At 36.6% G+C, this 1,024,975-nt stretch overlaps 1 protein-coding gene, 7 long non-coding RNA genes, 1 other non-coding gene and 1 pseudogene across 43 annotated transcripts; 5 read left to right on the top strand and 5 right to left on the bottom strand.

Moving 5' to 3' along the window:
• Positions 1–59,894: 59,894 nt before the first annotated feature.
• CBLB (Cbl proto-oncogene B) lies at positions 59,895–469,930 on the bottom strand. 15 transcript variants are annotated; one of them, XM_077884048.1, is made up of 22 exons: positions 469,620–469,930; positions 418,161–418,221; positions 334,647–334,750; positions 309,954–310,000; positions 274,426–274,607; positions 261,728–261,978; positions 186,101–186,247; positions 166,336–166,492; positions 157,650–157,771; positions 154,297–154,434; positions 151,075–151,162; positions 148,318–148,449; positions 135,731–135,934; positions 119,019–119,204; positions 117,117–117,482; positions 110,308–110,402; positions 98,874–99,020; positions 95,389–95,486; positions 95,142–95,273; positions 92,413–92,553; positions 84,539–84,658; positions 59,895–63,508 (listed from the first exon to the last, which is right to left on the bottom strand). In XM_077884048.1, exons 5-22 carry the CDS (start codon positions 274,591–274,593, stop codon positions 63,249–63,251), a joined length of 2,952 nt encoding a protein of 983 aa, XP_077740174.1. In that variant the 5' UTR covers positions 274,594–274,607; positions 309,954–310,000; positions 334,647–334,750; positions 418,161–418,221; positions 469,620–469,930; the 3' UTR covers positions 59,895–63,248. The 15 variants fall into 15 exon arrangements, 14 of the variants coding, with proteins under 14 accessions (XP_077740174.1, XP_077740175.1, XP_077740173.1 ...); XM_077884049.1 differs by lacking the exon at positions 418,161–418,221 and adding an exon at positions 355,185–355,324; XM_077884047.1 differs by lacking the exon at positions 418,161–418,221.
• LOC144305305 (uncharacterized) lies at positions 63,046–72,810 on the top strand. The gene is made up of 2 exons (XR_013372359.1): positions 63,046–63,592; positions 63,760–72,810. It is a non-coding gene; the product is annotated as an uncharacterized LOC144305305 (long non-coding RNA).
• On the top strand, positions 411,836–415,419 carry LOC144305351 (uncharacterized). Its single transcript, XR_013372387.1, has 4 exons — positions 411,836–412,161; positions 412,705–412,782; positions 414,242–414,300; positions 414,447–415,419. It is a non-coding gene; the product is annotated as an uncharacterized LOC144305351 (long non-coding RNA).
• LOC144305302 (protein S100-A10 pseudogene) lies at positions 468,504–468,813 on the top strand (annotated as a pseudogene).
• Positions 469,931–476,909: 6,979 nt separating the features above from the next.
• Positions 476,910–553,282, bottom strand: LOC144305304 (uncharacterized). Of its 6 annotated transcripts, none has more exons than XR_013372353.1 (6): positions 552,887–553,282; positions 537,952–538,290; positions 534,732–534,841; positions 532,861–532,892; positions 488,829–488,936; positions 476,910–478,690 (listed from the first exon to the last, which is right to left on the bottom strand). It is a non-coding gene; the product is annotated as an uncharacterized LOC144305304 (long non-coding RNA). The 6 variants fall into 6 exon arrangements; XR_013372356.1 differs by having other exon boundaries at positions 488,829–488,931; XR_013372358.1 differs by lacking the exon at positions 476,910–478,690 and adding an exon at positions 486,313–487,165.
• Positions 553,283–553,368: 86 nt separating this feature from the next.
• LOC144305035 (uncharacterized) lies at positions 553,369–603,354 on the top strand. Of its 4 annotated transcripts, XR_013372054.1 has the most exons (6): positions 553,369–554,158; positions 556,723–556,826; positions 558,157–558,361; positions 569,878–570,003; positions 598,596–598,633; positions 602,990–603,354. It is a non-coding gene; the product is annotated as an uncharacterized LOC144305035 (long non-coding RNA). The 4 variants fall into 4 exon arrangements; XR_013372055.1 differs by lacking the exon at positions 558,157–558,361; XR_013372056.1 differs by lacking the exons at positions 598,596–598,633; positions 602,990–603,354 and adding an exon at positions 586,490–586,751.
• A 24,347-nt stretch (positions 603,355–627,701) lies between these two features.
• On the bottom strand, positions 627,702–634,584 carry LOC144305198 (uncharacterized). The gene is made up of 5 exons (XR_013372259.1): positions 634,502–634,584; positions 633,880–633,951; positions 631,067–631,252; positions 628,919–629,034; positions 627,702–627,866 (listed from the first exon to the last, which is right to left on the bottom strand). It is a non-coding gene; the product is annotated as an uncharacterized LOC144305198 (long non-coding RNA).
• A 54,662-nt stretch (positions 634,585–689,246) lies between these two features.
• Positions 689,247–1,022,070, bottom strand: LOC144305133 (uncharacterized). Of its 13 annotated transcripts, XR_013372152.1 has the most exons (10): positions 1,002,529–1,002,649; positions 959,158–959,264; positions 888,286–888,352; positions 885,315–885,436; positions 847,910–847,986; positions 846,216–846,433; positions 740,328–740,431; positions 701,896–702,022; positions 690,594–690,680; positions 689,247–690,151 (listed from the first exon to the last, which is right to left on the bottom strand). It is a non-coding gene; the product is annotated as an uncharacterized LOC144305133 (long non-coding RNA). The 13 variants fall into 13 exon arrangements; XR_013372151.1 differs by lacking the exon at positions 689,247–690,151 and having other exon boundaries at positions 690,356–690,680; XR_013372158.1 differs by lacking the exons at positions 689,247–690,151; positions 690,594–690,680; positions 701,896–702,022; positions 740,328–740,431 and adding exons at positions 840,286–840,621; positions 841,298–841,393; positions 843,759–843,829.
• LOC144305134 (uncharacterized) lies at positions 853,955–874,126 on the bottom strand. Its single transcript, XR_013372163.1, has 2 exons — positions 873,882–874,126; positions 853,955–854,305 (listed from the first exon to the last, which is right to left on the bottom strand). It is a non-coding gene; the product is annotated as an uncharacterized LOC144305134 (long non-coding RNA).
• On the top strand, positions 1,020,733–1,020,805 carry TRNAF-GAA (transfer RNA phenylalanine (anticodon GAA)). Its single transcript has one exon. It is a non-coding gene; the product is annotated as a tRNA-Phe (tRNA).
• Positions 1,022,071–1,024,975: the final 2,905 nt, after the last annotated feature.

Raw genomic sequence — 1,024,975 nt, 5'->3', positions numbered from 1 at the left:
GCGTGTGTCTCCGTCTTCAGTGATAACATGGTACTTATTTGGGTGTCCCCTGTGGCTGTCCTAGAAACTTAATTAAGAGGGCGCTCTCCTGCTTCTTCTCTTCTACCATTAGCACACCACCCAACTTGCCATTTGGAATTACGTAAGCATGAACTTTCATAGAAATGCTTCCTCTTCAAAAGAAGATAAAGCCAGCTATGCGTACATCAGAGAAACAGATTGCTGTTTATTGAGCCAATCCTATGTGCTAGGACCCATACATGATCTTATTTAATCCGTAATAGTTGTAAGTAGTATTAAATGCCCCCCATTTAATAGCTGAAGACTATCTGCTAAAACTATCCATAAGTCCCAAATGCAGTTAGCTTCCAAGTAGATAAGTTGGCTATTAGGCCTGACCTGATTCTGAAGGCCATGCTTGTCCTAGTCTACTGTAGTCTCCAAATTTCTGTGATAAATCCTTCTTTGCATCATATGTAAGAGCGGGAAATATTAGTTGACACATGAAAGGGTTATATCATCATTGAAGAATTATCCTGAGATATTCAAATCATGCAACAGGCCAGTATTATAGAATTTTTCAATTGTATTTGGGTGATTGGAAATTTTATTAGACATGTGTATGTTTAAAGCATATGTATTTAAAAGTGATGACATAAACTGCACATAGACCATGTGATATATATACATGTCCCACTACAGTGTGAAGCACACATATATTCTTGTCATACACTAAATACCTAAGTCAGTGCTCTTTTGATGTCTTCTTTACATGGTTTCACTTCAGTCCCCTCAACATCCTGTCACAGGAAGCACTGTCTCCATTATACAGATGAAGACAGTGTCCATAACTTTACAGTCACAGGCACAGCAGGTGCCTGAACCAGGACCTCTGTGCTCAAGTCCAAATTGTATTCACTATATTATTTATTATCTCTATTAGAAGAATGAACATCTATCTGTCCTCGAGGCTACCAAAAAGATAAATTTATAATAAATAACCTACTTGATCCCCTTAATTAACTAATGTCATTCATATTTAAAGTAATAGGATGAGAAATATGTGGAAACTGCTTTAAAAATGATAAATTGCTACATAATCTTTTTAATTGTACGCCTAAGGAATCAAATGCAACTAATTCTACTATTAAAACAATCAATGCTCTAGATTCGGCTTTATAAATATAGTACTTTAACAATAAAAAGTACTTAAATCAAATATAGAAAGCACATTTCTCCCCTTAGCTTCTTCATAAAAATTATGTTTTTAAGATATTTCTTTATTTGAGAGAGAGAGTGTGTGTGTGCACCAGTGGGGGAGAGGGACAGAGGGAGAAAGAAGGAGAAGCAGGCAACCAACCGGCTGAGCAGGGAAGCTGACCCAGGGCTGGATCCCAGGACCCTGAGATCATGACCTGAGCCAAAGGCAGATGCTTAACTGACTGAGTCATCTGGCCGCCCCTCATAAAAAAGATTTCTAAAACACACTGTATGTGGGAAATGTAAAGTCAGAAAAGAAGCTCTTTTCCCCCAGCATGCTGGCTCTTCACCTGTTCATCATCCTTATAATCCAATTTATGTTTCCTCCCTAAATCTGGTATTCCCTCATTGTTTCCTTATAAATGCTCCTAAAATACACAAATAGTCATTGGAGAATGAACACACAGGCATGCAGCTCCAAAAGCAGACTCCATTCTCAGGTTATCTATCTTGCCCCTTTTATTAGCTAGTTCTGGGAAGGGTTTCACCTTGTGATGGCCAAGCCACTGAATGAGAGAAAAGATGCTTTGTTACGTAAAAGACGTGTGTGGGTGTGGGTGTGTGTGCATTGTGGGCTATTTTATCTTATTTTCCTGGAAAGGAGGACATAGAATTTGCTTATCAGAAAAGGGATTTTTTGAAGGACTACAAAACGTTTTTTATACAGGAAGCAACTATGTGGTTAAAATATTCATGATATTTGATGACCAGGTGATTCATAAGTGTAACAAACAGGTACCACAACACATATGGGACTCTGGGGTGCAATGAAATTTGTGAGTGAACCTTATTGTATAAACTCTATGCTACAAAGAAATAAATGAGCGTCTCAGCATCATAGAGGCTCAAGATAAATTATTAGATTCTTTGAGAAAACTTGCATCATCAGAGAGCAGAGGCTGTGGTCTCCAGAGCATTTGATAAAATGTGCCATTAGAAGTTGGCAGCAAGTCAATTTGGACTACTTGTGAGATAATCAAAATGAAATCTCAACTTTTCCTATAAATTTTCTCTGATCATTTTCTCCCAGGTGAGTCAGGATAAATTGAGCTTCAATTGGCAGGTTAAATTGATGGCTTGATTCATATACATCCGAGATGTCCATTTCCACAGGGGGAAAAAAAAAAAGGTTAAAATTTGGGTAGCCCTATACATTTCTTTGAATTCTCATCAGTAAGAAAAACACATTATTAGCAAAATAAGATGTAGTTACTGCTTGGAAATTGATTCACAGCACTCTCCCTGGAATGGCTCATTAAGGAAATGGAATATTTCTGTTAGGAAAAGGTTTATGTCTAAGCGTAAGAGTCATTCCTTGGATGCTGAACTGTCACTAACCACTCAATCTACCTGGAAAATTCGGGCTTCTACGTTGTTGGCAGTAACACGAGGCTCCGTGTTCTTAGATTGATTAGCATCGTCCACCAAAAGCTTTAAGTAGCCTTCGTATTGAGAGGCAACTAGATGTTACCTATTGTAGAATCAGATTCCAAGAGGGAAGATTATTTTTAAAAAACATTTGCAGGTTCATTTGCAGAGGTAATCTTCTGTGACTCTTCTTAACTTAGAGAGCTTTGTTTTTCGTATATAATAGCTGTATATAAGCTGTTTAAAAGATAATGGGGTTTTGGTCGCATTGGCAACACCGCAAAACAACAGATAGACCTTCCCCCATGTTCCTAACTAATAATCTGTTTTCGGAGAAATATAATTCAATAGTTGCCTATAGTGTCATTGTTACTCTTCCATTTTTTTAGGGTGGGGGAGGGGCAGAGGGAGAAGGAAAGAGAGAGAGAATCTCGAGCAGACCCCCTACTGAGCACAGAGCCTGACATGACGCAGGGTTTGCTCTATCTCATAACCCTGGGATCATGACCTGAGCCGCAGCTAAGAGTAGGATGCTTAACCGACTGAACCACCCAGGTGCCCCACTCTGATTCCTTTGTGCCTAATTTTTCTTGAATGTAATAAAGTCACCCAAATATCAAATACGTCCTTCCCTGTTATAACCACAGGATTCATGATCTTTTTTTGTTGTCCTGATGATCATGCAACGTATGGAATCAGTGTTCAATTTGGAGGGCTGTGCAGATTTGTCCGCATTAATGCTATTATTTTTGTGGGATTTCTGCAAAATAGATGGAGTGAAGTTTACATTAATCCCTTCAGTACCCTTGCCCGGTGACTCAGCATTGCGGTGAAGAGAAACTGGCAGTGAGGCGGTTTGCATTGACTCACCTCCGTTATGCCCCCTTCTTACTGTTGGAAGAAGGGTATGTATGTGGGTACAGGCTGAGGTGGGGGGATGCTGCTTCTCAGCTTCTCCTTCAGAATGACTTTTCCAAGCATTTGATCCCAGTGGTTGGGAGCAAAGTCCAACGGGCTTCACCAAAATAGGTTACATCCCAATTTAGAAATGAAAGACCAGAATGGAGGAGCAGAAGGCTGGAAAGTTGGATGAGCCCAGGGAGCTGTTGACTGATGATTTGCTTCCCCAAGTGAGCTTAAGTTTCCATATTCAAAGCCCCTGGATCTGTCATTGCAGTGAATTGAGCTTTTGCTAAAAGATGACTTTATGTGATGCAGCGTGTCGGTAACAGTCCTTACAGTCTGCTTTGGTCATTGGCTTCTATGTTCTTCTTAGAAGAAGCTACTCTAGCCATACCACAGTTGGGCCCTTTCCCTCCATCTCACTCCATATATTTCAGAAGCTGCTCCCTAAAGGTAAATGGTTTTGCAAAAACCAGCCCGTTCCTGTATCTCTTGTGGTCTATGTGTTGCATCAGATGTCCTAACTCCCTACCCTTACCTGTCTCCTTACACTTGGCATGTGTCTTTGCAGTTTTCCCCACAAAATGTCAGACCATATTTTTTCCTCCCCTTGACATTAGGTTCAGCCACATGATTGCTGGAGCCAATAAAATCATGGGGAAGTGACAGTTTTGTAGTTCGGAGTCTAAGCCTCCAGGGGCCTACCATGTTTCTTCTTGGCCTCTTCTACTGTCATTGTTGTAAGAAGGACAGGCTAAGGCAAACAAACCCGTTAATGCCAGGAGGAGGGTGAGGACGCACAGAGCTGATCTGCACCAAGTAAGGTGCTTCAGACCACCCCAGGCGAGAGCGGGGCTCCTAGCCAACCGGTGGCCACAACAGCAAACCGAAACAAGATCAAATCCACAGCCTTCTGCCCACGGTGGGCATCAATCGAGTCCAGTCTCTGTCAGCTGTCAGTCCGATGATCTGCAGGTACAAGGGCCACAATAATAAATGCCGATCGTTTTATCCACTGAGTTTTGATACTATTTTTATCCAACTACAGCTAACTGGTGCACCTCTTCGGGGACAGCGGAGTTTCCTGGTTGGTTGACTAGGTCAGGATAGTATCAAGAACAGTCCTCCCACAAGAAATCAGACATATTTTATTAGAGCCATGACGATTGGACTTCTGTGCTTTAGAAATGTGTCCCTCTCTCCTGAGCTTCCTGGGAGCAGCATTCACTACCCGGGGCCCCCAGACCCTCCATGTGCTATTAAATGTACTTCGGCATCAGCGTATAAGAATTATTTGTAGCAATGCCAGGTAGCTATTTGGAGATCTTTCTTAACTATATAAATCATTTACCAGTCTCTTGGCAGATAGGGCACATTATGTGTTCAGTCTGGCTCTAATCTGCATTTGTCCTTTTTCATTGTTCTGGAAGTTCAGCATTCAAGACAGGTTCTTATAATTGCTCTTTCTGTATGCCCACATAATTACATGCCAATACCTTTCACCAAATTAGGAATTATACTCAGGCTAGATATTCTGCTGACACCACATTCCTCACCAAATGTCAGAGTCTCTTTAAAAAATATTTTCAGCTCAAAAGGCCTAATTAGGTTTTCAGTAATTCATGTCATTGGTCATTAGGACAGTCATACAAATCAGCAGGCTCTCGGGTGCTGAGGCACTAAATCGGAAAGTTGAGTCTAAAAGATCACGGGCAACATCCTAAAAGAAATCAAAAGTTTGCTCACTGCTTTCATTAACCTTTTTCTTATGCTTTCACATTTTAGGCATAGATCCTTTAGACCTGCACATCGCTCAGTAGGAAGTCTCAGTGTAAGGAGGAGGAAATATGGACAGGACTATTTAACTAAGAAACAATCAGGAAGGAGTTGTTACACATAGCCATACACACACCCACACCAATTTTTCCTGCAAGCCCTGCAGATTCTGGATCTCCCCTGCATTCTAGGACATGTAATGGGGCAATGGCATGAAGGCAGATGAGTACTTTGGGTTTTTTGTGTGTGTCTCCAAATGGCACAGACATTTTTGAGGGACGGGTGTACTTGTTGGTGTAATGGAAACATTAGTCTTTAGAAATGAGTAGACTTGAAATGGACTTCCACATGAACGGGGATCTGCAGTTTATTAGCCATGAGGCCTTGAACGTGACACCAAAACCCTTGAGCCCCAGTTACTTCATCTGTAAAGTGGCAGCAACACTAAGGACTTCAGAGCTTGTTGTCCTTTAAAGAGTAAGATGCACATGTTCAGGAGACAATGACACTGTCCCACTATTGAGTACGGCTGAGAGATTAGCACAGGGCAGGAAACCCCAGTTCAAGAGAGTGTGGGTTACACAGAGGGCGGCAGTAAGCCAAGGGACAAGTGTCATTTAAATATGCAAACTAAAAACAGTATCTTTTCTCACGCTGGGAAAGCAAAGGGGTCAGAGAGCTGCCCTGGGGTCACAGCACCACACTTGCTTTTGGTGTCTTGTCTGATACATGAGTCCTTAGGCCACCGCAGGCCTAGCTTTTCATGGGTATTCCTGGAAATGGCCTTCTCTACATCCAGGAAACAGTGTCCCTATTAGTTGAAGTCAGGTCTGTGTTGCTCCCAGCTCAGTAGGCGGCAACGTCAAGGTGTGTCAAAGGCAACAGGATCTCAGCACCTGCTGTAGAGTGGCCACTCCACGTCCGGCGTTCATCTTATTGTGTCCATTTCTACTGCAGTTAGCAGTTCTGTGGACATCCACGGCCCAGGGCAGGTAAGACTCATGGGATGATGTTGGGGTCACATCACCCCTTTCCAATTCAATCAGCTTAGTGACTTGCTTCCTTAATTTCTTAGTCTATTGCAACTCTGTGGCCCACTACGGTATGCTGGAGAAAAATCATCATAATAAAATCTTTTAAATAAACAGCTTTAAATATCCTCCAAGGCCGGAGACCTTAAAGCCATCAGTGGATAAGAAACTTCCTACCTCATTAGGCTTTTCCCTCCTCCTTCCCGGTGCTCCAAGTCCCAAGCCCCTGAAGCTTGAGAAACAAAACAAGGACCTGGTAGGGGTAGAGGAAAGGGCAGGCACACCTCAATTCTGTGCCCAAGTCCTAGTTAGAACCAAATGGAAGAAAAGAAAAGTTTTATATCTCACTGGAGATTAAATGGTTTATATCTTAAACTGGACACTCTTACTAATTTGAGACCATGTGTTCCGATTTCAAGTGACAGAAATCGGACAATCATCTCTCAGGGAAACAAACATTTGTGAATCTTGCTCCAGTTTCCATCTGGGAATAGGGAACTAAAACTAAGGCTCTTTTCTGTTTGAGTGTCTGGTTCTTTGGACTGGAAGTCATTGAGCGGACAACACAGTGATGAAGACAATGGCTAATTTTGCCTCGTTTATTTCTTGTGTACCTCGGCCTAACAAGGAAAAATGGTCATTTGCCCTGCAGAGTCCATAATTGGCATCACTTAGGCCCCTGGAAGCAATCAGGTGCTTGTAGACAAGACCTATATCGGGGGTAATCTCTTTCCTATTGTTCCTTCCACTCTTCTTCTCTTTTGCAAATCTGACACACACCACCAAATACAGGATGACACAAATTATCTGATCACCATTACAACTAATGAGATGAGCTTTCTATTGGACACAATTACAAATCCGATTTCGTAAACGAATCCACCTTCTGTTTGTCCTGTTAGGAAACTTTTTAAACAGCCTCATAGAATCCTTGCAATTACCACCAGTGATGGTAGATTTAAAGGATTTGGGGTCATTGATCTAAATTAATGCATGGTCTGATTAGAAAGCACACTGCAATGTAATTCATCCTTTAAAGGATCTTTCCCAGAATTAAAATAACACATGGGTAGAGTGTCATTTCCTTGAGTTTCCTCTGCATCTCGGGCGGCTGATAATTAACATGCAAGGACGAGCATTCCAAATTCACCATTCAATACCACTGACATGTCGCTCCCTTAGAAACTAGCAATTTTAACCCCTTTACTATTAATTTGATTAATGCAAACTACTGTTATGTGGCTGTGAAGGAGCAGACGCAAATCAAATTGAGCACATTGATTCATTTAAATTTAAATTGCTGAAAACTGTATGCTCTTTAGCCTGTGATATCAAGCAAAGGAAAAAAAACCTATTCTCTGTACAAAATAATAGATTTGTTCATATATGAAGAATCCAGGGAAATATTTCAAATTCAAAATGAGTCTGTGCACCTGGGAATGGTATATATTCTGATGGATTTAAGGGAGGAAAAATAAAATCTGTAATACACATGAATGATAGCAAAGGAACTCCAAAGGCAACTTAGTTAACCAAGAACTCAGGTGCTAAATAAGAGGGTCATCTGGGCTGCAAACAACACCTTAGAGAAATAGAACCAAGATCATTTTATAAACGTCATTTATGTTTCATTTTCCATGCTGTTGCCCTTTTTGCATTTCACTGCTCACCATTTTAGGTAGAAGTTTTTCTTCTTCACCTTGAAAAATACCTGATATTCTTGGAGAACGACTCTGTCTGTATTGTGATTTTAAAGTGTCATCCACTCGTACAAACATGCACACACACACACACAATTTATGTAATAAGGAATTTGAAGGTCAGAAAAGTCATTTTTAAAGAGCCTACATTAGCAGTGATGAAAAAAAAAATTTATTTCAACCTGGTTGGCTTATGTGCGATAGTCCACTCATCTAAAATATCTTCCCTTTTCTTTAGAAGATCAAACCACATAAGGTCGTGATCCTTATTTCCAGTTTCTAATGACTTCCGAGCACCCATACTCGTGTCCAGCTTGTGATCGACACCCCATAAACATGCAGAGTAAGGGTGGGAGCATCGAGATGGGGATGGAAGGAAACAGATGGCCGCTGGACACACAACAGGTATTTAATTAAAGAGAGGATTGAAACCCAGGCAATCAACTACTAGTCTCATTAGACTCCGGCTCCACATGCTCATGATGTTCAATGAATCTTTTTTTTTTTTTCCTAAGAACCACATTTGACAATCCCAAGGCCTGCATTTCGCTTTCTCACATTTTAACATCTCTGTAATCAAGATACACCTTATGCCCAATGATGCCTTCCTTTGCCTGGCAGCAATCATGACACTGTTGTCATTTTGTACAAAAATGCGGAAGGCTTCAGCATCGCAACTTTACAGAATTGAATTTCAGTACATTGGAGGAAAATCAGAAACATTCTTTTAACCTGCAGGATATAAATAATTGCAGGAGGAGGTAGGAAAGTCCTGGACCAAATGGGTTGACTAAGTTCTAACTGGAGCTCAAAGGTTGGCTCCCTCTGTATCACTGCCAAACTGACTTAAAAGTCCAGCACCAGGGGACTTTAATTATATTTTGGTTCTTGATGGCACAAGGAGACGTGTGTGGAAAAAAAGCACAAACCCCGACGACTGAATTGAAGAGCAATGTGGACAATCACTTCTTAACTCTGGTGAGAAATTTCAGGACTTCTTAGCCAACACAGTGTGCTAATATTATTGATTTTATGTAGAGTGAGATATAATTCAAAATGAACGCCCAAATAATACACTAGGAATTCCTTCGGAAGGTAGCAAATACACCTTCTAAATGATAAAGCGTTGTGCTGCAGTTGCATTGACAGCGTTGTTCTTCCCTGGTACATAAAAGAAGCGTAAGTCTTAAAACTGATGACGTTTGAATCAATGAAATACAGTTTATGATACATGTAGAAGCCAAGGACAAATCGCAAAGGGTGATTTGCATGAGCTGGGGCGGCATAAGCAATACTCATCAATGAATTTGCTATTCCACGGCAATGACATTGAACCTTTGGAAACTTCCCCATTTGTAATGTTGGGTGTCCTTGGGGGAAGTTACTTAACCTTTTTCTGAAGCCTCCGGTTCTTCATCTGTGAAACAATAAAAATAATGCCTCCCACAAAAGATTGTTATGGGAAGTAAATGAGTACAAGAAACCCGGTGCCTGGTCCCTAGAAAGCATTCACAAGCGAATGCCATTATTTTTATTTGCTCGCGTCTGTATACCTCTCAGCCGGACATTCAAGGTCTTCCAGAACACGGCTCAGGCCTCATTATTTCCCACGGGAACCACTGGCTCCTCCTTTACTCCTGCAGTTTAGTACCTGCATCTAATGTGTGCCTCCCATCCCTCCCACCTCCTGTCGAACTATAAAATCCTGCTTATCCTTCCAAATTCAACTCATTCGTTGCCCTGTACTCCCTGTAAATTGGTAGTTAAATTGGGATGCTTGAGTAGACTTAGGGGCAATCATTGAGGCAAATATCTCTTAATAGGTTGTGATACGCAGTTCCTTTTGTACCGAGGCACATGTCTGGTAGTCTCACCTCTTAACACTTTGTGGTAAATATACATAACATAAAATTTACCATCTTACCCATTTTTAAGTGTACAGGGCGGTGGTGGTCAATATTATGCGGTCGTCATCGCTATCCGTTCTGTTCCCTCAGCTCTGTCCATCTCCTAAAACTGAAACTTCATACCTGTTGAACCACATCTCCCCTTACCCCCCACCCCCAACCTCTGCCAACCACTGTTACATTTTCTGTCTTTATGATTTTGACTACTAAGTGCTTCGTATACTATGTGTACTAGAATAATACACTATTTGTCTTTTTTGCGACGGGCTTAGTTCACTTTCCGTAAAGTCCTCAAGTTTCATCCATATGGTGGCATATGTCAGAACTTCCTTCTTTGTGACTCAGTAATATTCCACTACATGTACATACCACATTTTATTTATCTATCCATCCACCGATGATCACCGGGGTTGCTTCCACATTTTAGCTGTTGTCAACAATGTTGCTATAAACGTGGGTGCCCGAATGTCTCTTCAAGTCCCTGATTTCCATTCTTTTGGGTATATACCCAGAAGTGGAACTGCTGGGTCATATAGCAATTCTATCTTTAGCTTTTTGAGGAATCACCCTGTTTTCCACAGTGACTGTGCCAGTTTACACCCCACCCACAATGCACAAGGGTAACAACTTTTCTACATCCTCACCAACACTTGTTAAGTGGTAGTCCTCCTTTCAGTGATGATTAGGGTTGGGTTCAAGGTACTGATCATGAAATTTCCTACTGACATTTAAGAAACGGGTGAACGTCCGTTGCTGATCTTTTCTCAGTTCCACTGATAATTTAGTGGTTGTAAAATGACAATTTTCTAATTCTATCATTCTGCATAGAAGAGATTCTTTTTAGAGGAGATTCTTCTATAAAGGAGAATGTTCACACATTAATTACTTGGTTATTCTAAAATAAGGCTTGTACAGGAAAGGAAGAACAGATGTCTAGTTCTTCCTCCATCAGTTTTTAAAGAAACTGGGTCTAGTGAGATTGAAATGGAGACCAAGGAGTATTCTTAAAAATTTTAATGAACCAATAGATTCTTATATATTTTGTGTGTTCCAATTCATGGTAGTCATTATTCTTTTTGATACATGATCCTATTTGAGGCCAGGGAGAGGGAGCCATTTCCAATTGGTTTCTGTTTCCTTTTGATATAGAGCCATTGGTCTGGATAAATTGCTTATTTCCTATTACAATAAGCTGTCCCAATTTCATCTTCTTCATTTCTGCCCCAGGTCTGGCTGGAGTCTGCTATTTCACCAAGAAAGTTAGAATGTTTCAGTGGAAAATCATACTTACAGACCCCATGAGTTCACATCACTACTAGGCCTTTTTTGTGGACAGTCAGAAAATAAATGTGGTTTTTCAAGAGAAAAAAAATGAGTTTCTAATTCAAATTTAAGAGTGAAGGTTTTTGTTTTTCTTGTATATTTTATATAGGTATCTCTTTTCTCTGTTTTCCTTTTTTTTTTTTTTTTTTTTTAAAGTAAGTTCTATGCCCAATGTAGGGCTTGAATTCACAACCCTAAGATCAAGAGTCACATGCTCTACAGACTAAACCAGCCAGGCACTCTTTCCTCTGTTTTTTTTTTTTTTTTTCATGCTAAAAAACTTCTTTAAGTACATTATTGTAATTACCTATTTTAATCTTAAATATATAACCATCGTAGCTTTAAAATAACAATGTATCTACTACTAAAAGTAGTCACTTGGAGCTTTTTTTAACCTAAAGTAATTTTGTCTCTGTGTTGCTATATAATCAACAGTTGAGATCACTGGTTTCAGTTCATCTTCAATTTCAATTTTTTCTTCCTATTTAATATATTTTTTCTCAATTCTATAAAACATTTATATGGTACCAATGTCAAAATTAGAACACAAGTTCATACGTTAATCCTATCTCCTTCTCTATCCTATATGCTTCCTTCCTGATAGGTAGTAATTATTAGCAAATTTTTAAAGTTATCCTTCCCTTGTTTCTTTCTGAAAATATAAATAAATATACATAATAATGTCTATCCCAGATACATACATATGAACACACGTGTATAATAAGTTCATATCTCCGTATTTCCTACACTTATCCAAAACACAGCATATGATAAATAGTATCGTGCTCCTTGCATTTTTTCACCTGACAGTGTGCCCTGGCAATCACCCCATGTAAGTATGTAGACATCAGCCTCCTCCCTTTTTACAGCTACACTGTACTCCATGCGGTGATCGCACCATGACTCAATCAATCCCCTTGTGGTGAATGCTTCCATAGTTGCATTTTTTTTTTTTTGGATATCACTAATAAACCTCCAATGAATAGTCTTGGAACACTCTAATTCATAATCTTTACCAGTGTATATTTAGGATATATTTCTAGAAGTGGGATTGCTGGGTCAAAGGTAACTGTCTACAGCGTAGTATTTTTTTATTTCCCCAGCAATGCTTGAGTAGCGTTTTCCCACAACCAATGGGTGTGATATGCAAGGAATATTTCTTAATTTAGTTTTAATGCAACATCTCTTATTTCAAGAAACATTAAATATCCTTTTTTCCATGAACAGGTGCAGAACAGTCACTTTGCGGGGGAGGGGGGGGCAGTGTGGACAGGTGGGTGCAGGGAGTCTGTGCTTTTCTTGGCCCAGGAGGCTACTCGAGAGGGGAGAAGCAAGTGGGTGGCCTCAATGCAGGTAGACCAAGCCTCATGGGCTTGCAGGTGAGAGAGAACTTGCCCAAGTGGTGACCAATCATCTCTGGCATGATTTTCACCTGATTGAGGCTCTTGCTCTTGCAGATGCCCACTATTTGCTCACCAACTCCAGCAGGATGATGATAACAGGCAGGTGCCTCTTCACCACCTCAGTCTTCTCCATGGGCCACACCTCCTACTTAGTCCCGAGCAGGCGCATCGGCATGATGTGCTGACTCCCCGCGCCAGCCCAGGAATAGCAGGTGCCCGCCCCTGGCCTGTACAGTCCTATCAGTTAATTTCCCCAAGGGACATCTCCAGCAGCTGGTCAAGGTCCATGTCAAGGTAGGTGGGTGGTCTTTTCTTCTGCTGTACTTTGGCTCATTTTATTATTGGGTTGTTGGTTCTTCTTAATTTTAGATACTCTTTTGTAGTTTAGGGATATTATATCAGCCAAGATTCTCTAGAGAAACAAAAGCAGTTGGATATAGATACATATAGAGAGAAAGACTTATTTTAAGAAGTTGGTTCATGTGATTGTGAGGGTTTGCAAGTCTGAAATCTATAGAACAGGTTGGAGATTCATGGAAGAGTTGATGTTTCAGTCGTCAGGCCACAATTTATAGGCTGGAAACAGGTAAGGTTCCCCACGCTGCTGTCTTGAGACAGAATTGCTTCTTTAAGAACCCCGTCTTTGCTTTTAGGCCTTCAGCTGATTGTATGACGCCCCCCGCGGTAGAGATTAATTGCTTTATTCAGTCTACTGATTTAAATGTTAATCACACCTAAAAAATATCTTCACAGCAACCTCCAGAGGGGTGTTTGACGAACATCTAGACACCGTATCCTAGCCAAATTGACACCACAAATACTAAGGATGTTTTCCCCAAATTGTCAACTGTATTTTGACATGGTCTAGGCCAAATCTGATACATAGTATTGAAATATTCATCGAGTTAAATTGACATCTATTTACAGGTGTTGGCCATTTTGAGTCTAAATTGACGAGAATTACTACATTTTAAAGTCTTTGCACTCCTATTAGAATATTAATTTATGTGAAGATTACTAATACTTTGCATTCATTTTTTAATCATGACTGAAGTTAAATGAAAACTTGTATATACTCATAGAAACATTGGGTTTAAGAAAACAGGTCACCAGATAATCTCCACAAGAGGGAATCTTTTAATTCTTAAATCTATACTTCTGTGGTTCTTCTATAGTGAATGAAAACATTTGAAAATCTGAGAAAGAACGCCCCCCCCAAAAATTTCCACCAAATATTCCATACACGTGAATTTTATTTCCTAGAAACACGCCAAGCCCTTTCTTCCCCTGGGGAAATTTTTTTTTCCCCCTAGATTGACATACAAGTAGTCCCCAGCAGCATCTTAAACCCCCTGCCTCTTGGTCTCAGTGATTGGTTCTGATCAAGACAGAATGATCTGGGTCCTTTCCTGGGACTTCTCATCTTGCGGGGAGGGAGAGCCAGGTCAGTCCCCCTCTACTACGGGTGACGTAATCCGAAGCCACACCTTCCAACGTTTTTTGAAGAAGTCGGTCAACCGTGTAGAAGTGAATAATGACCATAAAGGAAGAATTGGATCTGCTGGGTGGCGGGAGAATTTCAGCTTTATTCCAAGCCCTGGTTCCACCTGTACTTGAGTCAAGCTCCCCTTTGGATAAGCTAGTAGGGGTTTGGTTTCTGTCACCTGCAACCCAGAAAACCCTAACATACACAGGTGCTCAGAAGTTTTGCACATCATTTTAGGGGATTCATGGGCTTCCTAAGGAAGGCCATCTGCGGACCCTAGTCCCCGAATATGAACCTCTCCTCAAGGCTACCCTTCAATCCTGCCAATGCTAGTCTGTCTACGCGATTTATCCAGGAAAACACTAACGATCAAACTCTTTCCCTGGTGCCTTTCATGGACTTGATCACATCCAGCTCTTCCCACCACAATTCATCCAAGGAGACCTCTTCATCCTTGTTTTCTGTCTAAAGACACGGAGGCTGGCAAGGTTAAATGGTATTTTCTAAAGCACTAGGGCTAAACTAAACCTAGTATTTGAGTCTCAATCCTGGAGTTCTTTCTCCCATACTAAAATTGCTTCTCAGCGGTATCGACTATGGGTTGTTATTAAGTATTTTAAGTTACAGCTTTGAAATTTGCCTTTAAATATGTGATTTAATTGAAACAAAGTGTGCGCTCTTGCCAACAGAAAAATAAGATGATGGGAATACGTATAAAATGTACTTAGAAAAGAAAGTTTTAGGGGTGTCTGGTTGGCTCAGTCCGTTAAGTATCTGCCTTCAGCTCAGGTCATGATCCCAGGGTCCTGGGATGGAGCCCCACATGGGGCTCTCTGCTCAGTGGGGAGCCTGCTTCTCCCTCTCCCTTCGCTCCTCCCCCTGCTTGTGTGCTCTCACTCTCTCTCTCAAATAAAATCTTTTTTTTTAAAGGAGAACATTTTAAATTGCTTACTTGCATATCACCCCATGTTTCAACAAGCTGTGATGACTAGCAATAGAATTCTAAAGCACACTGAATTCAGAAAATTCCTTCGGAGGAAAGAGCTGTAGTAATAAAAGTGTCATAAATAATTAGAAGTGTCTGTCCCACATCCACCTTCAAAAGCTGGCACAAAATTACTGACCAGTGACCCACCTAGATTAATCTTCCCACTTTGATCTCGAGCCTACAAGAACCTCGGTGTGCAGCCCGCCAGCGGGGCCCACAGAAGCCCGGGCTTGGGGGTTTGCTCCTGAGGACAAGCGCCTGAAGCAGCCCTCGCAGTTCGCATTTCGGGAATAATGAGACCGCGGGGGAGGCCCCGCTGCACCTTGTCCCGGGGACCCCCTGCTGCTGAGCGCGCAGGCCCCTTCCCTGGCGCCCCCCCGCCCGGCCCCCCAGGGCAACAGGGGGTCCTTCCCTCCGAGCAGGCCAGGTCCACAAAGGACAGCTCAGAGCATTTATTTGAAAAGGGCCGAGTCGTTGGCTCCCAGGAGGCTTACGGGCTGCTTCGGGGGCTGCCCCGGGCCCTGCTAGGGGGCCCGGCTGGGGGGGGGGGCTTGCTTGGGGGACCTGCTCGGGGGCCCTGCTCGGGGGTTCCTGCTCGGGGACCAGCTCGGGGACCTGTTGGGGGACCTGCTCGGGGACTTGCTCGGGGGACCTGCTTGGTGGCCTGTCAGGGACCTGCTCGGGGGACCTGCTTTGGGGCCCGCTCGGGGACCTGCTAGGGGGGACCTGCTCGGTGGCCTGTCAGGGACCTGCTCGGGGGCCTGCTCCGGGACTTGCTCGGCGGCCTGTTGGGGACCAGCTCAGGGGACCTGCTCGGGGGCACCTGCTTGGGGATGCCTATACGGGGGGACCTGCTTGGTAGCCTGTTAGGGACCAGCTCGGGGGACCAGCTCGGGGACCTGCTCGGGGGCACCTGCTCGTGGGCACCTGCTTGGGGCTGCCTACTCGGGGGGACCTGCTTGGTAGCCTGTCAGGGACCTGTTCGGGGGACCAGCTCAGGGGACCAGCTCGGGGACCTGCTCGGGGGCACCTGCTCGGGGGCACCTGCTCGGGGACCTGCTCGGTGGCCTGTCAGGGACCTGCTCGGGGGCACCTGCTCGGGGACCTGCTCGGTGGCCTGTCAGGGACCTGCTCGGGGGCCTGCTCCGGGACTTGCTCGGCGGCCTGTTGGGGACCAGCTCAGGGGACCTGCTCGGGGGCACCTGCTTGGGGCTGCCTACTCGGGGGGACCTGCTTGGTAGCCTGTCAGGGACCTGTTCGGGGGACCAGCTCGGAGAGCAGCTCGGGGACCTGCTCGGGGACACCTGCTCGGGGACCTGCTCGGCGGCCTGTCGGGGACCCCACACACCCCGTGCCCTGTGGGGCTTCCAGGCGGTCAGAGCCTGGGCTCTCCTGGGCCCCGCTCCCTTGTGCCGTGGCCCGCAGAAGGCTCTGGTGTCCCCCCCTTGCCGCCAGCCTCGGCCCGCTCCTCCGGGGCTGCAGGAGGCCCCTCCCCTCGTCCTCCTCCGAGCCGAAGCAGGTGCTTGGAGCCCTGCGGGGCGCCAGCGGGGGTTCTCGTGGGCGGGCGGGCGGCCTGGGGTCCCGGGGGTGGGGCAGGGTGTGGCTCCGCCCTCCGGCCCCCAGCCCGGGACAGGCCCGCGGCCGCCTGCCCGCTGCTGCTTTGAAGGGTGCGGGGTGGGAGCTTCCCGCAGGGCGCATCGGGGGGCGCACGCGCTGCCCTGGGTCTGGGAGCGAAGCGCCGGGGCTCCGGGGTCCGGGGTTCGCTGTCCCCTGGCCCAGCTGATGAGGAGGCTGAGCCCCGCCTGCAGCCGCGCACACGCTGGCGGGGGGGTGGGGGGGGCGGGGGGGGGAGGCTGTCGCGACCTCAAGAGCCCCCGCCTACGAGAGGGTCCCCTGCAGATCCGCAGCCAGCATCTGGGGGGGCGGGGGGGGTTGTGGAAGAAGATAAAAAGCTACACAACCGCTTAACCCTAGAGAGTGGCTGCAAAGAAGCTGGAAGAAAGCTTGCAAAGCAAATTCAGGGACATAACTGGCTTCAGAGATCAACGCAGAACGCGGGGCGTTCCAGTTTGGGAAGTGGGATTTATTTTTTATTTTAGTTTAGTCTTTATTTTTCTGAAGGTATTTATTTATTTATTCATTCATTCATGCATGCATGAGACACACAGACACAGGCAGAGGGAGAAGCAGGCTCCCCGCGAGGAGCCCGCTGCGGGACTCGATCCCGGGACCCCGGGGTCAGGCCCTGGGCCGAAGGCGGGCGCTGCACCTGCCGGGCCGCGGGGGCTCCGGGGCGTCTGGGTAAGTGGAGTTTACATCAAAGCCCCGGGAAAGCAAAGGCGGGGCACAGGAGGGGGGAGCGCCCTGCCCCCCTGTCTCCATCCGTTACCTTGATCCCCTGTGCGGATCCTGAGGTCAGCAAGGGAGACCCGAGGGGTTCGGGAAGGCTGAGGCGGGGGGCCGAGCTCCCTGGGGTGTCAGCCAGTGGCTTCAACCCAGGCTGACCGGGTGGGTGGGTTCCCGCATCGGCCCTTCGCCCCTGTAATCCCGGGGGGTGGGGGTGGGGGGTGCCCTGGAGCCGAGAGGCGGAGGAAGGGCCGCAGCAATTTGTAGGAGATTCCCGTGTGCATTTCATCGGTGTGGGCGCCCCAAACCGTCGGAGCCACCAAATGGGGTGCAGGCCTCTGTGATGCCACCGTGCAGGCGCTCGCCTTTCCTGCCCGCGGCCTGGGGCGCGCTCCCCCACCTGCTTGGGCTGCAGGTGGCAGCGATGCAAGGCACCTGCTGGGCCCCAGGCTCCTTCCTTGAGCACTAAGCAGGGGAGAATCTTTTCAGGCAGAAGGTGGGGGAGTCAGTGAATCCAAGGAGCTTTTCCTTCCGGACGTGCCTTGGGTTACACGAGACCCTGGTGGTCGGGTCTGCACATTCCGTGGTCTTCTGTGTTCCTGTATCCTGGGATGCGAGCATTAACCCGAGATTCTTAAAAGTACAGGTTATTTCTTGCTCTGAGTCCTGTGAACATGCTTTCGCAGACACGCGTTTCTGGGACCTGTTTTCAAGTAGGTGCCCCTATGCACGTTCCTATAAGCACTTGTGTTGACCGGGACAGATTCCCAAACTGGGAGTCGTGGGAAGCTGTTACCTAGTTTTGCAGCAGATGGATGCTCCCCGGTGGACCTTCCGCCCCCTCCGTTCCCATCCCAGGCCAGCTCACCCGTCCTGGTAGCAGAGCCTTCATGCAGTCCCGGTCCTGGCTCTCTCTCCCTTCCAGGTGTGTAACACCTGGTGGCCATTTCTCCTTAGGTCACTCGTGCTTTTTTCAGCTAATATAGCATTAGATTCACCTTCAGTTGTGTCAACTGTCACCTTCAGTTGTGTCAAACTTCACCGTAGGTCATGTACTAAACATACACTTATCTTTCACTTCTGTCCTAATTCTAGCAGCTGTCTTCAGCTCCGAGATGGGAACTTTCCAGAAGGGAAAGAGCCAGAACTCCTCTGAGACCCATCCACAAAATCGATTTTTACTTCCGTTCTCAACTTGCCCTCGAAACACAGATGTTGTGCTTAAAAGACTAATTGATCATTTTATTTCAATTGCACAGAAATGGTGTTGAGAAGTGAGCAGACCTTAGACCATTAGAGCTCGATATTTGGCAAAAAGCAATCTGCTTATCAATTAAAATCAGAAACTCAAATCCCTACCGTTTCCACTTGTCATAGTACTAAAGAAAAAAAGGTACCCCTAAATGCTACAGTCCTGACGACCAAATTCGTATGAAACGATATCGAAATATTTATAATGTTAGTGCTGTCGATTATAGTAGAAATCTGGCTCTAAAAGCTAATAATTTATATCTATTTTCCTTCACAGTCCATAAGTTAAATGTGCCATTCTTTATATGCCATAGATCTGATTCCCTTTTCTACCACATACTTTACATGAAATCACTTGCTATTATTATTTGTGTAATTGAATAACTTTCTTCCCATACCATTCTTCATATTTTACAAGTGAAATGGCACTTGGGTCATTAGCAGTGAAAGACAACCAGGAAATCCAAACTACTTAGGGAAAACAAAGCAAGAAAACAACTTTCATGATTAAATTATCATCTCTCTTCTGTATTTAATTACTATTTCCAATCGACATTCGCTCGGTTCCACTTATGTGCTTTGCACTGTACTTGGCATTATAGTTAAATCAGAGAAAATTAAGACAAAGAACTGGCCAACATGTAGAAACAGATGTGAAAACTGAGCAAAGTAAAAGGCCAACGGATCGATAATCCACTTGCAGGGTGTTGTTGGAATGCAGAAGAAGGGATTCTTTTTGACTAAAAGATAGGGACAGGAATTGTGGAGAAAGTAATAGTCTGGCCAGGAAATAAAAAGAACTTCAGAGAAAAAGGGAGGTCGGAGCCCCAAGCTAAGGGAGGAACATCAGAATAGGCACCTGGGTTTAGAAATGCAGTCGTATTTGGGGAAACTGTTGGGGATTTCTAGGTCGTTGGACCAGGTGGCCTGGGGAAATGAGATGAATCCAGAGAGTAAAGTTTGGCAGATTTTGAATGGTCTTAGACACTGTGGTAGATGGTAAAAGCAGTCATATATTCTCATCCCTTTATGTGTACCACTCTTTCCAAAAGGAAAAAAAAAAAACCTATTTTTTGAAGCATTTAGATTTACAAAAAAAGTTGTGGGGAAGGAATAGATTCCCACACACTCCTTTTCCCCTCCTTCCTTCCACTCTCACACACATGGTTTTTCCTATTAACATCATCATTAGTGTGGTATGTGTGTTATGACAGGGCCAATATTGACAATCATTATTACCTGAAGTCCATAGTTCAAATCAGAGTTCACTCTATTGTTTATTGTATGAATTTTAATAAACGCATTGTCATGTGTCCACCATTCATATTCTACAGAACGGTTTCACAGCCCTAAAAGCCTTGTGTTCCACTCATTCTTCCCTCTTTCTTGCAAACTTATGGTATTTATTGATCTTTTACTGTCTCTAGTTTTACCTTTTCTTTTTAAAGATTTATTTTTATTTATTTATGATAGACATAGAGAGAGAGAGGCAGAGACACAGGCAGAGGGAGAAGCAGGCTCCATGCAGGGAGCCCTACGCGGGACTCGATCCCGGGACTCCAGGATCGCGCCCTGAGCCAAAGGCAGGCGCAAAACCGCTGAGCCACCCAGGGATCCCCTCTAGTTTTACCTTTTCAAGAATATCCTATATTAAAACCACACAGTATATAGCCTTTCCAGATTGGCTTCTTTCACTTAGTAATATGCATTTACGTTTCCTCCATGTATTTTCATGGTTTAATAGTTCATTTCTTTTTAGTCACTGAAGAACACTCCATTCTATGGATATACCACATTTCGTGTATCTACCTATTAAAGGACACCCAAGTTGCTTCCAATTTTTTTTTTATAATCATAAAACTACTATGGGTACTCATGCACATCCCTTTTTAGTGTGACTTTGCACCTCCTCCCAGCAAGACATTGTCTATTTCTCTACTCCTGGAAGCCAGGCTTTGATCATTGAGTGGTTTTGGATTATGACCATTAGGAAGCATGACAAACACACATTGGGACTTCTCTATTGCTGATCTCAAAACCTTGCAACAGCCATGTGAGGAAGCCTGGACTAATCTATAAGATGAGACATGAAGGTCAATTCTCTCTGCTGTCCTGACTGACAGCCAGTGAGGCCATCCTTCTAAGCCATTCAGCCACAAACTTATTTGCCATCCAACATTAAATATATGAGAGATCAGACCAGAGAAGCCGCTCCGCTGACTCAATCTTTCAACTAAATAAATGGTTTATTTCAAATCACCAGGATTTGAGGTGGTCTGTTATCTAGTGAACACTAACATACCAGTGACATCCTAACTACGAACTAGTCTGTTGTATAAGTGAGAAGTTAGAGTCTAACAATGAGATTATTTAGAAACCTATTGCTTTCAGTCTATAGGAGAGATTCTGAGGATCAAAATTTTGGATGATCATCAGAAAAAAAAATGGTGTTAAGGAGGTTGGAGCAGAGAAGATCATGGAAAAGGACATTTATCCATTTCTTCATGGAATTTAAAATAATTCATAAATACAAAAATCTGTAAACACCAATGTACTACATAAATATCAGTTTCATTTTATTCCAGAAGAAACCTAGAACTATAAGAACATTTCCATGGAACTTTTTAAATAATACTGATCATTTTGTGTGTGTGTACACATAGCTGCTTGTATTAGAGGATCTCTGCCTGTCTGGAGACAAACATTTCAAGGCAAGTGCAAGTTTTTATCTAAAAGTACAGACACAAGAAAGCTTGAAATGCCTATGTTTTCTCCCAGGCGTTAACTTTAGGACAAAATCAGAAGATCCGTAACTTAGTGTAGAGAGGTTTATAATTAGAAAATTAACAGATACTTTGAACAGATTTATGAAGGCAGACTCAGCCACAGGATGAGGGGGACTAATGAGGCAGGTGGAGCATGGTAGCCTAAGAGCATAGAGAAAGGTGCCAATTGACTACTGGGTTTGAAAAAGGTAGCTTTTGAAATGCCCAGAAAGTCCAGCAAGGACAAATATGATGTCCTGGCTAGTAGACTGAGCCTGATCACAGAGAACCTTGTAGACATTTAACAGGCAGATAAATAGAATTGTGTCAGTGATACGGTAATCTAGCTAACAAAACTCCAGACACTGGGTCACTGGATCAGATATTGAGTCTGAGAATACCTTAACCCTGAATCTCCTACTACCTGGAATGTCCTTCCTTCAGGTATGCACATGGGCACTGTGTTTTGGTTAAGTAGTCACTCAAATACCCCCAATCCCAGAGACTTTTAACTTTAGATTCTAAAATGTTCCCTACTTCCCACAGACACACCCCTTATCCCACCCCCTGCTCTATTTTCCTTCACAATTACCACTCTGGTATTTTATATATTTTCCTCTGTCACATTGTCCCATAAAAATACAAAATTCGTGAAAGCAAGAGCATAATTCTCTAGTGTATTCTCAGGGCCCAGTACGGTAGTTGGCCTCGGACACTCAAGAAATCTTTCTGAATTACTGAGCAAAGAAAATAAGCCATCGTGTCCAATCATGGCAGGGTATGGAGCTCTGTCCTGCCTTAGGAGTGGTTCAGGTCCTGGGGTTCTTGCAAGCCTATGTGTAGCCTCTTGTCATAGATCACCTATGACAAACCCAGGCAAGCAGAATCGGGGGCTGTTATGACTGTTGACAAGTAAAGATAATCAATCTACTCTCCAATGTTATTCTGTTGATAATAAGACACATGTGGAATGGGTGTGTGATCCCCGAAGTGATAAAATGCCATACTACCAATTTCATGATAACTCTTAGTTATCGTTCACCAGAAGTTGAAGATGGTTAGAAAATTCAACTGAAATCCACTCTCCAACTGTAGCCGAGACTGCCATCGCCTGTGAAACACCCCTTCTTCCCGTTCTCCTTAGTGACAAATCCCTTAGAGCTCCCTTGGGTTCATTGACTCTCAGAATGAAAGACCTTATTCGCCAGATTTCCTAACAGCCCTCATAATGAGATGGGGTCACATGCTGAGTTCTGATTGGTGAAATGTATGTGGACGTGTTGGAGACTTCAGAGAATGTTGCTTAAAAAGATCTGGGATGAGAAGCACTCATTTTTAGCAGGAGTCTGCATTCTCCATGCTACCCCTCAACAAGGCGTTGATGGTTGGAAACCCTGGAAATCCAGCACTCCTCTTGGAACTTAAACTGCTACTGAGAATGGATTGTGGCCATGTGCGAGGAAAGGATGAAGGAAAGAAAGTTAGGATCCCGGGCCCTAATGATTCCCTAGAGTTACCATAGCAGCTCAGGACGTCCCATCTCCAGACAGAGGCATAAGTTAAAAAAGCACTTCTGGTGCTGCTACTGCTTTTGTTGGTCTATGCAGCTGAATCGGATCCTAACTAACATGTCTGGCTTCAAGAATCCTCACAAATAGATGAATGGGAAAAAAAATACTGGATTTATATCGAGAAAACAGTTCCTGTTGAAGGGATACCTGACAACTCTTGTCACTTACAACTGGTGAAGTAATTAAATCTGTCGGAGAATGTTTCTGTAACTTAAAATGTGAGGAAATACTACATACTTGTAAAGTTGTGACAGTTAAATGTAAAGCCCTCTATATAGAGTATTAACAGGAATTGTGAGTAAGAGGTCATTGCAAAAAAAAAAAGAAATCCTTGTTTCTTCTGGCCTGTTTACACATTTCTAAGAATCAACTGATCAGTGTCTCATCACATAGAAGAACTGAAATTAGAACCACCTACTGTGTACAAATGAGGATTAGATGCTCAGACAAAAGGAAATAAATTGTGCTACCAGCCACCTCTATTCTAAATAGGAGAAATTTTTTTGACAAAAATCAACTTTCACCTACTCATGAATTACCACTGTTCCCTTTCCAAATAGACTAACAGATGCAAGTGACAAAAATTAATTTTGGTTTCTATCCACAAATCTATATCTGGCTTAGCCTTATTCCTTGGAATAGTTGACTAGAAGAGGCTGAGAATCTTGCTGATTATTTTCTGACAGTTCACAATGCAGGAAAGCCTTCAAACCCCGTATTAGGGTGAATTTGGCAAAATTCTGTATTTCAACCTCAGGCTTAAAATATTTTGTTGATAATACTTAGAGAAAGGAAACTGGAGACTGAGGAGAGAAAAAGGAATGGCGGAGTAGAAAGAGCTGTTTTTTTGCAACGCATCCTGGCAAGAAATAAAGTGGACGAGGGACAGATGGTGCCAAAACCTGAGGACTACACGTGTGCATTTTGTGCAGGAGGAAATTAGGGATGGGTTGAGAAATTACTACTGCAGTGTGGTATCATTATGATGTTTACAGGCATTTTTGGCTTCCCACCTTCTGGGCACATAGAATCAGGTGCTTTGTGGCCCCTTTGTGGACAGGTGATGAGGTATGGGAAGAAGATACCTGTCATTTCTGAGCCCAAGCATTCAATCGTTGCTGCCGGAACCCCCCAGAGCTTTCTTTCCCTTTGCCAGCGTGGCCCCCACTGTTTGAGATAGATTGGGTTCTTGAGTGTGGTAAAAAGGCACAAAACCCCAGCTGACCACCCCCCTCCGCCCGCCCAGATATGTAGAATGAGTGAGATATAGATTTAGATTTTTTTTTCTGTCCCTGAGATTTTGGATTTCTTTGTTGCTGCAACATAATCTAGCCTTTCTCGACTAATCTATACAATATTAGAAAGTTTGCCATAATATGCCATGGAGAGGCCATGGGTAGAGGTAAGGCTATAAAATAATGCAGATGGGGGAAAAAAACATGTTGTCAGTGGAATTTTGCTACATTAGTCATGCAAAGCTAAGTTAAAAATATGATAGAAAAATTGGGATGGAAAACTCGGCTGTTTACAGACTTCTCAGAGGAATGGAGCATAGGAAGTTTGGATGCTTTGCTGAGCAAATGGTTAGGCTGGGAATGACTGTCCCATTGCTCTGTGGCAAGGGGAAAAAGAGAAGGTCAAATTCCAGCAAGACCTGAGGGGAGGGGAGGTTGTGGGGAGTGAATTGAAGCTGAGAGATCTGGAAAAGTTGGAGTCTGGAAGGGTGGGAGGGAACTGATATGATTACAGATGAATTAGAACTCTCAAGGTAGAACTGAGGTGTCTAATAGGGAATTATATTAAGTATTTTTGTGTGGCATGCAAATGCAACCCTCTCTCCAACTTCCCACAAAATCTTTACGGAATCTCCCAAAGCAAATTTAATTTCACAAAAGCTTAGAAACTGCCACAGGTTTTACTGAAGTGTTGATTCCTGCTTCAAGGTAGGGGTAGGATAAGATTATTAAGTCCCCATGGGGCCCAGCTATAATTGATAAACTATTTTATCCCTTTTTTTCAAGCATTCATATTACTCTGTGCTTCTAGAATCACATGAAGATTTTTTTGAGGCTGCAAAAAATAAGTCGAGACAGTTTTATAACCTTAAAGGATGTCAAAGCTATAGGAGACAAATTTAAAACCACCATTTTTATAGTTTTCAAATACATTTTTTTGGGAAAAATTAGATTGTTTTCCATTTTAAGTCAATAGTATTATTTTTTTATTTTTATTTTTTTTAGTATTATTATTTTAAAATGGAGCTGTGATCTTGCTCTCAAAAGAAACTTGAATACTGATGATTTTCAAACCAGTGGCAGCTAAGGGTGGGGAGAAGACCAAGACAGGGGAGTTATTAGCTTTCTACCATTTCTCGCATTCAATCAGAGTGTCTTTCCTTTATATATTTAAATATTAGAATCCCATAAAGAGTTCATAGGTTTTTGTTTTTTTAATGCAAATGTTAAAAGTTTGAGGTATGGGAAGGTGGGTGAGGAAAGAAAGTGCATTTTGAATGCAACAGATATGTCTGGATCTGCTGATATATAGTTCTTTTGAGAAGGTTTGAATGTTTCTGTGTGTATTCTCTTTATTAGTAAACATAGGCCTATCCAACCTAACCCCAGATTTCAAATACTTTCCTGCCTGGTCTCTTCTGAAAAGTATCTCTATTAAGTTCTTCTCATTTGTTTTAGTTTTGTTTTGCTTTTAAATCCCCAGTCAGCTCTACTTTGTCAATGCTGCTCCCTTTATTGTACCCTCAAGACAGCTGTGAATCTGCCAAACTGACCTTATATACTTCGAACATCTTGTGGCATTTGGCTTGAACTCTGCATCCCTCTTATTTTCTTATTTTCTACTAATGATTTTCATTTCACATTTTTGATTTTAGAATTTTATTCCAAGCTTGGTGTTGTCCCACATCTCTCTGACTCCTTAAGTATTGTGAGTGGTCTGTGAATTTGTCAAAGTCAGGTACCACGACTTTAGCTAACCCATCTTCAATTATAGAAACAAAATCAAAATATTATCTTTAAAGCAGAAATTAATGACCAGTTTATATGTGTATTTTATGGCTCAAATTACAGCTCTGAGAAGAGATTCTGCTATATTTAAAAATATAAACAATTCCCATTCCAAGACAACTCTGCCAAGAGAAATAGCAATAAAGGGACAAAGCTTCCGAATCTTTTAAGAGGCATCAGTAAAGCAGGCTGCCAATTTTTATTCTCAACCTGTCATTGGGAAATTTCTTATGGAACCAAAGATGTTGGTTGAGAGAGAGGAAATCAGTGCATCAGGTTTAAGTGCATTATGAGGATCAGTCACCTGTTTGTGCAAATTTCTTGAGCTGTTAGGAACTACTCGAGCTAGATCTCCTACGTACCACTTCCATTGGACAATGGGCGGCTGCCACCCATGCTCAGATATGGCTTAGTGGGATAGACGACATTGCATATAAGATGGGTAGTCCAAGTTCCTGGTCACTTGTCTTGTGGTGACGGACTTCTTCACTGTCTACCAGGACAGCAACAATCCAGAGCTATATCTCAAATCCATAGCTAAATCTCAAATGATGCTCCCATAGTTGCTGAGCAGAGTGTTTTATTGCTCAAAACTCTGAAATGTCCAAATGGAGGTTTGTGGCAGGCTCCATTTAGCTTTATAACAGCCTATAGGAAATGTAGGCACCATTAGGTCAGCTGGGTGTTAAGGCTCAAGTGACAGAGTGCTTGTAATGCAACCCGGGACAGCTGGGGAGCCTTCATTAGGCCGTATCGAAAGTTGTACGAGGTAATTGAGGAATGGTCAGAGCAACAGACCCAGATATATCTGTTGCATCCACAGTCTGAGGCCCACTAGCTGTTTAACTTTTTCTCTGTGCTTGGTAGGACACAGTGCAGCAATTGTCATTCCTTGGAAGGCTACAATATGCTTGAAAACGGGACATCCAGATATTTCACTGAACTGGCATGTCCTTGTGTTTCATTGGGGTCTACCTCCCAGCATCTTGTGTGCATGTTTCTTCCCGAGATATGTGTATTATTCTCACCTGGTCCAATATGCGCGATGCTTTTAATGTAGTGGACAGTGTGATATTCTGGGGACTGTGACGTGATCAAAATCCCTATGGGCAGGCTTCTAATAGAGAACCAGAAAATTAACAGATGAATTAACATTGTGAAAAATACTGTTGGCTCTGTCAGATGAAAACAAATTGATTCTAATAGTCTTGGTTTGTTATTAAAAAAAATCATTTGCCATCTTAATTATTTCATACCGGTCACTAGAGGCTCTGTTGATTTGCTCCAGTCCAGTGTCCATATCTGGTAAGTCAGCTCCAACTAAAGTTTCCACTTGGCCTGTTAAGATATTCCCATGTCATTCTTGAAGACCTAAATTCTTCAATGATGAAACAAGGAAGTTAAACAAAGATGTGAAAGGGGCACCACCTGCATCCCTTTCCTAGGGCTGCTGTGATAAAGTATGGTAAACTGGGTGGCAAAAAACAACAGAAATGTATCATCTCACAGTCTTGGGGGCCAAGAGTCTGAAATCAAGGTTGGTAGGGCCATACTTATTCTGAAATCTGGAGAGCAGAATCTTCTTCGCTTCTTCATGGCCTCTGGTGGCCATCGATCCTTAACATTCTTTAGCTTGCAGACGCTTCACTCCAGTCTCTGCCTACATTGTAACACGGCCTTCCCTTTTCTGTGTCTCTCTCCTCTCCTTAAAGGGACACCAGTCATATTGGATTAAGGACCCACCCTACGCTAGTTAGGATGTCATCTTAATTTAATTAATTACATCCACAAATCCACAACAACCCTATTACCAAAAAAGGTCACATTCTGAGGATCCAGAGCTTAGTTAGGACAGCAATGTATCTTTTGGGGGAATATAATTTAACCCATCATATCACCTCTATATTTTATCAAGACTTTGATGTTGGTACTCATTTCTGAAATTTCCCCAAAGGTTCAGTGTTTTGTTTAGTGGATAAGGATTATTTCAGGGGCTTCGAATATGCCCCTATTTTAATACCCTTGGGTCCATTGGTCAGGGAGCCAATATTGGGATTCTGCTAGTTATAGTTTGTGTATTTACCAACTACGCATTCAGAAACAAAGAAAATAACTTCAGAGTTTATTTGCAAATTCACTGGGCCTATCTGATATGGACTCAGGCTGAAATTCCATTTATTTCCTGACCTCATGTCCTAAGCCCTTGGTCGGACTTTTCTCATGATGGAATTCTGACCCGCAGAGCCAGTGCCTGAACATTGCCCTTTCCTAGTTGATGGTAATTCTAGCAATGAGAAGCAGAATCTTTTGGTGGAAGGCTGTAAAGAAACTCCATATTATATACTTGTGACAATGTCAAAGGAACACGTTATCTCTTGATTCAAAGATCTCTAAATAAAACAGGTCTGGGAAGTAGGTGAAAGGCAATGACACTTCATTACAGTGATAACAATTCAAGTTATGTGTACACTGGCCAGATCTGTGGTTTGATAGTTTTATTTGCTTTTTTGTCATTGTTTTGCTTTACAAAAATCTATATAACAGCAATCTTTTACCCAAATATTTTAGGCTGCTGCCGATGATTCCCAATTATTAAAGCATTTTGATTAACAATCTGGACTTGACTGCTATTATAGCATTCATGCTCATTGATTCCTGTCTTGTCGTTGGTCCTCTATTAAATCAGTCAGGGAGAAAGTGAGAGATTTCAAGGAATTGGGTTCCCTGATTGTAGGGGCTGGAAGGTCTGAAATATGTAAGGCAGACCAGTAGGCTGGCGACTCTCAAGCAGGAGCTAAATGTAGTCCATAGGTGGAATTTCTTCTAACTCAGGACATCTCAGTTTGGCTCTTTTCCCCCCAAGTCTTATTGAGAAAAAATTGACATACATCACTGTGTAAGTTCAAAGTCTACAACATAATGGTTTGACTTCCATATATTGTGAGATGGTTACCACAGTTGATTCAGCTAACATTCATCATCTTATAATGAAAAGAAAAAAAAATTCTTTTAAAAAATTTATTTATTTATTTTAGGGGGATGCAGAGAGGGAGGAGAAAATGAATCCCAAGCAGATGCCCTGCTGAGCAGGGACCCTGATGCAGGGCTCGATCTCATGATTTCAAAGGTCATGAACTGAGCTGAAACCAAGGGTCAGAGGCTTAACCAACTGAGCCACCCAGGTGCCCCAAGAAAAAACAATTCTTATGATGAGAATTCTTAAGATTAACTCTTAACAAGTTTCCTACATATCATACTGTCGTGTCAGCTACAGTAGTTGTTGCACATTGTCATTGTGTTGTACGTTATATCCCAAGTACTTATTTCTCTTACAACTAGAAGTTCGCACCTTTTGACCACCTTCCTTCAATCTTACCCTCTGCCTCTGCTGACCACAAGTCTGACCTACGAGTCTGTTTATTGGTGTTGTTTGTTTGTTCATTTGTTTTAGATTCCACATTTAAGTCAATATACAGTATTTGGCTTTCTGTCATATTCATCTAAGATAAGCCCTCAAGGTCCACCCATATTGCCATGGATGATAGGAATTTCTCATTTTTTTATGGCTATACAATATTCCATTGTGCATATATACCACAATTTCTGTATCCATTCATCCATTGATGGACGTTTAGATTGCTTCCATGGTTGGCTATTGTAATAATGCTGCTGTTATGAAGATGTGGGTGCAAATATATTTTCGAGTTAGTGTTTTTATTTCCTTTTATATATCCCCAGAAGTGGAAGTACTGGATCATATTGTAGCTCTTTTCAAAATTTTTTGAGGATCCTCCATTCTGTTTTCCATAGTGGCTGCACCAATTTACTTTCCCACCAACACTGCATAGGGATTTCCTTTTCTCCACGTCCACACCAGCATTTGTTATCCTTGTCTTTTTGATGGCCATTCCAACAGGCCTGAGGTGATATCTCATTGTGGTTCTTATTTGCATTTCCCTAATGATTAGTGATGCTGGCATTTTTTCAAGTGTCTGTTGGCCATGGTATCTGCAAATTGTGACCATTTTACTTCTTCTTTGCCTATTTGGACGCCTTTTGTTTCTTGTTTGATTGCTGTCACTGGCACTTCCAGTATTACATTGAATAAAAGTGGTGACAGCAGACATTCTTGTCTTGTTCTTGATCTTAGGGGAAAAGTTCTCAGTTTTTCACCACTGAGTACATTGATAGCAATGGGTCTGTCATATATGGCCTTTATTATGTTGAGGTACATTCCCTCTAAATCTGTTTTATTGAGAGTTTTTGTCATGAGCAACTTTTGAGTTTTGTCAAATGCTTTTTCTGCATCTACTGAGATGATTGTAAGATTTTTATCCTTTGTTTTGTCGATGTGGTGTATCATGAAAGATTAGCAAATATTGAACCATTCTTGCATCCCAGAATAAATCCCACTGGATTGTGAATAGCCTTTTAAATGTATTGATGAAGTTATTTACTAATAATTTCCTGAGGAGTTTTAGATCTCTCTTCACTGTGGATATTGGCATGTAGGTGGTTGTCTGTGTGTATGTGTGTGTTTGTCCAGTTTTTCCATCAGGGTATGCTGGCAGTGTGGAATATATTTGGATGCTTGCCTTTCTCTTCTATTTTTTTATTTAAAATTTTTTTTAAGATTTTATTTATTTATTCATGAGAGACAGAGACAGAGAGAGAGAGAGAGAGAGAGGCAGAGACACAGGCAGAGGGAGAAGCAGGCTCCATGCAGGGATCCCCATGTAAGACTCCATCCTTGGACTCCAGGACCACTCCCTGGGCCAAAGGCAGGCACTAAACCACTGAGCCACCCAGCGATCCCCATCTCTTCCATTTTTTTAAATAGTTTGAGGAGAATAGGAATTAACTCTTCTTTAAATGCTTGATAGAATTCACCTCTGAAGCCATCTGGTCCTGGACTTTTGATTGGGAGTTTTTTGGTTACCAATTCAGTTCTGTTACTGGTAACTGGTCTTTCAGATTTGGTGTTTATTCCTGAATCAGTTTCTGGAGACAACTTCTAGGATTTTATCCATTTATTCTAGGTTGTCCAAATTGGTGGCAGGATTTTTTTGTAGCATTCTCTTATAATCTTTTGTATTTCTATGGTGGTGTTACTTCTCCACATTCTCATTTCATTTTATTTATTTATGTTCTCCTTTTTTTTTTTTTTCATGATTAGTATGGCTAAGGGCTTATCTATTTTGTCTTTTCAAAGAACTAGCCTTTTTTTTTTTTCATTAGTCTTTTTTATTATTTAGTCTCTCATTTATTTCTGCTCTGGCCTTTATTTCCTTCCTTCTGTGAATCTTGGATTTTGGTTGTAATTCGTTTTCTAGCTACATTAGGTATAAGGTTAGATTACTTATTTGAGCTTTTTCTGATTTTGTTCTAATTATAATTTTCCCTCTTAGAACTATTTTTGCTGCATCATGAAGATTTTGGACTACTACTACTTTTTTTTTCATTTTCATCCACCTCCATATAATTTTTTATTTCCTCTCATTTTTCTTCATTCGTCAGCTGTTTAGTAACGTATCGTTTAGCCTCCACATGTTTATATTTTTCTCAGTTTTTGTTTTGTGATGAATTTCTAGTTTCATACCATAGTGGTCAGAAAAGACACATGATATGATTTCAATTTTATTTAATTTATTGAGACTTGTTTTGTGGCCTAACAGGAGATCTATCCTGGAGATTATTAGATGTGCACTTGAAAAGAATTGTATTTTGTTTGGTTTTGGATGGAATATTCTGTATATATCTGTGAAGTCCATCTGGTAAATGTGTCATTCAAAGACACTGTTTCCTTATTGATACCTACCTGGATGATCTATCCATTGTTGTAAATGGGTTGTTATAGTTTCCTATTATTGTAGTACTGTCAATTTTTGCCTTTATGTCTATTAATCTTTGTGTATTTAGGTGCCCCAATGTTGCTAACATGGATATTTAAAACTGTTATATCCTCTTATTGAAGTGACCCCTTGATCATTATGTAATGCCCTTCCTTGTCTCTTGTTACAGTCTTTGTTTTAAAGTCTTTGTTTACTTTAAGTATTGTTATCTCAATTTAGCTATTTGCATGGTATATCCTTATCCATCCCTTCACTTTCAATCTGTGTATATCTTTATGTTTGAATTGGGAAACCTCACACATAAAATTAACCAACACAATTCTTTGATCCATCAGTGAAGTAAGTTGGGCCATTATATGGCAGCATTTCTCACCTCATTGTTAATCCACAAGGGATAACTTATATACCACTTTATTATAATCTGATAACTTCTGCATTTTTTTGTGCTTTGGTGAGCAATATGTTTTCTGGGTCCTCCTACAGACATAATTACAGTTTGGGTGAGTAAGAGTATACATAATATGAGTGAGGGTGAGTATACATAATAAATCTACTCTTTCATTACTCTGTTCCTGAGCCTTTATACTCCTCTTTCTGTAATATACTCAGAATGCTATGGAATGTTCATGTCATTCCATATAAGCAAGCCAGTCTTGGGTCAGAGCACTCCTAGATACTTGAGCTAACACAATGAATCAAGTATCTCTGGTAAATGTACACACAGTGATAAATTTGACCTGATATAAAAATGTGCTCCTTTTTTTCCACATAGGGCCTTAGAAATCCATTGTCACACGTATTTTTTAGATGTTAAATATACTAATATACTAATATACTAAATTAGGAAAATCTGAAAAAATTTTGCTATAAAAGTATCACTTTACATGTTGGAATTTGCTTTTAGCCCCTGGGCATGTGGGATCTGACTCTACTCTGAGAAGCAATAAGTCTGGTGAATTGTCATGAGGAGAGTTGGTTTTTGCTTGCAAGGTGACTAGAGGACTCACAAGATCTCTAAACAAAGTAAAATCAGCCTTACCTAAGACAGGGATAAAAGGCTGCTTCTGCCAAGATGGCAGGAGTAGTAGGCTTGGAGGGCATGAGAACTCAGATTCCTTTGAATCTACTTAAGTATATTCATTCCAAGAGTGAGAATCCAATTTATTTTTTTTATGAAAAATTGTACTAAATTACATAAGAGGCTGATGACACTCTACCTCCATCTCTATTTAATTCAGCCTACATGATCAGACTGTACATTTGATTTTTAGCTTTATTATCCTGATAAGATATCATTTTAGGGCAGGCTCCAGGTCCTTGATAATACTTTAATAATTTAAGCCTTGATTTCATTTTCTTTGACGCTCCTTCTCTCCTTTACCCTTTGTTCTGTCTCTCTCTCTCTCTCTCTGACTTTCTCTCCTTCCTTTTTCCCTTCCTACTTTCTTCTTTCTCCTCCTCCCTTCCTCATTCTTCATCTACATCTAGAGTAATTATAAGCTGCCAGTCTAATTTACGGTCACTGTACTCATCTTTATCAAGACCTATTTTAGAAACTTACTGTTCTAACAAAGCCTAACCTTTATTCCTGTTGATGTTGGATAATTTAAACTTTTTTTGGTCATTTCATACAATCTGTTTTGTGTGTCCCATTTTCCAATAGTCTTACACCATTATTGCCTTTAACCCAAATGAGGCAAGACAATCTCAGATGTCCATCAGATGCACTAATTCTAGTGCAATAAATACAAGAATACTCTGGAAATCTGAATCAGCTTTGGAAATAAGCTGTCGTGGAAACTGTCTCATTACAGAGGAAAAAAGCGAATAGACATTTAAATATTGCTTCTTAAAACTCTCTATTAAGTCTTCTAAATCTTAAACCTGTCTCTCCAACAGGTAGAATTTTATTCAGGTAAAGAATCTAAGTTGCAAGGGACTCTGGAAAGTAGTTTTCCCCCTCCCCATCTCACTAATAGAATGGTGGATTGGAGGTTGAGTGATCCCTTGCTCAATTTTTATCAAAAGTGGAAAAGATGACAACATAGGAAGATCCTAAATTTCCTCCCTTCCCTGGACACACCAAATAAGCAGCTATCCACAATGCCCTCATCTTTATCAAGTTCCCTCTGTGAGATATCCAGAAACTAGATGAGTGACTTCTATACATTAAGGAACTGAGAAAAAACTTGCATCAGAATAGGAAGAAAAGGCTAAGATACACTCTCACCAAAAACTCCACCTCTGCTAGAGTGCCAATAAAATTGAGAGGTAAATCTCAGCTATGAGATTCTCCTTGAGGAGCAAAGGGTTGGTCCATACATCTAGAGTCCCCAGTTTTTTAAACTATTTATTTTATTGAAATGTAGTTGACATACATCAATGGTTTCAGGTATACAACATAGTGATTTGCCAATTCTATATATTATTTCAAGGTAGATTCTCAATCTTTAAGGCTAACACCTGAGAAATGGGCTCGCAAATCACCTAGCTCTGAAGGCCAGTGCAGCTTGCATTCATGAGTACCACAGGACTATAATAGCAAACTAAGAAGCAATTGTTAATAGGCACATAAGAAGGGGCTGAGGCTATTCCCTCCAGGACTCAGTGCAGAAGCTGCAGTCAAAAACACCCATTTCCGAGTCTGGAAAGTTTTTGACTGCATACTTTACAAGCTGCTACCTGAAGATCTGTCTTCTAATCAGGCTACATGTAGGCGATGACTATGATCCTGTCAGGGGCCCAAAAGCCAGTGTGCATTTCTCCTGTTTCTTCCTTCTAGCTTGGTCCAACAATAAAACCAAGATTCTACTTTCTCCCTAGACAAGAGCTTGTCTACACATCTTGTGTTCCAACTTTTGAGGGAGCCACCTGTGGAATAGACCTTTCAAATCTTCTAGCACTAATATACAGCAGGGCTCAGCTTTCACAAGCCCTACAGGACCATAATAGAAAAAAAACAGTTTTCAAATGGGCGAATAAAAACACTTCTTGTAGCTATCTTCCCTGAACTAAGCACAGACGGAGTAGGCAAAAATTTCTACCTTCAGTTTCTCCCTGGAAGCGATATGACGGTATGCTTATCCAGATGCTGCCTAAGGTTCTGGCTTCTCATCCTTACATGTGATGACTGGGATCCTCCCAGGAGTAAGTTAGAGCTGCTGGGCATATTCTTTGCTGTTTTCCCCCAGTTTGCTCTAAAAATAAAACCAAGTGTCCAGTTTCTCCCTGGAAGTGGCTTGCCTGTGTGTCTTACACCCCAAGTCTTATGGCTGTCACCCAACTGTTACTGGCTCACAACTCACCTAGTGCTAGGATCTGACTGTATTGGCATTCATGAGTCCCCAGTGATGACACAAAACAAAGTAGTTTTATTTGAGGACATAAGCAAATTCAGAGATTGTTCTCTGGCTCAACATGGAGTGAGTAGGCAAATCTATCACCCAGCTCCCAATTTCTCCCTGATGGAGGTTAGACCACACATCTAATCTCCTGACTCCCAGCTGCTGCCTGGAAGTTGAGCTTCTAATTAGTCCACATTAGAAAGCTGAAGGGTCAGGCAATTAGTAGTCATCCTGGAACCTGAATAGGCATATGGGCATTCCCCACACCTTTGGGAAACTGACAGGTCTTGGCATGTCCTCAGCTTCTGGAAAGCCACTAATAGCAAAGATGGCAGCTGCTTCAATCTTAAAGAGTTGAGGAGCTGAGTCTGGGCTGACTGATGAGGTTCGTCTACAAGGGCCAGTCTGTCATGATAGAAGTGCCTGTTTAATGTGCAAAAGCCTACATATAGTATTAATAAAAACTAAAAAATTAAAATATTTCCAAACAAGATAGATCTCTAGGAACCAGCCTTAATAAAAGTAAGATAAGCGATTTACTTAATAAAGAATTCAAAACAATGGTCATAGAGATGATTACTGGGGTAAGGAGACTAAAAGCAGGAGCAAAGTGATAATTTCAACATGGAAAAATATTTAAAAATACCAAAAAAATTATATAACGGAAGAAAACAATAATTGAACTGAAAAATTCAATAGAGGGGTTCAATAACAGACTAGATTAAGCAAAAGAAACAGAGAACTTGGAATCATATGTTAGGCCACAAAACAGGTCTTAACAAATTTAAGAAGATTGAAATCCTATCAAGCATCTCCCCTTACCACAATAGTATGAAACTAGAAATCAATTTTAGGAAGAAAACTGGAAAATTCACAAATCTGTGGAGATTAAACAGCCTACTCTTGAACAACCAGTTGGCCAAAGAGGAAATCAACAGCAAAATTAAGTATCTTGAGATAAATGAAATGGAAACACAACATATCAAGCTTAAGGAATGCAGCAAAGGAGTTCTAAGAGGAACGTTTATAATAATAAATGCTTATCTTAAGAAAAAGGGAAGATTCCAAACAACCTAACTTTAAACATCAAGGAATTAGAAAAGAACAAAATAAGCCCAAAGTTAGTAGAGGGAAGAAAATAACACAGATCAGAGTGGAAATAAATGAAATAGAGACTAGAACTATCTAAAGAAGATCAATTAAATTAAGCTTTTTTTTTTTCTTGAGAAGGTAAACCAATTGACAAATGTTTAGACAAACTAAGTGGGGGCGGGGGGGCTAAAATCAGAAAGGAAGGAAACATTACAACTGGTAACAAGAAATACTAAGGATCATAAGAAACTAGTAGGAATAATTTTATGTCAACAAATTAGATGACCTAGAAGAAAGAGATAAACTCATAGAAACATACAAATTACTGAGTCTAAATCATGAAAAATAGAAAATCTAAGCAGATCAATTAATAGCAAGGAGATTGAATCAGTAATCAGAAACCTCTAAATGGAAGTTCAGGACCAGATGGCTTTACTGATGGATTCTACTACATATTTCAAGAAAAATTAATACCACCCTTCTTAAACTCTCCCCCACAAAAACAAACAAACAAACAAACAAAAAAAACACTTCCTAACCCATTTTATGCGGCCAGAATTACCATGATACCAAAGCCAGTTGAAGGCACTACAGGAGAATTACAGGCCAATATCCCTGATGAAAATAGATGAAAGATTTCTCAACAAAATATTAGCAAACAAAATTCAGCAGTACATTAAAAGGATTATATTCCATGCTCAAATGAGATTTATTCCTGGGATGCAAGGATGTTTCAACACATACAAGTGAATAAATCTGATATACCACATCAACAAAATGAAGGATAAAAATTACATGATGATCCCAATAGAAAGAGAAAAAGCATTTGACAAAATTCAACACCTTTTCATGATAAGAACTCAACAAATTAGATACAGAGGGATGTACCTCAACATAATAAAAAGCCATATACAACAATCTCACAACTAACGTCATACTCAAAGGTGAAAGGCTGAAAGCTTTTGCTCTAATATCAGTAATAAGACAAGGATGCACACTCTCACGACTTCTATTCAACATAGTGCTAGAAGTCCTAGCGACAGTAATCAGATGAGAAAAAAAAAATAAAAAGCATCCAAATTGGAAAGGAAGAAGTAAACTTGTCTGTTTGCAGATGACATGATATACATAAAAACCCTAAAGATTCCACCCAAAGCCTGCTAGAACTAATTGATAAATGCAGCATACTTGCAGAATACAAAATCAATATATAAAAATTTGTTATTTCTAATACCAACTGGAATTATCAAAAAGAAATTAAGAAACTATTTACAGTAGCATCAAAAAGAATAAGAACAAATTTAACCAATGAGATAAAAGATCTATGCACATAAAACTAAAAATATTGATGAAAGTAAGATGAAGACACAAATAAATGAGACATTTTGTGTTCATGGATTGGAAGAATTTATATTAAGAATGTTCATGCTAGCCAAGCAATCTACAGATTCAATGTAATACCCATCAAAATTTCAATGACATTTTTCACAGAAGAAAAAAAATCCTAAAATTTTAATGGAATCACAAGAGACCTCAACTAGCCAAAGCCACCTTGAGAAAGAACAAAGCTTGGAGACATCTCATGTCCTGATTTCAAACTACATTATAAAACTATAGTAATAAACAGTATAGGCATGAAAAAAATATTTGTAACAGAACAGAAATCCCAGAAGCAAATCCATGCATATATAGTCAATTAATTATTGACAGGGACCCCAAGAATTTACATTGGGGAAAGGTAGTCCTTCAATAAATGGTGTTAGAAAAACTGAATATCCACATGCAAAAGAATGAACCTCCATCCCTATCTCAATAAACTCAAAATGGATTAAAGACTTGAACATAAGACCTGAAACTATTAAAAGTCCTGAAAGAAAAAAAGAGGTTAGGATCCTAGTCATTGGTCTTTTTTTTAAGATTTTATTTATTTATCCATGAGAGACATAGAGAGAGGCAGAGACATAGGCAGAGAGAGAGAAGCAGGCTCCATGCAGGGAGCCTGATGTGGGAGCCCAGGACTTTGGGATTATGCCCTGAGTCAAAGGCAGATGCTCAACAGCTGAGCCCCCCAAGCGTCCCTTTGTCTTTGGTCTTGACAATGAATTTTTGTATTTGATGCCAAAAGCAAAGGTAACTAAAGCAAAAATCAACATTAAAAAGTTTCTGAAAAAAAATTTTAAAAAAAGTTTTTGCACAGCAAAGGAAACTATCAATAAAATGAAAAGACAGCTTACCACATGGGAAAAAATATTTGCAAACCTCATTATCTAAAAAGGGGTTAATATCCAAAATAAACAAGGAACGTTTCTGATTCAATAGCAAGAAAGCTATTTAATTTAAAAAATTGGCCAAAGGCCTGAATAAACATTTTTCTGAAGAAGACATACAAATGGCCAGCAAGCCCAAGAAAAGAGGTTCAGTGTCACTAATCATTAGGGAAATACAAGTCAAAACCACAAGGAGGTATTATCTTACATATTTTAGGATGGCTATAATAATGATGAGAGAACAAATGTCAACAAGGATGTGGATAAAAGGGAACATTTACACACTGTTGGTAGGAACGTAAAATAGTACAGCCAATATGAAAAACAATATATAGTTTCTTTGAATAATTAAAAGTAGAACCACCATATATGCTTCTCGGTATATATATTCCAAGGAAATGAAATTACTAAAAGAACTATGTTCACTGCAACAATATCAACAATATCCAAGATATGCAAACAACCAAAGTGTCCATCAGTGATTGATTGGGTAAAGATGTTACACACACACACACACACACACGCACACGCACACACACATACACAAATGGAGGATTATTCAGCCTTGAAAAACAAGAATGTCCTATTTGTGATGTTAGGGATGAATTTGGTGAACATTATGCCAAGTGAAATAAGCCAGAGAGAGAAAGACAAGTACTGAACCATGCCACTTGTATACAGAATCAAACAAAACTAAAAAACCTCACACTTATAGAAAAAGGGAGTAAGTAGAATGGTGGTTTTCAGGGCTTGAAGGTGGGAATAGAGTAGGAGAAGTAGGGAGATGTGGGTAAAGGGGTGCAAACTTCCAGTTATAAATTCCGTCTGAGTATCTAATGTATGACACGGTGACTATAGTTGATAGGATTGTATTGCAAACTGATATTTGTTGAGAGTCAGTAGAACTTTAGTGTTCTCATGAGAAACAAAATTAACAAGTTTGTGGAGTAGAGACCACCTTGTGAAGTTGTTTTGCTAAGAACCTGTCCTGCAGCCTTGAATCATCATATGTCGAGTCTTTTGTTTTTAAAATCCTACAATTTCTGTTACAGATTATAAGATGTCTGGCCTCATTCTGATAGTGATCCCAACTCTTATCTGTTCAAGGCCAGTCTACTGGCGAAAGGATTGCTCTGAAGCGCGTTGAGTTCATCTCTAACACCTGTTTTGGTGCATCACCAAGAATAACGAGCCTTGGCAGGATTCCCTATTTCATAAGTAGGAACATTGACTGTAGACCAATTAATCATCTGACACTTCATATATGACATTACTTCTGGCAGGATCTGAGACACGTACAAAATTTTGGGGACTTCTACAGTGGTGGGATAGTAAAAATAGCTCTAGAGACAGGGGAATGCCTGACTTGTAGGGTTTGTTTTCAGAGTGTAAAGTCTTCTGACGTGATGCCATTGCACATGGGAAGAGATGTGCATAATCAGCCCTTGAGAACCTTCAGGATGGGGCTCCAGCACCTCACGGGACCTCTGGATTTCTAGCAGAGGGGAATAAGTATCACTTAGATGCATTTTTGCTACCCTGGTGGCTGGCTGAAGTGTTTTAGGATTCCTGCTGTCTGTAGTTGAAGCTGTCTCTACTCCTGTTTGGTAAGGCGAGAGAGTCAGAGGTCAAGGCAGTGGTGTTTGATTCAAGGCGTTTGATCCAATCCCTTGACCGTAGGGCAAATGAAACTGCAGATTACATTTATAGGCTACAGTTCATCCGGAGGAGTCCCAGAGCACTTTATAACTTGATTAGAAAACCATATCTAAGAATCAGCACACCTGTCATTGAAATACTGCTGCCTGAGGGGCCCATCCTGACGGGGCTTTAGCAAAAGACAGCTCTGTCACACTCAGACCCAAGGAGGCTAAGCCAAGCATCAGCTCCTGATTCAATGTCATGGAGCTATATATTACAAAGCACTGTCTGGAAATGAGAATGTCTAGAAAATTCATTAGGACCAGCCACCCAGGAAATTATGGTGTTTTTCTCTTACAGCACATTGACTAGAGCATGGGCTTTGGGGGCAGGCTATCACTGGGGAAAACCCAGTTTGACCACTTACTAGCTTTATGGTTTGGGCAAGTTATCCAACTGCTCAGAGTCTCAGTTTCCTTATATACAGTACTTTTTGTAATAAATGGGATGATGAGAGACCTTAGCCCAGTGCTTGGGACATAGCATGTGTTTACTAAGTCTACAGTCACTTATTTTTCTTACTAAAAGTATCTCTTCCTTTTATACCTAAACTTCCTTTCTTATTTATATTGGTGTCTTCCTCACCACTGATTTAGATACACATGCACACTATATAATGTATATGTGTATCAATATAATATATATAATATATTTTTTTATGATGTGCATATATCTATATACACAGAGTGGGCTTTCCTTTGAACTCTTGCCCCACACTTGACCATTTTCAAGAGGGGTGGACTTCACATAGGAGCCAATAGAGCTCTCTTATGTTGTCAGGTGGGGAGGCTGAGTTTAAGAGTGCAGATGCTCATAGGTGGGTAGATGTGGTATTGGAAGTCGGAGGGAGTTTTTACTAATGGGTTCACATTTCTCATTTTTTTCACTGAAGTGGAAGAAAAACTATCGACTGAGGGCAGCCCGGGTGGCTCAGCAGTTTAGTGCCGCCTTCAGCCCAGGGTGTGATCCTGGAGACCCGGGACTGAGTCCCACGTTGGGTTCCCTGCATGGTGCCTGCTTCTCCCTCTGCCTGTGTGTGTGTCTCTCTCTCTACTTTCAGTGTCTCTCATGAATAAATAAATAAAATCTTAAAAAAAAAAAAAAAACTATCAACTGAGAGTAAAGGTCAGACAGGAGTTTTGGGATCTTTGAGGAGAAAGAGAAGTACGTAATCATCTAGACAATGGTGAGAATAAATGGCCAGGGTAGATGTGGTAGGTTTTCTGGCTGGCATTAGAGGCCCTCTTGAGGTTTGTGGTCATGATTTGAGAGTGATTTTCTCTTGCTGTGTTTAGCTGCATGCTGTAAGCATGGAGTAGACAAAGAATTTGATTTAACCAAGGCTTAAATCTAATCAAGGTTTGACAAAGCCAAGGAAATATGATAAGAGAGGGTAAGAGAATGGACAATGAGTGCAATGAAGGGGTTATAATGGGTGGCCTAGCATTTATGTTATGAAAGGAGAAAGGCCATCAAGGGGATGAAAGAGAATGTCGAGGTGGTGGGATCAGTAGATTAGAGATACTCGTAGGGCTGAGGGATCAGGAGTTAGGTTACTCAAGGGAGACTATGGTCAGAGAACTTGCTGCATGAAGTTGAGATTATGGAGGGTTTTATTTGTAGGCAAAGACAAAACTTAGGATGTGGCCTACTTGAGAAAGAATAGAACACAAGATAATTGACCCAAAGAAGGTCAGAGTGTTGGAAGAATCATCAACTTAAACATTAAAGTCACTAAAATTTACATCAGTGATAGCATGACAGGGAATTTTATTCATCTTGGACTTCATATACTAAGAAGGGAAGAGGGATGACCAATGAGTAGGTAAGGGAATGTAAAAATAGAGAGAAGTCATTGATTAAATATAATCCCATGAGAACCAGAGCTGGTGGGAACAGAGGGTCCTTTTGGTCTCTGTTGATGGAAATAAAGAAACCTTGGGAGAAATTAAGAATAAAACATTACCTTACCACTCGGAGATGATTGTATTTTATGATGTGTTTTTGGAGATTTTTAAAGATATTCATACTGGTTGGAAAGAGTGGTAGAGTCTGTAACCAAAAAAAAAAAAAAAAAGATGATGATGATGAAGAGGAAGATCTATGTCTGCTGTTCTCTTTACCTCATTATAGAAATTAAGGCACCTCCTGGTTGATCTCAGGAAAACAGTCTTGAAGTAATGAGATGGGAAGAACTGGGAAGAAAAATGTAGGCTCTTCTACCTCTCAAGGAGTCAAGATTAGCACCTCCAGAAAAGTTTAGTTATCTTCTTGCCCCAGACACAAGAGTAATCATCTGAAACCAAGTAGAGAACATATGTTGTGGCAATTTGGGAATAATGTCCCTAGTTATGTATATTGAAGATATATTTTATTGTCTGTGATTTTTATATTATTCTATGTAATCAGATTTATGAATTTCTGTTGAGAACTTTCATTCCCCTTGTCCTGAGTTCCCTTGCAGGGGCACAGGCTATCCGAGCCAGTAGCTCAGATGATGGAGAGCAAAATGGCTGAGGAATAAAGTCATATTCTCTAGCCAACTATACAATAATAAAACCGATCTTTTGATCTTCATCTCATAAACTTTATTCTGCAAATAATTCTGAAAGTGTGAAGGGAAAACAGGGCAGTTATGTATTTGTCCATCCACATAAATATACGCATATTTTGTACCTTATGTTTTCTGGTTTTAATGTCCTATTTCAAAAGGTCTTCCCCCAAACTGATCATGTCTCACATTTCTCTAATTTTATCCATATTTCCCTTTAAATAAAAAATAACGTAAGTAAAGTTATAGCTATTGTAATCCACTTTTATACTTGTTCTATCATCCCTGACATTTCTGAATCTGATTCCACTGAGCTCATTTCCTTCTGGATGTTAGTTTCATTTTCTTGTTTCCTGACGTATCTAGTAATTTCGACAGGAGGCTGGACATTTTGCTGATTACTTTGTTGAAGGTCTGGATTTTGTTGTATAACTGGGAAGACCGCTGGGCTTTCTTTTACTTTTAATGATCACGGAGGACTTTCCAGTCTGGCTATTTTCACTCAAATTACGCCTTATCCACTGTGAGCTCTGGCAGTTGCTCTCCTCACAGCTCCCTGGTTATTCTTTACTCCTGTTTGCAGAGTTTTACTGTGTGTGTGTGTGTGTGTGTGTGTGTGTGTGTGTGTGGCATAGGCCTTGGTAAAGACTCACAGAGAAGCCAGTGCAGACATCTGGGGTATTTTTCTGCTGACACTCTCTCCATTTCTGGAACTCCGCCCACCAATTTCATCTGCATTGAACTCCCTGAACATTGAGCTCCAACTTCAGAGCTCCATAAAATGCCACAGACTGTTTAGCGTCTCTGTGTACTTGTCCATAGTGTGAAAACTGCCTGTTGCCCAATGTTTAAAAAGTTTGTTTTTTTTTTCAAACAGTCTTAGTTTTCTGGTTATTGTATGTTAGGAGGTAGCGTCATGTTCTTGTCTTCATTGCTGGAAGTAGAAGCCAAAATTTTCTCCCAGTCTACCTACCTATTTGTATGGGATCTGTGTTTCTACTGTACTTGCTTTTAAACTTTCTTCCACAGCCTTTAAGAATCTCACTCTAATGTATCAGATCCATCCTTCAGTTATTCAATATGTTTCTAGATGTTCTAATTAGTCCTTACTAAACTTTTTATTGTTCTTGTTTTACCTTTATGGTTTTTATTTTTTCTTTACCTCAACAAATACTTAAATTTTTGCTGGTTTTTTTTTAAATTATACTTTTAGCATTTCAAAGGTACTGTTATTTCAAGATCTAAATATGCAGGATTTGTAAAACTTAGCTCTTCAAATTTTCAAAGGATTCTTGTTTTCTATCTAGAGTCTTGGTTAAGACATGTAAGTTTTCTTTTCAATTCCTTGTGCTATGTGCAGACTTTCATAATTTGCCTTCTGCTGAGTTTTTGGCCCTTTGAGATTGGAGTTTTATGCAGGAGTTCTAGCTCCTACCTTTTAAGGGCCCATGGCCCTGTCGACTCTCTTTGCATGAGCTTAATGAAAGACTCCCCTCCAAGATTCTGAATAATAACAGCCCCTTGGGCAGTGACAACATAAGTTCACATGTTTATTACCTTAGTTTACAGTTCACTACTTGTTTCTCGCACCTTGAGATTTTCTTTTCTTTCTTGCAAGCTCTGTTATGAATTCCAATTTTGTGTGTGTGTGTGTGTGTGTGTGTGTGTGTGTTCAGCATCTCCACTTATTTTTAGGAAGAAATGTTTCAGTTCCTTAGGCAGTCATATCGCCTGACCAGAAATTCTACATTATTTTCTAAAGCATCATAAGTGAAAATTCTTCTCATGTGACTCTCACACAAAAGTGAGTCATAATGGTCAAGAAAGATTTCCTAACTTTTCTTTAATCTTTGAAACTATCTATTTCATTTCATTTGGGACTTTTTTTTTGTATTAGTAAAATATCTTACTGAAGTTGAACATGCAGGGACATTTTGTATTTAGTTTTTTTTTTTTAATATTTTACTTATCTGTTCATGAGAGACACAGAGAGGCAGAGACATAGGCAGAGGGAGAAGCAGGCTCCCTGCAGGGAGTCTGATGCTGGACTTGATTCCAGGACCCTGGGATCACGTCCTGAGCAGAAGGCAGATGCTCAACTACTGAGCCACCCAGCCATCCTTTGTATTTAGTTTTTGAATGCACTGCACAAATTAAAAAGTAACAAAATGCAATTGGTGGTTTAAAACACTGACTTGTAAACTGGCTCTGTCAGAAACACTTTTTTGAGCTTGGTGAAAATAATTTGAGATTATGATTCGGTAAAGCTGCAGTGCAGCCATGTATAAATGGAATTAAGTCTTAATCCTACTTCGAATGACATGTCCTGAAACCCTCTTGGGCCTCACCAAGTCTAAAATGTTGCTAACCAGCATCCAACTAGTCCTATAATTTGATAATAGGGCAAAAAAAGAAAAACTGAAAGCTCCCATTAGAACTATAATCTTTTTATTTAGGGCACAAAACCTAGTGTTTCTGTCCTGTCGCCCTATGTGGTAAAGTACAATTTGGCAACATTTAGTTTTTGTAAGGTGCAAATATTTAAGATTTTTATCCTGCTGATAACTGGAACTAATATCCTGCTTGTTTTATTCTTTTTCTTATTTTATATGGAGATGATTTTATGTTCAATGTATACATTCTACTTTGTACATTTTCCAGAAGTCTTACTGCTATTTAAACAGCTATATAGCGCTTCAATTTGTATAATTTTCCATTTAATCTTTTTTCTCAAGACTATAGTTAACTTCTTGGGGCCAAATACCCCAAAATAAATAGCCTTCAGTTCTACTGTGTTTAGTATAGCACTTAACACATGGGTATGCCATGAATGTTTAATTTATTTCATGGTCTTTATTTGACATGCATTTTCCACCTAATTACCAACACCCTATTCTTTCCAGTTCACTTACTCATTTTTTTCTCTTAGTTATACACATTCTTAAAACCCTAGATACATAATTATTGAGAGGCTATTTCGTGTTTCACCTGAACACTATCCCCGTAGTCATATCTATAATATTCCTAGAAGCACCAAGAATTTCCCTGAGAGTTGTCATAGTATCAGAAATTTGCACTCATTAGCACTATTTTACCAAGGCAATAAAGTCTATGACTATTAAACTTCAAATCTAATCTAGAGAGAATCACACTTGTGTATTAAAGATAATAGCTCAACAGTAAGTACCTGTTCTGTTCATTACAGATTAGGTGATATTAAATCAGTCTAGTAGCCAATAAAAAGAAATGGGAGTGTGTGTGTGTGTGTGTGTGTGATGATATTGATGACAATGATGAAGGTGACAACATTGGAGAGAAACTAAGCATGGGAATAGAGCACAAACATAAAGCAATGATTTAACCTGGTTCAAAAAAACAAAAAACAAAAAACAAAAAACACAAAGGCTTCCAGAGGGGTAAAATCCCAGAGAGAATAGAGCCATAAAGATGGGAGGATAAAAAAAAATCCATGTATAATTTCCCTTTTAAGTTATTGACTCCTATACTGCACAAACATACAGAAAGGTTTTTACAAAACCTAGAAGATAGGTAGCAGCAGCCAGAAGTTGAAGAGCTGAATAGAGACTTCAGGGCTACATGGGGATATACAGATGTTCGTTCAAATTCTATCCAAATAGAGGGGCCTGGTAAACACTTAGGCATTCCCTGAGGCCCACCCTGAAAGATCCTATCCTAGGATTAAGAGCAAAATCCAAATAGGCCAGACCTATCAAAGACTAACGCTGATATTCAAAAAATAAGTGATCCACCCGAACTCTAAATACTTTCAAAAACATTTTAATGCTTTTTGGGGAAAATGCCATCAAGAGCCTTTACAGTTCCTCGCCCGTGATGTCTTGCTTCCAATCAGAATATAAAGGAAGCTAACAACAAACAAACAAAAAGACTAATTGGCTGGATACCAAAAAGAAACAACAGGAAATAGGAAGAGACAAATAAATGTTACAGATATTTATATTTTCAGGAAAGAATTTTAAAGTGAATGCAATCAATATGTTCAAGAAAATCGAAGATACCTGGAACTTCTAAAAGCAAGTCAAAAAGTTCCGTTTTAAAGCAGATAAACATAGTCTTAAGTATTCAATAGTTGTAAAGGGTGTGTATTGTAATCTTTAAATTATTTTTAACTACCAAGAAAATAGTGAAAGTTTGTATTAAAAGCTGAGGATGGGAGAAAAAGTAGAATAATTTTGAAAAGTTTTATTTATGCAAAAGAAGGCAAGAAAACACACAACCAAAAACATTCAGAAACAAATAGCGAGACCATAGACTTAAATTTAAGTATATGAGTAATTGAAATTCGTCTGGACTAAATTCTCTATTAAAGACCAAGATGGTCATACTGGCTAATAATATACCTATACATATATTTAGATGAACTACTCTTAAAATATGTGGAGAAAGAATGGTTGAAGATACAGCATTTTTTAAAAACGATTTTTTTTTTTTAATTTTAGAGAGAGTATACAACACAGGCAGCGGGAAGGGGTAGGGAGAGGGACAGAGAGAGAGAGACTATTCAGCAGGTTCCACACCCAGTGTGGATCTCACAACCCTGAGATCATGACCTGAGCTGAAATCAAGAATTGGACACTTAACTGACTGAACCACCTAGGCGCCCCCCAAGGGTAAAGTGTTTTTAAAATGTACCATGAACACATTAACCAAAAGACAGTGTGTGTGGCTTTATTAACATAAGTAAAACACTTTTTAAGGAAAAATATTACCAGAGATAGGGACATTTTATAAAGGTAAAAGTCAATTCAGTAGGAATCTATAACAGCCCAAATTTATATGCATCAAATACCATAGCTTCAAACTATATAAGGTTAATAAAACAAAAAGAGAAATAGGAAAAAAGAACATAATTAGCTAAAGATTTTAGTGATCAAAAAACGAGTAAATATGTGTAAGATATAAAAACACATGACTAAACAACTTCATTGACATCAGTTACAGTTAAAGAACATTGCTCGATGTACTTGTGGAATATTCTTCTCAAGGACACATGGAATATTCAAAAAAATAGTGTGTGTACTGGCCTCAAAGCAAATATCGCCAAATTTCATAGGATTAAAATTATTCAGAGTATGTTCTCTACCTACACTGAAATTAAAATAAGAAAAAAACTACCTCAGGGATCCCTGGGTGGCGCAGCGGTTTGGCGCCTGCCTTTGGCCCAGGGCCTGATCCTGGAGACCCGGGATCGAATCCCACGTCGGGCTCCCGGTGCATGGAGCCTGCTTCTCCCTCTGCCTGTGTCTCTGCCTCTCTCTCTCTCTCTCTCTCTCTGACTATCATAAATAAATAAAAATTTAAAAAGAAAAAGAAAAAAACTACCTCAAAAATTGCATTTGTTTGTAAATTAAGCAATATACCTCTAAATAACCAAATTCAGTCAAGAGAAATGAATGCACATGTTCACTAAGAGACATATGAGTGTTTGTAACAGCTTTATTCATAATACTCCCAAACAGAAAATAATACAAGTGGGATGAATGAACAAATTATATTCACGCATATCAATTTTAAAAAAAAGAAACTACTGTTATGGGGAACTATTTGGATGCTTTTAATAGATATAGGGTTAGATCAAAGGAGCCAAACACAGTAGAACACACACTGTGTGACTTCACTTACGTGAAGCCCAAAGATAGGCCGAATTTATCCTAAAAGCAGTCAAAATAGTGGTTACTTCTGGAAGAAGAGATGGTATTGATTGGGATGGCACATTGATGGAGCATTTGGGGTAAAAAATTCTATATTTTCTAGGAGGAAGTCACATAGGTGTGACTGTGTTTGCATGTGTATCAATTTACTGCACGGTAAGCATGATAGTCTCCCTGTTATGGACTGAATTGTGTCCCTCCGCAAAATTCATATGTTGAGGTATAACTCCCAGGACCTCAGAATCTGATTGTATTTGAAGACAGGGCCTTAAAGAGGGGATAAGATGAAATGAGGTTGGGATGCCTGGGTGGCTCAGCAGTTAAGCATCTGTCTTCACCTCAGTGCATGATCCTGGAGTCCCTGGATCGAATCCCACATGGGGTTCCCCGCCTGTGTCTCTGCCTCTCTCTGTGTTTCTCATGAATAAATAAAATCTTGAAAGAAAGAAAGAAAGAAAGAAAGAAAGAAAGAAAGAAAGAAAGAAAGAAAGAAAGAAATGAGGTCATGTTGGTGGGCCAGAGAGGAAATCCGGACACACAGAGACCCCAGGGTCATGTGTACACAGAGAGAAGACACTGTGAAGAGGCAGCAAGAGGATGGCCATTGGCAAATCAACAGTCTAAGCCCTAGAAGAAACCAAGCCTGATGGCGCCTCAATCTTGGACCATCAGCCTCCGGAAATGTGTGAAAATACATTTGAGTTGTTTAAGCCACTTAATCTGTGGAATTTTGGAATGGATGCCCTGAAAAACTAATACAACCCCAAATTAGAAAATTTAACATTTAACAAATTTAACATTTTAAGTGTTTACTATATGATCATTTAATCCTTTCAACGATGCTGCGAAGTATATCCAATTATCCTTATGTTACAGATGATAATACTTAGGATAAGTAACTTGTCAAAGATGATGAAAGTAGTAAGATGCAGTCCAGTGATTTAATTACATGTTGCCTGACTCCAAAGTCCCTGTGTTTAATGTCTAGACTATATTCAGTAGTTTCTTTTATGTCATTGCCTATTGGAGAGCAGTGTTGCGCAGAAATATCCATCAATGTTCTTGGACATGAGCAGTGACAGAGAAAATCCCAGAGCATGGGGGATTGTCAAAAAGAGTAGTGTTAAAGCGACCTCTAGCTTTGAGAGTGTGGGTGAGGGTAGGTACCCTGAGAGCCTCCATCCTCTGCACACCCATCAGCAGCAGTGAAGAGGCTGTTCACACTTGAAAGTAGATCCTTGATTGTTCCATTCTAACTAGTTATGAATGTTTCCCACCTTAGTCCTACACCATGAACTCTTGAGGTAAGGACTGTGTCTCGTTTCCATTATTTTATATAATATGGGACACCAAGTAAACATTCAATGAGTGATGACTTAAATGGAAAGGACTAACATGTCCCCAGATGACCCTGCCCTACTCTATATTTTTCCCTTGAAACTGTCCTATTCTCATCTCAGATCTCTAATGGTGCACAATAAATTGCAGGGTCACATCCTACTTCATAAGTTCTGTTAACTTGTATTTGTTAGTGCTAATCAATTATGCCAAATCTGACAGATGTCCCTGTTGAACGTAAAATGTGATCCAGCAGTGGATTTTGGTGCCATATTTTCTGTTCTTTTAATATCTTTATTTTCCTCTAGAGCTTGGTTTTATCTCTGTTTCTCGCATTCCCCAGCTCCCTGCACCTCTCTGCAGTTGTCTCTCTGTCTTTTTCTTCCATTCCCTCTGATTTACTCCCTTTTTTGGTGGATGTCACTGTCTCAGCATCTAGAGATTGATAATAATGTCTTGTTCTTGCACTGTAATTGCTGTGTCAAGACGGCAGGCGCAGCAGGCTGCCACAATTTTAACACTGACTAAAGAGCAGATTTGCTGCGTGCTGATTAATTTCAGGGGAGGGAGGATGCCTCAGATGAGGATGTGGCTCTCAAAAAAAGAAAAAAAAATGCCTCCTTTCTTCACTTTAAAGGCAGAATCACTGTGCACTAGCGCACTCATTCACAGTGGTCAAAGTAATGTATCTTTCAATATGTTATTATTAATTGGTTTTGAGTCATCTTTTCAGAACTTTTAAAAGATAGTGCTTATTTAATTTTTTTCTTAGTTCTTTTAAATAAATGGGAGACGGTACTACCATTCTTCTTTGTAGATAAGGAGACTAGGTCGCAAATAGTGTCATTATCTTTCTGTCATGTGAAGAATCATCAATGATGACACAGCTAGAATTGCAGAGATTTCTTTTTTTTATATATAAATTTATTTTTTATTGGTGTTCAATTTGCCAACATATAGAATGACACCCAGTGCTCATCCCATCAAGTGCCCCCCTCAGTGCCCATCACCCAGTCACCCCCACCCCCTGCCCACCTCCCCTTCCACCACCCCTAGTTCGTTTCCCAGAGTTAGGAGTCTCTCGTGTTCTGTCTCCCTCCCTGATATTTCCCACTCTTTTTTTCTCCTTTCCCCTTTATTGAATTGCAGGGATTTCTTCCATTAAACCAGTTGCAGACTGTACATCCCGACCCCCAACACACATACATGCGCACACAGTTAATTAATGTACAAATTAATAGAGATAATTTATAATAATTAGTCTCTAACAATTAAGGTTTTTCAGCAAAGATCTTTAGTGTGGAATTTTGTTAGGCTAATACATTCCATCCCATTGGCTAGTGAGTCCCTGCGGTAGGTGTTTTTGAGTGAAGCAGTTCTTTGGGGCCCTCAACAGCAGAAGTCACATTTGCAAGAATGAAGCACGGAATTGTAACTGGCACCACATCGTATTCTTAGTTTGAGCAACAGAGTTGCTTGTCAGAAGTTTGAACAACACTGACAATATTTGAATCACAGGTAGCCAGGATATCTATTCTAACCTAAGGGAAACTTAACTGCGTCTAAATATGCATGAAAAGTTTGCACATGACCTCACTGCTGGATAGTCTCGCAATATGTCAATGTTTCTCTGCTTTCAATTTACATAACCGAAAAATGTTGAGGGCTTTGAACTCCCCTTTAAGTTGGAAGGAATATTACGAAATGACCAAGAATAGCAATAGAAATCCAGGCCAGCCCGGGTCGGGATTTCACGTGGTGTGCATATCTCTTAAAATGACAAGGACAGAGCAATGAGGTCAGGAAGATGAACACGGTGAGCTCTTGAGGGCCCTTCCAGGTCTATCCATCTATGAAAATAGCTCATCAGTAATGCCTCAAATAAGTTCACATTTAGCACGTGGGCTTTAAAGGTTTCTTCACGTGGCTAGGTTTTGTAGCGTGTGCTGTGGGTGTCGTCAGATAGCAGGAGTGACTGCAAAGCCCTCAGCAGCTGCTTATCTCTAGGCTTCCAGAATTTAAGACTTGGGGATTTATAGCAAACCCACTGCCCTGATGGAAACAAAGGTCAGTCATCTTGCTCAGAACTAAACCGGTGAGTGCTTAAAGTTAATCTTCCTAATAACATACCAAAGACAGCAGCACAGTGAGCTGAAAGCTGGTGCAGAGGTCTCCCAGAAATTCTGCCTTAAATCGTGTTGGCTTTCAAATTCCTGCATTACCGGAGCTCTGCTGAAAGTACACCCTCATCTAAAGAAGCTTCACACATATTGCTTCTGAATTATCATTCATGGGGTGCCAACAATCAGATTTAGATGTGTCTGACTCATGTGTCATTAAGATAGCCCCACCAGTCATCTAATGACAAGGAAATGCAAGTTTTTAACCTCAAAGAAATATAAGGTTGATTGCCTGCACAGTTCTGATCAAGAGTTGAAGTGGTTTATATAGAATATACTTCCCTATTTAGATTTATATTTTCATATCTCTATCTTTGTCAGCTTTGCGGTATAATTGACAAGCAGAATGGTACATTTGAAGTGTACAATGTGATAACTTGATATAGACATTATGAAAGGATTCCTGTAATCAACACAGCCATACCTCACATACTTTCCTTTTTTGGGGGTAAGAACACAAGTTCTAGCAAATTTTAATTATGCAATTCATTATTACCAACTGTAGTCACATTGTTAATATTAGATCCTTAGGCCTTACTCGTAATTAAAAGTTTGTACCCTTTTACCAACCCCTTTGCTCTTTAGGGAAAATCTACAGGTTAGGGGATCACTCTGGATTGTGTGGTGCTGTGACTGATGTGGAGCTTATGGCAAGAATGCAAATTAGCTTATCCTGCCTGTTTAGATGTAGGTATTTAGGTGTTTTCTCAGTTGTCTGCTATATAGGAATCACTTATTTAGTTTTTAGGATTCTCAGAAAAATGATCCATGTGTAGCTGTATATTTAAGGCATCAATGGGAGTAGGGAAACTCAGAAGCAACTTACGTTGCCATCTTGGTGTTCTCCTCCTATATAGATTTAGGTTGAAAGAATCTATAGAAAAACATCAGTCTAAGCTTGAGATGTTATAGATGCAGAAATGGGCCTAGAGAGTTGACATAACTTGTTTATATGGTTCAAAAGCCAAAATGGCAGTCACCGATTTAGTTGACAGTTCTTTTGGGTCTTTATATGACAAGAAGTTAATAGTAGAATGATATCATGGACCAATGACTTCTGAAGTTATGGGTGAACAATGTTAGAAGCCAGAACTCTTTCTGAGGCCTTTTCTCACAGAGATGAACAAGATTTTAGAACTGCTAAGAACTTGAATGAGCTGAAACTATATATGGAAGCCATGCATTAGGGAAGTTGGGGGGAAATGAGCCTGTAAACAATCAACAAAAGAGTTCGGGTTCCTGATCTTTGTAAAAAATATAAAGAATTTAATATCTTTTTAAAAGAAATGTAGAGAGTATCACTGAAGCCATTCAAAGTCTTTTAGACTCACCTGTGGGTTTTCACAATATCTTGTGGCTTATATTCTCCTTTCTAGAAGAAATGTAGGCATGAAGTACGATCTGAGGATGGTAGAGTTTAACTTAGCTAAGGAACACAAAATAGAGTCTGAGTACTGCTAAATCCTATGCTGCAATTTAGCATTTTATCGGTAATGTTTTATCAAGCCCTTGACCATTCTCCTGAGGAAAGTGCAGCTTGAATCTCCTTATCCATATAAGAACAGATCTTAATCAACAGTGGAGGTTTTGAATACTTTTGCATACTTTTGAAATTTCCAGGTGGAATGATAGTGTGTGATCTCTAAAGGGAAGCGAGTGCTCTCGTTCCAATCTTCAATTCCAAGTGAATCTAATTTAAGGGGTTAATACCACAAAGGATTGACAAGTCACGCACTGAAGTGGTAGTGGTCCTCTGAGAAGAGAACAAGAACATTGGTCTTATCAAGGCACTGAGGAGATGATGAGAGGCATAAGCGCCCTTACATGCCATTACTGTGAAAAGCGAAGTATATTCAAGCTGAATTTGCAGTGTTCTTAACATGACAAGTTTATAGCCTCTCGGAGATTAATAGCCTGGTGGCCAAAAGTGCTTCTGTGTTACACGTTGGAGCTTCACAATGAAACAGATGTTTTTGATTTAACCTGGGAGGTTATTTATTTGTTTCCCCTTCCCTGCTTATTGGCTTTTCGCTGAAGCGATCAATTATCTGCTTTACTTTTGCTGAGAGATGGTATGCTGTAATTTTTTCTTTTCCTCTTTTTAACGTACACAGCCAATTAAAAACAAAATAGGTGTTTACACACTTTGAAAATGACTAGTTCAAACGACCCATCATACCGAGCTAAGCCATCTTGGAATGCAGATTGGTTAACTACTGCGCGTTTTCAAGTTGCTACTGCTTTGCAGAATTTGCAGCGTAGAGTTTAGCTTCAGCTACTTGGCTGTTCACTGTGCAAGATAGTGTCGACCAGTGGCCAAACCATTCTTAATACAAGACAACTGGTCGATAAACACATGTATTTTTCTGGCCCACCTGCTGCCATATGCAATGATGGCAGCGGGTGAAAGTCACACTTGCTCGTTGTCAATTCCCTTTCTGGCCCACAAAAGGAATTGCTTAGACCTTGCCTGGTTGTTTTGAGGTCTATTTTTTTTTAAATATTATATTTATTTATTCATGGAAGATAGAGAGAGAGAGAGGCAGAGACCCAGGCAGAGGGAGAAGCAGGCTCCATGCGGGAAGCCCGATGTGGGACTTGATCCCAGGACTTCAGGGTCACACCCTGGGCCGAAGGCAGGCACTAAACTGCTGAGCCACCCAGGGATCCCTTTGAGGTCTATTTTTAATATCTAATGTGTGGAGTAGGACTAATTGATGGTTTATAATTCCAGCTCTTCTTGTGAATTGTTGAGTGAGCCTGGGAAAGTTACTTTTGACTCTGGCTTATAAATTCTCCTAAAGCGCAAAGAGAAGATGCGAAGTGTAAGGCACCTATTTCAAAAGAGTTCTGAGAATTAGAACTTTGAAAGTGAAATAGAAAACTGACCCAAATCCAAAGTGCTAGATAAAAGTTTAATTGTATTAGCACTGATTACAAAGCCCAAGAGAGATACATTGGCCGTGCTTTCAACAATCTATTCCACTTTATTTTGCAAGAAATTCCAGATAAATAACATTGCACGTCGCTCTTGATTAAATATTTATACAAATAGCTATCTTGGTACTGCTGTTTTTGATTCATGTCTGAAAAGCCTAGGGCCTAGGTACTTGTGATTAAGTATTTTCTGCAGAGGTATTTTGCGTCTTACACGGGCACATTTCTTCAGGGAAATGTAGAGTTCCTTTTGAGAGTAATCTCAGTGTAGTCAGTGATATTCTAGGTAAGTTGATGCCAGATGTTTTATTTCATGCCCCACATATTTACTCCATAAACCAGCCAACAAATGTGGTTTGAATAGTCTACAGGGGCAAAAGGAGTGTCTGCAGTGAAGGGAGAGTGGGGCCGAGGCTGGAACCTGCCCGGTTGGGTGACAGAAGAGAACCTCCACTGTGGGGCGGATAACCCGGGTTTGCAACCTGAGGGCTGGCTAGAACTGAGCTTACCAAGCAGGAGGTTTCTCCAGAGAAACAAATAGATCTGCCAAACCCACAGCATCTTCCTAGAGAAGGACTCTGTGCTGGGGCCTACTATGATTTTGAATACTTTTTTTTTTTTTTTTTTTTTTAAGCTAAGGAAACCACCAAAGTCCATTTTAAATGAAATTATGTTTGTTTTAATTTTAGTAACCAATTTACTGAACACTTTGAACCTGATAGGCTGCCAACATGGTTATCATTTTTCCTCCTCTGATATCACAATGTTTATCAGTTCTCGCTTTTCTTGTTTGGTCATGAATACTCTAATCCAGTCTAACCTGTCCCGTGTCTCTCAGCCCTGGCCAGGCATCAGCCTCAGGCTTCAAAGAAGAGAATGAGCAAGACCTACTCTTTTCTACTGTTCCTCTAGACTTCTGCTGCCTCAGGGTTGGGACAGGGGAGGGAGAGTTAATGGGAGCGCATTATTTTTCTTCACAAGTGCGATTGTAGTGTGTCCTTGATTTTTTTCTCTTTCGTGTGTGCATGCATGTGCGGTAAGTCCTCAGTGTAGACACTCATTGTGTTCATATGTGAGTTCTTTAGGAGGTCACTCACTAGGTTATTCTTTGACTCATACCCATTGGCTGAATTCCATTGTACCCAGTTTGGTGGCATACACCCCAAATCTTTTGCTGCTTGGGTTATTGTGCCTGGTAGGTAGCTCTCTTGGGTCCTGTCAAGACGGCTCAAGCTCAGCTGCCTTGACAGGGGTCTGCTTGCCCCAAGGGAAGGAGATGCATCCTTGCCCTCTCAGTAGTGGGGCAGCTGATCAGTGATTCACTGTAGACCATTTTGTTTTTGCTCAAATTCTCACACGTGGCAGATGGGTAAGTCCACTGCACAGACATCCAGTAGGAAGAAATGACAGCTTTTCAGTGTCTGCAGTTGGCTCTCTAGAGATATAATCACTTGGATTGGGAGAAGTGGATTCAATCCTTAACATTCTTATCCACCACTCACTTCTCCAAGGCCAACCCTGGAATCCAAGGCCAACCCTGGAATCCATCACCTTCTGATTATAGACTTTGGAGGCTATAGAAAAAAATCTGCCACCAGCCTCTTAATGGGTCCTGCAGAGGTTTGCTAGGTGGGTTTTTAGAATATGGATGCATTTCGTCTGTTGTTTTCAGCGTTGGAGCTTTAGCCTCATTCTAGGAGAAAAGGAAAAGTCCTTTTCAACATCTGGCTGCATTTGGTATGAAGGAACTAAAAAAACCCACTTGTTTTGCCACTTTTCTCTATACCCTAAAGACAAAACACTTTTTTGGTGCCTGAACTAGATTTTAAACAAAAAACAAAAATCATAAAACCCAAAGCACAACAAGAACAACAAGCAAGAAAGCCTTTTTTTCTGTAAATATGGAGCTTCTGAGTTTTCCGTTTAGGTGGTCAGCAGGGAAGCAAGCAGCTCTCGGGGAACCCAGACTGGCCTTGGTGGTCCAGCCAGCTCACCATCTCTAAGCTCTCCCCTCACTGTACTGGGCTTTGAGTACCAAGTTCAGGAAGAATGCATGACGGTAGTAAAGGTTTTATGTTAGAAACCCAACTCCACACTTTTCCAGCAGAGTGGATAGATTATTACCCATAAGATTTCAAATTTCCTCATTTTAGCCACACCGGTCTTGCCCCACTGTCGTCTGCCCTTTGCTTTGTGAAGGGATAGAACAAATCAGACGTGCTTCTCTTTGAGGTCTACTCTGGGGATTCTAGGAGGTGAACTGTGGCTTAAGTTCAATATGGTAGTGAGAGCTGCTGTTGATCGAGGATTCAGGGGTAGCAGGCATATTCTGAGTTCTTTATCTGGAGTCACTCACTGAGTCCCCCCCCCCCCATCAATCCTTTACTGTAGGTGTGGTACATTGTCCTTTTACCTATGAGGCAACTAAAGGACACAGAGGTTAGCACACTTGCTGAAGAGGACATAACTTGGAAGTGAGAGAGGCAGAGATTGATCCTAGGCAACCCGGCTCCACAGCCTGGGCTCTTAACCACTGTTATGTTGCCATAGGAATTTGTGAGCAGTAATCTCTTAGACACGTCAGAATCTCTTGATGACGAAAATTGAGTATTCTCTTAGCCTCTCAAGTTCCTAAAAGCTTTGAGCTTTACCAAAATAAATTTTATAATCTTCCAGCCTTTACTTGGTCAATCTGATTTTTTTTTTTTGCTTATTAATTTTTGCTCCCTATCCCAACAGTGAACAAAAACTAAAGTATCTACCCTAGTGAGTAGGCTTACATAGCTTCTGGTCCATGGGTGAAGAAAGCAGGATCAAAAGAATCCACATAGATAGTGGCGGAGGTGAAACCAGAACTCAGGACTGGTTCTAGTATTGGCTATTTAAGAGTGCATTTCTTATTTATTTGAAATGTTTTATGGTGCACTACGGACTGGGTTCTGTATGAGGAGCTTGAGATACAGATACTAGATATGCTCCCTTTACTAAAGAAGTTAGTCTAGGTTGGGCCATCTATGGAATGAAGTCATTGCAGAACCACTTAGGTATGATGATATCATCCTGTATGACGTAAAATGATGACGTGGCTTAACTCAACCTGTGGTATAAGATAGGAGGGACTTCACAGAGACAATGCTTGAGCTGGACTCTGAAAATTTAAGACTTGACAGACTGAGAAAAGGGAAAGGAATATTCAGAACTGGCACGTACAAAGACATGAAGAACATTTGAACAACTGCAAGCACAGCAGAAGTGAAGAAGGCCTGGGGTGGGAGGTGAGGATAGAGTGTAGACAGGAAATCCCCACCATGGAAAGCCATAAATGGTTTCACACTGAGGAATAATATTGGATTTGAAGTTCAGAACCTTCATTCTGTCTTGCACTGGAGCCAGGAAATCAAATTCTAAGGGAGTCGTAATTCAGACCTAAAAGAGGGTAGTGGCAGGAGGGATGAAAAAGCAGCAAAAACAGGTAGTTAAGAATACTGTTCAGGTTTCATCTGAAAAATCAAAAGAGGGACATGTGGAAAAGGCATGGAAATTACATCTCCCTTAGCCTATTGCTTGTCATTTGATGTGGCAATTCCTGTTAGGCAAACCCTCATGTTTGGATTTTTTTTTTTTTTAAGATTTTATTTATTTATTCATGAGAGACACAGAGAGAGAGAGAGGCAGAGACACAGGCAGAGGGAGAAGCAGGCTCCCTGCAGGGAGCCTGACGTGGGACTCGATCCCGGTCTTCAGGATCACTCCCTGGACCAAAGGCAGGCGCTAAACCGCTGAGCCACCCAGGCTGCCCATGTTTGGATATTTTTATGGTTACCGTCAAGTCTGACCTCCAGCAACTGATTACTAATCTGATGGCTCCTAGTCTTAGATGTCTCACATGGTCCTTTACCAACAGACACAACATCCCCCTCCCTAGCCTTTTCCAAGTTCCTCGGCCCTACTACTTCTCACCTTTGCCTAAGTAACTGTTTTATGATGTGGTGCCCTGAGTTGAAATGTTTTACCTCTGGAGTTAACATGAAAAACCTTGTGTCTCGTTTAGGCTGTCAAATGTTCTTCAGTCTTATCACTGGTCGAAATTTCCAGAAGGAATGTATCACACCCTCCTTCCCTTCCATGTCTAGAGGAGGCCTGATGGTTATTGTAAGGGTTAAATGTTTTACTACTAATTTCCTTGCATAAAGTAAGGGCCCAATAAAAGTTCTAAAGCACCCACTTTAAGTACATAATTCCAGCACAATGTGATAATTTATATCACATTTATTGTATTGGAATTATTTGCTTATGTATATTATTTGCTTATGTATATCCCCCCATTTAACTGTATGTGCTTTGAGGGTCTAACTATTACGACTACATGTGGGATGTTGCACATACTGATTACTTTCACAACACTTTATGGCTCTTGATTTAAAAGTAGTTACTAACATTCTTTTAATTCTCCATTGTTCCCTCTCCATTATATACTGAGCCATTTTATGTATTCTCCCTTATGTAACAAATTATTAGAAAATCCAAAAATTTAGAGAGCAGATGTTAGAGTCGATTAGGAATTCTCAATTGTCATCTGAAGATCTTCAGCCTTTCTCAGATATGGTTCAGAACCTTAATAGAACTGACTTTGAGTTCTAGGACACAGAAAGAGCTAATTCATGTAAATATCTTAAAATGATATGGTTTGGGTATTTAAACTATCTGGGATGGGCATTTTGTACTACTTTGTTCACTTAGCTCCTAAATCTAATGTCTTTTGCTTAACACAAAGAAAGAAAACAGAAATGCCGTGAAAGAAATGTTTGTGTTCATTTGAAAAATAAAATACCAACTCCGCATTTTGTTAAGATTCATTTTATAAAATACCTTAAAAGAACAGATAAAGTACTTGAGTTTACATAATAATCAGAATTGAAAAAAGATGAATATAAATTAATTGAACACATAACTATTTTGCCACATTAGACAAGTTTAAAAAAGGCATTAAAAAAAATAGTAATCGGGAAGAAAACCCTTCACTCTATTGCTGTCTTTTTTTGGAAACTTTTTCTAGAAGCACTAAAATTCCAGGTCAACAGGCAGTACCTGTATTGTTGAAAACACACTGTAATTTGCTTCCAAATCTGTCAGCTTAAGAGAAAAAATTAAAATTTTAACCAGGTTCGATTATTCAGTGCAAATTAAAGCTTCAAGTCGAAAATTCAAGAGGAAAAATAATGTCCAAACTGTAGGAAATGCTTCTGGAACTGAAAACGAAAAAAAATTCACATTATGAAGAAATCTTTGCAAGTGTTCTTGTGTGTGAGATATTGAGTTAACAAATGGGCCCTCTGAAGTTGCAGTTAGGGCTTTAGTAAGACGATTTGCAATGTGGGCAAGGAGAAATGGACAGGGAAGAGCTAAAGGTCATTTTGTGGAACGAAGCTCAAGTTAACCATAAGCACTGCTTGGATTCAATTCTAGAAAATTTGGCCAGGATATTGCAGACATCAAGGGGCAATAAAGAAATTACGGAACTAATTTACTTGACTATCGTTGAGGATAAGTACTTCTATCCCCAGAATATGTTGGGAGATGAGGGAGAGCAGGTTAATGTTGGCCATGATATAATTATATGGATTCTAGGGTGTACTGGCTTAAAAAATAATTATATTACCTAGTCTTGAGAAACAGGAAGAACGTCTAACTTTCTGGATCACAGTGAAACCGAGTGTCAATCATTTCCAATCATTAATAGGGAAGTAGTCATTTTTATAATTATTCTGGTTTAATTATTTCCACAAAAAATATATATTTTTTTGCATTTGGTAGTCATTGGTAATAAGTAGCAATGGGTTTTTCATGACTGCATTTGATAGAAAGTTTCCCTCTTTCTACTACATTCCATACAAGCTTCTAATTCATTCTTTTTAATGATAAGACTAATGGTTGCTATCGAGTATCAGATGTAGAGATCTTAGTGGAGGCTGGGAAGTCATCTTTGCAAAAATAGATCTAAAAAAAATGTAGGTCTAAATTTACTATATTGTCACGTCTAATTCTCACTGGAGGTTTTCACACATTATTTGAAAGCTGTTTGAATGGTGTGCTGTGGTTTTCTAACATTTGTATTTTACATCATTCTCTACTAAAGTTAGAACAATGTTATCACAATGAAGTGGCAACTTTTGGCTTTTAGTTGTCCCTAGGATCAGCAAGTCGTAAAAGCAAAACATACAGTGCTACTCCAACATGACATCAGAGACAGATTAAAAAAAAAAAAAAAGGTAAATAATCATGATGATGTACATGGAGTTCCTAAATCGATGGAGGATTAGCTGATGCCATTTTTAAAACTGTAAAACCTGCACTCATATACCTGCCCACAGGTGGAACATCTAAGGAAGAGTAAAAATTCCTCTCCGGGGACACTGAGCAGTGCAGACTCTACTTGAAGAAATCAAAACACCCCTGCCTGTGACTCAAGTACCTCCTATCATGATAGCCAAACCTTTAAGGGCACGTGTCACATGTCACTTTGCAAAACAACGCATTAGTTCCCCTCCCCAGGTCAACTTGCTGACTGCTCCAGGCTTGAACCTCAGTTTCCATGGGGTCCTGCTAGATGTTTGGTCCTGTCCTTTCAAATCCTGAAGAGAGGCTCACTATCAGATGCATCCTTTTACATCACACAAGGTGTGAAGTTGAAAGACGAGTGGTAACAAGGTGCACAAGCCTGCAATGAGTACATATTTAGAAAACCTTCTGTGGGCTCAAGCACTTTACACAGATCTGGTCCCATTTCTCCACTAACTTCTCATTAGGCTTTGTCCACCAGAGAGAGACTTTTGCCATCAAAAGCACAGATAAAGAATAACAAAACATCAGATCAGAATCAGCTTGTGACAGTTTGTGCTTTAAAAACACAGTGCCTAACAGCGTCAAGCACATCATAGATGCTCAATAAATATTTGCAGATTAAGACTAATAACATGGTTTCTGTTTGGGGAGAAAAAAAAAAAAAAAAAAAAAGCAAAACTATATAAATTTCCTTCCCCTGACCGGAGGCAGCAACGAGAATCTACAAACTAAATATGATTCTGATTTGATTGCAGAGATTTTTTTTTTTTCTTGGCCAAAAAGAAAAAAAAGAAAAAGAAAAAGAACAGAACATTGCCACAGTAGCATTGGCACTTAACAGTGCATCAGGGATTTCGCTCTTTCCACTGCAATATGGACTGGTTCCTACACCTGTTAGGTCCCAGAGGGTAGTCGACCCTCAAATAGGAAATGAGCTCTCTTCCACTTTGGGAAAGGTAGGAGCATAGTTTTATCTGAAAACTATTCATATATTTCAGGGAGTGGCCCTCGGACTCGGCCCGCCTCACGGTAACGCAGGCCTGAGGGTCAGGGAGCCGCACTCTAGGACGTCAGCACGGCGTTCTAGGACGTCAGCACGGCGTTCTAGGACGTCAGCACGGCGTTCTAGGACGTCAGCACGGCGGCGTCCCACGCAAGTGCGCGTCTCCCGCCTCCGCAGCTGCTTCCCACCTACTAGCTCCTGTGTTTGCAGAGTAGGGACACCCCAGGGATGACAGAGGAGACACGGGAGGTTAAGGGATCACGACACTTTCGCTAAAAAGGGACGTTCCTCTCTATCGTATGAAAACCCCTTATCAGAAAGGCAGCGAGTTCACCGACGAAGAAAACGCTTTATACATTCATAATTTTCCCGTCTCACAACAGCAAAGGTTTCCAAAAGAAAGACTCAGTAGTGAAGGCCACACACTTTTTTTTTTTCCTTTTTCTTTCCTTTTTTCTTTTTTTTTTTTCTTTTTTTGCATTAGTTCGATACGCTGAAGATCAGAACCTCTGAAGCATCCTGTAACTGGGCGAAATGGCGTTGGACCCGGCGGCGCGTGGGGCGGGGCAGGGCGGGGCGGGGCGGGCGCGTGACCGCGTGACGTCGCCGCGGCCGTGACGTCGCCGCCGCCCTCCCCCCCCCCCCCCCCGACGGCGGCCTCGCGGGGGCCGTGGCAGCGAACCTGGAGGCGCGCAGCGGGCCGCGAGTCGGCCGACGTGTAAACAAGGAGAAGCGGTTCACAGATCTCGAAGTTCAAGGGAAGTAAACGTCTTTAAATTATTTCTGTCAGTTCAACCCTGATTCGAAAAGTATGGCTGGCAGGGCGAGGCCCCGGGCCCGGGCCCGGCCGCTAGAGGTGCAGCCGCGGGGAGACGGGCGGCGGGTAGGCGAACTCGCGCAGGATGCTCCGGGCCACCTCGACGTTGTTCTGGGCGATCTCCAGCGCCCTCTTCACTTCCTCGAAGGCGTAGCCCTCCCCCATGAGTTTGGCGATCTTCGCGTCCACGTTTTCCGACGCTGCCTCGGGCCCGTGGGGCTTCCGGTGCTGGACCTCGGGGGCGGTCCTGCGCGGGCGCGGCTTGGGAGGCCGGGCTGGCGCCTGCGAACCATCTGTGAAGATCAGAAAGAAAGAAAAAGAGGTGTCCTGTCAATAGTGGGATGAAAATGGAGATCCCGCGTCACTTTGACCTTCTGGTATGTGAACACCCTATTGTTTTTTCGTTATCCCCGTGTTTTATATGCGGTCGCGGGGAAGGCTGTCTCGTCCCCATGCTGAACGTTGATAATAATAAAAAAAAGAACTGGGTCCGCAAGTGTTGCAAGTTTGAGGAATCAGTACGAATTTATTCCCGATTCCGCAGTGATCCTTGGAGCCCCGTGAGATGACAGCGGAGGAGGGAAGACGGCGGCAAAGGCCAGGAGCCTCCGGCGGCCCCTCCTCGGGCCCGGCGCCCCTGCCAGTCGGATTCAGGTTGTTAATGACCTCGACGCTTCGAGCTACTGGTGGTTAAAGAGGCTGAACCGAGAGGCAGACGCTCGGCTTTGCTCACCTACTTTACCCCGATTCCAGGGCACGAAGTTTTGCTGGAGAAACAGCAAAGCCGGCGGGGCGATCCGGGCTCTGAGTCCGTCCCCTGAGGAGTTTCTCAGAGTTCAATGAAAGGACACTGGTGCCCACGGGGAGACCGTAACCTGACTCAGGCAGAGACTTCGAGCGCCCGGCCCTCGCAGGTCACGGGGCGTGGGCTGGCACCGAGAAGGCTCTGTATCATGGATGTCCATGATACCCATATTTGGTGCTGTATTTCAAAAGCTTAGATTTTAAAAAGATGATTAGGAATTATCAAATTTATGCCGTGAAACACATTAATGGATTTAAGACTTTTTAGACACTGACACTTCTTTAATATCCTTTCTCAGGCCACTGACAAATGCCAAATGATAAATCTAAGGGCATACTTAAGTACTGTTTCCTGCATTTATGACTAAACATCTCAAGTTATTCTGGTCTGCTAAATTGCATTTCTTACTAGGTTTTTAGGTTCCATTTATTTTCTATTAAGTATTTCCATTATGTCATGCAGCGATGGACAATAAATTTTACTTTGCTTCTAATGATTTCCAGAAAAACCGTTAGAAGTTCTAGCAGGCTTACCCTTTAATCAATCACCACAGAATTCATACATTGAAATCTTGTCTGTTCTGATTTACTTTGGGGTGAGAAAAAATACCTACACTTAAATGCAAGTCTAAATTCCTCATTTTCTACAGGTAACTCTCTAAGAGTTTTTCTGATACTGTTATTTTGCTTTTGTCCAAAATACTGAGAAGGACATATGAATGTCAAGCATCTTTGAAAAGAACAGCTAAATATGCTCCTAAAGTGGGAAGGATACGATGGCAGCCGGAGACACACCTACTAGTATTGACAATGAAGTTTTAAGATTTACAACTTTTAAATTTAATAACCATGTGTATTTTTAATTGAAGTAGAGTGGACATACAGTATTATATTAGTTTCAGGTGTAAACAGTGATTTGACATTTATAAACATTACAAGATACCAGTGAGTGTAGTTACTGTCTGTCACCCTACAAAGTTATCATGATGTCACTGACTATATTCCCTATGCTGTGCCTGTGTTCTCACTGGAAGCCTGTCTGTACCTCTTAATCTCCTTCAGCTATTTTGCCCATTCCCCAAATTCCACATAACCACCAGTTCTCTGTATTTATGTGTTTTTTTTTCATTTTTTTTTTAGATTGCACATACAAGTGAAATTTTATGGTATTTGACTTATTTTACTTCGCATGGTACCCTCTAGGTCCATCTACATGGTCACAAATGGCAAGATGTCACTATTTGTGGCTAATATTCCCCAGTGTGTGTCTCTGGGTGTGTATATATATCTTTATCCATCTGTTGATGGACACTTATATTGCTTCCATGTCTTGGCTACTGTAAATAATACAAAATTGCATATATATTTTCAAATGGCTATTTTTGTTTTCTTTGGGTAAATACTGAGAAGTAGAATTGCTGGATCATATGGTAGTTTTATTTTTTAAAGGAATCTCCATATATTTTCTGTAGTAGCTACACCAGTTTACATTCCCACCAACAGTACAGGAGTTCCCTTTTCCCCACATCCTTCCAATGCTTGCTTCTTGATGATAGCCATTCTGACAGGTGTGAGATGATACTCCCATTGTGATTTTGAGTTGCATTTCCCTGATGATTAGTGATGTTGAGCATCTTTTCACGTGTCTGGTGGCCATTTGTTTTTTTGTTGTTGTTGTTTTTTGAAAAATGTCTATTCAGGTCCTCTGCCAGTTTTTTTTATTGGATTTTTGTGTGTGTGTGTGTGTGTGTGTTGGATTATAGGAGTTCTTTATATATTTTGAGTATTAACCCTTTATTGGGTATATAATTTGCAGATTTCTTCTCATTCAGTGGGTTGCCTTTTCACTTTATTGATAGTTTCCTTTGCTGTGCAAAAGTTTTTGAGTTTGGTGTAGTAGCAATTGTTAATTTTTGCTTTCGTCACCCTGCCCTGGAGAGAGAGATGCAAAAAAAATTAAGATTGAGGTCTAATTCACTACATACGTTTTTCTCTTTGGACTTTTAAGGTTTCAAGTCTTACATTTAGGTCTTTAATTCTACTTTGAGTTTCTTTTCACATATAGTGTGAAGTGGCCCAGTTTTCTCAATACCATTTATTGAAAAGACGGTCTTTTCCCCATTTTATATTCTGGTCATCTTTATCACAGATTGACCTTAGACATGTGGGTTTATTTCCAGGCTGTCTATTCTGTTCCAGTGATGTAGGTGTCTGTTTTTGTGCCAGTAATATGCCGTTTTGCTACAGTTTGTAGTATAGTTTTAATATGGCACTGTGATACTTCAAATAGCTAAAGCATTCTTGAGATAGGAACAAAGCTTAAATTCTTTGTGGTTTCATACAAATATTAGTACTATTTGTTCTAGGTCTGTGAAAATGCTATTGGTATTTTGATAGCGATTGCATACAATCTGTAGACTACTTTGGGTAGTATGGTATTTTAGCAACATAAATACTTCCAATCCACGAACACATCTTTCCATTTAGTGTGCCATCTTCAGCTTCTTTTACCAGTATCTTATAGTTTTCAAAGTACAGGTTTTTTTTTACTTCCTTGGCTAAGTTTATTCATAGGCATTTTATTCTTTTTGCTTTGTTTTTGGGGGCTTTTTTGGGGCATTTTATTCTTTTTGATACAATTGCAAATGAGATTATTTTCTTAATTTCTCTGATGGTCCATTATTAGTATATAGAAATAATTTTTATATGTTAATTCTATATCTTGCAATTTTACTGAATTTATTTATCCTAATAGTTTTTTGGTAGAGTTTTCTATATATGGTATCATGTCATCTGCAAATAGTGACGGTGGTACTTCTTATGAACTTAGATGCATTTGTTTGATTGCTGTTACTAGGACTTTTAGTACTACGTTGAATCAGTTATGAGAGTATCCTTGTCTTGTTCTAATCCCAGAGGGAAAGCTTATAGCTTTTCACTGTTGAGTGTGATGTTAACTGTGAGCCTGTCATATACAGCTTTACTATGTTGAGGTATATTCCCCATCTAACCACTTTGTTGAGAGTCTTTATCATGAATAGATGTTGAATTTTGTCAAAAACTTTTTCTACATCTATTGAGATGATCATATTTTATCCTTCATTTTGTTAATGTGCATCACACTGATCTGCTGATACTAAATCATCCTTGTATCCCTGGAGTAAATCCCACTTGATTGGGGTGAATGATGCTTTTAATGTGTTTTTGAATGTTGTCTGCTAATGTTTTGTTGAGGATTTTTGTATCTACGTTCTCTCAGGATATCAGCCTGTAATTTTTTAAAATAATATCTTTTGTCTGATTTTGCTATGAGGGTAATTCTGCTATCGTAGATTGAATTTGGAAATGTTCCTTCCTTTTCAATTTTTGGGAATATTTTGAGAAGGATATATATTAACTTTTCTTTAAATGTTTGGTAGAGTTCACTTGTGAATCCATCTGGTCCTGAACTTGTGTTTCCTGGGAATTTTTAAATCACTGGTTCAACTTCATTACTAGTAATTGGTCTGTTCATATTATTTCTTTCTTTCTGAGTCAGTCTTGGAAGATTGTGTTTCTAGGGAGTTAGCTATTATTTCTTCTAGGCTGTCCAAATTACTGGCAAATAATTTTTTGTAGTAGCCTTTTATAATCCTTTGTATTTGTCAGTTGTAACTTTTCCTCATTCCTTTTTTTTTTTTTTTTTTTTAACAAAGATTTTATTTATTTATTCAGGAAAGACATGGAAAGAGAGGCAGAGACACAAGCAGAGGGAGGAGAAGCAGGCGCCATGCAAGGAGCCCAATGTGGTACTTGACCCTGGGAATCCAGGATCAGGCCATGAGCCAAAAGGCAGACACTCAACCACTGAGTCACCCTGGTGTCCCTCCTCATTCATTTCTGATTTCATTTGAATCCTCTTTAGCTTGATTAGTCTGGCTAGAGGTTTATCCTTTTTTCTCTAAGAGCCTGCTCTTAGTTTTGTTGATTTTTAACACCCCCCCTCCCCCTGCTTTAGTCTTTTCATTTATTTCCACTCTGATCTTTGTTATTTCTTTCCTCTCCTTCTAACTTTGGGCTTTGTTCTTCTTTCCAGTTCTTAGGTGGTAAGGTTAAATAGTTTGAGATTTCTGTTGTTTCTTGGGGTAGGCCTGTAGGACTATAATCTTCCCTGTTTTCACTGCATTCCAAAGATTTTGGAAGTTTGTGTTTCCATTTTCATTTGTCTCAGGGTATCTTTTTTAAAATTTTTTCTTTGATTTCTTCACTGACCCAGATTGTTTAGCAATGTTGTTTAGTCTCCATGTATTTGTGTTTCTTCCAGTTGCTATAACTGCTTCCTAAATTCATACTATTGTGATAAAAAAATGCTTGATATAATTTCCATCTTCTTAAATTTATTAAGAATTGTTTTATTGCCAAACATGTGACATATCCTGGGGAAGGTTTCATGTGCACTTAAAAAGGTGTATCTTGCTGCTTGGGAATGGAACGTTCCATAGAAGTTCCATATAAATCTTAGTCCATTCAGTGTAATGTGTTATTCAAAGATACTGTTTCCTTATTGATTTTCTGTCTGAATAATCTATCCATTGATTTAAGTGAGGTATTAAAGTTTCCTGCTATGATTTCATTAGTGTCAGTTTCTCCCTTTAATTCTGTTACTATTTATGTATTTAAATGTTAGTATGTTAGGTACTTAGGTATTTAGCATTGTTATATCCTCATTAGATTGCTCTTTATCCTTATGTAATGCCCCCTTTTTAGGTCTGTTTTGTCTGATGTCCACCTTTTGTTTTCTCATTTTCATGGAATACCTTTTTCCATGCCTTTTCTTTGTAGGTATCTTTAAGGTGTGAACTCTCTTGTAGTCAGCACAGGGATGGATCCTGTTTATCCATTCATTCACCCTGTGTCTTTTGGTTGGAGCATTTAGTTCATTTATGTTTAAAGAAATGATAAAAATGTAGTTATTGCTATTTTGTTAATTGTTTTTTGGATGTTTTCACAATTCTCTGTTCTCTTTAGCTCTCCCTTTTTGATTTGATGACATTTTTTAGTGTTATGCTTGGATTTCCTTCTACTTTTTTGCGTATGACAGGTTTTTATTAGTTTGTTACTAAGAGTTTTCATATATAACTCCCTATTTATATAGCAGTTTATTTTGATTGTCACTTGTTTGAACTCCTTTTGAAAGCACTATGTTTCTACCCTCTACTCCATTGCATTGTGTAATATGTGCACCCCTCAAGTAATTACTGTAGGTACAGTTGTTTACCACGTTTGTCTTCTAACCTTTGGGGTAGTTTTGTAAGTAATCGATCTATTAGTTTTACTATATAGAGCCTTTTTTTCCCCCTTCCATTTAAGAAGTCTTTTTAATATTTCCTGTAAGGCTGGTTTAGTGATGAACTCTTTCGTTTGGGAAACACTATCTCTCCTTCAATTCTGAATGCTAATCTTGCCAAATACAGTATTCTTGGTAGTGGGTTCCCCCCTCTGCCCCCTTTAGTACTTTGAATATATCATGCACTCCCTTCTGGCCTGCAAAGTTTCTGCTGAAAAATCTGCTGAAAGTCTTACAGGTGCTCCCTGTACATAGCTAGTTGCTTTCCTTTTTGTTGCTTTTAAGATTCTCTCATCTTATTTTTTGGCATTTTAATTATTATGTGCTTGTGTGAATGTCTTTAGGTTCATCTTGTTTGGGGCTCTCTGTGCTTTCTGGTCCTGAATGTATTTTCTTTCCAAGTTAGAGAAGTTTGCAGCTATTATTTCTTCAAGTATGTTTTCTGTTCCTTTCTCTTCTCCTTCTGACACCCTTATATTATAAATGTCAGAATGCTTGATGTTGTCCAAGAGGTCCCTTAACCTATCCTCATTTTTTTCAGATTATTTTTCCTTTTTGCTGTTCAGCTTGGATGATTTCCACTCCTTGGCCTTTGAGATTGCTGACCCATTCTTCTGCTTCCTCTAAGCTACTACTGATTTCCTCTAGTGTATTTTTCAACTCAGTTACTGTATTGTTCAGCTCTGGTTGGTTCTTTTTTTATGTTTTCTTTGTTGAAATTCTCAGAGTGTCTTTAAGACCAATTTATTTGAACTCCTTATCAGATGGATTGCATATCTGTTTCATTTAGCTTCTCTTCCCCACCCTCCTGAGGTTTTGCCTTGTTCTTTCATTTGGAAATTCTTCGTGTCTCCTTATTTTGCCTGACTCTGTGTTTGCTTCTATGTGTTAGGTAAGTCAGCTATGTCTCCTGGTCTTGAAGATAGTGGCCTGAGATAGATGGTGTCCTATACAATCACCCCCTGGTCATCAGAAGCAGGTGCTTCAGGGGTATTGCATGTGTGAGCTGTGTGTGGGTGGGATTGGCCTCTACCCTCGTCCTGACCAAAGCTGCCTTCTATGTGTGGCATGGTAGAAACATTTTAGGGGGAGATCTATATAGGAAAGGGCAGAGTGGGGAGAGCAGTGCTAGGAAAGTAGATGGAGAGCATCCAAACTGGAGACCACCAGCATTGGATGAACGAGGCTGAAGGAAGGCAAGAAAAATGGTGTCTGCCAACACTTCCATTCCTGGAAAAAGTTTCCGCAGATCTCTGCCCCAACCTGCATATACCCTAAAATAATTACTGAATCTTCACTAATGGCCCTGGTGCTTTTCAAACTGCTGCCTCAGTAGTGGGTCTTGGAGTAAGTTTATGTACAGGCCCTTTAAGAGTAGAGTGGAATCTTGATTTTTCTATGGTCCTCAGGCTCTTCTGAAGTGAAGCCCCACTGATTTTCAAAAACATCATTGGGTTTCATATTCCTGATGCACATCCCTAGGGTGAAGGGTGCCCAGTGTTAAACTGCTAACTCCTCAGGGAGGACCTCTGTAACCTGTGATATCCCTCCTGCTTCTGGGTTGCTGTGCCGGGGCCTTGGTTCCCAGCCACATCTCATCTCTGCTCCTTCTACCCTTCTTGATGTGGAAGAACGGTTTTGCTAGTCTTCAGGTCATTCTCAGAAAGAGTTGCTCTATCTGTAGTTATAGGCTTAATGTGTCTGTGGGAGGAGGTGACCTCAGGGCTACCTATTCTACCATCTTGTCCTTACTCTAAACATACGGATTTTTGATCCTGGTAAAGGACACACACAAAAATGACCCATTTCACCAGGAACAACCCAAGGAACTTATCTGTTATGTAAGGTGGCTCTAATAAATACTGGCAATGGAATTTGCAGATGACTATACTTGAAAAAATAAGTAGTAAACATAATTTAGGAAACCTAAGTTAGCAACGAAAAACACATACACAGACATGATGATTAAATCAACTCTAGAGAAGTGAAGATATCTCTGATCCTGGAACTGGTATATTTGCACACAAAATATATTTCAAATATCAACTATGGAAAGTGATTCAAACAATCTCTGGATGGAATCACGATCGATTTTAAAGACTTTTCATTAAAAAAAAAGGGGGGGGGGGACTTAAGTAAAGATTTACTTTCCTAATAGGTATTTTCTCTTGAATTCCAAAGTCACATATCCCAGCACATTTAATCCTAGTCCTCACTGCTCTAACTCAAAGTTTATTTCCTTAAGAGTGCTGATATCTCTTCAGAATCTTACAGATGTTTGGAATTTGTGAGGACAGGTGACTTGGGAACCCTACTCTTCTGCCATCTTGCCCTGCCTCCTCCAGATGTTTGGCATTTGAACACTATCAATGTATCTGAGCCTACAAAGAGAAGTAAAATGGAATCTGTTGCAACTCTGGCCACCTGTTATAAATTTCTATTGGTGAATTTTTTTTTTAGTCCGGCATATCTTAATTTTTTGTTCAGTTGATTTAACTGGATAGAGTAGCTCTGCACTAGGTAACTTACAGCTACAAGAGACTTTTCTAGATACAGATGAGGAACATCACATGGAGATGGGATTGGTCAGGTGCATTTCACTTTGGCAACTAAGATTTGGACCTTAAGCTAAGCCATTTGTACAATTTTCACTCTCTAAATCTATTTTCCTATTTCATTTTTAGAGGTATTATTTATACCTTCTTGGTGAGGCAGAATGCAAATTAATTAATGTAATGGTCTTTTCAGCACATATACTGAACATTAAAAGGAAAGGACAATGAATTCACATCTATGATAACTGCTATATTTAAATACTGTGACAGTAATTACTATAAATTAATAGTAATGTCAGAGAAGTGTGGAAGAGGAACAAAACATGAAAACTTGTTGTGAGTGCTTAATTCCATAGAAAGCTTAAGCAACATCCTAGTAAGGAAGATCTGTTACAACCTGAACTAAGAGTGGAAACTATTAAAAAAGGAGGGGCAGGGAGGGGCTCCTGGGTGGCTCAGTTGGTTAAGCAGCCAACTCTTGATTTCAGCTCAGGTCATGTCAGGGTTGTGAGATTGCGCCCTGTTTTGGACTGTATGCTGGGCATGGAGCTTGCCTGAGATTCTCTTAAGAAAAAAAAAGGGGGGGGGAGAACAGACCATTTTCATGCTCATCATTAGAGCAAACTGCTTAAAAGCAATCCCTCTTTCTATATATCCTTCCCCAAAGTTTACAGACAGCCTTCACTTTCCCACTTGTTCTTTTTTCACAATGTCTAAAAGAGATATCAGGTCCTTATTGCCTTTATAATGGATAGGTAATAGAAAGGAGCAATGAGACAGAAGATGAAATTATCTTATAGTTTTCCAAAAGTTGTTATAATTTGGGGGTATACATTGTAATAACTATGAATCTTATCAACTCAATGGGAATTTCTGTACCAGAATAAATGTCCTTTCGATATCTTCTTAAGGATGACATGTGTTTATTCTAGTGCTGCTGCCCATGCTCATCGTATTTTCTAACTATGAGAAATGGCAACCATATCAAAGTAAGTGCAAGAATATATGGAGTCTTAGGATATAAACAGTACATCTTTCTGGAGCACCAATTTTACTTAAGGATGTGAGAAAGTTATTTTTAAAGAATTTTATTTATTTGCTTATGAGAGACATAGAGACACAGGCAGAGGAAGAAGCAGGCTCCATCCAGGGAGCCTGATGTGAGACTCGATCCCGGGTCTCCAGGATCAGGCTCTGGGCTGAAGGTGGTGTTAAACCACTGAGCCACCTGGGCTGCCCCATTTTTTTTAAGATTTTGAAATGAATACATATTTATCAAGGAGGAAAATGTAAAATTTGTATGAATTTTTAAGATAAAACAGACTTTGAACAACACTGAGGCTTTAACCAGAAATGGACAATCGGGAAATTGATTCAGAGTTAACCCCTTGGTGGGCTAAAAGATTTGAGAAGTACTGGTTTAGGGTTAAATCTTGATTCAATTTTCATTTTCTGAGCATATAAATGAGCAAAGCGGCATCAAGAAAAATCCTGGATGGCATGGGAATTATCCTGAATACATGGTTAGAATACCTTAAATGATTACTCCAGGTCATGCATTCTAAATGAGGGCAGTATCCCCAGGAGGGTGAAAATTGGTCCTTAAGGGACAAGAAAAGATCTTAGATGCTAAAAGGGTACACAGAAATATAAAGTATATCTGTGGTATTAAACTGTCATTGTTGCAGGAGTGATTAGGAAAAAAGAAAGGTCTAAAAGAGTCCTTGGGCAGATTATGATTTAAAAAGGCAAGCTACGCTGCTGTAGTTCACATTTCTCAGGGTTGATGGCACCTCCACTTCAGGGGCTAACAGCTATCTCACCACAAGAGATCCTTATTACTTCCTTCACTGTCTAAATTTTGAAAGATTTGCCTAATAAGTAAATGTCATCACATCGATGAATACACTATTTGTTATATTAATCTTATTTAATAAAACAAACACCAAGTTTCTGTATTTCTAGACAAAAGCAAAGGCATTTAACTCATTTTTCTTGCAAATAAAGTTGGGATTTCTGTTAGACTTCTAAAATGTTAGTCTTTGACAGCACATATAAATGATGGACTATCATACAATAATTTAAAATGCCACTTTATAAAAAAATTTAATGATGTGGTAAGATACTTATGAAACTGTTAAATGGAATTGAGAGGGAATTGACATACTGAGTGTGATCTTGACTTTGTGAACATGCACACAGATAAACATTAGAAGGAAGTACTCCAAATGGCAATAATGTTCCTGATTGATGATGGGTTAGAAGTGGCTTCTTTTTCTTGTTTTTGTATTTTGTTCTCCAACGTCCATATATTACTTTCATTAGAAAAAAAAAACAAATAGCTTCAGATCCCCTCTGTTAGCTTTACAGGTCTAACTGCTCAAAGATCCAACATGGAGAAATAACCTGATCTATAAAGTATAGAAAGCATATGGTGGGTGGCTTCCTAAGATCATGTGAAAAAGGACCAGGATTCAGGTTTCAAAATCTCTAGTATAATTCCTAATACTCTGTTCCATCCCTCTGTCGTCATTACTATTCCTTTGCTACTATCAGATTTTATCACTGGGCATCTCCAAACTCAGTTTAGCAATCACTGTTATATACATGTGTGATTTTTTAAAACTTAATTTGGCTTAGCTGCAGGCAGGATAACAAATATACACAAATAGCTTACTGATAATACACAGAATTCACATCCTATTACACAGGTACTTACTAGTTGTGAAACCCTGGGTAATTTATTTTCTTCTATAAATTGACATTAATACTATTTCAGATTGGTTGTGAGGAATACAATTATGTCTATTTATATAAACTCTTCAATATATCCAATAAATGATATGTATATTAAACTCTCTCCATATAAATGTACATTTATATATAATTATATAGTTACACATATACCTATATGTCTATATTTAAAATACTAGCTTTAACATTTGGCTCACAGTAACTGCCTAACAAATTTAGAAATGATTATTATGTACAATCTGAGACATCATCTCTAAATTAGAGTAGCTGACTACTTCATGGTATCCATGAAGTACTGACTGAGTAAGTAGAACTACTTACTGCTTACTTCATGGATAATTTATTCCATGGATGATATTTAAGATAGACATATAAGTTACTTCTAATTCATGGGTAATATTTGAGATAGACATCAAGACTCAGACTGATTTTCTCAACTATAACAATATCTGAGAATTAAAAATATAAATTTAACTGATCAAGGCATTAAAATAAATTTTAAATACGTAATTATGACTCTGTTATCCCACTGGAAGTTGGATCAATATACCACAAACTTCAATTGCTATCAGTATAGATACAATAATTTTATAAGGACATGTATTAATATAGTTTTCACTAAATTACAAATAAAAAAATTTCAGATACACAGTGATAGATAATATGATAATTAAGGCTAAAGTTATACAGTTTTGTAATATATCCAGAAAATGGTTATAGGAAAACTATATTACTATTAAATTTGTAAGAAAAAAGATTCCAGATACTGTGGTTTGAAAACTAGAGCTGTATGTAAGGGAAGATATTTCAGGTAGTTATATTGTAGTAAAACTTTTTAACACTGCATTTTCCTTTGTTGAAACACACAAACATAATTTATCTTCAAACATCTTATCAGTGATGACAATACACAATTCCAACCCTTGAGTGAAGTGAAGCCATGATTTTCAACTGAGATCTTAAGGGAGAGAACTTTAGAATATTTGGTCTTAATATAAAATTCATTCAATATTCCATTACTTTTCCTTTAAGCTAGTAAAAATAAAAGTAGTATTGGAATTCCTTTTATGATGAGACCTCCTTTAAAATGTTTTACCAGTTACAAACACATTTAACATAAGTCATGTGCTGATATTCTAGTTCTTTTAGTGTTACCTTGAACTGTCTTCTAAATACCAAGAATAGGAAAAGGTTTCCCAAGAGCTAATGCTGCACTTCATCCAAATGAGCACAAGCACATCATTATGACTTTTTTATTCTAATAAATTTTATTCTATAAATTGGATTCCCTAGACTTTTAAAGAATGGTACTCAAAATGTAGCACATTATAACCTAAAACAAGAGAAAAGCAAACTGGAAAATCTATAAAAGCTCACACATAGATAGTATAGACATGAGCCCCATATAACTAAGATTCGCATGTAAAGAAATTTAGCAAAAAAAATTATCTGCCTCACATACAAGTATATGTGAATTTAACAAGTCTGGTAAAATCCATTAAAAAAATCCACTTATTATTAACATTCATATCATTAAATATCAATTGTCACATCTAAGAATATTATATTTTGGAGGGGAGGAATAAAATATTTGGAACCGCTGTTGGTCCATGTAGACATACATGCATGCATTCTTTTTAGACAGGAAACATTTTTAAATCAATGAAAAAAATACTTTTAAATTAAAAAAAAATCCTTTTTCACAGAAAACATATATAAAGCACTATCATTTATTTAGAACATCATAAAGATAAGAGAAACTGAATTTGTAAGATACAGCAATTATACTAGAATCCTTAAAGGTCATCTTTATAAGACATTAATAAAAACCCATCACTACAAAATAAGGGATTTTAGAATCCCAAAGGCACATGGCACCCAGTCTCCAGTTTTTAATGGACAAACCTAATCCAAAGGACAAGCCCAGTCCCTCTGCTGGTGTGAAATAAACCAGTGAACAGCCTGTGAGCTGCATGTCAGCAAATAATCTTGATGGAAAAAAAGTATCTTATTTTCTGTGGTTGACTGTGTTTGTAAAGAGAGTTCAGGGAGTAGGTTGAAATATTTGATGTTACAGCTAGCTGAGGCCCTCAGAGTAATAATCAAGATGATTTTATCACTCAGGTAAAAGCTAGTTCATGCTCCTTGGTAAATGCTTATTTGGGGATATTTCACCAAGGGTTGTGACTCAAAAGTTCTTCCTTGAAATTTCTAATGTAATGCTAATCAGAATTCCTAACATTTGAAATCATATGTGAATGATGCTCCTTTAGGCTCTACAACACCCACATATTATGGAGCAAAACTGTAAAGCAGCTGTGTAAATACAGCCTTTTGGCCACAACTCTTCAAAAGACTTGAATACATGTTTCTTTTAATCCAGAATTGGTGGCAGTGAATATATTATTTTAAATCAGTCATGGTACTTTTCTTGAAGTTATAGTTTAAGGTTATTTCCTTAAGGGATCTGCTTCCTTCTCTTATATAGAAGCTGCCAGATAATGTCACTTCTTCCTGAGTTTCACATTTTTTTCATATCTGGAAATCAAAACTATGTTTCAAGGGCTACCTAGGGATATATCTGAAATCTTGGAAGGATTACAAGTAAATACGAAGACAGCATGGACCAAAATTTGAACAGGTTAATAAAATTTTCTATACTTTTCTGAGATATCTTCAAACATTAGAACACGTAAAATCATAGAGGGACTTCTACTTCTCCCACTCATGTCATCAAGTACATAAGAACTACTATGTTGATAATTCTCAAAGCAACTCATTAATTATCTTGATTCAGAGGTTACAGAATATATGGCTGTCACTATCAACAAATCTTCTTGAAAGGAGATAAGAATCTACAAAGGAAAAACTTCTGATGTTTACAATTATGAGGCAAAAATATTGTTAATTCTGGTCTAAAATGGCACTGTAGGAAGACCCTAAACTCACCTCCGCCATGGACACGCCAACTCTGCACCTATTTACAAAGCAATTCCTCCTGCAGAACTGAGGGCTGACTGACCAGCTTCTGTACAACAAAAGATAGACCACAGACAGAACAGCAGGAGAGATGGAATGAAGGGAACTCCCACCCGATGTCGCCAACTGCAGTGTAGAGGGATGGCTCTGGGGGACCAGGAGCAAATTTGTCTGCACTAGGGCATGGAAACAAAGCTGGGGTTTAAAAGAGCAACTAACTATAAAAGGACTAGCCCTAGAACCCTGCCACACAATGGGGACACTACTAAAACTCTCTCCAGGTTGGAGAGGCTGGTGAATACACAATTTCCATTCCCCCTCCACCTTGATAGAATGGATGGGAGCAGGGTCCAGCACCTTAAGTGGATGACCACCCCACTGAGCCCTGGGCCCCTAGTCCACACCAGCTCTAGCTGTCCCACCTAGGCATCCCCAGAGTGTGCACCCTGGTCAGCACTTGCTGCAGCTCCAGGTGTTAACGCTGAGGTGGCAGATACAGAGAACCCTAGAAAACTTCCCATACCACCTCAGCTTCACATGGTTTGCTAGGGTGCCCTGGGATGCAGAGTGCTCTGGGATCTCCTGGCTCATGCCTGCATTGGCTCCAACTGCTTTGCTGGGACACCCTTCCCCCCTCCCCAGTATGGAGCATGGTAGGAATCCCTAGCCCATGCCCATCTAGGTTCCACCTGCCCTGCCAGGGCACCTGCTGCATGGAGTGTCCCATGCCCCCAAAGCCTGTGTTAGCCTCAGCTCTGGTCACCCCTCCAGGGTACCTCTGCATTGAGCACCCCGTGACACCCTGGATTGCCGTCACTTCAGCCTCAGCTGTCCTGCCAGGGCAGGCTCTGCTTGGAGAGCCCTGCGACCACTCCAGCCCATGAATATTTCAACTTAGGGACCTCCAGCCAGCCAATCTTACAAGTACAGAGTCTATACAAGGGAGGACCATATACAAGACTGTTCCTTCAAGATTAAAGTTGCTGTTCTACCTAATTCAAAGACATAAAAATCAAAATGACAAGACAGAGGAACATGCTCCAAATGACAGAACGAGACAAAACCTCAGAAAAAGAACTAAATGAAATGTAGATTATCAGGCATACTGCTTAAGAGTTTAAAGTAATGATCATAAAAATGACCACTGGGCTGCAGAGAAGAATGGAAGAACTCAGTACTTCAATGAAGAGATAAATATAAAAAGAACCAACCTCAGCTGAATAATACAATAACTGAAATGAAAAATACAGTAGAGGAGATTCACAGTAGTTTAGCAGATGCAAAGATATAGATCTGGAAGACAGGATAATGGAAAGCATCCAAGATAAACAGCAAAAAGAAAAAATAATTTAAAAAATAAGGACAGGTCAAAGGATCTCTTGGACAACATCAAGCAAACATTTGCATTATAGGGGTTCCACAAGGAGAAGAGAGACAGAAAAATGTATTTTAGGAAATAGGTGAAAACATCCCTAACCTGGGGAAGGAAACAGACCTCTAGATTCAGGAAGCACAGAGAAGTCTGAACAAGTTGAATCCATGGAAATCTACACTATGACACAATAATTAAAATGTCAAAGGTTAAAGATAAAGAGAATTTTAAAAGCAGCAAAAGAGAAGCAAAAAGTTATATACCAGGGAAACCCCACAGGTTGATCTCTCAGCAGAAATTGTGCAGGCCAGTGGGAGTGACATGATATAGCCAAAGAACTGAAAGGAAAAACCTTACAACCAAGAATACTCTACTCCAAAAGACTGTCATTAAAAATTAAAGGATAGAGTTTCCCAGACAAAAAAAGAGTTGTTCATCAGCACTAAACCAATGTTACAAGAAATCTCAAAGGAACTCCTTTAAGAGAAAAGCTTATAGTTAAATTGTGAATAAAAAGAAGTAAAATATGAAAACATACATAAAATGTGGAGGGGGGAGTAAGAAAGCTCTTTTAGCATAGGTTCAAACTTAAGTGATCATCATTACTATTATAGACTGCTATATAGTTAGGATGTTATATATGAACCTCATGGTAACTATAAACTCAAAACCTATAACAGATACAAAAAAAATAGAAAGCTAAGCACAATACTACAGAAAGTCATCAATCACAAGTAAAGAGAGCAAGGAAAGAAGAGCATAAAAACTATAAAACAACCAAAAAACAATGGTCTAAATATTCTAATCAAAAGACAGAGGGCAGCCAAATGGATAAAAAACAAGATCCATCTGCATGGTATCTACATGAGACTTGCTTCAGATCTAAAGACATATATAGCCTGAAAGTGAAAGGATGGGGAAAAAAAAAAATTCCATGGAATGGAGATGGGAAAAAAAAAAAAAAGCTAGGGTAGAAATTTTATTAGACAAAATAGACTTTAAAACAACGTCTGTCATATGAGACAAAGAAGGACATTACACAATGATAAAGGGATCAGTTCAACAAGAGGTTTAATGGGTTTTAAGTATCTATGCTAGCAATACCAAAGCACCTAAATACATAAAGCATATAAGTAGCAGACATAAAGGGAGCACTACTGAGGATACTATAGTAATAGTAGGGGATACTGACACTCCACTTAAATCAATGGATTATGCAAGCAGAAAAATCAATTAGGAAATGTCGTCTTTGAGCAACACTTCAGACCAGATGAACTTCAGATATATACAGAATATTTCATGCAAAAAAATATACATCTTTTCAAATACACATGGAACATTCTCCAGAATAGATCACGTTAGGCCACAAAACAAATCTCAAATTTAATAAGAATGAAATATCCTACATCTTCTCCAACTACACGTTATGAAATTAGAAATCAATCACAGGAAAAACAGGAAAAACTGGAAAAAGGACAAACACATGGAGGCTAAACAACATGCTACTAACAACCAATCAGCCAACAAATCAAAGAGGAAACAACACATGGAAACATGAAAATGAAAACAAAGGCCTAAAATATTTGGGCTATAGAGAAAGCATTAAAGGGAAATTTATAGTGATACAGACCTACCTCAAGACAACAGAAATCTCAAACAATCTACACTTATACCTAAAAGAACTAGAAAAAGAAGAACAAAGAGAACTCAAGTTAAAGTAGAAAATAATAAGGACCAGAGCAGAAATAAACAAAATAGAGACCAAAAACACATTGTAAAAGATCAATGAAACCAAAAGCTGGTTCTTTGGAAAAAAACAAAAACAAAACAGACAAAATTGATAAACCTTTATTATCAAGGAATAAAAACACAAAATCAGAAACAAAATAGCAATTGAAATCACAGAATACAAAGGATTATAAGAAACTACTACAAAAATATTATATGCTGACAAAGTGGACAGACTAGAAGGAATGGTTAAATTCCTAGAAACTTCTGAAATTCCTAGATCTTCTGAAACTAAATCAGGATGAAACAGAAAATCTGAACAGATAATTAATAGTAATGATATTGAACTGAGAATCAAGAACCTCCCAACAAAAGTCCAAGACCAGATGAATTCACAGATGAATTCTACCAAATATTTAAAGAAGAGTTCATAAGTATTCTCCTCTAACTATTCCAAAAAACTCCAGAAGCTTCCAAATACATTCTGCAAGACTAGCATTTACCCTTAGGGTAAAACCATCAAGACAAAGACACCACAAGAAAATTACTGGTCAGTATCCTTGATCACATATTATCCTAGAGAAGCAGGGATGCTTCAATATTTGCAAATCAATCAACATAATATACATCAACAGAACAGGATAAAAATCTTAATAGATACAGAGAAAGCATTGAACAAGATTCAACATCTGCTCAAGAGAAAAACTCTCGACAAAATGGGGTTAGAGGGAACATTATCTCAACATAATAAAGGGCATATATGAAAAATACACAGCTAACATCATACATAATGGTGAAATACTGAGCATTTTCCCTAAGATCCAGAGGAAGACAAGGATGTCCGTTCTTGCCACTTTTATTGGACACAAGACAGGAAGTCTTAGCCACAGCAATCAGAGAGAAAAAAAGTCCAAATTGGTAAAGTAGTAAAACTGTCACGGTTTGCAGATGACATGATACCATATGTAGAAAACCCTGAAGATTCTACCAAAAAACTGCCAGAATAAATGAATTCAGTAAAACTGCAGAATATAAAATTAGTACATAAAAATTGGTTGCATTTCTATACACTAATAATGAAGTAGCAGAGAGAGAAATTAAGAAAATCTTATACAACTGCACCAAAAAGAACAAAATATCTAGGAATAAATTTAACCAACGAGGTGAAAGACCTGTACTTTGAAAACTATAAGACATTGGCAAAAGAAACTGAAGATGACACAAGCAAATGGAAAAGTAATTTCATGCGCATGGATTGGTAGAATTAAAATGTCATACTACCAAAAGCAATCCACAGATTCAATGCAATCTCTATCAAAATACACAAAGCATTTCTCCACAGAACTAGAACAAACAGTACTAAAATGTGTATAGAACTACAAAAGACCACAATTGCCAAGGCAATCATGAAAAAGAAAAACAGAACTGGAGGTATCACAATCCCAGGTTAATAGTTTATCTTTACTAAGTTATAGTAATCAAAACACTACAGTACTTGGCACAAAAATAGACACATAGGGCAATGGAACAGAATTGAGAGCCCAGAAATAAACCCATGATTATACGGTCAACTAATCTACAACAAAGGCAAGCATATACAATGTGAAAAAACCAGTCTCTTTAACAAATGGTATTGGGAAAACTGGACAGCTTCATGCAAAAGAATGAAACTAGACCATTATCTTACACTATACACAAAAAGAAACTCAAAATGGATTAAACATCTAAATGTGAGACCTGAAACCATAAAATTCCTAGAAGAAAACACAGGCAGTAATTTCTCTGACATCAGCCTTAGCAACATTTTTCTACATGGGTCTCCTCAAGTAAGTGATTGGGACTACACACAAAACACTTTTTCACAGTGAAGGAAACCATAAAAAAAAAAAAAAATCCAGAAGGTAACATACTGAATGGGAGAGGCTATGTGCAAATGATATATTTGATTAGAGGTTAATATTCCAAATATATAAAGAACTTCTACAACTCAACACCCCTCCCTGCAAATAACCAAAAAATGGGCAGAGGATCTGAATGCATTTTTTCAAAGACATACAGGTGGCCAAGAGACACATGAAAAAATGCTCAACATCACTAACTATCAAGGGAAATGCCAATTAAAACCACAATGAGATCATCTCACACCAGTCAGATTGGCTGGAATCAAAGAGAGAAGAAAAAAGTGTTGGCGAAGAAGATGTGCAAAAAGGAACACTCAAGCACTGCCGGGATTGTAAATAGGTACAGCCCCTGGGGAAAACAGTCTGGAGGTTCCTCAAAAAATTAAAAATAGAAATACCATATGATCCAGAAATACCATACTGATATTTACCCAAAGAAGTTAAAATCATTAATTTGAAAAGACATATGCACGTTTTCTGCAGCAACATTATTTATAATAGTTCAGATATGGAAGTAACCCAAGTGTCCACTGATAGCTGATGTGTGTGTATGTATATGTTTGTATGTCTGTGTGTATATACACACAGAATATTTCTCAGCCATAAAAAAACAAAGAGATCTTGCCATTTGTGATAACATGGATGGACCTAAACAGTATTATGCTAAGTGAAGTAAGTCAGAAAAAGACAAATACATCTGACATCAGTTATATGAGGAATCTAAAAAACAAAACAAATAAACTAAAAGCAGAAACAGACCCACAGAGAACAAACCAATGGTTACAAGAGGGGTAGAGTGTGGGGGATGGGCAAAATCGGTAGAGGTGAGTGGGAGATACAGGCTTCCAGTTATGGAATGAGTAAGTCACAAGGATAATAGGTACAGCACAGGGAATATAGTCAGTGGTATTGTAATGGCACTGAATGGTGACAGAGGGTAGGTTCACTTGCAGTAAACAGACCATAAAGTATGGATTTATCAAGTCCCTACATTGTACCCCTGAAACTAACGTAACATTGGGTCAACTGCACTTCAACAAAGAAAAATGTGTGTTCAGCACAGCATATACATCGGCTACTCTTCCTTTTACCCACCTACTCCCCTATTCAGCCAACCATTTATCCAAGAATCGTGTGCTAGGCCCTCTTGTGAGTGTATGGGGACATAGCAGTGGAGCAAACAAGACCCTTATCTTCAAAGCATTAATATTCTAGCAAAGACAGACAGACAAATAACAAACCAAGCAAACAAATGAATGGCATTTCAGATAGAGACATTTTTTGAAGAAAAATAAAGCACAAGGAGGGTATAGAAAATGACTACATAAGGTATATGGGACTATTTTAGATATAGTGGTAGAGGAAGGCCTCCTGAAGAAGCAATTTCATCAGCATTTCATTATTAACGGCTAGGAGTATGACTGGTATTTACTAAAATGGCACATCCTTCTCCCATTCTGCTTAATAGCTGCCAGTGGAGCACTGCAGCACATCCCTTTGAAAATTAATAGTTTGGTGCCAATATTAATTCTAAAGAGATTTTTTCCTTTAGTTGAAAAATAAGAGAATGCAGCATTTTGATGTACAAAGAGATTTTTCCCATTGCTCCTATCTGGTAGGGCAAAACAAAAGTTAGAGAATGAATAGGTTCTGAGTCAGACTATGTGCTTTACTAAGTGAACAAAAGATAATATGAAGGTATCATTTTTTTTTCTTTTTAATGAGGCAGTTTTGTAGGCATTCCTTTCATAATACAAGCTTTATAAGCAAATTTTAAAGCGATAAAAATACTTTTTAGGCTGGCAGTTGCTCATTAAATTATAATGAATAAAAAGATGCTCTGAAAAGCAAAAAGCATGATATGAACGTTAGGAAGGCATTATAACTATTATTGGCCAACTCACCTGAAGCTGAAGGAAGCTGATCATAGTCCTGTGATGTTCTGTTGGATTTGACATTTTCCCCTGGTAATCTCCTAGCAGGAGGCAGAGGGACTTGACCACTTACTGGATCAAAGAAGGGGTCTTAAAAGTAAAGATAATTTTCAAATTAATATGATCTCTACCAAATTGCTGAAGAAAAACATTCTAGAAGTGCTCTATAAAGATCAAAGGTTTTGAAAATTAGAACAATAATTTCATGACTGATATTAACCTTCTTTTAATCCTATTTTCTAATTTATTCATTACTTGCTCAAATATGCTCTTCCCATTTATTCCTAGACAATACAAAATACTAATTATATATTTTCCAGATCATAATTATAAAATTCTTGGTGATAAAAGCTGCTGCAAATTTTTATTTTCTGCCCCATTCTGTCCGGTGTAATGAATAGAAACTGTTGCAAAGTAGGAGCACCTGGGTGACTCAGTTGGTTAAGCATCTGCCTTCAGCTCAGGTCATGATCCCAGGGTCCTGGGATTGAGCCCCGTGTCAGGCTCCCTGCTCAGTGGGAGGTCTCCTTCTCCCTCTGCCCTTCCCCCTGCTTATGCGTGCTCTCTCTCATAAATATTTTTAAAAATTAAAAAAAAAAGAAACTGTTGCAAAGTGAAAGAAAAAAAAAGAGGGTTTGAATTTTGCCTATAAGCGCCATTATCAAGTTTGTTAATCTCTAAGCATTAGGCATAACCTATAAAATGTACCTGACATTTGGGATTTGTGAAGATTAAATAAATTCATGTGTGTGAAATCTCCTGTATATATAAAGTGCTCCTTAAATTACTACATTGGGCATCCTAAGCTAAAAGTCATTTTTAACTGGGTCACTGAACAGTAGATTCAATTGTTAAAAATTGTGGTATTAGTACCTTTAAGCTTTTTATGTACAGTAAAAAGTGGTATTTTTAACCACCTTCGCAGTCAGAGCAGTGGCATCTGAAATAGTACAAATTATGAATTATACACAAATTAAATTTACTTTTGCTACTTCTAATGATGTTTATTAATTGGAACTGAAGGCAGAAAAATAAATGTTGTCAGTGTACTATATTAAATTGTTAGGACCAAAAATATAACTGGTTTAAAATTAGTAGCATATAGGTTTAAATCCATAGAACTGGTTTCATTTCTGAGTAGATAAACACTATCTCTGCAATGTCTGGTTCACTGATAATTTACTTAGCCACCACTTCTATCTCTAGCTCCTCTGTTTTCTTCTCTCCTATTACCTTCTGTTATGTTTGCCACTTATCTCCAGAGGTAGTGTAAGTTCTTTCAAGGGAAGGGGTCTTGTGTTCTCATTGTGTTTAAATTATATCACCTACCACACAGTACCAAGCACACTGCTAGGCAAATGGCCTGAACGTCATAAATCTGTGCTTTTAACTACCAAAAATAAATCCAGATTGATTCATATTTTTCATAAATTCAAAATTAGTGAAATCTGAATTACTAACATAAGATTAAAATCATAACTATTAAGGGTCCAATTTATATTTTATTGTTTTAATGTCCCTTTAAATTTGTCATGAAGAATATGTAAGAATCTGATTACGAAGAAAATTAGCACGTATTTACACTGATTTTTAACTAGGTAATGTAAGGCAAGAGTTGAAATCTTGATTGTTATTTTCCCCTTTTTGAGTATAATGATTATTCCGAGCTTTGCTGGAGACTCTTTTGACCTAAGTAAGGCTATTTAACTTGCTTTCTATAAAATTCAAGATTAAAACTAATGTTAGATTTTGCACTTTTGATATTTAAAAAGTCAATGGTTCAGCCTCATTAATTTTGCTGAAACATTTTAGGAAGCATTGAGAAGATAAATTCATGCAACAAATGTTTATCCTTTGATTTGGAAGAGTAACTATTTGGAACTAGGTATGCTGATTTCTGCATCAGTTTAGAAATTTCCTGAAGATTTAGGTTTAAATATTCAATAAAATTTACTTTCCATTATTGTGCATTTTAAACATTGCTGATATAACATTAGATCAGAGGAAGGCATGCCTTTTACAATACATACACTTATTAAAAAATCTCTTTAGGGGTAATTTAAAGGTTTGTCAAACATACTTATGTCCTTACTAACTGTGCACTTTAGACTAAACATTAGCTTCTGGATATACTATAGGGTCATAAAGAGACTACAAAATATATAGTTGTGTAGGGTATTGTTCCTTTAAACTATTTCACTTAAAAAGTCACTAGGTATACTAAAAATATTACCATAAATAGCAAAAAATACTTAGGTCAGTTATAAATCACTACCATCCGTTTCTTCCTTTTTTTTTTTTTTAAGATTTTATTTATTTATTAATAAGAGAGAGAGAGAGGCAGAGACACAGGCAAAGGGAGAAGCAGGCTCCATGCAGGGAGCCCGACGTGGGACTTGATCCCAGGTCCCCAGGATCACGCCCTGGGCTGAAGGCGGCGCTAAACCGCTGAGCCACCTGGGCTGCCCCATGTCTTTCTTTATGCTAAATTTGCTACTAGTCCAGTGATAGGGTACACTGGGCTTCTATAGCAAGGTTGAAAGTATTCAGGTTTCAATAGGAAAAGATCAACCCAGTTACTACAGACAGCACAATAATCAACTGTCTCCCGATAATTTTGAAAAGCAATCGAGTTTTTAGAAATAAATTCTTCAAAAACTAATTAAAGTAAAATTTTATATCCACAGTTAGAATTAAAACATACAAACTGAAAATACAATAGCCAATGTACCATTTATCTAGTAATAAATGTTTGAGAAATGAGTGAATAAACACGATGGCATTAATCTATTCTAAAAAGCAAAGTACTATTGTCTGTGATTTACAGTATGGTAATGCTAAATTAAAATTTTAATACTTAGTTCAGAGATTATAGAAATCTAAGGGAAGACTGGGAGGAAAAGTTTGCTCACTATAAAAGAAATGAGGAAATATGCATTGATTGAAATTATGCTGCGTAAGAAGGAAACCTATTAAATGGTTATCTCTAGGGGGTGGCACTGGGGAATGTTTTTAATTCCTTTTTTTTCATTATCTGAAACACTTCCCAAATATTTACTCAAGTGTAGAAAAAAAGGCAAATAAAATTGGACAGTTAAAATAGTGCTGTATTTTCCTGTGGGGCTGTCCAAAAACCATCTGGTTGCTTTATCAGTTATCCTCCAAATTTTAAAAGAGTATCAATGCAGGATCTCATTGTTAGAAAGGTCTGAAGAGCTATTTAGGTGAAATGAAATTCCTCCCTCTCCGCGGCCCTCACTCTTTAACTCACATTCATAAACTCCCTAACTAGGTAGTGATCTGGCCACTACTTAAAGCCTTCAGTGCTAGAGAACTCACCACCCCCCTGAAAAAATAATTCTTTTATAAAATGCTTAAGAATTCTTACTTTAGAAAATTGTGATGAAATTTTCAATCTTAATCATATTCACTGGTCTGTTCTTCTGAGGAAACGTGGAGGAAATCTAGTCCTTCTTTCACAAATACTGTAACTAGAGACAACTCTAATATGTGTATTCAAAGTCGTCTCTCTTGTTAAACATTGCAGTTCCTGTCATGCGCTGTGGTTTCTGCGGTCAGGTGTAAACTCCCTTTACCGCCCTGGCTGCCTTTCGCCAGGACTACCCCAGCTCAGTATTTCTAACCCTTGAGTATGCCTCACAATCCCCCAGAAGGCCGGTAGAAACAGACTGCTGGGCCCTACTCCCAGAATTTCTGATTTGGTAAGTCCTCCTGGAGCCTATGAATTTTAATTTTAAGTAGGACCCCCGGGTGACACTGATGGTGCTGGCTGGAGGACTACGGTTTGAGAACCAACCACTGCTCCAGCTCTAGCCCCTCTTCTTCAACATCTCCCCCCAGTGGTCTCCGGGCCAGCTGAGCACTGGACCTCACCTCACTCCTTCTCTGGTCTGAACTCTGGGAGTGCCACCCTCAGATGGCAGGAGCTCCCTTGGTAGTCACATCATGACTGTGTTTCATAAAGGTCAGAGTTAACGGAACTGCCTAAATCCTCTTCCATAACTCTTGCTAAATGACCCAAGTATTCTATTTTACTTATGAAATTGCATTTCTGGATCCAACTGGAAAACTTTCATTTAACTGTAATCAAGTCAAATTATTTGGCTTTTAGAGTTGAATGGTGACTTTAGGATTGGATAAGGACTTCAAAAGAGATTCCAGGTTAGAAAAACAGTGAAAGAAAGGTTCACCAAGGGCTGCCAGGCATGTTGTGTATTTTGTGCACTGCACAAAGACATGTAGTTATGGGAATGAGCAGACTGAAATGCAGCCTTGGCTTTGTTCCTGGAGCACTGGCCCTGGCACAAGGTAGAAGGAGGGGCTGCCTCTTTCAACCCACCAGCACAAAAGAAGTGCCTTTTTGTAATCTGAACAAAAGCACATATCTGCTAGCAAAGTAGAAAGCTTTTTTTGAAGATTCTTCAGGTTTTGTTAAGAGAGGACTAGCCCATCCAGAATAGATGCTCATGCACAGCAGTGGGCATTACTATTTGCCAAAAGAAATCTTGCATGAAGGCTGAACACCAAAAACAGATAAAAGAAGCATCAGAGCCGTGCCCCTGCTTTGCCTCTCCCCACATTCTGCAGGAGTCCTAAGGTTCCTTTGCAGAAGCACAGGACCTTACAGTTTGAAAATTGTTGCTACACAGAAGTCAGTGGGCTTATAAGGCTGCAAAGGTGAACTTGACTCAAGTATGCAGGGCACTGAATGCTGGGAATAAAGAGGGGCGTTTGACATTTGATCAGGTATTTAGCACAACACCAGAAAGAAATCCAACTTTTTTTTTTTTTTTTTAAGACATCTATCCTTTGTCTTTAATTAGGGATAATGATTTCATTAAGGAAACCAAATCTCAATCATGCCCAGCAAAGATTTATCATTTTACTAGACTAAAATTTTACAGCATGAACAACAGTGAAAGCAACAGCAGTACAACATTCATACACTCTGCTTTAATACAGCAATCACCTCTATTTCCCTTTTATGATTCTATAACTAGGAGTCAAACTTTCATTTATCATTTAAAGGGTATTCTTTAATGAAGTTTATGGACATAAGAGTGAAGAAAGGTCACAAATCTTTTATTTTAGATATATAATGTATTAATTTGCAAAATGATACTCAAATGCTTGTTTATGAGTCGAAAGAAACCATGCTCTATTTATTATTATGTAAGAAAAATTAAAATATTTCTTTTGGGGGATCCCTGGGTGGCGCAGCGGTTTGGCGCCTGCCTTTGGCCCAGGGCGCGATCCTAGAGACCTGGGATGGAATCCCACGTTGGGCTCTCGGTGCATGGAGCCTGCCTGTGTCTCTGCCTCTCTCTCTGTATGACTATCATAAATAAAAAAAAAAATTAAAAAAAATTAAAAAAAATATTTCTTTTGAAAAGGAGGCAAGCTGATATATGTGGTCTCAGGAAATCAAGAGGATACAAACTTCCAGGTATAAAATAAATCCTGGAGATTAAAAGTACAGCATGGGTGGGGCACCTGTGGCTCAGTGGGTTAAGCATCTGCTTTAAGCTTGGGTGATGATCTTGGGGTCCTAGGATCAAGCCCTGCATCAGGCTCCTTGCTCAGTGGGAAACCTGCTTCTCCCTCTCCCTGCTGTTCCCCCTGCTTGTGCTCTGTCAAATAGATAAATAAAATCTAAAAAAAAAAAAATGTACAGCATAGGGAATAGTCAATAATAGCATAAGAACACTCTATGATGACAGAAATAACTACACTTACTGTGAGAACACTAAGTAGTGCATAGAATTACTGAATTAATATGTTCTACACATGAAACTAATATAACATTGTATGTTAATTATGCTTTAATAAAAATATATAGAGTTGATTAAAAATTGCTATCTCAATGGATCCCATAAAGGATCTAGCAACAGACTAGAATCCTGTCATGTTAATGATATGAAAGGCTGGAAGAGGAAAGAAAATAAGTTATCATTTTTTTCCTCAGGAGTATTTATTATCAAGTGACATCAACATTATTGGGAGTAGAATCAGAATACCTCCATGTACAAGGGAAGTCCAGAGACAGTCAACAGGTCCAAATGACACTGCCCTGGCCCCATGCTAGCCTCACAGTAGGTTACGGACGGTCGTTGCTGAGCTGCCTGGCAGTCAAGCAAAATGAAAACAAGTAAACCTATATATGAAATAAAAACAGTTTATATGACTTTTGTTTTACCTAATAAAAGGGGCATTTTCATTTTGTAATTTTTTTTAGTAATATCCACAGCATTTTTATGAAGTTTTTTTTTTTACATAAAGCACAATGAAAAATAAAATTATGGTAACTAAAACATTTTATAATTAGCTCTTTTGATTAAAAACAAGTGAAAGTGTGTATTTGTGTAAAAATGTTCTCTTCCAACTCCTGAAAAGCTTGACTTAATTTTAAAAGGCACTACAGTGACTTTTATTTCATGGGGCTTAAACCACATATACAAACAGTGATAGGTACCTTGTAGGAATCTGACCAGAGATTATCCAGAAGTTAGCCTTGGGAAAGGTTAACTGTGTTTTAGAGTGACTCTTGTATGTTAAAGTTCATGTATAAAACAAAGATTTGAATAAGTGAAAAAGATAGCAAATGTTATCAGTATTTATGATATAGGAATTAATAGGAGCCTAATAGCTATCCATGCTTTCTGCCTGGATTAGAAGGGGTACGACCCTTGCGTTTTGATTCATAGTTTCCAGTGAATTCATGGACTCCAGGAGGGGAGGGGGCATCTCACAGAGCAGGTGACACAAAGGACAATTCAAGCAATACTTACTGATGAAAAACTAACTCAAAATTATTTTTTAAAAAATGAGCCTCTTTTAGAAGCCAAAGCTACCTACTTCAAGTTGCAGGAGTATAATTTGTGTGTCTCATCCATGAATCGCCTCAAACTTTCTAGTTACCAAAATGAGTGGAAAAGAAAAATCTAGGAAAATGAGTAGTAAAGGTGAATGGTAATGACTAAGATTCCCAAGTTTTCACTGAGCTAGAGTCGGCCCCAAATCAAATTGAGCCCTCATTAAAAACTTCTAGATTTATCTAATATAAAATGGAATTGTTAAAAAAATTTTCTATGTTTATCCAAACGAAATTGAGACAAAAATTTGAATATGGATCATAGTCTCATCAACATGACATACTGGATGATATCAGCAGATTTAATGTAACTGATTATTTCTTCCTGAGAGTGCTAATGGAGTGGATGGTTTGTTATAAGTCTCTTTATTTTTATTTCTATTCCTCACTCGAAAGGTTAAAAAAAAAAAAAGCTATGTGTTGATTTTTCCTTGAAAAACAATAGTTTGATACACTGATATTAAAAATTAACAATGGTAACAATAAAATCAGATATTTCAGAAAAATCTATTAATGTTGTAATGATGCAATTTACCAAAACATTGTCTTTTGAATGCAATTATGACCCTCGGCCATAGCTAGTAAAATTAAAACTTACTAGGAAGAAATATTGAGCTCAGAATCTGGAGAGTCTCAATTCTGTCCTCATCACTAGTGCCCCATCGTGGAGCCCTTTTGGTTCTCAGGGATGCCTTCTGTGGCATAACGGATGTTACCTGGATTGGACGAGCTCGGCAGCACCTATGATTCCTGTTGCTTCTGACATTTTTATAATCCTTTGCATTAAATTAACCAATTGACAAGCAAACCTGCCCAACTGCTGGTTTCCTCTACCCTGATTTTTCTGCTAAGGAGCTAGGAACCATACACTACTAATGCTTATTTGACAGTACAATCTTAGAAAATGTTTTTTGTTTTAAGTGAAAAGTTTCTTTTGGCTTTTCTCTCTTACCTGAAGGAAGAAGGAAAAGGTCCTGTCCTGAGGATGGTCGGCTATTGGAGCCGGGAGGTTTAGAGTGTTCGATGAGGCTGTGCCTTGCGGGAGGTGGGGGAGGCGGGAGGGATGGGGGGAGGGCATCAAAAGCATCTTCACCTGCATTTAAAGAAAGGTCAGTGTCAACAGCAGAACTTCATTAATGAAAACACAGCATCAGGCCAAAGTAATGATTGATTTTCTCTTGCTGCTCATAAAGAACTTCACCTGCAGGGTTTATCTCACAATTTACCAACTTTGAGAATGAAAGCTACTTATCTTGGGGGAGTGTCGGAAGAGAAACACAGGCACACAAACATACATGTTCACGTGCAATGTTTTTCTATCTTCCAGGCCTTTCTGGTAAAAGGCAGCTCTGCAGGTTATGAAAGAGCTTATTATCTACTTGTAACCTTTGTAATATTAAGGACATGATGTTTGAACTAAAAATTATTCTAACTCATACCATCAAAACAGAATTTTTTTAATGTAACAATAAGAGTTCACAGCCTCTTATTAGAAAATCACACTATGTACAAAAAATTTAATGTCACAGAATAGATTATCTTTTAAAGTTTATTCTTCTGGATTTTAATTCACTTAAAACTAATGTTGCATATATTTCATTGTCAAAATACAGAAAACGTACCTCTAGAAGAGAAATATATTTTTCTACTTATCAGATATCTCTAAAGAGGAACAGTTAAATATAGAACGATCTTCTCTGGTCCCCAAACTACTTATATTTGCATATTTCCCAGCTTTAGTAACTACAGAATATTGCAGCATGCTTTTATGTCTACTTATTTTTCCCTTGCCACATCTTACTATTCTACTCATATTTTCCCATACTTCAATTCTTTAAAACAATAAAATTACAATATTGCAATATATGTATTTTGGTAAGTAATCTCAAATACCTAGTGAATGAAACAGGATATAAGCAAACACCTACAGATTCCAGTAATAAAAATTCATGTATTTAAATTTATTGACTTAAGCCAAAGGTATATTTTAAGGAAAAATGGCTTTACCATTAACCCAACTTGCCTTATGAAACATATTCAAAGTATTTTCTCTAATGATCGAAGTCTTTTTCTAACTTAAAATATTTGAAGGTGTGGGCAACAGGGGTCAGGGGAGGAGAAAGAGCTTTGCTATTATTCCAACCTTCAGCTATCTGCTACTTTCATGATCTTACTCATCCAAGTCCTTTTTTCAGCCCCTAAATGTCAGGTATACCATGCTAGGCACACAGGTAATGTGAAGATCAAAATCACAAGGTCCTAACGCAAGGAGCTTAGATTCCACCAGAAAATCTAAGGGAAACTCACAAAGAGGTATGATTCACAGGTGAAAGTGCCCCTGGTCTCACGGAGAGAGCTCCGCATTGTAAGAAGGACGGGCAATGCAGAAAGCGATATTCAGCAAGGTAGGCCTGGGATATACATTTATTTATTAAGTGCAAGGATGGTGTCTTCTCGACAGAGGGAATGGTAAAAAATAAACAGTATAAATCAAGCATAGATGTGCATGAAGAGCGAGAGGAAGATTGAGTTACAGACACAGGCTGCAACACTGACCTGCGTCGTCTCACACGGCCGGCACCAGCCATAGATAGCTGTTTACTTAAAAACTGAAATTCAGTTCCACCCACAGTTGCACAGGTGAATATACAGATTCGTTATATCACCACATAAAAGTTCTACTGTACAGTGGTGATCTAGGTCATGAAGATGGGGTAACAGGTCAAAAACCAGCACACAGAAAGAAATGGGAGGGAGAAAAAAAACTAAGTAAAAGTGTTGGCAGAGGCTTGTAATTGATGTTGGTGAGAATGAAGCAGTGAACTACAGGAAGAGCAGAAGCAATTCTATAACTAGAAACATCACTGGTTGACGGTGTCTGGGAAAGAATCAAAAGGGTCATTTCATATTTCTGGATGCCTAACAATTAATTCAGGGAAGTTTATAGATAGACCTTGATCATACATGATTTTATGTTATGGTGACTTGTTATCGTGAAGCCTGAAGACGTGTGGAGATTCCAATTGTCTTCCTCTAAAAATAGGGTGAGAAGCTTCCTAGAATTAATTAACACAGGTACCAGCAGCAACCAGCTTTAATATACATACACACGTGTACCTTTTTGCACACGTACATACTAGTGTATTTTATATTAAAATTTGAACCAAAGAGACAGAGATTCTTTGGATATGCAATTGCAATGATTATAAGACAGAGTCTATTTCTCGGCTCTCTACAATAAGATATGTAATTTTCCATAATGTAATTAGCTAAGTAAGTGGAACTGGGTCATGTTATGCTGAAAGAAAAAGTAAGTACACATTCATTAAGAATTGTACTTAAAGAAAATCTCAGATGAACACTTCAAATCTACTAGAACACAAGGGCTCAGGGGAAGGAAGGATGCTCCCACAGGTTTTTTTGGACTGCATTCAGTACATGAAGAGACAGCTTACAATGCAGATTGATGGCCAGCCCTGTACCCATTGCTTCAATCATATAAACGGAATAGTGTTTACAGGAACTTGAGAGCCACCGCTACCTAGAGAATCCATTCTAATTCAGACAGATTCGTAATCTTGTAATCTGTGTTACATTGAACTCTGAAATCTGATCATTCAGATATTAACTGAAAGAAGAGGCAGGGTGGCTTGTTTGAAAATTTTTTTTAAAGGTTTCAACCTAATGGAGGGATGAGAAGATCATAATCAGAGGGCGTCCTGTTGAGTGAAGAACCATGCTTTGGATTGTCCCGAGTTGGAGGCCTGGCAGGTGGTAATGGCACTGGATCAGAGGCTGAATCAAAAACATCTCCTAGAGGATAACACAAAATCTTAATGTATTTTCAGTATAACAATGGCATGGAATTTTGCCTTTAAATTCTGACCATTAAGATGTAGAACACAAAGAGAATATGTTTTATACATACCCTTTAAATAAATGCCTAATTCAGGGATGTTTGATTTCTTCACCTCTGAAGATGTACCATGTGTTCCATTCAATACACAATGACCATTATCACAAGACCTAAAGCAGAGATCACAGGACAAAAATCATAAGAGAAATTACTTTCCATTTAAAAGTAATTTGGAGGGGTGATAGGAACTAGCAATCCTGATCATATGCTAAAGCTTGAAAGTAAATGTAATTTCCTTTTCTGGAAAAAGTATAAGAAATATTTCCTAGACATTCTTACTCAGAACTATTTTTACAAAGAAGAAGTAAATAGCTCATGAAAGACAATCTTTTCTTAAAGTGAAATCAACAATTACAAGGGCCACAAAAATTGCTGATAAGCTAAACACAACTGTGAAAATTAACATATATTTGGACAAGTTCAATAGTACCTTGTCAAGTTTTGAAGAAAAACATGCAGTAAGGCAAAAACAAATATGTAATAGTCCCAACAGCTTTATTATTTGTTGATAGTATTTAACATGTTTTTATTTCTATACTTTAAGCTTTCCTTATAATAAACTGAACCCATCAAAGAAGAATTATTAAATGTTCTGTAGTTTCATTAAAATTCTGATAGACATATTCAAAGACCTGAGGTCTGTTTTAGGATTTCACTACTGTTAGGATGAAAACTCTCGCACTTCCGACAACTGTAGAAAAATGGCTTTGGCAAAGGCCTTGGGTACACAACATATATTTGAATCTGGGGGTCTGTGAAAGATAATACTTACTAAAAAAGTATTTTTGTTATTTGTATTGGACATTGGAATCATACTCTGAACATAATGGACAAAATTGGGGCATGGGAAGATAGTGGGAAGACAAAGTACAGGGCATATTTTGTATTTTTTTAAGTTTTAATTTATTCATGAGAAACAGAGAGAGAGGCAGAGACACAGGCAGAGGGAGAAGCAGGCTCCATGCAGGGAGCCTGATGTGGGACTCGATCCTGGAACTCCTGGATCACGCCCTGGGCTGAAGGCAGGCACTTAACTGCTGAGCCACCCAGGCGTCCCATATTTTGTCTTTAGAATATAGCTGTGTAACAACGAACTCTGCTCACCAAGTTATTCTGTTCACAAAAAACTATAGAAAGCAGAGTTTATATTTTCCTTTTTCTGATTTACTCTGAATTCTTGGGGCAAAGTAAAAGTACATACATAATGGAGGAGATAGTGGATATTTAAATAGTTACTGCAAGAGTGGCTTCATCTGAAATTCATTTCCATTCTCTCTGGTGGCCACATCTATTTCAGGGGCCAGAGATGGTTCATTTGAAAATAGTTATCATGTATTGAATTTTCATAATAATGATGGATTTTTACTGAAACTGAATTGAATTATTCATCTACTGTTTAACTTTTTCCACATATTGACAATTTATTTCTTCTGATATTCCAAAGTGGGAAAATGCATTGGGAAAGAAGTGTTTAAGCTTAAAGAGTGCTCTCTGGAGGACATAAGAAGGTACTTGATCCATCGGCTTTCAAGAACAAATTAGATAAAAAATTCTCTCCAATTAAGTTTAGGGATTATCAACATTTATTACTTCTCTATAACAATAGAAAGATGGTAATGGTGGTCATAATTCAAATTTATTTTCAGGATTTGGGAGGCCTGCCACCAAAAATCTCATCCAATATGATCTGACAATTAAAATTTAAAGCATTGAAATTATACCTCTCACTTCTTCAGCTTCTCGAAAAAAAATGAAATCCCAAGGAAACCAAAAAAGCTCATCTTACTTCAGTCTTTAAAAATTACTATACATTTGTAAGAGCCAAAAGACCTAAGAATTGTGACAATTTGTGTTTGATGTGAAGGAATAACTTCCCTCTAATAAAAGTAGTAGACATTTGGTTCTTCTGATATAACAAATTGCCTCTCAGTTATTTATCTTCTCAGTGACACCATTTTATCAATAAATGTCTTAAACACCAGTGATTAGCAAGAAATACTTTGGTTTTTGTTTTGAAATATGGAACCCTAGACTGCAGAATGTTAGTAATCCTGGATAAGAACTCTGCAGAGTGTTGATAATTCGAACGAGGGTCACTCTTGTAGATACCTCTCTGGCTAAAATGAAGATTTGCTCCTCTTTTCCAAGCATTGGATTTCACCTCAGTGTGATACTCAAAGAAAGGCACTAAAACATTTTTTAGATTTTTCATCTGGAAAGAAAGAAACACTCCACTCATAAAATGCTTTCCACTGATGGACTTGACCTTGAAAACGAAATGGCCCATGAAGTAAAGATGACATAGATGGCTGAGGTGTTCGGCAGTTCTATCCTCAATCGAGAGATGCTGGGAGGCAGGAAGGCTGGGCCCGAGCCCTCAGTATGCCCAGCAGAGCTCCAGGGATTCCGTCACATTAAGGAAATGAGTTCACAAAGTAAGGTTTAAAACTGAGATTTGACTTATTGAGTACCTCATGTAAGTCAGATGAGAAAAAAGAAAAATATTTGAGACCACAGATTATTAACTCAATTATTTAAGTGTAGAATCATCCTTCTAATTTAAAAACATCAATATTTCAATACACACTACTCATGTTTATTTTTTACTTTTATTTTTTTTAAGATTTTATTTATTCACGAGACACACACAGGCAGAGGGAGAAGCAGGCTCCATCCAGGGAGCCCGACAAGGGGCTCGATCCCGGGTCTCCAGGACCTGGGCCGAAGGTGGCGCTAAACCGCTGAGCCACCCGGGCTGCCCCACACTACTCATTTTTAATAACTCTTATATACCTCAGTAGAGTGCCATTTCGAAGACCAAGAATGTCTTTATTATAAGAACGACTGACAAGAAGAAAAAAAGAAAAACACTGTTCCTCACATTCTTATTTGATCTAAGGAAAGGTAAAATAGTTCCTGATTTAAAAAAAAAAAGATAGTTAAGGGAAATACTTTGTTTTTTTTGTTGTTGTGTTTTTGTTTGTTGACTTCTTCAGGATATGATGAATAGAAGTAGGTAGCATATCAAGAAGGGAAATGAATATATACTAGTCTTTATATCATGAAAAAAAAATTCCACGGAAGGTCGGATAATACTTTGTTTCTGAGCACTGATTTTTCTTCTGAGATAGGTGCTTAGAACTGATAAAATGCATTGAAACTAGTGTACTGAAAATTCATGAATCACCGCAATACATAATGTACAGCAAAGTTTTATCAGACTATAATTTGTTCTAAGTGGGGAAAGGGCCAACAAAATGGTCCATTAGATTTACTCGTCAATTTATTTAATTAAATGACTTCCTGATTAATGAGAAATCTGCATCTTTTAGTTTTCCCTGAAAATAATGCAGAAAATGGTATATAGGAAGAGAAGGCTTTGAACAGGAAGGATTTTTAATTAAATACATGTGATTCAGATGCTTAAAAACAAAAACCACACATGATAATGTTTATGCTGTGAGATGTGAGGTGATAAATGCTGCCCGTATGCTTACCTAAGAGGAGGTTTTACGTTATGGCAATGAGATGGTTGTGAATTCAGGGAAACAGGATGGGATGAAGGAATCTTGTATTCATCATCATCTTCCTCGACTGGGTCTCTGGTTTTCTCTGAAAGGGGATTTGCTAACGGGCCAGTACACCTACCAGAGAGGGAAGAAAATCCAGTCTAGTTTAAGCATAACAATTCAGAACATGGAGTCGGGTGTGATAGACTTAAATCAAAGGAACTACTTTGTCACTTGTGTTCATTTTTCCATTACAGGGTAACATCAGAAGGGCTATTCTTATACTAAATACAAATGAAAAGGATTTTCAATCTTTTGTTAAGACTCTAGTGATGAAATAAAAGAATTTTCATACTTATAACTTTAAATGGCACAGTATGAAAAACTAGTATCCTGTCAGATTAAAAAGGTCTTAAAGTTTAAAAAGATGTATAAAATTATCCAAACCAAAGTCATTAAAATATTACCATTTTGTTCCAATTTAACTTAAGTGGGTAAATTAAGATAATAAATATATACGCATTGTAGTTTTATGTATTAGTGAAGTCTTTATAGAAAGGTCAAACTTTCTGTCTCTTGTGAATATTACCTATAGCTGAAAAAAAATTCAATTAAATGAATTCTTTCTCCTGTGAAGTTCAAGTACAATTCAAATTGTTAATTTTTTGCCCCAACTACTACTAAGAACTAAAAATGACTGGAACAATTAGAAGTAGATAATAAGAGAACTTATTAAGTCTTTGAGGTACAGTACATTATTTTTATGGCTTCAATTCCCTGGCTAAATAAAAAAGAACAAAAATGAGTACAACAATTACCTAATATCAAAAGAAATTTTCAGGCATTTTACCCATCTATGAGAATAAATAAACAAAACAAAGCCAAACAAGGAAACAAAACCTACTGTTTTTCCACAGTTGTTGCTAATGGAGTTAAATCCGACCCTTGCTTATGCAAGAAACACACAAACCTACCCTAACTTTAGGAGATCCAACCAGTTTGCAAGACATTGTTGCTAATATATAAATCGGAAGCTTTTGTTAATCATTGTGAACCTCTGTTTCATTAAAAATATTAAAAAAAAAAAATCTTTGTGACTGCAATATTGAAGCACCTTCTGTAGAGGGAGCAAGAGTCCTTTGGTATATGTGCCATAAAGCCTGAAATAACTTCATCTAGATTTCTTCTCACTAGCTAGAATGAGAAAAATTTTAAGGGCTTTTCTCTGCGCCCATAACAAGAAGACATTGTGAAAAACGTTCAAGTTTTCAAGTTTCAACTATGTATCTGAATCCTTAGAAAGTTCAAAGACTAAAGAAATGTCTCTCTTAAGACTTTTCAAAAGCATATTTTTTTACCTGTCTTTGAAGACTTTTTTCAATGCGGATTTTTGAATCCTTGTTTGTTTGAGCTATCTCTGAATTCAGATGACAGTTTAGAGTGAGATGAAAGCACAGTGACAGAAAGTCCACTGTCATGCCCAGAGCCCAAGCTCATAACCTTATTAATAACCTAAGGGGGACACCTCCTGTGGTGTAACCTTAGAAGAAGTAGAAGAGCTGGTGAGAACATGAATTGCAAAATGGTGATCCGATTGATGGGTATTAGAGTAGGGACTTCAAACATGACCTTTCTAAGCCTTATAAACACAGACATCTATTTACCTAAGTCAAGGACCAGAATGGGTTCTATTAGCAAATGAAACAATATACATCCTTTCTATGCCCTAATATACCTTCATTCATAATGAATCCTGTTTTCCTACGCAATTCAAGCATATCTCTTGTATAAAAGAAAAAGGAAAAGACTTACTGACCAATTGTTCAACAACATCCACCTATCTGCCTGTTGTGGATTACTTCCAAAGATTTAAGAGTTTCCAAAGAAGGACTGCATATTGAGACAAGAATGGGCAGTCTTTGAAACCACAACCGTTATGGCTGATTCTATATTTTCTCTTCAACGATAAAGAATTTCATCGGGGTAATTCACACACCCCTCCCCCCCTGTGCCTTCCTGCAAATCAACAGATGGGGTATTTCTGAAGAAAATGAGAAGTAAAGCCCATCTAAGATTTTATGGAATAATAAGGGCTTAAAGCTAAAATTTACTAATCATAGATTATTAGCTTAAATGGATTTTAGTGGATTATATCTAGAAGTGAAAAATGTCTTCAAGTGGCATTTGTATCTAAATCCAAAAAAGTGCTTAGATATCCCATTTATCAGCGTTTTAATAAGTTCTAAAGAGTCAGATTTTTCTTTGTATTTTTAATGCAAACTTCTTCTATCAATATAATATTCTACTTAGATAAGCCAGTTTATAATATTCCAGTGCATTAAAAAACTTTTTTTTTAAGATTTATTTTAGAGAGAGAATGCATGGAGAGGGGGAGGGGTAGAGGGAGAGGAAGAGAGAAACTTTAGCAGACACTATGCTCAGCACGGAGTATAATGCTGGGCTCAATCTCACAATCCTGACTGAGATCATGACCTGAGCCAAAACCAAGAGCTGGATGCTCAACCGGGCGTTTAACTGACTGCGTCACCCCGGTGCCCCTCACTCCAGTGCATTTTATTCAGCATTATATAACTTTTTATATCAAATTAATCTTGTCCAGTTCTGAAGAGGAAAAATAAAAGCAGTTTCTATCATAAAAAATGGGAATGTACAGTATGGACTTGGGGTGATTATGTGTCAATACAGGTTCAGCTGTTTTAACAAATGTACCATGAAGGTAGAAGATGCCGGTATTGGAAAAGGCAAGGCATGTATGGGGGCGGGAAGTATGTGGGAAACCACTGTACCTTCTCAATTGTGCTGTGAATCTAAAAAAACATAAAGCCTCTCATCACTCTACACTTCTCTAAAAAATAGTTTTAATAAAAAGACAAGGTACACAGAAGATAAAGAAGTTGTATAGAAAGTATACAATTAATATAAGAGACATCTCAGTGCACATAAATAATTATGCGATTTGTAATTGTATGTGGGATTTTCTTCCCCTTCACAAACTAATTCAAAAAGGAGGTTCGATTTTACTTGCAACTAAGTGGTAAAATAACAAGTTTAACAATTTTCGGTAGCTATCATGTATGATTACCTTTGGCAGTGGAGAAAATACCTAACCTATGGACACTAGAAAATTTTTGGTCCTTGATTTGGCTTCTGAGAAATGTTTAGGATATCAGAGGAACAAAATAGAGCAGATTGCATTTGGCTGCTTCCAAGGTAAAGCTGCCAAGTAAACCGTCTTACCACTTACACCCATTACTTCATCCCCTTTACATTAGCCTCATACGTTGGCCCAGCATTCTGCACGGTGGCTGTCATTCTGGAGTTAATCCGCTGGTAATGCACAAGGACACATTCCCTCAAAGGCGCACAGTCATTTTCTCCCCCACCTGCACCTCTTGTTAAATTCACTGTGTGTTAGTTATTGGAGCCTTTGTGAGAAATACATCCATTTTCTGCAAGTGCACACTTGAAAGAAACCGAGAATATATTTTCTAATGCTGCTCTTAGTGATTTTTACATTTCATAACAAACTCACAGATACACCCCGCTAGAGCACTATACATCCTTGGTGTGAGGGGGGTGACCTGCATATCCCACTGGCTTTATTTAGGTAACCTATAACTCCAACACCACCCTTGCCATGTGCTTTTCTTTCCTTCAACTGAGCGAGTTCCTGGTAACGCACTTTTAGTCCATCAACTTTTCCAGAAGAAAGGCAAAGTTGAAATATCCATTTTTATTGTCTATAGACGAACCTCCTGTGACATTGCCTGACAAAACCGGTTTCTTTCAACTTTAATTTGTTCAATTATGTGTATTTGGTATATGTTCCTTCACGGACATTGTGTTTTCTATGTACTCATCTATGTCTGTCATCTATTTCTGTCCTGAATTGCAAAATGCTTCCAGCTAGACCCTGAGTCAACAAAGGCCTGGCAGATGTGTGTCCAGGGGAGCACTCACAGCTTTTAGACAAAAATGAGTGGTTATCAGAGAAATAGGTGACCAAGCTGCTAAGGGAAAAAGAACAATGTTTTTTTTAGGATTCTTTCATAATCTAGAAAAGCATCTTAAATATATTATTTTGCTCGTTTTCTACATGTAAAAATGTTTGTTTAATCATATCTGCAGGCAAGGTTTTAAAAAATGTATTTTCTTAAAACCGGATCTTCAGAACCTGTTGTATGTATTAGTCCATATCTCTTGTATTACTGTCACAATACTAACAGGGAAAATAGTTAACTCAGGGAAGTCCTTGCCCTGAGAAGTGGTAACATAAAATAAAGCTGTATTTGAAGTGATTGCATATATGCCACAAATAACTTCCTCAGTACATCAGAGTGATTTTGAAGGTTCTTTCATGACATCAAGAAAAGTTGGTGTGGTCTATTATTAAGTTTAACATTAAGCCTTCCTATAAGATTTAATTATAGCATTCACAGACTTGTATATAAATTGGAGAAACAAATTTAAGTGACTTTTTTAAAGGAACTTATTCAGAACCAATATAGATCTCTAAAATTTTTAAGGGTTCTGCTTTAGAAATCAAGTAGATACCGAGGAAACACATACCTTTATTGAGAATCTATCTTTCCAATATATGTTGGATGTTAAAGACTTTACGATGATATATATTTTTTTTATTTTATTCATTTATGATAAGCACACAGTGAGAGAGAGAGAGAGGCAGAGACATAGGCAGAGGGAGAAGCAGGCTCCATGCACTGGGAGCCTGATGTGGGATTCGATCCCGGGTCTCCAGGATCGCGCCCTGGGCCAAAGGCAGGCGCCAAACCGCTGCGCCACCCAGGGATCCCCTACGATGATATTTAAAGTGGCATTATTTGTAATTGCCAAAAACTGGAAACACAAGTGTCCCTAGTGGAGGGATGGATAACCAAGCCGTAGTATGTTTTATTTGATTTTTTTTTTAACATTTTTTTTTTTTAGATTTTTGTTTATTTATTCATAGAGACAGAGACAGAGACAGAGAGAGAGAGAGAGAGAGAGAGAGATGCAGAGACACAGGCAGAGGGAGAAGCAGGCTCCATACAGGAAGTCCCATTGATGTGGGACTCAATCCCGGGTCTCCAGGATCACATCCCAGGCTGCAGGCGGCGCTAAACCGCTGTGCCATCGAGGCTGCCCCTATAGGTTGTTTTAAATTGGAATGCTTACTCTGGAGCAATAAAAAGGAACAAATTATTGATACACTTGACAACACAGATGAATCTCAAAAGCATTATACTAAGTAGAAAGAAGCCAGACTCAACGGGCTATGCACCGCATGTTTCTATTTATATGACCTTATGGAAAAGGCAAAACTACATGGACATAATTCAGATTGGTAATGTCCAGGGGTTTGGGGTGAGGGGAGAAACTGACATAAGGCACGGGGGCGTTTTTTGCAGTGAAGGAACTGTTCTATAACTTGATTGTGGTGGTGATTACAAAGCTATGCATTAGAACTCACAAAGCTGAATTTTACTGTGCATAAATTATGCTTTAACCACTGCAAAAATTTCATTTTAAGATTAAAAATTCATTTTAACTCATTTCAGATATTGTAGATAAGCATCCTTCACAAATACGCTGAATATTCTTAGTGTTTTTCAAATAACTTAAGATGACATAACTAACTTACTACGTGAATTTAGACTTATTAACAGGAACTAAGAGATGCTTGAATCTTGTAGAATCTTGTAGAAAGATGCCTTCACTTAAAATGAAAACAGAATCTCATTCTAACCCTACACGTTTTCTATCAATAGATCAGTAGGTTTATGGAGAAATGGAGAATATATGATAGATTATGCCTCTGTGGGACAAAAAAGAGACCGTATAAGGAATACATTTTATACTGTATATTTAAATAGAATCCAATGGCTCACTTTTTGTTTTTTGTTTTTTTTTCTTTGAGAGAGTGAGAGAGAGAGTATAAGCAAGGGGAGGGGCAGAGAGAGAAGGAGAGAGAGAGAGAGTCTCAAGCAGCCTCCATGCTCAGTGCAGAGCCTGATATGGGGCTCACATCTAAGGAAGCCAAGATCATGACCTGAGCTGAGATCAAATCAGACACTTAACCAGCTCAGTCACCCAGGCACCCAAATGGCTCACATTTCTAAGGCTACCTAATTTTTTGTGATCATAAATGTTTTTTTTTTTTTTTGTAAATTATAAGTAATAGGTTTGTCAGACTACTAGGATTAATGTTGTAACCGTTCCCATCATAGCTTTTAGTCAGAGAAAACTAAACATTATTGGAATTAGTGGCATTCCCTCCTATCCAGATTATAGCCATCTACCGAATGTTTTCCCACAGAAGAGGAGAAGGAATTGCAATTCTACGTGAATTTAGAAATTATAATAGTATAATAAAAAGAAAAATAATATTCATATTTATCTTGTACATTTTCTACACATAATTGCTTTTTCTGTTGAGTCTGGTTTAAAACTATAGACTTGCAACCCTCAACTGTTTTCATCAATGTATCATGTAGGTTCTAGGGCTTCTCCACAGAACACCAGAGAACCTATTTTAGGATGGGCAAACTGCTTTGCAGGAGATTTGAACAAAACTGTATTTTCCTGCATAATCTCACCAATTCATAAGTTAAATTTGAGTTTCAAATATTAAGTCACATCAGTAGGTCAAAATCAAATTCACAAACATTCTACATGATACAACAAAAGAAGAATGCCACAGCGATCAGAGTGAACAAACTGAAAAGAAGGACCTACTCTCTACCATCCCCTATATATCATGTCATGTCCTATTAATAACAATTTATGTTATTAAATTTATGTTATTTATAGGAGACTGCCATCTTGGGTAATAGAGCACCTTTTCATTGACCCAAGGTAAAACAAACAAAAATTGTGCAATGTCTTGGCAAGTCTTAAAAAGATTTTACGGTACCAGAGGAAAACTGGTTCTGAAACTAATAAAAGAGCAAACATATTCATTTGCTAGGATTAAGAAAATAGAGTAGCCCTTAATTACAGCTTTGTCTTCCATTAAAAAGTTTTCTACCATATTTTCTTATATTTAAATAGATAATACTAATTTCTTATCACTGAGCATAGAGAGGATTCATGTAAAATCAAAGTACATATTGTCAACACTGATCCTCAGGTGAACGATAATGGAACATGTTTTCGGGCTCTTTTGACACTAAGTACAAGCAATGAAGCCCGGTATGCGCCACATACAAAATGAAAAATTTCCATTAATTTCCGTTAAAAATTTCCATTCCTTTAAATTTTTTTTTAAATTACAGTGTGGTATTTGTATTAATATCACTCGTGGCTTAGTATTTTTTCCTCTTCTTTCTCTGTCATCCACTTTCTAGTTAGATGCAAAACAAAACAAAGTTTCCCCCCTACCATGAATTTGCCAAATCATTTCGCTCACGTTGATCTAGCTTTTATCGTATCACACTTAGATTTATATAGAGACCTTTCTGGCAACTGTTTAAAGACCACAATCACGTGCACGTTCACACGCACAGATGCTGATGGTTAGAAGTGTGGACCTCTTTGGTGACTCTCAGTGAGCGGTGGCAGGTGCTGATGCTACATTCACAAAGTGACATTTCTAGTTTATTTTCCCTAGCAATTTAGTATATAAATGGGGATATTTTGATAATAACCAATAATGTCTACTAAAATTTTACTCTATAGAAGTGTTCTAACTATATTTTCTATAATTAACATTTCAGGGGGAAATGGTATAGTCTACTGCAAGGTAATGCTTTAATATATAAGTTCCATATTGTTAAAAATTTCAGAGTTCTACTCATGTGTCTAAGAGTGTAACCCATCTACTAAATTTGAGCACTGGGCATGTAGAAATAAATTTATTAGCTTTAGATGGTACCTACTGAAATAGTAACCTGAATATAATATAAAGTTTAAAGCTTAGATGGTATGTCCACCTGTTCCCTCAACACTTCTATTTAGGGGTGTGTGTGTGTGTGTGTGTGTGTAATAAGCATCCCAAACTCAGCAGATCCCTAAGTCTCAATTTTATCACTCTGTCCTGTTCCCACATCTGTTCCTTCTCCAGTCTCCCTCACTTTGGGAAATGGCACCAACAATTCAGTTTCTTTAGCCAAAAATGCATGTAGGGGTCGTCAGTGACTCTCATACCTCACAGATATCCAATTTATTAATGGGTACAACTGCATCAAAATATGCCCAAAGCTGATCCAGGAGCTCCATCACTGTTACTCCAGGCAAAGCCCTGACGATCTCTGACTGGTCTACCACAGCAGATGACTATACTCTCTGCTGGTCTTGCTTTCACTTCTGCTGTCCAAAGACAATTTTCCACATAACAGCCGGGGAAATTCTTTAAAAATGCAAACCAGGGTCACGTCAGAGTGCTGATGGAAACCTTCTGAAACTAACCAAACCAAAATTCTTATCTTGGCTTTAAAGGCGGTATGTATGCTATTTAGCCAAGGAATAACTTACTCAGCTTTGGTCAACTTATTTCAAGACAAATATAATTTAGTAAAAATTCGCACTACAAAGTAAAAGTCTGAAAAATGTCAAAACGTTAAAACTCTAGACATTAATATTTGGAGCATGTATACATTTGTATTTATATATTCATTAATTCTTTCCTACAGTTTCCATATTTTATAGAACAAACAACTGCTACCTATATTGTCAGAATAAAAAACTGAAGAGATAAATGTGCCATTAAAAGTCAACACTTGTATTGTTAATTATGGTTAATTTGCAGCATGTAAAACTGAAAACTAATTTGCTGTTAAACATATGTTGTTAAAGTATTTCTCTGTTTAAATAAAGCAACTGCACTGTTTCTGAGGGAAAAATCAAGAGTAAATGGGGACAATATATATTCACATGCACTTACAAACTGAAGTAGTAGATAAATATCAATAAAATACATTATCCTATGAATTTATTCTTAATTTGTAGGAGAAACAGGTATCTAATATTAAATATATAGGAAGCAAACTGTAACCTCTGCTTTTTATCCCACTTGCCAATATAAATTTAATAAACGATACTCAAATTTAATCTCCAATTGGCAAGATTTTATTTACTTCATTTTCTGATATTCTCTGAATTATCAGAGTTAATTGAACTTAGATGTTTTACTACATATTCATATATCCAGAGTTCATTTGAGGCTAGAATATCATATAGTTCTTACTGATTTAGAGCTTCCTATACGGAATATGTGTATTTGACTCCAACTTTTATGTCAGCTACGTTATCTGGCAGTTCCCAGGAATTACCATTGGAGAATGCTCCAATTACCTTAGTTTCCCACTGTCCCCTGAGTGATGTCACATTTCACACTCTTGCTTTTTCTCGTCCACTCCCTTTTTGAACTGTGTCTATTCTCTGTTAGGGAATTTCCATCCTCTCAAATAAACATCTTTGGACTTACAAAGCCTGTAACAGTCTTTCCTCCAAGCCTAAGTAAAACTAACAAGTAAGAATTGTACAGTTTAGTGCATAATGTTCTCTTGTGATTCCATGTAATTTAATTTTATTTTCTAAAATAGAGTGTAAATTTCTTGGGGGCTGGGATTTAGCTTATCCTTCTTTTGTATTTATATGTATAGAGGTCTCTAGGGGACCAGCAGAGGAAGAAGTGAAGATGCTTTAAGACTTTCAATTAGAGGTGAGATCTTACCCAATAATCAACCAAGCAACCAGGTATTCTCAATATATTCACTACATCTCAAAACAATAAGGTGTTATGGAAGAATCAGAAAATAAAAAAGGTTTTGTTCTCAAACCCTAATATTTTCAATGTGGAGAAGCACTTTAAAATAGAAAACCATGGAGCAGACTACATAGTTAAATGTGTAGAAAGTTAACTGTAGGAAAAATGAGAATTAGTTTTACCACTTACTATCATTATGAATGAAGGGTCACAGAAGTTTTCATAAAGAAATAGAGCCTGAGACATGGACCTTTAGAATAAAGATTCTGAAAGGGTGGTGCACAGGAGAGAAGAACTTGAAAAACTCAAAAAAATAAAACAGAAAAAAAAATCAAGACAAGACTGGAGGGCAAGCATTAGGAATTACTGAACAATATTTTAGTTGGGTAAAATCCTGTGGATCTTACTGCTAGCAGAAGAGCATATAAAAAGAAAGAAAACAATGCTAGGTTTTAAGTAGGAAAGTGGTTTGGGGAAAGTAGAATTTAAATTATTTCAGCTGTGTAAACAAAATCTATTGGAGAAAAGGCAGGTAGTCTGATTGGTTGATTTATAAAGAGTTTATTTATTCATGAGGGACACAGAGAGAGAGAGGGAGAGAGAGAGAGAGAGGCAGAGACACACAGGCAGAGGGAGAAGCAGGCTCCATGCAGGGAGCCCGATGTGGGACTCGATCCAAGGACTCCAGGATCACGCCCTGGGCTGAAGGCAGGCGCTAAACCGCTGAGCCACCCAGGCCTCCCAGTAGTCTTATTTAATATAAAGAGTAGGAGGGGATCCCTGGGTGGCTCAGCGGTTTAGCGCCTGCCTTCAGCCCAGGGCGTGATCCTGGAGTCCTTGGATCGAGTCCCACATCGGGCTCCCTGCATGGAGCCTGCTTCTCCCTCTGCCTGTGTGTCTCTGCCTCTCTCTCTCTCTCTCTCTCTATCATAAATAAATAAATAAACAAACAAACAAACAAACAAATAAATAAATAAATCTATCTTTAAAAAATACATAAAGAATAGGAAAATGGGAATCAGGAGACCTGGTTTTATCCTGGTTTGACGTGGGTACATATATCATTTAACTGACTGTCCAATGTGTCTCTTGTGTCCTCGTGTTTCAAATGAGACAACCCAGGTTAACTTATTTTTCAGTTAACTCATTTTAAAATCCATTAATACTAATTCTAAGATCATAACATATCATGGGTAAGCTTCTTTCAGTTGTCCAACTCTGAGGCAATGGGGCAGATTTAGCTGATTATAAAAAACTTCAAAAGAACAATCAATAGGATTTAGTGGCTGAATAAGTTTAGGAATCGAGAAAATTGAAAGAATCAAAGGTTATTTTCTGATACCACACTGGATAGTTGGGATAAATGTGACACCACTCAGGGAGAGAGGTAAATTGGAGGGAAAAGCTCCTTTCCTCTTCTCGGGTACAAAGATGATGTAAATTTTCTCTCCCTGTTCTTCCATGTGTAATCCCACATGTAATCCCAGAGTTAGATAAGTATCATAGATGCTGTGGTTACCAGCAAAGAAGAGGAAGGATCTTGATTTCTGGTACCTTAGTTTCTAAACCTGGCTGGATCATTTTTGTTGACTTTCTATTCAAGTTTCTATTCACTTTGTACTTTCTGTATTGTGTACTTCACATCCACTATTATCGTATCTTTATGCACGGACAAATGATCTCCAAGTAACTCACTTGATGCTAGGGACAAGGGTGGCAGCTGGAGGAGGAGGTGAAAGCCGGGGAGGAACATCGTACTCTTCGCTTCCCAGGTGACCATTGGAAAAGACCTGAAAGGACAAAGGGTCGGTTTAGAATTTAACTTGTGGAGGACCTTAAAACAGCAGCAGCTCTTAGAAGAACTATAATTTTGAAAAGAATATGTAATTTCAGTTTATTTAGACAAGTAAAATATCATATAATTTACTTAGGGAGTCAGTAGCACCATAGTGATTATTCACTACCACCCAAAGGAGTACCGAGTTATAGGTAAAACATATAATACGACATGATTCTTATACATATTGAGAAGGAATATGTACTTTAATTTCTATAAATCAGATATTGGCTAGATACAAAGATAGTAAAGTTTCCCCAAATACCAATAAATTTTTATTGAGAAGTTACCATTCTCTCTAGGAAAAAGAAAGCAGTACTGGTGCAATTCTTATTTCAATTCTCCCAAATAAAAGTGTTCTAAATCATCTCTCTCTGGAGTTAACAGAATATTTTTAAACTTCTTGATAAAATAGTACATGAGTACAATCAGAAAGGCCTTTCATCTTTCAAGGCTTGGAGCTTCAACACTATTGGCAACTAGAGACCCGTTCTGGCTTTCAAAGTGCAGGCAATTTTAAATGAAATTTTCAGTGTAAACAACACAAACTAAAACTATTACCTTGCTCATAAGGTACTGTAGAGAACCAGTGTTTAATTACTCAGAATAAGAATTTCCGATTTCCAGTTTCTCAGTTACACTACAGGGACTGAACAATTGCTTGTTACTAATCCAACAACTTGAAATTAAAGCCATTTAAAGAGAGAGAGAGAGAGAGAATAACTTTGTATATTCACGCACGTACAAAAAAAATTAGGCGTATTTTAAAATCTTTAAGTAATCATTAGAGTTTTATAGTGTGGCTCTTACCTAAACTCTTATTAATTCATATTTAAAAGGTAGGCTGATGTGGGGGCAAAAAGCTATAATATAACCTGAATAGCTCTACAGCACCATCTATGACCTACCAATTTCTTTTCCTCCCCTCATATTTCTGAAATGGTACTGAAGCCTTTAGAATGTTTAAAATAAAAGTCCACATCCTTCTCTATCAACTTAAAATAAGAAACATGGTTTAAAGAACACATTTGAAATATATCAATGATTGCATTTCAGAGCTACACAATCTAGATCTTAGAGCACTGAAGTTTCATCTAAAAACTAGGACCTGTGCTAGAATTCCAATTTCTCTTTTGCACGTCTCCCTCGTTAGATGCCATATGATAATTACACATTATGATAAAACAGATCGCAAACACCGTTTCACTCGAAATTCCACGTTCCCACCTGCACCCATTCCAATAGACTTAGAATCATTTTAGCTGCTACTACCTGCGTGAGTGCAGTAAGTTACAAGTTGAGCTAAAAATAAATATTTTATATTCTTTGGAAATCTGAAAAGCCTGTTTATAAATAGGAGAGAAAAATAGTTTCTCAAATGTGTAGATTGATAGCACCAACTGAAGCAGTTTACTGTGCAACCCCATGCACTCAGGCTTTCTTCTTCTTCTTAAGAGCGGCAAGGCAGGCGGAAGGGGGCGCAGAGAGAGAGGCAGAATCTTAAGCAGGCTCCACGCTCCCTGTGCTAAGATCACGACCTGAGCCAAAATCAAGAGTCAGTTACTTAAATCAACTGAGCCACCCAGGGACCCCAGATTCAGGTCTTCTTTAATTCAGCGGAGACATCTTTTTTTTTCTGCTTTCCCAGCTGACTGTCCCAAATCAGCCACAATTGCATTGAAAATGGTACCAACTGAAATATTCTGATCCTATTACTCTTCTGCCAACAAACAACAACAAACTTTAAAACCTTTTCCTGTCTCGCAAACTAAAGATAACAGTGTAGAATTCAGGACAATTCTATTATTGGTTTCATTTTTATTTTATTTTATTTATTTATGATAGGCACACAGTGAGAGAGAGAGGCAGAGACACAGGCAGAGGGAGAAGCAGGCTCCATGCACTGGGAGCCCGACGTGGGATTCAATCCCGGATCTCCAGGATCGCGCCCTGGGCCAAAGGCAGGCGCTAAACCGCTGCGCCACTCAGGGATCCCTATTATTGGTTTCAATCTACACTACGTGTTCTCTCTCCATATTCCGTCCATCCAAAATTGACTTCTTCACTATGCCTACTTTCCCCACCTTCATGCTATTCCTTCCTGTCAGGTCTACAGAAACACCTACTAATCTTTTCGTGTCTGTAGCCAGTGACCTTCTTACGCATAGCTTTCTTTGTTCCTTCTTTTACAATGCAGCTCAATTAGATTTCTTTTTTCCTCTTGAGGACCCCGTATTGTGTTTTCTGAATGATTTTCCTATGTCTATTCTCTTAGTTAACTAATCATATACCTGTTTCATTCCCACTAGACTTTGCTTTGTTCATTTTGTATTTCCCCTGGTGTCTTGAATATCCTAAGTACTCATAAAGCTAAAACAGGCTGAAGAAATGTGAATATATTAGGGGAAGTTTAGACTTATGGAAGAAGTTTAATCTGAGTTATCATGTAACTTATTATAAATTCTAGGTTATCCCAGATTAATATGTTTCTACATGCCTCAAGATAGCATTTAGTGCTAATCTTGAAGTTTGAAATGTCTTCTTATGATTCAGGTATTAGCTAAAATTTAAGCTAAAATTAAATACTTTAAGTATTTGGGACCCTTGATATACAGGGAAAACACATACTTTTGTGATAATCTTAGTACAATTAAGACAGAACTTATTTATACAAAATCCCAAATGCAACCCATTTTCCCCGTCCCACATATGTGAACCCACACAAACACTACCCCCAAAATATTGAATAGAGACAGTTCAATGCAATGTTAGTATCTGGATATAAGTAGATAAATTTCAAGTATCCAGATACTTTAAAACATTTTAATGCAAATCTTTTCACCTCAACTAATTAAAATAAACCACCACCAACAATAAATATCTAGCCAACAAAACATTTATGAAAGAGTAGGTTTCTAACTGTGGCTAGAATCCGAGAATTTCAGACAAAGGAAATAGTAGTACAGGAAAGAAATTTCTTACCAATAAAAGATGATAAATAAGCCTAATAATGCTTACCTTACAGATTCCCGTTAAAAGTCAAGTATTACCTTAGCTAATTTGATTGTGCCAGGTGGGAGGGAGGAGAGAAAGGAAGTCAAAGAAAGTCACAGAGAATTCTTACACTTCATTTCAACAATGAACTCAATGGCTCTTTCCCTCACAGCTCCCTACAGGTAGCAGAAGGTGTGATTAGCATTTAATTTATTCTTGTTCCCCCCCCCCTACCATTTATCTAGAGAAGATGCAAATACAAAGGGCAAATGTCTCCAGGGGATGGTGGGCAGTGGCAAACTGAGAGAGGACTACACATGATGAAGGGAAGCGGGTTGTCTCTCATTTACATGAACTTCTCTTCAGGTACATTTAGTTCTCATTTAAGCATTTCATGCTTACTCCAGTTTTCTTATCTTTAAAATGGAAAGAGAAGCGTTCATTTGAAGTATAACCTCTAATGAAAACAAGTCTAAATGAGTGCTGTCCCTACTTCACACAAGAATGTATTGGCTTACAACTGGCGAGACTGGAGGGTTACAGGGAGATACATCAGCTTCCATTCTAGAGCCCCACCCCCCTTTATTCCCAGGATGAAATGTTTTAAAAACTGCACACCTCACAGTACAGAGAGTGAGGATACACCCTAACACTTATCATTCTCATTAAAATAGGAGGAAAAAAATTCCTATTTCAAACAAGAAAATGACATTCTACCTTTTGCTGGAGGCCAGTGCTGAAAAAATATATTAAAAAATGGGTTTTCCTCCTTGTATATACGGTGGATGTCTTCTTCTTCCAAGCCCTTTCCCTGCCCGTGCCCAACCCCACCCCAGCGCACCCACACTCTCTTGCTTCTACCATCAGCTTAAATATTGGACTAACTCACCAACCAAGTGCTTGCGACATACTCATTAGGAATTATGCTAAATAGAGAGCAAGGAGAAAGAGATGATGATTTTGAATGAAAATGTCAGCTGTTACAACATACACTGCTACTTCACATCTAGCTATTACTTCTGATTCCAGGCCTGAGGAGCATGAGGATTTATTTGGAGGTTAACTATTCTCCTAGATAAGGTACTATTATTCTTCCATTTTATAAAGTAAGGAAAATAAGAGAGACAAACCAAGAAACACTAATTCTAGAGAACTGATGGTAATCAGAGGGGAGGTATTTTGCTCACCCTCTGGACAAAATAGGTGACAGGGACTAAGTCGTGCACTTGTGCTGATGAGCACCAGGTGATGCACAGAAGCGTGGAATCACTACACTGACCACCTGAAATTAATAGAACGCTGTATGTTAACTGTGCTGGAATTTAAATTTAAAAAAAAGAATAAGATATTTTTTATGTTATAAGTAAATCTTTCTCTTTGTAAAAAAAAAAAAAAAAAGGTAAAAATAAGTGGAGTTGGGGCAAAGACGTAATAAGTTGCTTACATTCATAAAGCCAGTAAATTCTAGAGCAGGAAATAAAACTCTGTTCTGAGTCCAGAGCCTGGTTGATCTGTGCTGATAAGATTTTTAGTCAGGTTAAAATGCAGCTATCAGCTTTGCCTTATCCTTGTCATTTTTCCTTCTGCCTGAAGGAGCTGAATGGTTTCTCTGCTATTAAAACATTTGGTTAAATTTGAAAGGGGAGAGAGCATTGCGATGCCGGTTATCCTGAACACCACGAGGGTCTTGCATATAGAAAGCACTTACAAATGTGAAATTTAATCGGTTTGGATGTAAGCACCATAAAGATGTAAGAAACAAAACTCCAAGGCAGGAGCCCAGAAACTGAGGGCCACAAGATCCCAGCTGGACCCAGTCCTCTGTTAGATGTTAGCGGAAGCCAGCCTCTTACGTTTCCCCACAGTGAAATGAGTAAGAAGAGTTAGGCTTTTTCTACTGTATGTAAGTTATGACGTACCTTGTAGCCTATTGAAGGTCCTTCATAAAGATCATGAGAGAGAAAAAGAGATGTTTGTCTTACAGCATTTATTACATTCACTATATATAAATCCTTCTTTTATCATGCACCACAGAAGTTGAAGAAATAGACTGAAATCATAAATCTTAGAAGTCTAATTTTGGTTAAAACTTTGTATCTGGTTGTAATGTGAAATTAACTTTGAGAATATAAACACTGCATTATTAATACACACAATATATGAGATTAGGCCTTAAAGAATCTTAATGAAGCTTATTTAGCCAAAACTAAATAAGATTAAAATCCACCTTTCAGTGAGATACTGTGCAATTTCCTCAATGTTCTCTGGCATATTAATATGTATCAATGATCAAGACACAGAAGTTCACATACAAAACATTTGAAGGAATCTTCACAACTGAAGTCACTATTAATATTTCATACCTATAATTAACAAAATAAAATTTCATACCTATAAGTTATGAAATAGTAACTTCAATTTAAAAAATGGTAACCTTCCATACAAAAATTAACAACCAGTGTTCTAGGGCTTAGAAGGGCAGGTTGTATTAGTGCTTACACTATACAACATATTATGTAAAAGAACCATGAAATAAAAGGTCTTCAATGAACTGGCTAAGATAATTATTGTAAGTATTTCCAAAGTCCATTCAAGAAATAAATTGTAATATGTTGCTGAGATATAACCTGTCAATTCACATCAGAGGCTGTTCCAATCCTCTTCTCAAGACAAGTAGGACCATATATGAATGAAACGGAATAGAAACTAAAGGAAAAAAAGAAAAAAGAAAAAAAAAACCCAGCAGATCCCTCCAATCCAGATTTCAGGTTGTGGGAATGTACATTTGAGGATAAGCACTCCATTTTCAGAAAACACTATAAAAGTGGTTTTATTAGTACTTTTTCTTTCACTTACCTTCTAGACGACCTTGGGGGAAACCTTTAGAGTTCTTCATATTTAAAACAGATGATATATTTAAAATACCGAAGGTACCAAGGTGAGTTACTGGCAGAGTCAGGGCAAACTCCCACCATTCCTCCCCTTGCTGTGAATGCCAAACTAGACATTTTGACTCTTCATATCCTGGCTACCCTAGAATCACTGAAGTTAAATACACAAAGTTCTCTTTACCACTTAACCTTGGCAAATGAGCATGTGTGAGCACGCACACATGTATATGCATGTGCGTGTGACGGTCTCGTTCAGTTTTATGGATGAAGAGCTTACTCTGTAAGAGTGAACTGCAAGTGGTGCCTTTATATATGGGAGAAGTTCATTTTACCTGGACACGCAAGGTGACTATCGTTGGCAAAAATTCCAATGATCGATTTATGATATGCTACAGTCAACTTTTTTTCAGATTAGACAGAACCAGAGGAGTTAAAAAAAAAAACAAAACACAACAGTACTGATTCTCCCACCTACAAGTTATTAATAGGAAAAAGTTTTGGCAGATGAAATAAGGGAAGGTAAAATAAATCTCCTGCAAATTGTCTGGTGTCTTCACATTAAAATTAAATCATCACTTAGAACCTTCTTCCTGACTTCTTTTAAGTTTTAATGAGCTTCTGATTATTTATAACTTGGAGAAAATTAAAGACCTTCAGGGAAGTGCCCACACCAGGCAAAAAAACAAAACAAAAAACAAAAAAACACTGCCCAACCTTTTATACTACCTCCTGTCAGAAGAGTTCGAGCAGACTGTTTAGCTTCTGCTTTGCTTATTCCTTACCTTGGCTCCTTCTAAAGGCAAATCGTGGCGTCTGTGTTTTCGCAGAAGCACAGGGTCAGAGCCCATTCTACTGTGCCTTCCATTTACATTTGAACTTGCTGTGATTCCAGGCTTTGGAGAGCCATCCCCTAATTGTCGACAACCCACTGACTGATTAGTTCCAAACACATCCCGAGGGCACCAGGCTTCAAGAGGCATTGGCTGGTCTCTAGAAGGCACACTTTCCACGTGATGGAAGTGACGACTCAGTCTGTTGTCAGGTGGGATCGGGGGAGGTCTCTCAGGGGGAGGTGGAGGAGGATCTCTTAAGGGAGGAGGCGGTGCTGGGAGTGGTTTATCTTGTTTTCTCACCATGCAAGGAGAAGACTGATGAGATACAATGGAAAAATAAATGAATTAGAAGTTGCACCATGAACTGAAAAATGATTTCTTGGCTAGTCTATTATCACTTTTGTTTTCTAAGCCATAATGGAATTTTATTAGATCCCTGTGCCATCTTTTAATGTTTCTTTTTATCATCAGTTAATGACGTTAAAAAAATTAATAAGAAGCTTATGTAGAAAATGAATACATAAACTTGAATGTTATGGACTATAAAGACTACGCAGGAAAAGGTAGCAGAATATCAAAATTATACAATGATTTTGACTCGTTGAAAATAATATGCAGTTCTTAATTTATTTGCACTCTTTTACAATTTAGGAGAGAGAAAAGAAACTAGCAAAGTTATTGTTGTTTTACTTTTTGAAAGAGCAACTTGATTTGTAACATCTCTGAAAGAATAAAAGCCATTTTCTTATTTGCTGCTGCAACATAAAGCTACTACTAAGGGGCAAATTTGCTCTGATCCTGTCTTTTACCAGTTATTACTAGAATAGTGGAAAATCACAAATAATAGAGAATTACTTATACAACTTATCTGAATTCTTATGGATCCTTAATATAAAAAAGAATCTAATTCCCATATGGAAATATAAAGGTACATGCACCTGAATTCAATCTATATGACTTTTATGGTTTTATTTTTATTTACATGGTTCATCTGATGATTTTGTGCTTTTATCGTTAGAAAATATTACAGAAAAAAGGAATGTGCTGAATGTTTACATAATTCTAACTAAATGTCATCCTAAAAAGTCTTAATCTGATCTTAAAATCAAGTTACCTGTAATGGAGAACAATCAAATACTAAAATATTGTGCTTCTGACTCATCTTAGACTCTCTAAAGTATAGTACCCAAATGGAATTAACTTTTTAAGTCTTATATTTAATATAGCAAAATACACCCTTATCAAGTTTGGAAACAAAAGTCCTCACAAAACTAAACAAACTGTAGGCTTATTAGATTTATACAGTTAGGATTACGTCTTTAATATTAAAGAGTAATGTAATTACTCTGCAAATATTGTAATTCTTTGTAATTAATTCCTTCAGGTATAAAAAGTACTATACAAATAATTGCCTCTTCTGAGTCACCTTGAAACCTGGGTGATAATTTATCACATCATAAGCCCTTATGCAAATATACTTCCATCACATTTTTCTTGTCATGACACTATGAAAATGAGTGTAAAATATCATTCGATAAGGGCATGCAATTTATTTTAATACATATAATGACTTTTAAAATCTATCTTACAGAATAACTATATTTACTCTTCTATGCATTTTTGCAAATCAGGGAGACACTACAGTCCTACGCTCTCTGAATAATTATGTAACTTTTACAGTAATAAAGCAAAAATAGGATAGTGGGCTCAGCATAAACAAAATGAGAAACACATCAAAGTTCTTCATAAACAATTAAGAGCACAAGAAATACAAGTGATGGAATTCAAAGGAATCTGAGCAATCCGTAATTGTCACTTTACTGATCTGTGTTTCTAGTAAAATCGGTTTACCTTTGGTGAACCAGTGGGACTGCCACAGGGAGACCGAACTATGCCTTTCTGAATTAGATCCAGGCGAGGAGGTACTGGTGGCAGGCTCAGATGTGGGATCTGGAGAGGATCTGGATGTGGCTTTCTTCTCTGTGCAAGGGGAGAGGATCCTGGTGATGTGACTGGTGAATTTTGCCTATCAGTGCACTAGAACAGAGAAGAGAAAGAGGATGTTGATTTGATGTGCAAAGTGTAGGCTTTTCAGTTCTTAAGGAAGACATTTGGTTTGAGAAGGTGTCTGCCATTGAACATCTGTTAAACTCAGTTTACTCTGATTAATAGATGGGAAGCACTCACATGGCCCCTCAAGGGCAGTATTATGGGAAAAAATAAATGGGTAAGTTTCTCTTACATATTGCAGACAAGGCCTAGGAAAAAAAGAAGAGCAGAAACATAGTGTAAAAACAATCAAAGGCAAACATTTCCCTCAGAACCCCGTCCACATTTTATGAGGAAACCAGAAACATACAATGCAGTAATGCACACTGCTCTTGGTTTCTATATTATGAAATTTTCTTAAATCTTTGATTTATAGTGTATTCTAGAACTCAGAAGTCATTTTGTTCCATATAAAATATGCATCCAGTGCATAGCCCTACTTTCGTACATCCTAATTAAATCAAGCAGGGTTTAAAAAATAAAAATGTGTATTTAAAATAAAAAGAGCCCAATTGTATTTTCCTCAGGCGTTCATATGGAAAAGATATCAAGTTAAATGTTTTTCTTTGCTACTGCAGGTTTTCTACATTGTTTTGTATTTCTACTGCAATTTTCTACATTGTCTTGTAGATAAAATGGCAATGAAAAGCCAGCAACAAGTACTCTGATTTGTACGTATGTAACCCTTTTTTATTTTAGGATTTTTCTTTTAATGTGACATAATCTGCTGGTGATTTCATACTAATTATACTAATAATAATCATACTAATTAATAAAATGGCCTCACCAACGTAAACAATATTGTTATGAAATAGTAGGCAGCCCCTTTTCAAGGCTAAGTTACTAGCTCTGTGGAGATCTAGGCTTGATTTTTATACCTACCGATGCTTTGATAGTCATCTGTTTCCTAATGCTAGTATTTTCAGTGTTAAGCTGGTTATCAACCCATTTTCCCCCTAACATTACTCATCTTTATAAGAGCAGTCAATGTCAACAATTGACAATTTAATTTGAACTGTAGCAACAGTGAGAAAGATTTAGCCATTCTGTCTTTATCTGAGGGGGAATGATAGATTTGTGTTCATATCCACACTTAGTTACACTGTATAAGGCTTTAGTAAAATTGGGTTTGTTTGGTGTTTTTTCCTCATGATTAGACTAGGGTTATGGGGTTTTGGAAGGAAGACAAAAGTCAAGTAATATTTTAACCACATGGTATCAAGGGCCCACACTATCAACGATTCCTCACTGTTGATGCTGGCCTTTGATTATATAGCTAAGGGCTATCTGTCAAGGCTTCTTCAAGGTCAAGTTACTCTCTTTTACTCTCCCTGTCCATTCTGTACTTCCTGCAGGGCAGTCACTATGCACAGACCACACTTAAAGAGTGGGGAGCTACAGTCCCCACTGTAAAGGCTGCTTTTTAAAAAGATTAATTTATGTATTAGAGACAGAGACAAAGAGAATGGGGGGGGGGGCGTGAAGCAAAGGAGAGTATCTTCAAACCAACTCCCTGCTGAGTGGGGAGGCCAACACAGGGCTTGATCTCAAACCCATAGAGATCACAACCTGAGCTGAAACCAAGAGTCACATGCTTCACTGACTGAGCCACTGAGGCACCCTGAGATATTCTTAAAAGTAAATTTGAGTGGCTCAACAAAATCATCTAGTCCATCTCTCAGATATGCCTGAATATTGTCATGACACTGCTGAACTTCCAATTCTTTGCTTCTCTTTAGGGTGCCAAATAACTAAAATAGGTCAACAAATTTACCCATAATTTTACATGACATATTAAGAAACTTTTCTTCTTTTTAATAATTCCATGATTCTTTTTTATATCTCTTACCCTGTGATAAGACAAAAAAAATCTCAATTGTTACTAAATTAGAAGAGAAAAAGTAGAAACTCTGTAGTCATAATAAACTGATTTTAATGTAGCCGCTATTCTTAATAAAATAATTCTACTGGGATGCCTGGGTGGCTCAGTGTTTGGGCATCTGACTTCAGCCCAGGGCGTGATCCTGGAGTTCTGGGATCGAGTGCTGCAATCGGGCTCCCCAGGGAGCCTGCTTCTCCCTCTGCCTGTGTCTCAGCCTCTGTGTGTGTGTGTGTCTCATGAATAAATAAATAAAATTTTAAGAAACAAAAACAAAAAAAACAATTCTACTTAAAAATCCATGGAGTCCTCACATGGTCAGGAATTTGAACCTTCTGGAATAAAAACCACCCCAAAATGATCATACACATAATAGAAAGAATTCCTGATATAAACAATGTGCATCACAGTATCACAGTATCTTAGATCAGGAGACGTCACAGGACCTCCAATTCTCCACACATCCCATTAGGACAATTTGCAAAACCATCACCTGACAAAAATGCTTTGGTCACCTGGTAATTATCCTTTACAAAAAAGACTGAAGAAGCAAAACTATCTACAGTTCCTATTCCATCCCCCCTCCCTGCCACACACACACACACACACACACACACACACACACACAGAGAGAGAGAGAGAGAGAGAGAGAGAGAGAATTACATAGCACTTTATCCATTTAGTTGTTTGCAGAGAAAGTTTTCAGCGCTAGGTGCACAAAATGGACACTGCTGAATAAAACCTCTGCTCATCTGAGCACTTTCCTTCCACAGCTATCTTCCTGCTTCCTTCATTACCTGAAAAAGAGAATTCTGACACAGCCAATAGACCACCTCACACCTTAACTTCTGCTTTAATTACTAATATTTAAACAGTTCCCAAGTTCCTAATATGTTTAAATAAAGGGATGGATCTGAGGTGAATTGAGTGAACTGTTAGATTTGAAAGGATATACTGAAAATTCTCAGGATGGACATCCAAACCAGTATGTGGGGTGCAGCAATAACCTTGAACTTCTAGATACTTCTAGAGAAGCATATTCTCAACAGCTTTGTGAATGTAACTGGAAGCAGATCTTGCTTAAGCATAATTCATATTGTATTCTCAAGGCAATTATATACCATCCTCCTGAAAAACTAATTCATTTTGAAGCATTATAATATCTGTAAGTTGACTTAGTTAGAAGGATTTTATGGAGAATATATTTGTAATGTGAAGAAACAAAAGATGTTTCATCTTTACTGATTATGTAGACTAAATTTACCATATTTTATTTATTTTCCTGAGTTACCCTGAATCATATTAAAATCCCCATGTAAGAGTAGATAATTTAACAATGCCCTTTAGATACTAACATATTATTCTTTGCTGAACTTTCTGCTCTATGAATAATTCTGTAATCAAGAGTACTGAAACTTTGCATTAACTATTATTGCTGGCAAAATTCAATGTTAACTATGAGCATTTGTAAACATTTTTAGTAGGCAGTTTTAGTAGATGGTTCCATAAACGGCCACTTTTAATTTATTTGAAAAAAATCACAATTTTTTCCTTCCTATCTGATAGTCTAAGGAGAAAAGATACTTAACACAATGCTTCACACCCCTTCTCATAATTAAATTCTTAGATGAGAAATAAAAAATTCATGACATAAAAATTTATCAACTCAATGAGAAGAACAGAAAGTTGGCCCTTTTTTTCCTTCTGAAAATAAAGAGAAGCAAATAGACTGATTTAATGTAGGTCTAAAATTATTCCTCCTTTAAACTGTACCTCTATCTCTATATAATATTTGGATATTTAATGGTCTTTCAAAGGATTTTGATTCTATAGCATCAGAATTTCCTGTTACATAGAAACAACAAATGCTCTAAAGCTGAGCTGTGCAAAGGAAATGTGGCCGGTCATCTTTAGTCTACCGATTTATAGTATTTTCCTAACAGATTCTATAATCAGCCATTTCTCTCAGCTCTTCCTCCTGTGTCTTCTTCTACAGGTCTAATCCCCAACCCAAGATCACTCAGGCCACTTACTGTTCTCTACTTCTGATATGTGATAGCGGGAGTTATTCGGGAAAACAGCAACAACAAACAAAAAACCTGGAACTTACTCTCTGACTCGAGTTTAAATTCTAAAACTGAACTATGCTAACTTAATCACCTCCTACTGATTTGTCCAATATTCCTTTATAATCACTACCATCTCCATTTTGTATAGAAATGCAGATTTAATACATGTACATAAAACTTCTTGAGTAGAAGGGTAGGAAAACATTTATTTAAATCCTGAATAATAACAGGCAAGATTATTAAATATATTATTGATAGGGATACACTTGATTGGAATATGTTAATGTGAAATGTGACTGTCAAACTGAAGTCCTAAAGCCAACTGATTATAAAAAAAAATCATATAATTTAAAAAAATCATATAATCAAACCTATAATCTGACTTCATACACATATATTTCCTATATGTAATATTTGAGTTTCAGCTAGAACTTTAAAATGCCATGCAGTCTTACACAAATTACCTGTAGATTAAAAAAAAGGTTAATCTATTTCATGGAGACTTTATGGAATAATAAATTAAATGAAATATGAAATAAAAGTGGTTATAAAACATTCATTTGGATCATATAGTTAGAAATATCGACTCTTTTGACATAGAAGTGATACAATACAATCTATTCCATTACATTTCCAAAATTCCAGTCAGAGTTTGCTCATCTTCACTATCAAACAATAATTCTATTAGAGATATCCTTAAACAAAAAGTTCCTACCCTTCTTATTTTGTCCTAGAAAATTCCTCTCACTGTTAGGCCTAAACAAAATCAAATACGAAACAAATAATTAGACTAAAGTCTTACAATGCATTCAAAAATCAAACATGTCATTTGGATTATTTGCTATTAATTCTTACCATTAACACAAAATTCTAGAATTTAACAGAAATTTTTATTTTTTCATCTTGATCTGGAAAGCATCTTACATATAGAAATAAATAAGAGCAAAAGTAGTAAAGAGGAGGTTAAAAGGTTTAGGGGTATGCATATTGTATCAACTGTTCACCATGATAAATAAATTGTACTGATTTTGGTGCTCATCTCCTTGTGTTTTCACAACTGCACTTTCATCATTCCACCTCCCCCCCTCATTTTAAAGGGCATAATTTCAGTGCTTAAAATTTGGAATTACAGGAAAATACAAAAAAGGCTTTGAGGACACGAACATAGTCACTGGTGATGTTTCCTAATCACATATACAATTTTTAATCTACTCTAGATTGGCTAACATTATAGCAAAAGAATTCTAGCTGCCATTAAACATTCTTCATGAATATAATTTTAAAGGCTGAATCACATGTATATACCAACATTTACATAACATTTCCTGCCATGAACACTTGGGCTATTCTGAAATGTTTCTATTATAAAGTAATAACATTAAAAAATGTCTTTGGTAATACACATTTTGACTTTTACTTTATTTAATTAAAAAAGCCTTTTTTATTTGACTATAATTCACGTGCATTTTAATTTTTAAGGGTAGACTCACAGAATGTTTTGAGTATAAAGATAATAGGCTCATAACTAAGGTAGGTAAAAATTTATGAGAATCAGTAGGAGGTCATAAGACCTTTTGCTGTCCAGATGGTAAAATGAATTTATTCTCCTATTACTTATGTGTAGTGGTACCACTGCACAAATTTCAAAAGCATAAAGTATTTATAGTTTTGAATTTTTTGTTTACTTCAATAGTTGACTGGCATTTCAGTGGCACATGTTAATGTTTAAATTTGAACTGCTTTAATAATTAGGAAAAAAAAGCAGTATTTTTTTGCCAAGTGTATTTCTTCTTTGGCTTACTGACTTTGTATGTTGTCTCATTATCTATTATATTATTTAATGTACCCCTTATTGATTGGAATGAGCTCTTTATTTATTAGTGAACCTCTATTACATTACAGTTGTTGTGAATATTCTTTTCCTAGTTTATTTTCTTCATTATTTTATGGTAGAGCCTTTACCTCTGTTCTTCTGGTTTTAATCTCCTAAAGAATAAATAAAATCTAATTAGCAGAATAAGAAGCCATACTAATCAAGGGATTCTTTAAAAGATCATGTCCTTTCTGCCATTCAAAGGACATTAAATGGGGTCCCCTTTCTTGGTCACTCCATCTTTAACTGTCTACTCTATTAAGTTAGAATAAAGAAATGGAAAGCTATGAAAAAATTAACAAGTATAGGGAGCAGGATATGGAGATGGAATTAATTGTGCAGAATTTACTGCGCCATATGAAACAATCATTTACATAAATGCAACTACGAGATTTGGGAAGATGGAACCATCCTTTCACAATACAGAATGGTTGAGTTTTATAATTTCATTGCTTTATCTTGATTTTGGGTAATTTTCACTTTTTCTACTATTACACTTGCTTTCAGAACTTTAAAATAAATTATCTTTTTTCATTTCAGCTCCTTTCAAAATACAGAAGCCGAGTACCTTAACTCCTGCCTGTATTACCATCATACCAGTATATTCGTCTAACAATTTCTCCCAAATTCTTTAATACTGGTAGTGATGAGTACATCTTTAACAAATTGGAATCCTGGCGCTCTAGAAATTTAAAAACCTCATCTGATTCTTTTATGTCTACATACTTACCAATTTTTCCTAGCCCTTTGCTTCCTGAAATGAATAAATGCTATTCTTTATTTCTCTGACAAATCTTACAGAATTCTTCAGCACTTAGAATAGGATGCTAATGACCACCATAATGAATAGGGAAATCCGAATTTGCAATTTTAACAGAAAATCCTGAGAGAAAAGGCCCAAGAAGTAAAGTAGTCAAAAGCTCATCTCAGCACGCTCAGCAATTACCAATAATAATCAGGGATTCATTCTATTTTAGTCATTCTTCATTTCATCCACACCTTTTAAAGAGTGATTTTATAAAACCTTTAATACGATCCATTATTATGGAAATGGCAAAACATTTGGTAAGAAACTTCAAACCCAGCCAGGCTATTATTAAAAACAGGACAAGAGAAAACCTCTCCAATTACTAATAAGATGAGAGTACTGACAATCCCAGAGATAATCAAAGTCAATTTTGTAATATTTCTAACAAGGTTTTTACTTAATGAATTTTCATTTCTGAACAAGGTAAATCCACGTATTATAAAGATGATGAGAAGGACTCTTGGAAGGTCAACATTTTTCTCTAAATGCAAGAAAATTAATGAAGGATACTGAGAAACTTTTATCATTAAAATGTAATATTTTAAGTATAGTTTCCTTGCTGCTAACTATCCTCTTGGTTCTTTTTTCATGTTAATTAGTGAACATAAAACCTAAGGTCTTTTAAAGAACAGCCTATACAGACTATTATTCCGAAAGTGTCCATTACAAAAACATTTATCACACACACATGCACACATCCATATGTATTTATGACTTGTCTGTTTTGGAATCCTGTACCATTGTTTCCTTTTAGATAATAAACAAAACTTACATGAGGAATGTGATGTTAGAGCAATATAATCATACCCTGCTTATCCACAGTCACACTTCCAGAAGCTTTATCTGTAGGAATTTGGGAAGAAACTGAGAGTAAAAGAGAAAAGTCCTCCCAATTTGATCTACAGATTCAATGCAATTCCAATAAAAATCCTGGCAAGTTATTTGTTTGTATTATCAAACTTTTAAAGTTTATACTGAGACAAAAGACCACAAATAAATCAACATGATACTGAAGAACAAAGTTAGAGGACTTGACACTACCTGACTTTAACACCTAAAACGAAGCTACAATAATCAAGGCTCTGGAATTGTCAAAAGAAAGCCAAATACTTCAATAAAGAGCCTGGAGCCTAGAAATAGACCCATATAAAAACACTGAACTAATCGGTGGCTCTTTTGTCACATAGTCTTTTCAACAAATGGTGCTGAATCAAATGGACATCCACATGCAAAAAAAAAAAAAAATTGGACACATACTTTGTACCTTCACAATACTTAATAAAACTCCTAGAAGATAAATAGGAGAAACATAGATGACCTTGGGTGTGCTGATCACTTTCTAGATATAACACCAAAGGCATGAACCATGGAGAAATAACTGGCAAGTTCGACATCACTAAAATTAAAATTTTCTGCTCTGTAAAAGAAACCATCAAGAGAATAAAAAGACGAGCTACAAACCAGAGACAATATTTAGAAAAGACATCTGTAAAGGACTGTTATCCAAAAATATACAAAAAGCTTAAAATCCAATAGTACGAAAACAACTAAATAAAAAAATCGGCCAAATACCTTCACAGATACTTCACCAAAGATATACTGATGCCAAATAAGCATATATGAAAGGATGCTCCACATCATATGTCATCAGGGAAATGTAAATTGAAACAATGAGATATTGCTATACACTTCTTTGATGGCCCAAATGAAGAACACTGACAACACTAAATGCAGGAGAGGATGTGGAACAACAAGAACTCTTATTCATTACTGGTGTGAATATAAAATGCTACAGTCACTTTGGAAGACAGTTTGGTGGTCTACTCTAAATGTTACTACTAAGTGAAAGAAACCAATCTGAGAAGGTACATAGTGTATGATTCCAACCATATGACATTCTAGAAAAGACAGATTCCAGATGATTTTTAAGGCAGTGAAAATACTCTGCATGACACTATTATAGTGGATACGTGTCATTATACATTTGTCCAAACCCATAGCATGCACAACACCAAAAGTGACCCCTAATGGAAACCATGGACTCTGGGTGATAATGATGTATCAATGCAGGTTTATCAATTGTAACAAATCTGTTCCTCTGATGGAGGATGTTGATAATGGGGGAAGCTACATGTGTATGGGGACAGGGGGTATAGGAGAAATCTCTGTATATTCCCCTGCTTTTGCTGTAAATCTAAAACCACTCTGAAAGTCTTAAAATACAAAAGTGAAACAAAACAACCAACCAGCACCGCCCCCCACCAAGTCCTCTAAAGAGGGGGATAATTTCTTCCTTTAAGAGCACAACGGAGACACCCTGTTAACCGCACTAAGTATATGGATATTTGATTTGTGTATAAAATGAGACTCACTATTATAAATTATCATTATTGTTTACACTTCTACTAATAACTTCCAGAATTTTTTTAGATACTACAAATTAGACGCAGTGAAGAAGAGGAAAATGGGTAGAAACTTATCCTGGGAGAACTACTAAGAGAACAAAGAGTTGCCTTCCCTAAGGTTTGACAGGGAGGTGGTTGATAAAATTGCACTGTCAGGAAGTGCAAAGGGCCTCACAAGTGGATAATCCCAGAGACACAGCCCCATTAAAATGTTAAACGGCCTCCTGGTAAGGACGCTGAGCTCTGCTGCTTCCCACTGAAGTACCTGTTATGAGGACATAATCCCCTGGCTTGTGACCAGCCTCCATAACCCTGACATTTCTTTGAAGTTTATATTTTACTTTAAACATTTATATAAATTTTGCATCCTGATTCAAATATTCTATGTGATTTTAATTTAAATTGATGGCTCCCCTGTCTTTGTGCAACCTCCCCAGAAATCTCATAGCGAAAGTAAGCTTCAAGAAGTCTGTCATGCCGATTGTGGTGGCTTCTTATGCCCTTTGATTCACTCAGCTGCATAACCAATTTTGAAAAGTCAGGGAAGGGTGACACATAATTCAGCAGTATTTCCATAAAAATGGCTGAGAAACAAGAACATTCTGGGGATTAAAGGAATAAACTTCAGTCACTGAAAAATGCCCTCATGTGAAACTCATGCTGCCTTGCAAAATACCAGGTACAGCCCGCTTGGACAACAAACAATTATTATTTAGTTACTGTGGCTCTTCGCTGTGCTTTAGTGACTACTTAATTATTTCAATTTAGTTAGGTGGAAAAGAAGACTACTGTAAGCTTCTCTATTTAGTGTTTAAAATAGGATTTCAGCTGACATGCTGGCAACTTTGCATTTTCTTGGAGTTTTAAACCTAAAGGATGATGTTATAATAAATTATTTTAATGTAGCCATGCAACGAAATCAGAACTCCGTAGCTATTAATAGAGTAAAGAAATACAACCAACTGCTTGCCAAACCAACACAGTGGTAGTGTCTAGTTCTTTCTAAGTAATGGTAGCTAATAGTATCTTAAAGAAAAAAAAACTTCCACAGACATCTCAAAAATATTGGTATTTAATTTCTAGATGCACAGCAATATTGCAGGAGTCTTAATCAGTATACAGGGCCACCTGGGTGGCTCAGTGGCTGAGCATCTGGCTCCGGCTCAGGTCATGATCCGGGGATCCTGGGATCGGGGAGCCAGCTTCTCTGTGTCTCTGCCTCTCTCTCTGTCTCTCTCATGAATACATAAATAAAATCTTTAAAAAAAAAAATCAAAAAATAAAAAACAGTATACAAAAATAATGTTAATGACAACTAATACTTAACACTTAGAATGCACCAGCAATGTTCCAGTGGCTTTGTATGTGTTAGCTCATTTACTCTCAACCCTAAAAGGCAGGGTTTCACAGATAAGGCTACTGAGGCACAGGGGTTAACTAACCAATTGCAAGGACATAGATATTAAGTAGAACAAAAACCCAGGTTGCTGGACTCCAGGAATTTTAATAGCACTGTTCTTCAGTGTCACTACTAATCGTTCAGTTAAAAACAAAAACAAACACTTTTCTCAGTGGCACACTGCGTGCCAGGCACTATGCAAGCATCTGGGAAGGAAAAAAAGGGCCAAGGCTAGCAGAGAAGGCACGTAGCCTAAGTCTCCAGTCTACCACAGGAGGCAGACTCACACAAAGTACAAGAGCTCAAGGGCTTGCTCCTCCTAAACTAATTATTCAAGCCATTTTAAAGGAATCTGTAACAACGTCTTTGCAGTCGCCTATACCATCACATAGCACTTGGACAAGGCAGCGTTTCCCTTTGTGAATCCCATACTAATAAAAAGCACTACTCTTTTGCATGGTGAGTTTAAGAAAAATCAGTAGACAGAATGCAATTAAATGGCAAATGAACCTGTTGACTTCGCATGGCCTACTGTCACCCATGACTACTTGCACTGCCCAGGGGAGAGGTGAGGACTGCTGGCGTGTGATCACAATAATTCTTCTTGGGTGGGACTGTTCCATGGGTTGCAGGATCTCTCTACTTCTGGCCTCTAGATCCCACAGCTTTCTTCCACCCCCTCAGTCATTGTGAAAATCAAAATGTCCTCACATATTTCTGAATACCTTCAGGAGGTACATCTGCCTGTAGTTGAGAACCATGCCCTATATCTTGAACGTCTATTATTTTTGTATTTCACTGTTGTGGTAAGTTTTGTCTTTACTCCTCCAACATGGACCTGAGCCCTGTGGTCAGACCCTAAGTCACATTAAAAAAAAGAAACATTTTCCTAAAAACATTGATCTGTGCACATGAACTCTTTTCCTCAGGATCAAGAGTATCAAGGGTCCTTTCCTTACACATTATTATTGGGAAAAGAAATAGGTAATATATGTTTTTAAATTAGTAATATGTATTTTAACTAGTGATAGCAACATTAGGAGAATGTATAAAGAAGGATAAAAGAATAATTCCGTTGATCTCTGGTCACACCTGTATTTCATTTTACATGGCCATGCATTAAGTTTTAAATACACTTTTAAGAAAATATAACAGCTAAGAACTATGGAATTCAGTGCATATATGAGGTCAGACTGTCAACATTTTCATTTTGAATGCAAATCTTTATTTTGTTTGTAATTTTATGTATTTGGTGAAAAACATGTTCTATCAACATAATTGCTGAGGAACGGTTAAGACTCCTTACACCTTTGACAAAATGAAACAAAACTCTGACTGGCAATAGACACCTTTTCTTAGCTCTGATCTGACTGAAGTCAGAAAAGAAGGCCATGATCTTAAAATCACACCCTAGACTTCCTCTGCAGACTTACTCAGATCCAATTATCCTAGAAATTCTGACAGCTTGAAGACTCAGGCTGTGGTACAATTTCAGGCTAAATCTAAAACATCTCCTAGTTAAAATCATAAAATAGACTACTTTCTAGGATGGTAACCCATATGCTGTATTGTAGCTTTATACATTCTGTTTGCTTCTGGAAGATTAGTATATTTATAAAAGAAACAATGAAAAGATATTCTATATGTTCAATATGCAACTATTTATAAACTCCAGCTACAGGATATCACCATGGTAACAGGAATATACAAACAGCACAGTCCTCCATGCTATGATAGAAGCATTACTAATTTAAAGAATGCAATATGCTTAAGACAGGCAGGAATTATCTCACAACACAGTCATCAACCTGCTCAGAAACAGGAGGAAGATGAGTATTTGAAACAGCAGATGGAAGAAAATGGAACCATTCCACTGGACAATGACTTACAGTCATTCTGAGAGAGGAGAAAATGAAGTGTTTTAAAAATGAATGAATAAATGAGCGAGTGGGTGGGTGAATGAATGAATGATGCAACAGACTGAAAAACCAGAGAGGAAGAAAACTCAGATAGAAGAGCTATTGCATCAAAATGATAGTGTGATATTTGTTTATAATCTCAGCTGGAAGACAGAACTCAATAGAACCTATAATCTGGTATTTTGTATATTTATATTCAATCTTCAGTTTGGAATAAAGACAGATGTATCGGATCAGGGCACTGATTTCAAAGAACATGTGAGAGCATGCATGTACATATTATTATTTCATTTAATAAATATTTACTGCCTGTGTTTACGTACCAGGATAACACAAAAAGAAAGAAGACATTGGCCTTAAGAATTAATCGTCTAATGGAGAAGGCAGTCCTCTAAATCTAACAAAACAATTTAGTGTAACTCCTGAAACACAAGCACATATAAAGAGCCATGAGAACATAATGTCATAGCAACATTTTTCCCAATTAGTCAGAAAGACTGATGCTTGTATCTACACTAAAATTTAGGTTTTATGGAAAGTGAAGTGGCAGGGATTTATGAAATATTGTAAAATTTACAATCTGTTTAATTGACTAGAAGCAGATCAGTGCACATAAAGACATTTAATTGAAATATGACTCAACTTAAAAAAAATAATTACGAGTTGTTTAAATTTCTCCAATATCTAACAACTGCCAAAGGAAAGTAGAGAAGTAACACCGAGTGTAGGGCAGCTTTATGAAATGACACTGGTGACGGCCAAATAAGCCACTGAAGTGGGACTTCGGAACGACACATGCCTGAGACCACCATCCTTTTCTTGGTAAACTAAAAAGAAGATCAGTGTAAAAACCTCTCAACTCCCTTGACAGAAAGCTCACCAGTGTGCCCGGGAGAACAAAACATGCGTGGTGAGAGTGGGCGAGAAGAGCTGGGGGAACCACGAGAGTCCCCCTGAACATTCTGGGGCTCATTCTATGTCACCAAGACTCCTTGCGGTTGTCAGTGCCAATACTAAGCAGGGCTCAAGCTTCCACTTCATTCAATGGGAAACAGACCAAGACGCAAAGTTCCCTAACCTCACAGAGGCAGTGCCTGTTCCCCCCGCCCCGCCCCACACAGTTAGAGTATACAAAGTTCTTGAAAGAATTACTCTTAAGTCCCCACTCTCCTCCCCTGACATCAATCACTGAAAGAAGAAAATCCATTTAGTGAAGAAAAGTGAAATGCCTTTTCCCTAGCTAGGAAACATTACCTCCTAGGTCATGTGAACTACTTGAGCTGCTATATGTTTCTCAAATACTTTTCTGTCATTCCCTATTATCCACGCATTCAATAAACATTCTTTATATGCTTCCTGTGTCCTAGACCCAGGGGATGAAATCTTTTTCTTAAAGGGCTAGGCAGGAAATATTTTAGGCTTTGCAAGCCAAGCCAAGAAGAAAAAAAAAAAAAAGAAAAAAGAAATTAGGTAGGTACTTATAAACTCATTTAAATATATATACTCATATAAAATGTAAAATCATTCGCTCACAGAAAAACAAACCAAGAAAAGCAGGCCATAGCTTGCTGACTCCAGGGCTAGATATCTGTCAAATATCCAGGCCAAGCTAAGACCATTAGGTTATTAAATTAAATGGAAAGGTATTTTGCATCAAGACCTAGCTTCTTCCATTAAGAGCCTACAGGGATGATCTAAGAAAGCTCCGTCCAATAGAATTATCTACTGGAGAATAGCTATTTCTATTATATCAATAAAAGATATCTCAATACCCATAGAAAATATTCTATATTTGTATAGTTCAATATGGTACCCACTAAACACAAGTGGTTACTGAGCATTTAAAATATGTTCGATGTGACTGAGGAACACTTTATTAGACTTTTATTATTTTGAAGTTACATTTAAATTAGCCACATATGGCTAGTATACTGGAAAACAGATTTAGTAGTCATTATGTGTTAATTAGCAGGTCTTAACTGAATTTGCTTGATTTTTGGTGACCCATTAGGTACGGGTGAGTATAAATATTTTTATAGGGCGTGAATATTTTTATAATTTTATGTTTTTATCAACAGATCAAATTCAAATTACTTTTAACTTCTGGTTAAGACTGTATTGGGGGTCAGTAATTATTCATAACATACATTATATTACAGAACTGGAAAGACCTTCAGAAGACAAGTAGTTACACTCTATCAAGGACAATGTGTGTGGCATGTTGCAAGGAGGGCAAAAGAGGCATACTGGGTGATGGTTCACAACTGGAGTTTTGAAGTTAGGAAGATCTGGAATAAAGTACTGGTTCTGCTATAGAGTAGCACTGGGATCTTAGGCAAGCTATTTCACTTCTTTCTTCCTCAGTTTTATTTATCCTTTGTAGAACAGGACAGTAACAGTAGCTTCTTCACTGGGTGGTGAGATAACCAAATGATATCGAGGACTTAAGAACCCAGAACAGTGCCCTGTTATTACATTACTATTTTATCATCAATGTACCATTTTATTACCCCTGTTAATTAAAATTAATAATCTCGTATGAGGAATGTTCTAGCATACACTCAATAATCTGACTTAGTAGAAACCATTTCATGACTCAGTATGGGAGAGAGCTACACGTGTGATTTGGGATACATCGCTGTACTGTTACCCAGAAAACATCAGTTAGAATCTAGTCTCCACAACTTACTAATGCAGCCAGGTGACATGTTGTAATCTGTACCTCACTCCTTATCTGAAAAATGAGAAGAAAATTTACCTCTCCAAGTTGTTCAGAGAGTAAAATATATAAACATGCTTTGCTCATATAAAGGATACTGAGTAACAACTATTTCCTTTCTTCCATCTATTGGGTCAAAGGAATTATGTGCTTCAAAACTAAATTCTCAGGATTAAAGGGTAGAATCAAGAGTAGTTTCTCTGGGAGTTAAATTATGATATTTATGAAAAATTAATGAGATGAAGAAAAGAAATAATCTCAGACCGAAAATGTCAGAGTAGCCATGTTGGTGATGGTGATGTATCTGTACACGTAAAAAATACCCAGGGTATACATCTTTGTTGAGTGTGCAACACTGAAATATAGAAAGTATAGGAACTCAATTTGGATATCCTAAAGAAGGAGTAATGCAAACAAAGGCTTCGTCTGTTCCCTGCACCAAGGGTTTCCCTACCACAGGGACAGATGCAAAGTATCTGATGCCATTATGTGTTGTTATCACTCCACCTAGATGGCAGATAGGTTTCACTTTACCTGCCAAGTCCTAATGAATTGCAGTGGAGGTTCTTTAAGTCTGTGACCTCAGCAGGGATGAGTGCCATGATTGATTAGCCCTGTCTGCCTGGAGTCAGGAGGAGGGCTGGGAGGGGGCACCTTCACACTCCATTTGCAGATCCTTTCATACCACTCATTGCCATTTTTCTGATTTTGAGAACACAGAAATCCTGAGTGTAATCCAAATCTCCTAGATCTTTCTGTACACAGAATAACCTGATATCTAACAGTCCAGTAATCTTAACCATGATATTTCTGGCTTGTAAATTATTCAGTTGGCATTCTAGTTCATTGACTAGTCTTTTGTGAGCTCAGCTACTCCACTGGGCAGCAGCATCTGTTCTCAGTAAATTGACAAAGTCAATTTTCTGAGTCAGCAATTTTGATAAGCAGAGCACACACTATGGTAAATTCACAAAGGTAAATCTTATCTGACTTCTCAGTAGCCGAAAGGAAGGCTGGCTTTCCTGGTAAGAAAATAACTCTAATAGATACTTCCTTTAGACTTCAACAAAGTCTGTTTTTATTCAGTTTCCTCATTTCCAATTTTTATATTTTCTGTCTTTTTTCTTTCTTAATTTTTCTTTATTTTTTCTTCACAGATCTTTCTTGCCAGTCTTAGACAATGTTTACTTCTATATGAAAGCTCTCACCATCTCTCATTTTGAAGTTTAAAACCAGCAAGAGTACTTCGAGTAGACACTAGTTCTTTCTCAATCTATGACTTCATTAGCCTATCAACATGACTTAGGTCTTTGCCTTCCTTTTGATTCTTCCATCTTTCTTTCCCAAGCCCAAACCAACTCATTCAAAGCCCTTTTGTGACAGCATCATTGCTTTTTCATGCCCACACACCACCCTGATTAAAACTGTGCTCTATCATTTTACCTTTCGAACATTTGCCAACCGATTCATCATCAAGGACTCTTCTCGGTCATCGTCATCATCCAGGTCCAGCATTGGCATTCCAAAGGGGTCAATGATGCTACAGCACCTGGAACCTTCATCTCTTGGATCAAAGGGGTCCACGATTATGGGCTCTGTTCCTTTTATTTCACAGCGGCAAAAGGGGCAGCCTTGGCCGTCCGACTCCTGAACAAACAAAAAAATATGATTGGTCTTTGTTCAAATAAAACAGTGCTGATAAGGGCCAATGTTCCCCACTATAAAAAGAAGTTGCAAACGAGGTTTTAGAGTAGGCAGTGAGAGTGAAGGAAGATTTGTCTTGAAGAAATAACAGAGTAGAACAGAGATCCAACATAATAGATGTTAAATGTTCAGTATCACAAATATTCAAAGAAAAACTTCTCTTAAAAAAAGTTTGATTTGCCAAAGAAAAGGACTCTAACTTCATTTTCCTGAATGTTCACTTACAATTGTAATGTATCAAAATTTGAGAGTCCTACAGAAAAGTGATAATCAAATCATTTCCCTTTTCCCCAAAAGGCTCCAGTGCTAATTAAACATTCTATAAAAGGATATTTTGATAAAAATTCATTATAAATAAAGTAGTAGTACCAATTAGAACAAGCATTTCTGGAAAAGTTCCTGAGCATGTAACTATGGCTTAATATTTCCATCAATTGCCTAGGTTTCAAAAAATCTTGATTTGTAATTGGTGGGGAAAAAATAAAGCAAATTAACATCTAGGAACCATCAACTGTCCAGAGAGCCTGTCATTCTGACACAGCTCATTTGGCATATAAAACCATGTGAAATATTAAATTTCACCCCTCATCTTGCTTTCAAACTAGATACTGCAAAAAGATCTGTACTAATACTTTTGGACCGGAAACTCATTTATTGGTAATTACTGAAGGTTTTATTCAAAGTCTCCCAAGTCCATTTCTCAAAACTAACTGAATTAAGAATTCACAATTGGCAAGGAAATAGAACAAGACCGTTTCCTCACCCTGCACACAGTGCTGCCTCCCAGAGATAGATGGTGTATGGTGCTCGCTGCCATGTTTTTGTTTCTGCATCTTACCCTGATTTTAGTAGTGTTATTTAAAAAATAGTAAAAATCATACAATCATTTTAAGACAGAAATGGGATGAATTAGCACCATTTTAGAGATGAAACAAGGGATGCAAAGAGAGCTAACATCTTCAAAGAAACCATTCAGTACTTAACTCAGAACTGTCCCACCCACTTGGTATGATGGGAAACTGGTTACATGCCCTACATGGACATTCTGATCAGCAGTGAAGTAATACTTTTGCTCTCCTCTCACTGACAATTGCTGGGCATCCACTCTTCAGGTCCTGTGGTTAGGTGAGTTATTCTTTTCCAAACGTCACCCAGATTAACAAGTGAACATCTCCCTTTGCCACATACATGGTCATAGAAGAAAAACAAATGCTCTTTGCACCGGTTAATGAAAACACAACATTCCCTTATTCCTCTACTGTTGGATAATTTGGGAAAGAAACTTGGGATGGTTAAGTAGTTGAACTAAGGTGGTGTGGAGAAATACAGGCAGGCTAACACAAAATCCTTTAATGTTTACTGCTATATATGTTTAAATTGGTGGACTTCAAGGCAACTTAAATATTTTGCTCCATCATTTTAACAGATGCTAAAACTAAGACTTAATACTTTTATAGGACATTAACATTTCCTAACATGGGAGTAAATATTTCAGGAAAGTTAAACTTTTCTCCTGTCTTTTGATAACGACAACATTAAATGCCAAGTGCACAGATGATATATGTTATATCATCTAGATAAAATCCCCCTTATCATTAAAGTCAAAAGGGATCCATATTCTGTGCCTGTGATGGAATTTTCTTATAGATCTACATAAAATTATTTCAGTAAGATAGTTCTAATATATAAGAGCAAGATGGGAAAGAGCTAATGTTTCCTCTGTATCTTTAATGCACGAAGGATGGAAAAGTAATACTTTGGGCCCTAAGTAGACACATCATTCACTAGCACATTTAAAAAAATTATAGAAAATTTCAAACATACACAGGAGCAGAGAGAAAAGTGTAATGAATCTGAATGCATTTACCACCCAACTCTAACAATTATCAATTCATATTCAATCTCGTTTAATCTACACCTTCACTTACTCCTTCCACCCTTGGATTATTCTGAAGCACACGCTACACATTACATAAATTCACATATAAATGTTTTAGTAGGCATATCTAAAAATAGAAAATCTTTTAAGACCTAACTAAAGCATAATTACCGTAAGCAAAAATTAGTTCACTCAATCTAACCCATTAGTCATTATTTTTTTAGTATAGTGTCTGGAATGTGTATGCCACAGTATTCAGCTTTTAAAGCTTCTCTTAGCACCTTCAAGGCCCATGTGCATGCTGTTTTGGTTAAGGATGACTTCTGGATTATATGATCCATTTCCTGAGAGAGGGTAACTGAAAAGACGAGTTTGGAAAAGAGAAGAGTTGAAGGGCAATGATAGCATCTTCGTGGCACCTAGGAAAAGACTAGGAAAAGTTCATCTATTACTGAAATTAGGTTTTCTCCATCTCCACTATCTGGAAGTTTAATACTGTACAAATCACTCATGTATTTTCAAGTAGCTGTTTTACGAATATATATGAGAAAGCATAGTCTCTGTTTAGCTTTACCTCTGTTGAGAGTTCAACGTGACTCAATTAAAAACAACAAAAACTCCCCCCCAAAACCCCAGCTGAAATGTACATCCAGACATAGATCACGCTGAATCTGTCTCCTTAATGGTATTTACACAAATATGACCTCACCCATCACTCTTTCTCTGTAAACGGACTACTGCCATATGCAAATTAAGTCCCACCATAGAGCCACTTTGGTATTATTCTGCCCTAGTTTCTGTCAGATGATTGACAATACACACGAAGAACATTTTCAATAGCATATGACTCATTGGGATTGTACCTCAATAATTAAAATAATGTTTCTGTCAACATATGGTTAATGTAAGATCAAGGAACACATGTCAATGAAGAAGAAAGACCAATAAATAATTCCTTTTCTAGTCCTTGACGTATTCATATTCTGAGAATGTGAAGAGGAAGTACTTGGGATTCCATTCATTCTAACAACTCAGTAGATTCTACTTCCTTAAAAAAGAATTACTTCCAAACCAAAGATACAGAAGTTATCCATGAGTGTACTACACTCATCTGAAACTTAACTATGTAATATGTTCATGACAAAATAATTCAGACTCCTATGCCAACCATTGATACTCAGTTAATGATATCAAGTATGAATAGAACCTGAGAACAAATTAACACTTGACAGAAAAACAGAAAAAATATTCTTTCACCTCCAAAATTACCCATTCCCCACTCACACCCTATGTAAAAATCCAAATAAATATCAGTATCATATCACCATCATCATCATTCATTCTAATGTACTGGTCAGCTTCTATGTTCTTTCTGATTAAATATTATTTAGATGGGTATTACCTCTTAAATACCTTTTTTGATTTTTTTAAGATACACATTATATACAGCACAGTTTATTTGCTCTCAGGATGATTAATTATTAGAGGTCATGCTTTAAGGTTAATCACTTCATGGCTTCCTACATGCTCAATATACTAGAGGACCTGGAATTAGAAGTACAACTTCTTGAGTCTCATTTTGGAATGCATTTTTTATTTTTTACTGTGTGTGTGCATGAGTGCTTTCTGTATCAGTAACTTCTAATTTACGTTATTTTGCTATATTTCACATAGATTTGAAGTTACCATAAATCATTTTTGTAATGCTTGGAAAAATTATAAATAAGTAACTGGAAAAATACATACATATACTGAGAATAAATTGTGTCCATACTAAGCATTTCAGAGCACAATATTTCCCACAGAAATTCAATAACTTCTTGTTAAAAAAAGAATAAGGATAGTTAATAGTAATCTTAGAATAAAGAACCCAGAGTGAAAGGGATGGTTGGCTTTGGTGCTCTTTTATGAGAAGAAAAGAAGATGTTGGTTAATCTAGACTCTTCCTGTTTTAATTTGTAAGACCCATGAAAACAGCAAATCAGAAAAAGAGCACAGATGTTCTGAATCAGGACATGTGAATTAGAATCCTACATCCACTAATTATAGCTGCGTGACACTGGGTAAGCCATTTCATCTTATTTGTAGGGTATGAGTTCCTCAATACTGGATTCATAACAGAGGTTAAAATAAAGTTTATGAGTTCTAGCAATCTTGGGGTGGAGGCTTTGGGGTTTTCTATGTAGAGTATCATGTCATCAGCGAAGAGGGAGAGTTTGACTTCTTCTTTGCCAATTTGAATGCCTTTAATGTCTTTTTGTTGTCTGATTGCTGAGGCTAGGACTTCCAGTACTATGTCGCATAGCAGTGGTGAGAGTGGACATCCCTGTCTTGTTCCTGATCTTAGGGGAAAGGCTCCCAGTGCTTCCCCATTGAGAATGATATTTGCTGTGGGCTTTTCGTAGGTGGCTTTTAAGATGTTGAGGAATGTTCCCTCTGTCCTTACACTCTGAAGAGTTTTGATCAGGAATGGATGCTGTATTTTGTCAAATGCTTTCTCTGCATCTAATGAGAGGATCATATGGTTCTTGGTTTTTCTCTTGCTGATATGATGAATCACATTGATTGTTTTACAAGTGTTGAACCAGCCTTGTGTCCCGGGGATAAATCCTACTTGGTAATGGTATCAGATAAAGGACTAGTTTCCAAGATCTATAAAGAACTTATTAAACTCAACACCAAAGAAACAAACAATCCAATCATGAAATGGGCAAAAGGCATGAACAGAAATCTCACAGAGGAAGACTTAGACATGGCCAACATGCACATGAGAAAATGCTCTGCATCACTTGCCATCAGGGAAATACAAATCAAAACCACAATGAGATACCACCTCACACCAGTGAGAATGGGGCAAATTAACAAGGCAGGAAACAACAAATGTTGGAGAGGATGCGGAGAAAAGGGAACCCTCTTACACTGTTGGTGGGAATGTGAACTGGTGCAGCCACTCTGGAAAACTGTGTGGAGGTTCCTCAAAGAGTTAAAAATAGACCTGCCCTACGACCCAGCAATTGTACTGTTGGGGATTTACCCCAAAGATACAGATGCAATGAAACGCAGGGACACCTGCACACCGATGTTTATAGCAGCAATGTCCACAATAGCCAAACTGTGGAAGGAGCCTCGGTGTCCATGGAAAGATGAGTGGATAAAGAAGATGTGGTCTATGTATACAGTGGAATATTCCTCAGCCATTAGAAACGACAAATACCCACCATTTGCTTCAACGTGGATAGAACTGGAGGGTATTATGCTGAGTGAAGTAAGTCAATCGGAGAAGGGCAAACATTATATGTTCTCATTCATTTGGGGAATATAAATAATAGTGAAAGGGAATAGAAGGGAAGGGAGAAGAAATGTGTGGGAAATATCAGAAAGGGAGACAGAACATAAAGACTCCTAACTCTGGGAAACGAACTAGGGGTGGTGGAAGGGGAGGAGAGCGGGGGGTGGGGGTGAATGGGTGACGGGCACTGGGGGGGGGCACTTGACAGGATGAGCACTGGGTGTTATTCTGTATGTTGGTAAATTGAACACCAATAAAAAATAAATTTATTAAAAAAAATAAAAATAAAGTTTAAAATAGCTACCCACTCTTGATCATTCAAAAATGAAAAAAAGTAACTATTTGGTTCAAATTGCAAATTTTAAAATTAAATAAACTACTGTAATCAATAAATATCATTTGCTCTAAGTGAAAAGTTTCAGCTTTTAATAGGAAGATGAAAAACTTGTCCTAGTAATTAGAGTATTCCTTGGGATACGTTTTTTACATAGTAAGAGCTTTTAATATATTTGTTGCTAGAGTCCAACTTAAAATGTTAATGCATGAAGCTTATGCGTTTCCATTCTAAAGATGATTCATTTAATGGAATCAACTTTTAAAATATCTATGGAAGGCCTTTGTTAGAGTCAACCAGAAACTTTTCCCAAGTGCCAATACCCGCTACTGTGCAGGCACCTTACGATAAGGTCAGCCCGCATTTTATATAGTCACTGGACTCAGAGTCAAGTATTTGCTCTACCAGATTTTATGTTCTTCTCTTTTTCATTCATACTGGCATCACTGTCATTCACAAAATGATTGTAACATTTCTGGATGACTCAGGTAGCCCTTACATTACTCCCAAAGCTAAACAGGAGCTCCAACATTTTATCACATTTATATATAAAAAAAAAAAAAAAAAAACCCACACACAAAAAAACCCAAAAACCACAACATGTAATCAAGGGCAGAAATACCACTTTATAATCATCTTAAAGGCAAACAGAATTTTCTTATTTGTAGTACTAAGATTAAAAAGTTTTACTGAGGCTAGAAATGTGAAGGTTGGTTGCTTTTGAGGAAGATGCAGTAAAAGATTATTTCTTTGTGCCTTAAATGTGAGCACGTGAGCTGGCTTCTCACCTCTTAGATAACTACATATTTTTTCCCCAACTACTCTCTCTAAATATAGGACATCCATAAATCTCTTTAATCATGCTCCATATTAAAAACAGGGCTTATTGATTTTTATCTAATGACTTTGTGAAATATCATTTTGAATATTCCAGATTTCTTTTAAACTATTTGGAAAAAGACGCAGAAGAAATAATCACAGGAATAAATTAATTTTACTTTTAATTGAATTAAAGTCCTTGGAAGTAATTCAAAACCAGGCTGCACATCCAATTGATATATATATATATATATACACACACACACACATATATATACACACACACATATATATACACAAATATTTATTTATATGTATATATTCATTTTTATTTTGAAAAGAAGATGTGGAGAACACAGTTTAGAATCTATGCCGTCCGTAAGCTCAGAAGCCACATTCTAGATTCCTGGGGAAAAATAAAAAGAAAACAGTATGAAAACAGACCCTCCTCCCTTTATACCTAATGTGGTAAGTCTGCACCATCACTGCTATGCAATATGTAACTATAAAAAAAAGGTGTGGAGCAGCTCTGGATAAAGAAGACAAATGTTTTGTTAAGAAAAATGTTTTCTGGAATAGCAAGGAAGTGGAAGAAAACTGCAAATTTTATTGGCAAAGACAGAACAGAAATGCCGCACCCAGAGTGATCCTGCTTCAAAGAATGTCTCCAGAGAGGTGATTATTCAACTTATTTAGTATTCTGTGCAAACTCTGGCTTGCTTATTCAATTTATTAAATAACACAGATGTTTCAGAAGGAGAAAAAAGTATCTGACACCTCTTCAGAGGCATGACTAATGGGCCATTATGATAGAAATGAAAGGGTAACCACTTGCCGCCTGTAACAACTAACTGACACCACTACCATGCATTTCTTAGGATTTCCGTTAATTACATAAAATTTTAGTTTCCAATGAATTCAATTAAACCAAAGTAGGGCATCAAATGGAAGAAAAGTTGGTGAAGAATGACTCGCTAAAAATGCACACTGGCTGAACACATTATGTTTTATGGTCAGGGTTTAATATTTCTTTCCGATTGGACTCTGAGTGATTTATCAGAGCTTCTTGGCAGACTTGCAACCTTTAAAATCCTTTTCCAATCAGCATGCCCAACCAAAGTAGTTGAAAGTAACAAAAGATGTCTCGAATCCATAATTAAATTTGAAGGATAACAGGACGTTCATTTCAAGTAATTATTATTAATCCTATGCTCCTTTATAAAACTTTCAGATTTAATTTTAACTTCTTGAGGGTCAGGCCTGGGTCTTAGCATTCTTCCTAGCTCAGAGATTAGTACAGAACCTGGGACATAGCAGCTGCCCAGGAATGTTTCCTAAATAAATGGATAAGTAAATGGGTTTGAGACACTGGCAAATGATGGATAAAACAATCCATGTCAGAGCGCCTGGGTGGCTCACCTGGTTAAGCGTCTACCTTCAGCTCAGGTCATGATCTCAGGGTCTTGGGATCAAGCCCAGTGTTGGGCTCCCTGCTCCGCGGGGAGCGTGTTCTCTCTCTGCCCTCTGTACCCCTGCCCCTGCTCCAGCTTGTGCTCATTCTCTCTTTCAAGTAAATAAAGTCTTTAAAAGACAATGCATGTAGCCTTCTACCATGGTGATCCATCCCTATGTATAATTAAGTTTGAAAACCATCATTTCTCTACAGAAAAAATAAACCAGCGTATCAGACAAAAACAATGGCTTTAAAGTAAGAAAATATGAACTCTAGCACTGTACCCATTTGCATAAGGAGAACACTGAGAAAGAGAGACACTGCTGTGTGTACTCATACCCAGACTTCACAGTCATACAATATTTCCCACACTGCATCTACAAGGGTAGATACAACCTTTGGCCATATACCGCAGAACTATGGAAGTGTTCAATAATTGTTCTTTTACTTCTCAGATTCACCATCAATCAGCTTAAGTCCTGTGAGCAGCTCATGGAGGCCACCATATAAGGTTTTTAGCATCCCAATGGTTTGTCAAATGCATTTTAAGTGGATTAACTTTATACGAATTCTTTTTTTTTAAGTAATGAGGGCATTTTGCAATAACATGTTTAAATGATTGTCAAACACTGCTCTTCATATTATATGAAAACAGCCCAAACAGATCTGTTGTTTGGCAGGAAGCACCACTTCATGACATCTACATGTAGGGTAGAAATATTTAAGTTATCCCACAGTGGAAATGTTCAAAAGTTGACCCTTCCTTAAACCACTAAGATCCCACTGAGATATAAAGACTATGGAATATCCCTTTGGAATTCTGAAACCTTGGCCTAAGAACAATTTTTTTCAGGGTAGAGAAAACTTGAACCAGGGATCACCACGCACGTTTCTTGGTGTAAAAAAGTAATAAAGAGAAATTCAGTTTTACTGCCTCTAGCCTAGTGCCAGTATTATTGGAAGCAATAAAAGTAAAATAATGTGGCTCAAAAATAAGTGGACAAAATCAAAATGTGAAAAGTTGAAGGGAATCATCCAGCAGCTACTGAATGGAACAAATGGATCTTAGGTTTAAAACACTTAGAATTTATTCTCAGGTCTTGAGCATAATAAAAAACCTTTGAAAAAAATCATGGATGCTTTTCAAAAAAAAAATGATCAGAACTAGACATTTGATCTACAATATCAACAATTTATCTATTTAACATCTTTTTCATGTAATGAGTCATCTTCTCTTTACACTACCTAGCATACAGTCCATAAATATTTACTGAATACCTGCCACTGTGGAGGCAGCTAGCATGCTAGGAGAGAGGGATTCTAAACTAGGTTCTCCAAGAGAAACAGGTAAATATGTAATGTTTACAATACAAATACAACGAGGTAAGAGTTTACAGGAGACATACACAAAATGTATCAGAAGAATATTTATTTGCAAAGCCTCTTGTGCGAGAGGAGTTAAAAAATAATGCTAAAAATAATGCTTTTGAACATTTTTCATTAGCCTATTCACAAATTCCTATGATCAGATGAAAATAATAACATTATTTGCTAGTAACATGAGTGTGAGTTGAGTACAATTTCAACTTTCTGAGTATTTTTGCATTTGTCACCTTTTAGTTACTACTTCACTTAGTAAACCACTACTTTATAATGACCTTCTCCTGAAATTTTACTCAAAGACTAAGTTTTCAGTGCTTGGCAATTTAGGCACTTCCTCAATTTCTAAAAGTAAAACTGAGAAGTATTTCAGAGTAATAAAGAAAAAAATGCAAATGTTAACAATTTACAAATATGATTGGGCACATCTTTACATAAGACCATTAGACCAATAAGAAAAATCGTGAAGTGAATCAAGGAACTAATTAGCCACTAGCAAGAGGAACTGTACCATTTGGAGAATGCACAGTAATATAAAGAAAAGTTGTGGTGATGTAAGGGACAAAGGATTAATAATACAGCTCTGGCAACAGGGAAATGCTCCTGTGTCTTTTGTACATAACACATCTATTTATTGCAAATAGTTCACAAACTTACTAAAGACACTGTACTGTACTGTCCCTGAAATTTTAAAACGTAAATTCCTTTTGAGAAGTCTACAAAAAGTAAAATAGATAAAATCTGTTTGTTTTATATTCAGTCACACTCTTTTACTTACACTGGGCTACAAGGCAAACAGCTATTCTGTATGATGCTTTAAACAATAATCTTTGGTAGTAAAAGGGTTTGCCAACCTAATGGGGGCTTCTGACTTTTAACCCGCTTCACTTCCAAACGTGAGGGTTCGTTTTGAGTTGAAGATGGCAAATCCTGCCACATGTATGTATGCGCATGCTCCCAGACTGAGGCCCCGGGAGGAGAGGCCAAAGACACAGGCCACGCGTGGGGCCAGAGAATACTAGGAGTTTGTACTAGCCTAAACTCTGGTTTTCTCTGGGAGAAATACAAAGTTTTTAGCTTCTCTGTACCATCAGGACCGTAACACCACCCCGAAGTCATAAGTCAATCCAAAGGGGTGACAAACACAATTGATGTCTATTTCTCCTAAGATACTGAATGGGTCTCAGGCAAAGCAAATCATCCTAACAGTCCAATCTGTCAGTCGGGCACTGAGTATCTCTGGAATACTTTCTACTGATGTGAAATCCACTTGCAAACAGTTCTCTCTCTACCAGAGTAACTTACTTAAAGTCATTTATAAAAAGACCTTGTTTAGTCTGCAGAACAATTAATATAACTTATGTAGCAATCAAGTGCCTAGACGTTAAGAATCAGCGTGCTGATGTCACACTGAGCACCACTCTTCTTCCAACTTCTCCCTATACTCTACAAAATTCCCCATGTGAAGGGATAAAGGGAAATTAGGGCATTTATATTAAGGAAAAGCTAAAGTAAAATATAAACCAAGTGCATACTGAAAAGGAGAAGTATAGGGATATTGAGCAATTTTTACTGAGATAGGAAAGATATCTTGGAGCTCAGAAATGACACTGAAAACATAAATAGGGGGTGCCTTGGTGGCTCAACAGGTGGAGTGTCCAACTCTTGATTTTGGTTCAGGTCATGATCTTGGGGTCTTGGGATCAAGCCCCAAGTCAGACTCTGCTAGAGAGTCTCTCTCCTCCGCCCTCTGCCCCTCCCCCCTGTTCATGTGCTTGCTCGCTCTCTCTAATAATAAATCTTTTTTTTTTTAAAGAAAGTAAAGAGAACATAAATCAATTCTAATTCATTTCTTTGTCCTTTCTCTTTTTCTTCATCAATTTCTCAAATCTCCCCAAAGGAAGAAGGAGGTCCTTTTTGTAAGATTGTGGAAATGTGAAAATCATTATATTTTATTAGGAAGTAATGAGCTCAACAGTACCAGTGGCCCTGAGTCTGCATTCTCCCTGCCTGATCCTCTGAGGCTTTCCTTCTACAGGCAAAGCAGAGGCTCTGGGTTGAACAGAAGATCAAGGACTGAGAGGGCTCAGGAACAGGGTAAGGATGTCAATTATATACTCAACAGCAAACTATTTTTTAAAGGTTTTATTTATTTATTCATGAGAGAGAGAGAAAGGGGCATAGACATAGGCAGAGTTTAGAAGCAGGCTCCACGCAGGAGCCTGATGTGGGACTCGATCCTCGACCCTGGGATCAGGCCCTAAGTCAAAGGCAGATGCTCAATTGCTGAGCCACCCACGCAGCCCTAAATAGCAAATTTTTTTAAAAAGGTTTGAAAAATGTAATTACTTGCTTTCCAAACCCCATCAATAATATTGACTTCAATACTGTGTTAAACAGTTAAAAATGACTTGATCAAAATATTCTGTAAATCCTTCAAATACTCAAAACTGGAAATCTATCTGAAGATCCATTTTTAAACCCCAACCTCTATTACAGACAAAGAAATATAAGAAAGCCCTTGGGGAAACCAGTTGTTCTCCAGGTCTTAGTCTAAAACACCAAATCAATTTATATTTATTGAATACCTGCATTCAGAGGGGAAGGCAGTTTGTCTTAGATTTTGCTTCTGCAAATTGGAAATTTTAGCCTGTTTCTGTGAGATCTCTAAGTATCTAGGAGACTCTCCCCGTCTGATTGTCCTATTTTATTAGCCTTAGGAGGCAACTGCACGCATATGTGAGACAGGAACCACACTTCCTCAGGAGAACAGGGCTCGTTGAAACATCAACACAAGATTTATACACTAGCATTTATTTCGCTTCGGAATGTGACCTACTATAAATAGAATCTGACCTGCAATAAAGCACATAAATATGAAGAGTTGGAAATATTGATAAGTGACATTCTGAGATCAGTGGTGTTATGGAGGTACTGTTTATGACTAAATCCTAAAATCAAATTACACATGCCAAAGAAACATAAAACACAGCAAGAAAAATGAAATTATATAAAGCAGAAAATCAAACACGAGATTTTTGTAAACAACTACTCAAAAACAGCATTCAACAGATCATTTCCTGAATCATTAAGATGAAGAAAATGGAAAAGAGAAATAGTAAGAGGGGATACAAGGAAGGCATCAGTGTTGCCCATTAAGCCTGGATCATACCTGCCACGCTGTAAGGCAAGAGGTGCACATCAAATGCCCACAGGGCTCAATCTTGACATCTTTGTCGTTCTCAGCACAAATTTTACAGAGCTGAAAAGTGGAGCCCATTTCACAATATAATTCATATTGTTCCTGCAATTTGGGAGAAAAAAGGCAGTGTTAATGTATTTCTAACATGAACTCTTAAAACTGAATTATCTCAAATACAACGACTTACAGTAAATTCCTTACACTCGATCCTGTTGAGAATGTTACCGTTGAAGACATGTTTTAAATTGGTAATCACAATTTGGTCTACAAAGTCATTTTTTAAACGATGTGAGATTTTATCAGCAATTGCATAATCTTTTTTAATACTTTAGATTATTTAATGTTTTGGACTGTTCTTTTGGGAAGGCACTTGCTTCAATGTTGACTCAAAAGGCAAAACTTACAGTTTTGAAAGAAAATGTAAATAACCTTAGTTTCTTTGTAAGTACTCATCTAATTTTACTGTAAAATTGCAAATATACATACATACATACCTGTTATTGTATATATTTATATACGATACTGACTGAACATTAAATTTTATTTCTTAACTACCGTTAGAAATTCCAGAACAGAAGAAAAGCAGCATTTGCCAAGACCTTCCTGCATGCTAGGGGCTGTGTTCCACATTTATCATATAGTCTCCAAAGCATAATAAGATATATTGAATTAAAAAAATACCTGAGGCTCAGTAAGTTTAGATTGTTTTCCTCAAATTCTATATTAAATCTCTAAATTGCATATTCTTTTCCCAATACAGCACTGTCAGGAAAACGAATCACTTCAGCAACCAAAAATGCTTTATTAAACATCTATTCTCTTGATATACTAGTTTTGAACATTTTGGCATAGTAAAAATCTTGGTGTCCAAATACTGGAAAGATCTATGTCATAAAGAAGACACAAATACATCAGTGCATGTAAAGAAATTATGAAAAATTAATAGGGATACAAAGAAAGGGAATTATGGAAATAAAAATTCATTTAAAGGAGGCAATGTTTCAGTCAGTAAATGCCTATTACGTACCTGGCGCTGGGCAGGATAAATAAGTGACAATATTTAACTCCTAGTCTACCAAAAGATCTTACAATCTTGATGAGAAGAAAAAAGTACATATATACAAGGATACACTTGCACATATACGCATTCTATGTAAGCTGCGTCTGCCATGAAGTATGTATGTATGACTGTATAATTTTTAAGGAAATTAAGAAAAAGGATGAGAATGGATCAAGATGAAAAATAAATCTAAAGCAATTAAAAATAAATTGTAAGTCATTGAAGTCCCTAAAATAAAATAATAGCTAAGGATTTATATTGTTATGACATCCAAAAGACTGGTTTGCAATTATTAAAAAATTACAGTAAGCTAAGATTACAACTGCAGAATTCAATGGAACCTAAGTGGTAAGTTAATCAAATATTTATAAAATTTAATTGAGTATTACTCCAGAATATGTATATTTATACCATGACTCTATGAAGAGGAACCGTCTTTTGTGAGTGTCCTTTTACATGTATTAGAACATAATTACTACACGAGTAAAATGATGTCAATTATATGGTATACTTTAAAAACTGTCCATCAACTGTACATATGTCAAAAAATATGCTTCACACAATAATACCAAGACCACTAAATCTGGAGAATTCAAAATAAAATTTAAAATTACCTCTTGTTTTCCCCAAAATCTATAATTTCTGTTTTTTATTAGATTTTTATTTGTGATACAAAGCACAAAAATATATAAATTATAAAATACTTTAAAACTAGACTCTATGTAAAATAAAATAGTCAGGTTCTCCCTTTCATCTTCTTCCTAACTCCCCAAACCTTCCTACCTCCTTAATTAAGTGCTATTACCAGTTTGGTATTTCTTAGTTTTTATTTTTAAAAAGTATATTCATATGTTCATATATGGTAATTTCTTTCTTCCTTTCTTTCTTTCCAGAAATTGAACTTATGTAATATAACTTTACAAAATGAAATGTTACATAATTGAGCTTTCAGTAATGGAACTTTTCTATATAATAAAGATGCCGAAGTTCCCGTAGGAGTATGTGGAGCTACCTTTCTCCTCTTAATGATTCTACGATATAATGCAATATGAATACACTATTTAACCTATGATTAAATAGTTTCTAACTTTTCATGTTAGAAAAAATTCTAAAGTGAATACCCCAATGTACAGATCTTTCTGCATCTATGTGAGGGGTATATACAGAAACCAGAGTCAAAAATGTTTTTATTTGGATTTGGATAATTACTGAATATCACCCTCAAGAAAGGCTTATCAATTTACACTCCCATTCAATCTATGAGGCTGCCAACAATGGATTTATAAGAATATATTTATTATCTTCAATAAGCTTCAAGTACTCATTTGACTCTAAAAGCTAATGCATATCATTATTCTAATCTTCTTTGGAATTTTCTAAACCTATGGCTCTCTCTTCATATCTATATACTTACCTATGGATTTATCTATATATCTGCATAAGTGCCAATATTATATTGGAAGCAAGAATGTTAACAACAGAAATTTTTATCCAAAAAAATGGAGAAAGTAATGTATTTTTCTCAAACACTTTTAGAATTCCTCAAAGTATCTTTTGCAAAAAATATCTGTACTAATAATTTTAGCTACACTATAAGAGGAAGTTTTTTATTTCAAAAGCATTAGATACTTAACAATTATAAATATGTTACCAGAAATTGTCCTTACCTGCGTAACTTTTATATGGTCATGTGGTGTGGGTTCACATAATCCAGTTAAATCAGGATTATAACTCCTCCCATCAGGATAAAGATAGCTGGATTATAAACAGAAACTTTATTACCATAAAAACAATTTTTAAGTGCATTTCACATTAATCAGATTTTTCTATATTCAAACCCACATGCTGAAGTTTCCTTTTAATGTAACTTATATCAAGAACCTGTGCGGCCACTGTTTCCATAATATTATAAGTCACTTTCAAGACATTTAAAAATTTAGAAATCATTTTCATATGAGAAATACATAATGAATATGGACTTGGCCACTAAGCAACTATGTCTAGTTAAATACCTTTATCTGTATGTCCTTTAGGTAAGTTAAAAATTTATTTTTCTTGTCATTTATGCTCTATTCCAAAATACTTTGAATGTACACCTACTTGCAATGGTTGTGTCTTTCATGTGAAGCACAGTTACTGTTAGGTGCATTATTTTCCACCATGCTTAATAACACAAGAGAAAAACGAAATGAAAGCCCACAAATTTCCTACAAAAGTTATGTAGACACCTCCACAGTGTTCCTGTTTTCCAGCTTCCCATCGTGTCTTCTCATCTCACCTTCCATTCACCCACACACACACACACACACGTCAACACATACACAGTCAGACATGTGCACACACGTTTAAAGAAATCAGAAAATGCTACAATTATATGTTTCATTTACTTCAAATCAAGCTACACACACAAAATCATTTATAAATCTGAGGTTCCACTGTTAGAATTAAAATAAGAACTCAAAGTTACAGTAAGGAGACCATCTTGTTAAAAGCTTTTATTCATTCAGACATTCATTTAAAAATGAAGTTTATTCTGTTGGTAAATACCTGCTTTAGATTTTGAAAAAAATGATAATATTACTACTAGATTATGTTGACCGATTAAGTTATACAGTTAGTTTTGTTTGGTAGCTCTCTGTTCTAGATAGTTTGAATGAAAAATTCAGAATAGAATACTACTGTGATCATTATTTTAAGGGGCAAAACTATACTAAAACTGTTCTGTGAAGTAACAAAAAATATTTATCCTTACATAGTCTATAAATATTTTCATGAATGTTCAAATTTTCCTAGTAATACAGAATAAAAATGAACCTAGAGGACAGACAATTCTCATGGGGTAAGGAACAAATCAGTGAGATTTCTATTTGTTTGTTTTTGTTGTTTACAATTTAGGAAAGGGTTGACCACATCTGAAATGACAAATTTAGAGTGTTTCCACAGGGGTAAAGTTCTACAAATATTAAATGAAGAGTGATAAGTGAGAGTTGATAAGTAACTTTCGTTTTATATCCTAAATAAGGGCCAGTTTTTAAGTTATTATATAACATTTTTGTTCACCACATGCTTAACATAGAGAAATTCTATGAAGAATTCAAAACTGAAATATTATAAAAACGATAATAAGGTTGGTAGAGGAAAGGTTAAAAGGGTCTATCTAATGTGCAAGGGGAAATTCAGTGATTACTGTCCTCCTCAGTGAACCAGGATGCTACTGATAAGTCCCTCTCTAAAGCAGGGAAGGAATAAAGAATCTCAGCTGATTATGGAAGTAAACTTCTTTATTACCTATGTCATAATATATTGCATTAACTATAAGGAAAAGACAGCTGACTCTGATGATAGACGGGCCCGATAATATCCTGCATTTTACTGATCTTAGCGGGGGGAAAAAACCCTGTCTACAGTAATAATATCTATTTTAATATAATCTAAAAATATGACCTAGATTTAAATAAGATTAAAATGTTAATCTGACCTATTTTAATGTAATCTATCACTGAAGTTCAAGTTCAACTAATTAATTGCCTCTGAAGGGGTGTGTGTATGTAAATATTAACAGCTGATTTGCATAGGAGTTCAGAGGCCAAACTAATGATTACAATAATATTTTATTAGCTTTTCAAGAATAGATGGAAGGCATTATAAACATATAAATAAACTGTATCAAAATGACCACATGTACAAATTTACATTTGTACCCTCGATTACCCCATTTACATTTGTAACCTCGATTTATAAAGTAAAACCTTACAGCACATTTGATTAAAAACAAAATCCTGTAATCACAGTGAATCAAAAGCTACATAGATGAATCTTTAGATGCGCTACAAGTAAGGTATAAATAACTGAGGAGACCAAATTTATGATAAGTTAAAGAAACAGATATACATACTTGTTACCAGTTTGCCGCACAATTTTTACGTAACTATTTCTTGAAAGCTCCCAACTTATAAGAAATGCATTTTTCTTCACATATATCCTATCACTTTTATTTTATTTCTTGCAATTATTTTAGAAAAGGTGTAATTTTTCTTCTCTTTGCTAACTCTTGTGGACTTTCTCCTGCTAGGTTTCTATCACCATCTGTGCCACAGCAAATAAGGGAACAGCCGTCTGTCTCTAAGTCACTCAGTAAGGGCAAAGGGCAAGAAAAGTAAGCTTGATGATATGACAATAGAATAGAACAGGAAACAGAACAAAAAGATGAAGGGAATGGCACATGACTAAAACAAATGAGAGATATTTACCAGGAAGGCACCTATCAGATTATTTAAACTGTGTGGAAGAAAAAAAGTCATTCTTACTCTGAAAGACAAAGGAGAACTTACCTATTTTTAAAATTTTAAAAATGCATAGCTTAAGTTAAACTGAATACAGCTAATAACAGATAATTCTGGAATAGGGATTGGATATCAGTGTGATCAAAAGAAGAAAGATACAAAGAGAAAAGGAAGGAAAGGGGTAAGAAAAGGGTAAGGAAAAAAAAGGAAAATCTAGTCAAATAAAAAGGAGGGTTACATGAAGCAACAGAAGTCTGTGATTTTAAAGAATTATCTTCTTAATAAGCTTTGTCATCTATTTGAAACTACTTTTAAGTACCTTTTTTTTTTTCCTCCCATAAAAGATACAAACTCGTGTTCTAATCTGATGCTGGAATTGACTGGCTGTCATATACAATTTAATTCAAATCAGTTACCTTAAAATCACTATTTTAAGAGATGAACGATAAAAACTAAGGAGCACTCCATTTCTGAGTCTTGAAATAAGAAAAAAACCCAAAACAGCCAGATCATCAGCCTTACTATCTTTTCTCTCCATCGCAAAGCAGTGTCTATCTTTCAAATTGGTGAATAATAAGCACCCTCACTCCCATTTCTCATACTCACAATCCTTCCCTGCTGCCATCAATCAGGGCTTGAAACAAGGGCTTGTTATGTGGTATGGTCTGTAAGATATTGCCATCCCCTGTCACATAGCCAATGGCCCACTGTCCCAATCTGGTGCAGCTTAACCGGAAAATGTAGCTGTAAAGCATGAGAAAATTATGTTTAGTCACATTCGAAGTGTATGTTAACTACTAAACCATCTGTTAGACTGTTTTAAAGTCAAGAAATAAACGGAATCTAAGGCTCTATCTTATTTTTACACCGTTGTCCTTCTCCGTTCATTGATCTGTAAAAGCAGCACTGACAATAATTCCATTTAAATACTTCGGGCTATAGGACTAAAGAATTGAAGTTGATGCACTTCAATATCAAAAAATCCACTGCCATCCCCATCAGCAGGTGCTCTGTATGAAAGTGTGATGGTATGAAACAGCCAGGACAGAAATCATTTTTAGGAAGTAAAGTAAAAATTTAATTTGTTCACCTCAGACAGAAACTGAGTCCGTTTCTACCATGGAATTCAATGTTACTTTGTCATTTTAAAATTGTGCATTTTTAGTGAATGACTTGTTTAAAAATAATATTCTTTTAAGTGTTCCAGCCATTCATCTTTAAATGAAAGATCAAAAGGGCTGAACTATACTAATGAGAAGGCAAACTAGATTAAGCTCATGGCTGCCACCCAACCCTGTCCAGTTCAATGTCCTGCAGTAGGAAGTTAAAATAGTTCAAAAATATAAATCAAATTAATGACACTGACAAGGAGACGCTGACTCGGTTTTAAATTCATTGTTATTTATTTATTAATACAGCTGTCTGCTTATTTCATTTTAGATCATTTATCTTTATTTAAGTGTACTGCACTCAGTCTTGCCATCATGACAACCAGATCTGGATTTTAGAACCCCTTAAGCAGCTCAAAAGTAGGTCAACAATCTGTTGGCTGTATTTGAGTACCCTGATTGCTATACATACGCGACAGAAATTCATATTTCTTAATGTACATTAGTTACTGATGAACCAAGTACTATAAAAATAACTTTACAGGATAAATTAACATATATAATGGTTATATAGTCATTCAATTTAATTGTATATTTAATACTGCAAGGTGATTTCATCTTTCTTTCACCAAGAAAATTGGTTTTGTGGGTTTTTTTTAAAGAGTTTATTTATTCATGAGAGATACACAGAGAGAGAGGCAGAGACACAGGCACAGGGAGAAGCAGGCTCCATGCAGGAAGCCTGGTGCAGGACTTGATCCCGGGACCCCGGGGTCATGACGTGAGCTGAAGGCAGACGCTCAACCACTGGGCCACCCAAGTGCTCCAAAAATTGGGTTCTTAAAGAAAGGAAGAAGTTGTGACTTTTAAATACTGAGAACTTCACACTTGTTTGGAATCTTTGGAAAGGACTTTTCAAGAAAGCCCAAAAGCGTATTCTCCTAGAGAGCCTGGAAACAGAATACCGACCTGCCAATTAATGGAACCCTTAAATCACAATCACAGGCAAAACCGTTCCACACAGACTTCTGGCTGTCAGTTGGATCCCCCCAAAAAGCAAAACCTAAGAGACTCCAATGTCCTTTGAATGTCCTACTATTTTCTGTACCATGAAGCTAAAGAAAAGAAAGACTTTCCAAAGAGAACAAACAGGTATTTTGTAAAACAAGTATTAATCAAAATTGTTTGATCTGTTCGCCGAGTTTTTCTTAGGTTTACATTTCAAATACCACATCACACTTTACACATAACTATACCACAGACTGACCACTTCATCATTGCCTAAAACTTAGTAGAATAAACCATTACACGGCAAGTTAGGAAGAAAAGCAAGACGTCCTTTTGGAGGACACTGGCTTTTTCTTAAGAGAACTAGTCCAATAGTGATGAGGCCTGGCTTTTGCTCCCAACAGTGTTCTCTCCCAACATTATTTATCTCCATGATCTTGAATAAAAGAATACAAAAGGGACTTGGGTTTCTTAATTTCCCAAATAAATTCTGTGTTAAATTTGTATGATTGTGTAATCTCAAACATAGCACATCTTTCAAATAATACTCCAAGAACAAGAAGATACTTTGATACCAATCTATAGAGTAGACGTTATGGAAAAATCTGTTTAGGAGGGATCCTTGACCAAAAGAGAATGACTCATCTAAGCCACTGTCAGCATCTCAATGAGAACCAAGTCTCCCTAATCTAAACGGAGGACTTCATTCAATAGGAGCCAAACTGTTCTCTGTACCCACTACCTTCTTTTTATATACCATATAAAATCTTAAAAACAAAAAAGATGGGAATTTTAATTATGGCAGAGGAAAAGGAATCGACAGTATTAGCTTGTACTAGAAACTACTTTGTTAAAGGACAAACACCATTTGCACTACAAATCAGATTTTAAAAATGGCATTAAAAGAAAAGTGTAACCATTAAAAAAAAACAGCCAAACTCATTCCTACATTCATCCAGTGTTCTCATGGATGTTGGATTGTTATCTCCTACTAAAATGTCAGTGTGTGAGGACAGGTCTCCACTGTCATTGCTGCCATACTCAGCACACTGCTTGACAAAGCACAAACACCTACCATGTAACTAATGCATTTCTAAATGGCACATGGGGTAAATGCATGAACCAGGAAAGAGATTTTCTGATCCCAGATTTGTAATAAGGTACAATTTCAAAGCCACAGGGGCTGACCAAACAGCCAACTTCTGTGAGTTTCACCTAGTTTCATCATCTGGAAAAACAAAACATGAATTCTGAAACTACAAAGAATAAGATAGTATGAAAGGAATTTTTAAGAACACGAAATTGGTTGGAATGGGTTTATATATGTTTAGATACTTATGCATGTTTATCATGTACATATACGTATGCTTTTATGTACTTATATTTGTTTTTATGTATTATATGTAATTATGTTTAGCATAGAACCAAATTGAATATCTTGAAAAATACCCTAAAATAATGAACATGAAATGGATTTATTTTGTCTTTAGCATAATATTCAAGTATTCAATATACACTTACAATTTTATACACAAACCCAGGTGTCATGAAAACAGACAATGCTAATACTCCAATTTGAAAATCAGAGCTCTGAGACTTAATACATTTCTAAGTTTATCAAATTACATGGTACCATATACTCTTTCACTTTATGAACACAGTATAAGTACAATGAATCAATATAAAGGATTCAATTAATAAGTACCATTGTGGTCTATTAGCATTTCCTCCCCAACAACCCCGCCTCCTCCAGCCACGGGTGTTACCGATTTACTTAAAAGGACAAGAGAGGACTTTTCATCATTAGATATGCCACATAATATTACTGCTGAAAAGGCTTACCTTCCAGGTTTGGTGCTGTATTTCTGCAGTCGTGCTTTAACTTCATCGTATGTGAGAAATGCCATGTAACCTGGATGTGTTACAGCTAAGAAATTCCAATTCCGTAAAATAGAGCCCCAAGGCTAAAAATATGAATAAATGAAAAGGTGTTATCTAGGTAATATCAACTACCAATTATATACCAACCCATCATTTAATATATAGTTACTGAAACTCTCGGATGTTTTTAAGTGAATATGAGCTTATGTGGCTTGGGTCAACTTTTATCACCTAACAGCAAACATGCCATACCTTATTCTCTTTTTGAGAAATTTTAGGCAGAAAACAGGATAGAATACAAAGAAAAAAAAAAAGAAAAACTACATACTTTCTTCACAAATTCTATTCCCAGTATGGCATTTGTGATCATTTTGATACATACATCACTTTTTTGTTCAAAACTCTCTAACTTTGAGTAAAAGCCAAAGTCCTTGTAAAAGGTCTAGGACTTTAGGGTTGATGTCTAGTTCCCTTTCCTCTCCATCTGCTGTGGCTTTTGCACTTCCAGCCTCCTCTCCAGGCACCCTGGCTTCTTCTCTGTAGTTGGCTTGAACACAAAGGTACTCTCCCCCCTGAAGTTTTATATTTGCGGATTCCTCTACCAGAATTTGTTCTCCAAATATCTAGGCAATTCCTCTCCAATGTCACTTCCTCAATGAAGCCTTCTTGGACCACTCTATTTAATACTATTAGTTCTCATCACATTCCTTATCTCCCTTGGTCTGTTTTTGTTCAAAGCTATACCTTTAAGGTATCTAATTTTCTAGAATAAGAAGCCATACCATAGAATATAAGTGATTTGGCAAAGGTGATATATTAACCAAAAGCTACATGAGATTAAGGAACATTCCTGTCTTGCTCACTAAAGGGATACCAGCATCATGTGGTATCAGAACACAGTGATCAGGAAGGCATAACTGTCATGAAGCTCCTCTAACAATGACTTGTCTGATAAGTCTTGACTCCCAACCTACCATTCTTTCCATGGTGACATAATTGTTGTACAATTACAGAGGATTTATGATGTAGTAGTAAATTAAAAATCTTTCATGAAAATACATAAATGAACACACAAGAGTTTGTACCATTCTTTCATGTGATTAGTTAGCCCTCAAGTTACCACGGCTAAGAGAAAAAAAGACAGTGATAGACAATTTTGCTTGAGGGTGTGAATGAATCATCTCTGCCATATTTTTAAGGCTGAAGCTCCATTTATTCCACGAACTTGGCATCATACTCTATCTGATGTGCCAGATTATTAACTCATATCTTCTACAGAAAGGAGAGAAAGGTATTTTATGTTGCCAAGTGAAAGTTGTTGAGATGGGCATCCTAGACATGCTCATTGGTAGAGGGGCTCCTGCTTTTGTTTTGAGACTTGTTCCTCATTATTAAGAAAGTTTCAGATTTACAGGGTGGATGGTATCTCTTGAGATGAGGATAACAAGGGAAAGAATGATTTAGAAATGAAGAGTTCTTTAACCTTTTCTGACATAACAAGAAAAATCTTTGGGGCATTCCCCCATCACACTAAAATATCTAATTGGGCAAAAAGGAGCCCTGGAGAATACTATTAGGAGAGGTCCTATCTATGCAGTTGGGGGGGGGGGGGAACATGTTTCTAATTTTCTTCTAAAATCATGACTAAAAATTACACAAACAATACTTGGAAGAATATCAGCACATGTTTTTCAAAAAAACCTGAGAAATAACAGCTAGTCTAGGCACTGGGTTTTGTTTTGTTCTACTTCCCCATCTGCAAAGGACAAGGATGGAAAGAATATAAAATATTTGGGTCACTTCCATTAAAGTCTACAAAAATTAATGGAAGAGTTGTTAAAAAAAGATGCTGAACTTTACGGACAGCCAATATGAAGATCAGAATACAAGTGAAAAAAAAATGAAATTGGAATTTTGAGCCAACTGCTACAGTATTAAGCAACCATTTCTTAGTACATAATCCAGAGGGCCAGCTTCTAACTACAAAAATATTTTTGTAATAGAAAGAGTCTGTGTACTGTTTTCCTTGTGAAAGCAACCCACAGTCAGAAACACATGGTAGTTCCGTTTTTTTTGTTTGTTTGTTTGTTTTAAGTATTTTGCTAACCAGTGGCCTAAAGAAGGCAACATAAAATGCTTTGGAGAATAAGAATTATTTTTGCAATTTGTTTAGGTTAAAAGAAATGTTTTCATACTCACCAACACAAAATTACTTAGAGATTCTTAAATGACTACAGAAACTAATTGAATGAATTAAGGAAGCTATTCCCTCCATTCTTCCAAAATACTACTATTTTCAAGAATAGCCTTTTCCTGACTTCTAACTTCTTTTTTTTTTTTTTTAAGATTTTATTTATTTATTCATGAGAGAGAGAGAGACAGAGAGACGGACACAGGTAGAGGGAGAAGCAGGCTCCATGCAAGGAGCCCGACGTGGGACTCGATCCCAGGTCTCTAGGATCACACCCTGAGCTGAACGCGGCGCTAGACTGCTGAGCCACCAGGGCTGCCCCTGTCTTCTAACTTCTGTTACAAGAGGAGCCTGGATGGGGACTGGTCTGTCCAGATTCACTCTTATCCCCTGCTATGACAGATGACTTTCCTCTTCTTTTGTTCCCTATTCCATTGATGCTATATATTCCATAGTCATGAATATATTCCCCCAACTCACCCATTCCTTATCATGCCACCCCTCAAGTTTATTGCCCCATTTCTCGGCAACCCTATCTTCTCTAGTAGTGGGGAAATGGAAGGAGAAGGGGAGCAGTAGCCCCAGGGAGACGGAAGAGGGAAGCAAAATCCCTATTTCCATTCCAGGACGTTTGCACCTGCCAATCCCAGCATCTCTGAAATACTCAGGAGAAAGACAAAATTAAAGGCAGAAGAAAGAAGAAATGAGGAAGGTAGCTCCACAAGATTGTTCCAATGACTTCCTGGCATTGTTCCAGTTGTGGAAGAATTTGAGGATAAGGGAAGAGAGGAAAAGAACGTAACTAGGAAGCCAGCTTTACATTCTTCCCTTCTTACATTTCCTAGACAATTCTCAACCTCATCTCCTCGTCTCCATTGACTACTTCTTGAAATCTTTTATCCTAGATCTCTGTGTCTGGTCCCAATCTTGAACACTTACCTTAGCTCCTTTCAGATCTCATCCTGCTAAATACCTCACACTCTCAACAATTTAGAGATATCAGAATTCACTGCCAAATCATCACCACCATTGTGACTACAGAAGAATATACGTTCATGTGGTTACTTCCATGAACAAAACATATATATATTTTTAAGTAGCCTCTTCTATTATTTTTTTTAAGATTTTATTTTTTTATTCATGAGACACACACACAGAGAGAGAGAGAGAGAGAGAGAGAGAGAGAGAGAGAGGCTGAGACACAGGCAGAGGGAGAAGCAGGCTCCATGCAGGGAGCCCAGCGTGGGACTCAATCCCAGGTCTCCAGGATCATGCTCTGAGCCAAAGGCAGGTGCTCAACCACCGAGCCACCCAGGCATCCCAAAATACATTTTCCATACAGAATGCATAATTATAACTTACAAAAAACCTATTCTTCAATTTTAAAGCTGTATAAAAACAAAAGATCAGTGGAAGCTAACAAATCTACTTTTCTATGCATAGCCCTAATTTTAAGGCACATGTGTATTAGTTAAAGCATCTGAATAATGAAACCAAAAGAAGTGAAGAATCACAGAAGCATATAGGAGCTAATGAGAGTTCTTTAGCTACTTCTGTAATTATGTGTTTTAAAAGGGACTAGGCAGGGATGCCCGGGTGGCTCAGCGTTTGGGTGTCCACCTTTGGCCGAGGGCATGATCTCGGAGTCCCACAATCGAGTCCCGCGTTGTTCTCCCTGCATGGAGCCTGCTTCTCCCTCTGCCTGGGTCTCTGCCTCTCTCTCTGTGTCTCTCATGAATAAATAAATAAAATCTTTAAAAAAAAAAAGGGACTGGGCATTTTGGGTACGCAGGTGTATTTTGTTTTTTTTTACCTAAAACTTTTCATGGTACGTCTACTTAAAAAGATTCTTTTCCTTTCCCATCCCAGCAAGCATAAATAAGACATAAAAAAATTAAGATTACCTATGCTGTTTTAAAGTGAAACAGCTTATAAGAAAATACGTGCACACATTAAATATAGCTTAGGTAAGTGTTTAACCAACATTAAGGTACCCTCATACCTTTCATAAATAACTGAGGCATTCTAGCATTTAACATCCACACTAAGAAGTCATTCAGGCTCCCCACAAAAAACACTTTTTCCAGAATGAACAGTTAGGTTTAAAGTAGGAAAATAGTTTTTCTCTCTTCCTTCATAAGGGGAAGAAACAAGGTTTCTACTACTTCAAATGTCCTTGTATTATGTGAAACAAATTATTTGTAAAATTATCAGAAATCTTTAAAGAAAGGAGAGGTTCTATCATAAAATAGTATTAGGTAACACAGTCTTTTTTACAAAATGTATTTAAAAATGATTGAAAAAAATAAGCTAATGGCCTACACAGGCATACCTCATTTTATTGTGCTTTGCTTTACTGCACTTTGTTGGTTTTGGTGGGGTTTTTTTGTTTTGTTTTGTTTTTCGAATTGAAGGTTTGTGGCAACCCTATATTGAGCAATTTTACCATGGCACCATTTTTCCAACAGCATTTTTTCACTTCAAGTCTGTCATTATTTGGTAATTTTTTTAAAGATTTATTCCAGAAAGAGAAAGCAAGGAGGGGGAGGGGGAGAGAAGCGCAAGCAGATACCCCGTGGAGCACAAAGCTCAATGTGGGGGAGAAAGGGGCTCAATTTTGCAACCCTGAGATCATCACCTGAGCCAAAAAGATGGCCTGTATTCTGGTAATTCTTAAAATATTTCAGATATTTAAATCATCATATTTCTTATGGTGATCTGTGGTCTTTGATGCCACTGCTATCATTTTGAGGGGCACCACAAACCATACTCATATAAGATGTCAAATGTAACCCATAAATGTGTGTTCTGACTACTTCATTGACCAGGTGTTCTGCCATCTCCCTCCCTCTCCTCAGGCTCCCTATTCCCTGAGACAACAATATTGAAATTAGGACAGTTAATAACACTATGATGGCCCGTAAGTGTTCAAATGAAAGAAAGACATCACACTTATCTCCCCCTAAAATAAAAAACTAGAGATTATTAAGCTGAATGAGGAAGGTATGTTGAAAGACAGCACAGGCTGAAAGCTAGGCCTCCTGCACCAAACAGCTGGCCAAGTTGTGAAAGCAAAGGAGAAGTTCTTGAAGGAAATGAGAAGTGCTACGCTAGTGAACACAGGACTGATAAGAAAGTAAAACAGCCTTATTGTTGATATGGAGAAAGTTTTAGTGGTCTGCAGAGCAGACTCAAGCTAGCCACAACCTTCCCCCTTAAGCAAAGCCTAGTCCAAAGCAAGACCCTAACTCTTCGATCTTAGGAAGGCTGAGAGATGAAGAAGCTACAGAAGAAAAGTATGAAGCCAGCAGAGGTTGGTTCATGAGGTTTAAGGAAAGAAGCCATCTGTGTAACATAAAACTGCCAGGTGAAGCAGCAAATGCTGATCGATGTAGAAGCTGCAGCAAGTTCTCCAGAAGATCTGGCTAAGGCAATTAATGAAGGTGGCTACACTAAACAAGAGAATTTCAATGGCGATAAAATGACCTTCTAGTGGAAGAAGATGCCATGTAGGACTTCCTTAGCTGGGGGGGTTGGGGAAAGCCAGTGCCTGGCTTCAAAGCTTCAAAGGACGGGCTGACTCTTGATAGGGGCTAATGCAACTTGTGACTTAAGATAAAGTCCATGCTCATTTACTGTTCTGAAAATCTACAGCTCTTGAGAACTATACTAAATCTACTCTGCTGGTGCTCTAGAAATGGATGTGTGGATGAAAACACACCTGTTTACAACATGGTGTAGTGAACATTTTCAGCCCCCCTTTCAAACATAATTCTCCAGGCAGAAAGTTCCCTTTCAAAATATTACTGCTGACTGTTGATACATCTGGTCATCCAAGGGCTCTGATGGAGGTGTACAATGAGATTAATGTTGTTTTCATTCTTGCCAACACAACAGTCTATGGGTCAGGGAGTAATTTCAACTTTCAAGTCCTATAATTTTTTTTTTAAAGATTTTATTTATGAGAGAGAAAGAGAGAGAGCCCTAGATGGGTAGAGGGAGAGATCCTCAAGCAGACTCCCCACTGAGTGTGGGGCTCAATCTCACAACCCATGAGATCCGTGACCTGTGCCAAAACCAGGAGCAGGATGCTCAACTAACTGAGCCACTCAGGAGCCCTCAAGTCTTATTTAAAAGATATTTTGTAAGGCTACAGCTGCTCTAGATAGTGAGTCCTCTGAAGGATCTGGGCAAAGTTGATTGAAAACCTTCTGGAAAGGATTCACTATTCTAGATTCCATTAAGGATATCTGTGATTCATCGGAAGAGGCCAAAATATCAACAGTCACAGGAGTTTGAAAGAGGTCGATTCCAACCCTCGTGGATGTCTTTGAGGGGTTCAAGATTTCTGTGGAGGAAGTAACTGCAGATGTGGAAATAGCAAGAGAACTAGAATTAGAAGTGGAGCCTGAAGATGGGACTGAATGACCACAATCTCATGATACAACTTTAATGGATGAGGAACTGCTCTTTAGGAATGAGTGAAGAACATGGTTTCTGGACATAGAATTTACTCCTGATAAAGATGCTGTGAAAATTGTTGAAACAACAATAGATTTAAAATATCAGTTGATAAAGCAGCGGCAAAGCTTGAGAGGACGGATTCTAGTTTTTGAAAGAAGATCTACTGCAAGTAAAATGCTTTCAAACCCTACTATGTGCTACAGAGAAATTGTTTGTGAAAGAAGAATCAACCAATGCAGCGAACTTCATTGTTGTCTTATTTTAAGAAACTGCCACAGCCACCCCAGCTTTCATCACCCTGGTCAGTAGTCATCAACATTGAGGCAAAGACCTTCCACCAGCAAAAAGATTATGACTCACTAAAAGCTCAGATGATGGTTAGCATTTTATAGAAATTAAGTAGTTTTTAATTAAGGTAAATACATTGCTTTTTAAAGATATGATGTTATTACACGTGTAATATTCTATGGTATAGTGTAAATATAACTTTTATATGCACTAGGAAAACAAAAAAAATTTTTGACTTGCTTTATTTTGTGATATTCACTTTATTGTATGGGTCTAGAACTGAAGCTGCATCATGAAACTAGTATAAACTGAATATTTGCAAAAGCACAATTTCTGTAATCATTTATCTAATTTCTTATCCTATACATCTAAGTAGAATTATAAATTCAAAGTTGTAATGAAATAAAATGTATTCCATAAGTATTGTTGACAAGAGTTAATTTGCCTCCTATTAACAGGTCCTTTCATAATTTAAAAGTTAATCCCACACAATTTTAGTTTCTTACATAAATCAGTCACCAGATCCTTGCAAACTAGTGCCAAACAGAATCGTAAATCAGAAAAGGGAAATTCTTATAACATGGGAAACATGAAAACCAATATTATACCAACATTTGTTGAAAGCATGTTTCAAAGAAAGTAAATCTTACTGTAGACTAAAATAATATAAAATTGCATCAGAATATAAGCAAGCTTGTGTTCTGATCAATTTTATTTCACTTACTATAGAATTACTACAATCATAAAGATTTTAAGTGGGATTTTTTTTTCACTTTTGTGACTACTTGAATTGAATGCAATAGATGATACACAATTTAGTGGTGGAGACAAATTCAAAACACAAATTTTAAGTTTTCATGTTTAGGTCATTCCATGAAGATATACAAAAGAATAAAATGATAGCATCTAGCTTTTATCACTGAATGACACTTGCTTCTGAAAAGCTATGCGAAGATAATTTTAAAGGACAGATTAAAAAATTAAAACAATAAATAGGACAAGAAGGATAATATCACAGTCATACATATTAGTGAGAAAATGGGGAAAAACACCCCCAAATTTTCCAAATGAGGAATTGGTTAAATTAATGACATACTATTTTGATGGAATATTATGTAGCAAATGAAAATCAATAATTATATTAATGAAAAAGATTTATTGACATGAAAAAATATTTGTAACAAACAGTTGAATGAGCAATGTAAGTCTAAGTAAAACAGTGCAAACCACTGGAATCTCCTATGCAGAACCTGATAAAGTTACTATTTATTGCCAAGTTTACTATTTCCTTTCTCACCAAATGAATGCCGGAGGTAGAGGGGAGAAGCTGGGATACAACCTCAGCAAACGCCCACCCATAAAATTTGAATTGTCAGTTACTGGGCTACAAAGACAAAGTAAAGTGAGAAACTAAATAGGAAATTCTAAAAATTCCTTTGCATGACTGTTTTCAAAGCTAACAAGCAATCACCAGCCTCATAGCACCAGATACTCCAAACTTAAGCCCTAAACTTATAGCAATGACCAAAAACACCACCAACTTCGAAATTATAGACTACCAAAAATGAGACTATTTCTCATGCTTGTGTGTGAAAGAGAGAGATGTACACATACATGTGCACACAAATGAACATATGCACATCACCTGCACACACGGGGAAGATTAGAAAAATGGAGAGGATTAAGCCCAAATAAAAAGCTTACCTGAAAGAGCCTGGTAAAAATATCAAATTCAAAAACTGAAATGTAATCATTACAAGTTAAATCAATTGTTGATTTCAGAGCCATTGCTTCCAGGCCAGAGCTAATTTGATGAACCTCATGAAGGCACTGTCTGAATACTTTCCATGGTACAATAGTTCTGTGCAAGGGGGAAAAAAAAAAAGGAGTAATTGAATCAAATGTCATTTAAGACTATCTTCCACCAAAACAGCACAGTTCAATCATAACATTAATTAATTGCATTTGTCCAAAATGATAGAGTTGACCAAAAAAATAAGACAAATAGGTGTTCATAATTTAGAACCCCTGTAATGGGTTTTGCTAAATGGATTATTTCCCATTTGCTAAGAATGTGACAGAAATCTAAATCAATTTCTCTCTCAAACAATCCTTGGCTATAAAGATATTTCTAAAAATACATTCAAAAGAAAGGAGTAAGTCAAAGTCCTGTGTTTCTGACCTCTTGCATACACAAGACTTTGAATCAAGTTAAATTTCCCCTCTCTTTATTTCCTTAAAACAACTATAAACTATGGGCTCATATAAGAGTAGGAATTCTTTATTTAAGGTCCAAAAGAGTAATTAAATCCACCATTTTGCGAAAGCTCAGGTGAAAAGTCATGAAGGCATTTAACTCTTACTCCCTTGTGTTCTGCAGATAAAAAAAAGGACAGTATCTAACCTTTCATATGAATACAAAAGGAAACTTAAAATTTTTTAATCAACCACACTAGTTAGCATATAGAAACTTACTTATTAAAAACTTATTTTTCTTAAATATCATCATGCATCAAAATTTTAATTAAGTAAAAGCATTTACATTGTTTAAAAGTTTAGAAGGGTAAAAAATGGTATCCTGGGAGATCTCCCAGTCTGTCCCCCACCTGACCAGTTTCTGACATTCGCCACCTCCTCCCCACCATGAAAATAAGTAACACTCATTATTCATCCTTTAGTTAATTTTCCTCCTTTTGGGATGTTAGATGCCTGCTCCTGAAGAGGTGGAAGAAATCATTCATGTTTTTAAAATATTAAGCTGCAGTTTTCATAATAGGGCATCATAAGAGCTATATATACCCTCTTATAAGATGATAAATATTTAACTCTTACATTTTTCTTTACTAGCACCTTTTAAGAAATAAAAGACTCAGGCAGAAAGGCCTACATTGGCCCTATCCTGTCCAATTCCCCCAGTGAAGGATTATCATAAATGTACAATTATATATTCATTCAATAATTATCTGTTGCAGTGGTTGTCAAACTTGAGCATTCATCAGGATGACTGAAGGGCTCATGAAGACAGAAATTGCTGATCCACAACCCATGATATTCTAATTCATTAAGACTGAGGTGGGGCTAAAGACCTTAGAATTCTAACAAGTTCCCAAGTGATGCTGATGCTGCTGGTCTGGGGACAACACTTGGAGAGTCACTGATCTCTTAATTGCTAAGGCACAGCACTGTGGATAAATACAATCATGAAAATACGAGATACTATCTGTCCTTGAAGAACATACATATAGGGTACAAATAAGACGTGTAATGCTAAAAAAAAAAAAAAAAAAAAAATTGGGGGTGGGGTGGGAGTGGATATATAAGGACGTCGTGGAGGAATTCCAGAGAAGGAGTGGTCTGCAGCAAGATGAATAAATGAATGGTGGGACAGGCTTACGATACTATGCTGTACTTATAAAAAAAAAAAAAGTTTAGGTTTGATATACCACTAAAAGAAAGAAAAATATGAGACTGAATACATCAAAAGGCTTTTCTCTATGTATGAAAAAAACAGGAAACCGCAGAGAACCGAAGAGAGCCACCACATCAGACGCCGTTTAGAAGAAACACACGTCAGGCTCTGATTAAGGTTAACAAAATGCTGCTGTTTTAAGAAAACAAGGAAAACTTCTGATAATGTTAGAAGGCTATTGATTTATGGCAAAGTGTAAATATGCACTTGTGTCCAGTTTCATTAGTTACAGTGAAAGTAGTGCTTAAGAAGCACACTTTTTTTCCTAATTAAGGTTCAAATATTCAACACATAAAAGGGATGTGAACCATAGTATTCAAATTTTTAAAAATTACACAAGGAACTACTGATTTAAGAATAGTGTATGTTTTACTTTTGCATGGAAGTATTAAGAGAAACTTGTGTATGAAGTATACAAGTAAATCAATTGACCAGACACGTTTGGTATCTGTTACTATAAAAAAAAAAAAAAATGATCTTCATTCCAAAATTTAAGGCGCTTGCAGATCATAACTCCTTTCAATACCCAATGACTTCCCAGAGCAAATTATTTAAAAATGTGCAAACTTCTAAAATTGTAGTCTAACATACCACTTTGGGAGCAGCTACATTTCCACAGTACTTGTATAAATGACACTTGCTCACAGTTCACTTGTGATAAACCTAAGGTCCAAACAAGCTTGATTAAGGGTAGTAATGGGGATTAAGAAGAAAGAGCATTATTTGGTTAACTAACTATATACAAGATTTGTACAACAGGTACCTCTGCTTTGATCACCTGAGCCAAACATCCACCATAGAGAATGGTGGGGAGGAGGAGAATTTCATGAGTGAGGAACAGAAATAGCATGCAATGATGTCTTCAAAAAACAACTGTTCTAAGACTGTTGCACTAAGGATCTAACCTTTCCAAAGAGGACTTCAAGTTGCCACCACCTTCTTTCCTAATGTGTATGGGGGGAGGGGGAAACGGAGAGGATGGCTTTTCACACCTTTAATTAAACTGTAGCCACAGCACAGAGCAGTGTGGTTTCTACTGTCTTTCCCTAGAGATGAAGCAAGTCAGAGAAAATATTAATGACAAATTGCTTTACAAACACTTGTAAACTTCATGGTGCTGGCAGAGATCTGGGAATAGAAAAGAGGAAGAAAAAGAGAAGGAAAAGAATATAAAAGCTTCAAGCTCTCACCAACCAGAAATACTTTAATTTGTCCTTTTTGCCACTTACAATTATGTCACTTTAATTACAAGTTGAGTTAATTTAAAATCAACTAAAAAGTACAAGTAGCTGTTAATCCACAAAGAATGGAATACAAGGCCAATGGTTAGCCAGACACAGACTTCCAATAGGGGTACAAGCTGCCATTTATTGATGTATTCTTTACTGACTGACTGATTGACAGTCTGCCCTCTCTGTCAATCACCACGTATTTTATATCTCTTACTGGAGTCTATCACAATAACACTATGAGGCAGATAATATATTTATCCTCATGATACAGATGGGAAAACTGAGGCTTAAAAAGAGGTTAAGTAATTTGCCTAGGAAAGACTTTGTATATTCCAGGCATTGTGGTAGGTTCAGAATAGAAATATAAATCAAGTCACAATCAAATTAAGTGGAAAGACTTGTAAATAAATTGTGCCATGTGCAAAAATTATTATAGAAAAAAATGGTTGTGTCTTGGAAACCCCATGAGATGAAGCTCCTTGAAAACAGAAATTGTATCTTATTCTTCTTTGCTGAAGACAAACAAGGTGCACAACTAAAATCTGTGTAAACACAGAAATTAAACTGTGTTTAGGGAAAGCAAGAAGTGTTACATGGAGAAGGAGCCTAGAAATTTATGCTCCACTCGTTTTCTCCCTACAGAATCTTTTGAGGATGGAAAGGGTAATAGTCTGTTCATATAAAGTCAGAAGAGATAAGAACTTAATATAAGGCTACATTATTTTATTATCAGATGATAAGTCATGGTATGTTTATCAAGAAACCAAGTGTAACTATATTTTAAGTCTTTTTTTTTTATTTTAAGTCTTGAAAACAGACTAAGTGTACTTTCAGATAAAAACAGATACAGGGAAACAAAACTGAAAAGGTGTCAGTAGGTCAGCAACTGACAAGTCACTCCAATCCTCCAGGCTTTTCTCTTCCTCTGTAAAAGTGGAAGAGTATATTGCATATTCTAACTTGAATACCTTGCATTAAAAAAAAAAAACAACAATAAAAGGAATGGAAGACAAAAAATGTTAGGAGATGGTCACCAAAAAAAGAAAGGCAAAACATTTTCATGATACCACAAGTTCATAAAAGGATACAAGTTTTATTTTTAACTCCTATGAAAAAAAAATCCACATAACAAAGGTGTTAATCTCAACAAAGGCTAGGGCATTTGAAAAGTCATACACTTCAGGTGTGAATGAGCATTTATATAGCACTTCTAGAAGGCAATTTGGCATCAAGCTTCAAAAGCCTACTTCTAGGGATTTCATCTAACAAAGTTACGTTAAAAATAAATGAATGAATGAATGAATGAACGAATATCCACCCATAAGTCTCTTCAATATAGTGTTGTTCATAATAGTAAAAAATTGCAAACAAATATGTTCAGTGGTAATAATAGGACATACTACATTCAAAGACTATAATATTTTAACAGCAATTAACAGTAGTACAAAAGAATATTGTCATAGAAAAGTGTCCATGACACACTTAAATGGGAATACCATTTTTGAAATTATATAATCTCTATGAATGAATGCTAATAACTATCTAGACTGTCTGAAGAGATCAATACATAGTTTAACTGATAAGAACTAAATCATGATGGGAGTTTAAGTGATTATTTTCTTTTTCTGTATAAGCCATTAGAGTATATTAGAAATAAATATACTAATATTTATTAGTATACTAATATATAATTTACTAAAATATATTATGTAATCATAGAAAGAATCAATTAAAAATTATAACACTATTTGCCTCAGACATGGCTGGGTATGCAATATCAGTTAGCAGCAGTGGGGAATGAATGAGGTTTTCAATAAATGCTGTGCTGCTGGGTCAAATGGATATACATATGGAAGAAACTGAATCTTGACCCCTACCTAATATTATATAAAAATTCATTTTAGATTATTTTATCTTTCATATTTAGGTCTAAGATTAAAGGTTTTTTTAAGAAGAAAGTAGATAATATCTTCATTACTTTGGAGCAGGCAAAAAATTGAAATAGGACCCAAATGTTCAAAGGATAAAGGAAGATAAATTAAAACCTGTGTTCATGAAAAGAAAAATGAAAAATGAAAAAGAAAGCACGCATTGGGAGAAACATATAATCAACAAAAGATTCATATCTAAATATTAATAACTACTCAAAATTGGGCAAATGATTTTCACATACACAAATAAATCAAAATGTTCAGTAAACAAAGATATATTCAGCTTCATTGGTCATCAGAGAAATGTACATTAAAAAATGTACATTAAAAACACAGTGACATTCCACTTGACCTGACTAGTATGGCTTATGAATACAAAAAAAAAAAGAAAAGACAAAGGATATCAAAGGGCTGGGAAAGACATGGAACAACAGGAACCTTTAGACACTTTTCATAGGTAATTCAGTTGGTAAGCCACTTTAGAAAACTAAAAGCTATTAAAGCTAAAATTATGCAGAAACTGAAAGCCAGCAATCCCATTCCTAGATCTACATCCAACCGAAATGCACAAATAGGTTTTTAAAAGTATAAAAGGAAAAGTTCATAATAGCACTACTGATAATAATCCAAAGAAGAAAGAACCCAATGAGCCTCATCAATAGAACTAACAGGTACAGCTGCACCTTGGAACAAGAAGAATGAACAGTCTGTCACATTCAAGAACATGGGTGAATTTCATAAAGAATGAAAGGAGCCAGTTTTTTGTTTTTTTTTTTTTTAAAGAACTAATTGCATGATTTCAACTGTATATGATTCCATGATACTGGAAGTCAGGATACCAAGTAGCTGTATGGAACTTCCTGAGCGGTTGGAGGGAAACAGTGTTCTCCTTATTACAGGAATAGGCTATATATTTGGGTGGTATTTACATTGGTGTGTTCACTTCATGAAAATTCACCTCACAGTTATGATTTGTATACATTTCTGTATGAATATTAAACTGAATATATAAAACTTTAACATTTTTTACATAAAAACTCTACGATGAAGGGACACCTGGGTGGCTCAGTTTTTTTACATAAAAACTCTACGATGAAGGATCACACCCTGGGCTGAAGGCAGACGCTGTGTCTCTCATGAATAAATAAATAAAACCAAAAAAAAAAGAAAAAAGAAAAAAAAAACCTCTACGATGAAGAAGAGAAGAAAATGTGGGAACAGATGTAGTATCTGCCATAATATAAACAAGGAAGTCAATGTTTATTTGTTAGTTGTTGGTTTTGTTGCTGTGGTGGTAGGGGTGGTGATGATAGTAGTTTAAAATTCATTCTAGCTCAAAGAGATAAAATGTCACTTTTATTTTATTTTTAAAGATTTTATTTATTCATGAGAGACACACACAGAGAGAGGCAGAGACACAGGAAGAGGGAGAAGCAGGCTTCATGAAGGGAGCCCGACGTGGGACTTGACCCCAGGTCTCCAGGATCACGCCCTGGGCTGAAGGCGGCGCTAAACCACTGAGCCACCCGGGCTGTCCCAGTCACTTTGATTTTTTTTTTTTTTTTTTTTATTGGTGTTCAATTTTCTAACATACAGAATAACACCCAGTGCCCGTCACCCGTTCACTCCCACCCCCCGCCCTCCTCCCCTTCTACCTCCCCTAGTTCGTTTCCCAGAGTTAGCAGTCTTTATGTTCTGTCTCCCTTTCTGATAAACTAAATGAAAATCTGTTCTATCTATAGTAACCCATTCCTACTTTTAATTTCATCTGAATTTGGTCAGAAGATTCACTTTGACCAACAAAGATATATTTAGTATCAATAACTTTAAATTGAGGGCTAGCTTTGTTTAGAAGATAATGAAACATTCATTACATATTTAGTATGTTTTGATTTTTATTGTGGATGCAAATATTAGTATCGTGACTCCTAAGTTTGTTGATATTTTATATACAGAGTTTCGCTAAATCTAATCTTTTTTCTGTAATTACTTCCATAATTTGTTAAAGGATATGAAAATAGATTGCTATCAGGCTATACTGTTCTTATTTTTCCATCACAAATGTTTCTAAATACAAATGTTTTTGCTTGATTTTGAAAGGCAAATGTTTTCCAGCAACCCACACAAAGAACAGATCAAAACTCCGGTCAGTTACCTTACAACTCATCATGGACAGGATGGTAACCATGGTTATCAAGGATATTCATAATTAGATCTAGCCATTCCTGTGAAAATTCTTGACTCTCATACAGAAAGACACAGATGCTGGGTATTTGTCATTATATTTCGTCAAAAACTTTCATAACGTTTGTAGTGTAGACAAGCATTACTTCTCTGTGAAATGGACAAGTATCATTCTCATTTTCATATTCTGAAAGTTAAATTTAGAATCAAACACTTTTATAAGATTGAAGAAACAAGAAAAATAGCTGCTTCAACATTATTCCTGATTTTCTCAGTAATCTCATTCATATGATAGATTTGATGCTTTCTAACTTCTGGTCTCACAACCAGACTTTTGAACATGATAAATTTACTATAGCCATGAAATGGACATAATTCCATTCATTTTATGGCTTTGAAATAAAGTTTACTGGTAAAAATGGATGGGAAGAGGAACCGTAAATATAATCCATAAAAATATGTCAAAGTTCCATGTTTAATTTTTCCACTTAGTAGCCATTATCCATAGAAAAACAAAGATGTTGGTTTTAAAACAGTGAGTATTCTTTTCTTTCTGATGGACAACTTTCCTCAAGTTTCTTCAGTGTATTTTCTTTGAAAAGTTAGTGATACTTGCTAGGTTTGTAAGACACATAAGATACATGATCACAGCAAGATACCTTTGATCTGCTGAGGTCAGATTGAAAAGAATCAGGAAGTTTTAGATCCTAAAATTAGAAGGTCCTGCAACAAAGGGCCTTAAGTAAGGCTTTAAAATGATCTTCACTTTAGCATTAAGAGCCCAGCCAGTCTTACAAACAACAAAGTCAATAATAAAACAAAATTCCTCATAAATCTCTCTACAAAGGTCAAGTAAGTTAATAAGCAATAGGCTAAGTCTGGTAGATACTTCGGTTTTCTTGCCGAAGTTAAACTGAGGCAAAAGAAATATACAACTTCTAACAACTCTTCTACAACACTCATGCAAGAAACTGCATAACCACATGGAGCCTATTAAAGCTTTGGTTATAAAGGACACTTACAGAAGTTATTAAAAGAGAAAATAAATCAGGTTATAAGTTGTCTTGCTGTTATTACATATAATGGAAACTTTTAAGTATCTAGTTTGATCCTTCAATACTATTATCTGGTTCATCTCCCTTTTTCTTGAAATTCTGTCTTCCTTCAATATCTGTAATACCACCTACCCCTACTTTTGTGGCAATATCCTCAAATTTCTTCTATGCATTCTTCATTTATCAGAATTCCTTTTTTTTTTTAAGATTTATTTTTTTATTTAAATAATTTTTTAATAATAAATTTATTTTTTATTGGTGTTCAATTTGCCAACATACAGAATATTTTAGAGAGTGAGCGAACACAAGTGGGAGGGGCAGAGGGAGAATCTGAAGCCGACTCCATGCTCAGCGTGAAGCCAGACTCGTGGCTTGATCTCAGGACCCTGAGAATATGACCTGAGCCAAAACAAAGAATCTAACTCTTAACTGACCACACCAGTCAGGCACCCCCAGTTACCAGAATTCTTTAAGGACCCATCCTCTTCATTCTCCATGGTCTACATCAGTTAGTCCAATGGCTTCACATAGCTTTCAGAGATTATAAATTCAAATATCTGGGAACCAGGCAGTTAACAGAAATGAGTAAAAAGATGCAGGTAAGGATTGCAATGAATGAAAGGAGAGTACATGTCAACTGGGCAGCTGGCACACACGTCTAGCCTGATGCTGCCATGTCAGAACTCAGATCCAGTGGCGCCATCACTCCCAATTTGTCAATGAAATTCAATGCAATATTTTATGGAAAATACATTTCTAAAAGTTACCATTAATTTTTTAGTTAAATATGTCATATGGCCAAGAAAATATTCCATAGGCTCTCAATCTTCAAACTTTCATCAACACACTATCAATTCTAAAATCTCTATTCCTTATTCTATATTCTTTCTGTAGCCTCAAGGTTGTATATTCAACTTACTAATGTATGTCACCACATGGATTTATGTAGGTCCACAAAACCAAACATATACCCAACTGAACTTATCTGGTTGCCGAATCCCCTCTTCTTCCTATTTTTTCTTTCTCAATGAAGTGTACCCAGGTGTTTGAATAAGAAATTGAGACATCACCTTTGACTCCTTTAACTCATATATCTTAATAATCAAGTAAGTTAATTTTTTAAAGATTTATTTATTTATTCATTCATAAGAGACACAGAGAGAGAGAGAACCAGAGACACAGGCAGAGGGAGAAGCAGGTTCCTCGCAGGAGCCCAATGTGGGACTCTATCCCGGGTCTCCATGGTCATGCCCTGAGCCGAAGGCAGACGTTCAACCACTGAGCCACCCAGGTGTCCCAAGTATGGTTATTTTTATCTTTATGTCATTCTCAAATCCATGTACTGCTTTTATGTATATATATGTAAAATTTAGTTTGTGTACTGATTACATTCCAATATATTATTTTATGTATATTATTATAATTGCTACCTAGTTTTCTATAATAGCCTCCTACCTATTAGTCTCCTATTTCTAATTTTTTAGCTTCTAAAGTGTGTGGGGATAGGGGGGCTAGTCAGACCCCATGGAGTACACAAGATGATTCTTTTCAAGATGGGAAGAAAACATTGAAATTTTACTTGCATTTTTATGTAGGGTTTTTGTTTTTCTTTTTGAAGATTTTATTTTAGAGAGAGAGAGACAGAGTGAGTCGGGGCAGAAGCAGAGGGTTAGGGAGAGAGAATCTGAAGCAGACTCTGAGCTGAGTGTGGAGCCTGATGCAGGGCTCAATCACAAGACAGTGAGCTTCTGACCTGAGCTGAAACCAAGAGTCAGGCACTGAAATGACTGAGCCACCCAGTCCACTTCATGTAGTATTATTTATTTATTTTAAAGATTTTATTTATTTATTCATGAGGGACACACAGAGAGAGGCAGAGACGCAGGCAGAGGGAGAAGCGGGCTCCTCGCAGGCAGCCTGATGTGGGACTCAATCCCAGGACTACAGGATCACGCCCTGAACCAAACGCAGAAACTCAACCGCTGGGCCACTCAGGCATCCCCTTTATGTAGTTTTTAAAGTTTGTGTTATATGTCCTTTATTTGTATTATATATGAGAATACACATAATTTGTACAAAAATATATGTATGTATGCAGATGATAAATAACGATATGCTCAAAAAGTATTTAATAATAAGCGAGTAATAAATACAATCAAATGGGTTTGGAAGCCAACTGCTCAAATTCATTTTCATACTTCAGCAAGAATCACCCACCTTTTTAACAAGCAAGTATGACCATTTCCCTACCTAAAACCCATCAATGGGTTTCATTGTTCTCAGGGTCCAAAAGAACAGAGTTTTAAAAATGTAACTTTGTATACAGAAAAAGAAAGTACAAAGGGGCAGAAAAGGACAGAGCTTTCAAAGCACAGTTCTAGAGAAAGAGAGTAACAATTGGAGCACTTAGGTCCTTGAAGCAGAGTAACACCTAGAGTGTATCACACACCTACCCCTTATTTGGATTCCATGTTCGCCAAGGAATTCTGATATGGCTCCACATATAGTTTATCTACCATGACACATATATCCTCATCTGCCTGACAGTGGCATTAATCATTGTAAATTAAAAAAAAATTCTGAGTTATAGATCAGTTTATGAGCTCAGTTAAATTGTGTCTATTATATAAACATACTCTTGGTTCTGTGAAATCAGGTTTCAAGGATGAGACCAGAACCTAAATCATGGTGATTTCACTAGGTAAAGGTCACTTACTGAAGGATTCAGAGTGGAGAGAAGGAGAAAGATGAAAATAACAGAGGAAAAAAAATGAAGGCATTTATGTAACCTTGAAGTCGGCTGTATCTTTCTTTTGAACTCCAGTAGACACTGTAACAATTCAGTCCCAAACACAACATTTTCCACTGGACAGGCTACTAGACTCCTAATTAACATATGTGCAACCCATACCAAATACCAGCTCCTCCATGAGCCAGAGTGATCCTCCAACCGCTCCAGCAAATACATAATTTAGTATTTGTGACATTCCTTAGGCACCTTTCGAATGGCACATAACTAGTTTTAAATATTTATCAAGTCTGTATATACTATCTTCCCCAAATTGAATACATTCTGCTTAAAGAGAGAAAATTATCATTTGAGTCTTATTTGCTTTTTGTATCTGAGATCTTGTTATAAGGAGTTAAACAAAATAGGCCTGTAAGTTTGTTTTCCTTATTAATATAAAGATCCTTAGATTTTTTTTTAATAGGCAATAATAGAAGTTGACTAAGTAAGGGAAATATTAAATAGCAGTACTTGAGTTCTAGGTCAGTTTTGTCCTTTCTCTCCGAGCTGCTGCTGTCCAGTTATCTTGTACAAGTCCTTAATTTCTGTTGTGCACAACCTTCTTTAATTAAATATGACTAAGTTGCCTTTCCTTTGACTAGAGGAAACACTGATCTAGTTAATGTGATAGAAAAACACATATCTCACTCACTGAGAAGGTAAAGAAACTATTGTCCTTTGTTTCTTATTAAAAGTGAAAAGAAAATACAGGAAACCAAAGAAGGTCCATACCACTTCCCCAGGAAATCAAATGTAGAGACAGTGAACTGAGCTTTAAATAGATCATTTTTTTCCATGGTAAGCAGGACAGTTTTTTATGTTCTGTCCTATACCCAATTTTAGAAAATTTATTATTTATTTTTGGCTTCTGCTTTCAGATTTCTAGGGTCTACGGAATATCTGTCATACAAAGTTGAATAACTGTATTATTTGCAGAATTAATAATAAATATAAGGGTGTTTTGAATAAGGCAAAAGGTTTAAATTGGTTTGTTATTCCACAACATAGAGTGCTTATTATGTGCCAGAAACTGTTCTATGTGCCTTATCAGTAGAGTTTAGCTCTTTTAGCCTTCATGACAACCCTGGATAGGAGATATTGTTGTTATTATCAACATTTTATAGAAAAAGAAACTGATGCATGAAGAAACCAAGTAGCTTGCCCAAAGTCACAAACCTAGGAAATGTTACAGTCAGACCTGAATGTAGACAGCCTACTTACATACCTGCCTATAAGCCTGTTGCCTCCCAATCAATCAAACAAGCAAACTGTGTCCCTGTCTATATCTCACATATGCACACATTCACACACATTTACTCTTCAACTCATTTGAATGAAATAAATGTCAGTTCTTGGAGCTTCTAGTCTAATGGGAAGTAAAATAACTCAAAAATAATTTGAGAACAATAAAAATAATTAAGACAAGGATAAGCAAGAGCTCAGAAGGGTTTAAGAAGAGATCTAATAATAACAATAGGGACAGAATCAAGAGCAAGATTCACTTTGAGGGATTGCTAAGAACATATATGCTAGAGAATATAAAAGCCTTCAACTGGGAGGAGTGATATGAGCACAGACCTAGAAACTTGTAATTGCTGATATGTCAGGAAAGAGCCAAATAATCCAAATTGACTAAAGACCAGGACATTAGTAAAAGAAGCAAATGCTAGAAAAATGCATGAATTCATCCAACAATTACTGTCTGTTATGCATACAGTACATAAAGGATTCATTCAATACGCTTAAAGATTATATTAAAAATGAAGTTAGCATACACGAAAGCATTGGACACAGAGTTTGACATGTAATAACTAATGTACCTGAATGAAAATTTTTAGATAAGAAGTCAACAAGGTGCTTCACAGTCAAGAGGAAAGACCCACAAAGTAAACATACATTCAAAAACACAAACATGTCTAAAACACAACAGGGACAGGATGCATAGAACAATTAAAGTTGAACATATGGAAGGGGTATATTAGAACACTCCAGACAAGGGGACTTCTGAACCAGACGTGAAGAATCCTGGGATGGTAACAAACGGAAGAAGAGGCTAGGGAGGCTTCCAGGGAGTTGAACTGTAGGAACTGAGAATTTTTTTTTTTTAATCAATTTGTAAATAATAAAGTCCTTGACAATTTTGAGCAGAGAATAAATATCATCTGTCCATCCACCTATCCATCCAATTATTCATACAGTCTGTTAACATTAGTGTGTACACATTCCAGGAAATGTGCCAGGTTCTGAGAAACAAAAATCAGGAAAGCAGGTCCTTGCTTTCAAGAAACCTCTCTAGTCTATTAGGAAATGTGATCATGTCAGCAGTTCAATGCAGTCTAATAGGACATATATGAGCAAAGGCACTCGGAAGCAAAGAGTATAAATATCCACCTCAGACTAGAGTAGCTTCCAAAGTGGCATGGGTGACTGGCTTTCTAAGCAGTGGATGCCATCTAGGGAAACAAAAACACGAAGAATGAGGAGAGGGAAAAAAGCACATCGGGATTTGTTGACTGTATCCTTTGCTGTGCAAAAGCAGTCAACAAAACTCAAAGACAACCTACAGAATGGGAGAAGATATTTGCAAATGACATATCAGATAAAGGGCTAGTTTCCAAGATCTATAAAGAACTTATTAAACTCAACACCAAAGAAACAAACAATCCAATCATGAAATGGGCAAAAGACATGAACAGAAATCTCACAGAGGAAGACATAGACATGGCCAACATGCACATGAGAAAATGCTCCGCATCACTGGCCATCAGGGAAATACAAATCAAAACCACAATGAGATGCCACCTCACACCAGTGAGAATGGGGAAAATTAACAAGGCAGGAAACAACAAATGTTGGAGAGGATGCGGAGAAAAGGGAACCCTCTTACACTGTTGGTGGGAATGTGAACTGGTGCAGCCACTCTGGAAAACTGTGTGGAGGTTCCTCAAACAGTTAAAAATAGACCTGCCCTACGACCCAGCAATTGTACTGTTGGGGATTTACCCCAAAGATACAGATGCCGGGACACCTGCACCGCGATGTTTATAGCAGCAATGGCCACAATAGCCAAACTGTGGAAGGAGCCTCGTTGTCCAACGAAAGATGAATGGATAAAGAAGATGTGGTTTATGTATACAATGGAATATTACTCAGCTATTAGAAATGACAAATACCCACCATTTGCTTCAACGTGGATGGAACTGGAGGGTATTATGCTGAGTGAAGTAAGTCAGTCGGAGAAGGACAAACATTATATGTTCTCATTCATTTGGGGAATATAAATAATAGTGAAAGGGAATAGAAGGGAAGGGAGAAGAAATGTGTGGGAAATATCAGAAAGGGAGACAGAACGTAAAGACTGCTAACTCTGGGAAACGAACTAGGGGTGGTAGAAGGGGAGGAGGGCGGGGGGTGGGAGTGAATGGGTGACGGGCACTGGGGGTTATTCTGTATGTTAGTAAATTGAACACCAATAAAAATAAATTAAAAAAAAAGCACATTGGGAAATACATATAACGTGTTATTTGTTTTGTAGTTACATTCTTTATTTGCGGATGAGCAGACTACAAAGAGGTGAGGTCAGAAAAAAAAAAAAAAACAGTTCCTAAAGTTTGTCTTATTAATGGGATTTTACATTTTAACCTAGAATCAATAATAATTCACAGGAGCATTTCAGACAAAAACAAAACAAAATAAAACACCAGAATGATTAGTTCTGTGTTTTACTGAGATCTCTAGTCTAAGAAAAACAAGAGAGGTTGTTACTGAAGATACAAAGACCAGTTAGAGGCGGTTGCTATAGTCCAGGGAAGGACTTGAACTTGAACATGAAGAACAGAACTTGAAGTAAGGATGGACAGAAGAGGACACATAAAAAGATGCAGGTTCATAAAAAGAACTCCTGGTTCTTGCTGAATTATAATTTGGTTGGAAATATAGGTCTAAACCTTCTCTATGTAAGAAGTCCTTAGCACCAGTAGCCCAAAAACTACTACCCGAATTGCTTAGAAAAATGACTGTCACCCACAGTCTAACCATATCCATGGATTTTTGTTGTTTTAAACAGTTAGTAATCCATTTTTTGAGGCTCATGCTTAAAGTTTGTGGATTCTAAACTACTATTGCAGAGTGCAAAGATTCAGTTTGGTATTGACCTTATTTTGCAGAATTTACTTAGACACGTTTATTCAGTAATGTCACTTCTCTTTTTCTACGTATTTCTACTATCTCCTGGTCAACAGACTAAGAAAGCAAAATCAGGATTCAACCACTGAAACATTCAATGACTCTGCATAAAAACCTAACAAATGCAGACTTTCCCAACCAGTTAACCAGGACACCTAACTGTTATTGATCTCCTTGGGACTCCAGTCAGGCACAAGCTCTTGGCAGCTGGGCTTGAGTCCTGAGCAGAGAAGTGGACTCTTCCATGACTTTGAAAAGGTTGAGAAGCACAGAAATGAAGTATTAGGCATATGACACCTAAAGATTTTTTTGTCTGCTGGGATATGAAATCAATACTTAGAAATCTGTCACATTTCTATACACAGATAATGACGTAGAAGAGAAATCAAGAAAACAATCCCAATTATAACTGCACTAAAATGAATAAAACACCTAAGTATACACTTAACCAAGGAAGTGAAAGACCTGGACTCGGAAAACTATAAAATGCTGATGAAAGAAACTGAAGATGACACAAAAGAATGGGAAGACATCCCATGCTCACGGATTGGGAGAAAAAATGTTGTTAAAAAGTCAATACTATCCAAAGCAATCTACAGATTTAATGTAATCTGTATCAAAATACCAACAACATTTTTCACAGAACTAGAACAAATAATCCTGGAATTCGTATGGAACCACAAAAGACCCTGAAATAGCAAAGTAATCTTGAAAAAGAAGAAGAAAACTGGAGGTATCAGAATCCTGGATTTCAAGATAGACTACAAACTGAAGTAATCAAAATAGTATGGTATTGTTACAAAAATAAGACACACAGGGACGCCTGGGTGGCTCAGCAGTTGGGCGTCTGCCTTCGGCTCGGGGCGTGATCCCAGGATCTGGGATGGAATCCCACATCAGGCTTCTTGCATGGAGCCTGCTTCTCCCTCTGCCTAGGTCTCTACCTCTTTCTGTGTCTCATAAATAAATAAATAAATAAATAAATAAATAAATAAATAAAATATATATATATATATATCTGGGAAAACTAGACAGTCACATGCAGAAGAATGAAACTGGACCACTAGCTTACACCATAAACAAAAATAAACTCAAAATGGATAAAAGGCCTAAATGTGAAACCTGAAACCATAAAAATCCTAGAAGAGAAAACAGGCAGTAATTTCTCTGACATTGACTATAGCAACCTTTTTTCTAGATAGGTCTCTTGAGGTAAGGGGAACAATAGCAAAAATAAATTATTGGGTTTACAGTAAAAGTAAATTAAAAGATTTGGGGGAGCCTGACTGGCTCAGCCAGTACCACATGAGACTCCTGATCTCAGGGGCTCAAGCCCCATGTTGGGCACAGAGCTTACAAAAACAAACAAACAAACAAAAAACCTTCTGCAGAGGAAACAAAAAGACAACCTATGTAGGGGGAGAAGATATTTGCAAATGACATATCCGATAAGGGATTAGTATCCAAAAAGAAAGATAGGGGTTAGTATCTAAAATGTATTAAAAAAACGTAAATAACACCAAAAATCCCCCAAACAATCCAACTTTAAAAATCCAGAAGACATGAACAGACAGTTCACCAAAGACATGCAGATGACCAACAGACACATAAAGAGATGCTCAACATCACTAATCATCAGGGAAATGCAAATCAAAACCACAATGAGGTATCACCTCACACCTGTCAGAAAGGCTAAAATTAAAAACACAAGAAACAAGTATTGGTGAGGATGTGGAGAAAAAGAAGTCCTCTTGCCCTACTGGTGGGAATGCAAACTGGTGCAGCCACTATGGAATACAGTGTGGAAGTTCCTCAAAAAATTAAAATTAGAATTACCATATGATTCAGAAATTCCCTTACTGGGTATTTACCCAAAGAATACAAAAACACTAATTTGAAAAGATATATGCATGCCTATGTAATTGCAGCATTATTTATAAGAGCCAAAATATGGAAGCAGCCCAAGGGTCCATCAGTAGATGAAGGGATAAAGAAGATGTGGTATGTACATACACTGGAATATTACTTAGCTATAAAAAGAATAAAACCTTGCCATTTGCAACAACATAGATAGATCTAGAGGTTTAATGCTAAACATAAGTCAGTCAGATAAAGACAACACCATATGATTTTAATCATATGTGGAATTTAAGAAACAAAACAAATGAACAAAGGAAAAGGGAACAAAAACCTCTTAACATAGAGAACTGGTGGTTATCAAAGATGTGAGTGGGGAGATTAAGTGAGACAGGTGATGGGGATTAAGAGAACACTTATCTTAATGAGCATTGTGCAATGTATAGAATTGTGCAATCAGTATATTATAAACCTGAAACTAATAGAACATTCTACATTAATTATACTGGAATTATTATTTCAAAAAATAAAAATAAAATAATTTTTGCCTTCTTTCTGTTTTTATGAGGTCTAAGTACCAAAATTGCTTTTAGGAGTTTAACAAAATCTTTTGAAAATTAGTTTTTTCCCAATTTTAATTCAATCTTAACATCTTGCTCTGACAGTTACTTTGAAAAAAAATTACAATACTCCCTAGGTTTAAAAATTGCTTTATAAAAATCATAACCTGTTTGGCTGTTTTTGGAACTAACTCCTCAATGATTCTGTTTTTGGAAACAATTCTGCTCTCAAGTTTCAGGCACTGTTAGATCAAATGAACGCATTTTCACGTGGCTTCAATGTGTAGCAAGATAAATGACAGAAATGCCTCCTTATGAGATCTAAGTTATGCAAAAATATAAACTAGTATTAGAGCATAAGGAAGATAAAAGAATTCAACCTTTTGAAAGGCTTCATCATTCATGCATTTGCTTGTTCATTCAATAAAATATTGTGAAATAAGGCAAAAACCCACAGAGAATATAAAGATGGTTTCTCCAATGATCTAATAAAAGAATCATTAATTTTGATGACTATGGAAATATGTCTAAGTTCCAGAAGGAGCTTTAAATTTGGCTCTCATCCCAAAAGTAAAATGTTAAAGAAAAATGAAACAGCTTTCTCAAGTAAGTGAAGACAGGGGGGAAGGTTTAAAGGTTTGGGAGGTAAGAGAGTATTTCATCTGTATTTCAAAATTATCCCATTTGATTTAATAGTGATTTCACTCATATAGCAGTTGGACTGCCATACGACAGAAATATCAGTCTCTTAAAGTCTATTGCTATAAATAAAGGGAAATAAAGAGGTCTCAAATGCATAATTCTTTGTGGCTTGAGGTGCCAGCAAAACAAAATCCTCTCTTAAAAAAAAAAAAAATGTGTGTGAGCAATCTTTCCATTTTTTTTACTGACCTTTTGACAACTGAAGAATTTCATAACTCACCAGATTTTTTTTGTTTTCAAAAAGAAATACCACATTTTGTCCTATAAGTTTTCTTAAAATTTTAAGCTAAAGTAGATTTTGAAGGCTACCCACTGTTTGCATTAGGCTCAAAGTGTTAATATATGAGCTGTGACTTTAAGAAACCCTCAGAAAAAAAAAAAAAAAAAGGGAAAAAGAAACCCTCTCAGTTCAGACTCCCAGAATTGGGCAATGCCTTTCTGCTTTCAATGTTCCACAAATATTTAATTAGTGTACTTTTGGCTGTTATTCTAATTTAGATGAGGATGAACCTTTCCTTGTAATTTCGCATTTGTGAATGGATACAGGAGCATTATAAATAGCAAGATTTCTGGAACACAGAGTATTTCTCCCCTTAGTGCCAAACAATCGTTCAGAATACATTTTATTTAAGAAACACAGAAAGGGCTTTAATAATCCCAAAACCAAAAGTTATAAAGCTAAGCACTTAGCACTTTCTTAGAGAAGCTTAGTATTTCATAAAGAAAAAGAAAAAAGAAACCCACTGTTCTAGCTAATTCACTGATGTCAAGGACTAAGACCATCAAAGTGTGTACCAACATTTTAGAGGTCTCATTTCACTAGTTAATGTATAAATATAGACTTTTAACTAGGGGATGAAAACAGTAATCAGTGTATAAGCAATCACTGTTCCTCCTTAACCATCAGACAGGGCTCTGCCTACGTTCAAGGACATTGTGAGGGTGCTCACCAAAGTTTCTGTCTGGGGAGGCAGTACCTAAAGGAAATCATCTTTATCTGCTATTTTGTGATAACATGATCCTCATTTCTATTTCAGGTCTCAATCAACCTGACACATCACCTCCTCTGAGAAGCTGTCCCTGATTCATTCAATCATGAAACAACTGCTGCCCTCTCTGAGTTGTCAGAACAATTTATTCATGCCATTTTTATAATATCTATCCCTTTCTGATTTCTACTGTGCATGTGTCTTAAGTGTGTAGTAAGTCATAAAGAGTTACCAGCATCTTATGTATCTTTGCTTCTTAGAGCAAACTATACAACTCAATGAATGCTTATCAAGTAAATATAGTATAACTGATATTTGCTTTGCAATAACATAAAACTGTTCCGTTATTAAAGCATACTTTTGGTGGCTGAACAGAAAAATTAGCAATCAAAACACTCATCAAAAACCCACAAGTAGAGTCTCCAAGTATTTGAGTAAAATCTATACCATATAGAACTGGAGGCAGGACTAGGTCATTCTTCAAAAATGGATGCAGACTATAATGATCTGTACTTACTTGTCTCCAAAAAACTTTCTCCAGAATTCAGCAGCATCTGCTTTCGTGATACGAAAGTTATCTCCCTGGAACTGCCCATTGGGAAAGATTGCTTTGATTTCTGCCAGCATGTGACTGAAGATAAGGGACAGTTTTGTGAGATTTCGTCTGTAGACACAAGGGGGGGGGGGGATGAAAAATAAATAAATATATGTGCAATTTTTAATGGGAATATATACTATGAAAAATAAAATTATGTACAGTATTAACATAGGTCTTGGTGGCTGATCATGAACCTCAACTTAATAATGCATCTAAAAACAATGTTCACACCAACTATACATGTAAATTCCTAAGAGGCTTTCAACTTTATTATTCACCCATGTGTTCATTTAACGTAAACATGAACAAGATAAAGTACATGATTTCAATGAGCTCACAGTTTAATGGGAAGATGCACTCCTGAAAAAATCATAATCAAATATAAACACTAAACACAAAAGGCAGAGTACTTCTACATGGGGACGCATAAGGAAAGACTTGTCGTTAGAGGAAAATGGCGGAAGTTTAAGTAGTTTGACAGATGAAAGACTTGGAGGAAGAGGGGACGAGCGGAAAACAGCTTCTATACAAAAGCACAGAGGGACGGAAGAGAACAATTTGTGTCATATCCAGGTTTAGCACAGCTGGAGAAGAGCAGAAGGTGATCGAAGGAAACAGCATGACACGAGATGAGAAACTTTGGTGGGGACAGGATATAAAGAGGCCCCTGCAACAATGAACAAACTTCATCAAATAAGCTTTCTACTCCCATTAAGAAATGAGAGTTTCTGGTGATGAGTTACAGATATGTGCATAATTCAGAAGCTCCTTGAGCAATTCTAATGCACTCCCCTTGTCAAGAGCTACTGCTAGAAGGAACGGGGAGCCCAAATGGATTTACAAAATGGAGCACATGATTGAATCTGTTTTAGAAAGAAAGATTTACGGTGGCAAGAAACAAATGGTTTGGAATGGAGGGAAAGCCAGGTGTCGTCTCCATTCTAATTACCATGGTTAAGTTCCAGAAATTCTGACAGGGTTTGAAACGTGATTCAAAACATGACTCGTACTTCAAAACACTACTACCACTGGCACTCTCCTCCTGCCATTTCCTAAGAAGTTTACAACATTATGTTAATGAGTCCAAAACTGCTAGTGCTAAACAGCAAAGAAGCAACTGAAACACAAAACACTGAAGAGCTTTTCAGTTTTGAACTGACCTTCCTTCTTTACATTCCTGTTTACTCAGAATCACCAGAACTCAATAGGGACATATAGAACATCATTCTATTTTGAAGTGTCAGCTGCTTTTGTGGGTGTGTTGAGGGGGTCAGGATGTGAGGATGGGAAGGAGGAAGCAATTGCTTTTGGACTAAAGTAAATACAGGGGATGATTAGTAGAGAAAGCCATCAAATCTGCAATGCATTTCAAACCTCATAGTGTTTCAATAGGCCTAGACACTGAGAGATGTGGTTCTCTGCCTCCTATTCTTCATTCACATACCTGTGTTAAAAGACCCTCAGATAATAAGCAGAAACATGTTAGGTACCTAGGAGATCATATAATATGCACCTGTCAATAAAGTCAATGAGTAGCACTCTTTGTAAAACATTTAGAAAAGAAGCCAATACCTTCTCATTGTAAGATGAATACAGGATAAATGAGGGTACTCAAGAAAAAAAGTGGGAAAAGTAGGAACGAAAGGAAAGTAAGAGTATAATCTACACCTCAATGAATTCATCTGTATTGGAAAACAAAAAATGTCCCAATTTCCATAATGATTATAACCTACGAGAAGATTTATGAGAAAGAAGAGTCAGGATTTTAGGCCATATTTTAATGCTTGACTGGCAACAATAAACAATCTGCAAAATCATTCTGGTTACACATAATGTGCCATTATTTTCTAAGATCCAGCCACACTTCCACACAATTCAGCCTAATCCAAATGTGAAAATTCTTTAGTTGAATCTTTGATCTTCTCACTTATGTCAGCACATCCTCATTTCGAGGATGGTAGATACAAGAAATTCAGTTGTAGGAAATGAAAACTGAACTACTGAACTACATCAAAGGGAAGAACTGTGGCCAGTATAAACTGCAACTGACTTCTGAAATCTGAGTTTAAGGAAGGGCAGAAAGTCCTTTTAGAAAATCTGCAACAAATTTATTTATATAATTAGGCAAAAGGGTTAACTGTCCATCAAACTTCCAATTGATACACATTGGAGAAAAAAGAAAAATCAAGATGGCTATAATTAGAGTAAACCAACTGTTTCTTATGTCTGAGATGGTTGCTCTCCATCCTCTTATGTCTTTGTTCTTTAATCATAATCATATCCAAATGTTTTTCATTTTTATCTGTTAGATCTAAAGTCTGGAGAACAGTGCCAGTGATTACCCATCTCAGCTACAGGATCCACTGGCTACAAGACACTATACCTCAAAGCAGAAATAGTAACATTTTATCTTTATAATTTGTAGTCTAGAAGCTCTAGTAATCACTACTACCTATTTAATTTCTTTTTAGTTATAAATTGTGTGAGAGGTGCCTGACTTCGGCTCAGGTCATGATCCCTAGGTCTTCAGGTCAAGCTTGGCATCAGGTTCCCTGCCCAAATAGATCACCACATTTCTTACTTTTACACTTTATAAAAGACTAAAGTTTCTTTAATCTTTAAAGAAACTCAAATTTAAGTTGTTAAAAATATGTGAATGCAACAGTTTTGTTTACCTTAATTTTCAAATAGACCAGAATATAGATTTATTTTATGTCTAATTTGTAAACACATATAAATACCATACACATGCAAACGATCACCTTGGAAATTCACTATTTAAAAGGCCGATGTTTTTAAAGGTTGAAATCCACAAGATATGAAAAGACAAGACACCTAATTGTACTATCCAATGTCATTTAAATTATTGTCACAGTATATGGTGTTTGTCTTTTATATAGTTGTGGGGTTTGGTTTTGTTTGCCATTATTTTGCCATATATTATTGTGCTTTAATCCCCCTTTTCACTTCTTCTTTCTAAAATAACTTCCAATTTTGAAAACAAAATCCAAGAATATAGTCACCTCTAATCAACTAGACACAGAAGAAAGGCAACTATACATCTTTTTGGATGAAATGTTTTATCCTATTATGAAATTTTCCATACTTGGCCAATTTTTCCCTAAGCCCACTGCTGCTCACCATAACACCAAAAAGATGACTACTTAATAAAGGATTTGATAATTACTAATTAAGAATACATTTCTATCATTAAAATTCTCCTACTCCAAACTGAAGTAAAAAACTTTGTCCACACTCAACAATCTTGTACACATAACTTTTATTAATTTTACAAAGAATTTGCAACACTTTCACATATAAGACATACTTTATTTTACTAATTGCTACCATATGTCTATTCCCCCCCAAAAAACTAAGCTATTTTTTAAAATTTTGTGAAGTTTTGTCTCTCCCTCTTTCTATGTCTCTCATGAATAAATAAATAAAATCTTAAAAAAAAAAAAAAAAAAAAAAAAAAAAGGATCCAGGGATGGCTCAGCAGTTTAGCGTGTGCCTTCAGTCCAGGGCATGATCCTGGAGACCCAGGATCGAGTCCCACATCGGGCTCCCTGCATGGGGCCTGCTTCTCCCTCTGCCTGTGTCTCTGCCTCTTTTCTCTCTGTGTCTCTTATGAATAAATAAAATCTTTTAAAAATATTTTGTGAAGTTTTGTATAAAATTTTGTTATTTAAGAAATAATCCTCAGAATAGAAGTATCTTGAAGTATCAGGTAATCAAAAAGTAGCTTCCAGATGGCAATATTGGGTAAACCATTAAAGAAATAAATAGTACAGGAAACTTGAAGAAGAGGAAGGGAGAGAGGGGGAGGAGGAAAGCTAGCTACATTATTTAAAAAACCATAAAATGCATCAGCTGTATCAAGAATATTGCCTATGATGAGGCACCTAGGTGGCTCAGTTGGTCAAGCATATGACTCTTGATTTTGGCTCACTTCATAATCTCAGGGGCAAGAGATTGAGCCCCGTGTCGGGCTCTGTGCTGGGCGTGGAGCCTGCTTAAGATTCTCTCTCTGCCCCTCCCCACCCCTGCCTCACTTTCATGGTCTTAAAAAAAAAAAAAAAAAAAAAGAAAAGAAAAGAAAAGAAAAGTATATTGCCTACAAAGCAAGGAAGCAAGGTACCTCTTTTTACCCTGGATTCAGCTATCTATTATTGTATTTCTTTAAAATGGTATGAATCAATTTATCCAAAAGTCAAGTTACATTACTGCACAGAATGTGAGGTTGAACCAGAGTGAATGAGCATGACTTCCAGAAATGATGGAGTTTCACTCCTTATGATAAGTTTCAGCAGCTTAAGGTGGCTACAGCCAAAATCATCAGAGACTGGGGGTGCACACTGCTGGGGATGACACAATCCTACCCTTAATAAACTAGCACATCGCATGGGAGAAAAAGACATGAATAGATTATAGGGGGCAACACACCAATTATAGCCATCATGGGATGATGAATTAAACTTGAAAAATGAATAAAAAATATATTAGGATTTGATTAGTAGCCACCACGAAATGTGGGAGACATATAAAGAATGTAATCTAATCATGATTGCATGTAGTCCTTGCATTTTCTCCATTCAAGAAACAGCTGTGTCATAAATCAAGGAAGAAATAAAAAGTTTTAAATGCTGAATTAGTGGAAAACTTCAAATGACACTCTATATCAGTAAGGTCCAAAGTTTGTGAGAATGTACTACCTTTGGTAGAAAAAACAGGAGACCATTTTTTATTCAAAAACTATTAATAATTCAATTCTCACATTTAAAAGGTAGAACATGCTCTTCTTAATCTTTACAAGGTGAAACAAATTCAACATAAAAAGGCAGGACATAAAGAATATAAACAGTGGCACTTAAAATGAGACTCACGTCCAGTTAAAGAGCAATTTCCATTCACTGTATTTCTGATGTAGTGCCCTCCAAGATAGGTTTAGAGAGTTACTTCACACTGTTTTTGACCTTGGGAACATTTCGAGTCCTAAGAAAGTGAGGAGACTAAGCTGATGTAAGCCTTGCCTTTCATTTCTCCCTCATGGGAATAAAGACTATTATTAAGATGAGTCCTAAGAGCCTCAAATAAAACAAGATCCTACCCATTCCCTGCCCAACTGCTTTCAGGTTTCCAATATTGCTAAGGGGAGCCAGAGGCAGTTACCAACAAAAACTCAGAGTCTACCCCAAGTCATAAGAAAAGTAAAGAGTGTGAGCCAAAAGTAATCTGAGCAAGGGAAAGGATTTTTCAAGTTGTTCTGTGTTACTTTTTAGGAACTGAACTGCTCACTTAAAAAGGAAGTTAGCAAACTATGTCAGTCCAAAAAATGCACTAAATTGGGTAACTAAGGAAGGTGTTTTTCCTTTGTTAAAGGACACATCATTTACCACTAACATGGCTGGGAAGGGCAAGCTCAAAACTGTGGCAGGGAAGGATGAACCCCGGACTTCCTTTGATCTCTCTGTGGTAAACTCTTGAATATGTTGCCTGCAAAGGTCTACTAAGAAGAGCAAGACACTAGCTTGCTCAAAATAAGGATGCTGCTCCCCTAGTAAATGTATTTCTTCTCTAAAACATTTTTAAATGGACAATTTATAAATGCCTTACTTAAACTTAACTCAAGCACGAACTATGTCTATTATGTTCAAATAGAATATCCTTTGTTCCCAGGTAACATTCAAAATACATTCTGCTGGGCCGCCTGGGTGGCTCAGCAGTTGAGTGTCTGCCTTCGGGTCAGGGCGTGATCCTGGTTCAGGGATCGAGTCTCACATCAGGCTTCCTGCAAGAAGCCTGCTTCTCTCTCTGTCTATCCCTCTGCCTTTCTCTGTGTGTCTCTCATGAATAAATAAATAAAATATTTAAAATAAATAAATAAATAAATAAGTGTGTGTGTGTGTGTCTGTGCATGTATTCTGCTTAATTTGTCAACTATCCTATCCTGAAGTTTGATAGTACTAGGTTCATATCCCTACTCTTGAACAAGTTACTTAACCAGTCTGTCTGCACCAGTTTCCTTACCTCTGAAATTTTATATATATATATATATTTTTTTTTACCTCTGAAATTTTAAATAAAAACGCCTCTTATGGCGTTGTCACACGTAAATAAGGCATGTCCATAAGAGCCCACCACATCAACTCTTAAAAACAATTAATAAAGTTATTAATTCTACCTACCACCTCTGTTTAAAAGTATAAGTATTTATCATTGATCTTTTTCCCATATCGTTATTGTCCATTAAGCTGATGGCCATCTTTAGGCGAAAATCATCATTCTCACACTTTATTAAGATCACCAATTGTCAAAGGTAGCCCTTTAGAGTCTCACAGTATACAATAGACAAGTATTCGATTCATCCATTCAGTCACTTATTCCACAAATCTTGGGTATCTATAGATACTAAGTTTGGTTTAGGCACAGATAATGCAAAGATGATGGCACAATCCTACTCTTAATGAATTTAGGGGACTCAGACATCTCCAAAGGCACAGGACAATGCAGTGGGAATAACTCTGAAAGAACCAGAACAAAGGTGGTAATCAGTGAGAGAGGTAGAGGAGCTGACAATTTCTGGGGTGATGCAGAACTGACCAGAATGTGGCCCTGCAACAGGCAGGTACAGTAGGGTGAGTGCTACTTAAGCTAGGAATTCAGTTACTCCAAGGTTGAACAGGGTCATTTGTGTGCATCTTGAAATTTCCTATGACTATGACAGTTTGCATGAAGAAAAGGACAATCAACCTTATCTCAATATATTCAAGAAAGCCCCCCAAATAACTTGTTTAATGTCAGTTATTTTAACTTTGTGGCAATGCCCAAGTGGGATTAACAACATCTCTTTGGTGATTCCAACAGTTTTATAGGGAGAATCTATGAGAACCTACTACAGGATGATATGATTATTAGTACTTTCAGTTGGTTTAAAAGCTTAACAATATTCACTTCAATAAAGAAAACTCTTTTGTCTTTAGTATGGGATGTCTTTTGACTAAACCTAATCTGTAACAAGTATCCTTTTGTAAAATAAATCTTAAAAATGTAGACCAGTCTATTACTTGAGAGAGAAAAGAAAAAATCCATTCCTACATTCTTTTTAAGATAAAATACAATGAAAGTTCTAAGAACTAAGTGGAAAGTCATCATTATGAGTCATCTATATGAGATTCATATAGAAGTAATCAGAACATAGAACTTTGTTTTCTTTGTTAGGTCCCCCCAACCCCAAAAGAAAAAGAAACATTAGAAGTTCAAACTATACTTCTGACCTGGGGTAATGTGATAAAAGATAAGTCTCATCAACAAGCAAAACCAAAGCTGACCCTGAAGGAATGCTTTTTCTTTTTCTTAATGTGGATTTTTAGTTCTTTGCAATTCCCCATAAGCCACTGTAAGAAAAAAAATTATACTGAAGTAGTAATCTGAATTATGTTGGTATTTATTGCTTCTAATGGAAACTTCTGAATTATCTTTCACTTGTTACACTCCCTATTTCCCATTTTTATATTTCATTACCTTTGACACTTCAAGGATGGCTTTTGTTTTGTTTTTACTCGATAAAATAAGGTTTAAAATTGTCCTAAAATGGTATTTCCTTCAAGGATTTCTACTGTCCATAGGACAGAACTATTTTTCTGCCATTTCTTACACCACTGCTCTTTGCTCTCCTCCAGCTAATCAGTCTCCTCTTCCTGCTCCACACCTTGGGTTGATCCATCTGTTCCTCATCTCTGACACAAAGCTCCTGTGCCACAGCCTGTTGAACCTTCACGTGCATCAATTTCCTGTAAAAGTACTCCCAGGGTACCTTTCTCGTACTTTCTCGATGTGATCTATCAGACACCACCTCCACCACTTCGTATTACCTGCCAAGGGTTTCTCTGAAGAGCGGCGTGGTTATTTTATATACACACTGCATTTCACTTCCATCATACCAAAACTCCCTTTTTAGATAACAGAAAGTCTTATACTTTTAAAAGCTTCTTATGCATAACAGACATTCAATAAATGTTCATCTCAAGTATCATGGAAATATTTAGAGAACTATAAATGAGAACGTTTTTCCTGAACCCCAAACAGTGCTAATGAACAGCTGGTAGGAGCAGTATATAAAAACAATTAATAGAAATGCCACTTAGTAAAGCATCAACTCTCCAAATGTTGATGAAAAGAAAGTTTACCAAAAACTGCATTAAGAATTAAAAATCTGGGGCTTGACTATAAAATTAGAGAAAAATGTTTGTTCTATGAGTTTTAAGATTCCTTTCTTCCCCTTTTCTCTAATTTCCTCATGAATGGAAATATAATACCAGCAAGCTAAAGGAAATTAGTGCTATATCCCCCATGGTAGTTTCCAGAACCTCAAGTAAAATAAGCACATTTGTAGTATTTTCTGAGGAAGCGTTACATAGTTTCTCATCACATTACCTGCTGACAACTGTTACTTCTTTCTTTTAGCTCTGGAAATTTCCCTTATTGATAACCTTGTCCCATTTCAACCCTGCTCTCCTGAGCAAGTGAAAAAAAGAGAATAAAGCTCATCTCTCTGGTACTCATATTGTGTGTTACCAGCAAAAGAAAGCAAAAATCACAAGATTTTCCCCCCCTATCTCTTCCCCTCGGGTCATTAAGATTATCCTCATTCAAATGATTGGGGGAAATATGAACACCATTTTTCCAAGCAACTCTCATTTATTTTTGGTATAATCAGATGTGGATACCACAATCTAACACTCTGTATGTGTATGTACATGAGTTTACCATAGAGTAAATGAAGTGAAAAATAAAAAGGAAAATAAATAGTAGTCCCAGTACAGCTTTAGTTCTATTAAAAAGCTGACTACCACATTATAGATAAATAGAAAAAATTATAGGATTTACACACAAAGATAAAATTGGAGTAATCTCTGGTATTCTCGACATTTTTTTCTTTGAATTTTCCAATTTTCAACAAGAAACAAAAATGTCACCGAAGAGCTTTTCTACTGATGTTCTCAGGCAAATGTGCAACATACATGCAGAAAAATGTACAGACTTCCACACCTACTGCAATGTCCCCATCTTGGGGCAGGCCCCACTGATATCCAGGCCACTCTGGCTCTCTACAGTGCAGTCCCCCCACACCTTCTACTTGACCACTAATTCTCAATTTTCTAAAATGGATTAGCCTTTTGGCCACAGGACTGGTGTGCCAATGGCACACCAGTATTTTTCAAAATCCCGCTCTAAAAGAAGGCCTCAATTACAATTTCACAGTTTTAGAACATTAAGCAGGGAATACAAAGGTCAACAATTGAATAACAGCTAAGCAGAATAAGGAGTCATCTCAATCTGTTAGGTCTCATTATCCTTAAATCTCGTTGGTGATTTTATCTCCTACCTTTATAATAGTCTCTTTAAAAAAAAAAGAAAACGTAATTCAAGTTGAGCTACTTTTAGGAACATAGTTCGATAGCTATACAGGCGAATGAGTACATCACATATACTCTTTGTCATCAAACAGCAGGAAAGTAATACAGTAATTTCTTAGAGAAATACTGGGGTTCAGGGAGACATTTTTTCCTTTCCAAATGAAAAACAAAAAGGTACAGCAATCATAGGAAAACATAGGAAATCAGAGTTGTTAGCAGTATGACCTCTCTGGACCACCATAAACCTCTTAAACTTTCTGAACGTAGCAAAAACAGATACATTAAAACAAAAGTTTTTTTAGGTCTAAGATTTTCTTAAACTGATGAAAGTTAAACTGGATTCAACTTATCCTGCAGCTGAGTGGTGGTGATGGGACCTTCTTAGACAAGTGGTTTCTACATTTCCAGTAACAAGCCTCATTAAGGACATAGTCTAATATAGTGGAAGAAAGCATGGCACTGGTAGTGTAGGGTTCTAGACACAGCTCTACCAGTGTCATTGCTCCATGATATGAAAAAGGTCTGAAAACTTCTTATTCAAAAGGTTTTCCTCTATAAAATGAGGTGATTGTGGAACCTCACAATATTCTATGAGTCTATCATCACTTTTATTCCAACCAGTAGGAAGTGACTAGAAAGCCCTGGTACTACAAAGCCCATATGTTTTAAACAAAAATGGTGAATCCATTTCATAACCTGCAGTTATACAAAGTAGGAGATGCTATATAACCTCTTTAAGTTACAGACTTTCCTTAATATGCTTTAGTCGGAGATTGCAGAAATCCTTAAATTAGGATTTGAAAACTCTAACACAGAAAAGTGAACTTATAATAAACATTAAAAAATCATTAGTTTATTTGGAAGCCTTAATTTTTATTCTGTTTTTTACCGTAATAGGCATCTCTGACATTTATCTTTTTTCAACAAGGAAAATCCTTGAAAAACATTGGCTTTCAAAGGAAAGAAAACCACAAAGCAGCAGAAATAACAACAAAAAAGGCAATTTTAAAACTGTGTGTTTCATGTTAATGAACAGTAAACTCTAAGATATTGAAACCATATGAAAAATGTAGACTGCTAAAATAGAGTACACCCACTGTGAAACTTACAGTTTAAAATTTTAATTTTATTTATTTGTTCTTGGTAAGGAAATGTGCTAATATGTGTAGTAAGCAATGGATAATGGTGGGTCTAAGAACTTTAACTTTCATCTCAACCAAGCGTTTAGAAATGTCCACATTTAGGGAGACAACCATGTTTACCACATGATGGCTGATCAGTAATATGAATCAAATCCCTCTATTTCAGTCTGATTGCAAATGGAATAACCCCCACATCAATAAAACTCCCTCAGATATTGGTTTTGGAGTAGAAAGACAAATAGATTTAACTTACCTACATTCTGAGGAACTAATATGACATTAGGGCAGTATATAACATTAGTTAAAAGCACCAGCTCCAGAGTCAAATTAACCTCAATTTGAGCTTAAATCATTTAGTAGCTGAATGACCTCAGGTACTAACCTATGCCCTCTAAGCTTTAGTTTCCTCACCTCTAAAATATAAATTATGAGAGTACTAATCTCATAGATTAGTGGAGAATTACAGATGGTCAAAAATTCTTTGCCACTCCTCCTATTAGTAGTGTCTACTTCCCCTCCCTTTGTACCTAGGTTAGGCTATGACTGGCCTTGATCAATAGAATGTGGTAGAAATGATGCTGTGTAAATTTTGAAGTTAGGCCCTAAGGGATCTGCAGTTTTTTCCTTTGCATATTGGAAAATGTTCTTGGAATTTAGCTGCCATGCTGTGAGGAAGCCCAAGCAGTCACACAGAAAAGCCAAATAGGTCTCCAGCTGTGAGGCAACAACACCTGCTAGGTATGTGAGAGAGGCCACTGGACCTTCCAGTTGAATCAACAATACCTGAGCAAACACCATATGAAATCAACCTACAAAATCACAACAAAGAACAATTGTTGCTATATTAAACCACTAAGTTTTGTAGTGGTTTGATACACGGAGGTAAATTACTGGCTTGGGAAACTGAGACAAAGCAAACATTTGATAAATGTTAATCATTATTACTAGTACTATTAAGTGTTACTAACTTATTATAATTGTTATCATTAGCAATAGTAGCAGTTGAAAGGATTGGACCCTCCTCTGTCAATATGATTAAGTAACATGGATTTAAAAAAAAAAAAAAATCACATCATGTAAGAGTTGTATTCCTACCCAACAAAAATATTTTGACATACTAGAAATTATAAAGTTTACAACCTCTATATTTTCTGATACTAAAACAAACCAACCAAGAGAGATTTTTTTAAGATAAAATCTAGACTACACTAATTGGAAAGCAGCCTACTCAGATTTGGATCAGAAGAAACTTACCACAGTTAATTTACAAAACATATTTATCTACATAACCCCACAATGAACTGAACTGTGAAAATACCATTAGGCTAATCCACTGATTTATACTGACAACTTAACTTCTACAAGTCTTAAATGCTCAAAGTAGAAAATCACCTTAGTATTATATGTATGTAAAATATAAGCAAAGACCTGAAATGTTTATACACTGCTTAGGAAGGTCTTTTAAATTGAGTTGCCATTTAAATTCCTTGTTTTCTGAAGATGACTTTACAGAACTCATCCTGATTTTGACTTACCTAGTTCTATTCACTGGAGTCTCTGCTTGAAAGTCAAGCACTATTAATTATCCCTTACTTAACAACACTGAAGTATATACACTGATTTTTTTAAGCATAATTCTTTTGGCTTTCAGCTGTACCCATACCATCACTGTAATGTCACTTGAGAAGACATTTAAAAATCCTGCTGAACAGATTCCTGTACCTGTCTACCATGTAAAGGCTTTTAGTGAAATGGTACTGATGTACTGCTATACCCAAAACTTGCAAAATTTAATTAATATACTAAGCAGGAGAATCAATCATTATTCCTCTCCTGGAGATTCCTACCATTTAAAAACTTAATAGAAATAAGAAAATCCAAATATTTAAAAAGGAGAAACCATTTTTAATATTTCAGTTAAAAATCAGAATGATGGGAGACTGATTTAACTTATGAAAATCTTATTTCATAAATATTTGAAATCAAGTATTTTTTAAGGAATCAAATATTAGGAGAGAAAGAAAAGTTACAAATAATCCAAAAAGATGAGCCTATAACAGCAGCACAAGTTAATCTTTTCATTTGCTGGTACATCTTACTCAGGATGCAGCTCCCCGCTTCTTTGAAAAGTCTAACTTGTTTGCACAAATGTAAGTTCTCCTTGATTTTTAGAATAATTTTATATGCATAGAAATCAGGATCTAGAGATAACAGATATATGGAGATATATATATATATATATATATATATATATATATATATGGAATTCCAGTGACTTTAAACAAAGCTATTCACTCAGTAAATATCTTTTGAGGCTCTACACTGATCTGCCACTAGTACTAGGCAGTGGGGATAAGATGAAAACCAGTTACACTCCTGCCCTCAGGGAGTTTATGATTTAAGTGAGTAATTCTGTATCAAAACACACAATTAAAAAAAAAAAACACACAATTACAATACAGTATAATTGTGTAACTGAGGTGCATTCAGTATGCTTCAGGAACAGAGAAGCTAAAGGGAGAAAGTACTCAACCGTGGACCTCTTAGCAAGAGAGGCAGGGGAAAGGGAGAAGGACATGCCAGATGAAAGCACCAAGCTTGGTAAGACCAGCCTGTGTGTGGAGAGGAGCCTGGCAATGTGCCAGCCTGCAGAGTCAGAAGTAATCTGTCATCAGGGAAGAGGCTGACTGGGTACTGAGGCCTTGCTACAGCTACGGAACTGCCTTCCTATCCGGGCCTGCCCACTGTACTAGCACAGGCCCACCAGCAGCAAAGGCTGCTCAAGGATGCAGAGGTCTACATATCCGACCATGACTCTACCAGCATCTAAAGAGGGATTGAAAAACAAAACAAAACAAGAAAACACCAAAAAAGCCCACAAAATGCAAAGCCACTTTTAATAAAATATAGTACAAGGTGTAATTTAATAAGTAGGAATTCTTAGATCTCTACCCCAATTTAAAAGCTTTTGTTGAAGATTTCTCGATGGTGATTTGAATTTTGAGGGTTTCTTCCTGGTGTCCTTGATGGAATATAATCTAGATTTAACAAATTGACAAAAGAAACAAAAGAAAACAATAGTGCACAGAGAGGAATGCAGCAGAAGCCCATGTCTTAGAAGCAGATGTTCCACTTTGGCAGACTCTCAGCCTCTAGTGTATTACCATTTGAAACAGACTCAGAGATCACATTGCTGATGCACATCTGAAAAGATGTGTTTCTATTTCAAAATACCACAGTAATTCCCCTACTTCCAGAAATGATTCATCAGATAAAAATTTAGTGAAGAAATACGTCCTCTTTCCATGATTTAAAATAGAATCCTGAGCGGAATATGGCCAACCCCAAACACAACATTATCAATAACCAATCAAGTACCGCGCCACCAGGTGACATTCTCATAGAGAATTCTCTGGATTCCCTTTTGGCAGAGGGAGCCTCTGCCAAAACCCTCAAGAATAAGGCCCAAATGATTCCACTGAATGCACTGCAATCTGCTCTTTAAAAATGGACTGCAGTTAAGCAATACATTTTCCCATTAAGTTTTATGGAGCCTGATGTATTTCCGGTGTCAAAATCTGTCACAAAAATCTGTTTTGCAGACATCTGTTAGGTATAACACACATGTGAATATGGTACCACATGGAGATGTCTGCAAATAGCAATGTGTAGCCTAGCATTTGGTTTCCAATCAGAAAGAATTTCTAGTATTTTGGTTGGTGGATTTAATTTGGATCCTATTACTATTATTGGTCACTGTTCTTCCCATAATACACCTATAATATATACACCCCAGGGAAAGACAAAATATATCTTCTTCATTATGAGTAGCATTTTCATAGTCAAGTGTTAAGAAATAATAAAGAAAGACTAAACATGAAGAAGGATAGGTGATAATAGTTACTTAGTGGGCCTTAGATTTTGGTTCAGCATTCAAGATCTAGGGCAAGAGCAAAATAGATAAAATAGATGTCTAATAATAAAATAAATAAAAAATAAATAAAATAAAATAAATAAATAAATAATAAATAAATAAAATAATAAATAAAAATAAATAAATAAATAAAATAAAATAAATAAAAAATAAATAAAAAAATAGATGTCTAATAATTATACTCAAACTTCAGTCCTTGGACGAGCAGCAGAAACGTCACCTCAGTTTATTAAAAATGCGAAATTTCAGACCCCAGCCCAGAACCAGCTGATTGAGAATCTGCACTTTAATAAGACCCCCAGGTGATTCCAGCGCATGTTTAACATCTGTAAAGTACTATTTAGCAGGAATCTCAAAAGATCTTTTAGTTTTCAGTGTTCTGCCTCTAAGTAAACCTGCATCTAAATCAGCCTGAAGATATAAGTACCTAATTAAAGATTTGTGAAAGATTCCACTCTGTTTTCCAAATCACGTAACTATTGGTCCCTCTCATGACACAGCCAACGTGCTGGGAGTCAGCTAATGTCATCACAGGGCTGGAAAGTCATTGTTTTGGAAGGACTGAGCTGCTCTTTCAGCACAGACTCAAGGGCAACTACTGATGGGCTTTCATTTGTCATCACTCTTGCTCAATAACCCTGAAGAGCTCACCCTGAGTCCTGGATGGCCCAGTCCTGGGACAGTCTGTACTTTTCACACTCATAAATATCAACATCTGGCTGATAATAACCTCACTGCCACACCCCACTTCACCCCCACAACTCTATCCTAAGAGGACTAAATTCTTCTGAGTGGTTAACATATTGCCAGAGGTCAGAGAGAAGGCTTGCTTCCTCCCACCACAGGAAATAGAAGACGACCACACACATCACTAGTTCAGCGTACATGGAGCTCACCTATGCCTCATTTCAAAAAGGAGCAAATGAGCTCTCCCTTCAATAACCTTTCTCCGTCGCCATTAACCTTTAGATTCCTAAAGGCAAGCAGCCATCTGTCTGCTATGTTTGGCAGACTCTCAGCCCCTGGTGTACTACCATTTGAAACCAAAATGTTTGGTTCTATCCTTAGGAACAACAAAGGGTGTGGGGAGCCTAGAGAAACTTCTCTGCCAGCTGAAAAATTAAAAAGATCTTCTCCAAATGCCACTAAGGTGCTTTCTCCACCTAGAACTGATTTTTCCCACTGCTATGTATCTCCTTGTAACTTAATAATTAAAGCACAATCAGGGCCTCCCTGCCTATCCACCAGCATAAATATCCTTAGAAGATGTCAATCAAGCCCAGCTAACTAATTTTATCATGAGAACCTCTAATCAAAGAGAAAAAGATCTTGGCACTGCCTGTGGGGGAGTGATGCACACAACACCACAGGCTGGAACAAGGCCAGGGAGCATCCAGGTTTGAAAGGAGCAGCTGCGTTATCCTAAGGGTGATGCTGCTCCATTCTGGCACCTGAAAGAAGGAAAGTGAAAGGCAGAGAAAGACTCTCTTGGCACTGAATATATAGTGTGCCCAGAGTGGCTTTTTGAGAGGCCAGCTTGGAGTAATAAATCAGGGGTAAAATTAACTAAGGTACACTGAAAAAAACTGTGATGCAGAGAAGCTAACCTTTTCAATATAAAGGGCTGATGGAGGAAGATGTTCTAAGAACCACTGGCTTCCAGATGTTTTTATTTAAAAGACCTTGAAATGTTTCACAACAAAAATAGGGGAAAGTAACAAAGGATTCCAACTTATTTCACCAAAAGGGCACTAACACGAAACCCATCATCTATTTGATATTAAATAATATTTTCCACACCACAAAAAAAAAAAAAAAAAAAAGAGGGATAGAATTTCAGAAAGAAAAAAAAAATGTATTCTTCTAAGTGGAATAAATTGAACTCCAGGAAAGATTCACTGAAATGCCTGCCATGACTTCCAGTTCCAGGCCAGGGACAGGTCTATGAGGAGGAGTCCAGGACTCCTGCAGAGTCTTGGAGATGCACCCTGCAGCTCCTCCACACGCCCCTAATCACGGTGAAGAACTGAGCTAGAGACACACTACAGGCTTTGAAAAGAAATGAAACAAAAAGTGACAAAGAAGGTTCTTACCTTCTTCGAACTAAATACAGCCTGCTAATAAGTAATTATTATTCATCTATTAAATATTAGCTCATTTTTCTCCAACTCTGAAACTGACTTGCAAATACAAATTATACATGGGAAAATGCCATGGGAAAGAAGAATGGATTATTAAAATAAACGCAGCAGACACTAAAAATAAGACCCAACACAATGGTTCCCGTTTGATTCATTTAGCTCAACTTAAAGTTTACCACAGAATTCAAAGAATTCTTTGAACATGAAATTCTAGGTTATCAAATTATTTAGATAGTAAAATTTAGTACTGTAATTTCAAACATTCTGTTAAACTTCCTGAAAACTGTTACCATATAAAGGAAAAAAAAACACTTTAACATGGATCCTACACAAATTAGCCTATTATTAAAAATCATGCCTGCTTATTGAAAAGCCCGAGTAGATGCCTGCATTTCCAACACCAGTTAATTACTGTGAAAAGGATATGATCAGAAATCATAACTTTACTAGGTAGTTTTGCTCCTCAAGTTAGCAGATACCACAAAAGCAAACTCAGATCACATTTTTAGGACATTTCAAAATAATTTCAGAACTGTAGACATGAAATCACCATAATTATAAATCATAGAATTATTTCTATCTTTTCATTTATAAAAGTGGAACCGCAAACTCAAAAGGGCTAAGACAGGCCCAATATAACACACCAATTAGGGGCCGGAACTGAGTCTTTGAACTCCTAGTTATACTGAAACCACACATACATTTAGCCCCTAATATAAATAGTCAATACTTTCTTGTGTGCTAGCTAATTAATCAAGCCATAACTCACTTTTAAATAATCAAGAAAGTTAGCAATAGATAGCATATAAACGTATGAAAATGTCACAAATGTATACATATATTCTGCTAAATGGGAATACACGCATACCCTATGACCCAGCAATCATATACATATTTCAGAATATCAGAAATGCATGCGTATGTGCACCAAAAACATGTTCTAGAACCTTCACAGCAATATTATTCAAACCAAAACTACTCAAATGTCCATCAATTGCAGAATGGACAATGAATGTTCACAAAATAGAATACCAAACAGTAATGAAAATTAACAAACTAGAATAACATGCAACAATAAGACGATTCTCTCAATCATAAGGTTGAGTAAAAGAGACTCAAAAATGTATACCATATGGGGCACCTATGTGGCTCAGTTAGCGTCTGGCACTTATGTGGCTCAGTTAGGCATCTGACTCTTGATTTTGGCTCAGGTCAGGATCTCAGGGTTGTGAGATCGAGCCTCGTGTCCAGCTCCACACTCAGTGGGGCGTTTGCTTGAGATTTTCTCTCTCCCTCTCTGTCTGCCCCTCTCCCCCATGCTTGCTCTCTCTCTAAATAAATAAATCTTTAAAAAATGTATACCACTTCAGTTCTCTAGTAATATTTAAATTATATATGGATATATTACCTATTGATATAGATACCCAAGAATATGTAGATAGATATACATTCCAATATGTACATTTTATACACACACAACACACACATTTCCCCCCATTCTCTGGGTAAAGGAGGAGGAAAAGACTTCCGCTTACATTCACTTCTTGAAATACAAGCTTATGACCTCAAGAGACTGACCTCCCCATGGGCTAGTTTCCAGTTCAATTGCACCCCTTGTTAAAACAAGACAATAAGCTCCAAATGGAGTCACTTGTGCTAAGTCCCATGTCATCAAACCAAGTCACCAAATGTTTTGGCTCTCCCAGAAATAGAATCTTAAGTCAGTCAATCAGGAATCACCTGATTGGCACTAGTTAGATAGTTCTGAGGAACCCTTGCCAGCCCCTAAAGTAACCAATTTGCTTTCTGTCCTATTATAACTTCCTTATTCCCACTCCCTTCAGCCTATAAAAAATCTTTCCTTTTCTAAAGCTCCTTAGAGTTCCTTTCTTTCCGCTAGATTGGATGCTCTCAGATTTGAATTGATTTTTGTTCAAATAAACTCTTAAAATTTTTGATATACCTCAGGTTATCTTTTAACACCCTTAAAGCTAAATGTGAAACTGCCAAAGTGAGGCTAATATCAGAAAGAAAGCAGTCTCATCATTTTTTCAACCTGCCATTATGGATATCATGCTTTTTTTTAAATCCATCTTCCTTCCTTTGAAAAATCCAACAACTAACTTCCTATAATAAACTCCAAATTTCAATAAAAATATAGTTTTCAAAAAAAAATACTCCTGAATTTCTGATACAAACATGCAAAACAATGTAAGTAAAATTAGGCCCAATTTAAGTCTGTAATTTATAAATTCAGACATTAGGACAGCTTGATTTTCTTGGGTATTATCCTTCCCTCTCAGACATCTCCTCTAATTCTACACACTAAAGCAGAAAGAATAATTTGAGCAGCAGCAGCTCTATCCTTTTCATTAACCTATTCAAGCTTGAGCAAGGCAGTCTTCCCTGGATATATCCACTACAACAAAGTGAGGCAAGTGCTACTTACTGAGCAGACATCAAGTGCCAGGTGAAAAGCAGATCCAGACCAGCTCGTTTTGGTCATTCCAAATTTTAAGGAGACACCCATTATCAAAAACACAGATGTTGTGGGGTACCTACCTGGGTGGCTTAGTCAGTTTAGTGTCTGACTCTTGTTTTTAGCTCAGCCCACGATCTCAGGATCATGGAATCGAGCCCCACCTCGGGCTCCACACTTAGCGAGGAGTCGGTTTGTCCCTTTCCCTTTCTAGACCCTTCTTCAGAAACCCTGCTTTCACACCTGCTCTCCCTCCCTCTCTAAAAAAAATAAATAAAATAAAATAAAAAATAAAATAAAATAAAATAAAAAGTAAAATAAAATAAAATCATTTTTTAAAAAAAGCCACAGATTTTGTAAGAGAAAAGGTAACATACAGAATAATCTTGAGAAATCATGATACATTTCTTTTTTAAAAATGCTACATTAAGGGACACCTGGGTGGCTCAGTGGTTGAGCCTTCAGCTCAGGGCATGATCCTAAGGTCCAGGGATCAAGTCCTGCATCAGGCTCCCCACTGGGAGCCTGCTTGTCCTTCTGCCTAGGTCTCTGCCTCTCTCTGGGTCTCTCATGAATAAATAAAATCTTTAAACAAAATGCTATGTTAAACTTGTTGGTTCAACAAAGAGATGTAAAGCCCTAAATTTTTTTTAAATGTGTAGTTTTAAAAATACACAGATATCCAATAGCACCATTTGAATTCTCCCCATGTGAATTCATTACCTACCCAAAAGTTAAAATATAAAAATGAATTATTTTTACAGTAGATGAACCAAACGTGTTTCTTGTTTCTAAAACAAGTAGATGTTTTAAGTGTATAGATGAATTAAATATGTCTGTTTTTTATTGCTTCTAAAACAAGACAGAAACACATGGGCTCAACAATAATTTCTTTCAGAGTTTCATTAAAGGATGATTAAATTTAACCCCATCCAGAAATCTGAAATGCTGGCATTTGGCATTACGACAACTCAGAAAAATACAAGGCACCGGGCACCACCTTTAGAGCTCCTGTTACAAGTCATTAACCAAAACATCTGACCCTACAGACCACAATAAAAATAGAAATGCTATCTGAAATCAAGCTGTTTGGGGGTAAAAAGCAGGCTGAATGGGGGTTTAAGTCTGTTTTTTTCCCCCATCTGTAGTCAGAACCAGATGTTAGAGATAGAGATTAGGGGTGGGTAAGAAAACTTCCTCTTTTAAAACCCAAGAACTACCCTTTTTTCCCCCTTGCTGCTTATTTTGAGTGGCATGAGTTTAAGCAAATGCACAAGGTTTCAAATGAAAAGTTGCAGCCTAGATGCCAAAATGTCCTGTTAGTGAATGAATGTGAGGATGTCAGGAATTAAGGGAGACACTTATGGTTCAGTTTTGTTTGAGGATGGAAGGGACAGGGAAAGCAAAAAGCTGATGAAGTTGGACTCCTCAGAACAGTACCTGGTGGGGCTAAGCAGCAAGGAAGGACCCGATTCCTTTAAAAGAAACATCAATACTTCTAAAAAGAAGAAATAGTGAAAAATACAAAGAGATCACCAGGGTGGTAATTTGTTGTTAATCTCTCAGAATCTAATACCATACCTAGGTTGAAAAATAAAATATATAAAAATGACCAGAGTGACAAAGATGGAAATGCAGGAAAGAATAGCAGTGGAAGAAAGAGCATGTGACAAATATGGGAAAAAGCAAAGGAAGAAAAAAGTTGCTGCAATTGAAAAAAACAAAGGAAAAACACAAAGAGAGAATTAACAAAACAAATTAACAAACGAAAAAGAGAACAGAGGAAAACAATCAGGAATCTTAATGTAGACGTTATAAAAAAAAATAGGCAAGCATGGAAAAGCTACCTTTTAACAGTCTTTACATTTTTATTAACTACATATAATAGGCATAATTAGTACATATTTGTTAAATAGATAAGGCAGTAGTTGCATCCCAAAGCTTTAGTACCTCATATATACAGACTAGTCTCATCTATAATTAAAATATTTGCATAAGAAGCAAAGAAAAAAAGCATTTCAGCATTTGATTCAGAAATAACATTTGGGCTATGTCATCTCTGGGTGGTAAGATTATACACACGTGATTGTTATTTTGGTATTTGTTTATACTTCTATTATTTCCAAATTTTCTATGACTATTTATTCACACTACAATCCAGACAAGAATAAAACAGACTTTTAAACATTCAGTTTTAAGGTATGAGGTGAACAGCATGAAAGAATGTTCTCTAGCAATTGGGAGTTTACCATGTACCTTATGTACGTGTCTACACCAATTCCCTCTCTCCTATACAGATACACGAATACCCAACTTAGAATCAGATACATATATTGCTTTTTTTTTTTTTTTTTTTTAAGTAGGCTCTATACCCAACATGGGGCTTGAACTCAGGACCCTGAGATCAAGAGTCCCACACTGTAGGGACTGAGCCAGCTAGGCGTCCCCAGGCTATTTTACAACTGATAAACCTACTTCCAGGAAGACCTCCACAAGTCTCCAAAACAAACATCCATTTAATCATATTTTAAAAACAATAAGAATGCTGTACTGAAATACCTCAAAATTGAACCTGTCATCTATTGTACCCATTTCTGTTACAGATCCACAATTTCTTTGTAACAAATAAGGTCCTCAAAGACCCTTTTTTTTTCCTGCAGAAGCAGGAATAAAACAATTCCCCATTATAAAAAGAGTAAGATGTGACCAAATCATCACAAAGGAAATTTTTTTGAAGTGTCCCTTTTGTTTTCAAAAGATATCTATCTTGCACCTTTAGGCCATTAATATTCTATGAAGAATAAACAAGTTGCTATTCAACAACAAATACTTACTGAATAAATTACATAGCAGCAATAAATTCTTCCATACCTGGATCCACATTCCTTTGCAATGTGACTGCCCCCCCCCCCCTCCCGTCAAGGTGGAAACTCACGCTCTACTGCTTTAAGCAAGGCTTGGTCATGTGACTTCTTTCGTCAACGAACCATTCTTAAATGCAACAGAAGCAGAGGCTTATATAGCCCTTGTGTATGGTTGGTCCCTTCTCCTGCAGCTGAGAACTGTTATGCAATCTTGTGAACATGCCCTGGCTATCCTCCCTAAGGATGAAACACATGGAGAGAAGCTCCAGCCACCCAGGTGAGGCCGCAGACACACAAAGGGACGCCATCCTAGGCTGTCCAGCAATAGCTAAGCTATTGGCTCCAGAGGAACCACCCAGCCAATCCAAAGAATCAAGAGAAATAACAAATAATTGTTCTTTTAAGCCACTAGGTTCACTACGCAGCAAAAGCAAACTGATAAACATGTTAAGTGCCAAATACTGTAATAATATATGTAAAGCTCTATACTACCTGGCATCTATGATTACCTTACAAATGCTAGCATCTTATTTTTTATTTTAGGTCCTTCACTGAATACAAAAGGTATGGTAATCTTTATCTTATGACTAATTCAGTAATTCTGGGATAGACCGAGAATTTGCCTTTCCAACAAGTTTCCCAAAGGTGGTGTCGCTGCTGATTCTGCTGGTCTGCAGATCATATTTTGCAAAACCCTGCCCTAAGTTTACAGTCTGCTTCGTTCAACACACCCTTATGCTCATGAAGATGTTCAGCTAAAGACAACAGAAAGACAAGCATAATAAGTAAAGTAAGATAGAGGTGTTACAGAGGCTAGAGGGAGGCCTAGAGAAAACCTTTATTGGGGAATTAATTAGATGTGGGATGAAGTGTAAAAACTGCCTTATACCTTCCTTCTGCCCTAAGAGTACCAAACACACATTTGATTTCCAAATATATGAGACTATATAGCGAGCCTATAACATTTTCTAACACTTCCCCTTTTCTGACAGTCTGAACATTATATTTCTAAACCACTGCTCTAATTTCTTCCTTTGCTATTAATGTCATTGATAAAGTACACTTTGTATTATACATTATAGTTGCTAACTCCAACCATATAGGCCTATGCAACCTTCTCCTAGAGAGTGACCCAAATATAAACACAAGCATTATAATTCCTGCTGTAGAAGTTATGGCATGAAGCTAACCCAGCCTAACACATTTCACTTTGATTATCTAATTGTCTTCCAGATAATGTGCACAAGTTCTAGAACACTTCAAAGCTCTTATGACTTCTCTTATGTCATAACAGAGGTAATGATTCAATCTTGGCAATGAACTTTCACATTTTTAGTATTAAAACAGAAAACATTTGTCATCTTCTGGATAAGCAGCCAAGAAACATGATTTTGGGGGTACTTATGACAAGCCCAAACCTCCACTTTCAAGAAATACATGATGTCCTGGGAAAAAACACTGGACTACAAGTCCAAAAATTAGAATTCTAAGTTCTCCTCTGTGGATCTTGGACAAGTCTCTTAATCTCTTTGGTCTGCATCTCAAATTCCTCATCTGAAAAAAAGTTAGTGAGCAGTGGTTCTCAATTTTGCCTTTGTGTTACAATCACCTGGCTGTTCTATAAAATCCCCATGCCCAAGCAACATCCTAGAACAATTAAAACTTCTGGGGGCATGGGACCCAGTACCAGAGAAGCTTAAGCTCCCCAGGTGATTCCAATGTGCAGCCAAGGTTAAAAACCACTGAGTAAGGAGGTGCCCAGGAACCTTCCAACACTCATCCGTTCCACCGGTGGGTTGCATGCACATCAGAATCACCTGAGGAGCATGCACAGCCCATCAATGCCATGGCCCACTCCAGCCAAAGTCAATCAGAGCCTCAGAGTATCAAGGTCCTGGTGTTACTTTTAACACTCTCCAGGTGATTCTGATACAGCGCCATGATTGGGATTCACATTTAATTTACAGAAAAATTTAGAATTCTTTAAATGGCAAGCACTTAACTAGTTACAATGGGTTTGTTCACAAAAACCCAGAATTACAAATTTCTGAGAAACAAAATCTATATAAAACCATTAACCTCAATCCAAAACTGTGAGCCAAGTAACATCCCAGGGACATCTACTGATAATTTTTCTATAAATCCCTAATATGTTCCAATTTACTGGGAAATTATATGTACAGAATTGACATAGGAAAAAAAAGAACAAGACATATAAAGACATAATTTGGGTTTTACTAAAAAATGACATAAATCAAATTTAGTAAATAAACATAAAAACAAATTGTGAGGGGTTCCTGGGTGGTTCAGTGGTTGAGTGACTCCCTTCGGCTCAGGGCGTGATCCCGGGGTCCTAGGATCAAGTCCTGCATCAGGCTCCCTGTGAGGCACCTGCTTCTCCCTCTGCCTATGTCTCTACCTCTCTCTGTGTCTCTCATGAATGAATAAATAAAATCCTTTAAAAAAATAAAAACAAATTTTGAAAGATTATCAAATGCATACTTCACTTAAAAAGAATGTTGAGGGGCACTTGGGTGGCTCAGTTAAGCATCTGCCTTTGGCTCAGGTCATGATCCCAGGGTCTTGGGATCCAACCCCACGTAGGATTCTCTGCTCTGTGAGGAGCCTGCTTCTCCCTCTTCCTCTGCCCCTCATCACTGCTTGTGTGCTCTCTCTGTCAAACAAATAAAATCTTTAAAAAAAAAAGGAATGTTGACCCACTTGACTTATTCAATCACGTGAATATGCTACTTCAGCATATTAAAAAAAAATCCTGCAAAAGGATTTAAAACACTTATTCTTTTTGAATGTTCGACTAATAAGTTTTCAAGAAAAACTTTTTTAATCATTCATGACTTGAGAGCAGGTTGAAAGCCAAATTTTAGAGAGGATTTACCCTCTCCCTGTCACTGAAATATTGGCTTAGTAATAAAAATAATCTTTAAAGCACCCAGGAAAATAACATAAAAAGCACCAGCAGCCATTATTAACACATAAATGGTCTATAACTTTAATAGCTTGCAAACCCAGGTACAGGAGACTCAAATGATACTTAATTACTGTGTTAAATGCCGTACTTATGAAAGTGGAAAAAGATAGTATTTTTAATGAGCAAGCATATCATATTTTTAATATTTCAATTTATTATAGACTATTTAAAATATGTTTTGCTACTTAAAGGATAATGAACTCAAAGGTTAAAATGAGTAATCTAACAAATGGCTAGTCCAATTAGTCATTTAGCCTTTTAAGTAAGTATTAAGCATTAAGACAGGTCTGAACAATTTTAATTTTCATTTTGTAAAGAACTTTGTTGTGCTTAACCACATCACTGAATTCATTTACATGAAATGGTCTTCTTCCTTCACTCAGTGTGGTACCATGAAAAGTGAGGGGACTTCCTACAACAGGCTGGGCCTGGGCCTATTGCCATCTTGAAGGTGCCCCCCCCTGCAATTTGTTGTCTTTGTCGGTACTGGGCATGGGCAAGATCCTCTAAACTAACAACATCAACAAAAAGTCTGTTAAAATTCTTAGGAGTAAAAATTAAGAATAATAGGATTTCCTCAAAAACATGCTTCAGAAACGGGGACCAGCTCAGGGGTTCACCTCTGTCAGGGGGTCACTTTGAGCTGTAGCCTAGCACAGAATCCTGAAAGAGCCCAGGGATGTCTGGGGAAAGATGAGGAAGCTGCCTGGATTGTAAAAGGGAGTTGAAACAGCTTTCTTCAAACACATAAAGGAAAATATACATAATTAAATCAGAGGTGATAAGGGGTATCAATTTGCCAAAAAATAATTAGCTCAATCATAATCACAATTTTCAGGATAATCCTGTAAGCAAGCCACTAATGGGACATAAATAGAAAAGCCCTCAAGGAGACATTCACACACCCACACACACTCACATTGTTCTGGATGTCAGACTCCCCTCCTTCATGACTTGCTCCCTGCCTCCAGCTTCATTCCTTACTGCAACCTTCACACACGCAAGTGGCAGTAGATCTAAACAGGTCCTTCTGTTTGGGGCATCAGTGTCCCTTCTCACATCCAGTCCTCCTCAGCTGGAACAGTTCCCACTTTGCTTCTTAGCCTCATTCATTCCTCCCTAGTCTAATGCAAAAGTATTCATGTGCTTACGTGCATCTTTATGGGAAAAAGAATCCACCTCTGTGAACCAAGAGGTTAGGAACCAGTGCCCTCCAGAGTTGCCAACTAAAAACTGAAGTGGAAGTTCTATACTGCATGTGTGCCAAACACCAAATTAGAGTCTCAGATGCTAACAGCCACTACCAGTGCAGGTCACACAGTTTCCAAAAAACTCACAGGCAGGACTGAGAGATGAAAAAAATATTCAAATCCCATGAGAGTCTATCCCCAAAAATAATTCGCTTGCCCATATGATTACCTTACAAATGCTAGCATCTTATTTTTTAAAAAAAATAAGTCAGAAAGTCAGAAAAGAGGAAGATGTTTAGCTGACCCCCTCTAGACACATCTTCAATCTGTATTTCAGGATATATAGCTTAGTTGAAGCAGCTCAGATATTTAATAGTATTATCAGTGGATTCTATTATTAAGTTAACTGTCCCCTAAAACATTTGAAAGACATTGAAATTTGGTATTTATTATATATTTATATTTGTTTGAGAAGACACGAATTCAATAATGGGGAAAAATTTTTATGACATTAACAAGAGAATTAACACATAAATGAAGAGGTTAGTATTTTCTTGGAATTTATAAATATATTTATATATATTGCAATAGTTATCTGATTTCACCAGTTTAACTGCTTTATTCTAAGAATAGGACAACTCTTTGACATAGATACTGAGGCAGCCAACATTTAAACCTGTAGCGTTGATGAAAATTAGAGAAATCAGTGAAGTCTTCACACCAGCCAATGCTAACAAACACTCCATTATAAATAGCTCTCATGCATAGTCATGTTATGTACAAATTTTGGTTATGGAAAGATATTCACTGAGCAAGCAATTCCAGGTAATTTGCTAGTTGTGATTATTGTAATGTGTAATTTTTAGTTGCGATAATTACCCAAGAGGTTTAGAATACACAATTTGTGGAATAATTATGGAACCTCTGTTTATTTCTTTAGGCTCAGTATTTGAGGAGAGAGCCTGAATTTATGAGGTCTGAGATTAATTTCTCGAGCCCCTACTGAGATACCTTTGTGTGGCAGTTTCTATGTCTCTGATTCCCCACTGTAACTGCTACTCATTATTAAATACATCTCCTTTCAAAGCGTCAAGGGTACCATTAAAAACATTCAGGGTACTTTTTTGTTGAGTGAGCCACCTCCTCACGATTCTCAAAGCTCAGTAAAAAGGAGCCCACCTCAAAGCATTCTGTCCCCACCTTCCATCTTCCTTGAACTGAAAGTTGGGGTGGGACAGAGTGGAGGTGTAGCTCATCTGCCCCTCTCGGCTGTGTCCCAGAATTCTTTCAGGTGCTAGTTGTAATTAATTATTTGTTCTATTATTCTACTGGAGGGAAGTGAGGGAGCAGTTCATTCCTAGAAAATCATCTGGAAATTGATCAATATGAGAGTTAATCAAGCTGTATATATATTATTTAAGACAATGGAATAAACTTGAATTTATTGTTATATCCCTTGAGGTGGCTGCTTATTTTTTCATTATGCTCGTTCTTGTTAAGTTACATTTTCCCCTCAAAACTGTACTGCTGGCTTAAAATCTTGGAAACTAGCAACAGTTACTGGAACTAGCAAGACATTCAATTACAGGAGTGCTTTTTAGGTTAATGCTGAAAGAAGTTTCTTCCATTCGGCCAAGAAACTGCGTTTTGTTTTGTTTTTTTTTTCTCTTAAGCTACTTTATTTCAAGAAATCAACATTTTTCACTTAGCTCTCTGCATAAACTCCATAACTCCAACATTTCTAATATGTATAGAGACAACGTTAAAAAAAAAAAAAAATGACTTCCCAAGCCCGCACTGCCCTATACAAGTAGTCATTAGGCATGCATGCTGTTCAGCACTTCAAATGTAGTTAGTCTAAACTAAGATCTGCTGTAAGTACAAATACATACTGGATTTCAAATACTAAGCATGAAAAAAAAGAATGTAAAATGTTAAGAATTTGTAATATTGATTACATGTTGAAATGATATTTTAGGCTAAACAAAATATTATTAAAATTAACTTCACTTACAACTTTTTATTTTTTTACATATCCATTAGGTAATTTAAAATTTTATGCCTTTAGAGGTCATCTGCTCCCATTATTACATCTATTGCTTTCTTTCTGTTTTTCTTTAGCTTTTGTCTCCTCCTTAAGGATCCTTGAATCCACTTACATATTCCATTATAGTAGAGTAGCTGTTCCTCTATCCTTACTCCACAAGTGAGAGAACTTCCATCTCATACCTTTCACTACCAGCTATCTCAGAAAATAAGCAACACTATAATCATCAGTTTCTTTTCCTCATGGCACAGTAACTTCCACATCTAACACCAGAATAGTTGTTTTTCCGAGGTCAGACCCTCAGTATCTCTCATCCAAACAATAGTGGTGGACACCTATCAGTTCACGTGCCTCCAATCTATTTCCTCTGATACACTTCAGACACCCCCTTTCAGACTCATCCTCTTTCTAAAGCACAAGTTATATGACTTCATTCACTTCCTGAACTAAATGTCAATGGTATCCTGATTTTAATAAAGTTCCATTTCTGAGCACCCTATTCATGCTCTCTAGCCTGAACTGACAATCCCCAACCACATTTTTTCAGTAGACCTCTTCTTAGAACATCTGACTTAACTTCTTATACTATGACTTGGAATTCCCTGGCATGCCAAGTGCATTTAGAACACTCTTTTACATACTGCTTACATAATCTTTTTACATACTGCTTCAGAATGTAAGACCCTTCCTTCGAATGGCTGCTATCCAAATACCACTCCTCCAAGTAGTGAAGCTATCCTACCAGCCCCTGAGCTGCAAATAACTACTCTGCTCTCTGAAGCCCCCATACCACTTTGCCCAAATCAACAGTGCAGCATTTATATTTTTCTTCGCTTGAATTATATTCACATTTCTGTCTCCTCTGCTATGATTCTTAAAAAAAAAAAAAAAAAAGAATAAAAGGGAGGTATAGGAAGAGGGAAAAGGGCGGGGGGAGAGCAGAAAAAAGATTCTTAAGGATAGGAAGCAAGTCATGTTAAGCACTATGTCCCCACAGTACTATTCTCAGGATCGGCACATAGCAGGGACTCCATAGGAAAAATGTCTGCTAAATATAGAATAGTATGAATGAAATTTGTCCTGGTTTTAAAAAGTCAGAAATTCAAAGAGATTTTTAATTGTCACTTTCATGTGGCATTGCATGTTACATATACTGAGTTAATGAAAAAATGAATTAGCTTCTTACACTCAGATACCTTGTGCCTGGAAAAGTCTCAACAAACAAAACCATATTTACCACACAAAATTTCAGGACAATAGCACTCAGTCCTCCAAGCTGCCTATATTCTCGAATATTCACTAAACTCCACTTCAAAGCAAAAGTAGAACTATTTGTTCATATGGTCTAATGAACTGACTCTTAAAACCTCTCAAAAACAACAGAGATAGTAAGTAGGAGATCCCTATCTGTTATCAGCAAGTGGATAGTCTTTTTAAAGGTCACAAAGATATGGTGAGCCTTAACCCCTCGCTAAGCTTTGCCAAATACAAGGCTGAAAAGCAGCTCAAAGAAAACAGATATACCACAGGAAACAGCATGTTATACCACATTATTTTTATTTTTAAGTTAAAAACTAATGAGTAGAAATTTCTAAAAAGGAGATATAGAAAAAAAGAACATGGAAAACTGTTAAAATGCAGATCAATAATATAGAAATGTTTAGAAACTAAATTTTAATTTACCCAAAGCAAAGAAACTTAAGTAGGACTAATTCTAGCTATAGATTTGTATAAAACATTCATTGTTGCTTCCAAAATTTTTTTAAAAAATTAAAGCAATTCATTTTCATTACAAAGCTAAAAATGGAACCATAGAAATTACTAAGCTCGGGATCCCTGGGTGGAGCAGCGGTTTGGCGCCTGCCTTTGGCCCAGGGCACGATCCTGGAAACCCGGGATCGAATCCCACATCAGGCTCCCGGTGCATGGAGCCTGCTTCTCCCTCTGCCTATGTCTCTGCCTCTCTCTCTCTCTCTCTCTCTCTCTCTCTGTGACTATCATAAATAAATAAAAATTGAAAAAAAAATTTAAAAGAAATTACTAAGCTACCATTGCTGAGCTATTCAAAGACACAAATCAAGATTTTCTTAGTCTTATTCACTGTCTAACTCTGGCAATGAGATAGTTTTGATTAAAACAAGTACCATATTAAATATTAAGTCAATTAATATTAAGTCAATTAGAATAGTAGACAATACATATACCTAGTAGAATACCATTATACAAAGGGAAACTAACTTTTCTAAGCAAATTTCTCCTAATACATCCAAATTTCACTGAAATGAATTTTACCAGATAGAATTTTACATAAAGATTAATCACCTACTTTCCTAAAGAGTCTATTTTTCACCAAAAAACTCACGAGAAAGATGTGTGTCATTATCAGCATTTAATTAGTGTACTCACCAGCAGTGTAATTTTGTAAAGAATCCTGAGAACTGGCTGTGTCCAGTAAGCATTTTTAATGGTTCAATATATAGTAATTTTACTTGTGAAGTAATAACCACAATATTCAGAGAAACACATACAATTAAGAGAAAACATATATATAACAAATACATAGCTATATAATGTAATATATATACTATAAATACATATATACCAAAGAAGAATTTATTACTAAGACAAAAAAAAGCCTTATTTGTTCTAAAAAAGAAAATTATAAACCAAAAAACAAACCAAGAAACTGTGATCCTTCTCAAGATCATGCTGTTAGTGCAAAGATTATTCAGAATTACTGTTTTTGAAGAGTTGTAAAGAACTTTAGAGATTATGAGGTACAACTCCATGAATTTAGAGATAAGGTAAAAAGCCCAAAAAACTTGCCTCACATCATACAACATCTGGAAGCAGAACCAGGACTGGAATCAGAATTTTTTTTTTTTAAGATTTTATTTATTTATTCATGAGAGACACAGAAAGAGAGGCGGAGACACAGGCAGAGGGAGAAGAAGGCCCCATGCAGGGAGCCTGATGTGGGACTCCATCCCGGGTCTCCAGGATCACGCCCTGAGCTGAAGGCAGGCACTCAACTGCTGAGCCACTCAGGCATCTCTGGAATCAGAATCTCAAGATACTTCATTCACTACTTATTCATTACATTATCATTGTGTGTGTGTATTAAATACATATTTGCTTTATGTAGCAAAATCAGAAAACCTGTGATTTCTGTGAATCAGTGATTACAAAACTTTTCCCAAAAGATATTGCTGATCCTTGGTCTGTTTGGCTGGCTTGGCTATTTAGGTTTTAGTGCCAGTATTTGTCTTCTACTGAGCCTTCTAAAACCATAAGAAAAGGATTTTGCATGTAAGTTTAAAGAGAAAAAAAATAATTTTTCATCTTTCTATAAAATATTATTCAGTTTTTCATCTAAAATGATGTTTTTTAAAATACTTAAGAATTGTATAAAATTTATTCTAAACACCCTTAGAATAACATTAAAACTATAAGACTAAATTACTAATTTTATTCTCTCCACCTCAACCTTAGATCAAGTCCAAGCCATGAAGTTCAATCCATGACCCATATTCTATAGGAATATTTGTTTATCTAAGGATCTGTATGTGGATTTGTTTTACAATCTATTTTAGCGGAAAGCTGTTCAAGCAATTATTCATTCACCAGAGATCCTATTAAGGCTAACTCTGTGTTTTCACAATATAAACTTTATGTCAGCTTCATGCTATATCACAGACTTTCTTACATTGTTCTACTGTATTTACCCAACTATATACTCTTATGGTAATGGAAGGCAGGAGCCATAATTTCTATTTCTTTTGTTTTGCTCCACATGCTTTCTACATAGCAAATATGTAATAACATAGCTCAAAATAACAGAATATAGGACTTATATCTCACTCTTGGCAACATCAGAATAACAATCATTCAAGGTAAATAAAGTACTTTATTTTATTTTTTTAAAAGATTTATTTATGATAGACATAGCGAGAGAGAGAGAGAGGCAGAGACACAGGAGGAGGGAGAAGCAGGCTCCATGCCGGGAGCCCAATGCAGGACCCGATCCCGGGACTCCAGTATCATGCCCTGGGCCAAAGGCAGGCGCTAAACCGCTGAGCCACCCAGGGATCCTCGGTAAATAAAGTACTTTAAACATGAAGATAGCATTAGTAGACATTACTCATTACCAATATTTCAAAAAATTAAGTTACTTGTTTATTTGGCTTGTTTTACTCTGTTTAGAGAAACTAGCATCTAGTCATGTGAACACTTTCACACGACAATTTAAAAAATCATTTTAGTTATTCAAGACTAAATTATATTAAAAAATGAGGAGTACTGAAAGTTAAGAAAAATTCCTGAAAACTAAGCAATAGCCACAACTTATTGTAGCTTTTAGATTCTAAAATCAGAATCAGTGCTCTGCCAACTGCTTAAATAAAAACACAAAATAGGGCAGCCTGGGTGGCTCAGCGGTTTAGCACTGCCTTCAGCCCAGGGCGTGATCCTGGAGACCTGGGATCAAGTGGTCCCCCCCCACTCAGGCTCCCTGCATGGAGCCTGCTTCTCTCTCTGCCTGTGTCTCTGCCTCTCTCTCTCTCTCATGAATAAAAAAATAAATTAAAAAAAAAAAAAACACAAAGTAACCAAACATCTACACAAATTCATTCGTTCCTTCTGTTATTCACCAAATATTGAGCCCAATTATCTAACAAGCACAATTCTGGGCAACAGTAATATAGTAGTGAATGTATAAAAAAATTCTTGGATATACAAATGGAGAGTCAGATGAAAACAGACAAATGTATGAATGAAACAAATTTTGAAAAAATAACTTTGGTTTCACTGAAGTCTACTTTGTTATAATAAAATCAGAAGTAGTTAGATATATTTTTTAAAGACTTTTTATTTATTTATTCATGAGAGACAAAGAGAGAGAGAGAGGCAGAGACACAAGGCAAAGGGAGAAGCAGGCCCCACCAGGGAGCCTGATGTGGGACTCAATCCCAGGTCTCCAGGATCAGGCCCTGGGCTAAAGGCAGTGCTAAACTGTTGAGCCACCCGGGCTACCCTTTCAAAATCAGAAGTAGTTAAAAGAAAAAGTATATAAACAGCACACTGCATCTAAGAAAAGCTCAGGAAAAAAATATACTCACCATGTGCTTAATCATAAGTGATTATTAAAATAGTCTAACTGAATGATAAAAATGGATGATCATTACTTGAAAATTGTATCGATTGGGATCCCTGGGTGGCGCAGCGGTTTGGCGCCTGCCTTTGGCCCAGGGCGCGATCCTGGAGACCCGGGATCGAATCCCACGTCAGGCTCCCGGTGCATGGAGCCTGCTTCTCCCTCTGCCTATGTCTCTGCCTCTCTCTCTTTCTCTGTATGACTATCACAAATGAATTTAAAAAAAAAAAATTTAAAAAAAGACACTAATGCTGTATTTAAAAAAAAAAGAAAATTGTATCGATCATCTGACTGCTATGTAAAGTTCTAAAAGTTGATGTGGGATTAACAGGACACGGTACAACCAACTCACTGTGACGGATCTGTCATATAACCACTGGTCAGCCTATAAGCAGCGCCTTCAGACTTAATTTTTAGGCATACACATTGTCTGTAAAGATTAACATTAGGCAAAAGAATAACCTAAGGCAAAACTATGTGGGCACTAAAAAAAAATCAGTGCTTGCTAGAGTGCTGGGTGAGGGGAAAATGGACAGAGAACAGAAGTTTTTAGGGCAGTAAAATACTCTGCATGATACCAGAATGATAAAATATGTCATGCATTTGTCCAAATCCACAAAGTGTACAACACCAAGAGTGAACCGTAATGTCAACTATGGAATTTGGGTGAAAGAATGTGTCAATGTAGGTTCATCAACTATAACAAATGTGCCACTCTGATGGGGGGGGGGGGGGGGAGTGGTGATGGCAGAAGCTATTTATTAGTGAGGGCAAGTGGTATATGGGAAATCTCTGTACCTTACTCTCATTTTTGCTGTGAACCTAAAATTCTAAAGACGTACAATTGAAAATAAAATAACCTTGTCATTGTCTTGTATTTTTTTAATCCCAACATATCTAATAAAAAGTCTGCTTTATGCTCACTCTTGTTTACGGTTATTAGCGTCATAAAATCAAGGACTGGGAGACAGGAATGTGTACAAATCCCAGGCAGACCAAGCAAACTGCCAAACACTGTTCTTATTGTTTTCCTTTGCAAATCCTGGTTGGTTAACAGCCTTCTCAAACAGATGAGAGCTCAGATGGGGCAAAGGTCACAGACACTGTTTAATGGTATGTAGCAAAACAATAAAGCAGTGGTAAACTACACAGTGGTTTTAATGTCTCATTATCATCTTCTGAAACGAAGAAATTTAGTAAAAAATGAAGATGGAACATTTACAGAGTCAGCACTCTAATAACTAAATACAGCTAGTACAGCAAAAATAACAAGTCTAAAATTCCTAAAGAAACATGTATGTAGATATTAAAAGAAAAAAAAAAAGAAAAAAGAAACTTTGAAACTCTCCATTGACTTCAAGAAGAAGAATATATAAACTAATGATCCACCAAATACACAAAGCATAGACCCAGGAATACGTTTTCAGCCTGGCTAGGAGCTCTACAAATTAAGTGAAACTGGTTTTGTTATGGATTTATGCCCATTTAAAATCAATGACTGCCTGGAAATGGTGCCAATTCAAAGATATTTCCTACTGGGAAATGTTTTCTTCCTAATTTTTACTAAATGAAATTAATGATATGGTGTACAATTTTAAGTATATTCAGCACAGGATTCTCTATTTTATTAGTAAAATAAAAATTTCTTGGCTCAAAAATCTTTCTAAAAATTCTTGTAAAAAATTAAAATACTCAATTAAGATACCCAGAATTATTTTTTGTGAATTAGATTTATTTGAAGCAGTTTAATATTTTATTCTAAATTCATGAAAATCACATCAAAAAGACAAATTATATTCCATAGATAGCCTATCCTAATGAATTACAAAAACAAACTAGGTATAACTTGAACTTAGGATAGAAATAGCCAATCCTGGTAACATTATATTTCTAAATCTCAAAATTAAAAATCAGAAGAAAGGTAAACACTGGGCTGGTCATGTCAAATCTAGAAAACATTAGTAATGACACCGATCGAAAACATTCCACAGTTTGAGAAAATACTCCATAATTATGAACCATTTTTCTACAATCATAAAATATAGACAAGATTAAACAGAATGACTTGCAACACAGAAGAAATTTGATGATCACATTCTAAGGCCAAATCAAACTCTTATGTTAATTTCGTCATACTTTTTGTTAGGCATAAAGGCCTGCTATTTCCAGAAAGCACTCAGGTTGCCCAGGGATCAATTATAAACCTTAAGTACTTCACAGATATAAGTTTAAAATATTGCGTCATGCATTAAGTATACATATTCTATAATATATATAGTTCAGAAATCATGTTTAAGAAGCCAGTAAGTCTCTACTTTTATTACCACTTTTTATTATCAAAGCAATTAGTAACCAGAAGAAAAGCATTAGCAGATACGTATGTGATTAAAAATATTTCTTTTTTATTCTAATCCAAGTGATTAAAGAGTAGTTTCAGGAAACCTTAATTAGGCCTTTCCCTGAATATTAGGGGATTCCTGCTGGGCAAAAACGACAGTTAGGCTTTAATTCCAATTTCTGACATAGATCCAAGTTGATAAAATTAAATTTTTGTAATCTGCATGAACATAGTTGGCTAAGAGGCAGAGTTAATATCTTTCAAGACAGGAAGATTAGCCAAATTCTGACACTAATGTTAATGAACAATCCCAAGACTGCTAGAACTCTATGATAGAACTCCACAGCAACATGGAATTTAAGAATCAATTATTTAGTGGCTTAGTGACCTTAAGCAAGTCATTGAAGTAAGCCTATAAACTTCTATTTTCTCATCGTAAGTGATTACACACACACAGACTCTCTCTCTCTTTTTCCAGTGAAAGCACGTATAACTGGAGAAACCTGAATGAGCTCTGTGGATGATGCCAATGTCAATTTCTAGCTATTGATATTGCATTTCAATTATAAAGGTGCAAATATTAGGGGAGACTGGGTGAAAGTCCAATATAAAGTTGGGAAAAAAAAAAAAAAAAAGACTTGCCTAGATAAATTCCAATCTTGCATTCAGCTCTGAAACTCTGTAACTGAAAATTCACCTCTTTTTTTCTACTTGGTTTGCCTTTCTTTTCTTTCCCCTTTCTATACTTGTTTGTTTGTTGTCTCTTTTTTAATTTTCATTTTTATTTATTTATTCATGAGAGACAGAGAGAGAGAGGTACAGACACAGGCAGAGGGAGAAGCAGGCTCCATGCAGGGAGCCCGACGTGGGACTCGATCCCGGGACCCCAGGACCCCACCCCAGGCTGAAGGCAACGGTAAACCGCTGAGCCACCCGGGCTGCCCGTTTGTTTGTTGTTTTAACTGACCCTCCAATAACTGGAGCCTACCAGTTATATTCACATCACTGCTTGGCCATTAGTGGCACACAGAGTAAGAGAGGATGGTGCAGAAACTGACAAAGATGACTGGCTGACTGCACGTGTTAAGAGACTATGCTGGAAACTTCAGTCAACATGGTTTCACAAAGCCATCCAGTCATCCAACAAACATTTACTGCAAACCCCTATGTATCTCCGCCAGTCGCTATGAGGTCCAACAGTGAATAAGAACAGACCTAGGCATGGCAGGGTGGATCACAGAATTTACAGGTCAGTGTGAGAAAGGCAAGAATCAAACTATCATGCAAATGCAAGTGACCCTGGGTATCTCAGTTGGTTAAGTGGCTGCCTTCAGTGCAGGTCATAATCCCAAGGTCCTAGATCCCGCTCAGCACCTGGCTCCCTGCCTATCAGGGAGCCTGCTTCTCCTCTGTGTCGCCCCTCCCTGCCTGATCATGCTCTTTCTCTCTCTCTCTCTCTCTCTCTCTCTCTCATAAATAAATAAATAAATAAATAAATGCTTTAAATAAAAAAAGAAAAAAACTTTAGAGAATATTTCACTATATCATAACACATTCTTTCTAAATGACAGGTAAAAAATAAAACAGGAAGAAGTCAAATTAACTAGATCAAAACAAATCTTCAATACGGGTATCTTGGAGTTTATCACTGTTGGCCTGTTACATAGAGGAAAATATTTTAAAAGATTGGCAATGACAGATATGGGAATAAAATAAAACCCACTTTATAGATAGTAGCTACTGGCTATTCTAAATTTCTTCTAAATATAAAATGGGTATTCCTTAACTATTTTGTATTTACAACATAATCTTTATCTAGAGGTTTTCTGAGTAAAGTTACAAAATCCATCATCTGTCCTTCTTCTAAGGATTAGCATTTTTTTACCATGAAAATATTAGTCCAAATTGTAAATACAAATCCATTTTTCAAGGTCTTTAAGATCATGTCCCCAAGAGCCAAAAATAATATTGTACTTATAATTTATCACAGAAATATTTGAGAACATATTTCTGTGAAGGAAGACTCACATCGGAGGCACAAGAAAGCAACCAGACATACAGAACCAATATTTGCAGATAACTGGTAAGCCTATACCAAAAAAATTCAATAGTGGGAACTCCAAGCTGGGTATTACTCATCTACTCTTAGAAAACTGTGACTATTTGTTTGGCTTCCCCACTCCTGGGAAATCGGCTTTTCTCCTCCTCCTACCAATGGCAGCAATTCAGTAAAGAAAATCTGTCTTATGTGCTGCCTGTAAAGCCTGTTAGATTCTCCCATGAAGAAAGATCCTGGGGCAGAAAAAATTGATTGATGACATTGAAACTCAAATGCAGCTGACCTGAAATGCAGTTCAATTAAGTAATTTTGATTAAAAAAAAAAAAATTCTCACTAATGAAAGTGAAAAGAAAGGTCATCCGGCTTTTATGGTCAAACATTCATACCTGGGAACTGGGGAAAACAAGGAGTAGGACTCAAAATCTGAATAGGAATTCGGACAGGATTAAACTCCCCCAACCAAAGCTTTTATGTACTCTATATGTTCATCAAAGATAATAAGATAAACATAATTTGATGAAAAATAAAGCTTACAAGAGAGAATACAGATATAAGAATCTGTCAATATACCTAAATTAACTAATGAGGCTAAGTAAACCTGTTGTTTTCATTTATGCAAAGTAGTATATTTAACTTTAATTAAATTTTATAACAAATCTAGGTTATTTGTCATAGGAATAAACAGACTTTGCTGCTACAAGTAAAATCTTTTAATCTTTTCAATCTTTCATCATTGACCATATTTGAGGATGAAAGTATAAATGTATAATATATCCCCAACAAGTCACTTAATAGATTCATAGAGGCATAAAGGGATGTGATACAAAGTTTCACTGACTCTTCTGAAATCACTCTTATGCCCATTCCTTAGTTCCCATTCTCACTGTGACTATCATAAATTTAGGCTTCAGGAGACCTGGGTGGCTTAGTCAGTGAAGTGTCCAACTCTTGATTTCAGCTCAGGTCATGATCTCAGGGATGTGAGCTCAAGCCCTGAGTCAGGCTCTGCTCTGGGTGTAGAGTCTGCTTAAGATTCTTGATTCTCTCTCTCCTTCTCCCTCTGCCCTGCCCCTATCCCCCACCCCCACCTCTCTTGCTCTACTTCTCAAAAAAAAAAAAAAAAAAAAAGCCCCAACCAACAGTCTCTATAAAAGTATCCCAATTACCAACTTCATCAAAATCCTATCGTTCCACACAAGTGGTGTCAAATCTTCATAAACAAACCTCTGGTAGTGTCACTGCTCTTCAATTATTCCTCATGGCCTACTGAATACGAGACATATTCCTCAGTCTAAGAGTCAGGTACATCCAAAAGCTGGTATTACCGACCTCCAGAGCCTGACAATTTTACCCCTCCCCTCCCATCACCACCATACACCTTGCATCTGCCGCCCCTATGCCTTGCACAGTACAGTGCCTCTATCTCCCACCAAGTCCCCAGTCATATCCCATCTGTTTCTTAAGCTGGAATCAAATGCTCTCCACAGAATTCTCCATGATCAGGCAAGCCTGGCATGAGAAATCTCTCCCTCTTCCAGAGTTCTTTCTTTACACTTCTTTCAAAGCATTTTCCATCAGCCTTCTATGCAAAATAATAATGACTTCTGTATTATTTTCCTACTTTGGTAACTCCTTCAGGGCCAACTAAGCTTTAAATCTGAGTGCCTTATACACCTCTAGGTACCTATGTCTTTATTGAATAAATAATAAAAAACATCTTTGTTCCCTTTGAGTGCAATTGTGAAGGATAGACAAATAAAAGAATCCATCCCATTCAAAGGAGGATAAACAAAACCACAGTAAGAAAGGCTGTTAATGGATTTATATTACTATGAAATATCAATGACAACTTTTATTAGTTCCACTGAAACATACATAAATTGCATAATGTCATCTGATTTAATCTTGCTTTCTACTTTGCTAACCTATAAAATTAATAGGAGCAAGCTGAGGGCCACAAAGCCACTTGAAGCCAACCTGTCAAGTAATTTCACCGAAACCATTTAAGACAACTAAACACTAAGCAGATTTGCTCGACTTTCATATTTAGCATTTAAGCTTTTCTTTCCACAAAAGCTTAATTTTGTTATGTTAAACTCTTGTGTACACCTAAAGATTCCTTATTAATGGAACTCTAACAAATAAATACTAATCATTATTCCCTATACTTAAAAGTACATTTTTAAAAATTAAAAAATAAAAGCATTCCAGAAAGTAGTCTACAAAAGAAGAAGCAAAAAGTACTTTTTAGAAATAACGACAGAAGTTATACATACTCTAGACTCTATTCTACGTGTTTGTGTACATAGGCTGTTCACCTAACCTCAAGCTAAATGCTTTCAAGAAACACTGCCTCTATTCGGGGGATGCATTATCCCCTCTTTGACCGACTCCATCAACTATCAAGTTTACTGAGCACCAAATATGGGCCCCGGGCTACTGCAAAGGACACCTAAAAATAAAGGATTCTGACAAAGGAATCTAAATTTCGATTGAAGTGGCAAATCTCCCACAATTGCAACCAATGTAAAACAAAGTATATTTTGAAATACATGAGCATCCAGCTCTTTAAAGCTAAAAACAGGTTCAGGAAAAGGACAGACCAGCAAGCCCTATCGACTCATATTAGAACTGGGAAAGGAACTGGGTGGATAGAATGGAAAGTTTCCAGAGGGATAGGAGAGCAAATAATGACCAAAGGCACAGAGACAAGAATTACCAGGACATGTTGCTAGGATTGAGGAATGAAAAAACAATGGATGAGACTGGAGCAGTAAGAAATGAGATGGAATATGTAAAGAAAACCAGATGACAAAAAGACATTCAATCTTTTGCAAGAAAGGCAAATGCCCCTAACTGGGGATTAAAGTGTTAAAGAAGACTTTCCTAGCTTTAGCACAACAGAGGAACAAGATACTAAAAGGCCAGCCAGTAACTGTAATCTAGCCATGAGTGGGGGGGGGACTGAAATACAACACAGTTGCAAGAAAATAGGGAACAGGGAGAAGCAGAAAAGTTTATTTTTGGGAGAGAGGAGATTTATTAGAACTCAGGACTAAATGAAGAGGGGAAACAGATGAAAAGGATGAGTAGTCATAGATGACTTAAATAAAGCTTGATGGCACTAACAGAAGGAATAAAGAGGTGGAGTTCAAGTTCATTATTTTGAGATGATGCTATGAGTTCCAAGCATATGTGTTCATAGGCAACGTGGAACCAGAGCTTAGTTAAACAGAAAGAATTACAAACAAGAGAACCAGAAGCATGACCATGATAATTGAGAGTTAAGTAAAATCACCAAGGAGATTGTCAACTTGGGTCAAAGACTGAGCCTTGGGGAACACTGGCATTAGGAGGGAGAGAATCCAACAAGACGAATGCATATGGGAATGGTTTAGAGGTAAGAAAGGAGCTGAGGCAGATGATGTTACTAAAAACCAGAGAAGCGAATATTTCAAAAACCAGTGGGAGGAGAGGCCAGTGCAACAGAGGCCAAGCCACAGAGTTAAACAATAAGGTCAAGGGAAATCTTAGAGCAATTTCTGAAAACTGGAATATACCAATGCCCAAGTCCAAGACATAAGAGAGTTGCATACACCACTAGTTTGGCAATAAAGACAGACAGAAAAGTGACTCATGAAGGTTTCAGGTTGATGTGAGAAAGAAGTTGGTATTTAATAAGCATATTGTGAGTCTGAGGTACTATACACTTATACACAAAGCAATGAACACTGTCAGAGCCAATAAAATCTAAATTGCATTAAGTTTTATGTCTTATTAATTTATCACTTTAAATCATTATGCTGAAACGTGTTTCCAGGAATGAAAATGCCTTGTAAAAATAATCACTATTTCAAAGGTTTAATTATATTATCTCTTGTTTAAATATTCTGGCTTCCAGAAATCCTTGTGATTCCATTTAAATATATCACAATGCTATTAAAGTGGCTTAAAAAAAATACTACAAACTTGGTCAGAATTAGTGAAAGCTTGTCCTGAAAAAACTTTAGACAGTAATTATTCCAACGAATGGAAATTAATAAAATTGGTAATAATAATGTATATTTATGGGCATAATCTTATAAAATCAAATTCTAGACTTTAGTACTAAAACCCTCCGTTTCATAATTCAACTTAACAAATAAGCCATTAATTTTAACAGTTCATCATCAACGATCAACATGTACTGAGATGATACTACTGTACCGATAAAAGGAAGGCCTGAGGGCAGCCCGGGTGGCTCAGCAGTTTAGCGCCGCCTTCAGCCCAGAGTGTGATCCTGGAGACCTGGGATCAAGTCCCACATCGGGCTCCCTGCATGGAGCCTGCTTCTCCCTCTGCCTGTGTCTCTGCCTCTCTCTCTCTCTCCGTGTCTCTCATGAATAAATAAATAAAATCTTTAAAAAGAAAAAAAAAAAAAAAAAAAAAGGAAGGCCTGAGAAAGAAAATCTCCAGATATTTACAATGTAGCTAGGAAAACTGGAGACACATCAAAAAGGTAATGAAATGCCTTCATGTTACTAGTATTCCCTACTGAAAGTATAAGAGCAATTTAAAAATAAATCACAATGACTACAGAGTGTTTTCACTTCAATTAACAATGCTGAGAAACAGTAATGACATTTTTGAAGTTAATGCAACAAATTAAAACTAAAAATTAAATTATAAGCACAAAAATTCATGCAGGATTTTGATTACTTTAGATAATAAACATGCCATAAACAACTGTATATTAGCAGTGAATTTAATGCAAAATGTTTAAATAATTCCAAATACAACAAAAATTGTAAGAATCCTTTAACCAATAAATTACATTATAAAAAGCCCACAGGAGTTTAGAAAAATGTATAATTGGGAAGGTCAGTTTCATTTAAAAATTATAAACAAGGCAGCCCTGGTGGCACAGCGGTTTAGTGCCGCCTGCAGTTGTGATCCTGGAGACCCAGGATCGAGTCCCACATCGGGCTTCCTGCATGGAGCCTGCTTCTCCCTCTGCCTGTGTCTCTGCCTCTCTCTTCGCTCTCTCTGAATGAATAAATAAATAAATCTTAAATATATATATATATATATATATATATATATATATATATATACCATACAGTACACAGCCATTTTAAGCTACTCTATCAGCATTAGTAGCTTATTAAGAATAGTGAATAAAAATGAAAGCCTAAAGATTTAGATTGAGGAAAGCGCAGATCTGCCCTGTGCTACTGACTTGGAAAAATAATCTTCAGAAAAACTTGCTACGTCACTGAGCAAAAGGAAAGCGAAGAAAGTCTGTTTCAACTCAGCCTTCTCTGACCTAACTTTACAACTGCACCTGTCAATCTGCAAAACAGAAATCCACTTCTACTGATACGTAGACAATAACCCCATTATGCTTCAAACATAGTTGGCAAAATGATATAACTTGACTAAGTCTAGACTCATATATCAGCCAAATATACCCAACCATTGTTTAAAGTACTTGAAAGGAATAATTATAAATATTTAAGTTGGAGCATTAGGTTTCTCTTAAAGTCAAATCAATAGATTCATGAAAATATATAATGAGGTAAAAGTAGGTAATAACAACTTAGTGTAGAAACTGAGTGGCTCTACAATTCAACTTCTGGTCAAGAGTAATCAATAGTAATCAAGCAATGTTGTCGTATTCTCATGTTTTTGTTTCCTTGCTCCTGAAAAGTCTCACTCACATTTCTAGAAACATAGTACCACCAGAATTGTGCACTAATTGCAATTATAGTAAAATTCTTTATTTCATTGTTTTTTAGATTCCACATATTAGTGAATTCATATAGTATTTGTCCTTCTTCTCAGTCTGACTTATTTCACTTAGCATAATAGCTTCCAGGTCCATCCATGTTGTTGAAAATGACATGATCTCATCCCTTTTTATGGCTGTATAATATTCCTGTGTGTGTGTGTGTGTGTGTGTGTGTGTGTGTGTGTGTGTCTATTTGTCTATCAAAGGACACTCAGGTTAATTCTCTACCTTGGGGATGGCCTGGGTGGCTCAGCGGTTGAGCATCCGCCTTTGGCTCAGAACTGGAGCCCATGATCCTGGAGTCCTGGGATCAAGTCCCACATCGGGCTTCCTACATGGAGCCTGCTTCTCCCTCTGCCTATATCTCTGCCTCTCTCTGTGTGTCTCTCATGAATAAATAAATAAAATCTCTGAAAAAAAAATCTGTATCTTGGATACTATAAATAATACAGTGAAATTCTTTAAATGGACTCCAGATTTCCTTTCAGTTTTACTCACTCTACATGCAGAATATCAAACAGTTCCAAAATTCCACAGATACACTACTTTCCAATTGTTACACAGAAGAAAAAAATCCTAAAATGAAAATGTTATCTTCACAAAGAAATCCACTTATCCTAACTATACTAGGATTTAGGAAGAAGAAGCTAGAAGAAAGAGTTTAAAGTAGTAGAAGCAAGATTCGAGGAGAGGGGTACGTTTAATTTGATTCTAGGAATCAAGGCCAAGATATCATAGTCCATGCTCATCAATTAGCAGTTCTATGTCCCCATCCCTTTGTCTTTTTTTATAGCGACTAAGGAAAATAACCTGTTTTAGCTTAGAGAGAGGGCATCAACTCATTTGCTTTAAACCTGTCGCCATAATTAAGTTGTGTGAATTTCACATGCACACACGATTAAGACTATGAAACCTCAAAGAGGACAGAGATTCTTTAAGTTTTAAGAATTTTATACCACGAAATCAACAAAATAAATACAAAAAAAACTAGACCTTGCCTCAATATAAGGAAATCAACAGAGCTGATAACCTGAAAATTCATTCAGCTTAAAAAGTCCTACAAAATTTTCTTTTTCCATTTTTGCTACTCCTCACTCAATTTTGCTCTTTACCAGGAAAAGTGAAATTCTAATTTTAGAAAAACCAGTAATTCAACAATTTCAATGGAGACTCATAAGATCTGGTTTAAAGAAATTATGTGCCCTACTTCCTGAAAGGTAGGCCAGGAAATGATGGCTGTGAGGGGCCATAACACTCCATGATCTCCAACACTTAAAATTGTATGCAAATGCCAAGTAAACCAAATATTCCATTGTTTCTATTTTTCTTGTTTTTATAGGATTCAGAAAATTGAACCAGGTACTAATTCTGTCCCCTACATCCAAACATAAATTAATTTAGGTGCCTAACATTATTCAGCAATCCTTGTCCCTTACAGATCATAGATGCACAACCTACTATTAAAATGGTGAACATCTGTCTAAGAGACCCATCAATATTTCAATGCCAAACAGTTAAAAGGTGTATACTCACCTCCTGAAAGTCAAGTGCCAGAGCACATGATCTAAATAGTAAGTCCTTTCTAATTCTACCAACAGGTAGCACCATCCTATCACAAAAACCAATGTGTACACAAAATGTTAAAAGGGTACAGATTCATATAAAATGCTGTGAAAGAAAGAAAGAAAGAAAGAAAGAAAGAGAGAGAGAGAGAGAGAAAGAAAGAAAGAAAGAAAGAAAGAAAGAAAGAAGAAAGAGAAAGAAAGAAAGAAAGAAAGAAAGAAAGAAAGAAAGAAAGAAAGAAAGAAAGAAAGAAAGAAAGAAGGAAGAGTGGGAGGAGAAAGAGAGACATAAGAAAGAAAACTTCTGGAGGCAAGTAGAAAGAGAACCCGATTAGAAATTTCAGTAGCACCTTAGCATGCTAGTGCTATATGCCAACTGTGCATTTGCAACCTCTTCCCTGAACACATGAAATGGTACAATCACCCAACTAATGAGGCTACTTTCTCAAGATTCCCAGGTACTGACATGTGCATTTAAAAAAACAGGATTTGTGCTGACTTCCCTTCCCTTCTACCTCAACTAACGTTTTGTCATTTGAGTATTTCTCGGTATCTTTATCCAACTTCTTCTTCCTCCTATCTCAGGAAGAAACAGAGAGGCTCATTTCCAAGGTCATGGCACCAGCCCTTGTCATTTTTTCTCATGGTGCAAACATAAGCAAGTATAGATGTGAATATGTGTGGCTTCATATATTCCTGTTCACATTGTGCGACTGTACTCAACACACGTGTCTGCATCTTGTTTGTGTGTGTGTGTGTGTGTGTGTGTGTGTGTGTAAAACCTTGAAAACTGTCCCATACCAGCACATATCAATGTAACTCATTACTTTTATAAATGGAAATATTTCACTGGATGAATGTTGAATTCCCTTAACTGCTTCTCTGTCATTTGCTACTATAAATTATGATGGTGATTTTCATTTATAATTATGTTTATTCCTATGCACTTAGAAAATTACAATTTCTATTTATAATTATTTTTATCCCTACACATTTATATAAAATATATAAATATAAATGCAATGGTATATGCACACATACGGTGACAACCTTTAACCCATTTAGCAACAAATTAAACTTCTGAATGGGGTATATATCATGTTAAATGCCTCTCAACACAAGAGGCATGGGAAAGCTGTTCAAGAAAAGCTGGCATATATGAAAGAAAGAAAGAGCTTTAGCAGTTCTCAGGCTTGTCAATTCTTTAACAACCCCAATGGCTCAGATCCTCTTCTTAGGATGAGCATGCTAACAAAGATTCTAAGTTTTTCCATGGCTGGTCAATTCTGGAATGAACTGGTACTCTCTATTTTGAGTGCTGTGAATGGGATCTCCTCCCTTTGAAAGTGAACTAAAATAATGTTCTCACTCAGTTACAGTTGCTGCAGGGTTAGTATCTCTTCAGGCACACTCAGAGCCAAAGTAAACAAATAAATTAAATCTAAAATAGGGGAAAGGATAATAGTAGGACCCCTTCAGACATGGACAGGGAAATAAATCGCCTCTGTGAGAGGGTTGAAAAGTTTCTTCAAAGTCTCCTCCACTATCCTTAGGACCCCAACGACTCTACCCCATTTTGTTTTGCCTTTCATCTTATGGTTTCTTTAAAAAGCAACATGTACCTTATCAACATATAGTATTACTCACATATCAGCCAGGAGCACCGTCCAGGGAACTGAATAATGGCAGTGAGGTATATGAACATTTTGAGTTATAACTTCCGTGTTCCTTAACTCAAAGATAACAGAGTTGCTTCCCCAGATTGGGGCAGAGAAAGCTCTCCAACCTCGCCCCCCTCATCACGTCCCCTGCCTTGTTGACATGGTATCATTGTGAGGCTGTGTTCCTGTTTACGGCTCAGAGAAGTACTTGTTTATAGAACCCGTTCAATGCCCTATTCATCCCCAGAAGTTAAGTGTGTTGAAATTAAAAGGCTGTGCTTGAATTTGATAAGTGAAATGACAGAGGACAGAAGGTCTAAACAGAGTGAGCTGAGGCCCTCATAAAAGGTCCTAAAATTCAAACATCACCTCTGCCATTCTTCCTGCTTCTACCGAAAATAGATGGCAAGGTTGAGCCTCCCTGAAACAGCTGTTTCTGGCTCTGAGCAGAGTCACTGACAGACAAAACCACACAGAACAGAAGACTCCCTGGCCTGATCTCATCCCTGCTTCTCTTGGAGACCTTCCATCCCCACGCCTAAGAAGAAAGGGCGAGAACAACTCCCCCTGCACACTGAACCACAAGGGTCTACACCAGAGGCCTTCAGGGCCACAGCAGTGACTCAGACTTGTTCAGATCCACAAACCACTGAGCGTTACAAGAAAACCTTGAGTTCTAAGTCATCGGTTTAAGAAACACATAGGACATTTGATGTTTCTTGATTCGCTTATATCCTACTTCCAAATCAATCAATCAGTCCCAAGTACCCCTGATTCAGTCACCTTCACCCTCTGATGCCCAGGCTCCTGGGTTACTCTTCCTACCACAGAACAGGGGCTGAGCCCTGCACCTCAGCAATCTGGACCTTTGGAAAGGAGGGTGCTTTTCTGTCTTGTTCACAATTACCCTTTGTTTCAAGTTGCAAATTATCCTCTCTTGTTCTGAGCTCCAACTTGCCAAGGTCCCCATAAGGTCTGCCCTCAGAAATTCTCCCTGCCGAGGGTGACAAGCTCCTTGGAGCTTCCATCCTTATAATCCCTCCGTTATTCTCCTTCCTCAACACCTCTACCAAACCCCGGCCCTACTACTAGTTCTAAATCGCCTACTTCCCATTTCTCCCCACGTGGCCACCCCGTCCTACGTCACCTTTTGAACCCAGAGGTTCTCGACCCGCCCTCCTGGTAAGTCTTCTCCCATCAGCCCTCCTAGGAGCAGGCAGTGAACAGTTAACCAGGAGCTTCGACACAGGCCGACTGGGGTTTTCTTCCTAGGCAATCACAATTCGCCACAGTCCAGGTTGTTAGTCCTCAAAGGCATCCAAAGTCCCCTGCAGCCCCGCTCACCTCCCTGCAGGGAGAAATGTGAGGTAGCTGCAGTCTTCTTTCTTTAAGGGCACCTGATGCATAAGGGGCCTCCTTGAGGGCACTATTTATGGAAACTGTTACCACAGCCTCCATTTCAAATCAAATACTACCCCTCCACCCCCGCATGGGAAATGGGACTACAGGCCGGTTTCATGCTGTCCAAGCAAGGCTGCTTTCGTTAACAAGCGTGTACCTAGAACCTAAACCAAAGGCCTTGGCCCTCCTGTCACCTGGAGGGGGCTGAGGCCCGCACACCTGGCCTCGGTTCAGGGAGGCTGTGAGGCAGACTCAGGCTGTGCTCAGTGAATTCCGCCCTCCCCTCTGGGGCCCCTCTCTCCTCTGTACCACTCCCTGGTGCCTGTCACCTATCACCTAACCCATTCCTACTCCCAACAGGCTTAGGGCTGGAACAACTGAGAGAGGATTTGCACAGGGACTGTGGGAGACCAGAGGTGCAAGTGGAGAAGGAAGCTGACACAGGAGTCACTCCACTCCACATAAGCTGAAAAGGAGAGGTCACTCTTCCACTTTCTCCCTTTCAGACGAACAGCTACAGAAAGAACGACCCCTACTTCTTGAGAAAGGCCTGACCACGACAGAGCCAGGCAGACCATACTAGATCTAACGGGGGGGCTGGGGCATTACCATAGAAGCAAGCACTCTTCTTTTATCCTCTTACCCTGAATCACTCTCCCTCAGAGAGCTTAACACTAACTGAAACTACAGCATTCTGTATGTGGTATTTTCAGGGTCTGCCTCCCCACTAGAATGTACACTGCACAAGGACTGGAGCTACAACTGGTTTGTTCACCACCGGCTCCCCTGTGCCTGGAGTACAGCCGGCACACCAAGGGCCCCCGATAGATGGCATGAAGGCATCAATCTGGTCACAGCCATCTCCCCTTTCACGGATTTGCAGCTAATGTCCTATGAGACACTGTGCCATGATTTAAACCCATGGTGGGAAAACCATTCCCTTTAACCAATCTTCCACTCCAAATTCCCACCTCCTCATCTCCCGGAATGCTGAGCTGGGGCTGGGGGGAATAACAAGGATAGAAAGGGGAAGGGGAGGAAGACAACAAAGAGGAGAAGGAAAAAAAGCATTCAAAGTAAAATGTACACAGTGTTTAGTTTTCCCGATATTTTCTGTCCATGCTCTAATACACATGAAAGAGGGTTCAAGTTCAATAACTGATAATTACCCTGCGTGGCTAAAACGGGGCCTGGACAGAGCCAGTGCTCAACAAATCACATTGAAGGAACCAGTGAATAAATACATGAATTAATAAAAATTGGAGACTAACGTAAACTAACAATAGCAGATTTTACTGCCATGTGTCTCTTGCCTCAGTTTTCAGGTTAAAAACAACGTCTCATTAAATTGTTTTAAAGGTACAAAGCAGTTTACCAGTAGTTGAAATTCTTACCTGCTTCTGACTGACTGTCCCTGATGCAAAAGTATGAAGGCAGTCATTTTAAAAAGCCTAGCAACATCCTAGGCTGATGTTAAGCATCCACTTTCTAGTATAGTAAACAATGCACTATATCATCAAGTGAACCCCAATCTTTTTCACTCATATTTCATTTGAAATCTGAATGGCCTATTTGAGAGTATTGTGATAGCATATAAATTCATAGATATTATGCAAAATCGATTTAATAAGGTTTAAAATCTTGAGAATATTGTTCTAATTAAGTGCCGAAACAACAAATCCAAATGCTCTTGAAATTTAAAGCCAAGCATCTTGGATTCCTAAATGGTTCCAATATGACACGTCTCCTATTTTGTTTATGCAGATTCAAGTTCACTGCACGACTCTAATAGGCAACAACATAGTAGATACTTCAAAAGAAATCCATTATCTCCTTGACCAAAGAAATGAACTCACATTTACTATATACATAAAATTTTCTCTATTAAGTCATTCATAAAGAAGTAATAAAACCATGTGGTACGAAATGTAATAATATAAAACATGATCTACATTAAAAAGAGATAAAATAAGCAATGAGACGTGCTAACCTGGGAACACGATAGCTTCAGTATATAACCCAACAAATTTCCTACTCTGTTCTCTAGCATTTACCACCATCAATAAACTGCGTAACTGAATCCCCTTTCACGTGCATTATTTAAACAGTGCCACTTCTCTGAGGAACCCACAATGCCTCTCCTCAGCTTCTATAAAATCAAATCTACATTCCTTAACCCTCCCTTACTTTGTCGCCGACTTGATTCACCTTTTCATCATCTTTTATCATTCTCTCAAATCATATTAAAGGTAAAAACAGCTCACAGTAATTTAATAACCACTAATTGTCTTGAACTATATTAGGCGGTTAACCAATGTTTTCCTATATACTCTCAACCTTGCCACTAGGTGGATATTATAATAGCTTGCTTAAGAGTAAAGACACTGAGAGGTGGAGAAGTCAGGTAAATTACTTAAATTACAGTAGTAACTAGGAGAGCTACAATTTGAACTCTTAACTGTCTGATAAATGATTAATGGGATCCAAGCTGGGTATAGAAATCAGTGAAGTCTAAAGAAAATCAAGGGACCAGAAGAATGGAGTGGGTATAACAGGGAATACCCATGACATTTAAGAGTGGATTTCATGAGTATAAGGAAATATGAGGGGTAGAAGGAATGAGGCTGCATTTGCAGAACATTTTGGAATTAAGGATTCCAAAGGGTAGCATGACGTGGCCAGGGATAACACAGGGCTGAGTGGAATAAAGGTAAGAGTCCCTGACAATGAAGTCAGTAAGGTAAGAATTACAGCTGCCTAGAATGAAGAGAACATCTGGAGTGCGAAAAGACTACAGAAAAGTTCCCTTCAAATGCTGGTGAACACTATGAAGACTAATATCGACATCTGTAAGGCTGTGCCTGCTACAGGAGTCAGAAGATTGGGGAAGTATTGACAGGAAAATTTTTCGAAAGTAAACAGAAGAGTAATGATACACAGGTGGCTCCAGTGAAACAGGAGACTTGCAACATCGCTCCAAGGATCACAATATAGACTCTGCTGCTAGAAGGTTTTCTACATTGATAAGGAAGGTGTATGTTCCTTCTCCTTTTCCATGCACATATCAAATGAAACTTAAGGTGAGGGTGAACCACAGGCAAGGAAGTTCTTGGCCATTCCCTAGCTTTCTTTAAAATGCAAGATGCCTGGTGTCCGCATGCAATTATACTGTGCATACAGAATGTGATGGAATTTGGCACAGCCACAAATAGAGAACGTAGAAAGGACACCAAGAGCAGCATGTGCATTGTTCTTGTAATTTAACACTGCCCTTCTTTCAACTTCCCCACTTAGAGCTTCACACATAATTTACAATGATTTTGCAGGAGCTGATGATTTCAATATAATGAAACATAACTGAACAACTTTGGGAGCAAACCACATCATTCAGTGAAGCTCTATCCCATCCCCAGTGTGATGATGTAAGTTGCCTTTTGGACTGAAAACTAAACAATGCTTTCTGAAAATTTCTCACTCATTATGAAACTTTTTTTTCCTAGTACTCTTCTCCCACACAGAACTTGGTTCCTTTAACATTCATAATTTCTTGTAAGTGTTATTACTTAAGTCTAAAAGGTTGCAAAGCACAGAACATTTTTCCATCCATTATAATGTAAGCCCACAATCTCCCTAAGCAAGTAACTGAATTTCACCAGTGTGCGTATTCAGGAATAAGGCCAGGCACCTGGTCTGTATTAAGGTCCTAAGGCTCTGGAGAGCTGGCCCGCCAAAGCTGTGCCAGAGCGCCTCGGACCCTGGCCAAAGGTAGAAGGGGAGGAGAAAGATGTGGGGGATGCAGATTAAGGGAGATACTGGAGAGCAGACACAAAGACTACAAATAAAGGAAATCTGGGCCATCAACAGATAATATCTGCTTAAATTCTCAATGGGTCATGAAATCTGACAGGGATAGTCACAAAATAGAATAACAGAATAAGTGTAATATATAATTCACAACAATGTAATGTTAAAGGAGTTTCATTGGCATGGATTCAGTGCTTACTTTTGGCTAAAAAAGGCATAGTTAATAAAGTTTTATTTCCTATGACCATGCCTTCACTTATGACTATCAGACAATTTGAAACTTAAATCTCAAAAAAATGGTAGCAGAAATGGTTAGTGCTTTCAGCACAGTGGTGGGTTCTAGCACACAGTTTTGGCCCATATGTGACAGAGACACAGAATAATAGTGGTGCATGCTGATGTCCCTCTCACCTACACGTACAGCAGTTTTACTCTACAAAATGGTCAATGACCAAGGCTCCTCCTGCCTTGCACTTGCGCCACTTCCATGTCACCGCTCCCCTTTACGTGGTGCAACATGACTCATAAGCATCTTCACGTTCTAGCCAACAGGAAGGGAGCAGGAAAAGAGGTGGGAGGGTGTGTGGCCTCCCTCCAGAGGCCTGATCTAGGAGCTGCGCACCTCACTTCTACTCATATCCCATTAGTCAGAACTTACTCACAAGACTACATCAGCTCCACCAGGGCCCCCGAAACACTCTTTGCTATGAGCCGATCCCACTGGAGGAACATAGTATGATCAGAAAGGAGCCAAAGGAATCTGGGGCCAATTACTAATCTTCAATACGGATGACAATGGAGACTACAAAATGACTTCCACCCGATATAAATGCAGTTTCATGGAGTGGATTAAGCCAAGTCAGATCATCTTTCCTTAAAGGAGAAAATATGAGGATACAAGTTAAGACACATTAAAGATAGGATTTTCTGGAACCCTGAATATTTTTTAAAACACTAAAATGAATCATTTTTGCATTTTAGTCTCAAATATTTTTAGCACAGAGTATAAATAATAAACAAATACATATGCACCAAAATGTTCCATGATAATGCTCTTAACCTTGGGGCAAAATACTACCATTTTTTAAATTTACAAGAGAGAGAAGATTATATATGAAATATTTTCGGAAGTATTTTAATAAGTAAACTTACTTATCTGAACACAATCTACTTGATTTTTAAAGTAATCAGCAGGTCTAAGGCATCTCGCTTAGCCTTTAGCATAGAAAAGGTCAAAGGAAGTTTTACACAACTTTCTCTTGGCACATCTCAAAGTATCACCTACCTCAGCAGTAATGAAGTAGTCTAAAAAGGTGAGAAAACATTTCAACCACAATGGAACAGAAGCTTCTAGGGAAATTCTATGCCACATTTCTAGACCAGAACATTTAACATGTCCAACCTGCTGCAATTATTTTTAAGTTACAAGTCCTTTCTGAAAGTAAAAAACAATTTAAATAACAATTTTTTTTTAACCTTCTATTCCCCCTCATGTCATAACCGCTAAAGAGACACTGTAATGTCCGGTAATGTAATGATAAAATAATATCTTAAAATACCATTTTTATAGGGATGCCTGGGTGGCTCAGTGGTTGAGCATTTGCCTTTGGCTCAGGGCGTGATACCGGGTCCCGGATGCAGGAGGCCTGCTTCTGCCTCTGCCTGTGTCTCATGAACAAATACAAAAAATCTTTTAAAAAAATATATCATTTTTATAAAGCTCATGAAGTATGTATACATCAGGAAATACAGATTACTGTTCCAATCTGGTTTTGTAGTTTATGGCTAAATAAACACTCTAGTGTTAAACACACATGTGAAATAAATGTAATGAATACTGTTTATAGTTTTCGCCCAGTGAAGACAGAAGATCAACTCCTATACACAAAACTGTCCTAGTCTTTATGAGATGGAAGATTTCCTTCTAAATTCAAATGTTTCTATGTCCTCCTCTACTTCTGTTGGAATGAGACCTGATTCCAGTAATCCCTAGCCCTGAGTCACTCCACAATTCCTCCAGTTCTCTTTAGGATGAACCAAGACTCTAAAAAGAAAATCCTTTGAAAGCTAATTAGCATTTCCTTTAATCTAAAATTCCCTATTCACGGGGTGCCTGGCTGGCTCAGCTGGAGCCTGACTCCCACCCAGTCAACATGTCAGGGTCCTCAGATGGATACCCACATTGAGCTCCCTGCTCAGTGGGGAGTCTGCTCCTCATTCTCTCCCTCTGCCCCTCTCCACTCACTCATGCTCTTTCAAATAAATAAATAAAATTCTTTAAAAATATAAAAAATAAAATTCCCTATCACTTCACCTAGCATATCACAAACAATTTTTTAAAGATACATTATCATTTTGGAAACATCTCTTCATATTGCTAACAAATTTCTCTGCAAGATAAATTCCTGCTACTGAAAGTCATTATGAGAAGTGCAATTAATTTATTACTACTGAAAACTGAACTCAGTACAGTACAGTCCTGATAACAATATTTGAAGTGCTGTTTTCAAATACTGACTGTATTAATTTAAAGAATTATCTCATGTTCTATGTAATTAGCACAAATGTAAACCCAAGAACCCCAACAATCATATTTGATGTGACTCAATTTTCACCTGAACACTTACTTGGGAATTCTACCGCTTTAGATGTTAATAAAGAATTAAGAGCTGGAGTGCCTGGGTGGCTCAGTCAGGTAAATGTCCTCTTGATTTCCACTCAGGCCATGATCTCAGGGTTGTGAGATCAAGCCCCGAGAGGGGCTCCACATTGGGAGTGGAGCCTGCTTCAGATTCTCTCTCCCTCTTGAGAGAAAGCAAGCAAGCAAGCAAGCAAGCAATAATGTACAGTTATAATCTGTGCTTCCTATCCCTCCCCCATAATGCATTGCTATCAACATCAAAACAACTTATGAGACTGTGTCATAACCACTTGATAAATCCTGGAGAACCATGGTGGGAAAAGTCTTGTAATAAAGCCTCAATAGGAGTCCAAAATTGCCTAATAAGGTTGTCCCTTGTTTGTATGACAGTTATTTAGATCCTTGTACTTCATTTCCTAGAGGAAGCAACACTGTCTACCAAAGGCTTTTCCTCTGTGTAATACTTTCCCCTGAGTCAGTAATACAAGAATCTAAATATCTTTCTTCTGTTAGGGAAAGTGTTGGTAACTTTGATTCAGGATCAATTTTGTGAAGCATCATATAATGATATGAAAGATCAGATTTTGTTGTGAGGGACAGGAGACAGATGAGAACTACATGTTTTTTTTCTTTTAAAAAACCACCTCTGTCACTAATAGTTTGTTAAAAACAACAACAACCTGCAGTTTTAAGATTAAATTTTAGAGTTGAAATTATATGATAGGAAAATATCTGATTATATAATTTCAAAGACAAAACCATTGTAGGGTATAGAAATAACACACATCCGCTTATCTCCTGAGCCTAGTGGGAAGTGCAATGTCTACTGCAACTTCAATCGGGCACAACGAAAAAAAGTCACCAAAATTAAAGATCAAACTCTTTTCTCAAAAATTGATCAATTCCTTCAGGTGTTAACTGAGTGCCCATTGTGCATATGGCACATGGTCTAGGACAAAGCATTTAAAACAAATGAAACACCAAAACTACAAATCAGTAGTACCAAACTTTAAAATAACACACACATGAAATATCCAAAATGCAAAACTGTCATTTAAATATGAAATTGTATGGTATACTATCAAGGTGTCCTCCTTTCTTTTTATTCCCAATACACACCTCCCTCCCCACATCAGAAACATAATCATATGCATAGTGGAAAAGTCAGAAGAGCAAAAGAGGAGAAGTCTAAAAAAGGAAACCCTAATCCCCAAACTCCCACCCTTCTGGTACCCAAAACCACATAACCCCAACACAATATGCTTTCACATACTCCTGAGCTAGACGGGTACACTCCATTTCTTTAAAAGATCTTCCATGATACCTTTGCCCTGCTATTCAACCCTCAAGCATCAGCTCATATGTAATTCCCCACCAGACATCTTCCCTGACCCCCAGGTAGATTCAGGTATCCTCCTCTGTGAGTCCTGAGGACCCTGAGTTTCATCAACTGGGTATCAGACATCCAAAGAACCAAGACTGAACTCTGTTTCCACACAACCAATGACAGTGTTTTGACAAATACAAAAGCTCAGAAAACTCAATTTCTAGCATTTAATTAACTGAGAAAAATGTATCAAGAATTAGAACTTCAATTATATATTGAAAGAAAAGTGACATAATTGGGGAAAAGAAGAAAACATCAGCAAACATTCAAAATACTAATTGGGACAACCTATCTCAGGGTAGTCAAAGAAGACCCATCAAAGGAGGTGACATGTGCACTTTAGATCTTTGCCTCAACCTCTAAAAATATGAAAAGTGAAGGGAAGAGCTTTTTAGGAAGGGAAAGGTATTTGAAAAGGCAACAAAGTGGAAAAGATGTTGGCACAATCCAGGAATTAGACAAGTAAAGCAAAGTTTAATTATTCAAGAGAAAGCCAGAGAGTAACATGGTAATTTTAAAAATTATTTCAAATTAAGGGAACTAAATAAATGAAACTATATGGAGAGCATACTGTAGTATGGGATACTGAGTAATAGATGAAGCTAGAGAATACAGTTCAGAAAAGCAGGGTAGAGCCAAAAGCTAGTTCAAGTAGTTCAGGCTGATACAACTGGAAAAACTGTCATAAAAATAATCATGCATGATATAATGATTAAAACAGAGGATGGTAATTCATTTAGGAAGGCAGTAATGCCTGAGTATTATTCACCTGCTTCATGATGAGAGCCATGTATCAAAGGACTCCCGTATTTAATATATTCATAATATTATGTTCATTAACTTACAACTAAAACTAACCAATGAGCTTTGCTATAGGGATTTTGAAATTTTACTTTACTTCCCATGAAGAAAAACATGACATGGACACATCGGATTCCAATTTCATATTTCTCAGTAAAACTTTTAAATATGCTCATTTGAAGCAGTAAAGGACAGACAACAAATATGTGACAAGCGCTTTCACTTGTAATGCTGATGTTTCTGTGCTCTTTAGTTCTATACTAAAACAGATTCTAGACCTGGTTCTAATTATGGGTCAACAGGAAGAAACGTGCATGCAGCTTCAAGGTCCTTTTCATCCTTTCTACAATGTCACATGAAAATAAAATCCCCAGATGATTAAAAGAAGTATCTCTGGACCATAGAAGATTAGTAAACCCAATTTAATTAGATTTCTCTGGCTTAGTAACTATTAAATTTCTCCTTCCATCCCCATAAAGAAAATGAACAAAACAAAAACAAACCAACAACAGCTTCTGTCTATATATAGGTTCAAGAACGCCTAGAAGTTTCGAGAGACTCCTTAAATAGCACACAGCTTGGCATTTGAGGACATCCCTTGTGCCTGGCAGATGTGTTTACTGCGTACCTACTGTGTGTAGGGTTTGGAGCAGGCCCCAGGAGGGCAGTGGTAAGCCAAAGCAAGATTATATAAGCTACAACAGGATCTGGAGAGGAGAGAACAGAGCATTGTAGGGAAACTAAAGCACAGAAAAGCTTAGGGTGATGGGTCAAGGAAAGCGCCTCCGAGGGTCTGACACTGAAGCTATGACCTGAAGGAGGAATCAGCATGAAATAGCTCCGAAAGCCTCTGGGCAGATGAAGCTGCAGAGGTGGAGGTCCCAAAAGCCTGAAAAACTGAAAGACAGGGGCCGAAGCAAAAATCTGAGGGAGCTTGTCTTGAGATGAGGCTGGAAAGAAAGGGAACGGAGATCCAGGAATGATAAAGCACTCATGTGCATAAACAGTGGTGTTTGTTGCCTTCTGACTCTGGGTTCTAGCCATCGCAGTCTCCTCATCTCAACCATCGGCCCTGGACGAGGAGAACCGATTTTTGAGGCTAGCAAAGAAAAATGACTCATTTGGCATGACCGTGCAAGACAGCATTCTAGAGTCTTCCTTCCAGGAGAAGAATGAAGGTAGACTAAATACCTTGCTCTGGGTCAAACGGGCTGATTAATTTCCATGACCAGTTTAAACTAAAGACAAATTTTTAAACCTGAATGTAAGACTAAAGTCACTGACTTTTACGTTTTTTGCAACTCGTGGTTTTCAAGCAATCAGTAGGACATTTTCGTTCTGCTTATGATCACTTTCGTTTTCTGAATAAGAAATGCTGTTAAGATTTGTTTTTGGTATCCAGAGGTGTTGCATTCATAAATGTCCAATTTTAATCCTGATGTGAAAAAAAAAGGAAGGCCCACATTCTTAGGCATTTTCCTTAAAAATTCAAAAATTTCATTATTCATAGAAATTTCAAAAATCAAATATGCTTCTCTCTTAAATCTAGTGACAACAATAATGAATAATTTCGAGACACAGCTTTTTTATTTTTAATCCTGGAACAGCAAAATTTTTAAAATGAAAATTCTGAGCTTTCTATAACAGTTTCCTCTAAGACAGCTGAACAGTTACTAAACGCCAGTATTCCAAAGGAATTAGAACTTGATAATTATGTAAAACTTTTAATTAAAAAAAAAAAAACCTAAAAGTTATTCTTTTTCCACATCTTAAGATTTTCAGGTCCAGAATAAACAGACCCTCTCAAATCATCCACTAAATAGCCCCTCTCTGTTTTACTACTGATGTTTTGGTTTTTTTGTTTGGTTTTCACTGCAAACCTTAATTAACTCTACTTCCTTAAGAACTGTATCAAGCAAGATTTCCCAGTTGCATATTCAAATGAGCCAAGTAATTCAAAAATAAATTGTTAGGGACTGATATAACTCTGATAATAAGAGGACAGATTACATGGGAAAGATCTAGCCCAAATAAGAATGTCATGACTCTGCACTCCTTTTACCCTATTGACATCATCTGGAGGAATAGTTCTTAAAATTCTATAACATACAATAGTATAATAGACTTCCTGATGGTAAATTTCTAGGACTTTCACTCAGAATCTAAGAAATTACTTCTTATACATTTGTACACAGCAGGTGGTATTGTTCCTTTAAAACAATGCTAAGTGCTACTTAAACAAACAAATGAGCTGAAGGAAACACAAATATATTTCTAGCAATTGAAGACAATCCAGAAGATTAATAAAATTAAGGAGGGAGAGGACTACATAATATCGATATCATACTGTATTTATAACAAATTTTAGCACAAAATTCACTATGTAAATTGATTACAAACCCAAAATGAAAAAAGAAACAAAAAGGACTCATGTTAAAACAAAACAAAACACACAGTGTCTACAGGTCTTTCTCAAAATTCTAATGTTATCTTCTCTAAGTTTATAACATTTAAAGAAAGTGGCTTTTCAATTTTAACTTCACTACTGCTGTATCAGGAGAGACTATTCTTCAGAAATACTGTAATCTTGAGAGAAAAGAATCATCTATAGAACTTTTCATTTGAAGTTTTCTTGTCCACTAATTCAACTACGAATACATGCTATTACCAGAGCTGGTAAGCTGTACAGACTATGCAATATTTTGTAATTCAAGAACAGACTGCCTTTTGCATATATCACTTACTGACCTCCATGAACTATGGTACCAGTCATATTTCTAGGCTCTTTATTTTTATTTTAATGGTGAGAAGCAATTGTTTTTTTTTTTTTCAAGATCTTCCTATTATTTGTATAGATGAAAAGAAATACACAAAGAATAACTGGTGAAGGCTTCACACGTGAATTTATTTTCCTGTACCATGAATAGTTCTAAAACTAGCTTCTATCTGAAAACAACCACCACCACAACAACAACAACTTTGAAGTCCTATTTCACAGAAATTCTTTTTGAAAACTGAAGAACTGAATTTTGAAGTACGTGTAACAACTACTACCTCGCAGTGAGAAAACCTCGGTAGAGCTGTGGGAAATTAAAAATAATCACCATGAAGAAAAACAAAAATGAGCTTACTAAAAAGGAAAAATATCAGAAGAAACTTTTCAATCTTTAAACCAAACATACTTGATTCTGAATTTCAACTAGAAGTTTAAAATAGTATTAAAAATTAAGAAGAAAAATAGTTTTGCTCTAAGGCACACCAGGATCCATCTAGTAAAATTTTTACACTCTTAAAAATGTAACCTACTAGATCCAGACGAACTTTCAGCCACATGCAGTAGATTGTGTTGATCTACTAAAACACTCAGTGTGCATTCTGCTTCAGTCCAAGCTTCAGTGACCTGCAGTGAATTGGAAACTTCCTAAAATAACATCTAATTAAAATTATTTACAGTAGTTTGAGATTGCAATACAGCAAATAAAGTCCTGCCCTCACCTTTACTTGCCATCTGTCTCTCTCCTAAATGTCAAGTACTGAAAATGCTAAAAGTATTCTAGTTATTTTAATCCCACATAAATGACAATTTATGGTAAATGCATACAATGAAAAACTTAACTTGCTGATGGAATAATGCCACATACATAGTGAGGAAAATAAAAAGCAGTTACATAATGGAAAGTTATCAGGGGCCCAAGAAGACATTTACACTATCCTTTAAATGTAATGGTTACTTTGGGTGATTAAAGGAAAACACTTTGCCTTCTGTGTCTCATCTAAGGCTTTACTCCCCCACCTTAAAGTCATGTAAACGATGTGCCAGGACCATCATGTGTCATTACTCCCTGGAGTGCCATTTCTCTTAGAACACAGTGAAAGGGTCAAGACATGTCTGCCTAGATCACCTTCTCTTTATAAATGGTTCCTGATATCAGAAGACCCATTTAAATCAATTTCAGGAGCCCTATCTTCTCCTTCAGACAGAGACTTCCTCATCCCTGATCAAAACAATCTATTGTGGTTATATGTGTCTAAAACCAACTCCCAGGAAATGAGATGTGGATTTAGGAGTGTTCCCAGTCTCAACATAATAAATAAAATTAAATTTTATTATGGAAGAAAAACTATCAAGAGAAACTGAAAAGGGTAACTCAAGGAGGTTCCCAAATTAGTGTAGGAAAATACCATGAATATATCACAAAGGCAATGTGAAACAAAAAAAGGGCATATATCTTAAGAATCAAGTTTTGTTATAGGAAGAGAAAAACTATTTGGCAAATATTTTTAGGGCAAGTTTCAGGACTAAAATATGGGCTAAGAAGTGGATGGATCACAGCCAATCAAAATGGTAAAGTTGAGATTACTGACATCCCACACTAGATAACTTACAAAAACACACAAAACCACCCCCACCTTGGTATAGTGAGTCAAAACAAACTGCTGACAAATCCTAACAGCTATGTGAGGGGGCGCAACAATAATACACAGTGAGAACACACATGCCTCTGTTTTCCTTTAAAGTCTGCTTCTAAGTCTGCATGGTTGATGTAAGAGAACAGCAATTCCTTTCTTTAAAAGCCCTGTCTACAAATTCAAAATGTCTCAGATGTCCCTCAGAGCTAGTACCCTCATGCAAAAAACAAAAACAAACAAAAAAACCCAGACAGTATATATGGCAGAAATACCAGATTCAACCATCCAAACTTGCCTTTTTGGCTCAGTCAGTTGAGCATCTGACCCTTGGTTTTGGCGCAGGTCATGATCTCATGGGTCGGGAGACTGACTCCCCACCCCCAATCAGGCTCTACACTCAGCACAGAGCCTGCTTAAGATTCTCCCTCTCCCTCCACCCTTCCCCACTGCATGTTCTCAGTCGCTCTCAAAATAACAAAGAAATCTTTTTTTAAAAGAGTAAAACAAAGGGAAGCAAAAAGAGATGGCCCTTACATAAATACAGAAGAATTTTACCTAAAATCTGAAAACTGATTTTCAAGTTTGAAAATCCTTATTCGTATCAGAGAATCCGATCCATAAGAACTCAAGATGATTCCTACAATAAGACTTCTTAAATTGGTGCACACGTACTTAGGCACTCTCAGAAGAGTCATGAAATGATGTAACTACCGTCTGCTGCACAGCAAGCTATAAAGAGGATGAAGTACTTTTGGCAGAATACATAACAAACGAAACTGGACTATTCATGTCGAAAGCATAGATTTTTGGAGGATTCCCCAGTTGCTGAAAAGGCTTGTGTATTCAGAGTCATATATACAATATAGCACAGAAACAAAAACAGTCTTTGAAGAAATGTTGAAATCAGAATAAGAGGAAGTGAAAACACTCATAAGAGCTCAGATGGAGAACTAATAAGTCAATAGGAGAGCCATGGCTTGTTGCCATGTGCAGTTTGTGGGAACAGGCTGAATGGTAAAGCTGTGGGTTTTAAGGGCTTTATCGTATGGGTGCTAGGAGTAGCTACAAGGTCACTCCATTAAAGAAATGCTCCCCAACCTTAGTAATTTCACTAACTTTACCCAAAAATGTTGCTGCATTAAAGATATTTTGTGTACGCATAGACTTCAAAAACTGTTTTAAAATAGAAGTAATCTACAATAAATAATAATGGTGTGACTACTATGCTTACTGACACTGTTTCCGTCTAAAATCAACGGCACTCATTGCTAAATCTGAAGTTGATATTCAGAGCTCATTTACAAATTCTAAAAGTTACGCCTCCGGACACTTTCCAGGGTAATGTTTTCAATGTCTCCTGTTTCTAAGATCTCAGGCCTTTATCATCACTGAAGTGCTCTCTCAAATAAGTAAATAAATCTTAAAAAAAAAATCCACCAAAATAATGACAGAGTTATGAGTGCCAACGAAGCGATCCTCGATACTGTGAAAGATTACACAGGAGAAGAACTTTACTTTTTCAAGATTAGGTAATGAAATATTTAAAATGATCCTTTTAACAAAAGACAGCAATATTTGACTATTTGACAATGCATATTTAAGCACTACCTGAAAGGCCTTGATAAATGGGGGAAGAGGCATTTTGGCAAGAGTGATGAGAAGAAGCGGATGAGAGTGGGGACCAAGCGGGGGCTTTAGCTATATTAATAATTAGAAAGGATCCACACAAACGGGAGATGTGAGGGGAAAATGGTAGGATACAAGGCTACACCAAGGTAAATTCTCAAAAGAATTTTGAAAGGTCATTTCAATCCCTCTTTTCCAGCAAAATTCCTTCAAAGACCTCACCAAACTTATCTTTCCTGGTGATCCTTTAAAATGAGGTACACCAATCTTTAAAAAAAAAAAAAAAAGAAGAAGAAGAAAAAGAAAGAAAGAAAAGGGCAGCTCTGGTGACGCAGCGGTTTAGCACCCCCCGCAGCCCAGGGCGTGACCCTGGAGATCCGGGATCGAGTCCCACGTCAGGCTCCCTGCATGGAGCCTGCTTCTCCCTCTGCCTGTGTCTCTGCCTCTCTCTGTGTGTCTCTATGAATGAATAAATAAAATCTTTAAAAAAATAAAATAAAATGAGGTACACCTGGGAGTAGAGAAGCTAACTGGATTGGAGGTCACACAATGGAGAGTGGGGCCCTGCAGTGGTAATAAAAGGAGTCAGACCCAGGATCCTCGTCCACCTCCGCCCTCTCAGTAGTCCCTGGGAACCACACACCGAAGGTGAGGTGCTCTCACTCAGGGAGGCCCTGAGAACAAGCACGACATCAAACATAGCCAGGGCACTTTTAAAAATATGGAAACTCAGAGGCCAGCTGGTAAGGACAGAGGTACAGTACGAAGTCAAGGACTGCAATCTAACATTCTAAAAGATGAGAATGAGCACCTGGTCCTTGGTCTATGGACTTTGTAGTGAAGCCACCAGATAGATGACTACCAAACACACTAGTAACATATCTTGTGCTAAAAAAAAAACAAAAAACAAAAAAAACAAAAAAAAGGAACCTAAGAAAGGTTTGTTTTTATTTATTTTTTCTGATTAAGAAAGGTTTAAATGTTATGCGCTTTAAAATTATATACACCAGAATACTGCCACAAGATTGGAAATGGAGGTCTCTAAGAACGTCAGCCCTAGGTCATGGACAGCCCCCGTCATTAATAGTTTATTGCCCCTAAAGGATTACAATGGCCAGCAATTCATAAAGCATTATGGGCAGAAACAGGGGAAAAAAGAAAAGTGAGGAAAATGTTTCCTTTTAAAAATGCCAAGTTTCTCAGACTGCCAGAGGCGATTGGATCAGTCATGCAGGGGTTGGTAAACTTGGTCACTACAGGCCCAGATAGCAAATTTTTTTCAGCTTTGTGGGCCATATAATCTGTGGCAGCTACCCACTTCAGCCACTGTAGCCAGACAATGGGCATGTCCACGTGCCCCTGAAATCTTATTTACAGAAAGAAAAGCAGACTAGGTTTGGCCCACAGGCTGCAGTTTACCAAATACTGATAAAGTGGGTACTTTATCAGTACTAAAAAGTACTGTGATGAATTGCCAACTCCAAACTTCAGCTGCTTTACAAAACCATCACTGACACGTTTGCAGCATCTGTAAAATAAGCTAACAATTTACTTTAAGAAAAAAAAGTTCAGAAAAAAAAAATTCAGTTAAACTTTCCAACTTCCTTAAAGGAAAAAAAAAAAAAAAATACTCTGCTCATCTAGAAAATTAAAGGCATAAAATGTCCCAGGCAGTATTTTTCTTTCTCTCAGGCAACATTTCTCTCCCTCCCTCACACCTCCCTCTCTCTCTCTCTCTCTCTCTCTCTCTCTCTCTCTCTCTCACACACACACACACACACAAAAAGGCATATGAAATGAAGCTTTCAATAAACAGTCCTGAATTTAACTAACAAATATAAGCTGTCTTATTAAAACAAAAGTTGCATTCACTGACCATTTGACATACAGAATACTAATTTAATGAAGATAAGAAAACACCTTATTTTCACAAGTGTAAAATGTGCTAATTGTTCAAAGGAGTCCCCCTGAAATAAAGGTGAAAAGGTTTGCAATGCTGATACCCTTCAGATGCCAATGGTTGCAGGCTCACACATGCCAACTTGGTAACGAGTCATTTAGAAATACATCACATGTAAAAAAAAAAAAGAAAGAAAGAAAAAGAGAGGAGAAATACATCACATGTAAATATATACAATTCTTGTCAAGTCATGTAACTTCCAATCAAGTTGGCTTCTCCAAACAGAAAAGGGAATTAGAATACTAACTATTCATGAGGTGTAGTCATTGATGACAAAGATAAAAAACATATTTCTTATAAAACAATTTCAATCTTCCTTACCATTGAAACAAAGTATTTGCTTTTAATTATTTGTGTCTAAACCTAAGTTTACAGTAGTCAAGGTTTAAAAGAGGTATTACTCAATGAAAAAAGAAAAAAAATGTTTTCTCTTTTATAGGATAATGAGTTTGAGATGAAACTGTCTTGGTAAATTTCCTTTTTTTATTTTTTTATTTTTATTTTTTCTAAAGATTTTATTTATGTATTCATGAGAGACACAGAGAGAGAGGCAAAGACATAGGCAGAGGGAGAAGCAGGATCCCCACGGGAAGTCCGATGCGGGACTAGATCCCAGGACCCCAGGATCACAATCCGAGCCGAAGGAAGATACTCAACCACTGAGCCACCCAGGTGCCCCCCTTGTTTTATTTTTAAATACCACTTTTCCTATAAAGCCGATAAGAATAGAAAAGTCTTAAAAAAGTTTTCACTTTGTCCTGGATGTCACAATTATTTCATACATATGAGATTCTTAAAATATATATTCGATATTTAATAATACACAACTTATTACATATAGCAGAACCCAAGATTTTGATCCAACTAACAACGTGAAATATTACCATAATATCTTATTCTTTGGTGATATTCAAATTTCGTAAGACACAATTCTGGTTTCTAGGAAAGAAATGAACATACACTTTTCGGGAGAAAATTCTCCATGGGTCTCTCACATGTCTGCGTGCATTATGAACACAGACACTGACACCCTTGGTTTGGGACTGTCCTTTCAGAAACATTCTATAGCAAACGGCCTTGGAGGACAGCAACAGTGTCTCCTTCTGGAACAAAAACAAGATTTACTCTCCAGTGTCTCCTTCCAGTGCAAAGGTCAGGCCAGTTTACCTCCCATTAGAAAAGATGCAGGTTCCTTAAGCTCGGGGTTCTTCTCTGGTGCAACCCACTGGATGGACAAGAGTCCCCGGATCCTGGGACTCCAGGATCATGCGCTGGGCCGAAGGCAGGTGTCAAACCGCTGAGCCCCCCAGGAATCCCCCTTTCTCCAACCATTCTTATGTCTTCTGTCAGTATTTATGAAGTTTGGCTGATTACCTTTGAAATTAGTTCTTGACTATATATATATTTTTTTGACAACATACCTTTGAAATTAGTTCTTGACAATATACTTTTTTTTTTTTTGACAACATACTTTTAAAAAACTAAGCCCTAAAGCCAAATTATACTCTAAAGTACTTCTAAATTCATTGCGTCTCTGCATATTGGGTTATCTATTTGGGCAGGCACTGTAGACTGAATACCCATTCCCAATTCCCTTTTCCCTTGCCTTTCAACTAATAGGGACACTGAAATTTAAAATTATCAATAGACCAGCCACCTTTGCAGCAAGGGGAGACTCGGCATCCTAAAAAGGCCTCAGAGAAATCTGCTGAAAGGAGCAAGTCAGGTAGAAAGCTCCCAGGCAGCTTTTTGATCTATGATAAAAAGAGGACGGACATATGTGGTGCCGGCCTGCCCTTCTTTCCTGTCTAGTAGCCTTAACAAAGATGAAACCACAGCAGAAACTTTACAACCACAAGGTGACTAGAATGAGGACAAACCCAACCAAGGAAGGGGACTACAAAGCCAGAAAGAACTTGAGTCTCTGACAGCATCATTGAGAAATTTATATATCCCTGTACTCGTAAACTATTGTTGGTCAGGTACTGCTACTTTTAGCCAAACACATTTTTAATGCATGCAGCTTATACACTTGGTCTTGCTGATGAAACATTTTCAAAATTTTAGCGTCCAAAAATGAGATAAGTACTTTAAGCCAAGAGTTGGCAAACTACAGCCCACAGCCAATTTAGTCTACCACATGCTTTTGTAAATAAAGTTTTATTAGAACACAGCATGTCAATTCATTTACATATGGTCTATGTCTGCCTTCCTACTATAAAGGCACAACTGAGTAGTTGCCAGAGACCATGTGGCAAAATCTAAAATATTTACTATCTAACTCTATATAGTTTGCCACCCCCTGGTTTAAGCTATTCAACATGCCACTTTAGAAACAATTATTTACTCTTGTTCAAAGATCTTTGAATTGATTCCCTAAAATTTTAATTTGAAATCCATACTTACAATACTTTACATCTTAATATTAAAGGAACAAGTGGATGTAAGATATAGCCTTCTATGTGCCACCAATGTGGAGCCCACCTCGCACTTTTTTTTTTTTTTTTACAATACAGAAAACTTTCTGAACAGATTTAACAATAATGATGTAAGTCATAATCAACTATTTTAATTAATCCCTCAGAGTTTTTATCACAAAATAAAAGAGTAAAACAGGGTATCTCAATCAAGTGATAATCAGGGCTATTAGCATTATAACCTTTAATCATACAAATCTATAGTATTAATAATTTCTAAAGAGACATAACATTGAAATCAGTAAGAACATTTGTTGTAACAAGGTACTTATAAATTCATTTATGTTGATATATATATATTGATGAAAGTGTAGATCATACCATGTTTTTAATATAAGCATAAAATTAACCAAGAAATTAATGAGCTTGATCTCGGTGTGGAGTCTACTTCAGATTCTCTCTCTCCCTTCTCCACACCTGCACCCCCTGAACTCGCTCGCTCTCTCTCTCTTTCTCTAAAACAAACAAACAAACAAAAAAGACCATTGAAATCTTAACCTCAACCCTACCTTAAATGTGACCATATTTGGAAACAGGATCTTTGTAGATGTAATAAAGTTAAGATAGGGTCATTAGGCAAGGCCCGGATCCAATGTGACTGGTATTCTTTCTTGTAAAAAGGGGGAAATGGGGATACATGCAGAGGGACAAGAACACCCTGTGATGACAGAGGCAGAGATTAAAGTTATGCTGCTAGAAGCCAAGGAAAGCTTGGAGCTACTGAAACTGAAAGGGTCCTGGAAGCACCTGCCCTAGAGTCGGAAGGAGCACAGCCTTGCTGACACCTTGATTTCAGACTGCAGGCTCCATTAGTGTGAGAGAATCAACTTAAACAACATAAACTGTTGTTATAGCCACTCAGCTCATAACATTTTCTTAGGGCAATCCTAGGAAACCAATACACACACGTTTGATTACATACGATTACATAATCATATGATCAGATGTTCAAAGTAATACAGTTCAATAATAAACCTAAATTATCTTTTCTTCTATGGTCCTACCAAACCGAGCAGCCTCAATCTCTATCACCTGAATCTATAAATGAGTACTTTCTGTAATACCCTCACATATGTGTATCCTGCGCATCTGTAAACAATTGATATATAAATGCAAACTCAAACAAGAACTCAATGTTCTAACAGTGCACTTAAAGAGACTAAAGATTAATATTAAAAATGGATTTAGAAAACTGAATATTTCTGAAGCCCTTTATTTCAAAAACAGTCAGACATGAGTACTATTTTATGACCTAACCAATTAGTGCTGGATGATAATCTGTTTGGATTCCGGGAAACTCCACTTTGTTAAATCATTGGGGGGAGAAAAAGGTGCTTCTTGGGCTAAATTTCCAAGCATTCCTTAGGATATACGATTATTACTGCAGCTTGTCTGTTTTATAAACAGACTTCAATTTAGTTTTTTAAGAAACTGCCAAAGGAGCTGTCTTTAACTAAATAACAAATCTGCTCCTTCAAAGACATCATTCATCAACCTTCTTTGTTGAGAGTATGGTTATTATGAAACTAAAAACAGGCATTCTTTCTTGAGTGCTTTTGGATTTTAATTATCAAATTTGAATGTCACCAGATATTTACTGAAAGGAAATCATCAATTTTAATAAGCTGCCTTAAGACTGAAAAACATAAAAGGTATTCAACCATAAAGCTAAGTTCACTTGAGTCTTGTGAGCTAGCTTACTGTCTTAGAATATGATGCTTATTGTTCTCAGGAATTTGTAAACATTTAATAAGCTCTAAACTAGGGGGAGAAAAAAATTCTCCAATTTTAAAATCAAAATATCATATGTGTATAATATATAATTTGACTTGAAAGGAATTTAAATAAATTGCAATAAAGCTTTTGAAAGCTAATAAATCAGAAGTTAGAGGCTGCTTGATATTAACAGGGCTGGGGAGGAAAAAAGTAAATAAAATAAATAAAATGAATTAAATGTAAACATTTCATTTAAAATTTTTAAAAAACAGCAGGTTTAACTTTAAATTATATCTTAGTAACTTCTTTGGATTTTAAAAATGTACTCCAAAGGAGAAATTGTTGGCAAAACCCCTTTCACTTTTCACTTACATGAAAATCAATAAGAAAATTACTTTGTATCTACTTAGCAAAAGCAGATTAGATGTAGTTGGTCATAAAGTTCTTAACAGTCAAAGATTCTTCAAGCTCTCACCTGCCCACTCTAACAGACTCCCTTTGTTTAACTTTGAAAACATTTGTCTAAATAACTTTCTTGTGGTCTCTCCTTTCACAGTGTGTTAAGAAATAACCCCTTCATTTCCAAACTTTAGAAAAGTATACTCACATCTCTCAGACGCTTAAAAAATATGAATGGAAGCATTCTCTTATCAAGACTAAATAAACTTTCTATTCGTTTATGATAACTCAATCAAAGGAAGATGTCCAAGCTTTCTAAAGAAAATTCCATTTCCTACCTGGCAGACACTGCTATTCAAAAGGGTTGACTACTATTTGTCCTGTCAATCCAAGTTACATATTTTAAAATATCAAAAACTAATCCTTTAGTTCCTCTATTCTCCATGGATAAGAAAAACATGCTCAGAAAGCAAAAGTTGAAAAGTTAAATAGCAACTGAATGTTTATACTAAAGCACTTGCGTTCAAAAAAGATTAGTAACCTATTTTGATTTAGAAATCATATTTTTCTACTTGCAGCTTGCCCATTGTCCTCATGAAATGCAAAAGCACTACAATTTGCAACATTAATAAACAACAACAAAAAAAGTGAGAGAGAGAAATAGAAAAACTAGGTTAATTTTTTTAATGTCAGATTATTTTTTTAAAAGAGAATAAATCATTCTCTCTCATCTATCATTAAACAGATATTTCATAAAGCATATGAAATACATTCAATACTGTACAAATTATTTATACAAGAAAGACATAACTTCCCTAAGACTAATTCTCCTGAAAATGATTGCTGTAATAACAAAAACAGTGTTTTTACTAGAAACTACTACTGGATTTGAAAGATTACTTAGTAGACTGACACAGCAACAGTAGCCTTTGGTTTGAAACAAACTACATCTTTGTTTTATGATGTTGATATGATTGAGCCAAAAAATATGGTGGCCATCCAGAAAATAATGTAAAGACTGAAAAGACAGAGATTGGAGTCAGGAAACCAACCAAGGCTACAAAGAACACTTGGAGAAGAGATGGCATCAGACTGTTCAATAGCACTCTTTCCTCATTTTCTTGCAACATACAGAGCTGCCTGGGAGAAAATGCTGAATTTAATGTGGCATTTTAAACGAGGCCATTAACCTATAAATTCTAGTAATCATCATGAAAACTATTCCATAAAGCCCAAATTATGCATACAGGTAGATCTCTTTATATGGTTAAACTGAAAATCCAGGAGGAATTTCATGACTACTTCCATGATGGACGCAATCAATTGCATTTATACAAATTTAAACATTTAAATTGATACATTATGATTTGGCCAAAGCAATGTCAGCATACAGTGGTCTGAAGAAAGTCAAGTAGGTTTGTTTGCCGCTTTGTGTTTTATTGTTCCTGTTATGGTTGTTGCTGATATTTTTTTAATCAACTTTTAACTTAACCATGTATCTTTAAAATATCAGTCCCAGACTGTCCTTGATACACTATCTCATAAATTACAGCACAGGTATAAACGGGGAGCATAGTGATTTATAGTCCTGTATAAGGAAAAGCACTTTATTAATGTAGCAGCTAATACATTTTTCTTTGTTAAAATGGTCAGTGGAGAAAAAGATTTTTGCCTGATACTCCTGAAGGATTTTAAATAAAGGCTAGCATCTTCCAGGACTAGTTTTTCTATGTTGAAATACTTTAAAAAAAAAAAAAATCTTCTTGGAAAGCCTATTTTTAGAAGCTATTGCACACTATGATTTTCTACAATTCATGTGCATAAGGAATAGTGCAGGGGCTTTGAAATGACATTAATAAGAAGACAACATCTATGTATTACTCTCTGGCATGAATTTTTTAAAAGCCTTTCTTTTCTTCACTGAGAGGTCATCAAATGCAGAGCTATTTTTCCACCTCAGTTAACTTTTGGTTTTGTTTCAGTGGTTATAAACCAGTGTGTGGGAGGGGAAAACTGGTTGTTGCACTCTGGCTCACTGAAGCAGCTCTGAAATATGGAAAATCTGAGAATCCTTAGGCCATCCCCTCTGGGTGTTCTAAAACAGAGTCCCAAACTAGGCCTTGCTGAGCAGGTGAACAGCACATGTTTCATATGAAAGAGTAAATTTTACTACTGACACAGCCAACTGATAAAACTATGCATCCACATTCTGAAGAAGGGCCCCTCCTGTCAATTCTACATTTAATTATAACTACCTTCATACTCATTTTTGATTTTGCCATTAAAAATTTAAGCCAGATGATAAAAGTTTCACCTCTCCTCTATGCTTGAAACTACAAATTGTCCCTTCTCTCCATGATCCCCAACTTCCACCCCACACATACACACGAAAACTTTATGTGTGCCAGAAATCAATGAACTACTCTTCCCCATAACACTAATTCAGAATGGTTTAGACATTCAGCTGGAGATGCACTAACTTGGTATGAGGTTCAACTGTTTGTAGGAAGGAGAAGAGAAAAAAAAAAAAAAAACTTAGGAGAAGCGATACTAGAGAAGAGGTTTACTGTAAAAGTCAAGCAAAGCATGTAGCATGCCTCTCCCCAGAAATCACCATTCCATCCATTCCCAAAGAGGCTTTCACATACTGAAAAGCCATAATATCTATTTTGCTAGCAAATAAATATGTTTATATTTCTACCCCTCACCTATACACAAAATACACTGCATGCCGTTTGCTATATTGCTTCATTTATTATTTATGGTGTTTGTCACAATCATGTGAAATTGCTGTAAAAAAAAAAAAAGAATCAGGCTACTCACATTTCAGCAATCAATTAAAACTGAGCTTATCAAAGCTGATATCTGAAATTTTCCCACTTGCACTTATGTTTAGAACAAATCCACAAAGAACCTTATTTCTGACACAGCAGGAACATTAAACTTTTTTAATTCATGAACTCACCCAGCAACGTACAGAGATTGCTTCAATAGAGTAATTACTTGGGGCAATACTGGTATAGTCAGTGAGCTCCAAATCACTACTTCTCCTATATCTGCCCCCTTCAGTTTTTAGCTTAATAATGCCAATGTCCCTGCTGACGTTATTTGCAGAAGTAAAGATTTTTCAGAGAATTTAGAATATTCCCAGTAATCAGGATGTCACCTATTCTACCAAATAGAATACCTTGTTGCCTAAGAACCATAAGAACATTCTAAGAAGATTCTTTTATTTTCTATAGAGCAAAATGTCCCAGAGTTCCATGTACAATGGCACACTTTAGCACCAGTTTGCATTTAAAACCCCAAGGAAACCCAGAAGTGGATGTGTAAAAATAGATTACCACCAAAAGAAACATAAATCAAAATCTATGTCCTTGGTATGGTGTACCAAGAATGGTCCATTATTACGAATTTTGATTAAACATGTATCAAATAGAAGTTCTGCATAAAAAGAGCTGGTCACAGAACACTATCAGAAAATGGAACAGGGATGAGAATAAAACTCATTTAGGAATATGCTATACCAGCATAGAAACTAATACACTTTGCCTTAGGGTTGAATTTAGGAGAGTGACAAAATTTACTTAGACACTTAAAACACAGAATTTATAGTCACCTCAACATGATCCATCAGCATTATGCAACCTATCATCATCTGTGGAAATCTACCACAAGCAACCATTATTTATAGAGATTTCCCCATGATACTCCCCCCAAAAAAGCCAGAAATATCAAAATTTATAAATGGAATGGTAATTACAAGACATCTACTGGGTTAGAAAATGTTTCAGTTTCCAAAGAAGTCATAAAAGTGGGGTACAGGTTTACCACCTCATATATGACTACATCCAATGAAAACACTCATTTGAGTATCCACTCAAATTCCTAGACTGAGAAACTATAAGCCTTCTCATTGAGCTGATATCTTAATAAGTGAAATTAAATGGATTCCTTTGCTGGTTCATGAAGAATTTCAGGGCTACTAAATTCGAGCAGGAAGTATAAATACAGTTATAAAATAACTTTATTTTACTAGATCACTGGTAGACCTACAAAGTAAAAACATAGTTTTAAACATAAACAGCTGGCTTCCCCATAACCTTGGTCATTTCTGAAAGAATATAATATTTCTCTACTTTACTTCTGATAACATTCTTGAAACAATATCATATTTCTCTACTCTGATACTGTGTGGTGATTCACATTCTTCTTAGCAGTCCTGAAGAGACTCTTAGTGGGTTAAAACTAAAAGGCAACTGCAAGATTTCACCACCCTCAAGATGTGTACACTGTGATCCAAGTATATGAAGCCATGAGCCCACAGTTATAATTGGGTAGACATTCATGATTACATTAGAGTTCATCACTAATTTAGAGAAAAAATTATAAATAAGTAAACATTTATGCCATTTTACATTTTGGCAGAGAGTTTTTCTCTGATTTTGATGGCTTTACTCATTCTGGGTATTTTGTGGCCATTATTTACAGACAAGTTTTGAGTCTACACACTTAGATAAGTGACTTTGCTATTATACAACCCTATGCTTGATAAAGACTACATGAGGCTAGTTTTTTTGACCCGAAAGAAACATTAGAGGTTCCTTGGAGGTTTTCCTTATACATCAGGAAACTAAAATCCAGAGAGATTAAGGGTCTTAAACTAAAATTCAGGTTACCTGTATTAAAATATCATATATTTTAACTAATATTTGTTTTCAAATTTGGGAATGTAAATATACTATTGACATTTGTCAATATTCTAGATATATTTAAAATATCCAAGAAATGGAAAACTAATTTCTTTCACTTAATTTAATATCTTAATTTAAGATAGATCATGAAATGTAACATTGAAATAGCCAAACAACAAACTTTAAAGGGGAGTCTCTAAATCTGGAATCCTGGCTGTAAAGTGAGGATTCAGTTGATGTCTTTGCCACTCCTGTTCAGTTTCTCACTCAGCAGTCAAACCCTGAGAATCAAGAGTCATCTCCCACCCACATCCATCATATGCACATATCCAATCAAGACTGTGTCTTAAAGACACTCCCTCCAATATCAAGTACTGGTGGATGGGAAGGAACAGGAATTCTCATTTGTTGCTGGTAGGAATGCAGAAACGATACAGCCACTTTGGAAGAGAGTATGGGAGTTTCTTACAAAGCTAATATAGGCTTATTACCATTAGACTCAGAAATCCTGCTCCTAGGTACTTATTCAAATGAACTGAAAGCTTATGTGCACATAGAAACCTGTGTACAAATATTTATAGCAGCTTTATACATAACTGCCAAAAATCAGAAGCAACCAAGATATCCTTCAACAGATGAACAGAAAAAAAAAAAAAAAAACAGATGAACAGATAAATGGTGGTACATCAATGCAATGGAGTATTATTCAGTGATAAAAAAAAGAATGAACTATCAAGCTACAAAAAGACAAGGGGGAACTTTAAACACATAGTTAAGTGATAGAAGCCAGTCTGAAAAAGTTACATATTATTTGATTTCAACTGTATGACACTCTAAAAAAGACAAAAATATAAAGAGAGTAAAAAGACCAGGGGTTGTCAGGGATTCAGAAAGTGTGGGGCAGGGGAGGCGGTGGGGAAGTAGAGAGGCAATGAATAAGCAGCGCACAGGGCATTTTTGGGGCAGTGAAATTATTCTATATGATGCTGTAATGGTAGATACCCAACATTATATATTTGTTAAAAACCACAGAGCTGTGCAACACAAAGAGTGAATCCTAATATAAACTTTAAGCTTCAGTTAATAATACTATATCAATATTGGTTTATCAATGTACCACACTAGGCAAGATATTAATAACAGAAGAAATGCATGTTGGTGGGGGGGGGTGGGGGCGTGGGGGCGTGGAATGGGAACTCTGTACTTTGGAGTAATTTCTCTATAAACCCAGAACTGCTCTAAGAACTAAAGTCTTAAAAAAAAAAAAAAAAAAAAAAACCACAACAACAACAGTGCGTCATGAAGTAGCTCTTATCACAAAGAAATTTAAATAAAACTACAAGGCTTGAATAATGTGAAAAGTAAATATAGAAATGCAATATTTCTTCTGAAACAAATACTTGGGGATATTTATGCTGTGAACAAAAAGCCACATAAATATAACCTTACCATTAAAAACAATAAAAGCTGAAACACTCTTACCTGTCCTGTGACTGCTCTTCGTACATCCTCTCCTTGCCTTCTTTAAAGAGTCTTATTGCCCGCTTTGACTTTTTCATTAGACTATCGATGTAGATTTTAAAATACTCATTCTCACTGAGTTGGGCAAGTTTCTGGTTGTCATCATATTTACTCAGTATAAGTCGTAAATGCTGATATGTATCAGGTAAGATATCAAGTATATATGGTGGGCTATTTTTCAACTGAAGCTTGGGATTTTGACACAGTCTGACCTAAAAAAAGAGAAACAAAATATTTTCATATGAACCACAATAATATCTTTCATAGAAAAGTTAAGAAATTTACCAAACTGTACTGGTTCTTCATTTTCCATAATATACATTTTGATCTTAAAACTATTATCTCCAATCTACAAAGAACTGGTGAATATCTGCATCCTTCTTGATACAATTAAATCCAATTTTCTCCTTCCATTCATTTTTTTCTAAGTCACATCTTTACTTTCCACCTCTAAAGTTTTCATTCTCTCTTCTACAATATCCCATTGTTCGTGGCTTCATAGAACTCCAGTGTGCTAATCATTGTACACCACCAATAATCTCTTTTTTTAAAATAAAAATTAGGAAATGGGCCCCTTCTGCTGGCAACTAATGTCTCACATTTAGATATTATTTTACTACACCGAACTCCCCACACTAAAGCTCTTTCATAGATCTAAATTAATGTTTTGGTATATTGTTCCTGAAACCCTGAGAAGAATAAAACAAAGAGGTACAATTTTACTAACTGAGTTATTAAGTAGTAAATGAGTGTCAGGTCAGAACGAGTCTTTTCCACCTCCCCATATTATATCCCATGCCTCTAAACATGTGTTACATAATGGTTCAGTCACTCCATCAGGTGCCACCCAACCACTGGGGCATTCAGGGCTGCCTGCAGAACTGAAAATAACTTCTGTTAAAAGTAAGTTAACCCATCTTATTCCTACCCCTCAAACCAGGGTGTAAGGAACCACCAATGAAACAATTTTTAAATGAAATCATTGGCTATTGCACAAGAGCATACACAATGTAAAGGAGTACACTCTCACACATAGAGGCAGCTTCACTGAGAAGCCAGTGAACCATAAGCATGAGGGTCCCTCCAATAGCTAGCCGTCTTCCAAAGCCTTCATCACACATTCTTTGTAACACTTCTAAGAGCAAGATACTTTAAACACAATTGGTTGAGGTGTCTTTTTCTTGTATGACTTAACCTCCTGCTAGGTGGCACATTTTTTGAGTTGGGGTGATGGGGATTTGAGTTGGAAATCCACTTAGTGTGGCTTTGTAGGAGGTATGTGAGATGCCCAGTCAGTTCTGGAACTAGTTACAACTGTTGTCAGCCAAAGCAATACCACAATGGATTCAGACATACTCCAAGCACCTATGGACAGCACACAGCATGGAGAGGAATACCCAATTCAGATACGGTCATTTAACTGTCTCCAATGGCACCCAGGACTGGAAATAAACTTGGGCAATGGAAGAGAATCGAAGTATAAAGTGTATAGAGTCAAGATTACTTCTCTGATGTTTGTGGGTTTATCAATGTTTTAAAATTTTACAACTTGTGTCTCTTTTGTCAATAGAAAAAATTCACTTTCATACTCAATTTCATACCCAATTTTGTGTTATTTTTCTTTAAAAGGACCCCTCCAAATTCAGGTTCTACAAAACATGGATTCACTCCTGGTACTCACAGAAGTGCTTGAGTCAAACAGAAAAAAGTTGAACAGTAATAATTTCAAGAACCACAAACACAATAAATCCAGGAAACAACAAATGAAAAAAAGTATTCACACTTATTATCACACTTGCTTTAAGAAATGACCTTTTTTTTTTTTTTTTTTTTTTGGTAGGGAGAAAAATCTGGCTCAAACTATCAAGCATCAGCCCTTAATTTAAGACAACCACTTCTCACTTTAACTCTTCCTCCTTGTTGTTTTATACAATACCTAAAACAGAAGTACCTAGCATATAGTACTGGTGTAATAAATGGATGTATAGATGGCTGGGCTGATTGAGTCTCTAAAATACTTCATGTATGTACATATTATACATATATATACACACACACACACACATAAATAGTATGATTATATTACTTCCTTATTTTCATGATTGAATATACTAGTATTCAAATCAATAACCCAAAGGCACAAGCAAAGATTAAATATAAGAATATTATTTCGATCCTCAAAATCTCTTAGGTAGGATGCATATAATTTAGGAAATAATGTCAAATCATGAGAAAAGTATAGTTAAAGGGGTTAACAAAGCTTTTTACCCTCTTTTTATTTGTGTGACTTTGATACAACCAGACAAGCTCATTGTGCCCTCAAGACTGATGAAATCCCAAGTACGTCAATGATTTAACAAATCTTGGTTGAAACAAGATATATAGTATATAGTTTTTCAATTCTTAAAACTACAAGACAGTACCACAAATTTCAAAAATACTGCCAGCCACATGCTACAGCAGGCGCAGTCTAATCTCAGCAACCCAGAACTTGGTACAGCCTGTCACAGATTGATAAATTATTATCCTGTAGCTAAGAGAATAGGCAGTTTCATATTAATTTTGTCTACTGATGAACACTTAACTGATAAAAATTTTCTCTCAGGTATTTTCTTCAGACGTTTCAAGTAAATGTTCTTTAACAGATTATTTTAAGGGCTACGGATTTTTAATTTACTATTCTCTACCTGACCTTTTTCTCATTTGCTCTATTTCAATTGTAATTCTATCTGGAAATGTATTGCTTTATGCAGTACAATTGTTTGCATAACTGCTATATACCAGGTACTGAGCTTACTGCCAGGAAATTATAGACGACTAGAACATACTTCCTGCCTCAAGGAGTCTTGCAGAAGAGACCTAGTTCTCTATAATTAACTTAGGAGCAATGTAATTCTTGCTCTAAGGAATCTTTGGAAAGATCCTGTCCAATCCATTCATTTTCAGATAAAGAAACTAAGAACTACAAAGATTAAGGGGCTATTAAAAAATCATTAATCCAACACAAGAGCCTGCATCTTCTGAATCTCAGGCTGATCTTCTTTCTAACTTTATCACAATTTAATTAGAATTAGGCATATAATTAATGATCCCTGGCTAGCCTCATTTACATTTTTATTTTGACCCCATTTGCAAATTTCCGTGAACATTGGAGCCCATTTGTTAATTCTACAAATGTCGACGTGCCAGGCATTGTTTCAGACCCTGGGGAAGGCAGAATGAAATAAATCACAGACCTGTCCTCAAGGAGTTTTCCAGTGGAAAAGACGGATGGCTTAAAAAAGAATTATAGGAGACTTTAAGTGCTGCAACGGAGGGAAGTACAAAGTGCTGAAGGAGGATAAAGCAGCAGCTCACTCATATCTTGTCCTGAGAGTATCAAGAAAGGCATACCTAGATTTGCAAAAGGAATATTCCAGGCAAAAGGGTATGCAAAGGCTTGAGAGGCATACCCAGAGAGAAGAGCAGAAAGCCAGGAGTCCATGCAATCACTCTAAGAGGTGAGGGCACAGGGAGCCTGAGGGTAAGTGGCACAAGTAGATGAAAATAGGATAGATTCTGTTCATCAAGGCCCCTGTGGGCCACACAGTTTTCTAAATTTGCATTTGGGAAAGTGTAACATACCATGCTGACCTATGATATGCTGCTGAATGTACAGTTCATCAGTTGGATTAGTATTAAACTCTGTGATTTATGACAGCTTCTGCCAAAAATGAATAACCCTACGCTAGGACTATGACTTCTAAGCAGGTCAAATTCAATCCAATAAATATTTATTGAGTTCCTGCTATGTGCAAGGAACTGCGAAAGTCAGAGAAAGAAAAATTGCTTTTCTAAAAACAGTATGTTAAGGAGAAAAATCAAGCTCCCCACAAAGTTCAAGTTCAGATTCAAATGACTTAGATGTCTTCTAGAAATATCTAAGTTGCTCCCTAGAATGAAAGTGGTTCCCAACACAGAAAAGCTTTAAAAAGAATAAATCTACAGTCGCATTATACAATGACAAACTTTGTAGGACACCAAGTAGTGCATAAAAGGATTGGTTCATTAGCAATGTTACTCTTGCTTTTGAACTAAAAGGCAAAACACTTAGTATTGAATTAGGCTACAAATTCCATTACAGTCATCAAGTCAGAGGATGTTAGAGCTAAAGAGGACCTTGGAAATCACAATGACCAATTCTCTCCTTTTGATGGGACAATACAAAAAACAAAACAATGGAACATATCTGAGTTTAAAAACCCTAATGTCTAGGGGCACCTGGGTGGCTCAGTCAGTTAAGCGTCTCCCTTCGGCTCAGGTCATGATCCCAGGGTCCTGGGATGAAACCCTGCATCCCATCAGCCCCACTCTGCATCAGCCCTGCATGGGTCAGCACTGCATGGGTCGGGGAGACTGCTTCTCCCTCTCTGCCTGCTGCTCCCCCTGCTTATGCTTTCTCTCTCTCTCTCTCTCTCTCTCTCTCTCTGTCCCCCCTCCCTGCCTCCCTCCCTGTGTCAAATAAATAAATAAAATAAAAATAATAACCCAAACCCTAATGTCTAGACTTGAAAGTCAGGCTCTTTCTCTATAACACTATGCAACTGCCTGTTGTATTTATTTGAATGTATTTAGAGATTTTTACGAGGGCCTCTCTATATATGTCTGCACCGTTTCACATACATAAAAATATGTCTAATCTATATATATACTGTTATGTATGAATATGTATTCACATACATTAAATATATATTTGACCATATCAAAGCAAAGGTACAAATATAAACACAGGATTTGCTAGTGCTACAAGAATTGTAAAGCCATTAATTATTCTTGGAGCACCCCTGTATTTAAAGAGTTTCCCCACTGTGCCTTAATTAAAACTTGGAATCAAAAGTTAACAAAGAGGCATTAGGTCAGCTAGCATATTTCTCAGGTTCACCCCAGTCCCTGAAATGTATGAAAGAAATTCTACTGAAGCAAATGGAAACTTCCACAGTAAGGAATTGTGCCTCTCCTGCAACAGACTTTCATTATAAAGCACACTTCACTTCATGGAGGATTCAGTTACATTAAATCAAGTAATGTACCCACGAAGGGAAATAACTCCATTTTTAACAACAGTATGGAAACCCTGAAAGAATCCTTAGTCTGTGCTCCTCACATAAATGTTTTAAGAGGTTCCTCACTGCAATTACACAAAAGTATATTATTATGATACAAAGCATCCATGAGTTCTTCGAGTTCTTCCCACTTTAATTATAGTAGGACTTGGGGGCAACAACAAATCATTTCAATGAAGCTTTCTTTAAAAACTTTCTTTAAATATAAGCATCATTAAATAACTGACTAGCTGTAATTAAAATATCAACCGTGCATTCATTTGTTCACTATCTTCCTTCCAAATGACAACTGATCTTCCCTAAGGGTGGAAGACCATCTCTCACTGGTCTGTCTCCGTCACCTAATGTCGAATCTCGCATATAGTAGACGCACAATAAATATTTGTTGGAGGAAAAGAAGGTGTAGGAGAGGAACGAAGAAAGAACTCAGAAGAAGGTAATATAACAAATAGGACAACCATAGTGAGTAAACCTGTCTAAATGGGTACAACGTTTTGAGAAGAATGGGATCATATCAAATATTAGGGGGTAAAGAGCCTTTTGATCCACTTCTCACAGGAAAAGGAAGAATTGTATTATTCCATGGAACGGTGTGCATGAATCTTCATACCATGAACACAGATGCCAAAATCAATCACGTAGGATCTGGTGCTAACATTTATTAATTAGCTTTACAACTCTGGGCCGGTTTCTTCTAGAAAACTCTTAGGATTATGATTCTGAGAGGAGGAAATGTAAAGTACTCTGCACAGCACCTAGCACATAGTTGGCACTTGGTACTTCTCAGTACTTCCTCTTCTTCCAAATTTTATATTATACCACAACACGGTAAACTCGGCAGATTTTGCCTACATATGATAATTATACCAAGGGCACTGACTGCCCTGTTGAGGATTATCAGGAGTTCTTTAAGTTCCTAAAGTTCTTTACACTACCTGAAACCCTGTGAAAGTCTGCAGCGTTTTGTGCAGCAAAGCAGCAAACAGTAATACGCCCGGGTCGGTACTCCTGACATGGAATTAATACATCGGTAGTACTCAGCTGATGAGGAATCTTTCACAACTACTTTTGTTATTGCTATTGGAAGACAGCATGAGTGAGCTTAACAATTATTTAAACACTAATATGTTAAAGAGCTAAAAATTTGGTCATTTTTGAAATGTTTCTTTCATTACTAGGAAAATAGCAGCAGCTTACAAATACTATACAAACAGACAAACAACAAAAACTAACCCATATGCCCAAGCAGAGGAGACAAAAGTAGTGTTGTGGCATCACTTAAGTCACAGCATGTGTCCAAAATGATCTTAATATACAGGATAAGAACTCATTTCTATCTCAATGCTTTACTTATTTACCCACTTAATTGCTAGGAGACGGGTCAAAATATATATTGTTTATTCAATAATACACAATTTTGAAACATGGTTTAAACATTACAAATGTTATGCCTTATATCACTTTCTGACAACCCAGCATTAAATTTACAAGTTCTCTCAAAACTTTGTATATTTCCTTTCTTCCCTCTTATCTAAGTAGAAGTTCGTTACCTACCAAGGTTTACTCTTCTACTTGTCCTTAGACTTTCCCTCCCACACTGTAATCTCAGAGGTCACTTCATGATTTCTTCATCCTTTATATTTTAGAGAGCTTCCTATTGACATCCCTCCCCCTCAATCTGTGAGCCTCTCCCATGGTGCCAGGCACACACACAAAGTTAAACTCGGCTCAAACTCTCAAGCTGTCTATCGGAACTTTCTTCCTTTTCACCAGCTGGCATACTTGTAGAACAACTGTTCAGTAATCCACACTCGTTTTAATCTAGCCCCATCGCGTAAATGAAACTACTCTGAAAGGTTAACAATGATCTCTACTCATGATATTCAGCGACTTCTTAAATTTTCATCCTGATTGGTTTTCTCCACTTGGACTTGAATCTGGTTTTCTCAGAATTGGAAACTATCTCCTTAATTGAAGCTGTCTCTACCCAAGAAATCAGTCGGCCCTAATTCTTGTCCTACCTCTCTCATCATTGTTTTTCACAGGATTCTCTTCTCCTTCACTGCCATCCAATTATAAGTACAACCCCATACAGAGCCAAAATGCCAATCTCTGACTTTTTCTCTGACTCTCATCTTCTGTTCTACATTGCATACCTCTTGCTGGTCTACAGCTTAAAATGCTACTTCTGTGGGCATATCTATCAAACATATGTCTCCAGTTTCAATTTCTCTGTTTAACTGCACATTCAACTTTCTGACTTCAAAATGGATTTCACTCTGGCAGTCAAACTCATCATGGCCAAAAACAAACGTATGCACCAGTTCCCAAGCTTCCTCTTTTTTTTACTATGCTCCTTGTCTCATTAAGAGCATTGCTGCCTTCAGGCTAAAAACCTCGAGTCACTTTCACTTCACCTTCTCTTTCATCCTCTATCTTTAAAGGGTCATAGGGACCTGTAAATTTTACCTTCAAGATACCTCCCACGTTTGAACCTACACTTGCTCCATTGACTTTGAATTCTCTGGCTCAGCCCTTCATTATTTCTTGCCCAATCTTTTTAATTCCTCTTGATCATTATTCCTACTTTTAAGCTTCTTTTCTCTCCATCCATCCTTTGTAGAGTCAAGGGAGTCATCTACCACAGAATAGCCTTGACTGGTTTTCACACCCTGCTCAAAGATTTTAACACTTCTCTTCTACCTAATAAAGTCCAAACTCCTTGAAAGAGTGCAAGCCTCTCCATCTTTCTCTAACTTACCTTCTCAATAATCTCCCTTTACCCACATTCCTTCAGCCTGATGTGTCCTGCACCTCACTGCAATCCAAAACATCCTGGAGAGAGTAGCTGGATAACATTTCTACCATGCTGCATTCTGTACCGACTCTTCACCCCCAGCAAGCACGTTCTCTCCCATCATACCCTATGGCACAGCACTTTATTTATACCCCATTACAGCGCTTACTACATTCTGCAGTATGTAGAACACACTACATGGAATGGAATGGGATGGGATGGGATGGGATGGGATGGGATGGGATGGGATGGGATGGAATGGAATGGGTATTTACAAATCTCGATCTTTCCGTAGATGGAATTTGATAAACGAATGATGAAATCGACAGATAGCACACAAAGCAACTTTGAAGAAAGGAAGAATTGTTGTAAGGGCTGAAAAGACGACTAACTGAGTAAGGCTTCTGTGAAATGAATGTCCTATGTCACAAGGATAAACCAAAGTAACATGACAGGATTCCTTCAAACCTTTTACTTTATCGAAAGTTTTCCCTAAAAGTAGAAAGGAGCAAACTCTGGGATCACTTCACTTAGCCAAGCACAAGTTCAAAATCTCAGTATTAAACGCTGGTCAGACGCCTAGTATGTTATCATCTACCCAAGTCTCGTGGTGCCCATGATTCTGCTAACATGGAAAAACTCGCTGAGAACAAGGAAGTACATGAAGAATAATTCAAGTAAACAATATTCCCTATTCCAAGGGCCCAATGACAGTGGACTCTCAAACCCAACAAACACAAACAACAGGCATCCAAAATCTAAGTTTTATCCGACATATAGTATTTTTCAGAAGATTGAGGAGTTCATCTTAGAAAAGAATACCTATTATTATTTGTCAAAATAGCTGCATGTATTCCAAGTACCTTTGATTGACAACCTTTAAAATATAGTCGCAGTAAAATTATAAAGATCGAGAATGAATTACGTTCCAAGCTTGACAAATGCACTGAATGTACTGAGGGTAAAAGGCAGGAAAAGGCTATTTGGCATCATCACTTTTTAAATGCTTTTAAAACTCTTTCAATAACGTAATTTCAAATAAATGACAAGGACAGCAAGACAAAACGTAGGCAGGTACTCAACTGGCTTTGCTCTTTGGCATCAATTAATTCTTTTCTAATTTCCTGAACATTCATGTAAGCTCAGTACATTTAGTATCTATTAGATGGAGAACTGTTTCTTCCATTTTCCGTCACCTGGCTAAGACGCTTGTGAAAACCATACTCAGGAACCTCACATTAATAAATTATCATTCCTCCCATACTGATTAGCCATCATTTCCTTACCCTCACCTCAGCATTTCCAACAAGAGTACAATAATGCATTTGGTCCTAGTGCCCAGCAGAATCCAGACAGACAACTGTCTGAACAGTGGCCAAAAAACAAGGAAGTCCTTCTTCACTTTGCCCCCACTGTACTTCCCAAAGGTCTGTATCACAGCCCCGTCCATACTACATGGCAATTACCTGATAAATATAATATAAGTAATACATTACCATTTACATGCCTGGCTCTGCTGGTGGTGTGCGTGTTCCCTCACAGGTCAGAGGCAGAGTTCTACATCGTATCTAGCTTTGTGTCCCTCGTGACAACACTTAGTAGGAACACAGTAGGCCCTCAATAAATGTTTAAGGGTTTAAGAGACCCATCTCTGTAATAGCTTTGGAGCAGATTCCATATTTCAGGTATATCTGAACCTGGATGCGTAGTCATGAGTAACAGCTCTATCACTGTATCAACCAGGCATCCAAAGATTGGAAGAGTTCGGGGTGAGCTATTGACTTAAACTGACGCAGAGCAAAGGCCAGAAAATATGTCCAAAGGAGATGCTTTGGGATATGCCACCATTCTTTTTCTCAGTACACTGATGTTTGGTCACAAAACACTTAACATCTCTCAAAAACAAAACAAAACACACACACACATACACACACAAAACTGAGCGATGACTCCCTCCTACTCTCAGTGACCTTGTATAGAAAGTCTGTCCTCTGCCAACAGAACAATTCATTGGAACTGGAATCTCAGCTGACTGTTTTAAATTCTAGGGGTCAGGGAACAGTAAAACGACACACTTACTGGGCATTCCTCCTACAGTCTGAGACTGCTTCCTATCCCCTGTAAAAGAAGTTATTTTATTTTGTAGGTAGCTGAAATGTACCCAACTTAAAGTTCGTTTTATATTTATACTTCTAAGATCTGCCCTTGTGGGAAGGAGCTTCCTAAAGAAAAAAAAAAAAAAAAGCTAACTAAACACCTAACCCTGCCTTTCACATAACTACCAGTTAGACCTGAAAGTTACTGTTTTCTCTTATTCACAAGCTAAACTCAGATTATTGCGGTTATTTTATAAAACAGTTAGATAACATGTCGAGGGATTAACTTTTGGACTAATAATAAGCATCCTGATGTGATTACCAGGACAATGTTGAGATTATGAACCACTTCCTTCATCACTGACAAGGAAAAAAAGGTAAACACATGTGAGGGATGCTTCTGCATTACACAATTAAATAAAATATATTTTCAGTTAGGAATTATCAGTGCCTTTTTATCACTGTGTGATAGTGATATCTACTCTTTTTTAGCTATTTATGTGATTCCTCCCCACAAAGCCCATAGATGCATTCATAAATGAACACAATAATTGCCCTTCCTGACAAATAATGAAGACAAGTAGGGAAGGCCATACCAGTGCACCTTTGCCAACACCCTTACCCACATTCCACTAAGTAGAGACTTTCAATAACAGTTTTCCTTATGAGTCAACTTTCTCAATTGGAAAGACCAAACCCAAACCCACAAAAGGGTTAATAAAACAAACAATGGCAGAAGCTTAACTACCCAAAAACCATCTATTTAACCCTAACCCATGGTGAAATCATTAAAAGTGGATAAAACTTATGTTAACCATCAGTTACAAACCAAAATTATGAATACATTTCTTAATGTTTGAAATAATAATGGCTTTATGTTAACTATAGCTCACCACTTCCTAATATCACTTTTTTTTATTTGACGTGCTAATGTTCACTCACAAATGTACAAATTCTGACCACTCACAGAAAGGTGGGAGGTGCAGCTCCTTGCTAGAATCTGACCCATGTATTGCCACTCATATAACAGGTGAATTAGGGGAAAACCTTGAATGCCTTCTCTTATGCCCAACCAATGATTGAGGCAATGAGAGTGACCTTAAATTGCATCCTCTTTAGAAAAGCAAAGACAGCTAGTCTTGTGCCTGCCAAATATACGCAGTTCTTCCCACTGCATACTCTTCATTCTTAAGTATCCAATGCTAAAATCCAAGCCTGACCTCAAGTAGCAAGTTGTAATGTTCTGACACTATGACATCACTCTGTCTGGAGCATTTTAAAATCACAATTTGAATAAATTGGCAGAAGCTTAAATAGGTCACACTGAAGCCCAAAATTACGGATATTTATCTGGCAAAGATTTCTGGCTCTGCATATACCACCATCGGCTCTAGAATGGCAGGCCTATCAGTCATGTATCCATCTGTACTTTCCATAAGCATAAATGAAAATAAAGCAAATCTTATTACCTTCCTGTATCGCTGATAATTACACGCTGACAGTGGCTTTTTTGTGACAAATATCAGTACACAGTTACAAGCCAAAGTAAAAGCGACTGCTACCATATGATTTCAAGGAGGCTTCAGCACATCCCTACAAAGGATTTTCTTTTTTTTAAAAAACCTCTATTTCTGCAGTCACAAAAATATCAGGAGCCTTGCATCAACTACATTCATAATTAGCCCCAAATATCTATGAAATGAAACCAGATGGTGCTACAAACATTTACTGACATACAGGGGACAGTACTATTGCTTCAAAAACAAGAACTATTAATTCTGCACAGCAGCAAGCTACACCTTAAATCATATTTATTTCATAATCCTCCTTAGTAAGATAGGACACTGACAGCTAGTTTCTCAGGAGACTCCTGTAGAATATCCAGCTTGCCTAGACTTCTCAGGGTACTGACATCCAGCTTGATTTCTTCTTGTAAAATTATAATTCATCTGAAAGCAACATGCAGAAACCACAGAGGTTTCTGATACTCTCAGCCCCACCACCTCCATCATAAATTTTCCTTTCACAATAAACAATGTGCAATCGAAAAGGTTTCCTGTTTCAAAATGGAATAGATGAAAGAAACTGTAACTCTACCATTAACAAAAACAAAAAGTTTCTTAATGAAAATGAATTGTCACAGATGAAAATGGAAACTCTCTCTCAGATACTGCTTCCTCACTTAAGGTCTAATCTGGTTCTTCCTCTAAGTAATTGTCTTCAGCGTCACCCACTGTGGTTGTCAAGAGTGGTCCCTCAGAGGGTTTTCTTAAAAATACTTGTTTGCACTCTTCTGTTATTCAACAGCAACACAACCTCATAAAGACAGAGCAAACACTTCCAAAGTATTCTACGGCCATGTACCAACAAAGAGCAGCCAACAGTAAAAACTTTGCATATCTGAGTCATATAGAGGAACTCTGAACCTTGAAGAGTAGGACAAAAGGTAAAACAACAAGTCTTTGCTCTGAATCCAACTTTTTAAAACACACAGAGTGGATGTAAGAAAAATGGCCACTCCAAATCAAAAGGCTGTTGCCAAAACAATAATTATGAATTAACGGTAACAATAACATTAATGAGTGGTGTAAGTACAACCACAGGAGAAGAAACCATACCCAGGACAAATAAGGCAATGCACAGGCGCAGTCGTACGGAACTTACCACTTTGTCCATGAGTTTCCAAGTTTTCTCCACCGTCCTGCGATCTGCTGCTGCTTGCTTCGGAGGTCCAACTGCATCTTGAATAGCATCAATGATACCCAAAATCCGTCCTTTTCGGGGGTTTCCTCCTCGACCACCAGGGTTTCTGCCATTCATAGAATTTGCCATCTGGAACCTTAGTTCTTTGAAAGGCAGTTTAAAAAAAAAAAAAAAGAAAAAAGTTAGTTGGTCATGAAAATGTTCCCCGAGCAGAAAACTGAACAGGTTAATTTGTACCCAACTCCATCCTCCTCCAACCGTGAGAACAAAATCCAGGGTCCCAGGTTCAACTTTTCAAGAGCCTCTGAGTCTGCACCCTCCCTCTGTACACACGACAAACAGTAAGTAGCCTCAGACTTGCTTTGGGGGCACTAAGAGTTACAGATGCACCCTTCTCACATTTCACGTAGCAAAGCCTCCACTAGCACCCAACTCCTCAGACACACACACATACACACCAAAAAAAAAAAAAAAAAAACCCCACAACTTGCACAGGTTTCCAACTAGATATCCTCCAACTAGATAAGGACACACTGTCCTCCTCATCCCTGCCTTCATCTCAACGCAGCGCACCCTGGACCCCGAGCTCCCAGGGAGCCTCACTTGCACGGTCGGACCCGCCGAGTTCTACAAACGTAAAGATGGTTCTGCAGGAGCCCAAGGGGCAGGCGTGCTGCCCACAAAGCCTCAGGACCCGGACTGTCCCCGCTGGAACCAACAAGTAGGGACGCACGGACTCGGACACACGCACATGCAGTTCTCTAAAGCAACGCGGGCAGGAGTTGGCTCCAAGTTAGGAGCCGAGTAAACCAACAAATAACCCATTTAAAAAAAAAGAAAAAGAAGAAGAAGAAGAAGAGGAGGGGAGAGAAACTGACAAGCGCGGGCGCAGGGAGGAGGAGAGTCCCGTGGCCTGGCCGCTCCGTGGGCCCCCCCGGGGGAGCGCGGTCGGGAGCGGGGTCGGGAGCGGGGTCGGCCCCTCCGCGCCCCGCCCGGGCCCAGCGCGGGGCGAGGCGCGCACACGCGGACGCAGCCCGGCCGCCGCCGCCGCCGCCGCCGCCGCCCCTCCTCCCGCCCCGGCCGGGTCTGCGCTCCCGGCGGGCGGGGTCCCGAGGCTCCCGGGCCGCCCGCCGGCCCCGCCGTCCGCAGACACGCGTGTGCGCGGGCCCTGCTTTCCACGCGCCAGCCCGGGGCGCCGCAGCGCGCACGTCCCCGAGGAGGGAGCCGAGCCCGGAGCGCAGGCCGCCGGGACCGGGAAGACGCTGCCATTACCGTCGAGCGCGATCCACGGCCGCTCTCCCCGCCCGGCCGACTCCCGGCGAGGCCGCGGGCCGCCGCAGCGCCGCTCCAGGAGGCGGAGACCGCGGGCGGGACACCCCACCCCTGGCGGGGACACGCGCGCGCGCGCACTCCCACACGGGGGCCGGGGCGGGCCGGGGGCGGGGCCGGGGGCGGGGCCGCGCGCGGCTGGGCCAATCCCGGGCGCCGCCGCACTGCGCGACGGCGGGCGGCGCCAATGAGCGGGAGGCGGCCGTGCCCCTCGCCCCGGCTCCCGGTCCACGTCTCCCACGGTACACAATGGCCCCCGAGCGAGGCAGGCTCGCGGCACGTCCCCCACGGACAGGGCCTCGGGGGGTGGGACGCGGGGGCGGGGGGCGACCTGGGCGCCCTGGGCTCACCCGAGGCCGAAAGTGGAAAAGGGCAAGGAAATGGGAGAAAGGATGCCAGGCGCCGGGGAACTGGCCAATGAGGAGTGGGCGGGTGGGCGTGAGCCTTGGGAACCCGAGCCGGGCCGCCGGGGGCCGGAGGGCGGGACTTCCTGCTCCGCGCACCTTCCCCGTCTTTTGTTTCATAGCAACGGAGTAGTGGCCGCGAGGGCGTCCCGGGCGGGGGCGGGGGCGGGGGCGGGGCCGCGGGATCCCGGCCGCCCCCCGGGCTCGGGCGCCGCTGCGGGCCGGCGCGCTGCCCCCCAGGCGCCCCCGGGACGGGACGCGCACCCCGCGCCGAGCAAGCGGGGCTCGACCCTGATCGCCGGCCCGAATCCCGGAGCTCCTGAGCGAATCCCTCTTACTGTGAGCCCCGGGGAGGGTCCGCTCCAACCAGGCCGATGAAACCCGTACAGGTGACGGCGCCGACCAAAGAGTCTCCACTAATCAGGCCCGGGCGCCGCAGCGATCGCCAGCACGTGCATCACGCCTTTTAATCTAGTACAAGTTTCTGCAAAAATGACTGAAGGGGAAACCGCTTTCTGTTGTATTGTGTTGGAGGCAGCTTTGTACCGACTCCGCCTGAAGAACCACCTTACTGCATCTGCCACTCTCACCCAGCATGTGTGAGCTCTCCTCTGTGGTCCCCTCACTATGCCCTTTGAGAGCACCACATCTGGCTAGTCTTAAAAGGGGAAAAAAAAAAAAAAATCTGTGCCAGGGCCCTTCTTTCAACAAGATCATACATTAAACAAATGCCCCCTGTTTCTTTCTGTTTAGCTTCACTCCTACCACAGGTGCTACCAACAATCGCTCTGGGTTGTCCTGCTTTGGAATTTTCTTTCCACTGTGGTTGGTAGTGCTGGATGCGCTTTACACCTTAGGCTTCTCAGATGTTGTGATATGTTGTGTCTTTAAAAAAAAAAAGGTATTTCTATTTTTTTTTCCCCTAAGCTGTTAACCTGATAAAATATTTCGCAATGGTTCTAACCACTTTCTAGCTAAAGAAACATTTCAGTGCTGTGATGACCGCTGTCAGGGATCCTGAGTTGTTACCATTTACTCTACAGCCCTAAATTCAGTTGGTTAGGATTTTCATTTGGCGAAAACGGGCAAAATGAGCTCTTTGCTACTAGTCAGGTGATGGAACGTCGTTCAGGAAGTAATTTTGTTTCTTGCCAATATTTCTATGCCAATAATTAAAGAGTAGTTCCTTGTCTTTACATTGTGTTTATCTACAATAGTGCTGACCTCTCCATATCTCCTCCACCCATTCCTATCTCCTTTACTCGTGGTAACAGGAGCTACATTTGCTAACGCTGCAAAAGGGAAACATTTATTAGGTCCCCTTCTTAAATAAATTCAAAAGTGTATAAACTGTGTATAGGTTTTTCAGCACGTAGGAAAACAGTGGCTTAAGGGAACACTATAACTAAGTGCATTACTCATGTTCACATCTGGATAAGTGTAGAGTAAGTAAAATACATGTTATAGCATGTGGCATTCCTCTTCCATTAGTTTTGTAATTGAAAGAGATGACTTAATGAGAAAACGCATTGCCTGTGTTTCAAGCATCAAGCATATCATATTGATACAAATTATAAGCTTTATGGGCTATGGTAATGCATATATGCATATATATATATATACACACACCTATATAATATACACAAACACAACATAAAAAATTACCGCTTCATTTTCAACTTTGTCAAAATCATCTAGAGTCTAAGTCAAGTTCTGACATAGCAGAGTTCCCATTTGAGCCCAAACTGGTATTCAGGGTCTGATGATGTGCTATGTCTGATTAATTGGTGGGGGCAGTAGCCCTTCCTGCAAGCTGTTAGCATGAGTTGATGTACATGGGAAAATAAGGACCTATTGGGATAAAGCTTCATATCCCAGGAGCCTCCAATGGAAACACAAATGATAGGGTATAAGAAAGGGCTGCATACTGAAGGAATATACATAGGAGCGGAGGGAGGGGAGTGTAGGGTGGGGAGGGGGAGAAGCATTCATAGGAGACTTAGGAGCATACACGATGGTGCTTCAAGGTGGCAGAGCTGACTGGAGAAATACTTTTCTCATATCTACATAGAACAAATCCATTTCTAACACAGTGCAGTTTAACATGAAAGCAGCATCCTTTGCCAGTGTGGTGATTTGTAACCTACAGAGAACTTGAATATGGCATCTCTCCAGGAGAGGAGTGCTCTCCTAGAAGATCCTGAACTGAGCCAGAATGGTAAGAGACTCCCACCTAAGAGTCTTGCAAGCAGCATAGCAGCCAGTAAGTGAAAAATATGAAGGGGCTGATCATCAGCACATGGGAGACCCTTCCCCTAGGACTCCCAGAAGAGACTGGAAGACTTTGTGGCAGGATTACTGAGAAATTTTGTAATGGCAACTGGTGAACCCTTGTAATTTGAGCATTCATATTTAACATTACAGGCTGGTGCCATCTGGGGAATGTAGATTATAGTCCTATCTTTGAACACAGGGAAAAACTTTTAAAAGGAAGACAACTTTTAGGGACAAAGTTTTAGACTTTTTTTCATTCAATTCAATTTTTTTTTCTTTTTTCCAAACTTCTCCAAATTCACAGGTGTCTCATGTGATAATAGACATGAGCTGATATAGACATGTTATTTAGTAACAAAGCCTTCCCATAATTTACTCCACCCATAATAGCTACTCAAAAACAAAATACTTGTTGCATGAATGAATAGACTGTTTAAGGGTATCACGTAGGAAATATAAGGCCGCTCCTGTTTTTGTGCAATGGAGAATCCACTGTATTCACAATTCTAAGCAAGATGTTACATTTCCTACAAGGCAGATTTCCAATGCCTCTCCTAACACAAAAATAGAAAATGACACAACACACAGACACATGCAAAAAAAAAAAAAAACCTAAGTCTTCCAGAGATTTGTTTGGAGTGGACACAAATTCACAGGCTAGAGAGAAATAAGAACATTACTACCTCGTCATATGTGGGTTTAACAGGTCATTCCTTGTTAAGAGGAATAGATTTCCATTTGTCTTTTAACAACACATAATAAAAGTTGGCAATAAGGGTTGGTGGAAATACGGTTTCATCAGACATAACCAGACCCGACTCTTGAGCACAAGCTTGGGCTCAGCTGGAATTCTTCCTTAACAGTGACAGCAACAAAAAAATAAGAATAACAAACAAGATAGAACCTTCTTTCTCTCACACACAGAAGTCTGGAAGTAGGAATTACAGATAGGAATGGTTCCTATCTTTCTTCTGTATCACCCAGGACCCAAGGTGGCTGTGGGTGCTCCAGCTCTTCCCACTGATTTTCAGACTACAAGCTAAGAAGAAAAGGAAAGACTATATTGAACTTCTAGCTCAGTCAATCCCCTTTAAGCAATTTTCAGAGAACTCCCGCAAATATTTCTTTAAAGACCAGAACTCAGTCCCACGGCCATACTTAACTGCAAAAATGTCTGGAAGACAATGTGCTTTTTATAATAGGAAGTAATAGGGCAGCCCCGGTAGCTCAGCAGTTTAGCACTGCCTTCAGCCCAGGGTGTGATCCTGGAGACCGAGGATCGAGTTCCACATCGGGCTCCCTGCATGGAGCCTGCTTCTCCCTCTGCCTGTGTCTCTGCCTCTCTCTCTCTCTCTCTCTCTCTCTCTCTCTCTGTGTGTGTCTCTCATGAATAAATAAATAAAATCTTAAAAAAAAAAAAAGGAAGCAATATAACCAACTTAAAATTAGAGTTTGGATTCTAAAGAGAAAGGGGTTAATAGGTGTTTGGGAGGAAACTGGCAAATCCTACCACAAAGATTTTAAGAATTAAACTTATGATTAAAACTATAGTTTTAATCATAAACTTATGATTAATAAATCAGTCTAAGCAAAAACTAGAGTTTCCAATGCTGGGGGTATGGAATAATGAAAATGTAAGATACTCAGTTGAAATCCAAAACATATACATATATGTGTATAATAATATATACATAATATATGACATATATATAAATATATATATTATAATAAGTTATCAGTTCCTTAGCAAAAAGTAGTGTCTGTTATTACTACATAGATATATGCTTAAAGTTTATTATATGAAAGTACACATAATAAATTATATGTAATCCTCATTACAGCACTAGGGCTCAGTGATCCTGAACATTTCAATATCACAGGAGGTAGAATGGGCAAAACCAAGTAAGCAACCACCTTAATACATTTCTACTGTAAAAGCATTTATCAGATTAGACAGTTACTTATGTGAGAAAAAAAAAACACCTTAAAAATCACTTCTTTGTGATCCTCTTTCCTGAACATTTGATTCCCAGGCCAATCATCTCAATTATCTTCCAGAAAATGGTTTGACAGTTGTTATTTGTAATAAAAAGGACTTATACTAATGTGTTAAATATAGCTACTTCACAATTTGGAACAAACCTACTGCTTTGCCTCAGCTCTGTATTCTTTCATACGTCCATTGCATTCTTCATATTTCACAGTACATTTTCCATGTTCCCCTACCATGCCTTGATTCAGAAAAATGTGGATCATTTTCTTTCCCCTCAAGAGTATGCGTAAGGAATGTAAAATTTGATAGATTGTGTCACAATAATTTCTATCCAGTCCCTGTGCATTTTGATTTATACCACATTAATACAAAATTGAATTTTTATTTTAATTTTTCAATTAAACAAAATATAAATTCAAAATTTCAAAGCTGAAGGGGATTTGGGTGCTGATCACATCACTCAGTTTGGCAGATCTGGAAAGTGGAAAATTTGTCCATGGTGATTGAACCCTAAAAAATATAGATAATACACTCAAATTCAGGAGATTAACATGTAATATACAAACTACGTCGTCGTGCGAGAAATATAATTGCTAATCGGACCAGTATTAATATAGACCAGCTCTATATTCCTTTCTCTACTCATGAAGCCTGATTATAACCAGAAAGCTCTAGAATGTATAAATCAGAAGCACATTACCTCCCGGAGTAGCTCTAATAATGTCAGCAGAGATCTAATATATTCTAAATCTACAGAATGTCTCCCTACTGGTTCCCAAGTTCCCAATTATCAACAGACAAAAGTTATCCTTTTCTATTTTAAATCTCTTGATTGTTTTCAGACAAAGCATCTCTTAGGCATCCAACTTTATTTTATCAGCTATGACATCTAACTGTTCATTTACTCATTTATTCAACAAACCTTTTTGAGCATCTAATATATGCCAAGCATTATGCTAGACACCAGGGAATACAAAGATGATTAAGCACTAGTCATTGTTCTCAAAGAGAAAGCAGGCATATTCAGAGATCATTATAAACTCGAGTGGTAAAAGCAGTAATTTCTGAAGGCAGAGATCATTATGAGAAATTGAGGAAAGGCACCTAGCCCAGCTTGGAAAAAGTAGTTACAAAGCTGAAACATAAACAGGATTAGCAGTTAATCACAAAAGGTCATTACTAGACAGAGGAGGCCTCATATAAGGACATAAAAGAAAGAAAAAAACTTTGTATCCACGGGGAATAAGTGGGTCTGTTTTGTGGGAAGCAGAGAAAGGTAAATCAAAGGAAAAAAAGTAACAAAAAAAAAAAAAAAAAACAAAGGAAAAAAGTGGCAAATGAAAAGTAAATTAAAATAAGGCCTCAGGTACCCAATTAATGACTTGGATTTTATCTTTTTTTGATGGGGAACCAATGAAGGGTTTTAAGCCAGGGGAGAGTATACAGGATTAGAAGAATGAGGTATATGAGTTTGTAACATTCATATTCCAGAGTGTTCATCCTAATGGTCAGATTGACAATAGGGGGATAAAATTGAAGCCAGAGTGGCCAGGGAGAGCATATGCAATAAGTGATGAAGATGACCTAAAATGAAACAGTGGTACTGGAGGTAAAAAAAAAAACAAACAAAAACAAAATCAAGTGAGATATTTGAGAAATACTGAAAAAAAAAATGATTTCCAATCTTCTCTGCCTATTAGAATAACAAATTTCTGAGCCTTCCTCCCAGACATTCTGCTTTCATTGATCTAGGATGGTTTTAAAGTTCACTAGGGGACCCTAATTAGCAACTGAGGATGAGAATCTGCTTAATTATTGTAGTAGTCACTGATAAATACATGAGTATGGAAAGTGCATAAAATGGAGGAGTCAAGAATGATGATCAATATTCCAATTTTAATGACTTGGCAAAAGAGAACCTCAACAATTATCACAGAGAATATCAAAGGATAGTCTATTTTGGGGGAAAGGAAAATTAATTTGGTTTTTAAAAATAAACAATTTAAGGCAACTATCAAGTAAGCAGAAGGATATTTTAGTGAGATGATTAGAAATACATGAGCATAGATTTGGCAACATTAACAAATGAGTAATACCTGAGAGCTGTGATTGCCTAAAGGGAGATTATCTGGGATAAGTCGAACATTGAGTTGAGAGATGAACGTTAAAGATCAACATTGAGAAAAAATTCAGAGAAAAGAAGAAATCACAAAAAGCTGGAGGATCACAAACCAGTTGGGTGTGGTATCCTGAAAACCAGAGGAGTCTAGTGTTTCCACAAAAAACAATTTCAATCGTAGGAGAGGGGTACAATTAAAAATGCAAAACCTCCATTGGAGTTAATAATTGAAAGACCATTTGTGACCTTAATGAGAACAATGTCAATTGAAGAATGAGTTGAAAGCAATGTGATATGAGGGTGCCTGTGTGGCTCAGTCAGTTAAGCATCTGACTTCAGTTTGGGTCGTGATCTCAGGGGCCAGCTTCAGGATCCACACTCAGTGGGGAGTTTGATTGTCCCTTTGCTCCTCCCCCTACTCATATACTCTCTCTCTCTCTCAAGTGAATAAATTAAATCTTTAAAAAAATAAAATAATGAGGGGCACCTGGGTGACTCAGTGGTTGAGCATCTGCCTTTGACTCAAGTTGTGATCCCGGGGTCCTGGGATCGAGTCACGCATCACGCTCCCCACAGGGAGCCTGCTTCTCCCTCTGCCTATGTCTCTGCCTCTCTCTGTGCGTCTCATGAATAAATAGACAAAATCTTAAAAGAAGAAAAGAAAAGAATGGGATACGAGGAACAGAAAAGTAGAGATTAGTCTTTTAAGGAATCTGTGTAAGGATGGAGAAGAGAACTTAGATGTTATCTATGGATAAACACAGAATTGGGTGGAGTTAGGGAGGGCAAAGTTTTGGAATGAAAAAAATTTAAGCATGAGTGTACATGTCAAGAAATAAATTAGAAAGAAAGAGATTAAAGGGCGCGTTATCCTACAAGAAAGGAAGACTAGGAGACCCTCTGAGAATGAAAAGGGAGAAAGAGAAAAATATTTAAATAATAATCTCCATAAAAGTTTGCATACTTTTATTATAAATATATTTCTAGAGGTGGTAAGAGGTTGAGGATGGCCATGTTTGTTGGCTTCTAACTCTACTAGATAAAGTGATAAACAAACTAGACTTCTCAAATTGAAGAGGATTTAAGAGGGTGAAGGTTTTGAGTTGAAGAAAAGAAAAAGGACAAGAGAAAGACACAGAATCTACCCTAAGAATGCAGGGGAGTTTGGAGACCGTGGATTAGATAGTGATACCAACGGGGGAGGATTTTTCAATTTCTCCAGCAGAGTGCTGGGAAAGTAAGATCATAGCCCCAAAACAGGTTTGTGTTTTGATTGAACAGTTGTTGCAGAAATACAAAAATGAAAGAAATCAACAAATCAAAAAAAAAATCAAATCTTTTGTTGAGATAGTATAGTTGAGATGATCAGCTCTAAGGTTCAAGATGGGTCAGGAAGGAAGAGAAAAGAGAAGATGCTTATCTTTTTCACATAGAGTCTTAACACATCACAGCATCATCAAAGCCATGTTATAATGATCCAGCCTCAAAAGAAATCATTCTACTTGCTCAACCTGCGTGCCTGTGCTTGTATAAAATTTTACAGTTTCGTAGCCTTTTATATCATTAGATATACTTTCATGTACAGTCTGCTTGAGATTCTCTCTCTCTTGCTCTCCTGCGGCCCCTCTCCCTAGTCACACGGGTGAGCATGTATGTGTGTGTGCTCTCTCTCTCTCTCACTCTTTCTCTAAAATAAATCTTTAAAAATCAATCAATTAAAATGTTCATGGTAATATATTTTTCACAAAATAATAAAACATTTAATAACAAAACTATATTAAATTCATTTTACCATTTTTAAATAGTTGCCCCAGACTACAAAGGAAATTTTTAAAAATCAAGAGGGTTATTGGCTTTTTATCCATTTGCATATTTTAACCACTAACTTTGTGCCTTTTCACACTGAGTGACACAGTAATTGTCGAGAAGTAAAGTAGCCTTGTTTTTTTTTTTAGTAGGACAGATTTTTTTTTTTGAAGATTTTATTTATTTATTCATGCGAGACATAGAGAGAGAGAGAGAGGCAGAGTCTTCGGCAGAGGGAGAAGCAGGCTCCATGCCGGGAGCCCGATGCGGGACTCGATCCCAGAACCCTGAGATCATTACCTGAGCTGAAGGCAGATGCTCAACCACTGAGCCACCCAGGTGCCCCACAAAGGAGCCTTCTAAGGTGACCTACAGAAACATGGGACACACCACAGCCAACTTTCAGGACTACCACATGCCTTACTACATGTCATATTAATTTCTTGATCTGAGTAAAGGATGTACATGTTCCTGTCTCACTTCATGGCATTGCCTTCCACACGTCGTGTGCATGCACACACATTCTCACACCTTTATGTGACCCATCCAACTAAACCTGCTTTACTTAACCAATCTCCAATTTCTAGGACCCATCTGTCCCTGTTCTTTAATGGCACAGGGTACCCACGTTGTATACTTGGTATTCAGGTTGTATTCAATTTTTCCAGGGCAGCTCCTGTTTTCTCTCTCTCCTCCTGCTCTTTCTCCATGTCCCCATCCCCCACTTGCTTGGTTAGAAAATGATGACAAATATTCTCACAGGATTGGTACATGAGCTCAATGTGTTATCATTTTCCAAATAGTTACATGTCATCCCAGGATAGTAGGATGTCTTCATCAAGTAGCATTTTATGAAATGTCAGGCTTGGGTAGGGCTGATGATTTTGGTTCTGTGCACCCCAACACCCCATCGCCACATTAAACACCTCCCCAGCAGGAAGTCACTTGGTCCATTTATATGCATTTTTTTTCTCTGTCACATCTTGTTTTCATTTTGCCTGCTAACCAGAAGAAAGTGTCTATTTCCAATATTAGAAGGAAAGATCAAGAAGGCTTCATGTTGCTATTTAATCTTTGGTATTAATGAGAAAACAGATGTACTTTTAAAATATAATTTTATGACCAGCAAGCCAGGATGAGAGGCTCAGTCAGGGGATACGAGCAGCTTATATTTTCTACAGTAATGAAAAGGAATATTCACATAAATAATACTGACCTATGAAATATAGATCAAAAGCTTGCTTACCAGCTAAAGTTGCATCTAAATATGAAGAAAAATGGGTTTGAAAATAAAAGATGGCATTTTGGAAGGCATCCTCTGGGAAGGGACTGAGGTGATGAATACAATTAATTTCCTACTCTTCTTCTCCTATGCCTGCTCTTTAAATGACCTCCTCTCAGTTTTCCATTTTACTCCCACAGGTCACAAAAGATTGCTGAGAAAGCAATCAAAATTGTGAGCATTGATTTTTTTTTAATGTACATAGAAAAATAAACGAGGGGATTGTAGGAGTTTAATATCAACAGCAGAGAGAAAGACACCTAACTACCACCTACTAAAGTTGGTCAATTTCCCAAAGAAGCACTAGAAAAAAATATTTATAAAAATTCTTGGAGTAAATAACCACCTTGATTCTTCCCAGTTGCTAAATCTCTTAACAATTTTTTCCCCAATTACAGTAAGTCTGCCGAAGGAAGGAAGGAAGGAAGGAAGGAAGGAAGGAAGGAAGGAAGGAACGAAAGAAGGAGGGAGGGAGGGAGGGAGGGAGAGAGAGATGAAGGAAGGACGAAAGGATGGAAGGAAGGAAGTTAATTCATACCCTAAAAGTCTCTCTCTCCTTTTTCTCATATTTGTCCTTACTTGTTTTTTTTTTTAAAGCATTAAACAATGCTACTATTGCATTAATGTATATAAAGAATAGCCAGAGAGTCTTAACTCTGGGCCAGGGTCAAGGTAATTCTTGTATGAAATTAGCTATTTCTTGGCAGAACTAAAAATAAACTGAGGTGCTACCATGGCTCATCCAGGTTTCAAGCAAGAATATTTTCCAAATTCTGGTGTAGATGGCTTATCCTCTGCCTCTTAGCCACAATGCACCTGATGGAAGCATTTCCTCTTACCTGTGGACATTGATGGGGATGTGTTTTTTCAGAGTCTAATGTCATTGAGAGTTTGTACTGATCTGGTAAGTCTAAAGGGAGCTTTGGGGTTACCAAAGAGGGTAAGGGGAAAATAAAATCAGTATTTGAGGGACATTGTTATTAGTATGGTAGGCTGTCTAAGAAAATATGGAAATAAAGAAAAGAGGAATGAGGGCTCTTGCTAGGAAACTGTTGACACAGGGTTTCAGCAGTTTGGGATCTGGAATCATGGGTTGTAGGGAGAAATTAGATGGATAAATGTTAGACTCACTTTAAAGTAGAAGAAAGATCATGACTTTGACACTCATTGAATATGAATTTAAATGAAGTAAAAAATAACAGGGCGCCTGGGTGGTTCAGTTGGTTAAGCATCTGCATTCGGCTCAGGTCATAACCCCAGGGTCTTGGGATGGAGCCCCACGTGGGGCTCCCTGCTCAGGGGGAGCCTGCTTCTCCCTCTCTCTCTGCCACTGCCTCTATTTGTGTGTGGCTCTCTCTCTCTCTCTCTCTCTCTCTCTCATTATCTCTCTTCGGTAAATAAATAAAATCTTTTTTAAAAAATTAAATGAAGTAAAAAGATAACATACTTGAACATATATGTATTTGATAAAAATAGAAAAGTTAAGAATGGGATTCCATTCCCATCTAGCTAATTCCGATTGTAAGAAGACAGCCCTTCCTTACAGATAGTCCAAATCTATGTACTCAGAGATGTTTCAGGGACCTAATTTTTGCCACTTGAAACCATAGAGAAAAGCACAATCTTCTTTTTGGTTGAAAGCTCTTCACAATATATCAGTATGACAAAATATATCCCCCTGAACCTTCTATTCTTTTTTTTAAGTACATATTTTTTTAATTTTATTAATTTTTTACTGAAATATAATTTACACACAATGTTACATTAGTTTCAAGTGTAAAAACATGATGATTCTAAAGTTTATATGTAATGCTATGCTCACAACTAGTGTAGCTACCATCTGTCACCATGCAATGCCATTACAATACCGTTGGCTATATCCCCTACTCTGTACCTTTTATTCTCATGAGTTACTCATTCCATCACTGAAAGCCTGTATCTCCCACTCCCTTTCATCCATTTTGCTCATCCTCCATCTCCCCCTCTGGCAATCACCCATCAGTTTGTTCTCTATATTTATGGGTCTGTTCTGCTTTTTGTTTGTCTATTTATTCATTTGTTTTGTCTTTTAGATTCCACACAGAAATGAAATCATATAGCATTTCTCTTTCTTTGTCTGACTTATTCCACTCAGCATAACATCCTCTAGGTCCATCCATGTTTTTGTAAATGGCAAGATCTCATTCTTTTTAATGGTTGAGTACTATTCCATTTTAAAATATATGCTACATCTTTTTATCCATTCATCTATCAATAGACACTTAGGTTGATTCCATAACTTGGCTATTTTTAAAAATGCAGCAATAAACATAGGGGTGCATATAGTTTTTTGAATTAGTATTTTCACTTTCTTTGGGTAAATTCCCAGTAGTAGAATTACTGGATCAAACAATATTTCTATATTTAGTTTTTTGAAGAACCTCTATACCATTTTCCATAGTGGTTCTACCAATTTACATTCCCAGCAACAGTGCACAAGGGCTGAACCTTCTATTGTTTAGGATAAATTAGTTTCTTAAACTAGTCATCAAGTTCATTGGTTTCTAACCCTAAAGGGTCATACTCCAATTTATTTTTCTCTCTTAGACTATGATCCTCACCTAAGGTAAACTATGGAATTTGGGGTAATTATGAGTCATCAATGCAGGTTCATCAGTTGTATCAAAAGTACCACTCTGCTGGGCAATATCGATAATGAAAGAGGCTATGCCTGTGTAGGGGCAGAGGGTACATAGGAAATCTAAAAACAAACAAACAAACAAAAAAGGAAATCTCTGTACCTTCTCAATTTTGTTGTGAACCTAAAACTGTCCTAAGAAAATAAAGTCTTTAAAAAGTATGATGCTCAAATATGAATACTGCTATATGTGGACTTATAGAATATATTTGGACTTAGTCATTACTCAGACTGTAAGCTTATTAAGGCAGTCTTCTATATGATTAGTTGTGGTCTATGGGCTCATTTGTTAGTTTAAGCTCAAGCTCAAGTATATTTCATCCAAAATGTTACTCAGCTATTTTTTTTTACCTATCTTGTTAATTGAATAAATAAACTTTTTCACTATTCATCAGTTAAAACATGTATACACATGTATACACACACCCAAACTCTATGGATGGATAGCACAATTTACCACACAGCAGGCCCAAATCCAAGAAAGTTTTTCAAGTTTACCTTAAACAACTTCCACACTAGAATCAAAGGAAGAGTCTTCAAATCCACTTTAGGCAATTTCTCTTATGGACTAAATTCAACATTTATGTGAGAGAAGACATCAAATGACATTTAGCTACTGCCTGAAATGGGTAAGCCTTTTTATTAGGAATGCCACAACACTTCTCTTGAGGTATCATCAAAGGCTAAGCTTTTTTTTTTTTTAAGATTTTATTTATTTATTTGACAGAATGAGAGAGAAAGCACAAGCAAGGAGAGCAGGAAAGGGAGTAGCAGGCTCCTGCTGAGCAGGGAGCCCAACATGGGGATCCATTCCAGGACCCCAGGATCATGACCTGAGCTGAAGGTAGACACTTAACTGTCTGAGCCACCCAGGCACCCCAAACGTTAAGAAATCAAAATTTAAGAGAAGACAAAACTTTACAATAACTTCATATATAATCCATAGTTAAAGAGCTGGGCTGAATCAGGATTTGAGGAGACTCTCAATAAGTCTAATACTAATAAGTAATACTTAACCAGTTAAGGAAGCTTATCACTCTAGAAACAAAGAATGTTTACTTGAAGTCTGAAATGGAATAGGTAGGATTCATTCCAAAGAGGTCTTAATGATGCATGTATTGTAAAATCCACATTAAAAATAGAAAAGGAGGTAAGCACAATATGTGAAAGTATTTAATATATGCTAGCTTGTCCAAATAGTAAAACAATTGAGGAGGGGTGCTGAGAGCGAAGGAAATTGCTTTATATCAGTGTAAATTCAATTACTCACCTGACATGTAAAAAAACAAGCCTGGATCAGATTATGCTGGAAAAAGGGCAAATAGAACTTGAATGAAGAACTTTTGATGAAACAAAAAAGATATGGCAGAGAAGGGAATGAGCTATGAGCTAAAATTAACTGTAGAAATTGATGGTCCTTGAACATCAGCAGGATCCACCCTGTTTATGGCCAGAAACTAGATTTATATATAGTTTGTAATGTCAAGATATCAGAAGTATAGTGACTGCCATAGGTAAAATCCAAATATTAATAGGCCCTGGAGATGGGGACTTGCAAATACAGAGCCAGAGGATGCTATAATTTCACTACCTCTATCCTTAAGATAGTCCCAGAAAATAGTGGATTACTTTCCATCTGATAATAAAAATAGAAACAGTGTCTGTAATTTCACAAGGGAAAAAGATGGCACCAAAATGACAGCAGCTATGTTCACAGTTGGATAAGAAGTCAGATTTTTCTATTCTGATCCCAATGAAATGCGGAATAGTAGAAAATCCTACTCTATTCCTCACACAATGGCAAGACAAGTACTTCTAAATGTCTTCACTCAAAATAAATCAATACAGGCTTACAGAAGCAGCAGTTTCAGGAGAACGACTAGGTCTAATAATAATGGTTATATTGAATATATCAATAGTCATAATAAATTTAGTTTATTATTTATTTCAAAAGCTGAAAAGTTTATTTGCACTTTAGGGATACAAAAGGCATTATATTAAATACACGGTGAGGATCGATTTATTGAGTTAGACCTCAAGGGGCAGCAAGAAGGTAAATGTGGTATGTACACTTTAAAGACCAGACAAAAAGGCAAATAAAAACATCAGGAGAACATTGCCCTGAAACATTTATTCTCCACCCATCAAACTATGAAAATAAAGGGGAGGAGAAAAAAGAGAGTGGTCTTAAGTTTAAAAAACAACAAAAGCTACCACAGAACAAAAACATCTAAGTTATTCCTTTCTCAAAGTGTTGACGCTTTTCATAGACCAACAATTTGGTGGAAACTATTTTTCACATGAAACTAAATGTGTTTGCGTAGCAAGGGGAGGAAAAGCTTTAAAAATCCTTTAATTTGTCTGTGTTAAATAGCTGAGCTGCTTAATTTTATTTTTTTAATTTTTTAACTTTTTTTTAAAGATTATATTCATTTATTCATGATAGAGTAGAGAGAGAGAGAGAGGCAGAGACACAGGCGAGGGAGAAGCAGGCTCCATGCCGGGGGCCTGACGTGGGACTCGATCCCGGGACTCCAGGATCACACCCTGGGCCAAAGGCAGGCGCTAAACCGCTGAGCCACCCAGGGATCCCCGAGGTGCTCAATTTTAAATCAAGATATTTTATCTTCAATCTCTGGCATTTCAATTTTACTTAATGTACGAATGGAGTGTGCCAGGACACACACCAAACAAGAGAAAGCATTGCACTAGAAAATTTTTAGTTCTAAGTGGTGAAAACCGTCTCAAACCAGTATAAGTAGAACAATGAGGGGAGGGGGTGTAGGGAACAGTGCTTTTGGCTCAGGCCCAACCTGGTTTCCAGGGGTTCAAACACTGTGTCACCCCTGCATGGGTTCTACTTCGCAGCAAGTCAGTCACTGGCAGTCTTAATCTTTACTCATCCACCCAGCTTATTACCCCTGTAAGGAATCTCTCCTTTCCATAGTTTGAGGAAATGAACAGGGAAGGCTCTGATGAGCTTGGTTGGTGTCCTCAGTCCTTCCCCCAGGTCCTGGAGCCAGGAGATTGAAATGCTGATTCGGGGGGCTGCCTGCAGCCACGTGGGAGTGAGAATGGAATGGGGAGGTCTTGGTGCTCACTGGAAAAAAAACCAAGTGGCCTCTAACATATCTCATGGTTACGAGAGCTCTATATGTAAACTGAATAAGAAGCTCTGAGTTTAGTCCTCACTCTACTAATTACTGCCTCGTAGCTAGTTACCCAGTCACGTTAACTTCAGTTACCTCGGAGCTACAAACATAGACAGCTGTTCTCACCAGATGACAGAGGATTCTGTTCATGGAATGACAATGCCAAGAAAACAAGTTTCCTAGTTCTACTTCTACCCCACCGGCTACCTCCTCTGGTCTTCTGCTGCATTCTCCCCCATAGTTGATCTCTGAATGAGAAAGATCAGTGCTCTACCCCATACCCATCTCTTGTCCTTCTCCAGCTGCAACATCTCTTTAAATGACCTCATCCTCCCTCATGACTGTAGATTTCTACGTCCATCCTACATACCTATCTCTAATTCTGACCTTTCCCAATGATTCCAGACTCATAGATCCAAATATCTACTTGATATTTCCACAGGCACATTTAATAGCCCCAAGGAGGACTTCTGATATCACAGGCTCTCAATCCCACCTCCTCCCTCCTGTGTGCTCCCCACGTTCATAAATTGCATTGCAATTCATGCAAATACTGAAGACAAAAATCTAGGAATTATTCTCGCCGCTGTTTCTTCATCCTTCAAATCCATGTTATTGGCAAGTCACATAAATTCTGACTTTCAAAACTTAACTCAAATTCATCCTCTTTCTATCTCTACTTGTTAACATCTCAGCTCTAGAAACCCTTGCCTCTTTGGCTTGACTATGAGCTTCCTAATTGATCTACCTTGCCTTCCTATATCCTATGCTCTGCAAAACAGCTATTCTTGTTAAAATATACCTTAGCTCATATCACTCAAAACTCTCACATCTCACTCTCCTTCCCAACACACTTGGAGTAAAAACCTTCATCTCTAATATTACCTACGAAGCCGTACTTGCTCTGGCCCCCAATGTCTTTTAGATCTGACCATTCCTGTCCCCCACCCACATTGGCTCATTCTTACCAGCCACTCCTTTTGCCTACTCTACGTCTTCCTCTTATCAAGACGGATACCTTCTAATCACCTATCGCTCTAAATATCACCTGTGCAGAATGTTGTCATCCAGGAAAAACTCTCCTTTTATTTCTCTACTATTCACTCAATACATCTGAACTCCAAACGAGTATGGGTTTTTCCCACATGAAGCAATTCTCCGATTCTGACCAACACCAGTGGGTGCTCTAAATTCATTCAGTTCTGACACTGTCCACCAGAGTTAGCATGAGATCACACAAATTAGGGGCTCAGTCCCATAAGGTGACCCCAACCCAGACTTCAGATGCCAGTCAAAAGTCTAAGTGGTTACCTGTGCTTCTGAATGAGTGCTTAGAAATCAAAGGCTCCCACGTGATGAGAGAAAAACTCTCTAAAGGCCTGATACATAGGGAAGCCATTTGGATTTCTTTCTAAGTCAGCATGATTTTATGTAAACGTTGTTTAAACCAAAGGGCTAATCTATGGCCCACCAAGCATACATTGTGTATCTGCCTTGTAACTGAGTAGCCTAGAGGAAAAGATAGCCATCAATGCTCCTACTACTCCCTGCATTCCTTGATGTTAAAACTCATGATTCCTGCCTATATGTTAATCTATAATCTTCTGAGCTTTTACAAGATGTAAAAAAATATTTAACCTGTAAAAACTGTTCATTTTCCAGATTCTTCCCTGCAAAGAGCATGCTTCCTGGGCAATCGTCCAGACTTGAGCTCCAATAAAACTTTCTTTTTTTTTAGAGATTCTAAAAGGTTTCTTCATTTTGCATCGATACACAGCCACCTCTCTGGGTTTTATTAACTTGCTAGAGCAGTTCACAGAACTCAGAAAAACAGTTCACTTACTAGATTACCTATTTATTACTACAAAGGATTTTAAAGGCTACAAATGAACAGTCTAATGAAGAAAACATAGGGCCATGTCTGGAAATGTCCTAAGCACAGGAGCTTCTGTCCCTGTGGAGTTGGGGAGATGTCAAACTTGTTCTCTAAATTGGAAGCTCTTCAAACTCCATCCTTTCTGGGTTTTTAATGGAAGCTTGATTATATGAGTATGATTGATTCAATCATCAGCTATTAGTGATCAGGTCCATCTCTAGCCCTCCTCCTTGTCTTGGAGGTAAGAAGGGGTTGGCCAAAGGGTGTGGCTGAAAGTTCCAATCATCATTTGGTTGATTCCCCTGGCCATCAGTCCCCTTACTCAGTAGCTTTCCAAAATTCTCCTTATTAACATAAATACTGCGTGGTTAAAAGGGATGTGTCATGAATAACAAAAGACACCTCTTTTGCTCTTATCATTTAGGAAATTACAGGAGTTTTTAAGAGCTGTGTGCAAGGACAGGGTGGAGACCAAATATATATTTGTTATAAATCTCAGCATCACAATTGTTCTCCAATGATTCATTCAAAAATGGCCAACCACTCTCACTCTTTTATAAGAGTCTGCAAATTATTTTTTTCTGTAAAGGACCAGATAGCAAATAGTTTGGGTTTTGCTCCCATATGTTACAACTAATTGACTGGTGTTGCAGCAGGAAAACAGTCCTAGACGATATGTAAAGAAATAAAACTTTATTTGCAAAAACATTTTGCCAATGCCTGCTCAATTACATCAAGCTGTCTTAATTCTCTGTTTAACAGCATCTTATTTGTGCACTGTGTTTTCACACATTCAAATGTAAACTCTGCCCAAATATCCTTGAAAGAGCGCCCCAGGAGAAATAAGCTGGACCACTATGCTATCATCAAGTTCCCCCTCACCACCGAGTCAGCCACAAAAAAAAAAAAAAAAAAAAGAAGAAGAAGACAAAACACACTTGTGTTCATTGTGGTGTCAAGGCCAACAAGCACCAGATCAAACAGACTATGATGAAGTTTTATGATATTGATATGGCCAAGGTCAACACCCTGATCAGGCCCGATGGAGAGAAGAAGGTAAATGTTAAACTGGTTCTCGACTATGATGCTTGAATGTTGCCAACAAACTTGGGATCATCTAAGCTGAGTCTAGCTCGTTAAATCTAAATATAAATTTTTCACCATAAAAAAGTAAAAATAAACTCTGTGAAAGCAGCAGCAAGTTTGATTATCTCCCTCAACTTTTTATTGCTTGCTTTCCCTAACACCTAGCGATTGGAGTATAAATGGAGCTTGGTAAACGGTTGGAGGGATGGATGGATGAAACTGGTATATAAAATTCAAAACACTAGAAAAACTAAACATCTCAGAGTGTTTACCTGATTTTTCATTAGGACAAGAAAGATTAGGAAATTATTAGTATAAATAGGTGATTTTACTATTTAAATGTCTCTATTTCTTCCTTAAATACAATTATACCACATCATGAAAGACAAAGGAAAATTTAAATTATGCTTCTGCAGTTGATCTTTTACAAAATCTACTCATTTTTACTTTACATTAAGGCCCTTCACTTAAGCCAGTCATTCTCTACCTGGGTGATTTTGCCGCCCCAGGGACATTTGTAATTGTTTGGAGAAATATTTGATTTTACAACTTGGGAGGAGGGGGTACCACTGGCATCTAGAGGACAGAGGCCAGGGATGCCACTAAACATCCTACAATGCACAGGACAAACCACCACAACAAAGAATGAGCTAGCTCAGAGTGCAGTGGTGCTGAGGGCAAGAAATCTCGCCTCATGCTTATTTTCCATGAAAATAGGTCTTTGTTTTTATGGACTTTCGGATTCTGTAGACTACTTTTGAAAATTTGCAAGAAATCCGGTTTTATCTCTTAAAATCTGTACGTTTTGCATGAGATACAAAGCAATTCTGAAAGGTACACATCAGTTGGGGAAAAAGAAGACAAAGCTCACTGTCACATTTGCATGCCAGAAACATCCAGCCAATCTGATAACCTCCTTAGAGGAGTCAGACTTCAGCCTGCCTGTTCATACAAGGTTAAGTGCCTACTGCATTTCATGATATTCATTGGCCAAATGACAACAATGACAGTAAATTTGAGCTGACATCCTATGGCAGCAACAAAACAGGAAAGGAAGGAAGGAGCATTCCAAGGGCAAGAACAATACAGCAAGTATCCTTTTATAGTTTTCATGTAAGCCTAGGACTTTGTTGTTGCAGGCTGATACCGTCCATTGTTGAGTTAAACTGGCCCCATGCCACATTATTTCAACAAGTTAAGCTCAAACAATAGCTATAATTTCTTGATAGGTGATGCTAGAAATAATATTATACTTGCTTAGATTTTTTTAGATCTCAATAGAATGTAGCAAGAATCTGTTGGTATAAATAAAGACCCATTATTTAGGAATACAAAGAGAAACTTCCACAGCCATTTACTCATACTTACCTCACCCAGCAGGGGAGCAGGTGAGTGAGTGTGTGTGTGTGTGTGTGTGTGTGTGTGTGTCGAGTGGTGGGGAAAGTGTATCTAGAAGACAAACAAAGGCAATGTTCCGCACATGTTGATGCTGTTCATATCATTAAATAAATAACAGGGATTATACACGAACAATGTATAATTACGTCTTCGTGAACCTCCACAATGTTTCATTATTCAAATTCTACTCCTATCTCTATGATTATTCCTTCCCTGCCACCTTCCCAGGGAGCTCTTCCTTTTGTTTTCTCATGTGAATATTTTTTAAAGTTCTGCCTTTGGTTCCCTCTTCTAATTCTGTATTTATTTTAGGATTTTATCTACTCTAACGGCTTCAACTATTGCTTTCCTGCCAGTGACTTTCAAGCCTTTACCATTTCTCTCCATTTCTCACCTACTTCAGGAATATCTGTTCTTTGATTTTAATAGCTAGGGATGCATCTGTCTGGAAATCCTGTTGGTTGCCTTAAATTGCGTAAGTCCAAAACTCAGCTCATAGTTTCTTCCTTTGATATGGACTTTTTAAAAAAAGATTTTATTTCTTTATTCATGAGAGACACCCAGAGAGAGAGAGCGAGAGAGAGAAGAGAGGCAGAGACACAGGCAGAGGGAGAAGCAGGCTCCATGCTGGGAGCCCGACATGGGACTCGATCCTGGGACTCCAGGATCACAGCCTGGGCCAAAGGCAGTGCTAAACCGCTGAGCCACCCGGGCTGCCCATTATGGATTTTTTTGCTCTGACTCCCATCTCATCCATCTCATTGGGTGATGCAAAAATACGGAAGTCACCCTAATCCTTCTTTCTCCTTAAGGTACAATTTCCAATCTGTCATAAAATTCTACTCTTTCCTTCCAAAATATTTCTTTTTTTTCCGAAATATTTCTTAAATGTGTTTACTCCTCTCCTGTCTCCTACCACCACATTAGTCTGTGTTACCACCTCAGCCTCTGATTATGATACTTTCATGTTTAAACATTTTTGATGTCATCCTATTGCTCTTAGGGTGACAGACCCTTTAACGTGGACTACAAGGATCTGTGCGGTTTAGCTCTTTCTTGCCCCCTTCACCTAGGATCATGCTTTCCTTTCTGTGACTCTGCTTCAGTGACATGGCCATCTTTCTGTCTCACACACATCATCCTTTCTCTCCACAAGGTGCTATAGCAGTAATGGTGCTTGTTTTTACATCTCTCTCTTTCCCTCTCACTCTCCTTCTCCCTCTCTCTCTGTCTCTCTGTCTCTCTCTCTCTCACACACACACACACACACACACTCAGACTCTGTTTTAGAAGACCTTTGCTGGCCTCTTCTTCTACTGGCTCTCACTACTAACTCTTCAGATTTCAGATTAAGAGTCATTTTATTGGGAGAAGCACCTCCCTCCAGAAATACTGGAAAGACTTTTTTATTGTAGCCTCAAGTGTAATTAGACATCTCCCCTTTATGGTGCTTGTCACATTTGTTACACTGTTATGCTGTTTATATTTGTTTGTATTATCAAACAGCCCAGCTGTCTTCCTTAATAGACTATAATCTGTCTGTTTGTGCTCGGCATTTTATCTCTAGCACTTTGCTTGTTTTCTGGAACATGATAGGATATCTGGAACAAAAACAATGATATGATATGATATCAATAAATATTTGCTAGAAGTATGCACAAAAATTAAACTCACGTCAACCCATCAGTTCATCCCCAAATGCATATTATTTCTGAGTTCTCTTATTCTATCATGGTTGCATCGTCTACTAGATCCCAGGCCCAAATTTTCAGACTTCCTTAGCTTCTCTCTCTCTCTCTCTTTCTCTTTCTCTCTCTCTCTCTCCACCTAAGCCTAATTGTTTGCTAATATCATTGATTCTACCCCCAGAGCACATTTCCCAAAACCCTCTTGTTGCCATTATTGCTCTCTCCTGGTAAGTTGTCCCATCCTGTCTCTAGGCTATTGCAAAATCATCTAGTTGGGTTCTGCATCTAATCTTTTCTTGTCCCCATCTTCCTTTGGTCTTCAAACAACATTGCTCATGATGCTTTTATGATCAAAATGATTTTAGGATTCCTGACTTCTATTCAATACAGCATCCAGCAGGCAGATTCTCTATAATCTTGACTTAATGAACATTTTCTTAATTATATCTAAACATTTTTTATTTTCACATCTCATATTCCAACCAAACTGAATATCTCATATTCCCTGTACATGCTTTGTTTTTAGCACCTCCAGAACTTTACTGTAATACCTTTCCCATTTCACTTTCTATCCCTCAAGCACACATTCAACTTTCCTTTTCTAGACTACTTTCTTATATTCAAGGATTCTTTCTTATTTAGCCTTGTAGGCACTATAGTGATTAACATTGGGGCTTTGGATACAAATGATGCTTATTAGATTTAATGAATTGCTTCATTCCTTTCTCTTTTTCCTATGTAGCATTAGCTTATGAAGGGTAAATATTTTCTCATGTATTTTATCTTTCTTTCAGAGTTTTTCCACATTTTTTGAGAAGACAGCCCCCAAAAGATTATATGAAGTCTGCCTCCTTTGTCTTTTAAGGGTGCTTCATTTTTTTTTCAAAACTGACAAAGTGATAAGAGCAGGATTTTAAAATTATGGCTTAGAAACAACAAGCACAAACACTTGCTAAAAATCTGTGCTTTTCTGAACTCGAGGATGACATGCAATTCATATACCGATCAAAGACTGGAGAAAGATGAGGTTTATCTAAAATAATAATACACGCTATAAATACTAAAATAGTAGCCCTGGGAAAGTTTAAGTTGGCTTTTACTGCAATGGTTACCTTTTATCTCAAGAAATATCTCAACTGTTTCTTGAGGATATTAACCACTGTGTTTTTAACACTTTAGGCTAGGTAAACTTATAGATTGATTGTATTTATTTCCATGCTAGTCAACCTAGAAACTGTAATTTTGAATTGCTAACACCACCGATTTTTTTTTCTTTTCTGAAGAGACACTAAAGTAAAAAAAAAAAAATGTATTTTTTAACAACTCTACCAAGTGCTTTGTACATATTTTCCAGTAAGACTCTACTATATTTTAAAGCAGATTTTATTTTCCATTTTAAATAGTCTTTAGACATAAACCATGTTAGTACTGAGATTCTTTTATTAAGTAGTTATTCACCTATTTTTTTTATCTTAAATGTCTTTTATATAATTCATTGCTCTAAGCCATATGCACACACACACACAAACACACACCCTTAAGTAGAGTTAAAGTGCATACATATTATAAAAGATTTATAGATTAAAATGAGAATATGAAAATATATGGTATAAAGTTTAAATACAATCTTTAAAGAGCCTTCCCACATGAAAATCATGGTGGTAAAACCACAAACCAACCAATGCATGGAAATCTTTCTTTTTAAGTTTCAAAGCTTTTCCAGAAAGAATTTAAAGCCACTGAAGGCTTTTCTTTGGAGTAAACTGAATGTGCATGCGTGGAAGCATCTAAAAATAAAACAGTGAATTTTTGCACCACTTTAAAACTGAACTCTTGTGATTATGAAATTGAGAGTGTTATGTTTCAAAATTGAGATACAATGTGGAAATAGATTATTATCTATTAAGATGCCTTAGTATATGGCAAGAAGGAAGTTTATTTACTTAAAAGCAAAATTATAATAAAGAAACCCTACTCTATTGAGTTTCTTTTAACATTAATTTAACATCTATTCATTAATTCTTAGGTAAAGAAATTTATGAGATAAAAAGTGTTATTTAAAACATGGACATAATTAAAACATTGAGAAAAAAACTATATTTTAGTAACAACTGAATTGAATTAATGGAACATCCTACTCCTTAATAACAGCAGTGACAATTATTAGTGTTATATATTTGGCAGTATCTTACAGTTTTTTTATTTTGATTTATCCAGTTTATGGAACTTACTTTGCAGCATACAACTTGCCTTGGGTTTGACAGGTAACTATCATTTTGAACACTTATTAGCTTACATTTGTTGAATATTGAATGGGTACCATGCACTATGCAAAGCATTGTACTTGTATTTTTTTGAGAGAATTATTTAATTCTTACAGTAGCCTTATGAAGTAGGTGATAATATTCTGATTTAAAGAAACCAAGATTTATAAAAGTAAATAACTTATTCATATCATATAGCAAGCAATTAGTATAACTTGGTCCAGTCTCTAGACCATTCTGATTCCAGAACCCATGCTTCCAACCCTCTCACAACATTATTGACTCCCTAAACAAGATTTCCTGATCTAAGACTGTTACAATGTTTAATTCTAACAAAGACATGAACTATAAAATGTTATCTCTACACTGAAAATTAAAATCGTGGCTCAGATAAATCAATTAGCTTGTACTTACGAGTTATACCTGAAGATAAAAACCATGATTTGTCTAAATTTAGAGCCCATGCTGTCTTCACTATGGCAGTCCAACTAGACTTTCAACAAGGATGGAAATGGAAATGATCTCTCTTGGCTCTCTAATAATGTAGCCACATGTGGCTGTTGGAACACTTGAAAGGTGGCTGATGCTACTGAGAAAATATGTCTTAAATTTTACTCAATTTTAATTAATGAAAATTCTAATTTAAATGCTACATGTGGTTAATGGCTGATACCACACAGCATGACCAGGATTGAACTCTATTATCCTGACCTCCTATGCAGTATTTAAGAAAACTTTATGAAAAAAAAATTGATGAACTTAATTACTAAGTAAACTTAATTTCAAATAAATTCAATTATTCCTCATTAGTTAATCCTTTTACTCAATATAAACTGGAATTTCCAAGTAAAGTAACCCAGCCATATCCAACATAGAACTCAAAAACTTTTCCTTCTCAGTGTTTCCTCTAAGTTTTTTTTCTCTAGTTGCCTTATTTCTATTTAACTTTTTTTTCAAATTGCTTAAAAATAAAACAATACACATTACATCATGTTGGAAAAATATTTTGCTGTGCATCCTTGACAATCTATCCCTTTATTTTTCTAACATCTAGAAAACGTGAGCTCCATCTCCAACCTTTCTGCAGTAAATCTATTTTGTATTTTACCGGTCATGTTGTGACATTCACAGATCAGTAAATCCCAACTGGGAGGACTAAGGGTCAAAGATGAGGCAGTTAAGTCAAAGGGGATTGAATTTAATGTCACAGTTCCTAGTCTGGGCAAATAACCCAAGGCACGAAGCTTTTGGTTTTTCACTCTTCTAGTAACATGAGAAAACAATTGAAAGGCTTACAAAATTAAATATTTCCCCAGGCTAAGGTCTGTGACGAAAGTTATTGGCAAATGAGATACCTCGGTACCAGTCTAAGCTGCCTACCTGGTGGTAAGATCCTTGTCCCCTTACGAACCTCAGTAATACTGTAGGACTGGAAGTTATATCAAGATGTGATTTATTTCTTAGAATTCATCTTAGAATTTGGTAGGATATCAATCTGGGCTTCTGAGAAACAGCAAATAACACAACTATCCTTTAGCTTGTCAAATTGCTGTAGACCCTCCAGAATCTTGTCCTCCAGAATCCAGAGGGTATTCCCAAAGTCACCTGATTAGGAAGAGGTATAGATCTACACTAATACACATTCATACTAACTGAACAGTTTCTATCATGTACATTTCCCTGATTTTTCTTAGAATCCAGGTAACTTTGCATCTCTTGAGTGCCTGGCTGGCTCAGTCCTAACAGCATGTGACTCTTGATCTCTAGGTCTTAAGTTTGAGCCCCACATTTATGTAAAGACTACTTAAGTAAATAAATAAAATTTTAAAAAAGAATTTTATGTATTTATTTATTTATTTATTTATTTATTTATTTATTTATTTATGAGAGAGAAAGAGAATGGATGAAGGAGAGACAGAGAGGCAGAGCATCCCAAGCTGACTTCCACTTGAGCTCCAGGACCTGGGGCTCAGTATCTCCACTGAGAGATAATGACACCAGGTGAAACCAAGAAACAGACACTTAACCAATGAAGCTACCCAGGCACCCCAATAAATATAAAGAATAGCAAAATGAAACATAACTTTGCATTTATAAAAAAAGAAGAAGAAGAAAATGGCATCTCCCTTGTCTTTGTGATTTAAAAACCAAGCACCATTCTCCTCATCATAATCATTCCCTTTAGGTCTTTCTTTCTTTTTTTTTTTAGAGCTGATTCCAGTTTAACATTAAGCCAAAAATTCATAATGTAACTGGTATGTCAGCAGGACGGAGAAGATTTCAAAATCATTAGCTGTATTTCTTGTCATTTACCTCTCCATACCTGATGTGAATGTTATTCATAAATTAGATTGATTAAATGGAAACTCACTGGTGTTCTGTTTGTGTTCAAATCCTGACTCTGATTCTTGCAAGCCAAGGCTTTGGTCAAGTTGTTTTAATTCTCTTAGTCTTGGCTTCTTTATCTGGAGAATGAGTGTGATAATGATACTACATGGAGTTGCTTTAAGAATTACATGAGATAATTTGTGTGAATTACTTAAAATATAATTTGACAGATTAAAACACTTAATAGATAGCATCAGTTCCTTCTATTGTGTCCGTGTAAATAGATGTAGGGAAACTAATCACAACTAATAAGTACACGCTTTAGTCTATTAAAATGTACAGTATTGAACATTCAGCCAAAACCAAGGAAAAATCTTTTAGAGTATCTATAAAGAATTAAAACTGAAGATAGGCTGCTAATCACTGAAAACACATTTTTCCTACTATTCGAGAAATAAATAAAAATATTTTTCCTACTATTTGATTTTGAAACAAAAATGAATCAGAAGTAATTGGCAATGTTTTTTCCTGAGGCTTTACCTGGAGCTAGTTAATGTCAATTTGTATATTTTCAAGAAAGAAAGAATTCTCAGTGTATGAAGTATTGAGAACGAAGTACCACTTCTTATTGATCAAATCAATTCTTCTTCCTAGTTTTCTTTATTTTTTATTTTTTTGTATTTGCTCAAGGCAGTCTTCCTAAAGTCCAAACAAGTGTTCATTGTGGGCATGAAGTGAAACCCCAACCTCTCCACCACATGTAAGTAGTAATTAGACCAGGCTTGTATGTGTAGTTAGTTCTCAATCAACCCTGATGACAAAGCCTATCTTGACATACACTCCAAACTCAGAGATCATCTCAGAACTGCATCTTTATAAAGTTCAACATATAGTTCTGCAACACCTTCAATCAGGATTGTTTTCCTACATTTTTACAGGAAAATGTGCACTTTTATCTTTGTGAAAATTTAGCCATGATGTTTCCATGAAATGTTAGATTAACTCATTCTTATTTTCTAGAATAAAGCAGGAAAGAGGGTTTAGAAAAGCAAGGAACATGGAATTATAATAATGTATATCCTTTCTCTTTGCATACTAGTGTACTACACTGTAAACATTTGGGTACACACTGAATGTCAGCAATCGTAACATTGCAGGTTCCTCAAACCATATAGCTTAAGATACATAACATCCTACCTGTTTTTTTTTTTTTTTATGATATCCTACCTGTTTTGATTAAAAATTGAAAATACTATTTAATCAATAAAATCCACTTCAAAACTGACATAAAGGACAGCCCGGGTGGCTCAGTGGTTTAGCGCTGCCTTCAGCCCAGGGCGTGATCCTGGAGACCCGGGATCAAGTCCCATGTTGTGCTCCCTGTGTGGGCCTGCTTCTCCCTCTGCCTGTGTCTCTGCCTCTCTATCTCTCTGTCTCTGAGTGTCTCTCATGAATAAATAAATAATATATTTGTTTTAAAAAACTGACATAAAAACATATCCAGAAATCAAGATAAAGTGTTCATGGAATCCAAGTGCTATCTGAGTTAAATTGACTTTTTCAGAAAAGTTTAAAAGATGGCAATGCAATTATTTCTGAAAACCATATAATAAATTAAAGGACAACTTTACAGTTGTAAATATCTGAAAGATGTCAAAAGAATAAGTTATTCTCAGTAGGGAAGATTTGGTTGCATGCTTTTGTCTTAACTTTCAAAGTAAAATGTAATAAATTATCAAAATGCTAACTGTGGTTCTTAACAAACACAATATACCACTACCTGTTGAACCATTTTTCTTAGAAAACTCAAATTTTTGTTTAAGTTAATAGTATGTCCAGCTAAAAACAGACTCCTTGAGGCTAGAAGTGGCTACATGACTAGACCATAAAATGTATGAGAAGACCCTGTGAAAGATACTCCTTTACAAACAAAAAGGCGGAATCTTGGTAAGATACAGCACTTTTGCCATTTGCACGTTCCACGGCCTGGAACACAGATACGATGGCTAGAGGGGTAAGGTCAATCTTGTAATCATGAGGATAAAAGACTATACGTCTAAAATGGTAAGAACAGGAAAGTAGGAGCCTGAAGAATTGACAACATCGTGAAGCTGTTTCAATTGTCAAGGCTGCTACCCTCAGACACCTTGTTGCATGAGAAAAATAAACAACCTGATTAAGCCCCGATCAGTTGTGTTCTTTGTAGAATGCAGCCAAATGCAAACCTAACAGATCCATACACTATGGAATCACAAACATTATAAGAGGTGATGTTTAATTATTTGGGTCAGATCAATTACAAAATGAAAAATGACAATGTGCAGAAATGGAAAGAGAAATCATGATTTCATACTTTTAATATGTGCATGTTCTCTTATATATTCTCTAATTAGTCTATTACAAAATATTTCATCATTTTTGCAAACTTTCAGTCATTACAAAAAAATGTTTGTTTGTTTTTTTTTTAATGGGTTAAAGCAGGCTACTCGATCATCAAGTAGATGGTAAACTCTTTCCTAGTTTGCTCAAATCTAAAGCAGAGTGGTAAAAATTATCAAAGTCCTTAGGTTAAAGAGATCAAATCAGAAGTACTGGACTATAGAGAAAATTGACTTTCTGCCCTCTTTGTAATTATCTCTTTATGCAATAGAAACATGACATAGTGATAGAATTTCTGTTAGTTAAAAGCAGCATTTGAGAACATTTACTAATCGACAAATAATTTCACATATGAAAATTAAAACAATGAGATTGGTTGTAAAAAGAGCAGGAGGGGTTGCTTCATGACACATCCTGTATTTCTTTTTTAAATAAAATCTTTATTCTCTAATCTGTATTTATATATACATTTAATGATGATATTGTGTGTAAATGAAGTCTCCCATTTCTTATGAAAAATAAAAGTAAGATTTAATTTCTATCATAAGAAAATCTCTTGAAAAAAACACTCTGGAACATCCTCTGTACATATTTCCTTATGTGTAAGACAGATAGGAGATTATTTCTACCCCATAGGGTTGTTAAATGGCATATGTTTAAGCACATCAAACATGTCTGGCACAAAGCAAGCATGTGGAAACAATGAACTCTAGACTGAGTCTGTTCCTTGAGTAAGAAACAAATTTCTATGGTGTTGAGACTAAAATTTGGGAGCTAAGTTGATATTTGTTAGTCAGTTGTCCAAAGTTTTAGGAAAGTGATTTAATAAAATTCATATTTACCACATAAGCTAAAGGTAAAATTCTGACTTTTTTCCTATGGATTAGTTATAATAGCCTGACAGTCATGTATTTTCTAATTAAATCTCAAAGACAAATTTTAACATCATTACATTATTTCTTCTATATGTTTTAAAAACATTAACTTCTATGATGTTCCCTTAGAAAACCCAATTAATTTTTGTGGGTTTGAAATTTAATTATTGAAGATGGAGAATGCATTACAGAAGCTATTATAATTCAAGATTTTTTCTTTTCCTTTTTTTTTTTTTTTTTGCAAGTGAATGGTCATAATGGAAATTTACAATTTAAAAACCAATTAAAAGGAAGGATGTTCTAATAATTGATGTTCTAGTAATTTTGCTGGTGAGCAAAAATCTGTTAATATAAGTCGGACCATCTTTCAGTTGACATTTGCCTGAAATGATACTATCTGTGATTTTAATTATGATGTTATGACCAGAGCCAATAGCTATTTCTTTTATATAAATAATTAGAATTTTATTTCAAAGCTTCTATAACTCAATTCTTAAAAGTAAAATGATGACAGTATAAAAAAGTTGTTAATACCAAAAATCTCAGTGACCTTACTTTTTAAAATAAGAGTAGAAAAATATTTATTCTGACTTATTTTATCATATATTACTTAGATCCTAGAAGACAGGAATCTATTTATCTTATTCTGTCCATCTATCATTCTATCCATATCAATATGCACACAGGTACAGTATTTAGTTTTCCAACTGACCACTACTCAGAGTATGAGTGGAGCTTCTATAGTTTATTTGCTCAACTAAACATCCTTTTATATATTTTTTATTTTTCAAAATGAGCTCCAGGTGTGTATGACATTGGCAGTAGGTCTGTGTTATGCATTTATGTCTATATATGCATGATTATGATTTTGCATTTGTATGTGGAAAAGGATAGATGAGAACTCTTACTCAACATGTTTGGGTGCCCCATCTTCTTGGAGATACTTATTTATAGAGAAGTGAAGAATTACAGGTCTCTGCTTGAAGTATCTTAAAACATTATTATTTTCTTTTTTTGGTAATAATAATTAGTGCTCATCTTAAGGGCATAATAATACGCTTGGTTTTGGCATTAATAATTCTTTTAATATAGTTTCACTGTCCTGTTATGTTGAAAAGAGTCAATGGTTAAATTATGTTAGTCTGGGAAAGAGATATGTAACCTGTTCACTTGCTGCGGGAACTACATTTTTTTGTTTTGTTTTGTTTTTTTGCTTCACTGAATTAATCTATGTAAGAAAAAGAAACTTTAAAAATGACTAAGACAATGTATACTTATCAAATAGTATTTTAGGAAAATACTAAATAGTGTTAAAGATGTTGGTCATAATTCTATCACCAAACACACTTTGCTAATATTTTGAGATGTTTCCTCTCTACTTCACCACACACATTTTTTTGCCTTGCTAATGGTATTTGAATCATTTACACATTTTTGCATCATTGTTTTCCAGATAACATTATATCAGACTTGCTTCATTAAAATTACACTTCAAAAAGAAACACACACACAAGGCACATAGGAGTATATACTCTCTAAATACCATTTTGCCATCTTGCATGTTAATGCCTTAAAGCAATCTGTGATGAAGTGCATTTATATTTCTCCAACTGTTCTTTATAACACATTTTCTCTCAAAAATTACCCGATTCTCTGGTTCAGAATCCATGTCACTCCATCACCACTTATCTTGCCATATATGGGCAGGTTTACACAAGGTTTACTCATGGTTATGTGTCAGACTAACTTCTAATGCAAACATACTTTTAAATAAATTATCTGTGGTGGTTATGCCACATTTCTATTCCTGATTGTTCACATAGCCTTCCCTATGCTTGTTCTTTCTTCTTTGGCTTCAATTTTCATTCATTTACTCATTTGGAGAATATTTATGGAGTCCTTCCACATGCCAGGCAATGTGCTAGACACTGGGCTATGATGAATAGGACACAATTTTTGACACTAAATTACAATATAATGTGATAGGTGTCGATTGGCACAAATAGAAGGTATTATGGCAGAAAGAGTACAAGCTGTCAGCCTGGTCTCAGGTGATCAAGAATTGCTTTCTTGAGAACATGGCTTTATCAACGGAATACTGCCGGCCCAGGATATGGCTGATGGCCAGAAAAGGAAGATTTAGTTGTTATGAAGAATTTCCTCAGATATAAATTTAGTAACTCAGGTAGATTCAGGAATGATATATTCTACAACTGGGATGATGCAAGGTGTTGAGGAAGGAGTAACCGAGCTCATTCAAAGATTAAGGAAGAAGCTGGCAAATTCATTTAGCTACAGAGACCGTCTCTGAACCTGCATAGGCCACCCAAGGCATCGTGCCTAGTGAGCATAGGAAGCTCTCACAAACATGTATTCTTTGATATCAGTTGCTTTAGCCTAATGGGTGGGGTATTTGTGATGAGGTACTGGATGTTAGGAACTTTCTATCCCTGGGAGACTAGGACAGGAAGTATGGAGACAGGATTCAGGCTTGGGAAAGGCTTTGAATTCAATAGGCTTCACTGCCAAAGACAAGAGCACTGGAGTCTAGAAAAATTAACACACAATAGAATCTGAGGGGAGGAATCCAAAGCTGAATCTTGTCAAATAGCCTGGATCAACATGCAGTGCTCAGAAGGCTTTATGATTGGGAAGGGGACACATTTTAAGCACCAGCTACACCGAATCTAGGACTTGGTTAGTGATAGTCTTTCCTCCCCAAATCGAGTATGCTTGCAGACACTCCAAGCTGTTTTTCCTCTGTCTGTAATCCTTCAAAACAGAAAACTGTCAAATTTAGTAATATTTTCAGGAAAATGCTGTTAAATGATATACTGTTTAAGAGCAAAGAGGGGAAACAACTAGGAAAGCCTTATCAGAGACACAGTTTCACAGAGTCTCCTGGTTTTCTTGAATTAGAGGAGTGGGCTGGGTGTATTCCAAGTTGTCTGGTAGAAGCCAGGATCTTTGGAAGAGCAGGGGTGGGGTGGGATGGGGTAGGTGTCTCTGGGAAGGAACAGGGGAAGAACAGGACTCTACATGCTGCTAGTCACACTTGGTGAGCTCTGACAGTGGGTGTTGACTTTGTGAATGCATGACAAGCTTAGGAACTGAGTAGATTTTGAGATTAATTCTCTCCCTAACTTCCATTATAGTAAATAATTTCTGCTGAAGGGCTTCAAAAAAGAATCTGAGAAGGACATAAGAAATTCCCACAGACTATTTATCTCAGGAATTCACTTCCTGACTCAACAATCCCAGTCTATTAAGCAACCAGCAGAAGCTCAGGCATGGTATCTATGATTCTCGTGAGCAGTCACATGCACGGACTTCCCCTGACCACGAATTTTCCCTGACCTTGCAATCCTCTTAGAGTTCTTTATTATTAAGTTTCTAAAAACAAATTGTCTCATTAATATATATTTAATATAAAACATTGTGAAGGCTCAGAATAAATGTAGAGAGGGAGGAAATATCTCCCTGTAATTATACTGACTACAATTTAATGTGTGAAGGATCTAAGGGTTTTGAGTCTGTATTCTTAAAAGTAAAACTCTCTGAGGCAGTGTAGAAAATCTGAGACCCTGTGTGTGTGTGTGTGTGTGTGTGTGTGTGTGTGTGAGGACTTTTCATTTACCTATACAATTATTCAGAGAAGTGAAATGAAATTGAGACTGATCTGAAGAGCAACTGAATTATCTGCTCTTGATCTTTCAAGTGCCAGCATAGTTTCTACCAAAACCTATGTAATGTTTGGGAAAAGGCTATTTCTAAAATCATGGTTCATTCATACAATGGAATACCACGCTTGCAGTATGAAAAAGTCAAAAAAAGGGTCTTTATTCATTAACATGAAACAATATTCAGGATACATCAATTGAAAACAAAATTAAGTGGTATAATAGGTTATTATGTGCTCATATTTGTGTTCAAAAGGAGATAGGCAAATCTATAGATGGATAATGTATATACTTGTATATCTAGAGGGTTTTTCAGCAGAATATACAAAAAACTGATAACTGATAACAGTAGCTCCTTGTGGGTAGGTTGGGAGAGGAGAAGGTTGGGGAGGATGCAGAATGTGGGTGTTGGGTTGCTGGCGGGGGAGGAAGACTTAATTCTTATTTAATTGCCTTTCCTTTGTTGGATATTTTTAGTATATAAATGTGTAATTTTTATTAAAAATAGTTTAAAAATATTAGTCCATGAACCTTATGGAAGGGCATAGATTTTAATCTAAAACTACTTCTTTAGCATATGTTTATTATGAGGTATCCAAATAATTACTTAGCATTGAACATGTAAATTAAGACTATTGTTTTCCCATTTCTAATATACTCAATACTTAAAGAAAATGCATCTATGGGAGATTACAATGCAATTTTAGGGGATAATATAGTAAATTCTATCCTTTCAGGACAAAAGTTTCTGTGATCTTAGAAATTATCATTTAGGAGTTCAAAACCTTGTTAGGAAATCTCTAGGGTATAGCCATCCTCTGTTTATTTTCCATTTCTTGTACTATTGGGCATTTAGATAAACTTCACGTCATCTCTCACCTGTGTTGCCAAACAGAGGCCTCCTCGGAATACCATCATTGTGCAACCTGAAAAAAAAAAAAACAAAAAACTGTAAGATACAATTTTATCCCTTTTGGAAGTACAGTATGTACTGGATGTGAATTGCTGCTTCCTTAAAACAATTGATGACATTGGCTTTGTGAATCAAGAGAGATAAAGGGTACATTCATTTGCTTGTTTTTAGTTCTCTGAAGAAAAATATAGCATTTCAAGACCTTATCATTCATTGTAAAGATAATTGTAATTTAATATTCTGACTAATTCTCAGATAATTCTTGGTGATAGCCCATGAAAGTAGCCTATCCATTAAATCTTAAGAGATTGGCCCTTTTCTGGACTTATATATTTCAGAATATATTTCTCTTCTATTATTTAAAGTCTCTTATTTTATTTTATTATTTTATTTTTTTTAAGTCTCTTATTTTAAAGGCTACAAATAGGAGATGGATCTTAACTAAGGAAATTTTGTCTCATTGTGGAAAATATGCTGAAGTGCCAAGAAATGATATTTCATTGGAAACATTACCTGAGCTTTGATAGAACAAAAATATGTCCTGGCACTGAGGAAGCAGATGAGTGGGATGGGGAGGGAATTTGACTGAAATCATCTATCTTTCCACTAAGAATTTTTTTCCTTAGTTTTCTGACTCTAGATTTTTTTTTAAATATTATTTTTGATTGCCTAAGCATACCCATCTTTAGTGAATCTTTAGTCTTTGCCAGGCTGCTTCAGCTTGGTCTAAAAAGTAAATCACATTATGGTAAGACTATAGAAAACCATATATATAACCAATTTGTAATCCTGCAGACCAAATACACTTTACATAGCAGTTCTACCTCTGAGGTCATTTTTAGAAAATCTGACCCACACCTTAGAACCTTTTGCTAGTTTTAAAAATATTCCAAAAGAATTGTGATCTGACTGGCTCCTAGAGGCCTCAAACTCACAGTGTCCAAAATTAAATTCAGTATTTTCCTCCACTAACTGTCCCATAGCTCCCTTTCCTGCTGTGTTTCTAATCTCAGCAAAGGGCTCTACTCTCACTTACTCTGTCTCCTCCACCTCATCCTGTCAAACTGACCTCAACATCTCTGAGAGCCACTCCTTTCTTGTCTCCTGTTAACGTCAACCTAGTTAAAGTTCCAATAATATTGCCTGAACACTGCAGCAGGTTAATAATTAATCTCTTTGTCTTCAGTTTTTTTTCAGTTAAAGTCCATTCCCACAAATTCTCTTAAGACACAGATATGACCGTGTTGCTTCCTTCAAATAACTTCTTTGTGAAAGGTTCAAGACTCTTCACCAGCTAACATATGCCCAACTTTCCATGATCAAATTTTATCCTGTTTTCCATATGTATTCTGAATTCTCAGGCACAATACACGGATGACCATTGCTTTCCTGAACGAACCATTTTCTCTTATGATTTCATGGAGTTGGAAGTACAGTTGAGCAAGTAAGAGTCCTAGGAAAGAATTTCTGCAAATATCCCCGGGAAAAGACACAACAATAAATAATTAATAAAAAAAAAATACTTGTGGGAAAAACTAGGCTTACCCTCTAAAGAAAACAAAGTATAAATATAAGAAAAATTTTTTTCTGGGATCTGTGGGTGGCTCGGTGTTTAGCATCTGCCATTGGCCCAGGGTGTGATCCTGGAGTCCCAGGATCAAGTCTTGCATGGGGCTCCCAGCAGGGAGCCTGCTTCTCCCTCTGCCAGTGTCTCTGCCTCTCTCTCTCTCTCTCTCTCTCTGTGTGTGTGTCTCTCATTAATAAATAAATAAAATCTTAAAAAAAACCTTTTTTCCTTCAAAGATGGATATTAAAGAAAAGATTACCAAGAAATAAACCTTGGCCTTGCTAGAATGTACTTTTCTTTTTGTGAAAGTAGGGAGAAGATATTAAAGAATAATATGGCTCTATTTTTGTTATTGTCCTGACCTTGAAGAGGAAAGAGGGTCCAATAAGTAATTTGCATAAAAGTGTGAAGTGCTGTCCTTTGGAAGGAAGTGATACCAAGGTAATTGAGGCAGATGAGGAAATCCACCTTTCCAAATGTCCCTTAAGTTCCAGGCAAATCACACTCATTGCCTGGAGCTCCTGGAGGTAGCAGAGCTTTCCTTTTGAGCATGCCACTCTCTCTCTGCCTACAATGCTTCCCCTCTCTTCCTGCTAGTTTCACCCCTGTTTGTCGTTCAGGTTTCTGTGAAGCTTTCCCCATCCCTCTTCTGCTGTATACTTTTCACCATATGTTAAAGCTGCTTACTCACTTATCTCATCAGGTACGTATGCTTTCTTCAAGGGTACTTCTATATCCTTAGTATCTACCATAAAGCAAGAACTCTATTTGCTGGGTACATAAAGGAATGAATCTACCAGAAGCTCTGAAGAAAAAAAAAAAAAGCAGCACTAGTCATTATCAGATAGGGTTCAGGGTTTATAGCCACTAATTTGAAAAAAAATTCATTTTATAATATAAATTCCAGTTAATCTGGTAAAAGTTTTCAGTCTCGTTACCATTGCAAGGGAAACCATCCATTCTCTCTTCCCATGTTCCACTTTGTTCATGAATAAGGAACTTTCGCTCTCTCAAAAATATTACAACTTAACCATTCACCTTTCTCTGACCTCTCACTTGTTCCTTTTCTTGGAAGGAGGAGTGAATTATATGACAAGTGTGATGGTAGGAGTATGACTTACATTGATCTACATTCCTTTTTTTTTTTTTTTTTTACATTTCTTTTTTCTAATGTTCAATGTCAATACACTCAAGGTTGCTAACGTGTGTGACCTTTCCTCTTGAGATCTCTCTGAAGCTCAACGTGAGGCAGCTAATAGAGTGTGTGCTACTTTCCTGCTCATTCCAATGATGAGTCCTAATGCCTAGACATGTGAAGAAATGCATTTTAGTTTCAAGCAGAGAAGAGGTTTTCTAATCCAGCTTTATCAGATATAAGTTAGCAATACATTTCATGTATATCTGGCCCTACTGATTATTTTTCAAATGGCATAGAATTTGTCTGTGTGGGGTGAGAATACCACTCATAAAACCAAACAACACCTCATAATGCATGTATTTAGATGTGATAAAGCAATCTTTTGGCTCCCCAGATAGCAGAGCTACTAAATGTTGGAACCAGAGTGCAACTAGGGGTTACTCTGATAAACTTTGATAAACTTGTGGGAGATATTCCATGGAGACAGGAAAATTAGATTCTACTTTCAAGAAACCTATTTATTTATTTATTTTTATTTTTTTTAAATTTATTTTTTATTGGTGTTCAATTTACCAACATACAGAATAACCCCCAGTGCCCGTCACCCATTCACTCCCACCCCCCGCCCTCCTCCCCTTCCACCACACCTAGTTCGAAGAAACCTATTTAAAAACAAACAAACAAATAACAACAAACAGAAATCAGAGCTGATGAAATTTAGGCACAGCTCCTCTCTCTCACCACCAGACCACTGGAAACCCCTCAGACATTCCAGCAAAGTTACTTTCTGTGGTTGACACTGCAATTAGGACTTGGCTTTTGCTTATATAATCATTCAGCTGGCTCCTTCATTTTACTGCTAACGCTGAATTTTACTGAGCAATTCTTTCCCTGACCTACATTCATGTAGGCTCTCTTTCCTTTATGTAGGCCAGATACCTCCAAATGATCAGGATAGTAGAAAAAGGCAAGATAATCTCTCTTGATCTAAATATGATGTTTACTTCACTTTTCTGATTTAGGACAAAGATAAGACTTGGAGAAGGGGTATTTGTTTTCTCCATGCTGAGGAAGGGTCATGGGCAGTTAGTTGGTCCCTGTCTCTTCATTGCATGATCAAAATCCTTCTCTGTCAAGGACTCAGATGGTATAACTCAGATATGGGAAAATGCACTGTGGAAGAAAATATTCAGGTAATAAGTGCTAAAGTTTCCTGGCGCACCCCCCCCCCCCCACACACACACACAAAAATTGGTGAGGATTAGTCAAGAGAAGTTTTGGAAACACTAGAAGAGATTGCTGTTAATGTTATTTTCAGGTTTGGAGGGAGGAGGGAGAGGTAAGTTAGAAAGTATGGGGAAGGTACCTATGCGTAGACTCCCTTGTGAAAAACTCAACTCTGTGTGTTTTCACTTTGGAAACTGAAAAAATACTATTTACCATAAAGCTTTAGTTTTTCTTCTTTTGTTTAGTTATCATCTTAAATTGTAGCAACACTACAGTAAAGAAAACCATTTGTAGTTGCATATCTAGCATGATGGTCTTGGGGAGGTAAAGGGATGAGGTTGTAGAAAGGTAAAATGACCCGATTAATCCTCCTGATAGGAAGCAGGCCCCTGGGACGCCAGGGTGGCTCAACAGTTGAGCACCTGCTTTGAGCTTAGGGCATGGTCCTGGTGTCTCAGGATCGAGTCCCACATCAGGTTCTTTGCATGGAGCCTGCTTCTCCTTCTGCCTATGTCTCTGCCTCTCTTTCTCTCTGTTTCTCATGAATAAATAAATAAAATCTTAAAAAAAAAAAAAAAAGCAGGCTCCCATGCAGACGGCAGCCGTCATCACAGGAAGACTGTGACCTCTGTCCTTTCCATTTAGATCCTTAAGCTAGATGCAGCTTTTTTTCTGAAAAACAGGGCATGATGCATCCTGTTTGTCTCATAGATAAAAAGACAATGCAAGTCAGAAAGGCTAATAATGAATTTTAGAAAATAAAACTGTGGTTAATTTCTAGGGGAAATATTGACTTGAATGAACATTAAAAAAACAACAACAACAACAGGGTCTTCCTCCACAATTGAGAGAAAGCAAATGATAACACAACATACACAATCATGGAATTTAGAGACAGAAAAAGCTTAGGAATTATTCGTCCTCATTCCTGGTTTTGAACCTGAGGTTTAAAGAAGTTAAGATCTTGTCCCAAGATCACCCAGTGTGTGACGGGGAGGAAGGCTGTGGAGAAGCCTAGAAACCAGGACTCCTGTCTATAATCTGTGTCCCTTAACACACGACCCTGTGCCTATTCTCAAATGGTCTCGATGAGCTGTGGTGGAAACCAGTCCATGCCTCAAATCAGCAGAGTCAAAGAAGGATCAGTTTTCTAGTCAACTGTGCCCAATGAGCTGTATGACCTGGATTTTTCCTTCAATGTCTCAATTTTTCCTTGCCCAGTTATTTTTATGACCTATTTAATAAGTCATAAAATTATATACCAAATTAAAAAAGACTATAACTTGTAAGACTATATTATGAAGATAATGCCATCAGTAAGAAATCTTAAGTAGACTATTACTTTTTTAATTTCACAGATATCTATAAGTTCTGCCTGGGGGAGCTGGTTTGGACTGGATACAAAGACATTAGCCATACAACAATTTATCTCTTTGGCAAACCCATTTTCTTAGTTCTTCAAGATGACTCTTGCTTCAGAAATGAACACATGTCTACAGCCAGTATACAAATCCAATAGTCATTGCAATAATATTGCAAAATACCATCTGACCTGCCCAAATACATATTTTTAGACAGCTCTATAAATGGCTCCTTCCCACGGGATACATATTTCTATTCCTTTTTTGTGAATGAATGTGTTCCCCACTCCCGCACCCTTCATTTACAGGAAGAGGAAGAAACATTGGAATTACTAAATGGAGCATGACTTTTTTTTCCAGAAAACAGACTCAACCATGAGAATTAGAACGTCACTTGGCAACCAGATCCCTTTTCTATCCTTAGAGACGATGACACTTCAGGAAAGAGCTTACCTCCACACACTTCCCAAAGCCTTATAAGGTCAGGAGTGTTTGCTGAAAACATTTATTTTCCTCTGCCCAGTTTAAAGGCCTCACGATTTTTTTCAGAGAAGGTTAAACTCTGAGAAATCATTCAGTGAGGAAACTTTGGAGGTAAATTTGTCATATTAAAACTACTAAAATCAAGTTATTGGAAATGGCTCTAATCTAAAATATCTATTATGAGAATACAGCTCTTGGATTTGTGTTTTTTTAAACTCATCATCTTTTAAATCCTTTTAATATTGTTTTATCTTAATTATATTAAGATTAATCAAAGGCATGGTTATTTTTTAGCTTAACTAGCAAAAATGGAGAAGAAAAGTACAATTTTTAAAACAATCAATATTCAGAGTAAATTTATAAAGTAAAATGTTCAATTCATCTTCTAGGTAAATGGTTATTTACTTAGATTCTTTTAGAAATCTACCAGGAAGCTCTCTGTTCATTAATCTGACTTGATGGTATCATTAGGATCCCTCCTAGTAATAGTGCCTGCCTTGTTCTTTTTTCACCATGAAAACCAAATCCTCACTAATAACTCTTGATAGAAGAACACCACTGTGGAGCAGAAAAGGGAAATATGCATCCCAGCGATATTGGAATTTACTCAGAAAGACAAATATAGAAAGCAAATTAGTGGTTGATAAATATTGAGGGGTCTTTAATGACTGAAGTCTCATGTACTTAAATGTTATAAAACAGAGGCAAACTGCCAGGAAGCCAATTGCTGGAAAGATTTGTTGAGCTCTTAAGATATGATGTCACGAAAGCCTTTGGAAACATTAAAACATAAAAGTCACCACCCCACTTCCTTCTGAGAGATTCTAAATGCCACTGAAAGTTCAAGGTACTAAAATGCCCCGATCTCTTAAAGATCTCTACTCCTGGAATAAGGATCCAGGATGTTTTAAATGTTACCTGGTTAGTTGATGAAGATAATCTTTAAATCTTAGAATGCTCTTGATCTTAGACTTATTCCTTGAACTCTGTCAAGTTACAGAAAGTGTTATTATAAAACTGCATAGAAACTGATTGGGTCTTGACAAATAGGTGACAGGTTAGCTTAATGATGGAAGCTTTGATAACATTTAATTCACTCTCATTACCTTTTCTTTTGTTATTTTCATATATTTGACATACATTACTGAGTTTATGGGTGTTTTTACATTTTAAAGCAGAAATTAAACAGGAATCTCAGTTTTTGCAAGAGATAATTTTTATTTCTTTCAACAAAACATTATTTTAATAGCTTAAAATAACATGGATCTGTTGTTATTGAATGGTGCTGTTTTGCTGGTGCTTCTAGAGATAGTCTTACAACATGTGGAACGGGAATTGAAAGTTTGGATGACCTTATTTCAGCTGCTGAATTTTAGTAATGGAGTTTTGTTGATTTGGCATCTCTTAACTTAGCATCAATCAAAACATATCATTTGTCTTTAAATTCAGGTCATTCCCTACCAACCATTATTTGCTTCATAAAGAGCCTTTCTTGGCTAATGAGGCCTTTGACTTATAGGATAAGAGATACATTTTGTCATCGAAATGAACTCCAGTTTCTACCTATTATCTTAGTAGTATGGTATTCCCCTACTGTACATCTTTTTTTATTTTTATTTTTTGCACATCTAATATATATAATCTTGGAGTGATTATTTAGAAATTGCTTTTAGTGTTTCTGATTCTTTGCTTCTCCTTATTCTCTCTGTAATAGTTCATATGCTATCAAACCATAGGGCAGAGAAACTTAAGGAAATTAAAAATAAAAATCATGGGCAGCCTGGGTGGCTCAGCGGTTTAACACCACCTTCAGCCTAGGGCCTGATCCTGGAGACCCGGGATTAAGTCCCACGTCGGGCTCCCTGCATGGAGCCTGCTTCTCCCCCTGCCTGTGTCTCTGCCTCTCTCTCTCTGTGTCCCTCATGAATAAATAAATAAAATCTTAAAAAAAAATAAAAATCGTATATTTTTTCTTGGATAAGAAGTTGGGTGCAGAAAGAATCCATAATAGGCTAATAAACTTAGATTATCTGTGGATTTTTATATGGATTATTTCATGTAAAAAATTTTGTCACGATTGTAATTTTTCCATCATAAAAATTTTTGTAATTTTTAAAATTTTATTACATCATTTTGTATTTCCAAATGTTGTGACAGGTGCTTTCCTGAAAGAAAGGCATAAAGGCTCAACATTAATTTATTAAAATTAGCCTTTATGATCATTAGTAGGAGAAAGTGAAATAATGACAGCTCTCTCAAAAATACATAGTGATAGCTGGATTTAGAGTAAGATATTCATGGAGGAGTTTTTAGGTTAAATTTGGTATATCAATACTGTTCTTGGCAGAATATATTTATCAAGCATTTAAAAATATTTTTAAGGGTCTATTTTGCATCACGCTAGGTAATAGAAAACTATGATCCTTACTCTCAAATAGGACATGGTCCAATGAATACAGTGATTGAGTACTTGTGAGGAGACTCCAACCTGAATTGAGAGTGATGGAGAATAGAGGAGGGGAATCTTCCTACACAGGGTTTAATTCATGAGCAGGAATTGTTGGATGAAAGTGGTAGGCTTTTGAGGCAAGAAATAGAGTCAGCACAGATAACCATGGTCAGAGAGGCTTAAAACAGATGGTATCTAGAGTATTCTACTGATGTTGCTAAAGCATAAAATAGGAGATCAAAAGTGGCGATGGATGACTAGAGGCATGGATAGAAGCCAGATTATGAAAGACTTTCTATGTCATGTTTGAAATCTTGGTCCTTTTTCTTACAAGCAATGGAGACATGGAGAAGGGTTATAGGCAGGTGTAGATATATAGAGAATGAATTTGAGGGGGTTAGTTTGGAACTGACTGGGAGGCTGCTAAGGAAATCTATTTTCAAGATAATGCAGTAGTAGTAGGAAAGAAAAGAACTAGATATATTTGAGCAATACTTTGGTAATATCAGTGGGATAGTGATTGAATGTGAAAAGATAACAGTAAAGGAATCGTTAAGAATAAATATTTATGGTGTGGGTGATTAAATAGATGGTGAAGCCTGTCACCTGTATTAAAAAATCCTAGGGGCACTTGAGTGGCTCAATCAGTTGGGTAGCTGACTCCTGTTTTCCTCTTGAGTTATGGTCTCTCAGTCATGGGATGAGTCCCTTGTCCAACTCCATGCCCAAGCAAGAAGTCTGCTTTAGATGCTCAGATTCTCATCCCTCCCCTCTCGTTTTTCCCCACCCCCTCACTCTTTCTACCTAAAATAAATAAATACATGAAATCTTATAAATAAAAAATTCGAGAGAGAAAAAGGATGAACTGATGTTGAGACACTGAAATTTTAGAGAGGGCATTTGTGCATTTGTGCATTCAAATGGTAGCAAACATTGGTGTATACACAGTCAATGCTCAAGGAATTATTTAACCAGAAATATCAATTCAGAAATAATTTTCATATAGCTGGTGGTTAAAATAGTAAGTGTGGGCTGAGCTCTCCCTGTGAAAGAGTATGAAATAAGACTAGTGACCCAAAAAACACAGTTTTTGCAAAGTTTTAAGCAGTCAGAGAAGGAAATGTCCAATAAGGAAACAGAGTAGAACTGACCAAAGATATTAGAAAGTTTAAATTGGAGAACAAAGTGCCAATAAAGTCTACTAGATAGAAAGTTCATGTGTTTTTATCTGTTTCTAGAAAGATATATAGAACAATTATCAATTTTGTTTGTAATAGTAAAATCCAGACCAGTAGAAATAATACTTACCTATCGATACAGTGATAAAGAAGTCACTAGTATCTTAGTAAGATCTTGTCCAGGGTTATGATGGGAAAGAATCCTTATCACTATGAATTAGGAATGATTGCACAGATGACAAAATGGAGACAAATATAAATTAATCTTCTACAAGGCTTGGACAAGAAAAGACTTAGAAAGATTAAATGGTTCTTAGGCAGAAATATTGCACTAATGAAAAGTATGTTTGCTTATAGTGGGGAAGACTTGAGCATATTTAGAGGCTCAGAGATAAGAGCAAGTTGAGAAAGGGAGGTTGAAAGTACAGAGTTAAGAGGTTAGATAATCCTTAACTAACAGAGCAAGTTTTCAGAGAAATAAGTAGGCACAGGCTTTTTGGTTTAAAATAATGTGTGGGAAATATCAGAAAGGGAGACATAACATAAAGACTCCTAACTCTGGGAAACGAACTAGGGGTGGTGGAAGGGGAGGAGGGCGGGGGGTGGGGGTGAATGGGTGACGGGCACTGAGGGGGGCACTTGACAGGATAAGCACTGGGTGTTATTCTGTATGTTGGTAAATTGAACACCAATAAAAAATAAATTTATTAAAAAAATAAAAATAAAATAGGTGGGAAGCCATTGAATTCTTGGGTATTGAGGAAAGGAAATGAGCTTGAATTTGTATATGGACAGATTTGTAGATTTGGAGCCTGGAAATAGAGACAGATCGTATCAGAAGGCTTCAGTGGTATTAGTGGAACTGGAGACGAGGCTTTCTGCTGAGAAAGTGGTAGGAGTTGATCAAGGGCTTTAGGAAGAGAGATTGGGATCTGGAATAAACATTGATGGAAATGGAAGAAGGAATTGACCAAGGAGAAATACGCACATGAACTACTGGTGCAGAGGAGCAGCTGAGATTTAGAACTCGTGTGCTAGAGATGATCACAGTTTGGCTTGGTCATTTTCTGCACAGGTGCTCTGTGCCTAGGGTACAGAAGCACAAAGTACAACTTAGCATTAATGTAAGTTTTTGTTTTTGAGCCAAGGTGGCAGAGCAAGAAGAATGTAAAGAAATTAAGGGTGATCTGAGAGTCACTTAGATAATCAGATATAGAGTTGGATACAAGTAAAGAAATCAGAAATTTTAGGAGAGGCCTAATATCTTGAAAGAAAACAGAGGGAAATAATAAAGCAGGAGAACCAAAATTGATAAGGATAGATGGAAAGAGAGAAGCAATGGCCTAGGAAGATAGGAGGTTGTGGTCAGGGATTAGATCTAAAGGAAAATTATTGAACAGACTATGACTAAGGTGTAATTTGGTCAAGACTGTATTATAATCTAGCACTGGTGATGATCTTCATGTCTCTAGGATGTTTTGTTCACATTAGTTACTTCTCACTTAATTTCTGTTCTACTAAAGCGAGAAGAGGAGAAGAAGGAAGAGGAGGAAGAGAAGGAGGAGGAGGAGGAATTATCTTAAAACTAAGAAGACTGAGGTAGTGTGTGCTGTTAAGAGGCTTACCAAAGATAATGGGGAGTTAGTGATGAAGGGAAAATATATCAGCATGTTTGTTGGGAAATTAGGTTAAAAGCGTTACTCAAACACTTGGATAAAGTCTTAACAATTTTTTCTTCAAGAGAAACAGGTTTTTTTTCACATAACATTGTGGTAGAACTTCATACTTAACAAGGAAGATTTGAAAGAGTAGCACAGATAAAACATGTCCATGTTCCACCTGGTGAGATATTCAGAAGAAATCCCAGCAATAGTCCTTGTAGGAAGGAGGGGAGAGACAGACAGAGAGAGAGAGAGAGAGAGAGAGAAAGGGAAAGAAAGAAAGAACAAAACAGAAGGAAGAAAGGTGATTTACATGACATCTATCAAAATATAACAAAACAGTTGAGGTACACCGGAAGGTTTCTTTTATATCCCAGACTGAAACACCCTAGAATCCTCTGCTTCTATCATAATATCTTAAAAATCCTCCACTACCTTTCTTCTCTCTCTGTCTCCAAACTCAAAAACATCTTTCCCCAAAACTCACACTACACTTACTAATACCTTCCTCTTTCTTCTTGGGCATTCTCTTCTCTACACACACCTCTCTGGCATCCCTGTCATTAAATTTCACTTTACTGGATTGCAGAGAAGTGAGGGGGAAAGTAGGAGAGCTGAAAAATGTACTAATAAATTAACATGTACTTTTCCTGTAAGCTAAACTGTTGCCAAGATATTACTGGGAACAGCACTGTGATAGCCAAATGTTATTCTATGTCTGCAGATTTATCTAGGGAAAAAAGTAGCAAATGAAGAGAAATCTTATTAAAGAGTCTGTCAAGCTGTCTGTCTTTAGCTTTTATGTCTGTGGTATTTTATAATAGTGAAAGCTTAGGCTCTGGGGTCAGGCTTCTTGGGTTTAAAACCTAGCTAGCTCTTCCCCTTATGAGGAAAACCCTCATAACACCCAGGGCTCATCCTGTCAAGTGCCCCCTTCAGTGCCCGTCACCCAGTCACCCCAACCCCCCACCCACTCCCCTTCCACTACCCCTTGTTCGTTTCCTAGACTTAGGAGTCTCTCATGTTTTGTCCCCCTCTCTGATATTTCTCACTCATTTTCTCTCCTTTCCCCTATAATCCCTTTCACTAATTTTTATATTCCTCGAATGAATGAAACCATATAATGATTGTCCTTCTCCGATTGACTTACTTCACTCAGCATAATACCCTCCAGTTCCATCCACATTGAAGCAAATGGTGGGTATTTGTCATTTCTAATGGCTGAGGAATATTCCATTGTATACATAGACCACAGTTTCTTTATCCATCATCTTTCGATGGACACCGAGGCTCCTTCCACAGTTTGGCTATTGTGGACATTCCTGCTATAAACATTGGGGTGTAGGTGTCCCAGCGTTTCACTGCATCTGAATCTTTGGGGTAAATCCCCAACAGTGCAATTGCTGGGTCATAGGGCAGGTCTATTTTAAACTCTTTGAGGAACCTCCACACAGTTTTCCAGAGTAGCTGCACCAGTTCACATTCCCACCAACAGTGCAAGAGGGTTCCCCTTTCTCCACATCCTCTCCAACATTTGTTGTTTAGGAGATAATGTTGCTAATATACGGTGAGTCCTCATTTGTTTTGACTACTAATAGATTGAGAGGAAGAAAAAGGAAGTCAGAGGAGAATTTAAATGTGTGCCAGTTAACTTTAGAAATAGTCTGTGACATAGAAAGCTATTAGAATTTTCCCCTACATTGAAGCACTCAAAGCTAGGAGATCAGCAAGCCTTCAAACATTTGTGATGACAACTTCTCTGGAAATATGATGGTTGTTGGCAGTCTCAGGTAAGATTTAATTACACAATTGAATTCAGGATGAAGTGAATTTTAAAGGTGATTTCAATTAGTAGATGGCTCTTAATAGTTGCATATGATACGAAAGTTCGACACTCATATGAAAATATAAAAAGATTATTGAGAAAGATACTAACAGGAACTTTAACCATCTGTTATATTATAAATCTTGTTTTATAGAGATTGTTTGATTCAGTGAATGTGACATATTTGATTTGATAGAATTTCTATTAAAAAAAAGGCAGTAGAAAATGTACAGTCATATAGTACAGGTCAGGTCTAGCCCATGCTTTATATTTCAGAGTAGGTATTCTTACTGCTATAGCTATTTTATATTTTTAAGTACTACACAAAATTCTTAAAATTTGAATCTCTCACCTAAAGCTATAAACACCATTAATTTCGATTTATATGTCCAAATCTTCTTACAGCTCTAAAACAAGTAACAAACAAGAATCTCTACTTCTCTGAATCTACTGATACTCCAGGCCATTTATTACTTACCATATATTGTCTTGTACTATTAATTAATCTTCTTTGGCTTATTACTTGACTCCTCAACTGATGCATAAGTCTCTTGAAAGCAGTATTATTTGGCCTGTTGGTGTGACCTCACATGCTACCTTATGCCTCAGGCAGGTTTGAATCATAAAGAAAACAAACAAAAACTTTTACCTACAAGTTTTATTTGTTCGCTTATATACTCTCTGATGGTTGGGACTTCATCTCCATGGGCTCACCATTTAGGCCTGGCATAGTGCATACAAAAAATAAATATATGAGGGATGTAGGAATAAAGAACTATTGAAAGGCCGTAATATAAATGGAATAGCTTTGGGCAAAATCATCAAGTGGATGCAATTGGTCTTTCAGGTTTCCAGCCTTCATTTTCATGTTCTCTCCCATTTCAGAGACATCTCACCAAGAATGTGACTCAATTGTTCAGTAATTGTTCCTGGCCACTAGGTTAACACATACTAGAAAAGGAGAGGGAAAAATCCAGAGACGGGACTCCAGAGATTAAGCCCCTTTGGTTGAACCAGGCACTGCAGGTACTTGCACAAGAGAAAACCTGTGCATTTTCTCTTTTTGGGTCTGTTCATTGAGTGGAGGTTGCTTTGGATTTTGGTTTCCAGAAGGAATGGAAGGAAGGTTTTATTTTGTTTTGTTTTTGTTAAACAGAATGTCACAGAGTTCTAGGCCCTCCAGGATCTGCTAGTTCTGCTGTTTGAACTTTGGAAGGATGTATGGTTGGTATTGGAGACAACATATCCCTTTGAAGGACATATAGGTCTTGTCTTAAAAAAAAAAAGATTTTATTTATTTATCCATGAGAGATACACACACACACACACACACACACAGAGGCAGAGACACAGGCAGAGAGAGAAGCAGTCTCCCTGAGGAGACTGATGAGGGACTGGATCCCAAGACCCCAGATTTAATACCCTGAGCCAAAGGCAGACACTTAACCACTGAGCCACCCAGGCATCCAGGTCTTTTTTTTTTTTTTAACATAATTCATATTTTCTTGACACCTGTGAAGAGGAGCATGTTTCATATGTTTATCAGCCACTTGGATTTGCTCTTCTGTGAATTGTCTTTATGTATTATAGCTATTTAGTCTTTTATATGTCATCTACATTGCAATTTTTTCTAAAGTGGTGTTTGTCTATCATCCAATATTAATGTATTTTTGCAGAAAAATATTTTCTTGGTTTGGGAAGATCTTTTCAGTCTTGAAGTTATGAATAGAATCTCCTAAGTTTTCTTTTAAGATTTTTAAATTGGATTTAAACTTACTGGACATTTAAGTAGTTTCTAGTTTGTTTGGTTTTATAAAGAGTAGTGTGTATTAAAAAGTCATTGTGCATATATATGATGATCACTCCCCACTCCCAGCCATTAAGATGGCTAATTAGTAAACCAAACCAAAACAAAACAACACAACCCTCGAGGTTGGAAGTTGGCAGCAGAGTAAGAGGACCCTAGTCTTACCTCATACCATAAATACAACTGGATAACTATCAAGTCATTCTAAATCCCCTAGAAATTGACCTGAGAACTAGAAGAATGAACTTCACAACTAAAGGTAGAGAAGAGGCCATGTCAAAGAATGTAGAAAGTGTGGAAATGTGATTTGGGAGAGAAATGGATCATGGCCACTATGGTGGGGAGGGAACCATGGTCTTGGAGAAGGGCAAGAGACAGACGAGCACACAGAGGAACATACTCAGAAAACAAATCCCTATAGCAACTGGCTTAGGAAGTGAGAGGGGCCAGATTTTGTGACTTCTGGCAACCAGTGGGGCTCAAAGCCTAGAGTTTCAGAGGTCAGCTGGCTTGGCTGCCATAGAGCCCAGAGGATATTGCACTATTCTCAGAGAGGAGGTAGGCAAACAACCCACAGATATACAGAGTGGAAACAGCAATCTGAAGAGCACCTGGAACACACAGTGAGGAGGTTATTTGCTTGTCTTGGAATATATCCTAGAGAGGCATCATTCACAGAGAGTTCCCTCTGGGAACAGAGGAACTGGCAGGCACCATTTACCTTAAGCACAGGAACACCTGCTGGAACCAGCACAGCTTGGACATTCGCTACCTAACTTGCTTACACAAACCCTTGCCCCCTGTGCTCTGGTGGAGCTGCTATTCCTAGTCCTGTTTGACTTAATCCCAGGGCAGTGGACCCCTTCCTTTAGAACAGCCCAATCTCCTGCCCACACCATGTCTCCTGACCTGGGAATTTTACAGAACCTCCGTTCCATCAGTAGTGGTGACAGGTCTCATTTCACAAAGAGGCCAGAGCACACCTAGTTAAAATTCACCACATTCAGGCCAGGGACCAAACACCGCCCACAGCAGGCAAAAGGAGGCTCTGCAGATGACTGACCTGAAGGATAAAGTGATCAGAATAAAACAGCAGAGCACAAACAGCACACATTGGAGACACTCCCAGAAGTGCCCTGGGGAACAGAAGACACTACACAGTAGGGCTCTGTAGGACCTCTTCTTCATAAACTTGTTACCATCAAGAACAAGAGATATGCCACAGACTTACCTAATACATAGAAACAGGTATAGAGGCTTACAGAAATGAGAAGACAGAGAAAATTTAACCCCCCCCCCCCAAAAGAAAACAGGACAAGGTCATGAACAGAGATCTAAGTAAAACAGTTTTAAGTAACATGCCTGATAGAGAATTTAAAGTAATTATCATAAAGAGACTCACTGGACTTAGAAGAGTTGAAGACATGAGTGAGACCCTTAGTACAGAAATAAGGAATAACATAGCAGTGATAAAGGGCTCAATGAACAATATGAGAAACACACTTGATGGAAGGAACAGTAAGCTGGAAGAAGCAGAAAATAAATTAGTGACCTGGAAGACAGAGTAATAGAAAGTAGTCAAGTTGAGTAGAGGAGAGAAAAAAGAATTATGTGAAACAATAATGGGGACTCAGTGACTCCATCAAATGTAAGAGCATTAGTATTATAAGGAGTCCCAGAAGAAGAAGAGAGAGAAAGGGGGGCAGAAAATTTATTTGAAGAAATAATAGCTGAAAACGTCCCTACTCTCTCTGGGGAAGGAAACCAACATCCAGATCCAGAAGGTACAGAGAACTCCATCAAAATCAACAAAAGTAGATCCACACCAAGACATACTGTAATTAAATTGGCAAAATATGGTTATGAAAAAAATTTTAAAGCAACAGAACTAAAGAAGACAGTAACAGAAGGGGAAACTTACAAGGCTAGCAGGGGATTTTTTCAGCAAAAACTTTCCAAGCCAGAAGAGAGCATGATATATCCAAAGTGCTGAATATGAAAAATCTGCAGCCAAGAATACTCTATCCAGAAAGGCTACCATTGAGAATAGAAGCAGAGGTAAAGAGTTTCCCAGACAAACAAAAACTAAAGGAGTTCATGACCAATAAACCAACCCTGCAGGAAATATTAAAGGGGACTCTATGTGTGGGAAAGAAATACCAGAAGTGACAATATAAAGGTAGGATACACAAAAGGAGTAAAAATGAATATTTCTGTAAGAAAATCAGTCATCAGTCAAGGAACTCACAAAATCATAGGATATGAACTATAGCAACATATACCTAAAATAGAGGGAGGAGAGGAATAAAGAATGGGTTCACACTTAAATGACCATCAACTTAATATACACTGCTATATGCAGAAGAGGTTACATATAAACTTAATAGTGACCATATATCAAAAACCACTCATAAGTATGCAAAGAACAAAAACAAAAAAATCCAGATATATGACTAAAGAAAATCAGCAAACCATGAAAGAGAAAAAGACAAGATAGAATCAGAGAAAATCTTCAGAAACAACCACAAGACAAATAATAAAATGCCAATAAACATACATCTGTCAATAATTACTTTGAATGTAAATGGACTAAACCCTCCAATCAAAACACATATGGTGACAGATTGGATAAAAAAACAAGAACAACAACAACAACAAAAAAACAAGAACAATTTATATGCTGCCTATGAGAGACTTATTTTAGACCTGAAAACACCTGCAGATTGAAAGTGAGAGGATAGAGAAATATCTATTATGCAAATGGAGGTGAAAAGAAAGCCAGAGTAGCAATATTTATTAAATATTTACTTTAAAACAAGAATGCAACGAGACAAGGACTCTATAAAATAATAAAGGGGACAATCCAACAAGAAGATATAATAATTGTAAATATTTCTGCATCCAACATAGGAGCACCCAGAAACATAAAATAGTTAATAATAAACATAAAGGAACTAATTTATAATAATATAAGAGTAGGCAACTTTAACATCTCACTTACATCAATGTGTAGATAATCTAAACAGAAAATCAACAATGACTTTGAATGGCACACTGGAACAGATGGACTTAACAGATATATTCAGAACATTCCATCCTAAAACAACAGAGTATACATTATTTTCAAGTGCACATGGAACATTCTCCAGAATAGATCACATATTAGGCAACAAACCTCAACATAATGTAGCCCATATATGAAAAATTCACAGCTAACATCATTCTTAATGGGGAAAAATTGATGGGTTCCTGGGTAGCTTAGTTGGTTACACATCTGCCTTCAGCTCAAGTCATGATCCCTAGGTTCTGGATTCGAGTCCCACATTCACTCCCTGCTCAGCAGGGAGTCTGCTTCTCCCTCTACCTTTCCTCTCTGCTAGTGTTCTCTCTCTCTCTCACTCTCTCATGCTCTCTTTCAAATAAATTATAAAATGATGAAAACCTGAGATCTTTTCTCCTAAGGTCATGAAAAAGATGAAAGTGTCCACTGTCACCAATTTTATTCAAAATAGTACTGGGAGTCCTAGCCACAGAAAACAGACAACAAAAATAATTAAAAGGTATCCAAAATGGTAAGAATGAAGAAAAAACTTTCACTATTTTCAGATGACAAGATAACATATACAGAAAACCCAAAAGACTCCACCAAAACACTGCTTGTACTGGTAAATGAATTCAATAAAGTTGCAGGATACAAAATCAAGATGCAGAAATCTGTGGCATTTCTATACAGCAAATAATGAAGCAGCAGAAAGAGAAATTAAGAGAACATCCCATTTATAATTGCACCAAGGATAATAAGATACCTAGGAATAATCCTAACCAGAGAAGTGAGTCTTTTATTATAAAAAGTATAAAATGCTGATAAAAAATTGAAGAAGACAGAAAGAAATGGAAAGAGTCAATGCTCATGGATTGGAAGAACAAATATTGTTAAAATGTCTATACTACCCAAAGCAATCTGCACTTTTAATGAGAGGCAACGTAGAGTTGGTTGGGTTTCCTTACACTAATTCCTATACATGTGACTCAACCCTGCCTTAGTTTCTTCATCCATAAAATTTTGAGAAATACAGGGCCTACCTCTCTGGTTGTTGTGTGAAATTAATTACTACTTAGAACACTCCCATAAAATAAATGTCAGCTACTGTTATTAGTGACATCTAAAAATCTAATGCTCATTTGAAAGGATACAGCACACTTCTGACAAGTATTCCAAAGATATTTATTACATCTTTACTCTACATCGCCTCCTAAAAGTACTAAATACAGTCTATCATCTAGATCTTTTATTTTTATTTTATTTTTTTAAAGATTAAAAAAAATATTTATTCACTAGACAGAGAGAGGCAGAGACATAAGCAGAGGGAGAAGCATGTTCCCTGAGGGGAGTCCAATGTGGGACTCACTTCCAGGACCTCGGATCACACCCTGAGCCAAAGGTAGATGCTCAACCACTGAGCCACACAGATGCCCCTATCTAGATCTTTTAATAACATATGAATTAAATCTTACTAGAATAATAAGTAGACTTATTATACTAGAAGGACTAGAATAAACTTTTAACAGTTCAACTCAAACCTTAAAATTTTATAGTTAGTTTTCCTATATACTTAATGTAATTATATTTGCAATCCAGGATTTCATCTTTTCCATTCACCATTTAATAGAAGTTAATTTTCAGAAGCACCTCCAGAGAGAATGGCCATTTAGAAATCTAACTTTAAAAAAATGTTTTCATTTATTTATTTATTTTTAAAAAGCAAAATATAATTCATGGACATTTACTGGTTTAAACAGTATAAGCCTTGGGCAATAATCACAATTCTTAACTTAAAATGTTAATTTAGGCTTTAAAGGAAAAAATAAAGTGACTATTGTTCATGATTATTAATCTGATTAAAACTTTTGAAAAATTGGTTTCATCATGAGCCAGACAACAAATTAATTTATAGAAATATATTGGCTCCATTATTATATAAAAAACAAAAACATATGTATAGTTTTTTGTTTTTCCTAAACCACAATCTTTTAGAGGACTCAAATTTACAGAGGAACCCTGATGAGTAGCATGTGTTGAATTTAGAAAGCAGGGCTTGGAAGATTATACTACATACACAAACTCTTTCATATGAAGCAGGATCTGCATGTACTTATCTTCAATATTATTTTCACAAATACACACAGAAGCATGCTTATCTTAATCTTTAGTCCCTAGGGTATTGTGAAGTCTTTTTACTTCATGAGAGTCAACAGGGGTATAGTTGGGCGCCATGTCTCATATATTTTCTTTGTCTTTTGCACCTCATCTCTTATTTATCCACTGCACAAAACCCGGTAGAGAAGCAGCAGCAGATGACATAGCAGCAGCAGCAATGGCAACTAAGTGCTTAGAAGTCATCGCCTCTAAACTCTTCCACTAGTCAGTTTTCTTCAAAATTCTCCAATTCTCTGGCCACACTCAGGAGTAGCTCTTGGGGGACAATATGTAAATAAGGACTTTAAAACCAACGGCTCAATAATGAAATTCAAATACTAACAAGTTTTGATGTGTTTGTTGTTGGGGTCTTTACCATGTGTTTTACTTTAATTATATGTATTCATTTACTTTTAGATCTTATATACAGAAAATTGGATGATAATATTCCTAGTCTATAGTATTATTATCATATGTCCATGTAGGACTCCTCTTGATTTTTATTAATTCACTTTCCCTCTCATTTCTTATAGTCAGCTCTGTCTCCCATACCCAAGGCAAGACTCTAATGTGTTTATGTCATTTAATATACATGGAATCTTATAGAAAATTTTGTGTTTTTCTATGCAAATGTGTTTCTAATTTGTATCAATGATTCTATGCCATAAATCTCATTCCTTTTCTTTTTTTCCTCAATCCTATATTTTATAAATCTGTGTTGCTATGTGCCTAAACTATTTTTTATAAATATTGACTCTGTTCCTAACATTTACAAATTAGAAGATTTTATATATAAGCGCAGACTATTGGCTTCTGTTTGAGTCTCTATTTCTGAATGGCAAACAAAGGAGCTATAATGACTGCAGCTTTTAGGAACACATGCTTTCTATTTTTCAACTGGGCCCCCATCACTCAGTACCTGTCTCCTGTAAGCATTTCAATTTGCAGTCCCTAGAAACGATGAAACTTGAGCATGACTCATGGGATATTGTGACCTATTAAGCTCTTATACTTTCCTTCCCTTCTCTCCTCTCTTGTGCCTATCATAAGTCTCCAGTTTAGCATCTAACTACCAGTATATCTTCTCAGTTATAACAACTTTTTTTCTGCAAGGCAAGGAGTGTTTCAATGATTTCTCTCTATTTTCACATTTGTGTATAATTCAGTCCTTTTTTTCCATGAGTCTCTTCTACTATGTTCTTTAAAAACATTTTTTAAAAGATTTATTTAATTATTTTAGAGTGGAGAGAGAGGACATGAGAGGGAGAGGGAGAGAGAATCTCAAGCAGATTTGAGGGGCTCAACCTCATGACCCTGAGATCATGACCTGAGCCACAACCAAGAGTTGGATGCTTAACTGACTGTGCCACCCAGGTGCCCCTCTTCTACTATGTTCTACGTGAACACATGTTTCTTCACCTTTATTTTAACTCTAATGTGTATACTTTGTCCTTATTTATGAGATGTGACTCTGTAGGTATCATTTGCATCGGCCTCCCTGTTTTATCACTGCTTCTAAAACCAGAATCCTCTACACCCTCACACGTATCTCCTCTCTGATGTACTCTACCTTTTCTCTTCATTCATTCCACAGTCAGTTATCCAACAAATGCTTATTGAATGACTAAGTGCTAGAAACATTGCTCCAGTTTCTGGGAATACAGAAATGAACCCCCAAACAAAAATGTCTATTTCCATCCTCATGATTCAGAGTTGGAAATAAATATTGGCCCAAATACCATCACTCTCCCACACTCTTAAAAGATAATAACAACTGGTTCAAAAATGTTTGAATGCATTTTTTGACTTTTGTAATTTTCATCTACTGCTTAAAAATGGGTAGAGAACTTGAATAGACATTTTTCCAAAGAAGATATATAGATGGCCAACAGGCACAAGAAGATACTCAATATCACCAACCATACGAGAAATGTAAATAAAAAACACAATAAGATATCACCACATACGTGTCAGATTGTCTATTATTAAAAAGACAAAAAAAATAAGTATAGCAAGGATGTGGAGAAAAAAGAACTCTTGTACACTACTGGTAGAGATGTAAATTGGTGCAGGCATTATGGAATATAGCATAGACGTTCCTCAAAACATTAAAAATTGAACTACCATGCTATCTGGTAGTATTTATCCGAAGAAAATACAAATACCAATTTGAAAAGATACATACATCCTTATGTTTATTGCAACATTATTTACAATAACCAAGATATAGAAGCAACCAAAGTGTCCATCAATAAATAAACAGATAAAGACGAGGTAGCACATATATACACAATGAAATATTATTGTGCCATAAAACAGAATGAAATCTTGACATTTGCAACAACATGGATGGACCTATAGGGTATTATGCTAAGTGAAATAAGTCAGGCAGAGAAAGACAAATACTGTATGATTTCACTTAAATGTGGAATCTAAAAAATGAAACAAGCGAACAAACAATACAAAAACAGAAACAGACTCTTAGATATAGGAAACATGCTGTTGGTTACCAAGGGGGAATTAGTTAAGGGGGTAGGCTAAATAGTAAAGAATATTAAGAAGTACAAACTTCCAGGTCTAAAATAAATAAGTCATGGGGATGTAATGTACAACATAGGAAATAGGGTCAATAATATTGTAATAACTACGTATAGTGACAGATGGTAACCAGACTTATTGTGGGGACCATTTCATAATGTATAAACATATTGAATCAATATGATGTACACTTGAAACTAATAGGATATTATATGTCAATTATACTTCAATAAAAAAAAAGATAGGTTGAAAAGCCCACTTACATCTTAACATTTATTAGAATCCTTAATTAGCTTGGAGAATGGCTGGTTTAGACTAGGTTTCAGGTTATTTCACTCCAGTTTACCACTAACCCAGCAAAAAACAGGGAAAATAACAAACTCAGACTAAGGACAAATGTGAAAACTTCTAATGTCTCCTATTTCTTCATGGGGCAAAGCCCGAAGTCTGCTGGCCATTGTAGCTAATATGGTTTGAGAAATCCACCAGGTTAGAGGACCCAAGGAGTTGGTTCTGCCATATTTTAAAACATCAGGCTGGGAGACAAGGTTCCTTTTTGTGCCCCAGCTTTCTACCTTTCTGTTCTGTTTCCAATGTGTTGCTAGACTCACAGCAGATCTAGCCATGCTGAACACAGTAAACAAGATATTTCTCATCATCAGAACCTTCCATTTTCTCTAGGTGACAGGAAATTTGACTTGGAAGTGTTTGAACTAAAAAGAGAAGGTTACTGATAAGGAGGTTGTAAAAGAGTGCATGAAATAGTATGGCTCTTTCCTGAAGTGGATTAAAAAGAACACATACAAGAAGGTTATCTGACCAGTTGCTTTATGCATGTGGCAATCTCTGGCCTTGGTCATGGATGATTGGAAGCAGAGTGTTTCCCTTTAAAGCCTTTAGTCACAAAATAATCTCTTCTCTTTATCTGACTCCATATCTGGTTTGTAAAAGTCCAAGGCAACTTTCAAGGTAGGAATGTGTATATCCCTATAGAAAAATGTTGTATACCTATGGAAAATTTTTATATACCCATATTAGGTTGGATCTTGATTTATTTGTTACTGTTACAGCTTTAATTGGCATATTTTGTACATGTAATATATTTCTAATATTTTGAAGCTAATTTCTTTCTTTATATTGTGAGCATTGTCTAAAGCAAGAAAATAAGAAATCAATTCACAATGCCACACATGTCTACCAAATGTGTTTGTTCTCAGTCTGTAATTAAATTATAAACTTATTTATTTTATTTATAAAAATAAAGTTTTGTTCATGCTAGCTTCAAAGAGACAGGGTACATAAATGAAGTCACCTTTTGCTCAGCAGACATCAAATATTTATTGACTACCTTCTATTGTCAGGCACTATACAAGTTGCTGTACATATTTATTTAAATTAACTCAAGTTAAGTTGAAGATGAGATTATTATTCCTATTTTATATATGAGAAAAATAGATCTCACAAAGAAACAATAACCTGAAAGAGATTATGTAGACCATACATGGCACAACTATAATTAAATAATGATATTAAATAAAGCCCACCCCCCAACATAGACACTCCCTTTGAAGACGAAGCCAACTGTTCAGAACTTGGCAATGAATCTAATTCCAGATCTCATACTTTCCCCACTTTAATAATGATAGTGTTACAAGAAAGAGACAATCTGCTTTGATTCTTTTCCCCAGGCCTGACACGGCAGGGTAGCCTTGGCTGATTAGATTTGAGAGGCACGAGGAAGAAAGCTTACTCAGACCCAGAGAAGCTCCAGTCCAACAATTTAAGAGATATTCCTTCGGGTCTTTCTTGAGGACTTAGAAGTCTTTCAAGTACCTTTGTAACATCAATATTCCTAGACTATTATGCTTTGAGTCAATTATCAATAAAACCTTAGAGAATTTGTTGATCCAAACCATTTCTAGGGGTGACAGATACCAGAAAGTACAGTCCCTAAGGATCAAGACAAAGGATGCCCTATAGGTTTTCCTATGGGAAGGCAAGCAATAGGTAATGCTGAGAGAGCCACAGAAATGCGACAAATAATAAATTGTACTTATTCACAGTTTTCTCAAGTTTTATCTGCTCAGAGCATAGACAGACATCAGTTCTTTAGGAAAATACTAGGTTTTAATTTGATATTGTCAATTTGCCATAGACATCATTTAAGAAAATAAATACAGGACCCTACAATGTCTTGCTTTAAACAAATTGTTTTAAATAAAGCATACCTGCTTTAGATGTGTCAGTTGTGTTCTCTTCCAGTAATGTATGTTATCTCAAGGTCAAATGAACCCCAGCAGAGAGATGACAAATACATAACATTATAAATGACCTCAGGAGAACAGAAAAGAGAATATTAATCAATTTTAAGCACTCTGAGACAGCAGGAGACTATTTTGGCTAGATTGCATGACACTTCTAATGGCATGACTACTTGACAGCTCTTTCATTCCAGGAAAAAAAAAAAGTTGGACAAAGAGTCAGGGAGGTCATAAGTCAAATCAAAGTCTCAAAGGAGAAAATCAAACCCTAAAAGCACCCTTTAAAAAGATATCCAATATATAGACATATTACAGTGTCTCTTGTTTGATTTTTAAGTTTTATGCAACCAGCTATTGAGTATCAGTAATTTCAATTGAATGAGGAGACGATTGGGTAAAAAGAAAGACAAAACTCAAAACACTGCTCAAAGCATCTAGTTAGTCAGAGACAGCAAAACAAAAATAATATAGTTCTTATTTTTATTGGTTCATCACTAGTAATAAGTACAATGATTAGTATTCTCTGCTGATAGTAAATCCAAGCTGCTATTTATAATATCCATTCATTTGTTCCCTCAACAAACATAAAAAAAAAATTAGCTCTAGTATAAACTAAGGACTGTCAAAGTCACAAGGGTAATAAAAATATCAGAAGATGAAAGAGCTGAGATTGAAAGTCAGACAAGAAATGGAAAGTTTAGTCCCTTGAGCAGGACACAATGCAGAGATCAAGAGGAGAGAAGTAACCGAGTGTCAGGCATGTAAGGGTGAATCCTAAAGAACAAACAGGCAGAATGGTGGGTTTTGGAGCTTCCTCTGTGAAAACACAGCATCTGTCTGGCTGCACTTTTGACGTTGTGCTTGCTGTGGTTACTGGGCTTCCATATTTGTAGAAGTTGTACAATATCCTGTAGCACGCCAGTATAAATTAAAGTTTCTGTGATTTTAGCCACCACATATCTATTCTGTATGTTAACTCTAGAATTATCAAATGCTGATCAGAAATGCCAATCATTTTAACAATGCAAATTGGTTCATATTCACATCCCTCCTGGCAAAGGCTTCAAAAGCTTCCCATTTTCCTTGGAATAAAATTCAAACTCTTTAGCATAACCTTTTAGGCCTTATGTGATCCGGTCCCTGACTGCTTTTCCAAGTTCATTCCTATCGTTCACCCCTGACTTTCCTTCTCCATGGGCATCAGGCCCCCTTTAATGTGTCCAACATGTCCAGACTTCTCTGCGGTTTCCTCTACCAGGAATTCCTACTCCCATGCCAAATCCATCTCCATGTGACCAACATCTATTCATCTTTGCAATTTGAGTTCAAATGTTCCTTTCTCGAGGAAGCCTCCTCTTCTGACCATCAAGTCTACAATAAATTACTAATTAGTTCCTCACTATTTCTTTTCACTGAACACTGTTCTATTTCATCATTGCACTTAACGATAAGTTGAAATTGTATGGTAATACATATTGAAATTACATTACATAATTTTTAGAGTGTTTTAAGCTCCATGAAGACAGGGATCGCATTGTTTTCATTTACAATTAGACTCATGACTTACAAGAAGTACCTGACAAATATTTGTTAAAAGAGTGAATAAAGGACAATGAATTATTAATTATTATATAATACATGCAAGATTTTGGAGTCAAGGTGTGATTTTAAACATAGGGTCTCAAGGGAGAAATACCATTGGTGGGTCTCAATGGAGAAATACCATTGGTGGTAAACACCTGAGCTAGATGACCTCCAGTTGTCCTGGGCACATTTGGCATCCTAGGAGTCCAGGAAAACTGTGTCTGGTCCTGGCTGTGTGAACCTGCCTCTTACGTCTTTGGGCTTCAGTTTCCCAAGGTGTTAAATGAGTGGTTGAACTGGGTGGCTTTGGTGATTTCTGTATTAAAAATTAAAGAAAATCATATCTTCATGTAGGAATTGCAGAAAATAATTAAGATTTCAGTACTTAGCAGTCTCTAGCTGTATCAAGTTGCTGGCATGAGTCTGAAAGTTAAAGACCCAGGTTCATTTACTCACTTTTCACCCATTCCTTTCACCAAAAGTGCATATCTGATTTCCCAAAGCAGAGACTAGAAACATGTGTGGGCAAGTACTCAAAAAAAGCAAGCATTTAACTTTCTAAGCACCCTTATCACTCCAACATCTAGGTTTGGCACGGAATCACAGAACTCAACACAACAGCTGCCTTCACTATCATATGTGCATACTGAATAAGAGATTTCTGCTTTACAAGAAGCTATTTCAGAAAGTCCAACATACAGCTGCTCTATCTTCATATGTCACTCCTTGAAGGAAGTCATTTTACTGACTGTTCTGGACTTTTTTCTTTTTTTGGTCTGTACTCACATACTATAGGTGAATAAAATCCCAAATATATGCTTCCATACTTTCCAAATGTGTTTGTTACTGTTAGTGTTAAGTCATTTGACTCATTCTGCTAAAAGGACGGCTCTCCTATTTCTCGAAGTATCAGTGTTGTAGAGTACCTGCCAAATTGTTTGGCATGGTTATACAACTACTGTTGATAAAGTTCAATTCATAGCCAGGAAATAACAGCCTTCAACTAAGGTTCACAAATGTGAATCTGAAAGTAAACCTATTACTGAGCTCACCTATAATTTAAAGTAAAGAAACTTTCTAAGTTGGAACATGACTTGCACTGAGAACCACAAGATGTCACAGACTTATTTTCTAGTCTGGGAGAAGGGAATTTTGTTTCTAGTTTTTCCTCTCTTAAAAAAAAAAACAGCATGTCTTGCGCTCAGAAATATTCATTGTATTTGTGAATTGTTGAGGAAAGCCCTATTTTGGTAGATAAATACTTTACAAATATAGAGCTGAAAAAGCACTATGGATATGCTAATAGATGTCTAATAATTTTTTTAGATGTCTAATAATTATATGTGGAGTGAGATAGTTTCACAAATTTCACAAACTACTATGTTAGTTACGAGTTGAATTTTAATAAAATAGCGCCGGAGGTACAATTGGACTTCAGTAAGATTCATGACCTTAGCTTACTGCTTCTCCTTTTGTCTGGAATACCCTTTGCTCTTTCTCTTCCTCATATGAATATCAAACATCAACACGAACATCACCTGCTCTGTAAAGCCTCTCTTGATTTTACTTCCCCTAAGCACACTGACTACTTTCACTACTCCTTTTTCTGTTTCCTCTGCACCCAGAACATATGTCTGTTGTACATTTTAGCTGCTTTGTTTCATTGATTCTTTTTTTGGCATTAAGTTTCATGAAAGAAGCTAGCATCTTATTCAATTGTGTTTACCTTTGACTTATCTTACTACTGCATGCTAGGGCTAAAGAAGATGAATAAAGCATAGGCCTGCTTGCTCGGAGTGCTTAGGGTGATCAGACCTCTAATAAATGTGGTTACTTGACACCTGGTATTAATAGGTTTCCAAAGATTAAAATTTATTTTCAGTGGAAACTGGCCTTGGGCTCTGGGAAAAAATTAAAAAGTACAATGGGTTTTGTTTCCTTTCTGCTTCTCATTCTATACTTTTCTTCTACTCCTCTGATTCTCAGTCTTCACGTTGCCTTCAGGGATTCAAGATCCTTGGAGGAGGTATCTACACTCTATTTTCCCTTCTCAGAAAAGTCTCATGTCCCTCCATCTTCTTTCTCATTTTCTTCTCACTTCAATCTCTCCCCAGTAAAGACCCCATTTTGCAAATGTTTATGCTGGGTATTATTCTGAATATCTGAACAAAGTATAGATATTACCAGTGAGGTATAAATTATGGATGACTTTTGGTGTATCAGTAAGAAGATATTCTAATCAAAAGATGAGTGGACTTATGGGAGATATTATTGTTCCCTTGGATCCTACACTACCAAACAAAAACCTATCCATGTAACTCTCCTTATTATGGCTCCATGATAGGGTAATGAATCCCTTAGATGAGATTCTCATCCCTGTTACATCCAATTTTTTGAAGGGTAAGAAAATACTATCTGGGATTTGGCTAGACAAGGTAACCAGAGATGACTAATTTAAAGCTTAGTGTTGTCCTTATTTGGCACTAATGTCTACGTTCTTTCTTATATATATATATATCTTAATGACCCCTATTTATTTTTGAACAAGCATATTTAATATATAATTTATAAGTTTTATTAGAGTAGTTTGTATGGGTTGCAAAGAATCTTCTGTATTATACTGAGAATTTTAAGGACTAATTTACCTCCCAATACTACTTGTTTATTTTGGCTAATTCATGAATTATACTTTCTACCAGGAAGGCAGCAAAGAAAAAAAAGAATGATTTATTTAGGTGTTATAAAAAGACAGGTAAAAAGATAGAAAACCCATTTATCATCCATACTTGAAGTTAGGGTGAGGTTCCAATGTAGGGATGTATCTTCAGGAACTGGTTATCCTCCACACTGCAAAGGTCAGTGACAGGCATTGGATCAATTATCCTTGTGGGATTGTCATAATTTCTGCTGCTGGATCCCCAAATTATTGATTACTTGTTCCATGAAATCATGAAGTCTTAGTTGACTATAGTACTGTTTAATCAAACTAGTTATGGCTCATAGCCCTACAATAGTAACCCTCCTCTTCAGTGAGGGCTTTTATATGTAACTTGTGCTTTAGCTACCCTCAAAAACTTGTCCGTAAAAAGGAGATTGTTTCCCCCCTTAATCCATTGCCCACATTTTGTTGCTCCTTGCCCTCCTAAGATCCATTTTAAGAGATGATAGTTACCCAAAATCATTATCAGAATCTACTATTGTTCTTAATTCAGGAAGATAGGCAAATATCAAAACAGTTTATAGTGAATTGATTTGGGTTCCTTCCACTTAATATTATGTCATACACGTTTTCCTATCTTATTTAATATTCCTATAAAATGACTCCCTTAGCTGCCTAATATTCCATAGAATGAAATAGTATGACTTATTTTACCAATCCCAATCTTTAGAAAGAAATTGAATATCCAGCAGTTCACTCTTAATGTTCAGTAAAAATTTAAATACTTAAAATGCACTATGATTTGACTTTTGTTCCATATTTTGTTGATGGCTTAAGTGATGTTTACTCACAAGGCACTAATTGAAACAGTAATTGAAAATGACCTTGGTTAAAAGCTGAGGATACCCTTATCCAATTATGAATTTGCCACCAACTCGGCAACTGAAAAGATACTTTGAAGCCAAGAGAAAATTACCTTGATTTACTTAATTATTTCAATTCATTTTACCAGTGTTCTTAATGTCCTCTTATGTTCTTTCAAAGTTTTTCTTAGCAAATTGAAGTACTGATAAATCTCTGAGCAGAACTATCATTTCAATCATCTATGTAGCTGTGAGAGATCAGTAGGGTGTCCACCACATTAGTAAAAAACATAGGAAATATTAATAAAAAGGAAAATTAATAAAAACAAAAAATGATAGCCACGTATAAGAAAAGAGAGAAACATTTTGTCTCTGCATATCCATTCATCTGCATCATGTATTGCCTTGACAGTTATTTAGAAAGGACTCCTCTCCCCTTGAAAAAGACCATATGGTTTAACATACAAACTTCCAGAAGGTCAGAAAACATAGCATTTCTGTGGAAAACTGCTTTGCACAGGGCTACTTGTTTTGGAGCCAGGAAGCTTGCTTTTAAGGACCCAAGGGGACTATGGGCCTTTTCTGTTGGATTAAGCTCCTGGTATCACTTTCACTATGTTTTTGGCTTTAGCAGAATCTGGAACAGACTGCAGGCTAGAGTGTGTTGGCATGTGTATACAGCTCTACCATCTGTTTCGCTTCTTCAATTCATCAATTTCCTCTACTTATGATCTTGCCCATCACTTAGTCCAGTTATGAAAAACATGTACTCTGAGTATTTTGTCTTTAATTACTTTTATAGATCTTTTCAAAGGAAATTGTGCAGTATTATGTAATGATAAAGTAAAATGTAATTGCAAAAAAACCCCCAGTAAATCATTAAAATTAAATATTTAACCTTCAACTAATTAACAAGTCAGTAGAAGTTGTGGTCTTGGCAGCCTAATTAATAGTTAAGAAAAGGAAGCTGGGCATCACTCTTGACAAAGGCAGGGTCTGCTACTGTTCTGTTGTGAGTTTATTTTTTGTTAATTACTTTAGAATTATGCTAAAAACTTATGAAGTGCTTTCCTCTACATGTATTATTTGAAATATTTAAATGCTAATATGGACCCTTTCTATCTCTTATGAAAGCTGGAAAATAATAGGTCCCTTGAGAGAGGAAATACCACAATTGCTTTCTCGGCCTTTTGGCTAACATCAAGTGAGAAAAGAGCCACTATCATTTCTAATATCTAAAATAACTGGTGAAGCCTGAAAACATTTTGACATTTCAGAAGGGATATATTTATGTTAACATAGTAATTACATTTCTGTCATAGATGACACAAATGTAAGTGTCACTCTGCCAGAGAATTTTCCCAAACTTCTTCAATCCACTGCAAATGACTGCCAGATGGGTAGTATTATCACTCATTCATAGGGGGAAAAAAATCTGGGACAAAGAGTTGCTGGAAGAATCAGAAGGAGTGAAAGACAGCAGCTACAAATATCAAAGAAAAGGGTACATGAATCTTGTATTTGGGATCTTGTAAGTGACCAGAGAAGTTCCCCTGTCATAGTAAAAAAAAGTATTTTAGAAGAATATTAATACGTCACCCACAGAACTGCCTGACAAAGAAACCATAACTTGCCAAACATAATGTAATGTAATTAGACCGCAGTAGAATTAGAAATACAACCTAAACATTCCTGACAAAAATTATCAATTACCAGAAACTGCTCCCCTTCATATCATTTTAGTTTTATTACAAAGACTGCCTTGTGGCCACAAAAAAGTTAAACTAAATTACAAGGTGATGAAAATTCTAAAGGCAGTTAAATTTGTATTTTGTATTTTTCCATTCCTCATAGAACCAAGAAAGGAAATGAGAAAAACGGCATTTAAATCCCTTAATTATTCTGACTATTCAGTAACAATTTTAAATAAGGGTGCAAAATTTGGCTTTACCCTGAAGGCGAGTGCATGATATAAGTGCAAATTTTGCCTACTCCTTGCAGCAAACATTTCCTCTACCTGTTGACATTTGTTGCCATAATGTAAATAATAAATTGTTCTTTTGTCTGATAAGGAGAAGTTTATTAGATTCAAAACCAATTCATTCTACATCTTCCCAGTTTGCCTACCATTTCCCCCTTTTTATTTGGCACCAATCCACAGAAGATGAAAGAGCAGGGAGGATTGTGCAGGAGATGTTTTTAACAGATCATGTCTGAACCTGGGGCACATGATTCCCATTCATGTTCCATTGACTAGAACTCAAAGAGTTGACCACACACAGCTGCAAAAATAGTTTAGATGCATGTATAGTACAGAAAGGAGAAGGTTAGACTTGGTCCTGGGTGGCATTGGTATGCTCCTCCAAAACCTGGAGAATCCTCAGTCTGAGGTAGAGTGAAAATATCAGCAACCAGAGATGGTTTGGAAACAGGTAGTGATAAATCAATACATCAAACTAGAGAGAAGGGCCAACAGAAGACAAAAATAAGGAACAACGGACAGTAGTCTGCAGGGGGAGGTCAAGAGCATGGTTTCAGGATCCATATGATAAAATGCTTGTGATCTGCTAAGGTATGTCTCATTTGGGGGCCCAGGTGTAATGCAAGGGCCTTGGGAACAGAGGTGTCTAAGGAGTCTGGAATAGCCACTGAGGAAGGCCCATTGAATTGGGATCCCTTCTTGCCTTGACTGGTTTTATCTGACCAAGTATGTATACAGAGACTGCTAATGCTCTCTGTATTGACCTTAGATATGACAGATCTGTCTCCTCCACTGGACTGAAAATTCCACAAAAGACAGGAGTGTATCTTACTAACCTCTGTATTTTTGGGACCTTAAATCTCAAGAAATAAAACTAATCTTTGTAGGTCTTTATAAATGAAATGGAACTGCTTCTGGAGGTATATCTTATACATGTCATGTGGCCTCCAACGGGCATGAAATAGGTTATTGTTCATAGGATTTCCTCATTTTTAATAAAATATTACATACTTTTTAGCTTGCAGAATTATTAGCAGAGTTGTTTACAGAATTGGGATCCTCAATATTAAAGCTCATTCCAATTATATGATAATATGTTACCACATCTAAGATGGAAAATGAAATTACTATTCTGCTCCATTAAGTATCTCATATATGTTAAATGTAATATACAAATGAATCCAAAAAATAGGGAAAGGGAAGAAAATAGAATTTCCAGATGGAAAAATAATAATAAAGAGGATATCTCAGAATCTCAAATTACGGTGAAAAAAATGTAAAACATTGAAAGTGACAAAGAGGCATACTTGGATTAACCATCTGAATAGCTTTTGTACTAAAATATTATAATGTTGAATTCCTACTTGAAGCTCAGGTCTAATTTTATATAGAAGAGATTTTACAGAAATTCCCTTTGAAACCACTTTTACTGTAACTGCTCGACCGGAAATGACTGATAATCTTCTATGAATTCCTGTTGAGGTGTCTTGATTTTGTAGGGGAGCAGACGACGGATGTTGATACAGCACTTCAGAGTATATTCTCATAACAATCACATAAGCTATGAATCTGTGTCCCATTTTTAGATGGAGTCACTCTGTGGCGATACAATCTACACTCAGTCTAGAGTCATGTTTCATTTTGGTCTAGGGAACTTTCCACTAGTCCCAGTGAGTCAATTATACATCTTTGAATTTGCAGAGTGAGGGTTTTACCCTCTTTAAAGTATATCAGTCGGTTTACATTCAGCCAATGATTCTTTCATTTTCTTTTCTCATCTCTCAAAAGTACAAAAAATGTGGAGTCTTCTGCCTAAGGTACTAATCCTTACAAATCCCAACTTTATTTCTCTTCTTTTCTCCAAATTTGACTTTCTGTCTCTGCTTTTGTCTTAAATCCATAAAAGCTTGGTTCATCTGTAAATATGTTCTAAGAATTCTCAAGAAACTCATGATAGCTTTTCAATGTTCCTAGGTAACTTTGTGAAGATCACTCAATACTTAAGCAAAATGTATATCAACACAATTTTTCTTTCCTCTTCCCCTTCCTCCCTCCTCTTTTTTTCTTACTTTTTATTCAGCTTACTATTATTTGGTTTAAATTTTAACAAAATGTATTTGTTCATTTATTTATCTTCAAGAAAATGCATTTTTTAATGATTTAGATTAGTTTTATTTTTTACTTAAAAAGTTTTTTATTTTAAATTCAATTAGCCAACATACAGTACATCATTAGTTTCAGGTATAGTGTTCAATAATTCAACAGTAATACCCATTGCTCACCACATCTCATGATTTAGATAAATTTTTAAAGAGAAAAAGCAATGCAGTGAAAAGTCTCCATTACACTCCTGTTCCCTCTGGAGGTATATCCAGTAGTTCCCAGCTTTTACTGCCATTCTGCACTTTTCATTATTTTCCCTTTCCTTTATTAATATAAACCTGACCTATGGACTTTGACATATAAAAAGACTATTTCTCTGCCCTTCAAACTTTATTCTTAGTAAAGTGGCAGTGAGATTTACTTGGATATATTGTAATATTTTCATAAAGAAAAGGAAATTGAAGAGATTTATTTCTGTGACAGCAGATACATTAGTAATAAATGTAAGATATACTGAATCTTTGACAAAAATTTTAATTTAATATAAAAACTTATTCTTTATACAATTTATTTCAATATTGGGTTATCATGGAAGTGACTGTCTAAGAGTAAAAATGGAGCTGATATCAAATCCATTCAATCCATATCAAACTAGAGTTGATATCTAATCTATTATTTTCCTTGAAGCAGAGCCATAACTGGAACACAGATGCAAATTAAATGATGGGAAAGACCATTATTGTGATATTTGAATACCTTCCTGGGTCCCTGAGGGTCATGGCTTGTCTCCAGCCAATTTCTTCTGCTCTTCCCTACACCATCCCCACCCTTCTGGCCAGAGCTTGGGCCCATTCTTAACCCTACCCATTGATCATTTCAAGAAACCTCTGTTTACTGTGCAGCACCCAGGGAAAATATACTCCACAAGTCCAGCTTGTATATTTGGCAGATTAAACTTGACATTATCATAAAAAAAATCCTCAGTGAGCAATATAATATAGAAGGGCAGAATTTTGTTCTTAAAGAGCTTTTTGAATTTAAGAAATGTTTTATTATTATAAAAACATTTTATTATCTCTCCTGGAGAAAGACTTGCAAACCCAGCAGAAGAAGAAAAAGGAAGTGAAAGAAAAGGAGGAAGGAGGGAGAAGATGCATTTCTATTTTTATAGCAATTATTTGGAATCAGGAAGACGTGCTTTGGAAGACCCCAATCCACTATTTACTAATTGGTGAAATTTTAACTTGTTCCTCAGCATTCTCATCTATAAAATAAGAATAATTATAGTACCAATTTTTGAAAAGATTTATTTATTAATTTTGGGTGGGGCAGAGGGAGAGAGAGAATCTTGAAGCAGACTCCCTGCTGAGCATAGAGCCCCACACAGGGCTCAATCCCAGGACTCTGATCATGACCTGTGCCCAAATCAGGAGTCGGCCCTTCCTCAACTGAGCCACCCAGGTGCCCCTATAATACCTGTTTTAAAGATGGAAAAGTGCTTTGCAAACTGTAAAGTGTCAAAATAGTTGTTCTTAGTTTGAAGCTGCAATTCTATTCTTTCCTACTTCTTTTAGTAAGTTAATAAGTTCAATCAGAGAAACCTGGCTTTGGAATCACTGTCATGTTAACTAGTACACATGGCATCTTTGTGCAGATTCTAGAAAGGTGCTCCTCCCAGTAGATGTTAGCATCGTGGAGGAATAGCTTGGCAGATATGGCATCTTTGTCTGATCTAAGTGCCTCATTCAGAGAACTCCGCATTATTTTGCAGATTGAGATGGTCCAGACTTCAGTTCTTACACACTTGGCCTGTGCTTTTGTGCAGGACAAAACCTGCAGGATTGTGGGCTGGGGTTTGGATCAAGGGCTTTATGGAAGTAATCTAGTCTAGTTCATTTTCTCTAGAGGACCCGTGTAGAGTGTGGAACTCATTCATTTCGTTTCTGGCTTGCTGTATCTCTACCTTTAACTCCCAAATATTAATCCAGATGCCTTTCTTTCAATCCATAGGATATATTTCCATATGGAAACTCCTAAATAACTGGAAACTACCATCGAGTTTTCCCTAGGACATTGTGTAGTGGACCTAATTGGTGGTTGATGTCCTCTTTATTTCTACTAGGACTCTTGATTTTGCTTGAGTATCTACTCCTTCCCTCATCTGTCATTATGTCTTAGAGGAACGTAACCTCTCTTAGTTCTGGGGTGTCCTGGATAGAGTAGGCCATTAGATAGGCCTACCCCTTCGCAAATGATGTGTCAAAGAATGGTCATGAGACACAATTCTGACCAATGCAGTCACAAACGGAATCCTCTGGGAAAAGCTTTCATTCTCTTTTTCTCAGTTGTGAGCCATAGGAAGAGATATTCTCTGAGTTTGATGCCTTGATCTGGCATTACCATGTGACAGCTGTTTTAATTCTAGACTTCTTGTTATGTGAGAAATGCAATTTCTTATTTTTTACGTCAATCTCAGTTGGAGTTGCTATGGCTTACACCCAAGGGCATTGTAACTGATGAGTACATACTTTGCAGGTGACGCAAACTCAGTGTTTTTTTCTCTTAATAGTTTATCCACATGCTTTTTCCTAAGCCCAGATTGTCCAGATTTCTTTCTTCTGGACACTTTTGACCTGTGGGAGCCTGAGAGTAAATGCAATTACTCCTTGTGCAATGCCCAGTTCAGACTGCTGACTCATATTGACATGTCAATTCAAAGTCCCAAGATGTTTTTGCACTTGCCTTTGGGATATCATGTTTCCTTTACCCTGCAACAGGGCAAGTCTTTGATTAATAATGTGCATAATTTAAGAAGTTATCTTGATTAAATTATATCTGGTTGCATTCAGTCTTATCATATTATTCTGTTGAGATACTATGGAAATACTTCCTGGAGGTCTATGCACTTGCTGTCTCTTCCCCCTTCAGACCATTCCTAGATATGTTAAATAACTTTTGTCTTTGTCTTTGTTGACAAAAACATTGATTCAAAAAAGCTTGAGAAGAAATCTCTGCATTGAATTATTTTAAAATTTTTCTTCTAATTGACACAGTGCTACTAGTAAGCTTTTTTCATAAACTTTCACAACCACTTAAAAATCTGATGCAGTATATGAGTTAGTTCATTTATCTTTCCTGTATTCCATAAATGCTATCTATCGCTTTCCTCTGATCAAAAAGGATTTTTTAAACACTAGTATTTTAGTTTAGTATTTGGTTTTAAAATATATTTTAAATTTTAAAATACAAACATTTTCATCAGTCATGATTCATTCTTAATGAGTACAGGCTAATCTTTACTAACCAACTAATTATTTTCTTAACCTCTTTCGATAGACCATCTACAATTTTTTCTAGGGTGGTCATAACATAAATAGCAACATCAAATTTCCCATTATTCTGGAAACTTGTAAGATCATTTATCTGACCCCAATCTTTAGATACCAGGTATCTGTTTCACTATTCTTCATAGCTTATTGCAAGAACTATAGCGAGCTCATTGAAATGCAATCTCAGTTCCCCGAAGGGTAATTAATCTTGGCTAGAAGGCTAAACCTCAATTTAGAGTGTCTAGATGCCTCTCAGGTATTCATGGACTTTAATACTTTCATACTCATGCTTGTTCTGTCATTTCCATTCCGAAGAATAATCTTTTTTGATGCAACAGATAATTGAGTACAGTGATTAAAAGCACGAGTTCTGGAGTTAAGCTACTTGAGTTCAAATCCTGGCTCTGCCAGTTACTAACTACGTGTTTAGACACAAGTTACATAACCTCTTTAAATTTCAATTTCCCCGTTTGTGAGAAAGGGGATGATAATACATACCCATAATGGTGTTGGGTTTAGATTTAAATGAGATAATCTGCTAAAAGTACCTGGTCTGATGCCTAGCCCACGGATGGCAACTCAGCAGTGTGGTTTATGCAGAGAAGATACAGAAGATATATGAGCTATTATATTCTAGTTGTAATAACTAATATCATTGCTTTTAAGTAATAGATCTGTGGTTTCTTATTCTTCTCGTACCAAGCAAATATCTTTCACAAGTTGTAGCTTATTATTGGTGCTAGCTTTCTTACATTGTTCTCAGGGGTCTTATTGAGGTGAATTCCTCTGTCTATCTTTGCATAGCTTTACAGACACTATGGTTTATTTTGCTGTCCTCTTTAAATCTCTCTTTTTTTTTTTTCTCACAAAGGGCATTTGCAGCTAATAGTCATAGTTTTATTTGTTAGCAAAAACTTTTTCTTCTTGAATCAGATCATGATATCTGCCTCTAACTTTGTGAAATGTGCTTTCCTAAATTAGGACTTACTACATGCTCAGTGCCCCCCACCCCCACTTCTAAGTTAACATCTTATTTGTTCCAGGTTTCTATCTCTTCCAGGATATGAAACGATTTCTCATGGTTGATCTGAATTAAGTCTGGAGTGCCTTTTGTAACTCAAAACATCCATCTTGTGGAAAGCAAAATTGCCTACAAGACACTTTAGGAATTTATCACATGTGAACTTTAGCCAAATTAAAACTGTATTTTTCCAGAAGATCAAGTCCTTTACTTCTATCTACAGTAGCTCTCTTCCTGTTGAGCAAAGAAAATTCTTACATTGCTGTGTTCTTGCCACGAGTATCACCTCTTTGAATTCTAGAGAGATGCAGTGTTTGGATACTTCCTGTCATAGAATTCGAAGCTGGACTTTTTTTCATTTATTATTCCCTTTTTTGCTCCATTATTCAGTTGTGTGGGACCCTACTATCTGATTGTAATTACCTTTTTGTCTTTTTGTTTTCTCCTATCAAGCGAGTCTTCGTTTTATCTTTTGTGTCATAAAAAGTTGTCTATTTCTCTTTAATATATTGTCTCCATTCTCTCTCTGGGGTTGTACCAGGGCTACTTTGAACTAATGAAGGGAAAAAAGTAAAATAGTCTTAATATTCTGCATTTCTATTTAACTGAGAGTTCTCAGTTCTCTTCCTGATTTTGTATGAAGGCTTGGTGCTAAATCTTAACCAGCTGCATGAAAATATAATTGCATCAGAACTTCCATTTCAGTTAATATTTTTATTTTTATTTTTTTAAAATTTATTTATTTATGATAGTCACACAGAGAGAGAGAGGCAGAGACACAGGAAGAGGGAGAAGCAGGCTCCATGCACCGGGAGCCCGATGTGGGATTCGATCCCGGGTCTCCAGGATCGCGCCCTGGGCCAAAGGCAGGCGCCAAACCGCTGCGCCACCCAGGGATCCCCAGTTAATATTTTTTAAAAAGATAGATGCTTCTTTTGATATATCAATTTCTATTCCTAATATATTTCTTTGAAGCCATGTCTCCTGTTGACTTTTTTTCTCCTGAGATGATAAGACTGATCTTTTCTGCCGTAGGAGAGGCTGGAGTATAGAGGAATTCCCTTCCCCCAACTAGATACATTTTCAGAATTGTGCTCTGCTGTTCCAGCATGATTTCCCCTGACCAATAGGACTTTAGGATGAAGAAGGCTCTAGCTATGTTCCACAGTGGTTACTCTTTCCTTCCCCTGACTAGTGCCAAGAGGGATTGTTCTTATAGCTGGACCATGAGAACCTGGTAGGATTCTGGAGGAAAAGTCCATGGAAGTGCTGAGTCCCCTCTTAGGACTGAGGCCTCTACACTTACCTCACCTTCAGACTCGTCTCCATCACACTTAGCCTCCAGCAAGTCCTCAGAATGGTACCTTATCTGTTCCTGTTAATGGTTTTAGCAGCTTTATGAAGGTAAGCAAGTAACCTCTTTGTATAATCCATGGGTTTGGACAAATGCATCATGACATGTATTCAGCAGTGTACTATCATACAGAATAGCTTCTATGCCCTAAGTATCCTCTGCGTCCAACCTATTCATCCCTCCCTCTCCCCAACCCTTGGAAACCAGTGACCTTTTTGATGTCAATTATTCCCTTCTTGGAACTTGCCTTTCATGTCGTATCTAAAAAGTCATTGCTGAGGCACCTGGGTGGCTCAGTTGGTTAAACATCTGACTCTTGATTTTAGCTCAGATCATGATCTCAGGTTCATGGAATGGGGAGCCCCATGTCAGGCTCCTCAATCAGCAGAGCGGCTGATGGAGATTCTTTCTTTCCCCCTCCCTCTGCCCTTCCCTGTCCACTCTCTTTCTAAGATAAATAGATAAATCTTTAAAACAGTTTTTTTAAAAAATAAAAAGTCATTGCCATACCCAAGATCATCTAGGTTTTCGCCTATGTTTTCTTTTAGGAAAAAACATTTTTTATGTTTTACATTTGGGTCTATGATCCATTTTGAGGTAATTTTTGTGAAGGGTTTAAGGTCTGTACCTAGATTTTTTTGTTTTTTTGCATATGAGTATCCAATTGTTCCAGCACCACCATTTGTTGAAATGACTATTTTTGCTCCTTTGTACTACTTGTGCAATTTTGTCAAAAACCAGTTGAATATATATATATATATTTTTTTTTTATATATATTTATTTATATTTATGTATCTTGAGAGATACAGAGACAGAGGCAGAGGCACAAGCAGAGAGAGAGGCAGAGAGAGAGAAGCAGGCTCCATGCAGGGAGTCTGATGTGGGACTAGATCCTGGATCTCTAGGATCATGCCCTGGGCCGAAGGAAGGCACCAAACTGCTGAGCCACCCAGGTGTCCCAACCAGTTGACTATATTGATGTGAATCTATTTCTAGATTCTATTCTGTTACCTTTCAGTAAGTCTTGAAGTAGGTAGTCTCAGTATGCCCAACTTTGTTCTCTTTCAGAATTGTGTTGGCTATTCTGGGTCTTTTTCCTCTTTATATAAACTTTAGACTCCGTTTGTTCATATGCAGAAAATAACTTGCTGGAATTTTTATTGGGATTTCATTGAATCCTTAGGTTAAGTTGGGAAGAACGATGTATGGACAATGTTGATTGATTTTTATTAATGAATGAATTAATTAATTTATTTTGTTGATTGATTTTTAACTGTTAAACCAACCTTGCTCAGTCATGATCTATTATCATTTTTATATACCGTTTAATTCGATTAATTAAAATTTGTTAATTTTTAAATCGATGTGCATTGGTGATACTAGTTTGCAGTTTTCTTTCCTGTTAATGTCTTTATCTAAGTTTGCTGTTATAGAAATACTGACCTCAATGCATAATTTGGTAAATATGCTCTCCTTTTTAAGGATCCGAAGACATTTATGTAGAATTGCTATTATTTCTTCCTTAAATAATGGGTGGAATTTCTCTGTGAAACAATACAGGACTTTTCTTAATAGGGAATGTTTTGAGCTACAAATTAAATTTCTTCAATAAATATAAGGCTATTTACTTTTTGTTTCTTTTTTCTTGATGAATTTGGTAATTTGTATCTTTCAAAGCATTTGTCCATTTAATATAAATTTTTAAATTTATTGGTCTAATTTGTGATATTTTAAAACTCTCTTTTATATCTGTAGAATTGGGATGCCTGGGTGGCTCAGCAGTTGAGTGTCTGCTTTCAGCTCAGGGCATGATCCCAGGATTTGGGATAGAGTCCCACACTGGGCTCCTTGCAGGGTGCCTGCTTCTCCCTCTATGTCTCTGCCTCTCTCACAAATAAATAAATAAAATCTTTAAAAAATAATAATAATATCTGTAGAATCTATTGTGATGTCACATCTCTGATTCCTGATAATGGTAATATATATATATATATATATCTTCCTTTTCTTTCTGTATAGGTCTGGCTAGAGATTTACTTATTTTATTGATCTCATTTTCTTTATTGTGTTTCTGCTATTTTATTGATTTCCATTTTCATCTTGATTATTTTCTTTTTTCTGCTTTCTTTGGACTGTTCTTTTTCTAGTTTATTTTTTAAAAAAATTTATTTAAATTCAATTTGCCAACATAAAGTATAATACCCAGTGCTCATCTTATTGTGTGCTTTTTCTAGTTTCTTAAGGTAAAAGTTAAGTCCATTTTGATGTGAACTTTCTCTTTTCTAATATGGAGAATTTGATATATATTTCTCTTTAATAACTCTTTCAACTGCATCCTACAAATTTTTGTCATGTTTTCATTATTTAGTTAAAAATATGTTCTACATGAGAGACTTCCAACTCTGGGAAACGAACAAGGGGTGGTAGAAAGGGAGGTGGGCGGGGGTTGGGGGTGACTGGGTGACGGGCACTGAGGGGGGCACTTGATGGGATGAGCACTGGGTGTTATTCTATATGTTGGCAAATTGAACACCAATAAAAAATAAATTTAAAAAAATATGCTCTAATTTCCCTTTTCATTTATAGACACTTAGACACTTTGTTTATTTAGAAGTGTGTTACTTCATTTTCAAATATTTGGGGATTTTCCAGATATTTTCCTGTTGTCAGTTTCTAAATTAATTCAATTGTGATTAGTGAACATGGTTTATACATCTTGAGTCCTTTTAAATTTATTGAAATTTGTGTTATGGCCAACATATGGTCATCTTGCTAAATTAATTTTGTAAAGAGATATTGTGAATAACTACATCAGTGTTTTATCTCTGCTTTCTTTTCTGCTCTGCCCCCAAAAGATGAGGAAAGATTTAGATTTCTTTTAGATTTAGATTTCTTTTTTCATTTGTTTATTTTGCATTCTAAAAAAAATCACTTTGTTGTGATATGATATTTTTTTCTTTCTAAAAGCTTATTTTGGATTATACTATCCTCATGATACCTACTGATATTTTTTAGTTAACATATCTTATCTCTCTTAAAATTTGTCTACATGCTTTCCTTTTGAAGCTTGATGCCACACCTATTTTTAAACCATTTTATGATGGGCCCCTAGCACTACATAATGTTTTTAGATGTATAATTCAGGTATGGCACTGGGTTAGTTAATAATCCCTTTAGCTCTATAGCAAACATTTTTACTTGGAAGTTTTCATCTGATGTTATTTTCCTACCATTATTTTTTAATTTTTCCTTTATGTATTCATCACTTCACTGATATACAACCTCCCTAGGATTAATATAACTTTATTTTTGCAGGAAAAATAAATTTAAAATGGACTTTTAGATGTTAGGACTATTTTAAGGAATATGTTTTTGTAGGTAACTATTTTTTGACCTGAATTATTGTTTAATACTAGTAACATAACTTACTAGGAAGTTCTTAAAACAAGAAAGGCCCTGCAGTTCAAGAGAATTTTTTTTGCTGGTGAAATTATACACATAAAGATTTGCAATGTCTGCAAATATTGCATGGTATTCAAACTAAAGCTTTTATTTGAATCTAAGACAAGTCTATTAGTATTTTTCATTGTCTATTAAGAGTCCCAAATCTTTGATATCTGATATTCTGGTCTTTTCTTCTTCTACATCAATGCTAGTAAAACCACCACAAACCAGGTGTGTATGAATACAAATACTATAGATGTGTGTGAATATGTATTACCTTTAAAAACACAAAGACAAAATACAAAGTTTAAAGGGTGCTGCATTCACTTTTGAATGTGAGGGTGAGTCATGCTTTTGATTTTATCTCTAGGATCCAGAGAATTGCCAGAGGCAATGCTATTTAAGAAAAGAAGAAACGCATCTTCAAAAAGCTTCCCAGACTCTATTCCTATTTTTTCTTTTCTCATGGTTTTATTTCATTCCCCAGCCCAAAATTTCTATGGCATTTGAAAACTAATATCACTAAAACTTTTGAACATATAGTACTGTTTTAGTGTCTTTTATCTCAAATTAGAGAAATAGAGGGATAGAATCAATTACTTTAGGTTGCTCTATTTAATCCTGCAAATCAGAAATGCAATAGAAATCATGTCTTGAATCCCATAAAATTCAAAGGACCAGGGAATATTTTTTCAGGTATCTGCAACTATTAAAAATTACACAAGTGATATATTTTTGTTAGGAATAACAACAAATATTTTCTATAATTATATCATTAGAGATGATGACTGTCAATGTTTCGATTTGTAAACCATTACAGATAACAGATACATGCGTCAATTTATTTAAGTAGCTAATTCTACCAAATTCACCAAATTTCCAATATATTTTTCCTCCTCTCTCCCTGACATAATATATCCAGTCATTAGCAAAGATTGTTGCTTCTACATTTTGAATATATCTAGTACCAGACTAATTCCCTATACTGCCCCACATCCTGTTCTAAATCACTGTCGTCTACCAATAACACAGTAGCCTTCTAGCTGGTTTACTCTTCCTTTCTTGACCCTTGCAGACTCCTCCTCATGACAAGAAATTGATCACTTAAAAACATAAATCAAGTCACACGGCTCTGTTACTTTCTTCCCTCCGATGGCTTTTCATTTGACTCAGAGTAAAGACAACATTACAATGGCCTGGAAGAGCTTGTATGATGAACTGTTTACCATTTCCATGACTTCAGATCTATCCAACTCTTCCTTACTCCCCTCCAGCTTCACAGGCTTCCTTGTTATGAAAAAATATCATGCATGGTCCTGCTAAATAAGCTTTTTAAAAAATTTTTTCTGGGCTGTTCCTTTTGTGTGAAGTGATCTTTGCTCGGAGGCACATGTGGCTGAATATCTCACTTCCTTTGTGTCTCTGCTTCAGTGTTTCGTATTTTTTATCGGAGAGGCTTTCTCAGGCCACCCCCTATAAATTAAGACCCTTTCCCTATCCTCCTTCCGCTGCTTTCTCTTTGTAGCATTTATCACTCCTGATTGATATATACCTCCTTGTTTCTGTTTGTCTTTTCACTTTATCTTGCTCACTTTTGCTGTTCTGTATCTGGAACATCACATATCACATCATGGGCACCCAGGGATTATTTGTTGAGAAAATCGAATAGTTATAGATAAAACAACTCTAAGTTCTGGTTTGGGTAAATATAAAGATATCTAGAAGAAAAAAGCAATGGATTGTTCTCATCAGAACTCTTCCAGAGCTCCCAGGTATTCCTGGGAGCTTTCCTGGGAACTACAGGAAAAATAACCAATCCAAGACTTAGAAAAGTTAGCTGAAATTCAGTTATCTGGATTTTGGAATGCATTTTCTTACAGAAACAATGCAATAAAGGCAATGAGATTTGAAGCCAGGATACCAAATTCATGTTACAACCCATGTAATAGCTGAAAGACTGTGGTAGCTCCAAGTACCCTCCTATCCCCAGCCCCAATTTTCATAGCATTCTTGAGTCATATCTCACAGCTTTTCTGGGACCTGAGTTCACTTACTGACTAGTGAAATATTACTAAGGTTTTAGGGGCTGGAAGCAGGGTCTCTTTGCCTGAAGAATACCTAAATGAATTTTGAGGAAAGGTATACTAGCTTGCTTGGGCTGCCTACCAAATACCATGGACTAGGTTCGGGAGCGAGAAGTCCAAGATGAAGGTGGCAGCAGGGTTGGTGTCTGGGGATGCCCTTCTCCTTGGGTTGCAGATTACTGCTTTGTCACTGTGTCCTCATGCAGCCTTTCCTTTGTGCTCCTGCACAAAGAGAAAGATCTCTGATGTCTCTTCCTTTTCTTATAAAGACACCAATCCTATCATAACGAAGAACCACTCTTATGACCTCACTTAACCTTTATTATTTCTTTATAGGCCCTATATAGCACATTAGGGCTTAGGGTTTCAATCTATGAATTTGGGGAGGGGACAAAATTCCATCTATAACAAAAAGCTTTTGCACACGAAAGTGGGGGAGTGGTCTGAGAAAGTAGTCTAACAGCTGAACACAGGGGAGTGGCCTGCCTGGGTGAGGGATACCTGGATACCTACAGCAGATGGCCATCTTGGTGCATGGAGCCTTAAGAGAAGTTTGGTAAATCTCCTACCACCTGTGCTTAATTCCCTAGACATTTCAAATCTAAGCAGCTGCTGTTTATCATCCCTCCCTCCTCTCAGCTGGCAAACCTTGACAAGGACAGGCTGTTTACCCTGACAGTGTTTTTAAGGGACAATCTAAGCTTGAAAATTTTTTCTAGTTATTCCAGGTTACCAACACCAAAAACACCTGGAGAGAATATTAGAAATGTAGTCCCTAGACACCTAGTTCAGACCTACTATCTCAGAATTTCTAGGGCTGGGGCCCTACAATTAGTAGCCATAACAATTAGCCCTAGCATCATTTATGTACACCAAAGTTCAAGAGCCACTGAAGACTTTTGGACACATTGGTGTTTCGCTATATCACAATTTTAATTGTCTTTCTCCCACAATCCCTCCCTTTCTTTCCTCATTACTTCCTTTATTCCTCCATTTTTCCCCTGCTTAAGTCCTAAGCCAGGACTTTAAATTATATATGTATTTTACTAGGAAAATACGTATGTTAACATATTCACAAAATTGGGCAGCATAAGAAAGTGAATATTGCAGGAATGTGGAGAAATGCTAAGCAGCCAGCTAAGGAAGGAAAAACACATAAAATAGGGGTTACAGATCATAAGATCTCTCGAGGGAAGAAAGATGTGATCAAGACAGGCAGGATTTCTGCTCAGAAGATGCTAGTCTCAACATTAATTAAGAGGCAGGCAGATCCTTTATTGGAAAGAGGGTGAAAAGCTTGGAAGGGGAAGATAGAGCAGATATGTTTGATATATGTTCCATTTATCTGATTGTTTTGTTTTGTTTTGTTCTTGTGTTTAGAAGCTATTAAGCAGGAGGGACCTTCAGTAGAGGCAAGAGCCTCCAGCTGGCTTGTATGCAGAGACTGTTGATAAGAGCTCCTAAGCCTCAAGAAGATCTGATCAATTGCTTAAAAGGAACACTTTTTTTCTCTCTTTCTTCTAGGGCTAGTGGTACCAACCACCTTAGATAAAGCGAGTAGTACTTTCCAGCCAGAAAGAGAAAACTGGGTTTAGAAAGCATTCTAATCAGTTCAAACTGAGCCCCTCTGATTGCTACAGGTATCATGTGTGATTCCAGAACAGATTGTTTGACAGGCTCTTCAAATTTTGCATTATTACACAAAGACTCTCTGATGCATGGATTTTATCCCAACCCTGAAGCAAAATTTGGAAAATGGGATGAGATGGTATCAGAGGCGATATTCTCTGCACTCCCCGCCCCCTTTCTTTTTTTACCTGAAAAGAAACACACTTTTAAGTGATTTGGTTATCTAAGGGATACTCTCCTTGCCCTGTCACCTAGCTTTGTGACCTCAATCCCACTTATTAAGTGCAGCGCAGAGACCTTGTCTGAACACTCTCAACTTATGGTTTGTCCCAGGAGATTCATTACAAAGAACCATAACTGGCTAAGACTAAACTCCAGGCAAACCATAATTACACAGCTGAGGTCAAGAGAGAATTACATAGAGAGGCACATTGCCCCAGGTCTTCCAGCTTCACACGTCACTGATGCAGGGGATTCAAGTGGGTCAGTGACTCTTGGCATGACCTTCAATTGGTTTATTTCTCTGGACTGATTTTTCTCCCTAATTCTAAGTATCTTATGTTGTTATTTGAGTTATCTTCCTAAATAATTGTTTGATTAATAACCTTCTTCTTGCCTAGAAATTGAATTCCCAATATTTTTTTAGGTATATTTGACTATCTAAAAACTGAGTCTTAAAAATCTGGTTCACAGATCTGTAGCATCAGCATCACTTGGGTATTTTCTGGAAATGCAAATTCTCAGGCCTCATTTTAATTGTACAAAATCAGAATTTCTGGAAAATGGGATCCAGTGATTTGGTAAAGTTCCAGGTAATTGTAATGCGCTAAAATTTCAGAAGCCCTGCTAAACCCTAATAACCCACCTTTCTGAATTTACTATCTTCCATTTCCTCTCCACTTACAAATTTGACTATGGTTCTCTAAATGACCTCCATATTTGTTATTCCCTATTTGTTTATGGAATATCCTTAGATTGGAATAAAGTTTTTCCATCTATGCCACTTGGATCCTACTGATTGTTTAAGGTCCAACTCAAATGACAGTCTTTCCCCAATGCACTATTTACATTTGGGGCTGGAGGTAATTCACTGCTGTGGGGGGCTACCCTGTGTATTCTAGAAAGTTTCACAGCACCCCTAGCCTGAACCCACCAGATGCCAGTGCTAACCCCAGTTTTGACAACCAAGAATGTTTCCAGACATTGTCCAATTGTGAACAGGGGAAAAAAATATCTCCTGGTTGAGAATCAGGGGTACACCCTGTCATTCTTTTATTTCAGACTCCATTTCTTCATTTTCTGTGTTTCTGGAGAGATTGGGCTCTTATTATTTTGCTAAATCAGAATTGGAAAGTCATACTGTTTTTTTTTAAGAATAAAAAATGAGTTTTTATATGGGGGTATATAAGTCTTCTTGACTTATATAGTTAAAAGTTTTCAAAAAACTGTAAAATGATATGAATATGTGAGACATGGACTTCATCTTTTGTGATACTTCTTTATGCCATTCATTCATTAAAAAAAAACTGATCACTTTACCACATTTCAGTTGCTACATAGTTTGGCTTAATTAGGTTCCCGGGAGCTAAATGGATAGACCAGGTGTAGTTAGGAGCTGTGACTAACCTTCTTTTAGTAAAAGACAGATACTGGGAGTGAGAATAAACTCAGTGTATGTTTGGAGGATGAAATTCAGTCAAGTGACCAGACAATAGTGACAGGGGGCATGGGGCATTGTGATAGTTAATTTTATATATTAGCTTGAAGGATGTTTTTGGAGGGGATTAACATTTAAATTGGTGAGCTGTGAGTAAGCAGATGGCCCTTCATAAAACTTGAAGGTGTAAAGAGAACAAAAAGACTGGCCTTCCTGAATAAAAGTGAATTTTCCAGCAGACTGCGTTCAGAGGGAAACTACATCATCTACTCTCCTAGGTCTCCAGCCTGCTGGCCCACATTGCAGAGTTTGGCCTCACTAACCTTCCTAATCATGTGAGCCAATTCCTTATAATACATCTAATGAAATCTATCTATCCTATCATATTGGATCTATTTCTCTGAAAAACCCAGATTAATACAGGCATCCAAGAAAAATTGGTAAATGAAGCTGGCAGACCATGGGTCAACTATTGATTGATGGACAAGGTTCTATGGAGAGGCTGTTGGGATACAGTCATAGGGATTTCAAAAACAGGAGGCTTTTAGAAACCCAGGCAGTTAATTAACGTTGGTGTAGTCTTTCAGTATGTATGATACCCAACACCCCTCTTTTGTGGGTAAAGAAATTGGCAAATAAGGTATGGTCCTAAAGATTTGTCAGGGCAGTAATTTGGATCAGGAAACACATGAGATTAAGGCTTGGATCCTGAAGAGCAAGGTAGGTAATGGTTTAAAGAAACTTCTTAAATTGTATGATACTGGGTATATCATAATCATTATAAGAATCACTAAGCAATAAACCTAATAGGTTTTTTTATTTTTTATTTTTACAGAGTGGACACAGGAGTCAGAGAATCACAGAAGTTGAATGACTTGCCTAGTACATGATACTCATTCTTAGAGGAGGCAATTATTAGTGGCTAACTACCTGTGCTCTTTACTGAAAATATCTTTGCAGCTTCTAAAGTCCACACTGAAAAGGTCTCTTTTTGGAGGGAAAAACACCAGAAAACTGGCACTTTTATTTGTTTAAAGTACTTTATGCAATTAATGTGTTTTAATTCTTGATTTAAAAGAAAGAGATCAGCTCCCATCTGGTAGCCTAATATATTTTCAGGGATCATTATAAATCTCATAAAGCTCAATTATAAGTAGACATATTGAACTCAGTTCATAAAGATATTGATCTTTTGAGAACTTTGAACTATTAACAATATGTTCTGAAATAGTGTTCTTATTTGTAACAAGAAATTGTTTCCAACCTCACAAGGCTTTCTGTGTTCAGAATGGTATCAACAGAACACCGGGGGACTTACTCATTTTATTTGCTGCCACTTTTCCTGGGCCCTACCTACTTTTCTGCCTTTTTCTTTAAATAGTTAGGGAGTGCTAGCATCATCCGCTCTTCCCTGCCATCACAGAACTGAAGAGTGGTTTCCAGACCCAAAAATGCTATGGATGGTGAAAACACAGTCTTGAGCCACAACCTCTTGAAGATTCTGATTCAGTGGGTCTGAAATGGGCCTAAGAATTTGCATTTTTGCATTGCGCTAGTCACTCAAAGTAATTGTAATGTCAAAGGATGGTGACAATTATGAACATAAACAATAGCTCCAGCTCCTCATATACTAATAAGGTGCAGCTGACAAAAACATTAAAAACTTTGGTGTAAACAAAAGTGTAAAAGCTTTGGGGAAAACAATTTTTACTACTAAGTTCAGTCCCTTGCTTCTTTCCTTCTCCTCTAAAACCTTCACTTCTCTTTCCTTTCTTCTTTCAGAGCCTCCTCAAAGTTATCACTATATGGGAAGGCTTTAGGAGGTAGTCAAAGAAGATGCCATCACTTCAACTATTCTCAATTGTCACTTCAAATATTTAGTTTTGGTGCCAATACATATTTAACCAAAGGTGATACCAAAGTATAGCTTTGAATTATTTAGTTTACTTAAGGGAAAGGTAAAATTCCCAGTTTTCAAAAAAAAAAAAAATGGCATCTCATATATGTCATCTTTCAATTTGCTTGATGCTTTGCAAGGATGACTTGTAAATAACTACTGCACAAATTTAACATCCTTAGGTTGAATGAGTCAGAGGAAAATATTTCCGTTTGTAAGCCAGGATGATCACTTGTTGGAAAAGAGGAGGGAGATTCCTGAAAACTCTGTGCTTGTAATAGGAGTGTGGTACGAAGCCAAAGAAGAAATGACACTTCCAAGAAAAACAATTAGCAGCAGGCAAAATCAGAAAGGCATTAACAAAGGAAAAATCACAAATACAGAGATATATACAGTAGATGGAGGAATTTTCAGGGCAGTTTGTATACCTACATAAAAACAGAGATGCAGTGAGTATTCTCAAGCAAAATAATTCACTAGGCTTGAGAGAAGATGGTGGGTACTAATAGAAAGAAGAAAATGTTGGATTTTTAAGAGCAATAAAAATGGCCTGTGTATTAGTTTGCTGGGACTGTTGTAATCACAGATTGGATGGTTTAAACTACAGATATGTATTTTCTCCAGTCCAGGAGGCTAGAAGTCCATGATTAAGGTGTTGGAGGGTTAATTTTGTCTCAGTCCTCTCTCCTCGGTTTACAGATGACCATCTTCTCCTGTGCCTTCACTTCATCTTCCCTCTGTGTGTGTCTATGTCCTAATCTCCTCTTAAAAGGACACCAGTCATACTGGATTAGGGCTCACTTTAGTGATCTCATTTTAAGAAAATTATCTCTTTAAAGACCCTATATTCAAACATGGTTGCTTCTGAGGTATTGGGGTTGGAATGTCAACATATGAATTTGCGGGGGGTGCGGGGGAGGAGGATAATTCGGCCCACAATAGTCTGTTTCAATGCCGCATCTTTTTATATCATCAAAATCTGCTCCACCTATGTAAAAATAGCTATGAACTTGGGGTCTTAGATTAATTTTGACACTTCAGTTTTGGAGGATCAAATAGTTATCAAAATTACTCCAGTTTTGGCTATCACCCACCCCATCCTGCTTCTGTCACTTTGTCCAACAGAAATCTTGGCATAATAGCAGTTTGGTGCCCACAGACAGATTTCAGGGCAGAGATAGCATACAAGAGTTAATTTACTGCAATCAAGCATTAGACAGCCCAGCAATGCTAGAAGATTAATTTCTTGCCAACAAACTCACAAAAGTGCTATCATGATGACTTGTCTTATGGGGCATGATAAAAGTTCATGGTCATGTACATTTGTGCTATTCACTGTCAATGGGGGGTAGAGGAAATAGAATGTAAACCATCTGGTACTCTGCAAAGGACCCTGGAGACTCTCACTGAGGTTTTCTCATGTGCCAGGTAATGTGTAAAACTTCTGACGCACAAGTATCCCATTTAATCCATGCAGTAACCTTATAAAGTTGACTCTTTATAGTTAAGTCCAGTTTTAGCAACTTGTCCAAGGTCATATAGATTTTTAAAACAGCTTCATTAAGGTAAAATGACATACATAAACTGTATGTATCCAAAGTATATGATCTAATATGTTTTGAAATGTATATATGTCTCTGAAACTACTTGTGTAATCAATGTACTGAACATATCACCCCAAGAATCCCCTTAATGCTCCTTTGTAATCCCTCCCTCCTTCATTCCCCTGCGACCACCAATCCTTGACATATCCCCAGGCAACCACTAATCTGTGTTCCGTCACTATATTAGTATGCATTTCCTAGAATTTCTTTCAAATGGAATCATATAGTATGTATTATTTTTTTATATAGTTTGGCTTCTTTCACTCAAGATATCACTAAAGATATTTTGAAATTAATTCCTGTTATTCTATATATCAATAGTTTATTTTTTTATTGCAGTGTAACATTCCATTGTAGAGATACACCATAATTTGTGTATCCACTCATCTGTTATTGGACATTTGTGTTGTTTCTAGCTTGGGGTTGTTACAAATAAAGCTGGTATAAACATTTTTTTATACAAGTCTTTGTGTAGACATATGGTTTTACTTCCTTTGGAAAATACCTAGAAGTGGAATGGCTAGATCATGTGGTAGGTGTTATATAATTGAGTCTTGCCTTTTTTTGACTGATCTGACAATGTCTGTGGTTACTTGGAGTGTTTAGACCATTTATACTTAATGTAATTATTAATATGGTTAGGTTTAAGTCTATGACCTTGTTTTTTTTTTTTTTCCTATTTGTCTCATCTGAACTTTGTTCCTTTTCCTTCTTTTTCTCTTTTTGGCATGATTGAATATTCTTTATGATTTAATTTTATCTCCTTTGTCATCTTATTACCTATACAGGGCAGTAGTAAAGCTCATTTGTTCCCCATGTACCTTGTTTTGCCTGATGCCCTGTGTCATAAAAACTATTTTTTTTCCATATACTTTGTTTGGTTTTAATGGTTGTTTCAGGTAGGACAGGAAACCTAGACCCTGTTATTCTCTCTTGGCTGGAAGATTCTCATGTCTATACACTATATAGGTTTTAAGCAGCATCTTAGAACTGGAAGCTGAGTCTCTCTTATCCATTACATTATACTGACAATCAGCTAAGGAACCCAGAGTTCCACTCCAATGTCTCTCAGGTCACCTTTCTGTAGTTTTTATTCCCTAAAAATTGGCTCTTGGAGTTTATTACTGTCCTCTATGAATATATATTTACATACAGCATTTTTTTTGCCCTATCTTCTGTAAGAACAGCCCTGGTTAAATGTTGAATGTGATTAATAAATAAGTGATATATATATTAAAATGAAAAACAAACAGGGACCAGCCTTCAAAATCCCCTGAGCAGACAAAATCAGTTTAGTCATTCAAACAAAGATTAATTTAGCTTATTTTGCAAGACTAATTTGACCTGGGTCACTTTTTGTTTATGCCTCTGAAAATCATAAGCAAAACTTAAACTGTTTCCCAAGGTTGATCAGAGATAACCATTGACCAATTCCCTACCAGTTAAGAAAATTCTAATTTTATAACCAGTTACTTTGTTCTCAGTATATAAGACACTTTATAAAATATATCTCTGAGCCTCATTCCGTGTTTTGATTTGAGTGCTCCCAATTTGCAAACTGTCTTTTTGGTGTGTGCACAATAAACATTTACTAATTACTACTTTGGTGAGTCACTAGCTTTAATTCTGTGATTTCTGAACTTTTGACAGGTGTTTGTTAGGAATTCATGCCATTTTATGACTCTCTTAAGGGTCCTATTAATGCAAAGAACATAAGAATAAAAGTTCTTATTAATTGGAGTTAACAAATCATCCAAAAAAATTCCTAAAGAATGCTATATGAAAATTGATTAAAAGTTATGAGTCATCAAACACATTCTGACTGCAAAAATATCTGTAATGAATTAGCATTTATGATGTAAACATTTGGAATAATTCTTAAGCTGAGATATAATTTTTATCTGACAGATTGGAGGATTTATTTTTAAAGGGTCATTGCCATTATTACTCTTCATTGAAGAGTTAAGAGAGCTTCTCTTTTTCCAAGGGGAAAAACACACCTATATTAAGAATCCTCTCATCATTTTATTATTTCCACATATCTCTATAAGTCCATTTTTAAAAAAATGCTAAGTTGCTCTATTTCCATAGAAATCTACCAACAGGTATATCTCAGCACAGGCTATCATCTGTAGTCACTTAGATTTTTACATCTCCATAGTGCTGGGAAACATTTAAAAATAGCGTTACCTCTTCAAGGAGATGACTCTTATTTAAGACAATAATGAGACTACTTGATATTACAATCATCACGGATTCCTTCACACGAGTTCCTAAGGACTTATCTTTGAAAAACATGTACCTTTATCTCCATTAATATCGAAACATTTAGTTTTAGAAAAATAAAGGAAAAAATCCCAACTAAATGAGCAAATGGTCATTAGACAAACTCCATGTTTACACTATTTGGAAGACCTACAAGGCCACAACACAGTTATATGGTGAACAGGTTTTGTGATGAAAGAAGAGCTTAGCTGTTGGTCAGTCACTAGCTCATAGCCTTAGGCAACCACTAAGCATCTTTAAACATCTATGTTGACAAGAGGACAAAATGAAGTAACAGATATGAAGGCATTTTCAAAGCTGTTAATCATGACAGAAGAGAAAGGAATTTCATCAGAAATCACCTTTTTCTCACTTCATTTATAGCAATTACAGGGTAAAAATGTGACACTACCCAGATGTCTCATTCATCCCCCTCCCTATAAATTTTTCATTCTTTAACCCTAATTTAGTGTGTATGTGTGTCTGTCTTTATATGTTTTTATTGATAAATTGATTGTAGACTTCAACTCAAATTGACTCAGGAAAAAATCATTTTGACCTGACCTTTCTTTCTTATCGGCCATGCATACTTCTTCCTCCATGCCTTTATGCTTGTCGTTATGACTTTTTGTAATAGTCTCAACTCTTCTCACTTTTTTAGCTCCCTTCATACGGATTTTACCAACCCTACAAAACTGACTGAAATCCCACTTCTTTAGTGAAAGTGGCTTTACATTTCTGGTTAATGACAGGTTTTTCCTTTGAATCCCTTACAGGCTTAGCCTCCGTGCAACTCAGTGTTGCACACAGTATTTATTTGCCTTTTTTTTTCTCTCTCCAACTACATCACCCAGACAATTCTCTTGGGAAGCATATAAATATATCAGCTACTGGACAACACCACTCAGAAGTCCCATAGACACTTTAAACTCAGTGAGAGCACATACTTTCCAAATCTATTTTTCTTCTTTATTCCCTTTTTCAGTGAATAGTACACATGTCCAGCTAGTTTTGCAAGCCAAGAAACCTTAGAGACATGCTTGATGTCTCCATCACTTTTACCTCTCTATTTCAAGATAAAAGTTGATGATTTGGGGCAGCCCTGGTAGTGCAGCGGTTTGGTGCCGCCTGTAGCCTGGGGTGTGTGTGATCCTGGAGACCTGGGATCGAGTCCTACGTTGGGCTCCCTGTGTGGAGCCTGCTTCTCCCTCTGCCTGTGTCTCTGCCTCTCTCTCTCTGTGTCTATGAATAAATAAATAAAATATTTTTTAAAAAGTTGATGATTTTTAGCATGTTATGCAAAGTGCATTATGACCTGAACTCTGCTTCTCTCCACAAATCTTTCTTGACTCCATATTCCCTCTACTTACTGCTGTACCACTGTTCTTCTTTTGCAGATCAAACTTCTCAAAATATTTTCCTTTTGCTTCGTCTTTACTTTCTCATCTCTCACTCATACATCTTTGTTCCAAATCGATTTCCATATCTAAGATACAACTGAAACAGCCCTTGACAAGATATAATTGCCATGTTACCAAATCTAGCAGATGCTTTTCAGTTCTGATTTTATTTCCATTCTCATCAGATTCATTGGATCACTGCACCCTTTCTGAAATATTATCTGACTCTCACCTCCGTGACAACACTTTACCGTGAATTTCCCTATACCTCACTAGTTGTTCCTTGTCTATTTCATCTCCCAACTCATCTTTTCTTACTTGAGGACTGGAAGATGCTCAAGATTCTTTGCAAGGCCCTCTTCTCTTTTCATCCAATATTTCCCCCCCAGGTGATTCAACCCTTCCCCCTCCTTTTAAAAAAATTATTTATTTATTTGAGAGAGAGAGAGAGAGAGAGAAAAGGTGGGGTAGTGGTGGTGGGTGGGGCAGAGGGAGAGGGAGAAGCAGACTCCTTGGTGAGCAGTAAGCCTGATGTGGGGCTGGATTCCAGGACCCTGAGATGATGTATGACCAGAGCTAAAGGCAGACACTTAACCAACTGAGCCACCCAGGCACTCCTAATCCATTCCTTTTTATAACCTTACTGTCATTTATCCTTTAATGACTCTCAATCTTCAGGATCCAATCTTCTTTGAGTTCCCTACTCACCTATCCAAGCAGCCTACTCAACATTCCTACCTGAATATCTTAAACACAATTCAACTTAATACATCCAACATAAAATCACTGCTTTTCCTCCAAGTCCTCTCTATTTCTAGTATTCCACATTTCAGCAAAGGATGAATGACTTGTTCACTGGAGTCAAACCTGGAAATTAACACTAAAAACTTCTCTCTTTCTCTCTCACTATTCAGTTTCAATTGACCATTGAGAATTGCTGATACAACTTCCAAAATATTTTTAAAAATCTCTTACTTATTTCCAATTCTATGGCCACTTCCCTAGCATAAGATTTTACTTAGTGACATAGCCTTCTAAATATTGCCCAATCTACTTTGGCTCAACTACAATCTATTCACCACACTGTGACCAAGAGATCTTTCTGACGTTACAAATTATATCATGTCATGTCTCTAGTTAAAAATCCTCTGTGACTTCCAATGTGCTCTTAGAATTATGGCAAAGCTTAATATAATTTATAAGATTGCATGGGATGCTCAATCCTTCCTCACTTATTTCCTCTTCTCTTAGCTAACTCCTGCTCTTTCTAAATCAATTACTTCTTTCAATAGTTCCATACCACTTGAGCCACCTCTCTTAATTAGATGCCTTTAAAATACTTTGTGCTTTTCCTTTGTTGCATTTATCATCATTCTAAACAATTATTGATTTCTATAATCATTTATCTAAATTTTATTTGACGCGATGTGTTTTAAATTTCATAAAGTCAGGGATTCTATGGTTCACCACAATATCCCCAGCATTAGCAAGAGTATTGGTCTACAGTCACTTCTCAATATACATTTCTTAAATGAATGAATAAATACATGGATGTGTAGATCTCATCTGCTGCTGTTTCTGCCTCTCATTCAAGCTCAGCCACATGTATAAATTTGCTGGTTCTGAACTAAATCATGCTTCCTCTAAGCTTGGTACCTTTGCACCAACTATTCTCTGTGCTTGGATGCTCCAGTGACCATTATTGGCTGATTGACTCCATCTTTCAACATCCAGCCCAACTGTCAATCCGTGAGGAGGCATTCACTGGACCTTGTACTCCCTTCACGCCACAGCACCCACATTCTGATGTGACTCTGCCACCAGAATATCACACTGCTAACTTCTGCCCCTGTCACTTTCATTGTTTTATACTTATTTACCTGTGTTTTGTTTTGTTTTGTTTTGTTTTCCTCTTCAGCTTTAAGCTTCTAGGGAGTGGTCTAGTGCCTTTTAGACCTAGATCTTCAGAGTCTAATGTTGTGCCTTGCATTTAGACAATGACCAACCCACAATGATAATGATACTTCTTGAATAACTCTTTGACAACTGGGACATTGTGTTTGACATCTTTAACATCTACCACTGGGTTTTGTGCAATTTAAATAAGTGATGTCCGTTAATATTAAATAGCAAATTATCCATGATTTCATTTAATACCTGTGACAGTTTCTCATTCTATTCCTTACTCTCTGCACCTTTCTCTTTTGTGTTGCCCCCCTATATTGTAAAGCTCTTTAAATAATGAAAATGTTTTGTTGGAAAAGAAGCAACAAAAATAAAAAATGGAGCCACTAGAAATATACAGACTTATGTCCTTAACAATTTCTCTATTAAAACAACTAAGTGAAATTTCAAAGCTAGGCAGACATTTGAGATATACTTGTACATCTCATTTTATCTGAAAAAACCTTTATCTAATAAACTCAGTAATTTAAATACAAACACTAGAAATGTCTATTTTTTTCATGTCTACATATCTTTTCATAGAAAATCTTAGTTCCCTCAATTAGTCTCCATTTTATCTCCCTTTCCATTTGAAAAACCAAAACCAAAACCAAACAGCAATACACCTGAGTTACGAAGTTTTAGCTATAAATTTACTGCTTGCATTTAGCAATGATATACATGTGAATTATATACATTTATAATACTTTAGAAGTCATTTGAAACTCCAGGCATTATGTATTATAGACCTTTTTGCAGAAATACTTGAAATCAATAGAAAACAGATCATGAGAAAACACATATTTATAAACCAGTGTTTCTTCTTTTATGGTGTATCACTAATACACATAGTTTAGATTGGTTTTTGAAAATATTCTCAGATATATTTTATCTTCCTTATTATTATTAAGAGTCTTAAAAAGTTCCAAAAAACTTCTGAAAGGTGGCCGAAAACTAGCTTATGTTCTTGCCTCTCATAATTTCTGTAACTTTAGTACCGTTTATGATGATTAAGGAGATCTAGTATTCACTGCTTGAAAATAAAAGTTGTTGAGGGGTACTTAGGTAGCTCACTCAGTTGGGCATCTGCCTTCAGCTTGGGTCATGATCGTGGGGTCCTGGGATTAAGCCCCACAAGGGGCTCTCTGCTTGATAAGGAGCCTCTGCTTCTCTTTCTCCCTCTCTGCCTGCCACTCCACCTGCTTGTGCTCTCTTTCTCTCTGCCAAATAAATAAATAAATAAATAAATAAAATCTTAAAAAAAAAAAGAAGAGAAAAGATGTTGATAATATAATTTTAAGTCCTTAGGTATTTGATCAGACATGTAATTATATTGAAAATTAATTACTTTTGAAATTATAGAATCAAACTGATAGCTTTTCCTCTAAGATCAAGAACAAGATGAGGATGTTCACTCATCACTTGTATGATAATCTGATCATTATTCATGCAGCTATGATCACTATAAATATTGATATCTTAGTAATCTTTAAAGAAAGACTATTTAAAATGTAAAATATAGACTTTTTTGTCTTTAAAGTAACATCTTTTAAATCTATAGAGATAGTTTGTATATAAAAGTAGTTTAAAATAATAATTTCAACATTAAAAACTAAAACATAAAAACGCTAAACATTAAAAACAACTCTACATCAACTCTTTCCAAAACTAACAAAAAATATGATCCCATTTGGTGCCATTATAAATTGGTTGGAATGTTTCTGTGCATTATTAGGGATTTTCCACTGAGTCCCCTGATCTTTATCCAACTGAAAAACATTATTCCCCAACTGCAGAGGTTTCTCCTGTCTTGTTTCCTACTTCATACAAAAATCCAAATGGAATGCTTGTCCCAGATGGTCCATGCTAATATTTCACATAAGGCTAGCCCTGCAGGTTTGGAATAGCTCCTGAATGAACATAATTGGCTTGATTTTGTATGAAATATATTAGTTTATTGAAATACATTCTTTGCTACGGGAACTAATATTCAGAGGGTCTACCTATTTGATATTAGCATGACGTTTAATGTAGAGTCAATGTCCCTGCTGGGTGTCAGGTGATCCTTCACAAAGGTCCTCACAGGACCAGAAATGTAAATTGATTGGTAGGAGCATGCTCCATTCTTTTTTCCTATTAGTGGACCTCACATCTTTTGTTTTTCTTACCCAGTAGGCCCAGAGACAGATTACCCTACAGAAATCCACTTGCAATATACTGACTATAATGGTTTTAATCAGAACAAGAAGAGATATTTTTATGTACAAAAGAGCTATTCACTTGGGCTGAAAACATGCCTATCAGCATTAGCTGGTTTATCCTTTCTTGGTACCAATTTAAAAATCACCTAAAATATCTTCAGAATGATCAATTTTAATGAGTTCAACAAGTGAGATACCTTTTATTCTCAAGCACTGAGAGGGTAACAAATATACCAATTTAGCACATAGAAGTATATGACTAAATTATATGACTAAATAAGATGAAACCAATATATTGAGTAAGTTATATACTAAATATGAATGTACAAATATAACTTGGAATGAGTGTACACTGAGTTGCCCAAAAAGATCAAAGTGGAAGTTTCCATACTGGAAGTACTACACAATACAACTAAAGAGCCATACTGAAACCAAAGGCATCAGTATAGAGTATGACCTTTCACCTTTATTTCTTAGGCAAGCAAGAGAACTTTGGGCAAGGGGGTAACATGATCAAAGTCAAGTCATTCTATAGCCTTCAGCAATCTTCAAGTTCAACAGTGACTTCTGTGAAGCAAGTTGCTTTTAATTCAAACGGCTCTGGAAATCTCATGAAGCACTTGATAAGGCTGATCATTTCAAACTGATTTCAAAATTCAGAAGTGCACCCTGGGATTAATAGCTCTCCTTCAGTTTTAATCTCTAGTAAGATCCCAGCAGCCTCTGCTTCTTGAAATAGATGTATACTCAAGGTGAAAATGAATGACAGGGAGAAGAGTTCACATGTTACACAGCAGAAAAGGTGGGGAAGTGAGAGCAGGAGTCAAGGTTAAGGGATGTGAGTACTGTCAACCTAGAGAGGCAAGATAAAACACAGTATATAATGACTTAAAGGGATATTAAATAGAGGCCAGGGAGACATTATTTCTTCCAGACAAGGGGCAGGGAATAGGATATAATGGTCATGTGCTACATTAGGGAATATTTAGGTCAAGCACAGAGAAAATTTCAACTTAAAGAGCATTTAAACAAGTATTCACTGGAGGATTGAGAAGCCATCGTTCTACTACATTTTCAAGACAGAAACTTGGCATTTTTTCCTTAAGAAAGATTAAATAATAATGCACTACATGCTGAACTGACTCTGAGTGTCTTTAAAGGGGAAAAAAATAATTCTTTGACTATATTTTATTATCAGTAGGATGGTTAAGGAAAGACACATACTATATAGAACACAGTCTTATGAGCTTTTTCACAATATGATTTAGATTGTGTCATCACTAATTAAAACAGAATCCAGAATCAGAGAGTGTGACACCGTGGAGCTTCAGTCAGCAAGAACAAAAGAAATAACACAAATGCCCAGTGAAAACGTTAAACACTGAATGAATATAAGCCTTATAATTTTCAATAACTGCCGATCTAATTTGATAGGTTCTTTTCATTCACTAGTGGTTGGATTGAATCTCAGTATGTAACTCGGGTACAGAAGACATATTCCTTTATTTTCTATAGCCACTTAATTTCTGACTTTGAATTTCAATGGACCATTGGGAAATGTTAACCTCATTTCCTCTTGGGGCTCTTGCTCTTCCCCATGGTCGGGCCACAACCCAGTTTTTGAAGCCATAAGCTTTGCCTCCAGTTCTAGGTCATCAGATCACACTGGGGGTTACTCAATGTCCATTCTTCTGGTCTGCATGTGTTGCTGTTCCTGTTTGCCTGACAGCATGAGATTCTTGGCTACTTCCACTCACAGAGGAGAGAGGAAGTAAGGAGAGAGACCGAAGAATCCAGTCTAAGTGAATGGCCTTCTTGAAATACTTGAGAGAGGAGGATTACAGCCCTGCTGAGAACAGATGTCTGGAACACAGAGAGTAAGGGGGGAAAAGGACAGAATCATAGACAGAGCTGCCACTGGGCCCATCTGCTTACCCATCTTGTTGATTCTGCCTGCTAATTATACAGTGAGGACACTGAACTAAATCCTGAGTTTCAGAGAACTATCGCCCAAAAGAATTTGTTTCTAGGAACGGTGGGAGAGGTTAAGCTTCCATCCACCCCTTGCTTCTCTAAGACACATTTTCTATTTTTAAGAATCTCCCATTTTTTCTCTATTTTTTATTTTCATAATCATTAAAATGTTTTTCCAAGAGTTTAGATGTACCATATACCTTCTCAGAGTCAATATGATGGCAGGAAGGGAAGGAGATAAACATATTAGGAAAAAAAATTATATGTCAATATCTCTAATATTGTCCAGTACTCCTTTAACAGCAGTGATTTAGTGTTAACAATGTATAAGGCACTGTGCTGTGAATTCAGAGATAAGCAAGGCATTTGCTGTGACTTGGAGTTTCTCATGGTCTTATGAGGGAATATAAAGAAGAAAAAGGGACCATTACAGGGACTGAATTTATATTCAGAGTATATTTTTTTGTAGTCTCATTTAGATTTCTGAATTTTAGGACTAAATAGAATCAAACAAATAGAAACCTCTCAGACCTTAATTTCACATAATCATAAATGCCAAATGTAATTGGATCTCAGAGGTCACTTGGTTTATTCCTTCTGTAATTTACAAATGCCCTCAATATCACCCATCAGTGATCATATAATCATTGCTTGAAGATATTTAGTTTTGGGTAGGTCCATTCAATTTTTAACAGGTTCTATTCCTTAGAAATGTCTTACTAATAAAATAAAAATTGTGCTTATAATTCTACTCAGTGGCCCTTACTCTGGCCTCTGGAACCAAACAAAATAAGTTTAATCACTCTGACACTGTAAAAGTCTTATAATTAATTATGGAGCTATGTTTGACACTAACATATTTCTCAAGAATTGGGTGCTCAGCTATATGGCCCCCAAATGCAGAAATTTGTCATGATGATTTGCCTAGTAATTCCTCATAATTAATGTTTAAGAAATTTGATATAATTTATTCTTCTTTTTTGCATATTACTACATCAATATAAAATGCATTTTGAATAATGCTCTGAATTAATATCATTAACATATTTACATGTGAAAGAGCAGCTTTATTTGCAGCCAGAGATTCACTTTCATTTTGTAATTTTTATTCTTTTCAAAATCCAGGTACATTTTGTTTACCACATTAGGAAGTATAAAGACTCTAATATATTTTTAAAAAATTTTTAAGAGAAAATTCACTAAATGACTTCATCTTTAAAAAATGTTAAAGAAAGAAGTCAACTGAACTGCTAAGTCGGGGACTCTTAAGGAGGTGATAAACCTCATATAATCATCAGGGCACAGGACACAGGGAGTGGCCCTAAATTTTGCTGTACTAGAAACATACATTTGAATAGCACCTGGAAATGTACTTTCATTAACCAAACTCTCAATATGTGCAATGATATATGTATGGTTCAGAGACTATAGTCGAGGAAAATTTGTTTCTAAAAATAATGGGATTGGTTAGACCCTCCTGAACGCCTTGCTACTCCAAGATACATTTTCTAACCCAAGAACCCCCTTTATCTTCTTTACTTCCTCCAGAATCTTTAAAATGTATTTTTAAGGGCCTGCATGATTGACATACTTCTTCAGAATCAATGTAATAGAAATCCAGCTTTTAAATGGCAAAAAAGAAAAGAGAGAAATTAGGTATTTGCAATATTAGAGAATCTCAATGCCTAGAGTCTAGGGTACTGTCTTTTCTCTCTCTGACAGCACCGAGGAGGCCAAAAAAGAACAAGAATACAGCTTAATTCAAGAAAACCATTTATTCATGATTCTACAGGCTACTTGCTGAAAACTAAGGTAAACAGTCATGGATTCTCTTTGCTATTTATTAAATTATTCCTCTTTAGTGTTTTATGTCTACCAGATACATTAACCCCTCTCTCTGGACAGTGTTGGATTATACATCAATACATTATTTATTTTTGTGTTTTTTCATGAGAACTGCCTCCCTACTTTAACTCATCATCATATTAAGCAGGTAACAACACAGCCTCCTCCCCTCATGGTTAAATTGTAGCCTTGAGAATATATTCTGGTCACTTTAATTAGATTGAGGCACTTTGGGTTTTTATTAGACACAAGAGATGACTTGCTGGTTTTACAAAAGGCTTGCTGAGTCTCATTAATATCCCTTTCAAATATCATCTTATAGATGGCTGAGCCTATTCATTTTATATTGATTTTATTAGGTTATATTTCAAAGAGTGAGCTTTCTGACCTGACCTTGTCACTAAATTAAATATATGATTGCTCAGTCTCTCTGGAAATTCTAGTAAGACTCAATAATTGTCAAAAAACCTAGGTGATAAAACAAAACAAAACAAAACAAAAAACCTAGGTGATCATTGAAAAATTTCTGAAATCAATGAAGTTTACGTTTAGACAAATCAGACTTATTATTCTCATTCTTTCTTTATATTTTTTCTTGAAATTCCATCAAAAATTAACGTATTTATCTTGATATTCACATAACAAATGAAATAGTAAAATCAACATTTTAAAAGTGGCATGATTATCAAATGCTGTAACACGCATTATTTCCCTTGATCACCCCAGCACTAGCAGATGATGACATTTAGTGAATTTTCCTTTTTTTTTTTTTTTTTTTTTGTGAATTTTACTTTTAAATTAGAGTAGTGGTTCTTGGAATGTGGTGCTCATACCAGCAGCATCAATATCACTTGAGAGCTTGGTACAAAAGCAAAGCTTTGGTGCTACCCAGGTATGGTGAATCAGAAACTCTATTTTGGTCTGTTTTGATATCAAAATGTTTTTCCTCACCATGATGTATTTAAATCTTTGAGGCACATGGATGGGAAGTTCGCCATCAAGTTGTCTTCCCATATATAGAGGACATTTATTATATTTGCTACTCAGCATTCCTTTACCATCTACTTTCCCCAATTTCCTTCTGTGAGATACCCCTATCCACATTTGCTTTGACTGGGCTACATTCCATAACGTCCCATCCCTCCCCACTGGTTTAGGGGTAAGCATTATCTAACCTGAGTTAATCAATCCATTATATTCCCTCAACACAGTGATTAGTACAGGCCTGGGGCATATGGCCAAATAAAATCCAATGCATAAGGAATTTTGCTGGATTGTACTCCTAACTATAGGTGCTAGGAAACTTTTCTTACATATTTATAAGAGGCCATTTACAGGGATGTTTATTGCAGCAATGTCTGTTTTATTCACTGAGTGTCTCATATGCCTAAAACAACAACTGGTGCATTGTAAGGGCCCATAATATTTGTGAATAAAGTTATTTGTGGCAAGAGTCATTTAAAGGTAGCCTGAATGTCTGTCACTGAGAAATATAGGGAAAATATGGTAGAGGTGCATGTGGGGTATTATATAGCAGATGGACTAAACGGGCACATGCACGATAGTAACATAATGGGAACTTAAAAACATAGTGGTTAGTAAAAAGTAGGATATATAACATCCATTTAATCCAGGTAAAACAATTGCACAAAATAGTACACATTTTGCAAAAACACAGTAAAATAAAAATGTATAGATTAAACAAATTTAAAAGCTGCTTTCCATGGGATAATAGAATGGGACTGGCACACACTGGTACAAATACATTGATAAATATATGCTTAAAGCGAGGTGCCTTTCAAGGGCCAATGTTGATGTGCCATGAACTGAAGTCATGAGTCACAGAAATGAGACTCAACCCTAGTCCCCAATTTAAAATTTTTTTTTTTTTTACTGAGAATTCTGAGAAAACGATTCTCCTTCTGCATGGGAACCAGGAAGGATATATCCCCACGCACCATGTGGAAAGAAAAAGAACTGGAACATGATCACATCTCTAAAAGACCCGGGATCTAGCCTTGCCTGAAATGTGTTTACAAGCCAGGTATGTTCAGTTACCAAACCTCACCCCCATTCTCAATTTTTCTGGTCACCATTTAAAATAATTTGAATCATAGTTTTTTCACTTGTAACCAAGAAAATCCTGACCAATATATCATCTTATTCTTTTGCCACCCCTAGGCAACTTGTGAAAAAATGAATGTACATTTCTGCTACCATTTTACCACAAACATACTCTTGCCCACCACCATGCCCTCTGATACTGATCCTCTGGCCTCTAGTGAAACTGCTTTTACTGTTACCACGAATCCCCTAATGTTTGCACTTAATGTTTGACACCTTCTTAAAATGCTCTCCTCTGGCTATTACCTTTTTGCTGATTGTTCTTCCTAAGACTTCATCAATGGATCCTTCTAAAATAGAATATTTTTAGTCTGTGGTAGCTAAAGATAAATATCCAACTGACGATGTGTCCTGGTGAATCAGAGCAGATGCACCAATCAGTGAGAACAGCCACTGGCCTGTGAACAACCAGAATGGACTTACTGAGTAATGTTGGCTGGATAACAGATTGACAGGGAGTTATTTTTATTATTACTAGTACCATTAATTTCCAGGTCACTCTGTTAGCCCTCTGTGATTCACATTTTCTTCCTCAACTAAATTATCCAATGAGATAAATGACTTCAACATCACTTCAAAGATAAGGACTTCCAAATCTGTATTTGACTCTTTTTGTGCTCTAAACCTGAATTTCCTGCTAGCACATAGGTGGAATACTTTAACTCTTGGCATCCCCTGGAAATCTCTCCTATGCTGAGTCTCTCTTCTGGCAATGGCATTACCAAGGATCCAGTTTCAACAGTTGTACATAGTAATAATGATTAGGTTCATTCTTCCATCATCTTCAACCTTCTATACCTCCTCTCACCTGAGCAAATGGATCTGTAGCCTCGCACCAAAGATTCTACTGTATTCTATTTCTTTATGAGACTGTCCTGTTGTCTACTCCTCACAACCATTATACTAATTTAAACCTCACATTTTTTTTTTTTTTTTGGTCTAGATTACTCCATTAGTTGTCTAACAGTCTCTCCCTGTTCCTAATCCTTAACCTTTCTAATTCACCCTTTGCATTGCTTTTGGGATTTTTTTTTCCCCTAAATCACAGATTGGATCATGTCATATGTCACTTGTGGTTTTAAGTATATTCACTGGTTTCCTGCTGTCTACAGAAGTCTGTGCACTCTCATGCAGTATTCCAAACATTTCCTGAAATGCCCCCAAAGGAAACTGATCTTCTACTGCATGTTTTCATGAACTGTAGAATTCAATCATATTAAGTTTATTGTCATCCTGGAAGAGGTAATGAAAGTCTAGGAATGACTTTTTAAATGCTATTTCTTAGGCCTGGATTACTGTTCTTTCCTTTATTTATAGAAACTCCCTTACTCTTTAAGGTCCAAACCAAGTTTACTGTTCCTTTTATGGCTTCTCCAAACCATCCAGTCACAAAGAATAACTTTTTCACTTACAATCCTATGGCACATCCCTTCTGCTCCCCTTTGCACTTACTCAAGTTAGCCTTGTAATATGGCTCCTCTTCTCCATATATACCCTCACCCTAGCCTCACAAGAACTGGATTATATGATATTTTACACATTTTTAGGTTCCAATTCCAAGAACAGTACTTGGCAAGTAGATGGCCCTATAAATATTTAATTAAGTTTAACATTTATCAATGTTGGTTAGACTTTCCTGGATTGTGGGCCCAATGAGATTATAAAAAAAAAGCTATAAACCTGTATTCTTAAAAAAATGTGTAGACATGTACAAAGAATTTTGCGTAGAATTTAATGAGATTTGTTGTGAATATTTGGATTAGCATACTCAACATTTACTCCAAATCTGGCCCAGTATACAGAGGCTAGAAAACTTAAAATTGTTTTCTGAAGGTTCCTTTGAAGCTTTTCATCTCTGGTTTTAGAATTCCATTTTCCAAAATATACTGCCTACTATCCCTTCTTCTTGTAGCCATCCTCAGGATGATACTGGCATTGCTTCAAGATTTTAGCTTCTGAATATCTTGCCATTCCTTCTAACACAACACATTTTACAACTCATAGTGATTTTAATATCCTTATAAATACTTCTTTCAGATGTTTGGTTTCTCTATTACTTGGCCTTCTGTTCTCCAACCATCTTCTCCTTGGCCTTGCCTCAGTCCATCCTTATGATTAAGGTCATATCCCAGATTGTTTCACCAATTTGTGTTCTTAATTTCAAACACCTTAATCTGTCCTCTATTTCCTATATTTGTAGCTTACTGCTTCCATTCTTCCAATTGCAAGAATGTTATATGGCTGAGACATAAAATCCACTTGTTCTATCCCTCTGCTGACCCTACTACTATATTCTCCATAAAACAGAATGATTAGTCAAAACTCTGTCAAATCACATCACTCCTTTACTTAGAGCCTCCCAATGTCTTTCTAGTTCATGTAGGAAAACAGCCTAAGTTCTTAGAATGGTTTAAAATGCACTACTAATCCAGACCACCCATATCACTCAAACCTCATTCTCTTCCACTCAATCTTGCTCATTCCAACTGTCATCAACTAGACTTCATTACTAGTTCTTGAACATACTAGGATCCTGTCTCAGAACCTTTGAACATGTTCCTCTCTCTTCCTAGAATTCTCTTCTCCTGGATATCTTTATGGCTTATTCCCCTTCCTTGTTTCAGTCTCTCTGCTCAAGTGTTACCACAATTACCATAGATCATTGAAGCTTTCCTTCATAGAGGCACATAGAATAGTAATCTCTCCTTTTTAAATACTATCCTTTCCCTTTTTACTTTTCTAAGATTAAAAAAAATTATGTATTTATTCACAAGAGACAGAGAGAGAGGCAGAAACATAGGCAGAGGGAAAAGCAGGCTCCCTGCAGGGAGCCCGTTGCAGAACTGGATCCCAAGACTCCCGGATCACACCCTGAGCCAAAGGCAGATGCTCAACCACTGAGCCACCCAGGTTTCCTCATCCTTTCTCTTTTACACTACTTTACTTTTTTTCAAAATGGTATATTACTATATGACATAGTATATAAAGAAATTTCTCTTGCTAATTTCCTGCTGCTATAAAAAAGATTTGCTTGTATTGTTCACTGCTCTGTCCTCAGCACCCTGAGTACCAAATATATAGTAGATTTATGAATGATTTAAGAATATGATTAATATGATTTAAGAATAAATGAATGAATAAATGAGATGCAATCTCCAAAAAAATTTAATTAGGAACTGTGTCATGTTAAGAGAGGAAGAAGATGGAGCATCCTTTTTTTTCTGACTTGCATCATGGTGGAAGTGATATGGTTTTAGACTTAGTAGCAACAACAGAATTGAGAGTATTCAACATTCTTTCAGTGGTATCCTTGTGATAGAGGGTTCCACAACATGAGAGGTATTCTTCAAAACTTAGTCTAAAGTCTGTTTCTTACAATTTTGTGTTAATCTAATCTGCTATTCTAAACTCCTCCTGCTTGGACTGACTAGAATGAATTCTGTTGTCTGTCTGCTAGTGAAATTTAAATGATATAATAATTGCTTCATAAAGTGGTTGCAGGTAATCAATATTCAAAAAATGCAAAACTCTGCTTGGCTATGCGATCCAGTTTATCATTAGAAGATGGGATATATTCCCATGACCAGTTTATCATTAGAAGATGGGATATATTCCCATAACCAGTGGTAAAACAGCTGTTTAAATTATTTCACATATCGATCCTAGAATGAAGTCCTATTGAAGACGAAGTTATTCAGATTGAGTGACTGTTTGGATAGTCCATTAATGCTGGTTCAAACATAAAAGGACTGTGTGAGTGGAATGGCTAACTCTATCTGCAATGTAGAGCTTTGAATGCCTTAAAATATCACCAAGAAACCAAATAATTTCTATGGCTGTTTTAAGATAGTATGATATCTTTTTTATCAGCAGAGTTGAAGTAGTAAAACATCAGAAGCTTCCTGGTTTCCCAGTGTTACAAAAAATGAGCCAAAGATGGCCTTGGTATATTGGCCTTATGTTATTTACTTGTTTGTTAGCAAGAGAATGATTCCTGTTATCTCAAAAGCCTGTCATCACTAATATCAAATTATTACACATCTAACTGTTTTATTCAGAGCCCAAGTGAATATATTTTTGGCTATACAAAGCCTGTCTGCTTTCCATACCTCATGAAACTACACCCAACATCTGCTAGACATACATAAGTTTTCTAGGTGTAAATGATGCCACGTTACTGCCGCCCTTCAAAGCTCTCTGACCCAGACTCCCAGTTTGACTGTTGAATGACATTATCTAAACACACAAGCCTCTTCCTCTGATCTCTCTCTCCCTTGGAAATTTTCTTACCCTCCTATCTTTCTGAATAGTGGTTCCCACACAATAGCCTTTGGACAGTTTCATGCTGTGGGGAACTTCTCCCACATGCAAATCTGCCAAAGTGTTATCCTGATAAAGCTCATTGTGTGTTACTATTACCTTATTATCGTTTCTTTTCATCAGCTCCCAAATCCCTCATGCTCATTATACCAGGATAGCTGAGCTGCACTGTAGATAGAATTCATAGCCATACCATATCTCTTCAGTAAAAATTAAGGTAGCTTGGAAATGAGACAAACTTGAATTGTTGGTCAGTAACATTTGGTGACCTGAATAACTAGGAATTCCTTGAATCTCTTAATTCTAATCTGCTTCCTAAGCCAGCAGAAGTAACTTTTCCTTTTCTAGCTCATATGTCTAGTTCTTTCTTCCATGATAATCCTGTAAATACCTCACATGAAATAGTAATCTTACAAGGAGATGCCAATTCTTCTCGTTTCAATATATCTACTTCTACTCTGCTCATGGCCAATAAGCAGAGTTGGGTTTCAATATGCTCCAGGGAGCCAATTACTAAGTAAACCAGGAGAAGAGAAAACAAAACAAAACAAAACCAAAAAACAAAGGAAGCCAGGAGAAATAAGGCTTCCACATCAAAATAATTGCAAGATATTTTTAATGTATAAAGCAAAAATGGGATATTTATGGAAATGGACTCTGAGGTTCTAGATAAGAATAGGAAGGATGTCATTTTTTTGATAGATTTAGTATTGTTAATATGGGTTTATATAACTAGAATTTACTTTATTTAGAATTCTAGTTTGAGCAGCTGGGAGTGCTTCTAAATATTTTCTCACTGAATTGATTAAAACCTGTACTCAATATTGGCCTATGATGAAATAAATTGGGATGTCAGAATTCCTTAGTATAACAGAAAAAAAAATCCAAAGTCCTAGGGAAATAGGACTGCTGAAATGGATTATTTTTATAGGCAACCTGCTCAGTAATCTTTTAATAATGTCTTTGGAGAGGGCCTAGTTTATACTCCCCTCACCACAGAATTGAGAAATATATCAGTGTAGATAAATACCTTAGCCCAAACCCTGTAGTGTTTGTTCTCTGTGGGACACACAAGGTAGTGGTGACATTGAAATAGACTCTGATTTCAGTGGGTTTACAGAATTCCTGGGTGACAGAGGCAAAGTAGCAGCACTTAATAAAAAGGGACAAGATTGTAATAGTTGTTTTAATAGGCAGCAGAGCCAAGGTGATAATAAAAGTGCTTTGATCTTCGGTTATTTTTGGTGGTAACTAATTGAACATGGCATTTCTAGAACTGAAATAGATGAGCAGTCCATTAATTCCTTACTTGATCTACATTACCAGAGAAGAGCAAAATTTATCTATGTTAGGAAGGTCAAAGTGGAAGGCTTTGCAACTGGATAGATTGTCAGAAATAGAGGTTTATGGTGATTTATGAACAGGGAAGAATTTCTTGGGCCAGATTGACAGGGATTTGGAGAGAAGGTTTTAATATTGGTGGCAAGAAGCTTCAGGGAGGAGATTGTGGATAGAACTTGAAATGGGACCAGATGGAAGACCATTTGTTTTCCATGTAAATCACCATCAATGAACCCCTATTCTGATTATTTTCATTCAAGTAAACCACGATTCACACTCTGGATTCCACTGCCTTTCTTCAACCATTCCAGTTCATGCCCATTGGGCTCATGAACAAAGTGAGCATAATGGCAGGGACTCAACATTTCCTCTTATAGATGTTTTATCTGAGTGCTTACACTGCAGTGTGCCAAATATGGCATTAATAGAGAACAATGATGAGCCCCTAGTATAGCAGCCTGTTTTAGGGGGATTAACCAGCCACCTGGGGCAGGTGAACATTTCTCATTATATATAAGTGGCAGACATTTTTCATCCTAGAATTGACTCATATTCTACAAATGGGTAGAAATACTGAACACATATATCAAATACCATAAAACATTCAATAAATTACTATAGGAGAATAATTTATATTCTCCTCAAAAATCTAATGAGCATTATTATATGGGTGTAAGTTATCACTTTATTTAACATTAAATGAAAGTCTAAGAACTAGAGTGAATAGAGGTTGAACATTGCTTGAAGGATGGGAATGTGCTTGCTGAGGACTATCCTGTAATTCTTTGTAATGTAGTTTGGGATCTGTAACAGTCAGAATAGTGTGGGTTATGCTACTATAAAGTGCAACCCCATATCTCAATGCCTTGCAATAATCAAGGTTTATTTCTTGCTCGTGCTACTTGACAATTGCACATTGCCAGGTACTCATCACAGGTACATAGGTACACAGGCTAAATTGAACTGTCTACATTTTGAATATTGCCTATTGTGCCAGAGGGAAAAGACTACTGTGGAGAGTTTCACTGCACCCCAGAAGTGACATACTTCAGTTTTGCTCACACATTATTTGCCAGACTAGTTACATGGCCCCAGACAATCATAAACAGGAAGTAGTATAATGAATCTGGGGCCAGGAGGACCAGAACAGTGCTGCTGACTACCAAAGTATCTATTCAGAAATTCTGTCAAACTTTTATCAAGACATTATTGTTATTCTGGGAAGATATCTATTAGATAGCTTTCAAATTTTGAGGACTGATACATTCATTTCTTCTATATACTAGGCTTTTCTAGGAATTTACTGCCTTACTTGATTTTCTTTTCTTTCTTTCTTTCTTTTTTTTTCTCTGTTTTCCTTACCCCTTTGCCTTGGTCCGGCATTTCCAAGACTAACAAATTCAATGCAAAAGCACAGTCTGACTCACAATAGGCAAGGGAATGTTTCTGTTGGGAAAGGTCAAGGGCTTAAAGAAGAGGCTTCTTCAATGTTCTTTATTGGAGAATGAAGAGCATTGCTTAAAATTTAATTCTGTTTCAGCTCTCTCCAAGTACTTCAAGAATAATGAATTAGAAGATGTGGTAATAGAGTGACTGTGGAGGAAAATGTGGCCTCCATTATCCACTTAGCAATAGTTCAAACGGAGATGTGGATATTAGAACCTGGTTTTGTATATTGCATTACAAAATGCTAGCCAGGCCACCTCAGTTATTTCAAAGTGCCATGGATCTCTTTGCTTGCATCTGACATCCAGATGGACAGGAAGGTCTGTGCAGATGGGGTGGTAAATGAGGATTATTTTATAGTCTGTTTCTTGGGGATGAGGGTGGGACAGAGTCCTAAGGAATACAATCCTGCCATAGATGCCAAAATGCCTGATTACCACAGTACAAGATAGATTAAGGACATTTTACCTACATATAACTTCATTTATATTAACCTTCCTATAAATATTATTGTTTTAAAGGACTTCAACTTAACATTATATCTAACTGATGGCTTAACTGGTATTTATTGTTTGTTACACATATGGCACACCATGATGGTCAAACGTTTCAGCTTGAGGTAGAAATTCTCCACAAACTTCACCAAATCTAATAATTTCACAGAAGTGCTGCAAAGATGATCACATATCGGGGAATTATGTTTACTGAGTTAGCGTAACAGAGAAAAAGCGTAGATATGTTTTCACTATTAAGAAATGAACAATGGGAATTAAAAGAAGAATGCAAAGCTATACATGAGGTAGGCTTGAAGCAAATGACATGATTTTTCCAAGAGACCTTAAAAGCAATGAATTTCAAACTGTTAAAACGGGTTATTTTTCCCTGAGTATGTATACCAGATGGAATCTTGAAGCCCTGAGCCCTGTCATGACTCCATCACACACTTCTAGGCTTACATAGCATCTCTCATCTACTGAACTCAAGCACATCCTTCCTTTTTATTAATGCTAATTCACAATTTTCTCAGGAACCACGAAGGGGGACATCTGATCTTCAAATCAAAGACAGAGAAACTGAAACAACATGAGAACTATGACAGGCCCAAGATCATGAGAACACCACTTGAACGTGAAATAGAATCAATGTCTGTCTTCCCTACTAGCAATCTTCCCTTAGATCACATTGTCAGTACAGTTCTCAAGTGACTCACTCTGTTGATAAACTGAAATAATGCTGAATTCCATATAATTATGCTAACCAAGCAAGATTTAATGACTATGTGATATCTGTCCCTCCAGAGATGTGACAGACATGTCATTAACTTTCTTTAGCAAATTACTAAGCAGCAATTCAAAAAGAGTGTAACTTGAAATGCTGTACTTTGGAGTTGATACTGTGAATTGTGTAGTACAATTTTCACTTTCTGCTTCCCAAAAGATAACTGACATGAGAAGGGAAAGAGTTGCCAAAACAGTCTGCAAACTGATTAAAACAACAGTTCTAATGAAAAAAGTCTGAAAATAAAACTGACTTCTAAAGTTAAAGTCAAACTAATGCTGAAATCAAGAAGTAAAAACAACTTGCAATTAGTGCCTTTTGTGGTATACACTGAATATTGTACATTTTTGGTTTTCAGAGAGGGAGACAGAGAGAGTGAGCTTGCACATAAAAAGGATAGGGGGAGAGAGAGAATCCTCAATCAGACTCCTTACTGAGCAGGGAGCCTGATGTGGGACTTGATTTCACAACCCTGAGATCAAGACCTGAATTGAAACCAGGAGTTGGACAGAAGGTAGAAACTTGGTTTCTCATGCTAGACTCCGAGTTATTTCTACACAAAGTAACTGTATGACAGTGAGAAATAGAAGTATTTGAACTTTACCCACATTAAGTCATAGAAATAAATTTAGTGAATGGCCTGACAGTTCTTGGAGAGTGTTTGATTGTCAGACAGTATGTTTGGACACAATTGGATAGATTTTAAATTATCAGGAGTTTGTGATTATGCAATAGGATAAATTATAGTTAGAAGACATGGAATTTCACCGTTCACTGGTGATCTCAGCTGTATGACAACAGTCATTAAACCTGGAATGGTTTGTAAGGAAGCTACACAGAAAAGAGGCATTTGTTATCACAAATGTAAAATCCAAGCTTCAGCTAATTTCAGATGTATTATGATGTACAAATAAATATCTTATGATTATTACATCACTAAAAACAGTTAATAAGTGCTTTGGAACGTGGGTGACATCTCTAAGCCTGTAAAGGTAAACTGAAATTAGTAAACCTTAAACTGAAATTAACTTTGAGCCAAAATTAGTAATTTTGTATATTCATAGAAAGTTTAAAAATTATCCATGCACTTTTAATGGCAGCAAAATGTATGGAAGGTGACATGGTGAAACGGAAAGAATATAGGAACAAAAGATAGGAAATTGGAATTCTACTTGGCTGGACATGTGACCTGCTCCCTGCATAAAATGTTGATAAGTATTACAATTGTAAGTGAAAATAATAAATGTATAAAATGCTATGCAAACTTAAAACATGATTATGTCAGGAAAATTTAATGTCTCATTAGCACGTGTAGTTTTATTTTAATTACCTAAATTGATGTTTATTCCTATTTTTCTTTGAATTATAATTGTTTTATCTATTTTCAAGAATATTCTCCAAAAAGAAACACATTGTTTTCTACCAGTTGATACATTTATAGAGATTTATCTCAAATACACCGTTTGAAAGGAATGACTGTTAGATGAGTTAGTTGTACCCGCTCACATAGTCCAAATGGAACAATGAAGTGTTACTACTAGCACAAGTCCTAGCAAGCATATCAATTTGCTGATTGGTGAAAAACACAGCTTGGTACAGGTAAACTTTTGCATTTCTTATACCTATCATCTTACAATACTGTGGGAATTTGGACTGGCATTTAGTAAATTGTTCCCAATAAGTGTTTTTAAATTTTCAATTATAAATAAAAGTTTCTGATTGATGAAGCACGAGTTTGTAGTCATGCAATTTATGGGTCATGTCACTTATTCATATATCTGGAAGTGACTGATTTATTCATCCAAGGAGTTGTTTCCAAGTCATGCAACTGCTTTGAGAACATGACTGATTTATAATCCCAGGAAATGGTGAATGGTTCATGCACTTGATTTATAAGATGCATTATTGACTTATAATTCCTCTGGCTGAGGCAGAAGTCAGTGCCTTAGACTTGGGATATAAATATCTGTTTTTTAAATAAAACAAGACTGATTTATTTTACTTATTTGTGTACACAGACTTTAAATTCTAGCTCTAGCCATGTTTTAAATCCCTTTGATTCTCCAACAAGTCTCTTCTCTAAGGTACAGATTGTGTAATTACAGTTTAGTTTATGGAAACCTCCATTGCCTGCTGCACTACATTCTCTCAAAACCAGCTCTGACCAAGATGAAGTTTTTGCTTATTTGTTTTTCTTTTTAGGGCCCAATACACATGCCTTTGTCTGTGTATTGAACTCATTCTGTGTTCTCATCATTTTTCTTTTTCTAACATATACAATCACAGCTGGCACTTTGGGGCCATAGAAGCCACTTCAGGAGTCAGAGGCTGGCTTATGGTGACCTCGTGTTATTGCTACACATTGGGTTGTCCCTTGAAAGAAGCAGTTCCAGTACAGAGCAAGCTGGAAATGGATGTGTCAGGGACAAAGTAAAGGGACCTGGCTGCAGCCATTCACCCTGAAGAGAGAGCAATAGGAGCCTGGGTCAAGAATTTAAAAGGACTCAAGTCTGAATTTTCTTTCCAAAATTCTTAGAACTGAGGGTATCTTAACTTGTGACTAAAGCACAGCATATGTAACAGCTTAGAATTAATAATGTGATCAGATCATTGGAAGGTAGGTATTGATGATTCTGAGAAATAATAGAGATTGATATCTATCACGTGTTTACTATATGCTAGACACTGTTCTAAATGCTATACATATATAAACTCAATTCTCCTAACAGTCTTTTGAGGTACGTATCAATAAGATAATTTTTAGAGGACAGAGACCCAGACATGTCACATATACTACTCAAGTTTATGCAAAGAGAAAGTGACAGAACCAGGAATCAAATGCAACCTGTTTCTGCTGTCCGTCCTAAGGACAGAGAAGGTGGGAAGCTGGCCTCAGATCCAGAAAAGAGACGTCAAAAGAAAGAACAAGAGTGAGAATTTTGGAATATCAGAATTTTGGCAAAATACATTGCTATTTAAGGTGGAGGTTAACTCTTTGGTGAGGTTGGTGAAGAGTTTGTATTGTGTTCCAGATGACCAATTAAAACTAAGGAAAAGAACTGTAGACTGTTACCAAGATGTGGGAAATTGGCAGCAGGCTAGGAGTGAGAGGGCTAGAGAAGAGTGCCAGTAGCAGAGTCCATTTGGAAGATCAACACTTCTGTATTGAAGAGCACCAAGGACTGTGCCTGGAAAAGGGTTGACTCAATAAAACGTTATTGAATACACATTGTTGAAAGAAAAAGATGGGGAGAGAAACTACAGTGTATTCCAGGTATTTTGAAGACCCATGAAATTTGTGAATGTAGTCACAAATTTGTAGAATTTGTAGACCTGTGAATTGGCTGAGGAGCTAAGAAAAGTAGAAGAAATGAGTTAAGGCAAATGTGTACTATAAATAATTTGAAAAATACACATAATGTTCTTTTCATAAATCCACTGGATAAATGTTAAATTTTTAAATCGATCATTTAAATTATAAAATCAACTTATTATTATGCTAAAAATAAATGTCAATGTTTAAATGCGGAACTTTTCTCTTCCTGTCATAGAATGGTTGGGCTTGGACTTAACCTTTCACCATAAACAGCTAGAAAATGACCAAATATATGAAACATCTGCTTTCAGACATTGGACAACAGATCTCTGGTCACTGTGAGAAGGGGAACATATGTGAGTTAAACTTTCTGTCTGAAGGCTCTGTCTCGATCTCAAGCCAAGCACAGTGTCCCGGTGGAATTGTAGAGACAGAGATTAGAGACAGAGATGTCTTGAAGTTGCAGGACAAATTACAAGACAGGTGGGAGCTAGGCAGAGAAAGAATCATTTTGAATTTTTGCCCAAATTCAGAGTGTGGGTAGGATGTTGCTTAACATCTATTAGCTAAAATCAACATGGGGATCCCTGGGTGGCTCGATGGCTTAGCGCCTGCCTTCAGCCCAGGGCGTGATTCTGGAGTCCCAGGATCCAGTTCTGGGATTGAGTCCCACATCGGGCTCCCTGCCTGGAGCCTGCTTCTCTCTCTGCCTATGTCTCTGCCTCTCTCTCTCATGAATAAATAAATAAAACCTTTTTTTAAAAAGTAAAAAAATAAATAAATAAAATCAACACAAAACCAAATAAATCAAAATTGACAGCAGTGGAGCATGAGTCTGAGCATTGTCTCCTCAATAAATAGTCATGACTCTTCACATTGTTCCCATACCTGAGCCAGTTTTCAGATCAGGAACCCACTGACTGAGGAATGTCTGGGGCTCTGGGGGTAAGGATCCTGAAAGACCATGGTAAATGTATACCAATCCCTCCCCAAAGGGTCCTGTGACCATTTACTTGGGTGCTTGTCTACTTTGGGGAGGATTATTGGGCACCACTCTGAATTGACTTTGACACCCAGGGATTAAAATCATCATCATGGTATCCCTTCAGATTGGGAGGCTATGGGAGCCAGGTGATAGAATCATGACTCAAGTCCAGCTCACAGTGGGCCTACTGCAATTCTTTCCCTAGTTCCTGAGTATATTAAGTCCCTGGTCTCTGGAATAAATTCTATCATAGTATGGAAGACATAGCTGTGGTCATGGCTACTTCATTTTCAAGTAAGAGATAGTCTTCAGTCACTCCCAGGATCTATCTATTTTCTGCAGTGGCCAGACTAGCAAATTAAATAGAGATATGATTGAGGCCACCAGTCCTGCTTTCTTTCATTTTTAATGGCAATACCAATCTCTGCCACAACCCCAAACTCACCTTGGGATACAATGTTGTTTTTGAGGACGACATTACATTGACATCATACTGACTGGACAGGTAAACTAAGAGGTGGTTAGCATGCTGGTGGCCTTGGTAAGACATTCTAGAGTATGGGAGATACATCTTACATAGATTCAGGGAACAGCCTCTTCAATGAAAGTTTTAAGGGCTATGCTAGGATATCTCTTCTAAAATAAAAGACAAATTTTTGCATGTTGTATCCCCTACTACAAAATAGCTTGGTAGGCTTCTTTGAGTTCTGGAAGCAACATATTCCATACCTAGGAATATTAATCCAACCCATAAACCAGGTGGCATTGGCAGCTGTTAGCTTTGTGGGGGCCACAAGTAGATCCAGGCTGCCATGCAATCACCCTATAGCTTGGGCTATACAACCTACAGACCTTACACTGTTGGAAGTGTCAATGGTAAGACGAGATGCAGCATAGAAATTATGGCAAACTCTAGCAGAAGGGGCACAAGGCTGGCCTCTAGAATCCTGGAGCTATCCACAGTGTTCACCTTTATAGGAGACCTACTAGAGACAGATGTTTGACTAGGGAAAATCAAATGAAATACTGTTAAAAGTATTTTTCTTTCACAATGCTGGACAGAACTGTGGTAACTGGTGAAAATAAGGAGGTAGGTCTACAGCAACTGAAATTCAATGAGTTGAGACACATGTTTAAGGACTCAGAATATTTAGTGAAGTAAACAGCTCTTATATATATGTAATTACTTCTACTTTGTAAATTTACATTTTTCCTACTAAATTTTTTGCTTCTACATTAAAAGTGTTAAAAGACAAGTCTCCATGAGTCTCTCACATTCCTGCATATTGAAAGCAGAGGCACCAAGTATCTTTGTTCTGGACTATCTTTTCAAGGCTGTTTGTATGGCAAAGAACATTGGAAAATAGAGCGCGCTCTCTCTCATACGAAATACAGATTTGTTTATTGTCTAGTATAATTAAGATAATATTTCCTTTGAAGGCAAATGTAAGGCAGAATGACTACGCATTACAAAAATTTGAGATGGCTTAAGCTCAGAATCTCTCTCTGGGAATGCAATCCACTGCCATATGCTGGTGTGACCTGGCCTTCTTCACATTTCCCTGTGAAAACTGGGGTTCAGGAAGCCAGCACAAATGTTGTTACTCCAGCTACTAATATTGTAGTGAGTGACAATGTCGTTTCCTCTTACCCAGGAATCTCATGTTTTCTGCTAGAACCCGTGAGGCTGTGGCAGGAAAATTTGTTAGTAAACATATAGAGTAAAATAGAGTAAAATCTCATTTTCTCCCCAGTTTTTTCAGCCGTGACATCTAAGTACTCATTTGTTGTTTATTCTTGAGTATGTTATTTAATATTGACTCATAATGTATGCTTCAAGTTTTAAGGATCTCTGTGGTTTTTATGAACCACTCATGATTAATTAGGCCATCTTTTAGGGCATGAGACCTTTAAGCTCATGTCATTTTGATAGTAGAGATTTTTATGTTATCTTTTCACACATCTCTTGGTTCCATTCACTCCTCTCCCTGCCCAGAACTGTAACAAGTAAGGTTTCACACCACATAGGTCATGAAAATGTGTCACCAAGACTCTAGAAAGCTGGGAGTGTTTTATTTCTCTCATTCTAGGACAGACCTTTTCTGTTCAGGGCTTGCATAACCCTGAGTTTCATTTTTGTTCCATGATTCCTGCCAAATAAAGAATTCATGAAAAAGATGAATTAATGTAATCAGTGTCTATTAGGTTTGAATTTTGTTGAGGACTTTAGCAAAGCTATTTTGGTGAACATTTACTGGAAAAGACCAGATAATCTGAAAATACTATCTCACATTTCATGAATTTAATCATATACTGGCATATGCATTATACTTAATTCTATTTTATCTTAATAAGTATTGATGCAAATTGAAACATAGATATAAAGGAACAGTGAGAATAAAGAACAGAGTTCTCTGGCAGAAAAAAGTAGAATAAGCACTAAAACCCCCAGAGGAACACTTAAAACTAAAATTTCTTTGTTATTTCTGAAAGAGAAATGAAATATATGGTCTCAAAAAGACTTCATCTGAATGTTTGTAGCTGCATTATTTGTAATAGCCCCACAAGAAACAATCAAATATCTTTCAATATAGGTGAATGGATAAACAAATTGTGGTATGTCCATACAATGGACTAGCACCAGCAACAAAACAAAATAACATACAGATACAGACAACACCATGGAAAAAAAAATCTCAAAAATATTACACTGAATGAATGAAGGCAGTTAAAAATTATGTGCAGTATTATTTCATTCATGTGAACTTCTAGAACAGTCAGAACTAATCTGTGATAACTGAAGACAAACCACTAATTACAGATTTGGAGTGGTAATTGCAAAGGGACAAGAGTAGCCTTTCTGAAATGATGCGAATGTTCTATAGCTTGATTGTGACAGTTGTCACAAGTTTATATGTGCTCGTCAGATCATCGAGCTATTTACTTAAAACGGATACGTTTCATTATGTGTAAATTATACCTCAATAAAACTCTTGCAGAAGAAAAGTGCTAGGATTATGAAGAAAGGTAAGGATGGGAACTGAGTTTATTCAACATGCTATATACTTGGAATTAGAAATATATTTTGTAGTATGCAAGAAAAGATTCTAGATAGAATCTTTCACAATGCTGGACAGAACTGTGGTAACTGGTGAAAATAAGGAGGTAGGTCTACAGCAACTGAAATTCAATGAGTTGAGACACATGCTTAAGGACTCAGAATATTTAGTGAAGTAAACAGCTCTTATATATATGTAATTACTTCTACTTTGTAAATTTACATTTTTCCTACTAAGTTTTTTGCTTCTACATTAAAAGTGTTAGTGCCAGTACTTTGGAAACAGTACTGTCACTTATGTTTGCACAGGTTGTGCACTACCCGACTCCAGGCAGTGCCACTCATGAACCCTACAATGTAATTTTGTCACATTTTACTTAGTCATAAAAATCCTAAGTATCCTTAAGATAAAGATTGTTCCTGTTATTTCCTAACTTAGGGCACACTTGGAGTCAAATGCTTTTATAGGTTTTCTTTTCTTTTTTTTTTTAACATTTTTAAAAAATTTAAATTCAACCTGCTAACATATAGTATAACACCCAGTGCTCATCCCATCTTGTATAGGTTTTCTTAAAGTCGGGCCCTAGACCTTTTGCAAGAAAGCTCTCAGCTTGTTACTTGAGGGCCACTCCACCAGCTCTTGTCATATCTGGTGTTTCTTTTTTTCGTCATTACTTAACTGAAAAAACGTAGAGGCATTACAAGAAGAGCTCTGCAGCTGATTTATTTCATATCTTCTCCTGCAATTTTTATAGTACAGAAGGAGAGATGTTTCTTCATTGCATTGACTTGTTTAAAGTCCTTCACTCCTCTATGACCAATAACTCCATTCTGCATATAATGTTTAAATTCATTAGATACTAAATAGCTATAGATTCTCTGAGACTTTTATGTCTGGGTCTTCTGAGGGAGACCATAGGGCCACTGTTCTTTTTCCATCAGACATTCTAATTAAATCTCATTCTAGTACAAAGGGACAAAGGCAATTTTCCCACATATGTATTAATGTAAAGCAAACCAAAACACATTTTTGGAATTTCAAGATTTCATATGATAATCAATTTCCCTGGTGCTGTCTCAAATGGTAATGGAAAATGTTACACATTCTGCATTTCATTTTTTTATAAATAGTACGTCACAGCTTAGCAAACCTCTTCTTAAAGGGCTAAATAGCGTTTTAAGCTGGTGGGTCATATGATCTCCATTGCAACTAATCAATTCTGTCACCAACACTGGAAAGCAACCATAAACACTGTTTAAAGAAGTGGAAGTGTTTAGGTTCTAATAAAATTTTATTTACAAAAACAAGTGGCTGACCCATGGGTCTGCAGACCAATGGATTAAATAATATGTAAATTCCCCTAATAGTCTAACATATTGAATCCACTTTGATGAAATAGTAAAAATTCTAGAAAATTGTAGAAAATTTCCATCTGGTTTGATAACAAAAGTTCCTTATCAGAAAGCTAGAACTACAAATCTGTAAGTTAAGATTTTGCATGACAGATCATTTATCATTTAAGATTGTTTTAGATATAAAAATTTCAATCTCTTATCTCTCTAACTACATGCACTTTTAGGAGATGTATTAAACATGTTTCTTGGGCAGCCCTGGTTGTTCAGTGGTTTAGGCCTGCCTTCGGCCCAGGGTCTGATCCTGGAGACCCAGGATGGAGTCCCACATTGGGCTCCCTGCATGGAGCCTGCTTCTCCCTCTGCCTGTGTCTCTGCCTCTCTCTCTCTCTCTCTCTAATAAATAAATAAAATCTTAAAAAAAAATAAACCTGTTTTTGAGAGGAATTAAGAATGGGTATATTCAGATCAAATGAACTTGAAGTGCAAGGTGTATTTTAAAGTGGCTTTGATCAAGAGCTACGTTATATTATAAAGGTAAGATGCTATCACGAGCAATTTGTGAAACAAGAATTTAATACTCAAGCATGTCAAATTTAGGGCATAACCCACTTGACATTGTCACAACGTATAAGTAACCTTTCCAGGGTGGTATTTCCTTGATAAAGTATTATGAAAATGTATTCTGTTCTTTATAAAATGCAAATTCATTTCGAAGTACATTAAACTTGAATAAATAAATTTTTAATGAAACAGAGAGTTATTTTTGAGATTCACTGTTCTTCCACAGACTCTAAATGGCTTCATTTCTCTGTACTTATCCTTTTCTCATAAGATCTAGGACTACTATTCTATGATTATTAAATTCTGGGGCAGCTTCTTGTATCCCTCACGTAGTTTGAAAAAGGAATTAATGAGCAACAAGCCTGTAACTTACTTGCTCAACTTCTCCTCCTAAGACAACTCATCAGAGATCACTCACCAACAGCTGTGCTCTCTAGTCAGAAATGGGAGGTCATGTGCGGTGACTACAGTATGACTCTCACTCAGTATTTGTGAAGAGTTACTCGTCAGGAGTGATATTTTCAGTATGTGAAAAGTTATTTTACAGGACTCCATCATGGCTGAGTTATCTGAACCCTGAGTAGCCCCCGCCAATTCTAAAGTGACACATGGACAGGAGCTCATTGACTCCTTCAAGTCACAGGAAGATCGGTAGACCCCATCCAGGGCTCCAGGATCCCCAGGGGCAGGATTCATCTGTCCCTTAAACCCGATCCCCCTCTTCTAAAGGCATTTCCTTATACATTTCATCCAAAGTTCTGAGAGTGTCAGCAACCAGAAGCAGAGGAGCATTTGCCATTCTCCACCCCAATCTTCATTAATCTTTGATTTAATGTAAGTAGATCCATCCTGCCTGAAACCATATCTCAGGAGACTTGGAGTTAGAGCTTTCGATGGCAATGATGCTTGGCAAAATAATACTGTAAAACTGGTTTGGAAGGCTCAAGGGGGAACTCATTCACATTTAAGACTCCTGCTACTTCCTGGTTCCAGTCAGGGCTGAAACACCCACAAACATGAACACTTTTCCAAATTGCGTTTTGGCACATGTTTTTCCAGTTCCAGCTGGATTCAGGAAATGTGCCAGAAGAAAAAAAAATAATAATGTATTATGAGCAAGATTTTCTTTCTTTGCTTTTTCTTATCTCTTAAAGAACCTCCAGGACACTATCAATACTGTCAAACAGGGAGGCAAGATTATTTTTTCTTGGCACGCATTACATTTTTAGAATTATACTCTCAGTGCCTTTGATAGAATCCAGAGTCAGGATGTCAGGATGCTGCAGAGTAGCAGGATGTGTGTATAGCATAGAAGTGCTGAGCCTTAGAGTCCTGAGTAGGGGGATGGGTGTGTGTAAATGGTAGCTGGCAGGCCTTGTCCCACTTGATTTCATCCTATGTTTTCAAAGTACATAACGTAAGGCCAGATCAGAAAATACTGGGTATGTACACTTCCACATGTGATCTGTGGTTTTCCTTCCCATCAAATCTGCACATCCTCTTTTCTCCTTAAACTGCTGTACACCATCTGCAGGACCTTTGCCTTGTCAAAGGTTATCCATGACGGTAGGATGCTAACGATTTAGGAAAATTTAGGCAGAATTTCAGAAAATAGAATGGCAGTTTCTTATAAAGACAAACATACACTCACCCTATGACCCAGTAATCCCTTTCCTAGGTGTTTACTCAAGACGAATGAAAGCATGTGTCCACTAAAAATCCTGGGCACAGGTGTTTATAGTAGCTTTAACCATAATAGTCAAGAGCTGAAAGTAATCAAGTGCCCATCATTTGATGAACAGATAAACTGTCATATTTCCAGACAATTACATCGTGCTCAGCAAAATAAAATAAAATATAGAATAAGATAAGACATAAGTAGAGATACATGCAACAACAGGGGTAAATCTCAAATGTATTATGCCAGGTTGGGTAAAGTAGGCTCAAAAGTCTATGTACTGTTTGATTTCATTCATATGACATTCTAGAAAAGTCAAAACAGCAGTGGCAGCAAGCAGATCAGTGAGGATGGAGGGAGGAGACTGGACAGGGCAATGAGGGAAGTTTCAGTGGTGATGGAAATGTTTTCTATCATGACTGTGGTGGTTACACCTCTTTGCGCTCATCAAAAGTCCTAGCACTGGACGCTATAGAGGACGAATTCTTTCAGTATGTAAATTATATCCAACAAACATGACAAAAAAGTTAGAGCTCCACTGCGGTACTGAGAAACTTACTATACATTTCCTGGTCTCTTCTGCTTTCCTTTGTTTAAAATCTCCCTCCTTCCTCCCTCCCCACTCAAACAAGAATCCCACTCCCCAACCTGTTATGACTGACGGGCTGAGCAGACCATTAATTGTGAGTGACCAGTGCTTAATTTCATGCTTCCTGACATTTTTAAGTCTCTGCTTAATCTCGTATTACTTCGTTTTCTTTCTTCAGCAACCCTGCTTTCCCTGAAATTCCCCACCCTCTGAGAGTCAGCCAAGGACTCACTTTTTTTTTTTTTTTTGGTTCTGTCATTTAAGGGCTCCAGAGAAGGTGGATGGGACCCCAAATAATCATCTTTGGCCTTACAGCAGCCCTGAAATGTAGACATGGCCAATCTATTTAGTCGACAAATATGTCTTGATGACACAACCAGATGCCAGACTCTGCTAAGCACAGGTGATCCTTATTGTGAAAGGGGGTCAGGCACTGCCTTCGGGCTGCCCCCTGCCTAGCATCAGAGAATCATAGAGATAATTGTGAGGCAGACCAAGCAATGCAAGTGGCTACAGCAGAGTTCACACCATTTTTTCCGTCGAGGCACAGTATTTGGTGAGATAGCATATGATGGTATATGATTAGCAGCTGAGATTAATGGAGGATGGAGGAGGTTAATACTGGAGTTTATCAGCGACTCCTGTTAGGCTGTAGCAACTGGTAGGAAAGCTCTGGTGTTAAGAACTCACCCTGTCAAGGACATCAGGTAAGGCTGATACCCGAAGGACAAGTCTTAGCAATAATGCCAGTGGTGGTCTTGGTGGCGTTGATGGTGCTAAGAGGAATGCAGCAGTAGTAGAGCCAGGAGAGGTATGATAGCAATGGTAGCGCTATGTAGGTCAGCATTCAGTTACCAAGTATTAAGTGGGGGTGTCTTAAGGTAAATAGCCTTGTAATAATTTTAAAAACCACTGGGGGCATATTGTATAAAAATTAACATGTAAATCTTTAAAAATTACAAAAAGTTTGAGTACATGGATCGGATTTTGTACTGACAATTTTTTCTTTTTACTCAAATCGTGTTATTACACATTGACAACTTGCAGGTTTTGTATAGACACTTCCTGCTATTAAGGCATGAATTTACTGGGAAACAGAGAAGCACACAAAGGAATAAATTAGAAGAGGGAATAAAGCAGAATTATTCACCCCCTAAAACAATTGATAAATAGGAAAGCGCTAACTAGATGAGAAGGGCCAAGGACAGCTCTGTGGCATAGAGACTTGTATCTACCTGGCTAGGTGTGTAGCATGCAAGCCTTTCTAGTCTCAGGGTTCTCCAGGGGCAACCCCGGAGATGCAAGGAAGAGAAATTTGTAGGAAAAGCAAGAACATATTTGTTGACATCATTAAGATAAATTACTTGTCTGCTATTTCAAAGTGGTTTTTTCCCAAATGCCATGCTCCATTCCCATTAGAGTCAATATGCTGCTTCTTGTCATTTTAGCTTTTGTTCCACTGGGGAAAAAAGTGTTATTCTCCATTATGTGTGCTCTTATCATCTCACCAGTGCTAGATGCTGTAATAACATTTGCAAGATTAAAAAAAAATTTGCAAGATTAACATCTGTAGGATTAAAAGGTACATTAGCATGTTTGCGCTTGTAACCCCTCTCTGCTCAGACCTCCTGTGAAGGAACATATCTGAGACGCGTTCTGTCCTGGGCTATCCAGTACTTCTTTCTGATTCTGCAGAAGATTGGAAGCCTCTCCAGGAATCGTACCTGAGTCTTGGGGATGGTTCCACCTCTGAGCTGAGCTCAGTATTGATGGTCTTTAGAACTTTTACTCTAGGCATGAGACCCAGGAAGTGCAGGGAAGGGTAAAGCTCACACTTCAGTCAATCTAGCATTTGTGGTCAAGGTCAGAAATCATTTTTAAAGAGTTCACAAAATCAACAACAGAACTCAAAGCACCAATAATGAGAAAAAAAACCCAGCTGTCTGACTCAGTGCTTCCCTGATGAGTTCACTCAACAATAAGTTTCTGATTTTTCCTAGTACTTTAAGGATTTCTTCTCAAACGACTATGACTCTGGATCCTAGTCATATCATTCTCTCAGTAAAGTAGCCTTACCTAGCTGGTCACCATGCAGAGCTACCACACTGTGTGAGCATTAAAAATACAAAGGATATATAAATGCATAGTTACGAGACCAGTCTAAATTTAGTCTGGTTTGGCAAATGTTAACCTGTAAATTAGACTCTTGTTATCTTACAACCCTTTTTAATTCATGGTTATTTCAACCTCAGCTCTTATGAAGCTCTTAAAGGTCTGGTATAAAATCTTTTACTAAAAGTCATTGGCTTCAATTCCTGTTTTATTTTATTTTAAAGATTTGTTTCTTTGAGAGAGAGAGAGAGAGAGAGCACGCGCACATGAAAGTGGAAAGGGGCAGAGGGAGAAGGAGAAAGAGAATCATAAGCAGACTCCACATTGAGTGTGGAGCCTGACAGAGAGCTCGATCTCACAACCCAACGGGATCACAAACTGAGCCAAAATCAGGAGACTGGTGCTTTACCTACTGAGCTGCTCAGGCACCCAGCTTTAATTCATTCTTAATTGCAGGCTGTGTTTTTTAATTCTCACAGGTTTCTAAATACTTGGTCACCAATTTGGTTCACTTAATTTTTTTTCAAAGATTTTATTTATTTATTCATAAGAGACACAGAGAGAAAGAGTGGCAGAGACACAGGCAGAGGGAGAAGCAGGCTCCATGCAGGAAGCCTAATGTGGGACTCGACCCCAGGTCTCCAGGATCACACCCTGGGCTGAAGGCAGGTGCTAAGCCACTGAGCCACCCGGGCTGCCCTGGTTCACTTAATTTGATTTCAACTCCGCAAAACTGTGTTGGATACCTACCATGACCTTGGCACTTGAGGACCACAAGATCACCGATTCTCTTTGCCCTCTATAGAGTAGGAAAATCTTTTCCTTTACCCTCTTATGTTTGTGTCTTGGGTACCTGCAAATTAAACTGACAAAAGATAGATTCACAAGAGAAAAGACAGATTTATATTCATCTAAGTACACAAGAGAGTTCACAGAAAAATGTGATTCAAAGAGGTGTTTAGAATTTAGGGCTTACATACCATCTTAATAGCAGAAAGGCAGGGGAGAAAGTCTCTTCTGGGAAAATGAATGACTTCTTAATAGGGGAAGGGTGGGGAGGAGGGAAAGGGCACTTATGGAAAAATAAGTGACTTTTAGGAAAGATAAATGGGCTCTTAGGAGGATAATAGATGGAAGACAGTTTTGTGACAATGTTTGTTTAGGTGTGGCCTGAGGACTTCTCTTTCTGGTACTAAGAACCAAGCATTCCTGGTTGCTCCTGGGGGTGGAGGATTTAAGCCAACTGAGTTCTTTGGAGAGGCCCTACTTTTATTTTAGGTGGATAGATTTTAGAAACTCAAGTGTCTTCTCAAAATAAGTTTCATGCCCTGGTGGTGTATTCTGGGCCCCTCTGCTTCAGTCTAGTGGTGGAGAAACATATATAAACCACTGTGTCACAAGAAAGCTTTCACAAGAAAGTACAGTATGAGGACAGAGGAGAGAAAGATGACTGAAAGACTTTTGGAATACCTTGTGAGAGTCATGAGATTTCTGATCATCCTCTAAAATATTGGGTAAAATAGGGGAACTTGAGGACGTGAGTCAAAAGGAAGAATAAGAGGGAAGGGAGTCTGGTGGCTTCCTTGGATTTAGAATTCTTTTAAAGTGTACTATCTCTCCATACTAATTTACATAATTATTTTTACTCAGTCCCTTTGGTTTTACCCATTTGTTATTGTTGTTTTTGTTGTTTTATCCTCATTTATAATTCACATCATCAAATCCAGTTTTCTCCTCAATCCCCTTTTTTCTGTAGTAACAATGGACCTGGCTCTGTCACTTTCTTGCTATATGAACTTAAAGCAATTCTCTCAAAATTGTGGATTAATGGCATAGTGCCTCCCACATTGAATACACAAAAGCTAAAAATTCACTGCCACTCACACCTCCACATTTAAATGTCTGATTTCCCTTTGTAAACACCTACAGATCTAATAATATTTCACTTACATTGTGGTTTCGTCTCCGTTCCAACTGATTTTGATATACTTTGTTTCATAAAATATAAGCTTTTGTAGCCAGCCAGGTAGGAGAAGAAACCAGAAAAATGATGAAGATGATTGAATCCAAATAATTAAGTGTTAAAGAGAATGGTAGACCGGTTGAAGAGTATATCTGGCGCTGAGGCTACTTTCGAAAGTGGCTCTTCAGGCTCCCTCGTTTTCTATAGGAAGTTGTCAGCAGTCCCAGGATTTGGATGAGACTGTTTTAAAATGCAAACTACAGATTCTTCTAACCCAGGCCTCGAACTGCAATCAAACACTCAACACACAGGGGTTTCCAGTGTAGAAAACCACTGCAGTCTCATGCTCTAATTTCCCAGTTCATTCCCTATGTGAGTTTTACCCCAATGTCCAGTTGGAATGTCTAAAGTCTTAAAATAAATCTGATCTGGGAAGAAATTTTGCGCATGGCTCAGACAGAAAATAATTCTTTAGGACCTAGACAATGTTTAGTTATTTCTTATATAGAATACTACAATTGCCTTTATACAGTTTGTGTGTGTGTGTGTGTGTGTGTGTGTATTTAAACCTAGGACTTCCCTTTCCTAGATGAGAAGAGTTTTTGTTCCAGAATTGCCTTTCACTCCAGAAGCAGGATGCCCCTGCCTGCATGGGCATGAATAGAAAAAGGAAATGAGTACAATTGGCATTGTGCTGCTTTTTGGTCACCTTAACACACCCTATGAAAATAACATCCATCGACTAGCAGTGTTTGGTTGGGACGACTTCCTTGAGGTAAAGCATAGCTTCCCAAATCAATTCAAATGTTTTAATGCATCACCCTCCCCTTAGTACATATTCAGGTATTTAAAACTGTATTGGGTAACCTACCATATATAAACAGAATTTACCACTGTTCTGCTTAAAAATGGCTAAATATTTATATGGTGAACCTTCGCAAAATGACAAGTGGTCAACCTAATAATTTTTCCCCCTCTCAAAGCTAAATGATATTACAAAGAACCCTTTACGCATGTTAACATCCACTAAATAAAACAATGCACAAAGAATTAAAGCAACAAAAGGACTGTGGATAAGAACAGAAATGTAGGCACAGTTGCCTGGGCACTAGGTATCAAGCTATCCATCATGCTTCTTTTTGATGCTGCTGGGTAGGATGCTTGCACCATCCAGTCCAAAATAGTGCAAATTCAGGCCATTAGTTGGTGACACCTCTTCAGCCAACCGGCTTACTAATCAGCTCACTTGCGTTATCCTCTCTTTTCATTTGGCAAGTAATATGCAATCCTTTTTATACACATTATTTTTAGCTACTAAAGGTTGCCTGGAGCTAATAGGATGTGGCTATCAGCAGAATTGGGACCTGATATGACCCCTTAGTCAAAATAATAAAAAGTTTATTCTTTCATTAGAAAGAAAATATTTCTTTTTCATTAAAAACATTCTTTTTTTCCCCCCAAGAAGTCTTTCTCATATTTACATTATTTGTGTCTACTATAGAGTCTACAATTGAGCTAAAGATATTTGGTGAACTAAAAGTAAAAGGAAGAGGGGATCCCTGGGTGGCGCAGCAGTTTGGCGCCTGCCTTTGGACCAGGGCGTGATCCTGGAGACTCGGGATCGAATCCCACGTCGGGCTCCCGGTGCTTGGAGCCTGCTTCTCCCTCTGCCTGTGTCTCTGCGCCTCTCTCTCTCTCCATGTGACTATCATGAATAAATAAATTTAAAAAAAAAAAAAAAAAAAGTAAAAGGAAGAGAGGCTAAACGTTCGTGAAGAATCTGACACAGGACAAGTCAGGGGAGGAGAGGCAAGATTATGTGTGCATAGATATGTGTGGGTGTGCAAGGTACAAACACAAAGGTATGTGTGGGAAGGGGAGTGGATTAAAAACAGGCTATAATTAGAGCTCTTTGTTCCTCCTTCTGATATAAATCAGTGAGAGAAGATTATCTTTCCTATTCCCATTTTAGCAATGAATATTAAGAGAGGAGCTTGTACGTTATCTTGTAAAAGAAATGCTGATACATTATAATCACAAAAAGGATATATTCAGCACCAACTGGGACACACATTGTGGTTAAGGTTCAACTATCAGTTTAGATCCTGCCTCTACCATTATATTCTGTGGGACACTAGACCAATCACTTTTTTCTTTTGACTCTTGATTTCTGTATTTGTATAACGAAGTAATAATATCTATTTCCTGGGGTAGTAATGAGATTAATGTGATGATTCATACATAGCATGTAGCATAACCCTGGCACATTATAAGTTCTCAATGTTAGACTAATTTTGTGTGTGTTAGATCAGGCAAATTAATTATCTTTGGTTTTCATTTCACTTGCATGAGATCCCTACTTCCTACTAAAGAGAACTGAATACTTTTCAGATACTTGAGTTTCAGGAAGGGCATCAATATCAAGAGTTTTCTAGGAAATCTTTCTTAAAGTCTTCTTCTTTTTTTTTTTATTAATCTGAGGATTTCCTGAGAATTACCTGGCCTAAGAACAGGGGCTGATTTACCCATTAAGTAGAGCAGGCCCAGTGCCTGGGGCCCATAGTACCTTTAAAGGACCACAAAAACATTTCAGTCTTTTAAAATTGTAAGAAGTATATAAATCTTTAGGTAAAACATGTTTCAGATATATAATATCAATATATTCATTGTTATACCGATGCAGTCATAAAGTAGCATTTACAATATATTTTTTTAATGGGTGACATGGCCCTAGAAGGCAAAACTACTGAAGGCCCATGAAAATCATAACAGAGCTGACTTAAGATGTGACACCCGACTGCAGGTAACAGAATTTTCCCTCGGTGATGTAATGAGTCAGCTGAAAAAGGGAACAGGGGTTTGCTTTGTTGCATTTCTGACTGATAATTGGTGGGGAGATGTGGGGTGCGGTGGTGGCTAGGTGGAGCGGTAGACTGCTCTTGCTAGAGTGTACCAGGCACGTTTTTCTCAGGCTGAAGCCGACACGTATCATCACTGTAATGTTGGCATATGAAAGGAGAGAGTAGAAAGAAATGCAGGTGAATGAGGCCAGGGTAAGTAATTCAGGAAATAGGGAAAGAGTAATAGAGACAGAAGTGATTTTTACTGTTCTTCAGATAGGAGGAACAGCACCTCATTTAAAACCATACAAATAATCTTTAAAACCCACTGGAGAGCTGAAATAGAAAGTCATAGAAATATGTGCTGCTACAAATATTACAATAGTCCCCGTGCTCAAGAGGAACTAAGTTATATTTAAAATATGCTGACAGGCAAGTACAATGTGTGAGCAAAAAGAATCTGAACTTGTTGTTAAGGCAAGCCCTGAACTTAATCCTTTGGGTAGTTATTTGAGTTCAGTATCTGATGTCTCGTAAGATAATTTTGGACATATCAGGACATGTTATATTTAACTAACAGGAGGAGGCTTTCCTTTCTCATTGCTTGCTTTTGTGGTATGAAACAAAATTCTATTTACGAATTGTTTTCAATACTAGTTGGGAGTTATTTACAAGCTGTGAGGTGCTGGAGATCTCTGAAATCCAAAGGGTAAAACATAATAATTTCCCAAGAGACAGAGATTTAAAAATCAGTGGAATCTACTGCCTGCAAAGCACACATGTTGATTGTCGTCTATCACAGGACACTTTTAAGCAATCTTGAGAATACTGCTTTGTTTTTTTTTTTTTTTTTCTTTTTTTTTTTTTTTTATTGGTGTTCAATTTACTAACATACAGAATAACACCCAGTGCCCGTCACCCATTCACTCCCACCCCCCGCCCTCCTCCCCTTCTACCACCCCTAGTTCGTTTCCCAGAGTTAGCAGTCTTTATGTTCTGTCTCCCTTTCTGATATTTCCCACACATTTCTTCTCCCTTCCCTCATCTTCCCTTTCACTATTATTTATATTCCCCAAATGAATGAGAACATATAATGTTTGTCCTTCTCCGACTGACTTACTTCACTCAGCATAATACCCTCCAGTTCCATCCACGTTGAAGCAAATGGTGGGTATTTGTCATTTCTAATAGCTGAGTAATATTCCATTGTATACATAAACCACATCTTCTTTATCCATTCATCTTTCGTTGGACACCGAGGCTCCTTCCACAGTTTGGCTATCGTGGCCATTGCTGCTAGAAACATCGGGGTGCAGGTGTCCCAGCGTTTCATTGCATTTGTATCTTTGGGGTAAATCCCCAACAGAGAATACTGCTTTGAATATGTTCCATTAGACATGGTTTAGAGAATCTTACTCAGAGCCTGTAATAAAAAATTAAAGACCCCTGGGGTAGGTGACACTGTGTTGGGCCCTGGAAATCGTGATCAGCCCTGCCAATGACAGTCCAGCTGCAAGAGTACCAAATTACTTGAGGAAATAATTTCACTTCTCTTAACCTCAGTGTCCTCCTCTGTGTACTAGCAGTAGTAGTTCCTGCTTTATAAATGTATTGTGAGGCTCAAGTCAGACAATACCTATAAAAGTGGCTTGGAAACTGCACAGAACAATGAAAATATAAAGATATGGTTACTACTGTCCTTTGGGCTCAGTGTTGACACCGTGGCAATTATGATTATTTTATAAGAGTAGTATGGGATTTATGGTGGATTTATGGGTTTAAAAATATATGTGTGTGTAATTTAAGATTTAGTTCAATGGCAAGGTCCTGAGCTGCGGTATTTCTCCTAAGACCTAACAAAAGCAAACACCCTTAATGAGCAACAAACTCAGTTACTCTTTGTTGCCTACTTAGCCATTCTGCAAAGTGATTTGTTTTGTTCTTTGCAGATGTGTTAGTTCGCAGAGTCTCCACTGAAAAATGGTGATAGAAATAACGAATGTGCAACGACGACAAATTTATTCAGGAACTTGGACTTCTGTCACAAATCAGTAGCAAATCTGTCCCTATTCACTTTGAATGCATTCCTTTGAAGCCATGACTGCAGGATCTTCACACCTAAAATACATCCCTAAAATCAATAACTAGATGGCTAATTTCGCAGTCATAGGACCTAGATTATTAGCTTCATGAAATCTGTAGATGACAAGGGCAAAACTAAGCAGATGGCTTTGGAAGCTCCTTCGTAGCTCCAACGTTCACCTGTCTAGTTTTTATTTTCTACCTTTCAACTAACATTTATCATCTACTCTTTATACAGTGCTACTACATTGATCATTTCATGTAATCTTCATAGAAATTCCATTTTAAAAACTAAGGAAACCCAAAATCTGAAAAATCTGTCCAAGATGACACAGCTGTTAAGTGACAGCACCTCCTACTTACTAAGTCCAAGACCAGCAATTCTTTCAGAAACAACACAATTTATCATCCAAATCTACACAAGAGGCAGCGGATGTTCTCCGGTTCTCTCTGTCCTTCTAATCAAAACTTCATCTCAGGAAAGAATCTGACAAATGCATTCGCAATGAGGCGGTAGTACATAAATGATTCATAAGGCTTAAATTCGTATCCAACCCAAGGAGATGTGTATTTCACCAGGGGAAGAACTATTTGTGATCTTCTGTCAAATGCTTGAAACTCTTCCTGAAATTTCAGCCATCAGGGTGCGGGTAGGTTAGAGGAACTAATCCGAACTCTGAAATCGTGTCACCTAAGTGATCCTTCCCAATATAGTAAGTGGCATCCAGAACTGGAATGGTGACAGAGGACTGATGCGTTATTCTTTCATTTGAAGCTTGTATTTAGGTTTGAAACCGCTTCTGATGGCCTCCGCTCATCAGAAGAGTCAGCTATGGCAGCACTGGCAATTTACCTGGACTATTTCTCATGCTCCTTCTCCAAGAGTCACAACAAAGATAAATGATGTATCTCTATGCTTTAAAAAAACAAAACAAAAACAAAACATGGGTGAAGACAAAAGCAACATAAACACATCTGAAGGCCAGAAACAGAATACAAACATGTCCCAGTAATAGTGGTTTGGTTCACAGCCCTCCTGAATCTTGGACAAGAGATAAGCAGAAGCTGCCGGGTGTTCAGGTCCTGAGGATCAAAATGGGTGGGAGAATAGAGCCACATTCAGTGTGTGAGACAGCACCCTAGGCTCAGGCACCCATGGCAAGAGGGGAAGACTCACTGATTGCCTTGAGGGCTGGAGCTAGCTCAAGTAGACCTCGGCAGGGTGGGGGTGGGGGGACCACTAGGCTACACCTCACCTAAATGCCTGCGCAATATCCTTGCATTATAACACTCTGGCTGCTAATAGAGTAGTGAGACAGGTAGAGACAACTGTAACACTGTCAAAGGTGAAGAGGTGAGGGAAGAGGGGTTGAACAGCAACAACAGGAAAGGTACATTGGCGAAAACACACTAACATTTCAAAGCACACAGGAGAGAAAAATCAATCATAAAAGGTAGTCATCAAACAGATATTGATCTGATCACGTAATTATGTTTCAGTAACTTGAACAAGACATTTGTACATTAAGATCTTAAAATGCACTGATGAAGGAAAGACCAAATGGTTTCAGTACCGAAAAAGAGGGTCAAGAATAAAAAACCTGTGGCTATGAAAAGTACTGAAGAGAAATCTTAGAAAGGAAAAATGTAGTCCTTGAAATGAAACAACAATAACCCCAAACCCTGAATAAACTGGGTGACCATCAGGTTGGAATAACTGGAGAGATTAATGAATTGGAAAGAGTACTGAGGAGGCGACCTAGAATAGGTAAGAGAAAGAGAAAGAAATGGAAGTTGTGATATCAAAATTGTAAGAGATTTGGGGAATGGTCTGATTTAAATTACATTTCCCCATAAAATTTTCATAAGAAGGGATATGTCACTATTTAAAGAGATAATGATTTTGAAATTGCCAGACTGAAGGACCAAATCTTCATTTAGAAAATACAGATAAGCAAGATAAAAGTAAACAATTCTCTACCTTGACAAACATAACAAAACCATAAATTGTCATAGTTAAAAAGAAAATCTTAAAACTTCCCTGGGAGAAAAGCAGACTGATAATTTGAATGAGAGCAGCAATTTCTTGAGAAGTAGTAGAGGCTGGAAGACAATAGAGTAATAGCTTCAAAGTGCTGCAGAAAAACACACTAAACCATAATTATGTACATCCCTCAGTTGTCATTCAAGAGTAAGAATGCCAGGAAGACATTTTTAATACACAAAAAAAGAGTAATGGGATTTTTTACCCATAGACCTTGGCTGAAGAAATTCTGAAGTATTTACTTTAACAAAAAGAAAAGTGTACATGGTTAGAAGGCATAGGATGCAGAAGCCATGTGAGGGGAAGAAAGATTATAACTGTGTGTACATTTGATTAAAAGTAAGTAATTTTGTGGAATTTTTTATTCTTTTCTAAAAAGGTGAAACTAACATTCCAGATAGAAGTAATATAAATAAGGTCTTAGTTGAGAGGAGGAAAAGAGGTATGAAGCTTGCTTTAAACTTGTTGGAAAAATTTAAAGTTTAGAATATATAGGCTTATCTTCATTTCAAGAAGTTCATTTGATGGAAATGGGCTTGACTTGCTGCTTAGTGACACAGGCCAATTCAAGTTCTCTGATTTCCCCTGTTCTCTATCCAAACTAAATAATAAAAAATAGGTGTTAATAGTAAAGAAGAAAGTAAGCTTAGAAAAATTTTTAAAAAAATCGTTAGATGGTAATTAACATGTAACCACTAAAATAATGGAAATGCAATTAAATCCACACAAATAAAACATACAGAAAGAATTTTAAAGACTTTATCATTCCAACAGAAAAGTAAGAAAAGCAGGAAAAGAACCTAGGAAAATCAAAGAGAAAAGGATGCCAGATATGGATCGAAATCAGTAATCCATTCATCTTTTATTTATTAAGATTTTATCTATTTATTTGACAGAGCACAAGTAGGCAGAGAGGCAGGCAGAGGAGAGGGGAAGTAGGTTCCCTGCCTACCAGATAGCCCCACAGGCCATGATTCCAGGACTGTGGGATCATGTCCTGACCCAAAAGCAGACACTTAATCGACTGAGCCACCCAGGTGTCCCCCATTCATTTTTGAAATACAGAATCTAGAAAAATGTATTTTAAAATATTCGTAGGAAATGCTTTTTAGGTACACCTGGGTGGGTCAGTGGTTGAGCGTCTGCCTTTGACTCAGGGCATGATCCCAGGGTCTGGGATCGAGTCCCACATCAGACTCCCTGCATGGAGCCTGCTTCTTTATCTGGTTGTGTCTCTGCCTCTCTCTCTCTCTGTCTCTCATGAAAATAAGTAAAGTCTTAAAAAAAAAAAATGCTGTTTTAAAGAGACACAAATAAAGCCAGATAATACAGGAACTTTGGAATAAAAGGACATAAAGTGAAATATTAATAAAAATGATATGCTTATGTATTATGCTAATCAAAAGAAAGCTGATATACTATTATTAAATAATGGAATTATTAACTAGAAGTTAAAGCAAAAGCCTTAGCAAGAATGAGACTCTCCATAATAGTATTCACCAGTGCATATAAATATTATAAATTGTGATATTCTCACAACATGCAATTAAAGTACGTAAAGTTATAATTGATAGGATTGTTAAGAAGAAAGTAACAAATCCACAATCATAATGCGAAGCTTTAAAATATTCTCCAAGAGGCTTATTGAGCAAAAGGATATCATCAAGCCTCAGAGACAAAGCAAAAAACAGATTTTTAACTACAGAGAACAAACTGATGGTTACCAGAGGGGAGATGGGTGAGGGGATGGGTGAGATAGTTGATAGGATTAAGGAGTGCATTTGTGATGAGCCCAGGTAATGTATGGAAGTGTTGGATCATTGTACTGTATATCTGAAACTAATATAGTACTGTATGTTAACTATACTGAATTTTAAAAAAAGTGTTAAAAATATTATATTATCAAGGCTTTATAAAATATAAGCAATGCAGTCAACAGCATTACTACCTGTTTTTCTGTCCATCTCCATGTACTTACCTATCTACCAAACTCTACATTTAAGGAAGATATGTTTCATTCTTTCTAGTACACATAAAACCAATAAAAAAATTGATCAGCATAAGCCATAGGGGAAATCTCAATGAAAAAAAAAATCAGTTTGTATTATCTGACCACAAAGAAATACAAAGAGAATAGCGACAAGGAGATGGTAAACAAACACAATCATAAATGTGGAAATAAACACATACATACATGCTATAAATCACTCTTAGGTTAAAGAAAACACAATGAAAAGTCCAAAGTATTTAAAAATGAATAGAAGCTAAATAAATAAGTAAATAGAAGCAAAAAAATTGCTTATCAAAATGTGTGGAATATGGTTAGAGTAGTAATTAGCAGGACATTTTTTGGCATACATTCATACATTAGAAAAGAAGAAAATTTAAAATGTAGGAACTATGTTTATCAGAAGGTTGGGTGAAAGTAAAACATAAAGGAAATATACTTAATAAATAGAAGGAAAGAAGTTGGAAAGCTAAGAACAACAACAAAAAAAATAAGATAGCAAACAAGGAAATAAAAAAGGCCTGAAAACCAGAAACTGGCTCTTTGAAAAGAAAAATAAATAAAAAATTTTCAATCAACGTTATCTAAGAGAAGACAGAGAGGACCAAATAGTCAAATTAAAAAATGAAAAAAGGGACTACTTTTAGAGTTATAGTGATGATTTAAGAATCACAAGTGAAAACTAGACAACTTAATGCCAAGGGGAGAATGTTTTGAAAATATTTATATCACAAACACGAATCAAGAAAAAACAGAAAATGGGCAGACAATAATATCATTAAAAATTTGATTCGTCCCCTCTTTTTTTCCCTTCTCACTCACAGGAAAGCAAAAGATGCCAAGCCCAGAAGATTAAATAGCTGAGTCTGTCAGATAATCTTTACCTAATGAAAACGGTCTTAAAAATTTAAAAAAAAACCCTGAAAACTACTTAAATCATTTTAGATCAATATAATCCTAACAAAAATCAGACATGAAAGTAAAAGAAAAACTTACCAATCTTATGGATGAACATGGATAAGACCAACAAATAAACTTGAGCTATGCATTAAATAAATATTGATCTGTCCTGATAAATTAGGATCATTTCAGGGCAACGTGTCAATATAATCCATTAAAGAATTAAAAAAAAAAAGTGGATAAAATCTACCACATGCTCAAAATTGTAAAATCTTAACAGATTTGTGTAGATTCTTATTTCATGGCAGATAATGACAAATAAACCATTGCAAACATTATACTTACTTTTAAATATTTAGAAATTTATTTTTCTAATGTCGATTTTGGATTTTAGAATTGCACACAATATGGGTTGATAGAAAATTCAAGCAAATTCACAGAAAAACTCTTAAAATGATGTAAGATATTTTATTAAGTGAATTGGAATCTTGATATTAAAATCAATAGTATTTCTACATATCAGCCATACCCAGTAGAAAATATAATGAAATATCCCACTAATAATAAAATATATGATTGGAATAAAGCTAATATGCAATATTTTATTTTATTAGAAAATTAAAAATAAAATATAAAAAGGAATAAAGGAGAATGTATACCATGTTAATGAATATGAAAATATCTTAATTCAACTAATTAATCTGTACAGTTATTTTAATTGGTAAAGTCTTAGATTCTGACAAAAATTATTTTAAGTCAATGTTTTAGAAGGAAAAACAAGAAAGAACTTGATTCATCCCCTGTTATATCTTTTTATAGGTGTTATTTATTTATTTGAGAGAGAGAGTGAGAGAGAGAGAGCACCAGCAGGGTTTCATTCCAAGACCCTGAGTTGAAGGCAGATGCTTAACTGACTGAGCCACCCAGGAGCCCTATCCCCTATCATATTTTAAAGGCATAATATTAAATATTTAATTGGACAAGAGTCAGCAAAAAGAGCCTAGAAAGAAGAGACTAAAACCCACATGGGAACACAGTGTGTGACAGAGATAAGACAAAAGGTCATCAAAGGATGAGCTCTGCAGTAGTTGGTGCTAGGTCAACTGGCTTTGCATATGATAAGAAGATAAGACAAGAGTCCCTATCACAAACTCTACCCACTAAAATAATCCTGTTGGATCCAAGATCTAAAGATTAAAAGCAAAAGTTGAAAGCTTTTAGAATATGCATGCGATTATTTTTCTTATAATGTGGAAGGGAAGAACTCCTTAAGATAAAAAATCACGAGGGAAGTATAGATAAATTCAACACAAAAAGATATGAGAATTCTTTTACTTATATAACTAAGATTAGATAACTGGAATGTTAAAAAGAAATCATAAAAGTGAATAGGAAAAAAGAATAACCAGTCTAGTAAATTAGCAGACAATATACATGAGAAGCAATTTGGGGAAGAGCAAATGTGAATGTTTAAAAAAAATTTTAATGATATGCTCAATTTCATAACTCATCAAGAAAATATAATTTAGATTAAAAAAGGGTGCTCTTTATACCAACAAGAATGGAAAGATTTTAAAACTTGGCCCTTCTAAGTATAATTTAGAATGTGAGTAAATCAAAACTCTTATATATTGGGGAAATTATGTAGTCTCTGGAATGATTTGCAGATTGGCAATGTGTGTCATAAAGTTGAAGATGCTCCTACCTGTGCCTTAGCCATTTTCCTCGGACGTGAACATACCAACAATTTCAAGCACAACATGAGGATATAAAAAAGGATGTTTACTATGAAGTAATTTGTGATAGTGAAATATCAGAAACTAAAAAATCAATATCAAAAGGGGAATGAGTAAATGAAATGTGGTAGTGTTTTTATAAGTGATGTACCAACATGAATAGACCTCAGAAAAATAATATTGAATTAAAAAGAAAAACAAGTTGCAAATGTTAGGCTCCCATGATAACATTTATGGGAATTTAAAATATACAATGTTTTGATAGTGGCAGTATATACAATAGCCCTCCCTAATCCATGGGGGAAATATAATAACCCCAGTGGATGTATGAAACCTTGGGTGCATTGAGCCCTGTGTATACTATTTTTTTTTTTTTTTTTTTGCTTTCCCCTATATACCTACGGTAAAGTTTAATTTATAAATTAGGCACAGTAAGAGATTAACTACAACGATAAAATAGAACAATTATAACATTGTAATAAAATTTATGTGAACGTGGTCTCTCAAAACTTATTGTACTGTACTCAGCCTCCATCTCGTGATGATAGGAGATTACAAAATGTCTTTGTGATGAGATGAAGTGAGATGAATGATGTGGGCGTTGTGATGTGGTGTCAGGTTACTGTGGATCTTCTGACCATGTGTCAGAATGAGGATTGTTTGCGTTAGGACTGTGGTTGACCAGGGGTAACTGAAACACAGAAAGTAAAACCACGGACAAGGGCATCTACTATTTCTGGGACCAAAGTGGAAAAGCACCAAGTGCCTGAGTCACAAGGCTGTGATGGCGGTGGCCTCTGGAGAGTTAACAGGAGAGTAGAGTGATGGAGGAGTAAAGGAGGCCAACTTTATTCATAATGATTGCATTTATTTTATGAAAACATACCCGAAGCTAAATGACAAAGAGTAAGTATTTGTCACCTTGGGTAATGGATATGTGTGTATTGTTTTCTTAACTTTTCTGACTTCTAAATTTTTTTTCAAAAGATGAAATAAACAACCAAAGCTACCAGTGTATTTGCAAGATGGTCTCTTTGTAGTCAGCCAGAGGACTCTTCAGGTGGATCTCATGCTTTCCTTGAGTAATAATTTTATTTATTAGAGGAAAATAAATTTTTTTGATTCTTTGGTTTTGAAAAAGAGGAATTTTCCCTAAACATTCTTGTTTTTTTTTTTTTTTTTTTTTTTTTCTGTTTTGTCTCAAACTTTACTACTTTTCACTTGATTATAATTCAGCTTTTCTTTCTTTGGAGCCAGTGGCTTGCCTTGGAAGAGTATTATATGCTCTCCCTACATTTATTCTCTGCTTTTGTGATTGTTAAAGGTGCCTTTAAGTTTTTATCCTACATAAGAATATTTCCTTTCAGGCCTATTATCAGAAATTTTATATTAACAAGGGGGAATGGTAGGACAATGGCTAATTGATTTCATGTTTTCTTTAACTCTCAGACAATAGGTGTTTTGTCAGCCTGAACAGAACCCAAGTGTTGCACATAAAATGAAGAAAATAGCCACACAATCAGGAAGGTGGGTAAGGATACTTATGGTACACAGAGTTTGTATTCAGTTCTAAAAAGAGTCTTAATGCAACCTGAAAGGGATAAAAAGGTCACCTAGACTTAAAAAATATATATGTATTTTCCTGATCTATGAAGAATAGCTATTCATGTTGCAGTCTTTAGCAGTTTTTTTTAAGATCATAGTTACTCATGTTTCTATGCATTTTGATTAGCACAAACGGAAATAGTCAAGATTTATGTAAAGATAACAGCCTATGCACTATGGAATGACTTTCTCTCTCTGAAAAAAAAAAAAGACACTTTATTTTGTAGCATTCTTTTAGAAAGTCAAAAAGTGGCAAATATGGGAAAGAATATTTTCTAGCAACTAGATTTGATCTAAATATTTTGAAATGCCAGATTTTGATATGATATTTAGAGATGTTCTAATGAATGCACAAGATTTTTGTCATTTTTTGTCTGTTTATGGTAATGTAAGAAGTGACTATAGCAATGGAATTGTTTTAAAAACAGAATTCATTCCAGAAAATTAAAGATATCTTTCTATTTAAAAATTCTACTCCCAGGATAATACCATTTGGGGATTTCCATATTAGTTTCTCCCCCCCACACCCCGCCCATTATCAAAGACTAAGCCTATAGCTTTCATACTCTTATTCATGAAGAAGTGATTAGATAAACTACCAGAATCCTTTGCCTGACTCTCAAATCCTCCCTAAGCGGAGTCGGAATCTTCATTCCCATGAAGTTCCATATATCCTTTACTGTAACCCAATGTTATACTTCTCCCAATTGCCCAACCCTTCTACTCTGTTCCCTGAAACTTGAGTCAGTAATCATGAATTTACCCTTTATGTTCAACCTTTTGTAAATTCTTCTTTCCTTTATTTATCTTGACACAAAAATGCCTCACCCTTGAGGCCACTGCTTTCCCTGCAACTCTTTCAAGTAACGATTGTTTGCTCTATTTTTTTTCACCTTCTTCATGACCTTTCCAGACCTTCATGACCTTCATTCTTCCTAAAAATTCCCAGCATCTTTAGAGGTCATGGTCTCAAATGATGCCATTCCTCCTACTATAGTCATCCTCAATCTTTAAAGATTTAACTATCTATGTTGCAATTTTAATCACATTCAAGTCAACTTTACTCTCGGGCCACACTTCTCTGCCTCCTTTGCTGGTGCTCTTGCCAACCTCCCAATCTGGTTGGAGTCCAAGCTGAAATCAGGGCCTGCATACTCCACCACCTGTATACACTATGACCTATCTGTACCCTACTGCTTCCCCTTCCGGGATTGCTGCTCTGTTTAATAATACATATTGGAACTGTGGGGTCAGCTCCCTATGATATGAACCTGACCAGTGGGATAAAGGAGATGAAAGAGAACAAGGCACATTAATATGCTTTTATCTCTCCCTTTCATGGATTGCTTCAATTTATGTTTTCTCCTTTCAAATGTTTCAGAAAAGCCCCACATATTGAGTGAAATACTTGCTGAATGTCCTACATTGTCTCCTTATAAGGTACACTTCTTAGCACTGCTTCTCATTATATCGTTTGTATTTTTCCTTGCCTCATCTCTCTTAATTTCTTCACTTTGTGCTAGACTTTTACCCACTAATAAAGTATAGGTGCCTTAATCTTTGTCTCATGTTCTATTTTCTGGAAGCCTGGAGTGAAGATAAATAATTAATATCTGTGAATATATTCTGTGGAGACCAGAAGGAAACCAGTAAGAAACTTCCAAGGTGAAAGAAGATATATCAGTGGGCCTTTCATTCTTGATCATCAGTTTAAGAAAAATGATGCTCAGTCAATGCCTAATGAACCACAAGCCAACATCTTTTCTCTGCTTCTTTTACTAGTGGACGTTCTTTTATTTTTCACTTGGGATTACATTTTATTATTTGTTGTTTTTCTTAATAAAAAATGGAGTAACAGTCTCACATGAAATGGATCAGTGTAAGGCTGTTCACTGGGGTCCTTTTGCTTCCTATTGCCAAACAAGCATCGATTTCAATAGAACCATTTAATGATTGAAGGTTTCATTTTCTCCAAGTCACAGAAGCCACTCTACTTTAGGTACTTTAGACCAGTGATGCCCAATAGAAATTTTGTGGATGATGGATATATTCTGTTCAATACAGAAGCCACTGGCCACAGGTGGCTATTGAACACTTGAAATGTGGTTAGTGAGTCTGAAGAATGAAAATTTTAACTTTTGTGAAAATCTAATTCAAGTGCAAATAGCCATCATTGGCTAGTAGCTATCATATGGAACCAAACAGTTCTAAACTGCCAGAAGTGATGCTTTTGTAACCTAAGAAACATAGCCCAAAGTCACCTATTCCAAGACCAGTTTTGATGAAAGCCTGATTCCTGCTCTTACCGGCATACAGTATGTGCCAAACAACAACTGGTTGATGAGAGAAATCTCTAATATCGGTGGGAAAACCTGATTGTGATAAAACTTTATAAACCTAACCCTCGGGGTACTTGGGTGGCTCAGTGTTTAGGCATCTGCCTTCAGCTGAGGGCATGATCCCTGGGGACCCTGCCTATGTCTCTGCTCTCTCTCTCAGTCTCTCATGAATAAACAGAAATCTTAAAAATAAAATAAAATAAACCTAACTCATGAAAAAATAAAGCTATATTGTTGACATTTTCTCTATCAAAAGTTGTTGCAGAAATATTGTGCTAAGTATTTGCAATTATTTAATGTGCTTCAGTAATACACTTTGTAAGGTATCCTGCTTATTAAACTTTCTACTATACAAATTAAAATAATACAACTGACTAATCAAAACCTCCTAAACAACAGTTAATTTTTGTGTTTCTCAACAATCGTGTCAAAGTCAAGTTCTTATGTAAAGCCTCCTCCCTCTTCTTTTTGAGCCCGGAGCCTTTTTTTTTTTTTTTTTTTTAACATGCTATCATAGCCTCATGTCCATTTCATTCAATTCACTTGAATGAATTTTCATAATTACACATTCACAACTGTAATTATTTTATTAAACTCTGTCTCTTCTGATTCTCAACTCTGTATAAGTAGGAGCATGGCTCTTTTACTTACCTGGCACAGGGTCTGATGTGTAATACGTGATCAATAAAGTATTAGATGTGTGATCAAAGCTTATTAATTCTTTGTGAGGAAAAAAAAATCAGTTTAACTTCCCTTTTCAATAATATTCATTGCCAGTTAGCTACATTTGCATTTGTACCTCCTTTCTCTCTTACCTTATATGACAGGTAAACAAACCTTCTTCAAATCTACTGATAATTAATGGGAAACTTAAGAATATAATATAGATTCATTAAAAAGTTTAAGGTAGCTCTGTTTAGAAATATGAATGATAATGAAGCACTAGTTTTAAAAAATGGGTCACTAATTAACTTTAGGATTTTGACATTCCATAACAGTTTCTTGGTATTATAATTCTTGTGATGTTAATCTACCCACACATGCTAGAAAGTGACTGCAGGCTAGATTAATATTCTGTGAACTTTCCCTTTGTCCCTTAATCTACCCACTCATGCTGGAAAAGGACCACAAGCTAGATTAATATTTTGTGAACTTTCCCTTTGTCCATTTATACCTCCTTGCTTTATCATAATTATACAGTATTTTATAATTGAAATATTTCAAAGTGTGACTACAACTTCTTCCCAAATGGGAAAGTTTCTAAAGTCTGTTGGAGTGAGTTATTGACTATATATACGTTCATAGCCAAAGTTCCTCATTTTTTTTCCTTCTGCGTGGTATTTTTTTAAATTCTCTGAGAAACTAAATATGCTTAAATATACATCAAATCAATAAAATCAATATTAGCTAAGAATACTCAACATTTCAGGGATGTAATTTTTACTAATCTTCAAAAATGAGGACAAACTAGACTACTGAGGTTGAGATCTATTTTCTTTTCAAGTGCTGGTTGCTAGAAATCTCTTGAAATAGGGATTGCTGCAATATATATTCACATATCTCTTACAGTATCAAATGTATTCTCCATTAAAATTTTAATGATTGCCTACTGTGCCAGGCTCTGTGTTGTCCACATGAAACAAAGAGATAAATAGGAAGACAATCCATAAGCTTATAGTAAAGGATAATGGCATAGACTGCCAGGGGCCAACCCAGTATTCATTTTGTCTTTATTTGATAGTAATTGAGCAATCATTTGGGTAATAAATTACTGAGAAAAAAGACTATACTCTTAGGCCTTACTTATAGCTAAGCATGGCCATGTGATTATTTTTCAGCCAATGACATGCATGCAAAAATATCTTGTAAGACCACCTGAGATGCTCTGCATAGAAGGCTGGGAGATATGTCAATTATCATCATCATTACCTCTCAATCATTACCTCTTCTGCAACCAAAAAAACAGACATAATAAGTAGGTCTCCAGCTACCTTCTTGTACCAACAGGTGAAATTGACAGTGAAAGTCACACTGAAGACGTCAGAATAAAAAAGTTGAAAGACTTACTGATATACTGTAGACCCTTGAAGCCACCGTAGCCTCAAGTATTTATCCTAAGAAACATGTTTTTGTTCAATTCCATGTTTTAAAGTTGTCCTTTATATGTAAATTTGATAATATTAAGTGGTGTATGTTAGAAAATTGTAGATATAGACATTTATAATTGTATAAAGAAAATGTGGGAAGAGAATGATTATATCTGCTTCGTGACTTTAAGGGTATTCAAACATAACCATTTGAACTAAGTCTTTTTTTTTTTTTAAGAGATCTTTTTTTTTTTTTTTTTTTTTAAAGATTTTACTTATTTATTCATGAGAGGCACAGAGAGAGAGGCAGAGACACAGGCAGAGGGAGAAGCAGGCTCCATTCAGGGAGCCCGATGTGGGACTTGATCCCGGGTCTCCAGGGTCACGCCCTGGGCTGAAGGCGGCGCCAAACCACTGGGCCACCAGGGATGCCCCTGAACTAGGTGTTGAAGGTTGAGGAGGCTTTTACCAGGTAGAGAAGAGAAGAAAGGGCATTACAAATAGAGGAAAGAGCACAGTGTAAAATACATAGATTTAAAAAGTATGGATCATTTAAATAACTATAAGTAATGCTTGGCTGAATAACCCGTTTACATAGGTAACTTAAGTCAATCAATGATCTTACATATTAAAGAAATTTATCTCCAGGTTATGAAAAATTTTTAAATCACAAGAGTGACATGGTTAATTTGGGATTTTATAATGTTGGATTAGAGGTATATTAAGCCAGAAACTAGAATAATACCTTGATGACTAGTTAAGGTAAAATACTAGGGCAATATACTAGAAGAGATTATGCTATCTGAATTAATAAATTATCTATGGCAATGCAAAGTGAGGTTGAAAGGATTATTTAAATCAATAAATCACTTACTTTAGATGTTATCAAATGTCAGAAATGGAGCAATCGATTTCAATATTCTTCCATTTTATTTCTATAAAACATCAATAAGCAATTGGAAAATAAAAATGTAAAATGTAAAAAGACAAAAGTAACATAAAATCTCCAGAAAAAAAATATGTTTAAGACTTTTACATGAAAAATAACTTAAGGGATCCCTGGGTGGCTCAGCGGTTTAGCCCAGTGCGTGATCCTGGAGTCCTGGGATTGAGTCCCATGTTGGGATCCCTGCATGAAGCCTGCTTCTCTCCCTGCCTGTGTCTCTGCCACTCTCTCTCTGTGCTTCTCATGAATAAGTAAATAAAATCTTAAAAAAAAAAAAAAAAGGAGAGAAAAATAACTTACAACAGAAAATAAATGAAGGGGTATACCATATTCATAGTTTGAAAAGCTATTGCAAAGATGTCAATTTTCCCTGGGTTGATTTATGGATTCAATACAATTGCAATAAAAATCTCAATGCCTTTTTAGAAACTGATAAGTTGATTCTAAAATTATCTAATATAATTTTTAATAAAGATTTATATTATCAGATAGCAAGATATATTATAAAGCAACAATAATTAATGCATTATGCTATTGGCACAAAAGAGGACAAATAAACCAGAATACGGATAAAACAGGTTAGACATTACAAAAATTGACCCAAACACATTATTACATTATCAAAACAAATAAGATGTATGAAGGGTAAAATAATAATAATAATAAAATCTTCTGGAAGATAAATAGGAATGTATCTTCGTAAACTTAAAGACTTCTTAAAAAGAGTACAAAGCATTAACTCAAGATAAAAACAGATATATTGGGTTACATTAAAACTGAGAACTTATTATATTCATCAAAAGAGTAAAAAGGCAAGCTATGAATGGGAAGAGATATTTACAATGTAAAATATACATAGTCCACAAAGAACTTATAACCAAAATATATAAATAACTTCTACAGATAATAAAGAGGAAGAAGATTCAATAAAGGTAAAAGATATTTAAAAAAAGGGTAAAAGATATAAGCAGGCACTTCCCCAAAATGTCTAATAAACCTATACAGATATACTCAACCTCATTACTTGTCAGAGAAATTAAAACTGAAATCCCAATTTGTTGTTATACACCAAATAGAAAAACTAAATAAAAAAAAAAAAGATAATACTGATTGTTGATATGGATCTGGAGCAATGGGATCTCTGAAACACTGCTGAAAATAGATTTATTTAGAAAATGGTAGTTATCTATAGTTAAACATATGCTTTTCCCATGATCCAGCAACCCCAGGAATAGGTATATATCCAACCAAAAATATATACAAATGTGCACCAAAAGATATATACAAGAATTTTCACAATAGTTTTTTAAGTTCCCCAAAGTAGAAACAAATTAGACATTTAAGTGGAAGAACTTTATTTTTTTTTTTAAGATTATTTATTTATTCAGAGAGACACACAGAGAGAGGTAGAGACACAGGCAGAGAGAAGCAGGCTCCATGCAGGGAGCCCAATGTGGGACTGGATCCCGGGACTCCAGGATCACGCCCTGAGCCTAAGGCAGATGCTCAACTGCTGAGCCACCCAGGTGTCCCAAGTGGAAGAGGTTTAAAAACAGTACCAATTAATATAACAAAATACATTGATGAAAATGAATATATTATTGCTACACACAATACATATAATATTTACAAACATAATGTCAAAGCAAGAAGTCTGAAATGATTCCATTTATACAAATTTCAAAAGCAGAGTAAACAGATTTATGCTGTTAGAAATCAAAATAGTGCTTACCTCTGAGACAAGATGGTGACTGTGAGGGGACAAACAGAGGGTCATCTGGGGCTCTAGTAATATTTTATTTTTTGTTTGTAGTTGGTTAAACAGGTATGCTCACATTGTGAAAATTCTTTGAGCTTCTCATTTGTCTTTTTTTCATAAAAGAAAAACTAATTCTGCTTTATTTGAGGTAGCTGAATTGGATATTTCCCCATGGTGGAATTGATTTGGAGACAAAAGTAAAATGCAACTAAGACATAAACAATTTGAGAATTAATATGGGAACAAATAATTTCAGTTCTTTGGATTTTTAGATATATTATTTTCTCTTCTCCTTAGATTTGCTAGACTCAAGAGTGCTACATTATTGAATAATATAGTACTGTTTTATTTCTTTCTCAACATGAAAAAAGCCAACATAAAGGTATTGAATATTATAATGGCTGTTCCAATGTAGCAGTGGATTATTTTTTCACTCAAACATTATCACTTCTTTATGTTAAAAAAAGTGAGAGAGGTGGAATAATGTAAATGTAAATTCTCTTTTATCATAGGGCCATACTATTTTCTTAGCCAAGTATGTGTAGAAATACAACATTGTTATATTTCTTGTGTGAATTTGGTATTTTTCACATTTTGCGTTAATTTAGTACTATCTAGGTTAAGTAGAAACTCTTCAGAAAGGATGAAAACCAAAATGTTCTTATGAATCATAATATAACAATGTTCCTATTTGTGGGATTTTTCTTTATAGGACTGCATTGTTATTAATGCTTTTACCTCTCTAGTTCACAAGAACTCTTACTGAGCATCAAGGAACCAAAACCAAAATACATTTTTCAATAATACATGTAGTAGGGTGGAGTGGATGGTTAGTTCCAAATGTAGAAAAAGTTGCTTCTCAGCTGTTATAATGACTGATATTTGTTAATCTTTGATTAAATCTGTACAAATAGGCACAGACCAAGACTCGACCTGATGCCATTCCTATAGAAAATAACCATGGAACGAGACAATACAGAAAGCAACACTCTGAGGTACAATATCCGAAAGAGAGTGAAAAGAAGTAAAAATACTCCTTGGAAGTGCAAGCTCATAGGCAAGAGGGAGATCTAAAGTAAATTCCTCTCCATGGCTTTCACTTTAAGTCTGGTGCTCAGTGCATATATGGTGAGTAGAACTGGGGTTGGGCACACAAGGAAGAAACCAAGTCTTTCTGGTCGGGGAATCAGAACTCTGAAGCTTGAAAGTTGTACATGTTGAAGAGAGTAGGGGAATCCCAGAAGTGAATGAGTCAAATGGTGAATTCCCAAGTTCTGCTTAACCCATTTCTTTGACTCTTGAAGCACGTATGTTTGGGACAGAAGTAAGCATTTGCACTGAGTAAAAAATACCCAAACAGATGGGAATTTCTGCCCAAGAAATAGAGTTGGCAGTTCAAGCTAAGTCAAGAATATTTACTACTCAAAGGAAACAACATGTCAATAAAAAATAACAGAATTCAGAATCTCTAAAATATAACATTGACAATATCCAGGATACAATGCAAAATTATCCAAACTAAGCAAAACCAGAATATTCAGTCTCAAGAAGAAGAAATGGATCAAGCCAAACCTCAAAATGAAACAGATGTTGGAACTAACAGACAAGGTTTTCAAAATGGCTATTATTATCATCAGTAAAGTAAAAATTAGACATGTTTACGATGAATGAAAATGCCTGAAATGGAAATTTTAGAACTAAGGAATGAATTTTCTGAAGCTAAAAAAAAAAAAAAAAAAAAAAAAAATTCCCTGAATGAATTTAACAGCCAAATGTACATATTGGATGAGAGAGTAAATGAATTTGAAAAAATAACAGGGGCAGCCCCAGTGGCTCAGCCGCTTAGCGCCTGCCTTTGGCCCAGGGCATGATCCTGGAGTCCCAGGATCGAGTCCCACCTCGGGCTCCCTGCGTGGAGCCTGCTTCTCCCTCTGCCTGTGTCTCTGCCTCTCTATGTGTCTATCATGAATAAATAAATAAAAAATCTTTAAAAATAAAAAAAGAATAACAGACATTCACTCAAGATTATATAAAAAAAAAAAAACCACCAACAACATAAAGAGAAAAAAGCCTTTAAAAAGGTAAAAGAGGGATCCCTGGGTGGCGCAGCGGTTTGGCGCCTGCCTTTGGCCCAGGGCGCGATCCTGGAGACCCGGGATCGAATCCCACGTCGGGCTCCCGGTGCATAGAGCCTGCTTCTCCCTCTGCCTGTGTCTCTGCCTCTCTCTCGCTCTCTGTGACTATCATAAATAAATAAAAAATTAAAAAAAAAAAAGGTAAAAGAGTCTCAAAGACCTATTTCAGAAATTCTCAAACTATGGCCCATGGGCCAAATCAGCCTGCAAGCTAAGAATGGTTGTTAGTTACATTTTTAAAGTATTATTTTTTTTGAAAGAGAAGGCAAAACATTCATGCGATAGCAGCATTATTCACAATAGCCATAGGTGGAAGTAATCCAGGTGTTCATCAATGGATGAATGGATTTTAAAAAATGTGACATATGCATATAACAAAATATCATTCAGCCTTAAAGAGAAAGGAGATTCTGATATGTGCCACAACATGGATGAAATTTAAGGACATCAAAAGTGTTCTGGAGATGGATGGTGGTGATGGTTGTACAACGATGTACTTAATACCACTGAACGGGACACTCAAAAATGATTCAGGTGGTAAATTTTATTTTTATTTTACCACAATTAAAAATTTCAAAAGGGGGGCACCCAACTGGCTCAGTTGGAGGAGCTCACAACTCTTGATCTCAAGGTTGTGAGTTCCAGTCCCATGTTGGGTGTAGAGATTGCTTAAAAAAAATTATAAAAGAAAAATATGTAACAGATATGTGACCTGCAAATTCTACATTATTTATTATCTGGCTCTTTACAGAGTTCACTGACCTTTCATGGTCAAATATATATTGATTCCCAAAAGAGAGGAAATGAAGGGAAAAATATTGGAAGAAATAATGTGGTAAAAATTTCCCAAATTAAATAAGGAATCAGAAATTGAAGCTACAAGATGCTAGAGGAAAACCGAGCAGGATAAACACAAAGAAGCCCAGCTAAGGCACATCTTAGTGAAACTGTTAAAAAAAAAAAAGCCAAAAAAAAAAAAAAAAAAAAGAAAAAAGGAAAGAAAGAGCAAGTCTACAAGTAGTGAGAGAAAAATGACTATTATGTAAGAGGCAACAAATGTCAAATTTTTCATTGAACCATGGAGACCAGAATAAAGCAGAACAACATCTTTAAAATGCTGAAAGAAGGAAAACAGTCAATGCAGAATCCTATATCACTCAAAAATGAAAATGAAATAAAAACATTTTTAGATAAAACTAAACTAGAAGCAGTGGACCTGTACCACAAGGAATAGTAAAGGAAGAGCAAGTTCTTCAAGATAAAGTACAAAGATTGAGAGTGGAAAACATGGAACTTTGGAAAAGAATGAAGAATATTGGAGATGCTATCTGGATAAATGCCTGAATTTCCACCTGATGGGCAAAATATATTCACCTCATCCCAAGATCTCCCAAAATCTGAAACTATTACAGCATCAACTCAAAGTCTAAATTCTGATCTAAATGTCATCATCTTAAAAAACCCCAATCTTATTATCTGAATCATCTAAACTACATATGAGTGGACTTCTGGGTAAAATCCACTTTAGGACACAATTCCTCTCCCTCTGTGGGTCCTTCAGTGTTCAGGCTAGATATGTCTTCCTCTAAAAATCCTTCTTGACCTAAGTCACCATTATAGTTAATCTTAAGTGTCAATTTGACTGGGCCATATGGTGCCCAGAGATTTTGTTAAACATTTTCCTGGGTGTGTCCTCGTGGATGTTCTGGATGAGGTTAACATTTGAATGGGTAGAGCAGAGTAAAGCAGATTGCCATCCAGAATGTGGGTGAACTTCACCCAATCGCCCAATCAACTGAAGACCCGAATAGAACAAAAAGACTGGGCAAAGGGGAAATTCTTTGGCCTGACTCATTGAGCTCAAATAATGGTCTTCTGCTCTCAGACTGGAGCTACCCTATTGGCTCTCCTGGGTTCCAGCTTGCCAACTGCAGATCTTAGGACTTCTCAGTCCCATAACCATGTGGGCTAATTCCTTATAATAAACCTATTTCTCTTTCTCTCCCTCTCTTTTTGTATCTCTATACATATATCTGTATCTACTTATCTACATCTTTATCTAGCATCTCCTATTGGTTCCGTTTCTATAGAGAACTCTAATACACTTATTATTTCTAAGGTAGCTTCATCCATGAATTTATGCCAGTAGCTCCCTCTCCAACTCTCTATTGAGCATATCACTTTATATTATAATTGTATCTCAGTTTTGAGAAAGGAATGATTAAGTTTCTTCCATACTTTTTAATCCATAGTCCTTAGTATGGTGCCTGACAGTGTACAATGAATAATATTTGTTGAACAAATGGTAAATAGGTCAGGTTTCCAATCAGATAAATATCTAGATTGCTTTCATCATGTAAGCCATTTCTTTATGTACTGTAGCTATAATTGGCCCGTAGGTAATTATACTCTGGTAGACATTACTCAATGTGATTCTTAGCTCATCAAACCCTTTGGTCTATGTATATAGCAATTTCTTGTTTTGTATGCCTATTCAGCTTATAATGTCCAAAGGAAAATGGCTTTTTGATACACATTACTCTTTAAAAAAAAAAAAAAACTAGACAGTCTAATGGATTTCCTTGTTTCCATTCCTAATTTGGTGTAAAACCAACCAGGGCCCAAGTAATGGAAAAGAACCATATTCCTTTTTCCAATCACTAAGCCACTTGTTCAAAGTGAGACAATCATCTTCCCATAATAAAGGCAGAGGAGGCTGCAGGCAAATAATTATCAAGATTGAAAATTCCTGAAATTAAAATTCCAATTAGAGCTCTTTTATAATTGCATTCATTACAATAGAGAAAATAATAAACTTAAGTTAGGAAATGTTTTGGCACATAGGTATACATCAAGATTGTTTCTTTTTTGGGGTATGTGTATTAAGAACAGAATGGAATTTTTAAAAAAGTAGGTCAATGATGGTTAAAATTACTGTTTACTTCTCTATTCCTTCTGTTAAAAAATTTTTAAACAACTCTTAGAGCCAAATGACTAGCTTTTGTGCACATCAATAGAAAATACAAACAAGAAAGAGAAAGAACACAGAGACCACTATCGATCCTTCTCTACACAAAAGGAGTTATTTTCTGTGGTATTGGCTTTAAAAAGTGGTATGCCCCCCTTGTTCCCCTCCCCCCTTCAATAAAGAAGCCAGAAATTCATTGTGTGTGAGCTGGAGCCGCAAGGAATTATTGAAAAAGAAAAAGAAAAAAAAAAAAAAAAAAGCATTATACCATCCTACCAAAGAGAGAAACACATTTCAAGTCAGGCTTATCTATTCTCATGGATTTAGGTGCTTGCATCTTTTACTGTGTGCAGAATGAGTGAGGATGAATACAAGCCTGTTGATGGTGCCTTGCACTGAACCACATTACTAAAATCCGTTTTCTATAGAAATTGCTCAGTGTTCCTTTCCTTTTATTCCCTGCATTGTTGTACCGTAAATACTTAGTTTAAACTAACATGCAATGCCATTTTAGTAAGCCTCTGAAAAGCCATTCATTTAAGCACATGATATAGCAAGGGGAACAGGCTGGTACCCATTATGCTAGCATAGTTCTCCATGTAAACAATGACATATTCCTGTCAAAAGCTGATACTTACAATTCTAAATTTTAAACTAAACTTGTAAGAAATAAGCTGTCCTTTCTTTCCAAAGACTAATACAGTGTCTCCAACTTGCATATAAAACCATTAATGCATTTTTCTAAAAAAAAGTTACTTTTGGTACACATATATCACAATATAATTCAATTTTTTTAAAGCTCAATATTCCCAACTACTACTTTAAAAAAAAATTTCCCTTATTGTCCATTTTAAATGGAGACAGTTTTACAGTCTGTCATCTTCACTTAATACAGTATCATAAACATTTAACTCTACTATTACATGCTTTTCTTAATATCGCATTGCAAGGATGTGCATAATTATCATAATCATTCCAGCTATTTAAATTTTTTTTCGGTTATAAATCACACTGTAATAAACCTATTTGTATATGTAAGTTTTCATATTTTAAGTAAGATAAATTCTTAGGAATAGAATGCTCTTTTAATGACCTTCTTTCCTGAATGTAAGAAATTGAATCAGTATCCCAAATTTAATCACTTCCTTTCCAGAATGGATAAATAAGAATCTAAGGCTTCTTTTATACAATTATAAAACAAGCTAATAATTCAGACTTGGGGTCAGTAGGCCCAGGTCTCAACTCTATATCTAATACTTATGTGATCTTGGGGAAAAGACTTACCTCCTACAGTTCTTAGTTCTCTCATCCTAAAATGGGAACAGTGACTTATTTCTGTTCCAGCATGTAAAGAGCTTAGAAGGTGCTACTCCATCCTAGCATTTGAAAAAGCTGAAGAAACTGAGAAATCAACTCTTCTTAGATTTGTCAGAAAAGTGATGGCACAAGGCAACTGTTAAGAATCACAACCTACTAGAGCAAAAACCCATATGCACCATAGGAATCACTGCTGGGGTGGGAAAATCTGCACTGTAAGTGATGAATTGCTGGAAGATCAGTGTGCACAACTCTGAGAGTTAAAAACTCCTGTGAGACCCGATCACTTTGGAGAGGAGCACAATTTTGTGAGTTTTACCTTCAGGAGCTCAACCAAATCTATATGAGGAAAATGTGAGAAAAATCCCCTCCATCTTTGGCACAAGGAAGGGAAATGGAACCATTCTGAAATGCACCAGAGCATTCTGTTCTTAACAAGGACTGCCTTCAGGAGAAGTTATACACACACACACACATAAAGATTTATTTATTTATTTTAGAGGGGGCAGGCAGAGGGAAAGGGAGAGAATCTCAAACAGAGTCTCCTCTGAGCATGGAGACTGACATAGGGCCCCACCCTGACACCGAGATCACGACCTGAGCTGAACTCAAGAGTCGGGCATTCAACTTACCAAGTCACCCGGGCACTTCCAGGAGAAATTATTTTATTGGAGTCTAATCTGCTGGGTTTGACTGTTCTAAAATTCTAAAAACATGTTTAGAAGATCCTTAGAGCAGTGAAAAATACTGTTTGATACTGTAATGGTGGATACATCTCACACAGAGTGAGCCCTAATGAAAACCTTGGACACTGGGTGATAATGATTTGTCAATATAGGTTCATAGATTGTAATAAATGTACTACTCTGGGGAAGGATGTTGACAAAGTGGGAGGCTGTGATCGTGTGAGCGTCAGGTTATATGGCAACTTTCTGCTTAGTTTTGCTTGTGAAGCTGAAACTTCTCTAAGAAATGAAGTTTATTAATTATAAAAAATAGGAGTAGTAATGCTTGCTTGCCTGTACAGGTGACTATGAGCATTAGAAAATGTGATATATATATATATATATATATGATTTGTTGCTATATATTCAAAGTAATCACAATATTTGACAAATTAGTAAACACTTGAGTAATGTAGAAAAAAATTTCATGAAGAAAATGTTAATGCAACTGGATTTCACTTAAAATCAGTTAAAACATGAGATGATCATTTGCTGAGGATAGTTATACAGTTGTTCTGGATAAAAACAACTGGAATTTTTATGAACTATTTCTGAGTTTTGGAAAATTGATGCTTCTGATTTAGAAAAAAAAGTATTATTAGAAAAAGATGTCAGTAAAAAACAGCTCACTGATCTTTAAGTTGTGTTTTTGGCCACCCTTGGGCAATAGTTTCTGAAACTCTGACACCCCAAGTTTTTCTTTATGGATTCGGAATATCTTCAGAAGAACCAGGAATCAGGAGCATTTTAGAGAGCTACAGGGTTGTAGCCTTTGTGTTTAAGGCAGGTGTCTCTTCTAATTACTTCCAGACTTTCTCCTCTAGTTGAAATGTGAAATGTGACTAGTTTCTAACCTAAAATACATATACAGTCTATCTACTGTAAGACTATGTCAAATACAAATAATCCTTTTTCAGTGAAGGCTTCTACTAGATGTTTTTTTTTTCATTTTTAATTGTTCAACTTTATTATATGAAATGATTTTCATCTTGAGAATTAGTGATTACGAATAATCATTTGGAATATGGTTTATGATCATCAAACATTGTACAGAAACAACATTGTATCTACATGTCTTTCCACAGAAAGTTTGTGTTTCTATTTTACTGTCTGGAATAACTGCTTATTTTAATTAAAATAAATTGACTCAGACAGATGGCCAAACAAGGTATTTCTAGGAGCTCGAGATGAGTGCGGGATGGGAAGTTTGGATGCTAATTACTTAATGGCTGACTATACTACTTTAATGGAATAAAAGTGATTTAACTTGGTTTTTACTCTGGCAAACAATAATAACTGAGTTTTCACTGTTCAAAGATAAAATGAGCTGCATTAAAAATATTAAGAGTTTTCTAGAGCAAAAATCTATCTGAACTGGGCAGCACTAAGCCAGGAGTGACTGGAGCTGGAGAGACACTTTGATAGAGAAAAGGTGGAAAGAAAGCAAAGAAATTGTATCTTGGCTGAAGCTTAAAGCCAAATTGACTCTGTGATTGGTTGTCTTTAGGTTTCAGTGTCATAACCTTGAGGCATTTACAGGCTTAGATTTTGGTTTGCTTATGTAGGCCTCCACAGCTTATGTAGTCACCTCCCTCTAATGGCCTTGTTTAATTGAATGCCACATTTATCAAAGTCATGTTGGACTCTTGGTTATTTTCAAATTTACGTTTTAAGTCTGAGGAATCAAAAGATAATTTCAGAGTTTAACAGAATCCTTATGTTGTTTTCACATAATTGGGGATAAGAAAGATGCGTGAAAAGATGAAAAGAATCAGAAATATGGAATTGTGTTTGAGAAAATATATGAATAAAAAGTGATTGTCAATTTGGTTCGAAGGATATGTAATATTAGGATTATTGTTCAAACGAAGGGCAGTGTAGAGGGAATCAGAAGAATCAGTTGATTCTTTATGGGTGATCAAATATACAACCAGCAAAGAGTTCAGGGGACTGAAATGAAGGCTGTAATTGTGTTGTAGGGCTGTAGGATACATCCACTTAGGAATTCAGAGATGATAACAGGTTTTCTGGAGCCCTGTTTTCATGAGTACCTCATTGGTTTCTTGGGAACATGGGGAAAGGGTTGGTCCCAAAAAATCAGGCACTTCAAGACTCAAGAGAGAAGAAATGACTGTGATAAGATTACATAAAAGCACGTCCTGAGGTTGCAGTGGTGTGGGGATTTTTCAGCCTGTTTTTGACCTGAGACACTAGCCTTGTGATCTATAAGAAAAACATGCAACATGGGGCTGTAGCCTTTCATTCTCTTTGACCTTATTTCTAGAGAACTCCTTTGATTACCTGATAAGAAAGATGATAAAACTAAAACTTCAGGCAGCAGTCTAGAAACCTAAAGAGCTGAAGGGTTGAAAAGAAAAACAAGTATCTCCCCATTTGGGGGCAGTAGCTCTAGCCCAAGGAATGAGAAGAGTGAGCTCAGGTAATGAGGTGGTCTGTCTGTGCATTCAAAATGTTAACCTTAAAAAACTAAAACTGCCAGTTATTTCATAATAGGGAGAAACTTCACATGTCCGACTCCATATTGCTCCTATTTCCCTTGCTGCTGTGACATACAGTTTAGACACTTCTGCTTAGCCCTGCAGGTAGGCCTGTTATTGCTAAGATTGGGCAAAACTGCTTCTTTCCAAAGCCTACCTCGCCCAGGGAGATAAGGAAATTCTATACAAATGACTAGGCTATGTTCAAGATTCACAGGATTGCCATGACCAGATTTCTGTAACACAAAGATCAACTGACCAAGGACAAAGAAGTTACATGGCCTCTCAGGGAGGATGTCCGCCTTCAACTTGCCCCTTTTGCTAACATAAAAAAGCTCAAATTTCATGCTGAGGAGAGATGGTTTTTTGGAACAACCATCTGCCATCTCCTCGGTTTGCTGGCTTTCTGAATAAAGTCCCTTTTCTTACCCCAACACCTTGCCTCTCAGCTTAATGGCCTTAATGAGCAGAACGAGGTTGAACTCGGTTACAATTTTGCTGAGAAAATGTGTTTATTCAGGAAGAACAGATAATTCCAACCAGGACAAGCAACCTGTGGAAAAACCATAGACCACCCCAGAGACTAAAGGGGAGGGATGCTGATTTATAGAGGAATGGGGTAAGGTGTGGAGGCTGTTACAAACCAAAAGTCCAATGGAGTAAACAGAGTTGGAAGTATAGTGGCTTCGCATTTGCGGAGTCGTGAGTCCCTTATTGGCTGTTGCTGGGGAAGGAGGTAAGCCTTTCTTCCTCTTTCCAGAATAGGAAACTAGTATCCACCTGCAAGGCTGGTCTCTCCCTGTTGGATTTGTAACTGATGATGAGGGGTAGGGCCTGAGCACTCCCTGCCCAACATCCTGACTCCATTTTAGTGACGTTTCTCTTTATGAATTTTCACAAGAGCAGGATGAGAATGCTACCACAGTTTCCTTGGATAGTGAGCCTGAGAAATGAAGAGCTAAAGGGTTCAGAGGCCCTGGAGGGGGAGGGAGGTTCATAAGCAATGGCACAGCCCTAAGCAACAAACAAAATATGTACTGGAAAGTTAACAAATGCTTGTTGAATTGAATCAAAATAAGCAGTTAAAATGATCACCATGAAGGTTAGAATTGGTTTTTTAATTAGGCATATTTAAAAATCTATTGTTACACACTGCCTTGACTTATCCTTTACCTTTAGAATTGGGATATTTAATATGTCAACAGGCCTAAAGCTTGTGCATGATTAACAGAGTCTCACCTGGCTGGCCCCTATCGCTCCCCTACCCCACCCCCCAGTTGATATTGTCCCAAACCATCTCAGAAGAACCCAGTTTACAATCCCATAGGATCAGAGAAGAGAGCTCTCCATTCTATGCATCATACAAATAAAGACCCTCAAACTTATACCTGAAAGATGAAGAGGCTGAGGGTGTAGAGAGTAGTTTTCCTTGTTTTGGAGAAGCCATTGTGACATCGTTAAACCAGCAATGTATTTTCTGCATGATAATAACCCAAAGGCACCATGCTACAATCATTTTCCAGACCTCATTTTTGTACAGTTCTTTAAAAAGAGACATATATTTGAATATTATTCTTAGGATGATTTCTTGCTAACATGCAGAGGAATTTGGCTTTGATTTTTTAGATATCCCCCCTGAAATTTTAGCAAAATTTTCCCCGAGGTCTGTTGGCAGATGAAACCCCTACCATTCCTACTAATATCCTCCACTTCTTACAAAATTAAGCTTTTTTTTGGTAAATAGTATCAGATGTTATATGCTTGGGATAGTTTTAATAAATCAGTTTCCATTATGATGCTCACATGGTAATACAAAGTGTTGCTATCAAAGGTGGTCCACCAGACCATTGAAACTCAAAGAGGTCCTAAAAAGGGATATCACTGGTTCATCAACATTTGAAGTTTTCAGGTTTTTTTTTTCCTACAATATTTAATGATTACACAAGAATGAAGAATCAGATGGAAAGAGGAAAGTTTTATTGCAAGTTGCTCAAGTGTGCATCATTCAGATAGATTGTATAGACTTACGTGCATGAGGAGGTGATGTGGGGAGGGTTGTAGCGTGATTCTCTTTAAAACAAACAGAGCTGGGTTTTATCTTTATTGTCACAAAGAGATTAAAGAGGCCATGAGAGAGGGAAAAGTCCCCAGGAAGAGTTAAGTTACAGACCTCCTACTTCAAGGAATGTCCTCTTAATCAGGGTTGCAGTCAAATCAGATCTGAGACTTGCCCTATGGAGGGACTCTTCAAAGACTTGCCTTCAAACCTTTGGGACTCTTCAGATCATTTGCTCCCTGAGCAACTTCCCTAGCATCGATATTAGTACCCTCTGCTCCTGCTGGGTGCCATACACAGCCCTGCAGTGGTACAGAAACAATAGAAAAGTAGATCTCTAGAAGAACCACCTCCTCATTCAAAACAGCAGAATCAAAATGCACATAAAAATGCCTTTAACTCCTCCCCCAGCTCTACTGAGATATAATTGACATATAAAACCATATAAGTTTAAGGTGCACCATGTGTTGATTTCATACCCACATATTGTAAAATGATGACCACCAAAGGTTTAGCTCACACCTCCACCTTGTCTCACAATTACCATTTCTTTTTTTGTGGTGAAAACGTTTAAGATTTACTCTCCTTAGCTTTCAGATATATTAAACAGTATTTTTTAAAAGGTTTTATTTATTTATTTTAGAAAGAGGGAAGGGAAGGGGAGGGAGAGAGTCTGAAGCCAATTCCACACTGAGCACAGAGCCCCATATGGGGCTCAGATTCCATGTTCCTGAGATCACAACCTGAGCCCAAACCAAGAGTGGGATGCTTATCTGACTATACCACCCAGGAGCCTCTAATTTTATTTATTTAATTTTAAGAGAGCGAGAAGGTATGCGTGTGAGCAGAGGAGGGGCAGAGGGAGAGACGCTCAAGCAGATGCCCTTCTGAGTACAGAGCCCAAGGCAGGCTCAGATCTCAAAACTCTGAGGTCATAACCTGAGTCAAAAATCAAGAGCCGGATGCCTAACCAACTGAGCCACCCAGGCGTCCCATAAAGCAGTAGTTTTTAATATAATCAACATGTCGTTTTCTGCTAATTCCACTCGATCGTCCAGTGATGGGGAGCTCATGGACTTGAAACAAAGTTCAATTTTGAATAATTACTAAATATAAGACTATGCTCCCTGAAATTGAAATGAGGTTTCTTTCTAAACTTCCATACATTAAGTTATGCTCTAACGTTACCAATTACCAATTATTGCTTTTGTAAGAGTTTTCTTCTAATATTTTAGAGCAGCTTTCACATCTCCACTAAGTATTTTTCAATTCCAGAATTAACATTCTTGATTCTTCAGAACTTTTCTTACAGAGTATAGCTAGGTCCCTTTTATAGTCTACATACCACTCTTGAAATTTTCTACAGTTTTATTTTATTGTAAAATCCACACCCAGCATGAAACCCAACACAGGGCTTGAACTTGACCCTGGGATCAAGGCCTGAGCTAAAATTGAGTTGGATGTTTAATGGACCAAGCCACCCAGGTGCCCCAGTATTATCAAATTTTAAAACATAATGGCCATATATAAATATAATACACTGCATATGATCTGACCAAGATAGTACAGTATCTAAGTATGGTCTTTTATCTTTTCTCAGTATAAAGATTTTATGAGTGTTTTCGGCAACTCATTATATATGTTGGCTTATATTGAGCTTTAGTTAACTAAAGTGATTACTTTTTCCAAATGAACTGTTTAATTGACTTACTCAAGTATCATGCAGATTTTTGGTTTCCATCCTGGCCAAATTTTACCTTGATAGTTTTGACCTGAATCTTGATTCTTAGGATTATTCTGATTCTTTATGATCGATGTATTTCTATGGGAATAAAACAGGGTGAAGTACTGTCTTTTGCTGTCCCTTTAGAACATGGCCTATGGGTTATTGTTAACCATTTTTGTAAAGATTATGTCCTTCGAGCTTATCTTCAGGGGAGAAACCTCCAAATACCTGTTGAAAGGACTATTAGGTCTTTAACGAATCCATTTGGCTTCCTCGTAAGCACCAGCATTTTCTGTTAAATATTAATATGTCCTGTACTTAAAATTCTACCTAAATATTTCCAGGTACATATGTCAGATTTTTGGAATCTTTATTTAGAATCAAATTTATCATTAGGAGAATATTTATTGTTTTGAGACCAACAAAATAAATTAAAAAAAAATAACCTACATCATACTATAGTAAATGGCTTTTCCAGGGTAATCCAAATCCCTTTCCATATCTTAGAATATAATTCAGTGTAAATTGCATAAGGCTTCCAGACCCCGAATCTTATTACAAAAGTTTAAATTTGACTGGGGTCACTCGGAATGTGTGTGACCTTAGTTAAATGATATATATTCTTGGGGCTTTGTTTTGTGAGGATGATGAATATGAAAACACTGGTAGCAAAAGCCATCGATCTTGGATTGAAACTCCTGTTAATGATATATAATACTCATATTCATAGTTTTTCTTAAATTCCCATAATTTTATGAATATTGCTGGTTAGCATGTTTCCTTTATCCCCCATTCCTTGTACTCTTGGGAATATCTACTATTAGCCACACAACTGTTTAATTAAAGGAAAATATTATTTAAATTATAAAAAATTAACTGCACCATTCTCACATAGACTCAAAATTCCTGAAAAAATTCAAACTTCAAGTCAATAAACATCACTGGAACCAGTGGTTTATACTTTTTCTCACGCAGTTTTTGTGAGGCTTAATTATACTTTTACTTCTTAGTCTCTCAGCACTCCCTAGAATTTTCATGCTCATATTAACCCCAGGAATTTTATTTTGAATTCACTTCAGTGGACTCCAGTTCTTTCCTCTTTTGGCACTGGCCCCAGATCATTGTTTCTTTCGATTATCATCCCTTTTCTTGCCAAAGGTCATCCACTACTGTGGACGATCTATACCAATTCCAAAACTGCAATAATTTTGCCTGCAAAAGTTCTTTCTAAATCCTCAGAACTCTTTCAGTGGCAATTGCCACCATCTTTCTGATATTCACATAGTCTTTTCTACTGGGAGAGAGGAAATCAGTCCTTCAACATAAAATTTTAGAGTTTAGTTACAAATCCATTTAACTGGCCACCATTTGAGAGTTTGGTATATGCCTTGGTAGAGTTTCAAAAGAAGGAAGTATAGCTGATATTAAGATTGGTGAAGCTTTGAACGATATAGCTGTAAGCAATTCTTCCAAGAATGTCATCTATTATTATTCTCATATTATCTTCTCCCAAGCTGCCAGTTCCACAAGTTTGCCAATCATCTTTCTCTTCCCTTTTGACACCTCAAGGCATTCAATTGTAACACACAAAAGGCCAAGCTCTGAAGGATAATAATCCATATTCAGCCCATAATTTTGGCTTGCTTTGCCTATCATTTTTTCCTCAGAATTGAGCAATCTTTGGATTGTTCCAGAAAATATAAAAATGACCATTGTCAGTATAGGACCCTGTCCAAGATGCTTCAAGATTTTGAATCACAATACAGCTCTTATTCGAATTTTGCATGCAACCTTCACCAGACTAGAAAAATAGAGATATAGAAGGATGGCAATGGGCTTCTTATCCTACATCAGAAAGAAAAACTGTTGCTATTTTCCTCAAAGTGAAAATTCTTGAAGTTGATTGAACTAGGGATTATTGCTGTTATGAGGGATACTATAAAGTGTATATCTTCCATACAAGCCTAAATCTTTTTAATAAAATATTATTTCAGCAAATTGAACTAGGGATTATTGGTTATATGAAGGGCACAGTAAAGTTTTGTCTCTGTTACAAGCCTAAATCTCTTTTAATAAAGTGTTTGGACCATTATGTTTTCACATTTGCTTGAATAGGTAATGACTACCAATCATACTCTTTTATGAAGAATTTTCAGTATGATCCATAAAAGCACTTGAATTAAAATGTGAGAATGAGTGGGAGTGATCTGTACCTTTAACTATTATTGTCATTAGCGTTAAATGATTCCTCTTAATACTTTTTTACTTGAGTGGCTATTATAAAATTATAATTTTTCAAATGGAGATTTAAAGAATCATAGAAAAAAAGAAATGAGGTGTACAGAGGTGGAAACTACTCATGCAGGCAGTGCTTTTCCTGCCTTGGGAGCTCTGCAATTTTCTGGGAAATATTGCCATAAAACACTTGATATTTTTAGAATACTTTTACCATCAAAAATCTGCTACATTTTAACACTTCCTCTCTTCTTTAATTGCAAGAAGAAAATTCCAAGTTTCCTGTGTTTTAAATAAATGATTGCCTTCAACCTTCCTCTTCTCCTGACTCCCATTTGCCAAGCTTGATGTTATCTGGCTCTTTCTTTGGCCTCTTTTGGAGCAGGGCGTGTGCCTGCCCAAAGAAGAGAGCCATTAAGTCACAGATAACTGAATGGTATCACCTCAGCTGGTGATGTTGATCAGGCAAGTACATATGCTTGATCCTGGCTTTTGAATTCTATGAAGACATTTCAAATTTACGTCTTTCCTGTATTCATGAAAAAAGTTATTTTTTTTAAAAGAAAGTATAATCAACTTTAAATTAGCGGGCTTTAAAATTATAAACACAAAAAAAAAATCAGTGTTATGATTATTAGAAATTTTATTTTTAAAAAAGGCAATATCAAGTTCAGAAGCAAACAGGGATTTTTGGATTCTGAGAATGGAAACCCATATGGCAGAGGACAAGGCCTCTAGGGACAGTGTATGTAGATCAAAACAGTGAGAGTGGAATTTTCCCGAGTTTTACTTCTATAAATAATTAACTGAATGTCCTTACATAAATAAATATTTCCCTCTGGGAATTACAGCATCATTAGGAATTTCTGAGTACTAATTCCAGTTTTGGCATCTGTTCTCCATCCTCATTTTTAGCATCTTTCTGTCTACTTGTCTTTTCAGAAGAAATATCCTGTTTTTTGAAGTAAACAAAAGAGGAATTGAAAAAGATGTGCACCATTCAAAGCAAAATGGGATTACTGTAAGGGGAGGCATGACAAAGGGGCAGGGAAAACATTTTTACCATTGAGAATCTCTAACCTTTAGCAGTGCAAGTTTAAGGAGTAGTGTTCTCTCTCATCCTGGGCCTTTATTCCATTTCTCTTTTCTCAGTGAAGGAAGGTCACTGAACCCCTAGAGATGGTTTACATCAGTCATATGCCCTGCATTTTCCATTTTGTTTTTAGCATTGTAGGAAAGTTAGCCTACAACTCAATATCAAGGAGACAAGTATTCACCTCTCTTATTTCCCCTTTTCCATCTCAATATGACTCAACACACAAAAGGATAAATGCTTGAACACTTACTTCCATAAACAAAGCACTTAGCTAAAACAGCAGGAAGACGATACTATTTTGGGAGTAAGGCATCTAACATAGGTGATAGTGATACAGTCATAACCTAAGAGATATTTTGATACACATGAGACTGTTAATTGCATGAGCAGTACTCTATATGTACCCCCAAAACATTTATATCATTTTATAAGTTCATTATAAATGATGAAGGGGACCACTTTGCAAGGGAGTTTTATGCGAATTCTCTTACAGTGTGAGTAGATCCGTATGGAAGTCAAAATTTGGCACGTCATATTTTCTTAAATCATGGAATTATCCACATCATAAAAGTGATATTTCTCTGAAGCTCTCTCTTATTACTACTGGGGCTCTAGTTTGGGAGTAGAGGTAGATTTCTGGAAAGCACTATTTAATGAGACAACTTTTGCCCTTCTGGATCAATCAATCATCTATAATTCCACACCCTAGTCTGCAGAGGGAGCCTGACCCCATGGACTTATTAAGGGCTTCCTCGCCCTCTGACTTCTTGTCAATATTGATGGAAGATCAGAGGGTGGGAAGAGAAGTTATTTATTTTACAAGTTCCTTCCTTTTCAGGTTACTGGGTGTTGTCTATGTCCCTCTACCACAGGCCCCAAGATCCTGTCAGGCTATATACGGTTACAGCTACCCTCACAGGATGCTCCTTCAGTCCTAGGTGGTAACAACTCTGTACTGTTACTCACCCCTGAGTACTGCTCCATACCGTGTTGGTTTCCTTAAATCCTCCTTTTGCCAATCGCCCTTTACTAACCTCTTATCAAGTATTCAAGTGGAGTCAAATAGACTCTTCCTGCTAAAAATCACCCTGTCTTCCACATCTCTCTTTAGCACCCCTATCCTCAATTGCCTTGGACTGCAGGGGAAACTGCACCTGCTAGGGCTAAAGAATGCTAATCCCTTCCTACAAACCAAAGTATATAGGAGGTTAAAGTAGCGTCCGTCTTAGAAATTTCTTAGTCAGAGCTTTAGGAATAGGAATGAGAGACAGAGCTGCATTGTTACATTGTCATTCTCAGGTTTGGAAGGTAGGTAATAATATGCTCTGATTGGTAATAAAACCACAAAGGAGGAATGGACATGTCAATACAGACCCCCAAACATGGGACACATGAAAGAGAACTGGACAGTGGAGAGAAGTATTCCATGGCTTCATGGTTTACCAATTATTACACATTTTAAATTTCATTTATTTGTTCATTTAATCATACATTCATTCAATAAATATTTAAGTGTTTGATGGGGTTCCAGGTACAATAATAGGCTTAAGGAGTGTAACTGTAAACAAGGTACAGTTGCCCTAAAAGGACTTTGTAAAAACGAACCACTGACTGAAATCAGGACCTAGTATACCCCCTTCTAGTTTGTTAAAGATCATTCTCAGTCAATCTTTGGGGATGTTTGGAGTTACACACTTTTGTGCTCACACTTTGTTTTCAGTGTTTCAATCTAGCCAGGTGGGACATCTTACTTAAGTGAAAAACTGCTATAGTTATATTTTTAAGATATTTTTATGTATTTGAGAGAGATCAAGCATGTGAGGGAGCACATAGTGGGGGGAGGGGGGAGGGAGAGAGAGAGAGAGATAGAGAGAGAGTCTTAAGCAGACTCAGCACAGAGCCCATGACCCTGAGGACATGACCTGAGCTAAAACAAAGAGTCAGTCCCTTAACCAACTGCACTGCCCAGGCACCCCTACCGTTATTTTTTTATTACTTAAAATACAGAAAAACATGTTGTTCTGTTACAAAAGGCAAATGAAACTGGAAATAAACCTAGTCTCCCAAGTTTCCCAGCATAAACACAGGTGAAAAATGTGAAATAGTTTGAGCTGTAATGATATGTTCATATCTCTTTTCTTCATGTGTCTCAGAGCAGCATCAGCACAGGTTATCCTGCAGAAGTGCCTTAGTTTTCAGAAAGAAGTCTACACTATAGCTGGGTTTGGATCCTAGCTAGATTCAAATGTAGGAAATAGGTATATTTCCTACCTATTTCAGCCAATAATTAAGTGATAACAAAAGTAGGAAATAGGTACAAAATCATTCTGGGGTTGCAACATTTCTGATGTTGTTTTTTTCAATTCTAGCAATTTGTACAGCCACTTTTTAAGTCTTCTTTTCCATACCTATTTAATCTCTACTGTGAGGTACAAGTTACTGTTAGAGAAGTAAGGCTAAAACTGCATATTGGTGCAGAAAGCATACTTTATCCTTTGCTTTCCTGTTTTGGCCATGGTCAAATTGCCATTTTTTTCCTTCTTCTTCTTCTTTAAGCAATCAAACTCTACAAATTTTGGTTGCTGTGTTTCTAAAGTACATATTCTAATAAAGTTTAAAAGGATTTTCTATACTTTTTTTGGTATATAATCAAATGATAATTGAATTTCTTACTTGCCAATTTAACCAATTCATGCTGCTCTCATGGTAAGGAATGAGACTAGGTAACAACATTCAAACAAGGTAGAGTTTGACTTCTTCTTTGCCAATTTGAATGCCTTTAATGTCTTTTGTTGTCTGATTGCTGAGGCTAGGACTTCCAGTACTATGTTGAACAGCAGTGGTGAGAATGGACATCCCTGTCTTGTTCCTGATCTTAGGGGAAAGGCTCCCAGTGCTTCCCCATTGAGAATGATATTTGCTGTGGGATTTTCATAGATGGCTTTTAAGATGTCGAGGAATGTTCCCTCTATCCCTACACTCTGAATAGTTTTGATCAGAAATGGATGCTGTATTTTGTCAAATGCTTTCTCTGCATCTAATGAGAGGATCATATGGTTCTTGGTTTTTCTCTTGCTGATATGATGAATCACATGATTGTTTTACGGGTGTTGAACCAGCCTTGTGTCTCAGGGATAAATCCTACTTGGTCATGGTGAATAATTTTCTTAATGTACTGTTGGATCCTATTGGCCAGTATCAACAAAAAGACATTAAAGGCATTCAAATTGGCAAAGAAGAAGTCAAACTCTCCCTCTTCGCCGATGACATGATACTCTACATAGAAAACCCAAAAGTCTCCACCCCAAGATTGCTAGAACTCATACAGCAATTCGGTAGTGTGGCAGGATACAAAAATCAATGCCCAGAAATCAGTGGCATTTCTATACACTAACAATGAGACTGAAGAAAGAGAAATTAAGGAGTCAATCCCATTTACAATTGCACCCAAAAGCATAAAATACCTAGGAATAAACCTAACCAAAGATGTAAAGGATCTATACCCTCAAAACTATAGAACACTTCTGAAAGAAATTGAGGAAGACACAAAGAGATGGAAAAATATTCCATGCTCATGGATTGGCAGAATTAATATTGTGAAAATGTCAATGTTACCCAGGGCAATATACACATTTAATGCAATCCCTATCAAAATACCATGGATTTTCTTCAGAGAGTTAGAACAAATTATTTTAAGATTTGTGTGGAATCAGAAAAGACCCCGAATAGCCAGGGGAATTTTAAAAAAGAAAACCATATCTGGGGGCATCACAATGCCAGATTTCAGGTTGTACTACAAAGCTGTGGTCATCAAGACAGTGTGGTACTGGCACAAAAACAGACACATAGATCAGTGGAACAGAATAGAGAATCCAGAAGTGGACCCTGAACTTTATGGGCAACTAATATTCGATAAAGGAGGAAAGACTATCCATTGGAAGAAAGACAGTCTCTTCAATAAATGGTGCTGGGAAAATTGGACATCCACATGCAGAAGAATGAAACTAGACCACTCTCTTTCACCAGACACAAAGATAAACTCAAAATGGATGAAAGATCTAAATGTGAGACAAGATTCCATCAAAATCCTAGAGAAGAACACAGGCAACACCCTTTTTGAACTCGGCCATAGTAACTTCTTGCAAGATACATCCACGAAGGCAAAAGAAACAAAAGCAAAAATGAACTATTGGGACTTCATCAAGATAAGAAGCTTTTGCACAGCAAAGGATACAGTCAACAAAACTCAAAGACAACCTACAGAATGGGAGAAGATATTTGCAAATGACATATCAGATAAAGGGCTAGTTTCCAAGATCTATAAAGAACTTATTAAACTCAACACCAAAGAAACAAACAATCCAATCATGAAATGGGCAAAAGACATGAACAGAAATCTCACAGAGGAAGACATAGACATGGCCAACATGCATATGAGAAAATGCTCTGCATCACTTGCCATCAGGGAAATACAAATCAAAACCACAATGAAATACCACCTCACACCAGTGAGAATGGGGCAAATTAACAAGGCAGGAAACAACAAATGTTGGAGAGGATGCGGAGAAAAGGGAACCCTCTTACACTGTTGGTGGGAATGTGAACTGGTGCAGCCACTCTGGAAAACCGTGTGGAGGTTCCTCAAAGAGTTAAAAATAGACCTGCCCTACGACCCAGCAATTGCACTGTTGGGGATTTACCCCAAAGATACAAATGCAATGAAATGCCGGGACACTTGCACCCCGATGTTTCTAGCAGCAATGGCCACTATAGCCAAACTGTGGAAGGAGCCTCGGTGTCCAACGAAAGATGAATGGATAAAGAAGATGTGGTTTATGTATACAATGGAATATTACTCAGCTATTAGAAATGACAAATACCCACCATTTGCTTCAACGTGATGGAACTGGAGGGTATTATGCTGAGTGAAGTAAGTCAGTCGGAGAAGGACAAACATTATATGTTCTCATTCATTTGGGGAATATAAATAATAGTGAAAGGGAATATAAGGGAAGGGAGAAGAATTGTGTGGGAAATATCAGAAAGGGAGACAGAACGTAAAGACTGCTAACTCTGGGAAACGAACTAGGGGTGGTAGAAGGGGAGGAGAGCGGGGAGTGGGAGTGAATGGGTGACGGGCACTGGGGGTTATTCTGTATGTTAGTAAATTGAACACCAATAAAAAAAAATTAAAAAAAAAAAAGAAAACAAGGTAAATGTGGGGGGTCAGGTCCACAGAAGAAATTGGAAAATAGTTATTTCCTCCAGGTTGTTTTTTTATATACTCTGTTTTCCATCCCATCATATGGACTTTCCTGCCACTGCACCTTTGTTATGGTACCAACTACAGGCATGATCCTCCTATCTAGGCTTCAAACTAGTTTGATGGTTTCTTAAGTATTTAATACTTTTTACATTGTGGTGTGTCTCCTTATATTCTTTTTCCCCCCTCTCACAATAAGGTATGAGTTCCCAGGGTATAGGATATCTCTCTGGTTTGCCTTTGCAGCCATAAAAAAGTGTAACCAAATATATAACAGTATGTAACACGGCAGGTGCTAAAGAGAGTTTGGCTAGATTAATGAAAATCGATGCAGTTTAGATTCTTCTGATTTATTTTACAAGGATTATATTATCATTTTAATCAGATAATTATTTTTAAAATGCCATTAAGTCTTGAAAATAAGAGTTACTTAGTCATTACTGAGATTGATGTAGATCCTAAAAATAATTTTCAAAAACAGAACAACTTCCAATTTTATGAATCACCCTCTATCTCCTAAGGTATTTGAAGAGAGAGCATGACAAATTAAGTCTTGATTGAGATTTCATTGTTTAATCTATAGTTTATCTGAGTTTCTTTCCTTTTTTACTTCTTTTAGGTACATTTTTATCACTTAATTATTAGCTGAAACAAGGCAGATATTTCTTTTTCTTGTCATAAGCTTTCATGAGATACTTAATAAACAAAAGATGAAAGCATCAAATAACACAATGAGCAGAAATTTATTTCTATTCCTTCTAGTATAGATCTATGAATCATAGGAGGAAGTAATTAGTTGGGTTTTGTTTGGTTGTTGTTTGTTTTTTTTTTTTTTTTGGATTTTTTTTCCTCTGGTCTGAGCAAAAGATCCACTCAACTGGGAAAAAAAAAAAAAAAAAAAAAAAGTAAGAATTGTAATACTAAAACAGCTCTAGGATCCCTGGGTGGCGCAGTGGTTTAGTGCCTGCCTTTGGCCCAGGGCGCGATCCTGGAGACCTGGGATTGAATCCCATGTCGGGCTCCCAGTGCATGGAGCCTGCTTCTCCCTCTGCCTGTGTCCCTGCCTCTCTCTCTGTGTGACTATCATAAATAAAAATAAAAATAAATAAAATAAAATAAAATAAAATAAAATAAAATAAAATAAAACAGCTCTAGATCTGAAAACCATGAGTTCCTTAACTGAGTATTTTTACCTTGGTCAAGTCATTTAACTTCTGGGTCTCTCCATAAGCTCACATGGTATAAGTACTTCCCTAAGTTTTGTTTATCTCTAACATTCCATTTTTAATACTGAAAGGAAGATAAATGATTTAAAAATTCCCCTCTGTATAAATTTTTCCACACGTTATTTTATATTCACAAAATACCGCTTGAAATGGACAAAGCTTGATAGAGAAGAAAATTAGGGCTGAAACAGGGTTATTGAATTATTTACCCAAGGTCACAAAATCTAGTCAATGAAACTCAAAATAGAAAACGTGAAAACACAAGCTCCTTGTCCAGTGCTTTTCTTATGTTAGCTGTCTGCTTCTCAAAAAGTCACTGCACACACATACAAGCTCACACAAACATACATACACACAGATTCCCTTTCTTTCTTTATATGCACAGTGAGGTTGTATTGATATTGACATCTGTAAGCACACAGTTGTCTGGGCCAATTACTATTTACTTTGCAAAGAGTTGAGAGTATATCAATTATTGGTTTTATGCCAATGTGTTGTCCAAAATCTCACACATCAGGGTAATTATGTGAAGAACTATTACGTGTCTAATGCAGGGTATCTTCCCTTCTCTAGACTTCCTATATTCTCAACAGGTAACTTCAACTGCAGCAGTAAGATGAACCCAAAGTTGACTGTATTCCATCGTTATATATATGGGAGAAATACTTTTTCACATATTAGCACATGGAAATAAATTTAAAATGAAAAATGTCGTAATTGTCTCTAAGATTTTTCTATTTACAATTTGCTATATAACTTGGGGCTACTAGCCTTTGTGGCATTCTTGGATTATAATTTTATTTTATTATTTTTTTTACACTCCATTGATGTATAAATGATTGCTCTTGCTATTATACTGGAACATTGCAGTTAAAAATAATTTTAATATAAATACTTTAGTACAATATTAATGTTCATAATCTTATAATCAAGAGTTTTGTTATTATCCATGTCCTCTACCCTTGCCAGAGAGAAGATAACTTATAGGCATATGAAAATAAAAATTAAGAAATTAGGTTTTCCTTGATATTTTGCTTTGTTTAAATAATTTAAAGCAGCTTACATTGAGTCTTAAAATATACAAGATGCAATAATTTTTTTAAAAGTTAGGTAGAAATTTCCAGTGGCCAATAAACAAACAAAAAGGTAACTACATTAAGTCAACATAAGACAAAAATACCCTCATTGTTTCTTAAGAAAACAGGAGGGGGTTATTGTTTATAAAACAGTTTTAACAGTTTATTAAACATATTTGAGGGCAATTTATCAAAGCAATAAATATAACTTCGTATCATTAATTTGAAACCATAATTAGGAACACAGCCCATTAAGTGTCATGACCAAGCTGCTCTTCTCTTTTTGAGCAACCAAAGTAATATTCATAGTAAGTTGAACGATGAAAATAAAACATCTAGGTAAAAAAATAAATGTTAGGACTTGAAGATGTTCATTCCTCTCATTTTAAAGATATAGGTGCGTGAGTGTGTGTGTGTATCAAGCAATTAAGGTAAAATATTAAAAGGTGAGTAAAGAGGAGCTGGTCCAGAACCAGCGGTACTGGAAATCAGCAACTGATTAGTAGGATGCTACTGAAAAGTGAGGGTTCTTGAGTAGCAGTAATGATTAGTGGCCTATGTTGAGTTCGTATAGTTTTGTTTGCTAATCAATGTTGGTTAACATCCAAGACTGAGGGAAGGTCAATATAACTTTTAAACAATCATTTCATTATAGCCAGATTTTGCTGCAAGTTTGGGCTAAATGATGGAATAGCTATGCCCAAAACCAACTTAATTTACACATAAAAGACTCATCTGATAAATCTTTTAAAGCATGTAATGAAACAAGAAACAGTTATTGGGCAGATGTTTTATAAGAATCTGTTAGCATTTGGGAGATTAAAAAGGGGAGGAGTGCTTTAAAAAACAAAGTCATATCTGAAACTATGATACTAATTACAAAGGACTATCTTTCTAGGAATGATAAAGGTAAACATCTGAGCTATCATCAAAGCACATCATCATAGTGCTCTTTGAACAGATCAATGAGTAGGGTATCTTCCTGAATGGTTTATTCAAGCTTTGGTTATTAGGAAGGACTGCTTCCAGAATCTAATATGAACAGCCAGGATCTATAAAACTAGGTGGTTATCCTTGATTTATAATGCTGGTAAACTTCTCAGGTATAGTAGATCTAAATTGCCACAACTTCAGCTGCTAGGTTCAAATTGTAGACAATGGATCCAGTTTATGCAAAGAAATTGCTAATTACATTATGCTCAGCAGATATTTGTGCAGACTTTGCCAAAGAAACTCAAGTGTTCCACCTTATTTCCCAGTTTTCAAATAGTGTAAAGTGTTTAAGGATACATTTCTTGGGGATGGATATTAAGAATAAACAAATCCTCTATTGTAGGAGAGTGAACCATCTTAGGAACATAAGAAAAGTATGACAATGATCCAATCAATAGGTATTGCTTCTTAAACCTGGAATTAGTGGGTATAAATCCCATGAAGTGGGGGAAGTCCTTGATTTAGTCATTCAAAGCAGTATTTCCTCAATGACTATCCTTTTTGTTATGAAACAAATAAAAACAAAATCCCAAACACTTTTTAAAATGGGTTTTTCAGTGCACTTGGAGAAAAACGCTCTTGGAAAAAAAGCAAGTTCCATTCCCACCAACATTGTATGAAAGTACATCTATTTTGAAATTTTTCTCTTATTTCCTGAAAGACTCCTTTGGATGCTTATCTGTCTTTAATACCTTTAAATGCTTTATACATTTACTTTTAACAGGAAGGCAAAATAAACTACAGATGGTAGTAGCTGCCAGAGCAGGAGCAAGCAGTAAAACAAAGTTGTGTATTTGACAGTTCTTGGCACAGCAAATGTCTAGAACTGTGAATAACTGAATCCCTGAATCTGGAGGATGTCTGTACCAAATGAATGGGCAGTTATACTTAGTGAATGAATACTATTGTCTGACTTGTGGAAAAAAATATAAAAGAATTGTTACTGAGATTAATATTATTAAAGATACTCAAGGCAAATTTAACGATGATAAAAGTTCCCAGATATTAAGACAAAACAGTAACAAATACAAGCATTTAATTTAAAATACACATAATTTGGCATAACTTTGAAGCTTTTGTTAAGCCACAGAGTTGAGCAATTACCATACACACAAGGAGACTTAATGCCTGTCAATGATACAAATTGGGGAGGAGTCTGAAGAAAGTAGTTGTGAAGAAAGACAGGATAATTATCAAGCAGAAAATGAATATTTCTTGCATGCCATTTTTTTAAAGATAGTTTTGTACGGTCAGAAATTATAGCACAAAATTCACCATGATAATTTAAAATTGATCTGGAGAGACCATTACCTTTTAATAGTAAGAAGTTGGATTGCACTTTGTATTTTCAACAGACCTGTAATGTTGGATGTTTTAATCACACTTTGAGGCCGGTCAGTTATCATTCCACTTTGTAAGAGTATTTAGTACTTTTTGAACTACCATGTGTTGAGTACTCTGCTTGGTGCTATGGTAAAATATTTTTCTGAACATTAATTATGTGCATAATTAATAGCTTAATATACCTGGGGAGGCCTGAAGTGTGGCACAGATACAAATTGAAGGCTGGTATGAGAAAATAAGTTGTAAACCAAGAAAGAGAATAATTAGCAATTGAAAAGGATAGGATCTCTTTGTGTAAAATCATTTCAAAAATCAAAAAGGCCAATTTCACTAGGTCAGGTAAACAGAGAGGGATCAGTCAGAGAGTCTGTGCAGGTAGGTGAATCCAAACACCTCTTAGGAGTAACAAAGTGTTTAGAATCAGTTCCCATTGAGCTTTATTCTGTCCTAATAGAGAGACTCCAAACTCCCCTCTCTCTTCCCCACACATCCATGTAAAGGATCCAGAGAACTCTTTGGAGCATAAGGAAGGAAGGGAGAAAGGGAAGATGGAAGGTCTAGTTTGACTTAAAGTCATGTCCTTTTTTTCCACACATTCCACTAACTGAGAGCAATATTGTTGATTTTAGGGATTATTTACTATGTCCTAACCAAATTCTAAATTTATCATTTCCTTTTAACTTGTTGTGAATGAGCATTACCCTAGATCAGCACAGTCCATGAGAAATATCTATGATGCTGGAAATCTGCACAGTCCAATATGGTAGCAACTAGTGACATTTGCTTAATGAGCACCTGACATGCAATTAGTTCAACAGAGGAGGTGAATTTTTAATCTCTTTAGATTTAAACTTAAATAGTCATCTATGGGTACAGGGTACTGTATTGGACATCACAGCTCTACACTGCAAATACTTTGAAGTCTTTGTAAATGACTTCATCTCTCACTAACTCTTGCACAAGGTAGAGCTCATATTTTTACGTATTTTTAAAAAAGATTGTATTTATTCATTCATGAGAGACACACAGAGAGAGGCAGAGACACAGGCAGAGGGAGGAGCAGGCTCCAGGCAGGGAGCCTCACATGGAATCCATCCTGGAACTCCTGGAGCCACCCAGGCGTCCCCAGGTGGAGCTCATATTACTCAAAACTTGTTAATTGACCCTGAAAAGAATCAGTGATCATGAAATCAAAACCAAGCATGTAGCCACCAAGAAAAAAAAAAAATCAGTATAAATTTAAATGTTTCTTACCTTGATTGCTTAGAAAACTAGAATATATTCTAATCATTATATTCATTGGCATAGCACTAAGTATTTTATCTTACTGCAAAGCTCATCAAGAAGGCCATGAGGTTTTCTCCTTGATAACTATAGGTTCTGGTTTACCCTTCTACTTTGCAGGGTATGAAGCCAAAAGCAGAGCCAGCATCAGCATCTATAGGTTGTCTGTTAATGTGTGGCCTGGAATTCTGAGTTGTATCTTGCCACACTGTCACTATACATGCCACAATGGTGAGTTTTCATCTCTGCTAAGGCTCAAATCCTTTGTGATCTATGATATTTTAGTATAAAGATCTACTGCAAGAGTCTATTCTACTACAAGGGCCTATTACAAAATTTTTCTGGCAGCTCAAAAGAAACAAAGGAACACTGGCTTCTTTTAGGACCATAGATTTTCCTATATTTGAATGGAAGAATAAGATGTTACTTTGAAAAAGGAAAACAAGCAAATGTAACTATATTTTAAAGCTTCCTTCTACTTACTGAGATTTACGCACTGGGGACTATGATTGTCACAATCATATCACTATAGAAACTGTAAGAAAATACATTTTACTTCTCTTTTGAAAAACCCAGATTCTTTACATGCAATCATGATACTGTTAACAGTATTAAGTAGAAAAATGCACTATCAATAAAGGAGGGGACACACGTAAAACTGAACAATGTAGTCTGCCTCTGTCTTATATACTAGCTTTCCACTTAGTTTGACTTTCATAGTTTTTCACAGTCCTTTAAAATATTTCTATATAGGTGATATTTAAACTTTTCTGTAAAAATATAAAAGTATGGGCTTTAGTCCTGGAAAAATTCAGTCTCATTTATACACTATCATGCTTGGTGGTGCCAAGTATAAGCAATTGAAAGGAACAGGACTGGCATTCTCTAGGTTACGGGGTTCATTGACATAGGGGTCAATTGGGCCAAATTTGGGGGCCTATTGCATGACTATTGGTAAAATACTAGCTCAGAATGTGTGAAAAGAGTGCACTGGAAGGTTCAAAAGTTGGAAATTACGGATGTTAACATTAGGAGGTAGGATGTTTAGAGGCCCATAGGAAAAGAATAGTAAGAAGCTGGTGGGGAGAATGTACAGTCAATCCTCATTAACTGTGGATTCTGTATTTGTGAATTCCTGTAGTTTGCTACAACTTGTTTGTAACCTCAGAATATATATTCATGGCACTGTCACAGTCCTTTGCATTCAGGTGTAGAGCTGTGAAAAATTTAAGTAGCCTGCCGCTTAGGTTCCCAGCTGAGGTGATATGGCAATGGTCTGCCTTCTGATTTCAACTCTCATACTCTAAAGTGTCCTCTTCATGACCTATTTGGTACCCACTTTTCTCATTTCCCTCATTTTTGTTAGTCATTTCACTGCTGAAAATGGCCATGTTTTGTGGTGCAGAGGTTCTATGTAGTATTCTTCAGTATATTCTTCAGTATAAGAAAGCTGAGATGTACCTTATAGATAAAACAGTGATAGATATATAGGCTTTGTTCAGGCAGGAGTTAGAGTACTGTTGACTGAATTCAATCTCAATGTTAATGAATAAACAATATATCTTAAATAAGTTATCTTTAAACAGAAATAGACATGAAACAAAGTTATGTAATGACTGGTTGGTGAAAATGCTGTGACCAGAGGCTCACAGGAACCTAATCCTGTGTTTCTTTCAATATTTGCTTATTCAGTGTTCAAGGTGACTTTATACAACATAAAAACTATGAATAATGAGAATCGATTATATTTGAAGAGTGGAAAATATTAGAAACATTTTATTTCTATTTTCCAGGGAATATTATTTATGTCCATAATGTCTCTAGGTTCTCAGCAGAACATTAGGATTGGGAAGACCTAAGAGCTTCTAAGACACGTTTTTCTTGATTTAGGTCTTTGGATTAGCTTCAGTGAGTCCCCACACAGCATGAAATGAAAGACTATATTGTGTGTATATACATTTGTGTGCATTTTGGGAGAGGGGGTATGGTTCAGGATTTCCAAATAGGTTTTAAAAAGTATCTATGACTTTAAAAAGATAAAGAATTACTGTTCTGTGGTTTGAGCCTGAGGTCTAAGGTGGTGGTGCTATATACAGAGCTTCAGATAAATGGAGCTGGGATTTTGTTTGACACTGCCTCGCAAGCGTATGGCTCTGAGTATGGTAGGAGATGGAGCTTAAATGGTCCATGGAGTTCTCAAACAAAGAAGATCATGAAACTTTCCACATCTGATGGCACATACAGACTGCTCAGCCATGAAAGACAATCCTATACAATCCTATAATGAACTTGGGGAATTTGATCCTTCAGGTATATTTTCAGTTCACAAAAATTGGAGGGCCAGAGAGTTGACATAAGAAATATCATATACCAAGTTTTTAGTTACTAGTTAGAAATTTGTGTACTTTATAGTTAAATTGGACTTCAAAGAAAGATACCTTGGGTTTAGGAATTGGTACCCTATGGGAATGTTTTGCGGACGATGACTAGTTGTACTATGACAACCTTCTGGACCTTAGGTCTACCTTCTTTCATTCTTGGCCTTCTGGTCTGGAGTGCTCTTCATGATATCTGTAGGAGTGTGGAATACCAGCAGGGCTATATTTACAGATGTGGTGAGAATGCTAATAGAAATTTTGATCACACATAGGATGAAATACTTGTAGGTACCCAAAGAAAATGCAAGTCACGTTGCACTCTAATTCTCAGAAAGCCCTATTGCTTTTCAAGCTGAAGGAAAGACCATTCTGTTCACTTAATGGCATTTCTCTAGTTGTCCTATTCATTTCTTCCTACCTCATATCTCTACCATTGAATAACTAACAATTCATGAACTTTACCTAGCAACTTACTTGGTTACATCAAATGCATTAATCTTTTTGAACTAGCAGTCTCCATTTCACAGACTACTGCCTTTGTGCCTTAAATAATAACTTGCGTTTGTAGAAATCTTTTTACTCTTAAAGCATGAGCATATATTTGACTAAATTTATACAGTACAGGGCTAGTAGTTACATTCTGAAGTGATTAGAGTAGTGACTAAGGACACTGGCTGAGATTGCTCTGCCATTTACTGCAGTAAAACGTCAGAATACTACTTCCCATCTCATACAGTTGAGAGAATTAAATGAGATAATGCAACAAGACCACTTAGCCTAGTGCCTACAGATACTTAGAGCTTGATATATGTTATCAATATATTTATTATTATATTACTCATTCAATGCTTTTTTGACTTTTGACTTTTAATTATACATTTGTGGAAACTGAGACCCAATAAAGTTAAAATACTTGCTCCAATTCACAAAACTAAGTAGAGATAAATTTGGAACAAGAACCCAAGACCCTGACTTATAGGATGGTGGGCATCTGAGTCACAATCGATTGCTATCAAATATACACATTTATCTCAAGTTGACCATTTGCTCCCTGAATTTTGATAGTCCTGGAATGCTTTAATAAAATGGAGACCTTGACAAAGCCTCAGGGGAGCCAGTATCCTGTTAATTGAAGCTGGAGTTGTTTTGAAATCAATTGGTTTTGTTTTTATTGCCAAACATGTCTGTAGATCATTAACCCAATGAAAAACATCATTGTTATAGAAAAGCTTAAAAGCTTATTCCTCCTTCAGGCTAAAAATGAGGACTATGGGACACATATCAGACAATTACATCATTTATTCTTAATTTATGGTCTTGCTCGATAAGCATAACTTCCATACTTCTAAGTCAGAAAAATTCTCACAAGGTGGAAGAGTCCATGATGTTTGATACATAACTGGGCTTATTCATTGTTATGCAATCTTAGTGGTTGTTGAGCATTGGTACTACTGGGTAGTACATAAATTATTTAAATAGAAATTTATCTGGTGAAACATGACATTACATTTTCAAATATAGGTCCTCATTGTTAATGAATTGTTGTTTTTCTAGTGACATTAGCATCATCCTCATTTTTACACACAAAGTAACTAGCTCAAGTTCATACCATATATTACTGGATAATTAAGAGTAAGAGCTAGAGTTCTTAGCTCTCATTTTAGAGTTCAGGCAATTTCCCCCACTGCTTCAATCATGATGATAGAAAAGGAAATGAATCTCATGAAAACAAATTATTATTGGCTTTTTTACTTTCACAAAGTATAGGATTATAGCTTTAAAGCTAAATCTGCTGCTTAAGATATGGTTTCCCAAAGGCATTAGGCTAAAGGAAATAAAGTTAGATGGAAGAGTTGCAGACAGTTGTAGACAGGACTGTTCTTATTCATTGGCCTAACATTTGACTCCATATTAGCTGCCAGTCTCTTTCCCCAAACACTGTGACAGTCAAGAAAGAGGTCTCTCCAGTGACACCATCATACCTCCTCTTTTTCTCTAGAGGCCTTTGTGAGAACCACTAACTTAAATACCCTGGAAGCAAGTAAAAGAACCCAAAGTCACTTATTTCTGGTAGGCATTCTTCTCTAAAAGCTCTTAAAATCAAGTTACCCTTCTCTACTAGTTTCTGTATATTCTGAGTATTTTATGTGACCAGCCCCTTTACACACAACATTTTAGAAGTTTATAAAGAAAATAATATTAAAGTCAGAAGAAAATGTTGTTATGCCTTCCTAAGACCTGGACCTCACATCCATGTATAATGAAAGGTAACAGAATATACAAGCCCAAAACATGTCTTTTTGACATAAGAATTACTCTGAACAAAAGACAAGAAGTTCTCTGCCCTTCCCCTAGTTGTTTAAAAACAAGACATAGATGTCCTCTATGCCTTCTCTTACAGGAAAAATAGATGTTAATAGAAGGATCCAACCCTGGACCCTTATCAGCTCAGAGAGAGCACCAGAGAAATACCCACAACAAACCTTATTAAAACTAGCCCTAATCTGCAATTACATTCCTACATGTTTGCCTTCCTTCAATTTGTCTGTCACTAGGAGCTCAAACTTTTCCCTTGTCCTATCACTTCTCAAAAATGTGTTGTTCTTTTGTGAAGATACTTCATGAACCCATTCTAACCACCACTTGAGTTACTCATCTTTGAGTGTTCCCGTGTGTATGAGCAATGCACATGTTAATCAACTTGTTTTTCATTTGTTAATCTAATTTACAGAGCCCCAGCCAATAAACCTAAGATAGGCAGAGAGAAAATACTTTTTCTTTCCTACTATACTAAAACACTAAATGCCAGTAAATTGCATAAAATGACTGGAGTGGTTAAGCAGTTTTCCTCCCTCATTTACTTTAATCTGTAGCTGTCTCCTGTGTTTCTTTAGCTTTTTTGGAGTACAAATACCTTACACTTAACATCATGCTCACTAACTAATTATATGCTTAGATATAATTCTCAAAGTTTATGAAATTGGACTTTCAAGATACAAAACAAGAAGAGTTGTTAGAAGATGGAGGAGAGTCAGAAATGTGTCTTTCAGACTGAGAAGTCACTTTAAGACCAAAAAATGCAAGCCACTCCAGACAGTTCACACAGTCTGATCAAGGTAACTTACCAAAGGGGGGAATTAGACAGAGAAGCAATCCAGACACTACTCACCTATTTTCCCCATCCAGTCCTCAAGCCATAGCTTTTATAAATGAAGGGCAGGGGGGAGTGAAGTCACAGGGTAGTTATCTAGGTGATGCCACCGGTGTAGTCATTTCTACTAGTTACCTAAAATGGCACCACCTGTGTCCCAGTCATGGGTACTAGCTACCTAAAGTGGAGCTTTCTGTGCACCACTTTAGGGAGGATCAGAGCAAGACTTCCTACATTCTAGTCAGCCTATATTAACCTGCAGGGGGCCTGGAACACATATCCCAGAGGGAGGTTACAGTGTGGGCAAGGACAAGATGCCAGGCCAAAGATGCAGTCATTGTCAGCACAACTACGAGAGCAAAAACTGTAGGGGGAAAAAGGGGCCTTAAAACAATACAAATAATACAGGAGATGATCAATACTTACAGCTAACCTATAAGAATTCCCAGAGAATTATGTAGTTTGTGCTAAACCTTCACTATTCAAGTATGGTGCTGCTCCCAAGTATCCAAGACTTCACTGAGTCCCAACATATGTGAAGAAATGCTTTAAAAGCTGAAGTCAAGTCAAATACCCACAATTTATGACTGTACCTCTTTGTGTCCTTAACTCTTTCTCTTGAAATTATAAAAGATTTTCCTTTGAAAATAATATTTTTTTAACATTTCTTTAGGAAGAAGCAATTCATCTTGGTGGAAGAGTTCCAATTACAGAGTAAGACTGAATTTTAGTTTTTTTGGGTCTTAGATTCTTCATGTGTAAACTGAGATATTAAGAGTATCCTCATTTTCATGAAGATATAAGATGGTAATGCATAAAAAGATTTAATGTGGAACTGATACATAGTAAAAAAAATCAGCAAATCTGACATATATACACACTCACAAACTTCCATGACTTACATGTGCTTAACATACGTTAACTATATAGCATTGTTACATACACTTAAATTAATCTAGTTATAGTCATGACAAAACTATGCCCTATGGCAAGATCTTTTTCAATAGGTTATCACTCATTTGTATTAATTTTTTTAAGCTTCAGTGTTTAGAGGAATAGCTACAACAGTGAATGGCAAAGTCAATATTTAAAATTAGTTCACTAGATTTAAAACATAGGTTAAAATCAGTGAGCTGTGTTTTGGCAGAAATAAATAGGGCTATAAGTCAATTTAAATGATGAATAGGGCAGTCAAAAAGATCTAAGAGTTTTACTTCCTGCAAAGTGAATATTGAGGTATAGTAGTTAGGCAATAAACATAACCTTCAAATAAGCTCATCAGAATTCATTTTACAAGAAAGTTAACCATTTCAGAATTTGTTCTCTGTGCCTGTCACATCATACTGTGGATTGTATTCTTTTCTGGATTCTATGATTTAGAGGTTACATGGAAAAATGAAATAAAATACTTTACAAAATAGAGTACACTTTGTCATATAAGAAACAACCAGATGAACAGCTATGATTTAGCCTAAAGAAGAGATAACTCAGGGAAATTGTGCTTTGTGGTCTTCAAATATTTGAATGGCTATAATGTGAATAGACAAAAGTGCTGGTAATGTTACCCAACACTTTTTTAATAGCTTCCAGTTAAAATGCTCAGAAATTACAATGTTTAAAGGCAAAGAAAAGGAATCTCAGAGGGGCTGGGTGATTTAGAAACAGAAGTCTACAGACTCTGTTAAGGATCAGATATAAGTATTTTAGATTTTTTTTTTGAACCATGTGGTCTCAATTACAATATTTAACTGTCATTGTGTAAAAGCAACAGTAGACATAAATAACTAGGTGTGGCTATGTTCCAATAAATTTTACTTATAAAAATAAGCCCTGAGTGTGGTTTGTGAACCCCTGACTTAGGGATTTAATCACAAATATATAAAATGGTGGAGGTAGAGCTATAAAATTCAGAACCTTCAATTCTAAAGAAATAACAAGCCATTTAACAAGAGTTAAAAGTGTAAGCCTCTAACTTAGGATTTTTCAGCAGAATCTGACCATTTGTTGGAGATGCTTATTTATTCATTCACCCATCTATTCCCAAGGCATTGAATATCTACAGAAATTCCAGCAGACTGCTAGTTATATCTCATTGGCTACAACTGTACCACACGGCCATATCTAGCTACAAGTGACCCTTATAAAGCAAATATTTCACATACCAAATCCAAATTATCTTAGCAAGAAAGAATTAGGAATAATACTGGGTAGGAAAGTAACAATATGTGCCACATTGAAAAGTAATTAAGTAATAGAAATATATATTAAATCAGTGAGAAAATAATCAGTATTATATTGGATCTCAGGCAAGATCACCAGAGAAGGTAGAAATTATTTTCAAAAGTAATTCATGCATTGATAGGATATTGAAAATATGTCAGTAAAAGATATCTAGAAATCTTATATTTCATAGAGGATTAGCCAAAATGACTGTAACACCTGGAGCTTATGTTTAATTTATCCTTTCTAAAACTCTTTCCTGAAACCTATCCAATTAGGTTGGTCTACTGACAGTGTTTAAACATCTCAAGAGTCATGTTTAGTCAGGAATAAGCAGAATTAAAGTAATCTGTCATATTTAATTTAGAAATTTGGCAAAAAATAAGAGATTAAGCATATATATATACAATTTTTATATGTATATATACACATATATACAATATGTATATTGTATATACGCAATTGTATACACAATTTAATTTTGTATAAATTGTATACACAATTTATATGTGTATATATACAACATATATATGTATATATACAATATATGTGTGTGTGTGTATATATATATATATATATATATATAAAGTGTATCTTTATAGGCTTTTATAATATAGGCTTTATATTTTAAAGCCTATCTCCAGCCTACCCAGTACGCTTACACTGATGTAGTATGATATCTGGCAGGAGTTGGCACAGCTCTGTTCCTCCCCAGATTACACCGGTGACTCTCCTCCAGGGCACCCACAGATCTGCACTGCCCTGGGCATTTTCTAAGTTTTTGTTTTAAAAAACAACTGGAAAGCGACAGAGCTGCTGAGCCTTTGCCCTGAGTAGGAGGGAGGGATGTCATTCCCTGCCAGGCCAGGTGACAGGTCTCCTTTCCTGGAACTGCTGAAGTAGCCTGAAGCTCCCCACTGTCTACCTTAGTGTTTGTATTTAAAGTTATTTATTTTGGAGCCACAGCCCCCTTGCTGATGAGGTTCCTGGGGATGATGAGAGAGAAGGGAAATAGGGCACCGTGGTTCAGCGGTTTGTAGCTCCTGGAAAGTCAGGAGGGAGCTGAGGGAGCCCCATCCAGTCCTCATTGTTACCTCCACTCTGCCCAGGGCTCTGACTGTGCAGTAAGGATTGTTCCTTGTGAAGTTTTGTTGGATGTAACTATAGTAAAAGCTGCTTCTGTTTTTTCAAAAAAAAAAAAAAAAATATATATATATATATATATATATATATATATATATATATATATATATAAATTGTCCTTCCTCTAGAAACCATAATAAAATGACAGGTAAGAGAATTTTATTTTAATTGGCGTATATCCATAAAGAGTAAAACCAAAAGGGGAAAGCAGAGCACTAGCGTTCAGTTGCTGAGGACCTACATGGCATGTGGCTGGAATCCATTCTGATCAGTCAGGCATTCCTTTTGATTCATCGGCCCCCATAACACAGCAATTATTAAATATTTTTATATCATTCCAGTGGTAGCAACAAAATTTGGGGACTGAGAAAGATGAAAGAAAAGTTCTAATTGAGTATCTCTGAAAGGGCCTAATTCTAAGTTGACAGTGAGGAATAAAAATATGCAACATGATTTACATGAAACCTCTAATAGATTCAGGAACTGATATCACTTGCTGACTCTGAAGGTCATGGTGAACATGGAATTAAAACATAGAAGATTTGTAGAACAAGCTTAAGAAATAGTGAGACCCACGTATTCCCACCTAATACAGCTGAACAGTTGCCTCTCCCCAACTATTATGGACTGGAATCCTTCCCTCCCCGCCCCAGATTGAACTTGAAGTTAAATCATGACATTTCCAAAGTATAGAGCACAACCAATGTAGTTGGAGCAGATCAGAAGCCTCTGAAGGCTTTTGTCCAAGAAGAACTTGATACAATTCTAATAACTTTGCAATAATTCAGGGAGAGAAAACAAGTCAATGCAAAACCAGTACCCTTAATAGCAACAAGCTACACAGAAAGTTGTTCATGAAAGGAAAAAGAATCCTAGTGTAAAATACAGCCCAGTTAATCTTTACAAAAATATAATAATGTGAATCCTGAATATCTATTTAACTAAAGTAATGGTATAACTGTCAAGTATGCAGAAATTTGTGCATTAGGAAAGGTTAGAGAGAAAAAAAAAAAAAAAACAAAAAAACACGCTAAGTCCACATTTCCCATAATGGAATATAAATAAATTGATGTTCAAAAAAAATTTTTTTAAAACACTAGTATAACAATGTTGAGAATCTGGAAGTAAATAAACATAGACAAGTGACCTCTGGAGCCTAGGAAATGCAGGAATCAGGGAGGGCAGGTGACTGACTCCTATTTCATCATTCTTATGGAAATGTTTGACTCATTAAATCATGTGAATATATATTTTGGTTGAACATAAACACTAGATTACAAACTTAGGAACAGCTAATGGTAGTTATGTTTTATTATAGTCTTTTCACTTGAGTTCACCTGAGTTACATTCTGTCCTATTACCGCGAACACTAAAAGTCAATTAATCTCAGAATTTGTCACATACATTTGGGGAATGTCTTGTTTTACTTATAATTAGATGCTTTGTTCTTTATTAAATATATGTTCTAAAGTTATTTATGGTCTAGCTAGCATAGGATTGCACTGCTTTGCATTTTAAAAAAGCCCTTTGCTTCACCAAACTCTCATCATACCAAAGGCCAGTTAAAATCAATCTGAGGCATCTGCAGCTTTGCAAGAGACCTCAGGATGTGCTGATGTTGCATGCAACGGAGAGGAAGTCACCCACCTTCATTTGCAGTACTGAGAAATGAGCGATAAGTGACTACGGGATTATATTTTCTCATCCCACTATAAAATTTGACTTCAAACAATGTTTACCAAACTTGAGACTCGCTGGCACTTTACTCACTTCTATAAAATATATAAAACCTTTATCTGCAAGTTTCCTAAAATGACTTCCATTGCTCCTTGTTTATTTGAAGATCTAGTTCACATTTTCCTCTCTTGATTTTAAATCTCATTTGAAAATTTTTTCTTCTCACCTCATTATCGGTTTCTTTTTTTCCTTACTTGCTTTATTATCGCTAAACACTTCACTGAGCTTTCTGACACGTAGTTTGTAGGAGAGATGATTTGTTGTTTCAGTAAGTTGCTGGAATTTAGAGTACAGGAAAACATTACAGAACTATTAAAAGATAATGTTGTACAAGTTATTGGTGTAGAAAAGTTGAAGCAAAAGCCTTGCCTGTTTTCCCCAATGCTTCCCCTTCCTTTACCTTCTCTAGTATATACTTCCTGGTGTTCCCTAAAAATTGCAACTCATTAAATTCTACTAATCATCATTTTTGTTTTCTGATTAAGGAGATGGCTTACTCCAGTTATTTTATCATGAAATGAGAAACAATAAAGCAAACACTATAAAAGATCAGTGAATTTTTTAAAATAATGAAATAAAAGATGAATGAATTTAAGAGACCAACAAAAAATGACAGCCTTTTAATAGAGGTCAAGTGTATTACTTTGATGTCAATATACATAAAGAATTTCCAAGCCATGCTGGTCCCATCTATCCCTCCAACACACATATACATAGAGCCATACACTTCAGTGTCACCACGTGGGCCACTGGGTAAATGCCCTATTTTCCTTTTGGGTGTTCTACATAGAAACACTACACTTGATCCAAGCCAGAAGTTTTACCTCTGTTATAAATGAAATCCAACATATGAAAAGAGAGCAACTAGGTCTTGTCAAAACCTATGTTACCTTGAAAATAAATTTTCACTATCAGTTTGCCAAAAAGACAACTCTGAACAAGTTGCCTTTTAGCTAGTATGAATCCTCTTGGTATCCATTGAGTAAATTCGATGGTTCTGGCATGTTTAACAAGAAGGATATAATAGGTGTTGCTACTTTTTGGCATTTCTAACAGTGCCCTCATTTCCTGCTGGCTTTTTCCCCAGTGTGTAGTCTAGTGGCAGAGAAGTCAGCCTGCTGGTCCTCTACCAAAGAAGCTGAACTTGCTCGTCCCTTCCAGTCGCCACTTCAGGCAGGCAAGAGGACAGCAAGCGACGGTAGCTCAACCAATTGAACTGAATTGAGATCAAGTCTGAATCTTCAGCAAGTGATGCAAAGAGAGAGTGGGTTCCAGCCTATTCCCATGACCACCTGCGGCTGATGGTTGGTTCCAGAGTCATCTGAAGCTTTCTTGGCTCTTCCACTCACCAAGAACTAGACCAAAGTCTAATTCTATAGCCTCCCCACCTCCACTATGTATCCATCCTTGGTATCTTTCCAGGAAACTCTCTTTTGCTTAGATTAGCCAACATCAGTTTATACTGTTTACAGTCAAAAACACCTCAGTGATACCAAGGATATTTTGCTAGAAGCATGACTAACAGATGCAGTTACCATGTACTATTTCTTATTGTACAAAGTATCCTATGTTATCACATGTGCCCTGGAAAAAGAAAAAAGAAAAAAAAAAAGAAAACAAAGCAAACACAACCCTCAAAACAAAACAAAAATAGTTCTCTTATTGCTGATTTTAATCTTCAGAAGGAGAAGTTAGCACTGAAATCCTTCTGATGGGCAGAAAGAATCAGACTGGAAGTAGTAAGTCACTTTTTTCTCAGTCTGGGCCTGATTTTACTTTATCTTGTTTATGATGCCCTCTCCCAAATTCATTTCTCAGATCTTCATTTGTGGTTCATTGTGTCCGACTCAGGATGACAGAAAACAAGCTTTTGTACTTCCATTCAAATTGCACTAGTCTTAGAAATGAGCTATCAGGGGGGTTCTTGTGATTTCTGGTCCCGTGTAGTTCAATCATTATATATTAGCACCGCTGAGAGGGAATCAGCAGGTTTCTCTTTCCTGTATTTTCCCGAGCTGTGAGGTTATGGGCAGGCCATTTTTCCTTTGGGGCCTCAATGTCCACATTTCCAAATGAGTTCCAGCTTTTTGTAGTTCTATAAGATTATTTCAATAATATAAACACCTATAATTGCAGATGCGAATGACAGTGACATACCTTTGTTACTCTCTACATTCAGAATTTTCCTTAATTTTATATTAGCTTAATTTTTGTCACTTAAGGAGAAAAACTCATTTATGCCTGGGTGGTGCTCATACAATTTTAAGCAAATGGACATTTGCAGTTCTGAATTTAAAATAATAATCTAATAATATGATAATAAGTGTTTTCTATAACAGTGTAATATTTTTGTATTGTGCAAGATTGTAAAATATTATAATATTTTTATTTATGTATTATAAAAGCTATAATCTTTTAATTATATAAGCTATAACAAGTTCTATAATAAGGACAGATGTTAAGAGAGGCTGCATTATGGGATTTCTATAAAAATAAATTACCTTGGCTGCCTAAATCAATGACTCTGTTCCTAATTGTTAAAAATGAATAGATTTCAGTGTAAACATTTCCTTTTATTTGATTTTTGATTGCCAAAGTTATTTTTGCACCCATGTGAAAAAGTCAAGGGGCTATACAATTCTTAAGGAAACTAGCAATGCCTCAACCCTTCCTCCCATATCTATTTTCTTAGGGGCAAAATTCTCCAACTCCTTTAGCTTTTTAGCTGTCACTTTTGATAGTTCTCTTCCACTGGTATTAGTAAAATAACAATATTGCTATTTCTTGCTCTTTCCATTTTAGATGGGTAGTATCTACTGACTCCTTACAGTGGACGATGAGCACTTAGCTATCTTTCACTCACTAGGCCCCCAAAATAAACATACATACTTATCAGCTCTTCTATCTTCTGTATAAAATTATGTCATAATTTTGATTAAAATGATTCAGGATACATTATTATGGCTATGCAAGCACTATTCACAGAAAAGCTACATATAAATGATGACTTTTCCTTCATTAAGCAACTTTTTGTTTTGTCTGTAGCTAATGCTTTGTTGCTGGCTTTATGTTCTGTGTAATAATCCTTGAAAAATGCCCAAACTCTCCCAGTTACATCAGGGATTGTATCATTTTAATTTTCTTAGAGATAATCTTGCTGGGAACTTTCTAAGCTGTTCCATTCTCACTCTTGCTGTCCAGTGGCTTGGTACATTCTTGATATATTCCATCATTCTCTTTCTGGAGTTATTTTTTGCCTTTTTCTTAAAGGAAAGAAAATTCCAGTTTCTGGATCCCATGTCTTCCTTTTTCTTGGTTAATCCCTCATTTTAGTATGGCATTTCTTTAGAAGTTTCCGAAAAAGAATGCAGGGGGGAGGGATATTTGAAGCTCTTGAATGTTCAAAATATCTATCATTACCCTTGATTTGTCAATTTGTCTAGGTATAAAATATAGAGTCAAACTCTTTTTACTTCAGAGCTCTAGTTATGTCTTCATCATCTTTCAGCTTCCAGCAGTGCTCTTGAGTAGTCAAAACCCATCCTGTTTTTTGATCCTCTGTATATAGCCTGTTTTATCTTTCTGGAAGCTTTAGAATTTTTTTTTTAACCTGTAGTTTTGAATTTTTACTCTGAAGTGCTCTGGAATAGGTTCTTTATATCCACTCAAGGCACTTGACACTTCCAAACTTGGAATTCATGAATATTAGCTCAGAGAAATCTTCTTCATTGTTTATTTCATGATTTCCTGGACTGTTCTTTCTTCATTGAACTCATCATTCAAATGTTTTTTGGTTTTTGGGGAGTTTTATTTGGCTAGTTCCTTAATTTTCTAACTTTTTTCCCATTAAATTAATCTTTTGCCACTTTATTCTACTTTCTGGGAGATTTCTTTATCTTCCAACTATTACACTGAGATTTTCTTTTTTGCTCTTTTTTTAAAGTATTTTTTAAAGTAATTTTCTTCTATTCTTGCTTCACGAATGCAACATCTCTTTTTACTTTTCTGATTATTAGTATGTGTATATTTGCATTTTTCCTCTCCTTACATAATCTATTTCCTCTTTGTGCTTTCCTCTTGTTTGTATATTCATATGTTTGGGTCTTATCGTTCATGTTTGGGCATGAATGTGGTGTCTACTGATTCTCTGTTGTCTTTCATGTATTAGAAGAAATATGAAAAGTTACTTAAAAGCTACAAGTGTGTTGAATTTAGGCTTCACTGTGGTGATTTGGTTGGAAACTTTTGATGGGAATTGCCCAATGATGGTATCTTTTCTTCAGTTCTAGTCAGATCATCTGAAGAATAGGTTTGCCTAAAGTTACAGGTTACAAGTCTGGCCACAGCCTCTGGAAACTGAATGGGAAAAGATACACAGTCAGTTTCAATGTTGTATTTATATCCATATAAATAGATAGAATGCCTAAATTGCCTCTGTTTGGGGTTTAGTACTCTTCCTACTACTCTGCTTACTCAAACATCAGGGGCTTTCCATTTTACTCTCACCAGAGGATAAGCCTCTAGTCTTCTGCTGAGGTTTTAGCCCCAACTTTACCCTCACTTTCAGATATTTTTGCTGTTGTTATTTCTTGGGGATTTAGGGATACTGTTGTACAATTAGATTGTTCCTTGGCTTTCCCTACTGCTTCATTAGGATTTGCATATGTGGGACTTATAAGTCAATGACTACTTATTCTTGTATATTCTATATTCCCAAAAGTATTCCTAATCTTTTTTGTTTTATACTTTTCATATTTTTGAGTTTATGTTTTAAAATCTCTTTACTGTTATTTTCTACTTTAGAAAGTAACAGAAGTAAATATATATGGACAAAGAAAGTGTCCTATTTAACTGGAAGTTTGAGCATTACATTTTTATTTCAATAGGACTATAGAACTATATGATTTTATATCTATAATATTTGTGAAACTTTTAAAATTACCACTGCTGAACCCTCAGTTTCCATAGAACAGAGTATAAAATTAATTAACATAATTAATTAAGAATGATATTTATAGGGTGCCTGGGTGGCTCAGTCAGTTGTTTGCCTTCAGCTCAGCTCACGATATCAGAGTTCTGAGATCAAGCCCCACAGTAGAGTCCCTGCTCAGTGGGGAGTCTGCTTCTTCTTCTGTTCCTCACCCAGCTCATCCTCTCTCTCTCTCTCTCTTGCTCTCTCCAATAATTAAAAAAATCTTTAATGAATCTTTTAAATTTTTTTTTAAAACAGTGTTTACTTATTTCTAATTTTTACAGCTATTCAGAAGCATAGCTATCACCTCCATTTTACAAATGAGGAAATTGGGTCTCAGAAATAATTTTCCCAGGGTTTTCAAAACAATATTATCTGAAATCTACAGTATCTCTAGATATAGGTTGGATTTAATATTTTCAATAAAACAATGAAAGAGAATATAACTAGTCCATTGTAATATTTCTGTATCTATAGTTAATACATAAGATCTATAATTGATATAAAACATATCTATGTTTTATATAAGATGTTGTATCTATGTTGTATATAAGATGTTCTATAATTGATATAGAAGATATTCTATAATAAAAATTAATAAACACACCCATCAGTGGCTTTCTATACATTGGCAAAAAAAAATGTTTTAAGTGAGAACTTGTGAGCATCTTTCAGGAAGAGAGAAATAATTAAAAGAAATTTTTAAGAAGTTTGTGTGATGTTCTCACACCTGTCACAATGGCTAGAATCAACAATACAAGAAACAAGTGTTGGTGAGAATGTGGAAAAGGGGAACCTTCTTGCACTGCTGGTAGGAATGAAAACTGGTGTAGTCACTCTGGAAAACAATATGGAGGTTCCTCAAGGAGTTAAAAATAGAACTCCCCTATGATCCAGCAATTATACTATGAGCTATTTACCCAAAGAATACAAGAATATTAATTCAAAGGGATATATGCACCCCAATGTTCACAGCAGCATTATCTATAATAGCCAAATTATGGAAATAGCCCAAGTATCCAGTGATTGGTGAATGGATAAAGAAGAGGTGGTATATATATACAAAAGAATATTGCTCAGCCCTAAAAAAGAATGAAATCTTGTCATTTGCCATGACATGGATAGAGCTAGAGAGTTTAATGATTAGCTAAATAAGTCAGTCAGGGAAAGAAAAATGCCATATGATTACATTCAGATGTGGAATTTAGGAAACAAACAAGCAAAGGGAAAAGAGAGAGCGAGATAGAGACAAATGAAGAAATAAATTCTTAACTATAGAGAACAAGCTGTTGGTTACCAGAGGGGAGGTGGGTGGGGTAATGGGTTAAATAGGTGATGGGGATTAAGGATTGTACCTGTGATGAGGATGGGATGTACCAAATTGTTGAATCACTATATTGCACATCTATTGTAATATTGAAACTAATATTACACTGTATGCTAATTGGATTTAAATAAAAACTTAAAAGAAGTTTGTGTGATGTAATATGCTTCCTTATTTCCAACAAAATCTACAGTATCTATAGGTACAAGTTGGATTGAATATTTTTAAATCTTTTTTTAAAATTTTTATTTATTTATGATAGTCACAGAGAGAGAGAGAAAGAGAGAGAGAGAGGCAGAGACATAGGCAGAGGGAGAAGCAGGCTCCCTGCACCCGGAGCCTGATGTGGGATTCGATCCCGGGTCTCCAGGATCGCGCCCTGGGCCAAAGGCAGGCGCCAAACCGCTGCGCCACCCAGGGATCCCGGATTGAATACTTTTAATAAAAGAATGCAAGAGATGATATTCAATATTAGAACATGTCAATTATATTCACAGTGCATACTTTTGAATGTGTTGATTTACTCCCAATCTCAGTTTTCGCATATATAAAATGAAGATAATACCTATTCCATGAATTATTTAAAGAATTAGACATAAAAATGAAATAAATACTAGAAAAGTACTAGGAACACAATAGGTTCTTTAAAACTTCTACCTGTTGTTAGTGAATATAAATTCAAAACCATATATACATTTGGGAGAGGTTAGATTCACTACATATCCTCCCTCTTGTTTTCCAAGACTCTAACAAAGACAAGATCTTTCTTTTTTCTTTTAAATTCATAAGAGACACACAGAGAAAGACAGAGACACAGGCAGAGGGAGGAGCAGGCTCCCTGTGGAAAACTTGCTGCAGGACTAGGTCCTGGGACCCTGGGATCACAACCTGAGCCAAAAGCAGATGCTCAACCACTGAGCCACGCAGGTGCCCCAGTACTGGCAAGAATTAGTGAGTCTTAGAAAAAAGCCTCTTCTCTAACTCAGTCCATTTTTTTGCCAGGAATAAACAAAGGAGGACTAATTTTCAGAGTACTTCACTATAAGTAGACTAATGTTTAAGTTTGTTTTAACAAATTTCTGTGTCTGTAACATCTTGGATAGTGACTGACAGACAATAGGCTTTCCACAAATATTTACTGAGTAAATGGATGAAGCAAAAATACTGCTAAAATTGAACTCCTGTTTTTTTCTAGTTACGCTTTCAATTTACATTATCATTCTTTCCAAACGTATCTTTAGATATATAGTTCATATTAAGGCAGAGGTAGGCAAATATTTCTTAAACAGTTAGATAATAAATATTTTAGACTTTGTGGGCCATATGGTCTCTGTGAAAGATACTAAACTCTGTCATTATAAACAAAAGCAGGTATGGAAAGGACATAAACAAATGCACATGGCTGTTTCAATAAAACTTTAATTATAAACACTAAAATGTAAGATTTCTATAATTTTTACATCACAAAACATTTTTCTTCTTTTTAATTTTTTCAATCATTTAAAAATTCAAAAATCAGTTTTAGCTTACAAACTGTTCAAAAGCAGGAAGTGGGCCAGGTTTGGTAAACAGACGATATTTTGCTACCCCTCTGTTAAGGTGTGGTTCTTTGTTTAAAAGCATATGGAGAAAATTTGGTGAACAACTTCCTCTACTTGTCAGCTTAGTCATACAGCAAATATAAATATTTTTATTAGAAATTACTGTAGGATTTCTTCTCACACTATTTTCAATAAGACTGGCATGGCAAACTTGGAATCCAGTTTGCTCAGGTATCATGGTTTCCATGTTATGAGAGGATGTTTACCAAAACATTTTGCCCCTCTTTCAAAACTCTCACTGGTTTCAGTAAACAAATAAGCAATTATTTCCATTTTTTCACCTTTCTCAATACTTTAATCATGTTTGACTCCTCCCTTCCCCTGCATCTTTCCCCCATCCTTCAAAGCCAATCAATCCCCAAATCTTGTCAGGTTTTCTTTTCTTCAAGTCCTAAATGTTTTCTTTTCTATCCCTATTCATTGCCTAGTTCAGGACCTCATCAACAGTTATATTTTGTGAAATAAACATTTTATATACTCTATTTCTCTTCTGTCAATCACCTGTCGCCATAATCCTCTGAACTGTGAAGATGATACAAATAGGGACTCTCATTAGAAAAACTGCCACATGGTCTTCTTTCCTTACAAGGACAGGCATAGGGCATTTGTCAAAATTACAAGACAAGTAGCTTAGAAATAAATACAAAGAAAATAGTTTTCAATGTCATGGGTCATGACAGAAAACAAATTGGATGGCTAGGTTGCATTTAACCCAAACCACTTATTCACAGAATTTGCAACTGAGCAATTGAAAAAGAAAAAAGATCAAGATGGCAGGCAAAAAATGACTAGCTTCAGGGATCAGAAGGAGTCCTTCAATCATCTCTCTGTTTCTAGACTTAACTCCACGGGTTCCCATATATAAAAGTCTTCTATTCAGACTCAAATATCAGACATTAACATTCAGGCATCAGGACATCACTTTTGGAGTTTCTGCTACCGAGATTTCTTGAACTTCACAAAAAATAGTGAGTATTATTAGACATGAATTAACAAGAAACTTGCAGTTTTTTCGTGTCTCATTCCAGAAAATCGCACTAAGGACTAGAAGACACAGGTGGCTGTCAGATGACTCTGACACATGGAACTTTTAGAACAGTCCAGACATCCTCTGTGCCTCAGACACATCCTCCCAGGTCAAAGTTAAATATTTAAGGCAGCTGATCACAATTTGAAATTTTCTTGCCCTCAACAATAGTTGGCTTAATCTTTTCTTGACAGAGCTCTAAACTCAAGAATTCTCTGCATTCAGTCTTAATTCTCATCTTTAATGTTCTAGACTTTGGATTCACAGATGATCTTTTCTGTCTGAGGACCTTGACTTTATACAGTGGGTTTTTGTTTGGTTTACTCTTTTGTCTCTGGAGAAAAATCTGCCCTAGAGCCTGCCCAAATAATGAAATCTTCTCCACCTCCTCAGGGCCACTTCAAACCCAGACAGCAGTTCTTAGCCACTTCCCACAACTCCAAAGAAAAAGACACCCCACCATAGAATTAAAAGTTTGTAGAAACTGTGTGTTGGATTTTTTTTTTTTTAATTTTTATTATTCATGATAGTCACAGAGAGAGAGAGAGAGAGAGAGGCAGAGACATAGGCAGAGGGAGAAGCAGGCTCCATGCACCGGGAGCCTGACGTGGGATTCAATCCCGGGTTTCCAGGATCGCGCCCTGGGCCAGAGGCAGGCGCTAAACCGCTGCGCCACCCAGGGATCCCTGTGTGTTGGATTTTAATCACTAACCATTTTCTTGATAATTACCAAGTGAGATGCCAGGAGGAGAAGCTGGAAACCAGCCTGACACTATTAATTTTTTTGATGGTATGAATAAAGTTGTAGAAAGCTTATTTATCGAATTTCCAGGTGATCTAACATGAAAGGTGACAGAATTAATATTCAAAATAAATAATGACACCCATGGTAGCTATTTTTATTTCCTTGCCTGAATACTTTTTAGATGTATCATTTTTTAATAAGAAAAAATATTTTAGACTGGCTATGCATCCTAGTCAGCCAAGCATCCCCACCTCACCTCTGACAAAGGTTTCAACAGACCTCACCAAAATGCCCTCTCAAATGGAGCATGTCATGGAAACCATGATGTTCACATTTCACAAATTTGCTGGGGTTAGAGGCTATTTAACAAAGGAGGACCTGAGAATACTCATAGAAAAGGAGTTTCCTGGATTTTTAGAAAATCAAAAAGACCCTCTGGCCATGGACAAAATAATGAAGGACCTAGGCCAGTGCCAAGATGGCAAAGTGGACTTCCAGAGCTTCTTTTCACTAATTCCTAGGCTCACCATCGCATGCAATGACTATTTTGTAATACAGATGAAACAGAAGGGAAGGAAGTAGGCAACATTGAGCAACACTCCCTGCCTAATGAGAGTTTTCCAGAAGGGTCTTTTAAGGAATCTGTCCCACAGCTTTCCCCTGTATAAAGTATTCCATAAGCAGATTGGGACCTTCAGAAAATGTACAAATAAAATCCAGCCCCCATTTGAGAAGCAGAGAAAGAAAAGTCAGTGAAAGCCAGATAAGCTTTTGATTTTTATGTTGCTTGCATCCTCTTCCCCTCAATAAACAACTTCCTTTTTCAGTTCCTCAAGAAAAAAAGATTTTAAAAGATTTTAAAAGTATCAAAATAGATTTGAATATTGGGCTTATGATATCCAAAAGAAAGATGTAAAAATACTGCATTTGTATTTTATTTTAAAAAAATATAACAAACCTGTTATAAAAAAACAAAATAACGGAAACATATCCTGTCAGCTATCAGTAAGTGAGGACAAATTGATACCTTATAGGCACACAAGCTGACTTGATAACAGAAAATTAATGATCATAACCTGATCATAGTGTGCCAATAAAAGAAACAACTGTTAATAAAAGAAGACACCCAGATATTTTTACGCTAAGACATATTTGAATATGAATATGGAAGTGAATGTGAATATAGTCTAAACTTTATTCATGAGAAGAGAAATTCAGATTAAGGTCATCAAAATATATTTTACCTTTCAGATTACTAAGATCAAAGAATCTGGTATAGTAATGTATTGGTGAGAGAATAGGGAAAACACTCATATATTTTTTATGAGTTTAAATTTGTAATACTTTTAGAACAGTTTGGCATCTACCAAATTTATAAATATACTTACTCATTTTGGTGAACTACGCTGGTATTCTAAATATTTGCTTCCTCCCCCTATGGAGAGAATTATACATCCACATCCTTCGACATCCTGGACACATGACTTTCACAGTGGACTCTAAGTAGAAGTGGCATGCATTATTTTTAAGCAGCTTTAAGAGTCACCATATGGTTAACCATGTCCTTTTCCCCTTCTACCAAAAACATAAAGTATTTTGGAAAGAGGTTGTTTTTTCAGCCTAGGTCCGAAAATGAGGATAATGTACAAAAGAGCCAAAGCATCCTGCAGTGAAGATGTAACACGAGTGAGAGAGAAACTTTTATTGTTATAAGCTACTGTGAATGTGACATCAATGTGTTATTATGATGTAATTCAACCTAAGCTGCTGGATACAGCATTTTACTCAGTGGCTTGAACTCTTGGAATTCATCCTTTACTTATATTCATGAATACATAAAATAGATATATAGATAGATAGATAATCAGTTACTGTTATTATGTGTAAGAACGAAAGACTGGAAACAACCTAAATGTTCATCAGTAGCGAACTGGCTAAGTCAAGTATGATGCAATCATATAAAAATCCTACGAAACTGCAGGAAAAAAAATGAGGAAGCTTTTATGTATTAACATGAACTAATCTCACACATATATTTATGCTTATGGAAATGAAGAGACATAAAATAGTTATGTGTTCATGCAGACTACCTCTGAAAGGCGGTATAAGCTTGACTCTGTTTAGAAAAACTGGATGGCAGATGAATAAGTTTGAGAAGGTGATTGTTTTTATTGCGTACCCCATTGTACACTTTTAATTTTGAATGTTTGTGAATGTATATGACACACTCAAAGGAAAACTAAAATTGCAGATAACAAAAGAAGACACATTATTTGAATGAGCCATATCTGGATTTTGGAGTTCTGATCTTCCCAGTTATTCTAGACCATCATCAGCCCTCCCTTTGTTTAACGTATTAACTTTCATTTCCAGCTACTACCTAACTCTAGCCATTTTTCATATCCAAGGACAATTCCATGACATTATGCAGTTTTATCTTACCAATGTGGCCCTCTTAGATTTTTTTTTTCCCTTCTCTAAATTGTAGTAAAGACAGTGCCCTGCCTAGAACTACTGAACTGATGCGCCCATTTTGAAGCTACGGGAGTGTTGGCTGGTAATGACTTGCATCTTTACCCTTCTCTGGAAAATTGTCTTTGGCCAATAGGAGCCATCTTACCCCAAGATACATAGGAGGTTATGGCACTCTTCCCAGAGGAGTTTTACAGCCAGAGCTGATTGATACAAGAATAAAACAAACAAACAACAAACACCACTCAGCTCAGCTTTCATGGATCAATCTGAAACAACTTTGTGTTGCTAAACATGGTCCAGAGCTCCCCCATGGAATCAGGAGCTAGGATCACATATTGATTTAGCTTCTTCCCCTACCCTATCCTGATTTCTTTACTTCCTTACTAGTTTCTTCTGATAACTTTTGTTGGGAGGGTCCATAGGATACTATTTAAAAACATAATAAGACATACATTTTGTGTGTGTAGGTGAATGTGTGTGTGAATGTGCCTGTGCAGAGGGGAATCGGCATCATTGAGAAGGTCAGTGACGGCTGTCCTTTGTAGGTCGGATGTTACAGGACAGCATGCCATTACAGATCTAAGTTTCCTAGGCAGTAATGAGAATGCTAGAATCCTGGAATAGCAGAGACCAGGTGACCAGCATTTAACTATCAAAAGTCAAGGAAGCATCATTAACGTAATGGGCAACCGGATCATCACAGCAGCCAGGGGGACCTGCCTTACAAAGATCTATTAAAAAACGACCAATATAACATACATTATAGGAGAAAGGCAGATGCACAGCCAGCAGGGTATTGTTTAATATATCATCAAAAGACATTAAGACCGGATGAGCAGTCATAATCCCTTACTCATTTTCCAGATCTCATTCAGAGCCTACACTCAAAGTCCATTAATTGAAAAAAGAACCAGTTTCCCATGAGAAAGGGCCTTACAACATTATAGAACAAATATTTAGTAGTAAGTCTCCCAGTCTTTTCATAAACATGACCTGAGCCAAGGCAGATGCTTAACAAACTGAGCCACCCAGGCTCTCCTTGAAAAGGTTTTTTTATAGAAAGCATATATTTGGGTCATGTTTTGAAATCCACTGAGCCAATCTTTGCCTTTTAATTGGTATATTTAGATCCTTTACATTCGATACATTCAATGTAGGACTAAGTTTACTTAGGTTTACTACTTAAGTTTATTGCTTTATACGTAGTCTTAGCTTGTCTTTTTAGTAGAGTCATAAAGTTTGTAGTAGTAGTAGAGTTTCTTTTTTTTGTTGTTGTTTTATCTTTTTTTGAAGAAATGATTTATTTCATCCAAGTTGTCAAACTTGTGTATGTAGAGTTTTTTGTAGTATTCCTTTATTTCTCTTTGATGTCTGTAGGGCTTATAATCATATAATCTATTTCATTCCTGATTGGTGATTTCTGTCTTCTCTTTCTTTCCTTTATCAGTCTTCCTAGAGGCTTGTTATTTTCTTTTTTGATCTTTTTGAAGAACCAGATCTTTGCTTATTGATTTTTCTATGCTACTTTCTGTTTTCAATTTTGTTTATTTTTGCTCTTATTTTTATTATTTTCTTTTCATTGCTTGTTCTGGGTTTACTTTGCCTTTCTTCTCTAGGACCTTCAGATGGAGCTTAGATTATTGATTCAAAATCTTTCCTCTTGCTAATACATGTATTGCATGTGCTATAAATTTCTTTCTCAGCATTGTTTTAGTTGCATCCTAAAACTTTGGATGTTGTATTTTCATTTTTATTTACTTCAATGTACTATTTTGATTTTTCTCAAGATTTCTTCTTTGACCCATAGATTATTTAAAAGTGTATTATTTAGTTGCCAGGTGTTTGGAAATTTTCCTGTTATCTTTCTATTATTGATTGCTACCTTGGTTCCATTGTGGTTCTAACACATCTGCATGATTTCAGTTTTTTTACATTATTCAAAATTTCATTTATGGGCCAGGATAAGGTCTATCTTTGTATATGATCCAGGAATATTTGAAAATAATATACATTGTGATGATATTAGATGGAGTGTTCTATAAATGTCAGTTAGATCCTATTGATAGATGCTATTGTTGAGTTCTATACCTTTGCTTATTTTTTTAGTTGTTTCATCAGTTGTTGAGGGAGGAGTGTTAAGTCTCCAACTCTAGTTGTGGATTTTTTTTTTTCTCCTTTTAGTTCTATCAGTTTTGCTTCACATGTTTTATTAGCTCTTTCATTTAGTGCAGACATATTTAGGATCAGAATGTATCTTTTAATCATTATATAGTGTCCTACTCTGTTGGTCATATTTTTCTTTGATCTGAAGTCTACTTTATTTGATAATAATGTAGCTTCCTTTTATTTTGTTGCTTCCTTTTTTGATTGGTTTTCCATTTCTTTTCTTTCAACTCACCTATATTGTTATATTTGAATACAGATTTTTTTTAGATGTAATTTATTTTTTTGAGAGAGAGAAAGCACATGAGAGAGCATGATGGGGGAGAGGGGCTGAGGGAGAGGGAGAAGACTCCACATTAAGCAGGGAGCCTGAGGCAGAGGCGGGGCTCCATCCAGTACTCTGAGATCATGACCTGAGCCAAGGCAGATGCTTAACAAACTGAGCCACCCAAGCTTTCTTGAATAGAGTTTTTTATGGAAAGCATATAGTTGGGTCATGTTTTGAAATCTACTGTGCCAATCTATGTCTTTTAATTGGTATTTTAGACCCTTTACATTTGATACATTAAATATAGGACTAAGTTTATATAAGTTTACTACTTAAATTCACTACTATACATGTTTTCTGTTTATTTTCTGCGTTTTTTTTTTTTTGTTGTTGTTGTTCTGTTTCCTTTTTACTATCTTCCTGTGAGTTCAGAAAACATATTTTAAAATTCAATTTTGATTTGTCAATAATACCTTTTCAGAGTAACACTTTGTGTAGGTTTCTCTAATGCTTGCTTTGGTTTTAGGATTTATATACATAACTTCCAGTTTACTGGTGTCTCTTTCGCCAATTCTAGTGAAGTATAGGAAGTTTATCTCCCATTATGTACTTTTACTCTCTTTCACTTGTTAAATATTTCTTCTATATTCATTTAGAACCACATTAGACAGTTTTATAATTTTTGCTTCAATCATCAACTATAATTTAGAAAACTCAAGAGCAGAAGGATGGCCTATTGTATCTAATATTTTGCTTATTGTGTTCTTTTTTCCTAATACTTGAAAGTTCATTCTTCTATTGTTTCCAACTTGTTTAGAAAATTTCCTTTAGGGACAGCTGGGTGGCACAGCAGTTGAGTGTCTGCCTTGGGCACAGGCTTGATCCTGGGTCTGGGATCAAGTCCTGCATCGGGCTCCCTGTAAGGAGCCTACTTGTCCCTCTGCCTATGTCTCTCCCTCTCTTTCTGTGTCTGTCATGAATAAATAAATTAAATCTTAAAAAAAAAAGAAAGAAAATTTCCTTTAGTCATTTTTTTAAAGTGTAGGTGTGTTAGTGACAAATTCCCTCAGTTTTCCTTTATGTAAGAGATTACTGCTTTATTCCAGATGGACATTTTCACTTGATATAGGATTACAGGATTATATTTCTTGTGACACTTCCTTCTGGCCTCCATGGTTTTTGATGACAAATCTGATGTCAGTGGAATTGGTTTTTCCTTTTAAATATGGTGGTGTTTCTCTCTGGCTGCTTTCACAATTCTCACTTTACCTTTAGTTTTGGGAAGGTTAATATAAATACATTTTGGTGTGGATCCTTTTGAAATTATTCTATTTGATTGCTCAGCTTTTAAATATGTAGCTTTATATCTCTTATCAAATTTGATGTTACAGCCATTATTTCTCTGAGCACTTTTTTGTGCCCACTTTATTTTTCTCTTCTCTCTTCAAGACTCTAAAAACACAAATGTTAGATCATTTATTATGGTTCCATAGATCACAGAGGCTCAGGCTGTTTGTTTGTTTCTTCCCCAGTCTGTTTTCTTCTTGTTCAGGTTGAGTACTTTATGCTCTTCTATATTTTGGTTCACTGATTCTTTCCTCTGCCCCTTCATCCTGATATTGAGCCCTTCAACTGAGTATTTTCTTGGTTATCTTTTTCAGTTCTAAATTTTCACTTTGTTCTTCATTTCATCTATGTCTTTATTGAGATTTTCTATTTCTTCTCTGCTATACTCTATTTTTTGTCTCAAGCATGTTCATAATTCTCTGTTAAAGCATTTTTATTGTGGCTGATATGAAATATTTGTTACTTAATTCTAACATCTCTGTTATCCTAGTCCTGGCATGTACTGATTATCTTCTTTCATTCAGTCTGAGAACTTTCTGTCTCTTCATATGAGGTATTTTTTATTGAAATGTGGAAATTTTTTGAAATTGTTAAATGAGAAGACTCCAGTATTATAATTTATAATACAATGGATCTTATTAATTTTATGTGATGACTCTAGATCTTATTTTAACCTTCTATTTCAGTGGATTTCTCTGACATTGATCCACTGTTTGCCTTTTTACAGCCAGGTAGAAGTAAAAGCCCAGGTTCTCTACTCAATCTATGCTTCTACCAAAGATAGCAGGGAACCTCAGGTAGTGTTTGATGGTATGACAGTTCCAGCTCTCCATGTACTTTTTTCTAATACCACAGTGTGAATGGCCTCATTACTGATGGTTTATAGTTAAAGTCTTGACTCTCCACTAGGTTTCCTTGGAGTCCACCCCCTAAAAAAATAGGAGGAATATCTCATTACTTTTGGCTAAGGGGATGGTGGTATGGTGTCCACTGACACTGAGAGAAGGGCTAGCCTCACTGTCACTGATGAAGGTCATGAAAGTCCCATGTCCCTACTTGACCTGTTCTGACATGACCCTCTTGGGGATTTTGGGGAAACCTTACTACAGCTAGGAGAATGGAGTCTGGTTTCCCCAGTCAACCATTGTTGGTATATTTAGGGATAGTGCCACAGTTTTTTCTGTGTTGTTTAGCTAGAGTAGAGCAGTTATTGTCAAAGAATTTTCTGTTTTGTTAGTCTGCCCTGTTCCTGGTCCTTTGGCTAGACAGAAAGGCTTTTGTTGGGCTTTTTTATTTGTTTGTTTGTTTGCATCCATTGGTGGTCCGGGTTGCCAGCTTCTTCAGTTTCAGGTCTGGAAGATATGGACAAAAAAGAAAACCTGAGGGGCAGCCTGGGTGGCTCAATGGTTTAACACTGCCTTCAGCCCAGGGTGTGATCCTGGAGACCTGGGATCCAGTCCCACATCGGGCTCCCTGCGTGGAGCCTGCTTCTCCCTCTGCCTGTGTCTCTGCCTCTCTCTCTCTCTCTCTCTCTCTCAATCTCTCTCTCTCGAATAAATAAATAAAATCTTAAAAAGAAAGAATGAAAGAAAGAAAGAAAGAAAGAAAGAAAGAAAGAAAGAAAGAAAGACAACCCGAGGAGCTCACTTCTATGTTCTTTGGATCCTGAAGTCAGCTGGTCAGCTTTCTTTTCTCTAGTTTTCAGAATCTCTTATATTTGTTTTATATATAATGCCCAGAGTTTTTAGTTGTACTTAGTTGGAGGAATAGGAAAAGGTGCCTACACTCCATTTTCTTGGAAGCAGAAATCCTAAGACTTTAAAAAATAAATCTTCACTGTTTTAGGATTTATGTTTCCCCCATTCAATCAAAACCAAATTTCATATTGTATTTCCTTCTAGAAACAGAAATTTTCTCACTCCTTCCTATTCCCAGAGGTTTAAAAATAAATCCTGTAGCCTTTTCCATTCCTCAAGCTGATATTTCCCTATTCTGACTTTAATAAATGCTTTCATCAAGTGGCAGTTGATCAGATGTTTGTGTGACCTGATAGGGTGACACAGAACCTCTTCTCAAACCAACAGAATATTCAAAGCCTTTACTCTTTCCCCTAGTAAAGCTGCTTTGTAAATGCCAGATTCTTTTCAAATTGCATTGCTTGCCAGTGCATGTATTATTCATCTGACTGAGGTATCCCACACTGTCAGGGGGGAGACTGCAAGAAATCTATCTCTGAGCTTCTCTTTGATGCTGTGAGAAGATTCAAAATGAGTAGACTGGAAGATGATTGTATTTTTCCTTTACCTTCTGGTTAAACTGACAATATCTGCCTCATGCTTTACATTACCACATGACTTGTCACCCAGGATGATGACCCTAAGAGTTTGAGTCACCCCCAAAAAAGACAAACTAGATGTGTGAGCCAAGTGTCACTAAGGAGGTACTGTGCTGACAAATGGTCACATATGTTTTTTTTAGTTCTGCACCCGATGCTTTCTGAATAGGACAACTTATTTTGTAAAGTAGCAACAGCAACAGAAGCCGAAAGGCATCTCGGTATATATTCTTTCCCAGTACCCAATTTAGAAGGCCAGATCTTAAATTAGAATACACAAAGCAAGACGAGAAAGGATGTCGGGGGGTCACTGAATCATCAACCCCCCTTCCCTCTCCGGCCATACTGTAGGTGAGGAAATCAGATAACTTCAGTGACTTGCCCGGCCTAACCAGTGGAAAAACAGACTTGAACCTATCCAACTGATTTTCATCCAATATTCTTTTATACATACCATGTGGTCTCTAACAATGACTTTTAAAATGCTGGTTAATTATTCTGGATTAGATCAAGAAATTGTCCATATACCACTGATGTGCCATCTATGTGAATTTTGGGAACAGATTCCCATAAGAGTCAGGATTTTGATGACTAAGTCATTAAAAACATCAAGAGGCTGCAGAAAATGGTCCGTGATTCATCCAGTGGGTAGACTCTTCCCTGTGACCATTTACTCCCAAGTCTTCTTTATGGTCAGCTGAAAAGTGAGCCAAACCTGGGCCCCTCTGAGGTCTCTACAAATCACAGAGTGTAGCACAAGTTTACTTGTCTTCCAGTGTCAGTCTTGGTTGGGCAAGAGTTCCAGGACTCCTTTCCATTTTGGAGAATGACCTCCTAATGACCTAGACTCTCCTAAAAGCTTAAATTGGATGTGGTTTCCAACTTCCTCCGCTATCCTAAATTACACAGTTCTGCGCAGCTGTTTCAAAAGTTGTAGATTCTATACAGAGTTCTAAGAGTCCTACTAGTTTATAAAATAGCTGCTTATATGTTTAAATATAACCTCCATACATATGAAGGTTTCAGTGTGAGTTTACACAACCTAGATATGTTTGATGAAATATATTTGGTAGCAAAAGCCACTTTAGATTAATGTTGCTGTTATCATTCACTGTGAGAAAGGAAAGAGAGACAAATATGAAAGTGAGAGATTAGATATTTTTCTAATAACCGTATTTTTTGAAACCTCACAGCAAGGCACATAGTAAGGAAATATAATAATAATAAAGCTTGAGCCCTCGAAAGATCCAGATATTATGATTTTGAGAGATAATCATGACCAAGATCTCATAACAAAACCCATTATTCTCTTAAAGTTCTTAATGATGGGAATGACTGGAACTCATCTCTTTAATTTTTACTTAAACTACTTTTTGAATCTTTTATTTCTATTAGATCTTAGTTTTTGCAAATATCTGAGAATCATTCAAATCTACTAGCACATAAAAAGCAATAAATAAATATTAATTAATAATAAGAAAAAGAGGAAATCATCTAGTAAATAATAAAGAGCCAGTGAGGGGTTTTAACATAAGAGTGCGGCAAGACTTTCTCCACGAGTCTCTTGCTTCTGCACATTTTCTGAGCAAAGACATTCAGATCTTTCGTTCCTATTTTTTAAGGGTGTTTGTATGGCAACAGCCTTGGAAGATAGAGCAAGTACCTTCTTCCTCCAGGGCAGAGGAGAAATGTGTTTGTTGTTCAGGATAATAAAGATAACATCTCCCTCCAGGATAAAGATTGGGCAGGTTTACTAACAGATGTTTTGAAAAACTGGGATTTCCTTAACTTGAGATTCCTCAGATGTGCAGTCACAGTGTGCACAGCATCCACTTGGGCATCACTCCATGGAACGTGGGGGCTGAGGGCAACTGTTGAGAACATGTAATAAATACAGTAAGTCTCCTTGTCCCTGACCCAGGGGTCCCATGTTGTCTGATAGTATCTATGAAACTATGGTAAGCTAACTTAATAGCTTGAAAGATGAAAATTTCAGACCTTTCATAGTTCTTGACAAGAAGTAACATTATCAGTGTTCAAATGCTACATTTCTACCATTCTTAGCTAGGACATCCACCTTAGTAATTGAAATGGAGTGGGCCTAATAAGGAAACCTAAGGAAGACCATGACTAGCCAAAGAAATAGGATTAAAAATTGTATGGGTGGCTAGCTTCCTCATCATTTATGGTAATATATTTTAACTGAAGACACTGTTTCACATTCCACCTTCTCATCAAAGCAATATATAAATATGAGAGTGCCACAGTTGGTGGTCCTGCAAGGTAATGAGAGGGGCATTACCCAGCTAAATGCTGCCATGGGCATGACAATTATATCCTCTGCTTTGCTAAATTCTGGGTGTTCTTTCAGTGGCTTACAGCACCCATTGACATTTCCTGTTTGGGACTATAATTTTATATTGCCATTATGGCCCTGATTGTTAAGCTTTTCTGAATACAGTTAGTAAGACATAGCAAAGCATGGTGGTTTACAAGTTAAAACACTGAATCTGAATTCTAGAAAACTGAGTCCTACATTGTTGTCTCTGGCATTGGGACATTCGGATACATATTTCTCTGTCTTATAAAATAATGGAGATGTGAGGCTAGGGTAAGTGCAGAAGGAGAACGGTTGAGTATAGATACATAAATGAAATGAATAAACTATCTGGCAACTCGGAGGAAGGGTTTGACCTGTGCTGTCAGTACACTAGCCACTCTTCACATATGACTACTGAGTACTTGAAATGTGGCCACTCCAATATGTGATATGCTGTTAAGTATAAAATACACACACTGGAAATATTCTTCGGTTCATCTTATATTTAATTACATTGTTGAGATAATATTTTAGATATGTTGGGTTAAATAAATAAAACTGTTTAATTATATTTTTCAACCTTTTTATGGCTATATTTTTCAACCTTTTATGGAAAATTTTAAAATTCTATATGTAATTTTTTTTCTTTTCTATTCTATTCTATTGCTATTGGGCAGTGCTATTCCAGACTATTCCTTGTCATCTACCTTAGTAATATGAACTAAGTGGCTTGTAAGGAATCTTAGGACTGACCCAATAGTTATAAACTAAGTGGTGTCAACTGTTATACAATAGATGAAAGAATTAAATCACTTGAAGGCTTTTAAACAGACCACAAGTTTCTTGAGGACAAAGGTCATGTGTTGCCATAACCTTTACTTTTCCCCACTGACATGATGAGTCTCTCACTTAGCTCAATAATTTTTGCCAGTTGAATGAGTAATAAGGAAGTCCAGGAAAAAGAAAACCTGCAAGTGTAGAGGTTCAGTATGTGAAGAAATTGTGCATATTAGTTCTGAACAGGATGCCCGTCTATCACTTCTCTTAGCAATCATTTATACTCTTCATTTAAGAAGCCAGCTGTACTGTACAATTTATCTTCCAATAAGTCTCACCGCCTCTCTAGAGATCTAGGCGGGAAATGCTTGTTTTTCTTATTCATATCTTCTTCTTTCAGAACATACAGAGCAGTCATGGGGGTTAATTAAAGTGGGAATCACTCGTGCACAGATGAGGAAGTTAGTAGATACATAAGCCATAGAATTTTCAAATTATCTTAAGATCGTGGCATTCAATAGTTCGTGTATGTGAAGAGACAGACATAGTAAGTCCGAACAGAGAGGACAAAGCCAGAAGAATCCCTATGACATCCTTGGCTGTCTGCATATATTACTTCATCTGCTGGTAGGGAGTGATACCAGTGAAACCGGAGCAATGGCCCCAAAATGTAAGGTCCATGGCCACTAGCACTTACACATGTTGCAGCAGAAGCTAATGGCTGGCATATGAAAGACAGACCAAGACAAAGGGACCAGTGGCATGCTAAGACATAAATCATAAATAGTGTATTTTGTGGGTTTCTTATTAGGTGCAGGGAATCCTGATGCTGCCAAATGGAGGGTGATTGCCACATATCACTTGTAAATAATAATATCGTGTGTTCATTCTGCACTAGGAGATCTATATTGTGAATTAGGGACATTTTGGAGGGGAGATGTTATTCTTGTTTTATAATTAAAAATCAACTAAGTTTTGAGAGATTAAGTAGCTTTCCTAGAGACATAGTAATGCTCAGCAGGGGAAGAGTCAGAACTGGAATCCAAGCCTACTCTAACCGTAAAACCTATGCTCTTTCTATTTAGGTGCAACCTCCTCTGCTAGTAACAGTGATGTTATTATAATGCTAATGGTAGAGGAACAATACAAATAGCATTGGGCATTGTTCTGATTATCCTCCTACTTCCTGCCTTCCTCCATCTCTCCCTTTCTCTTCCTCTTTCCCTCCTGCCATTTTCTTGTTTGTCTCCCTCTCCCTTCCTCCCTACTATCTGCTCTTTCTTACTCTCCTTTGCCCTTCTTCTCTCCCTAGCAACTCTTCTTTTCTTAACCCCTCCCATTTTTCTTTTCCTCTTTTCTAGTTTTTACTACCCAAGCATCAGTCCCACCAATGCCCTCAGAGGACCTTGCTGTGTGACAGTCTGGCTACTAGAAAAACGCAAATGACAGCGGTAATAACTGGGAGAGGCAAATAGAACTCCCTAGTTCTTCAGAGATGTGATGATAATTCTTTCACTAAATACCCCAAATATTCCATCAGCTCGGAGCTTACCTCGCCTGGTACCCTCATTGCATACCGGCTGGAACTCCAGCCAGAGACAGGGACAACCCCAGGCGACCAAGCTTAGTTGCCAAGAATCGTGGAATTCTTGTTTTAGTTTCTAGGAAGCTGCAGGGAAAATGAAATAGGAATGTGAAATGCAAACCTCCTGACTGGCATTGAGTGAGGCCTGGAAGGGTGAAGTTCATTTCCTCGTTGCATGAAGTTGTTGAGAAGAAAAATGATATAATGCCTATAAAGTGCTCAGAGCTCTTAGACACAGAAGCTTGATTTAAATGTGAGACAGTACTTATTACCTGAATATTAAAGACAACCTTTCATAGCCTTAAGTCAGGCCTGAAGAAAGGAATTGTTGGGCTGCAGAGCATTTTATGCCAGTGGACTAGGAAGATAAGAAGACCTCTCTTTATATATAATCAATGAGTATTGAATGGATGCCAAGGTCTGTTCTACCATTGTTTCTGCTCAATAAAAAAGCTTTTCTAGGTGAGTACATAAGGTAATGCCCGGACCCCTACAGATGCAGTAGATGGATTCCAGTCTTTCCCTTCCTCTCTTTGATTCCCCAGTGGACCCTAAAAGAAAGTTTATTGCTGCAATCTAATCTGACTCCCAGCTAGATTCATCCTTTTATTTCCAATGTTGACTTTAGTCGAAAGAGGTAGCTCATTTTAGAAGATGCCGGACTAAGAGGCAAAACTGGATCCTGTACATGATTGTAACCCTAACTAGCCAAGTAATTTGTACAAACTGTGGTACCATTTGCTTCCCTACTTTCTCATCTATAATTTGCAGCTAATATTGGCATCAATCTCCAAAAGTAAATATTCACTGAGATAATGTACATGAAGCAGTGTGCTCACAGTCTGGCACGTGTGAGGCCGCACAAATATTAGCTATTAGTATTGTTTTTGTTTAGATAAAAGTTTTTTAAGTGTTAGGATTTACACTGTCAATATTTCTGCCTTTTGAAAAGCAGCTTCAGAAAATTGTGTTTATCACTAAACAGATCACAGCTCTGTGAACTGGAATTGTGTTTCAAAAGAACAGATTGATGCCTCACACACAGATGTCTTTCCCCATCCCTAAACCAACAGGGTAAAATGTTTTACAGATTGGATGCTTGGCATTAGAGCACAATTTTGAAATAAAACTCCTATTGTTTTTCCCTCTTCCTTTCTTTTCTTTTCTTTTTTAAAAAGTACTTAAAGGGAATTCCAGCCTTGGTTATTTATTTTCTTCCATGGGAGGGGGAAAAAAAAAAAGAGCACATCTGTTTGCAATAGTGGATTGAAAGGTCTAAAAATAAATATGCTTTAACAAAAAGAAACAAAACTTTGTTGGCACTCTAAATCCAATCGACACAGGGAAATGTTTGTTCTAGAGCTGTTTGGCTTTCTTTTAAAAAAGAAGAAACGAGCAAATAATGTAGAATTATACAGTTCTAGCTAAGTGGTTTACCACATAAGAATGTGTTATTTTTACTCATCTGGTAAATAGTTTGAACCGTGACATAATGTCTTAACATTTATATTTCAATTCTGAAAATACCCGGCATCTGTCATTTGCCTTAAGAAGAGATTGAAAATTATTTCCTTACTCTCATAATCTGAAATTAAAAAGCTAAAAACCCAAAATACAGGTAAGATATCTGCAGTTTGTGCTGGCTACGATCTTAGGAAATCCAGTTGCCAGCTGTGGTGAAAACAAGCTTTATTTTGATACATATTTTGGATGGTGTCTTCACCTTTTTTTTCACTTCACATAAAAAATAAAAATCATCCATTGTAAAATAGGCTCAGAAATACCGCTGTGACCATTTCTCAGAGAAGGGAACAATCCTGCCAAATGACTTACATGGCAGTTGTCTCTTGGGAAGCCCAGATAAACTAAGATTAGGGAGGGACAGTGGCAGGGGAGTGATTAGGGTTGACAAGTAAAAGGGAGCTTAGAGGAACTGAAATAGAAAACAGATGGAGTAGATAAATATGGAAGGGCTGCTGGGGTATCTTGAAAGACAAACATTGGTTGCTCAGAAGCAGTTGAGCCAGAAAATGCTTGAAAATGAGTTACTGACAGGAATTTGTTCAGGCAAAGAGAAGGAGCCCAGGAAAGAGAGAGCTGGGTTAAGAAGGATTTCTGTAGATGAGAGCTCAGGCTTGCTAGTTACAATCCCTCCACAAAAAAAAAAAAAAAAAAAAAAAAAAAAGACACTCACAGAAAAAATAGCTGAGTGTCTGCTGAGCCCAGGAAGTAAAATAGACCATTCTATTTGGATCAAAGGTGTATCTTCAATGTTAAATTGGAATTAAAGTTAAGTAACTGATTAATAGGTCAAACAATTGAACACCTGAATGCAGCCTGAACCTGAGATTTTCATATCCTCAGTTCAGTGAATGGTATTCACCCTGTGAATGGTGTTTTTAGGAAAGTAATGTGTAGCCTGAAATGCCAGGAAATGCCAGGAAGACAATTATGAATACTGAGCCCTTGAGTAGGGGACCAGGGTATGTTAGACTTCACAGTTTCGTTTTACCTATCTAGATATGGGTAAATGCCTTACATATAATATATATTGCATGTATAAATATGCTTAAGTGGCTGAGAATACAAAGCCTTATTTTGTATCAGGGTACATTAGGCTGTCCCTGAAGAAATCTTATAAATAACTCTTGGCATTGCCGGATATCCCAAGCTTTCTACCTTCACCCCCAGTAAAAACTCAACTGGTGTAACATTTCTTTGAGCTTGCAATGGGAGAAACAAGATATTTAAAAATACTATTTGTAGTGGGTTAGTGTTCTGAAGGCCATGGATGAACGTGTATATTTTAATAAAGTCCTTTGGAAATATGAAAATTCTCTAGAAATACATCTTCTGTTTTTTGTTTTGTTTTGTTTTGTTTTTGATAATGATGATTTGGACATCAAAAATATCAGTTCAAATAATCACTCAAAGAACTATCCATATTTACCAATCTCTGTTGTCTCTGCTCTTTTATGTACTCTATCCTTGTCAAATCAGCTAGCCCACTCCATCAGAATGGCCCTTTGGAAGTCACCTGGTCTTTCAATTCTCATTCTTTGTCTCACTTGTCAACTTACCAACATTTGCCACAATTTTGACAGTTAAAAAAAAATTTCTTTGATTCCGAAAATCACTCTCCACGATTTTCTTCTACCTCTTTGGTCCCTTTTTCCTCAATATTTTTTGTGGAAGGAATCTTCCTTTTAAACCTACATATTTAAGGATACCTGGGTGGCTCACTCGGTTAAGCATCCAACTCTTGATTTCAGCTCAGGCCATTGATCTCAGGGTCCTGAGATGGAGCCTGCTTAAGACTCTCTCTTTCCTTCTCCCTGTAGAATTAATCTATTCTACAGTTATTTAAGAACTTTTTAAAAAAGACTAATCTTATCACTCTGCCTCTTAAAACTCTTCTTTAGCTCCCTCTGGCCCTTAGATTACAGTTCTATTGGACTCAGTATAAAACTAACAATCCTTATTATGGTCCTAAAGCCCGGCATGATCTCTTCGTAGTGACCTTGAAGGCCTCATATCCTGAAAATATCTGACTTTCTCACTAGTGCTTCACCCTTGGGGACCAATTTTTTGTTGCTTGACTCTCCAAGTTCTTGCATGAGGACAGAAACTCACATTTAACCCTCTCACTTCCATCCATTTTCCTATGACATGATGAATTCCTCCTCACTCCTTAGGGTTAATTTTTTTAATTTAAAATTCAATTAGCCAACATATATTACACCATTAGTTTCAGATGTAGAGTTCAATAAATCATCAGTTGCGTATAACATCCAGTGCTCATTACATCACGTGCCCTCTTTAAAGCCCATCAGCCTATTACCCCATCCCTCCATCTCCCACCCCTCCAGCAATCCTCAGTTTGTTTAGAGTTAAGTTTTAAATATAACATATTCTCAGAGAAACTGCACTGTCTACTCACACCAGTTTCAGGCTAATTTGTTTTATTTTTTCAGCATATCTAAGTAGCGTGCTTCATTGCTGTAAAACTATTATATTGAAATAATTGTGTAATAATTTGTTTAATTTCTGTGTCCCTTCCTGGAATTTGCACTAATAATTTGATCTGGGTCTTTTTTATTCACCACTATACCCCCAGTTCTATATCTTTCTATATCTCTACTATATAGTCAATATTATATTTTCTCTACTATATATTTCTCTATTATATTTTCTCTACTATATCTCTACTATACTATATCTCTACTATATTTCTCTACTATATTATACTTTCTCTACTATATCTACTATATTTTCTCTATTATATAGATACTACTATATCTACTGTATTGTGGCTTTCTGCAGAAGGTCTCAATAGATGGCTTTTGAATTAATAAATACAGGTATAAAAGAATGCATTAATGAGTAAAATTATCCTCACAGTGACTGAAAAATGATAGTCTGGGAGTTACAAAGCACAAATTCTTACTCATGAATGTGAAAAAGAATGCGATAGAATCATATTCATCCTATTATTTGTTTGATTACATGTAAGGTAGAAAAAAGAAAGATTTTGAGTATCAAAACCAGTACAATCTTTGGAAAGCAGTTTGGCAAACAAGTATTAAGAAATATATATGTAATCACACTCACTGACTCAGTAATCCTACTTACTAAGCAACCTTATGATAATGAAATTTACAGAATTTTATTTCATAAAATTAACATGTGGAAACAACTCGAATGTCCAAAAATAGGAAACTTGTTAAATAGACTGTGACATATTCATTCAATGGCATAAAGTGAAAAGTGAATACTTAAAATACATACTTACACGTATATACACCCAAGTACTATGATTACAGATTTTGAAAATATGCAAGTGAAGAAATGGCAAAGATATTCACACAAAGGATTATGGTTGATTGATTAAAATGGTGAAGAAGTTATAGGATATTATTTCATTCTATTTGCCAAACTCTGATAATATTTTATTTCTCTGACAGGGTTTCTTTTATAATCTGTTTACTTTTTAACCCAGTAGTTCACTATATCCGTCTCAGCTTTTATTTCTTCCAACTTCATAAGTCATGTGGCAGAAAAGAAAATTATATTAATCTGTGTCTATTCTAACAAGCATCATCTACTGTAATTCAGTGATTTCACCGAGTGCGTCGTGCTAGATTCTAATAAGTGTTGTAATGGGAGCATGTAGAGAAAGCCCAGAAAACAATGTGTCTGCCCCTTGAATAATGAGAACAATAAATACCGAAGTTGGACAGGAAACTGTTTTTTAGAAGGAGTAAGAATCTTTACTAAGATGGTACAAGATTTCCTAAGGAATTTTAGGAAGATTCCTAAAGAATCTTCATTTCATGTTTTCTTTTTTTCTTAATGTCAGCAGTTTTCAGTATATTTTCTCAAAATGTTGAAAATTTAATGAATCCATACAATGAGATGGATTAAGGCTGATGTAGTAAGAGAATGTGGGGTAGAATTGCCCAGAATTTTTTTGTTTTACTTTAATTTGGTAATTTTTTTCTTCTAAAATCAGAGAGACTCGTGCTCTCTTTTAACAGAGGATTGAAGCCATTTCTGAGATTTTAATTCAAACATTAATAGTTACAGAAGAACCAGAAGAAATGCGGGGAAGAGGAATGTATATCATTGGCCTCCTGTACTTTGATGACTCAGACAGAATTTTACCTGAAAAAAAATTTAAAGGTCATGTTTAACATTCAGATATAATAGGGCAATTCCCCTCCTTAAGGATACTTTTTAACAAATTTTGAACCAAAACTTTTTCTTAAAATTTTCTTTTACATTATGATGGCAATTTTCATGTAGGTGAGAGATTGATAACTATTTTAGTTCTGTTTTTTAGGTTTTTTTTTTTTTCTTTCTTTCTTAATTGACAAGATTTCCAGGAAATGTCAAACCTTTGTCCTTCTCATTTTTCAGTCTGCCCCAGGGTAGACTTTTTCTTTTTAAAATACTCATTGGCTTAAAATGTTAAGAAAATTACTCATAGCTTCTTGGAAAATTTTTTTTTCTTTTCTTTTCTTTTCTTTTTTCCCTCCCCTTCGTTCTCATCTGATACAGCCAAGATTTCTTTGGAAGTGCCTGCTGCAGCCAGATTGACCCTAATTGAGGCCCATTTTCTCCTGGGTGAGCATCCAGTCTTGTAAAGACATAGTTTGTTTAAGGCAAGTTTATCCACTTTCAGCCCAGCACCCAATACCAGGCCAAGGAGTATAACATTTTACATATGTAGTGTAGTTTAAGAGGAGCGGCTGCCCAGTATGTGTGAGACTTCTAAGGAATATATCCATTGGATTTATAGAAATACATTTTTCTTAAACTGCTGGTTCAGCGAACTCAAGAAGAGTACCCAGCCTGCAATGCATAAAGCCAGTTCCATACTAGGTCACAGTCCCCAGAGCATAGAGGGCCCCGATTGAGACTCCTTAGGCAACAGGAAGATTTTATAAGACTCAGAGCAAACTTTTTTCAAGCAGAGACAAGCTGATTCTTCACACCGAGATAGTCTATGATTATCCACAGCAGTGAAATTCCTGGATTTAGATTAGAAATTGGATTATAAACTGCCTCTGGGCAGGTAGAAGCAGCTTTAATCAGTTGGGCCAGATGCTTCCATCCCAGAGGAATATCAGCTGAACAAATGAGAAAGGGAAGTTCATTTTCTAGGCTCGCCTCTTTTGTGTCACATGAACCTCAATCTATATATTTTCATTAGCTAGTTGTCTAGGGAACGAGAGCACTACCAAGAGAATTTGCCAAAGCTAAACCCAAGAACAAAAGGTTGTTTGGCAGCACTGGGTATCATGAGCATAAATTCATTTTTTAAAAAAAAGGTTAAAAAATTTTTCTGTGAGAAAATTTCTAAATTCAACTGATTTTATGATTACTTCAACATACAGAAAATAAGTTTTTAGCATGGCAAAAAATCTGCCTTTAAGATACTGACATACTTTATATATTTTCTAGAGACATTTTATGAGTTTTCAGACTTTTTCTGATGTACTGTCAGAACACTAATAAAAACACAAGGGCTCCAGATGGTCCTACTACTTGCTTAAAATTTTTAAATTGGGGGACAAAAAGATTATAAAGAAGAAAAGAACAATGAAGGCCATTGGTATTTGTATAAAATATTAGTTTCATCTGTCCGAGGCATCAAACAATTTCAAAGCCTGTTTTGTGTGCACGTTTGTGAACATTTTAAAGCAAAATTTAAGAATATTCCTGAATTCAGTAGAAATAATGGTTCAGTCTCTTAAAAAGTTAAATTACAGTTTCTGTCAGGAAAACCAGTTATGTTTTTTCCACTTGCAAACAAAATACCAACCTTGAGTTTTGCTTTCTCTCTTGACCTTCTATATAAAGTGATAAAACGTTTTGGGCACAGTATTTGTCATTTTCAAAGTCAGGTACAGTCTTCACAAAGTCTCCTAAACTAGGAAGGAAAGGAATACCAATTTAGTGTATATTATAGGGATTTAGTGTAGTTTTTCTTCCTTGTTTGTGACATTTTACTTAGTTTTCCTGATTTTTCCTGAAGAGTACACATTTGCAGTAGGAAATAAAGGAACTCTGAACCACTCCGGTAGTAAATACTAACAACCTGTTAATTACACTATGATTTAAAAGGAACAGTTGAAAAACCTTTTTAAAATTAATCCCTAGAATTTGGAATAATTAATTTTTCACTTCGTCTCTCTGAAAAGCTAGTACACGCTCTTAGAGGTACAGATCTCTTTCCCATCCTTTTCTTAAGATTATCCAGCACCAGACAAGGACACCCTGGAAAGGAACAGTAGCTTGTGAGTTTAGCGAGCTGACCCAGTGAGGTTAAAAATCACTTTTAACACAATTCTAAGGAAAACAGAGTTGTCAGTTTTGATCTAAGTCCGGAGTCTGCCATCTATGGCCCAATGCCATTTCTATGTCATTTTGGGCAAGGTACTAAGATTTTCTAGGATCTATTTACTTTCTCATCTGTAAGTAGGGTGTTGGATTAGATAACTTGTTTAAAGCCTTTGTATTCTAAGGCAAGGAAGCACAGTATCTACAACTGATAAAATCAGGAGTTTTATCTGGGAGGATTCCATGGGTCAGGACATGTGGGATGCAAGTCACTAAATCTTTCATTCTCCCCACACTTCCTTGACCCCTGGAGGGATTTCTTTGGATCACAGTTTAAAAACTTCTGGGCTGGTTAATCTCCAAGGCTTTTTCTACCCCTCATTTTCTGTCATTATAGATGCTCTTCTAGAGGGATTGAAGTATTTAGAATTTAGAGCTCATACGGGTTTTAGAATTGCTTTAGTGCAATTAGTTCATTTTGAAGATATTAAAACTAAGCCAGATTTACCAGTTCCCCAGCTGTATTGCTAAACAGGGCATCATTTTCAAAACATACTGTGATCAAATTAACCAGAACCAGTTCCTAAAACATCTGGACTGTGGGGTGAAAGGAAGAAAGGATAGATGCAACCCGCACCCCTTACCTGCAGAAACTGTCCAACTTTGTTTGATACCTAGGCTTCTGGTTTCGGGCTAAGGGCCTGAACACAGAGGGTAAATCTGAGTAATCGGATAAGGCCAGCAGGTTACCCCTCACCTGAAAGACTTGAAGAAAGTCGATTTAGCCTGTGGCCTCTCTGAGGTTTGGGGTCTGTTTTGAGGTAAAGTGTTAGGCATCCAGACTGAACCTGGGCCCAGAATAATCTCAAGGCTTGATTATCCAAATCACACTCTATATGCATTTGGATCCTCTGGAACAAAGGTCATTATTGAAATCATTGTGAGTTAATGGCAGCAATTTTTTTTTTTATTTCTGAGTATTCTCTGCGTATAAGAAGTATATGCTTCCCTTTTAGATTTCCTCAGCATGACACTACTCTCTTGAGAAGAACAAAGTCTGAGACTTTACAGATAGGGCAGTACTTATGAGAATTTCTACTCTGAGGATCTCAGGCAAAAACCAAAAAGCAGTTACATTGGTGAGACTTCCTAGACACTTGCCAGATGTCAGAAATAGTTCTGCAACCTACGTACTGCTTGTAAACTATGTGTGTGCAAGATCTTCATTCTTGAATACAAAGCTTTACACCAGGAAGCTAAAAATCTAGGTTTCTAAACTCAGTCCCAGCCATACTGTATGGCCCTGGGCAAATCAATTAACCTCTGTCAGCTTATTTATACAAAAAAAATCAATATGCTAAAATTTGCTGCTGGTTGGCCTTAAAGTAATTCTGTGATACTTAAAAAAAAGAAAAAAAAATTTTTTTCTTTAAAGATTTGAGCCCCCAGTCAGAAAAGATACTACTTTGAAGAAATCCCATGTGCAAAGAATTTCATGATTACTGGCAAGGAAGGGTGAATTCATCTGTTATGACTGCCAGTAAGCAGTTTCTATTTTTATTTTTTGGAGGACATGATAAGATGTAACAATAAACATGGAACAGAATGGCCCCGGGGAGAAAATTGCATTTTGAACAGCTCCTTCTGGACTCCCTAATGATAAGCAAATATTATTTCAGTGGAGAGTGACTAAAAACTTAGAGGTTGCTTGAAAAAATATTTAATCCTCAAGAAGGATACATTTATTACATGTCTAGGAGTGTTTTAGGAAATTTCCTAGTCAGAACAGTGACATGCTGGTATCGCTTTGTGGTGTCCTTTTTTTTTTTTTTTTTTTTTTTTTGGCCTACTGTGCTAATGTCTTCGTGAAGTCTCTTCAGGAATAGGGACTTAGTCATCTTCCACCCGCAGATTCTTTTTGCACATGTACCACGCCAAGCAATTAGATTTTCACTCGATGCTAACTCATTGGAATTTTGGCATATAATATTAAATTAATCGTGGCAAGGTAGTAGGGGGAACAGAGGCATTTGGTAAGTTTGGTTAGGGCATGGTTTAGAACAAGGGAGCATTGCTCTTTGGTCAATAATAGAATTACCTTGTCTTTGCTCAGAAAAGGAAAAGGGAAGGAAGAAAATAATATTATGTTATTTTCTCAGGTAATGTGTTATGAAAGTCTTTCTCAAGTGATAACGTATAAACATTATTCTGTTGCAGATTTACCGAGGGAATAGTACTTGTTATCTATGTCTAGTCCCTATTAGAATGAGCCATGATTCTCACAGTCAGGTCACCACCTGATATTCTTATAATAAATGCTTTTTTCTTAGATTAGTTTCTGTCATTTACAAAATAAATGATAACTGATGGAAGCATTGGGATTCCATGAGAGATTTCCTTGGACAATGGAATTAAAATCTTCTCACAAACAGGCTGATCTAGTTCATTGTTTACATTCTATAAAGAAAGAAACTGAGGCCCAAATGATTAAAATAACTTGTCCAAATTCTCACCCAGGTTCTTACCATGTTCTATTTACCGGTGGTGTCAGAACCAAATCTTGAACTTTCTAATAACTCTTTCTCAAGCTTAAACATATACTTTCCCCTCAACAAGTCAAAATTAATGAAGTAATGAAGTATTCTTCTCTTAACTTGGAAAAGTGTGAAATGGTATGTAGCGGGCGGGGGGGAGGGGGAATGGCCTCAACACCAGGAAGTTGAAAAGTGAAACCACATGGCAATGCCAAAGAAATCTACATGATCGCTTTGGAGAATCTAGTATTTCTTAGCCAGTGATAGTGAAGCAGTTCACTTCAGAGGAACATAAATTCTAATAATTTCAGAGTTAACTTTTTACGTCTAAAGATGTGGATACTATCTATGCCCTTACCACAGAGATGGAGGGGTGGGATGATGAGATTTGCCTACAAAACTTTTTTAAACTGTGGTCTTGACAGAAAGGTAGTTATATAAATAACATTATGACCTGAAATAACAAAAACACCAAAAATTACAGGTTTTTGTTTGCCCTTTTTGCTTGTCCCCTGATTCGTCCCATATCTGAGTCCTTTTTATCCAAATAATGCCTTCTTAGAGAGGGCTTTCCTGTCTATCTAAATACAGTCCCCCTCCTTACCCTTTGTCATTTTCTAACAAATTCCCATGTTTATTTATTAAAAGCAATCATCAAATCTAAAGATTGTAAATTCTCTGCTTACTTGTTTATAATTTGTCAATTCTTACAACAATTTGGTTCCAAAAAAGGGGAAACCTAGCCTGTCTTATACATGACTGTATCCCTAAGCACACAATATGTGTTTTTGGAATGAATGAGTAAATGAAGATAGGGCAGACAAGAGAGATTAGGTGATTTCCTCAAATAATCATGCCAGGCAGGTATAATAGCAAGGCCTAGAACCAGGGTTCCTATTTCATAATCCTCTGCTCCTTCTACTATATTATATAATACTTCTTCTCTGGATATCTATCTATCTATCTATCTATCTATCTATCTATCTATCATCTATCTATCTCTCTATCTCTCTATCTCTACATTTGTATCTATATCCATCAGTCAAGCAGCCAAAACTATACGTTTCCCTTTCAATGAAGCTCTGTAATCAAGGCTGCTCACCTCATTATTTAAAGCAAAACAAAATAAATGTTAAAGAAATAAACAAATCTGGAATGAGTTCAGATGAAAAACAAGAGTCTTTTAGAGGCTTGGGAGAATGATTTACTAGGAGAGAACAAAAGAACCCAAAAAAGCAGAGTAGAGTCTAGTTACTAAATGACTGCTGCAGAAAGTTGATGAAACAAAGAGAAGGACAAGGAAAAATGTAACATGAAAGAGAATAGTAGCACACTATTAGCTACTAATCCATATACATCAATATTCTCACCCAACACTGGCAATATTAGAGATTTCTTAGCATCACATTTATAGTAATATGAATATCCATGATGAAATTGACCATCATCATTGACACAAAGGAGAATAACAAAGGCTAAGTATAATTTACATTATATAAATTATAATTATTTTATAATTAATAATAAAATTATATTATTAATCTTTTTACATTATAAAATCAATTATTTTATAATTAATTATAATTATATAAAATTATATATAATAACAAAGGCTAAATATAATAAAGGCCTTCATTTCCATGTTGAATTTATTCAAATAGTGTTTAATTTGCAAAGCATTCCTATTCCCTGCAGGGTGCCTCATGAAATAAAGGAGAGCTACTGTAAGTCTGGTACAAAGAAGAAAAAAAGCTAAACTAGGTTTGACACCAAGACAATTTTCCTGGAAGTGAATCCACTGAATTGTGAAATAATCTTCCAAGTGAAGTAATTATGTTTAATTTTCAAAGGACCAAGTTGGCTCTTAGTGTCTTGAGAACTTTTTACCTCTCAGAAAATTTTCAAAAATTTCAAGCAAAGTCTTATTTGCACCAGTGACTTCTAAGGGGATCTTCACTTTTTTTACGAATTCTGAGGACAAATGGACTTGAAGAGGAAATGATGAAGCAGAGAGTTGGTTCCAAAAATCATTTTCCCTCTTCCAGTGGAGAAGCCCATTGATCTTTTGGGAAAGGAGTGGTTAAGTGAAGGGAAATATTTAAAGGATTTAGTCACATTTAAGATTTTTAAAAATATTATTCATTTTATTATTTATTTTTAAAAGATGAAATTAGATACTTTATAAATGCTACAGTGGGATAATCAAGATTATTAATTTTATGCACATTATTTTCACAGAACTCCTTATGGAAATGTCCTAAAACAATGTAGAACCTGATTTGTAGATAATTTTTAAAAAGAATTATGATAGCCATTTAAAAACTAGTTTAATTTCAGCTGTCCCCTGCTTTAATTTGGTCAAACACTTTCAGATGAGGAAACTATAAAGTTATAATTTGAATATCTTTTTTTCCAAGATTTTATTTATTTATTTATTTATGAGAGACACAGAGGGAGAGAGGCAGAGACATAGACAGAGGGAGAAGCAGGCTCCATGCAGGGAGCCCAGGGTGGGACTCAATCCCAGGACCGTGGGATCGTGCCCTGAGCTAAAGGCAGAAGCTCAACTGCTGAGCCACCCAGGTGTCCCAATATTTGAATATCTTAAAGGACTTTTTATAATTACTGCTTTTTCTCCAACTGTTCACTTTTAAAATATTTATTACAAAGCAAAAATAAAAATAATGTCCTATATGAATAACTTAGAGGAAAGCTTTCTTGTTTGTTGACAAAACATGGTAGACAATAGGGCACATGACACTTAATTCAAGCATTGCCAGTCCTTTTGGCATTCTACTTTCTGCTTCTCATTCTTCTGCTTTATTAAAAAGAAAAATCATTCAACTAATATATAATTTATTGGGTTTCTGCTCTGTGTTAGTTATTGTTCCAGTTTGTGGCTATCTGGCAGCCTGTCTCCAGGATGATTCCAATGATTTTTGCCTCCCTTCTATTCATACCCTAGTGTAGTCTTTCCCACTTGTGTCAGTTTATCTATATGACCAGTAGAATCCAGCAGAGCAAAAGTGTGTGATTTCCAAGCTTACATGATCAAGCACACTGTCATTTCTGCCTTACTCTGTTTTGGGCCATTTGTTCTGGGTAAATGCAACAGCTATATGACTCTCAAGGTGTCCAATGGAAAGATCTACATGGTGAAAAACTAAGTCTTCCTGCAGCCAGCACCAACTTGCCAGCTATGTGAGTCAGACACCTGGGATATCTTCCTTGTCTAGTAAGCCTTCAGATAACTGTAGTCCCACACAACACCCTGATTGCAGCCCTGCAAGAGAGACCCCTAAGACAGAATCACTCACCTAAGTGGCTCTCAGATTCCCAACCCAGAGAAACTATGAGAGAAGTATTTATTCTTGTTTTTTAAAACTTTTTAAGATTTTATTTACTTATTCATGAGAGACACAGAGAGGCAGAGACATAGGCAGAGGAAGAAGCAGGCTCCCTATGGGGAGAATGATGTGGGACTCTATCCCAAGACTCCAGGATCACACCTTGGGCCAAAGGCAGATGCTCAACCACTGAACCACTCAGGCATCCCTGTTTATTCTTGTTTTAATGCATTAAATCATGAGGTAGTTTTTTTTCATAGCAACAGATAGTTAATACAGTCTCTTCTGTCACATGAGAAAAAAAAATGTGGTAAGTAATTATGCAATTTGAAAGATGACAAAGAAGCATATGTACTAGAAGGGCTTTACAACGTCAACTATGTAAATGTTTAAAAAAAGAATATTGGATTCTCAAACTGCAACACTTGCATCTGAAAATGATAGATTTTTCATTGTTTAATTATTGCAAAAAATTGCTGAAATTAAAAGTTCAGCCATTATTTTACTATTATTAGTAATTTGCTTTGAACAGTATTAAGACCTTAAACAATCTGTATTTTTTAGACCTATTTTGAAATAGGTCTCTTCGGTAGTCTGAGAAATGAAAGAAACAAAACCAACAGCAGCATTACTTCCCATAAAAGTTGCAATTGATTGCAGCCAGATTCTACGAGTAGAATATCAACATCTGATTTCTACTCACTTATTTTCTGTGGGAGGAGATGTGCTGGCAGTAAAATTGATATAAAAAAAGAGGGAGACATTCCTAATCAAAAGTATACTTGTTATCTGTTCTGCAAGAGTCTATGTAGAAGCTCCCAAAGAAGCCTGAGTCTCCATGTTAGTAACAGATTTTGACTATTGCGTATTAGGTGAAATTCTCTCCAAAATTTCTGTCTTCTTTCTGAGATAGGCTAGCTATCTGCCATAAGAGAGAATGTAATATCTGTATATTCTCTGCTGCAAACATTTCTTTATTTAGAAATCACATTGGCCGAGTATTTAATATTTCCATAAATGAGTAAGAAGGCACTACTCCTCAGTGTCCCAATGAACAATAAAGCTGTCACAGAATGTCCTGTGGAAAGTATGAAAGGGTCAGAATACCCACTTAGAATGGCCACCTGGTTTAGCTGTCAGATTTCAGCTACATGAGAGCTCATCTCTTTGGCATGCATATTCATCTCTCTATCTCTATGTCAGGCCTATTTATAAAGAATCCCACCTTAGGGGGAGAGGGGAGGTAGATAAAAGGACATCTGGTAATAATGGCTATTGCTTAGCTTTTCATTTAATCATGAATTAAGAGACAATTAAGACCTTCCTAACTGGACTATCATTGTGTTCTTTAATTTCTCCTCAGTAAAACAAAACAGTACTATTTTCCTCAGAGCTAACACGTTAAATAGCATTTAATCCATTTGCAATAGGCTTCTCTTTGAAATACAAACATATATTTTATGAGACATGTCAGAAACTTATCATCTCTGTCAATTACTATGACCAGGATGAGTACATGCTCCTCTCTGTACCTAGTTAGGAGAGAAGGGGTAGAAATGTTGACTCTAGGGGAGAGAGGGGAATTTGGAAGCACTGGGTGGCATCCGGAAGAGCAGGGAGGGTGAGCTGTTGCTGTGGAAGTTTTAGGACAGCTATGGGCCTGATGAAGACAGTGCACTTGGGTGTTGGAGGTAAGAGAAGGCCTCAAGCTGTGAGAGGAGCAAGCAGGACAAGGTTGGTTACAGAAAACTTGCTCTGAATCTGGATACTTAGAACCACAGGCATTCAAGCAAGAGTCTTCCAATTGTTCTGGCATAAATGGTTGGGGTTTTAATGAAATTTAAAATAATAATTTACAAGCTTTTGGGAGTGTCCCAGAAATCAGAAGAATAAAGAGAAGAGAGGCCAGAGGACAGGGCCTTGAAGTTGAAAATTGTCCAAGTCCAGGCCACCCTCTGGGCTAATATGCCTATCAAAGCAAATTTTCTCACTAGTATGGTTTCAAAACTGGTCTTAAAAGCCCTTGTTAATGACCTGGTAATTGTTTTAATAGCTTCTCAGTCAAGTGTGAAGTGCTGTAGTTGACATGTCAGCAATGTATGAAGGATGGCGAAAGTTCACTCCCGGGGTATCTAGAGTATCATTAAGCATTCCTGCTTACATTTTGGCTTACTTAGCAATAAAAATTTATTTACTGTATCCATAAAACTTGTCTCTAGCTGCCTAACGAACTCTTCATTCAGGTTGACTCTGAGAAGAATCGAAGGAATTCTTGATAAGCAGTGACTTTCTCTTTTCTGAGCAGCTTCTTCAGCGGGCAATGAAGTAAGTTTGTTCAAATTCTCTCTTGCTTCCTTCATGTGAAGAGATCTCCCCAAATCCCAGGGGGAAAATAACCATTAAAGAGCATTTGTCCAGACTTACATTAAATTGATATTCATACGTTCATTATTTTAAAAATATTTAAGGATGCCTGGGTGGCTCAGTTGGTTAAGTGTCTGACTCTTGATTTTGGCTCAGGTCATGATTTCAGGGTTGTGAGATTGAGCCCCACAGAGGGCTCTGCACTGGAGGTGGAGCCTGCTTAAGACTCTCTCTCTCTCTCTCTCTCTCTCTCTTCTTCCTTCTTCCTTACCCCCCCCACTAGCATGCACCCCAATAACCCCTTCTCAGTATGTCTAATCAGATATATGTCAATATGACTTACTACCTAATTACTAATTGATCTTACTGTATATGACAGCAACTTCGATCTCTTAGTTGATGCAGGCTCAGCCAAGTACAAACTTCTTTGATGTGAAATTATTAAATCTCTTTATTTCTATTATTTAAGCCACTGTTAATTGGTATTTTCTTGCTTGCAGATGGACATATCCTAACGAATACACCAGTCCTCCTCCTTCATATCTTTCTATTCCCCAGGATACCTTATTACTGTATGGCAAAATGAATAAGTTAATCCAAAATCCCTGAATTGTATAGTTAGGACCTGGGCATATCATCAGTTTATAGATAACCAAAGTGACAAAATTGCTTTCCAACTTATTGATCTTTAAATTTCTTGAGACAAAATAATAAGTGCATGATTAAAACAAGAAAACATTTAATGATGAAATTAAAGAACTACAAGTTAGAAGGAATTAGAGGAATTATTAATCCAACCTCCTGTATAATTATAGAATTCTTTTTTAGACTTAATGATGGTTTTTTTTATCTGTTGCTTCACCACTTCATAGAGAGCACAGTACATTGCAAGGTAACTGTGCTTGGGCAGTTCTCTATTTTATTTTTAATTAGTCTTTATGTTAAACTGAAATGTGCCTCACTAATGATTGTCCTAGTGACTCTCTTCACTTGGGCTTTTCAGAAAAAAGTAGATCCAAAGGAACTCTTCTAGAGGCAGGCTTAACACATTAAAAATTACTAGTTGGGTCTCATAGAACTGGTTATTAACGTGGGAGCAAGGATGAAGAATTCTGGTGTTACACCTCTTCCATCCATGTTGGCATCAATTGATTAAGTGACCCAGGTTGAGTGCCGATGTTCATCAATAAATGCATTTAAGTATTTTCATTCAGACACGTTGCCTTATCTTTTTCAGGACATTTTAAGAGTGAATTAGTTAGAGAGATAGTAATATTTTATTTCTTATTCAAATCAAAGTCCAAGAACAGGTGTTTCTGGTGGGCAAGTTGCTACCACTGACATGCAATGCAGGCCATAGCTCTTAGGTTTTGTGGCTCTGTATTCCACTAGAGCCTGCTTCTTGAAAAATCTCTCCTGGAAATGATACATACTCTTTTTGGTCACATTTCATTGGCTAAGCTTTTCACGTGGCCACACTTTGGATATATAATCATAGAGGGCAGGCACCTCCCAGGAAGACTATAGAAGGACAGCACGGCACTTGTGTTTGCTCCTCAGTAGCTGCCTCTGTCACAGGTGGCTGATGTAAACACTTTGTGAAATACAGATACAATGTGTCTGGGGTGTTTCTCTGACCTAATGTTCTACTCTGGGTCCTGTAAACTTTTCCTGTAAAAAGTTTGGTAGTGAATATTTTAAGCTTTTTGGTCACATGATCTCTGCTGCAGCTAATCAGCTCTGTCATTCTATAGGGAAAGCTACCTTAGACCTAATGCAAATGAATTATGAACAGCAAATGCAGCTGTTGTTCCAATAAACTTTATGCACACTGCAATTTAGATTTCATTTCATTTCCACAGGTTATGGAATATCTTTAAAAATTCTTTTTTCTGACCATTTAAAAAATTTTTTTTGAGATTTTATTCATTTATTCACGAAAGACAGATAGAGAGAGAGAGACAGAGACAGAGAGAGAGGCAGAGACACAGGCAGAGGGAGAAACAGGCTCCATGCAGGGAGCCCAATGTGGGACTCAATCCCAGGACTCCAGGATCACATCCTAGACCAAAGGCAGGCGCTAAACCACTGAGCCACCCAGGGATCCCCCCCTGACCATTTAAAAATATAAACACCTTCTTGGGTCTCAGGCCAAACAATAGACTGCAGGCCAGATGTGACCACTATGTAGACCCCAAAGCACCATTCTTTGGAAGGATCATGATTTGGTATCAGTGAATACTTGCTAAGTCTTCATACTTAGTTATCTCTCCCAAAGTTCTGATAAATCATTTATTAATTAGAATATATTCTTGAAATCACGTGGACTCTGAGTCAATTCAGTCAGTTGATTTCATACCTCATTAATTATAGCTACAATTTATTAAGTACCGATGAAGTACAATCATTATTTTAGCACTTTAGAAATACCCTATGACATAGCTATTACCATGCCTACTTTATCATTGAAGAATCCAAGGCTCAAAGTAGCTAAAGACTCTTGATTATATTTCATACAGCAAAAAATGTAAGGGCCAAAATTCAAATCCAACTTGTGTAAGACAACCTGTGTGCTCTTTCCATCACGCCAAAGTTTCTAGGCCTTAGTGATGTGAGCTTATTAAAAGCTTATAGCTATTCTTTTATTCTCTCTCTTTACCTGCATTTGGACTTGATTGCATCTTTTCACGTGCATTTTATCCTTTTCAATTTGAAAATAATATTCCTTCAATGGAGCCCAAACTGCACAACTAATGCCACACGATAATAAGTATAGTAAGTAGTGCAGTGTGAGGAAAAGTTTCTTGTTGTGGAGAATGGCTCTGAGATCATAATGCCCATTATTGAGAGAGTGAGCAGGAGAAGAGCTTGCAGGAAAGAGCACACGTTCTCTCTGAAGAGAGAAGATGAAAGCAAGTAGGACTTCAGTGGTTGTACCTTTGAGCTCTGCAGAAGTGCAGGCCTTACTCTGTTACTAACTAGGATGACCTTGGGTAATATACTTAACCTCTCAGTTTTCTAATCTTGAAATTGCTTATTGAATTTTATACCATGACCTGTTTTACAAAGACACTTGAGGTAACATGGGTGAATCAAATTTAACACCTATTTACAAAACTCACAAGATTGCTAATTGGCATAAATTGCAAGTTAGAGTATGTGAAAGTGTTTTGATACAAAAAGGAAACTTCACAAATAAAAGCTCTGTTATGAATATTCCAGATTCCATCACAGAGTATATTTGGTGAAGATCACATCATACGGGGGCTCATTTTATCAAACAGAATCTTTAACAGGAATAATGTTATTTGCCCCTTCCCTCATTATAGAGATCTTAAACTGATGAATCCATTCATCTCTGTTTATATTTGCCATTTGGATGAAATTCTTCTTTAACAAAAGTATATGCTTTCCCTAAGAGCAAAGATTACATTTCATAATAAATCTATGTCCTTGAAATAGTGTATGAATCTCCAAGCATAGATATTAGTGAAATATTATTTTGGAGGATAAAAGTAACCATTTTACAGCTCATTGACCCTTCAATGGTGTTTTCATGGGGATGTTACAGGCAAGACGAGACGGTGCAGCATCAGCAGAAGGGGTGAAATCAATATGTGTCTTCCATGCCCCTTTCCTATTTCATGCAGTAAAATTCAGTAAAAAAGAATATTGATATGCACAGTATCAGATAACTTAACAACAAAGAGCCAGAGAAATTCTTTGTAGCAACACATCCTGCGACACACAAGTCCCTCCTCTGGCAGACTATTTCCTTTTAACCATTTGAGGCTTCTCACATTTCCGCTGCAGCTGGAGCCCATCCCAAGGCACTTCCTGCATCTTCAGATTTTTGGCACAGGGCCTTGTGCTGTTCCACTTGGCTCTTCTCGAGGCATCGGATTTGTTGCTATGAGGATGGGTTCTGTCTCTATTGTTGGCTTCATTGTAAGTGAAAGATGTCTACTTTTCAGAGACAGCTATACCAGCTTTGATGTGGGTGGGGACGAGAAGGGAGTAGTGAATGCCATTTTTCTTTATTTTTTGACACTGAACATTTCAAATTTGCACTCTGGGAGAACACAAGCAAAGCAAATTTTCTTATTAAAAATTATTTTCTTATTAAAAAAGTCCACATTATATTTAGGGAGTGCTCACCAAGATCTAAATAGTTCTGTACTTCACGTAAATATCAGAGGAAGGCATTTAATAAAGCTAAACCAGTAAGAGTGGCTGACTTCTTCTGTTTAGTTGTATCAATCAATCAGAATGTAAAATGTACATTTATTTTGATTCAGTAGGACAACTTCTATGAATTTATCCTCCAGACAGGTGGAAAAATGTGCATCCAGAAATATATATAAAGATCACAAGACTGGGTCATAATGGCCCCATGGTAGCAATAGCCCGAGGCTAAGGAACAGTTCTGTCCACTCAGTCTCAGCTCAGCAGCATTCTTTATTCACTGCTGATAACTGACTCCCTACGGGTACTTATGTACACACATATATGCTTTTTCAAAGGGCAACCATCTCGACAACTATGGGAACACATGGAGATGAAGGAAAATACAGCCTATCAGAGGAGGCAAATAACTCTGCCACAGTTATTTCCTTTTGTGTTGTTGACTTGTTTGATTTTAATGAAGCAAGTAGTAAAGGAATATATGGGGAAATACGCAGAAAGGATAAATCTATGAAGGATAAAAATAGAAACCTTTTCTCTTTGCCCCAAATTCTCCATCCCCACATTTTCTAACAATAACTATTATTAGTAGGTTTGTATATACCCTTCCAGTATATATTTCTAAGTGTGTGGTGTATATATAGGTGCATATGCACCCAAGCATGGTTTTCATAAATGGTATCAAAACATACACCTTGTTCCATGATTTATTTTTTGACATAATATTGGAGCCTTTTCCATATGAGTACACATAACTGCCCCACAATTTTAATACCAGCACAATATTTAAAATGCAAATTACGTTAATTTATTTAACCATTCCATCATTGGTACATATTTAGACTGAAGAATAAAACACTGGAAACAGATCCAATGATTAAAATTGTGTCAATAGGTATATTGACACATATATTTTTTAATTTACACAAATTTCCCTCTCTCTCACTTGCCCTCTCACTAGAATGCAAAATCGCCCTGTGTTTGGTTTTATTGAAAATCCTTTCTATTAAAACAAACAAACAATAATTTCCAGTTGCAGCAAACAATCTCATAGATAAACAAATAAAGGGATTTATTTGTTTCTGCTCTGAGTTTCAGGAATTCCAGATCCTTCTCTTTCCCATCCCTCCCCCATCTTCCTCCCATCATTCAGTTCTGTTTTTTCTCTTTATATTAGCCTCATTCTCTAAAAAACATTGATGAGAAAGGTTTTTCAGGCTTACATTGTCTCCCTGTGGTGATCCACAAAGAAAGAGAAATCCTCTCTTACTAGTTTTCATATGTAAAATCTGGGAGGAATCTGATTGACTAATGCTGTAATCAAAAGGATGAATACTATCCTTGGTCATTCCACTGTAATGGATTGAATATTGTCTTCCAAGAATTCATATCTTTCTGGAAATTCAGAATGTGGCTTTTTTTGGAAATAGGGTCATCATGGACATAATGAGTTAAGATGTGATCATATCAGAATAGGGTGGACCCTTAATCCAATATGCCTGGTGCCCTGAGAAGAGAAGGAGAGATACTGAGACAGACATACACAAAGAGAAAACCATGTGAAAACACGAGGAGGTCACCATATGCCAATGGAGGCAGACATTAGAGTGATGCATCTACAGACCACTATTTGCCAACAAACATGAGATACTAGGAGAAAGGCATGGAGTAGATTCTTGATGTGAGACCCCAAGAAAGACCGAATACTGAGACATTAATTAATTTTGGACTTCTGTCTTCCTAAACTATGACACACACACAAAACAAACAAACAAAAAAAACACCTCTCTTGTCTTAAGCTACCCAGTCTGTGGTACTTTGTTATGGCAATCCTTGGAAACTAACATACCCACCAAAACTGTGGAAATGGGAGAGGGACAGTTTTCCAAATAATGCAGATACTATTACAAAATTCCTAAGAAGAAATATTAAGCAAAGCAAAGCAAACAGATGAACACCACCAACAAAAACAAAATTAAAATGATCTGTTGGTACACCCTTGAGATATATGCAAAACATTTTTCAAACCCCATATAGCTATGTTTATTAATTTGATATTTTTACCCCATCTCCTTCCATAAAAAAATTTACATAAGAAGTAACAACATAATGAAATCACAAATGTATAAAGAAAAGCAAAGTCAAGTAATAATGGAAGGTAAAAGAGGTAGAATGATTTCAGTAGAACAGAGCACTTAAAGCTATGTTTCCTGGTATTTGTCAAATGGAATTTGAGTCCATGCAACTTTTATTATCCAATGAAAAAAGCATACCTGACTGTTTAGAAAGAAATGACCTTTATTCCTAGCCATAAGAAGAAATGTGTATTTCAGTAAATCAGAATTAAACTAGCCCTCAGGAAAATCAAAACTCAGTCTCTAATTAAATTCTAGAAGCAAGAGAAATTGAATCTGGAGGAAAGTAACATCTTCCAAAGCTTCAAAACACCACTTTAATTTCTCATACTTAATATTTGACACTGAAAACAAAAATTATCAGGTATACCAGGACTTGGAATCAAATGATCAAAATAAAATGAGCAAATAATAGAAAGACCCATTGGAGAACTAGTATTGCAGTTATCAATCAGAGATCCTAAAAGAAATGTGATTAATAAGTTTAAAGATGCAAATGAGAAGATGGTGAGTTTCAGGTAAGCACAAGAGCTGAACTTGGTGAAATTAAAAAACAGACAAATCAAGATAGTAATTATACCTTTGTAGAAAGAGAGTGGAGTCTAGGTGATGCTGCAAGGAGTGTATTAAAAGTATTGGTATTGTTTGATTTCCTGAACTGCTTGATGATTTCATGGATGTGTTTCCTTCCTGAAAATTAATAGAATGGTACATTTTCTGTATATATGTTATACTTCAAATAGAATTTAAAAAAAAAAATGCACCATACTGGTGGGTTTCTGAAATAAATACATATTCTAGTGTTGACTGAAAGGTGAGCCTATAGCTGCCTGTGATTTCTAGATGTGAATGCAATTTGGAAAGGAAGGTCCAATGTCTTACTGAAAGATAAATTCTGAATAGGTGGAAAAGGCAGAGATTATAGCCTAGTATTGTAAGTCAGTATTTGTTTATTGAAAGAATTAATGAATTGCCTATGTATTCCTTCTACTGAAAAATGTGGTTCAAATACTCTACTGAATAAGTAAACATTAACGTTCATGTTTTAGATCTCTTTTCGGTATCCAGTTCTTTTTTTTTTAATTTATTTTTAAGATTTTTATTTATTTATTCATGAGACACACACACACACACACACACACAGAGGCAGAGACACAGGCAGAGGGAGAAGCAGGTTCCGTGTAGGGAACCTGACCTGGGACTCGATCCCGGGTCTCCAGGATCAGGCCCTGGACAGAAGGTGGTGCTAAACCGCTGAGCCACCCGGGCTGACCAGTATCCAGTTCTTTTACACACAGGGTCAGAACAAATTCTATAGTATCTAAATTGGGAGCAAAGAAGTAATCTTTCCGTATTAGGCCCTGTCTTTGATTTACTATGTATTACCTGAGAATTTTTATATTTTTCTTGCTTCCATCAAAATGCACTAGACATACTCCCTGGCTACACAGAGATCAGCTAATAGGAATATTCTAGTTAGGATCATGCAGATGATTTATTTATGGGCATGCTGGGCAGAGTTCTCAACATTCTACATCAATGCCCAAGCCAGTTAACACTAAACATGTGATTTAACAGATTTCCAACAATGAACAGGTTCTATTTCTCTGTTTTTTTAAAGCAAGCTGGAACAACCTCTTATTCTGATTGAGGGATGTAAGTATTGACAGAAGGAAAGCCTAATGGCCTATTTGAGAACCACGGAGTTGAGTGAAATTTCCCTTTTCACCATTTTACATGAAGGACTCCCTTCAGGGATCGATATATGTTTCCAGTGTGGTTAAAGTGAATACTTGACTAACATTTTAAAGAAAAAAATCAACACTCTTTGTTACTGCACTTCAAAAAGAAATCACAAAGAAATCAGCTCAGAGAAAAATAAAGATTAGACAATTGTGGCGGGGTTGTATACTAGGAAAATGAGTCATTTATGCATACATATGTAATCATTCAACAGATATAGGGAGCCCCCGCTGTTTGTAAATTAAATTATATGGCTCCCTCAACTGCCTATAGTTTAATGGGTTGGGAGGTTACACACAGTGCTAAGCTAATAATAGTACAAAATGATTGCAGAGAAAAATATTAAAGGAAATGACAATGAAGTGTATGTATGTTTAAAAGTACTGATTGGATATTCACAGGGGGAGCTATGGAAAAGGAAATCACAAATTAAAGTGGGCCTTGAAAGAGGGTAAAGAGTTGGATAGGAAGGGCAAGGGCCATTGATTGTTTTTTCCTTTTCTTAGGTGAGGAGGCAATGTATGAAAACTCATGGGCATATGTCAAGTTTGGGGGAGGATGAGGGAACTCTGCCTGGAGCAGAGACATGAAATACAAAGCTGGAAAAAGTTTTGGGGAAAAGACATTTATTCAAGGCAGAGTAAGGTTTTTGGGTTTTAGAGAAGATGGCAAATGAAGGCAACTTGAATTAACAGAAAAATCATAAGGTTTGAGGTAAGAGAGACTTGGATTTTTAAGTCCAGCTCTCCTACACATATATGTGACTTTTTCCTCCTTATAAAAGAAGATGATCTTATCATGTAATTTTATTGTGAATCTTAACTATAATAATATGTATAAAGTTGTTGAGTCATATAAACCCTTATTACATGTTAAAACCTCAACCAACTCTTCTATTTTATGCTGTAAGTGGTTTATGCACTATATGGTACAAAATTGTTGAGATGGCTAATAGCTTGATAAAGACTGTATTTAAGGAGGATAAATCTGACAGCAATTTGGAAGTCTTGAAGAAAAAAGAAAGTGGCTGGTAAAGCCATTTTATTGGGCTGGGGAATTTGAACCCCTTTACAGATGTACTACAATATAGATCCTCTGGGGAGGGATACATGGGCTTCTGATGACCAAAGCAGTTCATGACTCCCAGAAGATTAAAGCTGTTTCATGTACTATGGAAGATGCTAGACTATGAAGGAGTAAGAAGTAGAATATAATAATACAATGTAGTTATTGTATATGGAACTTAAAGGAGGAATTGAAAATAACACTGAAATCTTAATCTTGTGTTACCAAGAGCGTCATAATACCATTTCCAGAGAAAGGAGATTCAGTTTGGAAGGGAAAGTTATATATTTGGCTTTAAGCAGGTTATATGTCAGATATTTGCCAGAATTGTCAAGTAAAATCCTGACCAGAGGGAAGTTTGCCTGGATTTGGGATGCAGGTCAGAGAGGGAGACAGAGATAATTTAAGGCTGAACCTCTCCGATGGTATTTCTGCTCTGAGGGCACGTGGCTACAGACAGGGGCTGCATAAAGCCATGGATATAATGAGATAGCCCTTGGTAATATATTTCAAAATATGGAGAAAATGTTTAAAACTTTTGCAATTCCAAAAAAAAAAAAAAAACCCTGTTATGTGCATTTGCAGTGAAGTGTTATGAAATAGAAAAAAAACCAGTTTTAAGGTAAGACACAGGATGGAATGAATCTGCATTAATTACTGCTGCTGCCAGTAGGAATTCAGAGAAAAAAAAATGTGAGAAGACTGCCATAGAGGGAGGTTAATTTTCTCAGAGTGTGAAAATAAAGTAAAATGAACAGAGGAGCAGGGTCTACCCCAGAGTTGAAAGGTAGAAGGAAGAAAATCCAATTAGGGAGAACTTGTCAAAAAGGCAAGAAGATGTATCAGAAAAATAAAGTGTCAGAAACCTGGACAAAAGAGAATTTGAAGAATAGATTGTCAACAATGTCAAAGGCAGCAGGGAAGTCACACAAAATGAGGGCCAATGTACACTAGAGTCCTCTTCCTAAACAAGTCTTTAAAATAGGTAATGTTGGGACACTTGGGTGGCTCAGTTGGTTAAGGGTGTGCCTTCGGCTCAGGCCACGATCCTGGGGTCTTGGGATCCAGCCCAGCTTTGTGCTCTCTGCTCAGTGGGGAGTCTGCTTCTCCCCCCTCCTTCTGCTGCTCCTCCTGCTTGTGCTGTCTCTTACTCACTCTCCCTCTCTCAAATAAATAAATAAACAAAAAATTTTAAGATAAAATAAAATAGGTTATGTTACCATGTTAAAGTTGTATGTGCAGATGTTTAGATCATGTTCTAGAATAAAGTTTCATGAAGAAACTTCTCTACTTGTAGAAAGCCCTTCAAGAGATCAATAATCAATCATAAGTCAATCATAAATGTGAATCCTTTGGGCAGATCACTTATTTTACATGCTTTTTACTCTATCACAGCGGCGTGTGACTCAAATCCTAGAATCTGACAATCTTTTCCAGTTCAGACCCGATTAGAAGTTGAATACTGTCGAGATTAGGATAATTTATAACCTCAAAATTTGGCACTTTCGGGATAATGATGGGACAAATCAGTTTTTGTTGTTGCTACAGAAATGGCTCAAATACCAAGAGCTCTATTATCCAGTCTCCTGCACTCATTAAAATAAAAACAAACAATACACAAAAAGATGAGAAACAAACAAGCCAGATATCCTATTATTATCATCGCTGTTTTTAGATTAGGAAAATAACACATATCACTCTCACTTTTCTAAGCTGCTAAAGCAGCTGTTAAAAGCACTACTGGAAGGAAATGCTCATAATATAGCCATTTTACCTAACTCTCATATCATTTCTCCAAAAGCAACAAAAGTATGAAAGTGTTTAGGGGGAGAGAGCAAGCACCAAACTGGAAGTCAGGTCTTGTTTCCATTGCTTTTCTCTCATGACTTGTACAAATGATCTTACTTCTATGCATCTCAGTTGGTCTACCAATCCCCTACCCCGTTGACTGCTCTGGGCCTCAGTGTGATCATTTATGATGGGCAAGCAACTGTATCTTTCTTTGTAAACATATTGTGAGGATTATGCTCGATAACATCTCAACAAGTGCTTAGCATACCGCAGGCATGGACTCAAAGTTCTTTCCATCATCCCCTTCCACCTTAGAGATCTTTTGGAACAATCAAATGACAAAAGCCGCTATGTAGTACTTTAGGCATTCACAGATGATAAAGACAGTTGGGGAAGGGGGAGAAAAAGAGAGAGAGAGATTAAAAGAGGCTGAAAGAAGATGTCTCTTATTAGGAGGTGATATTGAAAGACTACAGAGTAAAGGCCTATGCTGGAATAGAGCTTCGTGGCAGATACTGAAGAGAGACAAAATATGGCCATTCTGCAGCTCCAGAAATGGATAAGATATTAGCATTGGGGGGGGGGACAAATTTCATGTTTTAAAGGGTCTCAAAATCTTTGAGATTGAGGCAGCCATAGTTGGGATAGAAATAGCTTGTCTAAATTCGTCTTCTGTGAAAGTGATAAAAGGGTAATAAAAGTGATATTTAATTATTAAAGATGGGCAGCCCGGTGGCTCAGCGGTTTAGTGCCGCCTTCAGCCCAGAGCGTGAACCTGGAGACCCGGGATCGAGTCCCACGTCAGGCTCCCTGCATAGAGCCTGCTTCTCCCTCTGCCTGTGTCTCTGCCTCTCTTTCTCTGTGACTCATGAATAAATAAATGAAATATTAAAAAAAATAATTATTAAAGATATCAATAACTAAGATTTTCTAATAAGTAAGGCTTATGTTTCCCTCTAGATAAGATTCTAAGGGGACACTTATACAAAAGAGCACTTTTTTTTTCCAAGCAAAAAAAAATTACAGTGGATTTTAAATATTTTTGACTCTGATTCATGTACTTAAAGAGTATAAGATGATATTTAGACACTTTTTGTACAAGGCATGCTCATCTTTACTATTCCAAAGGGCTCTCTCTACTTGCTAATGAGTCACGATCTGTACTTTCCAAACCAAACCAAACCACAGATTTTTTTTTTTAAGATTTTATTTATTTATTCATGAGAGACACAGAGAAAGAGAAAGGCAGAAACAGGCAGAGGGAGAAGCAGGCTCCATGCAAGGAGCGGATGTGGGACTCAATCCTGGGACTCCAGGATCACTCCCTGAGTTGAAGGCAGATGCTTAACTGCTGAGCCATCCAAGTGTCCCCAAAACCACTGATTTTTAAGCAGGTTTTTTTTTTTTTTAATGTATCAATACTAAGTACAATGGTATCAGAAATGAACATTAGTTTTAAAAAATTTTATTAGTAAATAGATATTTATTAACTGGGGTCTATTTTGGGTAGTACTTTGGTATCTATTCTATTCAAGTTATACTATTATATATAAATCTCATTCTAGGCTGAGTTGCATTAATTAATGGATAGCATTTCCTGTAGTAACACATATTCAACAACCAACAATCCAACCCACATCCAATCCATATTCAACATCCAACCAAGGTAGGTCATTTGTTATGAAAGGTGTCAGGTGACAGAGTGATAGGTGTGTGCAAAAGATCATGTCCACTGAGGAAAAAAACAAAAACAAAAAACATAGGTGCTTAGGGTTTATTATGCAAAAAGAAAGACTATCACATGAGGCTCCAATTTAGATTTCTCTGTAACTCCAGTGCTCTAGGCTAATTATTTGAATTAGTTTGTGGTAAATGATAGAAATATATTTTAAATGAATTAAAGTAGGGGGTGTTTTATTATTATCAATAATTCTTAAATGTTTTATAAATCTCTCCTTAGAGAATCTTTTAATCTAGTTCAGGGATTCTGATACTGATAGGTAGAAAATGCAAACCATGAAAAACATTTAAGAAATTACATTAAATGCCAGTGAGTTGTATTCATATAAGGAAAATAGAGTTGTACCACCAAATGAAGGAATGTACTTTCTTGTGTGCTCATAAAGGAATTGGAATTGAGTTGAGTGACTCTTCAGGTCAGATTTTTCTGACTATCATTATTTTTCAACATTTCATGTATCAGATGATTTTCAGAGTCTACAGCCTGAATTTTGATTCAAGAAAATTGGTATGCTTTTTATGGGTTTATAAGAGTGGAAATATTTGCCCATTCTCTTCTATTTAACCAAACTTGTAGAGTAGATAGAGCAAAAAGAGATGTTGAATTTAAGAAAGGAGACAACTTGGAGTGCAGGATCAGAGTCCGTTTCAAAATGGTGAAGTAGGTGGATATTGTCCTGGCAGTCACTTCCTTCCCTTTCTGTATCCCTAGTCCACCTCCTGCAGCAGTCCAAACCCACCATCCCCACCAGCACAAACTCTGAAATAAAATAAACCATTGTTTAAATTCAAAGTTGATCGTTTATTATCTACTTGAACTAGAAAGAATGACAAATTCTTCTAAGTTTCTTAAATTTGGATTAAAGGAGAATGTACAAAGGCAACATAAAGTTGCCAGAAGAAATACAGTGCACCTAATTAAATTTTAATTTCAAGTTAATGATGAAAAAGAATAATTTATTTCATATAAAAATGTCCCAACCATTGCATGAGACATACCTACCCTAAACAATTATTTATCATTTGAAATTTGAATTTAACTGAATGCACTAAATTTAATCTGATAAATCAATTTGAATTTCAGATTAATGATGAAAAACAATAAATAATTTATTTTATATAAATACGTCCCCAATATTGCGTGGTATATAATTACATCAAGCAATTATTCATCATTTATCTGAAATTCAGATTTAACTGGGTATCTTGTATTTTTATTTGCTAAATCTGGCATGATCTCTGGCATAACAGGAACTGTAAAATATATCCAGAAGCAGAAAGAGGAAAGACTTTTGTAGATAAATCTGGATTCAAATTCTGCTTCTATCAGAATTTTGTTCATAAGATCTCAGTCTGACTTTTCCAAGGCAGTATCATGGGCACTGAATCTCTGCTTTTCTTCACCATCAGTATTACACTGCTCTCAACTGGTTCCTACTTTGGAAATAAATTTACATTATAACAGAAGACTCTAAGATCTCTCTCTACCTAAACTCTTAGAAAGGAAGAACTTTGTATCCTCACCTTTTGAGGAGCTTATTATTGACTCCATCTGTTGCCCTAGAAGAAGACATCTGGGGGAAGGCTCCTCTTCACAATATCTGCCTTTTCCTAAGGGTATGGGCATGGAATTGCAACAGTGACAGTGTTTTTCCATAGTGTCTCCACTGTGCAGATGAATATGAACTGTCATAATGATTTGTTTCTTAGATTTATTCTGAACAAAACTGTGCCTTTTTTCATGTCCCAGAAAAAGTAATCGAAGGAGTTCGAATCTCGTGAGTGTGTAACCCATTTCACATGACCATGGTAGCAGATGCAGATTTGGAAATTATCATCCAATTAGTCCTTCACCACTCTAGCATAATAGGGTGGTACACCATCCTATGGCAACTCCTCTAAGTGATCTTTTAGCTTGTGGAGCACAGGTGTTAATTTATCACTTAATATGGTGGTTTTGTATAGTAAATATTTATGTTTCCAGACTTCATGACCAAATTCTAGCTAACGTTTCTTAGTAATTTACATATATATGTTTTATTGTTTAAACTTTTAACCATTCTACAAGATATTATTGTCTTCATCTTGCAGATGAGAAACCTAAAGCAGAGATAGGTCATATAACTTGTACAGGATTGCAATTGATGGAGCCAGCATTTCAACTCAGGCAAATGGAAGTTAGAGTACATATTCTTTACCCCTAAGCAATATTACTGGGTACTATTGGAGTAATATATGGTAATAATGAAACTATTTCCTTGTGCAAGTATCACTTCTATGGAATAAAGTCATTATTTACAGAGAGTTGTATTTTTATTTGTAATGGGATCTAAGCCAGCGTATTTCATTTTGAGAGGCACTATTCATCACCTCAGGCTAAGAGTTAGCTGATGCCTCTGCCAAATGTCAGTGATTCAATTTATATTCCAACAGAGGTTTTATTCAGTCATTATTTTGGATTTGTTTTCAAAGCTGTACTTCTACTTGCAAGCTATCTAAGTTTCTGTTTATTTTGTTTTGTTTTACAAAGGGACCAACATAATGGATACTTCAATGTTAAAATCGTATTTAAGTCTAAATATAGAAACTTGGTTTGAAGGCTGAGATAAAACATCCAAGAAAAGCCTTCTTTATAGATTTAAACCCTCAGATTTTCACTTCAATTTGCAAAAAAAAAAAAAAAAAAAAAAAGTATTGAGCAAGAAGATTTAAATGATTTTTAACAATGTTTTTTTAAAAAATACTGTGATACTAAAAAAAGAAGAAGAAAGAAAAAAAATAAAAAGAGAGAGAGAGAGCGTGAAAACAATTGCTCTTTCTAATGTACATTATACGGCCAAGGGGGAACCTTCCCTAGCTTGACTGGAGGAAATTAGCTGTTGGTTTCAAAATCACTCTTTCCAGAGAAGTTGGGTGTGTGACTCAGATTTCCACACCAAGGTGGTCCTTGAGAGAAGACTTAGATATAGAAGAGGTTATGTTAAATTCTTTGGTATCACTTATTATTTCCTTCAGGTAAACCACATGTCAGAGAACCTCAATCTGAAAATGATACAGGTTACATGTACTTCTTCCTCTTCCTTTTCAAAAGGTCTGTCAGTTTTCATGTGTGCTCTTGATTTCTGTATTTCTATAACTAAATGTACATATCAGAATAAAAAAGTCATTCCAATCTTTAGTTGCAAGATCTTTTATATCCATGTCCTGGACAGATGAAATGTGATACGATTCGAAACTAAGCATAAAAAAAAAAAAAAAAAAGAAACTAAGCATATACAAATTGGCACACAGATTTCTACACTTTTCAAATGCTTTGAATAATACAAAAGACAATACAAACAAGGAAGAAAAATAAGAGGACAAGAAATAGCATTATTTGAGCACCCAGTGTACTCCTCACACCATAATAGGTCTTTTGTGCACAGTATTAAATTTAGTCCTACATCATTTTATTGATGAGGCACCTGAAGAGTGGATATATGAAAATAACTTTTTCTAAATTATGATTGTGATATAAATATAGGTACCAGGATTCTAAGTTAAAATAAAAACTTGGAATCTGTGATATTTCAATTATACCTCTCTTAGGAATTTAGGCATAATGTTTAGGGCTAAACACTCTGAAAGTAGCTAATGGTATGGAGACCCCTCTAAGCCTCTAGAAAATTAAAATTAAAAAATCTTAATTTCTTAAAATATTTTCAAAGTTAATGTTCTAATAGTGGTTTGGCTTCCATAAAAGATACCTAATTGGGAAAGTACATCATTAACTTTAGATACATGAGACTCCTGAATTATTTCACACATATTTAGGGTCAAGTGTTAAATATTTTGTTTCAAATATAAGATATATGCTTGAAAATTAGTTTGGCTGACCCTGAAACTTAGGAATTCTATTACTTTAAGAGCTTTTTGGATTATAACCTATTTGGCATTATGCCATGCTTCATAATTGTGTTTGCTTTCTTCATAAGAACCACAGTTTCCTATTAGACAGGAAGTGATAGATTACTGTAATCCATGTAGTGGTTGCTTGTCAGTAGGACATTTTTTCATTAACATTTACTGCAATACATAAGGCTTAAGTATACTCTAATTGTGGGATTTCTTTTTAATGTTTCATATGTAAGGGAATAGAGCCAATTGATTCATTAATTCATTCAATTAATATTTACTTTACTGGGTGCTTTATTGAGAGCTAAACTTGCACAAGGCACTAAAGATACAAGTAGATACAAGTGAATAAGCACAGTCTAATGGGGGAGATACTAATCAAATAATTAGCAGTCATTGTAAAATTCCAATTGTGATAAGTACTAAGATATACAGTGCTCTGAGACAGAGTGGTAGGGAAATTAACCTATGGAGGTTGGGAAAGACATCCCTAGAGGAGTAATGATTAATCTGAAATCCAAAGGATGAATAGGGGTAAATTAAGAGTGGAAGGAGATACGAGGGTTTTATTCTTTGAATCCCAGTTGGGGATAGTGATGGTGGTGTGGGAGTAAGCCAAGGAGCAGAGTGGACTGGAGACCAGTAAGCAAGATGAGACAGGTCAGGACAATTGTGAAAGACGGGGTGGGAGATGAAAGGATTTCAAGGCTGAAATGGAAGGGGATTCAAGAAGGAGTGACAAAATTGGTTTTGTGTTGAAAATGATTGCATATGTATCTCTCTAGATGTAGTAGGAAAATCCACGAGACGGGATAAGGATGGATGTCAGTAGCCCACTCAAGAAGTGTTTGCAGCAGTCAAGTCTAGGAGCATTCATAGCCTGACCAGGATGGTAGTGTGGATGGAAGTGTAGATAGACCAGATATGGGAGGTGTCTATATTGTCTAGAAACAGACATTGGTGATGAGTTAGATAGAGGGATAGGAGACAAAGAAGAGGACTTGCTTAGGGTGACTCAGGCTTCTCACATTATAAAGCTTATTTATTCTTCTCAGATGAAGGCACTGCTTCTTAAATGCTTCCAGAAAAAACAGCTTAACCTAAGAAAATAAGTAAATTGCATTATTAAAAAAATAAAGATTGTAGATGACAGATATAATGGAACCTGTTCAGAGCTCTCAAAACTATGCAATTTTGGCATCTTAGGAAGCAAACTACAAATTCCTTACACTAGGTTGTCTGAATTGTTATGAGGGGAAGTGTCCTCAGCTCCACATTAACTGTTTCCCTATATGTTTCTCCTCTCTGGATTTTTTGCATAAAAACAACAAAATCACAATACTATTCTCTAGCATTTTTACTCCTATAGGCTTTTATTCCTTTTCATTAGTAAAGACACCTATTCAAAGCAGAATAAATCGTGTCATTGAGAACCCTATTATATGAGCAGTCACCACCTAGGTGTGGTGGGGGCAGAGGAACTTAAGGTCTTTCCTTCTTTTATCCTGAATAGTTAAAAGAAAGTTCATAGTTTCCATGTTTTAGCACTTTTTTTTTTCATTGGGAAATTCATTTAGTGAAGAAATATATTTTTACATAAGATTTTTAGAGAATAGTTAAGAGAGCACAGGTAATTTATTCCAAACCTAGCTTAACATGATCTAAACCCCTAAAGATAATGTCAGGAAAGAAAATTATTAGTGGCCATCTCATTCATGAACACAGATGCTTCCACTGAGTTTAAGACTCCTGGATGGTGTTTCATCCCATGTCTGGATGTGTCTCCCTGAATTATCCTGACCCTCCTACCTATGAACTAGATAGGTAAATAAATCCAGAAATAAGTATTAATAGTAGATAAATAAAATAGTAGTAGTAGTAGATACTAGTAGATAAATCCAGAAATAAGAATTAATAATACTTTAGCTAGAGAAACACTAGTGGGAACTCTCAAATAGTCATAAGACACAGTACAAAATAACATTAATATATATTTGTTTAGGCTAATTCAGGAATATCTAACTGTAGTTAGGCAATGCTGTAGATATTTTAAGTTATTCTGCTTTCCAGAAGGAAAACAGAGGTTTAAGAATGGTGGGTATTTAGGTCACAAGCAGAAGGATAAGATAAAATCAATACTTTTCCAAAAGATGAGAAGAAAAAAAACAACTGACAGGTGGTAGAGACAAAATTTGGGTTTTTGTGAAGGTTTCCTGTTAGAAGTCATGTTTGAAATGTTGAAATTTGCAAATGTAATCACATCTATATTTCTTTGTAACATATCCAAATGTATCCAGCTTCTAAGTGATTATAAATAATTCAATAAAGAAAAGCACACCTTCCACCTCAGAATGGTATGATCAGTGAGATAAGAGAAGAAAATAGGATTCAGAGAGTAACATGGAAGAGAGATTTGTTTTGCTTGTAAGAAAATGTTGGTGGCTGCCAAGGGTCCCATTTCCAGAGATCACGGTTTGATTATTTAGGGATGGGGCCAGAAACCAGTATATTTAAAGTTCCCTAGTGATTCTGACATGTAGTCTAGCTTGAGAATCTCTTATCCCAGAAATAGTTACTCTAAATATAAACAATGTGTACAATGAATGAAACATGCCCTGTATACCTATCAGTCTATTGGTAAAGCTTCCTGGATGTAGTGGGGTTATACAGATTCTTTATTCTAATGAAAATGGCTAGTAGGTTTGAAAATGCATTTGACAAAAAAGTTTTTGTTTTTAATTTCTGTTATTATAATAACCTTAAAAAGAAACCTATGACTTTGGCATTAGTGTTATCTGTATTTTAGAGAAAACAGGCAAAGTATAGAGGATAGAGATAAAGAAAAAAAAAAAAAAACCTTATCTAGTTTCCAGAAGCATACACCATACACCCATTGAAGGCATTGGGTTTGGGATTCAAGCCCCATCTATCTCTCCGATGCTGATGGATAGGCTTGTAGGCTTTCCTGTAAAGTTGTGCTGCCTGCAAGAGAAAAATGAAAATTGGAAGGATTGTGGATTCTAATATATTTGTATAGTGTTTTGCATTTCAGAGCCATGTTTCTTTGTAATTGTCAAGGGAGAGAGGACAAATGCAATTTGCTTCTATAAGTTAAGGGATAGTCTTCAAAGAAGAAAGGCATGATCATGAGGAACTTCAAGAAGAGGTGGATTTGAATGCCTTTCCCGTGTGGATTCTCTCATTCAACATCTAAACCCATCAACTAAGATAAGAGGCACATAAAATATCTGATATTCCTGACTATGAACTAAAATCTGGACTTGGACTTGGCTATCTGAAACATTCAGTTGCCTTCTAGCTTGTAATTTAAATCCTGTCTGTTGAAACTAGACCTCAAGACCCTTATTCTTATAAAAAGAGTCAAAGATTTAAAAAAAAAAATTAAAGAGTCAAAGATTGAGACTAATTAGTTTATACCACATCTAAACTTTCAAAATTGCTGCTTATATGTTACACCAACATTAATTGTTGTACTAAAGCACCCAGCATGATGCCCTGCCCATGCAGACATAAATATAAATATTAATAATATTAATAATATTCATAAATATTACTTGAGAGTCTGATGATTTTGTATGGTTGAAAAACATAGCACAAAAAAGTAGCCTTTATTACCTGGAATTTAGGGGAATATAAGATTTTTGCAAATAACAGACAGATCTTACTCTCCTTGAGTAGTTTAACTTTCATAGAGCATGGTTTACTTTCCTTTTTAACCTTTTTAAAACCATGCAGAATCTAAAGATAGGCTAAAATTACAGTAATATTATTATATTCTGAGTAGAATGAAGCAATAAGAATACTCATAAAACTGCATTTGCTAAAACTTATTGAGGACACAGTATGCCATAATATGTAATCTATCTAATTACATGGATTCTCTTAAAGGCCACAACTACTCACGAGGAAGGTACTACTATCACTTACACATTTCCAGCAAAGAAATAGAAGCTTGAGGGACATATCTAGGGTCATCCTTCTAGTTAGATGGCAGGGCTGGAATCCAAACTCAGGGCTTATTTGAACCTGTGGTCTCAGGGGGCCTGAGTTTAGGGGAGTTAGTTTTAAATACATCAGCCCAGGACATTTCCAATATTCTCTCTTCAAGGTTATGTAACAGCCTGTGGCTTCTATGGACTATTTGGAAATAAATGTGAATACACGTGTTTTCTTATGTCTATTCTTTGGTTAATTAGAGATTTTGGTAGTTGTTATCTGCTTATACAGAAGGAAGAGATACACAATTATGTAACACAAGAGTGGTTTGAAATAATTCCAGGTTTTTCCTACCCACTGACCATGCAGAATCCAAATCCTTAACATGCATCATAGAGCCACACTTCATTCTACTTTATAATTTCTCCTAAAATGCTCACAAATAAACGATTAGTTCATTCAAAATGACTTGCGATAGAAGTAGGAACTGATGTTTAAATCTTACAACCAAGCCAGATCTGTGTAAGAGGCTATACGGTCTTATTGTCTGTCTTATTTTGATTGTATCAGCAAGTGGGAATCAATAGGTCAAAGAAGACGTGTGAATTAGCGTTTACTTGTACACATGCTTTCTGGCTGACGGTAGTAACCTTGTGATTATTAGAAAAGATACTGTCATTAAGTAAGTGATAATAGTACCTAAACATTTTGAATGCTCACTAAGTACTGAGCTCCAGTTTACATGCTCCACATGGATAATCTCATAGCAACCCTATGGAAGGGACATGTACTGAGCCCATTTCACAGATGAGGTGATGTAACTTGCCCGACAGTGCACAACTTGCAAGTGGCAGAGCCATGCAGGCATTCTTCAGAGCTTACTCTGAACCTCTAAATGCTCTTAGCAGGAAGTTCTGTTATTATTGGAAGTCAAATGACTACATCATACTCAATTTAAACTATATAAGTTAGTTTTTCTAGAACCAGAAAGTCCCAGGTTCTACTTTTCATGCAACCATTTATCCATCCATGTTCTTAAGCCTGTTAATGACCTCATGGGTTAACTGAAGATAGCAGCAATACCTCCCTCATGCTCATATGTTAGTGTGACATTTAAGAAACTAATTTATAAAGAGCACTTTAGCATAGTTACTGGAAAATAGTTAAGTACCTAGTTGTTTATTATTATTATTATTTCTAAATTTATCTGACTTCTCTTTCCCTGAGTGATTCAAGCTCTGAAAATATACAACAAATGCATTAGGCAGGTTTGACTGGGTTCTTTAACTCCTGACCTAGCAGCTTGATGTTATTCACCAATTTATTACAACTTGGCATTTGTAGAGCTCCCTTCCCACAAAGATAATTGATCTCACACAGATCATCAGCCTGCTATTGAACTGGCACAGAGTTAGAAAACCCACAAGTTTCACATGAGGTAACAGGCAGGCAAGTGAAAAGTCTTGCCTTAGGACATACTTGAATTCAAGAAAGGCTGAGGATTAGCACCAGGCATGTTACCTAACCAGAGGAACCACTTATCTTTTCTGGAAATCCTTAACAACTTAAGAACTCAAGGAAGCAAAGACTCAATGACTCCAAGAAGAAAGAAAAGGTTATGAGGAAGAAAATATGACCAGTTTTTGAGCCTGACACAGATTCTCGTTTGGTGTTGGATATTGTCCAACCACATTAAAGTTCTTTACACTAGACTTGCTCAGTTGTGTTGGCAAACTCTGCCTCGAACAAGGCCTCAAATAAACTGTGCTCAGTGGAGAGGACAAAAACAGTAAGATTGCTGTAACTGGCTGGGTTTCATTAACCCAAAGGCTCTAAGAAAAAAAAAAAAGGATTTTCATGATTTGTGTGACGATGTAACAAATAAATTTTAGAAGAGGGTATTGTATGGTTTACTGACTTTTTTTTTTTTAACCAAGTTCATGTAAACTGACAGCTACATTTATATAAAAATAAATCCATATATGTGTTTTTGGCACAGAGCCCTCATTGTAATATGTTTTATTTGGTTACTATAAGTATCATCACATTGGATCTGGGCTCCTTCCCGCCCCCCTCATTACCACCCTCCCCACTACGCACATTAAACTTCATAACTTCATTGGGAACTAAAAAGAGAATAATTTCAGTTTCATGAGTTAACTGAGATAGGTAAAGTGGGAAAATTTTTTTAAATGTAATTCAAAAGTATATACACACCCACATAAATAGTCTTTGATTTGTTCTGGAGAAAGCTAAAAAGTAGGAGGCCATCAAATATATAAACTTGATGGTTTTATTTCACCTAAAAAGGAAAAAAAAAAAAGACTAAAAGCCATTTGCACTAATCACGGAATTCACTGAGGATAGGACCTGGGGATACACAGTTGCTGCATGTTTGGATGGGATTCCAAATCACATTTCCTAGTTCAACTCCGTGCCTCTTTGATCTTTCAAGGTAGAGTGCTCTTTCCAAAGGGCATGGGATAAGTGAATTTTTAAAAAGATGTTCCAGTAAAATTATAAATCAGAGTGCTTGGGACTGAATGTTTGTGTCCCTTCAAAATTTGTATATTGAAACCCCATTAATCCCCAAAATGATATTATTTGAAGATGGGGCCTTTGGGAGATAATTAGGATATGATTAAGTCATGTAGCTGGGGTCCTCATTATGGGATTAGTGACATTTAAAAAAGAGTAAGAGACAGGAGAGCGCTCTCTCTGTGTCTCTCCAAGTACACATGAGAACATAATGAGAGGATGGGATGCCCATCTGCAAACTGAGAGTATCACCAGACATCCAATCTGCCAGCAGCTTGATCTTAGACCTTCCAGCCTCCAAAACTGTGACAAATAAATGTCTGTTGTTTAAGTCCCCTGGTCTATAGTATTTTGCAGCTTAAGCAGGAAGTTAGGTCTATTTCAGGCAACATAGTAACCCAGCTAAAGTTCACCTTGCTGGGTGTTCATCTACCTCTGTCAGGACAGCTTTTCCCTTCTGATACTCCTCCTGCTTGTCTACCTTTCTTAATTCACGTCAAAGGGTTAGCTGAGTGTTGAAAGGTTAGGGAGGACAAACTGGAGGGCTTTGCTGTTCAACGATTTCTTCAAATTTAGAAAATAAGAGGATTTTCAGAGGGGAGGGGTGCAGTCAGTAAAACATGAGACTATGTGGTCCAGTTGTCAGTAATTTAGGTTTTGAAAAAAGTAATATTTAAATTCCAGCTTTGAAAATAAATAAATAAATAAATAAATAAATTCCAGCTTTGACACCTCCAAGTTTTCAGCCTATGGGCGAATCACTTTTAACTTCTTCAGTGCCCAGTTTCTCATCTAAAAAAAGAGCAACCGTAGCCACTTCATGGTGTGGATTAAGTGAGAATACTGGAAAGCACTGAACATATGGTCTAGCTCATAAAAAGAATAGTCAGAAAGACGGGTATTTTGCAGAAGGGATATCTGACTTGTATTCCTTTAAATAGTAACATCTATGACCAGAAACACAACTTGCTGGTCGGAGAGCTCACCGTACTAGTTGCAGATTATCAGAAGTTGATGAAACCTCAGAGATCATCCACTTTAAGCCACATGGGAAAGGAGACTCAGCAGGATGAATCAGTTTGCTTTGGTCATAGAATAGGTAAGAGACTGAGGCAGGCCTCACCAGGGGCTTTTTTCGGCAGTTCTCACTTGCATTTCACTGAGAATTCCTGAGTCTCTAGGGGACCAACAATGAGAACTTTCATTCTGAAGCAGAGTATGCATGATCATTAAATATGTGTATTTTGCATGTGATATAATGTTAACTCTCAAATTCTCCATTTCATGTAATCATTTATTTATGTAGTGTTCATGGATCAACATTTTCATTAACAGCAAAATGTTATCCTTCTTGGTGAATAAGTTTATGAATAATTACCTGCCTTTTCTAAGTCTGAAATCTGTTTAAGAGCTAAAATGAGATCCAGTTCAATAGACACACACACACACACACACACACACACTCACATACACATGTGATATAGCACGCAGATATCTTAATGCTAAAACACATGTCAAATTATAGTTTTTGCTGAAGTTCAGGAAAGAGATGAATATATGTTTTTGTCCTTACTGTTGTTTTTAAACATTCTGAATTGCAAAGCCCAAACAAAAGACATCTCTTGAGTGAATCCAACTTTTAGAAATGGCGTTGGCAAATGTTTTTGTTTGTTTTTGTTTTGTTTTGTTTTGTTTTATGAAGGAACAGATATGAGTATTGTAGGCTTTCCAGTCCAAAAGACTATTTCAAGGATATTGTGTAAGTACTTTATAACAAGAAAGAAAACTAATTTTCACAATTTTATTGGCAAAATTCAAATATAGTAATAATAATAAGGGAATGATCTTTCTGGAATACGGGTCCATTACTGAGAAAATTGAATTCTTTTATGAGGGGATAACATTTTGTGTAATTGAGGTTCAAATTATTGTGGCTTATCACCAAACTGATTGCAAATACTCGTCTTTAACAACCATTTTCATCTTACAGGCCCTACAAAAACACCCTAGAGAAGAAGAATAAAGCAGTAAAACAAAGTTAGTCCACTAACGGAAATGAATGTTTTAGAGAGGATCGATAATTGACTATAAGGATGGGGAGGTGGGAAACAAAACAGAAAATGAAAAAAAGAGTAGGGATCAAAAAGGACACAGAAAGAACATGTAATGCTATAGCTCCAAGAAATGATTTCATGTAGGAAATTCAAGAACTAAATTGCACTAGGTCTCAGATTAAAACACATTTTCTGAATCTTGCTTTCTATTATAATGCTTTTAGACTATATATTCATTATCACATCTAAATCTTCTCTTCAATTCAGGATTTAAAAGACCCCCAAACCAAATAACACAGTAAAGCTCCTGGAAGTGATTGTTTCAGAGTCAAGCTGGATAAAGCATGTTGTCTAAGTTTAATATTATGGGACAAGTAGTTTATCAGAAAATATTACTATTTCTGAACTTCACGTGGAAACTTGCACATAAAAGGGATCAAAATATGCCAGCCTAACATGCAACTTTATCATAAGGTTTATTCTGAGTTGAAGGCAACTGAGAAAAAACAGACACAGGAGCAGCTCCCTCTCCTCTCCCATCTGCCTAAAATCAGGGCATAAATTTCCCTTGTAAAGATGTCTTCGCCCTCATTACCAACTGTATGACAAAGAGAACAATCCTTGTCACCACAAATGAAGGTATCAAGAGGCATCTGCATAAACAGACTGCACTGAATAACTCTTATCTACCCCTATATTTACCTCCTCACAATTTACTCCCCCCAAAAGCCCTAGGGGAGGAGTAAATGTTTTCCTTTGTCCTGTCACTTTGCCACAATCTGTTTTCCTTTGTTAAAATGTTCTAAAACCCTTGAATCTGACCTTCCGTGGGCTTTCATTTGTTTTCTGTGGAGCCCTTCATTGTGCTCGTGCAATTAAATAGTGTATTTCTTTTCTCCTGGTTATAGGTCTTTCATAATTTGCAATCTTCAATTACAGAAACTATGAGTTTTTCCACCCCTACATGTGCTTCTCAGTAATACAGAAAATATAGCAGAATCAAAGATAATGCCTAGGAAAAACCACTTTCACTTTTGGAATGTGAGGGCTTGGGCAAGAAAAGAAACCACTGGGACAAAACGCAGGCCAAGTCTTTAAGAGATGACCACGGAACACCTCCATTTTGTCAAATATTAAAACTTCCAGTCTCTTGGTTGTCTGCACTCTCCTTTCCTAGAGTTATTTTCTGATATTTATTGATTTGAATGACTTAAAATTCTTGTGACTCCCCAGACTAAAATTTTAAGTAAATTTTTTCCAACTAAATTCTCATTAAGACAGTGTGATTCCCAAACATATACACATCATGCTTTTGGCTTTTAAAAATGTATTGTGATGTAGTGGGTAAGACTGGGATCTTTTTCCAAGTATAGCTGGTTTTTGAATCACTAGCCTGTGGAGTGTCTTTTAACAAGTTTCTCAATCTCTATTGACTTAAAAAAAAATCTAATGTAAGGTTTTAACTCGTAAGATTATATTTTTAGGATTTAAAAAGAATATTTTATTTATTCATGAGAGACACACAGAGAGAGGCATAGACACAGGCAGAGGGAGAAGCAGGCTCCCTGTGGGGAGCCCAACGTGGGACTGGATCTCAGCATCCCAGGATCACTTGCTGAACCAAAGGCAGATGTTCAACCACTGAGCAACCCAGACATCCCTACTTCTAGGGTTATTGTAACCAAATAAGATAATGTGTGTAATATATGATAAATGATAGAAGATATCAGGCAATTTCAAAGATGAGAAAAACATAAACTTTCATCTTCTAAAATGTACTATGGTTTTATATAAATTATAATATTTTTAAATAGGCATATTAAAAAATCAAATATTAAAAATTAGACTCATGATAGAGGACCACAGCAGTCATTTGCCTAAGAATATCCTAATTATTAATTTAATTTTCCAGCAAATCTGCGATATAGAAAATGCTGACAAATCCAAGAGCCTCTGTTTCAATTGGGCTATTCCTTCCTGAAGGGAAAATTAAAAATCTCAGATGGCATGTGTTAAGTCTTGTATTAAAAGCAAAAGCCATAAATTCAAATTTATTCTCACTAATTCTCCTATATAATTACACAAGATAGCAATATAGCTATAAGAAGAATAAAACTGTAGCCATCACACTTCCCTATTTTAAACTATTTTACAAAGTGATAGTAATCAAAACAGTATGTATTTGGGATAAAAAGACATGTAAATCAATAGAATAGGATAGAGAGCTTAAAAATCAAACCTGCATATGGCCAACTAATTATGACAAAGGAGCAAAGAACATGCAATCAGGAAAGGACACTCTCTTCAGTAAATAGTGTTGGAAGAACTGCACAGCCACAAGCAGAAGAATGAAATGGGACCCTAATCTTATACTATATACAAAAAAGACCAACAGACACATGAAAAGATGTTCAACATCACTAACCATCAAGGAAATGCAAATCAAAACCACCATGAGATATTGTCTCACATCTGTAAGAATGGTTGTCTTCGAAAAGACAAAAGATAATAAGTGATGACAAGATTGTGGTGAAGAGAGAATCCTTATGCGCTGTGTGTGGCAGTATATTGGTGCGGCCACTTGGAAAACAGTATATGGTGGATCCTTAAAAAATTGAAAATAGAACTACCAGATGATCCAGCAATTCCGCTTCTGGATAAATACCTGAAGGAAACAAAATCACTATCTCCATCACATATCTGCACTCCCTTGTTCATTGCAGCATTATTTTCCAAGACATGGAAATAACTTAAGAGACCATGGATGGATGAATGGATAAAGAAAATATGGCATTTACATACAATGGAATGCTATTTCGCCATAAAAATAAGGAAATCCTATTATTTGCAACAGTGTGGATAGACCTTGAGGACGTCATGTTAAGTGAAATAAATCAGACATTTCATCTTAACTATAGTGGAATCTAAAACAAAGAAACTCAGAAACAGAACAGATTGGTGGTTGCCAGAGGCAGGGGATAGGATATGGGGGAAATGATTGTAAACAGTCAAAAGGTACAAGTTATAAGGTACATTTATAAGATAAGTAAGTTCTGGGGATGTAGTATACAGCATAGTTGACTATAGTATTGTATACTTGAAAGTTGGTAAGAGAGTAGACCTTTGAAATTCTCATAATGCACAAAAAATTATAACTATGTCCAATAGATAATGGTCTAAACTTGTGGTAATCATTTCCTATTATATACATATATCAAATCATTACACTACGCATTTTTAACTAACACTATATTATATGTTAATTATATAACTAGAAAAAGATACAATTAGTGAAGAAGGAAGCACAATTATTCACGTGCTCTTTCGTAACAAACTACCCTTCTTACTTGCTATGTGAGTGCTGGTTTAAAAGGTGAGGGGGAAAAATTTTTTAAAAATAAATAAAAGGTGAGGGGGAAGTAAGAAAAAAATAAGTATAAGAAATTCCAGAGTGAATTTGAGTATGTAATTCTGGTTTCCATTTTCATCTCACAGCCGGGATTGACCATGCATGATTTGTGTTGCTAGATGGTTACTTCATACACTTAAAATAATACCGACCACTTCCTAATATTTCCCGAAGTTTTGTGATGGCGTTGCAAGTCAGAAATATATACATCCTGAGAATTACATTCCAAAAGATAGGACTTTGTTTTCTTCCTTTCAACCAGCCATTTTCTGCACTTAGAAAAAAAAAAAAATCTTTGCCTTGCTAATCACCAAGCTTTTTCCAATTCATTTACCAGTTCTCATTACTTATTATTTCTTTGTTGTTCTTTTTTTTTCTTTGTTGTTCTTATTTCAATAATGCAATTGAACAAAGTTCTATTTCCTCTAAGCACTGTTAAAATATTTCCCAGTTACTCACGTTTTTCTCGGTAAATTGTTGAATTCACTTAGGTGGAGTGATATTTTATGAGCTCCATTAAATCTAAAAGAAAGCGATCCTTGCCCTAACTAGCTAGCAGTGTGAGCAAGGGTTGGTGAACTTTAGAAGGAAGTTTATTCTGTTATGACAAACGTAGGTACACAAGATCCTGTGAAATATGCATTTGAAGTTGTGGTGAGCCCTGGGTAGTGATCAAGAACTAAACGTTTTTCAGACTATAGATCTCTATACAGATATACACCAAAGGATTTTTAAAGGCAGAACTATTTGTAATTTTAGCTTCAAATATATTTATTTTTCTGCATGTTTCCCTGAAAATAATTTGAAGTACTTAGGATACTATGGGAGGTAAAATAGAGAGGAAAGTTTTCATCCTTCTTAGTAACAAGACTCTGCAGTTCTAAAATATTAGAGCACTCACTGCTCTGTGCTTGTGCTCACATTGGCCGCTCTACCCAGAAGGCTTCATCTGACTTCTTAACATTGCTTGAATAGAGCAAGTGCAAGACTAATCAGGTGAAATTCTGGAAAGCTTTCTCTGGCTTCTCCTTCCATCCCCGACCCTTGTCTTTGTTTCTGTCCTTCGTGCCTATCTTAATTTCTGCAGGTATCTGTGTAATAGTATAATAATTGTTTCATGTGGGCCCACAGAATCAGGCATTTCTTTCCTTAACAGACAGTTAAGTGCTTTCTATGTGTAAGTAGTCAGCAGAACTTGGATATTCTAACAATATTAACTGTATGTTTCCAGAGGAACAAAAGGCTACTGTCCTCTCTGAATGGGACCACTACTCGGAGTTGTCATCCAATAGTTGGAATTAAATAATTGTGTGGGGGCATCAAACTTTTTTTGCCCGATCACCTCATGCTTTCATGCTTATATGATGGTTTGTTGAAGTCAGAGAAGTGTCCATGACACGGTTTTTCACTATTGTGCAAAATGTTAAGTGACCCATGTGAATATTAAACCAGCAACTTCTGATGCATTACCATGGGGAGTTAATCAATGGATTCAACTAGCACAGATATTTTCATGTATTAATCTAGCAATCCAAAACCCTCAGTTTCATTTAGATGGATCTATCTTCCATTTTATTCTGCCTATTATCCTCATCAAATTATTTACATGAAAATATGGTTTATATCCTTGGGATCTTAGCTTTGCTCGTGACGGAATTTCTCCCCTGTCAAGCAGTAATGTTCTCTTAGTGAGTTGATATGATGTCAAGGATGTTGTCTAAAATGATTGAAATTCTATGAATTTGGAAATGCTGATTTAAGACAATGCTCTGGAGAATTCAAAAGGCTGGATTAATAACTAGTAAAGCCATTTTATCATCAACAAAAATTCGTTGCATTTTTTTCCACCTTGTGCTATTTTAGACTAAAGTAGCAGCCGTGAAAGTTTAACGATACAATACTAACAGATGGAGGAATTTATGAGTGCAAAAAATGCTTTATAATCACCCAGATTTTAAAAAAAGAAACCATGGGTGAGATACCCCCAAAATAAACACAGCATTGCTTAGGCATGATTTTAAAAATTCCACAGACTTTTTTTTTTTTTTTTTTTTTGTGCTACAGAGGCTGAGCTTAGCAAAATGATTGTGGTATGAGTTACATTCTGTTATCATAATTTTACTCAGTTCTTTTCATGAGGAAAAATGGGGACTACTAAAAGTCGACTCCAGTGACTAATGTGCATGCTTCCGCTGAATTACCACACTTACGCACATTTTATTAGGGGCACTTATTCCCCAACTATTGTAACATGAAAGGTAAAAATTTACCAGAAAGAAAACAGGAAAAGAAATGATGTTTTATTTTACTTATCCCGCTGGAACAGAGAGCAATTTAAATGTACAAATGTAAAGCTTTGCTTCGGAGCCAGCTATTGGTAATTGTTCCTTGTCTTTAAATAACGAACTATTTAAAGTGCAGCAGTCATGCACTCACTGGGCCAATTTGTATTGCAAGATATTATAAATACATTAGTCTCCTAGAGAGGAAAATTCACTCTCCCTATTTTTTGAGGTGCTAATGGAGAGAGAAAAAGGTTAAACTGACAATAGCCCAAGGTGACAGGGCAGTTACCCCACAGTTGCTCTAATGGATTGAGATTCAAGGTAGTGATTATGTAAAGAGGGTGGGAAACCTGCTAGTAGAAACATACAGACACCATACATCTACAACCTTCATCACAAGTGCAGGCCCAGGAGCAGGCAAGAACCTAAGAAATCAGTCTGAAAAAACACGAAAATTCACTTTGACATAGGGCCTCCAGAAGCCCTTTGGTGGGGCTTGGGGACAAGATAATAGATATCCCCAATAACCCCAGATATCCCCAATATGAAGAAAGAAAGTGGACAGTTATGGGATAGGCTGACTTCAGACACTGCTGAAAATGTCCATATTCCAAACCTACCCTTTGTGGTTTATTTTTTCTTTAGGCTGAATGAAAGAAAAGCTGATAATTAAATAAAAAATCAAGCTAATTAAGAAAAGCAAAAATAACTGTTTTGCTGTTAGTGGTTCTTTTTGTTTAGAAGGCACAGGCGTAGCTTTAGTTATCTCAGGAAATGGGGTTTTATGGTGAAAAACCACAAGGAATAGAGGAAATATGTCCATCAGAAATGGGGGGTGATATGGACATGTGTTCATGCTACCCTAGACACTACCATCGGTGACTTGGGAGTTCAGTGTTTCCGGTTTCAGATTTCTGCTGCCTCTACTTCCCTTCTATTCTGCTTATTCTTCAACTTTGCATCATTCTACTGCATTGGCTTTTGCTTGATCAGTAGTACTGTTGCCTCACGGCTTCTGTTGGGTCCCTCTTAGCTCTCCTACTGTCTTTGATCTTTGTGTGTGCCACAGTCAGACTTCAGATCTAGGGTCAGTCCCATCTTCGCAGAGAATATCTCCATTCTGCAAGGGTTTTCTGCAAAGACACTCAACGTGTACACACGTTGGTTCAGGCAATAATTCCTGATCCTATAGTTTTGATGAGATGGCGGTGTGACATAGTACAAAGCACATTTGCCTCCATGTCAAATTGTGATTTGTACTATGATTTGCATTGTGATTCACTTTGCCTGGAAAGCTCTTTCCTAGATACCCACATGGGTCATTCCCCTACCTTGTTCAGGTCTTTGCTCAAATATTGTCTTCTCAGTGAATCTTCCCTACATACCCTGTTTGAAATTTAACTCTCTACCTTTCTAACCCTTTCCCATTCACAGGCAATTCCCATCCTCCTTTTCCTTTTTTACTTCTTTATTTTTCTTCTTCTTCTTTTTTATTAAGATTTTATTTATTTATTCATGAGAGACACACAGAGAGAGGCAGAGACATAGGCAGAAGAAGAGGCAGGCTCCATGCGGGGGGTCTGACGTGGGACTTGATCCCGGGACTGAAGGCAGATGCTCAACTGCTGAGCCACCCAGGTGTCCTATTTATTTTCCTTCTAAATATCTATTAATATCAAACTATACACTTCTCTCATTTACTTTGCATATTGTCTATCACCCTCTACTACAATAGAAGTACCACAAGTATAGGATTTTTTTTTTTCCATCACTGGGTACCCAAAACCTAGTGTCACGTGGTAGCCATCGAATATACATGGTAGCCATTCAATAAACAGTGACTACACATATTTAGATTATGGAAGTCTTGCAGCAAAAATTAAAGATGGAACTGACATGGGAAAATTGCGCATACAAGTCCCAGTATGTTGTAGCAAACTCAGAGATTAGATTGTAGTAATCTAAATGGGAACAGGAGGTAGTGGTCTTCAGGAAGATGATCTGTGAAAAACAAAACTCAGTATATCTAATTGGATATCCAATTTTGGGGAGAAGAATGAGTCTATGATAAAGATAGTACAAAAAAAAGGAAAAAAATGATAAACTTTGGGAAAAATTATAAAAGGAGGGGGACATAACTGAGTTCATTAGTGGCTCTGCAAAGAACAATGATTATATAACTTGAGATGGAGAGACTGTGAGGAGGCCCTCAATTTTCCTTGCCTCCTGCTACTAATGATGTTGGGTAATCCCAATCCCCGTAAAGCAAAGACTCTAACTTGCTTCTAACTAATAAAAGATGATAAAAGTAATGAGATACCATTTCCATGATTACATTGCATGAAATTGTAGTGTTTGTCTTGTTAGCTAACTCTCTTCCTTCTTCAGTGTTGATAAAGTAAGCTGCCATGATACGAGCTGCTCTACACAGAGACCCATATGGTGATGAACTAAGGGCAATCTTTGGGCAACTCTTGCAAGAAACTGAGACGATCCATCTTACAACCTGCAAGGTATTCAATTCTACCAACAACCATATGAGCTCATTCTTCTCTGAGGTTTGATAGAAGACTATAGCCCTGGCCAATACTTTGGTTCCAGCCATTTTGAAAGACTCTCAAGCAGAGAATCCAGCTAATCTGGGCCCACACTTTTGATGCACAGAAACTGAGAAAAAGATGCATATTATTTTAAGCCACAAAGTTTGTGCTAATTTGCTATAAAGCAAAGTAACTGATACATGGCATAATAACTTAAACATTTTTCATGAATTTCCGTCTTCAAGAGTCAGCCTACAGAAAAAGCTTAAGAAAGAATGAATGTGGACATGCAACAGTATTTAAATCTTTTCAAATGTGACATTGTAAAAGTAAGAAATGAGGACATAGGATAGATGTAGGACAGAGACAGAGAGAAGAAAGGCTAGTAAGAGTGTTCATCACTGCAACTAATTATGTGAAGAGTCAGGTTTATACAGCAAGGAATAAAGATGTAAATATATTACTTAAATTCATAAAAGGAACAAACAGGGGAAATAAAGCTATGTAATAACTGTATTGATTAAATGAAAGAAAAAAGGTGGAATACTTTGAATGAATTAAATTCTCATCTATCTTGAAAAGAACTCTATATGGTAAATAAAGCAATATAGCAATATAGTAGAAACATATTATTTAGAGATCTAGAGGTAACTAACAGTATAAACAATAAAAAGAGTTGAAAGTAGTTGCCTCTTACTATGAGTGAAGCAATGGAACATTGTCTTTCATTTTTTCCAAACTATTTAATTCAAAACTTTGTGTATGTTTTACTCTGAAAAATATTATATAATAAAAAATAAATCCATAGAATAAGAATGACTTTATTTAATAAACTAGAAATAATGAGCATTTTATTATTAATTTCAAACTATCAACTCTGGCTCACTAAGGACTAGAGGATTTTTCACCTTCTAAAATTTTGTTTTGCTTAATAATTCAATTTTTCTGAGGATATAAACAGTATATGTCCATCTCAAGTAATATGAATAAATATAAAAATATTGTACATTAATAGAGTACCTGAAATTCTATCACCCTGGGATAGCTACCATTGTCAATTTGATGAATATATATTTTTTGGCTTCTTTTTCTGCCCACTTAAAACACACATATCCATTCTCTTCTCTCATATAATCTTAATATTTCTAAACAGTATTATAGCAGTTAATTGTTCTTAATATTGAAATGGCTACTGCTCCACATTCTATATTTTCAATCTCTGCCTATATTTTTATTTTACTTCATTGAGAAAAGTATGCAAGGACATAATTGTGTTTCTCTATTAAATGTTTCATGTCTTCTTGATTTTGGAACTGAGATAATATGTGCAATTAATTGATTTGAATTTCTCCTAGGATATGAAAAATTAACTAAAGAGGTAAATCAAATAAATATATAACTATATATGAATATGTATCCCTATGTAATTCCATGTAAAGAGAATTTGGTTAATACACAAGCCTACAACAAATACACCATCTGGCAATCTCAACCATTTGAAAGATAGCAATCAGAAGGGAAGCAATTATGATTCCCCATCCATTCCAATAAATGTCATAATATCTGTACCCTTTATTCAGAATCCATTAGGTTGCACTTTATCTAAATTTATTTTAGTCATAATTCTAATAAACTTGGTTATCTGATTTCAAGCAGACTAAAAGCAAAATCTTAGGGGTGATCATGTCAGAACACGCTAATCAGCAGATACAACATGTCAATCAGTGTAGGAATTTGGCCCTAATTACTGTTAAGGTTTATACTCCTAAGTGACCTTTGAAAATATGAGAGCACATTAAAAATAACCGATGTTCAAATTATGATCCTGAGTCACCAATAAAAGGTTACATTATTTTCAGTTTCCATTGTCAAAGAAAAAAAATGATGAAATGTCTATAAATATATCAGAAAGATTTTAATTCAAAGGACTTACATTTTAGGCAAGGTCTTGTTGCTTTACTGGATCTGATCAGTGGAAATAAAATCACTATTACCATCCTCAATCATTATCATCTGCTTCAACGTTTCTATTCTATTTACTAAACTTTACCGTTTTAATTTATTTACTTGCAAGGCACAGTGGAAGCTACTTTAACATGTTAACTTAATCTGACAACCACCCTAGGAAGATATTATGATACTCATTTTCAGATCAGGAAAATAAAGCTCAAAACAGGATAGAACTAAAAGGGAAAGAAAGAATGAAGTGAGTTGCTGCAGTTCTCACACTCAGATTCTTTTGAATGTATGTTACCTTTTAAGATTATATTTGCTCCTCTTCTCTCTGCTCCCTGGACAGTTTCTCTCTCACCTATACACTTAATAAACATCTCTATTCAGATAACTTACACTTTTATATTTCTATCAAAGACTCCTCTTCTGAACTCTAGATTCATAAAGCTAAAGTCTGTATTTTTTAGAGATTTATTTATTTATTTGTGAGAGAGTGAGAACACAAACATGAGGGGCAGAAGGAAAAAGAGAGAGAATCTCAAGCAGACTTCACACTGAGCATGGAGGCTGACTTGGGGCTTGATCTCACCACCTTGAGATCAGGACCTGAGCTGAAACTCTTGTTTTCACTCAACCAACTGCACCACCCAGGTGCCCCAAGCTAACACCTATTAAAACCTCTGAAATGTTTCTGTAAGTCACCTCACACTGATCTTATCTTCTATTTCCCTGATTCCTCTTCCAGGGACCCTTACCTCAGTGACGGGCTTCACCACACATCCTATTACACAACCCAGGACACTAGGAGTCATTCTGACAGTCCTAACAGGTCCCTCTCCTCACATTTCTTATCCAACTACCACCAAGTCACATCAAATATTACCTTCTTGATATATTCTCTCCATCTCTATCATCAGCTCCTACAGTTAAAGCTACCGTAATGAACTCCTTCTTCAATTACCATCACCTTTCACCTAGCATGACTTTTACTGCCCTAGGTCTTCTTTAATTTAGTTTTGAGATTTTACCAAATGATCTCTTTTTAAAAAAGTATATTTAATCACATCACATAAATAAAGCTTTCCATTGCTTTTAGGATAAAGATAAAACTTGTCCCTACAGCTTGCAAGGTCCTGCATGGTGGTGGCCCTGTCTACTCTTCTAGTCTTACCTCACACCACACTCTTCCTTTGTTTTGTTCTCCAGGCATGCAGTACTTCTTTTTGTACCATTTGTTTATTTTGCTCTCTCTCACCATGGGTTATTTTTTTTTCTTCAATGTGGCAAGAATCTTTCTTTCTTTCTTTCTTTCTTTCTTTCTTCCTTTCTTCCTTTCTTCCTTTCTTCTTTCTCTTTCTTTCTTTCTTTCTTTCTTTCTTTCTTTCTTTCTTTCTTTCTTTCTTTTTTTCTTTCTTTCTTTTTTCTTTCTTTCTTTCTTTCTTTCTTTCTTTCTTTCTTTCTTTCTTTCTATCTATTTAACTCTTCTTCAATTTCAGTGTAACACTGTTTTATTCATGGAAGCCTTCTTTGATCTTCCTAAATAAGCCAATTTCCTTCTTATAGAAATTCATAATACCACATACCCTTACTTTGTTTCACTAGCTCCATTTGAATGTTTACATTTATTTGTATTGTTATTTGCCCATCCTTTTAGGTTGTAAAGTCTGTGAAAGAAAGACATTCTCTGTTTTTACTCACCATTTGCTATGGTCTGAATGTTTGTGTCACCCCAAATTTTATATGTTGAGATCCTGATGCCCAGTGTGATAGCATTAGGAGGTGAATCTTTGGGACGTGATTAGGTCATAAGGATGGAGCCCTAATAAAAAAGGATCTAGAGAGCTTACTCACCTCTTCCACAGAGAAGGTGCAGGGAGAGGTTGGCAATTGGCAACCCAGAAGAAGGCCTTCACCAGACACCAAATCTGCCAGCACAATTGTGGACTTTTCGGCGTCTAGAACTGCAAGGAATAAATTCTGTTGCTTATAAGCCAACTAGTCTGTGGCATTTTCTTATAGCAGTGTGAACAGACTAAGACATCATTGTATCCCCAGTGTCTTTTTGATGATACTTAGCATATAGAAGGTATCCATTATGATTTGAATCTTGTTGAAAGAATCAACCTTTAGCAATCTTACACTGCTTATTTTAAATACTTTTCAAGATGACAGATTTAATGAGTGTGCATTCCTCACTTCAGGTAATATTGATGAATTATTATGAGGATTGTCCACCTCAAAAAGATACTCAAAAACAAACAGCAGCCTAGAGAAGATAGGAAAATGAGAGTCTCATCTCCTGTGATGGTACATGTCCTTCCTTTTTCACTCTTGTATAAATTCTCCGTCTGTTCTTAAGATCAGTTTCTAAGTCAACTACTCAAAAACCTGTGTGTTTCTGGGCTGCTTCCTTAAAACATCATGTTTCAGTTGGGAAGAAGAGGAGAATTAAAGGCATCTGAAGCTTCATCTCTGGCTTTGATTTGATTATTCCTTATTGTTCTGTAAACAGTTGTGTAAAACAATAAGCAAACAAAACATAATAATAAAAAATAAATCTTTGGAAGAATAGCACTTGGTTATGCAAGCTAACATGGTTAAAGAAAAAAATGTGCGAAACTTCAACTCAAATTTACAAAGGTCTTGTAAAAACACATGAGACTTATTTTGATTTGAGGATATAAATAAAAGTAACTATTTTTAAATAAAGTTTTGACTCAGTCCATTTTTTCTTACACTTGCTATCAAATGCTTTAAGTATTATCAATTCATGGGCTCTGACTTGAGTGAATGATAAGGGAGGCCATGTCAAGTGGATTGACATAAGTGTAATAATCTCATGCGAAGATGTTCATATGTTCAGACTATCTAGCCAGTGATTTAAAACACTTTATAGATTGTAGTCAAAGTGGAAAAAAAGAATAAACATTTTATAGATTGCTTTAATTTACAAAAAAAAACACAAAAAAATAAGCAAAACCTTTTCCCTTTTTTAGAGATGACTTTTAAATGTTCTTCAGATAGTTTTGACAAACATGATAAACATTTCAAATCATGTCTCTTGAATGTTCCAAACAATGCAATTGTTGAAGCCTTAGTTCTAAGCTGTCTGTATATGATTCCAAGTTGCCAGAGTAGGCCTGGAACACTTATCAATTAAAGTTCATTCACAGACTCCGTGTTCTGAGTTTTGTAGGAAGGTATCATATTCTAGTAGAAACTCCTGTGAAGAGAGGTCCTGGGATCTCACAAGCTGGTGAGAGAACTTAATTTTTTCTAACGTGTTCTTTTGGAGAATTAGAAAAAAAAATGAATTTATCATAGCATGAGTAAGATGTTAAATAAGAAATAATTTGAGGAAATGTTAGGTGTGTGTTAGGAATTAAAAAAATACTTTTTTTTTCTTACAATTTGGGAAAAAAATGACTATATTAGAATATAGGTTAGATCACAGGTTCTTTCATCCATGATCATGAATCAAAGTTAAAAGCAACACTCCATAGAGGTCAACCAAAAGACATTTTCCAAATTCATATCATAAAGTATTGTTACTACTGTGATCAACTAATTCCTGTCACACAAAGAAGACTGCTAATTTTTCTTACATCACAATAAAGAGCTACAGTTAGAGCAATCTTCTCTCAGTCAGCATTCATTTTTTAATAGCAAAAACAGTGGTTCTCTTAGAGATTGAGAAAAATATTCTATTAGTAGTCATAAAGGAAGGAAGGAGGAGAGGAAGGAAGGAGATGTGAGGTGTTGGGTGATTTTATTCCTAGCTCATCCCGTTGGTTTTCTCAGTGACCTCACAGAACTCATTTCCTAATTTTAAGCCAGTGATATCCTGTATTTCCTAGCATTTGTGAGGAGAAAAAGGAAAATAAATAAAAATCTTTCTACAGTATTACATGTGTCCTAAAGTTTAAAAAGACCATCATTACCTCCTCTTTGGTACTTACCATCTTTCAAAAGCAAAGCAATCATTAGTAAGATGACATTTTCTGTTACTGTTTGGTTTAGGACCTCAAGTTGCCTTTATATGCATGCCATTCAACACACGCAAAAGTGAGCTTTAAATTTCTCCTTAATATGTCAGTAGCAGGGACACCTGAGTGGCTCAGTGGTTGAGCATCTGCTTTAGGCTCAGGGTGTGATCCTGAGGTCCTGGGATCCAGTCCCACATCGGGCTCCTTTTAGGGATCCTGCTTCTCCCTCTGCCTATGTCTTTGCCTCTCTCTCTGTGTCTTCTCATGCATAAATAAATGAAATCTTAAAAAAATATATGTCAATAGCAATACTATGACTTTTTGTTGATGTTGAAGTTAAGAACGAAACATAACTCTCTGTTTAATCTCTCTCTCTGATTCCTAGTGTTTTATTTGTAAAAACAAAAACAAAAAACAATAAAGGAATTTAAGAGATGTAAAGAAAAGGAAAAAACTAAAAGAAAGAAGTTAAACTAGAGATTGAGATACATAGCATTTGATTAGGCTATAATGAGAATGAAAGAATTGTAGGTATAGAGAGAAATGAAACTCAAGAGATGTGCCTATGGAAACCAGAATACACACACCAAAAACAGCACAGAAACTGCACCTATATGCTGAGAAAAAGAACATATATTGAGAACAAAACAAAACAAAAATTTACGAACAGACTAACTAGAGACCATTTGGTCTTATAAATTTTTAAAATATAATTCATATTTTTAAGTTGTCGTTCTATAAACAGAGGCATATCTTCTTTTGTACTTATTTGTTCTGATGGCCAAATAGAATTTAATCAGAGGTCAGCCCCTCACCCCCTTAAATCTCCAAATTTCCAGCTTCAGGTCTATAAATAAGTGCACTCTTACGTTTAAACAGTATTAAAATGGACTTTTCTTGAATGTTAGCATGCTTGGATGTATTTGTGTTAGAAAAATAAAATGAGATATATTTGTGTGTCTCTTCACACATGATATGAAACTACTGTGGCTTAGGTCTTGTCCCTTTATCATCTCTAAGAGTTCTGCAGCTCTATGGTGAGATTAGCAGCTTCATTGCAAGGAACAGCTGCTCTTTCAGTTTACCTGCTCAGATATGACTTGGTTTATCAATTACTCAGGAGCATTTCTTATCTCAGCATCTAAGTCCTTGGGTCTCAGAGAAAGGCTGGATCTGAATCTGGCCATGACAGCAGCCTTAGTGGCCTGACAGCCTTTGCAGAGCTCTGGCATTCGGAACACTTAGCTTTTCTCTGTCTCTGCTTCTCTCTGCTTGTGTGTCTGTCCCTTCAGTCTTGCAGCTTCTGTTTGATCATGGCTTTCACTGCCTCGGAGCATCTGCATATTCTCTTTCTCTTGTGTGTTTTTCAGTTTCTTTGCTTTCCACAGGCCTCCAGCTGTGCTCGTGTGTGTCTAATTCAAAAACTGTGAAAGAAGTAATGTCTTGATTAATTAATCATCACCTTAGTAGGACTTGCATCAGCACCTAAAATTGCCTGCCTGGAGCTCAGATACTGGTCTCAACTCCGTTTAGTTGAGACCCTGGTGATCGTGTCACATGCTATTAAACTTGGAGAGCTATGTGTAGAAGAATGGTCCACGGATGTTTTTATCAGAAGTGAATCTGAGGTTACGGTGAGTTCTCATGGTCACGGCCTGTCTATTATAGTAGCATTTATGCATTTCATGAGTTCTAAGCATTTTGCAGGTTGTTATTACCATGCTTTGTAACCTACATCATTTATGGAAAATTCTACTTTGTCTCTTAGATGCCCTTGAAGTTAGAAGCACTTAGGAAAACACTTGTGTCGAGTGCATTGTATAGCATTACGGTAAGAGGTGAGCTATTAGATATCTACTGATCCCATTCTCCTGAGTTAATGCAGCTTTCACTGGAAGCTGAGTTCCTGAATGTTAAGCTCATTACACTTAACATCCTAGTCCATTGCTTTGGATGATTTTCTTTAAGTATTGAATTAATAAATCAAGATGTTTTGTGGTTTGTGGAAAAGATAATACTAAATTACATTGTGGTTAGCTCATTCTTACATTGAAGGGAAAAAAGTCAACAAATGAACACAAAAACAAAACAATTATTTTATAAAGCTTTAATGAGCTCACACTTGTAATTCTATATTTACCTGTGATTACGAATCTGTGAAACAATCTAATAGCTTTAGAAAAAGTCTGACAAAGAAAACAAGCTTCTTCAGGAGAAATACTGACCCATACACATGTTTTGTTTTGTTTGGTTTTGTTTTTCCTGGAAAAAATAAAGGTTAAGTTTATAAGAATGGGGCAGGGCAAGCATAATGAATACGGAATTGTTTGCCGAATCTCAGCGATAGAGCTTGAGTAGCATGATGTTACTCAAATAGGAGATACAGGATGGGAATACATGTAAGTGTAAGGACAGTTTTGTAATTTCTTGAAAAGTAAAAAGTTTGAGATATATAATGTATTATTAATTTTTAATAAATTGTTTCTAAGTGTAAAAAGAATATATCATCATTGTAAGAAAGATGGAAGTGTGGTAAATGAACGGAGAAGAAAGGAAAATTAAAAACAATACTCTCAAGTGTAACCACTTCCAAGCCCAGGTATATATATATATATATATGACATTGCTACAATTTTGAAGCTGTTTAAAAATTCAACATTAGAACATAAGAAATTCTCTATGACATAAAAAAAGCTTAGAGAACATATTTTTAAGCACTTCATATTTCAATAAGTTTCCATTTTTAATTTTATGTTTTTGATTATTGATAAAATTGATCTTTTTTCATGTGTTAGCCATTTATATTTCTTTTTGTGAGAACTGTTCATGCAATTTGTCCAGTTTTTTAATGGAGTTATCAATAATTCGTTTGAGTTTTTTAGTTTGAGATCATAGAATAAAATTTGGCCTCTCATGACCTAAATTTTGGCCCATAAATGAAGAAATTCTGCACTGAATCAATGTGGTAGGTTGAAGTCTGACTGAAGGAGTGATACACATACCCAGACAGAGAGACCCACACACATTCATATATTCAAACACACACACACACACACACACACACACACACAGAGTAAATGTGTATTCCAGTGACAGATATTTACGAAAGGGAAAAAACTCACCTTCTCTGCCTCGCTGTTCTACTCAGTCTATTCTGTGCGCAATCATCAAAACACCCTGTAATCTCAACTTCTTTCCAGGTCATTCTAGCAGATGCTGTTAGTATCCCGTCTGATAGTCACTCATCTCTCTGTTTCCTCCCTAGCCACTATGGCTTTCTATGTCTCTCTCTGTATGAAGGTTTTCTCTCTGCCCTGAGCCTGCCTGGTCCATACAAAGTGGAGTAGACCCAGCAATGCCAGGGCATCAATGAGAAATCCTCAGTTGACACAATATTCGATGTGTAATAGCCCAGCTTCCTTTTCCTTCATGAGACAATTGTGTTTTGTTCTTCATACTTTTTCCAAGGGCTCCCCCATAGGATCCCCCTATGGACAGCGGATAACCCCATTCATGAGCGTGCTCTTTATTGGTCCTCTTCCCTTCTCTGTCTCATTTCTGTGCTCTCTCACTTGACTTCCCTCTCAAATAAACACTTGCACACAAAACCTTGTCTTGGAGTTTGGTTTTGTAAGAACCAATTAGTATGGTCATAAACAATAAAGGTGGTGGGTTTTGGGAATAAGTCTTTTCAAAGAGAATCTAAGTTTCAGACCACCAAATTTAATGCAAAAAGAAAACAATGTGGCTTTACTATTGTTGTTTTGTCACCACTGTTCTCACCAGGCCTTTTATCACTGCTCGCTCCTCCTGTGGTGGTTCTGATGTGGTGAGGTAGCCTGAGTCCAGGAAAGAGGCTCAGAATAGACATTTATAGATGTTCATCATGTCCTGGCTCCATCACTTGTCAGTCACCCAACCTCTTAGAGCCTCAGTTTCTTCAGCTATAAAACAGGGGTACAATACTGGCTTTTCCAACTTCACAGGCTTCTTGCAAGCCTTAAATGAGATTCTTTTGGAAAGAGGATCTTCTATGCAATTGCTTAGGTGATAATGAGAACTGTTATCAAGTTTACGTCAGAGCTCTGTTCTCCTCTTCATATTGCCTTTGCTTTAATGGGTTTGTGTATTTGATAACTTCACCTAATGTTCTCCAGTGTTCCATGTGCTAAGCTTTAAGATTCAAACTTTATGAATTGATTTAGTCAGCTATGGATGCACAAGACTGATAGTTAACTGTCGTCATAGTGCTGAGAGAAAAGCACAGTCAGTATTTCACTCATGCAGGTCTCTACAGAGCAAGAGCAGCAGCTACAGGAGTCTCCCCTTATCCATGGTTTTGCTTTCTATGGTTTCAGTTAATCGCGGTCCACCCCAGTCTGGAAGCAGATGATCCTCCTTCCGTCATAGGGTCAGAAAGTCAATTATAATCTAATGCTAGGTCGCAGTGACTATTCCATCCACCTCACTTCATCTCATCATGTAGGCATTTTATCATCTCAACTTCATCACAAGGAAAAAGAAGAAGGAGTACAATTGGATATTTTGAGAGAGAGAGAGAGAGAGAGAGAGAGAGACCACATCACATAACTTCTATTACAGTATACTGTTATTATTGTTCTATGTCATTATTATTGTTGTCAGTCTCTTACAGTTCCTAATTTATAAATTAAGCTTTATCATAGGAATGTACCTATAGGAAAAACAGTAAGCATAGGACATGGTACTATGGGCAGTTTCAGGCATCCACTGGGGGCTCTTAAAATGTATCCCCGGCAGATAAGGGGAGGCTACTGTGCAATTGTCCCACAAAGGAAACTGCCTAACCCCAGAAGTCTTCTCGTAATACCTAACCAGTCAGGAAGTTCAAAGCATATAGTCCTTTCACTTAAGAGCAGTTGAGGGGAGGGCTCTGTTACCCCATCATTTTGGAGCTGGAAATTTTATCTTCCTCTAGGAGCAGCCATTTGGAATCACTATTGCTAAAGTAGAGAGATCCAATTATAAACATCTTTCTGTAGGGGCAACTCCTGACAGCTTCTAAAGGAAATGCTCTTCCGTGGAGCCAAGGCCTGACTGACTTACCTGTGGGGAATAAGCTCAGGTACAAAGATGAGCTCTCTGACAGAGAAAACATGAGAAGGAAGGAGAAATGGAAATAAATTAGACCTTTTCATTATTCAAATCATTTTAAAATAAAATGGAACTTTTAGAACTTCTGTTTTTAAAGATTACAGAATATGGTTTTCTCCCACAGCAGAGAGGGAACAATCAAGCTCAAGTTACAAAGTGAGGAAAAAGATGAAAGTTTAGAAAGCCTTAGAACTTTGCTGACTTACAGGCAGAAGGCTGGGGGAAGGCTGAAAGACAGGAAATAATGATTGCTATTTGTGCCCTATTTCATAGTTTCCACTTTGGTTAAACTAACTGGAAGGAAACAAGCGATTAGGTTACTTGTGTCATCACTTACATCAGTAGTCTTATTTTTGAAAAAAACATCATTAGTCTTTCTCATTCAAGGAGAGCGAGGATGAAAATCATTGCTTGATCTTATTCTATGTCACAAGCTAAATCCTTTTGTTACAAATGTAGGGGCGTATTGAAACCTGCACTGGTGTCTATGGGAGTTTGATCATGGAGGTGGATGTGAGTTTAGTAGTGAGACCAGAGCTTACGGATCACAGTAAACAAAATGCCATCTCTGGAGCTCTCTCCAAAGCTGGTTTTGTTCCTCCGTTTTTCCTGCAGGAATTCTCACAGTATCAATAGGAAGTATTTTGCATTTTACCAATGCAAAAGCTCTTATACAAAATTATCCTTTCTTTTCTATGTGAATTCTTTCAAAAAGTGCCTTTTTCAAAACCTTCATCCTTTCATCCTTTCAAAAAGTGCCTTTTTAAAAACAAAATAAAACAAAGAAACCTAAGAGGTAGCCATTGGGCTGGATGGCATATACGTTAACTCATGCTCATGTGTAGTAGGGGTTATCACCTGGTTACACAGGTGAGAAAACTGATTTCCTTTTCTGAATTCCTCCACCACTTAGAATCAGCAGCCTAAAAGTTAGCACTTAACTGTGACAACTGTATTGTTTAATAATTGTTTCCAGGGGACTTATCTTTGTTCCAAACAGACTTTTCAAGTCTTTTGAAGACTGAGCATTGTGGAATATTGAGTAGAGCCTCAATAAAGCCTACTAGATGATTACATCTCAGGTTTATCACATCATAATTCAATGTGACTTTAGTTTTCTTTTAAGATCAAGGAAGCTTGATTTTCAGTGACTAGGAAATGAAAAAGGCATAGGCTAACATAAAGCCTCATTGTCAGCTGACATCAGTATAAAATAGAATCCCACTACTTTCCTGTCCAATGTTATTGTAATTGGGGTGGAAAAAAAAAGGTTATGGAATCTAAGAGAAAGAACTTATGCTTCATAGATATAACTGTGTAAAGATCTGGAATCATTTTAAAGATACCTATGGAAGATATAAAGCTCCTGTATAGAAAGGCCAGTTCCTCCCACATCCGCCTTCCAGTTCATTTTGGAGTCATATTTTTAAATAAAATACATTAAAAATGAATTACTAGAAAAATGAAATAAAAAAAGAGAAAACAAAACACAAATCCTGTTTTTTTCACCGTCAGATTCAATAAACACAATTACCTTGCCAAATTGCCATGAATGCTTACTCTAAATTTCTAACTGGCCTTGTCACTAATAACATAGTTTGTACAGCAACCTTAGTCTGCAGACCCACACTTGGAGAAGGAGTGGTATAAATCTTAATCCTATCTAGATAACAGTTGTTTACTAAATACAAGCAGTAACAACAACAAAAATCCCAAAACAACAAAGAAACAAAAACTACATTATTTTCATTTGGGTGATACTTTTGACCAGAGAAATAGACTTTGGGTAGCATGCCACTGCAAAGACTTGAACATCTAATTCTCTCTGCTTTTCTTTTTAGAAAAATTTTCTTGGCTTTTGTTTTGTGTAATATAAATAATTCTCTTTTTCCCTTTTATTCCACTTTCCCAATAATATTCGAGCCTTAGAATATAAAGCTCATAATCTTTTCATATTTTCCCTGCTTCAAGTATTCTTAATGAGCAATGTCTAATTAGCTTCTGTGTTTTGATTTTATTAATTGTTATGAGACAATAAGTAAATCTTATTTTATGGAAAGGACTTCATAATACCTTTAAGAATTAGTTCAAAAGAAGCTTTCCTAACTACCAGTAACAATAGTGATTTTCATAGTATGACAACCATCAGGTTCTTTGAAGTTAATGCCAAACTCAATTTAAAAGATGACATAAAGGTGTGTGAATTCAACAAAGAAAAAGGGAGACCAAAATAAACGTTATTAACAAATACTTCAGTCGGTTCAGCAATCATGTCTTCAAAATATATGCTTATCTATAATCAATCAAATAGCAACATAAGTCTTAACATTGCCATCTGGTGGGAGTGTCAGTGAAAAGATTATACATACATACCAGAGGTATGGTGACTAAATAGTAGCTAACATCATAAAAAAGAATATCTTTTACATAATTATTTTTCACTACATATTTATTGTAGTTCCTATATAATTCCTGGTTTGATCAACTCATTCTCTTTCGATAAATCTGAGCTAAGGAAAAGAAATGTAAGAAAATTTTGCTCAGTGACTTCTAGGTATTGTAGAAACCTTTATATATATTTTCCCAATCTTGGTTTCATCCTTTTGAAATGGACGTAGAATTTTTCTTCATGCATTACCTGTGAGAAACTAAATTCAGATAGGTTAACTTACTTTCTTAAGTGCTACAGGAAGACGTTGAACAGCGCAAAAAGAAGCCAAGATCTCTGTTTGTATGTGTGTCTGCTGAATATTTTAACTATTCATACATATGAAAAGTTAAGAATTATTATGATAGAAACTTCAATATTTTCTGACAAGCTGTTAACTGCCTAGGTAGAATGTAGAAAAATAACTTACTGTTTGTAACATAATTAAAGTTTTAATGGTCATTACTTGTTTCATTATTGTTAAATGGTAAGAAATATCACCCATTTGATTTTTTGTTGGATTTATCAACATGCACTATTTCAATAACCGTAAAGCAAACCAAATGTATTAGAATATAGATATCATGTATGTGCTACATTAGAACAGAATTTTATTTATTTATTTATTTATTTATTTATTTATTTATTATTTATTTATTTTAAAAGATTTTTATTTATTCATGTGACACACAGAGAGAGGGCAAAAGCAGGGGAAGCAGTAGAGTGAGCCTGGTATAGTACTCAATCCCAGGACCCTGGGATCATGACCTGAGCTGAAGGCAGATGCTTAACCAACTGAGCCACTCAGGTGTCCCTTGAACAGGTTTTGGAGGTCACTGAAGGTAGTCAAAGACTTGTACTAAGTATAAAGAAATTGGGAGTATGGCATATCTGACAACATCTATAATATTCCTGAGTAGGGGACCCTGGGTGGCTCAGCGGTTTAGCGCCGGCCTTTGGGGCAGGGCGTGATCCTGGAGTCCTGGAATCGAGTCCCACGTCAGGCTCCCTGCATGAAGCCTGCTTCTCTCTCTGCCTCTCTCTCTCTCATGAATAAATAAATAAAATCTTTAAATAATAATAATAATAATATTCCTGATTTCACGTCCTTAGAAATCAGTTGCGAGCATTCAGTTCTTCATCGTACTGAACATAAAGCTTGCTATGCAGAGATCAAAGACAACATGCCATTTAGGTAAAAAGTTAGCAAGTGGAAACCAGTTCTCTGGAAAAAATAAACAAGTACCTCTATTAGGTGGAAAGACAAGAAGAGTGGTAAATTGCTTTTTGTTTTCTTCTAATGCTTTAAGCATGAGCAGGAGCAAGGCCTTTCAATGACTGAAAAATGTCAATTGGTCCATAGGGGATGAAGGGAAAACAAGCACATAAAAGCAAATCATAATAACACGAACTTCAGATAAGCCTCTAGTGAGGCATTTAAACATATTGTAATGTGTTAGGAATTTCCACTTTGCTAATATTTTCCCTAGTTTAACCATTTTCTTTTATAACACCACATCAATAAGTATTTCAGTGTTGATTAATGAAGGGAGTCAAAAATAATATAATTCAGGGGTGAGTAGAAATGACATTCATCTTCCCAGGAGACACATAATGGGAACTCTCCTGTCGTGATATTAAGAGTCATCTTTGTGCTCTTTATATTAAATCAGAGAATAGAAATTAGGTATTTTCGTTTCTACTCTATATTTCTTTTGTAGTCTTTTGCCAAAACATTTTTGGGGAAGATAGGTTCCTGCTATTGGTATAGACCTTTGGTTTTGAAGACCATCTTGTCATCATTTTGGAGCACAGAGCTGTTCTAGAGGACCTATAAGGATATTTCTAGCTTTGATTCTGGAAATAAAAGCTATAAATAAGGTTTTCTTTACAAACAAATTACAAATTACAATCCAAATACCTTATCCATTTTCTGTGAAGGACTCTTGTTAAAAACATCTGATTGTTGAAAGGAATTATAAATGTTTTTATTGAAACTTTTGCATAATCATATATTTTGAAAAATAAGGATGCTTCTTTCACAAAGAAAAAGCAACATAGACATATGGTTTATACATGTAAATAGTTAACAATTGTTTTGCTATGTGTATAGTGTGCTATTTATAATGGCAAATTTACAATTTCCTATATGTTTTATGACACTCTGAGTGGTGTCGTTTCAACATATATTTTAAAGCGGTGTGGAGAATGAAAAAGAACAATATTGCATAACTTTGCCCATTAACATTGAGACTGAAGGACAGGTGGCTGCCTTTTATTAGGTGCTGTCCCACATACCAAACACAGAACTAGCTACTTAGCATGCATGATCTCATTTAGTTAATCAATCATACTTTTGGAGACAGGCAACACTGCATAATAAAAAGAGTGATAGGAAAACGTAATGAGAATATTTAGATTCCAGTTAGTGAGCAGGCATGGGTAAGGTTGAATGGAGTGGAAGAGTTCAAGAAGTAGTAAATGTTGTTCATCGAATTGGTCATTGACATGGAAATTGAAAGTACTTAGGATGGTGGAACTGGCTTACTTGTTTTTCTTTTCTTTTCACTCATGTCTCATGATACCATACGGAAGAGATCATGAGCCAAGATTTTTCAGTGACTATGGAAAAGAGTTCAGGAATCTATAAATGGTAGTGAAAAGGGAAATAGGAATACAAGTGTCTTCAGCCTGTGCAATGGAAGTACTGGGAAAGGAGTACTAGAGCGAAAGGCATGAAGAGCCAGCTGTGTGTGAGAACACTGTGATGGAAGAGCTCGTTTGGGCACTGAGATCTTAATCAGACAAAAACTCATCTGGGTGATGACCTGACATTATGGAAACATGAGGCTGGTTTTCCAGTAAGACTGCTGAAAAGCGCTGTTGCTGCAGGTGTGCAGAGCATTGTTCAAGGCTTGAGGACAGTAGAGACTGGGGTCTGGCACATGGCTGCTGAGGCTGGTGGAAACAGCCTCTATCACTGTGGGGATGGGGTCTGTGCAGGTTGAGATCTGGGTGACATCTGAGGTCCAGTGAAAAAGGGAGTGCGAGACTCGGATTGCTCAATGCTGAAAATGATGTGGGATGGGCCTTGAAAGAACCCGACAACATCAGCAGTTGACATCTGCCCCCATCTGTGTGAGAGAAATGCTAGTCTCAGCAGCTTGCTTGGACCATAATAACATTTACTGAAACTCCTGTGTGCCAAGCAGTATGCCATGCATTTCACATTTGTTAGTTCATCAATTTTTCTCAACAATCCTATAATGCTTGATTTATTATTATCTGTATTTCTCAGAAGAAGAAACAGGCTACTAATAGTAGAATGAAAATCTAAACCTAAGCCTTTCTGATTTCAAAGTTTGAACTTCGGCTGCTCCACCCCCCCCCCCCCCGCCCCCAACACACATTATACTGTTTCTTTAATTCAAATTCCCTTTGCTTTGAGCCCTTGCTTGGGGTACATATACATTTTCACTATATTCATACTTCAAATGGTCTGAGTTAATGCCTGATTTCAGTCTTATATTCTCACATGTAATCTGGAAAGGAGAACATTTCACTGAGTGAAAGAAACATATATGTTCTTCAGCAAAATAAAACTGCTTATTATTGCTTTATAAGTCTCTTAAAAAGTAGAATTAGTGATGATAAATCTAATTATCTTTCCTGAGATGAAGAAGAACTAAACCTGGGGTAGAAAAGGAGATGAAGAAATAGAAGTGAAGTATAATTTCCTCATTATCTTGTCCTGGAGAGCCTTCTAGAACTCACAGAAATCTCTCCTTTTGTTGAGATACCAAAAGGATTTTTTTTTTCCAATTTATAGGCCAATCAACTTTAAGTATACCTAATAGCACCTTGTAAAATCTAAGCAGTTTAAACAGCAGGCCCTGTCCTGATGTGATTGGTTTTCTGAATCATTGCTTCTTTAAAAGGCTGAATTGATCTTTTTTATCTTGACTCTGGTAGAAATCTGAAGATTTTTTATTATTATTATTTCTTTTTTGTCAAATGACAAGTACTCTGCCTATTAAACTACCTTCTTTGATTTTTGAGACAGAGTGGGTTTTTCTCTGTCTTTTAGAAATAAGCTTGAAAAATAAATTGAAATATATTTTTCAAAAATGACTCCTACCAAACCTTTAAAAATAGCCATTAAATTATATTGTACTGGTAGTCTGGCCATGAAATGGACTCGGATTTGATTCTCTTCTACCTTCATGTTAATACATAGTAGTAAGCCTGAGAAAAAAGAATTTACAAAGTGAAAGGCCATCAAACTCTGGACCTGTTTTTAACATGAAATTTACTTGTTTTTGGTGGTTTTTATCTTCTTATCAATGATTGCAAGCATTGGATAGATTAGGAAATGTCCCTGCATAAGGAGCATGTAATGCTGGAGACTCAAAGACAAATTACAGCAATAGAATGTTTTGATGTTTCTTCCACTACCAAAGTAATCCAAAGTAATGATCCCAATAAAGTGTTTCTTAGTAGTATGTGGCATTACTCTCAAACTATTTCTATATACGAAATATTTAGTTTCTGATTTTTTTCATGCCTAACCAAGAAAATATGTTACCGCTATGGCTTATATTCTCTCTCATTTTAGGCCTCTATTTAACAACAGTCATGGGGGTGGGTAAAAATGGTGATAGTCCTATTCTCAGTTCTATTGAAGTTGTGGATGGCAAGTTACTCTAAGGTGTGCTCTGACTAGATATGTGAGTACCGATGTCTTCTTTTTCTTTTTATCTGTCTTTGTCATTCTATTTAATGTATTTGCCTCATAGGCACTGCATGCAAAAGAATTCAAAGTAACAAGCCTTCAGAAAAGGAAGTTCAAAGAGTTTAAAGTAGAGCAAGGAATTATAATGTTATCATTGCAGCAAGAGGCGGTCTTTCCGTTTGTCCATCCTTATCCCTGTTGAAGAGAAGATCCTTTTGCATAATAACACAACACAGTTATGCCATGAGAGGCAGTTAGATTTAGAAAAATAAAGATTTATTGTATATGCTCTCAACACTGAAAGATGGAGCCCTCCTGGAAGAGAGTGAAGAGCATATCATTGTAGGGCTCAAGCAAAGAGGCTTTAGGAGATTCTACAATGTGGGATATTAGGGGCTGAAACAGGATGAAGCCTGGAAGCTGCAAGCAAAGTAGGGAGAAAAGGAAGGTGAGAGGGAGAAGAGGTAAGAAAGAACTTCCCAGTTTTCCACCAACACAATGTTGAATGGACTTTTGTCAAAGCAAAAAGAAAATAAAGAAGCATGTCCTATCAGTCTCTAGATTCTTAGTGTGGTTTTGGTCTACTATCATTGTTCCTGAATACTTTTCAGGACTTACATGGTATAACTACTATCTTACAAGCACGTAGCCTATTGGCCAAAATGTGATCTATTGGAAATCAAATGTACAATAAGTTCGATTTAAGGCACTTTATACTGGTAAGATATGATCTGAATGGGACTTTGTTGATCTCTCTGCATTTTATATTTTCCCTTTTGAATCTATATTGAAGCTCTGTTCAGTTTCTATCATCTCCCATCTGCTGTAGTATATCTTCAACCCTGGCACCCAGATAAGTTCTTTATCTGGCTCCACTGACCTATGGTTCAAGGTTGTATCCTCCTTGCCAAGGGAACATTTGCTACCCTGAGCATTTTGGTTTCTCTTTAGGGACCATGTCTGTGAACTACCCTTGTGGTGACAATGACCCAGGTCCTGCTGTGGCCCTGGTGGATGAAGCCCTTGAGAAAGAGGGGCTCTTTGCAACCCTATGGCTAGTAAAGTTGTTATTGAGGAAGATATTTGAATGAGATAAAGGAAAAAGAAGATTAATAATTCTATCATTCAACCTCCCTTAACTTATCCAGTGAAGGGGAACACTTGGTTATTTTAATCCACTGGGTTCTAGTCGTCCAGAACCAGCAAAATAATTTCTATGGTTCCCCAAGGAAACATAATTTCTAAACCTCTCATCTTATCAATTGAGTTTGAGTCCTAGAGCTTTCATGGAAAAGCTTTCAAATCCTTAAAGACCAAATATTGTCTGTTACTAGAACACTGAGAATAAATAAAAGCCTTACATCTTTTTATGGCTAAGGAATTGTCTTATATCCTGAACCTGATTAAGAACTCACAGAAAAGCAGACCACAAAATAAAGATGCTTAAATACTAAACAATAAATTGCCAAATTTAATCTTATAGAAAATTGAAAGAATAATAGAAAATGAGATTTATTCAGCACTGTAGAGAAAGATAAATAAGAAATCAATTAAAGTAATAGAACAAATACTTGACCGAAAGATGAAAATCAAAAGATTTTACAATAAATGACGTAAAGCATTGGATAAAATTTCACTATGCATTTCTGATTTTATAATCTTAGTAATATAGGGGGGAAAGAGCATTCTTTACCTGAAAATATACATGCTAAACTAGCCAGCATCATATTTCAGAGTTAAATATTGAAAAAAAATTATCATTCAAATAAGGAGTAAAATGTATGAAATCACCATTATCATTTATCATATTCCTACAACTTTGAGGTAGTAGCAATTGACAAAAAAAGAAAGGTGAGAATCACAAACATTAGGGAAAATCCAACAAAATTATTATTTACCATCAGTTTAATAGTCTGGGTGACAACACTGAAAAAAAGCTAGTAGATAAGATTAGCAATAGTTAAACAATTCAGGAAAATAGGTTACAAAATTATTTTATTTAAATCCAGTGTTTTTTCATAAATGCTAAATATAAATTAGAAAATATAATGAAGAACCTTGTAGGACACCTGGCGGCTCAGTCAGTTAAGCGTCCAACTCTTGATTTTGGCTCAGGTCATGATCTCAGGGTTCTGAGATGGAGCTCCACTTTAAGCTCCACACAGAGTGGGGAGTCTGCTTGAGATTCTTTCCCTCTTCCTCTGCCTTTCCCCTCGCTCACACTTTCTCTCTCTCAAATAAATAAATATTTTTTTTAAAAAGAGAGAACATTCTATTACAATATTTGTAAAAGCCATAAAATAAATGATTAGAAATAAACTTAAGAAGAAATGTATAAGAACTATACAAAGTAAAGTTTAAAACCTTATTGAGTTGCAAACAATATTTTAAAACACAAAATACTGATAAAAAATACATATACCACAAATTAGACAAATTATAAGGGTAGAGTTTGATCAATTTTCACACATTGAACACATCCACATAACCTCCAAAGACACAGTGAATTGAATATTACCATTTAGAGTTATACAGAAAGTCTCCACTTCACACTTTTTGATTTTACAATGGTGTGAATGTGATTACACATTCAATAGAAACTATACTTCAAATTTTTAATTTTGATTTTTCCTGGGCTAGTGATATGTGGTATTTTGCTCTCTTGTGATGATTGGCAGCAACAGGGAGCTGCAACCTCATCAGCCCCACCATCACAAGGATAAACACAACCATTCTCTATTTATACAACCATTCTGTTTTTCACTTTCAGTACAGTATTCAGTAAGTCACATGAGATATTCAACAGTTTATTATAAAATAGACTTTGTGTTAGATAATTTTGCCAAATTGTAGGCTAATGTAATTGTTCTGGGAATATTTAAGGTGGGCTAGGCTAAGCTATGATGTTTAGAAAGTTAATTATATTGAATGACCCCATTGTAAGTTGAGGCAGATTTGTATTTACAATCTTACTAGAGGTGATTATTACATATTTATGTGACATTGGGGCTAAGATACTGTGTAAAATCATGTAACTTCCACTACCATCATGATATAAAACATTTCCATCACTCCCAAAATTTCCTTCAATCCACTTTACAGACAAATGCCTTTCTTCCATTCTTAGCTCCTGGCTACTAATGATCTACTTTCTGTCAATAGAATTCACATGAATGGAGTCATACAATATTAATCTTTTACATGCATCTGGCTTATTTTATTTAATATAATGCTTTTGAAATTTGTTAATTTGTTTCATGTATCAATAATTTATGTCTTTCTGCCTTTTGGTAATATTGCATTGAATAGATATACCACTACTTATATACTTGCATATGTTTTCATTGTTTGATATTTGTTTCCAGTTTGGGGCCATTTTTAAAAAAAATATATTTATTTTTTATTGAAGTTAGATTTGGGGCCATTTTAGATTTGGGGCCATTTTATATATACCTCCTATGAACATTCATACAATGTTACATGGATATGTTTTCAATTTTCTTGGATACAATGCAATTTTGATGCTGCCTAGACTCAGATCAAACTTCACAGGTTCCCGGGTTTCCAGGCCACCCACGCTTTTAACTAACTGACTACAAATTCAGGGTTCCCACTAACCTCTCACGGTAATTCTTTAGAATGACTCACAGAACTTGGGAAATTCCTGTACTTATAACTATTATTGAAAAAGGATGCAAATAAAAACCAACCAAAAGAAGAGACACACAAGGTCAGGTATGGAAGGGTCCCAAATGTGAAGCTTCCATGTCCTCAGGATGCATCACCAGTCCAGTACATCTATGTGTTTCACTAATCTGGAAAATTCATCTGAGCTTCAAGTGTCCAAAGGTTTTAGTGGAGGTTCATTACTTAGGCATGACTGGTTGAATCATTGGCTACAGGAATCAATTCTATGCCTCCCTCCACTCCCTGAAGATTGCCAGTTTGGACTGATATCATATGGACCTAAAACTCTAACACTCTAATCTCTTAGTCAATCTTTCTGGCATGGTTAGCCTCCATCCTGAAATCATCTAGGGATCCAGAATGACTCAGCTCATTAACATAATCTCAAAGGGTGTGGTCCCAGAAGCCCATCATGAATAACACAGGCACTGCTATTACCAGGGAATTCTGAGGATGTAGAGGTTCTTTTCCAGAAGCCTCCAGCCAAATTCTCTATTACACAACTTTGGATAGTATCTAGGAACGAAATTATATGTTCCACTTCATAGGAAACTGACAAACTTTTTTCCAAAGTGGCTGAAAAATTTTGACCTCTGATAAGTAGTCCATAAGATTTCTAGTTGCTCTTTATCTTTGCTATTACTTGGTACAGTTTTTAAATTTAGTAGTTTTACTTGACATACAGTGGTATCACATAATGGATTTGAGTTTCCCTAAGGATTAATGATGTTGAGAACTTTTCACATGTTTATGTGTAATTATTAGGTCTTTGGTGAGATACCTGTTAAAATTTTGGCTTTAAAAAAAAATTGGTTGTATTTTTTTTTAAGGTTTGTTTTACATTTTTTCTTTTTCTGTTCTATAACATTTATTGAGATATAATTCACATACCATACAATTCACCCATTTGAAGTATAAGATTGGGCGGTGGTTTTTAAAATATTAAAGGTTATACAACCATCACTACAGTGATAGGTCGAATTGAGCTTCCCCCACCCCCAATTCATATGTCTAAGTCATAACGCTCAGTATCTCAGAATGTGACCTTTTTGGAAATAAGGTCTAAAGTGAAGTAATGGGGGTGGTTAATCCAATATGACATATGTCCTTATAAGAAGGGGAATTTTGGACACAAAGAGATGCATAAGGAGAAGGTGATGTGAAGAGCTCAAAGGAGAACATGGCCATCTACAAACAAGGACAGGGACCTGGAACAGATCATCCCCACAGAAGGAACCGAATCTGCTATCACCTTGATTTTAGTCTCCAGACCTGTGAGACAAGAAATTTTGTTTTCACCACCAACTATATGGTAATTTATTATAGCAACTCTAGCAAACTAACATAGATACAATCAATTTTATCACCTCCCAAAAAAGACCATATACCCCTTTGAGTCACTCCAGATTTCCCACAAAATCCCCTTAGCTCCAGACATAGGCAAATGCTTTCTACTTTTTGACTCTACGGATTTGTCCAATCTGAATATTTCTATATTTAATTTTTTGAGGAACTGCCTGTCTTATACACTGGCTGCCTTTGTTACATTTCTACCATTAGTATATGAGGGTTCCAATTCTCTGTATCTTTACCAACTTGTTTCTTTGATTATAATTACCCTAGTGGACGTAAAGTAATACTGTCATTGTGATTTGACTTCCATGATAGATAACAATGTTGACTATCTCATCATGCACTTTTTGGCTGTTATTTGTCTTTGAAGAAGTGACTATTGTACCTTAAATTGTCTCTTCATCTGTTGAAAATCAATTGACCATATATGTGTGGGGTTATTTCCGGACTCTGGCTTCTGTTCTCTTAATATATTTGTGGATTTCAATGCATGATTATATTGCCTTTATCTCTTTATTGATGTCGATGTCAATACCACACTGTCTTGATCAGGGCCATGCCTATGAAAAGCAAGTAATGCATCTAAATTTAAGACACAAAATTGAAGGAAGCAGTACTCTCAAGGTCTGTGTAAATGTCAGCCCTGAACTTGTGTGAGGCTGAGAAGTGACGTACTGTTTAGTCCTCAAAATTTGTCCTTTTTCAAAGTTACTTTGGCTGTTCTAGGTCTTTTGAATTTCCATATAAATTTGAAAATCAGCTCATTGATTTCTACAAAAAAATAAAAAGGTACATGTTGGGATTTTGATTGGGATTGCATTATTGCATTAACTCTAGTAATTGGGGAAAAATTGACATCAACAACATTCAGTTATCAAAAGCATGAATTTGTCTTAATGAGGAGGTCTTATATATTTTTCTTTTTCAAATTTTAATTTCTTAATATTTGTTGTTAATACATAGAAATGCAGCTGTTTTGACATATTGATCCTGTGTTCTACAACTTAGATGAATTCACTTATTTTCTCTAGTAGGTTTTAATTTTTATTTTATTTTTTTTAAAGATTTTATTTATTTATTCATGAGAGACACACAGAGAGAAAGAGAGGCAGAGACACAGGCAGAGGGAGAAGCAGGCTCCAGGCCGGGAGCCCGACGTGGGACTCGATCCTGGGTCTCCAGGATCAGGCCCTGGGCTGAAGGCAGTGCTAAACCGCTGAGCCACCCGGGCTGCCCTCTAGTAGGTTTTAAAAAAAATTGTAAATTCAATAGGACTTTATACATTGACAATCATATTGTCAGAAAACAAAAACAGTTTTGCTTCCCTTTCAATCTGGATGCCTTTTAATCCTCCTCCTTTTTCTTCCTTATTGTATTGTTAGAACCACTAGTACCCTGTCGAATAGAAATGGTAAAGCATAAATTGTTTTTTTCCTTACCTTCAGGAGATATTTAATCTTTCACCATTTTTTTTTAAAGATTTTATTTATTTATTCATGATAGTCACACAGAGAGAGACAGAGAGGCAGAGACACAGGCAGAGGGAGAAGCAGGCTCCATGCACCGGGAGCCCGATGTGGGATTCGATCTCGGGTCTCCAGGATCGCTCCCTGGGCCAAAGGCAGGCGCCAAACCGCTGCGCCACCCAGGGATCCCTAATCTCTCACCATTAATTATGATCTCAGCTGTCAATTTTTTATAGATATATTTTATTAGGTTGAGGAACTCCCTTCTAGTTCTAGTTTGGTGGGGACTTTTATCAGGAATGGATGTTGGATAGGGCCAAGAGATTTTTTTCCCAATCTTTTAAAATGTATATATGGATTTTCTTCTTTCTTTTCAAAAGTTTGTTAGTAGGGTAAGTCACATTGATTTATTTTGAAAGCTAAACTGCACTTTTCTGAGTTAATTCCTCTGATCAATATGCATTACCCTTTTTAATATTTTTTGGACATGATTTACTGAAAGTTTGCAAGATATTTTTGCATCTGTGTTCATGGGAGATATTTGTCTATGGTTTTCATTTCTTATTAGGGTAATGCTGGTTTATAAAATAAGTTGGGATATATTAATTTTCCTTGATTTTTTTTTTTTTGATGTGTGTAAAAAAGTATTATTGTAGACCGTATTATTACTTCCTCAAATGCTTGGCAACATTCATGAACAAAGCCATCTGGGCCTAGAGCTTAATGTGGCCCACAGGGTTTTTAACCAAAAATTTAATGCATCTAGGAGCTATCTACTAAGACATCCATTCCTTATATAATGAGCTTTGATTGTTGCTATCTTTCAAGGAATTTGTCCATTTCATTTAAGGTATAGATAGAACTTATTTGCAGACCTTCCCCCCCCACCCCCCCGGCCTCAAATAGCCTTCTGAGACACGAGCACTGGTCAGTAGTCAGCTGAATATTCTAAAGGGAGCCCCTCCGAAAATCACTGGAGTTCTCTTTCTGTGCAACTCTCTCTCTCTCTCTTTTTTTTTTACAATGCTTCTCTGGAATGCTGCCCTGAAAACTCTAGTCACACTGGCTACCCAGCACCACCACTTCAACGCAGACAGCTGCCAGGTTCTGCCTTGGTTCCTCTTTCATGCCCTGTGGTTTGAACTTTCTCCAGCCAGTAAGGTAGGCAATTAGAGGGCTTGCATGGTTTGTTTTCGTTCTCTCATGGGTCACTGTCCCTTCTTGCCTGATGTCAATATCATGAAAACTGTTGTCTCATGTATATTGTCTGGGTTTTAGGTATTTTAGAAACAAAGGTTTATTTAATCCTTGTGTCTTTGGCCAAAAACAAAAGTGTTCTACAATATACTACTAAGTTAAACAGCAGTATCCAAAATGCATACACAGCATGACTTAATATGTATACAAGTAGAGAAGAAAGCTAAAAAAGTCAGCACCAAAATGTTTATGATATATATTTTCAAGTATTGATATTACAGATTTTCCCCTTTTTTTCTATTTTCTAAAGCTTTCCATAGAGACCATATATTGATTCTACAATAAAAATAAACCATTGATGTTGTAATAGTAGAAAAATAGAATTAAATTAAGAACCCAGAAATGAACACAACTTCAAATATGGAACTTTCGATGCAGCATAATGTAGTGCAATTATTTTTCCTGTTTATTCATCATATTTCTACAAATGGAAGCCTGAAATTGCTTTTGATTTTTTTATAGCAACAGTACCTCATTATTGACTTAATTTTAGTTTACAGTCAACAAAAACTCCCAGATCTTTTCTCAGGAATTGCTTTCTAGCACAAATTTTCTGCTTCCATTCCCTTTTATTATTTGAGAAAAACTTTAAGCATCTTCTATACAACAAGAGCCATATTACCATTATTTGATAAAAATAAAATCCAATTAAAATACAATTACATATGCATAGTTTAAAGAGCTAAATAATTAAAAAAAAAAAAACCTGTCCCTGTCCCATGTACTCCCCTATAGTAGCAACCTCTCTCATATATTTTAGCCGATTCTTTAGATTTTGCCTCCGTATTGAAACACACAAACACACATTACTATTTCTTGATTTTTTTAATTTTAGGGATTGCTACTGTGAAAGAGAAATTCTAATGTGGCATCCATGATTCTTGTTTCCTAGTGTCCACATTTTTGTGTGACTCCCTTTCTTTTGAGCTTGTGTTTAGATGGGATGTACAATTTACTTCTAATTAATAGAATATAGCACAGTTTATAGAACGTGACTCCTGTGATTAGGTTACATTATGTGGCAAAAGTGCAGGGGTTTTTGTTTTGTTTTGTTTTTGTAATTAAGCCTCCTATTCAGTTGGCTTTAAGTTATTTGAAAGGGAAATTTATCCTGTGTGGGTCTTACCTAATCAGAAAAATCTTCAAAGAAGGTGTAGAGGTATATGATTGGAAGCATCTTTCTCTCAATTTCTCTCTCTTTCTGTCTCTGTTATGCACGTTGTTAAGTTTGAAGAACCAAGCTGCCATGAATTCTGCAAATGTAGGAAAATGAATTCTAGCAACAATTTGCAGGGGTTTAGATGTGGATCCTTCCACAATCAAGCCTCCAGATTAGAATGTAACATGCAGAAGGGCCCAGCTCATTTGTACCCGGACTTCTGACCCACAGAAACTGTGTGATAAATGAGAGTTGTGATAATATTTTATGCAGAAATTGGGTAAGTTCTGCAGAAGTGATAGTTTGTGTAATTTCATTCATAGCAACAGAAATACACCTTTAATCCTCCTAATATAGTTGCGTGATAATTTGGGATTAGGTCAGTATTTAGTGTTTATAAAATACTATCTGTAATTAAGCCATGAAACATTATGTTTCTTTTAAAGATTGTCATGTTTTTTCTTCTTAGGTTTTAATGTAATAGTCGCTAACTTAGCTTCACACTTGCCCCAAGTTGTTAAATCTTCTCTCAAAATAGTCACATACAGCAGATACTACATCAATTTTCACCACTTGAAAAAACATCTGCAGGATCCCTCTGACTTGTTTCAATTTAGATTGTGTGACCTTTGCTGGGAGCTATCTTCTGTGAATCGGTTGACCTCATTTCTTGAACTGGATGTCTTCCTTATTTGGTCTCTGTCTTAGTTGTGATATAGCACATCTTCCAGTAACTTCCTGAGAAACAAATGGAAAGTACTTTTTAAAACAAGCGTATATATCTGAAAATATTTTATCTTCATACTTAATTGATGATTTATTTGGGATTAGAATTCTAAGTTGAAGTAATTTTCCTCTCAAAAACGTTTTTAATTTATTTCTTTATTGGAGTTCAATTTGCCGACATACAGCATGTCACCCAGTGCTCATCCCATCAAGTGTCCCCCTCAGGGCCCGATCCTATCAAAATTTTGAAGGAATAATAGCAATGTGTCCTTGCTTCTAGCATTACTGTTACAAAGTTAACTCTGTTCAAATTATTGAAAATTTTATACAAATTCTATTTTTGACCCCACTAGAAAAAGCCATTTAATTTTCTTCCTGTCACCAGTGTTCTGAAGTTTTTAAATGACAAATACTTTAATTGTGTTGGAACTTACTGTGTAGTTAAGCAGAACACATGTCATTCGTTCTAGGAAATTTTCTTGATTTCTGCCTGTGATGATTTTCTCCTGTGTTCTCTTCTCAACTTTCTTTTAGAACGCTGTAAGAAATGCTTAACATATTGGACAATAGTTTTGTTAGAAAGTTATGAAAATGAAAAAAACCCATGTCAGCCTACTGGTTTCCTCTGTCTCATCCTCTTCCTCTCACTTTCTTTTTTATTTATTAACATTTTAACTGTTTATTTTTATTTTGAAATAATTGCAGGACTACAGATAAGTTTTAAAAAGAAGACAAATGGTATCTCATGCTCATTACTCATACCACATTAACTTTTATTCTCCCTCTCTATGAACCACTTAAGAGTAAGTTGCTGATATGATGCCTTTTTAATCATAAATACTTCAACATGTAATTCTAACAAATGATGATCTTCTTTTACATACCACCCTACAATTATTAAAATCATGAAGATGACAATGATATAATTACTATGACCTAATCTAGGGACTTTATTCAAATTTCACCAATTGTCCTTTTAGCAAAAGAAAATAAAAAACTCTTGTCCAACATTACCTTTTGCATATACTTATCATATTCCTTTAATTTACATTAATCCTAGTCTGTCTTTCATGATCTTGCCATTTTTGTAGAGTGTAGGCCAGTTATTTTGTAGAATGTCCCATTCCCTCTTAAACATATCCTAATAGCATTGGCCTCCATTGCTGCACCTAACTTGCAGTCCTTAAACTCACTGATGATCTGCATGTGGCTGTATCCCATGGTCTGTTCTATGTTCTTACCTCGTGTGACCTAACGACAACATTGGACATGGGAGATCACTCATTCACTCTCCACAAAACTTTCCTCTCTGGGCTTCTGTGACACCACATTCTCCTAGATTCACTTCTCCTTCACTGGCCATTCCTTCTCAGCCTCCTTCCCTGGATCCCTTGTGGCGCTGAGTTCTTAACCTTGGATGTTAATGCTTTCAAGCCTCTGACTTCTTTTCTTTATCTATACCTATTCCTTTTGCTTAATCTACACTTCACAACAACATTTCTGTCTTCAGCTTAGATATTTTATCTGAATCCCCAAACTGTCTCCATTTGCTGTCCAACTGATGTTTCAGATCTAACATGTTTAAAACCAAATTTGTGATGTTCCCCATCCTCACTCCTAAAATTGCTATCTTCAGTTTTCCCAATCTCAGTAATAGCACCTAATTTCTCCAATAAATAGACTAAAAACCTGAGTCATTTTTTTCAATTAATCAAACAAAAAACTTGAGCTATAATTGAATTCTCTTTCTTTCATACTCCACATAAAAACTGTCAAAAATCTTATTTACCTGATCATCAAAATACACCCAGAATCTAACATATCTCAACATAATAAAGACCATGTATGAAAAACCCACAGCTAACACCATCCTAAATAAGGAAAACCAAGAGCCTTTTCCCTAAAGTTGGGAACAAGATAAGAATGTTCATTCTTACCACTTTTATTTAGCATAGTACTGGGAGTCCTAGTCACAGTAATCAGACAACAAAAAAGAATGACTAAAATCAGTACCAGAAACAATAGGTATTGGCAAGGTTGTAGAGAAAAATGAACGTTCTTGCACTGTTGGTGGGAATACAAACTGGTGTAGTCACTCTGGAAAACAGTATGAAGCTTCCTCAAAAGTTAGAAATAGAACTATCCTACACTCCAGCAATTGCACTACTGGTGTTTACCCAAAGAATACAAAATCACTAATTCAAAGGGACACAAACACCCCTATGTATATGGCAGTATTATTTACAATAGCCAAGATAAGGAAGCAGCCCAAATGTCTATGAATGGATAAAGTAGAGGTGGTATATATATATTTTATTTTGAAATAATTGCATATATATATAAAATGGAATATATATAATATGGAATATATATAAAATGGGAATATCATTCCGCCATAAAAAAGGAAATCTTGCCATTTGCAACAACATGGATGAAGCCAGAGAGTTGTTGCAAGTGGCAAGATTTCTTATGCTGAGCAAAATAAGTCAGAGAGAGAAATACCATCTGATTTCACTCATATATGGAATTTAATTAAAAAAAAAAAAAGTAAGCAAAGGTAAAAAAAGAAAGAGAGACAAACCAAGAAACAGACTCTTAACTCTAGAGAACAAACTGATGGTTACTAGAGGGGAAATGGGTGGGGGGGATCAGTGAAATAGGTGATGGGGATTAAGGAAGTACATCTTGCTGAACACTGGGTGATTAAAATAAAAACTTAAAAAATATAAGTATACCCAGAACCTCATAACTGTTGTCATCTCAGGTCCAAGTATAATCTTCTCATATCTAGGTACTTGTACTAGCTACTGAACTGGGCAACCTCATTCTCTTGTTGACCCCTATAGTCTATTCTTAATTACATACAACAGTGCTCCTTTTAAAATGTAAACCAAATCACATGGATCCTGCTCAAAGCATTCCAATATTTTTCCTTTTCTTTCAGAGTAAAAGCCGAACAAGTTATGAATGTTCCATTAAGATCATCATGATTTCAATTCACTTCCTCTTTCTCACTTTTCATGTTTGTCCTCATCCTGTATTCTTTGTCTTTATCCTCTTGCCCCATAGACACTAGCTTCTCTGTTGCTCCTTAGGACACAGATTCCCTCATCTACAGTGTTAGCAACCGACCTCTTAACCTTAGATGCTAATACCATCTACTCAGCATGTTCTAGGACCTCAGGCCTTCATTCAGATGCCAATGTAGCAGTGAGGCTGGCCCTGACATGTGTTTTCAGATTATAAACCAACCACTCTCCTGCTTAATTTTATTCCACAGAGTTATCACTATCTAGTTTACCATAGGTTATAATTCTTTGTTTGCTCTTGGTCTCTATTCACTGGGATGTAAGCTTGAATTTGTAATGTGTTATTTATTTCTATTATCCTAGTGTCTTATGAAAATAAATCCTTAAGGAAAGAAAGGATGGAGAAAACATCTGCATGTCCCTCCTGGCCATCTTGTTTCTTTCTCCATCAATGGTATTTACTCTTTCAATCTACAACCAGTGTGGTTTTAACATTCTTTTCAACTGAAGACCAAATATTTAAAAGCAAATCTAACAGGGGTGCCTAGGTGGCTCAGTTGGTTAAGCATCTGACTCTTGGTTTTGGGTCAGGTCATAATCTCAGGGTTCTGAGACCAAGCCCTGCATTGGGCTCTGCACTGGGTGTGTGGCTTGCTTAAGATTCTCTTTCTCCCTCTCTTTCTGCCCCTCCCATGCCCCTCTCTTAACAAAAGATGGGGGGCACCTGGTGGCTCAGCAGTTGAGTGGCTACCTTTGGCTCAGGTTTTAATCCCAGGGTCCTGGGATCGAGTCCCACATCAGGCTCCTCCCTATAGGGAGCCTGCTTCTCCCTCTGCCTATGTCTCTGTCTCTGCCTCTCTTTCTCTCTCTCTGTCTCTCATGAATAAATACATTTTTAAAATAAAAAAAAAAGCAAATCTAACCATTTCATTTTTCTTCTCAAGGTTTCCTCTTTGGCTTCAGAGTAAAATTCAGTTGCCAAGGCCTTTCAGAATATTTGACTTAGACCAGTAGAGCCACAGTTGTCTATATATATTTTTAAAACTTTTCTATAAGTTTCATGCATTTTATAATGGTAGAAATCTCAGAGGAGAATGGTCTCTCCTTTGTCAGATTGTTGTGAAAGTAAAACAAATGTATTTTCTTTTTTAAATAATTAAGTGGCTTATATGTGTGCGTCTGTGTGACCCACATAATATCAAGGACCACAAAACAAAATACCAAAAGGAATTTAGATGACCTTGAGGCTAAGTTATAACTCTTTGGATTCTAAGTTTCTCCATTCTATAATTGAGTGTATCAGTAGTTCATAAGCCTGCAAAACATTTAGTTTAAGGATAGTGGTTGCATAAATCTTAGTGAAATGAAGTAAGTGGAAATGTAAGGGCTTGAATTCACAGGAGAGTTAATATGCACGTTATTTTTTAAGAAATATGAAGACAAATTTTTACAGTAAGGATGTGGGTAGTGGATGAAAAGGTGCCTTCTATGCCTTTTTCAATTCCTTTTACTCAAATCTTTAAATAAATACCTCTGGAAGCGAGTATTGATTCTTGCTTACTGGACAGGGCCAGAGACATTTATCAAAGAGGCAGATAGAAGACTAATTTTTACTGTTATATAAACAGAGAATTAAGAGTGGGAAGGCTTATTTCCTTGTTGTTAGTGTTTCCTCATGTATTTGGGATTAAGAAAATAGAAACTTATCCCCATTTTTCTTTGCATATAAAATAACATATTCTTGTACTTAGCCATTTTTTTTTCACTGTGAAGGACTTTTATACATACACACATAACACACACATACTCACAAATACATGTATGGCAAGATGATGGGCAAATATGTGGGTATATGAATAGACTCTGTGTTTATTATGTTGTTATTATTATGTATTTTACCAAGAGTAAAACACAGAAAAGGATGACTGGAATATTTTTTAGCTATCTCTCTGGGTCAGACATTGTTCTATGATTCTCTTCTTTATTAGTGCTTGTTTTCTCCCCCCTTTTAACAATTTGACTTACATTGCTGGAGTTCTAGCTAGAATAATTTAGGATAAATTCTTGCTTCACATCATTACCCAAAAAGGCAGCAACCCAATGAGTTTCCTCCAAATTATCATCGTCCTGGGTGCTGAGATCTCTTGTGTACCTCCCTGCTTCCTGGGCTGGTGCCAGGCTAAGGCTGCTTCAGAAAGTTAGAAGGAGGAAGGGAGAGAAGGAGGAAGAAGAATAGGAGGAGGAGGACGGGGGGGGGGGGGGGGGGGGAGGAGGCAACATATTAAAAGTAAGCTGCAAATTGCCAGCTGCACAGTTTTATACCAGAGGATGACAAAAATTACAAGAATTAGCAGTAATTCTTCAATAAACACACTAAATACCCAGGCAAAATGCTTTTTGTATTTAGCCATTCATTCTGCAAAGGTATCACGCACTCTTCCAAGACTATCTTATTAAATAAGCAACAAGAAAGGTAAAAGAAACAAGTCACAGCAGGGAATCACTTAACAAGGAGATTTCACACTAGGAAAAGTGTTTAAATTCACGGCACTTGCACACTATTCATACTGCACTTAAATCTCCATTTTCCAAGCATATCACGATTTCTATTTCTTCCCTCCTTATGCAAGCTTTTCAGATTATCTAGGACACTTTCTTTTTAGAATTTAAGGAATCTCTATCTATCCTACACCTTTCTGGGTTTGTGTGCCCTTCCCCACCCCTCTGACCTTATTTGGATTCTTCAACAAAGTAGTTTGCAGTCATAATGAGTCACAATCACATATAATTGTGATCCTGCATAAAGAACATCATAAAATATGAATTGGGAAAGAGGATTCCCCTCAACCTCCATATATCCTATATGCTGTGATAACATGACTCTTAAGATTAGTCTTATGTGAAAAACTTTTGCCTACGGACCCCGCCCCCCCCAATATGTGAGGAGAGGAAGAATCGGCAAAGGCAAATATCCTTTTCTATAAAAGAAACTTATTATTTATCCTGTAAGAAAAGCATCACATATTTAGTTAAGAAAATATTGAATCATAAAAAAAGAAAAAAAAATCACATAATGCATTCCACTGATTTTTAATGCATTTTCTTTTCCTATATGACAAATTTGGTAATTTTAGAAGTTAGAATGACAACTTTTTCACTAATTCTTAACACTTCCTCCTATTATGATGAGCTCTTTATAAGCATTATTCGAGTCACTGACATTGAATATACTCATTTTTTAAGCTTTTTTTTTTTTTGGTTAAACCTTTCGATTATTTCAATCTTTAGCCATAGTAAACATTACCGATCTGCAGTGAGACTGGTGTTTTAGTCTGCCCAGAACAGTGCTTACCTTCTTTTAAGAATCTGTCCTCCTGCTCTAACAGCCAGACTCAAATGGACAAGTGGAGATAGCCAATGTTGAATATGGTGCTCTTCACGTCTCTGTTCATAGTGATTATTTAAGGCCTGTACTAAGGTGGGTCATGGCAGAGGGGCCCAGAGATAGGCACCTAGGTAAAGCTGGGCCACTGACAAATGTTCTCTCATGGAGCCAGTGCTGGCAGCATATCTGTTACGTCCCTACCTTCACTGCAGCCCAGCCACAGTTACACCTGTCTTCTAACAAATGTTGCTGTAAGCCTGTCGGTTTAAGTACAATTTCTGTTACTTGCAACAAAAAACCTATTGACAAATAGAGTATATGCAGCTCCTAATTTATCCAGGAATGGAAAACTATGCTGCTTTAATTGTACCTCATCAATATTGGATATTTTTATTCAAACTTCATCTGGCATTTTCAGCATTTGATCATTCACTTGTGTGACTGAGTATTTTGTATATTGTTTGGTGCATGACCTTAGTGTGAATTGTGTCTTTTAGCATAATATAGTACCCTAATAAGAAAAATTATAAAAAATATATAATATAAAAAGTCATATGTATATATTTTTTATAATATAAAATATTTTATATTTAATTTAATGCTTTTTGCTTATTTTATCTTTGTTAGGAATTTAAATAACTTCTGCTTCCATTTTTGTCTGATTAAATCATAATGTTTATTTTTGGCCACTGTGATTCAGTTGATTTGGAGGAAACTCTTATATTATATATAGTGTTGAATTTTGCTTTGATATAAAAAATGGAAGTATTTTTTTAATATAACAGTTTAGCTTATCTACTGCTATTGATAGAGTGGAGATGTTTGATCTTAGGTCCATTCTATTTATGTGTGTGTGTGTGTGTGCCTTCTTTTTTTAAGTCCATAAAACTCTTTTACACTGTAGTCTATTTCTTTTGTTATCACATGCATGTTTAAGAACATGAGCACATGCAGGCCATACTTTCAAGGGCATTTCTAATAAAGAAGATTTGTTGGCTCCTGGGTGGCTCAGTGAAGGGTCTGTCTTTGGCTTAGGTCATGGTTCTGGGGTCCCGAGATAGAGCCAGGGAACCCCATGCAGCTCCATGCAGGCTCCCTGCTCAGGGGGGAGTCTGCTTCTCCCTCTCCTTCTACCCCTTCACACTGCTCATGCTCTCTCTCTCTCTCTCAAATAAATAAATAAAATCTTAAAAAAAAAAGATTTGCATTTTTTGCTACAGTCGTTATCTTCTTTAAAATATCTTTAAGCTCCTCTTTCTTGAGAATTAACAATTAATTCCCTTTTATGAGCACAAACAAAATTATCATATTTCTTCTTCTTTTTTTTAATAAATAAGATCTTAAAAAAATTTTTTTTAAAGATTTTATTTATTTATTCATGAGAGACACTGAGAGAGAGAGAGGCAGAGACACAGGCAGAGGGAGAAGAAGGCTCCATGCAGGGAGCCCGACGTGGGACTCAATTCCGGGTCTCCAGGATCACGCCCTGGGCTGAAGTGGTGCTAAACCATTGAGCCACCTGGGCTGCCCTCTTCTTCTCTTCTACTCTTTCTCCCACCATTTGGTGCTAGTGAATTATTTTCCTTAATGTTCGTTTACCTTTATACACTTAAATATGCTTAAAACTCAATTTATTTTGGTCTGTAAATAATATGTTTGATCACTCCTTCAGCTCTTCAAATTAAGGAAATCAGCATATTTAATTTACCTCCATTCCCCACCCTAACTTTTCTCCCAAGTTGTGTTAGTTACACCATCAGAGAATTTATTATTCTGTAATAATGTTGAGCACTTTAATATCTGTGTTATTTGTAATCTTAGTCCCAAGATAAATATAGTCAATGTTCAGCACCAGTTATTTTATTATAGTTTATTCAATTTTTCTCTTGGTTGGCTGAAGTTTGTCTTCTGGTGGAATACTGAAGAGGACTTATGGGAAAAATATACTCTGTGCTCAGCACATTCAAAACTATTTATCTGCTGCCTGTATATATAACAATGGATGAGTGGAATATAAAATCCTTCCTTTTTCTTTGAAAATTTTATCGGTTTTATTCAACTGCATCTACAAATTGAAAGGATCTGTGGAGAAATCAGAACCAAGACTATTTCTTTCCCCCAGTGACTAGCTTTTTTTTTGTTTTATAGTAGCTGCTCCCAAAATATTTCATTGGCCTTTTGAGTATTGTAATTTTCCTACGATATGTCTTTGTGTTGATATTTCTGGTTAGTTTTCTCAGGACTGTAGTGCAACCCTTCTATACCTTGATTAACTCTTCTTTTATTTTGAGAAAGTTTCCTTGATTTATACCTCTACTGCTTTTCTCTGTCTCCTTACTTTTGTTTACTTCTTTAGGGATATAAATTTTTCATATATTGACTCTTTTTAGCTTGCTTTCCATTTTACTCATTTTCCTTACGCCTTTTAAAAATTCTTATATTATCTCTTCTCAATTTTACCCTCTAGTTCTGATATTACCTCTTTTTCTCTATAATGTTTTTTTCTCTGTTGTGCCATATTTTCCTCATTTCAGTGAGAATTTTAATTTTTTTCCTCCTTTGTCCAAGTTCTGCCTACTTGGGGCAAAGATTAAAAATATTACAGAAACTAGAGTGCATAGTACACAAAGTTCTGTTAGAGAGCATGAATCCTAAGTTGAATAACTTCTCATTTCTATTTTTATTTTTGCTTTATGGAAGATATTGTTCCACAATGCTTTAAAAATTCATAGGTAACCATTTGATCATTTTCCTCTGCTCTCAAACAAAGAATTTCTCATATTTGCTTGGCTTTCCCTACCCCCCTTTTCTCTTATTTGCTTGCATTATTTTTGTCTAGATTCCATGTTGACTTTTTTTTTTAATCTTTATATAGTACTCATCATTGAAGTATTTTGTTTTTTTCTCTACCACCTCTTTGTAGGATATTGAGTGAAGAATGAAGATCATAATTACAGCAAAATTGTGATACTTTCTCTTTAGAGCCAGCTTATTCTGGATCTTTATTGGTAAATAGTTTGAAAGAGCATTTGATAAATACTGGATGATCACATTTTAGGACTTTATATAGATAAGTCCCTCCTAAGGAAGAATATTCATTGATACATTGGATTGTTCCAAAGCCCTTATTCAATACAAAGAGCAGATAGGCTTTACAGCATCAGTTTCTCCATCACCCACGTTTAAACTTCATTACTTTTAAAGAAATATGAACAACATAATATCTCTATAGCTTTTGTGGTCTTCTCTGGCCATTGCACAGTCAGTGCCTGTACAATTACAAGTCAAGTGACTTAAGCTCAAAATAGCCCCCTGCTCCAAGCTGCTGATGATTGGAAAGAATCTGCATCTTAATATTAAACATACTAAGGAAAGTGGAGATTAAATTTGGACTTAATTTCAGTAACTTGGCGGGTCAAGTTATCATTTCAAATGAGGTCTTAATACTTTATATTTACATTGCAGTTACCTTTTCTCAGACTTCATTTTCATGATCATCTGAGAAAGTACTATTTTTCATGTGTTAAAGTTATAGAACTCTGTATTCATAGATGTTATAACTTCACGTTTCATTCTAAACAAGTATGACAGCTCAAATTTGCACTCCCATCTTCTTATTCTTTTCTGGATATCACAGATAAAAGTACCAAAGGCGTAATGCAAGAGACAATGGGAGTGGGATAAGGTAGGAGTAATGTTTTAAAGTCAGATTGTCTTTCAATAGAACTGGGTTACTTTTTGTCCATTTTAAAAAATAGACTCTATGACATTATAGAATAATAGACTTAATGCTGGAAGGAAGTCTAAGACATTTTTAAGCCAAGCCTCATCCGTTAAGGAAAGTAAGGACTATTATCATCAATCGCCCAAATTTAAAAAACCAAATCTCAAAAAATTTAAATTATCTACCAGTAAGTAATTAAGTGGAGACTGAACTCTCAGGTATTTTATTTCAAAATGTACAACAATATAAAACACGTTGTATCTTTTGACCAAAGTAAAAAATATATTCTTATATTTAGGTAACTTTTAAGCTACCTTTTGTTAATACTTTAATTTAGGTTTTGAAGAAAACTTGGGAAGAAGAAATGAGAGATTTTGCTAACTGAATATACTTCAAATCCACAGAGTAGGTAGCAGATTTAAACCTAAAACTAATCTATTGATGTTTAAATCTAGTTTTCTCTTAAGATGTGAGGAACAAGAGAAACAAAAATAAAAAAATAAAGAAAATTTCCTTTCTTAAAATTACGAGGTTGACAGTTAATTTCCTAAGAAAGTGTAATTGATGAGTACTTAAAAGATTCTCAATGATTAAATGGAAATGAATCATAAACTTATCAGCAAAGATGTCCCTCTATTAGTTGAAAGCATTTAATAGGAGAAGAAATATGAGAAGCAAAATAATTGCCTTGGACCTCCAAGTCATGAAGAATGGGTCTAAAATTCTTAGACAGTCTAAATAGAATCCTTTATTATTTTTTCTCAATTTTATCTTCTCCAAAGAGGAGACAATAGCAATGCCCTTACTACAATAGATTGTTACAAACTTTAAATGAGGTAATTCAAGAAAACACTTGGTAAAATTTCAGGCATATAGTAAGTGCTTGGTAAATGTTAATTTTTGTTTATCTTTTTTTTCCTACAAAAATGCAGAACTTAATGAAGATTTTATAAATAAAAGAACAGACCCTAGGGAAAATGGTGATACTTGTGTCTCACCCAGGAAACATCTACAGCAAGCTCCTCCTTAGACCTTCCAATCTTCAGCCAAAGCCTCAGGTAAGGCAGATGTACTCATGTCTGTAGATTTTCAAGTTGTCTACTTTTTTTTTTTTTTTTTTTTTTTTTTACTCTTCATATCTCTTGGAGTATTCATCAAAGTTTCTTTTTTTCTCATGTTCCATTTCTAAGAGGTCTCTCAGTGTAGCTATCATACCCATAGCAATGTAATAAAGGGTGGGTTTCATTTGGATCGTTATTCCGTCAAATACAAAGATATAATGGTTTGGACAGAATGCCCTAATGCTAGTCTTTAGGATCCTTTGGCTTAGCAGAGATGCCCATCAGGCAGTTAGGGTGACCATCTGCAAATAAGTGTGAGAGAGAATAGGTAATGGGCCTCTCAGTTTGAATAGTTTTCTATATTAGAATATATGTCCTTATCACTACCCTATGACCAAAAGAAATAGAATTTTGGAGTTTAAAATAATAGCATGATTAGATAACTGCTTTTCTGGAGGTCCCCTAAAACAAAATACTTTGGATATCAAATGCTCTGCCCACCATTAGAATCATTTTCTGTAGTCATCAGTGCTTAAAACAGTTATTCTAAATCATTGGTTATATATATATCTTCTAGGTCTCTCATTTTTATATATTCTGTGAAATCTTCTAGTATTTAAATACTTCTTGGCCCACATTTATTTCATTTTTTTAAAGATCTTATTTATTTATTTTATATGAAAGAGAAAGAGAGCATGTGCTTGTGAGGGGAAGGGACAGACAGAGAGGAAGAGCATCTCAGGCAGACTACACACCGAGCATGGAACCCCATGCGAGGCTCAATCTCACAACCCTGGGATCATGACCGAAGCCAAAACCAAGAGTAGAATGCTTAACCTATCTAGGTGAACATTTAATCTTTTTGTGAAATTCTTTGTATTGGAAAGTCTGAGTATGGGACTAAAGGGTATCAATATGCTGGCATAACACTTTTAACCTGGTATTTTCCCATCTCCTTCTCATGTATCTGCACAAATAATATATAGACAGAGAGACTACAAAGTCATGCACAGACTTGGCATAATTTAATGGTACCAAATGTTGTGATGAATATAAAAGTTACTTCTTATGGGGGGCAAACATGTTTCTACTGTAGATAGAGATACTGTCATCCTAAGTTTAAAACTAGACTTTAGCTAAACTTGGAATTAAAAAAGAAATGACTTAGTAAAACATTCAAACCATGATTGGTACTCATATGGAGCCAGACTATTTTTAATAACAAGTCTGTTATGAATATATGATGACATGAAGTAAAACACTAAAAGTTTGTGGAGGAAAGTAGCATTTCCATAAAGCTATCTTAAATGGCATCGTCTTTGGTGTAGAGGCTGGAGATAGTTATGAAACACTTCAAGCAGTAAGCACGTTCCCCAAATATAGCTGCCTGTCCCATCATTTCCATCTCAACTTATTTCAATTCTAGATCAAGGAGATTTTGTGTGCCCATGCTATAAAATGTACTAATGTCATTTTAAACTTCACACCCCTAAAAAAGACACGATGTAAAAAATGAAGCATAAAATGATATGGAAAATTTTCAAAGTGTATGTACATGTATTGGCACATCAAAAAAGGAAGAATCAAGATAAGACAATAGTTTCTTCTTTTGATTTTAAAAATATACATGGATCTGTACAAAAGGATATTTATTAGAATTTGGTGGGTATCCTCACAAATCTGAATGGTAATGTTATTCGGACCTCTATGACTCGTTCTTATCCTCCTTCCTAAACTTTATAACATAGAGTAATATAAAAGTATATTTGGAAAGACATAAAGTAAAAGAAAGGCAAATAATAGAAGAAAACATTTTTTTAAATTAAAAGAAGGAAACTGTATATTTTCATAATTTGCTACAAATTTGATAAATTTGTAATTCCACACATATATGAAAACAAATTATAAAATGACATGTGTATACCCATGTGTGTGCTGAGGGTACACACACGTGCAGTGAGCTCAGCTTGTCTATAGATTGAACTAATCTCCATAATTGAAGCTCTGGGGAAGCTGGAGTCTGTGATTTCCATCAATAGGCACAGATATAATTAACCAATAACTAGGGAGGATGTGATTCTACATAGTAACAGATTTTTTTAACATCTGCCAGAAGCACATCTGTTGTGCTATATTTTATTGCCATACTATGATTAACAATCCAATATACTTTAAAATATTTGCATGAGATTTGACTTCTATATGTTTACACACTTATAAAACCACCATGGTTTTTTTCTCCTTTGCTTTGGAAAGTATTTCCTTAGATCTAAGCTGTCCTATTGCTTATATCAATTTATCTATATACACACATACTCTCTTTTTTCCCACCATGTTCCCACTTACTCTTTTCTGTCTTTATTATAACATGCACCAAAACAAGCACAATAGAAACTAAGTCAAGAGCCATGTATGTGTATAGATGAGACTTCAATTTCACTGCACAGCATCATTTATTAGTAATAATCATCGGGCTAGACTTGGTAGACTTTGGAATCCCTCAAATTTGCAAGAGCTTACATATACTGCTGCTGTTGCTGCTGCTAAAACTATTCCTACTAGTACTACTACTACTGCTAGAGCTAAGCTGGAGAAACTGAGCTTTAGTCAACTCTGACCTTTAGGCTACTTTACTCACTCACTAAATACATATTTACTGAGGGCCTGCTATGTAGAAGTCGCTGTGCCAGATGCTTGCAAAATATGAAGAAACATAGTTTCTTATCCCTGCCTCAAGGGAATTGCTGGGATAGAGAAGAAAGACATATCATACAGGGTGACCTAAATCAAAAATAAAGTGAGGGAATGGCTGACTGCCATGTGGAAAGTTTTAATGCATTGGGTTTTATGTGCAGGACAATATTCCTAATTTAGTTGAAAGACATCAGCTTAAATGCATACAAACATGATAAAATACAATGACTTCTAAGAAGTGCAGAGTCTTTTCTTCTTGTTAAAACAAATGAGCTTTAAAACAATAAACTTTTCACCATTCTTTTGATCAGAGTTTGCTTAATTCCAGTTAGAACTCCAAAGCCACGATGCAACTTGGAAAATAGAGGTCATATAAAAGCATGATAATATTATGTCAATGACTCACCATTTGTCTACACACTGAAGAGTATTTTTAAAAAGTAAAGACATACTTAAAAGAGTGATACTGAAAAAATATACTTGATGAAATAACAGTGACTCAAAAACCTAATGCTTCTTTTTTTCTTTTTGGTTTATATTCTACATGGGATCTTTTTCTTAAAAAAAAACTTTAAATTTCTTGATTTAAAATGCTTAAATAAAATACATTTGAGGCACATTTTTCTAATTATCCAAATTTTATTTGTTCATTCACTTTTTCAGTATAGAAAACCAATAATAGAATCTGAGTATTTATTTTTTTAATTATAAAGGATCATTATATGAGAATTAAGTTGTAAAGAAAATGGAAGTGTATTTTAGGCTATTAAATTATCTAAATAACGCACATTCAAAACTCTATTGAGCTGAGGGAACTGAATTAGAATGCTGCATTTTTAGGTATAACATTGTTGGTTACTTTAATTTGTAAATAGGGCTAATTGCCACATACCAAAATATTTCCCAACAGTAACGTAACTTATTTCAATGTTTATTTAATCTCAAAATTTTGGAATTTGCATTTCTTTTTTTAAAGTAAAATTTGTATTCCTTAAATTCCAAATTATTCTGAACGTAAGCATAGTTTTATTGAGCCAAATCTACCTAGTCAAACATATTTCTTTGCCAGACTGAAGTTAAGAGCCAGTTAGGAAAATAAGAAGCAAAAGGTATGATTTCATGTGTATACATTTAAATTTTTGCTATATAGATATGATTGAGGCTAAATTCATCAATTTTTTATTGGTTGGAAGATGCTTAAATAATAATCAGCAGCTCAACATAAATAATATTTTTTACAATAAAAATATTTTTTTTGCAACAGAAATGTCAACATGGATGAGGGATTAAAAGAATAGTCTTACTGAATCAATGAAAAGATCATGTTGAGCAGAATATTTAGATCCTTAAAGTGGGCATAGATCTGTGGGTTCATGGACATAGACTATTTTTTAATTAGATAAAGTAGGTCTAAATATAAATAAATAAATCTCTAATAGTGTCTATTGTCTATTAATTTAGGAAAAGTGTGTTTAAGAAAAACTCTTAAGGAGAGTGTAGGGGTCTATTAAAAATAAGTAGTAAAATTAAGTAGTGAAATGATTGAATAAAGGATAATTCTAGCATAAGCTAGAGAGGATGCAGATATGAAAATGCTAGTTCACTAATACTCTAAGAAGAGTAAAAATTCAATAATGTTTGTTTGAAAGTACAATATTGTCCATTATTTTTGTTTAAAAAGAATGAATTTGGGATCCCTGGGTGGCGCAGCGGTTTAGCGCCTGCCTTTGGCCCAGGGCGCGATCTTGGAGACCCGGGATCGAATCCCACGTCGGGCTCCCGGTGCATGGAGCCTGCTTCTCCCTCTGCCTGTGTCTCTGCCTCTCTCTCTCTCTCTATGTGACTATCAGAAATAAATTTAAAAAATGTAAAAAAAAAAAAAAGAATGAATTTATTTTCAGTTCAAATTCAATATAAAAGTTAATCTTTCCACGGAGAAAAACATAATTAGTGGCAGATACTTTTTTGAAATACAATTTTATGTCATTCTGTCTTTATCTTTCTTCTGTATCTCATTTGAAGAAGCTAACTGGAACCTCATTTTCTCCTTAACTCTGAGATTGTATAGAGCCCATAAGGAGAAATTACACAAACACCAAGATTGGCCAAGATTGTTGTACATTTTGTAAAAAAAGAAAACATGTCTGAGGAGGAAAGAAGGAAGTATAAGTTGGAGGCCTAGGGAAGTCAGTGCTGGAAGACAGGAGACTCCTGGACATGGAAACAGCTGATTTCCTTAATCTTTTGTTGATGGGACTTTGTGGCAGTGCCTCACTGAAATAACAAGATCTCAGGGAAAGCTGTTGTGTGGTATGCATAGGTGTGCTTTATGCACCAGGGATTCCCACATCCGCAAAGTTCCTACTGGAAGAAATCCCTGTGTAATTGGATGAGGAGCCTAATACTGTCGGTATTACTAGATGACAATTGGAATCTATATTATGGCTGTTTTGGTTTTTTTTTTTTTTTTTTTTTTTTGAGGGGAAGAAATAGGGTAGGAGGAAAGAAAGAATATCATTTAAGCCTCCGGGAAGGAAAAGATTCTTTGTAGGACTGAAATTGGAATCTCCTCCTAGTTTAATAGAATGGAAGCTTAGAGTTGAATTCAAGTAGATTTAATGCAAATGAGGAAAGTAATATTTTCTACATTTCTTGCATGGCTGAGTATAAGAACTGAGACCAACATTAATTTTAGTATTAATTTATTGAACTAATAGCTACAATGGGGGTAGATTACATACTGCAGAAGAAAGTGAGATAGAGAACAGCCATGCATGAAAAGAGAGATTCTAGAAACCACTGAGTAAAAAATGGACTTTTATAATATCATTTGCACAGATCCTGTGCTTAAAGTTTATTAATCCATTGAAGACTGTTAAGCAAAGAGTGAGGAGTTTCTGTGACCATATAAGGACTCACAGAAAAATATGTCCATCACTGTATTAAAATTATGAAATTAATAATAACATGAAACTCACAGATTAGTTGAACCTGACATTTCAAGAATAAAAGTCTTAGGAGAATAAACCATACGTTGCAAAGAAGTTCTCTTACCACGGCTTTTAAAATAATTCTTCATTGTTTTCTTAATAAGGTTAACTCAGAAGTAAATTTCACACTTTACTATATAGAAATTAATAGAAATATGATTAAGTTTCCACCTTACAGTATGGATTTAATGGTTCTAATTATTATCATTACTATTAAACAACTATTTTTACAAAATTCTGTCATAAGCAAGGCTATTTCAATTTGGCTACCATATTTTCCATGCTCTTTTCTAAAGTCAGTATCTTTATTTTGGGGTTAGGCCTAATTGCCTCTCAATAACCTACTCAAACCTATTGTGCCAGCAATTCTCTTTTTCTTTCTTACATCACTAATTTTCTTCCTTCTTCATTGTATTATTCCATGAGGTAAGAAACTGGCTGGTGTTTCTTTCATCTTAACAAACCAACCAACCTGGGTGCGTGGGTGGTAAAGTCAGTTAAGCATCCAACTTTTGGTTTGGGCTCAGGTCCTAATCTCAGGGTCATGAGATCCAGACAGTGTGTGTTGAGGGGAGAGGTTGTCCCCTCTGCCCTCACCCCATGCTCTCACATGTGCGCGCACACACACTCTCTCTCAAATAAATAAATCTTAAAAAAAAAACCCTAAACAAACAAAATTTTAAAATTCTCTTGTCTACTCCCCCTACCGCCAGTACTGTATTAATTCTCAGTTCCCATTTGCAGCAAAATTCTTTGAATTTGTTGTCTCTGCTGTTTTAATATACTTTTCCCCATTCGTTAAACACACTCCAGTTAAATTTTTGCCTTCATGACTGCTCTTGCAAGATCATCAAGAACTTAATTATTGCTAAATCTGCATTGATTCTTGGTCTTCATTTCACTTGGCCAGTCAGTGGGATTTGACACAGCTGATCATTCCCTACTTCTTTCACATGTTTTTTTTTTTTTTTCTTGGCTTCACAACAGCATCTTCTCTCTCTTCTTATCTTACTGGCTCTTCTTTCTCAGTCCTGTTGGCTTTTCTTTAACATATCAGGCATTCTCTCACCTTAGGACGTTTTCAGTGTCTTTTCCACTTAATCAGAGTGTTCTTGACCCAGACAGTCACATAGTACTAAAACCCTTAACTCCTTGGACTCTTAGTCTAAATCTTACCTCAACAGAGCCTAAATTGACCACCCTATTTTTTTTTCCTGACTACCCTATTTAAAATTGGAATTTTTTCTGCTGCATTCTCCATCCACTTACCCTGATCATTTTCTGTCCCATAATGGTTGTTATCATCTAACTTACTATATCATTTATCTAATTATTATATTTACTTTCTGATATCTGCCTCCCTTCTCTAGACCGTAAGTTCTACAAAGGCAGAATTCAGTGCCTTACTTACTTTTCTGCTTCCTGCTGGTACATGCAGGCTCGCTCCTACCGCTCATTTAGTGTTATAGTTCCTCTCCTCCCTTAGCAGGCTACATTAGTTAGGGTTCTCCAGATAAACAGAACCAAGTCTACATTTAAATGAAATCTATTATAAGGTATTGGCTCACTTGGTTGTGGGGCCTGAAAAGGCCCATGAGCTGCCATCTGCATGCAGGAGACCCAGTAAAGCTGTCAGGATAGTTATAGTCCAAGTCAGAAGGGCTGAGAACCTGGAGAACTGATGGTGTAATTTCTGGTCAGAGGGTAGAACACTGATGCTCCACCTCAATCAATTGAGGGTGGATGGAGGGTGGTGGTGGTGTCGTATAAAGGAGAGAGAGAGAGAGAGAGAGAGAGAAAGAGAGAATTCTCCTTTCCTCTGCTTTTTTTTTGTTCTATTCAAGCCCTAACCAGAATGGATAATGCCCACACACACACTGAGAAGGGAAATCTGCTTATACTCACTCAACTAATTTATATGCTAATCTCATCCAGAGACACCTTCACAAACCTACCCAGAAATAATGTTTAGCCAAATATCGGGGACCCTGTGATCCAAGGAAGTTGACACATAAAAGTAACTATCACATAGACCATTAACTTCTCCAGTCAGGTTATGCTGGCCTGAATGGAAGCGGTTTGAGGGAAGATTCTAAGGAGAAAAGATGTTTGATTTCTTGGGAGGAAATCTAGGGTCTCCAAAGTTTCTGGGGCACCAACCCAGATGTATCCATCCCGGGTGTCAAATTCCCATCTTTTGTAACCATTGTAGCAGAACTGCCTAGGTCACAAATTTGACTTGCCCTGGAGTTCTGATATTTTTTATGTTTAAGTTCTTGGTCTCATCCTAGCTTTCTCTCCCCACCAGTTATAGCAAGTGAATCTCCTTAGCTGCTTAGCTCCTTAGAGGAGGCATTGCAACTTTCACACTTAAACTCTCAGGGTTTTGTTACCTTTTCCAAAGGTTAACTGAGGTTAGCAACAGCCCTTAGAGTTACTATGTTCTTCATATTTTCAAATACCTGAACTATTGCACTAGCCAGTGAATTTATGTCCATTGGTCTATCATCACAGTGTACCTCTAATAAAAAATTTAATAATCATATGACTAACTTGGCTACCCATGCCAAGAACTATCTGAGCTCTTCCTACTATTAGTGATAGCATCCTCATTGCCAGACGGCTGGTAGATGATTCAGCTCCAAAATCTCCCCATCATCTCCCATGTCAATTGTCATAGGGTAACAGTTGAGAGGGGTCCCTTGGAGGTCAGTTGAGATAAAAATGAGCCTGTAGGAAAAAGGTATGCTTTTGGACTCATCATCTATAGAAGGGAAGGGGAGGCAGCAGGGTTGGATTGAGGGAGAAGTTAGGCTGTATGCAGTCTCAGAGAAGGTCTTCGTTAACCCCACATGGGTTTTTAAATCTGAAATAGCATTTGTGAGTATCAAGGATGTTATGAAGAGACAAGGATATTATGCCTCTATGTCAGCCAATCATTAGATGTGGACAGCCCTAGGAAGGTAACATCACCTTGACCGTGACTCTAGCCAAGGCACTTGAGGGGACTGCTGCCTGGGAGCTGTTTGCTCACTGCACTCTGAGCAACTGGAGGAATGGATCCTTTGGTCTTAAGGAGGGATCTATGTGGTTCGTCTCAGTGTTGACCAGAAATATTTTTTATTTCCATTGCTATAAGGATTAATAGAAATTGTCCAAATAATATTGTGTGGTGTGTCTGGTGACTTGTTGTTGAAAAAAATATATATATTCAAGTATATATACATATATGTTTCAGAATTTATTATTTGGTTAATGCCAGTCAGGATTCTGGTCCCAGATAGATCAGTCCATCATATATATAAATGATAACTTGCAACTAGTGCATAGCTTGAGAACAGTATCTAAGTATAAAAACATGATTGGTGTTCAGTTTGACTAAAGCAAAATCTGAGGCAAATTTCCAACACTTGGGACAGGTTACACACAAATTAAAATTTAACCTGCAAAATTACTATCTATTTTATATCAAAAGGTGTGATATTCTTCAACAACAACAACAAAATCAGCTAAAATTAAATTGGAGTTTTTAATGATACCTAGAAACTATGTAATAATTTTACCAGCACTAAGTTCAACAAACAGTAGGGTGTGGAGTAGAGACTTGATAATATAATTGCAAAGCTCTATCAAGAGATAAAGATACAAGCTAAGAGAGGAAAGTTGATTAGGGCCCATAAAATTAACCCAAAGACAGAGTTAAGTAAATTAGAATGGTAAACTTAACCTTTCTATGAGTTCCACGATAGGACAATTGCTATTCTTTGAGAAAAGAGTTTGGTGGCCAGGAAGATCTAAATTTTGCTGATTAAAAAAAAAAAATTAAAGTGATTTTCTTAACTATAAATACTTGTCAGATTCAAAAATTTTAATGTGCAGTATTAGTTTGAGGCTTTTGAGAAGCAGACACCAAGATGAGATTAAATGCACAAAGGAGATAATTTCAGTACAAAACAAAACAAAACAAGACCAAAAAACCCCATACAGACTAAAAGGGGAGGCAGCAGGATAAAAGTGAGAAGAACCTTCATATAACAATAGACGTTTGTCACTTGTGAAAAGAGAAAGAGGAAGGATGATGGGTAGGAAGAGCTTCAGATTGCAGCATAGTTCAGAGAAATCGATCAGACGATGGGGAAAGTCCTGGAGCAAAGACTGTCCATCAGAGGAGTCTTACATTGCATCTCAATGGCCCAGCTTTAATATTTTTGCCATGCTCACCTGTTGGCTGGGCACAGACCCGGGGGAAGTATGCCTCTGGTGTGAATGCTGTATGGATCTGAAGATTTAATAGCTGGACACTCTCAGTCCATTGTCTTTGCTACCAGGTTCTCCTGAAAGGATTATTTAAATGGCCACACTCCAATGACCACCATATATGCTAATATGTTAATATGTTATGAATTTAAAAGAGAAGGATAAAGAAAAGTCTTCCTAAAAAAATTTTTGGCAACATAACCCTTATAAAACCAGTGTTCTGTGACTTGGGCATCTGGTGTAGAGAAGAGAAAATTGTGTTATTTCTATTTAGAACAACATATTAAAAAATTTACTAGTTAGATTTTTATTGGCAGCAAAACAAAACTATATTAAAATCATATTATGTCACCAACGTAAACATTTACATTATGGATTAGAAATACTGCCTGATATAATATGTGGTGAAAGGGTAAAAAGACATATCAAATACATTCTAGAATTTCAAATCCTGATTAAATGATTACATCTTTCTCCTTAAAATTCTTCTTCCCACATTTTCAAGTGCATTACTTTCTCTTAATTCTCCCCTTCCTCTCTTTCTCTCTCTTTTATTTTTAAAGAATTTATTTATTTATTTATTTATGAAAGAGAGAGAGGCAGAGACATAGGCAGAGGGAGAAGCAGGCTCCATGCAGGGAGCCAGATGTGGGACTCGATCCCGGGATGCCGGGGTCACGCCCTGAGCCAAAGGCAGATGCTCAAGTGCTGAGCCACCCACGCATCCCTCTCTGACTCTTTCATAGAATCTTTGATTCTCTGGTCTGTCATTGTCACAGGCACAAAAAAATGTACTGCTCATATCTCCCAGCTGTGGGGTGGATGATTGGTTGACAACCCCAGCTGAGTCCTTCTGCACACTCCCTTTCACTCTGCCCACACTCCCTTGCACCCTCTCTGTGCTCCCAAACTTGACCTATTCTCCTAGCATTATGCTTTGTCTCAGAGATCTCCATCAGCTTAGCCTCTAGTCTGAAACTATTCCTAGACAACCCTGCTTCCCACCTTTATCCTACAGGGGCATTTTCCCCTATATATTTCTTTTGATTTTATTTATTAATTCGTGAGAGACACACACAGAGAGAGGCAGAGACATAGGCAGAGGGAGAAGCAGGATCCTCACAGGGAGCCCGATGTGGGACTCAATCCCTGGACGTCGGGATCACACCCTGAGCCGAAGGCAGACACTTAACTGCCGAGGCACCCAGGCATCCCTCCCCAATATATTTCTAGCATGTCTAATCCCATATGGTGTCTGCTTTACAGAGATTTCAAAATAATACAATCAATTATCTGTTCATATTCTTTAGCATTTTGTCATTGGTTCACTACATCTCTCACTCTATTCTTTCATTTTACCATTATTTTATACCATTAAATCCCATATCTACTGTTTAAGATCCTTAGGGGCTAATTCTCTCAGTCTCTGTTTCCACTTGTTAACTATGTTTAGAAAGAACTATTGGCAAATACTTCAGTGGCTCAGAGAGGCTCTTTGACTTGCATCTCCATTCTAGATCCTGTTGCTTTGGCACAGTGTGTTTGTACCAGACTTAAGAGATCTGTTGGATCATTTTTGATTTGTTGGACTATATGCTTAGAATTTGATATTTTTATTTCATTTGTTCCTCCCTAGGCACAATCCCTTTGCTAACCCTGAGCTCCATACTCCAGAGTTAGAGTTTCTCTCACACACTATCCCCTTCCTAACACACACTCTAAATCCCTAAGGTCCCAGGGAAGCTGAAGGACTCAGATGTACTCATGTTTGGAGCAGGAGTGTAGGGGAAGGGAAAAACAAACTCTAAACTCTATTCCTGAACTAAAGTCCCATATGTCTAATAACCTACCAGATTGTTCTACCTAAATATTCCATTGGATCATACTTTCCAGCTCTAAAAATGAACTTATCATTGTCTTTGATACAAATATGCCTTACCTCTAAAAGCACTATTGGGAGTAAACTCAAGGGTAGTGATGGCATTATCTAAGTCAAAAAATTGGGAGTTTCTATGACTTCTGCTATAGGCTTGTTTCTCTTTCCAATCAGTCACCACTCCTATTGCTACCTTTACATTCATTATTTGGTTTTCTCTTCTGTATCCCTACAACTAGCGTATCACATCCAGCCTTCATCATACTCAACCTGCACCACTGTAAGAGCCTCCTTATTTGTCAAAAGATCTCTGTTTCCCTCCATCTGTTTTTCACGTTTCTGCAGACTGATTTTTTTTTTTTTTTCAAAAATACAAACTGTTGACTCCTGGGTTTAAAATCTTTTGATGGCCTTTCTTTACCTAACGATGCAGCCGAAAGTCTTTGTTATGGCGTCTAAGCTCCATATGGCAAACTATTGTGAATTTTTCCTGCTTCTAACCCCAGTCCACACACTTTATGCTTTAGTCTAACTGAACAATATGCAGTCCCCGGAACGTGACGTGCTGTCATGCCATTGCATCTTTATGTATGAAGTTCCTTAAATTTAGAATGCCTTTCTTCTTCTTATCTTCCTGGAAAACTATTTGGAATTCAAGCCTCAGTTAAACATAATCACCTTTTTGTATGTAATCACCTTTTTGAAGCGGTTTTTGTACTCAACCTCTTATCTATTCATAAACCTTATAACCACCTTCCACCCTCTTTGCTCACTTCATCGTTAGGCATTTCTATTGTACCTTCTCCTTGCTCTATTAAAGCCTCTATACAGAGCCTTTTATAATGTACATTTCTTTACATATCTGGCTCTTTCACTAGGCCACAAGTTCCTAGAAGGCCAGATCCAGAGATTCATTTTAGTACCAAAAATGTCAAGGACTGTTTTTGATACTTAGATGATGCTTAAAAGGGGTGTTGAATAAACTATTCCTACTTTGTATGATTATGCCGAAGAGGACAATGGTTTTAATTTAAGAAAGCTGAGTGCCCAACATGAGAAAAAGAGCACAATGCTTACTGATGAGTCTTAATTTTAAAAAGAAAAAAAAAAAAACTAACAAAGAGAATAAATAGTTCTGAAAAAAAAAAGACATTATAGACATTAACTTTTTACTGATGTTTGGATCAAATTATAGAATGCCCCTGGGGAATAATGACTATAAGGTTTTCAACTTCATTTTTCATAATGTCAAAGCATTCTTGCTTATTCTTAAATAATAAGAAAACTAAAGGATGTGGCTTGTTTTTAAACACATTCACATGCTTTTGTTGAGAGGTCTAGCTTTGGCAGGCAAACTTGTGTAATAAATTTCCCAGAAGTAGTTGTGGATTTACTCTTAGCAACCCAGTAATAACTACCCAGGAAGGATTAGATTACAATGGATTTTCAAAGGGAAAAATGAGCACATTGATTTTTCCTCAGAATATTCATTGAATACAAATAGTTAGAACTAAGATGTATCGGAAAAGAAATTTAAGTAGAGGTGTTTCAGAATGTGCAAGTCAAAAGTAAAACTCTTTAGTAAATAAGATGCAGGAAGGTGAAGACAAACACATAATAGCGGTGTTAGCATGAAATGATCATAGGAGTATGGCCTCTGTATCCATGGGTGAGGAAGACGGGGTGCATGGGTGCTCAGAGAGTTAGGACTGAAGCTCAGAGAGTTAGGATTCCCTTCTAACTCCCCCCACCCTCCCACGGGCAGAAAGAGATTCCAGGTTCTACCCATAATGAGAATCCTGTCTGCCTTAGGTTCTTTTCTTTTTCTTAATTGAGATAAAATTCACATAATATAAAACTAACCATTTTAAAGTGAGCAGTGCAGTAGCATCCAGTATATTCACAATGTTTCAAGAACTTTATCTAGTTCTAAAACATTTTCATCATCCTTAAAGGAAATCCCATACCATTAGGCAGTTAGCCCATTCCTCCCTTCCCCCAATGCTTGGCATCCACCAATTTGTACTTTATTGCTAAGAGTTTTCCTATTCTGGAAGTTTCCTCTAAATAGCATCATATAGTATGTGATCTTCTGTGTCTTTTTTCATTTAATGTAATGTTTTCAAGGTCCATCCATTTTGTAGCATGTATCAATATTTCATTACTTACTGTGGGCGAATACTATTCTGTTGAATGTCTATTCCAAACTTTGTTTATATATTTTTGTTAATAAACACTTGGGCAGTTTTCACCATCTGGCTACTGTGAAGTATGGTGTTATGAACATGCATGTGCAAGTATTTCTTAGATTTAATTACCATTTCTTATTCACTCATACAACACACACTTTTAAGAGTTCAATTACGTGCTGAGGTCTGTGCTAGACCCCAAATATAAAATGACGAATAAGACATCTAATGGTAGGGGTGGCTGCTAGAGCTGGCAAATGTCAACATCTGCTACCTCTCTGAAAGGAAAATGAATGATATCCTTTGGGGACCCATAGAATGGAAAGGGATTGTTCTTCGCTTACTCCCTTCATATGCTTCCCTTCTGATACCTGCTTGCTTTCACAGCCACTTTCATATAAATTCCCTAAGAGTTTTCCCATCACTAAAATATAAATGATGATCTGTCTTTCATTTTTGAAAGGCAAGTTATATCAGGTCTTTAGTATTTGATCTATATATTAACTACTATAAACTAAGGTCCTTCTTTTCCCAGAATAAAGAGGATCATGGCAACGGGGGCTCTCGAGAGTCATTTCAGGCCAGATGCCAGCAGGAAAGAGAACGTCCGCTACAAGATAATTTAATGAAGGTGTGGGCAGCATTAGGGTAACCAGAAAGTGATAGGAGGTACCTAGGAACTAGCAAAACAAAGGGAAATGATAATCACCTGAAGAGGAAATGGCAGGAAAGGAAATTACCAGGACCTAGTGGGAGTCAGAGCTATGGGAAAATAACATCCTAAGTGTCATGTGAAAGAGATGTAGCCCCTGCCAGAACCACAGAGCATAGGAGAGCAATCAGGGAAGACTATTCCTTAACCTCTCACTTTTTGAACTCTTCAAATCACTAACCAGCACTTTCTATTGATTAGCTAACTCTGATCAGAATCTGGATGGCAAGAGAGCTAGGATAATGCTAAGGGCACCGGGGGGGGGGGGGTGCGGGGGTTGCAGAGAGGGGTAGAAATGGATGGAGGCCGGGATAGAACCATCATCACAGAAACTCACTGGCAGGGCACAGGGGAAGCTCGTCCTATCTCTACTCAGGGCCATTTGTGGTCTCATTGTCAAAACAAAGGTACAGGCTTCAATCAAGACACTCACCAAATTAATTCCTTCCAAGTTTTCCAAATTAGGAAAAGAGAATAAAGGTAGATCTGAGGGGTAGAGCCAGCACAGTCACACAAACAACACCAAAAGCAGGATTGGTAAATTCAAGCGAAATTGGAGCAGTTGCATAGGGTCCAGAAGTTCAGGACCTAGTCAGAAAATGAAAGTCTGTGTGTCACAGCCTGATGTATGCTGTGGAGTTTGAAGAGACTTTACAGTAAATGCCAGGGAAACTGGATGGTCAGGAGATCAAGAAGAGCTTTGTTCACAAATATTTGGGGGCACCATTAGGTTGAATTCTTAACTGGTTAAGGGATCTCTCTGTGTGGAAGTCAATGCCTTTCACCTGGCTAGTCATCCTAACTGGGAAGGAACATGTCCAGCTTGCCTGTTTATGTTCTCTGAGGAGGGGAGAGGGATAGACGAGGGTAATCATTTCATAGGGATCACCCATCACATAACTTTACAGGTTTTCCAAGAAGTCTGTATAATAGTTTAGAGCACAGATAAGGCTATTTTTAATATTTTAATATTAAATATTAATATTTAATATTTCTAGTGTGTTTGCGAGTGTGTGCACATTATTCTTGTTTTTTTTTAATTTTTTTTAATTTTTATTTATGATAGTCACAGAGAGAGAGAGAGAGAGGCAGAGGGAGAAGCAGGCTCCATGCACTGGGAGCCCGATATGGGATTCGATCCCGGGTCTCCAGGATTGCGCCCTGGGCCAAAGGCAGGAGCCAAACCGCTGCGCCACCCAAGGATCCCAATTCTTGTAATAAGTAAATGCACTTACCTTAACTTGAATTTGCATTCTTCAGGTTTCTCAACTCAAATTCCTCTCTACGGTCTAATGACTTCCAAAAACAAACAAGTAAACAAAAATATCACAGAACCTAAGGTTACTAAAGCCTTAAGAAAAAAGCCTTTTTGTTTTGTTTTCTTCCTTAGGGTCTTTCTCTGGAGTTTTTGTTTTGTTTTTAAGCATCTAGTAGTTTTACAAAGTGTCCCCTGCTTGGAAAGTAAATAGATGGACCTTAAGCAACAGTAGGGCAGGAAGCAAACTGTCTCTGACCCCGGGCTCCCTAGGTTGTTTCTTTCACCAATCAACATGCAGTTCTGGGGACATTTGCATATATACATATCACCTCATTTAGACAAACAAATTGTGACTATTAGGACCAAGTCAATCTTCTTCAAATTTAAATCTGTAAAGCTAAAGATTTAAACTTAAAGATTTAAACCTGGATCACTTAAGAAAAGATTATCATTATCATAGGATAAAGTATACTATCCAAAAACAATTAACTTTTCTTTTTTATTTAGAGATAGAGCCCACGAACGAGGTGGGGGGAAAGGGAGAGAGAAGGAAAGAATCATCCAAGATCATGACCTCAGTGAGCAGAAATCAAATCAAGAGTTGGATGCTTAGTCGACTGAGCCACCCAGGCACCCCAACTTTTCTTTTCTTTTAATTCCAGTGTAATTAACTAAAAAAAAAATTTCTAATCACAGTTACCAGTTTCATTTAATTTGAAGATAATATTTGCTAACAATAGCTTAATGCTAATGGTGCATTTATAAACAGTATGACAACATGTTTTCAGAGTGTTCTCCTACTTTGACCTCTTTCTCTCTCTCTCTCTCTCTCTTTTTTTTTTTCCACTGTAAATTAGCAAAGTTATTTAAGATATTTCTATTTAGGAGTTATTCCAGTAGGACATTTCAAATGAGCACAACCGGGTATTTATAATATTAGAGCAATATAAGTGGAATTTAATAGTTTTCAAATGTTTCCATAAATACAAAGAAATCATACATAACCATACAATTTTGTTGGTTCCGTTTCAATTCATATATTTAATACATTATAGATATTCAGAGATAAAATTTTCTCGATAAGCAAATACTTGTGTATTGCATAGAAACTATTAGTATACTTTTATAGTATAATCTATGGCATGTGGTTTAAAAAGTGTGTAGGAGCTGATCACCAACATTTGGAATTTTTGCTTCATAGAGCTATGTATAATTGCCAAACCTGTTCCATCATTGAAAATGAAAGTTCCAACCAAAATTAAAAATGAAGCCCCGACCATTCATTTTACTTTTTTTAGCCCAAGACTTAAGATTGACAAAATAACAAACTTTAAAGCCTAAATGAACTCCAAGACTTCCTTCAGCTCTAGCATTCTATATTTTGTTTCATGGTAAACAACCCTATGTTTCTTTCATCTGAAAACTTGATTCCAACAGTGATGAAACCAGAGTTCATTGTGCTTTCCCTTCACATCAGTTACCACAGTTAGCAATTATATATTTTGTGATTACTCAGTTAATGTCTTTCTGTTCTACTGCTTTGTAAGTCATAAGGGCAGAGAATGTGTGATCATGTTTATTATTTATTTATAGCACATTGCTCTGTGCCTAGCACATAGTTGGTTCCCTGAAAGAATATATAAAATGAATGAACCAAGAAATGAATGAAACAGATCTCCTTCTCCTTGTAGAGAGACCTCTGGACTTAAAAGAGGTTTCCTGGGTCACAAATATCTCAACTGCCCCTATTCTTGGGGTACACGTAGGCCTACAAAGCCTTGGTTTCCTTGATCCAGGGTTCATTTCTGGCTCCTAAAAGGATCCCCAGGGGATAGCCAAATGATTGTGGGCCCATCACAGCACAATAATGAAATGAGCAACTACTCACAGAATAGAACCATGTATTAATAGTTGCTTATCAGTAATGAGTGCAACACCCACCACCTTCTCAAATGACTCCTCCCAATCTTTTGAACTAGTTTTTCCAACAGGCATTGAGTCTGTGATAGCATCTCCCTGAGGTCACTAACCTGGCAGTCAGCTCTTCTGATTTGAGTTTCCAGATTCATCTATCAGGATCTGGGAGAAAATTTTTGCTATCCTGGCAATCATCATGAACAAATAATTCTAGCCTTAATCCTCTTAAAATAAAGTTCCTTCTTATCAGTGGCTATAAACTAAGATCTTCTATGAAAGGCTATGCTGAGAATAACCCACCCTGTGCATATGGCTTGGACATGGGCTCTCTGTATACCTGAACTCTCTGTGACCCTCTCAAGTAACAACAGTATTGGTTTGGCTGTTGCTCTGGATGCCAGATGGGCAGGAAGCCCAACTCCTCTCTAAGTGGATACTTAATAAACACACATATATCTTACTATTACTTTTCTGCCATCCATTTTTTTATATTAACAGAAACATCCTATGTAATATCCTTAATCAATCTGTTAAGAAAAAACGCAGAGTGAACTTGAATTGGATTATTTGAATAAAAGGCAAGTTAAAAAAGGAAGAAAAATATTGAATACTTAGTCTGTGTCAGGCACCATGCTAGGCATCTTACAAGCTCTGTAGCAAGAAAAATCCTACAATTTTTATTTATTTATTTATTTTTTAAATCCTACAATTTAATCGATGACATTCTATTGTTCCATGACACTTTTAGTCATATTAATTAGTACTTAAAAATAACTAGGTGTTACTGATGGATTTAACTTTGTCTTAAAGAGAAGAACTAATAAATTGTATAGTGTCATCCATTATATATAATTATGAGACAATTGATCCATCCCCAAAAGGTTAACATACTTGAAGCTGTTTATCCATTCCTATCATTGATTTTCAGTAATCCATCACTAGGTTCGTACCTTCTTACTTCTTGTAATGTATTGTCAACTCAAACATTATTACTGTTAGGCCAGAGTGTCTTTTTTTGAGATCCTGTTTAATAATCCGACAAATGAATGCATTGTCAAAGCTTGGGTCACTATATTGAGGATTCTGAAGGCCAATATGAGTTCATCATGAAAAAAAGTTGGGGATTTATTAATAGTGTCTGCCACTTGTACAAGCTAGGGTGTAGTAACATGGGTACAAGGTATCTGCCATTCAGGAGAGAGATGGTTGTAGGAAAATTAATCTTTGCCTCTTTAAAAATTGTGTTCTAAAGTTGGCCTGGTATCCAGTAAAAAGGTACATACTCTATTATTTCTCTTCTTCACTATCCCTAGGAAGGAGGATCCATTATGATAAATGCATTTTATAAGCTTCTTTTTGATATACTATGAATGATTGAGCCAACTTTTGTAGATAGGCTAGAAATCTCACTACCATATACAACATTGTTTCTATAGAAGAAAAGCATCCTTCACTCTAAACTACTGAATTAAAAATACATTATTAAGGAGATAATCTTATTGTTTAAAATTCCTTTTCAAGAGAGTTAACTTGCACTTTCAGTGACCGAACAGAAATTCTGTCATAATCTGAGGTTAACAGATAGTGAAATAGATGACATTATCATGGGTTTATTTACCAATAAAACCTATTCTCTCCCTATATTGAAAGGGACTCAAAGAAACAGAAAAACAAAACAAAACAAACAAACAAACAAAAACCCTGTGGTAGAGGGATGACACATTCTCAATGAAATCCTAAGAGCATCAATTCTCAAAATGTACTGTTAAATATGAGGTATAAACATAACCTACATTTTCAGGATTTAGAAATAATCTTTAGTTGCTATATACCCCTTATACACTTTGTGATTCAGGACTAAAATCTGAATCTCAGAGAGAATTCACTTATGTCTAAAGTGCAGAGAGTTTGAACTTTTCCCCTAAAAGCAATCGGACACATGGTTTACAGAACATCAAAGCCAAGAGAGTAGCACCATATAATAAGCTTTCCATCAGGGCTCTCTGTAAGTATCTAAGTCAGGTCAAACATCCAAGGTGTCCATTAGTGTCAATAAGAAAGGAACACAGAATAAAACTTGCTACCACTTAAAGTTGTATCAGTGTGTATAGCCTCACAAGGAAGTCAAAACATCAAAAGGATCCAGCTAACCCTCTACACCAAAGGCTATTTTTACCACTTAACATTGGGGAAGGTGCACTTTTTATTCTGTGAGTTATCATTTGGAGATGGAGTTCCTAGAGAGTTAGAAAAGACAGAAAGAGAATGGACATTTAGATGAGTGTACGGGGGGTGGGTGTGGGTGTGGAAGGAGACCGTGTAATTGTTAGGACATTGACACAACATAGTTTTTAAAGATGAGAGTCACTTTTTCTTTAACGGATGGTAACTTTTCAGAAAATGACTAAATAGATGAACAAATACAGCAAATATTTAGTAGCTTGGAACCTCACGCTGCTTATATTTGAGAAAGATGGGGCATATATAACTAAGACATTTAATTTCAGAGAAGCAAATTCTCCCTAATGTTATCTTCATTTTAAAAATCATTCTGCTGAGCTGAAATGGCCTTTCCAAGAAGATAAAGCGACAAGTCAATTATCTCTCTCAATTAAGGTTTAGAAGTTTTAATTTTAAACATAAGTATAGTCCAAAGATCGCTATAAAATATTTAATAAATGTTACTGGAAGGGTGTTATGAAGGATTCAGTAGTTGAAGATATTATATATGCCCTTAAGGCACTAACGCACTTATTGCGGAGAAAAGAAATACCTATACAGGAAGAGTGTAAACAAATAACTAAAGGTCTAATATCACCTTAAATTCTATGGATTCTAAAATTAAGAATTCAGCATAGATGATAAATTTAGGAGTTCTCAAAAATGGTTGCAATTTTAATGTCTACTACTAAAAATAAATAACTATTAAAATAGTTTTCATTTGAAAATGAATCCACCTGCAAAAATTCTACTTCACTATGAATGAGCATGTGCAATGGTCATTAAAGATCAGATAACATGACTACAACTAATTCATTCAGTGGTTTATCCTTCAGCTGAACACTGGCCACTCTGATGATTTTGATTGCTGCAAAGCCTAAAGTTGTTTTTATTCTTGGTTATAAATGCATCATATAAATTTATAATGGATCACGAATTAAAGAGTGTGCATAAGGAACACTGTGTGGAAAAACAAGTAAATCTTAATCGGTGAACTCTGAGATGCAAGAAACAACACATTATCCATTTTTATTTATGTAGTTAATTTATTTTTTTATTATTTTTTTATTTTTATTTTATTTTATTTTATTTTTTTTTATGTAGTTAATTTAAATGGATTCCATGACTCAATTCTACTGGGTTGGTGGGAAATTCAACCTTAGTCATGACTAGGCTTTTCTGTTCATCTCTACCATTTTCAGGCTCTGGTTCCAAGTTTTACACAAAGCACAGTTGGGGAGCCCTCTCTAGTCTTCTCTTCTCCCTGGTTCTGAGTAGCTTCTGTTCTGAGCCTTGTAATTAGTCCCTTAATGTCTGCTAGCTTTGCTTCTGTTGCTTGTTGGGGGTACAGATACTCTGCAGGGTTTCAAGATGCTAGGGCTGGACTCTAGACTCCATGCATGCACAATGAAGACAGCCCTCACCTCCCCCTGGCATCTTGAAACATTCCTTGAAAACTGCCATGCTGTGGGGTGTGTGGTTTTGGTCTCCCTCTCATGTCTTGACTTCCTCAGGATGTTAGGGTTACGAAGAAACACATGAAACGTGTTGCCTTTAAATGTTTTTGGCCTTCCTTTACCTTTTTTTGAGGTGATAGCAAGGCGCATTCTTTTCAGGAAGGATAACTCCATTTCTTGGATTTCCAATGAACACAAGTATTACAAACTGAAGGGGAGAAGAGTGCAAAGCAGCAAGACTCAGCATACAATGGCATTTCATGTTTTAGCTTGGGTTAATTTCTGACACTGCAAACACTAGAAATCAAATAGGGTTAAAATTATCCTTGAAAATGCATTTAATTTCCAATAAAGTTCAGTAGGCATTATTTTGTAAGTTCAGTAAGCATATTTAATCCTGTACTAAAATGTTTATGTGTACATGATGCAAACATTAGTAATGTAAAAATAAGCATATTTGTGCAGAGAATTTTGTTATTATACATGTGTGTATGATATGCCTTTAAATTTTTTTTTTTAGTTATTCTATCTTTCACTTACCATCTACTTCCCGAAGAATTCAATTTGTGTGAGGTCAATGTATTATTCACCTGACAAACTATGCTCAGAAGGAAGGCCAATTTATTCTTTGGGGATTCTAATCTTTTCAGAATTATAACCAGCCCTTTTGATACTGATGAATAACAGAACAATCTGCTTATTAACAATGTCCAACTCCTTCCCCATAAAAGATCAAGACTTACAGTTAAGGTAAAATGGATTGTCTTCTGATTCAGTTCAGAGGAGTTAAATGGTTTTGGACAACCCAATGAGGCCTATACCTTATTCTGTGATCCACTTGGTTAACTCTGTATTAAACAAAGTCCTATTGTGCATAATCTCAATATAAGCAGTGTGACATCATGCCATCACTAGCATGAAATGGAGGGGCACTGAAATACACATGACCATATCTGAGGGAGCTATTATAGAAACAGAGTCAGAAAAAGCATTGATGATTGCCTTGGATGCTAAGCTTTCTTTCTTTTTTTCTTTCTTTCCTTTTTTGCTATGCAGTGAGATGTAATATATTTTTATGAGATTATCAACCAAGTAAAGCATGATTTGTTTGGTATTATAACACAAAAACTAAAAAAGAATTATAATAAGAGGAAGTAATACCATACCTCTGATAAACTGCCTTTCAGAAATACTACATATATATATATATGTATATTACCTACATATATATATATGAGGTGTCAGCACATGAAATGTAGCCTATTTTTAAGGCTGAAAGAGAAGAAAAAGAAAATGATATTTGGCCCACATGAAAGGTATAGGGCAATATTCTTCACAGTATGCATCAAAATCACATAAGAAGTTAGGTAATGGTGGAGAATATTGGGCCTCACGTAAACCTATTAAACGAGAGGTGGAGACCAGAAATCTGCAAACTTGGCATGCTATTCAGATATTTTCCATAAATGTTAAATGTGAGATCTGTGTAGAAATCAAGTGTGTATTGATTCTAATATGCCATTATTTTCTAAGTAAATAGCTTTCCTGAATTTCACTCTCCTTTTCTGCAAAAAGGGAAGTATTACTTGTAGTAATTATGTTAAAGAGTTTAGAGGATGACCAAATGTGCTGATACATGTAAACACTAAAACTCAGACATACCAGACCAATACATGTAGCTGTAGATATTATTGTAATCGTAATAATCCCCATACTTTGACTCCCTCCTTGGACTGTATGTTCCTCTTTCTTTTCTGTGCGATGCATACCCCGTGGAAACCTAGGTCTAAGGGTCATTAATCTTTATAAGACTTAGAAGAGTCGGTGTTCCAGCCAATGAAGGTATTAACGTTAGAAGGGATTTTAGTGTGTCTTTTCAACATGTATCATTCAGTGTTTTACACATGAAACTACTGAGGCCTAGGGCAGCCCGGGTGGCTCAGCGGTTTAGTGCTGTCTTCAGCCCAGGGCCTGATCCTGGAGACCCGGGATTGAGTCCCACATCAGGCTCCCTGCATGGAGCCTGCTTCTCTCTCTGCCTGTGTCTCTGCCTCTCTCTCTCTCCTCTCTGTGTATTCTCATGAATAAACAAATAAAATCTTGAAAAGAAAAGAAAAGAAAAGAAAAGAAAAGAAAAGAAAAGAAAAGAAAAGAAAAGAGAAAAGAAAAGAAAAGAAAAGAAAGAAAAGAAAAGAAAAGAAAAAAGAAAAGAAAAGAAAAGAAAGAAAAGAAAAGAAAAGAAAAGAAAAGAAAAGAAAAGAAAAGAAAAGAAAAGAAAAAAAGAAGAGAAAAGAAAAGAAAAGAAAAGAAAAGAAAAGACAAGACAAGACTGAGGCCTAGAGATTTGAAGTTACTTTGTCAAGAACTCTTCATGTTAGAATACCAAGGATGATAGTTTTGATTTTTTTTTAAAGTTTATCACCTATTAGATACGATTCACAAGTATGTTGCTCTAGTTTGCTCTTTCTTTCCCACCTGTGAATAGAAGGGATAATAGAAGGCCTGAGTCAAAGTTTCAGATGGGTATGACTACTCCAGTAGCCAGCTATCGGGTACATTTTTCAAAGCTTAATCTCCAAGCCCCTGATAGCTTACATCCATCTGAGATATCCTTGATCCCTTGTACTTTCTGCAAATATCCTGGGCTTCAACAAAAATAGCCAAAGAAAAGTCAAGAAATCTGCTCAACACTACTAGAAAATTTTGGTTGATAATCTGTAATCATAGATGGTATATATTACTGTATCTAAATATAATTAACACAGAATCAAAAGAGAGGCTTAATATCTAAGAAGATCTTAGAATAATATAAACTGAATCTTTCATTCTGTAGAAACACAGAACAAGGCCAAGAAATACTATTTTGTCCCAAAGAAATTCGAGATTACTGTAGAATGCCACCCTAGTCTACTATCACATAACACAGTTCAGTTTTTACTTCACAGACAGCTAATTTTAGAAACAGCAAGCCTTCCCTGCCAAGTACACCCCATATCCAATGTCAGCTTTCAGACAGAGTAGTTAACTGGCTGCTAGGTATCCCCTCCTCTGATGTGCATTAGCAGAAGGAGAAAACATCTGAAGGTGCTGAGTACAATCTTATGTGTAAGCATTCAGAGGCAGAGTCTTCCATTTTAATTACAATTATCCCCCAACCTTAATCCCATTTCTCAGAAAACTAGTCGAATTAATTTTAAATCTCTATCCTCAGAAGTATGCTAACTTAGGTGTCTATTTTTTTTATTATGATACATTTTTAATATTAAAAAAAGTTCAGATTTTATCATCTTCTCTATTTTAGAAAAAACAAGATTATTATATCAAGTGATTTAAGTTCCATGGATAAAAATAGGTTTTCCAGGGCATCATTTTATGGTATTTTCAGTGGAATTTTCTGTATCATAACAATGCTATAAATACCTGCTCTTAGTCAGGTTACAAATAAAATATACAGTGGATTATTAAGCAGTCAAAGAAGGAACAGTGCACAAAGGTAATGCATATGGGAAATCAGCCAACAAATAAAATGTCAGCTCTGCCAGCAGCCGACACATGGATAAAGACAAGTGTTGTTCGCTAGAAGAAAAAGTAGTTTTGACTGATGACAATTGTGTAAAAATGCAATAATGCAAGAGCCTTTTTCCAAATAAGAAATAGATGTGATTTGTCATGCTTTTTAGCTTTGAAACTATTTTTAGCACATTGTAGAAAAATAAATATATTTTAAAAATGAGGTTGATCATCCATCAAATATATTTTCTGATATAAAAGTATACACAAGAGCTTTTTTTATTTTTGTAGTGGAGGAAAATTATTACGGTCTGGATTTTACATTATACCTAAGGAAAACTCATTTTGCTAAGTTAAGAGTAAATGAGGCTTGATTTGTTGTATTGTTAATTTTTTAAGTGAAGTTAAATAATATTTATAATAATATATGCCTCATATGAAAGACTGAGATAGTAGAGCTTTTGTTATTTGAAAAATGACATACATAATCAAGATAAAAATAGTTCTCAGTATTTATAACTATTAAGGTATCATGCTACATTTGTCTTTTTTAATTCTTTTTGTTCATTCCTCATCCTTTTATGGATGACATTAATGACTATTCATTTTAGATAGTCTATATGATAAATCCATATTATTTTCAAGTCATATTATTTTACACCAGTAAAGCCTAATTAACAAGATAAATGTGTGGGATTCTTTATCAACCAAAGATAAATTTAATAAAGAATTCCACATTCTTCCCATATAATTATTAAAAAAATGAAATAAATATAAAATTTTAAAAATACATGAAGGCATATATAATGAAGAGCATACTTAAATTGTGCAAATGAAAGAATATGGGCAAAGCAGATCTAAGCTTCTAGCAACACTTATTTGAGAAAATTAAATTTAGTGCCCAAATACACAGCTTAAGAAAAAGAAGGTAAAAATTAACAAAGACCTGTTATGAAATTTGATATGAAATTCCCACTCTTGAAACCAATGAGAGCAAAGGGACTGTTCTGATCCCTCTCAGATCCAGAGAGCTTAAACTTTGTTCATTGAACAACAGTGAATATATGATTCCACTTAGGGGGTCCAACACCAAAGAGATTACATTGACTTGGGGAGGTTGAGATTTGCTACCAAATAATATACAGGACTTAAATAATAATAAAAGCATTAAAAAAAATAAAAGCATTGTAACAAGTACACAAATACTGAATACAGGTTACTGAGTTCATAGTGGAGGCTATGCTTTTTGGGCAGCTACCATCAGGGGAGTCTTTGTGGAGATGGTGGACTTAGCCAGGGGCTGGAAGGATGGAAAGTCTAGAATAGGAAGAAAGCTTTGGAGAGCACATAGGGAACAAATTCTGCAAACCGTAGACTATGAGGTTGCACTAATTATGACGATTTGATGACAGTAACTAGAAAACAATGAGAGAGGTATGGTTCTTAGATCATTTGGGAGGAATGAGATTGATTAATACAGAGCTTGATTAAAAATGCTTGATGCACTCAACTGATGTCAACAATTTCATGCTAAATCCACATTTTGTACTCAAGTGGGAGGTGAAGCTAGAGATCTCCTAAACATTTTCATGTTTTTCTTCCTTGGGCTAAATTATTCAATAGCTATGGGACATGGTGACAGTTCTCAGCTATCGTAACCACTTTTCCTCCTGGGAAACAGCACCTGTCCTCACATTTCCATAATACAAATCCTAGTACCACCTGTATTGTTTAGAAGGAGATTATGTTTTGTTTCCTCTCAGATGACCAGGACAGTTTTGTCATTGCCATTGCCATTCATTTTTCCCCTTTCCATACTTGGTCCCCACTGCACTGAAGTCCTGGCTCCCCAGGCTCAAAGCCTATCTTTAAAGTGAAACACAAATGACATGTTAATGATTAGCAAAAACTCAAAGCAGGAGGTTAATGACCATAGCTGAAGTTATGGACTTCATTTCCATCAGCTCAGCAGAGTCTGAAACATCCAAAGAAAGCTCAGGAAAGAGGTCCTGCTAATGCAGCTGCTCCCAAGCATGAGGGCAGCTTAGCAGCATTAACTTTCAATCAATGATCCACAGCTCTTGTGGGGAAACTGGCCATTGTTCAGTTCATGGGATGTGCCGCTCCCTACAGACTTGCGATGGCTCCCTATTACTCAGATACCAGCTGGGGCCTGATTATCAGTTAAGTGTTCATTTATGAGATGCCTGGAGGATATGAGAGGCCAGAGCCAAGTAAAAGATTTTTATTTGTATCTGTGAGGTGATTACAGCCTGACGCTTCAGGAGATGAGCTAGTGATATGGAGGGGAGGTGATACCTACTCTCTCCTTTCAGCCTCCTCAGAGATAATTTCTAATGAAACCTTGATCATACCACTTCTCTCTTAAAACTACTGGATGGCTTACTAGTGCTTTTAAGATAAAGTTTCCTAATGCAGTCAGTCTATAGTCTCCTACCTGGTCTGGTTTCAGCTGATTTTTCCAGTATCAACTCACATTACAATTCCCTTTTCTGATCTCTATACTCCAGTCAGAGTGGGCTCCTTTCAGCAATTCCAGTGTATCTTGTGGGTCACAGGACCTTTGCACTTTTTTTTCCAACTTTCTGATTCTTTCTTCCAATATCTTAGCTCACACTTGTCCTCAGGGAAGCTGTTCTCTGATCTCTCTGGTTAGATCAAATCAAATGCTTCCTTGAGATACAGCTAGAGCATCAAATAATCCATTTACATTTATTTGCACAATTATTTTTTTAATGATTGTCTCCCTCTTTGGACAGTAAGTCCTATGAAATCAAGGCTCATCTTTGGATAACCAATATTAAAGGGATATTATTAATGGGGATTAGTAGGCATATTAATAGGCAAATAGAAGACATCCATTAAGTATTCATGAAATGAAAGGGTATGTAGGATAAATAAAATCATAGCAATGAAAAGTGCTATATTTACAAACATCTGTGTGTGTATTCATACATACATCTATACACATGCACACATTCACCCATATAGTAGTTTTACAACTGTAGAACTTGTGGAACACATTGAAGGATATTAGAACATGAAAATGAGGTACAAAACTATCAAGGTTAGTAAAGGACAGGTGAAAAAAAACAAGGAAGGAAATATGAATAAAAAAAACCCCAGCAATTAAAACCAGAATTATTATAAAAGATACTTTATATTCATGTGGCTGACAATTGACACAAAATAAAATGATAAACTCACAAATGATTAAGCTATACTGCTATAGCTAAACCTATGAAATGGAAATATTATCATGATATGAAGACTTAATGCACTGCATGCTTGAAGAGCACATAAAAAAGAATATGTTAGCCTTCTTTGATAGAAGGAAGTAAAATTATGCTTTCCTGATTCTTGATAAATGTAAGAATTATTTATACCTAAAACTCATAAGTGTTCTTACAGGTAGATAAGCCACCAATACCACAGGTGATGATAATTCAAGGTTATGATCATAATCTTGGTCTTTCTTTTTTTCCCAGAGAAAGACCCACGACAGCTGTGTGCTAGCGCATAGCAGGTATGTGCTGCATCTCAAACACCTCTGCTTCACTTTCTTACCAATTTTCAAGGACAAATTTAATTTGTGGACCCTGCCCTCTTTACCACTAAGGTGACAGAAATAAAAGAGCCATTTTCAAGTGGATTTTAAGCCTTCAAAAGATGAAAGCACCTAGGATATTCTAAAAAATTTTGACTTCAGAACATTGCTTCATACTAACAACATTTAATATTTTTAAATGTTAAATCATTCTCTGCTTCCCACTTAATATAAATAGACAGTTAACAGAAGAGGAACACATCATTAAGATGTGTGCTCTGCTGTATCATCTAATTTATTTTTATAACATGCTATCTATGCACACAGAGTTATACAAACGTGACTAGCAATGGAAAGATTACTCGGTTTTCTTAAGGCAAAATTGAATCATATTTACCAAATAAAAGCAAGCATTTCCATTGAGAAATTTTAATAAGCCTTGATCACTACCTGTATTATATAGTTCTGACTGACATGTAGAAAACAAAAACAAAGTTATTGCCATACAGCGTTCTTGCCAACAAATATAAAGAGGTTATTGATTTGTGCCATTTTTACTTTTGAGAATTACTCAGGTTACTAGAATGACAAATTAGAATTTAGTAACACGAAACCTTAAAATACATGTTTTCTCTTTTAAAAAACCAACTGTATACTTAGACTTTGGGCTGTTCAAGTGTAGAACCTTATATAATTTTTGTGTAGCATCTCTGAGTAAAATAACAGATGCTAACAGCTGTATCAAACAACACAAAAATCTCAGGAGCTTAGCAAAATTAGTTTGTTTCTTACCCACAAAAAATCCAGTACAGATGTTAAGTTGGCAGATGCTTGGGTAATATTTCAGGGTGGGCCTCCTTTAAGTGGTGACTTAGGGATCCAGTTCTCAATGTCATCACCTATGAGTGACCTCCAAGCTGGTTACAATAAGAGGAGAGAATGAGGGATTGTGTGTGAGTGCATGGGAAGTTTTTATGAACCATATCTGGAAATGGCATATATCATTTTCATGGCCACAACTTAGTCACAGAGCCCCACCCAAATGCAAGAAGCTTGGAAATGGAGTGTAGCTCTGTGCCCAGACCCTAAAAAGTAGAGGAAATTAAAAAAAATAGATATTGATGAATAATCTGAAATTTCAGCCTGGACACTCAACAGAGTAGCAGTGCAGTAACTGCTTGATATATATATATATACCCATCCTAGGCCATGTGGAAATGCAAGAAAGTTTGTTTCTTTTGTATCATTCAACAAAAGAATTTATAATTAGGTGACAGATTAAATGTCAGGTTGTGTAGTACAAACCACTAGAGATGAAGTTAATATTGAATTACACATTGTTAGAATTATTATTCGGCAACACACAGTTAGTAGGTAAAATGGAATTTTGAACTTAGAAGATTTTTTTGTAAGTAGGTGCTGTCAGGAAAGTTTTCTAATGAAGCAAGAGCTTAATCTGGGCCTTGAAGAATGAGTAAGCCATGGGTGTTAATGGCGTGGGGGCAGGAAGCGGGCCCAGTTGATGGGTAGAACAGAACAAATGAAGGGAATGTGGTTGACAAACACTTTGATGTGTGTATCTGGTGGTCTGGTATAGTTGGTTTATAAGATTGGGATTAGAATTAACAGAAAGTGAGGTTGAACAGACCAAAATGGGTAAGGAGCTGGAAGATTTTCTTGGTTCCTCTTTGCTTTATCACTTGGATCAACCAGTCACCAAGTCCATTAAGAAGTCAACAATCACAATGTTTGCAATGCCTTCTCTGAGTCTCTTCACATCCTCCTCCCAGACAAAAGTGTAAGGAGGAGGGCAGCGAATCGGAAGAATGTGTCTCACCCTGGAAGTCAAGCCGTATTGTCCAACTGAGAGACCAGAGAAGAGTTTCAGAACACTTTAGACATTCAACAGCATTAAGTTTTCACAAAGCCTAGGAAGAGAAGTGAGCGTGTTCTCTTTGCCCTAAATATCACTCAGCTCTGTTGCTTAGCTTCTAGGTTAAGCTCTACACTCTACCTAGGATCTCTCCCTCCAAAGTGGGTCCTTGTTCAAATCATCAAGTGGGTTCTTCTGTTGTTTGGCACCCTCTCTTCACCTTCTCTGCCTGTGCTCTCTATTCCTGTGAGGTAGCCACTGCCCAAATCCCGCCTTTGTCCAAACACCTACCTTAAGTAGCACTCCCTAGGAATTACTCTCAGCCTGCTGTGATTATCAGAAAGAGTCTGAAAACTTAATTCCATATAAGATGTGTATTGATAATGATCTAAGATGTTTCTCTGCCTGTGTTTGTATTTGAATGTAGGACATTTGAAGAGTAAAAATGTTCCAAGTATCAAAAGACTCAATGGAATATCATGCAACCTTTAAAATGATGTTATAGAATGTGTGCAGATAATGAAAAAAGCCCATAGTATACTGCTAAGGGAAAAAATGAGTTTCAAAAGAATATATATAGTAGGATTGCTTCCACTTTTGCTTTAAATATATTTATGTATAAATGTTTACTTAAAATACCTAGGAATTGACTAGCTCAGATAATATTTCCATCCTTAAAGTAATTTTAATTACAGAGGACTCAACTGAACAAAGACATTCTAGCTCAAAAAGAAACATAAATATGTTACAGGAATACTTTAAAAAATATATAAATATCATGAGGATCAATTGAAGAATGATTAAATACCTATCAGTAGCTTGTATTAGTCAAACATATTTTTTTTTCTTTTAAAGATTTTATTTATTCATTCATGAGAGACACACAGAGAGAGGCAGAGACACAGGCAGAGGGAGAAGCAGGCTCCTCGCAGGGAGCCTGATGTGGGACTCGATCCCGGAACCCCAGATCACACCCTGAGCCAAAGGCAGATGCTTAACCGCTGAGCCACCGAGGCATCCCAAAAATCTGGTTTTAACGGAGTATTTTTTTTTTTTAGTGATATAAACACAAAACACTCATTTACTAAAAAGGAAGAAAATTACCAAAGTTCAAATAAAGATACTAAAAAAGACCTTAAAAGTGGAGCAAGTGAATGGAAAGACCAATGAGGGGACAAATGCAATTCTCTCAAACTTAATTTACAATCTCAATATGCTTACAAGCAATATGGCAACTAGATTTTTCATGGATTATGACAAACTCTGTTGCAATTCATACTAAAGAATAGTCCAAAAATTGCTAATATAATTCTAAAAAATGCAAGGAGGAGAGCTTACCCTATCAAATTTCAAAAATATTATTATTGTTATTTTTAAAGATTTTATTTCTTTATTCATGAGAGATATGTAGAGAGAAGCAGAGACATAGGCAGAAGGAGAAGCAGGCTCCCTGCAGGGAGCCTGATGTGGGACTCGATCCCGTGACTTCAGGATCATGACCTGAGCCAAAGGCAGATGCTCAACCACTGAGCCACCCAGGTGCCCCTCAAAAAATATTACTAAGCTAAAGGAATATACCAACGTAATAATTTCGTTTCATTTTTGTGAAAGAAAACATATTAACATAATTATTTATTTTCCCATGGTGGAGTTTTAGAATGATTGACACATGAAAAGGAGAGGGGGACAGATCTCTGCATACCCCCTTTTATTACACAATATAACCAAAGTGTATTTTATTTCATTCCAGATGCCTCAACTATGGAACAGACATATCATTGGTTTTTACATTCTTGGTTTGGGCCTGTCCCTCTACTTGTCTGGATCTGCTTATAACCTGGGGGTGTTCTGGGGCTATGAGAAATGTACTTAAAAGTACTCAGCTGAGTGATGGGCATTAAGGGGGACACTTGATGGGATGAGCACTGGGTGTGATACTACATGTTGGCAAACTGAATTTAAAGATTTTTAAAAACTTATTTATTCATGAGAGACACACAGAGAGAGGCAGAGACACAGGCAGGGGGAGAAGCAGGATCCCCACGGGAAGCCCAATGCAGGACTTGATTCCAGGACCCCAGGATCATACCTCGAGCCAAAGGCAGACATTCAACTGCTAAGCGACCCAGGTGTCGCGGCAAATTGAATTTAAACAAAATATTTTTTAAAAAACCTGTGCTCAATCCAAATATATTATTAACAACAACAACAACAGAATCAATATACCTATTTTTGAAGAGATCATAAAAATCGGTGTTCAAAAATATACCATTTTTTGTTATGCTCTCCTTGTATCCTAAGTGTGACATACTTTAGAGGATGGTGCAACTGCTTTCTGGCTAAAGACATTTCTTGAGTGTAGCCACAGCCCAAACCCTGGCTAAGGCCTCCTCCCACCTTCCTCCACCACTGGTTGCAGTTTGCATCTCCAACCTGAACCCTATACCTTATTATCACTCTAGGTGACATCCGCAGTGAGGTCTGGCAGCGGGAGGGAAAGGAGGAGAGAGGAGAGGTCAGCATCTCAGTATCCACCCTCCACCTCGCCACCACTTGCTCCACAGATGCAGGACTCCGAGGCAGCATCTGAAAGTCATCCATTTCCTCCCCACCTTCCCTCTGAAATGCTTTTCTTAAAAAAAAATGCCCCACGGATCTAAATAAGGTTTTTCTCTGAGTAGAGGGATTTCAGTCTGGTTCTCTGTGTACTGTAGGTATAAGACCTAAGTGAAAAATATAGAGGAGTTAAGAGTCACACAGGAGGCCTTTTTACTGTCTGTGTGTTTTGCATTTCCCCCCCTAGCAATAAAATAAATAAAAGAAAACATCAAGCTAAGAAAACCTCTAAAAAGTATTCTCTCTCTCTCGCTTTCTTTTTGAGTGTGTTCTCTTTTCATCAGTGACAGAAAAGTCAGGAATATGCTTATGAAATTGCGTCCTGTCCACAGGTGCTCAGGGAGCAGAAAACCTCTCACTGGAAGCAATAGGTAGAGGCAAAGGCACATTATCTGATATTTTTGGAAGTGGAAAATGAGTCAAAGCAAACAGTAGAGCAGTTACCCCATAAACAGTAACATGAAAAGAGTCTTTTCCTATTTGGGTTTAGTTTTTTTGGCAATACAACATGGTAGAAATACTCATATGCAATGATTCAGGGAAAACATGATAGTAGTGGAACTATTTGATTTTTATTTGAACATTGACTTTTTTCCATATATTAACTATGGAAATAGAAAGAAATTTATTTATGGGAAATGCTTTTGTTGATATTATATTGGAAATGCATGATAGAAGCAGGATATTATCTTGCTTAATAATCAGGGAAATGGAAAGTATTTTTTTTTGTTCCCAGTTGAATTATCTATTAATAATACTTGAACTATTTTGCTTTCTTATTTTTTTTGCCTGAATAAATTTCTTGTCACACTGTTTATTATGTTTATCTGTAATTGTTGGTTATTAGTACCTATTCCATACGCTCTACCTTCTTTTTTTTTTTTTCGCTATAATTACAGTATCACATCTTGTATCAAAGGGCAAGACAACCAGTTGTATGCTAACTTCCATTCCCTTTTTCCTTTTTCTATAACTACCTCTTTTCTTATCAATTTATCTCTCACTATGAGAATTATTCCCATGAGGGTACACACATATCTTGATTAATATTCTATCAACACACACATACGCACCCTTGGTTCCGTGTCTCCATCCAATTATGGTTCCATTTTTCTATATGTTGTTACAACAAAACTTATTTCATCTCCTAATTTTATATCTCTCTCCAAATCACTACATTAAAGCCTCTACTTTTACCATCTGAGAAAATCTCCAAGGACTTTAATGTTACCAAATCCAATGGTCATATTTTTGTCTGCATCTTAATCTTATGTTCAAATTTTATAGGGTTGAAGGGCACCTGGGTGGCTTAGTTGGTTAAGTATCCAACTCTTGTTTTCAGTACAGGTCATGATCTCAGGGTTGGGAGATTGAGCCCCACTTCTGGCTCTGAGCTCAGTGGGGAGTCTGCTTGAGATTCTTTCTCTCCCTCAGCTCTCCCACTTTCTCTTTCTCAAAATAATAAAGAATTCTTTAAAAAAAATATGGAGTTGACCTTATTCCTTCTACTTTGGAATCTTTCAGTATTTGGTTTCAGTGACATCCTATTCCTGCTTTTCCATCAGATATCCCTAATCACTTCTTTCCATGCTCATTTACTGGAGTTTCCATCTCCTCTATTTGACCTCTACTTGTGGTTTGGCTGAGGGTCTATGATGAATTCCCTTTTCCACTTAACCCACATCTATTTCTAGATGATCTTAACAAGTCCTATGACCCTATACACAATTTAATTCTTGATCATGCCGATATATATATATATATATATATATATATATATATATTTTTTTTTTTTTTTTTTTACAAATTCTTATTTAAATTCTAGTGAGTTAACATACAGTGAAATGTTGGTTTCAGGAGAAGAATTAAGGGATTCATCATTTACATTCAACACCCAGAACTCATCATAACAAGTACCCTCCTTAATGCACATGACCCATCTAGTCCATCCTCCATCTCTCCCCACGCCTCCATCAACCCTGAGTTTGTTCTCTGCCTTTAACAGTCTCTTATGGTATTCTTATGGCTCGTTTCCCTCTCTCTCTCTCTTTTCCTGCCCTCCCATATGTTCATCTGTTTTGTTTCTTAAATTCCACATATGAGTGAATTCATATGGTATTTGTCTTTCTTTGACTTATTTTGTGTGCATATAGGTGATTAATAGTTGCTTCAAAACTTGAATAATTTTTTTAAATTCTAAATCATCACTAAACAAAAATTAAAAGTTAAATAGCAATCCCCCATGTTACATTTTCTACTGCTAGACTTTGAATAAACAAGTATACCAACATTTAAAGTTTTTAACATAATGATTAAGTTAGCTTCTTCTTTAGTCTATGTTGGATCAATTATAATTCTATTTCAGGGGATGATGTATATATACATAAAGTGTTTCTATTGTTTGCCTCAATAACATCTAATAGAGAAACCAGTCTCACAAATGTAGGCTGATGGAAATGGGAAATTTTCCATCTTGAAAATTCATCTCTAGTCTTTCATCAGTAGCAATTCCAATAATTCATCCTATGCAGTTATAACAGCATTTAAATTCTTTTGGCACAAAAAATGGGTTTCAAATTTACACATTTCCAAAAAAAAAAAAACCAACAAATTTACACATATCTGGGTTACAATTATCAAGTTAAATTATCACATGTTGTAATGTGTTCTTACAGTGTATAACCAGTATGTAGCTGATACCCCATGCAACTCATCATATGAATTTGACAGCAGAAAAACTGGTCAACACACAGTTAAATGTGACAAATTTACTCACCACATGGGATATAAGATCTCTCAAGTTGATATAAATATTATAAATTCTTACTCATAATTTCTGTGCTTACCTTGTCACTGATCAATAAATGATTCATGGAGCAGCCTTGATCTAATATACATCTCAAAGTTAATACAGCCAAAAAGGAGCTAATTAATTACCAAACCACAACAGCTCTTATCCCATCTTCCTTGTTCATTAAGTAGTATCATCATCCACCCAGTTGAAAATTAACACCAAAATTATAGGCATTATTCTTTTTTCTTCTTTTAAAGCAAAAATTATAAGAAATAGCTTGCCTTTGGAAGATATATAAAAGAATAGAGGATTGTTCAGCCATCTATCACATGAAAGTATCTACAGCAATATTCTTTTATTATATAGTTCTCAGGAAAAGACTTATTTTCAGAATAATACATTGTACTTGTTTTTTGGTTGGTGGTGTAATAAAGTACCACAAACTTAGTATCTTAACTCAAATTCAGTATCTTAGATTTCTGAGGTCAAAAGTTAAAAATGGGTCTTACTGGTCTAAAATCAAGGAATTAACAGGGCTGTATTCTTTCTGGAGGCCCTAGGGGAGAATCAGCTTCTTTGTGTATTCCAACTTCGTGAGGCTACTTGCATTCCTTGGCTTATGTCCTTTTTTTCCATCCTCAAAGCCACCAGTGTAACATCTTTAAATTCTCTCTCTGACTGTATTTTGGCTATCACATCAACTCCCTCCCTGATCCTCTTGTCTCCCTATTATAAAGACTCTTGTGATACATTGGGCCCACCCAGATAATCCAGTATTATCTTCCCATCTCAAGATACCTAATCACATCTGCAAAGTCTCTTCTGTCATGTAAGGTAACATATTCACAAGCTCTGGCGGTAAGAACATGAATGTCTTTGGAAAACCTTTATTCCATCTACCTTACATACTTTAACCAAAATTACACCAAGCCCCTTCCACTCCCCCCACTGACAAAACAAAACAACCCCCCCAAACCACCACATTTTAGTATCTGAAAAAAAAAAAACAGAAAATTCACACTCAGGTAAATCAGAGAGACTCAAAAATGTTTGTTTTTAATATTAATGGATATATCAGTTTTCACTAGATGTTTTATTTGTAATATTCAGTTCTACAAATGTTTTTCTGTAATAATCTACAATGTAACTACTATGTGAGGATAGAATGATTTGCATTGAAAAAAAAAATAAAGTTAGACTCCTAATTCCACAAAACTCTACAGGGAAAAACTTTAACAAATCCAAAGCAAAGTAGTCAAGAAAAAATAGATCTGTTCCCATACATTCAAAAAGAGAGTGCAACCACCCTACTTTATGAATAAACATTTACATTTGGCAATGTATGGGCTTGAGACCACTGTAAAATTCATTTCATTACTACTGGGACTCATGAGTTATATGGGATGCTGGAAATATGATCTGTGAAGTGGGAACAATTAATTGGCCTTTTATGGAATTTATTTTTTGGAGTTTTATAGATAAATTGGCTCACTATTTAAGCTTTTCTTCACTCCCACGGGCAACATCCATGTCCATCCCATGAAATAACCTGGTGACTGACACAAATCAAGGAACCCCAGGAGCTGGATTGCCACTGCCTATGAAGCAACCTGCCTTAAAGACTGGAAGGGAACCAGCCAGGAGTTATTCTTGATTTTACTTTTCCCCCTACCTCCTACAAGTTATCAATATTCTATTTCTAAATCATATTGAAAATCTGAGTCCATCTACTTCTCTCCATTTCTACTCTCACTTTCCTTGTGAAATCATCATTATTCCTGGTGTGTATTATTACAATAACCTCTTACTGGTAACTCCCTCTCCCTTTTTGCTTTTAGAATTCTTTACATAGAACTCAGATTGAGCTTTTAAAAGAGCAAATTGAACCAAAAATATAAAACTCCCAGAAAACAATGTAGGAGAAAATCTACATGACCTTGGGTATGGAGATGACTTTTTTCACACAACACTGAAGACATGACACAGGGGAAAAAAAATCACCAATAAGCTGGATATCGTGAAAATGAAAAATTTCTCTGCCAAAGGAACTGTCAAAAGAGAATGAGAAGATAAGACATAAACTGGGGGGGGGGACCATTTGCAAAAGACATATTTGGTAAGGGCTGTTATTGAAAATACACACAGAACTCTTAAGATTTAACAATAAAATGAAAAACCTGATTTAAAAATGAGCTAAAATCTGAACAGACACCTCACCAAAGAAGAGAGATGAATGGTAAATAAGCATATGAAGAGATGTTAAATATATCTCAGAAGAGAATTGCAAATTAAAACAGCAATGAGAGGGGCACCTGGATGGCTCAGTGTTTGAGAGGCTGCCTTTGGCTCAGGTCATGATCCTGTGGTCCTGGGATAGTCCTGGGATGAGTCCCACATCAGGCTCCCCAGGGGAAGCCTTTTTCTCCCTCTGCCTATGTCTCTGCTTCTCTCTATGACATATTTATTTATGAATGAATAAATAAAATCTTAAAAAATAAACAAACAAAAATCGAGATACTGCCATGCACCTATTTGAATGGCCAAGTTCCAAAACACTGGCAACACCAATTGCTAGTGAGTATGTGGAACAACGGAAACTCTCATTTGTTGCTGGTGGGAATGCAAAGTAGCACAGAAACCTTGTAAGTTTGATGATTTTTTACAAAACTGAAGAAAATTCTTACAACACAGCAATTACTCTCCTTGGTATTTACCCAAATTAACTGAAAACCTACGTCCACACAAAAGCCTGCATACACGTATTGATAGCAGCTTTATTCATAATTCCCAAACTTGGAAGCAACTGCCCTTCAATAGGTGAATGGATAAACTACGGTAAATCCAGATGACGGAATATTGTTTATGGCTAAAAAGAAATGAGTTATTACAACATAGAAAGACATGAAAGAAATGCATGTTAATAAGTGAAAGTAGGCAACCTGAAAAGGCAACATACTATATGATTCTAACTATATGACATTCAAAAAAAGCAAACAATGGAGATAGTAAAGGATCGGTGGTTGTCAGGATTCAGAGGGGAAGGAAGAATGAATTGGGAGAGCACAGAGGACTTTTGTGGCAGTGAGACTCTTCTGTACGTTATTCTAACCATGGATACATGTCATTATACCAAAATCCATAGAATCTACAACACCAAGAGTGAGCCCTAATGTAAATTATGGACTTCGAGTGATGATGATGTGTCAGTGTAGTTTTACTGATTATAACAAAAGTTCCTCTGGTGAAGTGACAGTGGAGGAGACTGGGCATGTGTGGGGTGAAGGGTATTTGGGAACTCTGTACTTTCCACTCAATTTTGCTGTGAATGTAAAACTGCTCTTCAAAATGAAGTCAATCTTTTTAAACAGCAGCAATAATTTTTTTAAACATTATAAAAAGTTAATAAAAGAGTCAACAATGTTATAAATACGCCTAAAAATAATGCTTTACAAACTACCTAGACACCTCTTAGCCCAGTCAAGTTGACACATAAAATTAACCATCAAAATGAATAAATGAAATTATGGAGCAGGGCTGGGCTTAGGGTGAAGCAAGGCTTTCACTGGCACAAAGTTTCAGATGTGCTCACTCTGCAGTTAGTTCAAGAGCTGATCTTGCACCTGCAGGGTTTGGAGGCCATGTACAACCTTCATAGTGACCCCCCACACATGGTTCAGTGTTCCTCTCTCACTGCCTTGGAATTTTAAACAATTTTTTAACAAGTGCTTATATTTTCATTTTGTCCTGGGCCCTACAAATTGTGTAGCAGGTCTTACCTGAGAGTGAAATCTATAAGAGTGAAGCATTTAGGTCATAAAATTTAAGAGAAGCTCACACTCAGTTTTGTGTTAAGTTCTCAGCCCATACTTTCAGCAAGCTGGGAGCAGTGCTTCCTAGGCACTTCACTTGTTTCACCCTAATCTGGCCCCACGGTGAAACCCACTTTCATTAGCCATCTCCAATATTACAGAGAATTGGAAAAAAGACTTGACATTTGGACCATCCCTGTTCTTAACGTCTTTGGGAAGTTTGGTAGCGGTGGTGATGGCAATGACAAGAAGCTTCAGAAGAAGATACTCCTACCCAAGGATAGATGGGAACTAGAGAGATTAATCTGAAAAATTAAAAAGACATATTCCCCCCCCAATCCCTCCACCCTATAGTTATACCACAGATCTTAGATATCTTCCATAATTTATTCAAGACACTGAGCATCTGCCTTGGTGTTGGGCCCTCTCAGAGCCTGCTCTGGCTTCCCAGGGTTCCAGACTTATTACTCATTCTTTTAAAAGCAGATTCATTGCTGTAGTCTTTTAATCTCTTGATCAGATCCAGGTTAAAAAAATAAATAATGACCCTCTTCCTTACGCTCACTCTCAGGTCCAGTATTCTAAGGGCGACTATCTTTACTCCTAGAGTGACACCAACATCTTATTGATAAGAATATCTCTAAAAGGGTCATCCCATGGATTTTTACCTTTTAAAAAATCAGTATCATTAGTTTATACCATCGTCATTACCAATGTTCAGAGGATAGATATATAGCTTTCTGAAATATTGGTCTTTTAGGTCTCTTAAACAGTACTTTAGTCAATTGAATCAATTTAGTACTTTAAAATTTATTTCCATACAGAATACCTTATTCATATTTGTTAACAGAAAGAGCAACCATTACTTTATTTCTATTTGTTGTTTATTTGTTTATTTATTTACTTATTCATTACAAGCTTTCATGTTTCATTCATCACCCGAGCATTGCATAGTATAGCCAACGTACAATTTGGAACGGAAAGTTGGAAAAAATAAATGAGGAAAATTCAAGGCAAATGGTAGTGTGATAGGTTTTGTTAGGCTCGTTGGGTTGCAGGGAATGGGACTGCACCCTACCTCATGAAATGAAAGTTTAGTTTATATATATCTATATATAGATATCTCCCATAATCCTGAATATATGTAATATATGCAGTCCTGGAAAAACTGAACAACTAGGCCATACCTTTTTAATGGAGATTGGAACCAGAAGGTTCTTTAGAATGCAAGACAGCTCCAGGGACCAGAGCCACAGGAATTAATGGATATTTATTCTAATTGCCTGCCATTAGAGCAACCCGGCTATGCTCTGTGAGTCAGCTTCTGTCTGTTTCTTAAATTCTCTCCCAACTGGCCTCTTACCCTCCACTCCCAGGGTCACAAATTGGCAGACTAGAGCAGAATAAACCCAGGAGACAATTTTCTGTTCAGACACAGCACATGTCGGATTTTTGTTTCTTTTTCTTTCTTTTTTTTTTTTAACTGAATTTGAATGTCTTCAAGGCAGTATTTGCATTTTCCAGTTTGCCACAAGCTGTCCACAGCTGCCCCTTTGGCTGAGGGGTGGGATGTCTCCTTTGAGGGGGAGGGTTGAGCAGAACAAGACAGACGGTCTGCTGCACCCTGTCGCAGTGCAAAGAGCAATTACTGGACGCTCCCTGATACACTTGTGTTAGCTGCTTTGTGCCTCTATTTCCTTATATACAAAATGGGAATAATACTTGGGGATAGTACCCCAAGTAGATATTTGGGGAATTAAACAAAGAGCAGAATGCTTAAGAGACCAAGTTATAGACTCTCACAATCTGGGTTCAAAGTGGTCCTTGAATGTAGTAATTTGCCACATAGTTTCATGATCTTAATTTAACCTCTCTAGCTTCTTTTTTCCTCTTTGGTCAAATAGAGATAATATCTTCCTCATATACCTCATATACATATATCCTCTGAACATATCCTCTGAGAATTAGACAAGGTAACCATATATACATATATAAACAGTGTCCTTGACCCTAATGACTTAGATGTGTTGAAGCGGTAAGTGGTAGCTGGTACTTTTAGCTCATGTGAAGCATCACGAACGAGGCAGCCGGGTCAGTTAGCTCTCTCCTCCTTGAAACTGTTCTGAACCATTTGACCAGTAGGAACTCCTTGTTGATCTTACATCTCAGGGAAATATTTACAACTTGCAAAGGTTTTCTTGGTTGACTAGCATTTGACTGATTACACTCATTCCATCCTACCCTGTGATCATTGTCCCTGCCTATTCCCGCCTTCCTCCTAATTCTAACAAATATCTCAACTTTTTTCTCTTAGAGTCTGATATTCCCCTCATTCCGCCCCCCGAAAAGACTCTGATATGCCATCTCAGCACTCACATTTCAAAATCGTAACAACTAAATTTTGGCAGAAGTCTTCCAAAAATTATGTTCTGTATTTAATTGTCTTCATAATGAAAGTGTTCTGAACATGGTTTGCACTTTTATCCATGACACTAAGTCATTGCTATGAGCCTCACTTATTGTGCTATATTTTACCAAACTGCTACTTTATTATTCAAGAGCCCTAATAGCACTGCAGTTAGGATATTTTTAAAGTTCAAATTGCTATTTTTTTGTATCTGCTTCTTTGCTCTCACGCTGTTTGTGTATTTTCTGTTTTTAGTCTTATGTCCATGTTCACATAGGGAAGATCTCATATTTGCCAGTGGATTCTGATTTTTAATTCCTTACATGTTAGATCCTATTCTTCTCTTTGAAGTGAAATTTCTGGGCTTTGTAATTGACTTTTTCTTAGTTATCCAGGTGTTGCTGGGATTTTTATGTTTTGCTTTGCTTTTCTTTATCTTGTTTTTTCCTTTTCTGTACTTACTTCTTTATGACTGTCCTTATGCATAGAATTGAGAGGGTTATTGAGTGCCTTATGTAATTTGAAGAACATAGAAAAGCCTCCTGTTGGGCAGCCCGGGTGGCTCAGCCCAGGGCCTGATCCTGGAGACCCAGGATCGAGTCCCACTTCGGGCTCCCTGCATGGAGCCTGCTCTTCTCCCTCTGCCTGTGTCTCTGCTTCTCTCTCTCTCTCTCTCCCTCTCTCTCATGAATAGATAAATAAAATCTTAAAAAAAAAAAAAAAAGAATAGAAAAGCTTCCTGTTCTTCACCAATATCGTATTCCTTAAGTTTCCTCACACATCTATGAAGGGGCTAAAAACTGTTAGCATTAAAATATAGTTTTAACACTTTTAGGTTCAACGTGGCAAAAACAGTATAACATACAGAACAATTCTAAAAAATTCAAATGATGAACTGAACACCTCAGATAAGTATCTCTGAACCAACATACTACATTGTTGTTTTGTTCATGTTGTCAGGTAAAAGAATTTGAAATGAAAAAAATGATTACTGGGTACTGTTATAATGGAACATTAAGCATTATGTAAGAGACCCTTATTGAGTTTTCTGAGTCTATAAGAATATGTGCCCTTCATTTTCTTTGACTATTTTGTAACGCTCTGGAGATAATTTGTAAAGAGATGATGGTGATGCAAATGTTTTCTGTTCATAGAAGTGCAAATAAATTTTGGATGATAGAGATAAAATTGATTTCTAGCTTGTTAAAGGCACCAGTTTAGTATACATTAGCAAATTTACCTCAACATTCCTCGAGTCTATATATATCTATCTAATCTTTGATTCTCTTTTGAAATGTTTTTTAAGATCTTATGGATTTCATAAATAATGAATAGAACAAAAATTAGCTAAATAAAATCCTTGACATGTTTTATGTTTATTTTATATTTTATGAGTCATGATTTGAGCTTTTGAAGAATTTTCCTTCTATAATTTCACTTCATTCATCTGGAATGGTCTCTTCTCTCCTCTTTCTTTCTTCAATTTCTTTTTTTTTTAATTTATTTATGATAGGCATGCAGTGAGAGAGAGAGAGAGAGAGGCAGAGACACAGGCAGAGGGAGAAGCAGGCTCCATGCACCGGGAGCCCGATGTGGGATTCGATCCCGGGTCTCCAGGATTGCGCCCTGGGCCAAAGGCAGGCGCCAAACCGCTGCACCACCCAGGGATCCCTTTCTTCAATTTCTATATAAGCTTTAGCACTAGGCTCGGTGGTCATCCTCTTAGTGAAATTTTTCCTGACCTGGCAGGGTCCTACAGACACTATGACTTAGCAAAGCATTGCTATGAGCCATGGAGAACAAGCCTGGGAATCTGCCTCTGCCCTCCTCTCTCTCTGTTCCCATGCTTATCTCACTAGCACCTGGCTGGGCCTCACGGTTGTCAGGGTTACCTGCCTTTTGGGACCTCAGGTGTGGGCGACTGCCTGGGGTGGAATCTACCCATTGGTAGCATACCAGCTCGGGAACTGGCAATTCAATGGGCCTCCTTGCTTCTGGTCACATCTTATTTGAGAGGGATAAGTCTCTGAGAAGAGAGAAGAATGGAGTGAGGTCTGAGTGTCACTGGAGCAGAGGGTGACTTTGACTACCTCAGCTGCCTCTTACACTCCCACATAGGCCCCTCCACCTCAGGCTGGTTTTCTTGGTCTGGAGAATACATACTGGTGACTGCAGCTGACCCCAAAATGGCCCACAACCATGAATGGTCTACCCTAAGTAAATGCAATATGGCTGCGTAGGGCAAGAGTAGTCCCTCTTCTTAAATAACTGGTTACATAGTATCTTTTGCTTTTCATCTAGGCCTATGAAGTCTACATACTTATTATCTGAGCTTTTACAGAAAAAGTTTGTTGATCCTTGCTATAGATTGCTAAATTTCAATGTATGACTTGTCTTCCCTGAAGGATTATAAACTCCTTAGGGCAGCAAAAAAGCACAACAGTCCGTCATGTTCAATAATTATTAGGTGATTAGCTGTTTGCTATACTCTTTAGAATCAAAGTCTTCCATTTATCTCCATTTAACCTCTATAGGTTTATAACTTTAAAGACTGCTTATGCTTCAAAATAAGAGATAACCATTAAGTGTTGTTATTCATGTGAGATGTTTAAAGAGAGTTTTGAGACTTTAAATTAAAAAAAAAATAACATATCTATTTGACAGCAATGACTAAAAGAAAGATACAGGACAGGCCCTAGGTCACAAAGAAATTTTTTTAAAGAAAATGGATTTAAAAATAGGTCTTATTTAATTATAGAATGTTAAATATTTCATGAGTTTTGAAAAGAAATAATATCTTTTCCAGAGTTTCAAGGTATCTATCTCAGTAAGTTGGACATTGAGCTCTTGCTTCCTCATCTTCTGTTTGACTTCTACATATCTAGCCTATGACTCAGGTGTGTCACATATTGGGTGTAGTCCTGAGACAGTGACACTACAAACATATTTTCTTATTGATATTTATAAAGTGAGCTAAGGATTTTATCAGACAGGGCTCATGTTTTAGAGATTCTTCTGGTCAATAAGCAGGCCCCCAGCTTTATTTTAAACAAATGACTCATGCTATAGTCTGAATTCTACTAATCTAGTCATCGTGTATTTATAAGCTATAAGGCCATATGCTCAGGGTAAATTCTATTTATTATTGGAACATACTTGTTTGAGAATTTTGGAACTGGATGAGAAAAAGCCTCAGGTGAAAGGTATGTTTGAACGAATAAGCCTGGAAAGTGGCATATCCTTGAGTATTACATAAGATGAACTTTTGAAATTAAACTTCTCTGTCAGATGTGTTCCAGAATATCTATTGCTTGTTGTCTCCTAAATATCTATCGGGAGGAGCTCCCGGGAGGTATGTATGGTCATGTGAAAAGGCACATTCTGAAGCAAATATTAACTATGAATATTCAGCTACATCCCGTAGCTTGGTGGGATCATTCTTACTGTCTAAATTATTACTGTTAATACACAATTTTAAGATTTTCAGAAGAGTTTGCTTAACTGTTTGGAGCATGACGCCAGGGAAGTTGAACCAGTGTTGTCTGTGTATCTAAATGAAAGATAGCTTTACATGGTTAAGAACTCCATGTCCCCACCCCGCTCGCCCCCCAAAATTAGACTTTAGTATTTGTAAAGTAAGAAATGGGATGGTTCAGAGCTTCCCACCACTGATGGCATCTTCTTGTACAAAGGACTTAGACTTACAGCCCAACTCTAGTTCTATCCATTACGAAAAGTTTGTCCCATTTTACGTAAAAGAAACTCTGGAGTGTTCCTGTTCATTTAGAATGGAAATAATAATGAAAATAATCTATATGAATTTAAGACATGTTTCTCAACTCTCTATTCCCATAGGAGACTGACCAAATGAGCACACATCCTTTGAGGAAATAAAAGTCCTTTAGGAGATAAAAGAATAAGACAAGGAAAGTAGGCCAGAAACTGACATTTAGTGGGGGGGATCTAGAAGGCCATTTCCTAAGACACCCTTATTAGATATAAGATTTCAAGTAGACTTCCCCTTTTCTTTTTTGTATATGGGTGAAGGGAAATTCAGCAAAATTGAAAGAACAACTTTTACACTACTATTTTTAAGAATATATTTAGAGAGCACAACAAACAGAAAGTTTCTGATTATTTTTTAAGTGAAATTAAATTTGGGTAGCCAGCCTGCATTGGATGGAAAGTGAAATATTGGCCTGGAACACTATCTTGAGCTGCAAATTTAAGGAGTGGCAAGAATCATGTTTCAATAGTTTCTTTTGAGGAGGAAAAAGACTATCAAATTTAAAATACATTCCACCATTGTATTTCATCTATTTCACTCAATAATTGAGTAGCAAACAAATGGACTAAAGAGCCAGCAATCTGAAAGCAAACTGAGGTAACATCAAAGGAGGAACCAGGAGAGCACAAAGAAGGGAGTCCACATTTGTTGAGGACCTATCATATGTTAGTATCAGTGCTAGTCACTTTATATTCAAATAACATTTAATAGTTACAATAATTCTACAAGGTATGTATTATAATTTCTATTTGAGATGAAGTAACAGAGGCTTGGAGCATATAAATGATTAACCCAGGTCACATAGCTAGTCAACTGTGGAGTTAGAATTAAAATCCACATCTGCATGACTACAAAGCGGATGGCCTTTTAGTGTATCATGACATTATGACAAAAGAACACACAAGTAGATCCCAATAAATATATATGAGTTCCTTAAATGCTACAGAATCATATACAGTATACTGTCATTTTAGTAACATAACCAGTAGGGATTTTTTGATTTAAGATTTCCTGTGTCTCCTGGAAATAATATTCTTTCTACTCCAGAAACCTCAAAGAATTCTTGTCTGTTCCTTGGAGTGTAAGTTTTAGTTGAACATACTTCTTTTGATCTTTCCAGGATTAATACAAATTACTCATCCTGAAAGATCAATAGTTATTGGCTTTCTTTGCATTCCCCAGGTCTGTGTTCTATGATGAGCCGATCTGAGGTGTTAGTGCAGCACAATGAAAATGATGTGAAATGGCATCGGGGACTCATGAGTGATGGCTAGGTAACTATCCAATCATGGAAAGATTTTTTTTTTTTAAGTTTCAGGAAAACAGGTGTCACCTTACATGCCAGAAGAAAATATCATACTTATTTGAGAAGATGTCACCCTAGCAAAGCATTACTGAGCCATAGATGTCAGCTCAAAGTCTTACACATACATCTAATATAGTGTTCCTTGTCTTTTTAGTTTTGGGAGGAAGGACTTAAATAAACCCCCAGAATTACAGTACTGATACAATCAGGTATTCACATAAACTCTCCTTTCTAAAGGTTCATTTTGTTTTGTTTTGTTTGTTTTCCTGTTCTAAAGTTTTAATGACAATGTCAACAACTGTGACTCCTGGTGTGTTCTGGAAGAAACTACTTTATAGACAAAGAGCACCTTTCTGATCACTTAGTTTGCAAGGGGTATGAAGCAAATTTCCTGTTCTTTCCTTCTCTTTTTCAAGGCTACACCTATATCACAGTTCACTCATTTAAAACTGCCCATAAACACATACTCACATTCAAAAGCAGTATGCTTGTTACAGTATACATAACATTTCAAAGAATCAAATTTGTTCATGATCTATTAATACAATCTCTTAAGATCTATTAATATTTCTAACACTTTTCTCATTCAACCTATTATGAAACAGAAAATAACAAGTTCATTTCGTTTTCCATCCTTTTTTTAAATTTTTTTTTAAGATTTTATTTATTTATTCATGATAGTCACACAGAGAGAGACAGAGAGGCAGAGACACAGGCAGAGGGAGAAGCAGGCTCCATGCACCGGGAGCCCGACGTGGGATTCGATCCCGGGTCTCCAGGATCGCGCCCCCGGCCAAAGGCAGGTGCCAAACCACTGCGCCACCCAGGGTTCCCCATCGTTTTCCATCCTTGACTAGTTTTATGTGTGTCACTTACTCATGCTTTTATTCACCTAAAACCTGGATATTGGGGCACCTGGATGGCCGAGTGGTTGAGCATCTGTCTTCAGCTCAGGTTGTGATCCTGGTGGTCCTGAGATCGAGTCCTGCATCAGGCTCCTGGCTCCCTCCGCCTATGTTTCTGCCTCTGTTTCTGTGTCTCTCTCATGAATCAATAAATAAAATCTTAAAAAAAAAAACATAGATATAAGCACCAGATATGTGCCAATCATTGTTTTAGTTCTTGGGAGCCCAAACAAAATGGAGCCCAGCATGCCCAAGACTCAAACTCCAGTTAGGGAGACATATATCCGAACAAGGACAAAACAATGGGGAAGCACACAAAAGACCAGTAATTGGCATCACAACTATCATTTTTTTCAGAGGAGGTAGCATATTGCATTTTGTTGAAATTAGCGTTTAAATTTTTATCTAGTTGCAAATGCCTATACGTTGGAGTTTCTAAGACTACCTCTTCCCAAATCATATCTAGTGTGGCAAGGACTGATCTGTTTACTTGTTTGTTTTGTTTATCTGATCCAATTATAGACTGCCATAATAAAAATATCACAGAAATATCAAATTGCTATAACAGTTTATATATTTATCTCATCGTGATCTGTTGCCAACAGTTTTCTGACCAGCATTAGCTCACAGATCCAAATTTGAGTATCACTGACTTAGCTTACCAGGCTCAGGAATGTAAATTGCAATACTTGACCTTATTTCAGTGGCACTCAGATGACAAACTGAAGAATTTCTAGGGCTATTCCCAGCACCCCTGGAAATAATATTATCTAACAGCTCCATAGGTCTTGCTGTGAAACAGGCATGCTACACAACAAGTTCTGCAGTAGGATTACTTCTGTCCCCATTTCCCAGACTGAGATCACACAGTTAGGAAGTGTCCAAAGTGACATACAAATTCAGAAAGTCCAGTTCTGACCATTAAGCTGTGCCACTGGGTGAGAGCATGGCCCTCATCATTTTGAGGCAGATTGCTTTTCTTCAGCAGAGAAACCTAATAATCCCTGCCTCATTTCCACAGAAAAATTTCCCATGAAAATGCGAGTAGTGTGCTTGTTACCTGAAAGGAGTGACATGACAATAGTGAATAGTTTTCTAAAATGCAAGATTTACTCTTTTTAAAAGAATATTTATTTTTAAGTCTTGTCACACTAAGGCCATTAAAACTAGATGAGGTTTCCTTCCCTCTGTAGGCCCCTGTGCTATGGGAGTGCCCATCTGGACACCTGAGAAGAGGCAAGTTTCTTGGCCTCTGTGACAGTTTCATGTGTCAATTTGGCCAGGCTATCACAGCTAGTTACTTAAACAAACTCTAACGGGGTGTTGTCACACGCCGAGGTATTTTGTAGTTGTGGCTAACATCTACGACCAATTGACCTTAGGTAAAGGAGATTAATCTCACTAACGTGGGTGTGACTCAGCTAATTAGTTGGGAGATCTTAATAGCAAAACAAGTTTCCTTGAAGAAAAAGAAATTCTTCCTCAAGCCTGGGACATCAGCTCCTGTGTGAAAGTTTCCAGCCTGTGCTACAGATTTGAACTTGCCAGCCCTCACCATTGCATAAGCCAACTCCTCAAAAGAAATCTTTTTATTTACATATATTTATGTATTTATTTATACATGTGTATGGTGATATGTGATTCTGTTTTTCTGGAAAACCCTGACTGATACATCCTTCCACCTGGTTGTAATCAAAATGATCTAATTTTCCTTAAACACTCTTAATGGTATCCATGAGGAAGTCTTCCATGTATATTTGTTAGAAAATTCGACTTGAAACTTCCTGTGCTATTATATATATATATATATGTAGTTTTTTCATTTTTAAATTTATTTACTTTTTTACTTTTTGTTTTCAGTGATGAAATCCTCTTGCAAACTCCCGAACAAAATATAGAATCTATCACAGCCTTGACGCTCACTTCTGCATTGTAGGCTGTGCCGGCAGTTTTGAAATATTCAACTTCTTCATTAATATTTTCATTTAGAAAATAAATAGGACAAATATGTCTGAAATTATTAAGTTTTAAAGTAGAATTACCCTCTCTTAATTTGGTACCTCAATTTTATCCTCTGTGCAATAGGAATAAAATATGTCAAATTTATGCATCAGATGAATTTATATTTTAAAATATCTAAAGTATTTCGAGTAAAACGATACATAGAAAACAGTCTTGTTTTGGTTCAAATACCTACTAATCCTTTTTAAAAGTCGTAAGCATAAAAAATGTGAAAGCAAAAATAGTCAATTATTTTATCATTAATTAATAACTTGTTAACTATCTAAAACTAAAATATTCCATTATTTATAAGGTACATTTTTATTATTCTTTAGGCTTCATATTTTAAAGATTTCATAGAGAATTCATTGTGGAAACTATATTTCTATATAGTTTCTTTATCTAATTTAAAAAGCCAGCCACTGGTGGCCAGATACCAGTCTTGGACTGTATCCTTTTGAAGTTATTGTGTTCCTTCTGGAAAGATTTATTATGAGTCACTTTCCAGGGAAGAGATGAAAAGCTATTCATGGATTATTGAAAGTGCTTTCAATATTAAGGGAATATTACTTTTAGTAAAATACAGATTAATTCTAACAGTTGAAAAGAAACCACTTTATTACTCCAATGCAATATATATTCTGTATTTCAAAACTCTTGCACTGATGTTTCCATGCTCCATTCCCTTTGTTGTATCTTCCTGATTGTTCCATTGGAATCAGTGGAGCTGAATGATTAATTGTACCCCGAAGAAGCTCAAGGGGTATATGCGGCTACACCAAACATGTGGTGTGTTAACTATCAGCAGACCAGCCACACAGCAGCTGATGACAGCAGATAGGACCTCACAACTGGAGCACCCACTTCAGATGTTTATTTATGATGCAAGACTCAAGACTACACATGCTGACTTGAAAAAGCTGGGCTTTGGGCTGCTGGGGAATGGTACTACCTATTGTTAAGCAGCTCTCCCCAAACTCCTACCAGCAGCCCATGGACTCTTTGCCTCCCTTAAAGGTAGAGACGCTGAGATAAACCTCTAATGGAAAGGATTCATACTGGGCTCAAGAAAAATCCATACATCTGTTGATTAACAGCATTAAATTAAAATTACATTTCTCTGTTAGGGTCGTGTGTACATGGACAACTTCAGAGTATTGTGCTTTAACCTTTTTAAAAAGTGGTTTCCTTCTTTTATGCTTACAAATCCACTGAAACATCTCCCAGGACTCCTGCTCTTCTGAGTCTATTTCAGAGAGTCCCAGTAGTGAGCAGAAGCAAACTGAAAGTCCAGACTCCACATATCTTTTTATTACCGCTGACTCCGGACTGCTTCAGATGGTAGCAGATAAAGTTCAAAACAGTAATTTCCCTCAGCAAATAGGAATTGGAAGTCTAGAGAGTTAATAGGGCTTTTTTCATCTCAACCCAACTCTGTGATCTAATTTCAGATAGCAGGAAATATGCCAACTTTAGCGGCTAATTAGAGTTATTCATTGGAAATTATTTGTAGCCAACCCTTAATCTCTTACAGCAAAGTGCATTGACAATGTTGGCTGCGTAAGTACTGGCAACGTGAATGTCGGAAAGGCTCTCAGGAAAGGGTGCAAGAAAAAGCGGTTGCATTTAGATTATGCAATTTGCTTGGCTGAAAAATCTCTCAGACTACAAGATGCTAATTTTGGCTAAATTTAGCGACAGCGCACGTTTTTCCACTCTACAGGCTGGAAACCCACTTTTGCAGGGGAGGGAAGCTTTAGTGGGAGTGTCTTTCTCTCACAGGTCTCCAAACTGAAGAATAATTCTGGAGCAAATGGATACTTGCATTGCTAACAAGATGTTATGAGATTTCTGAAATTTGAATTGCTTTGGGATTTAACTACAAACCTCTGCTTTTTGTTGTTACAATTGTACTCATTTGGGAGGCTGAATATTGTTTTACCAGGGGAGATCGCAGCCTAATGTGAACTTCTTGAAGTCAGGAAGTTTGTCTCTTTGGTTCACTGCTGGATCCCCAGAGCCCCCTGCAGGGTGTGTGCACACAACGGGTCACTCACTGGATCTTTATTCCATGAAATGATTGGATGAGGCTTAGTTGCAAGTGAAGAGAGGATGCCACTGCATTGAGATCAGCTGGCAAGCCTGAATACTTGATTTCAAAGAAGCTCACTCTACCAGTGCCAGGAACATTTGGATCTCAACCACACCCTGCGCTCCATCCCTTCCTCCTCCGCACTCTCACTTCCACTATTTTATTGAAATGGTTTCATTTGAACTTTTTAAAAGCAGGAAACTTTGGCAGATTCAATGAATGACCTTTCATACCATGTTGACTCTAGGGCAAGAAAAGGTGCTTTTCCCCAAATTATCACTGCCCTGAGGCAAGATTTTTAAAAATAAAAAGCAGCTTTAAATCATGCAAGTCAGTTGCTTCCCAAAGGGCCCTTAAAAAAAAGCCAACAACAATAACAAAAACAAGAGCAAAAGCTTATATAGTCAGCAGATTTTGTCTTTAGCACTCTGACTCAATTTTTTCTTTTATATCCTTCCCTGTGTTTCTTGCCCAGAGGCACCAATTTCATTTTACCCCCTTCCCTCAAGAAAGGATTTCAGGACTCATTCACTGTGAATTATAAATGAATCTTTATTATTATCCAGAGCTATTATAATCTTAAATCAAAAGAATCTACTTCTAATTGGGTAAGAATATCTAACAGATAAGAGACCAACTCAGAACTCTGAAATCCTATTATTCATTCCCTATAATATTAACAAATATAAGCAAGAAAGAGATCATAGTCTAGTCATAGAAGGAATCGTGTAAATCAAATTATACATTTCTATAATTAGTACTAATAACGTATGTGCAATGTGACTGTTTAGAGGGTGATCAGTTTTGCCAAGGCATTTTGAAAAAAAAGATCATTATTTCATGAATCAGCCTTTTTCATTGCTAGATAGCTTTAATAATTAAGAAAAGGTTTATCCTCTTGTTGAGCTGAAGACTGCTTCCATGTGTTTTACACATCAGCCAAGTACTGGCCCCTGGAGTAGAAAAAACTCACGGTTCTTCAGATGCTTTAGCTGAGTAGGTTTTGGTTTTGTTTTGTTTTGTTTTGTTTTGTTTTGAAGGATTACCTATTTCCTCAACATTTCAACAGTCTTTCCTTTGTCTATTTTTAACTACTGCCCCTTCCCACCTGAAGCCAGGGACCACCCGGCATCTGTTCTAACTTACCAAGGATAGAATGAGGCAGCAGCTGGGAAGAGGCAATGAATTTTTTTCTAATAATGAAGGGACCATCATTCACTTGGTAGGACCTCTGCTCCACTTCATTATTGAACACAAGATGTGAAATTTCAAGCACAAAGCTCCTTGGCTGTCCTCTGTGACATTTGTAGCCCACAGCAATCTATCTCTGGGGTGGGCTGGGATCTTTGAAAAAGGAAGGGGAAACACCAAGCAGGCTGCTGAGTTATTTTATCCCTAAAATTCTAGTGGAAAGTTCACCAGAAATGTCAAGCGTAACAGGACTTCAAGGACCCTGAAATTCTCCTGAGAAATCCAGATAAGACATATATGACTAGGTGATATTTAAAACAATAATGTGGAATGTTAATGAGAGGATGTACGTTTACCTGCTCCTGGTGGATACAGCCTTCGGGGAGGTGATTTGGCAAAGTATCTAATGTCTGAAAATGTGCGTGTGCTTTGACTCAGCAACATTTGGAGCGTGATCAGGGCTATGTGCAAAAATCCCCCTTATAAACATTTATATGGAAGCATAAGTTTTAATAGCAAAATATTGGGGCAATTAAATACTTGACCACAGAAGATTGCTTAAATTAAATTAATTTGTTTATTCATGTGAGGAAATACCAGGAGTCATTGCAAATCATGCTGTAGAATACTTAATGATTTGGGGAAATATTCATTAAATAATAAGGAAATATAGCAGATTATAAAAATTATGTACTGTGATGTGATTTAAATTATGTAAAGTATTATATACATGCAAATGGAAAAAAACTCAGCATATGTATGTAATGCATCAATACGCTATATCGGACTCCTCAGTAACAAGGATTCGACTACATTTATTTTACTTTCTTCTCTGTGCATTTCTGGAGATTTCATACTTTATATGAGGATGGGCCGTAAGAAGTTTCTTTTATTTAACCGTGTGTGATCTGCAAATGTCCATTTCACAATATTGAGCTTCTGTAATTAGCATGAGTTATTTGTGTAATAAAAAGTTAGTATTGGGTTGTTTGTTTAAGAAATTATCTTCCTGGGACACCTGGGTGGCTCAGTGGTTGAGCATCTGTCTTCGGCCCAGGGTGTGATCCCGGGTCCTGCGATCGAGCCCCGCATTGGGCTTTCTGCATGGAGCCGGCTTCTCCCTCTACCTATGTCTCTGCCTATTTTTTCTCTCATGAATAAGTAAATAAAATCTTTAAAAAAGAAAGAAAGAAAGAAAGAAAGAAAGAAAGAAAGAAAGAAAGAAAGAAAGAGAAAGAAAGAAAGAAGAAAGAAAGAAAGAAAGAAAGAAAGAAGAAAGAAAGAAAGAAAGAAAGAAAGAAAGAAAGAAAGAAAGAAAGAAAGAAATTATCTTCCCAACACATAGGCTGAGATATTGATCTCCTAGCACTTGTGTTAAATACAATAACTAGAAACCAGGCCTGTGCCTTTGTTTTCCAGCACCTTCTATGTTTACTATAGTGTGGATACAAAAAAAAAAAAAATCATTTTTTAAGTATGCTGTAAACTAAACAAGTTTGAAAACACTGGTTAGATCAAGGAGAGATTTTTTTTTTCTTTTTTGTTTTTGGATGGGATGGGGAAAATAAGAGATTTTTAGTATTGTCTCTGGAAACTGTCTCAATAGGAATTCCCCCTTTTTCCCCCAAAGAATCTGTGACACCAAAAAAGGATTGGTTTACTCTGCCCTCAAAAGAATTTTCCTGCTCCTATCATTAAAAGGGAGAGCTGGCCTCACAAAATGAGATTGAAATACAAAACTCTCGTTCCGCACACCCATCCACCCCCATCTCACCACACTCCCATTTGCAAAGTCTCTCACTTCACTAGCAATCATTGGAATCCTAACTACAGAGTGTTTGAGCCAAACTGTGGGATTGTGGCATTTAGATTTGCAAGGCTAGAATTGGTGTCATAGGGTAATCATAACACTGCTAAAGCACTGAGTTGGATCATATGACTCTTTAAGACTTCAAGGAGGGAACATACCAAATGGCACAGCTCAAAAAGAGCATAGCTTACGAGGCTAATTTACTTTCCTTTTATTGGATGACTAGTGCAGCTGGTAGGTTTTGAGCAATCAGCTAAACTTAGAATTGTGGTCAATAGACAGAAAAGCCTTAACCTCTTGGCTGTGAGTCCAGATTCACATTGGTATATTGTCTACGCTTTGACTCCATGGAGAATTGGGCAACCGTCCTCAGACATTTAGAAAAGAGCTAGAAGAATCCTTGAGGTTTTATAATCTAACTACCCAGTGAATAGATTTCCACCAAAGAATACTTGATGGATGGTATCAGACAGTCTCTGCCTGAACGGAAAGAAAGTTTACTACTCCATGAGTCAGCATTTTCCATTGTTGGAACTGCAAAAATATTCCATATTAGGGAGCTGGTATGGCCTTGCTATTGATTTTTACATGGTCTTACTACTGCCATCTAAAGCAGAAAATGTTTATTTTCTCTTTCACATGATAGGCTTTCAAATACTTGAAGGCAGCTATAGCATGGTTAAATCTTAATAAATAGCAGAAATGAGAAGTCTTGAGAAACAGCACATGCTGGCAGAAACATGTTTACATTAAGTGTAAAAAAAGACTATCTGCTTTTTAGAAAAACGATTTTTTAGAACATTTTTAGATTTACAGAGTGACTAAGAAGATAGGACAAAATATCCCTACATACCCTGATATATTACACACCCAATTTCCTTACCATTAACAACTTACATTAGTATAATACATTTATTACAATTAACATACCAATACTATTACATTATTATTAACTAACATCCATATGTTATTTAGATTTCCTTAGTTTTTACCTAATTTTTTTTTGCTTTTCCAGGATCCCATCCAGGATATCACATTACATTTAATTGCCATGTTCCCTTAGGCTTCTCTTGGCTGGAGAGTTGTTGAATTTTCTTGATTTTGATGTCCTTGACAGTTTGGAGGAGTATCTGTCGGATATTTTGCACAATGTTCCTCTACTGGGATTTGTCTGATACTTTTCTCAAGTTCAGACCGGTATTATGGGTTTTGGGGAGAAAGGTCACAGAACTAAAGTACCATTTTCATCACATCACTCCAAGGTACATACTATCAACATAAGTCATCATTGAATTTGCCCTTGGTCATCTGGCTTAGGTACTATCTGTCAAGTTTCTCCACTGTGAAGTCACTCATTTTTCTCCCTTTCCATGCTGCTTCTTTGAAAGAAGGTCACTAACTGCATTCCTTACTTGAGGAGTGGGGAGCTACAATTTCTCTTCTTTAGAGTGGACTATCTATGTAACGTATCTGGGATTCTTCTGAATGAGAAATTCATCCCTTCTCCACCATGTATTCGTTTATTCAACCATATATTTCTATCAGTATGGATCACGAATACTTATTTTATATTTCGCTACGGTTCAACACTATTTTATTAATTTTGTGGCTCAAATTGTTCTAGTTTTGACCATTGTAAACACTTTCAGTTTCCTCTCATGTTCCTTCTATGTATCTTCATCAATGTTGTTGGCTCATCAGTTATTGTTATTGTTTGTTTTTGAGCACCTTCTTACTTTTTTGGACTATAGAATGCTCCAGGATTATTTTGTATATTTAATCCTCTAGTCTTAAAATCAGACATTTCAGACATTTCCCCAAAGAGTCTAGTTTTTTTGTTTTCTTGGGGTTTGATTTTTTTTTTTTCATCGAAAAATAATATTAGAAGTCAAGTTCTGGGCGCTGGGTCTGCTTATTTCTACTAGGATGTTGTTTATTTTAAGCCCTTTCTGCTGACAGAGCAAAGGGATATATGTGTGCATAAAATCCCATGTATATATGCATATTTATATACATTCCTAGATGTAAATACATGTGTCTGCCTTAAACTAAACAAAAGTCCACACTGATACCTCCAATTCTAAACCACTGCCACATGGATCATTTTACCCTCCTGTCCCTGCCCTTCTGTAAACTGCCACTTCAGCAATGACAAACGTGGCTCCTATCATCTGTATCCACTTACTTAAATGATCAGTTCTAGTATGCAAGCATAGCAGTATTAGAACTGTTTACTTTTACCCTTATGGAAAACAACTTTATCAACCAGAATATAGTGCTTATGTGCAGTTTATCTTTAGATTTGCAGGCAGGATTGTTTTTAACAAGCAAGGTTACTAAAACATAGTTCATATTTTCCAATGGCTCTTATCTTACATTCAGCAGTAACAGATTGCCACGGTTTTTATTTTTTAAGATTTTATTTATTTATTTGACAGAGAGAACAAGCAGGGGGAGGGACACCTGGGTGGCTCGGTGGTTGAGCGTCTGCCTTCAGCTCAGAGCGTGATCCTGGAGTTCTGGGATCGAGTCCTGCATCGGGCTCCCTGGATGGGGCCTGCTTCTCCCTCTGCCTATGTCTCTGCCACTCTCTGTGTCTCTCATGAATAAATAAATAAAATCTAAAAAAAAAAAGAAAAAGAAAAAGAAAAAAAGAACAATCAGGGGGAGCAGCAGGCAAAGGGAGAGGAAGAAACAGGCTCTCCACTGAGCAAGGAGCCTGATGTGTGTTCCATCTCTGGGCCCTGGTATCATGACCTGAGCCAAACCAGACATATAACTGAGCCATTCAGGTGCCCCTGCCATGGTTGGTGGTACATTGCCAGCTTGATAATTTAAATTTTGAAGAAGCTGGGATCCCTGGGTGGCGCAGCGGTTTAGCGCCTGCCTTTGGCCCAGGGCGCGATCCTGGAGACCGGGGATCGAATCCCACGTCGGGCTCCCGGTGCATGGAGCCTACTTCTCCTCTGCCTGTGTCTCTGCCTCTCTCTCTCTCTCTGTGTGACTATCATAAATAAATAAAAATTAAAAAAAATTTTTGAAGAAGCTCTCCTGCCAATTTATCTATGAACTGCATGCTACTCTTTAAAGCGAAGAGGGCATGGCATTAATAAATACATTTCAACCAACTTCAAATTAGCAAATTAAGCAAATTTACCATGTTGATGGGATCATCAGCAGGTTTCAGTGAAATGTCAACAACAACAGGAAGCAAAAAGGTGGAAAAGAAAGTTGGAAAATAAGAACCCTACCACCTAAAAGGTGTCAGAGATGCCATAATTCTTCAAGGAGATCCCCCAAAAGTTTTCTTGTTGACACCAGTTCTATAGATAGAAGAGTACAGCACCCTTCTGTCTAGCCATTGGAACCAATTTTCCCAGTAAATAGAGGACAGCTGCAGTTTAGAGGCCATTTGTTGGTAAGATGTTCATAAAAGCCTGTCACTAATAAGCCAATGTTTACCAGATTAGGTGTGCCTGCCAAAGCCTGCTGAATCCCCTCTATGGCCATGCTGCTAGTGCTTCCATATTCCCTTCCAACATCTTGAAACAAAAGAAAGACAAATTGTGGTGGAACAAATGCCAGACTGTTGGGCTGGAGACCTGGGCCCTTGTTCCAGTTTTGCCAATTAGTATTTGTGGACATTTGGTCAAATCCCTGAATGTTAGCTTACCTGTAAAAATAGAAGGATCATTAAATAACGTTCAAGGTGAGTCAAGCTTTTCATGATTTCCAGTAAGTGAAGCCTGTCTTTAATAAGGTTAGCTCTCAATTCTGCCTTTTTCCTTCCTTAAAAGAAGAAAGGAATTTATTCTCAACAAGGAATAACCTCTTATGCAATTCTATCTAACGAAATTCAGTTCAATATAACAAATACTGAGATTTTTATTATGTGCCAGACATTGTATTAGGCACTAGAATAAAGTCCTATTGAAGATAAACAAAGTCCCTGCCTTCATGGAGCTTTAGTCTAATAGGAAAAACAAATAATTAAACACATACCTTACAATGAAGAATGATAGAGGCAAGGACAATATTAAAATATTTAAGAGCCCTAAAGTTTTAAAAACTGGTTCTCAGGAAAAATCTGAAACACACTCACTCTAATAAGGAAATGTCTGTGAATAATTTAAGGATTGTCCCGATAGGGGAAAAGAATCTATACTTTACAGGTTAAAGCTTTAATCTACTAAATCCCCCAAATGGGCAATGTGAGTCATTGGCTAGCCTATGAGTGGATCAGAACAGCTCTTGATGGTCACTTACTCTGCCTACTTGGCATGTAGCTGGATCTATCAACCCTCTCCACGGTGCGGAGATCTATTCATCCTGTGGCTGCTCAAGACAAACCTTCTAAGTAAATTCCCTTATTAAAACGGCCATCCACCAATTTGGAGTAGAAATGCTCATGGTGAGAGCATATGCTTCCACTGACATTATTGATATAGCTGCCAAGTTCCAGCAAAAAGGCATTCAGGCATGGTTAGTGTGGGTATGGGTTATGGAAGGAAATGGCATTTCTCTACCAGGCAGGAGGCAGAGAAAATGAGCAACATTACCACATACTCTGCCTTCCAGAAGTGCCCCATGGTAACAAAAAATTGCCAACCTCTCTCTCCTTGAAGCCAAATGGGCACATTCTGTTTTCCACTGGCAGGATCATTTGGTCATTCACTGTCTTTGTCCCCTCCATTGGCAGAGGACTTTTTAGCACACAAAGAAACCCTTACTAAATTCACCCCCAAAGCATTAAATGATAGCCAGCAAAACTTGTCTTTACTGAAGACTGAAATGTCTCTAATGAGAAAAACTGTTCTCTGAAACATAATGGCCTTGGACATTATGACTGCCTCACGAGGGGGCACCTTTGCTATTATCCAAACAGAAGGCCATGTGTTCATACTTGGAGTCAGATAATGTATCATCTTTAGTAAGCTACACGAGGACACAAGGAAACACTTCCCCTGAGGGGATGCAAATCGGTGGTTTGGATCATGGGGCTCTTGGCTGAAAGACTTGCTACTTGTTTTGGGAATCATCACCTTACCTGTTGTTTCTCTTGCAGGCGCCCATACTGTTGCTGTGGTATCTTCCATTACAACCAGAATACTGCCAAAGGAGCCACCTCCATGCTAATGAAACCCCTTCCTGGCTGCTCAGGGCACATTGCAGGAAACCTGGGGCCTGTATGATTATGGGAGCCAGTCTCATGAGGGGTGAAGTGAGGGTGAAATGTCACCCTCTCATGGAGGGTGACCTACTCCAAATGGAGGAGGTCATTGAGGACAGGATTGGAGGTTACCCATAAGCTGGGCTCCTGGCCTCCTCTGCGTCCTTGGAATGTACCTTCTACATACTGATGGGACCCCCAGAGCCATTTTCAAGGGTATGGCTGTGACAGACAAATATGTGGCTGTGATCATCTGGACTATAATGTGACTTCACCCAGGTAGGGCCTCTCTATATAAACTTTCAGTTTCTGGCAGGTGGGTGCAGAGGCCCACTCATTTTTCGACCGCCCAAGACAGGCCTCATAGGTAAGTTCCCTTGCTTATTAAACCTGCCACCTGGCTACCTGGAGAGGCCGCCTCCTTCTTCCATATGTCCTTGCCCTCCATGTGCGGGGGGCCCAGTTTCACATTTCACCCAGGAAACTTTGCAAAACAACGCATGCCTTATCTTTCAGTTGTCCTTTTAGCCTCAGAAATATAAATATTCAGTATTATTGGAACAAGAATTGCCCTCAATTAGCTTGTGACTTTGCCCAGAAGCCCTGCAAAGAGGACAGCCTGCTGTAAGTGATAACAAATTCTTAATTTACTGCAATCTCTGCTTCCATCGGATCTGCTGCTGCAGCCCCGTGCCCACGCTGATAGCTCCTTATCTGCCCAGCCTCAGGAAGCAAAGGGTGGTAAAGCCAAACCGCTGCCAGTCTTCCTCCAGTCAAGCCCTTCTATTCCAAAGGTCTGGAAGAGCCAGCCACCTGTCCAGAGCATCTCCAACGTGGCTGTGGGAGTGAAAGCTCAGCATAAGGACTCAAGGACCAGGCATTAAAGTTAAAAAAAAAAAAAAAAAAAGGGAAACATGTGTTTTGACTTTGAGAAAACTCACAAGCCATTTAAGTAGGAAGCCCCATTCCCCCCGGGGACGGTAGCCAAAAGTGACTAGTATTTGTGTCAGACGAACAGAGAGGGATAAATACTACTTCCTTCTAAACAGCAGGTACAAAAAAAAAAAAAAATTGACAGCAGGTACTACTTTCACTCATTCACTTTCCTTTGAGATAACACCTTCTTCTATCTGTCACCAGATTGATTCCGAATTCACTTTATTTGTAAATCAAGAAAAGAGCTGAGTTTCTTCCTCGGTGGACCAAGTAATAATAACAACAATAATACTCAACAGCATAGTAAAATTTGTATTCCTCCTCTCTCTCTTTTTTTTAAAGATTTTTAAAATTTATTCATGAGAGACACACAGAGAGAGAGGCAGAGACACAGGCAGAGGGAGAAGCAGGGTCTGACCTGGGGTCCTGCCATGGTAAGAAGAGAAAAAGTGGGTAACGTGGTTCTACTTTTCAAGAAACTTAACCTTTAATCAGAAAAGCAGTTGAAAAGCTGTTGTCCCTGCTGAAAGCTAGTTAACAAGACTAAAATTTTCCTTGATTCCTTTGTTAATTGTCATAGGATGGCTTTTCACCATAACATATTTGTTTTCCTCTATTTTTTGGAATAAGTAATATATGCATCTGGTAAAAATTCAAAATGTGCAAAGGAATGCACAAGGAAAACAACTATTCTTCCCACCCAGATCCCTCAGCCATCCGGTTCCCCTAAATTTCAGAGGATAGTTTATGGATATTTATACATACATATAGACATATATGCATGTGTGTGTAGGCAAATAAATAAATATATATACACACACAGTGCCTTGTCTCAAATTTGGCTTTTTAAAAAATATCTACACATTGGGACACCTGGGTGGCTCAGGGGTTGAGCGTCTGCCTTGAGCTCAGGGCGTGATCCTGGCATCCTGGGATTGAGTCCCACATTGAGCTCCTTGCAGGGAGACTGCTTGTCCCTCTGCTTAAGTCTCTGCCTCTCTCTGTGTGTCTCTCATGAATAAATAAACAAAATCTTAAAAACAGATAAAAAAAACTAAAACCTTCCAATATTTATTCTATTACTCTTATGTTTCATTTTTTGGATGTTTAAATTTCTGATATATCTGGAATTTATTTTATGTATTTTTTTCTAGATTGGTATCTAGTAGTCCCCTATATTTAATCTATTTTTGTATTTTCTATTTTATTCCACTGATCTGTTTATTTCCACCCAAGTACTGCTCTGCTTTAATTTTAACTGCTTTATAGTGTGATCTAGTTTTTTTCATAATTGCTTTTATATTCAGTAAAGTATAAAGTATGTGTAACTTAAAAAACATATTTTTAAATTTTTATTGGAGGAAGTGGGGCCTTCCACTTCTATCTTAAAATAGAAGGCCTTGACTGGAAGAGGGCTGGCTTGACATATATAAATTATTTCAGGAGTTATTAACATTTTAATACTGTTTAAGTTTCCAATCCTAGAACATGGTATGAATTTCTATGTGTTAAAATAGCATATGTCCTTCACTTGTATCTTAATATTGTCTTCATAGATCCCATGCATTTCTAAGTTTAGTCATAGATATTTCACCTTTTTTTATTGTTATTATATATGAATCTTTTCTTTTAACATATAATTTAAGAGGTTTTCTCAGTATTTACAACTATTTGATCGTGTACATTAATTTTTCCCCAACCACTTCTTTTACCACTAATAACAATTGGTTATTTTTTCTTCTAAGTAAACAATTATCTAAAATAAGTAATTTTATCTAAGTAATTTTATCTCCACTTTTTAAAAAGTTTTTATTTACTTGAGAGAGAGACAATACAAGTAGGGGGAGAGGCAGAGGGAGAAGGAGAAGCAGACTCCCCACTGAGCAGGGAGCCCAGCATAGGACTCGATCCCAGGACCCCAGGATCATGACCTGAGTGGGAGGCAGACACTTCACAACTGAGCCAACCAGGACCCATCCACTTTTCCTATTTTCACACCTTTTCCCCCTTTTGCTTAATTTTAGCTCCTAGTAATTAGGAAACCAAGTGAAATAGGATGAGTGGTAAAATCCATGCCATTTTGTTACCTAGCACAATCAAAATGTTTCTAATAGTTTAAATAAAGAAGGGATGTCATATTTCATCAAATAACTTTTCATCATCTGTAGAGGATCAGTTTTCCTTATTCTATTAATATTTTAAATTAAATCAAGAGGTTTTAATATTGAACCACTCCACATACACTTGGCCAATAGTCTATTATTCTTCACTCTGCTTTTATATTCTGTTTGCTGATTTTCAGTTGGAATTTTTTTTACTTGCTTTTTCTTTTATTCTTTTTTTTTTATCTTTTTGTCAAGCTTTGGTATTAATATCAAAGAACTTTCATTAAAAATCAGAAGATTTTCTCTACATGTGATCTAGACTACCTACCACTTTTTAAGATTTATTTTGAAATGAGCACAGTCACTTCTCAATGGGAGACACCTCCGCTTTAACCATGTTGGCATATTAAATTAAGGACTTACCTTTATGGCTAACCAATCTTGCTGTGCTGCAATGTTTTTTCTCATTCAGAAATTTCCATGAAGTGTCTGTGTCTACAAAAGCAAACGGTGGGATGAAATTCTGTAGAAAACTTGCCATATACGAAGCCCCTGAGGGAACTGGGTGATAGGAAGGGAATCTGACACAGCTTTTTTCCTCAGTGAATTAAAAAAAAAAAAAAAAACCCTCCTTCAAGCTTCTGCACTTGTCTCAGCCCAGCATTACAAAGTGAAAGAGACTTGAAAGAAATCTCTGTCCTTCAAAAGAGGAAAATCATTAGTCCGTCTGCCCTACAACCTGGAATTACTGAGATAACATAATAAATTAGAGCTACACATTTTCTCTTAATTCTCCATCTATTGTTTTTTCCTATCAGTGTGTGGCGAACTTCAACAGGAACATAGCACTACTTGAAATTACAGAAAGTTTTAAAAGCACACTCAGCTTGTGCTTCACCCTTCAGGTACAGCAAGACTATCAACACACCAGTAGCAGCCAATTGAAAATAATTTCTATTTTTGGTTGATAATAGGCTCCTCTGGTGATGTTCTAATTCCAGATTTCATTAGCTTTTAATGGAAAAATGATGATATAAACTGAGACCTGATGCATTTTCCCCAAAATAAAAGAACAATGCTGTGTTTGGAACTGCCTCAGAAGGTTGTGCTGTGTCACTTCTGTGATAGACGAGTCTGAATTTACATCTTTTTAAGACTCAGTACTGTTTATTTACTAAAAGGAACCCAAAGTACTGATAAGGAAAGTGGTAGCCTTTCCTTATTAGGACATTTTGTTAACTTGCCAGATAGCAAGTGGTTGGGGGTGGGTGTATTGTAAGAAGATGCAAAGACTCCTAAGGTGATACATGACATTTTCAGAGAGAAAACTTGTTAAAAGGACTTGAGAACACAATAATGTCTCCATTACCTCTCTCTCCTCTAGGACTTAGCCCAGTACCTTATCATAGAGTCGTCCCTAATGTTGCTAAATATAAAAGTATGTGCTTTGTTACCAAGGGGAAATGGGGTCATTCCACATAAGATGATATTATGCATAACTGAAACTTAACTCTTTACTAGACATTTTATATTCTAAAATTTTAGGATGTGTTTTTTTTAATGATGAAATAGTTTATTAATATCTCTGTGTTATTTCTTAATCACTTTGATGATTCAAAATTATTATGTTGGTCCCCAAATAAAGCCAGAGTCTCATGGAGGCTGGGAAACATTAGGATATTTTTCCCTTCACTGAATAATATCATATTGCTTGGTTTTTGAATTTTTGAATCCCCCCCCTTTTTCCCCCTCTCTCTCTACTGCCCCTTCTTGTTGTTATGAAAGGAAATGCCTATAGAAGTCAGAATTGGCTAGGTGATCTTCAGGGGGTTCAGGCAGCACTTTTCCCAGTGATGCAAGTAAAGAGGACTGCGTGTCAGTGAGCAGTTACGTGTCCCACAGTGATCCGCTCCTAGACTCTCATCCGTCTGTGAATGAGCATGTTTTTGGCATAGAGTTGGTTCTATTTAAATCTGGAGAATAAATATATGAGGTGACCCTACCATTTTTAGAGACAGTATGAGTCTGATGTTCTATATCACATAGTGTGGATATTATTAAATCTAATTTCCACAATATCCTGTAAGTTAAATGTGATTATTTTCACTGTACAGAGTAAGAAATTGAATCTCATAGAGATTACATGACTTCACTACATTTACCCAGCTGGTAAGGGGTAACTTGGGTTTTTCTAGATCCAAAGTCACTGCCATGTGTTTGCTGGTTCTGCAAGCCTTACAAATGTGTCCTCCCATCCATTTGAATTCACTTCATCTGCTGTCTGAGAAACCAGACAACCTGTGGAAATATGAGTAAATTATTTTATACTTTGCTTATTTCCTAGTTCTCAGCTACATTCCAGGCAGTAGGAATTTATAAATATACATTCACCACCCTTCAGGTATGGCCAAACCATAAAATACATTGCTAAAATTCATTATGTGTCTAGCACACATATTTTGAAGATTATGCAGAAGTATAAATACTTCTACCTTAGGGAAAATCAAAACTTCTGTTTAACTGAAAATATTTTGATTATTTGATTATAGTTCACCATTTTCCTGTATATTTGCTCTGGTTTGTAAATTTTGATTTGTAATTAATATTTTCAGATACATGTTTCTGCCCACACAAAGTATCAACATGTCGCTCATTAGGAATGGTCTTAAAAAAAAAAAAAAAGAAAGGAATGGTCTTTAAAAATAATGTCCCTTATTATAAAAATACAAATATTATATTTTTATTTCTAAAACATCTTTGATGATAAAGTCAATCTATTACAAAAATGGGAAAGTGAGAGTCAGATGGGCTACATTTTTTTAAAAGGCAAAGGCTCTTTTAATGAAATTTGGTTTTTTTTTAATTTTTTAATTTTTTTTTTTAATAAGGATGATCACTGTGAAATTTTGTCTGACTCTATTTTGTATCTATCATTATTATCATGAAAGAATGGAATGAAAGTTAAGAAAGGCCTTGCTTTCTCCCAAATTAAAAAACAAAATGCCATTAATGCAAAGAAGACTGTTGGCTGCTACCTCCTGAACAAGAAGCTCTTAGAACCTGGAACTGAGCCAAGTCACAATGACAACACCAGTTTTGCTTTTCAAATGTGGGCCAGGGATAGACATACAAGGTGAAGGACCACGATGGCAGTAGCTTAATGAAATTGATTTCACTTAAAAGTTAATTTATTTGTTTCAATTACATTAGACTCTGATTAGCCCCTGTAAAAGTATATCCTCTCATTCTTAGTGAAACTCAATTTCCTCACAAATGTTCTAACAACAGTAAGGACAAGTTGGACAAGTCTCCAAACATATTTGAGTTATTGGGCTAAAGATAACTCTTAGCTGAATTTCAACAAACAGGCAAGGGCCTTAGTCTTCATTTATTAGAAGACTAATACAAATAAATAGAAGAATTGAGAGCAATTTGGCTAATGTGCAAAAGAGGTAAGTTGACTCTGTTGCCAAAGTACAGTATTATGAATGAATAAAACCTTCTTTAGAGACCCAAAAGCGAGGTCTTGCCTTATTCTAGCTAAGCTGTGTTTAAAAAAAAGCAGGCACTTGTGTAGCTGGAACATGAGTCTTCAGTTGTAATTATACATTGCTATTCCCTCTTCCCCTGTTGCCACCACTTTCCTGAAATTCATCCCCTCTTTAAAAAAAAAAAAAAAAAAAAAAAAAAAAAGTACTCAGACAAAAAGCTGGTAGGGTACATTAGTGAGATTAGCTTAGGATACACCAGGGTAAGGAACCCAAATCTTGGTTAGCAGAACCAAATCAAGTTTACTACTGTGTGATGACACTTCCAGGCAGCTCTTATCCAGTAGTGACCCAGAGATTCATTCCACTTTGGTGTCATCAGCTTCCCAGATGATGAGTTGGTGGAGAGAGAACTTCAGGGAACACACTGACTCTTACATACCTCGGCAGGAAAGTGCTGTACACAGCTGACTCATCTAGAACCTTCAAATGGTCCCCATTTACCTGCAAGGGGGCTGATAAATATGGAAAAGCACATGGGTACTTACTTGATGAGGGTAAGCAAACACGTCTGCTACAGGGGGCCAATTTTAGAACAATCCAATAAGGAGTAACAATATTTATAACAAGAGGGGTATAAGAATATTTCATACCTAAGGGCTACTTAACTTTTAAAATAGGAGAAAAGCATTTTTATCATCAGAGAAACATGTTTTTCCATCGATCAATATTCACATAAAGCATTTAATTCAGAAAACTGTCAGTAAATTGCTAATTTGAAAGAAAAAAATGCCGAACAAGATGTAATCTGTCCCTTTTCACAGCTATTAGAGACATCTAGGAGCTTTCTTTCTTTTTTTTTTTTCTTTTTCCAGCCATTGCATTCCATTCTATCCAGTTCTTAGAGCTTTCATTTAATTTATCACATATACGAGGAACAGTCTCAACATTCCTGTCCTCCAAACCATATCCCTCACTTTAAATTGAAGTTCAGAGCCCATTTCAGGAAAGCCTCTCAAGGGAAATTTCCCTCAATTAACTACGGCTCATTCTTTGATCTGCACAATCCCTTCCTTATCAGTTTCTGTCAGAATATTTCTTTGTATGCATTCATATTCATTGAATGCCAACCTTTCTCATCTCTTTTGAAAGATTATAAAATTCTCAGGGCATAAGTCAGGTCTAATCTCAACTATATACTTTAGGTTCCTATTATAGTACTAAGCATCTCTGCGTACTCAGCCAATGTCATTGACCTATTTACAAGGACTTGAAATTCTATGTATAGATTTAGAATCCTCTGCTTGACTGCATTAAATTCTTTGAATAATTTCCTCCTGTTTGTTAAAAAGGTATATTTCAGCGGATGAGAAATAAATCATTTAGCAGCATTTGTTTTATAGCTGCTTTCAGCTTTGTAATATTGAAGGACAAGTTGGAAGAAGTGGATACTCTAAGAGACTAATGTATTCACTGGATTCCAAAAATGTATTGTGGGCAATTCTGAAGAACAAAAGTAATTAACATTAAACAGCAAATAAGAAAAACAGCATTATCTTCAGGAAGCAGCACGTGCACAATGTCCTTGGGAGTTGAGGAAAAGTGTGTTGCCAGGAGAAACCCTATGTGTTTATTTTCCAGCTGTGGGAGCTTGTTGCAGATTCTTTGGATCTCAAAGTGGGTCCTAACCTCAGCCTGTTTGTATTTTGACAATAGCCTGTCAAGTTATAAAACAGAAATCCCTTGCCTCACTTGGTCCTACTGAAGTCTAACTTGCTTTGCATACTTGTTTCATTCTTCCAAGATCACTAAAAATAATCTAAATGGCTATTATCTACATAAGGAGGAGAAAATAACAGAACAGTTGTATCTTCTGAATCAGTAGTTCTTACGTGTTGCTGCCCATTGGAATCACCGTGGAGGTGTTGACAAATACATTGCTTGCCCCTGTCCTCCCCACCCCCTTCAAAAGTTTGGTTTTAATTGGGCCAGGGTAGAGTTGGGCATCGGTATTGTTTCTTTGACTCATTCAGGTTTTCAGTTGTGAAGCGAGGAGACTGAAGCGGTGTTCTCAATACCCTGCAGAAAGTCTGCTTCTTTCTCTTTGTGATTAGCAGAAAGAGATCAGAATCCTCCCAGATCCTTCCAAGAATCAAGCCTATCTGCTTTACTTTGACAGTTCAGTTTCCCAGAGTAACAAATAAATGCAACCTGAAAGTGTACAGGGAAGTAAAAACAACCAGGATTTCATTAAATCTACTACTCCCCAGATTTATTTACTTGATTATTTGTTTTTGTGTGTGTGTGTGTGTACATGTGGAAGGTTAGCAATATATCAGTGAAACACTTAAAAATTTGCTAAGATTCAAACCAGAAATGTGCAAACAGCACATTTATTTGCTTTATTTAGCACTATTTACCCTATGATGTTGTTCACATGGTTGTGTAATGTTCCTTTGTAAGGAATTAATTTATAAAAACCTTCTTGATTCTAATTTTTCCCTTTTATCACTATGAGAAGATATCCAAAGGTCATTGCAGAAAGTGAAAGAACTCTCTCTCTCTCAAGTTTTAGATTATGTATTATCACCGTAGGTAACTTTCCAAGGTCTTTCAGGTTTGAGAGGTAACTGGAATTATTTCCTTAATATAAAACTGTAAGATCACAGAGAGTTAATATAAAATATCAAAACTTTGATTGGATAAGAACTGCAATTTTAGATGAAGGGTCAGTAACTGGGCGTCAAGCCAATTATAACTTTCTGGAGGAAGCTTCTTTAGGTAGCACATTGAGAAAGGGAAGAAACATGGGAGAAATAGCCTTTTTAAGCCCTGAGTTCAGTATGAAGAGCTAGCTGCCTGGGTTCCATTGTCCCATGGACTGAAGGTTACCTAAGAGGCAGGACAGCAGGAGAGGAAGGACCAGGAATCATCCATCACTAAAAGAATTCATTACAGGTGGATCTATGAGTGCATCAAGTCAGGACGGCAGAATTGAAATCAGGGAACTGAGCAATCGGAATGAGAAGTTGGGGGCATTGGAGCAGAAGATGGATGATGGTCGGAAGGAAGAGAAAAAAGAGGGTCAGTAACAAGAAAGTGAAGTTATGGGAAGGACACATGTATAAGTAAAAGGATCCAGGGCTCTTCCAAGATGCTCGTCTCTAGCCAGCCAAGAAGAACCAGCCAAGAAGCAGAACTGGACAGTGAACGAAACCCTATATTTATCCATTCTTTTATTCTTGTTTCAACAGATATGTTTTGCATGCCTAATACATGCCAGGCATATGTTGGATCCTGGGAAAGTGTAGGTGAATCAAATGGACCTTCCAAACAGCTTTTCTCCTCTACTGCCTGCTATGTACTGTCATAGAGAACTACAGATGGAAGATACCTCCAAGGAGGCTGCAGCAACACTGCCCCTTCTGGTAGTTTGGGGGAGGTCAGGTCCCTTAGGGGGATTTTGGAAAAAAAACATATATGATATATATATATGAGTAACAATGCTTAATATGTGACCTTTTATGTTTGTTCTGCTAAGGTTTATGCACAGGTATGTCCAATATTAACATTTGACACTTTCAAATTATATTGATTTTAAAAGTTTTTTTTTTTTTGAATTTTATAGTTTCCATTGGTTTCTCTCTTGTAATAGACTAAACATGACTGATGAAAAGCCTAGATTGTGAAGCTCCTGGGTAGCTTAGTCAGTTAAGTGTCTGCCTTCAGCTCAGGAATCCTGAGATCATGCCCTGTGATGGGCTCCCTACTTAGCAGGGAGCTTTCTTCTCCTGTGTCCCTCCCCCTTCTCATGCTTATGCTCTTTCTTTCTCTCTCTCTCTCTCTCTCTCTGAAATAAAATATGATTTTAAAATCCTAAAACAATTCCTTAAATACCTTATCAAAACAAAACAAAACAAACCTGACCAAATGAATCCATTACTTTGATCGTATGTGGAAACAGTGAGCAAAGAGGGATGGTCTTGGATAAGGATTACCCAAAGGTATTTTCTCCCCAGGCAATGGGAGCTTCCCATTCCCTTGTGAGTCCAGTGACGGCTCAGGTATCCACTGGTGCCAGAGGATAGCAGCAACTCAGGAAAGGTTGTGTTTTTGTATCTTTCCTCCTTCCAAACTCCTGACCTTGTTGTAACTTAGATAATTTGTCTGAAGGAATATGACAATAAAGCCTACGTAGTATGGAATTGCACTAATTGGCTGTATAAAGTGTCATTAGTGCTGTGCTGAACTCCAAAGGCAGAGCTTAAGGTGGAGACAAACAAAACCTGCTTCTGGCAGGCACAGAAGCTACCCATATAATGGCAGCACCGGGGGCAGTCCCATTTCCCCCAAGTCCTCCCACAGAGTTCCCTCAGCAGGGTTGCATTATGGCATTTATAGGTTCCAGGTACCAGGAAACTCTATACCATCAAAAAGTTCAAGGTTATATTTTTTATGGAGCTGATAGAAACACAAAGAAATCAATATATTGCAATATTTTCTTCCATCTAATATCCCACTTCTTTTTCTTCTGATTTTAAAGAAAATTAGACCATCTTCTGGGCTCCTAAAATGTGAATGCTAGGCAATCTGTCTACCTAATAGATGTGATGTTTCTGTCCCTGTCTCTGGGTCCACACCACCTCATTCCACTGGCCTTAACTTAGTGTGCTACAATCTCCCTTGCTTTTTTTAAAATATAAACTCAAACTTTAAGTTTCTATCTTGGAGTAAATCAGACTCTTTTCTGTTTACGAGGTTATTTTTGAGTTGCAAAAATCACCCTTCTCCAGTCCCATGTTTTTAGTGATCCCTATTTTTCCTCATTCAGTTTGGCTGTCCCAGTCAGACAGACCGAAAGCACGAGGAAACTTCTTTACCTCCACCTGTACTGTTGGAAGCCTTCAAAGTTCATGCTAACAGCTTCAGGTTGTTGAGTGAATGCATTGCCTTTGTTTTTGATTTTCAGCGTCTAGAGCAAATCTTTGTTATCTTAAGTTACTTTATAAGAAAGACTCTATTGAGATAATATTAACACAATAAAAAAGTAAAGTGAAACATAGCAATGGTGTGACAAGAGGCACAGAGTGACTGAAACATACAGAAGACAGAAGCAATAGAGATAGAAAAAATGACAAGTAGAGAGTTGGACAGGAGGCAGGAAGAAAGAAAGAAAGAAAGAAAGAAAGAAAGAAAGAAAGAAAGAAAGACAGAGAAACAAACTGTTAGCAATGAGAGGCACAGTACAAGGGAGTGGATAGCATTGATGGAGAATGAGCCTGGGTTTCCATCTTCCACTTCATTTTCATCTGAAGAATCATTCCTTTTACTTGCCTATACTCAAAACATTTTTCCAGGGGTCATGTTTCCAAATCTTTATTTTTACTAGCCATCACTGGAAGAAATTTCTAGAAAGAAAGGGCTCTTGGGGATATCTCCAATTACTGCTGCTACATAACAAACTATCCCAAACTTGAGGGTTCCAAATAGCCACTTTATTCTGTTAACAGCATCTGTGGGTCAGGAATTTGACATGTCTATGATCTATGTGGTCTGGGATCTAGGCTGGGAGGACTCTAGGGCTCCATGGAATGACATGGCTGGTGGGGTCTGGAATCATTGGAGGAGATTTCCCACTGGTTGATGTCAGCTATCAGGCTGATGACTGATGGATCTACCCATGACATCCTCATGTGGCCTGAGTTCCCTTTCTTCAGAGCGTGACTTCCCTTTTCTCAGGACAGACTCAGGGTAGCAGGACGTCTTACATGGTAGCTCAGACTTCTGACGTGGAGTATTTCAAGAAAACCAGATGGAAGTTGTATGGCTTTTTCTTACCTATCCATGGGAGCCACATATCATTAATTCTGCCATTATCAGTTTGTCTAAACAGAGACGTACCCTGTCAGATTGAAGGGAAGGTGATGTAGGTCATCTCTCAATGGGAAGAGGGTCAAAAAAATTTGTGGAGGTGTTTTAAACCACCACAGGTTTCGGCTAATCCTTTAACCTATTACATTCTATCTCAACTGAATGTTCTTGAAATCACTGGGCTCCAATGATTGTTTTCTACCTCCCACCCTGTCATCACTATATGATATGTCACCTCTCCTATGTAGAATAAAAATACTCATCAAAGTACCTCCAAATTAAGGAACCTGGATAGCTTAGTTCTGAACATGAGGGCTATTACTGAGCAAATGCCCGTTTGATCAAGGCCCTTGTTGTTTCATGCTATAGAAAAGTCCAGTGTGCTCAACATAATAGTTTTAAAAGTCTTAAATATCATCATGTCTGTGATTACATTACTTATATTATTTAATGTAAGTACGAATACAAGGCTAAAGCTACAGGCTTGACGGGGCATGTTGGTGAATTATAATGGGCTTACTTCAAGCAGAAACCTTAAATGTCACCCTCAATATTCCTCAGAATTGGGGTTCCTGGGTGGCTCAGCGGTTGAGTGTCTGCCTTTGGCTCAGGTCGTGATCTTGGGATCGAGTCCTGCATCAGGCTCCCTGTGAGGAGCCTGCTTCTCCCTCTGCCTATGTCTCTGCCTCTCTCTCTCTCTCTCTCTCTCTCTCTCTGTGTGTGTGTGTGTGTGTGTTTCTCATGAATAAATAAATACATCTTTAAAAAAAAAAAAGATTCCTCAGAATTAGTTCATCTGTGAGCCTTCCACATTTCAGTTGAACACTACTCAGTATACATAATTGACAAAATGGTTCCTGGTTTAATACTGACATGTCAACTTCTCTGAGAAGACTTCTATCTGTCACTACCTATAATACTTAGTCATAGAGGGACCTGGGTGGCTCAGTCACTTAAGCGGCTGCCTTCAGCTCAGGCCCGAATCCCAGGGTCCTATGATGGAGCCCCATGTGGGGCTTCCTGCTCAGCAAGGAGTCTGCTTCTCCACCTTTCTCTGCCCCTGCCCCTGCCCCTGCTGCTCGTTTTTTTTTTCCTCTGTCTCTCTCAAATAAATAAATAAAATCTAAAAAAAAAAAAAAACCACCACAACTTAGTCTTAAGTATTTCCAAGCCTTAATTATAGCCTATATACTTGATAGTCTCAAAGAAGATGAATGCGAGTGAAGGAATGAATGAGTTTCGTGTTTTAATGATTTCACACCCATTATCCTGATCTCTCAAGGTTTTATATTCTACAATGATAAAGAGTGTAGCACTGTTTCTTAAGCACACAATCTAGTACCTAGCCTTTCTTAAATGATTGAAATAGAAATATTTACTATCAACTGCAAACACAGAAGTTTGGTTGGAAGTGTGGTGGGAGGTGGGATCCCTGGGTGGCGCAGAAGTTTAGCGCCTGCCTTTGGCCCAGGGCGCGATCCTGGAGACCCGGGGTCGAATCCCACGTCGGGCTCCCAGTGCATGGAGCCGGCTTCTCCCTCTGCCTATGTCTCTGCCTCTCTCTCTCTCTCTGTATGTGTGACTATCAGAAATAAATACAATTAAAAAAAAAAAAAAAAAAAAAAGGAAGTGTGGTGGGAGGTGATAGGCTGACTGGAAATCCATAGAAATGCAGATATCTCATTTATAGCAAATTGACTTTGAATCAGGGGGGTAGAGTAAACTAGATGGAAAAGTATAGTTTCTATCTCCATTCTGTTGAGACTGGGCTTGAACCTACTTGCTAGGAAGAGGGGACTCCCTGAAGACGGAAGCACACAACCATCTAGCCTAGTGATTAGGGTGAGATAGGGGTTAGGATAATGTAAAGAGGTCTTCTGATTTGGATTCAGAAATAAAATGGAAGATTCCAAATCCCAGGATTTTCAGTTATTATCCTATAAGGAAGTTAGGAACTATAAAACAAAGAGGATGACTCTAAGGACATAGCAAGATTTTGGGATTTTTTGCAGTGTTTGTCTGCTAGGTATTTTTATTTTTTATTTTTCTGCTCTGATTTATAGTATAATTCTTTTTTTTTTCTTTATGCGCTTTTTAAATTTAATCTCCACACCTAATATGAGACTCAAACTCACAACCTTGAGATCAGGAGTTGCATGCTCTTCCAGCTGAGCCAGCCAGGCACCCCTACTGTAAAATTCTTGAAGCTAAATATCACAGTGATTATCCAGAGGCAACCTTGTGGCCCATTCTATAGGGCAACCTTGGATAAAAGACAGGTGAAAATATAGAAAGATTTAAAAAAAGGAGTTTCAGGTGACTGCCAAGGACACAAGGATTATCTCCATCTTTCTGACTTACAACTTTAAGCAGTCAAGCATGCTTTTAGAAGCAATCCTCTCCACCCAGCAGCTACCATGGAGACACGGGCTGATAGCTGACTAGGGCTACTTCTGCCACAGCAGAAGCCCAGAGTTCTCCAGGTTTTCTTGATAATTCTCACATGCTCATAGAGTCTTTTTTTTTTTAAAAGCAGTTTTACTGTTAGCTAAGCATCCAGTGTATCTTCTTTTTGAGTGTGGCCCTCACTTTCAAGTTGGGTCTCCAACACCTACCCTTCATCAGGCTTCTCCAGCAACCATGAATTGCCCTGGGCATCTGCAAGGAACTCCGTCTACTTAATACCTCCATCTGGACCCTAGCCAAAGTAGGGAAAATAGTACTTTGTGAAAAAGACCTGAATGTGTGGTTTATTTTAGAAACATGTCTAGATCAAGAATTGGCTTTTTGAAGACTGTACATTGGCTTCTTCTACTAAAAGGAGGTGGGAGCCTCCTTTTAATTACCTGAGGGGAAAGGATGTGTCTAGCCAGAAGCCTTGGTTGTGCATTACTTAAGGGCTTTCAGTCTTCCCCTCTACTTGGTGTAATGGGCTCTTCTGAATAATCTTTCTCCTTAATTCTCTAACCTACAATTAATCTAGGCAATCCTAGGATCAAGGGCTGAAACACATCATCCACCAGTTTTTAAGCTTCTTTGGGAAGGATCTATGCTTCTTATGCTGTCATATCTGTCACAAGGTCTAGTAGAACTCTCGAGGGCATGCTGTTAAAGTCTAGGTTTTTGAATTTGTGCAATTCTCTAGGATCAGAGGCTGTTTCTGTGACATGTTCTAGCTTGAAGCTGAGAATGTCTCTGTGAGGCTGGATACGTACCCCATCCAAGGGGACAGGATGTGCAAGTCACCAAGGGCATGCCAGGGCAGGATGTAGTTCCTCGGAGGTGGTGCCTCGGCTAGACTGTACAGGAGGCAGATGCCAGTAAACAGGACTCTGGGGAAGGGATGGGAAAGTAGCTAATTGACAGAGCCTCTCAACTAGAAGGACTAGGATGCTTTTGTTTTTGTTTTTGCTTGCCTGCAATTTTTAATTGTTTTCTATGGGAAATGCATATTACATATGTATTTTCAAAATCTTAAGGAACAATCTCTGTTAAAGTCTGGAAAAAAAGCCTCAAGTTAGACTAATCCCACATAATTTCAATGTACCTTAATTCTAATTCACAATTAAAATATTGTATAAATTGATCAGTAGTAACCAAACATGCATTTTTATTATATTTTTAAATTTTTCTTTTATTTTCGCTCTCAGCCCTCCTCACTTCCACTTTCCTACCTCATTGAACCAAATTTTCACTCACCCTCCCCTATGCTTTTTCCATATTCGTATGATAATAGCCAAGCATGTATACATATGCACCCATGCAGACTCACACACATATACTAATGCAGAAACGTAGTTACTGTTTCATTGTTTATTTTACTCAAAAATATTATTTCAGGTTCCACTTTTCTGTATTTTTCTATTTTCGCTAAACAGCAAATCACTGAAATAGCTCTACATCAATTGTCCTCTGGCATAGCTTTAATTCATTCTTTTTTAATGGTTACAAAATGGTCTGTGATACGAATTTACCATATTTCCAATCATTTCCTTATTGAAGAGCCATTGCTTCATATTTGCTATTTGACTACTAAGAACGCACTGCAATAAATATCCTTCCTATTGATGATTTGTTTTATGGTTGGACTAACGAGCTGTTTCTATGACAGGGGGTAAATGCATTTTTAATTTTAATAGACATTGCATTCCAAAATGTCATTAGTACTTTAGATTTTACACTTGCACATCAAGTTATCACCCTTTCAGATTATTGTCAGCCTCACGGGGGTAATATGATATCTCTTTGTTACTTTATTTTACATTCATCTGAATAACAGTCCATTTGAACACCATTTTCATATACTTGGTCATTTGAAGATGATCTCTGTGAATTGATTCTTTATCCTTTTCTTTTCTGTTGAGCTTCTATTCTCATCTTGACAAATTTTCAGTGTCCTTTGTGCATTATAGAAACAACCCCGTCTGTATTCTCCAGTGCACATATTTTTTTCAGAACCTATTACACGTTTTGGATTCTGTTATCTTTTGCTACAAATTTATATGCCTTATCTCTCATAGCTTCTGGGTTTTCAGCCTTAGTTAAGAAGGTCACACTTCTGCTAACTATTGTACATGTCGTCTCCCAGATTTTAACAAAACTGTTACTATTTTACATTTTACAAATAAGACTTCAATCCATCTGAAATTTGGTATAAGAAGCAAATGGGATAGCTGATCATGCCAGGGCTAATTATTAATGATCCATCTTTTTCCTGTGGAATGAAATACAACCTTTGTCAAATATAAAAATCTTCTATTATATACTGCAATCAATTGCTAGATTTCCTTTTCCTTCTATGGATTTATTTATCTATGTCATGCTGATAAAAGAATAATTGAGTATCCATGTTTCATAGAACTTTCTATGGTTATGTTATCTCAGTATTCTTGTGTGTGAGAGAGAAAAAGCGAAAGAGAGAGCAATGAGACCTATAAAATCTATTCTGGCATATATATATATTAAGATAATATTTTTCTACAATCTCAAAAATTCCCTATTAGAATTATGATTGCAATAGAATTAAGTCCACTTGTTAGTTTTAGAAGCATAAATAATTTTTATTATATTGTCTTAGCTAAGAAACTGTTTTGTCATTCCATTTGCTGAGAAATTTGTTTTAAATCCTTTAATGAGATCTTATATGTTTCTTTATATAGGTCCTAAACCTTTGAAAATATTTGCCTAAGTATATTTGAAGCATATAGGTAAATGTTATGACAATTGTTCAATCCCAACAAATTTTATGGAATCTATTGCATAAGTCAAATATGTGATTTTGTGTGTGCATGTATTGTGCACATATTGTGCTGAGAAGATATATCCATTTCCTTTACATCATAGCCTAAATATAAATAATGGGCTCATTACCTCTCCCACCTATAATTACTTTGATTTAGACAGTTTATAATCCTATATCTCTTCAATATCTTCTATTATGGAGTAAATGTCCCTATATTATCCATTTCTGCCTACTCTTGATTGCCTTATTGGTAAATAGTCCTCTTTCCTAAAGGAGTTAGAAAATCACCATTTTTTTTTTTTTCATTTTGGACCAGATCATGAGCTTCTGACTGACTCTTATCAGTGAAGTAAATCCCATGTTTTACCAGTAGACTTCTATCAGCCTGCCTATCTACCTATCCATCTATCTAGATATAAAATACAATATATCTTAATTTCAATTGCCATTTATGTATTTTTATTTGGACAAATCATTGAAGAAAATGCAGATTTGGACTTTGCTATAAAAATGTGGGGGGGAGGGGAGAAGGCTATGAACGATATTCTAAGATCCAACTGAGGAAATATACAACAAAGCAAATGCATGTGTAAACATAAATCTCACCCCAACCAGTTGGTGACCAAAGACTGAGGACCCACACAGCCATGCCAGTTAGAACTCTGCTTTGTAGTAGCTCTTTTGAGTCAGAGGCCCAAAGCTTCCAGAACAGTGGAATGAATGTTGGGTTGCACTCAAAGTTTTATTTGTCTAATAAAAATTGAGGCAAAACATAGACTCTACAATTTAAGCCTAATATGGCAAAATTCACTTAAAGAAAGTGGATTTATGAGGATTCAATCACAGATGCTGTGCCCTCTCCTGGGCTACAGAAGTTTATGGCTCCCACTGCTCATCAACTAATCCAGAAGGGATAAATATGAGGGTCTGGAATTCAATTCCTGTTCTGTTAATAATAAGCTGTAAAAAGATGGAGAAATTAAATTTCCAACACTACATCTAAGAAAAAGAGATTATAATACTATGTGCTTTATATCAGTGGTTCTTAACTGGGGCCAATTTTGGTGGTTGTAACTGGGGGGGAGATGCACTGCCATTTAGTGGGTAGATACCAGGGATCCTGTGAAACCTCATACAATGCGTAGGATGGTCCTCACAACAGAGTTATCCAGCCTAAAATCTCAATAGTTCTGACGTTGAGAAACTCTGCTTTGTAGAAATTTTGGGAAGATTAAGTGGGATACTGCTTGTGGGGTACGTTGAACAGGTGTCTGGCCTGTAAGGATGTACATGGTTGCTGCTGTCATGATTATTCTTATTAATTATTTGAACTGGCATTTTTTTCCCTTCCACTCAACATTTCCTGGAAATACTTTGTGGGTGCCTGTGGGGAGGGATGAAGTGGAGTAAAGTACAATATGGTAATCGCTAAATTCTGCATGTAATAGAACACTACAGGAATAGCGGCATATTGAGGACAGTTTGCTGATAAGTGTTTTATAGTATCTCCAACCATTTAAACCCAAACACTCTTTTCTGTGACTGTTTTTCCTGCCCTTAGTACTCTCCCCAGAATTTGCAATTATGAGCCCTTAAAGTGAATTCCATTAAATACTAACACAAATCAAACCCAATAATTCCTATATGAAGTTTCTGTCCTGAGTTCTTTAAATTTGATCAGACATGCTATAATATGGTATCTTATATAAAATGCTCTTTTAGAGACAATAAAAGGAAAAGCATTTACATACTTAGTAAATTAATAATTACTTAATCTGAAACACAAAAGGAGATAAATGTCATATATGTTATACTCCTGAGACTGGTGAGCTGCTATACAGATAACTTTAATTCTGCCTTGGGTAACTCAAGGTCTAATTGGTTCATACCAGGGCTTTTTGGTTAATGAATAAAACCTGAAGTACTTAACAAAGAGAAAAAGGGATTTTAGTTAAAGATTTTTATCAGATCAGCGAGGCTTTACAAAGTTTGCACATGAGCAAATTAAGAGTATTGACTCCATTGATATGAAGACCAAGTGTGGTGCCAGTACCAGCAACATCATCATCACCAGAAACCTGTTAGAAACATTAGGTTTCCTGAATTGGGAACTTAGTGGATGGGCTCAACCATGAGTATTTTGCCAAAGTTCTCTGGGTGACTGAAGCAGACTGAAGTTTGTGAGCCACTTGTTGAAAAACAAGCAAAACAAAATACAGAGAAGTCACCTTGTAGGGACTACTCAAGGTGAATATTTTTATATGAATTAATTTTCCACTTCTCCAGGAGGATGCAACCTTGATCCACTTTTGCTGAGGAGTCTTTATCTTAACCAAAATACGACAGATTCATTTAACTAGATTCTCACCTTCAACTAGACTTGAAACCCAATGGATGGTAAAAGAGAAGTTGCCTCATTTGGCTACCACCACTCAAGACATCCTTTTGCTGCAGCTTAGGAAGGGCCTCCTGATGTACAGGGAAAAAAAGAATTCTGGGTTTGAACAGTGTCTTCCATTTACAGTTAAATGGCCTTGAGCAAATTATATTACCCATGTTATCCTCAGTTTTCTAATCCATTAAAAATGGAGCTTAATTCATCAGATTCTATTATACATAAAATCAGGTGAGTGCCTGGTACATAGTTTTTAAAGAGATAAATAAAAACTCTTCAAGAGGAGTGAATGTTTATGGCCAACTAAAACGTTTTCTATTTCTACGGTTGCTATATCCTCTAGGAAAACCAGGTTATTATAAGGTGGCTTGGTGAATACTGATTCAGAGAGGAGAGATATTTATATGTTATAAATGTTTAATGGTTCAGGCTAAGATCACCTAATGCATCCATCTCTGCAATAATAGGTACCACTTAGTGTTTACTGTCAGGCACTGTACAGACACTTCACATATACTCACTCATTTACTCTTTTCAACAGTCTTATGAGGGAAGTACAACTATTTCCTCCATCTCATACAGGAGGAAACTGAAGCACACAGACTCTATGAAACTTGCTCAAACTCACATAACAAACAAGTGGCAGGCGTGAGTAGGGACAAAAGGATAGAGTTCAGAGCCCGCTCCTTTAGCACCTGTGCTAGGAATGCAGTTCCCCAGCGTAAGCCTGACAGAGGAATAGTTTTCCCGAGCCTATTGACTCTTGGTGTAGAATTTTCCTGCTCCTCTGCTCCTTCCTTAATCAACTCCTCAAGTCTGGAAGAATGCCCAACCAGGGTTTCCTTTCTAGTGTCTAGATGTGCAGTTATTCTGACATATAGGGTGGCCGTGGAAACTCCTCTTTATATCTCAGCCCAGATAGAGATAAATGAAGACCAAACAGGAAAAGAGCTGAAGTCAACATTTGGACTTTGATTTGAAACTAAATCACAAGTATTAACCCTTCCAACTATTTGTATTTACCTTTCCATCTTCACTTGAGGAAAGAAGGGTTTTATTTTATCTAGCGCTCAGGCAATAGTTTTGTGTTAAATCTTGAAATTTGTGGGTCATAGATAATAGTTCTAAAAGCAACAGAGAGAAAGAAAAGGAGAAAGGAGAGCTTGAGATTACTTTTAAGCGATTTTATTCCTTTGGTTTTTTTTTTTCTTTCTTTACAATAAGACTTGAATAAGCACACCTTTTTAAAATTGTTCTTACCTAACCTAATTAGCTCTTGTAATTATGATACGTTTAACAGATGACTCTACTCCCTGAATCAGCTATTCTTGAAAAATAAGGCAATGGCCAAATCTATTATAGTGCATACTCTGAGCATGAAGAGGTACCAATTAGGTAAACACTGAAATAATGAGAAAGAAATGCCCTCTACCTGGAGTGTTAATTGCCATTTGGTAGAGGAGTGCATACAGAGGGTACTAATAAAACCACACTCTTCTCTGGCAATAAAACTCTCTGGTGTGGTTTTTACAAATGTTGCAAGTTCTGACTCTAGTTATAAAATAGAATGCACATAAAGCAGCAGCATCTGGTTACTGAGCTATCAGCAGCAAGGTGGATTAAAGGAAGGGACATTTTGTTCACAATATCTGTTGGTTATATAAAACATTCCATGCACTCTTCCCCATGGTTCTGGGGATACAGCAGTGAACAAAACTGACCGAAATCCCAGCCCACAAAGGACTTTGATTTTTATCAAAAGAGCTATTGGAAATACGATAGCTATTACTCTTTCCCAGCCTCCTACAATATAATATCGAGAATTTATTTCAGAATGTTTTCCATAACTGCCATAGTAACGATGCACTATGGAACCTTCATATTGGATAGTTTCCTCTTTAATGATAGGTGAGAATTTGCATTGAGATGCAACAACCATTGTGATTGGATAAGCTTTGTCACCAGACATAAAGCAAGAACTTAAGAAGCAGAACCAATGTGAGCCATTGTGCCAGTGTCCATGTTGTTCATAAAATTTCACTTCCAAGGTGCCTTTTTCAGATGCATCTCTTATGCATTCAGCCCAGTGAAGACAAAGCAAGAGAAGGAGATATCAAAAGAGCAATTCAAGCATCCATATTCAAGAAAATGTGATGCTTAACAAGCTCTCATTCTTGTCTTAACACATGAATAAGACTTTGGAAAATGATTTATAAAGATGAAACTTGTGAAGTGTTGTTTGGAAATAATAATAAGCTTTTTTTAATTAAAGATTTTATTTATTCATGAGAGACACAGAGAGAGAAGTAGAGACATAGGCAGAGGGAGAAGCAAGTAATAGGCTTTTTCTTATTTTATTAGGAAGCTTTAATTATCTTTAACATAATGGTACCAAGATAGCATGAATTGAGTCATTCATTCATTCATTTCAATAACTATTAATGGACTTCTGTTTAACAGGCTCTGAGTTATACAGGACACATATTACTAAATAAGGCATCACTTAGAGAATTTACAGTTATGGTGAAGATGAAAAGTTAAATGAGTAACTATAACAGTTTAAAGTGATTTAAGGATTGTATTAATTTTCCAGGATTGCCTGGAAAGCTTAACACAACAGAAGTTAAATTGCTCAGTTTTAGAGGCTAGATGTTTGAAATCAAGGTGTCAGCAGAGCCATTCTCTCTCTGAAGTTTCCAGAGAAAAATCCTTTTCTGCCTCTCCTTAGCTTTTGGTAACTCTCAACAATTCTGGAAGTTTCTTGGCTTAGAGCTGCATCATGCAATCTCTGCATTTGTTTTCACATAACTTTTTTTTCTGTGTATCCTCTACTCTTTTTATACGGACACCATTCATTGGATTTAAGGCCCAGTCTGTTTCAGTATGTAATGAGAGTAATTTGATTACACTTGCAAAGACCGTATTTCCAAAGAAGGTCACATTCTGAGTTTCTGGGTGGGCATAAGTTTTGGGAGGACATACATTATTCAGCCCTCTACAGGTGTATATATGATTTGTAGGAAGAAAAAATATATTGCTACAACTAGAGAGATATTTACAAAATATGAGGAACATCTCACAAATAATATAAAGCACCATTTTTTGGTAATGAACAAACCCAGAAAATAACCTGAATATTTGATAGTTGAAACTAAACACAGTGAGATTATTTGTCCCATCTCATACATTCAATATAAAAAGTTCTGACTTTTAGATATAATTACCTTTTTGGAAATATGAACTTGCAATGGCTCACTCTTAGATGCTTTTTATAATGCTTAATGGTTATGTCTGGAAATTTTCATCTGTTCACACACAATCCCCAAATTTCACTTCAGCCAATAGTTGCTGTTATTCAAATAATGGGTTAGTCTAAGCCATTCAGAAAATCTCCTCTCACTGTCTGGTAGGGATGGTAATGGGCTGTGAAATATTAAACATTTGCACAGAAAGAATGTTAACTAACTTCACCAACAAATTGGATAAACAGCCCTGTTTATATCTAGAAAGCTCATATTAAAATGTTTTTGAAAAATGGTTAGCTGATTAGAGAAGGTAGACTATTGCAGATATAAAGATCATATAGTAGGAAGGCTTTCATTTAATAGAAAGTGAGAAAGAAAGAGAAAATTGATTTGTGTGCAGGGTAGACTTTGGAATTTAAGATAATACTTTTAATATTTTTAGAGAGATAATAGAGCATGCAGAGGTTTAATGGTTGGGATAATTTTTCTAATATACAGGGACAATGGAAACAGAACAAAAAAATAAATAAAAATATTTTGAGTACCTACTACCTCTCTGACAATTTACATAGTTTTTCTCAGATAAGCCATTATAGATGAAGAAACTGAGGGTCAGAGGAGTCATGCAATTTACTAGCAAATGGAAAACTGTGATCTGACACTCTAATTTGAAGGTTTTTCTATGGATAAAAAGGATAAAATGACGTTTCTTACAAGTCTTGGCAATGATGCCAAGACCCAGGATCAGGGTGTTAAGTGAAAAAGAAACTTAGCCAAGGGAAATGATGAGGCTCCAGTAGGAGGTAGGATGGAATGCTGAGGAAAGAAAGTAACAGAGACAGAATGAATGGGAAATCGGGTGATAGAGATATAGAAGGAAATTAATAGTCTGTGGTGGAGATGGGCTAAAATTTCACCAAGCTTGTTCATCCTTCTTGAGCATACAGAAAGACTACTTCTCCTAACCCTGCCTAAAATATGTTTAAGTCTATAAAACTGAGTTCTGACCAATGGAATGTGGAATATGGCCAAATTAAGCTATGCTTTTTGGGATCTGCCTGTAAAATATCCTATAAGACTTCTCACAATCTCTTTGCTCATTGGCTGACTAAATGTGAAAAACACAGCTGAGACCTCCAGGGTAAACCTAGAGGATGGCAAAGACATGAGATAGAAGGCCCTGGATCTTTGAGTTATTGCTTGAAATAGGCCCACCTAGGAGAGTTACCCAATTTGCACTGAATTATAATGTGAGTAAGAAATAAATTCTTTTGGGTTAAGCTATTAAAATCAAGGGGTTGTTATTTGACACTTAGTGTCAATTGTCTTGACTAAATACCCTGACTTTTGGGGCTTAAAGAGAATTTATAGATTACTTCAGTTACCTACACCCTCATGTTATAATGCAAAACAGAGAGAGAACTTGCTGCACATCACACAGCTAATTAATAGTTAATTAGCATAACTGAGGCTGTAGTCCAAGACTCACTCTATAGTCCTCTGCTTGACTAAGCCAATGGAAATAGCAAAGACTTTTCTACACTTTTCATTTTATTTTGGAATTTGACCCTATAGCAACCACATGATGATATCCTTTGAACAGTGTTAATTCTGGGGAAAGTAAAGAATTAATTGGTCTGTAGCAATGCAAACGTTGAACTGGATGTAATTAGACGTGAATAAGACGTCATTTTCATAAGGAAATGAAAGTAAGGAGATGGGCACTGAATTTTCTCAGAAGGAGGTTGTCAACAAGCAGCAGACAAGAAAAGGAATAAATTCCGGCCACCTGAGGATGCATCCCTTTGGAAACTGAGGCATAATTGCATAATGTAACACCCAGAGAGACTAATTATGGGTAACCTGAGGATAAATATGTATAGCAGTTCAAAACAAATCATTGAAAAGTTAGAAAGATATAACAGCCATCCAAAGGAGCTATTGATAGATTAAATAAAAAAAATACAAAAGCAAAATAAGAACAATACCCCAAGGATTTGAGAAGGAAGTTGAATGCATTAAATAGGAGACCAGAGTGTGTTTCAGTTTTCAGCAAAAGCTTTCATGTGCATTGGGGAATGGAACAGTAGTTGGAAGGATTAGCAAATCTTGATTTTTGAGGATTAAAGAAAACTAAATTGTCTTTTAAAGCAGAGGAGAAGCAAATAGGGGAAAGACGAGGAGCTTCATGTTCACTGAGGGAGAACCTCAATTAAGCAAATATTGAATCCATTTGAAATTCATTTCAAGCATAATTCCAAACTTCGATGCTTGGTCTTCCATCTAGATTTTGCAGAACACTAACCTTCCAGTTTTTATTTTATCTGATTCCCTGAGTAGTCCTACCAAAAAGAATCACTAAACCTGATTCATTATCATGCATAATGTATTCATGATGCCATTTAGCAAAGAAAAAAAAAAAACTACTTTTATTTGAGTGCCTTCGAAAAAACCCACAATCATTTAATTCGAGGGAGATGTTTTGAAGGAAACTCAATATTTCTTGAGACTTCAAAGTGAAATGATGTTTTGAAACCAAAGCAGAAACAAGTTTCTTTTCACCTTCCATATTAGATTTCCAACCTCAGGCCCTGACAACCTCAACCTCATTTTCTGTCTTTTCTTTGTACATTAACTATGAACCTGATTTTGCTTAAAGAATTTCTCCCTTGTAAATTAAGAACATTAGCTCATTTACTAATAAAGTGTGGCCTTTTAGATTATAAATAATTCATGGACCTATTTCTTCTCCTCTCTACCACACTCTCCACTTCTCCTTTCACTGTATATCCATACACCCTGAAGTAAATGTTGGTTGCTGTTGATGATGATGATAGTTACGATTACGGTGTCTGTGATAGATGTTAGGCACCTCTTTCCATATACTTTGGCAAATAGCAACTCTTTTTCATTGGGAATCATATGAAATTGTTCTGCCATTTGCTATTGGGTGTACATTTAACCACCAATCACAATACTTCCTCCTCTTGACCCCAGAAATTGGCTCAGGAAAAATCCTATAACATAAGTGGTAAAAGTCTTTTTCTGGTACTTTATATGGATACTATAGGAAAAACTCTCTTTCCCTTAAACCATTAGCGATAAAACATGTGATCACAGAGCTGCTGGTGGCTGGGACTCTATCTTATAGAGGAGACCCTGAAAAAATTCTCAAGCAGGTAACTTAATCATGGCTACCTCTCCTTTGTTTCAATTTTGAATATATTGAGTGCCTATTTTATGTAATATACTTGCATAAGAGACAGTAAGAGACTGAAAAATAAATGTGATGTTACCTCTTTGTTAAATTTTCAAAATAATTAATAGTCTGTGATAATTCAGTCATCAGGGCTTATTTAGCAGATCCTAAATGAGAACATATTTTCTTGCAGCTATTTGAAGAGCTCTGGTGATACAGTGGTGATCAAACAGATATATTTCCTGGACCCAAGGAGCTTATAGTTTATGAAATGAAAAGAGTTAATCAAAGAGCCACAGAAATATTCAGTTATAAACGGTGATTGATATCCTAAGACAAACCCAACATATTTGGATAGTTACATAGAAGAGAAACCTATTTGAGTTCTGGTGACAGTGTACAGTGGTGCTGGTAATTTAGTGAGACTTGAAGGCTAAAATTGGAAGCAGACAATGCGTAAACCTTAATGCTGCCATTGACTAAAATGCTTAAGGTGTCCACTACCATTCTCTATCCTTCACCCTGATACTCCCTAGTAGCCCAAAGAAAAGGAGCAAAAGAGGTTGATGCAGAGCTGCTACTGGGACATACCTGGGAAGTCAATGGAATGAGGACCGAAACAGCAGTGGTCTCTATATCCCTGGGACGGAGGTTGTGAGGGATAGCTAGTTAAGTCATATCTGGGACATTTGCTTCAGTCTAGCTACTGGTAAGAAATTTCTAATAATATTAAAATATTCAATTGAGAAAAATGAGGCTACTTTTCACAAATGTAATTAAAAATGGAATGCCTGACATAGACAATCAACATATGAAGCTTGCACCATCTCAAAAAGAAGCAAGGAGGACTACATTTTTTCTTGAAGTATATAGTGCCTAGATTATAACCCTGCAAAATACTGGAAAAACATTTGAGGAAACAGAGAAGACGAGTTCGCTCAACACATTCCATCAACTATTGCATTATCGCGGGTCTGAGTTTTCTGCCATCAAACTGTTGGGTCTGACATAGGTTCTAACTATAACAAGTGCTCCATCAATGTGTTGAATGGGTGAAAGATTACAATGAGAAACAATGCTCAGGTTTATAGTTAGCAGCATTGTCTAAGATTTTCAGTAGAATGAATTTCTTCTTCCTTTCTCTCTTACAGTACTTTCAGCAATCCCTACCAGAAAAATATTTGATTCTCTTGACTTATTTTTTTTACTTATAAAAAGATTGTATTAACAGAAAACAAATGTCTTAATTATATTTCTAGTTACTTTTGAAATTTAATTGTTGGGTTATCAGCATCTTAAAGAATCTCACCATTGCGGGATGCTTGGGTGACTCAGTGGTTGAGCACCTGCCTTTGGCTCAGGACATGGTCCCAGAGTTCTGGGATTGAGTCCCACTTCGGGCTACTGCATGGGGCCTGCTTCTCCCCCCTCTGCCTGTGTCTCTGCCTCTTTCCCCTTGTCTCTCATGAATAAATTAACAAAATCTTAAAAAAAAAAAAAAACAAGAATCTCATCATTGCTATAGAGAGATTTCATTTCCCCAATTTCCCCAATTTCTACTCAAAGAACTAATAGAGTCAATGGTGACAAATATCAAGTTCACTTTTCAAAGTGTGTGGGTATTTGCTGTTCACTATTCAGCATTGTGGGAGATTTTGGTAGAATCTTGCCTGGGAATTTGGGAAAGGTATCACAGATGAGTTTATGTACTCACAAGGATTTGAATGATCCAAAGATGTCAAATAGGTAAAGATATGGGAAATGTCAATCTAAAGAAAGGAAGGGAAGTTAATAAAATTACTTGCAGAGGAAAGTAAAGCCTGATTTGTCAAGATCCCTACAACTTTAGAGAATGTGAGCATTTCAAATGTTTGTAATGAATTTCAACATCAACCATTTTCAAGGACTCTACTCTTTAAACATTTATATCAATTCTTATTGAAAAACTATAATCTGTAGAATAACCATATGGTAAATAAACTTTCCTTGATAGGGCGAATTTCTCTAAATTATAAGCTGGTGGAAGTTTTCTACAATTAAAGACAGTAGAAAGGGAAAAATAATAACTTCAAGTTGAAATTCTAGCTTTAAGGAAGCTTGATTGAGTCAAATTGTGAAATATTTAGTTATTTGTGGTTATGAGGTTTCTTTTATGATTATATTATACAATCTGTGTTTGCTGTTTATAATTATCTATAGCTCCTTTCATAGCTCCTTCTTTAACTTTTAAAAGCTTCAGGAAAAATGCAAACATATTGTAGGAGCAGAAAGAAATAAATTCAAAGGAAAAATAGAGCTGTTTAATTTAAAGTTATATATAAAAAAGAAAATATGATTTAGAAGGTAATGGGATGGGCAATTTGAGTCATTAGAAAGTAAAGACAGAAAGCTTCAAGGAATAAGGGAAGAATGGATAAGTAGATATAGAGGGATTTACCCATCCATCTATCCATCCATCCATCCATCCATTCATCCATTCATTTGATTCCAAACTGTCTATTTCTGATTTGTATTTCTAGAAATCCTTTGGACAACTCAATCAAGATCTTGCAACTTTCTGTCTCCTAGTAAATGGGAAACACCAACTTCTATTTAATTTCCCAAGACAACCAACTCAGAGTCATTCTTGATTTGACATTCTCCTTTGCCACTCATACAAAATTGATCATCAAGTCAATTGATTTTACATTTGAAAGGTCTCATTTGTTTTCCCTTTTTGGAGACACTCTCATTGATCATCTCTTGCGTGGATTACTATGGTAGAATTTTAACAGTTTTCTGATTTTACTTTACAGAGTTCTTCCAATTCATCTTACTTATTGATATTCAATATATTTTTCTCTTTTTAAGAAATAAATCTTCTAAATACACAAGGATATCACAGAGTATAATGTAACAGAATCATATTTAAAAATTGTTAGTATTTTACTGTATTAGCTTTAGGAATTTTTGCCTTTTAAGAAATAAAATACTACTGATACAGCTGAAGACTCCTTTGCACCTCTCCCTGTTTCCCTTTCCTTCCTACCCTTCCCAAATAAATGCAGTTCCCTGAATTGTTCTGTATCCATCCCATTCATCTTAAAAAAATACTATATCATGTATGTATATATCCAAAGCATACTTTGTATAGTGTTGTTATTTTTTAAGTAAAATACATGGTATAATACCACACATATTCTTTGCATCTTGCTTTCTTCACTTAATGTTACTTCACAACACTTCAACATTTTTTTTCATTCAACATTATCAGATGTATCCCTGTTGAAAAAATTCATTTGAAATGCTGTGTAGTATTTTACATTCCCATGTCCCCTATTTTTTATCTTCAATATTTTACTTTTAGCTTGTTATTAATCATTGCCTCTTCCCAACTGGCTAGTAGTAGTAGTTGTAGTAGTAGTAGTAATAGTAATAATACTGGTAGTAGTACTAGTCAATGATTATACATCTTCATCAATTTCTTGGCTCATCGTTCCTTACAGACCCTTTGTGTTTTGGTATGTTTCCTTATTCATAAAGTACATTTTGAAACTAGTAAACTTTCAGTCTTTTATTGAAAGTAACATTCAACTTCTCTCTTTAGTCCATGCACTGTGTGGACTTCTAAAGTGACAATCATTTTATCCAGCACAAGATATTATTTCATCATTCTCTGGAAACATTTTTTATTTTAAACGTATTACTTTTGTAGGTATCTTATAATTGTTTCTGAGTTATTTTTAAGATTTCTATGGCATTGATGTTTTATATTTCTTAAATTCAAGAAAATCTGACCCTTCATGGTGTTCAATATTCCTTTCTCTTTTGTTCTCTATCATGGAATTGTATTAGGCATGTTAGACATACTAAGTCTGACCTTTATGACTCAACACTTCCTTTTACGTCCCTCATAATTGTATCTCTATGAGTTACATTTTATATAATTTGTTCAAGTTCACTTTCTCCTGGTTTATTTTCTCAATGAAGTCTACCATTTAGCATTCTGTAAAATGTATGTATTTACTTTGTTGTTGCTTATAACTTCAGGGGCTATATATTTTATTTCTTAATGTTGAATTTGTTCCTACCTTACTCTTGCCTACTCTCTTTTTACACAGTTTTGTATTTTCATTGTGATTTCTACTCTTCTTGGGGGAGGGGAGCTTCCTCTGAATCATTTACCAGTTAGGTATTCATATTTCCTTTCCATATTTCATAATAAAATATTATATTATTTCCAGTTTTTGGTATTAGTTCCTCTCTTTGCTGTACCTGCCAGCTCTCCGTTTGTGGATAATTTCCTTATCTATTATGCAATTTTTTAACTCTGAATTCATTTTTAGTAGGAATCTTTGGATTCTGAGAAATCTGAAGTGCTCCGACTTAATGGAAGATCTCTATAGAGTAGTTTGTTTGTTTTGTGGCTCCAGGAGTTTCAATGCTGTGGTAGGCAGAATTTTAGATGGCACCATGACCTTTGTTTCCTGGTGTTACCCTTTCATTATGTTATATATTATATGGCTGTGATGGTCAATTGTGTATGCCAATTTGGCTAGGCTATAGTCCCCAGCTATTTAATCAAAGAGTATTCTAGGAGTTACCCTGAAGGTACTTATAGATGTGATTAGAGTCCCTAATTAGCTGATTTAAGGGCGATTATCCTAGATAATCTGAGTAGGCTTGATATAACTAGTTGCCTTAGGAACAGAACTGAGACTTCTCAAAAGAAGAAATTCTGTCTGTAGGTTAGAGTTCCAGCCAACCTTACTGCTGACTGCCCTACAAATCTTGGACTTTCCTAGCCAATCCACACGTACTCACATAAGCCAACTTCTTGTGGTAAATCCTTTAATATACATCTCTTCCTCTGTTTCTGTGGTTGAACACTAACACATTGGCAAAAGGAATTTTTCAGATGTAATTAAAGTTGGAAAAGGAATAAATTACTCAGCCCTACAGCTACGAGAAACTCAGTTCTGCCAACAATCTGAATGAGCCCCGAAGCAGATTCTTCCCCAGAACCCTCAGATAACAGCCCAGCCTAGCTGATACTTTGATTTGCAAATGACCCTAAGCAGAGAACCCAGGTGGATCTCCTAGGTCTTTTGACCTTGGAGTTAATAAATGGGTATTGTTTTAAGATACTAAGTTTGTGGTAGCTTTTTACATATTAATAAAAAAAAAACAAAACAAAACAATGTAAGTGGTTTGGACCAGTATTCATACTGATTTCTTAGGTTGGCATTCAATAACCATGGATAGTATGTGAACTTCACCTGTTTATGAATGGACCAGGCTTGGGTTTAAATTTCTGGTCTGTGACTGTTTCCCCCCCATTGACCTCTGGCAGGAAGCATGTTTATATGTAGTTGCTTAACCTGGTAGATGAAATGTGACTAATCCTGTTTTTATAAAACAGGCAGCTCTTGGCTCTATGCAGGATCTCAGATACAGGTCCATATTTCATGCAGGTACAACACCATATTTCCTATTGCTGTTTAAATATTAAAGCCCTATGATCATTACCCGATTCAATACCCTCACAGATTACAATAGTATCAACTCAAACTAACAACAAGATATAAATTCTTTTGTAGTTTCTGGCATCTGGTTATTTCATCAATCTTTTGAGCTTGGAAATATTTTGATAATTTCTTAAGTTATATCTATGTAAGTTTGTACCTGGAATTGGGGAATTGTAGAAAAGGGGTCTTTTAGCATTGACTCATTCCCCGTAATTCCATATCAGAATTCCTGAATGAATGTTTAAAGAAAATTCGATCATGGACTTTTTAAGCACAGTATTCAAGGCCCCACCCACTCTGGTTTCATTGATTATGTCTGCAGTGTCTCTTTGTAAACTTCCTTATGTCTTGTTCCCTGAACAGACCATGTTTTATGACTGGGTTTACTCTCTCTGGACTGTCTCACTATTTGCTTACAGAACTCATTTTCATCCTTCAAGACTAAATTCAAATATCTTTTTAAAAATAATATTTCCTCAAAATAATCAACAGAAATAATTGTTTTCTTACCGCTGTTCCTACAGAACTTTGGATATATCCCAAAACAACATTATATGGACCTGTTTATATGTTTGTGTTTAATTTCTACCCTCCTCCTGTGAACCCCAAACAAACTTAGGGCCATTTCAATAGCAAAATCCATGTGTCATTCACCTTTATAGCTCCTGGCACATGAGATGTATTCAAAAAAATGTTAGCTAAATGACAATTTCCTTAATGAAACTGATCTGGTCATAAATGTGTGTGTGTGTGTGTGTGGTGTGCATATGCACATGTATTTTAATGCTACATATTTAGGAAGAAATGTGCAGAGACTGTTTTAGTTTGCTAGTGCTGCCATAACAAAGTACCACAGAATTTTATTTTCTTATAATTCTAAAGGTTAGAAGTCTGCTATCAAGTGTCAGTAGGGTTGGATTCTTTTGAGGCCTTGGTCCTTGGCTTGTAGATGGCAGTCTTTTCCCTATGTCTCCATATGGTCTTCCTGTACATGTCTGTGTTCAAATTTCCTCTTCTTATAAGGTCCCTACTCATATTGACTTAGGAACCACCCTAATGACCTCATTTTAACTTAATTGCCTCTTTAAATACCCTATCTTCATATCCTGTCACACTCTGAAGTATTGGGCTTAGGATTTCAATATGTGAATTTTGGGACACACAATTCAGTCCATATCAGAAACATTGGGTGATCACTTGTAGGATAATGTCCAGAGACTTCTTGTCACAGAAAGTGGATTTTTCTTTAAGACTTTATTTATTTATTCATGAGAGACACAGAGAGAGGCAGAGACACAGGCAGAGGGAGAAGCAGGCTCCACACAGGGAGCCTGATGCAGGACTCCATCCCAAGACTCCAGGATCACACCCTGGGCCGAAGTCAGATGCTCTACTGCTGAGCCACCCAGGAATCCCACAAAAAGTGGATCTTAAGAGGCTCTACCCACTCCAGGAATCTATGATCCAATACTCCTGGGAAAACATAATGGAAACCTTAATATAAGAATATATTCCTTATAACTTTATGTGTCTAAAAATAGAATTTTCTTAATCGTTATTTATTCTCAATTAGTTCCTTCTCTTATTATAAAGTAAATAGCATATCTTCCAAGCTGCTCCCTGTATGTCCAATGCTAATAGAACGTGTTGGCACATATGGAATAGATTTAAACATAGTGTGATTCACCACTTGTTATTTTAATGACAATTCAAATGTTAAATTTTCTTATTAATATTATTATGTGAATCAGATCACTCAATCTAAGACATTTTTATAGAAATGTCTATGAATGTGTATTTTAAACAAAATTAAATTTATTGTAACCTACTTCTTTAAACATTTTTACAATTAATTTTTTAGAAATCTCCTTCATACAATGCTTCTAAGGGTTAGTTTGATGCTTCTTTAGTAGGGGCTGGATCTCGAAAGAATAGAAAGTGATCTTTCTTATAGCCAAAATAATAAATAAATAAATGTCTATCTCAAACTTCCAATCTAAACAATTTTATTATAATTATAAGAAAAATCGGGATCGGGTGGTAGAATGAGAATAGAACACAGTTTCACAATCACTTAACTGTATTCCTTGGGGGCAAATATTTCAGAATTTAGCACTTCTCCAATTTGACAAGAATAACACTGGGCATGTTCTGTACACCATCCCACTGGGATGCAGTGTATCAATATTCATACTAAGTGGATAAAGAATATGAAAAGCTTTATATAACTCCGGGTGAAGTTTCATTGCTAAATAAAGTCAAAATAGGTCAGAGTTTACCACCAATTACGTTAAAATAAATTTCAAGATTCTAAGGTCTTGGATTTTAAAATTTTGATTAAGGGGCAGTGGTCAGGTATAAATGTTCCATGGAATATATTTTCAGGGAAAATATATGAGATCTTGAAAACAGTGATAGAAAATAATATTCAGGCAGCCGGGGTGGCTCAGCAGTTTAGCACCTGCCTTCAGCCTGGGGTGTGATCCTGGAGACCTGGGATCGAGTCCCGCATCGGGCTCCCTGCATGGAGCCTACTTCTCCCTCTGTGTCTCTGCTTCTCTTTCTGTGTCTCTCATGAATAAATAAATAAAATCTTAAAAAAAAAGAGAAAGTAATATTCTCCTGTAAATAAGAAAGCAAAGCTTGACAACAGAGCTTGCCAGGTAATTACAGATTTATTTGGAGACCTTGACTAGAGACACTGCTTTTCTTCAAATGTAGCACTTGGTTTTTAAACCTGCCCTTTTAAATGGTGAATTCCACCTGGGCAAGAATATATTCTTTCACTATTAACACTAAATAAACATTGCAATGTCAAAAGGTAACCAAACCGTCAGATTATTTGGCCATGTGCTATCACAGATCCTCTGAATTCTGTTTTCCTTGGGGAGGACAGCAATGTTTGTTAGTAATTGGACACGGTCATTCTAAAGGGAGCCCTATGCCCACAGATGCCACCATAGCTGAGGGGAATCTGATTTGCAGCTTAAGTAAAAGTCATTTAGTTCTTTTGTTGCTCTGCAAAGGCAATTAGACTAGAGCAGCAGCTGCATATAATTCTGGAATAAGGCTGAATAGGGAGTGTGTGTGTGCGTATGTGTAGCATTTTAAAGCAGGTGTAAATAAGTAATCTTTTCATTTATTTTAATTCTTTCAAAGAAGCTGACATTAGGAAAATCAGAATAGGAGAGAGCTTTGTAAAAGAACACACTTGTCATCAATCTCTGCTTTTCATTCCTGTCACCTTTAATTCCAGGACGCATTGTCATGACTTAAGTGATCCTCCACTCAAGCTCTGTGTTTAGAGTATTTGCAATGACAAAGAGCTTAAAGCTACCACACATCTTGATCTTCTACTAACAACATTTGTCACAATTCAAATAAACATTTACCTCTTTGTGCTAAATGGGTTTCTTGACAATATCTGGCCTTTGTTCTGTTTTCTGTTCTCCTGTGGCTGTTTCCCTGAATCTAACCCCACAGGCAGAGAGATGAAGACTGGGTGGTCCTGGTTAGGCCAAGAGGAAACACTTTCTATTAAAACAGCTCTAATTTTGCTTGAAGCATTTCTCCTATCACCTGCATTTTCAGCTAAAAAAAGGTTAGTCATCATCCTCATAGGTGACAAATCGATGAAATTACTGATGGCAACAGCAATGGGCTGTGGTAGTAGTTAATTATGCTCCGGCGCATGTCTTTCATTAAGGTGCGGTTTCCTTCACCAGAGCCCTCAATAAAGCATTTCTCAAGAGCCCCTGAGGAGTCTGTGCAGGGAGAAACAGTCTATCAGGCAGCTGCGGGCGGGATGTAGTGCTACAGCCTGTGAGGGGGCATTAATGAGGCTGAGTAATGCAACCTGACAAAGCCTGATGAATGGGACTCTCCGGGGGGATGGCCTGACAAATGCACGCTCCATGACAAGCATAGTTTTCTAAACAATGTGAGGCTTCATTTATCAGTTTATTGGTTATGAAAAAGAACTAGTCCAAAAGGTGGATTGGGATTTAATGAAGAAATTGTCCCCAGTGGTTAGAAGCAATATGAGTTGATGGTATTATCTAATATTGGTATTCATACTTTTCATCCTGTGGCATCAAAGAAATGGTTAGAGAGCATTACTAAAGAATTGCCGAATGGCAAATTGGGATGAAAAAAATGGTACCTCTGGACTTGACATCTCCATGGTTGCCAGATAGACCAAAGGTGGGAACTGACAGTATTGGCTTCTAAAATATGCTCCCGTATCACAATCTTGACTGTGGTATTTGGAATCTTCCATTTAGAAGTCTTCTGGTTGTTTTGTGATGCTTTCTATCTAATGACTATAAGCTTAGAAAGACAATTTTAAAAGAATACTCTTCATTTGTTGTCTCCTACACTGGAAACTAAAACCTTGACTATAATAGTTAACATTGGTTTTCGTAGATCGGGTATGTGTTTGGTAACAGAAAGCAGAGGCCTTTAAATTATGACCTGTGGAGATGACAAGATTTTGTTGAGAGAGATTAAGAAATGCTTATACAGAACGAGTGAAGAGTTTGTATAGAGGATTTGGATTTCAGTCTTGTGTTCCTCTGTTACAAACAACTGGCAACAAGCCTTAGTGTACATAATGGAATAGTTCTTGTCAGGACATTGCCTTGTTCTATATCATTTATATTGGGATGTCAGCTTCTTATACTTCTAGACCCTTGTTATTAAGCTTTTTATATGACCGCAGTTTTTCAAACCATAGGTTTTGTTACCTTCAGTTATGTTTTGCGAAATACTGGCCTTGGTTCCATGATATCACAGCTCTCTATTAACCTCTGTGCTCCATCTATGTCTGCTGGTGGCTTTATTCTCTCCACAGCATCAACATCATCATCATCATTATTTTTGCAATTATAGAAGAGATGTCTATAAAGTCTCTATTGGCTTGGAAAAATGAGAAGAGATGCACAATTATCAGGAGACATGGAAGCCATGAAGTTTTCCATGCAACTATCAAATATATCTTAATATACTCTATTATATATATTTCATGTATTATGACTTTTTTTTATCCACCTTGTCCTCCTTTCTCACAGGAAAGAATTGGCACTACTGAATTTTTAAATTCATTATACTAACTTAAAGTCCACCCTATGTTTAGAATAACATGATCTGATGACGGATACACAGCTGTTTCTCTAAAACAATTCCCTAATTCATTCGAAAATCAGTTAAGGCTTTGTTTCCATTTTGCAGTTCCATTTTGCTTATATTTTGGGGCCCTATTTGTATCTAAAGACGTTTTTAAAATATAAAGATGATCATAATCATAATATCCTTTAAAAATTCATTTCTATAAATTCTTCCATTAACCTCATGAAATTCATCTCGTAATAGCTAAAGAGAGGGAGAGAGCTTCAAATATACAGAGAAGAGGTAAGTGGTAGAAAATAAGCATGAATTTACAAAAAAATAATTCATACCGTTCTAAGTTTAAGTATCCTGATAAATCTACAAATCCACATTAAATTCATTCAGTAACGAATTTAAGCCTCTTGACTTCTAAACAAGTATTTTATTATGTAGGTTACTCTAAATTGTCCTTAACGAAAATGAAATCTTTGAATCTTGAAAAAAAGTGTAAAATTAGAATTCAGTGTTCACGTTGTCATTTGAGCTTCTCTCTTCACTTTTTGTCTGATAGTATAGAAGTTTTGGCATCCCTTATGGGCTTGTCTCATTATTGCTTTCTCTTGGCATTAAGCCCAGCTAGTCTCATCTTATTGACTTCTACAGAGCATCTCAGATAGAAGAAAGTTATTTTGAGAAATTTACAATGAATAAATGAATTTTTTCTTAAGTGACTGTGATCATTTCTAAATCAAAGCCTTCTTTTTATAAGCCATTGATAAAAGAAACACATTAGACCAATTTGAAAGAAGTAATGTCAGTATAGAAATTGTGTTTGTGTGTGCGTGTGAGAGAGAGAGAGGGGGAGGGAGAGGCTAGATAAGATAAAGGGAAGATAATCTCTGGATAGAGGATTCTTGAAGTCAAAAGAAGTCATTTATCTTTATTATAATGGTTTTCATAAACTTTAATTGTTCTCTTTTTCTTCCTGATGGATTAAATGTTTCCCAGGAGTCCATATGAAGGACAAGAAAAGAATGAAGCCTGTATATTTCAAACTATCCCCGAGAAAACCACCATGTAGTCTTTTTATTAATCTCCTTGAGTTTTATCATATGTTGCTGTGATATCGAAAAAAAAAAAAAAAAACCCTTTAGAGTTGAAGACTTGAAGTACAGAAATAGAATGTGAAAATTGACTTAAATCACCGACTTCATAAGCCACTATGTACAATATCCAGCATTACATTCACATCCACACACATACATCCACTGACACTGTCCTTTTCAAATTTTAAAACTTGTCCCTTGTGCCAAAATGATTTTGATAAGTGCCCATATGTTTGCATAAGTTATAAACATGTGGAAATGGAAAATTTCCTTGAAAATATGGAAAATGGAAAATGTCACACCTGAGCTCTTCTGAAAGAAATCTATTCACTCTTTCTGGCCTTGCATGAAGAAGCAAAACTTAGTAAGTGTAGGGGCACATGTAGATTTGTTATATAACTTTGGAATCATAGTAAAGAGTTATTTCCCACTTTTTTTTTCCTGAAATTTTTAGCTCATGCACATGCTAATAACAAAAATAATCTAAATTTAAGATGTAGGGTTTTTGGGGGGACTTGTTAATCCTGAGGAAAAAATGGCAATGGATTAGATAACTGAATATGGATACGTGTGCACACATGCAGAGAATTTCAATATACTATTTGTTTATTTATTAGCTTCTGGGGCAAGTGATTCCAAAAGGTTTTTGTCTTAATATTCTGGGCATCTCAGGTTAATTATTTCACAGCAGGAGCAATTATAAGTTTGTGAAATCTCACAAACTGTCATAGTAATGTATCTATCATGGATATGGCACAACCACATCATACATTCCTCAGTATTGTATGTATACTGAGGAGTATAGAAAACAAAAAGAAATTTTAGTCCCGTGATACATATTTTGCAAGCATGAACTTGTGCAAATAAAGGGGAGTGGGGGGTAAATACGGCCAAAACAGTAAGCAATGCTATGAGATTGAGAAAATCCAAAATGATACCTAAAATGAAGATAAATTCACATCTAGACCATCTCAGCAATTTTTACTTCAAAACATCATCCTTGGGACACCTGGCTCAGGGGTTGAGCGTCTGCCTTCGGCCCAGGGTGTGATCCTGGAGATCCAGGATCAAGTCCCACATTGGACTCCCTGCAGGGAGCCTGCCTCTCCCTCTGCCTGTGTCTCTGCCTCTCTGTCTCTGTGTCTCCCAATACATAAAATCTTAAAAAAATAAAATATAAAACATCATCCTTGTTTAGGCAGGGAAGAAAGATAGGCTATTTTGGAGGGTTTCCCCTTCTTTCGAGTTAATTTCTTCTAGGCATAGCCTCTGCTCCTCTGACAGCAGCACAGGGCTCATTATATACCACAAGTCATCAGGCAGGGGTTAGGAGAGGGAGCCTGTTCCCTGAAGCAATTTGTTTCAGCAATGCTGCTAGAGCATAGTTCAGAATTATCTTTAATATGAATGAGAAGCTGGAGCCACTCAAATAGGCAGATGGAGTTTTGGTTTCTTCCCCTCAGACCATGAACTTGTCTGCCTCTTTTTTTCAAAGTACATTCATCATCTTGGTTGCTATTTTGTTTAACCTTGCTCTGCCATTCTTTCCAATTACTCAGTTTAGCTTATCCATTCCAGGTTAGCTAATTGGCTTGGCTTAGCCCCCCTTTTCACACATTTCCATCCCATTCCACATGTAATTCATGTCCCATTAGCTCCCACTTCATTTAAACCAACATTGGGCCCAAGGGAGTAAGTAGGGCTGTTGCAAACAGGTGCAACTGGCCAGATGGCTGCTTTGCCAGGAGGGTGGAGCAGACTGAGCAGTTACCTTGCCAAATTCTGACTGTCAGGCTGACACAGCTAAGAGGGCTAGCAGAGGGCTGAACCTGGATTTAATTGCTATCGTTCTTCTATTATTGGTTCTCCCTTAGACTCCAAATGCATATTCTTTCCAGGTTTAAAGCCAACTTTAAGAAATAAGATGCTCATTGAACATCAGGCCTCCACCACTGCAATGTATGCTGCCGAGATCTTTCTTGGTTCTGTCTTGAAAGAACTAAGACCAGTTCTAGATGTTATTTGCATGTTAAGTTGCCCATGTGATCAGCAGTTGCCATGCCATATTCACTATTCCCGAAGGCTGCCTCACTGTTCTGAACTCAGAAGGCACCTATTCTGAACTTTGGATTACCTCTTGATCAACTTTCTTTTTTTTTTTTTTTTTAAGATTTTATTTATTTATTCATGAGAGACACACACAGAGTGAGAGAGAGAGAGAGAGAACGGCTGAGACACAGGCAGAGGGAGAAATAGGCTCCATGCAGGGAGCCCAACACGGACTCGATCCCAGGTCTCCAGGATCAAGCCCTGGGCCGAAGGCGGTGCTAAACCACTGAGCCACCCGAGCTGCCCCAACTTTCTCTTTTATTGGCCAAGGCTGCAAAACAGAAAATCATGGGGGATCTTGCCTGTCACAGATTCACAATATCCAGTGTCAAGTAAGCTCTGTCCTAGGTTTTAGTTTGGTTTTGTTTCCTTTATTTCTTCCAGAATATTCCACAGGAACACTTTTAAACACTACCATTACATCCTGCCTATTTCACTTTGGTAAAGATGACCGGGCCTCTTTTCCTTGTTATCCATTGGCCACATAGTCCTCCATATCTGACTCCATGCCTCATGACTCTAATGATATTTTGTATTTAAAGAACATTATTAGCCTCACCAATTTCCAATCTCAGTTATTTTTTTTTCTCCTTCAATTCCCATTTCCCTGAACTTGAAGCAATGAATACTAAGTCAATGTAAATCACCATGGAGATTTTATTTCTTTGCTTGGGCTTTTGAAATAGCATGTTTTTGTTTTCCATTTAATCTTCTGGTCTCATCTTTTCTGCTTTTTCTTAATGTTTTATTTACATTTGGGTGTTAGTCAAGGCTTTCTTCCACCTCAAAGGTTATTTCTATTTCATCATCCACAGCAAACTGGCTATGCTGCATCCCATAGTAACTTTTTTGGTGATGACTTCCTGTCTGTAGCTCAAGCTCCAAATGCTTATCCTAAGGACAAGTTTTTATTTTAGCTGAGTTTAAGACTGATAGATGTTTAGGACCAGCCCATTGTTTTCTCAGTTCTATGAGCTCTATGGTTATTATTCTTTTTCATTTGTTCAATATTTTTTTGCTAACCCTACACTTTTTTATTTATCAAAATATTCTTAACTTTTTCAATTGTACTGCAAAATATTCTCATCTGAATTTTCATTGACCAATGCTTGAATTATTGCAATAGATTCCACCTAAAAATAATTGGTGCTAAAGATGATAGAGGCTATATACATCACGTAATATTTACTATGTGGTAGATATTCTTCAAATTGATTCAATCCAGGCTGTCATTCAATCTTCACAATATCCTCATGAAGTATCAGTATTCCCATTTTCTAGGTGATAACGTTGAAATATAGAGAATCATGCAGCTTGCCTAGTATTATAAAACTAATGCAAGATGGGATTTGAACCCAGGATTTCTAAAAAGGAACAACTATACTATAATGCCTTGACCTTCCTTCTTTGTCTCTTCGCATCAGAATAATGTGTTTTTAGAAAAATAGGGGACATCCAGGCCTAAGAGCTTCAAAAAAAAAAAAAAAAAAAAGAATGCTAACTTAACAAAATGCTATTCATACAAATTCAAATGTACCTATTTCACTGATTACTAGTTTTCTTTGTAGTCCTCTCAACACTTCATGGGAATTTTTGTATCAGTTATATCTCTGGGTCTCTAGGCCTACCCTTAGAAATAACTGGTCATAAAGGAGAAAATAGATCAACCGTTAGAGAAAATATAGTGTATGGGGTAAATTTTTCCCCCAACAAAGGATCTTTATTTGAAAACATATAGGTTAAAAAAATTTGTGGCTTTTTTTTTTTTTTTGAAAGAGAGAGAGAAAAAGAGACAGTGGGGGAGGGGAAAGAGGAACGGAGTGAGAGGGAGAGAGAGAATCTTAAGCAGGCTCCACACCCAGCATGGAGCCCCTGCATAGGCGGGGCTGGATCTCACAACCCTGAGATCATGACCTGAGCCGAAGTCGAATTGGACACTTAACCAACTGAGTCACCCAGGAGACCCTCCAAAAATGTTATTTTTTAATCTTCACCAGTTATTGTATTGCCCTGCTCCACTACTATAATTTCAATTTTTTTTACTCTGATAATCTTACATCTTCAATTTCATTATGTTATTCTGTTTTAAAAAAAAAGTCACCTCCCTTTCTCCTTTTTAGAGGATAAAATTCAATACTGACTTGTCATTCAAAACCATCTGCAAACTATATATAAACTCAGTACACACTCACCATCTTTACCAGAATATCCTTTACCAGAATATTGACCTACTACTGTGTCTTTGTTCAATCTAGTCTCAATGACTGAGATGATCCCAACTCTGTATATTGAAATTCTCCTCATTTCTAAGAGCCAGATCAAGGTTTTTATTTTCCTCATCCCACAGCTGGGGGTTAGCTAGAAATTAGCTTTTTGTTTTTCAATTCTCACTGTACTTGTCATACAATATCCTATTGGCTTCAGATATGTATCATAGTTATTCCATATTTGTATGCATTATAAAATAATTCCCATGATATCTAGTTACCATCCATCACAAAGTTATTATTATATGATTGACTATATTCTCTATGGTGTATATTACATTCCCATAACTTATTTATTTTATTTTATTATTATTTTTTGACTTATTTATTTTGTTACTAGGGTATAGAAACACAATTGATTTTGATATGTTAATTTAGTATCCTGCAATTTTACTGAATTCATATATTAGTTCTAATAGTTTTTTGGTGAAGTCTTTAAGATTTTCTATATATAGTACCATGTCATCTGCTAATAGTGATAGTTTTATTTCTTCTTCTCTAATTGGGATGCCATTTATTTCTTTTTCTTGCCTAATTGCTGTGATTAGGACTTCCAATACAATACTGCATAAAAGCGGCAAGAGTGGGCATCCATCCATATCTTCTTCCTGATCTTAACTAAGTATGATGTTAGCTGTGGGTATCACACATTTCTTTGTATTTTCCCGTAGCTAACACTGAACTCCTTATAATGGATGTTCAATAAATACTTCTTGTTAGTATTATACACAATAAATGGTATCATTAATATCTTAGCTTATAATATTCCATGAGGAAAATGCCAAACTTACCATCAGCATGATGGTAATAGCTAGTGATTAAGAAATTCCAATGACAGCATTGGTACCTTGCATAGTATCTTAATTTCATCCTTCAAGCAACCAGACGTGGTAAGTATTCTGACTCTTATTTTACAGGTGACGTAACTAAGGTTCAGGAAAGTTAAGTACATGTCCAAAACCCAGACAGAAAATGTCAGAGCTGTCTATAAAATTCAGGCATGCCTTACTCCAGAGTTGCATTCTGCTAGTCTTCATTTTTATATCCATAACCATTTTTCAGTAAGACTCCTTGAAATGTCTCTTAGGCTAATTCTTTCTTCTGTGTTCCCACCACCACTTCTTTTTAAGTCTATACTTTCATCATTCCATATGTTGATTTCTAAAATATGCTCTTAGCCAGTGTGCTTCCCTACAGAATTTCTAACACTATATATTGTTTCCTATACACTGTAGCCGGATTCATTTTTCTTAAAATTTTCTGCTTTCATCATATTTTTTTGCCTAGTCAACTAGTACAAAATATGCTTGACTAATTTTTTCAGTAGTCAATTTTGCCATCTCTAAAATGGAAATAATAGCACAATTTATCTGACAAAATTGCAAGTATGAAATGGATACTTAAAAGCATGGCTCTGCTCACTAAGTGCTTATACATTTTAGTTCTTTATCATTTACATCATATTTTAGAACTAGAATGGCCACATCTAACATAATTTATGGAGAAAGAAAATGAGATTCAGATAAGAAATTTGCTGAAAATTAACCAGGGAATTAGAATTAGGTCTCAGAGGAAAATTCTGACCTATTAAATGCAATACTAATACTACTTCTTTCCTATACAGAAATTACTTGGCTCATCCTACCTACCTCCTTTCTTTCTCACTATCTGTCATCATGTATCTCTTATTTCACACCATGATATGCTCATTTAATTTTTATTGTTTCTGTTTTGAGAGCCTGCTGAAGCATTTTTTTAGTTATCAGTTCTGTTCAACTTTCAGGTCCTGTTCAAATAATACTTGCTTCAAGATATTTACCATGAAATCTTCAGGTCATACCCAACTTTCTCTCAGGTTTACTTTCTACATTATGCATTTATCACATTATTACCCTGTACATTGTGTATCTATAAATGTTTCATAGTGCATGACACAAATTTTAATCTTACATAAGGAACTGATAACACTCAAAACTGGCTGAAACTAAAAGGATTACTGCTCTCCTGTGTGACTGAGACCTTCTCACTATCATCCTAGCAAGACTTGGTTTGTTTTTCCACATGTCATTCCAGACTGTTTTGGAGTAGGCACATTTGAGTTTCTGGGCTTTTATGTGAATCTGTGAGAGATTTTTTAAAAATTATAGCTTTTTTTAACTATTCAAAAGTCAGACTTTTAGTTTTGCTAGAGCTCAACTTACTGCCTTTCCTAATTTACTACTTCTCTAGAGATTTGTGTAATGCTGAATCATGAAAATGTTTGTCCTCCAAAATGTATTTTCCAATGTGCCCAAAATGGTTACCAGATTTCTCAGGATTTTTTCTTTCTTCTCTCATTCACTGCACCCATGTTTTTTTCTCTCTTCATTTTATGTTTGCCTGAGATAGTAGAAGAGTTATATAGACTACTATAGAGTTTGGGGTAACTTCCAGCTCAAGTTATAAAATGAATGCCCCCCTTTCTGTGAAAAAGTCATCTCTCTGATGCCTTTAAATAATCTATTTCACCATATACCTCAGAGGTTTATTAACTATTTTACATTGATCATGGATCACCCCAGGACTACATTGTCAATAGGAATTGAAAGAATGTGTAATAGGAAGTCACGGTACTTATTATTTATGATGAAATATATTCCATTTTCCATTTATGGATTCATTATTTTCACCTGTAAATTGTTGTAAGAACTTTCAAATTTATTTTCATGTTTTGTCTATATTAGTTTGTGGAATAATAAATTCTTCAAGTTTTGAATAAAAGCATGAAATATTAGCATTATTTTTGGGTAATGGGATTATGAGTAATTTTATAATGTATGATATTTTAAAAAATAAAAATGAAGTGATTTTATAATCAGAACAAAACTATTTAAATTTGATAAAGACAAGTCTTTCCAATGTTATTTAGTTGAGGTAGTATTTTATCTTATGCATTTTAATGTATCTCAGTGGTTTTCCCTTGTTTCAACATTGTAAAGATATCTTCTTATACAATAGTCAATATATTAGTAATTGGTAACGTTGCTCATTTTCATCACTTTAGGCACAGCAGCAGAATAAGACTTAGAAATGTTAAATAGATATGTTTTTATTGACACATTGTTTTATGGTCCCAAGACACCCCACTAATTGCTCCAGTGCTATCCATTGCCTGATAGGGAAAATAGTTAATGCCCAGGAAAAAAAAATCCATCAAATTGCCCCACAGATATTTTTTAAATTAGCCTCAGAGAAATATGTCTTAAAAGCAGGAGTTTCAATTGCAAAAGTAGGTGCTCCACATTAAGTTGATTTTTAGTTTCTTAAATCTTGGCTATTATAGAAGTCAAAAGAATATGGAATGCTTCCTAAGACTTTGATCTATCATAGAAGAAGATAAGTTTGATTTGCCTATGAAAGAAGATTGATCTGAATAGCAAGACTAAGCTGAGACAAGGCCCTAGTGCCCAAATTCCAAGCTAAGACCCAAAGGAGCAAAGGTATTAAAAACTTTAATTGGTTAAGGGGAACCTGAGAACATAGAAAACGCCTCAGAGCAAAGCTAGAAAGACTACGAGCTTCTTAGGCATATTCCTCTTCCATTAAGATGATTACATAGTAGAATTGCAAGTGCTGAGAGATAGGGTGGTGGGTGGGCTTACAGGCAGCATGGTATTATCAGTACCACCCGACTGTGGTCAAGGGAAACACCTAAACTGTTTCTGTAACATTTGAAAGAGCCTCGCAAATGACTGAAAGTGAGCCACCAAGTTCAGTATTCCAATAATGGATGTAGTGCAAAACGTGTAACAGTGAGAACCAAGGGTCTTATCCTCAGTATAAGCTAGTGTGAACAGAGAATAATTCTGGATCCACATTCCACTAATGCCAGAGCCATATATAATCACTTCTAGAGAGCTTGACCTAGGAAAATGCTAGGTTAACTGAATGATACTAAATGCCCAATGATACTAAATGTTAAGTCTGATATGACTGAGTTTACCCTGAATATATAAGACTAATGCTGTATCTCTGGAAATATCAGCTCTAGAGAAATAAAACAGCTTCGTTCAATTCATTTGTGACTACAGAGACAGATTATGGTAAATCTCATAGCTGTAACCCCAGGGCCTCTTACTTGCTCAAACCTCTTCCCAGGCTCCATGAAGAGCTCTAGCAATGCTCATATGTTTTAGGAAAATTGGCAAAATAAGATTTTAACCATAATTGCATAAGACATCTGCCTTTTTCCACTTGGACTTTCCTTTGAACAACTACAGAGAAATACAGCTCAGTGGAAATTGCACTGAAGATACATTTTGTTTGGGCTTAATGAGATATGGATATGTAGTCCACATCTCCTTCCATGAAGAGTTAAGTTAGCACTAGCTTCTCATGATGCCAAAGCACACGTGTTCATAGACTGTGCTTGGTTAGGAACCATATTGTGAGACGGAGGAGTCCTAAAGTATCCAACACTGGAAATATGTGGGCTATGGAGGAGAAACAAGTTGGGAATACAATCTGCGGAAACATGTCTCAATCATCAGACATGTAAACATTTCGCTAGAAGACTGAGTCCTCCCCGATACTTATTCAGTGAAAAAGTTCTCTTTTTTATTATTGGGCATCCATGCAATAATATAGTATCTATTACTATAAATGCACACTAAATAGCATTTTTCTTTTGCAATTTGCATGAAATGCAAATGATCAGAATCCTTCAATCTTCAGGGCAAAAACCTGTAGGTGTACCACAGATTATGACTGCATTCTTTTATAATAAATTGTTCTATATAGCATTACATTTGTCAATGACTTGTGAAAATGAAAGAAACTTCTAAACTATCAATAATTAAAACACATTTATTTTAATCATTCTAGAAAAAAAACTGAGATTTCTTTCTATGCCCTCTACAGAAAATGATATAAAATCATTAATGTATGAAGAGGGTATAAGAAAACATATAGCGGAGATCCCCGGGTGGCTCAGCGGTTTAGCACCTGCCTTCAGCCCAGGGCCTGAGTCTGGAGACCCAGGATCGAGTCCCACATGGGGCTCCCTGCATGGAGCCTGCTTCTCCCTCTGCCTGTGTCTCTGCCTCTCTCTCTCTCTCTCTCTCTGTGTCTCTCATGAATGAATAAATAAAATCTTTAAAAGAAAAAAAAGAAAATGTATAGCTAAAGTTTTAGGGACTAATGTATTTATGGAAATGTGTCGGGTAGTTTTTAAATAAAAGTATCATGTTATTTTCATGAATTTTATAATGCTTGTGCTATGTATCAGCTTTAAATTTTTTGAATTTTTTCTAGTTCAAAATAAGTCTTAATTTATACATCCAACTTTGCATTTCTAATTTTGTTTTCTTTTTTCCTCAAGTACTTCTGTCCCCAATTACGTACACTTCAAGCCTTTATACCGGACTGTGACCAGAAATAGTACTATAATTTTTCGCGAGTGCAAACTCCATAAGGCCAGGGATGGTTTTTCTTTTGTTCACTTGTAAGTATCAAAATCCTGTCCAGGATCGGGAATACAAGAGACACTCAATCAATGCTTATCAAATGAATATAGGTCATTGTTTAAACTATATGTTCTAAACTGAAGAAATCTAATGTTTTATTAGTTCTTTTTCAGCAGATTTGCTCCACTCAGTTTTCTATATTAAAACTTTCCCACAAATATGGTGATGTTTACATGGAAAAATTGTAAAAAAAAATTTCTTGCAAAGCTCTGGCAATTTAAAAGGGATTTACTCTCTGCAGTAGAAAAATATTCCATCTGGAAAATATGCAAACAGAGGACATCCAGAAAAGTACAAGGTGAGGCACAAAGAAAGAAAAATCCAAGCCAAAGCAGGAAAGGTTATTACAAGCAGCATGGAAGGCTGAGAAGAACAAGAGTTGAAGATGGAGAATGGCTGAACTCAACGTTCCTTTCACTTTAAGAGAAATTCAAAAAGAACATTAAAAAAATTAGCTTTCACATTTATCCAAATAGACAATGTATGTTATAGTCTACAAAGAGGTGTTTGAAAACCATCATTCTCATCTTCAATAGTATTTACTGAGTGACAAAAGTACCCTGAGAGATCAACAGTTAAAATGACAGTCAAGCCATTTGATACAGAGGTGAAAAGAAGCAAGAACCACATGTTGCAAAACCGAAATACCAAATGAAGTTGTGACGTGTGAGTAACAGGGTCACAGATGTTCAGATGCCATTTGTTGAGACTGGGCTCCAAAGGCCAGACTCAACAAACCATGGAAATTTTAAATTTGGGAGCATTGATATTATTAAAATATTATGATTTAAGTGGACTTTAAACTTTATAATAGTAGTTCTTATTTGTCCTACTTTAACTTGAGATCATGCTCTTGATTTTTTTTTCCTTTTTTTTGGGGGGGGTTATGGAGATGATACCAGACACAAACTGATACAAATACGGAAACTGATGATTAAAACTTAGAAAACCACCTTTTTTCAATAGCTAGAGTATATTGGTTCATTTCCCTCCTCCACTCAAGATTCCCTGAATTTACCCTGCACTTTGGTGCTAAAAAAAGCATCCATATTGCTTAACTAATGGTTATCTCCCTCTGTGCTTGTAGGACCCTACACAGAAAGAGAATTCTATTTCTTCTTCTCCACCTTTTTCTCTTTCAAATCCCATATTTTAAAAAAAGATTTTATTTATTTATTCAGGAGGGGGGGGGCAGAGACACAGGCAGAGGGAGAAGCAGGCTCCGTGCAGTGAGCCTGACGTGGGATTTGATCCTGGGTCTCCAGGATCATGCCCTGGGCTGAAGGCAGGCACTTAACCGCTGAGCCACCCAGGAATCCCCAAATCCCATATTTATATGTATAAATGCATGTATCTTTTTATGTATCTACCTGTTTAGTAGCTTCTTATGAAAGTCAAGTTTTGTTTAATTCTGCAATTTTTCTAAATATAAATCTTTCTAATGATTTATTCTGTTACTTTGGATAGTTTATTTAACCCATTTATAATTAAAAATTCCTTAAATCTTTGGGTATACAATGATTCAAATCAACTTAAATTATGTAAATAACCTAACAAAGAAGCATTCTAATCATGCGATATTGGGAATCCTAGGTTAGCTCATTTCTATTTCAGTAGAATGTGAGTCAACAAAATGGAGATAACATTATCTATTGCTTCAAGGTTTCAAGCGTAAATTAGGCAATACCAATGAAAGTAATGTATCTGGAGTTATTTTAGAATAAGGCTGTTGTAAAATTTGAGACACGATTACCGATAATTAAATTATAAATAAGTATTAACCTTTACTGAGTATCTGCTGTATTTTTAAGATACACGTGCTAAATTCTTTACAGACATCCTTGTATTTAATCCTCAGAACTCTAAAACATAGGCACTATTATTGATCCTGTTTTACTGATAAATAAATTGAAGTCGAGATAGTTTAAGTAAATTGTCTAAAGATATTACAAGCTAATTTTAGATGCAGTAGTTGAACCCTGATCAATCTAATTGAACTCTGATCGATCTGAGTGTTTCTCAACTTAAGATGCCCAGATGAATTCAATTATTTCAGTAGCTCTGTTATTATCTGAATGTGTATTAGAGACAAGTAGCACATTTAACTCATGGTTTCACAGATACGATTTTGAGACTGAGACTATGCCAGGCATATAATTTTTAAGTGATCTAACTGAAATATAAATATTAAATAATGGTACAGATGCTACTCAAATGTGGTAAAATGAGGAAAGTGGAGTGCGAGTAACTAAACATAGGGAAATTCTGCAGTGACCGACGGCGCATCTCTAGTCACTGTCATTGAAATAGGTTCTAATCAGAACTGGTACTGGGGGAGACTGGTGAGTTTATTTTCAGAACCTTCCCCATTCTAGGAATTCCTTATTAGAGTTGTGTCCTTGTGATGCTGTTGGGTTAACAAGGAACCATTCTTTATGTATTTCAAATTCAGTTCCTCTCTCAAACTTCTCTGACCTATGTTCATAACTTAAATGCCACGCTTCCTGGCAAACTATCAAACAGGTTTCCTCTATAAGTTAACTTTTTACTATAGTGGCAGCATTTATTACCTAAACCATAGTAGTTAATAATTATGGTGATTTCAGGCATTGTGTCACAGCCAGAATGTTATTTCCAGGTAGGGAGGCTAGGTCCTTTTGATGCTCCCTAAATCATCCCAGGTAATTGTGATGTCAAACTGGTCGTGAAGGTGACTCTCCTTTCATTACCAGTAGGAGTCATATCATTTTGAAGTATATGTTTGTTTTATCTCATGACAAAGAAATAGGAAATGAAAGTTTCATGACAACTTTATACAATTATTTAATTTTAAGCCTCGTCAACAACTGTGAAGATTTATTGAGCATTGGCTGTATACCACCCATTATTCTAGGCACTGAAGATATCAAGAATGTAGGCATAGTTCTTACTCTTAGGTATTTTATTATTCAGTGCTTGTGTGTGGGATGAAATGCAGTAGGAGTAGCAACCAGGGCTTAGGGAAAGACAAAGAAATAGACCATTATGTTGCAGTATTATAAGCTTTATGGAGGGGCCCCTGGAGTGTCTCTTAGTATAAAGAAGAGCATCATCTCACCCAGGCCAGGGATGCTTAGAGAAGGCTTCCTGGAAGAAGCATGGTCTGAGCTGAGTCGTCAAGGAGAAGTAAGGACTTGCCAAACAAATAAGGCAAAGAGCTTTCATAGCAGAAAGAATAACATGGGCAAAGACATGGGAGACAAAGAAAGCTGTCACTCTTGGGGAAGAGCTAATGGTCAGTGTGGTGAGGATTATCTTAAACTGAGGGTTAAATCCACACTCTTTACTGGATGCTACGTGATGCTATATGCTCCTTTCAAACCACAGCCTCAGAGTGTGGAGATCATATCAGCAAATACACCCCTTGACACTGAAGCTAATGGTCACTAATATAAAAATGATGAAACAAACTATTGTATTTAATGGCTCCCTATTTACAACCCCATGTCCTCCTGCAGAAAGATGCTCATTTAAAATGTAATGATTATAATATACAGTAAAATCCACATGAAGTTATTTATCTATTCATTTATTCAACCAATATTTACTAAATGCTTATTATATGTTAGAAAATTGTGCTGATGCATTGATGCAATGATAAGTAAGCTATGCGCTGTGCATCCAAACACATGACGATATCATAACAAAAATGTTCTGCTTGGGTCTGAAACACAAGACAAGCAACAAAAGTAGTTCAGTATAATTCTGGCCTTATTAGAGGGATGGGCTTTTGGGCTGCTCTTACAGGTCCTCTGCTCTGCTTAGCAGGCTTATCCCTATGGTAAAGGTTGGCATGTTATCAATCTGGGTAAGATCATTCCATAAAATCATCTTTATTTTGACTCCATGCTTATTAAACATTTTTCAATTTTTATTTGCTTTTTGACTGGCTGAATAAACTCTATTCCTCAGTTTGCCCATTAGTGAAAGAGATAATTTGTGTTAAAAAGGACACACTGGGTGATCCCTGGGTGGCTCAATGGCTTAGTGCCTGCCTTCGGCCCAGGGCGTGATCCTGGGGACCCAGGATTGAGTCCCATGTCGGGCTCCCTGCATGGAGCCTGCTTCTTCCTCTGCTTTTGTCTCTGTCTCTCTTTTTGTGTCTCTCATGAATAAATAAAATTAAAAAAAAAAAAGAAAGAAAGAAAGGACATGCTGAAGAAAAGGGTCACAGGAAACTTCCTCTGCCTTTTTTTTCTTTCCCAGGCATTTGGAAAACTGAACTCCATCTTTGGCAAATCTAACTCTTCCTTTCTTAAATATGTCTTCTGTAGCAAATGATCGGCAGTATGATGCAGTGGATAAAAACAAAACAAAACAACTCTCTGATAGTTATTTTACTATTTTATGTAGGAATAAGATACATTGACAAAACACATCTAAAAAAAATAGATCTAGGTCTATCCTAGATCTCTTGGCTGTATTAAACCCATTTTCACGGGCACTGAGGGGGGCACTTGACGGGATGAGCACTGGGTGTTATTCTGTAAGTTGGTAAATTGAACACCAATAAAAAATAAATTTATTTAAAAAAATAAACCCATTTTCACATAATAATATGATATTATTTCTAATCCATTGATTAGGCACTTTGTGATTTTGGTGCTTATGATTAAACTCTGAGGCCTCATCACTGCAGTCCTGATGTAGAGCTAAACCGATTCAGGACAACTGAGTATCAAATATTGAGTATAGAGGGAGTCAGCTAAAAGGGTAGCCAGTCTTCATTGCTTATCCAGGGGGCCACTGTCTTTCTTTTAATCTTATATTAATTGCACGAGGCAGTTTATCAGGGGCATTCAAACATGGAAAATAGAATAGGACAAAACTTCCTAGGTAACCAGTCCATCATCAATACATTTATTAGTATGTATTTCTACACCGTGTCTCTTTAAAGAAATGAAAGCAGAACCTCAATACCAGCTATCACTTAAAAGCTTACATTAGCTCCTTAACATCTTTGAATATCTACTTACTGTTCAAATTTCCAAGTGCCCCCTATATGTGAGTTTTCTTAATGCTTGCTTAAATAAGGAACGGAATTAGGGCTACACATTGCAATTAGCTGAGACATTGTTTAAATCTTTTTTAATATATAAGGCCCCATCTCAATTTTGTTTTTCTAATTTGCAATGTAAACATTGGGAAAAAAGAACCTAGATGCTGACTGTATTCCTCAAGTGTCACTTGACATGCTCACCAGCCATCTTGAGTTTCCATTAAATTAGCACTTTGAACTAAAGTTTTCCTCAAAATCAAGTTTTTCTTTTATTTTCATTACTTTTTTTGACAAAGTTACTTCATAGTCGTATGTTCCATTATGGGGCAATTAAAACCTAGTCATCTTCCCTTCTGTAACATTAGCAGCTACAGACCCTTAATGCCTAGATCTAAATCACTTGTAGATAAATTCACTTTCCTTTTTAACTATGTTTGAAAAAAATCATGGGTTCTTCATATCCCCATCAAATGAATCTAGAAAAAAAACCTGATGCATATAGTATTTCTTCTTCCACAGATCAATCGATTGATCTATTGATAGAGAATTGTAAAGGACATATTTGATAAATCAAAGCCCTAGAGGAGATGGAAGAATGAGAGGAATTTGAACATTAAGTAGGACAAGCCTCAGTTTAAAAAGATTATTTCTTTCTCAGAGACAGGAAAATGGAAAAGAGAGGGAGAAGCTAGGAGTGAGTTTAGAAATGGAAAAAGGTGGAAGATGAGTATTTGCATGTGGGGACCCTCTAATTTCTCAGTAAATTAGGGAGTAGTATCACTTCCCCTTTATACCATCCCAGTAACACAGTTTCCTTAACTTGGTAAATTCCACTGGCAGTCATAATCTGTTGATCACATTTCCCCTGCTGGTGTTCTTAAAGATGTCTGGAAACTTTTCTGCTCACTCCTGACAGTATTAATGAAATGATTCCATTAAAGAACAAATCAGGCTAATATTTTATTGAATTAATTTATTTAGATTGAGTCTGATTACTGAGGTACCATAATAATCACCCTAGAAACATTTGAATAAACTAATCTGATTAATTAAGGAATTCTTCATTTGCTCTTGCATTCCAGATGGAATGAAAAAACTCAGGTTAACCCATAAATGTGGACTTAGCAGCATTTTTGTCAAATGAAGGTACAGAACAAACACAAATGCCACTCATGAGAATTTTCACTGGAAACATTTACAAAATTTCGAATAAAATTGCATTATTATAATTTTATATTTTTTACGTTTAAAGGTTTTATTTATTTATTTATTTGTTTGTTTATTTATTTATTTATTTATGAGAGACACACAGAGAGAGGCAGAGACATAGGCAGAGGGAGAAGCAGGCTCCCTGTGGGGAACCTCATGTGGGACTTGATCCCAAGCAGACGCTCAACCACTGAGTCACCCAGGCATCCCTATAATTTTATATTTAAAGTAATTATTGCTCTGGGAGCACCTGGGTGGCTCTGTGGTTGAGCATATGCCTTCAGTTCAGGGCATGATCCCGGAGTCCTGGGATCGAGTCCCACATCAGGCTCCCTGCATGGACCCTGCTTCTCCTTCTGCCTATGTCTCTGCCTCTCTCTCTCTCTCTGTGTCTCTTATGAATAAATAAATAAAACCTTTAAAAAAATTAAAAAATAAACTAATTATTGCTCTGAAGTGAAGCTCTGATTTCTTAATAATTTTGAAATAGCTAATTTTTATCCTATGTATGCATTTGTGAATTCTATTATGCATTAAATTACTTTATTTTCCTCAAAAGTTATATATGTTTATAATTATAATAAATAAATGTCAATAAATTGGTACATTGATCTTGGTCCTCCTGGTACCTTCTCCCAGGAAAACTCAATGACAGCAGTGTGGTAGAGACATAATAAGATAAAAATATGTATATAGACTTTGGTTTAACTGTAATCTTTTTAAAAGAGATTTATTTATTTATTTTAGAGAGAGAGAGAGAGCACAAGTGGGAGAGGCAGAGAGAGAGGGAGAGAGAATCTCAAGCAGACTCTGAGCTGAGCGTGGGGTCCGACCTGGCACTCCATCTCAGGACCCTGAGATCAGGACCCTGAGATAAGGACCTGAGCCCACACCTAGGGTCTGATGCTTAACCAACTGCGCCACCTAGGTGCCCCAGCTGTAACCTTTTCAGACCAGGATCCTCCATGCCAATCTCCATTAGGGTTTATATCTAACCAAAATGAAGATCAAACAACAGAAGGAACACATCAGCTTCACAAGATTGCTTGTAGTGTTTTGCCGCCATAACTTACAAAATGATGCAGCATATTTTCCTGAACCAAAGAATCTAGGAGTACTGAGTGAGTGTCCTGTGATGAAAAATAGCACTACCTCCTTCAGAAACCAGGGGCTTTCCTAAACTGTATTTTGAAAAGCCGTGCCTACCCCACAAGCGTCACTGCTTTCTGATAGCTTAGTAAACACTCATATTGAAAGACATGGGGATTGGAGCACAAGCATTTTTTTTTTTTAATTTGAAGACCCAGTGATGGAAATGATGCCTGATAATCTGACTCCTATGTAAGGAGTCAGATCTAGAAGCCAGAGGGAAAAAGTAGGTGCACACACCCGAGGAGGTCAAGTAGGTGACTTAGCTAATTAGTCAATTAATAAAATATTATCATGAATTATGCCTTTTATTTTAGACTAGTAATCTTGGGGCCATTGCTGGCTTTGGCAGCCATTATCAAGACTCCTGCAAATCTCTGCCTCTATTCTCAGAAAAACTCCTTTTCATTCTTACAGGAGATGTCTTACAAAAGTCCAAATAAGTAGTCACCTAATCAGAATGGGCATCAGTTTTTCTAGAATGTTGGATTCTGAATCACCTCTCTGCTATGCCCTAAAGTTTTTTGGCGGGGGGCGGGGTGTCTTTTCAATTCCCCTCCTTTCTTTGCAGCACCCTCACAAATTCCCACAGGAAAATGAAAATGAGTCAACTGCATAACCTCATGGTCAACAGTGTCTCTTCAAAGAGAAAAGTGAATCTTTATAAGGAACATTAGAAGCAGCCAGCATATGTGCTCATCTTGTTTGCTACTAACAGATGGTGCCACAGGAATGCACAACTAAGGCCTACACCCTTCTTTTATAGATCTAAGAACCTAAAAGCTCAGGAACATCAAAAAATCAGAAGCCAAAATGATATCTTCTGTATTTGTGATATTATATATTCCTTATTTTTAAAAGAAAATACTTCTGCAGTCCTTCGTGATTTATTTTTAAAGATACATTATTTAAAAGATACATATGGCCTGCTTGAAAGACAGCTATTTGGAATACATCTGCACTTGATTTTGCACACACACACACACACACACACACACATGCTACTGAAAGTCTCAGCTTAGCCAAGCCCTGTCATTAACTTTATTTGATCATTTCTGATTTAGTAACTAAGAACCACGTGGTACCGAGATGCAATCTTTCTTTATCCACTGGTGCTCTGGGGGAAATGGATTTGTGAAGTTGCTTTAAATTATATTCATCTTTGTTAGTATATTAAAAGCGAAAAGGGGGAATAAAAACCACACGGAGCTATATACATTCTCGCTTTCTTGTCCAAATGGTTTGATGCAAGGAGGTTATAAGACTACCTTGGGCTATTTTTAATTTCTTTTGTTTGTAGCTATGTTTTTGGCCTTTGTACGTTTTTATTAAGTGTAATATTATCAGCTTTGCCTGGCTCTTCGAAGCAGCAGCCAGACCATAACAAAGTGAGTGCTGAGAAACACTGTCAACAAGATCAAGATATATACACAAATATGTGCTGCCATCAGCCTTCCTTCACCACAGGAAATTATTTACTAAAAAGAAGCAGAGTGCCTTGTTCAAAGCCAATCTATGGCCACAAATGCCATCATTATTGTTACTTTCAAAGCTGCTGTCCCCACCTGGCTTTTTCCAACCCCTCTTTTTCCTACAATGCCTTCTCTCCTTCTACCTTTATTTCGAACCCATAAACCCTGACACCAACTCTCCCTCACGGATGCTTGCTTGCTTTCATTTCTTCTTGTATCTCCTCAATTGCATTCTTCCTCACTTTCAACACATAGTCATTATTTCTTCATTATCTTCCTCTTTTTTATCCTAATTTTCCAGCCTAGGGAGGTAATTCTTTGTAACTTTTTTTTTTGTCGGGGAGAAAATGAAGTGATATGCGTACAGATAGAAAGGAGGGGGACCCTTTGGAGGTATTTACCTTTCACTACTCTAGAGCTGAGCCAACAATAGCTTGCTCTTCTGTTGTGAGGTCAAACATCTGCATTGTCAGCTCAGCCTTCCTGCACGGGAAGCTCCCTGGTGTCCCCATAGTTCTCCCACTTGTTCAACTGTAGGTGCTACCAGGACGGGATTTTGTCCATCAAATGATAATCCCCAATCAATTGACTTTAAGGTAGAGAAAGTATCGGGTGGACCTGACCTAATCAGATGTGCCTTTAGATCTGAGTCTAGCAGTCAGAGATTCAAAGTCAGAGACAATGTTCCCGCTGGCTTGGAAAAAAAAAGCAGACACTAGTAAGGAACTGAAGGTAGTCTCCAGGAGTCTTCCTTGGTCAACAGTTTTAAGAAATTGGGAACACACCTATGACTACAGGGAACAGATTCTCCCAACAACTTTATGAACTTAGAAGAGAGCACTGAGCCTTAGATGAGAATAAGTACAACTGAGACCTATTTTTATCCTTGATTGCAACCCTATAAAACTTTGAGAAGACAACCCATCTATACCGTGCTCAGACTTCTGACCTATAGAAACCATAAGATAATAAATTGCATTGCTTTAAGCCACTAAGTTTGTGATAATTTATTATACAGCAGTAGAAATTAATACACTCTTCATAAATAGCTTGCAAAGAAAGCAAGAATTTTTCATGTATCTGCTGTTGCTTGGTAGGGCCTTTGTCTGCTAATTTTTTTTCACCTGCTGAGATTATTTTTAACAAAGAATTTTTTGTGATCCCAGAAGAAAAGGGAAGAGTCTCAAAAGGGATGTTTAATTGCTTACTAGTATTTATATCAATAGGTATAGTTGATATAGGTGTTGAAGTACATTATTAAGTCTCTTAAAGAATCCAGGATATATATATATATATATATAAAAGAATCCAGGATATAGGAAAATGAAAGCAATTAATTGCCACTATAACATTATAAGTATTCATTAATCTTAACTCTTGGTCACTTAACACTATGCTTATGTTTTGTTTTAAAATTACTATTTCTAAGCTGGAATGCCTTCAAATACTGTAGAAAGGATAAAAGTTAGACTTACCAAAACTCTTTCCCTTTCTCTTCTATTTTGATCCTTAAATGATGGAAATATATGTCCACTGTGCTGATGACAAAGGACAGAATAATGGAACCTGGGACTGGAACTTGAAAAAAATTTTTTCAGTATAGAGTTTCTGGTTAACCATTGTCTCTCTGTTGTATGATATAGGTGACACCTAGCACACAACTCTCTCTTTTTTCTTCTTAATATAAGCCCTTTTAGTCCAGAGAATCATAACATATCTAGTCCTCAAGGGGAGATTTTGATTTTTTTAAGCCAGTTGGGGAATGCCTTTCCTTAATCTAGAGATGGGTGTGTGAATTAAATTTTTTCAATCACATGGAAAAGAAGGAATATTTTCTAGTTTTTAAAAAAGATTTTATTTACTTATTCATGAAAGACACAGAGAGAGGCAGAGACACAGGTAGAGAGAGAAGCAGGCTCCATGCAGGGAGCCCAAAGTGGGACTTGATCCCAGGACTCCAGGATCATGCCCTGAGCCGAAGGCAGACAGTTAACCACTGAGCCACCCAGGCATCCCTATTTTCTAGGTTTAAGGGAGAAATCTCCACTTTCCTCTCCTGCTAGCATAAATAAGAATTAATATTGCTCAGGTTATCATTAACAGCCATCTCAAGACCACAAGTCCAGCCAGCCTTAGGGGATAGCTGAGGACAGCAGAGGAGAAAGAAAAAAAGGATCTAGATCCTTGATTATATTAAACTTTTCATTATTATCCACTTGGAGCCCACCCTACCTCTGGACTTGCAGTTCTATTAGATAATAAATTTCTTTGTTGGTTTAGCCACTTTGAGTTGGGGGTTTTCTGTCATCAGCAGCTCTAATATTCTAACAGATAACATGAGGGATCAATGCTCACTGTCAGGATGCTATTTAAACTTCAGCTGAACTTTATTCTCAAATGTAAAGCATCTCAAAGGCCTGTGGAATTTCATCTCTAGTTTCCTGGGCAACTATCACATGTCACTCATGGATGTTCTGAAGCACACAGGTAATATTCCATCTCATCACTTCAATTTTAAATCTGGAGAAAGACAAATGAAATGGGTGCCAATAAATCCTCAAGGCTGCAGAGATAAAAGAAAAGAATGAAAATCCAGGAAGCAAAGGCAAGTAAACAATCCACTCTGCTGCTATCTAATCTCCCCTCTTCTACTCTGTTTTCATTTCTCCTTTTTAATGCTGCCATGAGCAATTCAAAATTAGATACAAATTTTCTTGGAGGTTAAGTCCTTTTTTCTGCATTAGTTTCCAGGACATGCTTGACCCTTACATACAGGAAACACCACCTCCTGCAGAGAAAAGAGTCAACAATTCCAAATTCATCATCTAAGATCTTTGCACTCTTTGTTCCCACATCATAAAGATAAAATTCAGTCTTCGATCTAAACAGCTTTAACACGCTTTAATATAAATCATTTAAATGCTAATATTCTAACTCTAAACATCTCTTCAATAGGGCTGAATTATATACTAAATGATGGAAATAAAATTGAAAGATAAACTTTTGTCAAGTTTTATAATGTTGTTTTTCATCATAGGCAATAAGTTGGAGATCATTTCAAGCCGTGGCTGGTAGTTTTGTTCATAGTTGCTTCAGATAGTAACCAAATGAGATTTTTATGTATGTCACTGAAGAAATCCCATGACACAAACTTTCAGAAGATCCAAGGCCTTGGCATACCTAAGAACTATTGAGCTGGAAACCCAGAGAATTAGAGTCATCCTCTTCACCTGAAATGTTCCCTGGCTCCACACTGGCTTCTTGGCCTCCACTTCTTGCCTGCTACCATCTCCTGTCCACATGGTAGCCAAGTGCTCCTGTTAATTATAAAACAGAACATCATCTCTGCCCAAAGCCTGCAACAACTTTTTATCTCAGACGGCTATGACCATCAAGGCTCCATGGACTCTGACGTTCCTGCTAACCTGTTTGACTTTATATCCTGCCCTATTTTCCTTCTCAGAATCAACCCCCTCCACTCTGGCCTTCTTGATGTTGCAAATGCCAAGCATGCTTCCATTCACTGCCTAGAGGAATGCTTGCATATCCTCTGTCTATTGGCTCTGGCTTACCCACATCAATCAAGTTACTACTAGAATGTTCCCTTACCTATTCAGATACCTTGCTATTCCCTGCTCACTATACTAATAGCACCTTTTCATCATGCCCTATCCCCTCACCCTATTTTCTTATTTGTTTTTTTTCCACAGTATTTGTCATCACTAGACCTATTAAATAGTTTATCACCTGCCATTCCCAATTAGAATACAAGCCCCATTATATTAGGAACTTCTCTTTATTCATCACTGTTTCCCAGCTCCTCGACCAGTGCCTGGCACTTGGGAGGAGCTAAAGAACTATTAAATAAGTGAATGAACTTTAATTTCTGTAAAAGTTGTAAAGACTATTCACAACATCCAAATAGAATACTGTTTTAATGAAAGCCATTTTATCCTTTAATTCTGCATAATGAGATTATTTCTTGTGCATTTGGTTTTTAAAAGGCATTTATTTTAAAAGGGAAGTATATATTCATTATAGAGAAATATGTATGTGCACACGTGTGTAAAAATGCAAAAGAAGGAAAACAAAATGTAGCTGCAATTTCACCCCTAGAGAGACAATCACTATTACAAACTATAAAGGAGAAGCTATTTTCATTTCTTGGGGAACAATTTAAATTAATATTTTTACTCCACGAATTGAAATAATTTGAATTGTTGTTAAGAAACAGAGCCAAAGACCCTACAGAATCACCAACTCTGTCTCGCAGGTTAGCTTGATCATTCACAAAGAATACACATTCAGATTTTCTCGACTGGGAGAAGACTGAAATCTCCTTATATTTGAACCATTACCAGTTATAACACTTTTCTAGAAAGTAGACTTTAAAAAAAAATCAATAAAACATCAAGGTGTGAAAACAAAACTAACAAAAATGCAGGATTTCATTCAAATACAGTTATAAGTGGGGCAAAATAGTATTTGCCCTCCCAAATGCCTCTATATTAGAATCAATTAAAATATCCCTTTTCTAGGAAGCTCAAGGCCCTACACCTTTGTTCAACATATTGCTATCTACAAACCAATTACAATTTGATATATTATATATAATATATATAAAATGAAATGAAATTTACATTATGTCTTTTCTGGCACTGTGGCCACAGCTTTCAATTTTTATGTAATTGACTATGTCGTGATCGTTTGGATGTTCCTTTAAGTATGTATAGCTCACATAGTATATATAGCTCACATTTCTATGATGTCAATACTGTAGTCAGATTTTAACCTTTGACTTCATCTACCTAAGTAAGAAAATTAAAACTTTAAAATGAATTAATCTCCATTTATCCGTCAAAGTAAGTTCAAATTATGTATTTTCAAGTTACATATGTTATAATGGTTTCAGACATTTGTTTCATTTAAATATTCAAATAATTTTGTAACAGATGTTTTTAAGCACCATGATTTTTTGTTGTTGACATTCCTAAATATATGCATTTGCCTATAATACCCTATTAATAATACTCCTTATGGAGGACTTCTTAAAATGTTACTGGGAAAAACAACAAAAGGAGACATGACATGTTGACATGCAGCATCAGTAGCATAGGAAAGACTGCTCCCATACTAGGGATAGTGTGCTCTAACTGAATTGGTCCCAAGTTGAAGAGTTGGAATGTTCTTTGACTTTTATCGATTTGGAGAATTTGTTTTCCAAAAATTTTTTTAAATAAATTTATCTTTTATTGGTGTTCAATTTGCCAACATACAGAATAACACCCAGTGCCCATCCCGTCAAGTGCCCACCTCAGTGCCCGCCACCCAGTCACCCCCACCCCCCGCCCTCCTCCCCTTCCACCACCCCTAGTTCATTTCCCAGAGTTAGGAGTCTTTCATGTTCCGTCTCCAAAATTTAATTGCAACCTCCATCTTACTAATATTCAATCCTCTTATAGAATAGGAAAACCCAGAAATGCACAGAGCACGGTTCTGTTTCATATGCTTAAAAGCCAAAAATTTAGCCCCAGGTACTAGAGAAGTATGCCATCTAAAACCGTTGAGCAAATGAATGAAAAATTTAGGTTAAGGCTTGAGCCTCCTTTATGTACTTTATCATGACATTACAGGAATATGTTGTACTTCCAATTCCTCAAATGGATGCCACATGAGAAACTGTTGTCCAAGAGCATCTAAAGTTTAGTGATGACATTGACTAAGAGTATGCATAAATTTAATACCCTTATATATTAAACTTGTATATATTGGTTGATGCCTACTTCATGTTAAGCAATTCTTTAGGGACAAGGAGACCAATGTCCTGTCACTCAATGAGCTTTTATCCAATCCATCTCACAAAATCCAAAGGTTTAACCAATACACACCAGACTTCTTAGAGTAAAGAGGTGTTTTCAGAGGACTAACTCACATAAGAAAACGAACTATAATGTATTCATACTTGTACCATAAACATTTTTCCTAAGCATCACCCAGAGGTGCTTATAAAAATGCAGATTCTTTGGCCAACTTATCACTGAATCGGTCAGAATATAGCCCAGATATGCACTCTATTGTCAAGAACTGGAAATGAGCAGCAAAGGGATTAAAAGAAATTTCCCAAACTCTCTCCTCTCCCCTCTCCATGCCTTTGTCAGCCTGAATCCCAGCCCCTCTGATGCCTCTCCTCCTTCTACTTCACAGAGCTGAAAATGTTGTTCAGCTTGATGTAATCATGATAACTATAATCGTACAAATTGCATATTCCACGCAGCGTGGTGCCGCACAGAGAATTGATGGCCTTGTGCAGGGCAGTCATGTATCAAAGCTGCGGGACCTGTGTAGAATTCAGGAAATGCCAGTGCTCTCCTTCAGTTTATGTTCCCTGTAACCTTGCGGTCTCTCTCAGTTGGTGTACCAGAGAGCAGGTAATCCATCAAAAGAGAAACATCATAAACTACCCCTCGTCCTCCAAAGTACCTTTTTCCCCCCCTCCACCTTCTGATTTCAAAATCAAAGTTGGAAAGAGTTTTGAAGTACTGTGGAATGCTCAGGGCTCTCAGAATCCCAGAGTTTAGGTGCTCAGCCTGTCCCAATTGAGTTTTTATCTCTTTGGAGAGATTTCTGCTCTCAAGACACTGGACTGTTCCAGAGAGCAATCATGAATTCCACAGAAATTGCATCACAGGTAAGGATGCTTTTCTAGCAGATTGTCAAGTAGTCTGGTTCAACTCACAAGACCTGTGCTCCAGTCTGAATATGCCAGCACTTTGGCACAGTAGCTTTATATATGTGAGTGCGGGAGTGTATGTATTGATCTTTTTTTTGTCCTTTGGAAAGGGGAACGGTAAGGTCCCAAAGAGACATACAGGAAAAAAAAGGGAGCATCTATCATAGAAATATGAAAATTGAAACAATTTCTGGTGTTCTTAGCAGTTTGCAGCAGGCACAAACCTCATTTATGCAGCTATTTATTGGCTTCCCAGTGATCCTCAGAGCAGGACCCATCACTGCCCAGGGACACAGAATTCTGTAGTTTTTGAAAGCAATAGAGACCCTTATAAGTTTATTTGGATATAAAGCCCAACCATTTTACTGGAAGTGTTTCCATTTTTTATGCATGTTGAATCTTCTAATAGACTGTCTCATGTTCTCTGCTCTCTTTAATTCAATATTCTATCACTTTCATTTTCTAGGTCATTCTCAAAGAAAGTAAAATTATTATGCTATGCTTGATGTATAACAATCAAAATGGGCATTGAACACTCATATCCTAACATACCTTCAGCTTAGTATTTGTGGACCAAAGATTGGTTTTTTGTTTGTTTTATTGGAAATAATTGACATATATCTTTGTATAAGGTGTACAGCATGATGCTCTGATTTATATATACTGTGAAATGATTACCATGAGAGAGATTCAGCTAACATCCATCTTCTCAGATAGATACAATAAGAAGAAAAGAAGGTTTAAAGAAGGAAAAGAAATTCTCCTTGTGAGGAGAACTATTATACTCTTAACAACTTTCCTCTATATCAGATAGAGGGGTTAGCAATAGTTATATCATGACGTACATTATATCCCGAGCACTTGTTTATCTTATACCTGGAAATTTGCAACTTCTGACTACCTTCCTCCAATTCCCTCCACCCCTACCCTCTGCCACCCGTAAACACTTAAATCTGATCTTTTTTTCCCCTGTAAGTTTGGTTAGGGTTTTGCTTTTAGATTCTACATATAAGTGAAATCATATAGTATTTGTTTTTCTCTGTCTGACTTATTTCACTTGTCATAATGCCTTCAAGTTCCATCCATGTCAACTGGAGGGTGTTATGCTGAGTGAAGTAAGTCAATCGGAGAAAGACAAACATTATATGGTCTCATTCATTTAGGGAATATAAAAAAATAGTAAAAGGGATTAAAGGGAAAGGAGAGAAAATGAGTGGGAAATATCAGTGAGGGAGACAGAGCATGAGAGACTCCTAACTCTGGGAAACAAACAAGAGGTGGTGGAAGGGGAGGTGAAGGGTGATGGGGTGACTGGGTGACGGGCACTGAGGGGGGCACTTGACGGGATGAGCACTGGGTGTTATGCTATATGTTGGCAAGTTGAACTCCAATTAAAAAAAAGTTCCATCCATGGCGTTGCAAATGATAAGATTTTCTTGCATTTTTAGTGGCTGAATAATACTCCATAATACCACAACTTCTTTATCCATTCACCCATTAATGGACACTTAGTTTGTTTCCATGTTGGCTCTCGTAAATAACGCTGCTACTATGAAGATAGGGGTGCGGAGATCTTTTTGAATTAGTGTTTTTGTTTCATTTGAATATATTTCCAAATGTGGAATTTCCAGAGTTCTGTTTTTGATTTTTTTGAGGATCCTCCATACTGTTTTCTAGAGTGGCTGCACCAATTTACATTCTCACCAATAGTGCACAAGGGTTCCTTTTTCTCCACATTCACACCAACATTTGTCATCTCTTGTCTTTTTGATCATGAGCATTCTAATAGGCATGAGGTGACATCTTACTGTTTCAATTTGCATCTCCCTAGTGACTACTGATGCTGAGAATCCAAACATTGATTTTATTGGTCATTTGTCAAAATGGATGAAGTCCTTATTCCATCGTCACTCTCCTAAGAAAACCAATGATACCATTTTATATGAAAGCAATGCAAACCAAGGAAAATTTTAGTTTATTACGGAAACAAATCTATTTATCAACTCTGTTGAGAGGACACTATCTTATAGTTAACACATTTTAATTCTACACTATATATAATTTACATATGAGGTATATTTAATATTTTAAAAATGTATGGGCACGTTTTTCTCCCAATAGAAACTAATCATCCCTGCTTTTAAAAGACACAAGTGACCCTCCCCCAAAGCAACTCTTTTATTCCCTATCCAGAGGTAGCCCATTACTTTTCTTTTGATAGTTTTATCATGTATGTCAATATTACTAAGTAATATAGTATCTTATTTTATGTTTTTTAAATTTATATAAACGAAATCATGAACTCATTTTTCCATTTACTTAATATAATTTGTGACATTCATTTACTTGATAGAATAAACTGTATTTTCACTGCTGAATACTAGTTTATTGTACAAATATCACACTTTTTATTCAATTTTTAGTTAGTGGACATTTAAAGTGCCTCGAGTTTTTTTTTGGTTTTTGTTATTAAAAATTGGTTAGGAAAAAAAAATAAAAAAAAAATAAAAATTGGTTAGGGGGCTTGTGGGTGGCTCAATGGTTGAGCGTCTGCCTTTGACTCAGGTCATGATCCGGGGTTCTGGGATGGAGTCCCACCTCGGGCTCCCCATGGGGACTCTGCTTCTCCCTCTGCCTATGTCTCTGCCTCTCTCTCTGTGTATCTCATGAGTAAATAAACAAAATCTTTTAAAAAATAATTAATAAAATTAAAAAATTATTTGTTCTTTTCATAATTGTTCCATGTAAATAAAACCTAGATTTTAATGAATTGTTATTCCTCAAGGGAATTGACTACACTGTCAATAGTTGATGACTCTTAGGAAGTAGGCCATGGATATCTCTTCAGCTTTGATTGGGGGAATTTTCATGGAGTTTTGTGAGGCAGGTCCCTTTTCTTTTCCGCCCCCATTTTTGCAGTCAGGACACAGCTTCTCATTCGCTTCACTCAGAATTCCCAACACAATAAAAAACAAAACAAAACAAAACAAACAAACAAACAAAACCTCATTTCATATAAGAAATGGGAGCATGTCCTGGCAATCATAAAGAAAACAGTAAGGAATTCTGTTCTCTCTACTACTTATTATCTCATATTGAGTACATTAAGATACGTGTTTTTACTTGAAATATTTGTGAAACTTGTTGACAAATTTCTGCTTAGAAAACTTCTGTCAATGTAAGTTCCTCAGCACCATGCATCCATTTCTGATTTATTTAGCCTGTGCTCCTCTCTTGGGTGTCTGCTGCATCTCCATGTGGCTCATCTGCCTTTCCTCCCTTGGCTACTGAGCTTTACGGACCATTTCAAGAATTTTATTACTACTGCAAGGATGGAACATATTGCTTTATCAGTCACCCTCTCAGTCAGACAACACTATTACTTGTCTAGTCCCTGCACTACTGAATCTCACAGATGAGATGGTAATAGGATGCTCTCCATCCTCCTCCCACCACATTTCACCAGGAAGAAATAGAGTCCTCACACCTGAACATTTCATATATAGTTCTATTTACCCTGATCTTAATGGTTCATAAAAGGCTGTGGAACCTGATTACTGGTTACCAATCCTGTCTTCGCTATGAATTCTTAATCAAATTAGTTAACCTAATGCTGCTTCAAATTGCTTATCTGGAAAATAGAATATAAAATAATACTGCATCGATACTGTTAATTTTTTTGCCAAGAACTACTCAATTATGTCCTTGTACTGAGAAAGCAGCCAGTGGTGATTAAGTTCACCAAATGCGCACATCTATGTTCCAATAAAACTTTACTTCTGAAAACAAGCAATGGACCAGATTTGGCTCACAAGCCATAATTTGCTGTCTCCCAATCTAACTGACCTAGTATAGGAAAAGCTGGGCGGCTTATAAAGAAGTGCAATGGTTAGTTTGATTTTTTCTCAGATTCATGAGTCTTCTAATTTTTCTTTTTTGAAGTTTTTTGTATGTTAGTGAAATGAGAAGTATTATGAAGCATACACCTCCAAATATCAAGCAATCAACATAAAAATAATGTCTATTATACCATGATATGGTTGTATTGGTGGATGAGATACCGTACAAAGTTTTCATTGCACAGGAAAACCAAAATAGCAAAATATTTTCGGATTTTTGCCTTCTAAAACCTCTGAAATAATATAGCTTATTTAGATGATTGATTTAGATATCCTACTCATACATTCAAAGCATGACATTATAAATCACATCTTTTCATTTGAAAGGAGTAAATGATATTCCTATTTTGATGTGATTTATTATTCTGAGGTTGAACACAATGTGACTTTAATCTGTAAAGTGTGAAGGTGTATTAGAATGTGTTATTAAAGTCACAAAAGTTGGCTATAGCTATTATTTGGTTCTTTGAAAAACAGCAACAGTTTGGTTTTTTTTTAGATGCTTTAAGTTAGTATTGATTTTAAAGCTGCGATAACATAGGCCATCATAAGACGTGCTATACTGATGGATCCATCTAGTAACAAGTTTACCCTTTCATTTTAGTAAGAAGTGGCTTTGGGGCAGAGAACTGGTTTTGCTGCTTCGTTCTTCTTCATGACAAGAATTGGGTGTAGATCTAAAGAAAGAAAAATCACTTGGCAGATGTTGAAACTCTACAAACATGTATTTGGAGAAAATAAAAGCTGATCATCTCATTACAACCATTTTTATACATTTTCATGGAAATTACTACTATTTCAGAAAAGTCACGTCTTATTATTTCACTTGTATTTGCATTCAATCTCCAGATATCCCTTGTTCAGCAGCTTATTTAGTTTTCCTAATCATATTTACGGCGGATCATGTATATTCTTTGTTTTCTTGGTATTTGTAAACTGTACCAGATTTTGCATGTATATCTAGATTTTGATTTATTTGATCGTTTTTTTGAGATACAACTGACATTTTAAATTATATTAACTTCAGGTGTATAACACAATGTTTCATAATCATATATACTGCAAAATGATCACCACTATGTCTAGTTAACATTCACTATGTGATTACAAATTTTTTCTTCTGATGAGATCTTTTAAGATCCAATTTCTAAGCAACTTTCGAATATGCAATACAGTAATTAAATATAGTAACTATGCTGTACATTACATCCTAGCACTTATTTATTTTATAACTAGAAGTGTTAATCTTTTGACCGTTTTCACCCATTTTGCCCAATCTCTGCCTCTGGCAATCACCAAACTATTCTCTATATCTATAATTTCAGAGGTTTTTTTGTTTTTGCTTTGTTCTGACTTTAGATTCCACATATAAGTGATATTATACAGTACTTATCTTTTTCTGTCTGATTTATTTCATTCAGCATAACACCCTTGAGGTCTGTTGATGTTGTTGCAAATGGCAAGATTTCATTCTTTTTTATAGCTGAATAATATCCCATCACATATATTCTATATTTAGATATATAAGTATATATTTATAGATGCATAAAATAGTTATATTTAGATATATGAATCTAGATATATATATAAAATCACATTTTCTTTATGCATTCATCCATCAATGGACACTTAGGCTATTTCAACATCTTGGCTATTGTAAATAATGCCGCAATAAACCTGGGAGTGTAGATAATTTTTAAAAGTAGTTTTCCATTTCCTTTGTATAAATGCCCAGAATTGGAACTATTGAATCATATGATAGTTTTATTTTTATTTTTTTGAGAAACTTCCATATGGTTCTCCACAGTGACTACATCAATTTACATTCCCACCAACAGTGCATAAGACTTCCTTCCCTCTTCTCCATATTCTTGCCAAAACTTATTATTTCTTGCCTTTTTATAATAGCAATTCTAATAAGTGTGAGGTAATATCTCATTGTGGTTTTTATTTGCATTTCCCTGATGATTGGTGATGTTAAGCACCTTTTCATTGGCCATCTGTATATCTTCTTTGGGAAAATGTCTATTCAGATCCTCCGGCCATTTGTTAAAGTGTATAATTTGTTTGTTTGTTGGTGTTGTTATTGAGTTGTTTTATTTTTATATTTTTGGTATTAACCTCTTGATAGATATATCATTTGCAAATATTTTCTTCCATTCAGTATGTTGCTTTTTCATTTTGTTGATGGTTTCCTTTGCTTTATAGAAGCTTTTTGGTTTGATTGAGCTCCACCTGCTTATTTTTGCTTTTGTTCCCTTTGCTTTTGGTGTCAAATCCAAAAACGTATTGCCAAGATTGATGTCAAGGAGCTTATTGCCTGTTTTCTTCTAGGAATTTTATGGTTTCAGTCTTACACTCCTGTTTAATTCATTTTGAGTTGATTTCTGTGTATGGTATATGCTATTTATTTATGTTTATTTTTAATTTTATCCATGTCTATTACATAAATGATTTTGAATGACTTACAAATCTGTTGTTTTTTAATTTTTAGTTTTCTATTGAGATATAATTGACAGGCAACATCGTATAAGTCTAAGTGCACAATGTGCTGATTTGATACATTTATAGATTGCAATATGATTATTACCATAATGTTAGCCAACACCTCTATCACATCATATAATTATAATTTCTTTTTCTATTGTTTTTTAAAACAAACTCTTATTAAATATCATGGCACACAAGCCATTGTGCTTATAAAAATTAAATGTAGGAGGAAGACAAAAAAAGAAATAATTCTTTCAGAAACTTGGCCACAGTTATTATTATATTTGAACACTCAATTTTGTTTTGAACATGGTGGGAATCAAAGCAGAAATGGAACCATGGTGGTTTATGTGTTTCTCACTAGAAGATAAAAAGAAATACCAAGTTCTATAGAATAGATACATTTTCTTAGAATTATATACTAAGAGAACTTTGACAGGTATTTTCAGAAGATGAAAAATAAATGTCTAAGTTTTAACTCTTTCTTACTCGATCTTACTAAAAGCCAAGAAAAAGTATAAGCACATAATTCAGTGGACTGTGAGCTCAATCAATAAAGTCTAGATATGTTTTCTGCTTATCTGAAATGATTCAAGGATACAACTTGGAAAATAAAACAAGATAAATCAATGGATAATAGTCTTCATAGCTTTTACTTAATATACCTAATTCATAAATTCTTTCCTATATATCAGTGATGAGCACCTTGCCAAATGTGGATAAATTTATTATCACTGTACGATTATATAGTCTTTCTTGTGTTAAAAATCCAGAATTAGGGACACCTGGGTGGCTCAGCAGTTGAGCATCTGTCTTTGGCTCAGGGCGTGATCCCGGATTCCTGGGATCGAGTCCCACATGGGGCTCCCTACAGGGAGCCTGCTTCTCCCTCTGCCTATGTCTCTGCCTCTCTCTGTGTGTCTCCCATGAATAAATAAATAAAATCTTTTAAAAAATCCATAATTATCTTTGTGTAACACAGTGACTTAAAACTATTAAACTTAAGTCCATTAAATGTGTTTACAGTTTGTGTGTGTGTGTGTGTGTGTGTGTGTAAATGCCAGGAACTCTTGAAAATAAAGCCAGAGTCTAAATTTTTGTCAGCTAAAATATCTTCTGTGACAAGGAGAATCTTTTCTCAGAAATTTGAAGAAGACTTTTATCATAAGCCAATCCCTCAGATTTATTTTAGGAGTTCCAATCCATGATACTATGCAATATATCTATTATATACATTTTTTTGGGGTGTCTGGGATAATACTAGACTAATATAAGATCCTTTGTACCCAAAGAATAAAAATTTCTTAATAAAGTGGACAGCTAAAAAAAGCATGATTTTTACCACATTGCTAAGGATCTGAGGTTCTGCTTGTCTTTGCTTATGTTTAAAATAACAAGCCCTGAGGCACTTACCTGGGTGGTTCAGTCAGTCAAGAGTGCCTTCAGCTCAGTTCCTGATCCCAGGATCCTGAAATCAAGCCTTGCATTGGACTCTGCTCAGTGAAGACTCTGCTACTCCCCGTGCTTGTGCTCTCTCTCTCTGTCAAATAAATAAATAAAAAAATAAAATCTTTAAAAATATAAAATAAAGTAAAATAAAATAAAATAACAATCCCTTTGTCTGGTTAATGGCATACAAAGATCCAGTCATCAATGAATTTTACACATCATGCTGGTTTCAGCTTTACTTCCAAGGAAACAGTCAACAACTCTTTCTCTCTCTCTCTCTCTCTCTTTCTTTAAAGTAGGCTCCATGCCCACTGTGAAGCCCAACCCAAGGCTTGAACTTATGACACTGAGATCAAGACCTGAGCTGAGATCAAGCATAGAACACTTAAGTGATTGAACCACCCTGGTGCCCCAGAAATAGTCAACAACTCTTAAACTTAGCAGGTATCATTGTGCAGTTGAGCTTGATAATCTCAGGAAATGTACTTTAAAGGGAGTTGAACTGGACTTTCCTATTTTATCCCTAGTTAGAGAAGTCATTATGTACCATTTCTGCTTGTTACTATTATTCCCATTTCAAAGGAAAGGACAATGATACTGTCCTCTGCAGGTGCTGTTTTGGCATCTCTTGCCTCCACAATTTACGGTATAATTTTTAGTGCCTTGTGTCATGTAGCCAAACATTATATAACTACTGTTAATTTCAACTACTCTTATAAAATTATTTTTCTGCTTACCTAGTAGATTCCCTCTATTTTGTATTTTCTTCTTTGTCATCTTTTGGATTGTTTATGGCATTAAATGAGGACTGCTCAGGTAAATTAGAGAAAAGGACTTATTCGTTTAGTCTTCATTTATCCTTTCCTCCCTCTCATTAATGTCAGCAGCTGACACTGACTGAACACCTAGTAGGGGTCACCTCTGTGTTCTAAGTGCTTTATAAATAACTAACTCTTTTTAACAGGAGATAAGAGAGTTAAATATCAGTTCTTCAGAGGGTATTTTAAATCTCATATTTGTTGTAATAGAGTGTTAGATTATATTCAAATATATTAAAATCCTTTTTAAAAACATTGTTTAGAGAGGCTATTAAATAGCAGAGAAACAATGAACAAAACATTACCTTGTAAATTTGTCTTTGATTGAAAAGAGATGAAACTGCTCAAGTTAGTTTGTAATTTGATGATGAAAGTAGACTTTTCTTATCAGAAAACAAAAATAACAAGTTTAGACCTTGATTTTATTTAAATGGAAAAAGAGACACGAGTGCCATATTCTGAACTATTTCTAATTTGCATATGAACGTTCCAAAAGTAAGATGAGGGAAGTGACATCCTTAAACCAGGTGACATTTTCTTTTAGAAAACCTCTTGATTGAAGATCAAAGCTATCTCCAAATAATATGATTTAAAATAGTTTGCAGCAACAAAGCATTTTCATAATTATTAAGTAGTTCCTATATTTCCGTAGTACTTGTTACTTCAAATCATTTCCTCAAAAAAAAAATCATTTCCTCAAATATCATTCATAAATACGTCTTATCTATATCTATAATCTCTTATCTATATATAATCTTATAGATCTTATTTATAAGATAGATTTTATTGTTCCTATTTAAAGGAAAGAAAATTCAAGCTTTACAAAAGCAAGTGATTTATTTGAAGGGAAAGGGTATATGGTGGAACATAGTACTGGTAGTAGGACTTCAGTCCCGAATACTCTGAGTTCAGATTTCCAGAACACTACAACTGCCTTTCAGTAGGTACCTACATTTGCTCAATTCATGAATTTGCAATTTTTTGAAGCAAAAGCAAATCATTAAATAAATATTTACTTTAATGTAGAAACGATGTTAAAATTTAAATTAAGCATTAAGTGGCACTGATTGATTTAAATGAAAACATCATAACTTGTACTTAGATGTTTCTATTTTTAAAAGAAAGTTCTTTCTCCTCCTATGTACTTCATTTTCATGTTGTGAGTTGTTTGTAAAATAATAATGTTAGAGATCAAGGGAGAAAAATGAGTTTCCTCTCTCCTACCAATAACTTGTAGTAATGGAAATATAGAAGATTACCCTCTGATAGTTAAATTAGAAAAATCAATGAACCTAATGAATGAGCTGTCTGGCTTCAAATGGTTTCTGGCTAACGGCCTTATAAACTTCCATAAAATTATCTACGAGATTCAGAAAAAAAAGATGTAAATTTGCGAGACCTAAATATTAAGACTATCATACAATATATTACTGGTATATGAGAAGACTGTCTACTAAATATAAGCTAGGAGGAACTAGATGAAGGGTGGGAAGTGGTTTTCTTTCTGTATATTGCTCCATGAAATGTAATGATATTCTCCAGCTGAAAGAGCACGAGAAAACATGCTTTTCATTAATACATGGCTTCTTGCTCAGAAAGCTAAGGTCTATTCCAACAGAAAACTGCACAGCCATTACTGCTAAATGGCAGTGATTGTAGTTTTTTACATAATCCTCTACATGGCATGTCAGAATAGTTGGTGTAATCAGGGGAAAAATCCTACTAAGAGTATGAGGCTTCCTGGAGGAAGTAGCTGCTAAATATGAATATTTAATTGGGAAATGGGAATAGTCATCTGTCCTCATGTTGCTGAGAAAGGGTTTTAACCAGTACTCAAATCCTCATCCCCACGTCTGCTTTGCAAACATAGGTTTGAGACTATTCCCCATTATCAGAGGAAGAATCAATATTCCAAATACCACCGGTGAACAAAATAGGAACTCTGAAGGAAAATTGCACCATGAAAGACAGGGTTCTCCAAAACAAACAGACCAAAAAATGAGCAACTTACTGATATGAATTATTTCCTGGAATGGCTCATCTACTCCTAACTTTGAAAACTGGGGCAAATGGCTGACTATTCTATGCCTCAGTTTTCTCATCTGTAAAAGGAGGACAATAATTTTTCTACTTCATGGCTTTGCTCTTTGGATTGAAGGGGCTAACACACAGGATTAGAGCCATCATAAACCCTCAATGCATGCTCTCCTGCTCTCCCACTCACACCTATTTATTCTCATGAGACAACAAAGTAGAAAACCGTTTATGATGTTCCATATGATACTAAAAGATGTAGCCACTCTAGGAAAAGAAGCCAGGATCTATAAGCAGAAGCAGCTATGATAGAAAGATAATGGAGGAACACGCAAAAAAAAAAAAAAAAAAAAAAAAAGAGAGAAAGATTAAAGCTACATAAGTAAAAATTGAAGGAGCTTTCACACTGTCTCAACAGAATTAAAATAATCCAACAAGATAGGAAAGAGAAAAATTAATAATGTGGGAACTGAATCAGATATTAAGCTCATGTCAATTTAATTTTTATGTATTGAATATGTACTAGAGGCCTAGCATTTACCAAACTATAGGAATAAACTGGAAAAATAAATGTGGTTTAGAGATAGTCCCTGCCTTCAGGGAAACCAATCTCTCTCTCTTCCTTTCTCCCTCTCTCTCTTTCCCACTCTCCTTCTCTCTCTTTCCTCCCCTCCAACTCCCCATCCTTCCTAATCTACCCACCTAAGTAGAGGTAGAGTGATGGGTTCAGGGGTTGGCCAAAGACTCAGGTTAGTTCCATCAGAAGAAATTACACAGGCTATAAGGAAAGAACATAGTTCTCACTGATTTTGAACCTGAGAAAATTCGAGGCTGCATTTATAATCACAAGGAGAGAAGCTTTCTGAGTGTGAAGCAAACACAAGATGGAGAAAAACAAACCCAAAGAAACAAAACAAGAACAATCAAGATATCCTGGATGACATCGTTTGAGTTTCTAGATCAGTCCTGTCTGAACTCCTCCAGACATTTTCAGTTACATGAAACCAGATCATCTCTTTCTGATTAAGCCAGTTTGCATTGTTTTTGTTTGTTTGTTTGTTTGTTTGTTTTCCACTGGCAACTGAAAGAGTGATAGTGATGCACCATAGTTAGGCATTTCCAAGACCATTAGATTTGGACAAACATTATTCAAAGAGACAAATAAAACATCTGATGTAAAATATAAACCAACCAGTCTTAAAAATCCAAATGGGGAAAAATGCAAAGAGTTGATAGATTATGAAGATGTGGTAAGATATTGAATTAATAATGTTAGGATTCTTTAAAGGTAATCCAAAATTGCTATTTGTTCATTATCCACCAATCATTAATTTATTGAAGAGAAATCTTAAAAATTTTCTTCATACTCTGAGAAAGAAGACTTCAGATTAGGGCCAATTTATCAGGATTTATTTATCTCAGAGTGCATGCATCCTGCTGAATCTAACTGGCTCGTTCTTTAACAAGCTACACTTCTCCACTGTCTAGCAAGCTGGATTTCCCTCAGGGGAAACGCTTTTGAACGTGTACCTATCCCCGCCTCCAGAACCATCCAAACACTGCCAGGCTGTGATATTATGAAGACCATGAGTAGAGACCGGCAGAACCAAGCCGTGTACAATTGATTGGTACAAATGGTTTCAAATATACAATGGGGCTTAAAGTTTAAAGAGAAATAATAAGTTGATCACCTTCATAAGCAGAAGCAGTGAGACTCCATGACAAGAATTTGAAGGTATCAGAAATCTCTTTCTTAAACATGGAATTTTTATATTGATGGTCCATTATTCTGAAACTTTTAAGTCCTCTAATAAGATGCAAATGAGTTGGGGAGATACAGCAGTTCAGTTTAGTATAGAAAGACTGGTAGATACACCAGACACTTTGCTAGGCTCTGGGGATAGGGACCAAGGAGACAGGGAGCCTGAGGGAGAGAGGCGTGGTGTGGCAGACAGGTTGGCCAACATCACCCATTGTTTAGATTACACTGACCAGAGCACAGGACCAAGGTAAGAATGAGACCAACAAGGAAGGACATGGAGCCCAAGGAGGGGACAGATCAAGGGAAAGTGACCCATCGACAGCAGAGTTTTGCTGAGAGCTGGTTTTACGTGGTAAAAAAAGATTCTTCGAAGCATTATGCATTTCTTCCCTGTGATATATTGAGGAAAATTTTCCAACAAAGATTTCTCTGCCTCTGATTCTGTCTTCATGTAAGGAGAGCCCTCCATGTTGCCTAATTTTCCTTTCATTTATCCTGCAAATATGTATTAGGCATTGCTATATGGAAGTCAAAATATGCTGGGTTTCTAAACAAAGATACAGTCAGAAAACAATTTTCATTGGCAAAGAGCAAAATATGGTTGAAAAACTGCCCTTGGGTAAATATAGTTTGAAATAAAATTATTCCTCTGGAGAACCTGCAAGGTAAACTCAGCTTTCACTCACAACAGCATAACTGTTTATTTTAACCGAAACTCTTGCTTATTCCATTCAACATTATAGATCTAATCTAGGTTAAATTTCAAAAAGTCTCATTACATTCTCTATCAGTCTTAAACAATTTTTAAAGGTAAAAATTGTTTTATCAGGGATAGCTATCAATTCCATTTTGTAGCCTGTACAAGACTTCCTAAATCTTGAGATTTTTATAGATGAAAAGACACTAATGCTTACTGACTGCCTACTAAGGGCCGAGCAGTGTGCTGCTGGGGGATTTTTATAGAATTTTTCACAATATGCTTTATGTTTTCCCATATTTGAAAATATTACTCCAATGTTAGCACAAATTAAATATGATATAGCCCATGAATTTGTGTTCTCTTTTTTTGTTCAACAGGGAATGAGAAAAGAAAGCATCAAGGGTACACCAGCCTGAGAGTAAATCTACTTACTAGTTAGTAATCTTGGGCACATTTGATAAACCTGCTTTACAAATCTGCACTGTGGGCTTGATAATCTCTACCTTATACAATTACCGTGAGGATTATTTCAGATATGCAAAGTCCTAACAGAGCAACTGCCACAAAATATTTTTCACAGAAGGTTTTATCTTGGTGGAAGAACAAATACTTCTACTTTTAAAATATTTAATTTTCATAATCTAGAGGCTTGCACAAGTCTTATGCAGAAACCTTTTCAGCCCTCTGGCTCCTGGGAACTATATTTAAATTATTGAAGTCTTCCATTTAGTTATGAACTTGCAATGCCCTTTCTTCCCTTAGAAAGCAGGCACACTTCAGCATTTATTTGGGGTCTCAATATGTTTGATATATATATATATATATATATATATATATATGCCATATTTGATTTTGCTGACATGTTTACATTTCAAGATCATAGAAAATGGTTGTTTCAGATGATTTTAGTTTGTGGTATTTTGTTTAAATCCCCGAAGGAGCGGGAGAACCTTTATGAAAACCCAAATTTTTATTTGTCTTTTAACTTTGGCAAGAGAAAGAAAATCAAGTCTGGAAATAATAAAAATTTAGGGCTGATATATTGCCAAAATAAGGAAGGGATGAGTCACAAAAGAAAAAAGAAAGTTTGAACAGGCTACATATTTAATAACATTAAAGAGTTATTACTTTAATGTGTGATTACGGGTATTATGTTTATGTTAAAGGAAATAATCCTTATCTTTAGAGACTAAAAAGAAAACAAAAAGGTTGGAAAGCACTGTCTGATTTTATGGAATTATGAACATCTTATCCAGAGTCAGGTGACCATCGTAGAACCAAATAGAGACACTAGGATTCTTAGCAACCCCTTTGGGAGCTGGAGGGAAGCATTCTGGGTAGAATCAGAGATTGAGTCACTCTGAAAACAAAAGTGATGGCAGAAATAGCCTTGAAGTAAAAGGAGACATCTTTTTTTTTTTTTTTTTTAATACTCAGAAAATGTTCCTCATCTGTTTTTTCTTTTCTCCTGTGAGCAATCTCCCTCTCCCTAGCTACATCATGAGTCCTGATGATGAGTCTTCTCAACCTAACCTCCAACTTGTCTATCTTCTCAACTCACTGCTCCAGATAAAGGCACAAATCTTCTGCTCCTACCACTTTCTGCAAAGCTTCAAGAATCATTTCACTTTCCCCAACTCCTGCTTGCTCTCAGTTCTTCTGCAATGCTTTGCTCTAATAGATCTCAGGGAACACACAGTTATCTTAAATCTCTTTCTCTACCTGTTCTTCTTGTGCTGCCTTGTCAGTTATTGAATGACCACCCACCCAGCTCTATCTTTTCTCATCCAGAAGAGTGTCTCAGATGCACTCCTTTTACTACTGTTATTATCTTTTTCTTGAGATATTGAGGTGTTCTTAATAAATCATCCTATCTCCAATATTTTCCCCCAATTAATCTATCCTTTTACTGTTGAAGCAATGAAAATGTGCTTTTACAAAATGTCATTCTCTGAGTCATACTTCATGTAGTTCTTCTTGATCCATTGGGGAAAAAATCGAATTTCCTTATGCTAAAGTATTTATATAGGTATTATCTGTTTATCATATACCATACTTGTTATACTATAATCTTATGAGCACAGCAACCTTGCATATGTATTTCACTGCTGTAATCCCAACACCTAAACAATGTCTGTCATATAGTCATCTCTTATTAAATACATATTAAGTAAATAGTAACAATAATAATAATAATAATAAAAGCTCCGTTTTTCGAGTGTTTATTATGGGTCAGGTACTACACTGAATATATTACATGTAAAATCTCATTCAAAGCTCAAAATAACTATGTAAGGGAGGGACTTTTATTATCCCCATTTTACATATGAGAAGACTGAGGCACAGAGAGGTTAATCAATTTGCCCGTGTCTATAAGGCTACCTTATAGAGATTGATGCATTGATTGATTCATCAATCAGTTGTTGAATTGCATTGATTCATCTGACGCATCGGCAAACATTTACAAAGCATTTACTAGCCAAGTACTTTTCGTTATTGTTGTGTTGGTGATAGAGCAGTAAACAAAACACACAAAGCTCCTACTTTCATGGAAGCTGGAGTGTTGGGGTGGACAAGGCAGAGGGAAAATAAGGGCAAAAGATAATGGGCTCTGTGGACCATGGAAATTCAATATTTTAAGTCCCACTCACAGGTACTTATTTAAAATAGTCATAAAGAATGAATCCAAGAAAAGTATGATTAGCAGGAAGCAAGTATTGCAATCCATCAGAAACAACTGAGATCAATGAAGCCATTCATTTGCAGCTTAACAAATGGATTTCATTCATGTATTCTTTTGTGCAGACTCTGTGAGAGAGGGCCTCAAATCATGGCAGACAAAAACTAAAAGAAAGAATTGGTCTCCAGAGCAGACCACAGCCTCTGTAGGAAGAATACAGCAACAATCAGAGAACTTTAGCTCTTCACAAATGCAATCAGGTAGCAGAGATTTGGTCTTCCTTGCTCAATCATAGGTCTCCAGAAGAGTGACACTGTTGGCTTAAAAAAAAAAATAAATAAATAAGTGGACATTTAGGCAGGAAAAAAAAAACAGACCCTGAGGAAAGAATTTGGGTGCCATAGGGAGGTGATCCTAGAAAGCATAATGAGGAAGTGGAAAAGTAAGGGAGGGTAGGGAGGCAGGAGGGGCACAAAATGTGTGTCAATGACAGGGTTACCACTAGGAGTAAATGAGTCTCACTGAGTCTTATATTGAGCACACCTCAGAATTCCAGGACCCAAAGAGCCCAGAGCTGGGTATTTTGTCCATAGGCCATAAACCCTCACTGGTTGAGAGTTGCCCCTGGGTCATTACTGCCTAGAACTTTTGTCCTTCTGTACTCATGGGGTCAGATTAATCACTCAGACACAGAATCACAAGTGCTCAAGGGGAAGCAGTAGGTGTAATGTGAACTTTCCACTAAAGCTGCAGGTGCCGTGCCCAGAATGCTGAGGGGATATGATAGGGTAGCAACTTCAGCTGTTCCAAACCAGGAAAAGGATCAGTCACCTTCATTTCTCATGCAGTCATACTCAGACACCCATAAACTAATGCTAGGGCCAATTCTATACTTTCTTAAATTTATGGAATCTCTGTAAAGGGAAGTACAGTGGGATTAAGGCTTTGGTCTATATCATACCAAGTTCTCGTCACAAATAAAAAATCCAGCAGAATTATTCTTAACATTTCATCTGCTTCTTCATGGTGAATCAACATAGAGATGTTAGGCCAAAGATAAACTTCATAGATTTGGACCGAGTTTTCTCAAAAGAAAGTGCAAAATGACCTATGTCTCTCTTTTCTCTCATCATAGTCTGTAAACTAATACCTCTTCTCAATACACTGCCCTCAATCCCTCTATACAGTTAACTAAAATTCTTTGTTCAGTGAGAGAGAATTCTGTGACTTAGAAAGTTGTCATGAAGTATAGAAGTGAATTTATATATAAAAATATATATTCATATTCTGATAATATCTTCCAAAGATAACTTTCATCATCTTGTAAAACTGAAACATTATTCTAATTTTCTCCTATTCATAGCATAATAGAAATTCCAATGGCTGTATAGTAAGTCAACAAAGTTGAAAATTTGAGTGAAATTTTCATATAAATCAGCAAGAATAAGACACTAAGATTCATTTTCAAGTTATTACTAAAGACTATAAATAATTTTCAGTTTCATAAAGAACAAATGTATACTTTTTTCTGAAAATTGGAAAATTAGCCCACTGAATATATAATTAATAAGTGATTCAGCTCATTTTCACAAATTACCCATATAATGTGCTTTGGAAATAATTAGCATTGTCTGACTAGAACTGTGCATTTTCCTTCCTGCTCACTAGTAATTCAACACACTGTATAATTATAAAGGCATTTTTCTTTTCTTTTGTATTTTTTACCTTATCCTTGCCAGCTTCATTATTTGGGTTTCATTCTTGCTAAAGCAATTATTACAGATATAGACTTATAGCTACAGCGGAGTTCCTATCACTCACTATTTGTTAGCCAAGGTTATTCTTCTATAGGGGTAATTAATGTCGAGTAATGGCTATCGAAAACTTGATGGGGAGTTTCCCTTGTCCCTGGATGGCCCTTTATCCAAGCTGTATTAAGAAAATACTATTGATATAATTCATTCCTATGTAGGAAATCTTGGTGAATTCTGTTTTCTGTTGCAAAACCAGAATTGGGCTAAGAGACCCTCTTCTGATCCCAGCAGGTGGGATGCAGACCAATGACTAAAGTTCAGAGATCCAGATATTTTGAAACTTGCATTAGTCATCTAAAGATGACGTTTGGAAATCATTTCCTGTAGCATTGACCATGGCAGTGGTGGTGTCCTATAGCAGTGGTGAGTTACTGACACAGATGGAGTAAGAATATTGGTGGTGCCAAGGATAGTATGTTCACCAGGCTATTTTTGGAAAATGGCCCTGAATGATTTTCCTTCTTCCTGAACTCCCACAATTCCAGACCTCAATTCTCGAGCCTTCCTACTGCTTTTATGATGTATTCAATATCCTTCCAATAATTTACTTTCATGCTTAAATTTATCCTAATCAATTTTTTCGCTTATAAACTAGTGCCAACGCATATATTTTATTATAATGTTAATAATAGTGGTGATTTCATAAATGTGTAAAATTTGTCTCAGTTTTCAAAGTACTTTCACATGCATGATCGTATTTTTAGCTTTATTGCAATATACATGATTGCAATATACTTATATATGTACTATGTTTATTACAATATCATTGGTATATAAAAACCTGCACATATGTAATGTATACAGTTTGATGAGTTTGCATCTCCCTGGTGATTAGGTGATTAGTGATGTTAGCACTTTTTCATATACCTGTTGATCATTTGCATGTACTCATAATGCTATCAACACAATAAATACATCCATCACTAAGCATTCCTTTGTTTTTTTTGTGTGTGTATGTGATAAAAAAATTTAACATAAGACTCTCTTTTAAGTTTTTAAGGGTAAATGCCATTGTTACCTATAGGCACTATATAGAACAGATCTCTAGAACACTTTCATCCGACATAACTATAACTTTATATTCATTGAACAACTCCCCATTCTCCCTCCTCCAGTTTCTTGCAACCACTAATCTATTTTCTTCTATAAGTTTGACTATTTAAGATGACCATATAAGTAGAATCATAACAGTATTTGTCCTTTGGCTGTTTTATTTCGCTTACATAACATCTTTCAGGTCCAGCTATTGTTGTTGTAAGTGGTATATTTTCCTTTTATTTTATGGCTGAATACTATTTCATTGTATGCATATACCACATTTTCTTTATCCATTTGTCAATGTACATATAGCTATTAAGGGGTATGCTTAGGATACAGGACCAACATCTGTTGGGAGGAAAAAGAAAACAGGCTTTGACAGAGAAGGAAGCCAAATTGCAATGCAGGCTCAATGGAGGCTTTTGCTGACCCTGAAAGAAGTATTGAGGATGAGAGGAACCTCAGAGCTGTTGGCAATTCAAGCAAACAGAATCAAGCCTTTATACTCACATACCTCTCTGTCACTAAATGTGGGCTGCTCCAGGAAGTAGGAAGGGGATGATAGTTAGCATCCTAGAAGCTGTGCTAATAAATCATTATTTCTGAATAGCCTTCTAGGTATTGCATAGTAGTGTCCACCAGAGAATGTGTCAGCTGTTGCTGAGTGGAATAGTCAAGGTCTAGGAATTGACCATTGGATTAAGTTCGGTAGAAATTACTGGTATACTCTTTTTCTTCATGATGGATGCTCGACCATAATGTGTAAGTTTCAGGACACATGAAATGTGTAGATATACGTCTTCATATAACTGAAGAAATTGTTCCCCAGATTTCCTCTTTGGCTCACTGGATCAAAAACTATTCTCTCATTGCAGCCTAGGGAATGTCACCCATTGAATTATTTTGTCCTGGCTTATCTACCACATTTCTGAGTTAGGAGTAGAGTCAGTTTCCCCTAAAACATTTGGATTGTGCAGAGGAAGTATGGAAACTTTTGTGAAAACAGGGGTAGTTGCCAAGAGAAAGGAAAGCATGTCTTCAGCAAGTTTCCACAATGCCCAGAAATGGACACTGCGTTGCTTGGTTTCTGAGGTGCCAAGTGGAATAATTTATTCTACTAATTATGCAACAGATCTTAATCTATCATTATGCTGATTTTAGACCACGCACTAGGTCTAGTGGTAAATTAGACCCACAATGTGTCTGTTGTCCTTGGTCTTATATTTCAAGAAGGAAAAGGAAATAAACAAATAAATAGGCTTATCGATTGTGGGGAGTGTGGTGGAGGAAACAAAGAAAGTAATGTAATTGGCATTAAGGTAAGCTATCACTTCAAAAATGATGACCAGAGAAAACCCTATTTAGCGGTTCTTTGGTAGACCAGAGAGAAACCTCACATAGATGGTGACATGTTTGGAAATCCGATATTATTTTTCTATATTTCTTGATAGAGAAGAGGAGAAAAGGAGGGAAGAAGAAAGATTTCTTAAATAAGGCACATTGTGAATTATCCTTCTATACTGTTGTTCTTATTTTGAAGGAAATTAGAATGTATCCTATTCTACTGTCATAAAAATTTAGAAATCTTATACCTGTTCAGAGACAGTTCAGAGACAACTGCTAGATATAAAATTACTATATTTAAATGACTGTCAGTCCTCTTGAAACTCCAATCAGTCTGAGTGGTACTCAAAGCCATGCAGCCAGGAAGCAAGATGGTGGGGAGGGGAGAGGAGAGGGTTCTGCAGCTGTCTTAAGGTTGCACGCCTTCATAAAAATATCATGCAGAGCCCAGCATGAAAGAGGTATTTAGCACATGCTTATTGAAATGCATGCATATTAATACATAATTTTCTATACAAATAGTACCACCAACAAACATATTGACTCTCTACTCCGTGGAATGTTTTCCCCTACGTTTTTGTGATTAAGGAAATTGTATAATTAAAAATGATACCAATTCTTAAAGAATAAATGCATAAGCTCTGGGATGACAGAAGAATGTACAAGGAGCAGTATGTAAAATTCTTAAACTAATAAGCAATGCCCATAAAATTGCTCCTTTGGTGCTTAAAAACAACAACAACAACAACAACACACAAACTTATTGGTTTGGGGAAATGAAGATAATATTATCTCGTTTATTGGATATCATTATGTCTTCTGAAACCCATTCCAATTTAGTTACATCTGCAAGCCATTGCCATAAACTTTATTTACCCCACTGATGCAGATAAAAATTGTGTTTCAGGAAATGTACTCTGCATAGGGAATAAAAAAGTGTATTCTAGAAGAGAGGACATAAATAACCAGTAGAGGACCGTGGTAGCTAGTTTCCACATATGGTTCCCAAATGAACCAAGACTCTTGGTCTCTGCACCCTTGTGTTATCTCCTTCCATAGTGATTCAGGGCTGGCCCTGTATAATCAAGAGAGTGCAGAGGAAGTCATATGAGTGACTTTTGAGATTAGGTCATACCAAGCCCTGCGACTTCTACCTGAGTTTCTTAAGATGTTCCTTCTGGAGCTCAGGGCTGCAAAAGAATTCTAGTCACTGCGAGACTTCCAAGCTCTGCAGAGAGGTCACTTAGAGAAAAAGAGATGTCTGACCAGACCCACTGATTCTAGCCATTCTAATCCAGGCGCTGGACATGGGGAAAGAACCTATCTTGTGCTTCTAGCTTCAGTAAACCCCATGGAAGAGAACTGAAAAACTCAGCTCATCCTCAAAACTATGGCCCCAATCAAGTCATACCAGTCATTTCCAGCCATTTCAGCTGCTCTTGTGAGACCCCCACTTTGTGTGTGTGGGGGGGAGACTTCCCCACTGTGCCCTGACAAAATATCTGACCCATAGGATGTTCACACATAGCAAACGGCTGCTGTTTCAATCTACTAATAGCTTGAAATGGTTTGTTACTCAGGAAAATATACCAAAACCAAAAATTGGTACTTAAGGTAGATTTCCTGTTATAATAGAAATGCAAAACATGTGCCTTTGTATTTAGAACCAAATGATGGATGGCAGTGTGAAGGACCTCAAGTAGACAGTGTGCGGCAGTGGAAGGATAATGAGAAAAGTGTCATTGGAGACTGAAGAACAGATCAACTGTGTTGCATAGTGATGGAAAATTTAGCAAAACTGTTGATAGAGATAAGGTAGATGTAGTAGTTTTAGAAAATGTTCACAAATTCTTGGATATCTCTCCCCTTTAAGAGGTGGAGCTTAATATTTGAGTGTGGGCTAAATATAATGACTTGCTTCTAATGGGATGCAATGGAGATGTGTGACTTCAGAGATTGGGTCGTAAAAGGAATTGTGGCTTCTTTCTTGCTCTCTTAGATCGCTTACTCAGGAGGAAGATAGCTGCGATGCTAGAAAGACTCCCAGGCTGTCCTGTGATACGGACATCTTCGGCAGCAACCAGAGCTGAACCGTTGCTGCCAATAGCTGTTTGAATGAGCCATCTGGAATGATGATCACCTCCAAATTAGTAGTTTAAAACAGCATATATTTATTCATCCATAGACTCTGCAGTTCAGCAATCTAGAAGCAGCATAGCCGACTGGTTCTGGCTGAAGGTCTCTCAAGAGAATGCTTTGAGCTGTCTTCTGAAGTGTAAGTTGTCTCAAGGCTCAACGGGGTGGAGGAGTAAGGGTTGGGATCTATTTCTGAGCTCACTTAGGTGACTGTTGGCAGGCCTCAAAAGATCTCCGAGCTTCCTCACATGGTTGGCTTCAGATCTCATTTCCTTGCCATATGGATGGAGCACTTCATTGGCAACCTGAGTGTCATCATGACATAACAGTTGGCCTTGCTCTTTCCAAGGCATCCTCACAACATGGTAGCAGGCTTCTCTCAGCGAAAGAGAGATAGAGAGAGAGAATGGATGAGAGTGGGAGAGCACACCAACATGGAAGTCACAATCTTTTTATGACTGAATGTCTGAAGTGGCATCCCATCACCTCTACTGTAACTTAGTTGCTAGAATCAAGTCACTAGGTTTGCTTTGTGTTTTCTTGATAGAGCATCATCCAAATGTCATGTGGAGTTACAATTGCTATTTGACAAATTATTCCTAACTTAGTATTTTAAAATAACCATTTTATCTGACTCATCTTTGGATCAGGAAACAGAGATGAGCTCAGGTGGATGTTACATCTTAGCTGGGTTGCTTGGGGGCTGGAGCACCTACTTCTAAGATAGGTTCTTCATCCATACGACAAGTATTTCAGTGTTTCTTGACCTCTTCACAAATTGTGCCATCCTGCAGGGCCTCTCCACACAGCTTGCAGTTCTTACAGCATGGTGGTTTCAGATAACCACATTTCCTACGTGGTGTTTGGTATTCATGAGATGGGAAAAGAAAGATATTCCTTCACTCAAATTTTTTATCTCCCAAGTGAGAGAGAATTTACCTGCTTTGTAGGGGAGCTGCTTTTTTGTTTTAGGGGAAGATAAAAAGTGTGTGTGCATGTGCGCACGCACGCATATTTGGTTCTGGCAAATCTCTTTTGATAAGGACATATTCTTTGTATACATTTTGCCCTCCTGTTTATTTTTATCTCTTGTGTTATATCACCATCTTAATTGTAATCTTGTTGAACTAGGTAGAGGCTATGTTGCTGTGGGGGCAGAGGACATATGAGAAATCTCTGCATGTTCCCTAAATTTTGCTGTGAACCTGAAACTGCTCTAAACATATGAAGCCATAATAATAATAATAATAATAATAATAATTAATAATAATAATAATAAAACTTAGTTGAGCTATATAACTATATCTTAACCACACGTGGGGAAAAGGAGAGGTAGATCCTGTTTCCTCTTCAGTATAAAGATAACAGGGGATCCCTGGGTGGCTCAGCGGTTAAGCCCCTGCCTTCAGCTCAGGGCGTGATCCTGGAGACCTGGAATTGAGTCCCACATCAGGCTCCCTGTATGGAGCCTGCTTCTGTCTCTGCCTGTGTCTCTGTCTCTCTCTGTGTCTCTCATGAATAAATAAATAAAATCTTAAAAAAAAAAGAGATAACAGTAGGCAGCTATGATACAGTAAGGGGTGACGTGCTATGGGAAAATGATTTTGTGATTATGCTTCTCTGCCCAAATTCAGAACCATAAAAGGCATTAAATCAGAAACACTGGTGGACTGGAGGTAAGGGGCTTTTTGGGATGTGAAAAGCTGAAAACAGAGATGTACTATTCATTCAGGGTCACCTTAGCATTACCGTGATGTGTGTTTTTCTGGGTGAGGACTTGGCTTTGAGGATAATCAGTATGGTTCAAGCACCAGAAGAACTTTGAGTTTGTAAATATTCCCTTAAAAGGTAGCCCATCGGGGCAGCCTAAGGGGCTCAGCGGTTTAGCGCTGCCTTCAGCCCAGGGCCTGATCCTGGGGACCCGGGATCTAGTCCCACATCAGGCTCCCCGCATGGAGCCTGCTTCTCCCTCTGCCTGTGTCTCTGCCTCTCTCTCTCTCTCTCATAAATAAATAAAACTTTTTTTTAAAGTAGCCCATCAATTATGTGTAAGCTCTTTCTACACAGTGACTAAATCGATAAAGGAATTTTGAACAACAAGAAACAGAAACTCTTGGAACCCTCGAAGTGTTCATCAGGCCAAATCCTGTGGCCAGTTCTCAACCTCTTGTCTTATCAAAGTGTCTGTGCTATTGAGTCTGAAAGATTGTTCTGCGTGGCTTTTAATATGTCTCATTTTCCTGTTTTCTCTTATCACTCTGTCAACTCCTTCTGAGACTCCCTTGCTAGTTTGTACTTCTCTGATACCCTGCCTCCGGGTTTGGATTTCAGTTCTCTTTGTTTTTTTATCTGTATTCTCTCTTTGGGTAATTTCATTGTTTCATGGCTTGAAATATCTAATGTAGCACTCTGAAATCTAGTCCAAATCTATCCAAAATTTTCCCTTGAACCCCAGATTTATATGTCTTGCTCATTGATCATGTAAAAGGAACATTTCAAACATAAACGGCCAGACTAGAATCATGTCTCTACATACATCCCTGGCTCTTGCCAAAGTTATTCTTTCCCAAGTATTCTCCATCATCCTGAATGTTTCCATTAGTCACTCAGCTGCTTAGGCTTATGAATAATCTTCAATTTATTTCTGTTGCAAATATGCCACATCCAGTTAATCTGTCTGTCCCACTACCTGGCTTTGTTTCCTTATATTTTGATTGAATCTAGCAAACACTATAAATTCTTACCACTGCTACTACCATAATTTAACTCTCTGTCATCTATTTTCTTGAGTACAATCTCATTATTGGGCTCCCAGCTTCCACGTCTACTGCCATAGTTCAGTCTCCATATGCCTCCTGGATAAACTTTTTCCTGGAACGAACACTTACAAAAATCAACAATATCTCACATTATTTGTATCCTTTCAACAGATTCCACATTGAAAGCCAAAAAATTCAGGTTCTTTTGTGTAAATAACAAAGCCTTATATGATCTGGCTGCTGCATAATTCTGACATGATCCCCTGTTTTTCTGTGTTTCACTATGTTCTAGCTACTTTGATATTAATTTTGTTTCTTAAACAAACAAGCTTTTTCTTGCCTTAAAGTCCTGCTGTTGCCTTTGCCTAGAATATTGTACCTGCAGATAATCACAGGGTTGATCTCTTTTCATTACTCAGGTCTTATTTCAAATGTAAACTGCTCAACACACAGTTCACTAACCAAGCATTGCTAGGGAAGGAGCCAAAGGGAAAATTCTGAGGTGCTGGACACAGTCCATATCTTGATCTACATGGTGAACCTGCAAAAATATGGACAAAAAGTGTTGGAGAAATGCCTGTAAGATTAGTGATCTTTACACACTTTTTGGCATATATTTATACTTAATCAAAAGGTAAAAGAAAGAAAAAAGAAGAAAGAAATTAAACTCTTGAGAAGTCTTTCATGATCATCGAATTGGACAGTCTGCCGAAGCTCTACTGCACCCTTCAGTCTCTCTATCCCATTACTCGGGTTTATTTCCTTTACAGAACTTAACACTTCCAGAAATAACTTAATCTATTTAAATGTTTTTGTGTTTCTAACATGCTTTCACCAGATAGAATATAAAATGTTCAGGACATACCTACTGCTTATCTTTTTCTCTGTTATATTTCTAGGACCTTGAACAGTATCTGGGATGTGGCAGGAGCAAATAAGTGTTTGTTCAAATGGACTAAAACAGGGGCTTACCATATTTTCTTCATTTTGTGTCACTATGAAATATTCAAACAACATATGAAAGGACACAGCCACCTTGGTTAGACTCTAAAGAACTGTAGTCACAACCCATTAATTCTCTCTGTTCCCTAAATAAAGAAAAAAACTGTTACATGATACCTGCTGAGAGATCAGCATAATATCACTTTCTGAGTAATTTCTTCTCCTCTCTCTTAGTCCACTGATTGAAATTCTATTCATTTTCTTCTGATAATTTTTCTTTTGAAGTCCCTCACAAGCCCCTACTGTCCCAGATAGATATTATCTCTCTCTCTTTTCAGTCTTTCTCATGAACACTCTTCCTCCATCCTGTCTGTATTAAAGATATCGGGGTCCTGAATACTTCTGACTTAATAAGAAACTTCTTGAGAGGAGAAAAGAACCGTGTTTATCTTTTATGCCTCTCATTCCTCATAGTGCTCTCTACATATTATCTTTAGTAAATATTTTAATCAAATTTCCTCTAAAATATCTTAGGCAGATTGCTGAAAGGTAAGACCATTTATGATTAGGAGATGGTAAATAGATCATTTTGAAGAAGAAGACGTAATTAGGTAAAGAATTCTCTCAGGCAAAGTCCTCTGGACTTATTTCCTTGATTATTGTCTCAACTCTTCAAGTCAATTCCTCATGTCAAAATTTACTAAAGCCATAAGACTGATCATGACTCTACCGCTTAAAATATTTCAGTGGATAAACCCTGCGTTAGAATCAAGAGAAGTTTCTTAAAATGTCACACAAGTGTTGGCTTCTGCAGCCTACGTATCATCCCACCACTACCTCACTACGCATATGTAGCCCCAGAATGTGTCATGTTCACTTATGCTTGTAGAATGTTGCATTATGCATTGGGTACTGTTACTTCTCTCTATCCTTTTGGATTATTCACTTTATCCTTCAAGACATAATTCAAGTGCTACCTCCTCAGGAAAATTCTCCCTGATTTCCTTAATTGAGGCAGGTGCTCTTATGTTGTACTGAAACAGTCTTGGGCAAAATCCCATCATAGGCCTGCCTACTATAATTGATTTTTTATCTGATTAAACCACAAGATCATGATTCCTTCCTCTGAAAGGGGCTCTGGTTTGTTTGCCTCCATACCCCTGATACCCAGCAGAGTGCTTGAAAATTAATTTGGCATTAAAAACCTTTCTGGCAAATAAGTGGGTGAATAAACAAATGAATGGATGGATGGATGGATGGATGGATGGATGGATGGATGAATGGATGGATAAATATATTGATGGGTGAATAGTATGCAGTATTAGTTTGGGAGGATGAGGGGATTCTTTTCTCTTTAAGAAAAAAATGAGTATATTATTCTTGGGAACTTACTACTACTGTTTCTTATACTGATTTTGAAAAATAGAAAGTAATATATCTAGATGATGAAAATATACTGTGAGGAAGAGTCAACCTAACATGAATGACCTGAGACTAAATAATTAGTTTAGGGGCTCTGGGAGATGAAAGTTTAATACACTCAATTGCTTAGTCATTCTTTTTTCATTGTCATTTATCACTGTCATTCCTATATCTGGTAGATATTATAGATGCAAAGAAAAAGAGGAGACATTGTAGCATACTCAATGTCAAAAGCATATTTTCAGCTCATGTTATGGTCTAAGCAAAGACATTGTCAAATATTGGGTATTTTAGGTCATGGCTGCTCCCCTAAACTATGAGGTCTTTGCTTTTCTTGGGCAGGATGCCAGTTTGACATAAACCAAAGTGGAAACGTTGTAGTGCTGAAAGATACTTGGGGCATTGCCCCTGAAAGCCCTACCTCCCATGTGCTGGGCTTGCATGACATTACTCCAGGGCATTCCAGAGAATGGAAATATCATAGCTGGCCTCTAGCCTAGATGATGACTTATTCATAATAATATTTCAAGGAGAACTTATTTTGCCAGAGATGCAAAGAAACACATGGCCAATCATTTTCTAAGTGACCTCTTCTCTTGGAGCTTTGATACCTAGCAGATTTTAGGCAAGAATTCTATTTATGAAACAGCTTGCGTATATATTCTAGGATATCAAAAACCAAAGGTTACAGTACAAAATATAATTAAGGGCTAAATTAATATTGCCAAAAATGTATAAACTCGAATAATAATCTGAGTGAGCATTTGGGGCAAAAATAGCAAGGAGATAGTGGCAAGTGTATACATGTGGTAGAAAATGTAGAGAAGAGAAAAAGATATTTCTAGAAAGAGCTATTTGAGAATAATTTAGTCACAGGACATAGGATCACACAGCACAGTCAGCCATCAGGAACTGTCCTTCAGCAATCATAATAGCATGATTCCACTGATTATCTCTCCCCAAAGACTTGAGGACAGGGTGCCCTGTAATGGTACAGCACAGAACGTGTTATGTCATCAAATGTCTCTATTCTATGGTGAATGCATTTTGAGTTCAGAATCCAAAATGAAGAGAGTCTTACTGACAAAAATGGTTGAATAATTCCTTTGCTATTTCCTCTCCCATTTCACAAGAAACACTGGATTTACAAATTCAGGTCAGTGAAAAATTTTCGTGGTCACTCCCCAGATTAATTAGAAAACTAACTAAAAAAAAATCCAGTAGATATCTCAGCATGTGACAAGAACAATATAAATCATATAGAACTGAATCTACAGTGGGCAAAAGCCCTTACATATACCAAGAGTTGCCATCAGCTCCTTGGTGGAAAAGATCTGGGGAAACTCATAGTTTTTGTATCTTTATAGTGAGCTGATTATAATCTTTCTTACAAGCATAGATTTAGACATCACTATCAACAATGTCTTTGTCAACTTCACTAAACTCTGCCTTAAAAAATAGCTAAAAATGTATTGATATTATATGTGTCATATATAGTTGTTCTAAAAGGGCCGTACATATCTGATAATATGAATTAAAGTTCCATTATTTGATGTGGGCAAAATAGGTAACAGTGTTGTGGTAAAGAGGCATAGAGTTAAAATAAAGAATAGGAATAGCTAAATGCCTTTGTGACTTAATTTGTAAAAACCATTTATATGTTGCCTTATTTGATAGAGTTACTTCATACATACTGGCTTAAGAAATAATAATCATTTGAGAGACTAGCTGTCAGTCTGTGACTCAGAAAAAGACAATATTTATTGAGCTGCTACTATGTGTGTCACAAAACCTCCTGCAAGTAGAGACAAGCGATCTAGTTCTATTTCTCAGGTTTTTATAGCAAAAAGAATGAATTATGAATTATTAATTCTCATCTTACAGAGAAAAGAAAAACTGAAGTTCAGGGAGATGATAGTGCTCAATCATTCTCAAATAAAAATAATAATAACAAAAATACAATATAAAATTGCCCTGGAAAATAAAAGAATAAGGGTTTTACTTCAAAAAGAAAAGAAAAATGTGTCTCAATGAGCAAGGAAAGATGGAAGAGAGTAAAGAGAATGTGAGGAAGCCAATAATGACTCTTTAGGAGAAATGTACTAAGAAGGACTGGAAATTGAAATTGAATCATCCTCGTACATGGGTCCTATTCTAGTTTCTCTTCTCCTGCCTTCTTCCTTTTTTCTTATTAAAAAAATAAATAAAGCATATCCTTTTCTAATCCTACCCGTCATTTTTTCTGAAATACTGAAATATTTCTGAATTACTTCAAGGTTCAATGAAACTGAACATTGCATGAAGGCAGAAAATAGATCAATTCATAAGAGGAAAGCAATTGCCCCAGGATCTCTCTCTTGAAAATCTCTTTGATCATTGGATGGATTTTCTTTATGTCCTCAAAACCATTCTATGAAGGAAAGCTCCCAATAACTTTTAAGAAAAGACAATATTATCCCAAAACTAACTGTGGATTCATTACTGTACTTTTAGTACATAATGTTTGAAGCATCAATTATCTCTTTTGTGGGAAAGAGAGTGAATTTATGACCCATGACAGCAAAGACAATCGTTTTCCTTTCTGAGCCATCTGCACAAATTTATTTCCCTGACTGGATTCTTTAATTGTGCTTCTTAACCAGATCTGTGCAGACCCTTGAATTCTCTCAAGTCCCTGCTCTTTCTCAACCCCGCCCTCCCTTCCCCAACAGGCAATCAATAATTGCTACAGTGTGTGTCTATTCTTTGTGAAAACCTTAATGCCAAAATCTCCATGCAAAACTTCTGAGTATTGTGTTCTGTAGGCGGCCTTTCCTGTTTTACTCTCCCAAAACATCCTCTCAGCGACTTAGGCTAATTAACTATAGCCTAACACAGAAAACTTCAAAATATATTTTGCAGAAAAGAATGTTCATAATTGTCCAAAGGAAATTTAGAACTTAATCTTTTCAAACAAACATTATGCTCTTAGTGTTGAATTACAAGTCATTTAATAATTAGGCAAATTATAATATTAATGTGATTAATAGTTAAAAACCTGCTCATCTAGGTTATTTTTTTTTCTAAATTAATTTGATAAGGAAATGAGCTCTAAGATGGCACTTTGGGATGTAGGATGGAAACAGTAGAACTTCTGTTTCTATCGACTCTTTTATTTAAGAAATAAGTGTAAGTGCAAACTCATTCTTATACACAAATTGGCAGTCATTCCTTGGCTTATTTTACTTCTCACAAGGGATATATGCATAATTCCATGGCAAACATGGGGATGACACTAATGTAGTTAATTTTATAAAAACAAGAGCTTTAAGTAGTAAAATTGTTTTAAAACTGCAATGTTATCAAGTGTGATCATGAAAATATTTTGCAGTACATAAATCTTCATAAAGTAACTTGTAACAAAGACTATGGAAGAATTGTCTAATTTAGAGATGACCTCATTTTTTTTCCTTTAAAAAAAGATGAGGTTTTTTAAAGTATTTGACCTTTACAATAGCAAGTGGCTACTGCTAATAATCTATTAAAAATGTACTTAATGTGTCCCTTTAACTTAAAGGGACATACAACCCACAGAAAAATGTTAAACCAAAAATTCCAAAATTAGTGAAAAGTATTTCACTGTTATATTGTACTATTTAGTGAAAACAAAGAGGTCTTTTGTTATTTTATTTAAATACAATTTAAAATTATTTCTGAAATAGTATTTACTTCTTTTTCTTTCCTTTTTAAAATGTTTTATCTATATTTCTAATAAACATGAAAATGACCCAAATGTACAGATAATTATTTTTGATTGATAAGACTACATAATCACAAAAAATGTAGAGGAAAAATATGAATGGAATAAGTCTAAGGGAGTGAAGAAACTATAAAACTTATCAACTCTGAATCTCCTTTATTTCATATATTAACAATGAGACTTAATTCACCCAACTCCAAAATGCTTCTTTTTTTTAAAATTTTGTACTTAAATTCAATTTAGTTAATATATAGTGTATTATCAGTTTCAAAGATAGAATCCAATGATTCATTAATTGCATACAACACCCAGTGCTCATTACTCTAAGTGCCCTCCTTAACACCCATCACTCAATCACCCCAAACTCCTACCCACCACCCCTCCAGCGACCCTATTTGTTTCCTACAGTTAAGAGTTTGCCTCACTCTCTGTTTTTATCTTATTTTTCCTTCCCTTCCTCTACTTTCATCTGCTTTGTTTCTTAAATTCTACGTGTGAATGAAATCATATGGTACAACGCTTCTTAAGCACAGGTTGGTGTAATACTCAATTGTCTTGACATCGAAACCTCAGTTTCCATTCAGAATGCCACTCCCAAGCCTGTATGGTGTGGCTCTTCTTCCTTTCCAGCCTAATCGCCTAATATCCTAGGCATACTGAGCTGCTTGCAGTACCTAATGTACTCCATGAACTCTCTCTCTACATCTTTGCATCCACCGTTCTAAGTTTTTTCTTTTCAATTTCATGCACGTCTTGAACAATCCTTGTTGTTTTTCCAAATTCATCATTCAAAGATTCATAGATTCAGCTCAGGCATGATCCCTTTTAGAACATAAAAGGATCTACATGATGAAAAAACAAAAAGAAGCTCTAGCAATATTATCTAAACTCTCATTTTATAAACAAAGGCCCAAATAAGTGGTGTGCCCAGAGTGAGCCAGTAACCTAGGACTGTAACCCAGGGATTTTCTGATGGCTTCTCACTAGTTTCCAACTCTGATAAAATTGGTGATCAATAAAAATTAACTATTTTATAACCAGTTGCTTATTACAAATGCCTCAGCATTATTTGTACCTAATCATAGAAAACTGATTTCCAATTAAAGTACTAGACATATTTTAATATTATGGCTTAGTAGATATTTCTTACAACATCTTTAAAGGGTGATTTATATCTTTCTTATTATTTATACAGAAGCAAATCAAACATATTGAAAGAATATATTTAATAATCCAGGGCAAACCTGAATAAGTACAAGGGATGTTTTATAGGTTAATTAGGGCCTAATTCACTCATCATAAGACAAATACAGGGTTGGTTTTCTTATCTACTGAGCAGATCAGCAGCAGTTTTTACTGGATAGGGTTTTGCAATAGGGGATTTCAAAATGGAGTGTTTCTTGGGAAAGATTTTGGAAGATAAGAAAACCGATTTTGAGTTCCAGGCAGATAAGTGTGTTTTTCCATTATACCTTCACCTGTTCCCTCTTTAACTTTTAGTCAGTTAGAATTGATCTGCAAAAGGTGGTTATAACTAGTACTTTGATTAAAATATGACCTTAGTTTAAGTGTTAGTTAGGTGTTTCATTTTGTTAGGTAAATATAGTTAAATACGTTAAAATTCTCACTTTTAAAATAATAGCTAGATAGCAGACATAAGATTTTAGCCACACAATAGGCTATTCTTCAGGGACTTCATATAACTGAATTCAACTGAACTTTATATAAATGAATTTAGTTCTTTTTGCTCATTATCTCAAATTTAATCTTGTCTTAATTTTTTGGTTAGACACCTATGTAACTATTCAATCAATTGTGGATCTTCCTAAATAGTCTACTGTCTCTTTCTCTCTCTTTCTTTTTTTTTCCTTTTCTTTGGAATGATTTAAGTTTGCTAAGTGGGAGTTAGAGTAGCTTATGTCTTGCCCTGACATAATGGCAAAATTCTTTTCTACCATTGTTTTCCACCTGCATGAGCCTTTCCCAAGCGTAACTCATTCTGCTTGGTCTCCATCATTGTATTCTGGCCTTTACTACTAATGTCCATGATCCTCCCACGACCACTGGTTTCCACATCTGTGCTTCATTGTACATCCACATATCTTTGGTTCTGCTCACTTGTTCTCGGGCAATATCATACTCTATAACTGGACCTAGGGAACTTTCATAGAAACTCTAGATAGCCATGAGATGCAAGGGCCCTCCAAATCTGACCCCAGGCCCATTTCTTTCAGTTCTACGCTATCGCTATTATTAGAATAACCACTCTAAGAGAGTCTAATTTCTCCTACACTATAGGCTCGGAAGGGAGGTGCAAGTCCCATCTATATCAGACCCCACTAAACATATTCTCACATCCATCTTTTGCAATCTGCCCTAGAAAGAATGTTAGGTCCCTTCTAAGGGACCAAAGAAACATGTAAAACTCTAACCATATCTCTTTTAAATCTCTTTCTCCATCTGCTAGGTTCTACTGTTTTCTCCATTTACTGTAACAAGAAAACGAGTTCTTATATAATTCACACATTTTATTTCTGATGTGATTTAAGTATAATCTTTCTGTTCTGAGATCACTAGTCTTTTAACATTATGAAGCCCCAATTCCCTTTGTCTATAAAAATCCTAGTATTGCAATGGAGTCTCTCAGTTATCCCATCAGCTCAAGTTTAAAAAATATTTTCAGAAATTCAATTGACTTCTTTGTTTTAGTCTGTGTCAACTCTTCCTAGAGATAATGAATGCCCCTGATTGACTAGGAAAATGGCCTTAGGACCATGAGAAAATTTTAGTCTCTATAAGGAAAAGACAACACAAACAAACAAACAAAAAAAAAAAGAAGAACACAATACCCTCACTTATTTTCTAAAATATTACTAAATTAAGTGAAATCTTAGATCCATTTACAGATTTAGTATTCTCTTGGCAAGTAAAATACGTCTCTTCTGGGAAGAGAGAGGGTCTGCCCAAGTATCTTAATTATTATCAGAAATAATAAAATACTTTATTATAAATAATGATACTGACCTCTATTGCCAAACAGTCTTTAGATCTTGTGTTCACACCAAATGAGAAAGAACATCTATAATGCTACTGTTGTGAGACCCAGCTAAACCTTTTAGAAGTCAGATGAATTAGTGGGTAAGGTTCTCAATATTTCAGGGACATATTCTGATCTACAATTTACCCAAATCTAAGTAATAATATGCTTGACATATATGCAAGTATTCTATTCTTAAAATTTAAATTCTGTTCTATTCTTAAAATAGAACAACAAATTTTATTACAGCCAAATGCTATAACACGAAACTTTCAAAAGTGTACTTATTTTTGAGTGATATAAATACAACTGAATTCTAGTGCAGTAAATGATTCCAATAAGTTGCCCAATACAATGATTGGATTTAAAATAAAACACAGTACTTTAACAGTATAAGTTTCATCTTATGCTTCTGTATTACATTCACATTTTTAGATTTAAACGTGGGATCATCATGACCCATGCTCTGGGGATGTGGCTTTTAATTTTAAACACAATGTACAATGTCATTGAACAAATCTTTCATTTGTAGTACACCATCCATTTATCATTCATTACACACATTCTTTTACAAAAGAAAGAAATTGAAAATTGATCTGATATGACTGTATTTTCCCATGGATTGATAATTTTACGGTAGAATCAAGTTTTCCTCACAGACTTTGATATATATCTTAATATTGTGTGGCCATCAGTTATGTTGTCTGTCTTGGTGATAAGCAATCTGAATGGGAAATGAGCCAGCTTTCTTATCATTATTAAGAGATTCCTTAATTAGCCTGCAGCTGTGGTCAATACTGGCATTCACATTTTTTTGAAAGGAACTTTTAAAATTTTATTCCCACAGTTTTACTTTAAACATTTAACAGAATCAAGATGAGTTCTATAACCCATCTACCTTCTTAAAGCAAAAATGTTAAAACAATCATGGGCCATTGTCTTATTGTTTAAATTCAATTCTTTCATTTCTCAATAATGATTGCCTTCCTTACTAAGTAGTTCTATTACATTTACCACTCGTTCTAAAGCTGTGCTTTTGTTCTTGTGAATTGTTTTATTCTCATTATAAGAGAGAAGCACAGCCATTTATAAGAGGCCTCATTATATTATTTTCAGAATGTTGGAAGTGTAAGTGGCATCTTTTGTTCTTTTCCATCTGTGACACATACGCCATCATTCGTTCACTCTTGGAATGCATTTTCTAAAGTATGACTTTAGAGTATATGCTGAGCTTTAAAATAATATCCTAAATAAATAACAACATAAAACTGCCAGTTGTGATTTTAATGAGCTTGATTTTTGGAGAATTTCTTTCTTTCCACTAAACCAAGGAAAAAGCAAATTAAAATATTGTGTCTTTCCAGTGCATGATGACTAGAGGAGACACAAAGATGAATGCCACTCAGAGTTCACCCTCAAGGAGGTCACATCCATTTTCATGGAAGGACTCACCTGGTACAAAACAAACAATCAAAAGCACTGACTTTTTTTTAAGTCAAATAAGAGGAGTGACTTAACAGATTTGTTTAAGGAAATTTAGTAGAACTAAGGAGAATCAGAAAAGGCCTTGTAAAAAAGGTGTCCTCTGAGATGGACTAAGAATGTAAGTGTGCCAGAGAATGCTAGCAGCTTGCCTAAGCCAACGTTCTCATCTTTCTGGGCATGCATCTAGACTATAATTCCAACTCTCCTTATATGGTTATATGACTGAGTTCTACATAATTGAATGGGAACAGCAGAAGTGTCATGTTCTCACTTAGCCTATCAGGACATCGATTCCTTAATATTCTTTCCTCCTCTGCTTAATTGAAATGAAGATCTCCCTCAGTACGACTTGGAAGTACGACTGCCTCCAACCTCTTAAATGACTGTGTGAAAGAAGGCCAACAGCTAGCCAACAGCTTGCTTACTGAATGTGTCACATAAGTAAGCAATCAATTTGTGCTTGAATTGTGATACATTTTGGGTTGTATTTGTGACAGCAGCTGGCTTGTCATAATTATAACAGATTAGTAAGACTCCAGTAAATGGCATTAGACCTGGGAATAGAGAGCGTTAATCTCGTAGAGGAAAGAGTATGACTGAAGGAATAAACCCAAACAAAGGTGACTTTTACTTACGGTGGCCCAGCAGTCTAATTAGACTGTTGTATAGGTCATAAATCGGAAAATTAAAAGATTCAAAAAGAGGGATAAAGCCGATTAAGAACACTCATACACCAAATGCATATTTTTCCCATTCAAATTCCCATTCATCTGCTGCCATCATAATGTGTGTTTCCATTGTACCTTTGTCTCTGGAGTACCTGTAATCAAGTGTAGATGTCTCATTTATAGCCTTGACTAATTTTCACAGTTTTCCTTCTGTATTACTGTATCCTCTCCTTACTTTTTTTTTAAGATTATATTTATTTGAAAGAGAGATAGAGAAAGCAAGAGCAGGGGCAAGGGCGGAAGGAGAGGGAGATGCAGACTCCCCAATAAGCAGGAAGCCCGATGTGGGGCTCAGTCCCAGGACCCTGAGATCATGACCTGACGCTTGACTGGTGGAGCAAGCCACCCAGGTGCCTGTATCCTCTCCTTCTTTTTCCATTTTTACTTACGATGCTGAGACCAACCAATATGATTTGGAGAAATACTTATATATAATGACCACATGAATATCCAGAAGGCTCCCAGGGTAGAGCAAGAAGGTGATCAAATGAACAAAGCCGAATTCTTATTTTAATCGTCTTCTTTGATTTCCTTTTCTCATTCTCACTCAGGGGTGAGAGTTAAGCTGGATCTATAAAGCTTTTTTCCCCCTTCTGATGTCTAGTGGAATTTTACTGTCCCAGAAGTATTCTTGGAGGAACATGTTAGTTTCAACAGTATTTGCATGCAATGCTTATAAGTGATGTCAACTGGAAATTGTTACTTTTAGTTTCTCTTCAGCACCTTATAAGTAAAGATGGTAAAAACACTAATTAAAACTAATAGGCCAAGGATTTGAGATAAATATTACGGTAATTCATTTCATTTTTATTACAATGTTATGGGGTGGGTATTATTCTTATCCTCTACTTTATTAATAAGGAAATGGAAGCATTGAGGGAAAGTCAACTTGCTCCAAGTTTCAGAGCTGATAAACAGTAGTCAGGATCTAAACTCAGGCAGATCTAATTAGGGAACCCCAGCTCAGCTCAAAAATACAACTCTGGTAAAAACCAGAGACCGGCATAGCCATCAATTTTTTCCTGTTGCACACATGGGAAGATTGCCTTCCCTAGCCTTCATTTTAGTTAGGCCAGGGTCAAGTGATGCTTCTGGGAAGAAATCAACAAAGTCACAAAATGTCATGCAGCTTCTCTTTACTCCATACTTTTCTGACTGGCTGAACAAAGAGGGAGGACCTAGTGCAGGACTCTCGGGAAGCAAGAAAAAGTGGTAGCAGCACCATGCAGGGAACCCATGATTCCTCAACCATGGGGAATCCCTTCTGCCGAACACTTGATTAGCCTGCGAGGAGAGCAAGAAATAAAATTTTATTGTGTTAAGTACTGATAACTCTGGGCTGTTTACTTTAACAGCTAGCATTAATTGCTTGAAAAATATTCATTGTTTATATTAAAAGAGACCAATTTAAGATTTGAGTTCTTTAATCTTGAGCATGTTTTGTCTACCTTTCTAATGTTTTCCCCTCTTGGGTCATTTTTTCAGTTATTTCCTTGTTCATATCTTTCATTGGTATTTTTTTTTCTCCTGAAAAATATCCCCTGGGGGGAAAAGAATCTTTAGGTTCTATGGCATGAGTGCTTCAATCTATTTGTTCATTAGCTACCATTCTGCTTGAATTATGTAAACCTTCCATGCCTCAAACATCTCTGTTACCTGACGAACTAGAATCCAGTTCTAAAATCTGATTCTATAAATTGTAGTACATGTGATTACAGTTTGGTCTTAAAACCTTGAAATAATTTCTAGAAATTTGCAAACTCTATAATTATCAGAAGAGTTCTGATCTTAAAATATGTTTCTACCTTTTTTTCTACTTATCTTTCTTTTAGTTGCTTTTTAATGATATATTATATGAAAATAGTGGTGAAATAGTGAAACTAGAACTGCTTGTCAGAAAAACATGAGATAAAACAGACCTCACATGCCCTCTTTCATGAGCGTATATAAGTTCAAGTGATTTTTCTGTTAAGATATTCATTTGGACGGGTGATTAAAAAAAACACTACAATAAACAACCGCCAAAAACACCCTACAAGAATTCTAGGCCACATGTTCTTAATTTCCATTTGCCTTAACTTTCCCCATAAGAATATGATAACTCATGCAGAACTGAGTTAGAATCCTTAGTGTACATGATAAATATTAAGCTTTCAAAATGCAGTACTGCTAGCATTCTAATTTTAATTATCCAATGTACAAGACAAGTTAATCTTTCAGAGATAATCCTGCCTACTTTGAATAATAGCAAATCGGAAGTTATCAAACACCCAATCTAAAAATCTGAGATGTATCTGTAACACAAATAAAACTACTATGATAAAGGCATGTACAGAAGATTGTGATAGCCAAAAGGAAGACATATTAGAGAATAATCTAGTGGGTTGATAGCAGTTTCTCAGACAGTAAAAGAAGAATATCTGTTTAGGTCTGAGGTATAAAATGGAATGAGTTTTAAGAAAATAGACAAAGGACTGTGGTCAAAATTAGGTGTCATGCGAAGTATCAGAAAATGAGGTTACAAATTGATAGAGGGTAAATTGTAGTGCCTGGGAGTAGAAGCGTTAAGTTCCCTGCCCAGATCTCTTTTCTTTGGATGGATGGCCTACTCATTTTCCAGCTCGTGTTAGTGTGGGCCACCAACACCTAGTTGTTGGGTCCTTCTCAGGAGAATCGCCCTTGGTCTACAAGAGTCATTCTGCCCACAAATGCTTGGGAGGTTACACTTTCCCTTCTGGAGGGTGATCCATTGCCAACGGCTGTTATGGAGTAAAAAAAGAAAGCCTGGCTTCCTTGTCTTGTGGGGACAGTTCTGTGGAGACATAGCTGATCTAGTGGGCTGTAGTATTCAGGCACTGGTCAGATGACTGGTCATTATAAGTGGTACTAAATAAGTGATTTTATATAAGCATTAGACTTATACAATTATGAGTATTGGTGAAGAAGTCTCTGGAAGACTGTTACTACTGCATCTGATGATAAATATGAAGTTGCCAAAAGTCATCCAACTGATAGTAAGAAAAAAAACGCAGACATAAAGTGGGAGAGAATAAGAAGGAACTGAAACTCATGCTAGAACCAACGAGCAAAAACTGAAAGCTTTATCTGTCTCCCACTGCCTCCAACCTCAATGACACAGCTGGCCTGTAGATGAAGCTGGAGACCTGTATCAGGGAGCTTCACCTTCATCTGCTCCAGGACTCAGAGATAAGTGAAGGAGACCACATGGGAGCTGCAGTGGCTTTGGACCCAACCACCACTTCTTGCCAAGTGCGAGAGTCAGCAGATGGGGTACAATGGAAGCAATCTGCAACAGCACCCAGTGCCCTCCATTGACCTCCAGAGTAGAACAGCAGTTGCTTCACTTCTGAAAATTCTTACAAATTCCATGCATATTTCTCTTATGGCCAACCTTAAAGCCAAAGCCAAAGAAGGAAGAGGATTCAAGGAAACACAGTTTCAACCTAACTACATTGATATGGTACAGAAATCATCACAAGTTCCCATAGTATCAGCTGAACACACATTTTTACCTAGACTTTATGGAGCTTACAGCTGAGCACACAGTTAGACCTCGATTCTTCTGAAGATTCTGTTTCCCAATCACAGGCTTCACCTAAAAGCATGTATCAGCAAACCACTTGTTGCAAGAATTCTGTTTTGGTCTCTGTTTCTAGATAATACACTCTAAAGCAGTCCCCATCATGCTAATGGAGACTGGGAGATGTTGATGGCTATTTTTTTTTAATTGGAGGATTCAGTAAGGTAAATTATTGAAATCAAGATGCCAAAGGTTTTAAGGTGCACTAAAAAAAAAATACTGCCAATTTAAATTATGAAGCAATGCTTCCAATCACTCAAAATTATTCTTTTACATTTGTTGAAAAGTTATTTTTAGAATTAAACATTTACCTCTATCAGTTATCATTTTTTTTATCAGTTATCATTTTTATGATACCTTGTAAAAGGATAGAATGAAAATAAAATGGTTAAGGTATTTTCAAAACTTTTTCATAAGAAGTAAAAATTGAGTCACTTCCCAATTTGGGAATATCGGATTTTACATACGAAATCTTTGTCCATGCTGTCAAGAATGTTGGTAATACATTTCTTAAAGAACTGATAAAAAACAAAAGCCATTAGTGCTCAAGAGCTAGATGTGCAGTCATATAAAGCTAGACTACTTCTTAAACTTCTCTTTAGGAATGTGGTTCTACCATTGTTCTTATTTTTCCTATCACTGACATCTATGCAAGTTATGATACTGGGGCACTTGAGATTTGGGCACAGATACTGATTACCTCCTCCTGACTGCCACCTGGCTGGCAGTGATTGTAAGAAGCTCTCTGATTGCAAACAAGTTAAAATGTGAAAAATTGAGTGATTAGAATTAATAAACTATAGTATCTGAAGAGGAATTGAAAATGGACAGATAGTAATTAGGAAAATGAGTTACACGGCATTTGGGTTAATCTAGACAAAAGATGACAAGGGCCTGTATTAGAATGTTAGCAGTAAATCAGAGGAAGGATTTGAGTTGCATTCAGGATGCAAAATGAGTGTGGATGTTTAAAGTAAAAAATCCTAAATGAAGATATTCTTGGTACATGTATATTAAAGGTTCTGGAGGTTATACCAAATTATACCAAATAAATACAGCTTTACAAATAGGAATGTATATAAAGAATAAAGCTCAGAGTCAGAAAGTTAAAGAACTTTTTGTGATTTCACAGTTCTTAATGAATTTGTAGATTTATACAGATATAGTTGAATCTGTTGCCAATATTAGGGTGTTAGAGCAACTCCCACACAAATTATTTACATTTATTAATTAAATACTGATGTTGAGCCTCAGCTTCTGGACAGACTCCTTATCTACAAATAAGGATTCCTGTCCTAAAATAACATACTTATGAAATATGATAATAATATTTTGTAATACAGTGTGAAATTGATCTACTCAATTATTATTATGGTTTAGATTTATTCTCTTCCACTTTATGATTAAATAAACAAATTGTATCTTGAAATATGTCCATTATTTATTCTTTTTATGCATTTTAGTTAGTTGAAGAAAACATCTTATTTGCATTAATAATACCTCCAGATATGTGTATATGTCTAAATCAATTATCAAGCAATATTGCATTGGTTATTTTAATATTTTACAATAACTAAATTCAACCTTTAAAACTTCAAAGACTTTGATTACCATAATATAGACTTCAAAGCAGATCATTTGACAAAAACATAATTTTATTGACAATATCTATTCCTAACACAATTTTTAAAATAATTTATAATTTGTTTACTTGGAGCTTTGTTTCACCATACATTTTAATCTAAAATATGATTTTTCTTTTTTCTTTTCTTTTCTTCTCTCTCTCTCTCTCTCTCTCTTTTTTTTTTTTTTAGAGAGAGAGAGAGGGAAGGTTAGGGAGGGCCAGAGGGAGAGAGAGAATCTTAAGTGGGCTCCATGCCTAGTGTGGATACTGATGTGGACTTATCTCACAATCCTGAGATCATGACCTGACCCAAAATCAAGAGTCAGATGCTTAACCAACTGAGCCACCCGAGAACTCCTATAAAATATGATTCTTTAGAGAAAAATTGCATGATCAAAATTTGAAACACCAAATTATGCAAGTTAATATAAGATAAGGAAAAATGTAGGTCTCTCACCATCCCCTCACATCATTTATGATTACCTCCTATAGGTGAGGCAAGTAGATACAATGTTAAACAAAAAACTAAGCTGAATAAAGCCTCACATTTAGAATTTGTCAGTTCTTGCAGATACCATCACTTGGTTTCAAAAATAAGCTGTAAAGCATCTGTTAAGAATCAAATGATTTCCATCTGTCACCACATGCGTCTGTCATGCATATATTTATGTAAGTGTTTATGTAAAAGAAAATAAAATGGTTCATAAACCTATTTACTCATCGTCCAGCTTCAGTATTATCAACCTTTAGTCATTCATGGCTTAATATAATGTTTTCTATTACAATTATTATTAACTACCACCACCACCATTTGAAGACCCTTGTTATGTGTTAGTGTATCAGTTAAAGTTCTTAGTTGTCATTAGTAGAAAAAAACCTAACTAATTTAAATGGGGAAAAGGGTTACTTGATAAAAATAAAATATAGAAGGATCAAAAAATTCTTGGAGATAAAACATTCAGGAGCACTGCCAAAAATCACAGTAAAGCTTCCTTAATCATCACTGAAAATTAAGTGTAGCTTCTATCTTTACCATAATCTTGCCAAGTAAACTTGACATAGGCTTTTATTCTATACGCCTCTAGCTTCAGTGATGTGATTAGCAATATCTAGCACACATGCCTCTGCATACTTGCAAGAAAGATTAGAAAAACTGGTAACTGATTTCTGTGGTGGGAGGTGTTCTAAGAATCACAATGTGGGACATTTCTTAAATATAGAAAACTAGAGCAGGTGCTGGAAGATGAAAGAGGAGCACTAATCACTCCATTCAGGCATCAGGCACTGGGCTACATATTTTACATGAATTCTTAGTCAAATTTGTCTATAAGTCTCTTTCCTCACTTTAGAGAGAAAGTGATTAAAATTAAATAAGTTTCTCAAGGTTATATAGCCACTCAATAATGAAACTTGGATAGCAATAAAGGTCTATCTGATCAAAGTCTCTGTTAACCACTGCACTGGTTTTGAATTAAAAAAGACTATTTACAAAAGCCATCTGCTGTAATCAAATTCATCTTCTTGCAATAAGACCGTGAGAGTTAAGGAGAATGTTCAAGAAACTTGTCTGAAGTCCTAGTACAAGCAACCTTAGACAACCTTTACAGCAGAGCAGACTACCTGATAGGAGTTTGATAAATAATGGTGCCTACAGTTATTCATGCTGCCTACTAATTTGGGGAAACTGGTATCCCTAAATTCAGAGTCCATCTTAACTATTAAACTTATTCTAGAATTTACTCAGGATACCAAAATTGGAAGATCAATAAAATATCTAAGACAAACAACCAAAACTCCAGAGAACAAAATGGAAATGGCACTTAGCCAAAGATTGATGGGAGACAAGACATCCATCTCTTCCCAAGGAAGAACGCTTGATTTGTTGCTGCATTTGCTTGAAATCAATCTCAGACATTCAGACTGAAAGGAACAATGACTCCATAAAAAATGAATACAAGTTAATGAAGCTTATACACTTGAAATTATGTCAGAGATTTTCTATATTCCTGTGTTCACATACCTATAGATGTATATAGACAAGTACACATAGGAAGGTAGAAGGCTAGAGGAGTACATTAAAACTGGGGGAAAATCATCTGAGAAGAATTTGTTAGTCTAAGAAATTTTCATTATCAAAATTATATGTACAAAGACTTCTTCCTCCCATGTTCTTGAAGGACCTATTTTTGGATAAGGTAAAATAAAACTAAGAAAAAAAATTTTAAGTATCTTATAAAATTGTCAGTCATGTTGTTATATACTGTACTTATAATGTTTTTTGCACTTATCAAGTTACTTATCATGGAGGGAACATTCATAGAAATGGAATTTTGAAGTATAAGGAAATGCATTAAAGCTTTTGGTTCCATTATGCTTTCTAGAGTCATACAAAACTACAATATGACAGTTGTATATGAAAATAGCTACTCCCCTACATATTATTTCATTAATATTCTCTAATATAATAAATTTCAGATGAGTTTTAAATGAGTATTTCTTTTATTTCTATTGAGCTATTATATTTTATATATGTGTTATGTTTTTCATTTGAATTGCCTGTTCACATCCTTTCCCATTTTCTATTAGAGTGCTTGTGTGTATGTGTGTCTACGTTTATTGCTGTTTAAGAACATTCTGTGTATCAAGAAAAATATAGATTTCGTATTTATTGCAACATTTTTCTATTTGTTTATTTTCCTGTTATATGTTTGTTTTTTTATATATTTAATTTGGTGTAAAGATGTTTTAAACATGTGGCCAATTCTAACATCTTTTCATTAAAGATTCTGGAATTAATCTTAAAATTTAGAAAAGTTTTCCCTGTCTCTTATGTAAATATCCACTCACTTATATTTTCTTCATATATTGTGAGTTTATTTCTCATTGACAATTTAAATTTTTATAAAAAATTCACTTTTATTGCAGTTATATATTTGTATATGTGTATACTGCATATAATTTACATTTTCCCCAATAGTTAGCCATTTGTCAATTTATCATCTAAATGTAATATTTACTTTCTATTTGACCAATCATACTTTGTTTTCCCCTTTTCTCTCTTCTTGTTTATCTTTTAGATTCATCACACATCATTATTATCAAAATTTTCCATTTTTCCATTTTCCATTTATGCATTTTTTGGGGGTACCCTAAACACTATACAACAAAAATTCTTACTGTCTTACAGTCCAATTACTTTTTTTTTTCAGTCCAATTACTTTTTACAAATAATTACTTCTTCAGTAATACTAGTATCTGTTTTTAAAGAATTATGAAACTAGGTGGCTTTGAAGAATTTGCATAACTTTTGGGCATACAGCCTGCTGAATATTTATTTTGTTTTCATTAGTTTTAGTTCTTTTTTAGTGTAATAATGTCAGTAAACTATAGAGCAGATTAAAAGACAGATTTTCTTCCTCCATGAAGAGAACATGTACCTATTAAAATCTGAAAGAGTGAAAAGCTATTTCATCCTAAAGTCATTAGATAGGCCAGAAAGGTGGGAGCTCATATAGTAGATGGGTATATTGTCGGTGTCTTTGCTATGTACGGAGTTAAAACTCCAGGGTAAGAAGGGCACCTATGCTGAAGGAGACAAGAACTCCCTCAATATGAAGTTAATATGAAGTATGGAAGACTGATTAAGGAAATAATATATTGTCAGAGAAGAGAGTTACAAGTGTGATAAAAAGGAATGGCTGTAGCAATCTCTGTGTGGTTGGTTTAGAATTGAAGTTTTTCAGTGTGAATTCATGGAACTAAAAGATGGAATAAAGGAAGGGAGGAATTGAGGGAAGGGGGAAGAGGAAGAACAAAAAAAATGAGAGGAAAGAAGGAAAGGAGAGAGAGAGAGAAGAAAAAGAGAGAGAGGAAGAGAAAAACAAAAAGGGGCCTATGTTGTACAGTTTAGTACTATCTAGAAGATCTCAAAGTAGGGACCTACTTTGATCTTTTGATCTTATTATAAAATAAGATCATCTGACACCTATATCTTAGTTTCTGAATAACATTCTCTACTAATTGAAACTAGAATTTCTCAGATAAACGGTTGATTCCAAGGCAGCCACAGGAAAGTACAAGATAAGCCTGTAAGTAAGGAAGTGCTCAGAGAATGACAGAAATATGTTGATCCAATTACCCATTGCTGCATGACAAGCCACTCCAAACTCAATAGTTTGAGACAATTTATTATTATCTCTCATGGTGGTAGAAGCTCAGCTGGGTGTTTATTGTGTAGGATCTTTTCAAGTGACTGCAAACAAATAGCATCTGGTACTGGAATCATCTGAAGGTCTAACTAGACTAGATGTCCAAGACGGTGCACTCAAATAACTGGTAATTGATGCTGGCTAATTTTTAGGAGCTCATCTTGGGATGAATGCCTACACATGTCTTTTCCATGTGGCTTACCAAGTGGTTTCTGCATTTCGAGAAGAAACATTCTAAGAGCAAGCATTTCAAGAGAACAAGGCAAAGCTACAAGACTTGGTATGACTTAGTTTGGAAGTAATGTGGTGTCACTTGTGCTGCATTCTATTAGTCACCAAGGGCAAACTCAAATTCAACGTGAAAAGGAACTATACAAATACCTCCTGTAAATACCAGGAGACATGGTTCATAGGCAGGCCATCTAGATATCACAGTCTGCCTTTCAATGACTTATATCCCTCCTATCAGCAAAATACATTAATTCACCTCAATGACTAACTCCCACCCCCCTCCCAAAATCTTACTTGAGGCAGTATCAGGCTCAGGTTTGGTATTCCGGTGCAAATAGTCCTTGGAAGTAGTTCCTCAGGTGCATTTTCTAAAGTGCAGGTCGCCAGCATGACAAACACTAGTTTAGGTAAAATATGAAATACATTTAACTGATTGACTTTATATTATAACACCAAAATCACATATTATAAATTGAAAGATAAAGTACTACCAAATACCGGAATTAAATTAGAGATGTTTAAGAAAAATGAAATGGTTTCATAGCAAAATAAAAACTGGAAATACAGAATTTAGAAGTAGATCAAAGGTTGGTAAACTTTTCTGTGAAAGGCCTAGAGATGTTTTAGGCTTCGCAGGCTACCTACAGTCATTGTCACATATTCTTTTCTTCCTTTTCTTTTTATAATCGCCAAAAATGTGAAAATCATTCTGAGCCTGTGAGCTGCATAAAGAGAGCCCAAGAGTCAGACTTGACCTGCAGACTATTGTTTGCCCATCTCTGTGTTAGATCAATAATTAGTAGGTATAAGAATCATGAAAGAAATATAGCAACTTTGGTTATATGAACTGTGTTTTAAAAATAAATATGCAGTGTTTATGAGCAAATTTCTATCTTAAATATTTCTTAGTTGTATACGGGATCTATATCTCACATATAGGGAAGCTGAAAATATATCTGGTTATTATAAAATCCTTAAGTCAAATTACGATTTATAGCAATTATAAAATTAGTTACCATACTTCCTCAGGAAAGTGCTCCTTTGGTTTTTTAAAGAATTGAAAAGGCAAATGTAAGGGTAATACATTTTAATATCAATCCCAACCATAACGTTTTCTGTGATGTATTTCTCCAGTATATAATTTGCTTTCATACTACTCCTGTTTAGTTACTAAATATTTCACTTGAACTGCCGAGGGCTGTTCATCTAGGAGGCAGTCTGCTGAGGAAGCAGATGCAAATTGTGCTTGGTCATCAAGCTCCTGGACTTTCTAATGGACAGACTCGGAAAGTTATTTAGGCAAGGACTGGCATTTTCCTATTTGTTATTGAACCTGGAGTTAACTGACTGCTTCCTGACTTTTAAGAATTAAACTGTTGGAAGGAAAAGCTTCTCAAATTGTCTGCCACGATGGAAATCAGTTCTAAATACAATTACTCATAGGTTTCCGCAGAGTTTGACTTCATGTCAGTGTAAAATTCTTTCCTCTGAGGGAAAGGGACAGATGAATGGCAGTGAGCACAAAAGACCTTACTTGTTATTATCAAATCAAAAATCAATGTGTTTCTCTTGAGGCAGAGTCACATTTTGGTTAAGAGCACAGGCTTTGGAGGCTGAAAACCTGTGTTCAAAACTTGTCTCTGCAGCTTTGCTATGTGGGAGAAATTGGGCAAATTATGTCTTCCGTTTCCTTATCTGTAAAATGGGGAAAACAAAAGTATCTTACATGGGACTCTTGAGAGGATTCCATGAGTTAATACAGAAAATCCTCGCAGAAGAGTACCTGAACTTTCACGGTTTAAAAAGAAAAAAAATTGTAGGCTAAAATGGCAATGGAAAGCTCTCCGATTGCAGCCATTTCATGAGTGGCTTTTATGATTTCTGCCATTCCTATGTTCCACCTTCTTGAATTTTCCTCTTAACAATTCTTCCATCATTAATATTTACCTGATATTTTTCTGTATATTCCAGTAAAACATAGTTTAAATGGAAGCTTAATATCACATTTCTAAGGGAAAATCAGTGTTCTTGACATAGATACAAGGTAACAAATGTTAAAAATAATAGTTTTTATTTTCAACTGCTAGATAACGTTGACTGCCAAATGCACTGAGCGCTCTCCTTGCTGTCTCACTGATTAAAAGAAACATCATCAAGTGTTAGAGTGATGTCAGAAACAAGTTGGAACCAAACTGAGGTCTTCTGCTTGATAAAAATCACACACACACACAAAAAAAGAGGAAATAAGTAGGAAAGAGAGTAACTTTTTAGACTAAGTAATTCATGTTCTTTTAATGTTTTTCTGTGCACCACTTAAAATTATAGCTCCCACACTTTGGAAAACATTACTATGCAGGGAGGTTTAAGGAGACCCTTAGGGGTGCCTGGGTGGCTCAATCGGTTAAGGGTCTGCCTTCAGCTTGGGTCAGATCTCAGCATCCTGAGATTGAGCTCCACATAGGGCTCCTGGCTTGGAGGGGAACCTGCTTCTTCCTCTCCCTCTGCTTGCCCTTCCCCCTGCCTGTGCTCTCTCTCTCTCTGTATATCAAGTAAATAAATAGCATCTTTAAAAAAAAAAAAAAAGGAGACCCTTAGACTTTCACTGGAGTCTGACATGAGGATAGAGTTAAGACAAGTACTGTTTCAACTCCATAATCTAGAAGAGGGAACATTGCATGCAAATCCACCAAATCAGGTACGTTGCATTATCATTAAAATCACTGGGTTTAGGAGGGGGTAAAATGGCTGGAGAGCTCCTCAGTCATACCGTACAGGACTTTGAATTCCAGGCAAGGTAGGCTACAAGCAATAAACACCATGGAAAGAGGCCAAGGTCATCGGCACAGTTCGTGCGGCTCAGTTCAACACAGCATAGGACTCAAGAAGGCAACCCTGGGATGCGGGAACACAACTGCCTTATTAGTCACTGTGGCAATAAAAAGGAACCGACATGTCACTGTCATAAAAGGCAAAATTGAAGAGAAAAAGTAAGGAAGAGAAGGAAATGATGTGTACCGAGTTTCAAGGTCAGAGGACAGGGAGACTGCTGGTGCTAGGGCAGTGAGGGGAAATTCAAAGAGAAAGGGGCTAAAGGACAACATGATTTTTGGTCTTAACAACATTTTTTTTTAATTTATTTTTTATTGGTGTTCAATTTACTAACATACAGGTCTTAACAACATTGAATTTGAGATAATGATGTGATAATCAAGTGCATAGCCTCGGTGACAGAAGTTGGTTTTACATACACACATTAACCTGAAGAGATATTAGCCTAGAAAACATGGTAAACGATAAATAGGATAGAAGAAGCAGCGAAGGGAGAGCACATAACGTGTCGGGTGGGAATACCGACCAACGCTAATGATGGAGGCAGCCTGACCAGCCCAGCGGTGGAAGGAGGGAGACATCAGCATCCAGTGCAGTCTCTTGGGACCAAAAAGGGAAAGAAGTTCAAAGGAAGATTGGATTCTCTAGTGCTTAGTGCTACATAGAGAGAGGTCAAGTGGATTAAGAAAATGTGAAACACTGGATTTGACAAATAAGAGGTCATTTATAGTCCTTAGAAGACATAGTGATGAAGGCAGATAAAGGCTAAAATAGGTAACAAATGAGAGAAAAGAGAGGCAGAGAGTATAAACTATTAGACATGACTAAACTACTTGTATATTAGAGTTTTCCCTGCCAAACTGAAGTTCAAGTGCCTTACAGGCAGATACCAAAAATAATCACACACAGTTTCATCAGTTTATATGATACCTTACAAATTGAGAAGTATTCAACATTTTATCATGAACTCATTCATTCTTTCATTCATTCATTCATTCAACTGCTATTTATTATTTACTGTATGCCTCTCACTCTGTTAGGTGTTTGATAGGACACAGACCTGCCTCCTGCCCCAGGGTCTCCCAGACTTCTAGTGGAGACAGCATAATAATCAATTAATTACCAAATAATTACAAAGTGTGAGAGTCGCCAACAGGATTATATAATCCTTCAGGGGAAAGAACCCAACTCTGTGTCTGGAAAGCTAAGTGAAAGCTTCCTGGATAATATTTCTTATTAAATGCATCAGAAAAAAGTCAGTAGTAACTGAAGAATCATCAAGAAAAAAAAATTGCATTTTTAAAAGGTCACATCTTCTTCAGGGAAACCTTTTCCTCCAAGAATTTGAGAACTGACTCTGTATTACACTTCCATCCTTGACTGCCCTTCCCCCAAAACAAAGAGTTTCCAACATCAGGGGCTCCTAGGTGACCCAGTTGGTTTAGCATCGGACTCTTGATTTTGGCTCAGGTCCTGATCTCAGGGTCATGAGATCAAGCCCTGTGTTTGCTTGAGTTTCTCTCTTGCCCCTCACCCTGAGTTCTCTCTCTCACTAAAATAAATACATAAAAATTCTCCACCATCATCAAAACCAAAGATCCAAGACTTAAATCATATTCATTGACCCCATCACAGCTTATAGTGTCACACGGGCTGTGCTCTTCCTTTTAAAAGTAATGTACTTACTTGTTGAATAGCAAAGACAAGTCTTTGTGAGTTCTTGCAGCAGTTATTTTTTAAAACTGAGACTACAAATGACAGTAGGTCTATGTAGTTTGTGATTCATTCGTACATGGACTAATTTAAAACCAGGGAAGGAGGTTTGTATTGGAAATTGATAAAATTGTATGCAGGGATGAAGCATCAAATACTTTGCTCTTGATGATAGGTTTGAATTCGGTTGCAAAGACACATAAATTCTCAGTGGTACTGCATAGTCACACACAGGAACATTCTCCTTAACCCCTTAAATGCTGAAATGCAGATAAAATGATTAGGAAATCCCTCACCTTCCCCACATTTTCCTTCAGCATCAAAATACTCAGGCCTTGGGTGCCTGGGTGGTCAGTCAGTTAAGTGTCTGCCTTCAGCTTGGGTCATGATCCCAGGGTTCTAGGTTCTAGCCCAGCGTCAGGCTCTCTGCTCAGTGGGGACCCTGCTTCTCCCTTTCCCTCTGCCCCTCCCCCCAACTGGTGTGCACACACACTCTCTCTCTCTCAATCTCAAATAAATAAAGTCTTTTTAAAAAACAAAACAAAACACTCAGGCCTTGGCTTTTTAGTCTAATTTAATTAAGGAAATTAAAAGAAACAGATTTGAACTTTCATTCAAAAAACTCAATTTGGATTATTACTGTGAAATATGTCTACTCTTCAGAAGGCACAGGCTTTAGATGATTTGATAAAAGCTAAGAACGAATCTTGTTTATTCTATAAAGTATTAGGACGTTAAGACTATAAGCATGCCTTTGATCACTTCAAACCCTGCTAACAAGTCTTGGACAACTCATATAGCCAGTAGGATCAAGCCCAAACTATTTTGACCGGGAAGCCACAGCCCCACAGTCAAACTCGAACATGTCATTTCAAGTACACATCCCAGTGCTCCTGTCCTGCCATCTCTTACACCAATTTTGTTCTTTCTAGCTTCTGTGATTAATACAACTTGCCTTCCTATCTGGTCGAATCCCCTTAACCTCCCCATACATTTAACTCAAATTTCTCCACAAAATATTTTCAGTCTACTCCGATTTAAAATGACCTTTCTCTCTGAACTTCTAAATAGCAATTACCTGTATCATTTGGCAATGTAAATAACAAAATCATGAAGTCCTTTATATTCGTAAAACAGTGGCTAACTTTCATTGAGTGGGGATTTCTGATGACCCGTCTTCTTCCCCAGGCCTTAGCTTCTTGCAGTTCTGTTCATCCTCCTTTACCATCCCTTTTATTGTTCTTATCTACAAAATCCTGTTCAATTTGTGGAGTAGGGTTCTTTTTTTTAAAGCTTGCCTTCTAAAAACCATGCCTAAGAACTTTATTTTATCCCCAAACACTTATTAAGGTATTATTTTAAACCACTGTTTAAGATAAACTCTGGGTATAGCTGCTTAAAATTATATAAACTGTATAATTTTATAATTATATGTAATGATAAATAATAAACTATAATTATACACAAATTAAATAAATATATAGAATAAATTGTATTTAATTATAAATAATAAATTATATAATCCTAAATTCATATATAATAACTAGTTTGATGCACACACACACACATATATATATACACACTCATGTCTTAAAACTGGTCAAATAATAGCACAAAAGCAAACACCTATAATTCACACACACATACATACACACATACACACAACCAAGCCTAGATTTTGAGCCTCTAACTACAAAGCTTTTATTACAATTACAGTGCTCACTCCCCTCCAATTCATGGCCCTCCATGAGATGAAGAAAAGAAAGATTTCTTGGGGACCTTCATCTCTGCCCAACAATGGACCACTCAAACAAAAATCACAATTCAGTAATGTAGCTTACAAACTTCCTAAACACAGGATGACACTTTTTCCCTCGAACCAGTGCTGAGATGAATCTGTCTCTCCATTCGATTTAATTACTGAGCCTTGTTTAGGGTTTTTCCGGGGCAGGTAGTTTTCTTTTGGAGCAATGGGCTACAGAGCTGACACAGGTAGATTTATATAAGGGGATAAATCTGGAGAAAACAGTACACAGCAGTTCAATTAACCTGTTTCAGGGGAGCCTAATGTAATTGCAGAAATGCAATCACTTCAGCTGAGGTTATAAGATTTGAAGCTAACTTTATTATCTGAGGTTAAATGCATCAGTGCTAGATGTTCCTTCAGCAACTTAACTCAGTACACAACCAACCAACCAACAAATAGCTGAGTAATAATTGACAACAGAAGACTCTAGTAGCTGTCTAGACTCCCCAAATTAAATGGTAATAATAATATTCAGAAAACTCAAATCAATAAAAAGTCTTTCAGCCTTTGGCTTTTGATTCTAATATGTTAAAGAAAAGATTGAGAAGCGAGGAGTAGGAGTTAGATAAAAGTCACCAAGTGTCAGATTTAGGGAAGACAAGTTTGACCGGGTATATGTAGGAATCATTATGTGACTGGAGAAATGTTTACTTTTCCCCATGAGTAGAAAGATCTGTTTCTAAGAAGGAAAACCTGGAAGAGGATAGGACATTTTACAAAATGAATTCTTACTCCCTTGGCATGTGGATTGTACCATTCCAGCCTAGAGGGCTGTCTTAACCTTTCAGTGTTTCAGACAAGTGGCTTTCTGTAACAGAATCACGACAGAACAGGGAGGACCTTGCAATGCCCTTAACCAGCTGCATCAGACTGGGTACCCCTTGAGACTCCCCGTCACCTAGGGATAGAGATCCCATCTCGCCAACTGTATTTTTTCTAAAATACTAAGTTCTCCTCTAATAGTTGGCTTCTTTATAATAACAATGCACATTTATGAAGAGTACTCTTCCTACTACTCGTCATTACATTTGTGACCCTTAACAATGCTCTAAGCTAAATTCATTCTCACCTCATTTACGGATATGGAAAATTTAATGACTTGCCTAAGGTCACATGGCTGGTAAGTGGGATCCAAACTCAATTCTACATTATTCTTGTTCTTTAGCATTGTGTTTTATATAGCTGCACACAATTCCACTACAATGGCCTAGAAAAGTACATTTTTTCTTGTTGTAGTTTCCAAAAACATCCACGGAATATTTTTTTCCCTCATCTAAAGTCTACCTAATATCAGATCAGAATTTAAAACGTGAGAGGTAAATATTTTAGTCATATGAAACATATAAGGCACATCATTCATATTTCCTTATGAATGAATGAGATCAACTCACTAGAAGCAAAATAAATGCAAGATACAATTTCACTTCCTTGACTAGCAATTCAAAAGTTTAATAATAAGACTTTGTGAAGGAAATAAGTATCTGTATGCCTTGTTTGTGTTAGTAGAAATCAAATATTTTTGTAGGGAAATTTAACAATAGTCATCAAAATTTAAAATGACATTACCATTGACTCAGGATTTTCAATTTATTTATTTAATTTTTTTAGGATTTGTTTATTTATTAGAAAGAGAGAGAGAGTGCAGGCATAGGGGCAAAAGGAGAAGGGGAGAGAGAAAGAAAAGCAGAACCTGATACAGGGCTCAATCTCAGGACCCAGAAATCAATCACTACCTGAGCCAAAATCAAGAGTTGGTTGCTTAACCAACAGCCCCATGCATTTTCACTTTAATGAAAAAGTTTACTTAAATATGTGTGTATGCACGTATATACATATGTACATAGGTATCTACACACATTGTATATGCATCCACATATATGTATATATACATATGCATACATGTACATGCGCTCAAATATATTTGCTCTAACATTGTCTTATTAACAATGAGAATAGGGGATCCCTGGGTGGCGCAGCGGTTTGGCGCCTGCCTTTGGCCCAGGGCGCGATCCTGGAGACCCGGGATCGAATCCCACGTCGGGCTCCCGGTGCATGGAGCCTGCTTCTCCCTCTGCCTATGTCTCTGCCTCTCTCTCTTTCTCTCTCTCTGTGACTATCATCAATAAATAAAAATTAAAAAAAAAAATTGAAAGAAAAAAACAATGAGAATAAAAGGAAATGTTTATCATTTGAAGAATGATTAAATGAATCAGGATACATACACACACTGATATATTTCCAAGATAAATAATTGAGGGAGAAAAGCACAATAAAATCAGTATAAATTTAATAAAATATCTTTTGCTTAAAAATTAGTCATATGCATATATTTTTTCGTAAAAGATATGAAAGAAAATAATTCTTATATTGGAGGAGAGGATTCAGGAGAGTGGGGAAAGATGCTTATTTCTCATACAGTACCATTCTGTACAGTCACGAGTGGTAACTATGTTCATATTTTACTCCCTATCTAGTGTCATTTACTTACAACAATATTTTTCATAATGGATGTCTAATGTCTAAGTTTGTCGCAGATTCCATAATCTGCTCTCCAGCAGAGAGAGGATAGTTCATACCATGTTAGACTGTTAGTATTTGCATTTTTCAAAGTTTATGGACTCTGTAATCTGATGAGACTAATAATTTCACTTCTTTGACTGGGAAGCACATCCTGGCATTTAAAAATCTCAAGCATGAAATGGTTAGAAACAGCTGCCAAGCCTGAAAGTAAAATAGATGTCTGAGTCCTTCAAAATACACCTTCAAACAAACTCTGTAGGTATGATTGCTTCCAGTCCAATGATACCTGCAATGTTCAGGCCTAGATGTGTTTCAAGGTAATTTCTAGAACTACATCCCCACTTGTGTTTGTGTTTGCTTTGTGTATTGCACAGGAGATGCCATAGAACATCAGCAGAACTAATGGAAAAGAGTGTGTATTAAGGTCAGTCCTTCAAATCATAATCACTATTTTGCTGCCCAGCAGAAACCAAGTCTCGACAGGAAGTAAAAGCCTTGGAAATACATCTAGATAGTTGAGGAAGCAGATTCTTATACATTGCAGAGAGAGTACTTGGACCCTAGGTCCACCAGAAGTTGCTCCACTTTGTATTTATCTGCCAAAGTACACTCCCTAAGAAGAATCCATCATTTTGATATATTACAAAAATGATTTCAGGGATACTCATGAGGGGGAAAATCTGAGAAATGGATTTCTTTTGGAGAAAAATGAAGAAATTAAAATCGTCAAATTACTTAGAGGAGAAAGAGAGATGTTTGTGATAATAATGAATATCAGGATGGGTGCCAAAGGGTTGTATGATTAATACTTGGATAGAAATTAATGCTTTGATAGAAACTTCTAACTTAAATAAAACTAGCTGTCTTCTATCTATTCATTGGGGGTTTTAATGAAGGTGACGACAGTGGAATACAACGGTGTAGATGGCAGATCTTAGATGACACTCCTTGGAAACAGAGCACAGTCACTGCCATGCTAGTTAAATTTCCTCCAAGTCACATTAGAGTATTTAAGAAAAGAAAAAAAATTAAATGGTTAAAAAAAAAAAAAAACATTCTAACAAGAGTGATTTCAGTTGACGGTGAGTGATTTTTTTTTTTTTTAATCAACAGCTTCATAAGTGGTCAGAATAGAAACTATCTGGGTCATTGTCGATCTTTAATGATGTCAAATATCTGAAAGATTAGTCAAATGGAACCTCATACCACAGAGTAAGATACCACAAAATAAAAGGCAGTTGTTCGTTCGTTTATACCTCTTCAAACTAGCAAAACAATGCCGAGACCTCATAGTCCAAATAATTCAATCCGAATATCAGGTTTGGGGGATCCCTGGCTGGCTCATTGGTTCAGTGCCACCTTCAGCCCAGGGTCTTGTCCTGGAGACCTGGGATGGAGTCCCACCTCGAGCTCCCTGCATGGAGCCTGCTTCTCCCTCTGCCTGTGTCTCTGCCTCTCTCTTTCTCTGTGTCTCTCATGAATAAATAAATAAAATCTTAAAAAAAAATAAACAAAATGAAATATCAGGTTTAAAGGCGCAGATAAAAGCTCACATTCCCTTTCATGCCTTCCCAATGCCTACGGGCAGAGTAAAGCTCCTCACCTCTGAAGTACACACAGAAATGTATCTGTGCTCCCCTCCTCCCCAACTCACCCCCCATACATACACATATGTTAATTTGCATATATATGTAAATTTGCTTAGCTCAATCTTTACCGTGTAAGATACTTGTGCTGGGTATCATCTGTCAACCTCTGTATAACTTCCATCCCTTCTGTGCCCTGCAACATGTGCTGCAATTTCCATGAGCTATGCTTTCCAAAACTCCCTTTATCTTTTGATTGTCATTCGTGTTCCCCAGGCTTCCCCAGGGCAGGACACAGAAGAGTGGGAACAGAAAGACTTAGCATGCTTCTTTCCCCCACTCCCTCCTTACTTGTCCACAGGCCTGGGAATGCTATCATTCTCTAACATCACATCTCTGGTTGGATGGATCCTAGTTCCATGGCTTCAGCTCTTACCCCTCTTGTCCTAGGAGCAGGTAAGATCTTCCCACCGCTGCAACTCCCTGGTCTGCACAAACACTGGCTTGTCCTCTTAACCCTGCCCATATTTAATAAACAGTTCCTGCATCAAGTATTCTCAAACCCTTCTGAGGAGCCGTCCATTTCCTACTTCACCCTGGCAGTTTCCTTCCAGAGAGGAGAATTTTAGGTGTTCGTTAACTTTATGCTCCCAGAACTTAACACAATGCCTAGAAGAGAGTGGGCACTCAGTAAATGCTTTTGCAATGCATGAATGGATAAATGAAAACTACCAGGGTAGCTACTGTGTAAAAACTGTAAGTATAAACGATGCTTACTGCGATGAAGTTTACAATCTAAGGGGGAAAGCAATGCACAGGTGCAGAAATTCAGATCACCGTTCAAAGCTAAACCTGGTAAGTAAGGAATCACAAGCCTTCACGTTCAGATTCCAAAACCGGTGTAATTCTTTACTGTTAGTGGGGAAAAGTTACCTAATACTAGGTTAAAAAAATATGTGTAAAAAATAAAATAAATAAAATAAACAAACAACCAAAAAAAATATGTGTATACACACACACACACATATATTCAACAATCTCACAAACTCCCCACAAGGTAAACCAAGTAAGATAAAACAACGACAATCCAATACTTCTCTGCCTCAGGGGTGTGCCGGCAGCTTTGATTAGTTAATATTTATAAAGCACTTTGAAGATGAAAAGTGCTAAACACTATCTAACAGCCCTGTAAATGCAAATGTGTCAGGTCTTATGAAATTTAACAGAAATTAGAGAGTGACAAACTACTCACAAATAAAAAATGCTCAACTAAGGCTTTGCATTTAAAGAGGCCAGATGGGGGAGAAAAGACATTTCCCCCAGGGCAGAGAATCAAGCTAATCTAAACCCCAGCCCCACCCCCAGCAACACACACACACACTGCTGAAATGTTTAATTTAAAGCCTGAAAGATGATGCACTTTGTAACAGCATGTAAATCAATGTTTTATTAAAGCCGATGAATTACTATGCAGAAAAATGCAAATCACAATAAAACACATCACGAGCAGACTCAACCCTGCTCTGTTCTCAGTAGAGTAATTACCAGGCCTTGCTTTGGCAGATGGGGGTAGAGTTTAACCAGGGCTGGGCAGCTCCATCTCCTGCTTGCCTGTGGAAACCACAGATTATCCCAATCATTTCGCTTCAGCCTCAGAAGTACAAATAGTCAAATGTTCCCCCACTGCCATGTGTTAAGTTACATTTAAAAAAATGCTATGCTTTTCCCTCCATTGACTTTAATTACACTTTAGCCTAAGAGGCTTGCCTGGCCGGATGACTTTTTTTATACAAAAGAGAGGAGCTTACAACACCACAGCATTTCTCTTTAGCTTGTCCATCAGTTAGAAGGCTTAAATTTAATATCTTTAAGCTTGTCTGTCTGCAGACTGATTTTATTTATTCAGAATACACACACACACACACACACACACACGCACACTTGTGCCCTCTTGACATCCGATGAAAGAGCTAGAACTATGGCTTTAATTCCAGAATGATTTTTTCAGTGCTTAGGTCAGGACATGAGCTCAGGTTAACTTTTTTTTTTTTTGCTGTAGACAGAAAAAGGTGTCTAGGTGATGAATCCTTTTTGAAGAATACTGAAATGGTAATAAATAATATCCACTGAAATTAAATGCAAACATAAAGGGAAAAGGGTAGAAAAGAATGGAGCAAATGCAATGCAAAATGAGTTCTGAAAAATATGTCAAAAAATATCTAAGAAAGGAGACTGGGATCGCTGGGTGGCTCAGTGGTTGAACATCTGCCTTTGGCCCAGGGTGTGATCCTGGAGTCCTGGGATCGAGTCCCACGTTGGGCTCCCTGTGTGGAGCCTGCTTCTCCCTCTGCCTGTGTCTCTGCCTCTCTCTCTCTCTCTCTCTCTCTCTCTGTTTCTCATGAATAAATAAATAAAATCTTTAAAAAAAAAAGAAGAAGAAAGAAAGAAAGGAGACTAGTAGATCAATTCTGAAAAACTTTTGAAAGTGCAAGTTTTCAGTTAAGGGGGAGAGAGGAAGAAGCAGAAGCTATTATTGTCATTATAATCCATAATCTTATTTTGTATTTGGGACTTGTGAAACTCGTATTTCAAAGAAGGCCTTCAAAGGTTTCACTGCTATGCATTTTGTTAAATAAATACGGCAGGATAAATAAAACACAGACAATAATATGTTGTACAAGGTCTAAAGAGTGAGACAGGTCTTTAAGGCTCAGCGCATTTTAATATATTAAGTAATCGGGCATCTGTGTCCAAATAAACTGAGATTGCTGCGATTTCATAGAGCTAATACTTTGAACACTTAGTGGCTAAGTGAATTTCCAGTGGATGTATTTTGTGCTGTTTATGAGTTAAATAGAATACATATGATAATCAACTTTTCCATTTCTCAACCATTGGACTTTGAAGATCAAATGAGACACTGTGTGTGAAAGTGACTTAAAAACTCTAACAAATGTAACAAATGTAACAAATGTTAAGTTTTATTAGCCATTTGAAATAATGCAATGCCTTGAAAAAAGAACAAAATATTGAGCTAACCTCATGTGAATTTACAAGTCACTGCTAATAATAATAAAAATAATAATTCCCATGATTTCTCATGAGCTAATCAAAGATCTTTTTCCAATCCATCTTTCAGATTAAAATAATTTAGAAAATAAACCCTGCTTAACAAAATAGAAGATACCAGGGGAGTGGAATGCTTCTTGACCGGCATTCCTCTGTTGTTTTATTATTCAATTTGGTACTTTTTGAGAGTAGGTAACTAATACGGAGATTTTATCTTCTGCAAATACAGGTGACTTTGGAATATCCAGCCACTTAATGAGTGAGTAATTCCTCCAAAGTGGCTATCTCCCATGGAATGTTCCCCTTAACCCTATAACTGCAGTGGTCCTTAATACTCAAATAGACATAGGGAGGCTAAAATCCTAGTATTCTGGTTTTTATTGAAGTGCATTTTACCATAAAAATAGAATTTGGAATGGTGACTACATGTATTTAAATGCATATGTTTAATTAGCTTTCTGAGGTCAATATTGAAGAAATTATTATTTAAAATGGTTGCTTAATAAAAGTTGTTTTCTAATCTGAAAAATGACTCTCTACGAGTTAACGTGTGTGTGTTTCACTCCTTTATAAATTAAGAGCTATGTACTCAGTAAAATCTATAACAAAGAGTATTTCAGCATCATAATCTTAGTTATTCTTGGGTCAGACTGTACTTTCGGGGGCTGGGGTAAGGCATAAACAAAGCTTCACACTCACTGACATCTGTTTCCAACCAGACTGTCCTTCCTATCAAACTGATGACACCTTTTTTATTTAGTTAGTGTTTAGATCCTGCAGAGACTGCATGTCATAGTCAATGGTGACTATATTCCTCAAATACAAATTAACACCTGTTTTCCTCACTGAAATATGACCAGGCAATAAGTAGTAGTTACATTTATTCCTGCAACACCAATTTATAACAGTCTTTATTTATGCTTTTGTGCATTAAAAACAATACTAAAAATAGTGTAAAATCAATATTGTTTTAATAAACTAAAAGAAGAGCCCAGATGAAATACCTGATTTGATATTCTTTACATTAGATTACACTGGATATTTTTACAAAAGCAAGAAAGACCTATAACAAATTTTATTACTTTAACTAAAATGCAAGATAAGAGAATGAAGTCATGTTTATAGACTCCACAAATATTTTAAATGCTATTTTTAATTTTTTCTTGTCATTCCTCTAGCATTAATTAATAAACTTATCCCAGTGTTTAATTGTTGATTGCCAGTGTTTCTTTACCTACACCCTTGTATTGAAGTTAGTTATAACTTTTACCATGATACATAGGCAGAGAGAGAGAGAGAGAGAAATAGAATTTCTCCAAAACCTATAGCGAAATGATTGTTCTCTCATATCATCAGAATATAACTATCTCATTTCAGTTGAGAATGAAAAAAAAATTGATGCTGCAAGTTGTAAAAGTAATGAAAATAGATACAATTGAGTTTCATTATGAAATATTGCCATTAAAAAATCAGAAATAAAAAAAATCAGAAATTCCACATGAGAATTTTTTTTTTTACTTTGGCTAAGATCTAGTAACCCCTCCACCTGAAACAATAAAAAATATATATTTAATATTTATGAAACAATGGTTCTCAAGACAGAGGATATCAGGCAATACAGGACAGTGATCCCTGAGCGATGACCAACAAATAAGTTAGCCCTACTATTGTCTCACCTTACTGTATTTAGTTTCCAGGAAGCAGCATAAAGAAGGAAACTAAAAAAAAAAAAAAAAAAAAAGAAGAGAGAGAGAGAGAGAAGGAAACTAAGGTAGAGCCTGGCATTCAGCATGAGCTGAGGAGTAAGAGCTGAAAGTCTCGGGCATCCAAGGGGGCCTTAAGTCACATAACAGAGACATGAGAAGGAAGAAGTACACAGAGAACTCCAGGGACATGTAGAAGGCCTCCCCAGCCTAAGTGTTCAGCAGAGGTCTGATCAGTGCTCGTGTGTAAGGAAATGGTCTGTGGCTCAGGAAAGAATCACCCAAAAAGTTTTGATGAATCAGTACCCAGCATTCACAGAGAGCTGGAAATAATGCCTGCTCCCACCAGCCAGACTGGAAAGCTGTATAATTCATTGGCATTGGATACAATACTCAGAAGAAGAGTCTTGACTCAGTAATAAAGGATGATCAGACTTCTACTACGTATGACTTTGGTCCTGCTTAACAGATCTTAGAAGCAAGACCAAAAATAGTTAAAGTCTTTGCAAGTAACTTAACTAAAATAAGGTCTAGAAAAAGAAGAAGTATACTGATGGAAATGCAAAAATACTTAGCACCCAACAAGATAAAAGTCACAATAATTGGCATCAAGTTAAAAGTTACCAGCCATGCCAAGAAGCAAGAAAATGTAACCCACAATCAGGAGAAAAATCAAACAATTTAAATAGCCTAGAATGGATACAGATGCTAGAATTAAATACAAGCACATTGAAAGGGTTATCCTTTCTATGGATTTGCACATGTTGAAAAAATTAAGTAGACACAAGATCCAAAAAAAGACCAAAATCAAAACTTTAGAGAATAAAATTGCTGTGACTGAGATGACAAATACAATGAGTAGAATTAATGGAAGATTAGACAATGCAGAAGGAAAAATTAATGTACGAGAAGACATAGCAACTATCTAAAATGCAACAGAAAGAAAAAGGAATCGAAAGAAAAGAACAAAGCAACCGTGAGCTGAGGGAACTACAACACCCTAATACGTGTGTGACTGGAGTCTATGAGGAGCGGAGATAGAAGAGGATTAGAGAAATTACTTAAAGAATAGGTGTATTTTCCAAATTTGAAGAAAACTGCAAGCTCACAGACCAAAGAACTCAACAGACTTCAAATAAAAGTTAAACATCAAGAAAATTACACCAAGGCATATCATGTTCAATTTCTCAAAATAAATCATAGAAAAATCTTAAAAGCACTTAGAGAAAAAGAAACATTATTTATAGAGGAAAAAACATAAAGATAACTGTACGTTTCTCACCAGAAACAAAATAAACAAGAAAACAACAGAACATGTTTAAGGCATGGAAAGTAAAACTTGTCAACCTGGATTTCTACATTGAGTGAAAATATTTTTCCAAATTAAAGAAGAACTAAAGGCATTTTCATACCTAAAAGAATGGGGAGTATTCATCACAAGCAGAGGAGCACAACAAGAAATATTAAAGGAAGAAGTCCCTTGCGGGGGAATAATAGATGAAAATCTTCATCTACATAAAGGAATGAAGAGTATATTAAATGAGCAAATATAAATAATTTTTCCTTTTTTTAAAAATGGATTTTATTTATTTATTCATGAGAGAGAGAGAGAGAGAGAGAGAGAAGCAGAGACACTGGCAGAAGGGGAAGCAGGCTCCATGCAGGAAGCCCGACGTGGGACTTAATCCCGTGTCTCCAGGATCACGCCCTGGGCCAAAGGCAGGTGCTTAACTGCTGAGCCACCCAGGGATTCCCCTAGAATTTTCCCTTTTTATTTAAACCATTTTAAAAGATAACTGACTGTGAAAAACAAAAATGCAATGTAGTAGAGTTTATAACATATGGAAGAGATGACAGCGATTGAACAGACTCTTGAGAGAGGACACGTGCAAGTATACTGCTGCACGGTTCTTATTCCAAACATGAAGCAGTAAGGTGCCACTTGAAGAAAAGTGATAAACTGATGATACGTACTATATGCCCTAAAGCAACTGCTAATATAGAGAAAGTCATAGCTATGAGCCTACAAAGGAGAAAAATGAAATTACAAAAACTTAAATAAGCTTAAATAAAGCAGAAAAAGAATAATGGGACAAACAGTAGATGGGACAGATGGAAAACAAACAGCAGGATGATGGATGTGAACAGAGCCATATCAATAACCACATTAAACACCTGCACCCCCATGTTTATAGCAGCAATGTCCATGATAGCCAAACCCTGGAAAGAGCCCACATGTCCATTGAGAGATGAATGGATAAAGATGTGGTGTATGTATGCAATGGAATACTACTCAGTCATAAAAAAAAGAAATCTTGCCATTTGCAATGATGTGGATGGAGGGTATTATGCTAAGTTAAATAAGTCAATCAGAGAAAGAAAATTATCATATGATTTCACTCAGATCTGGAATTTAAGAAACAAAACAATGGAGCATAGCAGAAGGGACGGAAAAAGAAAACAAGACAAAATCAGAGAAGGAGACAAACCAAAAGAGACACTTAACCATAGGAAACTATATATATAAATATAACATAAATATAAATATACATTTATTTTATTTTATTTTTTTAAGAGAGCCCAGCCGAACCAGGGATGTACTTGGTCTAGTAACCCAGATGCTAGGGGGAAATCTACAATGAATGTTCTATTCAAATTCCCTGCAGTCATTATGGAATGTGTCACAATTTAGAGAGTCCCGTGAGAAGCCAGCGGGCAGCAGAGAGCACCTATCATGTGGCAGATGCTTACATACGCATCATCAGAATCTTCGAAACAAGAGAGTTCATGTTAACCTCAAGGTGCAGGTGAAGAAGGTGAAAGTCAAAGAGACAAAAGAATTCTTATCTAAAGTCAAAATGGGCTGAGGGTCACTGGAATGGAGGTGGGGAGGGGGTAACCAGTTGATGGACATTAAGGAGGGCACGTGATGTAATGAGCACTGGGTGTTATACACAACTGATATATCACTGAACTCTACCTCTGAAACCAATCATACACTATATGTCAATTAATTGACTTTGAATAAAATACATTTAAAAAAACATACTCAGCAACTAAATCAAAATTTTAAAAAATAAGCACATTTAAGATAGTTGGTCTAAACACCTCAAGTAAACTTGCCAGCTGCTATGCCCAAGTTCTTTAATGGAGTATTCCATTTAATCCTCAGAGCAAACCTATGAAGAGATTGATGCTCTTATCCCATTTTACAGATGTTCAGTAAAATTATATAATCCTCCTTTCTGTTTTGTTAGAAGTAACCAGCAAACCAAGACCCTAAGTATCCGAATCACCCTCTCTCCTCCAAGAAATAACACTTCACAAATGTTAAAGACCATAATTCTCAGTTTCAATGATTCGGTCAGAATTTTTACCACATCCACAGAATTTTTACCGTATCACACTGATAAATGCACACCCCATGGAAAACCAAAAATCTTACTGCTTTATTTACTTTCGAGAATTGTAAGATTATCAAATTTTAATTAATTTCCATATTTCTAATTCTGAATTTGTCATCTACATAGTCCATTATTTTCTAGAATCAAGCTTCCCACACTGAATGAACTTTCCAAATAATTGTGGTTTCACTGATCAGAATGATCACAGACAATAAATTCAGAACCATCTTCCACCTAACCTAGTAAGAATAATTAGTGCCTATATTATCCTCACCACATCCTGCTCATGCATAAATGCATTTATTTATCTTCTTTGACTTGACAATTGAAGATGAGCTGGCAAATGGAATTGAGTTAAAAATCATGTGGCTTGGGCATAGAATTGAGTTAAAAATCATGCGGCTTGGGCATGGAACATCTCCCTTAAGTGGAGATGGAAGGTATGAGGTCAAAGACATTAGGCAGGATGCAATCAAAAGTCTTGATACTAGAACAGACTCTGCAAAACATCATTTTGTAAAGTAGGAAATTGGCATTACATTGGGACTTGCTATGTGGTAAGTAAGCACTGTGCCAAACATTTTACATCCACTGACTCTTTTAATCCTCACGAGGTAAGATGCTTTTGATATATGAGTTGATGAGATTTCTGTTCTCAGTAATTCTTTCTGCCTTCTGGCCACATTCTCATTGAGTCAGTCATTTGATGTTCCCTACTCATGGGAAGGATGATGTGTGAGATCACAGAAACAAATAACAAAGGATTACTCTTGTCTTTTGGATTTCAAACACCTAGGTCTCAAAGGAATGTGAGGAACTCCTATGATATGAATAGATGAGGTACAACTTTCACATCTAGGTTCCTCCCTTCCATTGAGGATTGGTTTCTGGACTTTTAGAGGTTGGTGGAAAGCAAGGAAGGGGAAGATTCTTACTTTTGTACTTGGATTGACTTAATGAATCAGGTTCACATTTCTCCTGAGCCAATGTAGAGGTAAAACACCCCATGTGATTGTCAAAACAGTCCAGTGGCTAACTGTTATGATTCTTATAAGACAGAGAAGAAATCTAAGGCCCAGAAGTGTTAATGTGTTCAAGGTCATGCTGCAAATTAAATGGCTGATTAGAAATTCAAGTCCAGGTCTGTCTACATACCCTTTTTAAAACTATACCACTTAGCTTTGATCACAGCGACAGAAAACATCAAAATAACTGATCTTTTATGGGAAGAAATTTGTACTCTTGCCAGAGCTTAGATACTTCCAAAGTTTCAAATTCTAAGCTATTCATAGGTGAAAGAACATGCAAAAATATCATATGAAATGCTTAAGATGATACAAGGGATTAGCAGGGAGACACTATCCATAATATATCATAAAAAGAATATGAACATTATGCTACTGAACTTGAAATTCCAATCAGCTGGACAATTGTACAGAATGAACTAATTTTGAAAATCATTCAAGAATTGATTAAGTCAAAGACTAGAAAAATTTTCCTATAAAGGCCTAAACAAATATTTTAGCCTTGCAGGCCATACGGTTTCTTTCCTAGTTACTCAGCTTCCACATTACAGTGTGCAAGCCACAATGGACAATATGTAAAATAAATAAAATCATAAATACATAAATAAATACTTGACTACATGAAAATATATATATATATATATATATATATATATATATATATATATATATACACACACATACATAAGTATGACTTTGCCCAATAAACTTTACTTACAAAAATAAGCAGTGGCTAGATCTGGCTTCCAGGCCCCAGTTTGCTGATTTCTCAATTAAACAATAGCTGTTATAAATACAAACCAGTAGTCAAGATATACCAACAAAATAAATGCATTTCCATATCATTTTATAAGTGAGTTTACCAAACCCTGAAAGAGTAAATAACTTAGGAGCAGCCGAGATAAGATGCAAAACTTTTATGTCAGTATAACCTTTACACCAAAACTAGATGAATAATGTGAGACTGGATGATTTTAGGCCAATTTCACATAGAAATGAATGTCATAAATAATTGGTAGAGCACATCCAGCCATGTATTTCAAAAAGAACATAACACAGCCAAATCCAGTTTCATCCCAAGGCTGCCTAGATTAAAATAGGAAAATCATGTTAATACATTAAAAATGCAGAGAAAGAATCAGATAAAATGCAACATTTGCTCATGCTTTAAACTTTCAGCAAAGCAAGAATAGAAGGCAAATTCTTTAACCTGATAAAGAATATAAACCAAGACCCCATAAAATTCTTACAGTTACTGATCAGACTATATAAGCATCCCCCACAAAAGTAAGCGACCACAAAAAACATAATCAGTACCTTTCTACATTTCACTTGAAGGGCTAACTAACACAATGTGGCAAGAAGAGATAAGAGAGATAGAAATTGGAATGAAAGAAACCAAATTTCCATTATACTTCAAATATATGCCTGCATACAAGGAGAATCTAATAGAATTTAAAGATAAATATTGAAAATAATAAGGAATTCAGCAAAAGTTCCAATACAAAAGTGATTAACAGTCTGTCCTATGAGACAAACTAATTTCAAAATGAAATAATATTTTTTTAAAAAAACATCCCATATACAATGATCATTAAAAATATGGGAATTTTTGGAATAACTAAACAGTTAGCAAAAGAAAAATTATAAAGAACATTGTAAATTTTTACTGAAGAATAAAAATGTCCGAAATAAGTGGGGAGAGTTTCCATGTTTATGGGTGGAATAATGCAATATTTTAAAATGTCTTCCCACACACATAGCAGTCAAACTAATCTGAATATACACTTTTGGTAGTATCTGGTATTCATATAACACATTCTTTAGTGAATTTTTCATTTTTTAAATTGTTTTATTAAAATCCTCCAAAAGCAGTTTCATTTATTTCAGTAAGGTCCTATAGCGGGTAGTTTGTAGGATAGCATGATCCTCCTAACATAAGTTAGACCTCTAATGTTTGATGCATTCATAAAACATACGGATACATATGCCAACCATACCAACATAAGCTTTCATCATCTTTTTCCAGTTATAAAGCAATAGCTTGTTATTGTAAAATACTTGCAATACTTGTTGTAAAATGCAGAAAGTAACAAAAGTACGGCATTTTGAAAATACAGAAAATTGCAAACAAGAAAGGGGAAAAAATCACTCTTAATTTTAACAGCCCTATAAGTAGTATTGCCATTTGGTGTATATATTCCTACTTATTTTTCTAGATCGACTTTGAATAAAATATGTTTTGCTGACTTCCACACTTTTTAGATAAATATCTGCAGATGCTCTCCCACTGTAACTTAGGTACATTAGACGTGTTAAAACATGGATCTGTAGATTTCTGCCACTGAGCAAAAGTCCATTGAAGTAACTCGGCCTTCTGTTTGTAAAGTCTGAATTGATGAATCTGTGGGGCAAATGTCAGTAGTTAGACTCACTCTGGGGATAACTGTACAGCAAACTCAGAAAAAGATAAGCATCTTTCTGTATTTTGTTTTAATTTGGTCCTTATTAGCAGCTCTCTGCTGGCAAATGGCTTTATTAGAAAGGTTTGAAATGTGCATAACATGAAAACACTGCTGATTTAACATTCATTCTTTTTAAAATTTTGCAAGTTACACAAATCATTTCCTGCTGTCATCTTATTTAAGCAGAAAAGGCCTAATCCCATTCCTTTTATCTTGGAGACAAGCGACTAAGTCTCCATGTAATGACACACCCCTGGGAAATGGTTTGCAATAAATAACAGCTCAGGGGAACCCAAAACCTCCAAGTAGAATTAAAAAAACAACACTGTTGTCTTGTGTTAAACGATAAAGTTTGCAATGTTGGGAAAACACCAGAACTATACATACCCTTATGCTGATGGACTTAGGGCTTTCAATCCTTATTTCACTGGATCAATTTCTTGTGCGTTTATGAAGCATCAGAAATGACTTACGTTTATGTATTTGAGAAATGGTGATAGAGACCATTGGCAGTTCACCAATATCTACATGTTCCTTACATTTTCCCTGCCTCGAAGCTTCTTGGTGTGCTCACGTGGTTAAGTTCTTGAGATGGAACATCACAAGAAGGGACGTGGCGAGGTGTTATTTCCAGCGAAGAGGCTAAGAATGACTGTTTCTCCTCCCCCCACTTCTTCCTTTAGGTCTCCACAATTAGAAATAAACACCACGCAGGTCCTGGAGTTCCAGGAGAAAGCAGCCTGAGCCGCCGATGCACATCTTGAAGGAGAGGAGAGCTGTGCTGCAGAGCCTCCTTTCTCTGCACGAAGACATAAAGCTAATTTTTGACAAACCACTGAAATAGGTGGGATTTATTTCTCATTGCAGCTGGCTCTGGTTGCATCATTTCGCCTTGTCTCACTGCTTTGCAGGAGTACAAGTGTGCATGGGGGTGGGGGGGGGCACAGGGTAGGGTAGCTGGGTAGCTGCAGGGGTAGGGCCAGGCCAGTCCTCAGTTCACCTCCTCTCTGCTCCAGAGACACTCCCTAGCACCTGCCCACTGAGCATTTCTCCTTTACGGGGAGCATGCTCAGCTTTGTCAACAGTCACAGGACAAAGGGGCCTCCTTCGGGTTCTGGAACCTGCTTTTCTGCTTCCGCTTGCTCCTGCAGCACAATGGTGTGTGTGCGTATGTGTACACATCTAGTGTCACTCTGCCCCAACTGTGCAGTGGGTATAGTCAGTCCCTCAGCAACTGTGCAGCCCAGGCTGGGGCCCAGTGACCACTGCCAGGGACAGTCTCGTTGCTGGCAGCCACAACCCCCCTCTCCCTCTGAGCCCCTGCCCATCAGCCTCAGCTCACCTGTGCTGGAAGAACTATTTTCCACAGCCCTCCCACACTGCCACTTTGCACGCCAGACACGTGCCATTGCCAGCCATTGGGGTCCTAACAGCTGACTCCTTCCCCACCCCTGCCTACCAGCATCTGCCCACCTGCACCCAGAGAGCAGTTGCCTACTTTCCTGGCCACTTTACACCACCTCTGGTCTGGGCAAGCCAGCAACCTTGCCTGCCATCCGGTAAATTATGACCACAGCTTTTCCTATGAGGTCTGAACTCCAGCCATTGGGAGGAGACCTTTCTAAATTGTCCTTCCTTCTGTAATCTCATCCAGCTCCACAGCAGGCTCTAGAGTTCTCTTTACCTCTTTAACATCATTCCCCTACTGTAGTTAAATAATTGTTATATTAAACTTGACCTTGTCAAATTATAATGTGGCTTCTGTATATCTCCTAATGGGCCCTAGACTAATATGTGAGGCTAGCTTAACTAATGAACAAATAACGGTAGGGGGGTTTCAAATCAGAGGTCTAAACTCTAGATTCAGCATAGGAACAATTTGGGTAACATGCCATGGGATACTTGACGCTGATATAAGTTATTACACTTAAGCTCAAATGCTTCTCATAAATTTCAAACAGAAAAGAATTGTGTATTGTACAAAAACACATCTGGAAGTCAAAATGAGCCACAATTGAATTTGTGGCAAGGCAAAAGGATGACCGTGAAACTGAGCTATTTAGAGAAGGTCTCAACATGTGGAACTCCTGTAACAAATGATAAAATATAAAATTCTCTTCATTTTGATTGTTAAATTAACATGTTATTTTTTTAAATGTTTGCTCCCTAAAGGTATAGTTTTCTCATGGTCTCCTAGAGTATTACTTCAAAAACATTTATTCTCCTCACAATTACGGCTTCTCTTCCCATACTTTTAATGATGTGTTTTGAGGAAATATATATTTCATTCATGAAGTATGTATACTTCAAGTATCTTTTACATTCCAGGAGCTCAATATTAGCAATGGTGCAGTTAACATCACAGTCAGCGTTTCTATCTTCATGAGCTTATGCTCTAGAGGGGAAGACAGAAAAAGAAAACAGTAATTACAATGCAGTGTGTAACTGCTATTAAAGGGAAGTGCAAGGTTCTCTGGGAGTTTAAGGACTGAACCCTTGCACCAAAGAGTTAAGAGAAGCATTAGGGAAGGTATCAGAGAGGTAGCAGCAAGTTGAGATCTGGGGACCAAGTAGGAGTCAGGTGAAAACCAGGCAGTGACAGGGGCAGGCGAGAGGACGAGGAACATTCCAGGCAAACTGCCTAGCATGGGCCAAGTGCAATAGAGTATTGCTCAGAGGGCAATAGGTTGTACAAGAAATCTGAAGACTTAAACTTTCTGTGACCTACCACATTTAAAAAATATAATTTGTTAGATTTATGAGATCTCATTTTGTAGCCCAATATTAATGAAAGCTGTGACATACTCCCACCCAACACGGTGACTTATTGTAGCGATGAGATGTTAGAGCATTAGAAGCGTGAATTATAAAGGACATGTCACAGTTTGAAAGGACCCTTGAGTGGTTCTAAGAAGACCTTTAAATAGGTAGCCATGTGACAGTATTATTGGAAGTCACTGGTCTTAATCATAATTATAATCAGAATCAGTAACAATTCATGGTCGTAATGGTCTATAATGCACTATTCTAGGACTCTCTCTATACATACACATAAGATTCTATTTAATCTTCAGAACTAAGTTAGGTGGTATTTTTATTATCATCATTATTTATTTTCTTGGGGCAACTGAAACTCAGAGTTTCATGGGAAGCCTGAAGTCACTCAGCTTGACTCTCTTCACAGTCAAGGAAACCGAGGCACAGACGTGCTGCACCTTTCCTAGATTCACACTACTAGTGAGGGCAGAGCCAGAGATTCTAATTCCAGCGCATCAACCCCTCATCTTTGAGTTATACTGCCTCCTGCAGGGGTGCCAAGAGAACTGTTGAGAGTTTTATCATGTACAATACACAGAAAAAACAGTTAATGGAAACATTTGGTGTCTTAAAGCACAGAGTATAAACTACTCTGCTGAGGTTTTGTTTTACATGAAACCATCACAGAAGACTTGACAAAGAAGAAGCGAGGTGCACAGCCAAACCCGGCTTTCTCTCTACAGCTTGAACATTGAGGGTAACCACCGTGCGGCCTGCCTGATTGTTGATGTTGAGGCTCTCTCCCCCGTCTTGTCTACAATTTAATTACTCCCATGGGATAGGTAAGGAATATAAGGTTTCTGATTTCAGAAGACATCTGCTAAAATGCACATCACTGTGATGGGAAGAGTTCCAGCAAACACAGTGGTCTTGTCTGTTTGATTTCACCAGTCACATGAGCTGTTTGAAATATCAGAAAACAGAAAGAAAGTCCCTAAATGAAAGGTCTCTGTGCTGGTTGGTTTTATGTGTCAACCTGACTGGGCCATAGGTTGCCCAGATATTTGGTCAAACATGATTCTTGGTGTTCCTGCGAGGGTGATTTTGGATGAGACGTACATTTAAATTGATAGACTGAGTAAAGCAGTTTGCCTTCCCTGATGTGTGTGGGCCCCCTCCAGTGAGCTGAAAACCCGAATAAAACAAAATACTGGCTGTCCCCCTAGACAGAATTCTCTGCCTGAAAGCCTGCTAACTGGTACATCGGCTCTCCCGGGATTTGGAACAGCTTCTAGCTTTCAGATCAAACCTGGACGTTGGTTCTGCAGATTTTGGACTTGCCAGTCACCTTAATTGCATGAGCCAATTCCTTATAATAAATCACTCTTTCTCTCTTCTCTCTCTTTCTTTCTTTTTTTCTTTCTTTCTCTTTCTTTCCCCCTCCCTCCCTTCCTTTCTGAAAAAACTAATCTGGATGTAGTTGAGAAGAGTTCACCTAAAGGGTCACCAGGAAGGACTAGAAGCAGCAAGTGCCTAGCAAGAGGAGATGTTAATCTAACACTAGCTTTATGCATTCTTTCTGGAGTTTGTTCATGAAAGGTTAAAACAGCAAACCCTCTTTCTTACTAAAAAGTAGGACAAAAACTGTTAGAATAGGAAATGCAACCAGTGTATAAGGATTTTCTGGACCTTGGCACTGTCTTAAATATACATATCAAGTCTAGAGTTGTGAGCATTATTCAATTTTCAGCATTAGATTGGATTTCTCTACACCAGAAAATATACCAGGAATATATTCAATAGCTTTGCAAACCCTCTTCTCCAATGAATCCACCCCTATGAATCTCTGAGAAACATTAATCTCCTATTGGAGACAGACTTTCTTGTTCATTTAGGAAATGCCAACGTGTCTGGTATCAAAAATAAGCTATTTACAGGGAAACTAGGTTCAGAGATACAGCTAAATCAACAATAAAGAAGGATACTTTCTTTTGCTAAATTTTAATTTCACTCTCAGGCAATCACTAGGTTGGCTGTGCTCTCATTCAGAAATTTTCCAATTCCAAATAAGAGATTAAAATGTTTTAATTTAACGTTTATCAAAATGTAAAATAAATATTAGTTAACCTCTTATGTCTTCTCTATGATGCATTTGTCTAATTAGGAAAACTGTAAGCTTTACAGGAATTGTGTTTGTAAAAATATTTGGGTTTTCTATATTCTACTAAATTGAAAAGAGATTTTCTTTGTTTGGAAATTTTACCCATATGCATGCAGAGGACTGCATTTCTGCTGAGTCAGGTTAGATCAATTTTGACTTTGCTCAATCTTCCTTCTTAATAATACATAAGGGAAGTATAGATTAGATGCAGTCATTTTTAATTTCTAATTTTTCTTTTATTCTAGATTTTTAGTCTCATATCTTCAAAATGCTGAGTCATTATTCTTCCTACCATTGAGGCCTGTGAGTTTTCTTATTGTTCCACATGAATAGTTTTTATTTTCCTGATGTTAATATTCAAGGTTCACTGATTTTAGCAAAAAAAATATATTTAATCACTCTGATATATTGATTACAAAAATGATCTCAAAGCTTCCCTGTCCCTCTATCTGTATCCTTTGCAGTGCAACTTTACAGTACATCCCATTAATAGGTATAGTTTTTTTTGTTTGTTTGTTTGTTTTTTTTCCTACTCTTGAGTCTGGATTGGAGCTTTGATTTGCTTTGGACAGTAGCATGTCATGATGCCAGTTCTGAGCCAAAGCCTCATGGTACATTTTTTAAAATTTATTTACGATAGTCACAGAGAGAGAGAGAGAGAGAGAGAGGCAGAGACATAGGCAGAGGGAGAAGCAGGCTCCATGCACCAGGAGCCCGACGTGGGATTCGATCCCGGGTCTCCAGGATCGCACCCTGGGCCAAAGGCAGGCGCTAAACCGCTGCGCCACCCAGGGATCCCCCTCATGATACATTTTTATTCATTTTCAACAAACCCAGGCCTGCCTGGGTAGTAGAGAGACAAAGTAGACTAAAGATGAGCTGTCCCACCTGAAGCCATTATAGACCAGCCAGTATGTGGTCAACTGCAGTGACAGGCGGGAGCCCAGCCAAGACCAGAAGAACCATGAGGCTGAGCAGAGCTCAAACTACTGGTGCAGAGAATATGAGCTAAGTGATCTTTTCTCTTAAGCCACTAAATTTGTGGTTGGTTTGTTACGCAGCAAAAGCTAGCTGATATATGTATCCTATACTTACATCATTTATCTGTTAGAGTTCAGATGCTTCCTCACAATTATATTTATTCTCACTAGAACCCAAATTCTGATTTGATTGGCTAAGAGATATTAGGAAACCAAAATACCTTAATATTTTGGATCGAATGTAGGCAAGTCTATACATAAATATATTTATGATGGTATCATAAATATCTATGCTGTTGGCTTGCTTTTACATGGAAACACATAGATCAAATAGCCTAAGAGGATGGTCTTAACAGTGATAATAAAATGTAGCTCCTTTTAGAGACCATGCTAAATACTTTTTAAACCTTGTCTCAATTTTATCTTCTAGGAACCCATAAGGTAAAGTTAATATCATCACTGTTTTTGTAGGTAAGAGAATTGAGTCTTAAGAATTTGAGTAATTTTTCCCAAAGTCTACCCAAGAAGTGGAAATGAAATTAAATAAGTAATTTCTGACTCTAGAGCCTGAGTGCTTAGCCATAATATATGCTGCTTACATTGTTACAGAAATGTAAAAAAGGAGTGGCCTAATATTCCAAAATGTTTCCTATCTGTCCAAATTCAACTGGAAACATTGAATGTGAAAATGCAGGTAAAGGTAATGTCTCTATATTTCAACCTAAAGAAATTTGCTGAGATTTCAATCAACTCACCAGGCTAACAACCCACCAGTTTAACCTATTGTAGTTCTATTATTGTAATATAAATACATTCAAGCAATGTTGGTGGACGTAACAATATTACTCTTCATATGAATGACTTGATCCTACCAAACTAACTGGCTTGCAATGGTTTTGTGTGAAAGTGCAAGGTGCAAAACTAAGAGCAAAGACAAGTAGAAGCCAAACTGAATGCAGGTTTCACAGAGTGATACACCATCATTTCTATTCTGCAGTCCTGGATCTACATTTTCAACATCTGAAATATTCTGAAAACAGAAAAAAAAATTGGTAGGAAAATCTAGACAGAACTGATGTGAAACTATTGACAGTCTTTGTTTATACCACTTAGTATGATTATTCATACATTTTATTGAAGAAATATTTTTGATTATATGGTTCTGCCTCAAGCCCTGCTGGAAGTAGTAGATAATACAAAATGTATGCACTATACAAACTTTCAGGTTAAAAAAAAAAAGTCTTAACTTGAGAACAGTCTGATTACAGGAACTTTAGATACGTGATTGAAAACCTAAAGTATGATTTGAGCCTGAAATTCAGCCAATATATCCTTGTTCCTCGTGCTTATAATAGATTTAATCAGTCACTGTCATTTTAGTCTCAATGAGTAATCAAATACTTTTTTGAAAGCATATTTTGATAAGAAAAGAGGAAAGAAAAATCTCAAGCTTTTTTCTTCCACCATACCTGTTTTTTTTTTTTTTTAAACACAAATACGTCAACAAGAAAAAATGAAATATGGCTTCAGAATAGAATACTAATGTTTTGAATCCTGGTAACCTGAAAGCGTTCAGATAGCAGAACTTGGGAGGTGGTTCGTAGATGTGGAGAGAAGGGCAGGGATAGAAATATCCTTTCTCATGGGGGGACCTCATGAGACGTTGTCAGTGGGAGAGAGGATTGAAAATTTTGTATATTATTCAAAGTTCAAATGCGAACAGTGGAAGAAGTAAATGATAATACCATGATCAACTGGGTGAGTTAGGTGATAAGGGGAAATGAAGAGTGGTACAAGTAACTAAAGCCCTATCTTTCAAAGTGGAAAATGAACAGGTATGACTAAAGATGTTAAATGAATGTTAAATATTTATCATTCAGAGTTAAAAAGCTAACTGTGAAAACAAAGAAAAGCAGAAACAATTCCTGCTGTTTGCTTCTGGGGAATAGGACAAGGACAGAAGGGGGAGATCAGAGACTGATTTTAATGACTTTGGTAACCATTTTAAAAATAAGAAATCAATAAAGCAAAAACGTGATAGTGTTAGTTGATTAAAACAGTCACTGGCTAGAAAGTGAGTGGGTGGTGGTCCCCTGAAATAGGGTGGTTTGACTGTGATCTAACTTCTGAGAGGGGGCAACCAAGAGGAAATCTGGAGTAATGTGCTCCAGACAGTGAGCTTCCCCCCCAGCAGAGCTGCTCAGTGACGTCAGCTTGGCATGTTGGAGGGAGAGACAGGAGGTCTCAGCGAGCCAAGAGAAGCACTGCACTTGAGAACAGGCTCCAGATGGTACAGACTCTTCTAGGTCATGGCATGAAGTTTGAATCATATTTCAGTTAACATGGAAAGACATCGAAGGGTTTTAAGAAGCAGAGAGATCCACTCTGCTTTTAATTTAAAGAGATAGCACTGGCTGCTCTCAGAGGGTTGGCTGCAGGGTAAGAACAGAGGCAGAGGGACTGCGAGGGTGTTCCTGCCACCCGTCAGAAAGAGAAAGCCGAGATTTGATAAACAGTGTTTAAAGCCCAAGGTATGTATTGTTGGAAGGAAATATAATCAAGTCTTAATCACGGATTAGGTGTGGAGGCTGAGCGAGGGAAAGGGGGAAAACACTGGAGATTCCAAGAAATGGGGTGAATGGTGGTGATTTTTAACTGTCTTGGGAAAGACTGGGGAACAGAAACCCAGAGTCTCTTTTGCCCATGTTCAATCTGAAGTGTACGTCAGAAACTCAAATGGAGACACTACACAGGAAATTTTTGATCCAGGAATCCTGAGCTAGGGAAAGGGTTAATCCACTGATAGATACTTGGTAATCATCAGCACAAAGGTGCTACATAGAGCGAGGTGGGGCTCACCTTGGGAAAGAGAGTATATATAAAAATCGCTAGTGTTTATTAAATGTTTACTGTTTGCCTAACACTCCCCTAAACACATTTCACATGCTCTGTTGGGAAGTCCCCCAAGGCCACCCTGGGTTCAATGATACGCTGCAAGGACTCAGCAGGGTCATAATCACAGCTATGATTTATTATATCCAGAGGATAGAAAGCAAAATCAGCAAAAGGAAAAAGCACATGGGGTGAAGTCCGAGGGAAACCAGGCACAGAGTCCTCATCCACTGGAGTCACACAGAACGTGCTTCATTCCCCAGCCGTGAGCTGTGGTTACACATGTGAAATATTGCCAACCAGGGAAGGTCAGCAGAGACTCCGTGCTCAGGGTTTTTACTGAGGGCTAATCACATAGGCAGCCACTGCCTGGCATGTGCCAAAGTTCCAGACTCCCAGAAGGAAGGCAGGTATTCAGCATAAACCATATGCTTCATAAACAGCTTAGGTACAGTGAGCCACTATTACCTTAGGTGGGTGGGAGCCCTCCCCAAATCCAAGTCCTTAGAGATGCCAGCTCAGGCCCAGCCTTGTCAGCAGGCCTTCCTAAAGATTAGCAGCAGTCAGACCTGCTCTGTTGCATCTTTTCTGCACACATATCCTAAATTATTTAAGACTCCAACAACCCTCTGAGATAGGTCCTATTCCTCTCTGTATTTTACAGATGACGGAACAGGAGAAAGCTCACCCAGCTTTTAAGAAGTTGGGAATTGAAACTCAGAAGTTTGACTGTTGTGGGAGCTCTTGCAAACTTCACTAAGGAACCTCTCGTCGCAGGGCACAGAAAGTGGCAGGGGACCAGGGTCAAAGGTTTGAGCCTTGGCCACTCTAATATTTAGAAGTCCAACAGAGGACCAGGGAAGACCCACCAGTGACATGGGCAGAAAACCAGGAGACCAGTCCACCCGTCCCAGGAGAGAAAGAAAGGCTGAGAAAATGGGTTATTTGCAATTGTCACACTGGAGGGGGAGGGTTATTGCTGACAAGGTTAAGTACATGATCTAACTTTAATTTTCCAACGAGGCTCCTACCCACATACCAAATTTAGGTTACATGATTTCCCCCCACATTACCTTTGTTACTGAAGCTGATATTCCTCTGTGCACGCTTCGCCTCTTATGTGAAATGCTATTCCCCTGCTTTCTCAATAGCAAATTCTAGTCATCCTTCAAGAGCTTCACCTAATAGTACCTTCTTTATAGACTCTTGCTACATCTCCCAAGCACAACTATCTACCTTCTCCTTGGAGCTTTTCTCTTCATATTTCTATTGCAACCCTCTTCTTATTAGTTTCCTTTTATTTGCTTACTTTTCGGCACCCTCCTGAAGGCTGTCAGCTGCTGAAGAGCAGGACCCACACTGTATTTGTCCCTACACTCTCAGCATCAGTGCGGTGGTTAGAACATTGCAGAGCTCAACAGATGCTAGAGGAATGGAGGAAGGAAGAAAGGAAGGGAAGAAAGAAGGATGGGCAAAGCAGAAAAGTGTTTGGGGGCAAACAGATAAACATGTCCTGTAACCCAAGGCGCCCAAAGCTTTCTCAGATTGGAAATATTTATATTCTAGTGACGTGTAGATTGAATTTGCATTGGTTGACTGGTGTTGCACAAACCAATTGACCAATTATACTTTCCATGTATACACGGCTACCTAAAAGCTATAGATGGAAATCTCCTGCTTTGGTTTTGTTTTCTTGGACTAGCTAAGATGCAAAATCTCATGAGAAGAGAGCCAGAGGGACACTTCAAGAGAATAGTACTTTATTCCCAAGTGTGCATGAGTTTGTCAGGTCTTTCACCAAGGATACTTTTCTGATGGGGGAGGAGGAAGGTGAAAACTTATGGGAATACTGGGACTCTAAGAGTAGGTAGCCAAAAAAGGAGGGAAAAATTATCCAAAACTAAGAGGCTAAGAGATCAGGGAAATCTAGTTGTTCACTTCATACAAAATCCCATCTTCTGAAATACAACCAGAAAAATCTCCATGTGGAGAATACCAAGGTGACAGGGATCCTATTTCCAAAGGGATTTAGAGACTGGTAGCAAAATGCTTATGACATCTAATAGCTAATCACACTGGACAGGGAATATCCGGTGGAGGCTGACTGTAAACATGGCAGAGCTGTTGGGGCTGGCGACAGGCCAGGGAGGGGAGGCACCCTTCTATTCCACCCCTTTGCTGTGGTTGGTGTTGAAGAATCTCCCTCAGACTGGGATAAGTGAGACAACAGGGAAAGTTGGCAGGGCCACCTGACCACAGCTGCACAGTTCTCCTGTCTCACAGATGTTTCCTGCCTTCCCCACCAAGCACAGCCTCCTCTGACGCCTCTGGGATTTCTAGTAAACGTATCTGCGGTAGCCAGATCCTGTTTCAGGGTCGGTTTCGGGCTAACCATCATTAAAAGGAGAGTCATGAAGAATTTATTAGAGGAAACACTGAACACAGTGAACTGATTCTGTCTTTATTTCTGTTTTTTCAAACCACTCCATTTTTATTATGGATGCACTGATTCTCACATAACTAACTTTTTATCAAAGAGAAAAATGAAAAAGAACAAAGTTTGTGTCCTCTACAATTTTCCCTTAAACGAGCAGAGATTTCATAGATGTCAAAAACCAAATGCATTCACAGAAATTAATAGCATCTGAAGTGCAAGTACTGGGGGGCTTAGTGTGTGTGTGTGTGTGTGTGTGTGTGTGTATTTGATGTGAAAGTCGGAGTGAAGTCTAAAGCACCTACAGTGTGCGCTCTGATCCCATGCCCTCTAACCCCTCAATAAGAAATTGTTGGTGAGCCTCTGCCAATTTGCTAAGGAAGCAGGCCGTCTTTGTCACATGGGAGTCCTCTTCTGTGAGCAGCACTTCCTACTGGCCTACATATTCTAGTGGGCTCTCAATGCTTTTCTCCTGCCGCAGGGCCCTAATAATTCTAAAGTGATATTTTTACCATGATTATTAAATCCTTTTTAAGTCTGAGAATGGTGGAAAAGAGTCTTTCCTTGTTTTCAGTCAAACTGAAACTTAACACTTGCACAGCCGTTCCTTTCCTTTGAAGGAACAGTTTAGAACACTTCTGGTTAAACATTTTGTGTCCAACATCACATTGGCTACAAATGCATGTGGCAAAACCCTGAATCAGACATTACAAGCTACTAGCTGATGGATCGAGTCTCCCCTAAGACTTGTGTTTGTTCTATCCAGTGTTGACCTGTCAGGTATTTTAAATTTCAGGGGAGCTTGGGTGGCTCAGTAGGTTAAGCATCCGAGCCTTGATTTTGACTCAGGTTGTGATCTCAGGGTCATGAGATCGAGCCCTTCATGGGGGCTCCGAGCTCAGCATGGAGCCTGCATGAAATTGTCCCTCTCCTTCTCTCTCTGCCTCTCTCTCAGAACAAAAACGAATCACCAAATATTAAATTTCCCCTATTAGCTGGCCTTTTAAAATAGGGATCTTGTAGATGAAATTTAATGTTTAAAGTTTCTCTTGAAAATCTAAGAATCTGGAAAAAATAGTCTTGTGTTCCATTTTAATAATCTGCATAGGCTATGGTCTTGGCGAATATCCTCTTCCAATGTACCTTTGGATCCTTTTGGCTAGTATCTTGGTGAGAATTTTTGCATCCATGTTCATCAGGGATATTGGTCTGTAATTCTCCATTTTGGCGAGGTCTTTGGTTTTCAGATCAAAGTAATGCTGGTCTCATAGAACGAGTTTGGAAGTAGCAACTTCCTTTTTTAGATGGGTCATGAAGCCTCTCGCTGTTCAAATTTTCAGTCCTCTGTGCTGCCGTTGTCAAAGTGAACCCAGCATTTGTTCCTTTTCTTATCAGACATCTGTATTCTCTCAGTTATTTGGACTGTTTGAGCATCGAAGAATCTAAATATGTCTGTTCAGGTCCTAAAAACTTCAGCGAAGCTAATATACTTCTATATTTTCCTTAAGAAGAGACAACCACAACTCAACATTAAATATTAGTAATATGTTCATTGTAGTCTTTATGAACAAGCAGTTAAGAAAAAGAAAGAAGAAACAGATTGGCCTCTGAAGACTACCCCTACAAGGAAAATATTCTCATACTGAGCAGAGGGAGAGTTTTTCTGGAATAACAAATCAAGGTTATACTGAATAAAGGCATAACTTCACCCCTAGGAGTTAAAAGAGTAACATGTTTTCTCTCAATAGATTTAAAGTCTGTTGAAGGAGACAGAACTTAATTTGAATCCTGACTTTCCCTTTACCCTCTGTGGAACATTGGCAAGTCAATCAAGCTCTGTGAATATCAGATCTCTTATCTGTGGGGCAATAATACTTGTATGCACCCCATGAGGGGCAATAAGGAAGAAATGTGATATACAGAAAGTGCTTCGTCTTGTGTCAGAACCAGTCGCTCCATGTATTTTCACCTTCACTATATCATTTCCTAAACCTCACACTCTTTAGAAGGTATCAAAGCCAACGCAAGGCAAAGATGAAAGCCAAGAAAGTCAATGTTATGCATTTAACATTTTTCATTTAAAGACAAAGGGTAACATGAATATGAAAATATAAGTACTTACAGACATGTATACAAAATATGTACCAAATATATGCAGAGATGAGTAGTTGCCTAAGGTTCTCAGATTTCTGGATTCCAGGAAGCAGAAAATAAAAAATAAAAAAGGGATCAAACATAGAACTCTTTTTTCCTGCTTAAGAACATTAACACAGAGCAAAACAAAAAAGTTGCCATTTACTATCACCAACGTTTTTTGTAAGAAGGAACATTTAGTGACCCCGTAAAAGGGCAAGGACACAATTTCAGAATGGACAGCTCTTTAAATTGAGCCAATTTAACCTAATGATAAACTCACCAGATTACTCTTATTACTCTTATTTTCCCATAGGCTATAAAAATGTTGCCAAACCTAAGACCAGAGAGTGGATCGGTGTTTGAGAGTCATTTGTGTAGACTACACTTCGAGGTCTTGTTTCGGTGCTTCAGTCTTCTTGTCACATATTTAATCTCTGTTTAGAAAAATAGACCTAAAAAAAAAAAAAAAAGAAAAAAAAGAAAAAAAGAAAAAAGAAAAAAAGACCTGACCTAATTAGATGATTCTGGTCCTCAAACTATCATATAACCTGCTACTGGGATTAACTGAGTCCATTTCTGTGTTTGATGGGTTAAATTGAGGAAGGAGAGACACAAGTGCTTCTTCCAGCCTCCTATCCTCCATTAACAATTTTGTGGAGGGAGTGAGGGCGAGAACAGGAGCTGCTTACCAATATGTCTTTCTGCAGTCTTCCTTAGGAAGACTCCTGATTCTGTTGAGGTCGGCAGTGTGTACAAAACTTCATTTATCAACTTCCCTTGCGGAAAGTGGTGGTCAGGTGTCACCATTCTGGCCAATAAGATGCTACAGAAATTATTGGGTGAGGCTGGAGGAAAATACGCTCTAAAAGAGGAGCAAGCAGAGCTGCCTTTTCTTCCCCCATGCCTGACTCTTTCATTTTGCCTGGAATAAAATCATGATGTGCAGTATATATTTTAAGATGCTGAGTCAAAGGCCCCCCTGCCCCAAATCACAAGCCATGCTGGAGAAGCTGAACCAATACTATTAATTGCCTACCTCAGGATTTCTTGTAATGTGAGGAAAATATAGCCTTTTATGTTGATTCCACTGCAGTCAGATCTCCCACTAGCAACCAACTTGATCCTATTTCGTACAAATACAACAAATGGAAAAAGGAAGAAATACCCTTTCCTCAGTAGCAGAATAGAAAAAAAAATGATAATGGGAAGAACATACTACTTTACATAGTGAAGACTGCTAAATAATTACATTTATGTCATAATATGTCAATGTGTTTTGTTAGGAATTTAAAAGTAGAACCCAGATAAACTCATTATTTGTCGTTACAGATATGATAGTAGACCAAAATATTAGCGTGCGTAACATGCATTATAAGGTGTATTGGCTCCCCCAACCAGAAAATATGTTGAAGCCCTAACTCCCAGTACTTTAGAATGTGACCTTACGTGCAATCATGGTCATTGCAGAGATGATTAGTTAAATTAAAATGAGGTCATTCTGGATTGGGATGGGCCATAATCCCAAAGACAAGTGTTCTTATATGAAGTGGCAAGAGAGACACACGAGGAGGAGAGTACCATGTGACAATGGAGGCAGAGGTTGGAGTGATGCAGTTGCAAAAGTCACAGGCCACCAGCCACCACCAGAAGCCAGGCGATGTGGAGGGAGGACCATCCACAGTCAGAGGGAGCATGGCCCTGTGACATCTTGATTTTGGACTTCCAGATTCCAAAATCATAAGAGAATAAATTTCTGTTGTTTTACATCACCCAGTTTGTGGTACTTTGTTATAGCAACCCCAGGAAGCAAATACTACACAAACCAAAATATTTTTATTCAAGGATGCTAATGCACTTCACGAGTCATAATCAAGATAATTGTAAATCAAGATAATTGTAAATGTGATTTGAAAAACTTGTTCTAATTATAGATTTTTCTCTTTTTTTTTTTGTATCAGATAATATAGAAGCACTTAAAGAAGAAAATAAAAATTGCCTACAATCCCATAAGGAATGACTAATTTTTGCAGCATTTGCTTTCAACATGTTGTGTATGGAATTTGTGCAGACTATTTGTAAGAATGTGTAGAAGCGTGCCTGTGTTTTTATGATGTGTGTGTGAGAGAAACAGAAAGACATTGTGTAAATAAACAAATTTTCTATTCTTCCTTCCCTGACCCTTCCCTTCCTCTTCTGTTTCTTTATTCCGCACATATTTAGAGAGCACTCTGAATGTCCAGGCACTCTCCTGAGTGCAAGGGATATAGTAGTGAATAATTTCAGGGAAAATTCCGCCTTTTATCTGTTTTACAATTTGGTTCACTATACAGAATAATTAGTCTGGCATTTTCAAAACAGTGTGTTCAAAGCAGCACATAATGTCATGGCATCATGGTGTTCATCTGCTGGTACCAGATGCACATTGGAAGGTTTGAGGAAGGCTTCCTGGAAGAAGCCAGGTCTCAGCTGGGGTCAGATGGGTGGAAAGCAGCAAGTAACCAAAAGGAGAGCAGGGATGCTCCAAAAAGAGAGAGAAGCTGCTACAAAGGCCTGAGAAAAGAGAACAGGATGTGTCTGAAGAACATAAAGAAGTTGGGTATTTTCAGAGTATTAGGAGGAGGTGACCATTGGCAAGAGATGAGGTATGTGAGGGCCAGGCCATGAAGGATCCTCTAAAAGCTGCTTAAAAGTTGGACTCTCTCAAAAAAAAAAAAAAAAAATGTTGGACTCTTAATACAGATTTTATGTAGATCCTATGTGAGGATTTTAAGATGTAGATGAAATGAAAAGTGAGGACTTTACGTAGATGAAGTGAAAACATCAAATTTGCAGGAAAATCTGATTTGGTAACAGTGTGAAGATTTTTTCTAAAGGGTCAGAGCTACTGAAGTGGTCTGTGGATAATGATGGTTGGCCAAAACAGAGTTTAAAATTAAAGATTGGGACATTAGCAAGAGATAAAAAGAGGAACTAATAGTTATTGGCACAGGCAAACTTAATCAACATATAAACAGCAAATGAGGAAGAAGGAAGTTGATGATCAAGGTTAATCCTGGAGTTCTGGGTTGGCCTGAAGGGTGCATAGTGGTGCTGGTTGTGAGTCATCAGAGGAGATTCCAGAAGAAGAGAGTGTGGGATGAAGGACATGAAGGAAATTATGAATATTTGACATTTTGTGGCATAACTGTGCAGATAGACACATGGAGAGTTTGGCTAATGTTTAGTAAAGAATTTTGAGCCAGAGACTCGCATTTTGGAGTTGTCAGTGCATTTTTGATGGTTTTGAGGCTTTGGGAATAGTCACAAGTGCCAATAGAGAATGTGAAGATGGAAAAGAAAGTGGTGGACTGAATTCTGAGCAACGTCAGGATTTAAGAAGTAAGCAGGATAAGTGTAACTAGCTTATAGCCAAGACAACAAAGCAAAAGCCAGAGTGGAGAGAGAAGAGGGAGCGTGCAATGCCATGGAATGCAAGTGAAGATAAAACCATTACTCGGTTGCAATGATTAAAACAATTTAGTTCTGGCCAAAGAATTGGTAGAGATCATTGGAAATCACAGTAAGCCTAAACAAAAATACCTAAATATACGTGGGATTGTAGTCATGATAAGAGTAACTTTTGAAATTGGTGGTAGAAAAGAAGGATTATTTAGTAAATGGTTTGGGGTCAAGGACTAGTTGTATGGGAAGCTATTTCTAGGAAATGATCTTTTTTTCTTTCCTTACACTAGCAAAACTTCTAAGTGCACCAGACATGTAAATCATTACAAAATAAACTCATAAAAGTAACAACAACTGTTAAAAGTGATACAATGATACAGTGTTGGGATGGGGAAAGTCATTCTAAGCATGACATGAAAGCCAGAAACCAGAAAGGAAAAGACTGATACACATAGGTACATACCAACTTAAAACTTTCTACAGAAAAAAATACCCTAAAATGTAGATCAACAAAAAGTGGGGAACGCTTGCAATCCATATGGAAAAGGACAACTGTTTCTCCTGTAGACAAGGCTCTTAGACCAAAAAAGGAATAGGTAAATGCCTCAGTATAAAAACATGTGGAAATGTGATTAGGCTACCCACAAAGGATACAATATAAAAGGATAATGAATATTCAAAATGTATTAAGACTCCCTGGTAATAAGGGAAATATGAATAAATGCAACAATTAAATAGCATTTATTGCCTGTCAAGCTGAAAAAGATTCAAGTAGATGATCAAAAGCTAGTGCTGGGGTGTGGATGGGTACAAATGTCCTGCCTTTTCTCAATGGGGTCGTATGGCAAACGGGCTTTGGGGCCAAGCTGCCTGAGTTTGAATGCCAGCTCTATTACTCATTACCTATGTGACACCAGACAACTCACTTAGCACCTTAATATCTCAGTTTCTTCATCCGTTAGGGAGGTGATAATAATAATATCTACCTTGTAGGTGTGAGAGGGAAACATGCATTAATTAATATGTGTCAAGCACCTAGAGCTTGGCTAAAAGTAAGAGCTAGTATTAGTGCTTGGCATTATTATTACTTTCATTTTTTTTTTCCTTCTAAGCTTGAATTCTCTTGCCATCATTTTAACATGTGTCTCACATTTGAGAACATCTCCAATGTTTCTGCTCCATTGTCCTTCCAACCTACATTCTTGGATTTTTGATAAATTTAACTGTTGATATTTCAGAAAAATTTTATACAAAAAAAATTATACACACATTTTTAAAGGACTCAGAGACTCATTTTAATTTTCTTAATTTCTTTACAGATTTATTTACTTATTTTAGAGGGGGAGGTGAGCAGAGGAAGAGTCTTAAGCAGACTCCATGCTCAGTGTGGAGCCAGCCGCACATGGGGCTCCATCTCACCACCCTGAGTTCTCAAACCTGAGCCAAAAGCAAAGGCATCCCAGAAACTAAATTTTAATATTCAGTCTATGTAATTCAAACACCATACCTGAGTTTAAGAGGTTTTTTTTTTTACTTTGAATTCCATAATAAGATAAATATAGCATTTTCTAGCATGCTACATTTTTTAAACACAGTTTTGTTCATTTGAGTTTTTCCTCCATAGGAATCATTTTGCAGGAGTAACTTAGAAACTTAGAATGATTGCACCCTGTTTCTGAAAGAGTTTCTCAAACATTCCCACCATGGTTCTCATATACAACAGGAATCTGGCATCCCTGATAATATTTATTTGTTTTTAAAAATCTCTTACCAAAGGAATTAATGTAATTTGTGAAACCATTTTAAACCAATATTTATTTAGTGATTTCCATTTCATTGAGCCCTTAAAATATCCCACTGTTGGAGTCTCACAACAATCTCATAAATAATCAGAAGAGAATTGCTTAGTATTTCCATTTTACAAATGAGGTTGGTAAAGTGAAGAGAGATGACATAGATTGCCTAAGATCATACGGCAAAAGAGTCTAGCCTGGTGCTGGAGTCTAAATTCCATTATTTTTATTTTATTTTATTCTATTGCTAGTTGTTAACACATTATTTTGTTCCCACAGTTGTGATTACCTTTGTCTTTAGAGATGATAGCACGAGGGGAAGAGGGAGATGAGATGGAGCAAGATAGAAGAGAACTAGAGCAAGTATGATACTATTCCTTTTCTACATTATTCAACTATCGATCACAAGATTACATCTTAGACACTCTCTGATGGCACTAGGGTGTCATTGCTTTCTGGTCATAAAATGCAAATGACATAGACTCTTCAATTTAAAAACATTTTTCATATTTATTAAGACCATCTTTGTTTTTTAGCAGATATTACTAACCTAAAAATAAGGGCATTTGGGGGCACCTGAGTGGCTCAGCGTTTGAGCATCTGCCTTCCGCTCAGGGCGTGATCCTGGAGTCCGGGGATCGAGTCCCACATCAGGTTCCCTGCATGGGATCTTGCTTCTCCCTCTGCCCGTGTCTCTGCCTCTCTCATGAGTAAATAAATAAAATCTTAAAAAAACAAACAAACAAAACAAAACACAAAAACAAAAGTAAGGGCATTTTGAAGAAATAGTTCACAGTGCTTGGAAGTAAACTTGAAGGACTGGTTTCCTAGCTAAGACACCCATCATCCTCATACACCATGATTCATAACATACATTAAGAGTAGTTAATGATTCTTCCTCAGACATGGTCATTTTGGCCTCTTTAAGTGTAGAAATCACAAAGGAAAATCATTGCACTTCATGAACTTATTTTATCTTCACATTTCTTTAAGTAAGAAGTGCCAGGCATGGTGCAGGCAGTATTGACAAAAAGGGGAAAGACCATTGCAGTGTATTGTTATCAGACAGGTGAACCAAGGAAAATGGTGACCATGTGCGTAACACAGGAACACAGGAGTAAAGCAAAAGCTCCAAGCCATCTACGCCAATTCCTGCAACACTTAGCAGAATACAAAATTCAAGAATTATTGAGTACGAAACTCATGCTAAACTCAAGCTGGAACTTTTTTATACTTTCCTTGTATTTAATTTCATAATTTTCACCCTATATTTTAAAGTTCTTTTTTTTTTCTTCCAACATGCACTTGCATATTAAACTGCTAAGTAGATAACTGGTTAAATCCAAATGTAGCTTTTTTTTCAATATAAGTAATTTGGGGGCAAATCTAAATCAATGCAACAATAGGTTAAAAAAAGCCACAGCAGACAACTATATCTACCACAATAGAAGGTCATTCTCTACCTTCCAAAGAATGTATGTTGTAATCACTTAGTGATAAGAAAAACAGATAAGTTTCCTGTGACTGCCAAGCCTAGGAGCTGTCAATGGGATCTACAAAAATACTCTGTTGGTGGCTTTTTGACTAGAGAATGTTTTCAACACCCCCAATGATCACTTGGACTAAGTGCCACCTACTAAGTGATTTGTGGTTTAAATTCCAGAAGCATGGGAGCCCAATATAAGCCTTAAACATTTCTCATGCCCCTTTTTTTAAAACCTTACTGTGGTCATCCAGCTATTCTTGAAAATATCCTTTCTTGCATCCTGAGATAACCTTTTTAGCTTCACTTGAAATAAAAGTTGAGGAGCACCTGGCTGTCTCAGTCAGTAGGCATGTGATTCACGATCTTGGGGTTGTAAGTTCAAACCCCACGTTGGGAATAGAGATTACTGAAAATAATGATAATTAAAAAAAACCCTTAAAATAAAATAAATAAAGAAATAAAAATTGGACTGTAATTAAGTAGAGCCATTCATTAACCTTCACAGCTCACTGAAGGATGTCGGTAAGAGAGGTATCACTAAATTTAAGTAGAGGAAAGGCATGTGTGTGTGTGTCTGTTTTCAAGCTACTTTTTCACTGATGCAGAGCAACTACAACATGTGAAGAAGAAGGAAAGAAAGAAAGAGAGAAAAAAGAAAGAGGGAGGAAGGAAGTAAAAGGAGGGAGTGAAAGGAGGGAGGAAGGATGGATGGAGTGAGGGTGAAAGGGAGGGAAGGAAAGAACGAAAAGGAAAAAAAAAAGGAAAGGAAAGGAAATCAGGAAGACACTCAGACAATGAAATAGTGTGGCTAACGAGGCATAAAAATCTGACCTAACCACTGACAACTATTCTTCCTCCTATGATGTTTGCTGTGCAAAATTTCAGGGCAGTGACTGATTTAGAGAGGTAGCTGCTTCCTCCTCATCAGCCTGTTTCATCTTCCTGAAAATTAACCACTTGTTTTCCAAACTATTTTATCACTATTTCCCCCCACCGAATGCCACACGCCTATATCCACATAATACTTGAAAATCCTTTTCCGGGCACCTGGGTGGCTCATTGGTTGAGCATCTGCCTTTGGCTCAGGCCATGATCCTGGGGTCCTGGGATTGAGTCTCACATTGGGCTCCCTGCGGGGATCTGCTTCTCCCTCTGCCTAGGTCTCTGCCTCTCTCTCTGTGTCTCTCATGAATAAATAAATAAATAAATAAATAAATAAATAAATAAATAAATAAAATAAAATATAGATTGTCAAACTATATTTCTATATGTATATATGTTAAGATTATCAATTTCATGCAAAACAAATTATATCTCATTTCTGAAAGAACATACACAGAAGTGGCTAACAAACATCAGCTCCTCAATGGAGTGGGAGCATAGTAAAGAATTTTCATTTTGGTCATATGGTTGATTTCATACTACACTTCATGTTTCATATCATGTATAAATAATGTTCTTTAAACAAGCATAGATTACTTCAGGAATTTTTTCTTAAAAAAGAAAAACAACAGAGAAATTCAAAAATACAGAACTAGATAACCAAAAATGAAATTAATCATCACAGGGAAAGACGCATAAAATTTGTCCTGGTTCATCTGATAAATACTCCTAACCCCTAGGTTTGCTACAGGCAAAATTTCCAAATAGAAATAGTATTTCAATAAGAAGAACAAGGAATATTTAAAATAAACATATTTTTATCAGTTGTGATAACACATAAAGAAGCTAATGGGGATTGTTTCTCTCAGTCTTACAAAGCAAACCTGTCCGTGCGAGGAAACAAGACCACCAGAAGTGAAGAGAATGGGAGCAAGAAGTCCAGGTCCTTTAGAAGGCTATGGAATCATGAGCCACTCTATAGAGATCTGGGGCCTCTGTTTAGAACGCACTTTCTCCTTTCACTGCCCAAATTGCACTAGCACCAAGCTTTGGTGCCAAGGTCTTCGTATGGGGCCCATGGTCCCCCAAGGCATCACTGAACAGAGAGAACTCTGGAACTTTATGAACTTGGATGAGCAAAAAGTTGCTTCTCTATCTTCATCAAAATCTAACCGAAATTTCACATTCCTTCAATTATGAATATTGCCCACAACCGTTGTCACGTCAGCAGTACCTATAACTTTCCCATCAAAGAAATCACAGATGTTTTTATATCCTCTTACAGTTGCCACCTACATCTCAAAATATTATTTATGCACATTACCACTTCAAAATAATAGTGGTTGTTATGTCTGTTGCTGGATCTTTTATTTAATGCTTTAATAAAGCAGCACAACGGGGTTTTTAAAAATATTTTGACAACTGTGTTCTAATATTCTTGATTCCCTCAAGTTCCCATACATTTTGTTATAGAGATCGAAATATTTTCTCCTATGGAGGGGCCTGCAGATTTGTCAAGTCGCCAGATGGCCAAAGCAGTCCATGGCACGAAATCCGTCTTGCTGCCCTACCCCTAAGTGGCCAGTTCCCTTTAGATGCCTCTTCCCCTGTTCCCTCATTGCCCGGGGAGACCCCAGCCAAGGCCTGACCACCAAATCGTCATCACCAGTTTCTTGTCTCTCCCCCTACCACCCAGGACAGTGACTGACCTAGGACACATGTGCGTGAAAAGTGCTCATGGTTTGTTCGAATGAATGAATGGCCTATGTCGGAACTCCCTGGTCGTCCCCAGGGCACTGACACAGGATCACAGGGGACAAATCTCAGTTACCCTATCTGAGCCTGGACCTCTGAGAGGCATACTCCTCGCCTGCAGATTCCTTCCACTGCTCTGATAAGACTTCCTGACGCAAAGGCTAGCACATCATCAAAGCTGAGTTACGAATGACAAACTCCACATGACCGCATCCTTTGGCCACACACACAGATTATTAACTGCTTTTCATGAACTATCACAAATTTTTTCGTTTCGACAAGTACTGCAGAAGATTAAGGTCTGAGACCCTCCTATGCCTGGAACTCATGTTTCAGCTCCCTCTCTTCCTGAACTCTGAACCTGAACTCTGCACTAACCCTGCCACTGAGGAAGCACGTTGTTCTCAAATGCACCGATTGGTTAAAAATAAAAGGAGTAGGGATCCCTGGGTGGCTCAGCAGGTTAGCGCCTGCCTTTGGCCCAGGGCCTGATCCTGGAGTCCCTGGATCGAGTCCCACATCAGGCTCCCTGTATGGAGCCTACTTCTCCCTCTGCCTGTGTCTCTGTCTCTCTCTCTTTCTGTGTCTCCCATGATTAAATAAATATAATCTTAAAAACAAAACAAAACAAAACAAAAAGTAAAATCAGTAGCCTGCAGAGTTGGGTCCTAACCCTGGTTAATCGGGTATTGGCATTTCTCTGTGTTACCTGGAACCCTAGTCCCGCTGAAGTTTTCGAAGACTCTGCACCTGCAAGGTCAGAAGTGGATAATCAAGTCTGGCAGCACCGCCCAGGTACCCATCGCCTCCGACTCTGTGCCATCAGCCGTCGCTGCCAGCTCCTGAATGGCGCTACTCCCAAGTCCCACTAAAGGGGGTCATTAAAGTCCTCGACCCTAACCAGTCAGCTATCCCTAGAGCAATGCTCATTATTAAACAATTCAGTTCAACTGAACAGAGGCTGAAAGGCACGATCCTACACATGGGCACACGTATGAGTGTGAGCAAAATCACAGAGACGGAATCACAAGCAGTATGGGCCACGGATGTGATGCAGGGACACCAAGAAGCAGAGATGCTTTAACGAATCATACGTGTGTTTCTAGAAGTGTGTACTAAAGTGAAAATGATCTGCTTGGGTTAAACTTGAGGCTGGAGAGCAAAGAAGCATTGCAGGTGACACCTCTTTTTTTTTTTTTTAATATATATATACAGCAGCTAGAAACCAAACCAAAGATTGTGCTGTGTTGCTCACGTGGGAATGTGAGCCAGTTGAGCACCAACCCGGTCGCCCGGCCTGCACATGCTGAAGCAACGGTGCTCTGGGGCAACTGCTTTCCTCCCCTCCCAGGATTACTGCTGTCACACTCGCCTTTCTCATAATTAGCATCAGCTAATTATAGTAAGTAACACGTTCAGGAGTATAGTGTGAAAAAAATGCACAATAGCTAAGCTAAAGTGTAACTGGGAGAAGCAAGTTCCTGCGGCTCTTGTGGTTTATAGCAACATGTCAAATGATGCAAAACTGCATATCATCAGTTACCCATCGGTTGTAGATTTTTTTTTAAGATTTATTTATTTATTCATGAGAGACACAGAGAGATTGAGAGGCAGAGATGCAGGCAGAGGGAGAAGCAGGCTCCATGCCGAGAGCCTGATGTGGGACTCGATCCCAGGTCCCCAGGATCATACCCTGGGCCGAAGGCAGGTGCCCAACTGCTGAGCCACCCAGGCATCCCAGATCCATCAGTTGTAGATTAACATGTGGATTAACACTGGCCTGAGTGAGGAGCCAGGCACCGGAGAGAAGCCCTGGCTATGAAATGCGCAGGGGCGGAGCTTTCATTATGGAGCCATAGAATCCAACCTATAGACTTTTTGCCCTCTGCCATTGGAAAAACCCAATAAAGCACAGAGCTTATTACTAATATTACTGCTACACTAAGAAATATTCTAAGAACACATGTTGACAAGTTATGAGAAATGATACCAAAAAATAAAATAGAAGAGGACAGTGAGTTACCTCCAGTGATTTGTATTTGAGATTCTCAGCGTTTTTCCTAATTCAGCATAGGGAACAGATTGGTCATTCGTGTGATTTATTGCATGGACATATTCAGATTTTCAGATTCCCTCCAATGTTTGTAAAGGACTAGAATATGGTGTGGACTAAGGGGAAGTGTAGCCAGAAATGGACACTGTATCTTGGTTGCGTGTTTCTTTTGTTTTGTTTTCATCGTCACATTAACCACTTAACCAGTAGTGATCGCCTGGTCTAGACAGTGGTGTGGGCAAGACAGGCTGCTTCTGCCCAATTTCTGGCCTGCCAGCTGAAGTTCTATCATTTTCTTTCCTATTGAAAAGCAAAGGCTTATGAGGATGTAAATAATGAGAGTGACATTACTGTAGGAATAAACTTTAGATCCACTTTCATTTATAAAACTGTAGACTTTGCAAACTTTAGTTCTTTTACCAAAACACCACACTCTCCTTGGTTTTCCTTTGTCTGTCTGCTTACTCCGTTTTCTTTACGGATCTTTCTCATCTCCCCTGTGTCTTACTACTGGTGTGTCTCAGGACACAGTCGTTGGGCAGCTGCTCTTATCTACCCCTACTGCAACCCTCACACTTCTCTCATTCTCCCGCGGTCCCACAGCTTTAAATACTGTCCATACGCCAAGGACTCTCAAACCTCAATCCTGCCCAGACCTCTTCCTTGAACTGCAGATTTAAATATTCGGTTCCTGACCACCATCTCCACCTGATGTCTCACAGCCATCTCAAACTTAACGTGCCTGAAACCGGGCTTCTGGTCTTCTGTGTCCTACCCCACACATCCCACCTGCCAAACAGGCTTCTCTGGTCCCCTCTTGCTCAGGTCCAAATTGCTGGAATCATTTTCACTCCTTTCTCAGATCCCATTCTCTCTCACATCCTACCTTTGACTGTAAAACCTGTCATCCATACCACCAAAATACATCCAGAATCTAACCCCATTCAGTGCCACTACTACCTTTGTCCAAGACATCATCATTCTTTTCCAGGATTATTGCAATGGCCTCCCAATCATTCTCTCTACTTTTGCCCTTGTTCCCTTCCCATATATGGTCAACAGAGTGGCAGAGTGATCCCCTTAAAATGAAAGTCAGATAGTGATACTCCTCTCCTTTGTTCAAACAACTCCATGGGCTTCCCATGTGTTCAGAGCAAAAAACAAAGCCTCCCAGCAGCTTGCTCTGGCCCTCGGTGAGCACTCTCACCGGGGACCCTGTTGGATCCAGTCAAACAGTCCTGTCCCTCTTCCTCTAACACCCGAGTCTCTTTTTCCTCAGAGGTTTGCACTCTCCCTGAGACGCTTTTCTTTCAGATACTTACGTAACCAAGTCCCTGTCACTTCCTTGGGGTCTTTGACTCAACTGTCACCTTCTTGGTTGGAGCCTTCGCTAACACCCTATAGAAAAATGCAACATCCCGTAAACTCTCGCTCCTCTTGTTTCCCTTCACTTTTCCTCTAATACGTACTACCACCCACTGAATTGTGCATAGCATTTGTCTTATTGATACTGTCTGTCCCTTCTAATAAAAAATGGGCTCCAGGGTGGACATCTTATCTTTCTGTGTTGATCACTGTTACCCCAAGTACTTAAAAAGTACCTAGTACAAATAAGAGCTTAAGACTTATCAAATGAAAAAAAAAAAATAGAACTAATGAGTTGGGTCCTATCTCGTAAGTGTTGATAGAAATCACGTTTCTAGAGTGATGATCTAGACATGAGTAAAGTAGATTAATATTACAAGGACTGGACTCGGTTCAAAGTGGTACAGTGTATCTCAGATATTCTTCATGCCAAGACATAGCTAGTGAAACAAGCAGTAACTAAAGGTTGAATTTGTCTGTTTGTTTTTGTATTTATCTAGTCAGAAGAAGATATAAAATTATATCTCTAAAAAATACCTTATGCCTCTTTGTAGTAAGTCCTCTGCCTTCAGTGTTCGTTCCTAGAGAGCACCGATCGGATTTCCATTTTGCCTTCTCTGCAATGTTGCATAAATGGAATCATGCAGTGTGTACCCTTCTGTGTGTGCCTCCTTTCACTTAGCCATATTCGTATTGTTGTGTAGAAGTTCTACACTTGTTTGGTTTGGCTTTTGTTTGCATATGAATGTCCCACACCATGTTTAAAAGGGTCTCTGACTCTGTGTAATTACCTTGGTACTGTTGTAAGACATCAGCTGACCACATATGTGTGGTCTGTTTATCGGCTCTCTGTTCTGTTAGAGTAATCTGTGTCTCTCCTGACGTCATTACCACACTTTCTTGATTACGATCACTTTGTATTAAGTCTTATAATCAGGTGGTGTGAGCATGCCAACTTTGTTTTACTTTGCATTGTTTGGACTATTTTAAGTCCTTTGCAATTCCACGTAAATTTTAGACTCAGCTTTTCCATTTCTGCGACACACACACACACACACACACACAGACACACACACACACATACTGCTGAGAATTTGATCTGGATTGTGCTAAATCCACAAATCAATTTGGTAAAAAGTAGCTATCTTAGCAATACAGAGTCTTTCAACCCATGTTAATAGTAAATGTTGTATAATAAATACTATTTCTTTAACTCCTCAATTTCTATTAGCAATATCTTGTAGTTTTTAGTTCTGCGTATATTTTGTAACATTGGTTACCAAGCACTTCATGTTTATTGATAATATGACAAATGCTATCTTAAAATTTATTTTCTACTTGTTTGTTGTCAGTATATAAATATAAAGTGGGCTTTTGCATATTTGCTTTGTATTTCGCTACCTTTTAAAACCCATTTATTAGTTTTGGTGGCTTTTTGGCAATCAGACCCTCCTCAAATAAAGCCAGATTTTCTTTCAAATACATGTACTTAATTTTAATTTTTTTAAAGAGCAATGGTGAAAAAGGACATACATCCTTTTCTTGTTCCAAATCTTAAGGCAATGGGAACTCAGTCCTTCATGATTAAGAATGATGTCACCTATAGATTGGTCTTTATCACATTGAGGAAATTTCATTCCATTCTTAGTTTTCTGGGACTGTTTATCATGAACGGATGTAGAATTTTTCCAAACGCTTTTGTGTTGCGAAGCTCTGATAGTAAGTGCATACTCATTTAGTTTGCTTTGTCATCTAGATAAATTGACCACTTTTTAAGTACATGATATCAATTTTTATCCCTATGAAGTTCCTATTCCTAAGTCTGCTTTGCCTGATATCAAAATATGGTGTGTGCCTGCTCTCGTTCTCTTTCTTCTCTCACATCTTTATCTCCTTTTCAAAATTAGTATTGCATGGTAGAAGAAAGAAGCTATGTCTTCTTTAAAACCTTGCTTACGGCTAACTGTGCCTCTATAAATTACAGCTTTCACTTTAAGCCTTAATAATATACTCATTGAATAAGTTTTATATGCTACAATTTTTTGTTTAAAAATGATGAGTTACCCTCTTGGTAACTAGAGGTTCAGTTATACCTTAATAATAACAGGGCTTATCACATAACAGCAAGTTGCAATACCTAATACATCATAATAAGCAAATAATTTATTCAATTAATGAACATTTTCAAAAGATATGTTTTTTTTTTTGTTGGAGAAAGTATGAAGATAGACAAAATAAGAACACAGTGGTGTATATAAAAATAATTTATAAAACTTCTGTTATTCAGTTCCTTATAAATAGGAAAGTTGAAAGGGTTAAGGCAATCTCTAAACATACAAGAAAGAGAAACCTATTTTCAGCAGAGCTGAGGTTCTTTGCAAAAGTATATTTGGGCTGTATAGGTTCTATAACTCTCAGAGTACCTAGTAATCCATGTGAGTCATCTTGGAAATGATGGGCAAACAATTTGACCTAAAGGACATAATGTATGGCCGATATACTTTACCATCCACGACACCTACCAGAGCTCTTTGTATGTGGTAAGTATTCATTGACTCTTTGTCGAAGTTGGGAATGAAAGAATGAGGAAGAGGAGTGTGGTGTGATGGTAGAGTGGGCCCTATACAATTAAAATTATTCAATATAAAAATTGTATGAATTCCATGTCATAGGCTAAAAATTCCTGTAAGCAACAAAGATAGATTACCATGATAATTCAAACCAATCTGAAAAATAAAAGTTAATAATAGGTTTATATCACGTAGACTGTCCATTGGTAAGTCAGCATGTCGTGTTTTGTGTTTTTTTTTAAGTGTCTTTTTTGCAGCAGAAATTGATTAAAATGCTAGTGGTTCGATGAAGAAGTTAGATTAAAAGTGTTTAGCCAATGGTAGGCAATATTTTGGAGGATGCAACAAGAGACTGTATGAGGACATTTCTGGGAAATATCTACCTGTAGTGGGAAGACCCATCTCAGGGGGCCAAATGGCACTGAATACTTGGCAATTTCCCCTGACAAAGGTGGAGGCTGCTCTATCTTAGGCAGAGGGCTACTTCTGGTGATTATGGGATCTTTGTCTAGCTCACTGGCTGGTGCGTACAAGAATCGTTCACCAAAAGGCTTGAGCAATGGTTATTTATCAACCAAAATGAAAGTATTTCAATATTTTGAACAACAAGTATAATTGTGTAATTGTGAATGCTGGTCCTGATTACCTATTTATGTAGTGATATGCACAAAATCTAGTTGGTAGGTTGTGAAGAACAAGGCTGGCTATATGAGTGTGTGACTTGTGCAATCTCATAAGCCCTGCATCTAGGACTCTACCCTTGGTTTACTCGTCGGTAGTTACCGTATTACAATTACTAATAATTTTTTAACAAAGAGCCCCACATTTTTATGTTACACTGAGCCCCACAAATTATGCAGCCAGCTCTGTCTGAGGATACTCAAGCAGTTTTATGGAGAGGGTCATGGATAATGGGCCATGTTTTCCTATCAACAACCAGTGAGGAAGTGAAGATTCCTTCCCACAGTGATATGCATGGCTTATCTTGGAGCTGGATCCTCCAGCCCCAGTCAAGCCTTCAGATGACCGCAGTCCTGCTGACGTCTTGACTGCGACCTCATGAGATACCTTGAGCAAGAACCATCCATGTAAGCCACTTCCAGATTCTGTACCCACAAAGAATGTGAGATAATATAAGTTTTTTTTTTAAAACCACTAAGTTTTGGAGTAATGTTGATAAAGCAATAGAAAACAAAATAGAGGGATTTGAGAGACTGAACCTGAAAGCAGCATTCCCTTTAACCCACATTCCATTAACCAAATCCAAAGACACGGATTCAACTTTCTGTAAACAAAGGTGAAAAATCAAGGTATTTTTGTGGCCTGAAGAAGAGATTGATGAATATAGAAACATCCTTAGATGCAGCCTGCTAGAAATTGTCACTCCCATGTGGCAAAACCTTATTAGTCTTGATAGTCTATATGACTTAAATAGAAGGCTGACAAGAGTTGGTCTGAGAAGAGGAAGCCAGTACACAACACCAGAGTCCAAGATCTTAAAGATGACCCAGGGCTGAATACAAATACTGTGTAGTTTAGTTAGTCCATCTTTGCTAGAGATGAAAAAGATTCCATTTAAAAAAATTCTTTAAAATTTTTTTTTAAAAAACATTATTTTCATCAGAGCTCCAGCATACTTTTGGAAGTCCCATTAATATAATCATGGGCTTGTAGTTTGAACAATTTTGGTTCCTGTCTTCAGTATTTCATGTTAGTCCTTGATCTTGGGCAGGTTACTTAATCATCCAGATCCTTCATCTCTAAGATGGGGAAAAACGTGGGCCTATCTCAAGAGATTATTGGGATGGTTATGCGAAGTTATAGCTAGAGCACTTGTCACAATGACAATAAGCATTTAATAAGCACTGAGAAAATACTAAGTATGATTTCATTAAAACCAGAAAGACAATACCAGAAAGTATTGGTGTAGATAGTAGGTAGTGATGTAGATGGGAAGGAGTCAGAGGAGTTAAGATTTTCCTGATAAACATTAAAATCATTTTATTAGATGCTCAAAGTCCTATATCCTTCATTGAAACATATTTCTTCAGGAGCTACTATAAACTAGACCTATGCGGTGGCAGGTGCAGGGGTTGTGCAGATCCATCTGCTGGGGTGCTTAGACACAACCCTAGAGAAGATAAGACAAAGAACATGTGGCTACCAAAGTGAGCAGTGGTCCTGGGGCAAGAAAGGTGATGAAGGATTGATGAGATGAAGCTAATAGGCTCCTACAATAAAGGGGGTTAAGAGGAGGCATCTCTGGAGAAGTAATGTCTCAGCCATAGATTGAAGGTGACTTGTTCTCTCCCTAAGAATGTGCCAGCCAGGGACTGTGGTCAGGTTGGATGTCTTTTAGGCAAAGGGAACAGCTGAGAAAATGAAGTGAAGACAGGCTTCCAAAGGACAAAGAAACAAAGGAATATAGAATATCAGCAAAGAAAGTCCCTTAACTGATGGTTTATGGAACTCAAATGAACTTTGGATGAAAGTCAAAACAGGAGGTAGAGGGAGAAAAAGTTGAAAATTTCAAGGGGAGGTAAAAGGAAATATGGAGTGCAGGTATTTGCTAGCGTGACTAGAAAGATAGGAGGTCAGGCTCAAAAAGTAGGACGTGTAAGTCAACTATTTCAACGTGATGCCCCCTCCAAGGCCCAACGGAGTGGATGATCAAAACAGAAGAATGAAAGAAGTCATTGGATAGAAGACATTGAAGAAACCGAGGCCAAGTGGAAATTTCAGTCACCCGCCCCCCTCGTGGCAAGACTTGGAATAGAGAGGTGCCCCGGGAGTCGGGTGCCAGAATGATAATGGATGATCGTGGAAAACACAGGGTAGAGAGTGATGCTGCCGATTGTGTACATTTGAAGAGAACAGAGTCTGTGTTTGTTTTGTTTTGTCTTTTTTACATGAGAGTAATCATCTTAAAATAGCTCTTGGGGGTAATGGGTATAAACCACCTCCTGACCCTGAGGTAGATAGGACATGGAAGCTTGGGCAGCCTTCACCAAAGAAATCAGATCCTAAATGTATCCTCTACATCTTTGATAGAAAAACAGAGAATCATTTAAATCATTTAAAGTCAAAATGTCCCCAATTCCTAACTTAGTTACCACCACCACACACCCACACACACACACACACACACACACACACAAATCATCTCAATAAAGAACTTTACCTTTAAATAAAATAGTGACAAGTCCTCAGAGAGAGGGCAAAATACTCCGGATTATAAATTGCAGAAGCTTAAAAACGTGTACGCGTATATACGTATGTGACAGTTATACACACACACACACACACACACAGTTAAGATAGAGTTATTGTTATTTGAACAAGGAGGGATTTTAAGCAAGAAGTCTGCTGTTCAGATGTCTCCATTCTACTTTTTATTGCAACAAACTAAACTGGTCGTTTTGAAAACAAACACAGAAATGGCTTGACATTTACCCATATTCGTCCAGAAAATAAATTAAAAATTGGGTCTGGTCACAAACGCATACATGTGTGTGTGCGTGCGTGTGTGTCTTTGAGAATTAAAATGTACAACAATGTGGAGAATTCATAAACGTTATGAGAATGTGCATTTTATCGAATAAATGTAGAAACCCCTTGTAAAAAAATATAAAACATCGCAAGTCAAAACACATAACCGCCTCACCACCTCCCTGCCTACATTGACCTTTGTACCCTCGATAACATTCACTCCAAAGTCTAATGATTCGTACGTGCGTGCACATTTCAAAACCCCAACCTGCCAAAAGAAGTCTTCTCCAAACAGAGCAATTCTATATTTCAATATTCTATGAATATTCTGTATTTCTATATTTTAATTCCCTGCTTATCCTAATGATACTGAGTTCTTTAGGAGGCTACTCCCTAGGGGGTTCATTGTTGGCAACAAGAAGAAAGGTAAATTCTCCCACTAATCACAGCACCTTGAGCAGGTTCGGCCCCCTCCCCTGCGGACGAGGGGAGCCTCTGGGTGTTTGGACTGCTCCTCAAGGTCACGGTCGGTGCCCTGCGGGACACCGAGGCCTCCGGGGGTCAGCAGCCCGGGCTCGCCTGGATGGGAAGCTGGAAACCAGTCAGCCCAAGAAAGAAGTCTTTAGGTCAAAAGACGTTTATTGGGATCAGGAGAAACTGATTACTCAGAGACTAAGGAGGTGACAGTGGGGCCGGGAGGAGACAATCTCAGATCTGGAGCTGAGCTGCCTGTCACTACCCTGGACAGACAGACAGACAGACAGAGGGTCCAGTCGACCTCACCGGCAGGCACCAGAGCCCCCAGTGCGTGCTCCCCAAGGAATGGGCTGTCGGGCCAGGGATGCAGGGGTGGGTGGGCATCAGGCTGGAGAGGCCTCAGGTCTTCGGGGCCCGGGAAGGTGGGGGTGGGGCCCGGGCGTCCAGGCTGGGCTCTTTCCAGAGGCTTCCAGAAGCATCTGAGGACCTGCGGGGCCTCCCCCTCCTCTTCTCTCCTGGCCTCTGGTCGCAACTGACACCTTTGGGCGAGAGGAGATGCTGAAGGCAAAATCGGCTCCCCTCCCCCCAGTTCTTGACAAGCTTCAGGGAAAGATAAAATGAATTTTTAAAGATTTATGATGTGGGCAGCCGGGGTGGTGCAGCGGTTTAGCGCCGCCTTCTGCCGGGGCGTGACCCCGGGGACCCGGGTTCGAGTCCCGCGTCGGGGCCTGCTTCTCCCTCTGCCTGGGTCTCTGCCTCTCTCTCTCTCTCTATCTCATGAATAAATAAAATATTTACAAAAAAATATAAAATTAAAAAAAAATAAAAATCTAGGGTAAAACAAGAACCACGGCCCAAGCGGCCCCCGCGTTCATTCCCCGGCCCCGCCTCGGGCGCTGTCCCTGCTTTTCAGGGGGAGCTGCCCCCCTTCCAGGCCTCACATCAAATATTGGTATCTCTTTAAAAAATATTTTTTCCAAAGTTGTTTTCCCGGCTGCTGTTTATTTTTCCGTGTGCCTCAAAGCGTCGGGAGCATGGATCATGCAGATAACTAGGCTCTCCGCTGTTCTATTTTAAACTCTGTGAAGGTGTCCTATGCTCTCGCTGCCTTCGTTTTATTTTAATGCCTTTGTGTGTGCGCGCGCGCGCGTGTGTGTGTGTGTGTGTGTGTGTGTGTGGTCTCGCCTCATTATGTGCCAACGAGCACCGTCCGCTTCATCAGCGCCCGCGGCCCAGGAGGTCCTTCTGACACAGCTGCACACGCAGTTGCCCATGCACAGTTGCACACGCAGTTGCACACGCAGCTGCATGCACAGTTGCACACGCACAGTTGCACAGTTGCACGCGCACAGCTGCACATGCACAGTTGCAGGCGCAGCTGCACGCAGTTGCACACGCAGTTGCACACGCAGTTGCACACGCAGTTGCATGCAGTTGCACACGCACAGTTGCGCAGTTGCACGCGCACAGCTGCACATGCACAGTTGCAGGCGCAGCTGCACGCAGTTGCACACGCAGCTGCACACCTGCTCACCGGGTCACAGCGAAGGTGAGCGTCACAGGAAGACCGCGTGCTCGAGCGCCTGCGCGTGGGCACCAGCCATCCCCTGCGTCTAGAGACTTGGTGCAGTGCAGAGGGCTGGGCCCCCCGGGGGGCGCACGGCCCGGGTTAGCCACCTTCCCCTTCTCTCCTGGCGGATCCCGAGGAGCAGCTCTTCAACCTCCCTCTCTTTCTCGAAACACAGACTTTTCAACAGTTATTTTCCACTCCATTCCTGCCCACTGAAAGTTGAGAAGTTGCTGGCAGCACGCTGAATCCTTAAAAAGCCCCGGCGGCGGCGCGGACAGTTGGGAAAAGCACCAGCGCCCTCTCGCGGCCGGCTCGGGAGAGACACCGGCGGGCCCGGGGCCTCCGCGCAGGCTGGGCCGGCGCTGCGCGGCCGAGGGGCGGTTTCCCTTACATTTGGGGACCGAAGGGTCTGGGCTTTTCCCACAAATTCTCTGGAAACAGAAATGCTGCATTTTCCGTTTCAGGTCAGGCGATATCTATTTCACAGTTATCTCTAAAAGCACAATGAAATGTAATTATGTCATTCTTGAAGGGACCAAGAATAGAATTTATTATTATTATTATTATTTTTTATTTTTATTTTTTAAAGGAGAAACGATTTCAGCAAGGTTTTTCTATATCTAAGGAAGGGCAATGCCAGTACATTGATACAGACCCCCGACTCAATGTCTGGAATCTAGTGTATGTGTGTATGTTGGGTACAGCTTAGATTTGTCTCTGAGTGAATGTGACTGTGACCTGTTTTTACTAACAGGATAATGAATTCAATCTCTAAAAACCTACAGAAGAAACGAGGAGTTATCCTTCTTGTCCTGGAGGGCAAATAAATGAGACATTTTCAAGAGATGCCGTGAGCAGAAGCCATCTGTTTGAAAGCACTCTGATCATAGAAGCTGCTGATTCTTGGTCCCAAGGGAGGTGGCTAAAGGATGGAAGGTCTTTAAGGGTGATGCATCTGCCAGAGGTCCCTAAGGACTGGAGCATGAGCATCCCTCCTTCCTCCTAGGCGTCCGAGGCCTGTCTCGCAGGCCCACCCCGGTTCTGGGCCTGGGCGGGGGGAGTAGGGGGTGCTGTACAGAGTGTGTGAGGCTAACCCACACCCAGAGCACCATACAGAGAGCCTTGGGGTGTTAGCGTAGCTCGCACAGCAGTAGGAACGACTCAGTGTCAGCGGGAGGATGACTCCTAAAGTCAGATGGAATCACTGAGATTGGTTTAGTTTGGCCCGAGAGAGAATGATACTAGTGAGCAAATACGTGACTCGGCGGAGAGGTTGTACTAAATGGGCTAGATAAAGGATGAAAGGGAAACTGAACTGGTAAGGGTAGGATGACTTCCTGGAAATATCCCTCAACCTGAATTTTAGGCAACTCTGAAAGCGTGTCTGAGGGGAAAAAAAAGGAAGTTTAAATTCCAGGATCTAAATTCCAAGTGAGAGAGAAGCAAGAATGACCCTATTCAAAGGGGGTTTGGAGCATCTGGAGTACTTGACATTGGTCAGGATTGTCTGGAACGGGCTGACCTTTCCCAAACAGCTAAATTAAGCGAGGAATCCACATTCCTTTTGTTGTTGTTGTTTGTTTTACCATAAATCATTCCATCTGTACTGAAATTCCTCCCTCTTATTTTTTTTTTTTTTTTCCTTTTCCATCACCTGTGTGCATACATGTTTACCTCTGCCTGGAATACCCCGTCCTTGTCCATATGATTCATTCGCTATATTCATCTTTTTCTGTAGAAACGTTCCTTCCTGCCCTGGGCCAATGGTCACTTAGACCAGTGTTTTCAATGTCCTCAGTGAGCAGTACAGGTAGCTGACAAGTTATGACGGTGGCCTGTCGCAGTGGACCCAGGTTTTTGTTCCCTTTACATTCATAGATCTGAAACTTAATCCCAGTGGGATGGGATTTGGAGGTGGAGCCTTGGAAGGTAATCAGGTCTCGAGGAGGGAGCCTCGGTGAATGGGATTAGTGCCCTTATAAGAAGAAGCCCGAGAGCAGCGAGCTCTTTTCCTGCCATGTGAAGACACAGCAGGATGACCTCAGTAAACCAGAAAGAGGATGTTTTTCACCCAGAACTCACCTGTGCTGCCTCCCTGGTCTCAGACTTCCCAGCCTCCAGAACTGTGAGAAATAAACATTTGTTTTTTTAAACCACCCAATCTATGTTAATCTGATATGGTGGCCCAAGCTGACTAAGATGTGGAACAACACTGCTTGGGTTCAAACAGTTCTATAAAGTCCAGGAGATCACCCTCCTCGTGCTTCCTTTGGGGAAAGGGGGAAAGTTATTAGACCAGGTGTGAGGAGTGAATGAGTTAACAAATAGCCACTTAGAAGAAAGTCTGGCATTTAAAAATCACTGTTAAAATGTAAATGATTTTTTAAAAGATCCTATTTATTTATTTGAGAGAGGGAGAGACAGAGAGAGAGCGAGGCTGGGCGGGGGATGGAGATGCAGGGCTGGATCCCAGGGCCCCGGGATCATGACCTGAGCCGAAGGCAGGTGCTTAACTGACGGGGCCACCCAGGCGCCCCTGTAAATGATTTTTTTAAACTACTTTTATCACAATAGTAAGAACACACTTTACATTATGACCAAGTATGTGTGTGTGCGTGTGTGTATACATACATGTATCATTAAACAAGAGCTTTATTATATAATAATCGCTTGAAGATGTGCAATGCCTTCTATTTTATTCTCCTACTGCTACTGAAAAATAATTGTGATCATGGGCCATTAAATAATTTGTTATGTCTCATCATTGTTCCTCGACTCACAGTTTGAAAAATAGTTCTTAGGATACAAAGCTTTTAGGCTATAAGACTTTCCGGGACGTAAGAGGGAAATAGAGCGTGCGGATATCATACCTGGAATTTCTGACAATTCCCACAGCTCCGGGAATTGTTTTTAACATTCCAAGTCCACCATGTAGCACTACCTCTTCTTGTGGGCACGGAATTTTTTTTTCCCCCGCTATAGATGATACCAACAACAACAACTACACAGCGGCAACAATAAAACTGTCACCTGGCTGGAGTTTCCCTGCCCTAAGAAAATCAAATGACAGGAGTTTCTAGTTCTCTGTAAAAGATGATGTGAGAGCAAGTAAGCATGTAGCTTCTGTTTGAGTTGACCTGACAACTCCAGGTGGATCCCAAGAGGGCCACTGAAGGATTCACTCCAATCAGTAATCAAACTGTGTCTCTCCTTTCCCATTGATTTTTAGTTTTCTTTCCAAACTCATAAACAAAGATATTCTAAAACCGAAGAGATGTCCCTGCAACCAGACAGGGAAGAGTAAGTGTAATCATAACAATAACAAAGGACAAAAATTAGTCATGGTGAATGTGACCAGCTGGTGCCCTGCAGATGCTTGGGAGACAGATGTTGGGTTTCCTGGAGGTCAGCGGGGGTTCTGGTCCTCTGAAAAGGCCAAGATGCAGCCTCCAGAACCTGGAAATGTTCTCTGCCTTCACAGACTCAGCCAGGTCCCCACAGCTCCAGACAAGAAGGGACCAAGCTGAGGAAGATGTGTTGTGTATGAAGAGGAGTTAACCGCAACCACACACTCTTCCACAGCTTTCTGGAAGTTCATCTCCCCCCCCCCGCCCCCCCATGCTGCAAACACAAAAGATTTAATTCTACAGATGCCACTCGGTGCCGACTGCACATGCCTCAATGACTATCATTTTCCAATCAGCGTGGAGCACCTCTCTGCCCTTTCCTGGAAAGTGGTACGTATCTCCTTTGTCCGGTAACGGAGACTCGTAGGTATGTGATTTTGAGATGTGAATCCAGATGCCCCTATAGGTCTGGCTGGCACACTGATTACTAGGGTCTTTTTCAAAGGGACTCTTGCCAGTGGCGCTCACTACTATATTCTGCTTTAAAACTGCACACAAAGAGGCCTTGGTCTCCTGACAAGGTCATCTCACCATGACCCCAGTAAGCAGCTAAACCGTAAGGCTGGATGTGTAGAACTTGTTCAAAATCCAAATCTAGGCTCGCGGTCAGGTCTAAATAATGAGTTTATGAGTTCGCTCATGTCCGACAGGTGCTGGTGAATTAACAGTGTACTGTGGCAGGCTGGAGAGTACGTTTTCTGGTCAGAGCAGATTGTGCCAATATCAAATAACAGTTGCCAAATCTCAGTGGCTTCATACACCAAAAATTTATTTCTTGCTCCCACATGTTCATCATGAGTTGGCGGGGGTTTCTGCTCATCATAGCTGTTGGGAGATCTGAACTAACGGGGATCGATCTCAACATACATTTCCAGGATTGCCACAGCCAGGGGAAGAGATGTCAAATTGTTTAATGAGCATACACCTAGGCGCAGCATACATCACTTCTCACATGCATTGGCCAAAGCAAGTCCCAGTGCCACACCTCTATTCCGGGGGATGAGAAAGCACAAAACTAACAGTATTTAGAAGGAAAATGGGGAAATATTTGGAAAACAACCCTCATGACTACCATCTTCCTCCTCATTCGTACTTATTTAATGACCAAGACCAGTTCACTGACAACTCACTTTGATTCCTGCTCTCCATTTACTTGTCAGCTTAATCCATCATCTCATTGTTCTTCAGCTGGATTATAGGAAGGCCTTGAAACTTTGCCCAACAACCCACATTTTATATTGCAGTCGTGTCGGATTATTTACAGACCAGCATATTTTATCCCACACCCTGATGCTTCTTGTCACATTTTCTCCCTGTTATCTTCCCCTCATCCTTCCATCTCAAATTCTACATCCCTGATAAAGGCTTCTCAGAAAGCCTCACGTCTGGTCCAGTCCACATTATATTTAGTAACACCGTGTTGCTTTTCTCTATCTGTGTTTTTATTATAAGAACTTATGTTTGCATTACTTTGATTATTAATATGCAATAATTTTATACTTATGAGGATGTAGGCTCCCTGAAGGTAATAGTTCTTCTTCCAGAAGAGCCATAGCAATGCCAGTCTACATTTCCATGTCTCTCCTTTCATCTTTTTTGTCTTTGTGTCCCTGGTTTCTGGAATGCTGTCACAACTCAGAAGTCAAATTAATCTATTAATTGGTACCAAGAAATATAACTGGCAGACATTCCTGATATTTAGTTCATACTAAGAAGGAAAAGCTATTTTAAAACATTCCAAATTAACAATTGTTACTAAATACAGACTCAGAGAAAAAGAGACCTGAAGAATGTTCTGGAACATCACCATTAAGCCATAATGGTTGTTCATTATTATTATTATTCTTTTGCCTGAGCTCACCAGATTGTATGTATTAATCCATGACTTTTTGGACAGTGTAAGATGGAGCCGGAGAGTTTTGCTCATTTCTACAGCTCTTCTGGAATGTGAGACTCTTGATACACGTCATCATTACCTTCCTATCACTCAGTAACCTGATACATTTCCCAAGGTTGCAGCTCTTATTTATATTCTATTTAGTGAGGCCACTTGCTTCCTGATGGTTCCCAGGACAGCATCTCAGTCTTGCCCCCACCTCTAGAGCAGTCACTGTAGTAATGTATAGTGAGAGATCAGGACCAGAAATCTTGCTCTCAGTGGTTATGAATGGACTCTTTTGGCGCAGGAAGGACTGATACCTTGGTAGCTAGATCAAAGAGTTCCCAAGGGTATGTCCATTTGCCTTTGGTATTCTATGCTTTTAACTGTTTACTATTTGCTTTGGCAGCATCAGGCCATTAACTCAGCCTGTGTTTTGCATAGCATGCACTTGTCTGGGAGTCCTGCACATTTGTAATAAGGAATTTTGATATTATTAAAGCCATAGAGAAAAACACAATGGTTCATTCATATGTCAACCTAATTATAGTTACTTTGATTATTCCAAATCCCAAGAATTATTCACTCAGCTCAACTAAATTAGGAATTTCCACTGTATAAGAACATCATTTTCCCAATCTATACTCTCAAGTTTCAATTTACAGTCTTATTTATGATCGAAAATAACTGTTAATGACATAATAATAATTAGGAGAAGAAGGAGGAGCAGCAGGGGCGGAGGAGAAAATGATGTTTTTGTCTGGTTATTTTTTTTTAACCTCAAAACAGATTCTCCGCAAATACCAACTGAAATCTCACTAGAAGTGACTTGTTTTCATGCTGCCATTGAGATCAGTTGAGCTCACGATAGCTCTGTGTGGGTGTCTTTGAAATAAGATCTTAAACAATAAGCTCAACTCCACTCTAGAGGAACATGAAAATATCCTGAAGACTTTTAATGGGAGGAAAGTTTCAGTCTCTCACTTCCCCCTTCACTAAACCAGATCCTTTCCATACAACTGTTGCTCAGTGATGAGCTCAGCAATCTAGTATATAGTTCCTTCCCTCTTCAGAATAGAGGATACTCCCACAAAATTGGAAACATTTGAAGTTTCCCTAATCTGCTGGCCATTCTAGATGTTATCAAACATCATTTTGTAGGAATCCTGCAGGTTCCCTTATACCAACGAGATTGTAGGAGTTTAACATACTAGAACAGAACATAATGGCTGTCTATTTTTTTTTTTTAATTTTTTTTCTATCTTCTTCCTCCCTTAGAGAGCCTAAATTTTTTCAGGTCTCCTTTTCCTCCATGTGTCTCAAGGGAAACTGACCTCTTGCCTGCATTGGCAGGTGTCTCAGGACTAGATTAAAACTCATGATTTCATTAGGCTTGTCTAGGACTAGTTTGCAGGAGAGGGAAGCATGTGGTCTTGAAGCCAGGGTTTCACGGGACTTTTGGGAAAGGCTTCCTTGCTCTTAAGAAAACAACACAGAAATAAATAGCTTATTTTCTGCTTCTGGACATTGCCATTTCCTGATATGATCCAAAAACTGCTGCAGCAACTTGCACACAGAAAGGGAGGCCCAAGGGCTGCCCAGCAGAGACATGGAAGGAATCAGTGGATCAGGTCCTTGAGGACATTACTGAATTGTTGATCATATTGCACCTGGGGCCTCCTTTCTTCTTCTTCTGACATTCAGCTATGTGGGAAAAAAATAATCCCTCACTCATTAAGGTAATTTGAATCAGATTCAGGGACAATTTATTCCTGTCTCAGTGACTCTGCTCTTACTTCTGGCTGTTGTTCATCACACATGGAACCAGTGACAAAAACTATTTTGATTTCCCATTGGTTCTATTTAGAGTTACCAGATAAAATACAGGAAACCAAGTTAAATTTGAATTTCAGAGGAAAAACGAGTAATTATTTTAAGATAGCTATGTCCCATGCAATGTTAGGGACATACTGATATAAAAAAATAATTCATCATCTATCTGAAATTCAAATGTAACTGGCTACCCTATACTTTGATTTGGTAAATCTAGCAACCCTGATTCCATTAGAACAATATTAGGAGGAAGAATTTTAAAAGTTACTTCTCAATAAGCAGGGAGAGGTAGCGTAAAATAGAGAATGTGCGATTTTTTGAGCATGAGAACACCCAACTCAAATTTTCATTCATAAATTTAGATAACACAAATAGCCATTAATGCATATGTATAGGGAATCAAATACATTATTATCAGATATATTATCATGGAAATAAGCTAAAGGAAGGGAAATTTCTTCCAACACCAAATCTTGAATTAATTCCAATGCTTAAAAGCCTAGTTATAGAAGGCATTACTTTTAAACAAACTCCTACTTTATATTTTCAACCTAGGCTCATGTTTGTTGAGATAGATCCTGGGATTCAAGATCTCTAAATTTGGCATTTCATCTCTGCGTTCATTGGAAGGGATTTGTAAATTCTTAACAAAGAGAGATTGGGGGAGGAGTTAATTAGTTTCCTCTATGGTAAAACACACTGGAATATGATCATGAAGTTCTGGATTTAAGGCCCAGGAAATAAGAATAAGAAACTAAGAAAATGGGATGTATTCTCTTATCTTTGTAAAAGTTTTGCAAGATTTTAGGCAATGTCCTTAACCTCTAATTCTTAATGTCTAAAATGGAGAAATGACTTACCCTACAGGACTTTTTGTAAGTTTTAAAAGCACTTTGCAAGTGACAGGTCCCAGTAAAATTATAAAATACCATTATGAATATTACACTTAAAATAGCTTCCATAAAAATTATCAACTAGAGAAGTCTAATCTGGAAATATTCTCATCACTGCAATCCACAAGTATTATATTTCAACTTCTGTTATATGTCTCATTAAGAACCCATTTTACACCATGGCTTCCCTCTAAAAGTACCCATCTCTTTCGTGCAGAATCTCATTATCAAACTGTCCTGCGATGAAGATGTTCTGAATGGCAGGCAACAGAGGGTATTACCTCTGTGGTTGTCTTCCCAAAGAGCAAATATAGATCTGTTACCTCTATATTAACGACATGATTTGAAAACTTCTCAAGTTTGGCAACTGAGGATTATTCCATTTATGTCACTCGTCAAACTTTGGTCTTCTAATTTGATTATTTTGACTCTTAGCATTTCTCTGTAGAACTATGGATAGATTGAGTTCTTTATTTAAAGCAATTCTCCTGCCATGGGGGAAATAAATGGAATGGGTTATTAAATTCATTGTAAGCCTTTGATTATTTTAGAATTGAAAATACATATCACCTAAAGGCCCATATGGAGGCTAAAATGTTCTTGAGACTTTCTCAGAGAAGTTTGATAGAAGATGTTTGTAAATTGTTAATCAGGATAAACACATCCCAATCAAACACATAGAAATTTTAATTGTTCTTTAAAACTTAGACTTTCAGGATGTTTCAGAGTAAATGTCTTCTAATTATACAATTGTTCTTGTTGCAATACTTCAGTTTCCAATCAAGACTGTTATGGTGTGAAGATACAGGAGAGAATGAAATACCTTGATGAACGTAAAGAAGTCTTTGGTGCTACAACTCTGCTTGCATTGTTTCTAGGACTTTTGCCTCTTTTTCCACAAAGGAAAAAAGTTGATCGATTTTAAAAGTATTCACATCGAAACTTGATTGTTCTAATAGTATGATGGTATGTGCCTTTTGGTGAGAAAAGCTAATGCAAAATTGTGCTTTAAAATACAGTTTTGAACACAGGAAAACTCAGTAACAATTTATTCTATTCTTATTAAATTTCCTGAATATAATCTCTAAACATACTTTGAACTTCAGCTATATGCCAGAAATAACATTAACAGTTAGACTTAGGAAAAAAACCAACATTGGATATTGTCTCCTCCTTTCAGGGCCTTCAAATAAGGGATGAAAAGAAATCCTCTGTAATTTAGGGATCTTGTCACAGTATTGTTAATTTTTTTAAATTTTATTTTGTTTAAGGGAAAGATCTGCAATCAACTCAATTCTGATTTTATGGCTATATTTATAGGTATATGAATTGTTTTGAATTTTATATAACTTTCTGTGCCACAGTGAGACACTGGCATCTAAACCAACTCTAAATATTACATACATTTGATATGATTACACCAAGGATTAGAAATAATTTAAATGCTTAGCACAGTGTGTGTCACATGAAAGGTGCCCAATAAATGGCTGAGTTAGTGGATTTGTTTCACAAACATGTTTTTAAAAAAGAGTTAGTTGTAGCTGAAGAAAGGGAAGCTCAAAGGCGATGTTTTCTGATATTAATACAATCAAAAAAATTAAAAATCTCTTCATTCATGTTAAAACAAGTTGTGAGAGTGAAAATAAAGAATTAAGAGATGTGTGTGCCAGTGTCAGCTAAGAAATATTTAGGCAAAAGCATAGATATAAGTTAAAAAGCCTTTGTATATTTGGAGATTATTTTTTAAAAGAGAGAAAGAGAAAAGGGCCACAGGAAATAAAATTGTTTTAGGTTTTGTGAGTACAGAATTCTAAACAGATTACTAAAAAATGTCCTTCCTGTAGAAAATATATATATATATATAAAATCCCCGTCAATGTGCTGACAGGAGGGGAGAGAGAGAGACCCATGTAGCTGTTTAGGACGAGGTGCAGAATAAGCAATTCAATCACTGACCACGGTGATGACATTCCAAGAACACAATCAAGGAATCCTATTATATCCTTTCTTACTCATGTCATTTCTCTCTATTAACCAACCACTATACAGAAAGTGATGACAGAGAAGGAAAAGAAAAAATAGGGCAGCCCACAGATCCTTTTCCGTTTAGTCCTTCCTTAGTCAGCAAGGGTGTGCATATCAAGAAGTAAAATACAAACAATTGAGTTAGGTTTGTGCAGCATTTCCATTGTTCTTGTAAAAACACAATACACATGGACGTGTGAGCTACTAAATATGAGTCGCATAATTTTGGTGGTTCTAGAGATGAGCTAAATGCTCTTTTTTTTTTTGCATTTAAGACTAGCATTATACAATATAAATATACACAGTAAAAGTTATGCCAAAATTAAAAAGACTATTCTCAATTCTGATCATTAAATAGCAAATGTAACACTGACACTTCAAGAGAGAAACTGCAAGAGGAAAGAAAAAGCTTTACATTCTAATACCATTTCCAGTGATTTATCCTTGCTTTTTAAAAAAACATATTTTCATTTTGCACCTAGGCCTGGAGGTTTGCATAATCAAACCTTCCGCAGTAGAAGTGATATCTGTTGCATTATATTAGAATCTCATTCTTGCCTTTCTATCACAGACCATGTCTTCTTTACATTTTTCTATAAAAACCTGCATGGCTCTCGCCTCTCTGATGGCAGGATTGATCTTATTCTCTTAGTTTAGCTTTAAACATGGCACAAATGCATACCTGTGGTATAAGCAGTGAATTTATGAACACTCGGAGTATGTTCATTTTTGGAGCTCAGAGTTGGTGGAGTCACACTTAAAACCTGGATGAAATCTAAGTGACAAAACCCAGAGACATGGAAGGCTAACCCGTTTCTTGCAGGAGAAACCACCGAAAGACCACAGAAGAATCAAAGCTCTCTTAGAGCTGCCAGGAAATAGAATTTATCGTCTCTCAAGGCTGTGGGCTCACTGTCACAGGAACAGGCTTAATTACACTAATATTAGGAACAGGCTTAATTACACTTAGTAATAGTGAGGTCGTTAGTAACATAGCTTATAGGTTAAAGACAAGGGTAATTGTGGACAAGGAACTTGAGATTTATTTCTATTTCAGCACTACCTGATTATGAGACTTCAGGAAATTACTCAACTTCTCCAAGAACAGGTTTTCTCATCTGAAAAATGGGAATCATAGTAATAGCACATGCGGTCTTTGTCAAGGTTGAATGAGACCACGTACGAGGCAGCTACCTCCAAGCCTTGCAGGGAGGGTACACGCTCGATAGAGGCCACAGTCACTACCGGGGGCCCACGCGTGTGACAAAGGTAGAGAGGAGAAGGGATTTCCACTTTGATTAGGAGATTAGGCTAAATGATGTCAGAACATTTTACAATTTTGAATTTACATAGGAAATGACTCAGTATCGAAAACTGCAAATTTGGTAGGAAGCCAGAGGCAGATGTGAACTATAGATATAAAGATAGTAACTGGAATTTAAACTGAAATCCCAAGCACAGGTGGAAAATAAAGGTAGACTATAAACACCAGACAGCATTTCAGCACGTGGGAGATGATTCTGTGACACGGGCACGTGAGGGTAGACCCGAGGTTGCACACTGCTCTTGACCATGGTAGCCGCTTGAGGCCTCTGGCTATTTAAATGTCAAGTTAAATTATTTAAAAATAAATAACATTTAAAATCTAGTATTTATTAGCCACATTTCAAATTCTCAACAGCCAGAGGCACCTCATGGTTACTGTCCTGGACAGAGAAGATACAGAGTATTTGCACTGTTGCAGAAAGTTCTATTGGACCCTACTGTCTCCGGAGAAAGGTAAGGTGCTACCTATATTTAGGTCTGCCACAGGGGGAGTCTTTGCTTTCTTTTCTTATTACAGCTATTCATTTATTTCCTCCTCTCATATTTTTACTCTCTCAATGAATATTTAGAAGAAAACCAAGAAAAGCTCCGTGGTAGGAAGAATTCTAAGAAAGTCTCCAAAACTTTCACCACTAGTGTGTGCATCTTGTGTCATCCCCTCCTCCTGAGTGTGGGTGGGCCTGACCTAATTAGATGAGTCCTTTTATTTTTTTTTTTTATTTTTTTTATTTTTTAAATTTTTTATTTATTTGTGATAGTCACAGAGAGAGAGAGAGAATGAGGCAGAGACACAGGCAGAGGGAGAAGCAGGCTCCATGCACCGGGAGCCCGACGTGGGATTCGATCCCGGGTCTCCAGGATCGCGCCCTGGGCCAAAGGCAGGCGCCAAACCGCTGCGCCACCCAGGGATCCCAGATGAGTCCTTTTAAAAGAGGGATGACACCTAAAAGAAAAAAGTCAGAAAGATTCAAAGCAACAGAGAGACATTCTCCTGCTGCCCTTGAAGGAGCAAATAGCAAAGTTGTAGAGAAAAACCACAGGGAAGGACACGTCCAGGTAAATTTTAAGAACTGAGAGTAGCCCTGGTCAATAGCCAGCAAGAAAACAGTGATCTACAATCAAAAGGGACTGAATTCTTCTAACCACCTGAATGGCCTTGGAAGAGGACTCTGATCCTCAGATAAGAACCCAGCCTTGGCCAACACCTCGATAGTAGCTTGATAGGACCCTAAGCAGAGAACCCAGTTGAGCCATGCCTGGACTCATGACCTGTAGACACGTGACATAATCACCAGGTGTCGTTTTCAGCTACCAAGTGCATAATACAGTTGTTATACGATGATAGAGTTAATACAAGCCCCTACTAAACACAAACCCTCCCACACACCCAAACACACGCACACGTACAGAGGCAAACTTGTCCACACTCACACACACTCACTTTTCTCCAAGAACAAAAATTTGAATTTTAAATTGCAGTGTGGTGGGTTTTGTGGGGTATTTGTTTTTGTTTTACTGGGATGAAAGTTTAAAAGAGGGTAATGTTCAAAATCTTGCTGCTGGCTTTGACCAAGGAATAGAAAGGAGGTGAAGCAATTAGCTGGGATTCCAGCACTTTTACATTTTCTTCAGGTAGAATCAAATGTACTCGACTCTCAACAACTCTGAGAAAGGAGAGAATAAATTTTCACTGTAACAGAAAGAAGCCTCCAAAAGTATTTGATGACTGCTTCAAGGTATCAAATTATCACATATCGTGGTTGAAATTGTTCTCTTAGGTTAAATCACTGTACCCCAAGGCTCCTATTAAAATGTAATGTGTTCTATGATGGGTGAGGGAAGAGTGAAGAGTTCTCATTAAGACCTACTGCTATAAGTCAGATAATCACTTTCTAATAGAAAACAAACCCAAAGCAAATGGACTGAAGGTTAGGTAAGCTTGGATGGGAAGAGGGGGGAAGGAAAGGTCAAGAACTCTTCCCCAGCAGGCGGATGGCCACTGGTGGGTGAGCTCTGGCTGAGAGAGGATGGCGGGGACCCATGCTGGGAGCCCCACTGCAGGGATGGGACTTCAGGAGGGGCAGGTGAGGAGAACTAGGACAAATTCTACCTCCTCCATAATTTTGCTCACTGCCCCTGATGTGTAAACACCACCTTTCAGCCACACATGAATTATCTCCCCTGAGGAAGGAAATGTCTGAAGAAGACTTGCTGCCCTGAGTGGCTCTTGACAGGAACCTGAGGAATCCTGAGGAGAGAAGACATTCGTAAGAGATCAAGGGAACTCAATTAGCCTTGGCACTCATGACCTTTGTCACAGGTCTTTATCAGAGGAGGGAAGGAAGAGCAGGATTCAGGATCTAGACATGAAATAAGGCTGCCAAACACACAGGTTTCTAATGATTTCCTGCTTTCTCCTCTTTGTTAACAAACAAAAAAAAAAAAAAAAAAGAAAGAAAAAACTTTGGAGGGCAATAATTTCTCCACAATAATATTATTGCCATGTATGAATTACACCAGATATGACAGGTCAGTTATGAAAAATGACCAGACCAGTTAATTGAAATGAGTTTTTGAAAATTCCAGAATATGTACACAAGGTAATGCTGTGTTCAAATGGAGCATCAGAAGTGGATTGTCTGATTTTCTTCAGGTAAGTTAGCCTTGCATATGCAGTGCATGTGCATCTTGAAGTTAGGGACTCTGTCTTATTTTTCTCTTCACACCATCTCAAAATCAGCGTCGTGCTGGCCAGGGGATAGATGGTTAGTGATTACCTGTTGACAACTTAACCGTAACCACTGATCAAGATAAATGACTTGCAGCTCCGTGTGGTATAACAATATCCTTAAATATACATACTACGTTCATTCTAGGCCACACATGCGCCTGTCAAACACAGGACTACCCCATGGGGAAATGTGGTAAACATCTTGTGATCCTCCCTATTTGTGGGGGAAAAAAAAAGAAACAAGAGGTAGCATTTCTCTTCCTCCCCAAGCCTCATCTTGATCCTACTTCGAACAATACCACGTTCATTTATTCTAGGTCTAACTTAGCAGAAGAGCATTTCCACAGGCACATGTTAGGCTGGAACATTATTTGCTTTGTAAATCAGGGGCTCTTGTATTATTTGCTTTGTAAATCACAATGTTGAACACTGTGTACCCATGGCTTGTTGGTGTCTATGTCACATGCTTCAATCAAAAGTGGCTGCAGCATCCACCTTAAAGGACCTATATCATCATACATCAGCATACAACAGTAAGCTTTGCTATGACAACTTACAATTTTCAGATTAAATATAAGACTAGTAGGAACATGCCAATCAAGATGAAGAAGCAGGATAAAGATGTGTTGGCAAAAATAAGGTAGAGGAAAGAATTCTGGGCAGCAATGCCATCCATAAATCATGAGAGACTGCAGAATAGCATTTCAAATGGGCTATCTTGCTTTCCCCAGAATACACTTTCCTGAGGGCCTTTACGTGGGATAGGTTTAAGTTTTCCTGCCACAGTTGAACCCAATTTGGGAATTAGATTTCTATGAAGCTATTTGGTTCAACCATTGAGCATGACTTAAATATGGTTATTTCTTCTAAGCATCCATAAATAAGTGATTAAAGATGTCCTTCCAGGATTCCAGGATACCTTAAGAGTTCTCTAGAACTATCAATATAGGAAAAAATTATCAAAGCGGGATCTTTGGGGAACTATTAGTTTTCATCACCTATAGTACAGAGTCCAAAAAACATAGCATAATTTTGCCCTGCTCTTCTATTCAGCCTCATTTGTTTTAAAGATTTTATTTATTTATTCATGAGAGACACAGAGAGAGAGGCCAAGACACAGGTAGAGGGAGAAGCAGGCTCCATGCAGGAAGCCTGACATGGGACTTGATCCCGGGATTGCTGGATCACGCCCTGAGCCAAAGGCAGATGCTCAACCGCTGAGCCACCCAGGCATCTCTAATTTTTTTTTTTTTACTGTATAAATTTGCTTTTGCTGTATTTATATTCTCTATGTTGCTCAGTCTGGTGACCGGGGCTGGGGTTAGCTGGGTAGTTCTACTGGTCTCTTCTGGGTTCACTCATGGAGCTGTGTGAGCTGCCACATTGGCTTGCACCAGGCTGTTTTAGGATGGCCTTAGCTAGAATGGTTGCCTTTGCCTAGCATAGTCTCTAATCCTCTAGCAGTTCAACTCACGCCTGTTCACACAGTGGCTTGGACAAGCTTTCAGGAGGATGGGGAGAAGCGTCAAGGCCTCTCAAGTCTGTACTTAGCACTGGCATATTTCTTCTGCTGCATTCAATTGGCCAAAGTAAGTCACAAAGCCACTCCTGATTCACAGGATAAGGAAATAGACTCAATTTCTCTATGGAAAGGGCTAAAGTGTTGTACTGCTAATATCATGAGTCCAGAGGGGCAACAATTACAGAAATGTTTATATAATCTACTGTATACTTGAGACTCTAGATTACATACTTGGCCATATTTGGAGTGACCCATGTGCCCCCTCAGACCTCTGTGCCTTTACATATGCAGGGCTGCTCTCCACATCTTCACTCCTTTTGTCTAATGACTTTCACTTATAAGATTAGGTCCACTTTCATTATCAAGAGTAGGTCAAGGGATGCCTGAGTGGCTCTACCTTTGGTTCAGGTTGTGATCCTGGGGACCTGGGATCGAGTCCTGCATCGGGTTCCCTGAGGGAAGCCTGCTTCTCCCTCTGCCTGTGTCTCTACCTTCCTCTCTGTATCTCTCATGAATAAATAAATAAAATCTTTAAAAAAAAAAAAAACAAAAAAAAAGTTCAGGTCAACATTCCTTCTATGAGGAATCCCTGAACTCTAGATGAGGTAGGTTGTTCTTTTCTGTGCTCTCATAATCCTTGGCCTATGCAAACTTACCAAATTTATCATTACTTTTTCAGCATTCAGTTGCCTCTCACACTTGAGGAGAATGAGAACATTTTCATCTATTTGCTACTACCATACAAGGAAGTTCCCATACATAGAAAATATTCAACAAATATTTATTAACCAATATTTCCAACAATTGGAAATTCATACATAATCACCAACAGTGACGAAGATACATATTTTCTAGGTAGGAACTTGGCATTCTCTCTCTCAGCCAAGCCTAAGAAATGCAGGCGTTCATAAAATTGGTCTAAATAGTCATAGCTTTGAAAAAAAATTCAAAGCAACTGAAGTGTTCTATTCAATAACTTCTTCCAAATATAAAATTGGATCCCTAATGTTATCAACTAATTCAGACACCATAACTTATCCAGTGTGTTAAAAAGTAATGGGCCTGGCAATCACTACTGAAGGACTCCATTTGTCACCTCTTCATGAGGACTTGCCACAATTTACTGCTATCCTATATTATTTTAGGCTACAATCAGTCTTTTAGCTAGGTTCACACTTAGACCGAAGTCTAGCATTTTGCTTATTAACTTTTTCTATGATAGATTGTCAAAAGTCCCCTCTGAACTCTCGTTAAATTACACCTACTTCTGTACCCTAATATAATCACTTGGCCACTGCCACAGCAAGCTACAAATTGTCTGGTGAGACCCAATTTTCCTTTTAGTGACCTTAGATACAATTCCCTGTGTTGTTCTCCAAATGAGCCAAATTGTCTGTTTCCTAAAAAAGGGACTTCAAAATTTTAGTGTTTTAATTCAAGTGCATATCCTCTTACCTTTTGTATATAGCACATACAGGTAATACTTGGGCATGATTACTGTCCCTCCTTGCCAACCTGCTACCCAGTTACTGAGTTAATTGCTCTAATTAGAGGCAAACAAAAGTTTAAAGTTTTTCCTCTAATCTCAAAACAAGTGAAATATATCACACCATTACATCTGATATAATGGAATCTAGACCAATTTTTACTATGATTTGCTCAACTTTCTCACTTGGAATTTTTCATAAATGTATACCCATTTGAATGCACATGGAAGATCTCACATCCCACGTGCATAGTTTTTCATTGCTTCTGTTTTTGCTAAATGAAATATCCCTGTCTCAAAAGTGTTTCAGGGTCAGAGTTTTATGCTAGGCTGATTTTAAGATTTACTATGACTTTTTGATGTACTCTCATATTGTCCCTTTATTTACTTTGAGTTAAAATGATTTATTAATATACTATCTGTGGGAACTTAATACCTACAAAACATACAGATATAACCTATCCGGGGCACCCCGGTGGCTCAGCGGTTTAGCGCCGCCTTCAACCAGGGGTGGGATCCTGGAGTCCCGAGATCGAGTCCCATGTTGGGCTCCCTGCATGGAGCCTGCTTCTCCCTCTGCCTGTGTCTCTGCCTCTCTCTCTCTCTCTCTCTGTGTCTCTCATGAATAAATAGATAAAATCTTTAAAAAATAAATAAAAAGATAAAAAACTATCCGGTCACACTACTTCACAGGCTTGTCCTGAGAGTTTAACAACACAAGTAACCCACTAGACTAGCACCTGAGGCATCATAAAAACTCAATAAACATTATTATTAAAATAAGGTCCTGCTCTATATGTAGTTTATAATTTCTCATACTATCTTCTCAGCATTCTCCCTCTTATTTAATTTGAAATGACATGACCATCTTCATAAAAACCTTGTAAAAGACCATTCTTTGTACAATAATTCTTCATGACCTTGAACTACAAACATATTTTTCTTGGATAAAATATTCCTCATTTCTGGGATGCCTGGGTGGCTCAGAGGTTGAGCATCTGCCTTTGGCTCAGGGAATCCTGGGATTGAGTCCCACATCGGGCTTCCTGCATAGAAACTGCTTCTCCCTCCGTCTCTCTCTCTCTGTGTCTCTCATGAATAAATAAATACAGTCTTTAAAAATATATTCCTCATTTCTAAACCTTTTGTGTACTGTATTCTAATACCCTCACATTCCTTTTTCAAGGCTAGCATGGGTGGCAATTTAGTTAAACTGGATGTTCTATAGATGGTATCAAATGCCCCCTGCACTCACAGTCAGAACTTCCCACATATTTACAATGAAAATGGGCCAGATTTTCCAGTGTCTCTTGCTTTTCAGCTCTACATTAATCCTACTCTTGTATCTCGATACCTGCCCTTGTTTCCTGCAGGTGGCTTTGGGTTGAAGCTTCCTCGAAGCATGAGCTTCATCATGCACTAAAATGATGTTTTAATGATGCTTTTAAAAGCTTTGGAGTTACATTAGATTCAAAACCTGGCATGGTTACTTCTAGCTGTGTGATCCTGGGCAAGTTATACAACTTTTCAGTCTCCCTTTCCTCATTGGTAGAATGGACGGCTAGTCATCTTGGAAGGGGTGATGGCAAGCCTATAGTGGGGAAAGCATAATCCAGACCGAGTTTGGTTGAAAATCAAATGGAATATTAAGAAGTGGATGGAAAAAGCGCAAACTACTATTTCCATAAGTCAACTGAAGTCTCAAAGCTGATACGATACAGGGAAATGTGCAGCCAAATATATTTTGTTGTGGTAGTAGTAGTTACATTTTCTCTCAGATGGCAGGGACTATATGTATAACTTGAATGCAGATAGATAGATAGATAGATACATAGATACATAGATAGATATATGAAATATCTATCTATATATCTATAAAACCAATGTATGTATAATCAGAAGGGGGAAGATCAGTAGAAAATATAAATTGGAAAATACAAAAGAAAAAGGCAAAACCCGGAGGAAGGAGCAAATGGGATGGGGAGCACGAGTGTAGGGATTCATTCAGAAAGGAGAAGCAAGTCTGCTTGTGTGAGCGTGTACTAGTCTGTTGGTGCTGCCATAACAAACAGCACAGACTGTGAGGCCCACACCACAGACATTTATTTTCTCACAATTCTGGAAGCTCCAAGTCTGAAATCAAGGTGTCAGCAGGGCTGGTTTCTTCTGAAGCCTCTCTCCTTAGCTTGTCGAGATCAGGCTTCCCGGTCTCCACATCATTTCCCCTCCATGCATGTCTGTGTCCCAGTTTCTTTTCTTGTAAGGATACCAGTCATAGTGGATTATGACCTCATTTTACCCTAATTACCTTTTAAAGACCCTCTCTCCAAATAAGGTCATATACTGAGGTAGTTGGGATTAGGACCTCAACATGGAATTTCCCGCCCCTCCTCCCCAGGGAGTGCAGGGCACAATTTAGCCCATAACTTAGTAATAACGACTAAAAAGATGGTAGTAATACACTCGGTAGTAGAGAATTAAAAAAAAAAAAACAAATAAAAGAGGAATTAAGACGAAAAGTTTATAGTGGAGAAGTAGGAAGGTGCGACATTTCTTCTAACTAGTCTCTTTTCTTATTATAAAATCCAGAGGCCATCTGTGGATGATGAGGAGAAAAGGTGGAGAATTTGGGGACTGGGGAAGGGTGGAAGGTTTTAGATTGTTCCTGAAAGGACTGGAGAAATAGTTGGGGATGACTATTGCCTGGCAGGGCTAAAGGCCAAATAACTTGGGGGATGCACATTTGGTTGATGAATAGAAACTACGTAGACTTAAAAAGAGATAGTCTCATTCTGGGGATAATTCAGTCATATGGATGAGTTTATATGGCTTGCCAAATGGACTAATCAGTATCCATAAAAATTTAATTTTAATTAGATAAGGAATACATGAGTACATACTCAAAGAAAACTTATAACCTTACAAGCTATAGAGAGCAAAAACTAAAATTACTTTTTCACTCTTACCCCAAATCCATTTCTCTTCCTAGAAGTAATCAGATTTAACAATTTTATGTACATATGCATAGACTTTTGTGCATTTACACAAACACAAATACAAAATGTATTTGTATATGTATATCTAAATACATATAGGCATAATTCGTGCAGGGTTGTTTGTTTCTGTTTCTGGGGTTTTTTGTGCATGTTTTGTTTTGTTTTTACATAAACAGGATCAGGCTTCATGAATTGTTTTACAACTTGCTTTGTTTGGGGTTTCGGTTGTTTTATTTTTTATTTTTTCCTGACAATGGTTTGGGGATTTTTTCTAGGGACAAGCAGATGTATCTGATTCCTAGGTAGCATGTGCTATAGTTCAGTTAATTGTCTCTTTTGATGGATGTTCAGGCTTCCCGTGTTTCACTGCTATTACGATGTTGAAATGAATATCCTTGTACATGCTTCTGCACACCTATGGCAGATACCTAGGAATCAAAGGAAATAGCAGTTTGATTGACACCGCCCAAGAGCTTTCCAATAAAGCTGTGCTAATTCATACTCTTATCCACAATTTGTGAATATCCACAATGTATGAAAGCATTTCTTTGCCTACCTCCTCACTAACACCTGCTATTAGCCATCTTTCAAACATCTATTATTAGTATAATGACTTACAAATCTTCATTTGAATTTGTGTTTCATTGATTTGAAATGAAGCTGTGAATTTTTTTCACTCATTTATAGATTACATTTGTTTCTTCTCTGAAATTTTTGTTTCTATGTTTTGTCCCTTCTTTTATTGTATTTTTAATTGACTTCGAGGTAATCTTTATAAATTCAGAAGATTTTCCTTTGTTTTATTTTATTTTTTTTATTTTTTTTATTTTGTTTTATTTTATATAATCTCAAATACTTTCTTATGCCTTTTTGGATTCTTTTTGAATTCCAGTCTTTGTATCTTAATCATATGCATACAAAAGCATGTTTCTACTTTTCTTCTGATATGTTTATAGGTTTTTTTAAACATCTAGCTCTTTCATTCATTTGACATTTATTTTTGTCAATGAGAAAGGCATTATGGTTTTCCTCACATCATAATCTATCCTTTCACCACTTACTAAAAATATTATTTTAATCAGAGCACGTGCTAAATAAGTCTATCTTAATAACACATCCAAAGTCCAACCACTTCATACCATCTTCACTATTCTCTCCAAAGTAGCATATAATTATCTGAACAACTATAGTAGCCTATAGTATCCTTTTGTCTATTTTGTTTGGAGTACATAGAAAGACCTCTTTAAAATGTATTCAGATATGTGATTTCCATGCTTAAAATAAACTACTGATTTTGATCACACTTGGAATAAAATCCAAGCCTCTCATTTATAAACTGTTTATAAGGCTTTGGTGATCTGGCTTTCACTGATCCTGTCATGGCCTGTCCTAAACAGAGACAGCTTAAGCCTTACAGCCATTCTACAACCTTCTTTCTGGAATACCCATTCCATGGGTTTTTTTCCTTCAAATAACTAAAATTTCTGCTTAAATGTCACCTCTTCAGGGAGGTCTTTCTAATCATTCTACCTAAAATTGCCCCATCCTTCCCCAAACCTATAATTTGGCATAGCAATTAACTACAGAAATGATACAATCTGTTTGTTTTCAACAAAACAAAACAAAAACCCACTATGTTAATATATACTATTTTAGGCCTTAATACTCTTGTTAATACTAGTTTCATAATGGGATATATGCTTCTTATTTATTGCTATATCACATGGTACCTAGAATATATTAAAACTGCTATACTTCTTATAGTAAGATAATCAGCAAATCTATTGAGCAAAAAAAGATGCTGAAATTCACAAAGTTATCAGATTGTGGAGTGGAATCAATATTTCTTACCTATATAAGTTTAATTGGAAAAAATCTATAATTTTATCCTAATGAAGTATTTTCCTTTTCTCATTCTTTCAAATTTTGGAAGCAACTGTAAAATTTCTATTGTTCCATTAAGATTCTGACTATGTGAGGAGGATATGGGCAATTTATGTGCCTTTCATACATACCTACTCATAAGCAGAAAAATATATATTTATATGTACATGAAAAAAAAGACACATTTCAAAGGTGAAGTTTAGCCCTAAAGGAATACATTTCTAAATCAAGCATATGTAAACACCCACACACATTCACACATATACCTGTACTGATTATAAAGAACACTGAAGTCAAGCTTTCTTTGTATTGAAATCAAAACTTAACCCTCAGTATAGGCATTCATATGAATTATAACTTTCTGAGATAATGGTTGGAGCAAATAGAAAGGAAGGAAGGAAGGAAGGGAAGAAGGGAGGAAGGGTGAAAGGAAAGAAGGGCAAATCTTGGTTATAGGTCCATGAAAAAGTGTTATATTACCTGCACACTTTCCTATATGCTTAAAATATTTTATTAGAAATTTCAAAAAATTAGGACAATTTTAGGACTATTAATAGAGTATGCATAACATTTATGTCCCAGCTTCCCACAGGATGAAACACTTGGTTTATGTGTTAAAAACGGATCAGTTTCGAAAGGCCAATACCTGTAAGATTCAAGCTAGAGGGTATGCCTTCAATTAGTATGGCCATGATAACCTAAAGAAAAAAAAATAAAGCTTTTAAGAATTATTAAGAAAAAGAATGATTACAACTCTGCTCATTCTGTCCCATGACAGCTAACTTCCTGTAGCCCCTCCAAACACTGATAGTCTGGAGGTCTCTTGTTCCCTTACATAAGATCCATATTACATTAGCAGAACAATAACATACCAGCTTCTGGAAACATCCAATAAGAACATGAGATTTTTGAATCAGGAAGATCAGCTTCCCCTGGCTAACTATGTGGCATTACAGGCATTTTATTTAGTCTTTCTGTGCCTCATTTCTCTCCTTAGTAAATTGGGGTAGTTTGCAAAAATATAGTCTTTGCAATCCAGTAAATTTTTTCCATGACCCACTATGGATTAGGGCTCACACTTTGAAAAGCACTCCTCTATTCTTGTTTGATCATTTAGCACTTTTAAATTTTTTTTCTGCGATAAAATTTTTTATAAAATGAACACTCTTAATTAAACACAGAAGTATAAATGAACATGATTATATGTAACTGTGGGTCTCTGGTTTCCTTACTATACAGATCTATAAATAGATGTATATTAATACGGTTAAGTTTCTTAATAAATATTGCCACAATTCTCATCAAAAAGCAATATAGCCCATTTACTTAATAAATTAGTTTTTTTGTTTATGTGCTTGAGTCTCTCCTAACAAATATGGGTAATGATTCCTGAGTCTGATTTCTAGATCACCAACAAGATTAAGTTTTTGCACCAGAAAGATTAAGTTGCATCTGAGTTTTTGTGAATCGCCAACCTAAAAACCTCCTTATATGTCTTCCTGACAGCTAGCCAGTCTCCTCACATTTCTGGGGACTTAAACTGTCACCAGACACCATCAGCCTGGATTGAAAGAGAACATACATAAATGTTTCTACCAACTACGCAAAAAGGTTGTTGCAAGGCCTTAAGATTGTCCCAATATGATTATTCTGATCATGACTCAGTTTCCTGTTTTAAAATACAAAACATAACAAATTTCAGCAGCAGTCAGTGGCCTTAAGCACAGCATCTGGGTTAGACTTCTCTTTTTACAATAAGAGAGATGACCATAAATAGCTACTATATGATTGGATCTGTAGTATGACTAAACTTGTGAAAAATTAAGGTACTTGTGTGTGAGAGAGAGAAAGAGAGAGACACAGAGAGGCAGAGAGTTTTGCTACATTCCATATCTACATAGATATGGTTAAGATTCATGAGAAGTCATCCACAAGCTATTCCAAGTTGCATGGGGAGAGATAAGCTGAAAAATATCAATAAAAAACTTAGGCTTTTCATTAGTCATTTTGTTTTGTTCTGTTTTTGTTGTTGTTGTTGTTGTTGTTGTTGTTGTTGTTCCTGATCAGTTTTGACACAGCTTTTAAGGCAAATGCAGAAAAGAGAACTCAACCTTCCTGAAAACTCCTGTATCCAGCCCCAACTATACAATTCCTCAATTTTATTCTAACAGCAAGTTAAAATAACCTGGGAAATTGGCATTACCACATTCTTTTTACAGATGAGGAAGCTGGGACACAAAAGGGTAAATTTCCTGGGATCACACAGCTTAACAGTGATGATATGACATTCAAATCCAATTTGCTGAGCTGGAAAGTACACAGTCTCTTCATTAAACAAGTGTGCAAACTGATATAAGAGAATCCAAAATGCAGTATATAATATAGAAAATTGTTCTCCTAGAACAGGTTCCCATGACAAGATCAAGGATTAGGTTGAAATAAATTTTATTTCTGAATTCTATTTGAATGTTTCTATTTTGAGTCCTGAGTAGAAAACATTATATATTCCATTCTCTAATTTCCAGTCTAGATAATTTAGGGTTACATTAAATGCTCTATTAAATAAGAAATCGTTTCATATATAAAATTTATTTTCTGTACAACTCGATTGTAATTGGTGACAATAATCTATATTTAATTAATGTATTTTTCTTTAGTGTCTAGTCAATTATTATGCTGCCATTGATTCATATTTTTATAATGATTTCTCCAATCTAGCATTTGGCAGTATAGGGGGTTGAATAGTGGTCCTCAAAAAGATATGTCCAAGCCCTAATCCTGGTAACTGAAAATGACTTTATTTGGAAATAGTATCTTTGCAGCTTTAATTAAGCTGAACATCTTGAAGTGAGATTATCCTAGATTTACAGTCAGCCCTAAATCTAATGACTGATGTCCTTGTTAAAGAAAGAAGAAGATTGGTTACAGAAAGAAGATGATATGAAGGTGGAGACAAATAGTAGAGTGAGCATCTATAAGCCAAGAAATTCTAAGGATTGCTAGCCCTTCCCAGCAGCCAAGGAGAGAGACATGGAAGAGACTCTCAGAGAAACCAACCCTAGTGATGTCTTGATTCTCAGGCTTCTGGGCTCTTAAGCTGTGAGAAAATAAATTTCTGGTGTAAGCCACTGAGTTTGTGGTTATATGTCATGGCAGCCTTAGGGAATGAATACAGACAGGTTAGCATTTCCTTTTAAGATAGAAAAATATATTTATCTGAGCTATCTGCCCCAATTTATTTCAAAGATGGATCTAAAATTACTTCTCTCTATTCAAATTGATATTTCAAATTAGAAGTTTCATAAGTGACTCTTCTGTCAAAAAAAGTAAATTTCAGACAAACATAATAAATCTTATTACATAATTATAGGATCTTATGGTTCTGAAACCAGAAACTTTCAACAAGATCAGTGAAAATGAGAGACAATCATGAATATATTTATAATAAATTTAGGATCCCTAAGTAAATTTCAGAGAAAATTCCAAACATTTGCAATGGTAATATTAGGATATTTACAATGTTTGAAATTCTTTGCATTTATTATCTCATTCAGTCTTTACAAGGACCTTGTAAGATAGCACTCCTATTATCTCTGACATTTTGATGAATAAACTGAAGGAGAACGGTTAGGAAAAATTAATGGAAAGCTATACAACTGAGACATGATGAATCAAAAAATTCAAACCTAGGTAGTCTGTTCTTAACCTCAGTTATTTTATTCATTTTATGACATCTGGAATACCCCATTTTCAAAAAGTGTGAACTGCAAACACCAGTTACTCAGAAAAATTTTTGAAAGGAATAATTCAAAGAGGGAACTTACTAAATAAAGTAATGCCCCCAACATAAAATGCCCTATGCATTTTACAGGTATTTGAACCGAAGTAGGGACAAACTAGAAGTAGACTCAAACTAGGTTTATGACTTAAAACATTATTTTTGAAATGTTTTATTTGGCATTTTGAATTCTATTCCTATTGTGTAAAAGGCTGAGAGTCTGTGTCAATGCTGTCTAAAAATAGAATCATGAAGTCTTTATAGCAAACCCCTCCATTGGTAGTGATTGGCATTTAGCCTGCCTCTAATTGTATCTTTTATGTATGATCACTAAAGATGATGGAGGAAGCAGTTATCAGAACAAACTTTAATCTGAAACTGGCTAGGAATGCAGAAACTATCATTGGTCACTGAGGTTAATCAGAATGTTCCCTATTATATATTAGGCAGTGTTTTACAAAATGGTATGGGGAGGAGAAGGAGGGACAATGGCAATCAGACTCTAAATTATTGTGTGATGGTGTTAAATTTGAGAACATATGAATTGTCTGGCCTAATCTGCCACCTTCTTGAACCTTTTGTCTCTTTAAAAATGATAAACCCATGAAAAGTTTGAACTCATGGAATAGTAGTGGAATGCTGGGTACTCTGAATACCTTTACAAAGTGTTACATGTGGAATTTAGCAACTTTTCTTTTTTTTAAGTATAGCTGCCACATGATGTTACATTAGTTTCAGGTATACAACACAGTGATTCAACAACTCTACACCTGTGCTAGGCTCCCCACTAGTGTGGCTACCGTCTGTGACCGGGCAATGCTATTCCAGTGCTGTTGATTCTGGTCCCTATCCTGTGCCTTTCATTCCCATAACTTAGTCATTCCATAACTGGAAGCCTGTATCTCCCACTCCTTTTCACCCATTTCACCCATCACCCCCAGCAACCATCAGTTTGTTCTTTGTATTAATGGGTCTGTTTCTGCTTTTGTTTGTTAATTCATTTGTGTTTGTTTTTTTTAAAATCCACAGGTAAGGGGATCCCTGGGTGGCTCAACAGTTTAGCGCCTGCCTTTGGCCCAGGGCGTGATCCTGGAGTCCCAGGATCAAGTCCCACGTTGGGCTCCTGGCATGAAGCCTGCTTCTCCCTCTGCCTGTGTCTCTGCCTCTCTCTCTCTCTCTCTCTCTCTCTCTATGTCTATCATGAATAAATAAATAAAAACTTAAAAATAAAATAAAATAAAATCCACAGGTAAGAGAAATCCTATGGTATTTGTCTTTGTCTGACTTATTTCATTTAGCACAATACCTTCTGGATCCATCCATGTTGTTGTAACTGATCTTTTAATCTCCTTTCTCTGTAATTTCCCATATTTCCATAAAGCTAAATTTTCTAAAATTCAGATCTAATAAAGACATTGACCTCTTTTAAATCATTCAGGTTTTCCTATTTACTTACGAGATCACTTTGAAATTCTTTAGAGGAGTAATTGTATAGGGTATGAGATCAAAGACAGTGAGTTGGAGTCACCACTCTGCATTTAGCAACAGAGTAGTCTTGTGCAAATTACTCAATCTCTCTAAACCTCAATATCTTCATCTGAAAAATGGGGGATTCTAGTAGTACCTACTGCAGAGGGTTGTAGTTCTAATCAATAGAGAAAACATATGCTAACTGCTTATCCTGAGTACTTGCATAATTAGTTTTCAGTTAATAGTAGTTTTTCATTGTTGTGATTACTATTACACGTTTCACAATCTGGCCTCATCACACCTTTGCAATCTTCTGCTCATATTCATCTGCCTTTTCCAAAATAAACCATCTAGTTTTGTACTTCTTCAGTTGTAGATTAGCTTTGTCTAAAATTTCCTTCCTCATAACTTTCAGATCATTCCTGATGTGGTAAACCTCTGATGCATTTTTCAAGATCTAATCCAACCATTATTTCCTCTGGGAAAATCTGACCAAATAGAATTCCTGGCTCCCTGAATTGTGCTAGCGTAGCACTTGGAACTAGTTCTCTCTGAGCACTTCTCTTGCTGATCACGGACATTTGAGGGAGTCTGTTCTTCCTAATGTTAGAGAGCCTATCCTTCCGGCTAGACTAACACTAGGGCTTGGTCATATTTATCCTTTCCAATACCTGGAACATTTGCTAGTAAATAAACATCTAGTCAATTCAAGTAACCAGTTTGAGCTATTCCAGAGTCCATTTGACCCTAGTTTTGGCTCCAATAAGGGAGAAATGGTTTGTATCAGCCTAATCCTCCCACTACGAACAACTATAAACCCTGAACCAAACATTTGAAAACACCAACCATTGCAAGGCACTAGGGAATGCCTAAAGGCAAACCAGAAGTAGAAGTGATACAATATAGAAAGGAGAGAATTACATAGAATGCAGATCTCTGTTTATATGTTTGTTCTTCCCTGCTGGGGCATTTCCCTGTGTGGCTGGGGAGGTCTGAACTCAAACACAGAGCCAAAGTCTTATTGGTTCAAAATCTCAGAGGATAGCCTTCAGGGCTGATAGTACAGCTGGAAATTGAAGAGAAAAGTGCCAGAAGGGTGATAGGCATAGAGGGGAAGTTCTTGAAATTTTAAACATTGACTCAACCTTTAAATTGCATACACCCCAAAGGCCCAGCAACAGCCAACATTTGTAAAACTGAAAAAATTTAGCAGCTATTTTAGCTGATATCCACAACAAAGGTTTAAATCTTGTTATGTTAGAAGAGCTTTATAAGAGGTTTGAGCATTCCATTAAAGCCTCAGGACAGTTAAGCCTTAAAGGAAAAGTTATCAGCCCAGGACTAAAAATATTCTTCAGACTAATAGCAAAATCAAAACAAGCCATCTTTCTATATGAAACGGTCCATATGAAACTAATCTTTACTCATATAAAACCAGTCTTTCATATGTGCATGACGATCTACTTTTAACTTAATTGCCTGCTAGAAACACTCTTCAAAGGAAGATAATAGGACATGCAGTATCTACGACATATTATCCACAGTGCTCAATATACAATTAAATATTACTAAACATACCAGGAAATAGGAAAATGTGACACGTAATCAAGAGAAAAATAAACCAATGAAAATAGACCAACAAATGAAAGCAAGCTATTATGGATTCACATATGACTGCATTTCTATTTTATTCATTTTAAGGAATATTACTAGAAATACAGAGGGATACTTTCTAATAACAAAATGGTCAATCCCATAAGGATGATATAACAACTTGAAATTGATATGTACCTAATCAAAGAGCTTTGAAAACCATATACCAAAATCTGGTAAAACTAATAGGAGAAATAAACACATCTATAATCTAATGATATTATAACTCTGTTTCTTACTAATTGATAAAATTACTATTCAAAAATATCAGTAAAAATACATAAAATTTAAGTAGTATCATCAACTATCTTAGCCTAATGACATTTAGAGAATATCACACTCAACATCGGTGGAATTCTTTTCATGTGTATATGAAACATTTATCCAGATAGACCATATGCTAAACTATATGTCCTAATACAGCTCAAAAGAATAAACTTTCTAGAGCATGTTATATAATGGTAAGGAAATTCAATCTGAAGTCAATAACCATAAGTTATCTGGAAAAGCTCCAAATATTTAGAAATTAAACAACATACTCTGAATAATCATAGGTAAAAAAGAAATCCCAAGATAAATTGGAAAGTATTTTGAATAAAATAAAATTAAAATAGAACATATTAAAGATGTAGGATATAATTAAATCAGTACAGAGGTAGAAAATTATAGTTTTAAATGCTAATATTAGAAAGGAAGAAAAGTTGAAACCAAAATCCATTTTTATAACCACTATCTTATAAACATCTTCAACAAACTTTTCTCCTTCTGCTTCAATAGTACTCTTCAGAATAAATCCTATCTCTAACTGAAACCAGAATCCTGTTTCCCTCCTTTCTTCCTAGAGAAATCTCAGTTTTAAGCATAACACAGATAGTGGCCATACTCAAATAATCCTGGAGAAGGGAGGCCACATAGAAATTAATGGAAGAGGGATCCCTGGGTGGCTTAGCGGTTTAATGCCTGCCTTTGGCCCAGGATGTGGTTCTGGAGTCCCAGCATCGAGTCCCACATCAGGCTCCCTGCATGGGGCCTGCTTCTCCCTCTGCCTGTGTCTCTCATGAATAAATAAATAAAATCTTAAAAAAAAAAAAGAAATTAATAGAAGGGTCATAAGAACACTTATCTACACCCGCCTTCCTCCATACCACCCATATGTGATCTTATATATGTGCACATACATGCACACATAAATATGTCTTACATGGTAACAAAGAATAAAACCATCTTTGCCACTGTGGTTAATAATCAAATCCTTATCATCTTATCATGGTTGATATTTCTTGTCCTACATTAGAATATTTTTGTATCACTTGAAATTTGAAAGCTCTACCTTCTTCTACTTATGTGATTTGTACACAGAAATAAATTTTAGTATGTGGATCTCCTTTTAGTTAGGCATTCTGTTATTACTTCCTTATAAAGAGTGTACCAGATAGTAAAAATGTACATATATTCAGTCCTGGTTTTTAGGCATATCTTACGTAGGCTTTTCTGTACTCACAAATGCAGACTGAATTCACTAAACTCATAACAGTATAGCAAACGAGTTTATACCTCAATTGCCAATTAGCCAGAAATCTCAGAGACAGTGAGTGAAAATACTCACTTATTTGACATTTCCTTGTACAAATAGAACTGATATTTTTAGCATCTTTATACTGTAAAAAAAAAATGGATTGGTTATCTGTAAAAAAAAAAAAAAAGTATACCTTTAGAACAAAAAGAAGACTTCTAACTCATTCATGTCCAAGGAGTCATGACATGTTTTCTAAATTATGAAAAAAGTCTTCAGTGTTTAAGGAGAAAAATATCCTTACAAATTTAGTTTCATAAACATATTTTTCCTTTGTCATTTGATAGTTGTGCCATAAGATAGATAATCTATAAAATTATGTTTCAGAATGATTTATCATCATAGAGTGATGAAAATTTAATTTGTTAACCTACCAGATTTGTTTGTTTCATTAGGCTATGTGTTTCTTAATCTGTTAGCTTCTTGTTGGGGATAGTATTTAAATGTGTCCAGGATTGCATATTGTTTATTTTCTTATATGTGTGTCTTTGGGCTTGGCGTCAGATGGTCACCACTCTTCTTTTGTAATGAATTAACTAAATTTTCTTTGTTATTTCATTCTGATTTCCATTCTCTAAGTACTATCATCTATTTTTCCAGGTCCTTAGTTCTTGTCATCCAACTTCAATTTCATCAATATCTGCAAGCTATTGGCCCAACTCTTTCTGCTATCTTGACCCTTCAAAATGCCCTCACTTCCTTACTCAGTACAGCTCAGTGATCCATCATGATAATCATACTTTTTAGATTTACCTATTTCTCTCTCTCTCTCTCTCTCTCTCTCACACACACACACACACACACATACCCTCCAGTTTCTTCTATTTCCTTTGATTATATCCAAAAAAGCACAACTCAAGTTAAACCCAAAGTTTAATAGTCCCATGTCTGGACCTCAATACATGAATACAGATAGAGAAAACTCACTTTAAATTCTCAAAATTCTTAAATTCTTTAAATTATTGAGCCCAGATTTCAAGTGGACACTTACTGCTACATAACCATTATTCTACATTTCACCAGTAAATTTGTTTTCCCCCCACCAAGATAACAATTTAAAATTAAATCTCTGAGCAGCCCCAGTGGCTCAGAGGTTTAGCACTGTCTTCAGTCCAGGGCATGATCCTGGAGATCTGGGATAGAGCCTCACATCAGGCTCCCTGCATGGAGCCTGCTCCTCCCTCTATCTGTGTCTCTGCCTCTCTCTCTCTCTGTCTCTCATGAATAAATAAATAAAATATTAAAAAAAAAATAAGATTAAATCTCCAAACTTTTTTTCCTGTCTTTTTCAGCCTAGGATCTCAATTTTTATTCATTGAGGAAAAACAATTATATAAATAATACCTCATTTTTCCACCACCAAATATACAAATCTTTTCTGTATTCATATGCTTTTTCACCCTATATTTTAATTGAGTTATCCCTGATCCTCTTATATAATATATATATTAGCTTTTACATATAATACATAAATTAACTTTTCTACATTGTACATTAGATTCTATAGCCTCTTATTTGCTTAAGGATTTCATCTTGTCTCTCTTCTACATAATCAATGGGCTTTTTCTTAAACTTATATCCTCCTTCAGCTATTATTCCAACAGGTTTATCTTTGTATCAAAGCCCTCTTTGAAAATATTTTCTATACACTAAGTAGTAAATCCATCTATCTCTACCATTTAGTTCTCAAACTACTCTGATGTGGTTTTCTTCCTCCTTCACTGAAATTAGCTTAATTATTACTAAACTTCTTTACTGTCTCATCCAATGGAAACATATCTGTTTTCATTCAAATTTCTATCACAGGCAACACAGTTGATGAAAGTTCCCCTCTGTAGTCTTTGAGACTTTATATCTTTCTAACTTTTCTTTGTGACCCTTTGGCTTTTTACTGCATAAAATATTCTCCACAAAATATTGTAGTGTCCAGGGATTGGTTGAGAACCCCATTCTCTTGTTTATTTTCTTCTTACATAATTATATTTCCTTGGATTTAAATAGCTTTATATACTCCTGACTCCAAAATTTGTATCTCTGTTTTGTTCCCCTCAGCACCACATTCATATTCATTCATCTACTTGACCTTTCCACTGTGATTTATAATAGGCATTGTTGGCTTTTGCTTATCTTCAAGACTCATTGTAAATGCTAACTTCTTATGAAAGCCATTCTGTATAAAATTCTTTCCATTTCATTGCACTACTTTATTTACTAAAAGGTACTTATCCCAGTTTGAAATAAGCTTATTTATTTATCATTTCCTTTATTTGCTTATGGTCCTATTCCCTTAATAAAATATAGTCTCCTTAATGGGAAGGTTTTTGTTGATCATGTTTGCCTCTATATCTTCAGCACCTAGAAGAGTACTTAACACATAGGAAGAACTCAGAATACTTGTTAAAGGACACTTAGAAAACACATTCATGAGTTGAATTCTAATATTCACCAATACTGGTATTTATCAATTTGTCAATTCTACTGAGAATTCTATTGATTCATTAAACTGGAATGGTTATAATAGACTTAAAATTAAGGTTACAATTCATCTGTAAACATAATGCTGCAGCATTTATTAGTATATGCCATTGGCTTCAAACTCCTGTCTTTCCACATCTGATGTAGCATGGGTTACTTTTAGGCATAAGAATAAATGGTTTTCACACTGTTTCTTGATATTTATTTATTTAGGCTACATTGTTTTGATTAGGTAATTATATTTTGTAGGTCTTTAGACTCTTTTTACAGTGAAAGTAATTCTTCATTTATACGTTTCAAACTAAGAGTTTGGATGGGATTGGATTGGATATCCACCGGTCAAGGTGGTTGAGGTAAAAATAAGCTTCTCCAAAGACTTTTAAAGAGACCATATATGAAGACCAAAAAATTAATCAGAATTTTACAGCAAATTCATTTCTATTTGAAGACATATGATGACAGAGATTATGAACTAAACAAATGTTACCAAACATATTCCCACAAAAAAATAAGACTTGCAGTATATAGATATGTACCTTTTTGTTTAAAGTACCTGGGTTTATGTTACAAATTTAAGACAATTTAATGTCATCAAAGATCCTAAAATATAGTTTTCTGTTAAAATGTTAGCTATTTTGTTGCTCTACTTAGCTTCATAAACTATGTGTTCCAGTTAAAATTGATAATTTTGCTATTATTGAAGGTTCTGAACAAAATTAAGCACAATCTAAGCAAACGTGCTACATAAGAAATAATAACTAATCCTTCTGTATGGGCCAGAGTGCAGAGTTTGAGGAAGTTTTTTGTTTTTTGTTTTTTGTTTTTTGTTTTTTTTTTGGTTTAGCTTTTCAGTTTTTGTTTTTTCATTCACCAGCAGCCTATTTGGCATCTTACAAACAAACTGTCTAGTTAATAACTACAACCTAAAATTTGTGTGGTTTTTACTTCCCAAAGAAGATGAAGGAATGTCTGAAAATAAGAGATTCAGAAACTATCAGTTATTTGCTATTTATTTCAAGTTCTATATTTTTCATTTCTATATATTCTGATTGCATGAAAGAGTCTTTAACATTCTACAAAATTAACTTCATATTTTCAAATTTGTATTAGCCCCTGGAAATCTGTAAGACTATAAACTTTGTAGGCAATTGACCTTGAAACATTAAAAAAATCACTAAACACTTTTACTGAGAGACTTGAGACTTGAAAGAAGAAAGTTTGGGACATAAATGGAATAGAATTTTTTTTTGTATCTATACATGAACAAAAAAGTCATTGTTTCATTGATGTCTCCATTCACATGGGTCAAAATAGATATTACACATGTAATATCTTATGCCAAATTCCATTCTATGATTTTCATTACTCATTTGGATCATGGGGCATTAAGTGTGGTGTCTGTAGATAATAGAATGGTTTCTCGTTGGATATATCAAGGAAAACATCGAGGAAATACAGATTTACCACACATCTAACCTTGTAGTCTTACCTCTGCTCATCTTTCTAGTATTATTTTGGCCTTTCCCTGCCTTTCTACTCAATTCCATACCTTTACTGAAATAATTTTAGTACCTGAGCAATGTTCTCTATACATTCTCTGCCATTTTACAAATTATTACCTTACCTGACCCACCTCACTCTCAACACATCCCCAACATTCCCCATATCACACCCTTTCCTGGCTTAGTTACCACTGCTTTTCAGCTCAGGTGTTTCCTTCTCTGTCCCATTCTCTGCCCAGTCTAGGTCAGGTGTCCCTAAAGATAACATCTGGACACATCTCTTTCATGGCACTAAGCACATAGTATTTTAATCCTATAGTTCTTGTTTCTCTGGATCAGAAGGCAGACAATGTGTCTCATACATTTTTAGTCAGAGCTCCAAACCATTATGTAACTGTGTAATGCATGATGACAAGTATACAACAAGTGGTTACTTAATGAATGAACTCAAATGCATGGGTGATAGAACAAGTGGTGTGTGGTGTCTACACAAAGGACAGGGATAGTCAACCCACTCAAGAGGAAATAAAATTAATTAAACATACCTTGTACCTTGTTTACCATAAAAAACTGAAGAAGTAAAAATTAAAACAAATTTGTGTTCAGTCACCTATTCAGAGATAAACTATATTAATGACAGTATTCAATGATAGTAATTATGAGATAAAATGGGATGGTCATAGATTAGTAGGAATGTAAGTGAGAATTTTATTTTTTTTAAACAAAAATTATAGTAATGAACACTGAGAACCATGGAAGTGTTAAAGGCCATTTGACCCACTTTGGGAATTTATCATCAACAAAGGAACCAAAGGAAGGAAAACTTTTATCTCCAACTCATATCCATAAATTCCAGACATATCTACCCAGCTGTCCATTAAACAGCTCTACTAGGGCATCTGGCAGGCACTCAAACTCAACATGTTTGAAATTAAACCCATTCCTGCCTGGAAACTTGACTCCCGGTTATGAGCTAGAGAATATTATTTTTTAGTTAACAGAACTACCATTCACTAACTTGTTGATATGAGAAATCTGGGAAATATCTTTTAATCCATCCTTTCTACTACTCTTGGCTCATCCAATTAAACATAAAGCCTTCCATACTTTATCAAGTCCAATTCTTCTTTCCTCACTTCTCCTATTACCTTACCCTATGGGTCCAGAATCCCTAACTTGATTGTTTCTCTTGCATCCACTCTTAGCCAATCAGTTTTATACAGTACAGACCAATTCTTCTAAAATACAAGTTGTGTAATGTCACTGTCCTACATAAATATTTCCAGTGTTTTCTTATTGTTCTTGTTCATTGCTCCTTAATTTGGCTTAAGAGGTCAACTCCTGTACACTATGGGGTTCTCCTTTACGCTAGAGAACTCAAGTTCTCTAGTTCTGGGGAATTTAAGTTGGTTTACCTCCTCTGCTTGGAAGGGTCTTCCCATTCCATTTCTCTTTCACCTGGCTGTTCTTACTCATCCATTAGGTTTAGGCTTAGTTGTTATCTCCTCTCAGAAAACACAATATTCCTTATCATCCTGTATTTTTCTTCTGACAACATTTGTGACAATAAATAAATTTGTTAGTTAATAACAAACTAAGTTCCTGTCCTACTGGAGTCTAGGAAGGCTGACATTATTTAGATCTTGCTGCCACCATATCCTTAATGCCTAGTACACTAAGACACAGGAAATATTTATATAATAAATTATACAGCTATCACAAACAAGGTGATAGAGCTACATTGTTGACTTGGAGGGATATTCCAGCATACATTGTCAAGTTAAGAAAACAAGTTTATATGAAAACAAAATCAACAACAGAAAAAAAAAATGGATAAGTATACACACCTATATGCATAAAAATGTATAGAAAAATACAAAAACTGTTAGCATTAGTTAATATAAAGGATAAGATTTAAGAGTGATAGGGAAAGAATATTACATTTTCTCTTATAAATTTCTATCATTTGACTTAATACAATAACTTACTGGAAGAGGGAAATATGTATTCAAATAAGATAAAAGGTACCAAGAAAATGAAAATGGTGATTATTCTATTCTTTTATAAGAATCTTGAAATGTTATTCATTTTTACAATATCTATTTTAAAGGTTGGAAGCATAAAAGAATAATGTCTCACCTCTCTGCTTGTTAGTCAAAACTGAATCTCTACATTTCTTTGATCATTTGTTTATAAAAATTTCATTTCCATATTGTTCCATACATCTTCTTATCTAGCCCAAATCTCCATCTTCTAAATCCTTCTTATGACTCCCTAAAACTTTGGCTCGACTTCTTGGTTCTTGAGCACTTCCTCCCCTGAAGTCTCTCTTCATTACAGGAATTTATTCTCTCACATGCCTCATATTTCACACCATACAGGCTGAGGCCCATTGTTTTCTCCACTGCTGCTTCTACAGTTTACTTCATGTTGTTGTAAAAGAAGCAACAAAAAGGGAAAGAAAGAAAAAAGAGCAAGAAGGAAAGAGAAGAGAAGAAGGAAGGAAGGAAGGAAGGAAGGAAGGAAGGAAGGAAGGAAGGAAGGAAGGAAGGAAAAAAGAGAAAAAAGAAAAAAAAAGAAAAGAAAAGAAAGAAAAGAAAAAAAAGAAAAGAAAAAAGAAAAGAAAAGAAAGAAAAGAAAAGAAAAGGCAAGGCCAGTGACTAGCCCTAACCACACTTTGACTCCAAACATGATATTCAGTTACCTACCTCTATAACTCTTGTCTAATGCTTTGACATAAACCAAACTACAATTTTGCTCTTCTTCTCACCTCAACTTCTTTTTACTCCAGTCTCCTTCTAGCAGTAAATGGCACTTGCATCTTCCTAATTGTTTATATCAAAAATGTGGAGATCATCATTTATCACTCCCTCTCTCACCCTTCATATCTAATTAGATACCACCTCCAAAATACATCATACATCCAATCTATTATAATAGTTTCTTTGATTAAACTCTGCATTCATTTTCTGTTACAGAATTATACATACACTGTCTTTGCAACATGATTTTGTATCTCCCACTAGAGTAGCTAGACTGTATTTCCCTACTCAGTGTTTTACTTGGTCATGTGATTTGCTTTAGCTAAAGGAATGCAGACATATATTATGTATGTCCCTTCTGACAGGGTATTACATAATGTATGTAATGTATTTACATAATTTGTTTTAGACTTTTGCACCTCTGCCCATCTGCCTTGAAAAGAACATTCCTGGGGAATCTGGCGGTCCTAGGATAAAAGTGTAGATATATGGAACAGATCTGTTTCCAATGCTCAAGGTAAGCTACTGAGTCCTCAGTCTACCTGCAGACCCATGAGTATTAAAAATAAATGCTTATGATTTTTGAGGTTGTCATTGCACAACATTATGGCAGGAAAATACTCATAATACTCTCTCCTAGTCCAATATTGTGTCTCTCATGTGTACGAATGTTGCAGTAGTCACTTACCTCATACTTAAACAGTTCTCTGCATGATACCCCACAGGGCAGCCAGAGTGGGTATTTTATAAAGACAAATTCAATTATTGCCCAACCCTTCTTAGAACCACTTAGTTTTGTTGTTTTTTTTTTAATTGCACTAGAATATAACATAACTCTATAAGATTCTGATAATCTACTAACAGAAATACACTTCAGATTGCATGTGGAAATGCTAGTTATTTTTAGGAAAAAAAACCTTTTCACTCACTAAATTGTAACTATAGGAAAAATGTTCATGTTTGTTTGGTTCCTTAACTATGTGGAACTTTTTCCACATTAGATTTCTAGTAAAATTTGAAGCTCTACCTCTATCTTTGTCTCCTATCTTGCATAGTCTGACTTATGCTTAATTATTTACCAGAATTTAGCTCCAATTCTATCTCAAATATTAATTTTATCCTACCAGTTTGTTTTTTCTTAGTATCATTTGCCAATATTTGCAATTACATATGCATGTTTATTTATATAGTTTCTGCTTTATTTTTCTTCTAAAACATTGGAAGCTTTACCGGGGTAGAACTTTTCTTTTGTTTATCCATGTACCCAGCAAATCAATTTGTATCTGAGTTCTTGTGAATGTATTGTTCTTGTCACATTCTTGATAGTATTTTGTTCTGGATGAGTTTCTGTAATTGTATCTGATACTGATTAAGGATGGTATTAACTTAAATAATACTAGAAAGATGAACTTGAATGATTTTTTTTTAATTTCTCTGGTAGTTAGGCCAAGGAATGGGAATAGCTGACTAAATATCTAAGGAGAGAAAAAAACATCAAGTGGTTTTAATACATATCTTGAAAATATAAAGGTAAGAGTGATCATTTAATATATTCAAGAAAAAGAGCAAATCTTGAGTGTAAGAATCTGCATTATATGATTCTGTAATTGCTTATCCTTGAAGTGACACACCCTAGTCACATGCACTCTAGGGAAGTTAGTAGTGGAAACGCCTTCATATTTGTTTATTTGAAAGTTTATCTGGGAGTCCTTCATGATTGAAGAAAATCAGCAGAGGAAATATTCAGACTTAATTATTAGGCGCCTGATAGTTCTTATGGTTGGTAAGCATTATCAATCTACTCATTTGCATGTTTTTGGTTCAAGTCTAGCCGCTCTCATCTAAAAACTGTTACTCTTACTGTTATCTGCTCACAGCATACATGGATCCTACTCAACTTACTTCTTGACTACAGGTAACTACTGCAATCTCTCTCAAGAGAACAATATACTGCAGAATTTATGACCATTAGGATGTTACTAAAGGTCTGTAACTTTCACATAGACCCCAAAATATAGTGGAAAACATTGAATTAGGAGCTAGAAAAAAAATTGATTCTTTTATCTCCACTTTCCTCTGCCACTTTCACATTACAAATAAGGTCTCTTTGCTTTTCTAAGACTTGGATTTCTTTTAAAAAGAAAGAAGAGGGAAGGAAAAGAGAGGAGAGGAGAGGAAGAAAAAGAAGTGAAAAGAAAAAAGGAAGGAAGGAAGGAGGAAAGGAAATCTCTTTGCTTATTCTTTTTTATTTATTCTAAAGGTCAAATAAATGAGATAGCACATGTGAAAGTACTTTGCAAAATTTTAAAATTAGAGTTATAATAGAGTGCCTTATTATACACTTAATTACTCATTACTCTATCTCTCTGGGCCAGGTTGCTGCCCAGACATATTAACAGAATTGAAACAATTAAAAATGAATGTATTTTGGAAATCAATATTTTCTGAATTTGCATGACAATATGGTGGACTGAAATTTGGGCCATTTTAATAAGAGGTTTCTGTGTCAATTACTATTCTTTCATGTGCATTTTTAAAATTAAGACTTTCACATGTTTTGAAAAAAACATATATATAAAAGTACATTTTTAAGAAGCCTTGTTCCTGCCTCAGGGAGCATCTATCTTGTTTCCCTTCTCCATCTTCCCCTGCACGTAACCTCTTTTATTAGGTTCTGTTATAAATTCCCAGCCTATCTTTATGTAAACACAAATATATATATTCCTATGTGTCCCACAAAAGTTAACAAAATATACAAAACTTACCTTATTTTTTAAAAAATGGTTTAATGAGACCTTATTTTTTGAAGTTTTAGATTTCTGAAAAAATGTGAAAATAATAGAGTTCCCATACATTCCTATTATTAATATCATATATTAATAAATTTGTTACAGCTAATGAGCCAATAATGATATATTTTGACTAACTAAAGTCCATATATTTTTAAGACTGCCTTAGTTTTTACCTAATATCCTTGTCAGTGTCAGGATCCCATCCAGGATATCACATTATATTTAGTTATCATGTCTTCTTGGGCTCCTCTTGGCTGTGACACTTTCTCTTACTTTCCTTGTTTTTGATGATCTTGACAGTTCCAAGGAATATTAGTGGGTATTTTGAAGGATTTCCCTCATTTTGAGTTTGTATAAAATGTTTCTAATGATTAGACTGGAGTGTGGGTCTTGGGGAAGAAAACCACAGAGGTAAGCTGCTTTTTTTATCACATCATACCAAGGATACATGCTATCAACATGACATCACTGATGATGGTAAGCTTTCCACATGGCTGTGTCAGTGCCTGTTTTGGTTTCTACACTGTGAAATTACTCTTTTTTCGTCCCTCTTCCATATCATGTGTAACTTTTGCTACGTGAAATACACTTGCAACAGTGTTTGTACCTACATGTTCTTATGTATTATATCCTGGATCTAATGAGATTATTGTCTCTTGTACTTTTGCATTACAGTACTTTTGGTCTAGATTCTACATTGTCTGAGAGCAAGAGTACTACCTGTGATTTTCCCTAGTTTGCATTTCCCTGACTTAACTAATCTGTATTTTATATTTAACTATTCTGAATCTATTTGTTTTAGAAATATCACTTTCTACAGCAAAGCATTGTAACTCACACTAAAGATGTTTTGCTTTTAATAGTTAAGCCCATTTATATTTATTTTAAAAAAAGAGATATGGCCATATTTCAGGTAACACTGTACACCATATAACTGGTAGCATGTAAAACAACATATAATGCATAACACATGAACATTATATAATTTATTTACATGTGAATACATATATAAACATGTATAAATTACACATGTATATATACATGCGCATGTGTGGTTTGTATAAATGTTTTCTTTGCCTCTTTTATAGTTCTGAAATTTTTGTAGTCTTGTATTTTTGTTTTAGTAGTCAACTTTACACTTGTACTGTAATACATTTAATACAAGGCCACCCTCTTTTAGATTGTATCTGTTATCGCTTACATATTGTTAACAATTATTTTTCTTACTGAATGATTACTTTTTTCTCTTAAGTGTTCTAAAATTTTACTACTTGAATAGTAATTTAAATGAAATTCTTTGACCCTCATCCTCACAGGTGAGGATCACTGAGCTTATTCTACTTCCAGTATTGCTCCCCTTTCTCCCAATTTTTATTATTCTTTATATCATTTCTATGCCTGGGGGCAATTAAAATTTACATTCCATTTTTTTAATCCTTATCATCACTTTTTTTTGCTTGCATTTATAATTAAATATATCCAATGCTAAAAAAAAAATATATATCCAATGCTTATTGCCAATTCTTTTGCTAAAATATCCTTAATTTGCGGGAGCACTAGTATTTTTTCAAGAAGGGCTTGGGAACACAATATTCCCAGTGTTCTTTGAATAAAAATTCTGTATTTGTAGACTTTATATTTGAAGAGCAACTTGCTTGGATAAAAATTCCCTGGCTAACATGTTCTGAGAATCCTGTAGTGTATACTATTTATATTAAAAGAGAACACAGTAAACTACTTACTAAAAATAAAATTCACAAACATTTTTTTTTTAGTTCCTGTTATGTGTCAACTGCTTAGTTAGGTGTCAAGGTTATTTAAAACAAAAAAAGCAAAAAATCTAAAATGTAACTGCCTCTGCAGCCCATATAGCCTAAGAAAGGAGTAAATATATCAACAAATAATTACAATGAAATCTAAGAAAATCTAATAATAGCCAAAACCATGAATTGTTGAGTTAGTACATTTGAAGTATCTAAAGCACAGATAAAGGTACAAATATTAGTAAAAATAAAGGTAATATGTATTCTATTTAACAGTGAAAGTAAGTGGATTTTAAACATCAAATTAATTCCAATGTGCAATATTCTCATTATAAATAGTTATATAATATACATGTATTCATTAAGTTAAAAGTGTTATTTAAAAAATGTAGGCATTAACAGCTTTATTTCCCCCACACTTCTCACTTAGTGCCCTTTCAAACTAGCTCTGGAGACCGTGTCCTTCCTTTCCTCTCCATGAGCTCTCTGATGGGCCCCATGATTGTTCCATTTAGTTTCATTTATTTAAATATCTCTTGAACATCTCTCATTTGCCAGGTGTATGTGATACAGCAAGAAACAAAATATGAAGCATAAACAAATTTTTAAAGCTTTATAATATGGTGGTAACAAGTGATGTAGAGAAATGGGAATAACGTTTGACTTGAATGTGGAGTTGATTATATGTGGGCTGAGAAAGTACCTCTGAAAAACACTTGAGGTAATGCATAAGCCAGGAAAATACATGTGTTGGCAAAAAGCATTCCAGAGGGAACTGAAAATACAATTCTCTATGGGAGGAGCAAATTCTGTGTGCTCTTGGACAGGCAGGAAGTTGGGGATCCTGTAACTGATGGAGTAGAGGAAAATGACACTGAAGAGGCATCAGAGCCTGATGATGTAGGGTCTTGTATGTCATGTTAAAAAGCTTGGACTTTTCTATGAAAGAAAAGGGACACAGTTGGACAGTTCTGAGTAGAGGAACGAAGCAATCTGACTTTTATTTTAACAGGATCACTCTCAGCTTCTGTGTTGAAAAATGGAAGTAGCGGATAAGAATTGAAACAAGGAGACTACCATTAAGAGGCTTTTCAATAGTACAGGTGACAAATGATGGCAACTTAGCTGAGTGTGTCAATGATGGGTGTATTGGGCAGTAATCAGATTCACGATATAATTTGCAGGTAGAGCCAAAGTGATTTCCTAATGAATTGGATGTAGGATGTCAGAAGAGCAAATCTAGAATGACTTCAGAGTTTCCTGACCTGAGCACCAGGAGGATTGAGGTCACTGTATACAAAGATGGAAGAAGATCAAGATAGAAACAGGTCTGGTGGGCAGACTGAGGTCAACAGTTAAGTTTTGGCTGTGAGAAGCCAACGCACATCTAAGTGAATAAACTGAATATACGATAAAGTATGTGTGGGATTCAGACGAGTGGTCTAGGATAGTATAGGAGGCAACTGCAGCTATAAATTATATCAAAGCCTTGGGACTAGATAAACTCTCCTAAGAAGTGAATATAGTTGGGAAGGTGAGTGCAAGGATCAAACCCCAGAGCACTTCAGAATTGAGAGGTAATTTGGAAAAGCCACAGACACTAAGAAGAAATAGCTACTGTTGTAGGAAGAAAACCTTAAGAGATAATATTCCAGAAAGCAAATGAAAGTGTATAAAGGAGAAAGGTGGTGTGTCGTATGCCGGCTTTGGATCAAATCAGATGAGGACTGAGATGAGACCACTGGACTTATCAATGTCTGGAAGTCATCTCTGACCTCGATGAGAGCAGTTTGTGTAGAATAATGTGGGTATAAGTCCGGCTGATGTGAGATTCAAAAAAGAATGTGTTGGCAGATACTGACAGCCTTTCTGAGTTTTTCTACAAAAGGAAGTAGAGAACAAGTTCTCCAATTGTAACTGTAAAAAGATGACATTTCTGTCATTAGACTTTCATTCTCTGTATGATGAAGAACTCCCATTTCTGACCCGCATTAGCCTTCAAAAGGCTTTGGTGGCACAAGGGGTACGGTTGACTTTTCTGCCAGGCCGCCTGTCTCTGCTACTCCATTCCATTAGATGAGCTGCTGCTAGCTTCGCAGGGGTGAAAAAAGCAGCAGGAAAAAGGAAGGGGTCATAAGGGGAAGAAGAGTTGATACTTGACCAGCAATAATGGAATCTGACTTCGATCTTCCTAGAGCATGGCAGGTATTTATATCCGAATTTCAGGCTTGAAAAATGTTCACACTTAGTCCCCGTTCCTCCTTCCCCGACTCCCACTCCAGGATAAAGTCTGGTTTCCTAAATTCAGATAATGTCGCCTTCAGTTTGTATTTTGGAAATATTCTCTCACCACGCTGGTTTTGAGCCATACTCCAAACTCTTTTGAGCCAACTTTCCACCAAGTGACCTTCTTCGGATTAAGCTCCTTTAGGACCACAGGATGAGCATGATTTATGCAGCCTTTGCCTTTAAGTACCTTAGGGAAAGCAGATTTTTCTTAATGCCAGCCTTCTCCTTGAGCAATCATCAGAACAGCTAGGCAGCCAGGCAGTCTTAACCTTCCAGACTTTTACAGGCTTGTGTATGATGCCAAGGTTACCTCCTGCCAACCAAGCTGTTTTCTTTGCTATATAATTTTCTAAAGGTAATTGTAAAGTTCTACTTTGGAGGATGAACTAAATACTGGCAACTTACTTAATGCATATGGTATCAAGTACTATTCTAGAAACTTTACTACTATTAAAAAACGTGTTGCTCACAGCATCTCTTTCAGTTAGGAATCCATTTTATGCACAGGGAAACAAATCATCAAGGACTTTCCCTGGATCCCTGGCAGATGAGCAAGACGTCTGCATGCATGACGCCTGGCAGATACCACTAAAAATGATGACATCAGATATTTTAAAGATGCAGCTCTATATGGAAGGGAGAACTCAAAAAAGTAATTGACGGTGTACCTGCTCCCACCATGTATGCTACAATGTTGGACATTGGGAGCCCACAGCCTAATGCAGTGCTGCAGGGTCACCCTGACTTCAAGTGTTCTTACTGCTTCTGCGTATGGACCACCCACCCTCTAACATGGTGCTGCTCAGGTCTGGTTGTCTTCATGAAGGAATTCTCTCCAGAAAGGCAAGGAAGGATGTTCATACCTTGATTTCTTATCTTAGCCTCCTGGGATTTGGCTGGCCAACACTGTCTGTCTCAAATACTATGCTGTGAATTGTTTTAATAAAGGACTTCAAGGGCTGGAAAAAAAAATAAAAGTGGATATATATCCACTTTCTAAAAATATTTATTTATTTATTTATTTATTTATTTATTTATTTATTTATTTTTATTTATTTACTATGCGGTCATGTGGCACAGAAAGAGGGAGGAGAATCTTAAGCAGGCTCTGTGCTTAGTACAGAGCCTGACTTGAGGCTTAATTTCATGGCCCTGAGATCATGACCTCAGCTAAGATCAAGAGCCAGTTGATTAACCAACTGAGCTACCCAGGCATCCATCTATCTATCTATCTATCTATCTATCTATCTATCTATCTATCATCATCATCTATTTTTAAAGTCAGAAGAAATCCTCAATCTTTCTAGCTCAATGTCAGTGTCAGAATCACCTGAAAAGCTCCTTTAAAATGCAGAAGGGCATTATCCATTCCTGGAGAGTTAGAGCCTTGAGGTCCAGGGTGGAGTCAAGCTGCTACCTAGTTGATTCTAATTTTGATGCTTAGTGAAGTTGCCTAGTAACTAGAATAATTGTTCTCAAAACTTCAGTTATCTCTGTACCATCTACATGAATACCATTTGGAGGTTGAATATTAATACTTGATAATTAAATATAATCTTTTCATTGATATTTTGCATATACTTTTTCATTATATATGTATATAAACTAATAGATACATAGATAAGATAGATAGACCTTTATATGTAGACCCTTATGTAGCCAGCTTACATTTGATGGAACATTTCATTAGTCATTTCATGGTTTTGTGTGCATGCATTCACAGTTTGGGATTGCAAACTAAAACACCATTAAAATTCAGCATATGCTTCTCCCATAAAGTATTGCAGTATAAATGATTTACATTTAACTATTTAAAAAATAATGTTTCAGAGTATAAATATTTCCAATGAGATGTTATAAAAGAGCATGCTGTTAACTACAAGAATACTGCATAGTAAAGAAATATTAATATCACTGTACATAGTAAATAAGAAATGGCTTTTCTTATATAAAATCATGAGACATGGAGAACATGAAAACTAAGAAATCAACCTGGTATTTGAAATGTACAGTGAGCTTTGAATAATGAAAGCTGATTTGGACATTTGGAGATCTGATCAGGATACTAAAGAGAGAGGGAAGGGGGAAAGAACACACCCTAGTGGAAGACAAGTGTAAGCTGAAACCTAAGTATAGCTCCTGAACTTCTCTAGAAACACACATCAGCTAAAACCTAATTACGTAATCTAATTACATTTCTGGTGAAACTCTCCTTTCCAGTGTTGATTGGTTATCAACAACTTCATTTGTAACTACTTGGAACCCAGTAGGTAGAGAAAAGACCCACTACAGTGGGACAAACTATAAAATACGTGTGGTTGATCCATTTAGCCATCATCCTTCATGATTATCAAGAAAATGTGCTCAAGTTCATTTATGACTAATCGACAAAATCGTCATTACAAAACAAAAGCTATCTTTCCATACTGAAAATTTTCCTTAACTGATTTTTAACTGGAACCAATTGCTTCTCTGTCCTAAAATCTTTTTTTTTTTTTCTTTTTTCATTTTGGTCAAAGTGAAAGCTTGCTTGACTGCTTTCTTTTCCCGCTGTGCTTAAGAACAAAAGCACAAAAAAATGATCAATATGGCAATCAAGACACTTCAATAAGACAGTTTTTCATGTTTGCCACCAGTGAATGCCACAGAAACCACTGTGGTAGGACAACAGAGAGGAAACTCTAAGGCAATATTTGAGTTAATTTGCAAGTTTTAACATTTCTTTAGAAAAATTTGGTCCTTTGGTTCAGATACACAGTTCATAGTGCCATCAACTGAAGCTGTGCACAGATATACAGGGAGAAAATGTCTCCTTTCAGGTTAACTTGGTTTTAAACTCACAATGTGAATTCTCTATTTGAAATGTAGCTAGTTTCATCTAGTCTAAATTGGGGATATGTATCATTGTCTCTTTTTGCCTTAGGCCAGTACTGGAAATGAGATGTTTCATTTCAGTGCATTTTTTCCAGTTGAAATTGTGTAAATAAATAGATTGGTAAAGATTTAATGAAATCATCAATAGCCCAGAGGCATCTATTGGCCCCGTGCTAAGCATGTGGCATAATCAACTAAGAGATTGAAAGTCCTAGGTACTGGGATTTAAGGTTATCATGAGCTCAGAGTAGTGGGGATCTAGAAAGGGGTTGGCATAGTATCTTCATATGCATGAGTTAGGTCAAATGAAGGAATTAAGTGATCCAGGGCATTTTAACCAATAAAAAGAAACTCTATGGATAATTCAAATATTAAAATTCATATTTAAAAAAAATAAAATAAAATTCATATTTTAATAGTAAAGAAAAACTAGAATTCAAGAGAACTTACTTTTCCTTCTGGTTTTCTTAACTACTGCTTGCCTTTAGAAAAGCCAAATGATTCCTCTATGCCTTAGTCTTCTGGCAGGAAAAAAACATGGTTCAAAAGGACTCTTTAACTCAGAACATTAAGGATTGCAGAAACAAGAAGAAAGTAACAAAAAATGGATGTGAGCATCAACTGGAATAGTGCTGCATTTTTCTACTGCATTTTACATTCGCATTTGAAGGAGTCCTGTGGCTATAAAATGTTTGAAAAACCAGTAGTCTGAAAGAGGATTTCTAAAGTGACCTCCAGCTCCAATGGTAACACAGGTTATTTTAGATGAGCTACATACGTAATTCTCAATTCTATCATTAGTAACCTCCATAAACATAGCTTCTGTGACACAAGGATTTTCTTTGACACTGATTTGCAATGGAGAAGGACATCGCTAACAGGGAATAAAGGGAGGGAATAGAGCAGAGATATACCACAAGGTATATTACTTTGTTAGAGGAGAAAATCAACGTGAACATTTGTATGCATTCAGAAACAAATGGAAAAAAAATGTTATTTGAGAGCATTTGATAACTATTTGGTAACTTTTACATTTAATGGGAAGAGAAAAGAAAATGTTTATATGAAAGTGAGAAAAGTATTACTTTTATAGAGCTAATTAATGACACATTATTTTTAGAGCAATCTGTAGATTTACATAAACCATGTCTGTTTACAATGGTCTTAAGAAATCCTGGACTACATATTTTGATCAGATGCAAAGTCACTTTATTGAATAGTATTTGAAAGGGGTGAACTTTTGTCAGAAATAATTCAATGCTGTACAAAGATTTCATTGCAATAAAACTGTATGTATACTCAAAGAGAATGTACAATTCAGGAATTTATTTTTCTAAATGAATAAAGGGAATTAAGGGGCGCGTGGCTGGTTCAGTCAGTTAAGTGTCTGCTTTCAGCTCAGGTCATGATACTAGGGCCCACTTGGAGCCCCCACCCAGTGGGGAGTCTGCTTGTTTCTCCCTTTCTACCCACCCCCTCAACGTGCATGCACTCTCTCTTTCCCAAATAAATAAAATCTTTAAAAACTATTTTAAAATAAAGGAAATTAAAATGGCATTCTATTGAAAAAAAAATCTCATGACATATTGACCAGGTAAGGAAAACTGGAAAAATATTGTACTTCATTTACTCAATTTCTGATGGGAAATATTTTTTAAAACAACCTAATCCTAAATCTTAATTGGAATCGTGCAATAGTATTCTCCCCAAATATTCAGTTTGTATTATGAAAGAAATGAGACACTTTGGGAAAACAAAAAATCATGCCTAAAATTCCCATTTATTCTCACATATTCTTAGTATCTAAAATGATGTAGAAGAGTCCTCCCTGCTAGGTTACTTTGGTTGTTCTTCCCAGTGACGGCAAAAAGTCATATTGTTTAATAAGGGAAAACACGTAAGGAGAAATGATTTTGTTTTGCTGAAAATAATTAAAGATGGCAAAACTATTAATTTGTTTGACCAAGTCAATCAAATATTAGAATATATTAGAAGTCTAACTAGAAGGAAAATTGTGCTTCTGGGTGCATGCACCCAGAAGGATTCCACATCATTTTGTGAGGAAAAGCTAATTTCCATTTTATCAATTCCCCAAGATAAATATGGGTGGGCAAAAGAGGAGCTTTTTAGAAAAATCCCTACTCAGAACAAATTACAGGACTCTGGGAGTCTTTAACAGCTAATTGAGGAAACATGATAAACCAAATGAAACTCTTGATTATTTAAGGTTATTAAAGGTTAGACATAGGAGCCAGAAGATTGTGACATCCTTTGTTGTTGTTGTTGTCCATTTAAAATGTTACGTCTCACCTTAGCTGAGAAATCAGAAAGTCACCTGATTAAATAAAAGACTTCAAGTACTGTGACATTTCAATAAATTATTATCATACACTTTCAGAATATGTCAAAAGTTAAATTTGAATGACAAGAGAACAATAGAAAATAAAAACCAAAACCAAGATCACATCAATTGCACTGGTGTGAATCCACCTATGGGGTTACCATTCTCTCTTTTGGATATATTTCAATTATTTTATATTTTGAGATGATTGGAGGTTTATTTCAAAAGAGAATTAGATTCTTGATTAAAAAGTTAATAAACTGGGGATCCCTGGGTGGCGCAGCGGTTTGGCGCCTGCCTTTGGCCCAGGGCGCGATCCTGGAGACCCGGGATCGAATCCCACATCGGGCTCCTGGTGCATGGAGCCTGCTTCTCCCTCTGCCTGTGTCTCTGCCTCTCTCTCTCTCTCTGTGTGTGACTATCATTAATAAATAAAAGTTAAAAAAAATTAACAAAAGAGGCAACCTTATCTTTAAAAAAAAAAAGTTAATAAACTAGTCTCACTTATGACTCTATAATAGTCTTCTGCTTAACCACTAACTTTGTTTTCTTTTCCTCCCACTTACCTCATCCCACATAGAATCCACAAATTCCAAGTTAGAATCACAGCTCACTGATGTGCTCCCAAAGTGACAGAAAAGGATTTTCCTTCCCTTAGTTGAGTCAGTCTCTAAGGCAGATGGCTAATTCATTGCACCTGTAACCAATTAGCCATTCAAAACAACTGATTCTTCACAGTAAATTGTTGCCTTGCCAATCTGAGAAGCAGGTGCATATTCAATGGCTAAATAATCCAAATACAAAATTCTTTTAGATTAATGTGCAGAAAAATATGACCAGTTATAATAATTCCATTCTAAATTAAGAATTTAATTATTTCAGGTTTCGAATCACAGCTTTGAGAATTTTCTTTTTTTCATTCTGATATTTGGCTACCAAATTAAGCAGATGTTTTTTCAATGAAAATTAACTTTCTTTTTCAAAGAAGATTTTGAAGTTTATTTTTCTTCTTTCTTAAAACAATGAATTTTGATTACAATATACGTATCGAAACATATTACGTTATATAATAATCCATTTAAATCACCTGCTTCAAAACGGTTACCTTTATATGGAAGATGTAACTTCCAGTCCAGGCACCATAACTAACTCCATGGAACCAAGTACAGTGTAGCCACTCTTGTGTGTTATACAATAAGAATCTCTGTGGATTATTCTCTCACTACTGTGCCAACATTACAGACATTCATAGACTTGAACCATTTTATTCTAGGAAATTATTCAACAAAAATTTTCACCTTTCTCAGATATATTGTTTGAATATGGAGAAGGGTTACAGTGATAATTTTCTGGGTGGCAGATGCCTAAAGAACAACTAAACATCCCAACTTCTGGCTTCTTTTTCCCATCAGAATGATGGTTATGATAAGGAATCACTCCCAAGAGGAGTATCAGACCCTATTTAGTTGGCATCAAGATCTTACATCTTCCCATCCCAGGAATCAACCTTTAGGGTACATATAGAGGGAAACCATGAACACATTTCTAAAATTAATAAGAGATCTCGAAACACCTCAACTGAAGGTTTTGTACAAGGAAGAGATTCTATGTGAGAGGAACTAGAACTCTGACTGCATCACTGTACCAGATGTAGCCTCACATCTGGGCTGGACACATAGAGACGCTTTCAACTCATAGTTCCCTTTTCACATCCCATGGGTTCCCAATCATTTGGATAGTATTTTCCATATGTTTCCCATGATTTTCACTTCTTTGGTCACTATTTTGATGCCCTTGTCTGCCAACTGATTTATTCAAAGTAGTCACACATTTTTTTTTCATTTACTTATCCAATAAATATGAATTAAGTATCTACAAGGGACAAGGCACAAAAAAGGAAAATGGTAAAGGAAGGATAAGGCAGACAAGGTGTCTATTTTAATGGAGTTGATAGTCTAAGGCAGATACTGACATATAAATCAATATTTACAGTTTAGTCCTAATCCAGACTTGAGGATCATGAAGTCTTCCTGGAATAAGTGAATGCCAAAGCCAAAACCTAGTGGTTAAGTCCCTTCTCTAATTAAGCAAAGGAAGAAGGAATATTTTCCCAGACAAGGGGAATAATGTTTCTTGTCTCTTGACGCTCAGTGTCACCCTTCACAATGCTGGCTTACAGATTTATGTCTTTAACAGTACGCCAGCCCATGGTCATCCTCTGTTTATAGATTCCCTGTTGTCTCCTGAAGAAATTACACACCTGAGATTAAGTTTCCAGTCTCATCTTCTCCAACAAAGAGCGCGATAGTACAATTTCACTGTAGTATTAGTCCTTTGCTGAAAAATAGGAACAGTTAATCTATTTTCTTTTGTTGTTTGCACTATCTCCTTATACTGGAATGCCTCACACCATAATGCCTCGTCCATCACTTGAAATTCTGCTTACCTTTAAATGTCTTCTCTCAAGATTTCCATAGCACCTTCATAATTAGTAGCTTATTTTTCTGAAATTCCACTGTCCATTCTTTGCCCCTCAATCATATAGTGCCTATTTTATTCTGTTTCCTATGACAGTTTTCTGTTTATAACTGAAGCTTAGGCTATTGTAGCTTTTGTGGAAGGCTCAGCCTACTCTTTCAGAATCCCTACTTCCCATTCAAGTCTAGAAAACTTTTTCCCTGTTAGCTGCTTTGCTGCTCTGTGAAAATAGAATTGCCCACAATTTCCTGTCTCCCTGGAAGTAGCAGAGGTAACTAGATTCCAGACATTTGCGATGGGATTTCTCACTATCAGAGTTTCCCTTGGCATCTAGATTTGACCTTGTTTATGCTTTATTTCTCCTCTCCTGCCAAGTACCCTAAGCTTCCTGGCATCACTTTTCCTTTCCACTCTCTAGCATTGTGGATAGAATGCCATTTAGAATTATGGCTCTTTCTGCCATAGGAGAAAGCAAATTGTCTTCCAAATATGACAGAGCTTTTCCAAAGAGATGGATTTGCATTTAGGAAATTATGGATTTTTAAAAATCTCCTGAAGAGAGATCTGCTTTTTTTTTTTTTAAAATGCAGAACTCCTTAGACAAGAAAATCATACCAGGCTAAAGCAAATTCGTTTTTTTTTTCTAACATTCTTCCACTCTCCAGTCTTGTCCCTTAGACAGTCCCTGACATTAGAGTTGTAACAGGGAACCCTTGAAGGTTTGGGTGGACACCCTTCATCTCAGACTTGGGTAAGGATTTTGATATTTGAAGAGAACGAACTCCTGGTCATAGTATCCCCTTACAGTTGCCCCAAAGAATACTTGTGACATAAACTCTTGGGAATCCTATGACTCTTGACGCCCTGAAGTCACTGCAGTAGGCTTTGGTTGCACACATCTCCCTCTGCAACTAGATTATACCTAACTCTATTTTGCAAGTCTCTCAACCCTGTGGAAATCTTGCCTAGGATGGCGCTTTGTTCACAGTAGGTACCTAATAAATGCATGTTGAATTGAATTTTCCCAGGAACAAACATATGGCATAGATGACTAAAAAGTGAAAATCCTCCATAACATATTGCATTGCCATTTAAGGGGGGGAGAATCTTGTTAATGTTCATGGTGACAAGTTTATGTCCTGAAACATGAGATCTGATTAGCTTTTTTATTTTAGCTCTCATAACTACTAGTTTTATTGCTGGTCATAAAATTATCCAGCTCATTTTGGAATTCAGCTGCAAAATAGAACACTTTGACCTCCTGTGATTATACCAGTTTCTGTGAACATATGACTTCATGGCAGGGGTTTTACTTAAACTAGGGTTTGGAAACCTTAAGAGGTTTTGTTGACGAAGTCTCATAACGTCTCAGGGATGAAAACACTTTGGGTGCATTTGACAGCAATACCAGCAAAAAGTAGACGTTTTTTTTTGTCAAGATATTATCTTGTTAGCTGGGATCTTGTAGTCCTAATGGTAAGATCATGCGTTCCGTTTTTGTATGTCTGTTCCCCAGTCTTGGGCTGTACCCCTAAGCTATAATCCACAGATACCCATCATTTGCTAGGAACACAAGAGCACCAACTTGAAAATCCATCAATAATTCATTTCAAATATATGTTTTTAACAACTGATAAAGTGTTCTGAGCGTATTTTGTAGATAAGAAACTAGCAGTGACACTAGGATTTAAAAAAATAAGTAGACATACAAGAAATTTTAAGGATTGTCGTAAGGTCTGACACTGCTGAGACACTTTTATTGTCTAATTGGCTGCCTATCAGATCTATGACTAGTTTTTTAAATTATGGAAGTATAACTAACATACAATGTTACATTAGTTTCAGGCATACACAATAATTATTCAACAATTCTACACATTTCTTAGTGCTCATCAAAATAAGTGTGCTCTTATCCATTCCCCTAAAATATGGCCATTTTGAGAGAAAATCAAGCACTGGGAAGTATCTATACCCTGGGTTGAGGTCAGCTGGCTTGATCAGGAGAAATAAAGAACAACTGGTTAGATTGTTCTTTTGTTAGATTTATCTTCAGTTAATTCATTTTAGTAGGCACCAGGACTCTAGGCTTCAGTGAGTCTGGAGTTTAAAACAGATTGTGTCAAGATACCTCATGAAGTGGGGAGAGGACTGGCTTCCCATCCATGACTCCTGGCACTATGATCAGGAAGGTGGTGGCAAGTTATCTCAACAAGTAGTGAGAGCAAGCTGCCACCATCCCATACTAAGAATTGCATAAAAGTTTCCTGAAAAAATCAGGAAACCTTATTTTAAACAAGGATATGTTCACAGGGACTGGAAAAAATGGGATTGGGAGGGTAAGGACAGCCACAGTGCCAAAGGAATCAGGCCAGGTTCCACATTATCAAAGCTTTTTCACTGATGAGGGAAGGGGGTAAAGAAAAAGTGACTCTCAGATACATTTCTCTCTTAATACGAATAGGAACAATGAAGGATGTGCCACTCTCCTTCCTTAGAATCTGCTCAGACCTGCCCCAGATTTGCCAGCCAAGCTTACTACAGGCTCCAATGAATAAAGGAAAGATATTCTTGACAGAAAGATGTAATACATGGCAGGACTACTGGGCTCAATCCCAGAGGCTACTTTTGTGAAAGCTTCTCTTTTAAGAATCTCCAAGGCTTTTTCCTAACTAGGTCTTTCCAAACTCACTATAGCAAAAGAGAACAAGAAACTTCTGAAAACAATACTTGGAGATGGTACGAAAGATGGTCAGAGAAAACAGCAACAATCTTGATCATTCCTACTTCTGCATCCCCTCCCTGTGCCACACTGGTATGATTTTGTTTATCTGTTCCCTCAGATATCTACACCTTCAGCATCATTTCCCCTCAGAATACCAACTGGCCCAGCTGTGTGAAAAATGAGATGGACATTAAACATTTTTTCCACCATTAAAGGTAATTATTTTCATCACATTTTGTTTTTGTATGTCTTAATTTAGACATCCTTCATTCTTGCACTGTGTTCTTGGGAACACGAACAATCTCAGGGATAAACACCAACTCAGGATTACAGAGAAGACACGTGCACACACACACACACACACACACACACAGATCTGTTGCTCTATTACTATAAATAGCTCTTTGTCATGCATACCGGTCTTCTACTACATTCTGCCAATTAGGCAGTCTTCTCTGCCACATTTAGAAGTAGAAGGATTTAATGTCTTTTTTTTTCTATGAGATTACCCTTCTGACTGATATGATCCAGAACTCAAATAGAATGCAGATATTGTCAGGGGGTCCATGGTCATAGAAGGGTCTGGGAGGTTTAAGAAGGTTGGGGCTTATGCCCAAGACTATTGTGAGTTCCTGGACCTTTAGGCATTGGTCTGGAGGGCATATTCTTCATTGGATTGGTCTATGCCAGTTACACATGAAATCATGTGGTGGAAATTTTTCAGATTAGCTCACATTTTAAAAGAAAATGTCAAAAAAAAAAAAAGAAAAGAAAAGAAAAGAAAAGAAAAGAAAAGAAAAGAAAAGAAAAGAAAAGAAAATGTCCATCCTCTTCTTAAAGATATAACATGAAAGTAAATCTCCAGGAAATAACTCTTGAGAATTATGCACATCCTGTTTACTTTTTTTGCTGAATCTATTAGCTAAGATTGAGTGGGCTAAGAGCCCAATTTCTTGCCTTATTCTAGTTGCAGTGAAGTGGTAGCTAAGGGGGCAAAAATGTTTTCCTGACATTGGTGAAATCTTTGCACACTGACCAAACTGCCATTCCAATAAAATGATCCAATTTGCAATGTTGCATGCTGGTCATGTATCAGATTCTGAATTCACTGTATCCTAAATTCTTCCACCTTATACTGTTCTTTCTAAATTTCCAAGAATTTTATGAATTTTTATCACTAGTAGGCTTTGGATAGTCTAGGTTGTTTCTAAATATATCACACCAGATATTTTTCAGATTCCCTGAGGGATTTAATCGTTTCAGACTTTTTAGATATAGAACAAAAAGAGATAGGAACCCTGAACAGATAGGCTGTACAACACACAAAAGATTTTTGAACTATGAGCCAGGTCACCTCTCCTTTCAAATGTAGGGAAGGGCTGTAAACCTATCCTTCTCCTCTTTTACTTGCCTTTCCCAGTTTGCAGTATGTGGAAGTCCTCCTTGGTTTTTTGTTTTGTTTTGTTTTGTTTTGTTTGTTTGTTTGTTTGTTTTGTTTTTAAGTCCTTCAGGATTTCTCCTGCTAGTTGAAAAAAATCTATGTCAAATGGGCATTGTCTAATAGAAGAACTCCAGATTGTCTCTAACAGATAAAAGCCTATATTTACTAATATAAAAGAGTGCCTTATGGAGAACCATAATTTATGTGGAAGGGGAAGAACATAGGGTAAACCAGCCTACATGTTTTCAATAAAATTTATTTTTCCTAATTATCTCCCTTTAACTTTGTAAAGTAGAAAACTGAGCTCCTTTTATAACAATTAGGGATTTCCTTTAAGCTTCCTTTTTTTTTCCTCTCCCCACAGGAAACACTAAGAATAATAGTCGAGAGAGAGAGAGAGAGAGAGAGAGACAGAGAAATTTGAAATAATTTCTACACACCTATATTTAATCAGGATATGCTAGGTGAGAAAACAAAATATAATCTTATGGCTTAATACAACAAAGACTAATTTCTTCTTCACAGGAAAATCTCCAAAATAACAAGTCTACTTGAAGTAAATGCGTCCACCAGCCCTAGCTGCTCCATCTGGAATACTTAGCTTCCTTGATCACCAAACAAGGAAGGAAGTGTTAGAGGTTTCACCCTTGCAATTCAATGCTATGGGCTGTTAGTTACATAGACCCCTTCTGCTAACGGCCCTTAGCAGAAATCCGCCACGTGAACCGGATTACATGCAAGGACAGCTAGGTTTACTCTTCCTGTTTGCCCAGAAAGAAGTGTAAAAGATGTATAGGTGAGCACTCCACGTCCACATGACCCACCTCTCTTTTCCTCAAACCCCCTTTTCCCTGACCATACTCAAACTTAGCTTCGAAGGAGATCAGGGAAGAAGATACGGAGATACTGTCAAGAAGAGATGTTTGGGGTGATCTCAAGCAATTTTTACTAGCTTGGAAGTGGTATGGAGTTAACATCATCAAAAGTACTAAAACCTTATTTCTGCTGCCTTTCCATTTCATTTCCCTGTTCACATGTGCCTCATGCTCTTAACCTATAAGGCAAACTATTAAATATGTTTTACAGAACCCCAAGATTAATGACATTTTCACATGAGATATATTGTTTAATATTTGCATTTTAATATGTAATATGTAATCCTCAACTGCTTCTTGAATAATTACTATAATTGCTACTACTTTTATTACTACTACTAAAACTACTATTATTATTAGTTAATACTTATTGATAACCTACTGAGCTAAGTAATTTACATATGTGTAATTTTCAAAACAAGTCTATGATACAAGTATAATTATCTCTATTTTATGGTAAAGAAATTGAACAAAGAAATTATATAACTTGTTAAATAATGAATGCTGATCTATCTGGCTGCAAAGTCCATGCTATTAACCACTATAGGGAATAGAGAAATTAAGGGAGAATTTATCTTCTTGCCATCATGTGTAATGAGCTATCTTAATACAATACCCAAGATCCTAGGGTAGCTGTGTGAATTAATGAAAATGTTTTGCACAAACTTAACATGTTGTGAGGATTCAAATGTTTAATACCACCAACATCTAACATTATCTTCTTAAGTGTGATGGAGATGGGTCTTAAATATCTATTTGAATTTGGAGCTATTTTCTGGATCTCAAAGATATCTATAAATACTTTATTATCATCATATATTGCCATAAACAATGAGGCATTTCACTAATTCAGGTATAACAGCTCCAATAATTCATAGAAGTTCAAGGAGACTAAGCCCCATTTCTTTGTGCCAAATCCATTGATAGTTTGCATTCTTAATTAAACATGTATGCACGGGTGCCTGGGTGACTCAGTCTATTAAGCATCTGACTCTTGAGTTTGGCTCAGGTCATGATCTCAGGGTTGTGAGGTAGAGCCCCATGTCAGGCTTCACATTGGGCTCTGTGCAGAGTGTGGAGCCTGCTTAAGATTCTCTCTCTTCTTCTGTCCCTTTTCCTCTCCTCTTTCTCTCTTCCACTCTAAAAAGAAAAACAAAAGACAAAACAAAACAAAAACATGTTTGCATGTGTATATATCAATATATATATGTATATATATATATATACTTTTTTTCTTATTTTGAAAACATCTTTTGAATCACATTTTACTCATAAATATATGAAATATCACATATAACTTCCAGGACACACCCATGGTCTGGAAATTAGGAAATATATGTAGCTTGTTCACTATTAATCTAGCAAACCAATTTGTTGTTATTATTTAATATTATGCTAGATTTTTAGCAAATTTGTTATAAAACCCAAAGGCATTACAGTCATTTACTATTAAGCTAGACTTGATGGAATACATAACCTCTTTTACCTTTCCACTAATCTTTCCCTGAACAATCTCCTAATTATGCTTACTTTCCTACATTATTTGCTTTAAAGAAACATGTATAACAATCTATAAATGATTATGAAATGTATCTCTAAAGAAAAAACATCGAAATGAAGAAGAATATAGATATTTATACCCAATTTTTTTCAAGGAGATTTGAAATGATTTCTGAAACTTATATACTTCACTACCATAGAAACAGATAACAAGAATGAGCAAAGGGGAAAAATAACGAAAATGGGAGATGACATTGGGGCAAAGGTTACCCAAAAATGCATATTTAATTTCTTTAAACATAGGTCATTAATTTGACTCTGAGTTTCCTAACAGCCAAAATAATGTGAAAAATACTATCATTTTTAAATTAGTGAGTCTATAAGGAAATGAAATATAGTTGGTCAGCAAAAGCACAGTTAAAACTTGCGTGAAAGTGCTGATTTCTTAGAGGACATGTATTTATTTAAACCATGCTATCAATTGACAAAATATTTTTATTCTTTTTTTGTAGAAAGGATTGCTCTTTTGGTAATAGAAAACTCTTTAGCATCTCATTACTTTAGAATCATATTAATTTTATAATCAAAGCCATACTGAAAGATCAGTCATTACATACACCAGACTTGTCTTTAAATGACATTCAGTGGTTTCCAACACCCAAATCCAACTTCAGATTCTGCAAATATGCCATGATAAAGAATATCCAAAAAGTGAGTGACAGACTTTGAAGGCAGTTTACAAAGAACGGTTCAGAAATATTTTGAGCGATGTTGATTACATAGGAAGAGTCATATAAGCTCTTAAAGCGAATATTTGAGGGAGATAAATGGTTGTTAAGATAGTTTTCATTTTTTATGTGCCCAAATAATTATATTAGGTTGTGATTATACAATATATGGTAGTCCAGGATAAGCAAGATATTTGCACAGCCTCCTATTTAGCTTGGGGATGTAAATAATTAGTCCTTGCCCTCAATAAATATATTCATAGGTTGTTTTTTTTCATAGGTTTTTATATGCTTCTTGTATACATGTCTTTTTTTCCTCCCTTTAACTAGAGACAGTTCCTTTAGCCAAGGAAGAATAATTGCTTTTTTCACTTTACCCTTGGCCACTAGCAAAGCTCCTGTTAGGTGCCAGCAAATACTTGTTGGATAAATGAACTATTCTCTGATTCCCTGAAACACTAGCAAACTGCCCAGCTTTCTTGTCATATGCCGTGTACAGGTGTGGCCTTGGAACACATTCCCACCTATCTTTTATTGAAAACTCAGAAGTTAATAATAAGGAGATGTGAAATATATTAAATGTCTTTATAATCTCTTCCTTCTACGCCTTGGGTAAATGCTAATCTGAGGTTCTGCAATCTGCGTGACTGGTATAGATGACAGCATGCGTAATTTGCTGATATTATTTTCTCAGGCTATTAAGCTCTGCCCAACCTTTTAAGAATATTGAATTGGAAGATCATGTTCCCACCATTTCAGGAAATTGGTAGCGTCACAGCCCAACAACTTGAGAAAATAACATTATTTTAGAGGGGAGGTTAAGAAGAAGAAAAAGCAACAAAAAAAACTGTCCTAAGATCCTCAGACTGGAAATATGTGTCCAGTGAACTCAAAATTACATCAATGTGAAAAAAGCAGCAAAAAGGATACCACTGTGATTTATTTAACTGATAAGCTCTCCTTTAAAGGTGTCTGGTATGCAAAATGCTAACAGTAAATGTTAACCCTTTATTTTCTCATAAATGAACAATTTCCCCTGACTGGTGTGGGGAGGTGTGGGGAGAGGGTGAGATCCGCTTTGTTCATAATAGAAAACTGCTTTGGGGAGATTTAGGAAATGTAAGTGCAATGGCGGAGGAGGAGGTCTCTTTAATGAAGACAATCTAATCAAGACCACAAAGGAATGTATTACACAAACGGTTTTTGAATACAGAGAAGTGGAAAATACAGGAAGAGTGGTCCTTAGTCTCTGTGACCTTTCAAAGTGGGAAATATGTGAGTTATAACTTCCCATTCTGATGGCTCTTCCTAATTAAGGGTGTGACTATAAGGGAGAAGGTAAAGCAAGCTTCCAAATAATATCAGTTTCCTAGCAACCATAGCTCCAGTGGTTTAATGAGATTTTAAATGCAAACAATAAACCTCAAGTATTGAGCTTGAAAGGAGTGTTAAATACCTTGGGGCAAACAGAGCAGTTCTTCAAAGGAAACACTCTTCTGAGGTGGTGGGCAGTGCTACCAGTCTGTTTCAAAGCCCTCCATGTACTCAGGGACCTACAACGCTGCACATCTGCACTGAATTACATGGTGCTTAGAGTATGCTTGATGCACTGTGGACCCCACTTGTTTCCTGCCAGGAAACAGACTTTAAGAATTGGGTGGCTAACCTGATGTGTGCCTATAAGGATTCTTTACTGCTTTGTATTTTGCAGCCTAATTTATTAGATTGTGAGTATACTCTTCAAAAGTTTGTTTTTCCTCCATTTTCAGTTTCATTTAGCATTATCTTTTCCATTTTTAAAACACAGCCTCAAGAGAGATCTAAGCGAACTCTATAGGATACCATTAGCACAGCCCTCAAAAGCAGCGTGTTTTCAAAGTAGGTCTCATTCATATAAACTGATCCATATGAGCAAATAATAAAAATGAGTGAATATGAGCTCTTTCAGAGCTTCTCAGTTTAAGGGCGTAATATCCTCTAATACCTTGTGGGCATAAAATGGAGGTTCTTGAAGCATGGTTGGAAAGCAATTGATTTATGTACAGTTAAGTCTCTTGCAGAAGAGGCCCCTGCCTCTCCTCAAGGGAAAACTGATTGACAATCAAAGCCATGGAAAAGGTCCCAGAGTCTTCAGTCTGAATCTAGTCATGGTGGATCATGGGTGGATAGCTATTTAACACAGAAGAACGCTTCCCAGGAAAAGAAGTACATTATTTGTTGGGAGATGGGGAGGAGAGCTGGAAATCCTATTTTAGGGACTTTTTTTATTTAAATATTTTATTTCAAGATAATCATAAATTGACTTTGCTGTTGTGAAAAAAAGCAGTATGGAGAGGTCCTATGTATGCCTTATCCAGTTTCCCGATATGGAAGTACTTTTAAGCCTTGATGCAGTTTATACAAGAACATCAATGGAGCTGTAATCAAGCCAGCCAGCCTCCAGAAGAGCTCTTCATTTTGACAGTTCTACATATGAACAAAGATGGTGCTCATTAAATCATCACTAGCACTGCAGGTGCAGCACTATTAATTGGTAGTCCACCAGGGAGCACTACATTAGAAGCAGACCAGCAGATTCAAGAGAGGAGGCCCCTGGCAGTCAGGAGGGAACTCTTGTCATTTCTTTGTCAGATTTGAATCAAATTATTTTGGGGGCTCGGTTGACATTTATATCTCCCTGCTGCAGGTGAGATTTCCTATAAATAAAATTTTGAGATTGGAGATCACTAGGCAGGAAATTTATTAGGGAGAACTCTTGGGATCAACACTTGGGGAAAGGAAGGGAAACAAGGGAAAGGAAGGGTAAGAAGAAGTATTGGATAAGGAAGATTAGGATGCATATGATTTCCCAACGGGCCTTTCAGAGTGTTTTGTACTGTGGTGAGGGTGCCAAACCTTGACCAATTATTGAATGCAAGCTGCGCATTAGAAGGGGATGTGATTTGGGGGTAGGAAGCCCAAGGCAATTTATAAAGACCAAGACCTGAGATATGTTGGCTGGTAGTAGTTCCAAAAAGCTGTAGGAATAAATACCTCCGTTCTATAGGAAGATTCAGGCCTTACAGAACAGTATCCACTATAGTATATTCCTTGTACTGGTCATATTTGCTCCTTCATAAATAATTGACTAGGACTAGCTAGATTGGCGGTTATGATGGGTCTCTTTTACTGGTTCAGTCTTATAAGAAAAAAGGTTGGTGGCATGAATAAAGTCCATGGTACTACAACTGATCGTAGGGCTACAACTGATCGTAGGGCTAATTAATGCTTACCATCTCCCTCCTCTACCATATACTCTAGATTCCCCCTCATCATCAGCTAGCATTTCTGCTAGACCTCCCTTCCCAGGGCTGTGACTGTTGCTTGCACTTGCCCATTTATTGTTAAGGTAAGGGAAACTGAGATGAATGCAGGTAGATCACCTGGAAGCCAAACATAGACTTCCTTGTTCTCGCTGAGTAACAGCAACCTTATCTCCTCCTGAGTATCCGAGTCAATTCATTGCCATGATGCTGACTCCTCTTCCTGTGTACTTGTCCTTTAGACCAGGTGAGAGCCCAGGTGACACCTGAGGTAATAGCTTATATGTAACAGGACTCTTTGTGTGTCCCCTCATAAAAGTACTCCTTCTTCGGGTATTAGGACTTTTAAATCTATAAAGCACAGAGTTGTGTAGACAGAAACCACAATTCCCAGGATGGTCACAAGGAATGACCATAAATGGGGCCACCCTTCCTTTCATCCCTTGATTCTTTTTTTTTTTTAAGATTTATTTATTTATTTATGATAGAGAGAGAGAGAGAGGCAGAGACAGGAGGAGGGAGAAGCAGGCTCCATGCCGGGAGCCCAACGCGGGACTCGATCCCGGGACTCCAGGATCATGCCCTGGGCCAAAGGTAGGTGCTAAACCACTGAGCCACCCAGGGATCCCCTCATCCCTTGATTCTTGAACTCATCCTTCAAGGAATTCTCTTCAAGCTGGTCTCAGTTTGTCTTCACAAACTTCTTTGCTCTATCAGACTGACAGCTTCTGGATGGTATACTGTGTAATGTGGGCAATGGGTCTCATGGGGCAGTGGGGTCTACTCCTATACCTCTTTTGCTATAAAATGGGTGTCTTGATCTGACATGATATTAAGAACCTGATTTGGTGGATCACTCTGTAGGCCTTTGGACAGTGGTGCCATTTGACATCCTGCAGTCTGGAAAGGCAAATTCATATTCAGAAAATATTCCTATTCTTGTTAAAATGAGTCACTTCCACTGTTGAGTAAAAAAGGGTCCAGTATAGTTAACCTGCCACCAAGTGTCTTTGTTTTCTTGAGGGATGGTGCTGTATTAAGGACTCATTGTTTGTCTCCATTGCTGACAGATTGAAGGTTCTGTAGTGGCAGTAGCAAGATCAGACTTGGGGAGGATGAGCCCAAGCTCTTGGGTCCATGCATAGCTTCCATCCCTGCCACCACGGTTACTACATCCAAGCACCCACTGTGTAAGCATTGGAGTGGCCAAGGACAGAGGCTGGTCAATAGCAACTGGCTAAGTCATTTTGTCTACTTAGCTGTCTAGTCCCTCTTCCATGATGGGTGTTGTCTGGTGGTATTGGTACGTCATGAAAAAAATTTCACATTCTGTGCCCACTCCTCTAGGTTCAACGATGGGCCTTTGCCCTAGAACTCCTTGTCCCCAGTCTTTCATTCTTTCTCCTTCCAGGCCCCTGACCATCTAGTCCAGCTGTCCACTAGTGCTCATGAATTTCTACATATCCTAATTTTGGGCCACTCCTCTTTCCTCATAAAGTGAATGTACAGGTATACCAACTGCAGGTTGCTAATCAGGATGATTTTTCCCTCACTGCTATCTCTTGAAGCCTCTCACCTCCCCCAGTCCTCTGAAGGGGATTGCTATGGTCAATTTTTTGCTCCACCAACACATTAAGCCAACATATTTATGAACCAAGCCCTGCTCCAAATCCCCATGTGTCCATACATGTAAGGAGATGGAGAGGTGACTGACATGGTGGGGAGTGGAGATGGAGTGGAGAATGGCGATGGTGTAGTAAAAGACATAGTGATAGTGGAGTCAGAGAAGGTCTCAGACATCTGCTTAAAATACAAGCTTAACTTGTGTCTTTGGGCATTGCTTATACCAAATCTCAGATGTGCTACTTTAATATTGTAATGAATTCCTGATGGATCTTCTCATCTTAACTATAGATCTACTCATGAGGGAAGCTCTGACTACATGGTCATTTGATAACCACACGGTGAGCATTCTATCTCTACCAGTGTTCAGTGATTTAAAACAGGAAATCATCTCCAAAAGGCACATAATTCTCTGCAGATTCTTGCTGAATAAACTGTACTGTGTTTCTCCTATGGAGACTCACCAAATACTCTTTTTTTCCCATCTGACATTTTCTTTTTCCCTAAAGACAACTCCAACCACAGTGTAAGGCCTGAGAAGCAGAGCTGTTTGTCCTATAGACTAGACTAACTACTGAAACCTTTTTTGATACCCACTCAAAGCTAGTAGCTTTTCATGTCATACTTTACTTGGGGAGAATAGTTCTTCCAGTTGTTTCAATATGCTGCACCTAGAACTTGAAGAGGCCTACCAACTGTTGTGTTTTCTTCTTCATGGGGAGAGATATCAGAGGCAATCATTTATCCTTTACTATATATATATATATGTATATATATATATATTCCTGACCATTGAACCCCTAAATACTGATATGCCAAACACCTGAATCTCCTCATCCTCCAGAATAGAAACATATCTAACATACTTGTTACTCTTGCTTTTCCAATCTGATTAGCACGATGTCACCAACATAAGGTACTAGTGAAATGTTTATTATGATGTTCAGATGATTCAGATCTCTTCAGTTTTTATTACAACAGAGGGTAAGGACTTTAAGATAGCTCTGGGGCAAGACATTAATATATATTCTTGTCAGTACAAAGGAAAAAGTTTTTCTGATACTCTTTTTGAGAGGAAGGGAAAAAATGCATTTGCCAGACCAATGGTCAAGTTACCCTATTTTAGCAAAGGTACAACATCTAATACATCTGCAATTGAGCCTATTCTTTGGCTCCATTTGTGATTATCTATTCTATCCTTCAGGATCTAGCTGGCTTTCCTAGTAGCTAGGCTGGTGAATTAAATGGAACTGAGATGGGGCTATTACCTTTGCTCCATTAGGTGTTTAATCTTACACCAATGTCCACCATTCCCCTCAGGTTGCAAAAGTGAATTTCATTTAGCACTTTGTTTAGGAGGAGGAGACAATTTCAAGAATTCCATTTTCCCTTCCGTACTGTAAGGCCTCTTACCCTGCAGGCCAAGAAACCACTGTGGATATCGTGCCCACTACCAAAAATATCCCTCTAAATTATATATTCAGAGACTGAGAAAATGGCAATCAGTTACTTCTATGGACAAGTGAACACAATGAGAGTCAGATCTGCACTAGAGACTCCATTTATTACTTTGCTCCCATATCCTTCCACTCTCATAGGGGGTAGGGAAGGGAGTTTGGTAATGAAAGTACTTTGGTATCAATGTCAACTTAGACCTTGTGAGCCACAGTCTAAATGGCTGAGTATACCCCTTATTGAGTAGATGGTTATCCCTGAAATAGATTCTATACAAAAACCTACAGGTAGGAAGTTTGCTGGGGAGTACTTTAAAAATCAATGCCTGTAGAAGAGTAAAGGATACAGGATTGAATAGAAGAACAGCTTGGACTGTGATGCTGTCTCAAAAAAAGATCTCAGCTGGTCTCTCAGGGAGCTCTGAAACTCTGCTAATTGTTGAGAGTCATAAGCTGCAACAAAAGAGCCAAGACTTTATATCTCTGTGATTACTTACTGGATACAGGCTATATAGGGAAGGGGATATGATATTGGGTGAGGTGACTCTTTTAGCTGGGGCAATTTGAATAGAACCGATAACTGAGGGCTTTCAGCTTACATCTCTTCCAGCAGCTGGGGGGAAAGAACTTTATCCTAAGGAGGGATCACAGTGTCTACTTTACCCCCTTGCACTTGATGCCTTATACCATAAAAGAACACTAGTGAACTGAAAAGAAGTTCAGTGTCTCTCCACAGACATTCAATTTAATTAGCATCATATTCTCCAGTATTCAACTGCACACCAAACACTAGCCATACTTAAAACACTAAGTATATCAATAAAACATAGATGCATGTGTTATTTTCAAATTCATTTAGAATAACATATCACTAAACTATATAACACAAATTGTAAAAATTTTAAAGCAAAGACCCTCCATTCTTAAAAAATTCCAAAGGAGAGCCAAAGAAACCAATACGAGGGATATTTTCTCTTTCCTAATTTTCATGAGAAGTAACTAAAATATTTCTTGGAAAGAAAACCTGGGCGCAGATTCTAGTTGTACTCCCTTTATGTGGCCTAGGGCATGTAGTTAGGGTGTCTTCTAATTATATGATGTAAGGCATGCTCTATGTCAGTTTCTTATATGGCATGAATGGGGTGTGTGTGTGGGGGGGGTGGATGTGTGCATTATGACTACCTCAAGGCTTACTGTGAAAATGGAAATTTTTTAACATGCAAAGGTGTTTTTGTAAGCTACAAACTAGTATGTGAACATAATAAAATTTATTATATTTGATTTATTATTATACTTCTTTCTGACTTCAAATGGCACATGAAGTTTTATCCTTCACTATATCTGTATGAAAAGATCGTTAGGTAAACATACATACTTCCATTCAATAGCTCCCCCTGGCTCAGACACTAGACTTGACTCAGTTCTCAGTAAATAATGAATGAATTAGATTCCCATTTATCATAATAAATATCAGTGATCAATCTACAGATACTAAAAAGTACTATCTATATAAGACCTACATGAGAATATCCTAATCATATTGACTCCCAAAGAGATTTGGTATAGAGATATAATATCTTAGGGCTGGAAGGGGTCTCAACAATCATCCAATTTAGACACTGCTTTTACAGGTGAGGAAATAAAGGCACAGATATGAAGAGAGACATGCTTGAAATCAGATCCAGCTAGTTATATTAGAGTCCAAGCCTCTCAATAAGCAGATAAGCCTTCTATCTTCTGCACCCTTCTTTATGTCATTATTCTATTATTCTGGTATCTACAGAAGTAAACCTTTTCTAGAAGAAAAAAAAAGGCAAAATGTTTTCTACCATAATATAATATCTTAAAGTGGTTTTTCAAGTGAAAGTGAAGCTTCTTAATCTAAGAATCTAGAATTAGAATAGAATTAGAATCTAGAATCAAATATCTACAATATTTGATTTTTAAATACTTAAGAAATTTCTAAAAATTATTTTCCTACTGGTTATTTAGATAGAATGTTAGGAAACATTGGGGAAGATATCAAGAACAGATGAAAATAGTAATATATAGGCATGTCTTCCTAAGGCAGTGATAAAGTAGGAAAGTGAGAAACCAGAAAACCTGAAAGGCATAAATATGGGAGTGTCACAATAGGACAAACATTTGTAATGAAAGTATTTCCTGTGGCTTTTGAATGCCAACAAAAATGGCAAAGTATTGACAATGAGGGAAAAGATGGTTTTGTGGAAGTTCTTTTGCCAAAGAAAATAAAGTTAGCAAGGATCTTAAAACAATAAGGTAGGAAAACTTTTAGAGATGGTTCCTCCCCCCAATTTTTTTGCCAGTATTTCAAATGGTAAAAATATTATTTTTCTTTAGACAGAAAAAAATGGAATACATTAGAATTCTGCACATATTTACATCACAGATCTGTCCAAAAACATAAAATATACTTTGGCTTATGTTCCAGAATTTTAGGGATCATTATCTTAATGTGCTTAAGTATAAGTCTTAAAAAGAAATTGGTTATTTCCTGTACTCACATTAGAGGTTATACTCTGATTTCTTTCTTTTTTGATTGATATAGTAATAGAAATGCTATTTTCTGTATAATATGGACACTGTTGGACATTTATAAGTAGTATATTCAGCATTAATATGATATTTATGAAAGTGGAATAGATTCATATGGATAGTCTTATTAAAATAGAGAAATTTTGCTTCTACATGCTAAGTATGAGGAGAGCAGATCAATGTTTTGGTCAGAGTGCCTTTTAATTTATATTCAAAGAGATTTGGTGTTCTTACTTTTTAATAAGTTGCCTTTGTAACATGGAGACCTTTACTCAGAGAAAGTGGGAAAAGATAGTTTGTAATCTTGATGTTCTATTCAGCCATTAAAAGAGGATATTTGGAAATTTCCACTTGTGCCAACCACTTTAAAAACCCACCATCCTTTAATACCCCTACACCTAATTATTAAGTGTCAATCGAAACTGACAGTAGGACAACAAAACCACACAATTACACGGAAGGATATGCTTTCAAATGTCATTCTAAATTTACAAAATTGCATAGTTTTACAGTACTCTTATGAAAATGTCAAAAAAGTGCCATTCCCTAAATGGTGAATACAACAACAAATTCACAACCTTAAAGCATTTGCTTTTTATTCTTACAAACAATGATAAAAATACTGGAGTCTAATTCTTGCCTTTTTATTTCATGAGGTAAGCGTTTTTATTTCATATCTATTAGAATTCTCTTACCCCTCGAAAAAAATGTGAAAAGTATTGATTCAGTGATCTTAATGTTGCTTAATTATAAAAATCATTTGTTTTTGTGATAAAATATTTAAATAATATAAAGAAATAATGTAGGAGAAATTTAAATAATACAGGAGAATAAAGGAGAAAGATTAAAAGCTACTCCATTCCTAAGCTGAAGCAGCCAAATTCGGGTGCTCAACGGTCATGTGGAGAGTCTGATTAAAATGGAGAAATTAATTATTAATTTTTGGCTAATACTTTCAGGTATACTCTGATATATAGATATTTATGGATATGTTTATTTATAATCATTATATATTATGACATATTTAATATAATCATATATAATAAATGAAAAACATATCATAAATACTTGTATAATTGCATGTCTATGAATGCAACTGTAAGATAAATTCTTAGGAAATAAAATTAATTCATCAGAAAATTTCTATGTCTATGCATTTTAAATTTAAATTAAATTAATTAATATTAAATTATATCAGCTAAATTTAATACATTTCAATATAGTCCAGATGTAATCCATTTTAAGAGTTTAAAATTAATCAAAAGTGACCACAAGATAAATGACTATTTGTAAAAACAAATAAAAATAAAACTTAAATAGAGCAAATGCTTTGGGAAAAATAGTTGATGGCCAACATTAGAATTGAATTTTGAGAAGCATGACCTAAGGACAATAGCAATCACTAGTGTTTAAGATCTAAAATGAAAATAAAACTAGAACTTGAGTTATATTAGGTTAACAAATTATAGGGATACCTGGCTTTACGGTACTTCATTGCACTTCACAGACATTCTGTTTTGTGGAGGTTTGTGGCAATACTGCATCAAGCAAATGTATCTGTTCCATTTTTCCAACAGCATTTTCTCAGTTCATGTGAGGCATTTTGGTAATTCTTACAGTATTTTAAACTTTTGCACTATTATTATATTTTTATGGTGATCTGTGATCAGTGCTTATGAGTCACTGAAAGCTCAAATGATGGCTAGCATTTTTTAAGCAAGAGTATTTTTAAACTATGTACATTGTCTTAGAATCAATACTATTGGACACCTAATAGACCATGGTAAAGTGTAAAGATAACTTTTATAAGCACTGGGAAACCAAAAAATTCATTTTACTTGTCTTATTGCAATATTTGCTTTATTTTAGTGGTCTGGAACCAAACCTGAATTATCTCCAAATATGCCTGAATTAGGAAAACATTAATAATAGATGTGGTTATTTTTTTCAATTTGCAGCATCATAAAAGCAACCACAATTATTTAATGCCCAATGAGATTACATATATCACCAATGCAGACATAAGCAATTAGCCAAACATTTGGATGATTTCATGTGTACAACCATTAAAATCATACACTTTCCTGAAAATGTTAAATAACTATGGAACAAAGTGGTATGTATCTCCTAATTCTTAACCATTTTTACTGCTAACTGTTCAATGACATATTGTATTTTTTTTCCTTGCTCTTTTACTGGGAGGGAGGAAGACCTAGATGTTTGAAAATGTATCCTCACTATAATTATTTTACTATTTAGATAGAAAAATTAAAAATAAGTCTTTTCATATAGACAAAGAAACATCATCCTCACAACTGACTTTTCAAAGTTAAGCTGCTAATTATAGCTAAAGACAAGACAAACAGGTTTTCTGAAACCAGCAGTTTTTCTATTACACTGAATATTATAGTGTGAGTCAACAAGAAAGAAGTATTCACACTAGTTAAGCCCACTTTACAACTTTAGGTTGTATTCTATTATAATAAAGTACAAAAAAATAAAATAAAATACACCTTATTTTATTTTTTTTAAAGTTTTGCAATTAGAGGAATTTAATATCTAGAGTAAACAGTACTAGGCTGGTCACTGTGTAGTAGTCCCAGTTTCTATAACCACAGTAAACCAGTTTCTTAGGCACATGGTGCCCGAAGGAGATTATTAGATCTCCAATTTCTAGTGAGCAATTTGATAAATGGGGAAACATACAAATTGGGAAACTTTGGGCCTTAGGTAGATAGATGCAAGAAGTGCAAGTGTGTTCAACTCTTCTGAAAATGAAAACTACATACAATGCATAATCTTCTGTATTTTTTCAACATTTTAACCTTAAAAAATGTATTTTAAAATATATTTCTTAAGCTCTTCTTATCAACCTTTTTTTGAGAATATGAGTTTTATTTCAAAATGTCCTTCCATTAATCAAGTTTTAAATTTAGTGTATATTGTTTTATATGCATTAAATTACACAGGCACATAATAGAGGAAGAAACATTTGAGTTCTCTGTTTCTCTCTCTCTGTGTCTCTCTCTCACATCTACACACATTCAGCAAGCTTCTAACTTAATGACTGTATCCTAGAGATCACAATAATCTCAGATTACCAGTATCCTCCTGGTGCCAAATAAAGCTATAGCAATAACACCTAAAACATTATTCATAAAAAAAGATTACCATCTCTTTAATAAAACATCTTTTCCAGGACTTCCATCATCAATGCCTGAATGATTTAGTGCTCTTGCTTTTTATTATGACACATATCTGCATTGCTTTCAGAAGAATTCACTCATCACTTCACCAAGATTAAATTTAATGTACATACTATGTAGATCATTGTATTAAGAATAATACATTGATCAAAATATGGGTTTGATTCTGTGGCTCATATTGTGCCAAGTCCTATAGTTTACATAGAGAAATATAGTCCTGTGTTTCTAAGAGCTTCCAAACTCTCGGGGATTAGTGATCAACAACAAAATAATCAAATAGCAACAACATATGATGTATGACAAATGAACAGAAAGGCAGTAAAGTACTGTAGATTTTTAAGGAAAAAGGATTGTCATTACTTCATAAAAGAAATTTACCTAGAACTGTCCCTGGAAGATAAATGAGATTTAGACTTGCAGAGGAAAAAGAAAGCTCCAATTTTGATGTAGATAATTGAGGTAGACTTATGAAAGGGACATTGTAGGGGATTGGTTTAAGGAGAGGCAACATATCCATCTTGACAGGACAGATTTTAAGGAAGTTTATAAGATACATTCACTGAAAACCAGTTGGTCTAGGTCATTCTAGACCACAGGAACATGCTAGTTCCAAAGGGACTTATAATACAAGTCCAAGGAAAAAGCATTTTATCATATAGAAAGAGAGATTCCTGGAAACGTTTTATCTGAGGTGGTAATGCTTTATAAAAATTTTAGGTATGTGAAGTAACGTGAATTGTTAAATGGATGATCATAATAATACTTAAAAATCTACTCAGCACTTACTGTGGAAGAGGCCCTGTGCTAGGTGACCAACATGGATTATTTCATCTTAAGTATGCTTAAAGACTTATGTTATAATAATACCTTTTTACAAGGGAGAAGATAAGCTAAGAAAGGTTCAAAAATGTCCCAAATATTCCCAAACTAGCCCACAGATGAGCCAGAATTTAAATGAAGGCAGTAAGTCTGTAAGCCAGGGTTCTTCTGGAGGCAACTAATTACAACTAGTCTTTTTCAATAAGTTGCTCTCTGTGTAGCAACAGTAAAAATAAAAAGGAATGTAAGGGTGTTTTAAAAACAATGTGAAGGTAGTCAGAACAGATCAAACACTGCTGTGAAAACACAATAAATTTAAGGAATAAAATTTTTTAGTAAGGACGTGTTAGTATTACATGATTTTCTTTGCAGAAATTTGCTTCCTTCTTTTCTTGAATTATGTGGTCATGCTAATGATAGCCAGTTATCTTAGATTGGCTTGACAAAAAATTCAAGATGAAAACAATCTGCAGATGTTTCAGAATAGACTCATTTTGTTAGATTGCTCTGTGGGATGGTTTGGTTTTGTCTGAATAGTTTCCCCGCAATATATGTAGAAATGATACAACTCAGATTTGTAGATAGATTCTTTAAGAAAAAAATTAGTGTAATCCTTACCTATGTTTCCTAAAGCCATTCTTCTACCTAATTATTTTTCTTTTGGAGTAGACATATGGGTAGCATTGAAAATCTGCTCACAGAAATTTCTTGCTAAGTTTCATCTAAGACATAAAACAGGTTCTTGCAGAAAAAAAAAATAACAATGGGCCCATTGACTGCATCAACTGATTTTTGTCAGTTTTCACCTATCTTCTTTAGAGACATACTTATTAAATAGCTTCATACAAATCATACTAATGAAATATAAATATCTAAACTTGAAGTAAGTGTTTGAAAGGGCATTAAATCTGGCATAAAATGTTTCTCTTCTGAGGTTCCTATGAAGGCATATAGAGGGTGTTTGATGAATATTTATTATTGAATGAAAGTTGAATACAACTAATTTGAATGCAGGTTCCAGTTCTTTTCCATATCTACTTTAAAATGCCATTTACCAAGATTTATTCTGGATGATCAGATAAACATAGTTTTGTGAAAATATGCATCACGACCATGACACTTCTCCAAGTTCCGAAATGGCTCTGCATTTTACTCTGAATAAGATCAAAGTCCTCACAATGATCTTGTGTTATCTGGAAGCTGCTTCCTCTCTGACCTCAGCTCTCTTGCTCTCCCTCTCACTCACTCTATGTAAGTGCCTTTGGCCTCTTGGCTACTCTTCAAACAAACTGGGTACCTTCCTACGTTAGAGCTAATACTGGTTGGTTCTTCTGTCTAGAATCTCCTTCACAATTTCAACATAATTGATTTCCTTTTCCTCAAACATTTGCTAGAAGACATTAATAAGGCCAACTCTGACCTATTTAAATATGATCCCCCACTGATCCATCTTTCTTTTTTTTTAAGATTTTATTATTTATTCATGAGAGACACAGAGAGAGAGAGAGGATAGAGAGAGAGAGAGAGAGAGGCAAAGACTCAGGCAGAGGGAGAAGCAGGCTCCATGCAGGGAGCCCGACATGGGACTCGATCCCGGGTCTCCAAGGATCACACCCTGGGCTGAAGGTGGCACTAAACCACTGAGCCACCCGGGCTGCCCTGATCCACCATTCTTGATCTTCTTTCTCTTGTTCCACGACTATACTTTGCTGGTCATCATTTTCTAACACAGTAGAAAACCTACATGTAATGTATTTTTAAATCTTTATGACTCATTCTGCTAAAGTGTTAGCTCCTGGAGAGGAGGAATGTTTGTTTTGTTCACTGTCGAATCCCAAGCATCTAGTTCAGCATCTAAATGCTAGTATTGAATTAATATTTGTTGAATGAAAGGGTGAATGAAAGTATCTTCCCATTCTCCAACTAAAATTAGTCTCTAAATAGCCATCTTGTGTTTCAAAGCTGCAGTGTAAAAAGTCAATAACTTCTCTAGTTGGCCAGTCTTTCACTAGGGAAACATAATGAATATAATTCTGGCAGGGCATATTTTTCTAAGCATTTAAAGCAATTACTAGTTTAATACTGTGTTTAATTGTTGAAATCTGATGAGTGTGACTTTATAGAATATCAATTAAATAGAGTGAAGTAGACACTCTTTAAGTCATATACAATCCTATTATCTTTAATAAGAGTAGATGATAAAGAGCATATCTCTGAGACAGGAAAAATCAACACCATGATCTTAACTTATGTGTCCTTTGAAACTCTGTCTGTCTCATCTTCAAATAAAACCTCCCAATACCTTGACACTTATAAATTCTGAGTAAATATTTGTTGATACAAAATGCATTTCAAAATGCATTTCAAATGTCTTTTTCTCTAGTATCTATGTAAGTGTCAAGGATTCTGGACTCTTGGACTCTTGCTGCTGAGACTTAAGAAGATCTCTGGTTGTTCCATATTTCCATCTAACCAATGAAGAATCTTGACTAAATGACTTCAGAGCTCCCATTCTATCAATTTTCTCTTATTTAACATTTCTGCTTGATTAGAGAATTCCTTAGATAAAAGAACAGTAGGAGGAAGATTAATGAATTTTTTCCTTCAAATTGTCATGCTTCAATTATGGTTCTCCTTAATCTGTGGCTTAACAAGATAGTATTTTCACTTTAGTTGAAACTACAAGCACCATGTTGAAAGAATATCATCTCCTTGTTTTAATATTATACCCTAAAAGGAAACAGTTTTATACAGTGAGCAGATATTAATGCTTGGCTGGATTTCATCAATGACAAGAAAATAATAAATTCTACATTTTCTGGATTTGCAGCCAGTGCACAATATTGTAGGTTACAATGTAGTATTGTATCTGAAGAAAACAGTGTGAACCAAAAATGGAGTGACAGGCCTTAAATTGGATCTAGCATTTCAGAATTTAATGGAAAAATTCTAGAATGAGAAAAGGTTAAAGAAAAAAATAATCAAAAACATCTTTCTTTAACAATTATTTTGCTATGATCTTAAACTCACATATTTGATTCAAAACTTTTCCCTCAATTTCATTTAGCTAGCCAATGTTGTCATGAAGCAATTAAAACTTCAGGTTCTTTTAGCACTGAGTACTCTCAAAATAGTTCAAACAAAAGTAGGATTTGTAAAAGGTCACGCCGTAGTCTGAATGTTTGTGTCTCCCCAAAATTCGTATATTGAAACATAACCCCTGGGGTGACAGCAAAAGGTGGTAGGGTCATTATAATGTGACTAGGTCAGAGGGTAGAACACTTATGAGTGGGACTAGTGCCCTTATAAGGGAAGCCTGACAGACTTCCATAGTTCCCTCTGCCATGTGAAGATACAATGAGAAATCTGCAGCCCAGAAGAGGACCCTCACAAGACCATGCTGACACCCTGATGCTGGACTGGCAGCCTCCAGAACTGTGAGAAATAAATTTCTGTTGCTAAACAACTACCCAGTCTGTGATATTTTGTTATAGCAGCCTGGAAAGACTAAGATCCCCACTACCATCACCATTTCATGAATACCTAGCAATATTCACAAAGACTCAGGAGATTTCTTTCTTAGAATATGATCATTCTTGGCTGCCCATCTGGTCTAGGAAGTAGATTATAGGGGATAGCAATTGCATTAAGTCTTCTTCCACCCATTCCTATATTGGCATCCAAAAAGATCTCCTCATCATGAGGACAAAATAAGTGGGATTTCTGCTTCCTAAAGACTGACGAATAAGTTAATTAATTTAATATTTACTTCTTCTTTCTAGGACCAGGGCTAGGCTATAAATCAATGCTATTTGGTAGAACTTCCTGCAATGATGAAACTGTTCTAAATCTTCCCTATCCATTACACTAGTCACTAACCACATGTGGCTTTTGAGGAGTTGGCATGTGATCAGTGTGACTAAGAAACTGAATTTTTATTTTGTTTAATTTTAATTTATTTAAATATAATTTTACTTAGCTGCATGTGGCTGGTGGTTACCATACTGGACAGTGCAGTTCTAGAGATATGTCTCTGAGCAGGACCAACAGGAGCTCTGCCAGTAAAAGCTTATAGTATAATGGACAATAAAATAGCAAAGGAGAATAAGTAGAGCAAATACTTGATGGAGCTTCTTTCTCAACTGTTTTTACTTGAAATGAAGGGGAAATCATTGGCAACAGGAAATATCCAAATCTTGGTGATAGGACAGGGAACAATGCCTTTATTTAAGTACTTCTAACAAATATTACCGTGATACATATGTATATGATTCTAAGAAACATTGAAATGTATCCAAAAATCCTCCCCATGAAAAATCTTCTCCTAACCACCTTGAAAAAATAGTCTATCAGATTTGGCCATCTTCTAATTTAAGCAATATGATTGGCATCACCAGGGATAGGCAACAAGTCAACTTTAGGTCAACATAAAGAAAATATTTCTAATTAATGACTAAAAATGAGATGAGGGGCATCTGGGTAGTTCAGTGGTTGAGCATCTGGTTTGGCTCAGGTCATGATCCCAGGGTCCTGGGATAGAGTTTTGCATCAGGATCCCCACAGCGAGCCTGCTTCTCCCTCTGCCTATGTCTCTGTCTCTCTCTCTCTGTGTCTCTTATGAATAAATAAATAAAATATATTTTTTAAATGACATGATAATTTTCTTACCACTACAATTGGTCAAACAGAAACTAATGATAAATTTGAATAATAGTTTAGGAAGACTCATGTATCATGAAAGACCTTGGATTAGATTGAACAATTTTTTTTTCTTACTCTTCGTGCTTAGTTGCCTCATGTAAATGGTCATAGTGACACTGTCCAAAGAGAGTGGACTAGGTATTTCAGTCTTAAAAGCCATTATGACTAATCTCTTCTGGTCAATGAATTAATATCAATTAAAGTTAAATTATTTAAAAATTTCCACTACTTTTAATGATAGTAATGTAACATAGTTGTTAAAGATTAAATGAGGTACTAAACTTCATCAGAAAATGAAAATTAAAACTAAAAACTAAGGCTAAACACTTAGCCATTCAATGTAATTGTTTTTTCTGTCCTGTAATAACATGAACTCACAAAATAAATTTATTTGCAAAGATAATAAAAGTGCTCAGTATGTAAATTTGATTTATCAATTCTTTCCACACTTTCCCTCTTTGTAGTCTCTAGACATACATCTTTATGGCTGCTTGTATTGCTGCTATTATTCAGGAAAAGTCTTATTTGAAATAGAGAAGGAGGGAGGGAAGGAGACAGACTACAGAAACTATTAAGAAAAAAAGGAAGGGAAGGAGGAAGGAAGGAATTTGCTAGTGTTGAAATTATGATGTGGTTGAGAGAAGACAAATGTCAAATCTGCTTTTAAGGATTATGAGAGGAAATTATTAAACCAAGGTGACTAATTCTATTTCTATGTATTGTTCCATACGAAAACTCCCTTAAAAATGGAAAGCTTTCAACAAACCAAAAGCCAGATTTTGTGAGTAGATCAAAATACTGTGTTTTTGTTAGTGACCTTATTTTACCTGTCATTTTTCCTCTTAGTTATTTGCAGGGTACTGCATTTCAAAGTAGAAGATCCACTTTGTCAGATGGAAAAGGTAACTGAGCTTATCCAAGCCATGTGCTTCATTCCTGAGCTGACTGATGGAGAAGATGGTATGATATTGCTAGTTCTTCAGAGAATGAAGAGAGAGAGTGAGATGGAAAAAGAGAGATTTGATGATCTAATTAGAAAAACCAAGGATCAGACTGAGAAGGAAAATCAAAACTTGGGTGGTAATAAATAAGGAATTATCTACATAGAATGATCTAATAGGATACATAGTTCAAATGCATTAGGGCAAAACATTAGCAGAAGACAGTAAATTTTATTTATTTGAATGGTGCGGGAACTCAGCAGCACACAGGGACATGGTGAAAACGGGTCAGGAGCTGAAGAACACTGTCTTAACACTTGGAAAAATATACTTTTTTTTCCTAAATCACACATAAATGTTTTCTTACCTTTGAGTAAGTTTCCTCTAGAAAGGATCAGAAATAATTGGCTTGATCTGAATTTGGTTGATATTACTTTCTTCGTCCATGAGAGAAAAAAAGAAGTTTTTGGTGTTCTTCAAGGAATTTAAAGAAAATATTTGGTCTATTTAAAATCTTTTAGGGTAGCTTGCAAGTTAACTGAAATAATGCTGATATATTTGAAGAGATCTTTCCTTTGATACTGCTACTATTCCATGAAGTAAAGAGTAAATACCATTTTCCACATTTCATTTTAAAGAGAACTAAGGCAACACTAAAATAAATAATGTAATGACAAATGTTCATGATTATCTTTCAAGTCAGTGACAAAAATGTCACTTAAGGGGTGCCTGGGTAGCTCAGTTAGTTAAGCATCTGCTTTGGGCTCAGGTCATGATCTGGGGTCCTGGGATCAAGCTCTGCATTAGGCTCCCTGTTCAGTGGGGAGCCTGTTCCCCTCTTCTTCTGCCCGTCCCTCTGCTCATGCTCTCTCTTTCTCTCTCAAATAAATAAATAAAATATTTTTTTAAATGGCACTTTAATACTTTTAAAAAGGGGAAAAATAAATAGAAAGTTGTTGGGTTTTTTTTAACCTTTCCATCTATACTCTCAAAGCTACTTGGTAACATGCTCTACGAAATGGGTGTATGCTTTTTGCCAAAGATTCAGATATCATTTGATACAAATATTCAATTATATTTATGAAATGCAGAAGTAGAGAGATTGGTTTCTGTTTTCTTTACATCTTTGGTTGTTTGGTTTTGTTTGTGGATTTTTTGCCCTTAGGATAGTTTGATGTGTGTGTGTTTGCTGTCTTTCTTTGGTTAATAAAATGAAATCCAATATTAGATTTGTATTATTCACAGTCCTGCTAAGTAAAAAGTCACATTTTCATCAGGATATAGGAAGCTTAATAGAACATGACCCCTAATAAAATAATAAAATAAGATGATGGGGCTTTAATAATTATATGTTCACTTTTAGAGTGGCAGCCAAGACTGTTTTCATGGTGAGGCATTACTAATGCCACTATTCATCTTTCTGTCCTAATTCTCTGTAAATTCATATTTGAAAAGCCTCAATCATCTAATGAAATCATTTGGAAATTATTTATTAAAATGCATAGTTTTCCACAAAACACTCTGGTTTTCCCTTTCATACTGTCAATAGAAATCTGTTCTCCACCAGGGTTTAATGTACATCAGTGAATAGCTCCGGAGACAATTCTTTGCCCTTTGGACAATTTTTCATAGTAGAGGGCAGTGCTGTTTGAATTTAAATGACACTGCACTTGAGACCAACAGTAATAAGCAAGCTCTACTAGACTTTCATTACTTTTTTTTATTATTATCTGAATATAATCATAAGCATTTGATGCTAGCTTCCACAGCCTTCATGTGAATTATAAATATCACATTTAAGTTTCTCTTTAGAAGAGAAACAAGATTTCTGCTGTGGATGAAGAAGTGAATACAGTGAAATAACATGATCTGTTTACCAAATGTGCTTGCCATCGGAAGAAAGAAAATGCCTAGAAAATGGGGATTGGCTTGACAACTCATTATTAAAAAATAAAATAAAATCCTTGTCTACACCATGGGATGCATTTCTGAATACAGAATTAACCTATTAGCCCACTGTCAAAATAAAGCTTCCATCTGAATGCCCAATTACCTGTTCAAAAGACCCCCACAAATCATTTGGGCAAAGGCCTTTATGAAAGACCCGCCTGAAGGTCAGCAGTGGATGTCTATGATGCAAGAAGGGTGAAAAACATACAGAGTTCAAAACACCATCCTTTTTATTTCTCAACTCCAAACAAAAGAACCTTTTTAATCTACAATTAACCTCATATATATTTCAACACAGGTATATCTCGGAGATGTTGTGGGTTTGGTTCTAGACTACCATGGTTAAGAAATATCACAAGAGAGTCATGTGAATTTTTTGGTTTCCCAGTGCATATAAAAGTTATGTTTATACTATACTGTAGCCAATTAAGTATGCAAGAGCATTATTTCTAAAAAAAATACAGATACTTTAATTAAAAAATACTTTGTTGCTAAAAATGCTAACCATCATCTAAGCTTTTAGCGAGTTGTAATCATTAATCACAGATCATCATAACATATATAATAATAATGAAAAAGTTTGAAATAATATGAAACCTACAAAAATATGATACAGAGACACAGGGTGAGCAAATGCTGTTGGAAAAACAGTACAGACTCACTCAACACAAGGTTGCCAAAAACCTTCAATTTGTACAAAATGCAATATCTGCAAAACACAATGAAATGAAACACAATAAAATAAGGTATGTCTATAGATTTTAATTACAACGGTGGAATTGGATAAAGACGATGTCTACCACCAACAGAATTTACTCTCTCTCTCTCTCTCTCTCTCTCTCTCTCTCTCTAAGCCCTAAGAAATCCTACCAGCAAAGCAAAATAAGTCAAGGGTAGATAAATAACCCACTCTAAAGTAGATTGCTCCAGATTTAGGTGATTGTCCAAGCCCTGATATCACTGCTTGCTTTATGCATATGGCCCATTAGTCTCTGTGCTAGGTGAATTTTTGGTGATGCAACTATTTCAGTAATGATAGCTCTGACTATGCCCCCTGCTTACCTGATTTTATGTATGCATATATGCATAAGCATGACATCGAAAAAATGTATTTAAGTAAAGGTTATCAGCCTTTAAGAATTATAATGAAGCTACCAGGTAAAGAAAAGGTCATAACTTGCATGTTACATAAAAATAATGCAAAATTTCTCTTTCTTGAGGCACTATCTTAAATCACTTCTGTTCTGCGAAGACTTTAATTCAGTGTAGCGAAAATACTCTTCAGTTCCCCTAAAGCTTCCATTTTACCTGAATTGAACTTCAACCTGCCTGCTTTCATTTTATTTCACAGTCACTCAAACACTAAGGGAAATGTGAGAATCAATTTCAAAAGAAGTATACACCTCAGTGACATTAATAATGATGTACAGGAGTTCCATTTCATCTTAAATTGACCAAGACAGCATTCAGGCCAGAAGATCACGAGATCATGAGCAAATGGATAGTTTCCCACATATACATGACTGAATGATCAATACTTGTATAAGAAAATTGGTACTACCTTTGCAAAATTTGATGAAGTCTATTATATAGTTAAAATATCAAGCCCAAGAATCAAATTTTCTCTGTTCAGATCTTGAGTTTGCCATTTGCTTATTCGGTGAAACTGGGAATCTAAGTCTCAACTCTTTACCACAAAATGAGAAAAACAATAGTGCCTATTTCAAATGGTAATTGACGGTTGTGAAATAATTTCAGTTGACTAGTTGTGATAGAAACCATAAGGTCCTCATGTTCTTAGCATACTGCCTGACAAAACAGTGAGCATGTGTTAAGTGTTAATTCTTATAAAACAGTTATATTGTGAACTAGACAAATTTCAGATATTTTAACCAATGTCTTTGTTCTGTTCTTCCAGGTATCACCTCTATTGTGTTCAATCTTCTAAGTTCCTTTTTTAAAACTAATTGATGTTAAGTGTAATCAAGTTTCAGTGAAATACATAGGTGTGAGTTAGGATATTTTATGTTCTAACCTAACCTAGAAGTTGTCAAATGGTTTTCTACAAATGGAAAAATTGTAAATATTTTAGGCTTTGAGAGTCACATGGTCTTTGTTGCAATCAGTTCTCCTCTGTAGGGCAGAAGTAGCCTTAGATAATACAGATGAATAGGTATGGCTATGTTCATCTAAAAGTTAGTTTATATAAACTGATATTTGAATTTCATATGATTTTCATGTGTCACAAAACATTACTTATATTTTGATTTTCTTTTCTACCATTTAAAAAGTTAAAAAAAAAAAAAAGAAAAAAGAATTGCACTGAGCTATGCCACCTTAAGTAGGATCTTTGTCCAGTCACATAGATCAATGGAAAAGAATTGAAAACCCAGAAATGGATGCATAACTCTATGGTCAACTAATCTTTGACAAAGCAGGAAGCAATATCCAATGGGAAAATGTCTCTTCAACAAATGGTGTTTGGGGGATCACTGGGTGGCTTAATGCTTTAGCCCCTGCCTTCGGCTCAGGGCATGATCCTGGGGTCCTGGGATCAAATCCCACATTGGGCTTCCTGCATGGAGCCTGCTTCTTCCTCTGCCTGTGTCTCTACCCACCCACCCCCCTCTCTATCTGTGTGTGTGTGTGTGTGTGTGTGTGTGTGTGTGTGTGACTCTCATGAATAAATGAATAAAATCTTTAAAAAATGGTGTTGGGAAAACTGGACAGCAACATACAGAAGAATGAAACTGGACACTTTCTTACACCATACACAAAAATAAATTCAAAATGTATAAAAGACTTAATGTAAGGAAATCATCAAAATCCTAGAGAACACAGCAGCAACCTCTTTGAGATAGTAACTTCTTACTAGACATGTCACCAGAGGCAAAGGAAAAAGCAAAAAAGGAACTATTAGGACTTCATATCTTCTGCACAACAAAGGAAATAATCAACAAAACTAAAAGGCAACCTTTAGAATGGGAGAAGATATTTGCTAATGACATATCTGATAAAGGGTTAGTATCCAAAATCTATAAATAACTTATCAAAATTCAACATCCAAAAAATAAATAATACAGTTAAGAAATGGGCAGAAGACATGAACAGACTTTTTTTAAAGAAGACATACAGATGGCTAAGAGACACATGAAAAGATGCTAATATCACTTATGAATGAGAGTAGGGAAATACAGATCAAAACCATAATGATATATCACCTCACACCTTTGGAATGGCTAAAATTAACAGCATAGGAAACAATAGATGTTGGTGAGGATGTGAAGAAAAGGGAATCCTCTTACACTATTGGTGAGAATGAAAACTGGTACAGCTACTCTGGAAAATGGTGTAGAGGTTCCTCAAAAAGTTAAAAATAGAATTACCCTATAATCTAGCAATTGCAATAGTGGGTATTTACCCAAAGAATACAAAAATACTGATTCAAAGGGACACATGTACTCTGACATTTATAGCAGCATTATCTACAATACCAAATTATGGAAAGAGCCCAAACATCCCTTGACTGATGAATGGATAAAGAAGTAACATATATATGTACAATGGAATATTACTCAGCCATCAAAAAGAATGAAATCTTGCCATTTGCAACAACATGGATGGTGCTAGAGTGTATTATGCTAAGAAAAATAAGTCAGTCAAAGAAAGACAAATACCCTATGATTTACTCACATGCAGAATCTAAGAAACAAAACAGATGTAGAGGAAGAAGAAGGGAGAGAGGGAGACAAATCATAAGAGACTCTTAACTATAGAGAACAAACTGGGTTGCTCTAGGGGAGGTGGGAAAGGGATGAGCTAAATGGATGATGACTATTAAGGAGGGCACTTGTGATGAGCAGTGGGTGAATGATGTTTCACGAAATTCTACACTTGAAACCAATATTACACTATATGTTAACTAACTAGAATTTAAATAAAAATCTAAAACAACAACAAAAAACAAATATAGTCTTAGTTTTTAGTTTTGTTGGCCATATACAATACATAAATTGAAGATGAACAGTATTTAGGCCTCAAGCTATAGTTTATCTAACTCTGTTTTAATCCACTATTTCTACTAAGACTGTTTAAATGCTATATCTTGTATTTAAAGAGAAATTATACATAAATTTTTCAAAATTCTTGACTATTTAATAGTCAAACTAATGAAAATTTGTTAGTAGTCTAATATTTAATATTAACAGTCCTAAGAGTGAACAATGTTAGGAATTCTGAACACAATTTGGTACAATCCTTAACTTTATTTTTTTGTTTGTTTTTTTGTTTTGTTTAACTTTATCCCTGTTTAAATATAGAAATAAAGTAAAGGGCACTTTCAGACATTGCTACTGAAATTGTTCACTCTTAGAAAGAGAATATAAACTAGCTTACCTGATCCATTTAATAAGATATCAACTCTGGAGTTGTCCAGTGACAAGACCATTGGAAGACATAAAGGAGGCTAGATAGTTGGAAAGAAAAAAGTTCTTCCCAGAGGTGACCTCTAATCTTGCAATAGGAAAAAGGATTGGATGTGGTTTGGATAATCAAATTGGATATTTCAACTGTGGTATCAACATTGCCTGGGCAATAACTTGTATGGCTTTTTGAGAATTTGGATTGTTCCAGGTAGAAAAATAAAAAAGGAACAGATCATCCAATGAATAAAAGGACTCTATCACTATACATCTCTGCTCTATGAAAAATCTTTTGAAGATTCTATTAGAATATTAAATACCATCTGAACTTATGTAGTTTTGGGGCTCCTTAACATGGAGAATGAAAAAAGAAGATGAAGATATAAGAGGGGAAGAAAATGGAAGACAGGTCAATGTAAATGGGGTTTATAAGTTTATATTTGGAATTTCCAGAACTTGATTATCATTAAGACCATTCAAGAATTTAGTCTCTGTTGCATTAACTTGGAAGAGGTTCAAGTTTAGAATACAGATGAATTGCTTAGAACATTCATAGTTCACTAAAATACACATGGGCAAACTACAACCCAGGAGCTAACTCATCTCACCTCTTGTTTTTGTAAATGAAGTTTACTGGAAGACAGCCATGCTTATCCATTTATGTATTAGCTATGATTATTTTTGTGCTTAAATGGCAGAGTTGATTAGTTGTAACAGAGACCCTATGGTCTGCAAAGCTAAACTATTTACTGTCTGGTTCTTTACAAAAAATGTTTGTAGACCCCTACCCTAAAATCTTACTGTTCCAGGTGTGTTCTGAAGACCAATAGCATCAGTATCACAAGAAAAAATGGTTAGAAATGCAAAATCGCATGTCCCACTTCAAATCTACTGGATCAGAATCTACATTTTATCAAGATCCCCAAATGACAATGACATCAATGACTGAAAAGCACTGCCCTAAAATAATTTCCTTTTGTTGACATGTACATGAAACATGGAGGTTTAGGAGGAAATGATATTTACCATTTGTGAAGATTATCATTTCTGGCATCCATTTATGAAGACTATATTCTCATTGCTCTCCCAACTGGTTTAAACCTTGGTATTCATAAAAGTTACATCTCATAATCCACATCCAAACTTCTGATGTGAAGATTATTATATTAAGAGGTCAAAACAAAGGCTGAAATATTTATAGCAACAGAATATTCTGATAACTCAGAAATCACAATCTCTATGAGTCTTGAAAGAAGGTCTCCTTTCAGTTACCAATAGGCAACGAATGTACTACAACCAGCATGTGGGTTCACATTCAGAAACTAATTTAAATGCTGTTCAGCTACAATAATATTTTTTAAAACTGTTTACAGTTTTGTAGTTTAATCAATCTGAAGAGTTTTATTTTTATACTTCAGTCTCTTAATCAGACGTAAAGACAGAGCTTGCATCTCATCAGCAAAAGTACACGTTAAAAAGGAAAACACAGAAATGCACTTTTCTTGACTGATGGACATGTAGCTCTATTTAATAGATACTTTATATTTAGTATTTTATTATTGAGCTTAGTTCAGTATAAATGCACATTTTCAATGTCATGAATACATGGCATGAATGATGTGACAAGCAATTTGCATTTATATAGCACCTTTCAAAGGTTTAGGAACGCAAAGCAAAGCATAAATGCTTGTGTAACTTTGCAATTAAGAATTCACTTCTAATTACTCCTACTTAAATGTGCAGTCTCTTTTTAATCACAACATTTTTACACCTGTGGTTAAGTGCTCTGACAGAGCGTTAGCCTTATCTCCAAAGCATGCAAATTGCATGACTGGGTTTTGTAATAAAAGCTACATTTGCCAGAGGGAAAATGATCACAGACATGTAATGCCAATAACAATATTAAAAACATAACTAAATTTCAAAGCATCATTCTCTTAGGTTATATACTCATTCAAATCAACACACACTCGCACACACACAAACACACACAAATGCATGTTCAGCTCTGGAGCACGCACAAGTTTTTGGCCCAGATATACTTCTGCTATCACCAGGAAGTTAAGAGATGAGATCTGAAAACCAGCTTGTAAACGTACGCTTGCCTGTAGTAAATCTTTAGCTACCAGAGCTACAATTGCTAGCATGTGTGAGATTCCTCGTTTTCTTGTATAACCAAGGGACTAGTAAATAATATGATGTTTTTAAAAAATGATATCCTGCTACTAGGGGAAAGCACAATTCGGCTGCAACATATGGTTCTGGAGGGCTACAGCCTCGTAAATGGGGCTGAGGAAAGAAAAGCAATTCTGGGAAGGTGGTTGTAGCTAAAGAGAAGGCCCTGGTGACAACCATCTACATAACTGACTGCAGTAAAGCATGAAGCTCCATTTTCCAAAGCTGATTAGAAAGAAGATTTATTAAGAACCTATGATGATCTGGGGACCAGTGTAACACAAATAGACAAGGCATGGTTCCTGCACCTTGAAAGGCTGCCAAGAGGCAGCAGAGCTGGGTGGACCCAGAAGCAAATACATTCCAAAATTCACAGTCAGTCATGAAAACCTAAAGAAATCAGAAGTTCTTGAATTTTTCAATAAAATAGCATCAGTTGTCTGAAAAATAATTTTTTTAATTTTATGGGTTTTTTTTAACGATTTACTTATTTATTTATTCAGAGAGAGCGAGAGAGAGGCAGAGACACAAGCAGAGGGAGAAGCAGGCTCCATGCAGGAAGCCCGATGTGGGACCCGATCCCAGATCTCCAGGATCACACCCCAGGCTGCAGGCGGCACTAAACCGCTGCGCCACCTGGGCTGCCCTCTGAAAAATAATTTTAAAACAGGCTGTCCAGCTTAAAAATAAATATTGAGTCCTTCCTAGATGCCAGATATTGTGCTCATCTGATGATGAAAGTGATAACAATCACAGCAATAATAACAACAGCAATAATAATAAAGATGATCATAAAGGAGTGTTGGAGAAACCACATAACACTTCCTGAATTGAGGAAAGTCTCAGGATAGAGGGCAGGGGAGAAATAACTAAACACTATAATGTATACTTTTGTAATCTTGTGTGCAGTGCTCTGAGAGCAGAGAACAGTGAATATTTACTTCTCCTAGTCTTTGGGAAAGACTCCAGGAAGACAAGGACAGTTCAGGAGGACTGTGAAATGCCAGTAGGAGTCTGCCAACACAAGGTTGGTGGGAGAAAGAGGATTATCAGGGAGGAGGAACATTTAAATTCGAATATTCACACAAATTCTTTGCGTGACCCTTGACCTCATACCTAAGCATGACTATAACAGCATGTTAATCAGGAGTATAGTCTCAAAAGTCAAATTGTCTCTATTCATGTCTAACTGTGTGACTTTGGACAAGTTACTTAGCCTGCCTGTCTCAGTTTCCCCATCTGCAAAGTGGGGAAAAGATCCTCATCTGAGGATCATTGTAAGAACTGAATAGTACTTAATATTAAGTATTTAGAATTTTGACATATGACTAACGTTTAGTAAATATCAGCTGTTGGTTCGGTTTGACTTCTGTGTCTTTTTTAGGTAAAGCTAGAGCCATTACCAGTATATGGTGAACAAAACAGCAAAATAATCATCCTCTGCCCCTGCCCCAGTCCCAGTATGTTAGGAAGCCTGTCTGTTGCTGGTTTCTGGAGGGCAAGATGTTGGTGCTACTGTGTGAAAAATAAAGCATCATACCCTTTAAGTCTGCTTCTTTCCCACTCACATTCCCCATTAGACTTCTCTCGTCTTTACAATTATCCAATGAGGAAAGTAGTGTTATTATCTCCATTTTACAAATGAGGGCTGAGGCTTAGAGAGAAAATAATTCAGCAAGTTCAAGAGCCGCTTACTTGTGAAGCCATGATTAAAATTTAGGGTGTTTTAACTGGGGAAACCAATTACTAACCACTTTACTGAAATGTCCTAAGATAGAGTTTCATCCAGACTAATCACCCCTCAAGGACTGAAGCATCAAAGGAGCCCAGATTCCATTTCCAGGAGGGGTTGAAAGGGGGGTGTCTAGGAATTCTGAAAGCCTCCCCTAACTAAAATCCTAAAATGCTGGATTGAAAAACATATTGGTGAACTTGTCACCAAAGGAAGGAATCTGCAGAGAGCAAAAAGTATGTGAAAGCAGGGATACTCAGAGATAAATGATCCATGAAAAGAGTTTTCAACAAGAAAATTTCTATTGACTCTTGGGGACTTTGAGTTACTATTTCGATGGCTACATAGTGCAGGTGACAGAGGTAAAGACTAAAGTTCACTAAACATGAGTAGCCTAAAAAAAAAAAAAAAAAACATGAGTAGCCTAAGAAATGATTTCTACATATAACTAAGACCCTTAAAAGGAATCAGGAAAGGGGATCCCTGGGTGGCTCAGCGGTTTAGTGCCCGCCTTTGGCCCAGGGTGTGATCCTGGAGACCTGGGATCGAGTCCCGCATCCGGCTCCCTGCATGGAGCCTGCTTCTCCCTCTGCCTGTGTCTCTGCCTCTCTCTCTCTCTCTCTCTCTCTCTCTCTCTCTCCCCCTGTGTGTGTGTCTCTCATGAATAAATAAATAAAATCTTAAAAAAAAAAAAGGAATCAGGAAAGAAATAAGAGGAAGAGGAGCCCATCTGCCATGGCTATGACATCACTCTATAATCCACAGCACCTCATTCTCACTGCAATGATCTCTTTCCATCTTATTTTTGTTAATTGCAGATATACCTCAGAGATACGATGGGTCATGTTCCAGACCATGGCAACAAAGTGAATATCAAAAGAAAGGCAGTCAAACAAAAGTTTTGGTTTCCTAGTGCATGAAAGAGTTATGTTTACCTTCCACTGTAGTCTGTTCAGTGTTCAACAACATTATGTCTTGAAAAACAATGTAGATACCCTAATTAAAAATTACTTTATAACTGAAAAATGGCCTTTTTATTACCATCATCTGGCCTTTCAGTAAATCATAATCTTTTTGTTTGCAGAGGGTCTTTGCCTTGATGTTGATGGCTGTTGACTGATCAGGGTGGCAGTTGTTGAAGGCTGAAGTGGTTGTGGCGATTTCTGAAAATAAAACAACAATAAAGTTTGCCGCATCAATTGACTCTTGCTTTCACAAACAATTTCTCTGTACCACGTGATGCTGTTCGATAGCATTTTACCCACAGTAGAACTTCTTTCAAAATTGGAGGCAATCCTCTCAAACCCTGCTGCTGCTTTATCAACCAAGTTTATGAACTATTCCAAATCCTTTGTCATTTCAATTATCTTCACAGCATCTTCACCAGGAGCACTTTCCCATCTCAAGAAACCACTTTCTTTTCTCATCCATAGGAAGCATCTCTTCAACCATGGATTTTTATCATGGTGTTGAGGCAGTTCAGTCACGTCTTTTTTTTTTTTTTTTAAGATTTATTTATTTACTGAGAGAAAGAGAGGAGGATGGGGAGAGGAAGAGGGAGAGAGAATCTTCAGCAGACTCCGCACTGAGCAAGGAGGCCAAAATGGGCTCGCATGATCCCCAAATCATGACCTGAGCTGAAATCAAGAGTCAAATGCTTAACCAACTGAGTCACCCAGGCACTCTAGTTCAGTCACATTTTTTAGGCTCCACTTCTAATTCTAGTCTTCTTGCTGTTTTCACCACATCTCCAGTTATTTCCTCCACTGAAATCTTGAATCCATGAAAATTATCCATGAGGGATCAAATTCTTCCAAACTCCTATTCTTGTTGATATTTTGACATTATCTCATGAATCATGAATGTTCTTAATGGTATCTGAAATGGTGAACCTTTTGCAGAAGGTTTTCATTGACTTTGCCCAGATCCATCAGAGGAATCACAATCTATGGCAGCTAAGGCTTTAGGAAACGTGTTTCTTAAATAGTAAGAATTGAAAGGTGAAAATACTTGATCAGGCTTCAGGATGGATGTTGCGTTGGCAGGCACGAAAGCAACGTTAATCTCATTGTCCATCTCCATCAAAGCACTTGCATGACCAGATGCATCAACAATGAGCAGTTACTTTTTAAAAATAATCTTTTTTTTTTTTTTTTTTCTGAGCAGTAGGTTCCAACGGTGGGCTGAAAGTATTCAGTAAACCATGTTTTAAACAGCTGTGCTTCATCCAGGCTTTGTTGTTCCATTTCTAGAGCACCGAAAAAGTAGATTTAGCATAATTCTTAAGGGCTGTAGATTTTCAGAATGGGAAATGAGCACTGGCTTCAACCTAAGTCACCAGCTGCCTTAGCCCCTAACAAGAGAATCAGCTTGTCCTTTGAAGCCAGGCACTGACTTCTCCTCCCTCACTATGAAAGTCCTAGATGTCATCTTCTTCTAACAGAGGCCATTTTATCTCCATTGAGGGTAGTCACCTTCATTAATTATCTTCTGGATAACTTGCTGCAGCTTCTACATCAATTAGCACTTGCTGCTTCACATGGTACTTTTATGTTACAGAGATGGCTTCTTTCCTTGAACCTCATGACCAACCTCTGCTGGCTTCATACGGTTTCCTGCAGCTTCCCTGCCTCTTTCAGCCTTCCTAGAATTGAAGAGAGTTAGGGCCTTGCTCTGGATTAGGCTACTTGGCTGTTTGGTTCAGAGGCCTAGTGCTCGGCCTATGTTGTCTTTCAACATGCCTTCCTCATTCAGCTTAATTATTTCTAGCTTTTGATTTAGAGGAAGAGACGTGTGACTCTTTCGTTTGAACACTTAGCAGCCATTGTAGGGTTACTAATTGGCCTAATTTCAATATTATTGTGTCTCAGGGAATAGGGAGCCTGAGGAGAGGGACAGAGGCAGGGGAATAGTCAGAACATATACAACATTTACCGATAGGTTTGCCATCTTACGTGGGCACAGCCCGTGGCCGCCTAAAATGGTTATATAGTAACATCAAATCACGGATCAGTCATCATAAAAAGTATAATAATAATGAAAATGTTTGAAAATCATGAGCATTACCAAAATGTGACCCAGACATGCACAGAGCCAATGCTATTGGGGAAAAATGCACTGATAGACTCGCTTGATCACGGGGTTATCACAAAACTTCAATTTGTAAAAAAAAAAAAAAAATGCAGTATCTTCAAATTGCAATAAAGCAAAGAGCAATAAAACAAGGTATGCCTCATATGTCAATTAAATCTCAATGAAGCTAAAAAAAAAATCTCAATAAAGCTGGAAAAAATCCCCACAAAACATAAGTTAAAAATGTAATACAATATGCTGGATGGCAATTATCAGATGTGTCCCAGACACCAATCGAGAAGCTGCCAAGACAGGGTCGATGGTGAAGATATGCTCTTTCCCTTTGTCCCTGAGTTATAGAATGCAGATCTCATGGCAATCAAAGTCACACAGCAAAAGAAATCTATTCAATTAATTACAAAGGGATACTAAGGTATATCAGAGCCCGAAGCCCAGAGATGCACATACAAACCTAGAGGCATTGAAATATCACATCTATTTTAGATGGTCACCGGAAAAAAATAATACATATACTAATGAATAAACAGCTGGTAGATTTTGAGAGTAAACTATCGCTCTGTGACTATAAAGTAACTCTGAAACAGACACTGTCTTCCAGTATTTCATAGGACAAAAGAAAAAAATGGTGTCTAAAACTCTACATCCATAGAAAACCTTCCCTTCAACTATGATTTCTATCTTTCTTTCATACATTTATAAAATATATGTTACCACTGTCCAGAAATGAATGAGTTATAAAGGTTTTTGCTCCAAAGATATAATTGAGCTTCACATAAGACTTGACTCATTCATTTAAAAAATTTTTTTCATTCAAACTTAAAATTACTGAAATTATTGATGGTGGCTCTCTCAGAAGGAAGATGTTAGAAAGAAACCAGAAAAAAAAAAAAAAGAAACCTAGTGTCTCTGAGACTCCTACCTGATGGGTAATTGAGTTGCAAACCCTTTAGCTATGCTGTTATCATTCCAGTGAATTCAGTCTGCATCTGTGAGTGGAGAAGAGCCTTTGTCAGATATAGTTTCAAAGACCTCAGACCAAATATATGTAATTATTTTCTATCCCCTGAACATTTTTTCTTAGAAGGAAGTAATAACCAAATGCCTAAGAAAAAGACCCAGGTAAAAAGAAATCCATTTCATGTTCCAATTATCCAGGTTGAAGAAGAAAGTATAACTTTTAAATTACATGTGATAGAGCAATACTTCTGTTATAAGAAACGAAATATCAAGTATAAGGAGGACTTTCATTAACTGAAATAACAAAGGTGGTTTTATTCCCTATTACTCTATTATTCCCTATATATAAATGAATATATATGAATATGTGTCGAGCATATATGAAGACATATGTATGTATATATAAACATGCATGTAAGAGAGATTTTGGGTAGTACGAGGGGCTGCAAACAAGCGCTCCTAAAAACTCTTAATAAGTTTCTATGTTGATTCAAACCTGCTAGTATATATTTGTAGAGCAGTCCATGACTTGAATTCTTTTTCCATGTGTTGGGTGTCAGTTGTGAGTCACCATCTCTGTTTACAAGGTGGCTTTAAGCAAGTGTCTCACTTACAAGCACACTCTACTCATATGCAAGCGTTCAGCATTCCTCTCCTCAGTCGTATAAAAAAAAAAAAAAAAGTACTTATCCGAAGATGAATTTCCATTCAGCTTGAAATGCTTTGCTGTTTCTCACTTCCCTCGTTAGTGCCAAGTGATTGGCAAGTTACCCTCCAGACAGGGCACCGTCTTCTATGTGTCGATTTAGGACTAAGTGCCCAATAAAGCATAGCCAAAAGGAAATATATAAATCTGTTTTGAAATTCAATAAATTTATAAGCCATGCTACTCACCAAGGCCTGTGGGAGCATATACATCATAAAACACCACTGTAAAGCTATAAATATTTCAAGCAGTTAGTAACGGCTGAAAGCACATCCCTGAAAGCCTGGTTAAAGATGGGCAATGCACGATGCCCTAGTCAGAGCTGGTGCAAGGTCCTTCCAGCAGTCTGTTTTTCTAGGCAAATGAAAAGGCACAGCCCCAGCTGGCACCTAAGGCTCCTTTATTTCAGGTCGCAGAGGTGCTGAAATTGTCTCAAGTTCAAGCCCGGTTCTGTTGATTGCCTCTCATCATCTTTCCTTCTGCCCACCCACTCTGTGGGTTCTGTTTCACACCAGCTCACATACAAGCAAGAAATGAGCTGTGCGGGCGATGGGGTAGGAGAGCTGAGGTTGGCACATGGAACAACTGGCCCGCCGTTGCCTTGGGTTACTGTGTCTGGGCCTTGGCTTTCCATCTGCAGAAACCCCATTCAACCCCCTTTTTATTCTTGGATACCATTGTGTTTTATTTCACTAATATATCCTCTCTGTTTTTTTTGTTTTTTAAGATTTTGTTTATTCATGAGAGACACACAGAGAGAGAGAAAGAGAGGGAGGGAGGCAGAGACAGAGGCAGAGGGAGAAGCAGGCTCCACGCAGGGAGCTGGAGGTGGGACTCAATCTGGGGACTCCAGGATCAGGCCCTGGGCTGAAAGCAGGTGCTAAACCACTGAACCACCCAGGGATCCCATTCTCTCTGTATTTTTTTTTCCTGCTGCCATATTTGGATATAGATATAGACTGTATCCTAATATGGGCATTTTTGGGTTTAGCTGCTTTCTATGAGTATACAGTATTTAACACATCAAATATTTTATCATGACTGAAAAGATCAAAGCTCAGGTCATGGTAGTTTTGTAAATTTTGTCCATTCTCCCATCACTGATTTGAAAGTTATATATTTTCCTTTAGCACATTATTCTAGCGTCATTTAGCCTATCAATGCCTTTTGGGGGCTTTTCTAAATATTTTGGTACACATTCAACAAAATCTAAAGTAAAGTATTTTACTTTATTTTCTCTCTGAGTAAAACAAACCTCTGACAGCATTTTAACTTCATTTAATCCCTCCCACTGTACACATCATTTTGGTCAAATATTTTTTTACCCCACAAATTATATATTATTGTTTTATATCATTATTGTTTGTTAAGATTTAATCAAATAAATATTGTGATATTTATTCATTATTATTCATTCTTGAATCTTGCACCTTCCTTCTGATATCTTTTTCCAAAAGCACCTCCTTTAGAAATGACTCTAGTGAAAGTTTTCTGGTGGAAAACTCTAATTTTGTCTAAATATATTATAAAAATTATATATTTTCCCTTCTTTCAGCTCTTTAACAGATTATTTCTCATTTTTGTTGCTATCATTAATATTAAAAAGTTAAGTGACTCTCAAACAGCAATTTCCTCTGATTGCTTCTAAATAGGCTTTGTTTCTGGTCACCTGCCTTTCACAATATTGTCTGCTGATGGTCCTCTTTTTCTTCATAGGACACAAAATCTTGAATCTGATTATTGGTGGTTTTCACCAGTTTTGCGTTATCTTAGCTGCTGTTTTTTCCAAAATGGCTTTTCTCTCTTTCAATCTGTTGGATCTTCCCAACTTTTCCTCTCTTTCTTTATCTCACTTTTGCATTTCTTTTTTGTCTTTCTGTGTTACTTTCATCTTTAGATATTTCTTCCAACTTACTGGTGTCACATTCACCTCCATTTTACTATGCGATGGGACATATTTTTGTGGATACATAAGTATTTCTGCTGGGAAAATACCAGGGGTGGAATTGTGGAGTCAGAGGTAAGGTAAATAGCTGTGTGAGAAACTAATTCCCTGCCCAAGTATTTGTACCATTTTATATCCCCATAAGTAATCTCTGAGAGTTCCGTAGCTTCTCCACCATATAACACTTAATATTGTCAGTACATTTTATGTTAGCCATTCTAGTAATTTAATATTGTATTTTCATTATGATTTTAATATATGGTTCTCTGATACCCAATAACATTAGCTTGTCTTGTGCATATTTACATTGTTTTTATCTTTTTTTGATAAGTGCCTGTTGAAATCATTTGCTTATTATTATTGCATTATTTGTCTTTTCATCATTGTATTACGATGTTCTTTATAAGTCCTGATATTACTTTACTGTTAGATATATATAGTACATATTTTCACCCAATGCTGACACATCTTTTCATTTCCTTAACATTGTCTTTTGAAAAGCAGAGTATTTTTTATTTTTATTAAGACCAATTTATCATTCAAAAAAAATAATGCACTTTGTACCCTTAGCAATCTGTCGATTTTATTCTTTTGTAATTCTGTTATGGCTAGTTGAGTTCTTTGAATTTCCTATTTTCTAAAAAACACAACTATTATTTTATGCCCCTCAAAAAAGCCTGCTTTAATTTTGACATAGGTAAGTTTTAAATCTACGAATCAATTAATGATTAACACAATAATAACATTGACTCTTTTAACCTATGAACATTGCATATCTCTTCATTTATTTAAGTATTCTCAGTAATGTGCTGATAAATGTTTAAAATCAGCTGTTTAGGATACATAGCTCTCATGTGCAGCATTTGCTGATTTCTATGGTATAAATACTCCTAGCATGACTCATCTTTAGTTACCAATGTGATGTGATTGAACAGGAAGTTGGGAAAGTGGGCTCCAATGTACGATCAAGGCTTCATTACTCTGGTGTGGTGATCTTGCAAATTGTTAAATTTATTTTCCTAAAAGTTTTATGTCTTTTGAGGCTAGCATAAATGGGATATATAATTTCACTTTCCAAATGTTTGCTTCCAGAATAACTGGAATACTATTTATGCTTACATTGCTCTGTGTTCTGTTACTTTGCTTTATTCACTTACTAATTCTAGTAGGTTTTTTCTGTAAATTCCTAAGGTTTCTTTAGGTATAAAATGATGACATTATATATGAATAGAGATATTTTTATGACTTTTATGCCATTTTCAGCTCTAGGATTTTGATTTTTCTTGCTACCATTAATACACAAAATTTGTCATTTTTATCTATCCAAGAGTAGAGCCAATAAAAGCTATCCCATTATTTAAATTAATAAAAGCTATCCCATTATTTAAATTAAATTTTTATCCTTTTTTTGAATATAATACAGGTAGTATAAATTCTGATCCCAAAACACCTGAGTTAAAATTTACCATTAGGAATTCCCAAAGAAGACATTATTTTTAAAAATATTTTAGTGATTTTTTAGTATATTCATTATGTTGTGCACTCATCATTGTTATCTAATTTTAGAACATTTCCATTACTCCAGAAAGAGAAGCTCTCCCTACTCGCAGTTAGTCTCAATTTCCCCCTCCCTATATCCCAAAATATTTGCCTATTCTGGATATTTCATATAAATGGAATTATATGTGGCCTTTTGTGTCTGGCTAGTTTAGTTTAGCATACTGTATTCAAGGTTCATCTAAGTTGTAATGTATATAACAGTATTTTCATTCCTTTTTATGACTGAATAATGTTCTGTTGTATAAATATACCACATATTGCTTATCCATTCATCAGCTGATGAGCCTTTGGGTTGTTTCCACTTTGGGGGGGCGGATTATGAATAATGTTCTTATAAGCATACATGTGCAAGTTTTTGTAGACATGTTTTCAATTCTCTCAGATATACAACTAGCAGTGCAATTTCTGGGTCAGGTGATAATTTTATACAAAGCTTTTTGAGGAACTACCAAACTATTTTCCACGATGTCTACACCATTTTACATTCCCACCTGCAACGTAGGAGAGTTGATTTTTTTTTTTAAACATGATTGCTAACATTTGTTATTTTCTGTTTTGTGTTTTTACTTAGTAGCCATCTGAGTGGGTATAAAGCTGTATCTTGTGATTTTGGTTGATTGTTTTCCCTAGTAACTAAGGATATTGAGTTTGTTTTCACATGCTTGTTGGTCATTTGTACATTTTCTTTAGAGAAATGTCTATTCAAGTCCTTTGCACAATTTTTAGTTGAGCACTCTGTCTTTTAATGCTTGAGTTGTAAGAGTTCTTTATTTTGGATATTGGATCTTCATAAACAAATACTTTCTCCTATTCAGCATCTTTTTACTTCCTTAACAGTGTCCTTTGACATACTTAATTGTGATAAAGATAAATTTATATTTTTCTTTATTGTTTAAACTTTTGGCGTTATAAATTTTTTAAAAAGTGGAATAATTCAAGGTCATATGGCCTAATCCAAGGTCATTTAGATTTTCATTTGTATTTCATCTTCTAATAATTTTGTAGTTTTATTTAGTTATTTTTTTTAATTTTGTAGTTTTAACTTTTACATGTTGGTCTTGGAAGCATTTTGAGTTAATTTTTATACATGGTATGAGGAGGTTTCCAAATTCGATGTTTAACATGTGGCTCTCCACTCATTTCACCACCATTTGTTGAAAAGACTACTCACTGCCCATTGAATTATCTTAGCACTTTTGTTGAAAATAATTAAAAATAAACGTATGGATTTCTTTCTGACTCTCAATTCTTTTTTTTAGCATGGGGTTTTATTAGTTTCAGGGGTAAAATATGGTGATTCAACAATTTCATACATCACCTAGTGCTTATCATGACAAGTGCACTGCTTAATTCCCATCATCTCTTTAATCTATCCTCCCATCCATCATCCTTCTGGTAACCACTAATTTGTTCTCTACAATTAAGAGTCTGTTTCTTGATTTGTCTCTCCCTTTTTTTTCTCCCCTTTACTCATTTGATTTGTTTCTTAAATTCCACATATTAGTGAAGTCATATGGTATTTGTCTTTCTCGGTGTACGATGTAAGAAAGTGATTCAGGGGCAGCTTGGGTGGCTCAGCGGTTTAGCGCCACCTTCAGCCCAGGGCCTGATCCTGGAGACCCGGCATCGAGTTCCCTGTCAGGCTTCCTGCATGGAGCCTGCTTCTCCCTCTGCCTGTGTCTCTGCTTCTCTCTCTCTCTCTCTCTCTCTCTCTCTCTCTCTGTGTGTCTGTCTGTCTCTCATAGATAAATAAATACAATCTTAAAAAAGAAAGAAAGTGATTCAGTTTCATTCCTTTGCATATAGCTGACCAATTTTCCTAAAACCATTTGTTGAAGAGATTTTTTTCCCATTGGATACTCCTTCCCACTTTGTTGAAGATTAATTGACCATGGAATTGTGGATTTATTTCTGGATTTTCTATTCCATTTTATTGATTTCCATGTCTGTTTTTGCCATACCGTTTTGATTACTACAGCTTTGTAATATAACTTGAAATCCAGAATTGTAATGCTTCCAGCTATGCTTTTCTTTTTCAAGGTTTCTCTGGCTATTTGGGTCTTTTGTGGTCCCATACAAATTTTAGGTTTGTTCTAGTTCTGTGAAAAATGCTGTTGGTATTTTGATACGGATTGCATTAAATGTGTAGACTGCTTTGCGTAGTATAGACATTTGCACAATATTTGTTCTTTCAATCCATGAGCATGGTATTTCTTTATGTCATCTTCAGTTTCTTTCATCAGCGTTTTATAGTTTTCAGAGTACAGGTCTTTCACCACTTTGGTTAGATTTATTCCTAGATATCTTATTTTTGGTGCAATTCTAAAGAGGACTGTTTTCTTAATTTCTCTTCCTGCCGCTTCATTATTAGTGTATAGAATTCTGCACACTGATTTTGTATCCTGCAACTTTATTGAATTCACTTAGTTCTAGCCGTTTTTTGGCTGATTCTATCAGGTTTTCTATAGATAGTATCATGCCAAAGAGTGAAAGTTTTACTTCTTCTTTACTAATTTGGATGCTCTTTGTTTTTGTTATCTGATTGCTGTGGCTAGGACTTCCAGTACTATGTTGAGTAAAAGTGGTGAGACCAGACGTCTTTGTCTTGTTCCTGACCTTAGGGGAAAGGCTCTCAGGTTTTCCCCCAGTAGGATGGTATCGGCTAGAGATTTTTAAAGTTTTTTTTAAGTTTTTTTTTAAGTAAGTTTTTTTTTTAAGTTAAGAGTTTTTTAAGTTTTTTTTTAAGTTTTTTTTTTTAAGTTTTTTTTTTTTTTTTTTTTTTTTTTTTTATGATAGTTACAGAGAGAGAGGCAGAGACACAGGGAGAAGCAGGCTCCATGCACCGGGAGCCTGATGTGGGATTCGATCCCGGGTCTCCAGGATCGCGCCCTGGGCCAAAGGCAGGCGCCAAACCGCTGCGCCACCCAGGGATCCCTAGAGATTTTTCATATATGGCCTTTATTATGTTGAGGCATGTTCCCTCTAAACCTACCTTATTAAGGGTTTTTCTCATGAATGGATGAGGTTTTTTTTCTGCGTCTGTTGAAATTACTTTTTCTGCATCTATTGAAATGACCATATGGTTCTTATCCTTTCTCTTAATGATTTAATGTATCACATTGATTTGCAAATGTTGAACAAACCTTACAACCCAGGAATAAATCCCACCTGATCAGGGTGAATGATTTGTTTAACATATTGTTGGATTTGGTTTGCTTGACTTTTATTGAGGATTTTTTACATTTATGTTCATCAGAGATGTTGGCCTGTAGTTCTTTTTCTGTGCTGTCTTTATCTGGTTCTGGTATCAGAGTACTGTTGGCCTCATAGAATGAATTTGGAAGTTTTCCTTCTTTTTCTATTTTTTGGAGTAGTTTGAGAATAGGTATTAATTCTACTTTAAATGTTTGATACAATTTGCCTGTTGAAGCCTTCTGGTCCTGGGTTTTTGTTTGTTGGCAATTTTTGGATTACCAATTCAATTTCTTTGCTGGTTATAGGTCTTTTCAAATTTTCTATTTCTTCATGTTTCAGTTTTGGTAGTTTATGTTTCTAGGAATTCATTCATTTTTTGTAGGTTGGTATATAATTTTTCATAATATTCTTTTATAGTTGTTTGCATTTTCTATGGTCATTATTTTTCCTCTATCAGGTATCTTTATTTATTTGAGTCCTTTCATTTTTTTTTCTTGATACTCTGGCTCAAGGTCTATCAATTTTAATGATTTTTTTCAAAGAACTAGCTCCTGGCTTCATTAATCTGTCCTATTGGCTTTTTTAGTTTCTGTACCATTTATTTCTACTCTAATCTTTATTATTTCCTTCCTTCTTCTTGCTTTAGTTTTCGCTTGTTTTTTGTAGCTTGTATGGGTGAACGGTTAGGTTGTTTATTTGAGATTTTTCTTGCTTCTTGAGGTAGGCCTCTATCGCTACAAATTTCCTTCTTAGAACAGCTTTTGCCTCATCGTAAAGCTTTAGGCCATTGTGTTTTTATTTTCATTTGTTTCTCTGTACTTTTAACTTTTTTTCTTTTGTTTTCCTGGTTTACACATTCATTGTTTAGAAACATGTTATTTAACCTGGACATATTTGTAGACTTTCCAGATTTTTTCTTGTGGTTAGCTTCTAGTTTCATAGTGTTGTGGTTAGAAAAGATGCATGGTATGACTTCAATCTTCTTGAATTTGTTGATGCTTATTTTGTGGCCTAATATGTAATCTATTCTAGAGAATGTTCTGTGTGCCCTTGAAAAAAATATGTATTCTGCTGGATTTTTTTTAAGATTTATTTATTTATAAGTGAGAGACACATAGAATGAGGCAGAGACATAGGAAGAGGGAGAAGCAAGCTCCCTGCAGGAAGCCCAATGTGGGACTCAATACCAGATCCCGGGATCACACCCTGACCCAAAGGCAGACGCTCAACCACTGAGCTACCCCCTGAGTCCCTATTCTCCTATTTTAAGATGGGATATTCTGAATTTATCTGTTAAATCCATCTTTTGCAGTGTGTCATTCAAAATCAATATTTCCTTGTTGATTTTCTGTTTAGATGATTTGTCCATTGATATAAGAAGGGTATTAAAGTCTCCTACTCATATTATTATTATCAATTCATCCTTTTATGTTTGTCATTAACTGTTTTATGTATTTGGGTGCTTCTATATTGGGTGCATAAATATTTACAATTGTTATGTCTTCTTGTTGGACTGTCCCTTTTATTATTATATAGTGTCTTTATCTCTAATTACAGTCTTTGTTTCAAAGTCTATTTTGTTCAATATAAGTATTGCTATTCTGACTTTCTTTTGCTATCTATTTGCGTGAGAGATGTTTCTCCATTCCCTCACTTTCAATCTGCAGGTATCTTTCAGTCTGAAGTGAAAAATCCCCTGCTAGCTTTATGGGATTTCTCTTATATGTTACTGTCTTCTTTTATCTTACTGATTAAAAAAAAAATTGTCACTATACTTTGCCAATTTAATTACAATATGTCTTGGATTTGTTTTTGTGGATTTTGTTGGGGGTCCTGTGTCTCCTGGATAACTGATCCTTTCCCCAGATTAGGGAAGTTTTCAGCTGTTATTTCTTCAAATAAATTTTCTGCCCACTTTTCTCTCTCTTCTTCTGGGACTCCTGTAATATAAATGTTATTATGTTTGATGACAGTCAGCAGGGCTCACCACTGACTCAGTGATAGAGTCACTGGGTTCCCTAAGTCTATTCTTATTTTGCATCATTCTTTTTTCTCTTTTGTTCAACTTGATTACTTTCCATTACTTTGTCTTCTGGGTCATTAATTCATTCTTGCTGTTCATTCCATCATGTGTGTTTTTCATTTTATTTATTGAGCCCCTTATCTCTATGTTATTCCTTATCGCCATGTTAAAGGTCTCACTCATGTTTTTCACTTTTTTCTCTAGTCCAATGAGTATCCTTATGATCATTGCTTTAAATACTCCATCAGGCATGTTACCTATATCTCTTTCCCTTCGATCTCTGGCCACATTCTTGCCTCATTCTTTCATTTGGGATAAATTTCTCTGTCTCCTCATTTTGTCTAAGTTTCTGTGTTAAGAAAGTCTGCTGTCTTGAGGGTAATGGCCTTATGAAGAGGTCCTATAGTGCCCTGCTATGTCATGTCTCCTATTCCCCTGAGCCTGGTACTTCCAGAAACGTCTCCTATGTGTGCTGCATGTGCTCTGCTGTTTTGTCCTGGCCACTTTATCCTTAAGTGCAATCATCTGTTGAGGCTCTCTTTGCCTGTTTGAGCAGTATTTGGTCTCTGACCTGAATGTATCATGTTTTAACTGGGTGTGCTCTGGTCTGCTTGTAAAATGAGACCTGTCACCACTGACAGAATGAAGGCTTTACAAAACTCCTGAGTCAAGAGACATGATGTGACCAAGGTATTTGGGCCTGTTTTCTAGGGGTGGGTACCTCCTGTGCAGGGACTGAGGCAAGCAAGACAGTGAAGGGCAGATCCACTAGAGTGCAGGGTGCAGGGCTTGCTAAAAGCAAGTTAGGCAGCCAGCGTTGGCACTGCTCCGGTTCCTATAGGTGGCTCTGTGTTTAGGTTGAGGGGTGGCGGGGGGTTAGAGGGAAATGGTGCCAGTTGGTTCCTCTGTTCCTGGAGGGATCTCTCTTTACATGCCGTCTCTCTGGGATGCACTCCGAGATGAGCAAATATCCACCCTACTGTGTACTCCAGGCACTCTTCAGATCTGCTTCCACACTGTATGTGTATGTGTTGTCTCCCTGCCCTCTCTCCGAGAGCACAGCGTCCTCCCAGCTCTACCCCAGCCAAGCCCAGTGACCTTTAAAACTCCAGGCGGTAAGCCCTGTTGGTTGCCAGAAGTCATAAAATTCAGCCCCTCTCACTTTCCAAGCCAATTGCTATGGAGCTTCATTTTCCCCCATCTGCTTCCGTGTGTGTTAGCCCTTCTCTGTGACCGGGCTCCCTCCTCGCCACAGCAGCCTTGATCGTTTTCTCTCCCAAACCACATCTCCAAACTTCCTGCCTTCTTTGATATGGCCTCTTCTCTACCTCTAGTTGTGGGATTTGTTCTTCCAATCTTCAAGTAAATTTCTGGGGTATTTAGGATGTTTTGATAGTTATCCAGTTGTACTCATGGGATGAGGTGAGCTGGGTCTTCCTACTCCACCTCCATCTTACAACTCTTGGACTCTCAATTCTAATCACTTGCTCTATATGTCAATCCTTGAGCCAGCACCACCCTGTTTTATTGCTAAAGCATAGTAGTAAGTCATGCAATCAAGAATATGAGTCCTCCAAATGTTCCTTTTCAAGACTGTTTTGGCTATTGTGTGTTGGAAAAGACATATACTTTAAACAAATTCTTTCTGTTTGGGCACCTGGGTGGCCCAGTCAGTTGAGCATCCGGCTCTGGGTTTTCGTTCAGGACATGATCTCAGGGTTGTCAGTTTGAGCCGTGTTGGGCTCTACGCCCAGCGGGCAAGTCTGCTTGAGGTTCTCTCTCTCTCTCTCTCTCTTCTTCTGCTGCACCCCCTGCTTATGTTTTCTCTTTATTTCTCTTTCTCTCTAAAATAAATAAATAAATCTTAAAACAACAACCACCTTTCTGTTCTCTTGAAACAGACCAAGACTGGAATATATTTCCATTAGCTTTGTTTGAGTACTGTTTTGTCCTAGCTAACTCAACCAAAAGTGCCCTTCTGTGGGTTATCTCTGACCCCAATTGGGCCCAAGACATTTTGCCTCTTCCCTGGCATATAGCCTTTTTAACACCCATGCCATACATTTATGAGAAATCAATAGCATACATCATACTTAATGATGAAAGACAAAATGGTTCCACTATCCAGTTTCCCAAGGCAGCTGTAATATATATCTATAAACTTGGTGGCTTGAAACCACAGAGATATATTCTCTCATAGTTCTAAAAGTCAGAAGCCTGTAATCAACATGTGAACAAGGTCATGCTCCGTCTGAAGGTTCTAAGAAGGAACCTTTCCTGCCTCTTTCAACTTCTCATAACTCTGGACATTCCTTGGGTTGTAACAGCTTACCCCCAGTCTCTGATATGCCTGCTCCATTGTGTGTATCTCTGTGAGTCTTTTTCTGTTTCCTATGAGGACACTATTATTTGATTTAAGGCCCACCTTAACCTGGTACATCTCATTTCAATCCTGACTACAGAGAACTCACTTCCAAAAAAAAGTTATAATCTGAGGTCCCAGGTAGATATGAATTTTAGAGGGACACTATTTAACCCAATATACACCCTAAAATCAAGAGCAAGGCAAGATAGATGTACAACAGTATACTGCAATTACATAAGGATAAGAGCCAAATGAATTGAAAAGGAAAAAAATACATTTAGTCACATACCTGATTGTATAAAACCCTCATAGTATTAATATGTGAGCTTAAGAAAGTCACACAATACAAGTCCATGTTTTTAAAAACATATTTCTTTATTATAGCAACAAACAACTGGATATTGAACTTAACATTCATAATACTATAAAAAGAGTGAAATACTCAGAATTAATTTATCAAAATATGTACAAGGACTGTAAACTGAAAACTACATTTATTGTATTTAGAACAAATATTAGTTTATGCAAATTATTCAGTTAGAGATTAATAAATTTTGCCAATACCATTCTCAACACATTTATTAAATATTTTGATTTGTTTTCTTTAATCTTATTTTGTTTTCTTCCTCAATCTCTTGATTTTCAGCAGCTACTAATGCATTAGAGAAGCAAGTGCTATTTATTATTTTTCACTAAAATAATATCTTGCCTTATTTTTAGCTGTCTTAATGTGAATGAGGTAAAGTAAGTATATTAAACAGAATACTGTATTTTTTAAAAAACATTATCATTTTAATTAAAAACATGTCACATTTGAAATTTTTTTCCAGCTTATCAAAGTACAACAAAATTGTAAGATATTTAAAGTGCACAATGTAATGATTTGATATACACTGTAGAATTCCCTCCATCGAGTTAATTAACACATACATCACCTCAGACATTCACCTGTGTTTTGGAGTGAGAACATTTAAATTATACTCTCTTAGAAAATTTCAATGATACAGTACAGTGCTATCCACTACTGTTACCATGTTATACATCAGATCCTCAGATCCTACTAATCTTATAGCTGAAAGTTTGTACCTTGCACCAGCTTCTCCCTATATTCTCTGCCTCCAACCCATGGAAACCACTTTTCTACTCTGTTTCTAGGAGTTTAAAAAATGTGTCACATTTTTATACTAAGAAATTGTATTTTTTTGTACTATTCCACCAAAGAAAGAATGCAATTCTCAGAAATTCATGAATGCAACATGAAGTTATTGTTTCCTATATCCTAAGCATGGACCTAGAAACTGAGCTTTCAAAGGTAAGCTAAAGGAGATTATAGCTGAAATATATAGAATATTAAAATAATGAAATCAAATTCTCTTTTTTATAGGAATATACTTAACACAGAAGGAGAGTGATAGGGGACCCATGAGAGAGGTGAAATATATAATTCTCTCTAAGCAAGCTTGCAAACAACAGTGCTCACTTTAGTCATGTTTTCTTATCAGTTTGTCTGGCAAGAAATAAATTAAAATGCAATTCCTTCTACAAATAAGTAGCTAGCACCTTACCTTGAAATGAAATGGTGCCAGGAAAAAAAGAAAACAAAATATATTTTTAAAAATCTATTAAAATACTAACAGAAACTGGAAAACAAAATTCAGAATGAAACTGAGAATTTTCATGTTACTAGATTTTTCTTGAAGAGTCTATATAAACTGTCCATTTCAGTGTTATCCTATCTCAGTGATGTCAACCTGGCCTCCAAAGCTTAGTGTGAGAACAGAAAAGACATTTCCTGAGGCTATGCTATAATTTCCTACAATTCCTCCAAAATCCAACTGGCTCACAAAATATTCTTAAGATGACAAGTTTTTGTTATGTCACTTTTATGAGCTTCAGAGTATCAAGTAACAGGTACATTGGTCATTTGGATCCCCTGGGCTGTCAGTCATAGATTTTAATTGCTACTTGTGCTTAAACCATGAACTTCTTGTTGAACCAGTTAGGAAAATTTCTCTCTTTTACTTTTTCACACAGTCTCATGATGAATGGCTGGCTAGTGAGGCTTTGACTAAACTGGTTGTGAGTTTCCCTGTAGTTTCTTGAAATACGATACTTAGGAAATATTGTATTACCTAAAATATTGCAGAAACATTTCTTTAAATGTGTTATTTAGTTGGAATCTAGAAATTAGACATAATTTTGATCAAATAATCAAGATGGGCACTAGTGATACCAGTTTTTGTTAGTCACCTAACGCTATACCCAAATGTTTCTATTCTTCACCTGTACCCTTTTTTATGGTTACTTGTGAGCAGAAACTAGTAAGATAATGTAATTTGGATGGTTCTTGATCCTTGACTTCTAGTGTCAATTGTCAGTTTTGACAAATCTCTCCTATTTCTGCTCCTTTTCAACCAGATTGTTAACAGCATTTTAGGCTTTCCATGTTTCATTTTGTACATCTGCAAATTGTTCTGTATTTTGCATTAAGTCAGACGTATAAATGTGTGAAGCACGTAAATCATTTTTTAAATCGTTTTCAGGAGGGAATTCAAGCTGAATTATATTTCTACTGAGGTTGATGGGTTAAGGCTGAAATACACATTTTAAATTTGCATCCTTGTTAACTGATGCATACATTTACTGCATCGCAAGCTGAAGTTAGAGCAGCCTTCCATAGCAAAAGGGCAAAGAGAAATGAGGCCTTATCAGCTCCTTTTACGGACAAACCTGAATCTAAGGAAATACAGCTATTCACTAGCACTACTGCAAGCAGGGAGCTGAATAAATCTAAAAATGGGAAATCTGTCATCATCACCAGACTCCTTGATTTCAGGAAATGAACAATTTCTGCCCTGAAACAATTTTACGGCAAGCTCACATGGGTTAACAAGTCATGTCAGTGACTGCCATGGACCCTTATTTCTAATATTCATTTCTGTGTGCTTCATGAAACAGAGTATTAGGAAGCACGCAAGTAGAAGTAATAGATGCGTAAGAAGACATTCTTTTTAGTCAGCACTTGCTTAGCCTTTTTCTCTTCTCCAAATAGTATCAGGCAGGATTAATATTTAAGTTTTGCAGAGAGGACTGCTTAGATTAACTGTCCAGGACATCACTGTTTTTTTTTTGTTTTTTTGTTTTTTTGTTTTTTTGTTTTTTTGTTTTTTCCCTTAGGCATATCTACACTAAGCAATTTCTGAATCAACTTCACTGGAAAATCTTTACCAGCAGGAACTCTTCCCTACCCAAATGATTTGACAGAGATGGGAATGTTAAATTGTTGGCACAGGAAACATCAATTATAGAGAGTAATATAACTCTAGAAACAATATAAAACATTATTGAAGACTGAAGGCACCTTTCTGTCTCCCAACAATAAAAAATACAAAAAAAAAAAAAATACAAGAAGAGAAAAACAAAGCTACACAAAAATTACCCCATCAGAATAACCTGAACACAGAGAATACCAAAACTTAAACATAACAATGAATAAAAAGAGGAAAAAAGATCACCAAATCCTAGTGCATGGCCTTTCACATTCTGACCCCACCCTTGGTCTGTTTCTAGGCTTTTTGGTGAGCAAACGCAAACCATGAAAAACTGCAGGGAAGACAGAAAAAGGAAATGAGAGAAGGGAACCAAGGTTGATTTCAAATTATTGCATGAAAGACTAGCCCATACTAAGTCTGAAAATACTGGGGATCCCTGGGTGGCGCAGCGGTTTGGCGCCTGCCTTTGGCCCAGGGCGCGATCCTGGAGACCCGGGATTGAATCCCGCGTCGGGCTCCAGGTGCATGGAGCCTGCCTCTCCCTCTGCCTGTGTCTCTGCCTCTCTCTCTCTCACTGCGTGCCTATCATAAATAAATTTTAAAAATTTTTAAAAAAAACTAAGTCTGAAAATACTGAAAAACCTTCTGATAGTTAAGAGCATGAACTACAGGAACACCTGGATGGCTCAGCGACTGAGCATCTGCCTTCAGCGCAGGATGTGATCCTGGGATCCAGGATTGAGTCCCACATCAGGCTTATATGGAGCCTGCTTCTCCCTCTGCCTTCTTGTCTCTGCCCCTCTCTCTCTCTCTGTGTCTTTCATGAATAAATAAAATCTTAAAAAAAAAAAAGAGCATAAACTACAGGGAAGGGAGCACATCTGCATGATTTAAATAAGGAGTTTCTTTGGAAGGTATAGCTTTTAGGGGAGAAACAAAAAGGCAAAAGGGAGAGAGAAGCACTCTTAAGCCATTGGGGTAGTGAAGGGGAAAAATGTAAAAAAAAAAAAAAAAAAGGAAAAGGAAAAGTAGGCCCCTCTGAGAAAAGGAAGACTCACCAGCCCTTTTCCCAATACCAAACAAACAAGCACTAAAAATGTGCTAAAGTATCTGGATGTTACTAAAACAGGAAACTTTTAAAAATAACCCGATTCCATAAAAAATAGGAAAAGTAAAGCTAACCAATCCATATACAGTACCCTATGCCCACAGGAAGCTGTGATTGACTTGTTCGAATAATTCTGTGGCCTCGTGAGCAACAGAAACCAAGTGCTCAGGAAAAAGCAGGAACTGCACCTGCCCCTTTGATAAGGTAGTTGTCTGGTCAGAGCACCTAATCTGCGAGAACAGAGTGAGGAGGGACACTTACAGTTAGGCTGTTCGAGTTTTTCAATTTTATAAGATGTCAAAGCAATACAAAATATTGAGCCTTAACTTTAGGTCATCCACCACACATAACCATGGCAAAGAGACTGGGAAGAAATGAATTGAACTAAAACACTTGGGAAAAGTATTTTGACTCTATGCTATAAGATGAAAGAGGAAAAAACCCTGTATGTCAGTACCGTAAACTAGTTATTCAATTTTCTTTCCTCACAAGGGTATGGGTTATCAGTTACGAAAATATTTTGTGTATAGTAGGATCCAACAAATAAGCAAATTTATTGTAGATGATGAGACCCAAGTATCTCACTGGTAAAGAAATATGATATAAACAAAGAAGAGGGGAAGACTTGAAAGAACTCTGATGGTCTGGGATATGAGGAAGGAGTGTTAACTCAGGGTAGATAGATATATGGATGCAGATATACATATATGTTGTATATACATACATATATTTATATATGCTAACCATGTGTACATGGCCATCAACATTTAATACTCTACCTCTGCATCTATGTATCTATCTATCCTGAGTTAACACTCCTTCCTCATATCCCAGTACTCTTCAAAGGTGTCAAGGTCATGAAAGGCAGGAAACACTGAGGAATTGACACATTGGAGGAGAATAGGAGACAGTAAATAAAATGTGGAGTCCTGGATGTGATAACGGATTAGAAAAAAAAAGATATTAATGATAACTGTGTGAAATTTGAATAAGGTCTGTATTTAGTTAATAGCACTACAACAATGTTAATTTCCTGATTTTGCTTATTATGCTATGGGTCACATAAGATATTAGCATTAGGGAAAGTTGATTTAAAGTATACAGTGACTCTCTACCATATTTGAAACTTCTCTGTAAGCTAAAATACTTCAAACTAAAAAGTAAAAAAAAAAAAGTTTTATTTTCAACTCTGTAATGATTTTTGCATAATATCTCATCATGTACTCAATATTTCCATATATAGAAAATTGGGCTTAGCTATAGCTAAATAACTATTGCCATTAAGCTTGTCACAAATACGGGAACGATTTTGCATAGGGGGGTTTAGGTGTTATTTATATAAGTTACAACTGTGCAAGTAATAATATTTCATCAAAACTATAATTCTCCTTCAAGCTAAGATAAAAGTCAATATGGAATGGAAAAGAAAGAACCAGTTTCAAGTCTAAAAATGGGCCCTTGAGCTGTGATAAATCCAAATACATGTTAGAATTATAGAAGGAGACTTATCACTTGCACAGAACAGTATAATAATTCTAGGTCTATGGCATTGCCTCTTAGGTTATATTCTTTCCAAAATAGCATGATAGATCTCTGTCATCTGTCTTCATGATATTCAAAAGTTGCAACTTATCAGCCACATAAAGATACTGAATTGAGGCTAAATTTAAGAAATATACAATGTTGTCATTTTCTATATAGGGCCAGGTTAGAAGGGCGTATGGGTTTTCAATTACCCATATATTCTCTCTCCAAAGAGAGATAGAGAGAGAGAGGTGATAGAAATAGAGATGATGAGAGAGAAGGAGAGGCAGAGGGTATGGGAGAGGAGGAGAGACACATATAGAATGTAAGGGATGCATAGATTTATCTACAGATAGAAGTAGACAAGATGCATGAAAGAGATAGGATGAATACATGATAGATAGATGATAGATAAATAGATAGATATCTATCTTGGTGTTGTATGTACAGTACATTGAACAATATTTGTTCATTAGTAAGTATCTCTATGAATTTCAATTATTTTTTTAATTTTTTCCAGGTTTTCTCAAAAGGCAGCACCTTGCTTGCTATCCCTAACAATGCAGTTAGCTCTTTATCAGTGGTCAAGGAGTCCTTGAAACCACAGTCCTATTCCTTTAATGGGTTTCATCAGCAATATATATTTCAGACTTCACTGTATCCACGTCTTTGGACACACCCATACTGATACTAAGTGGAACAGCAGGTGCAATTTCAAGAAAATTTAAATGAGAGAATTCAAATGAGTCTCTTCCTTATCCTTCACCTCAATGCTTTTCTTTTCCATTTTCTCTTCCTTGATGCCCAAGTTATATAACATTGATGGCACTAAGGAAGACTGCCGAGAATTATTATCTTTATTACAATGCCAAAAAACAAAAAAAAAATCTCTGCGATGTACCAGTCATCACAAGTTTCTGGAGCACAAGTAATCAAAAATTATGCCTTTGGTCACTAGACAAGTCCACAAGTGTATATACTGTCCTCCTATGAGCCTGAGGCACTGTTAGAATATGGAAATTTATCAATTCTGCTAGTCCTCTCCTCCTTTTAAAAACTGAGTCAAAATTCTGTTCAGTGACCTTGGTACAAAAAAAAGTTAGAAAGTCTCATATATTCATTAAATGCTAGGCCCAGAGTAAATGCTCAGTCAATGTCAACAATAATGACATTATAATAAGCATCATTACAGTTAATAGAGGATCACAACCCCTGTCTAGATGTCTGCAAAATTTTACAAGTGATACTAAATTCTTTTAAATATGTTGGGTGGCAAATGTGGTAATGCAGAGTTACCCCATTTACCTTCTCACCATAGATGTCATTTGATTGCTTTGTTGTCTTCGCTGTGACGGCCAATAGTATAGAGGATCAACTTTTTCCAGATTCATTCCCTGACTTTAATTGAGATATCATTCTATTTCTTTTTGTCTACCACAATGTCTTGTTCTATGATAATGACATCTTTAGGGCCATTCTGCCATAATGATAAATACCTAAGAATCTGATGGAAAGGTCTCTGTGAAAAATCTCTCCTTTTTTGAATAATATACTAATAAATATCATTCCTCTATCAAGGTCATCAAAATGTGTCAAGAGAAGGAGCATCCAATATTTCATAATTTAACTTTTGGTAAGTTAGAAATAATGAGATTCTAAAATAAAATAAATTTTGTGGACTAAAACTTTGAAAAATTCACGTTTTTAAAGCAGGTCCTTGAATTCTTTTTAAATGTTTCTTCATTAGATCGATATGATCTAGACTTCTTCACAAACAGACTTTATCACAGGCACATGTAATTCATCATTGCTGTTGCTCTCATTAATCTTATTTCTTTTCTCTGAAATAATACTCCTGCTTCAACTCATGCATTTTGAAAACAATGAAATGAAGTTTCATCAAGTTGATCTATGTGTCTCAAATGTGTTTAAGAGATTTTATAGTCTGTCACTTATCCATCTTTTCAATACTCTTTTTTCCTATGAGAATAGAAGTATATATATTCTTAGCTACTCTTACTTTTCAAGGTATGTTTATTAAGCTAATTATAAAAATTAAAGGCAGAAAAAATGAAGGAAAGAAAAAAAAATAAGTAGCCTATTTAAATAGAACAACGCTGGGGCTCCAGGGTGGCTCAGTCAGTAAAGCATATGCTTTAGCTCAAGTCATGATCCCAGGGTCTTGGGATGGAGCCTCACTTGAGCTCCCTGCTCAGTGGGGAGCCTGGTTCTCCTTCTCCCTCTGCCCCGCTGCCTCCTTGTGTTCTCTCTGTCAGATAAATAAAATATTTTTAAAAAATTAAAAATATGGGTAACATTATTAAAAGAAAGAAAGAAGAAAGTGAGGGAAAAAGGATGGAAGAAAGAAAGAATGCGACAGGGAGGGATGGAACTTGAATTAACATAGAGCATTAAAATAAAATGATAGTGGAAATGGAAAGGGAAGTACACTTGGTTAAATATTCTTCTGTTCAAATAGTCATGATAGATAAACTGAAAATGAATCATTCACTAATTTTTTCTTGGATATAATGTTAGTGCTTCAAAACTATTTTCAATACATTATATGTGGTGTTAAGGAGGGAAAAAATCAGGGGCTCCAAGGTGGCTCAGTTGGTTAAGTGGCCCACTCTTGATACCAGCTCAGGTCACGATCTCAATGTTGTGAAATTGAGCCCTATGTCAGCCTCTGCACTAGGTGTGGAAGTTTTCTTGAAATTCTCTTTCCTTCTCCCTCTGCCCCCTCCCCCCAAAAGAAGAAAGAAAATCAAAATTTTGTTCAAAGTTGTTATAAACTGGTACAAGCACATAATAGATATCTGGGTCTTCATGTTTATAGGTGGTGAGATTGTGAATGGTCAAACACATATAAATGCTCACTGCATAGGAAGATGACTTTCAATATAATTTAACAAAGGAAAAAATACCAGGACTATGAATTATAAGTAGACATATAGAAAATCTTATTGTTTAAAAACTTCAGTTCTCAAATATTTATAAATAATTTTAGACAAATGAGAAAGTCAATAAATATAAATTTCTCACAAATTTAAATGGATAGAATAAGCTACATGTAAAAATGGGTGCAAATATGTAGTTCAGAAACAATTTTTTAAAAAGATTTATTTATTTATTCATGAGAGACACAGAGAGACAGAAAGAGAGGCAGAGACAGAGGCAGAGGGAGAAGCAGGCTTCTTGCAGGGAGCCCAATGTGGGACTCCATCCCGGATTCCAGGATCACACCCTGAGCCGAATGCAGGCACCCAACCACTAAGCCACCCAGGCATCCCGGCAGTTCAGAAACAATTAATTGCAAACGACTAAAGACTACAAATCAGAAACAATGCTGTTGCCATTTTAACTCTTACGGTAAGCAAATACTGGAAAAATCATTACATTCATTGCTAAAGAGTGAAATGGTTCCTCTCATGCACCACCAGTGAGACTGCAGGTCAGCTTTTCTGGAAAGAATTCTGGCACTACTTAAGTTAAAATTTTAACTATCATACTCTCTAACCCAGATATGCCACTGTGGGACTCTAACCTATGAAGAGAAAAAAATATATATATAAGGATACAGGATATGTAAAAGGATATTTCTTTAAGTGAATTTTTAATGTCAAAAAAGCTTAAAAAGCTCAATATTAATAAGTAGGGAATGGTTTACCAAATAATGTGTTCCATAATCTCTCTGTTTTTCTTATCTCTCTCTACCTCTATATCTCTAGCTCCATCTCTATCTCAATCTCTAACTATATATTAACCTGAAAAAAATACACTATTTTTAAAGACTTCTTAAAATTTTTAATTCCAGCATAGTTAACACAGTGTTATATTAGTTTCAGGTGTACAATATAGTGATTCAATACTTCCACACATTACCTGGTGCTCATCTCAAGTGCCCTCCTTAATCCCCATCACCTATTTCACCATCCCTTATCCCCTTTTGCACTGATAATGATCAGTGTGTTCCCTATACTTAAGAGTCTGTTTCTTGATTTGTCCCCTCTCTCTTTTTTTTTTCTCCTTAGTTTGTTTGTTTCTTAAATTCCACACATGAGTGAAATCATATGGTATTTCTCTGAGTATTTCACTTAGCATTATACTCTACAGCTCCAACCACACCATTACAAATAGCAAAATTTCATTCTGTTTTATGGCTGAATAATATTCCATTGTGTCTATTGATGGACACTGGGGCTGCTTCCATAATTTGACTATTGTAAATAATGTTGCTATAAAAATAGGGGTGTATGTGTCCCTTTGAATTAGTGCTTTTGTATTATTTTGGAGAAATACCCAGTATTGTATCTGCTGGATTGATTGTAGGATAGTCCTATTTTTAACTTCTTCAGGAACCTCTATATTGTTTTCCAGAGTGGCTTCACCAGTTTTCATTCTCCAAAAGTGCATGAAGTTTCCTTTTTTTTTTTCCCACATATTTGCCAACACCTGTTGTTTCTTGTGCCTTTGATTTTAGCCATTGTGACAGGTGTGAAGTAGTATTTCACTGAAGTTTTGATTTGCATTTCTCTGATGATGAGTAATGTTGACCACTTTTCATGTATCTGTTGGCCATCTGGATGTCCTCTCTAGAAAAATGTCTGTTTATGTCTTCTGCCTATTTTTAGTTGGATTATTTTTTGTTTTTGGCTGTTGAGTTTTATAAGTTCTTTATATATTTTGAATACTAACCCTTTATCAGATGTGTCACTTGCAAATATCTTCTCCCATTCTGTACCTTGCCTTTTAGTTTTGTTGTTTGCTCCCTTTGCTGTGAAGAAGCTTTTTTTAATTTATTTATTTTTTTAAATTTATTTATGATAGTCACACACACACACACAGAGGCAGAGACATAGGCAGAGGGAGAAGCAGGCTCCATGCACCGGGAGCCTGACGTGGGATTCGATCCTGGGTCTCCAGGATCGCGCCCTGGGCCAAAGGCAGGCGCTAAACTGCTGTGCCACCCAGGGATCCCTGTGAAGAAGCTTTTTATGTTGATGTAATCCCAATAATTTATTTTTGCTTTTGTTTCCCTTGCCTCAGGGGACATATCTAGAAAAAAAGTTGTTAAGGCTGATGTCAGACACATTACTGCCTATGCTCTCTTCTAGGATTTTTATGGTTTTGGGGCCTCACATTTAAATCATTAATCCATTTTGAGTTTATTTTTGGTGTAAGAAAGTGGTCCAGTTTCATTCTTTGTATGTAGCAAACCAATTTTCCTAAAACCATTTGTTGAAGAGACTTTTTCCCATAGGATAGTCTTTCCTGCTTTTTTGAAGATTGACTATGTAATTATGCACTTATTTCTGGATTTTCAATTCCATTTTATTGATTTATGTGTCTGTTTTTTGCCATACCATTTTGATTACTACAGCTTTGTAATATAACTTGAAGTCCAGAATTGTAATGCTTCCAGCTATGCTTTTCTTTTTCAAGATTTCTTTGGCTATTTGGATATTTTGTGGTCCCATACACATTTTAGAATTGTTTGTTCTAGTTCTGTGAAAAATGTTGTTGGTATTTTGATACAGATGCATTAAATGTATAGATTGCTTTGCATAGCGTAGACATTTACACCGTGTTTTTTCAATTCATGAGCATAGGGTGGTCTATTTTTTTTATGTCATCTTCAATTTCTTCTCAGTGCTTTTTTTTCAGTGCTTTTTAAAAAGATTTTATTTACTTATTCATGAGAGACAGAGAGGCAGAGACATAGGCAGAGGAGAAGCAGCTTCCCTGCATGGAGCCCAACGTGGGATCCGATCCCAGGACTTGGGATCAAGACCCAAGTCAAAGGCAGATGCTCAACCACTGAGCCACCCAGGTGTTCTCATCAGTGGTTTATAGTTTTCAGAGTGCAGGTCTTTCACTACTTTGGTTAGGTATATTCCTAGACATCCTATTATTTTTGGTGCAACTGTAAATGGTACTGTTTTCTTAATTTCTCTTTCTGCTGCTTCATTACTAGTGTATAGAAATGATTTCTGCACATTGATTTTGTGTCCTACAACTTTACTGAATTCACTTATCAGTTCTAGTTGTTTGTCGTGGAGTCTTTTGGGTTTTCCATAGGTAGTATCATGTCATATACAAATAGTGAAAGTTTTCTTCTTCCTTACTAATTTAAATGCTCTTTTTTTTTTGTGTCTGATTGCTGTGGCTAAGACTTCTAGTACTATGTTGAATAAAATGGTGAGAGTGGACAGCCTGTCTCATTCCTGACCTTAGAGGGAAGGTCTCCACTTTCCCCCTTTAGGATCATGTTAGCTGTGAGTTTTTGTTTATGGTCTTTATTATTTTGAGGTATGTTTCCCCTAAACCTACTTTGTTGAGGGTTTTTCGCATGAATCAATGTTGTATTTTGTCAAATAAATGGTTTTTTTGTATCCATTGAAATGATCCTTTCTTTTACTGATGTAGAACATTAATTTTTTAACATATATATATTTTTTTTATTGAAGTTCAGTTTGCCAACATATAACACCCAGTGCTCATCCCATCAAGTGCGCCATTCAGTGCCCATCACCCAGTCACCCCTTCCCCCCACCCACCTCCCCTTCCACTACCCCTTGTTGTTTCAGCCAAGAATACTTTATCCAGCAAGGCTCTCATTCAGAATAGAAGGAGAGATAAAGAGCTTCCAAAATAGACAGAAACTGAAAATAGAACATTGATTGATTTGTGAATACCAAACCACCCTTCCACCCCGAGAACCAATCCCACTTGATCATGGTGAATGATTTTTTTTTTTTAATGTACTGTTAGATTCAGTTTGCTAGTATTTTGTTGAGGATTTTTGCATCTAGTATTTTGTTGAGGATTTTTGCATCTATGTTTATCAGGAATTTTGGCTTGTAGTTCTTTTTGTGTGTGTGTGATGTCTTTATCTGGTTTTGGTATTACTGGCATCATAGAATTTGGAAGTTTTCCTTCTATTTTTTGCAACAGTTTGCATAGAATAGGTATTAACTCTTTTTTAAATATTCAGTAGAATTTGTCTGTGAAGCTGTCAAAGCCATGATATTTTTAATCACAAAAACAAGTTGAAATAAGTATTTTGGGATATTATCCTACTTTTTTCAAAATCAATTCTGTATATTTGTACAAACATAGAGAGTGATGTGGATAGCTACTTCCCACACTGTATTTCCCTCAGTGAGGTAGACTGAAGAGAAGTGTAAGGGGAGCCTATTAAGTTTTTCTTTACACTTTCCTATATGATTTGATTTGTTAAATTAGGTATCATTAACTTTGTAATTAAATTAAGAAGTTAACAAAATTTAAAAATCGAAGTCTTTCTCATCTATAGTCTCCTTTCTTTGATTAATTATAGTTATCTTAGACTTCTGCTGTACCAGAAGGTATCTACTGATTTTATTTGAGAATACACACACAGCCTGCATTCTGAAGTAGATTTATCTTTAATTCTGTCAGGGTTTGTTCTGATCACTTGGAAGTTCTTTTGACACTTTTCTAAGCCTATAAGTTTCAGTAGACAAATTCTACCTATAATAATGACTCTCCACATGGTGTGATAAGAATAAAGCAGAATTACCTGAGTAATGCTCAACCTACACATATCCCTCTCTCCATTTGATACCTGACCCTTCCAACCCCTATGTGATCAATACTATGGTGAGCCACTGTTACTAATGGGAATGTGCTTCATGACTTAGTGTATTGAATTAGAAAAGTTTGGCAGTCACTGATCCATAAAATGCTTTTGCAGAGCACTCAAAGTCAGAAAGGCCCATTTGTATTCAGCAGAATAGATCCATTCACTTTATATTTTACATATATAAAATACATATATGTATATATAATATGTTTTTTACTTGAAAACTTGAAGATTAATTTAGTTCTTAACTGATATTTTAAGACTGAGTATCATCACATACTTTTAGACTGAAAGAGAACACTTCAATTTACAAAATGGCAAACTAAAAGTCAAGAGAGTGACTTTCTTTTTAAAGATTTTATTTATTTATTTGAGAGAGAGAGAGAAAGAGAGAGGCAGAGGAAGAAGCAGACTCCACACAGGGATCCTGATGTGGGACTTGATCCTGGGTCTCCAGGATCATACCCTGGGCCAAAGGCAGGCGCTAAATTGCTGAGCTACCCAGGGATCCCCAGAGTGACATTATTTGATCAATATCTCACAACCTAATGGTTAACTGGGATGTGATTCAATTTCAGAGGATCCTGCGACTTTTATGAAGATGTGAGAAAGATTCTATTTGTCTGAAGAGGAGGCTCAATCCATGTCTGAAAAGGAAGGAGGGCCTTTTAGGCACCCAGAGTTAACTATCTCTAACCCCTCCTTCATTTATAATGGAAACTTAAGTGTACTTAAGGGATAGGGAAACTCTTACTGAGCTGAGCATCTTCTATTACTTTCCTCCCTGATGCTATTGAAATGTAAGAGCCACAGGCAGTTTGACATAGACAGTGTCAGTGTGACCCAGGCATTGTCATCAAGGCCTGTACCATTTCTAGTATGTGAGCTACTACTCAAGAACCAGTGATCCGCCTGGACCACTTCCGTGTATGCCTTTGTACATATGTCCTAAGGTCAGGATTTGAGTCCCATGAGAAATACATTCCCGATGTTGTACCCTGTGAAGCTCAGAACCCCAAGACTTGTAATGATTCTGTGACAGGCAAGAGAGAAAAACCTTCTGTCCAGCTGCTTATAAAGAGTATAGTATTATTTCAGGCATATATTCAGCTCAAACAGCTCTTCAATGTGCATACCCAAGCATTGAACTGATTCTTGGCAAAGAGCATACCTCCATTTAACCCCATGGACACAAGGAGAGCAATTTTCACTTTATTTCTCATAGCCCTCCCTGACCAATGGGGTTGGGTTGAGCTAGTGATTGCTAGTGAGCAGCCAAGATACTGTCCCAGCACTGGAGACAGCAGAGTGAACTTAGTGCATGGAGCCAAAGGTCAACCTCTGAACACATAGTCTCTTAAGGGAGTTCTGTGTCTGAGCCTGGCAGTGGAGAATGTAATATCTGCTATTGAAGGGTACAGCAAAAGACAGGGCATTAAAACACAAAGTCAGAAAGAGCAGACATGAAGTTAGATACTGAGAAAGGGTTAAAAATAAAAAGATGGAAAGAAAGCCTAAAATAAGGCAAAAGTCAGTTTATAAATTTCTGTAGGAAATGGGTAAACGTGTCCATTGAAGGTAAAAAAGCATTGATGTTAGGGATCCTTTCACCCTTTGCTTCCCTGTCTTGAAGGAACTGATGATCAGAGAGGTAATTTTTCTAAAAGTTATCTTTAGTTTTTGATTAAGAATTTCATGTATTTTTTTTTTATTTTGCCTTTTCTTTTGGATTTTTGGGTGGAACAAGTAAGAAACAGACACTGAATATGCTTCAGGCCTATGAGCTTCCTGAGGATGGCTGGCAGTGTGGTAAGTGGGGCAATGCAATTATGAGCATCTGTGAGTGTTTTGGAAAAGAAATCACCCCTTGACTACCTTTAGTCTCCTTCGAATAACACATTTTTAAGAACATATGAAACAAATCCATTTTCTTTCATTGAAGCTTATGCCTAAACATCTCTTTTCTTTAAACTATCTTGAACCAGTATTTCTCCATGTCTATATCCTCATGTCTCTGGTTTGGGGTTTTGTTTTGTTTTTTAAGTCCAAATATCCATGTTTAGAGTTGCACAATGGGACTGTGACTTGATTTGAACCTTGAGATTCTCACAATTCCATCAGCACAACTCTTTAAAGAACTGTAGGGAGCTCAGTGCTGTGTGAACTTCCATAGGAACTTCCATAGGAAACGTGTTTCCAGTCCCTGATAATAGTAGCTATTAACTATCACCAATATTTATTGAACATTTTATTGATACCAGACACTATGCAAAGAAATGCTCATACATTACCTCTTTTATAAAGTATTATTTTCAATTTACATATGAAGAAACTGAGTCTGCAAGAGGTGAGGTAACCTTCCCAAGATAGCAATTGACCAGACAAGATTTGAATCAGGCCTGTTTAACTCTAGAGCTCGTCCTCTATCATGCATGGAAAAAGAAAGGGAAAAAAAAAACGGAAAAAGGATATTAACTATTGAAAGAACTACATAATAACACAGAAAGATATTTCAAAAATTTGAAAGGATTTCTTGAAAAGCAAGACTCATTCTGTTTTTAAAAAACAAAAGAATATACTCATGGCTTTCCTGGAATGTAGTATGCTCTAATAATTTCTCCCTGTATCAGGTAGAGAATTAGTCTGGTTTTCTAGTCCCTGGATTAGTCCTCTATCATGCATGGAAAAAGAAAGGGAAAAAAAAACGGAAAAAGGATATTAACTATTGAAAGAACTACATAATAACACAGAAAGATATTTCAAAAATTTGAAAGGATTTCTTGAAAAGCAAGACTCATTCTGTTTTTAAAAAACAAAAGAATATACTCATGGCTTTCCTGGAATGTAGTATGCTCTAATAATTTCTCCCTGTATCAGGTAGAGAATTAGTCTGGTTTTCTAGTCCCTGGAGATGAAATTTCATGTATTTTTGCTTAAAGTACTTTTTTCTTCCAGGTAAACTGAAGTCATTTGTAAAATAGCAAAGGTCTATGCAACATTCCAAACAGCAAGGGAATTCCCCATACATGTGGGAAGCTAGTGGCTGTGATTGAAAATAAAATATTGTCTTTATCAGCTGTTGATGTGTGAAACTGTGAGGAAGATCATTGGATCTGGAAATTTCAGTTTATGCTTTCAGTTTTGCTTTGAATATTGAAGAAAGAAGGAAGCTAATAGTGATGGAAAGTCTCCTGGGTCTAGCACTTTGCTTGGTAATTTTCACAAAAGTTTCTAACTTATTGCACTCAGAAAGCCTTTTGTGAAATGCCTTACTATTCGTATTTTACCAAAGAGGACTGCAAGATCTCACAGCTAGTAGAATATGATAGACCCAGGAATCAAAAGTATCTTTCTGACTTCAGAATTTGAATTAATTAGCCATGTGGAAATTCTGTAGGTGCAAAATATGACGTTCCCTCAAATTATTTCATCTTCAACCTTCTAGGGAAGTTGCCATCCTGAGAATCTGAGCAACCTCAGCAAAAAGAAGTTATGACACACTTCTCTAATTTCTCTAGAGTTATCTGGCTGGAATATTGCACACAGAAAACTATACATATGACTATTAATTATTTTATTTTTACATTGATAAAACCCAAAGCATTACACTGATAAAATTCAATTTTAATGGTGGCACTCTCCATGTGTTTGTTTGTTTAATTTTTTTAGAAAGAGAAAGAAAGAGCAGGGTGGGAAGGGCAGAGGCAGAGGAGAGATAGAAAATCTTGAGCAGGCTCTTCCAACCAGCACAGAGCCCAATGTGGGGCTCCATCTCAGGACCCCAAGATCATGACCTGATCTGAAATCAAGAGTCAGATGCTTAGCTGACTGAACCATCCAGGCGCCCCCATATAGTTTAGATTGCCAGTAAGATACCCAAGCACACAGTAGGTACAATATCATTGTAGGTTGAAGTGAACTGAACATGAAAACTCTGCCTCCAAAGAGCCAGTATTCTCACTGTTTGATACAGGGAAGGTTTAAGAATCCATATGTGATCTAGAATACAATTTTGACTTCCATCCTAAATTCTAGTTCCTGCCCCTGGCAACCACCAATCTATCCTTTTTTTTTCTGATGTTGGTGCTTTTAGATTCCATGTTCCATCCATGTTGTTGCAAATTGCAAGATTTCTGTCCTTTTAAAGGTTGGATGATATTCTATTGCATGTGCCTGTGTGCATGTGTGGATACTACATTTTCCTTATCCCTTAATGTTTTGATGGGCACTTAGGATTCCATGTATTAGTTATTATAAATAATGCTGCAATGAACTTTGGAGTGCAGATATCTCTTTGGGACAGCGATTTCATATCTTTTGAATTTACACCCCACAGTAGGATTGCTGGATCACATGGTAGTTCTATTTTTAAATTTTTTTGAAGAACCTCCATACTTTTCATAGTGGCTTCCCCAATTTACATTCCCACCAATGGTACACGAGGGTCCCTTTTCTCCATATCCACACTCCACAGTTCTGCAAGCCAGAAATCTGGCATGAGACAACTGGCTTCTGAGCTCAAGGAATCGCAAGACTGAAATCATGGAATCAACCAGGCTGAATCCTCATTTGGAGACTCTGGGGGGAAAATCTGGTTCCAAGTTCATTATTCTAAGTAGAATTCAGTTCCTTGCAATTGGTGGACTGAGCCCCCTACTTGCTTGCTGTGTGCCAGCAGGGGCTGCTTTTAGGTCCTAGAGGCCACCTGCATTCCTTGCCATTTGGCTTTCTTCAACTTCATGTCAGCAATTGTGTTAAATTCTCTTCTGCTTTGAATCTCTCCCTCCTGAGGGAGCCTAGTCCCTTGTAAGAGCTCACCTGATTAGGTCAGTCTCACCAAAGACAGATTTCCTTTCATAAAGTCAACCAGTTTGGGTCCTTAATTGCATCTGTGAAATACCTTCACATTAGCTTCTAAATTAGTGCTTGATTAAATAGCTGGCATATAGGATCCCATCTTGGAATTAATAAGAATTCAAGAATATTCACAGGGCATCTGAGTGACTCAGTAGGTTAAGTGTCTGCTTTGACTCAGGTCATGATCCCAGAGACCTGGGATTGAGCCCCATGTCTGACTTTCTGCTCGGTGGGGAACCCGCTTCTCCCTCTCCCTCTGCCCCTTCTCCTGTTTGTGCTTGCTGTCTCTCTCACTGTCAAATCAATAAACAAATGAAATCTTAAAAAAAAAAGAATATTCACTAACTCTCAGATTATTAACACAGAAGAGTCTTTCAGAACCATTTACACCTTTCTAATGTAGATTCACAATTACTCTGTGACCCTGGGTCATAATGAACCAAATTATTTTATAGGTAAACACAATCAGTATCTCGGTCCTTTTCTAGGACAAATAGGTTATTGGTAAGTTGGTACATTTCCCAGTTAATGGCATAGAATTAAATTAAAATACATTATATAAATGGTATTAACATACTCTGTGATTGAATCACTTAAAAAAATGATAATGTTAATTAAAAGTTATGCACTACTGAGTTCATCAGCAAGTACCCAGACTGACATAGAAAGCTTAGAAGATAATTTTTTCCTCTTTAGAAATTAGATTGGAAGTACTGGTAATAATCAAAAGAAAAAAAATTCTACAAGATAAATACTTCAATAGTTTGCAAAATTATCCATCAGATAATAAGGACCAGGCTTATGATAAAGGGCAAGTCTAAATCCTATACCCATACTGCCCTAGTTTTTGCCTTCTTTTCAGTGCTTAACATCTCAAAGTAGTTCTCCAAATTTCAGTCTCAGTTTCCTCACTTAAAATTCACTCCTCATTCCACTCTTGTCCAGATTTTCTCTTCTCTGGATGAAAGATATCTTGCTCAAATCATGGATGATCTCATATTATGAAACCAAATAAACTTCCAGCAGCACACTGTTGAGCACACTTCTTCCCTGAGCTTCTGAAACATTCCATTCTCTAGGCTGCCTCTTCTCACTTCAGGTTCTCCATCTGAGTCTCTTCTGCAGGCAGGCTTATTCTCTGCCACCTAGACACTAACATTAGAATTTCTTAATACTTGGTCACAGGATACTTGCCGTTCTCCTCTGCTCTTTGTCTAACCAATATCAACTATGATTACAGTTCTATTAATACCCAGCCTCTTCGAGGGTCTCTATCGCGTGAATGGCACCACCAGTCATCCTGTCAATTTTTAACTGCTCCACATCTCAAAGAACTACCCATTCCTTTCATTTCAATTGTCACACCAAAGTACAAGCCACCAGAAGATCTTACCCTCACCTCACCAATTCACATCCTAATTGGCCTCCCTGCCCCCCTGTTTCCTCTTGATGAGTTCTCCGTAGTATGGCTAGAGTGATATTTTCAATGAATAAATACTACCACCACCACCATCCCTCAAAATTTAGAAATGCCTTCCCATTGCTCTTATGATTAGAATTAAATTTTACCTTGCCCTTCAAGGCTGTATCATTTTACTCTCACTTCTCCAAGCTCATCCCACAAGACCTCAACTCAACTTCAGCCATACTTTTATTTTAGGTGTTTAAACACATGCTTCAACTTCCTCAAGATCTTTGCAGGGCTTTCTCCCCACCACTCTTTAGCCCAGTTAACTCCTCCTTATATTTAGATCTCAGCTCACCAGTTACTTTACAGGAAACTACCTTCCATAACTTCTCAGATGGCCCTAGGTGTTACTCTTTGTGGCAAGTTACAAATTTATCCAAAGAAATTGTAAGAAATGAAACATTTAAAATAAATTCATAAGCTAACTTGCCAAGTCAATTTTGTTTCACCACATCGCTCATGAGCTTTCTTTTTTTCTTCAGTATTTAGCTACTTGGGATTGCTAGACTTGGATATTCACTTAATTTCTTGAAGAACCAATTCAATAATCCCAACCTCAACTGTGATAGATAATGTTGAAAAGTCACTATCTTGTGTCAAACAGTGAATATAGAAAGAAATTATCATGGTAACTATATTTATACAAATAGTATTTGCTGCCAGCCAGTCTTTTTTTAGTACTCTAATCTTTTTTTTAAAGATTTATTATTTATTTATTTATTTATTTATTTATTTATTTATTTATTTATTATAGATACAGAGAGAGAGAGAGAGAGAGGCAGAGACACAGGAGGAAGGAGAAGCAGGCTCCATGCAGGGAGCCCAACGTGGGACTCGATCCCTGGACCCCAGGATCGCCCTGGGCCAAAGGCAGGCGCCAAACCACTGAGCCACCAAGGGATCCCCTAGTACTCTAATCTTCTTCTTCCTGTGTGTTAAGTCCATTAAGGTAAACCAAACTGGTAATTGACCAAGCTAGGGAAAAATATAACTTTCAATGCTTTTTCTCATTTTTATCATAATGATGTATTAGAAATTTTAATCTTCACAATTTCACATTATGCTCCCCAGACCCAATATGTATTTGAGAAGAAAATATTGTTTAAAATGTAAAATATTTTTTGGATACCTGGCTGGCTCAGTCAGATAGAACATGTGACTCTTGATCTCTGGATCATGAGTTCGAGCCCCATATCTGTTGTGGAGATTACTAAAAGTAAATCAATCAATCAATCAACCTTTTAGTCTACCACCAGAAAAAAATATAGGAATTATAACCTAGGAATTTTTATTTTATCCAACAGGAAAGCCTCCTTTTCATGTTATATTCCTAATGCCTAGCTCAATTTAGTATCCAATTTTAAAAATATTTTTCTTGTGATGGGTATAGAATATTTCATGAGAATAGTGTTCTGTGGAATATACTCTAGGAAGATTGATTCAGAGCATGTTAGAAGAATACAAAACATCACTAGCATCTTATATTGTACAAAGATTCAGTACATAATTATATTAACAAGTATCTAAGAATACATGAATAGATCTACGAAAAATTACAAAAAAAATCTAATCCAGAGAGCAAAAATCTCAGAATAAAACAAGAAGGAACACTATACTATGGGATATCACTGAAGTATGAACAGAATCTGAATAATGCAGGGAAGAGAAAGGTCCATAATAGTTTAAAGGCTTTCATCAATTTCTTAGCTAGGAAGAATTTGGAGATTATCATAGCTATCTATATTTATATTATCTTTTTTGTAATAACTTTTAAGAGACTGTGCTGGGAGAATCAGAGTTCAATGTTCATATTCCGTAGTTTCACTTACTATCAAGTGAAACTTCATTGTCTTCCTTATGATGTTCTAAGTTATAAAAATCCATCCAGATGTTACATAAAATATCTAGCTTAAGTGACCCTATTTGACTAGTGCAGCCAAAATTCCAGTGCCAAATGTAGGAAAAATGAGACACTGCCATTTTATAATGTGTTTACACGTTCCTTATGCTTATTCTTTTTATTGCCTTATCCTGCCCTATTTTTATCTGAGTAGATAATTTCAAGTCAATTTGGGTATTTCTGTGAAGTGTTTTAATCAAAAAGAGCTACATTTTAGAACTTGTTATGGAATAATTCTCTATTACTAAAAATTAATAATAATAATTTTCACCCTTCTTTCTCTTAGTCATGTAGTAAGAATTCATAGATATAACATCCCTATTTTCAAGAGATATTTCAGAAGTAATTCAAGCTATCAGAAGCTTATTATATAATCCTATGAGGTCATAGTCAGCAATAGGCTCACTATGCATTCATACACACACACACACACACACACACACACACACACACACACCTTGACTCACCCAGAGATGAACATTTGAAAATTCACACATGAATGTTTTGATCTATTGAAACAGGACTGGGATGCCTGAGTGGCTCAGTGGTTGAGCGCCTGCCTTCAGCCCAGGGCGTGATCCCAGAGATCTGGGATTGAGTCCCACATCGGGCTCCCTGCATGGAGCCTGTTTCCTCTCTCTGCCTATGTCTCTTCTTCTCTCTCTCTCTCTCTCTCTCTCTCTCTCTCTCTGTGTCTCCCATGAATAAATAAATACAATCTTAAAAAAAAAAAAAGAAAGAAACAGGTCTAGTAGAGCTTTGCTTGTAGGAAATAGAAGGAAAAAGACTTCTCAATTGATTTTATGAAGTTGATATTACTCTCATACCAAAATCAGAAAAAGGCAATATAATCAAAGAAAATGAGAGAACAATATCCCTCATGAATATAAATGTAAATTTCTTAACAAAATTTAGCAAATAGAATTCAGCAATATACAAGAATTATATATATATCAATACCAAGTAAAAATGTAAACAATCCAATTAGAAAATTGAGCTAAAGAAAAAAAATTCACCAAAGATGATATGTAGATGGAAAATAAGCAAAAAAAAAAAAAAAAGAAAAAGAAAAAGAAAATAAGCATATGAAGCAATGTTAAATGACTTATAAATTAGGAAAATGGGATTAAAACTTCAATGTGATATCAATATACACTTATCAGAATGGCTAAAATAAAATATTTTGGCAATATTAAATGATGGCAAAAATGTGGACAAACTGGATTCCTCCTACATTGCTTGTAGGAATGCAAATCCACTCTAGAAAACAGCTTCCCAGTTTCTTAAAAACTAAACATGTAACTATCATATGACTAGTAACTGCCCTCTGTCATATATCTCAAAGAAATGAAGACTTAATGTCACGCAAAAACCTATACATGAATTTTTATAGTAGTTTTATTCATATTAGCCAAAAACGGGAAACAATTCAGATGACCTTTAACAGGTAAATGGTTAAAGAAACCATGGTACATTCATACCATGCGATACTACCAAGCAATAAAAATGAACTATAGGTACACACAAAAACTTAGATGAATCTCTAGAGAATTATGCTGAATGAAAAAAAATCCCCGAAAGTATACATACTACATGATTCCATCTACATAATATTCTTGAAGTGACAAATTACAGAAAAGAGCAGATTAGCAGCTACAGAGTCAAGAAAGAGGTGGAGACATATTATGAAAACAGATTCAACACACACACACACATACATGCACACCATTCATTCTGATTCACCTGGAATATTCTCAAATAGGTGTTTTCATTTTATTGCAAGAAGACCAAGAGAAAAGCGTACATAGAATTATATGTAGACAATGTATATGCCTTTGATAGTTTTATATTTATCCTCTTCAATCTTTCCTCCCATAACAAACAGCTGACTTCTCTTTTTAGGTACTACAAGGACCTTTCCATGTAATACTATCACACAATCTTTTTAAAAATATTATTTGTGGTAGTTAAAGATGTTGTGCCTCCCAAAGATACATTTTATTTATTGATTTACTTATTAACTTACTTATCTATTTACTTAATTACCTATTTTATTCTTTTACTGAAGTGTAGTTGGCAGACAATATTACAGAGAAACTATTTTAAACAGGGATTTTAAATTTGGGTAACACCAAAAAACCAGAAGAATGTATGTTGGTGGAATTGCTGGCACCAGGTTGGGTAAGATTACATGCAACATTCAGCCTTGTAGGATGTCTTTAAAAATCACATTGTGTAGATCATTCCATTCTGGAAAATGGGTGGATGCAACAGCACAATGGGTTGCAGATGGTTCCTGACTTACGATGGTTCATTTTAACCACCTTTCAACTTTATGATAGTGTGAAGGCAATACACATTTAGTAGAAACTGTACTTTTAATTTTAAAGTTTGATCTTTCCCAGGCTAGCAATATTCTATCCAATACTGTCTGGTGACGCTGGGCAGTGGCAGCCAGCCGCAGCTCCCATCAGCCACACAACATGAGGGTAAATGACCGATACATTTACAACCATTCTGTACCATATAACATTTAGTTTTTCACTTTCAGTACAGTATTCAGTAAATAGCATGAGATAGTCAAGATTTTTTTCTCATAAAATAGGCTTTGTGTTAGATCTTTGGCCAAGTGTAGGCTAATGTAGTTGTTCTGAGCACATTTAAGGTGGGCTAGGCTAAGCTCTGATATTTAGTAAATTGGGTGCATCAAGTGCATTTTTTTGACTTATGGTATTTTTTATTTAAGATGGGTTTATCAAGATACAACTCCATTATAAATGAAGGAAGATCTGCACTGGGGAAATAATTCAAATTCATGTCAATCTTATGATAAGTCAGGAGTATTACTAATGTCTACAAAGCGACATACAAAAGGTGGCATTCATAAAACAAATCTAATGTTTTTGTAAAGTGACCTGCTAATAATCATTATAAAGCAATCAATTTACCTGGAAAAGACTCTTTATAGAAAATGTATTAAAGAGAAAAGTAAAGCTGAGTTCATCAGTTAGGATGATCTTACTGCCAACCAAAGACTCAAATAAGGTCCTCAGAGAATCCTAGCTAAACTCAGAACATTTTGAAAAAATCATTTATTTAAGAGAGTCAATATCAATTCCTACATCTGTACCAAATCACAGTAGAGCTTTCATTTATCAAACAAAATTAAAACTTTGTTTGATCTGTATTATGAAACCAGTCAAACTCCACATTTGAGATCCATTTAAACCCACCTGGAGGAAGAGGGAAGTTTACCAGGGAACACTGGGAGCTCTCTTCGTTTCCTTAATTCCAACTCCAAATGGTAGCTCTGTTCTCTTATTAACTTGAGAAATTATGAGATCAGAGTGAAAACAACATTAGAAGAATCCTGGCTATTTCCCCAGCTCTTCAGGTCCTGCACCACTCATCATACTTTTCGTCATCTATTGTAGAGACTCAGAAAGGGATCCTGTGAATGGCCGTCCTAGAGCACTGGACATTATTTAGGGTGAACATTATTGAGCCCAATCCCTGTGAGCAGGGGGAAATGAGCCTTGACACTGGGTAGTGGGTGATATTTGTATTATTTAAAATGCTTTAAGCCTTGAGTCTCTGGAAAAACAGAGAGAGGAAGATCATTTAATACCACCCTTATTTTTTTTCTCTGATGGTATAGTTCTTAACTCAGGGAGTTAGAGATGGGCAAGCACAAATAATGCTTCCTCAGCCTTCTTGAAATGCTAACCAAAGATAAAAATGTTATGCAGTGGTGCTTAAAATTTAATGCCATTTTGCATGAATTCCTAAGTAAAAATAATTACACTGCAAAATAATACTATAAATGCTATACAAATAAAAGGAAGACAATTAAATGCAAGTAATCCATCCCCCAACAGACTCTATTCATTGGCCCATTTCTCCTCCCCACATATTCTATACAGAGATTTGTTTAAGATGCTTATATTACTTTCCTTCTAGAATATTCTTTAGGTAGAGTGCTCAAGCAAGAATATGCATAAGGATAAGCCATAAATTGGAATGAAGGTTAGAAAGAGGATATCACAAAGTAAATAGCATTCAGAAGAGATATTAACTTTAAGGAAAAGAAAATGAAAACATTTTCTAAATGACTTTAACATATTCTGAAACCTATAAACTACCATTCATCCATAAAATAGTAAGGTAATATATGTAGAAATTTCTGGTAAATATATATTGTATGCCCCATTTGTGATAATGGTTTAAATGTTATTTTGAATATTAAATTTAAAAACAAAACTGAAAAATTCACAATCCTACAAGAGTGATCTTCCCTCTGGATATACATTATCTTTGAACAGGCTTACAAACATCCTTTACTAAGTTACCTCAATTTTGAATTGAAAAGGCCAAATTTGTGATTTGCTGCTCACAGCCTCTCCTCTTTTGACCTGCTTCCTTTAACTTCTAATAGAGAAACCAAATGGCAGGCAGTTTTCAACAGTTTGAAGACCCTACTTAGCCATGCTGGAAGAATTGGCCCAAGCCATTAAATCCACCTCTCTCTCCCCCATTTCCAACACACACACACACACACACACACACACACAATTAGAAGAACAGATAATGTAGCAGTAAACAATTTCCCACCAATGATATTGGGGGAAAATAAATTTTTTTTATTAACTAATATAATTTACCAACTCTTTCTCAAGAGAAAGTATTCATAATGCTGTTATGGAGATTAATGTTTTTTACTGCTTGAGAAGCCTGCTATCTCTAGCTTGCTCTTAGTTCTAAGAAGAGAAGTCTCAAGTCAATAAATGACCACATTTTGATAATTTTATAAACAACATTGTTATAGATATTTTTATTTGCTTCTTGCTCTTATGAATGACAACCATTTCCACTGGGATTAATTGTAAAAGAACTTGGAAACTAACAGATACAGGGATGTGGGCTCTTTTAGATCAAGTAACTATGTTAAAAGGAGAATTACTGTAAAAGTTTGGCATGTTTTTTAGAGATTTATTTTAATAATTTACAATGTACAGATTCCATTTTCATCTAAAGTAAGCCCTGTTTGTTGAAATCCTGAATCATAATTATCAGTTCCAAAAAAAGGAAGGAATTAAGATACAAATAATTATTTTTCAAAGTATAATTTATTGGGTTGGCAACTGAGCTCAAATAATTTCAAACAATTTGGAAGCAGTTTTCATATAATTTCATGCTCTATGAAAAATCCATTTGGAAACCATGTGTGACATTTGTTATTAATAGTACATTTATATGTACATCCCTCTGTTTTTCCATTTTTCATCAACTGCTACCTAACGTATTTCCAAGGGGGGCAAAAGCCTGCCATCGGTCTGAAATCACTAGGATGTGTGAGCTGCTATCATCATTTAGACTTCCATGCCCTTATGTTCTGCATGAGCATCCAAGGAATTACATTTGAAGAACCTACTGGAGGTTAGCAGTCGTGCTTCTCTACCTTATATAAGGACTTGGGTTTCTCTGTATCCTTTCAAAGGATATCTATGCATGAATTGAGTAGGAAATATGCAAAATGCTAGGACTGTATCTTAAGCTTTGATAAGGTTAACATGCTGAACATGCTGTTTTAATTGCTATTTCACTGAGACATAATAAAGTTGAGGTAAAAACATATATGTGAACCAACATGGAGATTATTTTCCTTTAAGTAAGACCGAAAGAAAATGAGAACGTTTTTTTCATTAATTGCATGATTCTGAATATTTATTATCATCACAACAGAACTCTATAAGATTGTCCTATACTATCTATAGCGTGAAACATTAATATAAACATATAGGAATTATATTAGTAAGCAATTCATCAGTTTTTCTTGAGGGAGAGCTTTGACCATGGTATGAGTTATTTAGTTAGTTTCCCTGATTAGTGAGTTCTGCTAACTAAGCTTCATCCAGATTGTAACCTTTATAGAGTTACACATATTGCTTTGTTCTAGGGTCTCATAACCTACATGGAAAGCCACTGTGTATGTTCATATGTGTTAATGCACTGCTGATCAAAACAGCTGAGAGTATGTAATTGGTTGGATAAGAACCTATCCCTAGCAATAGAAAAGCCAATTTTAACTACTGATTGTGGCTCAGCAGCTTCATTTCTGTATACAGACAAAAATTATTGAAATTGACAGAAGAGAAAAAAATATGATATGCCTTTCTCTAAGAATTTAAAATCTGACAGAGGATAGGAAGTATGAGGAGGATGGTTAACCACAAAACTATATAAAAAACAAAAATATAAAATGCGTTAGTAGAAATATAAAATGCACAGACAACATTGGTTCTCTTGTACAGAGACTATGTGGGTGGGGTGAAAAATCCATTATTCTCCAGACTGCTCTGAATCTCCTCTACATTCATTGGTGACTACATTTTAGGACTTGATCCATCAAAAATATATGTACTGCCTATTACATTCATAATTTATCATGTATGAGAAGGACATAGTTTGATATAATACCACTGGACAGAAATAGTTTTTAAAACATATAAATTATCCCAAGAATGTTTTATTTGTATGTTTTTCACATCATGATTTTATTTTGGCCTTCAGCTTTACAGGCTTGAGTGTGGTTTTTAGAGATTAGCATATAACAACAGGGTTAGGGAGGGGTTGAGATTAATAATTACACTGAGATTATTACTATTCACTTGCCAAAGACGGGATCAAAAATTACTGATGATTTTGTCTCTGATATGTTACAGAAAGCACTGGCTTCTTGCCTAGCCCATAGCAGCATGATATCAGTAATCATTACTTCCTTTTATTATTTTTTTAATAAATTTTTTTATTTACTTATTTGAGAGAGAGCACAAGCAGGAGGAGGGCTGAGGGAGGGGAGAGGAGGAGGGAGAAGCAGACTCTGGGCTGAGCTAGGAGCCCAATGTGGGGCTCCATCCCAGGATCCTGGGATCATGACCTGAGCCAAAGGCTGACACTTAACCTATTGAGCCATCCAGGTGCTCCAGTTCCTTTTATTATCTTCATATTATTTATAGGGTTGAAAGTAGACCTTTTGAAAAAAAAAAGATGAAGTTCAGCAACATTACAAAGCACCCATTTTTAACTCCCATTCATCCTACAAATACTTACGGAGTTATTAAGGGCCATCTCTTATTACATTGGTATGGTCTATATAGCTCAGCCTACAGGTAAAACAGACAACTAAGTAAGGCATTACAATGTGGTGCTGTGGACATTAACAGAGGTGAGAAAGGTATGTTATGACTACTTTGGAACAACCTGTGAAAAAGAGTTGAGGTAGAAGACAGTCAAGCTGGAAAGAACAGACAATACAAATCCCCACAGCAAGGAACAGAAAGCATGGAACATTTAGGGAACCAAAAGTACTTAAAGGAGTCCAGGAACTAAGTGAATTATGTGAAAGTAACATTTCAGTGATATAAAATATAAAATTCTATCAAGACCCCAAATTGCTAAGTCATGAGAAATATGGATTAGCTATATAATTTTCTACATGAATAAGAGGCTATATGATTTAAACTATGGGCAAACTTTTCCCACCCAAACATCCAGCTATGATATAGCTAAATAAAGGGCATTTTGGCGAAGTAAATCTAAAACTTCACAATATCTTTTTTTTTAAATTATTCCTCTTACATGGTTACAGAGGTGATTGAAACATTATTATATTTATGCTGTACTTTTTTTCTTTCTGAAAATAAAAAAATTTAATAAAATATTTCAAAGTGATATATTATGTTCATAATAATTCATTATTTCATAGTTTTTCTTTACTAATACAATTCATTCTTCACTGAACTTGTAATACCCTTCATATTAAATTATTCTCAGTATAATTTAGTTTGAGTCAGTCTAATGCTAAATGATGCTTGTTAGTAGCTGAAGCCGCAGATTGGACACTGAATAAGCAGAGAGGGATGCTGTCATTTTCTCTAATGCACATAAACAGTGTAGAGGCTAAGAACATTTATATTTGTACAAAGAAGCAAATAATCACTTTTAAAGTATATATGTTTACATATAACTCGACTTGATGATGTTTGACTTTTATTGAAAACACTGCCATGCAGAATATCGAAAAGATATTTTTAGCATAATTTCTTTGAAATCATTTCCTTTGAACTTCTACTACTTTCTGACACAATAAAGGGAAGACTATCTTTCTAAATAGGAAAAAAAAATGCCAGGATGCTGGAGGGATGCGGAGTGAGGGGGATGGAGTAACTGGGTGACGGGCATTAAGGAGGGCATGTGATGAATGCTGAGTGTTATATGCAACTGATGAATCACTGAACTCTACATCTGAAAATAATGATATACTGTATATTGACTAAATGAATTTAAATTTTTTAAAATGTCAGGTAAAAGAATTTGTTTTCATATTAATTTGAAATCTTACATTTTGTCTACTAGATAATATTTGGGTCATGAGAGATTCTGAGCATGACCAAAAGAATCCTCTTCTTTATCCTTTAACTTTAATATCTTGATGGAAAATTATTAAACTTCAAATTATTTTTCTCTTTTTAAAAAGATTGTATTTATTTACTTATTTACTTATTTATTTATTTGACAGTGAGAGAGAACACGAGAGAGGGCATAAGCAGAGGGAGTGGCAGGCAGGGGGAGAGGGAGAAGCAGGGTCCCCACTGAGCAGAGAGCCCAGCCTGATGCAGGGCTTGATCCCAGCACCCCGGGACCATGACCCGAGCTGAAGACCGATGCTTACCTCACTGAGCCACCCAGGTGCCCCCACATTATTATTCTTATTGGCATTTCTCCTTAATATCATTATTTCGCTTCCAGGAGATTCTAACTTCTTGCTACTGTCTATTGTAACAAAATTGGACAAGCAGAACAAAACAAAGAAAGAAAATCATTGTGATTTCAGAATGACTTTTCATTCAGTAAATGGATTTCACCTCCAACAAATCAAAATGAAAAATAATGATTTTCTGGAACATTTAAAAGACTAAGTACCCACAGAACAAAGTTAAAACCAGCAAAGTGGAGAATGGCTAATATAATTTATGACACATATCCTAAAACACAGAAGACTTGTGATATAAAAAGAAAGTTAACAAATCTAAGGGAAAAAATCTCTAACCAATAACTGGCTTGCAAAGATACAAACTATGCCTTCGAACAACAAAAAGCAGTTATTTATGATACTGACTTTCTAAATTCAATTTGCTCATTAAGAATGAAATATTAGTTATACTGACCAGTAAAATTAAATGTAGCAATGTATGAGCTGCTTCAGGTTAAAAAAAAAAAAAAAAAAAAAAAAAACAGAACAAAACAGGTGACTAGTGGCTGAAGGAATTAAATGATGAAAAGATAAATTTGTACTAAGTTCAAAAAACTTTTTTCTTTCTTTTTAATTCAAGCCATGAGTACATGCTGCCAAGATGCCAGATTCTGCACTCAAATCCTCTGCCAAACATTCGTCGAAAGGAGGGCGTGCAGTGACACCCAAGAACACAATTGGATCAGACCAGCCTTATAGTTATCCAGTGTATTTGTGAGTCAGAAAGGAGTGGCATAGAAACAAAAGCAGGATCCAGCTAGCTCTCCCTCGATTTAAATGTCCACACACCCAGGATTTTTACCGCCTAGTGTGCTAGGCTCAAAAAAACTAGTCTGTGTTCTGAAAAAGTCTATAAGTAATGTTCATGTAAAGGGAGAAAATAAATACAAGTGGTTTATAACCTATGTTCCTTCCTATTTTTATAGATGTGCAAAAGAAAAAAAACACTGTCATCAGCGAGTATGCTTTCCACAAAAATTGCCACCGAAACAATTATTAGTGTCAAAGCAAAAGTAACCATGACTCTTTTATGTGGACAAATATGAAAAATTTAAACTCCAGGCACTGATGTGGAATTTGAGATAACTGAAACAATTTGAGTTACTTTACTTTTTTTTTTAATTATTGATTTATTTATTCATGAGACACACAGAGAGAGAGAGACAGAGAGAGAGAGAGAGAGGCAGAGACACAGGCAGAGGGAGAAGCAGGTTCCATGCAGGGAGCCTGACGTGGGACTCGATCCCGGGACTCCAGGATCACACCCTGGGCTGAAGGCAGGCTCTAAACCACTGAGCCACCCAGGGGTCCCAAGTTAATTTACTTTTGAAAGAGTGTTAAGAAAAGTTCTGATGAATATAGTGCAATATATTAAAAATTATAGTAGAATGAATAGGAGCCCTAACTTTGAATCCTCTTTCTAGATGTATGAATTTAAAGGAGTTCCTTAAACATTTTGTTCAAGAAATCCATTATCTTCATTAACTCTAGAAAACAGTGTATATATATGTATATATATATATATATATATATATATAGCCATCAACAAATGTTTGAATGAAAGGTCTTTCTAAATAATACTGCTTGGCAAATGTAAACAATTTCATACTTTAAAAAGGTAACTATTGGCAAACTACAAAGACATTTTCAAACACCACTCTAGAAACAGTTTGCATTCAAACAATGGATGGCCCAATGTACAATTATATAAATAATATTTTATATGATATTTCATATAAATTGCTCCTGATATTTCATATAAACTGTTCTATATGATATTTCATATAAATTGCATGTGGGGAATAAAACTGAAGTTATTTTAAAATGTCTTATCATATACCCACTAAATCACTATGGTTATTGAAAATGGGTTTCTCAGTTCAGTAGTAACTACAGTGACACTAAAACCAATATCAATAATCATGTGGATCAAAATAACTTAGGGATATTATTTTGCATTTTTGATGATAACCATGGGAAGATTCATAACAATCTGTTCAACCTGTAATGATATATATTTAGTTACTATATATATATTTAGTTAGATTATGCATTAAAAGGGAAATTAATTACAAATATTTCATTTAGTTGAATAATATTAAAATCTTGTTTACCTGAAATCAGCCTTCAGGTACCCTTCTAAAAGAGCTCTGGATCCAGAAATAAACACACACATAAAAAAAATTCTTTTAAGGGGAGAAGGCAGGTTAAGACTTTTTTCAATAGCAGAAAAATGCCTCCTAATTATGTAGCAATCGGATACCTTGCTGAAAGCAGGCTAGCCAGAGTAGTTCAATAGCCTGAGAGATGAGAATATTTGCCTTATGTAAAGCAGTATAAAAAATCTGACTAAACCATAAATAAAACACAGTGTTCCTATTTGTAATATCAAATCCTAAAGGATCCATATACAGAACGGATTCCAAACTACATTTAGAGAAAAACAAAAGGCAGAATTTTTTAAAAGCTGGCTGTTAAAAGCAAAAGTGAGTATGTCTTCGTTAGTTGAAAAGGTTGAGTACAGATGAATAGTCATTCTTTAGCACAATATTAGTTTACCAACATTGTCTGAGATCAGAATACTGTATAAGCAGAGCTTCAAAAATTTTTGCAGACAAATGCTAAATGGAACTCTAAATTGTTGTCCCCACAACAATAATGAGAGCTAAAATGTATAGAGAAATTCCTACAGGCTAGGTATTGTGTTAAGCAGGAAACTTTCAGAGGATCTTCTAGTTATTTCTTCTTTTTCATCGATGAGGACACTGAAGTCCCTTGGCAACATGTAGAAGAGCTAGCAAGTGACATATCTTGGGCTCAAATCCTGATCTTAAGTGTGATGATATGTTACACTTGTAGAGTGATCTGCTTTTTAATGCTGTTTACAATAACAAGACAGCAATTCCCCTATTTCTAACCCAATGTTAATGAAGAAGACATTAGTCAGCACAGGCAATTGATAGCATGTGAAAACATAATTTAGAACTAACTCTGGAAATTGAAAATGAGATGGCATTAAAAACTCTTTATAATTAATTTCAATCAGTTGGTTACATTAATTATTTATAATTGCCAACTTTTGCCAAATTTCACTTGATAGGTAGTAACTGGCTGGATTCTTTAAAAGTTGAGTATAAATTGAGTTATTGCATTTAAAATGTGAGAAGGTACTGTAAATAAACATTTTAAGTTATTTGAAAATTTCATTGATGTAACATTTCAAAAATATTAAGAACTTACGTGTGGCTTCCAAAAAGCCCCAAAATAGCTGGATGGAGAAATTTGTTTTCTTTTTTTCATTGTTTCTTTCCCTTATACATCATATTAATAGCTACAGGTAAAAGAAAAGGAAATACTTCTGCTGCTGGAGATTTTTAGTCCCTTTTGTAAGGAAAAAAAATTTATTGCTTCTGAATTATTTTTAATTGACATATTTATTCATTAGTTATAGATTCACATGCAATTTTAAGAAATAATATACAGTGTTCCTATGTATGTTTGCTCCTTTCCTCATATGGTAAAAACCTTAGTGTAATATCACAACCAGGATGTTGACATTGTACAATACACCAATCTTACTCAGATTTCCCCAGTGAACTTGTAGTCATCTGTAGTGTGTAAGTATTAAGTTCTGTATAATTTTATCATTGGCGTAGGTTCATGTATCTATCATCATAGTTAAGATACTGAAGAGTAGAGATGCCTGGGTGGCTCAGTGGTTGAGCGCCTGCCTTTGGCTCAGGGTTTGATGCAGGATTGAATCTCGCATCAGGCTTCTTGCAGTGAGTCTGCTTCTCCCTCTACCTATGTTTCTGCCTCTCTGTCACTGCCTCTCTCTCTCTGTCTCATGAATAAATAAAAAAAATAATCTGTAAAAAAAAAAAAAAAGATACTGAAGAGTACCCCTACCACAAAGAGAATTCCTTGAGTTACCATTGTATAACCATACCCATCTGCTTCCTGACATGCTCATCTCCTTCCTACCACCCCCATCTCCAATCCCTGACATTCACAAAACTATCTCCATTTTTAAAATTTTGTCATTTCAAACATGTCTATAAATGGATTTACAACACAAAACCTCAGGATTGGCTTTATTTTTCATTCAGCATAATTCCCTGGAGAGTCATTCAGTTTGCTGCATGTATATATCAATAGTTTGCTCCTTTTAATTGCCCATTGGTATATCACAGTTTGACCATGCACCCACTGAAGGATATCTGGGCTGTTTCTAGGTTTAGGTTACTATTAACAAAGCTGTTATGAACAATTATGTGCAGAGTATTATGTGAACATAAATATTAATTTCTGTGGAGTAAATGCTCAGGAATGAAAATGCCAAGTCATGTGGTTGTTGCAGGTTTAGTTTTTAAAAAACTATCAAACTCTTTTCCAGAGTGGATGTACCATTTTATATTCCTACCAACAATATGAGTTATTCAATTGCTCCATATCCTCACTAACATTAGGTGTTCTAAATATTATATCACTTTAGCCATTATGATTGGTATGTAGGGATACCACTTCGTGGTTTGCATTTCCCTAATGGCTGATGTTGCCAAACATCTCTTCATGTGGTTATTTGCCATCTGTGTATTTGTTTCAGTGTGATATCTGTTCATATCTTTTGTACATTTCCTATTTAGATTATCCTTTTAATGATGAATATGAGATTTCTTTATATAGTAAGACTTTCATCAGATATATATAGTAAGTCTTTATATAGATATAGATATATAGATAGATATAGATATAGATATAGATATATAGATATATATAGTAAGTCTTTATATAGTAAGTCTTTCATCAGATACATGGTTTGCAAATATTTTCTATCATTTGAAACTTGTCGTTCATCCTCTTCACATAGGCTTTCCGGAGCATTTTTTAATTTTGATGAACTTCAGCTTATTATATTTTCCTTTAATGGACTGTGCTTTTATGGAATGTCTAAGAACACTTTCTCTAGTTCAAGATCTTAAAGACAAAATGTATAAAACCCAGGAGGAAAAATATAGTCTTATGTATGTGCTTTTATTTCTGAACTTTCTATGTTCCTTCATTCATCTTGATGCTCTAAGGTTCTTCTTTCTATCAGTTCTTTTCTGTAAAATAACTTTTTTAGCCAAACTTTAAGGGAAGATCTTCTAGTGACAAACCTTTAGTTCTCTTTTATCTAAGATGTTTTTATTTCCCCTTTATTCATAAAGTACAGATTTGACAGATACAAAACTTGTGCTTGACAGTTCTTTCCTTTTAGCACTTAAAAAATATTGAGCCACTTCCTTCTGGTGTACATGGTCTCAGGTGAGAGATCTGCCGTTCTTTCATTTAATTTCCTATAGGTATCATGTCTTTTCTCCCTGCTTCCTTTTAAGGCTTTTCATTTATCTTTACATTTTAAATTTTAATTATGGTATTTCTTGGCACAGACTTCCATGGATCCACCATTTAGGGTTCTCTCACCTTCTTATATTTGTAGATTTAGGTCTTTCATCAAGTTTGAAGAGTGTTACCTATTATTTCCTCAGAAACTCTTCTATCCCTGCTTTTTATCCTTTCTTTCTGGGACTATTACATATGAATGTTGGATCATTTGCTATTATGCCACAAGACCCTGCCTCTGTTCAATTTACCAGTCTATTTTCTTTCTGTTGTTTAGATTTGATAAAATCTATTATTCTGTCTTCAAATTCACTAATTTATCATGTTATCTACACTCTACTATTGAACACATCTGGTAAATTTTAAATTTCTCCTACTATATTTTTTATAGGTTCCATTGGAGTCTTTTCTTCTAATTTCTATTTCTTTGATAATATTTTCCATTTGTTTTGTTTCAAGATAATATATAATTGTTTGTTGAAGCATTTTTATAATGTTTATTTACAATTCTTACCAGATAATGCCAACATCTCATTCATCTTGATGCTGGCCCAGTTGATTCTCTTTCTTCATTCAAGTTTTTGTTGTATCTCAGTCATTTGTCTATCATTTTGGAAACTTCATCTTATTTAAATCTTTTATTTTAGCAGGCGGTCACCCTGTTTAGTTTAGATGTATATCCTGGCTTAATTTTATAGGCTATTTTATAGGCTAATTTTATAGGTTCTATTTTATTAGAACCATTATAGGTTCTAATGGCAGTTTAATTTTCAGGATTTTGTGGTATGATTTTGGTTTGTTCTTTTTACTTGCTTTTGCTGGGGCTCATAGTGCTCCTCACTGGTGGTATCTAGGGCTTCCAGGTGTCTCTCTGAGAGAGAGGCATCTGGGGGAATTCCCCCTACCTGTGCCTGACTGCTCTAACATCTTGGCCTGTGGAGACAAAGGGGCTTCTCATCCCATGTCACTTGCTGTGGTTTGATCTTTTTTCTAGTTCCATCCACCTACCATAACGTCTCTGGGTCAGGGAGGAAAGTATCATCCCATGGGGAGAAAGAAGCATTCCAGATCAGGGCATTGGCTATACTGGGTCTCTCTTGCTGGTTCTTCCCATCAACTTCAGTATTTTTTGGTGAAGATAAGTCTTGGATCTTGCAGGGAAGGAAAATGTCTCTCCTGGCTGTTTTCCTCTGGCAGCAGTCTTTGTTGATTCTCCTTGCTGCTGGCATTGGGCTCTCTTGATGTAATTAGAGGAACCCCCTTAGATCTGGGGACAAATAAGCCTACCCAGACTGCCTTTATTTACTATATTGGGGGGAGAGATCTCAAAATGTAATGCCAGTGTAGGTTTCTTCTATTGAATGGGAAGGATATGAAATGCTCTGCTGCTGTGTCATTCCTCTGGTCCTGGGGTCTCAAACCAGCTCAGTTTCTTAGCATCTTTTAGAGTTATTCTTTGGTCATCTCTTCATCTCTTGTGCTTTAGAGGAGGAAACAGGGATAAATGGGTCTATACTATCTGTCCTGACTGTAATCATGACACAACTATATTTTTAAAAATTTATGCATAGTATGATGTAAACAAATATCTGCATAAGAACAACTCTTTTCTTAGAAAGGAACTAGGACTAGCCAGTTAATATTCTCTCTGCCTAATAGAAGGCTGTCCCTCATAGCTCAGCTTCTCTGGAGAAGTGGAGCATCAAGAACACTGCTCACAGAATTTCCTTTCTACTTCTACCCCCTTCTAGAATACATGGCCCATTCTAAAAAAGGAAAAAAAAAATCTCTGAAAAGTAGAAATCTAGTCTGGGAATTATTTTTAAACCATTTTTTCTCTCCTTAATATGCATCATTGACTCAATATATGGATTAAAATACAAGTCATTATAGTAAATGTTCATCCAGATTGATTTAGTATTTAGCCACTTGTCCTAATTTTTTATCTAAAGTCATAAAAGACATTTTTTCTGTTGTTTGTGATTGGTCTTCTCACAAGGGGAAAGAGCTATGGATCTAATATTACATCTGATGAATGGTCAACATTTATTTTGACTGAGACCAATGTATAGGATTTACAATAAGCTACTTCCAAGTTGTACATGTACATGTTCTTGAAATAGTGAGGGATACTTCTTTACCCTCCACCAACTATGCACGCAAATATAGTAAATATAGTCAGGTGAATATGCAAGTCTGTGGTCTTTTGGGTCACTGATTCATAAATCAGAGTCAGAGCTCTGAATGGTGTCCCATTGGAAAATAATCATGACAATATCAGAGGAATCAGTTTTCTGGGAGTCAGGAAAAAAATCCTAAATCCATAAGATCTCTAGTTAGTTGTACAAAAAGGCAGCTATGATATCGTGTCCTGGTATGGGTTGTATATACTTCCTTTAAGAGTCTAAGAAAAAAAAGATTATTTCTAAGATTCAAAGAAAAAAAATGTTGCAGAGACAGACCTTATAGAGATGAGCATCTGTTTATCTCTATGCCTTGCATGATCAACATTAAGTTTGCATCTGAGTCTTAGTCAGCTCTGCCTGCCATAATAATGGACTGGGTGGCTTGAACAACAGACATTTATTTTCTCAGTTTTGGAGGCTAGAAATCAAGAGAGCAAGCTGGTGTCTCTGTCATCTCTTTTTATAAGGATACTAATCTCATCATGAAGAACACCCTCCCACACATGACTTCAATCAAATCTGATTATTTCCCAAAGGCTTCATTTCTAAATATCATCACATTGGAGGTTAATGCTTCTACATATGAATTTTAGGGGCATACAATTCCATCCATAATAATCTCTAAATTTGTAGGTGCCTCCATGAAACATTACAGCAACCTTCCTGCCTACTAACTATCCTGAGTCATCAAAACGAGTGAATTAGTGTTACCAGTCCCACACTTAAGGAGTAAGTAAATTATATGTATGTATAATAATATAGAAAAACTATATACACTAACAAAAAATGTAAATATAAAATATTTTCAATATAAAAAGGAACTTTTACTATCCAATAAGCTCAAAGAATATGTTTTATTAATGTTAGTATATAATAAAGCAGATTTTTCTCTCCCTTCCACTAGCTAATTTCTCTCTGCCTATAAGCATGTTCCAACAACCCCCTTCCAAAGGAAACCCTCTCTCACTTTTAATTCCCAATTTCTCCATTACTAAAGCTTCGATCTACAGGGATGGTCCTCTTTCCATCTTCCTCCCACATATGTATTCCTATAACAGGACCACTGGATTCCAAAGTTGTAAAACCCATCTTTTCAGATTTCCATGCACACATCATTGAACTTTTCTATGTAAACTTACTGACACATGGAAGCAAATCCAGGCCTAAGCTGTCAAAGCCCAAGAAACATAAGCAGGGAACTGATTAGAGTTCCTTCTTTTTCACTCTTGAATAACCTCCAGACACACACAGGTACACATCCCCAGTCTGATTCCTATTATGAACCAACATGGTCAGGTTGCCCCTAACATGTTTTGGACCTGGGCTGCTTGGATTTAGGGAAACACATATGTTTCTAACTGGGAAGATGGATATAGAGGAGAAGTTCATACAGGCACTGGATGTTAGCTGATGAATACTGGGGTTGCTGGAACCTGGTCTAGAATGAGTGGCCATAGGTTCCGAGGGGAAAGCATATCCTTAGACCAAGAAAAGCTTCACACACTTAGAGAAGGGGCCCAGTCAGAGAATATTAAGAGTAGGGAAGCATGAGAACAAGTTCTCGGGCCCTATTTTTCTGGGTTAGTGGTGGCACTGGCCATGGTCGACTCTTATTTTACCATCTCAGTTTAATCCACTAAATGTCTCTGTATAGGATATAAGCTTTGTTCTTTGATATCACTACCCTTCTTATAAGTTAGGGACCATTTGTGTTCTTAATCTCTCTTTGTTGTGTCTTTCATCTCCTTTTACCAGTGGCGTCCTCATTCCCTGCCTGAAGGAGCTAACAGTTTGATGTAAAAACCAAAGTGCCTCATGCAATACTAGACAATGAAGTGTAGAACAAAACTTATAATACATAATAATACAATGATATCAAGGAAAGTAAAAATAGGCTATATCTATTAAATATATTGAATTAATAACTAATAACCTTCCAAAATGGAAATCACCAGGCCCAGAGGGATTCATTGGTAAAATCCACTAAACATTTAAGGAAGAATTTATACCAATTTTCTATATTCTGTTTTATTTATTTATTTATTTATTTATTTATTTTAATTTTTAACCATTTTTATTTATTTATGATAGTTACACAGAGAGAGAGAGAGGGGCGCAGAGACATAGGCAGAGGGAGAAGCAGGCTCCATGCACCGGGAGCCCGACGTGGGATTCGATCCTGGGTCTCCAGGATCGCGCCCTGAGCCAAAGGCAGGCGCCAAACCGCTGCGCCACCCAGGGATCCCATATTCTGTTTTAGAAGATAGAAGCAGAAGGAATACTTCCTAACTCATTATGTGAATTTAACAGTTCTAAGGCCAGCATTATCCCAACACCAAAGCCAGATGACAGTATATCTTTCATAAAAACGATAGAAAAATCCTTCAACAAAATATTGGCAAATTAAATTAGAAAAAATTATACACCATGACGATGTGGGATTTACCCCAGGCAAGCAAGATTGATTCAGCATATGAAAATTAATTAATGTAATCCATCATCTCAACAGGCCAAAAGAGAAAAAACATATGATCATATCAATAGATGCATTAAAAAATTAACAAAATTCTAACACCAATTCATGATTAAAAAAAAAAACCTCTCAGTAAACTAAGAAAAGAGGAAAACTTTCTCAAACTGATAAAGACTATCTATGAATCACCTAAAGCTAACATCATAGTTAATGATGAGAAACTTAAAACTTTACCATTAAAGTTCAGTTACAAGATAAAGTTGCCCCTCCTCACCATTCCTTTTAACATCATAGTGGAAATTCAACCTAATGTAGTAAAATGAGAAAATAAAATGTAAGGGATACAGACTGGAAGGAATATATAAAACTGTTTGTTTGTAGGAGACATAATCACCTATAATGTGGGTGATTTTTTGACCAAAAAAAAAAAAAATCTCCTATAAATAATAAGCAATTCTAACAAGGTCACAGGATACAAGGTTAATATGCAAATATCAGCAATAATCAAATGGGATTTGAAATTAAAAACACATTATCATTTATATTTTCATCCCTGAAATTAAATTCTCAGGTATAAATCTAACAAAATATATACAAAATCTGTATGAATAAAATGACAAAATTCTAATGAATGAAATCAAAGAAGAACTAAATAAATGAAGAGATATTGATATTCCATGTTCATGGACAGGAAAACTTAATATTGTCAAGATGTCAGTTTTTCTTAAGTAGATCTATAGATTTAAGGAAATCCCAAATAAAAGCAAGTGTTTTTGTTTTTTTTTACTAAATACTGGCAAACTGATTCTAAAGTTTATATGGAGACCCAAAACCCAGAATAAATAAAACAATATTGAAGGAGGGAGTAAAGTTGGAGGACTGACTTTATCTGACTCCAAGTCTTATTATCAATCTATAATAATCAAAATAATATGCTATTGGTAAAAGAATAGACACATAGATTAATGGAAAAATGGTGGGCACAAAATAGACCCACACAAGTATAGTTAACTGATCTTTGACAAAGGAGCAAACACAATACAAGGGAGCGACAAATGGTGCTGGAATATCCACATGCAAAAAAAAAAAAAAAAAGAAAGAAAAAAGAACCTAGAGACCTCATACCTTTCACAAAAAAATTAATTCAAAATTGATCAGAGGTCTAAATGTCAAACGCAAAATTATAAAATCCCTAGAAGATAACATAGGAGAAAATGCAGATGACCTTGGATATGCCAATGCCTTTTTGGAAACAATACCAAGGGATGATCTGTGAAAGAAATAATTGATAAGATGGACTTCATTAAAATTAAAATTTTCTGCTTTGTAAAAGAGAATGCCAAGAGAATTAGAAGACAAGACAGATTGGGAGAAAATATTTGCAAAGGGCACATTGATAAAGGATTATTCTCCAAAATATGTAAAGAATTCTTAAAATTCAATAAGAAAATAACCCAATTTAAAAAAGGGCCAAAGACCTTGACAGACACCTCACCAAAGAAGATATGCAGATGGAAAATAAGCATATGAAAAGATGTTCTACTTCACATTTATACCATCAAGGAAATGCAAATCAAGACAGTAGGATGCCACTACACACCTATTAAAATAGCCAAAACCTGGGACACTGACAACATCAAATGCTGATGAGGATTGTGAGCAACAGGAATGCTCACACATTGCTATGAATGCAAAATGGTACAGCCACTTTGAAGAGCTCGGTGGTGTCTTACAAAACTAAACATACTTTTGCCATATCGTTTAACAATCATTCCTTGGTATATTCCCAAAAAGGCTGAAAACTTAGGTCTGTACAACAAGCTGCATGCACACAGCTATTTATAGCAGCTGTATTTGCAACTGTCAAAACTTGTAAGCAACCAAGGTGTCTTTCAGTTGGTGAGTGGATAAATAACTGTGGTGCATCCACAACACAAAACATTATTCAGCACTTCAAAAAATGAGTTATTTGAGCCATGAAAAGACATAGAGGAACCTTAAATTCATATTGCTAAGTGACACAAGCCAATCTGAAAAGGGTGCTGCATACTGTATGATTCCAACTATATGACATTCTAGAAAAGCCAAAACTATGGAGACAGTAACAATATCAGTGGTCTCCAGGAGTTGGGGGTGGTGATGAAGGATAAATCAGCAGAGTACAGAGAATTTTTAGGGCAATAAAAATACTCTGTATGATACCGTAATAATGGTTACATCTTGCTATACATTAGTCCAAACCCATGGAATGTACAATGCCTAGAGTCATTGTAATGTAAACTGTGGGCTTTGGATGTAGGCTCATGACTTATAACAAATGTATTTCTCTAGTGAAGGATGTTGATAGTGGGACAGCCTATGCATATGTGAGGGCAGGGGATATATGAGAAATCTCTAACCTCAATTTTGCTTTGAACCAAAAACTGCTTGTGAAAATATATAGTCTAAAAAAAAAAAAAAAAGATATCAAAGAATCCTGGAGATCACACCCTCTCCCCTCTTTGAGAGAATGATGCTTCTCTCTTCACTTCTGCATCATTCCTTCCTTAACAACTCTCCATCCCCCATGGACCTCTAGAAGAACAGAATTCCAGAAGTTCTCAGTGATGAGTGGGAGGCTATTATTTTGAAGAGGATTCTCATTCCTAACCCTCAGATCACAGAAAAATAACCTTTGATTTTATTATAAAAACATCTTTGATTACAGCAGAAGATTGTTAGATTAATAAAATTGTTTGAAAAGAAAAAAGTAATCATTAGCCACTACTATTTTCTGTCTTGCTCTTAAAGTAATACTATAGCTTATTCTACTGATATTTTAAAAATCAATACAGGGCAGCCTGGGTGGCTCAGCGGTTTAGCGCCGCCTTCAGCCCAGGGCGTGATCCTGGAGACCCTGGATGGAGTCCCACGTCGGGCTCCCTGCATGGAGCCTGCTTCTCCCTCTGCCTGTGTCTCTGCCTCTCTCTCTCTCTCTCTCTCTCTCTCTCTCTGTGTGTGTGTGTCTCATTAATAAATAAAATATTTTTTTAAAAAATCAATACAATGTGAGTATTCAAATAAATAATAGTACTCAAATTATCTAAGAAACATGTAACTCACACCTAGAAAAATAAATGTTTTAAGAGAGCTTTGCACAAAGGTAACAAACTCAATGAAGGGACAGGCAAGTTCACCTCGGCCTCTTGTTACCTGCATTTGGTATGGACATTCCTCATCACTGATGTGATAGGAGGAAATGGTAATAGAACTTGATTTGTAGTTCACAGGTTAATTTGGAAATCTATCAATTTCCAATACTACCTGTTAATAGGTCAATTCTCAATACTAATCTCACTTTTAAAGGGCTCACTTCTACTCACACAGGTGGAGAAATAACTCAAAATTTAACTTGAGACCTGAGCTTGGCACAATAATAAAAGAGTGAAACCGAAACTAATGGCCTCATTTTTACCCCCCTCAAGAAAGGAAAACTATCTTCTCAAACAAATGAAAAAGGAAAGTAAGAAATCATGACTTGTTGTTTAAAGCTTCTCAGGGCTGTATTCTAAATTCTGTAGACCTGTCTCTGCAGAAAGAATGCAGACTCTTGTTTTCAATCACATCGTCTGTAGCAATTCTAATGAAGTTCCACTGAGTGCTTAGTCCAAGCCAAAATTTTGAATTTGGATCTGAAAGTAGCTCTAAAATATTTTCTTGATGTTACTTTTTTCTTTGCAGAAAAAGCCAGTGTTGAGACTCCTGGTACAGCAGATGGTTGCTCAAAGATATGGATATGAGTAATCCAATTTGTTTTATTATAAACACTGAATTTAAGATGTCTTTCTTATACTGTATTCTGTAATATAAATATATAAAGTATAATCTATAATACAAGAAGTAGTAATCAATGGATTTCATCTTACTAAAACATTTGATCTTATATAGAAATGCTATTCATATTTATAACTATGAAGTGATTAAAATTATGGGAAATAGGAGGAAACTATAAGCTGTATATCATAGGAGGCTACAGATAAGCCATGGCATGAACATAGTTTAATTGAATATTAAAAGGATATTGAAAGAAAATTTGGAAATTTTCTTATCTAGCACTCAAAGGTCTATATATTTTTCTCTTTTTTTAATTAACCACCAGCAACCTTTTAGGGCATAGAGGAACTCATATTTCCCATTAGAAAAGAAACTCATATATGTCTCTCTGGATTTGTCTGAATTTTTCCCATCTGAGTTCCCATTGTTTACATCTCTATATCATACCTTGGAATGAATTAATTAAAATGTATTAATTTTATTATACGAATTATAATTTTTCATTATAAAATGTATTGATTTTTTAAATAAAGATTTTATAAGTTTTATAACTACTATTATAGTTATATAATAGTCCAGTAGTTTTGGACCTGCCTCTTATTCTAGGTTCCACCTTGACCTACTACCATTAGGTCTCAGAAAAAAGCAAGGCATGTCTGCTCTGTTAAAGAAGTTTCTGGCCTCACAGGAGCCTGCTGGCAAAAGGGACTAAGAAATCATCACTAGGGAAAACAGAAACTTTTAGCAGAACTTTGACTACATAACAGTCTTAATGGTCAGAGTCAAATTGGTGAGACCAGATGCTGACGTTTTCTCTTACCTGTCCCCCACCCGTGAGCTCATATCTTGAATCTTGAAAATGGGTTGTGACTAATAACAGTCCTAAAAAACTGTAGAACATTTGGAATCTTTAAAATCACAATATACAGAAGGAGAAAAAGCACTTTCCCAACTGGTCTAGAGAGCTCTGTCCAACTCTGGCTTCCTGAAGGCACCAGCACACCAGTAGTGAGACCAGTGAATGACAGCAATGACATTGTTGGTGGTAGCACCCAGTGAACGTGATAGTAGAGATGAAGACCTCCCAGAAGAAACCCTACCAGAGCCTAGAAAAATCAGCTATTGCAGACTAGTCCATGAATACATATAAAACCACCTCCACTGCCCACTCCCCACCCCCTACCCCCAGCACTCCAGCAATTCTTGATGGGACATGTATGGTGTTGGGGTCCTATAAGCTTGTAGGAGAAGAACCAGAAAGAAGGTTTACAGATTTCCTTAACAGACAGAGGAGGCAATATCTGCTATGCCTAACCCCAAAGCTTCTTAAAATGATGAGATATTATATGTGAAAGTGATTTACAATAGAAAACTTCACCAACTACTGTAGAAGTAAAATGAAGATACTTATTCACACAATCATTATTAAACTTTCAAGAAATTAGTCAAATTCCCCGTGAAGTTTTCCTAGTGATGCTAGTCCACTTTGGCCATACTTTTCCCAAACTTTTCCTTTTTGGTATTATATGCCTCAATTAGCATCTTAAATATAACAGTCTCAACCCTAATCATCTAGACAATAGAATTTATTATATCTGGGCAAGTAGTGTCCACCTCTCTCTGTTTTGCTTTATAGAGCTTTGGGAATTGTCAATGCCTAGTAAAAAGGTATAATCAGTTTTCTATCCCTTATCCACACAACCATTATATGAAAGCTATGGGATAGGAAGTAAAAAGACTACTAAAGTTGGAATGAGAAAAATCAATTTTCAAATCTCAGCACCAACGCTTAATAAGTATGTAACTTTGGCCACCCAACTTAACTTCTCTGAGCCATTTATTATCTAAAAATAAAGAACATGTACTGAGCTAAAATTCTGTGCAGATTAAACAAGATGATATCTAAAAGAGAATGTCTTACACATAATAGATAATATATGTTAGGTAAATATGAATTTAACAAAATTTCAAATGAATGTTCTTTAACTAGTATGCAAGTAAAATACGCCTCCAAAAGACAGCATCAGAACACAGAGAATTTACCCTGTACTAATATATTTTAAAATTGGACCTCTGCAAACATAGTGAAAGAAGGGCCTGCCTCCATATGGTACATGAATATGTCTCATTCATGAATTGTTTTATGTATATGAGTTTTGTGTCCTCAAATAAATTATGAGCTTATTGTGGGCAGCAGGAATATCTTATGCTTTCATGGATCATTTGATAAATGACATAGCACTGGAAGCAGATTTTCAATACCATGAATTGTTTTGTTGATGGATACAAATCAACTGTCTAGGGATAGCAAACTGGAACCCTTCTATTATTAGAAGAACCACCAATTTTGTACATAATGTTCTTGATTAGATTGTCATCTGTCCTTCTTCTACTTTAATATGCACAGAGACTAAAATATTAAACCAGAGTCACCATGCAATAAAATAATCATCAGTGACACATGTCTTTCTAAATGGAGGGAAAACAATTATATTAGTTTCCTATCTGTGTCGATGTAAAGAAAGCACAAGACAGACACAACGTGTGTGTGTGTGTGTGTGTGTGTAATTTTAATTTAATTCTAAAAAGCTTTAAAGACTTAAACTTAGAACAGTTTAACTTTTCATGCTTTCCAGGATGAAGGGTCATTTCAAAGATGATTTCTCATAGGGCTTGGATTAGGGTTAATGGTTAGGTTAGCACTAAGATCAGGCTCCATTGTCTACCCTTCAAATGGTACTTTCTCCACTTGCCAGCTTACCAACTCCTGGCTCCTTGAGTGTTACATAGTTCTCTAAGCAAAAGGAATACAATCTTTTCCTGTAATGAACCATTCCCAAGTTTCTCTCTAAAAGATTCTCTTGCTGATAAAATGAAATGTAACAAAAAATAAGAGGGTGGAGGTGTCTATTGATTTTGGAACTCCTACTCAGTTATTTCACTGGCATATGGGACCACTATATTCCTTTAACTATTGTTTGTTAAATTTCTGGACTCAAGAATAATCAGTCTAACATCTCATCCTGCTTTAGAGAGCTTCTATTTCCAGGCTTCACACTACCTAATCAGATATATTTATTTGCACTATTCCTCTGAGTATCCCCAGGTAAGCAGGTCTCTCTGAGCCCCGTAATCATTGTGTTTTATCTTCATATCTCGGTCTTCTCCAGACATTTCTTTAAACTTGATCTTTTTTTCCTCCCAATTATCCAAATTTCATATTTTCTTCAAAATTTAAATACAAATTGTGATAGCAGCTATGTGCTTCTCTCATCCCAAGTGAAACTGTAAGGCCCCAGCTCCTGTTATAGTGAGAGCCCTGGGGAGGAAGTGTGAGTTTGATGAACCCTGGCTCCTGACCCAAGGCTTGGCTTGTGACCTGGGACATGATCTGGTGTGCAAATGAGCAGGATAATCACACGTTCCTTCTCTGGAATTTGAATTAAGAAATAGAAGAAAGTGGCTCACAGAAGCAGGAAATTTAAGAGCTTGAATACCACAGAAGCAAAAGATTGAGGCTTTGACAGACAAAAAATTATGAAGAAAATAGGAGTACAGACAAACTCAGATATAAAAAACAACAAACAAAATGAACAAAAAGAGATCAAATGGCCTGGTGGAAATATACTTGACATGGGGCCACTAAAAGGAACGGAGCACAAGAGTTAGCAGCCAATGAGTGCTAGTTAGACTCCTAGCTCTGTGTGTTTTAGCTCACCCAGGATTTGTACTTCCTTGAGGCACACATGTATCTGATTAGGCACTGCTCCCCAGCCGTGACTTCATTAACTTATCTTTACCACCAGACTAAAACATCTTGAGCTCTAAGGGCATTTCTCTCTCTCTCTCTCTCTCTCTCTCTCTCTCTCTCTCTCTCTCTCTCCCCCCCCACTCTCTCCCAAATAAAGTAGCCCAGCACCAACTCCACCTCTGTTCTCTTTGGAGAAAGGCCTCTCCCTCCAGCTCTAGGATGACACGAGTAATATCTAGTCATAGAAATCAGTCTCTTTCGTTTGTTTTATATTCTGTTGTACATCATTAAAGATCTAAATACAAAGGATATACAGTCTTGATGAATCTAAAGTAATTTGGTAACTATTTTGATTCTTCAGAAAACTACTAATAAAAATCTAAAAGTTTAAAAAAAAAACCTAGTACTAAACAGTATTTGACATTTAGTAAATGCTTACTGATGGTTTCAAAACAATTGAGACCTTATAAATTAATCTTTATTCAGAAATACACAAGGTAATGATTCCAAGTCTTGTTATTTCGCTTTACAAAGTGACAAGGAATGCAATTTAACTTCTAACATGTTCATTTCCTCCTTTTTGTCATTATTATTAAGGCTTGGCAATAGTAACGCAAAACATAGCTGGAGCCAAGTAACAGAAAAATTTAACCCATTGGTATTTGAGGTTGATAAATGGCAGGAACTTGTCACAACTTGTTTGTATCAAGAAAAAAAGAACTATTCCTCAGATGTACGAAGCAGCAGAACAGAATAATACTCCTTATTTGATTATCTCTTCCTACTATTTATTCTTTCAAATGGAAGAATGCCAAATACAAGTTCAAATTTTTTAATGAGAAAACATTTTAATTAATATAAAGTGAATCAAATGTACTAGTTACAGGAAAAATTCAGAATAATTCCTTGGTAGTTTGAAATCTGTAAAGATGGATAAAACAGAAGTAGTAATCCTCTTGAAATTTGAAGACAGTTACTAAATTACCATTCAGCCTTCTCTTCTCTTCAACTAAATAGCACCAGCTTCTTTAGCTCTCAGACAGGTCATATTTTTCATCCCTTTAATCACTGTGGTGGTCTTTTCTGAACCAACCAATTTCTCCACTTCCTTCTCAGGTAATTTTCATGACTTTACAATGGCTTGTGTTTAATGGCAGAGTGAGCCAAAAGAATCAAAGATTTATTTGGCTCTTGTTGGCTTGTATTACAACAGTGACAGAATGTTCTGGCTTATAGACAAGGAGGAAGCAATAAATATGGCATGTCTGACCTTCAGGAAAGTTTTTGATTCTATTACGAATACGATTTTATTTAGCAAGCCAGAAAGCTAATCATCTTCATTACATAATGGACAGGAGCTCATGAGGCCTCAACCTTTCACTTCTAATCTTTGTAATCCTGAGCCAAATGGAGTGGCCCCTTTTACCTATTTCTAAATCTTTGAGGACAGTATGATTTATGTGCTTTTTGGTGCTCTCATAAAGTATAACCTCTTAGATCCTGGGCTCTTGTGGCCAGAACATACTTCCCCATACTGAACTTTTCTGCTACTTTATACTAGAATAACACATTGATAGGTTTCTCATAAAGCTTACCCAGAAAAATGCAGGAAGGGGAAGCAGAGACCAAAACAAATGGGAAAATTTCAAAACCACAAAGATAAGTTCTTAGTATCCCTCAAAATTAACTCAGTGGGGCATCAGGGTGGCTCAGGTCATGATCCTGGGGTCCTGGGGATCAAGTCCACATCAGGCTCTCCATAGGGAGCTTGCTTCTCCCCCTGCTTACGTCTCTGCCTCTCTCTGTGTGTCTCTCATAAATAAACAGAATCTTTAAAAAAAAATTAACTCAATGATTTAAAATCCTAGTTTATCATATATATATTTTAGTCATTACCTTGACCTCTACCTGAAATGGTCCCTCTGGTATTATTCACATTCCTAAGAAGCAACTTAGATGAGGTATTGAATAGGGAGTTACTATACCAAGGTAACTGTTGATTTTGGATTTGTGATCATTAGGCAACATACTCAATTTTCTAGGCTTCATTCTTTCATGAATGTTTATTGTTTATTGTTTATTGTACCTTGGCTTTATTCATTAATTAGGAGATAAGCAATATTTGAACTCGGGCTGCTGGGCCCAGAATTCATGTCTAGATCACTGCCCCTAGGGTAGGATTAGGCCAGGTTTTCACCAGCTGGTGCAATCAACAAATGTATCACTTATGGTTATAGTGATATTCATTTGCACTACTGTGTGCTAATTAATAAAATGAAGTTTTTTGAAACTTTGGGATCCCTGGGTGGCGCAGCGGTTTGGCGCCTGCCTTTGGCCCAGGGCGCGATCCTGGATACCCGGGATCGAATCCCACGTCGGGCTCCCGGTGCATGGAGCCTGCTTCTCCCTCTGCCTGTGTCTCTGTCTCTCTCTCTCTCTCTCTGTGTGACTATCATAAATAAATAAAAATTTAAAAAAATAAAATCTTTTAAAAAAAAGAAACTTAACAGGATATGGACTCTATGTGCAATAGTGGAATTCATAGTATAAATAATTAGGATCAAAATCATAACTTTTTAACTCACAAAAGTACAAGAGTGATGACAGGGATTGCTTAGCAAATTGAGATCAGAGACTATTGTCATTTTGTTTGTCTTTGTTTACTAAAGATAAATTTAGTACCATGCAAGAAATGCACATTATACTCTTTTGATGCAATAATATTTCACATAAATTTTATATGCATGAAGCCAATACTGTAAATAAAGCAAATATATTCTGTTTCATAAAAAAAGTGATGAATAGCACTTTCCAGACTTATTTAAGCTTCCTGCATTTTATAACTTTTATAGCAAGATGAATTAGCATGATGTGGTAAAACGTGATGGCAGATGCCAGAGAAAATTAAGACTTTATGGGCATAGAAGTAAGAGGACTCCACATACAGCATAGAAATAAAGACAAATCACTGATTTTCTAATTAATTACTAATCTTATTCTCTGTTCAGCTACTCCACATGTTTATCCTGACCTGAAACTTTTATGGAGTTCCAGTCTTGAGCTTCCTCTAAACCAAGTGTGCCAATAGTGCTGAACCCTGCTGTATTTTATTATAGCTCCGTAGGGCAAACAATTGGTCATAAGGTGCTGACATAACGGGAAGAGAGTATCTCCATAATCTGCTGTCAATAGGATTCCTGACTCAAAAGCCCCAGATTGAAAAGTTAAACCCAAGTGTGTGTGTGTGTGTGTGTGTGTGTGTGTGTGTCTAGGGTGGAAGGGAAGGAGAAGGAGAAGTAGGAAAGATGAAGTGGTGGGCTAGCTTTCAACAATGGGATTTGGTCTGGAGGCTAATTTGTGAAAGTACAATTAAGAAAGAAGAGACAATAATTATAAACCTCATTGCTATCTTTCACATGAAGCAATAGTTCAAAAACACAAAAAGTATTTTATGCTTTATGTGCTAGAAAAACATGCAGGTGTTATCAAATTTAGAATTTGTGCATATGTAGAAATATAGACATATTTAACAATGTATATTTCAGAAAAAAAACACAGACCAGCTATGGATTCTACAGTTTATGAAAATATGATGAACAATAGATATAGAAACCAGTGATTGAATACTATCACTTTGTAAACCAAATGGAACTCTCACTCACTCTCATGTATATGTATAGATTTAACCAGTGATCTCATTATCACATGATATATGCTAGTATCATAGTAGATGATTCTAACTGTTATTTTCAACAAAGAGGCAATACAATTTACTTCATTCTAGTCAAGAAAATAACTGACACTTACTAAGGGTGTGAACTTGAATATATGACTTCACCACTCTGAGCTTCCATAAAGGGAGAATGCACATATATGGGAAGTTTTCAACAGAATGCCTAGCATAAAATTAGGGTCCGACAAATTTTAATTATATTTACTTGGAACACGGCCTGAATTTTTGTGTGGGTGTTTTTACACAATACTTTATATTTATATATTGAATCATGCATTACCTAATCCTGACTTATCAATCACAGGCTTATTTAGAAGACTTTTCTATTCACAAAAAAGAGAGACTCACTTCATTAATTCAATATCTATCTCTGTGTAAAGATCATATTAAAGACTAAGGAAAGTCCCTGAACATCGAAAACATAGAACAGTTGATCCACACTATTTGCAAATTCTGTATTTTTTCGTTGGCCTATTTACTAAAATGTATTTGCAATGCCAAAATCAATATACCACTTTTGTACTCATTCCTGGACATATGCAAAGTAAAGTTGTGACAAGTTTGAGCCACCTGACATGCACAATCACAGCTTGAAGGCACCTCTTCCTTTGTATCTCAGGTCTCACAGTGTAATTAACTATCCTTTTGGTAGACGATTTAGTGCCATGTTTTTCACATTTTGCGCTTTTTGTTGGTGATTTTGCTCTTTATAAAGGTCCCCAAGTGTACTGCTGAAGTCTTTCTACTGTTCTTATATGCAAAAAGGCTGCAGTGTGCTTGGTGGAAAAAGCACCTGTGTTGGATAAACTTCATTCAGGCATGAGTTATATATATATTGCTACTGGTTTTGAAGTCCATCTTAATGAATCAACAGTATATATATGAAATTAAGTGTCTTTAAACGGGAAAACACATAAAACAAAGTTACATATTGATTGGTTGATAAAAATGTGAACTAATGTTCCCAGGAACCTAATTCTATACTTCCCCTAGAGCAATTGTTCAGCATCCCCCAATACAGTGTTGAGGGATCAAGTGGGGACCTTATAGAACATAACCACTATGAATAATGAGAACTGACTATATTTGATTTTTAGAAAGATATAGTTTATCTGGGGTGATATAGATGTAAGACAATATAAACAAGAACATCAGAAAAACTGATATAGTCACAAAATAATATATATGAAGCCAGTTTTCCAAAGCTCAGATTTCTGGTATGGTTTCAGCTTTAAGTCTGAAAATAATAAAAGCCCTCTAAACAACAGAGCTTTGTTGACCCCCTGCATCTCTCAGCCTGAGGCCATTTACCACCCTGAGTTCTCCTCCCACATATTCATGGTTAAAGAAGTATGGCTACAGAAATAAGGAGATTGGAGATGGTGATTTGAGAGGCACAGAAAAACAAGAATTGGCTAAATCTAAGTTAGTTCTGAAGAGAGGCTGGAAGTCAGTGGGGCTAATTTGTGATGCTTGAGCCTGGAGAACTTGATGATTAGTGACTTGATTAGACCTTCTTACCATAATGTTCGCAAAAATAGTTATTTTCCTATTACAGCCAATACACGCAACAGGGAACAAGGTAGAAATCAGAACTGCAGTCATTAACTTAAAAAAAACTAGTCTTCTCTCTTTTGAAAAGTGTGCCTCCCCCAATCTAAGATAGTTTTCATTTATCTATTTGATATTAATTCAATTAATGAAATCAATTAGTTCAATTAACCTACTCAATTAATTCAACTAAGTACTCTGTATAAGCATTCAGTATTGGCGCTGAAAGATGAAAGGAGATATAGCTGTTGCCACCTTACAGCCCACAGTCTAGTGCAAAACACAGTTACATCATAGTCTCATGTGCTCACGGGAGCAGGGTTGAAAAACAGATGATTTTTCCCCCAGCGACAGTAGGAAACAAAGTGGGAGTGTGTCCTGATAGGAGAAACTGAAGAACGGATCCTTAGGCATGAGACTCAATTTATAATTTAAGATAGAAGTGGTAGTTCTGAAACTTCAACCTAGTGATTCCCAAATTCTCAAGTGCAATCAATCCCCTGGGAATGTGTGTTGAAATGCACATTCTGATGCCACAGCTCTGGGCGAGGGCCTGAGACTTACAGGTTGCAGCTGTCACAGATGCTGCTTATCTGCAGGCCACACCTTGAATTGCAAGGTCTTAGCATAAACAAATTTTGCCTGGTGATCATACAAAACCATGGGTTCTGGAGCCCTCCCCCCAGGTATTCTGATTCAAAAGTCCCAGAGTGGGGCAGCGGTGCCAAGTGATTCCAGCGCAGATGGTATTCAGGCAACACTTCTATAAAGCACTGATTTACGAGCACAGACACTGTCTTCATTAGCAGTCTCCTTCCAAGATGAACACATGTTTTCTAATTCCTGCCACCTGGATTTTTCTTTTTAACACACCTTGTATATTAGGGAGACTCACAGTAAGGCTGAAAAATAACATAAGTGTGCTCAACATTAAAATGGAATTTGGAAGACATAGCCAAATTTATTTATTTGAAAACAAATATTCAGTTAGCATTTATTATTAATGAATGTCTCAGGTGGCGTACTGGGTGCTAGGGTTACAAAGACTGAGGAAAAAACAATGCGTGCTCCTTAAGACCATATCAGCTGAACAAATAGGTACTGAATGGTGTGCAGGACACTGTGCTGGGCACGGGGCATCTCACAGGCTTGTAGGATGGTCTCACTTGTTTAGAAACTATTACGTAAATAAGTGAAATTTTCTCCTGGGTTTCCTAGGAGTACTTCCAAAATTATTCTGAAAATTTTAATTATGTATGTCCTACGGACACTTTGCCCAGTTGAACTGCAATCACCTAGTACGCAAAGTGCAAAGCGTTTGTTCAACAGATCTTAGTTTTATTTAAAAGAACTCAATTTCTAAATTCCAAATCTTATTATTATTATACTGAATCACTTATCAAAAGATAACAAGTTGGTGATTCAAGCTTTATACTGTGTTGCAATCTCATGTTTAAGTTTGTGGTCTGTTTCACTCCCCTGTTCAGATTTCTACAATAGCTCTGGTATTTTCTTATCTTCTGTGTTAATAGAAGAATCAAGAGTTTATTAGTAGAAGAAGGTGAAACCCACAAAGGTATTGTTCCCTTCCTCTCCTTGATTTTATTTCTAAATCACCTCTGTTAAATTAGAGCAAAAGCCACAGTATTTAAGATTGCTTTCTCTTTAGTAATGCTGCAACGCCTGAACAGTAAGGTTTTTTTTTGTCCAATGCCTATGTCAAGTAATGGAAACAGAGCAAATGATTCCAGTAAAAATCGTTTGAGTTGCAAATAAAGAACCTGGTTTCTCCTGGGCAAAGTCTATGATCTGTAACACTGCTAGCTCAAGAGAGATGAAGACCATTCTGTTTTTCATTTAGGTGTCAAACATGATTGCTTAACCTTAAAAATACCAAACAAATGCCACAGAAAAGAGCACAATTTAAAATTCTTACAGAAAAATAATTTCGAGTATACTTCTGAAGTGGAAGGAAAAAAAAAAAAGGAACGTGGTCGGTTTGGGGTGATAAGTCACTGGTGATGCTGAACTGATGAAAATGTGAGAGCGCAGGAAGTGTGGGAAGAATGCTGCAGTCACACTGGGAAGAATAATGTACCGATGCTGCCAGGGGCAGCAAATCACCCTTTGTTTTTCCCCTGATGTCTGCTATGCAGGGCTGGAAATTCCCTCTGTTCCATGAGTTCTGACCCCAAAAGGGTTTTGTAGGTATGACGAGAGAATCAAGTTGCCTCTTCAAAGCAAGGTTAGAGATAGTGCAATTTCTAACTTCTGTTCACACTGATAGATTAGCTGACTCCACCCTATGCAGGGCATAGTACTTCTATGAGAGGGTTGGGAGGATAGAATGTTTACTTGCTCCCCCCCTCCCTCCTGTGAGGGCAGCTAATAATTACTTCCATTGTAGCGCCAGTCACTTAGGTAATTAGTGCAAGATCTGCATACCTACTTCCATCCCATCAAAAAAAGAATAAAGTTGTATTTACACTATTTAGTTTTTAGTGTTCACATTGGGAAGGGGAGATGATTTTGGTCCAAAAGCAAATGAGATAGGGGCTCTCTCAATACACGCATAAAACCCTAAAAAGATGAATGGAAAATCATGTTTTAAATGATGGCCAAGGTTGCCATATAGAACTGCCAAATCATCAATTGAATTTTCAAAATTCTATTGCACATTCCAGTCAGAATAATTCTTTCCTTCACTATAACCCTCCCCTCCAATGATTTGTAGCAACAATCAATTAGTACCTCTGATATTTTTACTATTGTGTTCAATGCCTATTATGACAAATACTAGCTACTAAAATCCCCAAGCCTTATTAAATGTTGTACATTTTGTTTTTAATATGAAAAAATATGCATCATTATTTTCCCATTTTAAAGGAACCACACTTACATTTTAACACTGAAATATGCTGCAAAGTAAAATTTGAAATGCAGTAATATAATTATACTGCCACCTTTTGTGACTGATCATACATGATAACACATAATTGAATGACTCCTGTACCAGAAGAATCACAACTATGGAAAAAAGACAAAGAGCCTAACTTATTCTGACTAATCAGGATTGATGTTAATTAAAAAAGAGTGTAAGATAATGACTTCTCATTACTACCTGATAGATGGAAATAGATTGCTCTTCTTCTAGGTAAAATAGCAATTAAGTAACTTTTTAAGAAAGATTTATTTTTCAGAAGACTTTCTTCTAAAATTGGTGAGGTACTCATATAAAGGCCTTTTTATGAAATCAACCAAAAAATTATATTTCACCAAAGGCTGTTTATTCTTTAGTATTTGTCGCTTGTTTGATATGCATGAGATAAGGACAATATTTGAACTGGTGGTAATCAGAACAAAAATGACATGCATTATTTTGCGGAACGTTTCATATTAAAGAATATAATGTAGCAAAGAGATTTAGAGCTCAAGTTCAAATCCCAATTCCTTCATCAACCAGCTCTGTGACCTGCACACAAGTGTTCTGAAATCCCTAAGGCTTGATTTTCTCATCTGTAAAATTTTAAAAATAACAGGTCCTACTTCATAGAGCTATTGTATTAAGTAAAATCATGTATGTAATATCCATTGCATGGAACATGGCACATAAAAAGAGCTAAATAAACGTGAGCTATTGTGTTAGTTTTTTATTGCTATATAATAAATCACCGCAAACTTTGTGCTTACACCAACACCAATTTGTTATCTCACAGGTCCTGTGTGGCAGTAGTCTGGACACAGGAGAGCTGGGTCCTCTGCTCTGAGTCTCCACAGAGGAAGTCAGGGTATTAGCTGGGGCTACAATCAGGGGCTCAGGATCTTCTTCCAAGCTTACCTGTTGTTGGCAGGATTCATCTACTTACAGTTGGGAGACTGAGGCTCTCAGCAATTAGAGGCTGCCCCCATTCCCTGGCACATGACCCTTCTGTGACTTTGTGGTTTTTTTTCTTCAAAGCCAACAGGAGTACACCTACTGCTGTTTCTCTCTCCCTGACTTTTCCCATTTCAACTACTAAATCGTTTCAAAAAGAGCTCATCTCATTATGTCAGGCCCTCCCGTGATAATCTCCTTTTGATTAACTTAAAGCCAGCCAATTAGGACCTTAATTACTACTGCTAAATACTTTCCCCTTTGTCAGATACAGTAACTTAATCATGGGAGTGATATCCCATTATATTTACAGTTCTCACCTGCATTCAAGGGGAGGTAATTCTTACCAGGGGGTACAAATGTGAAACCAATCTTAGAACTCTGCCTACCACAGTTATCTTGTTGGTGGTGCCGCTGTTACATTAAATGCTAATTAGAGTGTTTCCCATTTAAAATGAGTCTGAGCATATGAGTCAGATGTACCTTAATGTTTCAAACACCTCCACTGTAAATACCATTTACATGTACACATTTGAGACAACAATCTTTGAATTTTTTGAGAATTCTACACATCATCTTAGTGATTTGTCCAAGGTGACTGTTCCAGACATTTATGTTAAGATGAAAAAAATAATAACAGCAATGCAAAGAAAGACAACCACAAAATTATAAAATACCCCAGTATAGGCTTACAAGTAATGTTTCTGATATAATAATGAGTTAAACTAAGAAACTGCAGCTGAAAAGTAAGGGGAAAAATTAGAGAACATAATGATTATTTACACTCCTAAATGATAATTAACACTCCTACATTGCCAAAAGAAATTACTCCCTACAAAATAATATATCACATATATGTATAGACACACATACACACACATACTGCTGTGCAATCAATCAATCAATAACACTATCTGCAAAACCAAAGAGAAAAAATGAAAAAAAAATTGTTAGGGATAGTTTTGATTTTGAAAGAAAAGACTTTTATACTATTAACAGGGTTCCCTTGATCAAAATTAGGTAAATTAGTAAATAAAATAATCATTAGTTTATGACTAGATTAAAGCATAGTTGGGAAATAAACTACAGTACTGTTTTGAGAAAATCTAATCTTTACAAATATTATCAAAATCATTTAACAATGGAACCCCTAAATGTGTATGGTAATTCACATGGAAAAAATAGTTTAGGCCAAGAAAAAAAATCATTATTTCAGAAACTTCTATGGGGGAGGGTTAAGTGGCAGAATTAATTGGGAGAGAATCAAATTTTTGGAGTTAAGTGAGTTAAGGTAGGAAGTTTAGGGAGCTATATCAGATCAAAAAGTTTTCGTAGAAAAACAGTAAATAAGGAGACAGTAGGGCTGAAAAATGCTTTACATTTTTAGTTGCTTCTACAAAATGAAGTGAAATCTGACCAAGAAGAGCTCATCTCAAAGACAGTGAACTGCATATCCACCTCTCCCAGTGAACTCGGTAACAGGATCTTCACTTCATGGCAACGGTTTATAATGAAGGAAAATCTCATACAAACAAAGTAACCCTAAACCAGGCTCATCTTGGAGGAAAAATCTGAAGTCTTCATAGGTTTTGTGCAGAAGATAAAGAATGAGATCACATAAATATGAGACCCAAATATGATTTATGTATAGAACAATTCTATTAAGTTTATGTACCTGTGAGATTCCAGATATTGAATATACTTACAGTTTCTACATTGATTTAGTCACAGTCAATAGTATTGAATCAAACAGGCTAATCACACATTGTTTCACTGATTCTTCCCTTTGGCTTCTTCCTGAAGGAATTTTGCCCTGGGAAAGACAAGAGAACATTTTGTTGATTGCTGTTGTAAACAGGCTTGGGACAGTCCTAATTCCTGTTCCCAATATCTGTCAGGGAGAGGTAGAAGTAGAATAGACAACACTAGAAAAAAATTAGATAAAAGATCCTTCTAAAAATTAAATATCCCCATTACTTTGAAAAAAATAATACCAATGAAAATTATTAATGTAGGTCTATTGCTGTGCAGAACAGTGCCCTCCTCCCAAAGATATCCACACCTTGATCCCTGGAACGTGTGACTACGTTACCTTACATCGCAAATGGGACTTTAAGGATGTGATTAAGGTTGAGGAGCTTCAGATAGGGACATTTTTCTGCATTATCTGGATGGTTATCAATCTAATCACAAGAGTCTTTGAAAACAGGAATCTTTTTTTGCTGTGGTCAGAGAAAGAGATGTGATGAAGTGAGAGTTAGAGGAATGTGACATTGTTGGCTTTGAACCTGAAGGAAAGGAGCCACCAGCCAAAGAATGTGTGGCTTATAGAAGCTAGAAAAGGCAAGAAAACTGACTTTCTCCTAGAGTCTCCAGTCTCCTAGAGACAACTCAGCCCTTCTAACTTGATTTCAGCCCAATAAGACTTCTGTGGAACTTCCAACCTACAAAACTGTGAGATAGTAAATCTGTATTGTTTTCGGCACAGACTTTTTGATAATTTGTTACAAAAGCAATAAAAAAACAACTATTATTACTAATGAAAATTTTGCGAACATTACTCAGCTCAGGTAAAAAATACTTCTTTCAGCAGAGAAGCAAAAGCTAGTGTGAAAAATAAAGAATCATGAAAGCAAGCCAATTATTGCTCCTATCTGTCCTCCTGTCCAACCAATGCCTATTACAACACCTCCATTAGGTTAATTGACTTCTCAGGACACCAAAAATGTATAGAGAGGTAAGGTGCTACAGCAGGGAATGCCTGGGCTAAGGAGCCCAGTAAGTCTAGGCTTGATTCATACTTTACACATAGAAGATTGGTAATACAAGAAAAGTATTCAAAGAGTCTGAGCTTTGGTCTCTGTATCTTTGATGAAGATAATTATGTCCAAAGGATTGTCAAAATAATGAATGATATACATAGTATATTTTAAGTGAATTTTAGCTATTTATTATCAATGTCACCTTTTCTGGTGAGTTATAGAAACCATGGAAGCGATATGTCTAGTCTAAAGTTCATATCAAGAAGCCATAGGATGAGGACTACAGTTAAAGGCACATAGTCTCTAATTACTACTTTTCTCACTAGTGTCCTCCATTGGTCAAAAAGATGGCTTAATATATGACAGTTCCTTTAAGTCACTATTTTAAATGTAAGATACATATGACATTTTGGACATATTTTCATCCTTTTATCAAGAAAAGATTTTAACAGCATTCATAAAATCTGGGTTTCCAAAAAACTATGGACAATGATGTCTAAGCTGCTCTATTACTATTGTCAAATACATAAATTACCACTATTTTTGGATCATCGTGAAGTGCATCTGAATGGCTAAGCCTTAAACTATATATCTTATCTGAAATGTCCCAAGGTTGGGTTCTTTAGAAGCACAACATAAATGAGGATTTCTTGTTCAAGTGATTTATTAGAGATGTGCTCTTGGGAGAAGGGGAGGGAGGCAAGAACAATAGGGCAGGAGAAGAAAGCTAAACATAGATATAGTCTGTCCTGGAAACAAGTTTCAGCCTGGTCCTATGGGGAGTGATAGAGCATGAATTATACCACAGGGTTGAGTTCACTTTGAAGTACAGGGGCGGGCCATCTGTTTACCCTGGTGATGGTCAAAGGGGAACACTGTGAGCTATTAAAAGTCAACAGGTGCAGTAGTAGAGGTGAGTATACTGGCATGAGGGAATGGGAGCAGTCACAACCTCATCCACCATAAAAGATGATCCCAAAAGTCTGGATCCAAATTAGATCTTAAATTACAAGGTCCAATTACAAATCTGTAGAGTAGGACATTAGCTTTAAATCATACTTCTCCTTGAAAGAATGAATATAAATGCCTCAATCTTGTAAATGAGCAGCTTCAATGTCTGGACTAGGGTGTGGGCAGATCCTCAAAGGAGGACAATCTTGTAACAAACCAGTATGCAATCTAGTAGAATATGCATAACTAATTATGAAAGAAATATCGTATCACTAATTATAATGTCAGTTACATGTACCTCCAGGATATACTGACACTTCATAGAAATTTATAAATCATTATACCTAGGCTAATGTGGGATTGATTTTTAAATTGCCTTTCAGCACATATGTATTCAGAAAGACTTCTCGACATATTATGCATCAGTTTTTATCATTATCATCCAATAATGAACCAGCTACCCCACACAAAACCTGAAAGGTGGCCCCTTCAACACATCTGATTATTCAATAATATAAAACTTAAAATAACCACAATAACGAATGTCAATATTACTCAAATACCTCCCTCTTCATAAGGAAGATTAAAGACGAGACAATAAGCACTGCAAACATATTTGTATCTTGTGTCATAAGTGGAAATGAGCTTCTATTTGATATATTCGGCAATTTGTTTTCAAAGAAATGACACAATCCAATGCTTTTGTTTTTGTTTTTGTTTTTCTACCATAAGAATCTTCTTAGAGATTTTCATCAAACTTCAGATTTATAGGAATAAGATGAACTTGTCTTTCTCTGAGAACTTAAATGATATTTTACTAACTGTTCTTTTGTTTTCTGTTGGTTCAAAGGGTAAAATTTTCTAAATTCTCTTAAGTATTGGTTAACCCAATTTACAAACAAGTACAGAAATGTAATTGAAATAGGTGATTTTCACTTTATTTTTAAACTTCCTATTTTTATTTTATAGAATAGCATTGATAAATGTAGACTTAGAAATAAATCAATTAAAAAAAGAAATAAATCAATTATAAAGTAAATAATATTTGACTCATTATCACTGATCTTTGAAAATAATTGCATTTTTATTTAAAACTTCATAAGCCACAAATATTGATGTGCTGATATAGGCATTAATGCAAATCTCAACACGCTGGATAATCTGTTTCCAGATAGGAACATGTGGCAAATAAGCACTACATTTTCTATAACACAGCTAGATTCTAAAATCAACCTGTAAAGGAACAGAGGGAGTTGTTTAATAACATCTAGAGTGCAAGACCTGTCCTGGGAGTCTCTCTAATGAATCATCTCATCCCATATTCTTTGTCAAAACCTTAAATGAATTAAGTGTTTGGCTCACTGATAAGTGGGATGCACCAAAAGTAATTGAATGTGGTAATCGAAAATTTGTTAAACCTGTCACTGCACATCATTATCACCTTCAAATCCAACACAGCACAATTAGCTTACAATAGTTATAGTTGAATCAAGTCCACATTAAGGTTGAGTGAGTAATGCACACTCTTCAGTAAATTAAATTAGACTCCAAGTAGATGAACAGAATAAAGGTTGTACGTGTGAATGGTGTAAATAAGGTAAAATACAGGATTTATGGAGTGCTAAGCCTGTTTCCCAAAGCAATGTGGGCTAAATAGCCTTCATTACTGTCTTTTAGCTAGCAGACGTGCCATAGCTCAGGCCAGAGCCTAAAAATAAAAATCCACTTAACTCTAGCCCCTAGCTTGTGATTTACATGTAAAAGAAAATGAGATGTATAATCATTAATATATAGGAAATATCATATTCTTCCCATTGCCACATAAAAGTATTGAAAATTACAAAAAAAGAAAACTAACAAACCCTAAACTGCCTTTAGGGAAGGCTTTGGGGGAAGAATACGCCATCACGCTCTCTCAGCCGATAGGTATTTTTAATTAAAAATTATGGTTACAAAAAAAAAATTATGGTTACAATCACTGCAAAAAATTTACTACATGGTTTATACAATAGTGAAAATTATTTGAAATAATTGATAAGGTTATATACACTTGCAAGGAACTAAAAATCATATTGGTCTATATTGGTATATACACATACACACTCATAACAGGTTTTAGGTGAAGAAGATATGTGCTTTGGGGATGATTTGGAATTGCTACAAATATGGAATTGCTAACAGGTACTGTGTTACCGATGTGTTTGTGAAGCTCATAAATAAACACAAAACAATTGTGTTAATGTCACCTACAAGTCAGTTAATATACTCTTCAAAGTCTGAAAACTTAGTATCTTTTGATCCAGAAGTTATCTAAATTTCATAATATAGACATGGAATGTACAAACTTAGACTGCTTAGTACTAGAAATTTAAGTAATTTGAAATAAAGGTAAACTTGTAAGTGGACTGGAATGTCCATGTTTCTTATCATCGTTATCTTCTTGGTATCTTAGTACCTAAAAAATCAAATTAGTAATTACAGTGTTTGCCAGTAAATATATCAGGACAGTAAAAGATGCTTATGGTGTTAGTAAATATTTTATTTCATTCAAGTGAAGTTATAGATGAATGGGTCTCTTTGAGTTTCTTGAAACTGGACTGCTGATTTCTTTTAGATAAAATATTTGGGAAAATAATAAATATTGACAAGTTTTTATTCCCCCTAGTAGCCTCCACCACCACTTTCTAGATTTTGTATATCTATGTCATTTCAGCACATTATCCTCACATGTCACACATCATAGGATTTTCAGTGATTGCCTTCTCCATTGGTCATTTTCTGTTGCCTAAGAGCCAGCCTTCTGAATCTCAACGGTGATGTCTGCAAATCTCAGTTCAGAATTGAGTGTTTCTGGGAAGCCTTCCTAGAGATAGCTAACCTCACCCTTCTGGATTCTTGTTGCTAGCAATAATCACATGATGACTCTCGGTGAGCATCCTGGTATTTTTCTGATATGTACCTTAGGAACGTTTTGGGATCTTTGAGTTGGAATTGAGCTGATGTTCAAAGAAATATATGACCTCTAATTTTTGTCTTTACCTATTGGTAAAGCTATTTCCCCTTATTAACCTGGAAGACTGATTCAAAGCTGTCATACTTACATATAACAGTGCCTCATATTTTCTTTTTTAAAGCATTTCCCCTCGCAATTTGAAAGAGAACCCTATATTTAAGGGAATACCATTACTTTGGGGTTATAAGTCCACATGTATTTTTCTTTCCCCTATGATGACTTAAGATCTGTAATCTGATCACTAGTTGTCCATGGCTTACTGGTATTTAAGACATTTGTTTCCCTGGGGGTGAGGAGGTGGTCCTTCATTGGCATCCTATGGTAGACGTGTTGGGAGTACAGGAGGATTATATGTCCAAAGTGGACTTAATTAGCTGTTGATTCTTTGTCTATGGTATAAAAATAAAATCAGTGCCTAATATAAAAGCTATTTTGAACTTTCTATAATATAGAATTAAAGAAATCAAAGATTGTGTATGTGAGTAAACTACATAATCTTAGCTATACCACTAACTCTGAGTGAACTAAGTATTATTTAGTAAGAGTCCAGCCTTAACCTGGATATTTCAAAAAGATTTTAAACATCTCAATAATTGACACCATCAGCATTTAAATATCCCCTGTGTCTACAGCACTGTACAATATTCTCTGGGTAGAGAAGCAAAATAAACAGAAGATGGTTTCTACATTGGGGAATTTACAACTTAATCAACATATGCATGTATGAAATGAATAGCAATAGATAGAAACCATTTATATATTAGTTCCTGGTGGTATGGTTTAAAAGTCAGGCTAAGTCTCTAATGATTACAGAATATAAATATATGCCTTCATAAAAGTACACTTGCCTTCATCACATAAAACAAAGACACTCTAGGCCATCGCAAAGGCCATGATAAATTTTAAGAAAGGAGAAGTGCTATAACAGTAAATTTAAGTCAGTTCTCTTCAGTCTTAACACTGGAAAAATACCTATATTATGAATGAGTCTTCATGGGCTCACAATAGACCCTTAGCTCTCAAGCCTCATACAAAACTGGCACTTTGATACCATACCAAGCCAGGGAATGATTTGAATAATTTTAAGAGACAAAAGTCTAAGATGGTTTTGATCACCTTCAGTGTTTTTCCAATTATTTCTTATATTTTTTTTAAACACAGTAAAATTGAAAAAAAAAGTTTTAAGGTGAACATCCATATTCTAACCACTCTGTTAAAAATTCCACAATTAACACTTTTCCATATTCGCTTTATCATATGTCTATTCATCCAGCCATCCCTCTATGCATCCATAAGTCCACCTGTATTTTGAATGAATTTCAAAATAAGTTGCAGGCATCAGTATACTTCTCATCTAAGCACTGTAGCATTACACCATTGCTTCTTTAAACATTTTTAGGTTAAATGCACTGCTATGAAATGCACAAATCTTAACAGAACCATTCAATAAGTTTTGGCAAATGCATAATCTATATAACCTGAATTCACGTTTTTTAAAGATTCATTCTTAGTATTTGCACAGAGAATATCAAGAGGTATAATAATACTTTCATCACTCCAGAACATTCTTGCAAGCCTCTTCCCAATTAATCTCTATTCTTCACAGAGTCAACCGCTGTTTTCCCCCCACCAAACCTTAGTTTACTTGGTCTAGAATCTCATAGAGTCATATAATATGAAAATTTTGTTTAAGGCTTCTTTCACTCAGAAGTGAAAATTTTGTTTAAGGCTACTTTCACTCACTTTTTTCACTTCTTTCAATCTCTGATTTTGAGATTCATCAATGTTGCTCAAAAGCAGTGTTTTCTGTTCTTTTATCACTAAGTAGTACTCCATCAAATTACTACACCATAGTCTATTTACCCATGTGCCTATTGACGGGCATTTGTTTTCAGCTTTGGCTATTACCAGTACAATATCTCAGAACATTCCTATACAAGCCTTTCTGTGGATATATGTCTTGATTTCTCTTGGAGTAGAACTGATGAATAATAGAATAAGTGTATGTTAGTTTTATAAGAATCTTTGAGGCTTTTTTTCCCAAAGTACTAATAATATTTCATATTCCCACCAATAGTGAATGAGAATTCCAGGTGCCCTACATCTTTACCAATATTTGGTATTGTCCATACTTTTTTAAAAAACAGATTAGCCATTCAAATGTATATATAATTGTATCTCTTTGTGGTTTTAATTTGCACTGACTAATGACTAATGTAGGTCGAAACAGAAACCATATGGTGAGTTAAACAACCAAAGCTCAATATAAAGAATCATCAATCTATGATAAAAGAATAATCATAACAGATATGAAAATGCTGTGTGATACTCCAGGAATGAGAGAGAGTATCCAAGGAAAGACAAACTCAGAGTGAAACTCTCTCCTCAAGGCTGAAGTTCATACCTTATTGGGGAAAGTATAGCTTAGCCTACCAGATAGAAAAAAAAAATTCCCCCGTTTGTCCAGGCTAAAGCTGGTCTAGAAAACTGGCCAGCACAAAGCAGTGTCCCAGAGTGCAGGTGGGGAGCGACAATCAGCTTCCAGTACAGGGGCAGGCAGATGGGGGTGGCAATCCTCCAGGTACACACGGGTTGGGCCTGTAGACAGAGAAGCAGAAGGGTGGGATCCTCTGGGTCTCAGGGGGCCACATTGGTGTCTGTAGTGGTCATTACAATACTTAGGCCAGCAGGTTGTTTTGGGGGTTACTGGTCTCCCTGCTGAGGGTTGTGGGAGTCTCCTGGGCAAGACTGCAAGTTCTCTTTGGATGCAGTGCTCTGGGCCTGTGGCTGTAACAGAGGAACACTGGAAGCCATCCCAGCTGCACCACCCATTTACCCTGTGGCACCAGGAAACTAACAGGTGGGCCCTCCCTCCCAGGGATGCTGCTCCAGTGCCCTCTACTGAGAAAGCTAACATTATGCTCATTTAAGGAGAAATGCTTAAAGGAAGACTATTATCTTCACAGAGCATAGATTGAAGGGGAAATTTGGAGCTGAGTGGCAATAAATTGTTAACTGGTACAGTGACCATTGATATTGTACACATTTTGTGTGTGATTTCGTATATCATTCTTTGTGAAGTGTTCGTTTAAACCTACATTTTTTTTTAAGAATCCCACCCTTAGCACATTGATCTTGCTTCAGCTTTATCTGGATGCATGAATAGCTTCAACAGAGAAGCACACCACATGCTTTCTTCTGCATTCTGTTACATGGTTTTGATATTTACAAAGAATTGCTTCAATAGGCTCTGATATCTAATCTCAATCAGAAAACATTGCTTGCTATAAATACATTGTTGGAGAAGGTTCGTAATACCATGGGTAAAAAATAGCACAGATAAATGTTTAAAAAGCAGCATAGCATGGCATAGAAGAACTGACTTTGAAACCAGATCGCATAGGTTGAAATACAGCTTCTCCGTTAACTAGCTGTGTGACTTTGGGTAATTTGCTTAAGACCACCATGCCTCAGTTTCCTTCCCTGTAAAATACAGATAATAGGTTGTTGTAAGGAACACGTGTGTTAATATTTATGAGAGTGATTCAAATTGTTCCTAGCATATAGTGCTTAATATATATTTGTGCACACTTCATATTTATGTGCCTATTTTTATTAATTATGCTATTAATATATTGGTATACAATAATGTTAGTGTAAAAGTACATAATGTATTCTTATATTTTAAATTACACATTATATTTACAGATAACATTTTAAGATTTTATTTATTTATTTGAGAGAGAGAGAACGCATGAATGAGTAGAGAGGAAGAGGGGGAGGGAAAAGGAAAAGGAGAGAATCTGATGCAGACTCTGCACTGGGTGTATGCAGGGCTGGAGCTCATGACCTTGAGCTCACCACCTAAGCAGAAACCTAGAGTTGGAGGCTTACCCCACTGAGCCACTCTGGTGCTCCTATAAAAGTTTAAATGTAGATTAGCTATTCGTAACACTATCGGATAGTGTCCATGTATGCCCATGTACCAGGAACTGTGCTAAAAACTTTGCATGTGTTATCTCATTGAATTATCAAAAAAAAAAAACCCTTTCAATATAGATATCATAAGCTAATGGAGGGAGTCTCAGATCAGTTAAATATGTTTTCCGTCAAAATAGTGGATTCAGTTTTAGCATAAAGTCCACTCCACGCTTCACTTCACCTTCACCCCAGGCAACTCCAGCAAGCAAACGACAATGCTCTATAAAGTATAACCACATAAAAGAAAGGAAAATTCCCATAGTTAAGAAACTAAGAGATAAGTAAAAGTTACAGAAGTGAATGAACTGTTGCTGAAAAGAACAGGGGGTTTTTGAAGCTGAGACACCGTTGTAAGACTGGATGTTAATGCCTTTGCTAAGTCAGTAGATGGAATCTCAGACCTGCACACAATGTCGTGTTGGGTGTAAGCTCTCTCCGTAAACCCAGGAACTCCAGTGGGCTGACCACCCAGGAAATATGAATGAGGTGTCCCCACTCATTGGCTATAGAAAATGGCAAAGAAGCTAAACTGTTTACCAGGAGCCATGGGCTGAAGGCAGAGTTTTGTATAAGAAATCAAGCCCCAAACTTCACACCACCTATTGATTTTGGATCTGAAATTATACTACTCAGATGGAGACCCTATAATATATAATTGGTAACATGCATATGTCCCTGCAAGGGAAAATACAACTCCCTAGGAATGTCCCCACAATCCAGAGCAGGTTGGACAGTCATGGAAGGGCACATGTTAAACCTATAATCACAGGAAAAGTTACAAACCACCGTAAGAAAACCAATCACTGTGACAGTCAACAGAAACAACCACCTGGAAAACCCAAACTTTAAGAAATGAAATCATGGAATAAAATTAAAGAAATATTTAAGTAAATATGTTAAATCTTGACCAGTACATATTCTTCTGCAGTCCCAGAAATTTGTCAGAGAATATAATCTTACCCTCTTTATAGCCTAACTGACATGAAAACTTTGACTTATGTAAACTCTTATTTTTAAGAATTTGTATTTCATTTACTATTTTTAAGGGGACTAAATTAAAGAATGGACAAAGCTACCAGAGAACCAGGTGCTAGATATCTTGTGCCTTACATGATCATTTTTACAGAAATGGAACTTTGTACTTTTTAAATCTATTTTGTATCAAGAAACGTAAGAAAATAATCTTACAAAATAGATTTCTGCATTTAGTACAGTGTTCAGTTAATAAATATGACATTTACCTGCCTACAAAGATTATTCATTGTGTTGGCATGCACGTATATGTGCATGTATAAATGCTAAAATTTCTTTCAGATTTAAATATCTTGTGTTTCTTCAAATTGTCTTGCTTGTTGTTCTTTTTTCCAGATAATGGGGATCTTGTAATTGATCATTTTTCCTTCCTTTTGAGTTAGTTACTTGAAAACTCAAGCCCAAATTGGGATGCCCTTTCAGTAATGTTGTATAGGCTTTATGGCATGGTGTCCATAGACCACCAGTTTCATAGTATTTTTTATTCTTACTTTTCTTTCATTCCCATTTTTTTCTTAATTTGTATTTGCCAATTATACAATATTCCTATAACTTATACATAAAATCTCTTTAGGAAAAAAAAATCAAGTGAGGTGTGTGTGTACGTAAGTGTGTGTGTGTGTGCGCGCGCGCGTAGTATTAAATTTCGCCTGGTGTTTTCCTTGATTACATTTTTTTCCTTAAAATATGTATTACAGCTATCTAAAATAATGTTTTTATGGCCAGTGAATGGACGCTTCCTTTTTACCACATCTGAGGTAAATTTCAAAGGTCAAAAGATTTACTGATCTCAAAGATCACCTGAACCATCCTTTATATCAAAAGAGGATTATACTTAAATTATTACAGATATAAGGCCATTGATTTTATTAAAGCTTATGTTTTGGTGGATGAAGAATACTGTATACTTAAAAAAAAAAAAAAAAAAGATTTTATTTATTTATTTGACAGCACCAGCAGGGGGAGCAGCAGGCAGAGGGAGAGAGAAGCAAGTTCCCTGTAGAGCAGGATGCGGGGCTCAATCCCATGACCCTGGGATCATGACCTGAGCCCAAGGCAGCCCTTAACTGACTGGGCCACCCAAGCACCCTGACAATACTGTGCACTTACTCTTACAAATGGACACTCACCCAGGGTTAGTAGTGTCAAAGAAAAATTGCAACCAATGGAGTTAAATAGGTAAGAAAGTCTTACTCCAGTCTATTTGCAATGGAGCTCAGGTCTACTGCAAAAAGGGAAAGATACTGAACTCAATTCCTCTAAAACAAAAGGCAGGAGGGTTTATAAGTATAGGAGTGAGCTAGTTGAAAAGTACTTGAGAATGTTAGAAGGGAGGTTGGCCAATATGATTAGATCGTCTGTATTTGCTAATTGGCACTTACTGAAGGTAGGCTTCTAACCAACCAAAGAGACTGGGAGATAGGGCTGCTACCTTTCGTAGTGATGACATTTTAAAGGGATGGCTCCCAGGTCCTTGAGAGAGACATTCCTGGGCTGTAAAACTGACAAAAGATTGGGAGGAGATTTATATCTCAAAGGAACAGAGAAATAATTTTTAATTACAAGTTTTATAAAGTAAATGCTCTGAGGAAAGGTAAGTCAGGAACCTATAATTGAGAAGAAACCTGTCTAAAGTTTATCAATCTAAGGAGAATGTTAAGCCATCTTGGTTAGTAGTCAGTCTACAAGCAGACAAAACCATATAGTTTCACTACATATTTAGATCAATAGAAGGAGATAGCTTGGTCTTTTAATTTAATTTATTTAATAAAATTTTTTATTTTTGAATGCAACTGTATACCCAGTGTGGGGCTCAAACTCATGACCCCAAGATCAAGAGTCACATGCTCTACCAACTGAGCCAACCAGGCACCCCAGCTTGGTCTTTTTAAAGATACATTATAACATATTTAAAGCATTTATTTTCATGATAGTGCAGTAATTTTATACACATGGCATCACTCTGCCTTTCTCTGTATCTGTCCTGTTCTCTTCCCTCTTCCTCTCCTCCTGGCATTGTTAAGACTTTTTGGGACCATCCTCAATCATCACTGCTCACATTTAGTCTCAGGTGGTCACTGAGTTTTGGAGCTTCATTGTTAAAGCTACTTAAATCAATAATTCCATACCCAAGACGCTCGGCATATACTTTATGGCCTTGTTGTAAGAAATGAATGAGATAATGTATGTGAAAGCACATTGCACAGTGCTCCCCCCCCCCATAAAATAGCTGTTAAGAGATGTTTTTCAGTGATTCCATTTCTTGTGAATTTATTTCACCTCTTACAAGTCCCACCACTCTGCTCTTTATTCCTTGTTCCAGGGTTCAACTTCCTAGTCTCTCAGCTTTATTTGTAGAGATATACCGTGTCTGCTGACAACAGTATTCGCATCTCTGGGCCCATGGTCCCACCAGTATAAATTCCTTCACTCTCCACACCTGCCCCTTGTCCCATCCCAACACATGCACATCCCAGTTCTGGTTTCCTCTTACCCTAATTAGCACAGAGGGAGGCAAATACAGACCAGCCCCACTCTGTAATAACAGAGTCATCCCTGGCATCTGTAGAATGAGAGAGGTACAACAAGATTCCTGGCACATTTTCCACCTGAACACTTACAAAAATAAGAAACACCTTCCTGCTTTATGTTCTGGATGTTATGGTTTTGACAAAGTGAAGAGAAGAAAATTCAATAGAAGGATAGGAAAAAGGAGAAAAAAATTATGACAAGGGCAGAAAACTAACCAAAGAAAACAGAAATAGATGAGAATTAGTTTAAAAGGTAGACATTAAATTAAAAGTAGCAGAAAGCTTTTGTTTTTCATTTTGTTTTGCTTTGAGAAAAGGTGCAGGCTAAAAGAAGAGCAGAGAAGACAAAACCATGTGCCAGTTGCCTCTCGGGAAAGGACTGGAGAACAGATGTCCTGATGGGAAAAGACTAGGAAGCTCCTCACAATGAGAAGTCAATTCCTTTTCATTTTCTTCAGCCCCCTGCTCATACACACACCCTAATAGCAAAATAACTCAATCCTTGGTTTATTGATTAGAGTAAAGCCACTGAGAATATTTCTATTTTGTCTAAATTCCTTCTCACTGGCTTCTGTTCTTGTACCTATTCTCTTCAACTCACCTCCCATTTCAGATAAATATCTGACCCAATTATTTTGGAATCTATTCTGTAAACCTTCTTCATCCTTCATTCTTTTTCCTTTTATTCATTTTTTTGTCTCCATAATTAGCATCCTGCATGTGCCCAGTATGTGTTCAGCAGAGGAAAGGATGTTTGTAAGGCTATTATAAATATTTGAGAAATGATTACTATTATCTTGCATAGTATGTACCATGAAAAATTTAATATATGTAAAAGAAGAATGATGGAATAAAAAGGAATAAATGCTAAGTAGCAGGGAACATTGTCACATATCTTTTGCTCACTCTGCCATGACAATAACTCCACGAACACTTTATTATGAAGGATAGACTGAATAATGACCCAAATAAAAATTTAATTTTCTTTCACTTTAAGTCTATTGAGTAGTTATTATGCCTAGTCCTTAAAAAGGGTAAAATAGTGCTTTCCATTATTCACAAAAGATACATTTGTGTGGATACTATTGTGCAATTATTCCATAGATCTCTTCTGTGACACTCAAGGAGTTTCAAATATAGTCAATATCAAATGGGACTCCGAATGTTGACGAAGTCACAATATAATAAGCAGGGATGGTTCAAGAAAAATATTCATTACTGACAGACATTAGAAATGTGTTTATGGAAGAATTGATCATAGAGCCAAAACTGGCATTTTTCAGTAGAACTGGTGCATTTCTTCCATTAAACTTGTAATGACTCGGATCCAAAGCATATTTAATTCATGGATCACTGCTGCAATATTGTGTCAACATGTACTTAGGGAGTCTTCAATGTATGGATCACTGCAGTGATAGACTGTAATGGTCCCTCGTCTATCTAGTTAATGCATATTACCATAGAACACTAATACAGGGGTTATTGATAAGACACTCCACAACCCATACTTTATAAGAAATTGCTGACAGATCCTTAGCATTATCAGTAGAGTTAGCAATAACAACAAACAACAAACAGAACTGTTGTTAAGACTTTTTAGGAAAAATACTTACAACAAACCTTTCTCGAATTTCACTCTGTGCTTAGATGCACATTTTATTTTAACATTGATTTTTTCCCTAAATTCTATCTTGTTATATAATATATATAGCTCTTCCGCTTTTTCTGGCCATTTATGTGGCTTATTTTCATTGACTTTTTCAATAGGAAAAAAGTTACTGAGTTGAGGCTGAATACTGAAGTAATAAAGGATCTGATAAATTAGATAACTCCCAGGTGACTATAGGTAATAAATTGAAATTGATGCCCATTTCCCTTTCCTGGTCAATGGCAGGATATCTTAATATACATTTAGTCAAGAGTTTTGGCTGGCACGTTATAATTATTAACAGATATTATTGAGCACCTTCCTTTTCATAAGAAAACCAAAGATTCTATCTAATAATTCATGTGGACTATTTTAATTCTCCAAAGAATTAAGTTCAGATTGTCCTCAACTGATAGTTATTCCAAGAAAAAAAAATTACATAATTTAAAATGCCAACCAATAACAATCGAAAGAAAGATATGTAGAAGAAAATAAATAAAAATCAATTGTTTTCACTTCCATTTTATCCATTGTGTGAGACAAAACTAATGAATTAAAAAAATACTATAGTACATACATAAAATGGAATACTACTCAGCAATAAAGAAAGTAACAAAGAACTAATTCGCAATGGCAGGGATAGATCTAAAAATCATTTGTTAAATGAAGAAGCTAGATAGAAAAGACCATATATTGTGTAATTCTCTTTATATGACATTATGAAAAAGGCAAGACTGTAAGGATGGAAAATGAGTTTGTGGTTGCTAGAGATTAAAGATGGAAAGGGGTGGGATCAAAGGAGAAGCATGAGAAGAATTTTTGAACAGTGGAAAAAATCTGTACATTATTGTGGTGGAGGAAACATAACTCCATGCATTTGCCAAAAAAACAGAACTGTCCAAAAAGAGTGATAAATAAAATTGGCAGACATTTCCCAAGTGATAAAGAAAAACATCACCAGTGATCAGATATATTTTATTCCATGTATCCCTGATACAAGGTACTGAGAAGTGATATTCTTACTAAAAAATCCATAACTTCAATCAAAGTATAAAAAACATCAGACAAATCCAAATCACAGGACATTCTACAAAATACTGACCATTACTCCTAAAAATATCAGTTTAATGAAAGACAAAAACAATCAAAGGAACTGTCACACCTTAGAGGAGCCTAAAGTGACATGACAACTAAATGCAATGTTGAATTTTAGATTAGACCCTGCAACAAAATAAGAACATTAGTGGATAAATAGTGAAAGCCAAGTAAAGTCTATAGATCAGTAGTTAGTACTATACCAGGGATATTTTCCTAATTTTAGTCATTTTACCATAGTTATGTAAGACATTAACATTATGGAAGAAAGGAAATTATAAAGGATATACAGAAATTCTGTATACTATTTTTGCAACTCTTCTATAAGTCTAAAATTATTCAAAGATAAATGGTTTAAAAATATAATGAAAGTGCATGTCATATTGTAGGGGCTATATTTATGTGTTCATCAAGTGCCATGAGGCTAGGAGAAGATCAATAGTCATAGAAACATGACTTGATTTCATAAAATAATTTTTAAAAAACTCATGTAATTTGGATCAAATGCCATCTAATTCCATCCCTTCTTATAATATTTTAGGAATAGAACCCATTTTCTGTTTTATGTTCTTAAAACAACCAGAGAAATCAACTGTAGTAGTTATTTATTGCTATTACTATCATCTTGACATTATCAGATTATTGGTTATTTGATATATAAATCATAACACACAATCGACCATCCTCAAATCACCACGCTCAAAGTCTATTCCATGACTCTATTTCTGAAGAGAATCATGGATTCATAGACTACTTGAAATATGGGAAACTTAACAGAGATTATTTAACTTCAAAGGTTGCCACTGCTTGACTTCATATATTCTCTGTTTGACAACTGCCTAGGACACAGGCTGCAAGTTATGTGAATGTTACTCAAATCCCTAACACGCCAGCCTCACCCCTTTTTCAACCACTACAATCAGATTTTCACTTAAATTCCTTTTGTTTTGTCTGTTGGAACACTTTGGAAAATTTTGTTCAAATAAAGAATGCTAAGGCTGAAAGAAATTTCCCTCCTAACAAATGGAAAGTTGTATTTGAGAACGTTTTTGTCCCTCTGCAATCCTACTTCATGAAATCTTAACTCTCCAATACCTCCTGTGCTGAAGTATGAAACCAACCAATATTTTAATGGCAACAACTAATCTTACAATTTCCTTACATGTTTCCTAAGGCCGTTATTAATAGTGTAAAAGAGAAGACAGCCTCTCATAGCCAGGTCTTGGCACATCAGTATTAGCTGGGCTTTGGTATTACTAAGAGTTGGACTAATGGCTATATCATGTTGTTATCATGAACAACAAGATTGTTCACAGAACATTAATATGAGATAAGACCACTCTGCATCAGCCATTAATCTGGACAAAAACAAGACTACTAAATAATCATGTCTGATCACAGACAATATCACACACATTTCTAATCTTAAAAATGACCAAACACCTGCCAATCCTGGCTAATATGAGTGAATGCTGCTTATTTACCTAACATAACATTAGCCTTACTGCATTCTTTTTGTTTTCTAGATAAGAATTATGAAGAAACAAACATAGAGTTACCACTACTTTCTAATCCACACCAATCCACACCAAAGCCCTGTTTCCTTGAATCTTTCCCCCAAAGCACCTAACAGAAGCCAAAATTCTACAGCCAAAATTCTATAGGGAGTCCTCTCTAAAACCCTCCACTGACATACTCCATGCATTCCCATGGCACCATCTCTCCCCTCCTGCAACAAGTCAATAAACCCAACTTTGTTCAACTAAACCTATGTTCCTGATGGTCTTTGGTTGAGGGGCATTGACAAGAATGTAAAAGGAAACATTTTATAACACATTTGGAGGGCCACCTTGAGTGTCAGCCTTTCTTTTCCCCATATCGTCCCCATCTTCACATGAAAAACAAACAAACAAAACAACAACAACAACAAAACCACAACACAGCTAGCTCACAAGAAGAAACTGGTGCCTTAAAAAGGGTCTATAGATCCTACATTATTTCACAAGGAAGCACTGGCCTCCGTTCTTTTCTTCAGGCTGGGTTGGCCCCGCTGTGACAAGACCATGTTGAAGGAGGTTAAGATATTCTATTGAGGTGCTACTGAAGAGTTATTTGTTATTCAAATGTATAGTATGACTGTTTTAACAAGGTCCATTCTGAGAAGAAAAGTTCATATAATTTAAACATGAGTTATTTACTTAGTCATTTTTGATTTTGGCAAATTATAGTCAATACTGATGGACTGTTGTGGAGAAAAATAGATCGAAACCAACTTAAGATTTCCTCATATCTGGGCAAGAACTAGAATAGAAAATCCTTGTGATGAGATAAAAACAGCCCTATGGACCAATGACTCAAAACAGCAACAAATTACTCTATTACAATATACAATATTTAGGAATATTTTAGAAGAAAACATTTTGGGTTCATAAAAATAGACTACTTATTTAGTATGGATAGATGACTTAACTGTCTGTCTATGCAGTCCCTGACTTGGCTTGAAATCCCAGGTTACTGGCAGGTTATTATTGCTTGTCGTGACCTTGAAATTTACTCAAATCTGTCTAAGCTCAAGTTTTTCATCCCTAAAATATAAGCTCCATTAGGGCACAGATTCTGTCTCTTTAGTTCACTGCTATTTTCCTGGTGCCTAGAGCAGTTCCTGGATCATAGCAGACAGAATAGAAGGCAGGATTTATAACATGGTAGTATAGTATCTAGTAAATAGTAGATATTTAATACGTGTTTCTTGTTATTGTGATGATGGTGGTGATGACAGTCTCATGATTTCAGGCGTAATTTAAAAACAAAATGTAACACTCTCATTAATTTCATTAATATAGCAAGTCACTGAAATAAGGAGAATTTGAAAGAATCTGAGTTAGTCACTAAGTAAAGAGTACTGCCTTTTAATTAATATAGAGGAAAAAAAGGCATCTTCATTTGGACATGAAAGGCTACATGAAAAAAAAAAAAACCCTGAAAATGTTCCATTCTCATCTACACACTTCAAAAATAGTATCAAGGGATCCCTGGGTGGCGCAGCGGTTTGGTGCCTGCCTTTGACCCAGGGCGCGATCCTGGAGACCCGGGATCGAGTCCCACGTCGGGCTCCCGGTGCATGGAGCCTGCTTCTCCCTCTGCCTGTGTCTCTGCCTCTCTCTCTCTCTCTGTGACTATCATAAATAAATAAAATTTAAAAAAAAATATTTAAAAAAAAAACAAAAATAGTATCAAAATCATTTTTTTCCCATTCTAAAATTTGTATAAACTAAGAAGTGGGAAAGGGAGGATTTAGAGAAATGTAATAAGATACACAAGAATTTAAAACCTTCTCTTACCAAATTATTATATTACTGATCACTGTCTAGCTTTTCTCTTCTAGACTCAGGAGAATAGCTGAAGTTCTCCAAAAGTTTTAGTAGCTATTTGATTTTGGGTGGCTCGCTGTCTCTGCCAGTTCAAGTTTTAATCTAAGCAGTTTGGAGTCTTTCAGTTATAAAGATGGGAATGAGAACTAAACTGTGTAGGGGAGAAGACTATGCCACCCTAAAATATGCCACTTTGGCATAAAACTTATTTTGAGCTGAAGGCAACTGAGAAGAAGTAGAAAAGCTCTCTGCCCTCCATCTACCGAAAAGCAGGACATAAATTTACAAAGGTGTTCCCTCACCCTTCTCTACCCAGAAGGACAGCATTAATCACCAGAGACAACTTTCAACCATTAGCCCAGAGTTGAATCTATATAACAAACTTTACTAACTAGCTCTTGTCTCCCATTCGTTCCCCCATATATATAATTTCTTGCCCTTAGAAACTCAAAATCCTTCCTTTTCCTTTGTCTTGTCACTATTCTAAAAATTATTGTTTCTCTGCTACAACGCTATATAAGCACAAGTTCTAGCCACCCCTTTGGATACTCCCATGTGTAAGCCCAATGCACATGCTAATAAACTTCAGTTTATTTTGCTCTTATTAATCTGTCTTTTATTGGTCTAATTTATAGGACCTTGCTGGAGAACCTAGGAAAGCAATAGGAAAAGAATTTTTTCTCCCTTATTGCCGCTTTAGGGATGAAAAGCCTCCAAACTGCTTGCATGTTCATCCCGAGCCAGGGAGGTATCTCTTTGCTTGGTGCTCCTCCTGGCCTCCTACGTACCTGCACCATCACATCAGGGGGGAGCCCCTCCTCTTGGTACAGGGTCCTGCTATGTCTTTGAAACCCCCAAATAGCCTACTCAGGCCTAGGTTTCTTCTTGATGTAATTAGGAAATAATAACCTCTTGGATCTTAACATTTTTCAAGCCTAGGAGAGACAAACAACAGAGGGTAAGCCCCCAAGGTAACTTGCTGCCTAAACAAACATCCGACATTGCCTGAGGTTACTGCTTCCTCAATGACAGTCTGACATTTGGTCGCCCAGAATAGACTAAACTGTCCCCTGTTTTGCTAACTTAGCTTTTTCTAGTCTCTGTTGATAGTAACATTTATTCACTTACTAGTAGCTTATAGAGAGGTACATTGGCGAATTCAATCTGTTGAGAAAGCTGTGCTCTATTACTGCTCTCTCCCTGTAACTCTTATTCCAGAATGTTCTTACCTGTCCTTTCTATTGAGTACTCTGAAGTATATAGTGCTCTATGGAGGCAAACTTTTTCTCAATCTCTGATTCATGAAAGTGATTGATTATGTATTAGGCATCAGGTAGATCATAAAAAATATGCTACCTTCAAAGCATTTTTTCTTCTTTTCCATGTACATTTGCATTTAGAAGAGCGAGAAATTCCTTTTTTACATATGTCTTTAACTATTTGTTTATTTCTTTGGGTTCCCAAAATTTCCGAGAGGTGGGAGAAATTAAGTGAGAGAAAGAGATTTCAACATAGGTGGGTATAAGATCAGCAAAGGTAGCAGCAAGCCAAAGTAAGTTGTTTAGAAATTCATTAATTCACTCTTTGAATGTTTAGATTAATCACATGAAAATTAGTGTTTGCCTCTGGAACAACTAGGTGGTGATAAATTTATTAAATGTCTTTTATACTGACAAATCCTAACTTGCCAAATGTTGCTTTGTTTATGTGTGTAAATATATGCAAAGTAATTCAAACCTCACTTTGAAAATCTTCGACTTTATTTATCACTAAAATTGCCTGTCAGCCTCAGAAGAGACAATGAGGTAATTTGTTAATGGCTAGAAGTGGAGCCCAGGGAGACGTGATTAAACCTAGCTAAAGACTGTGGGGATTTCCTACATGTAGACCCACAGGTTAATGTTCATCTTTCATGATCTTCTAAAGTATATCTTGCCTCCTAATCCGTGAAGTTTAAAATATTCTGTCTCTTAATACTGACAAGGGCCAATTTATTAATTCTCCCATTTTAAATTTATTTATAAGACCAAACATATCTTAGTAGAGATGGAGGATATTAAATCAATTATGTGATTTAAAAAAATTTCAAAACATTGTCCTTGGCTAACTTAGAGAGGTTATAAACAAGCTTGCAGGTTCAATAAACAATACACCTTCTATTTAGTAATAACATCTAACATTCATTAAGTACTTACTGCACTCTAAACATTTTGCATCTATGCATTCATTTAAAAAAAATAATGCTTACAGCAGCCTTATAGGATAGGTATTATTATTATTATGCCAGTTTTGCAGATAAGGAAACTGAGGCATTAAAATCTTGGATAGCTTGTCCAAGGTCACACAACTAATAAAGTGGCAGCACTGTACCCATACTTAAATCCAGGTAGAACAGTGCCACAGTGCATGAATGTTAGAGCCTTTTTCACAGCAACAAGCATTTTCCCAGTGTATGTAGATGATACTATATCTAATAAAGTACAGATACTAGAAAAGCAGATCCTGATTCTCAAAAGCCAATGCATACCAGAACTATGACTACTTTTATCTTGCAATTTCTTGAAATTACTCTGGTCTTCAAAATGAGGTTTTTATCCTCAAAAGTCTAGAAGATGTAGGCTTGGCGCAATTCATCATACTCACAAAGCCTCTCCTTCACCTCTCAAGAATAACAGAGACTGAATTCTCCAGGAATAGCCCAAGGGCTCTGCTTAATGCTGAAGAATGAGTAAAGATCACCTGGGCTGGGAGTTGGGAAGAGAACATAGAATGAGCTCCTAGGAGAGGGAGCCATTACAGATAGCTGGCAGGACCATAGAGATCCAGAGTCAGGAAGAATTCATTGCCAGGGCAGGGGTCCACTTGGAAACTGAGCCAATGCCTGCACAACATGGGTTATCTTTGAGGTGAGAATTGTGCACCTATCCAACAGATGTGGAGTTAGGGTCCTTTGTCTACAGCTGCTTACAAAAGCCTTGAATCACTCAGCAGTGAGATACCTCACTTGAACTGTTACAGTAACTTACATGGGGGATAGAGCAGTGATAAAACCCACTCCCAATAGTAACTACACAACTAGAATGCGACACTCTTACTTTCAATATACCTGATAAGTCTTTGAAGACAAACCTTTTGTAGGGAAAGTAATAGTTGGAACAATTTTCTTATTTCCTTGAGTTTTTTCTTTAATTTTTATTTGCTACATCTTTCGACTTCTCAGAATTGTGGTAAAGATTATTTGCCATAATTAACAGAAAAACAACTGTGTATGTGAAAACAAGAGCAAAAATTCTTATGGGATAAATGTGAAATATGGTGGCTTTGAATTTTGACTTAGAGTATCCAGAATATGTTTTTATCAGATTGATAGACACTTAAATGATATTGCCATTACATATGTTTAACATCGTAGGAAAAAGCATTTGCTACCAAGTCAGCAAGAGGTGTTTTCTAACCAGGTACATGACTACACAGTTCATGTTCCATTTTAACTTTATAATGTAGACCAGGGAAATGCAATTGATGCACATGCTCCTTCTGCTTGCATCATTTCTTTCACTGATCCAAGTACACATTATTAAGGTCTCCTCATGTACTCCAATCTTTACCCACTAACTAGTCTATGAACTGAAAATGATATGAATGACTAATCAGCCCAAAGAGATCTAAGTTACCCCCATTTGTTCCATTCCTATTTGGCTTTCTTGCTGGCTGAGCTTTTGTGACCTTGTGAAAAACGGCTGTTTGATCTAAAAATGTGTTTTATTTCTAGGTAATGGACTATGTCAACTTCCATTTCTTATGGAATCCACAGAATACAGTCCAGCATAGCAGGACATTTCTTACATTCTTATTTGCTTGTTCTTTCCCAACACACACTTTAACACAACTGACTTCCCGATCTTTACTTATATCTCCTGACTTTAGCAATTGGGTTTTCAATTTCTATAGTATTCCCTTTATGGAGCACAGACATTTGCTGAAGAATATAGTACATTTCGTTTTCCACTCATGTAGCTAGGAAGAAAGAAAGTGCACCTATATCTTGAGGCCTTTTCAGTTAAATGAGTTTGGCTCAATCTTGCCCAGCTTTTAGTTCTTCCATTAGTGTTAGAAGATGCTTCAGTGAAATGTGCTTTATTTTCCTATAACGGAGGCACCCTTATTCCCACTTTGACACTGAGAGTATTAAAACTTGGTTTCCAAAGTTGTAATCGTAAATTTCCCCAGAAGAGTCAGATTTAGATCATTATGCTAATTTAGCAATATATAATTTAAAGTATATATATATATAGATATAGATATATCTATATATATATATAATTGCTTATTAATCTGGCAAAAACTATATTTTAGCCCTGATAGAATTATTTGGTAAGCCCACTGAGACGAATCTAAGTGATGAGAGCTGGTGTGTCAAAATTCTTAGTTTTCAAATGGATGTTAGACTCAAGGAAACTTTTTTTAAAAATACCAAAATAGGAGCACCTCGGTGGTTCAGTCAGTTGAGCATCGGTCTCTTGATTTGGCTCAGGTCATGATCTCCAGGTTGTGGATTTGAGCCCAGATTCAGGCCCCATGGCTAGCAGGGAGTCTGCTTGAGATTCTCTCTCTTCTTCTCCCTCTGCCCCTCCTCCCGCCATTCACACTCACTTTTTCTCTTTCTCTTTAAATACATAAATAGAATCTTTAAAGAGAGAGAGCAAGAGAACGTGACAGAGAAATGCCAAAATAAAAGTATCCTTTGTGGAGGCCATAGAGCTACAACAGCGTAAGACATGGATCCAGCTCACTAGAAGATACAATGAAATCTCATTTTCTACCCTCATTCTTTCTGAAAAACAAAAATTGAATTTTAAAATTTTAATTTATTAGTATTAGTATTTTAGTAAAATTTTAATGGCTGTAGCCATTAGATATTCCCCATACTATTTACTTTAAAAAATATTATTTGCTCTGCTCCATGATAAATTACAATGTTTAAAAGGTTTGTTTCCTGAATATACCTCTTGCAATAGAATCTCAAAGATAAAGTAATAAAATACAGCTTGTATTAGTAAGAGTTCTCCAAAGAAACAGAACCTATCTTTCATAATATTCATGATGAGGAACTTGTTCACATGATTACAGAGGCTGAGTAGTGTTTAGTCTGCCATTTGCAATCCAGAACCCAGGAAAGCTGATTTCATTCAGTGAGAATCCAAAAGCCTGAGAATCAGGCAAGCCCATGGTATAAATCTTAGTCCAACTGAGGGGAGAAGATTAAGATATCCCAGTCTACAGAAGCAAGGAAAAAGGAGTGAACCCCTCCTTCCCCTAACTTTTGTTCTTTTGGGGGCTTCAGTGGACTGGATGATGCTCACTAACACTGGGAAGGGCGATCTACTTTCCCAGAATCCACCATTCAAGTGCTAATACCAGTTGTCACAGCCCTCACAGACACATCCAGAATTATGCTTAATCGGAGCACCCTGTGGCCTGTCATTTTGACACATAAAATTAACTACCACACATCTTATGTTATAAATGAGGAAACTGAGCCCGAGTAACTAACCCTAATCTCTGAGCATGTTAGTGCAGCATTAGACCTAAATACTGGACTCCTGATTCCTGATCCAGGGTTCTTCAATACGTCACTTTGTTTCTCCTGTGAAGTGGATGCTTGTCAACTTAAAAGTTTACTTAAATGACAATTTGAGTTTTAAAAAATATGGACATTTCATCTAGGAGCAAAGAGTCACACTCAACCCTCAAGTTCAAACATGTCATGAGATTGTAACAGAAAAAAAAAATACTATTTGTAGAGATAGGAAGATAAGGAATAAAGAAGATAAACTATCTTCCTAAAACGAATATATTAGCAAATATCTGATGCCAAAAATATATACTTCTTATGTTTATTACAATTTAATATTCACAATATATTGAAACACCAAGTTTTCCTTAGTGCATGACTTGCCTCACAGGCTACAAATAGCCACCATTAGCTGCTTTCTTATTTTCTTTACCATATGAATGTACTCATCCATAGTATGGCATCCATGACCTAAGGATTGATCTCAAAAGAGGAACTAACAATTTATTTTAGTCAATGATGTTTTAGGTAGTATGCTAAATATTTAATGTAGAATATTTCATTTACTCTTCACCACAATCTATGAGATTGGTATCATTCCCTCCCTCTTTTTTTTTTAATTAATAGAGTATAACTGACCTATGATGTTTCAGGTGTACAAAATTGATTTGACAGTATCATTCCTTTTGGAAGACATGAAAAATGAGCCCAAGGCTACATAAATGTCATAATATATAATAGTAAAAATTTAGAAAGTATTTTCATATTTAATAAAGCTAGTCAACTATAGTAAGCTCACCTTTAATGAAGCCATTATTTTTTAGATTGATTGATTGATTGATTGATTGATTGATTTATTTATTTATTTATTTGACAGAGAGAAAGTGAATGAGAGAGAGAGAGAGAGAGAGAGCATGAGAGGGGTGAGGGGCAGAGGGAGAAGCTGGTTCCCTGATCAGCAGGGAGCCTGATGCTGGGCTTGATCAGGAACAGGCCCTGAGCTGAGGTCGGAAGCTTAATCGACTCAGCCACTCAGGTGACCCTAGTGAAGCTGTTAAAATGATGGCTTCACTAAAAAAAGTAGAGGAACAAGAAAAAAATGTTTGGGAATATTATATTTAAAAAAATACATGACAGTGTATGCTAACTCATTTCAAATCTTTAGAAATGTTCATATAAACAAGGAAACAATTAATGAAAATATAACAAATAATTCAATATAATTATAAGAAGACAATCTAATCAGAGTTGTATGAGGGTGGCCATATAGGGCCTTTTTTCTTTTTTATATGTTATGATTGATTTCTGTAATGTAAATATGTCACTTTTGCACAGATAAAAATTCTGTTCTATGAAGAACTAAAATGCAGTATAATTTAGGTAATACTAAAAATAAATCTACCTAAAAATGAATTTATTAGTTTTAGGTATTTTTAAATCTGAAATTTAACATATCATTTTTATTTCATAATATTCACAATAATAGTTTCCATATTCTATTAGTATTTTATTTAAAATTTCCCCAAAGTCTGGGATGGCTGGGATGCTCAGCAGTTGAGTGTCTGTATTCGGCTCAGGGCATTATCCCAGGGTCCAGATCAAGTTCCACATCAGGCTCCCTGGAGGAGCCCGCTTCTCCCTCTGCCTATATCTCTGTCTCTCTGTCCCTGTCTCTATCTCTGTTTCTGTGTGTGTGTGTGTGTGTGTGTGTGTGTGTGTCTCATGAATAAATAAATAAAATATTTAAGAAAATAAAAAATCTCCCAAAGTCTATCTGGTATTTCTTTGTTTAAATTTCTCCCCTCGTAATATTCCTTATTAGATATTTGGAATGATTTGTCATATGTAAAATATTACACTAGAACTAAGGTCAAACTTGCCACCTGAAAGTTTTTTAGATGCTTAAATTAGCTCTCACTTTTCACTGTTTTATGGGTGAAAATATCCTATTTGGGGAGCTGCTTCCCCCTATTATCCTTTGATTTTATATACAGCTGCATGTTCAAACTTAAAAACAATTTCAATCAAAACCAGACTTCTCTATAATGACTACGAATGAAAAATAAATAGATATGTTGAAAGACTTGGTCTGGCTTGCCTTGCTTTTCTTTTCTTTTCTTTCTTTCTTTCTTTCTTTCTTTCTTTCTTTCTTCCTATTTTTTCTATTGGCACAGAAATAATTTGGCTGCAAACCATCTCATCTCTATAGCATGCATAACTATTTTGTCCATTACTGTTCAATTGAAAAAAGAAGAATGTTTAAAAATAGAAACAGGAAGGTGACTTTTGATTTTAGATGGAGAGTCTCCTTTGTGGCACCTGGGCTTAAAAATCATTGTTGAAAAATAGTTCACTAATCTCAGGGGTTTGAGAAAGAAGAAAGGATGAAGAACCTCAGAGAGATGTGCAGGGCCAGAATCATGCATAGTTGGCCAGTGCTTTCTCTCTGGTCCTTTACATACCGTGATGAGCAATACCTGGAAAATAATGCTGTGAGAGATGAAGTCATTTACCCAATGGCCAGGCATTTAATGATAGGGTTCCAGAGGAACTATAGGCCTAAAGATTAAGCTTTAGGGTAGGTGACGAAAGAGAAAGATTAGAAACAAAACAATAAAACCCTAAATATACTAAATGCTACAAATCTTCAAGTAGTACTTAATCTAAATGGATTAATGTGGCTTTATGTTAGTAGATTAGCCCTCCAATAATAATAATAATATCTAAACAAAATTTTAAAAATATAATACACTAAAGAATGAACAAAAGAAGCAAAAACTAGAAGGGATTTGATCCTTGAAGAAAAGGAAATACACGAAGTTCAGGATAGGACTAGTTACATGGCTTTTCTTATTGAGAACATTCCTAAAGTCTGTACAGAGCTGGCAAACAGAATTCCAGTTTTTATTTCATTTCATTTTACTTTTCCTTGCTTTTTATTTAATTGTTTGAGGCGTCAAATGAAATAGTCTGGGGCTACCTAAACAGACAAAAATCAAAGGAAGAAATCCCATAAAGGATCCACAGTGGAGGAAGACCCAAAATTATCCTACAATTTTTTTCCCTTACATTCTTGGCTGACCACTTAGTGGCAAACATGTAAGGAAGACTTGAGGACCCTACAGGAAAAGAACAGCTAGAAAGCTGGAAGAATTGAGCAGAGTTTTCAAGGACTTCCTATTGTATGAGAGTTTGGAGTGTGAATCCTTCCATGTTAGAGCGGCTTGGTAAATACCTCAGGTGTGACAAAGATTCACTGTAATAAAAACAAGTCTACACAAGTTCAAAGTGATAAGTAAATAATTTAACAATCTGATATAACAAAAAGTAACATTCTTCATAAGATCACAGAATCAACAGTCTCTACAATTAGGATTTCCAGGGGAAAAAAATAGCAGGTAATAACTTAAACAGAAAAATATGACCAGTTATCTATCTGTCTCTTTCTCTCCTCCTCTCTCTCTCATACACACACATACACACACACAGAGTCAATAAAAACAGATATGATGTGACTAAGATATTGGAGCTAGCAGACAAGGAATTTAAAGTAGCTATTACAACTAGGTTTAATGTAGTAAACTAAAAATATATCTATAATGAAAAAATAGTAAATCTTAGTAGAGAAATGGAAACTATTAAAAAAAATAAATGAAGTTCTAGCATGGAAAATTATATGATATGAAAATTTTCCTTAATGGTCATAAAACCAAGTTGGAGGAGAAAGAGACCTGATCAGTAAAATTAAAGAGAAGTTATTAGAAATTAGTTAATCTGAAAAATTGAGAAATAATAGATTAAATAATAAAATTCAGGTTCCCAGTGACCTGTAGAGCAATATGTAGTAGTCTAAGACATATGAAGTAGAGTCCTAGAAGGAAAGAGAAAAATAAAGGGTGGGGGGGAGGGAGGGATAAAAAATTTGTTCCAAGAAATAACCAAAAGTTTCAAAAGTTTCGTGAAAATACCAAATTTGCAAGTTCATACCTAAATTAATGCCAAACTAGATTAATACAAAGAAAACCACACTGAGGTATATTATTGTCATAACACTGAAAATCAAACACAGAGACAAAACCTTGAAAGCAGCCAGATATAAAACGTCAAATTACACAAGGGGAAATAAATACATGAATGAGTGCTAGCTTTTACCAGAAACAGTAAAGGCCAGAAGATAAGGAAACAATATCTTTGAAGTCCTATAAATATATAAACTGAAATTCTTTTTTTCCATATAAAATACACTCCAAAAATTAAGGAGAGACAGTTATTTTCAGATAAGTAAAAGTAGAGAGAATATATCACCATCAAATATTAGATCTGAATTAAAAAATGCAACAGGGAGTATACAGGTTAAAGGTAAATGTACAAGATGAAATATAAACTCGCAAAAAGAATCAGAACTGGAAATTATAAAAAATATGTGAGTAAATATAAAAACAAAACTCTTCATTTCTTTAAAAGGTCTATGCTTGTTCAAAGCTAAAAAGCTACAACATTATATTGTTAGAAATTTGATGTACGTAAGCATAAAATATATTAAAACAATAGCACAGAAGACAGGAGGACAAAGTGGTACAATTTTAAGTACACTCTGATAAGTTAAGGACACATATATAATCCCTACAGCAACCAGTAAAAATAACACAAAGATATATAATTTAAAAATCATTGGAGAAATCAAACTAGAATATTAAACTGGAAATATTAAACTCATTTTTTTAAGGGAAGGAAAGAAATAGCAGAGAGGAAACAAACACAAGAGATGGGACATATAGAAAAAATGGTATAATGATAGACTCAGTTCAAGCTGAATCAATAATTAGACTAAATGTAAAGTTCTAAACACTCCAATTAAAAGACACAAATTGTCTATGACAAATGAGACAAGAATATACAATGGGGAGAAGACAGTCTTTTCAATAAATGATGTTAGGAAACCAGGACAGCTACATGTAAAAGAATGAAACTGAACCACTTTCTTACACCATGCACAAAAATAAATTCAAAATGGATCTAAAAAACCTAAATGTGAGACCTGAAACCATGAGGCTCCTTAAAGAAAACACAGTCAGTAATCTCTTGGATGTCAGCTTTCGCGATAAATTTATGGGTATCTCTTCATGCAAAGGAAATAAAAGCAAAAATAAACTATCATGACTACATGAAAATAAAAAGCTTTTGCATGGCAAAGGAAATTATCAACAAAACAAAAATCCAACCTACTGAATGGGAGAAGATATTTGCAATGATATATCTAACTGGGGACTAATATCCAAAATTTACAAATAAATTACATAACACCCAAAAAAACCCAATTAGAAAAGGAGCAGAAGGTCTGGACATTTTTCCAAACAAGACATACAGATGGCCACCAGACACATGAAAAGATGCTCAACATCACTATTTTTCAGGGAAATGCAAATAAAAACCACAATATTAAATTTTACCACTTAGAATAGTTAGTATCCAAAAGATTATAAATAAGTGTCAGTGAGGATGTAGAACAAAAGGAACCCACATGCATTGCTAGTGGAATTTAAATTGGTGTAACTATTTTAGAAAACAGTATGGAGGTTCCTAAAAACAAAACAAAAAAAAAACAAAAACAAAAACAAAAAAATAACCATATGATTCAATAATTCTATTTTAGGATATTTACCCAAAGAAAACAAAAACACTAATTCAAAAATATATCTGCACTGCTATGTTTACTGCAGCATTATTTACAATAGCCGAGATATGGAGCAGTCTAAATGTTCACTGAGAGATGGATGAAAGAATAAAGAAGTGATGTGTGTATATATAATGGAATATTACTCAGCGATCAAAAAGAATGAAATCCCGCCATTTCCTGTGAAAAAACCTAAAAGGTATTATGCTAAGTGAATAAATCAGACAGAGAAAGACAAACATGGCATGATTTCACTTATATGTGGAATCTAAAAAAGAAAAACAAGAAGAAATGAACAAACAAAAATCAAACACACTCTTAAATTATAGAGAACAAACTGATAGTTGCTGGGGGAAGATGGGTGGGAAAAATAGATAAAAAGTATAAGAGATACACACTTCTAAAAAAAGAGGAGAGATTCTTAGATTTTAAAGGGAAAGCAAAATCCAAGTACATGCTGCCATAAGAAAGGCATTTTATTTTATTTTTTTAAGATTTTATTTATTTATTCATGAGAGACAGAGAGAGAGAGAGAGAGAGAGGCAGAGACACAGGCAGAGGAAGAAGCAAGCTCCATGTAGTGAGCCTGAGGTGGGACTCAATCCCAGGACTCAAAGATCATGCCCTGAGCTGAAGGCAGGCACTTTAACTGCAGGTGTCCCAAGAAAGGCATTTTAAATATGAAGACTGGTTAAAAGAAAAATATATACTGTTCAAATATCAATCATAAGAAAATTGAAGTACTTCTATTAAGACAAATGATGAGTTCAAAACAAGAAATATTGCCAAAATTCAGAGAAACATTTTATATCAATTAAAGAGTGAATTCATCAATAAGGTATAATATTCCTAAACATGTAATACATAATAGCAAAGCTTCAAAATGCAAGAAGCAAAAAAACCCAGAAATTAAAGGACAAATAGATCTATCCACAGTCACAGCTGAAAGTTTGCATGCTTCTCTTTCAGTAATTGATAGAACAGCTAGACAAAAAACTAGAAAGTTCATAAATTTCAACAATAATATCAAACTGTTTGTCCTGACATTCATAAACACTTCAACTAACAGAAGTAGAGAATCATCTTTAAAAATGCACATGAGGGGGTGCCCGGGTGGCTCAGTGGGTTAAGTGCCTGACTTCAGGTCAAGTTATGGTCTCTGGGTCCTGGAATCCAGCCCTGCTCAAGGCTACCTGCTCAGTGGGGAGTCTGCTTATCCCTCTGTCCCTTCCTCTACTTGTGCTCTTTTCCTCTCTCCCTCAAATAAAATCTTTAAAAATAAATAAATAAATAAATAAATATGCACATAACATGTTCAGCAAGAGAAGCCATATCTGTGCAATAAATCTTAAACTGAAAAATGTTCAAAATTACCTTATAACTAAACTTAACCAGTATAGGGAGGCCTGGGTGGCTCAGTCAGTTAAGTGGTGGACTCTTGATTTTGAGTCAGGTCAGGATCTCAGGATCCTGGGATCCAACTCTGGCATTGGGCTCCATGCTCAGTCTGAAGTCTGCTTGAAATTCTCTCTCCCGCCCCCCGTGTCCTCCCACCTACTCTCAATCTCTCTCAATCTCTCAAATAAATAAATAAATCTTTAAAAATTTTCAATCAGTAGAAATTAAAAACAAAGTTAATTTTAAAAATAACAGATATCTAAAAGCTTCAAATATAAGGAAATTAAACAATCTACACTGTATTTAATTATACTCACCTAAGAAGAAAACATATTTTTAGCTTAATAGTTAATAATAAAAAGTATAGTATATTTAAATTGCTAAAATAAAACACTTGGAAGGAAATTCATACCTTCAAAAACTTATACTAGAAAAGCTAAAGGTCAAAATCAATGACTTAAATTATTATTTTAGGAAATTAGAAAAAGAGTAAGTTATACATATTGCAAGTAGGCAAAAGGAAATAATAAAAACAAGAACAGAACTTAAAGAAATAGAAAGCAAAAATAAGTAAGCCAGTCCAGAAATTAAGAAAGAAAACACAAATTTACAAGTAAGGAATTAAAAGGAAATGACACTACAGATACTAAAGAAATTAAAATTATAATAAGGAAATACACTGAACAATTGCATGACAAATTCAGAGTCATGAAATAAGTGGAAAAATATCTCAAGAATAAATTATGACATGGGATCCCTGGGTGGTGCAGCGGCTTAGCACCTGCCTTTGGCCCAGGGCGCGATCCTGGAGATCCGGGATCGAATCCCATGTCGGGCTCCCGGTGCGTGGAGCCTGCTTCTCCCTCTGCCTATGTCTCTGCCTGTCTCTCTCTCTCTCTCTCTCTCTCTCTCTCTCTCTCTCTGTGACTATCATAAATAAATAAAAAAATTTTAAAAAGGATAAATTATGACAATCTTACAAAAAATCCTTCAGAAAACAGGAAGTACACTTTCCAACTCATTTTCTGACACCAGCATTAACACAGATGCCAAAATTTGGCAAAAATATTTGCCACCAAAGAAAATCACAGACCAAAATCTCTCATGAACATGAAAACAAAAATCTTTAAGAAAATATTAACAAATGAAATTTAGCAATACATAAGAAGTAATACATCAAGTTTTATCCCAGGAACATGATTGGTTAAATATTTTTAAATTAATGTAATTAATCATATTAACAATATACAGAGAAGAAAATCACATAATCATTCTAGTTTCAAATGAAGCACTTGAAAAATTCAACACCAGATTTTTATTTAAAAACAAGAACTCAGAAATCTAGGAAAAGAAGGGAAAATTCATTATTAATAATTGGCACCCATGAAAGTCTTATACCTAGCATCTCACATATAATTTTAATGTGAAATATTGTACACTTTTACCCTAAGATTGGGAAAAATAAATATATTGTTATTTTCTCTTTATTTTCATTATTTTTATGATACATGTAGCTAATAAAATGCAATAAAAAAGACATGAACATTATAAATGAAAAATTAAGCTTCTATGTTTGCTAATTTTTATATGCAAAGTCCTAAGAAACCCACCTAAAACAAAACAAAACAAAAACTATATTAGATTTTTAGGGCTGCCCTAGTAAAATACCACAGACTGAGGAGCTCACATAGCAAAAATTTATTTTCTCACAGTTAAAGAGACTAGAAGTCCAAGATCAAGGTGTGGGCCAGTTTAGTTTCTCAGGAGGCCTCTCTTCTTGGTTTGCAGATGGCCGGCATCTCCTTGTGGCTTCACGTGGTCCTTTGTGTGTGCACCTCTGGTGTTTCTTTGTGTGTCCAAATTTCCCTTTCTTACAAGGATACCAGTCAGATTGGATTAGAGCCACTCTACTTACCTAATTTTAACTTAATTACCGCCCCCCCCCCTAAGGCTTTATCTCCAAATACAGTCACATTCTGAGGTACTGGGCATTAATCTTCAACATATGATTTTGAGAAATCATAATTCAGCCCATAACAAGAACAAATAAATGAATTTACCAATTTTGAGATATGCATGATAAATATACAAAATTCAATGATATTTCAATATAGTAGCAGCAAAAAAAGAGAGATTTTTAGAGAACAAAAATGTCATTTATAATAGCATCAAAACCAAAACATCCTTACATAAAAATTAGCAACGATATGCACTATGACCCTGAAAAATAATGAACTACTCATATACACACCATGGATGAATGTGTCCAAGTGGGCACCACGACATGATGAGTCTTAAAAATATTATGGTGACTGAAAGGAGCCAGACATTTAATAAAAGGTATATAATATATTATTCTATTTATATGAAGTTCAAGGGGAGGAAAATCTACTCTATGGTGACACAAATCAGAACAACGTTTACGTATTTGGTTGCAATTGCCTTGAAGGAGGGTGAGGGAGTTTTCTGAAGTGATTTATATGTTCTATGTCTTGGCTGTGTGGTGATTACGCAGATACATACATTTATCAAAACTCATTGAATCATATACTTAAGATGTGCGCATTCACTACATATAAATTTTACGTCAAGTGTGTGTGTGCGTGTGTAAAATTGGGGTAACGTACAATTTCCAAGGAGGTGATATACTATAAAAAAATCAGAGCTTCAGCTTTGAAGTCGTACAAAGAGAATTTTGATTCCACCTCTGGCACCTATTATGTTGTAACCCTGGGTGATTTACATAACTAGTTCTGACCCTGTGGTCTCCAGTGAAAAAACTAGGAGTGATCATAATATATAGCATATAGAATTATTGTGGTTTATATAATAGAATATATGGAAAAGGTTGAAGGCAGGGACTAGCATATAGGATATGCTGAAAACAAGTAAAAATTGTCCCAATTAAGGTACAACAGAATTTTTCAAAAACTAAAGTAGTGGTTTCATGTTTAGACTGAATTGTCTTCTCTGAGGTACAATACATGATGATACCCACGTGTGAGGACAGAGAGATGAACAAAGGATAAAAGAATAACAGCAAATATGCTGCTCCAGTTAAGGCATAATGCTGACAGGAGCATCACTGAAGGAGACTGAGGAACTCAGGGCCCTTTCATACTGTGCGGATGAAATGAGGTGCAACTATGCAAACTTAATTGGTGTCTGGTATTGAGTAAACCCCTCAGTAAGTGGTCAAGAAGAATTTGTTTGTATTCACATTCAACTTTTTCCTTTCCTTTTCTTTTTCTTTTTTTTTTTTTTTGAGATTTATTTATTTACTATTTGTTTGAGAGAGAGAGAGAGAGAGAGAGAGAGAGCAGAGAGGAGAGGGAAAGACCGACTCAAGCAGACTCTAGGCTGAGCTGAGAGCCTGATGTGGGACTACATCCCAGGATCCTGAGATCACGACCTGAGCTGAAACGAAGAGTCAGACATTTAACCGACTACATCACCGAGGTGCTCCTACATCCAATTTTTTCTGAAACACAAATACCAATAAACATAAAAAAGCTTTCTAAAAAAACATATTTTATTCAGAAAATACACCACATAAACCATTCCCTAATAGTTTATTCCAATTAGCTGGTATTAATAATCTCACAAGATGTATTTGGAGCAGATTATTAAATCTTATTTATGCAGTGACCTTAAAAATGTTACCCCATCCTATAAATCCATATATCTGAATGAAAAATGTTTGTCTTTAGTTACTCAGTTATGGCTATTACATTTTATTTTCCCCCAAACCAAAGCATTTTAATCACCTCTATTGCTTTCCAATTTATTATCATTTGTTTATCTAGTTCTAAATGTATGTGACAATGTTCCAATCTCAGCTAATTTTAATTAGCTTTTGAATTTTTAAGCCACTGAAACTTTGTCAAAGTTATGCTGAAGAGTTACTGCTGGCTTTAATATAATTATATTTCTATCCATTTAGAAATTTTCTTAATTATGCTGCTTATCTGAGGGTTATTTTGAGTGTGTGATTTCAACATAATTCCTTTTATTTCTGTCTCGACAAAATGATTAAACGTGTTCTCTATCATATCTTTGGTCAACTTTTGATCATTTATAAAATAAATTTGAGGGCTCTAGATTATTCGTATTTTCACTTTTTAATATTTTAGTCTTTTTTTTTTAATTTCTTCAATACTGATTTATTTTAATAATGAACAGAATCTTTCCAAGACAAGGGTCAGGGAAAAATCAAGTGGAAATAATATATTTTAAAAAGTCAGTTATAGTTTTTACTGCTTACCCAGAGACCTTTTAAATAATAATGGAAAAAAAATGAAAATTATCTTAAATTATCTTGATCATAGCATAATTTGAAGAAGGTAGGTAGAAAATAAACTTTAGATACATCTGTCAAAAGCCACATATAATTTCTCAATACTAATCAATTAAAATTGAAATAATTACCAGTCTTGGCTTTGGAAACATTTCATGAACAGATAAAGATGATGTAGGATACAATTAACAGGGTTTTTACATACAAACATAACAAACTGAGATTTCTGAGGACACCAGTTGCCATTCTATTCCTAACCATGTAGGTATAGGCCCTGAAATCATTTTATATCAATATACTTTTTTTTTCTTTAAAAAAAGTGTTAAATATGTTAATTTTTGTATACAAAAGTCAAATTTAGCCCAGACCTGGAATGAAATTCCACATATTCTATTTTAATGTAACTCAAATTAATTGTAGAGTTTTTAAAGTTTTATTGAACATTGCTAGTTTTTTTTTTTCTTCCATATATATTGATCAATTTTAAACTTTTCTTAGTTTGTGGCAAAGGATGAGTAAGACAAAGATGTTCTTTCCTTATGATATTATATTTATCTACAGCATACCTCAATTCAACTGTTTTTATGAGCATTACTACGCTCAGAATTTTGATATAAAAGGATTAGATGTTAAGTTTAAAAATCTGATAAATGTCCTTCTTTGTTGTTAATGTTTATTTTTTTCATGTTTTGGTTTCAGCTACTTTGCACTAAGAAAGAATATATATACATTTCATTTACATGGCCCCTTCATAGGAAGACGTCACCATTACACCTCTAATGTAAAAGGATAAATTTTGAAAGATAAAATCATGGCTTGCGTACAAAACTAATGCATGTCAAATACTACATTTAAGTCATCAATAGAAAACCAATAAAATGTTACACTTCTGTCAAAAAAAGGAATTTAAAAAAAAAGGAATTTAAAATGTCTCTGCCTCTCTATGTGTATCATAAATAAATAAATCTTTAAAAAAATAAAATAAATAGAATACTCCCATATAAAGGCAATTAGGAATCTGAAATGAATTTACAAATAGATGTAAAACTAGTCAGTGTCTATAGGACAATAATCAATTACATTCAACCTGACACATTTTGTTTGAATTTCCATGAACAGAAATTACTTGCATTCTTACCAGTTTTCTGAAAATAGCTTGGAAATATAGTTCAGTAAAAACAAAAGATAAAGATAGCTGGAAAGGGTACACTACATAGAGCAATTCGTAATCTTGTTTGCCCATTTCAGTCTTTCACAGTTCTTCCTGACACTAAAATACCTCCTTAAAAGTCTTAAACTCCTTAACCTTGTGTCCTAATTAGAGCTGAAATTCATTGCTTTAGTTTTGAAGACTCTAGGTAGTGATAACATGGCACTTTACAACTCCCACAGAGATTATAGAGTATATTGGAAAACAGAAGTAGCTTCCTGGATATAAGAAAGAAGATAAGGTTTTGAAAGCCCCTACTCTGGGTAAAAACAAAGGTTCCTAGGGGGAAAGGTGATAGGTGCTAAAGGAGTAGGAAACTAAACACAATGATTTGACAGTACAGATCAAAGATCTACACTGGGTCCATGTCAGCAGATAACATGGCTATGAGGAACAGCGCCTACTCGTGCAGAGCAGCAGAGCCCGAGATGGAGTAGACAACCAGTGAGGAGCAGAACATTTTTTTTTATTTTTATTTTTTATTTATGATAGTCATACAGAGAGACAGAGAGAGAGGGAGGCAGAGACATAGGCAGAGGGAGAAGCAGGCTCCATGCACCGGGAGCCCGACGTGGGATTCGATCCCGAGTCTCCAGGATCGTGCCCTGGGCCAAAGGCAGGCGCCAAACGGCTGCGCCACCCAGGGATCCCAGGAGCAGAACATTGTATCCAGTGATTGCCGTGAAATGGACTGCCATGACTGCAGGCTAGGAATAGGCCCTATTTCTATCCAGATCTACACAAGCCCAAACTTCTTGAATGATGTGGATGGGAGGGATCTTAAAAATGCCTGATACTAGATGGGGCACCCGGGTGGCTCAGTTGGTTGAGTGGGACTCTTGATTTCAGCTCAGGTCATGATCTCAGGGTGGTAAGATCCAGCCCCTGTGACCAGCTCACACTGGGCATAGAGCCTACTTAAGATTCTCTCTCCCTGTCCCTATCTACCCCTCTTTAAAAAAAAAAAAAAAAAAAAAAAACCCTGATACTGGTTTTCTAGTCTAACCTCAGGCTGGATTTAATTTGACTTATAAAAATAGACTAATGTAATAGTTCTGGAACTGAAATAGAATATTCTCACTATAATGTTAAGCCGTTGGTTAGCGGCATTACAAGAAAGGATTATTTGTTCTGCATTTGCTTTTATTTTCACAGCTGATTTAGCACAGATTTCTTACTTCAGAAATGTGAAGATAGGAAATATAATACTAAAACGTAATTATATTATGGAGTGCATGTGGCAAACTGCTTCCTAAATACCTCGCAATTTTAGAATTTGTTCTAACAATTTCAAGATCAGAAATTAGTAATCTGTTAAGGAAATTCAATGCTGTGTGTGAATGAGTGAGCTTTTCCTACCAGTCTGTGAAATTTTCATCAGTCATAACTTCACTGAAAGAGATTTTACCTATAGAAGAGCCAACACATTCCTTTTATAGATATTTCAGGAAACAACATGAGTTATCAGAATAATATTATCACCCTTAAACAGATCATAACATTATTTATATCTATCCAAACACTTAATGGTTGACTCATACATCTATTTAATAGCTACTCATCCAGTGATTTCTAGGTGCCAGACAGTGTGCTGGGGACATAACAATGAATTGAACAGGGCAAGTCCCTGCTTTCATAGAGCTAGTATTTCATTGAGGAGGGGCAAAAGGAAATAAATTATATGGAAAAAAATTAAGTATGTAAAAGGGATGTGAGTACCAAGGCAATGGAGAATAAAATTTATTGAAGCGGTCAAGGAAGGATTTAATGGAAAGATGTCAACTGAGCAAAATTCTAAGACTGTAGATATATGTAGATTGTAGATATGTAGATATATGTAGATATGTAGATGTAGATATGTAGATTGCTAGGAAAAGAAATTTGCAGAAGAGGGATAAAACCCCAAAACTAATAGCAACAACGAAACAACATATATCCCAAGGAAGAAGGATGTAGTGTGTCTGGAATGTTAGGAAGAGCAAAAGGTATGGCTGGAGCTGACTGAGAGGAGAGCAATAGGAAATATTAAAGAGAGACATCAGAGCTCACACTATACACACTATTGTAAGGACTCTTAAGTCAGAAGAACTGATGATAGCAGTTTAATTCCAAGACTCCCAGACATTTACACAAGTATTAATATCCAATATATTGTGTTTAAATTTGGTGATTATAAAATATTAACATGTGGCATTAAATTTTCAAGTTATTAAATTGTGCTGTATGTTCAGTTGCTGTAACTGAGATCTAAATTATCAGTGATTAAAATAAGGTAAATGTTTATCTCTCTCGCATAAAAGTCTAGTCATAAGCAAATAGGCTGGCAGGATGGTTCCATGGTATCAGAGACCCAAGTTCCTACTAACTTCACTGTCTTTGGGATTTTGCCTTTGTCAATAGCATCCATAACGCTACTCTTGTGAGTGTGATAGGGAAAAGGGAAATGTAAGGTTAAGGCTTTTCCTATAAGGGGTAACCAAGCAGTTATACAAATCATTCCTTCCCCATTGAAGAACATTTAGTCACAGAGCTGCCTATAACTGAAAGGGAGACTGGGACATGTAGCCTTTATTCCAAGTGGTCACGTGCCAAATTAAAATCAGGGGGATAAGAAGATAATGGGTATTAGAGAACAAGTAGTTGTCTTTAGTTTAAGCAGATTTAAATAACACTTTAATTTTGAGGTGATTAAACATCTTTAAAAAGTGTGATATAAAGGAAAAAGTACCTAACAAAAGACCAAAGGATGTTAATTCTACTCCAAATCTAAGAATTAGCTAGCAACCTTGAATCGAAAACTTAACTTCTCTTATAGTCAGTATGTCATCTGTAGCATTGAGCTGAAAATATTCTGCTGTACCTAAACAAAAGATTCTCCTCCAAATTTTAGAAAAGTCATTTTTATCAAATGCATAGTAATTATAAAACACTGAAACTTGTACAGTGATATGAAAACTCAAGAGAAGGAATATCTGGCCTCCAGCCAAACACCAGATATGTCTCTTAAAAGCCAATACAACTTCTCTTTATCCTTGAAAGTTTAAAAAAAAATGAAAGTTAATGTGAAAATAACTTCTATCTTTGTCCAGATGGAACTCTATGATTGCCTCACTGACAAGGGACAATGACCAGGCTGAATGGACCACAGGATAACTGGCTGACTTCCCTGAAGTCATAGGTGATACACAAGCTAGATAACCTCCCAGGATAGAGATAAGGAATGAGCACAGCCAAAGAATCCATTGCCACCATACTCATTCAAGGAAAGTCATTGGTTGCAAATGTGCAGGAGACACAAAGAAGTGCTTTACTTGGGTTTGTAAGTCACAGCAGAAAGGAAGATTATCTGTCATGTGTTACGTCTTTCCAGGGATGTGTAGTTCTGGTGTCTTGCCACCACATTTCTAATGCTAGAAAAACATTCATTCACAGGGCCAAAGCCAGTGATGCCAAAAGCTGGGTCCTTTATTCCTCTCTCCATGAGCATACTATAACCTCCTCTGGAAATGGAGAGAGGAAAGTTGTCATTCTTCATGGCGTGGCCACAGCCAAGGTTTCCAGGAAAGCCAGTTAACCTGGAAAACAGTATCCAGACCAAACAAAGAAAACATATTCTAGCATCAACTGATGTTGTAATCTAACAAATTTTTAATAGAAAAAAAATGAAAGGAGAGGGCCTCACGAAACAAACAGAAAAACAAAAATATATGAAAACATCTCTCTAGGTGCTAACAACTGTAATCTATCTGAAACAATTACAGTGATTTGATGCTATACTTTCTGATTTCAATAACTTTCATTTTAACCTGCTGAATGAAAAACATGATTAAAATAAGTGATTAAAACATATACTGCAGTACGTAATTCAAATGCTCTATGAGAAACAGAGATGTCACTTTAATGTGGTAATTTGATGATCTGTTTAAAAAGCAAAGTTATGATGACAGAGCACAAACAGATAAATGTTCATACCTCCACGGCAAATATGACAGAGCAGGTTTCTGCAGATACATTTAATAATGTAGGTGCTAAATGTACAAAGTTCAAATTATCCATTTTGGTCTACTCCATACAATGGGGATTGAGTCACTGGAATAAAAATTCTGATGTTTTTATTGTCTTTTTTTTTTAAGTCACCCCACTTGGTACTAAGGGCTAAAAAAAAAAAAAAGACAAAATGCCAGCCCACAAGAAATCCTTTCAAGGTCTAAAATTATTCATCCATATTATGTTCACCCTTGTTATGGATACTTTTGTAAAGTGGCGGATAGTTACCATTCCTTTAAAAATAAATCTTCAAAAACTATTTTTGACATCCAAGCCAGATCATTTACTTTAGAATAATAAAACTGGGATTTGAATCATTATTCTAACCATTTTTCACATGTGGTAGGAAGATTCGACAATTCAATGGAGATATATATATATATATATATATCATGTTGCAGGCAATAAACAAATACTGCAAAGAAATTCTCTCCCAATTTGAGCATGAGGTTAAATGTAAAATACTCTATAGTATACTGGTTAAGAGCACGGACTCAGGTGCCAGATGACTTGGGTTTGAATGGTGCATGGCTCTTTGGCTTCTCTCTATGCTAGTTTCCTCTTCGATAAAATTAGGGTAACAGTATACATTGCGTAGGATTGTTATGAATTTATTTATTTGTACTAAGGAGAAAGGGGCTGAGAGATTAGCCCAGGAGAAAGGAGGCCAGGAAGCTCCACGGAGTCCCAGCTCTCAGAATAAATCAGACAGTGCCTTCAGTTCACATGACTAAGCCATGGAGGGAAGGGAACACTGGGACTTCCAGGCTGGTCAGGGACCTCCTAATGCAGGGCAGAGCTCAGCCCCAGAGGAAAGGAGCAGGAGCATGATACCAGCAGTAGTTGAGATAAACCTGTGGAGGCCACCATCCACCCTTGCTGGACCCTTAGGCAGCAATTTATACCCCTTGTGATAAGAGACAGAAAGAGGAAGCACCACCTTTGCAGGCCTTTGTGTAAGACACGCCTTTGTTTTCCTCTCCCTCCTCCCCCTCCAATTCAAGGGCATAAAACCTGGGAATAAACCTGATGAATAAACTCCCCCTTGAAGAGCTCAAAACTAGTTAGTTAGACAAACACACAAACAAAGAAGCATTGTACAATTAACTTGAGGGCTTCATAATGAGATATCATCTGTGCTGGGTCCTGAAGGATGAGTAAGAATTCTCCAAGCAGACAAGGGAAAGAAAGGAACCCAGAGGTAATATCCGATGCAAATATCACGAAGAAATTCTCAGAGGCATGGAAATGCAAGCTAAATTCCAAAAAGAGCATTTAATTAGAATTCTGGGTGCCAGGGGAAGAATGAATGAGGAAGAAGTAGGGAGGAGGCAAGAAAGAGGAGCTCCAAGTAGCAGACTAGAAAGTTATACCGTAGATATTGAAGGGTCTTCTTTTTGTGCCAGGATAAAGTAGATTTATTCCATAGGAAATCAGGAACCAGCAAGTTTGAACACAGGTGAGTATGACATGGCCAGATCTACATTTTGATCTCTATCACCAATGGTAATATGGAAAGTTCACTGGAAGGGAGATACTGTTGCAAGGAAAGGAGATTCGGGGACACAGACCACCAGAACCGTGCCCACAGCAATTACAGTTATCAAAAAAATGAATGGCAATGAAAAAGAATGGGCATTTGTTTGAATATCATGCATCATAAATTCTCTCTCTCTCTCTCTTTTTTTTTTTTTTTTTTTTAGTAACACATACGAATCAACCGGTGGGAATAATTATAAGGATACCTAATGGAAGACATTTTAGGAAAGGAAATACACACCATTGCAAAGTGGGAAGGGGTCTTGCATGTTACTAGACCAGAAATCTCCCCAGGAATTAGTAAATTAACACAAACCATTAAACCAGAGCTTGTCTGCTCTGTCAAAACCAATAGCTGATTTGCTACATAAATACATGCACACATATATAATATACATATACATACATAAATGGAACTGGCCACATGAGTACCCCAAAAACATCTGATGCTGATAAGTAAACAGTGTCATTTGCTAGAAGTTCAACTCCATATTGACCCTATTTTAGCTCTCTCTTTGACCCTTTCTTCTTTTCCAATTGGGAGAAGGGAAAATAAGTAAATGAGCCATAATTTTTGGCAAAGCATATTTAAAGTGAGGTCTGCCAAGTTCAAAACTGAAAATGCAGCAGCTGTTTGCACAAAACACGGGCCAAGAAATTCCTGCATGACTGACAATATGCTTTTGCTTCTGGCTGCACAATCTCTGACCCGGGTATTCATTTCAGCAGCTGTCAGCTAAACCATGTAGAGGAGGGGCTTTCTCACCATAGAGAAGAGGATCCCTAAAAAAGGAGGGATTAAGAGTTCACACTCAGTAATGAAAGTGCTTCAAAGGAGGAAATCTGTACATTTGATGAGGGAGAAATCTATATGGGAATGGAAAAGTAATCATTCTTGCAGGGTAGGTAGATTAGACACAGCATATATCCTGAATATTTGGGAAGTGTCTTACTTCTTTTGCAGAAGAGAGCTCTGGGACTTGTGCACGGTGCCTGGGACTACAGGATACTGCTTCTTAAGCAGCACAACATGTGCCTTCCTGATGCTGGTCACAGTGGGCACCTGGGTCTCTGTGATGGCAACAAAGGAAGGGACAGTGACAAAGGCTGACCAAGTGTCTAAGGCAGGACCATCTCCCACATCAGCCTGCAGCTGTGATGGGACCAGGGCCAAAGGTCTTAGTGGAAGCAATCCAACAGGGGCCATGGCGATTGCCTGGCAAGCCAGCAGCTAGCACTTGGAGAAGCAACACTGGAGACTCGAAAACGTAAAGGAAATTCTACAGCAATGACTACAGTTAACAGTACCGAAGGACACAGCAAAATAATCTGAAAAAACAAAAACTTGGGGAAGTTAGAGGGCAAATAAATAACCCTTTTCACATTCAACTTCAAAGCAAATAGAGAAAGGAAAGTTAGACAGATGGAGATAACATTATCACACTTACTACTGATAAAGCTGATTGCAGAATGTGGTTCACGATCTGCAGTTAAATGAGTTCGTCTAGACTTCATTCTAAATTAGATATTGGCATAGTTGGACAAGAGCAAGCAAGAGGCAGGCATGATGGAGAGAATCCATGATTTGATGCCCTGTGGGCAAACTGGCTCTGAAAAGTAAGAAGGAGGTAGGCTGGACACATAAAGAATTGGATATTCCTAATACAAAATTCGCCAGCCTTTCACCTGTGAGTAGGAGCAAACACAGAGGACAGAGGCTCTCCCTTAACTCACCATAAGTTTTCCTCTAGGAGTGACGTTTTAATTCTCTTCTTTATGGAAATATGGGGGGTGGGAATATTGCGTAACCATAATATTAACATAACTAATATTTATTAAATGTGTGTTGTCTACCAGCATTGCGCTTTGTGTACATTATCTAATTTAACCCTCACTACAACTTTGTAGAAAAGTTTCCTTTTGTGTGTGTGTTAAGAACACTTACAATGAGATTTACCTTCTTCAAAAATACAGATTTTTTCTCACATAAACTAATGATTATTTAATCACAGTTCTATGTTGTAAGCACATGTAGAGAAAGGCTTGCAGATATTAATGGTTGCAGCCAACTTAAATAACCCCAGCATCAGCATCCTTTGACATGTATCTATAGCCTAGCAGCCAGTAGGCAAAAGCATTTTTTTTTTCAAGGATAGAGCACATCACTGCCAAATGACAGTACTCATAGCCCAAGATACTTAAATTGCTATCAACCCATGGAAAAGCAAATCAGAATGTATAGATAATTAGATTATTTATATTAAGCTATTAAAATTCAGATTGGTAGTAATAAGTGCAAAAGTAAGATAAAAAACCTATACTCATATGTTACTTGAGTAGTTAAATCGGAACAGAAATATTTCATTTCTCTGTAAATTTATTCTTATACTAAATGGCTTGCACATGCTTTTCAAAACCCCAACTTTTTCAACATGTGAACCATAACATAATATTCCACTAAATAAACACTTGAGATACTTAGACCGCTATTTACATTAGCTTTTCATTTGTTTTTGTTTTTTATTTTGGTAGATTAAGAAAATACAATATAAAAATAGAATCTCAAGAGAAGGTTAAACTTTGACCAAAGTTGTCAATAACTCACAATGGGTCTTTGGTTCTCCTTTTGTTATCCTTGCTTTACCTGTTCTGTCTTTTATGCTGCTCATACCCCTCTCCAGGCATGCACCATCTCACCCAACCAGATTTCTTTTATCACGAGGAGTCATTATCTGGGTTAGTATATTGGTGCACATCCCTACATGTAAGCATTTTTATTTAAGATTAGTCTACAGCATGACTGCAAAGCTAAAACAAGGCAAGAGATCACTATATGTGGCGTTCTGAGAACAAATGAAGGTTAGGGGAAAATTTTGCTGGTTCTCTTAAAATCATACCAGCTACAGGACACACCATACCCCCTCCCTAAAAGTTAAGGCCAATTCCAAGGATAGTAGTTATGAAAAAAGATTTAAATATGCAAGTTCAGGAATAAACAAAATAAAGGAGTCCAGTGGTTCTTAGAAAGCCTCTTTTTCTCCCATAGCTTCTATACATAATTGATTGGCTCACCAAAATTCCAAAATTAGTTTCATTTTGTTACTGTCTTTTAAAAATGTACATCCAAAAAAATAAAAATAAAGAAAAATATAAATAAATAAATAAATAAATAAATAAATAAATAAATAAATACATACTCCTAAGATAAAATTCTAAGCTCACTAAAGCATCCAACCAACATTTCCTAAGATACACTGATGTGCCTGACCACGTGCTAGGTACTAAGGATGCAAAGATACTTATTAAACACACACACACACTCACACACACACACACACACACACATAACTGGGGCTGTTAGTGTATCTAGGGCTTAAGGACTTAAGGGAAGGGAAGCCCAGAAAAGTCTGCCAGATGCTGCAGGTTTTTACTTTGAAATATTTGATGAAAATACATAAGGCAAGGAATTAAGAGCTAGATAGAAAACAGCAGAAAGGTAAAATGCATTTTTCCACAGTCTCCACTGATGAAGAAACAGAAACTGTTAAGACCATCCAGCAAAAAAAAAAAAAAAAAAAGACCATCCAGCAAAGAAGGGACACAGAAAATTCCCAGGCCCTCAGTTTTTCTGTTGGAACTTCTGGAGAGCTACACCAAAGATGTAAGGAGAACCAGAGTCTAAAAACCTTCAACCATCCTTGAGTCATCTCGATCCTATTAGGAAACAATTCTCCATGGGCCTCTTGCATTCTGCACATTTTGTAAGCAGAGAAATTTAGTCCTTATTCCACTATTTATCAAGAATATTTTCATAATAAATAGCTATGGAAAAAAGAAAAGAAAAGTATTTTTCTCCGGAGCAAAGGGCAGGTTGTTTAAATACATATATGGTATGCTATATACGGAGAGAAAGCTATAGAGACCTATAGATTCATTCAGACTATTTATTTTTCTTGAGTGACCTCTGGCAGTTGTATCATTTAAGGAATGTAAGGGGTTTTTTTTGTAAATTTTAGGTAAGTTGTTGAATTTAGGAGCATTGAATTCTTTTTTTCTTCTTTCAAGTTTTTATTTAAATTCAAGTTAGTTAACATACAGTATTGATTTCAGGAGTAGAGTTTAGTGATTCGTCTCTTACATGTAACACCTGGTGCTCATCACAACAAGCACCCTCTTTAATACCCATCACCCATTTAGCCCATCCTCCCACTCACCTCCCACCTAGTAACCATGCTTTTTTTTCTATAGTTAAGTCTCATGATCTGTTTCCCTCTCTCCTCTTTTTATTTTCCCTTTCCATATCTTCATCTGTTTTGTTTCTTAAATTCCACACTTGCATGAGATCATATGGTATTTGTCTTTCTCTGACTGACTGTGCTTAGTATAATACATTCTAGCTCCATCCACATCATTGCAAATGACAAGATTTCATTCTTTTGATGGCAAGTAATATTCTATTATATATATATATATATATAAAGTATATATTTTATCCATTGCATGTGTCTCACGTCTTCTTTATCCCTTCATCAATTGATGAACATTTGGGCTCTCTCCATAGTTTGGCTATTGTTGATAAATTTGTTATAATATTGGGATGGAGGATGCACATGCCCCTTTAAATCAGTATTTTTGTATCCTTTGGATAAATGCCTAGTAGAGCAATTGCTGGATTGTAGGGTAGTTCTATTTTTAACTTTTGGAGGAACTTCCATACTCTTCTCCAGAGTGACTGTACCAGTTGGCATTCCCGCCAACAGTGTAAGAGGGTTCTCCTTTCTCCTCATCCTCACCAACATCTATTGTTTCCTGAGGTGTTAATTTTAGCCATTCTGACAGGTGTGAGGTGGTATCTCATTGTGGTTTTGATTTGCATTTCCCTGATGAAAGTGATGTTGAGCATCTTTTCATGTGTCTGTTGGCCATTTGTATGTCTTCTTTGGAGAAATGTCTTCTGCCTATTTCTTGACTAGATTATTTGTTCTGTGGGTGTTGAGTTTGATAAGTTCTTTATAGAGGATACTAGCCCTTTATCTGATGGGTCATTAGCAAATATCTTCTCCCATTCTGTAGGCTTTCTTTTAGTTTTGTTGACTGTTTCCTTTGCTGTGCAGAAGCTTTTTATCTTGATGAAGTCCCAAGAGTTCATTTTTGCTTTTGTTTCCCTGGCCTCTGGAGACATGTCTAGTAAGAAGTTGCTGCAGCTGAGGTCAAAGAAGTTGCTGCCTGTGTTCTCCAAGATTTTGATGGTTTGCTGTCTCACATTTAGGTCTTTCAATCATTTTGATTTTGTTTTTGTGTCTGGTGTAAGAAAGTGGTCCAGTTGCATTCTTCTGCATGTGGCTATCCAGTTTTCCCAACACTTTGTTGAAGAGACTTTTTTCCATTGGATATTCTTTCCTGCTTTGTTGAAGATTAGTTGACCACATAGTTGTGGGTCCATTTCTGGGTTCTCCTTTCTGTTCCACTGATCTATGTGTGTCTGTTTCTGTGCCAGTACCACACTGTCTTGATCATTACAGCTTTGTAATACAGCTTGAATTCCAGAATTGTGCTGCCTCCAGCTTTGTTTTCTCTTTTTCAACATTACTTTGGCTATTTGGGGTCTTTTCTAGTTCCATATAAATTTTAAAATTGTTTGTTCTAGCTTTGTGAAAAATGCTGGTATTATTTTAATAGGAGTTTCATTAAATGTGTAGGTTGCTTTGCATAGTATAGACATTTTAATAATGTTCTTTCAATCTATGAGCATAGAATGTTTTTCCATTTCTTTGAGTCTTCAATTTCTTTCATAAGTGTTCTGTAGTTTTTAGAGTAGAGATCTTTTACCTCTTTGGTTAGGTTTATTCCTAGGTATGTTTTAGTTTTGGGTTCAATTGTAAATGGATCAATTATTTGATTCTCTTTCTGTTTCTTTATTATTGGTGTATAGAAATGCAACAGATTTCTGTATGTTAATTTTACATCCTATGACTTTGCTGAATTCATGTATCAGTTCTAACAATTTTTGGTGGTGTCTTTCAGATTTTCTACACAGAGTATCATATCATCTGCAAACTGTGAAAGTTTGACTTTTTCTTTGCCAATTTAGATGCCGTTTATTTCTTTTTGTTGTCTGATTGCTGAAGTTAGTATTTCTAGTACTATGTTGAATGACAGTGGTGAGAGTGGACATTCTTATTCCTGACCTTAGGGGGAAAGCTCTCAGTTTTTCCCCATTGAGGATGGTATTATCTGGGTCTTTTATTTATGGCCTTTATGATGTTGAGGTATGTTCCTTCTATACTTACTTTCTTGAGGATTTTTATCAAGAAAGGATGCTTTATTTTGTAAAATGCTTTATCTGCATCTACTGAGAGGATCATATGGTTTTATCCTTTCTTTTATTAATGTGGTATATCACATTGATTGATTTGAGAATTATTGAATTACCTGGCAACCCAAGAATAAATTCCCACTTGATTGTGGTGAATGACTCTTTTAATGTAATGTTAGAATCAATTTGCTAGCATCTTATTGAGAATTTTTGCAACCATGTTCATCAGGGATATTGGTCTGGAATTTTCTTTTTTAGTAGGGTCTTTATCTGGTTTTGGAATAAAGATAATGCTGGACTCATAGAATGAGCTTGTAAGTTTTCCTTCCATTTATATTCTTTGGAAAAGTTTCAGAAGAATATGTATTAACTCTTCTTTAAATGTTTGGTAGAATTCCTCAGGGAAGCCATCCAGCCCTGGACCCTTGGTTGTCAGGAGATTTTTGATTACTGATTTAATTTCTTTGCTGGTTATGGGTCAGTTCAAATTTACTATTTCTTCCTGTTTCAGTTTGGGTAGTTTATGTGTTTCTAGGAATTTATTCATTTCTTCCAGGTTGCCCAATCTGTTGGCATATAATTCCTCATATTATTCTCTTATAATTGTGTTTCTGCAGTGTTGGTTGTGATCTTTCCTCTTTCATTTGTGATTTTATCTATTTGGGTCTTGTCTCTTTTCTTTTAGGTAAATCTGGACAGGGGTTTATCAATTTTGTTAATTCTTTCAAAGAACCAGCTCCTAGTTTTGTTGACTTGTTCTACTCTTTTTATATTTCTATACCATTTATTTCTGCTCTAATCTTCATTATTACCCTTCTTTTGCTGGGTTTAGGCTTTATTTTCTGTTCCTTTTTTAGCTCCTTTAGATGCTAGCTTAGGTTGTGTATTTAAGACTTTTCTTGCTTCCTGAGGAAAACCTGTATTGTGATAGCCTTCCCTCTTATGACTGCCTTTACTACATTCTGAAGGTTTGGTACTGTCCTGTTTTCATTTGCCTCCATGTATTTTTTTATTTCTATGTATTTTTATTATGGTCATTCCGAAATTTTTCTTGTGGCTGACTTCAAGTTTCATAGCATTGTGGTCTGAAAATACATATGGTATGATCTCAGTCTTTTTGTACTGTTTGAGGGCTGATTTGTGACCCAGTATGTGATATATTCTGGAGAAGTTCCATATGCCATCAAAAGGAATGTATATTCTGATGCTTTAGGATGAAATGCTCTGAATATATCTGTTAAGTCCATTTGGTCCAGTGTGTCATTCAAAGCCACTGTTTCCTTGTTGATCTTCTGCTTAGATGATCTGGACATATCATTGTGAGTAGGGTGCTAAAGTTCCCTCCTATTATTGTATTATTATCAATGAGTCTCTTTAAGTTTGTTATTAATTGACTTATCTAATTGGCTGTTCCCAAGTTAGGGGCATAAATATTTACAATTGTTAGATCTTCTTGTTGTATAGACTCCTTTATTATAATAGAGTGCCTTTCTTCATCTCTTATTACAGTCTTTGGTTTAAAATCTAGTCTGTCTGACTTAAATATGGCTACTCTGGCTTTCTTTTGATGCCCATTAGTATGATAGATGGTTATCCATACCCCTCAATTTCAATCTGGAGGTGTCTTTGGGTCTAAAATGAGTCTCTTGGGATATCGATGGGTCTTGGTTTTTGTTTTGTTTTATTCATTCTGATACCCACGTCTTTTGATTTAGTCCATTTACATTAAGAGTAATTATTGAGAGGTATGAATTTAGTGCCATTATATTACTTGAAAAGCTGCTGTTTCTGCAGATTGTTTCTGTTTCTTTCTAGTCTTTGTTGCTATCGGTCTCTCTTTCCCACTCAAAGGGTTCCCTTCAATATTCTTACAGAGCTGGTTTAATGTTCATGAATTCCTTTAGTTTTTATTTGTCTTAGAAAATATTTATCTCTCCTTCTATTCTCAATGAGCCTTGTCAGATTAAGTATTCTTGGCTGCATATTTTTCCCATTTAGCACGTTAAATATATCATGCCTCTGTCTTCTGGCCTGCCAATTTTCTGGGGACAGGTCTGCTGCTAACCTTATGTGTCCACCCTTTCAGGTTACTTTGTATTTTGCAAGTTTCACCACAATACACCTTGGAGTTGACTTGTTTTTGTTGATTTTGCGGGGAGTTCTTTGTGCTTCTTGGACTTGAATGCCTGTTTCCTTCCCCACATTAGAGAAGTTCTCTATAATTTGTTCAGATATGCCTTCTGCCCCTTTTTCTCTCCTCTTCTCCTTCTGGGACTCCTATGATATGGATATGACCATACTTTATGGAGTTTTTGAGTTACCTAAGTCTACACTTGTGATCTAATAGTTTTCTTTCCCTCTTCTTTTCAGCTTCATCAGTTTCTATAATTTTATCTTCTATATCACCTATTCATTCCTTTGTTTCTTCCATCCTTGTTGTGATTACATCCAGTCAGTTTTGCATTTCAGTTGTAGCTTTTTTTTTTTCTTGGCCTGACTAGTTTTTAGGTCTTTTATATCTGCAACAAGGGTTTCTCTGGTGTCTTCTATGTTTCTTTCAAGCCTAGCTAGTATTCTCATGACTGTTGTTCTAAATTCTTGTTCAGATATATTGCTTTTATCTGTTTCAAGTAAATCTCTGGCTGTGATTTCTTCTTGATCTTTCTTCTGAGAGAATTCCTCCATCTTGTCATTTTGTCTAGGTTTCTGTCTTTGTGTGTTATAAAAGCTTGCTATGTTTCTGACTGAGAGTAATGCTATATTAAGAAGGGATCATAAACTATCCAGGGCCTTGGTGCATCAGGAAGTGTTTCTGGTGTATGCTGGGTGCACTCTGCTGTTGTGTTTTGACTGCTCTTTCCCACATGTCAGTCCTCTACAGAGTTCCTTTTTGCTTGCAGTAGGGTCTGTTTGGACCTCTAACTAGCTGTGCTTTGATTTGTTTGCTAAAATAAGCCTGGGAGAAAAAAGGCCTGATTCCAGAGACAGAGACAGAGAAGGAAATGAAACAAAAAGCTATAAGCCTATTCCAAAGGTAAAAAAAAAAAAAAAGAAAGAAAGAACGAAAGAAAAAATAAAGCCTGGTCCCATTTTCACCAGAACTGACCTCAATATTTGGAGTACTCTATGATCAGTAGACTTGGTGTATGTGGGGGAGAGGGGGTGGGGTGTTGTGCTGGTCTTCTTGGGAGAAGCCCACTGCACTGGCTCACAGTCAGACTTGCCCTAGTAAAGATGTACCTGCAGTAAGCAAGGGGGCAGGTTTTGGTGTAAGCAGCTCCAGCCTCCACTGAGGGCACTGTGTCACTCACTGAAGTCAAACTGTGCCAGTGGTCAGGGGAAACACCACCCCACTCTCTTGTCCAGATGGAAGTGATCTCCAGCATGCCACTGCTCAGGAAGCCCTCACAGACAAGGGAACAACTTCCCCTCTCATGTCCCCAGCTTCTATCAGATTCCTGCCCTCACCCTGTCTGTGCCCAGGCCATCGGCATGCCTGTCACCAAAGCTGTTTTATCTTTGGTGCACAGCTAGGATTTAAAACTCCAAATCTTAAAAAAGACCCAGCAAGGCATGGACCCACGTCCCTTCTCTGGAGGAGAGCCTCCTCACACTGTGTCTGGTGCTATTTTGTCCCAGAAAACCAGTCCAGGAGGCAGCCCGGGTGGCTCAGCAGTTTAGCGCCACCTTGCTTACTTAGGGTGTGATCCTAGAGACCTGAGATCAACTCCCACATCAGGTTCCCTCCATGGAGCCTGTTTCTCCTTCTGCCTGTGTCTCTGCCTCTCTCTCTCCCTCTCTATGTGTGTGTCTCTCATGAATAAATAAATAAAATCTTAAAAAAAAAAAAAACAAAAAGAAAAGCAGTCCAGGGCCCTGCAGGTGCTTGGAGTTTATGACGAAGCACAGTGAAAATAGCAACCAGGTTATCTGCCCTCTGAACATGCTCCTGTCCCCTGCTGATGAATGGCCACTCAATGGTGCCCACCAGGTCTTTTGGAGGGGCATTAGGCCTCTTTCAAATACACTCTAGGAAGGGGAGCATTCTCTCCCCGGGATCCCAACACCACCACACTGTCCACTCCCAGGCCTCTGCCTTCCTTCTCCCCAGGAGGACTGCCACATCTGCCTGGCTTGACTACAGAGAATGGTTCCGACTTCCAAAACCTCAGAATTTGGGCTCTGCTGCTTGCAAAAACTTGCCATAGTTCCTCTCGACTCCCTAGTCGATAGTTTTAGGGAAGTGTATGTCTTGTGCCAGCCCAATATGCACTCTTCCTCCCCCTCCCTTTCTCTCTCTCTCTCTCCTTTCTGCAGAAAGGGCTCCCTCTCCTCCACAGCACCACAGATTTTCTCTCCTCCAATTCACATCCCTGCACCCCATATCTTCCACTTTCTTTCCCTAGAATTCTGAAGATTATTCTCTTAATCCTCAAATCAATTTCCTAGGTGTTCAAAATGATTTGTTGTTAATCTAGCTGTGTTGAAAGGATGAGGCAAGCCCAGGGTCTCCCGACTACTCCACTATCTTAACTCCTCTCCAGTATTGAATTCTTTTTGTAGTTTCTGCTTATCCTTAGTGAATAGGTGATATACTCAATTTCATTTCAATATTTACAATTGTGTCTTCTCTCTTTTTATGTGATTAAACTGATGAAAAGTTCATCAACTTTATTGACATTTTCAAAGAACTGACTTTTATTTATGTTGAGTTTCTCCTATGTTTCTATTTTAACTGCATTGATTTCTGCTCCAATTGCTATTATTTCCTCCATTACACTTGCTTTGGGTTTAATTTTCTCTTTTTATTTCTAGTCTCCTAAGGTGGGATCTTAAATCATTAATTCAAAAAAATCTGCTTTTTTAAAAAATAAAAGCATTAAAAGCTATAATAGTGTTTTAGCTGTACTCCACAAATTTTGATATGTTGAATTTTAATTTTCATTCAATTCAAAATATGTTTGAATTCCTCTTGTGACATTCTTTTTAAAGCATGGGCTATTTTAAGTGTTCATTTCTTTCATTTCAATGCTAATAAAAGTGTTCATATTTAGAGATTTTCTAATTATCCTCCTGTTATTGGTTTCTAGTTCAAATCCCATTTGATTTGAGAAGATACCTTAAATAATTCCTATTCTTTTATACCGATCTGTCTACAATAAGATCTTTATTGGTGAAGGTCCCCTACACACTTGAGGAAAATACTCTATTTCTGTAATGAAGAGTGTTTTATATGTATCTAATAGATCCATTTGGTTGATAGTGTTATTAAGAGCTTCTCTTTCCTTAATGCCTTTCTGTTTGCTTAATCTATTCCTGAAAGTTGAAGTTTCTAACTGTACTTGTGAATGTATTTCTCCTATCAGTTCTATCAGTTTTTTTTAAAGATTTTATTTATATATTCATGAGAGACAGAGAGAGAGAGAGAGAGAGAGAGATTGAGAGGCAGACACACAGGCAGAGGGAGAAGCAGGCTCCATGCAGGGAACCCGATGTGGGACTCACTCCCAGGACCCCAGGATCATGCCCTGAGCCAAAGGCAGCTGCTCAATCACTGACCCACCCAGGCATCCCAGTTCTATTGGTTTTATTTCATATATTTTAAATTATGTTGTTAGCTTTATACGTATTTAAAACTATTGTTTATTTATTGAATTGTACCCTTTATCATTATCATTATCCCTGGTAATATCCTTTGTTTAGAAGTCTACTTTGTCTGACATTAATATACCACTCTGGCTTTTTTTTTTTATTACTGTTTTCATGTAATATCTTTTTTGTATTTTTACCTTAACTTATTTATTTATATTTAAAGTGGGTCTTGTTGACAGGATATAGTTGGGTGTTACTTTTTATAATCTAATCTGAAAATCTTATTTTATGTTAAAAAAGTTTAAATCTTTTTTATTTAAGATTTTATTTATTCATTCATGAGAAACACAAAGAGAGAGAGAGAGAAAGAGAGAGAGAGAGACAGAGACACAGGCAGAGGGAGAAGCAGGCTCCATGCAGGGAGCTTGACGTGGGACTCGATCCCGGGTCTCCAGGATCACACCCTGGGCTGAAGGTGGTGCTAAACTGCTGAGCTACCCAGGCTGCCCATTCACAGTTTAAATCTAATGTAATTATTTTATTGGTTGGTTTAAAATCCCTCTTATCTCCATTTGGGGTTATTTTGTATCCATTTTAAAAAATATTTTATTTATTTTATTCATGAGAGATACAAAGAGAGAGCCAGAGACATAGCCAGAGGGAGAAGCAGGTTCCCTGAAAGTAGCCTGATTCAGGACTCGATCCCAGAACCCTGGGATCAGAACCTGAGCCGGAGACAGACGTTCAACCACTGAGCCACCCAGTTGTCCCTTTATACATGTTTTAAACGTCCTAATGATTGTCCTAGAATTTATGATATATGACTTTAATCATGTATTATGTGGACCTTATAACAATGTAATTCCAATTTCTTCCTTATCCTTTATCCTATTGTTGCCATGTATTTTACTTATATCATAAACATGTGATGCTTTGATAGTGTTTCCTTTTGATAGGTATCTGTTGGATAAATTAAAAATAAGAAAAGTAAATTATATGTTTTCCTTTATGAGGGCCATTTCTAGCATTCTTTCTTTCTTTTTTTTTTTTTTTTTAGAGATCCTACTTTTTATCTGGTATCTTAGTCCTTATTTCTAGAGAAATCCCTTTAGTACATTTAATAGGTCAGCTAATAATGAATTCTCTCTGTTCTCATTTTTTGTAAAAGCCTTTTTCTCTCCTTTAATTTTTTTAAAAATATTTTCTTTGTATATATATATATTTTTTTTTTTTCCTTATAGCATTTTAAAATGTTACTGCTTGGGCAGCCTGGGGGGCTCAGCAGTTTAGCGCTGCCTTCAGCCCCTGGCCTGATCCTGGAGACCGGGATCAAGTCCCACATCAGGCTCCCTGCATGGAGCCTGCTTCTCCCTCTGCCTGTGTCTCTGCCTCTCTCTCTCTCTCTGTGTCTCTCATGAGTAAATAAATAAAATCTTTAAAAAATTAAAATAAAATGTTACTGCCTTGTCTGTACACTTCACAGTTCATAGTGACAAGTCTGTTCCAGTCTTTATTTTTATTCCTTTTTATGTCATGTGTGCCTTTTATCTGGGAGCCTTCAAGATTTTCTCTTTGTCTTTGGGGTATAGTGGTTTAAAAACAGGTATCCCCTGCTTTTCAAAAGTTTGTGTTACACCACTATTACAAAAGACCTATATTTACATCTGTTTTCATTAACTGGAAGAATCCCAAGGGGATTTTTGCTTTTACATAAGAAGGAGGAGGAGGAGAAGGAGGAGGAGGAGGAGGAGGAGGAGGAGGAGAGGAGAAGAAGAAGAGGAAGGAAGGAAGGAAGGAAGGAAGGAAGGAAGGAAGGAAGGAAAGAAGGAAGGAAGGAAAAGTAAGAAAGAAGGAAAACAAAGAAAGTTAAAAAGCTAAAATAGCAATCAGTCTTTGTTTTGCAGCAAGCCCTTAAGGAAGTAAAATGTACCCTGAGCAGAGAAAGCTGGCACCACCACACTCCTTCCTCAGTGTTAGGTTAATTATAAACATTTATTATAAACAATTAAATACACTCAGAATCTCAGCATTAAGCGGCCATGGCTTTGAATTGTGTCTGTAAGCATCTGTGTTTTATCTCTATTTTGTGCATCCATTAACAAAATGTGTCCTAAGGCATCAGAAAAGCCTGAGAGGTGATTTTTGGGTTCTGGGAATGCTAAACATTTTTTCCATATAAATTAATGGTAATTGCTTCTTCCCTTTACACCATTTCAGCTTACAAAGGTTTCATAGGACTGCTCTACTTTTAGAAAGCAGGGAAGTCTTTTATTGCCAGGGAAAATAGAATCTTATAAAGTTTAATTTTAAAGTCTTTTATCATATGGTGGTGCAATTAATATCAGAGAAAAGGACATGTGTTTCATTAACTTGCTCGTCACTCCATGAGTTTATGATGAGAGAACTGGTACTTTCATGCCATCTGTTTATGTATGACATAATAGAAGCCCTATATGCCAATGGACCAAAGTATTTTGGCAGAATAAATCCACAGGTATGTGCTCAACATTCCAAAAAGTATTATTTCCCATAAATAATGTTGTCATTATTAGATTATTTCTTGTAGTAAAGTATAAATTTCAAGCTAATGCTATAAAAGGGAAGTAGGAATGAATGACAATTTCTTTCTCCAGTATACAAAGAAACTATATATTCTAGTTGTTAAAACAAGAGAGAGTGATCTTCTAATTTTTATTTCGAATGTAGAAAGCTGGAAAAAGCATCATTCCTACCCTTACAATAAAAGAAAAAGAAAACTGTAAATTTACAGCTGCCCTTGGACTTTTCAGAGAACCGAGGTTGTAAGGCAATCAAGCAATCCAAAATCTAAAGAAATACATTCTCCTGAAAGAAGAAATAGAATATGAGCATTTGTTTTCCTAGGGTAAATGTTGGATCCTGTACAAACTGTTCAAAAGAGTTCAACTAAAATTTCTGACAAATTATTGAAGGCCTACTTTGGACTCACATGAGTATATAGAATCCCTAGGAGCTGTAGTCACAAGGAGAAATTGCACATCTGTATGTCATCTTCTCCACAGACCTCACCATGCACCTATAAAAGAGATTAGGAGCAAAGAAGAAAGCTTCCATCTTGACATAGGCATGGGAGAGGGGGAACAACAGCTGTAGTGGAAAATGCATAAAGCTTCACATAGGACCTTCTCCCCTATCTTCTTTATGGAGCAAAAGTTTAGGTGCTGTGGAAAGAGCAACAAACACTGTTACTCTCAGGCCAGATGTGAATGTTCATTGCAAGTAAGTGAAGGAAATAAGAAAACACCCTCTGTCCTCAGGGAGGGACAGGAAAATACTCTGAGCCTGGATCACTTAGAGATCTCCTACCTTTGAGGAAGGAGTATGACCATTAAAAAAAAAAAAAAGGCTCCATTCCCAAGATTATAGGTATAGTACCTGCCTCAGATGGAGACCGAACCAGAATAACAGAGAATGACTCCCCTGTTCCCCATCTTCTACTTTTCTCCATCAGGCTAGGTAGTGACCGATAGCATTTATCAGCTATATAATGCTGAGAGAAGGGCAAAGTGAAGACAGATCTTTTCTTAGGCACAAAGGAAAGACCTGAAAGTGAGGAGTGAGCAGACATTGAGAACAATCCTCTGAAAAAAGTGTTTCTTACTTTAAGTACAAGTTAAGACAAGAGAAATTTTAAGCTGTGGTGCCCTGAGAGTAACCATAGAAACTAAAATAGCAAAAATAAACTCAGCTCAATTCTAAGCTAGACTAACACAAACTTTTACAATAGGAAGAGAAAAGTCATGCCTATTTTCAGGCAAAATACTATTTATACTTTTCTCTACTGTTCTATATAATATATCCAGCTTACAACCAAAATGCAGCATATACAAATAAGCGATTACAACACATACACACACACACACACACACACACACACACACACACAGGTAATAATACACTGTCAAGAGACAAAACAATAAACAGAACCAGATTCAAATATGATCCACATGTTGGAACTATCAGAAAGGAAATTTAAAATAACTTTGGATAACATGACAAAGATTCTGAAGGAAAATATGGACAATATACATGAAGAGAGGGAATTTCAAGTGAGATGTAAACTATGAGAAATAACTAAATGGAAATTAAAGAAATGAAGAGCATGATTACAGAGGAGAAGAACCACTTTGTGAACTCAGAACAATCAGCACACTAAAGAAAAGAAACGGTAAACTTAGAGATAGATCAAGAAAAATCTTCCAAATGACAAGCATGAAACAAAATAACAGTTCATCCAAGAGCTGAGGAACAATATTGAATGGTCTAAAATGAGTGTAATTGGAATCAGAGAAGAGAGAGAGAGAAAAACAAATATTTGAATACATAATAACCAAGAGTTTTTCAAAATCAATATATTACAAAAAACCCATAATCTACATTGAGACAACACCAAGCAATAAATGCTCCCCAAACTCACCTACAAACATAACAGAGGTTTCCCCCATTATACAGAAGTAGAGTGTTTCTGAAATCTTTTATAAGCCAAAATGGCATAAAACAAAGAAGTAGTAACCATTAATTTATATGGTTATAGCATTCTCAGGCCCCAAAAATAACTTCTTTTAGGCTTTCTTGATACCTTAGGGCACATCTTGCTAATGGATGCACAAAATAAATAAAGCACAAATGCTTACAGACAGTTCAAAGACATGGTGAGTTGATGCTGAGATGCTGAGTACAGTTCCTGGGAAAGAAGCTTCATGGTGCCACTTCCACTGCGTGGGGTGCATGATGCCTCTGTAATGGCTTGGCTTATTGCAAAACAGATGCTAAATGCTATTTTCATTTTTTACCTTTTTTTTCTTTGTAAAAATAAAAATAATTGTGAGATTTCTTTCAATCAGTAAGAACAGGTACAAATGTAGGTTTTTTATAAAAGCAAACTGGCATAACACAAACTTTCAAAAAGTGGGAGGTTATTTCAAAGAAAGTTGTCTTTCAATAAACTTCATTGAATTAACAAAAAGTATTGAAATTAAATTAGCAAGCAGTCTTAAGTATTTTATTAGCAGTTTATGTTCTACATAGTAAATAAATGACTCATATTCGGCCTAAGTAGTAGCTCAGGGGATTTAAGATACAAAGGTTAGGTGTATTTAGTTTATATATATAAGCTTGGAAAAAAAAAAAAAAACTTCTTAATAATCTTGAAAAATAGAGCACTAGGGGCAAAGCCTGTTAAACACAGGTCAGTTTCCTACCAGATAAAAAGACTTGTTTATAATTAATCTGATGGTGATAAAAAGGCATTTAATTAGATTTCTATCACAAAATGGAAAAGGATAGGTCTGGGGTCTGAAACACAGTAGAATTCGGCCATCTGCTGCCAGCTACCTCTTGCCAACATGTGATTTGCAAGTTAAATTATGCCAGCTGATGACATATGGCACTTCCTCCTTCTTTAAATATCTTACTCAAAATGAGTTTGCTCTCAAATGCTGAGGTTGGATTTTTAGCAATCACAGTAGTGGCCATAATTTTCCTTCATAAACAAATTTAAGCAACATAGATTTAAATTGCTGGCTCCTGTGTTATTGTCCTGTGACATGATTGTGACAGAGAAGTTTGACCTCTGAGATGTTCACCTTTGGAATTTATAAACTTAAAACTTTTTTAAAACATTTTTTTAATGGTTTTTTACGGGTAATTGGGTAGAGAGACAAGAGTCTTCTCTCTAGGTTCTGACATATATCTTAAACAGGAGAAAAGGTGGTCTAAAGAAAAGAAGTGAAGAACTTATTCAAATCCATGGCTTCATATTGAGCCTGAGGTGTCTATCAGCTGGTAACAGAGTGGAGACTCATACTACAGAAGCTGTCAAAAATCTAAACCATCACAACGCTGCAAAACAATGTCTTCTTATTACCAATGGCCTAAAACTGAAAAATTCTCTGGTTCTCTCAAGGCTTTAGACTTATTAACAGCTAGTTTTGTCTTCAGAATTATTGATCCAATATGTCTTGAATTAAGGCCACAACTTTTTCCAAACCTATTCATCATTTGGCTGCCACAAAAATCTCCATAAACAGCTTAACCATGACCTAACTAAACAAAACCATGTACCCTACTAACTATAATTGTGTGAGTGCACATGCACACAAACATGTGGGTAAGTGTGTGTATTTGACAAGACATTGGTATATGCCATCTTGATGGTAAAACAACATGGATATAGATTGGTTTTGTAGCAAAGCAAGTGAACATTCACTTCCTGAAGGAAGGCCTAGACCATGGACACATGATTTCTCACAGAGAATATGAGCATCCTCAGCCAATTACACCATGAATTTCTCTTCCTGGGAACCCCCCATTTTTAACTGTAAGGCAAGGACTTCAGACTATGAGACTGGAAATGGTAAAGTCTATTGATCATAGTTTTTGTCCCAGCTGATCATATTGCCTATCTATCCATAAAGCTTTAATCACCACTATCTCACTTACAGCTACCAGTGGCAGCTTTCTTTAGATGAGATGGGTCTGTCACACTTGGAATAGTCTCCTGACTTCTCACTGTGGGCTGGCATCACCACAAAATCAAATTTTAATTCCTTTGTTTTACTATATTCATCTGACTTTGTGGTTTCCATAAATAAAGAAATATGGGGCAGCATGGATGGCTCAGTGGTTTAGTGCTGCCTTCAGCCCAAGGTGTGATACTGGAGACCCTGGTTCAAGTCCCACGTCTGGCTCCCTGTGTGGACACTGCTTCTGTCTCTGCCTCTCTCTCTCATGAATAAATAAATCTAAAAAAAAATTTAAAAAAAGAAATATGTCTGAAACATTCCATTATTGTTTGTGATCACGAGAGGATGTAAAAGTTATATAAACAGCAAATTAGTAACAATTTAGGTGGATGAGTAGACACAGGCATAAAACAGTGCTGGTAGAGCATGAACTGATCATCTTGGGATTCCTGGGGAAGGTGCTTGGCAATTCAGATAATTTTTGGGGGTAGGTACAATTTATTTTATTATTATTATTTTTACATTTTTTTTAAAAAAAGATTAAGTTTGATTTGCCAACATAATATAACCCCCAGGGCTCATTCCATCACATGCCTCAGAGACCTTCACCCAATTACTCCATCCCCAGAGACCTTCACCCAGTTACCCCATCCCCCACCTTCCTCCCCTTCCGCAACCCTTTGTTTCCCAGAGTTAAGAGTCTCTAGTTTGTCTCCCTCTCTAATTTTTCCCACCAAGGAAGCAGAGCTGAAATAGCTCAGTTGGGAGAGTGTTAGACTGAAGATCTAAAGGTCCCTGGTTCAACCCTGGGTTTTGGCAATTCAGATTTTAGAGAAAATGACTGGCAACAGCACCAACTAATCTGAACGTCAGCTGGTTTAGAATAATAGTATCTTGAAGCTGGAGACCCCTGCCTGTGCTGAAAATTAACCCTTTCATTGCTGGACTGTGGCAAGAGGCAGAAGTGTCTTAAAAGCAACAGAGGTGCAGAAGAAAACTTGAGGGAAGTTGCTATATAATAAAACCAGTGCATAATCACTTTTATATTTGAACACTGATATGGCTATCCTATCGTACAATGGCTAAATGCTAGCCCTGGTCTCTGGATTTTGCTTCCAGCATTCTCAACAATGAATTTTTCCTAACACGTAGGGTTTCAGAACAATGAGCCTTCATAGTTATAAATCCTGCTAAATCCTGAAGTTCACTCTAACATGTCTATTTATATCTCCAATATCAATAAAGCAGAGAAAACTCAAGGAATGAATACGGGATCTATGTGTGTGAGCATATGCACTGGTCATGGCAGGTAAAATTCAAGCACCTAATAATTCCAAGTGTTTTAGCATGTAATCCAAATGTCACAGCTTTACCAGCCCTTGAACACAGCTATTGTCACATTGACAGTAAGCTTTATTTCCTGCATTATCTCCCACCTTTATTCACAGATATTCCAGCTCCCTACCAAACCCTCCCCAGTACTCTGCAAGATCCTGCAGTGTATGTCATGTACTCATGAAGCAGAATGCCAGTTAGAGGAGCCATATGGCCTCCACCACGTTTTTATTGTCCTTCACTCTCCTACCCTTTTTATTGCTCTCTGTACATGAGGTTTCTTGAACATGCCTTGGATGCTGCTGCTGCTGCTGCTGCTATTTTGGGGACAATGCTCTATAAACTGTATAGTTTCTACTATTGCCTGACCACGACTTCAGGTGCCAAATGCTCTCCGTGGGGATGTTCTAGACCTTAACGCTGTGCAGCACTTTGTCACCAAGCCCATGGGCTGTTACTACTTTTGCCCTCACAAAATGCTTTGAACACCATTTGATAACTGTCCCTCCTGAACTCAAATCAATTCTGGAAGGGCAGTGATGTAATGGCCCACAGCACCTTGTGACTCAGGCTGGGCCACGATAGTGTCCATCCTCTTGCACATCATGACTTACCTAAGCAATCTTCCCAGGAGTTGATGAGGCTGTTGAAGACAAGATGGTTTCTATCTTTCTGTGACATCATAATCTTTAATGACCAGCTAAGTGTGGAGCTTCCAGGAGCCATCTTGACACCATATGAAGACAGTCTGAGAATAAAGCCAACAAGAGGGAAGCACGGCGTGATTTAGAGTTGTGCCATCTAATAGATTAGCCACCAACTACATGTGGCTTTTTACACTTGAATTCATTAAAATTGAATTAAAACATTCATTTCCTTAGTTGCCATTAGCCACACTTCAAGTGCTCAATAGTCACGTGAACTATTGTATTAGACAAAGCATTTTATAGGACAGCCTGATCTAGAGAAAGAAATAGTCCTAATTTCATCCTTTAAATCTCTGCATCTAGCCTTGTGTAAAGCTGGATCCACCTTAAATTCCATTTTGGTTTAAGCTAAATAATGAAAGCTTGTTTAAGTTATATTTCTGACCCTTGAAAAATTTATGTGCAGAAACTAGCCCTCAGCCTATTGCCCAGAGTCAGAGTCAGGAAACAGACAACAATCTTCTCACGTTTTCCCAGTTTCTTCCCATGACCTTTCTTGACAAAATTCAACCTCACCTTCTCCATGAGAACACATACACACATACACACACATCACATGCACACGCCATGGAAAGAGATCAGAGGGCAGAGGTTTGGCAGATGTCACCACAAAGCCAGCCTCTCTTATCAAAGATAAACAAAGCCAGACATTAATTAAAGCAGTGAGAACAGATTTTATTTTGTAAATATTGACAAAAGGGTAAAGAGCTGAGCTCTAGTCTGATTTGCAGAGGTGACTGAGCATTTTTTTCTTAATTGAAGTAGAGGTGATATATGATGCATTAGTTTCATGTGTACAAGAGTGACTTGACAATTCTATACATTATAAAATGCTCACCACAATAAATGTAGTCACCACACAAAGTTATTACAATATTATTGACTGCATTCCCTTTGCTGTACTTTTCATCCTTGTGACATATTTATTTTATAACTGGAAGTTTGTAGCTCCTAATTTCCTCCACCTATTTAATTTATTTTTTCTTTTTTAAAGATTTTATTTATTTATTCATAAAGACACAGAGAGAGAGAGAGAGAGAGAGAGGCAGAGACACAGGCAGAGGGAGAAGCAGGCTCCATGCAGGGAGCCTGTCGTGGAACTCGATCCCGGGTCCCCAGGATCATGCCCCAGGCTGCAGGGGGTGCTAAACCGCTGAGCCACTGGGGCTGCCCTCCTCCACCTATTTTAGTCATCCCCACACACACTCCTCTTTGACATAACCAGTTTGTTCTCTGTGATTATGAGTTTGTTTTGTTCTCTGTGTGTGTTTGTATTCATTTTATTTTTTTTAGATTCCACATAGAAGTGAAATCATATGGTATTTGTCTTTTTCTGCCTGACTTACTTCATTTAGTATAATACTCTCTAGGTCCATCCATGTTGTAGCAAATGGCACAATTCTGTTATTTTTTTATTACTGAGAAGTATTGTATTATGTATATATACCTCATCTTTTTTATCCATTTATCTATCAATGGATATTTAGGTTGTTTCCATCTCTGGCTATTGTAAATAATGCTGTAATTAACATAAGGGTGCATATATCTTTTCAAATTAGTGTTTTTGTTTTCTTCGGTTAAATACTCAGAGTGGAATTACTACATTGTATGGTATTTCCATTTTGAATTTTTTATGGAGCCTCCATAATGTTTTCTACATTTACTGCATCAGTGTACCTTCCCACCAACAGTGCATGAGGGTTCCCTTTTCTCCATGTCCTCACCGATACCCGTTATTTCTTGTCTTATAGTTACTACCCATTCTGACTAATATGAGGCAATATCACATTGTGGCTTATTTTTTTTAATATTTTGTTTATTTATTCATGGAAGACAGAGAGAGAGAAAGAGAGAGAGAAGGAGAGAAGCAGGCTCTCTGCAGAGCAGGAGCCCAATGCGGTACTCAACCTCAGGACCCTGGGATCATGACCTGAGCCGAAGGGAGACACTTAGCCACTTAGCCACCCGGGTGCCCCACATTGTGGCTTTGATTTACATTTCCCTAATAAATAGTGATGCTGAGTGCCTTTTCATGTATCAGTTCCTCTGCCCACTTTTTAATTTGATATTTGTATTTTTGATGTTGAGTGGTATGAGTTTTGGACATTGACATCTTATTGGATATATTATTTGCAAATGGCTTTCCCCATACAGTAGGACTGGGCATTTAAAACAGATTTTTTTTTAAATTTTATTTATTTATTTATTTATTTATTTATTTATTTATTTATTTATAGCTTGTGTAGGGGGCAGAGGGTGGGTGGGTGGGCAGAGGACAATATCATAACCTAAGCCAAAATAAAGAGTTGGATACTTAACAGACTGGGTGTTTTAAAGAGAATGAAGATGTAGGAAAGGAGACCAAGTGAAAACTCAAACTGACAAAGGACTGGCCATTGTAAATGTGATTAGTCCAGACAGTTGTCTCTGTTACCTGACAATTATTGAAGTTAGAATTCTAGTCTCCCATAGAGACTGGGGGCAAAGGCCCTCTTCTTCCTGACGATAGCATTTCAGAGGAATGGCTTGCAGGTCCTTGAGAGAAACTCCTGAGTTGTAGGAGATACATACACATCTCAAAGGGTCAGAGAAAGAATTTACAATCATAAGCCTTTTTTAGGAAGTGCTATAAGAAAGCAAGATCAGGTATTGCCTAGAACAAACAATATATTCTAAGCCCTGAGTTTTCCAAGACAGAAACTCCAAAGGGGGCAGGGTTGTCCCAGGGACATGAGTCCTTAGGCTACCAGAAGCCATGTTAAAGTTTGGCCATGTCTCTTGGTACAGGAGTTTCAATGAAGTGCTCATGATGAGAGGTTTTTGCAGTTCTCATTCTTCACATTTTTCTAGAATGCACAGCAAAACATAACATGTAATTTAACTCACAAGGCAATCCTCTGATATACATATCATTATCCCCATGTCACAGGTAAGGGAACCAAAGCTC

Source organism: Canis aureus, chromosome 35 (assembly GCF_053574225.1).
Source record: "Canis aureus isolate CA01 chromosome 35, VMU_Caureus_v.1.0, whole genome shotgun sequence".
NCBI lineage: Eukaryota > Metazoa > Chordata > Mammalia > Carnivora > Canidae > Canis > Canis aureus.
This window is presented reverse-complemented; position numbering and strand designations above follow the sequence as displayed.

Bases quoted from the DNA above. Each gene is read 5' to 3' on its own strand.
- CBLB (XM_077884048.1), bottom strand. From the start codon at position 274,593: ATGGCAAATTCTATGAATGGCAGAAACCCTGGTGGTCGAGGAGGAAAC. The intron at 151,163-154,296 runs GTGAGTATGAGA...TTTATAATCCAG, and splicing joins GATGGCAGCAGGGAAGGATT to CTATCTTTATCCTGATGGGA. The intron at 92,554-95,141 runs GTTGAAACCTTT...CTTTAAATGCAG, and splicing joins TCTTCTCATCCCTCCATTAG to GTGAAGATGCTTTTGATGCC.